Source organism: Cervus elaphus, chromosome X, assembly GCF_910594005.1.
Source record: "Cervus elaphus chromosome X, mCerEla1.1, whole genome shotgun sequence".
NCBI lineage: Eukaryota > Metazoa > Chordata > Mammalia > Artiodactyla > Cervidae > Cervus > Cervus elaphus.
In genome coordinates this window covers 97055144-98026369 of record NC_057848.1, presented here as the reverse complement: position 1 = coordinate 98026369, position 971226 = coordinate 97055144, and the positions used below count along the sequence as shown (strand labels likewise).

The window sequence follows — 971226 nt, the reverse complement described above, 5'->3', positions numbered from 1 at the left end:
TATACTTTCGTTTTGGCCCCAGAAGCATAATTTTTCACACCAATATCTTCACACTCTATTCCTTATCTTTTTTTGTCTTTGTCGCCCCAATAAAAATCCACAAAAAAATCTCTCCGTAGCTTCGCCGGAATGGAACCTCAAAGCATCTGTATTTGTTCTAGTTAGTCCAAACAACCACCTTGCATATATATTAATATTGGTTGCAAGAGGGAAAAAAGAGTAGTTGGTTGATAGGCGTTAACTGATTCTGAATCTGGTTTCATACGCGTATACAAGGAGTTCATACAAGATTTTCCCAATAAGGTACTGCAGAGGTGATCTAGGTAAAGTGGCCTTTGTATTCAAGTGATTGTATTTGATGAGGGTTAGATTACCTCTGCCAAGCAGCTAATACAGCTCTCTAGCATTTTCAAGGTCGGCCTCCTCCCACCTGCACCCTCACCCCCCTTATTTAAAATGCTTTGCTGTCTGATAATACCAAAGTAAAAAGAGAGGGAAGGTGCATGGGAGTGAGGGAGGGTACTTTTTTGATCCCAGAAATTCATCGTGTTGTTATTTTACCAAAGTTTCAAAATAATTTAAATAAAGTGCCACGTTGAACCATTCCTTACACCACCTGTCTGACCTCTGAGCTGTTTGTAGTTCCCCAGTCACACTGTTGTTCCTCCAGCATGGAATGATCTTCCCATTCTCCAGGTAATATTTATCCCCAAGACTCAGTCAGTCATTTCCACCACCTCCTCCTTGCATTTCTTCCCTATATGGGGTTAAATTTCCCTACATTTTGCTACCACTCTGTCATAACCTCCCATGTTGCACTGAAAATTATTTGTGTTTATGTTGGTTCCTATACTGGACACATAGCCCCCAAAATACGCACCCAGATGTACCATACCTTAAATTATAAGCCCCTAATGACAGGGGTTGTGCCTTACTTATCTTTTTACCCCCTGCAGCAAACACAAGCATGGTGTATAGCAGGAATTCAATAAGTGTTTGCTGAACAACTTAGCTCTGATTCCCCTAATATAGGGACAGGGACTGGGTCTTCACTTTGATAGCTGCCCATCACTAGCATGTATCTTATATTTTGAAGATGCTCAATACATGTTTGTTACCACATTAAGTTCCATGAAAAGTCTTTAAAATTGTATTTTACTGGGGTTTTTGGCTGCACTTTGTTGAGTTTTGTGACAATCATTAGCAACATTATACAGTGTTGTATTAATATCACTTATGGAATCTCTTGCTGTATTGAACAATACTCTTGTGATAGGGTTCTGTGACGAATATTTTGTGTAATAGAGATTCCTCTGAAAAGGGAAATTATTGTCTAGCAAATCCCTCTGCTATTTGCCCTGGTACAAATAGAAAGTTTTGAGTAGTATCAGAAGTGAAATAGACCTTAACTGTGAGATCTGTGAGACTCTTAATACCAGCAGTGGAAATGAAAATTAATAGATTTACCAGAGGAAATGCAGGAAGCTTTCCAAAATCTCTATTTTGGAGATGGGTGGGTGGTTAAAAACATGATAAATGAAAGTATTCTTGTCTTTGGAGATATTTGGGTATATGTATGTGTGTGTGTGTGTGTGTGTGTGTATAATATATATATATACATATATATGTATATATCCTTTTCAATATGACCATATCTAACTTTCTGTGGATTCAGACATTTTCTAACAAATATAATCATACTTTGAAGATACAACTCATTAATTAATTTAACTTTCCTTAAATATTCATTGAGTACCTACTATGTGCAAGTATTTAGATACTATGTGCAATATTTAGATGCTGGGATTACAGCAATGAACATGTCTTCATGAATTTCATATCTAATGATGTAAAAAAATAAATAATTACTCTGTAGTATTAATTTTCCACTATGTTTTCCCCCAGATTTGAAATACTATTTTCCCCTGAAGCTAGAGAGCACAACCCTCAGAAAGATAAAAATGCCACCCTATGACTTCCCTGGTGGTACAGTGGATAAGACTCCTCCTGCCAATGCAAGCGACACAAGTTTGATCCCTGGTCCGGGAAGATTCCACATGTCAGAGCAACTGAGCCCCTGCACCACAACTAATAAGCCTGTGTGCTGCAACTACTGAAGCCCGTGTGCCTAAAACCTGTGCTCCGCAAAAAAGAAGCCACTGCATTGAGAAGCCCGTGCACTGCAACGAAGAGTAGCCCCCACTCACCACAACTAGAGAAAGCCTGCGTGGAGCAATGAAGACCCAGCACAGCCATAAATAAATAAAAATAATTTTTTACAATGTGCCAGCCTATATTTAGCTGCCCTTTCTCTGAAGTTATCACACCCTCTCTGGGCATAGAAAAGATTATTATATTAGGAAAATGTAAAGTGTCTTCATGGAGAAAATACTCAAAGTACTTTTTCTTTTCCATGTATTTTTGCTAATCTTTTGCAAGGCAAAAGTGAATGTAGAGGTTGACAACATCAACAAAGTAGCATGAAGCAGAGCAGCTTAATTGTGTCTATTATATTATTCTGAGGATATCTATTTTTGAGAACTGAAATATTTTATGTGGATAAATCACAGTATGATGAGTTGATGGATACCTACAAACTGACTAACCTGTTAAATCACTGTGACATTATTTTTTTCTATTTAATGATTTCTTGAATTGAGAAACCACAGTTCTCTGAACATTTACCTTGTATTCAGAAGTTTATTCAACTGTGGGATATGATGTTTCTACAAACTGTAAAAATTTTTACAAACTGCAGTTTAATGGTCTCTCTCCCATACCTTTCCTTTGAGCTCCAAATCCATATATCCAACCTTATCTCTTCTGGCCGTATCCAGTACTGAATTCCTGAATATTTCAACCTTACTCCCAAACCTCTTCACCCAGTGTTCCCTAGCTTAGAAATGTTGCCAACTTCTCATCAGTTTCTCAAGTCAAAAACTTAATATATCATCATTTATCATCCTTTTAATATATTACTGTCTTTCACCCTTAAACCAATTCATTAGCAACTCTTGCCAGATTTATCTCAAGGATATATTGTAAATGCATCCACCTCTAAATCTGGACTGCCCCCATAATCTCTTCCCTAGGCTACTACAGTAGATCCCAGCTGGCCACCTCATTCATGCTTGCTCCTCTCCAGTTCACGCTCCACACTGCCAGTAGAGTAAACTTTTAAAAATTCAAATCTGATCATGTTCTTCTCTACCTAAAACTTCCATGATTTCCTATTGCTTTAAAAATCCACTCCAAGATTTTAAACGTGTTCTAAAAGGCACTCCTGAAAAAATAATAAATAAATAAAATAAAATAATAAAAAATAAAATAAATAAAATTTAAAAAAAAAAAGGCCCCGCTGAACTCAACAATCATCTCGTATCTCTCACCTTTTTCTGAGTTCCAGCTATATTGGCTCTCCTTACTTTCCATTGATATCCCATGCTTCTTCTTACTTCAGGGTCTTCCCTCTTTCTTCTAGCTTAATCTTCATTTTGCAGTTCATTCAAAGCGACACAATCTGGCAAGTGCCTCAGACTAGCTTAGGATCTCACCCTGTACTCCTCTGTTGAACTTTTCATGATGGGAAATAATGAGTTCCTTATGCAATTATGTGTTTCATATCTGCCATCCTCCTAGAAGACAAGTTCCACAAAGTCAAGGACTGTGCCTATATTGTTCACTGTTACATTCCCACCACATCTTTCAGTGCCTGGCAAATAATAGGCATCAAAAATATTCCACTTATGGGTGTATATCTGAAGCAAATAAAAACACTATCTCGAAGAGATATCCATCTTGATTGCAGCATTATTTACAGTAGACAATATATGGAAACAAATGTTCATCAATGAATGAATGAATAAAGAAAATGTGGTATCTACCTGTATGTTAGATATAAAATAAGCCTTAAAAAAGAAGAATCTCGTGGCTGAACTTGGAGAACATTATGCTAGTGAAATAAGCCAAACACATAAAGACAAATATCACATGATCTCACTTTATAAGTAGAATCTTAAAAAAAATTAAGTCAAACTAATAGTAGCAGAGAATAGAATAGTGCTTACCAGAGGCTGGGAGTAGGAAAAAAGGGAAATATGATCAAAGGGTGAAAAATTTCAGTTATAATATGAGTAATTTCTGGAAACCTAATGTAGAGTGTGGTAGCTACAGTCAATAATAATGTATTGTATACATGAATTCTGTTGTGATTGTACATCTCAAGTGTTCTCACCATAGAAAAATGGTAACTATGAGAAGTGATGAATATGTTAATTAGTTTGATTATGGTAATCATTTCATACTGTCTACATATATCAAAACATCACATTGTATACCTTAAATATATGGAATTTTTATTTGTCAAAAATAAATAAATAAATTTTAATCTACTTAGTGACCAGATAAATAATATGATATAGGAATTCTTCAGGAAACAATACAAGAGTGCTATTTTAAATGGGAATAAAATGAGTTTATTACCCAATAAAATTGTTTCATCATCAGGTTTTGTGTTTATAATTAAGCAGATGATACACACATGGTTAATAAAAATTCAATCAGTACAGAATGTCATACTAATAAATTTTCATACCATCTTTGCCCCCTGTTGTCTTCCCCAGAAATACTGTATTCAGTTTCTTGTGAATCCTGCTAAAGATTTTGTGTGTTAGAGTGTGTGTGTGTGTGTGTAGCAGTAATATATTTATTTTTTGACACAAACAGTAGCATGCTGTAAACATTATTCCTTACTTTACATGTTTGTTTTTTTCATTTAATATATATTTGGGAGATCCTGTATTCTTAGTACATATATAGATGCCTCATTTTTAATGGCTTCCTATTATTCCATTATATGGATACACCAAGGTTTATTTAATATTTCTTTATTGATGGATATTAAGTTTTTCTAGTCTTTTTCTACTATAAATGATACTGCAATGAACAGCCTTTTCTTAGATATGCAGTATAGGATAATAGTTATGAGTGCATTTTTGAGTCCCTATTCTATCCAGCTGAACAATCTTAGGTAAATTATTTATTCTGTCTAAATCTCAGTTTCCTCACCTGTAAAAATGGTGACAATAATATTACTAACCCTCCAAGGTAGTTATGAGGGGTAAATAAATAAAGTGCTTAAGACTATATTTGACTGGTAGTAAGCACTCAGTAAATGTTGTTGTGAGTAACAGTATCTACAGTAGTAGTAATAGTCATTGTGAGCATGTGGGAGATACAAATTTTCACCAATCTAATTGGCAAAAATGAAAATACCAATATATAAAATATGTTCCTTCCAAGATAGCTTGGGAATTAAACATGTAAAGATATTAAAGAATGGCTTATATAAATAAATTCAACAATCATAAAAGTTAGTAGCAGGAAGGAAGGAAACTTTGTTCACTAAACTATCCAAAGCATCTAGAAGAATGCCTATAATTGGATAGGAGCTTAATAAATATTTTTTCAATGCTGAAGGGGTAGAGAGCTATAATACTGATCTATGAAATCCCTTTCAGTACCATGGCTAACCTCTTTCCCAAAGTGAGTTCTTGGGAGTAAAGTAATTCATCAGGATATTAAGAGGGATTTCATGATCAAATACATTTAGGGAGCAATTAAATGGTTTCCTTACTGGAGGACTCTTCGAATCTTTTATAGTAAAGATGCATGTGACCTATGAAGATTTCATAATAAGTTTTAAGCCACAGAACACACCTTAGGAAACACTAGGCTGGAATTGGTCTGATTCAGAATGTGAATCAAACAAATTTTTAACATATATAAAAACATCTGTGTGTTTTCATAGATGATAGTATTGCCCAGTCATCAGTAGGACATGCAAAATAATTTCTAGGTATGGTAATGGGCCAGATGAACCAGAACTATTACATACTTTTCCCAGATTTCAGTGTTACTAGTGCAGTTTATGATCCAGCAGTCACATAATTTTACACACACACACTGTGTCCACTATCAGAGAATCTCATTCTTACCATATTGTAGAAAACCAAACTAACCAGCCACTGATCTCCTACTATATAAAGTAAGTATGTCTTATAACCATCAATACTCTGAGTTCTCAAAGAGAGCTTTTTGCCTTAGAAAATAGCTGTGTCTGTATGAGTGTATAGCTCTAAACATCCCTCAAAAAAAAAAAAAAAAAAAAAGGAGTAACAGTTCAGAAGTAGATTATTAGTATCTTGCTACAAGTTCCAGACTTACAAAGGAGAATTTTTAAAAATGAAGAACTAGTGTTAGGGCTTGCTTTGAATTAAAAGTTTTCAGTCTAAGCCTGTTGTTGTGTGGTAATAGAAGTTCACAAACACAAGTACTCAGGACAAAAAAAAAAATTAGCTAAAAGTGGAGAAAGTCCAGTTTACTGGAGAACAACCGGACATTACACAAAGTAGTACTTTTGAGCATACAAACCCTCTGAGTCTTACAGTATACCCAGACAAAGTCAACTTAGACTTTTCCATTTCAAAATAGTACAAATATTATTACATCCATTTTTCTCTTGTATAATTTGGGTACTTTGAGTTCGTGTTCATTTCTATCTTTAAAAAATAATCCATGTAATCACAGGAATCATTTCTGCTATATCAGAAATATGTTTTAAGTGCTAGTATTATTAACAAAGTGATTATTCATAGTAACTATTTGTCAGTTTCTTTGATACAGAAATTATCAGAATGCATTTGCATTTTTTCATAGTCCTTACAAAACAAAACAAAATAATAAACTATAAATAGTTTTGTGGGAATTTCATGAACCTTTACAGAAAGTCTTACTGTTCCTCTTTTAGCTGTTTAATTGTAATGTCATAGTAACAGAAAGCAGCATACCCAATTCCGCATGGATGAACAAGCACATTCAACAAAAGAGATTTAATAGAGTAAATCAAATACTGGATTAAACATTTCTTCATAACAGACCACAAAATAGGCATTCATTTCACCAATGAATCCTTGGCATTAGAAGCAAATAGAAGTGCTATCAACATAATTAAACTGAATATTAAGTGGCCTGATTGCTAAGTTTCCCCATATCTTATCAAACTAACATCCAGTTAATTAGAATTGTCTAAACATATTCAAGCATACACACTGAAAAGATTAAGTATCAACACTGATCATTTACATTTAATCATTCAATAAAATAATTTGTGTTCTTCTGTTTTATTATCCCCAAAGTTTGAATGTAGCAAATTCCGTATATGGTTGCACAAAGTAAAAAGTTCAGGCAAGCACATGGAACTCTGCAACATAAGATGACTTCCCACTTAATTCTATTCAATTTTTCATTTTGATAAGAAAAAATTCATATTTAAAGCGATAATGAATCTTAAAGGGTGAGCTATCCCCTCCAGATTTGTTGACAAAAACCTCACATCAGAATTTACAACATAAATGTTCATAGCAAAAATTTAAAATATTCTTTATGTTGTACTAGTAGTCTTTCCTATCATTTGTGTTTTATTAGTACAGTCTGATTTTACTATAATACATTTATGTTTTATCTAAACACAAAAGCATTTTAAATTGGTCTTTACAGGATATTGTTGAATAACCTAAGATTCAGAGCTTTTTATTGTCTCTGATCTTCAAGGATAATGTTTTTTTAAGTCTATGTATGACTCAGAACATTAAAAATAGAATCATTTCATGTTTGGACTGATTTGGTGACAAGTTTGAATATGATGAGGTCGTTTGAGCCATATTGTATATTATCTATCAGAATAGATTAGCAGTTTAGAGAGAAATATATGAAATGCCTTCCAAAAAGCAAGAATTATCTCTGTATTTCTATAGTATCTATGTCTACCATTGGCACTGTACCTTCTCCTGGAAAATACCCCTCCTACATCCCTGCCAAAAGACAACAATCATGTCTTAAATACCAGTTGACTTCAAGCCTCTAGCCACAGTTGACTGGAGGAAAAAGAATAAAGCTGACCCAAGGGAATCCATGGCTTGCCAAGATTTATGCCTAGACTTGAGGTCTGTTTTAAAAAGATAACCTGGGCCAACCAGATTCCTTATTCAGGAAATTCTAAACAAATGAAACAGATAAAGTTATAGTATATGAAAAGCTAAAAGAAGTATTGAGATTTGTCTTGATGTGAAATGGGCTGGATTAGTCATTGTGTAAAGCATCCATCTTGTTTATGGCCATAATCAAGATAAATACCAAAGGAAGTTGATTGGTAAAGAGAAAGGAAGGTAGAGCAGACCTGCAAAGAGAAGTACAGTTGCCATGAGGGCAAGTGCAAGTTCCTGCCCTTGTGAAGAAAGACTTGTGGTGTCTGTCCCAGGTTGACTTTTTTTTTTTTTAATCCTTCAGTTCCAGCAGACTCCAGTGTACCCTTACAATGACACCTTGTTTTCCTCAGGTAGCCTGTGTGAGTATTGCTACCAAAACAGTTTCAATAAAAAGATTTCTAAACACCTGTGGACCCTGCAAAATAAAAGACAATTACAGATGGCTCTCTGCAAACTATTTCTCCACCCAAAAATTACAGCTGAAAGAAAATTTTATTATGAGCGTTCAAATATTACATGCATGCTTAGTCGCTTCATTCATGTTTGACTCTGTAAATCTATGGACTATAGCCCACCAGTTTCCTCCTGTCCATGGGATTCTCCAGACAAGAATACTGGAGTGGGTTGCCATGCTCTACTCCAAGGGCTCTTCCTGACCCAGGGATCAAACCTGCATCTCCTGAACTGCAGGAGGATTCTTTACCCAGGGAGCAAATGGGAAGTCAATTCAAATATTATTACAATTCAAATTTAAGTAGTGATCAAGAAGTCATAGGATGAAAACAGATCTTAAGAGATAACCTGTTTATCTTTGCCTTCAGCCCAGTTTGTAGTCAAGTTATTCCAGGTGGTTTGAAGAAGCTATTATATTTTGAATATCTCTGGAGAACTGTATCTCAATCTTTTTTGCCCATTTCTTCACTGTTAGGAAACTACTACTGCACTGCTGGTTGCTATAATTTTTAATATTAAGTTTGGAGATCTAAGTGATATATTAATAACTTATTAACATATCATCATGAAGTGATTAAATATAAAACAACCGATGCCAGTTCAGCCTAGCATTCAAAATGCTCCAAACAATGGTCCCAATATAGACATGATATCAAAGACTCTGTGAGAAATGTTACAGAACTATCAAAACATATGAAATCATCTGTCTTAATGGTGAATCCTCAGTTGCAGTCCTAATTTCCTTACACCAGTATACAAACTACAGGTTTTCATCCAATGCAGAGAAATGGAGGAAAACAATAGAATGGGAAAGACTAGAGATTGCTTCAAGAAAATCAGAGATACCAAGGGAACATTTCATGCAAAGACGGGCACAATAAAGGACAGAAATGGTATGGACCTAACAGAAGCAGAAGACAATAAGAAGTGGCAAGAATACACAGAAAAACTGTACAAAAAGCATCTTGATGACCTGGATAACAACAGTGGTTCACTCACCTAGAGCCAGACATTCTAGAGTGTGAAGTGAAATGGCCTTAGGAAGCAATACTACAAACAAAACTAGTGGAGGTGATGGAATTCCAGCTGAGGTATTTCAAATCTTAAAAGATGATGCTGTCAAAATGTTGCACTCAATATGTCAGCAAATTTGGAAAACTTAGCAGTGGCCACAGGACTGGAAAAGGTCAGTTTTCATTTCAATCTCAAAGAAAGGCAATGCCAAAGAATGTTCAACTGACCACACAGTTGCACTCATTTCACATGCTAGCAAGGTAATGCTCAAAATCTTTCAAGCTAGGCTTCAACAGTACATGAACTGAAAACTTCAAGATGTACAAACTGGATTTAGAAAAGGCAGAGGAACCAGAGATCAAATTGCCAACGTCCTTTGGATCATAGAGAAAGCAAGAGAATTCCAGAAAAACATCTACTTCTGCTTAATTGACTATGCTAAAACCTTTGACTGTGTGAATCACAGCAAACTGTGGGAAATTCTGAAAGAGATGGGAATACCAGACCACCTTAACTGCCTCATGAGAAACCTGTTTGTAGGTCAAGAAGCAACAGTTAGAACCGGACATGGAACAATGGACTGGTTCCAAATTGGAAAAGGAGTTAAGTCAAGGCAATATATTACCACCCTCCTTATATAACTTATATGCAGAATACATCATGAGAAATGCTGGGCTAGATGAAGCACAAGCTGGAATCAAGATTGCAGGGAGAAATATCAATTACCTCAGATATGCAGATGACACCACTCTTATGGCAGAAAGTGACAAGGAACTAAAAAGCCTCTTGATGAAAGTGAAAAAGGGGGGTGAAAAAGTTGGCTTAAAATTCAACATTCAAAAAACTAAGACCATGGCATCTGGTCCCATGACTTCATGGCAAATAGGTGGGGAAACAATGGAAACAGTGACAGACTTTATTTTCTTGGGCTCCAAAATCACTGCAGATGGTGATTGCAGCCATGAAATTAAAAGACACTTGCTCATTGGAAGGAAAGTTATGACCAACCTAGACAGCATATTAAAAAGCAGAGACATCACTTTCCTGATGAAGGTCCATCTAGTCAAAGCTATGGTTTTTCCAGTAGTCATGTATGGATGTGAAAGTAGGACCATAAAGGCTAAGCGCCGAAGAACTGATGCTTTTGAACTGTGGTGCTGGATAAGACTCTTGAGAGTCTCTTGGACAGCAAGGTGATCAAACCAGTCAATCCTAAAGGAAATCACCCTGAATATTCATTGGAAGGACTAACACTTGAAGCTGAAGCTTCCATCTGATGTGAAGAGCTGACTTACTGGAAAAGACTCTGATGATGGGAAAGATTGAAGGCAGGAGGAAAAGGGGGTGACAGAGGATGAGATGGTTCGATGGCATCATAGACTCAATGGACATGGGTTTGAGCAAACTCTGGGAGATAGTGAAGGACAGTGAAGCCTGGCATGCTGCAGTCCACAGGATCACAAAGAGTCAGACACAACTGAGTGACTGAACAACAACAAATCAAGATAGAAAGATTGAAACTGCTGTGGCCAGTCTCCAAAATGACCCCAATGGGTCCCATATCCTGGCAGTCATGGACTTGTGCAGTTCTTTCCCACATGAAATTGGCTGTGTGTGTGTGTGTGTGTATGCTCAGTCATGGCTGACCTGTGTACAAATAGAATTTTGTGGACTTCAGAGGACAGGCCATTTAAGACATTGCAGTTTCCACCTTACTCTGTCTAGGATCATTCTCTGTGAAAATCCAGCTGTCAATTCATGAAACACTCAAACAACTCTAAGGAGAGCTCAATATGCCAGTAACTCTGTCCACAGGCAGCAAGGAACCAACACCTCCTCCCAGAAGCTATGTGAGAGAGTGGACCTCCTTGGAAGTGGATCTTCCATTCCCAGTTAAGCTTCAGATGCCCTGCAGCCTCAGTTGCCATCTTGACTGCAACCTCATGAAAGACCTCAAAACAGAACTAGTCAGGGAAGCTGCTCCTGAATTCTTTATCCACAGAAACTGTAAAGTAATAAATATTCATTGTTTTAAGATACTAATTTTTAAAGTGATTTCTTATTCAGCAAAAGTTAGCTAGTAAAAGAAATAAAGCCCTCCGCTCAACGGATATAAGTTTGAGTAAACTCTGGGAGTTGGTGATGGATAGGGAGGCCTGGCGAGCTGCAGTTCATGGGGTTGCAAAGATTCAGACATAACTGAGCAACTGAACTGAACTGAATCCACCTGAAGATGACATTTAAATCATGCTGTCTCATGGAGAGAACTGCCACTGCTACATCTAAGAAATCTATGCCCCGACTTCATCCCAAATATTTTAGTCAAGTCAAGCCCTAATCTAACCTTCCCGATTTATCTATCACTACTTCACCACTATCTATACTATATGGTCCAGCAAAACTGGTCAACTTCACTACCCCATGATTATTTTCATGACTCCATATCTTCATTCAAATAGTTTTCTCTCACTGTAAAGAATTTTCTTTTCCTATCTTTGCTGTAAAAGTCACATTTCCTTCATAATCCCTCTCAGGTGCCATCCATTTTATGCAAGCTTTATTGATCTCCCAAACTGGGTGATACAGCTTTTTATTTTTAAGCCCTGTATTATTCAGGACTATTTTAGTTGCAAGTGACAGAATCCTAACTCAGACTAGTTCAAGCAAAAGGTGAATTTATTTGTTCGCGTGAGTGGAATACCCAAGGGATAGAGATGATTTAACCATGACTGGATCCTGAGGCTCAGACAATGTCATAAGCTGTTTCTCTCTCTCTCTCTTCTCTACCTCCATATATAAAGGAAGACTTTGACTGTTTCTATCTACCAGGGTCCCAGCAGGAACTGAGGACACACTCAACCTGTACAATTTGTTGCCAGAGTTTGGGGAAACCTGCAAAGAATTCTGCAGCAATTACAACTGAGAAAAGCTGTTATCCTCTCTGGAGCAGAAGAGATAAGGGATGGGAAGAGTTAACTTGAGCCCAGAGAGGGGAGCTGTATAAAGGTCACCTGGCATGTGCTGTGACTTCAGTAGAGGGATGTAGCCAATTGCATAGCAACCTTGCAAGGGAAAAAAACACAGGAACAAATACCTTGGATGGCCTCATTTTCCTCCCTTGTATTAATTTCTTGAAGCTCCTCATTGGCTAAACCCAACAAGAAAACAGAGGACAAAGAAGTCCATTAATATATTTGATAAAGTTCAGCCTTCTGGGGTTTAGAGTAGGATAGAAAAAGGTAGATAATAAATCTGAAGAGAGGAAGGGAAAATATTTCAGACACCCGACTTTATCATGCCCCCATATATAGGCCTATGGCACAGGACAGGCTAATCAGGTTGATCAGCTAGTGTCACATGGTCACCCTGGGGGAAGAGAACTGAGGTGGGGCAAGGTGACACAATAATGAACAGAATCATCAGAACCATAGATTGGTATGAGGTAGTACCCCCAAATTGGATGAAAAATATGTCTAGTGCAAACCCAATTCTGCTTTAGACTATTTTTGAGGGCACTTACTAATTTCAGTCTTAAGTTATAGTTAGTTCTGACTTTTCCTACCCCACCAATCAGATTAAAAGTACATAGAGAACAAAACTTTTGTGTTTTTCTAATCATCTTTGAGTCCACTGCAGCATTCATCACAATACATGGAACAATTCTTAAATAAAATTAATGAGTAATATTAATGAATATTCAGTTGGAATATCTTTTGTTTATATGTTTTGAAAACAGTTAAAGGAAATATAAACAAAGCTTTTATCTTCATTCTATTTTGAGACATTTCATATGTTCCAAGTTGGCTCAGAGATGTCTTTTTTAAATGCCTGGAAATGAATGCTTTGTATGTTTTTCCTCTTCCAAAAAAATTATACCAAAGCTTGCATCACTGGCAAAGATGTCCTTATCTAAGAGTGACATGAGGTTAGGATTTACAATCCGTCAGATTTTCTCAGCTGGAAATCCTGCCCTCAAGGCACATTTCCTGCACAAACATGGATGCTTTGCTCCATATATTTATGCCTGTCTGTTTCTAGGCATTTAGACCTACTAAAAAGTTGGTTTGACCTTTGCCATAGATGTTAAATAGTGATGAAGCTGAGAGAGATTAAAAGTACAATATGTCATGTGTTATTTCTCCTAATAGAACTCTGAAATGTTTATATTACATAAACTTATGTGCAAAAAAGTATTTGTTAGTGAAATGAAATAGTTATATCTTTATTATCCAAGAGGTACACATTTATTTTAATAAAATGACAGAGCAGTGTGAATTTCATAGAAGTGGCAGGACTTGACTTGCCAAAATGCAATGTTGTCAAAATTTTTCATATAATCTAATAAATATTAGTTTAATATTGCCACAAATGGCATTAATCTTTGAAACTAAAATTGTAAATTTGTCTTCATTTTTTCCTTTACAAACTGCCTGGCTCCATTAGGACCTAGTCTTAGAATAAGAAATGTTGTCAAGGCAGCTGAAGTATGAATAAGGTGGGAAATGTTGTGACCACAATCATACATATTACAGTTGTGAAAATATGAGCAAACATGAATATAAAATTATCTTAACTTTGGATTTGCTATAATTTCTTTGCAAAAAGAAATACTTTAGTTTATAAATGCTATCAAGATTATCTTTTCTTATTATTTATCCTCAATTTCACGCATTCACTTACTCCTTATATTTTCTGTTGTGAGTCTTTTTATCTAAAGAAACCATCAAACAGCTTCTACAGAAAGATATTTTTTGTTTACTTTTTAACTTTTTATTTTGTATTGGAGTATAGCCAATTAACAAGGTTGTAATAGTTTCAGGTGAACAGCAAAGGAACTCAGCCATAGATATACATGTTTCATTGGAAGGACTGATGCTGAAACTGAAGCTCTAATACTTTGGCCACCTGATATGAAGAGCCAATTCATTGAAAAAGACCCTGATGCTGGGAAGGATTGAGGGCAAGAGGAGAAAGGGATGACAGAGGATAAGAAGGTTGGATGGTATAACCAACTCAATGGACATCAGTTTGAGCAAACTTTGGGAGATAGTGAAGGACAGGGGAGACTGGTGTCATGCAGTTTATGGGGCTGCAAAGAGTCAGACACAACTTAGCAACTGAACAACAAGAACAACAAAATAATATAAGACTGTTGAATAAAGATCTATTCATTCTGCCAAGAAGGATGGGAGAAGACACACAGGAGATGGTAACATTAAGGTAGGACCTTAAGGAAAGAATAGAATTTAAATAGATGGAAATGAGTGAAAAAGACATTATAAAGAAGAGAGAACATGATCTGAGATATGGAGACAGCAAAATCCAAGAGGTTTGAGGAAGAGAACAGACCTATTTGGTTGTAGTATGGAACATGGGAAAGAACTGGTTAAAAATGAGGTTTTAACAGTAGGTTATACTGAGGTTATGATAGACTTTGAATGACAGGGTAAGAACTGTGGACTTTACAGCTAACTGGAAGCACTGTGAGCTTTTGGTACAGGGAAAGGCATAATTATATCTTTAGAAGAAAATTCTGCTTGTGGTATGAAGGATATAGTGGAAAATAGGAGGTATATTACTAAGGAAACTATTGCAACAATTGACAAAAGGAAAATGTGTAATGAAACCAGGGCAGTGACAGTGAGAATGGAATAAGAATGAATTTAGGAGACTTATCAGTAGCAATGACATACCAGTCAATATGTTGTGGAGTGGATATGAGGAGAAGCAGTAAGCCAAACTACACCCTAGATGATTGGATAATGGCAATGAAACCAAAGAGTATTTTATCAAGGCTATGACTTTGCCCAGTTCTAGGAGGAACCATTGACATTGTGGTCTATATAAATGACATCCTCTGGAGTAGTGCAGCACACAGCCTGCACAGATATAAGCAGGAGCCCTGGTTTCTGTTTCCCTCTTTTATTAAGAAAGTGTCATTTACTGGTATTGGCCAATGAAAAATTTAACGACATTGATTTCTGAGATGACAAGTTACCCATATAGTAAAGAGAAAGAAAAATGGTAAGAAAATAAAATTTAGGGAAAACAAGTGAACAAGTAAAGCTGAATAATAAACCATTGAAGTGACTAGGATTGTTTGTTTAAATGCCACCACTTCAGGCTTCCCCAGTGGCTCAGTGGTAAAGAATTCACCTACAATAAAGGAAAGGCAGGAGACGCTAGTTCTATCCCTGGATTGGGAAGATCCCCTGAAGGAGGGCATGGCAACCTATTCCAGTTTTCTTTCCTGGAGAATCCCATAAACAGAGGAGCCTGATGGGCTGCAGTCCATGGGGTCACAAAGAGTTGGGCACTACTGAAGCGACTGAGCACATGTATTAGTTTACTATGTTGTTTCCTTTGCTTTGTTACAAAAAGCAGTTGTCTAGGACTAATAATAAGCTTGCAAACTAGTATTCTCAGGGTTTAGGATAAAGTGGGGTTTGTATTAACAGCTTTATTGAGAAATAGTTACTATACCATAGAATTCAATCACTTAAAGTATACAACACAGTGGGTTTTTAGTTTACTTACAGAGTTGTGCATCAACACAATTTTAGAACATTTTCATCACTCCGTCAAAAGTCCATACTCTTTAACTATTACCCCCTTTTCCCTTTTGACACCCTCCTTCACTTCTCAGCTCCTGGCAGCCACTAATCTATTATTTCTATAAATGTTCCTGTTCTGGACATTTCACATGACACATGATTAGAATCATACAACAAGTAGTCTTTCGTGTCTGGCCTCTTTCATAATGCATGTTTTCAAGGTTTACTCTCACTATGACAAGAGTAAACCTTGAAAACATGCATTCTTTTTAATGGCTGAATAACATTCCATTGTACAAATACACTACAGTTTGTTCACTCATCAGTTGATGGACATTTGGATTGTTTCTACCGTTTGGCTATCATGGGTAATGCTAGAACTAAAGAGCTTCTTGATGCAAGTGAAAGAGGAGAGTGAAAAAGTTGGTTTAAAGCTCAACATTCAGAAAACTAAGATCATGGCATCTGGTCCCATCACTTCAAGGCAAATAGACTGGGAAACAGTGGAAATAGTGACGGACTTTATTTTTGTGGGCGCCAAAATCACTGCAGATGGTGACTGAAGCCATAAAATTAAAAAAAGTTTACTCCTTGGAAGGAAAATTATGACCAATCTAGCTCAGTTAAGTTCAGTTCAGTTCAGTCGCTCAGTCGTGCCCAACTCTTTGCGACCCCATGAATCGCAGCATGCCAGGCCTCCCTGTCCATCACCAACTCCCAGAGTTTACCCAAACTCATGTCCATCGAGTCGGTGATGCCATCCAGCCATCTCACCCTCTGTCGTCCCCTTCTCCTCCTGCCCCCAATCCCTCCCAGCATCAGGGTCTTTTCCAGTGAGTCAACTCTTTGCATGAGGTGGCCAACGTACTGGATTTCAGCTTCAGCATCAGTCCTTCCAATGAACACCCAGTACTGCGCTCTTTTAGGATGGACTGGTTGGATCACCCTGCAATCCAAGGGACTCTCGAGAGTCTTCTCCAACACCACAGTTCAAAAGCATCAATTCTTTGGTGCTCAGCTTTCTTCATAGTCCAACTCTCACATCCATACATGACCACTGGAAAAACCATAGCCTTGACTAGACGGACCTTTGTAGGCAAGTAATGTCTCTGCTTTTTAATGTGCTATCTAGGTTGGTCATAACTTCCCTTCCAAGGAGTGTCTTTTAATTTCATGGCTCCAATCACCATCTGCAGTGATTTTGGAGCGCAAAAAAATAAAGTCAGCCACTGTTTCCCCATCTATTTCCCATGAAGTGATGGGACCAGATGCCATGATCTTAGTTTTCTGAATGTTGAGCTTTAAGCCAACTTTTCACTCTCCTCTTTCACTTTCATCAAGAGGCTTTATAGTTCCTCTTCACTTTCTGCCATAAGGGTGGTATCATCTGCATATCTTAGGTTATTGATATTTCTCCCAGCAATCTTGATTCCAGCTTGTGCTTCTTCCAGCCCAGAGTTCCTCATGATGTACTCTGCATGTAAGTTAAATAAACAGGGTGACAATATACAGCCTTGACACACTCCTTTTCCTATTTGGAACCAGTCTGTTGTTCCACATCCAGTTCTAACTGTTGCTTCCTGACCTGCACATAGGTTTCTCAAGACGCAGGTCAGGTAGTCTGGTATGCCCATCTCTTTCAGAATTTTCCACAGTTTATTGTGATCCACACAGTCAAAGGCTTTGGCATGGCTGCGATGGGGCAGGAGTGGCAGAAAGGAGCTAACCCACTTCGGAGGTCAGGGGCTGCGGTGGAGAGGATCAACCCCACGTAAAGGAGCGGCGGCTGCGCAGGCGCAAGAGGGCCAAGAGGAGCTACTCCACATTCAAGCTCAGGAGGGGCGACCTCATCCAAGGTAAGGAGCAGCGGCTGTGCTTTACTGGAGCAGACATGAAGAGATACCCCAGGTCCAAGGTAAGAGAAACCCAAGTAAGACGGTAAGTGTTGCGAGAGGGCATCAGAGGGCAGACACACTAAAGCCATAATCACAGAAAACTAGCCAGTCTGATCACAGGACCACAGTTGTGTCTAACTCAGTAAAACTAAGCCATGCTGTGTGGGGCCACCCAAGACAGACGGGTCATGGTGAAGAGGTCTGACAGAATGTGGTCCACTGGAGAAGGGAATGGCAAACCACTTCAGTATTCTTGCCTTGAGAATCCCAGGAACAGTATGAAAAGGCAAAATGATAGGATACTGAAAGAGGAACTCCCCAGGTCAGTAGGTTCCCAATTTGCTACTGGAGATCAGTGGAGAAATAATTCCAGAAAGAATGAAGGGATGGAGCCAAAGCAAAAACAATACTCAGCTGTAGATGTGACTGGTAATAGAAGCAAGCTCTGATGCTGTAAAGAGCAACATTGCATAGGAACCTGGAATGAAAGTCCATGAATCAAGGCAAATTGGAAGTGGTCAAACAGGAGATGGCAAGAGTGAACGTCGACATTCTAGGAACAAGCAAACTAAAATGGACTGGAGCTTTTGCACAACAAAGCAAACTATAAGCAAGGTGAAAAGACAGCCCTCAGATTGGGAGAAAATAATAGCAAATGAAGAAACAGACAAAGGATTAATCTCAAAAATATACAAGCAACTCCTGAAGCTCAATGGCTGCTATCCAAAAGTCTACAAGCAATAAATGCTGGAGAGGGTGTGGAGAAAAGGGAACCCTCTTACACTGTTGGTGGGAATGCAAACTAGTACAGCCACTATGGAGAACAGTGTGGAGATTCCTTAAAAACCTGGAAATAAAACTGCCATATGACCCAGCAATACCACTTCTGGGTATACACACCGAGGAAACTAGATCTGAAAGAGACACATGCACGCCAATGTTCATCACAGCACTGTTTATAATAGCCAGGACATGGAAGCAACCTAGATGCCCATCAGCAGACGAATGGGTAAGGAAGCTGTGGTACATATACACCATGGAATATTACTCAGCCATTAAAAAGAATTCATTTGGATCAGTTCTAATGAGATGGATGAAACTGGAGCCCATTATACAGAGTGAAGTACGCCAGAAAGATAAAGAATATTACAGCATACTAACACATATATATGGAATTTAGAAAGATGGTAATGATAACCCTATATGCAAAACAGAAAAAGAGACACAGATGTACGGAACAGACTTTTGGACTCTGTGGGAGAAGGTGAGGGTGGGATGTTTCGAAAGAACAGCACGTATACTATCTATGGTGAAACAGTTCACCAGCCCAGGTGGGATGCATGAGACAAGTGCTCCGGCCTGGTGCACTGGGAAGACCCAAAGGAATCGGGTGGAGAGGGAAGTGGGAGGGGGGATCGGTATGGGGAATACATGTAACTCCATGGCTCATTCATGTCAATGTATGAAAAAACCCACTACAATATTGTAAAGTATTTAGTCTCCAACTAATAAAAATAAATGAAAAATAAATAAATAAAATGGACTGGAATGGGTGAATTTAACTCAGATGATCATTATATCTACTACCGTGGGCAGGAATCCCTTAGAGGAAATGGAGTAGCCATCATGGTCAACAAGAGTCCAAAGCTCAGTACTTGAATGCAATCTCAAAAAGGACAGAAAGATCTCTCTTCGTTTCCAAGGCAAACCATTCAATATCATGATAATCCAAGCCTATGCCCCAACCAGTAACACTGACGAAGCTGAAGTTGAACGGTTCTATGAAGACCTACAAGACCTTCTAGAACTAACACCCAAAAAAGACGTCCTTTTTATTATAGGGGACTGGAATGCAAAAGTAGGAATTCAAGAAACACCTGGAGTAACAGGCAAATTTGGCCTTGGAGTACAGAATGAAGCAGGACAAAGGCTAATAGAGTTTTGCCAAGAGAACGCACTGGTCATAGCAAGCACCCTCTTCCAACAACACAAAAGAAGACTCTACACATGGACATCACCAGATGGTTGACACTGAAATCAGATTATATTCTTTGCAGCCAAAGATGGAGAAGCTCTATACAGTCAGGAAAAATAAGACCAGCAGCTGACTGTGGCTCAGATCATGAACTCCTTATTGCCAAATTCAGACTAAAATTGAAGAAAGTGGGGAAAACCACTAGGCCATTCAGGTATGACCTAAATCAAATCCCTTAAGGTTATACAGTGGAAGTGAGAAATAGATTTAAGGGACTAGATCTGACCAACCTAGACAGCATATTAAACAGCAGACATATTACTTTGTCAACAAAGGTCCATCTAGTCAAGGCTATGGTTTTTCCAGTAGTCATCTATGGATGTGAGAGTTGGACTATAAAGAAAGCTGAGCGCCAAAGAATTGATGCTTCTGAACTATGGTGTTGGAGAAGACTCTTGAGAGTCCCTTGGTTTGCAAGGTGATTCAAGCAGTCCATCCTAAAGGAGATCAGTCCTGGGTGTTCATTGGAAGGCCTAATGTTGAAGCTGAAACTCCAATACTTTGGCCACCTGATGCGAAGAGCTGACTCATTTGAAAAGACCCTGATGCTGGGAAAGATTGAGGGCAGGAGAAGGAGACAACAGAGGATGAGATAGTTGGATGGCATCACCGACACAATGGGCATGGGCTTGGGTAGACTCTGGCAGTTGGTGATGGACAGGGAGGCCTGGCGTGCTGCAGTTCATGGGGTCACAACGAGTCAGTCACGACTAAGTGACTGAACTGAATAAGCCATAAATACTTGTGTACAAGTTTTATTTTATTTTATTTTATTTATTTTTGGCTGTGCTGGGTCTTCACTGTGGTGTGTGGGCTTCACATTGCAGTGGCTTCTCTTGTGGAACACCAGCTCTAGGTGCACAGCCTTTAGTAGCTGTGGTGTGAGGGCTCAGTAGTTGCAGTTCCTGGACTCTAGAGCACAGGCTCAATAGTTGTGGTGTAGGGGCTTAGTTGGTTTGTGGCATATGGGATCTTCCTGGATCAGGCATTGAATGCGTGTCTCCTGCATTGGCAGGTGGATTCTTTACCACTGAGTCAACGTGTACAAATTTTTGAATGGACATTTTTTTTTTGTTTCTTTTAGGTGTATACCTAGTAGTGGGATTATTGAATCACGTGATAATTCCGTGTTTAATGCCTGAGGACCTGTCAAGACTGTTTTTCAAAGCGACTGCACCATTTTCCTTTCCTACCTGCATTGTACCAGAGTTCTGATTCTCCATATCTTTGCTAACACTTCTCATTATCTGACTTTTTAATGGTAGCCATGCTAGTAAAAATAAAATAGCATCTCATTATGGTTTTTATTTGCATTTCCCTAATTGTTTGGGAGCTAACTGCAGACCTTCAAACTAATATCCTCACATTTAGGATAATGAAAAGGTTATTTTAAAATCTTGACATCAGTTTACTTAAGAAGATCTATACTTATGGCTGATTCATGTTGAGGTTTGACAGAAACAACAAAATCACAATTATCCTTCAATTAAATAATAAATAAGATTTTAAAAAAGAAGATATATTTACATCATTTATTTGAGTGTGTAAATTAGAAAGAACTGAAAAATGTTAAAAGATATATTGAGTAGACCTACTAGGTATAACATATCAGCAGTGTCTAAAAGGTGAATAAGAAGTAGACAGATCCTTCTTTGAGAAAATAGACAAGAAATGGCTTATAATACCAGACATTAGATAATAAGTGCCATTATAAAGGAGTAAACAGAATGTCATGTACATGCAAAGGAAGGAGTTCTTCCTTCTGCTATGGGGGCTGGTAGAAATCCTTAATGAGTTTGAATCATTAAAGTCAAGATATGTTTGAAGAACTAGGAAGAGGTCTGTCATACTGTAGCTAAATAAACCTGTCAGAACTTATTTCTTCACATAAAGATTTTTTAAGTAATAAAATATGTATTCTGGATGTTTCTATAATTGTTAGGTGAAATAGCCAGTTTCTTCCCTTGATGCAATCAATGTATAAATTCTTACATTGTCCATTAAACATTTATGCTGATTAGGACAGTGTGTGGGGTCAATCTGACCAGAGATTGAAACCATGCCCCCTGCAGTGGAGGCACAGTTCTTAACCACTGGACTGCCAGGGAAGTCCCATACTGCATTTAGTTTTAAAGCTCAATATATATTGTTCAAAATTACACATTATTCTTCCATTTAAAACACTACCAATAGCCCATATATTGTAAAGGAACTCGTTTCAAACTATATTTATCAATGTCCTAATCAGCATAAATGTTTAATGGACAATATAATAATTCATATATTGATTGCATCAAGGGAGGAAACTAGCTATAATAGAAATAAATAAATAATGGTTTCAACCTCTGATCAGGAAACTAAGATTCCGCATGCCACATGGCATGGCCAAAATATATATATTAAAAAAGCTTAGTGCAATGAGGTAATAATAATACTTGCCATCATTTCTTATGGGGCTGCTGTGCCAGTCACTCTGTTAAGTATTTTAAATACATTATCTCTAATCCTTTGGGCAACTTTACAAGTTAGATATCTTCATCTTCATTTTACAGATTAAATAGCTGAGGTTTGGAGAGATACAAAGACATTTGAGACATAATTTCTATATTGAACTCTCTCATAGATAACTAACTTTTCAAACTTATTTACTGGGCTACACACCCCATTCGTACAATGTGTCTATAATCTGGCATTCCACAAACCTTGACACAAAACTTGACTCCTTCACTGACTTTCACAAGAATCCCAATCATGTTGAGCATATCGTTGTTTGTCTTTGCTCTTTTGTTTTCAGTTTTACTGAAAATCTGTGGGTACACAGGAACACACTGCATGTTGCATAGAATTTAATGATGAAAATCCTTCTAAGTTTCTCTAGTTGCATCATCAATGTGTGTGTGTGTGTGTGTGTGTGTGTGTGCGCGCGCTGAGCAGGGAGGGAGCAGTGATTCTTCCATTCTCTCCTTCCTTTTTACTTGCCATCTTCCTCCTTACTGTTCAGTCTTTTTGACTTGGATATACTTTGATCTAAGATCTTTCCCCTGGACCTTTCAATCTTGCTCCTTCATTCAGCAGCACTGTTCAAGCTTACCTCAGTTCTTCCAAACTCATGCAGCAGATATAAATTTTCTGTCTCAAAAGTCAGCTATGAAGCAAGAGAACTTCCATTTTACTGTAATTCACAAATCCCATTTTCACAAATGGCAGAAAACTTGAACTTGTGATTTCAATGTAACTTAGTAACCTCTAGTTGTAAATGTGGTCAGTGCAGCATTTGAAATTATCACTTCCTCCTTCTCCTTTTATCTTCAAAACTGGTTCCATCAGCACTGTCTATCTCTTCTTGGGGCTCTGGAGCACATAGTTGCTTTACAGGCACCACATTGAGGTAGGCATGATGTATGCAGGCTGCCCTGAGATCTATCTACCTAAACACCTCCCACCACTGTTGCTCATCTACTGTCATGGTACATCCTTAGGAGACTTTTAGCTTTTAGTACACTAAACCTCGTGAAGCTAGACAGTGGTGTGTGGTGGTCTGCTTTCCACAGTCCAAAAAACAAAAGCATAAAAAAGTCTTGCTTAGTGGCTGATAATAATACAAACTCCATGTTCTCAGCTTTGGTTTTATACATAAATTTTTAAATTCCAGGAACATTTTTCTTTATCAACTATACTTGGATCTTACAAATCAAAATAATTTGGCTTTTAAGTTATCATGTTTGCTATAAGTTTCAAAATCCAATTAGCAACCCAATTGACATTTTTGTTTTAAGACAGGCTCATCCTGCAAGCAAAGGCAGGGCATATTGAAAGCTATCTCTGTTGTCCAATTAGTGGGAAAGGATAATGGATACAAGGAATAGAGGCAATGAAGATAAAATATCTCAAAATATTAGCTCACAATAGTTCACATACACACCCACAGGAGCTCAACAAACAAAGGTCCCTAAATTTACCACTATTCCCACTCCCTGAAAAGCAGTGGAAAATTAGAAAAATATAACAATCATTTCTGTTACACAATAACATAGTATTAATATACAGACACAATTTTAATATTTACTTACTAGAGAAGAGGAAGAAAAAATGACATGCTTAAAAATATTACACTTCCATACATGTTCCATTGAAACTGTTTTTGTTAACTTTTGTGAACAAGGACCTAAGAAGCATTACTATAAATTGTGTTGCCTATGCTGTTATTCTAGGACAGTAAGCTCCATGAGGTCAGATATGTTGTCTGTTTTGTTTACTAATTTTATCCTTGGTGATTAGCATAAGGTCTGGAATATAATAGTAGGAGCTCAATAAATATTTGTCACACAAATGAATGCTGGCATTTGTTTGGCATGCACAGTGTTGACAATAAGAGAATAATTGCCAGTATTAAAAAATTGGATTATTTCTTGTAAAAATACAGGTTTTGAGGCTACCTTGAAAATTCAAAGGATATGGCAATACTGGATCTATATTCCCACAGGACAACTGAATTGAGTAGCATATTTGGTTTTCCAGTTCACCACAATCTCCACTGTTTCTTTGTCTCAGATAGCCCACTTCCTTCATTCAGATTACCTGCCTTATCTGTGTAGATACTTGAGTTTGTGATCCTTATAGTTATTACTTCAATCTACACACATACACATGCATATGCACACACAAACTAAATAACTATGTTGAGATATCTACTATTTGAATGAAACAAGTAGCCCATGAGGAAATTTACATTTAATCCATTTTCTGATTTGTTATTTTTGAAAATTTGAAGTATAAAACATTTCAAAAAAGTAAGTATAAGCTTCTCATCTAAGGTTTTTTAAATCAAATTTATTTATTTTTAATTGAAGGATAATGCTTTACATTATTGCATTGGTTTCTGCCAAACATCAACATGAATCAGCCATATCTCATATAAGGTTTTAAAAATCCACAGAAACATTCTCCTTTATTTACCAATAGATCTTCTTAATTATTTGATTCCTTCCCAAATAGTGTAGCTTCTGAGGAATTCTTCAAGAAAAAGAACAGGATATCCACTTGTTCCCCTACAATTTTCCTTGAAGAGTTGTTTTTCACCTTCTCCCAGTTTCTTTTGGCTCCTAAATCTGTCACCTTATTTGTTCAGCTTGTTCTGTAGAGGCATTTTACATTGTTCTACATACTTTATTGAGTGCCCTTGGAGTTTTCTTGACTCTTCCTTCAGAACATTATGGTGCATGGGGTAGATATAAGCTCACAACTTAACTACTCCTCACGGACTTCATGATGATACATTTCTATCAGACAGAAAATCAAACTCAGATTGTCTCAAGTTAAAAGTATTTATTGACTTGTATAACTAAATTTCAAGGAGTATGGTCCAAACCATGTCAATAGAACTCCACTGGACTCCATTTTTCAGCTTTACCTTCTGCTGTATGTCACTCCTTTTTCAGACTGTGGTGGCCCTCCAGTGACTTTAGGCTTTCCTTTTCTAGTGGCAAGATCCTCTTAGATAAACACATTTCCAACAGGGAAGATAATTTGCTTTTCTTTTAATTGATTCAGTGAAAGTCTCATTAGCTCCAACTGGGCCATGTGTCCATCTCTGACCCAATCATTGTGGAAATAAGATGTTCTCAGAGGCAAGGATGAAGAGACATAGGTGGTTTCCCTTAAAGCTTGGGATGGACTCTGTTCCACCCTAAGCACATAAACTGAATAGAAGAGAGAGAGTTCTGAGGAAATTATAATACATTTTGTCACAAACCGAATAGTGAATATAGTGAACTGAATAGTGAATACCCTCAGGGGCAAAAGTAATAGACATCTCCCACAAAAAACAATGAATAGGAAAATACATTGGGCTACATTTAAAAATTTTACTGACATTTTAAATGTACATGTAATTAACTTTCTTTTAGACCCTGTTAATATCTTTCACATCACAGAATTCAAGTGTGTGTGCATGTTAAGTCACTTCAGTCATGTCCAACTCTTTGCTACCCTATGGACTGTAACCCTCCAGGCGCCTCTGTCCATGGGATTCTCCAGGCAAGAATACTGGGGTGGATTGCCCTGCTCTCCTCTAGGGGAGCTTCCCAATCCAGTGATCGAACTCATGTCTCTTACTGTCTCCTGCATTGGCAGGTGGGTTCTTTACCACTAGCGCCACCTGGAAAGCCCCAGAAATCAAGGTCTCTACTAATTTACATTATTGTTTGTAGTTCCTGGCTATTTAAAATATAAGGTTTACTTTTTCTTAGTGATTTATATTCATACATCCTGCTAGTATATATTCTATATTTCTGTGGTAGACCTGGACAGGATAGAGGAAGAAGCCTCTGGGAAGTGCCTTTTCTGAGAAGTCCTAGGACTTAATGCTTAAGTAATACTTTGGCCACCTCATGCGAAGAGTTGACTCATTGGAAAAGACCCTGATGCTGGGAGCGATTGGGGGCAGGAGGAGAAGGGGACGACAGAGGATGAGATGGCAGGATGGCATCACCGACTCAATGGACATGAGTTTGTGTAAACTCTGGGAGTTGGTGATGGACAGGGAGGCCTGGCATGCTGCGATTCATGGGGTCTCAAAGAGTTGGACACGACTGAGCGGCTGAACTGAATATGTATCTTGCTGATCCTGTTTGTGATATCAATTGTCTTGCTATTCACACTATTCGCACTGTTCACTGAACCCAGGGTAGGCAAGGCACAAGCTAAGAGGCTGGAAGAAGACTCGAGGTGCCATAGGAGCTGCAGACATGTTTATTCTCTCCTGGTTGGCATGGCAGCCATAACACAGCCTCTCTCCTGGCTGATGCAGCAGCTGTAGGAGCAGCCATAACATAACCATAATATAGCCATGACGGAGCCATAACAGAATCTCATATAACATAGCCATGATGCAGCTCCAATGTAGCCCCAATGCAGCAGCAACCAGGGCTTTCATGGTGAAGCTCATACAGGCATACTGCACACAACCCCCAGGACTTTTCCAGGTGGAGCTTATATGACCAAAGTAGCCTGTGTCCAAGCAAGTACCTCATGACGTGTGATCTCAGCTGTTATATAAACTTCATGTTATGTATGCACAGTGCTATAACTGACCTCAGCTGTTACATAATCATTATTTACAAAACGTGGGGCAAGAGTGAGAGGCTGTGGGGCAAGAGAGCCTGACCATGCCATCTTGGCTAATTTGCTCTTTCTCTACAATATGACAACTAAGAAAGTAATTATTGGGGAATGTGCATGCATACTAAGTCGCTTCAGTCGTGTCTGACTCTTTGTGACCTTATGGACCATAGTCTGCCAGGCTCCTCTGCCCATGGAATTTTCCAGACAAGAATACTGGAGTGGGTTGCCATGCCCTCTTCCAGGGGGTCTTCCCAACCCAGGGATCGAACCTGCGTAGCTTCATTATATTTTAATCTCTCTACAGCTGCCTTAGAGCACAATTTTTAAACCTCTATTTTGTTTTAGAGACCCTTAAAACTAAAATCATGCCTAAAATCACCATTTCATATGGTTTTTGAGAAAAGGTACTATATGGAAAGAGCAAATTAACCAAGATGGCAGTGGTCAGGTTCTCTCACCCCACACCCTCTCGCTCTCACCCCACATTTTGTCAATACATGATTATGTAACAGCTGAGATCACTGACAGCACTGCATATGCGGATCACAATGTACCCATTTGGCCATGAGCCACTTTTGTTCTGTAAGCATATGTAAGCTCCACCTGAAAAGCCCTTGAATCTGTGTCATGACTGCATTATGGCTGTGTCTGCTGGGTCAGCCATGAGAGAACACAGTATGTCTGCTGTGTGGCTGCTGTACCAGCCCTGAGAGAATAAACATGTCTGCAGTTCCCACAGCTCCTCAAGTTTTCTTCTCTGCTCATGCCTTGCCTACCTGGGGTTCAGTGAACAGTGTGAATAGAAAGATAGGTACACAAACAAAAAAAATAATACTGTCATGTTTGTCACTTTTTCTAGATATTTGAGTAAAGAGCTAAAATCTGTGGTGTCTAGGTTAAAAGCTACTAGAAAAAGAGCTACAACTGGTATAGGAAGACTGACATTACAGTCCTGGTTATGTGTAACTGGTTCCATTTCAGTTGGCATCTTTGTCTAATTCTCAAAGTTTCTATTTGTGGTTTAGGTCAAGACATTAGTAGTCCCTTCAGAAAAGTGGATAAAGATTCACTGAAAGGGGTAGAAACTAAGGTAAACTGATTGAAATTACACGTGGATGTAGGAGAGAAAGGTTGCAGATGGCTGAAAATGCAGGTGCTTGTGGCGCCTGCCTCAGGCCTACTGAATATTGGATTAAGGCAAGGGTTCTCCAGCTTGAGTATCAGAATCACCTGGAAGATTTAAAACACAGATTCTGCCACTCATTACATAAGTTCTTGATTAGATAGATAGGTCTGGGGTGGGAACTGAGAATTTGCCTTGCAATTTTGTAGCAAGCTCTCATGTAATAATAATGCTGCTGCTCTTGGGACTTAGAGAACTACTGGATTGTGGCAACAACACTAATTACAGACTTTCATCATCTGGTGGAAATAGAGCTCCTTGTAAAATTCCAGACCTTTTCATACTGTCCATGGGATGGTGGTGCTGGAGAAGACTCTTGAGAGTCCCTTGGATAGCAAGGAGATCAAACCAGTCAATGCTAAAGGAAATCAACCCTGAATATTCATTGGAATGACTAATGCAAAAGCTCCAATACTTTGGCCACCTGATGCAAAGAGCCGACTCATTGGAAAAGACTCTGATGCTGGGAAAGATTGAGGACAGGAGGAGAAGAGGGCATCGGATGAAGAGATGGTTAGATAACATAACCAACTCAACAGACATGAATCTGAGCAATCTGAAATAGTGAAGGACAGGGAAGCCTAGCGTGCTGCAGTCCATGGGGTCACAAAGAGTCAGATGTGACCTAGCAATTGAACAACAGCAAAATGCCAGGCTTGTCAAGCATTGTTTTAGGAGATATTGAAACCTTTAAACTGTAGATTTAATATCTAAATTTTGATAGGGTAGAGTAAGTGGGGACTGACATCTCCCTGGGAGTGGTATGCTGGAGCTGTCCATATCTCTTCCCAGCTCCAAGTTCAGGAATAGCTGTGTGGCTCAAAATTAGCCTTGTTTGGAAATATACACCACATATATTTAAGAGTTCAAGTCTGCCTACAAGTGATATTGACTGCTGGTATGTGATAAGGTTAGATACTCTATAGACTCCAAAACCCCACAGACACTGCTTTTAAGAATTTATATTCCAAATACAATTATAACAATACCATTAAAATTGTGTGGTATTATTCATTCAACAAGCACTTATTGAACATTTGCCATGTGTCAAAAACTGACAAATGCTGAGGATACAGCGATGAGCCAGAAAAACAAAGTCCTAAATTTCTTGGAGCTTACACAATTCTATGAGAAAAGAAATAATTGTAATGTGAGTGATTTAGCTTAAGTCATTCGTTGTTCAATAACTGCTGAAAGCACATTAGCAACAAAGAGCATAAACTGTTTAAAAAACTCAAAATAATGAAGAAAGTTCCTAATCATTATCTTTACAAGCTCTGAAGTCCAGTGGAATATTGTAATTAAGAAACTTATTTGTAACTTTTGACATTTACTACATATCCAATATACTTACTGAAAGTGTAGATGTAATTACTGTCTCTCTGTCTCTCTCCAATACCAAATGTGTTCAAATTTAGAAACACTGTGGGTACTTACTGCTTCCCTCATTTCTGGACACAGAGTTCATTACCTTCACTATCTGTGTATCATTTTTTAAAATCATCTGTGAGAAAAGAGTTGAAGGAAAGAGGCTTAAAGGTGCTTACAATATTTACATTTTTGCTGAAAGGGTCAATATGTGTTAATTTCAAGAAGAAAGTTTTTTTAAACATGGCTTACTTTTATCAGTTCTCTTGGTTTCTATTATACAAAGTGACATTTTAAAAAGAAGTAATTATTTAATGTGTGTCAGGCATAGTAGGTGAATTTCTGGAGTAGGTAATGGAGAATAGGATAGCAGGAATTTAAGAAAGAGCTGACATGAACATCAGTGTTGCCTTTGGGTATATTCAAGGCAACCCTCAATCTCCACTCTCTTGCCTGCTAGAACTTGGCAGGTTCCAACGGGGGTATCAGAATGGGCAAGAACCTGCACTTTTTGGTTGGTAGATGAATGAGGACCTGAATAAAGTAATACCGTTTTACTCCCATCTCACGGTCTCACTTATATTTTTCAATTGCATAATTAACATTACTTTCTCTATAGTCTTGCCATTATATTCTGAGGCTACTCAAAATAAGGTCCTTTGACCAGTACCTGTCCCCAAACTGCCACTGGCCTAGGATAAGTACAGAAATTGAGGGTAAACATTAAGAAATATTTATAGGAATTAACAGTAATTTTATGTATGTTGAATATAATAATTAGGTTTGTATTGTATGTCTTTCATTTTTCTGGTAATCGTATTTTACAAGGTATCAGTCTGTAATTGATTTGCAAATTTCTTAAAAAGTTACTTCACAACAGATAGTTTGATAAACACTGGTCTAACCAAGTTTTAAGTCAATGTACAGTTATTACCTTTAAAAATATTGGTAAGGTGATACTTTGGAGACAGATTTCAAGGGTGAGCAACCACTTTACCCTGCTCCTTCTCTAGCCATACGTCTCCTTTGAGGCATTAGTGAGGTGATAAGAGTCCAGAGAGGATGAGGATGGTAATTGCTTACAAATACTTGTTCTCATGCCATTCATCACACACCCCTCATACTGATTGATGCCCATGGCCCACTGAATACTCACAGCTAGAATAGCTCAGCTCTGCTGGTTGTGTAGCAAGAGAGTTTACGAAAACTAAGTCCAATATTTCAGGCAGACTGAATAAAGTTTAGTTGCTTAAAAAAGGACCTTGTTGAATTGGGGGAAAACTGCCTTAGAGTGGGAAAAAAGCATAATCTGAAGAACTCTGCACTTAGATTTATTAACACAAAGATCTTTAAGGCTTTTTTCTTATTTTAAAGAAATAAATTAAAATAGTAACTGACTATATAGAACTTGAATCAGATGTGTACTCAAAGAAAAAGCCTTGGCCTCTACATCAAAAGACTGTCAAATTAATGTATGTTTATATTATTTACATTTCCACAAAATGTTTTAGTAGATATGTCATGTCTTTCACTAATTTTTTAATAGTAACCTCAAAAGTATGGTTCCTAATTACCATTTAAGCGGCATCTACACTACTCAGTCGTGTCCGACTCTTTGCAACCCCATGGACTATACAGTCCATGGAATTCTCTAGGCCAGAACACTGAAGTGGGTAGCCGTTCTCTTCTCCAGGAGATCATCTCAACCCAGGGAATTCTCCAGGCCAGAATACTGGAGTGGTTAGCCGTTCTCTTCTGCAGGGGATCTTCCCAATGCAGGGATCGAATCCAGGTCTCCCACACTGCAGGGGTATTTGTTACCATCTGAGCCACCAGGGAAGCCCTTTATATTATTTACATTTCCATAAAATGTTTTAGATATGTCACATTTTTCATTAATTTTTTAATAGTAACCTCAAAAGTATGGTTCCTAATTACATCGTTTAAAAGAGCATCTACACTGCTCAGAAGTTACACAAATTGGAACTTTATTGACTGTCTGAAATGCTAAAGCAAAAGATATATGCTCACAAAGTCACATTATCTAACCCATCAAAGATCAAGGAGTAAGGAATCTATAACAAGGCTATCTTTTTAACAGACCAACAATGTCTCAACTAACAACTAAATTGACCTGATTATCCACCATTTCCTAAGAACTACTGAAGGGTTCTTTTTTTCTTTTTTTCACTCTAGTGCACCAAAATAATGAAAACTTGTTTTACCAGTTTGGTTCTTGTTGCTTTAACATCTATGTTCAAATTCCAGCATTTAAATTCAGAATGATCTTAATGCTCTATTAAGGCCAGTTTTGTAATTTGTTTTGTAATTTCAAAAATAAAAAGAGGGCATCTGCAATATGGACAAAGGTATAACAAGTGTTCACAGAATGAAGAGATTATTTTGTATTGGAATGTCAGGTATTACATCATAGAGTACTTGGAGAGACCTTGAAAGATGGGCAATATTGATAAATAGTTCAGGAAAAACTGTAGGAGAAGAGGGATAAAGACAGGAAGGCATGAGCATATTTCTGAAGGGTATAGTGGGGCTGGGTCAAGTTTGGACAAAGGTTCAGGATCATACTCTTAGATCAGCTAAAATAAAGTCTATGGCCTCAGAGCAGCTATTCTAGTTGAGGGCTCTCAGTTGTGCTCTGGGCAAAGGCGCTTTCAAGCTTTTGGGGGGTCACAACCCAGAGTAAGATTCTATTGAAACTACCATGTAGAAGATTTAAGGAGCATCATCAGGAAGAGAAGTGAAGTGAAGCGAAGTGAAGTCGCTCAGTCGTGTCTGACTTTTTGCGACCCTTTGGACTGTAGCCTACCAGGCTCCTCTGTCCATGGGATTCTCCAGGCAAGAATACTGGAGTGGGTTGCCATTTCCTTGTCCAATCAGGAAGAGAAGGGGCCAGTAAACAGGAGAAAGAACAGCATATTGACAGGAGTCTGGAGGAATCTTTTAATTCTGATATGAAAGAAAACCAAACTTTTTTTTTTTTTCTTTTCTTTTCTTTCCTGGCTGTGCTGGGAATTTGTTGCCTCATGTGGACTTTCTTTAGTTGTGTGCAGGCTCCTCTAGTTTCGCAGCATAGGCTTAGTTGCCCCATGGCTTGTGTGATCTCAGTTCCCCGACCAAGGATTAAACCCGTGTCCCCTGCATTGGAATGTGGATTCTTAGCCACTGGACCACCAGGAAACTCCCTCAATCTGGGTTCTTTATCTAAAGTTTAAGAGTTTCTACAATTCCTTTAGAGTTTTCAAACCAAGCATACTACCTTTTTTTCTGAATATTAAAAAAGAGCATTTCATGCCCATCATATTATAGGCATATAAACATATTTGTGGTTTTGCAGAGAGAAATTGAGGCTGAGGAAAAAGACTTCTAGATAGCATCACAGTACACACATGATGTACTAGAGACTAAGTGCTCTGATATTATCTATTCAATTCAATTTCATTAAAAAATGCTGGTTTGGTGTCCTCTAAACTGAATTCAGTACCCAGTAAGGGATATGCTTCAGCTTGAAAAGTGCTGTCTGGGAACTGGTTCTCAGTGGGAGGTGGTTTTGCCCCCCAGAGAACACTTGGCGATGTTTACAAACCCTTTTTGTTCTCGAAATTGCAGGGGTTGGTGAAGATAGGAGAGTAGCTACTAGCATTTAGTGGGTAGAGGTCATGGGTGTTAAACCTCCTAAAATTCACAAGACAGTCTCTGCCTCTTCTCCACCAACCAAGAATTATCCAGCTCCAATTATCAATAAGCACAGCTTGAGAAACTCTGCTATAGAGAACTCATTACTAGTATGTGAAAATTTGCTCAAGAGATTTTCATTTTCCCTGAGCAACTGAGACTCGGGTGGTTCCTGTATTGCTTTTGTGATGAGAATTCACTCTTTTCTTTTCTATTGCTAGACCCCCTTAGCTCTCTTTCAGGGCACAATTATACAGAGACAAGAGGATTCACTTCTTTGGTATACTTTGAAATATATGCTAAGATAGTTAAGATGTCACTACCCAAATTCTAAATTTCATGAACTTACTGTAGAATGGTTAGCTAGGTGCAGTTCATAATCTTTCATTCCATACTGGTGTTCTCTCTAGATGGTTTGGCACATGCCAGCGTGCCTTTCCTGAGGTCATATCGTCAAATATACTGGTGGTTTAGTGGTTTAGTTGCTAAATTGTGTCCAACTCTTTCTGACCCCATGGACTCTAGCCCACCTGGCTCCTCTGTCTGTAGGATTTCCCAGTCAGGAATACTGGAGTGGTTGCCATTTCATTCTCCAGGATATCTTCCTGACCCAGTGATTGGACCTGGACTATACACGCAGACACCATAGAAACATCAAACTTACCTTGGAGGATCAATAGAGGAGATGTGTTATAAAGAAAGGGCATGGTTTCTTACATGAATTTTGAAAGCCAGTGAGGACTTATCTCCTGTCAATAGCCACATGAATGAAGTTTAAAGTGGATCTTCTGAGGCCTGTCAGCAGTCACAGGAGTGAATCTAGACAAACATCCACCTCTTAGTGAAGCTTTGAGATGGCTGCAGCCACAACCAAACCTTGATTTCAACCTTGTGAGAGCCCCACAGAAAGTACTGTTAACCCACAGAAACTGGGAAATAGATGTTTGCTCCTTTAAGTCAATATGTTTTGAGTTTAATATTTGCAAGGTGTATCTTTATACATCCTTTGGCTTTCAACCCATGCTTTATAATTGAAAGTATATCTCTTTTCCCTAAAGAAGTATGGATGGAAGTTTGTGACATTGTACAGATGGCAGTGATCAAGACCATCCCCAAGACAAAGAAACGCAAAAAGGCAAAATGGTTGTCTGAGGAGGCCTTAGAAATAGCTGAGAAAAGAAGAGAAGTGAAAAGCAAAGCAGAAAAGGAAAGATATTCCCATTTGAATGCAGAGTTCCAAAGAATAGCAAGCAGAGATAAGAAAGCCTTCCTCAGCGATCAGTGCAAAGAAATAAAGGAAAACTATAGAATCAGAAACACTAGAGCCCTCTTCAAGAAAATTAGAAACACCAAGGGAACATTTCATGAAAAGATGGGCACAATAAAGGACAGAAATGCTATGGACCTAACAGAAGCAGAATATATTAAGAAGAGGTGGAAAGAATACACAGAAGAACTACACAAAAAAGATCTTCATTACCCAGATAACCATGACAGTGTGATCACTCACCTAGATGCAGACATCCTGGAATGTGAAGTCAAGTGGGCCTTAGGAAGCATCGCTATGAACAAAGCTAGTTGAGGTGATGGAATTCCAGTTGAGCTATGTCAAATCCTAAAAGATGATGCTGTGAAAGTGCTACACTCAATATGCCAGCAAATTTGGAAAACTCAGCAGTGGCCACAGGACTGGAAAAGGTCAGTTTTCATTCCAATCTCAAAGAAAGGCAATGCCAAAGAAGGTTCAAACTACCAAACAGTTGCACTCATCTCACACGCTAGCAAAGTAATGCTCAAAATTCTCCAAGCCAGGCTTCAATAGTATGTGAACCGTGAACTTCCAGATGTTCAAGCTGGATTTAGAAAAGGCAGAGGAACCAGAGATCAAATTGCCAACATCCACTGGATCATCAAAAAAGCAAGAGGTTTCCAGAAAAACATCTACTTCTGCTTTACTGACTATGCCAAAGCCTTTGACTGTATGGATCACAACAAACTGTGGAAAATTCTTCTAGAGATTGGAACACCAGACCACCTTATCTGCCTCCAGAGAAATCTGTAGGCAGGTCAAGAAACAACAGTTGGAACCTGACATGAAACAATGGACTGGCTCCAAATTGGGAAAGGAGTATGTCAAGGCTGTATATTGTCATGCTGCTTATTTAACTTATATGCAGAGTACATCATGCGAAATGCTGGGCTGGATGAAGCACAAGCTGGAATTAAGATTGCCAGGAGAAATGTCAATAACCTCAGATATGCAGATGATACCACCCTTATGGCAGAAAGTGAAGAAGACTGAAGAGCCTCTTGATGAAAGTGAAAGAGGAGAGTGAAAAAGCTGACTTAAAACTCAACATTCAAAACGCTAAGATCATGGCATCGGTCCCATCACTTCATGGCAAATAGATGGGGAAACAATGGGAACAGTGACAGACTTTATTTTCTTGTGCTCCAAAATCACTGCAGATGGTGACTGCAACCATTAAATTAAAAGATGCTTGCTTTCTGGAGGGAAAGTTATGACCATCCTAGATAGCATATTAAAAATCAGAGACATTACTTTGCCAACAAAGCTCCATCTAGTCAAGGCTATGGTTTTTCCAGTGGTCATGTATGGATGTGAGAGTTGGACCATAAAGAAGGATTAGTGCCAAAGAATTAATGCTTTTGAACTGTGGTGTTGGAGAAGACTCTTGCAAGTCCCTTGGACTGCAAGGAGATCCAACCAGTCCATCCTAAAGGAAATCAGTCCTGAATATTCCTTGGATGGACTGATGCTGAAGCTGAAGCTCCAATACTTTGGCCACCTAATGGGAAGAACTGACTCATTGGAAAAGACCCTGACACTGGGAAAGATTGAAGTCAGGAGGAGAAGGGGATGACAGAGGATGAGATTGTTGGCATCACCTACATGATGGACATGAGTTTGAGCAAGCTCCGGGAGTTGGTGATGGACAGGAAGGTTTGGCATACTGTAGTCCATGGGGTCACAAGGAATCAGACACGACTGAGCAATTGAACTGAACTGATATCTCTTTTAGACAACATATAGTTGGGTCTTGTTCTCTTTTTACCTATTTTAGTAATTTCTACCTTTTACTAGACATATTTAGTTCAGTAATTTTTAGTGTAATTATTGACATGTATGTGATTCTACCAATTGCTTTTGCTTTCAACTTATATCCTCCATCTTTTATTGTTTTCCCTCCTTTCTTGCCTTTTACCAAATTGATTTTTTTAGAATTCTATTTTTTGATGAATATTTAGCTATAATTATTTGCATTTTATTTCTTTGTGATTTTATTAATCCTTAAATTCTATAGTTTTTTTATAGTTAATAATGTCCATTCTGCTATAGTTGTTATATGTACTATATATACATTCTAATGACCACAAAACAATGCTATTTTTCTTTAAATAGTTATGTGATTTGTAAAGCAATTAAGAACAAAGGGCAAAAACGAAGTCACATTTGCATTCACCCAGATATTTGCCATTCCAGTGCTCTTTATTTTCTTCTAATGGTCTCAGTTTACATTTGGTATTATTTTCTTTAGCATGTTTCATCATGCATATACAATAGTGATGGAATTAGCTTTCTTTTTCTGAAAATGTCTATACTTCCACTTCATTTTTGAGGAATATTTTTGTTGAATATAAAGTAACGGGTTAACAATTTTCTTTGTTTCACCATTAAATTATTTTCTGCATTCTTTTCTAGCCTCCTTCCTTTCTGATGAAGTCAGGTGTTAATTGACCTATTGTTGCCTACTACCACTGCTAATATTGTCTTACTCTTGCTGCTTTCAAGATTGGCTATCTTTGTTTTTCAGTACCTCGGACATGGGGTAGCTCCTTTCGGGCCACTCCTGCGCCATGGCAGCCTGGCGCTGTCAGTCGCCGCCACTGACTTTGGGCGAGGGGTAGCTCCTCTCCGCTGCGCTTCTGCGCTGTCTGTCGCAGCCGCCACTTGGACTGCAAGGAGATCCAACCAGTCCATCCTAAATGAGATCAGTCCTGGGTGTTCATTAGAAGGACTGATGCTGAAGCTGAAACTCCAATACTTTGGCCACCTGATGCGAAGAGTTGACTCCTTGGAAAAGACCCTGATGCTGGGAGGTATTGGGGGCAGGAGGAGAAGGGGATGACAGACGATGAGATGGCTGGATGGCATCACCAACCTGATGGACATGAGTTTGAGTAAACTCCGGGAGTTGGTGATTGACAGGGAGGCCTGGCGTGCTGCGATTCATGGGGTCACAAAGAGTCAGACAGGACTGAGCGACTGAACTGTCTTTCAGTAGTTTGCCTTGTCTGTGATGTTCCTTGGCATGAGAATCTTTTTGTTTATTTTCCATGATGTTCATTGAATCTTCAAATTTCTGACTTTCATCAACTTTGGGAAAATTTGAGCAATTATCTCTTCAAAATTTTTTCTACCCCATTCTGTTTCTCCTCATCTGCTGGTATTGCATTTTCAAACATGTCAAATCACTTGATATCAGCTTGATATCAGTTCCCTGACTCTTGCCTGTTATTTTTCAATCTTTTTGCTCTATGTTGTTCAGTTGCTCAGTTGTGTCTGACGCTTTTTGACCCCATGGACTGCAGCATGCCAGGCTTCCCTGTCCTTCACCATCTCCTGGAGCTTGCTCATCTTTGTGTCCATTGAGTTGGTGATGCCATTAATCCATTTTGTCCTCTGTTGTCCCCTTCTCCTCCTGCCTTCAATCATTCCCAGCATCAGGGTCTTTTCTAATGAGTCGGCTCTTTGCTTCAGGTGGCCAAAGTATTGGAGCTTCAGCTTCAGCATCAGCATCAGTCCTTCCATTTAATATTCAGGGTAGATTGCCTTTAAGACTGACTGGTTTGATCTCCTTGCAGTCCAAAGGACACTCAATATCTTCTCCAACACCACAGTTCAAAAGGATCAATTCTTAAGCTCTCATCCTTCTTTATGGTCCAACTGTCACATCCATACATGACTACAGGAAAAACCACAGGTTTGACAATACGGACTTTTGTTGGTGAAATAATGTTTCTGATTTGTAATATGCTGTCTAGCTTTGTCATAGCTTTTCTTCCAAGGAATAAGTCTTTTAATTTCATGGCTGCAGTCACCATCTGCAGTGATTTTAGAGCCCAAGAAAATCCAATGTCCTTCACATTAGATAATTTTAAGCAATCTTCAAATTCACTTACTCATTCCTCTGTTGTTTCCATTTGGCTGTTCAGACTACTCTTTTAATTTCAGAAAGTGTATTTTTCTCAGTTCTAAGATTTTCATTTACTTCTCATTTATTGTTTCTCTTTCCCTGATGAAATTTTTATTTATTCAATCATATTTTGTTTACTTCTTTGAGGATTATTATTATAGCCACTTTAAAATTGTTGTATATTAATCCAACAACTGATTCATCTTGAAGTCAGATCCAATTGATCTTTTTTTCTCTTTCTAATATGTTCCATTTTCTTGGTTCTTCATATGCCTCATAAGTTTCTATTATATCTTGGATACTTTGAATTTAAGTAGTGGATATTTTTGATTCTCTTATTTCCCCATGATGAGTATTGTATTCTTTAAGAAGGCGACTTTTTTTCTTTTTGTAGGTGAGCCTGGGTTGAACTTCTAACTCAGTTCAGACTGGATTTAGATGTGTCAGTGTTCAGGAATTACCCATGAGATGTCAGCTTACAATCTCTTGTCTAGCATTACATGGTCTTTAGCTGAGATGGTTTTAATCTGCTCTTAGTTCAGTTCAGTTGCTCAGTCGTGTCTGACTCTTTGCGACCCCATGAATCGCAGCACACCAGGCCTACCTGTACATCACCAACTCCCAGAGTTTACCCAAACTCATGTACATCGAGTCAGTGATGCCATCCAGCCATCTCATTCTCTGTTGTCCCCTTCTCCTCCTGCCCCCAATCCCTGCCAGAATCAGGGTCTTTTCCAATGAGTCAACTCTTCACATGAAGTGGCCAAAGTATTGGAGTTTCAGTTTCAGCATCATTCCTTCCAATGAACACTCACGACTGATCTCCTTTAGGATGGACTGGTTGGATCTCCTTGCAGTCTAAGGGACTCTCAAGAGTCTTCTCCAACACCACAGTTTAAAAGCAGCAATTCTTTGGTGCTCAGCTTTGTTCACAGTCCAACTCTCACATCCATACATGACCACTGGAAAAACCATAGCCTTGACTAGACGGACCTTTGTAGGCAAAGTAATGTCTCTGCTTTTTAATATGCTGTCTAGGTTGGTCCTAACTTTCCTTCCAAGGAGTAAGCATCTTTTAATTTCATGGCTGCATTCACCATCTGCAGTGATTTTGGAGCCCCCAAAAGTAAAATCTGACACTGCTTCCACTGTTTCCCCACTTATTTGCCATGAAGTGATGGGACCAGATGCCATGATCTTAGTTTTCTGAATGTTGAGCTTTAAGCCAACTTTTTCACTCTCCTCTTTCACTTTCATCAAGAGGCTTTTCAGTTCCTCTTCATGTTCTGCCATAAGGGTGGTATCATCTGCATATCTGAGGTTACTGATATTTCTCCCAGCAATCTTGATTCCAGCTTGTGATTCTTCCAGCCCAGCGTTTCTCATGATGTACTCTGAATATAAGTTAAATAAGCAGGGTGACAATATACAGCCTTGACACACTCCTTTTCCTATTTGGAACCAGTTTGTTGGTCCATGTCCAGTTCTAACTGTTGCTTCCTGACCTGCATATAGGTTTCTCAAGAGGTGCGTCAGGTAGTCTGGTATTCCCATCTCTTGCAGAATTTTCCACAGTTCATTGTGATCCACACAGTCAAAGGTCTTGGCATAGCTAATAAAGCAGAAATAGATGTTTTTCTGCAACTCTCTTGCTTTTTCGATGATCCAGTGGATGTTGGCAGTTTGATCTCTGGTTCCTCTCCCTATTTTAAAAGCAGATTGAACATCTGGAAGTTCACGGTTCACGTATTGCTGAAGTCTGGCTTGGAGAATTTTGAGCATTACTTTACTAGCGTGTGAGATGAGTGCAATTGTGTGGTAGTTTGAGCATTCTTTGGGATTGCCTTTCTTTGGCATTGGAATGAAAACTGACCTTTTCCAGTCCTGTGGCCACTGCTGAGTTTTCCAAATTTGCTGGCATATTGAGTGGAGCACTTTCACTGTATCATCTTTCAGGATTTGACATAGCTCAACTGGAATTCCATCACATCTTCTAGCTTTGTTCGTGGTGATGCTTTCTAAGGTGCACCTGACTTCACATTCCAGGTTGTCTGGCTCTAGGTGAGTGATCACACCATTGTGATTATCTGAGTCATGAAAATCTTTTTTGTACAGTTCTTCTGTGTATTCTTGCCACCTCTTCTTAATATCTTCTGCTTCTCTTAGGTCCATACCATTTCTGTCCTTTATTGAGCCCATCTTTGCATGAAATGTTCCCTTGGTATCTCTAATTTTCTTGAAGAAATCTCTAGTCCTTCCCATTCTGTTGTTTTCCTCTATTTCTTTGCGTGGATCACTGAGGAAGGCTTTCTTATCTGTCCTTGCTCTTCTTTGGAACTCTGCATTCAAATGGGAATATCGTTCCTTTTCTCCTTTGCTTTTCACTTCTCTTCTTTTCACAGCTATTTGTAAGGCCTCCTCAGACAACCATTTTGCCTTTTTGCATTTCTTTTCCATGGGGATGGTCTTGATCCCTGTCTCCTGTACAATGTCATGAACCTCTTTCCATAGCTCATCAGGCACTCTCTATCAGATCTAGTCCCTTAAATCTAGTCCCTTGACTCAACCGAGAACACCAGGTTGCGACGGCACAGGAGCGGCCAAGAGGAGCTACCCCATGCCCATGTTCAGGGGCAGTGGCTGAGAGGAGCTACCCCATGTCCAAGGAGTGGCAGCTGCGTGGGCACAGGAGGGCCAGAGGAGCTACTCCACATTCAACATCAGGGGCAGCGGCTGAGAGGAGCTACCCCATGTCCAAGGAGTGGTGGCTGCCTGGGTGCAGGAGGGCCGATCGGAGCTACTCCACATTCAAGGTCAGGAGGGGCAGCCGTGAGGAGATACCCCTCCTCCAAGGTAAGGAGCAGCGGCTGCGCTTTGCTGTAGCAGCCGTGAAGAGATACCCCACGTCCAAGGTAAGAGAAACCCAAGTAAGACGGTAGGTGTTGTGAGAGGGCTTCAAAGGGCAGGCACACTGAAACAATAATCACAGAAAACTAACCAATCTGATCACATGGACCACAGTCTTGTCTAACTCAGTGAAACTAAGCCATGCTGTGTGGGGCCACCCAAGATGGACAGGTCGTGGTGAAGAGGTCTGACAGAATGTGGTCCACTGGAGAAGGGAATGGCAAACCACTTCAGTATTCTTGCCTTGAGAACCCCATGAACAGTATGAAAAGGCAAAATGATAGGATACTGAAAGAGGAACTCCCCAGGTCGGGAGGTGCCCAGTATGCTATTAGAGATCAGTGGAGAAATAACTCCAGAAAGAATGAAGGGATGGAGACAAAGCAATAACAATACCCAGTTGTAGATGGGACTGGTGATAGAAGCAAGGTCCGATGCTGTAAAGAGCAATATTGCATGGGAACCTGGAATGTTAGGTCCATGAATCAAGGCAAATTGGAAGTGGTCAAACAGGAGATGGCAAGAATCAGTGAACTAAAATGGATTGGAATGCATGAATTTAACTCAGATGACCATTAAATCTACTACTGTGGGCAGGAATCCCTTAGAAGAAATGGAGTAGCCATCATGGTCAACAAAAGAGTCTGAAATGCAGTACTTGGATGCAATCTCAAAAATGACAGAATGATCTCTGTTCATTTCCAAGGCAAACCATTCAATATCACGGTAATCCAAGCCTATGCCCCAACCAATAATGCTGAAGAAGCTGAAGTTGAATGGTTCTATGAAGACCTAAAAGACCTTTCAGAACTAACACCCAAAAAAAGAAATCCTTTTCATTATAGGGGACTGGAATGCAAAAGTAGGAAGTCAAGAAACACCTGGAGTAACAGGCAAATTTGGCCTTGGAGTACAGAATGAAGCAGGGCAAAGGCTAATAGAGTTTTGCCAAGAGAATGCACTGGTCATAGCAAACACCCTCTTCCAACAACACAAGAGAAGACTCTACACGTGGACATCACCAGATGGTCAACACCGAAATCAGATTGATTATATTCTTTGTAGCCAAAGATGGAGAAGCTCTATACAGTCAGCCAAAACAAGACTGGGGGCTGACTGTGGCTCAGATCATGAACACCTTATTGCCACATTCAGACTGACATTGAAGAAAGTAGGGAAAAGCACTAGACCATTCAGGTATGACCTAAATCAAATTCCTTAATCTGTTCTACACATGCCTAAATCAGAGCTGAGTCAGAAATGTGGATGGACAGAGTCTGGGGGAATCTACTCTCTGGGTCTTACCCTTGCAGGATTCCTCCATTCTCATCAGCATCCAGAGTTTTCTGAATTCAATGATTTTATTTCACAGGCCAGAGACAGATTGTGTGCTTTGTTTTTGTTATTGCTGTTTTTCTACATGAATCCCGGCCAGATATGGACTGCAGTTAGCGTCAGGCTAAAAACTGAAGAGATGGGGATATATTTGTCTTCCTTCCCTCAAACGAACTTGCCTTGTCAACCTAGTAGACATTTCTGTTCACTCTCCAATACGTTGAGGTATTTTCTTTTTTTCTTTTCTTTTTTTTTTTTTTTGCACAGGTTTTATAGTTATTTTATGCAGTGGAGTAGGGGTGGAGAGTTGTCACATAGGGTCTTAGTCTATCATAACTAGAAGTGGAACTCTATGTAGCTTTAACTTTTTAATGAAAATTTCAAACAAAAAAAAATATAGAAAGTAGTACAATGGATCTCCTTATATCTATCACCAGACTTGATCACTATCAAGATTTACTTCACTTGTTTCTTCTATCTCTTTTCTACTTTTTCTCGTTTTTCTTAAGTATTTAAGTCAAATACTTGATGGCATTATTTTACCTCTAGTAATTCTATATATATATCTTTAAAAATTATAGATACTGTCTTATATAACTACAATGCCATTATCATGGCTAAAAAATTAACAGTATTTTTAGTATTATTTAATATATAGTCCATAAACAAATGTTCCTGCTTGTTTAAAAATTCATATTCAATTTAGAATTCAAATAAGATCCACAATTGCATTTGATTGATATGCCTGTTTAGTCTCCACCTTCATGTTCACTGCCATTGAAAGTGAAAATGTTAGTTGCTCAGTCATGTCTGATGCTTTGCAACACCACGGTTATTCATATGGAATAGTCCACACTCCAGATTTGTCTGTGTCCTTCTTTGTGGTGTCATTTTACTTGCTCCTCTGTCCTTTATGTTTCTGTAAACGAGAGTTAATTCTAGAGATTTAATTAGTTTCAAGATCAATTTCTTGGCAAGAGTACTTCACAGATGGTGCTGTGCACCTGACATCACAGTGACTAGGTAGCCTAACAATTTTTATATTTTGCTATAAACCAGAAGTCACAAATTAATGACTTAACACATGGACAAATCTTGCACATTGACATATTTTGAATCCAATTTTTAATTGCTATTTCTTGTTTTGCTTGTATTGTTGTTTTTCCTAAAGTAATTGAAAGGAAAATAGACCAAAACAGCTTAGCTATATGTCATCAAAAGTAGGAAAATGGAAGACCATGACTGATTTCTATTTCAAGACAGTTATTCTTATATCAGAGTGCTTCATTCATTTGTATTCCCTGCCAGGTGCCTGTAAATACATGAGTCTGTGACTGCTGCTGTATGTTTTCTCCAACCCATCACAGAAGGTACACCAAAACTCTGATCACAAGTGTTGAACACACTCTCAGGAGTCAACTCACATTTATCAAAATCACATACAATTGTTTTGGGTATACTAAAAGCTCTGTGTCACTGTATAGCTAGCTAAATTCCAATTTGAAGCTTACATTGTCTGTGCTTTTTAAGAAATGGGAAAATTAGGGAAGTTAAAAGAAAATATAACCCTCCTACAACCCTGAAAAATAAAATTATACAGAACCAAAAAATAAAGCCCTTCATAATCCCCCAAATTTTGAAACTGATTAAACTCTTTTTTGAACTTTACCATACAGTTCATCACAAAATTAACAGAGTTTAATGTGGTTCTTTACATCAGCTAAATGTCTGTCATATGCAATGTCTTAACTTAAACTCTTTAAAAAAGATACCATAAACAAAAGGCCATAAAAACATCATATGAAATGAATTCTTACAAACTCAGATTTTTTGAAGACACTTATTTTAAACTCACAGAGATATAAACAAATATGAAACTTTAGTATCCACAACATGCAAGCTACAAAGTTGAAAAGCACAAGTTACAAGTTAAGCAGAATATTTCCAGTTCTTTCAGGAACAATCTATTTATGTAGTGTATAAATTGAGACAAAGGAAGTCAGAAAGAGGTGGGAATTACCAGTGTGTTATTAGTATTCTCCTTGAGGTTTTTTGAAAGCCTTTAAAAACTGGGTGTGTAAGTTAAAGCTGCTTTTAGCACTTCCTCGACAACTCACCTTAGATTTTGCTAAACTTGGCAGCCTGATAGGGGTCATATTTTCACATGAATGCACTCTTCCTGAACAGAATGTATGAATGACAGAAACAGAACAGAACATAATGACAGAAACAAGTTTTTATTTCATGCCAGGCATTTGTGTGTCTGCTTTCCATAACAAACAACAAGACAAAACTCACCATTCTGGATTCTCTCCCAATATTTCCAATTTAGCTATGAAAACAAGATTTTTATTTCATGGTTTGGAAGCATGCCTTTTAAAAGTTAACTCTTTAAGAGAACACAAAATTTTCTGTCAATAATGTTATCTTTTATGGTTTGAATTTTGTTCTCATTTCTTTAGATATCCCAAAGTCTATCCTCACATCACCTGAGTTAGTAATGGAGATGTTCTCATAACTTAGCCTTTTTTTTCTCTCCAGGCAAGGATACTGGAGTGGATTGCCATTTCCTCCTCCAATATAATTTAGCATTTTATTGTAATTCTTATTTGCATGAGGTTTCCGTCTCAGATACTAAGTCTGGGCTCCATAATCAGATTGGGACCAGCATTTGTTTTGTTTCTAGGTTCTTGGACAGAATCTACAAGAGTTCCAAACTGCCAGGGTTTTTGTCTAAAATAGACTGTTTTTCAAGATTTCAGCTGTTTTCATACTCTATCCTTTCATGATAAATAGAATCTGTCTCAAAAAAGGACAAATTATTATGGTAGATTAGGAACTTAAGTAAGAAGAAAAACTTGCCAAGTTATAACAAAAATATATGTTCAAATATACCATAAGCCTAACTCCAGCAGTTCCAAAGCCAGCCATGCTGCCAGTATTCTGCCTTCCATAGAAGTCAAAGCATCCAGTGAAAACATTGACACTGAAAGAATGATTATTCAGTTCTTCATTCTGAAGCAGGTTATTAGAAAGAGACTGGTAAGAAGACCTATTTTTAAATGATTACATTCTTTGTTGAAAGAGAAAGAAATGTGATTTTTTTTAATTGTAAAAGAAAATGAATTAAAATAAATATTTTGGCTGAATATAATTGTGTCATCATAATCATCATTATCTTTGTGAGCCTAGGTTAATTTTTCACCTTAATTTTTACTATCATGCTTTTATTTTAAAAATTTGCTTTCTTTAGCTTCTGAACTGTTCAGAGTTGCTATTATCATCTTTTTCAGTTCATAGGCCTACGTTATTCATTATTCAAATACAATATGAAACTAGAAGACTTATTTTGTGATGAAATCAATTTTGCCATTTTTCTAGGAGGAAAAATTAACTTTCTTATAGACAGAAAACTGATATACAGATATATTAATTGATTCCATAGTTCATAGGAGCACTAATTATACATGAAAAGAGATATTAGAAGACATTAATATATGTATTATATTATGTGACTTCAAATCTCATTACTAAACTTATGAAAGATCATTTAAAGCATTGGTGAACTAGATACAAGTCAGATGCTGAAATCAAGAGAAGGATAAATGAGTTCTTACATAGTGGTTGGTAAAACCACTGTAAAAATTTTTTTATATCATTGCAATATGAGTTGAAATTTATTTTTAGTCTCTTTTTCTTAACGTTCAATATAGTCATTATAAAAAGAAGATTACACTTCATTAACTGGGCTTTGTTGGAGAAGGCAATGGCATCCCACTCCTGTACTCTTGCCTGGAAAATCCCATGGACGGAGGAGCCTGGTGGGGTGCAGTCCATGGGGTCACGAAGAGTTGGACATGACTGAGTGACTTCACTTTCACTTTTCACTTTCTTGCATTGGAGAAGGAAATGGCGACCCACTCCAGTGTTCTTGCCTGGAGAGTCCCAGGGACGGAGGATCCTGGTGGACTGCTGTCTCTGGGGTTGCACAGAGTTGGACACGACTGAAGTGACTTAGCAGTAGCAGCAGCAACTGGGCTTTGTTAGCATTTGGAAATATGCGTGCCGGTGTGTTTAGCTTTTAATTTTTAGTTTGAATACAAAACTGAACTTTGCTGCACATCTGTAAAATCCCTGAATTTTCTGGGCCATTCCAGCTGGGGGATGAAAGTTATATCATCAGAACAATAAAACAATTTTTCTGACACTTTTCATTTGACTATTGCAAGAGTTTAGGAAGAAGAAGGAGTAGTGTATCTTAAACAGCAATGTCCTTCCTCTCAGTTTTTGTCTTAGCTAACTCCTGACCACCATTTTGAATTAGATGACCTGCCTCTGTACATCCACAAAAACTTATGCCTAACTTTATCCTGCTTTTCAATGTTGATTATGAAATTGTAATCACTGATTTATGTACATGAAGCCCTATTTCTTTTCTGTCATCTCATTCCTCTTCTTTTTATTCTCTTTTTCTAACTCCCAAATGACCACACATACACAAGTCTATCAGCTCCTCACTGGTAGGGACTATGCTTTGTTGAGCTTTGCACTTCTAGAACTTAGAATAATGTCTGGCACATACAATGACTAAGCAATATTTATTGAGTGAATGTGTATGAGTGAATGAATGCTTACGAGCTAGTCATATCAGCTATCACCATTTTCTTTGTTTTCTCCAGCTTGATAGCATAATGTATCCTATTGCTGCTAATGTCTGGTGTATTAGTGATGCTGATGATAAAATGCTACAGACTGGGTGGCTTAAATAACAGAAATATTATTTTTCATAGTTCTGCAGACTAGAAGTCTGAGATCAAGGTGTCATCAGGGTTGGCTCCTTCTGAGGGCCATGGACAAAGGATTTGTTCTAGGTTTCCTTCCTTGGCTTGTAAATGGCCATCTTCCTGTGTCCTCACATATCTTTCCTCTGTATACATCTGTGTCTAAATATACTCTTCTTATAAGATATAATGATAATGGTCATTTTGGATTATGTTCCAACCTAATGACATCATTTAACTTAATTAGTCCTTTAAAGATCCCTTCTGAAAATAAAATCACATTCTGAGTTGAATTTTGGGACACACACAATTCAGCTCTTAAAAGCAAGGGTTGCTGATACTAGTAATAACCATGTTGTTAAGCAAGCATTTTCTGAGCACATATTTTGTGTCAGAAATTGTGCTAAGTAATTTATATGCACATCTGTGACACATAAGGTTACCCTAGTGCCTACAGCAGGCACCCATATCAACTGAAGCTCACCAATATTTTGTCCATTCTGTGGTTTAGAAGTAAACCCCACTACAGTAAGTAACCATAACATCTATTGGTGTGATATACTCCTAAGGAGGGTACAGAGAAGCACTGCTCAGTTCTCCTAAGGACTTAAAGAAGTAACCCTTTTCCTTTTTATTCTTTTATTGCACTCTCCATATATATCACCTGAGTCATGGATCCCCAGGGGGCAATGCAGAATGAGAACCCTAGAGATATACTCAGAATTGTACCTCCCCACCCTTTCTTCTATACTGTCTTTATGTGCTTTGAGTCCCTCTTCTTTTACTTTGAATTTTGCCCCAGGAATTACATGTAATAGATCTGTGGCCACTCCACTTCTCTTACACCTCCAGGTATGCCTGATTTCTAGAAAATACATAGCGTAAATTCTCAATTGGATATCCCAACTAAATCTAGCTGAAAATTTAATCTTCACAATGATTTTCTAAAATGTTTTACCTATGCAATTGTTTTTCCACTTTAAATATATTGTGAAAGGTAGTGTAGGCGTAACTTTCTTAAATCTGTAAGCATTAGTATTTTGTTATGAGGATTGAGGAAGTTTGGGCAGAACTGGAAATTGAGGAAACTTGAGTGTTTTGGGGAAGAAAGAGACTGTAGTGTAAAGAGAACTAACCTTTTGATTTCGTGTAACCCATCATTTTTGAGCTAGATTATACAAATGCCTGACTTCCCTGGTGGCTCAGATGGTAAAGAAACTGCCTAAAATGCAGGAGACCTGGGTTCCATTCCTGGATTGGGAAGATCCCCTGGAGAAGGCAATGGCAACCCACTCCAGTATTCTTGCCTAGAGAATCCCATTGACAGAAGAGCCTGGCAGGCTTCTGTCCATGGAGTTACAAAGAGTTGGACATGACTGAGCCACTAACACAACACTACACTATACAGATGCCTATACAATCGGCGCTTAAGAGCATAATTAACTTCTGCATTTTTCCTTCTCATTAGAAAAAGTTTATATAGATGTAGTGGGAAAAAACAAGTTGAGAGAACATCTCACAAGATGGCAGAATAGAAGGACACTTACCCTTCTTATGAAAGTGCTAGAAAACGTTGAAGGTGCATGCATGTGGGCTAAGTTGCTCCAGTCGTGTCTGACTCTTTGTGACCCTATGGACTGTAGCCTGCCAGGCTTCTCTGTCCATAGGATTCTCCAGGCAAGAATACTAGAGTGGGGAGCTGTCCTAAGATGGCAGAGGACTAGGATGGGGAGACCACTTTCTTCCCCACAAATTCACTGAAAGATCATTTGAACACTGAGCAAATACCACAAAACAACTTCTGAACACTGGCAGAGGACACCAGGTACCCAAAAAGGCAGCCCATTGTCTTCAAAATAAGGTAGGACAAAATATAAAAGATAAAATGAGAGACAAACGAGTTATGGACGGAGACCCTCCCAGGGAGGGAGTCGTAAAAGAGAAGAAGTTTCCAAACACCAGGGGACCCTCTCACCAGCGGGTCTCTGGGGAGTTTTGGAATCTCAGAGTGCAACGTAACTGGGAGGAAAAATAAATAAATAAAAACTACAGATTACGCGCCTAACTGCAACTCCCAGCAGAGAAATAGCCCAGATGCTCACGTCCTCCACCAGCAAGCGGGAGCTGAACAGGGAGGTGTGGGATGCATTGCGTAGGGTAAGAACCAGGCCTGAATGCCCTGAGGGCAATCTGAGGGAGCTAATGTGAGAGAGCAACCCAAACCATGGGATAGCCAGAGAGAGAAAAAAAAAGAGAGAGAGAGAGAGAGAGAAAGAGAGAGAACTTTCCTGTGAAAAGCTCTAACCTAAGGCACCACCAGGCTGATCACAGAACAAAGGACTGAGCGAATACCAGAGGAGAGCTAGCCAGCTATGGACTGGCCCATTCCCCATTGGAGGCAGGTAGGCGACAACCAGAACCAGAAGGCAAAGGGCAAACTTGGCCCCAGAGATGGCATCCTCTACCAAACTGTGAGCAGGCTCCCAGTTGCTAACCAAGGCTTCCTGGGATTCTGGACAGTTGACATCCACCAGGAGGGCTGCAGCCAGAGATCAGCTCCCCAGAGGAGACACACAGCACACCTGAGATGAGATAGCACTCCTGCTGCACACGCAGGAAACAGAGCAGCTGGGATGGAGGAGGTCATAAGATGCACTGCCCCACCTGGGGAGTGTGTGCTCACCAAACACCTGGCTGCCTGAGCTGCTCGGACCTGAGAAGGGCACAAAACACAGGCCCAACCGAGTCTGTGCCTTTGTGGAGTACTGAGAACCTGAATCTGAGTGGCTTAGACCTGGGAAGTGCACGCAACCCAGGGCTTGCTTTAGACAGTGCCCCTGCAGAGCAACCTAGAGCCTGAGCAGTGTTAACCAGGAAAGCACACACGCTGTGAATGGGGGCAAACCCAGTGTGGCCTAGACACTGTGAGCACTCCCCACACATGCCAGTGATATTTGTTTGCAGTGTTCCTCCCTCCCTGCAGTACAACTGAACAAGTGAGTCTAAATAAATGACCACCTTCACCCCCTTGTGTCAGGGCAGAGGTTAGATACTGAAGAGACTTGCAAACAGAGGAAGCCAAAATAAACAAAGAAGAGGGAACCGCTTTGGAAATGACAGGTACAACAGATTAAAACCCTGTAGTTAGCACTGGCTACGTTGGAAGGGACCTTTAGACCTTGAGAAGAAGCATAAGCTGGAAAAAGGAAATATCTGAAAATGAACTGACCCCACACTGCCCTCAACAGTTCCAGAGAAATTCTGAGGTATATTTTACTATTATCATTTTTAAACTTTATTAAATTTTAAGTTCTTTATTACTCCTTTAATTTTAAATTTAATTTTTTATTTTCATTTTTAAAACCTACTATTACCATGAAGAAAGACCCTATTTTTAAAGCAAATTTCATATATATATATATAATAACTTTTGTGATTTTGTTTTGTTTTTTTTAATATTGTATTTTTGAGAGTCTAACCTCTACTCTAGATTCTTAATCTTTGCTTTTTGGTATTTGTTGTCAATTCTGTGCCTTTAAGAATCCAATCTTTAGTACCCATTTTTTAGTTAGGAGTGTGATTACTGACTTGATTGCTCGCTCTCCTTTTCACTCTCCTTTTTCTTCCCCAGGTCACCTCTATCTCCTCCCTCCCCCTTCCCTTCTCTACTTAGCTCTGTGAATCTCTTCAGGTGTTCTGGGCTGTGGAGAACACTTAGGGCACTTATCACAGGCTAGATTAGTCTCTCTCCTTTTTACTCCCCCTCTTCTCCTCCTGGTCACCTCTATCTCCCTCCTCCCTCTTCTTTTCTGCATGTAAATCTGTGAAGCTCTCTGGGCATCCCTGACTGTGGTGAATCTTTTCACCATTAACCTAGATGTTTTATCATCTGTGCTGTATGGATGGAGACGTCTTGAGGCTATGGTAAGAATAAGACTGAAAACCAGAGACAGGAGGCTTAAATCTAAAACTTGAAAACACCAGAAAACTCCTGACTCCAGGGAACATTAATTAACAAGAGCTCATCCAAAAGCCTCTATACCTACACTGAAACCAAGCTCCACCCAAGAGCCAACAAGTATCAGAGCAAGATATACCACGAAAATTCTCCAACAATGCAGGAACATAACCCTGAGCACAAAAATACAGGTGGCCAAAAGTCACACCAAACCCATAGACACCTCAAAACTCACTAATGGACACTTCATTGCACTCCAGAGAGAAGAGATACAGCTCCACCCACCAGAACACCGACACAAGCTTCCCTAATCAGGAAACCTTGACAAGCCACTCGTCCAACCCCACCCACAGGGGGGAACCTCCACAATAAAGAGGAACTACAAACTTCCAGCATACTGAAAGGCCACCATAAACACAACAACCTAAACAAGATGAAAAGGCAAAGAAATATTCAGCAGGTAAAGGAGCATGATAAAAGCCCACCAAACCAAACAAAAGAGGAGGAGATAGGGAGTCTATCTGAAAAAGAATTCAGAATAATTATAGTGAAAATGTTCCAAAATTTCAAAATCAAAATGCAGTTACAGATAAATAGTCTGGAGACAAGGCCTGAGAAGATGCAAGAAAAGTTTAACAAGGACCTAGAAGAAATAATAAAGAGTCAATCAATAATAAATAATGCAATAACTGAGATCAAAAGCACGATAGAGGGAACCAGAAGTAGAATAACTGAGGCAGAAGAGAGGATAAGTGAGCTGGAAGATGGAATGGTGGAAATAAATGAAGTAGAGAGGAAAAAAGAATAAAGAATTAAAAGAAATGAGGACAAACTCAGAGACCTCTGGGACATTGTTAAATGCCCCAACATTCGAGTCATTGTAGTCCCAGAAGAAGACAAAAAAAAAAGGCCATGAAAAAATATTTAAGGATATAATAGTTGAAAACTTTCCAAAATGGGGTAGGAAATGGCCACGCAAGTCCAAGAAACCCAGAGAGTCCCAAGCAGGATAAACCCAAGCTGAAACAACCCAAGACACATATTAATCAAATTAACAAAGATCAAACACAAAGAAAAAATATTAAAAACAGCAAGGGAAAAGCAACAAATAACACACAAAGGGATTCCCATAAGGATAACAGCTGATCTTTCAATAGAAACCCTTCAGGCCAGAAGGGAATGGCAGGACACACTTAAAGTAATGAAAGAAAATAACCTGCAACCCAGATTACTGTACCCAGCAAGGATCTCACTCAAATATGAAGGAGAAATCAAAAGCATTACAGACAAGCAAGCTGAGAAAATTCAGCACCACCAAACCAGTTCTTCAACAAGCGCTAAAGGATCTTCTCTATACAGGAAACAGGGTGTATAAACTCAAACCCAAAACAACAAAGTAAATGGCAATGGGATCATACTTATCAATAATTACCTTAAATGTAAATGGGTTGAATGCTCCAACCAAAAGACAAAGACTGGCTGAATGGATAAAAAAACAAGACCCCCAAATATGCTGTCTACAAGAGACCCCCCCTCAAAACAAGGGACACATTCAGACTGAAAGTGAAGGGCTGGAAAAAGGTATTTCACTCAAATGGAGACCAAAAGAAAGCAGGAGTAGCAATACTCATATCAGATAAAATAGACTTTGAAATAAAGGCTGTGAAAAGAGACAAAGAAGAACACTACATAATGACCAAAGGATCAGTCCAAGAAGAAGTTATAACAATTATAAATATATATGCACCCAACATAGGAGCACTGCAATATGTAAAGCAAATGTTAACAAGTATGAAAGGGGAGATTAACAGTAACATGATAATAGTGGGAGACGTTAATACCCCACTTACACCTATGGATAGATCAACTAAACAGAAAATGAACAAGGAAACACAAACTTTAAATGATATAATGGAAAAGTTAGACCTAATTGTTATCTATAGGACATTTCACCCTAAAACAATGAACTTCAACTTTTTCTCAAGTGCATACGGAACCTTCTCCAGGATAGATCACATCCTGGGCCATAAATCTAACCTTGATAAATTCAAAAAAGTTGAAATCATCTCAAACATCTTTTCTGATCTCAATGCGGTGAAATTAGATGTCAACTACAGGGAAAAAAAGCTATTAAAAATATAAACACATGGAGGCTAAACAACACACTTTTGAATAACCAACAAATCACAGAAGAAATAAAAAAATCAAAATATGCATAGAACCAAATGAAAATTAAGACACAACAGACCCAAACCTATGAAGTTCAGTGAAAGCAGTGCTAAGGGGAAGGTTCAGAGCAACACAAGCCTACCTCAAGAAACAGGAGAGAAATCAAATAAATAACCTAACTCTACACCTAAAGCAACTAGAAAAAGAAGAAATGAAGGACACCAGGGTTAGTAGAAGGAAAGAAATCATAAAAACTAGGGCAGAAATAAATGCAAAAGAAACAAAGGACACCATTTCCAAAATCAACAAAGCTAAAAGCTGATTCTTTGAGAGGATAAAAAAATAGACAAACCATTAGCCAGACTCATCAAGAAACAATGGGAGAAGAATCAAATCAACAAAATTAGAAATGAAAATGGAGAAATCACAACAGACATACAGAAATACAAAAGATTACAAGAGACTACTATCAGCAACTGTATGCCAATAAAATGGACAACCTGGAAGAAATGGACAAATACTTAGAAGAGTATAACTTTCCAAAACTGAAATAGGAAGAAACAAATTCTTAACACACCCATCACAAGCACAGAAATTAAAACTGTAATCAGAAATCATCCAACAAACAAAAGCCCGGGACCAGATGGCTTCACAGAAGAATTCTACCAAAAATTTAGAGAAGAAATAACACCTATCCTACTCAAACTCTCCCAGAAAATTGCAGAGTAAGGTAAACTTCCAAACTCATTCTATAAGGCCACCATCAACCTAACACCAAAACCAGATGAAGATGCCACATAAAAAGAAAACTACAGGCCAATATCACTGATGAACATAGATGGAAAATCCTTAACAGGATTATAACAAACAGAATCCATCAACATATTAAAAAGATCATACATCATGACCAAGTGGGCTTTATCCCAGGGTTGCAAGGATTCTTCAATATCCACAAATCAATCAACATAATACACCACATTAACAAACTGAAAGATAAAAACCATATGATTCTCAATAGATGCAGAGAAAGCCTTTGACAAAATTTAACATGCATTCATGATAAAAACCCTCCAGAAAGCAAGAATAGAAGAAACATGTCTCAACATAATAAAAGCTCTATATGACAAACCCACAGCAAACATTATCCTCAATGGTGAAAAATTGAAGGCATTTCCCCTAAAGTCAAGAATGAGACAAGGGTGTCCACTCTCACCACTACTATTCAACATAGTTTTGGAAGTTTTGGCCACAGTGATCAGAGCAGAAAAAGAAATAAAAGGAATCCAGATTGGAAAAGAAGAAGTAAAACTCTTACTGTTTGCAGATGGCATGATCCTCTACATAGAAAACCCTAAAGACTCCACCAGAAAATTACTAGAGCTAGTCAATGAATATAGTAAAGTTTCAGAATATAAAATCAACACACAGAAATCCCTTGCATTCCTATACACTAACAATGAGAAAACAGAAAGAGAAATTAAGGAAACAATTCCATTCACCATTGCAACAAAAAGAATAAAATACTTAGGAATGTATCTACCTAAATAAACAAAAGACCTATATATAGAAAACTATAAAACACTGATGAAAGAAATCAAAGATGACACAAAAAGATGGAGATATATACCATATTCATGTATTGGAAGAATCAATATAGTCAAAATTAGTATATTACTCAAAGCAATCTATAGATTCAATGCAATCCCTATCAAGGTACCAACGGTATTTTTCAGAGAACTAGAACAAATAATTTCACAGTTTTTATGGAAATACAGAAAACCTCGAATATCCAAAGCAATCTTGAGAAAGAATGGAACTGGAGGAATCAACCTGCCTGACTTCAGTCTCTACTACAAAGCCACAGTCATCAAGACAGTATGGTACTGGCACAAAGACAGAAATATAGATCAATGGAACAAACTAGAAAGCCCAGAGATAAATCCACACACCTATGAACACCTTGTCTTTGACAAAGGAGGCAAGAATATACAATGGAGAAAAGACAACCTCTTTAACAAGTGGTGCTGGGAAAACTGGTCAACCACTTGTAAAAGAATGAAACTAAAACACGTTCTAACATCATACACAGAAATAAACTCAAAATGGATTAAACATCTAAACATAAGACCAGAAACTGTAAAACTCCCAGTGGAAAACATAGGCAAAACACTCTCTGACATAAATCACAGCAGGATCCCCTATGACCCACCTCCCTGAGTCTTGGAAATCAAAGCAAAAATAAACAAATGGTACCTAATTGAACTTAAAAGGTTGTGCACAACAAAGGAAACTATAAGCAAGAAAGAAAAAAAAGCCTTCAGAATGGGAGAAAATAATAGCAAACGAAGCAACAAAGAATTAATCTCAAAAATGAACGAACAACTCCTGCACCTCATTTCCAGAAAAACAAACGACCCAATCAAAAAATGGGCCAAAGAACTAAACAGACATTTCTCCAAAGAAGACATACAGATGGCTAACAAACACATGAAAAGATGCTCAAAATCTACTCATTATCAGAGAAATGCAAATCAAAACCACAATGAGGTACCATTACATGCCAGTTGGGATGGCTGCTATCCAAAAGTCTACAAGCAATAAATGCTGGAGAGGGTGTGGAGAAAAGGGAACCCTCTTACACTGTTGGTGGGAATGCAAACTAGTACAGCCAGTAAGGAGAACAGTGTGGAGATTCCTTGAAATACTGGAAATAGAACTGCCATATGACCCAGCAATCCCACTGCTGGGCATACACACCAAGGAAATCAGAATTGAAAGAGACACCTGTACCCCAATGTTCATCGCAGCACTGTTTACAATAGCCAGGTCATGGAAGCAACCTAGATGCCCATAGGCAGACGAATGGATAAGAAAGCTGTGGTACATATACACATTGGAATATTACTCAGCTATTTAAAAAAAATTTCATTTGAATCCGTTCTAATGAGGTGGATGAAAGTGGAGCCTATTATACAGAGTGAAGTAAGTCAGAAAAACACCAGTACAGTATATAAACACATATATACGGAACTTAGAAAGATAGTAATGATGACCCTATATGCAAGGCAGCAAAAGAGACACAGATGTAAAGAACAGACTTTTGGACCATGTGGGAGAAGGCGAGGGTGGGATGATTTGAAAGAATAACATTGAAACACGTATATTACCATATGTGAAATAGATCACCAGTCCAGGTTCGAAGCATGAGGCAGAGTGCTCTGGGCCAGTGCACTGGGATGACCCTGAGGGATGGGATGGGGAGGGAGGTAGGAGGGAGTGTCAGGATGGGGAACACATGTACACCCATGGCTGATTCATGTGAATGTGTAGCAAAAACCACCACAATATTGTAAAGTAATTAGCCTCCAATTAAAATTAAAAAATCATATTTGTAAAAAATAAAGCAAACAAAAACAAACAAAATACTAGAGTGGATTGCCATGCACTCCTCCAGGGGATCTTCCCAACCTAAGGTTTTAACCCATGTTTCCTCTGTTTAACCATCAATAAAAACAATTCTGGAAACTTCCAAAAAGTATACTCTACATCCAAATGCAAAAAAGCCAAATAAGACAGTAGGAAGGGCACAATCTCAATAAAATCAAATCCCATTCCTGCCAGGTGTGTGACCCACAACCTGGAAAGCAATTATACCACAGAAGTTCTCCCATTGGAGTGAAAATTTTTGAGCTCTTCATCAGGCTTCTCAGCCTGGGAGTCTGGCAATGGGAGGAAGAGTTTCCAGAGAATCTGGTCTTGAAAGTTAGCAGGATTTGATCACAGGAGTTACATAGGATTGTGCGACACAGAGATTCCATTTGTTGAGGGCACACACAAGGGCCCATGCACACCAGGACCCAGTGGAAAAAGCAATGACCCCAAAGAGATTGAGCCAGACCCACCAAGTGGTATTAGAGGGACTCCTAAAGAGGTGGAGGGCAGCTGGGGCTCAGTGCAGGGACAAAGTCACTCACAGGAACAATTCTGGGGAGTACTCATTGACTTGAGCCCTCCCAGAGGTTGCCATTAGCCCTACCTCACTAACTATTGTCTCCAGTGCTGAAAAGCCTCAAGCCAGACAACCAACAGGGTGTGGACATACAGCCCCACCCATCAGCAGACCAGTAGCTTTAAGTCTTACTGAACACAGACCTGCCAACCAGAGGAACAAGACCCAGCTTCACCCAGCATCAGTCCCTCCCATCATGAAGCCTGCACAAATCTCTTAGATAACCTCATCTACCAAAGGGCAGAGAGCAGAAGCAACAAGGACTACAATCCAGCAGCCTGCAGAATGGAAACAACAATCACAGAAAGTTAGATAAAATGAAATGGTAGAATATGTTCCAAATGAAGGGACAAGATAAACCTCAGAAAAATAGCTAAGTGAAATGGAGATAGGCAACATTCCAGAGAAAGAATCCAGGATAATGATAGTGAAGATGATCCTGGATCTCAGAGAAAGAACAGCAGCAAGGAATAAGAAGACATGTGAAATATTTAACAAATATCTAAAAGAACTAAAGAACAAACTAACAGAGATGAACAATACAATAACTGAAATGAAAAACAGACTACAAGGAATCAATAGAAGAATACTAAGGCAGAAGAATGGATAAATGACCTGGAAGATGGAATGGTGAATGTCACTGCTTTGGAAAAGCATAAGGAAAAACAGGATGAAAAGAAATGAAAGCAGCCTAACAGATCTCTGGGAGACACACCAACATTCACTATATAGGGGTCTCACAGAGAAAGGACATGAGAAAATATATGAAGAGATAATAACTGAAAACTTCACTAACATGGTAAAAGAAATAGCTACCCAAATCCAGGAAGCACAGTGAATCACAGGCAGGATAAACCCAGGGAGGATCATGACAAGACACATGGTAATCAAACTGAAAAAAACTAATGACAGAGAAAAAAAATGGAAAAACCAACAAGAGAATAACAACAAATAACATATAAGGGAACTCCCATAAAACTATCAGCTGATTTTCTTAGCAAAAACTGTGCAGGCAAGAAGGAAGTGGCAAAATATATTTAGAGTGGTAAAGGGAAAGAAACTACAACCTAGAATACTGTACTCAGCAAAGCTATCATTCAAATTTGAAGGAGAAATTAAAGTTTCACAGACAAATAAAAGATAAGAGAGTTCCTCACCACCAGAGCAGCTTTGCAACAAATGTTAAAGGGACTTCTCTATGTAGAAAAGGCCACAACTAGAAACAACAAAGTTATCAATGGGAAAGCTCACCAGTAACAGTAAGCACACACTAAAGTTACGAAATCATCCTCACACAAATATGATATAAAAACCTTTAATTGCGAGACGAGGAGAACATTATGCAGGATATGGGAAATGCATTTGAAATTAAAAGACCAGCAACTTAAAACAATCTTGTTTATATATAGGCTGTCATATTTAAAACTCATGGTAATGGCAAACCAAAAATCTACAATAAATACACACACACACAAATAAGAGGAATAGAAACACAACACTAAAATTAGTCATCAAATTGAAAGAGAAGAGAACAAAAGAGGAAGGGGAAAAAATACCTACAAAAACAAATCTAAAACAGTTAACAGAATGGCAACAAAAGCATGCTTATCAATGATTACCTTAAATGTAAACAGCAAGTGCTCCAACAAATCAACATAGGCTAGCTGAATGGACCCCAAAACAAGGACCATATATATGCTATCTATGAGACCCACGTCAAATCTAAAAACACATATGGACAGAAAGTGAGGGAATGGAAAAAGGTATTCCATGCTAATGGAAATTAAAGGAAATCTGGAGTAGAAAATCTCATATCAGACAACATAGACTTTAAAATAAAGACTGTTGCAAGAGACGAAGAAAGATACTACACAATGATCAAAGGATCAATCCAAGAAGATATAACAAATATAAATAAATATATGTGTACCCAACATAGGAGCACCTCAATATAAAAGACAAATACTAACAGCCATAAAGGGAGAAATCAACAGTAACACAATAATAATGGGGGGCTTTAACAACTCACTTTCATCAGTGGACACAGATCATCTAGACAGAAATTCGATAAGGAACCATAGGCCTTAAGTGATACATTAAGCCAGATGATGTTAACTGATATTTATAGGACATGCCATGCAAAAAGAGGCAGAATACACACTCTTCTCATGTGCTCATGGAACATTATCCAGGATTGACCACACGCTAGGCCACAAAGTGAGACTCAGTAAATATAAGAACTTTGAAATCATATCAAGCATGTTTTCTGACCATAACTCCATGAGATTAGAAATCAATCACAGGAAAAAAATAAAAAATTCTAAAAAACACAAACACGATAAAGAAGATGTGGTACATATATACAAGGGGATATTACTCAGCTATAGAAAGGAACAAAAATTGTGCCATTTGCAGATATGTGGGTGGACATAGATACTCTCATACAGATTCAAGCTTGTCAGAAAGAGAAAAACATATAATATTATATCAGTTATATGAGTCATCTAGAAAAATGGTATAGATGAACTTATTTGTGAAGCAGAAATAGAGACACAGATGCAAAGAAGAAACATATGGATATCAAGGCGGAAGGTGGGTGGGATGAATTGGGAAATTGGGATTGACATATATACACTACTATATGTAAAATAACAAGTGAAAACTGACTGTATAGCATAAGGAACTCTACTCAATATTCTGTGTTGACCAACATGGGAAAGAAATCTTTAAAAGAGGGGATATATGTATACATATAGCTGATTCACTTTGCTGTACAGCAGAAACTAACATAGCATTGTAAATCAACTATACACCAATAAAAAATTAATACCAAAACAAAACCAAAAAACCTCACAAACACATGGAAGCTAAACAACATGCTACTAAAAATCAATGAATCACTAAAGAAATCAAAGAGGAAATAACAAAATACATAAGAGACAAATGAAAATGAAAGCAAAATGATCCAAAATGTATGGGATGCAGCAAAAGCAGTTCCAAGAGGGAAGTTTATAGCAACACAGTCATACCTCAGGAAACAAGAAAAATCTCAAATAAGCAAGCTAACCTTAGCAACTAGAAAAAGAAGAAAAACAACAGCAGCAAAACACTCAAAGTTAGCAGAAGGTAAGAAATCATAAAGATCAGAGCAGAAATAAATAGAAATGAAGAAAACACTAGAAAAGATCAGTGAAGCTAAAGGCTGGCTCTTTGAAAATAAAAACACAACTGAAAACCTTCAGCTAGACAAATGAAGAAAGAAAAATCAGAGATGAAAAAGAAGTTAACATGGACACCACAGAAAATAAAGGGATCTTAAGAGACCACTACAAGCAAGTATATAACAATAAAACAGACAAGATGGAAGAAATGCACAAATTCTTAGAAAGGTACAATCTCCCAGGAAGGAATCAGGAAGAAATAGAAAATATGAACAGACCAATCACAAGTACTGAAACTGTGATTAAAAACTCTCAACAAACAAAAGTTCAGGACCAGATGGCTTCACAGGAAAATTCTTCCAAATATTTAGAGAAAAGCTAATGCCTAAGATGTCCTTTTCATTATAGGGGACTGGAATGCAAAATTAGGAAGTCAAGAAACACCTAGAGTAACAGGCAAATTTGCCCTTGGAGTACAGATTGAAGCAGGGCAAAGGCTAATAGAGTCTTGCAAAGAGAATGCACTGGTTATAGAGGATACCCTCTCCAAAAACACAAGAGAAGACTCTACGTGTGGACATCACCAGATGGCCAACAGAGAAATCAGATTGATTATATTCTTTGCAGCCAAAGATGAAGAAGCTCTATACATTCAGCAAAAACAAGAGCAGGAACTGACTGTGGCTCAGATCATGATCTCCTTATTGCCAAATTCATACTTAAATTGAAGAAAGTAGGGAAAACCACTAGACAATTCAGGTATGACTTAAATCAAATCCCTTATGATTATACAGTGGAAGTGGGAAATAGATTTAAGGTACTAGATCTGATAGACAGTGCCTGATGAAGTGTGGAAAGAGGTTCGTGACATTGTACAGGAGACAGGGATCAAGACCATCCCCATAAAAAGGAAATGCAAAAAAGGAAAATGGCTGTCTGAGAAGGCCTTACAAAAAGCTGTGAAAAGAAGGCAAGTGAAAAGAAAAGGAGAAAAGGAAAGATATACCCATTTGAATGCAGTGTTCCAGAGAATAGCAAGGAGAGATAAGAAAGCCTTCCTCAGTGATCAATGCAAAGAAATAGAGGAAAACAATGGGATGGGAAAGACTAGATATCTCTTCAAGAAAATTAGAGATACCAAGGGAACATTTCATGCAAAGATGGGCTCAATAAAGGACAGAAATGGTATGGACCTAAGAGAAGCAGAAGATATTAAGAAGAGGTGGTAAGAATACACAGAAAAACTGTATGAAAAAGATCTTCATGACCCAGATAATCATGATGATGTGATCACTCATCTAGAGCCAAATATCCTGGAATGTGAAGTCAAGTGGGACTTAGGAAGCATCACTAAGAACAAAGCTAGTGGATGTGATGGGATTCCAGTTGAGCTATTTCACATCCTAAAAGATGATGCTATGAAAGTGCTGCACTCAATATGCCAGCAAATTTGGAAAACTCAGCAGTGGCCACAGGACTGGAAAAGGTCAGTTTTCATTCCAATCCCAAAGAATGCTCAAATTACCACACAATTGTACTCATCCCACAGGCTAGAAAAGTAATGCTCAAAATTCTCCAAGCCAGACTTCAGCAATATGTGAACTGTGAACTTCCAGATGTTCAAGCTGGTTTTAGAAAAGGCAGAGGAATCAGAGATCAAGTTGCCAACATCTGCTAGATGATGGAAAAAAGCAAAAGAGTTCCAGAAAAACATCTATTTCTGCTTTATTGGCTATGCCAAAGCCTTTGGCTGCGTGGATCACAACAAACTGAGGAAAATTTTGAAAGAGATGGGAATACCAGACCACCTGAACTGCCTCTTGAGAAACCTGTATGCAGGTCAGGAAGCAACAGTTAGAACTGGACATGGAACAACAGACTTGTTCCAAAAAGGAAAAGGAGTACATAAAGGCTGTATATTGAACACTCTGCTTACTTAAATTATATGCAGAGTACATCATGAGAAACACTGGGCTGGAAGAAGCACAAGCTGCAATCAAGATTGTCAGGAGAAATATCAATAACCTAAGATATGCAGATGACACCACCCTTATGGCAGAAAGTGAAGAAGAACTAAAGAGCCTCTTGATGAAAGTGAAAGAGGAGAGTGAAAAAGTTGGATTAAAGCTCAACACTCAGAAAACTAAGATCCTGGCATCCAGTCCTGTCACTTCATGGCAAATAGATGGGGAAACAGTGGCTAACTTTATTATTTTGGGCTCCAAAATCACTGCAGATGGTGAATGCAGCCATGAAATTAAAAGACGCTTACTCCTTGGAAGGAAAGTTATGAATAACCTAGACCGCATATTAAAAAGCAGAGACAATACTTTGCCAACTAGGGTCTGTCTAGTCAAGGCTATGGTTTTTCCAGTAGTCATGTATGAATGTAAGAGTTGGACTGTGAAGAAAGCTGAGCGCTGAAGAATTGCTGCTTTTGAACGGTGGTGTTGGAGAAGACTCTTGAGAGTCCCTTGGACTGCAAAGGAGATCCAACCAGTCCATCCTAAAGGAGATCAGTCCTGGGTGTTCCTTGTAAGGACTGATGTTGAAACTGAAACTCCAATACTTTGGCCACCTGATGCGAAGAGCTGACTCAACAAGACAAGGGTGTTCACTCTCACCACTACTATTCAACATAGTTTTGGAAGTGTTGGCCACAGCAATCAGAGCAGAAAAAGAAATAAAAGAAATCCAGATAGGAAAAGAAGAAGAAAAACTCTCACTGTTTGCAGACGACATGATCCTTTACATAGAAAACCCTAAAGACTCTATCAGATACGTGCACCCCAATGCTCATCGCAGCACTGTTTATAATTGCCAGGACATGGAAGCAACCTAGATGCCCATCAGCAGACGAATGGACAAGGAAGCTGTGGTACATATACACCATGGAATATTACTCAGCCGTTAAAAAGAATTCATTTGAACCAGTTCTAATGAGATGGATGAAACTGGAGCCCATTATACAGAGTGAAGTAAGTCAGAAAGAAAAACACCAACACAGTATATCAATGCATATATATGGGATTTAGAAAGATGGTAATAGTGACCCTATATGTGAGACAGCAAAAGAGACACAGATGTAAAGAACAGACTTTTGAACTCTGTGGGAGAGGATGAGGGTGGGATGATTTGAGAGAATAGCATTGAAACATGTATATATATATGAAATAGATCACCAGTCCAGGTTTGATGCATGAGACAGGGTGCTCAGGGCTGGTGCAGTGGGATGACCCTGAGGGATGGGATGGGGAGGGAGGTGGGAGGAGGGTTCAGGATGGGGAACACATGTACACCCATGGCTGATTCATATGAATGTATGGCAAAAAACATCCACAACATTGCAAAGTAATTAGCCTCCAATTAAAATAAATTAAAAAAATATTGGAAGATAAGGTAATTGTGCTGGTTTCTGCTATACATCAACATGAATCAGCCAGAGGTATACATATATCCTCTCCCTCTTGAACTTCCTTCCCACCTCCCACCACATCCCACCCCTCTAGCTTGTCACTGAGCACTGAGTTGAGCTCCCTGTATCACATAGCAAATTCCCATTAGCTATCTATTTTACACATGATAATGTATATGTTTCCATGCTACTCTCTCAATTCACCACCATGTTCCAGGATCCCATACACATGTGTTAGTGCATAATATTTGTCCTTCTCCTTCTGATTTACTTCACTCTACACAATAGGTTCCAGGTACACCTCATTAGGACTGACCCAAATGCTTTCTTTCTTAAAGCTGAGTAACTTTCCATTGTATATATGTACCAAAATTTCCATATCCATTCATCTGTCAACGAATATGTGGGATGCTTCCATGTCCTATCTATTGTAAGAAGTGCTGCAACAAACACTGGGGTATATGTGTCTCTTTCAATTATGATAGTCTCAGGGTACATGTCTCATAGTGTAATTCTTGGGTCATATGGTAGCTCTATTCCCAGTTTCTTAACAAAAACAAGGACTTAAATTTAAAAGCTTATGCACAGCAAAGGAAATAATAAACAAGATTAAAAGACAACCCTCAGAGTAGGAGAAAATAATTGCAGATGAAATAACTGACAAAGAATTAATCTCCAAAATATATAAACAGCTCATGCAGCTAAATACCAGAAAAACAAACAACTCATTCAAAAAATGGCAGAAGACCTAAGCAGACATTTCTCCAAAGAAGACACACAGATAGCCAACAAACACATGAAAAGATGCTCAAAATCTACTCATTATCAGAGAAATGCAAATCAAAACCACAATGAGGTACCATTACACGCCAGTCAGGATGGCTGCTATCCAAAAGTCTACAAGCAATAAATGCTGGAGAGGGTGTGGAGAAAAGGGAACCCTCTTACACTGTTGGTGGGAATGCAAACTAGTACAGCCACTATAGAGAACAGTGTGGAGATTTCTTTAAAAACTGGAAATAGAACTGCCATATGACCCAGCAATCCCACTCCTGGGCATACACACTGAGGAAACCAGATCTGAAAGAGACACGTGCACCCCAATGTTCATCGCAGAACTGTTTATAATAGCCAGGACATGGAAGCAACCTAGATGCCCATCAGCAGACGAATGGATAAGGAAGCTGTGGTACATATACACCATGGAATATTACTCAGCCGTTAAAAAGAATTCATTTGAATCAGTTCTAATGAGATGGATGAAACTGGAGCCCATTATACAGAGTGAAGTAAGCCAGAAAGATAAAGAATATTACAGCATACTAACACATATATATGGAATTTAGAAAGATGATAATGATAACCCTACAAGCAAAACAGAAAAAGAGACACAGATGTGCAGAACAGACTTTTGGACTCTGTGGGAGAAGGCGAGGGTGGGATGTTTCGAGAGAACAGCATCAAAACATGTATATTATCTATAGTGAAACAGATCACCAGCCCAGGTTGGATGCATGAGACAAGTGCTCGGGCCTGGTGATTGGGAAGACCCAGAGGGATTGGGTAGAGAGGGAGGTGGGAGGGAGGATCGGGATGGGGAATACATGTAAATCCATGGCTGATTCATGTCGGTGTATGACAAAGCCCACTACAATATTGTAGAGTGGTTGGCCTCCAGTTAATAAAAATAAATGAAAAAAAAAAAAAAAAGAAATAGATGATCTCATACTTTTAAAGTAAAGTAGTATTATCATGTATATTCTTAATGTATGTGTATAGGGATGTGTCTATGTGCATGTGTGTTTATCAGTGTGAAGTACGTAAGGAAGGAACATAATTGTAACAATGAACAGTTTGCTGTTTGTGTTTCATTAAGTCAAGATTAAAATTAATAGAGATAGATTTCAAAACTGCAGTACATATTACAGTGAAAGAGGATCAGCTTTGAAGTCCAAAATGCTGGGTCTTTGTCTATTCTGTATTCCTTTCTTTAGTCAAGATTCTCTCTTTGTAAAATGGAATTAGAAATCTGGTGCTGTAGGATTATTGTAGGGTTAAAATAATTCACATTAGGCACTATTATGATGCCTTTTACAATGTCAGTAGCCAATAAACTTTGTTCTTCTGGAAAGAAAAAAAAAAGACTATCAGAAAATTACTAGAGCTAATCAATGAATACAGTAATATTGCAGGACATAAAATTAACATACAGAAATCCCTTGCATTCTTATATGCTAACAATGAGAAAACAGAAAGAGAAGTTAAGGAAACAATACCATTCACCATTGCAACAAAAAGAATAAAATACTTAGGAGTATATCTATCTAAAGAAACAAAAGACCTATACATAGAAAACTATAAACCACTGGTGAAAGAAATCAAAGAGGACACAAAAAGATGGAGAAATATACCGTGTTCATGGATTGGAAGACTCAATATTGTGAAAATGGCCATACTACCCAAAGCAATCTATAGATTCAATGCAATCCCTATGAAGCGTCCAACGGTATTCTTCACAGAACTAGAACAAATAATTTCACAATTTGTATGGAAATACAAAAAACCTCGAATAGCCAAGGCAATCTTGAGAAAGAAGAATGGAACTGGAGGAATCAACCTGCCTGACTTCAGGCTCTACTACAAAGCCACAGTCATCAAGACAGTATGGTACTGGCACAAAGACAGAAATATAGATCAATGGAACAGAATTGAAAGCCCAGAGATAAATCCACGTACCTATGGACACCTAATCTTCGACAAAGGAGGCGAGAATATACAATGGAAAAAAGACAACCTCTTTAACAAGTGGTGCTGGGAAAACTGTCAACCACTTGTAAAAGAATGAAACTAGAACACTTTCTAACACCATACACAAAAATAAACTCAAAATGGATTAAAGATCTAAATGTGAGACCAGAAACTATAAAACTCCTAGAGGAGAACATAGGCAAAACACTCTCTGACATAAATCACAGCAGGATCCTCTATGACCCACCTCCAAGAATATTGGAAATAAAAGCAAATATACATAAATGGCACCTAATGAAACTTAAAAGCTTTTGCACAACAAAGGAAACTATAATCAAGGTGAAAAGACAGCCCTCAGACTGGGAGAAAATAATAGCAAATGAAGCAACAGACAAATGATTAATCTCAAAAATATACAAGCAGCTCCTGCAGCTCAATCCCAGAAAAATAAATGACCCAATCAAAAAATGGGCCAAAGAACTAAACAGACATTTCTCCAAAGAAGACATACAGATGGCTAACAGACACATGAAAAGATGCTCAACATCACTCATTATCAGAGAAATGCAAATCAAAACCACAATGAGGTAACATTAAATGTCAGTTAGGATGGCTGCTATCCAAAAGTCTACAAGCAATAAATGCTGGAGAGGTTGTGGAGAAAAGGGAACTCTCTTACACTGTTTGTGGGAATGCAAACTAGTACAGCCACTAAGGAGAACAGTGTGGAGATTCCTTAAAAAACTGGAAATAGAACTGCCATATGACCTAGCAATCCCACTCCTGGGCATACACACCAAAGAAACTAGATCTGAAAGAGACAGATGCACCCCAATGTTCATTGCAGCACTGTTTCTAATTGCCGGGACATGGAAGCAAGCTAGATGCCCATCAGCAGACGAATGGATAAGGAAGCTCTGGGACATATACACCATGGACTATTACTCAGCCATTAAAAAGAATTCATTTGAATCAGTTCTAATGAGATGGATGAAACCGGAGCCCATTATACAGAGTGAAGTAAGCCAGAAAGTTAAACACCAATACACTATACTAATGCATATATATGGAATTTAAAAAGATAGTGTCATTAACCCAATATGCAAAACAGAAAAAGAGACACAGATGTACAGAATAGACTTTGGGACTCTGTGGGAGAAGGCGAGGGTCGGATGTTCTGAGAGAACAGCATTGAAACAAGTATACTATCAAGGGTGAAACAGACCACCAGCCCAGGTTGGATGCATGAGATGGGTGCTCAGGGCTGGTGCACTGGGAAGACACAGAGGGATGGGATGGGGAGGGAGGCAGGAGGGGGGATCAGGATGGGGAACACATGTAAATCCATGGCTGATTCATGTCAATGTATGACAAAAACCACTACAATATTGTAAAGTAATTAGCCTCCAGCTAATAAAAATAAATGAAAAAAAATAGGGTCTTATTTTGGCAAGGTAACAGTAGGTCATAAAAATGAAAATTAAAGGAGGAAAAGAGGACTTAAAATAATTTTTTTAATTAAAAAATGATAATAGTAAAAATATATCTAGGACTTTCTCTGGAGCTGTTGCGGACATTGCGGGGTCAGTTCAGTTTCAGATAGTTTCTTGATCCGGCTTATACTTCTCAAGATCTACAGGCCCCTTCCAAAGTAGTCAGTGCTTACTACAGGGTTTTAATCTGTTGTACTTGCCACTTCCAAAGCGGTTCCCTCTGTTGATTTTAGCTTCTTCTGTTTGCTGGTCTCTTCAGTGTCTAACTTCCACCCTGACACAAGGGGGCAGTGGTGGTCACTTTTCTAGGCTCATTTGTTCAGTCGTGTTGTGGGGAGTGAGGAACACTGCAAACAAATATCACTGGCGTGTGTGGGGAGTGCTCACAGTGTTTCAGCCCCACTGGGTTTGCCCCTGCTCACGGCATGTGTTCTTTCATGGTCTACACTTCTCAGGCTCTATGTTTCTCTGCTGGGAGCTGTCTGAAGCAGGCTCTGGCTTGCCTGCACTTCCCAGGTCTAAGCCACTCAGGTTCAGGTTCTCGGGTACTCCACAAAGGCGCAGACTCAGTTGGGCCTGCGTTTTGTGCCCTTCCCAGTTCCTAGCAGCTCAGGTGACCAGGTGCTTGGCGAGTGCAGTCACCCCCAGATGGGGGGTGTGTCTTATTGCCTCCCCTGTCCTAGCCCCTTGGTTTTCTGGGTGTACAGTGGGTGCACCTTCTCAGGTGTGCCATGTGTCTCTTCTGGGGAGCTGATTTCTGGTGATGTCAACTGTCCCAAATCCCAAGAAGTTTTGGTTAGCAACAAAGCCTGCTTGCAGTTTGGTAGAGGAGGACTTGCTGGGGCTGCAATTGCCCCTTTTCGGCCCTAGCTGTCCACTCCGCCCACCCCCTCCTGCCTGGTTGTCTCCAGCGGGGGATGGGCTGGTCCGCAGCCTGCTAGCTCTCCTCTGGTATTTTTTCAGTCCTTTGTTCTGTGAGTGGGCCTGGCAGTGTCTTAGCTTAGGGCTTTCCATGGGGTAGTTCTCTCTCTCTCTATCTTTTTATTTTCTCTCTCTTTCTCTGACTTTCCCACAGTTTGGGTTGCTATCTCACGTTGGTTCCCTCAGATTGCCCTCAGAGCATTCAGGCCCGGTCCTCACCCAAGCAATGCATCTTGGGGCCTCCCTGTTCAGTCCCCGCTTTCTGGTGGCGGCTGTGAGTGCTGCAAGTTGCCATTAGGAAGGTAATCTGTGGGTTTTAATTAATTATTTATTTATTTTTCCTCCTGGTATGTTACCCTCTGAGATTCCAAGTCTCCTCACAGACCTGCCGGTGAGAATGTTTCCTAGTGTTTGGAAACTTCTCTTTTAAGACTCCCTTTTGGGACAGATCTCCATCCCTACCTCTTTTGTATCTCTTTTTATCTTTGATATTTTGTCCTACCTCCTTTCAAAGACATTGGGCTGCCTTTCTGGATGCCTGATGTCCTCTGCCAGCATTCAGAAATTGTTTTGTGGAATTTGCTCAGCATTCAAATGTTCTTTCAATGAATTTTTGGGGGAGAAAGTGGCCTCCCCATCCTGTTCCTCTGCCATCTTAGGACCGCCTTGACTTTTAAAACTATATTCACTTTCTACTTTGAAATATCAGACTCACCTGAGGAGTCAATTAAAATGCAGATTACTGGAGATTTGTCTTCATTTAGTACACAGGGAGGAATCTGCATTTTATTTATTTATTTTTCCATTTATTTTTATTAGTTGGAGGCTAATTACTTTACAATATTGTAGTGGTTTTTGCCATACACTGACATGAATCAGCCATGGATTTACATGTGTTCCCCATCCCGATCCCCCCTCCTGCCTCCCTCTCCGTCCCATCCCTCTGGGTCTTCCCAGTGCACCAGCCCTGAGCACCCATCTCATGCGTCCAACCTGGGCTGGTGGTCTGTTTCACCCTTGATAGTATACTTGTTTCAATGCTGTTCTCTCTGAACATTCCACCCTCGCCTTCTTCCACAGAGTCTAAAAGTCTGGAGAGGGTGTGGAGAAAAGGGAACCCTCTTACACTGTTGGTGGGAATGCAAACTAGTACAGCGACTATGGAGAACAGTGTGGAGATTCCTTAAAAAACTGGAAATAGAACTGCCATATGACCCAGCAATCCCACTCCTGGGCATACACACCGAGGAAACCAGATCTGAAAGAGACACGTGTACCCCAATGTTCATTGCAGCACCATTTATAATAGCCAGCAATCTGCATTTTAAATAAACATCCTAATTCTGAGAAACATATCAGTGTAGCCCTTTTTTGTTTGTTACAAATATAAATTTTTAAAAATGCACTTTTGGAGGTTTTACATTTTTCGTCTAGTTTTATAGTTGTTATCCCTTACTTGGCTTCAGTCTTCCTAATAGTGTATAAATGTGCCATTTAAAAATATTGAGTGTGTTTATTTTTCTATCCTCCTTATTATGTCTCCTCTTGTAATCTGAGCTCATCTGAAAGTTCTCTATAAGGTCACATCATCTTTAGATTCACTCTCCTTTTCTTGTACTTGGGAATTATTTTTAGTTACATAGTGAGATTTTCATTTTTTAAGGCTTCTCACTGTCTTGGTACAGTTTCTCTATTAGGATCTAAGTCAATGAGTTAAGGTCAAAATTTTCTCTGAACTTAATTGCTTCAGGTTATTTAGACAATCAGAGTTGCCTGAGTTTGTTGTCTTTGTCTTAAATTTAAGAAATGGCTCTCTTTCTAATTCTTGCCTTATGAGGCCACAGGATACAATAATATAAGGTTTTACTGCTTTTCCAGATGCTACAACAAAATTTCCTGCTCCAATGTTTACGTATGGGAGGTTTCCCTCTGATGGATTACTGTAGCCTAACCCCTGACCTACATGCTGATTTTAAAATAAAAAATGCTCAGTGAATTCAAAACATGCATTTTAAATTGGAAGCAATATATCTAGCTCAGAATTGAATAAACTAACATGCATATTTGGAGAAATACATTTTTTATTTAATGAATGTCCTTTAAATTCCTACTATAACATTCTCACTGATGATTTCTGGACCCCTGAAAATAAACGTTTTTATATCTATCTAACTAAAGCAAAATGCTGCTTCTATTGATTCCTATTGCTATATTAATATCTTAGGAAATTTTACCCCCCCTTTTTTAAAATTTGATATTCCCATAATACAGGTGAAGCAATGACCACTTAAGCCATCAAGCTGAGAAAATGTACTTCTTATGTTTGAGATAGTGCTTATTCAATTTAATCATTTTAAAGCCACATTAATTTTCACATTAATCATAAAAGATTTTGGACTTTTCTAATGTTGAAACCATTGCATAATTCCTATCACATTCTTTATTTGCATATATTAAAGCATAGTTATATAATATCCAGGATATACCACAGGCACTCATTAACTATTTCTCAACTTAGATTCTGCTTTTGGGATAAAATCATGAATATGAAAACAGAGAAAGATGAACAGGAATGAAGGCTATTTTATATTGCTTTGAGTATTTTACATGATGCAAATAGATTGTCTTTTAAGTAAGGAAAACAAATTTTTGTAATTCTCAAATAACCTAATTGAAATGGCATTGTAATTCAAAATCATTTAAAATATAATCAAACCACAAACCAAATATTCAAATTAATTAGTAGATGTCTATTTCTAAAGCATCAACTGATTTTAATCCTTGCATTCCTAATATTAGAACTCAATTACATCACTATCATTTTTCTTGAATTCAATACTAAATTAAGAAAGAGCTAAGCCTCAGATATCTACTGTTACTTTTGCTTTCCTTTTTAGCCCAGATGGAGAAATGGTTATATCACACACATTTAATGTGACCTCTATAACTTTTTACAAGATATAAATTAATGAGACTTTGTCCAGTGACTCTGGGAAATGAAAAGTGGCTGCTAACCTAGAGACCCAGAACCTACCCATTCATATTTAAGGGTTTTCCTTACTGTTAGAGACAAAAGAACTGGCCTAAGCACCCCAGCACTTCTTCAACTGGATGAAGTGATAAAATTGCCCATTTGGAGTGGTCAGTATGCATGGTAAATATTTTTATCTTGTTTTTATGAAAAAGTGAGCTAACTAAAAATATTATATATAATCCTTCATGTTTTTAAAAATCAGGTAGGGTGATGTTAAAATAAGCACTATTTAACACTAAATACTAATTCTTTATAAAATGTGGATATTACCTGGAATTTACCATTTGTAGTCAATAGAGCTGCATTTGATTGTTGAGAGGTCTGAACAGAAATCCTGCAGTATCTCTGTGTTTCCTAGTTTAAACAAGAGGTCACTTTCCAGATTGAGGTTAACATGTGTGTGACTCTGAAAAATGATAGTAGGGCACCGTTTAAAAAAACTTTCTTACTCCTACACAGCTAGATTTTACAGATATATTTAGTATAATTTATTTAATAACTTATTTCTGAAAGAATCCTAAAATATTTTGACCAAATGTTAACACATTTTTTCCTTCAAGGCAATATTTATGTAGACATGAATGAGAGGAAATCATCTGAGACAACACCTCAGGAACCTACACACACAGAAACTTCTCAAGATAAGAGCTACAGATGTAAGCAAGTTCTATAAAAATAGCAAATTATTATTATTGAAAACAACTGGTAAGTCAATAAAAAGAAATATTATTTCAGCATAGAATTTCAAAAAGTTTAAAATGCAAAAAAATACATATAAGTATAGTTTACATTTTCATCACAAATTAAAATGTTAACACACTAGAAACATGGAGGAAGTTCCATTTATTTGAAAACAAAGATAATTACCTTCATATAAAGTCAAATGATACAGTGGCAGCTATATTGTAGAATGAAGAGTTTTTATATTTAATATATACTTACATATTTCATTTAATATTTATATATAAAATACATAGTTATATTTTATATTTATATTTCAGTCTTTATACTTGTTTTCTTATTTATTTCCATTTTCTTTTACTTTTTAAAATCTTAGGCAATTTAGTTTTGAAAAATAAAAGGATTAAATACCCCTTATTGTCACTAGATGGCGGTAACTCCAGGATGGGTCTCTTGCAGTAAAGCAGTGAAATGGAAAGTTTTATTTGCTTGCACCAAAGATAAAGGTATGTTAGGTAGTTACCCATGATTAAGATTCTAGTGGTAGTGGTAGAATGAGTGTCTGTGGGAGAAGGGAAGATGGAGGTGGGGTGTGTGTGTGTGTGTGAGTGTTTTTGTGTTAAAGACATTGCCCATGGCTTATAAGATAATTGCAACTCTGTTTTAGGTTACTTTCTTGCATATATATGATATGAAAACCAAATAAGGAATTAGAAAAAGATAAAAACTCCATATGATAAAATATAGAACATTTTCATACATTACCCTTTTACATAGACATTTAGTATTTATATTCCAAACAGAATGATTTGCAAGTCACTGTTAATGATAATATCAGGACATCATTTTTTTTATTTTAATTTTTATTTTATATTGGGGCACAGTTGATTAAGAACACTATGTTGGTTCAGATGCACAGCAAAATGATTCAGTCACACACACACACATATCTCTTGTTTTTCTGATTCTTTTCCTATTAGGCCACTACAGACTACTGAGCAGAGTTCCCCTGCTACACAGTAGGTCCTTGTTGGTCATCTATTCCAAATACAGCAGTGTGTACATATCAATCTTTTTTGTCCATTTATTTTTATTAGTTGGAGGCTAATTACTTTACAATATTGTAGTGGCTTATGCCATACATTGTGTACATGTTAATCTTAAACTCCCAATCTATCTCCACCTCTCCTGCACCCTCCTCACTGGCAAAAAAAATCTCCTTCTCAAAGTCTGTGAGTCTGTTTCTGTTTTGCAAGTAAGCTCAACTGTATATTTTCTTAGATTCCACATACAAGTGGCATCATATGACATTTCTCTTTCTTTGCCTGACTTACTTAGCATGACAATCTCCAGGGCCATCCATGCCACTGTAAATGGCATTATAGGACATCATTTTTATAAAAGAGCAGGTCGTATCTTCCACTTGACATTTTCTGTCTTTTCAGACATTTTGGACTCAAAATGCATCCATTTGGCTTTATATTTTAGGTAAAGAGTTTAGGTAAGTTATTTGAATATACATTTTTTACTCAGTTTTAAATGAATTTTTGAGACTCTTTGTGATAAGTGCTAACAATGGGAATTTATACTTTGTATGAAGAGCCATCCCAGGACAATAGAGACAAGTGTGATTTGCCATAGAATGGCCTCATGGTGAGAAATTTTAGTGAGTAGCATGATGAACAACAGTTCATCCTTAGAACAAAACTTTTCAAAGTCAGTACCCAAATAGGATACAAACATTAGTTTACATTAAAGGGCATTTGGTTCTTTCATCAACCGTCAGTTACCAGTGAAAAATTTCCTTTGGGGGCACTCAAATTTCCTACTCCGGCCATAAAATTACATTGTGACTTGACATCCTGACAGTTGGAAACAGTTGCATAGAATGTGGAATGTGACATGTTCAAAGAAGAGAAGAGGTCAGATTCCTTACTGGAGAAAATCAAAGGCTGATTAGCTCTAACAAAACAAGGTGAAACCTGTTGAAGCTTCTGACAGAAGAAAAGAATTTTGGACAGAGCAGAATTTTGTATTCTTTTAAGCAACTGTTTTTGCACAACTGTTGCTGTGTTTACACCTGTCAGACTTGGAGGAAAAGGTTGAAAATTAATGTTGCTCTTATTTTTTATCCTTGTGAAGTTGTAGTTTTCTAGATAATTCGAAGGGCTCACCCCTATATTTCATCACTCTCTCACACTCCTATCCTCCAGCCATATTTACTATTATCTTCATCCCTTTGCTTAACATGCCTTGCCAGAGTCTTTACCCACTTTCTTCAACCAGTTAACTTCAAGTGGTTTTTCATAGTGGCTCACTGAGAAGTCTTCCCTGATTCCCCCTATGTAAGGGTTGCCAGATTTAGCAAATAATGATATTGGAAACACAACTAATTTTGAATTTAAAATCAGCAATCAGTGATGAACAATTTTTTGTATAAGTATCTCCCAAATATTGCTTCCTGTATTTTTCCTTGCTAAATCTGGCAATCCTACTTTAGTTAAGAGACTTTTGTCATTTACAAAATGTGATGTTTCATTGACTTTATCAAATAATGCCAGATGAGAATTCCTTTATCGTTATTTGCCTTGATACTAATAAGGTACAAGAGTGTGGCTTTTGTGAAAAGACTAATTACAAAGTGTTACAAAGTGGGCTTCAATACAAAATTCTCCATTGTTCATTTTTGGCCTGATTAAACTATGTTTTAAACTGATTAAGCTAAGAGAGTTGGACCATAAAGAGAGCTGAGGGCTAAAAAATTGATGCTTTTGAACTCTGGTATTGGAGCAGACTCTTGAGAGTTCCTTGGACTGCAAGGAGATCAAACCTGTCAATCCTAAAGGAAATCAGTCCTGAATATTCATTGGAAGGACTGATGCTGAAGCTGAAGCTCCAATACTTTGGCCGCCTGATGTGAAGAACTGACTCATTGGAAAAGACTCTAATGCTGGGAAATTTTGAAGGAAGGAGGAGAAGAGGACAACAGAGGATGAGATAGTTGGATAGCATCACCGACTCAATGAACATGAGTTTGAACAAGCTCCAGGAGTTGGTGATGGACACAGAAGCCTAGCGTGCTGCAGTCCATGGGGTCGCGAGGAGTTGGACACGACTGAGCGACTGAACTGAACTGAAACTATGCTTGTATCTGTACTCTGCAATATCTTAGAATGGCAGAGGAATAGCCTATCACTGCTAATTGATAAGCTTTCATTGTGATAGAACAATGTAACAAGAGTTCCTCGATTTATTTCAACAGAGTTTATGCCTGGGTATTGTTGCTCATAATTGATTAAAATGTAGTTATTGTAAGAAGTATAAATGCCTTTATTAGACCTTTATTAAGATACCACCATAAAATCTCTCGTAACTCCTTTTACTTAACAAGGGGTATTCTTTCTTTAAAACATTAGAAACAGATGTTGCTGCATTACTTCATTGCTGATGTATATAATAGAAATGACACACTAATTTAATGAAGTATAAATGTACTGATTATTTATTATGGCTGACAATAAAATTATGAAAACATTCAATTTCAATCAGTGATAATCATTATTTATTGATTTTACATTATGAACACATTGAAACAATGCACTTAGTTACACAGAAGAAGGGTTCATTTTCCTGTCCAAATACAGACATTTGAATTCATCAGTTTTTATTTAAAAACAAACAAACAAAAATATTTGAGTAATAAAGGTTGATCCAAACTGAAATAAGAATGTATTTGTGATATTAATATCAAACCAACTCTGTCTCCTTTAAAAGGAGGCCTAAGAAATATGAGGTTTTAAGCAAGATTACATTAATTTTGATATGCTGCTCAACAATATATCTCTGAGATCACCAGTGATTCATCACTTTCTAGAACTGTGCAGTTTTCAGCACTTAAACACACCCTGCACATTGCCTGAAAGAATATCTTGTATACAGTATAGGAATGCAACAAATATTTGCTGTCTAAATGTTGATCTTGAAAAAAATGTTAGAAATGTTTATGATGGAAATGTGTTCTATAGGTTTTTGAAGAAAAGAGTATCACCTTTGCCTGTGGCAGTCAGGGAAGACTTTAAAAAAGACCAAATATTGATACTTTGCAAGATAGATCTTCATAAGTTGAGATAATTTTAGGCAGAGTAATAGCATACACAAAGGCTTGAAGACATAGAAGAGAAATGTAGGCTTAGAGGATATTGACTGCAACAGTTTGAGTTGTAGGAGAGTAGTAAGAACAAAGTGTGATGATTCACAGGGTCCAGGTTAGGGAGTAGGATAAGGTAAGCAGGGTGTCTAGAAGAGGGGAGTTCATAGTGGAAACAAATTCCATTACTTAGCATTTCTACCCTTATAATTGTTCTTCTCTCTTCCCATAGGCCCCAAGTAGTCCCTTGGCTTGGTGTCTTGGCTCAATCTAATATTGTATGTATAAATGAATTTTAAAAGCAAATTATTCTATTTGGTGTAGGTCATTGGAGACAGCAGGGGGCTTATTTTTTTCTTACAATGTAAGATAGTATTTCTCCTACCTTTAAGGTTTCTATTAAACTGAGTTTGATTTCAATAATACTAGTAAAGCCAAAACTATGGTGAAACTGTTCCCAGTACCATCACCTGAATTCTGCACCACAAGCCATAGCTTTCTTTTTTAGTTCTGAGAAGAAACTATTTTCATAATCATTTTCAGAAAAAGAAAATGGATGATTCTAAGTGTAAACAAAGGAGAAATCAGCATTCTAGTTGGCAAAAGGGTATTGGAGAATTACAGCCTCTCGTTCCTATATTTGTCTCCACTTATTTTTGGGGATATAATCCACTTAATTGTAAAGGTGTACTGTTTGGGTTTCCATTACTTGAATAAGCTTCTTTCTGGAAGCCTATTTCCTGTTAGTTTTTCCATATCTCTTATAACCTACATAAATTACTGTTCACAGAAACTTAGAACATGTATGCATTTATAAAAATTTCTAGAGAAGAACATTGTGTATGTATGTTCAGGGTCTCCTTGGCTTTCCTGTCCACTGTCAATATTATCAGTTCTGCTTTAGCACAGAACAAGTTAAGACACTGAACAATATTCCATGTTCTACATCTAACTTGAAAATTAACTGAGAATTGAGTTATTTTATGGACCAGGCATATATGTAGTTCTTTTGTTTATACAAAAATATTTATGCACTTGATGAAGATTATTGCAATAATGGAAATAGACTGAGAAGAAGCAGAATTATAGGTAAAATTCTCTGACAAATATGTTTCCTGTCTTCTTTCCCTGCATCATGGGCATCTCAAGGTTAGACTTGGGTTACTGTGATGTTGAACGGCTTGCTGTGGAAACGAATTGAGATCATGCTGTTGTTTTTGAGATTGCAGTGAAGCACTGCATGTTGGACTTTTTTTTTTACTATGAGGGCTACTCCATTTCTTCTAAGGGATTGTTGCCCACAGTAGTAGATATAATGGTCATCTGAATTAAATTCTCCCATTCCAGTTCATTTCAGTTTGCTGATTCCTAAAATGTTGATGTTCAGTCTCGCCATCTCCCGTTTGACCACTTCTAATTTACCTTGGTTCATGAACCTAAAATTCCAGGTTCCTATACAATATCGTTCTTTACAGCATCGGACTTTACTTTCACCACCAGATACACCCACAACTGGGCATCATTTCCACTTTGGCTTAGCCTCTTCATTCTTTTTGGAGCTATTTCCCTGATCTTCTCTAGGGGCATATTGGACACCTATTGACCCGGGGGGTTCATCTTTCAGTGTCATACCTTTTTGCCTTTTCATACTGTTCATGGGGTTTTCAAGGCAATGCTGAAGTGGTTTACCATTCCCTTCTCCAGTGGGATATTGGCATATTGAGTGCAGCACTTTAACAGCATCATCTTGGAGGATTTGAAATAGCTCAGCAGGAGCTCCATCACCTTCACTAGCTTTGTTCATATTACTGCCTGACTTCACACTCCAGGATGTCTGGCTCAGCCAAAAATGGTTCAGTCTTTTTTGTCTGAATTGTTCTAGAAAACCTAAGGAAGGCCTTAGCTATGTTTTCAATAACACCACACTTAGAGTTTTTGCTTTCTTTACTCATCTTTTGCAGGGGAAAAATAACAACAACAAAAGGTAATAATTGTCTAGTATTCTGATGCCTCTGGGAGTATAAACACACTCATGTTTACATTTTCTTCATGTCAGAGAAAGGTACTTATTTCTCTCCTACTCAAGATGAAGAGGGGTATAGTCTTTCTTTTTATCTCTCAAGTCAGAGCTTGTTATTTTGCATACAATAGTAAATTTACATTAACTCTGTATTTTTAACATTTTTTCAGCAATGATTAGCAATACTTATCTCAATGGTATACTTCCTTAGTTTAAGCACTGTACCCTTACATAAAACAAAATATGTAGAATAAAATATTTAATAGGGTTTCAGAGATTTAAGTGTTTTATTACACAAATATGTAAATTAAATATATTTTATTATATTTATTTTGTTTTATATTCATTGAAAATGTATAACAAAGTCTTTAGGGTTCATAGAAGCAAACATAACACAATATAAATTTATCACATTTAAAAAAGATTTTGTGATGATATTAATGCTTAGATAAATAAAAATTGAAGTAATTATTAAGAAATCTGAGAACCTAGCCATCACTAAAGTGATCTAGAAACTATTAATACTAATAAGCAAATTGTAATTTTTTAATAAGAATATATCTTTAATGCACATCAACCTCTTAGAGTCTACTTCAGAATTGGTAAAATTTATATAACTTAATAGCTTATGGATAATTATCACCTATCATTCATTTAATAAATGAATGGGCACCTACAATGAGCCAGGCATTGTGGTTGGCCCTCCTATGCAATATTCCATTTCAAGAGCCAACCACAATGCCTAGAGGGGAGGTATGGGAGAGAGGAAGGCAGCTTAAGAGGGAGGGCATATGTATAATTATGGCTGATTTGTGTTGTAGTATGGCAGAAACCGACACAATATTCCAAACCAATTATACTCCAATTAAAAAAGAAATGGCATATTGGTTAGAGACACGTGATCCCTAACCTGACTGAGCCTTATTCTATGAGAGAACCTAATACAAAAGACTGTAACACAAGGCAGCATGTTTTAGCTACATTAAGAGAGGCACAGTGTGCTATGAGAGTTCAGAAGAGAGCCCATTTCTGGCTGAGAGAAAAAATGGAGCTTTTTATGAAGGTCACTTGAAGTAAAGTCTTAAAGGATGATTAGTATTTGGATAGGTGGAGGTGAGGTGGTATGCAGCAACATATTCTACATGGAAAGAATGACATAAGCATTAGTACCAGGATGGGAGGGTATAAGGGGATTGAGAATAGTGGAAAGTGATACCCATTTACCAGTGCACAGGCAACATGTCAAGAGTATGAGAGGAAAGTATGAAAGGTAACTCAAGCAACCTAGATGCCCATCAGCAGATGAATGGATAAGAAAGCTATGGTACATATACACAATGGAATATTACTCAGCCATTAAAAAGAATTCATTTGAATCAGTTCTAATGAGATGGATGAAACTGGAGCCCATTACACAGAGTGAAGTAAGCCAGAAAGATAAACACCAATACAGTATACTAATGCATATATATGGAATTTAAAAAGATGGTAATGATAACCCTATATGCAGGACAGAAAAAGAGACACAGATGTACAGAACAGACTTTTGGACTCTGTGGGAGAAGGCGAGGGTGGGATGAGCTGAGAGAATAAAGTTAAATGTCACTCTTAAAAGTTTGGAATTTATCTCATGGCCAGAGAGCTAATAATAAAGATATTTAAATAGTAGATGAAATTGTAGAAAAAAGAACCTGATATACTCGCTAGATTGGAGAAGGAAGTACCTGAAAGTACATAGGTAAGAGGTAATTGTAATGGTAGAAGCAACAAATAATGGACAAAACTAAGTTGGCGACATTGAGAATGGAAAGGAATGGAAAAAAGTATTGCTGAAAGGAAAGTCATCAAACATAGTGACTAATTGATTGGGTGAGGACATAATGGATACAGAGAAATCAAAAGTTTCTTCCAAGTTTCTATATCAGGTGACTAGCTATATGGAGAGAGCATTAAGAAGTACTAGAAGTGAAAAACAAAGAACAGATTTGAAGGGAACAGGTAATTAATCAATTTGAGGCATGCTGAGTTTGAGCTGACCATGGGATATCAAAGTGGAAATGCCCAATTTGCCAGCAGTTTTAACAAAGCTGGAAGTAAGACTTGGGGTAATTTGTAAAGTGGTGGTTGTTGAAGCTGTATAAAGTTAATGAAATTGCCACAAATAAGAGTATAGACACTAGGAATTTTAGCATTTAGGGTCAAAAGCAAGGACATGAAAAGGAAAAGGAGAGTAAGGAAGAGGAGAAACAGATTATTGGAGAGCCATGAAAGCCAAGGGCTAGGTGTTCGAGAATGATGTCAGTAGTGTAAAAAGCTGTAGAATCTCAAAGGATGAGGATTTTGAAAATGACTTTGAATTTGGCATTTAGGAGATCAATGATTACCTCTGTGAAAGTATTTACTTTCAGCCAAGTAGTGAGCAGAAATCAAATTAAGCATGAAAAAGGTTAAGGTATGAAAGTATGGTAAGGAAGAAGAGAAACAATTACAGATTTTCAATAAGTGTGTGAAAGGTTGGTAACTTCAGGGCAAGTGGATCTCAAAATTTTGCAGGCTTTGGAATCATCAGGGTTTCTTACAATGCAGATTTCTGGGCCTCACTCCCAGAGTTTCACATTTGATGGGTCTGGGGTCAGGACAGACAATTAATGCTGATTCCAGTGGTCCAGAGACCACACTTTGAGAGCCACTGGTTGAAGTTGAGGAAAGTTTTACCTGTCTTAAAGATTCCCAGCCTTGAACATTTTTAATAATAAAAGGGGAAAGATCAAGTAGAGAGGGAGAGATTGGAGATGCCAAAGAGAGTGATGGGGATACATTTGGTAGACTAGTGACTTCGAGGAGAAAGGGGTCATGAAAATCAGTGAAGGCAGTAGAGAAGACTTATTTTCTGAGGAATGAGGGAGGGAGTAGAAGATAAGAGAGAATATAGACAAAGCTTTTTAGAGGAAGAGAGAGGTTGAGGGAGTTCCTTTTGAATAACTTTGTGGTAAAATCATAGAGAAGTAGGAGGCAATAGTTGAAAAGAAGGAGGAGGGAGGGTGATTTGCAGAGTAGAAAAGGGTTGGAGTTGCTGCTGCAGGAAATTCAACAGGGAGGCAACAAAATCAATAAAAGGATACTAAGTAGCAGTGGGAGTCCAGCTGAAGTTAGAATGGCTTGAATTTGAACAGTAAAAAGCAAAAGACTTAAAAAGGAACAATACATAGAGAGACAGAGATGGAATTTAAAATCTACACAATTTCTTTCCTAGAAGAGTGCAGTTTGGGGTATGATATGTTGAAAGTTGCCAAGTGCTTATACTTTCTGAGGTGCTTTGAGAGTTTCTTTTTATATTTCAGTGAGTAAATGTTCATTTTTTTCCTTTAAGCATCTGATTTTAAGTGTTACTCCTTAAGTTTTGACCAGTTTTCTTCTTGCTCCAATGGTCCCCCTTCTCCATCTTTGCCTCCCTTGGAACTCATATTCAATTTAATTTTGAACTGAGTGAAAAAAAGAATTTATATTATAGAAGGTCATTTTATAGCTAGTTTCCTAGGAAACCATATATTCCTTTGAGTGGGGTATATCTATAGGCTCTAGCTCGTTAAACTCTTGATTATATGAATGCTTTCATTTCACATTTATTGCCTTGCCCAATCAACTTCCTTTTATTGTTTGCTTGAAAATGAACCTTACAGGGCTTCTGAGAGGTCCTGATTAGAGGCCATATTAGAGCCCACAAACCCTCAGCGGGCTGAAGGTTTCAAATAATACCATTCATTACCTTGGGTTTTGCTTGAGTGCCCATTCTAAAAGCAACCCCCTTCAAATGGTTCTGGACATTTCCTAATCCTGCATTAGACTGCCAATGTATTTATTTATTTTTAATCAAAATAGTACCTGCTTTCACTGACAATGTGGAACAAAGTGGAATGTTTTGCCTAAAGTCACAAATGAGCTCCACCTCCAAACTGAGCATGAATTAGGAGTAAATGTCAATTGCTAATTAAATCTCAGAAGATTACAGCATTTCAGTGTATGAGAAGCTACATTTAGGCCCAAATCATTACACTGAATAGTGGCATCTAGAACTTCTTGTTCTGATAAGATATGATATCTGTTCATATTAATTTTGTTCTTATTTGCTACAGTGTCTGGAATTCACACACTTTGAGTATTTCCATAGTTTTGTTAGTGCCTTTCTCCATAGAGAATCATCTCCCAAGGGTATTCTGTTTACTGCAACCTTTATGATTTTATACTGCTTCATGCAATTCCAACTTACTGGGTATTGACACACAAGGCTTCCTCTGGCCTTGTAGAAACCCAGCCCTAAAAATAAAAGAAACCCAGCCTTATTTAGAAATCTGTTTGGTTTATGGAAGGCATTAAAGTCAGAAAGGGATGAAAACAAACTCTTCATGTGGAATTTGATTGTCTCAATCTCAAAACCTAGATAATAATAAAAGAAGAAATAGAGTAATCAAAATATTAAGAAAACCCATAGACAACACATGACCTATTAGATCTAACTAAATCTTTAAATTACAAGTATCTTTTATGAAAATTACCAAGTTTATTTTCTATAAGGCTGCAGATGGGAGGGGATTCAAATAATGAAGTAAAGTATCTTTTGTGTATTTCAAGCGTCCAAGGGACATTAACCCTTCAATGATCAAATGACCAATTTTAGTCTCCAGTATTTCTACTAGAATTTGAACATCAATCTCTGGTGATAATTAAAATACAACTACATATCTGATATATCACATTGAGTATATGACACATTGAGTATATGACATATCTAGTTTGAGCCTTTTCAAAAGTTGTTCACATATGTTTGTTTTTCAGTATTACAAACAGTGATTGCAACCTGACTTCTAATTTTCTTTTTTATATATCAGAATTTAAATTTGAAACATCAAAACATCTCTGCAACATCCTATTCCTGAAAACTCCAAACCACTGTGCAAATAAAAATGATTTGATAATTTAAGTATAGCAATACACAAGAGAGCAGCTTGGTCTTGGGATTTTTAATGCAGTTAGAAAAATTTCTTAAAAAAAAAAAAAAACCCAAACCCAAAAACACTTCCCTTTTAAAGTCAAACTTACTGATCTTGAAACTCACAGTCACAATCAGTTATCAAAGTTGAATTATTTCAGCACACAGCTTAATAAACATTTCTAAATCAAAAAACTTGTTGAACACAATTGGGATTTATCTTAAAAAAACTTGTAAACACCAACATTTCTGTTAGTGCTTTTCTATTCTTTTTTGAAAACCTCCACCTTTTGTGGAAGTGTTTTCTGCCTGTACTTGTCTTTCTCAATTGTCTCTTTTTGCTCCTCCTTTTCTTTACACAACAGTAGCAAACTAGCAAGACCATTTCAATGTCTTTTACAAGTATTTTGTGGCTGCACCCATTCCAGACTATTATGTTAGAGACACTTTTCACAGTATTCCAAAAGGAATCATCATAACATCTTACCATTTTGACTCCATACAATTAAAAACTGAAACTTATATAAAGTGACTCAAGGGACAATTCTTATTACTTGGTTGATGAAAAGACAAAAGGAGAAAATGTATAGAAGAGAGAGGCTGATAAATCCAATTTAGGGCATTTATGTATTATTAAGGGCATCCCCGATGGCTCAGTGGTAAAGAATCCACCTGCTCAATGCAGTAGACACCAGTTGGATCCCTGGGTTGGGAAGACCCCCTGGGTCGGGAAGATTTCCCCCCTACCCCGGAGAAGGAAATGGCAACCCACTCCAGTATTCTTGCCTGGGAAATCCCATGGACAGAGGAGCTTGTCAGGCTACAGTCCCTGGGGTTGCAAAAGAGTCCTACTTACCAACTTAGCGGGGGAAAGCCCGCTTATTCCTACTCTTTGACACTGTAAATACAAGGAGATCGGAATAAAATTCAGTAAGTTCTTAAAATTCTTTACATTCTGTAAGAGCATTGGAGAAGTCGTCTTAGCTGTATCATTGATACCGTTTTGTAAGGAAAGGAAAGCATGGATTTCACTTTCCAAATAACAGCCTCTAGAGGAGAGGACTACAGGAAAGGAAATGGCTTGATATCAAAGAATTGAAAGGTCGACAAGGAGTCTTCAAACAACTTCGCTACAGGGATCTAACCACCATGTGACTGTGGAAAAGACCCCTGCCTTTGCCCTGGAACGTACCTTGCCTAGACATTTTGCTTATTATGAGCTTTACAGTGCGTTTAGGGACACTTGACAAGTGGGGAAGGAGAAATTTTCTGCTACAGTTCAGGACTTGGAGCTCTAATCACTGAACCATCCAAGCCCACGGATGAAGGAAGAAAATGCATTAAAAAGCACAAACCCTTGTTCTTCTCTCATATTCTGTAGTGACTGTCTTGAGTCATAAAGGAGCTTTTCTTATCAATTTTAGCCGAGAATGGGACACGACAATCTTGAAACTAAGGGATGGCTACGCAGAAAGTCGAGTCTGTTCAGGACACCGTGGCGGAAGTTCTGTAGAAAGAGGTGTCGTTCGCCACCCAAATACCAAGTCTCTGCCGTTTTCCAAAATGTTCACAAGCTTTCTGCACCTCCTGATTGTTAATGCGTAGGAGCGGATTAAAAACCCGCAACTGTGATTTGAGTGCGGTATTGGACGCTAGTTCCTCTGTGTACTGGATGTGGGAGAACTTACACCAAGCGCCCCAGGTGGGCAGGAGAAGGCTGTTTACTTCGGAACTCACTGGATTCTTCCCCTTGGAAGTTGGGCAAAGCCGTTTCTTAGCTCCCGCAGAGTTTAGGAACAATGTGCAAATGAATTGGAGCTGTCATCTCCGTTTCCTTGATTGAACCCGGGTGCGGGGTGGCAGCAGATTGGGGCAAGGAACAGTCTGGAATTCCCCTTTGTGTTCCCACCTCGACACTGTTGGGGCGCCGAGGGGAATAGTTCGGTGTCGGAGGCCACTTTGGGAGCTCTGCGTAACAATTGGATGTTCTCTAGTCAGACTGCTAGGCTTGAAGCTGAAGAACTACACTGCCCCCTTCTCCGGGTCCATCCTCATTTACTCGCTGGCCCCTAACTGCCTCAGGTAGTCAGGAGGCTGGCCAGGGAGTCTCCACCTACTCACGGGCGGCAGCCATTCGGCGCGCTCGGGAGCCTAGGGGTTGGGACCCATTGGCTGGGGGGCGCTGCCAGTCTCGGGAGGGGGTGTGGTGGGGGTGGGGTTTCGGGCCGCCGCAGGTCCAGGCAGCTCACTGTTTGCTGGGTGGTGAGTGGGCTAGAGCTTAGCGTTAGCTCCACTACCGTAGACTTGCAAACAGTTCGGAGCGAGCGCGAGCGAGCCAGAGAGAGTGAGAGAGTGAGGGAGCGGGTAGGAGGGGACCTAGAGGAGACAGGGCAAGAAAGCAAAGGCCTGAAGACCAACGATTTGAGACTGAATGACCATGGCTGTCTCCGCACCTCCGGTAATCTCTGCAACTTCCAGCGGCGCAGGCGTCCCGGGGGGCTTGTTTCGGGCGGAACCCCTGTACTCGACTCCTGGAGAGCCTTCTCGTCTCACCCCCAGTATGATCAACAGTTTCATGGCCAGTAACCACGGCTGCAGCGCCGGGGGTGGAGGGGTCGGTAGTACCAGCGCAGGCAGTAGCAATACCAACACCGAGTGCCGGATGGTCGACATGCATGGGGTAAAGGTGGCTTCCTTCCTGATGGACGGCCAGGAACTGATTTGCCTGCCGCAAGTCTTTGATCTCTTCCTCAAACACCTGGTGGGAGGGTTGCATACGGTGTACACCAAGCTGAAGAGACTGGACATATCCCCGGTGGTGTGTACTGTTGAGCAGGTCCGGATCCTCCGCGGGCTGGGGGCCATCCAGCCCGGGGTCAACCGCTGCAAACTCATCACCAGGAAAGACTTCGAAACTTTGTTCACCGATTGCACCAATGCCAGGTGAGATTCTCGTTTCTTAGCTCTCTCTTCCCCCTTCGCCCTCTTCTGCATGTCTCATCCTCTTCCAACTTTGTAGAGTGAGTTTTAACTAGCTTGCTCTACTCTTCAGGCTCTAAGTCGGTGGGAAAAAGGGGACTGGAAAGACTCATTAATTGCCTGTCCCTTCTAGTCCGAGCTCAGGGGCAGAGCTTGGGTCTAAGAAAGTCTCGCACAAACTTCAGTTTGCGGTCCTGTACTGAAAGTTTCCAGCCTTTCGCCCTTATCTTGCTTGGTTTTCTGGCTGCTTGTGATTATTTGTTAATTTCTCTATTTGGTTTTCTTTCCTGCTCATTTGTGGCCATACGGGTCGGATAGATTTTTCTCCTGAACACGGACACCAAGGGCTTTCCGGAGGAGAGGGCTGGCTGAGCTGTAAACTGTGATCCTAAGCTAGCAATCCAGAGCACAGCATTTGGGGGATGCAGAGGGTCGGAAGTCTAGAATCCATCCCAGAGGATGATTCGTTCCCCATCCTGTGTGTTTGTTGTGAGAATGCGTTGGTGTGTGATGGTGGTAGTGGTGGTGGTGCTGGTGTGTGTGTCTGTCTGTGAGAGGGAGCCAGAACAAGCTTATGAAGATGAGTGCTCATGCCTGCTGCGCAAAGCTTCCCCGTACACGATACAGGAAAGTCGATGGAGCCTTTTTTTTTTTTTAAAGAACGATGGCAAGTGCCACTTTCCTGGGATCAACCCTTTGGGTCATCTACAGAGGGCAATGTGGGGCATGAACAGTGGGGCCGGGGCCGGGTGGGGATTGCAATAAAAGTTGGCAGGTTTTCAGAGAGGATGCTTTCAGCTCTTCCCTCAGGCAAACAGTTGGAAGGATCCCATTCCCCCAAAGAGAGGATTCCCTAAATAATGATGGTCAGCTTCTCTGGTTGTAAATGCACCTCCTTCGTAACACAGCCTAGAAGTACATTGTAGAACAAATATTTATTTGCATATGTCCATAAGCAAATTTTATTCAATGTTTGAGTTTTAAGAAAGTAAACTATATTCAAGATTATTTAACTTTTTAAAGACTTTTAAATTAGTTTTCCTAGTATTTATTCCATCTCTAGTATAGTAATATCTGTTAGGAAAGTACACATTTGGTAGATGTGATTAGCATACAAACCAAATCACCATCACCAAGCTAAAGGGGGCAAAGGTTTTTGTTGTGAAACAGCACTACTGTTTATCATTTTGCAGAAAACATCTGCGGAGGTAGATTTTCTCACAGTGCAACTTTAAATCATAAGATCCCTGGGTTTATGAACCAAAACTAACCCAGTTGACACATCTGCTGTAAAATCCAAACTACTATGTATAGTCAAAGTATACTGACAACTTGTAGACAAACTGTTGCTGACTGCTACAATAAGATAATGCTACAGAACTTACAAGGGGACCTTTTGTTTTTCTTTTTTTCTCTTTGAGCAGTGTTCTCCTGTGTTCTAGCAATTAAGCAGAAGCCTATTTATATAAGAACTCTTACCTGAATTATATCTGGGGCTTAAAAACCTGGCTTATTAGATCACATTTTTTTAAGGAAGATAGATGGCCTTAAAACACAAAGGATACCTGTTCCCTCAATAAAAAAAAAGCAATTATAGGTTTTAAGAGTAGAAAGGATATTTTATTTTGGCCACAAAGCACTCTACTAATACCCAAACTCAGAGGATTACCAGGGACTTCAGATGAGGGTCATCTAGTTTATTTGTTGTCATTTGAAAAGACTTGAACAATTGACCTGAAAACCTATCTTCTGTCCTCCTCCTTTCTCCCTTTCCTGGTTTCTCTTGCAAATGTCCACTCTTAAAGAGAAATGAACAATTATTACACATAGGAAATTCTACTTTCTTTAATAAATAATTTACATACCCTTGAGCAAAATCTATAATTTTCATTAAAAAATAAATAGATTAACACTTTAATGTGATTTTGATGCTTCCCTCTGTAAATAGAAACTTTAATTTTTATTAGAGCTACTTACTAAAGGGAAAAATAATAAATTTCTCTATATCCAGAGTCAAGTGTTCTTATGCTATTTTTGAACCCTGTTATATGATGTGTTTTAGGTTATTATTTCTATTCAGTTATGTTTTATTTATTCCTTATCAAGCCTTTACAATGCCAACTTTTTTGAGGGCTTAGATTGCTTTTGTGTATGTGCACATGTAAAAGTGATAGATAAATATTAAAAATATAAGAGGAAACATATCTGAAATATGCATGTGCTTCCTCCTGCAGTTTTTCTTTATGAGTATTTTATTTATTACACACATTTTCTATAATTATGTTACAATTGTTGCAATATGTAGTTGAAAAAATTTATGAAATATATTCTATGAATTCAATCTATAAATAAAGATGAGGAAAACTACTAGAAACCCCTATGTTGCAATTTCTAGACAGTAAAGAAATCCTCACAATTTCTGGAAAAAATATAATTAACATTACCACATTTTGTCCTCATAATCATATAGTTTAAAAATTACAAAATATAATAATACTTATAATGGATACCTTATGACTTGAGGTAACATTATTTACAGATGTGTGTACCTTAAATCATTCCTCCCATCTGTGAAATTAGTATTTAAGTAAACATTACTTCCATGACTTTTCTATTCAGTGAAAAGAAAGGTGAAGGATGTAAATAGAAATGAGGCCCAAGAGAGACAAAATAAAATACATGAGATGGAGACAGTAAGAGAAAAGAGATATAGGATATGAGCAGAATGATGCCATAAGATGGAGTGAAAGATGGATCAGAGGAGCTTACAGAGATGCCCAAAGAAGATGAGCAATATGCCAGTGAAGACTTGGCTAAAGAGAATTGTCATTTAGGACTCATGATTTCCTAGCACTTTAAGCTAAAAGGGGGGATAAGTGCAAGGAAGAAGTCTATGTTCAATGAGTGGAAACACCTACATACTACTGTTCTTATTTGAGAAAAGTGATTCACCTTCATCTCCTAATGGATCAATTTCCATACTGTATTGTTGAATGGAAGGCCTGTCTGTAATGGTGTTGTTGGCAATTTTCTTTTCCTACATAATAAACATTTCTGCTTTTCTTTGTCAGATAACTAGGGAAGGATACAAGGCCTGATATAGGATATTTTAATTTGGAATGCTTCCTACACTATTCCAGAACACACAAAATAGACCACTTTAAAACTGGTCGTTTTCAGAGACCTTGAGGTGTTGCCACTGAAAATGAATGAGTAAAATACTTACATAATTGTTTCTTTGACAGTACTGAAAGTCACAAAAGTAGCTCAATCAGTGCCTTATATTAACTACTTTTATTAAATAATTATTAAAATATTCAAAGTTCTCTTCCAAGAAAAGAAGTTGGAAAGTAATACCTGCCTCAGCTACTAGAGAATAGAAAGACTGAAACTCTTGACTATTCATTGTTCTATTAAATGTCAGGCTTTACATTGCTGCAGTTGAAAATGGCTATCCAAGTCTTTTTCCTTGATGCCTCTTAGCTTCATAAATTAATTGTAAAGAAGATTATTTTGAGGGTTATTAAGAAAATGATGATTAAAAAGACTCAAACCAAATAGGAAAACTTGTTATCTTGTTTTAGATCTTTGTTTTTTGCAGATAAAGCACTGTATTTATTTTCCATTTCTTGTCCAAGAGAACTTAGAGTGTTAATATTATAGAGTCCAGGCAGATTCAGAAAGCAAATGTCTAAAATATCTCACTTTTATGCAATGGATTTTCCTTACTGAATTCTTCAAAGTTTAATGTAGCAGTAAACTATTAAATTAAAAATTGTTATTCAGTAAATGTGAAAAGTCAACCAAAACATTTTAGTGTTATCTCTCTTTATCTACCTATCTATATAAAAGTAACATTGTCAAATTTCATAATCAGGATTTAATTTCATTTGAGGGCCAACTGATTAAATGTTATCCAGTCATTTACATATAGTTAAATGGATGCCTAGACCACAATGTATGACTAAGAAAATATTTTAATGCATTTGGAGACATGATTCAACATATATTCAAATTAATATAATTCAGTTTTTTAATTAAAAATTTAAATGTTCCAGTCATGGTTTATTGTTATTCTGACTGTGTGAACAGAACATAAATGGGCTTCCATTTTAGAATAACTTTATGTGACTTATAATGACTTTTACAACAATTTAAAACTACTACTTTCAAATACTACAGATATTATTTAAAACATTCAATGAGTTTAGCTTTGTATTCACACTTGATGAATATAGTTCATAATCCACAAAGCATAACAACTTTGAAAATATATGTTTTCATTCATTGTAAAGTTAAGCAAAATCAAATTTTTTAAGAACTTGTATCACTTTCCTGGGCTAATATTTTGTATGACTTACATTTTCAGAAATGATAAAAAGGTTTTAGCAATTATCTAGGCAATAAATGCAGACATTTTAATTCATGGGATAATGAGGGGGTAGTCATGTCTGTTAAAAGCAGTCACATAGTCAACAATGCACTGTCTTTTATTAGAGAATGATGTCAATATTATAATTAACGCCATCTACTCATGTGCCAGTCCACAGAACTTCCACGTGTACATTCATTTTAACTTCTGCATAAATAACTACTTTTGTGTTTATCTAATACTTTTGCTGGATTTCATATTTGCCCCAAAACTCATTATTAGGTAATGGATATTACATTAAAGAAATGATACATGATATGATAGAGAATATCTTTGGATATTTATGTATGATTTTAACCTCAGTGTATAGTACATGAACGCTAATAAGTCATTAGTAAGTGATGGTCTTCAGACATTAATGTTTAGATGGTTTCATACAGGAATCCTCTAATACTTGTATAAAATAGCAAGTCTGAATTGTTTGATGCTTTATTAAGTAAACTTATTTTGTCTAAATGAAATCTCTAGATTTTTTAAAAGTGCCTCCAGCAGGCAAATGTAATTGTGAGAAACCCTAATCGTAATACATTATATTTCAGTTGGTAACCTATGTCTACAGTGGTGCTTTATCTGATGCATTTCAAGAAACAAATGATTTAGATTTATCCACTCTATACATTTCAGATATACATTAAAACTGCCCTAATTGACAAAAACTGAAAATATCATGTTTTCAGAGGAAGAACACCAAACCTTTCTCCCCAAAGAAAAACAATTAGGTATTAATGATATTCTTGTTGCATATTCAAAAGGTCTTTGGTAGCATTTTTTTCTTCCTTTTCTTCCCTTTCACCATCTCAACCTGCAAAACTCTTCACTGTCACTTCAGATCACACAATTCTAAAAAGAAAAAACAACATTTAAACACATTTGCTTTGGAAGGGAAATTGAGCATTTGCACCCAATAAGCCTGATTGTGGAACTGCATGCAAATTGTGTTTTGATTTATCTCCTTTACACTTTTTTCCATTTGAATTGATCTTGCATTAATTTCACCAAGCAGCTCTGTGAGGCTGCAGATGTTGCCTTGTGTTTAATAAATCAATGAGACAGATCTGAATGAATCACTTCAGATGGATTCTCTGCTCGGTTTGATGTCTAGATGTTATTCTTAGCTTGTTATCATGACAGATGCATTAATGTTCCCATACACTGCCAGCAATGTCAAAGAGATCGAAGCTTTTAAAGTGGCGGCATCCCTTTTTCCATTTTCTACTTTAGACCAACTAAATTTATTTTATTTTGTTTAGGAATCAGAAAAAAATATCAAACCAATCATAAGTTTCTTCATGGGAAAGATTCTTAATTTTCATGCTATATTAACTCTTCCAAAATGGTGGAAATCAATATCTTAAAACCTAAATATAGGGTAGCTGCTTAGTAAATAGTGCCTCCACATTAATATTTAATCATGGTAGGAAAAATGAGAATAAGTAATATATGATTGGGACACATTGAAAGTGTCACTATAAATAGAATAATGCTGTATCCAAATTGATTACAGAAGGGTGTTAGTTTTTAAATCCTTACTAATAAGCTTCTTGTTGGCTTAATGCAGCTGCAACATACTCTTACCAAGGGATTTAGAACTCCTTCAGGATTTAATATTTCTTTTTAGTAGTAAGGAGACAGCTTGTCCATTGTGTATTCATTATTTCCTCACTTCACAGTGCTGAAAATCTTAGAAAAGTTTATTTTATTTTAGTATATCACAGCTGTTTATATTTTGGGTAATTGTAAATTAAAAATCATTCAATAACAATAAATGCTACTTTTATAATTTATTTTCTTAAAATATAGAAACACATATGCACACTAAAAGGTACTTTGTATAACTCTAGTGAACTTTGTTACCTACCTGCATTTAGTATCATCACTATCATGTTTTATTTCATTTCATCCATGGCATCATTGTGTTGGTTTTTGTAGAGAAACAATTGTGTTAATTGTTGTGAAATATTTTGAGTTTAATGTTGTCAGTGTTATAACTTTTAAAGTTAATCTCTGATGTTTGAAAATACAGATTTTAGAAAGGATATTCAATTTTTTTTCTTCTTCAACTTTCTGAAGAATGTATATTTTTAAAAATCAACTCTCAGGTAGTTCTCTTTGCAGGCCTTTACAGTATTCTTTCATCACATTTTTACTGTTAGCTTTATTAGAATAGGAAAACAGAAAACTGTTAACTGATACAGTTGAGGTCTCAAATTCTTCAGGACACTTTTATCTGCAGTGTTAGACTAATCTTGGAAGCTTAGGATACATGTTATGATTTGCAGTATGATTTAAAAAGAAGTTTATAAGTAAGTTGAATAAGTTATGGACAAGAGTTAGCTTTTTTTTTTCCATATTTTGCTTAAACTGTGGGAATGTCTTCATTGTGAGGTCTTGCCACATCCTTCTTTAAAGATAAATTTATATATTAGAATTGGTAAAATTATTATAACAAGAATGTGAATGTAAGATGTGATATACATTGATTTATGCAAAATTAAATATAACATAACTAAACAGCAAATGGATACATTTATCACTACCTATAATGATATCCCTAAAATAAAACTAAATTTGTTACATAAAACAAAACCTTGGATTTGCAATAATAATTTCTGAGGAGTTATCTTTAACTTCAGTAATATTTATAGTAAAATTTTAGTAAGCCTGATATCATATACATTTAGGCAACTAATTCACACTTTTTTAATGAATACAGTCATGTACACATACACATTTATTCTTCTCATTAGAATTCTTTGCACAAATTACTGTGCTTAAAAAAAACTAAGTAGTTACATAAAATGTACAATAATAAAAGGACACTAATCCTAAAAATTTAATTCCATTATAAAACCATTTGTAATCATGCCATAAAATTTTCACAAGTATACAAATAAAGCTATACAAATCTATTATATGAAATTAAAATGTTTAAATGAAATATATCTGTAAAGAAAGTATGACTTCTTGATATTTTCTTTTAGTGAAAACCCATAGGAGATGTTCTAATACTACTATAAAATGATTCAACTATTTAGATGTATACTACTTGATATCAGCACTAAACCAGTTGACTTTTGATATCTTTTCAAACAGTGTTTATGAAAAATGAGTTGGTAAAAAGAGGGTTTTCCTCCATTCTATCTATAGTTTGTGAATAGAAAGAGGAATACTTAAGTATAGTGATTTATTTTTTTCTTGAATAATCTCAGGACCCATCCAATTGCAATACAAATTTGCATGAGGTGTTCCCCCCCCTCACCCCCATTTAAAGGAATAGCTTAACTTTTTCAGGTGTAATTAATTTTGAAGAGTAATATTTCCTTTCATCTAAGACCCCTGAGGTTGAAACTACTCATATGCGGGTACTATTCTAACTCATTACAATTATTTAGTTTATTAGATCAAATCATGGTGAAAACTTTGTAATTATACTGCTGGAAAAAATATGTAGTACAGGAAAGCTTAAAAAATAATGAACCATGGTATTTTTATTGCTAAATAACCTTTTTATTTTTAAACAAGTTGCTTAATAGTGTATAATGTAGTATGTATGTTAAGGTATAAAACATTCAATTGTAATTGTGTCCAATGATCTTATCAGATTGCTGGCAACTGCTAGCTGGTGACAGCATTTAGTCTACATTTTGTCTATCTGCTATTTATGTGATGTTAAAAAGAAAAAAGTAATATTGATCTGTCTCCAGATTAAAGTTTGAAATGGGCAACAGCCTGAATACAAAGGGCTTTTTTTTTTTATGATTTCTTAGCTTGCCATTGATCTCCTAGTTTTATTGCATTCATTATTTATTTAAAGAATTTGCAAGCTAAACATAACGTTAAGCTAGTTTGCACACAGGGACCGCACTTAGGAAATTGAATGGAAATTGCATTAGAGATGAACATCTGTGCTATTTTTCCACTCATGTGTTTATGGGTTTGTATAAAAGGTGTATTGGATTAACAGTTATAACCATTATAGCTTACAGCAATATGATTCAGAGCTTTTAGTTATTTTGGAAGAAGTCTGTCTCTTACTTGCTTATTTAAGAAGTATAGTAATATCATCATAAACAATATTTGGATAAATTTATTTCATAGCACATTTGTTAATGCATTATCTACATTATACATCAATTGTGAGGCTCCTTGTTTTATTGCAATAAAAACATTTTAAAAAATTCAGACTTAATTATCATATAAGACTATACTATCTCTTATTGGCTTTTGACAGTAGGATACATAGGTGCTATTTACACAGTACCTATTTTAAGAATGTTGAGTTTAATGCCATATTAATGCACATCAAATTCACAGAAATGGTATAAAAATTGCAATGTGACCATCCATAAAATGTGATTATATATGTATGTTAGGCCTTGATCCTTCTGAAAGGATAATAAACATTCAGACACTGAGGGCTTGCTCTATATAACACTATAGACAATATGGTGGGATGCTTTATGATACAGTTTCCCCCTTGAATTCAATCCAAAGAATTTTAATTACAAAATCTCAAGAGGAATTCACCTGAAATAGTTCTCTGGAGGACATAAGTTAGACCCTAGTGTGAGTATCTTTATTGAAATATTGTCTTTAATCTGTAGACATTTGGAAAACTTATTCTGTCCACTTAATTACTAGAATTTAAATAAATAAAAACATCTTCACAATAATTTTGATCTCTCATGATTAGATTTGTTGTAATGGAGTGTGTGTGTGTATACAGTATATTCTGTGGTGCCAGGCAGTGTTCTAGGTGAAGAGAGGGAACACCACAGTCTCTTCTCTCATGAAGCTTTTATTCTGGAATCATGCTGTCTTTAGCTTAGGGTATATAAAGCCTATATCCCACCTTTTATATTTGTTAAATTGTGAAATCTTTGAGATTAAAAATTTTTGCCTTACCCATTGTTGAATAATCCTTATATATCTTGTATCTGCCTGTGTGCTATATCAGTAACACTAGATTTTTTTTCAGTCTTTAGAATTATACCAGAAAGGTAGAACTAAAAATAGTTATTAATATATAAATATTTTAGTTTTATGTTTTACTTATGATATAACTATATAAAATCCTCATCAAGAGGAACTGGGAATAAAATACATATTTTCATAAGAATGGCTGCAGTTAATTCATTTTAGTATCTTTTCTCTGACATATAGTATTTTTGCAAGGGGTATGAGTCCTTAAAAATTCATAAAATTAGTTATTCTATGAGACACACGTTTTTATAGTAGAATGTGTAACTGTGGATTAGAAAAACATGGGATTTTTTCCCCCATGTAAAAAAGCTTGCCTTTGTTTATGTTAATTTTAAATAGATGCTCAAGTTTAAGAGTTTGATATGCTTTTACATGTAGTCCTATACAATATGTGCCAAAAATGAAAACAAAGATGAGAAAAAAATATTGATTTTAGTTTATTCAGAGTACATGGACCCTTACATGTATTACATTTAAACACAAATAACTCTGGAAAATTATAAACATATATAATTAAATGTTAATATTAAGCTTTCTGCCTTGAAAATAGCCTATGATCTGCTAAATTTCTAAATGTATTTTGTAAAAAAGTTTGTGAGTACCCTCGGGGTTTTCACTTGAGGAAGACAAAAGGGGAGTTCATTCATACAAAGAAATTTACTGCATAGTACATTTTATGCACAGTACACAAATTTTTGCTCTCATTTTATAACTCAATTAGAATATTCAATTTGAACACACACATATATATACATACAATATATATAGTGTATATATGTGTGTGTTTGTGTATGTATATGTAATATGTATATATTATATATTTCCAATTCAACCCATTTGTCACTTCACTTCAACAAATATTAAATAAGTTCCTACTATTAGTCTGTACCAGGCTACTTATCAAGGGGAGAGGAGTGATCTTAAGAATTATCCAAATTCTTCATCTCATCTCCAGATTAACTAGGTAGAATTTTATTGTTATATGGTTGACTCTCAGCTAACCTACATTAATGCAAGGAACAGTAAATGATGTATACAATTCAAAATTGTGGAAAATTAACATAACATTAATTAGGCTTTGTAGTACATTATGAAATGTACCTGTATATGAATGTACCTGTATGAAATGGTACCTGTATAAATTTATCTTGCTTATTCTATTATTAAATTGTGTTCACATTTTATAAATATTCACTGGTGGGAAGGAGAGATAGACCAGAAACATACTAAGGTTGGATTCAATCTGAAATTAAATGCTTCATATAGAAAACATCTGAAATGAGCAAAGACATTGAGCTTATATGTCATAGCTAACAGTTGTGTACTGGATCATGTTAGTGCTTAATTAAATTAGTATATTTTGTTTGAATTTATTCTTATATTGCCTATGTAAACATTTATCCATTTAATGGGTGCAGTACTCATTATAGCTGTTAGCAGATCAAAACCTGGAAAACTGCATGAGTTCAGTTGTTGGCTTAAACCTTGTTTCCTGTGCTTAGGACCCCTAAACAACCATCTTCCATTTAATAGGGGCTTCCCTTGTGGCTCAGCTGGTAAAGAATCCACCTGCAATGTGGGAGACCTGGGTTCAATCCCTGGGATAGGAAAATCCCCTGGAGAAGGGAAAGGCTACCCACTCCAGTATTCTGGCCTGGAGAATTTCATGGACTGTATGATCCATGGGGTCGCAAAGAGTTGGACACGACTGAGCGACTTTCACTATAAGTTAAATAAACATGGGTTGACATCAGAGGAATCATGGCTTTTGAGTTAAAACACACTGATGAGTATAGTGCTAAATCAAATTTTTGTGAATTGTTTCTACTCTATGATTGGAATAATTAATCGACATTCCACTTGCAGTTTGAAAAATGGAATGCTGTAGTCTTGAGGCTGATCATGTCCTGCAAGAATGGCCATTTTGATCATGGGTACATGTTGAGCATTGTGGTCTCTGAAGAGGGTAATAACTGTTCCAGAGCTTAATTGATACAAGTACTGTAGGATAGCCACTTTCTTGCATTTGTTTTGGATTGGTCCTTGTCATATTAGAAGACTGACAGATTTTTGTTATTTTAGGGCCATATTCTTTTTCATGAGGTTGTATGTTTACATAACCTCCATTCTGCCAGAGTCTAAAGCTTTTCCTCTTCTTTTTAGTTTAACCCCAGTGAATTGAATAACTGCTCTTCTGTGTATTGTTTCATTTTTTTTCCCCCAAGCGGGCTCTCAGTTTTTAAATGTAAATACAACTCAAGAAATTCAGACTTTTAGATCTTTTTCTATATTAGTGGAAAAAATGTAAAAGTGTCCATCAAAGAAGGGGCCATGGAGCTCAATAGTTTAAAGTTTTCTGTCCAGTTAGGAAGACTCTTGATTTTAAACATAGGAGAACTATATACTTTGGGTCATGCTAGCATTGATATAGTACCATTTAGGCATGAACAAAGGAATGAAGCTAAATAAGGGTGAAGAAAACTTGATGAGAAAATATTTTTCATGGAAATATTGAATGGATCAGGAACTATTAATATTTAGATGATCAATGAGAAGTAGGTAGTATAATGTGGACTGATGAAGGCCTTTCCACAGATCTGTTGAATGAATTATTTCCTTTAATTGCATTCATTTTATTATAGTGGTTTAAGCAGATTCATGAATAGGAACAGAAAGTATAAAAATATTAGCTGTGAGTAAAAATAAAAATGCTATAGACAAAATGTGGAAATGTTATTCTATTTGAGGTGAGCTGGTAGTATTTGAAACCATGAAAGAATATTTGCATATGTGTTGTCACTAAAATAATATTCCTTTATTGCACTAGTAAATGTTACATTAGTTTCTAAAATATTTTATGCAGTGTTCAACTATATTTCCTCTGTAAGTTACCTTACTATTACTGGTCTGTTAGCCTGATTCTAGCTTGCCATAGCACATTTTTGAAACACATGTTGAGTATGAATTTATTAAAAAGGGTTACATTTTGCCTTTGGGTATGTGTGTGAAGTTTTTATGGTATTCAAGATTAAGTTTGTATTTTAGGGAGTAATTTGAACCACTGCATCCAGATTGTTTAATGAACATTAAAATTTGAATTAAAAAACATCAAAGTGGCATTTTTGTAGTTAATAAGTACAGTAAAGTTTACATATTTCCTTCATGCCTTCTCCCTGAAAATATATCTGGAAGTTTAAAATTACTAGCTAGGTGTAATAGTAAAAACTTTACATGTATGTACTGGTTTATAGTTTATATAGTGATTTCATATACATTAGCTCATTTAATCTAATCCTTGGTTTATTTTTATAATTTTGTTGTGAAATTTCTAAATTTTTAATAAACAGATGACTGATCACTGTACAACATGATACTTCTGGGCATCACTTAAATTTCATTTAGACTCTTTTCCCCTCAATGCTAAATCAGCATCATCCATAGTTGTAATGAAACTTACAGTGCTTCTAGGGAATAATAGTAACTTAAATTTGTGCTGAAGTTCACAGGCTGCAAAGCTTAATCATACACTATCTGCATTTATCCTCACAGCAATTCTACAAAGCATGTCATCTGATTGTGAATTTAGGAGAGAAAATTGAAATGTAGGTAAGGAAAATGAATTGCTTAAGGCCATAGAATCTAGTACAGGCAGAGACAGTCCTTGAACCTAAGCTTCTGTTTTATCTCCTCCCTATGTTGTCTCTGAAGTATTAAGTCTTGAGAGACAGACTTGAAAAAAAAAGTTTTGTTTGGGTGTGGATTGTTGCAGATAGTCAGGAAATTATGGAAAAACTAGTGGTGGGAAATAGAGAAAAACTAGTAGGAAAGAGAAGCATACATAGGAGCTTCCCTAGAATGTCTTCAGGGCATGTGCTTGATGGAACATACTGACTTTTATTGATGTTTTCAGAAATATAGTAACTGAATTCCCTCTGTGGAGACTCAGTTCCATATACATGTACAGAAAGATTTGGGGAATCAACAAAAACTTAACATTTTGAATGGAAAATGAAAGGAATAGTAATTCAAGAAAGTGTGTAGAAATAGCAATAGTTCATCAAAGCATAAAATTGAAAGAATTTATGAAGGTGGGATCTATTAATAGTTACTAAAATACGATATGAATTGTCTCTTGTGTCCAGAATACTATGCTAGCATCAGTGGCTAAGTTCAGAGAGATTTAAATCTTACCATAGAGACAAGGCATAAACACATAAAAAAGATTACTAGTTGTTCATTCATTCATCAAATAGCTGTTGAGTGTCTATTCTGTGTCAAACATTCTTCTAGGTGCTTGGGATATATTTGTTAAAAATAAAGATTCTGTCCCTGAGAAGAGGATTATATTCTAGGGTATGGTGGTATGGATGCGTGTAGGTGGCTCAGTCGCTAAGTTGTGTCTGACTCTTTGCGACTGCATGGACTGTAGCCTTCCAGGCTCCTCTATCCATGGGATTCTCCAGGCAAGAATACTGGAGTGGGTTGCCATTCCCTTCTCCAGGGGATCTTCTCAACCCAGGGATTGAACCCATATCTCCTGCACTGGCAGGTGGATTTTTTATACTGAGCCACCTGGTAGTATGGATGAGGAAGACAATAAACAGTATGCATAATAAAGAAGTAAATTATACTGTATGTTAGAAGGTGGTAAGTGCTATGGAAAACATAGAGCAAATAGAGCAAAATAAGGATATGGCAGGCAGGATTGGAGTTGGTTGCTGTTTTAAATAGAATGGGTGCTATAGGCCTCATTGAGAACATGAACTTTGTTCACAGAGGGGTGTTAGCCTAGCCAAATCTGAGGAAAGTGTCTCAGGCTGAGAAAACAGTTTGACCAAAAGCCCTAAAACATGGCTTTGGCTACTAGCATGGCTAGTAGGTTTGAGGAATAGTAAGGAGGCTAGTTTGGCTGGAATGAAGTGATTGAGGGGAATAGTAAGAACAAGATCTAAATGGTAATGTTGGGAGGGGGTTATATAGGACCTTTTAGGACATTTTGAGGACTCTAAATGAAATGCGGAGTCACTGCAGAGTTTTGAGCATGGCTATCACATGACTTGACCTAGGTTTCTAAATGATGACTAGCTACTAGATTGAGAACAGGCTTCAAGTTGGGGCAAGGTGGAAGCAGTTATGATGCTACTGCAGTGAACAAGGAGAGAGATGGTGGTGGCTTAGACCATTGTGATAGAGTATAGATAGAATTGGTCAGATTCTGGTTACGTTTTGAAAATAAAACCAACAGAATTTCCTGACTGAGCTAAGAACTAGACACTGAGTGTGAGCAAAAGAAGAGTCACAGAAAACTCCCAAGATTGTGGTCTGAGCAACTGGAAGGATGAGTTTTCCATCATTTGTGAAGGGGAAGGCTGTATGTGGAGCAGGTTTGGGGAGAAAGTTCAGGTGTTCAGATTTATATGTGTTAGTTTTTAGATACATTTTAGCCTTTTCAGCCTTTTAGAGTAGTCATTGGGTATATATATATATACATATATACACATATATGTATATATATACATATGTATATGTATATACATATACATACCTATGTATATATATATGTATATATATATCTATGTGTGTGTGTATATGTATATATGTAAAGTCTGGTGTTTGAAAGAAATATCTAAACAGGAAATACAAATTTTGGACAGGAGTGACTCTACATAGAAAAAAGAAGAGTTTCAAGTACTAAGTAAGTTCTGGGTCTTACCAAGATAAAGAGATTAGGGAAAAGAGAAATTAACAAAAGCCTAAGAAGGAACATGCAGTGAAGTAGGAGGAAAACCAAGGGAGAATCATGTTCTTGAAAGCTAAGTGCAAAAAATGTATCAAAAAGGAGGCGGTGATCAACCATATCAAATGCTGTTGATAAGCCAAAAGCCATGACTGAACATTGGCCATTGGATATAGCAATGGAAGTCATTGGTGAGCTTTATGAGAACAGTTTTAGTAGAATAATAAGAATGAAAAGTCTAAGTGATGTGTTTAGGAGAGATCAGGAGGAGGTGAGTTGGAAGCAGTGTATAGATAATTGTTTCCAGGTGGGAAGGAGTAGCTTGAGAGTAGGGAAGAATGAAATAAGAGTGGAGTAGGAAATGGCAACGCACTCCACTATTGTTGCCTGGAAAAGTCTATGGACAGAGCAGCCTGACAGGCTACAGCTCATGGGATTGCAAAGAGTCGACACAACTGAGCAGCAGAGCACAAACAAGGGCCCACCTTAATCCAGATTGATCTCATCTCAAAATCCACAATCACATGTACAAAGATTGTTTTTCCAAATCAGGTCCTCTTTGTAGGTTCTGGGGGTTACAACTTGGGCATACCTTTGGGGCCACTATTAAGCCTGCTGCAGTCTGGTAAGAAAAAAAAAAAGAAAAAGAATGAAATAAGAGGTTATAGCATGTGCTATTATGAATAATACATTAGAAATTAAGAAAAATGATGTTGTAGGAGAGTAGTATTGCTGAAGTGATATTCTTTTTTTAAAAAGGGAATATTTATTAATTTTATTTTTGGCTGCACTGGGTCTTTGTTGCTTTGCTTGGGCTTTTTCTAGTTGCCTCGAGCGGGGGCTACTCTGTAGTTGTGGTGCGGGCTTCTCATTGAGGTAGCTTCTCCTATTGCAGAGCATGGGCTCTAGGGCATGCTGGCTTTAGTAATTGCAGGGAGTGGGCTCCAGAGCATGAAGGATTCAGTAGTCGTGATGCACGGGTTTGGTTGCCCTGCAGCATGTGGGATTTTCCCAGACCAGGGATCTCAACCTGTGTCCCCTGCCTTGGCAGGCGGATTCTTAACCACTGGATCACCAGAGAAGTCCCCGAAGTGATATTCTTGAATAGGAGAGAGCAGATAGGATCTAGTGCACAAGCAGAGGCATTGGGTTTAGGTAGGAGCAAGGTTAGTGTATTTCCATTAACAGATGGTGGAGAGGTTGGTTGCTCTGGTTTAAGGACTCCATGAAAGTCCTTTTCTGATTCAATTTTCCCAGTGAAGTGGGAAACAAGTCATTTGTTAAGAATGAGGATTGGAAAGGAAGTTTTGGAGATTTGAGGAGAAAGACAAAATGTGAAATAGCCATCTATATGAGTAGGAGAGTAAACTACTTAAAAGTTTAGTATGATTGCCAGGCCATATTAAATGCCCACTGAGGTTTCTGATCATAAATTCAAAATGGCCAGTATGGTTGTGTATTTTATTTCCACCATATAGAGCTTCATCAGTTCTGCTGCAAAGGAAAATAATTGAATTTAATAAGAACTGTGGTTTTGCTAAGCTGTATGAGTGTGCAGGAGAGTTGAGGCTTTATGCAAAAAGTGATTATAATGAATGGCAACAAGTTTTAAACTGGTAAGGAAAAAAATAGGATTTCAATAAAGTGAGATACAGTGAAAGGCTGGTAATATCAATGAATTGGAGGTTTCAAAAAGAGGTCAAATAATTTTTGGAGTTGAAGTACTAGAAGGAATGAACAGAAGTAGTGGTGGTCAGAGGGTAGGATGCCTGAGATTAAGAATATAGAGGAGTTGAAATTACTGGTAACTACAGAATTTAGGGTATAGCCATGAGCATGAGTGACAGAGTAAAGAGAACAAGATCTTTGAAGGAGAGGAGTGTTGGTCATGTCATCTGTCAGTCATGTCATCAAAACTGAAAGGCTAGAGTGTTGGTCATGTCATCTATGTATACATTGTTCATTGAAATTGCTAAGGATTAAGACAGGAGTCTTGATGTATTTCAAATTTTGTAGTACATATAGTAATGCTACTAGAGTATGCTTTGTTAAAAAATATTTAATTTAATTTCTAAAAAAATTAAAGTTACTGGAATTAAGAACTCAGGGAGCTCAATTTGACAAATGCATTCTTTAAAAATAACCACATTCACTGTATTATGAAGGTATGAATACTTAATAATTCCTGTTTTGCCATGGGTGTGCTGTGTTTCAGTTAAGCTGTCTTGAAGAATATGGTGAAAAATAACATTTTCTAAATAATTGAAATAATGTTTGGTTTATTTCATCTGTAATTAACATTATTTTATAATAGGTGATATACTTCATTTTATTATGAACTGATTTTATACCAGAAGCATTCTTGGTCCTAGGCTGTGTGGTTGTTAATCTTATTAGTATGTCATATACTCAGAAAGAATGCATTAAGTTCCTACTTTCATTTTAACACACTAGTATTTTCTAATGTAGTGAAGTACTACAGAGCTGCTAGCCATGGTCCAGAACTAGGAAATTGTCATGGTTCTTTACTTATAGAGTGTTTATAATGCTTTCAAAGTGGCAGAAACCCAATCAATGTATGTTTAACACCTGCTGTTCTCTGATTCATGCATTATTAACCTCACATGGAATCTAAATACTTAAACAGCTTCTGCTGTAGTCACTACTTCTCCTCACTACTCTTTGACTACTCTTGGGATTTCTGTGACCTTGGAGGTTTAATGATGAAGAAATAGTTAAGCTTTAAACATGAGGTTCTCATGTGAAATCATAGCAGAGCAAAGCTAAGAAGTTGGTGATCTCAATCTTAATTCCTTACTAATTACCTAGGAAACGAAGTTTCTCTGATGGGGCATGCCCAGACATTCACCTGGTATGTTAATAGAGTGGTTGGGAAGAAGAGTTTGGTCAGCATTTGCAAACTAATAGATTCTGTCACTGATTCTGAGTTTTAATTTCTGCAGCTGGAGAAGAGCAAGGGCAGCCATATGTAGTAACATCTGCTATTAAGACTCTTGTTTAGGGAAAAAATGCAATTCCATTGTTAAAAATTGATTTTAGCCCTTTGGGTTGATTAAAAAAACTTGTTTCCCTTCTTTATATAGCACTGAAAAGAGACATGGGCATACACCAGACTTTGGGTTATCTCAATCAGGATAGTCTGTGCAAAGTATTGAGGAAAGACTATTTTAGGCATGAGGACTCTAATATGTATTCCACAAAAGGAACAAGTGATTACTCATCCCGCCCCATATTTCAAATTTGATGAGATTAGAACTTCAAATGAATATTTTGTTCAAGCATGAATCATTGGCAGATTTGTTAAAACTGAATGGAAGTGAACTGAAGTATGTAAACTGCTTAAGAAAACTGATATCAGAAAATGTTAAGGTTGAGATTCCTTTCCAGGAAGAATCACAGTAGAAAGTACTCAAGGTCTTATTGAAAAACAACTATCTTTAAAGCCTTATCTCCTCTATGAGGACTTCTTTTATCACCTGCAGTGATCTCTTGCTTCTCCAAACTTTGATCTGCAGATAGCTTTTCTTCTTATTTCCTCTCTTCCTCTTTTCTCTTCCCCTTCCCCCTCTCCACCTCCGCCTCCTGCTTCTCCTCATTTTATAAATTGTTTTAAGCTGCATTTGTTTTCTCCTTTCCCAAATAGCTTCCAAATTCCTCAACTTCAAGAATAGTCTGATGTGTTGTTTTATCATTCATAGTGCCTAATGTTGTACATGGATGTAAGTATTCAAAATGTATTCAGTTTGTTGCTTTGACAGTGTAACTATGATTTATTATAATTTAATGTATTTACTTAGGGGAACTGTTCATATTTTAAGCAAATTTATTGTTATACCAAAGAGGTGTATTTTTCTGATTCTGATTGATAGCTCCTCTTGTACAATGAAAGCCTAGGGAGTTATTATTCTGTCTTAGATAGCCACATTTGTTCTAACGCTTTCTAGATGTATGATCATTTAAGCCTTAGTTTTTCCATCTAAAAATGGGGATACTATTATTTACATAACTTATGGGGTTAAGAAGGTTAATTAAGATCATGTACACAAAATGCTTAGCATATAATAAGAGCTCAGTAAATGTTAGCTCTTATTAGTGAAAGTGGTATCACAGTAATATGTGTGAACATACTCATATACATACATTCAGAACACAAGAAAAAGAGCAAATCCCAGAATAAAATGAACCAGGTTTCAGAAGCTTTTGCTACTAGTAGCAATTAACTGGTTGACTGTGAGTGACACTGTATGCACTTCATTTTCTAGGAAATTCTTGTCTGTTGACTTTCTAGGCTGATATGGCAGCTGGTAGGCCATTTATTACTAGTTCTATTTTGGTGGAAAATTCAGCCTTGTGTGTCATTTAGAGTTTGTGACACATGTACCCTCCCAAGGCTTAATGAGTTGTCTACAGATGGGCTGTTATTTATTACAGTCATGTAGAATAAAATTGATTGTCTTCTAAAATTAATTTTTCATTTGCCTCTAGCCTTGCTTTAATAGAGGACACACAGTTGCCTGTTTGCAGAAATACTGTTTAATCACATTAATGTCTAAGCCCCCCCAGGCTGAAGAAGATAATTGTACAAACGAATGGCAAAATCTGTATCTTTAACTTCTATTTATGATTAAATTATGCAAATGACTTATCTCCTGCCCTTCCAAGCACTAATCATCTAATTAGGAATGATGTGTTAAAGGGATGTTTTTGAATCAGGAGGATGAATGCTGGAAGCAGAAAATGGGAGCTGACAGTGAAACCACTGAAGGTACAATAATGTGTAGTGGATGAATCTACATATATGGCACAAAAAGAGATGGAAAGGCTTATACATATTATCCATAGATCTGACATGTGTCCTCCTTTGGCAGGAAATATAGTTCCTTATCTATGATGACATCTTTTTTTGAGATTAACTCTAAACTCTTAGTAAGGCACGTGTTAAATTTCCTGTGTTCTTGAATACTCAAGAGACCTGGAAGTTTTATTATCTCACCCAATGAAGTAATTGACTTGCTCTTTTAATCCATGGAATTTAATCTGCAGCAAAGGAATGGGACTGTACATTGACTATGAACATACACTAGGTTTTTCAGATTGTACTTTATCAAAAGTAGTTCCCTTTTCCATGAAAAATAAAACCAAGTTAGGACATGCAAACCTAGGAAAAATGTAGTCCTCCTATTAGGGAACTTAGGTATAAATTCCAAGTAGCATTCCAGATATACATTTGCAAGATCTTACCTTTTAAGTTTTGTGCTTCTGCTTCTAGACATTGATTGTGAAGAGATTTTAGCACAATCATTCTATTATTTGTGGCCATAATTATTCTATACAATATAGAGATTGTCTCTTTATCAATAATACTTATTGTGTTAACAGTTAATAACTATAATAATAAAAAATAGTATTATTGATGTTTAGCAACCATGTCAAATTTTATATGTTAACATAGTTTTTATAATAATGTAAAACAAAACATAATAAATCAGGCTATACCAATAAAATTACTGTGGGTGTTTTAGAGCTTCCTAAAAGTCTTTCTTATAGGTACATTTGTGGGAGTCAGAAATCATAACATTTATGTCCTTTTAATATAGTCTTTTATTGATTTGATCTCTGTGATGGTTATTACAGTGAACTCCAGGGTATTTTCTTTATATAATGTAAACCATTTCCCAACATATGTGAGAACAAAATCTCAAGAAGTATATCCTAAATAGAATAAATTTTTTTTGTACCAAATTTGTACCAAATAAATTTTCTCAAGTTCTTGAAACCAGTGCTGTCATTCTATTTGTCACTGAGCTTATTCTCCTGCATGTGCTGGTTCAGTTCACTGAGAAGACCCCATTGATCACCAGCAGCTGCTATTTATTGGAGTGTTGCAGGTCCTTACAATATTGATGCCAAGTGGATATAAGCATTTATTTAACATCTTTGCTTGTTAAGAGTAGGCATCAAACTATAGTTTATATGCTTTTATTGAGGAAAACTGTTTAAGCTATTTATTTGGACAATTGAAGTCAATGAGTCTAACTTATTGGACTTTCCAAGGTTGACACTTTTGAACTTTGTGATGGAGATTTGACATACATTCCTATAGAGGACAGCCATTTACAGATTTCTACAATGAAGAGACCACTGCCTCCAGGATTCCACTCAATTCAGAAGGGCTAAGGTTGGTTTGTGGCAATGAAGAGTGAGTTCTTTTTAACACTGCATTTCCATCCCATGAAGCTTTATCTCTCTTTTCTCTTCAAAAACTAACATGATTATTACATTTCTTAACTCCCTCACCCCTGGAAAGTCAGGCATTACCATATCATATGTTAGAAAACAGTGAACTGAATATGTCCCTATTAATACATTCTTTTTTGAGACTGAATTAATTCTTAACCACTATTATGATTTTAAAATGAGTCTAAATAAGTTTAACAGACATTCCCTTGGTTTTAAAGGAGCCAAAGAAGGATGATTTGAATATCAGGAATAGCAGTAAGCGATTTTATAATCCCTTGCTTCTAGTAAGTTTTCTACATGTCATTTGTACATGATGATAGAATTGTGATATTCAAACTCATTTTTGTTATTATAATAAAAAATATATTTATGACTTACATTTGGTTCTTTACATGGAAGATTAACAGATCTACCTTAGTTGATTAAGAAACTCAGTCACAATATCAATCGCTACCCATATCTCCTGGGCTCTTAAAACACCTTCACAGAATCCTAGAATTATGAGAAACAGATTTCAAAACAGTTTGGAGCAATTAAGTGCTTTTTAAGTATTATCAAGAAAGTTGGAAAACAGTTTGAATCTAAAACTCCACTAATTTTTGTTCATTCAAGGGCTGGAATAAGGGATGCATAAAACAAGCTAACTATCCACCAAATGGGAGACTAGGTACTCTCTACAGGAAGCTTATCTTCTGTGAGAATTGAAAAAAAAAATACTCAGAGAAGTTTATCATATGCTGTTATAGCCAGAATAATGGGATCACTTTCTTAAAACTCCAAACTCTAAGTAGTTGGGCTTGTAATATACCTCAGGAGGACTCAAGAAATGGAAGATTAATGTGCTACAATCTTATTTTTCCTCTTCTTCAATGATTGGGAATGGTGAGTGATCTTTGGAAAACCTGAGATGGCCATACATGTGCAGAGACTGGGTTTCGGTCAAACCTTAGTAAAACATCTGGTGGTGAAGAGTATATGCCTCTGGTGAACCCTACCTGTAAGAGGCAACTTTCTACATTCCCTCAGAATATTGGGAAGCACCATCAATAGTTTTACTCTCTCATTCATGTGACTATTTCTTTTCTCCAGTTGTTTATACTGTATAGTGGTAGGGAATCTTAATGAGATGGGACAGGACTTCACTTCAGGCTATAATTTCTAGATAATTAGTTTAAGAGGCTGAGGCAGAGGAAGAACATGTCTTTTAGTTTGCTAAAGGGCCTGATTCCTTATCCAGTGCATACTGAACCTTCTGGCATGCCTGATTCTCTAGAATCTTGCCCTTGATTGATACCACTTTTGTGGTAGTGATTAATTTCTGTATTTTTTGTAGTTGCTTTTGAAGTTTACCCATTTTCACAGTTTTGATAAACCATTCAGAGTGATATTTATTCAGTGTAGAGCATCATATAGCTTTCTTTCATACCTACTCTATTGATATATATGTATATATATATATATATATACATATATACACATATATATTGATATGTATATATATACAGAGAGAAATTACTAAATAAATTTTGAGTAACTTTCTAATGCCCCATAACATTAGTTTCAAAACTGATTTATTAAATGACATTCATTACCACATATCTGTACCCAAACAGACATGGCTGCTGCACTATAATTAAATGAAAATTTGTAGATTGACGTTCCTAGAAAAAAATAAGCCTGTAATCTTTTTATAGGGTTTGAAGTTATAATAATAATTTCCATTTACTGAGCATCATCTATGAGGCAGACACAGTGCTTGGGACTTTCCATTCATTACCCAATTTAATCCTCACAAGCACCATACAAGTTTGCCATTGTTAGTCTCTTTTTACAGTTGAGAAAGCTGAAGCTAAGGAAAATTAGGTAAAAGAGCTAGTCAATGCAGAGCCAGGAATTGTCTGACACCAAACCTATGTTCTTTTTGACTGTTCTATTCTGTACTAACTAAAATAATACATTAATTAAACATTGGCAAATTGAGCCACCAACTGGATCAGACTTGAGGAAAAGATATTTGAAATAATGACACAAAATTGAAATGATTTATATTTGATTGCTTAGAATATAGAACACATCTTAATCATTGATATACTAGCACATTTTTGAAGGGTATTGGCAAATGCTAGTTTTCTTCAGATAGGTTCTCATCAGGCTCTGATTATAAATGGAATAGAGATTGTCATCTTTATAATGAATATCTATTTATTTTGATGTCATTTATTCATTGAAATTATCAGTGAGCATTCCAAATACTGAAAAATATATTTCAAGGGGGAATAGAGTCACTGAACACCTATCATTGTTCTGTTTCTCTTGTCTACTGCATTTAAATAATAAAATGGTGTTTTGAAGACAAGTAGCAACAATCCTTAAAAAATAATTCAGGCTGTTGAGTGTTAAGTAGGATGTTTATAGGGAGCTATAAAGTGGAAAAAGTCTTACATTTCTACTGTGCAGGATTTAATTATGCTATTTGCTGAAACTTCAAGGAGAAGATGAGATAACATTTCATTCAACACTACAAAGAAAGCATATTGGGGAAAAGAATAGTGAGAATCCATACAAATTGGGTTCCAGATACCAGGTTGGGTTATAGGATATATAAGTCAATTAACACTTTCCTAATGATACTGGTGATCTAAACTGTAGGGCATATATGGACTTCCTTCTTCATACATATATTTTCTTGACACTTTGTCAAGTTAGTACTATCTCATTTTGTGAATAGAGAAACAAAGTCTTAAAGGGACTGGGTCCTATCAAAGCCAGACTGACAATAGTGATGGTAGAAAAGAAGTTGCAATGTACTTAGAGTTCTCTAGTCATTGGGCAATATTTTCTATAATACTTTCTTTGCCATATAGCTCAATTTACTTAAGGATTTTGGAATAGCTTATTAACAGTAGTTAGTGAAGTATTACAGTTATATAGGATGACAATAAAATTTAATGAGGGATATTTCATTATACCAGAGTGAGATATCTGACTAGATACTGTGAAAACCTAGTCAGAGGTACCAGCTACCTCGAGATTATAATTGATGCCATCAGAGGAAAATGTCTCCTAAATTTTTGGCATGGCATAAACTACTATGGGCTTCCCTGGTGGCTCAGCTGGTAAAGAATCTGCCTGCAATGTGGGAGACCTGGGTTAGGAAGATCCCCTGGAGAAGGGGAAGGCTACCCACCCCGGTATTCAGGCCTGGAGAATTACATGGACAATTGCACTCATCTCACATGCTAGTAAAGTAATGCTCAAAATTCTCCAAGCCAGGCTTCAGCAATACGTGAACCAAGAACCTCCAGATGTTCAAGCTGGTTTTAGAAAAGGCAGAGGAACCAGAGATGAAATTGCCAACATCTGCTGGATCATCGAAAAAGCAAGAGAGTTCCAGAAAAAACATCTATTTCTGCTTTATTGATTATGCCAAAGCCTTTGACTGTGTGGATCACAGTAAACTGTGGAAAATTCTGAAAGAGATGGGACCACCAGACCACCTGACCCACGTCTTGAGAAACCTATATGCAGGTCAGGAAGCAATAGTTAGAACTGGACGTGGAACAACAGACTGGTTCCAAATAGGAAAAGGAGTATGTCAAGGCTGTATATTGTCACCCTGCTTATTTAACTTATATGCAAAGTACATCATAAGAAACGCTGGGCTGGAAGAAGCACAAGCTGGAATCAAGATTGCTGGGAGAATTATCAATAACTTCAGATATGCAGATGACACCACCCTTATGGCAGAAAGTGAAGAGGAACTAAAAAGCCTCTTGATGAAAGTGAAAGAGGAGAGAGAAAAAGTTGGCTTAAAGCTCAACATTCAGAAAACTAAGATCATGGCATCTGGTCCCATCACTTCATGGGAAATAGACAGGGAAACAGCAGAAGCAGTGTCAGACTTTATTTTTTGGGGCTCCAGAATCACTGCAGATGGTGACTGCAGTCATGAAATTAAAAGACTCCTTGGAAGGACAGTTATGACCAACCTAGATAGCATATTATAAAACAGAGACATTACTTTGCCAACCAAGGTCCGTCTAGTCAAGGCTCTGGTTTTTGTAGTGGTCATATATGGATGTGAGAGTTGGACTATAAAGAAAGCTGAGTGCTGAAAAATTGATGCTTTTGAACTGTGATGTTGGAGAAGACTCTTGAAAGTCCCTTGGACTGCAAGGAGATCTAACCAGTCCATCCTAAAGGAGATCAGTCCTGGGTGTTCATTGGAAGGGCTGATGCTGAAGCTGAAACTCCAATACTTTGGCCACCTCATGCGAAGCATTGACTCATTGGAAAAGACCCTCCTGGGGGCAGGAGGAGAAGGGGACGGCAGAGGATGAGATGGCTGGATGGCATCACTGACATGATGGACATGAGTTTGAGTAAGCTCTGGGAGTTGGTGATTGACAGGGAGGCCTGGCGTGCTGCGATTCATGGGGTCACAAAGAGTTGGGCACGACTGAGCAACTGAACTGAACTGATGTAGTCCATGAGGTCATGAAGAGTTGGACACGACTGAACAACTTTCACTTCAAACCACTATAAGAGTGTATAGACATTAAATGATACAATGGGCCAATTAGACCTACTTGATATCTATAGGACATTTCACCCTAAAACAATGAATTTTACTGTTTTCTCAAGTACACACGGAACCTTCTCCATGATAGATCACATCCTGGGCCATAACTCTAGCCTTGGTAAATTTAAAAAAAAATGAAATCATCTCAAGCATCTTTTCTGATCACAATGTGGTAAGATTAGATCTCAACTACTGGAAAAAAAATTAAAAATACAAACATATGGAAGCTAAACAACACACTTCTGAATAACCAACAAATCACAGAATAAATCAAAAATGAAATCAAAATATGCATAGAAACGGATGAAAATGAAAACACAACAACCCTAAACCTATGGGATTCAGTAAAAGCAATGCTAAGGGGAAGGTTCATAGCAATACGAGCCTACCTCAAGAAACAGGAGAGAAATCAAATAAATAACCTAACTCTACACCTAAAGCAACTAGAAAAAGAAGAAATGAAGAACCCCAGGGTTAGTAGAAGGAAAGAAATGATAAAAATTAGGGCAGAAATAAATGCAAAACAAAAAAGGAGACCATAGCCAAAATCCACAAAGCTAAAAGCTGGTTCTTTGAGAAGGTAAATAAAATAGACAAACCATTAGCCAGACTCATCAAGAAACAAAAGGAGAAGAATCAAATCAACAAAATTAGAAATGAATATGGAGAAATCACAACAGATAACACATAAATACAAAGGATCATAAGAGACTACTATTAGCAACTATATGCCAATAAAATGGACAGCTTGGAAGAAATGGACAAATTCTTAGAAAAGTATAACTTTCCAAAACTGAACTAGGAAGAAATAGAAAATCTTAACAGACCCATCACAAGTACAGAAATCAAAACTGTAATCAGAAATCTTCCAACAAACAAAAGCCAGGACCAGAAGGCTTCACAGCTGAATTCTATTAAAAATTTAGAGAAGAGCTAACACCTATCCTACTCAAACTCTTCCAGAAAATTGCAGAGGAAGGTAAGCTTCCAAACTCATACTATGAGGCCATCATCACCCTAATATCAAAACCAGACAAAGATGCGACAAAAAAAGAAAACTACAGGCCAATATCAATGATGAACATAGATGCAAAAATTGTTAACAAAATTCTAGCAAACAGAATCTGACAACATATTGAAAAGATCATACATCATGAACAAGTGGGCTTTATCCCAGGGGTGCAAGGATTCTTCAATATCCAGAAATCAATCAACATAATACACAATATTAACAAATTGAAAGATAAAAACCATATGACTATCTCAATAGATGCAGAGAAAGCCTTTGACAGAATTCAATATCCATTTATGATGAAAATCCTCCAGAAAGCAGGCAAAGAAGAAACATACCTCAACATATTAAAAGCCGTATATGATAAACCCACAGCGAACATTATCCCCAATGGCGAAACATTGAAAACATTTCCCCTAAAGTCAAGAATGAGACAAGGGTGTACACTCTCACCACTATTATTTGATATAGTTTGGAAAGTTTTAGCCACAACAATCAGAGCAGAAAAATAAATAAAAGGAATCCAGATTAGAAAAGAAGTAAAACTCTCACTGTTTGCACATGACATGATCCTCTACATAGAAAACCCTAAAGACCCCACCAGAAAATTACTAGAACTAATCAATGAATATAGTAAAGTTGCAGGATATAAACAGACAGAAATCCCTTGCATTCCTATACACTATCAGTGAGAAAACAGGAAGAGAAATTAAGGAAACAATTCCATTCACCATTGCAGTGAAAAGAATAAATACTTAGGAATAAATCTACCTAAAGAAACAAAAGGCCTATATATAGAAAACTATAAAACACTCATGAAAGACATCAAAGATAACACAAATAGATGGAGAAATATGCCATGTTCATGGATCACAATAATCAATATTGTCAAAATGAGTATACTACCCAAATCTATAGATTCAATGCAATCCCTATCAAGTTACCAATGGTGTTTTTCAGAGAACTAGAACAAATAATTCCACAATTTGTATGGAAATACAAAAAATCTTGAATAACCAAAGCAATCTTGAGAAAGAGGAATGGAATTGGAGGAATCAACCTGCCTGACTTCAGGCTCTACTGCAAAGCCAGTCTTCAAGACAATATGTTACTGGCACAAAGACAGAAACATAGATCAATGGAACAAAATTGAAAGCCCAGAGATAAATCCATACACCTGTGGATACCTTATCTTTGACAAAGGAGGCAAGAATATACAATGGAGAAAAGACAATCTCTTTAACAAGTGGCGCTGGGAAAACTGGTCAACCACTTGTAAAAGAATGAAACTAGAACACTTTCTAACACCATACACAAAAGTAAACTCAAAATAGATTAAAGATCTAAATGTAAGACCAGAAAGTATAAAACTCCTAGAGGAAAACAAGCAAAACACGCTCTGACATAAATCACAGCAGGATCCTGTATGACCCACCTCCCAGAGTAATGGAAATAAAGGCAAAAATAAACAAGTGGGACCTAATGAAACTTAAAAGCTTTTGCACAATGAAGGAAACTATAAACAAGGTGAAAAGACAGCCTTCAGAATGGGATAAAATAATAGCAAATGAAGCAACAAAGAATTAAGCTCAAAAATATACAAGCAACTCCTGCAGTTCAAATCCAGAAAAATAAACGACCCAAACAACAAATGCGCCAAAGAACTAAACAGACATTTCCCCAAAGAAGACATACAAATGGCTAACAAACACAGGAAAAGATGTTCAACATCACTCATTATCAGAGAAATGCAAATCAAAACCACAATGTCGTACCATCTCACACCAATCGGAATGGCTGCTATCAAAAAGTCTATAAATGATAAATGCTGGAGAGGGTGTGGAGAAAAAGCAACCCTATTACACTGTTGGTGGGAATGCAAAGTAGTACAGCCACTACGGAGAACAGTGTGGAGAATCCTTAAAAATCTGGAAATAGAACTGTCATATGACCCAGCAATCCACTGCTGGGCATACACACCGAGGAAACCACAATTGAAAGAGATACGTGTACCCCAATGTTCATCGCAACATTGTTTACAATAGCCAGAACATGGAAGCAACCTAGATGTCTATCAGCAGACGAATGGATAAGAAAGCAGTGGTACATATACACAGTGGAATATTACTCAGCTATTAAAAAGAATGCATTTGAATCAGTTCTAATGAGTTGGATGAATCTGGAGCCTATTATACAGAGCGAAGTAAGTCAGAAAGAAAAACACCAATACAGTATATTAATGCATATATATAGATTTTATTTTATTTATTTTTTTATTATTATTTTTTTTCCAGTGGGTTTGTCATACATTGATATGAATCAGCCATGGATTTACATGTATTCCCAATCCCTATCCCCCCTCCCACCTCCCTCTCCACCCGATTCCTCTGGGTCTTCCCAGTGCACCAGGCCAGAGCACTTGTCTCATGCATCCCACCTGGGCTGGTGATCTGTTTCACCATAGATAGTATACATGCTGTTCTTTTGAAATATCCCACCCTCACCTTCTCCCACAGAGTTCAAAAGTCTGTTCTGTATTTCTGTGTCTCTTTTTCTGTTTTGCATATAGGGTTATCGTTATCACCTTTCTAAATTCCATATATATGTGTTAGTATGCTGTAATGTTCTTTATCTTTCTGGCTTACTTCACTCTGTATAATGGGCTCCAGCTTCATCCATCTCATTAGGACTGGTTCAAATGAATTCTTTTTAACAGCTGAGTAAAATTCCATGGTGTATATGTACCACAGCTTCCTTATCCATTCATCTGCTGATGGGCATCTAGGTTGCTTCCATGTCCTGGCTATTATAAACAGTGCTGCGATGAACATTGGGGTGCAAGTGTCTCTTTCAGATCTGGTTTCCTCAGTGTGTATGCCCAGAAGTGGGATTGCTGGGTCATATGGCAGTTCTATTTCCAGTTTTTTAAGAAATCTCCACACTGTTTTCCATAGCGGCTGTACTAGTTTGCATTCCCACCAACAGTGTAAGAGGGTTCCCTTTTCTCCACACCCTCTCCAGCATTTATTGCTTGTAGACTTTTGGATAGCAGCCATCCTGACTGGCGAGTAATGGTACCTCATTGTGGTTTTGATTTGCATTTCTCTAATAATGAGTGATGTTGAGCATCTTTTCATGTGTTTGTTAGCCATCTGTATGTCTTCTTTGGAGAAATGTCTGTTTAGTTCTTTGGCCCATTTTTTGATTGGGTCATTTATTTTTCTGGCATTGAGCTGCAGGAGTTGCTTGTATATTTTTGAGGTTAATCCTTCGTCTGTTTCTTCATTTGCTATTATTTTCTCCCAATCTGAGGGCTGTCTTTTCACCTTACTTATAGTTTCCTTTGTAGTGCAAAAGCTTTTAAGTTTCATTAGGTCCCATTTGTTTATTTTTGCTTTTATTTCCAATATTCTGGGAGGTGGGTCATAGAGGATCCTGCTGTGATTTATGTCGGAGAGTGTTTTGCCTATGTTCTCCTCTAGGAGTTTTATAGTTTCTGGTCTTACATTTAGATCTTTAATCCATTTTGAGTTTATTTTTGTGTATGGTGTTAGAAAGTGTTCTAGTTTCATTCTTTTACAAGTGGTTGACCAGTTTTCCCAGCACCACTTGTTAAAGAGGTTGTCTTTTTTCCATTGTATATCCTTGCCTCCTTTGTCAAAGATAAGGTGTCCATAGGTTCGTGGATTTATCTCTGGGCTTTCTATTCTGTTCCATTGGTCTATATTTCTGTCTTTGTGCCAGTACCATACTGTCTTGATGACTGTGGCTTTGTAGTAGAGTCTGAAGTCAGGCAGGTTGATTCCTCCAGTTCCATTCTTCTTTCTCAAGATTACTTTGGTTATTCGAGGTTTTTTGTATTTCCATACAAATTGTGAAATTATTTGTTCTAGTTCTGTGAAGAATACCGTTGGTAGCTTGATAGGGATAGCATTGAATCTATAGATTACTTTGGGTATTATAGTCACTTTGACAATATTGATTCTTCCAATCCATGAACACGGTATGTTTCTCCATCTGTTTGTGTCCTCTTTGATTTCTTTCATCAGTGTTTTATAGTTTTCTATGTATAGGTCTTTTGTTTCTTTAGGTAGATATACTCCTAAGTATTTTATTCTTTTTGTTGCAATGGTGAATGGTATTGTTTCTTCAATTTCTCTTTCTGTTTTTTCATTGTTAGTATATAGGAATGCAAGGGATTTCTGTGTGTTGATTTTATATCCTGCAGCTTTACTATATTCATTGATTAGCTCTAGTAATTTTCTGGTAGAGTCTTTAGGGTTTTCTATATAGAGGATCATGTCATCTGCAAACAGTGAGAGTTTCACTTCTTCTTTCCCTATCTGGATTCCTTTTACTTCTTTTTCTGCTCTGATTGCTGTGGCCAGAACTTCCAACACTATGTTGAATAGTAGTGGTGAGAGTGGGCACCCTTGTCTTGTTCCTGATTTCAGGGGAAATGCCTTCAATTTTTCACCATTGAGGGTGATGCTTGCTGTGGGTTTGTCATATATAGCTTTTATTATGTTGAGGTATGTTCCTTCTATTCCTGCTTTTTGGAGAGTTTTAATCATAAATGAGTGTTGAATTTTGTCAAAGGCTTTCTCTGCATCCATTGAGAAAATCATATGGTTTTTATCTTTCAATTTGTTAATGTGGTGTATTACATTGATTGATTTGCGGATATTAAAGAATCCTTGCATTCCTGGGATAAAGCCCACTTGGTCATGGTGTATGATTTTTTTAATATGTTGTTGGATTCTGTTTGCTAGAATTTTGTTAAGGATTTTTGCATCTATGTTCATCAGTGATATTGGCCTGTAGTTTTCTTTTTTTGTGGCATCTTTGTCTGGTTTTGGAATTAGGGTGATGGTGGCCTCATAGAATGAGTTTGGAAGCTTACCTTCATCTGCAATTTTCTGGAAGAGTTTGAGTAAGATAGGTGTTAGCTCTTCTCTAAATTTTTGGTAGAATTCAGCTGTGAAGCCATCTGGTCCTGGGCTTTTGTTTGCTGGGAGATTTTTGATTACAGTTTCGATTTCCTTGCTTGTGATGGGTCTGTTAAGATCTTCTATTTCTTCCTGGTTCAGTTTTGGAAGGTTATACTTTTCTAAGAATTTGTCCATTTCATCCAAGTTGTCCATTTTATTGGCATAGAGCTGCTGGTAGTAGTCTCTTATGATCCTTTGTATTTCAGTGTTGTCTGTTGTGATCTCTCCATTTTCATTTCTAATTTTGTTAATTTGGTTCTTCTCTCTTTGTTTCTTAATGAGTCTTGCTAATGGTTTGTCAATTTTGTTTATTTTTTCAAAAAACCAGCTTTTAGCTTTGTTGATTTTTGCTATGGTCTCTTTAGTTTCTTTTGCATTTATTTCTGCCCTGATTTTTAAGATTTCTTTCCTTCTGCTAACTCTGGGGTTCTTCATTTCTTCCTTCTCTAATTGCTTTAGGTGTAGAGTTAGGTTATTTATTTGGTTTTTTTCTTGTTTCTTGATGTAAGCCTGTAATGCTATGAACCTTCCACTTAGCACTGCTTTTACAGTGTCCCATAGGTTTTGGGTTGTTGTGTTTTCATTTTCATTCATTTCTATACATATTTTGATTTCTTTTTTGATTTCTTCTATGATTTGTTGGTTATTCAGAAGCGTGTTATTTAGCCTCCATATGTTTGAAGTTTTAACAATTTTTTTCCTGTAATTGAGATCTAATCTTACTGCACTGTGGTCAGAAAAGATGACTGGAATGATTTCAGTGTTTTTGAATTTTCCAAGACCAGATTTATGGCCCAGGATGTGATCTATTCTGGAGAATGTTCCGTGTGCACTTGAGAAAAAGGTGAAGTTGATTGTTTTGGGGTGAAATGTCCTATAGATATCAATTAGGTCTAGCTGGTCCATTGTGTCATTTAAGGTTTGTGTTTCCTTGTTAATTTTCTGTTTAGTTGTTCTATCCATAGTTGTGAGTGGGGTATTAAAGTCTCCCACTATTATTGTGTTACTATTAATTTCCTCTTTCATACTCGTTAGTGTTTGCCGCACATATTGCGGTGCTCCTATGTTGGGTGCATATATATTTATAATTGTTATATCTTCTTCTTTGATTGATCCTTTGATCATTATGTAGTGTCCTTCTTTGTCTATTTTCACATCCTTTATTTGAAAGTCTATTTTATCTGATATGAGTATTGCGACTCCTGCTTTCTTTTGGTCTCCGTTTGCATGAAATATTTTTTTCCAGCCCTTCACTTTTAGTCTGTATGTGTCTCTTGTTTTGAGGTGGGTCTCTTGTAGACAGCATATATAGGGGTCTTGTTTTTGTATCCATTCACCCAATCTTTGTCTTTTGGTTGGGGCATTCAACCCATTTACATTTAGGGTAATTATTGATAGGTGTGGTCCCGTTGCCATTTACTTTGTTGTTTTGGGATCACGTTTATGCAACCTTTCTGCATTTCCTGTCTAGAGAAGATCCTTTAGCATTTGTTGAAGAGCTGGTTTGGTGGTGCTGAATTCTCTCAGCTTTTGCTTATCTGTAAAGCTTTTGAATTCTCCTTCATATCTGAATGAGATCCTTGCTGGATACAGTAATCTAGGTTGTAGGTTATTCTCTTTCATTACTTTCAGTACGTCCTGCCATTCCCTTCTGGCCTGGAGGGTTTCTATTGATAGATCAGCTGTTATCCTTATGGGAATCCCTTTGTGTGTTATTTGTTGTTTTTCCCTTGCAGCTTTTAATATTTGTTCTTTGTGTTTGATCTTTGTTAATTTGATTAATATGTGTCTTGGAGTGTTTCCCCTTGGGTTTATCCTGTTTGGGACTCTCTGGGTTTCTTGGACTTGGGTGGCTATTTCCTTCCCCATTTTAGGGAAGTTTTCAGCTATTATCTCCTCGAGTATTTTCTCATGGCCTTTCTTTTTGTCTTCTTCTTCTGGAACTCCTATGATTCGGATGTTGGGGCGTTTCACAGTGTCCCAGAGGTCCCTGAGGTTGTCCTCATTTCTTTTGATCCTTTTTCCTTTTTTCCTCTCTGCTTCATTTATTTCCACCATTTTATCTTCTACCTCACTTATCCTATCTTCTGCCTCCGTTATTCTACTCTTGGTTCCCTCCAAAGTGTTTTTGATCTCATTCATTGCATTATTCATTTTTAATTGACTCTTTTTTATTTCTTCTAGGTCTTTATTAAACAGTTCTTGTATCTTTTCAATCTTTGTCTCCAGGCTATTTATCTGTAACTCCATTTTGTTTTCAAGATTTTGGATCATTTTTATTATCATTATTCTAAATTCTTTTTCAGGTAGATTCCCTATCTCCTCCTCTTTTGTTTGACTTGGTGGGCATTTTTCATGTTCCTTTACCTGTTGGGTATTTCTTTGCCTTTTCATCTTGTTTAGATTGCTGTATCTGGAGTGGGCTTTCTGTATTCTGGAGGTCTGTGGTTCACTTTTGTTGTGGAGGATTAACCCAGTGGGTGGGGTTAGACGATTGGCTTGTCAAGATTTCCTGGTTAGGGAAGCGTGCGTCAGTGTTCTGGTGCATGGAACTTGATTTCTTCTCTTTGGGGAGCAATGGAGTGCCCAGTAATGAGTTTTGAGATGGGTCTATGTGTTAGGTGTCACCTTGGGCAGCCTGTATGTTGATGTTCAGGGCTATGTTCCTGCGTTGCTGGAGCATTTGCGTGGTATGTCTTGCTCTAAAACTTATTGGCTCTTGGGTGGTGGTTGGTTTCAGTGTAGGTATGAAGGCTTTTGGACAGTCACTTATTACTTAAAGTTCCATGTAGTCAGGAGTTTTCTGGTGTTCTCAGGTTTTGGGCTTAAGTCTCCTGCCTCTGGATTTCAGTTTTATTCTTCCTGTAGTCTCAGGACTTCTCCAACTATACAGCCCTGATAAGAAAACTTCTAGACTCTCCCCCATTAGGGACACCCAGAGAGGTTCACAGAGTTACATGAAGAAGAGGAGAGGGAGGAGGGAGATAGAGATGAGCAGGAGGAGAAAAAGGGGGACTCAAGAGGAGAGAGACAGATCTACGCAGCTGTCTGTTCCTAGAGTGTTCTCCGTAGCCCAGTCACCTACAAAGATTCACAGAATTGGATTGGGAGGAGAAGGGGAAAGGAGGAAATAGAGGTGTTCTGAGGTAGAAAACAGAGAGTCAAGATTGGGAGAGAATAATCTTCGGTTTAAAAATAGGGCTTCTCTTTTTTTTTTTTTGTAAGGTTATAGTGTATTGAAAATGAAAATTAAGGAGTAGTAGAGGAGTACTAGAGGACTTTAAAAGAAATAAGAGAAAAAGAAAAATAGAAAATAGAAGAGAAAAAGGAAAGAAAAAAAAGAAGAAAAAAGAAAAAAAAGAAAAAGAAAGAAAAAGAAAAAAAAAAAGAAAGAAAAAAAAATTTTTTTTTTCCCCCTAATTAAAAAATCGTAAAAGTCTGTGGAAATGAAAGTTAAGGAGTAATGGGGGAGTAATAGGGGATTTTAAAGGAAAATAAAAGAGAAAAAATAAAAAATAAAAAAAAGAAAAAAAAGAAAAAAAAAAAAGAGAAAAAAGTAAAATTATATCTAGGAGTTTCTCTGGAGCTGTTGCGGTCAGTGTGGGTTCGGCTCAGTTTCAGATAGCTCCTCGTTCCAGCTTACGCTTCTCGATATCTACAGACCCCTTCCGGTGTAGTCAATGTTTCCTAGGGGGATTTTAATCTGTTGCACCAGTCCCTTCTGAAGCGGCTCCCTTTGTTTATTTGGCTTTGTTTGCCGGTCTCTTCAGAACCTCATTTCCGCCCTGACACAGGCGGGCGGAGGTGGACTCACTCAGGTAGCTAGTTCCGTCGCGCTGCCGGGAGGGGCTGGCGCTGCCGGGAGTGGCTGGCGCTGCCGGGAGTGGCTGGCGCTATGGGGACGGGCTTGCGCCGCGGGGTCGGGCTGGCACTGCTGGGAGGGGCTGACGCTGCTTTCTCCGTCTGCGCTGCTCAGGCTCCCCGCTGCTCAATATGGAGCCCGCCCCGTGCTGCGCGAGGTTCCAGCCCTCGGGTGTTCCACAAAAGCGCGGAACAAAAAGCTGCGCCTGCTCTCTGTGCCTTCCCCGTCAGAGCGGTCCAGGCAGCGAGGGGCTTGGTGGGCGCACTCTCCCCAGGTGTGGCGCACCCACTCCCTTCCACGGACCCAGTCTCAGTTTCCGCTGGCACCAGTCGGGTGCCTGCGCCTTCTGCCCTCCGCGTCCCCAGCCCCAGTCCCCGCCCGTGCTGGTCGGATGCCTGCGCCCTGTGTCTCTCCGCGACCTTCCCCTCCCCCCTGCCTCCTGCCTCCGGCGGGGCTGGGCCGGCCGCAGCCTGCGAGCTCCTCTCTGGACCCTCTCGGTCTCTTTGTTCTGCGAGCGGCCGGCAGTGTGTTCGGGCGGTTAATTTACACTCTCTCTTTTGGTCTCCCACAGTTCAAGTTGGCAACTCACAGAAGCTCCCTCCGATTGTCCTCAGGGCACTCAGGCCCGGACCCTACCCCAAGCAATGCCGCCTAAGAGTTCCCGGGACGGATCTCCGTCCTTAGCTCTTTTGTCTCACTTTTTATCTTTTATATTTTGTCCTACCTCCTTTCGAAGACAATGGGCTGCTTTTCTGGGTGCCTGATGACCTCAGCTAGCGATCATAAGTTGTTTCGCGAAGTTTGCTCTGTGTTCAGTTATTCTTTTGATGAATTTGTAGGAGAGAAAGTGGTCTCCCCGTCCTACTCCTCCACCATCTTGGCTCCTCCTCCTATATATAGATTTTAGAATGATGGTAACGATAACCCTATATGCAAGACAGCAAAAGAGACACATATGTAAAGAACAGATTTTTGAACTCTGTGGGAGAAGGCGAGGTTGGTATAATTTGAGAGAATAGCATTGAAACATATATATTATTATATGTGAAATTGATCACCAGTCCAGGTTCAGTGCATGAGGCAGGGTGCTCAGGGCTGGTGCACTGGGATGACCCTGAGGGATGGGATGGGGAAGGAGGTGGGAGGGAGGGTCAGGATGGGCAACACATGTAAACCCGTGGCTGATTCATGTGAATATATGGCAGAAGCCCCCACAATACTGTAAAGTAATTAACCTTCAATTAAAAGGAAAAAGAAAGAAAAATAAAAGAGTATATGTAAAAAGCTTTAGCAATGGACCCTGTTTCAAATCTTATTGTAGAAGGGAGAAACTACAATATATTTTATTTGGTATATACTTCCTCTTCAGCAGTACCTAATAAGGTAACTTGCAGTTTGACTTAGATGATTTTGGGGAAAACACTTAATAAAACTTTTGCAATTCGATACCAGGAAGGTACCAATATGTATATACATCTGAGATTCCACTATAAGAAAGAAGGAAATTCTAGGACATAGTGTATCAGAAATGTAGTAATAGGGTTAGAGTAGAGAGGAAATATATGCCAAGAAGATGAGATAGAATAAATAATAATGGGTTTCTAGGTTTGATTTATTGTCATATACATCTAAAATGGTTTGCATATAATTACTGACCTGTCTTTGGGCAGCTATTAATAAAGAAATGCTACCTCAGTAGAGAAGGAGGTTGTTTTATCAGTTAGATAGTCTGTTTAACTTCAAAGAAAGGGAGCTTTAAAAATTTTATGTGGTCTGGAGCATTTTAGGTATTTTTATCTGTACAATTGATAACATAAAAGGGATACTCAATAGTAATTACAGATAAGCTAATGTCTGCTGAGAATGTAATTAGCATGCATTGTTAAATCCATTTTCTTTTCTCTAGTCTCTGTTTTCTTTTTTCTGTTCCATTATATAAATGCTATAAATCAAGAACTATGGGAAGATAGGATAGTGATTGAAATTCAGGGCAAATCAGTAGTTGAGAAGAGTTATGTTGCCCTCTTACGCCAACATTCTGTCTAATTACAGGTAAGGAGATATTCTTTGATGGTGCCCATGATAAGAGTATTTATCTGTGGCTACCCCATTGATCTTATCAGATAAGATATTTGACATCAGTTTCTATCTTTTCAATATAAACCACAAAGACTTCCACATCCTAATCTCCAGAACCTGTGAATGTTACCTTACATGGAAAAAGGATTTTGCTGATGTAATTATGGTTAAAGATCCTAAAATAAGGAAAGTTTCCTGGATTATCAGAGTGGACCTGATATAATCAAAAGGGACCTTATAAAACTGACGTGGAGGATCAGTCAGTAGTAGGAGATGTGATGATGGAAGCAAGAGGTGGGAGTGATGTGAGGAAGGTGAATGTAGGTGGCCTCTAGAGACCAGAAAAAAAGCAGGAAAATGGATTCTCCTCTGAAGGAACCAAGCCATACCGATACCTTGAATTTAGACTTCTGTCCTCTAGAACTATAAGAAAATGCATGTATGCTGTTTCAAATCACTAAGTTTGTGATAACTTATTACAGCAGCAGTAAGAAACTAATACATACCTTAAACACAGTTGCCTCTCCCACAGCATCTATTACATGACTGAGTACATGGTAGATAGTAAAACAATTTATTTGCTTGGCTATATTTCCAGAAAAGCTAGCTAAAGATTAACTAGAAGTGACTTTGAGGATCTTTATATAATTAGTAGAGAGTTTTTGAAAAGATTCAAAAACTCTTCAAAATTTTTGCGAAATGCTAGAATTTGCCCTAGATAGATTAAGGATTAAGGTAGCTATATTCTATGCAAAATACTACAGGTCTCCATATTCACACAAATATTTAGAAAGTATAGGAAGTTAATTGTCATTAGATATTTTGACTTAGTTATCATTTAACTGTGGCAGAACTGTCTGAATGCTGTAGACAATCCACATTGCTATTTTTATTGCTGGAATTAAAACCCAATTATATTAAATAGGAAGAATGATAACTTGGGGGTGGTTGGGGGGCTTGATTGCATTCACTTTCATAAACCATGTCAATGAGCAAGTGCAATTTATTTAATTGCTTATTAAGACTCCATAATATTGATAGGTTCAAATAATGGACAAGAGCACATCACAGATAGGCATGCTTAAAATAATATTAGCCTGTATGGCTCTATAACAGCTTCAGAATGGATTATATAAACTACTATAATTTTCAGTTTAGTCTGAATGCTCTCAGATAGGGCATAATAGTCATTAAGTAACTAAACCCAAAGAATAAAAGTCAACCCAAAAGTAACCCAAAGGTAAGACTTTTCTTTGGCCGTGAGACCAAAATTCTAAAAATGTTACTATGTAGATTATAGCTGAATTAGAAATACAAAATATTAAAATGAAAGTTTTTGATTTTCATATTTTAATGTCCCTCTGGCAGTGAAACATCATAAAAATAAAATTTATAATTTTTCTATTGCCAATCCTTCAATACTATATATTATATACAATACTTAATAGTCTATATGAGGACCCTTATCATACTATTCATGGGGTTCTCAAGCCAAGAATATTGGAGTAGTTTGCCATTCTCTTCTCCAGTGGACCACATTTTGTCAGAACTTTTCACTCTAACCCGTCTGTCTTGAATGGCCCTGCACAGCATGGCTCATAGCTTCACTGAGTTATGCAAGCCCCTTCACCATGACAAGGCTGTGACCAAACCAGTCAATACTAAAGGAAATTCAATGCAAAGCCAACTTAATGGGAAAGACCCTGATGCTGGTAACGTTCAGTTCAGTCTCTCAGTCGTGTCTGACTCTTGGCAACCCCATTGACTGCAGCATGCCAGGCTTCCCTGTCCATCACCAACTCCCGAAGCTTGCTCAAACTCATGTCCATTGAGTCTCTGATGCCATTCAACCATCTCATCCTCTGTTGTCCCCTTCTCCTCCTTCCTTTGATCTTTCCCAGCATCAGGGTCTTTTCCATTGAGTCAGTTCTTCACATCAGGTGGACAAACTATTGGAGTTTGAGCTTCAAGACTCAACTTGGATTTCTCTTTATTCTTACTGTAGTTTCCAACACCTGTGGATTCCCTGACTTGTGCTTTGTAGGTGAGGCGGTGCTGGCCCATATTCATACTATGACACTCTTATTGCTAGGTGCTTGGTTCACCTTACTTCTATCAGTGTCCCAGACATGTCTAGTATCTGTTGAGTGTTCTTGGATGCAATTGCAGATTTATACACAGTCAACTTTCATAGAACAATGACCAAAATATTACATCATATTCTCATTATTATGAATAATGTTGAATTAAATAATTGTATTTGAAAAAGAATCCAAAAGACCCTAGGCAAAGAAAAGAGCACTTTGTATACCTGATTGCTGCTTTCTAGGTTGTTATCACCTTGGAATCAGTAAGAAGCCTTGTGTGTCTTGATTTTTCCACAAAACAGTGCCTTACAAACAGGAGGTGCTCAATAAGTATTGAGTTTAATTGAAACATTATAATGAATATTTTACTAATAATTAAATGATGCAAATAGCTGCTTTGACTTTTACCATTCAATCTGTTTTTAATCAGCTTGACTTTACCAGTAAAAAATACTGCAGAAATCATGATATAGTGAAAATTAAATATTTTGTATAAGTAAGTGTGTGTGTATGTGTGTGTTATGTATCTTTGCACAGGACCTGTCACATAATAAATGCTAAATTAATGGTAATTAATAAGAGTAATATCTGAAAAAAATCCAGTCTTCCTTTATGGGATATGAGATTGAGGTTTTGTAGATTGTTGCTAAAGGTTGTTGTCTTGGTTAACTCTATGTAAACTTTTTTTTTTTTTTGGCCATTTGGACAGTTTTATTGTAAACGCGAATCTCCATAGACAAGTCTCATTTTTTGTTAGTTGCAGATCCAAAACTTTGTGGGGAAAAAAGTCTTTTAGGGATTTAAAAATTTTAGCTCCAAGTATTATTACACGTCCCACTTCAAATAACTCCATCTAATCTACTAAAATGAATTTAACAAGTAGGGTTCATTAATATATTTAGAACTAATTCAGAGATGATAGATTCCAAAAATGTGAATGATCTGTTCCTATTTCCTACCTTCAATGAATTCCATTGGATAAACAACATGTGCACACATGAAACAACAAATGCATATAATGATCAAATACATTATATAGGTTCTGTAGAATTTTAGAAGAGGATCGTGATATTTTCAGTTCTTTTAAAAACATGTCTGCTTTTCATTTATTTTGGGCTAGTGTAGAGAATCACAGTCTCCTTATCCTTACACATGTAAACTATACACTGTTAGCAAGAATTTGGCTTATCTTTTTTATGCAGTATAGTGCCCTCTGGTGAAATGTGCATTCCAGTGTAAGGATTCTATGTCACTGATTTTTTTTTTTTTTTTTGTAAAACCAGTTATTCTATGCAACATTATTGGAAAATAAATTCTATTTGCTCATCAGTTTCCAGAAAATAATGACATATTGAATAAGAGAAAGATAATATTTTGATTTATAATAAAAATTTCAAATGATTGTGACTTAAGCCCACATAAATTTCTTCTAATCAGGACAATAAAAATTTGCCTGCCTTCTTTTTTCCATTACCTTCCTGTGTGAGAAGTAAATTAAACTCCCTGCACTTATTGATAGTGCTGCCAGTCAGTACTTTTGCATTTCTTAAAGAGGTTGTACTGATACTGATGCTTCAATAAAATACAGCAATGTCAAGGAAGGTATTATTCTACAGGGGAAAGCATTTGATCTGCAGGCTCAAATATCACAGGTCAAAATTGGGTTGCAATATTTTCCCCTGTATTTAAGCCATGAATTTTATTAACCTTTTCTTTACAACATGTTTGCTTAAAGAGGTAGAATCTACTTGTTTTATGGACTTAACTAAAAGCTATCTGGTGTTTAAAGTGGTTTGTAACAACATAGCAAGTCAGGGAAAATAGACAGATATATTTTAAGGATTTAAATATAGACTTTTTATGACCTCAGCCCAATTCTTGACTTTTTTCAAAGAGTAAACCAAACTTCACCAAAACAAACAAGGTGAATATTTTAAAAGAACGGTAAACACCCTTGCCAATTATTTTGTCTAGGTACTAAGAACTCCTTTAGACAGTTTATTTACTAACAGATGTATGCAGTATATAAAAGGCATATATACCTAAGAGGTGTATAAGAGGTATAAGGGCTTCCATGGTGGCTCAGTAAAGAATCTACCTGCAATGCAGGAGACCCGGGTTCGATCTCTAGTTTGGGAAGATCTCCTGGAGAAGGAAATGGCAACCCACTCCAGTATTCTTGCCTGGAGAATTCCATGGACAGAAGAGCCTGGCAGACTCTGGGGTCATAAAGAGTTGGACACGACTGAGCTACAAGCACCATATATGCAGTTAGTCACAGAACAACTGACTGCAGGGTCTATCTACCATTTGTGAATAACTCTATTGTTTTCTTTAGAGACCTGTATATGACATTAGTATTTCAAAGATCTTCATATCATTTTTTTTCATTTTTCTTTTCTTTTTTTTCCCTCATATCATTTTTTTCATTTATTTTTATTAGTTGGAGGCTAATTACTTTACAATATTGTAGTGGTTTTTGCCATACATTGACATGAATCAGCCATGGATTTACATGTATTCCCCATCCCGATCCCCCCTCCTGCCTCCCTCCCCATCCCATCCCTCTGGGTCATCCCAGTGCACCAGCCCTGAGCATTTGTCTCATGCATCCAACCTGGGCTGGTGGCCTGTTTCACCCTTGATAGTATAATTGTTTCAATGCTATTCTCTGAGAACATCCCACCCTCGCCTTCTCCCACAGAGTCCCACTAGATCTTCATATCTAGATTGAAGGTAATATACTGAAAATTCTGCTAGTTTTTCATAAGTCAGTTTTGCTGTTTATATCATTGTGATGTGATCTTCCTGCCCTGCTAGTAACCTTTATGTATATCACTTGAAAATGACAAATTGATGGAATTGTTTAGGATTCTGTGTGACATAGAAAGAAACCAGACTGCCCCAGTTCAGTTAATTTGACTGAGGGAGACTAATTAGCATTGAGTTTTTTTTAAATAAAAATATCAAAGCCATGGAGAACTTGGTTAAAGTGAAATTCATCTTATGTTGAGTAATTTAGTGCATCTTGGGAAAAACCCTGCATGTTCTTCATGAAGAAATTTATAAGCTCATTATAATGTGGTCTCCCTCCAAGATATAACTAACTAGAAATATTTGAGAAATATCATTTTATACACTTAGTTAAAATTATTTATTTCAGTTGGTTGTTCATCCTAAAATACTCTGTTATTGTGATTTCTTAAACTGCTCTTCAAGGGAGCAAGTATTAAATATTTTACATGAAAAAATGTTATAGAATGAAAATGAAAAATTATGGGTTAATAAATAATATATAACTTATTCATAGTAATTGGTTTTACTGGATTAAAGTATATTTTATTTGAATATATTTATTTTTCATACCATGAATGTGGTATCAATACCATGATCCCTATTAAATTCAGAAAATCTGTTATACTATATTCAACTAAATATTTGGGTTTCTCAAATGAACTCTTTGGGTAATCCAGTATACTTCTATAGAGCTGTGCAGTAGAGGCATGTGAAAAATATGAAAGTGGGAAAGTTATTGATCCTGACTTGAGAGATTCAGATAGCTTCTTAAAGATGGCTTTAGAACTGGTTTCTGAGGCATGAGTAGGATTTTTATTTTTCAGGCAGAGTTACAAAGAAAGAAAATTGAAAGAGAAGAGTTTGGAGAAAGAAGAGATGTGTGGAAATACTTTGTATATTCTTGAGAGACTGAGTAACTAGTTTTATTGAGGTGCATTGTAGATGCATGGGAACTGACTCGAAATCCTACAAAAGTTGGCTAAGTTTAAGGTTAAGTTTTTAAAAGCATGGAAAAATATTCTAAGAAAAAAGAATGGAGTGAAGGAAAGGAGATGAGAGGCTAGGAAATTATCTAGGAGACTACTATAGTGCTTGGGAAAGAGATTTTGAGGACTTGGAAGTGGGAATGGAGAATGGATTTGTTTGAGAGCCATCTCTGAAGTAACATTTAACAGTACTTGTGAACTGAATGAAAACATGGAGCGAGCCTTTTTGGGTCTTGTGATCAGAACCATGCAAGTGCCTTATTCATAGTAAGGGGCCATTAATTTGTTGTCTAACTGGATTGACTGAAGCTCTTCTCTAGAAGATATTAGTATTATCGTCATAAAGATGAGACTTGATAATATACATGTTTTGATGCTGTTCTCTCTAAACATCCCACCCTCGCCTTCTCCTGCAGAGTCCAAAAGTCTGTTCTGTACATCTGTGTCTCTTTTTCTGTTTTGCATATAGAGTTATTGTTACCATCTTTCTAAATTCCATATATATGCGTTAGTATATTGGTCTTTATCCAATATAAACCAGAAATGGTTTACTTCACTCTGTATAATGGGATCCAGTTTCATCCATCTCATTAGAACTGATTGAAATGAATTCTTTTTAATGGCTGAGTAATATTCCATGGTGTATATGTACCACAGCTTCCTTATCCATTCGTCTGCTGATGGACATCTAGGTTGCTTCCATGTCCTGGCTATTATAAACAGTGCTGTGATGAACATTGGGGTGCACGTGTCTCTTTCAGATCTGGTTTCCTCGGTGTGTATGCCCAGAAGTGGGATTGCTGGGTGAAACAGATCACCAGCCCAGGTTGGATGCATGAGACAACTGCTCAGGGCTGGTGCACTGGGAAGACCCAGAGGGATCAGGTTGAGAGGGAGGTGGGAGGGGGGATCGGGATGGGGAATACATGTAAATCCATGGCTGATTCATGTCAATGTATGGCAAAAACCACTACATTATTGCAAAGTAATTAGCCTCCAACTAATAAAAGTAAATGGAAAAAAATAAAGTAAAATAATAATAATAAAAAAACTACTAAAAAAGAAAAAGATGAGACTTTATTTTCTTGTTTCTGCAGGTGTCATACCAATAACTTTAAAGAGTATTAGATTTGCTATTACATGATTAGTAAGGTCTCCACGGGCCAAAAAAAAAAGTCTGTTTTTCAAATAAAAGCATGAAGAATTTACTGATTGACTTCCTCATTATTGAGGATAGGAAAGAATAGGTAGAGATATTCAGAAACTCGTTAATTGTTATTGTGTGAACAGAACTGGGTTGATGTTTATCTTTGCAGTATACCTGATAAAAGAACTTGCTGGACAGATTTATAGTATTCTTAATTAAAATATTACATTTGCCAAAATTTAATTTCTCTAAAAAGTGTCCGACTCTTTGTGACCCCCATGAACTGTAGCCCACTTGACACCTCTGCCCAAGGGATTTCCAAGGCAAGAATACTGGAGTGAAATCTAGAAAGATGGGTGCTGATGAACCTATTTGCAGGGCAGCAGTGGAGACACAGACATAGATGTCGACTAAAAAAAGATGTACAACTTGAGAGTTGTGAGTTAAGTTTTATTTGGAGTAGAATGAGGACTGCAGCCCAGGAAGCAGCACCTCAGATAGCTCTGAGACCCTGCTCCAAAGCGGCCGTGGGGGAAAGTCAATATATAAGGTTTGGTGAAGGGCGGGGGTTTCAATACCATTAAGCATTGATTTTACAAACAGTTTGTTGCTAGTCATGAGGACCTGATATCACCATGAAGGGATTTAGTGCTTTTCTAGACATGAGGAGATACAAGGATTGGGATCATAAGATCTGTTCCTAAAACATCTATCTAAAGATCTGTCCCACCAGATTGCCTGGAGCACAGAGCGCCTTACTGAACTCCCTCAGGAGGTATTGAAGGTCAACAGCTTTGACAGTGCAGGGTTTAGTCTCTGCAGAGGCAGATGGCACATGTCCTTGTTGTTCGGCCGTAGGCAACCATCTTGGCAAGTGACAATTTGTAGTTGATATAGAGAACAGACTTGTGGACACAGGGGAGAAGGAGAAGGTGGGATGAATTGAGAGAGTTAAACATTGAAACATACATACTACCACACGTAAAATAGATAGCCAGTGGAAATTTGCTATATGACTCAGGTAGCTCAAAATCAAACTGATGCTCTGTGACAACCTAGAGGGGTGGGATATGGTGGGAGGTGGGAGGGAGGTTCAAGAAGGAGGGGACATATGTATACCTATGGCTGATTCATGTTGATATATGGCAGAAACCAATACAATATTGTAAAGCAGTTATCCTTCAATTAAAAGTAAACTAAAAAAAAAAAAAAAAAAGAATAGTGGAGTGGGTTGTCATTTCCTCCTCTAGGGGATCTTTCCAACCCAAGAATAGAACTTGCATCTCCTGTGTCTCCTGCATTGGCAGGCAAATTCCTTACCACCAAGCCACCTGGGAAGCCATAGGTGATTCTCATAAAATGCCCTCTGAAGTTGAGAGAAAATATATTATTACATTCATATTGTAGCTGAGAATACTGATACTTGAAAAGGTAAAATAACTTCTCTAAGGATGACAGCTGGTAAATCTTAGTGTTAGGAATCTCCCTCATTTCTGATTTCAGTTCCTCAGTGAGACCCAGGAATATGTATTTTTATCAAGCTCCTCAGGCAATATTTTTTAGCAGATGGTACTTGAAAATCGTTTGTAAATCAGATTAAATTGGGGAAATGACACTGTAGTAGAGGAAGGATTTTATCTAAAAGAGAAGTACAGTCATCCCTCAGTATCCTTGAGGGTGTAGTATGCTCCCACCATAGATACTCAAATTCTGAGGTAGTTCAAGTCTAACCTACACACATCCTCCACATACTTTAAATAATCTCTAGATTACTTGTAATACTTGATACAATATGAATTCTATGTAAATAGTTGTAAATACAGTGCAAATGTCATGTGGATAGTTGTCAAAATGTGGCAAATTCAAGTTTTGCTTTTGGAATTTTCTGGAATTTTTTTTTCAAATATTTCTTATTCTTGGTTAGTTGAATCCATCCATGGATGTGAACCTGGAGATAGGTAGGGCTACTCCACGTTCTAGGTCAGGAGGGGCAGCTGTGAGAAGATACCCCTCCTCCAAGGTAAGGAGCAGCGGCTGCACTTTGCTGGAGCAGCCCTGAAGAGACACCCCACGTCCGAGGTAAGAGAAACCCAACTAAGACAGTAGGTGTTGCGAGAGGGCATCAGAGGGCAGACACACTAAAACCATAATCACAGAAAACTAGCCAATCTGATCACAGGACCACAGTCTTGTCTAACTCAATGAAACTAAGCCATGCCGTGTGGGGCCACCCAAGACGGTTGGGTCATGGTGGAGAGGTCTGACAGAATGTGGTCCACTGGAGAAGGGAATGGCAAACCACTTCAGTATTCTTGCCTTGAGAACCCCATGAACAGTATGAGAAGGAAAAATGATAGGATACTGAAAGAAGAACTCCCCAGGTCGGTAGGTGCCCAATATGCTACTGGAGATCAGTGGAGAAATAACTCCAGAAAGAATGAAGGGATGGAGCCAAAGCAAAAACAATACCCAGTTGTGGATGGAACTGGTGATAGAAGCAAGGTCCGATGCTGTAAAGAGCAATATTGCATAAGAACCTGGAATGTTAGGTCCATGAATCAAGGTTGAACTGTGGTGTTGGAGAAGACTCTTGAGAGTCCTTTGGACTGCAAGGAGATCCACCAGTCCATCCTAAAGGAGATCAGTCCTGGGTGTTCATTGGAAGGACTGATGCTGAAACTCCAGTACTTTGGTCACCTCATGCCAAGAGTTGACTCATTGGAAAAGACCCTGATGCTGGGAGGGATTGGGGGCAGCAGGAGAAGGGGATGACAAAGGATGAGATGGCTGGATGGCATCACCGACTCAATGGGCATGAGTGTGAGTAAACTCCGGGAGTTGGTGATGGACAGGGAGGCCTGGCGTGTTGCGATTCATGGGGTCTCAAAGAGTCAGACACGACTGAGGGACTGAACTGAACTGAACTGAACTGACTATACTTGAAAGGAAGTCCTATGTAGCTGACCTTGATAAGAAACAAGGCTGTTGTGTAGGTATACATGACATGTATTATAGCATAATTTTTATTTAACTCCTTGTTAATAAAGAAAGCAGTCCATATATGATTTATACTTTTAGTTATAAAAACAGAACTGTATATTCTAGCCCTTGGATACTTAAAAAATAATTTAAGATGCTTTAAAAGGTACTAGAATGATACCCCCGGGGAATAAATATGTTTTCCTTTTTTAGAGTATTTTATTAAATTAACAACTTAATTCAATAAATGGGTTTTTTGAGCAAAAGAAACAAATGCAAGACAGAATAAATGCCAGCTTGTATATATAATGTTCCATATGAATAAGGCATTGTGGAAATTTCCAAGATAGCTAGTATCTGCTTCTTCATCTTCAAAAGTCTGTAGTGGATTTGTAAGCTCTTAACCTGCTGCCTACTCCAAATCAATAGCTGTTATGCTTTACAAAGTGTTTTGCATTTATTCTTTCAGTGAATCTTCATAATACTCAATGAAGAATAGAGTTTTCCCTCATTTTATGGGGAGGGAAAAAAACTGGCCTGGATTCTACTGCTAATAAATGATAAAAGGACTAGTGTAATCTGTCCTATGTGTGTTGAAAGCCAAACTGACCAGTCCCTTGCTAGAAATCTGTCCCTGGTAAAACCATACCCACTTTATCATTTTGTTTAGTCAGCATAACATATGAATTTGCATTCCTTATGCATGCAACTTTTTTATTAAGTTATTTTCACTGGGATATGTTCCAAAAAGAAGAAAATAGGTTTACTTGTTTTTCAAATCCTCTCCTAGTTAGTGTTCTGTTGGCACATGCTAAAGAATGAACTTCATTGGGAATCCTTGGCACCAAGTGATGGTTTGTCTGAATCTGTTTAGTACTTTCCCTCTTGCATTGCTTGTCTCAATGAATACTATTGGTAAGATACATACTGCATTTGTAAAATGTGTTGACTGATTTGTACATGTCTTCTGAAAATGAAAATACAAAAAATGCCTTCAACTTACCAGGAGGGCATCATGATATAATAGAAAGACACAAGAAGCTAGACAAGAGTCAGGAGGCCTGAGTTCAAGTCATGGTTCCAGAACTTATAAACATATTTCCATGGCAGAATTATTTAGCAAGGGTAAATACTCATTTATAAAATTGGAATAATTATAACCATCCTTTATGCCTCATTGAATATAAAGTGTCTTGTTTTCCTCACAGTTTACTGTTAGAGAGTCTGTCCTTGGACCTACCCCTACAGCAGTTTTCTAACCTAGAGCACTGCCCAAACATTAAATGGACCAGTGGCCTGAAAGGTTAGTGCTCTTTTATAACTTGGGATGTTTGTTCCCATATTTTAGGAGGGAAACTTAGGTGCAATATTGGGTAATCCCCTTATAATCTTTATTGTAATTCATTTGAAAAGTGGTAATGTCATTCACCCCACCACAGAGCCTCCAGAAATTACACAGGATTGGGGAAACAGATTCCTGGAGGGTACAAACAGAACCTTGTTCCCACCAGGACCCAGGAGAAAGGAGCAGTGACCCCACAAGAGACTGACCTAGATTTGCCTGTGAGTGTCCAGGAGTCTCTGGTGGAGGCATAGGTTGACAGAGGACTGCTGGAGGGTTGGGGGCAGTGTGTGCATGGGACCTTCTGAAGGAGGTCCCCATTATTTTCATTACCTCCACCATAGTTTGGCCTCAGGTCAAATAACGGGGAGGGAACACATCCCTACCCATCAAGAGAAAATTGGATTAAATATTTATTGAACATGGCCTGCCCATCAGAACAGGACCTAGCTTCCCCCACAGTCAGTCTCTCCCATCATGAAGCTTCCATAAGCCTCTTATCCTTATCCATCAGAGGGCAGACAGAATGAAAACCACAATCACAGAAAACTAACCAAACTGATCACGTGGACTACAGCCTTGTCTAACTCAATGAAACTATGAGCCATGCCATGTAGGGCCACCCAAGATTAACATGTCATGGTGGAGAGATCTGACAAAACCTGGTCCACTGGAGGAGGGAATGGCAAACCACTTCAGTATTCTTGCCTTAAGAACCCCATGAACAGCATGAAAAGGCAAAAAGATATGACACTGAAATATAAACTCCCCAGGTCGGTAGGTGCCCAACATGCTACAGGAGATCAGTGGAAAAACTCCAGAAAGAATGAAGAGATTGAGCAAAAGCAAAAGCAACATCCAGTTGTGGATGTGACTGGTGACAGAAGCAAGGTCCGATGCTGTAAAGAGCAATATTGCATAGGAACCTGGAATATTAGGTCCACGAATCAAGGTAAACTCAGAGTGGTCAAACAGTAGATGGCAAGAATGAACATTGACATTTTAGGAATCAGTGAACTAAAATGGACTAGAATGGGTGAATTTAACTCAGATGACCATTATATTGACTACTGTGGCCAAGAATCCCTTCGAAGAAATGGAGTAGCCCTCATAGTCAACAAAAAAGTCTGAAATGCAGTACGTGGATGCAATCTCAAAAATGACAGAATAATCTCTGTTTGTTTCCAAGGCAAACCATTCGATATCACAGTAATCCAAGTCTATGCCCCGACCAGTAATGCTGAAGAAGCTGAAGTTGATTGGTTCTGTGAAGACCTACAAGACCTTCTAGAACTAACACCCAAAAAAAGATGTCCTTTTCATTATAGGGGACTGGAATGCAAAAGTAGGAAGTCAAGAGATACTTGGAGTAACAGGCAAATTTGCCCTTGGAGTACAAAATGAAGCCGAGCAAAGGCTAAAAGACTTTTGCTGAGAGAAGGGACTGATCATAGCAAACACCCTCTTCCAACAAAAGAGAAAACTCTACACATGGACATCACCAGATAGTCAGCACCAAAATCAGACTGATTATATTCTTTGCAGCCAAGGATGGAGAAGCTCTATACAGTCAGCAAAAACAAGACCAGGAGCTGACTGTGGCTCAGATCATGAACTCCTTATTGGCAAATTCAGACTGAAATTGAAGAAAGTAGGGAAAACCACTGGACCTTTCAGGTATGACCCAAATCAAATCCCTTACAGTGGAAGTGATGAATAGATTCAAGGGATTAGATCAGATAGAGTGCCTAAAGAACTGTGGACAGAGGTTCATGACATTGACAAGAGACAGTGATGAAGACCATCCCAAAGAAAAAGAAATGCAAAAAGGCAAAATGACTGTCTGAGGAGGCCTTACAAATAGCTGTGAAAAGAAGAAACGCGAAAGGCAAAGGAGGAAAGGAAAGATATTCCCATTTGAATGCAGAGTTCCAAAGAATAACAAGGAGAGACAAGAAAACCTTCCTCAGTGATCACTGCAAAGAAATAGATGAAAATAATAGCATGGGAAAGATTAGAGATCTCTTCAAGAAAGTTAGAGATATTAAGGAATGTTTCATGAAAAGATGGGCACAATACAGGACAGAAATAGTATGGACCTAACAGAAGCAGATCTTAAGAAGAGGTGGCAAGAATACACAGAAGAACTATACAAAAAAAATCTTCATGACCCAGATAACCACGATGGTGTGATCACTCACCTAGATTCAGACATCCTGGAATGTGAAGTTAGTGGGCCTTAGGAAGCATCACTACGAACAGAGCTAGTGGAGGTGATGGAATTCCAGTTGAGCTATTTCAAATCCTAAAAGGTGATGCTGTGAAATGCTGCATTGAACATGCCAGCAAATCTGGAAAACTCAGCAGTGGCCACAGGACTGGAAAAGGTCAGTTTTCATTCCAATGCCAAAGAAAGGCAATGCTCAATGTTCAAACTACTGCACAATTGCACTCATCTCACAGGCTAGCAAAGTAATGCTCAAAATTCTCCAAGCCAGGCTTCAATGGTATGCGAACTGTGAGCTTCCACGTGTTCAAGCTTGATTTAGAAAAGGCAAAGGAACCAGAGGTCAAATTTCCAACATCTGCTGGATAATAGAAAAAGCAAGAGAGTTCCAGAAAAACATCTACTTCTGCTTTACTGACTATGCCAAAGCCTTTGACTGTGTGGATCACAACAAACTGTGGAAAATTCTTAAAGAGATGAGAATACCAGACACCCTTACCTGCCTCGTGAGAAATCTGTATGCAGGTCAAGAAGCAACAGTTAGAACTGTACATGGACACCAGACTGGTTCCAAATCAGGAAACGAGTACATCAAGGCTGTATATTGTCATTCTGCTTATTTAACATATATACAGAGTACATCATGTGAAATGCTGGGCTGGACGAAGCATAAGCTGGAATCAAATTTGCCAGGAGAAATATCAGTAACCTCAGATATGCAGATGACACCACCCTTATGGCAGAAGGTGAAGAAGAACTAAAAAGCCTCTTGATAAAAGTGAAAGAGGAGAGTGAAAAAGTTGGCTTAAAGCTCAACATTCAGAAAACTAAGATCATGGCATCTGGTCCCATCACTTCATGGCAAATAAATGGGGAAACAATGGAAACAGTGACAGACTTTGTTTTTTTGGGGGGCTCCACATTCACTGAAGATGGTGATTGCAGTTATGAAATTAAAAGACACTTGCTCCTTGGAAGAAAGGATATGACACACCTAGACAGCAAAGTAAAAAGCAGAGACATTTCTTTGCCAGAAAGGCCCATATGGTCAAAGCTATGGTTTTTCCAGTAGTCATGTATGGATGTGCGTTGGACCATGAAGAAAGCTGAGTGCCAAAGAATTAATGCTTTTGAACTATGTTGTTGAAGACTTTTGAGAGTCCCTTGGACTGCAAGGAGATCCAACCAGTGAATCCTGAAGGAAATAAGTCCTGAATATTCAATGATGGACTGATGCTGAAGCTGAATCTCCAGTACTTTGGCCACCTGATGTGAAGAACTGACTCATTTGAAAATACCCTGATTCTGGGAAAGACTGTGGGCAGGAGGAGAAGGGAATGAGAGAGGATGAGATGCTTGGATGCTATCACCAACTCAATGGACATGGGTTTGGTTAAGCTCCAGAAATTGGTGATGGACAGGGAAATGTGGCGTGTCGTGGTTGGTGGGGTTGCAAAACGTCAGACATGACTGAGCGACTGAACTGAATGTCACTTGATAAGGTTGTAAACCAGTGATTCTCAAACTTTAAAGAGCATCACAGTCTGCAGTAGATCTTGTTAAACATACATTTGTCACCAAATATTCAGTGGTTTAGAGTGGGAAAGTCACTGTTACAAACTGTGTTTTACTCGTGAAGTGATTAAGGAATAAGGAAGTAAAATGATTTAGTCAAACGTGAAGGTTGTGTGTCTGTTGCTCAGTCGTGTCCAACTCTTTGCAACCCCATGGACTGTAGCCTACCAGGCTCCTCTGTCCATGGTACTTTATAGGCAAGAATATTGGTATAGGTTACCATTTCCTTGTCCAGGGGATTGTCCCAACCCAGTGTCAAATCTGTGTCTTTTGTGTTTCCTGTATTGGCAGGTGGACTCTTTACCACTGTGCCACCTGAGGGCTTCTGGGCCTATTATTTTATGTTCTGGGCCATACTTCTGCCTCTATTGTCAGGAGGTGGAAAAGTAAATTGGGTGATATTCTCATATGTCCTAGAATACAAGATCCACTGTAGATTCTACAGTCCAATCAGTCTTTGTGTAATTTTGCATCATGTTGCTTTGCACTAGTGCCAGGATCTTTTTAGTGTATGTAGCTCATGTGCAAGCTATCAAGTTTTTATTAACAAATCTGATATGGCTGCAGATATGAATAGGCACATGCTAAAATATGCTGCTGTTAGAAATAAATTTTCAGGGTGTTTTTATCAATTATGATTCTGATTGAAGACCATAATGAATCTTGAAACACTAGGTCAACAGCAAACTTTTGTATTTTAAAATAAAACTGTATTTGTGTTGATCTGTAAAAGTTTGAAAAAGAATATGATTTAGTTTTGCTCCAATAAAGGGCCTTAGGTACAGAGCAGTGATTCTTCCACCATAAACCACTGACTCTTTTGGTGACAAATGTATGTTTAACATGGTCCACTGCAGACTGTGATGCTCTCCAGTGTTTGAGAATTACTGGTTTATAATGTGTATGGGAGCTGAAGCTTTGAATTAAAACATTTTAATGAATCATACCCATAATGATCTTGTTAACACACCCTAAAAGGGAAGAAAAATAGCTGGTCATGTCATATGTAGTTTTGAGGTAAAAATTTGGACATAAACATTTCCTATACTGTGATACTTATATCAACTATATTTTGTTTTACTCTTTAAAAGTAAATTCACCTATTTTTCATTTTTAAAAGATTTTTGATATGGACCATTTTTTAAAAAAAAATCTTTATTAAATTTGTTACGATATTGTTTCTGTTTTATGTTTTGATTTTTTTGGCCACAAGGTATGTGAGATCTTAGCTCCCCAACCAGGGATCAAACGTGCACCCTCTGCATTGAAAGGTGAAATCTCAACCACTGAACCACCATGGAAGTACCTATTTTACTTTTGAATAATTTTCATTTTCATTGCTTGGAAGAAATGCCTATAACTTAGTATATTTGATTTGGGTTGATGAAAAAAAATACGAACAGAAAAATGTAACTCATCCTAGCAAGTTGAGTGTTGCAGCTTGCCTTCCACAGTACTTTTGCAGTGAGGTAATGATATAATTTAAAATATATATATTGGAATACAGTTGGGTAATGATATTTTGTTATTCAAAATTCATATAATTAACAATTAGAAAAACTACAGTTCCTAATGCTGCTGCTGCTGCTGTTTAGTTTCTAAGTTGTGTCTGACTAGTTGTGACCTCATGGACTGAACCCACCAGGCCCCTGTGTCCATGGGATTCTCTAGGCAAGAATACTGGAGTGGGTTGCCACTTCCTTCTCCAGGGGATCTTCCTGATCCAGGGATCAAACCGGTGTCTCCTGCATTGGCAGGCAGGTTCTCTCCCACTGAGCTACCTGGGAAGCCCATAGTTCCTAATACAGTGTCTGAGTATAACAGTGTTTCCTGATCACAAACAATAATAACTTTTTTAAAATTTAGAGCTACCTTAGTATGGTTTTGGGACTGGAGTTACTTTTCTTTGTCCATCTGTAGATTGGTATTTACAAAACTGTTGGGCACACAATGTATTTGTTGAGGACTTTGAACTCCTAGCAGGAAAAGCATTATATTAAAAAATTAGCTTTTTGTTATCATCACATAGCCATTATAGCTGGTACAGTTGGTTTGTTAAGCAATGAAGATCAGGGTTCATGGATTACATTGTCAATTTTGTCATAAACTTCCTATTTGACTGTGAATATCCAACTTCACACCTTTTGTTCCTGAATTTACCTTCTGTAAAATGTGGATAATAATATTTAACTACATCATACAGAATGTTATGAAGCTTAACTTTCCTTTTTTTAGATTCTCAAATATAAAGGCCTATAACAGTTATTATCACGTTTTATTCTCACTGGCATCTTTGTGGACAGTGTTAGCATTAGTTCAGTTCAGTCGCTCAGTTGTGTCCAACTCTTTGTGACCCCATGAACCGCAGCATGCCGGGCCTCCCTATCCATCACCAACTGCCAGAGTCTACCCAAACCCATGCCCATTGAGTCAGTGATGCCATCCAACCATCTCATCCTCTGTTGTCCCCTTCTCCTCCTGCCCTCAATCTTTCCCAGAATCAGGGTCTTTTCAAATGAGTCAGCTCTTCGCATCAGGTGGCCGAAGTATTGGAGTTTCAGCTTCAGCATCAGTCCTTCCAATGAACACCCAGGACTGATCTCCTTTAGGATGGACTGGTTGGATCTCCTTGCAGTCCAAGGGACTCTCAAGAGTCTTCTCCAATACCACAGTTCAAAAGCATCAATTCTTTGGTGCTCAGCTTTCTTTATAGTCCAACTCTCACATTCATACATGACTACTGGAAAAACCATAGCCTTGACTAGATGGACCTTTGTTGACAAAGTAATGTCTCTGCTTTTTAATATGCTGTCTAGGTTGGTCATGACTTTTCTTTCAAGGAGCAAACGTCTTTTAATTTCATGGCTGCGGTCACCATCTGCAGTGATTTTGGGGACCCCCAAGATAAAGTCATCCACTGTTTCCCCATCTATTTGCCATGAAGTGATGGGACCGGATGCCACGATCTTAGTTTCCTGAATGTTGAGCTTTAAGCCAACTTTTTCTCTCTCCTCTTTCACTTTCATCAAGAGGCTCTTTGGTTCTTCTTCACTTTCTGCCATAAGGGTGGTGTCATCTGCATATCTGAGGTTATTGATATTTCTCCCAGCATGTATAAATAAATTAGAGAGATAAAATCTTCTCTCTAATATGTAGTTAGAGAATTTTTCAGATATCTTCCTTCTGTATTCCCTCCCCCTACTCATGGACTTGAAAGAGGAATCTTGTATTCTTGACTTAAGTTGAAATATTATTCATTTCACTCATTGTACAAATATTTATTGAATATCTACTATGTGCCAAGAATTGGGCTTAGTGCTGGAAGTTCAAAAGTGGTACTTCCCTATCTCTGCTTTTGGAAGACTTAGAGGTATAGGTCACAAGTTTCCTCAACTGAGTCCTGCTGTTCTTCAGGTACATGCAAGAAAGCAGAATGTTGACAGGGCCCAACAAAGCATGCCCAGTTGAAGTTATTAATGATCATGTTTATTATTTCACAGGAGTGAAGCTTGAGGTGCTGGCTCTTAGTTTCCATTGTTCATGTATTATCTAGCTGTGTGACTTTGGGCACATTAGCTTTGCATCTGTTTTCTTATCTGTTATCTTTAAGACTTCATTTAGTTCTGAGTTTCTATGAGTTTCTATCATCATGCTATAGGTAAGATAGCAGTTCATAAAGGTAAGGGAGTTTCTTTTGATTAGCCTTATTAGACAATCAAGATTGAGGAAGAGTATCTGAGATGGAAGGTCCTCTATCAACCCTTGAATAAATAACACTTTTCATCATGTGTGTAAAGAGAAATGATGAGCTTAGTGATCATATCTAGCCTACCATAGACACAAACTCTCAAGCTGAATTTATTGTCTTGGATTATATTTCTTTAATTTAGAGGATCAACCAAAATTGGGCTTTTTGAGGTTGTTGCTGTGTGCATTGTTAAGTGAGGGCAGAAATAAAACATTTTATTTTTCAAACAGATGACTTTGTGTGATTTACTCTATCTTTGTTGTAAGCAGATTTATCTTGCTTAGAATATCCTTATTGTTTGTACTCCTTGGAGTCCTAAGAAAACCCATGCATAATTTCCATTTCAGTGCAGATAACACCTGCTTCCTAAAAGTTTCAACTTAGAATCTGTATTTTTCTTTCCCTACTTGATGTGGTTAGCAGGAAGGTTATGGGGGAGGGGTAGCCTCCTACCACTTGTGTATCATGGCTCAGCAACTCAACTCCTTGCTTTAGGTGATTATTTCAAAATCCAATATATTCAAACTTTGGCCTCTGGGAGCAATCGAATCAGTACACCAGAAGAATAGAGTGATAAATATAGAATTGTCATTAAAGATAAATAAACACTATATTCTGTAATTTTAAATCAATGTTCAGAAGGTGATATCAGCATTTACAACCTACTATGTGCTTTTGCTTTTTGCTGGTGAAGAAAAGAAACGAACAGAAAATAAACTTACAGTGTTTCTTTCAAATATTATTGTGGCATAAGAAATAACTTTAACATATGCCAAGAGTGAGCTCCAGTAACATTGTGATATTAATTTAATGCAAATCTCTTTGAGCCCTGTGCTGCCACGAAAGGTAGTGCAAGTCAGTGAAGAATGATTTGTGCAGAGCTACCCCAGATTTGTCTGGCTGACTAGAATAACACAATGGGTACAATTTATAGTTTTATTTTTCCTTTACAGTATTGATTCATTTGTGAAGATTAAAAAGGGGGCTCTCTAAAAATGTCCACTTTGTTCAAAAGCATGACTACTATCTATATTTTCCTTGAATTGCTATTATACAATATTTACACAATATATATTTTAATAAAAATGCTAGTATTTTATACAAGTATTCATGCTTGTATTAAATGCATGAATTTTTGCTTTTAGGATGTGTATAATTTTTCTGTGTGATTATATCCTTTTAAGAATAAATAATTTAAAAGTCACTTTTAATCTTGTGATAGTTTAATTTAAAAAAATCCCAAAAAGTAAAGGAATGAATTAGTTGTAGCTTTATTGTTGTTAGACTGTGGACTTTGACTCTGCAAACTTCTGTTCAAGATTCCTTTGATAGAAAATTAAATTAAAAGAAAAATTTTAAAAGAAGCACAAGAAACACTGACATCAACTTAAAAGTGTTTTTTTTTTTTTTTTTTTTGCTGACATTTAGTTAACAAAGCTCTAAATGGTTACTAGTCTTCCATCTGCAATCAAGTATAATAAACCTTCACTGCAGAAGTCAAATTCTAGGGGGAAAAAAGTTGGAAGCTCACACTTATACCATAAAACCTTGTTTATTGCAACCATCAGTCTTCTAAGATATTCCCCACAATGGGATTTGGTAAAGCCATTACAAGGTGCCGTATGAGTTCCATTTGCCTACAGTAAATAGAATGTCAGAAGTGTCAGGGGGAAATAAATATCGGGCTGGTTAAAAGGGAGCAGAGATGGCTCAAAGCATCATTGAGGGGATTGATTTATCTGGCGTGCTGTAATGACTGCAGATGTGGATCTGTTATTCTAGATGAGCAATGAATTTGATGAGCTGATAACACAGGGCCAGAGAGGCCTGGTTTTAATTACTGATGAAGAATTTATTTGTGAAGCACTGTGATTTACTGAGGGTTTGTTCTGTTATTGACGGGTGACCTTGGGGCTTTTCTTTTCTCGTGAATTCCAAAAAAAAAAAAAAAAAAAAAAGGAGATTTTAAAAGAAATAATCAAACAAAAGGTATTTTATCTGTACTGAGAACACAGTGAAGTCATTTGAGATACATTGTTGGGGTGGAAACTACATTTTTATACACATGAAAAGTTTGCAGTTCTGATTATTTGCTGCTTATAAATTATTGCTGATTTTTCCTCAGATATATTTTTGTGTTTTTCCTTTTAAGTAAGCCTTAATTCTGTGAATAGATGTTGGCATTTACTAGTGTGCCTCAATAAATTATTGAGGCTGATTTGGATGGAACCATGGGATGCCTATCATAGCTACTTCATTAAATGATAGCTAATTAGTATAATTTGAATTGGAAGTCAGAGGGTAGTTTTTGGCTCTGACATAGTTCTCTTGATGACCAGCAGTTTTTTTTTTTTGTTTGTTTGTTTTTATGAATGATTCAGAATATTAAAATTAAAGAAAGAAGATCAAAACTTCAATGACCATTTGTATTCATTGTATTAACTCCTTTCCTTAAAGTTAGAGAATTTGCCTCAAATTAATTGATAAATTTTGGAATTTTTTGTGCTATTTGTATGCCTTTTATCCTGGTAATGTGGAGATGAGTATGAAAATTCTATATATTGAAAAAAAGTAGCACCTTTAGGTTTTCATCTAAAGTATATATTTAAAACTATTATCTTCAAAGCATCACATACCTGTTTTACTTTATAGTTCAATCAGCAGTTGACAAAGCGATTCTGTAGTATTGTGTGGAAAGCACGCTAATTTCAGTTGTTGGAGCTGATTGCAAGAAACATTGTCCCTGTCCAATTTATAAATAGAGTTAATTGTTTGTAAGCTACTTAAAAAAGTTACTAAAGCAGGAAAACATCTGTATCTCAAAGGTTCTTAGAAGAGACCTGACTTGCATTGAATGGTATTTATGTATAGTTTGGGAGAAAGTCAAGGCTCAAGTCAGCTGAGAGACTGTCACCTAATTTTCTGTTGCAGACTTCATATCTTACTGTATTTCTTTCTTATTTCACTTTTATTTCTGAAGCTTAACAGGCAGTGGCACTGCAATTTCTTTGTCAAGGTTGTAATGTTTTCTCAAAAAATTATTATAAGATCTAGAATATTGAAAATCTACATGTGTAAATAAGCTAAGGTTTGTATGTCTCCATTTTTTGCATGTGTAGATCAACAACTTATTATTTTATTTATAGTGAATTTCATTAACTAATATCCTGAATATTTTAAGTGGGAGAATTTTATGGGTGAAGAGAAATGAGAATATTTTAGAATGAATTTATCACTTAAATAGCACCCCAAGTTGTGTTATCATAATGTATACCTAATGTACATATAAGCTTCTCTGATGGCTCAGTCTGTAAAGAATCTGCCTGCAGTGCAGGAGTGCTGTGTGCTTAGTCACTCAGTCGTGTCCAACTCTTTGCAACACTGTGGGCTGTAGCCTGCCAGGCTCCTCTGTCCATGGGGATTCTCCAGGCAAGAATACTGGAGTGGGTTGCCATGCTCTCCTCCAGGGGATCTTCCCAACCTAGGGATCGAACCCAGGACTCCTACATTGCAGGCAAATTCTTTATCATCTGAGCCACCAGGAAGTCCAAGAATGCTGGAGTGGATAGCCTATACCTTCTCCAGTGGATCTTCCTGACCGAGGAATAGAACCAGGGTCTCCTGCATTGCAGGTAGCTTTTTTACCAGCTGAGTTAGCAGTTCAGGAGACTTGGACTCAATCCCCGGGTCAGGAAGATCCACTGGAGAAGAAAACGGCAACCTACTCCAGTATTCTTGCCTGGGAAATCCCATGGACAGAGGAGGATGATGGACTTGTGACCATGGGGTCACAAGAGTAAGACATGGCTTAGCGACTAAACCATCACCACCAATGTATATACTCATGAAACTATGACTTTTTTGATTTATCAAACCAGCTTGGCTTGAATATTTTTAATATTTCTTTTTATGTATTTATTTATTTTGCTGTTCCAGGTTTTAGTTATGGCATGTGGAATGTCTGATCTGTGGAATCTTTGTTGTTGTTGTTGTTCAGTCACTAAGCTGTATCTGACTCTTTGTGACCCCATGGACTGCAGCATGTGAGGCTCCTTTGTCCTTCACTGTCTCCCAGAGTTTGCTCAAATTCATGTCATTTGAGTTAATATTGCTCTTTAACCATATCATCCTCTGCCTCCTTCTTCTCCTGTTGCTTTCAATCTTTCCCAGCCTCAGGGGTCTTTTCCAATGAGTCAGTTCTTCTTCGCATCAGGTGGCCAAAGTATTGGAGCTCCAGCTTCAGCAGCAGTCCTTCCAATGAATATTCAGAGTTGATTTTCTTGATGATGGACTGGTTTGATCTCTTTGCTTTGCAAAGAACTGGTCATGTCCAGCATCACAATTCGAAAGCATCAATTCTTCAGTTCTCAGCCTTCTTTATGGTCCAACTCTCACATTCATACATGAAAAACCATAACTTTGACTATAGAACCTTTGTCAGCAAAGTGGTATCTCTGTTTTTAAGTACACTGTCTAGGTTTGTCATAGCTCTCCTTCCAAGGAGCAAGGGTCTTTTAAAAATTTCATGGCTGCAGTCACCATCCACAGTGATATTGGAGCCCAAGAAAATAAAATCTGTCACTGCTTCTACTTTTTTCCTTTCTATTTGCCATGAAGTGATGGGACTAGGTGCCATGATCTTAGTTTTTTGAATGGTGAGTTTTAAACCAGTTTTTTCACTCTCCTCTTTCACCATGATCAAGAGGCTCTTTAGTTCCTCTTCATTTTCTACCATTAGAGTGGCATCATCTTCATATGTGAGGTTGTTTATATTTCTCCCGGCAATCTTGATTCCAGCTTGTGATTCATCCAGCCTGGCATTTCCCATGATGTACTCTGCGTATAAGGTAAATAAATAGAGTGACAGTATACAGCCTTCTTGTACTCCTTTCCCAATTTTGAACCAGTCCATTATTCCATGTGCAGTTCTGTTTCTTCTTGACCTGCATGCAGGTTTCTCAGAAGGCAGGTAAGGTGGTCTGCTATTCCTGTTTCTTTAAGAATTTTCCATAGTTCGTTGTGATCCACACAGTCAAAGTCTTTAGCGTAGAAGTAGATGTTTTTCTGGAATTCCCTTGCTTTTTCTATGATCCAATGGATGTTGAAAATTTGATCTCTGGTTCCTCTGATTTTTCTAAACCCAGCTGTACATCTGGAAGTTCTCAGTTCATATACTGCTGAAGCCTAACTTGAAGGATTTTGAGCATTACCTCGTTAGAATGTGAAATGAGTGCAATTATCTGGTAGTTTGAACCTTCTTTGGCATTTCCCTTTTTTGGGATTGGAATGAGAACTGACTTTTTCCAACCCTGTGGCCACTGCTGAGTTTTCCAAATTTGCTAACACAGTGTAACACTTTAACAGCATCATCTTTTAGGATTTTATTTATTTATTTATTTTGGCTGCATGTCCCTTTATTGTGCTTTGCAGGCATTGCTTTTTTTTCCTTTATTTTTTTATTAGTTGGAGTCTAATTACTTTACAATATTGTAGTGTTTTTTTTTTTTTTTTTTTTGCCATACATTGACATGAATCAGCCATAGATTTACATGTGTTCCCCATCCTGAACCCCCTCCCACCTCCCTCCCCATCCCATCCCTCTGAGTCATCCCAGTGCACCAGCCCTGAGCACTTGTCTCATGCATCCTTTTAAATAGCTCAGCTGGAATTCCAATAGTTCACTAGCTCTGTTCCTAGTAATGCTTCCTAAGGCCAACTTGACTTCACACTCCTGGATTTCTGGTCTTGGTGAGTAACAACACCATAGTGGTTATCTAGGTCATTAAGATCATTTTGTATAGTTATTCTATTGTTGCCACCTCTTCTTAATCTCTTCTGTTTCTGTTAGGTCCATACCATTTCTGCCCTGTATCATGCCCATCCTTGGATGAAGTTTTCCCTTGTTATCTCTAATTTTCCTGAAGAGATCTCCAGTCTTTCCCATTCTGTTGTTTTCCTCTACTTCTTTGCATTGTTCATTGAAGAATGCCTTATTATCCCTCCTTGCTATTCTCTGGAACTCTGCTTTCAGTTGAGAATATCTTTCCCTTTCTCCCTTGCTTTTCTCTTTTCTTCTTTCTTCAGATATTTGTAAAGCCTCCTCAGAAAACCACTTTGCCTTCTTGCATTTATTTTTCTTTGGGATGGTTTTGTTCACTGCCTCCTGTACAGTGTTATGAGTGTCTGTCTGTGGTTCTTTGGGCATTCTGTCTATCAGATCTAATACCCTGAATCTATTCCTCTCCACTGTATAATCATAAGGGATTTGATTTAGATCATATCTGTGTGGCCTCATAGTTTTCCCTACTTTCTTCAATTTAAGTCTGAATCTTGCAATAAGGAACTCATGATCTGAGCCACAGTCAGCTCCAGGTCTATTTTTTGCTAACTGTATTGAGTTTCTCCATCTTCAGCTGCAAAGAATATAGTTAATCTGATTTTGGTATTGACCATTTGGTGATGTTGATGTGTAGAGTCCTCTCTTGTGTTGTTGAAAGAGGGTGTTTGCTATGACCAGTATGTTCTCTTGAGAAAACTCTGTTAGCCTTTGCCCTTCTTTATTTTGTATTCTGATCCAAACTTGCCTGTCACTCCAGGTGTCTCTTTGACTTCCTACTTTTACATTCCAGTCCCCTATGATGAAAAGGATGTTTCTTGGTGTTACTTCTAGAAGGTCTTGTAGGTCTTCATAGAACCATTCAACTTCAACTTTTTTTGGCATTAGTGGTTGGGGCATAGACTTGGATCACTGTGATGTTGAATGGTTTGCCTTGGAAATGAACCTAGATCTTTGGGTCATTTTTGAGATTGCACCCAGCGTTTTGGACTCCTTTGTTGACTATGAGGTCTACTCCATTTAGCCCTCTATTCCTTAGAGGGCTAGTCCCATTCTAAGGGACTCTTGCCTGCAGAAGTAGATATAATGGTCATCTGAATTAAATTTGCCCATTCCTGTCCATTTTAGTTCACTGATTCCTAAGATGTCGATGTTCACTCTTGCCATCTCCTGCTTGACCATATCCAATTTACCTTGATTCATGGACCTAACAGTCCAGATTCCTATGCAACATTGTTCTTTATAGCATCAAACTTTACTTTCACCACCAGACACATCTACAACTGAGTGTCATTTCTGCTTTGGCCCAGCCGCTTCATTCTTTCTGGAGCTATTCGTAATTGCCCTCCACTCTTCCCCAGTAGTTTATTGAATACCTTCTCTTCCGTGGGGCTCATCTTCTGGTGTCATATCTTTTTGCCCTTTCATACTGTCCATGGGGTTCTCATGGCAAAAATACTGGAGTGCATTGCCATTCCCTCCTCCGGTGGACCATGTTTTGTCAAAACTCTTCACAATGACCTGTCTTGGGTGGCCTGCACAATGTGGCTCATAACCTCATTGAGTTACATAAGCCTCTTCTCCATAAGGCTGTGGTCCCTGAAGGGATGGGATCTTTAGTTGTGGCATGTGCGATCTAGTTCCCTGGCCAGTGATTGAACCCTTGCCCCCTGCATTGAGAGCATGGAATCTTAGCCATTGAACCATCAGGGAAGTTCTGACTTGAATATTTTTAATTGGAGTAGATTATACTGCAACATCATACACAGATGTGAGAGTGGACCATAAAGAAGGCTGAGAGCCAAAGAATTGATGCTTTTGAACTGTGGTGCTGGAGAAGACTCTTGAGAATTCCTTGGAAAGCAAGGAGATCAAACCTGTCAATTGTAAAGGAAATCAACCCTGAATATTCATTGGAAGGACTGATGCTGAAACTGAAGCTCCCGTACTTTGGCCATATAATGTGAAGAGCTGACTCAGTAGAAAGGACCCTGATGCTGGGAAAGATTGAGGGCAGGAGGAGAAGAGGGCAATGGAGGATGAGATGGTCGGATGGCATCATTGACTCAATGGACATGAGTTTGAGAAAACACCAGGAGATAGTGAAGGACAGGGAAACCTAGCATTCTGCAGTCCATGAGGTTGCAAAGAGTTGGAAATGACTGAGTGACAGAACAACAAATATTACAAAGCTACAGTAATCAAAATGGCATGGTACTGGTACAAAAACAGATTAACATAGATTAATGGAACTGTGCAGAGAATCCAGAAATAAACCCATGCCCCCTATGGTCAATTAACCCATGACAAATGAGGCGAGAATATACAATGGAGAAAAGATAGTCCTTTTAATAAGTGGTGCTTGGAAAACAGCTACATGTAAGAGAATGAGATTATAACATTTCCATGTACCATATACAAATAGAAACTCAAAATGGATTAAAGATCTAAATGTAAGACCTAAAACCATAAAACCATAAACCTAAAACCATAAAACTCCTAGAAGAGAACATGCAGAACACTCTTTGATATACATTGTAGCAATTTTTTAAAAAACCTGTATCCTCAGGCAAAAGAAATAAAAGCAAACATAAATGAATGGATGTGATTAAATTTACACAAGCTCTATCTTCAGTGCAGTCTCCTGACAGCATTCTATTAGTGTCAATGGCCGAACTCCAACAAAAAAATAGAAATTAATCACTTAAATTCCATTTACTATGGTTAGACTGAGAAACCAGAATTAAATACTTTTGGAAGGTTGATCCAGTAAAGGAATGATCATAGTTAAGAAGCTACTGGTAGACGAAGGAATAAAGGTGGAGTAGACACTTGCCTATGAATTGTGTCTATGTTGTGATATATAATGAACAAATCAGAATTTATGTATCTAAGCTAGTTATTTGGATATAGATATTTCCCACTCATAGTGCTTTTGCTTATAACATTTTTGAATCACCATTTTTGCAATTATATTCTAATCATGTATTTTATTTTTCTTAGTGATGTCAATTCTTTTAGTATGGCTTATCTTTCACTATAAATCCAAAAATGTACATATTAGTGAGACAGTATAAAACTCAAGTAATCTCTTTCTGTCGCATTTTACTTGTTCTTTTGCAGCCTTTGTAAAGATTGGAATTCTTTCTTCCTTGCCTTCTGTGACAATTTAATTTTCTGGTTTTCTTTGGCCTCTTTCATCACGCTTCATCACTTGCTGGTCCCACTTTTAGCCCCACACCTAATGAATAACAAAATTCTGTCCTATGTCCTCTGTTCTTCTAATTCTGAATTCACTTCCTTGAAGAGTTTGTGAGTTTAACTATTAATTCTTCAGAAATGATCTGCAAACTCCAGAAACAACAGCTTCTGTTTTCTGTCTTAAAATTCTATCTGCCTTCTATCCTGTCCTACTTCACATATCCCAAACGGAACTTTAGAATTTTCATCTCTAAATCAGCCTTCATAATTTCCTCTATTAATATTGACTTATATGTAATAATGTATACATTTTTCATAGTTGTGTATAGCATCTCTTGATTTCATTTAAAATTTTATGATTCCTACTCACACTTTCCTGACTTTTGACCCCATCCACCCCTTTTCTCTCCTTTCCTACTTTCTATTTCCAGCAAACCCTAACACACAAAAACTCTAATGTTGAAATAGCTTCTTGGCTTTTTCAGCCTCTTTTTCTGGTTTATCCTTCATATTACTTCCAGAATGATGATTTTTAAAATTTTATGGCATGCTGTTATTGTCTTTAAGAATATTTAGTGAATTTTTAGTGACATTCTAGTTACCTTTAGCATTAAATTTGAACTCCCAAACTAATTATTCAGTCTTTTCCATATTGATTAACTCCTACCTGTAAGTAGTCAAGTGTGGATGTGAGATTTGGACCATAAGGAAGGCTGTGCACCAAAGAATTGATGCTTTTGAACTGTGGTGTTGGAGAAGACTTTTGAGAGTCCCTTGGACTGAAAGGAGATCAAACCAGTCAATTCTAAAGGAAAATAGTCCTGAATATTCATTGGAGGGACTGATGCTGAGGCTGAAGCTCCAATACTTTGGCCATGTGATGCAAAGAGCTGACTCATTGGAAAAGACCCTGATGCTGGGAAAGATTGAAGGCAGGAGGAGAAGGGGACTACAGAGGTGGTTGGATGGCAACTACAGGATGGTTGGATGGGATCACTGACTCAATGGACATGATTTTGAGCAAGCTCTGAGAGATGATGAAGGACAGGAAAGCCTGGCATGCTCCAGTTCATGGGGTTGCAAAGAGTTGGACATGACTGAGTAACTGAACATCCTATAAAAACTTATCTGGTCTTTGGGTTTTCATTCTACAGCTTCAATGATCACTCATGGGCTTGTGGCTCAGAGATTAATATCTTATGTTTGATGTTGTAGAAGAATGATGAAACCAGTGAATCAAATCACTTGGCTTTACCTCTAGCCAAGTAAGTATGTATAAGTCAAAGATGCCTACAGGGCACGCAGAAGATATTTAGTAAAAATGTTCATTGAATTAAAATACTGTCTTAAGGTATTTTCTCTATATATGATTATTTAAGAATAGTTATCTTTATTTCCATGAGTGAACATATATATCATAACTGTAATGAAATCCAAAGAGCTTTCTGTGTTAGTTTTAGATCCTCCTTTGTTTCTATTCAGTTTATTATAATTTTTTTCTTTATGCAAGCTACACACAGTATACTACTGTTCCTCATCCTTAAAAAATAAAGGTTTTTGTTTGTATTTATTGTTTTTACCAAGTAGAAGAAAGTTAACTCTCAAAATATTCCTTATTTTCCTTAACCTCTCAGCAGAGTTGGGCATTTAATGGTTTCTAGGCATTCTTTCTTATTTTGGCTTCTTTGGAATAATATTCTTAATTTCTTCCCTATCAGCTTGATCTCTTTTTATAGAATCTTTTAAAAACTTGATGTGTACATGGCGTATGCCTGCAAGTAGACCTTTATTTATCCTGATTTTCTTTTGGAGGCACCATTCTTCCAACGGCATAGTTAAGCTTTATTAATTTAGAAATTTTTATGGGATTTTACATCATGTCTATTTAAGATTCAAGATAATGAAAATTAGCAGCTTTCATAGTTTTCAGAGTCATTGGGTTCACAGTGAAGGAACTCATGGTTGAACTGAATTTTCTTACATCTCTTTATCTGTTTAGAGAGAATTGCACAGTAATTTAGCATTTGTATCATGTAAAAGATACAGCGAGAGAAACCTGAACTTCTTGTATAGAAAACAAAATTTATTTTATTCGAGTATTTGTTGTTCAGTTACTAAGTTGTGTCCAACTCTTTGTGACTCCATCGACTGCAGCACACCAAGCTTCTCTGTCCTTCAGTATCTCCCAGAGCTTGCTCAAACTCATGTCCATTAAGTTGGTGATGCCATCTAACCATCCCATCCTCTGTTGCCTGCTTCTCCTCCTGCCTTCAGTCTTTTCCAGCATCAGGTTCTTTTCCAATAAGTTGGCTCTTTGCATCAGGTAGCTGAAATATTGGAGCTTCAGCTTCAGCATCAATCCTTCCAATGAATATTCAGGGTTGATTTCCTTTAGGATTGACTGTTTTGATCTCCTTCAAGTCCAAGGGACTCTCAAGAGTCTTCTTTAACACCACAGTTCAAAAGCAGCCAATTCTTCAGCACTCAGCTTTCTTTATGGTCCAACTGTCCCATCCATACATGTATATTTACTATGTGGACCATTGTCGGCAAAGTGATGTCTTTGCTTTTTAATACTCTGTCTAAGTTTGTCATAGCTTTCCTTCCAAAGAGTAAGCATCTTTTAATTTCATGGCTGCAGTAAATTAACATTCTGAAAAAGAAGCTTGACACTAAATTATGAGGAAAATTTTTATGATGTCAGGATATTGCATAAGGTGTAGGGAATAAGATAGTTTCCTTTCTCTTTTTCCTCTCTCTGTCTAATTCTTGGTTATAGTCCACAGTATTCCCCATAATTAACTATTTCCTTCTTAATGGAGAGATTTTTTTCCCCCACTTTTTTTTGTTTCTCTACACATTTTGGGAAATAAGTTACCCTTTGGAAGGCAAATAGTTGACAAATTGGATCATATCTATAGAATCTTATAAATCTGGATCTAAGTAAAACATGAGTTCAATCTCAGAAATTCTACCATTTAAGAATTCTTCATAATATATACCCAGAACAGACTGAAGTTTGTTAGGTATTCTCCTTGGGAAGACTTTGCAAAACAAAACAATAATGGTAAGACTGAATATGTAGTATTTTAAAAACTATGCAAAACAATTTTCAAGTATTTTAGTCATATCTAGTTTCATACAAACAGTGGATGCACTATGTTGCAGAATATAAATAGACTTCTATAAAATTGAGGTTCTTTTTGAATAGGTAGTGGATGCATGCGTTAAGAAAAATTACAAAAGGCTATGGTGTTAAAAAGAAATCTTCCTTCAATCAATCCCTGTTTGCCTGTCACCCAGTTCCCTTTGATTGGGGTTACATTTATTGGAGGTTGTGGCACTTCAGTTCTGAACACCTGACCCTTGCTAATTAGCTGAGTAGCACTAGAAGAGGTTGGTGAGGATGCAGCCTCAAGGCTAGCTAGGTTCTTGTGTTCTTGGTAGCAGGTGAGGGAAATTCTGCTGGTTGAAGTTAACTGGATAAGATTAAGTATAGATCATTACCCAAATATCTATAAAAAAAGAATTCAGGTTAACATCTGTTAGACTCGAAGGTTTTTGAGTAGTTTGGTAGTTTTTATTTGTGGTAAGGGAGATTGGATTAAATGCTGAATTCAACAGATATTGCTCCAGTGATTTTTCAAGAGGGATTTGGAAAAATTAATATAGTTGAAAAGAGAGGGAGATAGCAAAAATGAATAGCAAGAGTCATAAACATTGAAAAATAACAGGACTATAATAATTATGCAGGAACTTCTTTATTTAAAATGATATTGAAATACAACATTTTGCTTTAGAATAGTGTAATAATAAAAGAAACATAAAAGGGATATAAGGACTGGGAAAGGTAAGAATGGAACAAACATAGTAACTTAAATGCCATGTTAATCAGGTATGTTGTTGGTTCTATTTTTAGAATGTGTAGCATGTTATTATTCTTTGTTTTCATACATTGTGTCATCAGCCAATTGGACAGCCATATAGAATATAGAATAATAAGAAGGTGACTATATCACTTATAAATCTTGCACAAAGAAAATTGTAACTTGACTTTAGACTTAAACATTAAAAAAAGCTTGATAAAAACAGTGTCAGATAATTGTAAAATAAACATTGAAAAAAACACCAAACATCCTATTTACAAAAATAAAAAGTTGATTTGAAAACCACTCTGTCCCATTCTGCTCTTCTACTCTTAACCTAATAAGAAAACAGTTATACATCAGAACTTCTATAAGTGAAATTTAAAATGCCTTTTTAGATAATTAATGTGTAAACTGTAAATTCATTGTTAATAATTAAAGTACAAAAATGTCACTTATCACATCTAAATATTTACAATGGCAATCTGAGACAGTGATAAGTATTGAGAGAATAAAAGAACTATTAATTTGAATAGTATACTAGTATTTTAGGGAGCATAATAACATTCATGCAAAATGCATAAAATGTTAGTCAAGTCAATAATCAAATCTGGCATTTCAATATGGGCCTGTTCTTGAGAATGACAGATAATATAAAAACCACCAAAATAGAAAAATATTGAGAGTCTTACTACATGTAAAACTGATTTTTAAAAAGAAATACTAGTAGTTTAGAAAAGGAAATATAAACTTTAATATTAATTACATTATAGACTAAATCAGGTGGATGAAGAAGGAAAGATCATGTAGAACACAAAAGAAACAAAATAGAGATTGTAAACAGAGTGAATACAGGTAACAAATACAGTATCTTAGAAACTCCCAGGTTACACATGCAAAGGTGAACAGATTCAATGCTTTTCCAACTGTGGTTCTTGGAATTCCAATATCATGCAGAGTCACCTCAGAGGCTGTGGAGTGAGATGGGGTCTGATGGTTATAAAAGCACATTAATTAGAGTAGTTCTATTACATGTTGGGCTTCCAGCTAGGACTGCTTAGATAAAGGATATAATGGTGTTTCTCCTCAGTCTCCTTGTATTTCTGTCTCTGTCTTTTTTTGTATAAGGTGACTGCCCAGATAATATGAGGAGAAGGCATGAATATCATGCTGTATATTACAGCTAGGATAGTGTATAAATAAAAATAACCCAGGAAGAATATATGAATTTATTACACCTCAAAAACATTTTAGTCTTCAAAATTATATTTTATTTTGTATTAAAAGTTTATTAATAAATATTTATCTTGCTATACTAATGATTTGTATTTTCTTTAGTGATTATTATATACGTTTTCCTCAAAATACCTGTTAAGTTACTGTTAATTTTTCCTCAATTGTTGAAATCTATTTTCCATTTATTGATTTTTCTAAAATTGGTTACAGCAGAAAACTTTCCTAGTGAGAGTGAAATTTTGCTCTGGAGTGTAGTTGATTAACGATGTTGTATTAGTTACAGTCAAGTGATTCAGTTATGCATGTGCATGTACATAAGTCCTCTACATATGAACCTTCAAGTTGTGAACTTTCAAAGATGTGCATGTGTGTTCCATCAGTCTCAGGTGTGAGTGAAATTGCAGCTTGCCCTCCGTCTCCTATTGCTGATAATCTTTCAGTTCTACCATCTCCCACCTTCTCTCCCTCCTTCAGTCAGTAGCTCTCCTTCCTGTTCATTTGATGCCAGCCACTGTATGCCAGCTGTTGTATTATACAGTACTGTAAGATAAAAAAGGTTTTCTTTATTTTTTGTGTTTGTTTCTTATGTATCATTTGTGTGAAAAGTATAAATCTATTATGGTACAGTACTATATAGACAATTCTGTTAGTGGGGTACCTAGGCTAATTTTGTTGGACTTACAAACAAATTGGACTTAGAAATGCACTCTTGAAACAGAATTCATTCATATGTAGGGGAATTCCTATATGTATTCTTTTTCAAATTCTCTCCCCATGCATGGTTAATACTTTCTGATTACCCTTTGTGTTAAAGTGTGATGGTTGATAGTAAAACTGAAGTATATAATTACATGAACTCTAAAAAAGAATAAAGCAAAATTCTTTAGAGGACAGTTTACTTGTGAAACTTTAAAGTTCATGAGGACTTATACCATCTCTCCTCTTTAACTTTTTGTGACTTTCCATTAGGATCTGCAGGTTGTATGAATTCTGAGATTTGAGTAAATCTCAAAAATTAAAAATAACATATTATTTGTATTCCATGTAAGTTAAAATTTTAATTTTATTAAAAAAATCTGTTTAAAGTGAAATAGTTTCCCAATCACACAAAACCTGAATTCTTATCTCTGGGTTGTAATTACTAGAAATGTGATAATAGGATATTTAAAGAAGTACACACTGGATTGACCTGTTCTGATTTCTTCTTTGATATCCTGAAAGAACTTGGGAAAATAGTTTGAGTGTCTGACAAATGCACATTGATAGAAATAAGATGTATGATCCATCTTTATATTTTAGTAAATTTCAGTAAAAACTGGCACTGTGATGAACTACTTAATGTCAGTTTTCTAACATAACATTTGTACAAACTCAGAATGTAAGTTGAAGCATCAAAATTGTAATATTTGGGTTTATGCATTATTTTTGATAGGGGATACTTCATATGAAATAGATTTCTCCTGTAACAATTGCTGAGAAGAGAGTTTATGATCCCTAGGGAACTTTCCATGGAATCAATTTTTATATTATATTGTTTAGTGCAGAAAGGTTTGTAACCAAACTACTTTTAAGTAAAAATATTTGGTGAGTTGAAACATGAATAGTGAAAATGGTTATCTATTTTAACATAACATTGAATCTTATATAATGGAATTTATGGACCAAGTTAGGACATAGAATGACATTACATTAAAATAAAAAGTTAAATGAAAACATAGGAATGTAGTGAGTTCTAGTTCTTTTTCCTTGAGGGAAACTTAATTTATGATCCCTGCCATCCAATAGTTGGTGCATTTATAGTCACATTTTAAACAAGTATTTATTAACATAAATAGCAAACTAGAGAAATACTTAAATCTATAAAGTCAGATGTATGTTTACCCAAGCTGCCATAACAAAAATACAACAGACTGGATGAACTAAAGAACAGAAATTTATTTTTCCACAGTTTTGGAGACTGGACATTCAAAATCAAGGTGTCAGCAAGTCTGGTTTCTCTCGAGGCCTCTCTGATTGGCTTGCAGTGTTTGCTTTCTCCCTCTGTCCTCTGATAGCTTTTCCTCTGTGTATGCACAGTGCTAAAGAGAGAAATCTCTGATGTCTCTTCTTCTTTTTATAGAGACACCTGTCATACTGGATTGAAAGTCCACTCTTATGACCCTGTTTAACCTTAATTGCCTCTGCATAAGCCATATATCCAAATAAAGTAACATTGGGGTTTAGGGTTTCAACAAAAATTGGGGGGGCGTAATTCAGTCCATAACATCAGGTAAACTTTCTAAGATAACAATTTAATTGGATTAACATATAAGAACAGGAATCTCTTAATTCTCTCAATTATTGGCAGGATAAGTTGGGCCTCTAGAAATTCTTCCTTCAAATTATGACAGACTGGAGTGTTAGGTCAGTTTTAGTTGATGAACTATGTTGCATAAAAGAATCTGCATATGGTCTATTTAGAATACCGTTCTGGAAGTACTGGATGGACAATATCTATTATAGCTTAACAGGAGCACATGAACAAATGACCGAAGAGCCAACAGTGCAAGAAAGGTATCAAGTTATCAGTTGGTAAAGAGTGGATTTCTTTGGGAGTTGGGTAACAACCATATGGCAACTAGAGAAAGAGAGCTCTGGGGCATGGGGTCATTTATTGGATGATTGCCTAAAGGCAATCAGGGATAACAGAGAGATACTGGAACTGGTAGGTACTAGGTAGGAGAAACTTACAGTAAAATGGTAGTTGAAGAGTCCCAAAAGGCAGACTTAATTTCATGATTTTACCCAAGGGTGCTAAAAGGAAGCATAAGGAAGAGAATACAGCACCTGGGAGTGGGACACAAAGCAGGATACTTAACAAACAGAGTTGGATCAAGGAGAATGGCTACCAACCAGGAGAACATGGGAAGGGAGAGAAAAGACTGAGGGCATGACATGAAAGAAGGAAAATTGCAATGCTCCTATGTGAAGGGAGTCCAATTGCTTATTAGCCCACAGTTAAAAATGATCAAGAAAGAAGAAAATACCTTAAATTGTACCCCTTGTAAAAAAGGATATTTGTGGGGGAAGGGAAAAATGTTGAATGTCTAGGAAAGAGAGTACAAACTTTGTGTTATGATGCAATGTGAACCTGCCTCAAAAATTATGCTACCAGATAGCTATAACTCCTGCTTACAAAGTGTGGAGTATTCCAAAAAAAAAGCATAATATTGAATAGTTATATCATAACTTATGGATGAATTAATAGGTTATTGCTTTGTAAACAATAAGAACTTAATAAATAATATGTAAGAGATACTTAATCACTGGCCTTTTCTCTATAGCCAATTATCCTGTCCAAGGTAAGGAATTGAAGTATAATCACATTGTTGAACTTCAAATTTTTAATGTATAAGGTAATGTCCTTAATAGAGAACTTTGCTTCCTTTTACATCAAACCTCAAAAAAAAAAAAAAATGTTCTCTTTCTTACCTCTAGATTTTGGTTTCTGTTGGTGCCATTTAGCCTTATACCCTTTCTGTTAAATCTCCTACATTAGCATGATGACATTAGCCATGAAGAATTCCCCTTCCTGAGTGCAAGTATATTCTGAATTTTGATGATAATAATTAACCTTAAATAGTTATGTGTATCATGTAAGTAAACGTATATTATTGTTATGTGTATAGTAAAGTACATCTCTTTTTCTCTCTATCTTTTATTTGGCCCTAAATAAAACAAAGCCCTTTTTCTTATACCAGAAAATAGAATTGGGAGATGTCTTTATAATGAGGAGCTCACTATCAGCTCATAGATCATCCTGACAACTTCTGTTTTCAAGGGAAAATTCAAACAGAAAGGGACATCACAGTTTGTGTCCCTGCCCAAGGAAAAGATAGACTTGAGCTTTAAGGAGAAATAACCTTTTTCTGTTCATCTGACTGTTGGGGTTGTAGCTATTTATCTTCTGTTGTGTGCACATTACAATGCATTGAATGCTAGACTGATGTTCCCATTTCTAGATGCTGACCATCTCTTGAGAAGTAGGGCCTTGGTGTATTGCGGTGTAGCTTGTACATTTTGGTAACATGGAAAGGTGTTTCATCATTTATCAGAAAGGGTTCTCTTTGAAATTCTAGTTTCATAGATTTCCCCATCAGTCTCTTCTCTATGTTTGGAATGTAGTTTCTGTTTTTTCTTGGGCTATTGATCTGCTCTTTGCCCTTTCCCACAAGAAGGGGAATTGTCATTTAGAAATAATGTGAGTTTCTAAATTTATTTTTTTTTTTCACTTAGGAACTGAAAATGGGCTGAAGTATGTACATTTATCTAGAGATGAGTTCAACTTTAAGAAGTTTTTAAAGGACATGCGTATTTTTTGGTGAAGTTTTACTCATCTCTTTTAAAGAATAAAAGCCTTGAGAAGTATCATGGGAATGTATTTGATTCTTGTGTCTGTATTTGCTAGTGTGCTCACTATCTCTTGCCTGATAAACATACTCCATACGTATCTGGCAGTTAACACTGATGCATGTGTATTCTGTAACTTATTAATCACAAATCACCATCTTCCACACTAAATTGTACAAATATTAGGAGATGACCTAAGTTATCCAGATCTTTCAGCATACAGTTATTAAACACCCTTATTTTTCTATTTGAAATCGATGTTAATTACTTAAAAAGTCAGGTAACATGACAAGGCTTTTTCTGAAATCAGTATTTTTTCTTAATATCTTATTGGGAGGTGAAATATGCAAATATAATGAATAAAACATTTATAGGAGGAAAGGATTTTCTCAAATGCTGAGAACAACTGGGTTTTCTTTTCAATTAATTCGGGATTCTGTTAATAATACTCCTAAAATAATGATTTAATATGCAGCCATTTTATACAGTTTAAGAATAGGAAAATATGTAGACTTCAAGAAAACCTAAAAGAGTTCCCCTGGTTTTGGCGTCACAAATAATACGCTTTACTCAACAAAGGGGCTTTGTTGTTTCTAATATAACCCCCAGCTCCATGTGCCTCCCACTTGGAGAGTTTAGTTCCTGCATGTGGCAGGAGCCTTCACTGAGGTTCTAAATGACTGGTTAGAGCTGACAGTACTGACAGGGAATGGAAATGTTCTTTGTTAACAAAGTCAGAGATGCTCTTCACTTCCTAGTGAGCTTTGGCCTTAATATTTCTCCAATAAAATTGTGAATTTTGCATGAACTCTCTTGAAAAAATCTATGAACATTCTAAAATGACAGCTAATTTATATTTCCAAATATGCTAATCACCTGCATCCAGAAGTGTAGTGAACTTAGATATGTCATTCTAGATATAACTTTCAACAACTACTTTTATTGTTCCAGTTCAATATTGCAAAATATTCATCCTCCACTATTACCATGTTAGGAGGCTAGTGTTCTTTTAAAAAATTCTTTTCTAAAAAAATTATTTATTTTAATTAGGGGCTAATTACTTTACAATATTGTAGTGGTTTTTGCCATGCATTGACATGAATCATCCATGGGTGTACATGTGTTCCCCATCTTTAACTAGCTGATTTTCATGACTCTGATAACTAGTAGCTGAGATGTTTTTATTTCAGATTCAAACGGGGTTATCTAGTTTTAGAATTTACCAAAGAGATTTTCCTCCTATTATTATTATTATTATTTTTTGCATAAATTTGTTCTTGATTTATAAAATGTGACACAAATTTTTTCTCAGTGGATATTATTTTGAAATTTTCAAATCTAGATCTGAAATTTGTCTACCCTTTGCTTCACAGGGTTTCTCCTTTGAAGAAACAAGTCTTGGCTACAAAGTAGCTTATTTGCCCCAAAACTTATTAAAAAGAGGGGGATGGAGAGTTGGGACCCATCTTGATAACAACAATCATCCTTTGTAAGGTTTCATTCCAGGCTAATGGCTGGTGAAATTGTTCTGAGTAGTTAAAATTGAATGAAATTAATTAAAGAACATGAAGGAAAGCAAGCAGAGTAGTTTATTGCTCTTCTTTGAAGGCACAATAACTATATTCTGTTTCTTTTTGTTACTCATATCTGTGTGGCAGATATTTAAAGCCAGTGTTTTGAATATCATGATGGCTAAATGAGGGCTATAAATCCAGAGCTATGGTGCAAAATTCTGCTAGCAGGTACTATAACAGGATACCAAAGCCTCCAGCCCCCAAATTATTTTAACTGATGAGTATTCATAGTTAGAAAGGAGCAAGCACAATTCTTCCCCCTCTTTGACTAAATTCTACGTCCTCTAGGGTGGGAGATAGTAGTAAGGATAAACCTAGGGGAATAAAGGGTTGTGCCTCTGGGAGAACTTAAGGTAAGCTAGAGGAGGACTTTAGAGGAAATGTATTATAGGAAAATAGTGAGGCGATTTCAGTGTAGGTGTTTGTGATTCAAGATATAGATAAACATATCTGCATTTGACTCATATGGGAATGTATTTTTCAGGGAGATGAACTTAGAAGACATAAACTTTGGATGAGGAAAATTTTTAAAAGTGGTACAAATTGTATCATTTGAACCCCATGGGCAATGACATGCACATACAGAATGAGTGGTGACCTAGTCAAGAAAGCTTAGTATAATTTAATGTGTTCTGAGAAATTTCAGGCTTGTCCACCACAATGGGACTTATTTCTCTGATTCTAGCTATTATTATTTTGCATCATGAACTCTGCCTACAAATTAATCTGAAGTACTCCACATTTCCTGAGCACATGTAGCATGCTACCAAATTTTAACCTTGGCTAACCCCCTTTTAAAAATAGATTTTTTTTTTAGAACAGTTTTTTTATTTATGAAAAAAAGTGAGAAGATAATACAGAGAGTTATATCCCATACCTCTTATAGGGCTTCCAGGTGGCTCAGTGGTAGAGAATCTGCCTGCCAGTGCAGGAGATGTGGGTTCAATTTGTGGGTTGGGAAGAGCACCTAGAGAAGGAAATGGCAAACCACTCCAGTATTTTTGCCTGGAGAATTCCATGGACAGAGGAGCCTGGTGGGCTACAGTCCATGGGATCACAAAGAGTTGGACACAACTGGGCTACTTTCATGTCACATACATTATATACCCTGTAGCTCATCTCCCCTGTTGGACATTAGTAAGGTACATTTATTAAAATAATGAACCAATATTTATACCTTATTTTATTTATTTATTTTATTATTTTAATTGGAGGCTAATTACTTTACAATACTATGGTGGTTTTTGCCATACATTCACATGAATCAGCCATGGGTGTACATGTGTTCCCCATCTTGACCCTCCCTCCCACCTCCCTCCCCATCCCATTCCCCAGGGTCATCCTAGTGCACCAGCCCTGAGCACCCTGTCTCATGCATCAAACCAGGACCAGTGATCTGCTTCACATATGATAATATACAAGTTCCAATGCTACCCTCTCAAATCATCCCACCCTTGCCTTCTCCCACAGAGTCCAAGAGACTGTTGTTTACATCTATGTCTCTTTTGCTGTCTCACATATAGGGTCATTGTTAGCATCTTTCTAAATTCCATGTATATGCATTAGTATACTGTATTGGCACTTTTCTTTCTGACTTACTTCACTCTGTATAATAGGCTCCAGTTTCATCGACCTCATTAGAACTGATTCAAATACCTTCTTTTTAATGGCTGAGTAATATTCTATTGTGTATATCTACCACAGCTTTCTTATCCATTCATCTGCCGATGGGCATCTAGGTTGCTTCCATGTCCTGGCTATTGTAAACAGTGCTGCGATGAACACTGGGGTACACATGTCTCTTTCAATTGTGGTTTCCTCAGTGTGTATGCCCAGCAGTGGGATTGCTGAGTCGTATGGCAGTTCTATTTCCAGTTTTTTAAGGAGTCTCCACACTGTTCTCCATAGCGGCTGTACTAGTTTGCATTCCCACCAAAAGTGTAAGAAGCTTCCTTTTTCTCCGCAACCTCTCCAGCATTTGTTTGTAGACTTTCTGATAGTAGCCATTCTGACTGGTGTGAGATGGTACGATATTGTGGTTTTTGATTTGCATTTCTCTGATAATGAGTGATGTTGAGCATCTTTTCATATGTTTGTTAACCATCTATATGTCTTCTTTGGAGAAATGTCAGTTTAGTTCTTTGGCCCATTTGTTGATTGGGTCATTTATTTTTCTGGAATTGAGCTACAGGACTTGCTTGTATGTTTTTGAGCTGAATTCTTTGTCCATTGCTTCATTTGCTATTATTTTCTCCCACTCTGAAGCCTGTCTTTTCACTTTTCTTATAGTTTCCTTTGTTGTGCAGAAGCTTTTAAGTTTAACTAGGTCCCATGTGTTTGTTTTTGCTTTTATTTCCATTACTCTGGGAGGTGGGTCATACAGGATCCTGCTGTGGTTTATGTCAGAGAGTGTTTTGCCTGTTTTCCTCTAGGAGTTTTATAGTTTCTGGTCTTACATTTAGATCTTTAATCCATTTTGAGTTTACTTTTGTGTATGGTGTTAGAAGGTGTTTTAGTTTCATTCTTTTACAAGTGGTTGACCAATTTTCCCAGCACCACTTGTTAAAGAGATTGTCTTTTCTCCATTGTATATTCTTGCCTCCTTTGTCAAATATAAGGTATTCACAGGTGTATGGATTTATCTCTGGTCTTTCTATTTCATTCCATTGATCGATATTTCTGTCTTTGTGCCAGTATCATACTGTCTTGATGACTGTAGCTTTGTAGTATAGTCTGAAGTCAGGCAGGTTGATTCCTCCAGTTCCATTGTTCTTTCTCAAGATTGCTTTGGCTATTCGAGGTTTTTTGTATTTCCATACAAAATGTGAAATTATTTGTTCTAGTTCTCTGAAAAATACTGTTGGTACCTTGGTAGGGAGTGCATTGAATCTATAGATTGCTTTGGGCAGTATACTCATTTTGACAATATTGATTCTTCTGATCCGTGAACATGGCATATTTCTCCATCTATTTGTGTCATCTTTGATTTCTTTCATTGTAGAACATTCTTAATGAGATTTGTCTAATGTTTTTTCTCATGATAAGCTTGGTTTATGGGTTATTGGGAGGAAGACCAAAGCGATAAAGTGCCATTTTCATCACATCATATCAAGAATAGATACTATCAACATGGTTATAATTGTTAACTTTGACCTTTTGGGATACAATTTTAACTCTTTGGTTTAGCTTCCTGTCTTGTCTCCTTTTCCACCATTTCCTGCTACCAACCTTCACTGAAGTTGTCTTGAACTTCACATACTTTATGCTGTTTCATCTTTTTAGGCATGAAGTTCTTCTGTTTAGTTTTCCATCTTCACTTAGGTCATGTATTCATGTAGTTTGTTTCTTCTCTGGGGGTGCCTCTGCCCAGTCAGATTTAGGTGAACCTTTTCTTTGCTGAAATAACAATGTCCATATTCCTATAAAGCACTTACTAAGCTGTTCAGTAGCTGTTTTTACTTGTTTGACTTTCCCATTGAACCTAATGTCCAGGAGAAGACTATATACAGATGGCTAATAAACACATGAAAAGATGCTCACCACCTCTCATTATTAGAGAAATGCAAATCAAAACTACAATGAGATATCACCTGACACCAGTCAGAATGGCCATCATTTAAAAAAAAAATCTACAAACAAATAAATGATGGAGAAGGTGTGGAGAAAAGGGAACCCTCTTGCATTGTTGGTCAGAATGTAAATTAGTATAGTCACTATAGACTTCTCTGGTGGCTCAGATGGTAAAGTGTCTGCCTACAATGCAGGAGATGCAGGTTCAATCTCTGGGTCAGGAAGATCTCCTGGAGAAGGAAATGGCAACCCACTCCAGTATTCTTGCCTGGAGAATCCCATGGATGGAGGAGCCTGGTAGTCTGTAGTCCATGGGGTCACAAAGAGTCAAACACGGCTGAGCAACTTCACTTTCACTTTCTTTGGAGAACTGTATGGAGATTCCTTAAAAAACTAGGAATAAAAATAACATATGATCCAACAGTCCTACTCCTGGGCATATACTCTGAGAAAACCATAATTGAAAAAGACACATGTACCCCAATATTCACTGCAGCACTATTTACAATTGCCAGAACAAGGAAGCAACCTAGATGTCCATTGACAGACGCGTGGATAAAGAAGCTGTAGTACAAATATACCATGGAATATTACTCAGCCAAAAAAAGGGACACAGTTGAGACAGTTCTAATGAGGTGGGTGAACCTAGAGACTATTATACAGAGTGAAGTAAGTCAGCAAAACAAATATTGTATATTAACACATATATATGGAATCTAAATAGATGGTACTGATGAACCTATTTGCAGGGCAGCAATGGAGACACAGACATAGAAAACAGACTTCTGGATACAATGGGGGAAAGCAAGGGAGAGATGGATTGAAAGAGTAACACTGCAACATATGCATTACCATATGTAAAACAGATAGCTAGTGAGAAGTTGCTGTATGACACAGGGAGCTCAAACCTGGTGTTCTGTGACAATCTAGATGGGTGGGATGCGGTGGGAGGTGGGAGGGAGGTTCAAAAAAGAGGGTACATGCATATACCTATGGCTGGTTCATGTTAATGCATGGCAGAAACTAACACAATATTGTAAAGCAATTATCCTCCAGTTAAAAATAAATTAAAAAAAAAAAAAAAAAGGAACCATGTCTTGAATTTGTATCCTCAACAAGCAAACAATGTCTCATACTTTGTGGGCACATAGTAAATGCTTATTAAAAGAATAAATGAATGAAGGAGTGAGTAAAAGAACTGTGAAATTGAAAGTTAATGTAAACTCATCTATTATGTTTTATATAATTATTTCCCCTATAATTCACTGTTAGAAGGAAGCCTATTTAAAATGGAAAGAAGACATGTATCTGATATGTGTTGAAAATCTAGAACAGATGACTATGATGGAGTATCATTTTGCAGTACATATTTAGTCCTCTCTTTCTACATTGTGTGGTCATTAACATGCAGAATTATGATCATGTGCTCTTGTGAGATCTTTGATCATTTTAGATTGATGTTGTTCAAGTACACCTAAAGCAACTAGAGAAGGAAGAAATGAAGAACCCCAGGGTTAGTAGAAGGAAAGAAATCTTAAAAATTAGGGCAGAAATAAATGCAAAAGAAACAAAAGAGACCATAGCAAAAATCAACGGAGCTAAAAGCTGGTTTTTTGAAAAGATAAACAAAATTGACAAACCATTAGCAAGACTCATTAAGAAACATAGGGAAAAGAACAAAATCAACAAAATTAGAAATGAAAATGGGGAGATCACAACAGAAAACTCTGAAATAAAAAGGATCATAAAAGACAACTACCAGCAGCCCTATGCCAATAAAATGGACAACTTGGAAGAAATGGACAAATTCTTAGAAAAGTATAACTTTCCAAAACTGAACCAGGAAGAAATAGAAGATCATAACAGACTCATCACAAGCACGGAAATCAAAACTGTAATCAGTAATCTTCCAGCAAACAAAAGCCCAGGACCAGATGGCTTCACAGCTGAATTCTACCAAAAATTTAGAGAAGAGCTAACACCTATCTTACTCAAACTGTTCCAGAAAATTTCAGAAGAAGGTAAACTTCCAAAATCATTCTATGAGACCACCATCACCCTAATTCCAAAACCAGACAAAGATGCCACAAAAGAAGAAAACTACAGGCCAATATCACTGATGAACATAGATGCAAAAATCCTTAACAAAATTCTAGCAAACAGAATCCAACAAAATATTAAAAAGATCATGCATCATGACCAAGTGGGCTTTATCCCAGGAATGCAAGGATTCTTTAATATCTGCAAATCAATCAATGTAATACACCACATTAACAAATTGAAAGATAAAAACCATATGATTATCTCAATAGATGCAGAAAAATCCTTAAACAAAATTTAATATCCATTTATGATAAAAACTCTCCAGGAAGAAGGCATAGAAGGAACATACCTCAACATAAGAAAAGCTATATATGACAAACCCACAGCAAACATTATCCTCAATAGTGAAAAATTGAAAGCATTTCCCCTAAAATCAGGAAGAAGACAAAGGTGCCCACTCTCACCACTACTATTCAACATAGTTTTGGAAGTTTCGGCCACAGCAATCAGAGCAGAAAAAGAAGTAAAAGGAATCCAGATAGGAAAAGAAGAAGTGAAACTCTCGCTGTTTGCAGATGACATGATCCTCTACATAGAAAACCCTAAAGACTCTACCAGAAAATTACTAGAGCTAGTCAACGAATATAGGAAAGTTGCAGGATATAAAATTAACACACAGAAATCCCTTGCATTCCTATACACTAACAATGAGAAAATAGAAAGAGAAATTAAGGAAAAAATACCATTCACCATTGCAACAAAAAAAATAAAATACTTAGGAGTATATCTACCTAAAGAGACAAAAGACCTATACATAGAAAACTATAAAACACTGATGAAAGAAATCAAAGAGGACACAAATAGATGGAGAAATATACCGTGTTCATGGATCAGAAGAATCAGTATTGTGAAAATGAGTATACTACCCAAAGCAATCTAAGATTCAATGCAATCCCTATCAAGCTACCAACGGTATTCTTCACAGAACTAGAACAAATAATTTCACAATTTGTATGGAAATACAAAAAACCTCAAATAGCCAAAGCAATCTTGAGAAAGAAGAATGGAACTGGAGGAATCTACCTGCCTGACTTCAGGCTCTACTACAAAGCCACAGTCATCAAGACAGTATGGTGCTGGCACAAAGACAGAAATATACATCAATGGAACAGAATTGAAAGCCCAGAGATAAATCCACGTACCTACAGTCACCTTATCTTTGACAAAGGAGGCAAGAATATACAATGGAAAAAAGACAACCTCTTTAACAAGTGGTGCTGGGAAAACTGGTCAACCACTTGTAAAATAATGAAACTAGAACACTTTCTAACACCATACACAAAAATAAACTCAAAATGGATTAAAGATCTAAATGTGAGACCAGAAACTATAAAACTCCTAGAGGAGAACATAGGCAAAACACTCTCTGACATAAATCACAGCAGGATCCTCTATGACCCACCTTCCAGAATATTGGAAATAAAAGCAAAACTAAACAAATGGGACCTAATGAAACTTAAAAGCTTTTGCACAACAAAGGAAACTATAATCAAGGTGAAAAGAAAGCCTTCAAAATGGGAGAAAATAATAGCAAATGAAGCAACAGACAAAGGATTAACCTCAAAAATATACAAGCAACTCCTGCAGCTCAATGCCAGAAAAATAAATGACCCAATCAAAAAATGGGCCAAAGAACTAAACAGACATTTCTCCAAAGAAGACATACAGATGGCTAACAAACACATGAAAAGATGCTCAACATCACTCATTATTAGAGAAATGCAAATCAAAACCACAATGAGGTACCATTACACGCCAGTCAGGATGGCTGCTATCCAAAAGTCTACAAGCAATAAATGCTGGAGAGGGTGTGGAGAAAAGGGAACCCTCTTACACTGTTGGTGGGAATGCAAACTAGTACAGCCACTATGGAGAACAGTGTGGAGATTCCTTAAAAACTGGAAATAGAACTGCCATATGACCCAGCAATACCACTCCTGGGCATACACACCGAGGAAACCAGGTCTGAAAGAGACACATGCACCCCAATGTTCATCGCAGCACTGTTTATAATAGCCAGGACATGGAAGCAACCTAGATGCCCATCAGCAGATGAATGGATAAGGAAGCTGTGGTACATATACACTGTGGAATATTACTCAGCTGTTAAAAAGAATTCATTTGAATCAGTTCTAATGAGATGGATGAAACTGGAGCCCATTATACAGAGTGAAATAAGCCAGAAAGATAAAGACCAATACAGTATACTAATGCATATATATGGACTTTAAAAAGATGGTAACGATAACCCTATATGCAAAACAGAAAAAGAGACACAGATATACAGAACAGTCTCTTGGACTCTGTGGGAGAAGGCGAGGGTGGAATGTTCTGAGAGAATAGCATTGAAACACGTATACTATCAAGGGTGAAACAGATCACCAGCCCAGGTTGGATGCATGAGACAAGTGCTCAGGGCTGGTGCACTGGGAAGACCCAGAGGGATGGGATGGAGAGGGAGGCGAGAGGGGGGATCGGGAAGGGGAACACATGTAAATCCATGGCTGATTCATGTCAATATATGGCAAAAACCACTACAACAAAAAAGAAAAAATAAATAAACACAAAATAACAAAAAACCAAAGCAGTTTTCACCTTAATCGCAAGGTAATCAAAATTTCCTAAATCAGATTAATCCATTTGTGGATCTTTTTGGTTAGTTGAAGTTCTGTTAGTTTTACTTGACAAATTTTGTAGGGTCATATTCACAGAGCTATAATAAGTATTTGTTCAATTCTAATGATTTGTCTGCAATCACTCTTACCTCATTGGCCTCATTTTTGTGTGATGATCTTTAGATGCCTTTTGGGAGGTTCCCCATCTCAACATCATCAAGCTTTTCCTAATGATATGGGAAGCATTCATAGTATGTTTCCAGCAATCCAGATTGGGTTAAAAATAAAAGAGGAGGGGACATTAGCCTTGATTTAATATTTTGCTGTACTGATAAATTAAAATACCCCTTTATTTCCTCATTTGAAAGCCTTCAAGTATTTTTATGGCTATCTGGTAGCACTAGACACACGTGATACATTCCTACAAGGAAGTAATCAAGTTCTTCATAGCAAAAGACCCCAAATGCCAAAGCAACAGCTTTTATGATTATTAAACCTATTCTTAAACTTTGAAAATAATGTATATGTTGGTAAAAAATATAGCATTCTAGCAAAAGTCATTGCCCATTTATTAATTTTCTACAAGAGTAATACTTAATATTTACTTAATGAAAATTCAACATTTGGATAGTGTGTAATAAAATTTTCCATTGCTTCTTTCTGATGTATCTATACTTATATAAATATAAAAGAGCAGTTCAGATACAATAACAGTTTGCATGACATAATGAATGTGTGTCCCTCCTATAATGCAAGAACGTGAAATAATTCAAAATATAGGTTTTTAAATTTTCCAATATTGGGTGTATGCTTTTGTCTTGAGTTCAGTTAATTCCTGGGATCACTGAATTTTATATTAAAATTCAAGAAACAGGGTTTTCATTAAAAATATTTTAACATTGTTATTTAAACAAAGCAAGCAGATGTACATCATGATATTTATACATCTTTTACAAATCATATTTATAAATCATTCAGCTTTAGTGTGTGTATATTTATGACAGTTAATGGATAGCTGCTCAAAAGTGAGTAGTACTAAAAATCAAAAGAAAACAAAGAGAGATCTTTAGGTTTGCATTTTTGGTGTCAGTGAGTCACTTCTCTGCTAATAGAGAAAATAGTAAGGCCATAATACCAAATCTTATCCATCATAGTTTATATCATAGTTAATGTAGTATTATTACAGGTAAGAGTGATGAGATGAAGCACTCATGGTTACTGGGGTGAACTTTGAGGTAACTAAATCAGATTGTTAATTTTCTTTTTTTCCATTTTAATGAAATATACCTATAGAGGAGTGCACAAATCACAAGTATACAGCTTGATTAATTTTCACAAGTTAAATGCACCTGTGCTTGTAAAGCCAGCACCCTGAATTAGAGCATCAGCAGCATCCCAGAACCTCCCCCTCTTTTGGTCCTTTTCAGATGCTATCACCCTGATAAAGGTTAAGCTGTATTCTTATATTTATCATCATATATTTGTTTATTATTTTTATAGGTAATACTCCATTTATAGTTATTATGTAGTGTCCTTCAAGAGAATAGCATTGAAACATGTATATTATCTATGGTGAAACAGATCACCAGCCCAGGTTGGGTGCATAAGACAAGTGCTCAGGCCTGGTGCACTGGGAAGACCCAGAGGGATTGGGTAGAAAGGGAGGTGGGAGGGGGTATCAGGATGGGGAACACATGTAAATCCATGGCTGATTCATGTCAATGTATGACAAAAACCACTACAATATTGTAAAGTAATTAGCCTCCAACTAATAAAAATAAATGAAAAAGATATAGTTATTATGGATATTGGCTGTATTCCCTATATTGTATAATATATCCTTATAGCTTACTTTATATATGATACTTTGTATCTCTTAATCCCCTATGCTTGCATTGCCTTTCCCTGTTCTCACTGGTAACCACTAGTTTGTTCTCTGTATTTTTGAATCTGCTTCTTTCTTCCTGTTATTCACTAGTGTGTGGTAATTTTTAGATTCCACATATAAGTGATATCATGCAGTATTTGTCTTTTACTCTATGGCTTATTTTGCTAAGCATAATGCTCACCAAGTTGATCCATGTGGCTGCAAATGGCAAAACTTGATTCTTTTTATGGCTGAGTAATATTCCATTGTGTGTATATACATATACACACACACACACACATATATGTATATATACATTTATATACTACATTCTTTATCCACTCATCTGTTGATGGACACTTAGGTTGTTTCCATATCTTGGCTATTGTAAATAATGCTGGTATGAACATTGGGGTGCTTGCATCTTTTAAATTAGTGGGGGCTTTTCTTTGATATATACCCAGGAGTGTGCTTGATGGGTCATATTGTTCTATTTTTAGTTTTTTGAGAAAGCTCCATACTATTTTCCACAGTTGCTGCACCAATTTACATTCCTGTCAACAATGGACAAAGGTTCCATTTTCTCCACATCCTCTGCAGCATTTATTATTTGTGGGCTTTTTTATGATGACCATTCTGACTGGTGTGAGGTGATACCTCATTTTGGTTTTGATTTCAATTTCTCTCATCATCAGTGATGTTGAGCATCTTTTCACATGCCTGTTTGCCATCTGCATTTCTGCTTGCCTATTATTATATGTATGTATATGCTCAGTCATATCCAACTCTTTGAGACCCCACAGACTGTAGCCTGCTCTGCTCCTCTGTCCATGGAATTATCCCCACAAGAACACTGGAGTGGGTTGCCATTTCCTCCTCCAGAGGGGAACTTTTTGGCCTAGGGATTTAGCCTGCATCTCCTGTGGCTCCTGCATTGGTAGGCAAATTCTTTACCACTGAGCCACCTGGGAAGCCCCTTGCCTATTATTGAGCTTCCTCTAAATAGAATCACAATATATGTAGCCTCTGGTATATGGCTTCTTTTATTCATTGTTGTCTGTAAGATATATTCAAGTTTTTATGTGCAGTGGTAGCTCGTTCTATTTTATCGCTGCATAATTCTCCCTTGTCCCTGATGCTGGGAAAGATTGAGGGCAGGAGAAGAGGGCATCAGAGGATGAGATGGCTGGATGACATCACCAATGCAGTGAACATGAATTTGGGCAAACTTCTGGAGATGATGAGGGACAGGAAGACCTGGCTTGCTGCAGTCCCTGGGGTCACAAAGAGTCAGACACAACTTGGCAACTGAACTACAACAACAATAGCAACAACAACAACAACAAACAACAAATTCTCCACTGTATGAATATATCATAATATTTCACAATTTATTTTTTATTCTAACATTGATGGACTCTTGGGTTGTTTCAATTTTGGGGGCTATTATGAATAGTGTTTCTATGAACATTTGTGTGTTTATCCTAATATCTTTTGGTGGACATATGCCCTCATTCTTTATGTGAGGAATATATATATATATATATATGCTGTATCATAAGATACTTTTATTCCTAGTTTTATAGATGCTGCCTAATTGTTTTATATTCCCATCATCAAGAAGAATGTTAGAGTTCTGGTTTCTCTACTTTATGATTTTCTTTTAATTTTTCTTTTATTTACTTTTATTGGAGTATAGCTACTTTACAATGTTGTGTTAGTTCCTACTGTGCAACATATTTATACACATTTCCCCTTCCTCTGGAGCCTCTCTCCCACTCTCCAGTTAATTATTAATGCTTGGTATAATCAATCTTTTTTGTTTTTAGTATTCTCATGTGTATATAATGAAGACATTTAAAATGATCATAAGGGAAAATGTGTCTGCATGAATATTTTAAATTATTTTTTATTGGAATATAGTTGCTATACAATATTGTGTTAGTTTCTGCTATACAGCAAAGTGAATCAGTTATGCATATATGTATAGCCTCTATTTTTTAGATTTCCTTCTCATTTAGGTTGCCACAGAGAAGTGTATAGAATTCCTGTATTATACAAAAGGTTCTCATTGTTCTTAGTTGCTCAGTCGTGTCTGACTCTTTGCAACCCTATGTACTGTAGCCTGACAGGCTCCTCTGTCCATGGGATTTTTCTGGTAAGAATACTAGAATGGATTACCATTTCCTCCTCCAGGGAATCTTCCTGACTCAGGGATTGAAACTGAATCTCCTGTGTCTCCTGCATTGCAGGCAGATTCTTTACCACTGAGCCACCAGGGAAGCCCAGGTTCATATTAGTAATCTCTTTTATACATAGGAAAGGATAGTGTTAGTTGCTAAGTGATGTGAACTTCCCAACCCAGGGATCAAACCCGGGTCTCCCACATTGTAGATGGATTCTTTACCATCTGAGCCACCTGTGAAGCCCTATTGCTTACATAGTAGTGCACATATGTCAGTCCAATCTCCAGTCCATTTGACTCCACTTCCCCCCTTGGTATCCATATTTGTTCTCTGCATTTGTGCTTGTATTTCTGCTTTGCAAATATGTTCATTTGTAGTATTTTTCTAGATTCCACCTATAAGCAACATTATATGATTTTTAAAAATCTTTTTGACTTATGTCACTCTTTATGACAGTCTCCAGGTCTAGTCATATCTCTGCAAATGGCACAATTTTGTTCCTTTCTATTGCTGCATAATATTCCCTTGTATATATGTACCACACCTTCTGTATCCATTCCTTGTTGATGGACATTTAGGTTGCTTCCCTGTCCTGGCTATTGTAAATAGTGATGCAATGAACCTTGGGCTGCATGCATCTTTTTGAGTTATGTTTTTCTCTTGGTATATGCCCAGGAGTAGGATTGCTGGGTCATATGATAGTTCTATTTTTAGGTTTTTGAGGAACCTGCATACTTTTCTCCATAGGGGCTGTACCAATTTACACTTCCACCAACAATATAGGAATACACCCTCTCCAGCATTTTTTGTTTGTAGATTTTTCTGATGATAGCTATACTGACAAGTGTGAAGTGATACCTCATTGTAGTTTTGATTTGCATTTCTCTAATGATTAGTGATTAGTGGACTTCCCTGATAGCTCAGTTGATAAAGAATCCTCCTGCAATGCAGGAGACCCTGGTTTGATTCCTGGGTCAGGAAGATCTGCTGGAGAAGGTTTAGGCTACCCACTTCAGTATTCTTGGGCATCCCTTGTGGCTCAGCTGGTAAATAATCTGCCTGCAATGTGGAAGACCTGGGTTCGACCCCTGAGTTGGGAAGATCCCCTGGAGAAGGGAAAGGCTACCCACTCCAGTATTTTGGCCTGGAGAATTCCGTGAACTGTGTAGTCCATGGGATCGCAAAGAGTCAGACACGACTGAGTGACCTTCACTTTCACTTTCTTTCTTTCTAATGGTTAGTGATATTGAACATCTTTTCATATGTTTTTTGGCTGTCTCTATGTTTTCTTTGGAGAAATGTCTGTTTAGATGTTCCCATAATTTTTTTACTTTTATTTTTTTATATTGAGCTGCATGAGCTGTTTGTATATTTTGGACATTAATCCCATGTCAGTTGCTGCATTTGTGAATATTTTCTCCCATTCTAAGGGTTGTCTTTTTGTTTATGGTTTTCTTTACTGTGTAAAAGCTTTTATGTTTAATTAGGTCTCATTTTTTTTATTCATGTCTTAATTTTCACTACTCTAGGAAGTGAATTTAAAAAGATCTTGTTGCAATTCATGGCAAAAAGTGTTCTTCATATGTTTTCCTTTAAGAGTTTTGTAGTGTCTGACCTTACATTTAGGTCTGTGATTCATTTAGACTTTATTTTTGTGTATGGTGTTAGGGAGTGTTCTAAATTCATTCTTTTATACATAGTTGTTCAGTTTTTCCAGTACCACTTATTAAAGAGACTGTCTTTTCTCCATTGTATATTCTTGCCTCCTTTTCATAGATTAGGTGACTATAGATACATGGGTTTATCACAGGGCTTTCTGTCCTGATCCATTGATCTATATTTCTGTTTTTGTGCCAGTACCACACTATTTTGATTACTGTAACTTTGTAGTACAGGGTCAAGCTCCCTGTAGTACAAGCTCCCTGAGTCAGGGAGCTTGACTCCTCCAGCTCTGTTTTTCTTTCTCTGGCTTACTTTGGCAATTTGGGGTCTTTTGTGTTTTATACAAATTGCAACTCTTTGTTCTAATTATATGAAAAATACCATTGGTAATTTGATAGATATTGTAGTGAATCTGTAGTTTGCTTTGAGTAGTATAGCCATTTCACAATATTGATTCTTCCATTCAAAGAATGGCTATACTACCCATTTTATGCATTTTTAAAAAAATTTATATTTATTTTTTAACACCAAAAGCATTTTGTATTGGGGTGTATCCGATTAACAAGATTTTGATAATTTCAGTTGAAGAGTGAAGGGACTCAGCCATACATATACATGTATCCATTCTCCTCCAAACCTCCCTCTCATCCAGGCTGGCATATAATACTGAGCAGAGTTCCATGTGCTATAAAATAGGCTTTTGTTGGTTATCCATTTTAAATATAGCAGTGTGTATATGACCTTCCCAAGTCTGTAACTATCCCTTCCCCTGTGGCAACCATGAGTTTTTTTTTTTTTCCATGAGTCTCTCTTTTGTAAATAAGTTCATTTGTATCATTTATTTTGTATTCCACATATAGGGGGTCAGGTCAGTTCAGTTCAGTTCAGTCACACAGTCATGTCTGACTCTTTGCAACCCCATGAATTGCAGCATTCCAGGCCTCCCTGTCCATCACCAACTCCTGGAGTTTACTCAAACTCATGCCCATTGAGTCGGTGATGCCATCCAGTCATCTCATCCTTTGTCATCCCCTTCTCTTCCTGCCCCCAATCCCTCCCAGCATCAGGGTCTTTTCCAATGAGTCAACTCTTCACATGAGGTGGCCAAAGTACTGGAGTTTCAGCTTCAGCATCAGTCCTTCCAATGAACACCCAGGACTGATCTCCTTTAGGATGAACTGGTTGGATCTTCTTGCAGTCCAAGGGACTCTCAAGAGTCTTCTCCAACACCACAGTTCAAAAGCATCAATTTTTCGGTGCTCAGCTTTCTTTACAGTCCAACTCGCACATCCATATATGACCACTTGAAAAACCATAGCCTTGACCAGACAGACCTTTGTTGGAAAAGTAGTGTCTCTGCTTTTTAATATGCTGTCTAGGTTGGCCATAACTTTCCTTTCAAGGAGTAAGCATCTTTTAATTTCATGGCTGCAGTCACCATCCGCAGTGATTTTGGAGCCCCCCAAAATAAAGTCTGACACTGTTTCCACTGTCTCCCCATCTATTTCCCATGAGGTGATGGGGCCAGATGCCATGATCTTAGTTTTCTGAATGTTAAGCTTTAACCCAACTTTTTCACTCTCCTCTTTCACTTTCATCAAGAGGCTTTTCAGTTCCTCTTCACTCTCTGCCATAAGGGTGGTGTCATCTGCATATCTCAGGTTATTGATATTTCTCCCAGCAATCTTGATTCCAGCTTGTTCTTCTTCCAGCCCAGCCTTTCTCATGAGGTACTCTGCATATAAGTTAAATAAGCAGGGTGACAATACACAGCCTTGACGTACTCCTTTTCCCATTTGGAACCAGTCTGTTGTTCCATGTCCAGTTCTAACTATTGCTTCCTGACCTGCATACAGGTTTCTCAAGAGGCAGGTCAGGTGGTCTGGTATTCCCATCTCTTTCAGAATTTTCCACAGTTTATTGTCATCCACACAGTCGAAGGCTTTGGCATAGTCAAAGCAGAAATAGATGTTTTTTCTGGAACTCTCTTGCTTTTTCAATGATCCAGTAGATGTTGGTAATTTGATCTCTGGTTCCTCTGCCTTTTCTAAAACCAGCTTGAACATCTGGAAGTTCTCGGTTCACGTATTGCTGAAGCCTGGCTTGAAGAATTTTGAGCATTAGTTTACTAGTGTGTGAGAAGAGTGCAATTGTGTGGTAGTTTGAGCAGTCTTTGGGATTGCCTTTCTTAGGGACTGGAATGAAAACTGACCTTTTCCAGTCCTGTGGCCACTGCTGAGCTTTCCAAATTTGCTGGCATATTGAGTGCAGCACTTTAACAGCATCATCTTTCAGGGTTTGAAATAGCTCAACTGGAATTCCATCACATCCACTAGCTTTGTTCGTAGTGATGCTTTCTAAGGCCCACTTGACTTCACATTCCAGGATGTCTGGCTCTAGGTGAGTGATCACACCATTGTGATTATCTGGCTCGTGAAGATCTTTTTTGTACAGTTCTTCTGTGTATTCTTGCCACCTGTTCTTAATATCTTCTGCTTCTGTTAGGTCCATACCATATCATATGATATTTCTCTTTGTCTCTCTGACTTACTTCACTCAGTGTGACAATCTCTTCATCCATGCATGTTGCAGCAAATGGCATTATTTCATTCTTCTTGATGGCTGAGTAATATTCCATTGTGTGTATGTACCACATCTTCTTTATCCATTCCTCTGTTAATAGACGTTTAGGTTGTTTCCATGTCTTGTCTATTGTAAACAGTGCTTCAATGAGTATTGGGGTGCATGTATCTTTTGGGCCATGTTTTTCTCTGGATATATGCCCAGAAATAGGATTGCAGGGTCATATTGTAGCTCTGTGTTAGTTTTTTTAAGGAACCTCCATAATGTTCTCCATAGTGGCTGTGCCAATTTACATTCCCACCAACAGTGCAGGAGGGCTCCCTTCTCTCCACATCCTCTCCAGTATTTGTTTGTGTTTTTTTTTTTTTTTTTTGATGATAGCCATTCTAACCAGTGTGAGATGTTATCTTATTGTATTTTTTTAATAAATTAATTTATTTTAATTGGAGGCTAATTACTTTACAATATTGTAGTGGTTTTTGCCATACATTGACATGAATCAGCCATGGGTGTATAGGTGTTCACCACCCTGAACTCCCTTTCCATTCCCTCCATTATTCTGGGAGGTAAATTGAAAAAGATATTGTTGTGATTTATGTCGGAGAGTGTTCTGCATGTATTTTCCTCTAAGAGTTTTATAGTGTCTAGTCTAACATTTAGGTCTTTAATCCATTTTGAGCTTATTTTTGTGTATGGAGTTAAGGAATGATCTAATTTCATTTTGTTACATGTGACTGTACCCATTTTTTAGAAGAATTTGAGAAGGATAAATGTTAACTCTTCTCTAAATATTTGATACAATTTGCCTGTGAAGCCATCTGGTCCTGAACTTTTGCTTGTTGGATGATTTTTAATCAGTTTCAGTTTTATTACTTGTAATTGGTTTGTTCATATTTTTATTTCTTCCTAGCCCAGTTTTGGAAGCTCTACCTTTCAAAGAACTTTTTCATTACTTCCAGGTTGTCATTGTTATTGGCATATCATTTCTTACGGTCCTTTGTATTTCTTTGGTATCAGTTGTAAGTTCTCTTTTTTCATTTCTAATTTTATTGATTTGAATCCTCTCTCATTTTTCTTGAAGAATATAGTTAAAGATTTATTTATTTTATCTTCTCAGAGAACCAGACCAGTTTCATTGGCCTTTGCTATTGTTTTCTTCATTTCTATTTCATTTATTTCTGCTCTGATCTTTATGATTCTTTTTCCTTCTACTAGGTTTGTGTTTTGTTTTTTCTTCTTTCTCTAGTGGTTAGGTTGTTTATCTGAGATTTTTCTTGTTTCTTGAGGTGAGATTGTATTGCTTCGGGATTTTTAAATACAGAAAATTTTATTCAGTGAGGATCTATATGTGATAGCCTGATAATGACTGCACAATCCCCAAGGTGGGAAGAACCAGTGACCTACTCAGGGTCATCATTTCTCCATGAAAAAGCTCAATGTTATTCACTTTATTTCAATCTTTTCATCTCACCAACTACAACTAAAGCAAGAAACAAAGTGACTCTATTTAAACTGTCATTTGAAACCAGCCTTGTAAGCTGGTGCAGTCCTGGAAGTGAAATATTCAATAATCTTGAAGGATTAATTTGATTAATCTCAATTCTGAATTTTAAACATACACTCACCAGTCCAGAGTTTTGATGTATTTTGTTGATCAACAAGTAGGATATACATTTTGAAAGTCTATGAAGTGTCATAATTAGATATTCTCAAACTTCGTTCCTTTAAGCTACATGTACTTCTCAATTGGATATAAAAAGAGAATACATTAATCACTGTGGCTACTGTATCAGGGTATTATTATTTTATTTCTTCTTATTCATCCTTCCCCAAATAGTTTTTAAAACTAGATGACAGTGAAGAGATGGTTACTCTGTCAGCCTTCATTGCCTGATCATTACCTCTTTATGAGAGATTATTTTTCATCTGCTGATTATCTTGATGTGATAGGTTGCCCACTACTTGAAGTGGATTTTTACAGAGGCAGAGAATATTTTCTTTGATGTTTTTACCACTCAGGGTTTCTTCCAAGAAATATGTGTTCTCCACTGTCTCTGGTTCTATTTTTCAGTCTATCAGAATAAATCTAGAATTATAACATATAAAAAGGAGATGTTTGAAAAATACCTGATCATTGTTTATGAAGGCTAGTGTATAATATTCCATCAGGTCATAAATTAACCATGAAGTGGCATTGTTTTCCGAGTCATGGAATCCATTACATTTTTCTGTCTGGAACCACCAGGTTATTTATATTTTCACCCCATCTCCATAATATTAGACAATTGGCAGTATTTTTGTAGCATTAGGTTTAATATTTGCTAAAATTTTTGTGTCAATAGTGTAGAATAATTCATTTTTACTTTATCATATGTCAATATCTGACTATCTGGGAAATTCATTGAGTGTTACAGAGTATTATATTTTAAGACTTGATTATCTTGTTTAAATAAAAGGGGGACTATTCCTAAAAGAGTTTAATCTGTTATTAGCTCCTAAGAGAGGTCACATTGCAAAGCCACTCAAGAACATTGGTTACATCAGTGTGAGTTTATTCTATGTCTACACTGAATGTAAAAAGAGAATAGAAGTCTTTCTATTGTATAATCATCCTATGAATCAATTAATTATCCTAATACTGCTAATACTGAATAAATATCTTAGAAAGATATGGTTATAACTAATTCATGGATTTAGGAAGAAAAGATTTTATTAACTTGAGGCTGATGTTGTAGCAGAAGGAAGACTGAAATAGCTGGCAGAACATTTGTAGTCTTATTCCTATCTGTGTAACATTATGCAAGTTACTTAGCTTCTCTCAATCTTAGCTTCTGTATCTGTAAAAAAGGAGAAATATTTATTCTTATCATCTTATATGTCCATCATAAACATTAAAAAGATTTACAAATTTTAAGTACTTTGTAAATGTAGTACAGTTACTAGGATTTTATGTATTTAGGTTCTAGAGATTGCTACTAAAATTTTTACAGGAAGAGAATAAAATGTTATTTCTGTTGAGTACACATTATATATGATAACTGGCAAAACCATGGAACATAAAACAGAAAAATACATTCATATCTTGTGTTATATACTTTACACAATTTTAATTATTTATTTAAGTTTTGCATTGTCAGTAAGAGTTAGTCTCATAAAGGATTTTAAGGCAAGACTATAAGAACAAAATTAATATTATAGAAAATAATATAGGACACAATGTGATAAAACCAGTAAAGCAAAAATATTGTTTTAACTGTCTTACTTTGAGGAAATACTGAAAAAAAACTCACTATGAATTCTCCACCACCAATTCTTCCCATCCATGGCAAAGGAGTTAAAATAAATGTGAAAATTCACGATGATCAAAGAAAAGCTAATTAAAATGTCATCAGTGGGATCATGTATATATAATGGCTAGTTATGTTTGACAACTGATTGTCTATTATTTTAGTACTAGTTCAGGAGGAATATCAAATACTTGCCTATCATTTGGATATTTCTAGCTCAGAGTATTGTTTTGTTCTAGGGAAATGGGTTCATGTTGTTATATGGATACATACAATTACTGGAGTTATAAAAACAATTATTAAAGATATTACATATTTTATGACTGTACTCTTTCATCATTTTACATCCTTTCTCATTTTTTTCATTTTAGGTTAATATAAATTCTGAACATGTTATCTGAATTCTAAACATTCTTATTATAAACTCCTTGTATAGTAACTACAAAATTCTTAGAAATAAAGAAATTAGATATGCCATTCTGAAAAACATTTATTTGGTTTTTAAATTAATGTCACTGAAAAATCTCTGCAATATAATAATTCAATGAATCCACGGTAATTTAACACCAAATAAAGAGCTTATAGTATTGATCTCTCTGGGTTATTACATTTGCTTTTAAAGGTAAATGAAGCATTAACACCTGAGGCTACAGCATTGATCATAACAGTTTCATTGTAAAAGCCTCATTGCTGTTGGTTTACTTCTAAGATAAAATAAAAGGCAGCCTACCTTTAAGTCTAGTGATTAACTTACTAGAGCAGCAATGTGAGTTTTCCAGTTAGTTTCAACAAGGCGCATTTCCCTGTAAGATTTCTGACTCCTAACTTGTACAATTACCTTTCCAGTTATGTGATGCATCTTAATTTGCTGTGAATATTAAAAATATATCATTAAAAGAATTTATATAAAGCACAGTTGTCTATTGAAAATAGATATATACTTTAAATTAATCTTGGAGATGATCTGTCTTCAGTCTCATAGAAGTATCAAAGATGTAAAAGCAGAAAATTTTATCTGTTTCACTAAATTAAAAAATATTTTAATCTGTTTGAGATTTCTCATTCACTGACCATCTTGTCACCTCTTAAATGACTACTTCCTAAATTCCCTTTTATTAAACTGTTTTTGCTCAAATGATTAATATGTTGCTTTTTTTGCATGTTGATGTGCAACTCCAAGAATTTCTTTAAAAAAAAACACAAAAACCTCAAACAAACCTAGCAAGATTAAAATTTAACATCTAAATAGCCCTGAAAAATAGAGTTCTAAACCAATTTTGACATCAGAGATAAATAATAGTTTTTATGGCACCAATTTAAGAGTTCTAAGGGAAGTTAGTATAAACGTGACTCAGAGGAATGTGCTACTCATCAACAAAAAAGTTTTAACATTTACCCTTTATTTGCATTCGTTTTTAGTTTAAGAACCAGATGGACTTTGAAAACCAGGAAGCTCCAAGGTGGATGGAAAGATAAAGAAAGGCTAAATTCATAAATACTGTACAAGTTATCCAGAAATGTGGTTGGATCCTTCATGTTTACTGTGTTAGGGAGGTTATTCTAGTAAGGAGGTGACAGATAATTGCAGATTATGTTATCTGTGCTTTTGATACTCTTGTTAGTATACTTCTCATATTTACAGAGAAATATATTAAATCCTAACAAATATTTTGTATAATTGATTAGATTTTCAAGTGATCCCTATGAATGTTTTAAGTCAAGGGATACTAAGTTGAAAAGAATCAATTGTAAGAGCAATCCCTGGATATAAGGGGGGACATTAAAACTTTTTCAGATGATCAGCTTTAATCAAAATATATTTTACTTTGAATATAGTATCTACATTCCAAAACATGGGGAAATTAGAGTTTCTGACAGTTGGCTAATACTTCCTAACATATTTAAATGAATTTGAACATGTATTCTAAATGATCCTGGTACAGGTATGTGTAACAGCATCACTTTAATATTCTTCTGTCTACTTCAGAGTAAGGCAGATATAATCCTCAGAATTGTTGCTGACTGCCTAAACATAAATGACCATTTATTCATGTTTTCTTTCTCTTATTCATTACCTTTCTAGAAACTTGAGATTCTCATGTGATGCTCTCTCCCTTTCTTTGGGGTTCGCTCTTCAGTATTTTTTGAAAAGCAATTAAAAGCCTTATTTCAGTAACTAATTTATACCATATGCCAAATTGAAAAATGATGGCCAAGAATAAAACTCAGCTTTAGCAAAGAGGCTTTTAACAAAGAATCGTTGCATCTATTCCAGTGACTTCCCAATGGTAATTAAATAATTTCTTGATTTGCTATTTCTGCAGTTCTTGGCAAATGAAGCTTCTCTACTTAGTTTTTCTTGTATTCCCAAGAACTAAAGCACTCATTAAGGAAAGCAAGTACAACTTAAGGTACACTGCCAAGTTTGTGCCTTGTGGTTTGGCATTCAAATATATATGCGAGAGAGGAGATTTGTAAAACAAAAATTGTGGAAATGTATTTTCAGTTTGTTTAAAGAACTCACCGAAGAATTTTTTTTTTATTTTTCCCTGAGAGAAAGATGAAAAATGCACACAGGGACAGGTGGTGCCATTAGCCCTACTGTTGGGACTGAGAGATCAGTACTGAAGTGGCATCAGGGCAGGGAGGCATCAGCTTCAGTAATGGAGAGACGTCTGGGGGAAAGATTGCTCTATCACAGTGATGGGTTCCTAGCATGTTATAAATCGAAGATTGTTCTTTCCTGCCACTGAAATGAGCAGCTCTTTCTCCTTTCCAGGATGAAATGTCAGACAGAGACAGAAAACAGATGAAAACAAAAAAAGTAGGAGAACATTTTATGTCTTTAACATAAATCTCCAGGAGGGGCAGAAAGATGGTGCAGTGCCAACCTCCAACTTAAACACGAGGTGAAGAAAATGCTCCCTTTCAGTAATTCCTTCTCATCCTAGCAAGCAGAATAGGTAGATGATGATAAAAATTCTCTACTTGGCTTGATGTAATTTAGTTCTTAATTAAAAAAAATCAGAAACAAAAATTTTAAAGAATTCACAGTTTTGGTTTAGCATGAAAGATATGTTGGGTTGAAATGACATTCAGTTATAAGAAGGTACTGTATGTAGTAAAATGTATAGAGCCCAGGTCTTAATTTCTGGCTAACTGCGATTCTATATCAGTAACCCTGCGATTTTAAGTAAGCTACTTATTGATTGCCCTTTTTGAGTGTAGTTCTCCTCATCAGTAAATTGTGATGATAAATTACTGGGAAAATTCCTGGGATGACATATAAAGAGAACCAAGCACAGTGCTTTGTGCATTATAACTAATTGAAAAATGTTAGTCTCTTTCCCTTTCCACTAGGCTAATAACTTATATAGCCAGCATTTTCCTAGAAATGTTAAATGACAAAAACAACCTTTTTTCTTGTTATTTTAAAAAATTAATATTATGTCATCAATATATCATCTAGTATATATATATGTGTATATATATATATATATAAAATATATGTATATATATCACCATTACCAAAACTGATAGCATTTTTAATAAACAAAATGAAACACCTAATTTACAGAAGAAAAATTTCTAACAATGTATCTAGAGTAAATTTGTAATATGAGGAGGATGGTAACTTTATTCATCATCATTTTAGCCACATATTGATTTTAAATGACCTGCCTAAAACCGCAGAGGGAATTATTAGCAGAGTTAGAAATGAGCAGCGAATTGTTTTTCTTTCCATCCAGCACAATCTTGTTTGCTTTGTATGATTTGCAACTGGGCAAGCTAAATTTGCATAGGGATTTTCCTTAAAAAAAAAAAAAAAGACTCAGGTATCTCTTTTAGGGGAACAAGAAAAGCATCAGGAAATCCTAATTGATCTACATACAAATTAATCATCATACTTGTCAGCCAAATTATGCCAAATTGTAAGTCCTGGAAGAGTAACATGTTGTTCCTTGACCTACTCTATTTTTAGGAAAGTAACAGGTCATAATTTCTTCTCCAAGATGAGAATTATTGTAAAATTATGGAAAAAGATTCTTGTAAAATAACATGTTAAGACAGCAGTTCTCAAAGTATGGTTTAAGATTTGCCTGGGAACCTCTAAGATACTTCCGGGAGGTCCACAAGGTCCCCTGCTTTTCCAATTACACATGTTTATAAAGCTGAATTTTCTCCCTGTGTTTCATCCAGAACATCATCGTGCATTACATTGAATATAGAAGTCGATAGACAATCCATCTGTCTTCTAGATTTACAAAAATATAAAAGAAAGTCATTCTCACAAAATGTTAAAAAATGTATTTTTTTGGTTTGTAAAATGATTTCTTCATTTTTAAAATATATATTGGTTTTATTATTGTTATTTTAAACAAATTAATAATTTGGAAAGTGATTCTAAGACCAAAAAACTCTCAGAACTGCTAAAATAAGATACAAGGATTTTTATTTGTTTAGAGATTAAATCATCTCATAATTTACATATATATATATGTATAGCCTGATTATAAAAGTAAAATATGTTAGAGAACATTTGAGAGAACACAAATGCAACTATAAGCCTATATTTCTACCATCCAGAGGTACTGCATGATCTTCCTTCTTTATTTCTATGCATACATCTACCTATTTATTTAAGCAAAATTGTAATTAAAGGTATATATATTTCTCCATTCTTTTTTTGGTTTAACTTCATATAATTAACACATTTGCAGTATTTTTAATAATCTTCAGAAACATGCTATTTACTAATGGTATAATGCTTCCTTATATGTCATCTTTAACATTCTGTTAATAGAGATGATGTTATTATCATCTTCATCATCATCATCACTCTTGTCATTATATTCAACACTTATTGAGTCTTAGTTATGGTCTAGGCACTGTGCTAAACTCTTAACATGCCTTATTGCATTTAATTCATTTTTGAGATGTTTAGCTATTTCATCTAGGAAATAATCTTACTTTGTGTCCCTTGAAATCTTTCTATCATGAGATCTACTTAACAGATCATATGTAAAAGGGAGTGAGGTATACTGGACCATCTCTTTCGTTTAGTAAATAAGAAGCAAAGGGGAAATTGTCTAATTATTGCACTCTAACTCATTCTAATGAATGCTATCTATATAAAAATATTGTGATTATGTTTTTTCTTTCTGCTTTTATTTGATGTGATTAGCTAAGGCCCTCTCTCCCCCCCCCACCCCCTCTTCAGGATTCCTGGGATGGAGGAATTTGCTCTATTTAGTTTGGTTGGAAATGCCACAGATATGGGTCCAGATCTGGTAGGGACCAGGAAGCTTTAAACGCAGAGAAATCCCACCTCAAAAATATGAAGTGTATTGATAATTCCAGTCAACTGTGTCAAGAATGCCTTGCAGTGGTTATAAGGACAATCAGGCAGGGGAATATGGATGGCTCAGGACAAGCTCTCTGTGAGGGTTGTGGAGTATGCTTTTTTCCATTTATTTTTATTAGTTGGAGGCTAATTACTTTGCAATATTGTAGTGGTTTTTGCCATACATTGACATGAATCAGCCATGGATTTACATGTATTCCCCATCCCGATCCCCCTTCCCACCTCCCTCTCCACCTGATCCCTCTGGGTCTTCCCAGTGCACCAGCCCTGAGCACTTGTCTCATGTATCCAACCTGGGCTGGTGATCTGTTTCACCCTTGATAATATACATGTTTTGATGCTGTTCTCTCTCTCGAAACATCCCACTCTCGCCTTCTCCCACAGAGTCCAAAAGTCTGTTCTGTACATCTGGTCTCTTTTTCTGTTTTGCATATAGGGTTATCATTACCATCTTTTAAAAATCCATATATATGCGTTAGTATACTGTATTGGTCTTTATCTTTCTGGCTTATTTCACTCTGTATAATGGGCTCCAGTTTCATCCATCTGATTAGAACTGATTCAAATGAATTCTTTTTAATGGCTGAGTAATATTCCATTGCGTATATGTATCACAGCTTCCTTATAACATTCATTTGCTGATGGACATCTAGGTTGCTTCCATGTCCTGGCTGATTATAAACAGTGTTGCAATGAACATTGGGGTACACGTGTCTCTTTGAGATCTGGTTTCCTAGGTGTGTATGCCCAGGAGTGGGATTGCTGGGTCATATGGCAGTTCTATTTCCAGTTTTTAAAGAAATCTCCACACTGTTCTCCATAGTGGCTGTACTAGTTTGCATTCCCAACAACAGTGTAAGAGGGTTCCCTTTTCTCCACACCCTCTCCAGCATTTATTGCTTGTAGACTTTTGGATAGCAGCCATCCTGACTGGCGTGTAATGGTACCTCATTGTGGTTTTGATTTGCATTTCTCTGATAATGAGTGATGTTGAGCATCTTTTCATGTGTTTGTTAGCCATCTGTATGTCTTCTTTGGAGAAATGTCTGTTTAGTTCTTTGGCCCATTTTTTGATTGGGTCATTTATTTTTCTGGCATTGAGCTGCAGGAGTTGCTTGTATATTTTTGAGGTTAATCCTTTGTCTGTTGCTTCATTTGCTATTATTTTCTCCCAATCTGAGGGCTGTCTTTTCACCTTACTTATAGTTTCCTTTGTAGTGCAAAAGCTTTTAAGTTTCATTAGGTCCCATTTGTTTAGTTTTGCTTTTATTTCCAATATTCTGGGAGGTGGGTCATAGAGGATCCTGCTGTGATTTATGTCAGAGAGTGTTTTGCCTATGTTCTCCTCTAGGAGTTTTATAGTTTCCGGTCTTATATTTAGATCTTTAATCCATTTTGAGTTTATTTTTGTGTATGGTGTTAGAAAGTGTTCTAGTTTCATTCTTTTACAAGTGGCTGACCAGTTTTCCCAGCACCACTTGTTAAAGAGGTTGTCTTTTTTCCACTGTATATTCTTGCCTCCTTTGTCAAAGATAAGGTGTCCATAGTTTCGTGGATTTATCTCTGGGCTTTCTATTCTGTTCCATTGATCTATATTTCTGTCTTTGTGCCAGTACCATACTGTCTTGATGACTGTGGCTTTGTAGTAGAGCCTGAAGTCAGGCAGGTTGATTCCTCCAGTTCCATTCTTCTTTCTCAAGATTGCTTTGGCTATTTGAGGTTTTTTGTATTTCCATACAAATTGTGAAATTATTTGTTCTAGTTCTGTGAAAAATACCGTTGGTAGCTTGATAGGGATTGCATTGAATCTATAGATTGCTTTGGGTATTATAGTCAATTTGACAATATTGCTTCTTCCAATCCATGAACACGGCATATTTCTCAATCTATTTGTGTCCTCTTTGATTTCTTTCATCAGTGTTTTATAGTTTTCTATGTATAGGTCTTTTGTTTCTTTAGGTAGATATACTCCTAAGTATTTTATTCTTTTTGTTGCAATGGTGAATGGTATTTTTTCCTTAATTTCTCTTTCTATTTTCTCATTGTTAGTGTATAGGAATGCAAGGGATTTCTGTGTGTTAATTTTATATCCTGAAACTTTACTATTATCATTGATCAGCTCTAGTAATTTTCTGGTAGAGTCTTTAGGGTTTTCTATGTAGAGGATCATGTCATCTGCAAACAGCGAGAGTTTCACTTCTTCTTTTCCTATCTGGATTCCTTTTACTTCTTTTTCTGCTCTGATTGCTGTGGCCGAAACTTCCAAAACTATGTTGAATAGTAGTGGTGAGAGTGGGCACCCTTGTCTTCTTCCTGATTTCAGGGGAAATGCTTTCAATTTTTCACCATTGAGAGAAATGCTTGCTGTGGGTTTGTCATATACAGCATTTTTTAAAAAAATTATTTTATTTTTAAATTTTTATTAGTTGGAGGCTAATTACTTCACAACATTTCAGTGGGTTTTGTCATACATTGATATGATAGCTTTTATTATGTTGAGGTATGTTCCTTCTATGCCTACTTTCTGGAGAGTTTTAGTCATAAATGGATGTTGAATTTTGTCAAAGGCTTTTTCTGCATCTGTTGAGATAATCATATGGTTTTTATCTTTCAATTTGTTAATGTGGTGTATCACATTGATTGATTTGCAGATATTAAAGAATCCTTGTATTCCTGGGATGACGCCCAGTTGTGGATTATTTACGACATTTACTACATATTGAACAAAGAAGTTTTTTCCAAGATAAGGTTCCAAGATAGAAATTATGAGTATTGGTTGCCTCATTTTTTGTACAGTTCTTTTTGAAATATTTTATCAAAAAGTTATTCATACTTGTAAGCTTGACTTTGTACCTTAGAGTTTTTTGAGAGTATCTAGGCACATTCTAAATTGCTCAGACATGAGGAAACTTAAAGCACATGTAAAACTCTGAGAAACAGTTTTCTTTAGCTGAATTTGAAATTTGTTATATTTTGCCCTTTGTCAATGTAACCAGTGAATTTGATTTAACTAGATAAGAAAATTAGACATGAATAAGATTTTGCCTCTCATTTGCAATACCATTTGAAATAAGTGATTATTTTTCATTGTGATCAAGATTATATATTATATTTTAAATACCATATCCTATAGTTTATGCATGTATTTTTTTTAAATGTAGCTTCTGAAGAAAAATCAGATTAGAAGTATAACAGTGAGGAGTAAGAAAGAGTTTGTAAAATCAATGATAAAAATGCATGAGGGAACATAAATACTTAGTCTAACACATTTTCCTGGGTATGTATTTATATGCCATGCTTAACTTCAGAGTTGTATTCTTCGAACAACTTTATAGAACAAGATACTTTTTTCAGAAAATACCATGTTGGTCATGACACGACTCATTAAACATTTAAATAGTGTTATTCAGTATATCATTAAAATACATATACACATTGTTTATTTTAGGTGATCTATCCCTATATCAGAAATAAAGTGTTATTAATGTGCTGCGTTGACGAAGTTTTGACTAAACTTTGAATGGGTTTATTATCATCTAATTTTTGGGGAATCTTCTTTTTTTTAAGGAGACTGAAGGGAATTTTTGTTTCTATCGATGATTATGACATGCACATTTACATGTGAAATACTTAATGGAAACATGAATAAATGGGAACAGATTTGTCTGTCAAAAATTAAATAGCAGTATTCTTTGACTAATATAAAAATCGAATCTAAAATAGTTTTAACCATTTCATACAGGTGACATCTGTGCTTAAATATATTTTTTCTCTCCCTGTTCTGGCATGACTGTTAATTACTTACTCAATATAGTTCAACATTTAGTTAATAAATATGTCAAGCTTTTACAATGGTGTTCTTTTTGAAGAACTGTGAATTTGCAATTAGTTTTAGATTTACAACATGGTGACAGACAGTGCTGTATAAATAGAGGTTAAACACACAATTTACATATTAATTTCATGATTCATTTATTCAGTGATTTATGTGGGTATAGATTGTATTTAATCTCTGTGCTGTAGTTGTTTCAGGCATGACAAACAGAATCACTGTATTAGTAGAGAAGTAATGATGTCTGTATTGAACTACAGAAGTTGAAAGGAAAATGAGAAACATTTGGAAACACGATTCATTATCTTTAATACTCTTTGGGAGGCAAGGGAAAAGCAATAATGGATTTTTCAAAGTCTGATGATACTAAGCATGGGGGAGGAGGGAATTTAACCAGCTAGCTCAGTGCCCTGCACATAGTAAGTACTGTAACATTTGTTAAGTTGCAATGACTTAAAGTTGAAGATCATGATTTATTTTTGTCTGGATAAAATTTAAGTTAAGCTTTGAGAAGTTTTAAGCAATTTCTTTTAATTGGCTTCAGTTAATTAACCTTGTTTCCTCACAACAGGTACCCACACATTTTTAAGATTCTATTTTAAAATTTTTTACTTCTTTCTTTTTTTATTTTTTAAAGTATGATCTCATATTTATAGGAGACTTGGAAAATACAGAACAAAGTTACATATAGTTACAATTATTTTTAAGTAGAGAAATTTAAGATTTTTTAGTTTGAATTTCAATATCAAACTCTCAAAAATTAATAGAATGAATAGACAGAAAAATAGAGATATAGTAGACCTGAAAAGCACTATGAACCAATTCAACATAATTAAGATCTATACAATTTTCACATAATAGCAGGATACAAATTCTATTTAAGTTCCCGTAGACTATAAACCAGGAAACACTGGAACATATTCAGGGACATAAAACAAGGTGCAATAATTTCATGGTCTAAAAGTATTGAAATCATACAGAGTCTGCTTTCTTATCACTGTGAAATTAGGTTAGAAATACATATCAAAAAATATTTGAAAATAACACATGTATTTTCAAGTTCAGTGTGACATTTACCAAGAGAGGTCTTTGACTTAGCCATTGAAAGCCTCAATAAAGTTAAAAAATTAAAAAAAAAAACAAAAAACCACAAAGAATGATTGCAGAGAAGAAAGCATTTAAATGAGAAATTAATATCAAAATGATAAATTAATATTAAAATACCTTAAAACACCATGTAATTGGAAATTAAATGTCCACTTTTAAATGATGGATGTGTCTAAGAAGTCATAACAAGGAAAATTAAAAAATATCTGTAACAGAATAAAAATGGAAAGAGAATTTATCAGAATTTGTTGCATGTAGCTGAAACTGCTCAGTGCAACTAAACACAGTGTGGAGTCTTGAATAAGTTATGGAAACCAATAATGAACACTAGCATAAAATTTTGTGAACTTTAAATAAAATCTATACTTCAACTAATAATATTGTATTGCATGTTAATTTCCTGGTTTTTTTTTCAACCTAGAATTTCTTTATATTCTCAGAATCTGATTAGATGTTTCAAGCCTCATTCAAATTTTTTTTAAGAAAATCACTAAAATAATAAGCTTTCTAGACTTTTTGCAGTAATACTAGAATAAATGAAACTATATCAAAGTTTTGAATGAGTATAAATTAGAAATCCAGCATTCTATTCATACTTAGTCAAAGTGTCATACATTTTTAGCTAAACAAAAATCCCTAAGTTTTCTAATATATATTATACTCTCTCTCTCTCTCTCTCTCTCTCTCTATATATATATATATATATATATATATATATATATATATATATATATACATATATATATACATACACACACACATATATATATATTTACACACACAAAACCTTTTCTGCTACATTTGATAAAGGCTTGAGAAAGAACAAGAAAAAAAGAGATGGAGAAATTGGGAAGACTAAATGAAATGGTCATAACTTTCCTTCCAAGGAATAAGCATCTTTTAATTTCATGGTTGCAGTCACCATCTGCAGCGATTTTGGAGCCCAGAAAAATAAAGTCAGCCACTGTTTCCACTGTTTCCACATCTATTTTCCATGAAGTGATGGGACCAGTTGCCATGATCTTAGTTTTCTGAATGTTGAGCTTTAAGCCAACTTTTTCACTCTCCTCTTTCACTTTCATAGAGAGGCTCTTTAGTTCTTTACTTTCTGCCATAAGGGTGGTGCCATCTGCATATCTGAGGTTATTGATATTTCTCCTGGCAATCTTGATTCCAGCTTGTGCTTCCTCCAGCCCAGCGTTTCTCGTGATGTACTCTGCATATAAGTTAAATAAGTAGGGTGACAATATACATCCTTGATGTACTCCTTTTCCTATTTGGAACCAGTCTGTTGTTCCATGTCCATTTCTAACTGTTGCTTCCTGACCTGTATACAGATTTCTCAGGAGGCAGGTCAGGTGGTCTGGTATTCCCATCTCTTTCAGAATTTACCACAGTTTATTGTGATCCACACAGCCAAAGGCTTTGGCATAGTCAATAAAGCAGAATTAGATGTTCTAATAAAAAGCAAGACATTACTTTGTCAACAAAGGTCCATCTAGTCAAGGCTATGGTTTTTCCAGTGGTCATGTATGGATGTGAGAGTTGGACTATAAAGAAAGGTGAGCACAGTAGAATTGACATTTTTGAACTGTGGTGTTGGAGAAGACTCTTGACAGTCCCTTGGACTGCAAGGAGATCCAAACAACCATCCTAAAGGAGATCAGTCCTGGGTGTTCATTGGAAGGACTGATGTTGAAGCTGAAACTCCAATACTTTGGCCGCCTGATGCGAAGAGCTGACTCATTGGAAAAGTCCCTGATGCTGGGAAAGATTGAGGGCAGGAGGAGAAGGGAACGACAGAGGATGAGATGGTTGGATGGCATCACCGACTCGATGGACATGGGTTTGGGTGGACTCCGGTAGTTGGTGATGGACAGGGAGGCCTGGTGTGCTGTGGTTCATAAGGTCACAGAGTCTGACACAACTGAGCAACTGAACTGAAATGAAATGTGACCACTGACAATGAAATAGAAAAAGTGAAATAAGCTAGATAAAAGATCATCATATAGTCCAGTTTTTTAAAAAATTTAATCAATTTGTTTCATTTTTATTTTACTTGTTTGTATTGGAGTATAGTTTTCTTTTAACTTATTTATTTATTTTAATTGGAGGCTAATGACTTTATAATATTGTAATGTTTTTTTGCCATACATTGACATGGATCAGCCATGGGGGTACATATGTCCCTTATCCTGAACCCCCCTCCCACCTCCCTCCCCATCCCATCCCTCAGGGTTTGAGTGCCTGTTTCATGCATTGAACTTGCACTTGTGATCTATTTCACATATGGTAATATACACGTTTCAATTACAATGTTGTGTTAGTTTCTGCTGTGCAACAAAGTGAATCAGCCATATTTATACCTATTCCCTCCTTACCCCTGCTGAGCCTCTCTCCCACTCTCCAGTTAATTATTAACACTTGGTATAATCAATCTTTTTTGTTTTAGTATTCTTGTGTGTAAATAATGAAGACATTTGAAATTATCAGAAAGGAAAATATGTGTCTGCATAGATATTTTTAATTAATTTTTATTGGAATATGGTTGCTATACAATGATGTGTTAGTTTCTGCTATACAGCAAAGTGAACTAGTTATACATAAATGCATAGCTTCTATTTTTTAGATTTCCTTCCCATTTAGGTTGCCACAGGGAAGTGAATAGAATTCCTGTACTATACAATAGGTTCTCATTTTGCTCAGTTGCTCAGTCATGTCTGACTCTTTGCAACCCTATGTACTGTAGCCTGACAGGCTCCTCTGTCCATGGGATTTTTCTGGTAAGAATACTAGAATGGATTACCATTTCCTCCTCCAGGGAATCTTCCTGACTCAGGGATCGAAACTGCATCTCCTGTGTCTCCTGCATTGCAGGCAGATTCTCTACCACTGAGCCACCAGGGAAGCCCAGGTTCATATTAGTAATCTCTTTTTTTTTTTTTTTTTTAACTCCTACGTTGGCACATTTTTTTTTTAAATTTTTTTATTAGTTGGAGGCTAATTACTTCACAACCTCTTTTATACATAGGAAAGGATAGTGTTAGTTGCTAAGTGATGTCTGACTCTTTGCAACCCCATGGACTGTAGCCTGCCAGGCTATCAATTTATATTTCAATTCTTCCTGGGATAGTTTGGTAGATTATATTTTTCTAGCTTTTGTCCAAGTTTTCAAAATTACTCTCAGTATTATCTTATGTTTTATTTTTTAAATGTATTTATTTTAATTTGAGTACAATTTAAAAGCAGAGATATTACTTTGCTGACAAATGTCTGTCTCGTCAAAGTTATGGTTTTTCCAGTAGTCATGTATGGATGTGAGAGTTGGACTATAAAGAAAGCTGAGCACCGAAGATTTGATGCTTTTGAACTGTGGTGTTGGAGAAGACTCTTGAGAGTCCCTTAGACTGCAAGGAGATCCAACCAGTCCATCCTAAAGGAAATAAATCCTGAATTTTCATTGGAAGGACTTATACTGAAGTTGAAACTCTAATACTTTGACCATCTGATGCGAAGAGCTGACTCATTAGAAAAGACCCTGATGCTGGGCAAGTTTGAAGGTAGGAGGAGACGGGGACAAATAGGATGAGATGGTTGGATAGCATCACCGACTTGATGGATATGAGTTTGAACAAGCTCTGGGAGTTGGTGATGGACAGGGAGGCCTCATGTGCTGCAGTCCATGGGGTTGCAAAGTCAGACACGACTGAGCGCCTGAACTGAACTGAACTTTCATCACTTTAAATATATCATGCCATTCCCTTCTGGTTTGTAGAATTTCTGTTGAGAAATCAGCTGATAACTTTATGGAAGTTATCTTGTCTGTTATTTGTCATTTTCCCCTTGTTGCTTTTAATATTTTGTCTTTGACTTTAATTTTAGTATATTTGATTACTGTGTGTCTTGGTATATTCCTCTTTGGTTTTATCCTGCCTGGGAGTCTGCGTTTCCAGGATTTGATATACTATTTCCTTTCCCATGTTAGGGAAGTTTTCAGCTAACATGTTTTCAAATATTTTCTTGAGTCCTTTCTCTCTCTCTTCCAAATGTTGGTGTGTTTAATGTTGTTTCTGAGGTCTCTTAGGCTGAATTAATTTTTTTCATTGTTTTTTCTATATTTTGTTTTGTGGCAGTGATTTCCAGCATTCTGCCTTCCAGGTCACCTATCCATTCTTCTGCTTCAGTTATTCTGCTGTTGATTCCTTCTGGTGTATTGTTCATCTCTGCTTGTTTGTTCTTTAGTTCTTCTAGGTCCTTGGTAAACATTTCTTGCATCTTCTCCATTCTTTTTCCAAGAAACTGGATCATCTTCCCTATAATTATTCTGATTTCTTTTTCTTGGAGTTTGCCCATCTCCAATTCATTTAGTTGTTTTTCTGGGGCTTTTATCTTGTCCCTTCATCTGGGACATAGCCATCTGCCTTTCATTTTGATTAACTTTCTGTGATGTGATTTTCCTTCTGGTGGCTGACTGCAAGATTATATAGTTCTTGCTTCTTCTGTCTGTCCTCTGGTGGATGAGTCTAAGAGGCTTGTGTCAACTTCCTGACAGGAGGGACTGGCTGTAGAAAAGCTGGGTCTTGCTCCAGTGGGCAGGGTTGTGCTCCATAAAACCTTAATCCTATTGTCTGCTTATAATGGTACTGCACTCCCTCCCCTTAGTTTTTTTTTTTTCCCCTGAGACGAACCAGTCCTGGAGTCTCTGGGTTCTATTGTTGGGTTAATGGAAACCTCCAAGAGGAGTTACGCCAAGGGGCACCTTCCATTACTGCTGCTGCCAGTGCCCCCATTCCCGTGGTGAACCACTGTTGACCCACACCTTCACAGGAGACCCTCTAACGCTAGAAGGTAGGTCTGGTTCAGCCTCCTGTGGGGTCACTGCTCCTTTTCCCTGGATCCCGGTGTGCACAAGACTTTGTGCCCTCCTAGAATGGAGTCCCTTTCCCCCCAACTTCTGTGAAGATCCTGTAATCAAATCCTGCTGGCCTTTAAAGTCAGATTCCCTGGAGATTCCTAGTCCCTTCTCCAGATCCCCTTGCTGGGAAGCCTGATATGGGGCTCAGAACGTTCACAACAATGGGAGAATTTCTTTGTACTATTGTTCTCTACTTTGTGGGCTGCCCACCTGGTGAGTATGGATTTGATTTTATCGGGGTTGTAACCCTCCTGATTACTCCTTGGAAGGAAAGTTATGACCAACCTAGATAGCATATTAAAAAGCAGAGACATTATGTTGTCAACAAAGGTCCATCTGGTCAAGACTATGGTTTTTCCAGTGGTCATGTATGGATGTGAGAGTTGGACTGTAAAGAAAACTGAGCACCAAAAAATTGATGCTTTTGAACTGTGTTGTTGGAGAAGACTCTGAGTCCCTTGGACTGCAAGGAGATCCAACCAGTCCATCCTAAAGGAGATCAGTCCTGGGTGTTCATTGGAAGGACTGATGCTGAAGCTGAAACTCCAGTACTTTGGCCACCTCATGTGAAGAGTTGACTCATTGGAAAAGACCCTGATGCTGGGAGGGATTGGGGGCAGGAGGAGAAGGGGATGACAGAGTATGAGCTGGTTGGATGGCATCACAAACTCGATGGACATGGGTTTGAGTAAACTCCAGGAGTTGGTGATGGACAGGGAGGCCTGGTGTGCTGCCATTCATGGGGTCACAAAGAGTTGGACACGACTGAGTGACTGAACTGAACTGACCCCTCCTGCTGTCTTGTTACAGTTCTACTTTGTCTTTGGATGTGGGATATCTTTTCTTGGTGAGTTCCCACACCCTTCTGTCGATGGTTGTTCAACAGCTAATTGCAGCTTCAGTGCTCTCGCAGGTGGAGGTGAGCGCATGTCCTTCTCCTCTGCCATCTTCAGCCAGTCTCCTTGAATTCTCTTTCTATCCATTCTTGTGCCTTTGTTTGATATTCTTGACCATATTGATGCAATGTTGCAGAGTTGGACATGACTAAGCATCAGCCATAGCAAGATAAGAGATTTTCTTTCTGCTTATTTGTAAATGAAATATTATATATTTGAAGGATTGAAATAGGTTGCATCATGTAATTAAAAAAAATACCTTTCAAATTTTTAGTGAACATGGGTCAGCTTTAAATTGATGTACTTAAGGTTTTCAACATATTTCAACTGGAGGAATCACCTTCCTGAGTTCAGACTATACTACAAAGCTACAGTCATCAAGACAGTATGTTACTGTGAGAAAGACAGAAATATACATCAGGGGATAAAAATAGAAAGTCCAGAGATAAATCCATGCACCTATGGACACCTTATCTTTGACAAAAGAAGCAAAAATATACAGTGGAGAAAAGAGTTTCTTCAATAAGTGGTGCTGGAAAAACTGGTCAACCACATTTAAAAGAATGAAACTAGAACAATTTCTAACACTATACACAAAAATAAACTCAAAATAGATTAAAGATGTAAATGTAAGACCAGAAACTATAAAACTCTTAAAGGAAAACATCGGCAAAACACTCTGACATAAATCACAGCAAGATCTTCTATGACCCACCTCCCAGAGTAATGGAAATAAAAATAAAATTAAATAAGTGGGGCCTAATTAAACTTAAAAACTTTTGCACAATGAAGGAAATTATAAGCATGGTAGAAAGGCAGCCTTCAGAATGGGAGAAAATAATAGCAAAGGAAACAACTGACAAAGAATTAATCTCCAAAATATACAAGTAGTTCATGCAGCTCCATACCAGAAAAACGAACAACCCAATCAAAAAGTGGGCAAAATAACTAAACAGACATTTCTCCAAAGAAGACATACAGATGGCTAACAAACACATGGAATGATGAGCAACATTACTCGTTATTAGAGAAATGCAAATCAAAACCTCAATGAAGTATCATCTCATGACAGTAAGAATGGTCACCATCAAAAAGTCTACAAACAGTAGATGCTGGAGAGGGTGTGGAGAAAAGGGAACCCTCTTACACTGTTGGTGGGAATGCAAAGTGATACAGTCACTATGGAGAACAGTATGGAGATTCCTTAAAAAACTGGAACTAGAACTGCCAAACGACCCAGCAATCCCACTTCCGGGCATTCACACTGAGGAATTGAAAGATACATGTGTACCCCAATGTTCGTTGCAGCACTTTTTACAATAATTAGGACTTGGAAGCAACCTAGATGTCCATTGGCAGATGAATGGATAAGGAAGTTGTGGTTCATATACACAATGGAATATTACTCAGCTATTAAAAAGAATGCATTTGAATCAGTTCTAATGAGTTGGATGAAACTGGAGCCTATTATACAGAATGAAGTAATTCGGAGAGAAAAACACCAATACAGTATATTAATGGATATATATGGAATTTAGAAAGACGGTAACAATGATCTTATATGCAAGGCAGAAAAAGAGACCCAGATGTAAAGAAGAGACTTTTGGACTCTGTGGGAGAAGGCGAGGGTGGGATGATTTGAGAGAATAGCATTGAAACATGTATATTTCCATATGTGAAATAGATGGCCAGTGGAAGTTTGATGCATGAAGCAGGGCAATCAAAGCCGGTGTTCTGGGACAACCCAGAGGGCTTGGGTGGGGAGGGAGGTGGGAGGGAGTTTCAGGATGGGAGGACACATGTGCACCCATGACTGATTCATGTTGATGTATGGCAAAAACCACCTCAGTATTGTAATTATCCTCTAACTTAAAAAGCATAATTAATTTTAAGAAAAGATCTATTTAAAATAGGTTAATTCTGTATACATATCTCTTTTTGAAAAATCAAACCTTATGATAAAGCAGTTTAAATCAGATAAAATTTGATAGTTGTGGTAACATTCCTGGAGCAGCTTATGGTCTTCAAATTGACCTCATTTTGTTCCTTTTAAATTGCACTACTGTGGAGAGTCCTTAGTGCTGAGAGATTGCCCTTGTTTGTTCTCAAGAAGATCATGCCCTACAAAGCTGATATTTTCAAGACCCTTTTCTATGTGAAGGTATAGATGTAAAACATATAAATACTCAGCAAGGACTGTGGAATGCTTTTATAAGGTCACTGAGCTGAGTTTACCCAACAGGTAAACTACTTTAGATATCTTTGTATTAAGCATGTACTTTTCCAAGCTACTAGTGTTAATGTTTAGTGCAAGAATTGGAATTTTTGAAGTGAAATTCTAGTGGCATGAAATAATAACAGAAACCAGGTACCATTTATATAATTTAATAAAGTAAATCTATTCAGTACAGTAATTCCTCTATATATGAATCTTCAAGTTGTAAACTTTCAAAGATGTGAACATGTGTTCACATGTTCAGTCACATACATTAGTTTACTTGTCTGGCATATATTGTCATGTGTGTGCAACCTCTGTAAGTGGTTGTGCCTTTGTTTCCTTTATTGTATAGTACTGAATAGAGTAGAGTAGTACAGTATCTCTATTTCAAGTCTAGGATGTCTGGAAGCAAGGGTAAAAGCAGTGGTGATGTAGCTGGTACTGCTGAAGAACCAAAGTTCACGACACAGGAACTGGCCAGGGGATTTTCTTTATTTAAGTAGGCATTGTTCCTTTTTGGGGCACAGGACCTGAATGTAGAACAGCACAGGAAGCTTACAGCAGCCATTCAGAATGCAATCCAGTGCCACAATGCCATCTATGATGAGAAAAAAAGAGCTATTATCTAGACATCACTGGGTCTTTTTTTCAAGAGGGTAGATAGCATTAAATGCAGCAAGGCACTTGAACCTGTTCTGTCAATGTCAGGTGTGAGTTAAATTGCAGCTTGCCCTCCATCTCCTATTGCTGATGATCTTTCAGCTCTACTATCCCCCACCTTCTCTCCCTCCTCCAGTCAGTAACTCTTCTTCCCTGTTCACTGTTCACTCAATGCCAGCCCCTGTATGCCAGCAATTGTACTGCCCTACTACACTTTTCAAGGTACTGTACTGTAAGCTTAAAAATATTTTCATTTTGTTTGTTTTTGTGTAATATTTGTACAAAAAGTATTATAAATCTATTATAACACAGTACTATATAGACGATTGTGTTAGTTGGGTACACTGGCTAACTTTGTTGGACTTATGAACAAATTGTATTTACAAACGTGCTCTCAGAATGGAGTTCATTCTTATGTAGGGGACTTATTGTATGCTTTTATTTATTTTCTTTTTATGCAAGAGCTTCCCTGATAGCTCAGCTGGTAAAGAATCCGCCTGCAATGAGACCTGGGTTCTATCTCTGGGTTGGGAAGATCCCCTGGAGAAGGGAAAGGCTACCCACTCCAGTATTCTGGCCTGGAGAATTCCATGGACTGTATAGTCTATGGGGTCGCAAAAAGTCGGACACGACTGAGCAACTTTCACTTTCACTTTTCCTTTTTACATACTCCAAAGATCTCATTTAACCCTCCAAATACTCCTTCAATAAGGTATTATTGCTTCCATTTTGCAGATGAAAATTCTGAACCTCTGAGAAATTAAGTGGCTTGCCTCCTGGCCAATTTATGAGGATTGGAATCCAAATGGGGGCTCCAAAGACTTACTTTTTCTTTCACATCATGTTTTTTCCTGTTAAGGGAAGGAGTTTATGTATTTGCAAAGTTACCTGAAATATCCCAATAAGTAAAAATGGAGTACCTAATACAGGTGCTCAATTCTTCACTCCTGACAACATTGATTCCACTCTTATTCTAGTACTTAATGTTGCTCAGTCTAATAGTGTCTCTAATGATTCTAGTAATTGTAGCTAATTTACTTAGGAGACAAATTGATTATTTCTGTTGACCATGTTGCCTTTTGTTGGATCAATTCCAATTATTTCTCATATTTGGAGTTCCCATATACATCAGAAAAATTCTAAGGGCCAGAGAATTAAATGACCAGAAACTAAATGGTCACACTTTTCCACTCAGTTGTGTCTCAGTTCTTTTCTTGAATGCAGTGGTTTCTTGCAATTTTACTCAAAAGGGGTGAAAATCTCTTTCTAATAGAGATAATATATGAATCTGTGACATGTTCAGTCCCTGGGATGATCTAATGATTTAAAACAGGGGGATGTAGTGGAAAATAAAGATATAGCATTAAGAAAAACAACTGGGGTAAAACAAACAGAAAATTTCACAAGCCAGTTCTTTGGTGCTTCTTCCCCTAAAGGTTCTTATCTCCTTTCTTCACTCCATGTTCTATTGACATGCTGCTTTCCAAAGAGTGAGGCAGGGATTAAGGCTCAATTTCATTTGAAAATGTCTTCTGACTACTTAAAATTCATGGCAGAAAGTGCTGGATTTAAATTTGTCAAAAGTGATTGACTTAGAGTGGAGGATAGAGAGGAATTCCTGGGAGGAAAATTCTTACTAGAGTATATTGCATCCTGGGGCCCATACTTGAAATGATAACTATTCCTGTTTGCTGAGTACTTAATAGGAACTTTTCAACTTGAGCAAATGGAAGAGAAAAAAAATAAGCCTCTTCCCATTAAGAAAACTTAGTTTATTATAGCATTCTGCACTGTGAACTGTCTTCTCAGCCAATGAATAATGCCACCTAGAGCATGCATGTGGAGGAAAATTGAAGTAGGGTGACTGAAATGAACATTTTTAACAGTAGATTGTTTAGAAAAAGGCAATTTAATGAATGAACAGGTAGGTATTCTTGATTAGATTTCAAATATGATCTCAAAAATAAACACTTGAAAGCTAAGGGCAGGAAAGGGTGTCAAAGCTTAAATATTTTTCTGCCATATAACCCCACAAAACTGAATCGATTGCATTTCCATTTATTTAAATAATTTGCATATTATCAGCAGTGTAATTTCATCTTGGTTTATAGATGAGTTTCTTTTTCTCTTAATAGAATTGGAGTTAGGTCTCTCTTTTAAATCCCTTGAAATTGTCATGTGGTAAGTAGCTGACTATAGGGAGCAGGTGTCAAAAAATACTTAAATGACATTCTCAACAAAATAAATATTGAACCATCCTGTCACTTTGGTGATGGAATAATCTGCTTAAAAAAGTCCCATTCATTGTAAAACACCTCTGACATTTGTTCTTCAGGAATTATTTGCAGTTTATCTTCTGAGCTGGAGCCTTTCAGCAACACAGCAGTTGAACTACAGTGTAAAAAAATGGTAACTGAGTATTTTATCAAATGCTTCTAACAAAACGGACTTTGCAAGTCGTAAATGAAGATTAAAACCATTGCTTGCAGGGATGAACAGATTGGAATGATTTATTATCTGAAACATCAATATGTCATTGTTCAGAAATAAAATAAAAAGAAAAGAACAACCCCAGCTCCCCCTTACATTAAAACTCCCCTCCACAACTCCACTCTCAGAGATATGCACCAAAAGCACCCTTAGTTGCAGTCAAAACAGTGAAGGTAAGTACATTTATTTGTGCTAGTGAAACTGCTAAAGAAAAAGACAGGAGAAAAAACATCATAATAATAGGCCAGCTGCTGCGGGACATTATATAAGGAAAAGAGACAGTAATAAAAAGAACTGTGTCAAAGGAAAGCAACTATGAATGTGTACTTCTGTGCTCCTAATATAGAAAGAGGATTAAATATAATAAATGGGGCAATTTAGAAATGTGAATTTACTGTTTATGCTTAACACCTAAGTAGCCAATGCTTTTTAAAATGGGCTTTATCTCACTTATCTAAAATAGCTTTAAAGAATGATGTTAGAAGAATATTCATTGCAGAAGTGTTCTGTCTTAATTATTTACCTTTGGGGATGACTACATTAAATGCAGCGAGTCTGAGTATTTGGATTATAGCCACCAATTAGATTAACAACAAGAAAATCATTCATAAGGACTTGATATATTTTTCTCACATTTTATTAAATAAATATTAAGATTTTTATTTATTTATTTTTTTTTTTACGACAAATGGTCAGAATTAAGTTGGGTAAAAGAGAAATCTTTTTTTGTGATCAGTTCAGTTCAGTTCAGTTGCTCAGTCGAGTCCAACGTTTTGCGACCCCATGGACTGTAGTAGGCCAGGCTTCCCTGTCCATCACCAACTCCCAAAGCTTGCTCAAACTCAGGTCCATAGAGTTGGTGATGCCATCCAAACACCTTATCCTCTGTTGTCCCCTTCTCCTCCTGCCTTCAATCTTCCCCAGCATCAGGACCTTTTCCAATGAGTCAGTTCTTTGCATCCGGTGGCCAAAGTATTGGAGTTTCAGCTTCAGCATTAGTCCGTCCAGTGAATATTCAGGACTGATTTCCTTTAGGATGGACTGGTTGGATCTCCTTGCTGTCCAAGGGACTCTCAAGAATCTTCTCCAACACCACAGTTCAAAAGCATCAAATCTTTGGCGCGCAGCTTTCTTTATAGTCCAACTTTCACATCTATACATGACTACTGAAAAAGCCGTAGCTTTGACTAGATGGAACTTTGTTGGCAAAGTAATGTCTCTGCTTTTTAATATGCTATCTATGTTGGTCATAGCTTTTCTTCCAAGGAGCAAGCGTCTTTTAATTTCATGGCTGCAGTCACCATCTGCAGTGATTTTGGACCCCAAGATAATAAAGTCTGTACTGTTTCCATTGTTTCCCCATCTACTTAACAGGAAGTGATGGGACTGGATGCCATGATTTTTGTTTTTTTGAATGTTGAGTTTTAAGCCAGCTTTTCACTCTTCTCTTTCACTTTCATCAAGAGGCTCTTCAGTTCCTCTTCACTTTCTGCCATAAGGGTGGTGTCATCTGCATATCTGAGCTTATTGATATTTCTCCCAGCAATCTTGATTCCAGCTTGTGCTTCATCCAGCCTGGCATTTCACATGATGTACTCTGCATAAATTAAATAAGCAGGGTGACAATATACAGCCTTGATGTACTCTTCTCCCGATTTGGAACCAGTCTGTTGTTGCATGTCTGGTTCTAACTGTTGCTTCTTGACCTTCATACAGATTTTTCAGGAAGCAGGTAAGGTGGTCTAGTATTCCCATCTCTTTCAGAATTTTCCATAGTTTGCTGTGATCCACACACAGTCAAAGGATTTGGCATAATCAAGAAAGCAGAAGTAGACACTTTTCTGGAACTCTCTTGCTTTTTCTATTATCCAACAGATGTTGTCAATTTTATCTCTGGTTTCTATGCCTTTTCTGAATCCAATTTGAGCCTCTGGAAGTTCAGGGTTCACGTACTGTTGAAGCCTGGCTTGGAGAATTTTGAGAATTACTTTACTAGCATGCGAGATGAGTGCAGTTGTGCAGTAGTTTGAGCATTCTTTGTCATTGCCTTTCTTTAAGACTGGAGTGAAAACTGACATTTTCCAGTCCTGTGGCCACTGCTGAGTTTTCCAAATTTGCTGGCATATTGAGTGCAGCACTTTCACAGCATCATCTTTTAGGATTTGAAATAGCTCAACTGGAATTCCACCACCTCTACTGGCTTTGTTCATAGCGATACTTCCTAAGGCCAATTTGGTTTCACATTCCAGGATGTCTGGCTCTAGGTGAGTGATCACACCATCATAGTTATCTGGGTCATGAAGATCTTTTTTGTATAGTTCTTCTGTGTATTCTTTCCACCTCTTCTTAATATCTTCTGCTTCTGTTATATCTATACAATTTCTGTCCTTTATTGTGCCCATTTTGCATGAAATGTTCCCTTGGCATCTCTGATTTTCTTGAAGAGATCTCTAGTCTTTCTCATTCTATTGTTTTCCTCTATTTCTCTGCATTGATCACCAAGGAAGGCTTTCTTATCTCTCCTTGCTTGTGATAGTTCAAGCTACTAAAAATGGTGTCCTGACTTTTGGAATGTCATTGAATGAGAATGTTTAGCTTCATTCCAGGCTGCCAGCAGGATACCAGTGTCTTTGTAGTTCATTCTCTTGAGTGACTGTAAGAGCTTGCTACCCATGACTATTCATTAAGTACAAATCAAATGGCTTACATCAGGTAGAAACCCAGGCTGGGACCTTTAAAGGCATTTGAAGAACAATTAGGTAGAGCTTTTTTTGGTTAGGATAAAGACAGCTTTATTCTCTTCCCTGTATAAATGTTCAGTCATGTCCAACTTTTTTGTAACCCTATGGAAGGTAGCCCACAAGGCTCCTCTCTCTATGGGATTCTCCAGGCAGGAATTCTGGAGTGGGTTGCCATTTCCTACTCCAGGGAATCTTCCCAACCCAGGGATCCAACCCCTGGGATTGAATTAGGGGTTGAATGAGAGGAATGGAATCCCTCATTGCCCCAAAACTTATATCTCTTTCAGATTTTAGGATATAAAATTCAAGAGGTAGTCGATTGTTAACATGTATAGAATAACTTTATAAAGAAGTCATAAATTGTTGAATAATATTTTAAAAACCTAAAGAATCTTCTTTTCTCTTGCAATCAGTCAGATGGAAAGAAAATTTTCAGAATGTAGTTTTTGTATGTGTGTGTTATTCGCTCTGTCGTGTCTAACTCTTTGTGACCCTATGAACTGTAGCCCGCCAGGCTCCTCTGTCCATGGGATTCTCCAGGGAAGAATAGTGGAGTGGGTTGCCATATCTTTCTCCAGGGGATCTTCCCAACCCAGGGATTGAACTGAGATCTTCTGTATTCACTGTATTAATTTGTGACATTGATGAAAAATTTGATCTTTCCAAATTTTGGATATGATTTTGTTACAGACACAACATTAAGAAATTAGTTATATATCTGTTGAGGACAAAATCATTTGAATATATTAATGTTAGCTGGTTAAAATTATTAAGTGTTGGGAATTTCTTAGAGGCTCAGCAGTTAGGAATTTTTTTCCTTTATTTTTATTAGTTGGAGGCTAATTACTTTACAATATTGTAGTGGTTTTTGCCATACATTGACATGAATCAGCCATGGATTTACATGTGTTCCCCATCCTGATCCCCCCTCCCACATCCCTCCCCATCCCTTCCCTCTGGGTCTTCCCAGTGCACCAGCCCTGAGCACTTGTCTCATGCATCCAACCTAGGCTGGCGATCTGTCTCACACTTGATAATATACATGTTTCAATGCTATTCTCTCAGAACATCCCACCCTCGCCTTCTCCCACAGAGTCCAAAAGTCTGTTCTGTACATCTGTGTCTCTTTTTCTGTCTTGCATGTAGGATTTTTGCTTTTAGTGCTGTGGCCTGGGTTCAATCCCTGGTCAGGGAACTAAGATCTTTCAAGCCACTCAGAACTGCCAGAAGAAAAGAGAAAAATTAGTAATTCTTATTACCAAACTTCATTCCAAAAGTATTGGTAATAATGTCAGATATGTTTATCAAATTTGAAATGATAATGTTTTGTATGGACACTGAATATAAGCTCATTTATTACATATTTTTTTCAATGCAAAAAAGACAAAAACAAAACCTATCATAGAATACTGAATCAAAAAGCTAAAATTTTTTCTTATGCATTCAGTAAGTTGAATTGCTCTTTTCTGGCAGTTATGATACTATTTCATGAATAGATATTTATGCACATTTGTTGTGGGACTGTGCTTAAGGAGCTTCTTTCCTCAAGTGGGTTAAATCAGCTCACCTGCCATTTTATTTGCTAAGTTTTTGCAAATTTAATTTTTGTTAGATAGGACAGAAATATTCAACATTTTATTGGAGAAACTGCAAGATTAAATCCTCTATATTAAAGGCTCAGTATCACCAGTAGTTCTTTCCAATCCAGTTTAAATTAAATAGTTCAATGTGACTAGATTAAACTAATCTCTCTAAGCCTCTGTTGATTTATTTGTTGACTTGATAGATTATGTCCTTTAACTCTTAAAGATCTATGGCTTGCCTGAAAATGGGGCCAGATCCTTAATGTCCCATTTCAATAGTTCATGGCATTGTGCTATACAGACTTGTCCCTCACTGTAAAGGTTTCTTTTGAACTGGAGAAAAAGAATTCCCAAGTTCTCAACTCTCTCTGGGAAATATCCTTTATCATGACTTTTGCTAAAGTGCAAAACTGGGATAAGATAATAAGAGGGGTATAACTAATATCTCTAGTCAGAAAGGCACATGAGGAGATGAGAAGGGGTAGATAATCTCCATGGTCATTAGATCCAAAGCTATCTGAACCTAAAGTTTTACCTGATAAGCTCAGCATTGAAATATGCAGAGATAAGTGCATATTACAGAGAGTGAGTGTTAACAGTTCCTTGTACTTCCATGTTTCAATAGATGCAGTTCCTTTTGTAAATGAACACACATAGGCAACACTACTGTGGGAAGAATGAGTGATGAAACAGATTCTCTCAATATTCCTAGAGTGTAGCATCTCCTCTTAAGGGAACATTTATATTTACCTCCAATTCAGTTCAGTTCAGTCGCTCAGTCTTGTCAAAGTCTTTGGGACCCCATGGACTGCAGCACGCCAGGCCTCTCTCTCCATCACCAACTCCCGGAGTTGACTCAGGCTCATATCCATTGAGTCGGTGATGCCATCCAACCATCTCATCCTCTGTTGTCCTCTTCTCTTCCTGCATTCAGTCTTTCCCAGCATCAGGGTTTTTCCCAATGCATCAGTTCTTCAAATCAGGTGGCCAAAGTATTGTATATACATATACATACACATTATTATTGTCTATTAGGTTTGAAATTTTTAAGCTAATGGGACAATTGCTTCTAAATGTAAAGCTTTCAGATAAGTGAATAAGTATTGATTCTCTACTCACTTCTCTAAGTAGAAAACAACTTAGGATGAAATTCATCTTTCAATTATATTTTTTCTTAAAATTAATGAACCCTCACATCTATTTTCTAATTTATATTCAGAAAATTCTTCAATTGGGTAAAATTGGCTTGGGGGTGGGGATGCATGCAGGTTGTAGGAATTCATGTTTTCAAATGGGTGTATTTTGGTTAAACAATGTCAAATGACTTGTAGAGCTTGAAGGCTAATGTTGGAACTTATTGCTCCTGATTCTTTATCTAAATCTTTGTTCCTTAGATTTTGTTACAAAATATCACTTTGAATAGTAAAGCCCTTGTTTCTACAATGGTGTTGAATACAGAAAAGTAACAAAACATAGATTTCTTTTCGAGACTATCTGATAATGGAGCAAGTTGGAGGGAAAATTAGACAATGATTATTAGGTTAATTTCTGCATATATGCACTGTGAAAAATTGTTAAAGTGGAACACCAGACCACCTTACCTGTCTCCTGAGATAGCTGTATGCAGGTTAAGAAGTAACAGTTAGAACCGGACATGGAACAAATGACTGGTTCAGAATTGGAAAAGGAGTACCTCAACTCTGTATATTGTCATCCTGTTCATTTAACTTATATGAAGAATATATCATGTGAAATGCTGGGCTGGATGAATTACAAGGTGGTATCAAGAGTTCCGGGAGAAATATCAACAACCTCAGATGTGTAGATGATAACACTCTAATGGCAGAAAGTGGAGAGGAACTAAAGAGCCTCTTGATGAGGGTGAAAGAGGAGAGTGAAAAGGTTGGCTTAAACCTCAGAATTCAAAAAAACTAAGATCATGGCATCTGGTCCCATCACTTCATTGCAAATAGATAGGGAAAAAAATTGAATCAGTGATACATGTTAGTTTCTTGGGCTCCAAATTCACTGCAGATGGTGACTGTAGCCATGAAATTAAAAGACCCTTGATCCTTGGAAGGAAAGCTATGACAGACCTAGACAGCATATTGAAAAACAAAGACATCACTTTGCCAACAAAGGTCTGTCTAATCAAAGCTCTGGTTTTTCCAGTAGTCATGTATGGATGAGAGAGTTGGACCATAAAGAAGGTTGAGTGTCAAAGAATTGATGGCTTTGAATTGTGGTTCTGAAAAGACTCTTAAGAATCACTTGGACAGCAAGGAGATCAAACCAGTCAGTCCTAAAGGAAATCATCCATGAATATTCATTGGAAGGACTGATGCTGAAGCTGAAACTCCAGTACTTTGACCATATGATGCAAAGAGACAACTCATTGGAAAAGACCTTGACGCTGGGAAAGATAGAAGGCAGGAGGAGAAAGGGATGACAGAGGATGAGATGGACATTAGTTTGAGCAAACTCTGGGAGATTGTGAAGGATAGTGAAGCCTGGCTTGCTATAGTCAATGGGATCGCAGAGTCTGCTGTGACTTAGTGAGTGAACAACAGCAACACTTGTGAATACCTCACTCTATATGAAAGAGTTATGAATCACATGTAATTTTCCAGCACCTGTAAAAGTCATTTGGATTACAAGACATGGTTAGTTACAAGTTGGATTAGTTTCAGGTCAAATTTTTCTGTAAGCTTATAAGGTTATTTCCTCAGTAGTCAATTTATTCTGATGCTTCAAAACATGAGAATGTAAAAATATTTTCACTGTTTACACTTGCACATATTTTAGCAAGTTTTCTTCTAACTCTTCATTGATTATCACTCTTGCCAAATTCATCATTGCGTTTGGATAATAAGAAGATAAGGTGTAGACTCAACAGTATTTGAAGTATAGTTTTCCATTTGATTTGACTGTGCAGATTTCATCTGTTTCCTTTTAACATGTGAGTGAATATATATATCCTTTTTGGGTGCTTATAGGTTCCCCAAAGAGGGAGATAGCTCTGCTTTTTTTTAATTTTTATTTTATTTTTTTTTCATTTATTTTTATTAGTTGGAGGCTAATTACTTCACAACAGCATTAAGATATATCAAATAAATATTTAGACAGATGTCTGGGCTTCCTCAGTGTCTTGGTCAGTACAGAATCTGCCTGCAGTGCAGGAGACCTGCGTTCAACCCCTGGTTCAGGAAGATTACCTGGAGAAGGAAATGGCAACCCACTCTAGTATTCTTGCCTGGGAAATCCCATGGACAGAGGAGCCTGGCAGGCTATAGTCCATGGAGTTGCAATAGTTGTACACGACTTAGTGACTAAACCACCACCATCACCAGTGCTTGTCACATAATAGAACTTCAATATATGTTTGTTCAATGGACTTGTTATTGATGGAAGTTGCATAGAAAGTGATTTCTGAGAGATGAGTAGGAACTGGTAGGCAGAAGAAAGTAAGGAATACAGTATGGGTGTACAATTGAATTTGGCAATGTCATAAGCAGTAAGAAAAGTACATTCTAAAATGTAGGGGGTTTTGAGTATAATAGAGGTATTTTTACACTTTTCATTATATTCCCAAGAACCAATGAATTTTAATGTAAACTTAAGATATGCTGCCTCAAATTTTATCATGCCTTTGTTAAAATAGCTTTATAAAAAGGCTTGGTGTGTTTTCAATTATCCTTCTTAAAATAATACCTATGATGTTAAATACATTATTTTAATTGAAGAGAGCATTTTGGGGAAAACGGGGAAAAAGGTAAAAAATGATAAAATTGAACTTGGATTAATGGAGAATTTAAGAATAAATGATAAGGAAGTTAAATTTATTGTAGAAGTCACTCTCTGAAAGTCGTTAGAGTATAGAGATAAAGCAATAACCAAAGAGAGAGAGAGGAAGAAACCATCTTATGTGAACATTACTAAGATAATTTGGATTGAGAGAGATTGGATACCTAATTAAATAATTGTAGTGATCTGCATTTCTGATACAGAGTAAAAATGTCATAAACCAGTACCATTGAATAGCAACTAGATTTAAATTTCTGTTGAGTTGAATTGTATGGATCAATTCAGAAGTCAACTCAAGTGAGGTAGTGTACATAAGAGAAAAGCCCCTGCAAAGATTTACTTGATTATTTCAAAGAAGATTAGTTGAAAACCTTTTTTTTTGAATGAACAAAACCTTTCCCTAACATTGTAAATGCCACCAGACTCTCAGTAGGATAATGTAGCTTTTATCAATATATCAGCAAATCTGTTGCTCTCTTGGTTTTGTGTCTGTTGCAATCTTTTTTTTTTTTTTTCTTCTGGGGTGGGAGAAGGACTAAATAATTTTAATGCTAAAAGGACCACAAAGGAGTTTCTCCCCAACTCCAAGTGGTTATTTCTGTCTGTAACAAAGATGACATCCAAAGAGGGGATGTGCAAATGACCTCATGCCACTCAAAAGGCAAACCAATTATTTGATAATAGAGAGGTTTTAAAAAACTATATAGTCAGGTCTCTCTTAACATTCATAGACCTTTTTATACTGCTCCATTTATCTGTATATGTATTTTAGGAAAACAAAATGGTAGGAAAATAAGTTATATGGTTTTACCAATAATATATAGCTATGTCTGTCTTTGAAAAGATCTTATTACTACACTTTTGCTTTTAAGTAGCCCTATATATTACTTTTCTATTTGTTTATAAAAGAGTGAGTATTTCTGTTTTTTTCTAAAATCTCCTACTTTATTTGAATAGCATGCCCAGCGAACTCTCCTAGGATTTCTGTTACTGGTTGTTAGTTACAACTCAGTTCTAATTTACTTAGTCAATTTTAATTTACTGTTTTGACCTCTATTTAATATACTTAAATTTTTATATACTAAGTGATGCTTAAGTCAGTCTCCTGAAAGAATACACCTATTCCAATTTGGTACCTACTGGCAATACAGACTATGGTTAATAAGGGGGAAAAGTCTCCTTCAAGACAAATATTCCGTTAGATAATACAGAAAATTGCTAACAAAAGTTTCAGCATATCACCATTTAGATTTTCTTTCTTTCTTTCTTTTTTTTAGATTTTCTTCTGATTAAAAACAAAAGCTTGATTTTATATAAAGTTAAACAATGAGAGAGATGATTTTTTTAGAGAACTATATTGTTATGATACTGTGGGAAATAGAATTAGTTCTCCTGAAAATAAGCCAAGCTCTTGATATCAGTAACCTTTGGGAAAATCAGAAATATTTAGCATTTCCAAATTCTGTGATTCTGGTTTAATAGGGTTATACCCAGATTCATATTTAAGAGAAACTTGATAAGTCATAAAAATAATATGCTTACTGCTTTCATAGTTGATTTTAATGTTTAAAATACTTCATTTTGATCTTTTAATGGAATGTGCATTTTAGATCTAGGTATCCTATTTTGGTATGTTTATATTTTTTCTTTAGGGAAATTTATTTGTGTGAATCCTGCACTAGAAGTTTCAAAGTCAGCATTACTTGCACAGTTGTAATAGTCCCAACAGAACAATAAGTATATATTGACTGAGGCTGGAGCTCCAGTTCTTTCAGTTGCTGAAGGTCAACAGTCCCATAGAGGTACTCTCCAACCTTCAAATGTCTATAGGTTAAATTACTGACGAATCACTGCACTTTTCTAAATGGAGGAAACCTACACTGTACTGGGAAGCAGCCCGATGTTATTGTGTCTTTTGACTGATGTAATTTTGAACAAGATGAGAAGCAATTTCAATTCAGGCCCTGTTCCAAAACTTTATGGAAATGATTGTAAAACTGACCAGTCAGGCTGAATGTACTAGCCGAAAAAAGATGTAGTGGCACCATTTCTTTTACAAACCTGAGTTGTAACATGTCTTAAGATGGATTTATAGTGAGCTGACACTTTAAATTCTCAATCACGTTAACATTTTAATTTATGTAAATATTGGAGGCATGTAGTATTTAATAAAACTGGAGGTGTTGGGCAGAAGAATCAGTAAAAACAAAGGGCATCACAAAAGAGGATAAATATAGAAATCATCTTCAATGAATACACAATTAATTTGAGACTTGAGCTTATTATGTAGCACAGAGTATTGAAGGTAACACATCAAGGATGTAATAAAAATAAATGAGACACTTGACTTTGCACATTTCTATGGGCATACTTTAGAGAATGTGATCCCTGCTGATCAGGCTTGAAGGAACTAAACAGGCAGAATAAAGAAGAATGCATTGCAGTGTTTTCTTTTTTTTCCTCCTGGTTTACATATAATAAAGTAATACACCACAAAGTATTTATACCACAAACTTTATAGGGTAAGTTAGAACTTCTTTGTAGTTTAGTAAACTTTCTGTTGCAGAAAGTTGATAACATGTCACTGTTTTGATATTGTCCTTTCAAAAATGATTTCATGTTTAATTATCTATTTTTAATTATAGTTTGATACTAGTTTGGAATCATTTAATTAAAATATTGAATAGAATGAAAATTTAAGATAACTTTTGAAAGCAAAACTTATTTGCAAAAATCATGTGGAATACCTTAATACATCATTCTGATATAATTAGTGACAAATGTAGCATGCCAATTATATGTAGAATTTAATCTTTTTTATTTTTAATTTTTTTTTATTGTGGTAAAAGTTGCATAATATAAAATATACTATTTTAACCATATTTAACTGTACAGTTCAGTGGTACCAAGTAGGTTCACATTGTTGTGCAACTCTTACCATTATCCGTTCCCTGATTTTTCACTTTCCTAAACTGATGCCAAAGAATTCTCAAACTACTGCACAATTGCACTCATCTCACACACTAGTAATGTAATGCTCAAAATTCTTGAAGCCAGACTTCAACAGTATGTGAACTGTGAACTTCCAGATGTTCCAGCTGGTTTTAGAAAAGGCAGAGGAACCAGAGATGAAATTGCCAACATCTGCTGGATCATCGAAAAAACAAGCGAGTTCCAGGAAAATGTCTATTTCTGCTTTATTGACTGTGCCAAAGTCTTTGACTGTGTGGATCACAATAAACTGTGGAAAATTCTGAAAGAGATGGGAATACCAGACCACCTGACCTGCCTCTTGAGAAATCTGTATGCAGGTCAGGAAGCAACAGTTAGAACTGGACATGGAACAACAAACTGGTTCCAAATCAGGAAAGGAGTGCATCAAGGCTGTATATTGTCACCCTGCTTATTTAACTTATATGCAGAGTACATCATGAGAAATGCTGGGCTGGAAGAAGCACAAGCTGGAATCAAGATTGCCAGGAGAAATATCAATAATCTCAGATACACAGATGACACCACCCTTATGGCAGAAAGTGAATAAGAACTAAAACCTCTTGATGAAGTGAAAGTGGAGAGTGAAAAAGTTGGCTTAAAGCTCAACATTCAGAAAACTAAGATCATGGCAACTGGTCCCATCGCTTCATGACAAATAGATGGTAAAAAAAATGGAAATGGTGACAGGCTTTATTTTCTTGGGCCCTAAAATCACTGCAGATGGTGATTGCAGCCATGAAATTAAAAGATGCTTGCTCCTTGGAAGAAAATCTAAGACCAACCTAGACAGTATATTAAAAAGCAGAGACATTGCTTTGCCAACAAAGGTCCATCTAGTCAAGGCTATGGTTTTACCAGTAGTCATGTATGGATGTGAGGGTTGGACTATAAAGAAAGCTGAGCACTGAAGAATCGATGCTTTTGAACTGTGTTGTTGGAGAAGACTCTTGAGAGTCTCTTGGACTGCAAGGAGATCCAACCAGTCCATCCTAAAGGAAATCAGTCCTGAATATTCATTGGAAGGCCTGATGTTGAAGCTGAAACTCCAATACTTTGGCCACCTGATGCGAAGAACTGACTCATTTGAAAAGACCCTGATGCTGGGAATGATTGATGGCTGGAGGGGAAGGGATGACAGAGGATGAGATGGTTGGATGGCATTACCAACTCAATGGACATGAGTTTGAGTAGACTCTGGGATTTGGTGATGGACAGGGAGGCCTGGCATGCTGTAGTCCATGGGGTCGCAAAGAGTCAGACACGACTGAGTGACTGAACTAAACTGAAGCTGAGACATTGTCCCCATTAAACTTTAAGTCCCCATTCTCCCTTCCCCACCCCACCCCCATCATGGCCCCTGTCATCTACTGATGTACTTTCTCTTTATGAATTTGACTATTTTATGTACCTTGAATAAGTGGAATCAAAATTTGTCTAGGTATTTGTCTGTACCCACTGTATATTGGAATGCACTTTTAAAGTTAACTTATATGTGCTAAAAACAGATCTTACCTTCTTTTTTCCTCCCTGTACCATACAGAAGGTTCTCACTAGTTACTTATTTTATGCATAGTAGTGAATATACATCAATCCCAATCTCCCAATCTATCCAACCTTCCCCCCTTCATGTCCATAAGTTTGTTCTCTGTGACTGTGTCTCTGTTTCTGCTTTGGAAATAGATTCATCTGTACTATTTTTTTTTTTATAGAGTTCATGTATAAGTGGTAGTATATGATATTTGTCTTTCTCTTTCTGACTTACTTCTCTCTGTATGACAATCTCTAGGTCCATCTACATCTCTGAAAATGGCACAATTTCTTCATTTTTAGGATAAGTATTATTGCATTGTATGTGTGTACCGCATCTTCTTTATCCTTTCTTGTGTCATGGATATTTTGGTTGCTTCCATGTCCTGGTTATTGTGAATAACTTGGTTATTGAAATTACCATCAAGGTGTATGTATCTTTGGAAATACAATTTTCTATGGGTATATGCCCAATCCTGGAATTGCTGGATCATATGGCAATTCTTTTTAGTTTTTTGAGGGACCTCCATACTATTTTCCATGGTGGCTGTACCAATTTACACTCCCACCAACAGTGTAGGAAGGTTCACTGTATCTTTCATATTACTAGAGCATATTCAAATTTACCTATAAAATATAAGAATCAGTGGCAGTGTCTTCCATGTATTTATATCAGAAGATTAATCTCCTTTTGTTTTTTTAACAGAATCTCCTTATTAGTCACTCAGTCTTGTCCAACTCTTTGTGACCCCATGGACTGTAGTCTTCCAGGCTTCTCTGTCCATGGAATTCTGTTGTGCTTTCTTTCAATTTGTCTGTAAGCTGAATAAAAATGAAATCCCTTTGATTTTAAATGCAGATTTTGAGCTTTACAAATATATATCATGTTGATTATAAAGGGATCTGGTGAAATTGATTATGTATATACTGGTGTAATTACATTTTGTAGTGTTTAGTAATTTTATTGTATAAGATTATTCTTGAGAATTCAAGTTGTGATGGATATGTAGAGACTGCACACAGAAGATAAAATAATAGATGTTACTGGCAGTCTCTTGTTGGAAAACAGTGAACCTGGAAACAGGGATGCAGCACATATGTGCACACATTCCATAATACAACTATTCACAAATATACTTTTTCTGGCTTCAGAGTGATATACATAAATATATACAATTATGTACACAAACATATTATAATCTGAGTACTTAAGGCAATGAAAACTCTCCAATTCTACTGGTACAAGGTGTCAATCTGATAACCTTATAATAGAGTGACAAGTAGCTCAATTTTCAGGTATTATTGGGTTAAAATGTAAAAAATTAGCTTTGACCTTCCTAGATACATCCCTCCAAAAACCAAGGGACAAATGCGACCAAGTTCACTGTCCAAGGTCACATCTGGCTGTCAATATGATTTGATATAACCTGTATCACTGCCCAGTGATAGCAAGTGCCTTTCTGCTTTTTTGCATGAAAAATAAGTCAGTTGTATTGGTCTGTGAGCAGCTTCCTAAACAGTAAGGCATACAGCAACCACATCATAGGAGGTTAGTTGTAGTAGAAATAGGTGGTCCTGTTGCCATGTGATTTCATTTTATGTAGACCATTTCAGAAGCCTTCTGAGTGAAATCTCTTTCTGACAAGAGTAATCAGGAAAGAATTTATTGGAAGTCAGTCAGATTGTATGAGACTCTTAATTACTTTACGGCAAGGAAATCGGGAGCTAAGTGTGTGAAATTGGTGGTAGCTGAATTGTGAGTAGTAATACTCAGTGGTCCCACCATATTATGTTGGCTTAGAAAATGTTTCATGCTCTACTCATACTGCTGTCAGAAGAATAATAGCTGGATACAAGAGTTAGTGAAGCTATTTCCTTAGTAGATAATTCTACCTATTTATATATGGTCAATGAGATATTGGCTTTGGGCTTCTCTGGTGACTCAGTGATAAAGAATCCTCTTGCCAATGCAGGAAACACAAGAGATATGGGTTAAATTCCTGTGTCGTGAAGATCCCCTAGCAACCCACTCCAGTATTCTTGCTTGGAAAATCCCATGGACAGAGGAGCTTGGTGGGCTACAGTCCATGGGGTCACAAAAATCAGACATGACTTAGCGACTAAAGAACAACAACAATGAAATATTAAGAGGGAGGCCATATAATTTATCTTCCAAACTGCAAGATTTCTGAGGGTGAAACAGGAACCTCTACTAATAATTACATCAATTCAATGGGCATAAATCGGGAAGGACTGTTTTTGACAAATTGGGATATAAAAGTACCTTAAGAATAAGATGTAAAACTACAAAACAGTCCACAGGTGACTCAGGACTGACTGATAGTGAAACCCACTGTCATCTGCCTGGTTCTGAAGTCACCAGACATTTGAATTAATGAACCAATTTCCACTTGCTATATATTCAGTTTATAACATGAGGATATAGTATAGTTCCTGAGCAAGTTATGCCTATGGATTTTTCCTTCTGAGACCTAAAGAAGTTTGAATGTGGTATGGTGTTGCAGTATCATTGGATGGAAATGATTCATAAAAATGGCTGCCATCAAATGTGACATAATTCCATAATTTCTGCTAATGTTTTTTACCTTTTTGATCTACTTCCAATTTCTATTTTCTTCTTCTTAGACTTTTTGTTTGAGATTGATTTACAGTCTTACAAAATGCAGTATGTTTTATTTACTTCCTTTTTGAACCCTATTTTTATTGCACATCTGACTAATACGGTTATTGTAGTTAAAAGAGAAGCTTGAGAGAAACACTCTTGGTTCTCTTGTTTGCTCTGATGCTGTTTCACTGTGACCTCTAAGGCAAATCACCAAGAGGTTTTGTTAACATCTTTATGAAGTTTTATAATAAAATAGACTGTGAGTGCAGCTTCCTGAGATTTTTTCAGCTGAAAGACAGTATAGCCATGTGGAGTAGTATTATCTCAATAGAACCACAAGCTAAGTCCTTTACAGGTGAAACAGTCAACCACGAGTCATTAATTCTCTGTTCAAAATGCTGTTGGAAAAATTTTCCCCAACTTTGAGAAGACCCAGTTAGATTAGTTGTTCCAGTGCCTCTGAATTATTTTCATAGAAAAAGGTTTCAAAGTTCAGGGGCAACTTGTAACATGATGGCAAAAATTATTTTATCTGGGAGCTGCTTGGCTAGTTCATATTTGTTTCTCATTCTGCACCTTCAATGTATAACTCATATACTTAATTTTCATAACATTTTGAGGAAAAACAATTCAGTTTAAAATTTTTGTGACTGTGTAACTGTGCTGTTGAAAGATAAGGCCACTCTACCCTCTTGATTGGCTAACAAGAAATGTAATCATCAATGTTTTCTCTTAGTTCAGTCCCACTTTGCATTATTTCTTAATTTGTATCTTTAGATTCTGAGATATGTCAAGTTTGGAAAGTTCCTCTTTACTCTGTCAACATCTTTGTTTCTTTTTAAATAATTTCCTACTTTGTACCCACATATTTTGGTAGCCCCAAACATTGGTTTTGTAAGCTATACAACCATTTTTCATGAATATGCAGTATAATTCTTTTTGAAGGAGACTAGGTAATGCCAGTTGCATTTTATAATTGTTACCTTAATCAACCTTTCCACAGTAAATAAGAAGCAGTTTTATTATTATTCCTATGTTACATGCAATTAAGGTCACCTCTCTTTACCTCACTCCCCTGCCTAAATGAAGATTTTCATTCTATTTCAGCTTTTTTGTATCCAGTGACATGTGAAAATAATGGTTGTGTTTAACTATGCAGTGACTGTGAAAGTGCTTAGCACAAATTAGATGCTTCTTTTCTGAATGTGATTTGGTCATAAAATTTATTTTTGTAAGTCACAAAGATTTGTATGCTGAGATATGATTACCTAAGGAATATTCAGGACGACTAGGGGTTGTGATGGTTGCTTTAGGCTAGGTTTTGCCTGTAGTAAGGGAAAAAAATGAATACCTCCCCCAAATCTGTTTTATATTCTGATAAGTCAGGTTATTCAATAACTTGAAAAAGGTAATATTGCTCATTCAAATGAAGAAGCAAATGTTTCCAAGTAATGTGTAAACACATAGAGCTCAGCTTAAAATCAAAGCCATTTGTAGCATTTCTTCCCTTTTTGCTTCTTCCATTTGTTGCCATTTTGAGAAGGGTATGTGTATTTGCATGCAAGTAATCTTTCCATAAAATTTACAGGTTGCTGATAGTAACAACATAAAACATATTTTAGAGATTCTCATTCTATACTTTTTTAGTATATAGTCATTCCAAATAAAACACTTAGTGAAGAAACTTGAAGGAACTACACTTCTTTGCGAAGAAAAAATTCATCATGGGGGTTGAAAAAAAGGTGCTCTAATTCAGTGCTGATAATATAGTGTTTTAATGGGATTTCACTTTATGGGTAGAATTTCTCAGGTTATGTTACTTCTAACATATTATAACCATGAGAGATCTTAATTTTTTAAAAAGTTTCCTTTATAAATATGCCAGTTTTTAAAATAAAACTTTTCAAAGCTGGTATAATTAAAAAAAAAAACAAAATAAAATCCAAGAGACTCATCTTAATTTAACTTCTCAGTGGCTTTATTTTTGAACACCTGACTATGCAATTTATAGTAATCTTAAGGTGTAGTACATGACAATTCTATTTTTCCTGGCTTCTTGCTCATTCAGTTTCCTACAATTTAAAAATTATTAAAATGAAACAAATATTTACCCTAACAAAAATTGTCTTTCAATCTGAAATAATACAAACATTAATGTCAGTTTTGTGAGCAATATAATATGAAGTGGATTTCTTTAATGGTGCATATATTAAGGAATGCTAACAAGGAAAAGGAGAAGGAATGCAGTATCTGTGTTATATGTGATCTTTCTTGCCCTTAGAATACTGAACTAACACATTGAACTCAAGAATGGTAAGAGGAGTAATGATCATAAAATATATACAAGTATGCATTGTCTGTGGGTTTCAATTATTTCAGTCATGGAAAAAATTGAACATGGGAGAGAAATGTAATGAGATTATTCTATATTTTCTGTAGTATTAACAAATAATATTATAGAAATTCCTTGAAGTTTTTACTGTAATACAATGGATTAGGCAACAGATCAACATAGCAGTATATTTATTTTTTGTTTTTACCAGAGCCAAACATAGATTAATAAATATATTATTGAAAGCATTTAATTTTTAAAACCTTATTTTACTGCTTCAGTGATAAAATGTTTTATTGAAATATATAGAAAATTATTCTTGAAATATAAAGTAACTGCCCTGTGGTCAATGATAGTCTTAACTACTTGTCAATCAAAAGCAGAAGTTTGTTGAGACATTTAATTACGAGATAATGTAGTCATCAAAATGTCGTTGTGGTAACTGACAGCTCATTTTGGACTGAAAGCATGCAAATACCTCCCCTGAGGTCAGAGATGTTCAGAGGTTAACTTAGTAATGACAAGTCCTTTATTATCACTTTATGACATTGAAAAAATTGCAATTATACTAATAAATTAATAACAGTAATAAAATGACAGTCATAATTGCATAATATACAAGTTGTCAACTGCATTTTTGTTACATGGTTGGAATTTTTATCTATATCTGCACCATGTTAATTGTTCCCAATATGGCATAGACAAAGAAAGATTTCTGAAAATTTTCGAAAGCCATCTATACTGATGGGAGGCCAGCATATCTGTATTTTTGATCCCACTTATTTTCTTTCCTCTTCTCTCCTCTGCTATTCTATAAAGCCTTAAAATAAGGAGAATTACTAATTACCGCCTGACCCAGTGTTAATATGTAGTTAACATCCTTATTACTTCACCAAGCTTCTGTCTTCTTAAGGCTCTTTGACTTAAATATCTTCTACTTCAAGAAGTCAGGTAAATGAAGGAAAAAGGACTTTGTTTTACCTTTTTCTCTTTTCTTTTATTCTATAACTGTCATTCTCTGGAAGAACACATTGTATTTACCATATTTTGCACAAATATTTTATAAAATAGATCCACTTTTTATGTCAAAATGAATGATAATTCAGTGATTACTTCTAAATAGCCAAAGATACAATTTTAGTATTTAATCTAAATAGCTATAGACAAAATCTTTCATTTCTTAACTTTGTATAACTCTAGAAAATAGATCTCTTTAGTATCTGAATTCTTTCTGCTGTGAAATCTTCCAGTTAATCTAAGAAAGGATAACTATCTCTATGAGTAGATTAATAATAGATTTATGTGTGAAATGATCTAGTCATGAGTTATACTTGGTGGTTGACATTTATTCATTGAGAAAGACCATGAAAAAAGTCTTAGATGGCTACTGTTTCCATTGACTTGAAGTACAAAGAATTAATTGTATGCTTTTGCAAACTTTCTTCTGGAATTGGAAAGGGCCTTTTATAGTAGTGAATTGTTCTTTTATAAATATTTTCTTGCAACTTTTCTTTATATCTTCTCTTGAGTGTTCTTTAATACTCCTGGGTGTGCCAAGGAGAAAAGTTTTCCTCTTTGGTACCCTAAATCAGAAAGTTTACCCAAGTCACTGCTCAGGCCAGGAGATTAATAAACTGCTAAAGATAAAATTTCTTATAAGAGAAATTTGAGAGTAGTGCATAATAGTTATATATAAACAAAGAAGCTTATATTGATTTTCTTTCCTTAGTGGAGAGAAGGAATGTACTAGAGTCAAAATACTAATGATAATAATAATAACCATGATGCTTCCTTCCTTATACCTTAATTATATACAACAGGGTGGCTGTAAGTATTTGCCCTGGAGAAACATTGTCTAGATTTAAATGAAGGCTTTACCATTACTACCTGTGAAATTTAAGAAGTAATTTAATGTTTCAAATCTTAATTTTCTCATTTGTAAAATGGGGGTAATAGGAGACATGGCCCTTAGTGTTACTGTTAGAAAAATTTTTCCCCACTTGTCAGACTGTTCCCTTAAATTTCTCCAGGAATCACCATTTACACAAAATATGATATGAATGGCACACCTTGGAGTTGCACAATCTTTGGCCATTATTTACATGTTTAAATTTTCTTTATTAAAGGACTTTTACTTTGTTAGTAATAAAGACTTAAATTTCAGGTTGGGTGTGTTCAGAACATTTCTAATGGCACTGCCTTTTGTGAGTAATGAAGAAGCCAAGTGAAGGAGATAATGATCAATTTATCCATCTACCCACCCATCCATCCATTCTTCCATTTAACTGATATTTTTCAAGAGTTGGCTGTGTACCAGATACAATCATAGCCACTCAATTCTAGGTAAGTGGATGAAGATGAAATATGTGTTTGAACTTGAGTAAGTAAACACCTTAAGGGATAAAATTACATAATTACTTTTTTAAAATAAGGGTTCTCTGCTGTTAGATACAAACTGGGTCAGAGACCTGGAAATCTTTTGCTTTCCCTTCTCTCAGGATATCTGTCCAATATTCCTGTAGTTGTCATTATGAAATATTGGTCATTTTTTAAACAGATGGTGAAACGTGAAAGGAAGGAAATGTTAAATATAAATACCCCTTTTCTAATCACTTGCCGATTCTTGTTGTTTCTCCACCTCTGGCTTAACTTTTCACCAAAAAACACATCACTGTCAAACCAGTCTTACACCCTAGGCTTTGAGAGAAAAATAGGTGTTAGATTGAGATTGCTATTAGTTTTCCAATTATTGGTGATTCCTGTAAATCAATATTCTTTACTAAATGCCAATATCGAATAGTAGTGAAGTCAATAATATATTATTTTTCCTCTATTCCCATTAAAAAAACGAAGCTATCATGAATGTAAAAGATTTAAAAAAATCAATAATGCAAGCATTAATGCATTTTAGTGGTTTCAGTTATCTTAGAACTTTCACTAAGAGACAGAAGGGACATTAAAGATCATTTAGTTTGATCTCTGATTTTATAGATGAGGAAACTAAACCTAAAAAGAAAATGAAATGGCTTGCATTTTGTAGTTAAGATATTTAGTAATAGTCATTGGAATCTAGTTATTGAGACTCAGCCCAGTGTACTTTCTGGCACACTCTCCTCAATTTTCCTTTATTATTTCATTTATCTTCATGGCTATAAGGGCTAACTAGAACAAATCTTTATTGTCAAACCACATTAAATTTTTATTTCTGTATTATTTACTTTGTTTTCTGCATTTATGTATTTCCCAATCTTCCTTATAATTTACTGCTGCTGCTGCTGCTAAGTCGCTGCAGTCGTGTCCGACTCGGTGCGACCCCATAGACGGCGGCCCACCAGGCTCTGCCGTCCCTGGGATTCTCCTGGCAAGACCACTGGAGTGGGTTGCCATTTCCTTCTCCAATGCATGAAAGTGAAAAGTGAAAGTGAAGTTGCTCAGTCGTGTTCAACTCTTCGCGACCCCATGGACTGCAGCCTACCGGGCTTCTCTGTCCATGTGATTTTCCAGGCAAGAGTACTGGAGTGGGGTGCTATTGCCTTCACCGAGCAAACTCCTAACCATCCTTAAAACTCCACTCAGATATCACTTTCTCTGTCTCTAAGACCTTTGTTTTGGAATAAATGGGAGAAGATTGCTATCAATACGTTTGTCTGATGGGTATTCAGAAGAAAATAAAATACAGAAATACATAAACAGGATCTATTATTGGCATCCTTTCATCAGTTCACTCCATTTAAACGAGCATACATAGGTGTAGTGATTCAGTTTCTTCCTTTGATTTGCAGGTGAATAAAGAATGAATTTAAAAACACAGAGGTAATATCCAAGCATTACCTTATTAAGGCTACATGTTTGAAAAAGCCATGAAAAAGTTTAGCAAAAATATTATTCTGTTCTAATGTATTTAAATATATGATGAATGTCACAACATAGAATTTTACTCTAAAGATAAGAGCATTACTTTTTTTGGCCTGACCCTATAATTGTAGTGGCTTCCATAAGAGGAACATTTACCTATATGTTTCCTTATAGAGAGCTCAGATTATTTCTATTTTGTAATACATTGGGTGCCCAGGCATTTCAAAGCTCTAAAAGTCAGGAAATACTTTTTGTGCCTATTTCATAAAACTAAAACACAGGACCAGGTGCAAAATGATTTGTAATCCTGTTTGTACATAATAAAAATAATAAATGCTATGCATTAATAAAAATACTGATTAAATACAATACAGACAAGTTAATATAACTACAAATATACAGAGAAAACCAGCTCAGAGCACCACTGTTCAGCTTAGCTTCCATAATTCATTAGATTCTGGTTATGCTTCTAAAAATGATTATGCTGCATGAGATGCAAAAGAACTATGATGAGAAGATTTATAGAAAGACAAAGATAACTGTAAAAATGAAGCTTCCCATTCAAACTTAACATCTTAAGTTGAATGAGATTAATTTGATGTGTAAGAATATTTAATGAATTACCTTGAAAAAGTCAACTTGCTCTTTTCTATTTTATGTTTTTTTTCCATTTTAAAAATTAACAGGGGCCAGAGTCCAAAGCTGATCAGAATAAAGCTGTGTCTATAATGACAAAAATATTAAAGATGGGAATGCTTTTTTAACAAAGTCCAAATTCTCAGGTTCACAGAAGCTAATTATGTCCTCACTATTAAGGGAACGTTTCCTTTATTCCATTTTGAAGAAAACTGTTTTGTTAGATTTCACAAAAAGAAAACCTTACTTCCACCTCAAAAATCTAAAATATACTACAAGTTTCCTCATATCAAATTTAGTAAATGTGAATTTTAGAGCAATGAGGTATAGGGATGAACAAATAATTCTGAAAAAAATTAAATGCATTGATAATAGTATAAAGGTGGCACAAAAATTGATATACCTTTTTAACTGTATAAGACTGGTACATACTAGAGACAAAAGACAAACGTTTTCATAAAAAAGATTTTCTTTAAAAAAACATTGTAAGTAGTGAAAAAAATCACTGGAATATTTGGGCTTAGTCATAGCTTTAAAGAAGGGTTCAAACTGAGGCTATACCCATTTTCACATCTGAATTAAGCTCTGGGGTCACCGTTCATAACAATGTTTGATGTCTTTTGATTATCACTCAATAAATACACTTCCAATACTAAAGGTTAAAAACCTACACATCTTGAGTCAATAACACAAAGTGTAGATATCTATCATATTAAGAAATCTAAGAAACAGCATCACTCACAAGCCTAGTGGCAAAGCATGTCAATTTTAGCAGCATTCCAAGATGACCAGAGTATGAGTAGGAGGTTTGTTCCCAGATTCTGTCAGTACATGAGAAAGACTTCAAATAAGAAAAAGACAGATGGTGGGACACTGACTTGTAAATAATACCTTCACATTAGAATCCTTGAGCTTGAGTCTCTCTAGAAAAATATCTGCATTCATAGCAATGGGTGGTCTTAAGAGTACTTTGCCTAAAGTGCCTTCTTGAATATATGTTTAAAAAGTTCCTGTGTATTCGTAAAAATGAGATATTAACAGGTTTGAGTATCAATTCCTAATACTTGGAAACAAAAGGTGAGGGGGAAATAAGACCTTAAACAGAAAGCTTAAGTTATAAATATTAAGGAACTTTTCCCCTTAGCATAAACTGTTTGGTGGAGCAGGGGCTGGGATCAGGGGTGGCAGCAGGAGGGGAAGCATGCAGTACTAGTATCCCAAGGCATTTGATTTGATACTGATTCATGGAATGAAAACTGTCTGTGTATTTGAGTTTAAAATGTTGATATCTCAACTGCAACAGTAGCATTTATGTTTCTTTGAAAGATGATGGTGAGCCTTTAATTATTAAAGCAGACATATTTAACAGATGGTCAAAGAAAAGTACTTTTAGAAAGTTGCCCAGAGGGTTACATAAAGGAACAAGCTAAAACAGCTGGCAGCTGGTGCATGAAATCAATAATAAGAAAATGAGTTCTACTGTATCTTTGTTTTCATTGTCTAGTTGAAGACAGAGAAGACAAGAGAAAGAGCAAGAGGGAATCAACTTGTGAACTTCGCAAATAGGCTGAATGGATTATGAGTATCTAATCAGAAAGAGAGAAACCTCTTGGAGTGAGGCTTTAAAACTAAGGAAATGGTGTGTGTGTGTGTGTGTGTGTGTGTGTGCTCTTGTGTGTATGTGTGTGCAAGTGTACCAAGGTGCTGAGTGCACAGGAATACAGAGATGAAACTCTCCTGACTACTTCGGCTACACTGTTGTGAGTGATTGCTGATTTTATGGCCTCAAAAGATCCAAATTGCACTTCTGTTCAGTTCAGTCACTCAGTCGTGTCCAACTCTTTGCAACCCCACGGACTGCAGCAAACCAGGCCTCCCTGTCCTTCACTATCTCCCAGAGTTTGCTCAAACTCATGTCCATCATGTCAATCCAACCATCTCATCTTCTGTCACCTCCTTGTCCCCCTGCCCTCAATCTTTCCCAGCATCAGAGTCTTTTTCAATGAGTCAGCTCTTTGCATCAGATTGCCAAGTATTGGAGCTTCAGCAGAGGTCCTTCCAGTGAGGATTCAGGGTTGAGTTCCTTGAGGATTGGCTGATTTGGTCTCCTTGCTGTCCAAGGGACTCTCAAGAGTCTTCCCCAGCACCACAATAGGAAAGCATCAACTCTTCAGTGCTCAGCCTTTTTTATAGTCAAACTCTCACATCTGTACATGACTACTGGAAACAGTATTACCTTTGACTATATGGATTTGGGGGCAAAGTGATGTCTTTGCTTTCTAATATGCTGTCTAAATTTGCCATAGCTTTCCTTCCAAGAAGCAAGGGTCTTTTCATTTCACAGCTGCAGTCACCATCCACAGTGATTCTGCATCCCAAGAAAATAAAATCTGTCACTGCTTCTACTTTTTCCCCTTCTATTTGCCATGAAGTGATGGGACCAGATCCCATAACTTAGATTTTTTTTTTTGATTTTTCATAACACTTTATTTACATCAAGATATCCAAGATATTATATAAACATATAATCAGTTAAAAAAATGTTGAGGTGCTTTACATGCTTTTTTTCATGTGAAACTGAAATCCGGAGTGTACTTTTCACTTAATACATCTCAGTTGAGACTCACCACATTTCCAGTGCTCAATAGCTACATGTGGCAAGTGGCTACCATGCTGTACAGCACAGCTCTGAATCATGTCCTTAGTATAGCTGGAGGCCTATACCGGGCTAATTGCCACCACTGGCCTTTTGGTTACTCTCTTCTCCTTGAAACCAGGTCCTTATCCAAATATGCTAACAGTCCTTGCTGAGAAACCCAGAAAATTCAGGTTTCACCATCTCCTCTGAGCCGTTTTAACATTAATTTTTTCATGTAGCAGTTACTTGCAATATTTATTGATTTGTATTATAATCAGGGGTACTGTTAAAATATTCAATAATGATAAGGTGTGGGAATACGTGCTGATGAATTAGAACCTATGGCAGCTGTGTTCTCATCTATGTGTACCTGCTGAATTATAGCCCTGATCGTCCTGGGTTATGTATTATTGGCTGAGTTCCTTGAAGGCAGTCTATAAGACTGAGTTCCCTGAAGGCAGGCTTTTGTCCTACTCAACTTTGCCTCCCTAAGAGGACTCCTTACCTGGCTCATAGTACATCAGTTCAGTTCAGTCACTTAGTTGTGTCCAACTCTTTGTGAACCCATGGACAGCAGCATGCCAGGCTTCCCTGTCCATCACCAACTCCCAGACTTGCTCAGACTCATGTCCATCGAGCCGGTGATTCCATTCAATCATCTCATCCTCTGCCGTCCCCTTCTCTTCCTGCCTTCAATCTTCCCCAGTATCAGGATCTTTTCCAATGATTTAGATTTTTGAATGTTGAGTTTTAAGCCAGCTTTTTCATTTTCCTGTTTCAACCTATCAAAAGGCTCTTTAGTTCCTCTTCACTTTCTGCCATTAGAGTAGTATCATGTGCATATCTGAGGTGGCTGATATTTCTCCAAGAAACCTTGATTTCAGCCTGGCATTTTGCATGATGTACTCTGCATATAAGTTAAATAAATAGGGTGAAAATATAGAGCCTTGTCATACTCATTTATGAATTTTGAATGAATAAGTTGTTCCATGTAAGGGTCTAACTGTAGCTTCTTGACCTGCATACAAGTTTCTCAGGAGAGAGGTATGGTCTGGTATTCCTATCCCTTTAGGAATTTTCCACAGTTTGTTGTGATGCACATAGTCAAAGGATTCAGCATAGTCAATGAAGAAGAAGTAGATGTTTTTCGATCCAAGGAATGTTGACAATTTGATCTCTGGTTCCTCTGCCTCTTTGAAACCCAGCTTGTACATCTGGAAGTTTTCAATTCACATACTGCTAAAGCTTATCTTGAAGGATTTTGAGCATAACCTTGCTGGCATGTGAAATGAGTGCAATTGTCTACTAGTTTGAACATCCTTTGGCATTGCCTTTCTTTTGAATTGGAATGAAAACTGATCTTTTCCAGTCCTGTGTCCACTGTTGAGATTTCCAAATTTTCTGAGATATTGAGTGCAGCATTTTTACATAACAGCATCATCTTTTAGGATTGATAAAGATAAATAGCTTAGCTGGAATGCCATCACCTCCACTAACTTTGTTGGTAGTAATGCTTCCTAAAGCCCACTTGACTTCACACTCCAGGATGTCTGCTCTAGGTGAGTGACCACACCATCATGGTTACCCTGGTTATTAAGACATTTTTGTATAGTTCTTCTGTATATTCTTTCCACCTCTTCTTAATATCTTCTGCTTCTGTTAGGTCCTTACAATTTCTGTGCTTTATTGCGCCCATCCCTGCATGAAATATTCCCTTGATCTCTCCAGTTTTCTTGAAGAAATCTTTAGGCTTTCCCATTCTATTTTTTCACTCTTCTTCTTTGCATTGTTCTTTTTTTTTTTTTTTTTTAACAACAACAGCCATATTATAGAGGATAATCTGCTTTACTCAAAGTTCACTGATTTAAGTATTAATCACATATAAAAAATATCTTCACAGCAACATCTGGACTGGTGTTTGACCAACAGTTGTGCAGCATAGGCTAGTCAAGTTAATACATAAAACTATCCATTACAGATCAAAAGTATTTTTTTTCTTTTCTTTTTTTTAATTTATTTTTTTATTAGTTGGAGGCTAATTACTCCACAACATTTCAGTGGGTTTTGTCATACATTGATATGAATCAGCCATAGATTTACACGTATTCCCCATCCCGATCCCCCCTCCCACCTCCCTCTCCACCCGATTCCTCTGGGTCTTCCCAGTGCACCAGGCCTTTGAAGCCCTTCTTATCTCTCCATGCTATTCTCTGGAACTCTGCATTCAGTTAGGAATATCTTTCCCTTTCTCACTTGCTTTTCACTTCTCTTCTTTCCTCATCTATTTGTAAAGGCTCCTCAGACAACCACTTTGCCTTCTTGCATTTCTATTTCTTTGGAATGGTTTTGATCACTACTTCCTCTGTGATGACATGAACCTCTGTCCATAGTTCTTCAGGCACTCTGTCTACCAGATCTAATCCCTTGAATCTACTCATCACCTCCACTGTATGAACATAAGGAATTTGATTTATGTCATACCTTTCATCATTTCATATGTGAAATAGTAGGCTCATGATGCTATTAAAATGTATTTTATTAGCTATAGAAAAGAAATTGTGACACAACTTCAACACTTCCCACTTCCTGAGTACATAAGGATAAAGAAACTATAGCTGACCTATCAATTTCATCAGGAGAAGGACATTGATCACATTGATTTAATTAACCCTTATTGGTTAATTAAAATTAAATTTTGCTCTGAATTACCTCTCACAGAAAGAAGGGAGAAACTTTATAGAAATATAGGAAATAGTTGGAAAATTTTAATGATTTAAAATGAAAGAAAAATAATATCATTGTAATACTGCTCATAATTCTCTGGAATTCCTGGTCATATCTACACTACAGTCTCCAAAGGATGTCATCAGTAACATATAATCCAGGAAACAAATAAAACTGCAAGTATTTTAAATGCAATACTCATTGAAGGTGGTTGAGTTTAATTAGGATTTATGGGTCCAGAAATGAAAGCTGAACAGACATGTAGTTGCTCAGATGTGTGTGCTCTCTTGGACCAATGAGACAAGGGGAAAAAGATCTGTAAGAAAGCCCTGAATGTCAGGCAGGGATCTTTGGACTTGTCACCACAGGTATTTGAACACAGAAACAATATGGAAGAAATGAAGTGTATGCAAAACTACCTTTCAATAGGATTAGAAAGGGAAAATGACTGTGGATAGAAGGAAGTATGACTAGAAGATGGTAAAAGAAGTTCCAGATGTACAGTGAAAACAGCCTAAGTCAGCATAAAAAAATAAGAAAATAAAACTAAAAGCTAAGTTTTTTTCTGAACACAATGCAGAGAAAAAAATAGGTAGGTGTTGATATACTGACTGAAACCAAAACCAAAAAACTAAAGGCGTGGTTTCAGGCCTAGAGAACTAAAAAATTAATGATGTAGAGGAAATGGGCAAGGACCAAAGAGGACCTCAATTTCCTACATGATATATATTGCTATATAGATTCACACTTATGGTTACTTTTTGATTGGGCCTATATAATTAGATCCTTGAAATTTGTTGCTTCTTTCTAGAATTCTAGGATTTTAGAATCTTGAAAATACTAATCTAAGCTCCCCCTGTCTGTCCAATATATAATAGATTATAGAATGTTTTAAATTATATCTCCCAAGAGCATCACTATAGTGAACACTATTTCACAGATACTTTCATGTGCTAATCTTTATTATGTACTCCCAATCTCCAGCTAAATCCTTGAAGACCTTACCCTTATTCTTGAATTCTCTAAGACCAAACTCTAATGCTTAAAATGCCAAGGGTGTTATTATCACTTTAGTTATTATTTTTCACCTTTTCTACTTGGGCTACATTCGCTGTTTTGCTCTAGACAACAGATGACTACAGCAGAATCCGGTCTTTTAAAAAAATGGATACTTCTTCCATTGGATAGGACTAGAAGGCTCTATTATTATAATTTACTAGGCTCCACGTCACCCTACAGTTTTGGGTACAGATGATGCAAACTGGAATTGAGGCTATAAACATACTCAGATCAGCAGCTGACAGGATTAAGTCTCCAATTTCCTGGTCAAGAACTATTGTTATAAAATTAGTATCTGAAGTACCAAAAAAGATGTCAAATAGCCCCCCTTCAAATATCTCTCTGACAGAAGCAGACTCCCTTTCTATTCAGTAATGTATATTTGATTGATATCTATCTTCTTGGATAAAGAATAAGCCAGTAACCATATTACACAGTAGTCTAAGGCATTCTAGGAAAATCAGTCAGGCCAAAAATATTTGCCAGGTAAAAGGTAAAAAACAATGTTTTTACTGACTTTTATTAACTTTGCAGGTTATAAGGTGATGAAAATATTTCCAATCCTTTTTAAAAGGGTTTCAAGAATGTTGGCAACTATTTATAAAGAAAATTTACAAAGGTTATTAATGTACTTTATATCAACAAGTTTTTGATATGTTTTTCTGAAAAAAATCTTAACATTGTGCTATCAAAGTATCTCAATTCCTTTTTTCTAGAGTTTCATTTAACCTCATGAAGGAAAGAAACACAGTACACATAGTGAATCTACATCACATTAACATTTTTATAGACTCTTTCAGAAAAAAGTTTTTAAAACTATTGCTGACCTTCAGACTCCTTCCCTTTCCCTGATTTCTTGGCAAATTTGCACCAAACCTAAGAGACACTGTGGTGCAGAAATAAAGAGCATGGAATTGGAAGCCAGGATTAGGAATTTCATTCAAAAAATTCCTCCACTTTTTAGCTGTCTGACATTGAGCATGTAATTCAGCCTTCTGTGCCTCAGTATGGAGTGGGATGTCATTCCCTTCTCCAAGGGATATTCCCAACCCAGGGATCAAACCTGTATCTCCTGCTTTGGCTGGCAGATTTTTTACCATTGAGCCACCAAGAAAGCCCTTATTTGCTGTATGGGAATAGAAAGTCTATAAATTTTCCATACTTACTAAATGAAACTACAAGATGTAGAAATCTGGCTGGTGAGTTCCCTTGCTCTGATTTCTTATAAAACAATAAGGTGTAAGTTCTTGTCCCACCAGGCATTGCAATTGCTGTTTGAGAGAGTACCAGCTTAAAAGATATTTTCTGTTTCATATTTTGCCTGCTAATGAAAGTCATATTTATATTCATTTTAATGTTAAAATAACTATCAAAGACTAATATTTCAATCAATATTAACCTTATAGAATTGTACCTCTCATTATTTTTTCCCAAATATCTACCTCTCTTTTGAGAAAAAGCTGGTACATAAAGGAGTGTCAAGCTTCTTTGATTTAAGTCAACAAGGGCACCTTTTGCCTATGTGTAGATTTACCCACTAGTTACTAATTCTCATTGTTCACTTTCAAGCTCTCTTAACCATCCCCTTGCTTCCAGTTCAGACTAAATAACCACGCTTGCTACTGTTAAGAGTGTGAGAAGGGCGGCAAAGGTCGCTCCTCCCCACAGACTCACTGGAGAATTCACACAAAGATGGGGAGTAAGCCTCTATTGCATTTTCCCTTGAACAAAATGCAGGCTTTCAGTGACACAGCCTTTTGAAATTATCCAGCAAGTTCATCTTTATTTTAAAGTGTGCAGGATTTTTAAATCCTTTTAGGTTTTCTTTCATTTGAGATTCAGGAAATGAGATCAAATGATCATTGCTAAATATAAAAAACTCAGAAATGGGAAATCAACAGAATAAGAGAAAAAATTCTGAAAATATAAGAAGTCTACATCTGGAGGCATTAAATCATATAGTAATCTCTGGATATTGAATATTCTAAATCACAAAGTACTTTCATATGTTGTTTTCTTTTATTTGCAAAAGAGTTAATATAATATCAATTTATAAATTGCTATTCATAGCAACAAATCAATGAGAAACTAATAAGCACAAATTATTGAACATTTGTTTAAATTGGCAGCATTAAGCAAAATATAACACATGCACAAACATATACATGCTTTTTTCTCAATGTATTTTTCCTGTAGTATAACCTTATAAATTTGATGAGATAAAAGAAATAGATTATAGTATGTTACATTGATGAAATTCTTTAGCCTGCCATTATGGAATTTTAGTCTTCTAATCTTAATCAAACACAAAAGATAAATAGTCAGAATTTAAATCTAGCTTTTAAAAATTGTTCATTTCAGCTTAATTATACTATCATAGCTAATCCTCTGATAATAACAGTAGAGCATATCTCAGGTCCCTGTATTTTAGACATGTTAGTGTTATGTGTCTGTAACAATATTTCCTTAAATAACTCAAAATGATCTTCATATATTGTCTCAATCAAAAATAGTAGCTGAAGACAGATACTGTTATAATCATTAATTTACAGATTGACTAACTCTCATTAAGAAGTTAATTAAGTTCAGTAGTAAAGTGGAACTGCAGTCAAATTTTTCCTCATTTTACTCTTTACAGATTAAAGTACTTATTGAAATATACTGCTTGCTACTAGATCTGATCATATATAAATATAACTAACAGCTGACAGTCTGAGGCCATACCAACAATATGATCCTTAGAGACAATTTAGTGTTCTGGAAAATAGTATTTATTATCTGTACTGATCTTGAAGAATCAAGGTGTTTTCAAAATAAAATCATTTAATTTAATACAAAAACAATGGTAACAAATGAGTAGCACAGAGCCCTAAGATACATAGTCTAATATGTCACAAATAAATTTACCCACCACTTGCATAGTTTTCTAAATATTACACTCAGTGACTATAGAGTCATACATTTAAAACACTTTACCATCATTTTACAATGAAACCTTAGTTACCATACTCTTCAAACGAATGTGAGTTTTCAGTTAAGTTTAATTTTCAGGTTAATTGAGTGTTATTCAGAAAATTCCCAGTTGGTGAAAATCTTTTCAAATAGTCTTACAAGCTCAGAATGGGAATGTATTTAAATCCCTTTTTCCCCCCTAATGGGTCAGGACCTCCCCGGGTCTCACTTGGCACATATACCATCATTAACATAAGAACCTGCAAGTTTGAGAAGGGTAAAATTGTGGAATCCTGGAATTGTGTCATGTCTCTAACTCTGTTCCTCCAAACCACGCCCATTACACTTACTGCAGGTTGAAAGATTTGACGTCTATATTAAGTACATTTTAATATTAATCTCTGATTTTTTAATTGTGAGAGAAAGTGGACATTTGATAGCAAAATAAATCACATAGAATCAAGTGCTGATAGTTTCCATAATAATTCCCTGATATGTATATTTTCCTGCCAATTTACCTCTATGTAAAGTAGAGGGCAGATAAAATTCCCTATATGATAGCAATGTTAACCTGGAGGACAGGCAGCAGTCAGTGATGGTTAGACTCCAGACAGACTTGCTTCTGTTTTTCTTCAGAGATTTACACTGTAATTTAGATTATTTAATATTCTAAAACTAGAAGTAATACCAAGGTTCTAGAAAAAAGCTCTTGTCTGGAATATTATGCAAGTGGCCTTACTGTTATTTTAAACTCCTGTTGTCCTCAAATGGTATAATTGACTGTATTCGGTTAGTTTTTGTTGATGGAACCTATATTTACTGACACCAACAGCCTTGCTTCTTGTAACTGCCCCAACAATAGTAACTTGATAAACCTTTCATCCAATGATGTATGAATCAAAAACTTCACTTCGACATGTACAAACTCCAGGATAAATGGACAAGCATTGGAAGTAGCTTTCCATGCTCAAATACAAAGCTGGTTTACAGTACAATCAGTTTGAATCGCAATTCTATAGTAAAAAATATATTCCCTCATTCTCAGAGTATTGTGAAATTGTGGTTTTGTAAGCAAAAATTTATGTATATAGTATAATAAGTTCAAATGATCTCTGTACATTTGAAATCAAGTTCTCCATAGATATTCAAATCATGAAGTAAGGAATAAATCCAGGTAGTCATGTTCTAAGCAATCTAAATGATTCATTAATTAAATTAACACTTTTACCTCAAGGGATGAATGTATAAGTGTTAAAGATGTTTTATACCTTTGTATTTCTTAAGATCCCATATGTTTATTGTCAAAAGTACTGTAACAAGTCTGCTTACTTCACAAAAAACATGTAAACATATCTTCCATCAACTTCCATTCAAGGAAGACCCAAATTAAATAACTTGATTATCTATAATTCAATTAGCTAGAATAACTAATACCACCTATCTAATTATATGCTATCATTAGGAGAAAATATTTTTAATTAGTAAGAAGTGATATTTTTAAATTGTTTTATAAAGCATCACTGACAAGCGTATCACCAGATATAGTGAAAACCAAACTTTTATCTACCCACATAGCTCCACAGTCAAAATGCTGAGTAGAATGATGATTCTGAGGTTCTAAGAATTTAATCACCCAAATAAAGTTATGTATATGTTCACTGTAGTATGTTACATAAGACAGGCAATAAAATGGACCAATATTATTAAAAAGATTTTCAAAAAGGATTAGCAACACAAATACTTGATTAACTTCAATTAGCTGGAACCTCCTTATCTGATTTGTCTTGTTAATCAAGATTTTTGATGTAAACAAGTCTACATTCCACAAAATAATTCTTATTTGGAACAAATAAGGTTTTGATGATCTATAATCAGTTGTACACCCTGCTAGGCAAATTCTTGTGAGGGAAACAGCTATCTAGTTGTATCGAATTTGTTTCCTTTCTTAAAACAAGAACGAATAACAAGTCTCTTACTGAAGCAAATATTCTGCTTAATACAACGGCACATGCCAGCTCAAGAAATTTCTATTTTCCAATTTTGTTGCTCTCACCAGTCACCAAAGACCACAATTCTAGTTGTTCTCTCATCAAATATGTATATTTCTCTATTTTCTAAGAAAAATAACTTCCAATGAGTTTTCAAACAGTAGCCCAAAAAGAAAGCATTCCCAGAGAATTTCTGTACACTGGAATCCCATACCAACTACATGGTATTAATATCATCTAAACACTCAGATTAATGCCAACAGTGGTTTGCAATAAATGAGTCCTAATGAATTCTAATGGAGCTCCAAATATCACTGGCTGTTGAAAGACTATCATCAAGTGAAAGTCCCCTAACATCATCTAAAATAATGTTATACTTCTCTATTGTGTTTGAAGATATTTTCCCCTTCCATTGTTTTTCTGTGAACAGAATGCTCGCAGATTTACACAGCCCCCTGCTCAACCACAACCAAACCCGAAGCTCACTAATACTCACATACAGCAAGGTCAGAATTTTTTTAAGTAAGAAAAAAACTTCTTTGATTAATGCTGAGAGCTGCACCATGTTTAGACAGGGTCATGACCCAGGCATCCATTTAATCAAATTTCTCTGCTGCCTGTCCCAGTGGAGCCATTGCAACAAGAAACTCTCTCAATGAAAAAGGAGTGGGGGGTGGGGGGGGGGGGGGGGGGGGGGGGGGGACGGGAGGGGAAAAACATACTTCACATCTCACATTGTTTACATGCTGTTAAGTAATTATTTCACTTGTCCACCCACACTGGCCATAAACACACAAATCACTTCCCTGGAGACTCTGAAAAGCCATTCAGCTGTATATAGCTCTCCCCCCCACCCCCTTCATAGTGAAGTTAGCTGCTTAACTTAAAGACTTCTTTGTGGATACTAAAGTATACTTTGTCCATATTAATGATCTCACTAATTATAAGGGTATTTATCATATAGATGCTCTTGGTTTCTCTTTATGAAAACCACTGTTCCTCAACTACTTTAGAGTAATAATTTCTGAATAATTTGTCCACTGCCAGCACATCACTTCAGTACTTCAAGGTGAATACACATACACACATACACAAGAAACCTGTTTTTCCAAGGAATTGTGTCATTGGTTGAGTGATCAAATGAGTTATTATTTTTCAGAAGTTTTCAACAACACTCTGATCTTTAACACAGCTCTTCTCCAGGACAAAGAGCAGAAAAGAGACAGACAGATAATAAAGAATTACAGTTCGCCTTTACTTAGTAGCTCTATAAGTCAGAATAATACAGATGTATAAAATCACCCAACCCTTCCAGTTTGCTGTCTTAAAAAGCAATAGGGGAAGTGGGGGCAAAAAAAGATGTTTGTATCTAATTGAAGTTCAAGAATTAAAGGTAAACAACCTGAAAGCTAAGTATAAACAGAATATTCCCAAACCCAAATGGAAACAGTCTACAAAATACACTACTTTTAGAGACTGAAGAGAAAACTGAAAGGCAGGAGTCTCAGATCTCAAAATCAGAGGCTGTTTTTCTTTCTGAATTTCTTTTTCTGCAACTTCTGCTGAAATAATCATTTCACACCCCTTTGTTCATATTGGAAGGTAAAGAGAAAAAAATGCAAAGATTTTTCTGATTATAAGACAAAGCTGCAAGGAAGTTAATAACTTTCTTATAATTTTTACTAGGAAATACAATTTCAAGTGAGCACTTTTCCTTATTTTGTTGCCAATATTACTTTCTGGTAAATGGTCAACAATGAAAATAAAGGTATTAAAATCTCTCCCAAATGATACACCTAATACCTTATTAGATTATTGATAATAATCTTATAAGTACAATACATGCTTCTCTCCCAAGAAAATTAATACCCAGGATATAATTGGACTAAGATTTCTGCCCTTTTAGTCCTTGTACAGTGTCCATTACTAAAAGGAAAACAGTACACTTCTTGATCCATAGAGAGATTAAAACCACAAAATTACCACAGTGGGTGTGAATGAAATTGTTTTTGTGGCTATAGTAAATATAGAGAAGGAAATGGCAACCCACCCCAGTATTCCTGCTTGCAGAACCCCATGGACAGTATGAGAAGGCAAAACAATATGACACCAGAAGATGAGCCCCCCAGTTCGAAGGTGTCCAATATGCTACTGGGGAAAAGTGGAGGGCAATTATGAGTGGCTCCAGAAAGAATGAAGCAGCTGGGCCAAAGTGGAAACAACCACTCAGTTCAGGATGTGTCTAGTGGTGAAAGCAAAGTCTGAAGCTGGGAAGAATAATATTGCATAGGAAACTAGAATGTTAGTTCCATGAATCAAGGTAAATTGGACGTGGTCAAGCAGGAGGTGACAAGAGTGAACACTGACATCTTAGGAAGCAGTGAACTAAAATGCATGGGAATGGGTGAATTTAATTCAGATGACCATTATATCTACTACTATGGGCAAGAATTCCTTAGAAAAAATGGAGTAGCCCTCATAGTCAACAAGAGAGTCTGAAATGCAGTACTTAGGTGCAATCTCAGAAACAACAGAATGATCTCGGTTTGTTCCAAGGCAAACCATTCAATATCACAGTAATCCAAGTCTATGCACCAACCACTGATGCCAAAGAAACTGAAGTTGATTGATTCTATGAAGACCTATAAGACCTTCTAGAACTAACCCAAAAAAGATGTCCTTTTCATCATAGGGGATTGGAATGCAAAAGTAGGAAGTCAAAGAGATACTTGGAGAAACAGGCAAGTTTGGTCTTGGTGGATAAAATGAATCAGGGCAAAGGCTAACAGAGTTTTATCAAGATAACACACTGGTCATACCAAACATCTTTTTCCAAAAACATGAGACATGGATATTATCAGATGGTCAGTACTGAAATCAGATTGATTATGTTTTTTGGAGCCAAAGGTGGAGAAGCTCTGTACAGTCAGTAAAAACAAGGCTGGAGTTGACTATAGCTCAAATCATAAGCCCCTTACTGCAAAATTCAGGCTTAAATTCAAGAAAGTAGGGAAAACCACTAGGCCATTCAGGTATGGCCTAAAACGAACCCCTTATGATAATACAGTGGATGTGACAAATAGATTCAAGGGATTAAATCTGGGAGACAGAGTGTCTAAAGAACTATGGACAGAGGTTTGTAACATAGTACAGGAGACAAAAATAAATAGTGGAAAACTATAGAATGGGAAAGACTAGAGATATCTTCCAAAAGTTGGAGATACAAAGGGAACATTTTATCCAAGGATGGGCACAATGAAGGACCAAAATGTTAAGGATCTAAGAGAAGCTCCCCTGGTAGCTCAGCTGGCAAAGAATCCACCTGCAATGCAGGACTCACCTGTTCGATTCCTGGGTCAGGAAGATCCCCTACAGAAGGGAATGCCTATCCACTCTAGTATTCTGGCCTGGAGAATTTCATGGACAGAGGAGCCAGGCAGGCTACAGTCCATGGGGTAGCAAAGAGTCAGACACAACTGAGTGACTTTCACTTTCACTTTCTAAGAGAAGCAGAAGAGAATAAGAAGAAGTGGCAAGAATACACAGAAGAACTATACAAGAAAAGGTCTTAATGACCAGGATAACCAGGATCATGTGGTCACTCACCTAGAGCCAGACATCCTGCAGTGTGAAGTCAAGTGAGCCTTAGGAAGCTTTACTATCAACTAAGTTGGTGGAGGTGATGGAATTCCAGCTAAGCTATTTAAAATCTTAAAAGATCATGCTGTGAAATTGCTGCACTCAATATGCCAGCAAATTTGGAAAACTTAGCAGTGGACACAGGACTGGAAAAGATCAGTTTTCATTCCAATCCTAAAGAATGTTCCAATGCCAAAGAATGTTCAAACTAGTATACAATTGCACTCATTTCACATGCTAGCAAGGTTATGTTCAAAATCCTTCAAGCTAGGTTTTAGCAGTATGCGAATTGAAAACTTCCAGATGTACAAGCTGGGTTTCAAAGAGGCAGAGGGACCAGAGAGCAAATTGCCAACATTCCTTGGATCACGGAGAAAGCAAGGGATCTCCAGAAAAATATCTACTTCTTCTTCATTGTTAAAGCCTTTAACTGTGTGCATCACAACAAACTGTGGAAAATTCTTAGAGATGAGAATACACCTTACCTGTCTCCTGAGAAACCTGTATGAGGATCAAGAAGCAACAGTTACAGTCAGCCATGGAACAATTGACTGGTTCAAAATTCAGAAAGGAATGTGACAAGGCTGTATATTGTCACCCTGCTGATTTAACTTATATACAGAGTATATCATGCAAAATATTGGGCTGGATGAGTCACAAGCTGGAATCAAGACTGCTGGGAGAAATATCGACCACCTCAGATATGCAGATGATACCACTCTTATGGCAGAAAGTGAAGAGGAACTAATGAGCCTCTTGATAAGGATGAAAGGAGAGAGTGAGAAAGCTGTATTGAAACTCAATATTCAAAGAACTAAGATCATGGCATTTAGTCCAGTCACTTCAAATAGAAGGGGGAAAAGTGGAAGCAGTAACAGATTTTATTTTCTTGGGCTCCAAAATCACTGTAGATGGTGACTGCAGCCATGAAATTAAAATACCCTTGCTCCTTAGAAGGAAAGCTATGGCAAACCTAGAGAGCATATTAGAAAGCAAAGACACCACTTTGCCACAGAAAGTTCATATAGCCAAAGGTATGGTATTTCCAGTTGTCATGTATGGATGTTAGGGCTGGTCCATAAAGAAGGTTGAGTGCCAAAGAATTGATGCCTTCAAACTGTGGTGCTGGAGAAGACTCTTGAGAGTCCCTTGGACTGCCAGGAAATTAAACCAGTCAATTGTCAAGGAAATCAAACCTGAATATTCTTTGGAAGAACTGTTGTTGAAGCTGAAGCTCCAATATTTTGGCCACCTGAAGCAAAGAGTTGACTCATTGGAAATGACCCTGATACTTGGAAAGAATGAAGGCAAAAGGAGAAGGGGGCAGCAGAGTATAAGGTGATTAGATAGTGTCACTCACTCAATGAACATGAATCTGGGAAAACTGGAAGACAGTGGAGGACAGAGGAACCCAGAGTACTGTGGTCTATTGGGTTACAAAGTGTTGGACACAACTTAATGACTGAACAACAATAGTAAACATTTCCAATGAGGAAAGAAAAAGAGGAAAACCAGTTAAGAAATAAAGTCACCAAGGAGGGGAAAAAATGCAGTGTAGAGTGGGAAAGAGCAAGGTCAGGGGTAGGAGGGAGGATTCAGAGAGAGGGGATATATGGCTGATTCACATTGTATGGCAGAAAAAACACACCGTTGTAAAGTGTTTATCCTCCCAAGTATTTTTTTTTTTAAGAAATAGGGAAAAGTAGTAAATTATAGGAGAAGGCAATGGCAGGAGTTTGCTGGGCAGATAAAGGGTGTGTGTGTGCATGTCTGTGTGTATTGGGAGGTGGGAATTATAGGCAGTGAAGACACTAGACTTATGGGTTGCTCTCTTCTTCACAACATATTTTATCTTTTCTCATTCTTCCTGTCTTCTCCCCACCTACCTCACCCCTCTGTTTTTCCCCTACAGAGTTTTGTTTCAGATTATGATTTGAATAAACTCTGGTGTAGTGTGTTATTTAATATTTGCTTAACACCAATATTTCTGTATAGAAATGATTCTACTGACAAATTGGGCAACCTATAAGAAATGTAAATTACTAGAAATGTACAATCTTATAAGAATGTTTATGAAGAAATAGAAAATCTGAATAGACTGATTACTAACAAGGAGATTAAAACAGTAGTCAAAAAGCTCCCAGCCAACAAAAGCCAAAGACCAGATAGCCTCACTGGTGAATTCTCCAAAATATTGAAAGAAGATTCAATACCAATCCTTCTCACATTCTTACAAAAAAATATTGAAGTGGAGAGAAACCTTCCAAACACATTTTATGAAGCATTACCCAAGATCAGAAGCAGACAAGGAGACCGCAAAAATGAAAGTTACAGTCCAGTATCCTTGATGAACATGATGCAAAAATCTCCAGCAAAATACTAGCAAACCTAATCCAAAAATGCATTAGAATGATCATACACCATGATGAAGTGGGATTTATTCTAAGGATGCAAGGATGGTTTAAAATCTACAAATCAATTAGTGTGATTAACAAAATGAAGGATACAAATATAGGATCATTTCAATAGTTACGTAAAATGCTTTTGACAAAATTCAACATCCATTTGTGGTAAGAACTCTCCACAGAGTGGTCATAGAGTCAATATGCCTCAACATAATAAAGGCCTTATCTGACATGTCCACAGTTAGTATCCTATTCAATGGTGAAAAACTAAAAGCTTTTCCTCTAAGGTCAGGAACAAGACAAAGATGCCTATTCTTGCCACTTTTATTCAACATAGTATTGGAAGTCTTAACCATAGCAGTTAGGCAAGAAAAAAGAAATTAAAAGGCATTTAAAATAGAAAAGTACAACTGTCACTTTTTACAGATGAAAGTGAAAGTGAAGTGAAAGTTAAAGTTGCTCAATCATGTCTAACTCTTTGCAACCCCATGGACTATACAGTCCTTGGAATTCTCCAGGCCAGAATGCTGGCCTCTTCTCTTCTCTTCTCCAGGGGATCTTCCCAAGCCAGGGATTGAACCCAGGTTTCCCGCATTGCAGGCCAATTCCTTACCAGCTGAGCCACAAAAGAAGCCCAAGAATACTGGAGTGGGTAGCCTATCTCTTCTCCAATGGATCTTCCTGACCCAGGGAATCGAACTGGGGTCTCCTATATTGCAGGTGGATTCTTCACTAACTGAGCTATGAGGGAAGCCCTTCTTACAGATGAGATGATAATATATAGAAAACCCTAAAGATTACACCAAAAGACTGGTAGAACTAATGAAGGAATTCAGTAAAGTTTCAGAATAGAAAATCCATACACAGAAACCTGTGGCATTTCTATACATTCTTAACAAACTCTCAGTGAAATTAAGGAAATGACTCCATTTGCAATTCCATTAAAAAAGAATAAAATACCTAGGAAAAAGTTTAACCAAGGAGATGAAAGACCTGTACACTGAAAACTAATGACATTAATGGAAGAAATTGAAGAAGAGACCAAAACTGAAAAACTCTGTACTCATAGATTGGAAGAATGAATATTGTTAAAATATCCATTCTACCCAATCTATAGATATAATACAATCCTTATCAAAATGTCAATGGTATATTTCACAGAACTAGAACAAATAATCATCATATTTTTATGGAACCACAGAAGACCTTGAATAGTCAAAATATTCTTGAGAAAGAACAAAACTGGATATATCATATCACCTGGTTTCAAAGTACACTACAAAGCTACAGTAATGAAAAACAGTGTAGCACTGGCACAAAAACGACAGTTTAATGAAACCCAATGGGGAGCTCAGAAATAAACCCACACATATATGAACAATTAATCTGTGGCACAGAAATGACAGTTTAGTGGAACCCAATGGGGAGCCCAGAAATAAACCCACACATATATTGACAATTAATCTATGATACAGGAGCAAAGAACATATAATGGAGGAAGGACAGTCTCTTAGATGGTGTTGGGAAAACTGTGTATGTTGTAAAAGGACAGCCGTCCTTTTATAACATACACAAAAATTAATTCAAAGTGGATTAAAGACTTGAATGTAAGTCCTGAAGCCATAAAGTTCTTGGAGGAAAATCTAGGTGATAACCACATTGACTTCAATCTTAGAGATATTTTTGTGAATTTGACTTCAAAGGCAAGGGAAACAAAAGCAAAATTAAGCAAGTGGAACTATATCAGAGTAAAAACCAACTTCTATATAGCCAAGAAAAGCATCATCAAAATGAAAATGCAGTCTACTGAATAGGATAAGATATTTGCAAATCATATATCCAAGGGATTAATATCCAAAATAAATAAAGAGCTCATACAACTCAGCAGCAAAGAAATCAATTAAGAATGAGCAAATAATATCCCAGTAGACACTTTTTCAAAGAAGATATACAGATGGCAAACAAGTATATGAAAACATATTCAACATCACTAATTACTAGTAAAATGCAAGTCAGAATCACAAGATGTCACCTCACACTTGTTAGAGTTGTGATTATTGAAAAGACAAATGATGGAGAAGTTGTGGAGAAAAGGACACATCTGTACACTGTTGGTGGGACTAAAAATTGGTGCAGTCATTATGGAAAACAGTATGGAGATACCTCAAAAAATTAAGACCAGAGCTACCAAATGACCCAGTTATTCCACTTCTGGGTATTTATCCAAAGAACATGAAAACACTAATTTGAAAGATACATAAACCTAATGTTCATGGCAGCATTGTTTACAATAGCCAAGACATGGAAACAACTGAAGTGTTCATTGATGGATGAAATATTAAGGAATATGGAATATATATCTATATATAAATATTATTTATATATATATATATATATATATAAATATATATATATATATATGATGGAATACTACTCAACCATATAAGAGATGAAATTATGCCATTTGTGACAACATGGATGGACCTTGAGGGTATTATTCTAAGTGAAATAAGCCAAATGAAGAAAGACAAATAGCATATGATTTCACTCATTTGTGGAATATTAAAACAAACTACAACAAATGAAAATGAGCACATAGATATGGAGAACAGATTGGAGTTTGAGGGTGGGTGAATGGAGTCAACTGTATGGTAATGGATGGTAACTAAACTTGTTGTAGTGATCCCTCTGTGGTGTATATAGATGTTGAACTACAATGTTGTATACCTGAAATTGATATAATAATAATAATGATAATAATAATAATAATTAAACAAAGAACTAATTGAATCTTTCAGCCAAGTTGTAAGAGATAGAAACAATTCTCATTAGAAGATCTGCATTACTAGCTAGGGCTCTCTGAATTTGTGTGTTTCTTCCAGTCACTTTATCCAGTGATTAAATAAACTTGTTTACAGTACTAGTCAGAGTAGATTTAGTTGAGAAAAAAATGTGTTTTCCAAATTATCACACACACACACACACACACACACACACACTCCAGATCTGGGTAGTATTTAATAGAATTGTGATAGAGCCCCTCCAACCCTGCTCTGATAATTCTCTTCTTTTTAACCTCTAATATTTGGCTTCCTGCAAACAGTATGGAACAGACTCATCATGAGAATTTCAGCCAGAAGGACTGCCCAGCAGCATGGTAACAAAACTGGGTAGGGAAAAAGCTCCTCTTAGGACCCCATTCTTCCTCTCAACTCATCTTTGATTATTCTTGATTGAAAAAAGAAAAAAAAAATTATAGTCTCTGTTTTGCTAGTGACTGGTGAAAGGATGCTGTGAACATGGTGTTAAGACTGAAATGTTATGCACTTTCTATAGAAAGTCAATTTTAACAGTTATATAAGTGTTACTCTATAACAATTCTAGTAGCAATCTGATGAATGGAGGTTGAATGGAACCTTCAGCTCCTTGGGTAAGAAACTAGGCCTGCAGAATATCATTAAAATTTCCATTTTTAAAATGTTCAGATCAGATCTTTGAAAATGATGAGTTAGTGTCATAGAGCCAGGTTGCATAGCCAGTAGGAAGTGAGATGTTAATGGATGTTATGTATCAGTAAAGAATATGCCACAAGAGAAAGGAATCAATATGACCATCATGGTTTACCTTATGTGTTCTTAGCTAAAAAGGATATCTTTAGGTTCTTACAGATAATTTTATTACAATTAAGATGAATTTATGTTGGTTCTGATGAAGAATATAAATGCTATTATCAACTTGAAAAATTCAAAGTCAAATGAAGAATTAAGATGAAATATATTGCAATACAAGTTTCATATGGAAATGTCATCCATGAGCTGAGCTCAATTTTAATATTATACATTAAAAATGTCCACCTTCAAAATCTGTGACATCTTGAACACAGGATTTTCTGATATCCTTAGGGCAAGGAAAGGAATCATAAACTTGTGTGGTCATGTAGAAGACTAAAGGAAGGTAAGATAAGAAAGTGTTAAATTCTGATTTCAATTGACTAGAATGATTCCCCCTGCACATTTGATTTATCTTTTCATTTTAGATTTGTGGTTCCTTTAAGATTGTTTTCCTCTATTTAAATATTCATTGTTTGCATAGCATCCATATAATGGTATCCATTTTGTTACATATCTATATGTCTTCTCTTCCTAGAGACATTATAAGCATTTGTAGGATAATAATATAGTATCAGATGTTTCTATATCAAGATCATTACCACTCTGCAGAATGATCTCTTTCCCAAGGATGTTTCCTTCTGAACTTCATATTTCTGTTCTGTTGGCATCTTTATATAAAGCACTGGAGAAGAGATAGATGGAGCATAAGAGTGAAACACTTATCCAAGCACATGGATTAGAATGGACGTTTCTAACAATACATTTTTCTGTTTTTTCCCCAAGAAAACAAGATCAACAAATTTTTCATTTTTGAGCACCTTATAAAGATTTAAGGAAAAAACATACCTTTACATTTTATAGTATCAACAAAATGCATATTTTCACCCTATTGTTTAATAGCGCAGTAGTGTTATTTACGGGATTGTTATTCTTCCAAAGGCTTGCAGCTAATGTACATTCCTTTTTGATTTGTGTGCATTTCCCTCCCATCCTTTCCTAAGAAGAGATTGAGTCTCTTTTCATCTTTTTGGTAATGAAAAACTTTAAAAAGCCAATGATAAATGATTTCCAAAGCAAAAAGTTTGAACTAAAAAAGTAAGATATATGACCAATAAATAACTTTTTCAAAAAACACTTTTACCCCAATGACATTAGAAGAAGCAAAACTTACATGCTAAATAATATTTAGTGGTAACTTAATATTTGTTTTATTTTTCTTAAACCTTTTATTTTGTATTGGGGTATCACCAATTAACAATGTTGTGATAGTTTCAGATGAACAGTGAAGGGGACTCAGCCATACATATACATGTATCCATTCTCCCCCAGACTTCCCTCTCTTTCAGGCTGCCATGTAATATTGAGCAGAGTTATATGTGCTATACAGTAGGTCCTTGTTGGTTATGCATTTTAAATATGTGTGCAATGTGTACCTATCCATCTCAAACCCCCTAACTATTCCTTCCCCCACTAGCAACCAGAAATTCCTTAAGTCTGTGAGTCTCTTTCGGTTTTGTAACTTCTTTTAACAATGATCCAGAATTTTTTTTGGATCTGCATTTTTTTGCAGATGAGTGTATTTTGAGGTATAGTATACATTGTTATTCTTCGGGACCTTTGAAAAATCCATTATTAACAACAATGTTATTAGTTCAGAACACATATAAAATCTGAAATAACCTTCTGGAAATGAAAGAACAGCTTGTCTTTTTTTCTGCCCCATCTGGCAATTTGCTAAAATTTGAAAAACCCTTTAAAGTGTACCTGCTTGTGAAGCATCTTTCAGTAACAATATAAAATTTATAATATTATACATAATTTTATTATTTTGTGTGTAGACCTTCTGCCTATTTTTTGTCATTATTGTTTTAATTGGAGTGTTTAAGATCACCAGAGGCAAATTGCGACTATTACTTGATATTATAGTTTTAAAATATGTGGTTGGTATCTAAGGATGGTGGTTATTGAAATAATGATAACTTTTGGCTTATATATGATTTTTTCTATTCAATAATTTTTATTGCATTATTTGATCCCAATATTTCAAAATGAGAATTCCAGTGATTTTCTTGATATCTTATCACAGGATAAAGAGAGATGTAATGATGTTTCAGTGTGTATAATCATAGCAAGATTATTATTCATTTTGCTAACATTTTTTCCCTCTGCAATATAAAATTGTTTCATAATTAAGTATAGTGTTTAAACAAGGGCTTTATTTGCAAGGTGTCAAGATACAGTGAACTTAATTGGTGTACAATGACTTTATAATTTTTTATTCAGTAGATACAAGCATATTTGTATTATTACAAAAGATATAAACTTAATAAACTATTCATTTTTATAAAATATTCTAAGCCCAGTGTACAGCTTGTATCATATGACAGAATGTTGAATATTTTGACATGAAAATGAGGTTGAATAGAAGAATACATACTAATTTATATCCATTTTCTCCATGGAAGTACAGATTCAAAGGATTTCTTTTGCAGCATTTAAAAAGTAATAGAGACCACCACTCATTTAAAAATTCAGAAATAAGAAAGTTTACTTACCAGATGTTACCTTGATGGTACCAAATATGAAATAGTAAATGAACATCTGATCCATATTAGTAAATCTCTTTAATACCTCCAAATGATTATACCTATAGTCAAACATATTGAATTTTGTCAGAAAAATCCTTGGATTATTTTTGCTTTTCATTGGACAAATATTCATTGTGTATTTAATGAGTGTTGGTCTTTAGAACAATGCTAGAAACTTAAATATTCAATTGAGAAAGTGTTGAGAGTTTACATAGTCATTATGGCCCAGGGCAAAGATAAATGTAAAATTTAGACTAGTCCATGATTTCAGTTATACTGTGAGGTATATATCCAGAGAGAGAGAGAGTATTTTTAGAGCATTAATTTTAATAATGGAAGTCATTGAATTATAATGTATATAGGTGTGTATATATGTCTGTATATATGTATATGTATATGTATATAAGCAGAATTGACATAAAATGCAGATGGCTAAAAAATAAACTTTAAAAAAGTCTATGGGTAAAGTCTATAAAGGTGATGAATTTTCACCAACATCTTTTAAATAAATTAAAACAAATATGAGATAATATACTAAATAAAATGAAGTTTAAAAAGGAGGTTTGTTTTGAAAAAAATTCATAAGCAATATACCATTAAAACATATAATTTGGGGGAATTCATTTGCAAAGGAAAGAAAAGTCTTACTTTCTTGACATTCCCCCACTTCATTATAATAATTGTTTTAGGTGAAAGGAAAACACACTTTTATGTTTTCTAAGACACTTAATCAATCTCTCCTTTTTCTAGAACCTTTGTAAACAGAACTGCTTATAACTACAATATGTTACATATTTACTGAACTTTGAAAAGACCATGACTCTAAAATAGTGTAGATTTGCCAGTTGCTAAATGATGCTTTTAAAAGAAAGTCAAAGCTTTGAATGTTTTTGAATTTTCTCCATTTCTAAATGCTCTGTAATTTGTGTATGAAGAATTTAAGACCTGTCTTCTTGTATTGTGACATTGTTATTGATTTTTAAAATTTTGGTTTGCTGTAGGTTGTAATGGGTAAATAGTGAATGTGGGGTGGAAAGGACATGCTATTTGTGAGCAAGGGAAAAAAATATATTGTTTCTTAATAGGAATACACCTTCAGAAATAACTGGGTGAAAAAAAGATATAACTGGGTGGTCTTTCATTGCCACTTGATGTGAGTCTTAGGAGGAAGCATTCACAGATACAAAAATATTCTTCAAGATGTGATCACTGTAAGGCCAAGAGCATTACAAGTAAGCAGAGTAAAAGGCTGAAGATCACATGTAGGATTGCTACAGTGGGTAGAAGGAAAAAAGGGAAGGCCTAGTTCGCTTGGAGAGATGAGGAGGCAGTCTGAAATCTATTCATTTTCAGTGTGAAGAGAGCTACATGTTCTACAGTGTGGAAGAGAAAGAATGCAATAATCAGTCAGTTCAGTTAAGTTCAGTTGCTCAGTCATGTCCGACTCTTTGCGACCCCATGAATCACAGAACGCCAGGCCTCCCTGTCCATCACCAACTCCCGGAGTCTACCGAAACTCATGTCCATTGAGTTGGTGATGCCATTCAGCCATCTCATCCTCTGTCGTCCCCTCCACCTGCCGCCCCCAATCCTTCCCAGCATTAGGGTCTTTTCCAATGAGTCAGCTCCTCACATGAGGTGACCAAAGTATTGAAGTTTCAGTTTCAACATCAGTCCTTCCAAAGAACACCCAGGGTTGATCTCCTTTAGGATGGACCGGTTGGATCTCCTTGCAGTCCAAGGGACTCTCACGAGTCTTGTCCAACACCACAGTTCAAAAGCATCAATTTTTCAGTGCTCAGCTTTCCTCACAGTCCAACTCTCACATCCATACATGACCACTGGAAAAACCATAGCCTTGACCAGATGGACATTTGTTGGCAAAGTAATGTCTCTGCTTTTTAATATGCTATCTAGGTTGGTCATAACTTTGCTTCCAAGGAGTAAGCGTCTTTTAATTTCATGGCTGCAATCACCATCTGCAGTGATTTTACAGCCCCCCCCCCCAAAAAAAAAGTATGACACTGTTTCCACTGTTTCCCCATCTATTTGCCATGAAGTGATGGGATCAGATGCCATGATCTTAGTTTTCTGAATGTTGAGCTTTAAGCCAAGTTTTTCACTCTCCTCTTTCACTTTCATCAAGAGGCTTTTTAGTTCCTCTTCACTTTCTGCCATAAAGGTGGTGTCATCTGCATATCTGAGGTTATCTCCCAGCAATCTTGATTCGAGCTTGTGCTTCCTCCAGCCCAGAGTTTCTCGTGATGTACTCTGCATATAAGTTAAATAAGCAGGATGACAATATATAGCCTTGACATGCTCCTTTTCCTATTTGGAACCAGTCTGTTGGTCCATGTCCAGTTCTAACTGTGGCTTCCTGACCTGCATATAGGTTTCTCAAGAGGCAGGTCAGATGGTCTGGTGTTCCCATCTCTTTAAGAATTTTCCAGTTTATTGTGATCCACACAGTCAAAGGCTTTGGCATAGTCAATAGAGCAGAAATAGATGTTTTTCTGGAACTCGCTTGCTTTTTCGATGATCCAGCGGATCTTGGCAATTTGATCTCTGGTTCCTCTGCCTTTTCTAAAACCAGCTTGAACATCTGGAAGTTCACGGTTCACGTATTGCTGAAGCCTGGCTTGGAGAATTTTGAGCATTACTTTACTAGCGTTGAGATGAGTGCAATTGTGCAGTAGTTTGAGCATTCTTTGGCATTACCTTTCTTTGGGATTGGAATGAAAACTGACCTTTTCCAGTCCTGTAGCCACTGTTGAGTTTTCCGAATTTTCTGGCATATTGAGTGCAACACCTTCACAGCATCATCTTTCAGGATTTGAAATAGCTCAACTGGAATTCCGTCACATCCACTAGCTTTGTTCGTAGTGATGCTTTCTAAGGCCCATTTGACTTCACATTCCAGGATGTCTGACGCGAGGTGAGTGATCACACCATAGTGACTATCTGGGTCATGAAGATCTTTTTTGTACACTTCTTCCGTGTATTCTTGCCACCTCTTCTTAATATCTTCTGCTTCTGTTAGGTCTGTACCATTTCTGTCCTTTATCGAGCCCATCTTTGCATGAAATGTTCCCTTGGTATCTCTCATTTTCTTGAAGAGATCTCTAGTCTTTCCCATTCTGTTGTTTTCCTCTATTTCTTTGCATTGATCGCTAAGGAGGGCTTTTTTTTTTTAATCTCTCCTTGCTATTCTTTGGAACTCTGCATTCAAATGGGAATATCGTTCCTTTTCTCCTTTGCTTTTCACTTCTCTTCTTTTCACAGCTGTTTGTAAGGACTCCTCAGACAGCCATTTTGCTTTTCTGCATTTCTTTTCCATGGGGATGGTCTTAATCCCTATCTCCTGTACAGTGTCACAAACCTCTGTCCATAGTTCAGCAGGCACTCTGTATCAGATCTAGGCCCTTAAATCTATTTCTCATTTCCACTGTGTAATCTTAAGGGATTTCATTTAGGTCGTACCTGAATGGTCTTGTGGTTTTCCCTACTTTTTTCAATTTTAGTCTGAATTTGCCAATAAGGAGTTAATGATCTGAGCCACAGTCAGCTCCTGGTCTTGTTTTTGCTGACTGTACAGAGCTTCTCCATCTTTGGCTGCAAAGAATATAATCAATCTGATTTCAGTGTTGACCATCTGGTGATGTTCATGTGTAGACTCTTCTCTTGTGTTGTTGGAAGAGGGTGTTTGCTATGACCAGTGTGTTCTCTTGGCAAAACTCTATTAGCCTTTGTCCTGCTTTATTTTGTACTCCAAGGCCAAATTTGTCTGTTACTCCAGGTGTTTCCCGACTACCTACTTTGGTATTCCAGTCCCCTATAATGAAAAGGACATCTTTTTTGGGTGTTAGTTCTAAAAGGTCTTATAGGTCTTCATAGAACCATTCAACTTCAGCTTCTTCAGCCTTACTGGCTGGGGCATAGGCTTGGATTACCATGATATTTTTATGGTTTGTCTTGGAAACAAACAGAGATCATTCCATCATTTTTGAGATTGCATCCAAGTACTGCATTTCAGATTCTTTTGTTGACCATGTTGGCTACTTCATTTCCTCTAAGGGATTCCTGCCCACAGTGGTAGATATAATAGTCATCTGAGTTAAATTCACCCATTCCAATCCATCTTAGTTTGCTGATTCCTAGAATGTTGACGTTCACTCTTACCATCTCCTGTTTGACCACTTCCAATTTGCCTTGATTCATGGACCTAACATTCCAGGTTTCTATGCAATATTGCTCTTTATAGCATTGGACATTGCTTCTATCACCAGTCCCATCCACAACTGGGTATTGTTTTTGCTTTGGCTCCATCCCTTCATTCTTTCTGGAGTTATTTCTCCACTGATCTCCAGTAGCATATTGGGCACCTACCGACCTGGGGAGTTCATCTTTCAGTGTCCTATCTTTTTGCCTTTTTATACTGTTCATGGGGTTCTGAAGGAAAGAATACTGAAGTGGTTTGCCATTCCCTTCTCCAGTGCACAACATTCTGTCAGACCTCTCTACCTTGACCTGTCCATCTTGGGTGGCCCCACATGGCATGGCTTAGTTTCCTTGAGTTAGACAAAGCTGTGTCTGTGTGATCAAATTGGCTAGCTTTCTTTGATTATGGTTTCAGTGTGTCTTCCCTCTGATGCCCTGTGGCAACACCCACCTTCTTACTTGGGTTTCTCTTACCTTGGACGTGGGGACCGTGCAGAAGCACTCCAGCTGTGACAGATCGGGAGAGGTCCTAAATAATGGGCTTCCCTGGTGGCTCAGAGGTTAAAGCGTCTGTCTGGAATGTGGGAGACCCTGGTTCGATCCCTGAGTTGGGAAGACCCCTGGAGAAGGAAATGGCAACCCACTCCAGTACTCTTGCCTGGAGAATCCCATGGAGGGAGGAGCCTGGTAGGCTACAGTCCATGGGGTCGCAAAGAGTCAGACATGACTGAGTGACTTCACTTTATTTCACTTTCTTTCTAAAGAGACACTAGGAGAAGTATGATGTTATGGGTGGAAAGGATCTACAACATATGTACTGAATCATTTCTATTAGCTATGGTTCATATTTGTATAAATAAGTGAAGAGTGAAGTTCCTTTCTTTCACTCTTTCATTGTTATTTTTTTCATTCTTTTAAAATTTTGTTTGAATTGAGAGAGAGATAATTTGATAGGAAGAGTTTTCTCCAAAACCCTGTGACAGTATTGCTGATAAACATTTAGAGAAAAAAATGCATGCCTGGTGAAATTTTAGGCTTAAGGGGGCATACCTTCTAACAGATGGAATATGTACCTAGCTATGAATGAATAAGGAAGATGCTATGCATTATTTGAGAAGACAGTTATGAAAGTAACCTCTAATAAATTTATAAAGTGAAGAGGGTAAATATATAAAAGGAATAATACAGACAACTTCTGAAAAGGAGAGAAAAATGCCATTTAATCACTTAAACAGAGAATAGCCAAAAGAAAATATTAGGTAGTGAAATAGCTAACAGCCTTCATTTGTATTAAATTAGTGCTAATCATAACCCTAATGAGCTGCCTAGGTATTCATATATTGGAAATTTTGTTTGAAGCCTTATTGGTGGGTCTGTTTGATTTTGCTAAAATGGTAAAAATGTTATCTGAAATACAAAACAGTGTCAGAATATTGGCTTTTCACCAAGGAGAAATAATTATTTTATTGAGATCAAATGATAAAGACAAAAACTTGTATTAAAGAAACCTGAGTGAGATGATATGGAACACTTTTGAGGCAAGAGAAAACTAACTTTGGAAAGTATGGAAAGACCACAACAATAATACTTAGGGAAGGAAATGTCAGTTGGAGGAAAATTTCTATAATTCATAATTCATGGCATTGCAACAAGACAAAAAGTAATAAAATCAGATAGTGTAAAAAAAATTGAACTGTGTTCATAAAGACTTTAGTAGTATAGATTAAAATCTGGGGAATAATAAGCATAATAAAAAATGAAGAATAGTTTTAAATTTACATTAAAAAGAAATATTGCATCAAATATTTTATATAAGACCTGGAAAAATGAACTTGATCTTGACAGTTACATTTGAAATAAATATTATGACCTCAAATACTTTTTATCAAACATGTGTCTACTAAAAGACCCTAATGCTGGGAGGGATTGGGGGCAGGAGGAGAAGGGGACAGCAGAGGATGAGATGGCTGGATGGCATCACCAACTCGATGGGCATGAGTTTGAGTAAACTCCGGGAGCTGGTGATGGACAGGGAGGCCTGGCATGCTGCAATTCATGGGGTTGCAAAGAGTCGGACACGACTGAGTGACTGAACTGAACTGAAGACTTTAATCATATTTTATAATGTTACAGCTGGTTTTGTTATCAAAATGATGTTAAGTAGCTAGGTTTTGTTGCTTTCACGGTATCACAGTCTAGTGAGAGAGATGCACATATGACTGAATGTTATAGCAAAGGCAATCACAAAGTGCTATGTGAGTAGAAAGGAAGGAGCCATTGTTAGTTTATATGTTTAAAAAATGCAAAAAAAAAAAAATTGAAGCAACCAAGGTTAATGTTAAGACCAGCATATTGTTTGACTCCATTTTACTATTAGAAAGGGATAGAAGAACTTACTCACAGCAGAGATAAGGACCAGAAAGTTTCACAGCCCTTTTAAGTGTTCATTTTCACCACTTTGTTTTAGAGGTTTTTTTTAGATGGTCTTTTGTTAGACACTATAAGGAAATATGCATTAGTTATGGTTCTTACTTTTAGTTGTTTGTGTTTTATGTAATAAAGCCAGCAGATACACATGGGGTTAGATAGTGTTGAACATATCAATAAGTAGATGAAAATGTACATACTGTTAGGTCTTTTCATTTTTATCTGAGGGGGAGGAAGTGGGATGGTAGACAGCAGTTGGTGGGAGTGGTGTGTTTTTCTCTGTGTAACTGTTAGGCAAACTATGTCATTCATTTTTTCTATTTATGGAAATTTTCCGATCAAGAGGTTCCAGATAAAACTAACTGTCTAAAGAAGAAATGAAAAATACTATGATGTTATTGATGAATGACAGTTTTTTTTTTTTTTTTACCTACATTCAGGGTTATTCCTGGTTGCTCAGACAGTAAAAAATCTGCCTACAATACAGGAGACCCAGGTTCAGTCTGTGGATCAGGAAAGACCCCTTGAAGAAGGGAATGGCTACCCATTCCAGTGTTCTTGCCTGGCAAATTCAATGGGCCGAGGAGCCTGACAGGCTACAGTCCATGGGGTCGCAAAAAGTTGGACACAACTAAGCAACTAACAATTTCACTTTTAACTTTCACTTTTTCAGGGTTAAAAGAAAGATCTAAAATTCTGTGGGATAGATGATGAAATTATAGCATTCCTATAACCTTACTTAGAGTGTTATGGTTAGTTCTAGTTACCATATTTTTAAAAAAGATGTAGCATTGGAAAAATGGAATTAGATTGACTTTAGGACTACCAGATATTAGCTGTGAAGACAGAACCCAGAACAGAATATAATTATGAATTTCTATAATCTTGAAAGAGAACACTTGAAGAAGACTTAATTGAAAATAAACTAACTTCAACATACATATAATGTCAACTCTGTTTTGTTTTTGGCTGCACTTAGTTTCAGCATGTGGGATCTAGTTCCCTGACCAGGGATAGAACCTGGGCCCCCTGCATTGGGAGCATGGAATTTTAGCCACTAGACCACCAAGAGGGTCCCAATTCTGTTTTTATTACAATACAGATAGTTGCAGAAGAGATGTATAAATTCAGTAGAAGTGAAATTTGCTGAAGCAAACTATTTGTACTCCTCAGGATTTAAAGTCAATTTTTCTGTAGCAACAAACAGAACAACACTCTACTGATTTATTTTCTGAGGTAAAATGTCTGAAGAATTTTCCTTCAGTACTTTTCTGGAACATAGAAAAGATATGTCCCTTAGGTGAATACCACTGACAGGCATCACAATAACTTATTATGAATTAAGAAAGAAATATGTCTCTGGAGTGGCAACTATGTTGCAATAGCTACTAACTTCTCAGATAAATTTTAATTTAATCTATCTGTATTTTAGGCAGGTAGTTGGCAACTCAAAAGACAGAGAACCACAAAGTTATTTGAGCTTGATGGACCAGAGAGGTCGATTTATCCAACCCCAGTTTTACAAATAAGGATATTGGGATCTAGAAAGGGCAAGTCATTTGTTCATGGTCACACATACAGTTGTATCAGTCAGCTTAGTTGCTCGTTTGTGTCTGACTCTTTGCGACACCATGTGTTGCAGCATGCCAGGTTTCCATGTCCATCACCAACTCCTGGAGCTCACTCAAACTCATGTCCTTCGACTTGGTGATTCCATCCAACCATCTCACTTCTGTCGTCTCCTTCTCCTGCCTTCAATCTTTCCTAGCATCAGGGTCTTTTCCAATGAGTCAGTTCTTCGCATTAGGTGACAAAGTACTGGAGTTTCAGACTCGGCATCAGTCCTTCCAATTCAGGATAGATTTCCTTCAGGATGGACAGGTTTAATCTCCCTGCAGTCAAAGGGACTGTCAAGAGTCTTCTCCAACACCACAGTTCAAAAGCATCAGTTCCTCAGTGCTCAGCTCTTTATGATCCAACTCTCACATCCATACATAACTACTGGAAATACCTAGCTTTGACTAGATGGACTTTGTTGGCAAGGGAATGTCTCTGCTTTTTAATACACTGTCTAGTTTTGTCATAGCTTTTCTATCAAAGAGCAAGCGTCTTTTGATGTCATGGCTGCAGTCACCATCTGCAGTGATTTTGGAGCCAAGAAAATAAAGTCTGTCACTGTTTCTGTTGTTTCCCCATTTGCCTTAAAGTGATGGGACCAGATGCCATGATCTTCATTTTTTGAACATTGAGGTTTAAGCCAACATTTTTACTCTCCTCTTACACTTTCATCAAGAGGCTGTTTAGTTCTTCTTCAATTTCTGCCATAATGGTGGTGTCACCTGTATATCTGAGGTTATTGATACTTCTTTCGGCAATCTTGGTTCCAGCTTGTGCTTCATCCAGCCTGGCATGATGTATTTTGCATATAAGTTAAGTAAGCAGGGTGAAAATATACAGCCTTGACATACTTCTTTCCCAATTTGGAACCAGTCGATTGTTCCATATTTGGTTCTAAGTGTTGCTTCTTGACCTGCAAATAGGTTTCTCAGGAGGCAGGTAAGGTGGTCTGGTATTCCCATCTCTGTCAGAATTTTCCATAGTTTATTGTGATCCACACAGTCAAAGGCTTTGGTGTAGTCAATCAAGCAGAAGTAGATGTTTTTCTGGAACTCTGTTGCTTTTTGTATGATCCAAAGAATTTGGCAATCTGATCTCTGGTTCCTCTTCCTTTTCTAAATCCAGCTTGAACATCTGGAAATTCTCAGTTCATGTACTGTTGAAGCCTGGCTTGGAGAATTTTGAGCATTACTTTGCTAGCATGTGACACGAGTATAATTGTGCAGTACTTTGAACATTCTTTGGCATTTCCCTTCTTTGGAATTGGAATGAAAACTGACCTTTTCCAGTCCTGTGGCCACTGCTGAGTTTTCCAAATTTGCTGGCATATTGAGTGGAGCACTTTAACAGCATCATCAGTTAAACATACAGCATCATACACTTGCATAGTTGATACTAGTACCAAGTCTCCTTATGTCTTGTTCAATGTTCTTTCTGTTAATACTATTGCTTACAGAATAGGTTGTTGTTTAAAAATTCATTTAGATCTGGTTTCTTCAGTGTGTATGCCCAGAAGTGGGATTGCTGGGTCATATGGAAGTTCTATTTCCAGTTTTTAAAGAAAGCTCCACACTGTTCTCCATAGCGGCTGTACTAGTTTGCATTCCCACCAACAGTGTAAGAGGCTTCCCTTTCCTCCACACCCTCTCCAGCATTTATTGCTTGTAGACTTTTGGATAGCAGCCATCCTGACTGGCGTGTAATGGTACCTCATTGTGGTTTTGATTTGCATTTCTCTGATAATGAGTGATGTTGAGCATCTTTTCATGTGTTTGTTAGCCATCTGTATGTCTTCTTTGGAGAAATGTCTGTTTAGTTCTTTGGCCCATTTTTTGATTGGGTCATTTATTTTTCTGGCATTGAGCTGCAGGAGTTGCTTGTATATTTTTGAGATTAATCCTTTGTCTGTTGCTTCCTTTGCTATTATTTTCTCCCATTCTGAAGGCTGTCTTTTCACCTTGATTATAGTTTCCTTTGTTGTGCAAAAGCTTTTAAGTTTAATTAGGTCCCATTTGTTTATTTTTGCTTTTATTTCCAATATTCTGGGAGGTGGGTCATAGAGGATCCTGCTGTGATTTATGTCAGAGAGTGTTTTACCTATGTTCTCCTCTAGGAGTTTTATAGTCTCTGGTCTTATATTTAATCTTTAATCCATTTTGAGTTTATTTTTGTGTATGGTGTTAGAAAGTGTTCTAGTTTCATTCTTTTACAAGTGGTTGACCAGTTTTCTCAGCACCACTTGTTAAAGAGGTTGTCTTTTTTCCATTGTATATCCTTGCCTCCTTTGTCAAAGATAAGGTGTCCATAGGTTCATGGATTTATCTCTGGGCTTTCAATTCTGTTCCATTGATCTATATTTCTGTCTTTGTGCCAGTACCATACTGTCTTGATGACTGTGGCTTTGTAGTAGAGCCTGAAGTCAGGCAGGTTGATTTCTCCAGTTCCATTGTTCTTTCTCAAGATTGCTTTGACTATTTGAGTTTTTTTTTTTTTTTTTTTGTATTTCCATACAAATTGTGAAATTATTTGTTCTAGTTCTGTGAAAAATACCGTTGGTAGCTTGATAGGGATTGCATTGAATCTATAGATTGCTTTGGGTAGTATAGCCATTTTGACAATATTGATTCTTACAATCCATGAACACAGTATATTTCTCTATCTGTTTGTGTCCTCTTTGATTTCTTTCATCAGTGTTTTATAGTTTTCTATGTATAGGTCTTTTGTTTCTTTAGGTAGATATACTCCTAAGTATTTTATTCTTTTTGTTGCAATGGTGAATGGTATTGTTTCCTTAATTTCTCTTTCTGTTTTCTCATTGTTAGCATATAGGAATGCAAGGGATTTCTGTGTGCTAATTTTATATCCTGCAACTTTACTATATTCGTTGATTAGCTCTAGTAATTTTCTGGTAGAGTCTTTAGGGTTTTCTATGTAGAGGATCATGTCATCTGGAAACAGCGAGAGTTTCAATTCTTCTTTTCCTATCTGGATTCCTTTTACTACTTTTTCATCTAAATTCGTATAGCTATTAGTTTGTTATAGCTGTTAAATACATATAGCTATCACTCTAGATATAAGTGATGCCTTCATCTAAATTCATATAGCTATTAGTTTGTTATAGCTGTTAAATTCTTATAGCTATCACTCTAGATATAAGTGATGCCTTCATCTAAATTCGTATAGCTATTAGTTTGTTATAGCTTTTAAATTCTTATAGTTATCACTCTAGATATAAATGATGCCTTCATCTAAATTCATATAGCTATTAGTTTGTTATAGCTATTAAATTCTTAAGCTATTAGCATTCAACTTTAATTAATCAGATATTTTTGAGTTCCTATTCTATTCCAGGAAATCATGTGGAGTTTACTACTTGCAGACTTTCCATGCAATAATTTGTGACTACGATATATCTCTCATTTCAGATTACAATATACTTGATAACAGGGAATGTGTTTGAAGATTTTTGTACTCTCCATAGCCCCGTAGCAAAGAGCCTTTTGTACATAGTTGATGATCTGTAAGTATTTGTAGATGTATGTTAAGCTAAGAAGGTGCTATCAAGGAGATAAAAGTGGCCTCTGTGGGATCAGTACACAAACTGTTAGATATCAATTATAACTACATTTGAAGAGCTTCCCTTAACTCTTAAAGAAGTTGGTTCTTTACATATTATGAAAGTGATAAAATGATCAAGGAAGAAATATCAAGGAGAAGGGGGTATTTCATTCATACTCAGATAAATATTATCAACAATAGGAAGTGGAAGAGCACTGAATCGGATTAAAAACCCTTCAGTCTCAGTTTCTACATATATACAGATGGGACAGTGTTTTGAACCCACTTTTGCATATAGAGTAGTTGTACTGCATTAGTTAATGATGAGAATTGTAAAACTATGTAACCGTAGGGTATTTTGTTACTGTAAATCTAAATAAGATATTATTATTTAATGAGATTCTGAGTTCAAAAAGGAGCTATATCAAAATATAATAATTTGTAATGTTAAGTACCTGCCTCTCATGTCTTAATTGGTGATCATATGCTTTTAGTTTAATCTTATTTTATTTTATGATGGTAGAGTGGTCCTTGTCAGAGATTAAATCAAGGGAGGAATGCAAGGGACTTAATAGACTTTCAGATACAAAATTTTCTTTATTCCCACTCCTGCCCCTTACCATTACATTGAGAGCATATCCAGATCAAGATTCTTTTGCTCTGACCATGCTTGACTGTCTTCATCTGCAGCAAGACTAAACCAGATAAGATTATCAGGATGATCAACTGGCAAATGAATTCATTTTGTTAGAAACAGCTTAGCTGAGTTCTGCCTATAGAACTGTCAGTGTTTCACATTTAATTTAAGCTTCACTAAACAAATAAGCCAAATGTTAAAAAAAAGTAAAGGTATAATTAAAATAAATTTCAAACTATTCTTTCTCTCCTGAGTAACTTCATAATGATTCTATATTTTTACCTATCAAAAGTTCAGAATATTTGATGCCATTAATTAAATTTAAGCTCATGATATTTCTGATCAACTTTAGCTACTCACTGAAAGTTTACTAATTCTAAAACACCCTGACTGTCCTTATAGAAATTAAGCCCCATCCTAAATGATGTAAATCAGTGTAGAATAGAAGAAATATGTTCTTAAGATATATTTTATTAAAATAAGCTTGAAGACTCTACAATGATGGATTTAAATGAGTAAATTGTCACATTACATAACTAATTTCCTGTTCATTTGACAACTTTTTACTGAATGCTTACTTTGTGAACAAGAAACCTAAACTCATTCTTCAATGGAAATGCTATTTCAAAAGAAAAAATAGATCTAAACTACATAAATAGATAAAATATTTACACATTGCTATAAATGCTATGAAGGAAACACCATTTTATTCAGTAATTTAGAATTGGAGACTGCCACTAACTTCTTTATGTAGGCAGCATACTATTTAGAATTAGGCTAATTTACGATTGCCTCAGTGTGTTATCAAATCATCAAAAACAAGTTAACTAAAAGCTGATAAAGCAGCGATTGCACTCAGTGTCTCAGGGGCTTTAATGTACATCTACCATAAATGTTTGCTTTGGCTTATTGAGCATTTGCTTAGTGTTTTCTGTGAGTCACACTGAATATACTATAGAAAGACATAATCATCAACCAGCAGACATGAAATATAACTAGTGTAAACAGGGTTTAAAAAGTCTCTTATGAAAGGCTGGCTAGAACTCCCAAATGGACCAAGAACAGGATTCAAAGGGTCACTCATGTTTTCTCTAGACAAACTTACAATCATGGATAACAAGATTGTAAGGAAAAACATTTCCAACAGAACTATTGTGGACAAATATTCCACAACAATAAATGGTTTAAAATTTATGAAGGTTTTGAGGAATTTTGATGTTTAAAGCTTGATAAAATAGGAATAATTTTAGATATGTTATCTAATAATTAGAATTCATTTTTTTTACTATTTACAGTATATATGTATTGATACCCCCTTCTTACAAAAATTTAAAATGCTGTAAGCTCATTTATCAACTACCAGTCCATCCCATATTTAATTTTCCTTTTCTCCCCTTTAGACTGACTTTAAATCCAACTGACTTTTTAAAGTCAAGCTCATGCACAAAAGTATTTCAGAAGAAACATATTTAATATGACCAAAATTTTTGTTATCCTTAAATAGTTCTAGGAAAAGTAAATTTCTGAATTTTATGGAGGAAAGGAGGAAGTTGTTTTATTGTTTGGGTTCTTGAATGAGAAGACCATGCCTTTGGCAACTTAAGTGATCAAGAGGCTGTTTGGATGTCCTCTGGAAACTTAAGTAGGCCTAGAATATCCAGGCCTCTATTTTTATATTTTTAAAATGAAAAGTAAGTTCAGCTCCTTTTTCTTTTGACATACAGTCTTGTCAAAGAATTTCCAGGATCCCTAAAGAAATTAAACAGGTTTCTAAAAGCTGCTGTGGAGTAAGAGTTGGCATATAAAATGAAGAAAGTTATTAGACTGAAGAAAGTTTCCTAAAGGTTCCAACAGTGGAAATGTAACAGTTACCCTTTACCATGATGTAATCACATCTCCAAAGAGAAACTAAAAAAAAAAAAAAAAAATTACCAACACAGATTTACTTGTCATTTATCCCCTACAGATAAAGTTAGAGGTAGAGGCAGGGTAGGACATATTTATTACATTTGTTTCCCAAATCAGCATTTTGTTTATTGCATTGGGCCAGGAAAACACATTACATGACTCAGTGATCTTGTCTGCATGAGGAACAGCTAAAGCCGAATTTAGTAGTCTCTAAAGTATGGCAATATGTGCAAGTTAATCGCTGACTCTCATTTAAAAGCATAGGAAACATTTTTTCTAGTTTTATTGAGGTAGCTGACAAAATTTGTATGTTTTTAAATAATCATTTTATTTATCTATTTGTTTGGCTGGTCTTTGTTGCTGTGCATGGGCTTTCTCTACTTGCGATGATGAGTGGGGGCTACTTACTAGTTGCAGTGTGCTGGCTTCTCATTGCGGTGGCTTCTCTTGTTGCAGAGCTGGGCTGTAGGGCACAGGATCTTCAGTAGTTGATGCACGTGGTCTCTGTAGTCACAGTTCCCATTCTCTAGACCACAGGCTCAATATTTGTGGCACACAGGCTTAGTTGCTTTTTGGCATGTAGAATCTTCCTAGACCAGGGATCAAACTCATGTCTCCTGTGGATTCTTCACTACTGAGCCACCATGGAAGCCCAATTTGTGCGTTTTTAAGGTGTACAATCATTTTACATTTATTAAACTATAGAAAATGTTTTATTGACCTTTTGGAATTTTGACTATATGGCAACTACTTTGATTGAATGGTACTGTTTCTGAACAAATTCAGAAATGTAGAAGTCATGTTTTATTTTGAATGTCAAAAATAAAGTATATGTATTTAACTCATGGTCCCTAAGGTCCTGGAGTTATAACTAGTTTTAGGCAGTATTGTAAAATACATTCTTAAACAACTGACAAGACAAATGAGAAATTTTCAAAAGTCAAGGTAAACTCCTAATTTTCTAATAAATTTTAAAATCCTTAATAAAAGGACAGTTAGCTCATGGATATTTATATATTTATTGGATAATTCTAATAAGAATGTTTCAGAATTTGGTAAATTCAAAATCTATTTTGAATAATCTATGAAACTTAAGCTATAGAAAATTTAAATTATTTTTTCTTAACTTAGCATAATTATGTACATATGGTGGCAGTCAAAAAAGTTCTGTTGAGTTCAGAAAGTTTTATAGTTAAAGAAGGAGGATCTCTGGTGAAAGGGAAAAAAGTCCTCCAATATAAAGCCCACTAGATTAAGGAAGTATGCATTATCATTGACTTGGTATGTATGAGTATATTCTACTTTAAGAAAATGTAATTTCAAAACAGGTTGGGTAAGTGAGCTATAAAACAAAAACAAATAGTTCTGACAATTAAGTGACAGACACAGGAGTAGGTGAAAAATGCTCTCTTTCCTTCACTGCCACCTCCTTTCCTCAGCAACCTCAGATATATATTTGCATCTGTGGTTTATTTAAAAAATCTTTCTATAGATCTTTAAGCAGGAAAGCAGTTGCCTTTCAAAAACAATGAAAGACATGAAAGGAATCTTAATAAAAAGGCTATTAGGAGAGATTTTGAAGGGGTGATGAACTGACCATATATATTTGTAGTGGATATTAGAGGGAGATTCCTGTTTCTGTACTACTAAGAAATGCAATAAGGCTCAAAATAGCCAAATTACATTACTGACAGTTTTTTTTTCCCCCAGCTTATCATTTTAAATTTCATTGTTCTTAAAGGGTATAGGAGCACTGGGAACTATTATACTGTTAGAAAGAATGGTTATTTTGTTAACTAAGATGATTACATGGGTTTTTATCAATCTCTTTTGTATGTTTAACTTATTTTGTGCAGATGTGTGTATGACTGTATATGTGTATGTGTCTGAGTGTGTGTGTGTGTGTGTGTGTGTGTGTGTGTGTGTGCATAACCCTTTTGGGGAAGATGTAAGATAGTTCAGTATTGCTTCAGAAATAAGTATATAGTGAGCTGTGTGATTAATGGCTCTATGTTTAGGAAATTAAGGCATAGCATTGATACTGGCTTACTTTTATCATCCTGTTGGCCTGATAAAAATGAGAGAAAAAAATTAGAAAGGATTCTTTTCCCTAAAAAGTATTGGCATACCCAATGGGATGGGAAAGAAGACTCTTGAGAGAAAGGGAAAAGACACAATATTCCTGAGTCATTTTTTGAAATTGGTATGACCCGAGGCCATTTTCTTCAACATAAATCTATAATGATATTTCCTTGCCTTCATACATAGAAAAGCCCTAAACCACATGACATTTAGCATTATTCTTTACTCAGTGGGGATTAGACCAGAAATGTAATAACATTATTCATATATTTAAAACACTATCTGATAGCAATTCAGGCTTTCCTACTTTCTTTGTGTCTTCCCTGCTGGTGTTTTATTGTGTGTAACCTATTTAAAATTTCTGCAGAATTTAAGAAGATTTTTTTTGTAAAATATAATAAAGCCTTGATTAATTGGAAACTAACTAACCAGAACTCTCAATTAACCAGTTTTATTTATTTATTTTTTGCTACACTCTCCTTTTAGAAGGAAGAGGCAAATGACAAGAAAACAAGCTGTTAACAGGTATTTATGTGTTTATTTTTTAAAAATCAACTTCCTGGGAATGCCCTGGATCCTGTACAGATTCAGCCCAACTTCGATAACTTTGTTCCCTGTACTATACTTACTAAGGTAGGAAAGTAGAACTGTTTAAAATTTTTGGCAGCAAATATTGAATATTGCTTAATCCTTAATTAATAATAAAATCCAAACACCTGATTAGAACCCATCTATCTATTTGAGGGTTTTAGTTAATTGGGGTCTTCACAGTTTCACTATTGCCAGTTAATGATCATTCATATATACTGTATTAACTGAGAGTGGATCCCAGGATCACACAGGTGGGAGATGACTTCCACCATAGAAAGCATCTCCTTTCCTGGGAACTAAAGCAGAAGCTAGAGAAAGCCTACAAAGTTGATGGGGGTTGAGTAAGTTCACTGACATAAAAATAATGTCACCTATGTAAAATAATGGGAAAGTAATTCACCTGCCCTGTGGCTCTGAAATGCTTAGGAAGGTACATTCACTTTTGCAGGGCAGCACAGGCTATTAAGTGTGCTATAGCAAGAATGCAAAAAAACCAAAACAAACAAACAAACCAAAAAACAACCCAGGCATTCTAATCTCCTGGAATCTTTCTAAGCATTAAGCACAGATATATATGCTGTAGGCATGATACTAGTTCTAAAATATTTGAAATTGTTTTTACTCTAAAAATACATTTTTAAAGTATTTGAAACTCTTAAGATTTATACTTCATATATATGACAATTTCAGCTAAGTTGCAACCAGAGACACCATATTGCTCCAGGCTTCATACCTTTTAGGTTGTAATGGAAAAAAAGAATGGGTGGTTAACAGAGATGTAAGGGACAAGGAGGGCAACCCATGATTCTAAAGTACATTTTGATATTGCCTGCCAGTAACACCCCCTCTTCAGTTTAAGTCACCCTTTGGTGAATTTTGCCCCCTTCCTTCAGGGCTGCTCATGATGCATGTTTTATCTGTATTTTTTTCTACAAGGAAAATGTCATAGGGTTGTTGGAAAGATGGGGGCCATATCATGTGATTTGTCCTGGGTTTTCAACATGGAAAATGAAAATCATCAGAGTGGTGTTTCAAATATCTGGGGTATTTTCTGTACTGAATGTTACTTTTAAATATCATGCACACTAAAGAATATCCAAGTGACCTGAAGCAGTGGATGTGCCTCCTTAAGTGCTAAACTTATTTTTAAACTCTAACTTCAGTGTTAGGGAGACTAGAGCTCATTAGATTTAATTAATGAATGATTTTAACTGAAAAAGTTTAAATGGATTGAGCTTTGAGGTTAAGTTTGGGATATTGAAAATAAGTGTTTTTGATTTTATATAAATGCAATTGAATTCAGGCATTGAAATTGACTTTTTAAAAGTAAAATGACATGCAAATTAATGTCAACTTTTTTCTCTAAATTAAACAAAACATTTTATAACTGTATAGATTTACTTCTAGATTAATCAGAATACACATTACATATGCAGATATATGAATCAGAACACACATTATATATGCAGTTTTTCATTTGCTGTAATCTGAGAAAAACTGTGAAATGTTTTTGAAAGCGTATGTACTGATGCAGAAACTACAGAGAAACAGGAGACTTGCAAATTCTAATACCTACCAAAGCAAGGATGGTAGCATAAATGAAAGGCCAAAAGCAATAGGGAGTGGTGGGGGCTGTGGTGACCAGGAGAGCATATATTCTTTCCAAGGTAGGTTTAGTTGCTCGGTCGTGTCTGATTCTTGCAATCCCATGGACTGTAGCCCACTAGGCTCCTCTGTCCATGGGATTCTCCAGGCAAGAATACTGGAGTGGGTTGCCATTTCCTTCTCCAAAGGTGGCAGCTATTACTCAACTCAGCTGATTGCTACCAGAATGGGAATTCAGGCTCAGTGTTGTTAGTATCTGACTGTTTAAGAGAAGCTGGGAATCCAGAATTTTATATGAAATTCTCCAATTGTTAAATGTTGGTAACAAAGTCAATAAAGACCAAAATAACAAACAAACAAACAAAAAAACAATACTATGCAGGGAAAGCAAAACCCATCTGTGGTCTGAATTTAGCCTATGGACTTAGTTTGCAACCTTTAGTTTAAATTGTAGGTCCTCTGTGATTTAAAAAAAAAAAAATCACAGTATGTTATAAATGCACCCAAAGGTCTTGATGATGGAAAATTCATATAAAGTATATAAATAATAAGTGGAGTGCTTGTAAATAATTCTCCTGATATTAAAAATTGTGGTTATACACTTTGTGACATTTTTCTTACAATATAGAAATAGACAAGATAGTTTTACCTCAATGTGGTTTGAAAACTAAGATAAAATCATGAATTTTTGTTTTCATGTTTATCAACGCAATGCAGCATGAAAGATCATTTCTTCTATGTCCAAAAGAGAATATTTAGGTATAGGTTCTGTCATATAATTAAGGGTACTATATAAAGCCCTATTTATGGTGCTTTAATAGGAAGAAAGCCATGTGTTATTTTAAATTGGCTTGCCTTTAAACAAATTCCCAATTTTATCTAGTGAAATTCCTTTGTTTTTACAAATGGTTAAAATAAGAAATAAAAGAAATGTAAGTAGTTAACACAACAAAACTTTATTTGAACTTTTGATAGGCATTGGCAAAGATAAAACAAAAGCTGGTCACTTGAGAATTTACTAAGAAGTAGCTTGGACTGATCTGGACTTTGCTTGTTTTTCCTGTCTTGCCCTGGACCTTAGCACATAATCCCACTGTTATACATTGCTTTTGACATCTGTATACCCCTTCATCACTGGCAATCCAAAAGAATATTTGTCTAAAAAGGAAACAATTAAGTTCCAATCTCTCTAGGAAAAAAGAAATCAAGAGAAAAGAAAAATACCCACTGCTAAACTTGCTTTAACAACCCCTATCATCTATACAATAAATCCTTAGTCAGGATGGTAAATTAACATTGTCATTTTTGATGAGAAACTTAGAAGAATTTTAAAAAAGAGAAAAGTGAAAAAGAAAGAAAAGAATGCCAAATGTCAAATCTTAACTAAAAAATCCCCACCTTTCACCTGTTGACATATTATTCTACTTGCAGATTTAATACAGACACATATGAAAGATGAGAAACTGTTGGCCAACTGGTCAACACATATGACACCGTGTAAAATAGCTGATGTTTATTTACTTAAATAAAATTTGGGTGGACAGTGCTGCCCTTTCTAGATCAGCAGATAGTTTTGATCACAAGTAAGCTGTTGTGTGATACAGATGAACTATGTTTAAATATAGTAATGAATTAAAACCGCTCCCTAAAATCCTTAACAAGTGGAGATTCTTAGTTAATTGGTTAGTCTTCAAAGGTAGAGAATCTAAGAAATAAGTGACTTTTTGATGCATTTGACCAATGTAGACATAGAAATAAGTTTATTCAGGATACATTTTGATGAACTAGTTTTTTTTTTTTTTTTTTTTTTGCCAGAACATTATAGTATCTAACAGTTTTCAAACATGATACCCCTGGTGATTTTTCATGTATTAGTTCATTTAATCATCATGACAGCCCAATAAAACAAGGGCTATTATTGTGATCCTTGTTTTGCAGATCATGACACTGAGGTACAATGAAGGTTAGTGATTTATCTGAGGCCCCACAGCCTATAAATACTGAGCTAGCATTTGAATCAAGGCTGTTTGATTTCAAAGTTCATATATGTTGGATCAATATATTTTATAACCTGACAACTAGAATCAGACTAATTACCCAAACACCTAATTTCATTATATGTGTGTATATGTATATATGTATATTTTTTTTAGTTGCTCAGTCATGTCTGACTCTTTGTGACCCCATGGACTGCAACACTCCAGGCTTCCCTGTACTTCACTATTTTCTGGAGTTTGCTCAAAAAAAGCATCCTTCTTTATGGTTCATCTCTCACATCCATATATGACTGCTGAAAAAACTCTATGGACCTTTGTCAGCAAAGTAATATCTCTGCTTTTTACTATGCTGTCTAGGTTTATCATAGCTTTTCTTCCAAGGAGCAAGTGTCTTTTAATTGTATGGCTGCAGTCACCATCTGCAGTGATTTTGGAGCCCAAGAAAATAAAGTCTCTCACTGTTTCCATTGTTTCCCCATCTATTTCCCATGGGGCCACCCACTTACATACTTACCGTACATTCAGAGGAGGTCATGAAGCTGAAATATATTGTGTACTATAGCATTAAAAATATTATAATAATGTTTGAAATTATTGTTTTGTTCCACTGTCCTAAAATCAGGAACTACAGTTTTACCATACCAGTCTCAGGATAGCCAATATAGTTTTCAGTTTAGTTCAGTCACTCAATTGTGTCCAGCTTTTTGCAACCCCATGGACTGCAGCATGCCAGGCTTCCCTGTCCATTATCAACTCCCAGAACTTGCTCAAAATCATGTCCATCGAGTCGGTGATGCCATCCAACCATCTCGTCCTCTGTCATCCCCATCTCCTCCTACCTTCAATCTTTCCCAGCATCAGGGTCTTTTCCAGTGAATCAGCTCTTCGGATGAGGTGGCTGAAGTATTGGAGCTTCAGCTTCAGCATCAGTCCTTCCAATGAAAATTCAGGACTGATTTCCTTTAGGATTGATTGGTTTGATCTCCTTGCAGTCCAATGGACTCTGAAGAGTCTTCTCCAACACCACAGTTCAAAAGCATCAGTTCTTTGGCAGTCTGCTTTCTTTATGGTCCAACTCTCACATCCATACATGACTACTTTTATTTATTATTATTTTTTTTTTATTAGTTGGAGGCTAATTACTTCACAACATTTCAGTGGGTTTTGTCATACATTGATATGAATCAGCCATAGATTTACACGTATTCCCCATCCCGATCCCCCCTCCACCTCCCCCTCCACCCGATTCCTCTGGGTCTTCCCAGTGCACCAGGCCTGAGCACTTGTCTCATGCATCCCACCTGGGCTGGTGATCTGTTTCACCATAGATAGTATACATGCTGTTCTTTTGAAATATCCCACCGTCACATTCTCCCACAGAGTTCAAAAGTCTGTTCTGTATTTCTGTGTCTCTTTTTCTGTTTTGCATATAGTGTTATCGTTACCATCTTTCTAAATTCCATATATATGTGTTAGTATGCTGTAATGTTCTTTATCTTTCTGGCTTACTTCACTCTGTATAAGGGGCTCCAGTTTCATCCATCTCATTAGGACTGATTCAAATGAATTCTTTTTAACGGCTGAGTAATATTCCATGGTGTATATGAATCTTTGTAGGTGACTGGGCTACGGAGAACACTCTGGGAACATGACTACTTTTAGAGGGACCAAAAATATATTTGCTGAACTTAAAATAAATGTTTGTAAAAAAAAATCAGACAACACCTATAAAAGGAGATTCAATTAGGTTGACAGAATTTTCAAAATAAACCTTGGTTAGCTTTTTTTTTTTTCTTTAAACAGTACTGTAATGAACATCATGTTTTCTTGTGCCCATGTTGGAGAATTTCTCTGGTGTATAAGTCGTAAGTGAGATTTTTGACCTGTGGACTTTAATTTAATTTGTTACTGCCAAATTGCTCTTTAAAGCTGGTCTGGTTTACCCTCCCACTAACATTATATAAGAGTTCCTATTTCCCAACATTCTTGCAAATGTTGTAGGTATTTTTTTTTAAACAAATATTTCTTTGAAGAAAAAATGATTGTTTTTTTATTGATTCTCTTCCATGCTTATACATTACAGATGAAACATTGATTCTGATCACTTAGTGCACATAACAATGTTTACTGACACTATTTTTGTCACTGTTTTTCATTTAAAATATATGAGGTTCTGATAAGCATACAAATAGTATGTAAAATTTTGAAAACAATTTTCCAGGTTACAAAGCACTTTCTCATAAAGCCTCATTTGATGAGATTGTGTGGTGTAGCAGGAAGAGCTCTGGAAAATTTCAAGTCAAAAGTTCATGGCCTTAACAACCCTGAAAATCACTCTGTGGCTTGGGACCTCAGTTGCTACATCTGTAAAATTAGGATGTTTGACTAAGCAATCTCTTAGAAACAAACTATAACCTTTGATCTATGATACATGTCACCCCCTTTCCTTGAACCCCAATTTGCTTATTGTGCATAAAGCATAAAGACAAAATTGAATTTTATCAATTTGTAAAACTGTTGTAACACTTTCTCACTTATTTAAGATCATGAGTTTATCCTCTTTATCTTGTGTGTCTCTTAATTCAAGGACAATTGGGGATGTGGGTGGGATAGAAGAGGGAAGTGGGTGTTCAGCATTAGAAGGACTAGACTGTCATAACACACCATCTTGAATTAATCTTCAATGTTGCATACTCTGAAGCATCATATTACAAATGCTGAAAATGCAATCAAAGTTCCACCACTGTTTATTGTGGCTTTTTGTTTCTTTTCAAACTCACTTTATGCAGATTTCAGATTCAAAGAAGAGACTATTCAGTATTTGCAGCTCACTTAAGATTTGTTTCTAGCAGTGCTTTTATGGTGCTGCACACAGCTACTTAAAGTGTTGAGAGGACTCAGGTTGATTATTTTGTATTTCTATTTGGATAGAGGGGGAGTAAGTAATTGGATTTTGCATTTGGAGAGTCTTTTCATTAGGAAGATCTGGATCTTTAACCTGAGGTTTAACAAAGAGTTTTCAGGATTTCTTAGATTCTATGTGTACCAGAAAGAACACTCAGAAGCATAACTATCTAATATTATGAGATTAAAATATAAAATGGAGAGACTTGAAACTGATCTTATTTAAACTCCTGGAATTGCAAATATACCATAAAACACACAGACTCACACGCTCAAATACAAGTATATATACTATCTCAAGCACAGAATACCCAGAATACCTATTATTTCCAATGACTTTTAAAAAGGAAACTTTTTATCTATGAGAATATTGAACATAGTTATGTTTTTAGTGAAGCTTCTACTTATGAAAGTTTGCAGTTCTGGCAAACAGAATCTAAATCCGTCAATCTCTGGTGATGAAGACATTTTTAGACCTCTCTTTTTATGAATAGTCCTGAGAAAAATGTTTGACTGTTGCATCCCTAGGAAGTGAACTGACCTCCTACAGAGTTTCAACATCAGATATTTCAAGAAAATTGTGGTTCACACACTTTGTTCAAATGACCTCCAGATTAATACAGATCACATGTGTATCCTTCATTGTCCAAATGTGACAATCAGCCTAGAAAATCCTGCATAAGTTGCCTTTGAGTGTTTTTACCCATTTTGGTGTATTTGTGAACTGACCCTTGGGCCCATATTTAAGAACTTCCATGGCTAATTTTTGCTAATTGGCATCCTGCTCTACAGTTTAAGCATACTCTGAAAACCACTGTTTTGCTTACTGTGTTACTTCCACTAGTTCAGTGAAGAAGAACTTGTGCCAAGTTAATCTAGATTATTTTTTCCCTGATCATACCTATCCTAAGTGGAGATGTATTTGAGAGAGATGTAATCAAATAATGTAACTTTTTCAATAAGCACTAAGTAAATCACTCAAAACAGAGATATCCCCACACCTTTTAGCTAGTTTCTGTAGGTCAGAGAATTTTCAAGACAGCACATCTTGGGTGTAAAAAAAAAAAAAAAGTAACAGAGAAGACTGTTAGGAAATTACCACTCTGCTTTTTTTGAGAAAATAAAAATCATGTATTTTTATTTATAAAAACAAGAAAGGAGGAAATATAAGCATTGCTCTTTTGTCTTTTCACCCACATTTCTAAAAAGGATTGTTTGCATTTGTGATGTCAATTGATCTTTACAAAACCATTTGAAGTGAAGTGTTAGTTGCTCAGTCATGTCTGAGTCTGCAATCCCATAGACTATAGCCCCTCAGGCTCCTCTGTCCAAGGAATTCTCCAGGCCATACTGGAGTGGGTAGCCATTCCCTTCTCCAGGGGCTCTTGCTGACCCAGGGATGGAACTTGGGTCTCCTGCATTGCAGGTGAATTCTTTACTATCTGAGCCACCAGGGAAGCTTCACAAAACCATTTACAGTTGTTCTATTGCTACTCCTTACTCTGTGCAGACGCTTTTATTAGCCTGAAGGAAGCCTTGGCAAACATTTATCTTTTATCCACAAAACACCAAAATCATAGACACTTTTGTCTTAACCTATGTCTCCAAGAATACCTAGATGCTTTGCCATGGATGGCATTTAGATAATAATACTATAATATTAGTATAAAAAGATTCCTTTTTGCTATTATTGAAAATCCAGTTTGAACCTTGAGCAAGGAATTTGCATGATGTTTCCTTGGGATTACCTACATTCTTGTCCACTGTGACCTTGTCATTTTGCTCACAGTTGGAAATTTAATGCAGAGTGACTAAGATAATGTTGTTTACACAGACTTTAAGTAGAGTGATGTTATAGTCAAGCCAGTGTCACATCACCCAAAGTGAAGGAAGACTTAATTGCCATAATCCCATAAAAAAAAAAAAATTCTTGGCTATGTGTAGCATAATAATGTAATGTTCTGCATGTTACATTTAATAACGTGATGGTACAATACATTAGGTTTCAGGCTATGTGTCTCTTTAATATAAAGGAAAGGACAGTGGATTTATAGAAGGAAAACAGACTTGTAAGTAAGATACTTGTCTCTGTTCAGGTGAAGTCTGTCCTTTTTTTTTTTTTTTTTTTTAATAGTTAGAAGAGTTGCCTAGTGATGTGAAAATGAAAGGATTGCTAAAATATCCATAAATCTAGACAGCAGTGAGAAAGGTGACAGACCATGAATTTCTCTGGAGGGTGCTGGGTAGATTTAGCTAAATGACTGAGACAGGATAAAGAGGAAAGGGTGATAACCACTTATTATTGTGAAATGGGGAACATATCATTAATTTACAAAGAAAGTGGTACTTTTCTAAAATTCTATAGCCCTATTCTTAAAAGTTTGTCAGTGTAACTAATTAGTTGCTAAAATGGAGTTGATTCTAAGACCCAGTATGAATGCATTTGAAAAGGCGGTGCATTGTCTCTAAATTGGTAGGGTTTGTAATACATCTTGATGAATGCTATGAAATAATGTTCAGAAATGGGACTATTATGCCAAAATGGTCGTTCTTTGGTTTGTAGTTCTTGAAGGAATTATGTTCCATGGCAACGTGCTCAACAGTCCTGCAGATATGTGTGAAGTGCCTTAAAGACATGCCCTGCTTTCTATTTTTCATAACACCCGAGTTTTCAGTACAAAAAATACCCTTGCTCAAAGGGTTCACCTCCTCCCAGTATATTAGGACTTCAAAGATCTGTTGTTACTTTGGATTATTATTGGGAATTTTTGTTTTTTAACTAATTATAATGTTCAAAACTAATTATAATGTTCAAAAATTCAGCCATAAAATGTAAAACAGTGTCTTAATAAATCCACTAGAAAACTAAGATGTTAAAATTATATGTAGCTCAATCAATAGATTCATGTAAAGTGATAGCTCATAATTCATGATACAAAGTGATAGATCATCTAATATGTAGTGTTATAGATTTTAAAAAATATGTAAATTATGTGAAAACATATAAAATATTCAAGCCTACTAATAATAGCAGCCATGCTTTGATTTGTTACAATTAGAGGAATTTAAAACATTTCAAACTGATTCATCATTACCAAAGGTTCTCCTTATAGACAGTATATATATATATATATAATGTATATATATATATATATATAATTCATTGATTTTTATTTGATGGAGGTCAGATGATTTGGACATTTTCATTTAAAATGGCTATTTCGGCCAGGACATGGAAGCAACCTAGATGTCCATCAGCAGATGAATGGATAAGAAAACTGTGGTACATTTGCACATGGAATATTACTCAGCCATTAAAAAGAATACATTTGAATCAGTTCTAATGATGTGGATGAAAGTGGAGCCTATTATAAAGAGTGAAGTAAGTCAGAAAGAAAAACACCAATATAGTATACTAATGCATATATATGGAATTTAGAAAGATGGTAGCTATAACCCTATATGCGAGACAGCAAAAGAGACACAGATGTATAGAACAGTCTTTTGGACTCTGTGGGAGAGGGCGAGGGTGGGATGATTTGGGAGAATGACATTGAAACATGTATATTATCATATGTGAAATGGATCACCAGTCCAGGTTCAATGCATGAGAAGGGGTGCTTGGGGCTGGGGCACTGGGATGACCCAGAGGGATGGATGGGGAGGGAGGTGGGAGGGGAGTTCAAGATGGGGAACACATGTACACCCGTGATGGATCCATGTCAGTGTATGGCAAAACCACTACAATATTGTAAAGTAATTACCTCCAATTAAAATAAATAAATTTATATTAAAAAATAAAATGGCTATTTCTAGCTAAGTAGTATGTTTCTGCAATATAGTCAACAGAGCTGTATGCTTATGCTGCTTTAAATTGAAATTAACCTAAATAACAAAAATAGTTATTTTATATTCTTTATTCTGTAAGCATTTTACAAAAATCCATTAAATTACATTGGTATAATTTATATTGCATCAATATATTGATATATATACATATATATCAATATATTGATATATTATATTGATGTTGATGTATCTAATATTAAGTATAAAAAAGTTAGTGGTTTTTACCAGATCTGAAAGAGACACATGCACCCCAATGTTCATCGCAGCACTGTTTATAATAGCCAGGACATGGAAGCAACCTAGATGCCCATCAGCAGATGAATGGATAAGGAAGCTGTGGTACATATACACCATGGAATTTTACTCAGCCATTAAAAAGAATTCATTTGAACCAGTCCTAATGAGATGGATGAAACTGGAACCCCTTATACAGAGTGAAGTAAGCCAGAAAGATAAAGAACATTACAGCATACTAACGCATATATATGGAATTTAGAAAGATGGTAACGATAACCCTATATGCAAAACAGAAAAAGAGACACAGAAATACAGAACAGACTTTTGAACTCTGTGGGAGAAGGTGAGGGTGGGATGTTTCAAAAGAACAGCATGTATACTATCTATGGTGAAACAGATCACCAGCCCAGGTGGGATGCATGAGACAAGTGCTCCGGCCTGGTGCACTGGGAAGACCCAGAGGAATCGGGTGGAGAGGGAGATGGGAGGGGGGATCGGGATGGGGAATAAGTGTAAATCTATGGCTGATTCATATCAATGAAAAATAAAAAAAAAAAAAAAGAAAAAAAAAAAGTTAGTGGTTTTTATTGTTTGTTTACTTGTGGCAATAAAGCTCCCACTATATTCAGAACATTACATGAAGGGAATTGGTGACATCTGTTTGAAGCAGCCCATTAAAAAATTGTATATACATATTTTACTTTTCAGTTGCATTATAAACAAATAGTTCTTTCCTTAATTCGTGTTTGTCCAACTCTCCCTCTTCAAAAATCACTCCTTGTGGTTTTGGGGACTAAGTTAGAGATTCATGTGGAGATAAAGCAGTTTTTAATAAAGTTGAGCTTGGCACCAAAATGGTTAGAGATGATGGTTTTTCATTTTAATTAAGTTTTTCTTTTAAAATAGTTTTTAATTTACAGAAAAATTGTAAAGGTAGAACAAGAGACTTGCCAATAATAGGGTACAAGACCCTGTATCCAGTTTCCTCATTGCTAATATCTTAATGAATCAATTGTCACAATTAGTGAACCAGTATTGATATACTATTGTTCAATTTATGGTTTATTTAGACTTCTTCAATGTCCCCTAATGTCCTTTTCCTATTCTAGGATGTAAAGTGAAAGTTGCTCAGTCATGTCCAACTCTTTGCCACCCCATGGACTATATAGTCCATGGAATTCTCCAGGCCAGAATACTGGAGTGGGTAGCCTTTCCCTTCTCCAGGAGATCTTCCCAACCCAGGGATCGAACCCAGGTCTCCCGCATTGCAGGTGGATTCTATACCAGCTGAGCCACAAGGGAAGCCCAAGATGTAAGATACCACCTTATGTTTAGTCATCATGTCTCCTTAGACTCTTCTTGCCTTTTGCTAGTTTTTCAGACTTTCCTTGTTTTTGATGACCTTAACCATTTTGAGAAGTACAGGTCAGGTATTGTGGAATGCCCCTCAATGGGAGTTTGTCTGATGTTTTTCTCATTGTTAAATTATGTCTTTGGAAAGAAGACCTCAGCAGTAATGTGCCATTTTCAACACTTCAAAGATACATACTATCATTATGACTTATCATTGTTGAGGTTGACTTGATCACCTGGCTCCTGTAGTGTTTACTAAGGTTCTCCCCTATATAAAGTTATTTTTTTCCTTTTCCCTGTCTATGCTGTACTCTTTTGAAGTTTTTTGGAAGGAAGTCACTATGTGCAGCCCACAGTTAAGGAGCAGGGAGTTATTTATGCTTCACGTTCATAAGGGCAACACATTTGCAGAAATTATTTGGAATTCTTTTGCAAGGGAGATTTGCCTCTTATTATTTATTCACTCATCTTTTTCACTATGGTCTCATAGGTACTTAATTTATATTTCGGCTTGTGATCCAATACAACATTATTCATTTTATTCCTTAAATTTTTCCAGCTTTCAATATTGGGTGCTGTTTCACCTGGCTGCCATGTACTTTCTACATGTCCCTGTCACTGTATATTTTTCTGAGCACTTCTTTACATTCTAGCACTATAAGATGCCCCAAGCTCATTTTGTATATTTGCTGCTCTAGTCCCAGAATCAGCCATGAGGGGAAAGTTTGATTAGGGGAAGATTTGATCTTCTCAATCCTGAGTAAGTGTTAGACGTGGCTAAAAAAGAAGGTCAGGGGAACTCTCCAGTTCCATTTTCTTGTTGATACCCTAAATTTTCCATCATCTTGGCAATGTACATAGACCTCATTATCTTACCACATGTATCTCTTCATTTCTTTCATAATATCTAGTAATTTCATACTACATCCATGATATCTAGAATATATCATAGTCTTCTATAGTCACACCCATCCATGGTCATGCATAGATTTTAAAAGGTACCGTGCACCTCTCCAGCATACATGTCCTTTCTGTAAAACACCCTCCTCCCTCCTGCCGCCTGTATCCAATATACTAAATTTATCATTAGTTCCTGAGTCACTGTGGATCCCTTTTTTCCTCAGAGAGAGTTTTGGGTCAAATAAGTTCAGGAAATATGATGTTAAATAAAAATAAGCAAGTTCATATGTCACAGGTCTTCTCAGGGCTTGTAATTCATTAATTTGCTCTATGAATCTATAAGATGTAATATACACAATTTCTCAGTATTTTGACTAAAAAAACTTTGGTTTAGAAAACTGGTATCCCATGAAATACACTTTTGAAAATACTGTTATAGTGGTAGGAGTGCTTAGTTTGTAGTCAGAAATCTTGTGTTTAATCCGTCACTGTAAATAACTAGCTCTCTGATCACAAACTAACCACTTAACATCTCTTAAGTCTTTGTTTTCTTGTTGATCAGATGGACCTGTGGATGTTTCTCACAAGATTGCCGTGTCTCACAAAATTTAATCATCTCTGTGAAGGTGGGGACCATGCCTTTGTTTTGCTGACCTCTGTTATCTCCAGTATCCAGCAAATTTTCCTACATTTAGTCTTCAAATCCAATAAATATTTATTGAGCAATTGAATGTTACTATCATTTACATTATTTTCTATTTATCTCATAGCACTGTATAGCACTTATGACATTTTGTAAGTTGTCTCGGAAATGAGGAGTCTATGCAAAAAAAAAAGACAGGATGTAGGCACAGTTGAAGTGGCTATACCTGTGAAGAAAAAAACAAACAAACAAACTTTATTTCAGTATTTGTTTTACTGAGCATGTACTTCCAGCCAATGACTGGCTGCATTCAGATTAGTTTTCATTGTTTCAAGGTGACCAAATTTCCTCTTGAAATAAGGGCACTGGAGCTTTCACTTAAACACTGTGGTGATATAAAATTCCTGCTTCTGAGTCATTGAGCTGGTGGTAGAAGAGGAGCATCTGTGAGTACGGGCTGTCTGAAGGCCTTCTGAGCCCTAAAGTGTTGAGGCTACAGCTGCTGGGTTAAGAAGCAGTTGGAAGCACTTTGTCACTCCTTCTTGTGCAACCAAAGGAGACCCACTAAAGGATTTTTACTTTCTTTGGATGTATAATCCGTGTTGATTAACAGGAGTTATGGGGTGAAACTGTCATGGGAGTGGCAGGGCAGGCCCTGTTAAGCTATATATTTTGGTAAGAATAGTATTGTTCAGATAGTAACAGGGACAGGGCCCTCAAGTCATCTGTTCTGCCTAATCCCCCACAAAACAGCACATTCTGTAGGTATTTTCAGAGGCGAACATTTTAAGTTGCAGCTTCTCCTTTTTAGGGAATCAACTGGATCATGTGTATTATATTTGATTTTGAAAAAATTATCAGCCTCTCTAGAAATGCTAGGTGATTATTTGAAGTCTAGGAAGAACCCATTTAGCTTTGGAAATTGTGAAAGTATTTTAATCAAGTTCTAGATTTGTTGATTAGTTAGGAAAACAATAGACAAGATCAGTGCAGGGTTCTTTCCTTTCTTAATATTTAAATCAAAATAATGCACACTAGCAAAGTTTTTTTTTTTTTTTTTGTCATGTGATTTATGAATGCTGAAAAAATAACTTTAGTTAAAAAAAATCTATATAGGATAATGGTATCCTGTTATTTTCACAAGTGTTAGTCAGACATGAAAATTCTCCAAAGATAGTTTAATAATTTGTAGCACTGCTCTTATTTACTCTCTTAAATAGAAATACTTGCCCATATCTCCTTCCCCATCAAAAGATGAAGTCTGTACTTTAAAGCCTGTATAAAATGTGTGTGAGTGGAGAACGGAGGACATAATATTAGATTATACAGTACTATGACTATATTGCCTGATGGATTTTTAATTTTTTCCCCTGAATCTACTACTTTCTTTCAAAAGATGGATTTCCCAGAGTTTCAGCTGGTACCTTCACTAAATTAATCATTGCAGATTTTAACCAATTTTACTAGTCATTTAGCTGAATAGATTGTGGGACAAGACATTCTTTCACATGTTCTTTTGAAAATTTTGCAACTTTTTTTACATAAAATGCGATAGTCTTCTTTAATATAAGCATTTATAGGAAAGAATTAAAGCAAACATTTCAACCTTAATCCAGAAATTACCTTTCAGAATCTTTCCTTGCACTTTAAAAATTCATTGAGTTTTTTTGAATTTATGGTGGCACAGCTAGATTCCAACAACTGTAAAAATAGTTAAATAAAGTTGGAAATTTTGTAAACAAGTAAAGTTATTATTCATTCTGTACCACACTACAGATGTGGGAGGACATGTTAAATGATAAATTAGGCATGAACTGTTTTAATCTGTAAACTGAACATGTTAGCAAATGGCTTGCGTTTGTAATTAGTATTTACGGTTGTTGGAGAGTGTTTCTTTTAAAACAGTGACAGGAAATTGATAAGTTTTGGTTGTCATAGCAACCAAAAGAGTTCCATTGCTTCTATATTAGCCTATTATGCTATATACCCATGTTTAGATACATTTATGAACTATGAACTACTCAATAATGCAAAAGAGGTTGGGATGCGGACATGCCAAACTGACAAAAGTCCAAATGAATGCTTCAACGGTTGTCATGACATTTCTTTTACAAAGCAAATGATGTCCGGAAAAAATTCTGAAAACTAGATGAAAATGCAAATCCTTTTATGACAGTATGTGGCTGTCACGTTTATAATAACAGACAATAATTGATGATTTATGAGATGAAGCCATGGCAACAAAGTCTTTCATCACTGGCACCCCTAGGTTACTTTTATATCAGGGCTTGCGGGTACCTGTGAAAAGTTTCCAACATGACATACAAGAAAGTCTACTCCTCTCTTAATCCATTAGATCTCATTTAATGCAGGGTAGAATTGTGGTAGAGATTTTTAAATCATCTGACAAAGTGAAAGCTGGCAGTATCTTTGGTTAAAAAGAAAAACTATTAAACTAGTAAGCACGTTCAGTAGCTGAAAATGGACGAATTTGTTTCTGTCACTTAACCATTCAAAGAAAATCTGTAATGCTGCTCTTTTTGAGAGAAATCTGTTAGGTTGTTTAAAGTTATGGTAACTGATAATATCCTTATATAGGGAGGTGGGAGAAGGAGAAAGAGTGGTGTGCATTGAACTTGCTTTGAACTCAGAAACCCTACATGCAAGACAGAAAAAGAGACACAGATGTATAGAACAGACTTTTGGACTCTATGAGAGAAGGCGAGGGTGGGATGATCTGAGAGAACAGCAACGAAACATGTATATTATCAAGTGTGAAACAGATCACCAGTCCAGGTTGGATGCATGAGACAAGTGCTCGGGGCTGGGGCACTGGGATGACCCAGAGGGATGGGATGGGGAGGGAGGTGGGGGGGGGTTCAGGATGGGGGACACATGAAAGGTGATTTTTTAATTTGGTTTTAATGTTGAAGTTTTTCTAAAGTGGAATAAATATACAATTGTATATTCAAGGATGACTTGAATGTGTTTGGTCGACTGAGGAAAAATATGTTACCATTACTTGGGATCATCTATAAGATTTTCTATTGTAGGTGATTTAAGATATTGGAAATGTAGTGAACCTTTTCCTTTGTTTTATTGTCAATTTATCAAAAGTGAAGTTATTCAATATTTGGACCTGTAGAAAGTTTCCTTGATTTTTCTGCCACCTATTTGATTGAAACAAAGGACTAGATAAGATAATCATTTTGAGATCCTTTCAGTGGGATCAGTCAGTGAGTCAGTTCAGTCGCTCAGTCGTGTCCGACTCTTTGCGACCCCATGGACTGCAGCATGCCAGGCCTCCCTGTCCATCACCAACTCCCAGAGTTTATTCAAAGTCATGTCCATTGAGTTGGTCCATCCAACCATCTCATTGTCTGTCGTACCCTTCTCCTCCCACTTTCAATCTTTCCCAGCATCAGGGTCTTTTCCAATGAGTCAGTTCTTTGTATCAGGTGGCCAAAGTATTGGGGTTTCAGCTTCAGCATCAGTCCTTCCAATGAATATTAAGGACTGATTTCCGTTAGGACGGATTGGTTGGATCTCCTTGCAGTCCAATGGACTCTCAAGAGTCTTCTCCAACACCACAGTTCAAAAGCATCACTTTTTGGTGCTCAGCTTACTTTATAATCCAGTTTCCCCTCAGTCGGTCTCTCCCATCAGGAAGCTTCCATAAGCCTCTTATCCTTTTCAATGAGAGGGCAAACAGACTGAAAACTACAATCACAGAAAAAGAAACAATCTAATCACATGGACCACAGCCTTGTCTAACTCAATAAAACTATGAGCCATGCCATGTAGGGCCACCCAAGACGGACGGGTCACGGTGGAGATTTCTGACAAAACATGGTCCACTGGAAAAGGGAATAGCAAGCCACTTCAGTATTCTTGCCTTGAGAACCCCATGAACAGTATGAAAAGGCAAAAAGATAGGACACTGAAAAAAGAACTCCCCAGGTCGGTAGGTGCCCAATATGCTACTGGAGATCAGTGGAGAAATAACTCCAGAAAGAATGAAGAGACAAAGCCAAAGCAAAAACAACATCCAGTCGTAGATGTGACTGGTGATGGAAGTAAAGTCCAATGCTGTAAAAAGCAATATTGCATAGGAACCTGGAATGTTAGATCCATGAATCAAGGCAAATTGGAAGTGGTCAAACAGGAGATAGCAAGAGTGAACATTGACATTTTAGGAATCAGCAAACTAAAATGGACTGGAATGGGTGAATTTAACTCAGATGACCATTATATCTACTACTGTGGGCAAGAATCCCTTAGAAGAAATGGAGTAGCTCTCATAGTCAACAAAGGAGTCAGAGGGATCAGTCTATGATTTATAAGGAGTTGTAGAAACATCAAGAATTGGAGATATGCAATGCAAAATATACTGAAACTATCTAACTTTAAATGACAGGTATATAATAAGCATGCATATCAAAATTAATGAAGCTTTTATACATCAGGCTTTAAAAGTATGAATGTAAGGAATTCTCCAAATACTTCTTCTCTAATTTAAACCTTTCTAAGGATAAAAATACATAGTACTCATTTCATTCAGAGGATCAGATAAGCCAAGTATATTGAGTAAGATCTTTGGTATCTATTCATTAATATGTTTTATTTATACCTTTCCCACAAGGCTTTGGAAGGGATATAAAATCCTTAATTAACTGACTGTCCTCAGAGATAGTAATTTTGCTCCCTGTTAATTAGTTAAAGTTGAGTTTACCATTCATTGTAATATTGATTTGCCTCAGTTTATATAAGAAAATAAGTTAATTTTGATTGTCAGTTTTTTTCCAGATGGTGGAGAAATCACAAGAGAACATGTTTTTCATTAAAATGACACCTATTTTTGGATCAAGATTTTACTCAGTGATTTGGAATATATCAACACATAAGATATAGAACACATTGTCTCTATTTTCTAGGATTTTATAACTTAATTGACCAAGATACTAACTATAAGCATGAATCAACCAGAAAATAAATCCAAAATACTAAATTGAGAAAGTGTAATGTTGTATTATATATAGATCAGAGGTATAAGAAATAAAACTGTTTGTGATAAGGGAACAAGTCTGAAATGGTTTCATAGAGGATAATAAGTTAGGAAGTAAGACTATTTCAACTTAGACCTTAAATGAATTTGGGAGATTTGAATTGTTGGGAAAGTGCTACTCTAGGTTTTAAGAACCCACATGAACAAAGTCACAGAGATACACATAATCATGGCATATGATAGGAACATTGTAAAACTCTACCAGACTTACACTGAAGGGATAGCACTGGGGAACAGTGAGAATAGCACTTTGATATTGAATAGTCATCTTATTTGTTTCTCTACCTCTATTTTTTACTGATCTCAAGAATTACTCTGTCCTCCACACTGCTGCACACTACTCCCCCTGACACTAGAATAAAGTCCAAGTACCTTAACATGACTTTCAAGGCTTTTATATCAGTGGTTCTCATCTGGAGGTGATTTTTCTCAGATTTGGTGATGTTGGTGATATTTTCCAGTTGTCACACAGAGGGGTGATGCTTGTGGCATCTAGTGGGGAGAAGCCAGGAATGCTGATAAAATTCTGTTATGCCCAAAAGTGAAAGTGAAAGTCACTCAGTCATGTCTGACTCTTTGCGACCCCATGGACTATATAGTCCATGGAATTCTCCGGGCCAACACACTGGAGTGAGTAGCTTATCCCTTCTCCAGAGGGTCTTCCCAACCCAGGAATGGAACGGGGATCTCCTGCATTGCAGGTGGATTCTTTACCAACTGAGCTATCAGGGAAGCCCCTGTGGGGGATGAAGAGGAAAAAGTAAATCTGAGAGAGACTGCAAAGGGAGAATTTTCCTAGATTCTTAAATGATTTGAAGTGGATTGTAACAGGAGGGTCAAAGACGATTTCTACAAACCAGGTAGGCTGAGGGACTAGAAACAGAAATGGGGGAGTTAGGAAGGAAGCTTAATCCTGAGGAGTCAGATAATGAGAATATACTTTCATTGACTTACTGATATCTATATATAGCAGGAAAAGTATTTCAGTCTGAGTGAACTTACTAGCTCTGTGATCATCTAACCTCAGTTTATTTATCTGTAAAATGGGGAAAGTATGATTACCTGCCTAATTGGGTGATTGTAAGGATTACATGGGCTCAGTGGTAAAGAATCCCCTGCCAATGCAGGAGACACAGGTTTGATCCCTGGGTCGGGAAGATCCCCTGGAGAAAGGAAAGGCTACCCTCTCCAGTATTCTTGCCTGGAGAATTCCATGGACAGAGGATCCTGGTGAGCTATAGTTCATATGGTCACAAAGAGTCAGACACAACTTAGTGATGAAACAACAACAAGTATTCAGTTCAGTTCAGTTCAGTCGCTTAGTCATGTCCGACTCTTTGTGACCCCATGAACCACAGCACATCAGGCCTCCCTGCCCATCACCAACTCCTGGAGTCTACCCAAACCCATGTTTATTGAGTCGGTGATGCCATCCAACCATCTCATCCTCTGTCACCCCCTTCTCCTCCTGCCCTCAATCTTTTCCAGCATTGGGGTCTTTTCAAATGAGTCAGCTCTTCACATCAGTTGGCCAAAGTATTGGAGTTTCAGCTTCAAAATCAGTCCTTCCAGTGAACACCCAGGACTGATCGGCTTTCGGATGGGCTGGTTGGATCTCCTTGCAGCCCAAGGGACTCTCAAGAGTCTTCTCTAACACCACAGTTCAAAAGCATCAATTCTTCTGTGCTCAGTTTTCTTTATAGTCCAACTCTCACATCCATACATGACCACTGGAGAAACCATAGCCTTGACTAAGATGGACCTTTGTTGGCAAAGTAATGTCTCTGCTTTTTAATATGCTGTCTAGGTTGGTCATAATTTTCCTTCCAAGGAGTACGTGTCTTTTAATTTCATGGCTGCAATCACCATCCACAGTGATTTTGGAGCTCAGAAAAATAAAGCAAGCCACTGTTTCCCCATCTATTTGCCATGAAGTGAAGGGACCGGATGCCATGATCTCAGTTTTCTGAGTGTTGAGCTTTAAGCCAACTTTTTCACTATCCTCTTTCACTTTCGTCAAGAGGCTCTTTAGTTTTTCTTCACTTTCTGCCATAAGGGTGGTGTCATCTGCATATCTGAGGTTATTGATATTTCTCCAGGCAATCTTGATTCCAGCTTGTGCTTCCTCCAACCCAGCATTTCTCTTGATGTACTCTGCATATAAGTATTACATCAGTTAATACAGATAGATTCTACATTCAACTGTTCTGTTATTTATGATATAATAAAGCAGTTTGACATACACAAGCACTCATTAAAAAAAAAAAACACACTCATCACATTGCTAGATATATAGTTAACACTTAAATGTTAGCTATTGTTATTATTATTTTGCTGTGTGTGTCCTTTCCTTCTTTGGTCCTTGCCTTTTGAAACTTAATCTCCTATGATACATAAATACTGCGTTTTTCCATGAAACATTTTATAGTGATTCAAGGGAAACCTTCCTCCTTTAAACTATAGCATTTTAGTTTAGCAACATTTTTTAAAAATTTCTCTCATAATGCCCAGTCCTACATTTGCACATGTATTTATATTGTAAGTTTCTTGAGGGTAGGACTATGGCTTGCTCATCTTTTCTTAATATAAATTATAGAAAGTGCTAAATAAGTGGTAGGTTATGATAATTATTTGTCATTGTTATTGTTATATTTGGGGAAACACTAAGGTGTGATAGTTGATTCTTAGAAACAATTTGTTCTGTCATTTATATTCAGTATCAATGCTCTTAATATTTTCAAGGAGCATTAATTATGTTTTACAAAATCGTACAGAACATAGTTTTAGATTAAGTGCTAGGCAATTTGAATAATTTCAATTTATTTAATTGATGCTAGTCAGATTTCATTATTATTGGAAGCATACATGAATAAAGTATATTTTTTAATTAGATAATTTTACAGTATTATGTAATAGTTAAAAGTCTTTTACTTATAAGCTATGAAAGAATATTTTTTATTTTAATGCCAAATCTTTGAAGAAATGATTAAAAATATTTGTATTAAAAGATGGACTTTTAAAAAAATGAAGTAGCCAAAATCTATGAATTTCCAAGAATTCACATCCCTTGTGGCTTCCCTTGAGATTTAAGATATAAAACATCATGTAGGTGTGTTCGGACTAAGTTCAGAAAATATAGCCCAAGAATATTTGAAAAGTTTTGTAGTTGCATTAAATAACTTAAGAACTTCAGTATAAGATGTTCATTGATGTCTTTTGCACAGAGTTTACTTTGATTCAGTGATTCAACATATTTTTTTGTGCACAAAGAAGTGTTTTATATTTGTAATTTATTATATGTGGGCATGATTCCTAGTTGGGCTTCCCTGATAGTTCAGTGGTAAAGAATCTGTCTGCAATGCAGGAGACCTTGGTTTCAATCCTGGGTTGGGAAGATCCTTTGGAGAAGGGATAGGCTACCCATTCTAGCATTCTTGTGCTTCCCTTGTGGCTCAGCTGGTAAATAATCTGCCTGCAATGCAGAAGACCTGGTTTCGACCCCCGTGTTGGGAAGATCCCCTGGAGAAGGGAAAGGCTACCCACTCCAGTATTCTGGCCTGGAGAATTCCATGGACTATATAGTCCACGGAGTTGCAAAGAGTTGGACATGATTGAGCAACTTTCACTTTCATGATTCCTAGTTGGACCAGCCTTCAGCAACCATTGAATTTAATTGGGACTTCAAGTGCACATCTTAGGGACATACTTTGCCTTTGGTTTACATGTATAAGCAGGGAAATATAATAAATGAGTCTTAACTGAAAGGTTACAATGAGCATACTCTGATTTCTAATAACCAGCTCTAATATATAACATCAAAGGACTAGGTGAAGTGCCATTTAGAAGATGTAGTTTTAGTATGTTACAGCATTTCCTTCCAATCAGTGTCACTCTAATCTTATAAAAACAGAAATTTTCCAAGTGTTCAGTAGCCTTAGTTAAGAGGTACATAATTAATCAAGTTATTTTTGATATTTGGGATAGTTTCTTTGATGTGATTTACAAAAACAGAAATTTTCCAAGTGTTCAGTAGCCTTAGTTAAGAGGTACATAATTAATCAAGTTATTTTTGATATTTGGGATAGTTTCTTTGATGTGATTTACTCTTAGGCAGATGCCATATCTCAGAAGAAGTTGATAGTTTCTTCAAAGAAGAGAAAGGGTGGACTTACCTGGATGTTACATAAATAGGGATCATTGCATGAAAAAATATCAATATTTATTGCACCATTCATGAACTTGCATCAACAAGCAGTGACATTTAGTTGATTCAAAGGTAACTAAAAGAGGTAAGGTAATGAGGCAGTATTCCATAAATATATATCTATCTAAATTTTTGGTTGACTTCCTCAGAATAGGTAAGAGACAAGGGCTACAAATAAATGTAATTTCATAAATGTATAAACACATTATAGACGAGAAATCATCCTATTATTGAACTGTTTATTTAAGCAACTTGAGTGATATTTAAACATAGTTAAATTCAACTTCTTGAATTATAAAGGGAAAAGTGCCTTCGATTGTAATTACTTTTTCTTTTCATTGAAAAACTCAGCTTCTTTTTATTTATTTTTAAATTTTTATTAGTTGGAGGCTAATTACTTTACAATATTGTAGTGCTTTTTGTCATACATTGACATGAATCAGCCATGGATTTACATGTATTCCCCATCCCGATCCCCCCTCCCACCTCCCTCTCTACCCGATCCCTCAAAAGAACAATTGAACGATTGTAATTACTTTTAAGTAACTTCCTCCATGTACCCTTCTTGAAGGGAAGGGAACAACAACAACAACAACTATATACACACACATATATATATATATATATATATATATTCCTCCTTCTCTAAAGTCATCGTATAGTCTTTGTTGTGTATCATTCATATTTATTACTTTTTTCACTTTATTAAAAAACATTTATTGAGAACCCATATGTGCCAGGTACTGTTCTAGGTAGCTGGCATACAGTTATGAACAAAGTAGAAAAAAAGAAACTTATGTTTTAGGCATACAAGAAACTTATGTTTTAGTGGGTGGAGACAGGTAACAAGTAAGATAAACTAGTAAAATATTTATTATATTATTTTGCAGTAATAAATGCTAAAGAGATAAAAGATGAAAAGGGGGATTTGAAATTTGAGAAAGAGGAAAATTGGAATTTTGGATAAGGTGACCAGGGAAATCCTTTCTCAGTTGATTTTTGAGGAAAGACCTGAGGATGTGATGGAACCAGCCAAGTGAGTATCTGGGGGAAGAATCCTCCAGTACAGGAATAGTAAGCACAGAAGTCCTCAGGCAGGAGCTTTGACTGAGTTCTCCAAGGAACAAGAAGTTCAGTGTGGCTGGAGTGGAGTGAAAGATGGGGCCAGTGGTAAGAGATTAGATGAAAGAGGAGACAAGGGAGTAGAACATGTAGAGTCTTGCTTTTACTTTTTAAAATAATAATTTTATTTATTTTTGACTGTGTTGGGTCCTTGCAGCACGGAGTTTTTCTAGTTGTGGTGATTGGGGGCTACAGTGCACAGGCTTCTCACTGCAGTGGTTTCTTTTGTTGTGGAGAATGGGCTCTAGGGCACATGAGCTTTAGTAGTTGTAGGCTGGGCAAAGGCTCAATACTTGTGGCAAACAGGCTTGTTGCTCTGAGGCATGTGGGATCTTCTTGGACCAGGAATCGAACCTGTGTCTCCTACATTGGAAGGCAGATTCTTTACCACTGCGTCACCAGGGAAGCCCCTGCTTTTACTTTTAAGGAAATGAGAAGCCATTGGAGGGTTTTGAAAAGAGGAGTGACATGCTATTACTTAAGTTTTAATAGAATTATTCTGTGGAAATATCTTGTGTACTAGAAAATTTAACCAAGGATTATAACAAATATATATAAAGTCAGAGAATGATCCAGGTATCTACAATATTCAAGAGATTAAAAAGAATGACCTATAAATCAGTAGATGAGTCTAAAGAGAGGACTATTTGATGAATCTTTTGATAACATGTGACTCAAAGCTGAATGTTTATGGAAAAAGTGGAAATGATCTGGAAGCAATAATGAGGAACAAGGAAGACACCTACTTCACCTTGGGCCCAGTAGTATGAGGTGCATGAAGAGTAAGCAGCCAACACTTGAGTCAGTTCATATATTTTAACCACGTTATAAAACCTTTAACTGGTGGTTCTATGTAGGTCTTGTCCAACTCTTTGTGACTCCATGGGCTGCAGCACACCAGGCTACTCTGTTTGTGGGATTCTCCAGGCAAGAAAACTGGAGTGGGTAGCTATTCCTTCCCTGTTGGCTCAGATGGTAAAACATCTACCTGCCATGCAGGAGACCTGGGTTTGATTCTTGGCTCAGGAAGATCCCTGGGGAAGGGAATAGTAACCCACTGCAGTATTCCCGCCTGAAAAATCTCATGGACAGAGGAATTCATGGAGTCACAAAGAGTTGGACACACTGAGCAACTAACACACACACGCACACATAGGTCTTATACACTCAAATACACTTCAAGTCCTACAAATAAGATTGAACGAAAGTGTGGAAATGCACAGGTTTCCAGATTCTGTAGTTAAGTGTATAATATGTACACTTACCTCACTGTATTTGTAAACTCCTGGGGACAAGGGCAAGGTCACTGTTCAGGAAGTTTTTTGTAAAGGAAACAAAACTTCACACATAGTTGTCTTTTAAAATAATGAGTCAGGAAATTCCCTGGCAGTCCAGTGGTTAGGACTCCAGGCTTCCTCTCCTAGGTACCCTGGTTTGATCCCTGGTCAGAGGACTAAGTTCCTGCAAGCCACATGGTACAGCCAAAAAAAAAAAAAAAAAAAAAGCAAAAATACAACAAAATGATCAATCATAATATCATTGGTGTATTCTTCATAGAACAAGGTTGCTTTAAAAAAGAATTAGTAGTATAGATCACAATAGATTGCAAAAAAGAGAGAAAGTAAGGTGTATTCTTCATAGAACAAGGTTGCTTTAAAAAAGTATTAGTAGTATAGATCACAATAGATTGCAAAAAAGAGAGAAAGTAAGGTTCTTTTATGACAGAGTGAAGTCACATAAGCATACAGAGAACCTTGAGAAAGCAAAAAAAAAAAAAAAAAAAAAAGAAAGAAAAGTACTTTTGCCATGAGTTTTTCAAGCAATTAAAAATAAATGTAAAAATATTTTCTGTTACTCATGGCAATATGAGCCTGAAACAAGTTTGAGTAATAAGACATGTCATATGTAAGGTTTATTGCATCTTCTTAAATAGGAAAACACAATAAACCTTACATATGACCTATCCAAAGAACACTGAGTTTTTATAGCAAGGGAAAATAACAGAAAGCAAAGATGCTCATAAGACTCATTACGAAAAGTAACACTAAGATGTGGTATTGACAGTACTGTAAATTTAATTAAGAAGTCTGTTAAAGGTGTTGATAATGAAACCGGCATGATTTTAGTTTGTGTTATGTTGGCCTCATTAAAACATAGACATAGTTTATGTTATTTAAGAAATGTTAATATATGTCTATAATATATGAGAGAATGACTAATTCCTATAATAAACTTTGAGTTGACTAATAGGAAAAATATATTCCAGATTTTCACTTAAGTTCTTATGTCAGAAACAGATATACATCCCTATTTTCAAAGTATCTGGAGAGAACAGTGTGCATATCTGGTTAATGGTCTAAGTTTTTAGGTACAAGTTTTTTTTTTTTTTTAAACTAATTAGAGTTACTTACTCTGGATTTTTTAAAAATGAAAGCTTCCTATATGAACAACTTTAAACACCTAAAAGGGAAATGTAGAGGAGGGGAAATGCATGTGGATCAACTCATGAAACACAAACTTTAGAATTAGTGTCAGACTGGATTAATTGTTTTTCTTCTTTTATTGGCATAGGGTAAAGCTCTTTGAACACAGAAAGTTGAAATAACATGATTTAGTCTGAAAAGTTTTAGTAAATATGATAATGTGATAATCAGCTAAAACAATGCATTCATCTATTCATTTATCAATATTTTTCAGAACTGATAATACTGTGCTAGGTTCAGGAAACAAAGCTTGGAAGTTTGGAAATCTAATTAGGAAGACAATATAGCAAAATTGAATGAGCATGACCGACCTGAATTTATATCCCCAGCTCTGCCGTTTTTCTGTGACCTTTTTGCCAGTTACATAATCTTGTCGAGCCTCAATTTTCTTATTTATAGAAAAGGATAATAATATTCTCTATGAAACTGCTTTGTTGTGGGAATATATGATGCATGTAAAGTATCTGTCTTTCAGTACTCCACCTACAAAAGTTGGCTTTCTCTTTATATTTCAATTCATTGTCTGTGATTACAAACTTGACGTGATTAGTACAGACAAAAGTTTTGAGGAGAGAGAGATCACAGTGGCCTACAGTACTTTGTGACTCCATAGATGAGGGAATGGCACTGAACTTTGTTTGAATGTTGAATTGTGTTCAGTTGCTAATGGTTGGGGAAGAGCTTCTAAGTGAAGGTACACCGTACTCAAAGATGAAGAGAAAGGAAGAGAGACAAGTTAAAAAAAAAATTAAATGAAGTATACTTGATTTACAATGTTGTATTAATTTCTGGTGTACAGCAATGTGATTCAGTTATATATACATATCTGTAAATATATATACTTTTTCATATTTTCCATTATGGCTTATTACAGGACATTAAATACAGTTCCTTATGCTATACATAGGATCTTGTTGTTTATTTTATATACAGTAGCTTGTATCTGCTAGCCCCAAACCTGCAATTTATGCCTCCCCAACCCCCTCTCCCATTGTTTGGTAACCATAAATTTGTTTTCTATGTGAGTATGCTTTTGTTTTGTAAATAAACTTATTTGTTTCATATTTTAGATTCAACATATAAGTGATCACATCATATTTGTCTTTCTTTTTCTGACTTACTTCACTTAGTATGATAATCTCGTAGTTCATCCATGTTGCCGCAAATGACATTATTTCATTCTTTTTATGGTTAATAATCCATTGTATATATCTACCACATCTTCTTTATCTGTTCATCTGTTGATAGACATTCAGGTTGTTTCTATGTCCTGGTTATTGTAAACAGTGCTGCTGGGAACATTGGCTGTACATATATCTTTGCAAATCAGAGTTTTTCCAGCTATACGCACAGGAGTGGGATTACTGGATCATATGGCAACTCTATTTTAGTTAAGAAACTTCCGTAATATTTTACATAGTGGTGGCACCAATTTACATTCCCACCAGTACAAGAGGGTTCTTTTTCTCCACACCTTCTCCAGCATTTATTTGTAGACATTTTGATAATGGCCATTCTGACCTGTGTGAGGTGATACCTCATTGTAGTATTGGTTTGTATTTCTCTAATAATTAGTGATGTGTTTCATGTTTCATGTGTTTTTTGGTCATCTGTATGTCTTCTTTGGAGTAATTTCTACTTAGGTCTACTGCCTGTTTTTTGATTGGGTTATTTGTTTTGTTGTTGATTTGTAGAGATGTTTATGTATTTTGGAAATTAAGCCCTTGTTGGTTGCATCATTTGCAAATATTTTCTCCCAGTCTGTAGGTTGTCTTTTCATTTTGTTTTGCTTATGGTTTCCTCTGCTGTAAAAACTTACAAGTTTGATTAGGTTCCATTTGTTTGTTTGTTTTTTTGCTTTAACTTCTATTGCCTTGGGAGACTGACCTACAAAAAACATTGCTACAATTTTTGGAAGGCAAGTTTTGATAAGTAAGTTGAGACAATTTTTTTCTAGATCCTTGAAGCCCAAAGGTTTAAGAGCATGAGTATTACATATGAAAAGGATAGGTATAATATCCAATATCAAGGACGGATGAAGATTTTACAGCAGAGTTAAACAGTTTTTCAGAAAAATTTTTTGAGCAATTGAAAATCGTACATCTTTGACTTGTTTTTTCTATTTTACTAAGCTTTTTATTACTCCCAACCCATTTGTTTCTCAGGCTATTTATGTGAAGAAGGCAATAGTAATAGTTTTTCTTATTTTTTTTCAGGTAAGGAAATAAACACTATGGGTTTCATAATTAATAACTGGCAGAATTGGGATTTAAACACATACCATTTGAATGCAGTGTAATACACCTTTCACTGTACTGCACAACTGGAGTTCTATTTAATGTCACATGCGCTGGGTTCAGAACAAAATAATACTATTGGGACTAAATACAATTAAATAGTGATGGATTCTCTCTCTCTCTCTCTCTTTTTTCCCCAGTTTTATTTATTTATTTATTTGCTTTAAAATATTGTATTGGTTTTGACATACCTTGACATGAATCTGCCATGGGTGTACATGTGTTCCCCATCCTGAACCCCCCCCCCCCCATCCCATCCCTCTGGGTCATCCCAGTGCACCAGCCCTGAGCACCCTCTATCATGCATCGAACCTGGACTGGTGATTCGTTTCACATATGATAATTTACACGTTTCAATGCCATTCTCCCATATCATCTCACCCTCGCCTTCTCCCACAGAGTCCAAGAGACTGTTCTTTACATCTGTGTCTCTTTTGCTGTCTCACATACAGGGTTATCATTACCATCTTTCTAAATTCCATATACATGTGTTAGTATACTGTATTGGTGTTTTTCTTTCTGGCTCACTTCACTCTGTATAATAGGCTCCAGTTTCATCCACCTCATTAGAACTGATTCAAATGTATTCTTTTTAATGGCTGAGTAATATTCCATTGTGTATATATACTGCAGCTTTCTTATCCATTCGTCTGCTAATGGACATATAGGTTGCTTCCATGTCCTGGCTATTATAAACAGTGATGTGATGAACATTGGGGTACATGTGTCTCTTTCAATTCTGGTTTCCTCTGTGTGTATGCCCAGCAGTGGGATTCTTGGGTCATATGGCAGTTCTATTTCCAGTTTTTTAAGGTATCTCCACACTGTTCTCCATAGTGGCTGTTTTCCCACCAACAGTGTAAGAGGGCTCCCTTTTCTCCACACCTTCTCCAGCATTTATTGCTTGTAGACTTTTGGATAGCAGCCATTCTGACTGGCGTGAGATGGTACCTCATTGTGGTTTTGATTTGCATTTCTCCGATAATGAGTGATGTTGAGCATCTTTTCATATGTTTATTAGCCATCTGTATGTCTTCTTCAGAGAAACCTCTGTTTAGTTCTTTGGCCCACTTTGTGATTGGGTCATTTATTTTTCTGGAATTGAGCTGCAGGAGTTGCTTGTATATTTTTGAGATTAATTCTTTGTCCGTTGCTTCCTTTGCTATTATTTTCTCCCATTCTGAAGGCTGTCTTTTCACCTTGCTTATAGTTTCCTTTGTTGTGCCGAAGCTTTTAATTTTAATTAGGTCCCGTTTGTTTATTTTTGCTTTTATTTCCAATATTATGGGAGGTGGGTCATAGAGAATCCTGCTGTGGTTTATGTTAGAGAGTGTTTTGCCTATGTTTTCCTCTAGGAGTTTTATAGTGATGAATTCTCAGTTGCATCATTTAGATACTATAAAGTCTAGCCTATAACAACATTTGAATACACTATGACCGGATTTGGCAATCTGTGATATATATTTAATATGGCAGAAATTGTGTTGAATAGAAAAGATACAAAGATGAATATAACTTGTTCTCTACTGTCAAGTACCTCAATATATTGTGAACGTTGGGTTCAAATAGTTGGAAGATAAAGAGAAGTTGTGGGAAACTTTTTTTTATATAAGCATGTTAAATTGTATGCTAGTGGTTTATGATTCAAGTGCTATGAGAAAGCATGAGAGGATTCCTTTCTCTACTTTTAAATTAGGACAAGAGACTCAAACACACATTAAGTAGATAACATGACTGCTTCTCTAAAAGTACTGTTCTTTTTTAAATGCGACATTATTTTTTTGTTTTCTAATATTTTTTATTTATTTGGCTGTGCCAAGTCTTAGTCGCAGCACGTGGGATCTTCATTGCATCATGTGGGATCTTTCATTGCAACATATGGACTCTCTAGTTGTGGCATGTGGGCTCATTAGTTGCAGCATGCAGGCTCTCCAGTTGTGGCACTCAGGCTCTGAAGATTGGGCTCAGTAACTGCAACACACAGACTTCCTTACTCTGCAGCATGTAGGATCTTACTTCTCCAACCAGGAATCCTCTTCATTGTAACGTGGTTTTTCAACCACTGGACCACCAGTGAAGTCCGTAAAAGTACTGTTCCTATATAAAAGTTGTCTTTTACACCAAAAATAGCATATTATATAGTTTTGCTAGAATTGCTTCTATTAGAAAATTTAATGCTAACTCCACAGGTAAATCGGCTGCATTTTGTGTGAGGACATTGGGATTTGAGAAGAAGTAGTTGAATTGAAGTAGAAAGAAAATATCTGGGAGGATTTGTGCTTGCTAGCTATTTATGTTAGGATCTGGACCCAAGACAACACTTGAATTGCTTTTAGTCACATGTGCCATAGATGTTTTGTTTCCCTAACTTCACTGTAAACCTCTGGAAGAGAGGTGTCAAGAAAGTTGTTTTGATAACCTAGATCCGATAATGTGTACTTTAATAGATCTTTAATAAATAAAAGTAAATGCATCATCAAATAAATACAAATTGACTAAAAACTGGTTGAACTAGGGCAGAAGGTGACATTGAATTAAATAGATGTATCCTGAGGCTTTAGCCCAGGTCCTTCAAAAACCTACCTTCTTTTTTCCATCCAGAATAATCCGAAGGATAAGATTAGTTTTTGAGGTTAGTAAAATGAGAAGAATATTTGGCTAATTATCTATTGAATAGCAAGAACTAACCATCACTCTTCTTTTCTGATGGCTTGTCAAGTTACTCATAGAAGGCCAAATGTGTGCTCTGCTGTGCTTAGTCGCTCAGTAGTGTCCAACTCTTTGCGACACCATGGACTGTAGCCGGCCAGGTTCCTATGTCTGTGGGGATTCTCCAGGCAAGTATACTGGAGTGGGTTGCCATGCCTTCCTCCAGGGGATGTTCCTAACCCAGGTCTCCAGCATTGCAGGCAGATTCTTTACGGTCTGAGCCACCAGGGAAGCCAAGTCCAAATACTTTTCAGTTATTTTTACAGACTATCACGTATCCTGTCATCCTTATTAAGTTACATAGATATGGTGCGTGAGGCAAGTGTTTAAAAAAAAAAAAAAAACTACTCATAATTAAGTGACCATAACTGAAGCATTTGCAGCAATAACTGGGTAGAGTAGCACTTCATTTTGATATGCAAAGAGTAATTTATACATATGGAAAAAGAGTAAAACATATTTTTCATATAGTTGACCTAAAGTTTCTTTCAAATTGATGAATACCTCTGTCCAAACAAAATACTAAACAAAAGCAACTGAAAACTTGCTTTGAAGTAAACAGGTGAACATAAGACAAAGCAGTTCCCCAAAGGCATTCTTAGTACATGGTCATTATTTAACCCCTGACTGAAAATAAACAATGCTGACAGAGTGTACTGGGGAGCTATGATATATGAACAGTGTCAATGCTGTAGGGTGATAACCTATAGCTTGACAACCTTATCTATAAACTTTGACAGATACATCACTTTGTTATTACCACTTTATTAACTTGCTTCTTTGATAGCAAAAGATAATCTTTCCACTGTCTAAAACAGCAATACTTTACTGAGTGAAATATTTAGGAAGCTGTCAGTGATGCTCAGTTTTTACTAAGGAACAATCTTTTAAACTTGGGTTCATGTTAAGGAGCTGTTTCACAATATGGGGTGAAGTTGTTTACATATTAACAGCAAACAAGAAATTGTTTTGTCATATTAAATTATTTGTGCCAAAAAATCATGACAGCTTCCTTTTCAAAAATAATACTTTGCTAGAAAATATTGCTCTGATTGCCTAAATTAAATATTGTCGACTAATAAATTAATATTTTGGTCTTGTGAATTTTAATTGGAAAATAACAGCTGTTCCTAGTTGGAACTGACTACTTGCTTTCATAATAGTAATATCTTAATTTTAGACAACAAGATATGAATTTTTAATTTTAGTCCAGGGTGTTATCTTGTTTCTGAGTTTGGCTTGGTGCAGTTTTAGCTTAAAGTTCTTCCTCATTTACTCTCTTTTCCCCTCCATTCTTGGTACTGACTTTCAACTTTCTGCATCATATGAGAATAATTTTAAGATTTCCCTCAAGTTTATAAAAGGAAAAAAGTATTGATTTTCTTCAAATTTATAAAATATAAAATGTTACTAGTGATTTGTACTCAACACAAGATTTCATATGCAGAAAATGTATGGCTCCTACTGTGCCTTGGCTCAAATCCAGAATTTCTAGCAAGAGAGAAATTAGAATATTTTCTCTAACCAGGGGGAAATAGTCAGAGGATATCTGAGAGAGTTATCCATCTAATACTCTGAGAAACTCTACCAAAGTATTTTCTATGTATAAGAAGATATTACTATCTCTATAAACTACCAGGTTTCTGAGGGGAAGAAAGAAAATGGGCTCATTAGTTTTATTCCTATTTTAAAGATTCTCAATCTCTTTCTCTTTATAATCCTGATTTGCAGTCAAACAATGTTTGCTGGTCCTTATTGAGAAGCTGATGGGCCAAAATGAGAGTCATAACTGGGAAACATAAAAGTCAAGCAAAATGTGGGAGACTGAAAGACATAGATTTAGGAATTTAACAAGATTATATATACAGAAACCTCTTTTTTTTTTTTTTTTGGCCCCTGAAATGAGATTCTACAGAGATATGAGATAAATGTGACTTTGTACTTATTTGATGAAGTAAATGATCAGTTTAAGTTCTGAAGAAATTGACTTGGACAGGGTGGGAGGAGTACAGCTCAGAATATTGACTTGTAATAAGTGAATTCCAGTCACTTATCCTCTGGTTTTAGTATCTTCATTGCCTTAATTTGAATATATATATGGTTCAGATCATGAACTCCTTATTGCCAAATTCAGACTTAAATTGAAGAAAGTAGGGAAAACCACTAGACCATTCAGGTATGACTTAAATCAAATCACTTACGATTATACAGTGGAAGTGAGAAATAGATTTAAGGGACTAGATCTGATAGACAGAGTGCCTGATGAACTATGGACAGAGGTTCATGACATTGTACAGGAGACAGGGATCAAGACCATCCACAAGGAAAAGGAAATGCAAAAAGGCAAAATGGCTGTCTGAGGAGGCCTTACAAATAGCTGTGAAAAGAAGAGAAGTGAAAAGCAAAGGAGAAAAGGAAAGATATTCCCATTTGAATGCAGAGTTCGAAAGAATAGCAAGGAGAGATAAGAAAGCCTTCCTCAGCGATCAATGCAAAGAAATAGAGGAAAACAACAAAATGGGAAAGACTAGATATCACTTCAAGAAAGTTAGAGATACCAAGGGAATATTTCATACAAAGATGGGTTCAATAAAGGACAGAAATGGTAGGGACTTAACAGAAGCAGAAGATATTGAGAAGACATAGCAAGAATACACAGAAGAACTATACAAAAAAGATCTTCACGACCCAGATAATCACGATGGTGTGATCACTCACCTAGAGCCAGACATCCTGGAATGTGAAGTCAAATGGACCTTAGAAAGCATCACTACAAACAAAGCTAGTGGAGGTGATGAAATTCCAGTTGAGCTATTTCAAATCCTGAAAGATGATGCTGTGAAAGTGCTGCTCTCAATATGCTAGCAAATTTGGAAAACTCAGCAGTGGCCACAGGACTGGAAAAGGTCAATTTTCATTCCCGTCCCAAAGAAAGGTAATGCCAAAGACGGCTCGAACGACCGCACAATTGCACTCATCTCACATGCTAGTAAAGTAATGCTCAAAATTCTCCAAGCCAGGCTTCAGCAATACAAGAACCGTGAACTTCCAGATGTTCAAGCTGGTTTTAGAAAAGGCAGAGGAACCAGAGATCAAATTGTCAACATCCTCTGGATCATCAAAAAAGCAAGAGAGTTCCAGAAGAACATCTATTTCTGCTTTATTGACTATGCCAAAGCCTTTGACTGTGTGGATCACAATAAACTGTGGAAAATTCTGAAGGAGATGGGAATACCAGACCACCTGACCTGCCTCTTGAGAGACCTGTATGCAGGTCAGGAAGCAATAGTTAGAACTGGACATGGACCAACAGACTGGTTCCAAATAGGAAAAGGAGTACTGTAAAAAAGGCTGTATATTGTCACCCTGCTTATTTAACTTATATGCAGAGTACATCATGAGAAACGCTGGGCTGGAAGAAGCACAAGCTGGAAGCAAGATTGCTTGGAGATAACCTCAGATATGCAGGTGACACCACCCTTATGGCAGAAAGTGAAGAGGAACTAAAAAGCCTCTTGATGAAAGTGAAAGAGGAGAGTGAAAAAGTTGGCTTAAAGCTCAACATTCAGAAAACTAAGATCATGGCATCTGGTCCCATCACTTCATGGCAAATAGATGGGGAAATAGTGGAAACAGTCTCAGACTTTATTTTTTGGGGCTCCAGAATCACTGCAGATGGTGACTGTAGCCATGAAATTAAAAGACACTTACTCCTTGGAAGGAAAGTTATGACCAACCTAGATAGCATATTAAAAAACAGAGACATCACTTTGCCAACAAAGGTCCATCTAGTCAAGGCTATAGTTTTTCCAGTGGTCATGTATGGATGTGAGAATTCGACTGTGAAGAAAGCTGAGCGCCGAAAAATTGATGATTTTGAGCTGTGGTGTTGGAGAAGACTTTTGATAGTGCCTTGGACTGCAAGGAGATCCAACCAGCCCATCCTTAAGGAGATCAGTCCTGGGTGTTCATTGGAAGGACTGATGCTGAAGCTGAAACTCCAATACTTTGGCCACCTCATGGAAGAGTTGACTCATTGGAAAAGACCCTGTTGCTGGGAGGGATTGGGGGCAGGAGGAGAAGGGGATGACAGAGGATGAGATGGCTGGATGGCATCACCGACTCAATGGACATGAATTTGAGTAAACTCCGGGAGCTGGTGATGGACAGGGAGGCCTGGCGTTCTGTGATTCATGGGGTTGCAAAGAGTCAGACATGACTGAGCAACTGAAGTGAACTAACTCATATATACATACATATACATATGTATATATATAGTGTTTCTTGTTGCATTTCACAAGTGATATTTTTAAATATAAAAGTGTGTGTGAAAAAAAGTGTGTTTGTTTATACTCATTAAGTATAAATGAGCTTTCTGTTACTTAACAGAGACTTGTGTCCCTTCAAATTGAATTTGTTTATAATAGCAGCAAAAAGATATAGAAAAAAAAAGATGCAGAAATATCTGTTCATTTGGAAGGTGGGACTGCATAACTCTGTTAAATATATTTAATTATTTAAAAGGCTACTTTCTCATGTTTAGCTTGTGCAATGTTAAGTGAGAATTTCAAGAAAGTGTAGCTGTTGAGAGTCTCAGAAAATTTTGTGGAAAAATAACACCACTAACTAGTTGCTTTTGTAAGTGAGCTGCTGATTCTTGGATTGAGGCAAAGCAGCCATAAATAAGATCACACTGGTGATACCCAGCTTCAAGGAGTTAGCATCGTCTAATAGAAAGGGTATATAGATTTTGACATCAGAGAAACGTTGATTCAAACCCATGTACTATTTCTTCTGGCTATTGTGAACTGGGTGCAAAATTCTCACATTCTGTAAGCTCAGCTGCAAAATGGAAATAACATTACCCAAAGGGTCACTGTGTGAAGATTGATACCTGACACATATCAGTGATCAATAAATGTCAGTCTCACCTGCAGTGAACATTCCTAGTTGTAGTTTTCCAATTGGCTTCAGTTCCTGATAGAGAACAAAAACAGGGAATAATGCAGAGCAGCTAGTCAGTCATGGGGGCTTGCTCCCGTGGTTTAGCAGTAAAGAACCTGCCTGCCAATGTATGAAACACAGGTCGTATCCTTGGGTCAGGAAGATCTCCTGGAGAAGGAAATGGCAACCCACTCCAGTATTCTTGCCTGGGAAATCCCATGGACAAAGGGGCCTGGTGGTCTACAGTCCATGGGGCCGCAAAGAGTCAGACACGACTTAGTGGCTAAACAGCAAGAAGAACTGATCAGTCATAGTTACCACAGTGACAGGAAGCCATGCAAATAAACACATGGTGCCAGGGCCTTGTGCCAGTTAAATAAGCAACTGCACTTTCTGTGTGTCTTTTATTACTTTTATTATGTTCTATAGGTCTCTGAATAAGATATTTTTCTTTTGACCAGAAATTAGCATCAGTGATTACTTTATTGTCTCATGATGCATAAATAATAAATTTTTTTGACAGACACAGACACTTTTCCTTACCAAATTATAAATTACTGTCCTTAGAGAGGGCTTCCTTTGGCTTCCCTCATAGCTCAGTTTGTAAAGAATATGCCTACAATGCAGGAGCCCTCGGTTCGATTCTTGGGTGGGGAAGAACTGCTGGAGAAGGGATAGGCTACCCACTCCAGTATTCTTGGGCTTCCCTTGTGGCTCAGCTGGTAAAGAATCCACCTGTAATGTGGGAGACCTGGGTTCGATCCTTGGCTTGGGAAGATCCTCTGGAGAAGGGAAAGGCTACCCACTCCAGTATTCTGGCCTGGAGAATTCCATGGACTATACAGTCCATGGGGTCGCAAAGAGTCAGACACGATTGAGTGACTTTCACTTTCCTTAAAATATTCCATGGAATTATGCCTTGTCTAATAAAATGCCAAGTACTGTACATGTATTTGTGCCCAAGCATTTTTCTTTTTGTAATAGAACACATTTACATGAACACACACCAGAACTTGTCACATTTTCTCAGCAGCTTATTTTTATTCTATAATTGCGTTACAGAAAATTTACCCTCTGTCTAACCTTTAATCATATTCACATGCACCTAAACTGTATTACTTAATGTCAGAAGTTAATAATAATAATATCTCTCATTTACATTAATGTAAAATTGAAAGAATATAAGAAATTATAAACATTTAAAGTTATTTGCTTCATTAAGACACAAATTAATAAAGATTTTGAATTGATGAATTCTGTCTCCTAGAGTCCAGTAATTTTGATTGTATTTTATTTGTTAACCATACAACACTTTGAATAGTTTTAAAGAAGTTTAGTATATTGTATGCTGCCTTTACATTTTTAATGACTTTTTACATAATGAATCACATACAAAGAGAATATATAATATAAAAATATACATAATTATGTAGGAGTTTTTAGGAACTGATGGTGGAACCTAATTTTCAGCCACTTATCCAACCATAGAGTGAATGTTTCTCCTCTAGACTTTTCCTATTCTATCCATTTATCACGCACCAAAGCACACAAAGCTTTAAAATATACACTTACAGCCTGATTTTCAGTATAAGTAAATTGTAGATTATAAATGTAAGTTTTATGGTATATCCTTACAAAGCTTGAAGAATTTCCTGATAGCTCAGCTGGTAAAGAATCTGCCTGCAATGTGGGAGACCTGAGTTCGATCCCTGGGTTGGGAAGATCCCCTGGAGAAGGAAAAAGCTTCCTACTCCAGTATTCTGGCCTTGAGAATTCCATGGACTGTATAGTCCATGGGGTCAGAAAGAATCAGACACGACTGAGCAACTTTCACTTCACTATAAAACTTGAAGATTAAAATATTTCATGAGTTTGAACACATGCTTTCATATATGTACCCAACAAGTATTTTTTAGAGCACTTGCAACAGTTTACAATTGTCTAGTGCTTTATAATTTGGTAAGTTTGGCATACATTATCTCATGGATCTTTATAGCAGCCCTAAGAGTTAGGTTGAGTCCTTTTATTGTGACAGATTAAGGATGCCAGGATTATTAATGACTGAAAGAAGATTTAAAACATAGTATTTGAGCAGTGCCCTAAAGAGTAATTGATTTGAATGGGTGTAGATTAGGATTAAGGATATTTCAGGTGGAGGGAATTGCACAAGCAAGAGTGAAGTGATGAGAAACATAGAAATGCAGAACAATTCTGTTTGGTTAAAAAGAGAAAAGGTTTTTGAGTGAAGACCTGGTAAAATAATTTTCTTTGCCTTATTAATCTCTTTAAAGATAAATCTAAATTCTCAACACAGAAATTTATCATTTTGAAAAGAAGCTTAGTTGGTGGAAATTTTTTCAGATTATTAATACTTATAACTAATTTCTAAATTAATTTTAAAACCCTTTTGTAGTGTAAATGTATAGGTATCACCTTTCTTTGTGATATCAACTTATAAAAATAATTCAGGTTTTGGAATGCAGCTTAGCTTTTAGTTAGAGGGGAAAAAAATCTTCACTTTGTTTATTCCAGAAGGTTGTTTATTGTTTAAATACTTTTAAAAATTCTAACTTGAAATAAAACCTGCTTAGTCATATAGGATAGTGTTTATAATACTTAAATTCTTATACCATTGACATTGCTGCTGCTGCTGCTGCTAAGTTGCGTCAGTCGTGTCCAACTCTGTGCGACCCCATAGATGGCAGCCCACCAGGCTCCGCCATCCCTGGGATTCTCCAGGCAAGAACACTGGAGTGGGCTGCCATTTCCTTCTCCAGCGCATGAAAGTGAAAAGTGAAAGTGAAGTCACTCAGTCTTGTTTGACTCTTCCCAACCCCATGGACTGCAGCCTACCAGGCTCCTCTGCCCATGGGATTTTCCAGGCAAGAGTACTGGAGTGGGTTGCCTTTGCCTTCTCTGACCGTTGACATTAGAGCTATGTAAATAGCTTCATAGTTTAATAGAAAATGAGGGAAGCCTCTTGGGGAGCGTTGAGGCAATGGGCCAGAATAAAGCTGAAAAATTTAAACTTGTGCCAATAATGTGTATGCAGGAGCTACAATGAAAATTGGAGGAAAAACTCACTGTATAAGTATAGTTCATTGTTAGTTATTTAAGGATATGACATCTTCACAATTAAGAGACTTTTTCTTAAGTTAGTGCAGTTAGTACAGAACAGAAAAGAACTGGCATATATAGTACACATGGCAAAATGAGTCAAGTAAATATTCTACTGGGAAGGAATTTGCATATCCAAGTTTCTGTTTGGTATTTATCTTTTCTTTGAATCAACTCTGGTAGGATAGTTTCAAAAGACTAATTTGTCTTTGGTTTGTTTTATATTATGATTTCATTATTTACCTTCTTTGGCTACAGTTTTCCTTCCTCTTCTGGAGGAAGTTGACAGAATAGCATTGCTGTATTTGGAATCTTTTGTGATATTTATGGGGGAAGGTTACCTCATAATTGATTGTTTCTCATACATTAAAATCACCCTTTTGAGTCTTGCTTTTGATGTTTCTTAAAAAGTTATTTTGTTTTAGCTCAGTCTATGTTATCTCATCTGGGCTACCTCCTTTTTTTCAGTGATGTGCCTTTGCAGAAAACTGACTTAGGAGACAGTCTGTTATTGTTGGTCCATGTAGGGAACTACACCTTTGCTTTGGCCTAACCTAGTGTTCATCTGTATTCATGATGAGTCAAATGCTAAATTACAAGTCCTCAGTGAACCATTATTACACTTGAATCATTATTTATTATACTGCCCTACTGTCCTCAAAGAGTTCATGCATGCAGCCTTCAGAAATAACTTCATACACTTAAGATTGGTGTATAATGGAAAATAATCATAATGATCAGATTCAGATTCATCATTTTTATCATACTAAGCAGTAAGCATGTATTTGTCATCAGTTCATGCAAGGTAGAAACTGTGCAGATTATCTAACCATCTTCCTGAAGGATTTTAAAATCGAAGGCAAATCTGATGTACATCAACACTGAAAGTATATGGCAGGATGAAAACATTGAAGAAAAATTCAAATAGTTAAAATGTATGCATTATGTACAGGGGAAGGCTAAATGTATTTTAGATATGAAGATTGTAGATACATTCACTTCTAAGTAGAAAAGATACAGTTAATTTTGAGAGTTCATATGTTGATTGTAACTGGATACAGGAAAGTGATCTCTCCTTCTTTATTCATTCTAGAATATTTCAAAAAGGGGAAGGATTTTTAAGGGTTATTAGTAGGAATGGCAATGAAAAGATTTTGGAATCTTTGTAATCCTAAGAGGAGCTTTTCTTATGCTTAGGTGGAGCCCTTAAAGGAGAGGAAAGAAATTTGCCATCCTCAACCTAAGTTGCACTTAGGGATATAGGATTAAAAGATAAGCTTTACTTGGTGTAAAGAGTTCTGGTGAAGAGCTATGAAGCACAAATTAAAGTGAGGTCATAAACTAGGATTAGGTAAGTTTTAAGATATGGTATGATTCAGATAATAGGCTAGGATGATAGCTTTCTTGACATTAGCAAATAACTATACTTTGTGGTGTTAAAGGGGAAAGAACAATTTGGAAATTATACTATTTGGGATAAGCAGGTGTAGGATCAAAACATAAATTAGTGCAAAGGAATGCTTTTAATACTGAAACTGCATGCTTAGGAGACTGATATATTGGAAAAAATTATGTAATAATGTTGGGATTTTAAAATAGCAAATATTTTAGCCATGGAATTGAATGATGAACATGGAGCTTTTTTTTTTCTTCTTGCCTATTTGGACTTGATGTTTGCATAAAATTAGCTAGACAAAAATATACTTATTAGAGTATTAAAGTTTATGGTATTGCTGAAGTTTCCATCTCTTGATGGAGATGACATTACTTATGTGCATGTATATGTGGGGTGTGTGCATGAGCACACGTACATGTACACCTTTGCAGGTTTCTTCCCCTACCCTGTGTGTACCCTCTTTCTCCTTTGGGAGCTACAGTTGTTTCCTTAAAGTCTGACTTGCTTTCTCTCCCTACTTAAGAACAGATCTTACCAGTTCTGAGGGTTGCTTTGGCTATGTCATCTAGGGGGTTTCTCTATAAACTTTTTTTTTTTTTAATCATCACAAGGAGTTCTTTTTCAAGCTATAATTACTTAAAGAAAAGCTTTTTGTAGAAGATTCATTAGATAATTTTGTGATGTAATGTATTTTTAACTCTAAGCAGCTTCGCCAAATTTATAGTTATTAAATTCCACCACCCCCCAGTACTTAAATGCAGAATTAAAATAAATTGTGCCTTTATTTCCCTCTCTGCTTCCAGCTTTCTCTTTCAAACAGAGAAAGGCTAATTTCTTGTCATTTTGATTAAAATATTTCAATTCATTATCCTTACCAGAATGCTGGCTTGTAGAACCAGCATTCTCAGTCTATGCCTCATTGTTCAGTCTAACCCCAAAGAGACAAGATATAGGATTTCCTCAAGGTATTTATGCATTTTGAATATTTTTGTTTGCTTTTATTTATAAAATAGGTAAAAGCAAATGAAAAATAAGCATAAATATGTAAATAAGCAATTAACTAAAACATTTAATGAGAATAAGTCCAATTTAGACCCTCTAGAAGAGCTGATTTTGCTTTTCAAAATAGATTTCATTTAGAGAGTTCCTATCAGCCAAAATACAGAAGCAGCATTAAATATTTAGAGCATATCCCTTTTTGTCAGTTTTCTTTTGTTATTTCTTTTTTAAATTAATTTGTTTTTTTAATTGAAGGATAATTACTTTACAGAATTTTGTTGTTTTCTGTCAAACCTCAATATGAATCAACCATAGGTATACATATGTCCCTCCCATCTCCTTCCCCATCCCACCCCTCTAGGTTGATGCACAGACCCTGTTTATATTACCATATGTAAAATAGATAGCCAATGGGAACTTGCTATTTCTTTTGCCTGATGATTCCACTTATATCATTCAAAACAATTCAATCCAGATGATAGGAGCTCTTTGTTACATTTAATAAGTTACAAGAAGAATTTGCTTTTGCCTTAATGACTCTGCCATTTGTCTTCAAAGACAGGCTGTGCTGTGGATTGAAGTCTGGGGTTGGTTGCATATTGAACATGGATCATACCTCTTAATTGGTTCACAAAGTATTGTCTTATGTTTGACGGTAAGATGTAGGTTTCATTTTTTTTTTCAGAAATTACACTGAAAATTGGGCAAAATTCTCTATAAATTCAGGATTTGACACTCTGATCAATAAAAAATTGTTGAGGATTAGTTCTACCACTCCAAGGAAAGATTTTTGCGATTTTTTTTTATTATCAGTGATTTATTCCTATGAAGTAAATTTGGTTTCAATATGTGATGAATTGTCTAAGGAAAGAAGTCCATTTTGGGACTACAAATGTTAGGAATGGCAGTTGTTCTGCAGTATCTTGGAAGTATTTCCACAGATTTAGATTATGGGTGGCTTGATACTTAGAAATGCTCTAAACTTTAGTTTTTTTGTTTTGTTTTATTTTTTTTTTATGAAGCTGATTCTAGATCCCTAAGAAAAATTTGTGTATAAAACAAAGTGTTCTTCTAGCCACAGTTGTCAAGAAATAACAGTAGATCTTTCAAATATAAATGAAAAATCATAAATAGATAATCCGTAAGAAGCAAATATCATTAAATATTTACTAACTTGATTCAGGAAATGGAAATAGGTCAAGGATAGAGAAATTTGAGTTAAATGACCTAGTTAATAATACAAGGGACGTGGTGGTGGTTTAGTTGCTTAGTTGTATCTGACTCTTTGAGACCCTATAGACTGTAGCCCACCAGGCTCCTCTGTCCGTGGAATTCTCCAGGCAAGAATACTGGAGTGGGTTGCCATTGCCTTTTCCAGGGGTCTTCCCAACCCAGGAATCGAACCCAGGTCTCCTGAATAAAAGGAACATTTTTATGTATATATTGCACAATTGCACTCATCTCACACGCTAGTAAAGTAATGCTCAAAATTCTCCAAGCCAGGCTTCAGCAATACAAGAACCGTGAACTTCCAGATGTTCAAGCTGGTTTTAGGAAAGGCAGAGGAACCAGAGATCAAATTGTCAACATCCTCTGGATCATCAAAAAAGCAAGAGAGTTCCAGAAGAACATCTATTTCTGCTTTATTGACTATGCCAAAGCCTTTGACTGTATGGATCACAATAAACTGTGGAAAATGCTGAAAGAGATGGGAATACCAGACCATCTGACCTGCCTCTTGAGAAACCTATATGCAGGTCAGGAAGCCACAGTTAGAACTGGACATGGACCAACAGACTGGTTCCAAATAGGAAAAGGAGTACTGTAAAAAAGGCTGTATATTGTCACCCTGCTTATTTAACTTATTTGCAGAGTACATCATGAGAAATGATGGGCTGGAGGAAGCACAAGCTGGAAGCAAGATTGCTTGGAGATAACCTCAGATATGCAGGTGACACCACCCTTATGGCAGAAAGTGAAGAGGAACTAAAAAGCCTCTTGATGAAAGTGAAAGAGGAGAGTGAAAAAGTTGGCTTAAAGCTCAACATTCAGAAAACTAAGATCATGGCATCTGGTCCCATCACTTCATGGCAAATAGATGGGGAAATAGTGGAAACAGTCTCAGACTTTATTTTTTGGGGCTCCAGAATCACTGCAGATGGTGACTGCAGCCATGAAATTAAAAGACGCTTACTCCTTGGAAGGAAAGTTATGACCAACCTAGATAGCATATTAAAAAACAGAGACATCACTTTGCCAACAAAGGTCCATCTAGTCAAGGCTATAGTTTTTCCAGTGGTCATGTATGGATGTGAGAATTCGACTGTGAAGAAAGCTGAGCGCCGAAAAATTGATGATTTTGAGCTGTGGTGTTGGAGAAGACTCTTGAGAGTGCCTTGGACTGCAAGGAGATCCAACCAGCCCATCCTTAAGGAGATCAGTCCTGGGTGTTCATTGGAAGGACTGATGCTGAAGCTGAAACTCCAATACTTTGGCCACCTCATGGAAGAATTGACTCATTGGAAAAGACCCTGTTGCTGGGAGGGATTGGGGGCAGGAGGAGAAGGGATGACAGAGGATGAGATGGCTGAATCGCATTACCGACTCAATGGACATGAGTTTGAGTAAACTCCGGGAGTTGGTGATGGACAGGGAGGCCTGGTGTGCTGCGATTCATGGGGTTGCAAAGAGTCGGACATGACTGAGTGACTGAACTGAACTGAACTGATTTGGACTTAAGTTTCCTTTTCCTACTTCCAGAAAAATTAACGGTTCAAGGTTTATTTTAGAAAGAAAAAGATTGATGTAATATAAGTATTTCTTTAACTTCAGAAACTGACCTTGAGATCTTTTTAGGTTGAGTAATAGAGAGATTTGAAGGGTTCATCAATTTGCAGTTCTTCTAAACAGAAGTTTGTACATTATTTAAAAATTAGAATACTATTTGTTTATTTCAAAACTGCAGTGGAATTTATACTAACTACAGTGAGATTTTTAAATTTGGAATATGCTAAAATTTGTCAGGAGAGATGAAATAGAACTATTAGCTACTATATTATACAATTTACAAATTACTAAGATAGTAGCATAAATATAATGTAGACATATTGTATAAAATCCCAAATAAAGGTAGAAAATTTAAAGTTAAAAAATAGCCACTGAAACTAGGTCCTACAAATACTCTTCAAGAAATGTCAGTACAAAATATCAAACAAAATAATGAAGATTATTATTACTAATAATCTTCAGATTACTAAATACATTATTAAATTTGTAATTTATAGGTATGTATTTTCATAGTGTTACTGAATTTAGTTGTTAAATTGCTGTTTGGTTTGTTATTTTTATAAAAACCACCACTGCTAATGCGTATTTGATTTTTGGTCTGCTTGAGATGAATGACTAATTATTATTGATGATATTAGGAGTTTATGAGCTGTTTTATTTATTTATTTTTTATGAGCTATTTTAATTTTGCAAATAAAATTTCTGCAGCTAACTGAAAATATCTCTTTAGTAGTACTGGGAAACAGTCAAATGAGTGGCCTAGATTGAAATGCTGAGTTGGCACTATCCTCTTTAGTCATTTTAAAAACATTTTTGACATCTTATTTAGTTGGTATAGAATTTTCATTACAGATAAAAAATATGGTATATTCTTAATTTCCTATTCACCTTTTTTAAAGTAAAATATATCAAAATCTTTAATACTCTGAACTTGTCTCATAATTCATTATGAATACTATGGAAGCAGGCACCTAAACTTATTTAATGTATTTTATAATTTTAAGATAATATTGAGTGGTAATTATCCCCTTTTATACAAATGAAAGATAAGTTGGAGATTTAAGAGCCAAATGTGTAGCAACTGAATCCATTAATTTAGGATCATGTCTAGCTTGCTTTTGATTGTACTCTTAGCACCTTCTATGGTGCGTTGTATATACAGGTCGTAGAATATATAAATAAAGACCAGATTAGGTTCTCTAAATTTGTCCTTTATGGAAGTCTAAATTTTGTGGACTTGGGAAAATGCAAAGGAGACATTTATATTCTTTTCTGATGAACACAAAAATTGAGATGCTAACAAAGCTGTATGAATAGAGTATGTAATCTTTCTTTGTGAATTCACTTTCCATGGCCCTATTACTTTTTTTTTTCTAGTGAATATTCCCCATATTTTCTCTAAATTGTGTCCACTAAGATTCAAATAGGCAAACTTTTATTTTGACTCGTGGAAAGAAAAATACTTGGGGTTTTGAAATAAATACTGATTTCAAATGTAACCTATAGGTTTGGGAGGATTACATTTTACTTTGTAATACTGTACTAATGTAAATCAAAAGCTATCCATCTGTTCCAACCATCTGCATGCTTAGAGTCGCTTTATGTAATGTTGAAGTTTTGTAAAATATGGCCTGGTTTTGCTACCTAGAAGCCTTAGCTGGTGGTCCTATTCACTATCATTGCCTGTGTGCATGTGCCTTCTGTATGATCAACTCTGTTATGAGTGACTAAACTCTATTGTTTGATATCTTGTTGTTTTTGTTCTCTAGAGATCTAGATAGTCTAGAGATCTCTAGACTAGAGATCTCTTCAAGAAAATTAGAGATACCAAGGGAAATTTTCATTCAAAGATGGGCACAATAAAGGATAGAAATGGTATGGATCTAACAGAAGGAGAAGATATTAAGAAGAGGTGGCAAGAATACACAGAAGAACGATACAAAAAAAGATCTTCACAACCCAGATAATCATGATGGTGTGATCACTCACCTAGAGCCAGACATCCTGGAATATGAAGTCAAGTGGGCCTTAGGAAGCATCACTATGAACAAAGCTAGTGGAGGCAATGGAATTCCAGTTAAGCTATTTCAAATCCTTAAAGATGATGCTGTGAAAGTGCTGCACTCAATATGCCAGCAAATTTGGAAAACTTAGCAGTGGCCACAGGACTGGAAAAGGTCAGTTTTCATTCCAATCCCAAAGAAAGGCACTGCCAAAGGACGCTCAAACTATTGCAAAATTGCACTCATCTCACACGCTACTAAAGTAATGCTTAAAAGTCTCCAAGCCAGGTTTTAACAGAACATGAAATGTAAAATTCCAGATGTTCAAGCTGGATTTAGAAAAGGCAGAAAAACCAGAGATCAAATTGCCAACATCTGTTGGATCATCAAAAAAGCAAGAAAGTTCCAGAAAAACATCTACTTCTACTTTATTGAATATGCCAAAGCCTTTGACTGTGTGAGTCACAACAAACACACATTGGAAAATTCTTCAAGAGATGGGAATACCAGACCACCTCACCTGCCTCATGGGAAATCTGTATGCAGGTCAAATAAACAACAGTTAGAACTGTACATGGAACAACAGACTGGTTCCGAACTGGGAAAGGAGTATGTCAAGGCTGTATATTGTCACCCTGCTTATTTAACTTATATCCAGAGTACGTCATGAGAAATGCTGGACTGGAGGAAGCACAAACTGGAATCAAGATTGTGGGGAGAAATACCAAATAAGCTCAGATATGCAGATGACACCACCCTTATGGCAGAAAGCAAAAAAGAACTAAAGAGCCTCTTGATGAAAGTGAAAGAGGAGAATGAAAAAACTGGCTTAAAACTCAACATTCAGAAAACTAAGATCATGGCATCTGGTCCCATTACTTCATGGCAATAGATGGGGAAATAGTGGAAACAATGACAGACTGTTTTTTGGGGCTCCAAAATCCCTGAGGGTAGTGACTGCAGCCATGAAATGAAAAGATGCTTGCTCCTTGGAAGAAAAGTTATGACTAACCTAGACAGCATATTAAAAAGCAGAGACATCACTTTGCTAACACAGGTCCATCTCATCAAAGCTACGGTTTTTCCAGTAGTCATGTATAGATGTGACAGTTGAACTATAAAGAAAGCTGAGCTCCAAAGAATTGATGCTTTCGAACTGTGGTGTTGGAGAAGACTCCTGAGAGTCCCTCGGACTGCAAGGAAATCCAACCAGTCCATCCTAAACGAAATCAACCTTGAATATTCATTGGAAGGACTGATGCTGAAGCTGAAGCTCCAATACTTGATGCGAAGAACTGACTCGTTGGAAAAGACCCTGATGCTGGGAAAGATTGAAGGTGAAAGGAGAAGGGGATGATAGAGGATGAGATGGTTGGATGGCATCACTGACTCAATGGACATGAGTTTGAGTAAACTATGGGAGTTGGTGATGGACAGTGAAGCCTGGCGTGATGCGGTCCATGGCGTCGCAAAGAGTCGGACATGACTGAGTGACTGAACTTAACTGAGCTGCTTTTGTTCAGTTGTTAAGTCATATCTGACTGTGACTGCATGGACTGCTGCATGACAGGCTGTCCTTCACTTCTGTCATCACTGTCTCCTGGAGTTTGCTCAAACTCTTGTCCATTTAGTTGGTGATACCACACAACCATCTCATCCTCTGTTGCCCCTTCTCCCGCCTTCAATCTTTCCCAGCAACAGTGTATTTTCCAATAAGTTAACTCTTCACATCAGGTAGCCAGAGTATTGGAGCTTAAACATCAGTACTTCCACTGAGTATTCAGGGTTGATTTCCTTTAGGATTGACTGGTTTGATCTTGCTGTTCAAGAAACTCTCAAGAGTCTTCTCCAACACCACAGTTGAAAAGCATTAATTTTTTGGTGCTCAGCCTTCATTATGATCCAACTCTCACATCCATACATGACTACTAGAAAAACCATAATTTCAACTATACAGACTGGTGGAAAAGTAATGTCTCTGCTTTTAATATGCCTTGAGATTGTATGAATTTTCATATTCATTGCATATATTTCCTCTGCCCTTTGGGGCTTGAGAGTGAAAAATTTGGACATAACAATCATACATAGTGATTTTTTTATGGATTTATAGTCCTCCAAGGAGAGAACAGAAGCTACAGAAAGCAAAATTATATTTCTTTCATGATGGTTTTTATAAGTTAAAAGTATGTAGCCACCCTTTTGTAAATTTTGCATTCCTTGGGAGAACCATTTCAGCCAAATTGGTTTTACTGAATTACTTAAGGATGAAGAAATGGGTTATGTAATGCCCAGCATAATTTTTCAAAGCAAATTAAAGAAAATAGGTGAAAAAGAAAAATGAAACAAATGGTGTCTCACTTAGAAGGAATGTTGAAATGGATGTAATTACCATGAAAGATTTAATATTATATAGTCAGCAATTAGAGAGAAGAATATTATGAGCTTTTGAAGACTTGTATCCAACTGAGAACATGAAAGATCAGATAGTGAGTGTGTATGTGATGATTGGTACAAGTAGTGTAGTGAAAGAAATGATCCAGTTATTTAAATGCTTGAGTCTGAATATCATACACAGAGTGACTCAGCTCCCCTGTTGTAATAGCATTATGTCATCACAGAATCATAACAATAATAATAAAAACAACATAATAACAGTGTAATGAGAATAATTCCAGTGGTCATTTTTACAGTCTCTTAAAATTTAAGGTTATGAATCATTAGATTATTTGCTTAAGACTAGCTGTATAATTTATACCATAAGTAAACAATGGTTGTTTTGAACTTCCCACAAGTCATCTATTAGATTTTACATTCTTCTTTAAACAACTCATAAAAGTTTAACTTGTAAAAGTACGATTGATCATTCTGTTCATGATAAATCTTCTAAAATGGTATTTGGACAAAAGTGCTTGGATTAACAAAGAACTTTCTATGTTTAGTTTGAGTTTCTTTGGTCTTAGTGAGAAAAATTATTTTTTTCTTTCTGGATTCTCAGTTCTATAATAAAAAGGAAGTTTTAAGTTCAGGGAAAACTCACTTAAAAAAAATCGATCTGCTAGTTTTATTTGGATTCACAAGCATGCCCAAGATACATTGTTGGCTGCCTGTTCGTCAGAGAAGTCCACAAAATCCCAAGTCAGCTGAAATGTTAAATCTTGAAAAAGTTTGAGTGACAGGAAACACACTGGGTATTTGTTTTTCATTTGGTTTGTTTGTAGGTACAAAAAAGAATTTAGTGAGTATTTATATCTTCCCAAGACATTTTGTATTGCCACAGTTTTAAACAGGTTAGAGTATAATATTAAATAAATACCACCAAATGAGCTCAGGGTTCTGTTTCCCCTGATACTGAGTAACAGTAATCCTCTCTGACAAAAGAGGATTTCGGTCATTAGTCAAAGCTGTTAGATAGATCCCTCTGTAGCCTGTAATGCACATTGAGAAAGATAGGAAGAATCAGAAATACCAAACTGAGAAGAAATACAGTTTATATGAAGCTTGGAAGAGTCGTCGAGTGTTACAAATGTCCCAGGCACATATATATTTTTCAAGCTTTATTGAAATATAGTTCATATGTAACACTGTGTATATTTAAGGTATACAATGTGATGAAATGATACTTATATGAATTTGGAAATGTTCTTCACAATAAGGTTAGTTAATACATCCTTCACCTCACATTATATTGTTATACATTATATTGTTGTTGTTGTTATGGTGAAAACATTAAAGCTTATACTCTCATAGCATTTTTCAAATATACAATACAATATTGCTAACTATAATCACCATGCTATACATTGTAGCCCTGGAACTTATTTATCTTGTAACTAATTGTTTGTACTCCTTTGACCAACATTTCCCCATTTCTCCAATACCTCTGCTAGTGACAACTGCTATTCTACTCTTTGTTTCTACGGGTTCAATGTTTTTAGATTCCACATATGAGTGAGATCAGTAGTTTACTTTTTCTGGTTTATTTCACTTTGAACAATCTAAGCAAATACTTGTTTAGCAGACTTTATAGTTTCGGTGTATAGCTTGCATAACATATGTAAGTTATGTACATACATGTGTACATACACTGTTTTGTATCATACTTAGATAACTAAAAAATACTGTATTTGAAAAAAAATAAAAATACTGTATTTGAGCTTTATGTATTTAACCACGTGGACCTAATCTGGCAAGATTTTTCTAGATACCACCACAGGAAATAACAACCTATAATCTCATGGATGCAGGCTGATGTAATTTCTTCATACATATGTATGTTATGTACATACATAAAACTATGTACATTATAGTGTACTTTGGAGATTCAAAATGATATATCTTATTTATAGACTGGAATTTAGTATAAGATAGGTATGTTTTTCTCCACCCTGTGGGTTTATTACTGTGAATATCTTTAAAGAACCAAATCTATGAAATTACTTCCATCTGGAGTATTAGCTTTAGATTTGTGGAATTTTGCTCTTACATGGCCAGATGAGAGTTGTACCCTAATTAAAAGTTGTATTTGTAGATTTTGAAACACATTATGAAAGCAAAATTATTAAGACAATAAGATACAATTCTATTATTTGAGAATTAGAGACAATCAGTAAAATCATACTTAGAAGAAGCATAGTGTGGTGGTTGAACACATGGACTCTGGAGTCAGATTGTGGAGACTCTTACCCTAAACTCAGCATTTGCTAGCAATGTGGTCCTGGCCAAATGGCTTAAACTGTCTCTTTCAGTCTCTGAATTTGTAAAAGAAGGATGGTGACGATAATAATAAGGCTGTTTTAAGAATTAAATGAGTCATTATTTGTGAAGTCCTTAGGACAGTTTCTGGTACATAGGAAGAGTACATGTGTCTGTTAAATACATACATAGAATTGGGGGAAGAAATTACTTCAGCCTTAATCCATGAGATTATAGGTTGTTCTTTCCTGTGATGGTATCCAGAAAAACCTTGCCTGGTTAGGTCCAAATGGTTAAATACATAAAGCTCAAATACAGTATTTTTTTCTTTTTTAAATTATGAAAGTATGAAACATATTTACAGGAGACTTGGAAAATACAGAAGAAAGTTACCTATAGTTCCACTATATATTGCAATTATTTTTAAGGTAAATTAAGATTTTTAGTTGGAATTTCAATATCAAATTCTCAAAAATTAATAGAAAGAATAGATAGAAAAGTAGAAGAATATAGTAGACCTGAAAATCACTGTGAACCAATTCAATTTAATTAAGATTTACACAGTTTCACACAGCAGTAGAATGTAAATTCTATTCATGTTCCCATAGACTATAAACAAGGAGACACTAGAACATATCCAGTGATGTAAAACAATGTGCAAAAATTTCATAGTCTAAAGGTATCATATAGAATCTGTTCCCTTACCACTGTGGAATTAAGTTGGAAATCAATATCAGAAGATATTTGAAAACAACCCCCTTATTTTCAAGTTCAATAGGACATTTGCTGAGAGAGATCTTTGATTAACCAATAAAAGACTCAATGAAACTAAAAGATCAAAAACAAACAAACAAACAAACAAAAAAAACACAGAGGGTGATTGCAGAGAAGAAAGCATTTAAATGAGAAATTAGTATCAAAATGGGAAACTAATATCAAAGATACTTTTAAAACCCCATATATTTGGAAATTAAATTTCTACTTTTAAATGATGGGTGTATCTAAGACATAACAAGGAAAATTAGTAAATATCTGTAACAGAATAAAAATGAAAAGAGAATTTATCAGAATTTGCTAAATGCAGCTGAAGCTGCTCAATGCAATGAAATGCAATTTGAAATCTTGAATATGGTTTGAAAACAAATAATAGACACTAGCATGAAATCTTGTGAAATTTAAGCAAAATCTGTACTTTAGTTAATAATACTATATCACTAGGTGAATCATAGACTGGAATAAAGATTGCCAGGAGAAATATAAAAAACCTCAGATATGCAGATGATACCACTCTAATGGCAGAAAGTGAAGAGGAACTAAAAAGCCTCTTGATAAGGGTGAAAGAGGAGAGTGGAAAAGCAAGCTTAAAACTCAACATTCAAAAAACTAAGATCTGCTGAGGGAGGTGGGAGGGGGGATCGGGATGGGGAGTACATGTAAATCCATGGCTGATTCATGTCAATGTATGGCAAAAACCACTACAATATTGTAAAGTAATTAGCCTCCAACTAATAAAAAATAAATGGAAAAAAACAAACAAACAAACAAACCAGGATCATGTCATTCAGTCCCATCAGTTCATGGCAAATGGAAAGGGAAAAAGTGGAAGCGGTGACAGATTTTATTTTCTTGGGCTCCAAAATCACTGTGGATGGTGACTGCAGCCATGAAATTAGAAATCTCTTGCTCCTTGGAAGGAAAGCTATGACAAACCTAGACAGTGTATTAAAAAGAAGGCAAGGGTGGATGATTCGAAAGAATAACATTGAAACATGTATATTGCCACATGTGAAATAGATTTCCAGTCCAGGTTCAATGCATGAGACAGGGTACTGAGGGCCGGTGCACTGAGACAACCCTGAGGGATGGGGGACACATATACACCCATGGATGATTCATGTCAATATATGGCAAAAACCGCTACAATATTGTAAAGTAATTAGTCTCCAATTAAAATATAAAAACAAACAAGCAAACAAACAGAGACATCACTTTGTTTATAATGGTCTGTATAGTCAAAGCTATGGTTTTTCCAGTAGTCAGGTACAGATGTGAGAGTTGGACCATAAGAAATCTGAGACCAAAGAACTGATGCTTTCGAATTGTGGTGCTGGAGAAGATTCTTGAGAGTCCCTTGGACTACAAGGGGATCAAACCAGTCAATTCTAAAGGAAATCAACACTGGATATTCATTGGAAAGATAGTTGCTGAAGTCGAAGCTCCAATACTTTGACCACCTGATGCCAAGAGACCATTGGAAAATATCCTAATGCTGGAAAAGAGTGAACACAAAAGAAGGAGGCAGTAGATGATGAGATAGTTAGACAGCAGCACTGACTCAATGGGCATGAATCTGAGTAATTCCAGACAACAGTGAAGGACAGGGGAGCCTGACATGCTGCAGTCCATGGGTCTCAAAGAGTTGGACACAACTTAGAGACTGAACAGCAACAGCTATATCACATGCTAATTTCCTGTTTTTTAAAAACATAATATTTCTTCATATTCTCAGATTTGGATTAGAAGTTTCAAGTGTCATTCAAGTTTTTTTTAACATTCAAATTTTTTTTTTATCACTAAACTAATAAGCTTTCTAGATGTTTAACGGTAATACTAGATGCCAGAATTAATGGAACTATATCAAAATTTTGAGTAAATGTAAATTAGAAATCTAGCATTCTATTCATGCTTAACCAAAACAGTTTAACCTAAATGTCATAAATTTTTAGCAAAGCAAAAATTCATAACTTTTCTAATATACATATAATTTTACATGACATATATTTGTGTATATATAGATATATATACATACACATACAAGAAAGCTATTCTACTATACTTGATAAAGACTTGAGAAAGAACAACAGCAAGAAGAGATGGAGAAATTGTGAAACATAGGCTACATGAAATAGGAGCATGGAATATGAAGTAGAAAAAGTGAAACAAATTAGATAAAAGTAAAAGACCATCATATGGTCCAGTTTTTTTTAATTATTTTTTTTATTGAAGGATAGATAATTGCTTTACAGAATTTTGATGTTTACTGTCAAATTTCAACATGAATCAGCCACAGGTAAACATATATCTCCTCCTTTTTTAAGTTCCCACCCATCTCCCTCCCCATCACAAACCTCTGGGTTGATACAGAGACACTCTTTTGAATTTCCTGAGCCATGCAGCAAATTCCTGTTGGAAATCTATTTTTATATGGTAATATAAGTTTCCATGTTACTCTTTCCATACATCTCACCCTCTCCTCCCCTCTTCCCATGTCCATAAGTCTATTCTCTATGTATGTTTCTCCATTGCTGCCCTGTAAATATATTCTCCAGTACCATTTTTCTAGATTCTATATATATGTGTTAAAATACAATATTTATTTTGTTCTTTCTGACTCACTTCACTCTGTAAAATAGGTTCAGGTTCATCCACCTCATCAGAACTGACTCAAATGTGTTCGTTTTTATGGCTGAGTAATATTCCATATGCAGTGATTTTGGAGCCCCCAAAAATAAAGTATGACACTGTTTCCACTGTTTCCCCACCTATTTCCCATGAAGTGATGAGACCAGATGCCATGATCTTAGTTTTCTGAATGTTGAGCTTTAAGCCAACTTTTTCACTCTTCCTCTTTCACTTTCATCAAGAGGCTTTTTAGTTCCTCTTCACTTCCTGCCATAAAGGTGGTGTCATTTGCATGTCCGAGGTTTTGTTATTTCTCCCGGCAATCTTGATTCCAGCTTGTGCTTCTTCCAGCCCAGCGTTTCTCATGATGTACTCTGCATATAAGTTAAATAAGCAGGGTGACAATATACAGCCTTGACATACACTTTTTCTTATTTGGAACCAGTCTGTTGGTCCATATCCAGTTCTAACTGTGGCTTCCTGACCTGCATATAGGTTTCTCAAGAGGCAGGTCAGGTGGTCTGGTATTCCCATCTCTTTCAGCATTTTCCACAGTTTATTGTGATCCACACAGTCAAAAGCTTTGGCATAGTCAATAAAGCAGAAATAGATGTTTTTCTGGAACTCTCTTGCTTTTTTGATCATCCAGCAGATGTTGGCAATTTCATCTCTGGTTCCTCTGCCTTTTCTAAAACCAGCTTAAACATCTGGAAGTTCACAGTTCACCTATTGCTGAAGCCTGGCTTGGAGAGTTTTGAGCATTACTTTACTAGTGTGTGAGATGAGTGCCACTGTGCAGTAGTTCGAGCATTCTTTGGCTTTGCCTTTCTTTGGGATTGGAATGAAAACTGACCTTTTCCAGTCCTGTGGCCACTGCTGAGCTTTCCAAATTTTCTGGCATATTGAGTGCAGCACCTTCACAGCATCACCTTTCAGGATTTGAAATATCCCAACTGGAATTCCATCACCTCCACTAGCTTTGTTCATAGTGATGCTTTCTAAGGCCCACTTGACTTCACATTCCAGGATGTCTGGCTCTAGGTGAGTGATCACACCATTGTGATTATCTGGGTCGTGTAAATAATTTTTGTACAGTTCTTCTGTGTATTCTTGCCACCTCTTCTAAATATCTTCTGCGTCTGTTAGGTCCATACCATTTCTGTCCTTTATCAAACCGATCTTTGCATGAAATGTTCCATTGGTATCTCTAATTTTCTTGAAGAGATCTCTAGTCCTTTCCATTATATTGTTTTCCTCTATTTCTTTGCATTGATCGCTGAGGAAGGCTTTCTTATCTCTCCTTGCTATTCTTTGAAAGTCTGCATTCAAATGGGAATATCTTTCACATGTGAGAATGTGAGATGTGAGAGTTGCACTGTGAAGAAGTCTGAGCATCGAATAATTGATGCTTTTGAACTGTGGTGTTGGAGAAGACTCTTGAGAGTCCCTTGGACTGCAAGGACATCCAACCAGTCCATCCTAAAGGAGATCAGTCCTGGGTGTTCCCTGGAAGGACTGATGCTGAAGCTGAAACTCCAATACTTTGGCTACCTCATGTGAAGAGTTGGCTCATTGGAAAAGACCCTGATTCTGGGAGGGATTAGGGGCAGGAGGAGAAGGGGATGACAGAGGATGAGACGGATGGATCGCATCACTGACTCAATGGACATGAGTTTGAATAAACTCTGGGAGTTGGTGATGGTCAGGGAAGCCTGGCGTGCTGTGATTCATGGGGTCTCAAAGAGTTGGACACGACTGAGCGACTGAACTGAACTGAATGTTCCATTGTGTATGTGTACCACTACTTCTTGATCCATCTGTTGATGAACATGTAGGTTGCTTCCATGTTCTAGCTATTGTAAATAGTGCTGCAATGAACAATGGGATACATGGGTCTTTTTCAGTTTTGGTTTCCTCAGGGTATATGCCTTGGAGTGGGATTGCTGGGTCATATGGTGGTTTTATTCCTAGTTTTTAAAGAAATCTCCATACTGTCTTCCATAGTGGCTGTATCAATTTACATTCCCACCAACAAACAGTGCAAGAGTGTTCCCTTTTCTCCACACTCTATCCAGCATTATTGTTTGTAGACATTTTGATGATGGCCATTCTGACCTGTGTGAGGTGATATTTCATTGTAGTTTTAATTTGAATTTCTCTAATAATGAGCAGTGTTGAACATCTTTTTATGTGTTTGTGAGCCATCTGTATGTCTTCTTTGGAGAAATGTCTGTTAATGCTTTTCCCCACTTTCCGATTGGGTTATGTGTTTTTCTGGTATTGAATTGTATGTGCTACTTGAATATTTTGGAAATTAATCCTTTGTCAATTGTTTCATTTGCTATTATTTTCACCCATTCTGAGGGTTTTCTTTTCACCTACTACTAGTTTTCTGTGATGTGTAAAAGCTTTTGAGGTTAATCAGGTCCCACTTGTTTACTTTTGTTTTTATTTCCGTTATTGTAGGAGGTGTATCATAAAGGATCTTGCTTTCATTTATGTCATCAAGTGTTCTGCTTATGTTTTCCCCTAAGAGTTTTATAGTTTCTGGTCTTACATTTAGGTCTTTAATCCATTTTGAGTTTATCTTTGTGTATGGTGTTAGGAAGTGTTCTTAATTTCATTTCTTTTACACGTAGCTGTCTAGTTTTCTCAGGACCATTTATTGAAGGGGCTGTCTTTTCCCCATTGTATATTCTTGCCTCCTTTGTGAAAAATAAGGTACCCATAGGTGCATGGGTTTATTTCTGGGCTTTCTGTCTTGTTCCATTGGTCTATATTTCTTTTTTTTTTGTGCCCCTGCACCATACGGTCCTTTTGACTGTAGCTTTGTAGTATAATCTGGTGAGAAGTGTTGATCCCTCCAGGTTCATTCTTCTTTCTGAAGACTACTTTGGCTATTTGGGGTGTTTTGTGTTTCCATGTGAATTGTGAAATTTTTTCTAGTTCTGTGAAAAATGCCATTGACAATTTGATAGGGATCACACTGAATCTGTAGATTGCATTTGGTAGTATAGACATTTTTACAATATTGATTCTTCCTACCCAGGAACATGGATTATCTCTCCATTTGTTTATGTCATTTTTTATTTCTTTCATTAGTGTCTTATAATTTTCTCTGTACAGTTCTTTGTCTCCTTAGTTAAGTTTATTCTTAGATATTTAATTCTTTTTGCTGCAATTATGATTGGGATTGATTCCTTAATTTCTTTCTCTGATTTTTCATTGTTATTATATAGAAATGCAAGTAATGATTGTGTACTGATTTTGCACCTGAAATTTTGCTAAATTCACTGATTAGTTCTAGTAATTTCCTGATACTATCTTTATGGTTGCCTATGTACAGTGTCATATCATCTGCAAACAGTGAGAGCTTTACTTCTTTTATGATCTGGATTCCTTTTATTTCTTTTTCTTCTCTGATTGCTGTAGCTAGGACTTCCAGAACTAGGTTGAATAAAATGGTGAAAGTGGAAACCCTTGTCTTGTTCCTGATCTTAGGGGGAATGCTTTCAGTTTTTCACCATTGAGAATAATGTTTGCTATAGGTGTATCATATATGGCCTTAACTGTGTTGAGGTAGGCTCCTTCTGTGCTCATTTCTTGGAGTTTTAATCATAAATGGGTCCTGAATTTTGTCAAGGGGTTTTTCTGCATGTGTTGAGATGATCATATGGTTTTTATCTTTCAATGTGTTAATATGGTGTATCACATTGATTGACTTGCATATATTGAAGAATCCTTGCATTTCTGGAGTAAGCCCAGCTTGATCATGGTGTGTGAGCTTTTTGATGTGTTGCTGAATTGTTTGCTAAAATTTTGTTGAGGATTTTTGCATCTATGTTCATCAGTGATATTGGCCTGTAGTTTTCTTTTTTTGTTTTGTCTGTCTGGCTTTGGTATCAGGGTGATGGTGGCCTCGTAGAATGCGTTTGGAAGTATTCCATCCTCTGCCATTTTTTGAAAGAGTTTTAGAAGGATAGGCATTAGCTCTTCCCTAAATATCTGGTAGAGTTCTCCTGTGAAGCCATCTGGTTCTGGGCTTTTTTTGGTTTGTTTGTTTGTTTATTTTTGGAGATTTTGATCACAGCTTCAATTTCAGTGCTTGTAATTGGGTTCTTCATAATTTCTACTTCTTCCTGGATCAGTCTTGGAAGATTGAACTTTTATAAGAATCCGTCCAACTCTTCCAGGTTATCCATTGTATTGACATATGCTGCTAAGTCACTTCAGTCATGTCCGACTCTGTGCGACCTGATAGACGGCAGCCCACAAGGCTCCCCGGTCCCTGGGATTCTCCAGGCAAGAACACTGGAGTGGGTTGCCATTTCCTTCTCCAATGCATGAAAGTGAAAAGTGAAAGTGAAGTCGCTCAGTTGTGTCCGACTCTTAGCAACTCCATGGACTACAGCCTACCAGGCTCTTCAGTCCATGGGATTTTCCAGGCAATAGTACTGGAGTGGGGTTACATTACCTTCTCCAGTATTGCCATATAGTTATTCATAATAGTCTCATAATTTTTCATACGTCTGCATTTGTCTGTTGTAACCTTCTCCTTTTTCATTTCCAATTTTGGTGATTTGATTCTTTTCTCTTTTTTTTCTTGATGAGTCTGGCTAAAGGCCTGTCACTTTTGTTTATCTTCTCAAAAAACCAGCTTTTAGTTTTATTAATCTTTACTATTGTTTCTTTCATTTCTTTTTCATTTATTTCTGCTTGGATCTTTATGATTTCATTCCTTCTACAAATTTTGAGGTTTTTTTGTTCTTCTTTTTCCAGCTGTTTTAAATGTAAAGTTAGGTTGTCTATTCTATGTTTTTCTTGTTTCTTGAGGCAGGATTGTATTGCTGTAAACTTCCCCCTTAGAACTGCTTTTACTGTGTCCCATAAGGTTTGAGTTGTTGTGTTTTGATTGTCATGTTTTTCGAGAAATTTTTTGATTTCTTCAGTAATCTGTTGGGCATTTAGAAATGTGTTGTTTAATCTCCATGTGTTCGTGCTTCTTACAGTTTTTTTGTTGTAATTGATATCTAGTCTCATAGCATGGTGATCAGAGAAGATGCTTGGTATGATTTCAGTTTTCTTAAATTTACTGAGGTTTCATTTGTGACCCAAGATGTGGTCTATCCTGGGGAATCTTCCATTTGCATTTGAGAAGATTTATTCTGCATTTGGGTGGAATGTCCTGAAGATATCAGTGAGATCCATCTCATCTAATGTATCATTTAAGACTTGTGCTTCCTTTTTAATTTTCTGTTTTGATGATTAGTCCATTTGTGTGAGTGGGGTGTTAAAGTGTCCTACTATTGTTGAGTTACTGTCAATTTCTTCTTTTATGTCTATTACTGTTTCTCTTAGGTATTGAGGTGCTCCTATGTTGAGTGCATAAATATTTACAATTATTATGTCTTCCTCTTGTAGTATCCTTCCTTATGTTTTGTAATAATCTTTATTTTAAGCTCTATTTTGTCTGATATGAGGATTGCTACTCCAGCTTTCTTCTGCTTCCCATTTGCATGGAATATATTTTTCCATCCTTTCATTTTCATTCTATATGTGTCTTTAGGTCTGAAGTGGGTTTCTTGTAGACAGCATATATATGGGTCTTGTTTTTGTATCCATTCAGCAAGTCTGGTCTTTTGGTTGGAGCATTTAATCCTTTACATTTAAAGTAATTCTTGATATGTGTGTTCCTATTGTCAATTTCTTAATTGTTTTGGGTTAATTTTGTAGATCCTTTTTCTTCTTTTTTACTTCTTGACTATATAAGTCCCTTTAACATTTGTTGTAAAGCTGGTTTCATGGTACTGAATTCTCTTAACTTTTGCTTGTCTGAAAAGCTTTTGATTTCTCCATCAATTTTGAATGAGATCCTTGCCAGGTACAGTAATCTTGGTTGTAGATTTTTCCCTTTCAGTACTTTAAGTTTTCAACTATAATCTCTTCAAAAATTTTCTCGTACTCTTTTTTTTTTTTCTTTTGCTCTTCTTCTTCTGGGACCCCTATAATTTGAATGTTTGATATTGTCACAGAGTTCTCTGAGACTCGCCTCAGTTCTTTTCATTCTTTTTACTTTATTCTGCTCTTCAGAAGTTATTTCCACCATTTTATCTTCCAGTTCACTGATGCATTCTTCTGCCTCACATATTCTGCTATTAATTCCTTATAGAGTATTTTTAATTTCAGGAACTGTGTTGTTTGTCTGTATTTGTGCTCCTTAATTCATCCAGGTTAATTTTGTTTTCAAGGTTTTCAAGGTGTCTGATCATGTTTACTACCATTATTCTGAATTCTTTTTCAGGGAGTTTATCTATTTCCTCTTCATTTATTTGGACTTCTATTTTTCTAGTTTGTTTCTTCATTTGTGTAGTATTTCTTTGCCTTTTCATTTTTTTTTAACTTATTGTGGTTTATGTCTCTTCTTCCCAGGCTTCAAGGTTGAATTCTTTTTTTTTTTTTTTTAAATAATTTATTTATTTCCATTCGAGCTAATTATTTTAGAGTACTGTAGTGGTTTTTGCCTTACATTGACATGAATCAACTATGGGTGCACATGTGTCCCCCATGCTGAAACCCTCTCCCACCTTCTTCCCCATCCCATCCCTCGGGGTCATTTCAGTGCACTGGCCCTGAGCGCCCAGCCTCATGCATCACACCTGGACTGGCAATCAATTTCACCTATGGTAATATACATGTTTCAGTGCTATTTTCACAAATCATCCCACCCTCACCTTCTCCCACAGAGTCCAAAAGTCTGTTCTTTGTGTCTCTTTTGCTACTCGAGTGTAGGGTCGTCATTACCGTTTTCTAAATTCCATATAAATGTATTAATATACAATATTGGTGTTTTTCTTTCCAACTTACTTCACTCTGTATAATAGGCTCCAGTTTCATCCACCTCATTTGAACGGATTCAAAAACATTATTTTTAATAGTTGAGTAATATTCCCTTGTGTATATGTACCACAGCTGTCTTATCCATTTGTCTGATGATGAATGTCTTAGTTGCTTCCATGTCCTAGCTATTGTAGACAGTGCTGTGATGAACACTGGGGTACACGTGTCTTTCAATTGTGGTTTCCTCAGTGTGTATGCCCAGCAGTGTGATTGCTGGGTCTTATGGCAATTCTATTTCCAGATATTTAAGGAATTTTCACACTGATCTCCATAGTGGCTGTATAGTTTGCATTCCCACCAACAGTGTAAGAGGGTTCCCTTTTCTCCACACCCTCTCCAGCATTTATTGTTTGTAGGCTTTTGATAGCAGCCATTCTGACTGGTGTGAGATGGTACATCATTGTGGTTTTGATTTATATTTCTCTGATAATGAGTGATGTTGAGCATCTTTTCATGTGTCTGTTAGCCATGTGTATGTCTTCTTTAGAGAAATGTCAGTTCAGTTCTTTGGCCAATTTTTTGATTGGGTCATTTATTTTTCTGGTATTGAGCTGCATGAGCTACTTGTATATTTTCAAGATTAATTCTTTGTCAGTTGCTTTGTTTGCATTTATTCTGTCCCATTCTGAAGGCTGTCTTTTCACCTTGCTTATAGTTTCCTTAGTTGTGCAAAAGGTTTTAAGTTTAGTTAGGTCCCACTTGTTTATTTTTGCTTTTATTTCCATTTCTCTGAGAGGTGGGTCATAGAGGATCCTGCTGTGATTTACATCAGAGAGTGTTTTGCCTATGTTTTCCTCTAGGAGTTTTATAGTTTCTGGTCTTATGTTTAGATCTTTAATCCACTTCAGTTCATTTTTGTGTATTGTGTTAGAAAGTGTTCTAGTTTCATTCTTTTACAAGTGGTTGACCAGTTTTCCAGTGCCACTTTTTATTTGTAATTTTTAAAATTAATTTATTTTAATTAGGAGCTAATTACTTTACAATATTGCAGTGGTTTTTCCCATACATTGACATGAATCAGCCATTGGTGTACCTGTATCCCCCTTCCTGAATCCCCCTCCCACCTACCTCCCCACCCCATCTGTCAGGGTCATCCCATTGCACCGGCTCAGTCGTGTCTGACTCTTTGTGACTCCATGAATCACAGCACGACAGGCCTCCCTATCTATCACCAACTCCCTGAGTTTACTCAAACTCACGTCCATTGAGTCGGTGATGCCATCCAGCCATCTTATCCTCTGTTATCCCCTTCTCCTCCTGCCCCCAATCCCTCCCAGCATCAGGGTCTTTTCTAATGAGTCAACTCTTCGCATGAGGTGGCCATAGTATTGGAGTTTCAGCTTCAGCATCAGTCCTTCCAATGAACACTGAGGACTGATCTCCGTTAAGATGGACTGGTTGGATCTCCTTATTTGTTTTGGTTCTGTGAAAAATACCGTTGGTTCCTTGATAGGGATTGAATTGAATCTATAGATTATTTTGGATAGTATTCTCATTTTCACTATATTGATTCTTCTGATCTGTGAACTTGTTATATTTCTCCATCTCTTTTTTTTTTTTTTTTAGTCATCTTTGATTCTTTAATCAGTGTTTTATAGTTTTCTATACATAGGTTTTTTTGTTACTTTAGGTAGATTTATTCCTAGGTAGTTTATTCTTTTTGTTGCAATGGTAAAAGGAATTGTTTCCTTAATTTCTCTCTCTGTTTTCTCATTATTAGTGTTTAGGAATGCAAGGGATTTCTGTGTGTTAATCTTATATCCTACAACTTTACTATATTCATTGCTTAGCTCTAGTAATTTTCTGGTGGAATCTTTAAGATTTCCTATATAGGGGATCATGTCATATGCAGACAGTGAGAGTTTTAGTTCTTCTTTTCCAATCTGGATTCATTTTATTTCTTTTTCTGCTCTGATTGTTATGGCTAAAACTTCCAAAACTATGTTGAGTAGTAGTGGTGAGCATGGGCACCCTTATCTTGTTCTTTGACTTTAGGGGAAATGCTTTCAAGTTTTCACCATTGAGAATAATGTTTGCTGTGGGTTTATCATATATGGTTTTTATTATGTTGAAGTATGTTCCTTCTATGCCTGCTTTCTGGGTGGTCTTTACCATAAATGGATGTTGAATTCTGTCAAAGGCTTTCTCTGCATCTATTGAGGTAATCATATGGTTTTTATATGCCAATCTGTTAATGTGGTGTATTTCATTGACTTGCGAATATTGAAGAATCCTTGCACCCCTGGGATAAAGCCCACTTGGTCATGATGTATGAACTTTTTAATATGTTGTTGGATTCTGTTTGCTAGAATCTTGTTAAGGATTTTTGCATCTATGTTCATCAGTGATATTGGCCTGTAGTTTTCTTTATTTGTGGCATCTGTGTCTGGTTTGGCATTAGGGTGATGGTGGCCTCATAGAATGTGTTTGGAAGTTTATCTTCCTCTGTAATTTTCTGGAAGAGTTTGAGGAGGAGAGGTGTTAGCTCTTCGCTAAATTTTTGGTAGAATTCAGCTGTGAAGCTGTCTGGTCCTGGGGTTTTGTTTGCTGGAAGATTTTTTTTTTTTACAGTTTTGATTTCTGTGCTTTTGATGGGTCTATTAATATTTTCTATTTCTTCCTTGTTCAGTTTTGAAAGGTTATACTTTTCTAAGAATTTGTCCATTTCTTCCATGTTGTCCATTTTATTGGCATATAGTTGCTGATAGTAGTCTCTTAAGATCGTTTGCATCTCTGTTTTGTCTGTTGTGATTACTTAATTTTACTTTCTAATTTTGTTGATTTGATGCTTCTCCCTTTTTTTCTTGATGAGTTTGGCTAATTGTTTGTCTCCTTTATTTATCTTCTCAAAGAATAAGCTTTTAGCTTTGTTGGTTGTTCTATAGTCTCCTTTGTTCTTTTTCACTTATTTCTGCCCAAATTTTTATGATTTCTTTTTCCGCTAACCATGGGGTTATTCATGTTTTCTTTTTCTAGTTGCCTTAGGTATAGAATTACATTATTTATTTCATTTTTATTTTGTTTCTTGAGGTAAGCTTGTACTGCTATGAACCTTCCCCTTAGCACTGCTTTTGCTGAATCCCATAGGTTTTGGGTTTTTGTGTTTTCATTTTCATTTGTTTCTATGCATTTTGATTTCTTCTGTGATTTGCTGGTTATTCATAAGCATGTTATTTAGCCTCCATATGTTTGTATTTTTTATTAAAAAACTATTGTTTTTTGTCCTGTGGTTAGCATTAATCTTACTGCATTGTGAACAGAAAAGATGATTGAAATGATTTCAATTTTTTTGAATTTATCAAGGCTAGATTTTTGACCCAGGATGTGATCTATGCTGGAGGATGTTCCTTGTGCACTTGAGAAAGAGCTGAAATTCATTATTTGAGGGTGAAATGTCCTATAGATATCAATTATGTCTAACTGGTCCCTTGTATCTTTAAAAGTTTGTGTTTCCTTGCTAATTTTCTGTTCAGTTGATCTATCCATAGGTGTGAGTGGGGTATTAATGTCTCCCACTATTATTGTGTTACTGGTAATTTCCCCTTTCATTCTCATTAGCATTTGCCCTACATATTGCAGTGCTCCTATGTTGGATGCATATATATTTATAATTGTTATATCTTCTTCTTGGATTGGTTCTTTGATCATTATGTAGTGTCCTTTTTGTCTCTTTTCATGGCCTTTATTTCAAAGTCTATTTTATCCGATATGAATATTGCTACTCTGGCTTTGTCTTGGTCTCCATTTGTGTGAAATATCTTTTTCATCCCTTCATGTTCAGTCTGTATGTGTTCCTTGTTTTGAGGTGGGTCTCTTGTAGGCAGCATATATAGATTTTGTTTTTGTTTCCATTCATCCAGTCTTTGTCTTTCGGTTGGGGGATTCAAGCCATTTACATTTAAGGTAATTATTAATAAGTATGATCTAATTGCCATTTACTTTGTTGTTCTGGGTTTAAGTTTATAAACCTTTTCTGTATTTGCTCCCTAGAGGATCCTTTAGCATTTGTTGGAGAGCTGGCTTTGTGGTGCTGAATTTTTTCAGCTTTTGTTTGTCTGTAAAGCTTTGGTTTCTCCTTCATGTTTGAAAGAGATCCTTGCTGGGTGTAGTAATCTGGGTTGTAGGTTTTTCTCTTTCATCCCTTTAAGTATGTCCTGCCATTCCCTTCTGGCCTGAAGAGTTTCTATCGAAAGATCAGCTGTTATCCTTATGGGAATCCCCTTGTGTGTTATTTGTTGCTTTTCCCTTGCTGCTTTTTGCCTTTTGTGTTTATATTCATTAACTTGATTAATATGTGTCTTGGGGTTTTTCACCTTGGGTTTATCTTGTTTGGGACTCTTTCTTCGACTTGGGTGGCTATTTCCTTCCCCATTTTAGGGAAGTTTTCAACTATTATCTTCTCAAGTATTTTTTCATCACCTTTCTTTTTTGTGTTCTTCTTCTAGAACTCCTATGATTCGAATGTTGGGGCATTTGACATTGTCCTAGAGGTCTCCTGAGTTTGTCTTCATTTCTTTTCATTCTTTTTTCTTTTTTCCTCTCTGCTTCCTTTATTTCCACCATTCTATCTTCCACCTCACTTATCCTCTCTTCTGCCTCAGTTATTCTACTGTTGGTTCCCTCCAGAGTGCTTTTGATCTCAGTTATTGCATTATTCATTATTGATTGACTCTTTTTTATTTGTTCTAGGTCCTTGTTAAAAATATCTTGCATCTTCTCAGTCCTTGTCTATAGTCTATTTATCTGTATCTCCATTTTGTTTTCAAGATTTTTGGTCATCTTTACTATCATTATTTTTAATTATTTTTCAGGTAAACTCCCTATCTCCTCCTCTCTTGTTTGGTTTGGTGGGCATTTATCATGTTCCTTTACCTGGTGAATACTTCTGTGCCTTTTCATTTAGTTTAGATTGCTGTGTTTGGGGTGGCCTTTTGATAGCTTATGGTGAATGAGGTTGGATTCATGACCTCCAAAGAAGAAGATTTAGCTTCAGGACAAGGGTTAGCTCACTCACGAGCTTTTGTGTAGCAGAATTTTATTAAAGTAAGAAAAGGGATAGAGAAAGCTTCTGACATAGACATCAGCAGGTGGATGGTGAGTGCCCCCCTCACTAGTGTTAGCAAGGTAGTTATATACTTTAATTAGTTATTACAATAAATCAAAAGAATGTCTCAAGTTTGAAAATATCTTACTAGACCCACTCCCATAATTTACATTTTAAGATAACAGGATTAACCAGAAGTTTTTCAGGAAGGAGAAACTGTCCTCAAGCAGGGTATATTGTTCTTATATAATCCCTAGTACAGAGTTTAAACTGAGTTGTTTGTTGTGTAATCATCAGTTCCAGGCTTAAAGAAAAAAAAAAAAAAAGTGTTTCATGTGACTAAGACTAAGGAATGTAGAGAAAAAAGATGTTTGTCCTTTCCTCCTCCTTGAGAATTCCAGATGATTATCTTTGCTTCAAGATCCCCAGACCACTTTCTTCTCCTTGGGGACCCCAGACTTCTTATCATTTTACCTAGGAATTGACTCTCTCATTCCCCCCTTTTCTTTTAGGAGAATTATGTTGCCAATGGAAAGGGGCATCGTTTTCATTCCATAACTACTTCCTGCTGTTGAGGGACATGGTCCCTAAATTGTTGAGGCAACATGTTCTAGCCCTCATAGTGAGGGTCTCTGATCCAGGGGCCCCAAGTAATAGTTGGAGGAGGTTGTGGCGCTCGTAGGAGCTTGAACAACCATTTGTAATTTTAAAGCTTTCATATGGTTAGAAACAAACCCCGTTTTACAGTTTTAAATGTTAGGCAAATGAGTCATTAAACACAATTAAAACCTAATCAAAATGAAAAGTTACATTATGTCCATAGTTACATCATTCCTTCTTAGGATTGTTAGATGTCATCAGATCAAGAAGAGACATCACATATGATTGTTGTTGGTGAAAGTATTCTCAGAGTTGAAGAAATTCCTTTCCTTGAAGTGGAGAAACCCACCATGGGAAGTCTTCAGTTGATGAGGAGGGGAGTGTTCTGCAGACCCAGCAATTATGTCAGTTGTTGAATGTGGCGTAGGAATGAGTCCAGGACAGGAAGGCGCTGTCTTGAGGGTCAAATGACAGACTTAGGACTTTTGGAGTCAGCAGAAGCAAGCCTACCTAGATTCTTAGGCCTATCTTGGTTCCTGGCTCAAACAGCGGCTTGCTTGTTTGACTCAAAGGCTGGGTCAGAAGTTAACCTCCTGGTAATGTCTGCTGAAACACTAAAAGCTGAGTCACATAGTTAATTTTGAGGCTTCAGTATCTGTGACAGTATCTGTGCACAAAAGCAATTTTTCTCTGTACTTTCAAGATCAACGTTGATCTTGTGGAGAACCTCCCATAGTCTATCTAGGAATTTACCAGGAGTTTCCTTCTCTCCCTGTTCTATGTCAGCCAACTTAGCATAGTTTAAAGTCTTAGCATGTGCTTGCTTAAGTCCTACAAGAATACATTTGGCAAAGTGCGTCTGTTATGGGAACCGTCTGGCTCCTAGTAGGAAGGAGGGCTAGTTCATGTTCCCTCTTTCCCCTTGTCTCATGTTCAAGCCATTCATCTCCAAAAGTAGGAGCTTCCCCAAAAATTCAGGTTTTTGAGTCAGGAGTCAGCGTCTGTCCCAAGACATATATTACATCTTTCCAAGTAAGGTCATAAAGTAAAGTTAGCCCCGTAAAGGCTTCTATATACTTTTCTGGATTCTCTAGACAGTCTCAACTGCAATTGGTACTGTTTGAATTTCTACCAAGACTGAGGCAATCCCTCCTGGAAGGGTGCCCTAATGCTCAGCCTGTTCAGCTTGGAGTCCCAGATACAGGAGCAAAGTAGAGGGCAGGAGGGAACTGAAGGTTCCACATCCAAACCTCCCCCCTTAGAACATATATCTGATATGTCTTGCAGAGAGATAAAGAGCAACACATATAGTACTTTTACCCAATTCTCTTGTTTTCTACAGAACTGGTCTAGTTTTAAATTCTGGGAATTGAGCTTGTCCCAGTTTTTAAAATACATTTTAAAGAAGTGGTTCTGCAACTGCTATCTCCCATCTGTAAGAGAGAAAAAAGCGGCATCCATAGCCATGGCTTTTTTGTTTGTTTGTTTGTTGTTGTTGTTGTTGTTCACCAGAAATGTCTTTCCCTGCTCTAGGTAGGGGTGTAGACAGACTCTCCACCAAAGCTTTCCTTCCCTGGTTGGACTTAGTCTGTCCCTTACCGACACAGGTGCCTTACTCGTACCTCCCAGTTCTACCACTGAGGTGGGGAGGAGATGCACCAGGGGTAGACCTGATGGTATCTCAGATTGATTTAGTGCCATACCACCAAGACCTTTGTTTGATTTGCCAGAGTAGTTTCCCAGAATGTTTCCCAAGCTAGGACTACTAGCTTACATGTGCCCGTGCACATTCCTGAGTACAGTCCTATCTGCAGTAGAAGCAGTGAGTCATAGAGGGATGAACAACAACCAAGATGCCCCTTCTCTGAGTATCACCACACCAGTAGAGCAAAAGAGGCAGTGGAGGGTTGGCCAGTGAGGAAAAAGTGATTTTTTTTGTCCTTGAGCTACTAGGACCAATCCTTCCAGTTCATTTCCACAGATTACACAGAAAGAAATATCTAAGTAGTTGAGACAAAAGCCATCAGAGAGCCTCCTCTGGTCCACTAAGAGCTAATGCTACCAAAAGAAGAAGCCCACTGCATTTCCAAACTGAGCAGATACTGCTATTCCCGGTCTGTGTCATCAAAAACCTCATGGTCACTAGCAGTGCTTCTATCCACATAGATAGGAGACACAGTAGCGACAAAAACTCACTTTTAGGACTCTGGCTCTTGAGGCAGGTAGTCAAGAGAGTGATCTTTAGCCTGAGAGACGTTCCTGGAGCTAGAGTTCCACCTCGTTCCCAAATGTGTTCCTGTACACATTTCGGCTCCTAGCAAGGCTGCTGCGAAGTCGCTGCAGTCGTGTCTGACTCTGTGCGACCCCATAGACGGCAGCCCACCAGGCTCCCCCGTCCCTGGGATTTTCTAGGCAAGAACATTGGAGTGGGTTGCCATTTCCTTCTCCAATGCATGAAAGTGAAAAGTGAAAGTGAAGTTGCTCAGTCGTGTCCGACTGTTAGCAACCCCATGGACTGCAGCCAACTAGGCTCCTCCATCCATGGGATTTTCCAGGCAAGAGTACTGGAGTGGGGTGCCATTGCCTTCTCCACCCAGCAAGGCTAGGCACTTCCATACTTGGGATCTAAGTAAAAGTACATAGTGTTGACTAAAAAAAGATGTACAACTTGAGAGTTGTGAGTTAAGTTTTATTTGGGGCAAAATGAGGACTGCAGCCTGGGAGGCAGCATCTCAGATAGCTTTGAGAGACTGCTCCAAAGCAGCAGTAGGGGAAAGACAATAATAAGGTTTTGGTGAAGTGGGAGTTCAATACCATGAAGCACTGGTTTTACAAAGGGCTTTTTGTTAGTCATGAGGATCTGATATCACCATGAAGGGATTTAGTGCTTCTCTAGATAGGAAATGTAAGGATTGAGATCATAAAATCTGTTCCTAAAAACATCCACTTATCTAAAGACCTGTCCCACCAGATTCCCTGGAGCACAGAGTGCCTCACTCCACCCTGAACTCCCTCAGGGGTTGTTGAAGGTCAACAGCTTTAGCAGCATGATGTTCAATCTCCATAGAGGCAGGTGGCAAACACTTTTGTTGTTCAGTCATTGGCAATGATCTTGATAAGTGCCAATTTGTAGTTGACAATAGTAACAGCATGGATCACAATTCCCTTGAAAGTCTATGATCTGACAGATTAGGTTAGTAGTTCTAATTCCCCACACAGTTATGAAATGGCCAAAGAGACCCGGAAAAGGTGACCGAGAAAGGAAAGTTTGGTCCACACGCTTTGCCCATCTCTGGCCGCTCGCCTAGCAGAGATCTTGGGTGTCCCTTGGCCTTGGTAGGTTGGTATAAACCCCCAACAAGGCTCCCCTTTTTGGGGCTGCCTTCAGTCATTATGAGGCACCACAAAACTGCAGACCAGGGCTCATCACTTGCTTCATGCAGGGCGTGTCATTTATTCACATAAGCACACCAAAATAAAGCAGAAAATGTGCATACTGAGAAAGCAGAGAGGCTAGAGCTCTGAGTCTTCTTACCTTGTCCTGAAGATTCCGGACAAGCCCCCAAGATGATAGCTTACGGTGAACGATGTCAGATTCATGCTCTCTGAAGAAGATTTAGCTTTAGGACCAGGGACCAGGCTTGGTCACTCAAGAGATTTTGTGTAGCAGAGTTTTCTCAAAGTAAGAAAAGGGATAGAGAAAGCTTCTGACATAGACATCAGAAGGGGGACAGACAGTGCCCCCCTCGCTAGTGTTAGTGAGGGAGTTATATACTTTAGTTAGGGAAGCTTGTGTCTGTGTTCTGGTGGGTGGAGCTGGATCTCTTCTCTCTGGAGAGCAATGAAGTGCCCAGTAGTGAGTTTTGGGATGTCTATGGGTGTGGCATGACTTTGGGCAGCCTGTATTTTAATGCTCAGGGCTATGTTCCTGTGTTGCTGGAGAATTAGCTTGGTATGTCTTGCTTTGGAACTTGTTGGCTCTTGGGTGGAGCTTGGTTTCAGTGTAGGTATGGAGGCTTTTGGATGAGCTCTTGTGGATTAATCTTTCCTGGAATCAGGAGTTTTCTGGTGTTCTCAAGTTTTGGATTTAAGCCTCCTGCCTCTGACTCTCAGTCTTATTCTTACAGTAACCTCAAGACTTCTCCATCCATACAGCACAGATTATAAAACATCTAGGTTAATGGTGAAAAAAATTCTCCACAGTGAGTGACACCCAGGAGGTTCACAGAGTTACATGGAGAAGAGAAGAGGGAGGAGGGAGATAGAGGTAGCCAGGAGGAGAAGAGGGGGAGTCAAAAGGAGAGAGACCAATCTAGCCTGTAATCAGTTCCCTAAGTGTTCTCCCAGGACACCCAGAGAGATTCGCAGAGTTAAATAGAGAAGAAAATGGGGAGACAGTGGTGACCTGGGGGAGTAAAGGGAGAGTCAAAAGGGGAAAGAGCACTCATGCCAGTAATCACACCCCTAAATGGAAATGGATACTGAAGATTAGATTCTTAAAGGTACAAAATTGATAACAAGTACCAAAAAGCAAAGATTAAAAATCTAGAGTAGAGGTTAGGCTCTGAAAAATACAATATTAAAAATACAAAACAAAATCAATCACAAAAATTATAAATATATATGAAATTTGCTTTAAAAATAGGGACTTTTTTGCAAGGTAATAGTAGGTTATAAAAATGAAAATTAAAGGAGTAATAAAGAACATAAGAATAAAAATAATTAAAATATGATAATAGTAAAATATATCTAGGAATTTCTCTGGAGCTGTTGTGGGTAGTGTGGGGTCAGTTCAGTTTCAGATAGTTCCTTGTTCCCACTTGTACGTCTTCTCAAGGTCTATAGGCCCCTTCCAATGCTTCAGTTCAGTTCATTTCAGTTCAGTCGATCAGTCATGTCTGACTCTTTGCAACCCCATGAATCACAGCACACCAGGCCTCCCTGTCCAACACCAACTCCCGGAGTTTACATAAATTCATGTCCATCGAGTCGGTGATGCCATCCAGCCATCTCATCTTCTGTCGTCCCCTTCTCCTCCTGCCCCCAATTCCTCCCAGCATCAGGGTCTTTTCCAATGAGTCAACTCTTCGCATGAGGTGGTCAAAATACTGGAGTTTCAGCTTCAGCATCAGTATTTTCAATGAACACCCAGAAATGATCTCCTGTAGGATGGGCTGGTTGGATCTCCTTGCAGTCCAGGGGACCCTCAAGAGTCTTCTCCAACACTGCAGTTCAAAAGCATCAATTCTTCGGCGCTCAGCTTTCTTCACAACTCTCACATCCATACATGACCACTGGAAAAACCATAGCCTTGACTAGACGGACCTTTGTTGGCAAAGTAATGTCTCTGCTTTTTAATATGCTATCTAGGTTGGTCATAACTTTCCTTCCAAGGAGGAAGTGTCTTTTAATTTCATGGCTGCAATCACCATCTGCAGTGTTTTTGGAGCCCAAAAAGATAAAGTCTGAGACTGTTTCCACTGTTTCCCCATCTATTTGCCATGAAGTGAAGGGACCGAATGCCATAATCTTAGTTTTCTTAATGTTGAGCTTTGATTTAAGTCAACTTTTTCACTCTCCTCTTTCACTTTCATCAAGAGGCTTTTTAGTTCCTCTTCACTTTCTGCCATAAGGGTGGTGTCATCTGCATATCTGAGGTTATAGACCATTCAGGTATGACCTAAATTCCAATGCTTGGTCAGTGTTAACTACAGGGTTTTAATCTGTTGTACCTGTCACTTCCAGAGCAGTTCCCTCTTCTTTGTTTATTTTGGCTTCCTCTGTTTGCAAGTCTCTTCAGTGTCTAATTTCCACCCTGGCACAAGGGAGTAAAGGTAGTCACATATTTAGGCTCATGTGTTCAGTTGTGTTGTCGGGAGGGAGGAACACTGCAAACAAATATCACTGGCGTGTGTGGGGAGTGCTCACAGTGTATGGATCACACTGGATTTGCCTCAGCTCACAGTGCATGTGCTTTCCTGGTCTACACTGCTCAGGCTCCAGGTTGCTCTGCAGGGGTACTGTCCAAACCAGGCCCTGTGTTTCATGCAGTTACCAGGTCTAAGCTGCTCAGGTTCAGGTTCTCAGGTACTCTGCAAGGGCACAGACTCGGTTGGGCATGCATTTTGTGCCCTTACCAGGTCCGAGGAGCTAAGGCCACCAAGTGCTTGGTGAGCACACTGTCCCAGGTGGGCTGTGCATCTTAATCACTTCCCCAGTCCTGGATCCTTGGTTTCCCAGGTGCACCTGGAGAGCAGTGCCATGTGTCTCCTCTGGGGAGCTGATCTCAGGCTGTGACCCTCCTGGCAGATGTCAACCCTCCAGGATCCCAGGAAGACTTGGTTAGCAACTGGGCACCTGCTCACAGTTTGGTGGAGGATGCAGGTCTCTGGGGCCGATATTGCCCCTTGCCTTCTGGCTCTTGCTGTTGCATGCCTGCCTCTCTGCCTCCAGTGGCATGGGAGGGGCCTGTATGCAGCTAGCTAGTTCTCTTTTAGTATTAACTCAATCCTTTTTTTGTGTGAGCAGGCCAGGCTGTGCCTTAGGTTAGAGCCTTTTGTGGGAAATTTCTTTTTTTTTTTTCCCCCACCCTCTCTGGCTGACTTCCCTGGTGACTCAGATGGTAAAGCGTCTGCCTACAATGAAGGAGACCTGGGTTCGATCCCGGGTTTTGGAAGATCCTCTGAAGAAGGAAATGGCAACCCACTCCAGTACTCTTGCCTGGAAAATCCCATGGACGGAGGAGCATGGTAGGCTACAGTCCATGGGGTCACAAAGAGTCAGACACACTGAGCGACTTCACTTTCACTTTCTTCCATCCCACAGTTTGGGTTGCTATCTCAAGTTAGCTCCCTCAGATTGTCCTCAGGGCATTGATACCTGGTCCTTACCATAAGCATGCAACCTGTGCCTCCCTGTCCAGCCTCTGCTTGCAGGTGGTAGATGAGAGTGTCTGGGCTACTTCTCCGCTGGGAGTTGGGGTTAGGCATGTTTTCTGTGTTTTTTTTTTTTTTCCTTTTCTTCCTTTTCTCCTGGTTATGCTGCCCTCTGAGATTCCAAAATTCCCCACAGACCTGCCAGTGAGAGGGTTTTTTGCTGTTTGGAAACTGTTCCTCCTTCATGACTCCCTCCCCAGGACGGGTCTCCATCCCTGACTCTTTTGCCTCTCTTTTTGTCTTTTTGGGGCTTCTCTAGTAGCTCAGTTGGTAAAGACTCTGCCTGCAATGCAGGAGACCCGGGTTCAATCCCCAGGTCAGGAAGATTCCCTGGAGAAAGGAATGGCAACCCACTCCAGTACTCTTACCTGGAGAATTCCATGGACAGAGGACTTGCCAGGCTACAGTCCATGGGATCGCAAAGAGTCAGACACGACTGTGTGACTAACCTTCCTTTCCTTGTCTTTTAAATTTTGTCCTACCTCCTTTCAAAAATAATGGGCTGCCTTTCTGGGTGCCTGCTGCCCTACGCCAGTGTTCAGGAGTTGTTCTGTGGAAGTTGCCCAGCATTCAAATGATCTTTTGATTAATTTGTTGGGGAGAAAGTGGTTTCCCTGTCCTACTCCTCCACCATCTTGGGACCACCCAGGACTTCTGATAGTGACAGTGTGGTCATGAAATAATACAGCATTTTAGTTTTCAATGAATATTCAGTATTTATAAATAAGATATGCTTATAATGGATTTTAGAAGTTGGTTTCATGTTCAAGTCTGTACCAAAGAATTTGTAAGAGTCAGATATAGTATAATTGGACAAATTTTAGAATTTTCTGTAGATAAAGGGTTAAGCATTGTGAGGCAAAATTTGCTGTACAGAAGAATTACTTATCATATAAGGGCTTAAACTATTTTAAAATATAAGAAATGAAGGATGGTTTAATTATAAACAATTGCTTTCAAATCATGTAAGCATTCCAAATATAAACATTTTTTTCACATCAGACATGAAAATAACATGCTATTTTGTTCTTTATTTGTTTCATGACACATGTTTTGCCCTGTAAAGCTTGTTCCATAAGTAGTTAACATTGTAGATCAGGAGAGATATTTATAGACTCTGTATAAACTCTTAAAGACAATTAAAAGACATCTGGATGCTTCTTAAAAATTTAATGAAAAATTAATTGTACTTTTTGCAAGAGTTCTAGTTGTTTCTTTAAAATGTTTTCTGAGAGAATTCTTTTATTTATTTATTTTTTCTTTTAGTTATTTAAAATCAACATTTGAGCACTCAGTGTGTACCTGACACCATGCTGTAGGCTTTATATGTTTGCTCATTCAGATTCATGAGGATTCAAACATATTTTACTAACCTCTTAATTTGTGTGACCAGCTAATATAGGCTGCAAATATATTACACTGTACTTCAACTTAGCAACCTTAACTTGTAAGTATTAAAGATAATTAAAATGCCATGTTTCATTTTTTGTAGTCTCTACTTTCATAGATAATGCTTAGTTTTACTTAGAATAAGAATCTCTTAAATTTCAGTCTACCAAAGCTAATGATTGAAATTGTAATCGTTTTGTAATGAAAACACCTCAGACAAGATAGTAAGGATACAGATATGGTGCTATTAAGTAGAGTGCTTATTTATCTTTTTCTATTTCAAATGTTAAGTCCTCTTACTCAAAATTATTCTGATAAAATAAAAATGCTATGAACAAGATAGTGAATGTCTTTTCATATATAGGAGTATAATAATAAGCTGCTTTTGTATTATATTAATATTGCCCTTATCACTTAGTTTTTAACTACTATAAAATTGTCCATGTTCAGTCTCTCAGTTGTGCCAGACTCTTTTGTGATCTCATGAACTTTAGCCCGCCAGGTTCCACTGTCCATGGAATTTTCCAGGCAAGTATACTGGAGTGGGTTGCCATTTCCTACTGCAGGGGATCTTTCTGACCTAGGGATCGAACCTGCTTCTCCTTCATTGGCAGGCAGATTTTTTACCACTGTGCCACCTGAGGAGCATAAAATTGCTCAGTGATTCTCAAAATGTATTTCTACTAATGAAATGCTAAGTCAAGACTTAATTTAAAAATCAATTTTGCTCCTCCTTCAACCTTACCAATTCAGAAACTTCTCCCTTGATTTCATAATAAGTGAAGAGCTGGTTCCTTAAGAATAAAAGAACCAAAACCTGAAAACAGCCTACTCTCACATGAGTAAAACATGTTAGGGATCATTGTGGTTTCATAAAGAAAGACGCTTAAGAGAAAGATATTTTGACACTAAAATGTGTAAGAAAAAATTAGTAACTCTTATTAGAGGAGAAATGTAGCCTTGAAATAGAAAAATATTTTTTACATATTATATCTATATACACTATTATCTTATTATTATAAGATTCAGTTCAGTTCAGTAGATCAGTTGTGTCTGACTCTTTGCTACCCCATGGACTGCAGCATGCCAGGCTTCTCTGTCCATCACCAACTCCCGGAGTTTACTCAAACTCATGTTCATTGAGTTGGTGATGCCATCCAACCATCTCATCCTCTGTCGTCCCCTTCGCCTGCCCGCAATTTTTCCCAGCATCAGGGTCTTTTCAAATGAGTCAGTTCTTCGCATCAGGTGGCCAAATGTTAGAGTTTCAGCCTCAGCATCAGTCCTGCCAATGAATATTCAGGACTGATTTCCTTTAGGATGGACTGGTTGAATCTCCTTGCTGTCCAAGGGTCTCTCAAGAGTCTTCTCCAACACCACAGTTCAAAAGCATCAATTCTTCAGCACTTAGCTTTCTTTATAGTCCAACTCTCACATCCATACATGACTACTGGAAAAACCATAGCTTTGACCAGACGGACCTTTGTTGGCAAAGTATTGTCTCTGTTTTTTAATATGATTAGTAAATTTCAAACTGCTGTGTGTAAATGAGGGGCTTCTGTGCTCGCTAAGTTGGTGAAGAATCCGCCTCCAGTGCAGGAGACCTTGGTTTGATTTCTTGGTCGGGAAGATCCCCTGGAGAAGGGAAAGGCTACTCACTCCAGTATTCTGACCTGGAGAATTCCATGGGCTGTATAGTCCATTGGGTTGCAAAGAGTCAGACACGACTGAATGACTTTCACTTTCATTTGTGAATGAATTATGAATGCTGTGTTTCAAATGTACACTGTCTCTGGGCTTTTGTTTTATAAAGTATGCTTAGTGTACTTGAACCAATTACAGAATTGAGTTCTGTTATAGTAGAGCTTATTGTTAAACACATATTTGATCACACAACAGGTCTACACTCATCTTTAGAAACACAATCAATAAATGCCTTAATATTTAATAAATCATATGCATTTAATGTATATAAAATATTGTACTAAGCATTTATATTTTTTAGTTCTAGCATATATAGTTTGCCACCTTAAATGTAAGCATCTGAAATTTTTAGGCTATAAATTATTCTTTATCAGATTATATCCTTGTTTTGCAGGCAATAAAATTCAGTTATCTGAAAGATTTAAAAGTTTTCCTGAGAATTGGTAGAAAAGGAAATATCTCAGCAAGTATATCATTAGGCAAGGAAACTTACATGAGAGTCTAGAATGGTGCCACAATTTGGAATTATATTCCAAATAGTATTGATACTTTTCAACAAATTCACATGTAAAGTGAAAGAAAAAATGATATCCATGATGTTCAGTTCAGTTCAGTCATTCAGTCGTGCCCAACTCTCTGTGACCCCATGGACTGCAGCATGCCAGGCTTCTCTGTCCATCACCAACTCCCGGAGTTTACTCAAACTCATGTCCATTGAGTTGGTGATGCCATCCAACCATCTCATCCTCTGTCATCCCCTTCGCCTGCCCACAATTTTTCCCAGCATCAGGGTCTTTTCAAATGAGTCAACCCTTCGCATGAGGTGGCCAAAGTACTGGAGTTTCAGCTTCAGCATCAGTCCTTCCAGTGAACACCCAGGACTGATCTCCTTTAGGATGGACTGGTTGGATCTCCTTACAGTCCAAGGAACTCTCAAGAGTCTTCTCCAACACCACAGTTCAAAAGCATCAATTCTTCAGCGCTCAGCTTTCTTCATAGTCCAACTCTCACATCCATACATGACCACTGCAAAAACCATAGCCTTGACTAGAGGGACCTTTGTTGATAAAGTAATGTCTGTGCTTTCCATTATGCTATCTGTTGGTAGCAGATTGGTCATAACTTTCCTTCCAAGGAGGAAGTGTCTTTTAATTTAATGGCTGCAATCACCATCTGCAGTGATTTTGGAGCTCCCCAAAATAAAGTCTGACACTGTTTCCACTGTTTCCCCATCTATTTCCCATGAAGTGATGGGACCAGATGCCATGATCTTAGTTTTCTGAATGCTGAGCTTTAAGCCAACTTTTTCACTCTCCTCTTTCACTTTCATCAAGAGGCTTTTCAGTTCCTCTTCACTTTCTGCCATAAGGGTGGTGTTAACAACATCTTTATTGCCTACCCTGCTGCCACAATGAGATATATAATTGTGAACATTATTGTAACGTGGCTTCATTATTGCTTGCGTGCTAGAGGCTGAGTGACTTCACAAGTCAAAGTCAAAATAACCTGGTTTTAATTTCATGAAAAAACAAGCAATGAAACTAGCCACGTGCCTAAGGCAGCTGCTAGCTTAAAATTCAATTAAATGGTTGCATATTGTAATTATTCATGCTAAAATAAATCTATGAATTCCATTGTAACCCTTTTTCACTTGAATGCCTCAATAGTGTGTGAGGAATAATTTGTGTCATTTTTGTCATCATACAGCATCCAATTCAGAATACAAGTATCCAGGTGTTTGAGGGAAGCACTTGTTTGCATGAATGGATTAAGGATTCATATTTATTTAATTATTCTTTAGTGGATACATTTTGAATGCTGTTAACTTACATGTAATGTTTCTTAAATTGGGATCAATGCACAACCATTAAATCTAAGGAGCATTGAATTGGGATGGTTCTTTCCCCCCTCCCACCCCCTATGTTTGGAAGAGGAATGTTATACAAATAAAAGTATGGGGGAAAGGGCTTTTTATTTTTTTTTTCTGTATTTATTGCTAGAAAACCTTAGTGGTATGTTAGAAGTGATATTACCCTTCAGAAAAGGGGTAATGCATCTTTAAAAGCTAAACTACATCTTCTTTACTTTTATCAAATTCTCTATAAATCTTTCATGACAGTTTATTTAACAAAGTGTCATTGAAACTGTATAGATGATTGATGTGACCCATGTAAGATCAACATGAAATGTTTGTAAATGTCAGCAAAATGTAACCATCTAAAAGCATATAAGGATGGAGTTTCTGTGAAAGTGAAAAACAAACAGAAAAATGTTTATCTTATTTTTTACTTTCTGGTATGCAATTACAGATTCATAGAAGAAATATTGTATTTGATTTTCCTTGGAGTTCATGTCATCAGAGGTCTAATTTACTTTTGACATTTACCCTTTCAAAGTTTTGGTCTCTTATTTATTGGATAAGTTTTCTCTTTCACATATGGAAAAATAATATACACTCAGAACTTCTTGGCAAAAAGGTAATTATTTTGGAAAGTATTTGCAAGATCTTGACCAAAAACTATTATGTACAAATTATGGAAGGCTATCCATATAGAAATGTCATTGAAGGGTTCCCATCTCTATATATAGAGAAGAAAGCATTGTTTATTTCCCATTTAATTGAAAACATTTGTGATGTTAAAAAAAATGTAATAAGATAGAGATAAGAGGGAAGGAAAATGACAGATTAAACTATAAATATGTAAGGTACTTCAGTAGCTCACTCTGACTTGAATAGTTTCTTTACATTTCTCTTAGATACATTTTTGTATAAAACAAACATTATCCTTGGTGGTGGTTTAGTCACTAAGTCATGTCTGACTCTTGCGACCCCATGGACTATAGCCTGCCACGCTCTTTTGTCCATGGGATTCTCCAGGCAAGAATACTTAGAAAACAGTAAATTCCTTCCTTGGGAATGATGTTTTGGCTGTTATATTTTTGCATTATATTGACATGAAAGCAGAATGAATAGAGTGAAATTAATTAAGATGATGAGTGGGAAATGAATAGTAGAGAATACAAAACTAAAATTTGAAAATCAGTTGGCATCCATCATTAGATTTTACCATTCAAATGAGAGCATTTTTGCAGGAAAGGGATTGTACATGTATTGTTCACCTAATTAATACATTCTTCGCTCCTTTTTGCAAATTCACAAGTCCCCAGTAACATGAAAAATTGCCAAATGCCTATTCATTGTTATAAGTTGTTTGCCATCATAATAGTTTTGAATTATTTTGTATATATGTTTTATATGATTTTTTATATTTTTATATTTATACATTTGTAACTTTTGTATATATGTATTTATACTCTTATAATTTATAATCATGCATATATATGGGACTTCCCCCTTGGCTCAGTGGTAAAGAATCTGCCTGCAATTCAGAAGATGCAGATTTGATCCCTGGGTTGGGAAGATTTCCCTGGAAGAAGGCATGGCAATCCACTCCCGTATTCTTTCCTGGAGAATTCCATGGACAGAGGAGCCTTGTTAGCTATAGTCCATAGGTTCGCAAAGAGTTGAACATGACTGAATAAACTGAGAACACATACATATATATACATTTATAGTTGCATAATATATTTTTAGTGGAATATGGATGTCTTGCTCATTCTGTAGAGCTGGTAGGAAATGCTATTCTTGGTGATGTTACAGCAAAACCATAACAGAAAAACAACTACTTGAAATTCTCAGTTGAGCAAATTTCTCTGGGGAGTTGTACTTAACTTTGAGAAGAATATGGTAAGATAAGGCAGTTCAAGAAGTATCTTGGGATCAATTGTTGTTGTTCAGTCACTAAGCTGTGTCCAACTCTTTGCAAACCATGGACTGCAGCCTGTCAGGCTTCTCTGTCCTTCACTGTCTCCCGGAGTTTGCTCAAGCTCATGTTCATTGAATTGGTAATGCTATCCAACCATCTCATCCTCTGTCTCTCCTTTCTCCTCCTGCCCTCAGTCTTTCCCAGCATCAGGGTTTTTTCCAATGAATCAGCTCTTCGCATCAGGTGGCCAAAGTATTGGAGCTTCAGCTTCAGCATCAGTCCTTCCAATGAATATTCAAGGTTGATTTCCTTTAGGATTGACTGATTTGACCTCCTTGAAGTCCAAGGGACTCTCAAGAGTGTTCTCCACCACCACAATTCAAAAGCATAAATTCTTTGGCACTCAGCCTTCTTTATGGTCGAACTCGCACATCCGTACATGACTACTGGAAAAACCATAGTTTTGAGTAGGTGGACCTTTGTTGACAAAATGATGCTTCTGCTTTTTAATATGCTGTCTATCATTGCTTTTCTTCCAGTGGCTGCAGTCACTGTCTGCAGTGATTTTGGAGCCCAAGAAAATAAAGTCTATCACTCTTCCCACTTTTCCCCTATCTATTTGCCATGAAGTGATGAGAGCAGATGCCATTATGTTAGTTTTTTGAATGTTGAGTTTTAGGCTAGCTTTTCATTTCAACTTTGTTTTCTCTCTGCATTGTTATTATGGTACAGTGTTGGTTACATTCACAGTGATGACACTAAGTTATAGCAAGATCTCTGGTCATCTGAAAAATGTTCCACTTTATTTATAAACTTGTATTTACAAAATTAGAAATTTTTCAAACATATTTATAAAGACATTAAACTACAGGTCTTTAAACATTCGTTCAATAGTCATTTTGAGCAGATTTACCAAAGTTCTATAATGTGCTAAGTATAATATTCTATTCCCTGAACAATTCTGCCAATTATTATACTTTGAAAAACATGTTAGCTATTGTTAAATGTATTATATGTGTATAATTCTATTTTCATGTATATGATAATATTCAAAGAACTATACTGGGCATTATAGGAGTATATGAAAACACATATTTTTCCTGCCTGTCCCTTGATTAATCAAGTAGGAGAAATAATTCATATATTTCTGTATTAATTAAATAAAAGGTAAGAAGTATAACTGATTAAGATAGATATAGAAAAAGATAGAAAATAGCAGGTAAATAAGTTTTATAAGGATGAACAGCTTTTAGCTGCTAAGAATAGAAAGGCTTACAGTGAATAAAAATGACTGAAAATCAGTGTCACTAAGACAAGAAATGCATATTATTATATTAAGAAAAGAATAGAGCTGAACTCAGTATTATACTTTTTCTTGACTCCTACATTTCTACAAATCACAATTGAAAGCTAAACAATTTTTATAAATTTACATTGCTGCTTTTCTCTGTAAGAAAATATATGGATAGTTTTTTCCAGGGATATCCCATGACAATATCTGATTTTTTACTCTAGTGGAAAAATAATACTTGAAATATAGTACAACTTTAAATTCAGAGAAAGAGAGACAAATTGCAAAATATTTGATAATGTCTTAAAATTTAACTAAAGTCAAAGTGCACAAATAGGAATTTTTAGTATATTTGGAACTCTTCCATCCTTTCAGAATAGAGGTGTGGATAGGGATTTGCATGGATGCCCAAGTCCAAAAAAGAGGTGAGCTATATTTTCCTCCTTTGCAAGCTCTGTGTCTCAATACTGTCACGGATACCTGCATGTTCCTAGCAGCTCCATTTTGAAAGGAGCCTATGGTGTCCATCAGAGATCATGCTTAAATGCTTAGAGTACCCAAGATTATGGCTTTGAATTTGTGATATTCTTGACTAGCAGAATACACATCCACATACCATAGATTAGGACAGATATCTGTAGGTTCATTCAAGTAAGAGGCACCAGATCCAATGAAACTGACCATAACCTTGAGTATATAGAAAAGATGTGTACATGATGTTGTAGGGTATCACTTTGATGTCTTAAGTTTTCTGCACCCTAACTTGATTCCTACTAGCTTTAAAAATATGCCTTAAAGTATTTGTTACTTCAGAAAGAATTATTTACTGATAATCTCAATACATAGAAGAATTGCTTTAATATATTAATTTTCAATGCTTTTCTTTCAGAATGAATGATCTTAAGCACTTTGAGTTGGGGCTCAAAGAGCTCAAAGAGTTGGGGCTCTCTGTATAGTATTACAAACATTGAATACTGTATTTGTTTTGCCTATATGTTATTGATTTCCTACACTATGACCTTTGAAGGTAACCATAAAGACCTTGAGAGAGTCATTTTATTTTGCAAATTTGGGGCAAGGAGGCTGGAGTAGTTAAAGACTGTACTATATGTTTCCTCATGGGTGCACAATCTAAATGCATATCTAACCTTGTAGATGAAAGTAGCAGGCTAAATGGATAAGTTGTTGAATGGTAGAAGTGGGGTTGGTATTTTACAATGATAGAATGTGGTTGGTGAGGCTTCTTCAAGCTCATACAGCTGTTGTCATATGTTACTTTTTACATGTTGAAGTAACTGGTTTCAAACACCTAACCTTTTAATGTAGAAACTGTTCTAAGGGTGCAATCATGGCGGCAGCAGAAATGATGCCAAACTCTCCATTCTTTTTTCCTAAGCAACTTACTGCTTCTTGTTACCAATAACAAGAAGTGATTAGAAAGTTCCAATTCTGCTTAAGAATGAAAGATGTAAAAGAATTGCCAAAGCAAGCCTTGGTTACTGCATTCTTATTTGGACAATATTTCAATCTAGAAATATATAGTAACTATCAATGGTCATGAGTCAAGTTCATTTGTGCTTGGATAATAGAATATAAGCAAAATACTATGAAATAGATAATGGCACATGTTTACATTTTGGAGTTAGAGTATTGCTGGCTAAAATAATGTTCTGAATATTTGGATACCATTTACAGAGTTATCCTCTTCATTTGGTTACATTTGTAATTTTGTAAGCTATTGCCCATTTTATTTATCTTGCTATTTCCTTGTTATTATTTATTAGTATGCCATCTACCATTTGTCCTTATTCCATTTTCTCATTGTGCATGTCTTCACTTGCTGATTTAGTTCTAATTCCTTCCTGTAAGGTGTCAGAGACTCTCTTAATTTTGATCCTAGCTTAAAGCTAGTGGGCATATCCCTAATTATTTTTTGAGCTTTTTGCTGAAGATGTAAACTCATCTCATTTCTAGTTAGAGCATCTGTAAATTACCACTCTTTATGTTGATTCCAAGCTTGTTACTTCTGGAAATTAATACACACACCAAACAAGGTTAGGAAGTGTATCTTGTCAGCATGTTAAAGACTTGTATTCAAAGTCCAACAAAACCCCAAAGACAGTTATAATGTTATATTGTCTAATATGTTGAAAATTAAAGACTTAGCTCTTTAGTTTAGCCTGTGTGGCTTAGAAGGGGTAAGGACAAAGCAATAAAGCCCAGCAGTTATTTTACATCCTCCATTTTAACCCGTAGTCTGCAATAAGCCTCACAAAAATAACATTATTGGTAGAAGAGATGTGACAATACATTTTTAGGAATTTTTCTGTAGAAAACTAAAATTGATTAAATCATTAAGTCATTCAATAAACATTTATTAAGTGCTTGCAACATGCCATTCATTCTACTAGGCTCTGGTGATGTGAGAGTTAATACACATGTACTTTATGCATGCACCTATGTGTGTGTGTAAAGTTTCCAAATTCTACTAGATCTAGAGTGCTAATCAGTGTTAAATATTAATAATTCAGTAAACATTTGCTATATCACATTGAATGAGTTGAAATTGTTATTGCCTTATCCTCCAACTTTGAGAGTTTAGCAGTGTCTGTTTTCTACCTAAACTCTGTCTCATTCTGTTCTGACAGATGCTCTCAGTAAGTTAGAGATTTCATTGATATTCTGCTGTGGCACTGTTAATCTTATTTTGATTGAAACAGCATTCTGGACAGCAAAATTGATGGGTGCTCATGGTGAGACTGTTGCAAAAAAGTAGTAAGAAGGTTTCACATTTAGGTATGCTTGGGGCAAGAATTATGACCTTCCTTAAATTTATAGTATAGAAAATGCTCTGCTTATTGAGCTTCTTTTAGCACAGTATGGATATCAATCTATGTATTTAAGCATTTTTAATAACTGTCATTTCCAATGATTTTCTTGTCTAAACAACATACATATAATAGAGTTTCACAGTGGACAGGACATTTATCTCTTTTGTTAGGTGATGCCTTTTCCAGCACAGAAGTTGTATAGCCTGTTGTATGTCATATAATAACATTATTAGACTCTTGAAGACAACTATCATGTAACATATTTGTTGCATAAGTTAATTTAAGACACTTTTGTTAGACATAAAATATAAAGAGGGAGTAAAATGAAAATTAATGCAGTGTGGAAGGATATTATGCTTACACATTATATATCAAAAGACAAAAGGTATTTTTCAACAGCGCTGTATTTTAGTCATGGGTCTAGCTCTTTGCTATTATCTAAAATAAGGATTTGAATTAAACTAAATGATGATCAAAAAATGCAGTAAGCCTTACTAACTCTCCAAATTATTATCATCATACTTTTTACTCAATCAAAAGCTGAGCTAAAGTTTTATTTTTTTTTAATCCAATGATGCAGCTAGAACTGGAATTGAATTTATAGATTCTCTGTAATTATTGGACTAGAACAAAACCAGTGTATCAGAATAGCCTCTAAATGGAGCATATATCATTCATTTCACACATTTATAGCATGAAATATTTTTATAGTATACCTATCATTGTGAAAGTCGCTTAGTCATATCCCACTCTTTGCAACCTCATGGGCTATATGGTTCATGGAATTCTCCAGGCCAGAATACTGGAGTGGGTAGCTTTTCCCTTCTCCAGGGGATCTTCTCAATCCAGGGATTGATTCCAGGTCTCCTGCATTGCAGGCAGATTCTTTACCAACTGAGTTACCAGTGAAGCCCCTTAAACCTATTATTAAGATACTTTTAAAAATAAGCTTAGAACACTAACAACTTTGTGAATTTTGTCACTTTGATATTTTTTATAGTGATTAAGAGGCTTTTTTCCTCTTTATTCTGGCTTACAATAACTTTTAATTCCCTACTTAGTTTAACTTAATATTTAGTGAGTAACTTAGGATGGATTGTTCTTTAATATATCTGGTAAATGTCAGCCTTGTTATTTGGCTTTATGGCAGTTTTATTTATTAACAGAAATTGAATTCCCTTTGGTTTGAGTTCTGCTGTGATTTTTCACCTAGGAAACATTTTCCTCCCTTTATGAAAATAGGAACTTCCCACAGTAAGCATAAGAAATGAAGAACTATTTTCTAATCATTCGATAAGACATTATTCAACATTAGGGCTGTATGCATCTGAATAAACAAAATTGTGGGGTTATAGTGTGTAAATTTTTTTTCCTGAAAGAGAGAAATATTTCTTGAAGTGAGACAGATGGCAGTTATGATACATTGCTCTTCATTTTGGGAAAGATATTGTAATAAGACAACTTTTAGTTGTAAATAGCAGTTATGATTTAAGTAAAGACCTTTTTTTGCCCTGTAAGGCAAAAATATTATGATGGTAAATGATCACTAACTGTCCAGATATAATCACCTTATGTTGTACATATCCCTACTACACTGCAATACACACTGCAATATTTAAAATAACACATTTCAAACATTATTTAGTTGAATTGTTACAATGAATAATTAATTATTCTAAAATCTGTCCATATAGATTTTTTTTTCTGACAGTTAGCTTCTTCTTTTTTTTTTTTTTTTTAAGCTTCTTGATCATAATTAAAACCCATGTAGATTTTACAGGGTTTAGAGGTGGAGGATTTGAAGAAGACCTGAAAAACTAACACTGAATGCTAGAGCATTGGACACATCGAATATCAATTGTTTTGCTAACATTGTTAACTGAACCTGATAACTCATGAGAGAGAGTTTTTTCATACAGAATCAAACTCAGATGCTTTTCCTCAAGGTTAAATTACAGCTAGAGAGAGTGACATTACATATACACATACATACACACATACATTTAATCTTCTATTCTACAGTACTCTTTACTCCCATTACAGACAGTAAATGTACTGTCTCTTATAGGAATGTATTGCATTAAAATTATATGACAAAAGTAATATACACTTATTACTATCACCTGTTTGGGAAAATCAGGATTTTGAAAATTGAAGAGGATGATAGGAATAAAAGGCAAATATTGTTTTCTAATAGAATAAATCCACCATTATTGCTATCATTATATTCCAGCTAATGTTCAGCAACAAGTTAATACCCAATGACAATTGACTTTAAGACTGTCTAATGGTCAATGTTTGATATATGTAAAAGCACAGTTTACACTAAACCAGCTGAAAGTACTATTGAAAATAGTATATAACTAGAAGATACAATGTTTATCTCCTGTGTTCCTATTGTTCTTTTCTTTCTTTGAACATGGGCCAGATTCTCAAGCTAGTTTTGATTATGTTTTTCTAGCAACATATGCTAGAATTTGGAACAGTACAGGGAAGGATTAGCATGGCCTCTTGACAGAGCATGTACATTTGTGAAACAGTCTTCACATTTATCCTACTCATCTTTAAGGACCAGATCAAATGCTACCTTATGATGAATATTTATTTTTGTGCTCAAAATGCATTGTTTATGTTAGCATTTTAGTCATTAGTGTACATGTGTGTTTTTCTCACTGTTTTTTTTTTTTGTTTCTGATTATGTATGATTCATCTTTATACTCCCCATAACATCTAGCACTGTGCCTTGTGCATAGTGGGCACTCAAAACATCTTTATAGAGTTAAATTTTTGTGAGTCATTTGCTGAACATTAGCTGCAGTATGCACTTGTGCAAATACACAGACTTATAAGTTAAATGAGAGATGGTAATTTAAATTTACCAGTTGCTCTAATTTTGGGAGATTTCTGAATGTCTAAATGATAAAGGAATTGGTGACAAATTTTAGAGAAGGGAAGGCATTGTGTATGAAAGAAGAAATGTCTCTGGTACGGGCCTCACTTTTTAAAGCAAGCATGTGTTTGGAATTCTAAAACAATTATCCTGACTATTAAGAAATAGATTCAAGTAAAATATTGTGGCAGTTGTTCAGCTTACCCCATTATGTTTGTGTTATTCTTTTTGTTATATGTGGTGAGTTATAAGTGTATCATTTTCCCTTTGAGTCTACTGGAGTGACCTCTTTTCTCAGTATGTATGAAAAATTAAAGGTATCTTGTAACAGCTTATAGCTCATGGGGGAAAATATGTCTTTGCATCTGTTTGCTTGTAGACATTGTGCTATGAAAGAGTTTCCATTTTCCATCCAAATCGTATTTAGGAAAAAATGCATTCTGGAAATACTGTGGGCATTTTGTTTTTGCCACATCTGAAACTTTCCAAGTGTTCGGAATGGTCAATTCCCCACTTTGATATTTTCACCTTCATCTCTCTCTCTCTCTCTCTGTATGTATATCTATGTATAATGTATGTATGTACACACATAGGTATATATCTGTTACTTTTTTACCTTATTCAAATATGTCATGTCAAGCAAATGGTTGCCTTCTATCAACTTGAAGAGAATATTTTTAGCTTAACTGGTTTGGCTGGTGATGTTGAAGCTCAGCGATGATTCTGTATCTTTCCTGTAATCTTATAACTTTCCATAAGTGGAATAAAAATTGTTGAATTGCCATCACGATACAATTTCACCAAGATTAAGTGAAACTTTCATCTCTGTTAAATTTAGCTGAGTAGAATCCATCAAACAGTAGTAGTAGTTTTCTAAGTGTGCTCAGAGCTCTATGGATGTGCAAACAAAGGACCATATGGAGGTAACTTTCTCCAAGTTATGAGTAGGTATGGTTTTGTGAGTTGCATGTGCCTGTTGGCACTGTTGGCAGTTCAGCACCCTGGGAAAGGCATTGCTTTCAAACATGAGTAATTGATGAATTGTATGTAATATGCAAATGTGAATGCATAAATCTCCTGAATGACAGCTTAATTTATGTGAGCTTTTAAGAATGTGGGATTAGATTTTAATTAAATATCTTCAAAGGCACCCTGACTTATTCAGTTTTTTGGCTGATGTCTTTAGAAAGAAGTGGGAGAAGGTTTAAATCAAAATTTTACACATATTATCCACATTTTTCAAATATGTGGTCATTGTTTCATAGAAAAATCAAGGTATTTAAAGAAAAAAGGCATTTGCCTTTAATTATAAGAACACTGCTATTTTATTACAATGGTTGCAGTTTGTCACATGTGATAGATATGAAAAATATTTGGTTTGAAAGTTAATGGCTTAAAACGTAAATGTAATTTTAAACGTATTTCAAATACTACCATATATTTTAGTATGCAAAATTGAACAATGGTAATTACAGATGACATTTCTTAGTATAAACTGTTGGAATATTAATACTGTATATGACATCCTGTATGTTACTATCTTAAAAATACTTAAAATAGTCAATGGAGACAGAGCTGACTATCTGTCTTTACTCTTAGATATGTAGTGTGTATAGATGTAGCTTTGTGTATGTATAGTTTTAACCTCTGTTTGATCATAGTATTTCTACCATCATGTAATATAAAGATTAGTATAAAAGAGGCAATTTAAAAATCTTTGAAATTTTCCACTTAATCTTTCTATGTGATCACATTTTGAATTAAAAGGATGTAAATTTAATAGAGCCACTTAAGGTTTACTGTAAATGTTGTTCTTTCTTTTAAAATATGTTTCAACCTATTTATAGCTTATAGTAAATTACATTGCCCATAAGTAATTTATAAATCTCGAATAGTTATGGGCTATACCTAGTTCTTACCTGTTTTTCCTATATATTTGCTTTCTCTTAATTTACATTGAAAAGTTTAATTGTTGATTTAGAGAAATGGTACCTATATGTCTTTGCTTGAATATGCTTTTCCTCTAATGTATCATTGTAGTAGTTAATTGTACAAACTCTGGAATCATATGTCATAGGTTCCAAATCCCAGCTCTGACACTACCTGTTGTGTGACTTTGGGCAGATCGTTTAATTGTGCCTAAGTTTCAGGATTTCTGCCAGAATGAGGTGACAATATAAATCACTTAGAAATGTCCCTGGTACTTGGTAAGCTCTATGCAACTTATGTTGTTATTTGTTTCCCCTGTTTCTGTCATACTCTCATTTTTTGCCATTCAGGCCTATCTCCTCTCTGGTCCCAATTCAGCTTCATTCTTATCTCTATGATTTAGTCTGGAATGGGTCTACCGTGTATCCTCTTCTTGTCCAGGTCCCATCCAAACTTGACACCTGACTAAGGGCTCCTTTCCTCCATAAAATCTTCATTGACTCTTTCCTCTGAACTATCTCCACTTTCTCTTAGTTTTCCTCTATCACAGTCTTTGTTGTTTAATCATTTACTTATCTCCCTTGTTTGCACCAGGCTTACAGGTGTGAAACCTAGGGTCTACTTATTTGGTTTCTGCAATGTAACTTAAAAATTACTCCTACGTGAAATACTAGCCCCTTTTATCTGTTTGGCCTTTATCCAAGTTTGATAACTTGTGGAGCTGCAACATGTTTCAAGCCTCAAGTGAGATGAGATGACCATACACAACTCCCCACTTTCAGGCCCCTGCTTGTTCTGTTCCATCATGGTTGAGTTTGTTTCTTCTACTTTGAGGAAGTGCTCCTCTGTCTTCCACTATGTTGAGAAATGGGTTTCCCTGTTGGCTCAGCAGTAAAGAATCTGCCTGCAACTGACTGTGAACCATCAGTTGAGATAACTCACTACCTTCCAACAAACAGGGACTCTGTATCAACCTAGAGGGGTGGGGTGGGGAGGGAGATAAGAGGGAGGGGGCATATGTATACCTATGGATGATTCATGTTGATGTTTGACAGAAAACAACAGAATTCTGTAAAGCAATTAACCTTCAATTAGAAAATGAATAGTAATAAAAAGGAAGCTGCCTGCAATGCAGGAACTAAAGGAGACATGGGTTTGATCCCTGAGTCATGAAGATCCCCTGGTGGAGGGCACAGCAACCCTCTCCAGTATTCTTGCCTGGAGAATCCTGTGGATAGAGGACCTTGGTGGGCTACAGTCCATAGGGTTGCAACTAGTCGGACACAACTGAAGTGATTTAGCACGCACACACAGCACATAGTAGGTGTTCATTGTCAGTCCTTTTCCTTCCTTTTAATCACCCCAGAACAGTAACAACACTCATAATAATGGCTGTACAATGGAATTAAAACTCTTCCTTAACTGAAATCTGGGGAAGGACGGAGAGTTTTTCCATGAGCACTGTGTGACTGAATTTTCAAATTTCTTCTCCTGGAACCAGAATGTATAGGTGCCTAATTTTAACACGTACCATTATTTTTTAAAGAAAATAAAAAGAACCAAAATCAGGATGCATCTATTTGAGGCTTTTTTCAGTTAGACTATGGAAGCTGGCTAAGCATAAATACTTAGGTATTTCCAGATCTCAAAGAAGATAAACTCTTCTCCACTGTGGCTCATTGGAATTGGACTCACTTCCAAGTGTTAATTTCTCTGACTGTAATCATTTCAACTCTTTGAAATAGCCTATTATATACTCTTTTCTGTTTGATTTTGTGACTTGAGTGTATTTTTTTCTATAACCTACATTTATTTGCGTGTAAGATACTATGTCAGAAACCGTGGTGGGCCCAATGATGAAAGTGGTAAGCCTCACACAAAACTGGCCATGTAGACCTAATGTGGTAAGGAGGTCTTAAAGAGCACTTTGCACTAGCTAGGGTCTTACTAAATCTATTCAGTTTGATATTTCAGTTCCTTAAGAATAGATCTCTTTCCCAGAGCATGCATTTAAGACTGTTTGCCTGTATTTATTTTTCAAGCTCAACTTTCTTATACATGACTATTCTTTATTGAAAATATTCAATGAAAGTTTTGTTTAAAACTTTCTCTTCCTCATTATAACATACATTTAGTTAAAAAATAGCAGTTAGAAATAATAAAATGTCTAATTATAAATGACCTCTTAACTAAAACCATTCTTATCAACTACATAAAATAGGAAATAAATTATGATCTTTGTTACAGCAGGAAAGTGCACAAAGTTTTTTCTCCACGGAGTAAAAGTTGTGAAATATTTTCCTATTGCAACCACTATTCAGATAGTACAAATGACATAAGAGTTTAAAGTCAAGCAGACTTGATTTTGAATTTACTTACTAGCTGGGTGACATTAGGCTGACTATCTAATCTCTATGTTCTTTAGATTCCTAATCTGTAAATTGAAGATAATAGCATCTGCTAGCAGAGTTTTGGCAGTTATTATATATATATACACATCCATATATTTTCTATATCTCTATCCATCTATCTATCACTTATCATACTTTATATATCACACTTTATATCTCTATGTTTCCATTTATTTTTGCTTTTATACAATCAGATTCAACTCAGATGATTTTAGACATGCATCATTTTTAATAGTCCAGATTGGAAAAATGAAGCAAAGGAGAAATGCTTATAATTATTGTTATGGAAAGACCCATGGGCTGGAAATCAGTAAACATAGTTTGCTATCCTGGTCTCTAACTAGCTAAGTGATTACAGATAGGTATGCGATTTCACCTCTTTGAACTTTAGTTTCCCTATGTGTATGAGGAATAATTTGCACTGTCCCCTAAGATTCTTACAGCTTTAATCTTTTAGTATTCTTATATTCTTTGAGTCTTGAGTTCTTATAGCACAGCGAGTCAGTATGCTGGAGATTCAGGATGCGTGGGCTCTAATCTGTTTCCCAACATAATAGCTGTATGACTTGGGAAAGGCACTTATATCCCTTGAGCCACAGTTTCCTGATCTTTAAAATGAGCAGGATAGTAACATATACACTTTGTAATGTTGTTAAGAGTATTAAATGATTCGACATACATAACAAACTTCAAAGAATTCCAGATATATAATAAGTACCTGGTAAAAATTACATGTTATTATTATGCAAAATTGAAGAGGACATATACTAATGAAATATGTTCCTGTTTATCTCACATCCTGATGATACAAGCATATATCCATAAGGCAGTGGGTCTGTGAGTATAGCCAGTAATCCAGCATGATACTTCATCTATATATTTTGATGTTGGGATCTTAATTTGAATCTGCACAGAACTAAATGACCTATATTTAGGCCTAATGTTACATTTCCTTATATTGTTAGATATCCTTCCATGAATTCATATCTTACATTTTGAAATTACTTGAGGACAACATTCAAGTCTTATACTTCTTATTGTCCCTCATTCAGATTACCTGACATTAGACCTTGCCCTAGTAGCTGCTTAGGAATAGTTGATTGATGATACAGATTTTAATCCTTTCTGGAGTACTGCATTAAAAAAATCCAAAGTTCTCATTTTTATGTTTAATATGACTCTAGATACATATATATGGAAGAATGCACCCTAAATCATGATGAGCAAATAACAATATTGGGCAATATGGATGATAAAGATTATAGATGACCTCGCTTCATAAATTACATTTTAGCCTAGACTACTTTCACTATCACATTTCTGATTAATTTCTTCCCCAAATAACTTATCCTTGCATATTATATTCCTATATGCTAAATGCTCATTGTTGCGCTATATGGTTGGAAAGATATTGTCTCATTGTTAGAAGACGAAAATTCTCTGCTGATGGAATTAGAAAGTCTCTCTAAATCTATTCTTTATTATTATTTAGAATGTTTACTTAGTATGGTATGCATGAGTCCTTAAAACAAATAGTCTAGAAAATTACTTGAAATTAGCCTCTTTGGACAACAAGAATATTTACTCTGTCGTTAATGTTTACTTACGGAAAAGCTATATAATCAAAGTCAGGAAGTCACAGTTTACTTTAGAAAGAATCTTAAGCTCTTTTTGCTTGCTGCCATTTGGACATTGTTGCAGAGCACATCCATGTGTTTTCTTATTCATTTTGCTACTTATTTCCTCTCCATTTGTTTTAATTTTCAGAACATTCATTGTAAAATGGAGACTAGTTATTATGTATTCTTTTTTCCTTAGTAGAAAAAAGAATAAGTGCAGACATCTCCTTAAAATATTATAGGTCTCATTCTAAAAACAAACTTAGCCCAGGCTAACTTTATAGAATGTAATAGCGAATGAAGAAAGGTAAACTTCCATTACTAATCCCTGTGCTGGGGGCAGCTGCGGATCCTAGAGCAATGTGCTATCACTGGTCTCATGATATGAAGCAATACATAATATGAAAGCCACTTTTGGTGGCTCTCAGAAATATAAATAGAATGTCAGTCTGACTATGTTTGAATAATAATGCCAAGAAATGTAATGCTGGTTACTAGCAATTGACTTAGGTCAAGTTTGTTTATTTCTACTAGAATCAGACCAAACCTAGATACTTCAGTCCCTATTAGTTATCCAAGTTTGAGTGGCTATGTGCTGGTTAGGTTCTATAATGATTTCCTGTGGCTTAAAACTCACCTCTTTTAAAAGAGATTCAGTAGGTCTGTAGTAAGAGCTAGGCAGCTGTAATTTTTAAAAGCCTCACGTGTAATTCTGATGCATTTCTTGAATTGAGAATCACCAGGTTACTCATTTCTATGATAAAAATTGTCTCCCTTTTCCATTTTCTTCAGGATAAACTACTTTCCCAGTGAGACTATAAATTAAGTGAGTAATGGTTTGCTGTAAGCCTCAAAGTCTTAACATTGGTATATTTTTTAAAGTAGTGGATTGTAGTACATCTCTTCTAGAACTAGTGGGTCCTTTCAATTAATGCCTGTATAGATTCATGAATATAATTGTAGGTGACTTGATTTGGAGGATTGGAGCTGAAGATCACTAACCAAAATTATAGCATATGTAAAATACATTGAAATCAGCCTAGATATCAGAAATAACCTCCAGGTAGAAGCAAATTGAGTTTCTTAATATATATTATGCACTCAATATACAGAAATCCTTAGAATATAGAATAATTCCACAAGAAAATACAACTATAGCCTAAAATGTAAAAAAGTTTAGGCAGCCAGTCTGTCTTCTGGCTATTTGATGTACACAGTGCATTTTATTCCAGATGTTTTACTTACATGAACATAACCATTGTATAGAATAAACTTCTTTTAACAGGGTGACTGAATTTCTCCTTACTCGTGTAGGTATTTTTTTGCACTACAGTTGCCACTTCAGAATGTTAAATCTTTTTTGAAATACAAGGATCCCTAATTTCTTTATAGAACAACCTCTATGCACAGTGATGTCACTAAGAGTGGTCATAATCAATATTCAAATAATTTATACAATAACACAAAATATTTCATTTAACACAATGTTTGCTTCTATATGAAAAAAGAAACAAATCTTTATTTTGGCAGCAAGCATTTCCAAAGGAAGCAAATGTTTTAGTCACTGTGGCCAAAATAAATATTTTCTTTAAGTCTGTTAAGGCAGCCAAATGTTTTCAGAGCATTTTCAAAATGTTTCCACCCTTTATTTTCACAAAGAGAGCCTCTCTCCTTCCCACCAATCACCCTATGGAAATATTTTGAGAACATATTTTGACCATGAAAACAGCAAAAACATTTTGAAAATGTTGTCTTTATAAGTGTCAGAAGGATGCTCTCAAAGTTTAAGGAAGATTAAAGAAAGGTGATTGAATGGTGAAGTTGAAAGAATACTAGAAGTGATGAAACTAGATATTAGCTTTGACTCGGTAGCTTACTTTTTAGGTGATCTTTAACTGATCAGCTCACCTCTTCAGCTTTCAGTTTGTTAATCATCAAGATGAGGGAGTTTTACTAAATGCCATATAATCTACATTTTGCATTTCAGTAAAATATCTATCGAATACCTGAGTCTTCAAAGATCTATGTATTGTCTATATTTTAAATAAAACATGGCCCATATCATAATTTTTTCCTAATAGTGAATTTTCTTGCCCTTATGTTTTATTTAAATAAATAAAAATAAATAAAACAAGGATAGTATTCTGAAACCTGAATTAAGTATTTCCAGTTATGTGTATGTGATATTTACCATAGCAGGTATGGATGGATTCAAATGTTTTCTGCTATAACACAACTGTCTCTAAAACCAGTTTGAATGATTTTCCTCTTTGTCTCAGACCTGCATCTGTCTTGAGTTAAGTCTAATGAAAAGGAAAAAGGTGAATATAAACACTAAATGAACCATGAATAGTAGTTTTTCTTCATGTTATCATTTGTGGTTTAAAACTTTAGATTCCTTATGGAGTTCTAATGAGGTTTACTCAGACAATATGGATAAGAAGTTTGAGAAAAGCAAAATAAGATACTCATTATGTACTACCCTACAGTGAAAGCAAAATATACCAATTAAATAAACTATATCAATTTAACAGTTCTAAGATTCTTAGTTACAACACTACTACCAGTAATAGCTGTCAAATTATTAAGCACAATTATTAAAGACAATGTACCAGGTTGTGTGTGTGTGTGTGTGTGTGTGTGTGTGTATCTTTTATAAAACTCTGAAAGGTAGGTGTTAATACTGACATTTTGCAAATTAAGAATCAGAGACCCAAAGGTTATATGCCTTGCTTAGTATCAAATTACTTGCCTAGGTATAGCTGGAAATAGGCTCAAAACCTGGTCTATATAATATTAAAGGAATTTAAAACATCTTTGGTTCTTTGTTACACAACTGCCTCAAGTAACGGCCTTTATAATAATAATGCGATAGATAGGTGAAGGGTATGAGCTGGACAGTTTCATTAGTTCCTAGAGACCTTTTCACTTGGATTTTAGAATGAGACTAAGACAGAAGCAATCTTGATTGTCCTGACAAATGATCTGTCCAAAGCAAGGCCCCAAAGTCAAACTCTGGCCATAATTCTTGGAGGTCTATTTCATGCCTTTTGACTTAGAAGGCCACAAGATGCTTTCAGCCCATTAGTGTGACCTAAATGGAGAGCATGCTAGCCCTGTTGCAGTATGACCATGGGTGTTATCTCTGCCCCATGGAATGGCAGTGAAATCCACATGGCTGCAGGTGAGCAAATAGTATAGCAAACTTACATGAAGATATAGCTGTGACATTTTGCATAAATGGAACAAGACTTCAGCAACTGAAGAAGGGTATTAGGAGGCACTTTAAAAAAATTATTTGTAAGGACTGCTCTTGATTTGAAACTGCTTCTAAATTAGAAAATTTATTTTCTGGCTCAACTTTTAAAACTCACAAAGAGTGAGTGATTGCTAATACCCTAACATTTTTTTAGCATCAGTAATGCATATAAGTAAATAGAAAGAAAAACAGGAAAGTAAAACATTAATTACATTTTAAATTGGAGAGTTACATGAAGATATCTGACTAGGATATAAGAAATGTCACAATGAAGATGAGTGGAATGAATGAATGAAGTGCTCAATATGAATAAATGAATAAAATTCAGAGCTGTGGTTGGGCACCTAACTCCCAACTTTGACATCTTCCAATCAATATACTTAATCTTGTATTTTTTCTGGAATAAGCCACTATACATATTTTCTTCCTCTGAATCACCAAGGACACTTTTATTGCTCTTCATCTTGTCTTTCTCAGACTTTTAAAAATTATCAGTTAAATGAGGTTAAAAAACAAGAGCATCATTTGATGCACCAATATTTACATATTGGTAATATGTAAATATAATATAATATATTATATGATATATAATATACATTCATATATATGAATATATATTCATATATATACATTCATATATATTCATATATATATATTCTAGACCAGTGTTGTCCAGTAGAAATATGATGTGAGCCACAAATGTTATGCTTAGTGTAACTTTAAGTTTTCTAGTTTCCACATTTAAAAAGTAAAAATAAATAAATTTAATTTTAATACATTCTATTGGTCCCAATATATCCAAATTGATATCATTGTGACATGTAATAATATAAAATTATTAATGATACATTTTGCATTATTTTTTGTACAAAGATTTTAAAATCCAGTTTGTATATTTATTTCACAGCATGTCAATTTGTACTCACCACATTTCAATTGCTCAATAGCCAAATGGGGCTACATAAAATATGGGGTATTTTGATGTGTAAATTTCTGCATTTAAGCTGTAACTATTATAATAAAAGTATAGTTTAGATGAAAGAAGTGAATTACTTATAAAAGCTAGAACTATGATAAACTATTTGTTTGATACCAAATCCATTATTATTAAACAGTTAAGTGAGTAATCATGGTTTTAGCATATGTCTGAAAAATGACTGTGCAAATATAGTTTGCATTTACATGTAGATGATTTACCAAAACATTGATAGCTATGTTCCTGGAATTGACATAATGTTAGCATATTATTAGCATTAAATGTTTTGGAAATGCTTTTAATTGCTGCATATCACATTATCTGTACATTCCACAATATACATACTGTGAAACATTCCTCAGAACTGTCCCTGCTTAGGACACTGGCAGTTATTATACTCAGCAGTCAACCTGGACCTTTTTTATTTTGGATTTTAATGTAAGTAAGAATCATACCTGCTTTATAGTTATGATTTGCTGGTTTTATAGTTATGATTATAGAAATCATACCAGACATAAACCAATTCATTCATATGCCGATATTTTCTCTTTAGCACTTGAATGTTTACTCTTTTGCCTGCCTGTTGAATAGAATTTCTCTCAAAAGTATATAATCTCACAGTCTGCAATATTAAATCAATTCATTATTGTCCTTGTCACTCTCAATCTAGTCAGTTTTAATTTATATATTACTTATAAGTAATTGTTTCTGGTTAAAGGTTGATAACTCACTTGCTTTGTATTTCCTTGTTGATATATCAGTTCAGTTTAGTTGCTCAGTCGTGTCTGCCTCTTTGCAACCCCATGGACTGCAGCACGCCACGCTCCCCTGTCCATCACCAAATCCCAGAGCTTGCTCAAACTCATGTCCATTGAGTCAGTGATGCCATCCAATCATCTCATCCTCTGTCGTCCCCTTCTCCTTGTGCCCTCTATCTTTCCTAGCATCAGGATCTCTTCCAATGAGTTAGTTCTTCACATCAGGTGGCCAAAGTATTGGGGTTTCAGCCTCAGCATTGGTCCTTCCAATGAATATTCAGGACTGATTTCCTTTAGGATGGACTGGTTTGATCTCCTTGCAGTGTAAAGGACTCTCAAGGGTCTTCTCCAACATCACAGTTCAAAAGCATCAAGTCTTCAGTGCTCAGCTTTGTTTATAGTCCAACTCTCTCATCCATACATGACTGCTGGAAAAACCATAACTTTGACTAGATGGACCTTTGTCTGCAAAGTGATGTCTCTGCTTTTAAAAATGCTGTCCAGGTTGGTCATAACTTTTCTTCCAAGGAGCAAGCATCTTCTCATTTCATGCCTGCAGTCACCATCTTCAGTGACTTTGGAGCCCAAGAAAAGAAAGTCTGTCACTGTTTCGATTGTTTCCCTAGCTATTTGCCATGAAGTGATGAAACTGGATGTCATGATCTTAGTTTTTTGAATGTTGAGCTTTAAGCCAGCGTTTGCACTCTCCTCTTTCACTTTCATCAAGAGGCTCTTCAGTTCCTCTTCACTCTCTGCCATAAAGGTGGTATCATCTGTGTATCTGAGGTTATTGATATTTCTCCTGGCAATCTTGATTCCAGGAACATTAGCATTAAATGTTTTGGAAATGCTAGCATTTCCACTTCATCCAGCCCGGCATTTCACATGATGTAGTCTGTTGACATATACTTAGCTTTAAATAAATGATCAGTACTCTGAATGTTTGCATATCAAAAATTTAATCTAATAACATTAACTAGAGTGTATACATGGGCAGCTTATTTATTAACGAGTGTATACATAGGCAGCTTATTTCTTTTGAAATATCCTACTCAGATTATAAAAAACAAGTTTGAATTTGAAAAAGTTAATGTTTACTGTAAGTAAGGACATTATTGTGCAGAATGAAGTTGGTTTAGTGTGCTACCCATCTACCTTTGTGGATAGTTCATATACAAAAAAGATGAATTATTGAAAATGTAGGAAGATCAAACAAAAATGCCCCTGAGACTCCAAAGGGTGGGAGTTGCTATCGAAGTCTCCATAAGCCACCCTGGCCACTATTTTTCCCATAAAAAAGACAGGAAAGAATTATCTATATGGAGGCAAGTGAAGGCTCCTTGGTATTATCACAAAGACCCTTATATAGTGTTAAATAGAAGGAACAAAAGAATCATTTAGGCTGGTATATTCAGCTTACAAATATAGAGGAATGATGTACAAGTGGCTCTCCCAAGATTGTGGAGATTATAATGGTGGTTCCAAGTTTGTTGTAACACTCTCATGTGTCTAAATATGCTTATTTTCACTACTGCTAAACGTTTAAGAAAACAGCTTTCCATATCTTTTCATATATGATGTGTTACTCACAGTTAAGTTTTACTAAAATCAGAAAATTTACATTGTGTTTCTTCATGATATTTCATTGCAGATAGAATAGTTTTATCTTCAGTTATATTAAATATGAAAATTACACGGTCAAATAAACAATTACTTGATTTAGAAAACATGACCACCATGCTTTCCTTTCAGACAGTTATGTGCTAGTAAATGTTTACTAACTGGCTAGGGTTTAGGGTGGGAGTAGAGCCCTGATTTGCCGTGTTTGCTGACTTCTGTGGTATTAACACTCCCAGAACAGCCTATTTCAAGCTACCAACATGATATCCTCAATGTAAAGTTAGGAGTTGATGCAACTGGCACTTGAAATCTGGTAAAAGTTGGTTTTAGCATATCAATGCTTTGAGAGCACAAATGACAGACTGGGGATCTGAGTCAAGGTCTTTTTTTCCTCACTTGGGTTCTGTGTTTCAGTTTATTGTACACACATACTCACAGATACATACATTTGACTTGTGAATTTCATGATTTTGTCTATGTTCTATTTAAACACAGTATCCATCACTTTGGTAATGTATTACTAATTCTTGTATATATTAAAATATTACTTTGAGTAATAGATGCTGGCTCATAGGAGGATGTAAACCTTAACATTAATCATGACATTTCCTGGTTAAAAAAACAAAAGGGAATTTCCCAACACTACAAGTAGGAATATTTGAGCAAAATCCCCATGTCTTTGACTCACATTCCTCTAAGAACACCCTTTATTCATATACCACACTACTGTTCATTCCTTCAAGGAATGAAGTTGTAAAAAAGAAAACAATGCCATTTAAAGTAGAAATCTTGAAAACTAAACTATGAACTTCCAGTGTAGTGCCTTAGAGGGTGGATGGTAAATGCAATTCATTGCAATTTATCTGGAACACAACTTGCTTAGACTTTGTGTAGTACTCTTAGTCAGAGGTGATTAACCACCAATTTTAGAACACTGATAATTGCACAATGTTAATGCTTAATTAGTTGAAGGGAAGCACCTGTATTGTAGAGGAAGTGACTCCAAGATTAGACTCTATGCATTCAGATTATAACAAAAGACCATTTAAGTAAGCATGTTATTTATCTTTAGGGAAATATAGTTGCTAAGTTGTTGGACAGTCCCAACTCATGGGAAGTACAAGCAGTAAGTAACCTTTTGCATGTATATTTCACTGCTGGTTTTTAACCAGTAGATTCCAATGAAGAATGTTTGTGAGTTTTCCTGTCCTTCCAGCACAAAGGCAGGTTGGGTGTGCTTGGGACAATTAGATAGATCTATCACACCTTCAGTTTAATATGTCATGCCTTGCATTTGACATGTTACCTCTCACGAAAAAAATTCTTTTCACCTCCTAATTCTTTACTTCATCAGCTTTCCTGTATTCAAATGGAAGAGATTATTCTAAATACTTTCTTAACATCTTTCCTTTGCTGCTGCTTTCACATTTATAATTATCCTTTTAAGAAAGGATTAAAAGATTTAATCATGAATGGGTGTTGAATTTTGTCAAAGGCTTTCTCTGCATCTATTGAGATAATCATATGGTTTTTATCTTTCAATTTGTTAATGTGGTGTATTACATTGATTGATTTGCAGATATTAAAGAATCCTTGCATTCCTGGGATAAAGCCCACTTGGTCGTGGTGTATGATTTTTTTTAATATGTTGTTGGATTCTGTTTGCTAGAATTTTGTTAAGGATTTTTGCATCTATGTTCATCAGTGATATTGGCCTGTAGTTTTCTTTTTTGTGGCATCCTTGTCTGGTTTTGGAATTAGGGTGATGGTGGCCTCATAGAATGAGTTTGGAAGTTTACCTTCCTCTGCAATTTTCTGGAAGAGTTTGAGTAAGATAGGTGTTAGCTCTTCTCTAAATTTTTGGTAGAATTCAGCTGTGAAGCCATCTGGTCCTGGGGTTTTGTTTGCTGGAAGATTTTTGATGACAGTTTCGATTTCCTTGCTTGTGATGGGTCTGTTAAGATCTTCTATTTCTTCCTGGTTCAGTTTTGGAAGGTTATACTTTTCTAAGAATTTGTCCATTTCATCCAAGTTGTCCATTTTATTGGCATAGAGCTGCTGGTAGTAGTCTCTTATGATCCTTTGTATTTCAGTGTTGTCTGTTGTGATCTCTCCATTTTCATTTCTAATTTTGTTAATTTGGTTCTTCTCTCTTTGCTTCTTAATGAGTCTTGCTAATGGTTTGTCAATTTTGTTTATTTTTTCAAAAAACCAGCTTTTAGCTTTGTTGATTTTTGCTATGGTCTCTTTAGTTTCTTTTGCATTTATTTCTGCCCTGATTTTTAAGATTTCTTTCCTTCTGCTAACTCTGGGGTTCTTCATTTCTTCCTTCTCTAATTGCTTTAGGTGTAGAGTTAGGTTATTTATTTGGCTTTTTTCTTGTTTCTTGATGTAAGCCTGTAATGCTAAGAACCTTCCCCTTAGCACTGCTTTTACAGTGTCCCATAGGTTTTGGGTTGTTGTGTTTTCATTTTCATTCATTTCTATGCATATTTTGATTTCTTTTTTGATTTCTTCTATGATTTGTTGGTTATTCAGAAGCGTGTTATTTAGCCTCCATATGTTTGAATTTTTAACAATTTTTTTCCTGTAATTGAGATCTAATCTTACTGCACTGTGGTCAGAAAAGATGACTGGAATGATTTCAATTTAAAATGATTATGCTTGGCAACAGACCTAAGGTGAAGCACTGTTGTAGTTAATGTGTAAATGATAATGTGTGTGGTTGTGGAGATGGGTTTTTGAAATGCTCCTCTAAATGCAAGAATTTAAAGGAAATTGTACAGAGAGTTTGTACTCTTTAGCGGCTAATAGTCATTGAAAAACATCTCATGATATGTTGTATCTAAAGGGTAAATGACTACTTTAATGCAACCAGTAACTTTCTTGAAGACAGGGAGATAAAGGATACAATAGCTTCTCAGCAGGGGTTTGTGACTAGGCACTCAGTCATGTCTAACTCTTTGCAATCCCATGGACTGTAGCCTGCCAGGCTCCTCTGTCAATGGGGATTCTCCAGATAAGAAAACTGGAGTGGATTGCCATGCCCTCTTTCAGGGGATCTTCCCAACCCAGGGATTGAACACAGGTCTCCTGAATTGCAGGCGGATTCATTACCAACTGAACCACCAGAGAAGCCCCAAAATACTGGAGTGGGTAGCCCGTCCTTTCTCCAGGGGATCTCCCCAACTCAGGAATCAAACATGGGTCTCCTGCATTACAGGTGGATTCTTTACCCGCTGAGCTACCAAGGAAGCCCTCAGAAAGGGTTTAGGAGAATGCAAAATCCTTTCCTTCCTCACTGTTACTTTGAAGTTTATTTGGAATGATTAATTTTCCTGTGGCTTAATGTAAATTGAGAATTAAATAGAAACTGTGTTGCCTCACTGACTTTGCTTCCCCATTTTTCAAACTAAACCCATGGATGGATTTTCTAACCAAGTGCATTTGAAGTAGAATCAATCCTTTCATTTAAATATTACATGAAAACTGAAGGAAAATATTTTCGGTTTTTGTATTCTGCCAATTTTCAGAAAAGTTTTCTTTCAAAAGTTTAGATTGCAAAAATATTCAGTGTAATTATCTCCTGTTCCACTAATTGATAACCCTGCCACCTGCTAATTTTGGTATTTTAAACCAGTTCTGGGAGAGTCCAGGAGAAAAATCAATGTATTTGGCTCTTGCTTGTACCTCCAAAGCTCCAAAAGAATCTCACAAAAGTGCTTATATAGCACAATACAAAGCATCTTGATAAAACAAGAAAAATAATTCTACCTCCATCCCTTCCTTCCTTCCTAGAAGATGTTTGCTTTGTACCAAGGATTTTGTTAGGCACAATCAAGCACTACATGTTCAGTAAGGGATAGTCCCTATCGACAAGAAATTTAGAGTTAGACAAGTAGCTATAGTCTATTATTTACACCTAATTTTTTTCAACAGACAGGTTGGGACAAGATGCTAACATTACCATGGTACTGAGATGAATTTAATTTACATTCATGCAATGCCTGGAAGGATTAAAGTGTTGTACACATGCAGGAAATGCCCTGCTATTCTGAAAATGGAAAGAGGGTTAGAGTGAGGTCATCACCAGCTCTTTCATGAGGTGGATACTAACATTGTTCTCAGTATGCCCCATTGATGGGGTTAAATTGCCAGAATTGTTTAAGAATTTTAAATCTTTTGTGGTTCTGACCTTAATAAATGTTATTTTTTTCTCAAAAAGTAGAAACAACAGGTTTTTACTGCTTAGAGCAGGTTTTGAATTATATTTTGCAATTATATATTAGAAACAGGTTAGTTGAATTTGTCTTGGAAAAATTATCATTGATGAAATACTTTTAATTTTAAAATATAAAAGTTTATTTCTATCTATATTCTTCTGCCTTAAGGGGGAATGTTATTTAACTGCATGTGTGTTATTGTCTAGCCTGCTGTGCCAGAAAATAGCATTCTCTGAGTTGGGAAGATCCCTTGGAGAAGAGAAAGGCTACCCACTCCAGTATTCTGACCTGGAGAATTCCATGTACTGTACAGTCCATGGGGTTGCAAAGAGTCAGACAGGACTGAGCGACTTTTAGTTTCACTTTCAAAGCAAAAAAAAAAAATAACCTCTAGAAAGAGAAAGTCCAAAGACAATGAATATATACACTGTGAGATTCTGTCACAAAAAGTATTTTCTAGTACAATAATTATGATAATATTAATATAAGAGTAATGTGTAGGGCTTCCCTCTTAGCTCAGTCAGTAAAGAATCTTCCCACAATACAGGAGACCCAGGTTCTATTCCTGGGTCAGGAAGATCCCTTGGAGAAGGAAATGGCTACCCGCTCCAGTATTCTTGCCTGGAGAATCCCATGGACAGAGGATCCTGGTGGTCTACAGCCCAGGGGGTTGTAGGGGGTTTGTCTGCAAGTGTCAGACACAACTTAGCAACTAAACCATCACCACCACCAAGAATAATGGTCTGGATAATGATATGAAACAAAAAACAGAAGCAAAACCACACCAAATAAATGCATACTCTCATTTCTCATTTATAATCACAGTTCTCTCACATAAACTGAAAAGGTTTCTAATGTATTTTTATACCCTTTCCTTCCCTATATTGGGAAAAATTTTGTCATTTTAAGTGGTATATGGTGTACCACACAACTACTTTAACAAAGTGAGAATCTATTTAAATCAGAAAATTCTGCTCAAATGTGCTCAAACATTAGCTATTTCTCTTCTTGCACATTCTTTTATTGTGGAGGAACTTAGGGGAGTTTCCAATTCTTCATAATTCCTTGAATCAAATAATTTTGGTGCCCATTCAGCAGATGATGAAACTGAAGTATGGGGAAGTTGCTTCTCAGGGTCACAATCTGAATCAATGGCAAAGATAAGCCAGTTTCTGTGTTCAGTTTCTTGCTGGCCTATTGAATTGTGTTGCTTCATGGGAATCTTGACTTAGGAAGAAAAATGTCTTTTTAGAAAAATGTGTTAATCTGTATCCAGGCTGCACTCTGTCAAGATTTACTTGTGGTGGTTCAATCTACCCAAATTTGAAAGTGAAAATGTTAGACTGTCAGTTGTGTCTGACTTTGCAACCTCATGGACTGTAGCCTGCCAGGCTCCTGTGTCCATGGGGTTCTCCAGGCAAGAATACTGGAGTGGGTTGCCATGCCCTCCTTCTCCAGGGGATCTTCCTGACCCAGGGATTGAACCCAGGTCTCCTGCATCACAGGCAGATTCTTAACTGAGTCACCAGAAAAGCTCAAATTTACCTGACTTCAAAATGAAAATGAGGAGGGCAGGGAACCTTATAAATTAATCTTGATTGCCATGGCCACCTTGAAGATCTTCATGCCTATTTACTAAAATTTAGTAACTTATCCATGATTATGTCACAATCAGTGACAAAGAGCATTAAAATTTAGTTCTCTATTTCCTAGTCAACTGCTATGAGCTATTCTCTCATTGATGAAAATTTTAATTTCAAAGCAGGAAAGCGGTGGAGGGGCAAAGTTTTGAGTTGAAGGAATGCCTAAAAAGTTTTCCTGTCAAAGTAAGGAATGGGGTAGGAAAATGAGAAAGACATCTGCATATACATGTATTACAGTTACCTTAAGAAAAAATAGAGTTGTGAAATTAAAATGTAAAGGTTGAGCTCTTGAATTTTGCCTTACAAGTAAGGATATCTTGGGATGTAAATTAAATATGTTGTAGGAGATTGTTGAGAGAGATGGTAATTCTTTCAGTACTAGCATTCAGATGAGAAAACTACTTTTCTAATATGTAATGCAGGATGTATCTCTCTGGCTAGACATTTTTGGTCTTCAAAATGGTTTCAGTGGAGATTTGAACTGTAAGCAGAAGATTGCTGGAGAAGGGATAGGCTACTCACTCCAGTATTCTTGGGCTTCCCTTGTGACTCAGCTGGTAAAGAATCCACCTGCAATGCAGGGGACTTGGGTTTGATCCCTGGGTTGGGAAGATCCCCCGGAGAAGAGAAAGACTACCCACTCCAGTATTCTGGCCTGGAGAATTCCATGGACTATATTGTCTATGGGGTCGCAGAGTCGGGCACAACTGAGCAACTTTCACTCACATAGTAATATTATGGTTGCATTTATATAGCACTTTAAAAAATTGTGGTAATATAACAAAGTATGTCATAAAGTATATAATCTTAACCATTTTATTTATCTATTTAAGATTTTTTGGTAAAATATGTGTAATATATAATTTATCCTCTATACCATTTTAAATGTACAGTTCAATAATGTTAAGGCTTTCCTGGTGGCTCAGTGGTAAAGAATCCACCTGCCAATGCAGGAGACTTGGGTTCAATCCCTGGGTTGAGAAGATCCCCTGGGGAAGGAAATGGCAACCCACCCCAGTATTCTTGCCTTGGAAATACCATGGACAGAGGGGCCTGGTGGGTTACAGTTTGTGGGGTCACAAAAGAGTCTCACATGACTTAGCGACTAACCAACCAACAAGCTATCAGGAATTTTAACTATAATCACATAGTTGTGAAACAAATCTCGACTTCTTAAAATTGTTTTTTTTTTTATTTTTTTACACTTTTTATTTGGGTACAGTTCATTTACAATGTTGTGTTATTTTCAGGTTTGCAGCAAAGTTAATCTGTTATACATATATCCACTTTTTTTTTTTTAGATTATTTCCCCATATGAACAGAGAAACCTGGTGGGCTATAGTCCATGGGGTCGCAAAGAGTCAGGCATGACTGAGCAACTAACACTTTCACTTTTTCCCATATAGGCCATTACAGAGGTAGGCTTAGGGTTAGGTTTACAGAATACTGAGACAAGATCCCTGTGCTATATAGTAAGTTCTTATTAGTTATCTATAATAGTGTGTATGTGTCAATCCCAAACTTTTTGATCTAACAAAACTAAAATTCTATGCCCATTGGACAACTCTCATTTCCCCTGCTTCCCAGACCCTGGAAAACATATTTCTACTTTCTGCTTCCATGAGTATTTAATTCTTCTAGATGTTGTTGTTTAGCCGCTAAAGTCATGTCCCTCTCTTTTGTGACCCCATGGACTATGGCCTGCCAGGCTTGTCTGTCCATGAAATTTCCCAGGCAAGAATACTGGGGTGGGTTGTCATTTCCTTCTCTGGGGGATGGGGGGGAATCCTGACCCAGGGATCAAACCCAAGTCTCCTGCAATGCAGGTGGATTCTTTACCCCTGAGTACCAGGGAAGCCCCAGTTATTCTAAATACCTTGTATATAACTGGAATCATAGCATTTGTATTTTTGTGTCTTCCTTATTTCACTTAGCATAATGTCCTCAAGTTTCATCCATGTTATTGCACGTGTGATCATTTCATTCTTTTAAGTCATATAGAACTTTTAGCCTTTCAAACTGGTATTCATATATATCAATGAATTTTCTGCACACAACAATAAGATGAAGACAATGCTATTGTTTTTTGTACACATTTTGCCCATTTTTGGAGTAATTTTACATATAAGCAATCCAGCAGCTTTACTTAATATATGACCTAAAATAGATGTATGAGAAGATAGAGAACTACATATACTTAGAAGTTAATGAAAAACAAAAAAGAAGATTTGACCAGAAATGTAACATGGTTCTAGTGATCAGACTCATGGATTATTTAGTTTACATCTTCAACAGTCAAATGAAATAAGACATTTAGAATAGTCATGTAATTTACCGGAGGCCACACAGCTCAATAATGTCAAAATGAGTGTATTAGTTTTCTGTTGTGCAACAGTTGCCTCAAATTTAGCAACTTAAAACAACATCCATGTGTTAACTCACAGTTCTGTTTGTCAGGAGTCTGGAGAAGCTTGACTGTATTCATAGTCTTACAAGGCTGAAATTGAGGTGCTGTTCAGGGTGGGCTCTTATCTGGAAGTTCTGGGGTAGAATCTGCTCATGAGCTTGTTGACCTTGTTGACAGGATCTGGTTCATTTCAATTGTAAAACTTGTATACCTGTTTCCTAGCTGGGCGTCAGTCCAGGGCTGCCCTTGCCTTCTAGAAGCTACCCACATTGTTTGACACAGCCCTCTCCATTTTCAAACCAGTAATGGTGTGTTCTGTGATTTTCTTTGTTTTTAAAGGGTTCACGCAATTAGATTGGGTCCACATAGATAATCTTGAAAGTGAAAGTGAAGTTGCTCAGTCATGTCCGACTCTTTGGGACCCCATGAACTGTAACCTGCTAGGATCCTCCATCCATGGGATTTTCCAGGCAAGAGTACTGGAGTGGGGTGCCATTGCCTTCTCCAGGGGATCCTCCTGACCCAGGCATCAAACCCAGGCCTCCTGCATTGTAGGCAGACGTTTTACCATCTGAGCCACAATCTTCTTTCCCATTAATTCAGAGTCATCTGATTAGTTATTTTAATCACATCTGGAAAATCCCCTTTGCCATGTAACATAACGTAATATCTCATTACTTTCATAGTTTTAGCAATTAGGACTGGAAATCTTGGGATGAAGGAGAATTTTGGAATTCTGCCTACCAAACTCAGGTTTAAGTCTTAGTGCTTTCCACTGCACCACACTGAATATCTAAGATTGTTTAAAGTAGTTTTATTTTAATATGGGTTGCTAATATTTATACATGTTGAGCAAAATTTTAAGATTTTAAATCAGCAAGAAAGTTGGCTTCTGTATTTATCATTTGAATGTATGCTTCTGGGTGCTTTTCCTAATCACAGATTCATGTTAATAGTGATCAGCTTCCTAAAAATTTTATTCCTAATCTCTTCAGAATTGTGATGTTAACAACATATTTGTGAATTTTCTGATTGACAAACATGAAACGTTAATTCTTGAAATCATCATGGGATTATGCACATACTAATAGTTACCAATGTGATTTCTTTTGCTAGATATGAAAAATATTATTTTGGCTAGTTGTAACACACATACTTAATGCTGGCACTAAAGTTCCCATTGTGATCATCATTTAAGATAGCCTGTATGATGACACAAAGTAAAAGACGGTAGTCTTTCAGAAACACAGCAGTATTTGCAGCAGATTATAATGAAACCTTCCCAAGACAGTGGAGCTTAATAAAATTTGTCCCCAGGAATCCTAATACTTTGAAGGTATTTCCCAATGGAAGGGTTCTATGATCAAGTACTATGCCTAGCAGATAGTGAATCTACTCATCCAGCTAGCTGGAGTAAAACATTCATTTCAGAAAAAGAAAGAATGGAATTAATAAACCCCAGTGTTCTTAACCTTCAAAAAAATAAGTACTTCAATAAAAAGGAAGAAAGTTATACTGGGGCAGATTGCCAGACTACAGCATTTAGAATTTATTTTGTATGCAGTCAGGAAGTATTGAAGAGCAAAAGATGAATGGTGAAAGGGATGTTTCGCCAAAATTCAGAGTACAGTTGATGTAGAATAGATTGGAGCAATGAGAACCTGTTGAACATAACCTGGGCATGCAGTGATAAGGGCCTGAAGTAGGGTGTTGAAAACAGGAGTGGATAGAGATGGAAATTTGCAACACATATTACAATGGAATAAAAATATAGGAGACTGAAAATGAAGGGAGAGGTGGAGGGAGAATCAAAATTGCCCTCAACTTTATAGTTTTGGCAACCAAAAGCCTGCTTATGTTACTGATAAAACAAGGGAGTGGGATTTGAGGAGGCAAATTCTGAATTTGTGTTGCCAGTGGAATGTATTCAAATGTGAATATTAACTTACCATTCTCTTCATCAAACTTTTGAACAGTGACACATTCTTTGAATTCAAGAAAGCCTATATTAAATTGTGTTAGGAAGTGTACTAATTTCATTTTTTTTTTATACAAAACTCTCCAGTTTTCCCAGCACCACTTATTGGAGACTGTCTTTTCTCCATTTTATATTCTTGCTTCCTTTGTGAAAGACAAAGTGTCCATAGGTGTGTGGGGTTATCTCTGGGCTTTCTCTCTTATTCCATTGGTCTATATTTCTGTTTTGGTGCTGGAGAAGACTTCTGAAAGTCCCTTTGACAGCAAGGAAGTCAAACCAGTCAATCTTAAGGGAGATCAACCTTGAATTCACTGGAAGGACTGATGCTGAAGCCGAAGCTCCAATATTTTGGTCATCTGATGCAAACAGATGACTCATTGGAAAAGCCCCTGATATTGAAAAAGATTGAGGGCAGGAGAAGAGGGTGTCAGAGTTTGAGGTTTCTGGATGGCATCACTGATGCAATGAAAATGAAATTGGACAAACTGTGGGAGGTGGTGAGGGACAAGGAGACCTGCGTGCTGCAGTCCATGGGGTTGCAAAGAGTCAGACATGACTGGGCGACCGAACACCACCACGACCATACTGTCTCATGACTGTAGCTTTGTAGTATAGCCTGAAGTCAGGAAGAATGATTCCTTCAGCTCCATTCTTCTTTCTCAAGATTGCTTTGGCTATTCAGGGTATTTTGTGTTTCCATATGAACTGTGTTTTTTTTTTTTTTGTTGTTGTTGTTCTAGTTCTGTGAGAAATGCCATTGGTAATTTGATAAGAGTTGCACTGAATCTGTAGATTGGTTTGGGTAATATAGTCATTTTCACAATGTTGATTTTTCCAATTCAAGAACATGGTATATCTCTCCATCTGTTTATGTCATCTTTGATTTCTTACATCACTGTCTTATAGTTTTATATATACAGCTCTTTTGTTTCCTTAGGTAGATTTATTCCTGGGTATTTTATTCTTTTTGTTGCAAAGGTGAATGGGATTGGTTCCTTAATTTCTCTTTCTGATTTTTCATTTTTAGTGTATAGGAATGCAAGTGATTTCTGTGTATTGATTTTGTATCCTGCAACTTTACTATATTCACTGATTAGCTCTATTATTTTTTGTTAGTATCTTTATGGCTTTCTATGTATAGTATCATATCATCTGCAAACTGCTCCATGTAAAAGAATGAAATTAGAACACTTCCTAACACCGTACACAAAGATAAACTCAAAATGGATTAAAAACCTAAATGTAAGGCCAGAGACTATAACAGTCTTAGAGGAAAACATAGGCATATCATTCTTTGACATAAATCACAGCAAGATCTTCTATGACCCACCTCCTAGAGTAATGGAAATAAAAACAAAAATAAATAAATGGGACCTAACTAAACTTAAAAGTGTTTGAAGAGCAAAGGAAACCAAAAGTAAGATGAAAAGACAACACTCAGAATAGGAGAAAATTAACTGCAAGTGAAGCAACTGACAAAGGATTAATCTCCAAAATATATAAACAGCTCATGGAGCTCAATATTAGAAAAACAAATAACCCAGTCAAAACATGGACAGAAGACCTAAACAGATATTTCTCCAAAGAAGACATACAGATGGCTAATAAACATATGAAGAAATATTCAGCATTGTTCATTATTAGAGAAATGCAAATCAAAACTAGAATGAGGTATCACCTCACACTGATCAGAATGGCCATCATCAGAAAATCTACAAACAATAAATGCTGGAGAGGATGTGGAGAAAAAGAAACCCTCTTGCACTGTGATGGTAATGTAAATTGATACAGCCACTGTGGAGAATAGTATGGAGATTTCTTTAAAAAGTAGGACTAAACTTTGCATATGACCCAGCGATCTCACTACTGGGCATATACTCCGAGGAAACCATAATTGAAAAAGACACATGTATACATGTACCCCAGTGTTCATTGCAGCACTGTTTACAATAGCTTCTTTATATGGAAGCAACCTAGATGTCCATTGACAGATGAGTGGATAAAGGAGTTGTGGTACATATATACAATAGAATATTTCTCAGCCATCAAAAAGAATGAATTCAAGTCAGTTCTAGTGAGGTGGATGAACCTAGAGCCTTTTCTAGAGTGAAATGTCAGAAAATGAAAAAAACAAATATTGTATATTAACGAATACATATGGAATCTAGAAAAATGGTACTGATGAACTATTTGTAGGGCAGCAATAGAGACGCAGACACAGAGAACAGACTTGTGGACACAGCGGCAGAAGGAGAGGGTGGGATGAACAGAGAGATAGCATAGAAACATACATTACCATTTGTAAAATAGATAGCCAGTGGGAATTTGCTGTATGACGCAGGAAGCTCAATGGGTGCTCTGTGACAATCTAGAGAGGTGGGATGGTGTGGGGCATAGGAGGGAGGTTCTAGAGAGATGGAGACACACGTATATCTATGGCTGTTTCATGTTGATACATGGCAGAAATCAACACATCATTGTAAATAAATTGTTCTCCAATTAAAAATAAATTAAAAAACAAAATTCTGTCTGGCTGTGAAAAGATACAGTTTAGAAGGGGGGATATTTAATTAGGTTTACTCTAAAATTTACTAAGATTCAATGATACTATCAGTGTTACCAATGTTCTTTTAATCAGAAAGGAAAGAGCCTGCTAAGAATTCATCATATACCAAATTTCTGTTCTACAGTCTTTGTTATTTACACTAAGACATTTATTAGAATTCAGTCAGTTTATGACAAAAAGTAAATGTGTTTAAAGGTGTTAACAACCAGGCCTAGAGCACATTTAATTTAAATAGGGAGCAGAGTCAAGCAAATTAAGTATAAAAATAGCTTCACTTTTATACTGTCAAGTGAGTAGTCAACCCCAAAATTGTCTATCACATCAGATTTCTATTTTTATTGAAGGAAAAGTAGAAATTCAGCATTAGCAAAGGAATTAAACATCACTATTTAAAATTATTGGTTCGGGAAGATTCCCTGGACAGAAAATGGCAACACACTTCAGTATTCTTGCCTGGAAAATTCCATGGAGAGAGGAGCCTGGTGGACTGTAGTCCTTGGGGTCACAAAGAGTCAGACATGACTGAGCATACACACAATCATAAGATTAAGGCTAAATATGAATTATTCTACATGATCCTTGATATAATATGTGACCCTAACAAGGGTTATTTTCCCTCGTCCCATGAACACCCTTATGTTAAAGAAAATTTCCTTAACTTTCCTAACTCTAATGGAATGATGGTATTGATGCTTTTAATATATTCAAATTTAAGTTTTGGATATGCTTATAAGAACTGAAAAAGGGAGTAAATGGTAATGGAACGTACATGATCTTGACTCTGGTGTTTTTTTTTTTGTTGTTGTTGTTGTTCCTTGTGTTGAAATTTTCTGGAGACTTGATGAGCCACACTTTATTTATTTTATTTATTTATTTTTTCATTTATTTTTATTAGTTGGAGGCTAATTGCTTTACAATATTGTAGTGGTTTTTGCCATACATTGACATGAATCAGCCATGGAGTTACATGTGTTCCCCATCCTGAAGCCCCCTCCCACCTCCCTCCCCATCCCATCCCTCTGGGTCATCCCAGTGCACCAGCCCTGAGCACTTGTCTCATGCATCCAACCTGGACTGGCGATCTGTTTCACACTTGATAATATACATGTTTCGATGCTGTTCTCTCAGATCATCCCACCCTCGCCTTCTCCCATAGAGTCCAAAAGTCTGTTCTATACATCTGTGTCTCTTTTTCTGTCTTGGATATAGGTTTATCGTTACCATCTTTAAATTCCCATAAACCAAGAGCTGATTGGAGCCCAGTTTAACATAAGCAACATTTTATGAGAGTTACCATAGTGACCAGGTTCCAGTTATCAACTTGAACAATTTCATATATGATTAATATTAACCACCCATTTTCATGTATAGCTTTTTCCCTGGTGCTGGATTGGTTGCTACTGCCTTTGATCTGGTTGAGAATACAATCCAGTGCAATAGTTAGACAAGTGATCAGTTTGCCAACACTGAAAGAAGATGGATTTAGGTTGCTGTGAGGTCAGAGTTTGTTTCTCCTCATAAACACTGAAAGGTCAGGTAGAGTTTAACTACTGTTGGCATCCTTGAAATGTTGTAATAAATGTCAGACCTTAGAGATTACTATGATGCAATTAAAAGTCTTATTGTTCTGAAAGAAAGATTCTTATTTAATTTAATAAGCATATTGAAAAAAGTAGCACTTTACAGTCAGGTAAACAACACCTTCAAAGCTAATGTCATACTCGGCTATCTTGGCTTCTAATGTAGTTGAAAAAAAAAAGACACATTTAGGACTATACAGCGGGGTTTTAAGTATCAGCGATGACTCTGAAAAGTGAATCCCAGGTCATGGCTGACAACTCTCACTTTGGGAATCCAATTGCAACAATCTTTACAAGTCGCTGCTAATACCACACTTAACTGCCACTATAACTTCATCAATTTTCTCAGTTTGCCCCAAAATGTTATGAGTGTTTCTTTAAAGAGTAGTAAGCCAAACTTTCATTTAAGAGGATAATATGATCTTGTGATTCCTTGCTAAATATTGTGCTAACCGTATGGTTTATATTAAATATATCGAAGGCTCATGAAATCACTAATAATTCATTAACAGTATTTTTTCTTTGAAATAAAATTACCTTTCTCAATTCTTAGTCCTTGATACATATACAAATAGCTGATCATACAAAATGAAAATAGCTCCAAGTGAAATTTCATAATCTTAATGAGCAAAGTATCAGTTACGTTACTACAACTTGGAATGGATATCTTACAGACTGTGTCGTATCTTGTTGACACCAGAAGACCTACTGAATTTCTTTCTTAGGGACCTGTCAACTCTACAGAGTTTGTAAACTCTGGTGGTAATCCACTTTAACTGCAGAAAAATGAAATACTATTGATACATATTTCAATTTGGTTTATTCTTTAATCTCAGGAAGCTTTGTTACTATTTCATTTCTCCTGAAGAAGTTTACAGAATGAATGGTAAAATACATAACAGGATAAATTGTGTTACAGAATGACCTGGACCCAGAGAAAATCATGATTCTTTGGTATAATTTCCCTCCAAACCACCTATAAATGTTGACTTTATAAAAATGATGCTTTCAAAGATTTAGCTGAGCTGTTTAATAGGAATTTTGTTATTTGGGGGATTGTTGGCCAAGGTCCATAAACTTTTGTTAATAGTGTTCTTGGGTGATATATCCACTGAGTCATTTGGGTGGAAACTTTAAAAAGGGCCTGTTTTATTTTACAGAGTACAAATAACCTTGTAATTAAACTGAAAACAAAGCCAACAGGCAATTATCATTCAGTTAAAGAGTAATTACATGGTTATTTGTGCCCTGTAAAATAAATCATTACATAAATTAGTAATGCAATTAATATTTTAGCAGAAACAGGGTGCTGCAATGATGCACCTTTCAACCTATGCTGATTAAATTGTCATCCAAATAACAATTTTCTAGTTAAATCACCACATGTTTATTTTTTCTTGATTAATATGTAAACATCTGTCTGATGCTAATAAAGCTCTTAAAGATAAGTATGGCAAGATCATCTATCAAGAATAAACTTTTCCAACTTTCTACAGTGTCTTCCATAGTCTTTACTCATGTTGTCAGGCTTGTGTTCTTTGAAAAGTAGTGCAGGAACTTTAGTGCTAGGGATATCTTACTACTGTGGATTATTTGGTCTAAAAGTAGGAATAAATCTATCTTTTGGAATGCTATTGATTATAAAGCATCTTCACAATCTTGATTCTAATTAATTTGCTCTAGGGGCACAAGTCTTCTTTCCACTAGTATAATCAAAGGAAACTGAATATGATTTTGCTTATTGATAAGTTTAAATAAGTTTGGAAGTATTCATCACATAATCATACTAAAGAATTAATCATAAATTTTAAGTAGCAGGTCAAATACACATCTCTATCACTACACCTTAAGCTCTTCAAAAGCAGAAGAAACTATATTCTAGTTTCTCACAATATATAACTGAACAAATAGACCAAACCCATTGCCATTGTCAAGCTTACATTTTAACCTCTGTAACCCTGATTCCTAGTTTCAATGCCAGACACAAACTGAATGGGCACTTAGTGCATGTTTGTTTATTGGATGTTTGAATAAGCTATGCTGTCATCGCAACATCAAATCATGAGATTGACCATGAAATTTGGAAAATAACTGTTTAAATCTCATAGCTTCCAAAATATACTGTCAACAACTGGCTCACGGACATAGAGGGAGCATCAGAAAAAGAGCATAAAGAGAGCATAAAGCTCAGCGATTGTAAGCATAAAGACAGCACTGAAACTTTTATGCTGGGTGAGTACAAACAGTTATCAGGTGGGCTTTAATCAAGTTAGTAGGCTTGAATTCTGATAAATAGAAAGACATAGAGAAGCACTTAGAAAGTATAGACTTCTCTGTAGTTTATTGCGTAATTAGGCAAACAATTTTGAAAATTTCCTTCCAACACAGTAAAAGGTGGTGTGAGACTCCATAGCCAGATCTGGTGTTGTCTCCCCTGTGACTATTAAAATAAAACTCAAACATTATAAAGGATTTCCCTGAAAGACAGTAAATATTATAACAGAAGACGACGACTGACTATATAGGAGTAGAGTGTCCTTAAAATGATGAACCTATTTGCAAAAGCAGATATACAGACACAGATGTAGAGAATAAATGCATGGATACCAAGGGAGGAAAGGTGGGGAGGGGATGAACTGGGAGATTGGGATTGACATATATACTCTACTATGTATAAAACAGGTGACTAATGAGAACCTTCTTAATAGCACAGGAAACTTTACTCAGTACTCTGTGGTGATCTAAATGGGAAGGAAATCCAAAAAAGAGGGAATATGTAGAGATGTGTATATGTAGAGATGATTCACTTTGCTGTTCGGTAGAAACTAACAAAAATATATTCCAATAGAAAAAAAAAGAAAATACAGATTTGAAGATTACTCAACAAAATAACATGCCTTCTTCTAATGACTGGATATAACCTGACTAATATTGTTTAGTGATCTTGGAATCCTTTAGGACATTTAAAGTAAATAGGATATCTTTCTTCTCAGTATTAGGAAGAGTTAGGAAGCCATAAACAGGGCAAGGGCAAACAGAATAACAACACTGCATTAAATACAATAAATTATGGCCCAAACTTGAGTAGAAAGAAGGAGAAGAGATTCAGTTTATAAAATTGAAACATTAAATGAGAATAATGAATATTTCATACTAGATTGATATGCAATATTGATGTATAATAAAAAGAAATAGCATCAGCATGGCAAATGAAAAATGAACTGGGTAATAGTACCTCTGTGTAAGGTCAAGGTTGTTAAAAGTTGTCTTCATTTAAAAGCAGAGTTTGTCTCACATTGATGGAGCACTTTATTACTGCAAAGTTGATAGAGTGAGATTTAACTTAAATTTCTTTGTGAACAAAAGTAATTTTTGGAAATGTTCTCTGTTCGAACCTTATAAATTTTTGTGGCTTGGGTTATTTAATGTAGTATTTTACAGTATTTTATGAAAATCCCTATTATTTAGCTTTGTAAACTACATTTCTACTAAGAAACAACAGCAATATTTTATACAGTATTAAAAATGTTGAAAATATTTGAAATATATTGTATGACTTGAGAATGACTTGGTCCTAATGTTCAATGACTTATAAGTCTCCTTATTGTAGTGACAGCTTCCAAATAATGTATTCCATACACTGACTGTGTTAGAGTACAAGATGGAAGCCTGATACTGACTTTCTATTTCCTTATTTTATGGATTAGCATTTATAATTGCAATTCCTGAACCACTCACACCAGGGTAAAGAATGCAAATAGAATAAGTTAGGTTAGTGTTTTAAGTTTAGCGTCACCTTACTTAAAAATACCAAGCAATCTGTGAGAAAATACACTCTAGATTACAAATGTGACAGGTTTCCATAGTAAAGTCACTCCAAGTGAGTACACTGCTAGTTATACAGCTTTGTTTAAATACTAGGTAGGAAAAAACCTACTGAGGGTAGGGGATCTTTGTTCCTTGTGGGCTCCTAGAAGCTGTGGAAATGTTAATAAACATCAGGTCTTATTCTACATTTCAGCTTTCTACCCCTCACCTCTGGCATGCTGAGCAGAGAGTTAATCACTTCACATTCTGTACCATCTTAATTCCATGAGTCCCTATCTCAGTTGCATGTATAAATACTAGGGATCAAGTATAGCTTTAAGAGCAGAAGGTGACTTTGGGTTTCTCACACCAGGTAAGCTGCATTGCAAAGTGCTGGCTTATAAATAGAATCTAAGCTAGAAATTGATCTCTTATGGTTTTAAAGCTTGCCATAACTATATTGTAAAGAATCTGCCTGTCAGTGCAGGAGACACAAGAAATGTGGGTTTGATCCCTGGGTCGAGAAGGTTCCCCGGCGTCGGAAATGGCAACCTACTCCAGTATTCTTGCCTGGGAAATCCCATGGACAGAGGAGCCTGGTGGGCTACAGTCCATGAGGTTGCAGAGAATCTTGACAGTCTTGAAACAACTGAGCACACATACATATGTTGGGAAGCTTAGTAGAAAGAAAAGTATTGGTCTTTTAGTAATAAATGAAAATAGTCTTTAATATAAAATTCTATCATTCTTGACAATTAAATAAGGTTTAGGTGGATGTAGCAAGTGGTGGCATTTCCAAAGAGTGTATTTTAACCTGATCTTTGTCTTTTTCTCCAACAGTTCAAGGCCCGGCAGGCCTCCTAAGCGTTCTTTGGGAGTGTTGCAAGACAGTGCTCGCCTTCTGCCCCATTCAGTCCCAGGACTCTTGTCACCAGGACTTATCACTCCGACAGGTAATAAAATCCATCCAATGATCAGCCTTGTCTCTTCATACTGCCCAACATTTGAAATAAACTAATATTGATCTAACTGCCTTGTCCTTCAGAGCTTTTCAAGCTCTATTAGAGGTTACATTATTGAATTTTTGAATATTCATGAAAACAGTTTTGTTACTCCAATGACTCAAATCAAATGGACATGACTTAAAAATTAACTGTCACTTCCTTGTAGGAAATCTCTTTCACGGCCTTATTGTGTGTATGTATGTGTGTTTTTGTATATTGAGGGCAGAGATTGGGGGAGGGTGTCACTGGCCAAACTAGTATTTTCTCAAAGCCTCTGATGGGATGTACTGTACTTGCTTATTGATATGTCTCAATGATATTTTTTTTGTTTTTAAAAGTTCTGGGCATATGTGTATCTTTTCTATGTTAATATTCTAGGATAAAATGTAGAAGTAATATGTATCATCCCTGGTAACACATTATGATTAGACAAGAAGAAAGTGCAAATAGTCATTGTCTTAAATAATGATTCACTGTTTTTCATCAAACACTGTGATAAACACTACTCCCCTAAAAATACAAATCTCATAAATTAGCACCGAACATTTTTTGTTTTCTAAAAAAAGAAAAGCACACAAAACACTTAAACTTGCTTGCTATTTCTCTAACTGAAGCTTTGAAAATCATTAAAGCTAATATATGGTAGAAAATGTATTTAATGATAGTATTATCTTTATATCTTCAATGATACAAAAAATTAAAAAACAAACACCTACTGTGTTTTGGGTATTAGGTCCTAGGTAATGCAAAATTAAATGAATAGCAGTCCTTGTCACATAAGTTCATGTAAACTAATAATTTCATTGAAGTATGATAGAGACTACAAGTATATATAAAGTGCTATTATATCACAGAATGGTAGTGACTAAACAATTTGTTAAGTTGGGTAATGCTCACAGAGATTTGAGCTATGACTTATAGGCTGAATGTTTCACAGATGGATAATAGGAGGGAAAACATCCTCTGAATGTAGAATGTAGATGTACAATGACGCGAAAAAGCCTAGTATCCTAGGGGCAATAGCAATTAAGTGGCAGAGACCATAGGAGAGATTTAAAATGGGAGACTTACAGACAATACAGTTAAAGTGGGAAAAAAAAAAAGTTTGTGAAGCTATCATGTTCAGCAGTTTAGGATTTTCCCTGGGCCAGTGGTTTTCCAAAGTGTCTTTCAAGCACTTTCCTTACTGGCTTACACGGAATTGCAGAAGTACTTCTAAGTTTCCCAATTCTGTCTCAGAATTTTACATGTTCTATTTCATATAGGATCTTGTTCAAATTAAAAAACAACAACAACAACAACAACAACTCTTATATGTAGAAGGACCACTGATAAGTAAATGAGTAAATGCTGTAAAAACAATTGCTGTTGAGGGAAAGTAGCAATGAAGGGAGAAATACCGAGGACCTGAACTAAGGAAAATTCAATAGAGTAAAAAAGAGATTCAGAGCTGCTTCATAATTAGAATTATTCACACTTGATACTTGATGAAAATAGAGAGTGAGAAGATGAAGTCTAGGATGATTCATGTTATAAGTTGGATGATAATGTCATTAGCTAGGATAGAGAATTTAGGAAGAAACTTAGGCTTTGGGGATTAGATAATAATTTTTTAGACTTTAAATATTTGTAAACAAATTCTGATACAAGAAGAAAGCAGCCCTTCACATATAAATGAATATAGAGGGGATAACATATTATCCCCTGAAATATATTATCATGGATGCTTAATAAATCTATTTCTTGATTTAAAACACATTCAGTTCAGTTTAGTTCAGTCGATCATTTGTGTCTGACTCTTTCCGACCCCATGGACTGCAGCATGTCAGGCTTCCCTGTCCATCACCAACTCTGAGAGCTTCCCTGTCCTTCACCAACTCCGACTCATGTCCATTGAGTCGGTGATGCCACCCAACCATCTCATCCTCTGTTGTCCCCTTCTCCTTCAGCCTTCAATCTTGCCCAGCATCAGGGTCTTTTCCAATGAGTCAATTCTTCCATGAGGTGGCCAAAGTATTGGAGTTTCAGCTTCAGCATCATTCCTTCCAATGAATATTCAGGACTGATTTCCTTTAGGATTGATTGGTTTGATCTCCTTGCAGTCCAAGGAACTCTCAAGAGTCTTCTCCAACACCACAGTTTAAAATAATCAATTCTTCAGTGCTCAGCTTTCTTTACAGTCCAACTTTCACATCCATACATGGCTATTGGAAAAACCATAACTTTGACTAATGGACCGTTGTTGGTAAAGTAATGTCTCTGATTTTTTTTTCATTTATTTTTATTAGTTGGAGACTAATTACTTTACAATATTGTAGTGGTTTTTGTCATACATTGACATGAATCAGCCATGGATTTACATGTATTCCCTATCCCAATCCCCCCTCCCACCTCCCTCTCTACCCAATCCCTCTGGGTCTTCCCAGTGCACCAGGCCCGAGCACTTGTCTCATGCATCCAACCTGGGCTGGTGATTTGTTTCACCATAGATAATATACATGTTTTGATGCTGTTCTCCCGAAACATCCCACCCTCGCCTTCTGATTTTTAAAGCACATTGACAGAGCCTAAAATCAGTTCAGTTCAGTCGTGTCTGACTCTTTGCAACCCCATGAATTGCAGCACACCAGGCCTCCCTGTCTATCACCAACTCCCGGAGTCTACCCAAACCCGTGTCCATTGAGTTGGTGAAGCCATCCAGCCATCTCATCCTCTGTTGTCCCCTTCTCCTCCTGCCCCCAATCCTTCCCAGCATTAGGGTCTTTTCCAATGAGTCAACTCTTCCATGAGGTGGCCAAAGTATTGGAGTTTCAGCTTCAGCATCAGTCCTTCCAATGAACACCCAGGACTGATCTCCTTAAGGATGGATTGGTTGGATCTTCTTGCAGTCCAAGGGACTCTCAAGAGCCTTCTCCAACACCACAGTTCAAAAGCATCAATTCTTTGGCACTCAGCTTTCTTTGTAGTCCAACTTTCACATCCATCCATGACTACTGGAAAAACCATAGCCTTGACTAGTACCATATAAGTAATCAGATCTATGTCCTAATCAAAGATGTGTCCTGTGTAGATGAAAGAAAACAAAGGATTTTATAATTGCCTTGAAAGTAATGTACTCAAGTAAACTTTGGTACCTTATTTGTTGAGAAAAACCTGTAATATATATTAAGTTTCTATTATGTACCATACATGGGTGCTTTATATGTACTTCATTTAATCTTCATAGTAGGTTTATGAGTACTGTCTTCATTTTTCAAGTAAATAATGCATGGCTCAGTGTATTTACATTAATTGCTTAAGATTTCAAAGCAATTGAGTGACAAAACTGGGTTTCAAACTCAGGTCTTTTAAAGTCCAGGGCCAATACTTTTCTCTCCTCATCATGATGTCTTATAGTGCATGTTAAAATCCAGTTTGAGGTATTAATCTGCTCCTAATTTACTTGGCATGTATGCTTCAACTCCTCCAAGATAATGGAGGCTCCTTCCTTGGGTTAAAACCTTGGCCTTCCTTCCTACAACTTGAATTTACCACAGTGAGAAACCCGGGGGGGGAGGTGGGGAAAGACTCCTCAATTCAAAACCCTTTGCTTGTACCTAGAAAGAGATGATAGAGATAGATAAAGGATTAAGTAGGAAAAGACATGAATACTTCTGTCTAAATGGCAGACAGTAGAAAATCGTTAAATAGGGGGTGGAAGAGGAGTCTGCACAACTTTGTAGTAATTTATTTTCTCAGAATACATTGGTTTATTTTACATGCTTAAGGATATCCTATTCAACTATAGACATATAAGAAAAAAAAAAAAAGCTCTATGAACCAAGTAGAGATAATTCTGGGATTATACATTATTTTGCATTAGACACACCATTTCACCCCTCCATTAGCAAAGATAATTGTGATAAAATCAATTCTCAATTTAGCTATCAGCAAATATCATATTTGATATTATACTTACTATTCATTGCAAGCTTAATTTTCATTAATTTGTTTAAATATACTTTTGAAGAATTCAGTTGATATTAATATGGTGTGTTATGGGTTGAGAATTATCTTTTTTCTCAAATGATTATTAAAATGATTTCCAATAAAGTTTCAGGTCCTTAAGTCTCAATGTTTTTTGTAAAGAAAGAGATAATATTTTACAGCTGTGTATAATTTTACATATAACTGACTAATTATTGGTGAGTGTGCTGCTACCTTCTGTTTCAATGCTATATGTCTGGAGAGCCTATTTTGAACCCTGCTGAATTTGCCTAAGTAAATGAAACTTGTTTTCCTTTTGTTTATATTGTTTATTTGCATTTTTAAGTTGAAAATGGGGTCTAAGGGTAACAAAATGCAGTGATCACAATGTTTCTTTTTAAATATAGTGATGCTTTTTGTATATTATTTTGCTTTTAAATTGTTCCCTCACAACAGTTGCAAGCAAAAACATGCAAGTGAATAGGTTCACAAATGGTTAAGTCATCATGCTTAGATTTAAGAAGAGTTCTCTATTCATATAGCTTGACATGTAAATTCTTAAGAATGCAGAATAATATTGAATAATGTCAGGTATGCCATGTTGCTTTTATCTGCTTAGCATATGGGTAATTTTTTAAATTTCTATTTTATATGACTTTATTCCTTTTTGATTTATTTTCTTTTAATTTCAAATGTGTTTATTTTCCTCTTGGTCATATTTCCCCTATATAATAGAAACCAGTTCATTCAATCCCACTAATTAAAATTTTAAGATAATTCAGAGTCCCTATGCTAAAGTCTCTGATATTAATAAATGTATCTTATTTAGCCAATTAAAAGTATAAATAAAAATGTATGTGTATATATTGGTATTGAGTTACTAAAATACTTGGCTTTCTGGGTGGCTCTAGTGATAAAGGATCTGATCCACCTGCCAATGCAGGAGACGTAAGAAATGCAGGCTCTATCCTTGGGTCAGGAAGATTCCCTGGAGTAGGAAAATAGCAATCTGCTCCAGTATTCTTGCCTGGAAAATTCCATGGACAGAGGAGCCTGGTGGGCTACAGCCCATGGGGTTGCAAGGAGTTGGACACAACTGAGCACATTCTGCATTCCATATTCCATACTAAAATACTTGGGAAATTTAAATGTACTTAGGTATCTAAAAATTGCTTCAAATAATTTATTTCTATACAAAATAATCAACATACTAATTACTGATGATAATACTTTTTTCACTGAGATAAGATCCTTAGGAGGTATTCTTGACAATGTTTTCTGGTATTTCATTTAGAGAATATCTATATAACTATAGACCCAGAGATATAGTATCTATTAATATCTATCTATTGATTAATATCTATCTTTAGATAAAAATATATGTGAATTTATGGTTTTCATTTAACATATAATGTTTCTTGAACATCCATTACGCACCAAACAATCGAAAAAACATCACAACACATTAAAATTTATTTTGTGGGTGAGGGTTTTCTCAAATTCCATCCAACCTTTTACTGAGTAATTACAAAATGATGAAATTTACTTGTATTTTGCCTTCATATATTGCACTGCTGATAGTCTCATCTCATGTCTCTGTCTCTATTTCTATTGTACAATCTGTATCTTAATTCCCTGATAGGTCATTAGCATATAATAATTCTATTACCTAGTATTTAAAAAGAATGTTTTGTGTTATAGAGGGGAAAAGGAAGGACTTTTATCCCCATCTTTCTCGGCAAAACCGCAAAAGTGCTAATATCCCTGAATCATACTCAAAGGATGGATTTGTCATATGTGCCTTTGAACTTCCCAAAAGATGACTACTCCCCTTTCCTTGGCTTATGAACTGGTTCAGACAGACAGATGCGGAATTTGGCCTGAGAGAGATTTAAACTGACACCTTACAAGGAAGTAATAAAGAGCTTCAAATGAAATTTCTATAGTGTTCATTTCTTAAAAGGTAGAAGATTCTTCAACTGTTTTCTTTTTTCTTTGAGTTCTATTGTGATAAAATATTTTTAGGAATTTCAGCTGCCATCCATGTTCCTGGGAAACTGAGCCTATGAATATCCAATCCAGTAATAGTAGCTTCAACAATCAACTCAGGATTGGCTGAGCTATAAGTAGAATCCTGCCAAATCTTCATAGTGATATGTCAATTTTATGACATGATATAATGCCAGCCTGCTAGCATGATCGGAATCAGCTTCCCTTTACAAGTTATGTTTTGTGTGATTACTCAATTTGATTGCTAAGAAGTGGTTATAAGTAGGACAGAGTGGTCCTAAGCCTTTCTTCTGTGAGTGTAACACAGGAGAAATCTATCTAGAAAGAAACAAACCAACCTTTTCAATGGTTGACTTAAAACATTTTTTTCCTATGACTATCTTTGACTTTTTCAATGATTAATATTGTAAAGCATTCTCCATGTCACACAAATGGTAACCGCTTTTATGTCAAAAAATGGTAGTAACTATTATCTTTATTTCTCGTGTGCCCAGGAAGAATCATTGGCCTGATAGGAACCAGAGTTAAATGACTAATATTTTCTAATAGTTAGCTTAGACTACATACAATTATGGTTTCTCTACTAACCAAAAGGTTAATTTTATCAGTTTAATAACAGGAACTTCATCCATTATTTTAGTTAAATGTGGCTTTCCAAATATTTTTATTTTAGTATCTTTCATTTTATCTTTTATTATCTTTAATATCTTTAATATCTTTTTATCCTCTGTATAAATATCATAACCTAAAAAGTGTCCCCACCCACTTTTTTAGACTCCTACCAATTTTTGGACTGCCTTGAAGACTCACAGAGCAAAACCTACTGCTTATTTCCAATGTAGGTGGAGGGGAAAACTTGGAATTTAAGCAAACCTTGCAGGATTTTAGTGATGATGATGATGATGATGATGATGATAAAAATGTATAGTGCTTTATAAACCACTCCCACATCTTTAAGGTGTGTCAGTGTGTATTGTTGTTGTTGGTTAGTTGCTAAGTTGTGTCCGGCTCTTTTTGCAACCCCAGGGACTGTAGCCTTCTGGGTTCCTCTCTTCATGGGCTGTCTCATGCAAGAATACTGGCGTGGGTTGACATTTCCTTCTCCAGGGGATCTTCCCAACCCAGGGATTGAACCCATGTCTCCTGCATTAGCAGGTGGATTCTTTACCACTGAGCCATTGAGGAAGCCTGTCTATGTGTATGCATGTAGCTAAACCTTAAGTTTTAAAAAGAATACTTTTCAAGGTCCATTCGTGTTGTCCCAATCCAGGTTTTTATTCTTTTCTATGGCTGAGTAGTATTCCATTTTATATGTATAACGCTTCTTCATTAATCATTCATCTATTGAAAGGAACTTAGGGTGCTTCCATATCTTTGCTATTGTAAATAATGCTGCAATGAGCATAGGTGTGTAAATGTATATTCAAATTAGTGCTTTTGTTTTGTTTGTATAAATATCCAGGAGTGGAATTACTGGATCATATGGTAGTTCTATTTTTAACTTTTTGAGGAAACTTCATAATTTTTCCATAATGGCCATATCAATTAATTCCCACCAACAGTGCACGGGGATTTGCTTTCTCCACATCCTTGCCAATGCTTGTTATTTGTTGCCTTTTTCGAAATAGCCATCCTGAGAGCTGTGAGTTGATACTTCATTGTGATTTTTTAAATTAAATTTATTAATTTTATTTGGAGGATAATTACTTTACAATATTATAAAAATATGGACCGTTTCATGAACTTGCGTGTCATCCTTTGGCAAGGGCCATGCTAATCTTCTCTGTATCATTCCAATTTTAGTATATGTGTTGCCGAATTGAGCACTTCATTGTGGTTTTGATTTGATTAGTGATGATTAGTGATGTTGAGCATCTTTTCACATGCCTATCGGCAATCTGTATGTCTTCTTTTGGAAAAATGTCTACACAGATTTAATTGAGTTGTTTGTTCTTTTGATGTGGAATTGTATGCAGTTTATTTTTGTGTGGCTATTAACTCCTTATCAGATATATCCTTTGAAAATATGTTCTCCCACTAAGTAGGTGGCCTTTATGATTTGTTGATAGTTCCCTTCACTGTCCAAAAGATTTTTCGTTTGATGTAGTCCCATGTGTTTATTTTTGCTTTTATTTCCTTTGCCCAAAGAGATATATCCAAAAAAGTATTATTAAACCCAGGGTCAAGGAGCTTATTGCCTGTTTTCTTCAATGAGTTTTATGGTTTCAGGTCCTACATTTAAGATGTCAATCCATTATGAGTTTACTTTTGTGCATGGTTTGAGATAGTAATCCAGTTTATTTTGCAAGTAACTGTTCAGTTTCACAACAGTATTTATTGAAGAGGTTGTCTTTTCCCCATTGTATATTCATACTGTCTCTGTTAGATTAATTGATCATAAGTGTGTGAGCTTATTTCTGGGCTCACTATTCTGTACATTGATCTATGTGTCTGTATTTGTGCCAGTACCCTACAGTTTGTATTACCCTACAGTTTGATAGTATAGTTTGAAATCAGGAGCGTGAATATCTCTAGTTTTTCACTTTTTCCTCACTGTTATTTTAGCTCTTTGGGGTCATTTGTGGTTCTACACAAATTTTAGAATTTGTGTTCTAAATCAAGTTGTAGAATTATTTTTTCTACTCCTATGAAAATGCCATTGGTATTTTGATAGAGACTGCATTGAATCTGTAGATTGTCTTGGGTAGTATGGTCATTTTAGCAATGTTAATTCTTCCAGTCCATGAACATGGTATATCTTTCCTTGTGTGTGTGTGTGTGTGTGTGTGTGTGTGATCTTCAGTTTTGTTCATCAGTGCCTTATAGTTTTCAGTAAGCAGGTCTTTTCCTTCTTAGTTAGATTTATTCCATAGAATTTTTTTCTTTTTGAAGTGATTGTAAAAGGGATTGTTTTCTTAATTTCTCTTTCTGATAGTTCATTTTTAGTGTCTAAAAATGCAGCAAATTTATATATATATTAATTTTATATCCTGCAAATTTATTGAATATTTGATGAATTCCAGTACTTTGCTCCCTGGAGTAGTACTTTGCTGGTGTCTTTAGAATTTTCTGTGTATAGTATCATGCCTTTAGGGTCTTTAGGATTTTCTATGTATGTATAGTATCATGCCATATGCATAGTAACAATGACAATTTTATTTCTTCCTTCCCAATGTGAATTCCTTCTTCTTCTTCTTCTTCTTCTTCTTTTTTTTTCTGGTTGCTGTGGCTAGGACCTCCAATACTATGTTGAATAAAAGTGGTGAGAGTGGGCATCCTTGTCTTGTTCCTGATTTTAGAGGAAATATTTTCAGTTTTTCACAGTTGAGTATGATGTTGACACAGTTGACAAGCTGTGAGCTTGTCATATAAGGCTTTTATTATGTCAAATTATGTTTCCTCTATACTCACTTTGTATAATTCTTATCATAAATGGATATTGATTTCAAAAATTATTTTATTGAAATTTAGTGGTTTTACAATGTTTGTGTGTTTTTACTGTTTATAAAAGCGATTTGGTTATACATACATATGTATCACACCTTCCTTTGCATATTATTTTCCATTATGATTAATCACAGGATATTGAATATGGTTCCTTTTGCTATACAATAGGACCTGGTTATTTGGATGTTGAATCATATCAAAAGCTTTTTCTGCATCAATTGAGATGATTATATGATTTTTATTTTTCAGTTTGTTAATATGGTGTATGTTATTGGGTGATTTGCAGATATTGACCCATCCTTGTATCCCTGGGATGAATCCCACTTGAGCAGAGTATGTGATCCTCTTGCTGTGTTGTTGAATTTGGTTTGCTAGTATTTTGTTGAGGGCATTTGCATCTATGTTCATAAGTGGTATTAGCCTGTAATTTCCTTTTTTGTGTGATATCTTTGTCAGATTTTGGTATCACTGTAATGCTGGTCTCATAGAATGAGATTTTAAGCATTCCTGCCTCAACAATGTTTTGGAATAGTTTGAGAAGGATAAGTGGTAAACCTTCCTTATGTTATGTTTTTTGTTTATTTTTGTTTTTATTTTCATTACTCTAGGAGGTGGATAAAAAAAGATCTTGCTGTGATTTTGTTAGAATGTTCTGCGTGTTTTTTCCTCTAAGAGTTTTATATGTCTCATCTTACATTTAAATTTTTAATCCATTTTGAGTTTACTTTTGTTTATGGTTTTAGAAAATGTTCTAACTTCATTCTTTTACATGTAGTTGTCCTTTTTTGCCAGCACCACTTATTAAAGAGACTATCTTCTTCATTGTATATTCTTGCTTCCTTTGCCGTATATTAGGTGACCATAGGTGCATGTGTTTATCTCTGGATTTTCTATCCTGTTCCACTGATCTATATTTCTGTTTTTGTGCCAGTAACATGTTATCTTGATTACTGTAACTTTGTGGTATAGTCTGAAGTCAGGGGGCCTGAATCCTCCAGCTCCTTTTTTCTATCTCAAGATTGCTTTGGCTATTCACGGTCCTTTGTATTTCCATAAAAACTGTACAATTATTTTGTTCTAATTCTGTGAAAAATGCTATTGATAATTTGATAGAGATTGCGTTGAATCTGTACATTGCTTTGGGTGGCATAGTCATTTTGACAATATCTATCCTTCCAATCCAAAAACATGGTATACCTCTCCAGAGATTTTAGTGTCATCTTTAATTTCTTTCATTAGCCTCTCACAGTTTTCCAACTACAGATCTTATGCCTCATTATGTAGATTTATTCTTATTTCTTTTATTCTTTTTTGATGTAACAGTAAGTGGGATTGTTTCCTTGATTTCTCTTTCTGATCTTTCATTCTTAGTGTACAGGAATGCAAGCTGCTGCTGCTGCTAAATCACTTCAGTCTTGCCCAACCCTGTGTGACCCCATAGCTGGCAGCCCACCAGGCTCCCCTGTCCCTGGGATTCTCCAGGCAAGAACACTGGAGTGGGTTGGCATTTCCTTCTCCAATGCATAAAAGTTGAAAAGTGAAAGTGAAGTCACTCAGTTGTGTCTGACACTTAACGGCCCCACAGACTGCAGCCTACCAGGCTCCTCTGTCCATGGGATTTTCCAGGCAAGAGTACTGGAGTGGGTTGCCATTGCCTTCTCTGATAGGAATGCAAGAGATTTTTGCATATTAATTTTGTATCCTGCAACTTTACCAAATTCATTGATAAGCTCTAGTAGTTTTCTGGGAGCATGTTTAGGATATTCTCTGTATAATATCATGTCATCTGAAAACAGTAACCGTTTTAATCCCTTTCTAATTTGAATTCATTTTAATCCTTTTCCTTCTATCATTGCCATGGCTAGGACTTCCAAAACCATGTTGAATAATACTGGTGAGAGTGGACATCATCCTCTTGTTCCTAATTTTAGAGAAAATGCTTTCAAGAAGTTCACTGTTTGGGAATGACATTTGCTGTGGGTTTTTTTTTTTTTTTTTAATATGGCCTTTATTATGTTGAGGTATGTTCCCTCTATGCCCACTTTATGGAGTGGTTTTTTTTTTAATTGTAAATGGGTGTTGAATTTTGGCAAAAGCTTCTTCTGCATCTGTTGAGCTGATCATATGGTTTTTATTATTTGATTTGTTAATATGGTGTATTGCATTGATTGATTTAAGTATGTTGAATCCTTGCATCCCAGGGTTAAATCCCATTTGATCATGGTGTATAATCCTTTTAATGTGTTCTTGGATTTGGTTAGCTAATATTTTGTTAATAATTTTTGTATCTATGTTCATCAGTAATATTGGCCTAAAATTTTCTCTTCTTTTGTTGACATCTTTGTCTCGTTTTGGTATACTACTACTAATAAATAGCTTCAATCATGTGCGACTCTGTGAGACCCTATGGACTGTAACCTGCCAGCCTCCTCTGTCCAAGGGATTCTCCAGGCAAAAATACTGGAGTGGATTTCCATTTCCTCCTCCAGGAGACCCTCCTGACCCAGGGATCAAACCCAACTCTCCTGCATTGCAGGCAGATTCTTTACCATCTGAACCACCTGGGAAACCTTCCACATGGAAGGTTTTGGTATAATTCTTCCTTAAATGTTTGTTAGAATTCACTTGTGAAGACATCTGGTCCTGGAATTTTGTTTGTTTTTTGTTACTATCAGATTCTATTAGAAAGATGGTAATGATAACCCTATATGCAAAACAGAAAAAGAGACACAGATGTACAGAACAGACTTTTGGACTCTGTGGGAGAAGGCTAGGGTAGGATGTTTCTTTTATTACTTTTAATTGATTTATTTGTATTTTCTATTTCTTCCTGGCTTACTCTTGGGGGATTGTACATTTCTGGGAAATTTCTATGAACTTATTTCTTATAGGTTTTCCAATTTATTTGTATATAATTTTATAGTAATCTAACATTATCCTTTGTATTTCTGTGGTGTCAGTTGTATCTTCTCTTTCATTGATAATTTTATTGATATCAGCTCTCTTTTTTTCTTGATGAGTATGTCTAAAAGTTTATCAGTTCTGTTTATATTTTCAGACTTAGTTCTAACTTTCATTGATCATTTATATGTATTTAGCCTCTATTTCTGCTCTGATCTTTATTATTTCTTTCCTTTGTTTAACTTTGAGTTTTGTTTGCTCTTCTTTTCTTGTTACTTTAGGTGTAAGTTTGGGATGTTTGATATGTTTCATGTTTCTTGAATTAGGCCGGTTTGTTATATAGTTCCTTTATGAACTGCTTTTACCTGCCTCTGCTTTTGTCCATGCTTTTTGTATTGTCGTGTTATCATTTCTATTTGTCTCCAGGTATTTAAAAATTTTTTTTCTTTGATTCCTTCAGTAATGGTTGTTTAGTAGCATACTGTGTAACCTCCTCATATTTGTGGTTTTTTTTTGTAGTCTTTTTTCCTTGAAGATGATTTCTAGTCTTATAGTATTGTGGCCAGAAAAGATACTTTATGCATTTTCAGAGTTGTTGAATTTAATGAGACATTTTGTGGACTAACACATGATCTGACCTGGAGAATATTCCATGTGTATGTGAAAAAAATGTGTACTTTTGGGTGGAATAGTCTATATACATTTGTTAAGTCCATCTGGTCTAATGTGTCTTTTAAGACAAGTGTTCCTAACTTTAAGACCAGTGTTTCCTTATTGATTTACTTTCTGGATGTGTCTATTGATGAAGTAAGGGTATTAAAGGCTCCTACTTTTACTGTACTTTCAGTTTCTCACATTATGTCTGTTAATATTTGCTTTAAGTGATTGCATGTTCCTTTGCTGGGTACAGATATACTTAAAAAATTTTGTATCATCAATGCCTTGATCATTATGTAATGCCCATATAGTTTCTCATTACAATCTTTGTTTTAAAGCCTATTTTGATTCATATAAGTAATGCTACCTTGGCTTTCTTTTAATTCCCATTTGCTGTAATAACTTTTTCTATTCCCTTACTTTTAGTGTGTGTGTTTTTAGATCTGAAGTAAATCTCTTATACACAGCATATATATGAATCTTCTTTTGTATCCATGTAGCCACTTTGTGAGGAAATCAACAAATTAATCTGAAATGCAGTAGTAAGGTGCAATCTCAAAAACTATAGAATAATCTTGGATCATTTACAAGAAAAAGCATTCAATGTCACAGTCATCTGGGTCTATGCCCCAACAACTGATGCAGAAGAAACTGAAGTTGTTTGGGTCTATGAAGACCTATAAGATCTTCTAGAACTAACAACCAAAAAGATGTCCTTTTCAACATAGGGGATTGGAATGCAAAAGTAGGAAGTCAAGAGATACCTGAAATAACAGGCAAGTTTGGCCTTGGAGAACAAAATTAAGCAGGGCAAGATCTAATAGAGTTTTGTGAAGAGAAAGCACTGGTCATAGTAAACACCCTCTTCCAACAAGAGATGACTCTACACATGGAAATCACCAGATGGTCAATATTGAAATCAAATAAATTATGTTCCTTGCAGACAAAGATGGAGAAGCTATATACAGTCAGCAAAAACAAGACTTGGAGCTGACTGGTTCAGATCATGAGATCCTTATTGCAAAATTCAGGCCTAAATTGAAGAAAATATGGAAAAGCAGTAGGCCATTCAGGTATGACCTAAATCAAATCTGTTATGATTATAAGTAGAGGTGATGAATAGAATCAAGGGATAAGATCTGGATAGACAGAGTGCCTGAAGAACTATGGACAGCAGTTTGTAACATTTTGCAGGAGGCAGTGACCAAAACCATCACAAGGTAAAAGATATGCAAGAAAGCAAGTGGTCATCTGAGGAGACTTTACTAATAGGTGAGGAATGAAGCAAAGCAAAAGGCAAGGGAGAAAGGGAAAGATATACCCAAATGAATGCATAGTTACAGAGATTAACAAGGTAAATAAGAAGGCCTTCTTAAATGAACAATGCAAAGAAATAGAGGGAAACAAGAAAAGGAAAAACTAGAGGTCTCTTCAAGAAAATTTGAGACATCAAGGGAACATTTCATGCAAGCATGGGCATGAAAAAGGACAGAAACAGTAAAGACCTAACAGAAAAGATTAAGACGAGGTGGCAAGAATACGCAAAAGAACTATACAGAAAGGTCTTAATGATCTGGATAACCATGATGGTGTGGTCACTCAACTGGAGCCGGACATCCTGGCCTGTGAACTCAAGTGGGCCTTAAGAAGCATTACTACAAAACTAGTGGTGGTGATGGAATTCAGCTGAGCTATTTAAAATCTTAAAAGATGATACTGTTAAAGCACTCTACTCAATATGTCAGCAAGTTGGAAAACTCAGCAGTGGCTACAGGACTGGAAAAGTTCAGATTACATTCCAATCCCCCAAAAAGACAATGCCAAAGAATGTTCAAACTACTGTACAATTGTGCTCATTTCATAATGCTAGCAAGGTTATGCTCAAAATCGTTCAGGCTAGGCTTCAGCATTACATGAACTAAGAACTTTCAGATGTCCAAGTTGGGTCAGAGGAAGAGACAGAGGAACCAGAGATCAAATTGCCAACATTTGTTGGCTCATGGAGAAAGCAGGGGAGTTCCAGAAAAATACACTGATTTCTGTTTCATTGACTATGCTAAAGCCTTTGACTTTGGGGATCACAACAAACTGGAAAATTCTTAAAGAGATGGGAATACCAGACCAACTTACCTGTCTCCTGGGTAACCTATATGTGGGTCAAAAAGCAACAGAACCAGACATAGAACAACTGACTGGTTCAAAACTGAGAAAGGAATACAATAGGCTGTATATTTTCTCCCTTCTTATGTAGCTTATATGCAGAGTACCTCATCTGAAATGCCAGTCTGAATGAATCACAAGCTGGGATCAAGATTTCCAGTAGAAATATAAACCACCTCAGATATGCAGATAACACCACTCTAGTGGAAGAAAGTAAAGAGTAACTAAAGAGCCTCTTGAAGAGCATGAAAGAAGAGAGTGAAAAAACTGGCTTGAAACTCAATATTTAAAAAAACTAAGATCTTGGCATGCAGTCTCATCAGTTCATCACAAACAGAAGGGGAAAAAGTGGAAGCAGTGACTGATTTTCCTTTCTTGGGCTCCCAAATCACTGGATCCATGAAATAAAAAGATGCTTGCTCCTTGGTAGGAAAGCTATGATAAATCTAGAAAACATATTAAAAAGAAGAGACATTACCTTACCAACAAAGATCTGTATAGTCGAAGCTTTGTTTTTTTTTTTTTTTTTTTTAGTAGTCATGTATGAATGTGAGAGTTGGATCATAAAGTAATGTAAGCACCAAAAAAATAATGTTTTCAAATTGTGGTGCTGGAGAAATTCTTGACAGTCCCTTGGACTGCAAGGAGATCAAACCAGTCAATCTTAAAGGAGTCAACCCTGAATATTCATTGAAAGAACTAAAGCTGAGGCGAGGCTTCAATTCTTTGGCCACCCTATAGGAAAAGTCAATTCATTGAAAATGTTCCTGATGCTGGGAAAGATTGAAGACAAAAGAGGAGGGGGCAGCAGAGGATGAGATGGTTAGATAGTATCACTGATGCAATAAACATGAATTTGAGCAAATTCCAGGAGATAGTAAAAAAAGAGGAGCCTGCATGCTGCAGTCTGCGCCATGTGTGGTAAATTGCTTCAGTTGTGTCTGACCCTTTGCATCCCTATGGACTGTAGCCCACCAGGCTCCTCTATCCATGGAATTCTGTAGGCAAGAATACTGGAGTGGGGTGTCATGTCTTCCTCCAGAGGATTTTCCCAACCCAGGGATTGAACCTGCGTCTCCTGCGACTTCTGCATTTCAGGCAGATTATTTACTGCTGAGCCACCCAGAAAACCCATGCTGCAGTCCATGGGGCTGCAAAGAGTTGGGACACAACTTAGTGACTAAACAGTAACAACAACTGAATATTTGCCTATACTTGTGATATTTTTCCTTTCTTAATTGTCATATTTCTATCTATGTCTTTTTGTTTTTAACTTAGAGGTCTGTTTATTTCTTGCAAAGATGCTGTAAACCTTTTATTCTATCAAATCTGAATAAAATCTTTGTTGTATAGATGCTCAAAATCCTTCAAGCTAGGCTAAACAGTATGTGACCCGAAAATTCCACATGTATAAGCTGGATTTAGAAAAGGCAGAGGAACCAGAGATCACATTGCCATCAGCTGGAAAGGAATTCTACAAAAATATATACTTCTGCTCCACTGACTATGTTAAAAGCCTTTGCCTGGGTGGATCACAACAAAATATGGAAAATTCTTAAAGATTGGAATATCAGACCATCTTACCTGCCTCCTGAGAAATCTGTATACAGGTCAAGAAGCAACAGTTAGAACTGGACATGGAACAACAGACTGGTTCCAAATAGGAAAAGGAGTACGTCAAGTCTGTATATTGTCACCCTGCTTATTTAACTTATATACAGAGTACATCATGTGAAATGCCAGACTGGATGAAGCACAAGCTGGAATCAAGATTGCTGGGAGAAATATCAATAACCTCAGATACGCAGATGACACCACCCTTATAGCAGAACGTGAAGAGGAACTAAAGAGCCTCTTGATGAAGGTGGAAGAGGAGAGTGAAAAAAACTGCCTTAAAACTCAACATTCAAAAAACTAAGATCATGGCATCCAGTCCCATCCCTTCATGGGAAATAGATGGAAAAACAATGGAAACCATGACAGACTTTATTTTCTTGGGCTCTAAAATCACTGCAGATGGTGACTGCAGTCATGAAATTAAAAGACACATGCTCCTTGGAAGAAAAACGATGACCATCCTAGACAGTGTATTTAAAAGCAGAGGCATTACTTTGCCAACAAAGGTCCATATAGTCAAAGCTATGGTCTTTCCAGTAGTCATATACAGATGTGAGAGTTGGACCTTAAAGAAGGTTGAGTACTGAAGAATTGATGCTTTCAAACTGTGATACTGGAGAAGACTCTTGAGAGTCCCTTGGGCTGCCAGGAGATCAAATCAGTCCATCCTAAAAGAGAACAGTCCTGGATATTCATTGGAAGGACTGATGCTGAGTCTGAAACTCCAATACTTTGGCCACCTCATTCGAAGAGCCATCTCACTGGAAAAGACGCTGATGCTGGGGAAGATTGAAGGCAAGAGGAGAAGGGCACGATAGAGGGTGAGATGGTTGGATGCCATTACCAATTCAATGGACATGAGTATGAGCTTACTCTGAGACATTGTGAAGGACAGGGAAGACTGGTGTGCTGCTCTCCATTGGGTTGCAGAGTCAGTTATGACTTAGTGACTGAACAACAATTCATATTGGTAGATTTTCCTTTTCATATGTGCAAATATCATGCCACTCCCTCTGGTCTTTAGATTTCCTATTATGGTCATTTCCTTGTATATGACTTCCTGGTTTTCCCTTGATTCCATTTAGTATTCTATTTATTTTTGTACTATTTTAATTACAAAATGTCTTGGTATTGTGTGATTTCACTAGTATTGGAGTCTGAATAAAGACACAAAAAATAAAAACAAATTTACAGTTATAGAGAACAGATTAATTGTTACTAGAGGGGAAATGGCATGGGGGGTGCAAAATGGGTGAAGGTGGTCAACTGTAAGTTGATGGTTGGCTTGTGTTGGTAATCACTTCTTAGTATATACAGATCTTGAATTATAGTTTTGTGTACATTAAATTTATATAATAATTAAAAGAATGACTTTCAAATATTTCTTCATTTGATACCTCAACAATTCTTGTAAGCTTAACATTAAGATTACTTATTAACAGATGAAGAAAATGGATGTTCAAGAATTTAAATGACTTGCCCGAAATCTTAGAGATAGTATTGAGTGGAGTCAGAATTTTAAAGTCCAGGTCTTTTGACCATTAATACCATAATTTTACAATCACACTGAGTTATAGTATTTTTCAAGCAAAAACTTGGCATTGGAAATTGAGGTTATAAATCTTTAGGATCATAACAGAATTGCTTAAATTAAATATGATAGGCTGTCTTGTGTTTTGGAAGTAGGAAATTCTTGGAAGAATCCATGTAATTCACTTTTGGTTATTGTATAATTTCAATAAATTAAAGTCTTGATCTTTTCCTTTCCTTTTTTTGAGCACTCTTATAGAAGTTTACAGTGAGGACAGATATTACAATTAGATGTGGCTGTATTTTCTCTTTTCAAAAAGTACAAAGATAATCTTTTGAATGACTGTGCTCAGTCGCTTAGTCAAGTCTGACTCTTTGCAACCACATGAACTGTAGCTTACAAGGCTCCTCTGTCCATAGAACTTTCCAGGCAAGAATACTGGAGTGGATTTCTGTTTTATACTCCAAGGGATCTTCCTAACCCAGGGATTTAACTTGCATCTCTTGCACCACCTGCATTACAGGCAGATTCTTTACTAGTGCACCACCTGGGAAGCACCTTTTGAATGATTGCAACTTACTTTTCATGTAGAAAATGATAACAGCTCTAAATTGTTTCTTGTGATAATTCTTGAGTTAATTACTTTGATATATCTGGCTAATGATTAATATGATTATGTTAATGAGAAATAGACATCATGCCAAACTCTAATAGTATGGCTTATAATGCTTCTCCAAATGTACAGTTCTAGCTTCCCACTGTGTTGAAAGGATTGCTATTGTGATAATTGACATATTGCACATTGCCCCTGCTTTCCATTTGGTCAATACTCAAATCATCCCCAAATGATAAATCTCATAAAAATCACATCATCACAAGTCAAACCTAGTGGACTACAGAAAGATACAATTAGTCTCTTCAGGGCCCATCCCCCAACCTAGTCTTCCCCATCATAGGCAACTTACATGAAATGAAATACACAACTATTCACCTACTACATAGGTCACTCTTTCATTGTCTGCTCTTTATGCTGGCTTGTTTCTTCCCAAGGAAGAAAGGTTACATTTAAGTAGCAGAATAAAACTTCCCATTGTACAATATGCCTGACCCAAGAACTGCCTTTCAGACTCTTTTGTTGACTATGAGGGCTACCCCATTTTTTCTAAGGGATTCTTGCCCACATTAGTATACATTGTGGTCATCTGAGTTAAATTCACCCATTCCAGTCCATTTTAGTTCACTGATTCCTGAAATGTCGATATTTACTCTTGCCATCTCCTTTGACCACTTCCAATCTACCTTTATTCATGGACCTAACATACCAGGTTCCTATGGAATATTGTTCCTTACAGCATTGAACTTTACTTCCATCACCAGTCACATCCACAACTGGGCATTGTTTTTGCTTTGGCTCCATCTCTTCTTTCTTTCTGGAGTTATTTCTCCACTCTTCTCCAGTAGCATACTGGGCACCTACTGACCTGGGGAGTTCATCTTTCAGTGTCCTATATTTTTGCCTTTTCATACTGTTCATGGTGTTCTCAAGGCAAGAATACTGAAGTGGTTTGCCATTCCCTTCTCCAGTGGACCACATTTTGTCAGAACTATCCATCATGTCCAGTCTGTCTTGGGTGGCTCTACACGGCATTGCTCATAGTTTCATTGAGTTAGACAAGGATGTGGTTCATGTCACCAGTTTGGTTAGTTTTCTGTGATTGCAGTTTTCATTCTGTCTGTCCTCTAATGGATAAGAATAACAGGCTTATGGACGATTCCTGATGGGAGAGACTGAGTGTGGTGAAAACTGGGTCTTGTTTTGATGGGCAGGGCCATGCTCAGTAAATCTTTAATCCAATTTTCTGTTGTTTGACCTGAGACCAATCTATGGTGAAGGTAAAGAATATAATGGGGACCTCCTTCAAAAGGTCCTGTGCCTGCACTGCCACACTCAGTGCCCCCGACCCTGCAGCAGGTTTAAATTGCCAACATCCATTGGATCATCAAAAAAGCAAAAGAGTTCCAGAAAACAAACAAACAAACAAGCAAACAAACAAACATCTGTTTCTGCTTTATTGACTACACAAATCCTCTGACGTGTAGATCACAGCCAACTGTGGAAAATTTTTCAAGAGATGGGAATATAAGGCCACCTCACCTGCCTCCTGAGAAACTGGTATGCAGGTCAAGTAGCAACAGTTAGAACTTTACATGGAACAACAGACTGGTTCCAAATCGGGAAAGGAGTATGTCATGGCTGTATATTGTCACCCTGCTTATTTAACTTATATGCAGAGTACATCATGTGAAATGCCTGGCTGGATGAAGCACAAGCTGACATCAAGATTGCAGGGAGAAATATCAGTAACCTCAGATGCGCAGATGACACCACCCTTATGGCAGAAAGGAAGAAGAGCTAAAGAGCCTCTTGATGAAAATGTAAGAGGAGAGTGAAAAAGTTGGCTAAAAACTCATTATTCAGAAAACGAAGATCATGACATCTGGTCCCATCATCACTTCATGGCAAACATATGGGGAAACAATGAAAACAGTGAGAGAATTTTATTTTCCTGGGCTCCAAAATCACTTCAGATGGTGACTATAGCCATGAAATTAAAGGGCACTTGCTTTTTGGGAGAAAAGCTATGAACAAACTAGACAGCATATTAAAAAGCAGAAACATGACTTTGCCAACAAAGGTCCATATAGTCAAAGCTATAGTTTTCCAGTAGTCATGTATGGATGTGAGAGTTGGAGTATAAAGAAAGCTGAGTACTGAATAATTGATGATTTTGAATTGTGGTGTTGGAGGAGTCTCTTTAGAGTCCCTTGGTCTGCAAGGAGATCAAACTAGTCAATCCTAAAGGAAATCAGTCCTGAATATTCATTGGAAGGACTGATGTTGATGCTGAAACTCCAATTCTTTGGCCATCTGATGTGAAGAGCTGACTCATTGGAAAATACCTTGATGATGGGAAAGATTGAAGGCAGGAAGATAAGGGGACAACAGAGGATGAGATGGTTGGATGGCATCAGAAACTCAGCAGACATGAGTTTGAGCAAGTTTCATTGGTTGGTGCTGGACAGGGAAGCCGGACATGCTGCAGTCCATGGGGTTGGAAAGAGTCGGACACGACTGAGTGAATGAACTGAACTGAATAGCTGAAAACTTCCCTCACATGTGTAAGGAAATAGTCAGCCAAGTCCAGAAAACACAGAGTCCCAGGAAGGATAAACCCAAGGAGGAACACACCAAGACACGTTGTAATCAAACTGGCAAAAGTTAAAGACAAAGATAAACTATTAAAAGCAACAAGAGAGTGTTCTAGTTTCATTCTTTTACAAGTGGTTGACCAGTTTTCCCCCCACCACTTGTTGAAGAGGTTGTCTTTTTTCCATTGTACATCCTTGCCTCCTTTGTCAAAGATAAGATGTCCATAGGTTCGTGGATATATCTCTGGGCTTTCTATTCTGTTCCATTGATCTATACTTCTGTCTTTGTGCCAGTACCATACTGTCTTGATTACTGTGGCTTTGTAGTATAGTCTGAAGTCAGGCAGGTTGATTCCTCCAGTTCCATTCTTCTTTCTCAAGATTACTTTGGCTACTTGAGGTTTTTTGTATTTCCATACAAATTGTGAAATTATTTGTTCTAGTTCTGTGAAAAATACCATTGGTAGCTTGATAGGGATTGAACTGAATCTATAGATTGCTTTGGGTAGTATAGTCATTTTGACAGTATTGATTCTTCCAATATATATTATCTAGGGTGAAACAGATCACCAGCCCAGGTTGGATGCATGAGACAAGTGATCGTGCCTGGTGCACTGGGAAGACCCAGAGGGATTGGGTAGAGAGGGAGGTGGGAGGGGGGATCGGGATGGGGAATACATGCAAATTCATGGCTGATTCATGTCAATGTATGACAAAAACCACTACAATATTGTAAAGTAATTGGCTTCCAACTAATAAAAATAAACGGAAAACAAAACAAAACAAAAAAGCAACAAGAGAAAAACGACCATTGACATCCAAGGGAACTCCCATCAGGCTCTTAGCTGTTTTCTCAACAGAAACTCTAAAAGTCAGAATGGAATTGTTCAATATACTTAAAATGATGAATTGAGAGGATCTACAGTGAGCATACTCTACCCAGCAAGACTCTCATTCAGATTTGACAGAGAAATCAGAAGCTTTCCAGATAAGCAACAGTTAAGATAATTCAGCACCACCAGTCCAGCTTTACAACAATTGCTAAAGGATCTTTTCTAGGCAGGAAACACAAGAGAAGGAAAAGACCTACAAAAAATAAACCCAGTTAAGAAAATAAAGCAGAAAATAAAAGTTAAGAAAAAGGTAATAGGATCATGCATATTGATAATTATATTAAATGTAAATGGATTAAGGAGATAGTCTGGCTGGGCAGATAATAACATGTTCATATATGCACTTCCATTTACCACATCAGTCTGGCTGACCTCCCAAATTGTATGTAAATATTTTATATTGTTAAGTAAGTCCTGTTCCTGTTATGGCTTGGAATTGTAATTATTATTTATTTTTTGTCTGGTTATTGATTGTGAAAATTGATAAACATCTCTTATTATTGTGATTATGTAACTGTTACTCACTTCATACGATTGCATCATGACTGGTAAACAGAAAAATGATAGAACACTATATCACCAAAACTAGGATTTAATAGAAAAACCTGTAATCGCTTTTTAAAATCCAGATGCATATCAGAATTATCTTGAAATTTTTTGAAAAATACAAATGCCCAGGTATTGGGTTGTTTTTTCTCTAGAGCTCCAGATTGTTTCTAATGAGCAATCATGTTTAAAAACAACTGGACTAGTGATGATCTTTTATCTAGTTTGTTTCACTTTTTATATTTCATATCCAGTACTCCCATTTCATTTAGTTTATGTTTTTCAATTTCTCCATCTTGTTTTGTTTTTATGTTCTTTCTCAAGCCTTTGTCAAGCATAGTTCAAATTCTTTGTTTACATATATATAAATAATATGTATAATACATGCATTTTAGTAAACATGAATTTTTGTCTAATTAAAAAATTCATGACATTTTAGTTCCATTTGTTTGACTTAGTGTTAATAGAATACTATATTTCTAGTTAAAAAAATAGATGTGTAGCAAGCAATAAAAGATTTACTATATAGCACAGGAAGCCATTATCGATATCTTATAATAACCTATAATGGAAAAATAATTTTAGACTTATATATGTGTGAATATATATATAACTGAATCACCTCGCTGTGCATCTTAAACATTGTAAGTCAACTATATTTCCATTATATATATATATATATATATATATATATATATATATATATATGTATACACACACACAAACAATTATAAAAATAGCCTTGATACCTTATTTCCACCTTTAAAATATCTAGAGACCATCAGATGTCTTGCCCTTATTATCAGTCAAATGTTGGAAATAGGAATTGGTTACAGTGGTGTTGGAGGTGGTGAAAAATTTTAGTGTGACTTCTTTGTTCCCCCTTTTGCAGTGTACAGTCTCTAAGATCATATTTTGAGCTCATTTTGTTTATATTCAATATAGGCAAAATTCTGAGAGTTCTCAAAATGCAAAAAAAAAAAAAAAATTGGTTTTGTATACATGCCTGAATCAATGTAGATGGTGCCCAAATATAGAGCTTGAACCAGTGAAGCTGCTGAATCGTGTCCGACTCTTTCTGATTCCATGGACTGTAGCCTACTAGTCTCCTCCATCCATGGAATTTTCCAGGCAAGAGTACTGGAGTGGGTTGCCATTTCCTTCGCCAGGGGATCTTCCCAACACTGGGATCAAACCCAGGTCTCCCGCATTGCAGGCAGATGCTATACCATCTGAGCTACCAGGGAACCCCAAATATGGAGCTTACATTTGTTCTAATATATCCTTTTAGTCTCTGAATGGTTTCACTTAATCCTTTAATGTATACCTGAAATGGCTAGGTGAGAAGTTTTTTTTTTTTCAGTCTTTTTGTAAAATAAATCTGAGGTGGCAAATCATATGATATTCTTCCTTTATGAACACTAGAAATGAAAGTTAGAATCCTGACTTTAAGTGACAACATGGAAAGGGCCAGTCATTTGGTGGATAGTGGGTCATCATATGCAACTGAAGATTGCTGTCTACATACCTCTATTTAAAAAAGATTGAGAAAATTCCTTGCTAAAAATACATTCTTTTTAAAAAGCTTTTTTTGTTGCTGTTGACAGAACTTTCATAGGATAAAATATACATATCTAAATGTACAATTTGCTGCTTTGTAATATGTGCATACCCATGAAATCATCATCACAATCAAGATTATGCACATATTCAATATCCTAAACTTTCCTATTGCCCTATTCCTACTTCTCTCTCTGTTTCCAAGGCAGCCACCAATCTTCCTTCTGTGACTGTAGCTTGTATTTTATAAAATATTACATAAAGGGAACATGCCTTATTTTTTTAAGTATGCATATACATTGTTTACTTTTTTACATACATATCCATACATTACATACATATTTTTTACATACATATCCATATAAATCTCTTTTAGTAAAATGTTGTGTTGGAGAAAGTGCACCATTAACAAAAATATTTCACATACTAAAGCACAAAGTGAATCTCAACAAATATCAAAGAATTTTTGTACATGGAGAGAGACTATTCTGAGTAAAATGTGATTAAATTAGCAGCAATTAATCAAAATATCCTCCAGATTCTTTTTTTTTGAAAGAGTTGCATATTTGTTTATTTATTTTTCTTTTTGTTTTAATTGGAGGTTAATTACTTTACAATATTGTAGTGGTTTTTGTCATACATTGACATGAATCAGCCATGGGTGTACATGTGTTCCCCATTCTGAACCCCCCTCCCACCTGCCTCTCCATCCCATCCCTCAGGGTCATCCTAGTACACCAGCCCTGAGCACCCTGTCTCATGCATCGAACCTGGACTTGTGAAACCTGGTTTCACATATGATAATATACATGTTTAAATGCTATTCTCTCAAATCATCCCATCTTCTCCTTCTCCCACAGAGTCCAAAAGACTGTTCTATACATCTGTGTCTCTTTTGCTGTCTCTCATATAGGGTCATTGTTATCATCTTTCTAAACTCCATATATATGCATCAGTATACTGTTTTGGTATTTTTCTTTCTGACTTACTTCACTCTGTATAATAGGCTCCAGTTTCATCCACCTCATTAGAACTGATTCAAATGTATTCTTTTTAATGGCTGGGTAATATTCCATTGTGTATCTGTACCACATCTTTCTTATCCATTCATCTGCCAATGGACATCTAGGTTGCTTCCATGTTCTGGCTATTATAAACAGTGCTGCAATGAACATTGGGTTACACGTGTCTCTTTCAATTCTGGTTTCCTCAGTGTGTATGCCCAGCAGTGGGATTGCTGCATCATATGGCAGAAGAACATGCCTTATTTTTGCCTAATGTCTTTTACTTATCATAATTATATTCACATTCCAGGTTATTATATGTATAAATAGGCTTTTTCATTTTCATTGCTGAGTAATAGTTCATGGTATGGATACACCACAATTTATTCTTACATTTCCCTTTTGTAGATATTTGAATTTCTAAGTTTTTGTCTATTGTGATATTGCTTTAATCCTTTGCTTATACATTTTTTTGTGAATTTTCATTTCTCTTAAATAAATGTCATACTGGAATTACTTGGTTGTATGGTACGTGTATGCTTAAGTTTATTGGTAGCTTTAAAACAGTTTTTCAGAGTTGTACTGTTTACATTTCCATTAGTAATATGTAAAGATTACAGGCATTCATGCTTGATGTGGTTGGTTTTAGAAATACATTCTTTGACAGTCTGTCCCAAAATCCTGAGTTCAAGCCTTTGCATCAAGTACTATCATGTTTAAAGGTTGATCCTTGAATTAAAGTGTTATGCTTTGTTCAATCATGAGATCTTAGTAAAAATGGGTATCTATTTCTGCCTAAGTGTAGGATTATAGTCAATGAGGAATGACGATTAAAGACCAGAGTGAAGGGCCTATTCTTTGGGGATGATAAGTGGTTTGTTTCTGTGCAACATCGTGGATTTTGACATTGTGAAGAGGAACAAAAGAAGAGGTAGGGGAGAGAAGCAATACTAGAGAGATTGGAAGAATAACCTAAACGAATTCTTCCTACATCTTTGTTTGCCTAGAGTTAGCCTACATGGAAATAGATAAGTATTTTCAAGGTGAACGATGAAATCATGCATTTTATGATTTTGTTGTTTCACATAGTTTGGTCTTTGATCAAGATCACACTTGAAAGCAGAAACAGTTATTTCTAGGGGAAAAAGACTACTTCCCACAAGTCTAAAGAAGAAAAAAAAAACTTTTTTTTTTTTTTTCAAATTCATCTATGTAAAGAGCTTTATGTGTAGACTACATAATTAGGACTTAGATGCTTTGGTCACAAATGATAAAAACCCTAAGTCTAGATTTTCAGAAAAAGGTCCCAAGATATTACACTCATTGTGAAAGTGTTAAATGAATTAAAAGCTTAGTTAAACTAATTAGATAAATAGATTAATAAATGGCAAAGAACATTGCCCTTAAACTATGAGAAATATGTCATATTACATTACACTATCAAAGGAAATCAAAGTTTGAAGTCAGACATTTTATGGTGTGTATTTTAGTGAAAAATATATAGTTTATGGAAGTGGACTTTTACATGTTCTAAGCATGAATTCTATGCCTACTACTTAAAAAACAAAACAAAACAAAAAACTGTGTCCCAGGCCAACATTATTTGATTTTATTTTTTATCAAGTATTTTGTGAAAGATAACTAAAATGACTGAGGGTATGAATACACTTGCATATGAAGCAATTTAAGTTGAATTGTACCCTTTATGCAAAATAGATAAAATTTAGCAGAGAATAATTGTCTAAGAATATTAGCCTGTTAGAGACATATACTGAATTACTGAAGATTGTTTACTAATTTTCATAATACAAAATAAGTATCTCGGAGTTGGAGGGGGCTACAGGAATAATACTTGAAAATTTTATAGGCTGAAAAGGAGAGAGAGATTGATTTTCTGGTTTATAAGTTTGTCTCAATTATAGTCCAGTGAACGGTCTGTTAGAACTTGTCCATATAAAAAAGTCATGGAGAATGATTAAGAAATTTTAGGACTGTTTATGATAAGCCCATTCCCATTCCCTACAAAGGTGACATTTAGTGGCGTAAATGATCACAATTTACCACAAATCATCCTTGCGTGTCCTGTTAGAGATATAACAAAAGAAAGGTGTCCTTATGAAGCTACCAATGGTATTTTTCAGAGAACTACAACAAATAATTTCACAAGTTGTATGGGAATACAAAAAACCTCGAATAGCCAAAGCAATCTTGAGAAAGAAGAATGGAACTGGAGGAATCAACCTGCCTGACTTCAGGCTCAGTCATAGCCTGAAGCTTTGACTCAGACAAAGCTACAGTCATCAAGACAGTATGATACTGGCACAAAGACAGAAATATAGATCAATGGAACAAAATAGAAAGCCCAGAGATAAATACATGCACCTATGGACACCTTATCTTTGACAAAGGAGGCAAGATTATACAATGGAGAAAAGAGAATCTCTTTAACAAGTGGTGCTGGGAAAACTGATCAACCACATGTAAAAGAATGAAACTAGAACACTTTCTAACACCATACACAAAAATAAACTCAAAATGGATTAAAGATCTAAATGTAAGACCAGAAACTATAAAACTCCTAGAGGAAACATAAGCAAAACACTCTCCAACATAAAACACAGTAGGATCCTCTATGACCCACCTCCCAGAATATTGGAAATAAAAGCAAAAATAGACAAATGGGACCTAATTAAACCTAAAAGCTTTAGCACAACAAAGGAAACTATAAGCAAGGTGAAAAGACAGCCTCCAGAATGGGAGAAGATAATAGCAAACGAAGCAATGGACAAAGAATTAATCTCAAAAATATACAAGCAACTCCTGAAGCTCAATTCCAGAAAAATAAATGACCCAATCAAAAACTGGGGCAAAGAACTAAACAGACATTTCTCCAAAGAAGACATACATATGACTAACAAACACATGAAAAAATGCTCAACATCCCTCATTATTAGAGAAATGCAAATCAAAACTACAATGAGATATCACCTCACACCAGTCAGAATGGCCCTCATCAAAAAGTCTACAAACAATAAATGCTGGAAAGGGTGTGGAGAAAGGGGAAACTTCTTGCACTGTTGGTGGGAATGTAAATTGATATAGTCACTATTGAAGATGGTATGGAGATTCCATAAAAAACTAGGAATAAAACCACCATATGACCCAGCAATCCCTCTCCTAGGCATATACACTGAGGAAACCAAAATTGAACAAAACACATATATCCCATTGTTCATTGCAATATTATTTACAATAGCTGGAACACAGAAGCAACCTAGATGTCCATCGACACATGAATGGATAAAGAAGTAGTGGTATATATACACAAAGGAATATTACTCAGCCATAAAAAGAAATACATTTGAGTCAGTTCTGATGAGGTGGATGAGTCTAGAATCTATTATACAGAAAGAAGTGAGTCAGAAAGAGAAAGGAAAATACCGTATTCTAACACATATATGTGGAATTTAGAAAAATGGTGCTAAAGATTTTATTTACAGGGAAGACACGGAGAAAGAGACATAGAGAATAGATTTATGGACATGGGAAGAGGGGAGGAGAGGGTGAGATGTATGGAAAGAGTACCATGGAAACTTACATTACCATATATAAAATAGATTGCCAACAGGAATTTGCTGTATGGCTCAGGAAACTCAAACAGGGGCTCTGTATCAACATAGAGGGGTGGGGTGGGGAGGGAGTTTCAAAAGGGAGGGGATATATGTATCCCTATGGCTGATTCATGTTGAAGTTTGACAGAAAACAGGAAAATTATGCAAAGCAGTTATTGTTCAATAAAAAATAAATTAAATTTTTAAAAATATTGTATATTAATGCATATATATGGAATCTAGAAAGGTGGTATGGATGAGCCTATTTGCAGGGCAGCAACAGAGATGCAGACATAGAGAACAGAGTTGTGGATACAGTGAAAGAAGAAGAGGGTTGGATGATTTGAGAGCATAGCATTGAAACATACACATTACCGTATGTAAAACAGATAGCCAGTGGCAATTTGCTGTATTACACAGGAAGCTCAAACCCAGTGTTCTGTGACAACCTAGAGGTGTGGGGTTTGGAGGGAGGTTGAGGAGGGAGGGGACATATATATACCTATGGCTCATTCATGTTGATGCATGGAAGAAACCAGCACAGTATTATAAAGCAATAAAAAATATAAAAATAGCATTTTTGAAAAGAGTTATGTAAAATAAAATTCTTTTTTTCCTTTTGTATGTTTTTGAGGAATTCCAAATAAAAGTATGTTTGCCTAAATGTTAGTTTTGTTCATTTGAACAGCAATGAACACTCCTTTAAGGTTACATATTCAAATTTATTTTATATTTTATATTGATTTTATATTAGTCACTTCCAACTAATAGTAACTGATATATTGTGGTTTTCCAAAAATTAAGCATAAGCATTAAATGAAGATAGAATGTATAGCTTTCATAATGGTGTCCATGTTTAAAATCCCAAAAGGACAGTACTTTAACATTAGTCCTACTTGTAGTCAACAGATCAACCCTCTGTAGTGAAAAATTGTTGCTGAGCTGTGAAGGATGCCAGGATTCTTGGCCCGCAGAGGAGAGGAATTCAATCTGGGTCTAGTGAGAAAGCTTTATTGCTCAGAGCTTTTGTGTAATAAAGTTTTATTAAAGTATAAAATAGAGAAAATTTCTGACATAGACATCAGGAGGGATCAGAAAGAGTGCCCCCCTGTTATTCTTTAGCAGGAAGTTATATACCTACTAGAAGGCTGCTAATTAGAAAAAGGAAATGTCTCAAAACTCAGAGAGTGGCACCAGGCCCTTCACCCACAACATGCATTTTGAGATAGCTTTGGCACAAGATGAGTGTCCCCAGGGAATAAAACGATTGACATGACTCTTGAAGAGAGGCAGCTTTCCAAGCAAATACATAGTCTTATTAACATAGATTATGAGAACAATTGTATGAGTAAAACTTATTGGTTTGCTGAGCCATTATTGGTTCGGAGTCTTAGACAAAACCAACTTGAAGAAAGACAGAGTCTAGGGTAAATACATAGTTCATTAACATAGCTTTTCCATAAGAAAAATGCATTGGTTAGTTCAAGGTTTGAGAAAAGTTATGTTCAGGTGGAACCAGGTGTTTTCATGCCAACACAGACTTTTAAAAGAAACCTCCTTTTAATTTTGTATGGAGAGGGAAAAGAAATCTGACACCTGTAGTTTGTTTCCTCCTGCTGCTTAAGAGAGAGGAAAAAATGTCTGACACTTGCAGCCTATTTCCTCCATTTGGAGACCCCTAGCCTTCCTGCCAGAGAAGGAAATGGCAACCCACTCCAGTATTCTTGCCTGGATAATCCCAGGGACAGAGGAGCCTGGTGGGCTGCCGTCTATGGGGTCACGCAGAGTTGGACATGGCTGAAGCAACTTAGCAGCAGCAGCAGCAGCAGCCTTCTTGCCTATTACCCTTTCAGTAGCACTTCAGATCTTCCAGAAATACACATCTCTTATTATCCTTTGCTTGAAATTCTTCTATGCCTTGTTATTGACAGTAAAGTTCAAGTTTCTTAACATGGAAAAAGAGTCTTTCTGATCCTGCCTCAGCATGCCTTTTTATCATCATCTCCTACAACTTCTTCCTCTTCCTCAAATACTGTGTACTGTATAACCTTGTTAAACTTCTCTCTATTCTTCAGCTATCCCATGCTCTTCCCCACATCCTTGGCTTTGTGTATGCTCTGTCCTCTCGTCTGCTCTGCTTACAAAGGTGAGCAAAGGCTATTATGGTCAAAACAAAATCACTTTTGACATAGGAATGTCTTAATTAGCACAGCAAGATAGTAATTGCATACAACATTTTATTCTCTTTAAAATAAAAATAAAATACTTGTATAGTGTGACAAATTTTGTCAATTTGCTTTGAGTATCAAGTTCTTTTAACAAAAGTATTTAATATCACTCATTCATGACATCAAAATATTTTATCTACTATAAATATAGAGAAAACAAAAATTGGTTTGATCATTGAGGGGCTGATACTCTGGTGAGAATACAAAATAAAATATTACTTGATTGTACCACAAAAATAATAAGACAAAAAATGTCATTTCATATAATTCCAGTCTTGGTTCTTTCTAGGTATGATTTATCCTAATATTTAATTTATTCAAGGCCAGTTTAAGATTCTGAAAATGAGGATATTGGAATAAATGCTTGCTCAGAACTCTCTTTAAAAAAAGTATTTAATGAATACATATTGAGCTTCAGTTACATTATTCACTCTAATAACCTCTTTGATGTCACTAATTATATGCCATTTTAAGGTTTTGGTTCCAGAACGTCAGGATTAAGGATTAAACATAAGCCAAATGATATCCATTTTGTGTTACATGTGTGCAAAAGCAGTAACTTCTATGATACAATCTCCGTTGATCTGATTACTTGAAAAAAGGTACTGCCAACATTTGTGAACTGCTAGGAATTACTTAGTGAACATGTTCTGCTAACCTGAAAAATGAACTGACAACTTGAGACTAGTAAAATTACTCTGGAACATTGATTTATCTGCTAGCAGATTCCCTGTAGCTTGATTACTTAAAAAATTTTAATCTATTAATTTGAAGCCCCAGCCATTTTGTCTGAAGTATTGCATGATGGAGTTGGGGAGCACCTGAAAAGAAAGTAGAAATCAAAGATGGAAAGTACTTAAAGATGAAACTTCAACACAGTGTGGCTATCATTGCATGGAGTTATAGAAAGAGAAAAAAGAAGCTAATTGGCCAGTGGTATTTGTCTAGCTAGTAAATATTGCGGGTTGTATGCTGTATTTCCATTTACAGGATAGGAAACTGAAGAACTGAATTTTATCACCTGTGCTGGGTATAGTAGATGGCAAACAGATAAAGGATTAAGTTATTTGAAAGGTATAACATGTTTCCTCTTTCATTAGTTTTTCCATATTAATCAAACAAAAATAAAAACCCATGTGCACTGAAGACTGTATGCCCAACATTTTGTATTTGAGTTCTACTGGCCAAACTGTATTCAACTTGGGCTAAATCATGCATTTGATTACAGTTATCCTTCTTTCTAGACTCAAGAGTATTCCTCTTTCTATGGTTGATCCATCTAAGAATGAACTAAAATTCTATTTTATGTAGCCCCATGATTTTAATAAAATGCTTTCTCTTTTATAATTGCATATTTTTTATGGATCTTTAGTATTTGACAGTATCTTTCTTCTTGAAAATCTTATATGTTTTATGATTATATACAATTCCTAATTTTTCTTTTAATAAATCTCATTTTGTGTTTATTTCCTTCTTATACCTTTTTAATATCATTTCAGGCAACTTACTATTTGTTATTTTAAACTGAGTTTATCTTTTTTTCAAAATAATCCCTAATTTTCACTTTGTCCTGTCAAATTTACACTGATCCTCAACTAAATATAAAGGAAATCCAGTGATCTGACTATATTGAACAGGCTTATAATTTTCCTGTCACATACAAATTTCCTTAGTAAAAGCATAGATGGAAAAGACAGCCAATATGTAGAAATTTTTCAATTAATTGTGACATGCCAAACCACACATAATTAAAAATCATTCATAGCTCTTTTTACAAAGCATTTTATTTAAAGAAAAGTGTTTTTTTTTTGAGGTGGAAGTAGTGACTTTAGTTATGTAATGTATCATTTCATTCAACTCATTTATTTAGCATTTGTTCAGTGGGGATTCACGTGACACCTACCTTCAAATAACTCACCCTGCAAGTTGGGAGAGTGTCTCAATAAACTTGAAATTTTTTATTTATTTATTTATTTTTTCAGTGGGTTTTGTCATACATTGACATGAATCAGCAATAGATTTACACGTATTCCCCATCCCGATCTCCCCTCCCACCTCCCTCTCCACCCGATTCCTCTGGGTCTTCCCAGTGCACCAGGCCCGAGCAGCAATCCCACTTCTGGGCATACACACTGAGGAAACCAGATCTGAAAGAGACACGTGCACCCCAATGTTCATTGCAGCACTGTTTATAATAGCCAGGACATGGAAGCAACCCAGATGCCCATCAGCAGATGAATGGATAAGGAAGCTGTGGTACATATACACCATGGAATATTACTCAGCCGTTAAAAAGAATTCATTTGAACCAGTTCTAATGAGATGGATGAAACTGGAGCCCATTATACAGAGTGAAGTAAGCCAGAAAGATAAAGAACATTACAGCATACTAACACATATATATGGAATTTAGAAAGATGGTAACGACAAACTTGAAGTTATTAGATAATTTTATTTAGGTCTCTTTGCATATTAAAGAGAGGACACTATAAAAGAGAGATTGAGAATGTTTCAGACCAAAGAAACAATTTTGTGATAGTTTTGAATGTATAGGGAGACAAAGGAATTTACCATAAGAAGGGCAGTTGGCATATTTCTCTAAGTAGAATGAGTGAAAAATGGAGAGTCATGGCATACCTTCCAAAGAAAGACATTGGTGTTCTCCATAAGTATGGGTTCTTTAGAGGACAGCTCCAGAAAAAACACCTTGAATGTATCACTTTCCTACTTTTATTTTACAGTAACTTGAAATGGTTTATTTTATTGTTTTTAAAAATTATTTAATTGGAGGCTAATTACTTTACAATATTGTAGTGGTTTTTGCCATATATTGACATAAATCAGCCATAGGTGTACATGCGTTCCCTATCCTGAACCCCCTCCTACCTGCCTCCCCATCCCATCCCTCAGGGTCATCCTAGTGCACCAGCCCTGAGCACCTTGTCTTATGGATCGAACCTAGACTGGTGATCTATTTCACATATGATAATATACATGTTTCAATGCTATTTTCTCAAATCGTCCCACCCTCGCCTCCTCCCACAGAGCCCAAAAGTCTGGTCTTTACATCTGTGTCTCTTTTGCTGTCTCACATATAGGGTCATCGTTATCATCTTTCTAAATTCCATATGTATGTGCTAATATACTGTATTGGTGTTTGTCCTTCTGACTTACTTCACTCTATATAACAGGCTCCAGTTTCATCCCCCTCATTAGAACTGATTCAAATGCATTCATTTTAATAGCTGAGTAATATTCCATTGTGTATATGTACCACAGCTTTCTTATCCATTCATCTGCTGATGGGCATCTAGGTTGCTTCCATGTCCTGGCTATTATAAACAGTGCTGCGATGAACATTGGGGTGCACATGTCTCTTTCAGATCTGGTTTCCTCAGTGTGTATGCCCATAAGTGGTATTGCTGGGTCATATGGCAGTTCTATTTCCAGTTTTTTAAGGAATCTCCACACTGTTCTCCATAGTGGCTGTACTAGTTTGCATTCCCACCAACAGTGTAAGAGGGTTTCTTTTTCTCCACACCCTCTCCAGCATTTATTGTTTGTAAGCTTTTTAATAGCTGCCATTCTGACCAGGGTGAGATGGTACCTCATTGTGGTTTTGATTTGAATTTCTCTGATAATGAGGGATGTCGAGCATCTTTTCATGTGTTTGTTAGTCATCTGTTTGCCTTCTTTGGAGAAATATCTGCTTAGTTCTTTGGCCCAGTTTTTGATTGAGTTGTTTATTTTTCTGGAATTGAGCTGCAGAAGCTATTTATATATTTTAGAAATTAATTCTTTGTCAGTTGCTTTATTTTCTATTATTTTCTCTCATTTTGAAAGCTGTCTTTTCACCTTGCTTATAGTTTCCTTCGATGTGCAAAAGCTTTTAAGTTTAATTAGGTCCCATTTGTTTATTTTTTCTTTTATAGCCATTACTCAGGGAGGTGGGTCATAGAGGATCCTGCTGCGATTTATGTCAGAGAGTGTTTTGGCTATGTTTTCTTCTAGTAGCTTTATAGTTTCTGGTCTTATATATGGATCTTTAATTCATTTTGAGTTTATTTGTGTGTATGGTGTAAGAAAGTGTTCTAGTTTCATGCATTTACAAGTGGTTGACCAGTTTTCCCAGCACAACTTGTTTTTTCTTTTCTTTTTTCTTTTTCTTTCTTTTTTTTTTTTTTTTTTTTTTTTTACATTTGGGATATCATTTCTTATTTGTTTTAATTGGAGGCTAATTACTTTACAATATTGTGGTGATTTTACCATACATTAACATGAATCAGCCATGGCTGTACATGTGTTCCCCATCCTGACCCTCCCTCCCACCTCCCTCCCCATTCCATCTGTCAGGGTCATCCCAGTGCACCAGCCCTGAGCCCTGTGCCTCATGCATCGAACCTGGACTGATGATCTTTTTCACATATGTTAATATACATGTTTCAATGTTATTCTCTCAAATCATCCCACCCCCACCTTCTCCCACAGAGTCCAACAGTCTGTTCTTTACATCTATGTCTATTTGCTGTCTCGCATATAGGGTCATCGTTACTATCTTTCTAAATTCCATATAAATTCATTAATATACTGTATTTGTGTTTTTCTTTCTGAGTTACTTCACTCTGTATAATAGGCTCCAGTTTCACCCACATCATTAGAACTGACTCAAATGTATTCTTTTTAATAACTGAGTAATATTCCATTCTATACATATACCACAGCTTTCTTATCCATTCGTCTGCTGATGGACATCTAGGTTGCTTCCATGTCCTGGGTATTGTAAACAGCTAGCACTACTTGTTAAAGAGATTGTCTTTTCTCATTGTATATTTTAGTCTCCTTTGTCAAAGATAAGGTGTCCATAGGTGTGTGGATTCATCTCTGGGCTTTCTGTTTTGTCCTGTTGATTTATTTTTCTGTCTTTGTGCCTGTACCATACTGTCTTGATGACTGTAGCTTTGTAGTATAGTCTGAAGTTAGGCAGGTTGATTCCTCCAGTTCCATTCTTCTTTCTCAGGACTGCTTTGGCTATTTGAGGTTTTTCGTATTTCTACACAAATTGTGAAATTATTTGTTCTAGTAGTCTGAAGTATACTGTTGGTAGCTTGATAGGGATTGCATTGAATGTCTAGATTGCTTTGGGTAATACAGTCATTTTGACAATATTGATTCTTCCGATCCATGAACATGGTATATTTCTCCATCTATTTGTGTCATATTTGAATTTTTTCATCAGTATTTTATAGTTTTCTGTATATAGGTCTTTTGTTCTTTAGATAGATTTATTCCTAAATATTTTATTCTTTTTGTCACAATGTTGAATGGAATTGTTTCCTTGATTCCTCTTTCTGTTCTCTCATTGTTAGTGTGTAGGAATGCAAGGGATTTCTCTGTTTTAATTTTATATCCTGCAACTTTACTATATTTGTTGATTAGCTCTAGTAATTTTCAGGTTTAATCTTTAGGGTTTTCTATGTTGAGGATCATGTCATCTGCAAACAGTGAGAATTTTAAGTCTTCTTTTCCAATTTGGATTCCTTTTATTTCTTTTTCTTCTCTTATTGCTGTGGCTAACACTTCCAAAACTTTGTTGACTAGTAGAGGTGAGCATGCACACCCTTGTCTTGTTCCTGACTTTAGGGGAAACGCTTTCAATTTTTCACCATTGAGGATAATGTTTACTGTGGGTTTATCATATTTGTCTTTTATTATGTTGAGGTATGTTCCTTATATACCTGCTGTCTGGAGGCAGAAAGCCCATTCATTTTTATCATAAATGGATGTTGAAATTTGACAAAGGTTTTCTCTGCATCTATTGAGATAATTATATGGTTTTTATCTTTCAGTTTGTTAATGTGGATTATCACATTGATTGATTTGCAATGTTGAAGAATCCTTGCATCCCTTGGATAAAGCCCACTTGGTCATGATGTATGATATATTTTTTTTAATTCATTTTTTTTTAATGTATGATTTTCTAAATACATTGTTGGATTCTGTTTGCTAGAATTTTGTTAAGGATTTTTGCATCTATGTTCATCAGTGATGTTGGCCTCTAGTTTTCTTTTTTGTGTGTTATCTTTGTCAGGTTTTGGTATTAGGGTGATGGTGGCCTTATAGAATGAATTGGGAAGTTTACCTTCCACTGCAGTGTTCTGGAAGAATTTGAGTAGGATAGGTGTTAGCTCTTCTCTAAATTTTTGGTAGAATTCACTTGTGAATCCATCTGGTCCTGGGCTTTTGTTTGTTGGATGATTGCTGATTACAGTTTTGATTTCCATGCTTGTGATAGGTCTGTTAAGATTTCCTATTTATTCCTGGTTCAGTTTTGGAAAGTTATACTTTTCTTAGAATTTGTCCATTTCTTCCAAATTGTCCATTTTATTGGCATATAGTTGCTGATAGCAGTCTCTTATGATTCTTTGTATTTTTGTGTTGTCTGTTGTGATTTCTCCATTTTCATTTTAGTTTTGTTGCTTTGATTTCTTTTTCTAAAAAACATTTAAAATTTTGGGTTTTTTTTCTTGATGAATCTGACTAATAGTTTGTTTATTTTATTTATCTACTCAAAGAACTAGCTTTTAGCTTTATTGATTTTTGCTATGGTCTCCTTTGTTTCTTTTTTATTTATTTCTCCCCTAAATTTTATGATTTCTTTCCTTCTACTAACCTTGGGGTTCTTCAATTCTTCTTCTTCTAGTTGCTTTAGGTGTAGAGTTATTTTATTTATTTGCTATTTCTCTTGTTTCATGAGGTAAACTTGTATTGCTATGAACCTTCCCCTTAGCACTGCTTTTACTGAATCCCATAGGTTTTGGGTTGTTTTGTTTTCATTTTCTTTCATTTCTATGCATATTTTGATTTCTTCTGTGATTTGTTGCTTATTCATAGGTGTGTTGCTTAGCCTCTATAAGTTTGTATTTTTAACAGTTTTTTTTTTTTCCTATTGTTGACATTTAATCTTACCACATTGTTATCAGGAAAGATGATTGGAATGATTTCAATTTTGTTGAATTTACCAAGTCTAGATTTATGGCCCAGTATGTGATCTATCCTGGAGAAGGTTTCATGTTCACTTGAGTAAAAGGTGAAATTCATTGTCTTGGGTTGACTGTCCTATAGATATCAATTAGGTCTAACTGGTCCATTGTATTATTTAAAGTTTGTGTCTCCTTGTTAATTTTCTGTTTAGTTGATCTATCCATACGTGTGAGTGGGATATTAAAGTCTCCCACTATTATCGTGTTACTGTTATTTTCCCCTTTCATACTCATCAGCATTTGCCTTACATATTGCGGTGCTCGTATGTTGGGTGCACATATATTTATAATTGTTATGTATCTTTGGATTGATTCTTTGATCATTATGTAGTGTCCTTCTTTGTCTCTTTTTATGGCCTTTATTTCAAAGTCTATTTATCTGATGTGAGTGTTGCTACTCCCACTATTTTTTGTCTCCATTTGCCTGAAATATCTTATTCCAGCCCTTGACTTTCAGTCTGTATGTGTCCCTTGTTTTGAGGTGGGTCTTTGTACACAGCATATATAGGGGTCTTGTTTTTGTATCCATTCAGCCAGTCTTTGTTTTTTGGTTGGGACATTCATCCCATTTACATTTAAGGTAGTTATTCATAAGTATGATCCTGTTGCCATTTACTTTGTTGTTTTGGGTCGAGTTTATACACCTTTTTGTGTTTCCTGTCTAGAGAAGATCCTTTAGCATTTGTTGAAGAGAGTGGTTTGGTACTGCTGAATTCTCTCAGCTTTTGCCTGTCTGTAAAGCTTTTGATTTCTCCTTCATATTTGAATGACATCAATGCTGGATACAGTAATCTGGATTGTAGGTTTTTCTCTTTCATCCCTTTAAGTATGCCCTGCCATTCCCTTCTGGCCTGAAGAGTTTCTATTGAAAGATCAGCTGTTATCCTTAAGGGAATCCCCTTGTGTGTTATTTGTTGTTTTTCCCTTGCTGCTTTTAATATTTGCTTTTTGTGTTTGATCTTTGTTAATTTGATTAACATGTGTCTTGGGGTGTTTTGCCTTGGGTTTATCCTGTTTGGAACTCTCTGGGTTTCTTCAACTTGGGTGGCTATATCCTTCCCCATTTTAGGGAAGTTTTCAACTCTTGTCTACCCAAGTGTTTTCTCCTGGCCTTCCTTTTTGTCTTCTTCTTCTGGGACTCCTAATATTCAAATGTTTGGGTGTTTAACATTGTCCCAGAGGTGTTTGAGGTTGTCCTCATTTCTTTTCATTCTTTTTTCTTTTGTCCTCTCTGCTTCATTTATTTCCACCATTCTATCTTCTACCTCACTTATCCTCTCGTCTGCCTCAGATTTTCTACTGTTGGTTCCCTCTAGTGTGCATTTGATCTCCATTATTGCATTATTCATTATTGATTGGATCTTATTTATTTCTTCTAGGTCCTTGTTAGACATTTATTGCATCTTCTCAATCCTTGTCTCCACACTATTTGTCTGTAACTCAATTTTGTTTTCAAGATTTTGGATCATTTTTACCTTCATTCTGAATCTTTTCCCAGTAGACTCCCTACCTCCTCTTCTCTTGTTTGGTTGTTGGGCATTTATCATGTTCCTTTACCTGCTGAGTATTTATCTTCCTTTTCATCTTGTTTAGATTGTTGTGTTTGGGGTGGCCTTTCTGTATGTTCATAGTTTGTGGTTCCTCTTTATTGTGGAGGTTGCTCCCTCTGGGAGTTGTGGGGTGGGATTGGACGAGTGGCTTGTCAAGGTTTCCTGGTTAGGGAAGCTTGTGTCGGTGTTCTGGTGGGTGGAGCTGGTCTCTTCTGTCTGGAGTGCAATTAAGTGTTCAGTAGTGAGTTTTGAATTGTCTATGGGTTTGGTATGAATTTTGGCCGCCTGCATTTTAATGCTCAGGGTTATGTTCTTGTGTTGCCAGAGAATTAGTTTGGTATGTCTTGCTCTGAAACTTGTTGTCTCTTGGGTGGAGCTTGGTTTCAGTGTAGGTAAGGAGGCTTTTAGCTGAGCTCTTGTTAATTAATGTTCCCTTGAGTCAGGAGTTTTCTGGACTTCTCAATTTTTGGATTTAAGCCCCCTGCCTCTGGCTTTCAGTCTTATTCTTACAGTAATCTTAAGACTTCTATATCCATACAGCAGAGATGATAAAACATCTAGTTTAATGGTGAAAAAAGATTCTCCACAGTAAGGGACACCCAGAGAGCTTCACAGAGTTACATGGAGAAGAGAATAAGGAGGAGGGAGATAGAGGTGACCAGGAGGAGAAGAGGGGGAATCAAAAGGGAAGAGAGCAGTCTAACCAGTAATCAGTTCCCTATGTGCTCTCCACAGTCTTGAACACTCAGAGAAGTTCACAGAGTTACATAGAGAAGAGAAGAGAGAGGAAGAAGATAGAGGTGACGAGGAGGAGAAGAGGAGGAGTCAAAAGGAGAGAATCAGATCTCGCCAGTAATCAGTTCCCTGTGTTCTCCACAGCTCAGAATACCCAAAAAGATTCATAGAGTTGGGTAGAGAAGGGAATGGGGAGGGAGGAGATAGAGGTGACCTGGGGGAGAAAAAAGAGAGTCAGAAGGGGGAGAGAGCAATCAAACCAGTAATAACAGTCCTAAATAAAAGTGGGTACTAAAGATGGGATTCTTAAAGGTACAAAATTGATAACAAAAACTAAAACGCAAAAACTAAAAATCTAGATAGAGGTTAGACTCTCAAAAATACAAGATTTTTAAAAAAACCACAAAAGTTATTTTGCTTTGTAAATAGTGTCTTTTTTTTTCAAGGTAATAGTATGTTATGAAAATGAAAATTAAAGGAGTAGTAAAGAACTTAAAAATGAAAAAAAATTAAAAAATGACAATAATAAGATGTATCTAGGAATTTCTCTGGAGCTTTTGAAGTCAGTGTGGGGTCAGTTCAGTTTCAGATAGTTCCTTGTTCCAGCTTATATTTATTCTCAAGGTCTATAGGCCCCTTCCAATATAGTCAATGGTAACTACAGGGTTTTAATCTGTTGCAGCTGTCACTTCCAGACCAGTTCCCTCTTATTTGTTTATTTTGGCTTCCTCTGTTTGCAAGTCTCTTCAGTGTCTAATTTCTGCCCTGACACAAGGGGGTGCTGGAGGTCATTTATTTAGGCTCACTTGTTCAGTTGTGCTGTGGGGAGGGAGGAACACTGCCAACAAATATCACTGGTGTGTGTGGGGAGTGCTCACAGTGTCTGGGCCACACTGGGTTTGCCCCCACTCATGGCTTGTGTGCTTTCCCATTCTACACTACTCAGGCTCCAGGTTGCTCTGCAGGGGAACTGTCTAAACTGGGTCCTGGGTTGCGTGCTCTGCCCAGGTCTATGCCGCTCAGGTTCATTTTCTTGGGTACTCCACAAAGACACTGACTCAGTTGGGTCTGCATTTTGTGCCCTTCCCAGGTCCAAGGAGCTCAAGTGACCACGTGCTTGACAAGCACACTCTCCCAGGTATGTGGTGAGTCTTATCACCTCCCCAGTCCCAATCCCTAGGTTTCCTGGGTGCGCTGCCAGAGTGCCATCTCAGATGTGCTATGTGTCTCCTCTGGGGACCTGATCTCTGACTGTGACCCTCCTGGTGGTTGTCAACCATCCAGGATCCCAGGAAGACTAGTAACTGGGAGCCTGCTCACAGTTTGGTGGAGGATGCCATCTCTAGGGCCGAGATGGCCTGTCACCTTCTGGCTCTGGCTGTCTCCTGCCTACCTGTCTGCCTCCAGCAGGGGGAGGGGCCTTCCGCAGCCAGCTAGCTCTCCTTTGATATTCGCTCAGTCCTTTGTTCTGTGAGCAGGCCAGGCTGTGCCTCAGAGCTTTTTGCAGGAGGGTTCTCTCTCTCTCTTTGTCTCTCTCTGGCTATCCCACAGTTTGGATTGCTATCTCACTTTAGCTCCCTCAGATTGTCCTTAGGGCATTCAGGCCCAGTCCACACCCTAAGCTTGCAGCCAGCATCTCCCTGTTCCACCCCTGCTCACTGCTGGTGGACATGAGCATCCTATCTACCTCTCCACTGGGAGTTGCAACTAGGCCTGTAATCTGTGGGTTCCTATTCTTTTTTTTTCCTCCCTGTTATGTTGCCTTCCAAGATTCCAAAACTCCTCACAGATCCTCTTGTGAGAGGGTTTCCTGGTGTTTGGAAACTTCTCCTCCTTCATGAATCTCTCCAGGGGACAGGTCTCCGTACCTAACTCTTTTGTTTCTCTTTTTGTCTTTTATATTTTGTCCTCCTTTCGAACAGAATGGGCTGCCTTTCTGGGTGCCTAGTGTCCTCTGCCAGCATTCACAAGTTGTTTTGAGGTATTTGCTCAGTGTTCAAATGATCTTTTGATCAATTTGTGGGGGATAAAGTGATCTCCCCATCCTATTCCTCCACCATCTTAGCCCCCCCCCATTTTATTGTTGTTGATGATTAGTCTCTTAAGCATACATAGTACCATAGAAATTTAAAATAATTTTGGTGACTATTAACATATTAAATCCTTTGAGGTAGGCAGAGTAGAGTATTTCTCTTAAAATTTTTGCTGATAATGCAACTGAGTCATAGACTAATGAAATTGTATGCCTGAATATGGAGGGCTTCCCAGGTGGTGCTATTGTTAAAGAACCCACCTGCCAATGCAAGAAAGAGATGGGGATTTGATCCCTGGGTTGGGAAGATACCCTGGAGGAGGGCATGGCAACCCATTCCAGTATTCTTGCATGGAGAATCCCATAGACAGAGGAGCCAGTTGGGCTGTAGTCCATAGGGTTGCGACGAGTTGGGCATGGCTGAAGTGACTTAGCATGCATACAAGAGTATGGAATTAGCAGTAGAATCAGAATAGAAATATAACTTTTTCTGAGTTCATATTTAGTGCTTTCACAATGGCAGAAAGATGAAAACTGCTATATTGAATACTGAGTGAATGCATTTAGATGTGAGGCACACAAAGATGTTATATAACTATTTCTGTGACTCTGAGCCTATTTCACTTTCTTTTCTGGACATGACTTTCCTCACCTGTAAAAAGAAGGTAATAATACTGTTGGCCTAATAAGTGTGCTGTAAGAGTTAAATGACATTATGCATATAAACAACTTAACATGGTGTCTAATATAATAAACATTCAATAATAGTCAGCCATTGCTATTATTATTATTGTTTTGGGAATCTGACTTAAAATTATGTGGCCATGACATAAAGACAGTTGATCCATCTGCAAAGAGGGCTCTCCATTTACAACTTGACTTGGGAAGTTTAAGAAACAGCAAAATTATTTACTAAAAAATGATTGATTGTAAAATTATGGTCATAAAGCAGTCCCATTTTTCTCAACCTAAAAAATTATAAAATAGTGTATTTAGCTGTGATATACTCAATATATCTTTTTAAAAAGTCTCTGTTTGAATATAACATGATTTTATTTTTTTTGTCATAACATTTTAGAGAATGCATTTGATTCCTCATTTTCCCACTGTTGGCTATATGCTGCCTGCCAATTTCCAGATAGTCCTAAATACATCACAATTGACCTTTTTCCACATTTGAGGCAAATCAAGGGTAGGCAGCATATGTAAATATTCAGCAGTCTATACTGGGCCTACTACAAACTAAGAAACAGTATATAGAATGTGAAAGATCCTGAAGGCAGCATCTATAATCATAATGGAAAGAAAAAGTGAATCAACTAAACTGTGTTGAAAACATTACCAGCTTCATATCCATTTCTGTAACCATATCTGTATGCATAAGAAGTAGCCCAATCAGCAGAGTCATTGTCAAGTATGAAGAATGACAACATGTGTCTTGATCTATTCTCCTGGCACATTCAGTAGAGTGACATCTTTTGGGGAATATCCAAATTGTGGCTGCTTATCTGGAAATTAAATTGCTGGACTGGTATTCATTTATTCATTCATTTACTCGCTTTATATAGCATAGAACTGATTCACTTAGTTTCAAAATTACAAACTCCAAATTAGATAAATATTTATGTTATGCTGTAATTTTTAGTGTTATTATTGCTATCATTTGTTGCTGTTCTGACAGGCTATGAAAGAGATGTTGGGTCTTTACTACATAAAAGTATAATAAATTAATGGAAACTACTGTGCTAGAGAAGTAATAGTCCATATGTTTATGAATGCTGATGGGATGCCTGGTTGCCATCCAAGAATGTTAGGACTAAACAAAGTTTTCACCAAGTAATGAATTTTATCTTTCACTCTTTAGTCCTAATGAGCCAAGGGACTGAAATATTCAGGACCAAATGCTTACCTGTGAAAAGCAATGTATTGCAAAAATATGGGTGCTAATATAATGATTACAATGTTTGGTTAACCCTATAAATCAGAAACATATTGATATGCAAAGCAGACTTCCTTTTTCACTCTCAAATTACTTTCTGAGGACATATCAGGTCATTCCTACTGTACTGAATTTACAAAATGCAAGAAAATGCAATTGTTGCTTGATTATATTAGAATATGTTCTCCACACCATACAATTTTGGCCTCTGTGATAAAAATTCTTTACATCTATAATGAATAATGTAATAATTGCTTTCTTCTCACCCCAGTTTATGGGCTGTTTGTGATCCAAGTCTCTTTTATTCCCTCTATCTCCCCTCCCTGCCAGCGTCTGACATTATATATTGCCTTTAATAGTTGCTGAATATGTTTGTTAAATGGAAATATGTATATAAAGACAAATGATTAAATAGGCAAAATTAAAAAAAAGACAAAGAGGTGAAACTTGGTCACTTATTAGAACCCAGGCTTCCTTGAGTTAACATTTATACCCTTAGTTTATAAAACAAAAGAAAGGAAATGGCTGATTTTAGTCCAAGAATTATTACTAAAAAACCAAATAGATCAATAATACTAAATTTATTTGAGATTATATTTATAAAATAATAGATAACACTTATTGAATAATTTGAATGTCCAATACTGTACTATACACACACACCATATCATTTAATTTGTGAGATGGGAACTGTTATTATTCTAATGTTATAGATCAAGATATTATACCACTAGTATGGGGGATGGTAATGTGATTTTCACAAAAAAAAAATCTGCCATGTGCATTGTCTATAAGATTTCAGGCAAGAACTCCTGACTCTGGTGTTTATAATCTTAATGCTTGCATTTTGGGGATAAAAAGGAACTTTTGAGTATTAGGAGATGTTTAAGCATTGTAAAGAATTTGGTACATTTTAAAAGAAATACCCCATCTCCCTGATAGCTCAGTTGGTAAAGAATCTGCCTGCAGTGCAGGAGACCTGGGTTTGATTTCTGGATTGGGAAGATCCTTTGGAGAAGGGATAGGCTACCCACTCCAGTATTCTTGGGCTTCCCTTGTGGCTCAGCTGGTAAAGAATCTGGCTGCAATGTGGGAGACCTGGGTTGGGAAGATCCCCTGGAGAAGGGAAAGGCTACCCACTCCAGTATTCTAGCCTGGAGAATTCCATGGGTTGTATAATCCATGGGGGCGCAAAGAGTTGGACACGACTGAATGACTTTCAGTTCAGTTCAGTCACTCAGTTGTATCTGACTATGCAACCCCATGGACTGCAGCATGCCACGCCTCCCTGTCCACCACCAACTCCCGCAGTTTACTCAAACTCATGTCCATTGCATTGGTGATGCCATCCAACCATCACATCCTCTGTTGTTCTCTTCTCCTCCCACCTTTCAATTTTTCCCAGCATCAGGGTCTTTTCAAATGAGTCAGTTCTTTGCATCAGGTGGCCAATGTATTGGAGTTTCAGCTTCAGCATCAGTCCTTCCAGTGAATATTCAGGACTGATTTCCTTTAGGATGGACTGGTAGGATCTCCTTGCTGTCCAAGAGGCTCTCCAACACCACAGTTCAAAAGCATTAATTCTTTGGTGCTCAGCTTTTATTTACAGTCCAACTCTCACATCCATACATGACTACTAGAAAAAACGTAGCTTTGACTAGATGGTTCATTGTTGGCCAAGTAATGTCTCTGCTTTTTTATAAGCTGTCTAGGTAGGTAATAGCTTTTCTTCCAAGGAGCAAGTGTCTTTTAATTTCATGGCTGCAGTCACCATCTGCAGTGATTTTCAGTCAGTTCAGTTCAGTTCAGTTGCTCAGTCGTGTCCGAATCTTTGTGACCCAATGAATTGCAGCACGCCAGGCGTCCCTGTCCATCACCAACTCCCGGAGTTTACTTAAATTCATGTCCACCGAGTCGGTGATGCCATCCAGCCATCTCATCCTCTGTCGTCCCCTTCTCCTTTTGCCCCCAATCCCTCCCACCATCAGAGTCTTTTCCAGTAAGTCAACTCTTCACATGAGGTGGCCAAAGTATTGGAGTTTCAGCTTCAGCATCAGTCCTTCCAATGAACGCCCAGGACTGATCTCCTTTAGGATGGACTGGTTGGATCTCCTTGCAGTCCAAGGGACTTTCAAGAGTCTTCTCCAACACCACAGTTCAAAAGCATCAATTCTTCGGCGCTCAGCTTTCTTCACAGTCCAGCTCTCACATCCATACATGACCACTGGAAAAACCATAGCCTTGACTAGACGAAACTTTGTTGACAAAGTAATGTCTCTGCTTTTTAATATGCTGTCTAGGTTGGTCATAACTTTCCTGCCAAGGAGTAAGCGTCTTTTAATTTCATGGCTGCAATCACCATCTGCAGTGATTTTGGAGCCCACAATGAAGTCTGACACTGCTTCCACTGTTTCCCCATCTATTTCCCGTGAAGTGATGGGACCAGATGCCATGATATTAGTTTTCTGAATATTGAGCTTTAAGCCAACTTTTTCACTCTCCTCTTACACTTTCATCAAGAGGCTTTTTAGTTCCTCTTCACTTTCTGCCATAAGGGTGGTGTCATCTGCATATCTGAGGTTATTGATATTTCCCCCAGCAATCTTGATTCCAGCTTGTGCTTCTCCCAACCCAGCGTTTCTCATGATGTACTCTGCATATAAGTTAAATAAGCAGGGTGACAATATACAGCCTTGACGTACTCCTTTTCCTATTTGGAACCAGTCTGATGTTCCATGTCCAGTTCTAACTGTTGCTTCCTGACCTGCATATAAGTTTCTCAAGAGGTGGGTCAGGTGGTCTGGTATTCCCATCTCTTGAAGCCCTCCAAAATAAAGTCTGTCACTGTTTCCCAATCTATTTGCCATGAAGTGATGGGACTGGATGCCATGATCTTTGTTTTCTGAATGTTGAGCTTTAAGCCAAAATTTTCACTCTCCTCTTTCACTTTCATCAAGAGGCTCTTTAGTTCTTCTTCGCTTTCTGCCATAGTGTGGTGTCATCTTCATATCTGAGGTTATTAATATTTCTCTGGGCAATCTTGATTCCAGCTTGTGCTTCATCCAGTCCAGCATTTCTCATGATGTAATATAATTTTTCATATACACACATACCCCATCTCCAGCCAGTATTTGCCCCATTATTTCATTATGAACAAGTTGTTTGTTTCATTGCAGAGGTAGTGCTATAAAGATATAGGATAATCTCTCATACTATCTTCCACCTTACTTTTCTGCCTTTTGTCTGTTTCTGTTTGTTTCTCTGATAGACAGGTAAAAGTAGCAAAACAAAACAAAGTTCCCTGGAGCAAGAATAAAATATCAGATTTAACTTTGCATTTCAATCACTCTTCCACTCAATAACACAGAATATCTAGGATTTAATATAATCCCTCCAGGCTGATAAAAGTAACTAAGGGGAAAACTTTTAAAGTTATTTAGAGATCAGTCCTGGGTGTTCATTGGAAGGACTTATGCTGAAGCTGAAACTCCCATACTTTGGCCACCTCATGCGAAGAGTTGACTCACTGGAAAAGACCCTTATGCTGGGAGAGATTGGGGGCAGGAGGAGAAGGTGACGACAGAGGGTGAGAAGGCTGGATGGCATCACTGACTCAATGGACATGAGTTTGAGTAAACTCTGGGAATTGGTGATGGACAGGGAGGCCTGTCATGCTGTGATTCATGGGGTCGCACAGAGTCGGACACGACTGAGCGACTGAACTGAACTCAACTGAATTGAGAGCTCATGGTTTTTTTTGTATACATCAAAAATTTCTTCCAATTGTTAAGTCTATTTTGACAAATTCAATACATAATATTACTGCTATTTTCATACCTGTAACTTAAATTAGAAATGAGATATATTTTCAGAAAAATTTAGTAAGAGCAGATCACATTCTATAATATTTTTTGTATCTGAGAAATATGGGTAGATTAAAAAGTGAATCCTGAAGGGAAAGAATAACCTCAAGAAATGAAAGATACAATTGTTCATAAGTCTTAGCATAATGAAAGGATTTTTCTATATTCTCTTATTAAATTAGAAAAGGTTACCTTTTCGTTTTACTAATATAAATGGTTTGCAAAGTTATGTATTTTATTCCTAAGGAAAAAAGTGGATGAATCGTATCACAGAATAAGAAATAAAATATGGGCTTAAATAGTAGCAATTTAGATAGAATATAATAGTATACATTATTTTTTAATTATATTGTAGCAGGTTTTTCCCTTGAATGAGTCAATTAATGTGGGAGTCATTCATGTGCCGATTGATTGGCTATGCCTTTCAAATGAAGTATTTGCAAAATTCTAGTATCAGATGGATTCAACCTAAGGTGGTCAGTATTCAGTGGTTGGCTTGGTGAGCTGATTGTCTTGCATCTGAAGCATCTGTAACACCTCCATTTCAAACTGTGGATAATGGAGGGAGGCTAGAAGCCTCTGGGCCATTGTTAGCCAGAATCTACTTATCTGCTTTTTGCTGATATAAATCAACTGAACTATGTCCTCTTTTATTTCCTTAATATTAGCACTGTGGAACTTGACCGTCTCCTCCCTTGCCTTAATATTGTCAACCTTAACCTCACTCCTGAGGCCCCTTTATCTAGATATTGGATTTATAGAGTGTAGAAAAATTTGGGCCACATGCCTGGGGATTAGAGGCATCTGTTTTTAGTGGAAGAGTGAAAGTAATGAAAATTCTCCAGTGCCTTAATCTAGTGTTTTGCCTTATGACCTTTTGACTTGCCAGAGAGAATATCTATTATGTAAAATAAAGAAGTTAACTTGTAAAATCAAATATAAATGCATTCAGTGAAATGTTAATGAACACTTGCTAAGTGAGTAGCAATTAAAGTAAACCCTTGGAGTTTCCTAAGATAGCATTTATAAATTCATTGGCCAGTCGGAATGTCTGTTATGCATTGGTAATGAATGGAAATACATTTTGTAAAGGTCACATTTATGAATCAAAGTTTGTATTTATAACTCATTATTGTTGTTTTCTTAATTGTTTCTATGATCAAATCTTGTCATCTGATATATATATTTTTTGCTTTGTGTTGAGATGGTATTTCCTCAGTCAGCTTTTAGAAGAAATGAAGCCTAAAATGTTGCAGCAAACACGCACCACCGCCACCACTGCCACCACACATACCCCACAGCTGCCTACAGTAAAACACATTATTGACATGATTCAGTTTTGAGGGAAAGATGGTGTCACAGTGTTTTCCTTTGTGTCTTTTTTGGTTGATTTTAAAAATGTATTTTAAAATCTAGTAGTAAAGGAAGCAAACCTACCATTTGCAGTGATTGGAATGGGTGGTAACTTAAGGATGTAAGGTGGCTACCTCTTCTTCACATTACATATTACATGGAAAGGAAAACACAACAATGCATTAGGAAGAGTTAATTCCCACTATCATTAACTCTCAGTGGTTCTGCACGTATATGCCAAAAGCTGTTCTTGTTACTCCCTGCAAACACTCAATGCTCATTGGAGTACTATTGACTTGGCCCTAGCAATCACTGAGCAGGTGACTTGATTACACTGAAATTAGACAGAAAATGTCCTCTTCTGTCCACTCAAGTGAATCAGTCAAATTATCAAGTGGCAAAACTAATTTTATGCCTTGGGCCACCAGAGTTACCACTTAAGAGTGGCCACGTCAAGCCTTCTCTTAGTGTGAAATTATTTTTAATTTTATTCTCTTTCATTTATTATGCTTATTTCACCTAATCTATTTAGTGAGTGTGAATCCGCCAGTGTGCTTGTGTAGGTTTAGATATGCAACTTCTTCATCTACTGGTGCTGAAATACTTTAGAATTGCAATCCATTTAGGAAACATCCAAAATTTATTATGATCCATACAGTTATTAAGTAAAACAATGCTTAAGATTTAAAATGAGACACAATGGGGAAGAAAAGATTAAATAAGATGAGCTTTAATGAAATTTTACTCGTACTAAATTTTTAATAGGTGTAGAAACACTTAGACTTTAGAAAAAGGAACATAATTTTAGTTAAATGCAGATTCTTAAGTGAGAGATAATATACTCTTGATTAAATAAACAGTGCCTCCTGCCCATGTCTGAAATAAATCTCCCTTTAGTTCCTTACCTACTTGAATTGTTGGATCAAATTTAACTCTTAACAGAATCATTGTTTATTTGTCCATATATGTAAAAATTAAAGTGGACAATAGAATCCTTATATGCACATCAACTTCTGTTTATTATTGGAATGGGACACAGAAAATGTACCATTTAAAAATATTTAACAAATATTTTGTGTAGCATGTAGTTTTCTATCCACTTCTGCTTATTGCTTGTTTGTAATAGGAAATCATAAAGCAGAGACATCACTTTGCCAACAAATGTCTCTATAGTCAAAGCTGTGGTTTTTCCAGTAGTAATGTACAGATGTGAAAGTTGGACCATAAAGAAGGCTGAGTGCTGAAGAACTGATGCTTCTGAATTGTGGTGCTGGAGAAGACTTTTGAGAGTCCTTTGAACAGCAAGGAAATCAAACCAGTCAATCCTAAAGGAAATCAACCCTGAATATTCATTGGAAGCACTGATGCTGAAGCTGAAGCTCCAATACTTTAGCCACCTGATGAAAAGAGGAATCTCATTGGAAAATATCCTGATGCTGGGAAAGATTGGGGGCAAGAGGAGAAGGGGGAAGCATAGTTTGAGTTGGTTAGATAGCTTCATGGACTGAATGGACTTGAGTTTGAGCAAGTTCTGGGAGATAGTAAAGGACAGGGAAGCCTGGCATGCTGCAGTTTAAGGTTGCAAGGAGTTGTACATGACTTAGTGATTGGGGGCAGGAGGAGAAGGGGATGACAGAGGATGAGATGGCTGGATGGCATCACCTACTCAATGGACATGAGTTTGGGTAAACTCTGGGAGTTGGTGATGGACAGGAAGGCCTGGTGTGCTGCGATTCATGGGGTCACAAAGAGTTGGACACGACTGAGCGACTGAACTGAACTGAACTAGTGATTGAACAACAACAACAATAGGAAAATGTACTATTTTGTAGCAATTACAGCCAAGCAACCCCACTGCTGGGCATACACACCGAGGAAACCAGAAATGAAAGAGACACATGTACCCCAATGTTCACTGCAGCACTGTTTACAGTAGCTAGGACAAGGAAGCAACTTAGATGTCCATTGGCATATGAATGGATAAGGAAGTTGTGGTACATATACACAATTGAATATGGCTCAGCTATAAAAAAGAACACATTCCAGTCAGTTGTAATGAGCTGGATGAAACTGGAGTCTATTATACAGAGTGAAGTAAGTCAGAAAGAGAAACATGAATAGAGTATATTAAGGCATATATATATAGAATTTAGAAAGACAATAATGACAGCCCTACATGCAAGACTGCAAAAGAGACATAGATGTAAAGAACAGACTTTTGGACCATGTGGGAGAAGGCGAGGGTGGGACAATTTGAGAGAATAGCATTGAAACATGTATATAACCATATGTGAAATAAATGACCAGCGTATGTTTGATACATGAAGCTGGATACTCAAAGCTGATGCTCTGGGACAACCCAGAGTGATGGGATGGGGAGGGAGGTGGGAGGGAGGTTCAGGATGGGGGGAACCCATGTGCACCCATCGCTGATTCATGTTGATGTATGGCATAAACCACCACAATATTGTAATGGAATTAACCTCCAACTAAAATAAATAAATATTTTTTTTAAAAAACAAACACCTGAACTTGAGACCAGCATTTTAAAGAATAGCTAATATTTGCATATATTTCTATGATTGGGAGCATTTTCTTAGTGACTTGGTAAGACTATTTGAAGATTTGTTCTCCTACTACAGAATGTCCTTTAAAATTTTGTTGGGAAATAGCAGTTGAACTGAAAATTTTCTGCCTACATATGCTCATTTAATAAGATTTGCTTGCACCTGCAAAAGTGGATGAACTATAGGATGTTAGATGTCATATCAGATGTCACACATGCATTTCTTTTGGTTGACAGCTAAGAACCAAAATCACACGTTCTACATATTTTGTTTGACATGTGAAGAGGCATTTGTTTATTTTGAGATATACAGGTACGAGTCCTTTACTCTTGGAACAATATATCCAAATTATGCCTGAAATTTTTGTAATAATAATAATGTTAATTGCCCCTTTGAGATAGCACAATTCAAAGCCATAATATATGCTTTGCTCCTGGTAGAAGTGTTTTCAAATTCTGTAAGGCATTTATTAAAACATAGTCTTTGGCATGTTTAATAGCATTTTCCACAGTTTTTAAATATAGTATTATATAACTCTAGTAACATGTAAGAGGGATATTTAAAATCTTTTTTTTAATTTATTTTTATTAAAATCTTATTTAAAATGCATGAATACTGCATAAATTATGCCCTGATTTAACAATCATTTAAAATTTTCATTGAATTCTGTTATGTATATGGTGAATGAATTAAAAAATATATATTTAAAAAAGATCAGGTATCAGGAAAAAAAGCTTTTCTTTCTCCATATTCTTTCAGGTGTTAGTTAAAAACACTATTTTTGTACATGATAATTTTGAAATTATGAAGACTTTTTTAACCTAGATAATCTACCTAAAAGTTTAGTCAGATCTAAGTCTACATTGACATTACTGGTATATTCCTAAGAATGTTGTAGTAAATGTAGTTGTAGTAAAATGCACTTACATATTAAGATGTTTAATTTGAATGTTCACTTTTCAACTTAATTTCCATGAGTAAATTTTGGAGTCAAGGAATACATTAATTAGTTATTAATCAATCAACAGTTACCTTTAATGAGTGACTAGACTTAAACTGAGAATGTAAATAATCTTCAATCATCACTTTCTTTGAAAACTTTTATTTATTAACAAAAGAAAGTGTTAGTCACCCAGTCCTGTCTGACTCTTTATGACCCCATGGACTGTAGCCCACCGCACTCCTGTGTCCATGGAATTCTCCAGGCAAGAATACTGGAGTGGGTTGCCATTTACTTCTCCAAGGGAACTTCCTGGCCCAGGGATTGAACCCAGATATCCTGCATTATAGGCAGATTCTTTACTGCCTAAGCCACTAGGGAAACCTTTTATTATCAAAAGATAAGTTTTATTTTCCTGGCTTATAAATATCAGATTTATAAAAATAATAACACTAATCTTTGTACTGAAAATTGGAATCTTTGGAGTCTAAAGGAGGTCACCTTTGAATGCAAAATTGTATACCTTTGTAAGATTAGAACTGAAGCGCTGCAGATTTCTTAATGATACTGAGAAAATTATATTGAAATATTTGGATATTTGATCTTCTCTCATAGCTCAGTCAATAAAGAATCTGCCTGTAAGGCAGGAGACCCAGGTTCAATTCTTGGGTCAGGAAGATCTCCTGAAGAAGGAAATGGCAACCCACTCCAGTATTCTTGCTTGGAGAATCCCATGGACAGAGGAGTCTGGCAGGCTAGAGTCCATAGGATCACAAGAGTCAGACATAATTTAGAGACTAAGCCACTAAGATTTGGATCTTTAAAACTTACGTATATCAAGACTCTTGAAAAGTATACAAGGCAATACAGAGATGATTATTTTGAATGATACAATTTTAAATTCTTGGAGTTTTACAATACCTTGTAAAGAAAATTGAATTTAATCTATGGAAAACTTTTATTTCAAAAGAGTGCATTTGATTTTTCTCCTCCATGACAAGGTGGGAGAAATGTTTGTGTAACCTAAATTCATAATAAAATCTTCTGGGAGTAAACTATTAGATAGATGAAATAAAGTGTTTTGTATCATAAATGGTGATTTTTTCACTGTGTAACTTAGCAGTGAAAACCCTCATTAAGTGTAAAAGCTTAGAATATAAAAAGAAATCCTTTATTTTTCTTCTTCAAATTGGGGCCAAATTGTTATGTCCTTGATCCATTCTCAGGTTGTGAGAGCCCAGTGATGTTGGCCTTCTTGAAAGGAAAAAATATCTTGGACTCAGAGATTTTTATGGATTAAAAAGCAAGTTGTAGGTAATGCTATCTGCTTTCCCTTTATCAGTGTTACAAGAAGAAAATGCCCCACAAAGAGGTCAGTGGTGCATACCCTTGTCAAGTGTTTGTGTACTGCTACTAAAAGAAAACTATTGTGAAAACTATCCTGTACTATGTGGGAAAAGGTGTAGTTATTGTGTATCTGCTAAAATGAATTCCCAGTGGTTTGTTTTACACGGAAAATGTGATTCTTAAAACAAGCTTTTAGAAAGAGAAGGAGTAAAGTGGGAGGTGGAAGTATGGTTTTAGCATCCTCTCTGTTGCTGCTGCTGCTGCTGGTGCTAAGTCGCTTCAGTCATGTCCAACTCTGTGTGAACCGATAGATGACAGCCCACCAGGGTCCTCTGTTCTTGGGATTCTCCAGGCAAGAATACTGGAGTGGACTGCCATTTCCTTCTCCAATGCATGCATGCATGCTAAGTCGCTTCAGTCGTGTCCGACTGTGCGACCCTATGGACAGCAGCCCACCAGGCTCTTCTGTCCACAGGATTCTCTAGGCAAGAATACTGGAGTGGGTTGCCATTTACTTTTCAAAGCATCCTCTCAGTGGCAACAAATAAAAGATTTGTTCTTCATTAAGCTATTTCTTGATGTTTCCCAATAGATTTTGAGCTGAACACTTGTTAATCCCAAAGCTCTGACAAGCGAGGCCTGAAGAATTAGGCTAACCACTGCTACAAATAGCTAGTGTACATGAAACGGTAATCATTGCTTTCCAGTCTATTATTAGATTAACTTCATAGGGATTGCTTTTTTCTCCTGTGAGTTGATGCATAAATGATATGCTTTACCCTCCAATAAATCTAACAGCAGAGTGGCTATGACATGATGTTCATAGCCCTTGTTCCCATGACAGATTATTTTTGATTGCTACAGGAGTTTGAAGCAGCTTGAAACCATTAGAGTTCAAAGGCATCACTGAAATGTTACAGCATAGCTGCCTCATACAGAATATCGCTGATTCTGAATTGTGTTCACAGCTTTTTGCCACATGATCTCCAACATCAGTCAGTAACTAATGTAGGAAACTGATTACAAATCATCAATTGAGTTGAAAAAAAATTTTACTCCGAGGTATAATAGAAGATTGATGCCTCTGTCCCTTGAGGATTTCTAGCATTGTTGTTAAATGTCACCAAGGAGATTTTTCTGTCAGTACTTTGTATCTAACTACATTAAAACTTCCTTTCCTTATGAGTTACATTGGGAAGGCATGATATTGGATGTGAAGCCTCTTATATAGGTAATTCTAAGTATATTCTTTCTGTAGCAGAACAATTTTATTTTTTTCAGCGAATCAGTAACTTGTTTCATGTTGTTATTTTTCCTTTTTACCTCAATATATGAAGTTTCTCTTCCTGATGACACAAATCCAATCTGTATCATTTCTAATCTTGTGAAAATATCTTAAGTGCTTAGTAGAAAATGTGATCTGAGCATGCTTTTTCCAGGTTGTGGGACCTTGAAGCTTTCAGCTTTTGCAGGCCTGATTCCAAGTGCTTCTTGATTCCCTTTCAATTTAATTTTAGGAGGAGATCTATGGGTTAAAATAAAGATGATTCATTTTCCTGGGATATTCTTGGTCTATGATTGTTCTGATTCCCTGTCTTCTTTTGTGTTTTATTACTCTCAAAAGTGCACTTATTAAAAAAAAAAAGTGCATTTATTTGAAAGATAAATTATATAGTTATTAAACCATTTAATGTTTATATAAGTAAATTTATCTTAGTGTCTTTTGAAGTTTAACATGTATAGAAGTGAATTCTAATATTATTTATTGTTCCTCTCACTTCCATAGCCAATACCTATCAATTAACACTTTTCTGACTAGAAGAAAAAAAGAGGCACATTATGCATAGCAGTTACCTCATTTTAGATTCTCATATAGAGACAATTGGAATGCTAAAATGGGTCTTAAAAATTTTTGTACCCATCATTGATCCTCACCCTTTCCAATGGCTAAACTAGCTGTAAAGTAGCACTTTAACTACTCCAAATTTTCTCTAGATCATCATACTGTGAAGTGCTAAGACATAATTAATGATATGTTTCTATTCATTGTATTAGGCATTTGGCATTATTGCAAAACACCCCAGGCAGCACAACTAATGAGGGAGCTAAAGATGGGTCTATTCTTAGGAAAATTAAAATGCAAAGAAAGTATGAATGCTTTAATCAGAAATTTCGAACATTTAAAAACTTAAAGGTAATAATACAATCCATGCTATGCAAATACATGGTATGCTTGACTATAGCTACATATGCAGTAAAAAGGGCTATAATTTGGTTGAAAACGTCTTCATTAAATTTATAGCAGGATTTGTTACACAGAATGTAAAGTTATTGTGAATCTAATCTAATCTGATGGTTGTTAATTCTCCCCCCCTCCAACTTTAAAAAAAAATAATGGACTTTCCTGTATTCTATCTTCAGTGTATAGTAGCAGCTTGACAGCATTGAAAGTCCCATAGGAAAACAAAAATGTTCCTAACATAATGTTTATTGTTACTTATGTAGTATATTGCAATAACTAAATATACATCAGATAATATACTGTGTAGTATATAATCAAGATCCAAGCAACAGACACATTTAGGGGACAGAGTTTATTTCAAAGAAAGAAAAAAAAATGTACATAACAATGATAGATAAGTAGGTGAGTTTAGATGTTTAGTAGATAGATAGAAAAGTTAAGTAAGTAGTTAGGTAAATTTAGAAGTCAAATGTACTGGATATAACTTATTTCATCCAGTTGGTTGTAAGTCTAAATTCAATGAACAGTTGATTCTCATTTCCAGATTGCTTAGATCTTCTTGGTAGCAAATAGCCTTTCTTGACCATCAGTTAAAAAACACCCTTTAACTATATATATCAAGTTATAAGGGCTTCCTTGGTGGCTCAGATGGTAAAGAATCTGCCTGCAGTGCAGGAGACCTAGGTCAATCCGTGAGTTGGGAGGATTCCCTGGAGAATGGAATGGCTACCCACTCCAGTAGAATTGCCTGGAGCATTCCATGGACAGAGGAGCCCGGCAGGCTACAGTCCATGTACAGAGGATCCTGGCAAGCTATAGTCCACGGGGTCACAAAGAGTCTGATATGACTGAGTGATTTTCACTCACTCACCAAGTGTAAGTAATTCATGGATAACAACAGGAAAGAAAAAAAAAAAAACATGTCTGAGTACTGAGGTCAGAGCACCACATTTAGTAACTATTCAGGACGAATTTTTGGTTTGCCAATGTGCTTTAAAACAGGTTTCGTGTGTGTGTGTGTGTGTGTGTGTGTGTGTGTGTGTGTGTGTATGTGTGTGCATGTGTATGGTAATATTTGATTTCCCTAATGCAGCTAATTTAGAAACATTTGATGATTGATATATTTATTATATAAAGGCTTTACAGACCTCAGTGAGAAGGTAATGCAATTGTTTTTATGCTTTAGTTGGATTTGTTATTGTTTTCATAAGTATTAAATAGAAAGGTGTAATCATATCATCCAGAGGAAGTCAGTATAAAATAAATAATAATATATTATACAAAGTATAAAACATTTTCTTATTGGAAATGTATGTTTTGCTTTATTGTCAGTTCATTTTATTATTAATATTTTTGTCCATGTACATATACAAGATCAAACACTGTATTACACAGAGTTCTACCTCTGAACAGATTTTTTAACAGGGGCATTATTAGCCTATATTAGTATGTCTTTGTATAGAAATGAGGGCATATATTATTTTACTCATAAATTATAAATTGGGATGGAACTGGACAAGAGAAAATAGTTGTCCTAGCTTCTATTGTTACTTAGAGGGTATCATGATATTTCTTTTCTTCTGACTCTGTTATGGCAGCATGATGCTATAGAATGAGACTGGATTGGGTCCTAGCTAACAACAAATTAAGTGTCATTTCTGGTAAGTCATATTTATCTTCTCCAAGGAATATTTTTCTCATCTGTAAGATGTACACTGTCACGCTTGCCTTGTTTAAGTTATTATGTGGTACAAATGAATGAATGGTGTTTGAAAATACATGGAATGATACAAAATACTTTATTCAGTACTATTCTTACTATACTTTGATTTTTTTTACTCTTTGTCAATATTTTAATATGAATGTATGCTATAGTGCATAATTAGGATGTAGATTCCTTGTAATGTGAAGGAGAATATATTGATTTTGTGGCTGTCATACACTAACTCATGAGTTGAATGATTTTTTCCTTGACCTATGAAATATATTTCGCTACCACCAAAAATGTATCACTCATCCACTGTTTATAACCCAGATGGCTAATAGCATATGGAATAAACCTTCTACACACCTGCCATGTGACAGGTTCCTCATGCCATAGCATAATACCTAAGTAATACCAAAGCATACTTCTAATGATTTCAAACCTATCCAAAATCACATGCATGCTGAAAACATTTTATTATTTGTAATTTTGTGGATTTTCTATGTTAAGTATAAAAGAGATGAGTTTTGTAGAAAGATATTCCTTTCCATATATGAGATATATAGTTTGAAGCTCACGCATGCTCTCAAGAGTTAATGTTTTCATTATTTACAAGAGCAAATCATTCTGGAAACCATAAATGCTATAACTGCTATCAGTTGGGCAGTCAGCCACCATTTGGAAAAAGTCTTCTTCATGTTTCTATCATCCTATAATTTACTCCAGTATAAATTAAAGCATAATTTGTATCTTTGAGAAGAAAATAGCTAATTGAAACCATGTAATAAAAATGCAATTTAGCAGAACTATTAGTTTTGGTTTTTTACTATTTGAAACCTATTATTTTTAAAATTACTTCAGTATTAAAAAGGCTATAAAACTGTGCTGGGTGTCAGTATATCATGTCTTCAAACACATTTTTAATTCTCATTTTCCTTTGATTAAATAATAAAAACTTTATGAATTAGAAACTATAATTAATTGAATAAATTCCAATTGAATGTTTTTATTTTTATGTTTTCATATGCATTTAAAAAAGTGCATTGTAGACTTTTCAGAACTAGTGACAGTGGCTAACTTGTTCATCCCACCAAAATTTAATGCAGTGCAAGGGAAAATAGTGCCGATGTTGTGTGAAGCACCATTTATTTTCAGTTTTTAAACCCAATGTGTTTACTAAGCTAATATGCACTTTAATTCCATCATCTACAGTATCTAAATTATATTTGATCAGCATAATTTCCCAACCAATACAGAAACTATGATTTGTGCAGTAGTTATTTCAACCCACAGGCTCTCAAAATACCTTAAGTGATAATGAGTAAAAGTAAGGCATCCAATTTAAAGGAATCACTTTTCTATGCTAATGATGCTTGTATTCATTTTGATAATAGAACTTTTATAGAATCCTAGAAAGCTAGAGTTGGCAATCACTCATGTATTACACAGTGCCAAACTCCAGTACTGGAGAACGGGAGTGATGGAAGTTTACAATAGGGAAAACTCTTCTCTTTTACACACAGGTAAGTCACTCAATAGAAGCAGGGAGATGATACTAATTCATGGCCTAAAAGAAAATTGTTGGGCACCCTATAGTCAGAATAGGCAATTCTTTTTAATTTAAAAAGTATGTTAGCATAATCATTCTCTTAGTCAGTTTGGGCTATATAAAGTATCCATAGATTGGGTGACTTAAACAACAAGTATTTAAATCTCATAGTCCTGGGAGGTCTAAGATCAAGGTGCTAACAGATTCAGTTCTTAGTGAGGGCTGCCTTTCTGCTTTATAGACAACTGCTTTTTCATTGTATCCTCACATGGCCAAAGGAGGCAGAGAGAGAAATAAAAAGAGAGCAAAAGGAGTCCTTTTTTTCTTGTTATAATGATATTAATCCCATCATGGGACTCCCCCACCCCATGACCTAATTAACTCCTGAAGGCCTCACATTCAACATTAGGGCTTCAACATATGAATTTGGGGGGACACAAACATTCAGTCCATAGCGATCAAGTAACAACAATAGAAAGAGCTTCACAAATGCTTACTATATGTCAGGAACTGTGCTGGGTGATTTCTATCCATTATCTCACTTAACTTTCACAAAAACTTATGAGATAGTCATCATTATCCTTGTTTTATAGATGAAGAAACCAATTCAGAGAAGTCACAGTGTTAGTCAATCAATGTTAAATCTATCTGAGTTTTCCAAGATCCTTCTCTTAACTACTGAGCCACGTTACCTTTCTTAAGCTCTAAATTTCAGGTGTAGTATCTGCCAGTCACTGTGGGATACTGGAACAGCAAAAAGAGCAGGTACCTTTTTCATGCTGTGCCTATAGCCCATTTTGAACTGGGATAAATTGCTTAATTAACCTCATTGTGTCTCATTTCTTCATCTATCAAATGGGGATGATAATCTCTGTCTGTAGGTCATTGGGAGAACAAAATTTGGTAAGAACAGCTGGCACTAGTGGTAAAGAACCCGTCTGCTGATGCAGGAGACATGAGATGTGGGTTCAATCCCTGGTTTGGGAAGATCCCCTGGAGAAGGGCATGGCAATTCACTCCAGTATTCTTGCCTGGAGAATCCCATGGACAGAGGACACTGGCAGGCTATAATCCATAGGGTCTCAAAGAAACTGAAGTGAGCATGCACAGACATGAGTGGGCCCTGAAAAACACATTTATATCCACAAGTCAGTGGCCTTGTAAATGATTTTATAAACTAAGGCAAAACATCCCAATAATACATGCTTCTCTTATTTTCCTCATTTTTCAATATTTAAGAGTGAGATGGTATTTTATTATTTTTCTGTTCATGGGGATGGGTACTATTATATTGCTGCCTGTCTGGAAGGTTGAGTTTTCAAGGAAAAAGTTGCACTTTTTTGCCTGTAAGATTTGTTTTGGTTCTTTTTTTCCTCTCAATTTATCTGTGACAGTGAGATTGTCTGTTTCACTGTGAGGAGACAAGACAACCTCATTTTGTTGGAAACAACTTAGGGTGCTTTCCCAGTTACATGATTCTTATGAATGGTTCATAGCTTTAAAATAAGGGTTAGGGAGGTTTGAGCAACGAAGAGTTCTTCTTTTTCTCATTATAACGAGAAATGTATACCTAATCATATCAAGGTTTTCTGAAAACTTTTAACATAAATGACCTACATTTCATATTTGAGCCACCTGCTTAATGTTACTTAAAAGTATGTATACATATAATACATATATATTAATAGCAAATTAATGGAAAACATGGAAACTTCTTATTAGTTTGGTATGGAGATATATATAAATCTCTTATTTCCTAATTAAACTTTTTCAGAGCAGTAACACTGTTTTATGACATATAACTTTCAAACAAACAAAAATCAAAACAAATGAATTTATAATTTTAATCAAAAGATTATATTTTAAATCTTATAATTTTAATCCAAAGAAAACCATTAAGATGGTTTTCTGAAATTCATCCTAAATTTGAAAGGTAACCCAGGAAGTTTGTGTTTGAACGAAGTTAATTGATATGCAGCTATAAAAGGGCACACAGTTTCCCAGGCACTCCTTTTATAAGTTATTAGCCTTAACAACTACAGGATTTCTTGGTAATGTCTGTATTGTATCATTAATGCTTTTTTATCATCTTAATTTCCTCATTCAAAATCCAACATGTATTGGGAAGTAAGTACATGAAAATAATTCAATAACAAAAATATGATTGTATTCCCCTTTCTTTAAATATTCAAAGATATAAATGATAAATAGCCAATATTAACTTGACAGGCACATGCAGAGGATTTGGACATTATGACTATATTTTGTTGCACAAGGTTTTAGACTGATCTGGGTTTCTTAAAAGAGTAAAGGAAATCTATGTTTGTTCCTTACTAGCCTTATATAGGGAAATTTATCTTATTTTCTGAAAAAGAATTGTATAATATATGATATGGATATTCAGAAGATACTGGAAATTAAATTTCTGTAGAGTAGTAGGTGGTTTTAATGGAGTCAAAGCTGCCGACCTAATTTTAAGGGAATTTTATTATTTCACGTATGCTTACTGCACCAGTATAGAAACATCAATTATTTTTGGATTAGAAATGAACATTAAAGAAAGAATATTAATTTTATAGTATAGATAATTTAAATGTGTATTGCCATCTTGGAAGTCCCACTGCTTATTTTTTTTATTTTTTTACTTTACAATATTTTATTGGTTTTGCCATACATTGACATGAATCTGCCATGGGTGTACATGTGTTCCCCATCCTGAACCCCCCTCCCACCTGCCTCCCATCCCATCCCTCTGGGTTATCCCAGTGTACCAGACCCGAGCACCCTGTCTCATGCATAGAAACTGGACTGGTGATTCATTTCACATATGATAATTTACATGTTTCAATGCCATTCTCCCATATCATCCCACCCTTTCCCTCAACCACAGAGTCCAAAAGACTGTTCTATACATCTGTGTCTCTTTTGCTGTCTCACATACAAGGTTGTTGTTACTATCTTTCTAAATTCCATATGCATGTATTAGTATACTGTATTGGTGTTTTTCTTTCTGGCTTACTTCACTCTGTATAATAGGCTCCAGTTTCATCCACCTCATTAGAACTGATTCAAATGTATTCTTTTTAATGCCTGAGTAATATTCCATTGTGTATGTGTACCATTGCTTTCTTTTCCATTCATCCGCTGATGGACATCTAGGTTGCTTCCATGTCCTGGCTATTATAAACAGTGCTACAATGAACATTGGGGTAACACGTCTCTTTCAATTCTAGTTTCCTCGGTGTGTTTGCCCAGCAGTGGGATTGCTGAGTCATATAGCAGTTCTGTTTCCAGTATTTTAAGGAATCTCCACACTGTTCTCCACAGTGACTGTACTACTTTGCATTCCCACCAACAGTGTAAGAGGGTTGCCTTTTCTCCACACCTTCTCTAGCATTTATTGCTTGTAGACTTTTGGATAGCAGCCATTCTGACTGTCATGAACTGGTACCTCATTGTGGTTTTGATTTGCAATTCTCTGATAATGCATGATGTTGAGCATCTTTTCTTGTGTTTGTTAGCCATCTGTATGACTTCTTCAGAGAAACCTCTGTTTAGTTCTTTGGCCCACTTTTTGATTGGGTCATTTATTTTTCTGGAATTGAGCTGCAGGAATTGCTTGTATATTTTTGAGATTAATCCTTTGTTTCTTTGTTTGCTATTATTTTCTCTCTTTCTGACGGCTGTCTTTTCATCTTGCTTATAGTTTCCTTTGTTGTGCAAAAGCTTTTAAGTTTAATTAGGTCCCATTTGCTTATTTTTGCTTTTATTTCCAATGTTCTGGGAGGTGGGTTATAGAGGATCCTGCTGTGGTTTATGTTGGAGAGTGTTTTGCCTATGTTTTCCTATAGGAGTTTTATAGTTTTTGGTCTTATGTTTAGATCTTTAATCCATTTTGTTTATTTTTGTGTATGGTGTTAGAAAGTGTTCTAGTTTCATTCTTTTACAAGTGGTTGACCAGTTTTCCCAGCACCACTTGTTAAAGAGATTTTCTTTTCTCCATTCTATATTCTTGCCTCCTTTGTCGAAGATAAGGTATCCATATGTGCATGAATTTATCTCTGGGCTTTCTATTTTGTTCCATTGATCTATATTTCTGTCTTTGTGCTAGTTCCATACTGTCTTGAGGACATGTGGCTTTGTAGTAGAGCCTGAAGTCAGGCACGTTGATTTCTCCAGTTCCATTCTTCTTTCTCAAGATTGCTTTGACTATTCGAGGTTTTTTTGTATTTGCATACAAATTGTGAAATTATTTGCTCTAGTTCTCTGAAAACTACCATTGGTAGCTTGATAGGGATTGCCTTGAATTGCCTTGAATCTATAGATTGCTTTGGGTAGTATACTCATTTGACTATATTGATTCTTCCGATCCATGAACATGGTATATTTCTCCATCTATTTGTTTCCTCTTTGATTTCTTTCACCAGTGTTTTGTAGTTTTCTATATATAGGTCTTTTGTTTCTTTAGATAGATATATTCCTAAGTATTTTATTCTTTTCGTTGCAATAGTGAATGGGCTTTTTCCCTTAATTTCTCTTCCTGTTTTCTCATTGTGTATAGGAATGCAAGGGATTCCTATGTGTTGATTTTATATCCTGCAACTTTACTATATTCATTGATTAACTCTAGTAATTTTCTGGTGGAGTCATTAGGGTTTTCTATGTAGAGGATCATGTCATCTGCAAACAGTGAGAGTTTTGCTTCTTCTTTTTGAATCTGGATTCCTTTTATTTTTTATTTTTTTTCTGCTCTGATTGCTGTGGCCAAAACTTCCAACACTGTGTTGAATAGTAGTGGTGAGAGTGGGCACCCTTGTCTTGTTCCTGACTTTAGGGGAAATGCTTTCAATTTTTCACCATTGAGAATGATGTTTGCTGTTGGTTTGTCATATATAGCTTTATTATGTTGAGGTATGTTCCTTCTATTCCTGCTTTCTGGAGCATTTCTCTCATAAATGGATGTTGAATTTTGTCAAAGGCTTTCTCTGCATCTATTGAGGTAGTTATATGGCTTTTATTTTTCAGTTTGCTAATGTGGTGTATTACATTGATTGGTTTGTGGATACTGATGGATCCTTGCCTCCCTGGGATAAAGCCCACTTGGTCATGATGTACGATCTTTTTAATATGTTGTTGGATTCTGCTTGCTTGAATTTTGTTCTGGATTTTTGCATGTATGTTCATCAGTGATATTGGCCTGTTGTTTTCTTTTTGGGTGGCATCTTTTTCAGGTTTTGATATTAGGGTGATGATGGCCTCATAGAATGAGTTTGGAAGTTTACCTTCCTCTGCACGTTTCTGGAAGAGTTTGAGTAGGATAGGTGTTAGCTCTTCTCTAAATTTTTGGTAGAATTCAGCTGTGAAGCCATCTTGTCCTGGGCTTTTGTTTGCTGGAAGATTTCTGATTACACTTTCAATTTCCGTGCTTGTGATTGATCTGTTAAGATTTTCTATTTCTTCCTGGTTCAGTTTTGGAAAGTTATACTTTTCTAAGAATTTGTCCATTTCTTCCAAGTTGTCCATTTTATTGGCATATTGTTACTGATAATAGTCTCTTATGATCCTTTGTATTTCTGTGTTGTCTTTTGTGATCTCTCCATTTTCATTTCTAATTTTGTTGATTTGATTTTTGTCCCTTTGTTTCTTGATGAGTCTGGCTAATGGTTTATCAATTTTATTTATCCTCTCAAAGAATCAGCTTTTGGCTTTGTTGATTTTTGCTATGGTCTCTTTTGTTTCTTTTGCATTTATTTCTTCCCTAATTTTTAAGATTTCCTTCCTTCTACTAAACCTGGGATTCTTCATTTCTTCCTTTTCTAGTTGCTTTAGGTGTAGATTTAGGTTATTTATTTGACTTTTCTCTTGTTTTTTGAGGTAAGCCTGTATTGCTATGAACCTGCCCCTTAGCACTGCTTTTACAGTGTCCCATAGGTTTTGGGTTGTTGCCTTTTATTTTCATTCGTTTCTATGCATATTTTGATTTCTGCTTTGATTTCTTCTTTGATTTGTTGGTTATTCAGCAGCGTGCTGTTCAGCCTCCATATGTTGGAATTTTTAATAGTTTTTCTCCTGTAACTGACATCTAATCTTACTGCATTGTGGTCAGAAAAGATGCCTGGAATGACTTCAATTTTTTTGAATTTACCAAGGCTAGATTTATGGTCCAGGATGTGATCTATCCTGGATAAGGTTCCATGTACACTTCAGAAAAAGGTGAAATTCATTGTTTTGGGGTGAAATGTCCTATAGATATCAATTAGGTCTAACTGGTCTATTGTATCATTTAAAGTTTGTGTTTCCTTGTTAATTTTCTGTTTAGTTGATCTATCCATGGGTGTGAATGGGGTATTTTCTCCCACTATTATTGTGTTATTGTTAATTTCCCCTTTCATACTTGTTACCATTTGTCTTACATATTGTGGTGCTCCTATGTTGGGTGCTTATATATTTTTAATTGTTATATCTTCTTCTTGGGTTGATCCTTTCATCATCGTGTCATGTCCATCTCTTTTCACAGCTTTTGTTTTAAAGTCTATTTTATCTGATATGAATATTGCTACTCCTGCTTTCTTTTGGTCTCTATTTATCTGGAATATCTTTTTCTAGCCCTTCACTTCAGGCTGTATCTGTCCCTTGTTTTGAGGTGGGTCTCTTGTAGACAGCATATATGGGGGTCTTGTTTTTGTATCCATTCAGTCAGTCTTTGTCTTTTGGTTGGGGCATTCAACCCACTTACATTTAAGGTAATTATTGATAAGTACGATCCCATTGCCATTTACATTATTGTTTTGGGTTTGAGTTTATATAACCTTTCTGTGTTTCCTGTCTAGAGAAGATGCTTTAGCATTTGTTGGAGAGCTGGTTTGGTGGTGCTGAATTCTCTCAGCTTTTGCTTGTCTGTAAAGCTTTTGATTTCTCCTTCATATTTGAATGAGATCCTTGCTGCGTACAGTAATCTGGGCTGTAGGTTATTTTCTTTCATCACTCTAAGTATGTCCTGCCATTCCCTTCTGGCCTGAAGAGTTTCTATTGAAAGATCAGCTGTTATCCTTATGGTAATCCTCTTGTGTGTTATTTGTTGTTTTTCCCTTGCTGTTTTTAATATTTGTTCTTTCTATTTGATCTTTGTTAATTTGATTAATATGTGTCTTGGGGTGTTTCACCTTGGATTTATCCTGTTTGGGACTCTCTGGGTTTCTTGGACTTGGGTGATTATTTCCTTCCCTGTTTTAGGGAAATTTTCAACTATTATCTCCTCAAGTATTTTTCTCATGGATTTTCTTTTTGTCTTCCTCTTCTGGGACTGCTATGATTCGAATGTTGAGGCATTTAACATTGTCTCAGAGATCTCTGAGATTGTCCTCATTTCTTTTAATTCTTTTTTTCTTTTTTCCTCTCTGTTTCATTTATATCTACCATTCTATCTTCTACCTCACTTATCCTATCTTCTGCCTCCATTATTCTACTGTTGGTTCACTCCAAAGTGTTTTTTATCTCATTTATTGCATTAGTCATTATATATTGACTCTTTTTTATTTCTTCTAGGTCCTTGTTAAACCTTTCTTGCATCTTCTCAATGCTTGTCTCCAGGCTATTTATCTGTGACCCCAATTTGTGTTCAAGACTGTGGATCATTTTCACTATCATTATTCGGAATTCCTTATCAGGTAGATTTCCTCTCTCTTCCTCTTTGGTTTGGTTTGGTGGGCATACATCCTGTTCCTTTACCTGCTGGTATTTCTCTGCCTTTTCACCTTGTTTATATTGCTGTGTTTGGGGTGGGCTTTTTGTATTCTGGCAGTTTATGGTTCCTCATTATTGTGCAGGTTTCTTGCTGTGGGTGTGGTTGGACAAGTGGCTTGTCAAGGTTTCCTGGTTATGGAAGCTTGTATAAGTGTTCTAGTGGGTGGAGCTGAATTTTTTCTCTCTGGAGTGCAATGAAGTGTCCTGTAATGAGTTTTGAGATGTCAATGGGTTTGGTGTGACTTTGGGCAGCCTGTATATTGAACCTCAGGGCTATGTTCCTGTGTTGCTGGAGAATTTGCATGGTATGTCTTGCTCTGGAACTTGTTGGCCCTTCGGTGGTACTTGGTTTCAGTGTAGGTATGGAGGTGTTTGATGAGTTCCTATCGATTAATGTTCCTTGGATTCAGGCGTTCTCTGGTGTTCTCAGGATTTGGACTTAAGCCTCCTGCCTCTGGTGTTCAGTCTTATTCTTACGGTAGCCTCAAGACTTCTCCATCTATGTAGCACTGATGATAAAACATCTAGGTTTATGATGAAACATTTTTCCACAGTGAGGGAAACCTGGAGAGGTACACGGAGTTACATGGAAAAGAGAAGGGGGAGGATGGGGATATAACTGACCAGGAGGAGAAGAGGCGGAATCAAAAGGGGAGAGAGCAAGCTAGCCAGTAATCACTTCCTTATGTGCTATCCACAGTCTGGACCCCTCAGAGATGTTCACAGAGTTTCACAGAGAAGAGAAGATGAAGGAAGGTGACAGAGGTGGCCAGGAGGATAAAAGGGGGAATCAAAAGGAGAGAGACAATTCCAGCCGGTAATCAGTTCCCTAGTGTTCTCCACAGCCTGGGACACACAAAGAGATTCACAGAGTTGGGTAGAGAAGAAAAGAGGGAGGGGGAAGATAGAGGCAACCTGGTGGAGAAAAAAGAGAGTCAAAAGGGAGAGAGAGCAATCAAGCCAGTGATCTCACTCCCAAGTAAAAATGGATACTGAAGATTGGGTTCTTAAAGGAACACAGTTGTTAGCAAATACCAAAAAAGCAAAGATTAAAAATTTAGAGTAGAGGTTAGATTCTCAAAAATACAATATTAATAAAAAAAAGTCAGAAAAATTATAAAATATATCTATATGAAGTTTGCTTTGAAAATAGGGTCTTTTTTTTTTGCAAGGTAATAGGTTATAAAAATGAAAATTAAAGGAGTAATAGAGGGCTTAAAAGTAAAAAAAAATAAAAAATGATGATAGTAAAATATATCTAGGAATTTCTCTGGAGCTGTTGCGGACAGTGTGGGGTCAGTTCATTTTCATATAGTTCCTTGATCCGGCTTATACTTCTCAAGGTCTATAGGCCCCTTCCTTTGTAGTCAGTGCTAACTACAGGCTTTTAATCTATTGCACCTGTCACTTCCAAAGTGGTTCCCTCTGTTTATTTTAGCTTCTTTTGTTTGCTTGTCTCTTCAGTGTCTAATTTCTGCCCTGACACAAGGGGGCCGGTGGTGGTCACTTTTTTTAGGCTCACAGGTTCAGTCGTGCTGTGGGGAGGGAGGAACACTGCAAACAAATATCACTGACATGTGTGGGGAGAGCTCACAGTGTTTCAACTGCACTGGGCTTTCCCCCGCTCACAGCGTGTGTGCTTTCCCAGTCTACACTGCTCAGGCTCTGGGTTGCTCTGCCAGTAACTGTCTGATGCGGGCCCTGGGTTGCATGCACTCCCCAGGTCTAAGCCACTCAGGTTCAGGTTCTCAGGTACTCCACAAAGGTGCAGATTTGGTTGGGCCTGCGTTTTTTGCCCATCCCTCGTCCAAGCAGCTCAGGTGACCAGGTGCTTGGCGAGAGCAGTTGCTCCCAGTTGAAGGCTGCGCTTTGTCACCTCCCCCGTACCAGCCGCTCGGTTTTCTGGGAGTACAATGGGTGTGCCTTCTTAGGTGTGCCATGTGTCTCTTTTGGGAGCTGATCTCTGGCTGCGACCCTCCCGGCGGATGTTGACCGTCCAGTATTTCAAGAAGTCTTGGTTATCAACAAAGTCTGCTTACAGTTTGGTATAGGATTTCTCTCTGGGGCTGCGATTGCCCCTTTCCAGCTCTGGCTGCCCTCGCCTGCCTGTCTCTGGCAGTGGATGGGCCGGTCCATAGCCAGCTAACTCTGCTCAGTCCTTTGTTCCGTGAGTGGGCCTGGCAGTGTCTTAGGTTAGGGCTTCTTGTGGGATAGCTATCCCACAGTCTGGGTCGCTGTCTCAAGCTAGTTCCCTCAGACTGCCCTTGGGGCATTTAGACCCGACCGGGTCCTTACCCTAAGCAATGCAGCCCGCGCCTCCCTGTCCAGCCCCCACATGCTAGTGGGGGATGTGAGTGTCTGGGCTACTGATCCACTGGGAGTTGCTGTTAAACACATAATCTGTGGGTTTTAATTATTTATTTATTTTTCCTCCCAGTTACTTTGCCCTCTGACATTCCAAGGCTTGCCACAGACCCGCCGGAAAGAGTGATTCCTGGGGTTTGTAAACTTCTCTCTTTTTTTAAGACTCCCTTTCTGGGACGGATCTCCATCCCTACCTCTTTTGTCTCTCTTTTCATCTTTTATATTTTGTCCTACCTTTTTTTCAAAGACAATAGGCAGTCTTTCTGGGTGCCTGAAGTCCTCTGTCAGCATTCAGAAGTTGTTTCGTCGAATTTGCTTGGCGTTCAAATGTTCTTTCAATGACTTTGTGGGGAAGAAAGTGGTCTCCCCATCCTATTCCTCTGCCATCTTAGGACCATCCCCCTCCCGTCACTGCTTATTATAATGAATTTGGCTACAAACTAATTTTGTATGAATCAGGAAACTGTATCATTGAAAACAAGTATAATATTAATTTGAAGGTGTAATATTAAAAGTGTCAGAGGGAAGTATTTTAGACTTCTTTGGGATATAAAATTCTATTTGTTATTTACAATGAAAGCCAATTTTAATTTGGGAAAGGAATGGAACCTAGATGTTGGACCGAGATATTATTTGTAGTCATGCAAATAGCCCCATGTTTTGTTTTACTTTAGTCACTAGCTTTATATCCTGGGGAAGATATTTTTATTCTCTTTAGACCTCAGTTTTCAATGTGCACTGTTATCTCTCAAGTTCCTCCTAAGTTCTTTATCCATTAGTTCACTTCTGTAAAACACCATACTAACATATTGCATGATTATTGTTGGTATTATAAGACAAATAGTAATGCCAGCATTATAACCAATAATAAAGCACAAAAAGTTTTATTGATCTTCTAAAAAAAAAAATCCTGATTTCCACATTTGTTTTACCTTAAAGGAAACTGTACCTTTTAGTTTTTAATTTTTTTTTTAGTTAACCCTTCATCTGTACTATATCTTATATACCTGTCACAGTGGGCAGTGATATTCAGGAGCAGCCAATAAATCTTAAGGTAATTGAAGGAAGGACACTTAGATACTTTCCCATTTTCCTTCCTGAACTATGGTACAAAATCCAAGTCAGTGCCACATTGACATAGTTTTTCTATTTGCTATCAATTATAAATGCTGGGACGGGGAAGGCAATGGCAACCCACTCCAGTACTCTTGCCTGGAGAATCCCATGGATGGAGGAGCCTGGTAGGCTACAGTCCATGGGGTTGCTAAGAGTCAGACGTGACTGAGCGACTTCACTTTCACTTTTCACTTTCATGCATTGGAAAAGGAAATGGCAACCCACTCCAGTTTTCTTGCATGGAGAATCCCAGGGACAGAGGAGCCTGTTCGGCTGCCGTCTATGGGGTCTCACAGAGTCGGACACGACTGGAGTGACTTAGCAGCAGCAGCAACAGCATAAATGCTGGGATTACCTGAGTGTTTTCTCAGAAAGCCATAATGTAATCTCGAACCTAATACTCCAACAACCATGCACTAATTAAAACCGCAATTATATTTTTGCTCAAACAAAACGACTTAATAAACATTATCACAAACTGTTTACCCTTCCCCAAAACAATTTATAGTCACTAATGCAATTTCCCATTAAAACTGCTGCCAGTTAAATTAAAAACTCTTGAAATAGTAAGTGGGAAATTAATTCAACAGTTTAATCTGGGCCTAATAACAGTTGCAAGCTCAGAAAAAGATTGCTACAGCAGGGAGTTAATTAACAGTTTATTCCCCATTTGATAAAAGTAATCCACTCTAATTCCAGTGTAATTTACCTCAATGTAATATAAAACCACAAGCTGCTTCTGGTGCTGGTAATTATTAGCTTTGTCCTGTGGCCACATTGACAATAAAAGTCAGCAGTATCTTAATAATAAGACGCTGTCTGCTAAATGCCCACAATTAAAGACGTAATGTGAAATGTTCCAACAGCAGCAACCATGTATACTGCCACACAACCAGGGGTTGCACTTTAGATTTAAACTTCATATAATTGTTCCTCTAGTTCTAGGAAACAGGTGTGCCATGTGAAAAGTAATCATTTTATTGACTTTATATAGGGAAGAACAGGGAAAATAGGCGATAAATCCATCCCATTCTTTCCATCCCTAATGCCACTGACTTAGTACAACTATCATCTCTTTTTACTTATCTGCCCAACCCCAACAGCAACCCACCCTCAGTGTACACATAAATGTTATCTTGTAACCATCTTGGATATAAACTTTCATTGCTACCTATTGTCCAGAAGATAAAGTTGAAATTTCCTAACATGACATAAAAATTCTCTCACATTCTGGCCCTTAATCTACTGTTTAAAACTTAATTATAAACTTGGAAGATAAATGAAGATGATAAATTCTGCTGCCTGTAGTTCCTTTTCCTGATTTATCAACTCTTTCTTTGCTTATCTACCGTCACCTCTGTGAGGTTTTCTTTGACACTCCTCAAATTTCATCCTTTTTTTTTTTTTTTTTTCTATTCTACTTCAACACTTCAGACTCTTCTATCATTTCACTTACTTCACTGCCTTTTATTTCTGTTAGCATGTTTGCCTCCAACCACTGAACTAACAGTATACAAAGTGTGGTTCTGGGACCAGCAATATCTGCATCATCTGGGAGCTTGTTAATAATATAATTTCTCAGTCTTCATCCCATAGTTACTGCATCAGAAACTCCAGGGTTGGGGTTTTGCAATCTGTTTTAATAAACCATGCAGGTGATTCTGATGGATTTTGAGAAGCATTTAGATTGTGAGCACCTTGTGGGCATAGCAAAAACTTACTCATTTGAAAAATCTTCATTGCATGGCCAATAATTACACATAATAAGTACTAAGAATATTTTTTCAATGAATGTGTTATGGGAAGATGTAATAAATGGTATGCAAAAATGGCAAATCTTAGAGAAGCTATGAAAAATCAAGTGACTTCCAAATTGCCCCTTTATCCAAATAAAGTGAAAAATATATGTCTCCCTATATGTGTAGATTCTGTATTTTAAATAGTGAAATCAAGGTCATAAATGATCAATATGTCAATTCTTTCTGTTCAACAAAAATAAATCCCACAAAAATATGTTTGCATGATTACTGATATTCTCAGAAGTTTTATATTGTTTATCTTTGGGAGTAATGTCTTGGGTAAAAACAAAAACAAAAACATTGACCATGTAATGCAGCCAAGATAGTCTAATTATTTTAAATGTTAAAATTAACATTCTTTTGTTAAACTTACAACTTTCTGCTAACACTTGAGCATTGCATAATATAACATATGTTGTATGTTCCTGGTATTTTGACTGTGGGTATTAAGATTCTATAAAATTGATTTGTTATCAAGTGAATACAGTAATACAGATAAGTAATATATAGATAAATGGGACCAGAAAAAATATAGATATTATCAAACTACACTGAAATCATTGAAAAGTTCATTTTATCTCTTAAATTACATTAATCTCAACTATAAAATAAAGAATGTATGTTAACAATGGTTAAGTGTTCTTTATTCCCTTCTATTAGCTTTAAAATTTGTTTATATTAATAACATGAATCTACTTGAGCAGCCTCCTTCTAGACTTTTAACACATTTCTTAGGAATATAATGTATTTTTTGGAGGGGCTCTTTTAGATATATAAGTCAAACAAACTCAAATGATATTATAATATAAACTTTCTGTCATTCCATTTAGAGAATGTATGTGCTTTTCAGAAGCAAAAAATAAGCCTTGGAAGATTAAACAGTATTAGCAATTGTGTAAGAACATCATAAATCATATTCATCATGTACATGCAGATAAAAGCAGTTATTTGTGGGATATGAATTTGTGTGTATGCCCATACAATGTGGTTATATTTATTATGGCTTTTAAAAATAGACAACTTTTTGTATATACATGAATATCTTTATCATCATACTGTCATAATAAAACCTTTATGTGTTTCAAAATACTTTGGTATTAAATTTATTTTATCCTCACAGTATCTTATAAGGTAGTTCAAACAGGTATGATTCTTATTTTATAGATGAAGAGACCAAGATCCAGATAACTGAAATGACAAAACTAGCCATAGAACCTAAGTTGCCTGAATGCTAGCCAAGTGCTTCTTCCACTTTATTATACTTCTCCCATACTTGTACAGATTCAGTTTCATTCACCTAAAATGTATAGACTGACCACTGTCTATCAGACATTATACTTGGTATATTTGTATGACACATTCCAGTGTCTTGTAGGGTATTAAGTAAAAAAACAAACAAGTCTAAGTTGGAGTTATAATAAAAATAGATGTAGTTTAAGCCAAGTAATATTGATGAAAGTGTAATTAATGTAATTCACTTTGGAGAGAGAAGTGGGAGATTGGAAAGATAGATTAAGGTTGGTTATGATAAGTGTCCTGTTCCAAAGTGATGTTTGAACTTTATAGGATGCCAATGAATCTCTTATGAATAGAGGATGGTGGAATAAAAATTTTATGAAGATTTATCTGGCAGTTATAGGTAATTTTATTGAAACAGAGCGGTAGGTGGGAAGAGTGTCTAGACTTTGGGCTCTAATTAGAGGTTGCCATGATCCCAATTTGAGATGAGGCCTGAGCTAGAACTTCAGTAGTGACAAAAGAAAAGAGTGATATGTGCATTCTTTATCTGTACATGTGTGTAGTATACTACCTTTTTCCCTTGTTTGTAAGATCCTGATGATTCCTATGTACAGCTTTAAAAATTTATACATGTTTCCCATAGAGCTTGTCAAATAAAGTGCTTTGCTTATTGTAGATGTCTGACAAATATCGTTGACTAGCTAGCTGCATGAAATGTTCATTGTGTTTAAAGTAGATGGGGTAATAATGGTATTTATTTTTATAACTTTACGGTTGGACTTTGTAGTTGAGATTTTTAAAAATTCCGTTTGTTACTGAAACTTTAGTTTTAGTTTACATATGAATCAAGGGACATTAAGGTTAGAGTGGAAGTTTACACTGAATGTTTGAATTACCTCTTTTTAGAAAAAGTTATACCAAAACTTCCTAGATATCCCATCATAGCTACTTAATAAATATGAGACCCTGGTTCGATCCCTGGGTCAGGAAGATCCCCTGGAGAAGGAAATGACAACCCACTCTGGTATTTTTGCCTGGAGAATCCTATGGACAGAGGAGCCTGGCAGGCTACAGTCCATGGGGTGGCAAAGAGTTGGGCACAACTGAGCGGCTAACACACACACTAATAAATGTGATGATTTTGTCATTAACAAATATTGATATGTGGGAAGGAAAATAAGTAGGTAAATAAAATATAAAAAAATCTAAAGTTATTGAGAAATGAATTTGGGAAGAAGTTATGTCAGTCATGATCACTCTCAGTTTCACCTTTGGATTTTTTTCCTGGTAGGATATTACTTTTCCCTTATCTTCACTATAGAATCTCATATATATCTGAACAGATTTAAAACTCAAAAGGTTTAAAATACATGCATTTATTTTTAAGTCCAATGTGACAGAGAGGATTTAGCTGAATCTTTGGATGTATTACTACCAAATGATACTGTAAGTTGTTTCTTCAGAGCTTTGATTAGGCAAATATTTTTATTCCTGGTTGATATTCATTACATCAAACACATCATCTCCACAGTAGATTAGGTTTGGTTTATGATGACAATATGCTAAGGCAGATATTTCTCATTTTTGATGAGCTCCACAGTTATCCTAGGGAACTCCTTGGCAGCTCACTTTAATGTTATACAAATCTAATAGGCTCTGAAATTAAGGAATCATCCGTGTTTTGTGATAAAAGTATAATTTGTCATTATGCTTGCTCTTTAAGCTCTCAGTCAATTGCACTATCCAAAACAAACTAACAAAAATAAAGTGAAAATTAACCATTCCTAAAAAATTAACAAGAAGTGACTGAACACCATTTTAGACCTCTCTCACCTAAGTTCCAAACTGTATGTTCATTCCCTTTGTGGTTACCTATGTGTCTAAAATGCCACTTAAATCCAACATATACAAAACCAAATCCATTTTCTTTGCCTTCAATATTTTATCATATACCCTGAGTTTTCTTTCTCAAAGAAGGTGATACAATTCTGGCCAAGCCAGAAATCTGTAAGTCATCACTAACTTCTCACTCAAGTGAACAATCAACTTATCCTATAGATTTTATCTTTTAGCCCTCTTATATCTATTTCTTCCCCTCTGTTCTCACTGGCAATATCCTAAAAATTCTCTTCACTTTTCCATAGGCAACAACTTAAAACCCCTTTAATGGATTTCAATTGGCCTCCATAGAAGTCCCCCCACCTTTACTGAGATATAATTTACAGACAATAAATATTGCCAATTTATATGTACCACATAATGAGTTTCACAATTGTATGTAGTAATAAGCACCAAAATCAAGATTCAGAATACTTCTTACCCTCTTTGCAGTCCAGTCCCCTCCTCTGATCTCAGCCTACTGATTGATTTCCATTGCAAGCATACACTTTGTAGTCTTTTGCTTCTAGCTTCATTTACTCAGCATAGTCTTTTTGAGATTTATGTATGACACTTCCTGCATTAGTAATTCATTAAATTTTCTTTTATGGACACACCAAAATTTGTTTATCCATTCATTAATTGATGATAATTGGCTTGCTACCAGTTTTGCTATTATGATTAATGGTACTCTGATCTTATAGGGTTATACTTACAATTTTTTAGACATATGCTTTCATTTCTCTTGGAGTGTAAAACTAGGAGTAGAATTGCTTGGTCTTATGGTAAGTATATGTAACTTTAGAAGAAAACTGCCAAATCTCTCAAGTGGCTCAACTAATTTGCATTCCTACCAGCAGCTCGAGCGATCCAGTTGCTCTTCTGGATTGTTATTATTTCTCTTTAAATGTTTAATCAGATTCACCAGTGAAGCTATTTTAGGCAGGCATTTTGATTTTGGAAATGTTTTAATTCAGATGTAATTTACTTAATCTAAAGCTATTTTTGTTTTCTTTTTCTTCTTAGGTCAGTTTTATTCATTGTAAGGTCCTTCTTAATCTGATTTCTGCATGACTCTTCATTCTCATCCTCCACACCATTTTTTCATTGTTATATATATCAAGTTGTAATTCTGAACATGCCATACTGCTTCAAACTTCCTTTACATAAATTTATTGATCTGTTGTTTGGAATGTTGTGCCCTTAGCATTATATAGCTAATTATAAATTCTTCATTGTTCATCTCAGTATGCTCCCTTTTTCAGGGAAAACTTTAGTGATTTCACTTGATGTTTCCTTTGTCCACACACTTCTTCATTTCCTACTGCTATCTGTCTTGTGTTCTTCATTTATCCTCCCCTGAGGACCATGTGTTTACTGAAAGTATAGCCCTTTGTATGTCTGTTAATTGTCTTTTCCTTCTTCTGTTATCAAACTTTGGCTACTGTGGCTAGGGGTCTTGAGTTTTATCTCTGTATTTTTTTTTTAAGTCAAGCACATAGCAAATGTTCAGTTAGAGTGAAAGAATGAAAGAAGCAAATGAGAAAGGAAGGGAGGAAAGGAAGGAGGGGTGTGGGAGGAAGAAAGGAAGGGATAAATGAAGGAAGGGAGGGAGATCACTAAGGCAGGGGGAGAAAAAGAGAAGATGGTTAAAGATGATTTCTGTATCTGGGGTCTGGGCTGCATAGCATGGGAGACAAAAGCAGCTTTCAGGTATCTGTACCAAAATAGCTCTTATTTAGTAGCTACATGAACAGTATCTGTCAGTTGCCATCATTTTTGCAGTTAATTAAAAAATTATGGACTGATATTGCTTTATGTGATGACATTTAATGGGTGAGACCTGCCTGAGCCATTACTATTACTACCCAATCTTTATAATTACAAATTGAGAGATATAACCTACAGATATCCCTTATATTAACAAATGCATGTGTCCAGGCAGATAGATACACATATTGTCATTTTTGAGATTTTCATTGTGTACAACTGTCTCTTTTCATGCCCATCTAGATGGGCAGGCATTGAGAACTATACAATACATTCTGCACATTTTAAACTTAAGGTAAATGTTTTAAATATTAAGATAAAAGAAGATAGTGTTACATATAGAAGTTTTGAATTACAGTTGACCTTTGAGCAACACTGGCTTGAACTGTGGGGGTCCACTCATATGTGAATTTTTTTCCAATAAATACTACACTACTACATAATCTGTGGTTGGTTGAATCCCTGATGTGGAACCACAGATAGGGAGAGACAAGTATAAAGTTATATATGGATTTTCCAACTGCTGGGGAGTGCCCCTAACCCCTACTTTGTTCAAGCATCAACTGTATTTATTAAATATGTATATCAAATCAGATTGGGGGCTCTATTATCCTGAAATAAGACTCCAATAGAGAAAGTAAGAAGATTTTAGGTTCAATCCCTGGCACCTGAACTCTGTTATGAGGAGACCATCAAGTAATGATGAGATGTGCACATCAAAGCCTCACAGAGCAGAGCATATAATACAGATTCATGTTAGCATGATCTTGTGCATGCTGTTGGTTGCCTGTAAAAGTGGAAAGAAATCATAGATTTTCTATGCCATAGTTATTTCATGAAAGTAAATTGTTTGTTGGGGATACAGGCCAGGAAAGTTATTTAATTTCCTTTTTACTGTGGAGGACACTGAATGTGTAAAAGTTTGAAAGGTAAGGTTATGATCAGATATTTACATATACTACTTTTCCCTGGTTATTTTATTTCTACTTCAGGACCTGAGAAGTTTTCCCTTTTCTCTTAATAAAACTATAAAGCATAATTTTAGTTTTGTTTTCATTTCAAAATGATTGTCACTATTTCCTAGGAAATCCTTTACATTGAAATACCAAGAGATGTAAGGTAGTGATTGAGACAGATAATCAAGGAGGTAGGGGAAGCTGACTAGAGCTTTCTGATAAACTCAGTTATTTATTCTGTCTCTCTTTAAAATATCTTTGTTAGTAGCTAATGGAAGAACAATAAAATTTGAAGTTAAAAAAATCTCATGGTAAAACAAAAATAGTACATAAACATTTGTTACTAACAGTTACTTTGTTTTTAATGTGTTATCATTATTGCTATGTCAATATGAAAAATAGGTGAGAAAAATATTTTTTTAATAGATGGAAGGGATTTCTTTTTTACTTGAATGTGGAACATTTGTTTGCTGATGTGTCATGTTGGGTACTTGTTGGTAAGGAACTGTGTTTCCATTATAAACATCATTTTAGTGAGTTAAAAGAATAAACTAAAAAGACTGATGCCAACTTTAAACTCTTTCTATAATAGCTTTGGCACTTGAAAGTAATTTATTCTTTACAACTTTTAATGACCAAAAAATTGATCTGGCTTGTTTTTGAGTTACAGCGAATTAGAACAAATTGTTAATTATATTCAACTGCAATTTGAGGGAGGGTGCTTAAAAGCCAAACAATGAATATGATTTCAATGAAAGTTGTCAAGTGATTAGTCCAGAGTTTTAGTTGAATTGCATGTGCCATTTAACAGAAGGGGCCTAAGCAGGAGATTTAACCTTGAAGAGTACTCAAGGTTACTTAATTTGAAAATGAATTTTCTGTAGTGCTCTTAATTTTTTCTTAAATTCCTTAGAACTTCACTATAACATAATTTTTAGTGAGAGCAGAATTCACTAAATCCTGAGTCTCTCTTATGCCTAGAAGTGGGTAGGTAGTTATTGAAGTAATAAAAGAAAAATACATTAGAACACAATAGAAATACAAGGCTGCTCACTTAAGCAAGTTCATAAATAAGTAATTACTGATTGAAGTGCAATGTTAAACAGAAGCTTCAGTGTATATTGACATTAAGGTATGGCTGTTCAGTTCAATGAGGCTTCACACTATACAGATAAGGATAGATTATAAGACTTTTGGGGCAGTTAGTTCCATGGTCATAAATTGTGGCTCCCCTCAACTAGCCATTTTGAAAATATGTGGTACTGGTCACAGAAGAATGAGCTATATAAACTAAAGATGGGACAGTTAAAAATCTTTCTCCATTAATGTTGAAAACCACTTACTGTTTGCACATATACATATATAGATGCACAGTGAAGCTGCAGTGTTACTTTCTGAAGCCAAATGTTCAAAATAAATACCATGGCAATAATTATTCATATATTCATCCACTAGTTCATTTGTTCAACATATATTGTGTACCTTTAAGAACCAAGCACTGTGCTAAATACAGAGCATTAATAAAGAGGGTTTTATTTGCCCTTAAAGAGCTTAAAATTTTTAGGGGTCTAAGATAAGTCACAAATAGTCAATACTGAATATAAATACTATAAGTGAGAAGCAAAGAAAAGAGTGATATTTGTGAGGGGGTCAGGACATGTATTATAAAGATGATATTAAGAAGTTAGATATAAGAGAATGGTATCTGATTTTGCCTAATATGCCTTAACATATTTTGCCTTAACTTTACACAGGTATCTTTTTTTAACATACATTTTTATTGGCATATATTAAAATAAATGATTTGTCCCTGAATTAATTCATAGCATAGAACACAGGATAAAACATGTAGAATAGATTTGGGTTAGGAAATGTTTATAGCAATTGATAATTTCTAATTTAGCCACTCTGTTCCCTCATCTGAATGATAAGGCTTATCTAAAAACATTTTTAAAAAGTCTTTCATAAGTAAGTTTGAGGCTCATATCAAATGATATCATCATTTACTTTCACTATTATACTAGTTATAATGAATAACTAGTTATAACAATTAGTCATAACCAATAACTAGTATCCATTATTAATAATTAGCATTTGTTATTACATGAGTTACATTCAAGAAATATTTACTTTTTATATGTCAGGTATTGACATATTGACATAGAGTGCAACATCTAATTTAGATGAAATAATGTGCATGTGTGTTCAGTCATGTCTGACTCTTTGTGATCCCATGGATTATTGCCTGCCAGGCTGCTCTGCCCCTCGAAATTTCCAGGCAAGAATACTGTAATGGGTTGCCATTTCCTCCTCCAGGAGATCTTCCTGACCCAGGGATTGAACCCATATCTCTTGCATTTCCTTCATTGGCAAGCAGATTCTTTACCACTGCACTACCCGAGAAGCCCAAAATAATGCTGGATTGGCACAAAAGTTTGTTCAGTTCTTTCTGTAATATGGCTCCAATAGTGTTTAGTTGTCTTAAACTTCATTTGAAACAATTTTGTTAGGGTGTATTATGAAAACTGTCATATTTGCATTCATTTAAGAAAACATCAAAATTTGTGATTTTTTGTGTAGCCATTTTAATATTGAAAATGTATTCATTGGAAAGACTGATGCTGAAGCTGAAACTCCAATACTTTCGCCACCTGATATGAACTGACTCATTGGAAAAGACCTCGCTGCTGGGAAAGATTGAAGGCAGGAGGAGAAGGGGATGACAGAGGATGTGATGGTTGGGTGACATCACCAACTCAAAGGACATGAGTTTGAGTAAGCTCCAGGAGTTGGTGATGGACAGGGAAGTCTGGTGTGCTGCAGTCCATGGGGTTGCAAAGAGTCAGCCACAGTTGAACAACTGAACTGAACTGAACTGAATCTGAGACATTGGTTGAGAACAACCAACTTTGTACCATTTGGGAGATAGCCAACATACACAAAATACCCAAATCAAGCTTGAAAAACCAGCTTGGTTATGTTCACCACTTTGATGTTTGGGTTCCACTTAAGTGAAAAAAAACCTTCTTGACTGTATTTCCACATGAGATTCTCTACCTAAACTTAAGGAAACACTCCATTTTAAAACAAATTGTGACAGGCAATGAAACCTGGATACTGAACAATAAGATAGAACAGAAGAGATCATGGGGCAAGCAACATGTACAACCACCAGACACACCAAAGGCTGATCTACATCCAAAGAAGATTATGTTGTGTATATGGTGGAGTTGGAAGAGAGTCCTTTATTATGAGCGCCTTCTGGAAAACCAAATGATTAATTCAGACAAGTACTGCTGACAGTTAGACCAACTGAAAGCAGCACTTGACAAAAAACCTCCAGAATTAGTCAACAGAAAGTGTATAATCTTCCATCAGGAGAACACAAGACCTCATGTTTCTTTGATGATCTGGCAAAAACTCTTGTAAGCTGTAGCTTGACTGGAAAGTTCTGATTCAACCACCATATTCATCCACCATATTCATCAGACATTGTACTTTTTAATTTGCATTTATTTCAGTTTTTATAAAATTCTCTTAATAGAAAACATTTCAATTCCCTGGAAGACTGTTAAGCGCGCCTGGAACAGTTCTTTGCTCAAAAATATACATTGACTTGTGTGTTATATATTTTAGATTCTATATGTAAGTGATGAGAGACTATTTATCTTTCTCTGTGTGAATTATTTCACTAAGCAGAGTACCTTCCAGGTTCATCCATGTTGTTGCAAGTGGCAAAATTTTGTTCCTTTTCTATGGCTGAGCCATATACCATTGTATATATATGCCATATGTCTATACATTTATCTGCTGTTGGATACTGAGGTTGCTTCCATACCTTGGCTATTATAAATAATGCTGATGTGAACATTGGATGTTCAGTTCAGTTCAAGTCAGTCGCTCAGTCATGTCCGACTCTGCGACTCCATGAACTGCAGCACTCCAGGCCTCCCTGTCCATCACCAACTGCCGGAGCCTGCACAAACTCATGTCCATTGAGTCGGTGATGCCATCCAACCATCTCATCCTGTCGTCCCCTTCTCCTCCTCCTCAATCTTTCCCAGCATCAGGGTCTATTCAAATGAGTCAGCTCTTCGCATCAGGTAGCCAAAGTATTGGAGTTTCAGCTTCAACATCAATCCTTCCAATGAACACCCAGGACTGATCTCCTTTAGGATGGACTGGTTGGATTTCCTTGAAGTCCAAGGGACTCTCAAGAGTCTTCTCCAACAACACAGTTCAAAAGTATCAATTCTTCCGCACTCAGCTTTCTTTATAGTCCAACTCTCACATCCATACATGACTACTGGAAAAACCATAGCCTTGACTAGGCAGACCTTTGTTGACAAAGTGATGCCTCTGCTTTTTAATGTGCTGTCTAGGTTGGTCATAAGTTTCCTTCCAAAGAGTAAGTGTCTTTTAATTTCATGGCTGAAGTCACCATCTGCAGTGATTTTGGAGCCTCCAAAATAAAATCAGCCACAGTTTCCACTGTTTCCCCATCTATTTGCCATGAAGTGATGGGACCGGATACCATGATCTTAGTTTTCTGAATGTTGACCTTTAAGCCAACTTTTTCACTCTCCTCTTTAACTTTAATCAACAGGCCCTTTAGTTCTTCTTCACTTTCTGCCATAAGGATGGTGTCATCTGCATATCTGAGGTTATTGATATTTCTCCCGGTAGTCTTGATTTCAGCTTGTGCATCCTCCAGCCCAGCGTTTCTCATGATGTACTCTGCATACAAGTTAAATAAGCAGGGTGACAATATAGTTGATTAACAATGATATTGTGCTAATTTTTTAGGTGTACAGAAAATTTGTTCATATATGTATATATATCATATATATATCCTTTTTCAAATTTGTTCATATCTATATCTATATCTCCTTTTTCAAATTATTTGCCAATTAGGTTACTGAATAATATTGGGGAGCATTTCCTGTGCCATACTGTAGATCCTTGTTGATTGTCTATTTTAAATACAGCAGTGTGTACATGTCAATCTCAAACTCCAAGTCTATCCCTCCTTCCCACCCTTCCCTCCAGTAACCATAAGTTTTTTTTTCTACATCTGTGACTGTATTTTTGTTTTGTAAAAAAAGTTCATTTGTACCATTTCTTTAGAGTTCAAGTAGAAGTGATATCATATGATATTCATCTTTGTCTAACTTTATTCAGTGTGACAATCTAGGTCCATCCATGTTACTGCAGATGACGTTATTTCATTCTTTTTAATGGCTGAGTTATATTCCATTGTGTGTGTGTGTATACCATATCTTCTTTATTCACTCATCTGTTGATGAAAATATGGGTTGCTTCCATGTCTTGGCTATTGGTAACAGCACTGCAATAAACATTGGAGTGTATGTGCATGTATTCTTTCAAGTTAGTGTTTTCATTTTCTTCTGATATACACCCAGGAGTGGAATTGTTGAATCATATGGTAGTTCTATTTTTTACTTTTTAAGCAACCTCAATAATGTTTTCTGTAGTGCTGTACCAATTTACATTCCCACCAACAGTGTAATGGAATTTCCTATTCTCCACATCCTCTCCAATATTTGTTACTTGTAGTCTTTTTGATAATAAACATTCTGACATGTGTGGAGTGATATTTGTGGTTTTGATTTGTATTTCTCTGATGGTTAGTAATGTTGAGCATCTCTTCATGTACCTGTTGACCATCTATAGCTCTTCCCTGGGAAAACATATTTTCAGGTCTTCTAGCCATGTATTAATTGGATTGTTTGGTTTTTTGGTATTGAGTTACATGAGATGTTTATGTATTTTGGAAGTAAACCCATTATCCGTCATAGCATTTGCAAATATTTTTCCCATTCTTAGTTTGTCTTTTTGTTTTGTCAGTGGTTTCCTATGCGGTTGAAAAAGCTCTTAAGTTTAACTAGTTATCATTTGCTTAGTTTTTCTTTTCTTTCCTTTGCCTTAGGAAATAGATAAAAAAAAATATTGGTATTATTTATATCAAAGGGTGTTCTGCCTATGTTTTCATCTAGGAGTTTTATGGTTTCCAGTATTTAGCCCATTTTAAGGGTTTTTTTTTTGTGTGTGTGCATAGTGTAAGAAAATATTCCAATTTCATTCTTTTAAATGTAGCTGTCTAGTTTCTCCAGCATCACTTGTTGAAGAGACTGTCTTTCCCCATTGTATATTCTTGACTGCTTTGTTATAGACTAATTGACCATGCGTAGTTTTATTTTTAGCTCTTTTATTTTCCCATTGATCTAAGTGCCAGCTTTTGTGCTAGTACCATGCTGTTTTGATTACTGGAGCTTTGTAATAAAGTCTGAACTCAGGGAGAATGATACCCCTAGATCTGTTCTTCTGAAGATTGCTTTCTCTATTTGAAGTCTTTTTTATTTCCACGCAAATTTTAGAATTTTTTTTTCTGGTTCTGTGATAAATGTCATTGGTACTTTGAAAGGAAATGTACTGAATCTATAGATTACCTTTGGTAGTATGATTATTTTATTTATTTTTAATTAATTAGTTTATTTTAATTAAAGAATAATGACTTTACAATACTGTGATGGCTTTTAGCATACATCAACATGGATTGGCCACAGGTATACATGTATCCCCCACATCCTCAACCCCCCTCCCGCCTCCCTCCCCACCCAATCCCTCTGGGTTGTCCCAGAACACCTGCTTTGGGTGCCCTGCTTCATGCATCAAATTTGCCCTGGTCATCTATTTTACATAAGCAAATGCACATGTTTAAATGCTATTCTCTCAAATCATCCCACCCTCACCTTCTCCCACTGAGTCCAAATGTCTGTTCTTTACCTCTGTGTCTCCTTTCCTGCCCTGCATGTAGGATCATCAGTACTGTCTTTCTAAATTCCATATATATGCATTAATATACAGCATTTGTCTTTCTGTTTCTGACTTCCATCACTCTGTATAATAGGCTCCAGGTTCATGCACCTCATTAGAACTGACTCAAATGCATTCCTTTTTTATGGATGCGTAAGATTCCATTGTGTATATGTATTACAACTTCCTTAACCATTCATCTGCTGATGGACATCTAGGTTGCTCCCATGTCCTAGCTATTGTAAACAGTGCTGCAATGAACATTGGGGTGCATGTGTCTCTTTCAGTTCTGGTTTCCTTGGGGTACATGCCCAGCAGTGGGATTGCTGGGTCATATGGCAATTCTATTCCAAGCTTTTTGAGGAATCTCCACATTGTTCTCCATAGTGGCTGTACCAGCTTGTGTTCCCAACAACAGTGTGAGAGGGTTCCCTTTTCTCCACACCTTGTCTAGTATTTATTGTTTGTAGACTTTTTGATGATGGACATACTGATGGGCATGAGATAATACCTCATTGTGGTTTTGATTTGCATTTCTCTGATATGAGTGATGTTGAGCAACTTTTCATGTGTTTATTAGCTATCTATATGTCTTCTTTGGAGAAATGTCTGTTTAGGTCTTTTGCCCACCTTTTGATTGGATTGTTCATTTTTCTGTTATTGAGCTGCATGAGCTGCTTGTATATATTTGAAATTAGTTCTTTGTCAGTTGTTTCATTTGCTGTTATCTTCTCCCATTCTGAGGGCTGTCTCTTCACCTTCCTTATAGTTTCCTTCATTGTGCAAAAGCTTTTAAATTTAATTAGGTCCCATTTGTTTATTTTGTTTTTATTTCCATTACTCTGGGAGGAGGGTCATAGAGGATCTTGCTGTGATTTATGTCAGAGTGTTCTGCCTATGTTTCCCTCCAAGAGTTTTATGCTCTCTGGTCTCACATTTAGGTCTTTAATCCATTTTGAGTTTATTTTTTATATGGTATTAGAAAGTATTCTAGTTTCCTTCTTTTACATGTAGTTAACCAGTTTTCACAGCACCACTTATTGAAGAGACTGCCTTTTCTTCATTCTATATTTTTGCCTCCTTTGTCAAAGATAAGGTGTCCACAACTGCATAGATTTATCTCTGGACTTTGTATTTTCTTCCACTGATATATATTTTTGTCTTTGTGCCAGTATCAGTACTGTCTGATGACTGGAGCTTTGTAATATATTCTCAAGTCAGGAGGGTTGATTCCCCCAGTTCTGTTCTTCTTTCTAAAAATTACTTTGGCCATTTTGGTCTTTTGTGATTCCATACAAATTGTGAAATCATTTGTTTTACTTCTGTGAAAAATGCCATTAGTAGTTTGATAGTGATTGCATTGAATCTGTAGGTTGCTTTCAGTAGTATACTCATTTTCACTATATTGATTCTTCCCAATCCAAGAACATGGCATATTTCCCCATCTATTTGTGTCATCTTTGATTTCTTTCATCAGTGTTTTGTAGTTTTCTGTATACAGGTCTTTCTTCTGCCTCAGTTACTCTACTGTTGGTTCCCTCCAGAGTGTTTTTACTCTCGATTATTGCATTGTTATTTATTGATTGACTATTCTTTATTTCTTCTAGGTCCTTGTTAAACATTTCTTGCATCTTATCAACATATGTCTCTAACCTTTTTATCTGTTGATACATTTTGTTTTCAAGATTTTGGATCATCTTTACTATCATCATTTTGAATTCTTTTTCAGGTAGATTCCCTATTCCCTCCTCTTTTGTTTGGTTTGATGTGTTTCTTTTTTCTGTCACTTTCTTTTTTTTATTTTTTATTTTTCATTTATTTTTATTAGTTGGAGGCTAATTACTTAGAAGAGGTACGAGGGAGATAGAGGTGACCAAGAGAAGAAAAGGGAGAGTCAAAAGGGAGGAGAGCAATCAAGTCAGTAATCAAATCCCTAAGTGAAAATGAATACTAAAAATTAGTGTCTTAAAGGTACAAAATTAATAACATATCAAAAAGCAAAGATTAAAAACCTAGAATACAGATTGGACTTTCAAAAGTACAATATTTAAAAAATCAAACACAACAATTAAAAAATATTTTGGGGTCTGTTCTTTGTCAGATAATCCCTTGTTCTGGCTTACATTTGTTCTCAGAGTCTACAGTTGCCCCTCAAATGTGCAGTCTCAGCTTAACTGCAGGATTTTAATCTGTTGCACCTGTCACTTCTAGGGCGATTCTCCTTTCTTTTCTTTGCTTAGACTGGCACCTTATGCTTGCAGATCTCTTCAGTGTCCAATCTCTGCTCTGACACGAGGGGGCAAAAGTGGACACTTATTCATTTCACTTGCTTGGTTGTGCTGTTGAGAGGGAAGGTCATTGCAAACAAACACCAGAGAGCTGTGATGATTTTACTTCTTCCTTTCCAATTTGGATTCCTTTTCTTTATTTCTTTTGTTTGATTACTCTGACTAGGGCTTTCAATACTATATTGAGTAAAATTGTTGAGAGTGGGCATCCTTGTCTTGTTCCTAATCTTAGAGGAAATGCTTTTTAACTTTTTATTGTTAAGATGACATTAGCTGTGACCCTATCATATATGGCCTTTATTATGTCAAGGTGTTTTGTTTCTGTACCTTCATTGTGGAGTTTTTATCATAAATGGACGTTGGATTGTCAGAAAGCTTGTTTTGCATCTTTTGACGTGATCAGATCATTTTTATCCTTTTGTTAATGTGGTGTATAACTTTGATTGATTTGTAGAGATTATATACATTCTTGCGTTCCTTCAATAAATTCCACTTGTTCATGATGTATAATCCTTTTCATGGATTGTTGAATTTGGTAGGCTACTATTTTTGGTGGATTTTTGCATATATATTCACCAGTGATATTGGCCTATAATTTTCTTTTTTGTGTGTTAAGTTTGGTTTTGGTGTCAGGATGATTCTGCCCTTGTAGAATGTTTGAAAGCCTTATTTTCTTTACAGTTTTTTGAATAGATTGAGACGAATAGATGTTAACTCTTTTCAAACTGATATAATTCACCTATGAGGGTATCCGGTCCTGGGCCTTTTTTGTTAAAATATTTCTATTAGTTTCATTACTGGTAATTGTTCTGTTCATGTTCTTTATTTCTTCTTGGTTCAGTGTTAGGAAGTTGTACGTTTCTAGGAATTTGTCCATTTCTTTGAGATTGTCCATTTTATTGGTATATAGTTGTTCATAGTGATTGCATTTCTGTGATGTTGGTTGTAAATTCTTTTTCATTATTGATTTGAGCTCCTTTTTTCTTAATGAGTCTGGCTAAAGGTTTATTGATTCTGTTTATCTTTTCAAAGAACCAACTCTTAATTCCATTGATCTTTTCTGTTATTATTATTATTATTTTGGTCTTAACTTCATTTATTTCTACTCTGTTCTTTATGTGATTTATTTCCCTCTACAAACTTTAGGCTTTGTTTTTTACTTCCATTTCTTGTCTTTTAGGTGTAAAGTTAGGTTGTTTGAAATTTTTCTTCTTTCTTGAGGAGGCCTGTATCACTATACACTTCCCTCTTAAAACTGCTTTTGCTGCATCTCATTGATTTTGGATTGTTGTGTTTTCATTTTCATTTGTCTCCAGGTAGTTTTTTAATTTCTTTGTTCTCTTTTTGATTTATTAAGTGATTCATTCGTTGTTTTGAAACATGTAGTTTAGCTTTCATCTGTTTATGTGTGTGTGTGTGTTTTCTCTTTTAGTTGATTTCTAGTCTCATAGATATTTTGGTCAGAAAATATGCTTGATATGATTTAAATTTTCTTTGTTTAATATTTTGTGTTGGAATATAGCCAATTACCAATATTGTGTTACTTTCAGATGAACAGTGAAGGGATTCAGCCATACAGATATATGTGACCATTCTCCCCCAAACTCCCTTCCCATTCAGGCTGCCACATAATATTGAACAGAATTCCATGTGCTATACAGTATGTTTTTTTTTTGATTATCCATTTTAAATACAGCAATGTGTACCTGTCCATTCCAAACTCCCTAACTCTCCCTTTCCCCTGTCCTTCCCTCTAGCAACCATAAGTTTGTTAAGTCTGTGAGTCTTTCTGTTTTGTAACTGAGTTCATTGGTATAATTTCTTTTTAGATTCCACATATAAGAGATGTCATATGATATTTCTCCTTATCTGTATGACAATCTCTATGTCCATCCATGTTGCTGCAAATGGCATTATTTCATTCTTAATGGCTAATATTCCCTTGTATCTATGTGTTCCACATTTTCTTTATTCCTCTGTCAATAGACATTTAGGTTGCTTCCATGCCTTAGCTATTGTAAACAGTGCTACAGTGAACACTGGGGTGCATGTATCCCTTTGGATCATGTTTTTCTTTGGATATATGCCCAGGAGTGGGATTGCAGGGTCATATGGTAGCTCCATTTTTAGTTTTTTAATGAACTTCCTTACTGTTCTCCAATGATGTCAATTTTATTGAATTTACAAGACTTATTTTGTGACTTATGTGGGCTGTATGGGTCTTTCAGTTGTGTCTGACAGAAAACTGTGAGTAGCCTGTTAGGCATGGCCGGCCCCTAGTCCATTTGTTTGCCAGGTCCTGCCTTGTGTAAAGACTGCTAGCTGCTGGTTGGTGTGACTGGGTTATGAAGCAGCTAGCTGTGGAACCCTGAGGGATACCAGGGCTAGTGCTGACCCATTCGTGGATGGAGCCTGGTTCTGGAATGGATGTTTATGAGACTGTGTTTCTGGAGCCAGTGTTGACTTGCTGGTGGGTGGGGCCTGTTCCTGACATGGATGACTGGGGGATCCAAGGTGTCCTACAGGTGGTTCCAAAGTTGCAGTTGGGTGAAGCTGGATCCCAGAGTGGCTGGCTGAGAAGATCAAGGTATCCTGAAACTAGTGTCAGCCTGCTGATAGGTGAAGCTGGTGTCCAAGTTGTGCTGGGGTTGGTGCCAGATCACTGCTAGGGGTTACTGGGCCTGGGGTCATTGATAATATGGCACTGGGATTCCTAAAGCTTGTATTTGCTCGTAGGTGATTGGAGCTGAATTCTAGGGGCCACTGGCTGAGGGGCTCAAAGTATCCCAGAGAAGGGCTTGACTGCTGGTGGTTAGGAATGAGGTCAGGGTGGGGATTCCATGGATGGTGCCAGTCTGCTGATAGGTGTGCTGGGATCTGCCATGGGAGTTTGCAGGGCTGTGGTGGTCCTGGAGCTGGTGTTTACCCACAGGTGGGCATTCATTGGCTTATTCTTTATTTCAACAGAAAATAATTTAGTCTGTATCCATTAATTATGGTATTAACTGTAAAATTGCTGTGAATGTTTTATACCAAGTTGAGGAAGTGCTCCTCTATTTGTGCCTTATTGAAAGTTTCTATCAGGAATTTGTGTTAAATTTTGTCAAATCCTTTTTCTGTGTATATTTATACTATTACATGATTTTTCTTCATTTGCTCTTGATGGAACAGACTACATTTGCCAGTTTTCATATGCTGAGGCAAACTTTCATATCTGAAAGATATCTCATTTGATCATGGTGTATAACTTGTATAAATTGTTGGATTCAATTTGCTAATATTTTGATAAGGACATTTGCACCTATGTTTATGAGAGATATTCATCTATAGTTTTTATCTCTTTTAATGTCATTGGTTTTGGTGTTAGTGTAATGCTGGCCTCAAAGAATGAGTTAGGAAGTATTCCCCCTGCATCTGTTTTAAGAGATTGTAAAGAACTGGCGTAATTTCTTCCTTAAATGTTTGGTTTATTTACCAGTGTAACAATTGTGTCTTGTGCTTTTTGATTTTGAGTTAATTGTGTTTTAACTGTTGATTAAAATTTAAGCAGATATGGGCTTATTCATGTTATTTATTTCTTTTTTTATTTATTGAAGTATAGTTGATATACAAAATTATGTTAGTTTCAGTTATAAAACATGCTATTTTAACATTTAACTATTTACAAAAGTATAACCATGATAAGTCTAATAATCATTTTCATCATGCAAAATTATTCCAATTTTACTGATCATATTCCTTATGTCATATATAATGTTTCCATGACTTAGATATTTTATAACTTGAATATGTACTTCTCAATCTCCTTCTCCTATTTCATCCATTTACCCACCTCCCTTCCCTCTGGCAATCACCAGTTTGTTCTCTGTATCTATGAGATTGTTCCATTTTGTTATATTTGTTCATTTTTTTGTTTGTTTTTTAGATTCCACATATAATTGAAATCATACAAGTTTTGTCTTTTTTTTCTGACTTATCTTACTTAACACACTACTCTGTGTGTCACAAATTGCAAAATTTCATTGCATTTTACGGTTGAATAATAGTTCATTGGGTCATCCCTGATAGCTCAGTTGTTAAAGAATCTGCCTGCAATGCTGGAGACACCGTTCAATTACTGGGTCAGGAAGATCCGCTGGAGAAATGATAGGCCACACAATCAAGTAATCTTGGGCTTCCCTTGTGGCTCAGCTGGTAAATAACTTGCCTGCAATGAGGGAGAACTGGGTTTGAGGCCTGGTTTGGGAAGATCCCTTGGAGGAGAGAAAGGCTACCCACTCAAGTATTCTGGCCTGGAGAATTCCATGTGCTGTATAGTCCATGGGGTTTCAAAGAGTCAGACACGACTGAGCAACTTTCAATAGTTCATTGAATAATGTTTCATATATTCTTTATCAATATATAACTATTGATTAGGTTGCTAATTATAGGATATCTTATATATCTTGGCTTAGGTTGCTTCCATATCTTGGTTCTTGTAAATAATGCTGTAATGAACATAAGGGTACATATATATTTTTTTTAATTAGTGTTTCTGTTTTCTCTGGACAAATACCTGAAAGTGGAATTGCTGTAATGTAGGATACCTGGTGTTTCCCAGGTGGCCCAGTGGTATGGAATCTGCCTGTCAATGCAGGAGAAGCCAGAGACACGTGTCTGATTCCTGGCTTTGGAAGATCCCCTGGAGGAGGATATAGCAACTCACTCCAGTATTCTTGCCTCAGAAATTCCATGGATAGAGGAGCCTGGTAGGCTACAGTCCATGGTGTTGCAAAGAGTTAGACATGATTGAACATACACCAACAGTAGCAGCAGGATAGTTCTGTTTTTAATTTTCTGAAGAATGTCCATATGTTTTCCATAGTGGCTACACCAATTTTTCTATACATCCTTGCTAACTCATTATTTATTGTATTTTTAACAGTAACCATTACGGTAGGTGTGAACTCATAACTCATTGTTTTGATTTGCGTTTCAGTGATGAATAGTGATATTGAGCATCATTTCACATGTCTGTTGGTGATGTGTATATTTTCTAGAGAGAAATGTCTATTTGGGTTCTTTGCTCACTTTAGAATCCTGTTTATATATATATATGTATATATATATATAAATTTATTTTCAATTGAAGGATAATTTATATATAATTTATATATATATTATAATATATATTTTTATATATAATATAAAATATTAATATATAATTATATATTTATATATTATAAATATATTAATATATAATTATTATATATATTTATAATATATTATAAAATATTGATATATAATTATATATATATATAATATATATATTATATATATATATAATTTATTTTCAATTGAAGGATAATTGCTTTAGAGAATTTTGCTGTTTTCTGTCAAACCTCAACATGAATCAGCCATAAGTATACATATATCCCCTCCCGCCCATCTCCCTCCCCATCCCACCCCTCTAGGTTGACACAGAGCCCCTGTTTGAGTTTTCTGAACCATACAGAAAATTCCTGTTGCCTGTCTATTTTGCATATGGTAATTACTTTCCATTTTACTCTTTCCATACATCTTACCCTCTCCTCCCCACTCCCCATGTCCATAAGTCTATTCTCTATGTCTGTTTCTCCAATTCTGCCCTGTAAATAAATTCTTCAGTACCATTCTTCTAGATTCTGTATATTTGTGTTAGAATGTGATATTTATCTTTCTCTTTCTGACTCACTTCACTCTGTATAATAGGTTCTAGGTTCATCCACTTCATTAGAACTGACCCACATGTGTTCCTTTTTTATGGCTGAATAATATTCTGTTGTGTATATGTACAACAACTTCTTTATCCATTCATCTGTTGATGGACTTCTAGGTTGTTTCCGTGATCTAGCTATTGTAAATAGCGCTGTAAAGAACAATGGGATACATGTGTCTTTTTCAATTTTGGTTTCCTCAAGATATATGCCTAGGAGTGGGACTGCTGGATCATATGGTGCTCTTATTCCTATATTTTTTAAGGAATCTCCATACTGTCTTCCATAGTGGCTGTATCAAATTACATTCCTGCCAACAGTGCATGAATGTTCCCTTTTCTCCACACCCTCTCCAGCATTTATTGCTTATAGACTTTTTGATGATGCCCATTCTGACCAGTGTGAAGTGATATCTCATTGTAGGTTTGATTTGTATTTCCCTAATAATGAGTGAATAAGAGTCTGAAATGCAGTACTTGGATGCAATCTCAAAAATGACAGAATGATCTCTGTTCATTTCCAAGGCAAACCATTCAATATCACAGTAATCCAAGCCTATGCCCCAACCAATAATGCTGAAGAAGCTGAAGTTGAATAGTTCTATGAAGACCTGCAAGACCTTTTAGAACTAACACCCCAAAAAAGATATCCTTTTCATTATAGGAGACTGGAATGCAAATGTAGGAAGACAAGAAACACCTGGAGTAACAGGCAAATTTGGCCTTGGAGTACGGAATGAAGCAGGGCAAAGGCTAATAGAGTTTTGCCAAAAGAACACACTGGTCATAGCAAACACCCTCTTCCAGCAACACAAGAGAAGACTCTACACATGGACATCACCAGATGGTCAACTCCGAAATCAGATTGATTATATTCTTTGCAGCCAAAGATAGAGAAGCTTTATACAGTCAGCAGAAAACAAGACAGGGAGCTGACTGTGGCTCAGATCATGAACTCCTTATTGCCAAATTCAGACTTAAACTGAAGAAAGTAGGAATAACCACTAGACCATTCAGGTATGACGTAAATCAAATCCCTTATGACTATACCGTGGAAGTGAGAAATAGATTTAAGGGACTAGATCTGATAGACAGAGAGGCTGATGAACTATGGACGGAGGTTTCTGACATTGTACAGGAGAAGGGGATCAAGAACATCCCCATGGAAAAGAAATGCAAAAAGGCAACATGGTTGTCTGAGAAGGCCTTACAAATAGCTGTGAAATGAAGAGAAGCGAAAAGCAAAGGAGAAAAGTAAAGACATTCCCATTGGATGTAGAGTTCCAAAGAATAGCCAGGAGAGATAAGAAAGCCTTCCTCAGTGATCAATGCAAAGAAATAGAGGAAGACAACAGAATGGGAAAGACTAGAGATCTCTTCAAGAAAATTAGAGATACCACGGGAACATTTCACACAAAAATGGGTTTGATAAAGGACAGAAATGATATGGACCTAGCAGAAGCAGAAGATATTAAGAAGAGGTGGCAAGAATACACAGAACAACTGTCAAAAAAGAACTTCACAATCCAGATAATCACAATAGTGTGATCACTTACCTAGAGCCAGACATCCTGGAATATGAAATCAAGTGGGCCTTAGAAAGCATCACTACAAACAAAGCTAGTGGAGGTGATGGAATTCTAGTTGAGATATTTCAAATCATGAAAGATGACGCTGTGAAAGTGCTGCACTCAATATGCCAGCAAATCTGGAAAATTCAGCAGTGGCCACAGGACTGGAAAAGGTCAGTTTTCATTCCAATCCCAAAGAAAGGTAATCCCAAAGTAGGTTCAAACTACTGAACAGTTGAGCTCATCTCACATGCTAGTAAAGTAATGCTCAAAATTCTCCAAGCCAGGCTTCAGCAATACGTGAACTGAGAACTTCCAGATGTTCAAGCTAGTTTTAGAAAAGGCAGAGGAACCAGAGATCAAATTGCCAATATCCACTGGATCATCAAAAAAGCAAGAGTTCCAGAAAAACATCTATTTCTGCTTTATTGACTATGCCAAAGTCTTTGACTGTGTGGATCACAATAAACTGTGGAAAATTCTGAAGGACATGGGAATGCCATACCACCTGACTTGCCTCTTGAGAAACCTGTATGCAGGTCAGGAAGCAACAGTTAGAACTGGGCATGGAACATCAGACTGGTTCCAAATAGGAAAAGGAGTACGTCAAGGCTGTATATTGTCACCCTGCTTATTTAACTTATATGCAGAGTACATCATCAGAAACACTGGGTTGAGAGAAGCACAAGCTGGAATCAAGATTGCTGGGAGAAATATCAATAACCTCAGATATGCAGATGACACCATCCTTATGGCACAAAGTGAAGAGGAACTAAAAGGCTCTTGATGAAAGTGAAAGAGGAGAGTGGGAAAGTTGGGTTAAAGCTTAACATTCAGAAAACTAAGATCATGGCATCTTGTCCCATCAGTTCATGGGAAATAGATCAGGAGACTGTGGAAACAGTGTCAGACTTTATTTCTTTGGGCTCCAAAATCCCTGCAGATGGTGACTGCAGCAATGAAATTAAAAGTTGCTTACTCCTTGGAAGGAAAGTTATGACCAACCTAGACAGCATATTAAAAAGCAGAGACATTACTTTGCCAACAAAGGTCCATCTGGTCAAGGCTATTGTTTTTCCAGTGGTTATGTATGGATGTGAGAGTTGGACTCTGAAGAAAGCTGAGTGCCAAAAAATTGATGCTTTTGAACTGTGGTGTTGGAGAAGACTCTTGAGTGTCCCTTGGACTGCAAGGAGATCAAACCTGTCCATCCTAAAGGAGATCAGTCCTGGGTGTTCATTGGAAGGACTGATGCTGAAGCTGAAACTCCCATACTTTGGCCACCTCATGCGAAGAGTTGACTCACTGGAAAAGACCCTGATGGTGGGAGGAATTGGGGGCAAGAGGAGAAGGGGACAACAGAGGATGAGATGGCTGGATGGCATCACCAACTCGATGGGCATGAGTTTGAGTGAACTCTGGGTTTTGATGATGGACAGGGAGGCCTGGCATGCTGAGATTCATGGGGTCGCAAAGAGTCGGAAAGGACTGAGCGACTGAAATGAACTGAACTGAACTGAACTGAATAATGAGTGATGTTGAGCACATTTTCCTATGTTTGTTAGCCATCTGTATTTCTTCTTTTGAGAAATGCCTGTTTAGGTCTTTTCCCCACTTTTTTATTGGGTTGTTTGTTTTTCTGATAATGAGTTGCATGAGCTGCTTTTATATTTTGGAAATTAATCCTTTGTCAGTTGTTTCATTTGGTATTAAATTCTTCCATTCTGAAGGTTGTCTTTTCACATTGCTTATAGTTTCCTTTGCTGTGCAAATGCTTTTAAGTTTAACCAGGTCCCACTTGTCTTCTTTTGTTTTTATTTCCATTACTCTAGGAGGTGGGTCATAGAGGATCTTGCTTTTATTTATGTCATCAGGTGTTCTGCCTATGTTTTCTTCTAAGAGTTTTATAGTTTCTGGTCTTACATTTAGGTCTGTAATCCATTTTGAGTTTATCTTTGTGTATGGTTTTAGGAAGTGCTTTACTTTCCTTCTTTTACATGTAGCTGTCCAGTTTTCCCAGCACCATTTATTGAAGAGGCTCTCTTTGCCCCATTGCATATTCTTGCCTCTTTTGTCAAAACTTAGGTACCCATAGGTGCATGGGTTTATTTCTGGGCTTTCTGCCATGTTCCACTGGTCTGTATTTCTGTTTTTGTGCCAGTACCATACTTTCTTGGTGACTATAGCTTTGTAGTATAATATGATGCTAGGAAAGTTGGTTCCTCCAGTTCCATTCTTCTTTCTCAAGACTGCTTTGGCTATTCAGGGTCTTTTGTGTTTCCATATGAATTGTGAAAATTTTTGTTCCAGTCCTTGGAAAAATTTCATTGGTATTTTGATAGGGGTCACATTGAATCTGTAGATTGCATTTGGTAGTTTATTCATTTTCACAATATTGATTCCTCCTATCCAGGAACATGGAATATCTCTCCATCTGTTTATGTCTTCTTTGATTTCTTTCATTAGTGCCTTATAATTTCCTGGGTACAGTTCTCTTATCTCCTTAGGTATGTTTATTCCTAGTTACTTAATTCTTTTTGTTGCAATGGTGAATGCAATTGATTCCTTAATTTCTCTTTCTGATTTTCCATTGTTAGTATATAGAAATGCAAGTGATTTCTATGTATTGATATTGTATCCTACAACTTTGTTAAATTCACTGATTAGCTCTAGTAATTTTCTGATACTATCTTTAGGGTTTTCTATGTACAGTATCATGTCATCTGCAAACAGTGAGAGCTTTACTACTTTTCAAATCTGGATTAATTTTATTTGTTTTTCTTCTCTGATTACTGTAGTTAGGATGTCTAGAACTATGTTGAATAATAGTGGCAAAAGTGGAAACCCTGTGTTGTTCATGATCTTAGGGAGAATGCTGTCAGTTTTTCATCACTGGGAATAATGTTTGCTGTAACCTTATCATATATGGCCTTTACTATGTTGAAGTAGGTTCCTTCTATGCCCGTTTTTTGAAGAGTTTTAATCATATATGGTTGCTGAATTTTGTCAAAGCCTTTTTCTGCATCTACTGAGACTATCATATGGTTTTTATCTTTCAATTTGTTAATATGGTGTATCACATTGATTGGTTTGTGTATATTGAAGAATCTTTGCATCCCTGGAATAAACCTAACATGATCATGATGTATGAGCTTTTTGATGTGTTGCTGAATTCTGTTTTCTAAAATTTTGCTGAGGATTTTTGCATCTATGTTCATCAGTTATGTTGGCCTATAGTTTTCTTTTGTTGTGTTCTCTTTGTCTGGTTTTGGTATAGGGTGATGGCGACCTCGAAGAGTGAGTTTGGAAGTGTTCCTTCCTCTGCCATTTTTGAAAGAGTTTTAGAAGGATAGGCATTAGCTCTTCTCTAAACGTTTGATAGAATTCTCCTGTGAAGCCATCTGGTTCTGGGCTTTTGTTTTTTGGGAGATTTTTGATCACAGCTTCGATTTCAGTGCTTGTACCTAGATTGTTTATAATTTCTATTTCTTCTTGGTTCAGTCTTGGAAGATTGAACTTTTCTAGGAATCTGTCCATTTCTTCCAGGTTATCCATTTTATTGCCATATAGTTGTTCATGATAGTCTCCTATAATCTTTTGTATTTCTGCATTGTCTGTTGTAACCTCTCATTTTTCATTAACAATTTTGTTGTTTTGATTCTTCTCTCTTTTTTCCTTGATGAATCTGGCTATAGGTTTGTCAATTTTGTTTATCTTCTCAAGGAACCAGCTTTTAGTTTTATTAATCTTTGCTTTTGTTTCTTTCATTTCTTTTTCAATTATTTCTCCTCAGATCTTTATGATTTCGTTCCTTCTACTAATTTTGTGTTTTTTTTTGTTCTTCTTTTTCCAGTTGTTCTAGGTGTAAAGTTAGATTGTCTTTTCGATGTTTTTCTTGTTTCTTGAGGTAAGATTGTATTGCTATAAATTTCCCTCTTAAAACTCCTTTTGCTGCATCCCATAGGTTTTGAGTTGTCATGTTTTCATTGTCATTTGTTTCTAGACAATTTGGTTTCCCTTTTGATTTCTTCAATAACCTGTTGGTTATTTAGAAACATGTTGTTTAATCTCCATATGTTTGTGTTTCTTACATTTTCTCTTGTAATTGATATCTAGTCTCATGGCATTGTGATCAGAGAAGATGCTTGATACAATTTCAATTTTCTTAAATTTACTGAGGTTTGTTTTGTGACACATGATATGGTCTATCCAGGAGAATGTTCCATCTGCACTTGATAAAAAGGTGTATTCTTCTACATTTGGATGGGATGTCCTGAAGTTATCAATTAGATCCCTCTCATCTAATGTATCATTTAAGACTTGTGTTTCCTTATTAATTTTTTGTTTGAATGATCTGTCCGTTGGTATGAATGGGGTTTTAAAGTCTCCTACTATTATTGTATGACTGTCAATTTCTCCTTTTATGTCTATTTTTTTTCTTATGTATTGAGGTGCTCTTATGTTGGGTGCATAGATATTTACAATTGTTATGTCTTCCTCTTGGGCTCATCCCTTGATCATCATGTAGTGTCCTTCCTTATCTCTTGTAATTTTCTTTATTTTAGGTCTATTTGTCTGATATGAGGGTTGCTACTCCAGCTTTCTTTTGTTTCCCATTTGCATTGAATGTATTCTTCCTTCCTCTCACGTTCAGTCTATATGTGTCTTGAGGTCTGAAGTGGGTTTCTTGTAGACAGTATATATATGGGTTTTGTTTTTGTATCCATTCAGCCAGTGTGTGTCTTTTGGTTGGAACATTTAATCCATTTACATTTAAAGTAATTATTGATATATATGTTTATTGATTATGCTTATTATGATATATATCAATATACGATTTTATACATATATTATATATATATATATATAATATATGTATATTGCCTTTTTCTTAATTGTTTGGGGTTGATTTTGTAGCTGTTTTTTCTTCTCTTGTATTTCTTGACTATATAAATCTGTTTAACATTTCTTGTAAATCTGGTTTTGTGGTACTGAATTCTTTTTTAACTTTTGCTTGTCTGAGAAGCTTTTTATTTCTCTGTCAATTCTCCATCAATTCATCAAGGATGAATGAGATCCTTGCCAAGTACTGTAATCTTGGTTGTAGATTTTTCCCTTTCAGTACTTTAAATATACCCTGCCATTCACTTCTGGCCTGCAGAGTTTGTGCTGAAGGATCAGCTGTTAAGCATATGGGCATGTCCTTGCATGTTGCTTGTTACTATTACCTTGCTGCTTTTAATATTCTTTCTTTGCGTTTAGTCTTTGTAAGTTTGATTAGTATGTATGTGTCCTGGCATGTTTCTCCTTATGTTCATCCTGTATGGGACTCTTTGTGCCTCTTGGACTTGACTGACTGTTTTCTTTTCCATGTTGGGGAAATTTTCAACTATGATCTCTTCAAAAATTTTCTCATACCGTTTCTTTTTCTCTTCTTCTTCTGGGACCCATATAATTTGAATGTTGGTGTGTTTGATATTGTCCCAGGGGTCGCTGAGACTATCCTCAGTTCTTTTCATTCTTTTTACTTTGTTCTGCTCTTCAGAAGTTATTTCCACCATTTATCTTCCAGTATACTGATTCATTCTTCTGCTTCAGATATTCTACTATTGATTCCTTTTACAGTATTTTTAATTTCAGTAATTGTGTTGTTTGTCACTGTATGTTTATTTTTTAAATCGTCTATACCTTTGTTAATTGATTCTTGCATTTTCTCCATTGTGTTTTCAAGGTTTTTGAGCATTTTTACTTTCATTATTCTAAATTCTTTTTCAGGTAGTTTGCCTATTTTTTCCTCATTTATTTGGATTTCTGTGTTTCTAGTTTGTTACTTCATTTGTTTGGTATTTCTCTGCCTTTTCATTATTATTATTATTATTTTTACTTATAATGTAAGTATAAGGTCTTACTTATACTTAGGAAAGGTCTCCTTTTCCCAGGCCTCAAGGTTAAACTCTTTCTTCCTTTTGGTTTCTGCCCTCTGAAGATACTCCAGTGGTTTGTGTAAGCTAAATATATGGTGAGATTTTGTGCTGAGTATATTTTGTTTGTTTGTTTTTCCTCTGATAGGCAAGGCTGACTGAGGTTGTTATCATGTTGGCTAATGACTGGGTTCATATTTTTGTTTTGTTTGTTATCTAGATGAGGCATCCTATACAGGGTGATACTGGTGGTTGGTTGATGATTTGTCTTGTACTACAATGGTTTCCTTTGTGTGAGTTCTCAGTATTTGATACTCACTTGAATGAGTTTTCTGATAGTCCAGGGTCTTGGAGTCAGTGCTCCCACTCCAATGGCTCAGGGCTTGATCTTGAGTTTTGCATCATTCTATATATTTGCTCCTAGAGCCAGACATCCTGGAATGTGAAGTCAAGTGGGCCTTAGAAAGCATCACTATGAACAAAGCTAGTGGAGGTGATGGAATTCCAGTTGATATATTTCAAATCTTGAAATATGATGCTGTGAAAGTGCTGCACTCAATATGCCAGCAAATCTGGAAAACTCAGCAGTGGCTACAGGACTGGAAAAGGTCAGTTTTCATTCCAATCCCAAAGAAAGGCAATCCCAAAGAATGCTCAAACTACCGCACAATTGCCCTCATCTCACACGCTAGTAAAGTAATGCTCAAAATTCTCCAAGCCAGGCTTCAGCAATACGTGAACCGAGAACTTCCAGATGTTCAAGCTAGTTTTAGAAAAGGCAGAGGAACCAGAGATCAAATTGCCAATATCCACTGGACCATTGAAAAAGCAAGAGAGTTCCAAAAAAATGTACATTTCTGCTTTATTGACTATGCCAAAGCCTTTCACTGTGTGGATCACAATAAACTGTGGAAAATTCTGAAGGAGATGGGAATACCATACCATCTGACCTGCCTCTTGAGAAACCTGTATGCAGGTCAGGAAGCAACAGTTAGAACTGGACATGGACCAACAGACTGGTTCCAAATAGGAAAAGGAGTACATCAAGGCTGTATATTGTCACCCTGCTTATTTAACTTATATGCAGAGTACATCATGAGAAACGCTGGGTTGAGAGAAGCACAAGCTGGAATCAAGATTGTTGGGAGAAATATCAATAACCTCAGATATGCAGATGACACCACCCTTATGGCACAAAGTGAAGAGGAACTAAAAGGCTCTTGATGAAAGTGAAAGAGGAGAGTGGGAAAGTTGGCTTAAAGCTTAACATTCAAAAAACTAAGATCATGGCATCTGGTCCCATCAACTCATGGGAAATAGATGGGGAGACTGTGGAAACAGTGTCAGACTTTATTTTCCTGGGCTCCAAAATCCCTGCAGATGGTGACTGCAGCTATGAAATTAAAAGATGCTTACTCCTTGGAAGGAAAGTTATGACCAACCTAGACAGCATATTAAAAAGCAGAGACATTACTTTGCCAATAAAGGTCCATCTGGTCAAGGCTATTGTTTTTCCAGTGGTTATGTATGGATGTGAGAGTTGGACTCTGAAGAAAGCTGAGCGCCGAAAAATTGATGCTTTTGAACTATGGTGTTGGAGAAGACTCTTGAGAGTCCCTTGGACTGCAAGGAGATCAAACCTGTCCATCCTAAAAGAGATCAGTCCTGGGTGTTCATTGGAAGGACTGATGCTGAAGCTGAAACTCCCATACTTTGGCCACCTCATGCAAAGAGCTGACTTACGGAAAAGACCCTGATTCTGGGAGTGATTGGGGGCAGGAGGAGAAGGGGGCGACAGAGGATGAGATGGCTAGATGGCATCACTGACTCAATGGGCATGAGTTTGAGTAAACTTAGGGAGTTGGTGATGGACAGGGAGGCCTGGCATGCTGAGATTCATGGGTTTGCAAAGAGTCGGACACGACTGAGTTACTGAACTGAACTGAACTGATATATCCACTCAAGTACTCTTGCCTGGAAAATTCCATGGATGGAGGAGCCTGGTGGGCTACAGTCCATGGGGTCACAAAGAGTAAGACATGACTGAGTGACTTCACTTTCACTTTCATATATTCTTTTCCACTGGTCAGGTTCTCCTGTCCACTCTCAGCTGGTGTTCTTCATGCACTTTTGTGTCTGAAGGTGTATTCCTGTTGTATCCATGGAAAGAGATGTACTCCATGTCCATCTATTCCTCTGCCATCTTGTTCTCCTCTGTTTTTATATATATATATATATTTAGTTGTGTGTGTTTTCTGTATATTTTGGATATTAACTTCTTATCAAATAATATTAGCAAATATCTTCTCCTATTCAGTAGATTGTCTTTTCACCTTTTTTCTGCAGAATCTTTTTAGTTTGATGTAGCTCCATTTGTTTATTTTTGCTTTGTTTGCTTTCAATAATTTGTGCCTTCTAGGAAGTTTTCCATTTCACCTATATTATAAAATTTGTGAACATAGTAATTTTCAATGTTTCTTGATTAGTTTTTAATGTTTATAGGAACAGTAGTGATGACCTCTATTTCATTTATGATATTAGTAATATGTTTTCCCTCATTTTTTCTTAGTTACCAATGTTAGAAGTTTTACAAAAGACCTTTTCCAATAATTGAGTTTTGGTTTTATTGATTTTGTATTCAATCATTATTTTCAGATCTAATGTTATTATTATTTTGATTCTGCTTTCTTTAGATTTAATTTGACTTTTCTCTTTTAATTTCCTAAGATAAAAAGTTGCATAATTTGTTTTATGTCTCTTTTAATAATATATTCATGCAATTTCATAGATTTCCCTCTAAGTCCTGCAGTAATCACATTATACAGATTTTGATAAATTGTATTTTCATTTTCACTTTTTTAAAAATAGTTTAAATTTATCATGAAATTCTTTTTAATCCACATATGATGTATGCTGTTTAATTTCTACAAGTTGCTATTTTCCAAGTTTCTCTCTATCATTTATCTCTATTTTAGTCAGAATCTGAGCACGTACTTTGTATTATTTTTAGTTTTTTAAATTTGTAGCAGTATGTTTTATGGGCCAGAATGTAGTCAATCTTGAAGAATGTTCAAAGTATTTTGAGAAGAATGTGTATTCTGATGTTGTTGAATGAATAAATTTAAATTTGAATTATATCTTTATTTAATTGATATCAATTGGTTGATTGATGGTATGATTCAGTTCAATGCTGTCCTTATTTTCTGCCTGGTGGATATGTCAATTAGTGATAGATGAGTGTTGAAGTTTCTAACTGTAAGAATGGATTAGTTTTTGTTTTTGTTATTTTTTTTTACTTGAAGTTGTATCAATTTTTCCCTCAAGTATGTTTATGCTTTGTTGTTAGTCACATTCACCTTAAGAATTGTTACATTTCCTTGGAGAATGTACTCCTTTACTGTCATGCAGTGCCTTTTTTATCCCTAATAATTTTCAATGCACTGCAGTTTTTTTCTGTTTGAAATTAATGAAACAACTTCTGGCTGCTATCCTTGTGTTATATAGCAATTTCTCATCAGCTGTTTATTTTATACATGATAGTGTATATATGTCTATGCTACTTTCTCCATTCGTCCCACACTTTCCTTTCACTACTGTGTTCATAATTTCATTCTCTACATCTGCACATTCATTCCTTCCTTTCAAATAGGTTCATCAATACCATTTTTCTAGATTCCATATATATATATATATATATATGTTAATATAAAATTTTGCTTTTTTGTTTCTGACTTACTTCACTCTGTACAACAGGCTCTAGGTTCCCATCATAACATTGTAAACCATTTTCCTACAGTTCAAAAATAAATTTAAAAAATAAACAACTTCAGCTTTCTTTTGAATGGTATTAGGGTGATAAGTCTTTTTCCATACTTTTATTTTAAATATGCATTTATGTTTAAAGTTGATTTCTTGTAAATGACTTCTAATTCAGTTCAGTCCAGTCACTCAGTCGTGTCCAACTATTTGCAACCCCATTGACTGCGGCACACCAGGATTCCCTGTCCATCAGCGACTCCCAGAGCTTCAAACTTGTGTCCATTAAATCAGTGATGCCATCCAACCATCTCATTCTCTGTCGTCCAGTTCTCCTCCTGCTTCCAATCTTTCCCACCATCTGAGTCATTTCTAATGAGTCAGTTCTTTGCATCAGATGGCCAAAATATTAGAACTTCAGATTCAGCATCAGTCCTTCCAGTGAATATTCAGGAATGATTTCCTTTAGGATTGACTGGTGTGATCTCCTTGCAGTCCAAGAGACTCTCAAGAGTCTTCTCCAACGCCACAGTTCAAAAGCATCAATTCTTTGGCTCACAGATTTTTTTATGGTCCAACACTCATATCCATACACGAATACTCGAAAAACCAGAGCTTTGACTAAATTGACCTTTGTTGGTAAACTAATGTCTCTGCTTTTTAATATGCTCTCTTGGATTGTCATAGAATTTCTTCCAACGAGCAAGCATCTTTAAATTCATGGCTGCAGTCACTATCTGCCGTGATTTTAGAGCCCAAGAAAATAGTCTGTCACGGTTTTTATTGTTTCCCCATCTATTTGACATGAACTGATATGACTGGATGCCATGGGAATCTTCGTTTTTTGAATATTGAGTTTTAAGCCAGCGTTTTCACTCTCTCAATTTCATCAAGAGGCTATTTAGTTTCTCTTCGATTTCTGCCATAAGGGTGGTGTCATTTGCATATCTTGGTATTCATATTTCTCCCAGGTATCTTGACTCCAGCTTGTACTTCATCCAGCCTAGCATTTCACACGATGTACTCTGTATGTAAATTAAATAAGTAGGGTGATGATATACAGCCTTGACGTACTCTGTTACCAATTTGAAACCAGTATATTGCTCCATGTCCGGTTTTGTTGCTTCTTGACCTACATACAGATTTTTCAGGAAGCAGGTAAGGTGTTCTGGTATTTCCATCTCTTGAAGAATTTTCCAAAGTTTGTTGTGATACACAGATTCAAAGGCTTTGGCATAGTCAATAAAGCAGAAGTAGATGTTTTTGTGGAACTCTCTTGCTTTTTCTATGATCCATTAGCAATTTGATGTCTGGTTCATCTGTCTTTTCTAAATCCAGCTTGGACATCTGGAAGTTCTTAGTTTATGTACTGTTGAAGCCTGGCTTGGAGAATTTTGAGCGTTACTTTGTTAGTGTGTGAACTGAGTGCAATTTTGTGGTAATTTGAATACTTTTGGCATTGCCTTTCTCTGGGATTGGAAAGAAAACTGATCTTTTCCAGTCCTGTGGCCACTGATGAGTTTTCCAAATTTGCTGGCATATTGAATGCAGCACTTTCACAGCATCATCTTTTAGGATTTGAAATAGCTCAACTGGAATTCCATCACCTTCACTAGCTTTGTCATAGTGGTGTTTCCCAAGGCCCACTTGACTTCTCAGTGCAGGATGTCTGGCTCTAGGTGAGTGATCACACCATCATGGTTATCTGGGTTATTAATATATCTTGTGTATAGTTCTTCTGTGTATTCTTGCCACCTCTTCTTAATATCTTCTGATTCTGTTATGACCATACCATTTCTGCCCCTTATTGTACTCTTCTTTGTATGAAATATTCCCTTTGTATCACTAATTTTCTTGAAGAGATCTCATAGTCTTCCCATTATATTGGTTTCCTCTGTTTCTTTGCATTGGTCACTTAGGAAGGCTTTCTTGTCTCTCCTTGCTCATCTTCAGAACTCTGCATTCAAATGGGTATATCTTTCATTTTCTCCTTTGCCTTTAGTATCTGTCCTTTTCTAAGCTATTTGTAAGGCTTCCTCAGACAACCATTTTCCCTTTTTGCATTTGTAGGTGAGTGGTGAAGAATTGATGCTTTTGAACTGTAGTGTTCGATAAGTCTCGAGAGTCCCTTGCCTTTAACTTCTCTTCTTTTCACTGCTATTTGTAAGGTGTCCTCAGACAGCAATTTTGCCTTTTTGCCTTTCTTTTTGGTGGGGATGTTCTTGATCACAGCTTCCTGTAAAATGTCACAAATTTCCATCCATAGTTTTACAGCATTCTCTCATCGTAAGGGATTTGATGTCACTTACTAACATCCTTTAAGGACCATTTAGGTCTTTCCTGAATGGTCCAGTGGTTTTCCCTACTTTCTCAATTTACACCTGAATTTTACAATAAGGAGCTCGTGATCTGAGCCACAGTCAGTTCCTGGTCTTGTTTTTGCTAACTATATAGAGTTTCTCCATGTTTGGCTGCAAAGAATATGATCAATCTGACTTCAGTATTGACCACCTGGTGATGTCCATATGTAGAATCATCTCTTGTGTTGTTGGAAGATGGTGTTTGGTATGACCAGTGAGTTCTCTCCTCAAAACACTGTTAGCCTTTGCCCTGCTTCATTTTGTACTCCAAGGCCAAACTTGCCTGTTACTCCAGGTATCTCTTGACTTCCTACTTTTGCATTCCAGTCCCCTGTGATGAAGAAGTCTTCATTTTTTGGGTATTAGTTCTAGAAGGTCTTGTAGGTCATCATAGAATCATTCAATGTCAGTTTGTTTGGCACTAGTGGTTGGGGCATATACTTGGTTTTCCGTTGTTGAATGGTTTGCTTTGGAAACAGAGATTATTCTGTCATTTTTGAGACTGCACCCAAGAACTGCATTTCAGACTCTTTTCTTGACTATTAGGGTTACTCCATTTCTTCTAAGGTATTCTTGCTCACAGTAGTAGATATAATGGTCATCTGAATCAAATTCACCCATTCCGGTCCATTTTAGTTCACTGATTCCTAAAATGTCAATGTTCACTTTTCCATCTCCTGTTTGACCACTTGCCATTTACCTTGATTTATGGACCTAACATTTTAGGTTCCTATGCACTATTGTTTTTTACAGCATCGGTCGTTACTTACATCACCAGTTACATCCACAACTGCCCATTGTTTTTGCTTTGGCTCCATTTTTTCCTTCTTTCTGGAGTTATTTCTCCACTTTTCTCCAGTAGCATGCTGTGCACCTACTGACCTGGAGAGTTCATCTTTCAGTGTCATATCTTTTTGCCTTTTCATACTGTTCATGAGGTTGTCAAGGCAAGAATACTGAAGTGGTTTTCCATCCCCTTCTCCCGTGGACCATGTTTTGTCTGAACTCTCCATCATGACCTGTCCATCTTGGATGGCCCTTCATGGCATGCCTCGTGATTTCATTGAATTAGACAAGTCTGTGATCCATGTGATCAGTTTGCTTAGTTTTTTCGTGATTGTGATTTTCATTCTGTCTGCCCTCTGATGCATAAAGCTTAGAGGTTTGTGGAAGCTTCTTGATGGAAGAGACTGACTGTGTCATTTAATCAGATGATTTTAATAAACTCTGATACTCTCTGCCTTTTAATTGATGTATTTGGTCCATCAACACTTAAAGTGATTATTGATATAGTTCTATTAATATATATTGGATTTGTAGCTTTTTTCTATTTGTTGTCCTATTTGTTGTTGTTGTTTCTACTTTTGCTCCCCACTCTTGCCTCTCATTTGAACTGAACCCTGTACTGGAATACATTTTGTTTTCTCTTTTAGTATTCCAGCAATATTCTTATTTTACTATCTTTGTGGTTGCCCTAGAGTTTACAATCTACATTTATGACTGATATAAGTCCATTTTGAAGTAATATGACATCCCAAATTTTAGTTAGTTCAATTACCTTATAATAGAGCACTCTCAGTTCCTCTCTTCTCTCATTTATAATATTGATGTCATTCACTTTTGCTTATCCTTACGTTAGTAGATGTCAAGTGTATCATTGCTATACTATTTTGAACATACTCTTAATTGCTGAATCAATGAAAAATGAAGAAATAATTTAATTTTACCTTCATTTATTCATCATCTAATGCTCTTCCTTTCTTGTTTTGATGAGTCTATCTTTATTTTTTCCAGTGAGATATAATCAACAAAAACATTGTGTAAGTTTCATCTGTACAATATGGGCTTCTTTGGTTTTAATTATTTTTGTGACTTAACAATATGTTTTAAGTCTTAAGGAAGAAATAGGTCAAATTCTCAGAAATAATGCTTAAGATTTAATGAATAACAAAAGTATAAAAACCAAGAGAGTTATATATGATGAGAATGTATAAAATTGTCCGAATCACAGTTGAAAATAGCAATAGTTCATATTTTTTTTTGAGTTGTGCATATACACAAATGTATTTTTTTCATTTTTTTTTTATTTCCCAGTAGGTTGTTACATAATATTGAGCAGAATTCCCTATGCTAGGGAAGAGGAACAGTAGGTCCTCAGTTATCTATTTTATATATAGTAATGTGTATGTGTTAATTCTGATTTCCTAATTTATCTGTTCTCCTGCCCAAGTTTCCACCTTGGTAGCATTTTTTTTTTTTAATCTGTGAGTCTGTTTCTATTGTGTAAATAAGTTCATTTATATATTTTTTAATTAGATTCGACTTATGAGTAAGCTTGTCTTTAGAATTCTCACTTTCTCAGTTCTCTTCACCAAGTGCCTCATTTTGTTCCTCAGAGTTGAAACAGGGTGCACATGCACAAGCAAACTTCAGTTAAAACTATTTACATCAATATGCCTCGTATAAACAACAGTTGATGATAGTGGTTTAGTGTGTGCATTCTGGATCCCATTTTGATTCAATTCCTTCCTGACTGTGTAAGTTTGGGAAAATTACTAAATCTTTTTGAGCCTGTATTTTCTCTTGAATATATGACTGATTATAGTACTAATTTGAACTGTGGTACTGGAGGAGGCTCTTGAGAGTCCCTTGGATAACAAGAAGATCAAACCAGTCCATCCTAAAGGAAATCAACCCTGAGTACTCATTTTAAGGACTGATGCTGAAGCTCCAATAATTTGGCCACCTGATGCAAAGAGCCGACTCACTGGAAAAGACCCTGATGCTGGGAAAGACAGGGCAGGAGGAGAAGAGGGTGACAGAAGATGAGATGGTTGGATGACATCACCAACTAAATGGACATAAGTTTGAGCAAATGCTGGGAGATAGTGAAGGACAGGGAAGCCTAGCATGCTGCATGAAGTCCATGGGGTTGTAAAGAGTCTGACATGACTTAGCGACTGAAAAACAACAAAGTACTAATCTATAGAGTTGTCCCGAGTACTAGATGAATAGTTTTTAGCACATATCAAGTGCTCAATATGCTTCGAACATTTTTCTTGCACATAGTTAAGTGTTCAATGAATGTGATTTTCACAGAAGTTAGATATATATATTGTCTTTTTATGTATATGTTATGGCCTATAACTGTTAACTGTAATTTTAGTTTCTAATGTCATTATAAAGTACATGTATGTACTTCTTTGATACTGTCAGCAGTAACTCACAAATCCATTCATGATAAAAGTGAAAGACTAATTCCATATATCGATATGCATTAAGAACCCAGGCTTAGTAAATGTTTCTTGTGAAATTCATAAGTATGTATTGTTATTGTTACTTTGATTATTTGTTACTATAATTATTCATTCCTCTTCTCCTCCATTTCTTTCTTCTCTCTTTGCATTTTCCTTGTTAAAAATCTGTGTTCTTTTATCTTATCTTTTTTTCACCTAAAATAGATTTTTTTGGTGTATTCACTATAATGCCTCTACTTAACAATATATATATATTTTCCTTTTGTATTGTTATCCTAGCCTCTGCCTTGTACTTCAATTTATTCAATTTTTCCCTGTTTATGTGGATTCAGATTTTAGACCTATATCATTCTCCTTTTTTTTTTTTTTTCTGAAGCCTTTCTTTTACCATTTTTTTGAATGGCTATTCTACTAGGTAAAACAATCACTCAATTTTTGTTTGTTTAACAAATATTTATTTCTCCTTTATTTTTTAAGGATAATGCCATGGAGTAAAGGGTTATTGAATTACTGATTGTCTTTTTTTTTTTTTTTCATCACTTTAAAAACACTTCATTGTCTTCTTGCTTGATGGTTTTGGAAGAAAAAAAATGATTTAAATATTGTCTTTGCTCCTCTACAATTATGGTTTTATCCTCCTAATTCTTTCATTTATGATTTTCTCTCTCTCTCTTTTTAAATTTTCTCTAGTTTGAATATGATATGCCTAGTTGTAGTTATATATACAGTTGACCCTTGAACAACATGCGGTTTATTGGTACAACATCCAAAGCAGTTAAAAATCTGCATAAATCTTTATAGTCAGCTTTCTGTATCCCTGGGTCTGCATCTGTGGATTGAACCAACAATAGATCATGCAGTACTACAGTGTTTATTGAAAAAAAAAATCTATATGTAAGTGTCCCTGTGTAGTTTAAACCCATGTTCTTCAAGGGTCAACTGTATATGTATTGTGCTACTTGTTTTCTGAGCTCCATGGATCTATAATTTGGTGTCTGAAATAATAATGTAATTATTACTTCAAATATCTCCTCTCTCTGTCTTTCTTCTCTTTCTGATATTTCCATCATACATCACAACTTTTCTACTTTTTCACAGTTCTTTGATATTTTGTTCCATCTTCATTTTATTCTCTTTGATTTTAAATTTGCAAAGTTTATATGGACCTGACATTTCTTCATGCTCATTGATTCTTTCTTTGTTCATTTCCAGTATATAGATCATATCCAAGGCATTCATCATTTTGTTATAATGTTTAAAAAAATGCAAGCATTTCATTTTGCATGTTTCTTAAGACTTCCCATCTCTTTGCCTATATCACACACCTTTTCTGGCATGTTGTCTATATGTCTATTAGTATCCTTAGCATACAAATCACAATTATTTGTAATACTTAGTCTGCTAATTCATAACTCTCTGCCATATATGAGTCTGGTTTTGATACTTGCTCTATCTCTTTATCTCCTTAAACTATGCATTTTTTTTTTAACGTGCCTTTTAGTGTTCCTTGTGCAAGCTGGACAAGAAGTACTGAATGACAGAACTTAGATAAATAGGCTTTTTAGCATGAGATTATTTTTGTCTGGCTAATTGTTAGACTATGTTTAATGTTTGCTGTTGCTGTAGGTGTCAGAAGCTAAAATTGTCTCTATTTTCCTTGTTTTTGTCTCCCCTGTGGACCTTGGGTTTCCTTAGAGACTACTTCTTAAATATTTCCTAGATATGGAATTTTTTCAGGGGTATCTGGAGTTAGATATTTCCCTTCTCTAGGTCAGTTAGTTTCTGGTAAAATTCCAGTCAGTTGAGCTCTAGTAATACAGTATCTCCAACGGCATTTTTTATTAGATGAGTATGATGCACTGAGTGTATTTCAAAATAGCTACTTTCCTCCTCTTCCTGCCAAAAACATTTGTGTTTTTCTCTGATTTTCACTTTGAGGATCTGATAGATCTCCTGGAGCAAAACCACTGATATTGTGAGGATAGCCTGAAACTGACTCCTTGAAATTTTTAACTCTCAAGCTTATCTACCCTGAGCTTTTGGCAGTTTATCAATTACAGTTTAAGTTTTCTACCTTGGTATTGGCTTTACAGGTATTTAAAATTCTTTTCCTAGACTTCTGTTCTAGTAGATGTGAGTCTGCATATTCATCTGTCTTTATAATTTTGAGGGCAGTGGTTCACCCTGTGACCTCAGTTATCTGATAGATCTGAGAAGAAACCTTGATTTTCATTTATTAAGTTCCCCCCCCTCCCTTACTTTTAGGATGGATGTGATAATTTACATAATATCTTTCACTGTGATTTTAACCTGCATTTCCCTAATTGGTACTGATACTAAACATGATTTCATGTGTTTACTGGCCATCTGTATATGATTCATTAGAGAAAGGTTGATTCAAATCCTTTGCCTATTTTTTAATTGGGCTGCTGGCACCAGAATTGACTGGCAAGATGGCAGTGCCCTCTTGAAAGCCAATTAGGATGCTGCCACTGAGTGTATGCACTGTTGCAAAATTTCTAGGGCCAATAACATTTTTCCCAACCCAGGGATCCAGCAAAGGGACTGAGAAACCCTAGGGAATTTGACTCTGAAGGCCAGTGGGATTTAACCACAGAATTTCCACAGGACTGGGGAAGCAGACTTTTGGAGGGCAAAACCAGAACCTTTTACATACCAGAAACCAGGAGAAAGGAGCAGCGCTCCCCACCACGAGAGAATGAGCCAGACTTGTCTGTGAGTGTCCAGGAGTCTTTGGCAGAGGCACATGTTGGCAGCGGCCTGCCACAGAGTCCGGGGCACTGAATACAATAGTCCTGCAAGCCGTGGCATGTTAGTATAAGGTTTTTGAAGGAAGTCACCATTCCTACCGTTACCCTTACCATAGTTTGGCCTGAACTACAGGGAGGGAAGACAGCCCCACCCATCAGCAGAAAATTGGACTAGACATTTACTGAGTATGGCCCCGCCCACCAGAGCAAGACCCAGTTTCCCCACAGCCAGTCACTCTCATCAGGAAGCTTCTACAAACCTCTTATCCTCATCCATTAGAGGGAAGACAGAATGAAAACCACAATCACAGAACCAAACTGATCACATGGATCACAGCCTTGTCAAACTCAATGAAATCCTGAGCCATGCAGTGTAGGGCCACCCAAGATATATGGGTCATGGTGGAGAGTTCTGAAAAAATGTGGTCCATTGGAAAAGGGAGTGGCAAACCACTTCAGGATTCTTGTCCTGAGAACCTCATGAACAGTATGAAAAGGCAAAAAGATATGGCACTGAAGGATGAACTTGCTAGGTCAGTAGATGCCCAATATGCTACTGGAGAAAAGCAGAGAAATAGCTCCAGAAGGAATGAAGAGGCTGAGCCGAAGTGGAAACAAAGTACAGTTGTGGATGGTCTGGTGGTGAAAATAAAGTCTGATGCTGTAAAGAACAATATTGCATAGGAACCTGAAATGTTAGGGTTCATGAATCAAGGTAAATTGGAAATGTTCAAACAGGAGATTGCCAAAGTGAACATTGACATTTTAGGAATCAGTGGAGTAAAATAGACCAGAATGGGTGAATTTAATTTAGATGACCATTATATCTACTATTATGGGCAAGAATCCCTTAGAAGAAATGGAGTAGCCCTCATAGTCAACAAAAGAATCTGAAATGTAGTACTTGGGTACAGTCTCAAAAATGACAGAATTACCTCTGTTCTTTTCCAAAGCAAACAATTCACATCATAGGATTTCAAGTCTATACGCCAACCACTAATGCTGAAGAAATTGAAGCTGAACAGTCCTATGAAGACCTAAAAAATCTTCTGAAACTAATGCCAAAAAAAGGTGTCCTTTTCATCATAGGGGACTGGAATGCAAAAGGAAGAAGTCAAGAGACTGGAGTAACTTGCTTGGAGTAACAGGCAAGTTTGGCCTGGGAGTACAAAATGAGGCAGGGCAAAGGCTAACAGAGTTTTGCCAAGAGAACCATAGCAAACATCTCTTTCAAAAATACAAGAGAAGACACCACACATGGACATCACAAGACGGTCAATATCAAAATCAGACTGATTATATTCTTTGCAGCCAAAGATGAAGAAAATCTATATAAACAAGACCAGGAGCTGACTGTGGCTCAAATCATGAACTCCTTATTGCAAAATTCAAACTTAAATGGAAGAAAGTAGTGAAAACCACTAGACCATTCAGGAAGACCTAAATCAAATCCCATACAATTATACAGTGGAAGTGACAAATAGAGTCAAGGAATTAGATCTGATAGACAGAATGCCTGAAAAACTATGGACAGAGGTTCGTAACATTGTACAGGAGGTGGTGATCAAAATCATCTGCAAGAAAAAGAAATGCAAAAAAAGAAAAAGGTCTCTGGGGGACCTTGCAAACAGGTAAGAAAAGAAGAGACACAAAAGGAAAATGAGGAAAGGAAAGATATACCCATTTGAATGCAGAGTTCTGAAGAAGAGCAAGGAGAGATAAGAAAGCCTTCCTAAGTGACTAATGCAAAGAAATAGAGGAAAAAAAATAGAATGGGAAGACTATGAGATCTCTTCAAGAAAATTAGTGATACAAAGAGAATATTTTATGCAAAGATGAGCACAATAAAGTACAGAAATGGTATGGTTGTAACAGAAGCAGAATATATTAAGAAGAGGTGGCAAGAATACACAGAAGAACTATACAAAAGAGATATTAATAACCCAGATAACCATGATGGTGTGATCACTCAACTAGAGCCAGACATCCTGGAGTGTGAAATCAAGTAGGCTTTAGGAAGCATCACTACGAACAAAGCTAGTGGAGGTGATGGAATTCCAGTTGAACTATCTCAAATCCTAAAGATGGTGCTGTGAAAGTCCTCAAATCAATATGCCAGCAAATTTGAAAAACTCAGTAGTGGCCATAGGACTTGAAAAGATCAGTTTTCATTCCAATTCCAAAGAAAGGCAATGCCAAAGAATATTCAAGCTAGTGCTCAATTGCTCTCATTTCACATGCTAGCAAAGTAATTGTGAAAATTCTCCAAGCAAGGCTTCAACAGTACATGGACTGAGAACATCCAGATGTTCAAGCTGGATTTAGGAAAGGCAGAGGAACCAGAGATCAAATTTCCAACATCTGTTGGATCATAGAAAAAGCAAGAAAATATCAGAAAAACGTTTACTTTTGCTTTATTGACTAAGCCAAAGCCTTTGACTGTGTGGATCACAATAAACTGTGGGAAAAACAGTTGGATCCAGTCATGGGGCAATGGACTGGTTCCAAAATGAGAAAGTAGTATGTCAAGGCTGATAATTGTCACCCTGCTTATTTAACTAATATGCAGAGTACATTGTGAAAAATGATGGGCTGGATGAAGCACAAGCTGGAATCAAAATTGCAGGGAGAAATACCAATAACCTCAGATATACAGATGACACCACACTTATGGCAGAAAGTGAAGAGGACCTAAGAAACCTCTTGATGAAGCTGAAAAAGGAGAACGAAAAAGCTGCCTTAAAATTCAACATTCATAAAATGAAGATCATGGCATTTTGTCCCATCAATTCATGGAAAATAGATGGGGAAACAATGGAAACAGTTGCAGACTTTATTTTCTTGAGCTCCAAAATCACGGCAGGTAGTGACTGCAGCTGTGAAATTAAAAGACACTTGCTCCTTGGAATAAAATCTATGACAAACCTAGACAGCATATTAAAAAGCAGAGACATTACTTTGCCAACAAAGGCCCATATAGTCAAAGCTATGGTTTTTCCAGTGATCATGTATGGATGTGAGATTTGGACAATTAAGAAGGCTGAGCTCCAAAGAATTGATTCTTTTGAGCTGTGGTGTTGGAGAAGACTGTTGAGAGTCCTTTGGACTGCCAGGAGATCAAATTAGTCAATCCTAAAGGAAATCAGTCCTGAATATATATCAGAAGGGCTGATGCTGAAGCTGAAGCTCCAGAATGTTAACCTCATGATTCAAAGGTCTGACTGATTAGAAAAGACCCTGATGCTGAGAAAGATTTAAGGCAGGACGAGAAGGGGATGACCGAGGGCAATATTGTTGCATGGACTCACTGGCTCAATGGAGATGAGTTTGAGCAAGCTCTGACAGATGGTGAAGGACAGGGAAGCTTGGCATGCTACAGTCTATGTGGTTGCAAGTAATCAGATACAACTGAGTGACTGAACAACCAGTTTTCTCTTAAACATTGAATTGTATTTTAGTTTCCTGAATATGCATTTTTCACTTCTTTTGTTACATGTATTCCTAAATATTGCATTCCTTTTATATTAACATAAATGGATAGTCATTTTAACTTCATTGTGTTATTTTTAGGTGTTTATATAAACACAATTGTTTTATATGTTGATTTTGTGTTCTGCATTCTTATAGACCTACTTTATTAATTCAATAGTTTTCAAAATTGAATTCCTTGAGATTTTCTATATATAATATCTTCTTGTACATAAGCAAAGATAGTTGCATGTCTTTCTTTCCAGTATCATAGCTTTTTAGTTTATTTACTTGACTTATGGCTTGAATCTCCAGTACATTTTTGAACTGAGGTGGCAATAGGAGACATCCTTTTCTTTTCATGATCTCTGGAGCAAAGCATTAGCTATAATGTTCTGTGAAATTTTTGTATGTGCCCTTTATCATGTTATGTGTGCATGCTAAGTCAATTTAGTCATGTCTGACTCTTTGTGACCCTTTGGACCCTAGTCTGCTAAGTTCCTCTGTCCATGGGAAGAATACTGGAGTATTCTCCAGGCAAGAATATTGGAGTAGTTTGCCATTCTCTCCTCCAGGGGATATTCTGCACCCAGAGATTGGACCAGTGTCTCATGTTTCCTGCATTGGCAGGCAGGTTCTTTACCACTTATGCCACCTTTATTCCCAGTTGTGAAATATATATATATATATTTATTTATTTATTTATTTATTTATTGAGAAAGAGTGTTATATTTTGTAAGTTTTATTTTGTTTGTATCTATCTATATGACAATGTAGTTTTGGTGGTTTACTCAATTGATATAGCATACTGATTTTCTGTGTTAAGCCATTTTTGTATTACTGAGATAAATCTCAATTTACCATAGTGTATACTTCTTTTTTGTGTTGCTGACTTTGATTTGTGATGATTTTGCTGAGGATTTTTGCATTTGGGTTCATAAGATAAATTGTTTTATAGTTTTCTTTTATTGTGCTATCTTTGATTTTGATATTAAATTTACTTAAATCAAGATAAAACTTTCTTCAAAGGATGAGCTGTGAATTGTTTTCTCCTCTTCTATTTCTGTAATTTTTTGTGAAAAATTGTATTAAGTCTTAAAAAAAAAGATAATATTCTCCATGGAAGCTACCAGATTTAGGACTTTTCTTTGTGAGAAAGAAAAATCATTTCTTGTTATAGATCTTGTCGCATGTTTTGTTTCTTTGTGAGTCAGTTTTGATAGTTTGTTTCTATTTCTACACTTTGTCCATTCCAGGTAGGCTTGTAGTCTTTTAGACCTTTGCTATAAGGTCTTTAGTAATGTCTCTTTTTTATTTCTGATTGAAGTCAATCGAATTTTCTCTATTTTTGTCTATCTAACAGATTGTCAATTTTTCTGATCTCTCAAAGAAACTTTTGTTTTCTTTGATTTTATTAGTTGTTTTCTATTCTCTATTTCACTTATTTCCACTATAAACTTTACCATTTTCTGTCTTCTCCTTGCTTTGGATTTTGTTTGCTCTTCTTTTATCTGGTTTCATAAGGTGGAAGGTTAGGTAGTTGTTTTGAGATCTTTTTTTGGTGGCAAAACATACATAACATAGTTTAGAAGAAGGAATTATCCATGTTCCTCTTTATTCTCAACCTCAAAGATTGAATTTTTCTATTTACATTTTTTTTTTTTTGGTTTGCAGTTATTGTTTTTTTTTTAGATAAATATGTGTTTTATTTTACATTTTATTTTATTTATTTTTTTTAATTTTTATTAGTTGGAGGCTAATTACTTCACATCATTTCAGTGGGTTTTGTCATACATTGATATGAATCAGCCATAGAGTTACACGTATTCCCCATCCCGATCCCCCCTCCCACCTCCCTCTCTCTGTAATTTATATATCTGTGTAGTTCAGTCTTTCATTCATATCCGACTCTTTGTGACCCAATGGTCAACAGCATGCCAGGCTTCCCTGCCCATCACCAACTCCCAGAGCTTACTCAAACTCATGTCCATCAAGTCAGTGATGCCATCCAACCATCTCATCCTCTGTTCTCCCCTTATCCTCCTGTCTTCAGTCTTTCCCAGCATCAGGGTCTTTTCCAATGAGTCAGTTCTTTGCATGAGGTGGCCAACATTCTGGAGCTTCAGCTTCAGCATCAGTCCTTTCAATGAGTATTCAGGACTGACTTCCTTTAGGATTGACTGGTTTGATCTCACGGCAGACTCTCAAGACTCTCAAGAGTCTTCTCCAACACCACAGTTCAAAAGCATCAGTTCTTTGCTGCTCAGCTAGAAATGCAAAAAGGAAAAATGGTTGTCTGAGAAGGCCTTACAAATAGCTGAGAAAAGAAGAGATGCTAAAAGCAAAGGAGAAAAAGAAAGATATACACATCTGAATAGAGTTCCAAAGATGAGCAAGGAGAGATAAGAAAGCCTTCCTAAGTGATCGATGCAAAGAAATAGAGAAAAACAATAGAATGGGAAGACTATGAGATCTCTTCAAGAAAATTAGAGTTACCAAGGGAATATTTCATGCAAAGATGAGCACAATAAAGGACAGAAATGGTATGGTCGTAACAGAAGCAGAAGATATTAAGAAGAGGTGGCAAGAATACACAAAAGAACTATACAAAATGATCTTCATGACCCAGATAACCATGATGGTGTGATCACTCACCTAGAGCCAGGCATCCTGGAGTGTGAAATCAAGTGGGCCTTAGGAAGCATCACTAGAAGCAAAGCTAGTTGAGGTGATGGAATTCCCCCTGAGCTATTTCAAATCCTAAAAGATCATGCTGTTAAAGTGCTGTACTAAACATGCCAGCAAATTTAGAAAACTCAGCAGTGGCCACAGGACTGGAAAAGGTCAGTTTTCATTTCAATCCCAAAGAAAGGCAATGTCAAAGAATGTTGAAACACCACACAATTGCACTCATCTCACACGTTAGCAATGTAATGCTCAAAACTCTCCAAGCCATGCTTCAACAGTATGTGAACCATTATTTATATATACCTACTTCTAAATACAATTTAAGATAAGGAAGCTGTGGTACATATACACCATGGAATATCATTCAGCCATTAAAAAGAATTCATTTGAATCAGTTCTAATGAAATGGATGAAACTGGAGCCCATTATACAAAGTGAAGTAAGCCAAAAAGATAAAGACCATTACAGTATACTAACACATATATATGGAATTTAGAAAGATGGTAATGATAACCCTATATGCAAAACAGACAAAGAGACACAGATGTACAGAACAGACTTTTGGACTCTGTGGGAGAAGGCGAGGGTGGGATGTTTCGAGAGAACAGCATCGAAACATGTATGTTATCTAGGGTGAAACAGATCACCAGCCCAGGTTGGATGCATGAGACAAGTGCTCGGGCCTGGTGCACTGGGAAGACCCAGAGGGATCAGGTTGAGAGGGAGGTGGGAGGGGGGATCGGGATGGGGAATACATGTAAATCCTTGGCTAATTCATGTCAATGTATGACAAAATCCACTACAATATTGTAAAGTAATTAGCCTCCAACTAATAAAAATAAATGAAAAAAAAAAAGATATTACAATAGAGGACACATTTTCTATAATACTATGAACATAGTAATACAAAATTTGTGTATGAAATTGATTAAAAAAAAAGCCTAATAAAATCTGAGGTTAATACCATTGCAGTGTTTATGCTGAAGCATGGAATCTAGTCATTCTTTTCAAATTTAGTGAATTTATCCGTGTAAGTACTGGGTCTACACTATGTTAATAAAATGAACATTTTAGTTAAAGCTTGTGGGGCATCCAAATAAATGAAAATATTTTTTAAAAGTCAAAGTTTACCATTTTAGCCATTGTAAAGTGTACAATTCAGGAATGTTTAATAGAGTCACAGCATTGTACAATCACTGTGTTGCCACACAATTTTTTCATCATCCCAAAGTAGTATCTTCTACCCACTAAGCAGTCACTTTTCATGCTCCCTCTTCCAGCCGCTGGCCACCACTATTATACTTTCTTCTCTGTGGAATTGTCTGTTCATGATATTTTATGTGAAAAGAATATGTGGCCATTTGCATCTGGCTTCTTTCATTAGCATGTTTTCAAGGTTCATCTATGGTGTAGCATGTATCAGTTTTCATTATTTTCTATGTCTGAGTAATATTCTATTTTATAGACACACACTATTTTGTTTATCCATTTATCAATTGATGAACATTTGGGTTATTCCTATCTTCTGACTACTGTGAATAGTGCTGCTATGAACATTAGTGTATAAACTTTTGCTTTATAATCTGTTTTCATTTATGATATCTAGGAGTGTAATTGCCTGCTCATATAATAATTTTATGTTTAACTTTTTCAGGAATCATAAAATTGTTTTCTACAATGATTACACCATATTACAATCCAACCAGCAATGCATATGGGTTAGAATTTCTCCATATCCTCACCAACACTTACTTATTTTTTTTCCCATGTGGTCATCCTCATGGATGTGAAGTGGTATCTCTTTTGGTTTTGAGTTGCATCTCACAAATGACTAATGACATTGAACATCTTTTCATGTCCTTGTTGACTCTGTGTGTGTGTGTGTGTGTGTGTGTGTATCCTCTTTGGAGAAATGTCTATTCATCTCATTTGCCCATTCTTTAATGGTTTGTCTGATTTTTTGGCTGTAAAAATTCTTTACATATTCTGGGTACAATAATTGTATCCAATATATGATTTTCTCCTATTTATAGGTTGTCTTTTCACTATTTTGATAGTGTTTAATGCAGAAAAATTAGAATTTAGTAAATTCCAATTTATCTAGCTTTCCCTTTTGTTCTTTGTTCTTTTGGTGTTAAAACTATGAAATCATTGCCAAATCCAAGATTGTCAAAATTTGCCTTTATAATTTCTTCTGAAAGTTTTAGAGTTAGTTTCTGTTGTCCTAGAATAACTTGTTTAACATACTATCCTTTCCCCATTGAATGGTCTCTTCACCCTTGTGATCATAGATGTATGGGTTATTTCAGGATACTCAATTCTATTCCATTGTTCTAGATATTTATCCTTAAGGAAGTTCCATCCTGTCATGATTACTATAGTGTTGTAGTAAGCTTTGAAATTGGGAAGTTTGAGTTCTTCAACTTTGTTATCGTTTTTCAAGATTTTGTTTTTTCCATTTGGAGCCTTTTGCAATTCCATATGAATTTTAATATTATATATATATGTATTTATTTATTTCCATAGAAAGAAAGAACTGTGAGCACATTGATAGGGTTTGCATTCAATCTGTAGATTGCTTTGGGGAGTATTGCCATCTTAACATTATTAAGTCTTTTAATTCATGAACATGGGGTGTGTGTCCATTTTAATATTTAACATAGCCATTTATATGTACAAATTTACTTTAAGCATGTTTTTAGCTACATTCTCAGTTTTTATTTGTTGTTTCCTCATTTCATTTATCTGAAACTACTGTCTAATTTCCCTTATAATCTTCTCTTTCAAACATTGGTAATTTAGGAGCATGTGTTTTAGTTTCCTCACATTTTGAATTCCCCAAATTTCTTCCTTTTATTGATTTCTAATTTAATGCCATAGTGTGGATAGAGAATATACTTTTCAAGTTTTCAATTTTTTAAAATATATTAATGTTTGTTTTATTCCCTAGAGTATGGTCTCTCCTGGAGAATGTTCTGTGTACTTGAGGAGAATGTTTCTGCTGGGTTTGGGTGGAGTATTCTGTAGATGTCATTTAGGTCTATTTCCTTCAGAGTGTTGTTCAAATCTTATATTTCCTTGTTGACATTCTGCCTAGTTGTTCTGTTATTGTTAAGTGGATTGCAGAAGTCTCCAACTATGATTTGAATTATCTATTTTTACATTTACTATTTCAGGTTTTGCATTATGCATTTTAGAGCTCTGTTGTAGATGCACATATATCTATGATCACTATATCTTTGTGATGTATTGACCATTATTATTATAAAATGTCACTCTTTATCACTAGTACCATTTTTTAAATGTCTATTTTGTCCTTCCTCAGAGGGTACAGCCTTTAGTATAAGTACAGCCACCATGGGATGACAATGTTTTAGTATGGTTCTCTTTGGCTGTTATTTTCTCTGATATTTCTGTCAAGCTGATTGCTTCTGTTGATATCACACTCAGCCCTTAGCTCTGAGTCATAACCAGCTGATTTTTCTCTTATTTTTGACAATTCACTGGGGGTATAAATACTATATATAGTCTAACCCAATTATATTTTGATCATTTGGCAGGAGTTGTTTTTATAGGCTATTCTTTGTGGTTTGTTCTGACCCCAGGAGTGGTATAGTGGTGATTTAGTCACTGAGCTGTGTTTGACTCTTGATGAACTGTAGCCTGTAGGCTCCTCTTTCCATAGGATTCTCCAGGCAAGAATACTGGAGTAGGTTTCCATTTCCTTCTCCAAGGGATCTTCCCAACTCAGGAACTGAACCCAGGTCTCCTGCCTTAACAGGAAGAGTCTTTACCAACTGAGCTACGAGGGAAGCCCCCAGGAGGAGGGATCATCTTGATTGTCTCCATGGTTTTCTCTGCTCAGCCAGCTGGCCTGTGGTTTATCTGGTTGCTCTCTTGGAGTTATTAGTCTCCTCTTTATGACTTACATCTAAAATATACATTACATTCAACAGAACCATTAAGTTTAAACTTTCCAAACTCTTATAAATAAAGTCAGTTCCTTTGGAAAGATCATCTTAGTTTTCTGTTATGATGGCCGACCTCTGTCTCTCTAGTAAAAAACTACACCACTGATCTGAATTTGGGGACCGGGAGGTGGCTCACTTCTCTCTGAATGACACTCCTGCTTTACATGGTAGTAACTTTTCTCTTCTTGACTTGCCTTTTCCAAGATGAAAACTTCATCCTTTGAATGAACTGGGGAGAAGGTGATCTGGGCTGCACTGTTTTTTTTCCTGCTGCACTCTGTTTTAGAGCTTCTGCCTTTTGAATTGTGGCTAGGTGAAGGAAGAGGGCTCTGGAACACTCAGAATGAGCTTTTGCAACATGGAACTGGGGAAGGTATGAAATGACCTGTCCCCCCCTCAGAGAGATTCCACCCCTTTAACTGGGATCTGGAGAAAGTGATGCTCATTTTTTGGTCACTTCTCCTCATAATGGAGCTCCTGTTTATTGAATTGAAACAGATGGGAGAGGGAGAGGGTTTCCTGTCTCAAATGTCATTGACTTTTCCTGTTCCTATTGGGATTTAGTATATTCAAGTGGGGATAAATGTTTCTTCCTTTGCTGTATTTAATTAGGACTGTTTCTAGAGACTTAAAATTTTTGGTTTTAAATCATTCTTATCAATTATGTTTTCCCTCTGGGAACAATTCTGCAGAGGTCCTAGCATCACTATTCTTGATGTCATCTCATAATGATTATTATTTCTTCCATATAAGCTCAGTCTTTCCTGGTTCTTTGTATATCTAATAATTTTGAATTCTATTCTGTATACTATGAATATTATATTAGATTTTAGGACTTATTTACAGTCTATGCAGAATGTTGCCTGTGTAGAATGTTGATATTTTATTTTATCAAGGAAATCACCTTTTTTATTTTCAGTCCACAACTTCTCATTTACATTGTGTATGTTGTGTTTTTGATGTAATTTTTGTTAAAAGTCTTTGCAGTAGTTTTCAAATCTATCCTTTGTGTACATAATCTAGGACATTCTGTTACTTGGCAGTGGTTTCATTTAGTTTATTTCTCAAAGTCTTTGGTTTGCAGACTAAGATTATATCCCCATGTATGCACAGTTCAGAATTGATACCAGAATTTCATAAATTATTTTATAGGCTCGCTGCCTTGAGTCCCTCCCTCTTCCTGATTTCTCCTGTGGTTCCCAGTTCTTTGGGTCTCCTTTTGTAAGACCTTTGGACAGATATTTGAGACTTAATTACTCCATTATATTTGTACACTTCCATTCCTGTGCCTGTGTTCATTTTCAAGTGGTGGAGAATCAGAAAGAAAAAAAAAATATCAGTGGGTCTGGCCCTTCTTGATATCAGATCTCCTTTTATAAGAAGGTAAAAATCCTGTACTCTTGTTTCTGCACTACAAATTGAGACATAGAACATGAAGTACTGGAGAAAGGAAAACAAAGAAATAAAAACAAGCAAAAATTTGAGGGTTTCCAGTGTCTGAATACTAGGAGTTCCTTTTCTTATTTCTTGAGCTTCCCTAGGGCTCAGATGGTAAAGCATCTGCCTGTAATGCAGGAGGGGGTTGGGAAGATCTCCTGGAGAAGGCAACGACAACCCACTCCAGTATTCTTGCCTGGAGAATCCCACGGACGGAGGAGCCTGGTAGGCTACAGTCCATGGGTTGCAAAAAGTCGGACACGACTGAGTGACTTCACTTTCTTACTCCTTAAGCCAGAAGCAGAGGACTTCTATTTCTCTCTCTGTCTGCACCAGTGCCCATTTATATATTTCATGCTATGTTGAATTTAATCTAGAAGATACTGGAGGGATAATTGTATAAACCTACTACCAGATTGGTAATCTTTGAATTCTGAGATTCTGACTCTATCTTTCTGCTGATATAATTTTCAGAATTCTCAATGAGCTATATTGTGCATTCTGTCTACATATCATTGTGTTGTGTGAGAGGAAAAGGGTGGTATATATTTACCTCCTTTACACAGAAGCACAGTCAACCTTGTTAAAGCATGTATTTTGGGCTTTCCCTGAATGTCAGGGTATACCATTTCTGTACCACCAATCACACATGTAAATTATGGCCTATGGTTTTAGTAGTCCTTGCTATACTTGTAACAAACGCCCTGAGTTTTTATGAACTTTGGTTATGATTACCTATCAATCTACTGATTTCCCCTTGTAGTCCTAAGGGAAAGAGGAAATACATATTACTGACATGACATAACATGCTCAGTCACTCAGCATGCCCGACTCTTTGCAATTCCATGGACTGTGGCCCACTAGGCTCCTTTGTCCATGGGATTTTTAAGTCAAGGATACTGGAATGGGCTGCAGTTTCCTTCTTCAGGGGGTCTTCCTAACCCAGGGATTGAACCTGCATTTCCTGCATTGGCAGGTGGATTCTTTATCACTGAGCCACTGGGGAGCCCTGTTTATAATACTATGAAGTACAATTCAACTCACATCTTTTCCTCCACAATTTCAAATCTTGAAATTTATTTCATTTGCTTCTAGTAATGTGTGCAAACTCTTGTTTATAAATCAAATGTTTATTTTAGTGAATACTATTATTTAACTTGATGCCATTATTACTGCATTAAAGTAAAGCAAAAATGTGTTAATACTGCATATATTCTGTTACATGTCTTTAATGTAATAAAGACCGGAAATATGACTTTAATATTGTTTACATTTTAATGTCATAGAAAAAAACTGTGGGAACTTCCCTTTGGTCCAATGGTTAAGAGTTCACCTTACAATGCAGGTGGTATAGGTTTGATCCCTGGTTGAGGAGCTAAGATTCCACATGCCTTGCAACCAAAAACCAAAACAGAAACAATATTGTAACAAATTCAATAAAATAGTCCACATCAAAAAAATAAACATCTTTAGAAAAAGGAACTAGATTTCCTTAAAGAAAAACAAAAACAAAGGGAAAGTCATATCCAGAATAAGAAATAAATTTAAAAAAAATTAAGAAAAAGTACTCTGAAGATGAAATAGTTCTTATTTACTTTTCACTGCAATGGATAGTATATCAAAGGACAGCAGACATCTTTTCCTTCTGTTCTGACTGGCCAAAAGAAATTTCAGGAATAGAAGACAATATGTAGTCATCTGTGAATAAATGTAGTTGGAAATTATAATTGAGGCCAATAGAAACCGAGGCATACAAACTTCCTTTCTCAGTTAAAATAAAAATCCTGACCAAAAAATAAGAGCAGACAGTAAATTGTCCAGTTTCCATGACTCCTGGTTAAAAATCTTCATTATAGATTTATTATTTTTACTTCATTATACAATACAGGTTCCTTTCATTATTGAGGATCATAATATTAAGTTTTTTCAAATGGAAAAGAGCTATTTCTTTGGGATAGTGTGTGTACTGCTGTTGCTTTTATTGTTGTTGTTTTCAGTCTCAAGGACAGAATTATATTTTTGTCTTTTGAAAAAGTATTTAATATGGAGGCAGCATTGGCAAAAGGGAAGTAAATATTAGTATCTAGATACTTGGTGCTTATTTCAAAATGAAGGGTGGAATAAAATGAACCTTGGTTCTTTTGTGTCTATAAAACTATTGAAATCTACTCTCTTATTGTTGTGAAAACCCTTAGTTTCTACTTGTCTTGCTTTAGTGTTTTTCCATCCTCTTCCTCATATTCATTTATTCCTTAACCACTTATTACATGTATTTTTTTTTTTTTGTTCTATAACAGTTTTGGTAATGATACCTAAGGGATCTTATTGAGAATATATATATACACATTAAAATCTAATGCAAAGAGGAAACAGTGTGAAGAGTTGGTTGAGCACCAAGGCTTATTAAAATGGGCTGCCACGGCCCTCTGCAACCTGTAGTATATTTGGGGAATTTTAGCCCTGATGAATTCAGTCAGTTCTTTGTGATTCAATGCTCTTCAGTTGAGTTTCTTCCATACAGTGGAACAGCTCTGTGTGCACAAGTTGTTGATAGAGAAGTTATCAGAGAATTAAATTTGGTGTTAATGAAGTAATTGAACACAGTGACATTTTTCTAAGAATGCCCAACTACAGCATTTCAAGCACATTGAATCCATAGGCCCCTGAATTTGTCCTTAGTTGCACAACTTCCAAAAAGATTTCTGATGGCATAGATGAAGAAGTGAATTATAGCTTTACCAGCTACCAGTACTGAGGCTCTGCCCTTCCTCCGTATGGCAGCTCTAATGTGGAGGTGGATGTTTTAGACAACAATGGCATCTCAGGTGGTAGGAAAAATGAAGCATAAAAAGGAAGGAAAATGTACACCTGGATATTAGAGTTACTCAAATGATGATGGAGAGGGTAGTACTTCCACAGAAGCCCTGGTCAATGGCTATGCCAATCCAGCAGTCCCAAACAGTGTATGTGTAGAGGATGTGGAGTTCATGGATGATGTGCCCCTGTTGGGGACACCTAAGACTTATGGCAGCCCTGAGAACGCAATGGATTTCATCAGTGACACTGTGCCTGGTGGTTCTTTCCCCAGAGCCTTTGACAATGGGGCCAGGACTGCAGGGCAGCCTGAGAGCTGCCATGGGGTTGACTTTGAACAACCTTGCCTCACTACAGAGGCTGGCAGGGATACCCTGTCGAAGATAGCTGTGTCTCAGCCTCATGTTAGGACTGATATTACTAAGAACCCTGGAGTTTCCAACAGACAAATACTTGAATCTTTGAGTGAGGGCACAGCTGCCAACAGGGTGGAGTTGCATACTGTGAAATGCTTAGACATGGAAAGCCAAGAGCACCTCCGCTCCTGTGGGAGGCCCAGGCTCTGTGGCAGGCACCGCCCCTACTAGTCAGCTCATGAAGTCGTGTGAGAGTCAGTCTTTTTCATGATTCTAAGCCCTCTTCTTCTTCCTCCTTCTTCCCCTCCCCTCCCCCTGCTCCCGCCCCCTCCTATTGCTCCTCTTCCCCTCTGGTTTCTGTAGAAACTAAGTGTTCCTTTCCTGCCACGTCTTGCCTGGTCTCTGAAAAGCAGGCCAAAGTAAAGGAAGGGCTGGTTCCAGTTTTGGAGGATCCGGTAGCCATAAAAATTGTAGAGTAATTGGAAAACATAACCCTGGTTCATAAACTAGTGCCATGGCAAGTTCGTGGGCTGATTAATAAAGGAAACTGGTGCTACATTAACACTACACTGCAGTCATTGGTTGCTTGCCTTCCAATGTATCACCCGCCTTGTTTAACCTGAAGTTCATTCCCCTTTATTCAAAAGTGCAAAGGCCTTATAAGTTCACACTTATGATAGATAACTTTGTTTAGCTAATGTGAGTTTACTCTTATGGCAGTACCTCTAAAACCTATACAAGCTTTGTGGGATAAAATAATGAGGGATATGTGCCCCCTGGGAGAAATATCAACAACCTCAGATATGCAGATGATACCACTCTAATGGCAGAAAGTGAAGAGAAACTAAAGAGATTCTTGATGAAGGTGAAAGTGGAGAGTAAAAAACCTGGCTTAAAACTCAACATTAAAAAAAGCCCCTAAGATTATGGCATACAGTCCCATTAGTTCATGGCAAATAGAAGGGGGAAAAGTGGATGCAGTGACAGATTTTATTTTCTTGGGCTCCAAAATCACTGCAGACAGTGACTGCAGCCATGAAATTAAGAGACAGTTGCTGCATGGAAACCTGTGCAAAAGCTATGGCAAACCTAGACAGCATATTAAAAAGCAGAAACATCACTTTGCCAACAGAGGTCTGTATAGTGAAACTATGGTTTTTCCAGTAGTCATGTATGGATGTGAGAGTTGGACCATAAAGAAGGCTGAGTGCAGAAAAAAATGATTCTTTTGAATTGTGGGGTTGGAGAAGACTGTTGACAGTTCCTTGGACTGCAAGGAGATCAAACCAGTCAATCTTAAAGAAAGTTCTTCCAAGGACTGACAATGGAGCTGAAGCTCCAATACTTTGGGCGGCTGATGAGAAGAGCTGATTCCTTGGAAAACACCCTGATGCTGGGACAAATAAGGAGAAGAGGATGGCAGAGAATGAGATGGTTAGAGAGCATCACTAACCCAATGGACATGAATTTGAGGAAACTCCAGGAGATAGTGGAGGATGGGAAACCTGGCATGCTGCAGTCCATGGGGCTGGACATGACTTAGCAACTGAACAATAACAACAAAATCCCTTCTGGAGCTGCTGTTGAACCCATGTGTATTTATAGACTTCAAACAGTTATCAAGTCAAACTTGTCTGAAAAGGGTCTACAAAAAATACTGCGAAGTCAGTTCAGTTCAGTTGCTCAGTCATGTCTGACTCTTTGCGACCCCATGAGCTGCAGCACACCAGGCCTCCCTATCCAACATCAACTCCTAGAGCCCACCCAAACTCACGTCCATTGAGTCAGTGATGCCATCCAACCATCTCATCCTCTGTCAGCCCCTTCTCCTCCTGCCCTCAATCCCTCCCAGCATCAGGGTCTTTTCAAATGAGTCAGCTCTTCTCATCAGGTAGCCAAAGTATTGGAGTTTCAGCTTCAACATCAGACCTTCCAATGAACACCCAGGGCTGATCTCCTTTAGAATTGACTGACTGGGACATGGAAGCATCCTAGATGTCCAGCAGATGAATGGATAAGGAAGCTATGGTACATATACACAATGGAATATTACTCAGTCATTAAAAAGAATTCATTTGAATCAGTTCAATTGAATAAATCAATGAGATGGATGAAACTGGAGCCCATTATACAGAGTAAAGTAAGCCAGAAAGATAAAGACCAATAAAATATACTAATGCATATATATGGAATTTAAAAAGATGGTAACAATAACCCTACATGCAAAACAGAAAAAGAGACACAGATGTACAGAACAGATTTTTGGACTCTGTGGGAGAAGGCAAGGGTGGGATATTCTGAGAGAACAGCACTGAAACAAGTATACTATCAAGGGTGAAACAGATCACCAGCCCAGGGTGGATGCATGAGACAAGTGCTCAGGGCTGGTGCACTGGGAAGACCCAGAGGGATGGGATGGGGAGGGAGGTGGGAGGGGGGATCAGGATGGGGAAAACATGTAATTCCATGGCTGATTCATGTGAATTTATGGCAAAAACCAGTACAATATTGTAAAGTAATTAGCCTCCAACTAATAAAAATAAATGAAAAAAAAAAAAAAGAATGGACTGGCTGGATCTCCTTGCAGTCCAGGGGACTGCAAGGGACTTCTCCAACACCACAGGTCAAAAGCATCAATTCTTCGGCGCTCAGCTTTCTTTATAGTCCAACTCTCACATCCATACGTGACTACTGGAAAAACCATAGCCTTGACTAGACAGACCTTTGTCAGCAAAGTAATGTCTCTGCTTTTTAATATGCTGTCTAGGTTGGTCATAAGTTTCCTTTCAAAGAGTAAGCGTCTTTTAATTTCATGGCTGCAGTCACCATCTGCAGTGATTTTGGAGCCCCCAAAAATAAAGTCTTTCACTGTTTCCACTATTTGCCATTAAGTGATACATAGGCTTTATCCTAAATGGACTTCACAAGATATGCTGAACTCAAAGAAAATTCTGTCACCAAATAATGAAAAAAACTTACTATTTCTAATGGGCCCAAAGTCCACGCAGTGAATGAAGACAAGCAGGATGAACCAGGTGAAGGAAATACGCATGAATGGGAGCAAGTGGGCCCCTGAAGTAAGACTTAGGTCATTTGCCAGGTGGATTTTGTTTACACTCCAATCACTGGGATTTTTGGTGTACACATCAGATCTGTGGTTTCCCAGCAAAATTCAAGAGTCCACCACCCTGCAGCCTTTCTTCATGTTGTAGCTAGTGTATTCAGTTCCACATGATACACACGGTCCAGGAAATTCTGGTGGCAAGATTGTATGTCTAGGATTACGCATCATCAAAACCAAACAAGAGGTTGAGATCAGTCAAAGAGTTACTCTGAAAAAACTCCCTCCTGTTCTCATGTTGCATCTGAAACAGTTTGTTTACCAAAAGACTGGTGAATGAATGTCAAAAGCTTATCAAAAATTTTGAATATCCTGTGGGCTTGAAAATTAATAAAGAACTGCTTTATTCAGGGGTTAAAAATAAAAAATTTAAATGCCACAGAATGTAGAAGCTATTTGCAGTTGTCTACCACCATGAGTGCAGCACCACAGGTGACCACTATACCACGGATATCCCAGATAGGTCTGAATGTCTGGCTGTGCATCAAGGGCCATTAGGTCGAGGTGATTAACCAGTACAAGGTGGTGAAAACCACTGCTGAGTACACTGCCCTCGTTCTGTATTACCACTCGGTGGACCTGCTGTAGCCATCACTATGTGCACTCGATGCTGCTTGTAGAGAACCAAGTTTCACCAAGTACTCTCCTCTCTTCAGTGGCTCTTTAGAAAGAAATATTTTGTTGCAAAAATGGACTAAAATGAAAGAAGATGCCTTGGAGTTTGTGCACAACAGTTTATTTTGACTTCTAATTTCCAAATGAAAATCATTTGGTTAAAAACGACTGTGGCTCTACTTAAGAAAATACACACAATAAAACATATTTCTGAAATAAAGATGATTCCTGAAATAATACTGATTCCCAGTGTAATTGCATAGTAGAATAAATCCCGCACCACCAACACACACCAGTAAATTTATGAAAATGAATTTTATTTTTCTTAAAAAGTGATTTTTCTACTTCATCACATTTCTTCCCCTACCCTTTAGTTTTTGATAAATGATTAAAATGAGCCACCTATCAGAAGAGAAATAGTTCTTACTTCAGAAGATAAATAAATATAAAAAATAATTTACTGGTTCTTAACAGGAAAAAGGGCATTTAATAATTGTACGAAGAGAAGCTTCTTGAAAGTGAAGTGAAAATGAAAGTCACTCAGTCGTGTCCGACTTTTGCGACCCCATGGACTATGCAGTCCTTGGAGTTCTCCAGGCCAGAATACTGGAGTGGGTAGCTATTCCCTTCTCCAGGGGATCTTCCTGACACAGGGATTGAACCCAGGTTTCCCTCATTGCAGGCGGATACTTTATCAGCTGAGCCACTAGGGAAGTCCAAAAATACTGGAATGGAAACTGATTATATACATATTGCAGATCAAATATTTGAAATTAAGATGTTACTCACATAGATGGTTGATTGTAAATTCATTGCCATGAAAGGACTTCAAATTCCATTCATGTTTATGTGTACACATAGTGAAAAATGGGCAAAATAATGAAGATTGAAATTTTCCTGCCTCTACTGTTTAATTTTGCTATCTGCTTCTCTATAATGCTGCATCTTTAATTGTACACAGTCAGTGCTACCTAGGAGTATAAAGTTGTCATCCATCAATAAAAAAAAAAAAAACAAGTTGATTTTTAAAAAATATTTATCCTCATTTTAAAATAAGTTTTTTTTTTTTTTAATTTTAAAATTGTCACCTTATCAGAAGATGAATGGATAAGGAAGTTGTTGTAATTGTACACAATGGAATATTCAGTTCAGTTCAGTTTAGTTGCTCAGCCGTGTCTGATTCCTTGCGACCCCATGAATCGCAGCACGCCAGGCCTCCCTGTCCATCACTGACTCCCATCGAGTCAGTAATGCCATCCACCCATTGCATCCTCTGTCGTCCCCTTCTCCTCCTGCTCCCAATCTCTCCCAGCATCAGGGCCATTTCCAATGAGTCAGCTCTTCGCATGAGGGGGCAAAAGTATTGGAATTTCAGCTTCAACATCAGTCCTTCCAATGAACACCCAGGACTGATCTTTAGGATTGACTGGATGGATCTCATTGCAGTCCAAGGGATTGTCAAGAGTCTTCTCCAACACCACAGTTCAAAAGCATCAATTCTTCGGTGCTCACCTTTCTTCACAGTCCAACTCTCACATCCAAACATGACAACTGGAAAAACCATAGCCTTGACTAGATGGACCTTTGTTGGCAAAGTAATGTCTCTGCTTTTTAATATGCTATCTAGGTTGGTCATAACTTTCCTTCCAAAGAGTAAGCCCCTTTTAATTTCATGGCTGCAATCACCATCTGCAGTGATTTTGGAGTCCCAAAAAATAAAGTCTGACACTGTTTCCCCATCTATTTCCTCATGAAGTGATGGGACCAGATGCCATGATCTTAGTTTTCTGAATTTTGAGCTTTAAGCCAACTTTTTCACTCTCCTCTTTCACTTTCATCAAGAGCCTTTTAGTTCCTCTTCACTTTGTGCCATAAGGGTGGTGTCATCTGCATATCTGAGGTTATTGATATTTCTCCCGGCAATCTTGATTCCAGCTTGTGCTTCTTCCAGCCCAGCGTTTCTCATGATGTACTCTGCATATAATTTAAATAAGCAGGTTGACAATATACAGCCTTGGCATACTCCTTTTCCTATTTGGGACCAGTCTGTTTTTCCATGTCCAGTTCTAACTGTTGCTTCCTGACCTGCATACAGGTTTCTCAAGAGGCAGGTCAGGTGGTCTGGTATTCCCATCTCTTTCAGAATTTTCAACAGATTATTGTGATCCACACAGTCAAAGGCTTTGGCATAGTCAATAAAGCAGAAATAGATGTTTTTCTGGAACTCTCTTGCTTTTTAAATGATCCAGCGGATGTTGCCAATATGATCTCTGTTTCCTCTGCCTTTTCTAAAACCAGCTTGAACATCTGGAATTTCACAGTTCAGGTATTGCTGAAGCCTGGCATGGAGAATTTTGAGCATTACTTTACTAATGTGTGAGATGAGTGCAATTGTGCGGTAGTTTCAGCATTTTTGTGATTGCCTTTCTTTGGGATTGGAATGAAAACTGACTTTTTCCAGTCCTGTGGCCACTGCTGAGTTTTCCAGATTTGCTGGCATATTGAGTGCAGCACTTTCACAGCATCATATTTCAAGATTTGAAATATATCAACTGGAATTCCATCACCTCCACTAGCTTTGTTCATAGTGATGCTTTCTAAGGCCTACTTGCCTTCACATTCCAGGATGTCTGGCTCTAGGTGAGTGATCACACCATTGTGATTATCTGGGTCATTTTTTTTTTTTTTTTGTACAGTTCTTCTGTGTATTCTTGCTACCTTTTCTTAATATCTTCTGCTTCTGTTATATCATTTCTGTCCTTTATCGAGCCCATCTTTGCATGAAATGTTCCCTTGATATCTCTAATTTTCTTGAAGAGATCTCTAGTCTTTCCCATTGTGTTGTTTTCCTCTTTTTCTTTGCACTGATCGCTGAGGAAGGCTTTCTTATCTCTCCTTGCCCTTCTTCGGAACTCTGCATTCAAATGGGAATATCGTTCCTTTTCTCCTTTTCTTTTCACTTCTCTTCTTTTCACAGCTATTTGTAAGGCCTCTTCAGAAAGGCATTTTGCTTTTTTGCATCTCTTTTCCATGGGGATGGTCTTGATCCCTGTCTCCAGTACAATGTCACAAACCTCCGCCCATAGTTCATTAGGCACTCTGTCTATCAGATCTAGTCCCTTAAATCTATTTCTCACATCCACTCTATAATGATAAGGGATCTGATTTAGGTCATACCTGAATGGTCTAGTGGTTTTCCCTACTTTTTTCAATTTTAGTCTGAATTTGGCAATAAGGAGTTAATGATCTGAGCCACATTCAGCTCCTGGTCTTGTTTTTGCTGACTGTATAGAACTTCACCATCTTTGGATGCAAAGAATATAATCAATCTGATTTCTGTGTTGACCATCTGGTGATGTCCATGTGTAGAGTCTTCTCTTGATCTGTTCGAAGAGGATGTTTGCTATGACCAGTGAGTTCTTTTGGCAAAACTCTATTAGCCTTTGCCCTGCTTCATTCCGTACTCCAAAGTCAAATGTGCCTGTTATTCCAGCTGTTTCTTGACTTCCTACTTTTGCATCCCAGTCCCCTATAATGAAATGGACATCTTTTTTGTGTGTTAGTTCTAAAACGTCTTGTAGGTCTCCATAGAACCATTCAACTTCAGCTTCTTCAGCCTTACTGGTTGGGGCATAGGCTTGGATTACCGTAATACTGAATGGTTTGCCTTGGAAATGAACAGAGATCATTCTGTCATTTTTGAGATTGCATCCAAGTACTGAATTTCAGACTTTTTTGTTGACCATGATGGCTACTCCATTTCCTCTAAGGGATTCCTGCCCAGAGTAGTAAATATAATGTTCATCTGAGTTAAGTTAACCCATTCCAGTCCAGTTTAGTTCGCTGATTCCTAGAATGTCGACATTCACTCTTGCCATCTCCTGTTTGACCACTTCCAATTTGCCTTGATTCATGGACCTAACATTCCAGATTCCTATGCAGTATTGCTCTTACAGCATCAGACCTTGCTTCTATCATGAGTCATATCCACAAATGGGTAGTGTTATTGTTTTGGCTCCATCCCTTCATTCTTTCTGGATTTATTTCTCCACTGATCTCCAGTAGCATATTGGGCACCTACTAACCTGGGGAGTTCCTCTTTTAGTATCGTATCATTTTGCCTTTTCATACTATTCATGGGGTTCTCAAGGCAGGAATACTGAAGTAGTTTGCCATTCCCTTCTCCAGTGGACCACATTCTATCAGACCTCTCCAACATGACCCGTCCGTCTTGGGTGGCCCCACATGGCATGGCTTAGTTTCATTGAGTTAGACAAGACTGTGGTCCTTGTGATAACATTGGCTAGTTTTCTGTGATTATGGTTTCAGTGTGTCTGCCCTCTGATGCCCTCTCCCAACACCTACCGTCTTACTTAGGTTTCTTTTACCTTGGATGTGGGGTATCTCTTCATGGCTACTCCAGCAAAGCACAGCCACTGCTCCTTACCTTGGACGTGTGGTATCTCCTCACGGCCGCCCCTCCCAACCTTGAATGTGAAATCGCTCCTTTAGGCCCTCCTGTGCCCACGCATACTCGGCTATAGAAAAGAACACTTTTGAGTCAGTTCTAATGAGGTGGATGAAACTGGAACCTATTATACAGAGTGAAGTAAGTCAAAAAGAAAAACACCAATGCAGTATATTAATGCATATACATGGAATTTGAAAGATGGTAACAACAACCCTCTATGCAAGATAACAAAAGAGACACAGATGTAAAGAACAGACTTTTGGACTATGTGGGAGAAGGCGAGGGTGGGACGATATGAGAGAATTGCATTGAAACATGTATATTACCATATGTAAAATAGATGACCAGTGCAAATCTGATGCATGAAACAGGGCACCCAAAACTGCTGCTCTGGGACAATCCAGAGGAATATGAAGGGGAGGGAAGAAGAAGGGGATTTCAGGATGGAGGGGACACATGTATACTCATGGCTGATTCACGTCGATGTATGTCAAAAACCACCACAATATTGTAAAGTAATTAGCCTCCAACTAAAATAAGTTTTTTTTAAAAAAAAGGTTGTCATCTTTCTAGTTTGGAATTGTAGCTCTCTGCATCTGGAAGAAGAAGAAAGTAAGTTACTGCCTTGAATCACATTTGTAAAATGGTAATTACAGATTGATATAAAAATATACCTTAATGAGAAAATGAAAAGTTGGTATTTTCAATGCAGTTTTAAAAGCCATATCAATGGATATAAATGTATCCAAAGATACTTTTTGAAATTTGAGGAACGTATTAGCTATTACAGAAAAGTTCTTGGCTTTCTTTTGAGAGAAATATTGGTTTAAGAAATATGGCAATAACTAGTATGTAATGAAGTATATTAAGTCATATGAGCTGTTTATATATTCTGGATATTAAATCTTACTGGATGTCATCATTTACAAATATTTCCTCCTATCCCATAGGTTGTCTTTTCATTTTGTTGACAATTCCCTTTGCTGTGTAAAAGCTTTTAATTTTAACTAGTTCTCTTTTTTTTTTTTTTAAATTTTTGCTTTCATTTCTTATGCTTTAGGAGAGAGATTCAGATAAGTATATTTCTATGATTTATATTAAATAGTGTTCTGTATGTGTTCTCTTCTAGAAGCTTTATGATTTCAGATCTTATATTTAGGTTTTTAATATATTTTGAGTTTATTTTTGTATTTGATGTGAGTAAGTGTCCTAATTTCATTATTTTATATGTAGCTGTCCAGTTTTCCCAGCACTACTTGTTGAAGAGGCTGTCCTTTCTCCATTGTATATCCTTGCCTCCATTGTCATATATAAATTGAGCATAAGTGCATCGTTATCTTGGGGCTCCCTATTCTGTTCCATTGATCTATGTGTCTAGTTTTGTGCCAGTATCATACTATTTTGATTACAGTAGCTGTGTAGTATAGTCTGAAGTTAGGGAGGATGATACCTCCAGCTTTGTTCTTTTTTTTGCAAGATTACTTTGATAATTCAGAGTCTTTTGTGGTTCCATATGAAATTTAGGACTATTCATTCTAGTTTTGTGGTTTGACAGGAACTGTATTAAGTCTATAGATTGCTTTGGGTTGTTGGGTTATTTTAAAAATATTAATTATTCTAATTCTTCCTGTGCTATTGCATAGGATATCTTTCCTTTTCTTTGCATAATTCTTTCCTCATTATTTCATAGTTTTCAGAGTATAGACCTTTCACCTTTTTGGTTAGGTTTGCTGGTAGATATTTTATTGCTTTTGATGTGATTTCAAATTTGATATTTTAAAATTCTCTCTTCCTGGTAGTTCATTGTTAGTGTATACAAAAGCAACAAATTTCTATATATTATTCTTATATCCCTCAACTTTTCTGAATTTATTTATTTGTTCTGCTGGTTTTGCAGTGGAGACTTCAGCGTGTTCTGTGTATAGTATTGAGTTAGCCAAAAGCTTTCTTTGTTTTTTTTTTTCCCCATAAGATGGCTCTAGTACCACTTAGGTGTCTTTAACTTCATTTGAAACAATTTTCTTAGATTGTTTAGTGACAGATGTCAGATCAGTGTGCATTTAAAAAAGACATAGAAATTGGTAAACTTTTGTATGGTCATTTTAATATTGAAGATGGAAGTAAAAAAGCAATATTTTTGTTATATTATGCTTTATTATTTAAAAGAAGGTGAAAATGCAACTGAAATAGAAAAAAAAAATGTTCAGTTGAGTGCATGGAAAAGCTGCTGTGACTGAACAAGTCAAAAGTGGTTTGTGAAATTTTGTGCTGGAGGTTTCTCTCTGGATGATGCTCCATGTTCAGGCAGACCAGTTGAAGATGATAACAATAAAATCAAGACTTTGAGACCAATCAATGTTATGTTACACAGGAGATAGCTGACATACTCAAAACCTCCAAATCAAATTTTTTTATTATTATTATTTTTTTTTTCCAGTGGGTTTTGTCATACATTGATATGAATCAGCCATGGATTTACATGTATTCCCAATCCCGATCCCCCCTCCCACCTCCCTCTCCACCCGATTCCTCTGGGTCTTCCCAGTGCACCAGGCCGGAGCACTTGTCTCATGCATCCCACCTGGGCAAATTTTAAAAAGCATTTACAACAAGTTGGTTATGTTCATCAATTTGATGTTTGGGTTCCATATAAACAAGATGAAACAAATCTTCTTAACCATGTTTTCATATGTGACTCTCTTCTGAAACATAATGAAAATGTTCCAGTTTTAAAACAAATTGTTATAAGCAATGAAAACTGGATACTGTACAATAATGCAGAATGGAAGAGACCATGGGACAAGTGAAATGAACCATTGCCAACCACACCAAAAGGCCAATTTTCATACAATGAAGGTGATGTTGTATATATGATGGAATTGGAGGGGAGTTATCTATTATGAACTCTTTGTAAAAAAGCAAATGATTAATTCCAACAAGTACTGCTGCCAATTAGACCAACTAAAAGCAGTACTCAAGAAAAAGCATCAGGAGCTACTCAACAGAAAATGCATAATCTATCAGGATAACACAAGATACCCTGTTTGTTTGATGATCAGGGGAAAACTTTTACAGCTTGGCTGGGAATTTCTGATTCACCAGAACTTGTATTCACCAGATATTGCACCTTCAGATTTCCATTCATTTTTTTTTCTTTACAAAGTTCTCTTATTGGAAAAAATTTCAATTCCCTGGAAAATTGTAAAGGCACTTGGAACAGTTCTTTGCTCAAAAAGATCAAAATAATTGGGAAGATGGAATTATTAAGTTGGCTGAAATGTGGAAGAAGATAGTAGAACAAAATGGTGGCTACAATGCTCAATAAAGCTCTTGGTGAAAATGAAAAATAAGTTTTTTCAATCTTTAGAAAGAAGAATGGAACTGGAGGAATCAACCTGCCTGGCTTCAGGCTATACTACAAAGCCACAGTCATCAAGATAGTATGGTACTGGCACAAAGACAGAAATATTGATCAATGGAACAAAATAGAAAGCCCAGAGATAAATCCACACACCTATGGACACCTCATCTTTGACAAAGGAGGGAAGAATATACAATGGAAAAAAAGAGAATCTCTTTAACAAGTGGTGCTGGGAAAACTGGTCAACCACTTGTAAAAGAATGAAACTAGAACACTTTCTAACACCATACACAAAAATAAACTCAAAATGGATTAAAGATCTAAATGTAAGACCAGAAACTATTAAGCTCCTAGAGGAAAATGTAGGCAAAACACTCTCCGACATAAACCACAGTAGGATCCTCTATGACCCACCTCCGAGAATATTGGAAATAAAAGCAAAAATAAACACATGGGTCCACTATTAAGCTCCTAGAGGAAAATGTAGGCAAAACACTCTCCGACATAAACCACAGTAGGATCCTCTATGACCCACCTCCGAGAATATTGGAAATAAAAGCAAAAATAAACACATGGGTCATAATTAAACTTAAAAGCTCTTGCACACTGAAGGAAACTATAGCAAGGTGAAAAGACAACCTTCAGAATAGGAGAAAATAATAGCAAATGAAGCAACTGACAAATAATTAAGCTCAGAAACATTACAAGCAGCTCTTGCAGCTCAATTCCAGAAAAATAAACGACCCAGTCAACAAATGGGCCAAAGAACTAAACAGACATTTCTCCAAAGAAGACATACAGATGGCTAACAAACACATGAAAAGATGCTCAACATGGGGTCACAAAGAGTCAGGCATGACTGAGCGACTAATACTTACTTATCCATTATCAGAGAACTGCAAATCAAAGCCACAGTGAGGTGCCATCTCATGCCAGTCGAAATGGCTGCTATCAAAAAGTCTACAAACAATAAATGTTGGAGACGGTGTGGAGAAAAGGGAACCCTCTTACACTCTTGGTAGGAATGCAAACTAGTACAGCTACTATGGAGAATAGTGTAGAGATTCCTTAAAAAACTGGAAATAGAACTGCCATATGACTCAACAATCCCACTGCTGGGCATACACACCAAGGAAACCAGAATTAAAAGAGATGTGTGTGCCTCAATGTTCATTGCAGCACTGGTTACAATAGCCAGGACATGGAAGCAACCTAGATGTCCATTGGCAGATGAATGGATAAGGAATTTGTGGTACATATACACAATGGAATATTACTCAGCCATTAAAAATAATGCATTTGAATCAGCTTTAATGAGGTGGATGAAACTAGCCTATTATACAGAGTGAAGTAAGTCAGAAGGACAAACACCAGTACAGTATACTAATGCATATATATGGAATTTAGAATGATGGTAATGATGACCCTATATGTGAGACAGCAAAAGAGACACAGATGTAAAGAACAGTCTTTAGGACTTTGTGGGAGAAGGCGAGGGTGGGGGATTTGAGAGGGTAGAGTTGAAATGTGTATATTATCATATGTGAAATAGATCGCCAGTCCAGGTTTGATGCATGAGACAGGGTGCTCAGGGCTGATGTACTGGGATGACCCTGGGGGATGGGATGGAGAGGGAGGTGGAAGGAGGTTCTGGATGGGGAACACATGTGTGCCCATGGCTGATTCATGTCAATGTATGGCAAAAACCACTACAATATTGTAAAGAAATTAGCCTCCAATTAAAATAAATAAATTTTAGAAAAGAAAAAGAAAAGAAAAATATAAAGCTTTTATTTTTATTTAAAAGCTGAAGGAATTTTTTGGCCAACCCAATTTAATATCATCTTCAAAGTGTAACAATTTTACTTCTTCACATACAGTTTAGATGGCTTTTATATCCTTTTCTTGTCTAATTTCTGTGGCTAAGGTTTCCAATACTATGTTAAATAGAAGTGATGAGAATACCACTTATCACCTTATTTTGCTCCTGAATTCAAATGAACTGATTTCACCTTTTCACCATTGATAATTATATTAGCTGTGATTTTTCATAAATTACTCTTATTGTGTTGAGATATGTTATCTCTATATTTACTTTGATGAAATTTTTTATAATGAATTAGTGTTGAATTTTGTCAAATGCTTTTTCTGTGTCTGTTGAGATGATCATGTGATGTTCATCTTTTCTTTTATTAATATGGTGTATCACATTTGTTTGTGAATGTTGAACCATCCTCGTGATCTATGAAAAAATTAAACATTGATCCTGTTTAATAATCATTGTATATAATGTTGGATTCAGTTTGCTAATATTTTGTTTAGAATTTTCGCATTTATATTCATCAAAGATATTGGCTTGTAGTTTTTTTTTTTAATTGTAGTGTTTTTCTCTGTTTTTGAATCAAAGTAATGGTGGCTTCATATAATGAATTTAGGAATATTCCATTCTCTTAAATTTTTTTGAAATACTTTGAGAAAGTCAGGTATTATCTCTCCTTCATATATTTGGTAGAATTCCCCTGTGAAGCTGTGTTTGGTACAAGTATTTTTATTACATATTCAATTTCACTACTAATAATAAACATTCTCAAATTGTTTTTTCTTCATTCAGTCTAGGGCATTTTGTATATTTCTAGAATTTTCTCATTTTATGTTGTCTGATTTGGGGCATATAACTGTTTATAGATTTCACTTGTGATTTTTATATCTCTGTGATGTTGGTAATTATTTCTCCCCTTTCATTTATTATTTTATTTAGGTTCTTTCTCTAATTTCTTCTTGGTGACCCTGGGTAAAGGATTAACTATTTTGTTTTTCTTTAAAAAAAAAAAACACACTCTTTTTAGTCTCTATTTTATATAATTCCTCTCTGATCTTAATTATTGTCTTCCTTCTGCTGATGTTGAAATTTGCTATAGTTTTATAATTCTTTCAGATGGTAGATGAATTTTATTATCTGAGATTTTTCTTGTTTCTTTTTCAAAGCCTGTATAGCTATAAATTTCCCTCTTAGAAGTGCTTTTGCTGCATCCCAGAAATTTTGGAATGTTCTGTTTAACTTTTAATTTGTCTCCTGTTATTTTCGGATTTCCTCTTTGGTGTCTTCATTGACACATTGGTTTTTTATAGCATATTTTTCAGTGGCATTTGTCCTTTTCTCATTTTTCTTTCTGCAAGTGTTTTCAAGTTTCATAGTGTTGTGCTCATGAAAAATAAATGCTTGGTATAATTTCTATCCTATTAAATTGGTTGAGGCTTTTTGTGGCCTTGCATATGATCTCTTTGGAGAGTGGTCCATATACACTGGAAAAGAATTAATACTCTGCTGTTTTTGGATAGAATGTCCTGTTCAGTTCAGTTCAATTGCTCAGTTGTGTCCGATTCTTTCAACCCCATGGACTGCAGCATGCCAGGCTTCTCTGTCCATTGCCAAATCTCAGAGCTTGCTCAAACTCACGTCCATCAAGTCGGTGATGCCATCCAATCATCTCATCCTCTGTCATCCCCTTCTCCTCCTGCCTTCAATCTTTCCGCACATCAAGGTCCTTCCAATGGGTCAATTCTTCGCATCAGGTAGCCAAAGTATTGGAATTTCAGCTTCAGCTTCACTCCTTCCAATGAATATTCAGGACTGATGTCCTTTAGGATTGACTAATTTGATCTTGTAGTCCAAGGGACGCTCAAGAGTCTTCTCCAACACCACACTTCAAAAGCATCAATTCTTCGGTGCCCAGCTTTCTTTATTGTCCAACTCTCTCATCCACACCTGACTACTGGGAAAACCATAGCTTTGACTGGACGGACCTTTGTCTGCTTTTTAATATGCTATGTATCTTGGTTATAGGTTTTCCTCCAAGGATAAGTGTCTTTTAATTTCATGGCTGCAATCATCATCTGCAGTGATTTTGGAGCCCCCCAAAATAAAGTCTCTCAGTTTTTCCATTGTTTCCCTATTTGTTTGCCATGAAGTGATGGGACAAAATGCCATGATCTTAGATTTTTGAATGTTGAGTTTTAAGCCAGCTTTTTCACTGTCCTCTTTCACTTTCATCAAGAGGCTCTTTAGTTCTTCTTCCTTTCTGCCATAAGGATGGTGTCGTCTGTATATCTTAGGCTATTTATATTTTCCCCAGCAATCTTGATTTCAGCTTGTGTTTCATGCAGCCTGGTATTTCATATTATGTACTCTGCATATAAATTAAATAAACAGGGTGACAATATACAGCCTTGACATACTCCTTTCCCAATTGTGAACCAGTCCATTGTTCCATGTCCAGTTTTAACTGTTACTTCTTGACCTGCATACAAATTTCTCAAGAGGCAGGTAAAGTGTTCTGATATTCCCATCTCTTGAAGGATTTTCCACAGTTTATTGTGATCCACACAGTCAAAAGATTTGGCATAGTCAATAAAGCAAAGTAGATGTTTTTCTGAAACTCTCTTGCTTTTTCAGTGATCCAACAGATGTTGGCAATTTGATCTCTGGTTCCTCTGCATTTTCTAAATCCAGCTTGAACAATTTGGAAGTTCTCGGTTCACATAATGTTGAAGCCTCACTTGGAGAATTTTGATCATTACTTTGCTAGCGTGTGAGATGCGTACAGTTGTGTGGTAGTTTGAACATTCTTTGGCATTGCATCGCTTTGGGGTTGGAATGAAAACTGACCTTTTCCAGTCCTGTGACCATTGCCCAGTTTTCCAAGTTTGCTGGCATATTGAGTGCAGCACTTTAACAGCATAATCTTTTAGGATTTGAAATAGCTCAACTGGAATTCTATCACCTCCACTACCTTTGTTCTTAGTTCTGTAGATATCTGTATGTCCACCTTGTCCATAGTGTCATTTAAGGTCACTCTGGCCTTATTGAGTTTTTTGTCTGGATGACCTGACCATTGAGGTAAGTGAGATGCCCTGTAATTTTTGTTTCTTTCTTTTTTTTTTTTTTATTTTTCAACTTATCTTCTAATGTCTGTTAGTATTTATTTGTATATTTAAGAGATCCTGTATTAGGTACATTTGTGTTAAGGAGTGTGAAATTCATTTATTGTACTAATCTCTTTATCGTTATATAATGCCCTTCTTTGTCTTTTCTTATAGCATTTAGATTTAAGTCTGTTTTATTTAGTATAATATTGCTACCCCCACCCCCTTGTTCTTTTTGTTTGCATGAAATATTTTCCATCCTATTACTTTTCAGTTTGTGCATGTCTTTAGTTCTGAAATGATTCTGTTGTAGGCAGCATATAGGTGGGTCTTGTGTTTTTAATCCAATCATCCACTGTATGCCCTTTGATTGGTGCATTTAGTTCATTGTCATTTGAAAGTAATTGTTGACAAGTATGTCTTTATTGCCATTTTGTTGCTTTTATTTGTGTTATTCTTTAAATTCTTCTTTAATTTGTCTTTTTGTTTCTTTTCTTGTGGCTTCATGATTTTCTTTAGTAGTGTGTGTATGTGTGTGTGTGTGTGTTTGTATCTATTGTGTGTTTTTGATTTTTCATTGCCACCTGATGTGAAGAACTGACTCTTTGGAAAAGACCCTGATGCTGGGAAAGATTGAAGGCAGGAGGAGAAGGGGACGACAGAGGATGAGATGGTTGGAAGGCATCACTGACTCAATGGACATGAGTTTGAGTAAGCTCCTGGAGTTGGTGATGGACAGGGAAGCCTGGCATTCTGTAGTCCATGGGGTCACAAAGAGTAGGACAGAACTGAGTGAATGAACTGAACTGGGTTCCATATATATTGACTCATAACTATATTGACTTGTTCTTAATTGATAGACATTTAAGTTCATACACATTCTAAAGGATATACATTTTTTATTCCCCTAACTAAAATTTTGTCTTTATGATGTCATATATTGCATCTTCATGCTTAGCCTTTCACAGTTTATTGTAGTTATAGTTGATTTTACAATTTTTTGCCTTTTAATCTCCATACTATTTTATCTAAGTGGTTGATCCTCAGTCCTTTCTATATACTTTCCTTTCCTAGTGGAATTTTTCCTTCCTTATAGATTATTTCTTTAGTTGGAGGAGACCCTTCAGAATTTCTTTAAAAGTTGGTTTCATATTGATAAACTCTTGGTTTTTGCTTATCTGAGTTCTTTATCTCTTCTTTGATTCTAATTGATAATCTTGATGTCTACAATATCCTGGGTTCTAGGTTTTTCCCTTTCAATGCTTTGAGTATATTGTGGCACTCTCTTTTGGCCTGCAAATTTTCTGCAGAGAAATGAACTGATGGCCTTATAGGGGTTACATTTTATGTGACTTGTTGTTTTTCTCTTTATGTTTTTAGAATTCTCTTTTTATCTTTCATTTTTTATTAACTACTTTGATTATGATATGCTTTTGTATGAGTCTGTTTGGGTTAATCCTGTTTGGAAGCCTCTGTGCTGCTTATACCTGGATTTATGTTTCTTTATTAATGTTCAGCATGTTTTCAGCCATAATTTCCTCAAAATAATTCTTGACACCTTTTTATCTTTCTTCTCCTTCTGGGACCCTGTTAATGCAAATGTTGGTGTGCTTAATGTTTTCACATATATATCTTAAATAATTTTCATTTTTAAAAATTTGTTTTTCTTTTTTGCTATTCTGGTTTGGTAATTTCCATTATTCTTTCTTCTAGATCAATTATACATCCTTCCTTATCACTTAGTATGCTATTCATTCCTTCTAGTATGTTTTGTTTTTAATTTTAGCTATGAAATTCTTCATTTATAATTGGGTATATTTTATATCTTATAGTTTCTGGTTAAAGTGTTCACTATGTACATCAACAGTTTTCCCTAATTCATTTAACATTTTTACTATCAGTGCTTTGAATTTTTTATCTGATAGATTGTTTGTTTCTGTTTTATTTTTTAAGGTTTTCCTCTTGCTTTTTCTTTTCTTTTTTTAAATTAGTTGGAGGCTAATTACTCTACAATATTGTAGTGGTTTTTGACATACATTGACATGAATCAGCCATGCATTTACATGTGTTCCCCATCCCGATCCCCCCTCCCACCTCCCTCTCCATCCCATCCCTCTGGGTCTTCCCGGTGTACCAGCCCTGACAAAACAGAAAAAGAGACACAGATGTACAGAACAGACTTTTAGTCTCTGTGGGAGAAGGTGAGGGTGGGATATTCTGAGACAAGTATACTATCAAGGGTGAAACAGATCCTCTTGCTTTTTCAATTGAGCATAGTTCCTGTGCCTTTTCATTTTGGTTTACTTTCTCTGCCTCTATGATTTTACTTGAAACAGTTACCTACTGTTGTCTTGAAGGAGTTACCTCATGTGGGAGCATCTCTATACTGACTGTGTGTGCCCAATATCTTTGGTGGAAGAGCTGGTTTGATGTAGACTCAAATCATATTTTTCTTCAGTGTTTGATGGAAGCTTTCATTTTTCTAGGGGATGGGACTGGAGATGGACTGGCTAGAGCTGGTGCTAGTTTTCTAGGCCAAGACTTCCCCTCTGGTCAGTGGCCATCACCACCCTATCAGGGATGAAGTCTGCTGCCACATTGCTGGTGGAGAAGTCCTGACTATCAGGCCCGATCTTATTCTGTTCCTTTAAGTGTATGTTTTTCCCTCTCATGGCTCTGAGACCCTTACCATGAGGAAATGCAGTGCTGAGGCAAGTGGGCCTTGTGTAGGCTTTCAGCTCATGTTGGCCATTGACTGAAGTTTAGTACATTGCCTATGCAGGTGCCCACAGTATTTTCCCTTGTTCCACTGAGACACAAACTAGGGTGAAAATCTCCTTTGTCCTTTGCAACCAATTACTACCTCCAGCCTCTGCTGTACCTTAAGTGTTTTAGAATTGCTGTACAGGCCAGCAGGGCCCCACATTGCCTCTTGGCTTGTATTCAGGGGGTGAGCTATGATGGAGCAGCTGCCATCAGGGATCTGGGCTACGTCTGAGGTACTGCTTGAGTAAGCACCAACGATGGCCACTGACACCCCACTCAGGTTCCACTTTGTGACTGGGCCTCCTCTGTGTGCATGGTCAAAGATTTTCCCTGGTCATGGCTGCCCCAGATACAGTGCTATTCTCTGTCCTGGAGTTGGGCCAGAGTGTTCACTCTGCTCATGTTGGGGTGTATGTCGAGGTGTTTGCAGGACATTTGGCAACCAGTAGAGCAGATCTCTCTCCACCTTTCCCTGAGGGAAAGCCTGAATGCTTGTGCTCCTCAGGAGTGGAGTCCAGGCTTCCCTCAATCCTTCTATTAGTTCCAGTGGCCTTCCAACCAGCCAAGAAGGCTTTTCCCTTTTATGTAGGACAGAACTTGGACATCTAATCTGTGACTTGAACTACTAACTCCCCAGGGCAGATATCTGCGATGTAATTTCCCTTTTCTTCTGAGTCCCGTCCCATGGGCACTGTTCCCAACCTGATCACCTTTATTTCCATTCTGCCCAATTAAGTGTGTATCTTTCTTAAAGTGTTGGTTTCACAGGAGTCTTTCTACCAGTTTCCAATTGGTTTTCAATTAAGATAGTTCAAAATGTCGATGTATTTTTGATGTATTTGTGGGGGAGGTGAACTCTATATTCTCTTACTTCACCATCTTAATGACACAGTCTATAATTTTTTAAGAATTTTGTTTTTTTTTAATTTTACCTAAGAAAACTGCATAATTCAAGGTCACAAGTCTTTCTCCTACTGTATTCTTCTAAAATACTTTATAAAATACTAAAATACTTTCTCTCTTTCGTTTTTAAAATACTTTATAATTTTCGCTTTTACCATATAGGCTTGTTATATTAGCGTGCTAGGGCTGTTATAACAAAGTACCACAAACAGGTTTGGTTTAAATAACAGAAATTATCTTTTCATCATTCTGGAGACTGGTAGTCTAAAATCCAAGTGTCAGCACATAGTTTTGTGTTTTTTTTTTTTTTTTTTTTTTCTTTTTGAAGGCTCTAAGGGAACAATCTGTTCTATACCTACTTTCTTGGCTTGTTTATGGTATTCTCTATATGTCCTTTTACATTATCCTACCTCTATGCATGTCCCTGTATCCAAATTTCCCCCTTTTATAAGGATATCAGGCATATTCAATTAGACTTCATCCTAACTGACCTCATTTCCTTTTTTTTTCCCCACACCACATGGCTTGTGGAATCTTCCCAACCAGAGACTGAACCCACACTCTTGCCAGTGAAAGTGCAGAATCCTAACCACTGAACTGCAAGGGAAATCCCATAAATGACCTCATGTAACGTTGATTACCCCTATAAAGACCCCACCTCAAAGCAGGACTATATTTTAAAGTACTTGAGGTTAGGGTTTCAACATATAAGTTTTGGTGGGGAGACACAGTCCAACAAATAACATTCTGCCTTCTAACCCTCCCACTGAATTATCATTTCTCACATGAAAAGCACATTCACCCCCATATAAAGATTCCCAAAGTTTTCTTCCACTTCAACATAAACTCTAACTCACCTATCTCATCTAATCCTCATCTAAATTGGCTGTGAATGAGACTCTGGGAATGATATATCCTGAGGAAAAATGCCTCCCCAACTGTGACTCTGCAGAAACAGACAAGAAGTTATTTGCTTCCAAAATACAGTGGTGAGACAGACATAGGATAGACATTCACATTCCAAAAGGGAGATATCAAAGGGAAGAAAGGGCTCCAAAGGTACTAAAGAAGTCAGAAACCAAATAGGGACAACTTAATTAGATTTTAAGCCTTGAGAATAATGTTTTTGGCTCTGTGCTCTGTCCTTTGGGTCCACCAAGTGGCCACCCCATCCCTTGTCTCTGGACAGTAGTTCCACTACCTCAGCCTGAAACTCCTTGACTTGGAGTGGCAGCCCCACCAAGCCTTGCATCTATGGCTATGTACTCAAAGTCATTATTCCTTTATTTTGTCCCATCTCTATTTACTTTAATTCAGGCTGGCAATGTTTTCTTTCTTTTTTTTTAATTAATTAATTTATTTATTTTTCTTTACACCATTGTAATGGTTTTGCCATACATTGACTTAAATCTACCATGGGTGTACATGTGTTCCCCATCCTGAACCCCCTCCTACCTCCCTCCCCATCCCATCCCTCTGGGTTATCCCAGTGCACCAGCCCCAAGCATTCTGTATCATGCATCAAACTTGGACTGGCAATTCATTTCACTTATGATAATTTACATGTTTCAATGCCATTCTCCTATATCATCCTGCTCTTGCCCTCTCCCACAGAGTCCAAAAGACTGTTCAATACATCTGTGTCTCTCTTGCTGTCTCTCATGCAGGGTTATCGTTACCATCTTTCTAAATTCCATATATATGCATTAGTATATTGTATTGGTGTTTTCCTTTCTGACTTACTTCACTCTGTATAATAGACTCCAGTTTCATCCACCTCATTAGAACTGATTCAAATGTATTCTTTTTAATGGCTGAGTAATATTCCACTGTGTATATATGTACCACAGCTTTCTTATCCATTCATCTGCTGGTGGGCAAGTTCTACTTTCCAGCCCACAGAACACAATTGATATAATTTCTCTGCTACTTTATAATAAGACTGGACTTTTTTTCCCATTTACAATAACAGCTTCCTCATTTTCATCTGAGATCTCACCGGAAGCACCCTTAGCATCTAACAACATTGTGTTATGACAATGTATGTATTCTCTACGATGATAGAAGCTTTCTCTATAGTTATCCTTTCTTTCTGAGCTCTCACCAGAGTTGCCTTTAGCATCTATATTTCTACTAACAGTTCCATCAAAGAAATCAAAGCTTTTTATAGCATGAACTTAAAAACTCTCCTAACCATTACCAAATTCTACGTTTTTTCTTGTTGTTGTTGTTAAAACAGAGTCCCATGCCCTGATACCAAAATCTGTTTTAATTTGCTATGTCTTCCACAACAAAATTCTAATACTAGGGGACTTCAGTTCAGTTCAGTTCAGTTCAGTTGTTCAGTTGTGTATGACTCTTTGCGACCCCATGAATCACAGCACTCCAGGCCTCCCTGTCCATCACCAACTCCCGGAGTTTGCTCAAACTCATGTCCGTTGAGTCGGTGATGCCATCCAGCCATCTCATCCTCTGTCATCCTCTTCTCCTCCTGCCCCAAATCCTCCCAGCATCAGGGTCTTTTCCGGTAAGTCAGCTCTTTGCATGAGGTGGCCAAGGTATTGGAGTTTCAGCTTTAGCATCAGTTCTTCCAATGAGCATCCAGGACTTATCTCCTTTAGGATGGACTGGTTGGATCTCCTTGCAGTCCAAGGGACTCTCAAGAGTCTTCTCCGACACCACAGTTCAAAAGTATCAATTCTTCGGCGCTCAGCTTTCTTCGCAGTCCAACTCTCACATCCATATATGACCACTGGAAAAACCATAGCCTTGACCAGACGGACCTTTGTTGGCAAAATAATGTCTCTGCTTTTAAATATGTTCTCTATGTTGGCCATAACTTTCCTTCCAAGGAGTAAGCATTTTTTTAATTTCATGGCTGCAGTCACCATCTGCAGTGATTTTGGAGCCCCAACAAATGAAGTCTGACACTGTTTCCACTGTTTCCCCATCTATTTGCCATGAAGTGATGGGACCAGATGCCATGATCTTAGTTTTCTGAATGTTGAGCTTTAAGCCAACTTTTTCACTCTCCTCTTTCACTTTCATCAAGAGGCTCTTTAGTTCCTCTTCACTCTCTGCCAAAAGGGCGGTGTCATCTGCATATCTGAGGTTATTGATATTTCTCCTGGCAGTCTTGATTCCATCTTGTGCATCTTCCAGCCCAGCGTTTCTCATGATGTACTCTGCATATAAGTTAAATAAGCAGGGTGACAATATACATCCTTGACATACTCCTTTTCCTATTTGGAACCAGTCTGTTGTTCCATGTCAAGTTTTAACTGTTGCTTCCTGACCTGCATATAGGTTTCTTAGACAACATAAATTTATTGTTTCTGAGTTCTGGATGCTGGAAGTAAAAGGCCAGTTATAGGCAAAGATTATTCTTTTTGAGAGCTATAAGGGAAAGATCTGTTCTATGCCTTTCTTCTTGGTTTGTGGATGGCCATCTTCTCTGTCACTTGACACCTTCCTTATATGCATATTTCTGTGTCCAAATTTCTCTTTTTATATAATTACATTAATTATATTGGATTATTAACCATAGAGGGGCTTCCCAGATGGCTCAGTGGTAAAGAATCCGTTTGCCAATGGAGGAAATGTGGGTTTGATCCCTGGTTTGCGAAGATCCCCTGGAGAAGGAAATGGGAATCCACTCCAAAAGCAAGTATTCTTGCTTTTGAAATCCCACAGGCAGAGGAGCCTGATGGGGTACAGTCTGTGGGGTTGCAAAGAGTTGGACATGACTGAGCAGCTGAAAACACAGGCAGATTACCTTAAAATGTGACTAGATTTGGAGATGGGGCTAATAAAGAATTTATTAACTTGAAATGAGATTATTAGGATAGAACCTCATCCAATCTGATTGCTGTCCTTATAAAAACAAGACACTTGAATACAGTGGCACCAGGGATACATGCACATAGCTGAATGACCATTTGAAGATGCAGTAAGAAGGAAGTCTTCTACAAGCCAAGAAAAGAGGCTTCAGAAGAAATCAAATCTGCTGGCAGCTTAATCTTGGACTTCTAGTCTCCAGAACTGTGAAAAAATGTATTTCTGTTATTTAACCTACCAGATCTGTGATATTTTGTTATGGCAACCCTCCAGACATAGTGCACTACTCAGCTACTCAAAATCTTACATTAGTATCACACATTTATTGCAATTAATGAAACATACTATGGATAAAAGTTCATAACACTATTATGTACTATAACTATAGGAGGCAGTGACTGAAACCATCCCAAAGATTAAGAAATGCAAGAGGTAAAACGATTGTCTGAGAAACCTTTACAAATAACTGAACAAAGAGAAGTGAAAAGCAAGGGAAAAAGGGAAAGATACACCCAACTGAATGCAAAATTCCAGAGAATGGCAATGAGAGATTGGGAGGTCTTCTTAAGGGGGCAACACAAAGAAATAGAGGAAAACAATAGAATGAGAAAGACTAGAGATCTATTCATGAAAATTGGAGTTATCAAGGGAATATTCATGCAAGGATGGGCACAATAAAATACACAATGTTAAGGATCTAACAGAAACAGGAGAGGTTAAGAAGACATGGCAAGAATACATAAAAGACCTATAGAAAAAAGGTCTTAATGACCCAGGTAACCATGATGGTATAGTTACTGACCTTCAGCCAGACAGCATGGAGTATGAAGTCAAGTGGTCTTTGGAAGCATTGCTACAAACATAGCTAGAAAAGGAGACGGGATTCCAGCTGATATATTTCAAATCCTAAAAGGTGATGCTGTTAAAGTGCTGCCTCAGTATGCCAGCAAGTTTTAAAAAGTCAGCAGTGGCCATAGGACTGGAAAAGGTCAGTTTTCATTCCAATCCCAAAGAAGGGCAATATCAAAGAATGTTCAAACTACTGGGCAATTGTGATCATTTCACATTCTAGTAAGACTATGCCCAAAATTCTCCAAGCTAGGCTTCAGTAGTTTGTGAACTGAGAACTTCCAAATATACAAGCTGGGTTTTGAAGAGGCAGAGGAACAAGAGATTGCACTACCAACATTCATTGGATCATAGAGAAAGTAAAGGAGTTCTGGAAAAACATCTACTCCTGCTTCATTGACTATGCAAAAGCCTTTAATTGTGTAGATCACAACAAGCTGTGGAAAATTTTTAGAGATGGGAGTACCAGACCACCTTACCTGTCTTCTGAGAAACCTGTATGTGGGTCAAGAAGCAACAGTTAGAATAGGACGTAGAACAACTGACTGTTTCCAAATTGGGAAAGGAGTATGTCAAGGCTGTTTATTGTCACCCTGCTCATTTAACTTATATGCAGAGTACAGTCTGTGAATAGCCATGCTAGATGAATCACAAGCTGGAATCTAGATTGCTGGGAGAAATATCAACCACCTCAGAGGTGTAGATGATACCACTCTAAGGGCATAAAGTGAAGAGGAACTAAAAAGCCTCTTGATGACTGTGAAATAGGAGGATTAAAAAGCTGGCTTGAGACTGAACATTCAAAAAATGAAAATCATGACATCTCATCCCATCATAGAAAATAGAAAGGGAGAAATGGAAGCAGTGACAGATTTTGTTTTCTTGGAGTCACAAATCACTGCATATAGTGGCTGAAACCATGAAATTAAAAGGTACCTCCTCCTTAGAAGTAAAGCTATGACAAAATTAGAAAATGTATTAAAGAACAAAGATATCATTTTGATGATAGTGTCTCTATAATCAGAGGTATGATTTTTCCAGTAGTCATCTTCAGATGTGAGATTTGGACCACAAAGAAGGCTAACTGCTGAAGAATTGATGCTGGAGAAGGAGAATTGTGGTGCTGGAGAAGATTCTTGAGAGTTCCTTGGACTGCACAGTGATCAAACCAGTCAATCCTAAAGGAAATCAACCCTGAATATTCATTGGAAGGACTGATGCTAAAGCTGAAGCTCTCATACTTTGGCCACCTGATGCGAGGAGCTGACTCATTGGAAAAGACCCTGATGCTGGGAAAGATTGAAGGCAAAAGAAGGGGGGTGGGGCGGCAGAGGATTAAAGGGTTAGATAATATCACCAACTCAATGGACATGAGTTTGAGCAAAATCTGGGAGATATTGTAAGACAGAAGAACTGTGTGTGCCGCAGTCTACGGGGTTAGAAAGAGTCAGACATGACTTACAGACTGAACAAAAACTGCTTTAGTTACTCAGTGGATATATGATCTTGTGCAAATACTCAGTATTCTCACTTACAAAATAAATAAAATGAAACTTTGCAATTTGTGTAGTTGCTGTGAGGATTAGATGGATTTTGTAAATAAAACAACTGCATTCATTGGTAGTCAGTAAAGATATATAATGATAAATATACATTTATAATTATTGTTATTATTAGTCTTTGAAATATAAAGTCTAGTTTCCACCACCAGACCATAGTGATATGGAGATATGTAAATGTGATTTCAAATTTCAGCTCTAACAGTCACTTTGGTCGAGTTACTTTACCTGTCAGAATTCCAGTTTCTTCATGAAAACAAAACAAAACGAAACAAAACAGAGACCGCAATATCCTTTCAGTATTGTGAGTAGTAAGATGAAGAGGGGATTGTTTGTCTTATAAAAGTTTGCATTTGCTAATTTTGTCTGAGAAATACATAAAGAACCACATCAAAGAAGGAAAGAAATTTAAAAAAAAAAAAACACGTCAAATTTCTCCTAGAAACTTAATCTACACTCTGATAGCAGTAACTCCAGATGAGAAAACTTTCCTTTTCTTGTCTGCCTTAGGGTCTTTTTCAGAAAGGAATAATGGGAGAGGGTGACATCAGGCAATGATTCAGTGCTTTAGAAGCCTTCAAGATGATCTAACATTGTATGGATTTATTCATTGTATTCCTCTCCCAAAGAAGGCTTTGCAAGGCAAAAATATATATATTTTTCCCCCCAATTGCCAACACTTGTTATTTCCTGGCATTCGTTTTTTATTTTTGTCATAGTGGGCATTCTCATGGGTGTGAGATGCTATCTCACTGTGGTTGTTTTTTCTTTAATTAATTAATTTATTTTAATTGGAAGCTAATTACTTTAAAATATTGTAATGATTTTTGCCATACATTGACATGAATCAGCCATGGGTGTACATGTGTCCCCCATCCTGAACCCCCTTCCCACCTCTTTCCCCATCCCATCCCTCAGAGTTTTCCCAGTGCACCGGCTTTGAGTGCCCTGTTTCATGCATCGAATTTGGACTGGTGATCTATTACACATATGGTAATATACATGTTTCAATGCTACTCTCTCAAATCATCCCGCCCTCACCTTCTCCCACAGAGTCCAAAAGTCTGTTTTTTATATCTGTGTCTCTTTTGCTGTTTCACATGTAGGGTCATTGTTACCATCTTTCTAAATTCCATATATATGTGTTAGTATACTGTATTGGTGTTTTTCTTTCTGACTTACTTCACTCTGTATAAATAGGCATAATTAAGAAACCTTGCTCTTCCTTGCCAAATGTTGAGGAAGAAATTTTAGCAGTGACATAAAAGTAACCCTGTAAATGTTCTTTTTCTGATTTTAGATTTGAGCATCCTAAACTGTTTCTTGAGATCAACCTCCTAGGTACAGTTTACCTTAAATGAAGATATGAATTAACCCACTTTTGTTAATGAACAGTTCTTACTGAGCTGTATTCCCTAAAAAAATTTGGAGGCAGCTTGATATATAGAATTTTCCTTTAGCCATAATATGTTTCCACAACCCTTTCTAAGCCCTTTGCTATATCACAAATGGCAGTGGCCTGCTATCCACTGTCAAATTCAAAAGAATTAAAATGCCATTCAACTACAAAATATGATATGAAAGTACACAGAATCAAGATAATAACATTAAACTGTGAGCTTCAGTTTCCTCACCTATAGAACAGAGATAACATCTCCTCTGCCAATTTATTTTGAGGTGTCAATGAAATAAGAAATATGACAAATACCTTTGTAAACATTAGAGTATTTCAGCCAAGATAGGTGGTTTTCTCAAGAATTTTCTGAATAGTTCCAATATCATATTTTTCTTGATTTTCCTATTTTTGGATATCATTTTAAAAATCATTTTTCAAAAGTCTAAATAGAGTATTACAAATAAATTCTGTTTCTCATTAACAAGATTTCTTGTTACAGGTGGTGGTCAAGATTCCCCAAACACTATTAACTTCTAGCTAAATTAGTAAATTTTAATATAATTATTGTCCAATATTGATGAATATGCACATATTCACCTAAGTGTGGACTTCCCTTATAGCTCAGATGATAAAGAATCTACCTGTAATGGAGGAGATCTGGGTTTGATCCTTGGGTCAGAAAGATCCCCTGGAGAAGCAAATGGCAATCCACTCCAGTATTATGAGAATCCCATGGACAGAGGGGCCAGTCGGGCTGCAGTCCATGGGGTCACAAAGAGTCAGTCATGACTCAGTAACTAACACATACACATATATCTAAATCATATGGTCATTTGTTCATGCATCCTGGAAAAACAGTAATCATTTTTTTTTCAACACATCAAGTTTCTCACCTGAAAAAGTCAATTTCTTTAAGAAAACTATATTACTATAATGTAGTTTGTCTTTGAGTAAAATGCTGAACTATGTAATATAGTAGCTCATTTTTAATGTTTGTATGGGTCTACAGTAATATTTGCCAGAAAAGTCAATATTAGTTTATAACAAAAAGTATATTCTGTACTACTCCTTTATGAGTATATCAGAATTATATAGAAATAGGCTGAATAACATTTTATGAATTAGATCTTAAATATAAATGTAGAACTGCCCCATCTGCTGGAACAGACCATATAACTGATTTATGCCATGGGTCCTGAATTATTGATAAATATGCTTATATATTATATTTTATAAGAGGCCTGACAGGATCATGCCATCCGGTAAGAAGGTTTCACAGATAGTATCTTATCCTCAGTAAGGTAGACCAAACTAAAAATATGATAATCTATTTCATCCTCCCAAATCCAAGAGAGCATACTCCACTAGGAAGTCATTACTCAAGATTATACCAATTAAGACAATGTTTTACTCTTAAGTGAAGGCATTACTTATAGGTTTTATTGACAGCAACAAGATAATAATTTAAAGAATTTTATACATTATGTATATACTGAAATAGAACGGTGACAAAAGCTACAGAGCAGTAGTCAGCACAGAATAGATAAGAAATTCATAGATGGAGAGTAAAGTGAAAGCTGAGATGAACACCTGCAATGACAAGAGGTGGGGAGTGAGAAAAACTCTTCCATCTAAGGAATAGAGTCTTTTTTTTAAGCCACAAATCAATTATAGATTTTTAAAACTAAAAATTACTGAAATGACAAAGTTTCTAACAACTGATAAATGAGCACAAAATATCTGCATTAAGAATTAAAGACCTTGCAGATTGTAAAGATTTATATAACAAAATATATTCTGTTACTCATGTTGACATATAGTCAACTCCTGATACATAAACTTGGATGTTTAGCTAGGAAGACAACATTGAAAACAAATTAAAATAAGTTATAAAGATAAATTTCCTGATGGTAAATATTGTGAAACTTAAAACAACAACAACAACAAAACAAACCTTGAAGTCCTAAAAAGTTGAGTATAAAATAATATCTATCTTTTCATCCATGGCTGATTCATGTCAATGTATGGCAAAAACCGCTACAATATTGTAAAGTAATTAGCCCTCAACTAATAAAAAAAATGGAAAAAAATAAAAAAAAATAAAAAGGATTATAAAAATAATAATATATATCTTTTAAAACTAGCTGAGGTAACATAAGCTTTGACATGGCTGGTACAGAGTCCAGTGATATATCAGGCTGTCAATAAACAGTTGCTTTGCTGCCCTCTATAAGAGAAAATAGATTTCTTAAGAATAAGCTGAACTAGTTAAATAGCATGTTAATTCTTCTAGATGCCTATGGATTATTTAATTGCAAATTATTTCCAGAATGTATGAAAGAACTTCTGAGAATATGCAGTAGGAGAAATTGACTGACATTTTCCTGTGAGAAAGAAATCTATCACGTGATCATTAAACTAAGAATTAGGACTTTGTAAACCACTGACATTTCCCCAGCAATAAGAGATGGAATACTATAGAAGAAAGGCATTTGTCTGATAGTCAGTACTCATGAACATTAGTTGTAGGTTTGTTACTGTTTCTCTCTGTAAATTTGGGTAAGTCACAATTCCATGTATGTACCTTGGTGTCGTGATCTGAAATTGAGTGTTGAATTAAATGACTTCCAAGTTTGTTTTCCAGCTCCAATGCATTACAGGTAATGCTATCTTATTATTACCAAAGAAACCAAGCTTTGCTATAACAAATAACTGACAAGAATATTCCCTCAATTTCTAATTTTTCCGCACACAAAAAATGCCAGTGCTTCTAATGCACCCTAATTCAAAGGGAAAAACCAGAAATAAGAATGAACCACAAAGGTTTATAGCTGTATTTCTGGGGCTGATATGGATGGACTTGGCCATTAAAACCATTCAAAGAACCTTGGTGGGAAATGGGAACTATTGTGCATTTTTGTCAAAAATTAAGAATTAGTATGTGTTTTGTGTTGGTTTAGTTTCCTTCCATAGAAAAATATCATGAGGTAATCTAATGTTCTTGTCTCAGCCACAAATTTCAGAAGAGAAGTAATCTCTGAAATGCATATTTATTCCGTTCAATCTAACTTCTTGAGAATAAAGTAGGTATATAGGGTAAGAAGCTAACAATGTTATTAGATAGTGTCACTGTTACAATTCATTAAGCATAAATACCCATAATTACATTTCCTATTTGTTATTTTGAAATATAGTTCAAAACTACCTACCTTTCCTTGATAGTCTATTTTTATCTTCCTCAATTCATTCAAGTATTCAAGCTGACATTTCCCAGAAAAAATGAGACATTAAAAATAAAAATACTGGCAAAATCCAGTTTTCCACACAAATGTGTAGTTTTAAAAGGCATTAACAATTTGGTTTCCACAATCAGTGAACCCCAGAAGACCACCAAATAACTGATGAATGGAATCAGTTTGAGAAGACAATGAACACTTTGTTTCTGAAAATGTTCTTTCTGAAAGTTTCTGAAGGAAAGAGTTCCTACGAACATTTTCAGCCCTTTACTGAGAAGTCAGGAAATCATAGTGGTCATCTATAGAGCAGCAAAATCATTGAGAACATGTGTAACAGATCAAAATTCAAGTATCCATGAAAATTCTATATACAGGATTTAAATTTAAGTCAATTTTAAATACAATATGAACAAAATAATGTCCCCATAAATGTTATTTTTGTTAGTCCTCATATTATTACCTAATTGTCAAGGTAACAAAATACTTATAATCAATGGATTTATCATCAGAAATTATGTATTATCAAAAATACCATTCAACATAAAGTACAAACTTCTTTGATTTTCAATGTTTTTCATCATTTATTCCCACCAGAGCTCTACAATTCTTAACCCACTGCAGAAAGTTCTCTAACGTACCAGGCTCATTCTTGTATCTAAATTTCTATTTTTTTGTTTGTTGAACTAAACAAATCTTATCCATAATTTGGTATCTGCTTCAATCCCATCTGTGACATTATTCCCAGAAACTTCATTCTACATCTTTTTATGAACACATGAAGAACATATTTATTAAAATAGCTTCACTTTTTGTCCTTAATCTAAGATTCAAGGAGAAAGACCTTTTATTATAAATAATGCCTTTTCACTATCTCATTATTTGTCTTTGATCAAATCTCTGAATTTCTTTATGCCTCAGTTACTTCATCTGTTAGAAGAGGATTTTAGACCAGGTTCCAGGGTTAGCAATATATGTCTTATTGTATTAAATAATGTATGTCACTGCTTCAACTTTTCCATATATATAGAATACCTATTATATATAATAATACTATATATATATAATCAACACTCCTTTAATTATTTTCTGACATTCAATATTGTATGAAATGCAGAATAACTGCTTGATGGAAGTAGAAATGACTCTAATGAAAGTACTTTTGTTTTATATTGTTCACTTTAAAACAAACAAACAAACAAACATTTGAACAGACTTAGCACCTTAAAGTAACATAAAATGATTATCTTGGTTTTTGTAAGTCAGACATCTGACCCAAGACTTACTGGACTAGAATTACGATGTCCAAAGGGTTAGATTTCTTACTCAAGTCTCTGGGAAGAAATCCACTTTCAGGATCATTCAGGCTATTATTTGAATCAAGATTTTGCAGCTATAAGACTGAGTTTCCCATAGTTTTACCTGATTACCAGTCGGTGGTTGCCCTTAGCTCCCAACCACCTCTTTTCAGTCCCTACACATGGCCTCCTATATTTCAAATCCAGCAACAGAATTTCAAATCCTTCTCATCTCTGGAATATCTCTAACTTCTCCTCCTGGGTTACTTCTTTCCCCTTCTTTCTTTACATCCCTCTGACACTTCTGCCTTCATCATATTCTTTTAAGGACTTATGTGATTACATTACATTCAACAAGATAATCCAGGATAATCACCTTAAGGTCAGCTGATTAGTAACTTCAATTATATCTGCGGATACTGTCACAGCAAAGCCTATATTGTTTAAAGAACCGGAAGAAAGGAATATTGGAGGAAAACCTTAGGTGCAAAAATTCAAGAAATTAGCATATTAATTTTAGCAATACAAAGAAAGGATAGTATATCATGGCCAACCAGAGTGTATCCAGGAAATGTAAGGTCAGATCAATTTTCCAAAGTCAGTAAATATAATTCACCACATTAGCAGATTAAAAACACAAAACATATGATCATCTCAAAAGACACAGAGAAAACATTTGTCAAAATTCAGCAGCTACTTGATTCAAAAGAAGAAGAAGAAAAAAAAAGACAGTAAATCGGAAATTTAAAAGTGTACTAGCACGGGGATTCCCAGGTGGCTCAGTGGTAAAGAATTCGCCTGCCAATGCAGGAGACTCAGAAGATGTGGGTTCAATCCCTGGGTCAGGAAGATCCCCTGGAGAAGGGAACAACAACCTACTCCAGTATACTTGCCTGGAAAATTCCATGGACAGAGGAGCTGGTAGGTACAATCCATGGGATGCAACAGAGTTGGACAAGACTGAGTGCGTGCACACACACACACACACACATACACACAGCTCCTAAAACCCAATCTTTGTTTCTAAATATCATTTTCTAATAAGGGAAACCAGGGCTATTGGAGAAATAGTTGCATCTTGGACTGGAGCAGGAAATATGCACAGTGATCCAGGAGCATCTTGTAGCTCCAGAAAGTAAGAAAGTTCTTAGAAAAACAAATGGCAAACTAAAAAACAAAATCTTGAGGACATAGGAGCAAATAAAAGTTTACAGTGACCAAAGCTAGAAAAAAATGAGTAACAAAAGAAATACAGCAGTGATGTATTATAACCCCAAATACAATAATTAGTCATGACTTCATATTGATAGGTGATTACATGAACAACTAAAGGAAAGAGAATAGACAAATCCCCAATGAAGACAAAGTCCAAATACTTTTTGAAGATACTCTTCACTCAAAGTTCAGTTCAGTTCATTTCAGTCACTCAGTCATGTCTGACTCTTTGCGACCCCATTAATTGCAGCACACCAGGCCTCCCTGTCCATCACCAACTCCCGGAGTTTACTCAAACTCATGTAGTGGAATTTAATTCCTTCCTCCTTAAGTATGACTATGTATAGTTATTCCTTTACAGAGGATCCAGTATAGAAAGGGGTAACAAGACAGTAACTTTACAGTGGAGAAATACAACAAGAGCTATCCCTCATTCAGGTGATCAAGGTTAGCATCAACTGTGATGTGATGTGATAAGCATGACATCTTACCTCTGTTGTTTATCTCCTGAAAACCCACAACCTCAGTCTAATCATAAGACAAGCATCAAACAAATGCCAAGTGAGAGGTATTCTACAAAATAAACAACCACTATGCCTCAAAACTGTCAAGGTTATAAAAAACAAAGAAAATCTGAAAAACTGTCACAGCAAAAGGGACCTAAAGAGATAAGGTGGCTAATGTAATGTGGTATTCCTGGAGGGTCATGGAACAGAAAAAGAACACTAAGTAAAACATCAAGATATTTGAATAAAGTGTGTACATTAGTTAATAATAATGTATCAGTTGTTGTTGTTCAGTCACTAAATCCTGTGTCTGACTCTTTATGACCCCACTGACTGCAGCATGCCAGGCTCCTCTGTCCTTCACTGTCTCCCAGCTTTTGCTCAAATTCCACTGTCCATTGAGTTGGTGATGCTATCTAAACATCTTTTCCTGTCACTCCCCTTATCCTTTTGCCTTCAATCTATCCCAGCATCAGGGTCTTTTCCAGTGAGTCAGCTCTTTGCACCAGGGGGCCAAAGTATTGGAGCTTCAGCTTCAGCATCAGTCCTTCCAATGAATATTCAGGGTAAATTTCCTTTAGGATCGACTGATTTGATCTCCTTGCAATCCAAGTTACTCTCAGGAGTCTTCTCAAACATCACAACTCGAAATCATCAATTTTTTGGCACTCAGCTGACAAAACATGATCCACTGGAGAAGGGAATGAGGGAATGGCAAACCATTTCAGCATTCTTGCTGTGAGAAACCCATGAACAGTATGAAAAGGCAAAAATATATGACACTGAAAGATGAAACTCCATGTCAGTAAAGTGTCCCATATGCTACTGGAGAAGGAGGGAGAAATAGTTCCAGAAAGAATGAAGCAGCTGAACCAAAGCAGAAATGATGCCCTGTTGTGGATGTGTCTGATGGTGAAAGTAAAGTCCGATGCTTACAGCAATATTGCATAGGAACCTGGAATGTTAGGTCCACGACTTAAGGTAAACTGGAAGTGATCAAACAGGAGATGGCAAAAGTGAACATTGACAGTTTAGGACTCAAGTGTACTAAAATGGATGGAAATGGGTGAGTTTAATTCAGATGACCCTTATACTGTGGGCAAGACTGCCTTAGAAGAAATGGAGTATGGAGTAGCTCTTATAGTCAGAAAAAGAGTCCAAAATGCAGTATTCAGGTGCAATCTCAAAAACAACAGAATGATCTCGGTTCATTTCCAAGGCAAACTATTCAACATTACAGTAATCCAGGTCTGTGCCCCAACCGGTAATTCCAAAGAAGCTGAAGTTGAACAGTTTTATGGAAACCTACAAGACCTTCTAGAACTAACAACGAAAAGATTTCCTTTCCATCATAGGAGATTGGAATGAAAGAGTAAGAAGTGAAGGGATACCTAGAGAGACAGTGAAATTTGGCCTTAGAGTACAGAATGAAGCGGGGAAAAGGCTAACGGAGTTTTGTCAAGAGAATACACTGGTCACAGCAAACACTCTCTTTTGACAAGACAAGAGATGACTGACTACACACATGGACATCACCAGATGGTCAATACTGAAATCAGACTGATTATATTCTTTGCAAGTGAGGATGGAGAAGCTCTATACAGTCAGCAAAAGCAAGACCTGGAGCTGACTTTGGCTGAGATCATGAGCTCCTTAGTGCAAAATTCAGGATTAACCTGAAGACAATAGGGAAAATGAGTAAGCCATTCAGGTAGGACCTAAATCAAATCCCTTATGACTATACAGTGGAAGTGACAAAGAGATGCAAGGGATTATCTGAAAGACAGAGTGCCATAAGAACTATGAATGGAAGTTCTTAACATTTCACAGGTGGTGATGATCAAAACCATCTCCAAGAGAAAGAAATGCAACAAGGCAAAATGGTTGTCTGATGAGGACTTACAAATAGTTGAGAAAAGAAGAGAAATGAAAGGAATAGGAGAAAAGGACAGATATACCCATCTGAATGCAGAGTTCCAGAGAATAGCAAGGAGAGATGAGAAAGCATTCTTAAGTGAACAATGCAAAGAAATAGAGGAAAACAATATAATGGGGAAAGACTAGAGGTCTCTTTGAGAAAATTAGAGATATCAAAGGAATATTTCATGCACAGATAGGCACAATAAAAGGCAGAAATGGTATGGACGTAACAGAAGCAGAAAATATTAAGAAGAGGGGACAAGAATCCACAGAACTGCACAGAAAAGGTCTTAATGACCCAGATAACCTCAATGGTATGATCACTCACCTAGAAGCAGACATCCTGGAGTGTGAAATCATGTGGGCCTTAGGAAGCATTACTATGAACAAAGCTAGTGGAGGTGAAGGAATTTCAGCTAAGCTATTTCAAATCCTAAAAGATGATGCTGTTAAAGTATTGCACTCAATATGCCAGGATATTAAAAACAAAACAAAACAAAACCAAAAAAAAAAAAAAACAAAACCTCAGCAGTGGCCACAGGACTGAAAAGGTCAGTTTTCATTCCAATCCCAAAGAAGGGCAATGCCAAAGAATATTCCAGCCATGGGACAGTTGTGCTCATTTCACATGCCAGTAAGGTTATGTTCAAGATCCTTCAAGCTAAGCGTCGACAGTACCTGAACTGAGAGCTTCCAGATGCACAAGCTAGATTTAGAAAAGGCAGAGGAACCAGAGATCAAATTGCAGGTATCCACTGGATCATAGAAAAAGCAAGAGAATTCCAGAAAACCATCTATGTCTCCTTCGTTGACTAGACGAAAGCCTTTTTATGGATCACAACAAATGGTGGAAAATTCTTAGAGGGATGGGAATACCACCTTACCTGCCTCCTGAGAAACCTATATGCAGGACAAGAAGCAACAGTTAAGAATCAGACACGGAACAAGAGACTGATTCAAAATTTGGAAAGGAGTATGTCAAGGCTGTATATTCTCACTCTGCTTATTTAAATTATATGCAGAGTACATCATGTGAAATGCCAGGCTGGATGAAGCTCAAACTGGAATCAAGTTTGCCGGGAGATATATTAACAATCTCAGATATTCAGATGATACCATTCTAATGGCAGAAAATGAAGAGGAAGTAAAGAATCTCTTAATGGGGGGTGAAAGAGGAGAGTGAAGAAGCTGGCTTAAAACTCAACATTCAAAAAGCTGAGACTAAAAAGTAGAGACATCACTTTGCTGACTAATATCTGTATAGTCAAAACTATGGTTTTTTCAGTAGTCATGTACAGATTTGAAAGTTGGATCATAAAGAAAGCTGAGGGCCAAAGAATTAATGCTCTTAAACTGTGGTGCTGGAGAAGACTCTTGAGAGTCCCATGGACAGCAGGGAGGTGAAACCAGTCAATTCTAAAGGAAATCAACCCTGAATATTCATTGGAATGACTGATGCTGAAGCTGAAGCTCCAATACTTTGGCCACCTGATGTGAAGTGCCGACTCATTGGAAAAGATCCTGATCCTGGGAAAGATTGAGGGCAGGAGAAGTGGGTAACAGAGGATTAGATGACATCACTGAATTAATGGATGCAAATTTAGGCTAACTCTGGGAGCTAATAAAGGACAGGGAAGCCTGGAATGCTGTAGTCCATGGAGTTGCAAAGAGTCAGACACTTCTGAGTGACCAAACAACAACATGGATTGGGTGGTTTAATCTCCTCACTGTCCAAGCAACTCTCAAGAGTCTTCTCCAGCACCACAATTCAAAAGCATCAATTCTTGGTTGATCAGCTTTCTTTTTAGTTCAACTCTCACATCTGTACATGAGTACTAGAAAAAAAACACAGCTTTGGTTGTACAGGCATTGTCAGTCAGGTGATGTCTCTGGTTTTTAATATGCTGTCTACATTTGTCATAGTTTTCCTTTCAAGGAGCAAGTGCCTTTTAATTACATGGCTGCAGTCACCATCTGCAGTGATTTTGGACCCCAAGAAAACTAAATCTATCACTGCTTCCATTTTTTCCCCTTCTATTTGATAGGACCAGATTCCGTGATCTTCATTTTTTTAAATGTTGAGTTTCAAGACAGCTTTTTCACTCTCCTCTTTAAATCTCATTAAGATGCTCTTTAGTTCCTCTTCATTTTCTGCCATTAGAGTGGTATCTGAGGTGGTTGATATTTCTCCCAGCAGTCTTTGTTCCAGCTTGTGATTTATGCAGCCTGGGATTTCACAGATTGTACTCTGCATATAAGTTAAATAAGCAGGGTGACAATATGCAGCCTTGATGCACTCCTTTCCCAGTTTGGAACCAGTCAGTTGTTTCATGTCTGATTCTAACTTCTTACCACATATTCAGGTTTCTTGGGAGATGGGTAAGGTCTGGTGTTCCCATCTCTTTGATCCACACAGTCAAACGCTTTTGCATAGTCATTGAAGCTGAAGTAGATGTCTTCCTGGAACTCCTTTACTTTCTGCATGATCCAATGAATGTTAGCAGTTTGATCTGATTCCTCTGCCTTTTCTAAATCCAGCTTGTGCATCTGAAAGTTCTTGGCTCAGGTACTGCTGAAGCCTGGCTGGAAGGTTTTTGAGCATATCCTTACTAGCATGTGAAATGAGCACAATTGTCTGGTAGTTTGAATATTCATTGACTTCACCTTTCTTTCGGATTGGAATGAAAACTGACATTTTCCATTCCTGTGGTCGCTGCTGAGTTTTCCAAATTTGCTGGCATATTGAGTGCAGCACTTTCACAGCTTGATCTTTTAGGACTTGAAATGGCTCAGCTGATTTTCCATCACCTCGTCTAGCTTTGTTCATTGTAATGTTTCCTAAAACCACTTGACCTCACACTGCAGGATGTCTGGCTCTAAGTGAGTGACCACACCATCGTGGTTATCTTGGTCTTTAAGACTTTTTAAATACAGTTCTTCTGTGGATTCTTGCCCATGTTCTTAATCTCTTCTGCTTCTCTTAGGTCCTTGCTGTTTCTGTCATTTATTGTATTGATCTTTGCATGGAATTTTCCCTTGATATCTCTAATTTTCTTGAAAATATCTCTAGTATTTTCCCTTCTATGTTTTCCTCTATTTCTTTGCATTGTTCATTTAAGAAGGCCTTCTTAGCTCTCCTTGCTATTCTCTGGAACTCTGCATTCAGTTGAGTATATCTTTCCCTTTCTCCCTTGCCTTTCACTTCACTTCATTCCTCACCTATTTGTAAGGCCTCCTCAGACAACTATTTTGTCCTATTGCATTTCTTCTTCTCGGGGATGGTTTTGGTCACTGCTTCCTCTTTGATGTCACGAACCTCCATCCATAGTTCTTCAGGCATCCTGTCTACCAGATCTAATCCCTTGCATCTCTTTGTCATTTCAACTGCATAATCATAAGGGATTTGATTTAGGTCATACCTGAATGGCTTACTTGTTTTCCCTACTGTCTTCAATTTAATCCTGAATTTTGCACTAAGGAGCTCATGATCTGAGCCACAGTCACTTCCAGGTCTTGTTTTTGCTGACTCTGTAGAGCTTTTCCATCTTCACTTGCAAAGAATGTAATCAGTCTGATTTCAGTATTGACCATCTGGTGATGTCCATGTGTATAGTCATCTCTTGTCTTGTTGGAAGAGAGTGTTTGCTGTGACCAGTGCATTCTCTTGACAAAACTCCGTTAGCCTTTTCCCCGCTTCATTCTGTACGCTAAGGCCAAATTTCACTGTTTCTCCAGGTATCTCTTCACTTCCTACTCTTTCATTCCAATCCCCTATGATGAAAAGGACATCTTTTTGGTGTTTGTTCTAGAAGGTTTTGTAGATTTTCATAAAACCATTCAACTTAGACTGTATTTGAATATAACTCTCTATGCCACCAAAGCCTATAATCTCTCTTCTATGCATCACTGAACTTATAGAGGGACAGCAGTCATTTAACTTCCCAAAGTTTTAGAGTAAGTATTACTACGGACATTAGTAATAGTTTATTTCCTATAAATATTGGTAACATTTGTGCCAATTCACATATGATCCATGTTAAGTACATGTAAAGTAGTCAAATGTTACTAGGGAATGTTCTTTTCTTTTCTTTTCATTTATTTTTATTAGTTGGAGGCTAATTACTTCATAACATTGCAGTGGGTTTTGTCATACATTGACATGAATCAGCCATGGAGTTACATGTGTTCCCCATCCTGATCCCCCCTCCCACCTCCCTCTCTGGCCTGGTGCACTGGGAAGACGTTCTTTGCTTAACATAACAAATCTTTCAAATATAAGTTTAGTAAAAAAAACAAAACAAAACAAAAAACAAAAAAAACAAAATCGGGATGGGGAATATATGTAAATCCATGGCTGATTCATGTCAATGTATGGCAAAAACCACTACAATATTGTTAAGTAATTAGCCTCCAACTAATAAAAATAAATGAAAAAAAAAAAAAGAAATGTGAAACTGCTATACAGAAAAATTATAAAATCTCATAAATGAACATAAATAAACTTTAGATAATTTAAGAAAGACATTGAAACAACAACAACAACAACATTATTTCTCAGCACAGAATAAGGATTTTTTTTTTTACTAAAAAGTCCAGCTTTGAACAATGCATCCTGAAGTACCTTATGTATTGAAACATTACCTCATAATGAAAACTTTTACATTGAATTCTGCTTCCATCATCTTTAATTATGTGAACAGTCAAAGGTTTTAACTTCTTTGCATTTCACTTTCCCTGTCTGCAAAATGAGACAACTGCAATTGTTAGGGAGAATGAATTTAGACAGTGTATCTTTAAAAAATATCATACTGCCAGACACATTTTATGAGCTCAACAAATATTATTTTGGTATTTGGTGGTTCAGTGAAAAATGTACTACTATATTTTGTTAATCATAAATAAAAAAGAAAAATGCAATAAAGTGTCACTATTTTACAAAGACTTTTCTGTGTTTGCTTTTGATTGTTTTTCCTCTATAATATTTAATATCTTAAGAGATAAAATGGATACATATATCTTATATAGTGCATAATATATATACCTGTTGAAATGTGGTAAGCTTAAATTGGATTACTTTGTAGAAATTTTCTAATATATATATATATATATATCTATATCTATATATATATATATATATATATATATATCTATATCTATATATATATATATATATATATATATATATATATGCGCTCATTTATATAAGCTACATGGAAGTTTGGGCTTCCCTGTTGGCTCAGTGTTAAATAATCACCTGGAGTGCAAGAGACACAGGAGGCGCGGGTTCGATCCCTGAGTTGGAAAGATCCCCTGGAGGAGGGCATGGCAACCCACTCCAGTAGTTTTGCCTGGAAGATTCTATGGATAGAGGAGCCCAGCAGGCTACAGTCCATAGGGTTACAAAGAATTGTACACAACAGAAGCAACTGAGCACAAGCACATGGAATTTCGCAGTAGAATTGGCTTACCTGTCGTGTTCTACCTACATCTATTTGCTTGTTTTTTTTGAAGTTCCCTTTAGCTTTTTTTTTTTTCTTTTTAATGTTTATTTATTTTTGCTGCATTGGGTCATAGTGCAGTGTGCGTGATCTTTAGTTGCAGCATGTGGTATCTAATTCCTTGACCCAGGATCAAACCCAGTCCCCCTGAATTGGGAGTGTGGAGCCTTAGCCACTGGACCACCAGGGAAGTCCCTATTTGTTCATTTTTTAATGTACATAGAATTGTCTTTCATGTTTACATAAGTTCAGTTCTAGCTTTTGAAATCTTGTTCTTTCTGCATTTATTTCTCCCATATAATTCAGCTATGTATATCAGTTTTTAATTTTCTATGGGCTTCCCAAGTGGTGCTAGTAGTAAAGAATCCACCTGCCCATGCAGGAGACTCGAGAGACACAGGTTTGATTCCTGGGTCGGGAAGATCCTCTGGAGGAGGGAATGGCAACCCACTCCAATATTCTTGCCTGGAAAATTCCATGGACAGAAGAGGCTGGCAGACCACAGTCCATGGAGCAGTCATGAGTCTTTAACATGACTGAGCGACTGAGCACATGAAAATACACTTGATAGTCTAAAATGAATTTCTTTCAGCTGGAAAATTACTGTTAATGCTGGGAAAGAAACCTGATCCTCAAGTATAACCAGGATCTCTAAAATATTTTTGAAAAAAAAAAAGAAAAAATGTAATAGTCAAATATCTGTTTGAATAAGTCTTTTAGGAACCCTATCACATAAAAGCATAAAATAATTTTATGTAAAAATTTCCTTTGCAAAAGCAGCATCTGTTATATTTGAATATCTATGATTTAGACTTGAACAATTGAACTATGTCCTATTTTATTTTCTATACATTAATCAAATATTACTGGAAAGCAGAAAATTATCCCCAGGCAAATATTCTGTGTGAGTTTATTTCTACTGAAATCAGCAGTGATAAGGGAGGATATGGGGGAAATTGTTTTAATTTAATGTCCTAAATACCAGTGAAATGCATTTACCTATTGACCTCAAGGTTATCTACCTATTAGGAAGAAACTGTTTTGAAAATTATCCTATGCTCTCTGTGGAATTAGCAATAAACACTTTGGATTTCTTTAAGTCACAGATCCTGACTGGCATTGCTATTAAAGAAACCATGGTTCTTGGGATTTCAGATGCTGTATAATACCTACCTATCATCTTTTCCCCACAGGAACTGTGTAAGTGAATTGCTGGATGAAGAAAAAGACGTGTGTGTGTGTGTGCGCATGTGCACATGCACGTGCACATCTCCTCTATTAGTGATCTGGCCTAATTATTAGTTTCAAATTATTTTTTGTCACCCAAGCACTAACTCATATATAGATATATAATAATGCTTTCGAGCAAGATGAATATGAATCAGTTGTGCTTGGGCTGATAATACACTGTTTTGCCTTAGTCATTGTACCATGACATGTTGCATTTATAATCAATTTGATAGTTTGATCACATTTAAAACTGAAAATACTTAGAGTTCTGCTAATGTAGGCATGCATTAAATACTTATAATCAATTCATTACAAACAGAAAAAAATTGCAATGTTACTGAAAGGTAGATGTGAGGAGAAATGGTGTCCAATTTGTTAAGGCTCTAGCAGCTGAAATATCAAATATTTCAATTATATGTCAATCTAAAGATAAAAGACTTTTACTACTCACAATTGTTATTGTAATTTAAATATTAAGAATCATTTTAAGCACAAATCAACTTATTTCAGTTTTTGATATATGTATTTACTGAGTCTTCAAATGACTAGTTTTTTTATTGAAAAAAATTGCAACAAAAGCAGTTTTTTTTTTTTTTTTTTTTACTCACTGACTGCTTTATGTAGATTGCAAATTTTAACTCTGATAAGGGAAACATAACCATGATTATTTGAAAAATAATTTTTCAGGCTTATTCAGGCAAATATCCATAGAATTAAAGTGGTTGAATTTAGCTTTATTCAAATCTTCATTGATTGATATATTTCATTTCCCTTTACCCCACCTCCACCATTTGGTACTAAAGACAAAATCATTCCAGTCAACTGTTAACTGTTCCTTTATGGTCATAACTTTTAAAATGGAAAATCTAGTTACCTTTAAATTTGTACATAGACAAAGGATATGAAATTGAATGGCCTCTTCTCATCAATCAAGTAACTGCTGAGATTGTCACTTGTACTTGGCTCCCTGTCACTTTCTGGATTAGAGTTGGCTAATTGTTTTGAAATATGGAGAATAATTCTTTCTTCTCCATGGGCAACATGGATAGCTGCCTTTCCTAGTTTGTTCACCATCATTCTTATAAAAAAGGCATCAGAGAAGATAACCAGTAAATGTTAATGGTATGCTTTCTATCTTTTACATCCTTCCCTCTACTAGAGTTTATTCACCTTGAAGAGTGGGAAAAAAACCCTCAATGATTCTTTGACCTATTAGTCTGTTTTTCCTTTGAAAATAGAATGCCAAATATTGTAAAATCTGAGTTTCAAAAGTATTTCAATTTGAGCCTTGTATTCTTAGGATGTTTAAATTTCAATTTGTTCCAGAGAAGAGTCAGAAAGCTCTTTTGTTATTTTCTCCACTGTGCCTTCTGATTTGTGATTGAGATGGACTGTGAAAATGCTAAGGTAGAGGACTGAGGAGTGGGGACAGTCAGGAGAGGATAAAATGGCACTGAATAATCTTTTGACAAGCAAAGTAAATAAAAGAAAGGCGGGAAAAGAGAATTTCTTAATCTACTATATGTTTTTCAAAGACAAGTAGATTTGCAGGGACGTCCAATTCTGGGTAGCTGTCAATTTTCGGTACAGAGAGTCCTTAATCTTTTTGATTGACATCCACCTTTTTTGAGGTTAGTGTGACATAGGAACTGTGGGTCTCTCTTTTAATAAAGTTCAGAAGTTTAAAATCTGTTAAAAAGAGGCTACTGTATATGATATTTCATTTGACTTTTGTTTCCCCTTCTAAAATCATTTGCTAATCTATTAATTTGGAAACTCAAGCTTCTCTTTACAGTAACTTATCTTTGTGGTGATCCTTTTCTTAAAAAAAAAAAGTATCAACTGAGTAAAGTCTTCTGATAGATTATGGGAAGCTGTCACCTAGAAATCTCTTTTCTTTTTTTTTTTTTAAAGCATTATAACATGTAGATATTCATAGATAGCTTGCACCTGCTAAAGAGAAGTGGCATATTGAGAAAATTACTAGGATAATTAAATAAAACACCATATCCTAAACCTTAAGGGTGATAATATGTAAGCCTTTGACAAAAGTAAATTTGTAGGGGCATGGATTATTTTGACAAGTGCTTGATAAACAGTATAACTCTTCCACACATCTCAAATAATGCCCCATATTTTATATACGTATATATGGTGTAGTTTTAATTCACTTAATTCATGGAACTAAGAAAATTAAATTTTTGTTTTAACATTTTAATAGTTAAAAAGCAGAATGGAAGGTAGCTATCTTCACCACTGTACCATCAATGCTAAAGAGCAGAATGGAAATAATAGAACTTTGGTGTTAGATAAAGCTTGATTCAAAGTTATGCCTTATCACTTATTCACTATATGATCTGACAAAACTAATCAGTTTATTTCACTCTCACTTTTCTCATTTTTATTATTAGCATAATAGTCCTTGCATTTTAACAGAGTTGTTTTGAAGATTAAATAAGATAATGTATATAATGTTCCTAAACGGTGCTTGACATATAGTAGTGGGTGTTCAATAATAGCTTTTGTTTTTTTCTTTCACATTGGCATTGTCCAATGATGAACTACAAAGTAACAATAAACCCTTCCAGTTCTGGAAAATGTACAATCAAGTGTACTTAAAAATAAGAATATCTTTTGCTATTTACAAATTTGTGGTGTCTTCAATGATGCTTTTCTTTGAAGAGTATTTCATAGGAAAATTTTGGATTTTGAGCTCTCTTTTACATTTTTGAAGATATATGATGTTTATCATATGTTAGAGGCACTTGTAGATGAAGAAAACATATTTGCAACTATTATTGTATTACCAGCTAAAAAAAGCAGGAATCTGTTTTACTAAACTTTGCTAAACGTCAAAGTAATACCGAGCTATTAAAGCATCAAGAAAAATGCTAATTCATTTCAGTCATGATATCACCTAAAACTGAAATATTATATAAAAGCTAAACAATGCCAAATGAATTTGACTGAGATAAAAAACCAAATCTATTTCTTTTCTTTTATCTTCAGTGTTCCATTTCCTGAGAGTATGACCTTAGTCAAACATCTATTAAAGTTAGCTTTTGATCTCAACCCCCTTTTAGGGTAAAAAAATGTCAATCTTTAAATTTTTCTTCTAGAGAGAATCACTCTATTGTGTTTAATGTTCGAGTAGTGTGTGAGTAAATAGGATTCTCTGATATATGTGATAGAAGACTGGTTAAATGGGACAATCATTTTTGTGTCAGAGACAAGAATCAAAAGGAAGCATTCTTCAAAAGCTATTAACAGGAAAAAAATCCCCCCAGGTCAGGGAAAGCATGTTAACTGGTCAGTTTGCTGCCTTTTTCAGGTCCTTTGATGAAAATGCCTTGTAATTTGATAACAGATAGCTGCTCATTTGTAATATAATTTCCTCCTCACTAGTTATAGCTACTCTATGGCTAATCAAGGAAAAATTTTTTCTCCATAGATATTTTTTTTAGTAAAAACTTCGTTTTAAAATTATTTTAAAACCACTAGGAAGGATTATATAATTTTCATTATTTATTTAATATTTTAAGTAAACTATAGGGAAATTTCCATGATACATAAAAGAAAAAAGAGAAATGAGAATACATAGTGATTAACCGAGTTAAATAGAAAAAAATGGTGTTTGAGGTCAATATATATATGTGTGTATGTGAGTACTGTTTACCCATATATATGACTACATTCTGAGTATCAAAGATCTTTATAATGCTTTTAATAAACCTCTTTCTATAGAATGGTAAATTCATTAGACACGTCTTTATCAAGTACTGCATACTGCAAGACAGCATTCTGTATCCTGCTATGATTACAAAACTAAAACATCACAACCTCCATTTTAGGTGGGAAAATGAGGGATACTTCTAGACATACTCATAATAGGGCAGAAAGTAATAAGTATGTTCATATGAATGTGTCTATGTAAAGTACTGTGGGAACCTACAAAGAAGAGATTTCCAGGAGTAGGAATTAAAGCTTTTTGGAGTTGATGGCATTAAATTGTGCTTTAAAGATTGTTTAGGCTGCAGTTGTCAAGACAGGGATAAAAGCATTCCAGAGAAAAGATATAATCTACAAAGATGTGAAGATGAGCTACTACTGAGTTTGTATGGGCAACAGAGTGTTCAGTCTGGTTATAATATGTGGTATATAATGGAAAAAATTGGAGATTTACCTGTAGAGATGGGTGGGAACACACTGTGAGGAGTTGTAACTACCAGTTCTGGATTTTATTCTACAGGCAGTAGTGAACCTCTAAACATTTTTGGTGTGAGTGAGGAATGTGAAAACAATGCTATTAAAATATTACTGAGAAATAAGTATTAGATGTACTGTGGGGGAAGAATTAGAGGCTGGGGTATCACTTAGGAAGTTCTTTAGGTAGTCACGCTGAGAAGGAGTGTAGAACTATAAAAAAAGTGAGTTCTGAAATTCTTAGTTCATTTTATGGACTCAAGAACCCCATTTAGATTCCTAATGTATGAGTTTGTAGTAATGCTGCTTAAACTCTGATGTGTTTGAAAGTTTGGGTAAAAGAAATTCTAACTAAAATATCTGATTATTTTATAGGGAACATTTTAGAATTTTTATGCCCTCAATTCAATTGCAACCAGCCAGAGGAAACTTTTTTTTTTTTTAATGTGTCAGTCTTTCTAAGATGCATGGCACTTGCCAAAAAAAAAAGTTACAGTACATGTAACTAAAGTTTTGTTTCTTATTTTTTTTTAAAGTAGAGAGTACAGGATCCTCTACATAGAAAACCCTAAAGACTCTACCAGAAAATTATTAGAGCTAAACAATGAATACAGTAAAGTTGCAGGATATAAAATTAACACACAGAAATCCCTTGTATTCCTATACACTAACAATGAGACAACAGAAAGAGAAATTAAGGAAACAATACCATTCACCATTGCAACAAAAGAATAAAATACTTAGGAATATGTCTACCTAAAGAAACAAAAGACTTATATATAGAAACCTATTGAAACACTGGTGAAAGAAATCAAAGAGGACATAAATAGATGGAGAAATATACCATTTTTCATGGATCAGAATAATCAATATAGTCAAAATGAGTATACTACCCAAAGCAATCTACAGATTCAATGCAATCCCTATCAAGCTACCAATGGTATTTTTCAGAGAACTAGAACAAATAATTTCACAATTTTTATGGAAATACAAAAAAAAAAAGCACCTTGAATAGCCAAAGCAATCTTGAGAACAAAGAATGGGACTGGAGGAATCAACCTGCCTGACTTCAGGCTCTACTACAAAGCCACATGTCATCAAGACAGTATGGTAATGGCATAAAGACAGAAATATAGATCAATGGAACAAAATAGAAAGCCCAGAGATAAATCCATGCACCTACAGACACCTTATTTTTGACAAAGGAGGCAAGAATATACAATGGAGAAAAGACAATCTCTTTAAGAAGTGGTGCTGGGAAAACTGGTCAACCACTTGTAAAAGAATGAAACTAGAACACTTTCTAACACCATACAAAAAAATAAACTCAAAATGGATTAAAGATCTAAATGTAAGAACAGAAACTATTAAACTCCTAGAGGAAAACATAGGCAAAACACTCTCTGACATAAACCACAGTAGGATCCTCAATGACCCACCTCCCAGAATATTGGAAATAAAAGCAAAAATAAACAAATGGGACCTAATTAAAATTAAATGCTTCTGCACAACAAAGGAAGCTATAAGTAAGGTGAAAAGTGACCCTTCAGAATGGGAGAAAATAATAGCAAACGAAGCAACAGACAAAGAATTAATCTCAAAAATATACAAGCAACTCCTGCAGCTCAATCCCAGAAAAATAAAAGACCCAATCAAAAAAGTGGGCCAAAGAACTAAACAGACATTTCTCCAAAGAAGGCATACAGATGGCTAACAAACACATGAAAAGATGCTCAACATCACTCATTATCAGAGAAGTGCAAACCAAAACCACAATGAGGTACCATTACACGCCAGTCAGGATGGCTGCTATCCAAAAGTCTATAAGCAATAAATGCTGGAGAGGGTGTGGAGAAAAGGGAACCATCTTAACACTGTTGGTGGGAATGCAAATTAGTAAAGCTACTATGGAGAACAGTGTGGATATGCCTTAAAAAACTGAAAATAGAACTGCCACATGACCCAGCAATCCCACTACTGGGCATACACACTGAGGAAACCAGAATTGAAAGAGACACGTGTATCCTAATGTTCATTGCAGCACTGTTTATAATGTCCAGGACATGGAAGAAACTTATATGCCCATCAGCAGATGAATGGATAAGAAATTTGTCGTACATATACACAATGGAATATTACTCAACCATTAAAAAGAATACATTTGAATCACTTCTAATGAGGTGGATGAAACTGGAGCCTATTATACAGAGTAAAGTAAGCCAGAAAGAAAAACACCAATAAAGTATACTAACACATATATATGGAATTTAGAAAGGGGGTAACAATAACCCTGTATGCAAGATAGCAAAAGAAACACAGATGTATTGAACAGTCTTTTGGACTCTGAGGGAGATGGCGAGGGCAGGATGATATGGGAGAATGGCACTGAAACATCCAAATTATCATATGTGAAATGAATTGCCAGTCCAGTTTCAAAATGTGTGAGACAGGGTGCTCGAGGCTGGTGCACTGGGATGACCCAGAGGGATGGGATGGGGAGGGAGGTGGGAGGGGGGTTCAGGATGGGGAACACATGTACATCCAGCATGGATTCAAGCCAATGTATGGCAAACCCAATACAATATTGTAAATTAAAATGAATAAATAAATTTTACAAAATGAAAGAAAAAAAATAAAGTTATTGTTACACTTATCACTCATAATAAACTATTTGTATCTTATTTAAAAAAATAGAGAGTAATAACTTGTTAAAAGATGTTTAATTTGGAAGAGTTGAATGGCTTCGTTACTGGCATCTCTAAACAACGATGGTACAGAATGGTGGTACAGATCATATTGAAATGATACTAGAGAAAGCCATGATTTATGCCACTCTGTTTCTACAAATTACCACAGTATGGAAACACAGTCTTCCAACCACATCAAAGATATAGGAGGATAACAAAGAAAAAGGAACAAGTAAATTGAAATGAAAGGGAATAAGTAGAACATAGCTTAGCGAACTGGAATCTGGGATGATGTTTCTGTTCTTATTTATTGGTTCTAGACATAGTATCTTATTCACAGGAATAAAAGCTGTGGAAATTCACAGTTCCACAAAAGAGGGAGCTCCCTGTCTCATCATCAAGATGATATAGTTTTCCTAACATTTTGCTAGACCATTCTGTCCTCATCTATCTCCCAGCTGTGTGTTTGTTTATCTCTAGCTATAGCAGTTTTGAGGTCAGACATATTATTACCAAAAATATTTCAAATTCTGACTGGAAAAATGTTTAGGAAAGAGATAAATTTCCTCATGACTTCTATTAAGTTGATTCATTTGAGTTTGTGTGCCCCTTTAACAACCTCAAGTTATTGGTTGAAGTATAAAAAAAAATGGTTTGTATCTCTTTCTGAATTTGTTGTTAATAAGACTGTGACAGAATTCAGGAAACCAGAATGAATTTGCCACCTTATAAATAATTCATCAGCCCCCAATTCCATGACAAATCATTTTTATTACATGTACATGCTTGTGTGTGTGTGTGTGTGTGTGTGTGTGTGTGTGTCCACTATTAATATTCTGGCCTAATTATTTGATTTCCATTTATTTTTCTGTCACCCAAGCACTAAATTGTATGCAGTCAAATAATAATGTTCTTGAGAAAGATGGATAGGAGTCAGAATTATCCTTTGTAACTCTTTATTCTATTGGGCTATAATGAATACTGGATGCCTGTAGTTCAAACATGTTTTATAATGACTCAACTGAGGAAAATATTATCCACAGAAATTTTAGGGGAAAATCATGTTCAGTGGATACATTTTTAGTGTTGAGCGGCAATATCTCACAATTTTCTAAATCCTGCCCTTCCTGGCAATGATATTGTTCCCAGAAGGTAGCTCTATTTAAAGTAAAATATCATATGATGTGGAAGAGTCCTTATCCATGTCAAAACTCTGACAGCCAGGTTTTCCTGGTCTTAGAAATTTAGTGGAGTTTTAATATGGAAATAACAATACTAAATTTCTTATTATTCTTGGTTGTTAAATATGTAATGGACTGATATGTTTCAAAAGTGACAAAAGTCTGAATTATCACACTGCATTTTATGAGGCAAAGTAACGTAAACTTTGAAAATAGTCTTGCCAGATACCTTGTGTCCTTTGAAGATTCCAGAATAAGAGCCAGGTTCTCATGGTACTTATTTTCTCTTCCTTGTAAATCATATGACAAATGTTCATGTTGTTGTTGTTGGTTGTTTCAGGTAGCTTCAAGTAATTACACATTCTGATAGCCAATAGGGACATAATTATCTATCTATCTGAAAACATGTAGGAACATATACATATAACTGAATATTATTATTATCATAGTGGACATAATTTAGACTTTTTCCCTTTGTCTATATACCTTCAGAGTTTTAGAATTAATCTCCTTAAAGTTTTGTTTTTGAAAGAATTAGCATTCACATTTATTTAAATATTATACAAATGGAAGCCTTTGAGAGGTGACCATACATTTATTCATACATTTACATCAATACACCTATGGTTAACTTCATGTGCTTCTTAAATTGCAAATAAGACTAATTCTGTTGCAAAATTTTTGACATAATTATGTTTAATATTGCATATTGCTTATCCTTCTAAAACAGATGCTTGATATATACTGCTTCAGTAAGCATAAGCATAAGCTGATGATAAAGAATGACATCATCAGACAGCAAAAGTAAAACAAAACAGAACTATTGGCAGTTTGCGTTTGAGTGAACCATCTCTTTCCCCATTTCTCATGTTTGTTGTCATGTCTTGATGGTAGGGTCAGGCAGAATGTGATTGTGCAAACAATGCAAAATAGACCTTCTACTAGAGAATTATGCAAAATGACTATTGTTCAGCAACTAAAGTAGACCTTTTCCTGCCTCCTGGCCCTGTCCCTTCTAATATACATTTGATTATTCTTCAGTCCTTTACTGGGCACTACCAAGTACCCACTACTATGCCAAGCACCAAGGAATGTAAGAAATTTAAGAACAATATAAAAATAATAATAATTTCTTCAAGTAAAGAGATTGCAGCCTATATAGAAGCAACATGATTAACATATAATTATATGTACATACTGTATATAACATATAATATATATGTTATATATATATTATATATATATATTTATATATATATATATAAACACATGTTACCATATGTAAAATAGATAGCCAATGAAAATTTGCTGTATGACTCAGGGAACTCAAACCAGGGCTTGGTAACAACCTAGAGGGGTACAATGGGGAGGGATGTGGAAGGGATGTTCAAGTGGAAGGGGACATAGGCAAACCTTTGGCTGATTCATGTTGATGTTTGGTAGAAATCAACACAATACTGTAAAGCAATTATCCTTCAATTAAAAATAAATAAATTAAAAAAAGAATACATAACAACTCAATAAATGGCTATCTTGGAACTAATTTTTCCATGCAGATTCACTGAAAGTTAACAAATTGAATCTCATATTTTTAAAGACAATATTTTTAGAGCAGTTTTAGGTTTGCAATAAAGTTGAGAGAAAAGTATAGAGATTTCCTGTATACTCTATACTATCACAATTTCTCCCCTACATCCTCACAAAAACACTTAGCTTTCCCCATTATCAACATCACTCAGCAGAATGGTGCATTTGTTAATAAGGATAAACCTACATTGTCACATCATTGTAATCCAAAGTCTACACTTTACCTTAGAGTTCATTCTTGGTGCTGTGCATTCTCTTGTTTTGGACAAATGAATGATATACATGCATCATTATGATATTATACAGTATTTTCATTGCCCTAAAAATGCCATGATCTGCCTATTTGTCCCCATCCCTGACAAACACTTATCTTTGCATTATTTCAGTGATTTGTCCTTTTTCAGAATGTCATATAGTTGGAATCACATAGTATGTAGCCTTCTCAGGCTGGATCTTTCACTTAGTAATATGTATTTAAGTTTCCTCCATGTCTTTTCGTGACTTGCTAACTCGTTTGTTTGTATCACTAAATAATATTCCATTGCCTGGATGTACCACATTTTATTTTTTCCATTTACCTATTGAAGGACATCATGGCTGCTTCCATGAACCTAACTTTTAAGACAAGAATATTGATTCTGAGAGAGGGTAATATAGGCTTATAACTAGCTATAGAAAAGTCCAATTTTAACATGCATCACTTCAGATTCCTCATGCAGTATTATTAAAATCATGATTTGGGACATAATTTGGCACATAAGAGAAACACTCTCCTTGCAATTTTCTCAGGTCTTTCTTGATGTTATATGTTACATCTTGACTATTATAAATATGCAGATTATCAGAAAGTGTATGTGTGTGTGTGGTTGTTTTTTTTTTTTTTTTTTTTTTTTATAACCAACCAATGTTTCTAGATGCTTTGGTAGATTTTAGGGGTTTAATTTAAGTAGTACATAAATATTTAGGCTGCAAATATTATAATGTTGAACACAGATAACAGAATCATTGTAGTAGCCCTCTGGGCAACAGACCATGGCAGTGTTTGAGGACTACTATATAGAAGAATGGAGAATTTATTGCACACCTGATTATCTAGCACTTATGGCATGTACAATGGAAAACCATCTACTTACAAGCCATGAGTGACTGTGACCTTTTGGAAACGAATTACCTTTATAGAAGGTGATTTGGAATCAAGTTTAATATTCTCTTTGTTGTTGTTGAGTTTTTAAGTAGTGTCAGACTGCAACCCCATGGACTGTATGTTCCAGGCTCCTCTGCCATCACTGTCTCCTGGAGTCTACTCAAATTCATGTCCATTGAGTTGGTGATGCTATCTAACCATCTCATCTTCTGCTGTCCCCTTCTCCTTTTATCTTCAATCTTTCCCAACATCAGGGTCTTTTCCAATGAGTTGGCTCCTTGCATTAGGATGGCCAAAGTATTGGAGCTTCAGCTTCAGCATCAGTCCTTCCAGTGAACATTCAGAGTTGATTTTCTTTAGGATTGACTGGTTTGATCTCTGTGAAGTCCAAGGGACACTCAGGAGTCTTCTCCAGAAGCACAATTTGAAATCATCAATTATTCCATATTCAGCCTTCTTTATGGTACAACTTTCACATCTGTACCTCCTGTAGAATGTTAGGAGCTTCTGTCCATAGCTCTTCAGGCACTCTGTCTACCAGACCTAATCCCTTGAATCTATTTGTCACCTCCACTATGTAATCATAAGGGATTTGGTTTAGGTAATGCGTGGATGGCCTAGTGGTTCTCCCTACTTTATTCAATTTAGGCCTGGATTTTACAATAAGGAACTCATGGTCTTTGTGCAGTCAACTCCAGGTCTTGTTTTAACTGACTATATAGAGCTTTTCCATCTTTGGCTGCAAAGAATATAATCAGTCTGATTTCAGCGCTGACCTTCTGGTGATGTCCATGTGTAGAGTGGTCTCTTCTGTAGTTGGATGAGGGTGTTTGCTGTGATCAGTGTTTTCTTGATAAAACTCTGTTACCTTTTGGCTTGCTTCATTTTGTACTCCAAGGCCAAACTTGCCTGTTTTCCAGATATCTCTTGACTTCCTACTTTTATAATCCAATTCTCTATGATGTAAAGGACATCCTTTTTTGGTGTTAGTTCTAGAAGGTCTTGTAGGTCTTCAGAGAACCATTCAGTGTCAGCTTCTTTGACAGTAGTTGTTGGGGCATAGACTTGGATTACTGTGATGTTGAATGGTTTGCCTTGGAAAGGAACTGAAATTATTCTATCATTTTTTAGATTGCAACCAAGTACTGCATTTCAGACTCTTTGTTGACTATGAGGGCTATTTCATTTCTTCTAAGAGATTCTTGCCCACCACAGTAGATATGGTCATCTGAATTAAATTCACCCAATTCCCATCCATTTTAATTCACTGGTTCCTAAGATGTAAATGGTCATTTTCTCTGCTGACTCAGTGCTAAAGAATCTACCTGTTAATGTGGGAGACACTGCTTCAATCCCTGGGTCAGGAAGATCCCCTAGACTAGGAAAAGACACCAACTTCAGTATTCTTGCCGAGGAAATCCCAGGACAGAGAAGGTTGGTTAGCAACAGTAAATGAGTCTGTACTGCAAAAGAGTCAGACATGACTTAGTGTCTAAACAACAATATTCTTGTAGTAGCATTTTGATACCTTTTAATGAACACAAAATACATTTGAGTTTTCATTATCTGCTACACAGGAGTTAGCAATTCAGCTCAATGTTAGACAAAAATACATTTTAATTTGAGGCTAAACTCCCATTTCTTCTAAAATGAATAGGGAGTTTTCCTCTTGAATTTGCCTTCTAGACATAATATATTTTACTTTATCTAACTCTTAAGCATGTTGCTGGGTTTTCACACAGGCAAAACTAGCTTTCCAAAATGCAGCAGGAAGAAAAGTCTTATAGTTGCAGCGAGCAGTACAAACCATGTAGAGAAAATGAAATTCCATAACAACCACTGATCACTTTTTCATATTAATATCCTCAGTGATAAGTCTCTCTCTCCTAAACAATTCTGAGTTCCTGAAATACACATTTCAAAAATATGTTTAGTAAATTGAATTTCCTTTCAATATGGAAGCTATCTTAAAGGAAACTTGATTTTTGTTATAAATTTGAACTTGGCTAGGTTGGTTTCTCTTTCCTATTAATTCTGTTAATGCTCTCTCCTTTCTATTAATTGGTGATACTTGCTGCATTGCAATGCCAAATCATTTAAATGCATGTTTCACTTTGATTGATTACTATTATTATTGATTTGCAAATCAAAATTAAATTGAGTTAATGGATCACTGTTTTCTTTAGCTTTCTTTTAGGAATATGACTCTTGTGTGTGGCTGCATGTTTCTGTAAATTAAAGTTCAAATGGCTGTATGTTATATTGTATATATTCTTGCTGGCACCATTGTTAGAGTAAAGGACATTTCAAAATAGAAGTTAATTTTGCCTAACATGCATGACTGTGGCTCAGATCATGAACTCCATATTGCAAAATTCAGACTCAAATTTGAATAAAGTAGGGAAAACCACTGGGCCATTCAGGTCTGACTTAAATCAAATCCCCAATGAATATACAGTGGAAGTGACAAATAGATTCAAGGTATTAGTTCTGATAGAGAGAGTGCATGAATAACTATGGGTGGAAGTTTGTCACATTGTACAAGAGGCGGTGATCAAAACCATCCCCAAGAAAAAGAAATGCAAAGAGGCAAAATGGTTGTCTGAGGAGGCCTTACAAATAACTGAGAAAAGGAAAGAGGTGAAAGACAAAGGAGAAGAGGAAAGATACAACCATCTGAATGTAGAGTTCCAAAGAATAACAAGGAGAGATAAGAAAGTCTTCCTCAGTGATCAATCAAAGAAATAGAGGAAAACAATAGAATGGGAAAGACTGATGATTGCTTCAAGAAAATTAGAGTTACCAAGGGAGCAGTTCATTCAAAGATGGGCACAATAAAGGACAGAAATGGTATGGTCCTAACAGAAGCAGAAGATAAGAAGAGAGGGCAAGAATCCACAGAACTATGCAAAAAAGGTCTTAATGACCCAGATAACCTTGATGGTGTGATCACTCACCTAGAGCCAGACATCCTGAAGTGTGAAGTCAAGTGGATCTTAGGAAGCATCACTATGAACAAAGCTAGTGGAAGTGATGGAATTCGAGTAGAGATATTTCAAATCCTAAAAGATGATGTGGTGAAAGTGCTGCACTCAATATGCCAGCAAATTTAGAAAACTCAGCAGTGGCCACAGGACTGGAAAGGTCAGTTTTCATTCCAATCACAAAGAAAGGCGATGCCTAAGAATATTCATACTACTGTACAATTGCACTTATTCCATATGCCAGCAAAGTAATGCTGAAAATTCTCCAAGTGAGGGTTCAACAGTACGTGAACTGAGAACCTCCATATGTACTAGTTGAATTTAGAAAAGGCAGAGGAACCAGAAATCAAATTGCCAACATCCGTTGGATCATAGAAAAAGCAAGAGAATTCCAGAAAAACATCTACTTCCTCTTCATTGACTACTTAAAGCCTTTGACTGTGTGGATCACAGGAAACTGTGGGAAATTCCTCAAGAAATGGGAATGCCAGACCACCTTACCTGCCTCCTGAGAAATTTGTATGCAGGTCAAGAAGCAACAGTCAGAACCGGACATGGAACAATGGACTTGCTCAAAATTGGGACAGAAATATGTCAAGGCTCTGTATTGTCACCCTGCTTATTTAACTTGCATAGAGTACATCATGAGAAATGCTGGAATGGATGAATCACAAGCTGGATTCAAGATTGCCAGGAGAAATATAAGAAACCTCAGATATGCAGATAACACCACCCTTATGGCAGAAAGCAAAGGGGAACTAAAGAGCCTCTTGATGAAGGTGAAAGAGGAGGTTGAAACAGCTGGCTTAAAACTCAACATTCATAAAACTAAAATCATGGCATCTGGTCCCATCATTTCATGACAAATAGATGGAGCAATCAGTGACAGACTTTTCTTGGCCTCCAAAATCACTGCAGATGGCGACTGCAGCCATGAAATTAAAACACACTTGCTCCTTTGAAGAAAAGCTATGGCAAACCTAGACAGTATATTAAAAAGCAGAGACATTGCTTTTCTGACAGAAGTTCACCTTGTCAAAGCTATGTTTTTTCCAGTAGTCATGTATGGATGTCAGAATTGGACGATATAGAAGGCTGAGCCCTGAAGAATTGATGCTTTCAAACAGTGGTGTTGGAGAGGACTCTTGAGAGTCTCTTGGAGTGCAAGGAGATCAAAGCAGTCCATCCTAAAGAAAATCAGTCCTGAATATTCGCTGAAAGGACTGATGTTGAAGCTGAAGCTCCAATACTTTGTCCACTTGATGCAAAGAGCTGACTCATTAGAAAAGACTGTGATGCTAGGAAAGATTGAAGTCAGGAGGAGATGGGGGATGACAGAGGATGAGATGCTTTTATAGCATCACCGACTCAATGGACATGAGTTTGAGCAAGCCCTGGAGTTGGTGAAGGACAGGGAAGCCTGTCGTGCTGCAGTCCATAGGATCATAAAGTGCTGGACGTAACTGAGCAGCTGAATAACAAATGGCAACACGCATACCATGAAACTTAAATTCTTTCTTTGAGCAACTATGGGAGAAAATAGCCACAAATTTTGCAGTATGCCATGTTAATAATATTTGACTCATTGGAAAAGACCCTGATGCTGGGAGGGATTGGGGGCAGGAGGAGAAGGGGAGGACAGAGGATGAGATGGCTGGATGGCATCACCAACTCGATGGGCATGAGTTTGAGTAAACTCTGGGAGTTGGTGATGGACAGGGGGCCCCTCGGACACGACTGAGCGACTGAACTGAACTGAACTGAATAATATTTTTCTTATTTTACATCCATGATAATATGTTTTTAATTTGTAAGAGATCACTAACTTGACCAATTATGTTTTCTCTTCCTCTGATAAAATATACATGGTATAAAGTCTACAATTTTATGACTACTATTCTGTGGCATTTAGTACACTGTTGTGCAAATATCACCAAAAATATTGACCACTCCACAAATTCACATTTTATCTTTGTGCAGGGACCATGGTAGTTTTCTCTGTTTTGTTCTAATTTTAGTATATGAGCTACTGAAGCTGATACCCAAATATATTTTTTAAAGTATCAAGAATATCTTTGAAATGAAATAGAAAAAGTAAAATAAGTTGACTAGTCCAACAGTTTCCAAGGTCATTATGATATATGAAGTGCTAGCTTTTTTTTTTTTTTATAGATTATACTCCATTTGTATTTATTTATTTTATTTATTTTTTTATTAGTTGGAGGCTAATTACTTCACAACATTTCAGTGGGTTTTGTCATAGTTAGCTTTTAATTATTTCTGAAGCTTTTTGAAGTTGTCTGATATCTGAGATTCTATATTTCATAGGCTAGTAGGTTGGTTTCTTATTTGGTGGGATGGTCTATATTGAGAAAATCCTGCACTTGAGGATGGAAGGGCTGTGGAAGGAGCTGCTTCAATTTGTCTTAGGTCCCTGCCTTCCTGGGAATAGCTAATTCTTCGCCCTAATTTCAGAAATTTGAGGTGTTTTGTTACCATTAATCTATGTCTAATGCAACACTCCCCTTAGACTTACAATGATATTTGCTGGATGCACCAATTCTGGTTTGAAAATCAGACCAATTGGATGTCAGGGCTGCAAGACTCTAGAAATTATCTTGACATGTCTACTGTATAATACTGTATAAAAATGCTCAAGTAAAGTACCTAGGGACAGGTATAACCTATAAGAACTTGTGTGTACCATTTGAAGAATTTTTATAGCTCAAATTTTCATGAGAAAGAAATGGTCTATTGAGAGGTACCAACAATATAATAATTGTCAGTGACTATGCTTAAAAACCTGGAACATTTCTAACTTAAAATGGTATCACCAAGGGCAAGTATAAGCCAATGAGATAGTAGTTAATTGTATGTAAACTGTGAAAACTGAGATAGTAGTTAACATTGTGTAAACTGAAAATTCCTAAATTTAAATGTATAACTATGTAAAAATTCCTGATATATATTTATATAAATATATATTTCAAAAAACAGAGAAATAAATAGTGTCAAAGTAGTTGAAGTTAAGCATGCATCCAAGTTAAAAAAAAAAAAAAAAAAAGGTTTACAACAGTATTTCTCAAACTTCATTCTATGGATTAGTGGTGCCTTTTGAGTCTTTAATAGATATTCTGTAAAAACAAGTTCTATTATTGCAAAAGTTTAGAAAATAGTGTACTCTCTACCTCTTTTGGAAAGTCACAATAAATATTACCATATTATAAACTTTGAAAATATCTGCATTAAAGAAACCTGGAATCAATGTACCTGAGTTTAAATACAAACTTCAAGGCTTAGCCTTGAAGGTTAATTTCGAAAGGTTTTTCATTTGACATTCGACAGGTTTCTCAGTTTCTGGGAATCAGTTTCATCATCTGAAAAATGGAAATACTGATGCTACTTCCCTCTGAAGTGTTTTGTAAATATTAAATAAGTAAATATGTAAAGAACTTACAACTATGTGGCATATGATAAGTGCTATATAATGTTTGTTTTTTCCAACCTAGTGTTAACTCAATTCGTCATGAAACTCCCTCACCTTCCGAACTATCCTCACTTTTTTCAGCAATTCTCTTAACATTTCGTGGAACAAGCAGGCAAACGGAAAATAATTTAAAAGATATTGGTATAAGTTTAATATGATGTTTCTTTGTTGCCTTTAATCTTTTAACATTAGATGTAATTGGAGCATTTGAAGAGATTATTAGAATCTCAAAGGCATTTAACATGCCTTTTTATTCATTTTTGTAATAGTCTATAGGAAAATAAAAGTTTGCTTGGCAACCTCAAATTTTGTCAGGCACTTCAGGCTCGAGGTCAGCAGTTTGCTCAAAGCAGAAGTCAGCCTCCTCCTGGGTTCCTGGTTTGGTTGCACTCTCTACTGTGCAATGGTGCTTGCCCTCCCAACCCTTAGTAATCATCATTTTCCTATCTCTGGCTCCATTCTGAATGGCCACTTCACTGCCTTATTTTGCATTCTCCAATATGTTGTTTTTTTATAATAAGCTGAACTTTAGCAAAGATTGAGTGTATCTTCTCTTCATATCTATCTGTGACTTAACAAAGTGTACAAACTAGAGTAGGACTATAAAGAAAGCTAAGTGCCGAAGAATTGTTGCTTTTGAACTGTGGTGTTGGAGAATCTTGAGAGTCCCTTGGACTGCAAGGAGATCCAACCAGTCCATCCTAAAGGAAATCAGTCCTGAATGTTCATCGGAAGGACTGATGTTGAAGCTGAAACTCCAATACTTTGGCCACCTGATGCGAAGAGCTGACTCATTTGAAAAGACCCTGATGCTGGGAAAGATTGAGGCCAGGAGGAGAAGGGGATGACAGAGGGTGATATGGTTGAATGGCATCACCAACTCAATGGACATGAGTTTGAGTAAACTCTGGGAGTTGGTGATGGAGAGGGAGGCCTGGCATGCTGCAGTTCATGGAGTCACATAGAGTCAGACACGACTGAGTGACTGAACTGAACTGAACAAAATATTCATGACCATATAGCAGGTTTCTAGTGCTCACATCATTTGATGGCTTTGCTGATGTCTAGCCCAGATACAGCTGCAATTGTTTTACCAACTCTGCATATACCTATGTTTGACAGCCTTTCCCTCATAGCCATGGTGCTGAGCTGAGTAGTTTTTAATTTCGTATCTATCCCTGAGTGGTGATTCCCAAGAATCACTGTAATATTTGCTCTTCATTTAAGTGGTCTGTAACTACTTGCATGTGGCTTCTCTGCTCTTTCATTCTATTCTTACATTTGTATGGCTTTCCTGTTAGTTGAGTTCTAAATCTTTTGGAGTCCATATATTTTTTCAAATAACAGAGTTCAGAGCACAAGCATTTCCTGAAAATGAGCCTGAATACTACCTCTGAAAAGGCTTACATCTACCCAGTTTATTTATAGGGAATTTCAAAATTGTTTCCATTAGATTCAATGTGGTATATCACATTATCATTTCATATTGTCAGATGCTTAATTATTCATATTTTAGTACACCATATTCAACCCAACATAGCTTTGAATGTAAACAATAAACAAGCCAACATGCAGTACTTGACTGTAGAGAGATATAATGAGGGAGATATAAAACTGTTTTTCATTTTTGGAGAGATATTATTAATGCAGCACCATTAATTTAATTAAATGCTATTTTAATAACAAAACCATATTGCAATAAACTGGCCCACCATTTCATTTAAATAATTGCAAACCTCAATATTTGATTACTCATAGTTCTCCTTTAGTTAATTTACTTATTCACAGTTTTGACAGAAAAGCTTTCAAACATATGAAAAGATGGACACAGTTCATCCAAATAGGAAACTATAAAATTGCCTTGATTTTTGTTCAGTGCTATAAATCCAAATTCACTTTTTTCCCTTGTAAATTTTACTACAAAACATTAATTTTTTTTCCCATTGCACTTCTAGTTTGAGGGCTATAAATCAACTAAGTTGTAAGTCTAACACTTGCTTACTAGTGAGAAAAGAATGCAATAACAATTTTGCTTTAGAGCATACATGGATAATACAAAACCAGAAGTATGAGAAAGTTATACAGTACAAAGTAAATCTAATCAGAATTATCACTTCATAAGGAATGTAAGGATCGTTTAGTTCAACTCCTTCATTTTGCATATTGAGTAATCTGAAGCCCTGAGAAGTTATATGACATAATTTCTCCCTTGTTCCAGTCAGTGACTTATAATGCATATCTATAAGACCCGTTTTAGAGAGTTTTAATGAAATTAAAATCAAGATTAAGAAGGTGGGATTTAGTGGACAAAGCACCTTGGGTACACATCAGGATACTTGAGTTCTTATCCTAGCCCTACTCTCTATATTGTATTGTCTCTCACTTTTCCTCTTTAGGATCCAATTTTTCATTTGTAAGATGGAGAGGTTGGTTTAGATATTCATTAATGTTCTTGTTACTCTTAAGAACTTTTCTCACCACTCTAAATCTGAAGTTGGAGTTTGAATATCTGTATACTACAATGATAATAATCACACACAAGGGGCACATGTGCATGCACATGAAATTATGATATTTGGGGCATTTTCATATTGTTATGTTGAATTGTAGATTAGGGAGTGAGTGTAAATGATTATAAGGGCTGTTTTTATGACTTGGTCAATAATTATACTGACTAGCCGTGAGTGTTATGAAGGTAGGTGAACAAGTATGAAAGGTGCTATGGTTACAAGAGTAAATGCACAAGTATTAGAAAATGCAGAAGGTAAATATTTCCCCAGTATCAATGAGTCTCTGCCTTTCCAAATCATTTTCAGTCAGTTAAATATATGTAATTTAGACATAACATAAAAGTTACCACTTTCAAATTCAGTTACTGAAAACAACTTTTATGCTTCTAGATGTTTATGTAGATATTTACCTATAATTATAACACTTTCATTTTTAAAGGCATCTTTCATTCTTATTCCAGTTCCAGTTCAGCCGCTCAATTGTGTCTGACTCTTTGTGACCCCATGGACTGCAGCACACTAGGCTTTCTGGTCCATCACCAACTCCCAGAGCTTGCTCTAGCTCATGTCCACCCAGTCTGTGATGCCATCCAACTGTCTCATCCTCTATCGTCCTCCATCTCCTCCTGCCTTCAATTTTTCGTAGCATCAGTCTTTTCTAATGAGTTGGCTCTTTGAATCACATGGCCGAAGTACTTCAATTTCAGCTTCAGCATCAGTCCTTCCAATGAATATTCAGGACTGATTTCCTTTAGGATTGACTAATTTGATGTCTTTGCAGTCCAAGGGACACTCCAGAGTCTTCTCCAACACCACAGTTCAAAAGCATCAATTCTTCGGCACTCAGCTTTCTTTATAGTTCAACTCTCACATCCATACATGACTACTGGAAAAACCTTAGCCTTGACTAGTTGGACCTTTGTCAGCAAAGTAATGTCTCTGCTTTTTAATATGCTATCTATGTTGGTCATAGTTTTTCTTCCAAAGGGCAACCGTTTTTTAATTTCATTGCTGCAGTCACCATCTGCAGTTATTTTGGTGCCCCCCAAAATGAAGTCTCTCAATGTTTCCATTGTTTCCCATCTGTTTTCCACTAAGTGATGGGACCAGATGCCATGATCTTTGTTTTTTGAATGTTGACTTTTAAGCCAGCTTTTTCACTCTCCTCTTTCACTTTCATTGAGAGGCTCTTTAGCTCTTCTTCACTTTCTGCCATAAAGATGGTGTCATCTGTGTGTCTGAGGTTATTGATATTTCTCCCAGAAATCTTCATTCCAGCTTGTGCTTCATCCAGCCCAGGATTTCGCATGATGTATTCTGCATATAAGATAAATAAGCAAGCTAACAATATACAGTCTTGAAGTACTCCTTTACTAATTTGGAACTAGTCTGTTGTTCAATGTCTTGTTCTAACTGTAGCTTCTTGAACTGCATACAAATTTCTCAGGAGGCAGGTAAGGTAGTCTGGCATTCCCATCTCTTGTAGCATTTCCCACAGTTTGTGGTGATCTACACAAGCAAAGGCTTTGAAGTAATCAATAAAGCAGAAGTAGACGTTTTTCTGGTATTTTTTGCCTTTTTGATGATCCAGCAGATGTTGGCAATTTGACCTCTGGTTCATCTGCCTTTTCTACATCCAGCTTGAACATCTGGAAGTTCATGGTTTACCTACTGTTGAAGCCTGGCTTGGACAATTTGGATTACTACTTTGCTAGCATGTGAGATGAGTGCAATTGATCAGTAGTTTGAACATTCTCTGGCATTGGAATGAAAACTGACCTTTTCCAGTCCTGAGGCCACTGCCGAGTTTTCCAAATTTGTTGGCATATTCAATTCTGCACTTTAACAGCATCATCCTTTAGGATTTGAAATAGCTAAACTGAAATTCCATCACCTCCACTAACTTTGTTCATAGTACTAAGGCCCACTTGACTTCTCATTCCAGGATGTCTGGCTCTAGGTGAGTGAGCATGCCATCATGAAGATCTTTTCTGTATAGTTTTTATGTGTATTCTTGCCACCTCTTCTTAATATCTTCTGCTTCTGTTTGGTTCATCCCATTTCTGTCCTTTTTTTTTTTTTTTTTTCCATTTCTGTCCTTTATTGTGCTCATCTTTGCATGAAATGTTCCTTTGGTATCTCTAATTTTCTTGAAGAGATCTCTAGTGTTTCCCATTCTGTTGTTTTCCTCTATTTCTTTGCATAGATCACTGAGGAGGGATTTCTTATCTCTCCTTGCTATTCTTTGGAACTCTGCATTCAGATGGGTATATCTTTCCTTTTCTCCTTTGTCTTTCACTTCTCTTCTTTTCTCAGCTATTTGTAATGCCTCCTCCGACAATCATTTTGCCTTTTTTGCATTTCTTTTTCTTTGGGATTATCTTGATCACTGTCTCCTATCATGAACCTCCATCCATAGTTCTTCAGGCACTCTGTCTATCAGATCTAATCTCTTGAATCTATTCATCACTTCCACTGTATAATAATAAGGGATATGATTTAGGTCATAACTGAATGGTCTAGGGGTTTTCCCTACTCTCTTCAGCTTAAGGCTGAATTTTGCAATAAGAAATTCATGATCTGAGCCACAGTCAGCTCCCAGTCTTGTTTGTGCTGACTGTATAGAGATTCTCCATCTTTGGCTGCAAAGAATATAATCAGTCTGATTTTGGTATTGACTATCTGGTGATGTCCATCTGTGGAGTCTTCTCTTGTGTTGTTGGAAGAAGTTATTTGCTATGACCAGTGCATTATCTTGGCAAGACTCTGTTAGCCTTTGCCTTGTTTCATCTTGTACTCCAAGGCCAAACTTGCCTGTTACTCTGGGAATCTCTTGACTTCCTACTTTTGCAATCCAGTCCCCTATGATGAAAAGGACATCTTTTTTTGATGTTAGTTCTGTAAGGTCTTCTAGGTAGGTCTTCATAAAACTTCATTCTTATTAAGCTTACCATTTCCTACTTGTCTGATATGAGCTGAAACTCTGGTTCCCAAGTAAAATTTAACTCAGCATTTCCTAAATCAGCATGCTCTTTTTATGTTCTATTTCAGGGCTTTTTTTTTTTTTTTTTTTTTTTTTTGAGAACTTGGTGTGTGGAGCTAATTGACTGTTTTAAATCCATCTGAACCATATCCTGAGGTTAAAAATTTAATTGATCAGTTGAATGAGAGGAGAAATTTCTAATGAAATACCAAATAAACCATATCATCTTTTCCACTGCTCTTCATGTGTTTGTAGTTTTCCCTGAAGACAGATATTCAAATGATGTATTGAAGATTCAACAAGTAGGATTTAAGATTTTGTTTAAGTTTAAAGTGACTGTAATATGAACCATGAGGCAATACAAAACATGTGTTAGAGGTTAGATCTCTAAACCTCAAATAAATTGTAAGGAGGTATAAAAATACAAGTATGAGACTGTGTGTGATGAGGGGATCATATCCCTTTATATATTTTCATTAATTTATATTTGAGCAACTTTAGTACTTAAATACATCTAGATCACATCAGGAAACTTGAGTTTTGCTCCATATTTCCCCCTAAATAACTTATCTATGACACATCAATGTGAGACAGTTTCCTCATCTTCAAAATGAAGAAATTGAACCAGATGGCTCTTAAATGTCTTTGTAGTACTATTATACCATGATTCTTTACCACCTTAATATTACTTTCTGAATTTACTGATTTTTTTCTGCAGTGACATACAGGTAGCACTTTCTTGAACAAATGAATTGATATTGGAACTTACCATATTTTTATGAAATAAAAAATATTAGGGGAACCTTGTTCATTAATTCTTAGTGTCATTGTATGAGATACACATTTACCTTATCTGTCTATAAGATATTATGTCAACTTTTATTTTTCATATCATAAAAATCCACATATTGTACACAAAAATCCACTATTTAAACTACTAATAATGAAACAAATAATAATTCAGTAAGTATTATAGTTAATATCCAGTTCTGAATTGGTAGTCAGGAGATGTGATATAAATTTTGGAAAATTTTCCTGATGCATTTTTAGTTTTGAGGCACTCAGCCCTGGCAGTTCTAAGCAGGATCCCTTTGTTTAAATCATTGTCATCATATTTTCTGTTCATAGTAACCCTTGGATGTTGGATAGGCCAATTTGAGCAATTGGAATTCAGCAATGCTAAATATGGCAAGAAAATCTCTAGGACTATCTAGAAAATGCACAAATGTGTACCATCATTTCGGAGATTAAAGCACTTTTCTTTCAGATCTTTTGCTTGCCATGATTCATAGACAAGCTAATGTGGAGAAAGTTTGCTTTTTTGTGTGTTTTCCATCTATTGCAAAAAGTGCAGAGTGGCAAAATAAAAGCTCATTGATTCCACCAAACATAGGCAGATGTCCAGGCTGTAGTTACTTCCCCTTATACCTTTGATAAGAATTCACCTGTCCCTTAAACTCTGAGAATCTGTATTTCTAATAATAGTAGCTATATTTTCTTTTTTGCAACAGTCAATACATGCATTCTTTGATTTGCATTTGCAGGGGCAAATGGGTTTGACTGAATTCTAAAATACTGTTTTAAATTAACAAGAACTTGTTTTCTTTTTGGCTTATGGCACCAGTGTACCAGTAGATAGTTAGGGATTTTGATAATATCTATAAATAATTTAGGCACTTCCCTGGTGGTTCAGTTTTTAAGAATGTGGCTTGTAACAGAGGGGACGTGGATTGTGGATTTGTTCCCTGGTCTGGGAGCTAAGATACCATCTGCTGCAGCGTAACTGAACTTGCACACCCCAACTACTGGGCATGCACCCTAGAGCCTGTGAGCCATAGCTACTGAAACCCACAGGCTTTAGAGCCTGTGCTTCTCAACAAGAAGTAGCCCCTGTTTGCTTCACCTAGAGAAAGTCTTGTGTGTAGCAAGAAAGACCCAGTGCCACCAAAACTAAATAAATTAATTAATATAAAATAAAAATAATGTAGTTGAATTCACTAGATATTTTGGAGAGCATTGGTGAAGTATAGATTGATCTATTTTTAGTACCTATTTCCTCATATATTTCTATAGTTTAGCCTGATACAGACTTTGTAGGAGGAAAAATTTCAAACCTAAACATTCATATTATATCTGGATTTTTTATTCCTACCTCTTTTTACTATTACATGGAGTTAAAAAATTGCTATATATATATATATATATATATATATATTATAGTAGGTAGTTGTTGATTATTTTAAATATAGCAGTATGTACATGTCAATCTCAAACTTCCAATCTATCTCCTTGCTCCCACATTCCTCCCTGGTAATCATAAATTCATTCTCTAAGCCTGTGAATTTGTTTCTGTTTTGTAGAGTAGTTCATTTGTATCTTTCTTCTTTTAGATTCCACATGTAAGTGATATCATATAATAGTCTTTGTCTCCCTGACTTGCTTAGTATGATGGTCTCCAGATCCATTCATATTGCTACAGATGGAATTATTTCATTCTATTTTTTATGTCTGGGTAATATTCTGTTACATTTATGTATCACATTTTCTTTATCCATTCATCTGTAGAAGGGCACATAGCTTACTTCCATGTATTGGCTACTGTAAACAGTGCTTCAGTGAATATTAAAGTGCATGCATAATTTCAAATCAAGTTTTTTTCTGAATACATGCCTGAGAGTGGGATTGCTCTATCATATGATAGTTCTATTTTTAGTTTTTTAAGAAACCTCCAAACTGTTCTCCATAGTGACTATACCAACTTACATTCCCACAAACAGTATAGGAGAATTCCCTTTTCTCCACATCCTCTCCAGCATTTATTGTTTGTAGATTTTTTAATGATGCCCATTCTGACAGGTATGAAGTGATATCTCATTGTGGTTTTGATTTTGATTCCTCTAATTAGCAATGTGGAACATCTTTTCATGTGCCTCTTGGCCACCTGTATGTCTTCTTTGGAGAAATGTCTATATTTAGTTCTTCTGCCAATTTTTTTTATCATGGTTTTTGTTTTATTGGTATTGAGACAGCTCTGTTTGTAAAATTTTTAGATAAATCCATTTTCACTTGCATCATTTGCAAATCTCTTCTCTCTTTCTGTGGGTGGTCTTTCATCTTGTTTCTTTCATCTTGTTTATAGTTTCTCTTGCTGTGCAAAAGCTTTTTAATTTAATTAGGCCCCATTTGTTTATTTTTCTTCTTATTTCCATTACTCCAGGAGATGAGTCATAAAGGATATTGCTGTGATTTCTATCACAATGTCTTCTTTCTATGTTTTCTTCTAAGAGTTTTATAGTACCCAATTTTAAATTTAGGTCTTTAATCCATTTTAAGCTTATTTTTTGTGAGTGATGTTAAAGAATGTTCTATTTTCATTTTTTTAACATGTAGCTGTCCAGTTTTCCCAGTACCATTTATTAAAGAGACTGTCTTTTCTCCACTATGTAGTCTTACCTCCATTGTTGTACATTAATTGATCATAGATTTGTGGGTTCATTTCTGGGCTTTCTTTCTTGTTCCATTAATCTATATTTCTGTTTTAGTGCCAATACCATACCATTTTGATGACTGTGGCTTTGTAGTATAGTCTGAAGTCAGGGAGCCTGATTCCTCCAGCTCTCTTTTTCTTTCTCAGGTTTGTGCTATTTGGGGTCGTTTGTATCTCCATAGATATTTTAAGATTTTTTGCTCTAGTCCTGTGAAAAATACCACTGGTGATTTGATGAGGATTGTATTGAATCTGTAGATTGTCTTAGGTAGTGTAATCATTTTAACAATATTGATTCTTCCAATCCAAGAATGGGGTATATTTTTTCCATCTGTTTGTGTTGGTTTCAATTTCTTTCATCAGCATCATAGTTTTCAGAGAACAGTTCTTTTGTCTCCTTAAGTAGGTTTATTCCTAAACACTTTATTATTTTTGATGCAATGGTATATAGGGTTGTTTCTTTAATTTCTCTTTGTGACTTTTCATTGTTAGTGTATAGAAACACAACATATTTCTCTGTATTAATTTTGCCTCTTAACCAAATTCATTGTTGAACACTAGTATTTTTCTGGTAGCATCTATAGGAATTTCTTTGTCATTTGCAAACAGTGACAGTTTTACCTCTTCTCCAATTTGGAGTCCTTTTCTTTTGCTTCTCTGATTGCCTTAGCTAGAATGTTGAAAATTATACTGAATTATAATGGAGAGTGTAAATATCCTTGTCTTCTCTCTGATTGTAGAGGAAATACTTTCAACTTTTTACCATGTTATCTGTAGTTTTGCCTTATATGGCCTTTACTATGTTACATTTCTTCTAAGCCAACTTTCTGGAGAGCTTTTTTTTTTCTTTTTTAATCATAAATGGGTGCTGAATTTTGTCATACCTTTTTATGCATCTATTGTGATGATCATGTTGTTTTTATTCTTCAGTGCAGTGTTTTACACTGATTTGTGGATATTAAAAACCACTTGCATTCATGGGATGATTCCCACTTGATCATGGTGGATAATCCATTTAATATATTATTGAATTCAGATTGATAGAATTTTGTTGAGGTTTTTCATGTCTACCTTCATCAGTGATATTGGCTTGTACTTTTCTTTTTGTGCGTGCTATCTTTGTTTAGTTTGGGTATCAGGGTGATGGTCACCTAATATACTGAGTTTGGGAGTGTTCTTTCCTCTGTAACTTTTTGGAATCATTTCAGAAATATAGATGCTAACTCTTTTCTAAATGTTTTATAGAAATTGTTTGTGAAGCCATCTGGTCCTTTGTTTGTTGAGAGTGTTTAAATCATAGTTTCAATTTCAGTACATGTGATCACTCTGTTCATATTTTATGTTTCTACCTGTTTCAGTCTTCGGTGATTGTACCTTTCTAAGAATTTGTCCATTTCTTCCAGTTTGACCATTTAATTGGTAAATAGCCACTTGTAGTAGTATCTTATGATCATTTGTATTACTGTGATATCCATTGTAACATTTCCTTTCTCATTTCTAATTATATTGATTTAAGCCCTCACCTTTATTTTTTGCTTGATGAGTCTTACTAAAGGTTTGTTGTTGTTCAGCTGCTCAGTCATGTTTAACTCATTACAACCCATGGACTGCTGCACCCCAGGCTTCCTTGCCCTTCACTATCTCCTGAAGTTTGCTCAGATTCATGTTCATTTAGTTGATGATGTCATCCGACCATCTTATCCTTTGTCACCCCCCTTCTCCTCCTACCCTCAGTCTTTCACAGTATCAGGTCTTTTCCAATGATTTGGCTCTTCACATCAGGTGGCCAAAATATTGGCTTCAGCATCAGTCCTCACAATGAATATTAAGGATATATTTCCTTTAGGATTGACTGGTTTGATCTCCTTGTAGTCCAAGTGACTCTCAAGAGTCTTCCCCAGCACCACAGTTCAAAAGCATCAATTCTTTGGCTCTCAGCCTTCTTTATGGTCCAACTCTCAAATCTGTATATGACTGCTGGAAAGATCACAGCTTTGAGTATATGGACCTTTGTCAGCGAAGTGATGTCTCTGTTTTTTAGTATGCTGTCTATGTTTGTCATAGTTTTCCTTTCAAGGAGCAAGCGTCTTTAAATTTCATGGCTGCAGTTATCACCTTCAGTGATTTTGCAGCCCAAGAAAATAAAGCCTATCACTGTTTCCACTGTTTCCCCATCTATTTGTCATGAAGTGATGGGACCCGATGCCATGATCTTAGTTTTTTGAATGTTGAATTTTAAGCCAGCTTTTTCACTCTCCTCTTTCAACTTCATCAAGAGGCTTTTTAGTTCCTCTTCATTTTCTGCAATTAAGTTGGTGTAATCTGCATATCTGAGGTTATTGATATTTCTCCCAGAAATCTTGATTTCAGCTTGGATTCATCTAACCCAGCATTTTGTATGATTTACTCTGCATATAAGTTAAGTAAGCAGGGTGACAATATATAGCCTTGATGTACTCCTTTCCCAACTTTGAACCAGTTTGTTGTTCCATGTCCAGTTCTAACTGTTCCTTCTTGACCTGCAGACATGTTTCTCAGGAGGCAAGTAAGATGGTCTGGTATTCCCATCTCTTTAAGAATTCTCCACAGTTTGTTTTGATTCACACAATGGGTTTATCACAGTCAATGAAGCAGAAGTAGATTTTTTGTGGAATTTCCTTCCTTTTTCTTTTAACAGTATGAAAAGCAAAAGTATATGCTAAAAGTTTGTCAGTTTTATCTTCTCAAAGAACCCACTTTTAGTTTCATTGATCTTTTCTATCATGTTCTTTCTTTATTTATTTATAATTATTTCTATTTATTTCTAATTCATTTATTTCTGCTCTGATTTTTTAATTTCTTTCCTCATGCTATCTTTTGGTTCTGTTAGTTTTTTCTTTCTCTAGTTGTTTTAGGGGTAAGTTTAGGTTGTTTATTTGAGATTTTGTTGTTTCCTGAGGTAAGAGTGTATTTCTATAAACTTCCATATTAGAACTATTTTTGCATAGCTTTTGGAATGTTGTGTTTTTGTTTCATTGTCTCCAGTTATTTTTTTTTAATTTCCTCTTTGATTTCTTTAGTGATCAATTGGTTCTTGTGTACAATATCGTTTAGCCTCCACATGTTTGTGATTTTTAGAGTTTTTATTTTCTTGTAGTTAATTGCTAATTTGATAGTGTTTTGGTGAGAAAAGATGCTTGATATAATTTCAGTTTTCTTAAATTTACCGAGACTCATTTTGTGGCCCATTATATGGTCAATCTTGGAGAATGTTGGTTGAGCGCATGAGAAGAATATGTATTCTGCTGCTTTTGGTTGGAAAGCTCTATAAAAATCAGTTAAGTTTATCTGATCTAATGCGTCTTTCAAGGCCTGTTTTTCCTTATTGGTTTTCTGTCTGGATGTTCTGTCCATTGGCGTAAATGGGCTAAATCCCCTGGTATTATTGTGTTACTATTTCTCCCTTTATGGCTATTGATACTTGCCTTATATATTGAGATTTTCCTATGTTGTGTGCATATATATTTGTAATATATTACTTTTGGCTTGATCTCTTGATCATTATATAGTGTCCCTTTTGTCTGTTGTAAAGGTTTTTATTTTAAAGTATTTCTTCTGATTTTAGTATTACAATTTTAACTTTCTTTTGCTTTCTGTTTGCATGGATTATCTTTTCATACCCCCTCACTTTCTGTTTGTATGTGTCCCTAGGTCTGAAGTAGGTCTCTTGTAGCAGCATATATACAAGTCTTGTTTTTGTATCCAGGCAGCCAATCTGTGTCTTTTGATTCGAGCATTTCATCTGTTTATGTTTAGGGTAATTACCTATATGAATATTCTTATTGCCATCTTGTCAATTGTTTTGGATTTGTTTTTATAAGTATATTTTCTTCCCTTCCTCTTTTTTTCTTTTCTCTTGTGATAATTAATTTTAGTGCTGTGTTTTGATTCCTTTGGGTGTGTGTGTGTGTGTGTATCTATCTATTGTTGATTTTCAGCTTGCCATTAACATTAGGTTTAATATGGCAGTCTATGTATGAAACTCCAATATTTTGGCAACCTCATGTGAAGAGTTGACTAATTGGAAAAGACCCTGATACTGGGGGCAGGATGAGAAGGGGACGACAGAGGATGAGATGGCTGGATGGCATCACCAACTCAATGGACATGAGTTTGAGTAATCTCCAGAGTTGGTGATGGACAGGGAGTCCTGGGGTGCTGCAATTCATGGGATTGCAAAGAGTCGGACACGACAGAATGACTGAACTGAACTGAACTGATATATGAATAAGGTTGTTTTAAGTTGCTGGTCTTTTAATTTCAAATGCATTTCCCATACCCTGCATTTGTGTTCTTCTCTAACTATTGCTGGTTTTAATACCATATCTGTGTGTGGATTATTTTCTAACTTTACTATGTGTTTGCCTTTACTAATGAGCTTTTCCATTCATAAGTTTCTTATTTCTAGTTGTGACCTTTTCTTTTTCCAATTATAGATGTCACTTCAGCATTTGTTGCAAAGCTTATCTGGTGGCACTGAATTCTTGTTTCTAGTTGTGTCCTTTTCCAATTAGAGAAGTCCCTTTAGCATTTGTTGTAAAGCTGGTCTGGTGGTGCTGAATTCACTTAACTTTGCTTGTCTGTGAAGCTTTTGATTTTTCCATTGAACTTGAATGAGTGTCTTGCTCGGTAGAGTACTCTAGGCTTCAGTTTCTTCCCTTTCATCACTTTAAATATATCTTACCACTCCTTTCTCGCTTGCAGAGTTCCTGCTGAGAAATCAATTCATAACTTTATGAGAGTTCCCTTGTATATTATTTGTTGCTTTTTCCTGGTAGCTTTTTCATATTTTTCTTTGTCTTAAATTTTTGTCAGTTTGGTTACTGCATGTCTCGGTATGTTCCTCCTTGGATTTATTCTGCCTGAGACTCTGTGCTTCCTGGATTTGGATGACTGTTTCCTTTCCCATGATAGGGAAGTCTTTAGCTACTATCTCTTCAAATATTTTCTCAGATCCTGTCTCTCTCTCTTCTACTTCTGGAACACCTATAATGTGAGCATTGATTCATATAATGTTTTTCCAGATGTTTCTTAGGCTGTTTTCATTTCTTTTTCTCTATTCTATTCTGTGGCAGTGATTTCTGCTCTTCTGTATTCCATATCCGTTCTTCTGCCAAAGTTATTCTGCTGTTGATTCCTTCTAGTGTATTTTTCATTTCAGTTACTGTATTTTTCATGTTTGTTTGTGCTTTAGTTCTTCTAGATCTTTCTTAAACATTTATTGTGTCTTCTTGATCTTCACCTTTATTCTTTTTCTGAGATCCTGGATCATCTTCACTGTCATTATTCTGAATTCTTTTCTGAAGGTTGCCTACTTCACTTAGTTGTTCTGGTAGTTGTCACTTTATCTGGGAGATACTTCTTTGCCATATTGCTTTGTCTAACTTTCTGTGATTGTTGTTTCTGTTCTGTATTCTGTAGGATTGTAGTTCTTCTTGCTTCTGCTATGTGTCCTCTGGTTGATGAGGCTATCTAAGAGGCTTGTGTAGGCTTCCTGAAGGTAGAGATTGGTGGTGAATGGAGGCAGTTCTTGTCCTTCTGGTGGGCAGGGCTATATTCAGTAAGACTTTTAGCCACTTTTCTATTGATGGGTGGAAGTATGTTCCCCACCCTTTTGCATGTTTGGCCAGAGATTTCCCAGCACTTGTGCCTATAGGCTGTTGGTGGGGCCAGTTGCAACCTCTGGGGTATCTCACACCAGTGAGTGCCCCCCTATAATTGTTGCTGCAAGTGTCTTTGCCCCCACAGTGGTTCCGAGCCCTACCACACCATGAAAGGCCCTCCAATACCAGCCAGTATGTCTGGCCCAGTCTCTTATGGGGTCACTGCTTTGTTTCCCTGGGTCCTGGTGCACACGGGTCCTTGTGTGTACCCTCCAAGAGTAGAGCCTGTTTCCCCCAGTCCTGTGTAATTCTTTCAGGCAAACACTGTTAGCCTTCAAAGCCAGATTCTCTGGGGTCTCCTCTGCCTGTTGCCAGATCCTCATGCTGGGAAGCCTGAAGTGGGTCTCAGAACCTTTACTCCAGTGGGAGAACTTTTGTGGTGTAATTGTTTTCCACTTTGTGAATCTTCCACATGGCAGGTATGGGATTTAATTTTATTGTGATTGTGTCCCTCTTCTCATTTCGTTGTGGATTTTTCTTTGGATGTAGGGTATCATTTTGGTACATTTTAGTATCTTTTTGTGAATGGTTGTTTAGCAGTTAACTGTGATTCTGATGCTCTCATAAGAAGAGGAATCTTCCATTCCTCCATCTGCACACATTCTTTCTAAATTGGCAAATCTGGTGTGTGAATGTAATATGCACATGTGTCTGTATTTATGGGTTCACATGGGTATAGAAATGTGTGTGGTATTTATGTGTGGAGGTTTGTGTATGAATATAGGTGAATTTATACAAGCATTGTAAAATTTGCTTTATAATAATAAAAAAATGTAATTATATTGCAAGGGCTGGCACACTTTCTGCAGTGATCTACTATGTTTTCTTTCTTTCTTTTTTTCTCTCAGCATATGAGAAGGAGGCCAGTAAAAGTATGATGACTATTTTAGTGTTTCCTCCCCTCTATTCTTTTTTTCTAAGCTAACTTTAGAGGCAAAATAGCCCATTCTTCAGCAGAAGGGTCAACAAGGATATTCCCTAGAAAGTCATCCCCTGTAGCATTTCAGAGTACTTCTTCTGACAGTGTTGTCTTAGATGGGTTCTTAGTGTATGGTGAGTTCTGTCTTAAAAAACTATCCAGAGCTCTTAATAGACACCAGAAGACATTAGCAAGAGTTTTGGTATTTTCCCAAATTTTTCATGTTATGCTCATTGTTTTCTCTATTTTGAATTGAGAATCAGACCCATATTTAATTTTTTTCAGATTTTCAACTTGTACATTATAAGATGAAGTTATTGCAAGAGTAGAAAATTAACTTTTGAAAGGATATTGTTCATAAATTAGACTCGGGTTTCCGTTTGGCTTGTGCTTTATAGCATAGGCCTGTTAAATGTATCTTTCAATTACATTAAGAAATAATCCCTGTTTTAAAAGGAATGGTTCTGGTTTTAGGTATAACAGCTGCAGCAATGGCTGAGGCAATGAAGCTGCAGAAGATGAAACTTATAGCTATGAACACTCTTCAGGGAAAAGGAAGCCAAAATGGAACTGAATCAGAGCCTGATGATCTTAATTCTAATACAGGTGAGTGTCTTTAGGAATCCAAGGCAGGTGACTCTCATTGACTTATTCTGGAATTGGAGAGAGGAGGACTGAGGGAAAGAAGAGAATAATATGTATACTTTGATTATAAGCAGTTACTACAAAAGGAGGGGGCTTCCCTGGTGGCTCAGTGGTAAAGAACCCACATGCCAATGCAGGAGATGTAAAAGACGTGGGTTCGATCCCTGGGTCAGGAAGATCTCCTGGAGGAGGGCACAGCAACCCACTCCAGTATTTTTGCCCCCAGAATCCCATGGACAGAGCAGGCTGGCAGACTGCTGTTCACAGTGTCACACAGAGTCAGACACAGCTGAAGCAATTTAGCACACATGCACACACAAAAGGAGGTTTAATCCTACCTCTAACTTGTACATTGAAATTAGAAAACTATTATAGATCAAAACCTCATTTCGGGAAATATTTAGTATCTCCATTGTTTGTTGTGGTGGGGTTAAATTCTAATATTTATAGTGCTACCTATTACACCTTTTGCTTACTAAAAGATGTCCCCTTCAGTTTCATCTCAGCCTTCTTCATTTTTTTCTAAATTTAACACTGAAATGCAGCACTGAGAATCTACCTTTGTTTTGAGGTGCTGGGAGATGAGGCATTATCAACAGGGGCTAAAGAAATGTGGTAGAACAAGAAGAAAGCAAATAAAAAAGATGGGGAAAAAAGGAGATGAGAAAAATGCCTGTGAAGTGGAATGTCCTCTCCCTTCTCAGTAACTGTTTTTTGTTTATTTTTCCATTACCCTATAAAAATTGTACCTTGACTTTGATCATAAGATCACCCTCGAGATCTCTTTAGGAAGTAGGTGGGATTATAATTATCTGTGTAACACACATGAATGGACACATAAATAGACAAATAAATAAAGTATACTTTTAATAGGGAATAATAAGGGGCATCCAATAATGGTCTTAGGAGCTCCAAGCTTCCAATATGCTTTTGCAGTTAAATTCAATATAATTTGATAGGCAAATAGGTAGCAGCATTTTCTCTCTTCTATTAGGCTCCTAAAATTTAAAGCATTTTGGGGCTTTCTTTTGAAGAGAAAAGGGAAGAAGAATTAAAGAAATAAATTACTGAATCAAATCAACATAATAAACTCATCTAAAGTTGAAGTGTTCATGGAGAATTATAGAATGAGAATTGGCCTTCAACCAGTGCTCATAATGGGGAATAAATGGAAACATGCTCAGTTTTACATTGTGTAAGTTTGAAATGTACAAAGTGTTGATTTGATGCACTTATATATTACAATATAATTATCAACAATAATGTTAACACCTCTATTATGTCATAATTATCATTTCTGTTTTGGTAGTGAGAACTTTTAGGATTAACTCTCTTAACAACTTTTAAATGTATAATACAATACTGTTAATTCTAATCACAGTGCTGTGCATTAGATCTCTTGAAATTATCCATCTTCTATCTCTCATGTTAACTAATTTATTTCTTACCAAATTCCTGGGAAAATGGAATTTTCAAAATTTCCATTTTGCAGATTGTGAAACAGAGGCACAGAGTGTTTCAGCTTTGCTGGTAATCACAAAGCTAGTAAGTGGCAGAGCTCAGTTTCAACCATATATAGTTAAGTCCAAAGTATGTACCCTTTTCACATTTTCCTCCACTTCAATGTTGTTTTGTAAGAGGAATTTTATTTTATTTAACCCTTGGAATACATTTTTAAAATTAATTTATTTATTTTACTTAGAAGCTAATTACAGTGTTGTAGTGGTTTTTGCAATATATTGACAAGAATATGCACATGTGTCCCCCATCTTGAATCCCTCTCCCACCTCCCTCCCCATCCCATCCCTCAGGGACATCCCAATACACTGGCCTTAAGGCCCTGTCTCGTACATTGAACCTGGACTGGTGATCTATTTCACATATTGTAATATACATGTTTCCATGCTATTCTTTCAAATCATCCCCCCTTCTCTTCTCCCACAGAGTCCAAAAGTCTGTTCTTTACATCTCTATCTCTTTTGCTATCTCACAAGTAGGGTCATTGTTACCATCATTTTAATTCCATATATATGTGTTAATATACTGTATTGGTGTTTCTCTTTCTGACTTACTTTACTCTGTATAATAGGTTCCAGTTTCATCCCCCTCATTAGAATGGATTCTAATGCATTATTTTTAATACTGAGTAATATTCCATTGTGTATATGTACCACTGCTTTCTTATCCATTTGTTTGCCAATGGACATCTAGGTTGCTCCCATGTTCTAACTATTGTAAACAGTGCTGTGATGAACATTGGGATACATGTGTCTCTTTCAATTCTGGTTTCCTCAGTGTGTATGCACAGCAGTGGGATTGCTGGGTCATATGGCAGTTATATTTCCAGTTTTTTTAAGGAATCTCCACACTGTTCTCCATAGTGGCTGTACTAGTTTGCATTCCCACCAACAGTGTTAGGAGGGTTCCCTTTTCTCCACACCCTCTCCAGCACTTACTGTTTGTAGACTTTTTGATAGCAGCCATTCTGACTGGGGAGAGATGGTACCTCATTGTGGATTTGATTTGCATTTCTCTGATTATGAGTGATGTTGAGCATCTATTCATGTATTTGTTAGCCATCTGTGTGTTTTCTCTGGAGAAATGTCTGTTTAGTTCTTTGGCCAATTTTTTATTGCATCGTTTATTTTTCTGGAATTGAGCTGAATGAGTTGCTTATATATTTCTAAGATTAATTCTTCGTCAGTTCCTTCATTTGCTAGTATTTTCTCCCATTCTGAAGGCTGTCTTTTCACTTTCCTTATAGCTTCCTTCATTGTGCAAAATCTTTTAAGTTTAACTAGGTCACACTTGTTTATTTTTTATTTTATTTCCATTACTCTGGGAGGTGGGTCATAGAGGATCCTGCTGTGATTTATGTCAGAGTGTTTTGCCTAAGTTTTCCTCTAAGAGTTTTATAGTTTCTTGTCTTACATTTAGATCTTTAATCCATTTTGAATTTATTTTTGCATATGGTGTTAGAAAGTGTTCTGGTTTCATTCTTTAACAAGTGGTTGACCAGTTTTCCCAGCATGGATACAAAAACAAGATCCCTATATATGCTGTCTACAAGAGACCCACCTCAAAACAAGGGACACATACCGACTGAAAGTGAAGGGCTTGAAAAACATATTTCATGTAAATAGAGACCAAAAGAAAGCAGGAGTAGCAATACACATATCAGATAAAATAGACTTTGAAATAAAGGCTATGTAAAGAGAGACAAAGGATCAATCCAAGAAGAAGATACAAGAATTATAAATATATATATATGCACCCAACATAGGACAGTGCAATATGTAATGCAAATGCTAACAAGTATGAAAGGGGAAATTAACAGTGACAGAATAATAGTGGGAGATTTTAACACCCACTCACAACTATATCAATCAAGCAGAAAATTAAAGGAAAGACAAATTTTAAAAGATAAAATGGACCCGTTAGACCTAATTATATATATGTAGGACACTTCACCCCAAAACAATGAATTTCACCTACTTCTCAAGTGCACAAGGAACCTACTCCAGGATAGATTACATCCAGGGCCATAAATCTAGCCTTGGTAAATTCAAAAGAATTGAAATGATTGCAGCCATCTTTTCTGATTGCAAAATAGTAAGATTAGATGTCAACTGCAAGAAAAAAATCTTTAACAATACAAACATATGAAGGCTAAATAAAGTGCTTCTAAATAACCAACAAATCACAGAAGAAATAAAAAAGGAAATCAAAATATGCATAGAAACAAATGAAAATGAAAACACAACAGCCCAAAACTTGTGGGATTCAGTAAAAGCAGTGCTAAGGGGAAGGTTCATAGCAGTACATGATTACCTCATGAAACAAGAGAAAAATCAAATAAATAACCTAACTTTACACCTAAAGCAATGAGAAAAAGAAGAAATGAAGAACCCAGGGTTAGTAGAAAGAAAGAAATGATAAAAATTGGGGCAGAAATAATTGAAAATGAAACAAAGGAGACTATAATAAAAATCAGCAAAACTGAAAGCTGGTTCTTTGAAAAGATAAATAAAACAGACTCGTCAAGAAAAATGGGAGAAGAATAAAATCAACAAAATTAGAAATGAAATTGTAAAAATCACAACAGACAACACAGAAACACAAAGGATCATAAGAGACTGCTATCAGGAACTGTATGCCAATAAAATAGACAATTTGGAAGAAATGGACGAATTCTTAGAAAAGTATAACCTTCCAAAACTGAACCAGGAAGAAATAGAAAATCTTCACAGACCCATCACAAGCCCGAATATCAAAACTGTAATCAAAATTCTTCCAAGAAACAAAAGCCCAGGAACAGATGGCTCCACAGGAGAATTCTACCAAAATTTTAGAGAAGAGCTAACATCTATCCTACTCAAACTCTTCCAGAAAATTGCAGAGTAAAGGAAACTGCCAAACTCATTCTATGAAGCCACCATCACCCTAATACCAAAACAAGACAAAGATGCCACACAAAAAAAGAAAACTACAGGCCAATATCACTGACGAATATAGATGCAAAAATCCTCAACAAAGTTCTAGCAAACAGAATAAAACAACATATTAAAAAGATCATACATCATGACCAAGTGAGCTTTATCTCAGGAATGCAAGGATTTATTAATATCTGAAAATCAATGTAATACACCATATTAACAAATTGAAAGATAAAAACCATATGATTATTTCAATAGATGCAGAGAAAGCCTTTGACAAAATTCAACATCCATTCATGATTAAAAAACAAAAAACTCTCCAGAATGCAGGCTTAGAAGAAACATGCCTCAACATAATAAAAGCCATATATGATAAACCCACAGCAAACTTTATCCTCAGTGGTGAATAATTGAAAGTATTTCCACTGAAACAGGAACAAGACAAGGGTTCCCACTCTCACCCTTATTATTCAACATAGTTTTGGAAGTTTTAGCCACAGCAAACAGAGAAGAAAAAGAAATAAAAAGAATCCAGATTGGAAAAGAAGTAAAATTCTCCCTGTTTGCAGATGACATGAACATTTACATAGAAAACCCTAAAGATACCACCAGAAAATTCCTAGAGCTAATCAATTAATATAGTAAAGTTTAAGGATATAAAATTAACACAGAGAAATCCCTTGTATTCTTATGCACTAACAATGAGAAAACAGAAAGAGAAAGGAAACAATTCCATTCACCATTGCAATGAAAAGAATAAAATACTTAGGAATAAATCTACCTAAAGAAACAAAAGAACTATATATAGAAACCTATTAAAACACTGGTGAAAGAAATCAAAGAGGACACAAATAGATGGAGAAATATACCATGTTCATGGATTGGAAGAATCAATATAGTGAAAATGAGTATACTACCCAAAGCAATCTATAGATTCAATGCAGTCCCTATGAAGCTACCAACAGTATTTTTCAGAGAACTAGAATAAATAATTTCACAATTTGTATGGAAATACAAAATTCTCAAATAACCAAAGCAATCTTGAGGAAGAAGAAGAATGGTACTGGAGGAATCAACCTGCCTGACTTCAGACTATATTACAGAGCTACTGTCATCAAGACAGTATGGTACTGGCACAAAGACTGAAATACGAATCAATGGAATAAAATAGAAATCCCAGAGATAATTAACAAAAAACTAAAAAGTATAAAAACTAACCAATCAAAACTGAAGAATACAATAACTGAAATGAAAAGTACACTAGAAGGAATTAATAGTAGATTAGGTAATACAGAAGACATAAGTGATCTGAAAGAATAATCAAACCATGCAATCAGAAGGAAAAAGAAAAGAAAGTTTTAAAATATAAGGATAGTTTAAAGAACGTTTGGGACAAAATCAAGAGTACAAATGTTTACATTAAAGGGGTTCCAGAAGGAAAACAGGGAAATAAAGTGGTCAGAAATATATTTGATTAAATTATGGTTGAACATTTCCCACATCTGAAGAAAGAAATATCCAGCTACAGAAAGCACAGAATTTCCAAACAAGATGACCCAAAAGAAACCCACACCAAGGCATATAATTAAAATGGTAGAATTTAAAGAGAAAAGGCAGCAAGAGAAAGAGAGTCACATACAAGGGACTTCCTATAAGGCTATCAACTTATTTCTCAGCAGAAAATTGCAGAGCACATGGGAGTGGTATGATATAATTAAAGTGCTGAAAGGGAAAAGCTTTCAACCTAGCACACTCTACCCAAGAAGGTTATTATTCAGAATGGAAGAAAGCATAAAATAATTTCTCCAACAACCAAAGATATAAAGAACTAATCAACACTAAACCAACATTACAAAAAGTGTTAAAGGGTCTTTCTTCATTAAGATAAAAAGTATCAACCTAGAGGGATGGGATGGGGAGGGAGAAGGGAGGGAGGGAGGTTCAAAAGGGAGAAGATGTATTTATATCTATGGCTGATTCATGTTGAGGTTTGACAGAAAACAACAAAATTCTGTAAGGCAATTATCCTTCAATAAAAAAATCAATTAATTCAAAAAAGTTAAGGTTACATGAAATAAGGAATTATATGAAAGGAAAAGTCCCACAGGTTAAGACAAATATATAGTGAAGACTGTGAATCAACAACTTAAATAAGCTAGTGCAAATGCTGAGACGAAACTGTAAAATTGATTATGACTACAATAAACAATTAAGGGGTAGATATTAATATATAAAAAATAATACAAGATCACAAAAAGTAGAAAGGGGAGTACAAATTTTAGATCTTTTAGAGTGTGTTTGAACATAAATATTGGATTAAACAAGCAAAATATGGTGAGAGGGCAATGTATATGAACTCCATTGCTGAAAAGACATACAGATAGCTAACAAACACATGAAAAGATGCTTAATATCACTCATTATCAGAGAAATGCAAATCAAAACCACAATGAGGTACCATTACACGCCAGTCAGAATGGCTGCTATCCAAAAGTATATAAGCAATAAATGCTGGAGAGGGTGTTTAGAAAAGGGAACCCTCTTACACTGTTGGTGTGAATGCAAACTAGTACAGCCACTATAGAGAAAAGTGTGTAGTTTCCTTAAAAAACTGGGAAAAAAAAACCTGCCATATGACCTAGCAATCCCACTGCCGGGCATACACACCTAGGAAACCAGAACTGAAAGAGACATGTGTACCCCAATGTTCATCACAGCACTGTTTGTAATAGCCAGGACATGGAAGCAACCTCTATGTCCATCAGCAGACGAATGGATAAGAAAGCTTTGGTACATATACACAATGGAATATTACTCAGCCATTAAAAAGAATATATTTGAATAAGTTCTAATGAGATGGATAAAACTGGAGCCCAATATACAGAGTGAAGTAAGTCAGAAAGATAAACACCAATATGGTATACTAACACATATATATGGAATTTGGAAAGATGGTAACGATAACCCTACATGCAAGACAGAAAAAGACACAGATCTATAGAACAGACTTTTGGACTCTATGGGAGAAGGCAAGGGTGGGATGATCTGAGATAACAGCATCGAAACATGTATATTATCAAATATGAAACAGATTGCCAGTCCAGGTTGGATGCATGATAGAGGATGCTTGGGGCTGGTGCACTGGGATGACCCAGAGTGATGGAATGGGGAGGAAGGTGGGAGGGAGTTTCAGGATGGGAAACACTTGTAAATCCATCGCTGATTCATGTCAATGTAAGGCAAAAATCACTACAATATTGTAAAGTAATTAGCCTCCAACGAATAAAAATAAATGAAAAAAAAAAATAAAGTCACTTAGTAAGAAAAAAAGAAAAACCTTCAATATATACACAAAAACTAGAGAGAAAGAAATACAAGCATCACACCAACAAAAATCATCATTGTTTGAAAGGAAAAGACTAAATGGAGAAGAAAATAATAGAGAAATACAACAGTAATGACAAGAAAACAAGCCAAAGAAAAAAAAAATTACCAGTAACTACATGCCTATCAATGTATGACAAAATCCACTACAATATTGTAAAGTAATTAGCCTCCAACTAATAAAAATAAACGAAAAAAAAAATAGTCCCTTTATAAGTCAATGGACTAATTGCTCTAAGCAAAAGACATTGGGGTGGTTGATTGAATAAAGCACAAAAGATCAATCTATATGCTGCTAAAAAGAGACTCACTTCAGAGGTAAAGACATGCACAGAATGAATGTGAGGTGTGGGAAGAGATATACCATGCAAATGGAAATGAAAAGAAAGCTAGGGTAGCAAGATGCATGTCAAAATGACTTTAAAACAGTCTAAAACAAAAGACTAAGAATTGCGTTAGTAATGATACATGTATCAGTAAAGAAGAGGATATAACATTTATAAACATATGTGCACCTAATGTAGGAGCACCTAAATATACAATGGAAATATTAACAGAAATAAAGGGAGAAATTAGCATAGTACAATAATAGTTGGGTACTTTAACATCCCACTAAAATCCATGGACAAATAATCCAGACAAATAAAATCAGTAAATGTAGAGTGGTTTTAAATCAAACATTTGACCAGTTGGGCTTAATAGATTTCTTGGGGACAAACCAGCTGTGCATGCATTCTTTTAAAGAGCACATGAAACATTATCCAGAATAAATCATGATAGATCACAAAACAACTTTCAACAAATGCTTAAGAGGATATAAATCATATCAAGCATCTTTTCTGAGAAAAATGATATGAAACATAGATCAATTAGAGGCAGAAAATGGGAGAAAGACAAATAGGTGGAGTATAAAAAAATGCTACTAAAAATCACATGTGCGAATGAAGAAGTCAAAGAGGAAATAAGAATATAATTGAGATAAATGAAAATGAAAGCATAACTTTTAAAAATCTATAGAGTGTAGTAAAAACAGTTCTAAGAGGAAAGTTTATCAGTTCAGTTCAGTTCAGTCCAGTCGCTCAGTCGTGTCCGACTCTTTGCGACCCCATGAATCGCAGCACGCCAGGCCTCCCTGTCCATCACAAACTCCCGGAGTTTACTCAAACTCATGTGCATCAAGTCAGTGATGCCATCCAGCTATCTCATCCTTGGCCGTCCCCTTCTCCTCCTGCCCCCAATCCCGAGTCGTTGATACCATCCAACCATCTTATCCTCTGTCGCTCCCTTCTCCTCCTGCCCCCAATCCCTCCCAGCATCAGGGTCTTTTCCAATGAGTCAACTCTTCATGTGAGGTGGCCAAAGTATTGGAGTTTCAGCTTCAGCATCAGTCCTTCCAAAGAACACCCAGGACTGATCTCCTTTAGGATGGACTGGTTGGATCTCCTTGCAGTCCAGGGGACTCTCAAGAGTGTTCTCCAACAACACAGTTCAAAAGCATCAATTCATCAGCGCTCAGCTTTCTTCAAAGTCCAACTCTCACATCCATACATGACCACTGGAAAACCATAGCATTAACAAGATGGACCTTTGTTGGCAAAGTGATGTCTCTGTTTTTTAATATGCTATCTAGGTTGGTCATAACTTTCCTTCCAAGGAATAAGTGTCTTTTAATATCATGGCTGCCGTCACCATCTGCAGTGATTTTGGAGCCCAAAAAAATAAAGTCAGCCACTGTTTCCACTGTCTCCCCATCTATTTCCCATGAGGTGATGGGACCAGATGCCATGATCTTAGTTTTCTGAATGTTAAGCTTTAACCCAACTTTTTCACTCTCCTCTTTCACTTTCATCAAGAGGCTTTTCAGTTCCTCTTCATTTTCTGCCATAAGGGTGGTGTCATCTGCATATCTGAGGTTATTGATATTTCTCTGGGCAAACTTGATTCCAGCTAGTGCTTCTTCTAGCCCAGCATTTCTCATGATGTACTCTTCATATAAGTTAAATAAGCAGGGTGACAATATACAGCCTTGACATACTCCTTTTCCTCTTTGGAACCAGTCTGTTCTTCCATGCCCAGTTCTAACTGTTGCTTCCTGACCTGCATACAGGTTTCTCAAGAGGCAGGTCAGGTGGTCTGGTACTCCCATCCGTTTCAGTATTTTCCACAGTTTATTGTAATCCACAGAGTCAAAGACTTTGGCATAGTCAATAAAGCAGAAATAGCTGTTTTTCTGGAACTCTCTTGCTTTTTCAATGATCCAGTGGATATCGGCAATTTGATCTCTGGTTCCTCTGCCTTTTCTAAAACCAGCCTGAAGATCTGGAAGTTCACGTTTCACATATTGCTGAAGCCTGGCTTGGAGAATTTTGAGCATTACTTTACTAGTGTGTGAGATGAGGGCAATTGTGCAGTAGTTTGAGCATTCTTTGGGATTGCCTTTCTTAGGGATTAGAATGAAAACTGACCTTTTCCAGTCCTGTGGCCACTGCTGAGTTTTCCAAATTTGCTGACAAATGAGTGCAGCACTTTAACAGCATCATGTTTCAGGATTTGAAATAGCTCAACTGGAATTCCATCACATCCACTAGCTTTGTTCATAGTGATGCTTTCTAAGCCCCACTTGACTTCATATTCCAGGATGTTTCACTCTAGGTCTACTTAAAGAAATAGAAATCTTAAAAAAAAAAAAAAAGAAACCAAAAAATAAGCTAACCTACCATGTATAGGAATTAGAAAAATAAAAACAAGGAGAACAAAAGGAAGGAAATAGTACAGATTACAGATGAGATAAATAAAATAGAGACCAAAATAGGAAGAGAAAACAGTTTTTTGAAATGTTAAAATTCACAATCCTTTAACTCATTAAGGAAAAAAAAAAGAGAGAACACTAATAAACAAATTAAGAAATGATGGAGGAGAAATAGCACAGATATATAGACAATAGAAGACAACAAACTGGGCAACCTAGAAGAAAGAATAAATACCTAGAAACATACAAACTTCCAAGACTGAACAGGAAGAAACTGGAAACCTAAAATCTAAACAGACAGTTATGAAAGGTTGTTGGTGAACCAAGAAAGATCCCTGGATTTTTGCCCTCCAGAGAAGAAGAATTCAAACCAGGGCCAGAGACGAGGCTTGATCGCTCAGAGCTTTTATGTAATAGAGGTTTACTAAAGTATCAAAGGGATAGAGAATGCTTCTGACATAGACATCATAAGGGTGCAGAAAGAATATCCCCTTGCTAGTGTTAGCAATGGGGTTATATATCTTTTAACTAGTTATTGCAATGTATCAGTTCACCCTAAAGGAGATCAGTCCTGGGTGTCCATTGGAAGGACTGATGCTGAGGCTGAAACTCCAATACTTTGGCCACCTCATGCAAAGGGTTGACTTTTCGGAAAAGACCCTGATGCTGGGAGGGATTAGGGGCAGGAGGAGAAGGGGTTAACAGAGGATGAGATGACTGGATGGCATCACCGACTCGATGGGCATGAGTTTGAGTAGACTCCGGGAGTTGGCAATGGACAGGGAGGCCTGGAGTGCTGTGATTCATGGGATCACAAAGAGTCAGACAAGACTGAGAGCCTGAACTGAACTGAACTGAACGATGAATCAAAAGAATGTCTCAAGTTTGTGAAAATTTTACCAGAAGTACTCCAGCAATTTACATTTTAGTATAACAAGATTAGAATTTAACACTAAAGATCTTCCACACACATTCCCATAATATACATTCGCGGTATCAGGATTAGTAAGAAGCTTTTCAGGAAGGAGAAACTGTCTTCCAGCCAGGTACATTGATGTTGTATAATCCCTAGTACAGAGTTTAAACTGAGTTGTGTAATTGCATATGAGTCCAAAATGCAGTACTTGGAGGCAATCTCAAAAATGACAGACTGATCTCTGTTTGTTTCCAAGGCAAACCATTCAATATCATGGTAATCCAAGTCTATGCCCTGACCAGTAACGCTGAAGAAGCTAAAGTTGAACAGTTCTATGAAAACCTACAAGACCTTCTAGAACTAACACCCCCAAAAGGTGTCCTTTTCATTATAGGGAATGGAATGCAAAAGTAAGAAGTCAAGAAACACCTGGAGAACAGGCAAATTTGGCCTTGGAGTACAGAATGAAGCATGGCAAGGGCTAATAGAGTTTTGCCAAGAGAATGCACTGGTCATAGCAAACACCCTCTTCCAACAACACGAGAGAAGACTCTACACATAGACATCACCAGATGGTTGACACCGAAATCAGATTGATTATATTCTTAGGAGCCAAATATGGAGAATCTCTATAGAGTCAGCAAAAACAAGGCCAGAGGCTGACTGTGGCTCAGATCATGAACTCCTTATTGTCAAATTCAGACTGAAATTGAATAAACTGGAGAAAACCACTAGACCATTCTGGTATGACCTAAATCAAATCCCGTATGACTATACAGTGAAAGCGGGAAATAGATTTAAGGGACTAGATCTAATAGACAGAGTTCCTGATGAACTATGGAGGGAGGTTTGTGACACTGTACAGGAGACAGGAATTAAGACCATCCCCAAGAAAAAAGAAATGCAAAAAAGCAAAATGGCTGTCTGAGGAGGTCTTATAAATAGCTGTGAAAAGAAGAGAAGTGAAAAACAAAGGAGAAAAGGAAAGATATTACCATTTGAATGCAGAGTTCCAAAGAATAGCAAGGAGAGATAAGAAAGCCTTCCTCAGCAATCAATGCAAAGAAATAGAGGAAAACAACAGAATGGGAAAGACTAGAGATCTCTTCAAGAAAATTAGAGATACCAAGGGAACATTTCATGCAAAGATGGGCTCGATAAAGGACAGAAATGGTAGGGACCTAACAGAAACAGAATATATTAAGAAGAGGTGGCAAGAATACACAGAAAAACTGTACAAAAAAGATCTTCATGACCCAGATAATCACGATGGTGTGATCACTCACCTAGAGCCAGACATCCTGGAATGTGAAGTCAAGTGAGCCTTAGGAAGCATCACTAAGAACAAAGCTAGTGGAGGTGATGGAATTCCAGTTGAGATATTTCAAATCCTGAAAGATGATGCTGTGAAAGTGCTGCACTCAATATGCCAGCAAATTTGGAAAACTCAGCAGTGGCCACAGAACTGGAAAAGGTCAGTTTTCATTCCAATCCCAAAGAAAGGCCTTACCAAAGAATGATGAAACTACCCCACAATTGCACTCATCTCACGCTAGTAAAGTAATGCTTAAAATTCTCCAAGCCAGGCTTTAGCAATACATGAATGGGGAACTTTCAGATGTTCAATCTGGCTTTAGAAAAGGCAGGAGAACCAGAGATCAAATTGCCAACATCCTCTGGATCATCGAAAAAGCAAGAGAGTTTCAGAAAAGCCTCTATTTCTGCTTTATTGACTAAGCCAAAACCTTTGACTGTGTGGATCACAATAAACTGTGGAAATTCTGCAAGAGATGGGGATATCAGACCACCTGACCTGCCTCTTGAGAAACCTGTATGCAGTTCAGGAAGCAACACTTAGAACAGGACATGGGACAACAGACTGGTTCCAAATAGGAAAAGCGGTACATCAAAGCTGTATACTGTCACACTGTTTATTTAACTTATATGTAGAGTAAATCATGAGAAATGCTAGGCTTGATGAAGCACAAGCTGGAATCATGTTTGCCGGGAGAAATATCAGTAACCTCAGATATGCAGATGGCACCACCCTTATGGCAGTAAGTGAAGAAGAACTAAAGAACCTCTTGATGAAAGTGGAAGTGAAGAGTGAAAAAGTTGGCTTAAAGCTCGAATTCAGAAAACTGAGATCATGGCATCCAGTCCCATCACTTCATGGGAAATAGATGAGGAAACAGTGGCTGACTTTATTTTTCTGGGCTCCAAAATTACTGCAGATGGTGATTGTAGCCATGAAATTTAGGACGCTTACTCCTTGGAAGGAAAGTTATGACCAACCTAGACAGCATATTAAAAAGCAGAGACATTACTTTGTCGACAAAGGTCCATCTAGTCAAGGCTATTGTTCTTCCAGTAGTCTTGTATGGATGTGAAAGTTGGACTATAAAGAAAGCTGAGCACTAAAGAATTGATGCTTTTGAACTGTGTTGTTGGAGAAGACTCTTGAGAGTCCCTTGGACTGCAAGGAGATCAAACCAGTCAGTCTTAAAGGAAATCAGTCTTGAATATTCACTGGAAATCCAGGTGCTGAAACTGAAGCTCCAATACTTGGCCACCTGATATGAAGAACTGACTCACTGGAAAAGACCTTGTTGCTGGGAAAGATTGAAGGCAGGAGAAGAGGGGGACAACAGAGGATGAGATGGTTGGATGGCAACACTGACTTGATTGATGACTTTGAGCAAGCTCTGGAAATTGGTGATGGAAAGGGAAGCCTGACATGCTGCAGTCCATGTGGTCCAAAAGAGTCAGACACGACTGGGTAAGGGAACTGAACTGAACTGATAAATGATCATTCTCTGAGAAGAAATGTGATAAAAGCAGTGAGAGTCACAAACTGCTGTGAGAATATAGAGAAAGGAGAAAATCTTCTGAATACCCCAATAAGGAAGGAATTCAAGCTTAGGATGTGGCATTTGAATTGGTCTTTGAAGGATGTCAAAGTGAACATGAGAAAAATGAATAGCCTTAAATAATGTATTTTCGAGATTGTAAGAGTGATTCCCCAGGTCGTTCATTTTCAAAGAGTAGTTCCTAAAGCCCTCAGCTTGTCTCTAGGAGTCGGATAAGTGTTGACTATTTGCTTGAGTAAATATTACATTTGATAACTAGAAAGTTTTGATTAATTGCATTCTTAGGTTATCTATAAAACATCTGTTGTTTATGTTCTTATTGGCAATTATTTCTAAAGTTAAATTTTAGAGATCTAAGTGACTTGAAATAAGTAATACAATCCCTTCTTATTACAGATGGTACTTGGAGGATGAGAAGTTGACTTATCTGTGGTCACACAGATAGGTAATAAAAAAGCTGGCATTGATTCTGCTATAACATTATACTTCTGATATTTCAACTGATATTCCAGTATAGTCTAAGGTATATAGGGAAATTTCATTCCTTTATATCATATCAATCAATCAATAGGCCAGGAGATGGAGATACAGCTGAAAGGGAAATTGTCCCTAATTCTGACTGACTGAAGTTCTATTTAAAAGGTCAGATTTGACCTGACCTCAGGATCTACTCTGGGCATTATATTTTGACTATATTTCTGATAGATTTTCTTTCTTGATTTTATCTTATTTCTCCTAAATTAATGTGGTATGGATAGAAAAGAAATGTTTATAGTTCTGAAACTGGGTTCAATTAATTAAGCCTTAAAAAACTTTTGCTTCTTGGAAGAAAACTTATGACCAACTTAGACAGCATATTAAAAAGCAGAAACATTACTTTGCCAACCAAGTTCCATCTAGTCAAAGCTATGGTTTTTCTAGTAGTCATGTATGGATGTGAGAGTTGGATTATAAAAAAGCCGAGTGCCAAAGAATTGATGTTTTTGAACTGTGGTGTTTGAGAAGACACTTGAGAGCCCCTTGGACAGCAAAGACATCCAGCCAGTCCATCCTAGAGGAAATCAGTCCTAAATATTCTTTGGAAGGACTGATACTGAAGCTGAAACTCCAATACTTTGGCCACCTGATGCAAATGGCTGAGTCATTTGAAAAGTCCCCAATGCTGGGAAAGATTGAAGGCGGGAGGAGAAGGGGATGACAGAGGACAAGATGGTTGGATGGCATCACTGACTCAATGGACATGGGTTTGAGTAAGCTCTGGGAGTTGGTGATGGACAGGGATGCCTGGTGCACTGCAGTTTATGGGGTCGCTGGACAAGACTGAGTGACTGAACTGAATTAAAGTACTCTAAACCCACAGATGTTACAAATGATGAAAGATGATATATAATTTTCTATCATTTAAAAAATATAGCTCAATAACTAAGATTTCAGCTTTCAAATCAATCTGAGTGAATATTTTAAACCCTGCCCCCTGCCCCAGGCAGCATTTTTTTATAAGGCAAAATTATAAATAGAAATGAATAATCTCTCAATTCTATTTATCTGTGGCCATGTGAGCATTTTACCTTAGAAGAAGATGTTTACTTCCTATAAGCCATTTCCACAATGATCTATATAACCAGAAAACTCAAAAAAGGAGGATAATTTTTTTTTCATTTCAGAAAGACCATACTCTATTTTAAACATCATATTGTGGCAAGATTCCCATTCAGCTTTATCATTGTTACTAGTTCCTAAATCCCTAGAAGGTAAGGTATGAAAACTAAAAATATAGTAGTCAATTAAAATTATGTATTGGTGTTAATATGTTTATAATTTTGTCATTTAAAAATAATTGCATTTTATTTTCTTTGCACATTTCTCATAACTTCTTATTCCAATCCCCATTACATGCTTGACTCTTGCCATTTAACTTAACAAATTATTTGCATTAAATTTTATCAAAATAAGGAATGAAGCACAGCCTTTTCCACACTTAACAGTAAAATGTACAGAATGGAACATCTTCATCCAGAGTATAGGATCAACTATTGTCTATTTTGTTTTGCTTTTAAAAAACTAACAATGGTAGTCACAGAACATGTGATCCCTAACCCAGGGTAATTTACAAATCTATTGATATATCCTGAAATAAACAAACCAGGAAGCCTGTATTTAGTTGAGATATTTGAATGTGAGTAATAGGACTTTTCCTTCTGTGAATTCTTATATCTCCTTTTTTAAAATATTGATATTATTGGATGATTCTGAAAGAGTAGAGGCAAGAAAAGTTGAAAACATAGTTCACAACTTTAAAAGGAAAAGCAGGCATACAATTTAGAGGATTCTTTGGCAGGAAAATCATTTTCTCTTTTGAACATCTATACTTTCTTTGATTTGAGGTTTTGTTTAATAGCTTCTATAATGGCTGCACCATGACTCTACATCAAGATTTCCATGAATAAAAACCTGTTCGTGTTTCATTTGGCTCCAAATGAGAAATTCTGTCTTTTATTGTTTTAGAAAATTAGTCTGTGTATTATTGCTCCTGGAACTTTATAATTAATCGGTAAAGGTTATGCCTGTGGAGAGTATATGGGAAATAGATGCCTGAGTGATTATAATTGTAGCTGGCAAATCAGAAATATAGTTATACGTCAGTAAATTTTTGTTGTACTGTAATAAAGATTTCAACACGTGCCCATTTACTTGTAGAAATAAACGGAGTATTTTTTTTTTTAACTGCATTGTTTTTTTCAGGAAGAACTGTGCACAGTGACTTTCACTGCCGAATCCAAAATGATAGTCATGGAAATCTTTAACTTTTGAGTCCCTGCTTTTTCTGACTTTGTGTTGCTTTAGCTCCTGAGAAGATGTTTAGTATTTTGACTTTTAGAAAATCTCATTTATAGTGAAAATAATCAAAGTAGTGGTTAACTTGCAAAGTAGAATTAGAAAATCCCATGGTTACCTTCTTTATGTCATCTAAACATCCCACTGGATATGGAACAAGATGTTTCTAGAGAATCAAGTGAGGCATGCTTTTGTTCATTAGATCCTAACAGTAAGAACTGTATATTTGTATCCCATGGACTCTCACCCACCAGGATCCTCTGTCCATGGGATTCTCCAGGCAAGAATAATGGAGTGGGTTGCCATTCCCTTTTTCAGGGAAGTTTCCCAACCCAGAGATTGAACCCAGGTCTCCTGCATTGCAGGCAGATTCTTTACCATCTGAACCACCACGGCTCCTTCAAAATGATGTAAACAAGGAGAAATTGTACTTTCAAAGACACTTCTAAAAACTTATTCCAGGAATAAGCAACTCTCACTATTGGAGAATTATGGTCTCTAGTCTCAATAACTCATGCAGTGGATTAAGAATTTGTCAGTGTTATTAAGTTCAGTTCAGTTCAGTCACTCAGTCGTGTCCGACTCTCTGTGACCCAATTAACCACAGCGTGCCAGGCCTCCCTGTCCATCACCAACTCCTGGAGGCCACCCAAACTCATGTCCATCGAGTCAATGATGCCATCCAACCATCTCATCCTCTGTTGTCCCCTTCTCCTCCTGCCCTGAATCTTTCCCAGCATCAGGTGGCCAAACTACTGGACTTTCAGTTTCAACATCAGTCCTTCCAATGAACACCCAGGACTGATCTCCTTTAGGATGGACTGGTTGGATCTCCTTGCAGTCCAAGGGACTCTTGAGAGTCTTCTCCAACACCGTAGTTCAAAAGCATCAACTCTTCGGCATTCAGCTTTCTTTATAGTCCAACTTTCACATCCACACATGACCACTGGAAAAACCATAGCCTTGACTAGACAGACCTTTGTTGGCAAATTAATGTCTCTGCTTTTTTTTTTTTTTTTTTTTTTTTGTCTCTGCTTTTTAATATGCTATCTAGGTTGGTCATAACTTTCCTTCCAAGGAGTAAGGCTCTTTTAATTTCATGGCTGCAATCACCATCTGCAGTGATTTTGGAGCCCAGAGAAATAAAGTCTGACACTGTTTCCACTGTTTCCCCATATATCTGCCATGAAGTGATGGGACTGGATGCCATGATCTTAGTTTTCTGAATGTTGAGCTTTAAGCCAACTTTTTCACTCTTCTCTTTCACTTTCATCAAGAGGCTCTTTAGTTCGTCTTCACTTTCTGCCATAAGGGTGGTGTCATCTGCATATCTGAGGTTATTGATATTTCTCCCAGCATTCTTGATTCCAGCTTGTGCTTCTTCCAGCCCAGGGTTTCTCATGATGTATTCTGCATGTAAGTTAAATAAGCACAGTGACAATATACAGCCTTGATGTACTCCTTTTCCTATTTGGAACCAGTCTGTTGTTCCATGTCCAGTTCTAGCTGTTGCTTCCTGACCTGCATACAGATTCCTCAAAGAGGCAGGTCAGGTGGTCTGGTATGCCCATCTCAGTGTTATTAAGAGAGTTTGTATAATAATACCTCCAAGCCAAGCTAACCATTTCATCTTCTTTATAGTGAATAATTTGAAATGATGTGATCTTTCCTTATAGATCTTATTTGCCATACTATTATCATTCTGAATTTTTCCTAATCCCCCAATGTCCTCCTGCCCTCACATACAATATCAATAGAATGATGGGCAGAAATCTACTTCTGAGGAAGGAAGGATCTAACCAGTATTAGGTTAGTTGTCTTAATTCCCACATGTTATATACTCCTTAAATATTTCTAATACTAAATGCTCAGCTCTGGTGCAGTTTTTTTTTTTTTCTTCATTCATTTTTATTAGTTGGAGGCTAATTACTTTACAATATTGTAGTGGTTTTTGTCATACATTGACATGAATCAGCCATGGATTTACATGTATTTCCCATCCCGATCCCCCCTCCCACCTACCTCTCCACCCGATTCATCTGGGTCTTCCCAGTGCACCAGGCCTGAGCACTTGTCTCATGCATCCAGCCTGGGCTGGTGATCTGTTTCACCCTAGATAATATACATGTTTCAATGCTGTTCTCTCAAAACATCCCACCCTTGCCTGCTCCCACAGAGTCCAAAAGTCTGTTCTGTACATCTGTGTCTCTTTTTCTGTTTTGTATATAGGGTTATCATTACCCTCTATCTAAATTCCATATATATGCGTTAGTATACTGTATTGGTCTTTATCTTTCTGGCTTACTTCACTCTGTATAATGGGCTCCAGTTTCATCCATCTCATTAGAACTGATTCAAATTAATTTTTTTAATGGCTGAGTAATATTCCATGGTGTATATGTACCACAGCTTCCTTATCCATTCATCTGCTGATGGGCATCCAGACAAGCAAAATCTGAGAGAATTCAGCACCACCAAACCAGCTCTTCAACAAATGCTAAAGGATCTTCTCTAGACAGGAAACACAGAAATGATGTATAAACGCAAACCCAAAACAACAAAGTAAATGGCAACGGGACCATACCTATTAATAATTACCTTAAATGTAAATGGTTTGAATGCCCAAACCAAAAGACAAAGACTGAATGAATGGATACAAAAACAAGACCCCTATATATGCTGTCTACACGAGACCCACCTCAAAACAAGGGACACATACAGACTAAAAGTGAAGGGCTAGAAAAAAATATTTCACACAAACGGAGACCAAAAGAAAGCAGGAGTCACAGTACTCATATCAGATAAAATAGACTTCAAAATAAAGTCTGTGAGAAGAGACAAAGAAAGACACTACATAATGATCAAAGGATCAATCCAAGAAGAAGATATAACAATTATAAATATATATGCACCCAACATAGGAGCACCACAATATGTAAGGCAAACGCTAATGAGTATGAAAGAGGAAATTGATAGTAACACAATAATAGTGGGAGACTTTAATACCCCACTCACAACTATGGATATATCAACTAAACAGAAAATTAACAAGGAAACACAAACTTTAAATGACACAATGGGCCAGCTAGACCTAATTGATATCTATAGGACATTTCACCCCAAAACAATCAATTTCACCTTTTTCTCTGGTGCAGTTTTATCCTGTGATTTTGAATGAGTCCCTTCCTCTCTGTGCCTTAGATACAATAAAGGAGTTTGAAAGATTATTATTGCTTTTGAATTCTAATTTCACTTCTATGGTTCTCAAACATTGTTTGTCCCTATAATCTGTTTGCATTATTTTTACTTAATGGGTGCTCTCCTGAATCCAGTGCTCTGACTTTCTCTATCATTAATTTCTTATTGAATCTTCCTTTAGTGATGACACTTCAAATTCTAAACTGATCTTCAGAAGTTTTGGGCTAGTGTCACATGAACAAAATTATGCCTATGTCCATGTTCAGTGCACTGATGCAAATATTTGCCTGCCCTTGGGAATCTGGGAGATATTTTGTATCATAACCCCAGACTAACATTTATCCATGGGCAACCACTCTTAGAGTGCCCATTTCCTGCCTCCTAGAATGCTTTGTAGGTGTATCACCTGTTTGGATTTTCACAGATTATTGATGAGCCAATTCTTTAGACTGGTCTCATTAACCTTGATAAAGTCAAAATAAATCACATCTATCATGTCCCCTCGATATCTCAGGCTGTCATTCTGTCACAGAAGGAGATTAGATTCATCTGACAATACTTGATCTTTAGGAACCATGCTGGGTGTTACCCAGCAGACTTTTGTCTTGAAGGTATTTGCAAGTTTATTTGCAGTATCATCTATAAAATGCATGTTTTCCTTACAGATTAAGTGCAAACAGGTGAAAAATAACAGGAAAGGAAGATGTAAGTGATAGTTCTTAAACTGGACAAAAAATAGTATTTTAACTCCTTTTCCTAAACCCTTTGGAGAAATTATTGTAAATAATTGGTTCTATATGTTACTTGAGAGATTGTGTTCATATATAGAGTTTACAATAGTTGACTGTGCGTACATTTTATCATTTTGAAGAAGGTCATCTGTGAATTAATTGGAACTTGACAAAAAATTCAATGGCAATTTTGCTTATTGCAGAGCCAGATTTCAAAAGCTGATGTACAGCATATATCTATCTCTTAAAATTATATATGTAATTTAAAAATTAAAATAATAATTACTATGCACTGTCATGATTGTTTCTGTTTCTTTTATAAAAGGCAGGTTAATATACATAAAGTTTTATATATAACTGGGCATATTAAATTTTATCTCACATTTAATGAAGATTCATATTTAGTGAGGCTTCCCCAGTGGCTCAGTGGTAAAGAATCCTGCAATACAGGAGATACAGGAGACCTGGGTTTGATTTTTGCTTTGGAAAGATGCACTGAGGGAGGAAATGGCAATCGATACAAGTGTTCTTTCAGGGACAATCCCAGGGACAGAGGAGCCTGACAGGCTACAGTCCATGGGGTAACAAAGAGTCAGAAGTGACTGAGCACACACACACACACACACATTTACTGAACATATTAGTTTAAGGGACTTGGAAGTAATCCCTAGCTTTTCTAAACTCCATCCTTTATAGTTCTGTCATACTTGAATATCATCATTACTGAAGTATGAATGAGACCAGTGTATGCAGTAAAACTAAATGCATACAATGAATCTAAATTCAAAACATACTTGTGCCTTTATTAGCAAGTTTAAGCATTTTCTATTATATAAAATGAATTTTTATCTTGCAAAAGCAGCTTTTACTATACAAAAACAATTTTGAAAGAAATTATTCAGAAAGCTTCTATCATTTGTGACTCAAATTAATGCTAATCTATCAACCACAAGTACTCTTTTCTGGATTTTGGGGCTAGAAAACAGAATCATGCAACTTTTAAATTGAGATGTAATTGACATTGTTGTTGTTCAGTCACTCAGTCAGTCCAACTCTTTGTGACCGCATGGATAGAGCATGCCAGGCTTCCCTTTTCTTCACCATTTCCCGGAGCTTGCTCAAACTCATGTACAGTGAGTCAGTGATACCTTCCAACCATCTCATACTGTCATTCCCTTCTCCTCCTGCCCTCAATCTTTCCCAGCATCAGGGTCTTTTCTAATGAAGTAGTTCTTCCCATCAGGTGGCCAAAGTATTCAAGCTTAAGCTTCAGCATCAGCATCAGTCCTTCCAATGAAAGTTTGGTTTCCTTTAGGATTGACTGGTTTGATCTTCTTGCAGTTCAAGGGACTCTCAAGAGTCTTCTCCAACAGCACATTTCAAAAACATCAATTCTTTGATGCTCAGCCTTCTTTATGATCAAATTCTCACATCCAGACATGACTACTGGACCTTTGTTGGCTTTTTTATATGCTGCCTAGGTTTGTCAGTGGAGAAGGCAATTGCACCCCACTTCACTACTCTTGCCTGGAAAATCCCAGGGACAGAGGAGCCTGGTAGGCTACAGTCCATAGGGTCGCTAAGAGTCAGACACGACTGAGCGACTTCACTTTCTTTTCACTTTCATGCATTGGAGAAGGAAATGACAACCTACTCCAGTGTTCTTGCCTGGAGAATCCCAGGGATGGGGGAGCCTGGTGGGCTGCCGTCTATGGGGTCGCACAGAGTTGGACATGACTGAAGTGACTTAGCAGCAACAGATTTGTCAGAGCTTTCCTTCCAAGGAGCAAATGTTTTTTAGTTTCATGGCTGCAGTCACCATCTGCAGTGACTTTGGGGCCCAAGAAAATAAAGTCTGTCACTGTTTCCATTGTTTCTTCATCTATTTGCCATGAAGACATGGGGCTGAATGCCATGATCTTTGTTTAATGAATGTTGAGTTTTAAGCCAACCTTTTCACTCTCCTCTTTCACCTTCATCAAGAGGCTCTTTATTTCCTCTTTGTTTTCTTCCATAATGGTGGTGTCATCACCACCATTGGTAGTCTGCATTTGTGAGGTTATTAATTTTTCTCCTGGCAATCTTGATTCAAGCTTGTGCTTGATCCAGCCTGGCATGTCACATTATGTACTCTGCATATAAGTTAAATAAGCAGGGTGATAATAAACAACCTTGACGTACTCCTTTCCCAATGTGGAACCAGTCTGTTGTCCCATGTCTGCTTCTAACTGATGCTTCTTGACCTGCATACACTGCCACTGTTTCTCAGGTGGCAGGTAAGGTGGTCTGGTATTCCCATCTCTTTAAGAATTTTCCAAAGTTTGTTGTGATCCACACAACAGAGGTTTTAGCATAGTCAATGAAGCAGAAATAGGTGTTTTTCCAGAATTCTCTTGCCTTTCCTATGATCCAACAAAGGTTGGCAAGTTGATCTCTGATTCCTCTCCCTTTTTCTAAATCCATCTTGAACATTTAGAATTTCTTGGTTCACATACTATTGAACCCTAGCTTGGAGAATGTTGAGCATTAATTTGCTAGTGTATGAAATGAGTGCAATTGTGCAATAGTTTGAACATTCTTTGTCATTGCCTTTCTTTGGGATTGTCCTTTATTGTGCCCATGAAATGGGCATGAAATGTTCCTTTGGTATCTTTTATTTTATAGCGTTGTATTAGTTTTAGGTGCAAAACATAATGATTTAAGATCTGTATATATTGCAGAATGATCACCATCATATATCTAGTTAATAGTCTGTCACTGTCAGAGTTAAAAAGATTTTTAACTATTTTTGTTTCCTAACAATGAGGACTTTTAACACTCTTTAGCAACTTTCAAGTACGCAGGACAGTATTCACTATAGTCACTATGCAATACATGATAACCATATGACTTTAGTTATTTTATAATTGGAGGATTTTACCTTTGATCCCCTTCACCCATTTTTCCCATTCCTCCACCTAGCCTCAGCAACTACTGATCTTTCTATATTTATGAGCTTTTTATTGTTCAATATATGAGATCATAACATATCTTTTTTCCTCTATCTGACTTATTTCACTTAGCATAATGCCATCAACATCCATCTGTGTTGTCACAAAGTGATTTGTTATAAGTTTTATTAGAGTATATTTCATATACCACAAAATTCACCCTTTTAAAGTACACAGTTCAGCTGCTTTTGAGAGTTTAGATTAGTGAAATCATCAAAATCATCAAATTCCAGAAATTTTTTTCACCCCTAAAAGAAACCCATACCTATTAAGAGTCATCTCACTTTTCTTCATTCTCCAGTCCCTCCAGTCCTCCACTAATCTATTAATGCATTATATTGTCTCTATGGATTTCCCCATTTTAGATATTTCATATAAATGGAATCATGGAACATATGATCTTTTATGTTTGACTTCTTTAACTTGATATTGAAAGGTTGTTGATGAACCACAAAAAATGCCAGGATTCTTGGCCTCTGGGGGAGAATAATTCAATCCGGGGCTAGTGATGAGGCTTGATCACTCAGAGCTTTTGTGTAATAAAGTTTTATTAAAGTATAAAAGAGATAGAGAAAGCTTCTGACATAGACTTCAGAAGGGGGCAGAAAGAATGCCCCCCTGTTAGTCTTTAGCTGGATGTTATATAGCTACTAGCAGTCTGCTAATTAAAGAAAGGAAATGTCTCAAAACTCAGAGAATGGCACCAGGCTCCTCACCCACAACATGCATTTTGAGATAACATTGGAACCAGATGAATCATCCTGGGCCATAAGACGATTGATGTGAATCTTGAAGAAAGGCAGATTTCCATACAAATATATAGTTTCATTCACATACATTAGGAGAACAATGTATGAGTATAACATACTGGTTTGTCAAGTCTGTTCTGAGCCTTTAGGTGGAACCCACTTGAAGACAGAGTCTAGGGTAAATACGCAGTACATTAACATAGCTTAAAACAAACATTTCCATAAGTTAGCTCAAGGTTTGAGAAAAGTTAAGTTCAGGTGGAACCAGGTGTCATTATGGCAACACAAAATTTTAAGAGTAACCTCTTTTTATATTTGTATAGAGAGGGAGAAAAAATATAACACTAGCTTGTTTCCTCCTGCCACTTAAGAGAGATAAAAAATGTCTGACACTTGCAGCCTATTTCCTCCATTTGGAGACCCCTGGTCTTCCTGCCTGTTACCCTCTCTTCCTGTTTTAAGGGCTCATCCATACTTTAGCATTTTTCAGTAATTCATTGCTTTTAATGCCTGAATAATATTCCATCTTATGACTATTCTACATATTCTATTCTATGTTTTGTTTCCCAGTTCAGATGTTGATGGATATTTAGGTTGTTTCCACTGAATCTTAAGCCCCAAAACAATTAAATAGGAGCCCTTTCAAGGTGATTGTCACACCAAAAATCACACACAATTTTTTTTGTCTGTAAATGATCACATATATCATCTTAAAGATAAAAGGATAAGGTGTACACATCAGTTCAGTTCTGTTCAGTTCAGTTGCTCAGTCGAGTCCAACTCTGGGACCTTTGTCAGCAACGCAATGTCTCTGCTTTTCAATATACTGTCTAGGTTGGTCATAACTTTCCTTCCAAGGAGTAAGCATCTTTTAATTTCATGGTTGCAGTCACCATCTGCAGTGATTTTGGAGCCCCAAAGAATAAAGTCAGCCACTGTTTCCACTGTTTCCCCATCTATTTCCCATGAAGTGATGGGACCAGATGCCATGATCTTAGTTTTCTGAATGTTGAGCTTTAAGCCAACTGTTTCACTCTCCTCTTTCACTTTCATCAAGAGGCTCTTTAGTTCTTCTTCACTTTCTGCCATAAGGGTGGTGTCATCTGCGTATCTGAGGTTATTGATATTTCTCTGGGCAAACTTGATTCCAGCTTGTGCTTCTTCCAGCCCAGCGTTTCTCATGATGTACTCTGCATATAAGTTAAATAAGCAGGATGGCAATATACAGCCTTGACATACTCCTTTTCCAATTGAAACCAGTCTTTTGTTCCATGTCCTGTTCTAAATGTTGCTTCCTGACCTGCATACAGGTTTCTCAAGAGGCAGGTCAGGTGGTCTGGTATTCCCATCTCTTTCAGAATTTTCCACAGTTTATTGTGATCCATACAGTCAAAGGTTTTGGCATAGTCAATAAAACAGAAATAGATATTTTTCTGGAACTCTCTTGCTTTTTTGATAATCCAGTGGATGTTTGCAATTTGATCTCTGGTTCCTCTACCTTTTCTAAAACCAACTTGAACATCTGGAAGTTCATTGTTCACGTATTGCTGAAGCCTGGCTTGGAGAATTTTGAGCATTACTTTACTAGCTTGTGAGAGAGTGCAATTTTGCGGTATGTACACATAAGTAATTATTAAAATACTTTCAGTATATTTCTGCTTAAATTTTGTGAACAATTAATTAAACAGTAGCATAGAAAGCCAAGAAAAAACAAATCACAAGTCTTAGTATACACAGTGAAAATGAGTAGGTCTTCAGGAATAAAAGAAGAATATATTTGGAGAAACTTCAGAAATCTCAGTTAAGACCAATGGCTCTTAGGGTAGAAGCTCAAGGTAGAAACTTAATATAAATACTCACTGTAGGAAATATTTATTTCACTTACATGTGAGAGTTTTGTTTTCTGACTTACTGAGAGAAATTGATTGGGCCTGGATTCTCATAGAACATGTTTCTTTTTAGCAAAATTAGATTGTATTATTCAAGTAATATAAGACAGTTCATCAGAGCTGGCTTGATCTGTAAGTAAGATGATTTCATGGACTCTGAGAAATGACATCAATGTTTGTGTAATTGTCAACACTCACAGTACCTGTGTAATGCAAAAGTATGAAGTTCATTTCAAAGCTCTCTAGGGTATTATAATTTTCACACTTATCAATTGTTTAAATCTTAGTGAATGGAAGTTTGAGAATTGATGCAGATGAGAAGAGGGAGTTCCCTTGGCAAAACCTAACAGATAAAGATTGTGTGTAACCAGGAGAAGAGAGAATTGAAGGTTGGGGTCACAAATACTTAGTGACCTCTTTTAAATGACCTTCACATTTTACCTCTTTCTTTTTTTTTTTTTTTTTCATTTTGAAAAATTTATTTTTTAAAAATTTTTTTTAATTTTTTTTTAATTTTTATTTATTTATTTATTTATTTTTGTCATACATTGATATGAATCAGCCATAGATTTACACGTATTCCCCATCCCGATCCCCCCTCCCACCTCCCTCTCCACCCGATTCCTCTGGGTCTTCCCAGTGCACCAGGCCCGAGCACTTGTCTCATGCATCCCACCTGGGCTGGTGATCTGTTTCACCATAAATAGTATACATGCTGTTCTTTTGAAATATCCCACCCTCACATTCTCCCACAGAGTTCAAAAGTCTGTTCTGTATTTCTGTGTCTCTTTTTCCGTTTTGCATATAGGGTTATCGTTACCATCTTTCTAAATTCCATATATCTGTGTTAGTATGCTGTAATGTTCTTTATCTTTCTGGCTTACTTCACTCTGTATAATGGGCTCCAGTTTCATCCATCTCATTAGGACTGATTCAAATGAATTCTTTTTAACGGCTGAGTAATATTCCATGGTGTATATGTACCACAGCTTCCTTATCCACTCATCTGCTGATGGGCATCTAGGTTGCTTCCATGTCCTGGCTATTATAAACAGTGCTGCGATGAACATTGGGGTGCACATGTCTGTTTCAGATCTGGTTTCCTCACTGTGTATGCCCAGAAGTGGTATTGCTGGGTCATATGGCAGTTCTATTTCCAGTTTTTTAAGAAATCTCCACACTGTTTTCCATAGCGGCTGTACTACTTTGCATTCCCACCAACAGTGTAAGAGGGTTCCCTTTTCTCCACACCCTCTCCAGCATTTATTGCCTGTAGACTTTTGGATAGCAGCCATCCTGACTGGCGAGTAATGGTACCTCATTGTGGTTTTGAAGACATACAGATGGCTAACAAACACATGAAAAGATGCTCAGCATCACCCACTATTAGAGAAATGCAAATCAAAACCACAATGAGGGAAAAAAATTCTTTATAAAAGACATATAATTCTATTAAATTATATAGGTATCTCACTTTTCATATGCTTGAACTTCACATAAAATGTACTTTAGACATTAACAGACTCACTACCAATTTATTTCACTGTATGGTGATGCCAACAGTTCATTCATCCTTAGAAAGAAAGAAAGTGAAGTCGCTTAATGGTGTCTGACTCTTTGCGACCCCATGGACTGTAGCCTACCAGGCTCCTCCGTCCATGGGATTTTCCAGGCAAGAGTACTGGAGTGAGTTGCCATTTCCTTCTCCAACCTCTTTCTTTTCTAAACCAACATTTCCCAAGAAAAGTTACATCTAAATTAAAAAAAAAAAATTCTAAATTTGAAAATGTCTAGCTTTTCTTTCTTGCCAAAAAAAAAAGAAAGAAAGAAAGTCTCTTCACAAGAATTATTCTCCACATGCAACTGAATCTATGTCTATTATACCTGGTGTATTCAGAGACCATGTTTTATTTTTTTCTATATGAATCAAATTGTAAAGCCTCTCTAGCTGGGTCATGAATGTTTCCAAAAAAAAAAAAAAAGAATAGAAAAACTTCTCTAGGTGATCATTATAAGTTCCTAATATTTATTTAAATGACCTGCAGAAATTTGCAAAGCAACCTCTAGAAACCTCCAGGAGTTATTTGCGATTAAATCATCCCTAGCCAAGAGGCCGGAGAAGGCAATGGCAACCCACTCCAGTACTCTTGCCTGGAAAATCCCATGGATGGAGGAGCCTGGTAGGCTGCAGTCCATGGGGTGGCTGAGTCAGACACGACTGAGCGACTTCACTTTTTTCACTTTCATGCATTGGAGAAGGAAATGGCAACCCACTCCAGTGTTCTTGCCTGGAGAATCCCAGGGACGGGGGATCCTGGTGGGCTGCCGTCTATGGGGTTGCACAGAGTCGGACACGACTGAGGCGACTTAGCAGCAGCAGCAGCAGCCAAGGGGCAAATTTTTTTTTTTTTCCTCCATATGCTCAAGGTTTGCATTTTATGGGACAGCAGCTTCTGTGAAAAATATATACCTCATTATAAAAATAGAGCGCAAATTCTCTTTCATTCAGACTTTCTGGCTTTTGGACTGCTCTATCTTTCTGGGTCATAATCAGTGAAGCATTGATGCATTGCGCTAGTGACTGAACCTGCTTCCATAAAGAACTGAGTAATGAACAGTGCATTTGTTTTCCTTGTGTAGGCTCTGAAATTAACATCCATGATTTAATAAATGTGTTTCTATTTTCCCAGGAGAGATATTAAACAGTACTAAATATTTCAGTGGTGTTTCCTAATGAAGATCAAATGTTTTGAATGTGAAGCTTTTCTGGAGAGGGTAAGAGGAGTGACATTTCAGGACTCCAGAGAATGGGGAGAAGTGTCCTGTTATAAAGTTTTATTGTTGTTGTACCTTTTTTCCCAATTTACCTGCTGTGGAGTTTTCTCATAAATGCAGGCATCCTTCACAATGCTTTTTTTTTTTAAGTCCACAAATACATCATTCAGAGGAATATTTAAGGAACCATCAGGAGGGGAAACACTCATTGGTTTAATGGAATGCTGTCAAGTCAAATCAGCATCATGAATGACACTGGGGCAGAATTGATACTTTTGCACTGACACGTTAAAAGAAAAGCCCATGCATTATTTAGAAAACCCAGAAATCTGTCAGCTGTATGATTGCCGAGTTAGCAAAAGCAGGAAGATGCTGCTCAAGTTGAAAAGAAACGCGTAGGCACAGATCCATATTGTAACCTTTCATGTCTACACCCACCATGAATAGTCAGCTATTATGTGGTCAGCATTTTTGAGGTTTTTTTTTTTTTTTTTCTCTCTCTTTTAAATTTTCAAGTGCTTCAAAAGGCAAAAGAGGTAGGTCTTTTATTCTGAAAAAGTGTATGTCTAGGCTGTTATTTTACTGTTGAGTAAAGATGACAAGACCAAAGAAAGACTTTTTCATCTTTATGAGTGCTATGCATGTTTCCCAGGAGTGTTTTACAGTTGTTAAGGTAGGTATTATTTTTACATATTTATCTCATGGTTAAAGTATTTTTTAGCCATTTTCCTTTCAAAGAACAGGAGGAAAACCTTTGTTTTACTGCTTTAACCACACTAGAATGTCATTTATAAACTTGAAAAGTTTTATCCTCTATCAGTATTAAAAATGAAAATGTAGATAGCATACGTGAAAGAAAGTGAAAGTGTTAGTCATTCAGTCGTATCCAACTCTTTGTGATTCCATGGACTGTAGCCTGCCAAGCTCCTCTGACCACAGAATTCTCCAGGCAAGAATATTGGAGTGGAACAAAGCAACTGACAAAGAGTTAATCTCAAAAATATACAAGCAACTCCTGCAGCTCAATTTCAGAAAAATAAAAGACCCAATCAAAAATTGGGCCAAAGAACTAAACAGACATTTCTCAAAAAAAGACATACAGATGGCTAAAAAACACATGAAAAGATGCTCAACATCACTCATTATCAGAGAAATGCAAATCAAACCACAGTGGGGTACCATTTCATACCAGTCAAAATGGCTGCTATCCAAAAGTCTACAAACAATAAATGCTGGAGAGGGTGTGGAGAAAAGGGAACCCTCTTAACCTGTTGGTGGGAATGCAAACTAGTACAGCCACTATGGAGAATAGTGTGGAGATTCCTTAAAAAACTGGAAATAGAACTGCCATATGACCCAGCAATCCCACTGCTGGGCATACACACTGAGGAAACCAGAATTGAAAGAGACACGTGTATCCCAATGTTCATCACAGCACTGTTTATAATAGCCAGGATATGGAAGCAACTTCTATGTCCATCAGCAGATGAATGGATAAGAAAGCAGTGGTACATATACACAATGGAATATTACTCAGCCAATAAAAAAAATACATTTGAATCACTTCTAATGAGGAGGATGAGACTGGAGCCTATTATACAGAGTGAAATAAGCCAGAAAGAAAAACACCAATACAGTATACTAACTCATATATATGGAATTTAGAAAGATGATAATGATAACCTTGTTTGCGAGATAGCAAAAGAGACACAGATGTATAGAACAGTTTGTGGGAGGGGGCGAGGGTGGGATGATTTGGGAGAATGGCATTGAAACATATAAATTATCATATGTGAAATAAATTGCCAGTCCAGGTTCGATGCATGAGACAGGGTGCTCAGGTTTGGTGTACTGGGATAACCCAGAGGGATGGGATGGGGAGGGAGGTGGGAGGGGATTCAGGATGGGGAACACATGTACACCCATGGTGGATTCAAGTCAATTTATGGCAAAACCACTACCATATTGTAAAGTAATTAGCCTCCAACTAAAATAAATACATTTATATTTAAAAAAAAAAAAAAAAAAAAAAAGAATACTGGAGTGGGTTGCCATTCCCTTCTCCAGGGAATCTTCCCAACCCAGGGATCAAACCCAGGTCTGCTAGCATTGCAGGCAGACTCTACCATCTGAGCCACCAAGGAAATCCACATTAAAATAATTCTATTATTATTAAATACATATTTTTCATCTCTCTAGGTACTATATTGTAAAAATATAGTTATTGACCCCCCATGCCCTTGTATTATTCCTTTGAGACAAGTAAGAAGGCAATACTCTTCCTATTATTGTTTAAAAGAAAGACACAAACAAATCCAGTGCCTTCCTTAATGTTACAAAGCTTAATAATAGAAGAAAACGAATGGTAATAGAGACAAGATTTTATGTTTCAACCGACTGAGCCTAGTGGACTTTCTATGCTATTGTTACATCCAGACTTTTCTCTGTAAGTTGCTGTGCATTTATAAAAGTGTTCAGTTTGCCTCTGTGTCTTGTGGTTCAGTCACTAAGTCGTGTTCTACTCTTTGTTACCCCATGGACTACAGCACACCAGGCTTCCCTGTCCTTCACTATCTCCCGGAGTTTGCTCAAACTCATGTCCATGGAATCAGTGATGCCATCCAACCATCTCATCCTCTGTCGCCCCCTTCTCCTGCCCTCAATCTTTCCCAGCATCAGGGTCTTTTCTAATAAGTCGGCTCTTCGCACCAGGTAGCCAAAGTATTGGAGCTTCAGCCTCAACATCATTCCTTCCAGTGAATATCCAGGGTTGATTTCCTTTAGGATTGACTGGTTATTAGCTGATAATTTATAGACAACAAAGAAAAAAAAAAAACACATAACAAGCTAAGAGGTAGTAATGGCGTGAAATTGGAAAATAAGATTTTCAGTGTCATCTATATTTTGGAAGTCTATGCAGATAGATTGTAGAAGTAAAATCGATAATGAGGTGGTCTAATTTAAAACTGCACCTTACCTTGGTAGAAAATGATAAGCCTTTGATATTATTACCACTGGAAATAATGAATACAATTAATTTATAGAATGCACGTTATTTGATTTTCTGCGTCTCTAACCTTCCTATGGGGGCTTCCTTGGTAGCTTCATGGTAAAGAATCCACTTAACAATGCAAGAGACACGGGTTCAACCCCTGGGTTGGGAAGATCCTGTGGAGGAGAAAATGGCAACCCACTCCAGTATTCTTGCCTGGAAAATTCCATGGACAGAGGAGATTGGTGGGTTACAGTCCATGGTGTCACAAAGAATCAGACATGACTTATCAACTGAGCATGCATAGATACAGCCTTTCTGTGGAGAGAGATGTGCATACTATGACATATAGATGATTAAACTCTCTTTCCATAAGTTCTTGTGTGTTTTGTGTTACAAAGACTCCTTTAAGAGGAGCATCAATATGCATTTCTTATTTACAGAAAATTCATCATCATTACCATTACCTGTTCTTTCTACTGACAAAATCAAAATAAGTGAAATTCACAGAGAGTTAACAATATTTTCAGTTCTACCTATGGAATGGTCTGAGGTCTAAATTACCACTTTATCTAGCTTCTTTGTCTCTTGTTGATGTTTTCAGACTCTATCTCTTTTTCTTCTTCAGAAATCTCTTTTTACCCTTTTTCTGAGTTGTGTCTACCTTTGTAATTAACAACCACATACATTAATAAGAGCATTTCCTATCCTGTAGTAATATTTCTGGAGGTTTGTGTGAAAGAAAGAGAGAGAAAAGAGGAGAGAAAGATGTCCCTCCTAGGCCAAGTCTTCCTAATTGTTTCTGATTATTTTCCACTTTGAATGGTATCATGATCTGCTACAGTTACTTTTTGAAAATTTATTTGGTACATACTTCACTTTATCAAGTAGTTGTGTTGATTGAACTTAAACTGATTATATTTGATCAAACTGAAGCTCTGCCCTCAAGCAAGAAACAAGAACTCCCAGGATGGTTTTGAAATGAACAAAAATAAGAGGATGCATTTGAGGCTAAGTTGGAAAGTTGCAGAAAAGGGCAGCAGATTATTAAATGTTAGGAGATATGAGTTCTATAACTGATTCTGTCAAAAAGTAGCTGTGAGATCTTAAGCAATTTTCTTCTTGTATTTGACCCTGTGCTTTTTGACATGTAAAAATAGAAGGTGGAACTAGATGACATTTAAGGACAACTCCAGCTGTGGTGATTCTACCTTTGTGCACAGGCTAAGTGCTTGTTTCTGGCACTCCGATTTCAGAAGGGGGCAAGGAAAGTGTTCTGTGCATAGATAAGTGTTGCTGTTTAGTTCAGAGACTGCCTGTAAATAGATTTTAGAAAAGGGATAATGCAGATATGACTTTATTGTGAACCCTGTTTCTTTTCTAGAATTTGGGTGTAACTAGAATACATCTGAATTCATACATATTAGATAATGCTGAATTGCTATGTAATGCATCTCAATAGTACATGATAAAGTGATCCTCACCAAAATCCTCCTCTACTCACAATAAAAAGGTAGAAGGATTAATATAATATATGCTGGAAGAATAACTGGGTTTGGCATTGTTCTTGAAAGAGTTAAGACTCAAGTGAGAAGCCGTCTATCTCCTTTGCTTGTAGTACCAAGTCAACTGTATTTATCTCCCTCAGTTTAGAATAATTCCGATTTCCATGAACTGTATGGCTTAACATACTGTAGAGAGCAAAACTTTCAAGCTCTCTTTGAACTACCTGAACAGACTTTCTGTGAGAACAATTGTAACTAGATAAAGCGCACTAGATTGTGTATTTCAGTTATTCAGGAGTGCTTCAGGGTATAGTCTTCCCTGAATGCATTAATGTTAATGGAAACTTCATGCACTCATTGAAGGAAAATATATACCTTTTAGCTTGTATTTCAGCAATTTAGTCATAATCAAATGATCTACTTTACTTGATTTATCTAGTTTGTAACCTTCCTTACATTTAAGAACTGACTCTGTGTTTTAATAGCAGAAAAAATAACTTTGGCTCATTAAATGAAAATTACCGGTTTGCAAGTAATTTATTCTCATATGTAAGTTTTGTTGTACCAAATTTACTTTGAAGTATAAGGAACACATCTTTGTAGAGCACAAGGAGATACTCCAGGCACCTGCCAAGTAATAGGGAAGGAACCTCTTAGTTTCATGCTATATTTACTACAGGAACTAAATGTAATGAAACAAAAGCTAGTAATAAAAATGCAAGTAGCACTGTTAAACTGTTTATAATAAATATTTTCACATATCTATAACCTTGCTGATCTTCTATAAATTTATGTTCTCTGAGTACAAAGGTCTAAATCTTCAAAGCTTAAAAAACAGAGGTGTGGCATGAACTAATCTTCATTTTCCCCTCTATCTTCTTACAGCAGCACTAATGGAAATGTATTTTGTTTAATGACTCTGAAATCCTGTTTGTAATTAGATGTGGGAATTGGACTTACTTTGTAACAGATGATACTGGAATAATAATATGAGAGATACTACACTGAGACCACTATCCTCCTAAATCTATATCATTTTTCATTTTATTGACAGGAGATATGTGCAAGGAGGAAGTAACTGATTTTTAAAAGGAAAATAAGATCTAATAAAAACTTCCAATCTAAATATTTTAGTTTTATTTTCAACATAGTACAGCAAGGGAGGGAAAGGGCATGCAACTTGCTTTTGTTTTTAGGAAACAAGAGTTTTAGATTTCTTGTTTTGTTCCTGATAATGATCTTTGAATGTTATTGCAAAGACTAGGTAGAAAAATTTGATTAAGTGACAGAGATCATATCATTGCAGCATATATTTTGTGTCAGGATAATTATGCAAAATAATTAATATCATCTTTTAAAAACAAATTTTATATTTATACAAATAATTTAGAGTGGGCAAACTGAAAGCAACAGCTCTTTGTACGTCATATTATTCATTGTCAGTAAATGCTACTGTCACAAATCATACTGTAGTGTTTGTAGATATTAGATGTTTTTACATTTAATGTTAAATGGATTCCAATAACCACAAAAATACATACAAAGAAATTAGTTGTGTCATGTATAGGTTTCATTGTCACTTCAAACATGTGTGTTATTGACATTTATAATAGTAAGTACACTCAGACACTTTCTTGGAGATTTTGATTAGTATGTCTGTGTGTGCTAAGTCACTTAGTTGTGTCCAACTCTTTGCAATCCTATGGACTATAACCCATCAGACTCTTCTTTCCATGGGATTCTCCAGGCAATAATACTGAAGTGGGTTGCCATGCCCTTCTCCAGGGTATCTTCCTGACCCAGGGATCAAACCAGAGTCTCTGTGTCTCCTGTATCTGCAGGTGGATTCTTTACCACTAGTGCTACCTGGAAAGCCCTGACTAGTATGCACTCGATAGCATATGTTCATCAATTGAGGTGTTACTGCATTTCTTTGCTTTCTAATTCATATGTTGGACTCAGTAGATCTAAGACTTTGCAAAAGAGGAAAAGTATAGTGGATCATTTCCTCAGAAGCTCAAATTTGTTTAGCAATTTAGTTTACAAAACAGTTTTCATATTTAATTTTCTTTGGTTACCACAAAATTCCTATAAAGTAAGCAGAGTGGGTATTATTATTATCCGTTTTTTGTTAGTTGAAGAAACCAGAGCCACAAAAGGCTCAAAGATTTGGTTAAGTTCAAACAATTAGTATGTTGTCAAATACATTACTTTTAATGCCAAAACCAAGATTTTTTCCATGGCAAAATAACTCACTGTGAAGAAATTAAATTGAGAATGCATATGGTTCTGTCAATATACAGGTTAATAGATCTTAGTGACTCCATCATGTATAAGAACACAGTGTAATTAGAATTGGAATATCCCCATAAAGTGGGTTCATAGCTCTGCTCACATTTCAAAGTGATAGAGTGGATTTAGTTTGCTGTTGATTAACAGAATATTTTATTTGTTATGATAACTAGCATTTTTTGCATGAAACATAGGATCACCACTAGGTTGCTTACTCTTTCCTTGCAAAAGAAATTAAAGATCATATCAATGACAAAGCAACAATTATAAAATGCTTGTTTCATAAGGTTAAAAATAAAGCATGTGCACTTTACCACTCCTGTTGCAATTTATTGCAAGCACCAACATGTTTATATTGGAGGTTTTAATTTTATTTTCTTTTCCTACTTTTAAAATCAATTTCTTTGTTATTTGTACACATAATCCATAAGTTATAAGTGCTAATAAAATGACTTGTTTGGGCTCCAAAGTACAAATTAACTGTAGGGATTTGAGCTGCTTCATTATTGAATTTGAGAAAACTCTTTTTAATTATGCAGCAATACAGCAATTGTCTAAAATTTTCCTGTTTATATTCATTAGCCTAAAATAATATCTTAATATAAAGTTGGTATGATAAATATATAAAGGATAGATCAATTATATTGAACTTAATGTATGTTCCTAGCACATAGGTTTACTGAATAATACCAAATGTTTACTGAATGCTGATAATGTAATGTGCATCATATTTTATACATTACACTGGAGTTCTATGGATTACTACACTATATTGTCATTCTAGCTCTGTCTTCATTATTGACAAAGATTTTTTGTCAATAAAAACAAAAGACCGCACTTCCCTTTGAAGTCTGAAATAAATACATAAATAGAAATTTTATGACTAATGTTATTTTTCTTTCTAAACATCCTACAGAAAAAGTATACTTGAAGGTAAAATAGCTATAATGAACAATTTTTTAATTAGTTTCAACTTAGAAACTTCAAAGGAAAAGTTGAATTTGTTGCTGTGGTTTGCTACTGAAAACAAAGTCATGAGCTGCTTGTATATTTTGGAGATTAATTCTTTGTCAGTTTTTTCATTTACTATCATTGTTTCCCATTCTGAATGCTGCCTTTTCACCTTGCTTATAGTTTCCTTCATTGTGCAAAAGCTTGTAGGTTTAATTAGGTCACGTTGATGTATGGCAAAAACCACAAAAAATATTGTAATGTAATTAGCCTCCAATTAAAATGAATTAATTAGTTAAAAATAAATATCAACAACCACAATTAAGCAAAGTATGTCACAGAGTAAGTAGCAATGGATTATTGTGAATCATTTCCAATTTGAAAGATAAGCTTGTCTTGGTGATGGAAGCATTAGTACAGGGAAATTTAGGTATTAGACATGTAAGGTAACATAAAAGGACTTCCCTGGTGGCTTAGATGGTAAAGAATCTGCTTGTGATGCGGGAAACCCAGGTTTGATCCCTGGATTGGGAAGACCCCCTAGAGAATGGAATGGCGACCTACTCCAGTGTTCTTGCCTGGCGAATCCCATGGACAAAGGAGCTTGTACAATCCATGGAGCTGCAAACAATCAGACATGGCTGAGTGACTAACACTATGTAACATAAAAAGCTGATCATAGAGAATTTGGGGAAAAATCAAATCACTGAGAGCACATGATTTTAACATATTTTGACCTGCTGCTGATAGTTTTGATAGCATGTGTCAGGGTAAATGGAGGAAAAAATTGGTAGATGTTGGCCAGTAGATACAAAGCCAGACAAATTGGAACAGCTTAAACCAAATGAGTGGTGCCGAGCTATCGCAAAAGTAAAAATCAAGTGATGGTTGAAATGAAATCACTGGAAACCTGTGAAAAGTCATGATATTGAATATAAAGAGGCTCAAATAAAATAAAATCCAGGAATACTGAATTGGAATGGTCAGTAAAATAAGCAAGGAAAAAATAAGAACAAGTGTAGACCAGTTTTAATTCCAGTCCCTAAGAAAGGCAATCCCAAAGAATGCTCAAACTACCACACAATTGCACTCATCTCACACGCTAGTAAAGTAATGCTCAAAATTCTCCAAGCCAGGCTTCAGCAATACGTGAACCATGAACTTCCAGATGTTCAAGCTGGTTTTAGAAATGGGAGAGGAACCAGAGATCAAATTGCCAACATCCGCTAGATCATCGAAAAAGCAATAGAGTTCCAGAAAAAAACATCTATTTCTGCTTTATTGACTACACCAAAGTCTTTGACTGTGTGGATGACAATAAACTGTGGAAATTCTGAAAGAGATGGGAATACCAGACCACCTGACCTGCGTCTTGAGAAACCTGTATGCAGGTCAGGAAGCAACAGTTAGAACTTGACATGGAAGAACAGACTGGTTCCAGAGAGGAAAAGGAGTATGTCAAGGCTGTATATTGTCACCCTGCTTATTTAACTTATATGCAGAGTACATCATGAGAAACGCTGGGCTGGAAGAAGCACAAGCTGGAATCAAGATTGCTGGGAGAAATATCAATAACCTCAGATATGCAGATGACACCACCCTTATGGCAGAAAATGAAGAGGAACTGAGAAGCCTCTTGATGAAAGTGAAAGAGGAGAGTGGAAAAGTTGGCTTAAAGCTCAACATTCAGAAAACTAAGATCATGGCATCCGGTCCCATCACTTCATGGGAAATAGATGGGGGGACAGTGGAAACAGTGTCAGAATTTATTTTTTTGGGCTCCAAAATCACTGCAGATGGTGACTGCAGCCATGAAATTAAAAGACACTTATTCCTTGGAAGGAAAGTTATGACCAACCTAGATAGCATATTAAAAAGCAGAGACATTACTTTGCCAACAAAGGTCCATCTGGTTTTTCCAGTGGTCATATATGGATGTGAGAGCTGGACTGTGAGGGAAGTTGAGGACCGAAAAATTGAAGCTTTTGAACTATGGTGTTGGAGAAGACTCTTGAGAGTCCCTTGGGCTGCAAGGAGATCCAACCAGTCCATCCTAAAGGAAATCAGTCCTGAATATTCATTGGAAGGCCTGATGTTGAAGCTGAAACTCCAATACTTTGGCCACTTCATGTGAAGAATTGACTCATTGGAAAAGATCCTGATGCTGGGAGGGATTGGGGGCAGGAGGAGAAGGGGACGGCCAAGGATGAGATAGCTGGATGGCATCACTGACTTGATGCACATGAGTTTGAGTAAACTCCGAGAGTTGGTGATGGACAGGGAGGCCTGGCGTGCTGCGATTCATGGGGTTGCAAAGAGTCAGACACGACTGAGCGACTGAACTGACTGACTGAGGCATATTTTTATTTTCCACCCATTTAGGGAAGCATTCAGATAATCGCATGTCTGAGTTAATTCAGTTATGCAAAGTATACTGAATTAGGATATTCCTAAAGATAGGAAGGCAGTATAAGTCAGAAAGGAAATAGACTTCAAACTATAATACTAAAGAAAAATAAGGGCCAGATTGAGTACTCAATTATCTAAAACATTATTACATATACAGAGTTGGAGAGACAGATTATAGATGCATTGCCAAGAAATAGAATAAAAATAAATGCTTCTTTTTTATTAATTTGTACATCCATGAAACTGTTGACCTTAAAAAAATAGTCAGTTCTTTACTTGTAAAATGAATTTTTTCAGAAATAGCAGAGAATTGCAATTTGGGACAAGAAAACTATGGTGCATCATAGGCAAGTCTGGAGAACAGAGGAAAAGGGCTTGTTTTTATAGAGGAGTGAGTTGGGAGTTGCTATTTCTAAGAGGGTGGTGAAAGTAGAAAGTGAAAGTTTCTCAGTAGTGTCCAACTCTGCTTCTAATTGACTGACTGGGCAAGGAGAAATTCTTCTTTCCTCCTCCTGGGGTCTGAGTGGTGGTGCCTGAAAGTTCCCCATTACTGGCTTCCTGACTCAATTTTAAATGAGATTTCCTTTGTTTTCACACAAACCATTTATTCTTCTTTCCTTTAATTAATGTATTCTTTCAATAAATATTTATTGATTGCCTACTCTGTGATACTGATGTAAAGGAAAGTAAGAGTCTGTTTCCTAGAGATAACCAAAGAAATGTTGTGAAGATAAATGAACTAATGGCTTTGAATGTGCTTTGAAAAACTAAGAATACTTTACAAATGCTAAGTATTTTTATTGCAAACTCCCAGTATGTGGAATGACTATTTCATAAACTTGAATAGTGCATACAGACAGTTCATCTGAATGAATTAGACCTCATGACTATCTTTTTCTTATTTTTAAAGTACTTCTGGGAAATATATGTGGGAGGAAAATGGATAGCAAGCTTTTCTGTATAGCTACAATAATTTTTTTAGTTATACAGGTTATATAAAACTTTTAAATTTCAAGGCAGTTTTATATCCATTGTCTTATGAGTTCATGCTGTGAAAATCAAAGGAGACTATGGATGTGAAATATACTTTACAGATTCTAATTGTAAAATATATATGAGTGGTAATTATTTACCTGAGAATGCAGATAGTTTTTCTCCCAGAGGCGAGGTACCACCTTCATAGCCCCTATGAAATCTGCCTACTTGCCAACCTAAGCTTGATTCCTATCCTGACCCTGCATCCTAGTACAGATACATTTATATATTTATATTTTTTGACTGATGAGCAGAAAGAGATTTTAGCAGTAAATTGATGGTCCAGCCACTAAGTGACAGTGGGATCTCGATTTTCCTCTGTGTGAATCTCAGTTTCTCCTATCTAAAACATGATCATTTTAAAAGTTCCTTCCAGCTGAAATATACTGTTACTATGAGTACAAATTAGAATTTGTTGTTTCTCTTCTTTACGTTTAACATGAAGGTATGCTGTAGTTTTTGAACTGTGGTGTTAGAGAAGACTCTTGAGAGTCCCTTGGACTGCAAGGAACTCAAACCAGTCCATGCTAAAGGAAATCAATCCTGAATATTCATTGGAATGACTGATGCTGAAGCTGAAGCTCCAATACTGTGGCCACCTGATGCGAAGAGCCAACTCAGAAAAGACCCTGATGCTGGGAAAGATTGAAGGCAGGAGGAGATGACAGGACAGGATGGTTGGATGACATCACTGGCTCAATGGACATGGTTTGAGCAAGTATCTGGGAGATAGTGAAGGACAGGGAAGCCTGGCATGCTGCAGTCCATGGGGTCACGAAGAGTTGGGCTGACTGACTGAACAACAATATGATAGTTGGCCTCCCTGGTGACTCAGCGGTAGAGAATCCACTTGCAAATGTAGAAGACAAGGGTTTGATCCTTGATCTGGGATCCCCTGGAGAAGGAAATGACAACCTACTCCAGTATTCTTGCCTGTAAAATCTTCTGCCATGGACAGAGGCCCATTGGGTCTCAAAGAGTTGAAAGTAACATAGTGACTAAACAACAACAAATGCTGTAGTTACAAAACTAGCCAGTATATTTTAAATTACCCCTTATTGTGAATCAGTTTTCTTTTCCGAGGAGTTAGTTTTACTTGGTACAGATAGAACTGCTGGTGACAGAAATCAGTGGGGATGGGGTGAGATATTAAATATGATAATAGTAATTGCCTCACAATCCAAATTCTTAATGTGTATTAACTTGATTGAATTGTTTCCTTTGTTTTAGTGACACAACCAATTGAATATCATTTGGCACAGTGACAAAACACTCTGTATGTCATATATACTATATGAGTACCAAATGGGTGAAATAAAACAAAAAATAAAATAGATACATTTTCTAACACTACAGTTCTCAATGATCTTAATTGTATATATATTTAACTTCTATTTCAGTTAGGCTCATCTATATTCCATATTAGCTTGTTAAAATCCATGCATTGTACTAGCATTAATTTGGCAATTAACATTAAAAAGCATTAATTTAGTAATAAGAATTTGATTAGTTCTAGCTCATTAACATTGGCACCAAGAGTGTTATTCTTCTTGTTCACTTGCTAAATCATATCTGACTCTTTGCAACCTCAGGGACTGTAGCATGCTAGGTTCCTCTGTCTCCCACTATCTCCCAGAGTTAGCTCAAATTCATATCTATTGTGTCAGTGATGCTTTCTAACCAACTCATCTGTTGCTGTCCCCTTCTCCTACTGTCTTCAATCTTTCCCAGTACCAGGGTCTTTGTCAGTGAGTCAGCTCGTCGCACCAGGTGGGCAAAATATTGGAGCTTCGGTTTCAACATCAGTACTTCCAATGAATATTCAGGGTTGATTTCCTTTAGGATTGACAGAGTTTCATCTTCTTGCTGTCCAAAGGACTCTCAAGAGTCTTCTCCAGCACCACAATTCAAAAGCATCAATTCTTTGGTGCTCAGCCATCTTAATGGTTCACCTCTCTCATCTGTACCTGAATTTTGGCAAAAACCATACTGACTACACAGCCTTGTTGTCAAAACGATGTCTCTGCTTTTTGATACCCAGTCTAGGTTTGTCATAGCTTTTCTTCCAAGGAGCAAACATCTTTTAATTTCGTGGCTACAGTCACCATCTGCAGTGATTATAGAGCCCAAGAAAATAAAATCTGCCATGGTATCCACTTTGTCACCGTCTGTTAGCCATGAAGTGATGGGACCAGATGCCGTGATCTTCATTTTTTGAATGTTGAGTTTTAAGCCAGATTTCTCAGTCTCCTCTTTCAGCTTCATCAAGAGGCTCTTTAGTTTCTCCTCTCTTTCTGGCATTGGGGTGATATCATCTGCATATGTGAGGTTATTGATATTTCTCCTAGCATTTCTGTTTCCAGCTTGTAACATATCCAGGCTGGCATTTTGCATGATGTGCTCAGTGTATTAGTTAAATAAGCAGAGTGACAATATACAGCCTTGACTATTCCTTTCCCAGTTTGGAACCAGTCTGTTGTTCCATGTCCATTTCTAACTGCCACTTCCTGACATGCATACTGGTTTCTCAGGGGGCAAGTAAGGTGATCTGGTATTTCCATCTCTTTAAGAATTATTCTCAGTCTGCTGTAATCCACACAGCCAAAGGCTTTATAATAGTCAGTGAAGCAGAAGTGGATGTTTTTTCTGGAATTCCCTTTGTTTTTCTATGATCCAAGAAATGTTGGCAATTTGATCTCTGGTTCCTCTGCCTTTTCTAAACCCAGCTTGTACATTGGAAGATCTTGTTTCACGTACTGTTGAAGCCTAGCTTGAAGGATTTTGAGCATTAACTTGGTAGCATGTGAAATTAGCACAATTGTGCAGTAATTTGAACATTTTTTGGCATTGCCTTTCTCTGGACAGGAAGTTGGAAAGAAATGACCTTTTCCAGTCCTGTGACCATTGCTGAGCTTTTCAAATTTCCTGGAATATTAAGTGGGCTTCCCTGGTGGCTCAGACAGTAAAGCGTCTGCCTGCAATGCAGGGGACCTGGGTTCAATCCCTGTGTCTGGAAGATCCCCTGGAGAAGGAAATGACAACCCACTCCAGTACTCTTGTCTGGAAAATTCCATGGATGAAGGAGCCTGGTGGGCTACAGTCCATGCAATGGCAAAGAGTTGAACACGACTGAGCAACTTCACTGGTTCACTGGTGGCATGTTAAGTGCAGCACTTTAAGAGGATCATCCCTTGGATTTTAAATAGCTCAACTGAAATTCTATTACCTCCACTAACTTTGTTCATATTAATGCTTCCTAAGGCCAAGTTGACTTCAAACTGCAAGATGTCTGGTTTTAGATGAGTAACCACATCAGCATGGTTATCCTAGTCCTTAAGACCTTTTGTCTTATAGTTCTTCTGTGTCTATAGCTTATAGTATAGTTTATAGTTTAGTATAGTACAGTTTATAGTTCACAGTTCTTCTGTGTTATAGTTCTTCTGTGTTTTTGCCACCTCTTTTTAATCTCTGCTTCTGTTAGGTCATTGTCATTTCTGTTCTTTATTGTGCCCATATTTGCATGAAATATTCCCTTGGTATCTCTAATTTTCCTGGTGAGATCTCTAGTCTTTCTCATTCTATTATTTTCCTCTATTTCTTTGCATTGTTCACTTAAGAAGGCTTTCTTATCTTTCCATGCTAGTCTCTGCATTCAGTTGGGTATATCTTTTCCTTTCTCCTTTGCCTTTCACTTCTATTCTTTTCTCAGCTGTTTGTAAGGCTTTCTCAGACAACCATTTTACCTTCTTGCATTTCTTCTTTGGGATTACTTTGGTCCCTGCCTCTTTACAATGTTATGAACCTCTGTCCATAGATCTTCAGGCACTCTGTGTAGCAGATCTAATTCCTTGAATCTATTTGTCACCTCCACTGTATAACCATAAAGGATTTGACAACCTTGGAAGTCACAGTTCATTAGACTTTACTGGCCACAGGGCTCAGGAAATATGTGATTGGAAATTTAGAAGCTGTAAATGTCCAAATGTTCTACCAGCAAAGAAGGCTGCAGCCTCAATGTCAAACTTGTTCTATCTTGAATTGATTTTTATTGGTGTATACGGACAGTTGGTTTTGATCTTTACAGCTGAGTGGTCCAAAGAGCAGAATAGAATCAAGTTTAATATAAATCAGGACTCACTCATTAAGATGTAGTACATGTTAAGGATAAGTAACATCATTGTAAATACAAATCTTTTGGATTTTCAGTGTTTATCTTCTCTGGCTCAGGAATGACATTCCACAAATTAAAAATTTGTTACTCTTCTGAATTTTGGCTTGTCTTAATTGATAGAAATATAAGATTTCTACCTTATAAGAGAGGGGTTCAGAAAAAAAAGAGGGGGGTTCAGGATGGGGAAAACATGTATACCCATGGCGGATTCAAGTCAATGTATGTCAAAACCAATACAATATTGTAAAGTAAAATAAATAAATAATTTAAATTTAAAAAAAGAAAAGAAAATGACAAGTTTTTTTTTAATTATTTAATTTACTTTACAATATTGTATTGGTTTTGCCATACATTGACTTGAATACACCATGGGTGTGCATGTGTTCCCCATCCTGAACCCCCCTCCCACCTCCCTCCCCATCCCATCCCTCTGGGTCATCCCAGTGCACCAGCCCCGAGCATCCTGTATCATGCATCGGACTTAGACTGGCGATTCGTTTCACATATGATAATTTACATGTTTCGATGCCATCCTCTCCTATCATACCACCCTTGCCCTCTCCCATAGATCCCAAAAGACTGTTCTATATATCTGTGTCCCTTGCTGTCTTGCATTCAGAGTTATCGTTGCCATCTTTCTAAACTCCATATATATGCATTAGTATACTATATTGGTGTTTTCCTTTCTGGCTTACTTCACTCTGTATAATAGGCTCCAGTTTCATCCACCTCATTAGAAGTGATTCAAATGTATTATTTTTAATGGCTGAGTAATATTCCATTGTGTATATGTATCACAGCTTTCTTATCCATTTATCTGCTGATGGACATCTAGGTTGTTTCCATGTCCTGGCTATTATAAACAGTGCTGCGATGAACATTGGGATACACGTGTCTCTTTCAATTCTAGTTTCCTCAGTGTGTATGCCCAGCAGTGGTATTGCTGGGTCATATGGCAGTTCTATTTCAAGTTTTTTAAGGAATCTCCACACTGTTCTCCATAGTGGCTGTACTAGTTTGCATTCCCACCAACAGTGTAAGAGGGTTCCCTTTTCTCCACACCCTCTCCAACAATAGCAGCCATTCTGACCGGTGTGAAATGGCACCTTATTGTGATTTTGATTTGCACTTCTCTGATAATGAGTGATGTTGAGCATCTTTTCCTGTGTTTGTTAGCCATCTGTATGTCTTCTTTGGAGAAATGGCTGTTTAGTTCTTTGGCCCAATTTTTGATTGGGTCTTTTATTTTTCTGGAATTGAGCTGTAGGAGTTGCTTGTATATTTTTGAGATTAATTATTTGTCCATTGCTTTGTTTGCTATTATTTTCTCCCAATCTGAGGGCTGTCTTTTCACCTTGCTTATAGTTTCCTTTGTTGTGCAGAAGCTTTTAATTTTAATTAGGCTCCATTTGTATATTTTTGCTTTTATTTCCAATATTCTGGGAGGTGGGTCATAGAGGTTCCTGCTGTGGTTTATGTCAGAGAGTGTTTTGCCTATGTTTTCCTCTAGGAGTTTAATAGTTTCTCATCTTATGTCCAGATCTTGAATCCAGAAAATGACAAGTATTTTAAATTAGTTTTGCTCACTCTGTGATATCTGGACATATCTACTCCTCTCCCATCAATATTTATTTAAAAGCAGTCTTGCCCTAAGGTTGATGTAGCACATCTTAGCACTAAATAATTTGATTCTTAGAATTAAATGGGTTTTCCAGAGGCCAGTGTGTATTTTCCCTTTGTTATTTTAAACATATTTAAAATATAGAAAACAAATATATAACATAAATGTACATTATAAAGTATAATAATATAAATATCAGTAAACCCACCAAGCAATCCAAGAACTAAAATATTCAAAACTTGCCTTTATTTATTTTCCTCTATCTTTTCCCAGCCTTTTACCTTTCTCCTTATAGATTGACAGAGCTACAACGCATCTTAAAAGAAAACTGAACTTCACAGAAGGTAGAATGAGAATATCTAGCTTTTAAGTGAGTGCATGTCATCATTTGGAGGTTGGAAAAATATTAATATTCTGTGAATCCACTACCCATTCAGTGATAACTTCATCATAGTAATTGATATTGAATACTTAATAAAACTAGGTGTTAATATTTCTTAAATTAGATATCTTTGTATATTAAAATATGTAAACTATATAAGGACTTAATTACAGAAAACTGCTTATAAATTAAAGTTGTATATGTTATATATTAGTCTCTTATTTATATATTGACATAGTGTCACTCTCATTTGATAGTAGCAAACTTTAAAATGTGTAGTAAATTCTTATAGAAGAAATATGTCAATGAAAAATAATTTCTGTTGAAAATAAACTCTATGCTGGTTTTCTTTAAATTATATCACTGCACACATTAAAACAGTGTGGTGAACTCGTGAACTAATGTGATGAGTTCAAGTATGTGTGTATATTCTCAGATCAGCAAAGTAGAGTATTAATTTCCAAAACAGTTCCTAGAAATTGTAACACATTATTACATCCCAGTCATCTCCTTATATAATTGATAACCTAAGACTTATTTCGGATCCCTCTTCATTTTTTCACTCCATATATTGGCTTCTGGATTCATTTAAGGGGCATTGTAGGTAAAATGGCATTGATTTTGCTAAGTAGTTTTGATAAAGTTTTTTGAAATATTAAAAAGACACTGGTGTGGTTTTTTTCTTTTTTTCATTTATTTTTATTAGTTGGAGGCTAATTACTTTACAATATTTTAGTGGGTTTTGTCATACATTGACATGAATCACCCATGGAGTTACATGTAATCCCCATCCCGATCCCCTCTCCCACCTCCCTCTCCACCCAATTCATCTGGGTCTTCCCAGTGCACCAGGCCCGAGCACTTGTCTCATGCATCCAACCTGGGCTGGTGATCTGTTTCACCATAGATAATATACATGTTTCGATGCTGTTCTCTCGAAACATCCCACCCTTGCCTTCTCCCACAGACTCCAAAAGTCTGTTCTGTACATCTGTGTCTCTTTTTCTGTTTTGCATATAGGGTTATCGTTACCATCTTTCTAAATTCCATATATATGTGTTAGTATGCTGTAATATTCTTTATGTTTCTGGCTTACTTCACTCTGTATAATGGGCTCCAGTTTCATCCATCTCATTAGAACTGATTCAAATGAATTCTTTTTAATGGCTGAGTAATATTCCATGGTGTATATGTACCACAGCTTCCTTATCCATTCGTCTGCTGATGGGCATCTAGGTTGCTTCCATGTCCTGGCTATTATAAACAGTGCTGCGATGAACATTGGGGTGCACGTGTCTCTTTCAGATCTGGTTTCCTCAGTGTGTATGCCCAGAAGTGGGATTGCTGGGTCATATGGCAGTTCTATTTCCAGTTTTTTAAAGAAATCTCCACACTGTTCTCCATAGCGGCTGTACTAGTTTGCATTGCCACCAACAGTGTAAGAGGGTTCCCTTTTCTCCACACCCTCTCCAGCATTTATTGCTTGTAGACTTTTGGATAGCAGCCATCCTGACTGGAGTGTAATGGTACCTCATTGTGGTTTTGATTTGCATGTCTCTGATAATGAGTGATGTTGAGCATCTTTTCATGTGTTTGTTAGCCATCTGTATGTCTTCTTTGGAGAAATGTCTGTTTAGTTCTTTGGCCCATTTTTTGATTGGGTCATTTAATTTTCTGGAATTGAGCTGCAGGAGCTGCTTGTATATTTCTGAGATTAATCCTTTGTCTGTTGCTTTATTTTCTATTATTTTCTCCCAATCTGAGGGCTGTCTTTTCACCTTGCTTATAGTTTCCTTTGTTGTGCAAAGCTTTTAAGTTTCATTAGGTCCCATTTGTTTATTTTTGCTTTTATTTCCAATATTCTGGGAGGTGGGTCATAGAGGATCCTGCTGTGGTTCATGTCGGAGAGTGTTTTGCCTATGTTCTCCTCTAGGAGTTTTATAGTTTCTGGTCTTACATTTAGATCTTTAATCCATTTTGAGTTTATTTTTGTGTATGGTGTTAGAAAATGTTCTAGTTTCATTCTTTTACAAGTGGTTGACCAGTTTTCCCACCACCACTTTTTAAAGACGTTGTAAAAAGACACTGGTGTTTTTTAATCAGATTGTAACATTTGCCCTCCTCCTGAGGAAAGGAATTCTGAATACTTTTGTAAACTGAAGATTCATTTGTTGGTATATCTTGTCTTCAAATCATAGTTTTGCCTAAAGTTCAACATCACCATTTTGTATTAATAGGGAGGTAGTAAGTCTGAAATATAGACCAACAGTGGCCAATAGGCTTCCCTTGTGGCTCAGCTGGTAAAGAATCCACCTGCTATGTGGGAGACATATGTTCGATCCCTGGGTTCGAAAGATCTGCTGGCGAAGGGAACGGCTACCCACTCCAGTATTCTGGCCTGGAGAAATCCATGGACTATACAGTCCATGGAGTTGCAAAGTGTCAGACACGACTGAGTGACTTTCACTTTGATTGACCATTTTAACTTTCTTTGATGATGGAAATGTTTTTACATACTGTCCATACCAGAAACATGGGACTCTATAGCACTTAAAATGTGGTTAGTGTGATTGAGACATTGAATTTTTAATTTATTTGAATATCTTAAATAGCAACATGTGGCTTGTGGCTGCTGTATTGGGCATATCAAATGAAAGTGTTAGTTGCTCACTTGTGTTTGACTCTTTGCAGCCTTATGGACCATAGCCTGCCATTGCAATCTCTTCTGTTCATGGTATTCTCTAGGTATGAGTATTGGAGTGGGTTGCCATTCCCTTCCCCAGGGAATCTTCTCAACCCAGGGGTCGAACCCACGCCTCCTGCATGGTAGGCAGATTCTTTACCATCTGAACCATCAGGGAATATCAGATAAAAATTAATAAAATGCTAATTGGGAGCTATGCAAGAAATAAAGTTATAATCATAAAGAGACACCCTACTGGGCATGTTTGTCTGAGTTGACATGCATTTGTAATCATCATGATTTTTTAATAAATACATTTAGGTTAGTTTCTCATGTAAATAAAATAAAAATTGAAGATATGTTTATTTTAGTCTTTTAAAAATTATTTATTATTTTAATTGGAAGCTAATTTCTTTTAAATATTGTGGTGGTTTTTACCATACATTGACATGAATCAGACACCATGGGTATACATGTGTCCCCCATGCCGAACAACTACCCAACTCCCTCCCCATTCTATCCCTATGGGTTGTCCCAGTGCACCAGCTTAGAGTGCTCTGTTTCAGGCATTGAACTTGGACTGGTGATCTATTTCACATACAGTAATATACATTTGTCAATGTTATTCTCTCAAATCATCCCACCCTCGCCTTCTCCCACAGAGTCCAAAAGTCTGTTTTTTGTATCTGTGTCTCTTTTTCTGTCTTGCATATAAAGATTTCTCTGGTGGCTCAGATGGTAAAGCGTCTTTCTACAATGTGGGAGACCTGGGTTCGACCCCTGGGTTGGGAATAGCTTCTGGAGAAGGAAATGGCAAACCACTCCAGTATTCTTGCCTGGAAAATCCCATGGATGGAGGAGCCTGGTAGGTCCATGGGGTTGCAAAGAGTCAGACACGATTGAGCAACTTCACTTTCACTTTCATATACAGTCATTGTTACCATCTTTCAAAATTGCATATATGTGCATTAATATACTGTATCAGTGTTTTTCTATCTGAATTACTTCTCTCTGTATAATAGGCTCCAGTTTCATCCACCTCATTTGAACTGATTCAAATGCATTCTTTTTAATAGTTGAGTAATATTATTTTTTCCCAATTATTTTTATTAGTTGGAGGCTAAATAATTTACAATATTGTAGTGGTTTTTGCCATACATTGACATGAATCAGCCATTTTATATTGTGTGTATGTACCACAGCTTTCTTATCCACTCATCTGCTGATGGGCATCTAGGTTGCTTCCATGCCCTAACTATTGTAAAGAATGTTGTGATGAATATTGGGGTACACGTGTCTCTTTCAGTTCTGATTTCCTAAGTGTGTATGGCTAGTAGTGGGACTGCTGGGTCATATAGCAGTACTATTTCCAGCTTTTGTTTTAGGAATCTCCACACTGTTCTTCATAGTGGCTGTACAAGTTTGCATTCCCACCAACAGTGTAAGAGGTTTCCCTTTTCTCCACACCCTCTCCAGCATTTATTGTTTGTAGACTTTGATAGCAGCCATGCTGACCTGCCTGAGATGGTACCTCATTGTGGTTTAGATTTGAATTTCTCTGATAATGAGTGACGTTGAGCATCTTTTCATGTTTCTTAGCCATCTGTCTGTCTTCTTTGGATAAATGTCTGCTTAGATCTGTGGCTCATTTTTTGATTGGTTCATTTATTTTTCAGGTATTGAACTGCAGGAGCTGCTTCTATATTTTGGAGATTAACTCTTTATAATTTGCTTCATTTGCTATTATTTTCTCCCATTCTGAAGGCTGTCTCCTCACTTTGCTTATAGTTTCCTTCATTGTACAAAAGCTTTTAAGCTTAATTAGGTCCCATTTACAAATTTTTGCTTTTATTTCCATTACCCTGGGAGGTGGGTCATAGAGGATCTTGCTGTGATTTATGTCAATGAGTGCTCTGCCTGTTTTCCTCTAGGAGTTTTATAGTTTCTCATCTTACATTTAGATCTTTAATCCCTTTTGAGTTTACATTTGTGTATGGTGTTAGAGAGTGTTCTAGTTTCATTCTTTTACACATGGTTGACCAGTTTTCCAAGCACCACTTGTTAAAGAGATTGTCTTTTCTACATTGTATATTTTTGCCTCCTTGTCAAAGATAAGCTGTCCATAGGTGTGTGGATTTATCTCTGGGCTTTCTACTTTGTCCCATTGATCTATATTTCTGTCTTTGTGCCAGTACCATACTGTCTGGATGACTGTAGCTTTATAGTATAGTCTGAAGTCAGGCAGGTTGATCCTTCCAGTTCCATTATTCTTTCTCAAGATTGCTTTAGCTATTTGAGGTTTTTTTGTATTTCCATACAAATTGTGAAATTATTTGTTCTAGTTCTGTGGAAAATACCTTTGTTAGCTTGATAGGGATTGCATCGGATCTATAGATTGCTTTGGATATTAAACTCATTTTTACTATATTGATTCTTCTGATCCATGAACATGGTATATTTCTCCATCTATTTGTGTCCTCTTTGATTTCTTTCATCAGTGTTTTATAGTTTTATATATATAGGTCTTTGGATTCTTTAGGTAGATATATTCCTAATTATTTTATTACTTTCGTTGCAATGGTGAATGGAATTGTTTCCTTAATTTCTCTTTGTTTTCTCATTGTTAGTGTATAGCAATGTAAGGCGTTTTTGTGTGTTAATTTTATATCCTGCAACTTTACTATATTCATTAATTAGCTCTAGTAATTTTCTGGTGGAGTCTTCAAGGTTTTCTATGTAGAGGATCATGTCTTCTGCAAACAGTGAGAGTTTTACTTCTTCTTTTCCTATCTGGATTCCTTTTATTTCTTTTTCTGCTCTGATTGCTGTGGACAAAACTTCCAAAACTATATTGAATAGTAGTGCTGAGAGTGGGTTCCCTTGTCTTGGTCCTGACATTAGGGGAAATGCTTTCAATTTTTCACCATTGAGGATAATGTTTGCTGTGGGTTTATCATATATGGTTTTTATTACGTTGAGGTATGTTCCTTCTATGCCTGCATTCTGGAGAGTTTTTATCATAAATGGATGTTGAATTTTGTCAAAGGCTTTCTCTGCATCTATTGAGATAATCATATGGTTTTTATCTTTCAATTTGTTAATGTGGTGTATCACATTGATTGATTTGCAAATATTGAAGAATCCTTGCATCCCTGGGATAAAGCCCACTTGGTCATGATGTATGATCTTTTTAATATGTTGTTGGATTCTGTTTGCTAAAATTTTGTTGAGGATTTTTGCATCTGTGTTCATCAGTGATATTTTTTTGCCTGTAATTTTCTTTGTGTGTGTGTGTGTGTGTGTGTGTGGCATCTTTATCTGGTTTTAGTATTAGGGTAATGGTGGCCTAATAGAATGAGTTTGGCAGTTTACCTTCGCTGCAATTTTCAGAAGAGTTTGGGTAGGATATGTGTTAGCTCTTCTCTAAACTTTTGGTAGAATTCACTTGTGAATCCATCAGGTCCTGGGCTCTTATTTCCTGGAAGATTTTTTATTACCGTTTTGATTTCTGTGCTTGTGAATGGGTCTGTTAAGATTTTCTATTTCTTCCTGTCTCAGTTTTGGAAGGATATACTTTTCTAGGAATTTGTCCATTTCTTCCAAGTTGTCTATTTTATTGGCATATAGTTGCTGATAATAATCTGTTATGATCCTTTGTATTTCTGTGTTGTCTGTTGTGATTTATCCATTTTCATTCCCAATTTTGTTGATTTGATTCTTCTCCCTTTATTTCTGGATGACTGGCTAATGGTTTGTCTATTTTATTTATCTTCTCAAAGAACCAGCTTTAGTTTTGTTGATTTGCTACAGTCGCCTTATTTCTTTTTCATTTATCTCTACCCTAAATTTTATGATTTCTTTCCTTTTACTAACCCTGTGGTTCTTCATTTCTTCTTTTTCTAGTTGCTTTAGGTGTAAAGTGAGGTTCTTTATTTTATTTTTCCTCTTGTTTCTTGAGGTAAGCTTATATTGCTATCCACCTTCCTCTTAGCACTTCTTTTGTTGAATCCTATAGGGTTTGGGTTGTGTTTTCATTTTCATCTATTTCTATGCATATTTTGATTTCCTTTTTTATTTCTTCTGTGATTTGTTGGTTATTCAGTAGCGCTTTGTTTACCTCTATATGTTCATATTTTTAATAGTTTCTTTTTTTCCTGTAGTTGCCATCTAATCTTACTGCATTTTGATCGGAAAGAAAATAAGTTTGAAATGCTTTCAATTTTTTGAATTTATCAAGGATAGATTAATGCCCAGAATGTGATTGATCCTGGAGCAGGTTCTGTGTGCACTTGAGAGAAAGGTGAAATACATTGTTTATTGGTGAAATATCCTGTGATATCAGTTAGGTCTAACTGGTCCATTGTAGCATATAAGTTTGTGTTTCCTTGTTAATTTCTGTTTGGTTGATGTATCCATAGGTGTGAGTGGGTATTAAAGTCTCTCACTATTATTGTGGTACTGTTAATTTTCCCCTTCATACTTGTTAGCATTTGCCTTATGTATTGTGGTGGTCCTATGTTGGGTGTATATATATTTATAATTGTTATATCTTCTTGGATTGATCCTTTGTTCATTATGCAATGTCCTTCTTTGTGTCTTATCACCATCTTTATTTGATAGTCTATTTTATATGATATGAGTATTGCTACTCCTGCTTTCTTTTGGTCTCCTTTTGTATGAAATATCTTTTTCCAGCCCTGCACTTTCAGTCTGTATGCATCCCTTGGTTTGAAGTGGGTCTTTTGTAGACAGCATATAATAAAGGTCTTGTTTTTGTGTCCATTCAGCCAGTCTTTTTCTTTTCTTTGGGTGCATTCAACCCATTTATATTTAAGGTAATCATTGATAAGTATGATCCCATTGCCATTTACTTTGTTGTTTTGGGTTTGAGTTTATAAACCTTTTCTTTGTTTCCTGTCTAGAGAAGATCCTTTAGCATTTGTTGCAGAGTTGGTTTGGTGGTGTTGAGTTCTCTCAGCTTTTGCTTGTCTGGAAATTTTTTGATTTCTCCTTCATATTTGAATGAAATCCTTGCTGGGTATAGGAATCTGGGTTCTAGATTTTTCTCTTTCATCACTTTAAGTATGTCCTGCCATTCCTTTGTGGCCTGAAGAGTTTCTAGTGAAAGATCAGCTGTTATCCTTATGGGGATCCATTTTTGTGTTATTTGTTGCTTTTCCCTTGCTGCTTTTACTATTTGGTTTTTGTGGTCAATGTTCGTTAGTTTGATTAATATGTGTCTCAGGGTGTTTCACCTTCGTTTATCCTATTCGGATCTCTCTGGGTTTCTTAGACCTGGGTGGCTACTTCCTTTCCCATTTTAGAGAAGTCTTCAACTATTATCTCTCAAGTATTTTCTCATGCTCTTTCTTTTTGTCTTCTTTTTCTGGGACTCCTATGATTTGAATGTTGGGGCATTTAACATTTCCCCAGAGGTCTCTGAGGTTCTCCCCATTTAAATATTATTTTTTTTTCCTCTCTGCTTCATTTATTTCCACCATTCTATCTTCCACCTCACTGATCCTATTTTCTGCCTCAGTTATTCTACTGTTGGTTCCCTCCAGAGTGCTTTTGATCTCAGTTATTGCATTCTTTATTATTGATTGACACTTCTCTATTTCTTCTAGGTCCTTGTTAAGCACTTATTGCATCTTCTCAATCCTTGTTTCTAGTCTATTTATCTGTAACTCCATTTTGTTTTCAAGATATTGGATCATCTTTACTATCATTATTCTAAATTCTTTTTCAGAGAGACTCTCTATCTCCTCCTCTTTGGTTTGGTTTGGTGGTTATTTATCATGTTCCTTTACCTGGTGAGTATTTCTTTGCCTTTTCATTTTGTTTAGATTGCTTTGTCTTGGGTGCCCTTTCTGTTGGCTGGAAGGTCATGGTTCCTCTTTATTGTGGATGTTGCTCCCTGTGGTTTGGGTTGGACTAGTGGCTTGTCAAGGTTTCCTGGTTAGGGGATCTTGCTTCTGTGTTCTGGTGGGTGGAGATGAAGCTCTTCTCTCTGAAGTGCAATAGAGTGTCCAGTAGTGTGTTTTAGGGTGTCTATGTGTTTGGCATGGCTTTGGGAAGCCTGTCTTTTCATGGTCAGGGCTGTGTTCCTGCTTTCCTGGATAATTAGCGTGGTTTGTCTTGCTCTGGAACTTTTTGGCTCTTGGGTGGAGCTTGGTTTCAGTGTAGGTATGTAGGCTTTGGGTGAGCTTTTGTCTGTTAATGTTCCCTGGAATCAGGAGTTCTCTGATGTTCTCAGTGTTGAAGTTAAGCCTCCTGAATCTGGTTTTTAGTCTTATTACAGTAGCCTCAAGGTTTCTCCATCCATACAGCAGAGATGATAAAGCATCTAGGTTAATGATGAAACAATTCTTCATAACAAGGGGCACCCAGAGAGGTTCACAGAGTTACGAGTAGAAGAGAATAGGGATGAGGGAGATAGAGGTGACCAGGAGAAGAGGGGTAGTCAAAGGGGAGAGACCGATCTACCAGTAATCAGTTCCCTAAGTGTTTTCCACAGCCCAGAACACCCACAGAGATTCACAGAGTTCAGCAGAGAAGAGAAGGAGGAGGGAGGAGATAGAAGTGACCTGGGGGATAAAAGGGAGAGTCAAAATGGGAGATAGCAATCAAGCCAATAATCAAACCCCTAGGTGAAAACTGATACTGAAGATTAGATTATTAAAGGTACAAAATTGATAACAAAAAACAAAAAGCAAAGATTAAAAATCTAGAGTAGAGGTTAGATTCTGAAAAATATGATATTAAAAATACAAAGCAAAATTAGTCACAAAAATTGCATTTATATGTGTATGTGTGTGTGTGTGTATATATGTATGTATACATACATATATATATATGAAATTTGCTTTATAAATATGATCTTTTTTGCAAGGTAATAGGAGGTTATAAATGAAAATTAAAGGAGTAATAAATAATACATTAAAAATTAAAAAGTGATAATAGTAAAAATATATCTGGGAATTTCTCTACAGCTGTTGTGGGCAGTGTGGATTCAGTTCAGCTTCAAATAGTTCCTTGTTCCAGCTTATACTTGTTCTCAAGGTCTATAGGCCCCCTCCAGTTCTTAGTGAATGTTAACTGCAGGTTTTAATCTGTTGCACCTGTCGCTTCCAGAGTGGTTCCCTCCTCTTCGTTTATTTTGGCTTCCTCTGTTTGCAAGTCTCTTCAGTGTCTAATTTCCATCCTGATACAAGGGGATGAAGGTGGTCACTTATTTAGGCTCACATGTTCAGCTGTGTTGTGTGGAGGGAGCAACAATGCAAACAAATACTGCTAGCATGTGTGGGGAGTGCTTGCAGTGTACAGACCACACAGGGTTTGCCCAAGCTCATGGAGTGTGCTTTCTGGATCCACACTCCTCAGGCTCCAGGGTGTTCTTCAGGGGCACCGTCCAAAGCTGGCCCTGCATTTTGTGCACTTCCTAGGTCTAAGCCACTCAGGTTCAGGTTCTCTGGTATGCCACAAAGGCGCAGACTTGGCTGCTTGTGTGTTGTGTGCCCTTCCCAGGTTCGAGAAGCCCAGGCGACCAGGTGCTTGGCGAGCACACTGTCCCTGGTGGGCTGTGCATCTTAATCACCTCTCTGGTCCTGGCCACTTGGTTTCCCAGGTGTGTGGTGAGAGCACCGTTTCAGGTGTGTTGTGTGTCTCCTCTGGGGAGCTGATCTCAGGCTGTGACCCTCCTGGCAGATGTCAACCGTGCAGGGCCCCAGGAAGCCTTGGTTAGCAACTGGGAGCCTGCTCACAGTTTGGTGGAGGATGCAGGTCTCTTGGGTGGAGATTGCCCCTTACCTTCAGGCTCTGACTGTTGCATGCTCGCCTCTCTGCCTCCAGTGGTGGGGAGGGGCCTGTATGCAGCCGGCTAGCTCTCCTTTGGTATTCACTCTATCCTTTGTTCTGTGAGCTGGCCAGGCTGAGCGTTAGAGCCTTTCACAAGGAGGTTCTCTCTCTCTCTCTTTTTTTCTCTCTAGTGATACCATAGTTTGGGTCACTCTCTCTTGTTAGCTTCCTCAGATTGTCCTCATGGCATTTAGACTGGGTCCTTACCCTATAGCACCGATGATACAGTCTGTGACTCCCTGTCCAGACCCCACCCGCTGGAGTGGAAGTGAGAGTCTGGGCTACTTCTCTGCTGGCAGTTGTGATTAGGCTTATATTCTGTTTTTTTTTTTTTCCCCAGTTATTTTGCCCTCTGAGATTCCAAAACTCCCCACAGACCCACCTGTGAGAGAGTTTCCTACCATGTGTAAACTTTTCCTCCTTCACCACTCCCTCCCCAGGATGGGTCTTTGTCCCTAACTCTTTTGTTTCTCTTTTTGTCTTTAATATTTTTACTACCTCCTTTTGAAGAAAATGGGCTGCCTTTTTGGGTGCCTGGTGTTCTCTGCCAGCATTCAGAAGTTGTTTTGAGGAAGTTGCCCAGCATTCAAATGATCTTTTGATGAATTTGTGGGGGATAAAGTGGTCTCCCCATCCTATTCCCCCACTGTCTTAGAACCACCCTCTGAAGAAATGTTTATTTTCATACATTTTTTGTTTATATATATACATAATGGGGAAAGACACCCATCATCTCACACTTTATTATTTATTAGTGTAGATTTGTCATTCTTGTGTAACAAGTAACAACTGAGAGACACACAGTGATATGATTCCCAGTTAAAACAAGGGGTAATAAGAATAATTCCAAAAACAAAATAGAGGAAAAGCTGCCAAAAGAAATATGGACCTCAAAATATTTAGTTCATATGATAGCATCTTTAACTAAATATCCCACATAAATGTTTCTGTGGTTAGAAAAAAGGATCTTAGAATTAAATTTATTACTGCCTAAACATTTTAATGGATAACTTTTTACTAAGTTTTTTTTTTTCTTTTCATTTAGGAAACATAGTAATAATGACAATAATGATTTTTATATAAATATGTAAATTTTATCCTTGGAAATACTGGTTCTGCCCATCTCTAAAGATCCCTTAGGGCTTCTTTGTAAAGCTATCCCTGCCATTTCACTGAAAACTGTCAAAAAGAATTTATTTTTAGACTATTTCCTAAAATTAATGAGAAGCTTCTTTTCATTGACTAAAGAGTTCTCTTGGCTTCTAATCATCTAAAAGTGAAAACATTGTCTATCTGTCCTAAACTCTGGATTAAAATTAAGGTAATTAAGAGTTTGGGTCTTCAGTGTACTCAGGTTGTAAATATAGCCTGAGTTCAACTAAAAGCAAAATATAGTATGTGTTTGTAGGGCTGGGGCATGATTCCTGAAACAGAGCAGGTGCAGTAGTCTTGTGCTATAAGGACTTTAGGAGACTGTGTTAAAACAAATTTACCAAACAACCAACTCAGTTTTCAGAAGTGAAAAGTGAATTCTCAGGTTTTAGAAAGTACAAGAGCTTTGGGAAGTGTGTATTTGTCATTATGGTTAATTTGCACAACCTCATTGAAGAAAAGGCCAGGGGAGCAAGGCCGAGAACACAGCTGTACAGGGAGCTCAACTAATTGCTTCTCCATCCTCAACCTCATTTATCTTCATTTCTTCCCAATTATACCAAATTATCAATAGTCTCTGTTGCATCAGAGTCTTAATCCCCTTTATTCAGGCAGCATTAGATAGTGGCAGATGAATTCTTGGAGGGAGTTAGGGGTAAACAGCCATGAAATGCCACCTCTGGCAGATGGCATTGCTCACAAGAAATGTGACAAAATATTTGGAATTTTTAACTGGGCACTGGAATGAGGAGGCAAGCTGTTAATATTTTTAAATAGATAATCAAGGTGATACATGATAAAAATATAACCCATATTTTAAGGAGAAAATGCAAAAGTGCAGGTGTTCACATTTCAGATGATTAATACATTTTTAGATGTTATTTTCCTACTGATCACTGTAGCCATGAATCCTTTCAGGCTATAATATTTTATGAAAATAAGTGACCTATTTTCATTTGAAGAAAGGTACACACATTCTCTATTTAAAGACAACATATTGTTTATTTTTCTTTACAATCAGATAACAGAATGTGAAATATTTATTTTTTGTGTTTCCAAAAGGAAAATATACTTCAAAATTGGAAAACAAACTTAATATCAAAAAGAAAACATATTACTGAGAAAACAGTGTTTCAAAACATTAAAATTTTTTACTTCATAAAAATGAGACAGAATAAGAAACCAAGTTTCATATCATTTACAAAATATCAGTAGCAGAAACTTAAATAACTTCATTTTATCAGCACATTTGTTGACTTGTACCAATAGTTGCATAATGAGTACATTTTATAAATTTAACTTTCAGATACATAAGAACTATAGACATTTTTACATAGGTGTAATGGTGAAAGAAATAAGAGTAACTTTTAGAATATAAAATAATAAAATAGACCACTTAAGTGTGTTTTATTAAGTTGAAAACATATGTACAAGAGCTAGTGGATTTATCTTTGAACTTTTCTGACCTCCTTAAGGAGTAGGTGTCTCTTTTATCTTTGTAACCTGCATACTAGATGCTGAATTCAATTGAATGATTGCAAACTAGATGCCTTTGGTCAGTGAAAAAGAAGAGGGAATAAGGACAAATATATGGAGCTCCCTGCTCCCTTGGCATCAAAGTTTCCTGATCTCTATGTCCTTTTCTTAGATTATGCTTGTGCAACAATCTTACATCATCATCCATCTCTTAGAGTCTTATGCAAGTTACACCCCAGTTATGTTCCTTCTCATCTCAGTTTCTACATAATTTAAAAATTTCAGGCTTACTTTATAAATTGTGTCTGAACTATCTAGACTGCATGAAGTAAACAGATATGAATTGAGTTGTTAATAAAGCTTGGGGAATAATAAATTTTAGCCTTTAAAAAAATAAAACATGTTCTTGTGGATCCTTAATTTGAAACCCATTTTTGAAAGCTACTTTGTAATGTTCAGTGTTAGGTTGGGAGTGCTAAGGAAATTTGTGTGAATACACAAGGATGAATTGCCCTTCTACAGATCTAACAAGAGCTCATTTCACTCTTTATTTGGAGATCCTATTTGTGCCGTTTTCTGTTCTAAAATCTGGGGAAAATATATATTACTACTATTCTTAACTTAATGCAAAAATTTTAGACAAATTCAAAATTAAAAAATTAATTATTTTAATTAGAGAATAATTACTTTACAATATTGTGATGGTTTTTGTCATATATCAACATGAATCTGCCACAGGTATCAGTTCAGTTCAGTTCATTCACCACAGGTATAGATGCCTATAAATTGATGTTAATAAGTTTGAAGCTACTATTACTTTATAAAACTTCAAAGAGTTAGTTTTAAGATTTAACATATGGACTTTGCTTACAGTTCCAGGCATAGGTGATATATTGTTTCTTTTTTCAAATGTATTTATCATGTGAGATTATCAGCCTTGGAAATGGAAGTCTTTAGGCCCAAAGCACCAGACATTCTTTGGCTATAAGCCTTTGTTACTTTTGCTGCTTTCAGCTCAGTTCAGTCCCTCAGTCCTCTCTGACTCTTTGCGACCCTATGAACTTCAGCACGCCAGGCCTCCCTGGCCATCACCAACTCCTGGATTCCACACAAACCCATGTCCATTGTGTCAGTGATGCCATCCAACCATCTCATCCTCCGTCATCTACTTTTCCTCCTGTCCTCAATCTTCCCCAGCATCAGGGTCTTTTCAAATGAGTCAGCTCTTCGCATCACGTGGCCAAAGTATTGGAGTTTTAGCTTCAACATCAGTCCTTCCAATGAACACCCAGAACTGATCTCCTTTAGGATGGACTGGTTGGATCTCATTGCAATCCAAGGGACTCTCAAGAGTCTTCTCCAACACCATAGTTCAAAAGCATCAGTTCTTCTGTGCTCAGCTTTCTTTATAGTCCAACTCTCACATCCATACATGACCACTGGAAAAACCAAAGCCTTAACTAGATGGATCGTTGTTGACAAAGTAATGTCTTTGTATTTTAATATGCTGTCTAGGTTGGTCATAACTTTCCTTCCAAGGAGTAAGTGTCTTTTAATTTCATGGCTGAAATCACCATCTGTAGTGATTTTGGAGCCCAGAAGAATAAACTCAGCCACTGTTTCTACTGTTTCCCCATCTATTTGCCATGAAGTGATGGGACTGGATGCCATGATCTTAGTTTTCTGAGTGTTGATCGTTAAGCCAACTTTTTCACTCTCCTCTTTCACTTTCATCAAGAGGCCCTTTAGTTCGTCTTCACTTTCTGCCGTAAGGGTGATGTCATCTGCATATCTGAGGTTATTGATATTTCTCCCAGAAATCTTGATTCCAGCTTGTGCTTCATCCAGCCCAGCTTTTCTCATGATGTACTCTGTATACAAGTAAAAAAGCAGGGTGACCATTATACAGCCTTGACATACTCCTTTTCCTTTTTGGAACCAGACTGTTGTTCCATGTCCAGTTCTAACTGTTGCTTCCTGACCTGCATACAGATTTCTCAAGATGCAGGTCAGGTGGTCTGGTATTCCCATCTCTTTCAGAATTTCCACAGTTTATTGTCATCCACACAGTCAAAGACTTTGGCATGGTCAATAAAGCAGAAATAGATGTTTTTCTGGAAGTATCTTGCTTTTTCGATGATCTAGAGGATGTTGGACGTTTGATCTCTGGTTCCTCTGCCTTTTCTAAAACCAGCTTGAACATCTGGAAGTTCATGGTTCACCTATTGCTGAAGCCTGGCTTGGAGAATTTTGAGCATTACTTTACTAGCGTGTGAAATGAGTTCAATCGTGTGGTAGTTTGAACATTCTTTGGGATTGCGTTTCTTAGGGATTGGAATGAAAACTGACCTTTTCCAGTCCTGTGGCCACTGCTGAGTTTTCTAAATTTGCTGGCATATTGAGTGTAGCACTTTCACAGCATCATCTTTTAGGATTTGAAATAGCTCAACTGGAATTCCATCACCTCCACTAGCTTTGTTCATAGTGATGCTTCCTAAGGCCCACCTGACTTCACATTCCAGGATGTCTGGCTCTAGGTGAGTGTGAGTGATCACACATTCATGATTATCTGGGTCATGAAGATCTTTTTTGCACAGTTCTGTGTGTTATTGCCACCTCTCCTTAATATATTATGTTTCTGTTAGGTCTATACCATTTCTGTCCTTTATTGAGCCCGTCTGTGCATGAAATGTTCCCTTGGTATCTCTAATTTTCTTGAGGAGATCTCTAGTCTTTCCCATTCTATTATTTTATCTTTCTTTGCATTGATTGCTGAGGATGGCTTTCTTATCTCTCCTTGATATTCTTTGGAACTCTGCATTCATATGGGTATATCTTTCCTTTCCTCCTTTGCCTTTTGCCTCTATTATTTTCAAAGCTATTTGTAAGGCCTCCTAAGGCAGCCATTTTGCTTTTTTGCATTTCTTTTTTCTTGGGGATGGTCTTGCTCCCTATCTCCTGTACAATGTCATGAACCTCCGTCCATAGTTCATCAGGCATTCTGTCTATCACATCTAGTCCCTTAAGTCTATTTCTTGCTCCCAGTGTATAGTCATCAGGGATTTGATTTAGGTCATACCTGAATGGTCTAGTGTTTCCCCCCACTTTATTCAATTTCAGTTTGAATTTGGCAATAAGGTTTTCATGATCTGAGCCACAGTCAGCTCCAGGTCTTGTTTTTGCTGACTGTATAGAGCTTCTCCATCCTTTGACTGCAAAGGATATAATCAATCTGATTTCAATGTTGACCATCTGGTGGTGTCCATGTGTAGAATCTTCTCTTGTGTTGTTGGAAGAGGGTGTTTGCTATGACCAGTGCATTCTCTTGGCAGAACTCTATTAGCCTTTGCCCTGCTTCATTCTGTACTCCAAGGCCAAATTTTCCTGTTACTCCAGGTGTTTCTTGACTTCCTACTTTTGCATTCCAGTCCCCTATAATGAAAAGGACATCTTTTTTTGTTTGTTAGTTTTAGAAGATCTTGTAGGTCTTCAGAGAACCGTTCAACTTCAGCTTCTTCAGTGTTTCTTTTGGGGATATAGACTTTGATTATTGTGATATTGAATGTTTTGCCTTGGAAATGAACAGAGATCATTCTGCTGTTTTTGAGATTGCATCCAAGTACTGCATTTCACACTCTTTTGTTGACTATCATGGCTACTCCATTTCTTTAAGGGATTCCTGCCCACAGTAGTAGATATAATGGTCATCTGATTTAAATTCACCCATTCCAGTCCATCTTAGTTTGCTGATTCCTAGAATGTCAATGTTCACTCTTGCCATCTCCTGTTTGACCACTTCCAATTTGCCTTGATTCATGGACCTAACATTCCAGGTTCCTATGCAATATTGCCCTTTACAGCATCGAACCTTACTCCTATTACCAGTCCCATCCATAACTGGGTGTTGTTTTTGCTTTGGCTCCATCCCTTCCTTCTTTCTGGAGTTATTTCTCCACTGATCTCCAGTAGCATATTGAGCACCTACTGACCTTGGGAGTTCATCTTTCAGTGTCCTATCTTTTTGACTTTTCATAGTGTTCACGGGGTTTTCAAGACAAGTATACTGAAGTAGCTTGCCATTCCCTTCTCCAGTGGACCAGATTCTGTTAGACCTTTCCACAATGGCCTGCCCATCTTGGGTCGCCCCACATGGCATGGCTTAATTTCTTTGAGTTAGACAATTATGTGTTCCAAGCGATCAGATTGGCTATTTGTCTGTGATTGTGGTTTCAATATGTCTGTCCTCTCTCAGTGCCTACCATCTTACTTGGATTTCTCTTACCTTGGACATTGGGTATTTCTTCACAGCTGCTCAGGCAAAGTGCAGCCGCTGCTCCTTACCTTGGACATGGGGTAGCTCCTTTTGGCCACTGCCCCGACCTTGGAAGTGGGATAGCTCCTCTCGGCCACCGCCCCTGACCTTGGATTTGGGGTAGCTCCTCTCGGCTGCCGACCCTAACCTTGGACGTGAGGTAGCTCCTCTCAGCCGCGCTCTTATGTTGTCATATCTGCTGCGCTCCTGCACTGTTGCAGCTGCTGTGCCACCGTGCTGCTTTGCCAGCCCTAATAAGCTGAACCTCTGTGGTGTGCTGGTGCATACTGAACCTTTCATTCTTACAGGAATGAATCTTAGCTTAATAGTGGTTATGTATTGGGATTTAGTAGCCTGTGAACAATAAATAGAAAATCTCATACTGAATTACACTATGTAACTGAATAAGGGCTTGCATGTGAAATAATATATGGTCTACTAATAATTCACAAGTTAAATATATATTTTAGGCAAAATAAATGCATTAATTTAAATTCTACTGTCTTTTCTGAACATATCTTACATATATGAGAAGATCAAGGCAAATAAGTTGATGATGGTGAAATACTAAATTTTTAATGGAAAAATTCCAAACATACTAAATTGCATTATTTTTGTTTTGAGATCAATTTCACCCCTCCAAATTTTGCTGAATTTTGAAAATGAGCATTGAAACATAACTGAAAGCTTCTAAAACTTTTCTAATTATTGCACTGCTCCTGTGTAACTAAAATGTGTTAAAGTTAACTAAGGACCATCCATCCATTAATAGAAAATATATAATCATATTTTTGAAACATCTACCTATTCCATGTATGTATGTGTAGTAAACAATTATGCTAAACTATTGACATATGAAGTATTTTTATGTAATGTTCTATTTCTTTCTTTGAAAAATGTATTCAAAGGAATAACCTAGAATCAGAAAAAACTATCAGATACTTGTTTTTACTGTCAGGAAGATCCTCTGGAGAAGGAAATGGCAACTTCCAGTATTCTTGACTGAGAAATCCCATGAATCCCATGGACAGGGGAACCTGGTGGGCCATGGGTCCATGGGGTTGCAAAGAGTAGGACACGACTTAGCAACTGAGCACGCACACATGCGTCCAGTGAATGGCCATTTGGAGAGCAAATAGTACTGCTTTTCCTAATCGCTTGAAAATGTAGTGAATGTCTTGACTACACCCATTATTATTTTCCTTAAAAAATTTAGTGGCTTTAAAGCCAGTAAATGACTCATTTTCCCTTAATTTTAAAACAGGACATTTCTTTATCTAGGACTCAGTTCGCAGGGAGTTGAGGCGATATATTTCAAACTCATAAGTCCGTATGTATGTCTGACTCCATTCTGTCATGTTTCATATGATTTTATTAAATTTATTTCTTTATGATATGCTTTGATATATTGAAAGAATGCAGCTACTAAAATGATGTATTCTCTTGTTTATTTATAATGTCTGTCTTGTATACTTCTTGAAAAATAATTGCTACTGGTTAAATAGAGGTTGGGAATTGAGGTTAAAAAACAAAATTATCAAGACAGTCTCTCTACTTATGGTATTTTTATTGTAGTTTGAATTTGGTATATTTTCATTACTTTAAACCCATGGATTTTATCATTTTTCCTGAAAATTAAATAAGTGTTGACAATCACATTGGATGTAATAATGCAGCTTTTTCTACTTGAATTATCCTTTTCAGTTGTGGTATTAGCCCTTATATGTTCTGTCCTCTTTTCAATGATTGACTTCCAAGAAATGCCATTATTTTCCCACTCTTTTGTTTCCTCTTCAGGCATCAAGATGGCCATTTTATTCTTGATGCTTTGCAGTCTCCCTTGTTTTCATAAGACAGAGCATATACTACCCAGAGTCAGCCCATATGATTTGTATTTTTTTTTAAGATTTGCTTTTAAAAGAGAGACCTGAATACAAATGTAGCTTTTGTACTTACTTGCATTTGAGAGGTTTTCTGTAAAGGTTTTGTACTTCATGACTCATAGGTCTGCTTACTACAGATCTTGGTCTAGTCTAGCAAGCCTGTCTCTCTTTTTAAAATTTTATTGAAATATAGTTCATTTACAATGTTGTGTTAGTTTCAGGTGTACAGCATAATGATTTAGTTATAAGTACACATATGTTCATACTTTTTCAGTTTCTTTTCCGATATAGATTGTTATATAACATTGAGCAGAGTTTCCTGTGCTATATAGTAGTTTCTTGTTGGTTATCTATTTTATATATAGTAGTTCAGTTCAGTTCAGTTCAGTCACTCAGTCGTTTCAGACTCTTTGCGACCCCATGAATCACAGCATGCCAGGCCTCCCTGTCCATCACCAACTCCCGGAGTTTACTCAAACTCATGCCCATCGAGTCAGTGATGCCATCCAGCCATCTCATCCTCTGTCGTCACCTTCTCCTCCTGCCTCTAATCCTTCCCAGCATTAGGGTCTTTTCCAACAAGCCAACTCTCACATGAGATAGCTAAAGTATTAGAGTTGAAGCTTCAACATCAGTCCTTCCAATGAACACCCAGGACTGATCTCCTTTAGGATGGACTGGTTGGATCTTTTTGTAGTCCGAGGGACTCTCAAGAGTCTTCTCTAACACCACATTTCAAAAGCACCAATTCTTCAGTGCTCAGCTTTCTTCACCATCCAACTCTCACATTCATACATGACTACTGGAAAAGCCATAGCCTGGACTAGATGGACCTTTGTTGGCAAAGTAATGCCTCTGCTTTTTAATATGCTATCTAGGTTGGTAATAACTTTCCTTCCAAAGAGTAAGTGTCTTTTAATTTCATGGCTGCAGTCACCATCTGCAGTGATTTTGGAGCCCCCTAAAATAAAGTCTGCCACTGTTTCCACTGTTTCCCCATCTATTTCCCACGAAGTGATGGGACCAGATGCCATGATCTTAAAGTTTTCTGAATGTTGAGCTTTAAGCTAACTTTTTCACTCTCCTCCTTCACTTTCATCAAGAGTCTTTTTAGTTCCTCTTCACTTTCTGCCATAAGGGTGGTGTCATCTGCATATCTGAGGTTATTGATATTTCTCCCAGCAATCTTGATTCCAGCTTATGCTTCTCCCAGCCCAGCGTTTCTCATGATGTACTCTGCATAGAAGTTAAATAAGCAGGGTGACAATATACAGCCTTGACGTATTCCTTTTCCTATTTGGAACCAGTCTGTTGGTCCATGTCCAGTTCTAGCTGTTGCTTCCTGACCTGCACACAGATTTCTCAAGAGACAGGTCAGATGGTCTGGTATTCCCATCTCTTTCATAATTTTCCACAGTTTATTGTGATCCACACAGTCAAAGGCTTTGGCATAGTCCCAAGCTCCTAATTTATTCCACCCCCCACCCAAGTTTCCCCTTTGGTAACCATATGTTTGTTTTCAATGTCTGTGCACTTGTTTCTGTTGTGTAAATAAGTTCATTTGTATAATTTTAAATTAGATTCCACATGAGTAAGCCTGTCTTTAAAACCCCCACTTTCTCAGTTCTCTTCACCAAGTGCCTCATTTTGTTCCTCAGAGTGGAAACAGGGTGCACATGTGAAAATAGTTTCAGTTAAAAGTATTTACATCAATATGCTTTATATTAACAACAGTTGATGATGGTGGTTTAGTGTGTGCATTCTGGAGCTCATTTTGGTTCAATTCCTTCTTGGCTGTGTAAGCTTGGGAAAATTAAGAAATCTTTTTCAGCCCAAGTTTTCTCTATAAAATGTGACTGATTATAGTATTAACCTATAAGGCTGTCCTGAGTGCTAGATGAGTAGTTTCTGGCTCATATCAAGTACTCAATATGCTTTGAACATTTTTCTTGCACATAATAAGCATTTAATAAATGTGATTCCTGCAGATATTAGGTATGTATTGCATTTATTCTAAGTAGTGGCCCATAATTGTTAATTATAGTTTTAATTTCTAACGTAATAATAAAGTACATTTATGAACTTATTTGGTACCATCAGCAGTAACTCACAAATCCCCTCATAAAAAAGTGAAAGACTAATGCCATGCATCTGTAAGAATTAAGAACTCAGACCTAGTAAATGTTTCCTGTCAAATTCATAATTGTTATGTACTCTTATGTTACTTTGATTCTATTCTATTCTATTCATTTCTCTTCTCCTACTCCATTTTCTTCTCCTTTCTATTTTTCCTTTATAAAAAGCTGTGTTCTATCATCTCTTTTTTCCATATAAAATAGATTTTTGTGTATTCACTCTAACGTCTCCACTTAACAAAATATGTTTTTCCCTTTGTGTTTGTTATCCTAGATTCTGCCTTGTATTTCAATTTATTATATTTTGCCCAATTTTATAGCTTTCTGTGAAGTTTGATCTTTAATTGAAAGCCCTAAATGTGTTATCTCATTTCTCTAGTGTAGAGTTTGTCTTTATTTAAGTAAAATTATGGTTTTATTCCTGGTGAAATTCTCCTTTCCTGTAGATATTGTAGTTTTGCGTTGTTTGCTGATTCTTTCCTCTCTTATCTTTTATTATACTTTGCATTCTTTTAGAGTGACATGAGAAAACTTTAAAAGGTTATAATCCATTTTTTTCTACCAAGATTCTTTTCATATTAGTGCTTATTTCATCTTATTAAGTATGTAAGTATGTTGCTGTTTCTTATGATTTTTCTTTCAGGAAATTCTAAGATTAATATCCACTCTCTGCCAACCAAATTTAGTCTCTTGTGTACAGAGAGAGAAAAACAAACAAACAATTTGCTTCTGCTTTCCCAAGAGGATACCAAAATACAAGTGGTTGTTTAGATATTATTCAACCTCAGCATAATCAGTTGTTTTGTGAATAACTTTATGATCTTCTCACTATTTTCAGTATCTCTTTTTGTACCTGCTCCTGAGACAAAGATTGATTTTGATAATGGGATTTTTTAAAGAGAAAGTTTGGATTATATATTTAAATATTAAAAATGATTTTATTGTATAATAATCAATAGATTCCTTCACCTACATGGTGACAGGCATATTTTTAAAGTATGACTGACTGATGGACAGATTGGGAATTGCTAATTAATGGGCACATTTCAAAACCTTGGCAAGGTTTGGTGGTAATTACATCTGCTGAACAACTTAATATGTTGTTGGAAGTAGCCCAGTAAAATCATATCTGGAGTTCCTGGTTTTCAGTGCTTTATCATACCTGATTATACAGGTCATTTTAAGGACAATATGTTAAAATGCATATGGCTGTGCAAATAAATGTTCTACCTGCAAAAATAATGAAATTTTACCTTTATGGATTATTTATTCAGTCTTTGGGGTCACTGGTGCTCTTCATCATATTGGTAGCATCATTAAAAATATATTTACCCTATAGATAATTTAATGATATTAATACCTAAAAACATTTTATTTTCCTTTTATATTCTAAAATAATTTAAATGGTAATTGTTTACACTTAATTTAGTGCTTATTATGTCCAGATAGTGTGCTGTTTTACATGTATGAGTGTGTGTGTGTGTGTGTGTGTGTGTGTGTGCGCGCGCGCACGCGCGCTCAGTTGTGTCTGACACTTTGCAACCAAATGGACTGTAGTCTGCCAGGCTTCTCTGTCTATGGGATTCTGCAGGCAAGAATACTGGGGTGGGTTGCCATTTCCTTCTCCAGGGGATCTTCGAGAATCAGGAATCGAACCTATATGTCTTCTGTTATATCTCATTTCATCCTTACAACAACCGTTAAATAGGTAGATATAATGATCTCCATACTACATATAAAAACAACGTAAATATTAATTGGAGGAGCCAAGATTCAACCTTAAGTCTGCTTGATGCTCTTTTTAGTGTGCTATTCTAGTCTGGGGAGGATACAGTCCGTTCTCTATTTTGTGGCTGTCTCTATCTGCCACTATTTTTTCTTAAACATTCACTAGTTTTCAACTGCCAGTCAAGTAAGATCACTCTAATCTCACAAGCAAAGGCATAAAAATCCCAACAAGAAAAGTAATTGTGTGAATAGTAATTAAGTCTCCTCATTATCTCCAAAAGATCATAATGGCTTCACTTCAGTTTCCTGGGATAAATTAATTCTTTTATCTAGAAACCACTTTATAGTTCCCCCAAATAATTGTTGATAGTTGTAAGGATTATTCTGACAGAAAAGTAGTATTACTTGTAGAGATAATATTAGTGCATATATATTATACATACTGGGCCCCCTCAGGTGGCACTAGTGGTAAAGAATCTGCCTACAAATGCAGGAGATACAAGAGACATAAGATCCCCTAGAGTAGGAAATGGCAACCCACTCCGGTATTCTTTCTTGGAGATTCCCATGCACAGAGGAGCCTGGCGGCTATAGTCTATAGAGTCATAAAGAGTAAGACATGACTGAAGCGACTTAGCATGTATGCATTATACATATTAATCATATATACACATATGATAATTGTGTACAATATATCACTATTGAGGAGGGGTGAAAACCAGAAAAGATGAATTATCCTGCCTCATTCCATGTGGCCAGTCTTGTCTTATGCTTTTAGATCTAACTCATTATCGTCAAAAGAATGTCTCATTTGATTAAATTAATAGTGTAATAGAAACAATACTTAAATTATGTAAATGGAAGGTTTGTAGATCACAGCTCTATTGTATACAAAAATGAAAAATGAAAGTTGTAAAACTGAGCATCCTTAATGTATATTTTGAGAGGATTTCTGATAGACTGTGAAAAGAAATTTAAGTTTCTGCTTCCTTTTAATTGTTTTTCAATTTAAGGTAATTTTCTGAAATCTTTTGTTCATATACCCCATCAGATTAAATAGTAAGTATTCTCTTTTAATAGCATAAGTTGAATTATAAGCTATATATATATATATATATATGTATGTATATATACAAGGTATAAATTAGATAGACTAAGATTTAAAAAAGATTCTAACCAATGCATTTATCAGTGATATAAAAACTTTGAAATATATTATTGATAGCGATAAGAACAATACAACTAATATGTCTTATCTTATAACACTGACAATAAAGTTGACAAAGAGTTCCTACTATAAGAAGACGTATCAGTTCTGCTATTTTATTGTTTTACCCCTGTGCTTCCATTATGTTAAGTCTGTGGTTGTGTTATCCATTAAGTAATATGACTTGGTTAAAAATAAATAAGGTAGCCCATTTATCCACCCAATGGGGCATAGGTAGATCACATTACATTGAGGTAAGTGTAAGACTGGAGTTGCTAATTGCCAACCAGTTGCTCTGCTTCAAATTCCCATGTTTCCTTTGAGATACCTCTAGTACTTGACTGATGAAGGCATTGGTGATTATCCATATCTCAAAAATTAGTGAAACATAATGTTGTACTTTCTTTTTAGTTAGAAAATAAAATCTGCATATCTTGCTTTGTCTTCATCTTTTGTATTTCCTGGGATATGCATGCCTCACTTTAGGGACCTCCAATTTAAAATATATTTCACAAAAGAATATGTCACAATTTAGGAAATCTAGTACCCATATCTTTAAAATAAATTTTTAGCATTGATTCTCAGCAGCAGATATTCAGTATTTTCATATTTCTTAAAATATGACAGAAAAGGGATAAGATATATACTGGTATTATATGGTTATTTATTGCAAAGTGACAATAATATGGTTGTCATTTGGACATACCACATGCCTTTAGGGTGACAGAGAAAACTAAAATTCAGATAAGAAAGTACTGTCAGTGGCTTAAAATTATATTAGTTTTTGATGATCTTTCTACTTGTACTACTTACACTAGCAAGAGATGAATCCAAATTTCAAAAAAAAAACTGTTATTGTTGTTCTTCAGTCACTAAGTTATGTCAGACTATTTCTGACCCCATGGGCTGCAGCACACCAGGCTTCCCTGTCCTTCGCCATCTCCTGGAGTTTGCTCAAACCCATGTCCATTGAGTCGGTGATGGCCATCCAGCCATCTCATCCTCTGTCATCCTTTTCTCCTCCTGCCCTCAATCTTTCCCAGAATCAGGGTCTTTTCCAGTGAGTCAGCTTTTTGTATCAGGTGTCCAGAGTATTGGAGTTTCAACCTCAGCGTCAGTCCTTCCAATGAATCATTCAGGGTTGATTTCCTTTAGGATTGACTGGTTTGATCTCCTTGCAGTCCAAGGTCACATCAGAGACAAAAATGTTCTGTACTAGCCATAGAACACAGTTTATATGAAATTGCAGGATTTTTTAAATTTTGGATTCAGGAAGTGCAAAGTTACACTAATATAAATACAAGGACAATTAAAACACCTGTGGGATTCACAGGAGAGAAATTAAGAAAAGTTTATCATTTGGAATTACAAACTAATAGCAGACAAAATCTCATTTTCTTCCTGTCTTCAGCAAAATTCCTTTCAACCAGAGTCTTTTTCAAGTTATATAGACTAACAGCTTGCAAGAATTTCTCTGACCCTGTCATCACACTCAGCAGGTCTTTATAGGCAAGCACTGTGCTGTCAATACATATGATTTAATTCTGTATTTATCTGAACTAATCTTTGAAACTCAATAATGTGATGTTCATATTTTGGCCACTGTGCTTTGAAATAACACACAGTGAATATGTAAATCTTGTAGCATTTTAATTTAGAAACAAATGTACTGGGACTTTGAATTTCACATTTACTTAGTGAAACATGTCGGCCTAATTCTTAGAACGAGTCAGGTGCAATTTATTTGGGTAAGTGAATACTTAATTTTTAATTAAAAGTATACTTTTAAGCAACAGTTTCCCATTAAACCCAGATATAAACTTTGGGGCTTGACTTCACATCCTTTAGAATGATGATGTTGATTAAAATGTAAAGCTGTTTTAATTTCATAATTAGAGTGATGCTGATGCATTGATTCAACAGTTATGGAGCATACCTGTCCATATTAAATCTTCCATACTGTTGTTCATTATATGTAAACTTGGTTGTCATGGAATCAAGGTATTCCTTTCTTGCTTTCTGCATACTGCTGTGTTGGTTCCCCCTACTTTTTTAATTGTCCTTCCTGAAACTCCACCTTCTTTATTTTCATTTTTGATAGCTTATTTTGGCAGCAGTGACAAAGGTCACTTGGAGAAGAAGATCCAACAGGATCTTCAGGTAGGAAAGCCAGCTAAGTGACTCGAGATAAGTGAGAGTAACAAGGGTCCAAATGAAGGTGGTGGCAATGGAAAGGAAACAAATGCAAGGCCAAGTGCAGAGACTTGTCCACTTTAACAGGAAGCAAAGAAATAGAGAGATATCAGTGATACTTATTAGATAGAGATCTTTGAGGATAAAGATCTGTATTCTGTATTCTGAGTACTTGAAAATGGCACCTGATACATATTGGGAACTCAAAACGTTCCAGATAAAACAATTAAATTATGCTACTACCAGATATATAGAGTAAAGGGACAAAATCTTTTTCATTGAATAAGGGTCAATTTAGTATTGCATATGGTGAACTGAGAGGCTTGCCTGGTGACTTAGATGGTAAAGAATTTGCCTGCAATGGAAGTGACCCAGGTTCAATCCTTCCTGGGTTGGAAAGATCCCCTGGAGAAGAGAATGGCTACCCAATCCAGAATTCTTGACTGGAGAATTTCATGGACAGAGGAGCCTAACCTGGCAGGCTACAGTCCGTGGGGTTGCAAAGAATTGGACACGACTGAGCGACTAACACTTCCCCTTTTCACTCTCATGGTGAACTAAAGATGCTGTGGATACCTCTGTGTATTTGTTTTACACAAACTGCTGACTCCTTATACTCTAGAATGGTGCTATCTAATATAACTTTCTGCAGCAAAGGAAATAATCAATACCTGCACCTTCCAATGTGGTAGTCACTAGTTACATGTGGCTTTTGAACATTTTAAATGTGACTTAGTGCAACTGAGAAGCTGAATTTTTTATTTTATTTCATTTAAATTTATTAAAATTAAAATTTAAATAGCCTCATGTGAAGACTGGCTACTATATTGGAGACTACAGTCCTAGAGATCTGAACCACAATTTTTTACCTCTGAGGAAACTTGAAACTCATAGCCTATAGCCCCAGGATGTGGTTGTTCTTATAGACAATATTTCAAATCATATAGAAGACAAGCTGATTTAGAGACCTCTTCAACATTTTTAAATAGTTACTTGTTATATTCTATAAATATCATTTGAAAGTCCAGAAACGGTGCATATTTTGCATTGCCAATCTAGACCAATCTAGAAAATTGCTAAATGTTCACTTTTGTGAAGCATGTAAGAAAACCAGATAAAAGCATAATAACAAAATATGTATATTATAGCAGGTCTGCACACATACTCCTAGCTTTCCATTCATATATTGGTACTTTTTTAAATTGAGGAATAATTGATGTATAGCATCCCTTGGACTGCAAGGAGATCCAAACAGTCCATCCTAAAGGAGATCAGTCCTGGGTGTTCATTGGAAGGACTGATGCTGAAGCTGAAACTCCAATACTTTGGCCACCTCATGCGAAGAGTTGACTCTTTGGAAAAGACCCTGATCCTGGGAGGGATTGGGGGCAGGAGGAGAAGGTGACGACAGAGGATGAAATGGCTGGATGGCATCTCCGACTCGATGAACATGAGTTTGAGTAAACTCCGGGAGTTGATGATGGAGAGGGAGTCCTAGCTTGCTGCGATTCATGGGGTCACAAAGAGTCGGACACGGCTGAGCGACTGAAGTGAACTGAACTGAGCATTATATTAGTTTCAGGTATACACATTAATAATTTGATATTTGCATGCACTGCAGAATGTTCACCACAATAAGTCTAGATACCATCCATCACCATTCAAAGCTACAATTTTTTTTTTTTTTTGAGAACTTTTACTCTGTGAGCAACTTTCTAATATGCAATAAATTATTATTGACTAGAGTCACCATGCTGTACATTACATTCCCATGACTTATTTATTTTATAACTCGAAGTTTGTACCTCTTGAACCCCTTCACCCTGCTTCCTAAGCCCTCCTGTCTAACAGCCACTAACCTATTCTTTGTATATATAACTTTTATTTTGTTTTTCTGTTGTTCATTTGTTTTGTTTTGTAGTTTCCATATATAAGTTAAATTATATGGTATTTATCTCTTTCTGCATGACATAAGACCCTCTAGATCCATCTGTGTTGTTGCAAATGGTAATATTTCATTTTTTCTGGCTGATATTCCATTGTAAATGTATACCAATCTTCTTTATCCATTAATCTAAAAATGGACATTAAGGTTGTTTCCTATCTTGGCTATTGTAAGTAATGCTTCAATGAACAGAAGAGTGTATGTATCTTTTCAAATTGATGTTTTTGTTGTCTTCAGATAAATATCCATAAATGAAATTGCTAAATCATATGGTAGTTCTATTTCTAATTTTTTTTTTTAATTTTTTTATTAGTTGGAGGCTAATTACTTCACAACATTTCAGTGGGTTTTGTCATATATTGACATGAATCAGCCATAGATTTACACTTATTCCCCATCCCGATCCCCCCTCCCATCTCCCTCTCCACCCGATTCCTCTGGGTCTTCCCAGTGTACCAGGCCCGAGCACTTGTCTCATGCATCCCACCTGGGCTGGTGATCTGTTTCACCATAGATAGTATACATGCTGTTCTTTTGAAGCATCCCACCCTCACCTTCTCCCACAGAGTTCAAAAGTCTGTTCTGTATTTCTGTGTCTCTTTTTCTGTTTTGCATATAGGGTTATCGTTACCATCTTTCTAAATTCCATATATATGTGTTAGTATGCTGTAATGTTCTTTATCTTTCTGGCTTACTTCACTCTGTATAAGGGGCTCCAATTTCATCCATCTCATTAGGACTGGTTCAAATGAATTCTTTTTGACGGCTGAGTAAAATTCCATGGTGTATATGTACCACAGCTTCCTTATCCATTCATCTGCTGATGGGCATCTAGGTTGCTTCCATGTCCTGGCTATTATAAACAGTGCTGCGATGAACATTGGGGTGCATGTGTCTCTTTCAGATCTGGTTTCCTCAGTGTGTATGCCCAGAAGTGGTATTGCTGGGTCATATGGCAGTTCCATTTCCAGTTTTTTAAGGAATCTCCACACTGTTTTCCATAGTGGCTGTACTAGTTTGCATTCCCACCAACAGTGTAAGAGGGTTCCCTTTTCTCCACACCCTCTCCAGCATTTATTGCTTGTAGAATTTTGGATAGCAGCCATCCTGACTGGTGTGTAATGGTACCTCATTGTGGTTTTGATTTGCATTTCTCTAATAATGAGTGATGTTGAGCACCTTTTCATGTGTTTGTTAGCCATCTGTATGTCTTCTTTGGAGAAATGTCTGTTTAGTTCTCTGGCCCATTTTTTGATTGGGTCATTTATTTTTCTGGAATTGAGCTGCAGGAGCTGCTTGTATATTTTTGAGATTAATCCTTTGTCTGTTTCTTCATTTGCTATTATTTTCTCCCAATCTGACGGCTGTCTTTTCACCTTACTTATAGTTTCTTTTGTAGTGCAAAAGCTTTTAAGTTTCATTAGATCCCATTTGTTTAGTTTTGCTTTTATTTCCAATATTGTGGGAGGTGGGTCATAGAGGATCTTGCTGTGATTTATGTCGGAGAGTGTTTTGCCTATGTTCTCCTCTAGGAGTTTTATAGTTTCTGGTCTTACATTTAGATCTTTAATCCATTTTGAGTTTATTTTTGTGTATGGTGTTAGAAAGTGTTCTAGTTTCATTCTTTTGCAAGTGGTTGACCAGTTTTCCCAGCACCACTTGTTAAAGAGGTTGTCTTTTTTCCATTGTATATCCTTGCCTCCTTTGTCAAAGATAAGGTGTCCATAGGTTCGTGGATTTATCTCTGGGCTTTCTATTCTGTTCCATTGGTCTATATTTCTGTCTTTGTGCCAGTACCACACTGTCTTGATGACTGTGGCTTTGTAGTAGAGTCTGAAGTCAGGCAGGTTGATTCCTCCAGTTCCATTCTTCTTTCTCAAGATTACTTTGGCTATTCGAGGTTTTTTGTATTTCCATACAAATTGTGAAATTCTTTGGTCTAGTTCTGTGAAAAATACCGTTGGTAGCTTGATAGGGATTGCATTGAATCTATAGATTGCTTTGGGTAGAATAGCCATTTTGACAATATTGATTCTTCCAATCCATGAACACGGTATATTTCTCCATCTGTTTGTGTCCTCTTTGATTTCTTTCATCAGTGTTTTATAGTTTTCTATGTATAGGTCTTTTGTTTCTTTAGGTAGATATACTCCTAAGTATTTTATTCTTTTTGTTGCAATGGTGAATGGTATTGTTTCCTTAATTTCTCTTTCTGTTTTTTCATTGTTAGTATATAGGAATGCAAGGGATTTCTGTGTGTTAATTTTATATCCTGCAACTTTACTATATTCATTGATTAGTTCTAGTAATTTTCTGGTAGAGTTTTTAGGGTTTTCTATGTAGAGGATCATGTCATCTGCAAACAGTGAGAGTTTCACTTCTTCTTTTCCTATCTGGATTCCTTTTACTTCTTTTTCTGCTCTGATTGCTGTGGCCAGAACTTCCAACACTATGTTGAACAGTAGTGGTGAGAGTGGGCACCCTTGTCTTGTTCCTGATTTCAGGGGAAATGCTTTCAATTTTTCACCATTGAGGGTGATGCTTGCTGTGGGTTTGTCATATATAGCTTTTATTATGTTGAGGTATGTTCCTTCTATTCCTGCTTTTTGGAGAGTTTTAATCATAAATGAGTGTTGAATTTTGTCAAAGGCTTTCTCTGCATCTATTGAGATAATCATATGGTTTTTATCTTTCAATTTGTTAATGTGGTGCATTACATTGATTGATTTGCGGATATTGAAGAATCCTTGCATTCCTGGGATAAAGCCCACTTGGTCGTGGTGTATGATTTTTTTAATATGTTGTTGGATTCTGTTTGCTAGAATTTTGTTAAGGATTTTTGCATCTATGTTCATCAGTGATATTGGCCTGTAGTTTTCTTTTTTTGTGGCATCTTTGTCAGGTTTTGGAATTAGGGTGATGGTGGCCTCATAGAATGAGTTTGGAAGTTTACTATTTCTAATTTTTTGAGGAACCTCTACTGTTATCCATACTGGCTACGACAGTTTACATTCCTACCAATTTACCATTCCTACCAATGCATGACAGTTGGCTTTTCTTCACATCCTTACCAACACTTGTTATTTGATATCATTTTGAAAATAACATTTCTGACTGGTGTGATGAGATATCTCATTGTGGTTGTGATTTGCATTTCCCTGATGAATAGTGAAGTTGAACATCTTTTCATGTGTATATTGGCCATCTGTATATTTTCTCTGGAAAAATATCTATTTAGGTCCTCTGGCCATTTTTAATCCAGTTTTTTGTTTCTTTGAGGTTTAATTTTATGAGTTCTTTGTATATTTTAGATATTAAACACTTATCAGATATATGATTTCCATTTATCCATTCATTAAGTTGCCATTTCATTTATATATATATATATATATATATTTCTTTGCTGCACAGAAGCTTTTTAGTTTGATATAGTCCCATCTGTTTGTCTTTGCTTTTGTTGTCTTTACTTTTGAAGTCAAATCCAAAACATCATCACCAAGACAAATGTCAAAGTGTTACTGTCCATGCTTCCTCCTAGGAGTTTTATAGTTTCAGGTATCACAGTTCACTTTAGTCACTCAGTCCTGTTTGACTCTTTGTGACCTCATGGACTGCAGCACGCCAGGCTTCCCTGTCCATCACCGACTCCTGGAGCTTGCTCAAACTCATGTCCATCAAATTGATGATGCCATCCAACCATCTCATCCTCTGTCATCCCCTTCTCCTCTCAGATATCACATTCATGTCTTTAACCCATCTTGAGTTAATTTTTGTGTAAGCTGTGATAGTCTAATTTTATTCTGTTGAATCAGCTGTCCAGTTTTACCAGCACTATTTGTAGAAGAGACTGTTCTTTCCCAATTGTGTGTTCATGCCTCCTTTGTCATAAATTAATTGATCACATATGCATGGGACTATTTCTACACTCTTGATTCTGTTCCATTCATCTATGTATCTGCTCTTATGCCAATATCATTTTTTTTTATTATTGTAGCTTTGCAATATAGTTTGAAATCAGGGTGCATGATACCTCCAACTTTGTTCTTCCTTTTCAAGATTGCTTCAGATATTCAGGGTCTTTTGTGTTTCCATAGAAATTTTAGGATATTTTGGTTCTATTTCTGTTTTTAAAGAGTCATTGATTTTGACAGGGAATGTATTGCATTTGTAGATTGCTTTGAGTAATATGGATATTTTAACAGTGTGGATTCTTCCATCCATGAACACAGAATTTATTTGTGTCTTCTTCAATTTCTTTTATCAGTGTATTAGTTTTCAGTGTACAGATTATGGTTGAATTTGCTTCCAGCTATCTTATTCTTTTTTCATGCATTTGTAAATGAAATTGTTTTCTTAATTTCTATTTCTCATAGTTATTTGTTACTGTATAAAAACAAAAAAGTAAATTTTTATATATTGATTTTGTGTCCTGAAACTTTACTCATTCTTTTATTAATTCCTGCAGTTTTTCTGTAGAGTCTTTAGAATTTTCTATATATAAAAATCATGTCATCTGCAGACATTGGTAGTTTCACTTTGTCCTTTCTAACTTTGATGTCTTTTATGTCTTTTTCTTGACTAATTGCTCTGGCTGACTTCTACTACTATGTTGAGTTAAAGTGTCTTGGTTCTAATTTTAGAGGAAAAGCTCTGAGCTTTTCAACATTGGGTATGATGTTAGTTGTGGGCTTGACATATATGACCTTTATTTTGTTGAAGTACATTCCCTCTATATGCACTTTGTTAAGAGTTTTTAATCATAAAGGGTGTTGAATTTTGTCAAATGCTTTTTCTGCATCTATTGAGATGATCATATGATTTTTATTCTTCAATTTGTTAATGTGGCATATCACAAGGATTGATTTGTGAATACTGAAACACCTTTGCAACTCTGTGATAAAACCCATTTAATTGTATTGTATGGACCTTTTAATGTATTCTTGAATTTAATTTGTTAGTATCTTGTTGAGGATTTTTCATTTATGCTTCTCATTGATAATGGCTTGTAGTGTGTGTGTGTGTGTGTGTGTGTGTGGTGTCCTTGTCTGGCTTTTGTATCAGGGTAATGTTGACCTAGTAAAATGAGTATGGAAGCATTTCCTCTTCTTCAGTTTTTAAAAATAATATGAGAAGGATAGGTATTAAATTTCTGAACATTTGGTAGAATTCACTAGTGAAGCTGTGTGGTCCTGGACTTCTGTTTGTTGAAAGATTTTTGATTACTTATTCAACCTCTTTACTAGTAATTACTCTATTCAGATTTTCTATTTTGTCCTGATTCAGTCTTTGATGGCTATATGTTTCTAGGAGTTAATTTCTTTAGCTGGTTCAATTTTTTGTCATATAATTGTTCAAAGCAGAACTTTATGTTAATTCACATTTCTCTGGGGCCAATTAAAAATTATTTTTAGTTTCTGATTTTATTTAAGTTCTCACTCTATTAAATAGTGAGTCTAGCTAAATTTTTCAAATTTTCTTTTTGCTGTTCCACTGCCCTGTCTTCCAGATCAATGATTATTTCTTCTGCTTCATCTAGTCTTCTGTAGAACTACTCTTGTGCATTTATTTTTCCAGTTTATTTATTGTATTCTTTAGCTCTGTCACTTCTATTTTGTGCTTTCTTTTATTTTCTGTCTCTTTGTTGAAGTTTTCACTGTCTTCATACATTCTTCTCCTGACTTTGGTGAGCATCTTTATGATGATTACATTGAACTCTTTATTACATAATTTATGGCTGTTTCTTTAGGATTTTTTTGTGATGTCTTATCTTTTCCTTTTATTGTTGCATATTCCTGTTCCCTCATTTTGCTAGAATCTCTGTTTGCTTCTGTGTATTAGGTGAAACAGCTACATTTCCCAATCTTGAAGGAGTGAACTTGTATAGTATATGAACCTATGAACCTTGATGTTCAATTTTGCTCTAGCTCTTGGTTGTCTTCTCAAATCTTGTGATTGTCTAAGCAGCTTGTTTTATTCTTGATGGGTCTTGGTTATTGAATGTGTGCCAATACTTATCAGTGTTGCAGTGGGAGGAATCTCAGTCAGAACCTAGATTCAGGTTGAGTGGAAGTTAGATTCTCAGGCTGCAACTTTTCAACTATGCAAATATGTAAATTCCTGTGAGTCCCAGTTGTAAATCCTGCTTGCCTCCTCACTAGGTTATCTGGAGGTGTCTCCTGAGTGACAGTTTCAAAAATTGAGGTGAATTGTTTCAGGTGAATACTTGTGCACTCCTTTCTGGGAGCTAACAAGCTGTAGTGAGGCCAAGGAAAACATGAAAAGATGGCATTTCCTAGCCTGTTTCCTGAGAGCTCCTCTTAACCTCTAGAAACGTGCCAAACCTGAAGCCTGCCACTTAGGTTAGTAAATAGATCTTTTCACAGGAAAATTGGGGATGTGTCAGTCTTCTCTGAAGTGTCCTGTAGGTGGTAGCCCACCAAGAACTGTCTCTCCAATTGTTTAAGTCACGTCTATCTCAGCAACACAAATCCCCCTAGCCAAAAGAGCCAGGTGAGCATGGAGCATCCCCTGTGTGGACTCTGTGTGTCTGCTGGCTTTACCAAGGAATAGAGAGTTCAGGGCTTGGGCATGTCTGCTGGCTTTAGCTTTAGTGAGGCAGCAGAAAATCACAGAGTCAGGGTGTACCTGCTGGATTTAGCAAGGCATCCAGAGTGTACAGGGCTGGAGCTTAATAAGCAAGGGCTGGCACCTGTTTTAATAAGTAACTGGGAGAGCACAGGGCAGGGCATGCCCACAGGCTTTAGTGGGACATTGGAAGAGTGCTGTGACTCTGAATCCCAGTTGATGCTACCATGGAAGAGGAACAGTGCAAAAATAGTGCCTGCCAGTATCAGTACTAGTCAGGTAGACGCAGAGTGCAAAAATGGTAACCTCCAATGTCTCTGCTTCTCAAGAGAGTTGCAACAGACCCTTACTCTTTCATCACATGCTTTAAGATTAGCAACTGAATCTCCTTCACATATAGCTTAAGCTCTATTCAAACTGTTGTTTTTGTGCTGACTTCCGGGGTAAGTCAGACTGTGAGTGAGTGCTTTAAGAGTAGAATCTCAGTTCCCAACTTCCCTTTGGTTATTCTGCATGTAAACTTAATTGGATTTTAGAGGTAAACATGCTGAGGGCTCATCTCTTCAGTGTAAGTCTCAATGTTTGGAGCGCTGATGTTGAGTACAAACTCCTACTACTCAGGGAAATCTCCATATTTTTTAGATCACTTCCAATTTACTGGTTTAATTATGACTTTTACTTTTTTAAATTCTAAAAGCTACATGCTGTTTAGATTCATCAAGCAATGTACATTCATTTAAGACTCTAGCTAAACAAAATATCCTATGAATAAGAAAACAAGCTTGACTTAGGTCACATACTACATAGATTTTTCTTCCTATTTGACTGCTTGCTTTGTGCCTTACGTATATAAGATTACTTGAAACGTGACTAATTTAGACCCATATTTCAAATAATCTGAATTATATGTTTTGTTGTAGCTATAAAACTTTGAAACTAAGGGTGGCTTGTTATAAATGTTCACATTTTTTGATACCTAGTGTGCTGTTATCCATGGGGTTGCATGACTGAGCGACTGAATAGCCAGAGCATACTGTTACATTTAATAATTAATTTATATTTTCTAACAAGTAGCTTTTATATTTTTGCTTTCCAATTTATAATAGCAACTCCTACTATATTATCCCTTTAAACTTCAAGACACATTCAATGTTAGTCAGAAGACAGAGATCCTTTTTAAGTATAAATTCCTTATAGATATCTCACTTAAATCTAGTAGTCTTAAAAACTCAAACCCACAGTAGTAGTTTATGCATTTATAGAGGATTACTCACCCTAAGAGGGAAAATGATCACTGATTACTAAATTATTCTGATACTCTTCACTGTGATTTCTGTCAATGTTTTATTAGCTCCTTTCATCATTCTTAAGAGCAAAGCACATTAAGTGAAGACCAGTAGTCTGGTAAAATGAGAGTGTTAAGGTTAAGAATGATGTCTTGTAAAGGTCTTTAGGGCCTTACCGCTGGATTTCCTTTATACTCATTTGAAATAAGTTGAGGGTTATGGCTTGTAGGCCTATGTTAATTTGTTTGAAATATACACTATTTTCCATTACTTTTCATGAATCTGACCACAGATAGCATTTGGTTAAAACAGGGTTGAAAGAATACCAGTCAGGCAAAATTTTGGTGATTTAAAATACTTCCTTGGGCCCTACTCATGTTCATTCTCCTTGCCAAATTTATTATTTTTAAGTAAATGGATATAAAAATCTGTCCATCTCTGAAATGTTATGTATCTATCACAAAGTCTGCATGATTCAGAAGTCTCCTTCTTCTGGCCACTTCTCCCACAAAGAAAAAGCAGCAAAAATAAACAATCCTCTGGGAACCCTAACATTTTACAATGGGTCTTGAAAGAAAAAATAAATTGCAACTTAAGAGTTTTTAACTGTGGCAACAAAAGTTTGTCAAATGGTTTGTCAAATTAATATCCCCTCATTGTTTGTCACTTAATTACTCTTACATTGATTCTAATTAATAATAACTTTCTACTAAGTGGAACCTTATACAAATGTAGTTCTATCTATTTTTCTCATTGGAAAATTTGTGACCATATTAATTAGTTAAGTATAGTATTAATGTAGTGACAGTCCCTATCCTGCTTATTTCCTAGTTTTAGTTTTTCTAAACATTGAGCTGAAGTAGTGATAATTAGATGATATGGAAAAGCTTAAGTCATTTATTCAATTCTTAAGAATTTTCTGTGTTTTATACATTATCTTTCTCTACTGAGGACTGTGCTGTATTAGTTTTCTACCTGATATGAAGTTCCTTGAAGTAAAGGTGAACCCTTTGATGAGACTTCTCTGTTTGCCCTAACCTACTGCATGCTTTGTTTCTTAGACTTGCCTTGTTGAAATGTTATCCAGTTTTTACTCTCTAATAATCTACAATCTAATAATCATACAATTCAAGCATAAGCTAGGATTACTGCTTGAATTGTATGCATCCAAAATTCATATGTTGAAGGCACCCAGTACTTCAGAATGTGCCCATATATGGAAAGAACATCTTTAAAATGGTGATTATGTTAAAATGAAACTCTTAGAGTGTCCCCTTATCCAATCTGAATGGTATCCTTATAAATACATGTAAATCCATGGCTGATTCATATCAATGTATGACAAAACCCACTGGAAAAAAAATAATTAAAAAAAAAAAAAAGAAGATAAAATTTGAACACACAGAAGAAAGACCATGTAAGGACACAGGGAGAAGAGAAGCCTCAGGAGAAACCAAATCTACTGACACCTTGATTTTGGACTTCTAGCCTCTAGAACTCTAATAAAAATAATTTTGGTTGTTTAATTTATGCATTCTGTGGTGTATCTTAGTTCATTTGGTCTGCTATAACAGAAATGCCATGGAGTTGATGACTTACAAACAACAGGAATTTAGTTTTTACAATTCTGGAGGCTGGAAGACCAAGATCAATATAATGGCCCTTTTAGTATCTGATGAGGACCCAGTTCCTAGTTCACAGAGAACCATATTATTGCTGTGTCGTCACATGGTATAAGGAGACTCAGAATTTTCTTTGGGATTTCCTTTATAAAGACACTTATGCCATTCATGACCTCATCACCTCCTAAAGGACCCATTGTAAAATGCCATTGCATCAGGAATATGTACTTAATATATGAATTTTGGGGGTCACAAACATTCAGTCTATAGTATATATTTTGTTTTGGCAGCCTTAGCAAACATAATATATTATATACATACATGTATATGTATGTATATAATATGTATGTATATGTACGTACATGTACATATATATGTACATATATGTACACATATATGTACACACACATATATATATATTAGATAGAAAGAAAAAAGAAGATGAATATCCAAGCCTGTCACATAATAGTAACAAAAAAGGTTGACTCTAGATTAGATTGGTAAAAAGATTTTGTTAACTTTAAGTTCAGTGGATGTTATTACAGATTGGCACAAAGGCATAGGGAAATATAAAGTTTGAGGCTACCAAAGCCTGAATACTTAGTCATAAGTCAATTTGTATAGACTTTAAAATGGTAAGTGTTTTAGGTCAAAAGACAAAAAATGTGTCCAGAGCTTCTTATGCAAACATCAAGGATGTCCCATACTCTGCTCTCACTCACTTTATATTTAGTTACCTTAAGAATGCAGGATAATTTAATATATTTATACTTGGCAAAGATGGGCATACCTGGTAACCAGCCTCCCTGTATTATTTTTAACACAGTAGTTAAAAAGATGAGAGTTGTTGGGAAAAGTTCATCTAAAGCTCTCATCAAAGCAGACACTAAAACACCTGGAATCTTTTTTTTTTTTAACCTGGAATCTTTTTATGCAGTTTAAAAATCATTTATATTCAAGTTATGGAATATACAATATATAAAATATTAAACTAATACCTAACGTACATTTGTTATTGAAAATTGACTAAAGGATTTTCACTTTATAAAATAAATATTGACAGTCTCAGTCCTAGTATTGTTTTTTTTTTTTTTTTTTTTATTAGTTGGAGGCTAATTACTTCACAACATTTCAGTGGGTTTTGTCATACATTGATATGAATCAGCCATAGATTTACACTTATTCCCCATTGTTATATGCTGTTGCTGTTGTGATGGCACAATACCATGTTAATATCAAAGGTATGATATTAGTGTCTTCTAAATGTATCTATCTTTTTCAATGTATTGTTCATCATTTTACAAATTACAGTTCTGTAATGGTGAGGTAATTCATATTTTGGACATAGCGCTAAAATGATGAAGTGGTTCTGTTTTTTGCTCAGCAATTGATCTTTCAAAATTTTGCATTTTCTGGTATTAATCATGTTCATTGGCCCAATGTTATGATAAAGAATCTCAGTGTTGCAATGTGGTTATTTTCATCATTTATTAAGATACTATCCTCATTCTCCTCCACCATTTCTGTTCACTACAGCAGTACAATATCATATTGATTTTAATTGGAATTTCAAATTTGTGAATGCTAAATTATGTCAATGCACCAACCATGAAATATCTCACTGCTATATTAATGCATATGTATGGAATTTAGAAAGATGGTAACAATGACCCTATATGCGAGACAGCAAAAGAGACCCAGATGTAAAGAACAGAATTTTGAACTCTGTGGGAGAAGGCAAGGGTGGGATGACTTGAGAGAATAGCATTGAAACATGTATATTACCATATGTGAAATAGATGGCCAGTCCAGGTTTGATGCATGAGACAGGGTGCTCAGGGCTGGTGCACTGGGATGACCCTGAGGGATGGGGTGGGGAGAGAGGTGGGAGGGGGGTTCAGAATGGGTAACACATGTACACCCATGGTTGATTCATGTCAATGTATGGCAAAAATCACTACAATATGGTAAAGTAATTAGCCTCCAACTAAAATAAATAAATTAGTAATAATAAAAAATTAATACCTCATTGCTCTTAGGCAGTGACTATACAACAGCAAACATCTGGATGAAAGAGAAACCAATTGGAGTAATCATAAGTGTGATGCACGTTTTCATACTAAACCTTAACATGATCAAGGGAAGGGTTTCTGGTCCTTTAAGCCAGTCTATCAAATTCAACCAAATTTCCTATCTTTTAAGCTTCCATGCATATTAACTGAATGGCTTAAATCAGAAACTGAACAATTAGCTACTTAAATCAGAAACTGAACAATTAACTACTTATATCTTCCCCATTTGATTTGAAAAACTTTGTCTTTATAATCATGACCTGGTACCCCTCAGCCTTTATATATGCTGATGGAGAATCTGGTATTTCCTTCTCTGGAACTTACCTAGTTGGAGGTTAGCCAAGACTACCACTTTTGGATTAAAAATTGACTTTGGACTCAAGAGGGCTTCAAAGAGTCCTGCAAAAGCGATTGAATCCCAGATCTGGGGAAAGAGTAAATGGATAGGTAGAATAGTTGAAAAACAAAACAAAACAAAAAAAAAGAACAAAAACCTCTCAGAGATTTAGCAGTTTGCTTAAATAAATTTAGAATCTTCAGGGAGAACCCCAATTTGCCTTGAAAACATTTCCCTAAAAAATGTGAAACTCTAAAAGCTGATTTTTACAAATTTGATACTAGAAAGAAGAAGTATAAAATAAATAATATTTTATAAATAAAAAACATTCATTTCCTTTGACCCAGAAATCCCACTCTAGGACATTGTTTGAGTCTAAGAAAATATTCAAATTAATGCTCTTATTATAATATTGACAAATTCAAAAGAAAACCCAATTTTTAATAAATTCTATTACATTAACTCAGTAGACTACTATATAGCCATTATACTTTTAAAATATAATACCTGAAGCAAAATGGCAAAGATATTTGAGGGAACTCAAAGAAGTGAAAAAGTTACAATGTTTAATGTTAGGGATGTGAGCACCTTGATTTCTTTTTACTTTTCTTCTTAGACCAGTAGGTGCAAGATTTCCAGGCCTAACTTTCTCCACACAACAAGGTGTATTTTTTGGGCAGCAGATGGGACAGAGTCAGCCAAGTAGAGATCCTAATGTCACAATTCCCGTATGGGAATAGGAGCAGAAGCGCGGAACTCTCAAGCAATGAAACACATCAAGTGAATCAATAGGGCTGCCTATACAACCACCTTGTTTTCTAAAGCCAGATTGTCTGCTATTGCATTGATTGTAATTCAACCCCTGACCAGTCTGTTTAAAAGTATTCCTCTTAAAAGGACACCCTGGAAATAATTTCTGTTTCTTATATGCTTTTAAGCAATGATTCTGTCCCACAATATGCTAAGTGCCAGATGTAATAGCTATGCCACTATAATTTATTATGATAATATAGTAGTCTGCATTTATGCATACTTTATTTCACTCTATAGCGTGGATGATCAAAGTAAAGCACAATTTCAAGTTGAGAGATGTGGTTTTATGCTTTATCCAGTTTATTCTGCATAAAAGTCTGCTGTGTATGAAGAGATTAGCTTTTTGAGGACTGTATCTCAGAACAAAATAACTGATCATTTTGTTTCTTACCATATATTTTTTGCATGTCATCATGCTCTTATAAATGTGTTCTTTTTGAGTGAATAGCAACTGCTTTTCATTAAGATATAGTGCATGTATGTTAGAGGGTTGCAGGAGGAGGCAGTAGTGTTCAGTTAATGGCCTTCAACATATACACGCTTTCGAAAGTTATTCATTATATTTCCAGACTTGTTTAGACTACCTGTAAGGCAAATGAGCCTATATTATTAGTGAGAGTTGTCTAGTCTTCCCAGAGTCAACTTAAATCCAAGGCTATTGAAAGTTTTGAAACCATGATAAAAATGAGTCACTTTTATTTAGTAATAATTTTCTATGGTGTAATATTAATAATTACAACCTTACAAAGGGAGTTTATAAGTCCTTCTCTTAGAAAGTTGTCAACTTGCAATCTATTTATATGAATGTTTTTCAGGTGGAAGTGAATCCTCCTGGGATAAGGATAAGATGCAGTCTCCTCTTGTTGCTCCTGGACCCCAACATGGAATTGCTCATGCATCCCTGGCTGGCCAGCCAGGCATTGGAGGTGCTCCTACCCTCAACCCACTGCAGCAGAACCACCTGCTGACCAATAGTATGTATACTGTCCTCCCAGAATTTGGTAAGAAAAATACCACCCAAGACCCACTGGACAACTTGGGATATCAGGGATAATTTATTTCTCTTTAATAAGATTTAACAATTTGAAGTTAGGAGGTATATATAGAGAGATTCATTTGACAAGGTGAGGTTTTTAAAGGAGAAATAGATTGAGTGGTCATGTAGCAAAGTAGAGGTACATAGGAGGCTATGTAACAGAGTAATTAAGAATTCTGGCTATAGTCACATAAACTTGGGTTTGAATTCTACATCTTTTGAATCCCGTATCACTGTTTGGATTTGAAGAAGTCAGATAACTTTTCCAAGTCTCAGTTTCCACAACTGCAAAATAGGAATACAAATATACCCAATCATTAAGGCTATTGAGAGGGCTAAAAATAATAAAGGAAAAAATTGTTAGCAGTGACTTGCATATAGTAAGTACTTATTATTCAGTAGTCAAGCTACAGCTGAATTATACAAATTCATGTTTAGAGATGTTTTTAGAAACTTCAAAGACTCAGAAATCTTTAGAAAAGCAGGCCTTATATAAATTACTTGGACAAACTCTTACTTTTCCTACAGACAGGAAATATAACAGAAAAGTTTCATTATTCCTTTCTCTAAGACTTTCAGTCTCTCACTAGAATGAAGAAAACAGAGGAATTCTGAGAAACTTTAACATAACTAAATTGTAATTAAATTCATCAGTTATTAATGATATAAAATAAGTTATAGTGTCATCCTTTAAGGAGATTATAATCGAAAGAGTTAAATGTCTCATAAAAATGTCATATTAAGCAAAGGCAAATAAAATGAATGCCTGAAAAGTTGTAAATATTATGTTAAGAGAAGTCAAAGACAGCTGATTTAGAGGTAGCCATGTCATAAACAAAGGGGAACCTAGAAGACTTCTGATTTCTTGTTTGACATGTAAAGAGCTTATAAATTGTCATTCTTGTCCACACGACAAGACAAAATATGGAACAATCTGAAAATCAACAACTCTTTTAAATTCATCAAAGATTGAGTACATGGGGCACAGCTATCCCCCAAACTAAATAGATAGGCAGATACAGAGAATCACAGCTTATTGGGGAAAGAAGCCAGAGTTGGAGTATGGTAGAAGCATTTAAAGGGTAATTGAGTTATTTCTGAGGATTCAGTGTGGATCTAGCTTGAGAAATAAAATCTCCTAGGAGGCCATTCTTAAGGGGGCCTCTACATTTTCATGAATTTTACTTCCAGAAGCCCCATGAGGTTCTCAGATATAAATTTGAGGAAATTGTCCTCATGTTCTGGAAAAGGGAAAGAAAAGTAACCATTTCAAAATATGTCCAGAATATTCTATTCTCCTTAACAGAGGCCCATCCTCAAAGGAAACTATTTTCCCAGAGCTTAAGATATTTGGTTTTACCACAGCATGATCTAGAAGAAGGGATACACTAAACTCCAGTATCCTGTAGCTGTTAATGTGAGGGAATAGGGTTATAAAATTCCAGCCCCTGTAGTTCTCATGTGGAGAATTAGAAATAGGGGAGTTCAGGATGGGGAACACATGTACACCCATGGAGGATTCATGTCAATGTATGGCAAAACCACTACAATATTGTAAAGTAATTAGCCTCCAATTAAAATAAATGAACTTATATTTAAAAAAAAAGAAAATAAATAGTCAACTGTAGTCCCTTCTAGCCTTCCTGGCCGACCTAAGAGGAATGGGGAAGCTGAAAAGCACTTGTGAAAGTCACAGCCCAAGGACACGCAGTCTCAATAGGAGACTGAGACTTAATCATAAAATTGTAGACTGCTGCATCTCCCTACACATTTTAATAATACCACACTGGGGCTGTACATAATAGCAGGAGGTAACTATTGAAAGAACAGAAAGCCTCAGACCCTATTTAATATGGAATCTCAAGGAAAAAACAAAGACATCAGAGAAGATAGCAAAATACAGTTACTAATATGACAGCTACACTGAACATCCTAACTTATTGCCAGAAAACATAAAATTTCCCACTAAATGTTTGTTTAAGTCACTTCCTAATACACACAATATACCTTTTCTAGCTTCAAACAAGAAGTCTAAGACATAAAAAAGGGGAAAAAAAGCATAGTATGAAGAGATAAACAACAGAACCAGAATTAGATATAGTAAATATTTTGAATTATCAGGTTAGGAATTTTATATAATTATGATTAATATGGGCCTCCAGGGAGCACTAGTGGTAAAGCACCCACCTGCCAATGCAGGAGACATGAGACATGGATTCAATCCCTGAATCAGGAAGATGCCCTAGAAAAGGCTATGGCAACCCACTCCAGTATTCTTGCCTGGAGAATCCCATGGGCAGAGGACCCTGGCAGGCTACAGTCCATAGGTTTGCACAGAGTCGGACACGACTGAAGTGACTTAGCACAGTATACTAAGAGAATATAAAAAGTGGGAAACAAAATTATTCATGAAAATTTTAATCAGAGAAAGGGAAAATCCAACTATTAAAAGGAAATACTGAAAATCAAAAGCACTCCAACAAAATGAAGAATGCCTAAGATGGGCTTATAGGTAGACTGGCCAGGGTCAAAGCAAGGATTAGGAAACTTGGAGATATGTCAATAGAAATTTTTCTAACTGAAAAAGAAAAACAAAAATGAATGCAAAAACAATACAACAGTATAGCCAAGAACTTTGTGGCAATTACAAAAGGTGTAGTACATATGTAATGGAGATACAAGAAGGATAAGACTGGAATGGAACAGAAGAAATATTTGAAATAACAATGACTGAAAAGTTTTGTAAATTAATGGGAGATACCAAACTACAAATCCAGAAAACTCATGAAGCACTAAAAAGGATAAATATTTTAAAATCTACAGCTATGCACATTATATTCAAAATGGAAAATTAAAAAGAAAAAAAATCTTGAAGGAAGATGAAGGGAAAAAGCACTATTTATGCATATGGGAATGAACAGAAAAATTACTTATTTTATACCAGGCTGGATGAAGCACAAACTGGAATCAAGATTACCAGGAGAAATGTTAACAGCTTCAGATATGAAGATGATACCACTCTAATGGTAGAAAGCAAAGAGGGACTAAAGAGCTTCTTGATGTGTATAAAAAGGGAGTGGAAAAGCTGACTTAAAACTCAACATTCAGAAAACTAAGATCATGCATCTTGTCCCATCACTCCATGGCAAATTGATAGGGAAAAGGTGGAAACAGTGACAGATTTTTATTTTCTTGGGATGCAAAATCACTGCAGACCGTGACTGTAGCCGTGAAATTAAAAGACTCTTCTCTTTGGAATAAAAACTATGATAAACCTAGACAGCATATTAAAAAGCAGAGACATCACTTCACTGACAAAAGTCTGTCTAGTCAAAGCTATGGTTTTTCTGGTAGTCATGTACAGATGTGAGTTAGACCATAAGAAGGATGAGCACAGAAAATTGATGCTTTCAAACTGTGGTGCTAGAGAGGACACTGGAGAGTTCCTTGGACAGCAAGAAGATCAAGCCAGTCAATCCTAAAGGAAATCAACCATGAATATTCATCAGCAGGACTGATACTGAAGCTGAAGCTCCCAATACTTTGTCCACCTGATGAGAAGAACTGACTCATTGGAAAAGACCCTGGTGATGTGAAAGACTGAGGGCAAGAAGAGAAGAGGAAGACAGATTATGAGATGGTTGGATAGCATCACCAAATCAATGGATATGAGTTTGAGCAAATTCAGGGAGATAGTGAAGGACAGGGAATCCTGGCATAATGCAGTCCATGGGATCAGAAAGGAACAGACAGGACTTAGCAACTGAACAACAAACTTTTTTTTTTTTTTAATTGGAGTATAGTTGCTATACAGTGCTGTGTCAGTTTCTGCTATACAGTGAAGTGAAAAAGCCATATGCACAGATGCCCTTTATTTCAGATTTCTTTCCGATTTAGGTCATCACAGAACACCAAGTAGCATTTCCTGTTCTATAAAGTATGTTCTCATCAGTGATCTATTTTAATACCTCATCTTCCAACAACATAAGAGATGACTCTACATATGGACATCACCAGATGGTCAGTACCGAAATCAGATTGATTGTAATCTTTGCAGCCAAAGATGGAGAAGCTCTATACAGTCAGCAAAAATAAGACAAGGAGCTGACTGTGGCTCAGATCATGGACTCCTTATTGCAAAATTAAATTGAAGAAAGTAAGGAAAGCCACTAGACCATTCAGGTAGGACCTAAATCAAATCCCTAATGATTATTCAGTTGAACTGACAAATAGATTCAAGGGATTAGATGTGATAGAAAGAATGCCTGAAGAACTATGGATGGAGGTTCATAAAATTGTACAGGAGGTGGTGAACAAAACCATCCTCAAGAAAAAGAAATGCAAAAAGGCAAAACAGTTGTCTGAAGATGCCATACAAATAGCTGAGAAAGAAGAGAGGCAAAAGGCAAAGGAAAAGAGCAAAGGTACAGCCATCTGAATGCAGCATTCCAAAGAATAGCAAAGAAAGATAAGAAAGCCTTCCTCAGTGATCATTGCAAAGAAATAGAGGACAAACTAGAATGGGAAAGACTAGAGATCTCTTCAAGAAAATTAGAGATACCAAGGGAATATTTCATGCAAAGATGGGCACAATAAAGGACAGAAATGGTATGAGCATAAAAGATACAGAAGATATTAAGAAGAGATGGCAGGAATACACAGAAGAAATATACAAAAAGATCCTCATGATCCAGATAACCATGATGGTGTGATCACTCACCTATAGCCAGACATCCTGGAGTGTGAAATCAAGTGGGCTTTAGGAACATCACTAGAATCAAAGCTAGTGGAGGTGATGGAATCCCACCTGAGCTATTTCAAATCCTAAAAGATCATGCTGTTTAAAGTGCTGTACTCAACATGCCAGCAAATTTGGAAAATTCAGCAGTGGCCACAGGACTGGAAAATGTCAGTTTTCATTCCAGTACCAAAGAAAGGCAATTCTAAAAAATCTTCAAACTACCACACAATTGCACTCAGTTTACATGCTAGCAAAGTAATGCTCACAATTCTCCAAGCCAGGCGTCAACAGTTCATGAACTGAGAAGTCCTAGATGTTCAAGCTGGATTTAGAAAAGGCAGAGGAACCAAAGATCAAATTGCCAACATCCACTGGATACTAAAACAAGCAAGAGAATTCCAGAAAAATAATCTACTTCTGCTTCATTGACTATGCTAAAGCACTTGACTGTATGAATCACAAGCTGGAAAATTATTATTACAGAAATGGGAAAAGCATGCCACCTTTCCTGCCTCCTTAGAAACCTGTATGCAGGTCAAGAAGCAACAGTTAGAATTGGACATGGAACAATGAACTGGTTCCAAATTGGGAAAGGAGTACATCAAGGTTGTATATTGTCACCCTGTTTATTTAATTTATATGCAGAGTCGATCATGCAAAATGCCAGATTGGATGAAGCACAAGCTGGAATCAAGATTGCCAGCAGAAGTATCAATAACCTCAGATATGCAGATGACACAACCCTTATGGCAGAAGGCAAAGAGGAAGTAAAGAGAATTGTTGAAGGTGGAAGAGGAGAGTGAAAAATGGCTTAAAACTGAACATTCAGAAAGTAAGATCATGGCATCCAGTTCCATCACTTAATGGCAAATAGTTGCGGAAACAATGGAAAAAAGTGAAAGACTTTTTTTTTTTTCCCTTGGGCTCCAATATCACTGCAGATGGTGACTGCAGCCATGAAATTAAAAGATGCTTGCTCCTTGGAAGAAAAATTATACAAATGTAGGTAATGTATTAAAAAGCATTGATATTACATAGCTGAAAAATGTCTGTCTAGTCAAAGCTATTGTTTTTCCAGTGGTCATGTATGGATGTGAGAGTTGGACCATAAACAAGTCTGAGCACTGAAGAATTTATGTTTTTGAAATGTGGTGTTGGAGAAGACACTTGAGAGTGCCTTGGACTGCAAGGAGATCAAACCAGTCAATCCTAAAGGGAATCAGTGCTGAATATTCATTGGAAAGACTGATGCTGAAGCTCCAATACTTTGGCCACCTGATGCGAAGAGCAGACTCATTAGAAAAACTCTGATCCTGGGAAAGATTGAAGGCAGGAGAAGAAGGGGATGGCAGATGATGAGATGGTTGGATGGCATCACCGACTCAATGGACATGAGTTTGAGCAAGCTCTGGGAGATGGTGATGGGCAGGCAAGCCTGGCGTGCTGCAGTCCATGGGGTCACAAAGAATCAGACATGACAGTGCTTGAACAACAATATATATGGCAATTTCAATCTTCCAATTCATCCCACCACCCCCACTTCTCCCTTGGCATCCATACATTTGTTCATTGCATCTCTATTTCTGCTTTTAAAATAAGATCATCTATACCATTTCTCTAGATCCCACATATATGCCTGAATATAAAATAGTGTTTTTTCTCTTTCTGACTTACTTGACTCTGTCAGACAGTCTCTAGGTCCATTCATGCCTCTGCAAATGACACAGTTTCTTTACTTTCAATGCTGAGTAATATTACACTTCATATATGGACCATATCTTTTTATCCATTCATTTGCCGATGTAAATTTAGGTTGCTTCAATATCCTGGCTATTTGTAAATATTGCTGTAATGAACATTGGGGCACATGTATCTTTCTGAATTGTCATTTCCTATGGGCATATGCTCAGGAGTGGTGTTGGTGTGTAGTATGGTAGTTTTATTTTTAGGTTTTAAAGGAACCTCCATACTGTTATTCATAGTGGCTGTCTGAATTTGCATTCACACAAACTGTACAAGAGGGCTCCCTTTTCTCCACATCCTCTCCAGGACTTATTATTTGTAGATCTTTTGGTGATGGCCATTCTGATGGGTCTGTAGTGATAGCTCATTTTAGTCTTTTGAGGTTTTTTGTTGTTGTTGTTGTTGTTGTTTTTGGCCATGCTGTGTGGCATGTGGGATCTTAGCTCCCTGATTAGAGATTGAGCCCATGACCCTGTAGTTGAAGTGAAGAGTCTTAACCACTGGACCACCCTCATTGTGGTTTTGATTTGTATTTCTTTCTCTAATAATTAGTTATGTTGAGCATTTTTTCATGTGTTTGTTGGCCATCTGCATGTCTTCTTTAGAAAAATATCTTTCTAGGTCTTCTGCCTAGTTTTTGATTGGGTTGTTTGTTTTCTTGATATGGAGCTACATAAGCTGATTTTGTATATTAGAGATTAATCCCTTGTAAATTGCTTCTTTTGCAAATATTTTCTCCCATTTGATGGTTCCCTTTTCAGCTTGTTTATGGTTTCCTTTTCTGTGCAAAGGCTTTTAAGTTCAATAAGGTTCCATATGTTTATTTTTGTTTTTATTTTCATTATTCTAGGAGATGGATCAAAAAAGATGTTTCTGTGATTTATGTGAAAGTCTGTTCTGCTTATGTTTTCCTCTATGAGTTTCATAGAGTCTTGATTTATATTTAGATTTTTAATCCATTTTGAGTTTATTTCTTGTGGATAGTGTCAGTGAGTGTTCTAGTTTCATGTTTTTACATATAGCTGTTCAGTTTTCCACAATAAGCACCACTTATTGAGGAGATTGTCTTTTCTTCATTGTATATTCTTGACTTCTTTGTCATAGATTGGGTGACCATAAGTAGTGTGGGTTAATCTGTGGGCTTTCTATCCTGTTCCATTGATTTATATTTTTTATTCTTGTGTCACTGCCAGACTGTCTTGATGACTGTACTTTGTAGTGCAGCCTGAAGACAGGGAGCCTGATTCCTCTAACTCCATTTTTCTTTGTCAAGATTACTTTGGCTATTTGGGCTTTTTGTGTTTCCATACAAATTGTATAATTTTGGTTCTAATTTTGCAAAAAATGCCATTGGTAGTTTGAAAGGGATTGCATTGAATATGTAGATTGCTTTGGGTTGTACAGTCATTTTCACAGTAATGATTCTTCCAATCCAAGAACATGGTGTATTTCTCCATCTGCTTGCATCATCTGTTATTTCTTTCATCAGTATACTAAAGTTTTCTGAGTATAGGTCTTTTGCCTTCTTAGGTAGGTTTACTCCTAGGTATTTTATTCTTTTTGTTGCAGTAGTGAATGGAATTGTTTCCTTAATTTCTCTTTCTGATCATTCATTGTTAGTGCATAGAAATGTGAGATGTTTCTGTGTATTAATTTTGTATCCTGCAACCTTTGCAAATTCATTAATTAGCTCTAGATGATTTCTGGTGGCATCTTTAGGATTGTCTATGTACTGTTATCATTTCATCTGCAAAAAGTGACAGTTTTACTTCTTCTTTTCTAATTTGGATTCCTTTTATTTCTTTTTCTTCTGTTATTGGCATGGCTAGGACTTACAAAACTATGTTGAATAATCATGGTGAGAGTCGTCAAACTTGTCTTTTTCCTGATCTTAGAGGAAATGTTTTCAGTTTTTCACCATTGAGAATACTGTTTGCTCTGGGTTGGACATATATGGCTTTTATTATTGAGGTAGGTTCCCTCTCTGTCCATGCTCTGGAGAATTGTTATCATTAATGGGTGTTGAAATCTGTCAATAGCTTTTTATGCATCTATTTAAGTGATATGGTTTTTATTCTTCAATTTGTCACTAATGATAGGGTGTATTACATCAATTGCTTTGCACATATTGAAGAATTTTGTGCCTCTGGGATAAATCCCATTCAATCATAGTTTAGGATCCTTTTAATGTGTTGTTGGATTTGGTTTGCTAATATTTTGTTGAGGATTTTTGCATCTATGTTCATCAGTGACAATGGCTTGTGATTTTCTTTTATTGTGATATCCTTCTTTAGTCTTGATATTAGGTAATGGTGGCCTTATAGAAATAACTTTGGAGTGTTCCTTCCTCTGCCATTTTGGGGAAGAGTTTGAGAATGATGTGTGTAATTTCTTCTCAAAATATATGACAATATTCGCCTCTGAAGCCCTCTGGTCCTGGTCGTGGAATTTTGTTTGTTGAGTCTTTTATACTCACAGTTTCAAATTTATTACTTGTGATTGATCTGTTCATAGTTTCTATTTCTTCCTGGTTCAGTCTTGGAAGGTTGCCGTTTTCTAAGATTTGTCCATTTCTCCCATGTTTTCCATCTTACTGGCATATAGTCACTTGTAGTTGTCTCTTTTAAAAAAATGCTTTATTATTTTTTGGCTATACTATGTCTTTGTACACTGCTCAAGATTTCCCTAGTTGTAGCAAGTGGGAGCTACTCTCAAGTTGTGGTGCTCAGGCTTCTCATTGCAGGTGCTTCTCATGTTGTGGAACACAGGCTCTAGAACATGTGAGCTTCAGCAGTTGTCACACTTGGACTCAGCAGTTGAGGCTTGTGGTTCCTAGAGCTTGGCCTTGGTAGTTGTGGTGCACTGGCCTAGCTGCCCCAAGGCACATGGAATCTTCCCAGAGCAGGTATTGAACCTGTAGCCCCTGCATTGGCAGGCAGATTCTTAACCACTGGACTACCAGGGAAATCCTAGTTGCTTGTAGTAATCTCTTATGATCATTTGTATATCTGCGATGTCAGTCGTAATTTTTCATTTCTAATTTTGATTTGAGTCCTCTTCTCTTTTTTTCTCAAGGAGTTTGACTAAAGGTTTATGAATTGTGTTTTATCTTTTCAAAGAATTAGCTTTTGGTTTCCTTGATCTTTGCCTTTGTTTTCTTCATCTCTATTTCACTTATATCTGCTCTGATCTTTATGATTTCATTCCTTAAACCAAATTTTTTTGTTCTTCTTTCTCTAGTTGCTTTCAATTCGGTTCAGTCACTCAGTTGTGTTCGACTCTTTGCAACCCCATGGACTGCAACATGTCAGGCCTCCCTGTCCATCAGCAACACCCAGAGCATGCTCAAATTCATGTCCATCAAGTCAGTGATGCCATCCAGCATTCTCATCCTCTGTCATCTCCTTTTACTCCTGCCTTCAATCTTTCCCAGAATCAGGATCTTTTCCAATGAGTCAGTACTTCACATCAGGTAGCCAAAGTATTGGAGCTTCAGCTTCAGCATAAGTCCATTCAATGAATGTTCAGGATTGATTTTTTTTAGGATGGACTGGTTTGATCTCCTTGCACCCCAAGGGTCTCTCAAGAGCCTTCTTCAACACTACAGTTCAAAAGTATCAATTCTTCACTGTTCAGCTTTCTTTATGGTACAAATCCCACATCCATACGTGACTGCTGGAAAAACCATAGCTTTGACTACATGGACCTTTGTCAGCAAAGTAATGTCTCTGCTTCTTAATATGCTGTCTACTTTGGTCATAGCTTTTCTTCTAAGGAGCAAGTGTCTTTTAATTCATGGCTGCAGTCACCATATGCAATGATTTTGGAGCTCAAGAAAATAAAGTCTGTCACTGTTTCCATTGTTTCCCCAACTATTTGCCATGAAGTGATGGGACTGGATGCCATGATCTTAGTTTTTTGAATGCTGAGTTTTAAGCCAGCTTTTTCACCCTCCTCATTCACTTCCATCAAGAGGCTCTTCCGTTCCTCTTTGCTTTCTGCCATAAGGGTGGTATCATCTGTGTATATGAGGTTATTGTTATTTCTCCCAGCAATCTTGATTCCAGCTTGTGCTTCATCTACCCTGGCATTTTGCATGATGTTTGCATACAAGTTAAATAAGCAAGGTGACAATATACAACCTTGACGTGCTCCTTTCCCAATTTGGAACCAGTCTGTTGTTCCAAGTCTGGTTATAACTGTTACTTCTTGATCTGCATACAAATTTCTCTGGAGGCAGGTAAGGTCATCTTGTATTCCCACCTCTTTAAAGTTTTCCACAGTTTGTTGTGATCCACACAGTCAAAGGCTTCAGCATAGTCAATAAAGCAGAAATAGATTTTTTTTTCTGGAACTCTCTTGCCTTTTCTATGATCCAATGGATGTTGGCCATGTGAACTCTGGATCCTCTGCCTTTTCTAAATCCAGCTTGAACATCTGAAATTTCTCGGTTCACATACTGTTAAAGCCTTGCTTGGAAAATTTTGAGCATTACTTTGCTAGCACATGAAATGAGTGCAATTGTGTGGTAATTTGAACATTCTTTGCCATTACCTTTTTTTAGGGATTGGAATGAAAACTGACCTTTTCCAGTCCTGTAGCCACTGCTGAGTTTTCCAAATTTGCTGGTATATTGAATGCAGCACTTTAACAGCATCATCTTTTAGGATTTGAAATAGCTCAGCTGGAATTCCATCAACTCCACTGGCTTTGTTCACAGTGATGCTTCCTAAGACCCACTTGACTTTGGACACCAGGATGTCTGGCTCTAGTTGCTTTAGGTGTAATCTAAGGTTGTTTATTTGAGGGTTTTCTAGTTTCTTGAGGTAGGATTATATTGTTATAAACTTCCCTCTTAGAACTACTTTTGCTGTGTCCCATGGCTTTTTAATTATTGTGTTTTCATTGTCATTTGTTTCTAGGTAGTTTTTGTTTCCTCTTTAATTTCTTCAAGTGATCTCTTTAATTTCTTCAGTGATCTCTTGGTCATTTAGTAACATATTGTTTAGTCTCTCTGTGTTCATGTTTTTTGCAGTTTTTTTTTTTTTCCTGCTATTGATTTCTAATCTTATAGCTTTGTGGTCAGAAAAGATGCTTGATACAATTTCAATGTTTTTAAATTTACCAAGGCTTGATTTGTGACTAAGATGTAATCTATTCTAGAGAATGTTTCGTGTGAACTTGAGAAGAAAGTGTATTCTGCTGCTATGGGGTGGAATGTGCTATAAATATCAATTAATTCAACTGGTCTAATGTGTCATTGAAGACTTTTATTTCCTCATTAATTTTCTGTCTGTATGTTCTGTCCATTGGAAACTGCCATGTGAAAGTCTCCCGCTATTTTTGTGCTGTGGTTAGTTTCCCCTTTTATGACTATTCAGATCAGTTCAGTTCAGTCACTCAATCGTGTCCAACTCTTTGTGACCCCATGGACTGCAACACGCCAGGCTTCGTGGCTATTAGCATTTGCTTTATGTATTGAGGTGCTCTTATATTGTGAAACATAAATATTTACAGTTGCTGTATCTTCTTAGATTGATCTCTTGATCATTATTTAGTGTCATTTCTTGTCTCTTATAACTGTCTTTATTTTAAAATCTATTTTTTTTCTGATATGGGTATTGCTACCCCTCCTTTCTTTTAATTTCCATTTGCATGGAATATATTTTTTATCCCTTCATTTTCAGTCTGTATGTGTCCTTAGATCTGATGTGCATTTCTTATAGCAAACATATTTATGGATCTTGTTTTCATATCCATCCAGCCAGTCTGTGTCTTAGTTGGAGTATTCAGTTTATTTACATTTAAGGTAATTATCAGTATATATTTTCCTATTACCATTTTCATAATTTTGTGTTTGTTTTGTAGGTATTTTTCTTCTCTTCTGTTTCCTGCCTAGAGGAGTTCCTTTAGCAACTGTTTTACCGCTGGTTTGGTGGTATTCAATTCTCTTAGCTTTTGTTTGTCTGTAAAGCTTTTACTTTCTCTGTCAAATCTGATTGAGATCCTTGCTTGTTAGAGTAATCTTGGTTGTTGGTTTTTCCCTTTCATCACGTAAATACATCCTGTGATTCCCTTCTGGCCTGAAGAGTTTGCTGAAAAATCAACTGATAACCTTATGCAGATTACCTTGTATGTTTTTGTTGCATTTTCTTTGCTACTTTTAATATTTTTTCTTTGCATTTAATTTTTATTATTTTGATTAATATGTGTATTGGTGTGCTTCTCTTTGGGTTTATCCTGTATGGAACCTTCTGTGCTTCCTGGACTTGTGTAACTATTTCCTTTGTCATATTATGGAAGTTTTTGTCTATAATCTCTTCAAGTATTTTTTCAGGTGATTTCTCTTTGTCTTCTGGGACACCTATAATTCGAATGTTTCTGTGTTTATTGTTGTCAAAAAGATCTCTGCTGCCCTCCTCATTTATTTATTTATTTTTTTCTTTACTTGCTCCCCAAAAGTTATTTCCACCAATCTACCTTGCATCTCATTTATCTGTTCTTCTCCCTCAGTTATTCTGTGGTTGATTCCTTCTAGGGCGTTTTTCATTTTAGTTATTGTATTGTTCATCACTGATTGTTCTTTGGTTCCTGTAGATCCTTGTTAATCATTTCTTGTATCTTCTTGATCCATGCCTCCATTCTATTTCCAAGATCTTGGATCTTCTTTACTATCACTACTCTGAATTCCATTTTAGGTAGATACCCTATTTCCTCTTCACTTTTTGGTTTTGTGGGTTGTTATCTTGCTCTTTCTTCTGCAACATATTTCTCTGTCATTTCATTTTGTCTTACTTACTTTTTATGTAATCTCTTTTACAAAACCCTCAGGATCATAGTTCCACTTGTTCCTGATGTCTGTCCTCAGGTGAGTGAGGTTGATTTAGGGTTATGTAAATTTCCTGGTGGGAAGGTCTGGTGTCTGCACTCTGGTGGGTGAAGCTTACTGTTTTCCTTCTGATGGGCAAGGCCTCATCAGTTTGTGTGTTTGGGGGTGTCTGTGAGCTTAGTACAACTTTGGCAGCCCATCTGCTGATCACTGGGGCTGTGTTCCTGTCTTTCTGGCTGTTTTTGTGAAATGTCCAGTACTGGACCCTCTAGATAGGTCTCTGGACCCACTGTGGGCACCGTTCGGGTACGTCAGATTTTGACCTGTGCCAACTCCCACGTGTATTTCCCTGCAAAGTACACTGCTACTAAAGCTAGACTGGTCTCAGTTGTGGGAACACTCTGTCTATTAATACATTCCAAAGACACAAGATTTACCATGCCAATCATAGGGATTTAATCTGCAGCTTGTGAAGCTCCACAGAGATTTCCATTCCTCTTCTTTAGTTCCACTACCTATGGGACTCAGCTTTGTTGTGGGGCTCATCTCTCTGTGTGCCACCCTCATGTGTCTGTTCCCTGCTGAGTTTAGAGGAAGAGAAAGCAGTGACTGATTGGGGCACACTTTACTCATTTAGGCTGGGGGGTATGAGAAGAATTACTTTAGATTTACCTTCAGAAACCAGGCACTAAAGAATAAAGTGGTATGAAATACTCGATAATGAAAGAAACAAACCCACCAACCTAGAATTTTAGATTTGCTGAAATTTTCCTTTGAAAGTGAGAAAATAAAGAGTTTCTGAGACAAACAAAATTTAAAGGAATTTGTGCCCATACCATCAGTGCTGCCCTGCAAAAATGTTAAAAGAAAATCTTCATAGAGAAGAAAAATGATATAGGTCAGAAATTTGGATCTACATAAAGAAAAGGAGAGAGTTAGAGAAGCAATAAATTAATATATCTATGTCTCTATTGTTAATCTAGCAAATACACTGTTCCAAATAATAACAACAATGATAATATGGATTATTATACTTCATGTATAAGTGTTAAAAGATGAGAGTGGTGTTATAAAACACAGAAGTGAGCTATGGAGATAATCTGCTCTAAGTTAACTTTCTCTACCCATTAAGTTGTTGGTGTTCAGTTTTTAGATCATGTCTGACTCTTTTGTGAACCCCATGGACTACAGCACTCAAGGCTCTTCTGTCTTCCACTGTCTCCAGGAGTTTGCTCAAATTCATGTCCATTGAGTTGGTAATGCTATATACTCATCTCATTCTCTTCCACTCCTTCTCTTTTGCCTTCAATCTTGTCTTTTCCAATGAGTTGTCTCCTCACATCAGGTGGCCAAAGCATGAGAGCTTCAGCATCAGTCTTTCCAATGACTATTTAGGGTTGATTTCTCTTAGAATTGACTGGTTTGATCTCCTTGCAATCCAAGAGACTCTCAAGTGTCTTCTCTATTACCACAATTCAAAAGCATCAGTTATTCAGTGCTCAGCCTTCTTTATTGTCCAACTCTCACAGTTGTAAAGAACTACTTGAAAAACATAACTTTGGCTATGTGGACTTTTGTCAGCAAAATTATTTCTTGCTTTTTAATATGGTGTCAAGGTTGTCATAGTTTTTCTTTCAAGGAGCAATCATCTTTTAATTTAATAGCTGTAGTCATCATCCACAGTGATTTTGGAACCCAGGAAAATAATATATGCATTTCCAATTTTTCCCTATTTGCCATGAAATGATGAGACTAGATACCATGATCTTAGTTGAATGTCGAGTTTCAACAAACTTTTTCACTCTCCTTTTTCATCCTGATCGAGAAGATTTTTACTTCCTCTTTACTTTCTGCCATTAGAGTGGTATCTTCTGCATATTTGAGGTGGTTAGTATTTCTCCCAGTAATTTTGATTCCAGCTTGTAATTCAACCAGCCTGGCATTGCACATGATGTACTCTGCATATAAGTTAAATAAGAAGGGTGACAATAAATAGACTTTTCGTACTCCTTTCCCAATTTAAAGCCAGTCAGTTTTTCCATGTTCGGTTCTAACTATTGCCTCTTGACCCACATACAAGTTTCTCAAAAGCCAGGTAGGATGTCTGGCAATCTCATCTATTCAATAATGTTTCAGTTTTTTGTGATCCACACAATCAAAGGCTCTAGTGTAGTCAAAGAAGCAGAAGTATGTGTTTTCCTGGAACTCCCTTGCTTTCTCCATGAACCAATGATTTTTGGCAATGTTTTCTCTGATTCCTCTGCCTTTTAGAAACCCGGCTTGTCCATCTGAAAGTTCTCAGTTCACGTACTACTGAAGTCTAGCTTCAAGGATTTTTAGCATAACCTTGCTATCATGTGAGATGAGCAAAATTGTATGGTAGTTTGAATATTCTTTGGCATTGCCTTTATTTGGGATTGGAATGAAAACTGACCTTTCCTAGTCCTGGGGCCATTGCTGTTTTCCAAATTTGCTGGCATGTGAGTGCAGCATTTTATAAACGTCATCTTTTAGGATTTAAAATAGCTCAACTGGAATTCTGCCATCTCCACTAACTTTGTTCATAGTAATGCTTCCTAAGGTACACATGAGCTAATGTTTCAGGATGTCTGGCTCTAGGTGAGTGAGTATACCATCGTTGTTATCCAGATCATTAGGACATTTTTTGTACAGTTCTTCTGGGTACTTTTGACATCTCTTCTGCTTCTGTTAGATCTTTACTGTTTCTATCCTTTATCATGCCCATCCCTGAATGAAATGTTTCCTAGATGTCTTCAAGTTTGTTGAAGAGATTTCTAGTCTTTCTTGTTCTACTCTTTTTCTCTATTCTTTTGCATTGTTAATTTAAGAATGCCTTCTTATTTTTCCTTGCTATTATCTGAAGCTCTGCATCCACTTAGCTATATCTTTCCCTATCTCCCTTGACTTTCACTTCTCTTCTTTCCTCAGCTATTTGTAAAAGCTCCTTAGACAACCACTTTGCCTTCTTGCATTTGTTTTTCTTTGGGATGGTTTTAATGACTGCCTTTTGTATAATTTTATCTACTTTTGTTCGTAGTTCTTCAGGCACTTTATCTTCCAAATCTAATCCCTTGAATCTATTCATCAACCACACTGTATAATCATAAGGTATATAATTTACGTCATACATGAATGGCCTGGTGGTTTTCCTAATTTCTTCAATTTAAGCATCAAATTTGCAATAAGGAGCTGAAGATATGAGCCACAGTCAGCTCCATGTCTTGTTTTTTTTTTTTTTTTTTTTTTTTTTTTTGATTATATAGAGCTTCTCCATCTCTGGCTGCAAAAAATATAATCAATCTGATTTCAATACTGACCATCTGGTCAATGTGTTGAGTTGTCTCTTGGGTTGTTAGAAAAGGGTGCTTGCTATGACCAGTATGTTCTCTTGTCAAAACTCTGTTAGCCTTTGCCCTGCTTCATTTTGTATTCCAAGACCAAACTTGCTTGTTTGTTTTGGGGGGGGGGGTGTCTTTTGACTTCCTACTTTTGCTTTCCAATCCCCTATGATGAAAAAGATATCATTTTCTACCATTACTTCTAGAAGGTGTTGTAAATCCTCATAGAACCAGTCAACTTCAGCTTCTTTGGCATTAGTGGTTGGGGCATAGACTTTGGTTACTCTGATGTTGAATGGTTTGCCTTGGAAATGAACTATGATCATTCTGTAGTTTTTGAGTTCTGACAATTTGTGCTCCACTGGAGGAGGAAATACAAACTCACTGTAGCATTTTTGACATAAGACCCTTATTAACAGTAGAAAAAGGCAAAAAATGTGACACTAGAAGATGATCTCCACCTCCAGGTTGGATAGTGTCCACTATGCTACTGGGGAAAAGCAGAGGGTAATTACCAATAACTCTAGAAAGAATGAAGCAGCTTGGCCAAAGCAGAAATGATACTCAGCTCTGGTGTTGGATGTGTTCTGTGGATGTGTCTAGTCTTAAAAATAAAATCCAATACCATGAAAAACACTATTGCATAAGATCCTGAAATGTTATGTCCATGAACGAAGGTAAATTGGAGTGCCCTCATAGTCAACAAAAGAGTCCAAAAGACAGTTCTTGTGTAAAACCTCAAATCCATGAAGTGATTTAGTGTTATTTGAAAGCTGATTTAAATAAGTTGTAAAATATATATTACAAACTCCTGGGAAATCACTAAAATTTTGTAAAAATAAGTATAATTAACCTGATAAAAGAGGAGAAAATGAATCATATAAAATGGTCAGTTAACACTACAGAAGGCAAGAAAAGAATGGAAAACAAGATTAAAAAAGAACCAAGGATAATGAATAGAAAATATGATAGCTGCTTATCCAAGTATCATAATCATTCCAAATATGATTGGTCTTAATATACCAATTAAAGACATAGATGTGCATATTTGTGACCTAGGGTGTTGGTGATTTTGCTGGTATGTAAACAACCTACTTCCTATATAATTATGCATGTGTACTTGCTCAGTCATGTCCAACTATAATTATGCATGTGTGCTTGCTCAGTCATATCCAACTCTTTGCAACCCCATGGACTGTAGCCTGGTAATCTCTGTTCATGAAATTCTCCAGGCAAGAACATTGAAGTGGTAACCATTCCCTTCTCCAAGGGATCTTTCTGACTCAGGGATTGAACCTTGATCTCCTGCATTGTAAGTAGATTCTGAACCATCTGAGCCACTAGAGAAGCCCTCCTATATAATCATGATTCAATTAAAAAAAAAAAAAACAGCAATAGCAAATATGGAAACTATTGAAGTCAATAAGAAAACAAACAATTTGTTGTCTTTAAGAAACTTACTTTAAGTATAAAGACACATATTTATTAAAAATAAAGGATTGGAGGCAGTGTGGCTAAGTTGGAAGAGTAGGAAAACCAAGTTCCTACTCCTTTCAAGAGCACACTAAAATTACAACTATTCACAGAGTAAGTATCTATAGAATGACCTGAAGACTAGCAGAAAAGATTTTCCACAACTTAAGACATAAAGAAATAACCACAACAAGATAAATAGGATGAGTGGAGATGTCAAATCATCAGCACTCACACAACAGGGTAGGTAACCCAAATATGGGAGAGTAATCACAATAGCAGAGATTCTCTCCAAGGAGAAAGTTGTCCACAGCCCCACAATCAAGTTCCCTAGCCTAGGCAACTTGCATCCAACAGAGAAGTCCCTGGAACTTTGAAGGTCAGTGGGACTTGTGTATAGCGATTCAGTGGGCTGTAGGAAACAGAAACTCTGCTCTTAAGGAGCACACAGAAAATCTTATATCCTTTGCATCACAGAAGCAATAGTTTGAAACAAGCTTTGGTCAGACACTCTTGCTGATCTTGGAGAGCCTCTCAGAGAGGCAAGAAGCAACAAGGATTATGCCTGCACACATAGAATGCCAGTAGACATTTTTTGGAGCTCATTTTATCATGAGGACACCAGTACTGACAAATGCCATTTTGGACTTCTCTCTGTAGTCTATTAGCCCTGAGGGTTTATATCCCCTCTAGACCAACCTGAGTCCCACACTCCTCTGGTTAAGCAGCCAGCCACAGCTATACTCACCAGTGGGTCTGTGCCAGACATGAGACTCACCAGGTGACACAGCCAGCCAAGCTAGGACTTGACCCTACCCACCAGAGGGCTGGTATCAGCCCCAGGCTCACTGGGTCACACAGACAAATGCTCTAGGACCCAGTCCCACATACCAGTATGCTGGCACCAATCCTAGCCACACAGGCCTTATATCCAGTCACACCAGAACCTGATCTCAGGAATGAATGTGCAAACACCACCCCCAGGACACTTGAGGCCCAGGAGCCAGCCATGCTGAGACTCCCCACCCTCCCACCACCAGTGGGATGGCACAAACCTTGGGACTGCCTGAGCAGTACAACCAGCCCAGCCGACACACAGTCCAACCCACCAGTGAACCTGTAACCATTGCACAAAAAAATTCCTGGCAGCCAGCTGGGCTAGAAACTAACCCTTCCTAATAGTGTGCCCATAGTAATTGATCCCATCACAACAGAAGTGTTCATACAGCTCACACAGAGGGCACTCCTAGAGCATATAACTTGTGCTGCTGTGCCTCATAGGATGTCTCCTATATAAGGCTAAATTTACAAGATCAGGAAATGTAACCAAACTCCTTAATGCATAGAATTATACACAGAAAAGTAGGCAAAGTGAGGAGAGAGAAGAATGTGTTTCAAACAAAAAAACAAGACAAAACCACAGAAGAACTTAGCAAAGTGGAGATAAGCAATCTACCCAATAAAGAGTTCAAGTTAATATCATAAAGACCCTCAGTGAAATCAAGAGATAAATTGGTGAACACAATGAGGAATTTAACAGGTAGAAAATATAAAGAAGACCTAAATATAAATGAAGGATATAATAACATAAAAAATGAACTACAAGGAATCAGCAGCAGATAGGATGATACAAAAGAATGCACTTGCCAAATGGAAAACAGAGTAGTGTAAATCACCCAATCTGAACAGAAAGAGGATAACAATTTTAAAAAATGAAAACAATTTAGGGAAAACATCAAGAATCCTAAAATTAACTTGCTGGAGGGGGCAGAAGAAAAGAGGGGGCAGAGGGATTATATGGGAAATAATAGAACATACAAAGTAAGGTCTTTAACATCAGTCTTGGAAATATTCTTTTGGATATTTGTCCTCAGGCAAGGGAAACAAAAGTAAACAAATAATCAGTTGTGGCTACAAACTATAAAGTTTTTGCACAGTGAAGGAAACTATTAATAGAAAAAGTTGCTTACTGAGTGGGAGAAGATGTTTTCACATATATATCTGATAAGAAAGTTAATACCCAAAACATACAAAAGACTCATACAACTCAACATCCAAAAACCACCTGATTAAAAAATGAGTAGTAAACCTGAAGAGATTTTTCCAAAGAAGAACTCTAGATGGCAAGCAGACACATGAAAAGATGCTCATCATCCCTAATCACCAGGGAAATGCAAATCAAAACCAAAATGAGATATCACCTCATGCCTGTGAATGATTGTTATAAAAAATAACAAATATTGGCAAGAATCTGGAGAGAAGGAACCCTCCTGCACTGTTGATGGAATTTAAATTGGTGCAACCATTATGGAAAATGGTATGAAGTTCCTCAAAAAACTGAAGTCAGAACTACCATACCATCCAGCAGTTTTACTCTGGGTGTTTATCTGAAGAAAACAAAAATACTGACTTGAAAAGAAATATGCACCTAGATGTACATAGCAGCATTATTTTTAGTAGCCAAGATAATGAATGGAAGCCACCTAAGTGCCTACAGCAGATGAATGGATAAAGAAAATGTCTCTCTCTCTCTCTAACACACACACACACACACACACACACAACAATATAATATTTCTCAGCAATAATAAAGAATGAAATCTTGCCATTTGCAACAGTGTGGATGTACCTGGAAGGTATTATGCTTAGAGAAATAAGTCAGACAGAGAAAAACAAATGCTATATGTTGTATGTATATCAAAATGTGAAATTTTTAAAGATCAAATTAGCAAGTATTAGAAACAGGTACAGACTAGCAGATTCAGAGAACAAACTAGTGGTTATCACAAGGGACAGGCATTGTTGGAAGGACAAAATAGGTGAAAGGGATTAAGAAGTACAAACTATAAGTTAGAAAATAAATTTTTTAAGGATGTAACAAACAGGACATCAAATAGAATCAATATTTTTTAATTACATTGTATTAAACTATACAATATGTGAATATAGTTTGTGTAAACTATAAAATATAAAATCACTAAGTGTACACCTGAAGATAAGCTAATATTATAAGTCAGTTATAGTTCAATTTAAAAAAAAATCTGGTTAAAATTGTGTCAAAGACCTGGAACAGACCCTCATCAAATAAAATATACAGATGACATATAGCCATATAAATATATATTCAACATCATATGCCATTAGAGAATTTCAGATTAAACAAAAATAAGCTACCCCCACACACCTATTGGAATGGCTAACATCCAGAACTCCATCAACATTAATTGCTGGTATGGATGTGGAGCAACAAGAACTCTCATTCATTGCTGGTGGGAATGCAGTATGGCACAACAATTTGGAAAGCATTTGGTGCTTTCTCATGAAGCTACACAGAGTCTCCTTGTTTATCCAAATGAATTAAAATGTTATGTCTAAACAAATCTGTATACCAATGTTTATAGCAACTTTATTCATAATTGCTAAAAGTTGAAAGCAACCATGGTGTCCTTCAATAGTTGAATGAGTAAACAACTGTGGTATATCTATGCCATGGAACAATAATTAGCAACAAAAACAAATGAACTATGAAATCTAGAAAAGATTAATGCATATTGCCAAGTGGAACAGAGCCAGTCTGGAAAGAGTAAATACTGTATGATTCCACCTATATGGCATTCAGGAAAAGGCAAACCTATAGAGACATTAAAAGCCAAGTTTAAGAGGAGGAGTGAATAGATGGAGCAGAAGAGATTTTTAAGGCAGTGAAACTAAGTAGTCTGTATGATACTGTAATGGTAGATACATGATGTTGTGCATTTGTGAAAAGCCATAGAATTTGTAACACAAAGAATGAGCTCTGTTGTACACTATGGATAGTAGTTAATAATAGTGTATCAATATTGATTCATGTATTGCAGCAAGTGTACCTCACTAGTACATGATGTGTACTGCTGGTGGAGAGGAAGTATATGGAAGTTCTCTGTGATTTCTGCTCATTTTTTCTGTAAACCTAAAACTGTTCTAAAAATAAAGTCAGTTGATTAAAATAAATGAGAACTTTTGCCATATTCAAATAAATAGGGTTAGAGTGGTAAATTTCAGAGAGAAAAATCAACAAAAGTGAAGGCTTGCGTTTTCAGTTCTAATGAGGTGGATGAAACTGGAGCCTATTATACAGAGTGAAGTAAGTCAGAAAGAAAAATACCAATACAGTATATTAACACATATATATGGAATTTAGAAAGATGGTAATGATGACCCTATATGTGAGACAGCAAAAGAGACACAGATATAAAGAACAGTCTTTTGGACTCTGTGAGAGAAGACGAGGGTAGGATGATTTGAGAGAATAGCATTGAAACATGTATATTAACATATGTGAAATAGATGACCAGTCCAAGTTTGATGCATAAAATAAGACACTTAAAGCTGGTGCACTGGGACAACCCTGAGGGATGGGATGGGGAGGGAGGTGAGAGGGGGGGTTCACAATGGGGAGCACATGTACACCCATGGCTGATTTATGTCAATGTATGGCAAAAACCACTACAACATTGTAAAGTAATTAGCATCCAATTAAAATAAATAAATTAAAATAATAATGAGAAAAGAAAAAAAATGAAGGCTAAGATGAATTAAAATTGTGGAGAACTGCAGCTGGTCCAGAGGGGATAGAGTAGAGCATACATAGAAGAATATAGTGAGATATCAAAGCTAGAAAGTTAAATTCATATGAAACCAAAGAGCTTCTATTTTATTCTGGAGATAATGAGTAGCCACTTAAAGTCTTTAAAATTGAAGTGGAAATGAAAATAATGGTATAGGAAAACCAACCAGGAAGACAGTTTACCATCTAGGCATAGTGGGATTGGTGCCTGACTGTAGAATACAAGATATTACATATGACAATGATTTGGAAACTGAATGTATGTGTAATTTTAGAGGGAAGATTAGAGTATTATGATTTTTGTAGTTTTAATTACTGAAAGGAGGTGGTGCCATGCACTTACATAAAAGTTATGGGAGTCGCCACAATACCAAGATGCATTACAAAGAATGCTTATAGTGGTACACCTGATGTCCTTGTGATTGACAGGAAAAAAAAACAAACACATTTTAGTGATTTTTAAAAAGAGTTTGTCTTCATTACCATTCTATTAAAAGTCTCTGTACATTTCTGACATGTAACTCAATGAGCCAGATTGCTGGAATTGTATATATTATTGATGGCTCTTAATTTAATGTTTTCAGCTTTGGGAAAAGTTTGACTTGCATAACTCAGTATTTGCATATGCTTTGCATGTGCATCTCAAGTGGGGTCACTATTAAACTCACGTGTAATATAAATATTAACTTAAATTCCAGGATATTATAGTCAATTGATGGTTAGTTATTGTTGGTCATGGTCTGAAGTTGTGACTTTTAAGTCCTTCATGGTTATTTGAAATGTTTGAGTGAATTATATTTTAAAACTGTCAATGGCTGTTAAATTCTGTTTGTGGTTTGCATGTAGTTTGCATGTCAATTGGACTTTAAGTAGGCATTTGACTTGATATGGCCAAATGGTATCTGGATGATGCTGGAAACCTTTCAAGGATGAGGAAAGATTATTATACTGTTAACAGAAGTGTAAAGTCAACAAAAGTTTAATCATTTGAGTAAAAAATAGAGACACTGATGGCTACTTTTCATCTTTAGTTTGATCAATTTTCTATTAAAATACTGACTATACAAAGAAGAATTGGAAGTCCATAATTATCTTGGGTTTGTGGTAAATGTTAACCTTATATAAATGGGTTATTGATAGTTGCTATTATGTTGAACATAAGGTGAAGGTTATTGATGGTTGCTACTATGTTGAACATGAGGTGAAGATCTTAGGGAGAGATAAATAGTGATTAATTTATGTTATGGAATGTCCCATCATTATAGCAAAGCTGCATGATGGGTAAAGCATAAAATGCATATACATCTACATAATTTTGTAAAGTGAACTGAAAATAAACTAATTTAAAACGGGACACAGAAATCCATTTTGAATTCAGTGTTTGCACTGTATTGAGACTTTAAATTAGTAATCACAAGAAAAAGGTTTCAAAACTGTGAAGTCTGTTCTAATAGATTACTCCTAAAAGAGATTCAGAGGGTGAGCCATAAATGAAGTTATGGGGAAAAGTTTTAAAATATTTTATTAATACTCTTTGGGGATTTGGAGTCATAGGAAGTATAGAAATGTTTCCCTTCTTGGATTCCACACAAAATTTGTTTCTAGCTTTTTTTATCCTTGAATAATTCTGATAACAGTACATTTTGTGACTGTTGTATTCTTTGTTTAGGAATTTCTTTAATAGAGTGATCACTTTAATGTGAGACCTGTCATATCTAGGAGTTTGTTTCATTGTGCTACTTTTGAATACTTTGTTAATTACTTTAATTCAACGATCTTTATTGAGCTCAGGAGATTTATTTACAGCATTCTTCCTTCTAGCCCTGTTTGTGTCCTTTGTATTACTGTTACTGTTGTTTTGAGGAATGAGATTTAAGAGGCTTCTGAATATATTTCCTACAGATTAATTGTACACTTGCTGTTGTGATATTGGAAACAAGAAAGAATGATGGGATGCAAAGAGGAGAAAGGGATGTTATTGACATTTGATAATTGTGTGTAAAATGAACATAAACATTGCCCATAGTAGAATTTCAATAGCCTGTAATAATTTAGGAAAATTACAGGGGAGCACATTTTAGAACATCTGTTAAAGATTACTCGTTTCTGGGATCATGTCCAAAGAAGGCAAGATTACTGTCAAGACAATAGTTTAAAATACATTATAAAGTGCTATAGTTTACTTATTGTAGTCATGTTAACATCCGTAATGTTAGGTCAACTTTCCCTAGCCTCTACTCAAAGGTGTTTCCTCACAAATACCAACCTTATGAAGGATAAGCAGACAACTATTTTAATTTGTTACTTTTTTTTTTTCATAATGACATATCTGTGGCTACCACAAGTGTTATATGGATAATACTTGAAAGATATTCTTTAAGAAATTTAAAATATGTGAAAAATATTTCATTTTGCATAATAAAACAAATAGAATTATTGAGACTACTCAAAGATGTGGATATTTGTTATTAAACTGGAAAACAGGTTGATATTTTGATAGAGGAGTTATTCCTTGTGGACAAAGTCTTCAAATTAGAACTATAAGCATTCATTTTAGAGATTTATAGCTAAAAGGGTAGGACATATTCCAAGTCTTATTTTCTTCAATAATTCTGAATCCTAAAGAATATACATCTTATCATACCAGTACCACTATTATGTCTCCTAAAGAAAGAGTTAAGCTAGAAACTATCAACACATCATTACACTATAATGTTTAAAAAGAAAGTTGCTTCTTTTTATTAAACACAATGATGTTCAGCTTAAAGATTTTTGTTTATTTTTATGAGTAAAAATTTGAACCTTATAAATAAATATTTTGGAATTGAGAGCAAGAACAAGGAATATTGTTAAATAAAAGTCTGAATATAGGTGCATTTTTAAGTTATAAAACCATGTTAAATTCCATAGATGCTATTAATTGCTCAAGTAGATACTAGGATATGATAAAATCACTTAAAATTCAACAAGAGTGAAGACTTTTTTATTCACTATTTATCAATTTTGATATGATTTCCCTTTGTCCAAATAATGTAACTAATATGATAATTTAACATGCACTGTCTCTTTTAGGACTGGATCTGCCATTTATGATGATGCCGCATCCCCTACTTCCAGTCAGCTTACCTCCTGCATCAGTTGCTATGGCAATGAATCAGATGAACCATCTCAATACTATTGCCAACATGGCTGCTGCAGCCCAGATTCACAGTCCACTCTCCAGAGCTGGGGCCTCAGTTATAAAGGTAAGAATTGTAATTTAGAAGAGGATAAAGGTATTAATAACATGTACATTTTGATAAAATAATAATAATTCCATGAATTCTTAAGTATAAACACACAGCTCATTAACTCAGTTGCTTAGCATAAAGTATTGATGAGTTTGATTTCTGACTAGGCCTGCTAAGGTGTTTTTGTTATTGTCATTTGTTTTCATTCAATGACCACAGATACTACCTTTAGTTCTAGCACCCTGTCTTGTATTCATGAGAACAGGCTGTGGGAGGTGTGCCCAGATAAAGAGAGAGCAGAAGAATGTGCAAAATCCATTCCCATCATTGGGGTGAAACAAAGTAAACACTGCATCTTCCTGGCGTTTGTGAGGCAGTTGTGGAATACTATATATCATAAAATATTTATAGTTAAAAAGACCTGAATTTCAATTCTGATCCTGCTGCTTAATATCTGAATGACCTTGGATATAACAATTAACCCTCCTCGACTTTTTCCTCAACTGTAAAGTAAAAGTCATAATCTATCCCATCTATTTCATTGGCTGTCTGGAGGTAATATGAGTAAAATACAGTTTAAAATTGTAAAACATTAAATAAATCCTTTTGATAATTTATAATATTCAGTTCAGTTCTGTTGCTCAGTCATGTCCAACTCTTTGCGACCCCATGGACTGCAGCACGCCAGGCTTCCCTGTCCATCACCAACTCCCAGAGCTTACTTAAAGTATTGTCCATAGAGTCTGTGATGCTATCCAACCATCTCATCCTGTTATCCCCTTCTCCACCTGCCTTCAATCTTCCCCAGCATCAGGGTCTTTTCCAGTGAGTCAGTTCTTTGCACCAGGTGGTCAAAGTATTGGAGTTTTATCATTATTATATTCTAGAATAAAATTTTTCAAATTTTTGGGACCATTGGGTAATGAAGCACAAATATTTTATAATCCTCCTTGTGTTTCCTATTAGTTTGTCACATGATCCTTTTGCCCTCCAAGTATAACATGAACTAAGTTTTGTAATACATTTTTCCTTTTGTGGAGAAGATAATATAAGGGTGTATAGAATCAAATAGTATAGTTAATCAGGGAAACCCTTGATTTGTTCCTTTGTTCCTCCATTTATTCAACAAACATTATACTCAATATGTAGACATCATATAGGGCAATATAGGAAATAATTAGGATGTAGTTCCTGACTTCCAGGACCCACAACCTAAATTCTAGATGAACAGCAAGTGCACATTTAACTTGCATAACAACACAGACTGTGATGCATAGCAATCCATCAAGCTTTACATGAATTTAGAGGAGGGAGAGAGCAAGGCTGGAGAAGAGAGGGAGCAGGAATCACAAATGGTATTACAGTTGATGGATTTGAGCTGGGCCTTGCAATATTGATGTTATTGTAATAGGTGAACATGGGAGAAAAAGAACTGAAGGCAGAAGAAATGTGAGATTCTAGACATATTTGTTCAATTTTAAATTAGCTTCTAGTTTGGCGAACTTCTAAAACAATGAAGAAAATTTAAAATATAACTTTTATAGGAAAGGGAAAGAACCGATAAATTTTTATTAAGCTCCATATATATGTTCATGGCCAAGTAGCAGTATGCTTTCTCTAAGGACTGTGGCCCTCAGTGAATTAGTCTGTTTTGACTAAAAGTGATGAGAGTATGGACATCTTTATCTTGTTCCTAATCTTAGAGGCAATACTTTCAGCTTTTTGCATTTGATTATGATGTTAGCTGTAGATTTGTCATATATGGCCTTTATTATGCTGAAATATGTTCCCTATATGCTCACTTTCTGGAGAATCAGAAGACACTGATATCTGGTTTTAAAACATTGTGGGTCCATCTGTATTTTTTGTTTTCTATTGATTGAATCCCTATTACGCATCATGTGATTTTTAAGGCTTGTGACCTAATAGGGAGAGACAAAAAATAAACAGAGTTTTTGATCTAAAATGTAAACAGATTAAAATGAACTAATGTGTACTATTTTGAAAACATGCTTTTGCTGATCTTATTTTATATTATATGAAGCCAGGATTCTTGAGTCATGTGAAAACTACATATAATGCTTTCCTATATTCTATGTGCTTAAAATTTTAGTAGTAAATGATTATCAGTGTGTTATGTTTGTCTTTATTTTTTCAGTTTATTTAAAAAGACCAATGTAAAATGCATACAACCATGATTGCATGTTTATATAATATGTATTTTTATAATGTGACAGTATACTTTTGTTTGTTTGAATGCTCATAGGCTCAAATGAATGCACCACTTACTGTACTTATTCATAATATCTTTTGACTAGTCTGATAATGTTGCATGTTAAAATGAAATAAAAAACCTTCAGATTCCTGTAATAGGCTTAAAAGTCCAGTGTTTTAGAGTTTGTATTTGGGCCAGCATCCAGTGGTGTGCCTATAGCTGAGAAAGAAAAAAAAAAGGAAAAGAAAGTGAAAACCTCTGATTTATAACATTTGCCAATTTCTGTGGTATAAGTAATTCCCACCATAGCTGATTTCATGTTAACAGCAGCTACTCACAGAATTACTGTGTATGTAATAATTAGCTCTAGTTTGAACAAGGCAATACTCTCTTTTAAAACCTTATGTGAAATATGAAATGTTCATCAAATCAGATTCTCTATACCAATATTCCCCCATATCCAGTAAGTCAAACAAAATCTTTTCAAAGTAGTTTACCTCTTATCTTATATTTATTCAGAAAAGCATAACATGTAACTCAAGGTTTGAGATCTCTATAAAAATCAGTAAACAGGGTTTTTTCTATTATTGAAATTATGCCACTTTAACATAAAATAAAGTAACATTGGAAAGAGCATAATTTTATTTATGCCTTCTTCTTCTACCAGTGTGTAAATATTTCCACCCCAATGTGAAAAAAAAAAAAATGGTGACTAGAGGTGTTGACTTCTGCAAATGCTCTTAAATAGTGAAAACTAACACAAGGGAGACTAGACCTGGCTTCATCTTTTTAATTTCCTTCTCACAGGTAGGAAAGAAAACCATAGCTTTTTAGAGCTTTGAGAAGTGATGTGACTTTTAGAATCTTAGACATCTAAAGAAAATATGCATTTACCTAGGTTTCAATAAATCTTCTATCTCTGTGGTGGTAAACAATCAACAAATAATCTTAGATGCATAGCACATACATACTACAGCAATGCTATTTAATACAGTAGCCATTAGCCACATGTGGCTAGTTCAATTTAAATTAATTAAATAAAATGAACATTTGAGTTCCTCAGTGGCTACTAGCTACATTTCAACTTTTCATTAAATAGTAGAGATAAGCAACATTTGCCTATTTACAGAAAATTTTACCAGACAGCACTGTTTCTAAGAAGTTAGATAGGATGGTTGCAAAGTTCAGAACACTCATAATCTTTGGGGTAAAGGGATAATACACTTGGAAAAATCAGCAAGTGTATTGCAATTAGCCTTGAATTTGGCCAGAAAGGATAGTTGTTGCTTAATATTGCCTTACTGTTGTTCAGTCACCCAGTCGTGTCCAACTCTTTGCTATCCCATGGACTGCAGCACACTCAGGCCTCCCTGTCCCTAGCCATCATGTCCATTACATTGGTGATGCCATCCAGCTGTCTCATCCTCTGATTCCTTCTTCTCCTTCTGCCCTCAGTCTTTCCCACCATCAGGGACTTTTCCAATGAGTCAGCTGTTTGCATCAGATGACCAAAATATTGGAATTTCAGCTTCAGCATCAGTCCTTCCAATGAGTATTCAGGGTTGATTTCCCTTAAGATTGACTGGTTTGATCTCCTTGCTGTCCAAGGGACTCTCAGGAGTCTTCTTCAGCACAACGGTTCGAAAGCATCAATTCTTCAGTACTCTACCTTCTTTACGGCCCTGTTCTCACAACCATATGTGACCATTGGGAAGACCATAGCCTTGACTTTATGGACATTTGTCAGTAAATTAATGTCTCTGCTTTTCAACACATTGTCTAGATTTGTCATAACATTCTTGCCAAGAAGCAAATGTCTTCTGATTTCATGGCTACAGTGCCCATCCGTAGTGATTGTAGAGCCCAAGAAGAGGAAATCTGTCACTACTTCCATCTTTTCACCCTCTATTTGCCACAAAGTAATGGGGCTAAAGGCCATGATCTTAATTTTTTTTTTAAATTTAGTGTTAATAATTTAGTTTTAAGCTGGACGTTTCACTCTCTCCCTTCACTTTCACTCCCTTCAGCATCATCGAGAGGCTTACTCCATTATTATTGTCATCATTTTCTATTAGAAAACAGAGAGCAAGAACAGAATTAACTGATTTAGCATAGGTCTAATAATATGAAATTAAAAGATGCTTGCTCCTTGGAAGGAAAGTTATGACCAACCTAGATAGCATATTAAAAAGCAGAGACATTAATTTGCCAACAAAGGTCCGTCTAGTCAAGGCTATGGTTTTTCCAGTAGTCATGTATGGATGTGAGAGTTGGACTATAAAGAAAGCTGAGCAAAGAAGAATTGATGCTTTTGAACTGTGGTGTTGGAGAAGATTCTTGAGAGTTGCTTGGACTGCAAGGAGATTCAACCAGTCCATCCTAAGGGGGATCAGTCCTGGGTGTTCACTGGAGGGACTGATGCTGAAGCTGAAACTCCAAGACTTTGGCCACCTGATGCGGAGAGCTGACTCATTTGAAAAGACCCTGATGCTGGGAAAGATTGAGGGCAGGAGGAGAAGGGGATGACAGAGGATGGGATGGTTGGATGGCATCACCGACACAATGGACGCCTGAGTTTCGATGGACTCCGGGAGTTGGTGATGGACATGGAGGCCTGGCGTGCTGTGGTTCATGGGGTCACAAAGAGTTGGACATGACTGAGTGACTGAACTGAACTGCACTGAACTGAAATGTGCAAATAATCATGTTACATTGCTTTATCAAAAAAGAAAGAAAGAAAGAAAGAAAGAAACAGATACCCCATCCCCAAAAGAGTTTATAGAATTATACACTGTTTCTCTCTAGAGATATCATACTTTGTCAATAAAGTAAGATGTATTAATAAGATTTCAGTGGAGTAATATGGCATAATGGGTAAGAGCATGAGCTCTGAAGTCAGATTGTATGCCTGTATTTGAATTCTGATTGCACCATTTCTTGTTATGTGAATTCAGATAAATGAATTAACCTATCCATACTTGCCTATCAGTTTGCCTTATTTTGCAGTGAAGTGGGGATGATAATTGTATCTACCTCATAACAAGGGGTGTTAAAATTGGACTTAGATGAGAGAAACTTGTCAACACACTTAGTGCCTTTATAGTTAGTAAATATTCAGTGTAAGCTAATTATATTTTATTATGTTTTATGCTCGAGAATTCATATAGAAATAGTAATACATTAAAACCAAGATCATGGCAGAGAGGTAAACTGAGAAGGAAATAGCTTTTCATATATACATTTGTCTGTGCAAATTCTTATCAGTAATAGGACCAAGGCGTCCCCACCATTAGATGCATATACAGGTATTGGACTCTCCCTCTGCAGAGAATCTGTTAACTTGTAATACTTTGATCTTGATGTCACAAAAGGAAGGTTAGGGATCTGGTGGGGACTGGAGAGAGATGCTCATTTTAATATCATAATTGATCTGATTTTTATTCTATTTTAAATTACCTTTGAATATTTCAGTTCAGTCAGTTCAGTCACTCAGTAGTGTCTGACTTTTTGTGAACCCATGGACTGCAGCACGCCAGGTTTCCCTGTCCATCCAGTTGGTGATGCCATCGAACCATCTCATCCTCTGTCGTCCCCTTCTCCTCTTGCCTCAATCTTTCCCAGCATCAGGGTCTTTTCCAATGAGTCAGTTCTTTGCATCAAGTAGTTTAAGTATTGGAGTTTCAGCTTCAGCATCAATCTTTCCAATGAATATTCAAACTGATTTCCTTTAGGATGGACTGGTTGGATCTCCTTGCAGTCCAAGGGACTCTCAAGAGTTTTCTCCAACACCACAGTTCAAAAGCGTCAATTCTTCAGCATTCAGCTTACTTTATAGTCCAACTCTCACATCCATACATGACTACTGGAAAAACAATAGCTTTGACTAGATGGACCTTTGTTGGCAAAGTAATGTCTCTACTTTTTAATATGCTGTCTAGGTTGGTCATAGCTTTTCTTCCAAGGAACAAGCGTCTTTTAATTTCATGGCTGCAATCACCATCTGCAGTGATTTTGGAGCCCCCCCAAAATAAAGTCTCTCACTATTTCCATTGTTTCCCTGTCTATTTGCCCCATCTATTTGAATGTTTCCATGTGGATTATTTAGTCTGTAGTCTGAACTACGCATATATACACACCATATGAAGACACCTGTAGGATTTTCTGTCATTTTCAATGGGTACATTACACACTCCATAAATGTTTGTTGCATAAATTAATGAAAACTAATGATTCATTGGATATTAAACATTGGGGAGTGTTTTAACATAATGATCGTTAATGATACAGACGTTAATTCCAAAACTGACAAAAAACATTGTAAGTTGTAAAAGATTTTTTTTTTTTTTTTAGTTTTGTTGCTATTTCTGTTTTTCAGTCAGAAATAGTTTGAGAATATTGTTGTGCCTGGGCATGGAGTCCTTAGGTCTGACTCAGATCTCTCTACTGTTGGCTCAGCTATTAGCATTTGCAACTAATAATTAATAGAGCTATAACATGAATTGGAAATTGTATTATGATCATTAGATTTTTAAGTCTTATCTTTCTGTTATGTTACTCAATGTGACAAAATCCTGGGAGCAGAATAGGTAAAATACCTGACTGATATGAACACATATTTTCTTACATTTAAATATCTCATAATACATTTTGTCTATATTTGTGGGAAAGTTGATCATAGTTTTCTCTAGTAACAAATTTAAGAAATTTAACTAGGAAGCTGTTATTTGGCGGTTTACCAATAGCATCTGATTAGCTGTGTTTTTTGTTTGCCTGAGCAGCTGGCAATTAATGAATTGATTGGAAATGGTCACAGGGCAATGGCATTAGCATGTGAACATCTGGCATTAAAATTAGTCAACACGGAGAGCACGTTTTGTGATAATTCAAATTCACTGAGAGAAATCCCTAGTTGAATCTTATTCTAAGTGCTCTGTGGAAAGAAAAACCTATTACTATATTTTAGAACATGAGATGAAGATGCACTGTATGAGAATCGAGGGCCGTTTGCTATGTATGTGTGTATGTGTTTGGGTGGGTGGCAGAGATCCAAGCCTACAACATAATTTGCAAGCCATAAATATTTCCACTGAACTATCCATTCTCCCACTTGAGGGCATTTACATGCTATAAACAGATATTATAGCTGATTCCCTTTAAGCTGTCAGCCTCTTCCAGAACAAGTTGATCACATTGAAGAGGTGAGAGGGCACTTTGTCCAGCTATCACATAGGTCACAGATAGAACATACTTATGATTTTGGACTCTCTCATATGAAAATTCATGAAAACTTGCCATATCCATCTGTGTTAACCTAAATGCAATTGTAAATTGATGATTGTGAAACATATATTAATTCTTAAACTGATTCATAAAAATTCATAAAGTGTCATGCATCCAATAATATTCAAAGATAAAACAGAACATGTAATTCTTTCTCAGGACTAGTGGTAAGCCAAGTTAATAAAAGCAATGAACAAACTTAAAGTCTTGTTCCTGATTTTATTATTTAAGTTTGTCAGGTTACAATCTGTTCTGCTTCTATAGAGCTCCGGTAACAGTACAGAAGCAACACATCAGTTAAATATAAAATATCAAAACAAATGTATGAATAAAATATCTAGTGTCAGTTAAACTTCCAAAAGCCACTCCTCAGCAGTGAAATGTCATTAAATCCTTTAGGAACTTATTAATAGATTAACATTTGGAAGATTAATTACAGTGAGAGTTGAATTGCAATTAAATTTAAAAAAAGACAAATTATATATTACATAACCCCACCAAATGCTTGAGAAGAATCAATATAAGAGAATATTGTAGATACAACTTAACATTGAGTAGGTGTTCCTAAAAGGCAACTACACACATGTATACATACATGCGAACACATGTATAATATGCATGCATTAGCACTTTACAAGTTCTGTGTTTTGCCATATCTAGGGATGTAAAGAAATACATTGAGATGAAATAAAAGATCTCCATTAAAAAAGGTAGAGTTGATATCTTAGTACCAATAAACTGAATTCTATACTAAATTGACTGTGTTAAACCATATAAGGCTAATTTTGCTTAGCTTTGACCCTGCTCTTTATTCAAGGTTCAAATGTACTCTTAAATGATTTAATATGAGGTACATTTCCTTGATCATATGTACCTGCCAAAAATGAAAACAGTATGATAGAAGAGGGAGTAATAACATGTACTAACTAGAGACATTTTCTATAATGTCTCTTTCTTCTTAGGCATAAGCCTTGAACTATGTAAGTATATGCTAGAATTTGAGTTATTATTGAAGATAATTTTACTAATTGCAAGGGAAAGTGGGGATTTAATTGGGTAAGTATGCATCAGTTTTGGAAATTTCCATCTTCTGCTACAGTGACTGAATCTGGAGAAGATTTCTGCAGTGATTTAGAAGAGCTACAGCTGTTTTTGAAGGGGCTTGAATGACATACATGATAAGTAACAGGACTGTAAAAGTCATAAATGCCAAATAAAATTAAGTCATGAATGAGTAAAATGATTTGGGTTTTAGATTTTCAATTTTCCTTTTTAAATGCCCTTACTGATTTGTTGCAAATACTGTTAACCCTGTATTTGGCAAGTGGTGAAGACATTATCTTTGTGTTCTCATTTGTAATAAAACAGATTAACTTGCTGTGAAAATTTAACTAGGCTGAGACACAACAGTAGCCACCTAATGACCCGAAGCACATTGTGGTTAAGTAGCTAAATAGATGCATACTGATTATAAGGCTGAAAAATGGATCTGTTTACTTGCAAAGTAGAAATTGCTTATATAACTATTCATTATTTTAGAAGAAATTAATGTTTCCAGTTCCATATAGATATTTTTTAAACCCACCTAATTGTTAATCAGTATAAGACATTGGACTCGTCTAATGTTTACATGGTGAAAAAATATGTGACCTCTGTGATGCCTTAGGAAACAATAACAATGAATTGAATCTTGATTGAATTTGGTAAGGCAGGCTACAAATCTTAAATATGAACTGTGGTTTTATGCAAAATGTTATTGTAACTCTAAATCATGTTTTCAAAGTTATTTGAAATAATACCCACCTGATGAGCTGTTGAAAATGGCAAAGAATGAATTTAATTATTTGAGTTAATAGTATTTGATCATATGTATTTTTAAAACATTTTGGAGGATTCGTCTTTATAGCATTGTAAAATGTCCTCATTATTTATAGTGTTTTCTATTTGTGTAGATATTTTTTCAGTTAAAAAAAAATTCAGAGTGACCATTCATTTTTTAAGCACAGTGGGAAAGGTCAAATCACTTGATTTATCTTTTTTCTAAACCATCAACTTCATAATTCACTCCCAAATTTTCCATTTTTATTATGGTAGGATATATTGCTATGTATGATTCTTGTTTACCACTACACAGTGATTTTGTTTGTTCAGTTTTATTTTTGCTTGATAACTGCTGTACTTTGTCCTTATCCATTCACTTACCGGTCCATTAAAGATAAAAGTAGTTCATTAAATTACATATTTTTCAGCAAATAGCCAATGTTAGAATTCAAAGACTGTTCCACACTTTATATACATATTTTAGCATAGAATCATTGAGACTACACAACAGTGACAAGTCAAAAAATAATTTTGACCTCATATATGAAATTGCTTTCATTGGTGTATGTGTACATATGCTATTTAGGGATTATACTTTTAATCACTGCATTTTAGGTTGAATTTCACAACTGATGAACTTTTCAAAAAAGTTAAAAATATATTATAAAAGCCATATATAACTTGTTATCCATGCCTATACTATCTTCTAAACAACAAATATAATTATTTGGAAAAAATGATTCTCTTCTGCTTTGTTTATATGTATCTTTTTATCTTTCCCTGTATATAGAGTATTGCAACTGTATATTTAACTGTATACTAAATATAAACACATGTATGTTTCTCTGTCATAAAATATTGTGTTTGAAGCATAACAAAAGTTATAAAGTCTTTCAGATGTAATATATTTACAATTAACGGTATTTAATAACTATATGATACTGCAGCTAATATACTCAAAGTCCACTATTCATTTCATTAAAGTTATTAGACATTTACTGAATACTAAATAATATTATATAGCATTTAAAAATGAACATACTACACTGATGACTATATTAGTTCTTTATTACTTCTGGAACAGGCTATCATACATTTAATGGCTTAAAATGATGCAATTTTTTTATCTTACATTTCTATAGGTCAGATGTCTGACATGGGTATCACTGAGATAAAATCACAGGACTGCATTTCTTTCTGTAAGCTTCCAGGAAAGTATCAGTTTCCTTGCCTTTTCCAGCTTGTCTCTCTGACCATTCTTCAATAATCACATCTTCCTCTTACTTTCCTTTCTACCTTCAAGTTAATCTATGTAATAGCTCTATCTCCAGGTTCTCAATCACATCTGAAAAGTCCATTTTGCCATATAAGATAACATATTCACAGGCTCAACCATTAGGATGTGGACTAAACATTTTTGGCTGAGCTGATGAGATTATTCTGTCTGCCATAATGATAGACTTTGGAAAATCTTAACATGTACTAATGAAATAATAGGCTTTAACCGTCTTATTATTAATTTTGCATTAAGTAAACAGTTTTTCTTTAAATAATTTATCAGTTTGGGGCTTCTCATGCAAAATTAATCTGAAAATGTATAAACACATATTTGATAAACTAATTTTGAATGTTATGGTAATTAGAATACTGATATTGTAATTGCATATAAATACACAGAACTTTAAGAAATTCATTATGAATGAGTTAAATAATAAAACAAATATTCTCTGTCCCAGAATGTCTATTATTCAGTCACATTTACTGCATATACGGATAAACAATAATTGTTTTTAATTGATCAAATTAACTAAATGTCAGATTTATCCATCAGTTTGTGATTCATAAACATAGTGAATAACTTCAGAGCTTTATAACAATATTAATTATCACAAAAGTCCTGAGAACCATAACAGTTATTGTAGAGCTATATAAAATAAATATTTTATTTGTATCAATAATTTTCCAGCCAAAGGACTGGAAAAGGTCAGTTTTCATTCCAACCTCAAAGAAAGGAAATGCCAAAGAATATTCAAACCACCGCACAATTGCACTATTCTCACATGCTAGCAAAGTAATGGTCAACATTCTCCAAGCTAGGCTTCAATAGTATGTGAACTGAGACCTTCCAGATGTTCAAGCTGGATTTAGAAAAGACAGAGGAACCAGAAAGCAAATTGCTAACACCCATTGGATCATAGAAAAAGCAAGAGAATTACAGGAAAAAGAAAAAAGCCATCTACTTCTGCTTCATTGATTATGCTAAAGTCTTTGACTGTGTTGATCACAACAAACTATGGAAAATTCTTAAAGGGATGGGAATAACAGACCACCTTACCTGCCTCCTGAGAAATCTGTATGCAGGTCAAGAAGCAACAATTAGAACTGGATATGGAACAATGGACTGGTTCCAAGTTGAGAAAGGAGTACATCAAGGCTGTATATTGTCACCTTGCTTTTTTAACGTATATGCAGAGTTCATCATGCAAAATGCTGGGCTGGATGAAGCATAAGTTGGAATTAAGAGCTCCTGGAGAAATATCAATAACCTCAGATATGGAGATGACAGCACCGTTATGGCTGAAAGCGAAGAGGAACTAAAGAGCCTCTTGATGAAAGTGAAAGAGGAGAGTGAAAAAGCTGGCTTAATTAACAAGTGGTGCTGGGAAAGCTGGTCAACCACTTGTAAAAGAATGAAACTAGAACACTTTCTAACACCATACACAAAAATAAACTCAAAATGGATTAAAGATCTAAATGTAAGACCAGAAACTATAAAACTCCTAGAGGAGAACATAGGCAAAACACTCTCTGACATAAATCACAGCAAGACCCTCTATGACCCACCTCCTAGAATATTGGAAATAAAAGCAAAACTAAACAAATGGGACCTAATGAAACTTAAAAGCTTTTGCACTACAAAGGAAACTATAAGTAAGGTGAAAAGACAGCCCTCAGATTGGGAGAAAATAATAGCAAATGAAGAAACAGACAAAGGATTAATCTTAAAAATATACAAGCAACTCCTGCAGCTCAATTCCAGAAAAATAAATGACCCAATCAAAAAATGGGCCAAAGAACTAAACAGACATTTCTCCAAAGAAGACATACAGATGGCTAACAAACACATGAAAAGATGCTCAACATCACTCATTATCAGAGAAATGCAAATCAAAACCACAATGAGGTACCATTACACGCCAGTCAGGATGGCTGCTATCCAAAAGTCTACAAGCAATAAATGCTGGAGAGGGTGTGGAGAAAAGGGAACCCTCTTACACTGTTGGTGGGAATGCAAACTAGTACAGCCGCTATGGAGAACAGTGTGGAGATTTCTTAAAAAACTGGAAATAGAACTGCCATATGACCCAGCAATACCACTTCTGGGCATACACACTGAGGAAACCAGATCTGAAAGAGACACGTGCACCCCAATGTTCATCGCAGCACTGTTTATAATAGCCAGGACATGGAAGCAACCTAGATGCCCATCAGCAGATGAATGGATAAAGAAGCTGTGGTACATATACACCATGGAATATTACTCAGCCGTTAAAAAGAATTAATTTGAACCAGTTCTAATGAGATGGATGAAACTGAAGCCCATTATACAGAGAGAAGTAAGCCAGAAAGATAAAGAACATTACAGCATACTAACACATATATATGGAATTTAGAAAGATGGTAACGACAACCCTATATGCAAAACAGGAAAAGAGACACAGAAGTACAGAACAGACTTTTGAACTCTGTGGGAGAAGGTGAGGGTGGGATGTTTCGAAAGAACAGCATGTATATTATCTATGGTGAAACAGGTCACCAGCCCAGGTGGGATGCATGAGACAAGTGCTCGAACTTGGTGCACTGGGAAGACCCAGAGGAATCGGGTGGAGAGGGAGGTGGGAGGGGGGATCGGGATGGGGAATACGTGTAAATCTATGGCTGATTCATGTCAATGTATGACAAAACCCACTGAAAAAATAAATAAATAAATTAAAAAAAAAAAAAAGAAAAAGAAAAAGCTGGCTTAAAACTCAACATTCAGAAAACTAAGATCATGGCATCTGGTCCCATCACTTCATGGCAAATAGTTGGGGAAACAATGGAAACAGTGACAGACTTAATTTTCTTGGGCTAGACTGCAGATGGTGACTGAGACCATGAAATTAAAAGATGCTTGCTCCTTGGAAGTTCATGTTTCATGTATTGTTGAAGCCTGGTTTGGATAATTTTGAGCATTACTTCACTAGCGTGTGAGATGAGTGCACTTGTGCAGTAGTTTGAGCATTTTTTGGCATTGCCTTTCTTAGGGATTGGAATGAAAACTGACCATTTCCAGTCCTGTGGCCACTGCTGAGTTTTCCAAATTTGCTGCCAGATGTTCAAGCTGGTTTTAGAAAAGGCAGAGGAACCAGAGATCAAATTGCCAGCATCCACTGGATCATCAAAATAGCAAGAGAGTTCCAGAAAAACATCTATTTCTGCTTTGTTGACTATACCAAAGCCTTTGACTTGTAGATCACAATAAACTGGGAAAAATTCTGAAAGAGATGGGATTACCAGACCACCTGACCTGCTTCTTTGAGGAATCTGTATGCAGGTCAGGAAGCAACAGCTAGAACTGGACATGGAACAACAGACTGGTTCCAAATAGGAAAAGGAGTACATCAAGGCTGTATATTGTCACTGTGCTTATTTAACTTACATGCAGAGTACATCATGAGAAACCCTGGGCTGGAAGAAGCACAAGCTGGAATCAAGATTGCTGGGAGAAATCTCAATAACCTCAGTTATGCAGATGACACCACCCTTATGGCAGAAAGAGAAGAAGAACTAAAGAGCCTCTTGATGAAAGTGAAAGAGGAGAGTGGAAAAGTTGGCTTAAAGCTCAACATTCAGGAAGCAAAGATTATGGCATCCGGTCCCATCACTTCATGGCAAATAAATGGAGAAACAGTAGAAACAGTGGCAGACTTTATTTTGGGGGGCTTCAATATCACTACAGCCATGAAATAAAAAAAGACGCTTACTCCTTGGAAGAAAAATTATGAAAAACCTAGACAACATATTAAAAAGCAGAGATATTACTTTGCCAACAAAGATCCGTCTAGTCAAGACTATGGTTTTTCCAGCAGTCATGTATGGATGTGAGAGTTGTACTATAAAGAAAGCTGAGTGCAGAAGAATTGATGCTTTTGAACTGTGGTGTTGGAGAAGACTCTTGAGAGTCCCTTGGACTGTAAGGAGAGAAAACCAGTCCATCCTAAAGGAAGTCAGTCCTGAATGTTCATTGGAAGGACAGATGTTGAAGATGAAACTGCAATACTTTGGCCATCTGATGCGAAGAGCTGACTCATTTGAAAAGACCCTTGTGCTGGGAAAGATTGAGGGTAGCAGGATAAGGGGATGACAAAGGATGAGATGCTTGGATAGCATCACTGACTCAATGGACATGAGTTTGAGTAAACTCCTGGAGTTGGTGATGGACACGGAGGCCTGGCATGCTGCAGTCCATGGGGACACAAAGAGTCGGACATGACTGAATGACTGAATTTAACTGGACAGCTTCTTGGAAGAAAAACTATGACAAAACTAGACAACATGTTAAAAAGCAGAGATGTTACTTTGCTGACAAAGGTCCATCTAGTCAAGCCTATGATTTTTCCAGTAGTCATGTATGGATATGAGAGTTGGACCATAAAGAATGCTGAGTACTGAAGAATTGATGCTTTTGATCTGTGGTGTTGGATAAGACTCTTGAGAGTCCCTGGAACTGCAAGGAGATCAAACCAGCCAATCCTAAAGGAAATCAGTCCTGAATATTCATTGGAAGGACTGATGTTGAAGCTGAAGCTCAAATATTTTGGCCACCTGATGCAAAGAACTGACTCATTAGAAAAGACTCTGATGCTGGGAAATATTGAAGGCAGGAGGAGAAGGGGACAACAGAGGATGAGATGGTTAGATGGTATCACCGACTCGATGGACGAGTATTAGTAAGCTCTGGGAGTTGGTAATGGATAGAGAAGCCTGGTGTACTGCAGTCCATGGACTTGAAAGGAGTCATACATGAGAGAGTGACTGAACTGAACTGATTTTTATCAAATTTGTAATTTAAAACTATAAAAAATTTAAACAATATTAACGAACATCCTTTTAGTATTAATTTTTATAGTTTTAAATTATGAATTTGATAAAAATCAGTTCAGTTCCAAAATCACTGCAGATGGTGACTGCAGCCATTAAATTAAAAGACACTTGCTCCTTGGAAGAAAACCTATGACCAACCTAGACAGCATAATAAAAAGTAGAGACATTCATTACTTTGCCAACAAAGGTCCGTCTAGTCAAAGTTATGGTTTTTCCAGTAGTCATGTATGGGGTTAAGAGTTGAACTATAAAGAAAGCTGAGCACTGGAGAATTGATGCTTTTGAACTGTGGTGCTGGAGAAGACTCTTGAGAGTCCTTTGGACTGCAAGGAGATGAAAACCAGTCCATCCTAATATTCAGTCCATCCTGAATATTCATTGGAAAGATTGAAGCTAAAGCTAAAACTTCAATACTTTGGCTACCTGATGTGAAGAACTGACTTATTGGAAAAGACCCTGATGCTGGGAAAGATTGAAGGTAGGAGGAGAAGGGGATGACAGAGGATGAGATGGTTGGATGGCATCACCGACTCTATGGACATGAGTTTATGTAAGCCCAGGGAGTTGGTGATGGACATGGAAGTCTGGTGGGCTGCAGTCTATGGGGTCACAAAGAGTCAGACATGACCAAGTGACTGAACTGAAAAAACTGATCTTAGTGTTAGTGTTAGTCTTAGTGTTAGTTTAAAAAACCCGTCATTGTGTCTCGTGACCATCAAACCATTTTGTTGCCAACATTAAAAATTAATTCCTAAGGTCTGATAGATTAGAAATATATTATTGCCATAATGTTTTCAGTGCAGAGAGACACAACATGTACCAGGTCCTCCCACTGTTTTTGTTTTATTCCAAGGTTCTAAGTGTTTACCTTTCGGAGATCTTCTTACTCAGATAGTAGGCTCACCCTCCAAGTTATGGTTTGAATGTTATATCAGTGTAGAAGCTTATAATAACAAACCTTCACTAATAATAGTCACTTCACTTCATAAATTCACTTGGTGGATTTCCTAGGAAAGGAAGTGCAAGCTAACCTTCCTTGAGCTCTTCCATGTATCTGGCATAGCACAGAGGCCTTTCACTTTCTTATTTTATTTAAACCTCACAATATCCCATTAATTTTCCAAGAATAAAAATTATGATTTTGTTTAAAGATACGTGTTTATGATCAGGTATTGTAAAATCAGCTATGTGCTCAGTTTAAAGATGAGAGGTCAGCATTTTGAATGTTATGGACTCCACCAACATGAAAAACTCTGTATGAGATGACATTTCCTTTTGTATTTCCTTTTATGTAAGGAACGGATTCCAGAGAGTCCTTCTCCTGCTCCCTCTCTGGAAGAGAGTCATCACCCTGGGAGCCAGACCTCCTCCCACCCCAGCAGCAGCGTGTCCAGCTCTCCCTCTCAGATGGATCACCATTCAGAGAGAATAGGTAAGTATTTCACCTGAAGCTAGGAACTGAAAAATAATCTTTCAGGAAATTCTTCATTAAGCAATAGTGAGGGGGGGAAATCTGGGGGAGCTGATGCCTCCTTGATTTAAATGTTTTTTTAAAATGGTGAATTTTTATTGGGAAAGTCATATGAACAAAAAAAAATGTTAAGAAGTTTGTTCTCTGGAAGTCTTAATTTAATGTATCATTGGATCTGATGGGAACAATTTGATGGGAGTTTTATAGAATATAGGTTAATTCAACGTGTTGGTATTTAGCAGCTAGTGTGATACAAATCACCTGCTATATTCACAGCACCGTTTGAATAATGGATGATAAAATATATTTTGTGCAGTTGATTATGTAAGAGTGATTAAAAATTGAATCAATATATGATTTTCAAGAATCTCAACAATTTAAATGTTAACAGAGGATGAGGTGGTTGGATGGCATTACTGACTCAATGGACATAAGTTTGAGCAAATTTCAGGAGATAGTGTGTCCATGGGGTCACAAAGAGTCAGACACGACTTAGTGACTGAACAACAGCAACAATAATTTAGATAAAAAATATTTGGCATGATGTTTTACACATTTTTTTATTGTTTCAGAAGTCTTCCACTTAGGACATTGTTCCATAAATAGTATAATATATTGTCAGTGATCTGGCATACTGGAGACTCTAATCTTGTCACAGTCTGGCACTTACTAGCTATGAGATTTTGGGTATGTCACTTAACCACCATACGTATCTTTACCTAACATGAATATGATTGGGCTTCTAGGTGGCACTAGTAGTAAAGAACCTGCCTGACGATTCAAGAGACATAGAGATGTGGGTTCGACCCCTGGGTCAGGAAGATTCCCTGGAGGAGGGCATAGCAACCCGCTCCAGTATTCTTGCCTGGAGAATCCCATGGACAGAGGAGCCTGACAGGCTACAGTCCATGGCATTGCAGAGTCACACACTACTGAAGTGACCTGGAACCCGCACACATGCATAGATATGATTATTGCTCTGCTTATTGCACTGGAGTTTTGTGAGGTCAATGCAATGATATGTGGTAAAACACTTCAGAAATTTAAAGCACTAAGGAAATGTGAGGGATAAGCATTATTTTTCTCTCTGTGGCTTTACCTTGATTGCTTATCAACTGCTGTCTGATCCTACTCAGGTATACAGATATTACCCAGTGCATTCAGCTATAACAAATTCTCATATATGATAATTATGAGTCAGGTGAGCTAAGTAAAATCTTTGTTAATCTTTTATACCTACACATGTCCAATTTTGTAAGTATCCATTTCCTCTAGGGAAAATAATTTCTGCTCTTCTTTTAATCTTACTATTGGGACATTTTTTCATGTAAACTCTAAATTTTTGCACTTTATAATAATGATCACCTCAAGTCTCTCCAAAGTAATGTTTTTATGTAGCAAGAATGGAATTTGAGGGATTAGGGAAGGTTTTAGGTTCTGGATTTGTTCTGGGAAAGGACAAAGATGATTTCACTCTTGTGGAAATTCATCCAAGTCTCATTTAGCTTGTCAATATTGCATATTCTTTGTAGCTATTTAGCTTCATAGTGAGCTCAGTGAATCACAAACCTGTCTCCCCATTATAATCGCCTATGGAGGGTTTACAAATATGGATGCCCATGCCACACACTCAGTCTCATGTACCTGGTCTGGTACAGAGCCTAGCAGCAGTGTTATGATTTGTTTTTTAATATATCCTCAGAAGATTCTAATGTGCAGCCAGAGTTAAGAACCACTGAATTAGAACTTTTAGCTAATATCCATACTGGAGTAAATTTAATTCCTAGACGAAGTGACAGATGTCTTCTAGTTTTACTCTGTTTTGTGGATACAGTCTAATTTACTTGTTACAATGTTGTGTGCACCTGATTCAAGGGAGTCTTAGGATATAGCCAGATGACCATTAAGCAATCAGGAAACACATATTCTTCTATTAGAATAATCTTTGTATAGATGAGGGAGGGGGAGGAGAGGAAAAGGGGAGAGATAATTATTTAGAGTACTGGTTATAAGCAGAGCACATAGGGAACTATTGGTACTCTGTGATACACATATTTTAAAGGATGGCTTATGTTTAGAAATAAAATATATCAAAGCAATATAGTATTGTAAAAAAAAATCTTGACAACATAAAGCATTTCTAATTCCACTGACAGTAATTATACTCTCTATGCACATTCTACAATTATTGAAGCATGATAATGAGATTGTCTATAACTGAATAAAAAGTTTTGATGATTTTTGTTTTAAAGTGACCATATTTATTGATTGTGCTATATAATATTTTAATAAAGTATAACTAAAGAAAATTAATTAAACTGAAATTGGCATGATTTTCCTCTTTCAATATAAATGTTTTGTGAAATACTTACAACAATGACCAGAAAATTATATCATATCTATTAATTTTGCTATATATTTGCAAAAACGCTCTAAGGTAAATTAGAGACATAATTATTTTAAACTCATAAGATTAAATGAAAAATCCATTTCAGAAGCATTTTTGGAATTATATTATTGATTATAGAGGTAAATAGCTAATTTGCACATGAATTTTAAAAGAAAAAATATTTTAAATGATTTAAAGACATATGTTAGAAATTATATATGTACTATGCATTAACTATACTTTAAAAATCATGTGATTGAGCAGCTTATTGATTTTTAAATTGCATGATCATCATACCAACAAAAATCTTTTCAGTGGTTCAGAAGTAGAAATGTATAAAATTCATGTTAGTTATTTATTAGAGTAAAATAGCTGCTTATGTAATGCTTTTCTGCTCTTCTTTTGGATGTTTTGTAAGAAAATTACTCAGTTAAATCTTTTACTTATAGTTATGATGCCCAACAATAGAGAAGACCTTATTGTTGAACAGGATACTGGACCAACTATCAAAAAATTCCAAAGGGAAAATAAAGGTAAAATAATTTTTGCTTATTTAATGTACATATAAAGATTGGACACTAACTCACTTAACATCCTATTGCTGTATATTGTATACACATTTCCCTCAGTCAGAATAGATCTATATTGACTTTGGATAAATTATTTTTGTAGTAAAAAATAATATTTACCTGAATTTTATTTGATATTACAAATAACATATTAACCCAAAGTTTCTTGGTGCCTGTGGTTGGAAGTTTTACCCTAAGCCCTTTATATTATGCCTGATTAGAGACATCTGATTCTAGTTTTATTATGTTTGTACTTTGCTGACTATATTTAAATTAATCACCATTTTATGGTTATGTTTGAAAAACTTGAGTTGCTATCATACAAGAGAGATGTTCTCCTCAACATGCAAAAGTGGTTTTAAAGTATATGCTGATTTGGACATTTCAAATGAAATTTTAGCAAGCTACTCCAGTCAGGTATTTACCTAGAATGATGATAGATATGACATCAGTCTGGCTTATAATCAACTGACAAATGTGTAATTTCTGGACAGCATCCAACTTTTTCTTAGGATATCTGTTTGAAGAAGGTAGGGAGAATAAGAATTTCAGTCACACTTCCTTGATATGAAAACTGAGTACAACTTTGTTTAAAAGACTTAAGGTAAGAGTAAAGGAAAATATATTGGCATATGTTATAGGCTATACATTATGATTGTCATCATGAATTTATTAACTCTAAGCTAAAGAACATAAGCTAACAGATAGCTTGTCAGATCACCAGATGGTCTGATTGTACTTCACTATTAGGATGCATTTTTCTGTCTTTAATAAAGATGCTCATAATATGTAGGAAATAAATAAAAAAAAAAAAAAAACCTCTCCATGAACAACTGAGGAGTTGATAGAGAATTTTCTTTTACTTTTTCTCTAAACTTAACTTGCTTTCTAATTACCTAGATGAGCATTTTAGTTAGAATTTGAAATAGTCTAGGATTTTAGTTTCATTGATCCATGTTTGGTTTCCTTGACATGTTTTGTCATTTCGTATCCAAAGACTATACTCTCTGGGGCCCAAGTTGTAAATGCTTGATTTCAGAAAAGTTTTCAGAGTGGGAGAAGTCAAGTAGAGCATATTAAACTACCCAAACACTTACAGAGGTAATGGAACTGTAGTTAAAGATGAAACTTCATTCATAACTCAGCAACAATTTGTTCCTGAAACCTCTTTCCCAGCAAGTCACGACAGTTTGAAGGACAGCTTGGTAGTAAAACAGATTTTCTAGGAAAATCTCAAGCTGTACAAGATACACATGGTTCCATCAGAACTGCAAACCCCATAAGTCACAGTGGCATTTAGGACTGGCTTGTGTGCTGCAATGCTCAAGGACACGCTGCTATATCTTATGAAGGATCAGCTGGAGTGCTAGTACAGATGTACAGTAACTGAATTTCATAAAAATACACAGTGGTATGCACTGGCATTTTTGAGTCTCTTGCTGTGGAATGGCACAGTTACGCTCATTTGAAATAGGTTGGTCACACATCCTGATGAGGATATTAATAGACAGGAGTGACATATTAAAATGCATTTCTTCAGTTATAAGGGAAAGCTTTCTCTTTTTCTGATTTATTCATTTCTTGATTTATTTGGTTTAGGGTCATTGTTTATTTTATTTTATTTTTTGTTTCTTAAATTTTTATTTCTCTATTTTTAAATTAATTTATTTATCTTAATTGAAGGCTAATTACTTTACAATATTGTAGTGGCTTTTGCCATAAAGTGACATGAATTAGCCATGAGTGTACATGTGTTACCCATCCTGAACCGCTCCCCCCCCCCCCCCGCACCTCCTTCCCCATTCCTTCCCTCAGGGTCATCCCAGTACACTGGTCCTGAGCACCCTGTCTCATGCATCGAATCTAGACTGGTGATCTATTTCACATCTGGTAATATACATATTTCAGTGCTATTCTCTCAAATCATTCCACCCTCGCCTTCTCCCACAGAGTCCAAAAGACTGTTCTTTACATCTGTGTCTTTTTTGCTGTCTTGCATATAGGGTCATGGTTACCATCTTTCTAAATTCCATATATATGCGTTAATATACTGTATTGGTGTTTTTCTCTCTGACTTACTCCACTCTGTATAAGAGGCTCCAGTTTCATCCACCTCATTAGAACTGCTTCAAATGAATTATTTTTAATAGCTGAGTAATATGCCATTGTGTATATGTATTACAACTTTCTTATACACTTGTTTGCTGATGGACATCTAGGTTGTTTCCATGACCTAACTATTGTAAACAGTGCTGTGATGAACATTGGGGTACACGTGTCTCTTTCAATTCTGGTTTCCTTGGTGAGTATGCCCAGCAGTGGGATTGCTGGATCATATGGCAGTTCTATTCTCAGTTTTTTAAGGAGTATCCAAACTTTTCTCAATAGTGGCTGTACTAGTTTGCATTCCCACCAATGGTATAAGAGGGTTCCCTTTTCTCTACACCCTCTCCAGCATTTATTGTTTGTAGACATTTTGATAGCAGCCCTTCTGACTGGCGTGGGATGGTACTTTGTTGTGGTTTTCATTTGCATTTCTCTGATAATGAGTGATATTGAGCATCTATTCATTTGTTTGTTAGCCATCTGTAGTCTTCTTTGGGGAAATATCTGTTGAGGTTTTGGACCATTTTTTCATTGGGTCATTTATTTTTCTGGAATTGAGTTGCATGAGCTGCTTGCATGTATTTGAGATTAATTCTTTGTCAGTTGCTTCATTTGATATTATTTTCTCCCATTCTCAAGGCTGTCTTTTCATCTTCCTTATAGTTTCCTTCATTGTGCCAAAGCTTTTAAGTTTAATTGGGCCCCATGTGCTCATTTTTGCTTTTATTTCCATTACTCTGTGAGGAGGGCCATAGAGGATCCTGCTGTGTTGCTAGTCTTACATTTAGATCTTTAATCAATTTTAAGTTTATTTTTGTGTATGGTGTTAGAAAGTATTCTAGTTTCATTCTTTTACAAGTGGCTGACCGGTTTTCCCAACACCACTTGTTAAAGAGATTGTCTTTTCTCCATTGTATATTCTTGCCTCCTTTGTCGAAGACAAGGTGTCCATAGGTGTGTGGATTTACCTCTGGGCTTTCTATTTTGTTCTATTGATCTATATTTCTGTCTTTGTGCCAGTACCATACTGTCCCGGTGACTGTAGATTTGTAGTATAGTATGAAGTCAGGCATACTGATCCCTTCAGTTTCATTCATTTTTCTCAAGATTGCTTTGGCTATTCAAGGATTTTAGTAGTTCCATACAAATTGTGAAATTATTTGTTCAAGTTCTCTGAAAAATACATTGGTATCTTGACAGGAATTGCATTGAATCTATAGATTGCTTTAGGTAGTATACTCATTTTCACTATATTGTTTCTTCCGATCCATTAACAAGGTATATTTCTCCATCTATTTGTGTCATCTTTGATTTCTTTCATCAGTGGTTTATAGTTTTCTATATATATGCCTTTTGTTTCTTTAGGTAGATTTATTCCTAAGTATTTTTTTTTTCTTTTCATTGCAATGGTGAATGGAATTGTTTCCTTAATTTTTCTTTCTGTCTTCTCATTGTTAGTATACAGGAATGCAAGGCATTTCTGTGTGTAATTTTATATCCTGCAACTTTACTACATTCATTGATTAGCTCTAGTGATTTTCTGGTAGAGTCTTTAGGATTTTCTATGTAGAGGATCATGTCATCTGCAAACAGTGAGAGTTTTGCTTCTTCTTTTCAAACCTGGTTTCCTTTTATTTCTTTTTCTTCTCTGATTGCTGTGGCTAAAACTTCCAAAACTATGTTGAATAGTAGTGATGAGAGTGGCACCCTTGTCTTGTTCCTGACTTTAGGGGAAATGCTTTCAGTTTTTCACCATTGAGGATAATGTTTGCTGTGGGTTTACCATATAAGCCTTTTACTATGTTGAGGTATGTTCCTTCTATGCATTCTTTCTGGAGGTTGTTTTTTTTTTTTTTAATCATAAATGATCGTATTTTGTCAAAGGCTTCTCTGCCTCCATTGAGATAATAATATGGTTTTTATCTCTCAATTTGTTAATGTGGTGCATCACATTGATTGATTTGCAAATATTGAAGAATCCTTGCATCTCTGGGATAAAGCCCCCTTGGTCATGATGTATGATGTTTTTAATATGTTGTTGGATTATGTTTGCTAGAATTTTGGTGATGATTTTTTCATCTATGTTCATCAGTGATATTGGCCTGCAGTTTTCTTTTTTTGTGGCTTTTTTGTCTGGTTTTGGTATTAGGGAGATGGTGCCCTCATAGAAGGTGTTTGGAAGTTTACCTTCCTCTCCAGTTTTCTGGAAGATTTTGAGTAGGATAGATATTAGCTCTTCTCTAAATTTTTGGTAGAGTTCCCCTATGAAGCATCTGATCCTGGGATTTTGTTTAGTGGAAGATTTCTGATTACAGTTTTGATTTCCGTGCTTGTGATGTGTCTGGGAATATTTTCTATTTCTTTCTGGTTCAGTTTTGAAAGGTTATACATTGCTAAGAATTTGTCCATTTCTTCCAAGTTATCTATTTTATTGACATATAGTTGCTGATAGTAGTTTCTTATGATCCTTTGTACTTCTGTCTTGTCTGTTGTGATTTCTCCATGTGCATTTCTAATTTTGTTGATTTGATTATTATCCCTTTTTCTCTTGATAAGTCTGGATAATGGTTTATCTATTTTATTTATCTTCTCAAAGTACAGCTTTTAGCTTTCTTGATTTTTACTATGGCCTCCTTTGTTTCCTTTGGATTTATTTCTGCCCTAATTTTTATGACTTATTTCCTTGTAATAACCCTGGGGTTCTTCAATTCTTCTTTTTCTAGTTGCTTCCTGTGTAGAGTTAGGTTCTTCATTTAATTTTTCTCTTGTTTCTTGAGGTAACCCTGTATTGTTATGAACCTTCCCCTTAGCACGGCTTTTACTGAATCCCATAAGTTTTGGGTTGCCGTGTTTTCATTTTCATTTGTTTCTCTGCATATTTTGATTTATTTTTGGATTTCTTCCATTATTTGCTGGTTTTTTAGAAGCATGTTGTTTAGCCTCCATACGTTTGTATTTTTAATTGTTTTTTTTTTTTCCCCGTGAAGTGGAAGTGAAAGTGAAGTCACTCAGTCGTGTCTGACTCTTTTCGACCCCATGGGACTGTAGCCGACCAGGCTCCTCAGTCCATGGGATTTTCCAGGCAAGAGTACTGGAGTGGGTTGCCATTTCCTTCTCCAGGGGATCTTCCCAACCCAGGGATTGAACTCGGGTCTCCCACATTGCAGGCAGACACTTTACCATCTGAACCACCAGGGAAGCCCCTGTCCTTTAGTTGGCATCTAATCTTACCACACTGTGATCAGGAAAGAGGCTTGAAAATATTTCAATTTTTTGAACTTACCAAGGCTAGATTTATGGCCCAGGATGTGATCTATCTTGGAGAAGGTTTTCTTTGCACTTGAGAAAAAAGGTGAAATTCATTGTTTTGGGGTGAAATGTCCTATAGATATCAATTATGTCTAACTAGTCCATTGTATCATTTAAAATTCGTATTTCCTTGCTAATTTTCTGTTTAGTTGATCTCTCCATAGTTGTGAGTAGGCTCTTAAAGTCTCCAACTATTATTGTGTTACTGCTAATTCCCCTTTTCATACTTGTTAGCATTGCCTTACATAGTGCAGTGCTCCTATATTGGGTGCATATATATTTATAATTATTATATCTTCTTCTTGGATCAATCATTTGGTCATTATGTAGTGTCCTTCTTTGTTTCTTTTCATGGCCTTTATTTCAAAGTCTATTTTATATGATATGAGTATTGCTACTCCTGCTTTCTTTTGGTCTATATTTGCATGAAATATCTTTTTCCAGCCCTTCACTTTCATTCTGTATATGTCCCTTGTTTTGAGGTGGTTCTCTTGTAGGCAGCATATATAGGGGTCTTGTTTTTGTATCCATTCAGCCAGTCTTTGTCTTTTGTTTGGGGCATTCAACCCATTTACATTTAAGGTAATTATTGATAAGTATGATCCCTTTGCCATTCACTTTGTTGTTTTCGGTTTGAGTTTATAAACCTTTTATGTGTTTGCTGTCCAGAAAAGATCCTTTAGCATTTGTTGAAGAGCTGGATTTGTGGTGCTGAATTCTCTCAGCTTTTGTTTGTCTGTAAAGCTTTTGATTTCTCCTTCATCTTTGAGTGAGATCTTTCTGGGTACAGTAATCTGGGTTGTAGGTGTTTCTCTTTCATCACTTTCAGTATGTCCTGCCATTCCCTTCTGGGCTCACAAATTTCTATTGAAAGTTCAGCTGTTATCCTTATGGGAATCCCCTTGTGTGTTATTTGTTGCCTTTCCCTTGCTGCTTTTTATATTTGCTCTTTGTGTTTGATCTTCTTTAATTTGATTAATATGTGTCTTGAGGTGTTTCACCTTGGGTTTATCCTGTTTGGGACTCTCTGGGTTTCTTGAACTTAGGTGGCTATTTCCTTCCCCATTTTAGGGAAGATTTCAACATTGTATCCTCAAGTATTTTCTCATGGAGTTTCTTTTTGTCTTTTTCTTCTGGGACTCCTATGATTCAAATGTTGGTGCATTTAACATTGTCCCAGAGGTCTCTGAGTTGTCCTCATTTCCTTTAATTCTTTTTTCCTTTCTGCTTCATTTATTTCCACCATTCTATCTTCCACCTCACTCATCCTCTCTTCTGCCTCAGTTATTCCACTGTTGGTTCCCTCCAGAGTGCTTTTGATCTCAATTATTGTATTGTTCATTATTGATCGACTCTTTTTTTATTTCTTCTGTGTGCTTGTTAAGCATTTCTTGAATATTCTCAGTCCTTGTGTCTAGCCTCTTTATCTGTACCTCCATTTTGTTTTTAAAATTTTGGATCATCTCTACTATCATTATTCTGCATTATTTTTAAGGTAGACTCCCTATGTCCTCCTCTTTTGTTAGGTTTGGTGGACATTTATCATGTTCTTTTACCTGCTGAATATTTCTCTGCCTTTTCATTTTGTTTAGATTGGTGTGTTTGGAGTGGCCTTTCTGTGTTCTGGAATTTTGTAGTTCTTCTTATTGTGGAGGTTCCTCCGTAAGGGTGGGGTTGGACTAGTGGCTTGTCAAGGTTTCCTGGTTAGGGAAGCTTGCATCAGTGTTCTGGTGGGTTGAGCTGGATCTCTTCTCTCTGGATTGCAATGAAGTGTCCAGTAGTGAGTTTTGAGGTGTCTGTGGGTTTGCTGTGACTTTTGGCTGCCTGTATTTTAATGATAAGGCTTATGTTTCTGTGTTGTTGGAGAATTAGCTTGGTATGTCTTGCTCTGAAACTTGTTAGCTCTTAGGTAGAGCTTGGTTTCGGTATAGTTATGGAGGCTTTTGGATGAGTACTTGTCGATTAATGTTCCCTGGAGTCAGGAGTTTTCTGGTTTTCTCAAGTTTTGGATTTAAATCTCCTGCATCTGGCCTTCAGTCTTATTCTTACAGTAGCCTCAAGACTTCTCCATCAATACCACACTGATGATAAAACATATAGGTTAATGCTTAAAAGATTCTTGACAGTGAGGGACACCCAGAGATGGTAACAGAGTTACATATAGAAGAGAAGAGGGAGGAATGAGGTAGAGATGGCAAGAAGGAGAAGAAAGGGAGTCAAAAGGAGAGGGACAAATCTAGCCAGTAGTCAGTTCCCTAAGTGTTCTCCACAAACTGGAACACCCAAAGAGATTCACAGAGTTAGGCAGAGAAGAGGAGTTGGAGTGAGAAGACAGAGGTGACCTGGGGGAGAAAAAGGAGAGTCAAAAGGGGAGAGAGCAGTCAAGCCAGTAATCACAGCCCTAAGTTAAAATGGGTACTGAAGATTAGATTCTTAAAGGTACAAAATTGATAACAAATACCAAAAAAAACAAAGATTAAAAATCTAGAGTAGAGTTTAGACTATCAAAAAATACAATATTAAAAAAGTCACAAAAATTTATATATACACACACACACACACACACACATATGAAATTAGGTTTAAAAATAGGGTATTTTTTTGCAAGGTAATAGTAAGTTATAAAAATGAAAGTTAAAGGAGTACTAAAGAAGTTAAAATTTTAAAAATATTTAGAAATTAAAAAGTGATAATAGTAAAATATTTCTAGGAATTTCTCTGGAGCTTTTGAGGGCAATGTGGAGTCAGTTCAGTTTCAGATGGTTCCGTATACCAGCTTATAGTTCTTCTCAAGGTCTATTGGCCCCTTCCAATGTTCAGTTCAGTTCAGTTCAGTCGCTCAGTCATGTCCGACTCTTTGCGACCCCATGAATCACAGCATGTCAGGCCTCCCTGTCCATCACAAACTCCCGGAGTTTACTCAAACTCATGCCCATCGAGTCAGTGATGCCATACAGCCATCTCATCCTCTGTCATCCCCTTCTCCTGCTGCCCCCAATCCCTCCCAGCATCAGGGTCTTTTCCAATGAGTCAACTCTTTGCATGAGGTGGCCAAAGTATTGGAGTTTCAGCTTCAGCATCAGTTCTTCCAATGAACACCCAGGACTTATCTCCTTCAGGATGGACTGGTTGGATCTCCTTGCAGTCCAAGGGACTCTCAAGAGTCTTCTCCAACACCACAGTTCAAAAGCATCAATTCTTTGGCGCTCAGCTTTGTTCACAGTCCAACTCTCACATCCATACATGACCACTGGAAAAACCATAGCCTTGACCAGACGGACCTTTGTTGGCAAAGTAATGTCTCTGCTTTTTAATATACTGTCTAGGTTGGTCCTAACTTTCCTTCCAAGGAGTAAGCATCTTTTAATTTCATGGCTGCAATCACCATCTGCAGTGCTTTTGGAGCCCCCCCAAAATAAAGTCTGACACTGTTTCCACAGCTTCCCCATCTATTTCCCATGAAGTAATGGGACCAGATGCCTTGATCTTAGTTTTCTGAATGTTGAGCTTTAAGCCAACTTTTTCACTCTCCTCTTTCACTTTCATCAAGAGGCTCTTTAGTTCCTCTTCACTCTCTGCCATAAGGGTGGTGTCATCTGCATATCTGAGGTTATTGATATTTCTCCCGGCAATCTTAATTCCAGCTTGTGCTTCTTCCAACCCAGTGTTTCACATGATGTACTCTGCATAGAAGTTAAATAAGCAGGGTGACAATATACAACATTGACATACTCCTTTTCCTCTTTGGAACCAGTCTGTTGTTCCATGTCCAGTTCTAACTGTTGCTTCCTGACCTGCATAGAGGTTTCTCAAGAGGCAGGTCAGGTGGTCTGGTATTCCCATCTCCTTCAGAATTTTCCACAGTTTATTGTGATCCACATGGTCGAAGGCTTTGGCGTAGTCAATAAAGCAGAAATAGATGTTTTTCTGGAACTCTCTTGCTTTTTCGATGATCCAGCAGATATTGACAATTTGATCTTGGTTCCTCTGCCTTCTCTAAAGCCAGCTTGAACATCTGGAAGTTCTCGGTTCGTATATTGCTGAAGCCTGGCTTGGAGAATTTTGAGTATTACTTTACTAGCATGTGAGATAAGTGCAATTGTGCGGTAGTTTGAGCATTCTTTGGGATTGCCTTTCTTAGGGATTGGAATGAAAACTGACCTTTTCCAGTCCTGTGGCCACTGCTGAGTTTTCCAGATTTCCTGGCATATTGAGTGCAGCACTTTCATAGCATCATCTTTCAGGATTTTAAATAGCTCAGCTGGAATTCCTTCCAATGTAGTCAGTGGTAACTACAAGGTTTTAATCTGTTGCACTTTTCAGTACCAAAGCGGTTCCCTCTTCTTTGTGTAATTCAGCTTCCTTGGTTTGCAAGTTTCTTCAGTGTCTAATTTCTGCTCTGACACAAGGGGGAGAAGTTGTTCACTTATTTAGGCTCACTTGTTCAATTGTGCTTTGGGGAGGGAGGGACACTGCAAACAAATATCACTGGCATGTGCGGGGAGTGCTCACAGTGCCTGGACCACACTGGGTTTGACCCTGATCATGGCATGTATGCTTTCCTGGTCTACACTGCTCAGATTCCCAGTTTCTCCCCAGGGGAACTGTCCAAAGCAGGCCCAGGGTTGCATGCACTTCCCAGGTCTAAGCCACTCAGGTTCGGGTTCTCAGGTACTCTACAAAGTCACTGATTCTCTTGGGCCTTCTTTTTGTGCCCTTCCCAGGACCAAGCAGCTCAGATGACCAGGTGCTTGGCAAGCACACTCTCCCAGGTGTATGGTGCGTCTTATCACCTCCCTGGTCCCAGCTGCTCGGTTTCCTGGTTGCACCATGAGAGCGCCATCTCAGGTGTGCCATGTGTCTCCCCTGGGGAGCTGATCTCAGGCTGTGACCCTCCTGGTGGATATCCACCATCCAGAATCCCAGGAAGACTTAGTTAGCAACTTGGAGCCTGCTCACAATTTGGTGGAGGATGCCATATCTGGGGCCAAGATTGTCCCTTGCCTTCCAGCTCTGGCTGTTGCCCCCCTTGCCTCTCTTCCTCTGGTGGGGAGATGGGCGGGTCCACAGCCAGCTAGCTCTCCTGTGGTATTTTCTCAGTCCTTTTTTCCATGAGTGGACCAGGCTGTGCCTTAGGTTAGAGCTCTTCACGGGAAAGTTCTCTCTCTCTCTTTTTTTCTCTCTCTGACTATTCCACAGTTTGGGTTGCTATCTCACATTAACTCCCTCAGATTGTCATCAGGGCATTCAGGCCCCATCCTTACCCTAAGCATTCAAACTGCACCTCTGTGTTCAGCCCCTGCTCTCTTCTGGTGGCTGTGAGCATCTGGGCTACTTCTCCACTGGGAATTGCGATTAGGCGCATATTCTGTTGTTGTTGTTGTTGTTTTTCCTCCCAGTTATGTTGCCCTGAGATTCCAAAACTCCCCACAGACCCACCAGTGAGAGGGTTTACTGGTGTTTGGAAATTTCTCCTCATTCATGACTCCCTCCCTGGGGCCTGGTCTACATCCCTAACTCTTTTGTCTCCCATTTTGTCTTTTATATTTTGTCCTACCTCCTTTCAAAGAGAATGGGTTGCCTTTCTGGTGTCCTCCGTCAGTGTTCAGAAGTTGTTTTGTGGAATTTTCTCAACATTCAAATGGTCTTTTTTAATGAATTTGTGGGGGACAAAGAGTTATCCCCATCCTATTCCTCTGTCATCTTAGGACTGCCCCTCAGGGTCATTAAAAAGCTTCCTTTTAAATGAGATTTTTTACATCAAGTTCTACCAGCTGCATTTGTGGTATTATGATAAAATATATTTTCCTGAAATAGATTTTAGTTCTTAAAAGGGAATGCAGTTTAAAGTAGAAGTCTCAACATTCATTAAGTTTGACAAGTAGGCAGTTTATACAACTGTGGCAAACATATGTTTTCACATCTGTTTTGAGTAATATCATCATGATTTTATTGAGTAATATCATTCATGGTTTTGGAAATTAGAAAATGCCAGCTTTGCTGTTATGTCTAAATTTTCCGAAAATGAAATATTAGAATATGCTTCATGTAGCCCACCTCTTGCTCTATCTTGTAAAATTAGGTGACAGACAGTGTGATATATATCTCAAGTGATAATCTGCATTTTGCCTTGAGTTTTCATATGCAGACATTTTATAGTCTATATTATCTAGGCTTTCCTGGCAGTGATGTCCCTTTATATTGTGTCCAATATGAATTATCAAAATTGATATTTTTGTTTTGACTCAAGTATTAATATTTTTACTAAACTTTGATTTTACTTTTCCACATATATTCAAACAAATTGACTAAATCAATTGCATGTTATGACATTGTGTTACATAATTTATTAGCAATCAGTTTTGGGATTCTCTGGAGTAGAGACTTTGGGACTATCCACTCTACTTTAACCATGTGGAAGCAAAGGCACAAAGAAAGGCCCTCTGACCTTGGCAGCCATTGGTCTCTTAAAATGCTAGCAGGAATATAGGGGCTTTTTGATAGTTTGTATTTGGCATTGACTGTATCTATTGAAAACTTTATATGTAAAAGAAGTGCCAATGATCAAACTTTGGAATGCTATCTAAATATTGGAACAATAAATTTATCATCAGCCCCAATACTTGAGTCAACTAAAACATTACATTTTAAGTCAGTCCACGGGCTACAGATGCAAAGATAATGGTTTGAACATCCTTAAGAATCTTAAGAACATAAAGTATATTTAATCTAAGTTAAAGATGAAAGTGAAATTGTTAGTCGCTCAGTCATTTCCAACTCTTTGCAACCCCATGTGTGGTAGCCCACAAGGCTCCTCTGTACATGGAATTCTCTAGGAAAGAATCCTGGAGTAGGTAGCCATTCCCTTCTCCAGGGAATCTTCCTGGCCCAGGGATCGAACCCAGGTCTCCTGCACTGCAGGCGGATTCTTTACCACTGAGCCACCAGGGAAGCCCAAAACAAGATACTATCATATCAAGCCCGAAATAAAGATACTATCATAGCATCAGTGCATGTCCTAAACCCTCTGCTAATCTGAAATTAGCCTATCTGTGTAAAAATAAATGAAAATAAAGGTGCTATCTTTTTTTTTTTTTTTTACAAATATGCTAATTTAAGTTTGGAGTTTCTCTGGTGGCTCAGACGGTAAAGAATCTGCCTGCAATGTGGGAAACCTGGGTTCAGTTCCTGGGTTGGGAAGATCCCCTGGAGAAGGAAATGACTATCCATTTAGAAGTGTTTGGACTATGTATATGTATATATATTCAGTTCCAAAGTGGTGTCCAATTCTTTGTGACCCTATGGATTGCAGGCCACCAGGCTCCTCTGTCCATATGGATTCTCCAGGAAACAATATTGGAGTAGGTTGATGTGCCCTCTTCCAATGAATCTTCCCATCCCATGGATCGAACTTGTGATATCCTTCATTGCAGGTGGATTCTTTACCCTGAGCCTCGGGGAAAGCTTGGGGGTATATACTGACACTATAATGTAAATATTTTCTCTTTCCTTAATTTTTCTTTTTTCTGTTTTCACATTGTTAGTGTATAGGAATACAAGGGATGTCTGTGTGTTAATTGTGTATCCTGCATCTTTACCATATTCATTGATTATCTCTAGCAATTTTCTGGTGGAGTATTTAGGGTTTTCTATGTAGAGGATCATGTCATCTGCAAACAGTGAGAGTTTTGCTTCTTCGTTTTCAATCTGGATTCCTTTTACTTTTCTTCTTTTATTGCTGTGGCTAAATATTCCAGAACTATGCTGAATAGTAGTGGTGAGAGTGGGCACCCTTGTCTTGTTCCCAATTTTAGGGAAAATGCTTTCAGTTTTTCACCATTGAGGATAATGTTTGCTGTGGGTTTATCATATATGACTTTCATTATGTTGAAATATGTTCCTTCTATGTCTGCTTTCTGGAGTTTTTTTTTTTTTTTTTTTTTTTTTTGCTTTTTTATTATCATAAATGGATGTTGAATTCTGTCAAAGCCTTTCTCTGCATCTATTGACATAATTATATCATTTTAGGTTTCAATTTGTTAATATGATGCATCACATTGATTGATTTGCGAATATTGAAGAATCCTTGCATCCCTGGGATAGAGCCCACTTGGTCATGATGTATGATGTTTTTAATATGTTGTTGGATGCTGTTTGCTACAAATTTGTTGAGAATTTTTGCATCTATGTTCATCAATTATACTGTCCTGTTTTCTTTTTCTTTCTTTCTTTCTTTCTTTTTTTTTTTTTTTGTGGCATGTTTGTCTGGTTTTGGTCTTAGGGTGATGGTGGCCTCATAGAATGAATTTGGAAGTTTACCTTCCTCTCCAATTTTCTGGAAGAATTTGAGTAGGATAGGTGTTAGCTCTTCTCTAAATTTTTTGGTAGAATTCCCTGTGAAGCCATCTGGTCCTGGGATTTTGTTTAGTGGAAGATTTCTGATTACAGTTTTTATTTCTGTGCTTGTGATAAGTCTGTGAAGATTTTCTATTTCCTCCTGGTTCAGGTTTGGAAGGTTATACTTTGCAAATAATTTGTTCATTTCTTCCAAGTTGTCCATTTTATTGACATATAGTTGCTGATAGTAGTCTCTTATGATTCTTTATATTTCTGTGTTGTCTGTTGTGATATCTCCATTTGCATTTCTAATTTTGTTGATTTGATTCTTCTCCATTTTTCTCTTGATGAGTCTGGACAATGGTTTTTCCATTTTATTTATCTTCTCAAAGAACCAGCTTTTAGCTTTGTTGATTTTTGCTATGGTCTCCTTTGTTTCTTTTGGCTTTATGTCTGTCCTAATTTTTATGATTTCTTTCCTTCTACTAACCTTTGGTTTCTTCATTTCTTCTTTTTCTAGATGCTTCAGGTGTAGAGTTAGATTTTTTATTTAATTTTTCTCTTGTTTCTCGAGGGCAGCTTGTATTGGTATGTACCTTCCCCCAGCACTGCTTTTACTGATTCCCAGATAATTTGTGTATTCGTGCTTTAATTTTCATTTGTTTCTATGCATTTTGATTTCTTTTGTGGTTTCTTGGTTATTCAGAAGTGTGTTGTTTATCCTCCATATGTTTGTATTTTTAATAGTCTTTTTCCCCTGTAGTTGACATCTAATCTTACCACACTATGATCAGAAAAGAGGCTTGAAATTATTTTATTTTATTTTTTTAAATTTACCAAGGCTAAATTTATGGCCCAGGATGTGATCTATCTTGGAGAAGGTTTTCTGTGCACTTGAGAAAAAGGTGAAATTCATTGTGGAGTGAAATGTCCTATAGATGTCAATTAGGTCTAACTGGTCCATTATATCATTTAAAGTTTTTGTTTCCTTGCTAATTTTCTGTTCAGTTAATCTATCCATTGTTGTGAGTGGGGTCTTTCTTAAAGTCTCTCACTATTATTGTGTTACTGTTAATTTCCCCTTTCATACTTGTTAGCATTTGCCTTACATAGTGCAGTGCTCTTATGTTGGGTGCATATATATTTATAATTGTTACATCTTCTTCTTGGATTGATCTTTGATCATTATGTAGTGTCCTTTTTTGTCTCTTTTCATGACCTTTATTTCAAAATCTATTTTGTCTGATATGAGTATTGCTACTCCTGCTTTCCTTTGGTCTCTATTTGCATGGACTAACTTTTTCCAGCCCTTCATTTTCACTCTGTGTTTTTCCCTTGTTTTGAGGTGGGTATCTTCTCGATAGCATATATAGGAGTCTCGTTTTAGTATTCCATTCAGCCAGTCTTTGTCTTTTGTTTGGGGCATTCAACCCATTTACATTTAAGGTAATTATTGATAAGTATGACCCCATTGCCATTTACTTTGTTGTTTTGAGTTCGAGTTTATAAACCTTTTCTGTGTTTGCTGTCTGGAGAAGATCCTTAAGCATTTGTTGAAGAGCTGGTTTGGTGGTGCTGAATTATCTCAGTGTTTGCTTTTCTGTAAAGCCTTTGCTTTCTCCTTCATCTTTGAATGAAATCCTCGCTGAGCATAGTAATCTGGATTGTAGGTTTTTCTATTTCTTCACTTTAAGTATGTCCTGCCATTCCGTTCTGGTCTGAAGAGTTTCTATTGAAAGATCAGCTGCTATCCTTATTTGAATCCCCTTGTGTGTTATTTGTTGCCTTTCCCTTGCTGCTTTTTATATTTGCTCTTTGTGTTTGATCTTCTTTAATTTGATTAATATGTGTCTTGGGGTTTTTCGCCTTGGGTTTATCCTGTTTGGAACTCTCTGGGTTTCTTCGACTTGTGTGGCTATTTCCTCCCCATTTTAGGGACGTTTTCAACTATTATCTCCTCAAGTATTTTCTCATGGCCTTTCTTTCTGTCTCTTTCTTCTGGGACTCCTATGATTCAAATGTTGGTGCATTTAACATTGTCCCAGAGGTCTCTGAGGTTGTCCTCATTTCTTTTAATTCTTTTTTCCCCCTCTGCTTAAATATTTCCACCATTCTATTTTCCACCTCACTTATCCCCTCTTCTGCCTCAGTTATTCTACTGTTGGTTCCCTCCAGAGTCCTTTTGATCTCAATTATTGAATTATTCATTATTGATTAACCTTTTTGATTTCTTCTAGGTCCTTCCTAATATTTGTTTCCTCTTCTCAATCCTTGTTTCCAAACTTTTAATCTGTAACTTCATTTTGTTTTCAAGATTTTGGATCATTTTTACTATCATTATTCTGAATTCTTTTCAGGTAGACTCCTTATGTCCTCCTTTTATGTTTGGTTTGGTGGGCATTTATCACATTCCTTTACCTGCTGAATATTTCTCTGCCTTTTTATTTTGTTTAGGTTGATGTGTTTGGGTTTGCCTTTCTGTATGCTGGAAGTTTCTGGTTCATTCAATTATGGAGGTTCCTCCATATGGGTGGGGTTGGACTAGTGGCTTGTCAAGGTTTCCTGGTTAGGGAAGCTTGCATCAGTGTTCTGGTGGGTTGAGCTGGATCTCTTCTCTCTGGATTGCAATGAAGTGTCCAGTAGTGAGTTTTGATGTGTCTGTGGGTTATGTTCCTGTGTTGTTGGAGAATTATTGTGGTTTTGCTCTGAAACTTGTTGGCTCTTAGGTGGAGCTTGGTTTCACTGTAGGTATGGAGGCTTTTGGATGAGCTCTTGTTGATTAATGTTCCCTGGAGTCAGGAGATTTTTGGTGTTCTCAAGTTTTGGATTTAAACCTCCTGCCTCTGGCTTTCAGTCTTATTTTTACAGTAGCCTGAAAACTTCTCCATCCATACAACACTGGTCATAAAACATATATATTAATAGTGAAAAGATTCTAGACAGTGAGGGACACTCAGAGAGGTTCACAGAGTTACATGGAGAAAAGAGGAGGGAGGAGAGAGAGAGAGGTGGCCAGGAGGAGAAAAGGGAGAATCAAAAAGGGGGCGAGCAATTTAGCCAGAAATCAATTCTCTATGTGCTCTCCACAGTCTGGAACACTCATATTCTCTCAGGGAATTACACAGTGAAGAGAAGAGGGAGGAAGGTGATAGAAGTGACCAGGAGACAAGTGGGAATCAAAAGGAGAGAGAGAGATCTAGCCAGTAGTCAGTTCCCTAAGTGTACTCCACAGCCTGGAACATTCAAAGAGATTCACATAGTTAGGTAGAGAAGAGACGGGGGAGGGAGAAGATAGAGATGAGCTGGAGGAGAAAAAGGAGTGTCAAAAGGGGAGAGCAATCAAGCCAGTAAGCACACTCCTAAGTAAAAATGGGTACTGAAGATTGGATTCTTAAAGGTACAAAATTGATAACAAATACCAAAAAGCAAAGATTAAAAATCTACAGTAGAGGTTAGACTCTCAAAAATGCTATTAAATAAACAAAACAATATCACAAGAATTATAAAAAATATGTATATGAAGTTCACTTTGAAGATTGCGTCTTTTGTGCAAAGTAATAGTATGTTATAAAAATGAAAATTAAAGGAGTAGTAAAGAACTTAAAATTAAAAAAAAAAAATATTTAAAAATGATAATAGCAAAATGTATCTAGGGATACTTCTGGAGCTGTTGAGGACTTTGTGGGGTCAGTTCAGTTTCATATAATTCCTTGTTCCAGCTTATCCTTCTTCTCATGGACTATAGGCTCCTTCCAATGTAGTCAGTGCTAACTACAGGGTTTTAATCTGTTGCACCTGTCACTTCCAAAGCAGTTTCCTCTTCTTTGTTTATTTTGGCTTTCTCTGTCCGCTAGTCTCTTCAATGTCTAATTTCCGCCCTGACACAAGGGAGTGAAGGTGGTTACTTATTTAGGCTCACTTGTTTAGTTGTGCTGTGGGGAGGGAGGAACACTGCAAACAAATACCACTGGCGTGTGTGGGGAGTGCTCGCAGTGTCTGGGCCACACTGGGTTTGACCCTGCTCTCAGCGTGTGTGTTTTCCCAGTCTACACTGCTCAGGCTCCAGGTTGCTCTGCAGGGGAACTGTCTAATGGGGGCCATGGGTTGTGTGCACTTTCCAAGTCTAAGGCGCTCAGCTTCAGGTTCTCTGGTACTCCACAAAGGCACAGACTCTTTTGAGTCTGTGTTTTGTGCCTTTCCCAGGTCCAAGCAGCTCAGGTGACCATGTGCTTGGTGAGTGCACTGTCCCAGGTGTGTGGTGCGTCTTATCACCTCTCTGGTCCCAGCTGCTTGGTTTCCTGGTTGCATCTCCAGAGCACCATCTCACATGTGCTGTGTGTCTCCTCTGGGGAGCTGATCTCTGACTGCAACCATCCTGGTGGATGTCAACCGTCCAGGATCCCAGGAAGACTCGGATAGCAACTGCGAGCCTGCTCACAATTTGGTGGAGGATGCTATCTCTGGGGTTGAGACTGCCCCTTGCCTTCTGGCTCTGGCTGCCCCCCACCTGCCTCTCTGCCTCCAGCGGGGGAAGGGGCCAGCTCGCAGCTAGTTTGCTGTCCTCTGGTATTCACTCAGTCCTTTGTTCTGTGAGCAGACCAGGCAGTGCCTTAGGTTAGAGCTTTTCATGGGAAAGTTCTCTCTCTCTCTTTTATTTTCTCTCTCTCTCTCTCTCTGGCTGTCCCACAGTTTGGATTGCTAGCTCATGTTAGCTCCCTTAGATTGTCCTCAGGGCATTCAGGCCCCGTCCTTACCATAAGCACGCAGCCTGCGCCTCCCTGTTCAGCCCCTGCTCCCTGCAGGTGGACGTGAGCGTCTGGGCTGCTTCTCCACTTGGAGTTGCTGTTAGGCCTGTATCTGTGGGTTTTTTCTTTTTTTCCTCCTGGCTATGTTGCCCTCTGATATTCTGAAACTCCCCACAGGCCCGCAGGTGAGGTGGTTTCCTGGGGTTTGGAAACTTCTCCTCTTCACGATTCCCTCCCTGAGATGGGTCTCCCTCCCTAACTTTTTTTTCTCTGTTTTTATCTTTTGTATTTTGTCCTACCTCCTTTAGAAGAGAATGGGCTGCCTTTCTGGGTTCCTGGTGACCTCCGCCAGCATTCAGAAATTGTTTTGTGGAATGTGCTCAGCGTTCAAATGATCTTTTGATGAATTTGTGGGGGCAAAAGTTATTTCCCTGTCCTATTCCTCTGCCATCTTAGCAGAAATCCAAAGTCTTTTTTTGGAAGTGTTTGGAAATGATCGTGACCCTGGCTAAAAATGGATAATATATCTGATGAATATTATATTTTTTGAATAAGAGAGACTACTATATTTGACCAACTAAAATACAAACATCATTACAAATAAACTTTACAATGACATTAAGACACATAAAAGAAAGTAAGTAATATAATTTTGTGCATTTTATCCTCAGTTCAGTTCAGTTGCTCAGTTGTGTCTGACTCTTTGCAACCCCATGGAATACAGCATGCCAGGCTTCCCTGTCCATCTCCAGCTCCTGGAGCTTGCTCAAGCTCAAGTCCATCAAGTCAGTGATGCCATCCAACCATTTCATCTTCTGTCTCCCCTTCTCCTCTTGCCTTCAATCTTCCCCAGCATCAGGATCTTTTCCAATGAATCAGTTCTTCACATCAGGTGGCCAAAATATTGGTGCTTCAAATTCAGCATCAGTCCTCTGATGAATATTCAGGATGAATTTCATTTAGGATTGACTGGTTTGATCTTGTGGTCCAAGGGACTCTCAAGAGTATTCTCCAACACCACAGTTCAAAAGCATCAATACTTCTGCACTCAGCTTTCTTTATAGTCCAACTCTCACATCCACACATCACTACTGGATTTTATCCTAGTGATTCAAAATAGAAATTAGAGAAAAAAGGGACATATCTTACTGGAACTTTTCTCTGAATTACTTTCATTTTTAAGCTTTTTATTTAGAAATAATTGTAGACAGAGGAGCTTGCCAGGCTACAGTCCATAAGGTCGCAAAAACTGAACACAATTGAGTATGCACGTGTTAATATAGACTCAAAATAAGTTGCAAGAAGAGTACATGCAGATCTTTTGTACTCTTCAACCACTTTCCCCTGATGGCTTAATCTTACATAATTATAACCTAATGTGGAAATCAGAAATTTTACATAGGTATGTCCACAGACTTTAATAAAAATGTCACCAATATTACATGAATTCATTGGTGTGTATGTCTGCATGTATCCTTCTTCTTTTTCTTCTTCTTTTTTTTTTTTTTTAATGGTACAAATGGCCTTTATTGTTTGCAATCGGAAGTGAAAGAGGGGATACTGCAGAGGCATCTCCTGGGTCAGCTCCACAGAATCATTTGCCACCCTCAAAAAGCTCTCCTGCTATAATTTTATTGACTCCCTCCCCATTCTATTATCCCTAACCCCTCAAACCACAGTTTTCCATGTTTATAATTCCATCATCCCAAGAATGTTCTAAAATTGGAATGATATAGTATATGCCATTTTGAGAATGACTTTTTTTCTTCAGTTAGCAAAATTTCCTTGATACTAATTCAGGGTATTGATTGTGTCAGTAGTTTCTATGTTTTGTTTTGTTTTATTACTGTGTAGTACCCCATGGTATGCATCTACCAGAATTTGTTAGCAGTTATCTATTTTACAAAATCTCACTGTTTCTAGTAGTCTGTTATTAATAAAGCTTCTAGGAAAACTTATGTATAGGTTTTTATGTATATAACTTCATTTCTCTGGGACAAATGCTTAAAAGCTGGGTCATGGGGTAAGTGTATGTATAGTTTTATAACAAAATACCAAACTATCTCCCAGACTGGCCAGATCATATTTATATTCCCACTAGCAATATATGATTGGTCCAAGATCTCCACATCTTCATCAGCATTGTGTGTTGTCCTTTTGTAAAAACAAATTAGCTCTGCTCAGAGGTGTGTGTAGCAATATCTCATTGCATTTTTTTTGCTCTTATATTGGTATTATTCATTTTTATTGGATTATAGTGTTGTACACTGTTGTGTTAATTTTTGCTATACAGAATAGTGAATCAGCCACATATATACAACTATCACCACTTCCTTGTGTTTCCTTCTGACTTAGATCACAACAGAGTATTAAGTAGAGTTCCCTGTACTATACAGTTTGTTCTCATTAGTTATCTGCTTATACATAGTAATGTATATTTGTCATCCCAGCCTCCCAATCCATCCCACACCCTTTCCTCCTTTGGTAGCCAAATATTTGTTCTCTATTTCTGTGTCTCTATTTCTGCTTTGAAAATAAGATCATCTATATCATTTTTCTAGATTATATGCATTAATATAAGACTTTTTTTTCTGACTTACTTCACTCTGGATGACCATCTCTAGGTTCATCCACATCTCAGCAAAGGATACAATTTTGTTCCTTTACTTTTGAGTAATATTTCATTGTATATATGTACCACATCTTCTTTATCCATTCCTCTGTTGATGGACATTTAGTTTGCTTCCATGTCCTGGCTATTGTAAATAGTGCTGCAATGAACATTGAGGTGAATGCATCTTTTTGAATTATTATTTTTGTGGAAATATGCCCAGGAATGGGACTGCTGGGTCATTTGGTAGTTCTATGTTTAGTTTTTTAAGGAACCACCTATTGTTCTCCATAGTTGTTGAATGAATTTTTCTTACCAAAAACAGTGTAAGAGGGTTTCTTTTTCTCCACACCCTCTCTGGCATTTATTGTTTGTAGATTGTTTGATGATGACCATTCTGACTGGTGTGAGGTGATACTTCACTGTAGCTTTGATTTGCATTTCTCTAATAGTTAGTGATGGTGAACATCTTTTCATGTGTTTGTTGGCAAACTCTGTGTCTTATTTGGGAAAATGTCAGTTTAGGTGTTCTCTCTATTTTATGTTTTTTTGATTGGGTTGTTTTCTTGATATTTACTTGCATGAGCTGTTTGTATATATTTGAGATTAATTCATTGTCTGTTGCTTCATTTGCAAATATTTTCTCATGTTCTGATGGCTGTCTTTTCATCTTGTTTATGGTTTCTTTTGCTGTGCAAAATCTTTTAAGTTTAATCAGGTTCCATTTGTTTATTTTTGTTTTTATTTTCATTACTCTAGCAGGTAGGGAAAAAAGATCTTGCTGCAATTTATGTCAAAGAGTCTTCTGCCTATGTTTTTTTTCTAAGAGTTTTATAGTGTCTAGCCTTTCATCTTGGTCTTTAATTCATTTTAAGTTTATTTTTGTATATAGTGTTAGGGTGTGTTCTAAATTTGTTCTTTTGCATGTAACTGTCCAGTTTTCCAGCAAAATTTATTTAAAAAAAAACTTTTCTCCATTGTATATTCTTGCCTCTTTGTCATAGGTTGGGTAACCACAGGTACATGGGTTTATCTCTGGGCTTTCTACCTTGTTCCATTGATCTATACTTCTGTTTTTGTTCCAGTGCCATACTTTATTGATTACTACAGCTTTGTAGTATAGTCTGAAGTTAAGGAGCATGATTCCTTTCTCTCGATTTTTCTTTCCCAAGATTGCTTTGGCTATTTGGGGTCATTTGTGTTTCCAAATAAATTTTAAGATTTTTTTATTCTTGTTCTGTGAAAAATTCCATTGGTAATTTAAAAGAGATTGCATTGAATTTGTACGTTGCTTTATGTAGTATAGTCATTTTGACAATATTGATTCTTGAAATCCAACAGCGTGGTATATCTCTCCATCTGTTTGTGTCGTCTTTGATTTCTTTCATCAGTATCTTATAGGTTTTCAAGTAGAAGTCTATAGTTAATTTTTTTTTAATGGTAAATGGGATTGTTTCCTTAATTTCTCTTTCTGATATTTCATTGTTAGTGTATAGGAATGCAAGTAACTTCTGTGCATTAATTTTATATCCTGTCACTCTTCCAAATTCATTGATTAGCTCTAGCCATTTTCTGGAGGCATCTTACAAATTTTCTATTTATAGTATTATGTCATCTTCAAAAGTGAGAGTTTTTCTTTTTCTTTTCCAGGTTGCATTACTTTTATTATTATTATTTTTTTCATCTCTCTTTACTCTTTACTCTCATTACACTTCCAAAACAATGATGAACATAGTGATGAGAGAGGATATCCTTGTTTTGTTCCTGATCTTAGAAGAAGTGTTTTAAGTTTTTCACCATTGAGAACGTTGTTTGCTGTGAGTTTGTCATATATGGCCTTTATTATTTCAGGTAGGTTCCCTGTATGCATACTTTCTGGAGAGCTTTTATCATAAACGTGTTGAATTTTGTTAAAAGCTTTATCTGCATCCATTGAGATGGTCATATGGTTTTTATTGCTCAATTTGTTAATATGTGATATCACAATGATTGATTTGCATATACTGAAGAAATCTTGCATGCTTGGGATAAATCCAACTTGATCTTGGTGTATGATCCTTTAAATGCGTTGCTGGATTCTGTTTGCTAATATCTTGGGTATTTTTGCATCTATGTTCATCAGTGATATTGGTCTGTATTTTTCTTATATTTGTGATATATTTGTCTGACTTTGATGTCACAATGACGTTGGCCTTGTAGAATGAGCTTGGGATTGTTCCTCCCCCTGCAACTTTTAGGAAGAGTTTGAGGATAGGCATTAACTATTCTTTAGATGATTGACAGAAGGCAACTGAAGCCATCTGTTCCTGGGCTTTTGTTTGTTGAAAGATTTTTAATGCCAGTCTCAATTTCATTAATTGACACTGATTTCTTCATACTTTCTATTTCTTATGGGTTCAGTCTTAAATGGTTGTATCTTTCTAAGAACTTGTTCATTTCTTCCAGGTTGTCCATTTTATTGGCATATACTTGCTTGTTGAAGTCTATTATGACCCTTTGTATTTCTATGGTGTCAGTTGTAACTTCTCCTTTTTCATTTCAAATTTTATAGATTTGAGTCCTCTCCCTTGTTTCCTTAATGAGTTTATGAATTGTGTTTATTTTCTCAAAGAACCAGCTTTTAGTTTCATTGATCTTTGCTATTGTTTTCTTCATCTCTTTTTTTTCTTCTTTTCTGCTCCAATCTTTATGATTTCTTTCCTTCTAGTAAGTTTGAGTTTTGTATGTTATTCTTTATCTAGTTGTTTTAGGTGTAATATTAGGTTGTTTATTTTGAGATGTTTAAAAATAAATATTATATTTCTATAAACTTCCCTCTTCAACTGCTTTTGCTTCATCCCATAGGTTTTGGGTCATGTATTTTCTGTTTTCATTTGGTTCTAGGCATTTTTTAATTACTCTTTGATTCCTTCAGTAATCTTTTGGTTATTTAGTGTCATATTGTGTAAAATCCATTTGTGTTTGTGTTTCTTACAGTTTTTTTTTTTCTCTGTAATCTTGTAGTATTGTGATCACAAAGAATGTTTAATATGATTTCAATTTTCTTAAATTTTCTGAGGATTGATTTGCAACTCAAGATGTGATCTACTTTGGAGAATGTTCCATGTACACTTGAGAAGAAAATACATTCTGCTACTTTGGGATAGACTGCCCTGTAAATATCAATTAAATCTATCTAATTTGTCAGTGAAGGCTTGTGTTTCTTCCCTAATTTTCTGTCTGGATGATCTGTCCATTAATATATGGACACTATACTATGGACACTATAATATGTGGGATATTATAGTCCCAACTAGTATTGTGTTACTCTTGATTCCCCTTTTCATGGTTGTTAGCATTTGCTTTGTTTTGAGGTGCTTCAATGTTGGGTGCATAAATAATTGTGATTGTTATATCTTCTTTTTGGATTGATTCCTTGATCATTATGTGGTGTCTTCCCTTATCTCTTCTAACAGCCTTTATTTTAAATTCATATTGCTACTCCAGCTTTATATTGATTTCCACTTGCATGGAATAACTTTTTCACTCCCCTCACTTTCAGTCTATGTGTGTCCTTAGTTCTGAAACAGGTCTCTTGTAGATAGCATGTATATGGGTCTTATTTTTGTATCTATTAAGCCAGTCTGTGTTTTTAGGTTAAAACATTTAGTCCATTTACATTTAAGGTAATTATTGATATGTATTATCCTATTGCCATTTTCTTCATTGTTTTGAATTTGTTTTTGTTGTTCTTATCTCTTTTGTTTTTCACCTAAATTTTTTTCTTTAGCATTTTTTGTAAAGCTGGTTTGGGGGCGCTGAGTTCTGTTAGCTTATACCTGTCTGTAAAACTTTTGAATTCTCTGTCAAACAGATTTGAGAGAGACCTTTGCTGGTTAGAGGAATCTTGGCTGTAGGTTTTCCCCTTTCATCACTTTAAACATATCCTGCCACTCCCTTCTGGCCTTCAGAGTTTCTGCTGAAAAAATCAAGGGGGATTCCTTTGTATGGTATTTGTTTATTTTGCTGCTTTTAATAGTTTTGTTTGTGTCTCTTTTTTTATTATTAATATGTGTCTGGGCATGTTTCTCCAGGTGTTTCTCCTGGATGGGACGATCTGTGCTTCCTGAATTTGGGTGACTATTTCCTTTTCCATATAATGGAAGTTTTCAACTCCAATCTTTTCAAATATTTTCTCAGACCTTTTCTTTTTCTCCTATTTTTCTGGGACTCCAATAATTTGAATGTTGGTACACTTAATGTTGTTGCAGAGGTCTCTGAACCTGTCCTCATTTCTTTTCATTCTTGTTTCTTTATTCTGCTCTTTGGCAGTTAATTCCACCATTCTATCATCCAGCTCACTTATCCATTCTTCTGTCTCATTGAAGTTTTAATTTTTATTTATCTAGTGACTAGTTACTTTGAACCTCTTGTTTGTAATATATCATTTTTGATGAAATGTCTGTCTGCATGTCTTTTCCTTATTTTATAACTCATTTGTTTGTTTTCATATTGTTGAATTTTAAGAGCTCTTTATATATTCTACATACAAGTCATTTGTCAAATATATTGTTTGCAAATATATCCCCACTCTGTATCTTATTTTTATGACCTGTTAAAAGAGTCACATGCAGAACAAATGTTTTTAATTTAGATAAAGTTCAATTTCTGATTTTTTTCTTTTATGGTAATTTTCCTGTTAAGTCTAAAATCACTTCACCTTGCCTAGGTCCTGAAGATTTTCTCCTGTGTTTTCTATTCTATGTTTTATTGTTTTACCTCTTACATTTATGATCATGATATCAAGTCAAGGTTCTTTCTGCTTTTCTACTCCAGTACTATTTGTTGAAAAGGCTATTCTTCTGTATTGAAATCTTTTTGTTGTTGTTGTTTAGTCACCCAGTCATGTCCAACTCTGACTCCATGGACTACAGTATGCCAGGCCTCCCTGTCTTTCACCATCTTGGAGTTTGCCCAAGATCATGCCCATTGCATTGGTGATGCCATCCAGCCATCTCATCCTCTGATGCCCTCTTCTCCTTCTGCCCTCAATATTTCCCTGCATCAGGGACTTTTCCAATGAGTCAACTGTTTAAATCAGGTGACCAAAATACTGGAGCTTCAGCATCAGTCCTTCCAACCAGTGTTCAGAGTTGACTTCCCTTAAGATTGACTGATTTGATCTCTTTGCTGTCCAAGGGACTCTCAGGAGTCTTCTCCAGAATGACAGTTCAAAGGCATCAATTCTTTCATACTCTGCCCTCTTTATGGACCAGCAGTAAAAACTATATATGACCACTGGGAAGACCATGGCCTTGACTATACAGACCTTTGTAGGCAGAGTAATGTCTATGCTTTCCAACACACTGTGTAGGTTTTTCATAGCTTTCCTGACAAGAAGTAATCGTTTTCTGATTTCATGGCTGCAGTCACCATCTTCAGTGATATTTGAGTCCAAGAAGAGAAAATCTGTCACTGTTTCCAAATTTCCCCCTTCTGTTTGCCTCGAAATAATGGGACCAGATGCCATTATCTTAGTTTTTTTTTTAGTATTTATTTTTAAGCCAGCTTTTTCACTCTACTCTTTCACCCTCATCAAGGGGTTCGTTAGTTCCTCTTTGATTTCTGCCATTAGAGTGGTATCATCTAGATATCTGAAGTCATTGCTGTTTACCTGCCTATCTTGATTCCAACTTGTAACTCATCCAGTTCAGCATTTCTCATGATGTGCTCAGCATATAATTTAAATAGACACAGTGACAACAAACAGCCTTGCCCTACTCCTTTCTCAATACCTGAACCAATCAGTTGTTCCATACAAGGTACTAACTGTTGCTTCTTGACCCGAATACACATTTCTCAGGAGACAGGTAAGATGGTCTGGTATTCCCATCTCTTTAGAGCTTTCCACAGTTCGTTATGATCCACACAGTCAAAAGCTTTAGCATAATCGATAAAACCGAGGTAGATGTTTTTTTCTGGACTTCTTTTACTTTCTCTATGATCCAGTTAACGTTTGTAAGTTGATCTCTGGTTCCTCTGCCTTTTATAAACCCAGCTTGGACATCTGGAAATTATTGGTTTGAGTAATGCTGAAGCCGAGCATGCAAGATTTTAAGCATGACCTTACTAGCATGGGAGATGAGTGTAATTGTCCAATGGTTTGAGCATTCTTTAGTACTGCCCTTATTGGGAATTGGGATAAGAATTGACCTTTTCCAATCCTGTGGCCATTGCTGGGCCTTCCAGATTTGCTGATATAGTGAAGGAAACACTTTGATAGCTTTGTCTTTTGGGGTTTTGAATAGCTCTACTGGAATTCCATCACATCCACTAGCTTTCAACATTAGTGCTTCCTAAGGCCCACTTGACTTCACACTCCAGAATGTCTGGCTCTGGGTGACTGACCACTCCATCATGGTTAGCCAGTTGATTAAGATATTTTTTTGAACAGTTCTTCTGTGTATTCTTTCCATGTTATCTTCATCTCTTCTGCTTCTACTAGGTCTCTATCATTTCTGTCCTTTATTGTACACATCTTTGGGTGAAATGTTCTCTTGATATGTCCAATTTCACTGAAGAGATCTATAGTTTTCCCCTGCTGTTGTTTTCCTTATTTTTATGCATTATTCATTGAAGAAAGCCTTCTTGTCTCTCCTTGCTATTCTTTGGAACTCTGCATTTATTTGGATGTACCTTTCCCTTTCTCCCTTGCTTTTTGCTACTCTTCTTTCTTCAGCTATTTGTAAAGCCTCCTCAGATAACCACTTTGCCTTCTTGCTTTTCTTTTCCTTTGGGATGGCTTTGTTCTCTGCCTCCTGTTACAGACCTCTGTCTATAGTTATTCAGCCACACTGTTTACTAGATCTAATCCCTTGAATCTATTCATCACCTCAACTGCATATTCATAGGGGATTTGATTGAAGTCTTACCTAACTGGTCTATTGATTTTCCCCACTTTCTTTAGTTTAAGCCTAAATTTTGCCATGCAAAGCTGATGATCTGAGCCATAGTCAGCTCCAGGTCTTGTTTCTGCTGGCTGTATACAGCTTCTCCATCTTCGGCTACAAAGAATGTAATCAATTTGATTTTGGTATTGACCATTTGGTGATGCCCATGTGTAAAGTCGTCACTTGTGTTGTTGGAAAAGGGTGTTTGCTATGACCAGTGCATTATCTTGGCAGAATTCAGTTAGCCTTTGCCCTGCTCCTTTTTCTATTCCAAGGCCAAACTTGCCTGTTACTTCAGGTATCTCTTGACTTCCTACTCTTGCTTTCCAATCCCCAATGAGGAAAAGAACATCTTTTTTTTTTTTTTTTTAATGTTAGTTCTGGGAGGTTTTCTAGATCTTCATAGAACTGGTCAACTTTGGCTTCTTAGGCATTGGTTGTTGGGGCATAGGCTTGAATTACTGTGATATTGAATGGCTTGCCTTGAAAACAAACCAAGATCATTCTGTCATTTTTGAGGTTGCATCCAAGTACTGCATTTCAGATCTCTTTTCTTTATTATAAGGGCTACTTGATTTATTCTATAGGATTCTTGCCCACAGTAACTGAAATAATGGTCATCTGAACTAAATTCACTTATTCTCATCCATTTTAGTTCACTGATTCCCAATATATTGATGTTTATTCTTACCGAGGGTTGTTTCTGCTTTGGCCCTGCTGCTTCAGTCTTTTGGGAGCTACTGGTAGTTGTCCTCTGCTCTTCCCCAGTAGCATATTGGACACCTTCCCACCAGGGGAACTCATCTTTCAGTGTCATATCTTTTTGTCTTTTATACAGTTCATGGGGTTCTCACAGCAAGTATACTGGGATGATTTGCCATTCCCTCCTCCAGTGGATCACGTTTTGTCAGAACGCTCCACTATGACCCATCCATCTTGGGTAGCCCTGGCATGACTAATAGCTTCATTGAGTTATGCAAGCCCTTTCACCACAACAAGGCAGTGATCTGTGAAGTATCTGTGAAGGATTGTTTTTGTTACTTTTTATCAAAAATCAGTAATCTGTATTTATTCAGGAATTTTTCCCTTTTCAGTTTTATTTATCTATGCATTTGTCCTACCAGTACTGCACTCTTGATTATTGAAGCTCCATAGTAAGTTTTAATAACTTATAGAAATACTCTACTTTAATCTTTTTTTTTTTTTTTAAGACTTGCATGGCTGTTCTAGAGACTGTGCCTTTTCCATATATCTTATAAAAGATAGCATGTATCTATACAAATCCTTGCTGGGATTTTGATAAGAATTACATTAAAACTACAGATTACTTTGGTAAAGGTGGCATCTTTACTGTTTTCAGTCTTCCAATACATGAGTACAGTATGCCTTTCCATTCTTTACGTCTTCTTTGATTTCTTTCTTCAGCAAATTTAGCTTTTGGCATACAAGTTCTGTACAAGATTTGTTAAATTTCTACCTATTTCATTATTTGTATAATTACAAATTATTCATATGACTATAAGTGGTTTTGTATTCTCAAATTCAGTTTTCACACTACAACTTTCTTAATATATATAAATACTGCTGATTTTTACATACTGGTCTTGCATACTGCCACCTTACTTAACCTCACTTATTATCTCTAAAATATTTTTGGCTGGTTTTAATCCTTGAGATTTTCTACATATGCAATCATGATATGTCATCTGCAAATGAAAGCAATTTACTTCTGCCTTTTTGATTTATGGAAATTTTATTTCTTTTTCTTGCCTTATTGTATTGGCCAGGGCTTTTATTACTACACTGAATAATAGTGATGAATGTGGACATCCTTCATTTCTTCCTGATTTTAGTAGGAAAACATTCAGTTTTTCAACATCATGTATGATATTATCTGTTGGTTTCTTTGTAGATACACTTTATCTAGTTGAGGTAATTTATCTCTGTTGTTAACTGGTTGAGTTTGTTTCATGCATGGGTATTGCATTTTGTCACATGTATTTTCTGCATATGTTTATAGGATAGTATGCTTTTTTAAAAAAATTTAGTCTATTAATGAAGTAAAATAGATTGATTATTTTTCCAATGTTAAACCAACCTCGCATACCTGGAATAAATCACACTTGGTGTATTGCTTTTCATCCTGCTCACAGTGCCATTTCTTTTGCTGTTCACACTATGCACACCATTCAATGAACCCAGGGCAGGAAAGGCGTGAGCTAAGAGGCTGGAAGAAGATAACACAAGGAAGAGCCATAGGAACTGCAGACACGTTTATTTTTCCCTGACTGGCACAGCAGCCATAGCAGTATTCTCTCCTAGCTGATGCAGCAGCCCTACCACAATTCTCTCCTCTCATAGCTGACCCCACCAACACAGCCATGACATAGCAGTAATTCTGCTGCATTCTAGGTGGAGCTCGTAAATCCCTATGGCATACAACCCATAACCAAGTGAGTACCTCATGACCCACATGCACAGTGCTATAAACGATAACAGCTGTTACATGGTCATTATTTATAAAACATGGGAAAAGAGCTAGAGGCCGTGGGGTGAGAGAGTGTGAACACACCATCTTGGCTAATTTGTAATTTCCCTATATTTGGTTATAGTATATAAGTATTTGTATATATTGTTAGATTTGGTTAGCTAATATTTTACTTGCAGTTTTGCATCTATATTCTTGAGGGATTGGCCTGTAGTCTATTCTGGGCAATGGTTTTGTATTTAGTGTCATAGTAACACTTGTCTCATAAAATGCATTGGAAAGAGTTTTTTTTCTATTTCTTGGAAAAGTTTTTGTAGAGTTGGTGTCAATTCTTTTTTAAATGCTTTGTAGAATTATTCAATGAAATGATTTGAGTGCAAAAATTTTATTTTATAGATATTTAAAAATTCAGGTGTCAATTTCTTTAACAGTTATGGCAATACTTAGGTTAGTTTTTCTATTATACAAATTATGGCTATCTGTGCTTTTTAAAGAATTTACACATTTAATCTAACTTGATGAATTTATGTGTATAGTATTTTTTGTAGTATTCATTTTTCTCTATTTGATATCTCTGAAATACAGATAATGGTAATTTGTGACTTCTCTTTTATACTTGTCATTCCAGCTAGAGGTTTCCAAAATTTATTAATCTTTTAAAAAATCTGTTTTTTAAAATCTGTTTCTTTGTTTTTTTTTTTTTAATTGTTCCTTTGCTTACAATTTCATTTATTTCTTCTCTTACCTTTATTAGTGCCTTTTCTGCTTGGTTTGTTTTTATTTTACTCTACCTTTTTCTAATTTCTTAAAGTGAGAGCTTAGATGATTTATTTTATACACTTTCTCTTTTCTAATATAAATATTTAATGATATAAAATTCATTTCCATACTAGTTTAGCTAAGTTCTACTGATTTTGATATCTTGTAATTTTATTTTCATTCAACTCAAAGTGTTTCATAAATATTTACTCATTTTTTCTCTTCCCGTTATATTTTTTATTTCTTTTTGATGTTCAATATTTCATTCTCTTATTCACTTTCTGTTTAGACAGTTTTATTTAGCCATTCATTTAACGTTAAGTTGGGCTCCCCATGTGGCTCAGCTGCTAAAGAGTCTGCCTGCAGTGGAGGAGACCTGGATTCGATCCCTGGGTTGGGAAGATTCCCTGGAGAAGGGAAGAACTACCCACTCTAATATTCTGGCCTGGAGAATGCTGTGGACTGTATAGTCCATGGGGTCAAAAGAGATGGACACAACTGAGCAACTTTCACTTCACTTCACTTAATGTTAAGTTGGCTAATAACAAATTTTCCTTGTTTTATTTCATCAGAAAATATTTTCATTTCCCCTTCATTCCTGAAGGATATTTTCACATATTTCTTATTTGATGATTATCAATATTTTTCAGCACTTGAAAAATATTATTTCATTTCTTTCTGGCTGCTATGATTTCTGATGAGAAATCCATTGCTGTTTGAATTGCTTTTCCTTTGATACATTATGGTTGACTACTTTCATGATTTTTTCTGTCTTTAGTTTAAGAAGTTTGACTATGATGTATCTTGGAAGATTTCTTTGAATATATTATCTTTGGGATTTGTTCAGCTTCTTGAATATGTACATGCATGTCTTTCAATGTTTGAGAAGATTTTGGACTTATTTCTTTGAGTAGTTTTTTAACCTTACCTTTTTTATCCTCTTCTTCTGAGACTCCAGTTACACAAATGTCGAATCTTTTGTCATAGTTCCAGAAACCTCTGTAGTTTCTTTATCTCTCTGTTCATTCAAAGTATGTTTTCTCCCTTTTGTTGAGATTCATTTCAGTCTCTCAGTCATGTCTGACTTTTTGTTACCCCATGAACTTCAGTATGCCAGGCTTCCCATTCATCACAAACTCCTGGAGCTTACTCAAACTCATGTCCATCGAGGCAGTGATGCCATCCAACCATCTCGTCCTCTGTCATCCCCTTCTCTTCCTGCTTTCAATCTTTCACAGCATCAGTGTCTTTTACAATGAGTCAGTTCTTCACATCAGGTAGCCAAAATAATGGAGTTTCAGCTTCAACATCAGTCTGTCCAATGCATATTCAGGACTGATTTCCTTTAGAATTAACAGGTTTGATCTCCTTGCAGAATCAAGGAGAGTCCCTTGGACTCTCAAGAGTCCCAGTATTATTGATATCTCTGTATTATTAATACCTCTATATTATTGATGAGAAAAGTTTTTTTATTTGGATGAAATTCAATTTATCTATTTTTCTTTGGCCACATATATTTTTCTTGTCTTATCTAAGAATTCTTTCCTAAAACCAAAGGAAACTTTTTGAAGATATACTCCTGTCATTTGATCCTTGAAGCCTGAACTATACTACTTAAAGGTATATGCCTGATTATTTGATCTAGGAGTGTTATCATTTTAGCTCTCACACTTGCACCTATGATCTCTGTTAACTTTTGTGTTTGGTATTAGTCAGGGAAACACTTTTATTCTTTTGCAGGTGGGTATCAAAATGTCCCAGCACAATGCATTGAAAGTACTATTGTTTCCTCTGTTGAGTTGGCACCCTAGTCAAAAAAACACATGACCATAAAAGTTAAAGGCTTTTTTCTGGACTTTCGATTCTGTTCCATGACCAATATGTCTATCATGCCAGTATTACAATGTCTTGCTTACTGTAAACTTAGGGTAAGTTTTGAAATTTGTGAATTGTCTTCCAATTTTTTCCCTTTATTTTTTCAAGATTATTTTGTAAATTATAGGTCCCTTATATTTCCATAAGAACTTCATGATAAATTTCTATTAAAAAGTCAACAGGAATTTCTATAGGGAGTATGATGAATCTGTAGATCAGCATGAGGTGTATTGTCATCATAAAAATATTAATATTTTTATTCAGTTCAGTTCCGTCACTCAGTTTGTCCGACTCTTTGTGACCCCATTGACTGCAGAATACCAGGCCTCCCTGTCCATCACCAACTCCCAGAGTTTACTCAAACTCATGTCCATTGAGTCAGTGATGCCATCCAACCATCTCATCCTCTGTCATCCCCTTCTCCTCCCACCTTCAACCTTTCCCATCATTAGGGTCTTTACAACTGAGTCAGTTCTTTACATCAAGTGGCCAAAGTACTGGAGTTTCAGATTCAGCATCAATCCTTCCAGTGAATAGTCAGAACTGATTTCCTTTAGGATGGACTGGTTGATTCTCCTTGCTGTAAAAGGGACTCTCAAGAGTCTGTTTCTATTTATTATAAATTCTCTTTAATTTCTTCAGTAATGTTTTATAGTTTTCAGAGCATAGTTTTGTACTTCTTTTGCTTAGTTCATTCATATTTACTTTTAATGTTTTAAATTCAGTTGTGCATGAGATTGCTTTAATTTCAATTTTGAATTGTTCACTGCTACTATATAGAAATACATTTTACTTTTCAATATTTAATTTATATTTCTCAACCTTGTTAAACTTGACTATTAGCTCTATGGTTTTTCTGTAGATGCTTGAAGACTTTCTATGTATAAAATCATGATATCTGAAAATAGATAGTTTTATTGATTTGTTTTCCAATCTGAATGCCTTTTCTTTTTCTTACCTAATTCCCTTGCATAGAACGTCCAATTTAATGTTGAGTAAAAGTGGTGAGAGTGGAAATTCTTGTCTTTCGTTCCAGAATTAGGGAGAAGGCATTCAGTCTTTCATCACTGAGTATAATTTTATCAGTGGGTGTTTTTATTTTTATTTTTTTTTCTCTTTTTAAAATTTATTTTTTTATTGAAGCATAATTGCTTTACAGAATTCTGTTGTTTTCTGTCAGACCTTAGCATGAATCATCTATAGGTATACATATATCCCCTCCTTTATGAACCTCCCTCCCATCTCCCTCACCATCCCACCCCTCTAGTTTGTAGCTACCTATTTTACATATGGTGATGTAAGTTTCATGTTACTCTTTCCATACATCTCATCCTCTCCTCCCCTCTCCCCATGTCCATAAGTCTGTTTTCTATGTCTGTTTCTCCACTGCAGCCCTGTAAATAAGTTCTTCAGTACCATTCTCTTAGATTCCATATATATGTGTTAGAATACAATATTATTATTTCTCTTTCTGACTCACTTCACTCTGTATAATAGGTTCTAGCTTCATCCGCCTCATCAGAACTGACTCAAATGTTTTCCACTATATGGCTGAGTAACAGACTCCAGGAGTTGGTGATGGACAGGGAGGCCTGGCGTGCTGCGATTCATGGGGTTGCAAACAGTCACACAGAACAGAGCGACTGAACTGAACTGAACTGAATAATCCACTGTGTATATGTACCACAACTTCTTGATCCATTCATCTTTTGAAGGGTATCTACGTTTCTTATATGTTCTAGTTATTGCAAATAGTGCTGCAATGAGCAATGAGGTACATGTGTCTTTTTCAATTTTGGTTTTTTCAGGGTATATGCCTAGGAGTGGGAATGCTAGGTCATATGGTGGTTTTATTTCTAGTTTTTAAAGGAACCTCCATACTATGTTCCATAGTGGCTGTATCAATTTACATTCCCATAAACAGTGCAAGAGTGTTCCCTTTTCTCCACACTCTTTCCAGCATTTATTGTTGGTAGTCTTTGATGATGGCCATTCTGACCAGTGTGAGAAGATATCTCATTGTAGTTTTGATTTGTGTTTCTCTAATAATGAGTGATGATTATCATCTTTTCATGTATTTGTTAGCCACCTGTATGTCTTCTATAGACAAATGCCTGTTTAGGTATTTTCCCAATTTTTGACTGGGTTGTTTGATTTTCTGTCATTGAGTTTTATGAGCTGCTTGTATATTTTGGAAATTAATCCTTTGTTGTTTCATTTGCTATTGTTTTCTCCCATTCTGAGGGTTGTCTTTTCACCTTGCTTATAGTTTCCTTTGCTGTGCAAAAGGATTTAAGTTTAATCATGTCCCACTTGTTTACTTTTGTTTTTATTTCCATTACTCTAGGAGGTGGTTCATAGAGGATCTTGCTTTGATTTATGTCATCGAGTATTATGCCTATGTTTTCCTCTAAGAGTTTTATAGTTTCTGGTCTTTTGTTTAGGTCTTTAATCCATTTTGAGTTTATCTTTGTGTATGGTGTTAGGTGCCATCACTTCATGGCAAATAGATGTGGAAACAGTGGCTGACTTTATTTTTATGGACTCCAAAATCACTGCAGATGGTGATTGCAGCCATGAAATTAAAAGACACTTGCTCCTTGGAAGGAAAGTTATGACCAACCCAGAAAGCATATTAAAAAGCAGAGACGTTACTTTGCCAACAAAGGTCTGTCTAGTCAGGGCTGTTTTTTTTCCAGTATTCATGTATGGATGAGAGAGTTGGACTATAAAGAAAGCTGAGTGCCTAAGAATTGATGCTTTTGAACTATGTTGTTGGAGAAGACTCTTGAGAGTCCCTTGGACTGCAACGAGATCTAACCAGTCCATCCTAAAAGAGATCAGTCCTGGGTGCTCATTGGAGGGATTGATGTTGAAGCTGAAACTCCAATATTTTGGCCACCTGATGCAGAGAGCTGACTCATTTGAAAAGACCCTGATGTTGGGAAAGATTAAGGGCAGGAGGAAAAGGGGATGGCAGAGGATGAGATAGTTGGATGACATCACCAACACAATGGACATGGGTTTGGGTGGACTCCGGGAGTTGGTGATGGACAGGGAGGCCTGGTGTGCTGCGGTTCATGGAGTCACAAAGAGCTGGACACGACTGAGTGACTGAACTGAACTGAACAGTGTTAGGACTTGTTCTCATTTTCTTCTTTTACATGTAGCTATCCAGTTTCTCCAGCACCATTTATTGAAGAGGCTGTCTTTTCCCCATCATATATTTTTGCCTCCTTTGTCAAAAATAAGTTACCCAAATGTGCTTAAGTTTTTTTCTGGGCTTTCTATCTTGTTCCATTGGTCTGTATTTCTGTTTTTGTGCCAGTACCATACTGTCTTGATGGTTGTAGCTTTGTAGCATAATCTAAAGTCAGGAAGGTTGATTCATCCAGCTCCAATCTTCTTTTTCAAGACTGCTTTGTGTATTCAATGTGTTTTGTGTTTCCATATGAATTGTGAAATTTTTTATTCTACTTCTGTGAAAAATGTCATTGATAATTTGATAGGGATCACATTGAACCTGTAGATTGCATTTGATAATGTAGTCATTTTCACAATATTGATTCTTCCTACCCAGGAACATGGAATATCTCTCTTCTGTTTATGTCATGTTTGATTTTTTCATTACTGTCTTATAATTTTCTGAATACAGTTCTTTTGTCTCCTTAGGCAAGTTTATTCCTAGATACTTAATTGTTTTTGTTGCAATAGTGAATGGGATTGACTTCTTAATTTCTCTTTCTGATTTTCATTGTTACTATATAGAAATGCAAGTGATTGCTATGTATTGATTTTCTATCCTGTAACTTCTAAATTCCCTGATCAGCTCTAGTAATTTTCTGATAATATTTTTAGGGTTTTCTATGAACAGTATCATGCCATCTACAAACAGTGAGAGTTTTACTTCTTCTTTTCCAATCTGGATTCTTTATATTTCTTTTTATTCTCTGATTGCTGTAGCTAGGATTTCCAGAACTACATTGAATAATAGTGGTGAAAGTGGACAACCTAGTCTTGTTCCTGATGTTAGGGGGAATGCTTTCAGTTTTTCAACAATGAGATTAATGTTTGCTGTAGGTTTATCATATATGGCCTTTACTATGTTGAAGTAGGTTTCTTCTATGCCCATTTTTTGAAGAGGTTTAATCATAAATGGATGCTGAATTTTGTCAAAGGCTTTTTCAGCATCTATTGAGATTATCATATGGTTTTTACCTTTAAATTTGTTAATATGGTGTATCACATTGATTGGCTTGTGTATATTGAAGAATCCTTGCATTCCTGGAATAAACCCAATTTGATCATGGTGTATGAGCTTTTTGATGTGTTGCTGAATTCTGTTTACTAAAATTTTGTTGAGGATTTTTTTCATCTATGTTCATCAGTGATATTGGCCTGTAGTTTTCTTTGTGTGTGTGTATTGTCTTTGGTTTTGGTATCGGGGTGATGGTGGCCTCATAGAATGAGTTTTGAAGTGTTCCTTCTGCCATTTTTTGGAAAGCGTTTTAGAAGGATAGGCATTAGCTCTTCTCTAAATGTTTGACAGAATTCTCCTGTGAAGCCATCTGGTTCTGGGCTTTTGTTTTTTTGGGAGATTTTTGATCACAGCTTCAATTTCATTTCTTGTAATTTGGTTGTTCATAAATTCGATTTCTTCCTGGTTCAGTCTTGGAAGATTGAACTTTTGTAAGATGTGCATTTCTTCCAGGTTATCTATTGTACTTTCATATAGTTGTTCATAATAATCTCTTATGATCCTTTGTATAATCCTTTGCATTATCTGTTGTAACTTCTCCTTTCTCTCCTTTATCATTTCCAGTTTTGTTGATTTGTTTCTTCTGTCTTTTTTCTTGATGCATCTAGCTAAAAGTTAGTCAATTTTTGTTTATCTTCTCAAAGAATAAAGTTTCAGTTTTAGTAACCTTTAATATTGCTTCTTTCATTTATTTTTCATTTATTTCTACTCAGATTTTATGATTTATTTCCTTCTACAGATTTAGAGGATTTTTTTTCTTCTTTTTCCAGTTGTTTTAGGTGTAAAGTTAGGTTATGTATTCAATGTTTTTCTTGTTTCTTGAGGTAGGATTGTATTGCTCTAAATTTCCCTCTTAAAATTGCTTTTGCTGCATCCCATAGGTTTTGAGTTGTCATGCTTTCATTGTAATTTGTTTCTAGAAGTTTTTTTTTTTTTATTTCACATTTGATTTCTTCAGTAACCTACTGGTTATTTAGAAACGTGTTGTTTAATCTCCATGTGTTTGTGTTTCTTACATTTTCTCTTGTAATTGATATCTAGTCTCATTGCATTGTGGTTGGGGAAGATGCTTGATATGATTTCAATTTTCCTAAATATACTGAGATTTGATTTGTGACCCAAGATGTTGTCTATCCAGGAGAATGTTCCATGTGCACTTGAGACGAAGGTGTGTATTCTTCCACATTTGGATGGAATGTCCTGAAGATATCAGTGAGACCCATTTCATCTAATAAATCATTTAAGACTTATTTCTTTATTAATTTTCTGTTTTGATGAGCTGTCTATAGGTGTAAGTGGAGTGTTAAATCTCCTACTATTATTGTGCAACTGTCAATTTCTTTTATGTCTGTTAGTGTTTGTCTTATGTATTGAGGTGCTCCTACATTGGATGCATAGATATTTACAATTGTTATGTCTTCCTCTAGGATTGCTCCCCTGATCATTATGTAGTGTCCTTACTTATTTCTTGTAATATTCTTTATTTTAAAGTCTATTTTGTCTGATATGAGGATTGCTACTCCAGCTTTCTTTTGCTTCCCATTTGCATGAAATATATTTTTTCCATCCTCTAATTTTCAGTCTATTTGCGTCTTTAGGTATGAAGTGGGTTTCTTGTAGACAACATATATATGGGTCTTCTTTTTGTATCCATTCAACGCCTGTGTGTCTTTTGTTTGGAACATTTAATCCATTTACATTTAAAGTAATGTATTTGCCATTTTCTTAATTGTTTGGGGTTGATTTTGTAGATTTTTTTTTCTCTTATATTTCTTGACTATATAAGTCTCTTTAATATTTGTTATAAAGCTGATTTGGTGGTAATGAATTCTCTTAACTTTTGCTTGTCTGAAAAGCTTTTGATTTATTCAATCAATTTTGAATGAAATCCTTGCTGAGTAGAGTCATCTTGGTTGTAGTTTTTTCTCTTTAAGTACTTTAAATATTTCCTGCCATTCCCTTCTGGCCTGCAGAGTTTCTGCTGAAAGATTAGCTGTTAAGCATATGGGGTTTCCCTTGAATGTTACTTGTTGCTTTTCCCTTGCTGCTTTTAATATTCTTTCTTTGTGTTTAGCCTTTGTTAGTTTGATTATTATGCGTCTTGGTGTGTTTCTCCTTGGGTTTATCCTGTATGGGACTCTTTGTGCCTCTGAGACTTGATTGACTATTTCCTTTTCATGTTGGGGAAATTTTCTACTATGATCTCTTCAAAAATTTTCTTATACCCTTTCTTTTTCTATTCTTCTTCTGGGACCCCATAATTAGAATGTTGGTGTGTTTGATATTGTCCTTGAGGTCTCTGCAGCTTCCCTTGTGGCTCAGCTAGGAAAGAAACTGCCTGTAATGCAGAAGAGCTGGGTTTGATCTCTTGGTTGGGAAGATCCCCTGGAGAAGGGAAAGGTTACCCACTCTAGTATTCTGGCCTGGAGAATTCCATGGACTGTATAGTTCATGGGGTCGCAAAGAGTCAGACATGACTGAGAAACTTTCACTTTCTGAGGTCTCTGAGACTATCATCAGTTCTTTTCATTCTTTTTTCTATATTTTGCTCTTCAGAAGTTATTTCTACCATTTTATCTTCCAGCTCACTGATTTGTTCTTCTGCTTCAGATCTTCAGCTATTGATTCCTTCTAGAGTATTTTTAATTTCAGTAATTGTGTTGTTTGTCACTGTATGTTTATTCTTTAAATCATCTATATCTTTGTTAATTGATCCTTGCATTTTCACTCTTCTGTTTTTAAGGTTTTTGATCATTTTTACTACCATTATTCTGAATTCTTTTTCAGGTAGTTTGCCTATTTCCTCTTCATTTATTTCAACTTCTGAGTTTCTGGTTTGTTCCTTCATTTGTGTAATATTTCTTTGCCTTTTCATTTTTTTTAAACTTATTGTATTTGAGTTCTCTTTTTCCAAGGCTTCAGGGTTGAATTATTTCTTCCTTTTGGTTTCTACCCTCCTAAGTTTGGTCCAGTGATTTGTGTAAGCTTCCTATAGGGTGAGATGTGTGCTGAGTTATTTTGTTGCTGTTGTTGTGTTGTTTGTTTTTGCTCTAAGGGGCAAGGCTGAGTGAAGTGTTAATCCTGTCTGCTGTTGATTAGGTTTGTGTTTTTGTTTGGTTGCTGTTTAGATGAGGTGTCTGGCACAGATTGCTACTGGTGGTTGGGTAATGCTAGGGCTTGTATTCAAGTGGTTTCCTTTGTGTGAGTTCTCACTATTTAATACTCCCTAGGGTTATTTCCCTTGGACTTCCCTTGTGGCTCAGATGGTAAAGAATCTGCCTGCAATGCGGGGGACCTGGGTTTGATCCCTGGGTTGGGAAGATCCCTGGAGAAGGGAAAGGCTACCCACTCCAGTATTCTGGTCTGGAGAATTCCATGGACTGTAAAGTCCATGGGGTCACAAAGAGTCGGACACTACTGAGCGACTTTCACTCACTCATCTCTAGGGTTATTTCTCTGGTAGTCTAGGTTCTTGGAGTCAGTGCTCTCACTCCAAAGGCTCAGGCCTTGATCTCTTGTCAGGAACAAAGATTCCACAAGTGGTTTATTATGAGATTAAGTGAAATTAAAAAAAAAAAATCCAAAAACGAGAAACTGAAGATGAACCCCTGACAAATGACCATTACAAAATCAGGCAAATAATAAGTAAAATAATGGAATACACACACACACATATACACCCATGAGCAAAGTCAAAACTGTCCAACAAAAATAATGTACAGTAGATTGACCCAGTGAACAAAGGAAATAAAAAATTATATTTACCAATTAAGAGCAAAACTAAAGAACAAACTGGAAAACAAAACTAAAGCAAGGTGCCAAGTGGGGAATAAAGCAATGAAAAGAAACCTAACAAATACATTAAGAGGAAAGGAAAGAAAGAAAAGAAAGAATGGATATGCAAAGTTAAATAGAGGTAGATGAAGAAGATAAGATTAGTTGCAATGGGAAAAGAACAGTAAGAAAGGCAAACAGAGGAATACATGTAGAAAAATATAATAGGTTTTAAAAAATTAAAATGCAAATTATAAAAAAGAGAAAAGGAAAAAAAAAGGAAGAAAAAAGGAAAACAAAGGAAAACTCCACAGAACTGCAAAAGCCCAATGTAGAGGCAGAGGTTTATAACACCATTAAGTGTAACTGAATATACACATATACATATACACCCATAAGCAAAATCAAAACCGTCCAACAAAAGTAAAGTACAATATATTGACATGGTGAACAAAGGGAACCAAAAATTATATCTACCAGAACAAAATTAAGTAAAGCACAAACTGGAAAGCAAAACTAAAGCAAGGTGCCAATTGAGGAATAAAGCAGTGAAAATAAAACTAACAAACACGTTAAGAGGAAAGGAAGGAAAGAAAAGAAAAAAAGAAGATATATGCAAATTTAAGCAGAGGTATGTAAAAAAGATTTATACACATTAAAGATTAATTGCAGGGGGAAAAGAAGAGTAGGAAAGCAAGCAAATGAATAAGCATAGAAAAAATAGTAAAAGGTTTAAAAAGTTAAAATTTAAAAAAGAGAAAAGGTTAAAAAAAAAGGGAAAACACAGAACTGCAAAAGCCCAAGGTAGATGCAGAGGTTTATAACAATTAAAAATGTGACTGAGGGAAAAGAAAAAGCTCATAAGCTTATAGATTTCATAGTGCCAATAAAATTGACAATGACAACAGAGGCTTAAAAAACAAAAGGAAAAAAAAAGAAAAGGAAAAAATCCAAAAGAATTTTACAGAACAAGACAAAATGTAAGAATAATAAATGTTTTTCTTGAGTCACTGCTGTCAGAGTCCTTTCCCTCGCTGAGAGTCACAGTCCACCTCAACTCTCTAGGATGCCCTCCAACACAACATCTCTGGACCTGCTCTGGGGGCAGCTCAGATTCTAATCTGGTCCTACTCCTGTGTGTTCTTGCCTTGTCTTGTGTGGACACTCCAGTGTCCACAGTTATCAGAACTAGTGCATTTTCTTTTGTGGGAGCTCTCAGTGACCTTTTATATATTCCATAGTCACAGAGTCTGCCTAATTGATCCTGTGGATTTAATCTGCAGGTTGTACAGCTGGTGGGAAGGTTTTGGGTCTTCTTCCTTAGCCACACTGCCCCTGGCTTTCAATTGTGGTTTTTTTTTTTTTTTTTTTTTTAATTTTTTTATTAGTTGGAGGCTAATTACTTCACAACATTTCAGTGGGTTTTGTCATACATTGATATGAATCAGCCATAGATTTACACTTATTCCCCATCCCGATCCCCCCTCCCACCTCCCTCTCCACCCGATTCCTCTGGGTCTTCCCAGTGTACCAGGCCCGAGCACTTGTCTCATGCATCCCACCTGGGCTGGTGATCTGTTTCACCATAGATAGTATACATGCTGTTCTTTTGAAATATCCCACCCTCACCTTCTCCCACAGAGTTCAAAAGTCTGTTCTGTATTTCTGTGTCTCTTTTTCTGTTTTGCATATAGGGTTATCGTTACCATCTTTCTAAATTCCATATATATGTGTTAGTATGCGTAATGTTCTTTATCTTTCTGACTTACTTCACTCTGTATAAGGGGCTCCAGTTTCATCCATCTCATTAGGACTGGTTCAAATGAATTCTTTTTGATGGCTGAGTAATATTCCATGGTGTATATCTACCACAGCTTCCTTATCCATTCATCTGCTGATGGGCATCTAGGTTGCTTCCATGTCCTGGCTATTATAAACAGTGCTGCGATGAAACTATAAGTAAGGTGAAAAGACAGCCGTCAGATTGGGAGAAAATAATAGCAAATGAAGAAACAGACAAAGGATTAATCTCAAAAATATACAAGCAACTCCTGAAGCTCAATTCCAGAAAAATAAATGACCCAATCAAAAAATGGGCCAGAGAACTAAACAGACATTTCTCCAAAGAAGACATACAGATGGCTAACAAACACATGAAAAGGTGCTCAACATCACTCATTATTAGAGAAATGCAAATCAAAACCACAATGAGGTACCATTACACACCAGTCAGGATGGCTGCAACAGCTCAATTGTGGTTTTATTTCCCCCTCTCCATGTGGGTTGTCCACTGGGATTTGCTCCTGAGGCTGCACTGGTGAACTCGGGTTTGCCCCTGTGAGAGCCAGGTGTGGAGGTGGTGTAGCTGCTTGGGTTGCAGGGTTTCTGGCAGCACCAGGTACTCAGGGGAGTTGGCAGCTAAGGCAGCAGAAAATATAGTGCTCTAGAAGGGTATGGCAAACAGTATTGCCCATACACTCCAGTATTCTTGCCTGGAGAGCCCCTCTCCCTGACAGAGAAGCCTGGCAGTCCACAGTCCACAGGGTCACAAAGAGTCAGACACAATTGAAGCGACCCTGTGCACATAGACACAAGACTTTTTTTGCCTGTGCCAGCTCTGCCCCAATGAGAGTTGAGCATGAAAGTGGCGCAGCTGCTTGGCTTGTGGGGACCCTGGTGGCACCAAGTGTGCAGGGACATGGACTGCCTCGGCTACAGGAATTATGGCCCTATCAGAGTTTTTTTTTGAACCTCTTGTAGCTGGTAATAAGAAGGCCTCTTTGGCCAGCCTTCCTCCGTAGCTCCGCCTGTTCAGGCACTTAGAGGGCTTCCTTGCCTGGGGTCCCTCTCTGTTGTTCAGTGCATCAGGCACATAGAGGGCCCCCCTGGCTGGGGTCCTACTCTGTAGATAGGCACGTTAGGCACTTAAAGGGAAACCCTTGGTGCAGTCCTACTCTAGTCCAGTGCATCAGGCATTTGATGGGCCAGCCTCTCTACTGTTCAGCTGCCAATGCTGGCATGTGGGGAAGAGAGGCTATGGTGATGGCTCCACCGCCTATGTGTGACTCAGCAGTATCACCTTGCTTTCATGGCTGCCAGGCCTTCTTCCTCAGGCATTTCACACCACAGTCTCCTCCCTCGCATCCCCTCGATCCATCTCTCCACAGTCAACAGCAACCCTTGCCCTTGGATTGCTTCACAATCCCTAAACTCCAGCTCCCAGCTGCCGTGCCTTCCAGGGTCCATGTGTCCCTGTCCAGGGTATGTATGGCTGCGGCAAGAACTGTGATTCTCATTCCATTTAGGGTGCCACAGATCACCTGTTTCACTTTCAGCCTTAAATGTTTCTCCTCTGACTCAGACAATTGCCCTGATGTGGGGATCAGACCTCTGCTTCAGTTCCCCTACCAGCTGAGGGCAGGTCCAGTTTTACTAACACTCCTGTTTTTTCCCCTAGTTCCTTCATCCTACAGAGTTTTGCGTGGTTCTATATATTCTTTTCCACTGATCAGGTACTCCTATCCACTTTCAGCTGGTGTTCTGTATGCACTTCTGTCTGTCAGAGGGTTTTTCATAGATACTTGTTATCAGGTTAAGAAAGTTTCTTTGTAGGTCTTATTCATTGTACATGCACATTTATCATGAATATGTGTTAGATATTGTCATATTATTTTTCTGCTTCAATTGAGATGATCATGTGTTTTTGTCCTTTATTCTATTAACAAAATGCTTTACATTGATTGTTTTAATTTTTAAAGAAAATCTTATCTAAAATAATAATAATTACAATTGTTTTATTGTGATAAGAACATTTAATGTGAAATCTATATTCTTAACAAAATTTTAAGTGCACAAAATACTATCTTTAATTGTAGGCACACTGTTTATAGCATATCTTTGAAATTTATTCATCTTGCATCACTGAAATTTTGTGTCTGTTGAACAACAGCTTCCCACTCTTCTGCCTCTAGCCTCTGAAATACCGCAATTCTCCTCCCTGTTTCTATTGGCTTGACTATTTTAGATACCTCATATTATGAAATCATAAAATATTTTTCTTTCTGTGACTGACTTATTTCACTTAGCATGATGTCCTCCAGTTTCATCCAGGTTGTTGCATATGGCAGAATTTTCTTATTTATGACTAAATAGTTCATTATGTATACATACCACATTTTATTTATTGATGAGGATTTGTGTTGTTCCAACATCTTGGTTGTTATAAATCATGCTGCATTGAATTTGGGACTTCAGATATCTCTTCAAGTTCCTGATTTCAATTCTTTTGGGTATATATCAAGAATCCATCACTTGGTAATTATTTAAAAAAAAAAAATTAAGACCTTACATACTATTTTCCATAGTGGCTGCCAAATTTTATATTCTCACTCAACAATGTACAAGTGTTTCAATTTCTCCATATTCTCACAAACACTTCTCATCTTTTAAAAATAACTATCTTACAATGTTGTATTGGATTCTGCCATACAACAATGTGAATAAGCTGTAGGTATACATATAGCCCCTCCCTCGAGCCTCCCTCCAACCTCCCCATCTCACCCCTCTAGGTTGTCACAGGGTACCATGTTAATGTGCCTGTGTAATACAACAACATTCCACTTGATATACATTTTACATATGGTAATATGTATGTTTCAGTGTTACTGTTTCATTGTAAAGCAATTATCCTCCAATTAAAAATGAATTTAAAATATAAAGAAACCAATTAAAAAATGGACAAAGGACTTGCACTGACATTTCTCTAAAGATATATGATATGGCCAAAAAGCATGATAAAGGCACTCAACATTACTAACCATTAAGGAAATTCTAATCAAAACTACAATGAGATACCATGTCATACCCATTAGGATGACAATTATTAAAAAATAAACAGAAAACAAAATCATTGGCATAGATGTCAAAAAATTGGAATACTTGTACACTGTTGGTAGGAATATAAAATTGCATAGCTTCTGTGGAAAACACTATGGAGGTGTCTCAAAAAATTTAAAGTAGAGTTGACATATCACCTTGAATTCCAGATATATACTCAAAAAAATTGAAGCAGTGTCTTAAAGAAATAGTTATTTACCCATATTCATAGCAAAATTTTAGACTTGCTTAAGTATGGAAACAACCTGACTCCACTTAAAGATGAATGGACAAGCAAAATATGATTTATGCATATCTTGGAAGCTGTATATAGTAAGCAAAAAACAAGACCTGAAGCTGACTGTGGCTCAGACCATGAGCTTCTTATTGAAAAATTCAGACTTAAATTGAAGAAAGAAGGGAAAACCATTAGACCATTCAGGTAGGACCTAAATCAAATGACTTAGGATTATACAGTGGGAGTGACAGATAGATTCAAGGGATTAGATCTGACAGATAGAGTGCCTGAAGAACTATGGACAGAGGTTCATAGCATTCTACAGGAGGTAGTGATCAAAACCATCCCAAAGAAGAAGAAATGCAAGAAGGTAAAATGGTTGTCTAAGGAGACCTTAAAAATAGCTGAGAAAAGAGAAGTTAAAGGCAAAGGAGAAAAGGAAAGATATACCCACCTGAATACAGAGTTCCAAAGAATATCAAGGAAAGCTAAGAAAGCTTTCTTAAGTGAACAATGCAAAGAAATAAAGGAATACAATAGAACTGCAAAGACTAGATATCTCTTCAAGAAAATTAGAGATACCAAGGGAACATTCCATGCAAAATTGGGTACAATAAAGGACAGAAACAGCAAGGGCCAAAAGGAAACAGAAGAGATTAAGAAGATATGGGAAGAATCCATAGAAGAACTATTAAAACAAAATCTTCATGACCCAGATAATCACGATGATGTGATCACTCACCTAGAGCCAGACATCCTGGAGTGTAAAATTCAAGTGGGCCTTAGGAAGCATTAAAGGGCTTCTCTGATAGCTCAGTTGGTAAAGAATCCGCCTGTAATGCAGGAGACCTGGGTTTGATCCCTGGGTTGGGAAGACCTCCTGGAGAACGGAAAGGCTACCCACTCCTGTATTCTGGCCTAGAGAATTCCATAGGGTTGCAAACAGTCAGACACGACTGAGTGACTTTCACTAGGAAGCATTACTATTAACAAAGCTAGCGGAGGGGATGGAATTCCAGCTGAACTATTTCAAATCCTAAAAGGTGATGCTGTGAAAGTGCTGCAATCAATATGCCAGCAAATTTGGAAAACTCAGCAGTGGCCAAAGGATTGGAAAAGATCAGTTTTCATTCCAATCCCAAAGAAAGGTAATGCCAAAGAATGTTCAAATTACTGTACAATTGCACTCATGTCACATGCTAACAAGGTAATGCTCAAAATTCTTGAAGCTAGACTTCAGCAGTACGTGAACGGAGAACTTTCAGATGGACAAGCTGGGTTTACAAAAACAGAGGAATCAGAGATCACATCTCCAACATCCTTTGGATCAAAGAAGAAGCAATAGAATTCCAAAAAAAACTTCTACGTCTGCTTCATTGTGCTAAAAACTTTGACTGTGTGGATCACAACAAATTGTGAAAAATTCTTAAAGAGATGGGAGTACCAGACCACCTTACCTGCCTTCTGAAACCTGTATGCAGGTCAAGAAGCAACAGTTAGAACTGGGTATGGAACAACGTACTGGTTAAAAATTGAGAAATGTGTATGTCAAGGCTGTATATTATCACCCTGCTTATTTAAGTTATATGCAAAATACATAACGCAAATGCTAGACTGGATGAATCACAAGCTAGAATCAAGATTGCCTGGATAAATATCAACAACCTCCATTAAAAATATGATACCACCCTAATGGCAGAATGATAAAAGCAACTGAAGAGCCTCTTGATGAAGGTGTAAGAGGAGAGTGAAAAAGTCTGGCTTAAAACTCAGCATTTGAAAAACTAAGATCATGGCATCCGGTCCCATCACTTCATGACAAATAGATGGGGAAAAATGGAAACAGTGACAGACTTTATTTTTGGGGGCTCCAAAATCACTGCAGGTTGTGACTGTAGCCACAGAATTAAAAGACAATTGCTCCTTGGAAGAAAAGCTATGACCAACCTAGACAGCATATTAAAGAGCAGAGACATCACTTTGCTGATAAAGGTCCATATAGTCAAAGCTATGGTTTTTCAAGTAGTCATGTATGGATGTGAGAGTTGGACCATTAAGAAGGCTGAGCATTGAAGAATCCATTCTTTCGAATTGTGGTGCTGGACAAGACTTTTTTGAGTCCCTTGGTCAGCAGGAAGATCAAACCAGTCAATTCTAAAGGAAATCAACCCTGAATATTCACTGGAAGGGCTGATGCTGAATCTACAATACTTTGGCTATGTGATGCCAAGAGCCGAGTCATTGGAAAAGACCCTGATGCTGGGAAAGTGTGAGGGCAGCAGGAGAAAAGAGGTGACAGAGAATGAGATGGTTGCATGGCATCACCGACTCAATGGGCATAAGTTTGAGCAAACTCTGGGAGGTAGTGAAGGACAGAGAAGCCTGGCATGTCTATGAGGTCACAAGAGTCAGATAGGACTTAGTGACTGAATAACAACAAACAAAAGGGAAGGAAATTCTGACATACTACAACATGTTTGAAGCTTGAGGACATTATGCCAAGTGAACTAATCCAGTCAAAATGGGCGAATATTGTACAGTTCCACTTCTGCAAAGTAATTAGAATATTTAAAGTCATAGAGACAGAAATCTAATTGTGGTTACCAGGGGCTAGGGAAAGGATAAATGTGGTGTGCTCTGTGCTTAGTCACTCGGTCATATCTGACTCTTTGTGACTCTTTGGAATGTAGCCTGTCAGGCTACTCTGTCCATGGGATTTTTCAGGCAAAATACTGGAGTGGGTTGACATTTCTTCCTCCAGGGAATCTTTCTGACCCAAGGATTGAACCCACCTCTCCTGTATTTACTGCATTGCAGGTGGATTCTTTACCCTCTTTGCCATCAGGGAGTTATTATTTACTGGATAGAGTTTCAGTTTTCAAGGTGAAAATAATTATGGAGATGTGAGTGTATTTAATATACTGAATTGTACACTTAAAATTGTTAAGATGGTAAATTCGATGCTATGTTATTTCCTATATTAAAAAAAAAAAAACTACTTTAACAGATGTAAGGTTATATATCACTTTGGTTTTGAATTTCCCTGGTAATTATATTAACATGTTACCACATAATATAGTTGGTAAATATTTTCTCCAATTCTATAGGTTGCCCTTTCACTACATTTATTTTTCCTTTGCTATATACATGCATTTTCTTATGATGCATAACTACTTACCATTTTTGCTTTTGTGCTTGCACTTTTGGTGGCATATCAAAGAAATTATACCCTAGACCAATGCCATGAATATTTCCCCCTATGCTTTAATTTAGGAGTTTTACAATCTCAGGTCTTTAATCCATTTTGAGTCAGTTTTTGTATATGTTTTAAGGCAACTTTATTATTTTTCCTGTGAATATCCAATTTTCCCAGCACCTTTTTGTTGAACAGACTGTTTCTCATTGTGTATTCTTCTCACCTTTGTCAAAGATCAGTTTACCATATATACATGGGTTTATTTCTGTGTTCCTTTGGTCCACATGTTTATTTTTAAGCTCATTGTGCTTAAAATTGCTATTGATTATTACAACTTTGGGATGGGATTAGTGTTAGAGTTGGAGTTAGGGTTAATTTTAAATCAGGACGTATGATGCCTCCATCTTTGTTCTTCTTTCTTTTGCTATATGGGGTCATTTGAACTTCTGTTTTATACTTGTTTTTTTTTTCTTATTTATATAAAAATACTATTAATATTTTAATTGGAATTGCATTAAATTTCTAGATCACTTTAAGTAGTATGGACATCTTAACAATATTAACTCTTTTGACTCATGAACATGAGATTATTTTTCTATTTATGTTTTTAATTTCTTTCTTCAATATTTTTTTAGTTTTCAGTGTTCAAGTCTTTCGCCTCCTTGGTTAAATTAATGCTAAGTATTTTATTCTTCTTGATGCAGCTGTACTTAGGATTGATTTCTTAATTCTTTTTTGTTATTGTTTTTTTATTAGTGTATAGAACTAATAAACAGCTGATTTTTGTATGCTGATTCTGAATTCTGCAACTTTAGTAAATTTGTTTACTAGTTCTAATAAGCTTTCTGTGGAGTATTGAGCGTTTTCTACATGACATATCATGTCATCACAAAAAGAGATATTTTTACTGTTTTTTATGTTGAACTAAACTTTTGTTCATAAAGTCTTCTTGGTCATTGTGTATACTTATTTTTCTATTTTTGAGTTTCACTTCCTTATATATTTTTTGAAAACTTTTTGCACTTATATTCATAATTTATATTTTTAATAGTTTATTTTTTTCTTTCTAGTAATGTCTTTGTCTACTTTTAGCATCAGGGAATTACTGCTTCATAGGATAAACTGGGAAGCTGGCTTTATAGAATTATTTGGGAAGTGTTCTGTTACTTCATTTTAACCTAACATATATTATTAGTGGAAAAACATATTGTACACTTGGAGATACTCCTTTGACAAAAGAGAATTAATTTTTTTAAAGTGATGAAAGGATAGGAAAAAAACAGGTGCACAAGACCTGAAACAGCAATAGGCAAAAGTGATATAAGGATTAAATCTCCAGAAAGTTTTCTAACAGTTAACCTGAAAGCATCCAGATGAAATGAACAAAGCACAATGAGCTGAGAAACCAAGCTACACATTAAATCCAAAGATTGTAAAAGGCAATGTTATTTTATAACACCTGTGTATTTTTTGACCTACTACTAGTTTGGATCAGTCATGGCTAGACTTTTTTTCATACCATTTTAAGGTAAATCATTCAAGGCAAGATTTTACATGCATCATCAGTGAAGTTTTTCTAGTAAATATATCCATCTATATATTTATAAATTAATATCTATACAAGTTAAAGATCAGCCATTCATTTTCCCCATTTTGTAAAATCATGACAAAATAAAGTCTTTAATAACACTAATTTAGCATTCCAGATTAAAATGACATTGAGTTTTTTAATAACTTAAACTAGTTTTATCTCAATTTCTATTGCCCATATCTGAAAATCATGTTAGAACAGAGTCTGATTCTGCTTATAAGGATGTGTTGCTATAATAGTACTTCTGGGAGTAATTTGACAAATCTCAAATCAGACAGATCAAGCTAGTAGTTTATATCTTTTAGAAACTCCTTTTTTTGTTGTTCTTTATTTCTTCTTGTCAAAATTTGTCAAGATAAGCTACAACACTTTTGACACTGATCTGTTGTAATCATTGTGAATGTGTTTCCCTTTTTATAAATTATTCAAACCTGATGTAGAAATTTGTTATAGTCCTAAAATAGTCCTATTTAGACCATCAGTTTCAAAGCCAGAAATAACACATAAAACAAACTGGATGTAATGAAAATGTACTTATGTTATTTTTAACCAAGAGATTTTCTTAAATAATGAATGAGTCATGGTGTGTGTATGTGTGTGAGTGCGTGTGCACTAACCTTTTTAAGGGAGCTAAATTGTAAAAGAAGTATTTGAGATTACATTGAATTTAAATGTGAGCGCTCAAATAATAGAAACTTGCTTGATATTACAAGTTCTACATTAGTAGTCTCATAGATGGCAACCCACTCCAGTACTCTTGCCTGGAAAATCCCATGGACAGAGGAGCCTGCTAGGCTGCAGTCCATGGGGTCGCGAAGAGTCGGACACGACAGAGCAACTTCACTTTCACTTTTCACTTTCATGCATTGGAGAAGGAAATGACAACCCACTCCAGTGTTCTTGCCTGGAGAATCCCAGGGACGGCAGAGCCTGATGGGCTGCTGTCTATGGGGTCACACAGAGTCGGACATGACTGAAGTGACCTAGCAGCAGCAGCAGTCATATTCATGAAGCTCTGGTCTAAGAAACTTTCTAGTATGCTATTAGAATAGTATTATTAGTCTACATAATCTACATTCATGTTTAACCTAAATGAAAATATAGTTATTTTAATAGAAATATAAAGGAGAGTTTGGTTTACTTGATTCTTATCTATTGTAAGACAACACTTTAAAAATACATGTAATTGGAGCGTTCCCAAGATGGTAGAGGAATAGAACGGGGAGAACACTTTCTCCCCCACAAATTCATCAAAAGATCATTTGAATGTTGAGCGACTTCTCCCGCACAAATTCATCAAAAGATTATTTGAAAGTTAAGCGACTTCCATAAAACAGTTTCTGAATTGTGGTGGAGGACACCAGTTACCCAGAAAAGCAGCCCATTCTCTTTGAAAGGAGGGATGTGACTACTGGATTGAATGATCTTTCCCCTTTTGATTCTCCCGTTTCACTTCTATATTTTTCCTCCCCCTTCTCTTCTCTACTTAACTCTGGGAATCTCTCTGGGTGTTCCAAGCGGTGGAGAGCACTTAGCGAACTGATTACTGGCTAGATTGTTCCCTCCCTTTTGGACTCCAACTCTTCTCCTTCTGGTCAAATCTATCTCCCTCCTCCCTCTTCTCTACTCTGTGTAACTCTGTGAGTCTCTCTGGGCTTCCCTCACTGTGGAGAACTGCTTCAACATTAACCTAGATGTTTTATCATCTGTGCTGTATGGATAGAGTAGTCTTAAGGCTACTGTGAGAGAAGGACTGAAAGCAAGAGGCAGGAGGCTTATTTCCAACACTTAAAACATCAGAGAACTCCTGATTTCATGAAACGTTAATAGACAACAGGTCACCCCAAAGCCTTCATACCTACACTGAAACCGAGCTCCACCAAAGAGCCAAAAAGTTCCAGTAGAAGACATACTAGACTAATTCTCTAGCAAAGCAGAAACATGACACTGAGCATTAAAAGAAAAGGTGCCCAAAGTCATGCCAAACCCATAGACACCCCAAACTCACTATTGCACACTTCATTGCACTCCAGAGAGAAGAGATTGAGCTCCACTCACCAAAACAAAGATGTAAGCTCCCACAACCAGGACCTTGACAAACCACTAGGCTAACCACACACACAAAGATCAAGCTCCACAATAAAGAGGAACCACTACCTTTCAGCTTACAGAAAGGGCACCAAAAAAACAGCAATCTAAACAAAATGAAAAGGCAGAGAAATATTCATCAGGTAAAGGAACATGATAAATACCCACCAAACCAAACAAAACAGAGGAGATAGGGAGTCTACCTGAAAAACAATTCAGAATAATGATAGTAAAGATGATCCAAAACCTTGAAAACAAAATGGAGTTACAGATAAATGGACTAGAAACAAGAACTGAGAAGATACAGGAAATGTTTAACAAGGACCTAGAAGAAATAGAGAAGAGTCAATCAGTAATGAAGAATGCAATAACAGAGATCCAAACCACTCTGGAGGAAACCAACAGTAGAATAACTGAGGCAGAAGAGAGGATAAGTGAAGTGGAAGATAGAATGGTGGAAATAAATGAAGCAGAGAGAAAAAAAAATGTAAAAAGAATTAAAAGAAATGAGGACAACTTCAGAGACCACTGGAACAATGTTAAACGCCCCAACATTGGAATCATAGGACTCCCAGGAGAAGAAGACAGAAAGAAAGGCCATGAGAAAATACTTGAGGAGATAATAGTTGAAACCTTCCCTAAAATGGGGAAGGAAAGAGCCATCCAACTCGAAGAAACCCAGAGAGTCCAAAACAGGATAAACTCAAGGTGAAACACCCCAAGACACATATTAATCAAATTAACAAAGATCAAACACAAAGAGCAAATATTAAACGCAGCAAGGGAAAAGAAACACATAACACACAAGGGGATCCCCATAAGGATAATAGCTGATCTTTCACTAGAAACTCTTCAGGCCATAAAATGAGTGGCAGGACATACCTAAAGTGATGAAAGAGAAAAACCTACAATCCAGATTATTATACCCTGAAAGGATTTCATTCAAATATGAAGGAGAAATCAAAAGCTTTATGATCAAAAGCTGAGATAATTCAGCACCCCCAAACCAGCCCTTCAACAAATGCTAAAGGATCTTCTCTATATAGGAAGCACAGAAAAGGTTTATAAACTTGAACCCAAAGCAAAACCCCAAACAAAGTAAATGGCAAAGGGATCATACTTATCAATAATTACCTTAAATTTAAATAGGTTGAATGTCCCAACTAAAAGACAAAGACTGGCGGAATGGATACAAAAACAAGACCCCTGCATATGCTGTCTACAAGAGACCCACTTCAAACCAAGGGACACATACAGACTGAAAGTAAAGGGCTGGAAAAAATATATTTCATGCAAATGGAGACCAAAAGAAAGCAGGAGTAGCAATACTTATATCAGATAAATAGACTTTGAAATAAACACCGTGAAAAGAAACAAAGAAGGACACTACATAATGATCAAAGTATCAATCCAAGAAGAAGATATAACAATTATAAATATGTATGCACCCAACATAGAAGCATCTCAGTATGTGAGGCAAATTATAGCAAGTATGAAAGGGGAAATTACCAGTAACACAATAATACTGGGAGTAACAAAATAATACCCACTCACACCTATGGATAGATCAACTAAACAGAAAATTAGCAAGGAAACACAAGCTTAAAATGATAAAATGGACCTGTTTGACCTATAGGACATTTCACCCCAAACAATGAAATTCACCATTTTCTCAAGTGCGCACAGAACATTCTCCAGGGTAGATGTCATGCTGGGACATAAATCTAGCCTTGGTAAATTAAAAAAAAAAAATTATAATCATATCTAGCATCTTTTCTGATCTCAATGTTGTAAGATTAGATGTCAACTACAGGGTAAAAAAAGTATTAAAAATACAAACATATGGAAGCTAGACAACATGCTTCTGAATAATCAACAAATCATGGAAGAAATAAAAAAGGAAATCAAAATATGCATAGAAACATGAAACACAACAACCTAAAACCAATGTGATTCAATAAAAGCAGTGCTAAGAAGAAGGTTCTTAGTGATACAAATTTACGTCAAGAAACAAGGGAAGAATCAAATAAATAACCTAACTTTACACCTAAAACAATTAGACAAAGAAGAAATGAAGAAACCCAGAGTTAGCAGAAGGAATGAAATCATAAAAATCAGAGCAGAAATAAATGAAAAAGAAACAAAGGAGACCATAGCAAAAATCAACAAAACTAAAAGCTTGTTCTTTGAGAAGATAAATAAAATAGACAAACCGTTAGCCAGGCTAATCAAGAGAAAAAAGGAGAAGAATCAAATCAACAAAATTAGAAATGAAAATGGAAAATCACAACAGACAACACAGAAATGCAAAGGATCATAAGAGACTGCTATCAGCAACTATATGCCAATAAAGTGGAGAACTTGGAAGAAATGGACAAATTCTTAGATAAGTATAACCATCCAAAACTGAACCAGGAAGAAATAGAAAATCTTAACAGACCCATCATAAGAACAGAAGTCAAAACTGTAATTTAAAAAAATCCAGCAAACAAAAGCTCAGGACCAGATTGCTTCACAGGGGAATTCTACCAAAAATTTAAAGAAGAGATAACACCTATCCTACTCAAATTCTTCCAGAAAATTGCAGAAGAGTGTAAACTCCCAAATTCATTCAATGAGTTCACCATCACCCTAATACAAAAGCTAGACAAAATGCCACAAAAAAGAAAACTACATGCTCATATCACATGAATATAGATGCAAAAATCCTTAGCAATATTCTACCTATAGAAAACATTATCTCAATGGCAAAAAAAAATTGAAAGCATTTCCCCTAAAGTCAGGAACAGGACAAGGATGCCCACTCTCACCACTACTGTTTGTCATAGTTTTGGAAGTTTTAGCTACAGCAATCAGAAAAGAAAAAGAAATAAAAGGAATCCAGATTGGAAAAGAAGCAATAAAACTCTCACATTTTGCAGATGACGTGATCCTCTACATAAAAAAACCCAAAGACACCACCAGAAAATTTCTAGAATATGGTAAAGTCACAGGATATAAAAGTAATACACTGAAATCACTTTCTTTCTGATACACTAACAATGAGAAAACAGAAAGAAATTAATGAAACAATTTCTTTCACCATTGCAATGAAAAGAATAAAATACTTAAGAATAAATCTACCTAAAGAAACAAAAGATCTATATATAGAAAAATATAAAACAGTGATGAAAGAAATCAAAGATGATACAAATAGATGGAGAAATATAACATGTTCATGGATTGAAAGAATCAATATAGTGAAAAGGAGTATGTTACCCAAAGCTATCTATAGATTTGATGCATTCCATAATAAATTACAAACAGTATTTTTCACAGAACTAGAACAAATAGTTTCACAATTTGTATGGAAACACAGAAAACCTCGAATAGCCAAAGCAATCTTGAGAAAGAAGAATAGAACTGGAGGAAGCAACCTGTCTGACTTCAGGCTATACAACAAAGCTACAATCATCAAGAGAGTATGGTACTGGCATGAAGACCGAAATATAGATCAATGGAACATAATAGAAAGCCCAAACATAAACCCACACACCTATGGACACCTTATCTTTGACAAAAGAAGCAAACATATACAGTGGAAGAAAGACAATCTCTTTAACAAGTGATGTTGTGGAAACTGGTCAACCACCTGCAAAAGAATGAAAGTAGAACACTTTCTAACACCATACACAAAAATAAACTCAAAATGGGTTAAAGATTTAAATATAAGACCAGAAGCTATAAAACTCCTAGAGGAAAACATAGGCAGAGCACTCTGACATAAATCACAGCAAGATCCTTTATGACCCACCTTCCAGAGTAATGGAAATAAAAGCAAAAATAAACAAATGGGACCTAATTAAGCTTAAAAGTTGTTGCACAACGAAGGAAACTATAAGCAAGGTGAAAAGACAGCCTTCAGAATGGGAGAAAGTAATAGCAATGAAACAACTGAAAAATAATTAATCTCCAAAATATACAAGAGGTCATGCAGCTCAGTACCAGGAAAAATAAGTTATCCAATAAAAAAAAAAAAAAATGAGCCAAAGAACTAAGCAGACATTTCTCCAAAGAAGACATATAGATGGTAACAAATATATGAAAAGATGTTCAACATCACTTGTTATCAGAGAAACACAAATCAAACACACAATGAGGCACCATCTCACGCTAGTCAGAATGACTGCTATCAAAATGTCTACAAACAATAAATGCTGGAGAGGGTGTGGAGAAAAGGGAGCCCTTTTACACTGTTGGTGGGAATGCAAACTAGTACAGCCGCTATGGACAACAGTGTAGAGATTCCTTAAAAACCTGGAAATAGAAGTGCCACACAACCCAGCAATCCCACTGCTGGGCATACACACTGGGGAAATAAAAATTGAAAAAGACACATGTACCCTGATGTTCATTGCAGCACTGTTTACAATAGCTAGGACATAGAAGCAAACTAGATGTCCATTGGCAGACGAATGGATGAGGAATTGTGGTACATATACACAATGGAATATTGCTCAGCTCTTAAAAAAAACACGTTTGAGTCAGTTCTAATGAAGTGGATGAAACTGGAGCGTATTATACGAGTGAAGTAAGTCAGAAAGAGAAACACCAATACAGTATATTAACACATATATATGGAATTTAGAAAGATGTTAATGATGACCCTAAATGCGAGACAGCAAAAAAGGCACAGATATTAATAACAGACTTTTGGACTCTGTGGTAGAAGGCGAGGATGGGATGATTTGAGAGAATGGAATTGAAACATGTATGTTACCATATGTGAAATAGCTGACCAATCCAAGTTTGATGTGTGAATCAGGGCACTCAAATCCGGTGCACTGGGACAACTCAGAGGGATGGGTTGGGGAGGGAGGTGGGAGGGGAGTTTAGCACGGAAAGGACACATGTACATCAGTAGCTGATTCATCTCAATGTATGGCAAAATCTACCACAATATTGTAAAATAATTAGTCTCCAATTAAAATAAATTAATTAATTTTAAAATGTATGGAGAGGATGTGAACTTCTCCATGTTGTAAAAAAACAAAACAAAACAAAACAAAACACAGAAAACTCCATAGATTTAGACATCTAAGGAACTCAGATGTATAGTCATTTTATACTTCATATGAATTCCCTAAAGAAACAAAAAATGAGATTAATTGATATTGTTTAAGTACAATATATTTTAAAATAAAAAATAGAGTTGGGAGAAATAAATATAATATTTAAAATTAAAAGCTTGATGAATAGGTTAAACAACAGAGTAGACAAACCTAAAGAGAGAAATAGTGTACTTGGAGATATATTTGAAGAAATCATGTAGTATGCAGTAAAGATAGACAAGGAGATGGAAAATATGAAAGTTTAAGAGAAATGAGGGTAAGGCACCTCATTCCAACACTTATTTAGGTGAATTCTCTGAAGAAGGGAATAGAGAACACAGAAGAAAGGTAATACTCAAAGAGAAAATGGCTAAGAAATTTTCAAGAACTTATCTCTGGAACCATAATTAATATAATTAAGTATCTGTGTTGTATTACAGTTGGAAACAGAATGTTCAATTGCCTTTTAGAGTTCAACAGTTATGGGAAGGGACGAGTGAATAGTGGCATTAGGGTAACAGACTTCAAGAGTGCTTTTTCCAAAACATGGAGAATTTTTTGATTGACGGTTAGAAGCCATTGTGAAAATTTCATGTCACATCACCTAGGTAATGAAACTGTGTCCAATAAAGATTTGTATAACCTAAATTCCTGGGTAGAAAAGAAATCCCATGCTTTGATAATAGACTAATTGGATTAGGCTATATTAAGTGAGGTTATAATATCTTTACATCTGTGCATTAATTTTCCTCTATATTTAAAACTTTTATCTTGTTGAATTCAGTAACTTTGACATGGCTAACGGTATATTTCTGTGAATACAGAATACATTTAAGATATCTATTCTCTTGGATTTATGCACTGAAATCTTTACAAAATAGACAATACAGAGATAAATGAAAAATGAAAAAAAATATATGAAAAGCTAATGTTTACTGTTCTGAAAAAGATGTAGACATTGAGAGAGCCACTGAAAAGAGAAGCTAAAATGCCAATTAGTGTTTCAACTACTTTAATTTCTAACATACTCCTTTTGACTAAATTTGTACCCAGCATGCCACTTTGAAAGCACTATCTAATTTGTTTGCTTATCTTGCTGTTTTAGTCCATACATGACTTTAGCACCAATTTCCTGTTTGACAGAGTGCATTTCTTCTCATGGAAAGCAATTACTAGTTTAATAAAAGTTAATAAAACATTAACAGCATTAAACATGGATTCTATTAAGCTACTTTATTTGAAGATATAGGATGTTATAAGAAAAGAATGTTTATATAGATGTATTTTGATAGATACTTATAAATTTGTTAAGCCTGATATCATTATATGTATATATACAAACATATAGATTCATATAGCTAATATCCTGCTTTCCAAGCAAAAGAAAGGGAGTATGTATTTAAAGATAAATGCAAGATAAATGGCTTATATCTCTAAATTAGAATCTACAAGCAGTTAATTTCAAATAAACAGTGTTTTTTTTTTAAATAAATCTCCATAAATTTTGTACTACTCAGTAAGTGTGGAAATGTGATAAAGGTGAGAATATTTCCCACATTTTCATATTTTTTCTTTGAGAGTCTTCTATTGGTAAGGTGCTTTGCTAATTTCTGGAATCAGTAAGCCAACTTTTAGATAATGGGGAAATTGAATATTTTTTATTCTCTATAATGTGTAAAAAGAGTAGAGCTCTACCTCCATGCTGCTAATTCAGATTGAGGAATTCACAGTTGTTTTTTTTTTGTTTTGTTTGCTTGTTTGTTTTCTTAACATGTCAACCTCCCACACTAAAAAAAAAAAAATATTATCACAAACAAAGTAGTAGAATGAGAAACATATTTGGAATTAAAAACTGTAAGTCCTTTGTCCTTTTCCAACACACTAGCTAATGTATCTTGTAGATAATTGACCTTTAATAATACAAATGAATTAAGTATTAATCAATGACAAATTAGATAAATTAATCTCTCTGAGTCTTAGTTTCCTTATCTGTAAGATGGAAATAATATCTAACCTCTCAGTGTTGTTCTTAAGCCTGTTGTATTAATGAATATGAAACTACATTTTACATTGTCAATTTAGAATTACTTATATGTAGGGTAATTTTGTTGTTTGTTTTACTAACCCTAACACATATATATGGAATTTAGAAAGATGGTAACGATAACCCTATATGCAAAACAGAAAAAGAGACACAGAAATACAGAACAGACTTTTGAACTCTGTGGGAGAAGGTGAGGGTGGGATGTTTCAAAAGAACAGCATGTATACTATCTATGGTGAAACAGATCACCAGCCCAGGTGGGATGCATGAGACAAGTGCTCGGGCCTGGTACACTGGGAAGACCCAGAGGAATCGGGTGGAGAGGGAGGTGGGAGGGGGGATCGGGATGGGGAATAAGTGTAAATCTATGGCTGATTCATATCAATGTATGACAAAACCCACTGAAATGTTGTGAAGTAATTAGCCTCCAACTAATAAAAAAATTAAAAAAAAATGAAAGTGTTAAAAATAGAATTCTCTATAAATACTTTTAGGATTCTTTCATAATTATTAGTAAAATAATTAAAAGCAAATTTTTGAGCCCAAAAAACCAATGGAAACAGATTCATGCCTGTTAAGATCTCCTTTCCATCTCTCATATGCCTTCAGTTCAGTTAAGTCACTCAGTCATGTCCAACTCTTTGTGACCCCATGAACTGCAACATGCCAGGCCTCCCTATCCATCATCAACTTCTGGAATTTACTCAAACTCATCTCCATTGTGTCAGTGATGCCATCCAATTATCTCATCCTCTGTCATCCCCTTTTCCTCCCGCCTTCAATCTTTCACAGCATCAGGGTCTTTTCCAATGAGTCAGCTCTTTTCATCAGGTGGCCAAAGAATTGGAGTTTCAGCTTCAGCATCAGTCCTTCCAATGAACACTCAGGACTGATTTCCTTTAGGATGGACTGGTTGGATCTCCTTGCAGTCCAAGGGACTCTCAAAAGTCTTCTCCAACAGCACAGTTCAAAAGCATCAATTCTTCATCAGTCAGCTTTCTTTGTAGTCCAACTCACATCCATACATGACTACTGGAAAAACCATAGCCTTGACTAGATGCACCTTTGTTGACAAAGTAATGTCTCTGCTTTTTAATATGCTGTCTAGGTTAGTCAGAACTGTTCTTCCAAGGAGCAAGTGTCTTTTAATTTCATGGCTTCTGTTACCATCTGTGGTGATTTTGGAGCCCCCCAAATAAAGCCTACCACTGTTTCCACTGTTTCCCCATTTATTTGCCATGGAGTGAAGGGACCAGATGCCATGATGTGCCTTACATCAGTACAATTAAATATCCCTGATGCCTTGTCAGTGTAGTTTTTTCTGTTTCAAAATATTTAACTAAGATTATCTTTCCAGATATGTAATCTGAATTTGAATTTCAGAAAGTCAGAAAATCTTAAAATTTAGGTCTATGAATTAGATTCTTACTTGATTCAAAATATCTGTTGCTTCATAAATTTTAATTGACCTAACCCAGATAATTACATGTTTTATTTTCCTTAGTGAAGCACATAACAAATAAGAATGGCTGAAATTTTTATAGTCACATATAACAGGTGATCCTTATGAGGCCCCATTTTTATTTATTTTATTCATATTTTCAAGAAAAATTAAAATCTATGGAAACTTCTGTATAAAATAACTTATTATGAAAAGTGTTAGTTTTCTATTGCTACTTTTCAAGATTACCTCCAACTTAGTGTTTTAAAACAATATAAGTTTATTGTCTTATTTCTCAGTAGGTCATGGAAGTCTGATATGGTAGACCAAAAATCGAAGTGTTGGCAGTAGGTTTTCCTTTCTGGAGGATCTAGTGAAGAATCTATATCCTGGCCTTTTGGATTGCTGGCATAATTCAGTTCCTTGTGATTGTAGGACTAAGGTCCATGTGTTCTCACTGGCTTGTCCTTGAGTACTATTCCCAGTGTCTAGAGGCCATCTACATTCCTTAGTTCACATCCCCCTTCATCTATTTTCAAAGTCGGTAATGGTGGGCTTAGATCTTCTTATATTGTATCTTTCTGACCCACTCTTCTCCCTTCTTTTTTAATGATTCGTGCAGTTACCCTAGGTCTATCCTAATAACCAAGAATATCTCCTGATCTCATGTTCTTAAGCTTTATCACATCTACAAATTCCCTTTTGCCTTGTAAGGTAATGTTTTCACAAGTTTTAGGAATTAAGATCTGGCTATCTGTGGAGTAGCGTCATTATTCTGCCTCTCACAGAGAGAGAAAAAAAGATTCTTATTTTGAAGACATGATAATAATGGACAACCATGCCATAACATTAGATTAGACATCTAAAAAACAAAGACAAATGATACCACAGTGTGAGGGTATCTATAAAATATAGGAATAGAAAATTTAAAAAAAATGAAGTAGCTGTTGTTTTTTCAATCTTTTGAGTCCATTTTTGTTATATGCAAAATTAAGTAGTAAAAAGTGATGGTAACAGATAATTAGTTTCCCGTTTTTTTTTTTTTAAATCCACTATGAAGAAATCATTAGAAACAGTGTATAATGATTTCTGAAAAGTATGTTAACAGTGCTTGAGCTTTGAAATAAGAAATTGACAAATGTGTAAATCTGATGCAAAACTGCACTTGAAAAGGAGAGAGATTACCATTCTTTTTATCGTTGTGTCAAGATTTGTGCATTTCTAATGTTAATATTTGGTCTGATTTCAAAACTGATGAATAATGCTTGCTATGGAAACAAATTAGCTAAAATAATTTTATTTTATTTTTTCCATTTATTTTTATTAGTTGGAAGCTAATTACTTTACAACATTATAGTGGTTTTTGCCATACATTGACATGAATCAGCCATGGATTTAAAATAATTTTAAAAGGCTATCTTTTGTGTTTCTTATAATGGCCATATTTAATTTATTGAAAATGTATTATGTGCCTATAAAAAACCTTTGCTTGCATCATAAAACATATTGTAAATCATGCTAAAGTATTGATGTTCACAAAAACTCCTTATTTTGTTTGAAATTTTATTCCTTGTTATTGTTTCTGAATGTAATTTGGACTATCATGACATCTGTTATAGTTATTTCAAAAACTTATGAACACTATATTTTAGATGGTGGCATTAAGGCAGAATATACTATGATGAGCACAATCACTGATTTATCTTTGATACTTACTGTTTCACCTTACATGGAACAGTTTTAATAAATTCCAGCATTTACTTATCAGAGTGCCATCAATCCGGAAAGATCCCAGCCACACATAAAACCACATTTAACTGTTGAATTTTAGTAAGTGGCTCTTGCTTTTTACAATTCTGTGATCTAAGCACATGTTCCTTTATCTGCAGTTTTATTTTCCATGTCTCAGTTAACCAAAGTCAACCACAGTTTGAAAATATTAAATGAATAATCCCAGAAATAAACAATTGATAAGTTTTAAACTGCATGCCATTTTGAGTGTCATAATGAAAACTTGTGCCATCCTACTCCATCACATTCAGTATTCACAACCATCAACATTTTCTGCTCCTGCTATCCAGCCATCCACATAGTCATGGCTGGATGATCCAAGATCAGTCGAAGCAGATGATTATAAGAAGGTCAATAGTAGCCTAATACTATGTCACAATGCTTATGTCATTCACCTCATTTCATCTCATCATCTAGGCATTTTGTCATCTCACATAATTACAAGAATTTTAAGTACAGTACAATAAGATATTTTGAGAGACAGAGACCATATTCACATAACTTTTATTATGCAGTATTATAATAATTGTTCTGTTTTAATATTAGTTGTTATTAATCCATTCCTGTACCTAATATGCAAGTTACACTTTATCATAGGTATGTATGTATAGGAAAAAATAGTATATATGGGGTTTGGTTCTAGCTCTGGTTTCAGGCATCCACTGGGAGTGTTGAAATGTATTGCCCACAGATAATGGGGCTGCTGTATCTAGCATTTATGTATCTAGCATTTATGACCAACTTATTGCCATATATTGTTATAAGTGCTTTGAAAGGATTGTCTCATTAAATATTCACATTAAATTTCTCATTTACACTTGAGAAAATTGAGGCACAGAGAAGTAAAATTCTTGCCAAAGTCACATGCAAGAACAACTAGGTTTCATATCTGAGTCATTGAACACATTCTTATTCACTATGTCTTAGTCATTCCTTGTATATCAAGACACTGTACCAAATCATTAAGTTTAGGTGTTAATTCAATTAAGGAGCATGACTTTGCAATTTAATAAGTACTAAGACAAGGGGAATATGTGAACCAACTTATTGTAGGAAAAATAAATCTTGGAATCAGAAACCCTGGGTTCTAGTCTCACATTCTTCTCCAACACCACATCAATTCTCAGCAATGCATCATTCAAAAGCATCAGTTCTTTAGCACTCAGCCTTTATGATTCAACACACATCTGTATATGACTACTGGAAAAAAACATAGCTTTGACTATATAGAGCTTTGTCAGCAAAATGATGTCTCTGCTTTTTAATACACCATCTAGATTTGTCATAGATTTCCTTCCAAGGAGCAAGCGTCTTTTAATTTCACGGCTGCAGTCACTATTCACAGTGATTTTGGAGTCCAAGAAAATAAAATCTGTCACTGCTTCTGCTTTTTCTCTTCCCTAACATTCTTTCCTCAGAACTCTTCTTTCTCTAAATAATTTCTCTTTTAAATACCCTATCCGTGTCTGTGGCTTTAACTTTCAGATCAAAGGAAGTTAACTCATAAGTTATCATTTCTCTGCTAAAATTCTCAATGTTTCACAGTTGTTTCCTACAATAGATATTTTCCTGACTCTGGCATTAAAATTTTTAAGCACAGTAGTGTCCTGAAAAGGATTTGTTACCTGGCTCTCAATAAATAAATAAACAACAGTGTTGACTTGGAGACTTTGCCAAATTTTGTGATATAAATTCTTCTATTATTGTCAGTTTCAAGCTAACAACAGGAAGTCACTGAAAGAAGGCATGGAAAGAGATGCTAATAGTCTCCTCTGGCAAACTAGTGTGAACCAGTTCCAATACATCACTGTCTTTACCATGTCCTCAAACTTTATGTCCAGCTTTATCTTCTCTTTCTGCACTGAATTAGATTAAACCACTGTTTGCTGAGTGTGCACCACACATTTCTACCTGTATCTTCATAAATTGCTATGTTGTTCATGTTATTCACTAAATTTGGAAAAACCTCACACTCCACCTTTACCTAACTGAATCCTAATCAGCTTTTCAAGGTCTGGTTCCTTGAAGATTTTTCTGATATCCACACTAACTTACTCTATGTAGTATTCTTTTATGAGTTGCTTTTATGAATTCTAAACCTATTTCTTTTTCATAATCAAGGTTCTTTGTATCTTTTTTATACTTTTATGATATTTTTAATATTTTGATTGTCTCTTCTTTTTACATTGCCTTTCTTTTTAAATTAATTTATTTTAATTGGAGGATAATTACTTTACAATATTGTGATGATTTTTGACATACATCATCTTGAGTCCAGGGATTTGTTCTTCCTCCCAGAAGTACTCAGCCCATTTTTGCTTATATCCTCAATACCTACAGTTGAAACAAATTGAGAGCTGATGGACAAACCAATCACTCACTTGCAGCTGATTAATATGGTTTGATGTATTTTAGTGATGCATTTAAACTCTCTTCCTCCCCATTTTGTAAAGTGCAAGGAACAAGTTTCCCTGAAACAAATCAAACACCATACCAAAAAATCCAGCTGTTTAACTTTGTGTAGACTTGACTTGACTTATATCTAATTAATCATTGTAGTAAACAATTGTCTTTAATAATTAAACATTAGAGATTTAACAGACCACCGAATTTCACTTTTGTAAAAAAAGTAATACCACCAAATACCTGTGCTTTAACTACTTTTGGGCTGCAAAAGATTTGAATGGGGGTAAATTCATTGGCTAGAACATCTGAAGCAATATTTATTTTCTATAATGATGATAATTTGCATTTTACTTATAATTGAAGAGGAACTAAAGAGCCTCTTGATGAAAGTGAAAGAGGAAGGCGATCACTGCAGATGGTGATTGTGACCATGAAACTAAAAGACACCTGCTCTTTGGAAGAAAAACTATGACCAAACTAGATACCATATTAAAAAGCAGAGACATTGTTTTGCCGACAAAGGTCCATCTAGTTAAGCTATGATTTTTCCAGTAGTCATGTATGAATGTGAGAGTTGGACCATAAAGAAGGCTGAGCACTGAAGAATTGATGTTTTGAGCTTTGGTATTGGAGAAGACTCTTGAGAGTCCCTTGGACTGCAAGGAGATCAAACCTGTCAATCCTAAAGGAAATCAGTCCTGAATATTCATTGGAAGGACTGATGCTGAAACTGAAACTCAATACTTTGGCCACCTGGTGCGAAGAGCTGACTCATTTGAAAAGACCCTGATGCTGGGAAAGATTGAAGGCAGGAGGAGAAGGAGATGACAAAGGACAAGATGGTTGGATGGCATCACTGACCTGATGGACATGAGTTTGAGCAAGCTGCAGAAGTTGGTGATGCACAGGGAAGCCTGGTGTGCTGCAGTCCATGGGGTCACAAAGAGTTGGACACGAGCGAGTGACTGAACTGAACTGAGCTTACACCTTTATTTAAACATGTATTTCTACCCTTCCTCCATAGTTTAAGCAAAATATCACAGAGAAAGATATGTCCCTTAAGTATTAAATGGTATTTTTTCTAGAAAGCATCAAATTGGTGGCCACCTGCCAGAAGTGTGGGTGAGTAGTTACTCTGAGAATCTATGGGCATACTTAGAGTATAGGCTCTTACACATTTCTCCTCCAGTTACTATTAACTAAATTATAACTGATGTCAACTCTTAATTTGCCTTTTTCTGTTATTTGCCACTTTGTGAATTCTCTATTGCAAATTTATATCTCAGGCTAACTCAAGTGGCCTAGGCTATATTTATCTATATTTAATGAATTAAATAATCAACAAATTCAAAGTGTTTAATATATGGGCTCGACTCAAAGAACTTGGTGAGAAAATTGGGGAACAGAAAGAGTATGCAATTTGGCCACTTTGGCACAACTAGTAAGCATTACACCAAAATCTGAACACAGGTGTGCATTTTCTTTGCCCTATAACACATTGACTGACCACCTTCACAAAATATCTTCTGGACACAGCCTGCTGTTTTTTCATGTTAAGAGTTAGGAAAAACCAGTGGGATCCAGCTGTAGATCAAGTGTTTTCAGGATGAAGTGTTAATATTTTATTTTACAAGTCTTAGAATAGTGTGATGAAAACACTGCTTTGAAAAGTAAATCTATTGTCCATTTGCAGTATGGATTAGAATAGGGGGACATTAAGTCCTCTTTTGCTCAGAAAATGGAGATTTGGGAACATGTTGTAGTTTAAGCAAAGCAATTAGGAAGGAAGGTTAACTTAAAACCACATAACATGTTTCATAATCAAATGAATTAGCCCCTGTATTAGATTTTTCCATGCTTTGCCATCTACTGTTTGCATAGATAATTAAGAATTGGCTCTATTTTTGCTATAATATGTCATAACAAATATTTTTCCTGTATGGTAGTATATGGAATAGTATTTCTAACAAACAAATTATTCACAGCTTTAAGCCAAACTTAAACATGAATTCTCTTATCACATTTGATATTTCTGAAATGATTAATGGATTTTGTTGCAAGCCAATAAATTATCAATATAAAAAATAAAGAGAAAGATTGAGTGTTTGGCAATGCTTCATGATTAGTAATGTCTGGGGAGATCGGTTCAAGATGGTAGAATAGGAAGACATGCACTCACCTCCTCCTGTGAGTACACTGGGATTACAACTAACCATTGAATAACCATCAACAGGAGGACAATGGATCCCACCAAAAAAAAAAAAATCCTACATCCAAAGACAAAAGAGAAGTCACAATGAGGTGGTAGGAGAGGCACAATAATGACAAAATAATATCCCATAACCACTGGGTGGGTAACTCACAAACTGGAGAACAATAATACCATTCTCCCACTATTGTAAAGGTTCTCAACCCCGTGTCAGGCTTCTCAGTCTGTGGATCTAGCAAAGGGACTAGGAATACCCAGGGGATCTAACTTTGAAGGTCAGTGGGATTTGATTGCAGGACTTCCACACGACCAGGGGAAAGAGACTCCATTCTTGGAGGGCACACACGAAATCTTGTGCACACCAAGACCCAGGGGAAAGAAGCAGTGACCCTATAGGAGATTGAATCAGACCAACCTCCTAACGTTGGAAGGTCCCCTGCAGAGGTGTGGGTCAGCAGTGGTTAACTACAGGGACAAAGACACTGGCAGCAGCAGTCTTAGGAAACACCTGTTGGCATGAGCCCTCCTGGAGGTTATCACCATTAGCCCTACCATAGAGACTGTAGACTCCAGGGCTGGATCACTTCAGGTCTAATAGGGAGGGAATGCAGCCCCACCAATCAGCAGACAAGTGGATGAAAATTTCATCGAGCCCTGCCCACCAGTGTGTTTGTGATAAGTTGCTTCAGTTGTGTCTGACTCTTTGTAATGCCATGAACTGTAGCCCACCAGGGTCTTCTGTCCATGGGATTCTCCAGACAAGAATGCTGGAGTGGATTGTCATGCCCTCCTCCAGGGGATTTTCCTGACCCAGGGATCAAACCCATGTCTCATATCTCCTGCATTGGCAGGTGGGTTCTTTACCACTGGCCCAACCAGAGCAACAGCTAGTTCTACCCACCACCAGTCCCTACCATCAAGAAGCTTATCTAAGCCTCTTAGATAACTTCAGCCACCAGAGGGCTGACAGCAGAAGCAAGAACCACAATCCTGCAGCCTCCAGGACAAAAACCACAATCACAGAAAGTTAATCAAAATGAAAAGGCAGAGGACTATCTCCCAAATGAAGGAATAAGATAAAACCCCAGAAAAACAACTAACTGAAGTGGACTTAGGCAACCAATCAGAAAAAAAAAACTTTTCAGAGTAATGATAGTGAAGATGATAGAAAAAGTTGAACCAGAAAAAGAATAGAGGTAAAGATTGAGACTATGAAAGAAGGTTTTAACAAAGACTTAGAACAACTCAAGAATCATTATTAATATCTACTTTTGAAAATAATTATACTTATATTTCCCTTTTAACCCTGCAAGATTTTCAAATTGTTCTAGGTAAAGCACTGAGGTTGTGCTAGTGGTAAAGAATCTGCCTACCAATACAAGAGACATAAGAGACATGGGTTTGATCCCTGGGTCGAGAAGACCCCCTGGAGGAGGGCATGACAACCCACTCCAGTATTTTTGCCTGGAGAATCCCCATGAACTGAACAGAGGAGCCTTGCGAACTACAGTCCATGGAGTCCAAAGAGTCAGACACAACTGAAGCGACTTAGCAAAACACTGAAAACTGTCAGTTGTGCTTAAATTAGCATTCATGTCTTTCTAACTGTCTCTATGTGGAAGATAACTTCAACAGAATCTAGAGACTTTTCTTGCAATTATTTGAAAATAATTGATCTTGGAGAGGATTCAGTAGCCTTATGATAAAGTTAATTTAAATGATAAATCTATATCTTTAAAAAGTTTGTTTTGCATATATTCCAACTAATTTTTAGAAAAATGCCAAGATATGTATATCACTATCTCATTTGCTATAGCTTGGAGTGTTATAACATGACTTTATGATTTTTTAAAAATCATAAAACATATACATTTAAGTATATAGTCATATAGAAATCAAGGATATAGACCTTCTTATATTCTTGGCAGTATCACAGTAGGTTAAGATAAAGTCATTTCACCTTAAGGGTCACGTTTAGTATTTTAATGACAGGATATCATTATGAATTCTGACACCACAAATAATACCAGAAGCTCTGTTAGATTCTTCTGGTATACCATAGTAGAATTACAATGACCCTTTACTCTACCCTCATTTTATATGGGGAATATTCAGTGAAGTCACCATTAATTTTGGAGTACACATACACACACAAACACATACCGATCAGTGACTATATACGAGCCACTTTTTATTCAAGCATCAGTATGCCCAATATTCATGTGGATGCCTAAAATTTCACAGAAAAATTATTGTGGAGTCCAAAGAAACATAAGTTCATCATGTCAAAGACTTTTCAAATGCCAGTCCCTTGGCTTCAGAAACATCTTTTGAAGAATCATGAAGAATTCTTGGCTACTTTAGATTTGAGGTAATTGTAAGCAATTCACTTGAATTGCATCAGTTTTGCCCACATCAATTATCTCATTTTCCCCAGACAGTTGCAAACATAAAACAAAATTCTGCTTTTTCTTCCTGACCAACTCTCAACACCAAATGATACCCGGGGATAAAGGATACATTTATAAATCCATCAATTCCTTTACTCAAAAATGGCTAGAGAGTTATCTTACCCAGCAGTTTCTATCACTAGCTGGTAATAAGGTGACAAAGTCAAACTCTCAAATGTGGCTGAATATCTTATTTTTCAAAGGAAAGTAACGTGTTTTGGTTATAATAACCATAACCAAATACTGCAATATTATTTTAGTTCTGAAATATTCTAGGGCCCTAATAATAGAAACAACTAAAATATGAAGCATTTCTTTAGTTATTTTCGGGCTTCCGTGGTAGCTCAGCTGGTAAAGAATCCGCCTGCAATGCAGGAGACTCTACTTCAATTACTGGATCAGGAAGATCCCCTGAAGAAGGGATAGGCTACTCACTCCAGTATTCTTGGGCTTCCCTGGTGGCTCAGATGGTAAAGAATCCACCTGCAATTTGGAGACCTGGGTTCAATCCCTGGATTGGGAAGATCCCTTGAGGAGGGCATGACAACCCACTTCAGTATTCTTGCCTGGAGAATTCCCATGGACAGAGGAGCCTGGCAGCTTACAGTCCATGGGGTCGCAAAGATTCAGACATGAATAAGTGACTAGGTACACACATGTTATTTTCAGTTGACACATTGGTGCCTAATACAACATCATACTTCCAGTGGTATGCAGAAAATGCTAGTTAAGTAGAGAATTTTGTAAAGTGATCACTGAAGATGGCTAATGTTCTCAAACATTAATCCCTTAACATATGACATCAGTACATGTTTACAGTGTATACATTAACTAGCTTATTCTTGTAGTAGATTTTGGGGTTTACAGTGACATTTACCAGGTAACACTTTTGGAAAACCAAACAAAAATATTATGGTCTTTTCATTTGAGCATCATTTGAGCTTGCTTAAAACTTAGGTTTATAGTGACATAGTATCCAGGAGTTGGGCTCAGAGTTACTGACAAGTCAACTTGATGATGAGGCTGCTAATGTTGCATTTGCACTGCTTTGGTATGCTGAATTTATTTGCTTATTAAATTGATTTTTGATGCCTTTCATTTTTATTGATCTAAAGTGAGAATGAAAATTATTATATTTCACATTTAACTGCATTATCTCTTACTATTAAACAAAATATACAAAATATTTAAAGATAAACACTGAAAAGGCTTTCTAAATTACAATTCCTTAAAATGTAAATTCAAGGTACTATTTCACAAATATCTGAAGTCGATCTACAAATTATGGTTTCCATGAGCAAGAGAAATACTAAAGTTTGTATCATTTTGTTTGCTTTGAAAGAATAGCTTGAATTTAATATTGATGTTAGAGTATGAAAGTGCTTAAGTGGGAAGATAATATTAACTCAGCAGTATCATTTATTTGATCTTTGTTTAAAGTCTTATAAAACCAGATTGCTATTTGATTGACAACCTTGTCAAAAGTGAATGAAGACTGACACCGTAATATTGAAAATGCAACGTTTACAAAACTTGAAACCCAAGTTTTCTCATGACACTGCTTCTTTTGTGGAAGACTGAATTTTACATTGTTTTTAAAGAAGTGTGTATGTTGCTAGGTACAGCTAAACCTGATTAGGTTTCATATCTTGGCTTCTTGAATCCCATTCACCTAGTTAAACACATAATTTAGGCATGTCCCTATTAGCAAACATGACTGAGAATCTTTGCTGTAAGGAAAACTCAAAACCAAAGCCTCATCATCCTAACATCTATTATTTTTCAGAGTATAACTTTTGGGGTTTGTGAACTGGTTATATGTTAATAAAGTGTTATTGCAAGCCGAGCATTATGCTGCATAGTTAAAAGACAACTGGTAAGATTTCAGAATCTGATGTCAGTCAGGGCTTTGTTGTGTGATTTGAGAAAGCATCTTTAACCTTTCAAAGCCTGTTTCCTCAACTAGAAAATGGGAAAACAATAGTACCAATATTATGATGTTGTTATGAGGATTAATTGAGATAATAATTATAAAGTGCTTATATAATACTCAGCACTTGTATAGCTCTTACTGTTGCTATAGTGCTTTTTGTTGTTCCTAATTTCAAACTTATAGTAATATTCATGCTTTTCAAGTAGAGTGCAAAGTACCCACTAGTCTTCATTATATATATCTGACAAAATTATGAAAAAATTGAGTTTATGAAATCATTATAACAATAAGGCTTGGGTGTTTTTTTCCTTCATCTGAGAACAGTGGTGATAGAACATCATATTTGAATAGGTTGAGACACATAAATGTAGAAGACACTTTCAAGGTTGTTATTTCAATTTTAATTGTCAAAAATACACCCTATATTTCTACCCCCATTGTATAGAATTAATGTTCTGAAATAGCTCTCCTAACGACACATTATGAAATGAAATCCTGGGTTGAGTTGCCTTAATGGAGCCACATTATCATCAGTAAAAGACATCTGTAGAATCCCTAAGGACATATCTTTCCCTACTTATAAGAGACACTCATGTTTGTATTATTGTTTTTTAAGGAAATTATAAGCTCACCCACAAGAACTACGCAAGTCTATATTCAACTTTGCAGGAGCTTAAAATCTAACTTAGAAAGCTAAAATTCCCTCTACAAATTCAACTTCAAAGTACTTCTACCTATAATAATTATTCTTTCTAATCCAAAGGACAATATATATGGTAACCAGCTCATCGTAGTTTTAGCTTTTCAAACTGCTATAACCCATTTTATGCTCTGAAAAGGATTCCAGTTTTTATTCTAACTTAGTAGAACCTGACAAGAGTTTCTCACAGTGTTTAAGAAGGAATCATAAATCTTGGCTAGAAATTTGAATGCCTGGTATACAAAAATACCTAGGTAATTTGCTTAGTTTTCATTACTTGCATTTTCTGTGTGAAATTTTCAGAGTGAAATTTGGCTATTGGTTTCAGTGCAACAAAATTACATTGTTCCTGAAGGAAAGAATTCTGATAGAATGAAGTGCTGAAATTATCGTGTCTATATATAATACGTATGCTTTAGGCGTGGTTTACCATGAATCTGATTTTAGCCCAGTATATTTTATTAGCAAATAATTGTTCATTTTCCTTCAAAGTACTTTTCAATACCATTATTTGATTATTTTTAACCTTTCATGATTTAAATTTACACCTTCAACTATCCACTTTTAAATATCAACATAGAAATAATGAGAACAATTTCATGTCCATGATATTTTTCAGCATTTATGTTCCTTGCCTCTTTAATACTTGAACACGTTGTCGTAGTCACCCATTGGTGGCATTGGAAAGAGTCAATGAAATTCTTACATCTCACTGTCTACTCCTTTACCACCACATACCAGAGACTTTCAGGATCAGCTTTTATAATTTTCTTTTATTTTTCTGATTGTGCTCATTTTATCTCTTTGTAATTTATTCCTATTTCTCATCATTGTGGAAAACTAGAAATTTTCCAAATTAGGCATTTAGAAACTAATTAAGTTTTTCTTTGAAAACAAATATTCACTCAAATTTACAAAGCTGTTACTTTTTTCCCTGGGAAATGTATTTGCAAATAAAAAAATAAAATCCGATGTAAATAGCAGTTTAAATAACTCCATGGTGTTTTGAACTTAGGACATTTCCTTAAAAAGAGATGTCACTGCCACTCTTTTAAAACATGAGCTTTCATTTACTGTTTCCTTTCATCTGTTGAAATAATCACTTCTATTTTCTGCCTTTAATGTTTTGTTCTGGTCATTAACATTTCAGTAAAATTAAGTTTGAATGGTGTTTTTAAATGTTCAGATAGACTGCAGTGCATAGTTGGCTGTTAAAATCTACATACTTAAGACTGAACTAATGGTTAACACTCAAAGCTTTTTGAAGTAGTTCACTGCCCAATTTAATGATGCTGCCAGAGCAATGGTCATATTACTTTCTATTGTAGTTTGAGGGGGTTGTTATTCCAGTAATAAAGACAATCAATGGCATTTCTGACAGAGTGGCTTAAGTCTTTTACAGAGTGCTTTTCCATTAACAAGCTGCAAACTATAATTTTAGTGGAAAAGATAAGTGGGAGGTATTAGCTGAGTTCTATTTCATGGAAGTTCATTGAGAACAGAAGCTATTCATCACACTGTTTATAAGTGTGCATCTGCATGTTTTCTGTCATTTGTTGTTCAGTCATTCAGTTGTGTCTGACTCTGCGATGCCAGGCATCCCTGTCCTTCACCATCTCCTGGAGGTTGTTCAAACTCATGTCCACTGAGTCAGTGATACTATCCAACCATCTTGTTCTCTGCCTGCCATTATTCTCCTGCCTTCAGTCTTTCCCAGCATCAGGGTCTTTTCTAATGAATTGGCTCTACACATCAGGTGTCCAAAGTACTGGAGCTTCAGCTTCAGCATCAGTCCTTACAATGAATATTCAGTGTTGATTTCCTTTAGGATTGACACGTTTGATCTCCTTGCAGTTCAAGGGACTCTCAAGAGTATTATTCAACACCACAGTTCAAAAGCATCAATTCTTTGGTACTCACCTTTTTTATGGTCCAGTTCTCACACCCATATATGACTACTGGAAAAACCAAAGCTTAGACTATACAGACCTTTGTTGGCAAAGTAATGCCTCTGCTTTTTAATATACTGTTTAGTTTTGTCATAGCTTTTCTTGCAAGGAGAAAGCATCTTTTAATTTCATGGTTGCAGCCACCATCCACAGTGATTTCAGAGCCCAAGAAAATAAAGTTTGTCATTGTTTCCATTGTTTCCCTATGTATTTGCCATGAAGTGATGTGGCCTGGATGCCATGATGCTTACATGCATACAAAGGACAATGCATTTATGTTTATATGTGATTGAGTATATAAAGATGGGTTCAATAAAGGACAGAAATGGTATGGACCTAACAGAAGCGGAATATATTAAGAAGAGATGGCAGAATACACAGAAGAGCTGTACAAAAAAGATTTCCATGACCCAGATAATCATGAAGGTGTGATCACTCACATTCACCTAGAGCCAGACATCCTGGAATGTGAAGTCAGGTGGGGCTTAGGAAACATCACTATGAGCAAAGATAGTGGAGGTGATGAAATTCCAGTTGAGCTATTTCAAATCCTGAAAGATGATGCTGTGAAAGTGCTGCACTCAATATGCCAGGAAATTTATAAAACTCAGCAGTGGCCACAGGACTGGAAAAGATCAGTTTTCATTCCAGTCCCAAAGAAAGGCAAAGACAAAGAATGCTCAAACTATTGCACAACTGCACTCATTTCACAGACTAGTAAAGTAATGCTCAAAATTCTCCAAGCCAGGCTTCAGCAATATGTGAACCATGAACTTCCAGATGTTCAAGCTGGTTTTAGAAAAGGCAGAAGAACCATAGATAAAATTGCCAACATCTGCTGGATCATCAAAAAAGCAAGAGAGTTCCAGAAAAACATTTATTGCTGCTTTATTGACTATGCCAAAGCCTTTGACTGTGTGGATCACAATAAACTGTGGACAATTCTCAAAGAGATGGGAATACCAGACCACCTAACCTGTCCCTTGAGAAACCTGTATGCAGGTCAGGAAGCAACAGTTAGAACTGGACATGGAACAACATCCTGGTTCCAAATAGGAAAAGGAGTATGTCAAGACTGTATATTGTCACGCTGCTTATTTAACATATACGCAGAGTACATCAGGAGAAATGTTGGGCTGGAGTAAGAACAAGCTGGAATCAATATTGCCAGGAGAAATATCAATAACCTCAGATATGCAGATGACACCACCCTTATGGCAGAAAGTGAAGAAGAACTAAAGAGCCTGTTGATGAAAGTAAAAGAGGAGAGTGAAAAAGTTGGCTTAAAGCTCAACATTCAGAAAACTAAGACCATGTCATCCGGTCTGATAACTTCATGGCAAATAGATGGGGAAACAGTGACTGACTTTATTTTTCTGGGCTCCAAAGTCACTGCAGATGGTGATTGCAACGATGAAATTAAAAGACGTTTGCTCCTTGGATGGAAAGTTATGACCAACCCAGACAGCATATTAAAAAGCAGAGACATTACTTTGCCAACAAAGCTCCATCTAGTCAAGGCTATGGTTTTTCCAGTAGTCATGTATGGATGTGAGAGTTGGACTATAAAGAAATCTGAGTGCAGAAGAATTGATGCTTTTGAACTGTCGTGTTGGAGAAGACTCTTGCGAGTTCCTTGGAGTGCAAGGAGATCCAGCCAGTCCATCCTAAAGGAGGTTCATTGGGTGTTCATTGGAAGGACCGATGTTGAAGCTGAAATTCCAATACTTTGGCCACCTGATGCGGAGAGCTGACTCATTTGAAAAGACCCTGATTCTGGAAAGGATAGAAGTAGGGACGAGGAGGGGAGGACAGAGGATGCAATGGTTGAATGGCATCCCTGACTCAATGGACATGGGTTTGGGTCGACTCCAGGATTTGGAGATGGACAGGGAGGCTTGGCATGTTGCGGTTCATGGGGTTGCAAAAGTCAGGCACGACTGAGTGACTGAACTGAACTGAGCTGATTGAATATAAACCATGAGACAGGTTTCTTTTTGTATATGAAATTTAGAGAAGTCCATCTCATTACATTATTACCTTATACAAAATAAAGTGAAACACAAATATTTCTTGTGAATCTACGATGTCTGCAAAGCAGTGTTCTAAGTGCTATATTAATATAAAGATTCTTAGTAAAACGTTCTCCCTATAAAGACCTTAAAAGTGTACTTAGGAACAATAAGGACATCTAAAAAGGGAATGCCACAAAGCAGGAAATGACCACTTTGTTAGTGACTAGTATAGGCAACTCAATGCTGTGAGTTCAGGTGGTCACAAAAGGCTTTATGGAGGAGATGGGACTTTGTTTAACTACAGAATAAAGAGTATGTTTTGATTAAGTAGATTGAAATATGAAGTGTTCCATATGATATGAATAAATGTATAGAGGATGATAATATGCTCAGTTTATATTGTTGTTAAGCAGAGTAGAACAGTAGAAATCTAAAAGCACATAAAACAGCTAAAGTACAGTGCTGCTTGCTACCAAGGAAATGTTGAATTCACATTTAGACTTTGTTCTTACACATTATCCCACCCAAACTATTTTTGAAATAATATTCAGTTCAGTTCAGTCGCTCAGTCATGTCCGACTCTGCGACCCCATGAATCGCAGCATGCCAGGCCTCCCTGTTCATCACCAACTCCCGGAATTTACTCAAACTCATGCCCATCGAGTTGGTGAGGTCATCCAGCCATCTCATCATCTGTCGTCCCCTTCTCCTCCTGCCCCCAATCCCTCCCAGGATCAGGGTCTTTTCCAATGAGCCATCTCTTCGCATGAGGTGGCCAAAGTATTGGAGTTTCAGCTTCAGCATCAGTCCTTTCAATGAACACTCAGGACTTATCTCCTTCAGGATGAACGGGTTGGATCTCCTTGCAATCCAAGGGACTCTCAAGCATCTTCTCCAACAACACAGTTCAAAAGCATCAATTTTTCAGTGCTCAGCTTTCTTCACAGTCCAACTCTCATATCCATACATGACCACTGGAAAAACCATAGCCTTGACTAGTCGGACCTTTGTTGGCAAAGTAATGTCTCTGCTTTTTATTATGCTATCTAGGTTGGTCATAACTTCCCTTCCAAGGAGTAAGTGTCTTTTAATTTCATGGCTGCAGTCACCATCTGCAGTAGCAATCAAAACCTAGTAATATCTAACTTAAGACCAAGCATGGCTCTAAGGACTGTACAAGTATTAACTCATTTAAACTTCAGAATGACCTTATACAGTAGGTACTATTTTGATCCCCATTCCACAGATGATAAAAATAAGGCCTAAAGGGAAGACATTTTCTTAAGGTCACTAAATAAGTGGTGGAAACTTAATTTCAATCTAGACCTTCTGACTCCAGAACCTGCATATGTAATGGCTAGAACATGTTTCTTTCCAGACTGTCTGGCCTAAACATTAGGCAGGATGTAAAGGAGATCATGCACTACTTTCATGAAAACTCCAAAATGGCACATACTTTAAAATAACTGAGAATGGTGAATAAATTGGAAAGCTCAGGTTTACCTTAAACAAGGTAATTTTCTTAAATTTATCCATTTATGAAGGATAGTATTTTGATGAGAATACTTATGTACACCTTCATACTTGTCCCTGAGGATTAATAGGGTCCGAGAAGAGAGGGTTCTCACTGGTGGATGGGAGGAAGCATTACTAAATTATGAAACTTTACCAAAAGATAGTCTTCTTGACATTAAGGGACCCTCCAATTTCTGTTTTCTATTTCAGAGTTTGTCTTATTTCCTTAAATATCAGTGTTTTGGTAAAATACAAGAAGTACTTATTTTCCTAAAAAGTACATACACATTCATAATATTTATGTTTATGTCTTTTAGATAGTTGTTAAAAATCCCCAATGATACTTTTTGTCTCTCTCTGAATAAAAATGACATATTTGAATGGTTTACTTAGACAAAAATTCTGCTTTCATTTCTGAAATAAATATCTTGTCAAACTCACTTTCTGCTACTAACCTTTTCCACATTCCTTTGAAAGATCAATCTCTATTTTTCAACTCTAATGACAATACAGCCTATGTTTACTATGAATATAAATAGACAATATCTGTAAGGATGCCTCAGGTAACATATCAAAATTTCATCCCACATTAAAGCTTTTTAACAGAGAAGTAAAAATCATACAGACATGTCAATTTGAGTCACCTTTAAGTTATATATATCATTGAATAGTCATTCACTAAGCATGCAATACAGAAACAATAAAGTATAATTTAAAAAGTGGAAGTAATAGTATTTACTGCCAACAAACTTATTGCTTAGTTAAGTAAACAAGTCAAATGCATGCAATGCCCAGTAATAATGAAAAACTTAATTACTAGTTTAGAACTTTAGAAAAGAAAATTACAATCTAATATTTGAATTATTCAATGAATAATATTGTGTAAAATGAATAGCATTCATTATGCCCAAATTGAATAGAGTCATAATAGTGTTTTAATTTTTCTTTTATTAAATTAACAAACATTTACTGAATGTCTACTATGTGCGAGTCAGCATTCTGGGTGCTACATATACAGTATTAAATAAAGGAGCCAGAAATATATACTCCTAAGGAGGGTATGTTTGATTGGAGGAAACAGGCCATAAGGTAAACTATTTATATAATGTATATACATATCCATGTTCATATATCTATCATCTACCTATTTGAATGTTACATAGTGATATCTTGGGCTTCCCTGATAGTTCAGTTGGTAAAGAGTCTGCCTGCCATGCAGGAGATCCCAGTTCAATTCCTGGGTTGGGAAGATCTGTTGGAGAAGGGATAGGGTACCCACTCCAGTACTCTTGGGCTTCCCTTATGGCTCAGCTGGTAAAGAACCCACCTGCAATGTGGGAGATCTGGGTTCAATCCCTAGGTTGGGAAAATCCCCTGGAGAAGGGAAAGGCTATCCACTCCACTATTCTGGCCTGGAGAATTCCTTGGACTGGATAGTCCATGTGGTCACAAAGAGTCAGACACAACTGAGAGACTTTCACGTGCTATAGAAAGTGGGATGGACTGTGTTGGCAGAAGTGAAATGCATTCCATTTAAATACGGTGGCTATGAAAGATCTCACAGAAGGTAACATTTGAATAAACAGCTGAAGTAGATGAGGGAGCTAGCCATAATGATACTGATGTCAGAGGGAAGATCATTCTAGCCAAGGAGAATAACAAGTGAAAGAGTCCTGATGATGGAGTATGGCTGAAGCAGAGTAAGTGGGAGCGTAGTAGGTGATACAAGCAGAAAGGTAAAGGGAGCCAGATAATCCAAGACCTTTTAGGCTCTTTTTAAAGATTTTAGCCTATATCCGAAATTGGAAGGCTTTAGAGTGTTCTGAATAGAGGAAAGATATAACTTTACCTGCGTTTCTTAAGGATTACTTTGAATACTGGTTAAGAAGGGCTGAAGCAGCAAGAGTAGTTAGAATGAAACTGCAGTGATATGATGTGAGACTATAGTATCTTGGCAGAGAGGTAACTGTGGAGGTGGGCAGAAGTGGTCCGATTCTGGATATGTTTTGAAGTAGAGACCAAAGTGTTTGTTGAAAGAGTTGTTATGTTGTGTTAAAGAAAGAAGAGTATCAATGTTAATGCCAGACTTTTTTTTTATTCTGAGCACTTGGAAGGATGACATTGTTATTTCCCGAATTGGAATGTCTCTAGAAAGAACACTTAAATGGAGACAATAAGGAGCTTGGTTTTGGTCTTGCAAATTTTAAGTTACTAATGAGACACCCATGAAAATGTTGAGTAACAGTGGGATATACAGTCTAAAGTTGAAGTGAAAGATAGACTGGAGGTGTAGAATTGGGAATAATAAGCCCATAGATGGTGTTTAATGCCATGATATTGAATGAGATCAAGAAAAGGAATGATTAAAGAGAAATGAGAAGAGGCCTAAGGACTGAGCCCCAAGCCATCTAACATAGGTCTTGGAGATAAAGAGGAACTCATGAAAGAAACTCAAAACACATAGTAAATGAAGTAAGAAGAAAACTAACAGAGAAGAGTTCCCCAGAATTCAAATAAAAGATGTACTTTAAGAAAGATGTACACCCATGGCTAATTCATCTCAATGTATGGTAAAACCACTACAATATTAAAGTAATTAGCCTCCAATTAAAATAACTTAATTAATTAAAAGAAGAGAAAGATGGCACCATCAACTGTGCCAAAAGCTGATACGAAAGATTGGGGCTAACAATTGATCTTTGCATATTACCATGTAAATAATTGGCCACATTTATAAGAGTAGGGAATAGATGGGGAAAAAGTGGAAACAGTGTCAGACTTTATTTTTTGGGGCTCCAAAATCCTTGCAGATGGTGATTGCAGCCGTGAAATTAAAAGACACTTATTCCTTGGAAGGAAAGTTATGAGCAACCTAGATAGCATATAAGCAGAGACATTACTTTGCCAACAAAGGTCCATCTAGTCAAGGCTATGGTTTTTCCAGTGGTCATGTATGGATGTGAGAGTTGGACTGTGAAAAAAGCTGAGCACCGAAGAATTGATGATTTTGAACTGTGTTGTTGGAGAAGATGCTTGAGAGTCCCTTGGACTGCAAGGAGATCCAACCAGTTCATCCTAAAGGAGATAAGCCCTGGGTGTTCATTGGAAGGACTGATGCTGAAGCTGAAACTCCAATACTTTGGCCACCTCATGCAAAGAGTTGACTCATTGGAAAAGACCCTGATGCTGTGAGGGATTGGAGGCAGGAGGAGAAAGGGACGACAGAGGATGAGGTGCCTGGATGGCATCACCAACTCGATGGACATGAGTTTGAGTGAACTCCGGGAGTTGATGATGGACAGGGAAGCCTGGCATGCTGCGATTCATGGGGTCACAAAGAGTCGGACATGACTGAGTGACTGAACTGAACTGAACTGATAAGAGTGGTCTATGGACTGGTGGACACAAAAATTTAAGTAAGTTAATAAGAAAAATAGAAATGGCAAATAACTCTTTCAATGATTTTTGCTATTAATACAAAAATAAGAAAATAAATGGTGTGATAGTTGGGGGTATGATCAAGAAATGTTTCTTTTTAAGATGAGAAAGTCTTAGAATTTTTTCATAATTTAAAGGCAAATAGAAAAGAGGTAAAATTGCAAAGAGCTAGAGTTTGAAAACTTGAGAATTTCAAAGGCATTTCTCTCTATATGTCACATATATGCCCTATAGGCTTCTCCAAATTACATTTTAGAGAATCTTCTCATAGGTTTGCAGAAAAAGATAAACTGAGGTAACTGGTCCCAAAGATAGTTGTGTACAAGATGCAGTTATTTATATCTCAGCAATTGACAGTTACATCATGAGAAGCAAAATTTTTTAGGAATATACAGGAGGAACCAGGGAAAGAAGAAATTGGAACCCCCTCTTTCCTTCCTTAATCTTGGTTCTTTTTCCTCTCTCTTCAAACTGGAGAATAGAGAGCAGTACCAGAAGTTCCAGGAAAGTTAAGCAGGAGAGTGGAGATGAGATGCACATGCACGAATGGACCTCAAGAGCAAGCTGCTGCCCATTAGATTGTGAATGCTTGCTATGATTTTATCACAGCTGATATATTTGTATCCTGCAGGGACCAAACCACAAGCAGCTAGTGCTGGTGTCATGGTTGTCATCATGGTAAAGAAGTAGCCAAACCAATTACTTTAAGTGATGGATGAGGACATAGATGGAACCAGCATACTCAAATTAGTCTGATGATAATTCTTACTGATGTTTTGATAAAACAAAAATGTGTGTGTATATATATCTCAAATGTTCACTGTACTCCTGGTTAATTGCTTACTGCTGCTGCTAAGTCACTCCAGTCGTGTCTGACTCTCTGCGACCCCATAGACGGCAGCCCACCAGGCTCCCCCATCCCTGGGATTCTCCAGGCAAGAACACCGGAGTGGGTTGCCATTTCCTTCTCCAATGCATGAAAGTGAAAAGTGAAAGTGAAGTCGCTCAATCGTGTCCGACTCTTAGCAACCCCATGGACTGCAGCCTACCAGGCTCCTCTGTCCATGGGATTTTCCAGGCAAGAGTACTGGAGTGGATTGCCATTGCCTTACAAACCCTTATAAATACTTGTAAGTAATATTTTCCTGTTAGTACTTCCTGTGCCAATTACAATGTGGCATTGTGATTATTGGATTGGGAAACTATTTTCATTTAATGAACAGGAGTTGTGAAAAAAAACTTAAGACTAATAGAGTAAACAATATTTTCCTCAGGAAATATTAATAATTTTCTTTCATCATCATTGTCTTTAATGAGGTACTCAAAATAAGTACCATCAAAATCTAGTGCCGACAAAGAAACTCTCTAGAAGATTAAATGGAAAACAATTTTGTGTTTTGACACTTTTAAGTGAAAATTAAAAGATTCATTTTACTCTGTTTTTTACAAAAACAGATACACTGGCTAGAATGTGACACATAAAAAATACTATTTTTGCTCTCAAGCACATAGCTGTGATGGAACATATTATTTGAAACCACAGTCAATGAAATTCAGTGTGTTTTTGCATGCTGTATGCCTTGTCACAATTGTTGAACTACAGTGATACACAAAATTTGTAATTATGCTGCTTTCCAATTTTCATTTTTTCTATAATTTCTTTATTTTAATCGATAATGCCCACACATCAAGCAAATGAGGATTTCCCTTTTCTCTTACTGTTACTTAATGAAGATACTTTTCTTCCCAGTGCCTGAATTACAGAGGTGAGGAGAATAATAGCTCAGGCAAAATCAGACAGTAAAAGAAAACTTAGTTGTATTTATATTACACAGACAGAAACATTTAAACCCCTGGAGATTCACTTTTAAGTATTTCTTTTGTTTTTTTTCCCCATCTTAATAAAATATCTGTTTGATAAAAGTTGAATCAGGTTCTAAGAATATGTAGGAGGTATTCATTTTCAACATAGGCTGTTTCTACTCCAAAAGTTCATGTAATTATATTTTTCCCTCACTGATTTGTCCTTACATATGGGGCTAACTTGCTAACTTGTGAGGATTTCAATGTCTTTTTGGAAGAAATTCCACATATCTACATTTGAGGATTTATATTGTTCCCCTAAGTCAAATTTTTATTCTCAACCTACATAACTCTCTAGATCATTTTTATCATTAATGTAAAAATATGTGTAACCATGATTAATGATTCATGAAAGAAAAGCAAAGTTGTTATTGTTATTACAAATGGTTGAATTTTAGAGGCTTCTCTGTGGTTTCAGTAATGGAGAAGGACAGTGGCTCCCACGAGGTAGTTTTATCTTCCTCATGAAAGGAGAAAATCAACCTTGTCTCTGATGGATACTTTTGCATGCTTTCCAGTTTCAGGTATTTAATAGTAGGTTAGATTTTAAAGGGGTAGTAAATTATTTGGATTGTGTTTTGTTTGCATGGCTAACAGAGGTGTCTTTCCCCTAACTGTTAGGTTGTAACAACCTCTTGAAAATCGTTAAGACCCAAAAGGTTACATCAGGTATCAGTAATGTTAATTGCAAAACCAAAAGATGAAGCCTATTTCAAATGCTCCATACAATTTGGAAAATATATCTCTGCCTTTCAACTATCTTCAATGGAAATGTTAAACTATTGTGTTTATTCTAAACATGTAAAAAACAGTCTGACATGTATTAAGCCCTAAATAACAGAACACAACACTATCTCTCCGAGTTCTTCTAAATTCATTTGAATAAGGTTTAAGATACTGCTATATGTGAAACACTGAAGGGAGATAAGAGACAAAAAACAGTCAAGTACTATATATTTATCTATAAATATTTGATTTGTACATAGAGATATTGAGGCATAGAATTAACTTTCATTTCTGCATATGAAATACAATGCCAAATGATTTATAAAGATACTTTTTCTAAAGATACGAAAAACAGATGTCACCTATTTCTCAAAAGATGTACAATTTGACAAAAGTGGAAGGTTGGAATCAACCAAAGGAAAACAACAATAATTCAATTTCCCAGGTGAAATTCAACTTAGAGTAACAAATCGGTGCTACAGAAATTCTATATTTTCTATATTTCTTGACTCAATCACACATGCATATGCACACACACAGAGTTTGCCCTTTAAAATTGAATTGAAAATCAATTCAATCAGAAAACATGTCAACTCTTTAAGATAATATATATATATATATATATATATATATATATATATATTTACTGTATTCTGTACATATATATACATTTAATCTTAGGTACCTTCCCAGCCCAGGGGTCGAACCTGTGTCTCCTGCCTGCAGGCAGATTCTTTACCACTGCACCATCTAGGAAGTCTGTAATTAATTATGTAATTTTCTTTTTAATCCTTAATGACAACATACTGCTGTTGCTGCTGCTAAGTCGCTTCAGTCATGTCCAACTCTGTGCGACCCCATAGATGGCAGTCCACCAGCCTCCCGCATCCATGTGATTCTCCAGGCAAGAACACTGGAGTGGGTTGCCATTTCCTTCTCCAATACATGAAAGTAAAAAGTGAAAGTGAAGTCACTCAGTGGTGTCCAACTCTTAGCGACCCCATGGACTGCAGCCTACCAGACTCCTCCATCCATGGGATTTTCCAGGCAAGAGTACTGGAGTGGGTTGCCTTCTCCTTCTCCAGGGGATATTCCCCACCCAGGAATCGAACCCAAGCCTCCAGCGTTTCCTGCATTAACAGGTGAGTTCTTTACCATTGAGCCACCTGGGAAACCTAAACAACAAAATCCCAATAAATCACCTTAGCCACTGAAATTTGTCATTTTGTGCAACCCACTCCAGTATTCTTGCCTAGAAAATTCCATGGACAGAGGAGTCTGGAGGGCTACAGTCCATGGCATGACAAAGAGTCAGACATGACTGAGTAACTGAGTATGCACGCATGCTTTTTATCCCAATTTACTAAATGTTGTGTACCAACTAGTTTCAACAAAAAAGATTAAAATAGTTGCATGTACAGAAACAGCTCAAGTTTTATACCACTATGGTTAGTCTCTTAGCAAATGTAGTGTTCAAGATTAAGTATAATTGAGGAATAAACTCCATTAAAGATTAAAAATATATATATAATCCCTGTCAGAGAACGAGAATCTAGTTCCCACCAAACAGAATGTTGGTTAAAGAAATGTTCTCAAGTAAAGCTATGGAAATCATACATTTATCTGCAGCCTCTAAAAACTTATTCATTTTGGATTTCGAGATTTGTTCAGTAGTGAATTAGTACCTCAAAATCCTATTCTCATTAATGATTTTCTCACCACCATACATATCTACAATTTCTAACAATCCCATCCCACTCTAACCACAAAATAAAATGAAAGTGAAGTCACTCAGTTGTGTCCGGCTCTTGCCACCCCATGGACTGCAGCCTACCAGGCTTCTCTGTCCATGGGATTTTCCAGGCAGGAATACTGGAGTGGGTTGCCATTTCCTTCTCCAGGAGTTCTTCCCGACCCAGGGATTGAACCTGGGTCTGCCGCATTGTAGGCAGGCGCTTTACCATCTGAGCCACCAGGGAAGTCCTTGCCTTAAATTGGGATCATGGGAAGTTCCTAAGGATTCAGAGTTTAGAAATCTATTTGCCTGTATTGCTTCTGTGTTCCAAGTCTTGATGTGTCATAACCATTTTAAAATGTTCTTATTGATTTCTGTCCTATGTAATTTATAAATCAAACTACAAGTATACATTGAATGTCAACTGTGTGTATGGCAAAAATAGCACCTACAGAGGAAAAAGTGGAAACTAAGTAGGCAATGAGTTTCCCTGGCGGCCCAGTGGTAAATAATCTGCCTGAAATGCAGGAGATGTGCAGGAGACATGAGTTCAACTCCTGAGTTAGGAAGATCCTCTGGGAAAGGAAATGGCAACCCACTCCAGTATTCTTGCCTGGAAAATTCCATGGACAGAGGAGACTGGCAGGCTATAATCTATGGAGTTCCAAAAGAATCAGACATGAGTTGGCAGCTAAACAACAACAGCAAGTAGGCAATACCCCCCATACTCAACTAATTTAATGTATGACTAGGGATTTAAGGTAATAACATGAATATTTAGTTACAGATAAAAGCTGTAAATAGCATTATGGGAGACATATTTTAGTACATAGCACAAGTTTCTGTATGTGTGCTTCAGAAAATTAACTCAGGAAAAGTTTTAATGGAGAACATTAATTTAAGATCTTGAAGATAGATGACACTTAGAAATGTGGAATGGATGGGGTAATATTTTAGATATATGTATTGGAGAAAAATTAAGAAATTAGAAAGTTTTGTGAGTAGTAGTTAACAGGGAGACAGGTTGATTACAGCTGAGAATTGCAACTGTATTTGTACAATTGTAAAATACAATTGTAATTGTATTTGTATTTGAAAAATACAGATTGTAATTGTATTTCATTACATAAAGGAATATTTGTGGATGAAGCATGAAAGATAATGTAAGTGAGATCCTTGAGAGCCTATTAGTTTGTTCACAGGATATTAAACTGATATGGGGAAATTTAATCTGTTGGCAGTGTCCAAAATGAAATAGGGTAAAGAAAAGCTAAAGCTCTGAGCTCCAGTTAACAAAACTGTTTTAACCATCCAAGTGTGAAGTGGTTGGAAAAGGAGATAGCTTAAAGACAGTACTAAGTGGGTCTGTTTAGACAGATGAGCTATGAGAGAGGTAAAAGAGAGAAAAGAGTTAAAGCAATTAGGAGGATTCAAGCCTTCGTAAGAGATAGTGAAAATGAAAAAAAAAAAAAAAGGTGACAATATAAGAATCATGATATGAAGTCATAGTTGGTTGAGGATTACAGTTGGATGATCAGTTCAGTTCACTTCAGTTGCTCAATCGTGTCCGACTCTTTGCGACCCCGTGGGCAGCAACACACCAGGCCTCCCTGTCCATCACCAACTCCCGGAGATTACTCAAACTCATGTCCATCGAGTCAGTGATGCCATCCAGCCATCTCATCCTCTGTCGTCCACTTCTCTTCCTGTGCTCAAACTTTCCTGGCATCAGGGTCTTTTCCAGTGAGTCAATTCTTCATATCAGATGGCCAAAGTATTGGAGTTTCAGCTTCAACATCAGTTCTTCCAATGAATATTCAGAACTGATTTCCTTTAGGATTGAGTAATTGGATCTCCTTGCAGTCCAAGGGACTCTCAAGAGTCTTCTCCAATATCATAGTTCAAAGGCATCATTTTTTTGCTGCTCAGGTTTCTTTATAGTCCAAATCTCACATCCATACATAACCACTGGAAAAACCATAGCCTTGACTAGATGGACCTTTGTTGGCAAAGTAACATTTCTGGTTTATAATATGCTGTCTAGGTTGGTCATAACTTTTCTCCCAAGGAGTAAGCATCTTTTATTTTCATTACTGCAGTCACCATCTGCAGTGATTTTGGAGCCCCTGAAAATAAAGTCTGCCACTGTTTCCACTGTTTCTCCATCTATTTCCCATGAAGTGATGGGATCAGATGCCATGATCTTAGTTTTCTGAATGTTGAGCTTTAAGCCAACATTTTCACTCTTCTCTTTCATTTTCATCAAGATTTTCATCTTTAGTTCTTCTTCACTTTCTGCCATAAGGGTGGTGTCATCTGCATATTTGAAGTTATTGATATTTCTCCTAGAAATCTTGATTCCAGCTTGTGCTTCATCCAGCCCAGGGTTTCTCATGATATACTCTGCATATAAGTTAAATAACCAGGGTCACAATATACAGCCTTGAGGTACTCCTTTTTCTATTAGGAACCAGGATGTTCCGTGTCCAATTCTAACCTTCATATGGATTTCTCAAGAGGCAGGTCAGGTGGTCTGCTATGCCCATCTCTTTCAGAATTTTCCACAGTTTATTGTGATCCACACAGTCAAGCCTTTGGCATAGTGAATAAAGCAGTAATAGATGTTTTTTCTGCAACTCCCTTGCTTTTTCAATGATTCCGCAGATGTTGGCAATTTGATCTATGGTTCCTCTGCCTTTTCCAAATCCAGCTTGAACATCTGGATGTTCACGGTTCACATATTGTTGAAGCCTGACTTAGAGCACTTTGAGCATTAATTTACTAGCATGTGAGATGAGTGCAATTGTGTGGTAGTTTGAGGATTCTTTGGCATTTCTTTTCTTAGGGATTAGAGTGAAAACTGATCTTTTCCAGTCCTGTGGCCACTGCTGAGTTTTCCAAATTTGCTGGCATATTGAGTGCAGCACTTTCACAGCATTATCTTTCAGGATTTGAAATAGCTCAACTGGAATTCCATCACCCCCAATAGCTTGGTTCGTAGTGATGCTTCCTAAGGTCCAGTTGACTTCAGATTCCAGGATGTCTGGCTCTAGGTGAGTGATCACACCATCATGCTTATCTGGGCCATGAAGATCTTTTTTGTTTAATTCTTCTGTGTATTCTTGCCACCTCTTCTTAATATCTTCTGCTTCTGTTAGGTCCATACCATTTCTGTCCTTTATTGAGCCCATCTTTGCATGAAGTGTTCCATTGTTATCTCTAATTTTCTTGAAGAGATCTCTAGTCTTTCCCATGCTATTCTTTTCCTCGTTTTCTGAGAAAAAGCTTTCTTTCTTTCTTTCTTTTTTTTCTAAAGCTGAGGAAAGCTTTCTTATCTCTCCTTGCTATCCTTTGGAACTCTGCATTCAAATGGGTATATATTTCCTTTTCTCCTTTGCCTTTTGCTTCTCTTCTTTTCTCAGCAATTTGTAGAGCCTCCTCAGACAGCTATTTTGCTTTTTGCATTTCTTTTTCTTGGAGATGGTCTTGCTCCCTGTCTCCTGTAGAGTGTCACGAACCTCCATCCATTTTTCATCAGGCATTCTGTCTATCAGATCTAGTCTCTTCAATCTATTTCTCACTTCCACTGTATAATCGTGAGGGATTTGATTTAGATCATACTTGAATGGTCTATTGGTTTGCCCTACTTTCTTCAATTTAAATCTGAATTTGGCAATAAGAAGTTCATGATCTGTGTTACAGTCAGCTCCCAGTCTTGTTTTTGCTGACTGTGTAGAGCTTCTCCATCTTTGGCTGCAAAGTATATAATCAGTCTGATTTCAGTGTTGACCATCTGGTGATGTTTATGTGTAGAGTCTTCTCTTGTGTTGTTGAAAGAGGGTGTTCACTATGACGAGTACATTCTCTTGGCAAAACGCTATTAACCTTTGTCCTGCTTCATTCTGTACTCCAAGGACAAATCTGATTGTTACTCCAGGTGTTTCTTGACTTCCTACTTTTGCATTCCAGTCCCCTATAATGAAAAGGACATCTTTTGTGGGTGTTAGTTCTAGAAGGTCTTGTAGGTCTTCATAGAACCGTTCAACTTCAGCTTCTTCAGTGTTACTGGTCAGGGCATAGACTTGGATTACTGTGATATTGTATGGTTTGTCTTGGAAATGAACAGAGATCATTGTGTTCTTTTTGAGATTGTATCCAAGTACTGCATTTCAGACTATTTTGTTGACTATGATAGCTACTCCATTTCTTCTAAGGGATTCCTGCCCACAGTAGTAGATATAATGGTCATCTGAGTTAAATTCACCCATTCAAGTCCATTTTTTTTTTAATTTTTATTTTTTTTATTAGTTGGAGGCTAATTACTTCACAACATTTCAGTGGGTTTTGTCATACATTGACATGAATCAGCCATAGATTTACACGTCAAGTCCATTTTAATTCGCTGATTCCTAAAATGATGACATTCACTCTTGCCATCTCCTGTTTGACCACTTCCAATTTACCTTGATTCATGGACCTAACATTCCAGATTCCTATGCAATATTTCTCTTTACAGCATTGGGCCATGCTGTATGATAATCAACCTTAATAAAGCAATAGACTTCCTTTCTCAATGTTTTCACGTAATAATTGAATATTCTAGTGAAAGTGTCCAGTAGGAAATTGAAAGTACAAATCATTGCTAAAATAGATAGATACTTAATTCTTTCTATCTCAAAGAAAAATAAAAACAAACTATACCTTTACTATCTTCAGTGGTCTGGAAAACTTTAGGAGACTGGAAAGATTGATTAATACGTATGACATGTTTAAGAGATTTCAGTATTTTGGCAGACACATAATTGATTTAAAAAAGATAGCTGAACAAGTAGTTGGTGAAGGTTTTACATTTCATAATAGTAAACATATTGTTTTGGATAAACAATTGGGAACCACTAGTAAATTTTGAAGAAAGAAGCTAATTGATAAAATAAAAGTGATTGTTGAAATGCATAAAAGAGAATAAACTCTTTGGGGAAAAAACAAGCATGTGGAAAGAACCCTTTTACCATATCCTTTCTGTGATTCAGTATTTTTATAGATTATATTCCATTTAAAATTATTATAAAACAATGGCTGTATTTCCTAGTGTGCTGTACAATATATATGTATTACCTGCTTTTTATTTTTGATGATATTTATTAAAGTTATGTAGCTCTCCATTTATTTAGCTTTTATTTTATATTTTTCTAGAGTTTTATGCAATTATTAAAAAATTTAATTGGTGGAAAGTTGCTTTACAATTTTCTGTTTTTTTTCTGCTGTAGAATAATATGAATTACTCATAATTTTGCATTGATATATCCCTTCCCTCAAAAGCCTCCCTGCCTTCCCCCCATCCTACCTCTCTAGGTCATCACAGAGCACTAGTCTGTGCTCCCTGTGTTATTTAGCAACTTCCCACTATGTTACACATGATAGCGTATATATGTCAATGCTACTTTCTCAGTTTATCCCACCCTCACCTTCATCCACTATGTCCAGAAATCCATTCTCTACTAAGTTCATCAGTACCACTTTTCTAGATTCCATATATATATGTGTTAATATATGATACTTGTTTATCCCTTTTTGACTTACGTCACTTTGTATAAGAGGTTCTCTGTTCATCTACCTCACTACCACTGACTCAAATTCATTCTTTTTTATGGCTGAGTAACATTCTATTGTATAAATGTACCAGAACTTTATCCATTCATCTGTTGATGGACATCTAGTGTGCTTCCATGTCCTGACTACTGTAAATATTTCTTCAATGAGTATTGGGGCACATGCGTCGTTTTAAATTGTGGTTTTCTCAGGGTATATGTCCAGTAGTGGGATTGCTGGTCATATGGTAGATTTAATACTAGTTTTTTTTTTTTTTTTTTTTTTTTAAGAATCTCCATTCCATTTTCCATAATGACTGCATCAGTTTACATTCCCACCAATAGTGTAGTGGGGTTTCATTTTCTCCACTTCCTCTTCAGCATTTATTATTTGTAGATATTTGATAATGGCCATTCTGACTGGTGTCAGGTGATATCTCAGTGTAGTTTTCATATGAATTTCTTTAATAATGAGTGATCTTGAGCATCTTTTCAAATGTTTATTGGCTAATGTATTTCTCCTTTAGATAAATGTCTGTATAGGTTTTCTGGCCTTTTTTTTTTTTTTAGATTGGATTCTTTGTTTTTATGATTTTGAGCTATATGAGCTGCTTATATATTTTGGAAATTAATCCTTTGTCACTTGCTTAATTTGTAATTTTTTTCTCCCATTTTGAGGGTTGTCTTTTAATCATGTTTATAGTTTGATGCATAAAAGCTTTTGAGTTTAATTAGGTCCAAATATTTGTTTTCATTTCCATTACTTTAGGAGGTGGATCAAAGAGGATATTGCTGTGATTTATGTCAAAGAGTGTTGTCCCTATGCTTTCCTATAAGAATTTTATAGTGTCTGGCTTTACATTTAGGTTTTTATTCCATTTTGAATTTATTATTGTGTATGGTGTTATAAGGTATTCTAATTTCATTGTTTTATTAAAGCAACTGAAGCTTGATTTGTGACCCAAGATGTTATTTATCTGGGAGAATGTTCTGTGTGAACCTGAGAAAAGTGTAATTCTGCTGTTTTTAAATGAAAATTCTTGAAGATATCAATTAGGTCCCTCTGGTCTAATGTATGATTTAAGGCTTGTTCTTAATTTCTTGTCTGGATGATCTGTCCATTGGTGTAGTATGATTATTGTGTTACCCTATGATTATTGTGTTACTGTGGATTTCCCCTTTTATTATTGTTAGTATTTGCCTTATGTACTGAGGTGCTCTATGTTGGGTGCATAAATAATTATAATTGTTTTATCTTCTTCTCGGATTGGTCCCTTGATCATTATGTACTGTCTTTCCTTGTCTCGTTGTAATAGTTTTTTTTTTTTTTTTTAAAGTCCATTTGTCTGATATGAGTATTGCTATTCCTGTTTTTTTTTTTAATTTCCATTTGTATAAAATATCCTTTTTCATTTCCTCAATTTCAGGCTTTATGTGTACATAGGTATGGAGTGATTTTCTTTTAGACAGCATATATACAAATCTTGTTTTTGTATTCATTCAGCCAATCTCTGTCTTTTGGTTGGAGCACTTAGTCTATTTACATTAAGGTAATTATTGATATGTGTGTATGTTCCAATTGTCATTTTCTGAATTGCTTTGGATTTGTTTGTGTAGGTCTTTCTTTTTTTTTTTCCCTTCTTCTTTTGTTCCCTTCTCATGTGGTTTAATGACCATCTTTAGTGCTGTATTTGGATTACTTTTTCCTATTTTGGGGTGTATATATTTTAGTTTTTTGGTTTGCATTTCACATGATGTTTTGATAAAGCAGTCTGTATATGTAAAGTTTGTTCTAAGTTGTCACTCTCTTAGTGTTGCGTGCAATTCCCATTTCCTGCCTTTGTACTCTTCTCATGGTTTCTGGTTTTGATATCATGTTAATGTATGAATGATTTCCAGCTTTTATTGTATGTTTGCCTTTAACAGTGAGCTTTCCCACTTGTGATATTCTTATTTCTAGTTGTTGCCCTCTTTTTTTTTCTTCTTCCCTTGGCTATAGTAGCTCCTTTAGCATTTATTCTAAAGCAAGTTTCATGATGATGAATTCTCTTAGTTTTCTCTTGTCTTTAAAGTTTTTAACTTATTCATTGAATCTGAATGAGAGCCTTTGTTTGTATTCTTGATTGTAGGTTTTTCCCTTTCATCACATTAAATATATCTCTCTGCTCCTTTCTGACCTGCAGAATTTCTGCTGAAAAATCAGCTTATGGAATCACCTTATGGAAATTCCTTTGTATGTTATTTATTGGTTTCCCTTTGTTGCTTTTAATATTTTATATTTGTCTTTACTTTTTGTCAGTTTGATTGCTATGTGTCCTTGGGTTTATTCTGCCTGGGTCTCTTTATTCTTCCTGGACTTGGCTGATTATTTCCTTTGCCGAGTTAGGAAGTTTTCAGCTATTATCTCTTCAAGTATTTTCTCAGGTCTTCTGTCTCTCTTTTCTCCTTCTGGGATCCATATAATGCAAATATTGATCTGTTTTATGTTGTCCCAGAGGTCTCTTAGGCTGTCTTAATTTCTTTTCAGTCTTTTTCTTATATTCTGTATTGTTGCAGTGATTTCCACCGTTTTGTCTACCAGGTCACTTATTCTTTATTTTGCCTTGGTTATTCTGCTGTTAATTCCTCCTAATGAATTTTTCATATCAGTTATGGTATTATTCATCTCTGTTTGTTTTTCAGTTCTTCTAGGTCTTTGCTAAGCATTTCTTATATCTTCTCAATCTGTACCTCCATTCCTTTTCTTATATTTTGGATTATTTTTACTGACATTACTCTGAATTATCTTTAAGGTAGATTGCCTATGTCCACTTCACTTACTTGTTCTTCTCCTCTGCCATGTTGTCTCTGATGTCAGCTTACCAATTTCATACATATTAGTTTATATCTCTTAATCCCATATCCCTAATGTGCCCCTCCCTCCTTCCCTCTCTCTACTGGTAACCTCTACTTTTTTCTTGTGTATCTATGAGTCTCTGTTTCACTATATGCATTCGTTTGTAATTTTTTTTTATTATACATACAAGTGTTATCATCATATTTAAATTTTTCTGTCTGACATATTTCCATTAGTATAATATCCTTAGATCATCCATATTATTTCAAATGGCAAAATTCCATTATTTTTTTAGAGCTGAGTAATATTCCCTTGGACTGAAAGGAGATCAAACCAGTCCTTCCTAAAGGAAGTCAGTCCTGAATATTCATTGGAAGGACTGATGCTGGAGGTGAAACTCCAATTCTTTGGCTACCTGATGCAAAGAACTGACTCATTGGAAAAGACCCTAATGCTGGGAAAGATTGAAGGTGGGAAGAGAAGGAGGTGACAGAGAATGAGATGGTTGGATGGCATCACTGACTTGATGGACATGAGATTGAGCAAGCTCTGGGAATTGGTGATGGACAGGGAAGCCTGGTGTGCTGCAGTCCATGGGGTGACAAAGAGTCAGACATGACTGAGCAACTGAACTGAACTGAGTATTCCATCGTATGTGTATGTGACTTTTTGCGACCCCATGGACTATACAGTCCATGGAATTCTTTAGGCCAAAATACTGGATTGGGCAACCTTTCCCTTTTCCAGGGGATCTTCCCAACCCAAGGATCAAACCCAGGTCTCCTGCATTGGAGGCTGATTCTTTACCAGTTGAGCCACAAGGGAAGCCCATATATGTGCACGCACACACACACACACACACACACACACACACACACATTTTCTTTCTGCATTCATTTGTTGATGGACATGAATACTTACTTTGCTTTCATACCTTGACTTTTTAGAAAAGTCTGCTATGAATATTGGAGTGCATGTATCTTTTCAGAGTAGTGCTTTAATTTTCTTCAGATGTATGCTTAGAAATGGAATTGTTGGATCCTCTGTCTTCAGCCTCACCTTTTTCCATAATGATAATTGCCATAACATCCTGAAGAAATATATGACTGGTGTCAAATCCAACCTTCCCACAGTAGTCACTAGGCACACGTAGTCTGCATGGGGATGGTTGCACACAAGTACACTCAATCAAGACCACAATAGATAGCTGTTTCACCCAAATTTATAGAGGCATTGAAAGTTAAGCAAAGTGAAATGGCAGAGGTAGTACTCTCAATTTCAAGAGCAATAGAAAACCTTTGAAAAAATAATGAAGAATAAGCAATTTATCAGATAAAGTATTGAAAATATTCATAATAAAAACATTAACTGAATTAGAGAAAATTATCTATACTTTGATCATTTTAACAAGAACAGGGAACTATTTAAAAATCTAATGATGAATGAATAATTCAATAGCTAAAATAGGAAGCACACCAGAAGGAATGAATAGTAGACTAAGTGATACAGAAGAATACATATGTGATCTGGATGGTAGAATGATGGAACACCCAATAAAAACAGAAAAAAGAAAAACAACATAAAAATTGAAAACAGTTTAAGATATATATAAGATAACATTAAGCATAATAACATTTAAACTATAGGGTTCCCAGAATGAGAAAAGGGGTAGAAAATGTATTTTATGAAATTATGGCTGGCAAATTCCCAAGCCTAAAGAAAGGAAACTGTATCCAGCTATAAAAGCTAAAAGGGTCCCAAACAAGATTAACTCAAACATACTCACAAGAAGACATATCATAATTAAATAGCAAAAGCTAAATACAGATCATTCTAAAAGCAGCAAGAAAAAAAAAAGAGTCACTTACAAAAGAATTACTCATAAAGCTATCAACTGATTTCTTCCAGAAACTTTTGCAGGCCAGAAGGGAGTGGCATGACATATTCAGAGTGCTGAATGGAAATGCCTGCAACTTAGGATACTCTGTCCAGAAAGGTTATCGTTTAGAATAGAAGGAAGACAAACAAGTGTTCTGTAGCATAGGGAACTATATTCAATATCTTGTAATAACTTGTAATGGAAAATAATTTTTAAACAAATATAGATATATACATATTCACATGTAGAACCGAATCACTTTTCTGTATACCTGAAACTAACACAATATTGTAAATTAACTATATTTCAATTTTAAAAGAAAGAATAGAAGGAGAGATAAATTATTTCTCAGACAAGCAAAAGCTAAGAGTTCAGCAATACTAAACCTACCTTAAAAGAATTGTTGAAGGGTCTTCTCTAAATGGAAAGGAAGTAAGAATCTATAGTAAAAGGACTAGCTTACTAGAAAAGACAAATATAAAGAAAGAATTGAAGATCACCTCCTTAAATAGGCCAGTATGTACATTACTAGACAAAAATTTGTAAAAGCAACTAACCTACAATAAACACTGAAAGGATAAACATGGAGATGAAAATATGTTACCAAAAACACAAAATATGGGGGGGGGGTAATGAATATTGATCCTTTAGAATGTGTTTGAACTTAAATGCATTGATTTGTTTTGTTTTAGGAGACAAATTCAAAAAATTATTGCTACAATTACGTCAAAGTGTGTTCTGTCTGTATTTTCTTCTAGGAACGTTAGTGTTTCAGGTTAACATTCAGGTCTATAATCGATTTTGAGTTTATTTTTTATATGGTGTGAAGAAATTTTCTGAGATCTCATTATTTTACATGTGGATATCCAGTTTTCCCAGCACCACTTAATAAAGAGGTTGTCTCTTCTTCATTGTAAATTTTTATCTCCTTTTTGGTAGATTAACTGACAATAAATGTGTGGATTTATTTCTTGGCTCTCAGTTCTCTTCCATGGATCTTGTCTGTTTTTCTGCTAGTACCATGCTGTATTGATTACAGTGACCTTGTAGTATTGTCTGAATTCAAGGGTGTGACCTTCAGCTTTGCTCTTTTTGTCCTTAAGATTGCTTTGGATATCCAGTGTCTTTTTTGTTGCCACATAAGTTTGAATGTCACTTATTCAGTTCTATGAAAAATGTCATTGGGAACTTGATAGGGTATTTGGATTCATTTCCAAGGCAAACTATTCAAGATTAGTGTAATCCAAGCCTATGACCCAAACAGTAATGCTGAAAAAGCTGAAGTTGAATGGTTCTATGAAGACCTACATGATCTTCTAGAACTAACACCTGAAAAAGATGTCCTTTTCATCATAGGATACTGAAATGCAAAAGTAGGAAGTCAAGAGATACCTGGAGTAACAGACAAATTTGGCCTTGGGATACAAAATGAAGCAGGGAAAAAGCAAAGTTTTGTCAAGAGAATGTACAGGTTTAGCAAACACCCTCTTCCAACAACACAAGAGATGACTCTATATATGAGCATCACCAGATGGTTAATAACAAAATCAGATTGATTATATTCTTTTCAGCCAAAGATGGAGAAGCTCTATGCAGTCAGCAAAAACAAGACCAGGAGCTGACTATGGCTCTCATCATGAACTCCTTGTTGCAAAATTCAGACTTAAATTGAGAAATCAGGAAAAACTATTTAGCCATTCAGGTATGACCTAAATAAACACCCTTACATTATACAGTGGAAGTGACAAATATCTTCAAGAAAATTAGAGATCCCAAGGGGAAATTACATACAAAGATAGGCACAATAAAGGACAGAAATGGTATGGACTTACAAGAAGCAGAAAGATTAAGAAGAGGTGGCAAGAATACACAGAAGAACTAAACAAAAAAGATCTTAATGACCCAGATAACCATGATTGTGTGATCATTCACCTAGAGCCAGACATCATGCAGGGTGAACTCAAGTGGGCCTTAGGAAGCATTACTATGAACAAAGCTAGTGGAAGTGATGGGATTCCAGCTGAGCTATTTCAAACCCTAAAAGATTATGCTATTAAAGTGCTGAATTCAGTATGGCAGAAAATTTGGAAAACTCAGCAGTGGCTACAGTACTGGAAAAGGTAACTTTTCATTCCAAAACCAAAGAAGGACAACACTAAAGAATGTTAAACTACTGCACAATTGCACTCATTTCACATGCTAGCAAATGTATGCTCAAATTCTTACAAGCTAGGCTTCAAGAGTATGAGAACCAAGAACATCCAGATGTACCAGCTGGATTTAGAAAAGGCAGAGGAACCAGTGATCAAATTGCCAACATTCACTGGATCAGAGAAAAAGAAAGAGAATTCCAGAAAAGCATCTACGTCTGCTTCACTGACTACAGCAAAGCCTTTAACTGTGTGGATCACAAAAAATTGTGGAAAATATTTAAAGAGATGGGAATACCATAGCAGTTTACCTGCCTCCTGAGAAGCCAGTGTGCGGGTCAAGAAGCAACAGTTAGAACTGAACATGGAGCAACAGACTGGTTCAAAATTGGGAAAGGAGTGCATCAAGGCTGTATATTGTCACTTTGCTTATTTAACTTATATGCAGAGTACATCATGTGAAAGGCCGGGCTGGATGAAGCACAAGCTGGAATCAAGATTACCAGGAGAAGTATCAGTAGCCTCATATATGTAGATGACACAATTCTTATGGCAGAAGGGGAAGAGGAACTGAAGAGCCTCTTGATGAAAGTAAAAGAGGAGAGTGAAACAGCTGGCTTAAAACTGAACATTCAAAAAATGAAGATAATGGCATCCATTCCCATAACTTCATGGCAAATAGATGGAGAAACAATGGAAACTGTGACAGACTTTATTTTCTTGGGCTCCAAAATCACTGCAGAGGATCACTGCTGCCATGAAATTATTAGACACTTGCTCCTTGGAAGAAAAGCTGTGACACATCTTGACAGCATATTAAAAAGCAGAGACATTACTTTGCCAACAAAAGTCTGCCTAGTCAAAGCTATGGATTTTCCAGTAGTCATGTATGAATGTGAGATTTGGACCATAAAGAAAGCTGAGTGCTGAATAATTGATTTTTTTGAACTGTGGTTTTGGAGAAAAGTCTTGAGAGTCCCTTGGACTGCAAAGAACTCAAACCAATCAATCCTAAGGAAATTAACCCTGAATATTCATTGGAAGGACTGATGATGAATCTGAATCTACAAGGCTTTTTCCACTTAAAGAGAAGAGCTGACTCACTGGAAAAGACCCTGATGATGAGAAATAAAGACAGCAGGAGGAGAAGGGGACGACAGAGGATGATATGGTTGGATGGCATCACAAGCTCAATGGACATGAGTTTGAGCAAGTTTTGGAAGATAGTGAAGGACAGGGAAGCCTGGCATACTGCAATCCATGGGATTGTAAAGAGTTGAACAAAACTGAGCAACTGAACAACAGCAGTTTTTGATAGGGAATTGTATTAAATCTGTAGATTTCTTTGAGTATTATGCACATTTTAACAATACTATTCCTTCTAAATCAAAATCATGGAATACTGTTGCATTTCTTTGTATCATTTTCAAATTCCTTCATCATTTACATTATAGTTTTCAAAGTATATGTTTTTAACCACCTCAATTAAGTTTATTCAAAGATATTTTATACTTTCTGGTGCATTTTTAAAAAATAATTAATTTATTTCAGTTGGAGGTTAATTACTTTACAATATTTTAGTAGTTTTTGCCATACATTGACATGAATCAGCCATAGAGGTATATGTGTCCCACATTCTGAACCCCCCTCCCACCTCCCTGTCCATCCCATTCCTCAGGGTCATCCCAGTACACTGGCCCTGAGTGCCCTGTCTCATGCATTGAACCTGGACTGGCGATCTATCTCACATATGGTAATATATGTGTTTCAATGCTATTCTCTCAAATCATCCCACCCTCGCTTTCTCCCAGAGTCCAAAAGACTGTTCTTTACATCTGTGTCTCTTTTGCTATCTTGCATATAGGGTCACTGTTAACATCTTTCTAAATTTCATATATATGCATGAATACACTGTATTGGGGTTTTTCTTTTTGATTTACTTCACTCTGTATAATGGGCTCCAGTTTCATCCACCTCATTAGAACTGATTCAAAAGCGTTCTTTTTAATAGCTGAGTAATATGCCATTGTGTATATGTACGACAGCTTTCTTATCCATTCATCTGATGATGGACATCTAGGTTGCTTCAATGTCCTAGTTATTGTAAACAGTGCTGTGATGAACATTGGGGTACACGTGTCTCTTTCAATACTGGTTTCCTTGGTGTGTATGCCCAGCAGTGGGATTGCTGGGTCATATGGCAGTTCTATTTCCAGTTTTTTTTTTTTTTTTAAAGAATCTGCACACTATTCCCCATAGGGGCTGTACTAGCTTGCATTCCCACTAACCATGTAAGAGCGTTTCCTTTTCTCCACACCCTCTCCAGCATTTGCTGTTTTGATGGCAGCCATTCTGACTGGTGTGAGATGGTACCTCATTGTGGTTTTGATTTGCATTTCTCTGAAAATGAGTGATGCTAAGCATCTTTTCATGTGTTTGTTAGCAATCTGTATGTCTTCTTTGGAGAAATGTCTGTTTAATTCTGTGGCCCATTTTTTTTTTTTTGTTCTTATTGGGTCGTTAATTTTTCAAGAATTGAGTTGTAGGAGCTGCTTGCATATTTTTAAGGTTAATGTTTTGTCAGTTGCTTCATTTGCTATTATTTTCTCCCATTCTGAAGGCTGTCTTTTCACCTTGCTTATAGTTTCCTTCGTTGTGCAAAAACTTTTAAGTTTAATTAGGTCCATTTTTTTTAATTTGTGTCATAGAGGATCCTGCTATGATTTGTGTCAGAGAGTGTTTTGCCTATATTTTCCTAGAGGAGTTTTATAGTTTCTGGTAATATATTTAGATCTTTAGTCCATTTTGAGTTTATTTTGCGTATGGTGTTAGAAAGTGTTCTAGTTTATTATTTTGCAAGTGGTTGACCAGTTTTCCCAGCACCACTTGTTAAAGAGATTGTCTTTTCTCCATTGTAAGTTCTTCCCTCCTTTGTAAAGGATAAGATGTCCTTAGCTTTGTGAATTTACCTCTGGGCTTTCTGTGTTGTTCCATTGATCTGTATTTCTGCCTTTCTGCCAGTACCATACTGTCTTAATGACTATAGCTTTGTAGCATACTCTGAAATCAGGCAAGTTGTTTCCTCCAGTTTCATTCTTCTTTCACAAGATTGCTTTGGCTATTTTAGTTTTTTTTTTTTTTTTTTGTATTTCCATACACATTATAAAATGATTTGTTCTAGTTCTCTGAAAAATACCATTGGTATCTTGATAGGAATTGCATTGAATCTATAGATCACTTTGGATAGTATGCTCATTTTCACTACATTGGTTCTTCTGATCCATGAACATGGTATATTTCTCCATCTATTTGTGTTGTATTTGATTTCTTTCTTCAGTGTTTTATAGTTTTCTATATATAGGTCTATTTGTAAGGTAGATTTATTCCTAAGTATTTTAATTTTCATTGTGATGGTGAATGGAATTGTTTCCTTAATTTGTCGTTCTATTTTCCCATTGTTCAGTTCAATTCAGTCTCTCAGTCGTGTCTGACTCTTTGCAACCCCATGAATTGTAGCACACCAGGCCTCCCTGTCCATCACCAACTCCCGGAGTTTATTCAAACTCATGTCCATCCAGTCAGTGATGCCATCCAGCCATCTCATCCTCTGTCGTCCCCTTCTCCTCCTGCCCCCAATCCCTCCCAGCATCAGGGTCTTTTCCAAAGAGTTAACTCTTTGCATGAGGTGGCCAAAGTATTGGAGTTTCAGCTTCAACGTCAGTCCTTCTAATGAACACCCAGAACTGATCTCCTTCAGGATGGACTGGTTGGATCTCCTTGCAGTCCAAGGGACTCTCAAGAGTCTTCTCCAACACCACAGTTCAAAAGCATCAATTTTTCAGTGCTCAGCTTTCTTTACAGTCCAACTCTCATATCCATACATGACAACTGGAAAAACCATAGCCTTGAATAGACGGACCTTTGTTGACAAAGTAATGTCTCTACCTTTTAATATGCAGTCTAGGTTGGTCATAACTTTCCTTCCAAGGAGTAAGCGTCTTTTAATTTCATGGCTGCAATCACCATTTGCAGTGATTTTGGAGCCCCCCAAAATAAAGTCTGACCCTGTTTCCCCTCTTTCCCCATCTATTTCCCATGAAGTGATGGGACCAAATGCCATGATCTTAGTTTTCTGAATGTTGAGTTTTAAGCCAACTTTTTCACTCTCCTCTTTCACTTTCATCAACAGGCTCTTTAGTTCCTCTTCACTTTCTGCCATAAGGGTAGTGTCATCTGCATATCTGAGGTTATTGATATTTCTTCTGGCAATCTTGATTCCAGCTTGTGCTTCTTCCAACCTAGCATTTCTCATGGTGTACTCTGCATACAAGTTAAATAAGCAGGGTGACAATATATGGCCTTGACATACTCCTTTTCCTATTTGAAACCAGTCTGTTGTTCCATGTCCAGTTCTAACTGTAGCTTCCTGACCTGCATAGAGGTTTCTCAAGAGGCAGGTCAGATGGTCTGGTATTCCGATCTTTTTCCCATTGTTAGTGTATAGGAATTTCCCATTGTTAGTGTATAGGAATGCAAGGGATTTCTACATGTTAATTTTATATCCTGAAACTTTATTATATTCATTGTTTAGTTCTAGTAATTTTCTGGTGGACTCTTTAGGGTTTTCTATGTAGAGGATCATGTCATGTGCAAACAGTGAGAGTTTTACTTCTTCTTTTCCAATTTGGATTCCATTTATTTATTTTTCTTCTCTGATTGCTGTGGCTAATACTTCCAAGACTATGTTGAATAGTAGTGGTGAGAATGGGCACCCTTGTCTTGTTCCTGACTTTAGGGAAAAGGCTTTCAGTTTTTCACCATTGAGGATACTGTTTGCTGTGGGTTTATCATATATAGTTTTTATTATGTTGAAGTATGGTTCCTTCTAAGCCTGCATTCTGGAGGATTTTTATCATAAATGGATGCTTAATTTTGTCAAAGGCTTTCTCTGCATCTATTGAGATAATCATATGGATTTTATCTTTCAATTTTTTGATGTGGTGTATCACATTGATTGGTTTGCAAATATTGAAGAGTCCTTGCATCCCTGGGATAAAGCCTACTTGGTCATGATGTATGATCTTTTTAATATGTTGTTGAATTCTGTTTGCTAGAATTTTGTTAAGGATTTTTGCATCTATGTTCATCACTGATATTGGCCTGTAGTTTTCTTTTTTCTTTCTTTCTTTCTTTTTTTGGGCATCTTTCTCTGGTTTTGGTATTAGAGTGATGGTGGCCTTATAAAATGAGTTTGGAAGTTTGCTGTCCTCTGCAATTTTCTGCAAGAGGTTGAGTAGGATAGGTTTTAGGTCTTCTCTAGATTTTGTTAGAATTCCCCTGTGAAGGCTTCTGGTTCTGGGCTTTTGTTTATTGGAAGATTTTTTATTACATTTTTACTTTCTGTGCTTGTGATGGGTCTATTAAGACTTTCTGTTTCTTCCTGGTTCAATTTTGGAAAGTTCTACTTTTCTAAGAATTCGTCCATTTCTTCCAAGTTGTCCATTTTATTGGCATACAGCTGCTGACATTAGTTTCTTATGATCCTTTGTATTTTGTGTTTCCTATTGTGATGTCGTCATTTGCATTTCTAATTTTGTTGATTGGATTCTTCTCTTTTTTTTTCCTTGATGAGTCTGGCTAATGATTTGTCTATTTTATTTATCTTGTCAAAGAACCAGCTTTAAGTTTTATTGATTTTTGCTAGTGTCCTTTTTTTTTTTTTTCCACTAATTTCTGTACTAATTTTTGTGATTTCTTTCCTTCTTTTAACCCTGGGGTTCTTCATTTCTTCTTTCTCTAGTTTTTTTAGGTGTAAAGTTGGATTATTTATTTAATTTTTCTCTTGTTTCTTGAATTAAGATTGTATTGCTATGAACCTTCTCCTTAGCATTGCTTTTACCTTATCCCATAGGTTTTGGGTTGATTTTCATTCATTTCAGTGCATATTTTGATTGCTATTTTGATTTCTTCTGTGATTTGTTAGTCATTGAGAAACGTGTTGTTTAGTTTCCATATGTTTGTATTTTCATTGTTTTTTTTTTTCTTCACTGTAGTTGACATCTAACCTTACCACATTGTGATCAGAAAAGAGGCTTGAAATGATTTCAGCTTTTTCAAATTTATCAAAGCTAGATTTATGGCCAGGACATGATCTATCCTGGAGAATGTTCCCTGTGCTTTTGAGAGAAAGATGAAATTCATTTCTTTGGGGTGAAATATCCTATAGATATCAATTAGGTCTAATGGGTCCATTGCATCATTTAAAGTTTGTGTTTCCTTGTTATTTTTCTGTTTAGTTGATCTATCCATAGGTACCAGTAGGGTATTAAAGTCTCCACTATTACTGTGTTACAGTTAATTTCCCCTTTCATACTTGGTAGCATTTGCCTTACATATTGCAGTGCTCCTACGTTTTGTGCATATATATTTTTAATTGTTATATCTTCTTGGATTGATCCTTTGATCATTATGTACTGTCCTTCTTTGTCTCTTTTCACAGCCTTTGTTTTAAAGTCTATTTTATCTGATATGAATATTGCTACTCCTGATTTCTTTTGGTCTCCATTTGCATGAAATATCTGTTTCCAGCCCTTCACTTTCAGACTGTATCTGTCCCTTGTTTTGAGGTGGGTCTTTTGTAGACAGCATATATAGGGGTCTTGTTTTTGTATCCATTCATCCATTCAGCCATTTTTTTTGAGGGGGAGGGGTTGGGGATTTCAACCTATTTACATTTAAGGCAATTATTGATATGTATGATCCTTTTGCTATTTACCTTGTTGTTTTGGGTTCAAGTTTATACATCTTTTCTGTGTTTCTTGTCTAGAGAAGATCCTTTAGCATTTGTTGAAGAGCTGGTTTGCTGGTGCTGAATTCTCTCAGCTCTGACTTGTCTGTAAAGCTTTTGATTTATCCTTCATATTTGAATGAAATCCTTGCTGGGTATAGTAATCTGGGTTGTAGGTTTTTCTCTTTCATCACTTTAAGTGTGTCCTGCCATTCTCTTCCAGCCTGAAAAGTTTCTTTTGAAAGATCAGCTGTTATCCTTATGGGGATACCCTTGTGTGTTATTTGTTGCTTTTCCCTTGCTGCTTTTACTATTTTCTCTTTGTTTTTGATCTTTGTTATTTTGATTAATATGTTTCTTTGAATGTTTTGCATTAGATTTATCCTGTTTGTGACTCTCTGGGTTTCTTAGATTTGAGTGGCTATTTCCTTCCCCATTTTAGGGAATTTTTAAACTATTATCTCCTCAAGTATTTTCTCATGGCCTTTCTTTTTTTCTTCTTCTTGTGGGACTCCTATGATTCGAATGTTGGGACATTTAACTTTGTCCCAGAAGTCTCTGAGGTTGTCCTCATTTCTTTTAACTCTTTTTTTTTTCTTTTTTCCTCTCTGCTTCATTTATTTCCACCATTCTATTTTCCACCTAACTTATCCTCTCTTTTTCCTCAGTTATTCTACTGTTGGTTCCCTCCAGTGTGCTTTTGATCTCTGTTATTGCAATCTTCATTACTGATTGACTCTTCTCTATTTCTTCTAGGTCCTTCTTAAACATTTATTGCATCTTCTCAATCCTTTTCTCTAGTCTCTTTATCTGTAACTCCATTTTGTTTTCAAGATTTTGGATCATCTTTACTATCATTATTCTGAATTCTTTTTCAGGTAGACTCCCTATCTCATCCTATTTTGTTTGGTTTGGTGGGCATTTATCATGTTCCTTTACCTGCTGAATATTTCTCTGCCTTTTCATTTTGTTTAGATGTCTGTGTTTGGGGTGGCCTTTCTGCATGCTGAAAGTTTGTGTTTCCTCTTTATTGTGGAGTTTTCTCCCTGTGGGTGGGTTTGGACGAGTGTCTTGTCAAGTTTTCCTAGTTAGGGAAGCTTCCGTCGGTGTTCTGGTATATAGGGCTGGATCTCTTCTCTCTGGAGTGCAAGGAAGTATCCAGTAGTGAGTTTTGAGGTGTATATTCGTTTGGTGTGACTTTGGGCAGCCTGTATTTGAATGTTTAGGGCTATGTTCCTGTGTTGCTGGAGACTTTGCGTGGTATGTCTTGCTCCAGAACTTGTTGGCTCTTGTGTGGAGCTTGGTTTCAGTGTAGGTATGGAGGCTTTTGGATGAGCTCTTCTTGATTAATGTTTTCTGGATTCAGGAGTTCTGTGGTGTTCTCAAGTTTTGGATTTAAGCCTCCTGCTTCTGCCTTTCAGTTTTATTCGTACAGTAGTCTCAAGACTTCTCCATCCATACAACATTGGTGATAAAACATTTAGGTTAATGGTGAAAATATCCTACACAGTGAGGAACAACCAGAGAGGTTCACAGAGTTACATAGAGAAGAGAAGAAGGAGAAGGGAGATAGAGGTGACCAGGAGGAGAAGAGGGGAAATCAAAAGGGGAGTGAGCAATCTTGCCAGTATTCAATTCCCTATGTGCTCTCCACAGTCTGGAACACCCAGAGAGGTTCACGAAGTTACATAGAGAAAAGAAGAGGAAGAAGGGAGATAGACATGGCCATGAGGAGAAGAGGAGCAGTTGAAAGTGGAGAGACAAATTTATCCAGTAGTCAGTTCCCTAAGTGTTCTCCATAGCCCAGAACATCCAGGGAGATTCACAGAGTTCAGTAGAGAAAAAAAGGGGGTGGGAGGGGATAGAGGTGACCTGGGAGAGAAAAGGGAGAGTCAAAATGGGAGAGAGCAATCAAGCCAGTAATCACACCCCTAAGTAAAAATGGGTACTGAAGACTAGATTCTTAAAGGTACAAAACTGACAACAAATGCCAAAAGGCAAAGATTAAAAATCTAGGGTAGAGGATAAACTCTCAAAAATATAATATTAAAAATACATAACAAATTCAATCACAAAAGTTATAAAAATATATATGTGAAATTTACTTTAAAATAGGGCATTTTTCTGCAAGTAATGGTAGGTTATTAAAATTAAAGAAGTAATAAAGAACTTAAAAATTTAAAAAAAATGATAATAATAAAAATATATCTAGGAATTTCTCTGGAGCTGTTGAGGGTAGCATGGGGCCAGTTCAGTTTCAGATAGTTCCTTGTTCCAGCTTACACTTCTTTGCAAGTTCTATAAACCCCTTCCAATGCTTAGTCAATACTAACTACAGGGTTTTAATCTGTTGCACCTCCCTCTTCTTTGCTTATTTTGGCTTCCTCTATTTGCAAGACTCTTTCGTGTCTAATTTCCTCCCTGACACAAGAGGGTGAATCTGGTCACTTATTTAGGCTCATTTGTTCAATTGTACTATTTGGAGGGAGGAACATTGCAAACAAGTATCACTGGCATGTGTGGGTAGTACTCACAGTATATAGACCACACTGGGTTTGCCCCAGCTCATAGCACGTGTGCTTTCCCGGTCTTTTTAGGCTCCAGGTTGCCCTGAAGGGGAACTCTCCAAAGCGGGCCCTGGGCTGCATGCATTTCCCCCATCTAAGCTGCTCAGGTTCAGGTTCTTGGGTACTCCACAAAGGCACAGACTTGGCTGGGTCTGCATTTTGTGCCCTTCCCATGTCCGAGGAGCTCAGGCAACCAGGTGCTTGGTGAGCACACTGTCCCAGGTGTACGGTGTGTCTCAACCACCTCCCTGTTCCCAGTGACTCAGTTTCCTGTCTGGTGTATTTTTAAATGGTATTATATTCTTGCTTTCTCTTTCTGATACCATTTTATTAGTGCAGAGGAAAGAAATAGATATTGATCTTGCACTGTGAAATTTACTAAATTCATTTATCAGTTCTAACACTTTCTTTGTGGATACTTTAGAGTTTTCTTAACATAGTAGCATATCATCTGCAAATAGTGACTCTTGTACTTTCCTCTGCTGCTGCTGCTGCTGCTAAGTCGCTTCAGTCGTGTCCGACTCTGTGCGACCCCATAGACGGGAGCCCACCAGGCTCCACAGTCCCTGGGATTCTCCAGGCAAGAACACTGGAGTGGGTTGCCATTTCCTTCTCCAATGCATGAAAGTGAAAAGTGAAAGTAAAGTCACTCAGTCGTGTCCGACTCTTCGCGACCCCATGGACTGCAGCCTACCAGGCTCCTCCATCCATGGGATTTTCCAGGCAAGAGTACTGGAGTGGGTTGCCATTGCCTTCTCTGGTACTTTCTTCTAATTTTTACTAATTCTCCGTTTTCATATTTCTCCTTACCAGTTTAGATGCCTTTTATTTCTTTCTCTTGTCTGACAGCTGGGTCTAGGACCTTCAAGACTGTTGAAAAAAGTGGAGAAAGTGACATCTTTGACCTATGCATGATTTTAGAGGAAATAATTTCAGGTTTTCAAAGCTGAATATGATAATTGTGGATTTGTCATAAATGGACCTTGTTACGTTAACCTATATTCCATCTCTGCTAGTCTTGAGAAGAATTTTTATTGTGAATGGATGCTGAGTTTTGTCAAATGGTTTTCTGCATCTTTTGAGATAATCATGTGATTTGTGTAGTCCATTTTGTTAATATGGTCATATTATATTGATAGATTTTCAAGTGTTGAATCATTCTTGCATCTCTGGAATAAATCCCACTTGATCATGGTATATGATCCTTCTTATGTATTGTTGGGTTCCGTTTGCTAATATTTTGTTGAGCATTTTTACATCTATTTTCATTAAATATATTGGACTATAATTTTCAATTTTTGTAGTATCATTGTCTGATTTGTATATGATATAGTGGCCTCATAGGTTGAATATGAGTATATTCTATCCAATGGGGAATGGAGTGGAAGACAACTTCAGCATTCTTGCCATGAGAACACCATGAACAGTATAAAAAGGAAAAATGATATGACACTGAACAATGAACCCACCCAGATCAGTAGGTGCCAAATATGCTACTGCAAAAGAGCAGAGAAATAGATACAGAAGGAATGAAAAGGCTGAGCCAAAGCAGAAATGGCATCCAGTACTGGATGTGTCTGGTGGTGAAAGTAAAGTCTGATGCTGTAAAAACAATGTTGTATATGAACCTGAAATGTTAGGTCTGTGAATCAAGGTAAATTGGGCAGACAGGAGATGGCAAGAATGAACTTCACTGTTTTAGAAATCAGTGGACTAAAATGGATGGGAAAGGGCAAATTTAATTCAGATGACCATTATATCTACTACTGTGGCCAAGAATACTTAGAAGAAATGGAGTAGCCTTCATAATCAACAAAAGAGTCTGAAATGCAGTAATGGGGTACAATCTCAAAAACAACAGAATGATCTTGGTTCATTTCCAAGGTAAACCAATCAATATCACAGTGGTGGTTAGTCGCTAAGTCGTGTCTGCCTCTTGTGACCCCATGAACTATAGCCTGTCAGACTCCTCTGCCCAAGAGATTCTCCAGGCAAGAATATGGGGGTGGGTTGCCATTTCCTTCTCTAGGGGATCCTCCCAACCCAAGAATCAAACCAGGGTTACCTGCATTGCAGGCAGAATCTTAACCGACTGAACTATGAGGGAAGCCCCCAATATCATGGTAATCCAAGTCTCTGACTAAACACCAATACCGAAGAAGATGAAGCTGAACAGTTCTCTGAAGACCTGAATGACCTTCTAAGACTAACAACAACAAAAAAATATGTTCTTTTCATCATAAGGGACTGGAATGCAAAAGTAGGAATTCAAGAGGTACCTGGAGTAACAGGCAAGTTTGGCCTTGGAATACAAAATGAAGCAGGGCAAAGGTGGAAGGAGTTTAGCCAAGAGAATGCCCTGGTCATAGGAAATATTCTCTTCCAACAACACAAGAGATAACTTTACACATGGACATCACCAGATGGTCATTTCAAAATCAGATTGGTTATACTTTTCACAGCAGAAGACTGAGAAGCTCTATACAGTCACCAAAAACAAGACCAGGAGCTGACTGTGGCTCAGCTCACAAGCTCCTTCTTTAGGTATGGGAAATTTTTAGCTGTAATTTTATCAAATATATTATCAATGCCTTTCTCTCTATCTTGCCCTTCCGAGGAACCAGAATGTTGGTACACTCATTGTTATTCAAAGATTTTTTATACTGTACTCACTTTGCTTTTTTTTTTTTTCTTTCTGCTGTTCCCTTTGGATGATTCCCATTATTCTATCTTCTAGATCACTTATGTGTTCTTGTATATCAGCTAGTCTGCTCTTAATTTCTTCTAGTGTGTTTTTCATTTTAGTTATTGTATTTTTCATTCTGACTGGTTATTTTTATTTCCTAGTTTCTTATTAAAATTCCTACTGAATTTTAAATTATTTCCCCTAGTTCAGTTAGCATACTTATAATTAATGCCTTGGATTATTTACCTGGTAAGTTATTTGTTTCTATTTCATTATTTTATTTTTCAGGGTTTTTGTTAATATTGTTTTTTCAGTTGAAACCAATTCATCCATCATTTCACCTTGCTTAACTTTCTATGTCTCTATGAAGTTAGGTAAAATATTTGCTTGATGAGGTCTTGAAGGTTGTCCTTATGTGGGAACATCCTGATACTCTCTGCTTGTGCCCAGTAGCTTTGGTGGGAGAGTTGGATATGATATGAACATGAGTCATGTTTTTGTTTTTCCCAGGGTGTTCTGGCAGCTCTTGCCTTGGTAGAAGGTGAAGCTGGGGCTTCCCCTCTCTTTAGTGGCTGTCATTGCACTAGTAGGTTTAGGGGAAAGTTTCAAGCTGCTGGATCAGAAGTCCTGAGGTTTAGGTCTGAACTTACTCTGTTCCCTTCAAGTATATGCTCTCTCTCTTCCCAGTTCTAGTCCCCTTGAGCCTGAGGGAACCACTGCTGGAGCAATAGATGCTGATGTGGTGTCTCATGTTGCATGGCCTGTAACAGTCAAGCTGCAGACAAGACAGGGTTATTTTTGAATCACTGCCTTGGTAAGCACCTACAATGGCTGCCCTGCCAACAGGCCCCTTTGTCCTTCACAACCAATCTATACCATTGACCTCTGGTGCCTCTACTCTTGTGTAGAACTGTGCTTCAGAGTAGTCAGGGTCTGTGTGGGCTGTCAGTATGTGTTAGGGCTTGGGCTGTGTAAGTTCCACCACAGAGGTTGGGCTGCTTCTGATGTATTCCCTTTGTAAGTGTCAATAATGGCTGATCTCATCACAGGTATTAAAAAGCAGAGACATTACTTTGCCAACAAAGGTCCGTCTAGTCAAGGCTACAGTTTTTCCAGTGGTCATGTATGGATGTGAGAGTTGGACTATAAAGAAAGCTGAGCGCCTAAGAATTGATGCTTTTGAACTGTGGCGTTGGAGAAGTCTCTTGAGAGTCCCTTGGACTGCAAGGAGATCCAACGAGTCCATCCTAAAGGATATCAGTCCTGGGTGTTCATTGGAGGGATTGATGTTGAAGCTGAAACTCCAATACTTTGGCCACCTGATGAGAAGATCTGACTCATTTGAAAAGACCCTGACATTGGGAAAGATTGAGGGCAGGAGGAGAAGGGGACGACAGAGGATGAGATGGTTGGATGGCATCACCGACTCGATTGACATGGGTTTGGGTGGACTCCGGGAGTTGGTGCTGGACAGGGAGGCCTGGCGTGCTGTGGTTCATGGGGTCGCAAAGAGTCGGACAGAACTGAGCGACTAAACTGAACTGAACATCCTTCTTATACACGACTTTGGGTCTTAATCACTTCTTTGTCCACAGCTGAGCTCTTTTCTTGGTCACATAGCTCTTGCTCCAGTGTGGATCTGCAAAATGAAGAAGCAGAACTAGCCCTCTCTCTTGCCTCAAGCTGGGGCATGTGCCAGTGTAGTTACAGGAAACCAGTCAGCCACCTGTGCAGTTTTAATCTGACCTCTGCCATCCCTTCAGCAGCAAGTTTATGTGTGTGTGTTCCTCACTAGCAGGGTTCAAACTTCCCACAGCCCTCCTATTACTCCCACCAGGACTAGTCCTCCAAATAACCAAGGGGACTCATCTTTCCTATGTCAGATCCCAGAACTCAGTTGCCCAATATGTGGCTTGAACTGCTCACTCCCCGGGGAGAATATCCACATGCTTCATCTCGCTCTCCTTCTGAATCCCCTCCCTGGGGCACAGGTTCCAATCTGCTCCTCATTTATCTGCCCTTCCTATCTTATTATGTGTGTATCTTTCTTGCAGCCTTGCTTGTACAGGAGTCCTTCTCTCAGTTTCCAGTTTTCAGTGAGAATTCTTCCACATTGAGATGTATTTGTGTTGTGTTTGTGGAGGGAGGTGAGTTTCACATCCTCTTACTGGACCATTTTGATCTCCTCACTGTATGGTAGTGGAGAATATTTGCATACATATGCAAACACACATATACTTGCATTTCCTGTTCACAAATATGGAAATGAAATTTATGAGACCTGAACAGGGACAACATATAACAGTGAAGAACTTAATTTTTAAATAACTTATAAAAAATTGAAAAAGCTTGTAAACAAAAACATATGCTGCAAAATTCAACTTTCCAAATCCTGGATTTAGGATTTGACTCTCTTTGCTTCTAAGTTAAACTCTAACTCTACTACCATGAGGGATGCATAGGTCATTTCTCCCTACTTTAACTCATGTCAACCTTATGAAAGCATACATAGCACACTGGATATGTAAAATGTCAATCTTTGCTAAATTATAGTCATTAAACAATACCTTCGGTGGAAAGAATAAACATGATGCAGAGGGAAAATGCAATTTTTGGCTTTGTTTTGGTAAACATTGTAATGTTACAAATTGGCAGCCAAATTATTCACTATCATTTTAGCACACAGTTTGCATTGCACTTAAAATCTTTTTAAATTAATGAACAAAGTCTGAGAAAAATGAAGGAAATTAAAAAGGATTTGAAAAGAAAAAAGAAAAACAAACAAACAAACAAAAAAAAAAGGATTTGAACTGTGATCTATATCTATTCTAGCTCTTAAAATTATTTAAATAAGTGCTATGGGAAGCCATTGCCTTTATAAGCCTTTTAAGATATTTACAGCAAAATATTTTTCCCTGCGATTGAATTTTTCAAAGTACTAAACTATTATGGAGAAACATGTTTTTACCAACTTTATGACTCCCTAGACACTACATTCTCTATAAGCACTGGATCTTCTTGGACGTAAACGTTATTGCAAAAAGGCCATGTCATTTGAACAAGGCATATAGCTTTGAAAGTGTATATGCAACATACCCATAGGAATGCCAGTATCACTAGTGTAATACCGTTTTAAGGCCTGCCTTTTATTATGGTAGACCTGAGTAATTTGCTCCAATTTTATATCTCTATTTTATTAGGGTATTTTACATCTGTGTAATACTCCTACTACTGCCTGTCTATACTTTCTGGCTTCAGTGGATGGCATGGGATATACTATATAAGAAGACTAAACAGGGAAAGACAGAAGATGTATCTTTATAAGATGTTTTATTTCTTTAGAAAAGTAAATGATAAATATCATCTGGGACCTGAAAATTTGGCCTCTATTACTTTAAATGTTTGGAAGGGTTGACAAAGTTTAAAAAGCTATGAAGTATTTTTAATGGAATATTGCTAACCATAGCGCTACCTTTCTTAATAAGTGGGAAAAATAATACATATTATAAGTGTCCAGATAGCTTAGAGGATGTTGCAAGCAATAATATTATTGATACATTAATGTCAATGCTAGAATAGCATATTGTGTTGCCTTTACTCTCTGAAAGTTTTTTTTTTTTAATTAAATCAGATTTTCTCAGAGACAAGTTAAATTAAATGTTTACTTGGGTTATTAGAACATTCTCCCAAGAAACTGTGATGTAGATTGTGCTTGAAAATACAGGCTAACTATGGCATATTTCATTATATGTTAACATAGGTGTTTTAACTGAAGATAGGATGGATTGCACTGTCAGCAACTAAGAGTAGGAAGTAATTTCCAACATTGTATAAAAATACTTTTTTTTAACACTGGAAAAATGCCAAATGGGAGCTAAATGATGGCTGGGAGGTGACAGTCAACATAGAAGGAGTGAGAAAAGTGATTTTTCATACTGATCAATTCAGATTGGGAAAATGACAATCTCTGAGGGAACTAGATAAACACATCTGACCGGAGGATGAGCTCATGCTCCTTAAAGTAAACCAAAGGAATATGAAGACAGGTACAGGTAAAATGCAGAAATGGTTGATATATGGTACTAAAATGAATACAATTTCATTGGAATCGAACGTTAGAATGTTGCTACTTAAAGTACTTTATCCAAATAAATGAATCATAAAAAACATAGAATTGGAATCTAGTACAAAAGTTTGGGTGATATATTCAAGTCCGATTGCTGTTGTTGTTCAGTTGCTAGGTCTTGTCTGACTCTTTGTAACCTCATGGTTTGCAGTGTGCTAGGCTCCACTGCCCTCCACTATCTCCGGGAATTTGCTCAAATTCATGTCTATTGAGTCGGTGATGCTATCTAGCCATCTCATCCTCTACCACTCCCTTCTCCTTTTGCTTTCAGTCTTTCCCAGCATTAGGGTCATTTCCAGTGAGTTGACTCTTGGTGCCACGTGGCCAAAATATGGGAGCTTCAGCTTCAGCATCAACCCTTGCAATGAATATTCAGGACTGGTTTCCTTTATGATTGACTGGTTTCATCTCCTTGCAGTCCAAGGGACTCTCAAGAGTCTTCTCAGCACCATGATTTGAAAGCAAAAATTCCTCAGTGCTCAACCTTCTTTACAGTCTAACACACACATCCAAACTACTAGTGGAAAAACCATAGCTTGGTCTATACAGACCTTTGTTGGCAAAGAGATGTCTCTGCTTTTTAATACACTGGGTAGGTTTGTCATAACTTTCCTTCCAAGGAGCAAATGTCTTTTAATTTCATGGCTGCTGTCACCATCTGCCATGATTTTGAACCCAAGAAAAGAAAATCTGTCAGATTTTCCACTTTCCCCTTCTATTTGCCTTGAGGTGATGGGATCAGATGCCATGATCTTAATTTTTTGAATTTTGAATTTCAAGCCAGCTTTTTCACTCTCCTCTTTCACCCACATCATGAGGCTCTTTACTTCCTCTTCACTTTCTGCCATTAGAGTAGTATCATCTGCATATCTGAAATGGTTGCTATTTCTCCCAGCTATCTTGATTACAGCTTGTTATTATTCTAGTCTGGCATTTTGCATGATGTACTCTGCATATAACTTAAATAAATAGGGTGACAATAAACACTTTGTCATATTCTTTTCCCAATTTGGAACAAGTCAGTTAGTTGTTCCATGTCTAATTGCTGATAATTGAATTGCATACAGGTTTCTCAGGAGACAGGTAAGGTTGTTTGGTACTCCCATTTCTTTAATAATTTTGCACAGTTTGTTGTGACCCACATAGTCAAAGGCTTTACCGTAGCCAATGAGGTAGAAGTATATGATTTTTCTGGAATTCCCTTGGTTTCTCTATGATATAGCTAAAGTTGACAATTTGATCTCTGGTTTCTCTGTCTCTTCAAAATTGAGCATGACTTTGCTAATGTGTGAAATGAGCCCAATTATATGGTAGTCTGACAATTCTTTGGCATTGCCCTTCTTTAGGATTGGAATGAAAAGTTACCTTTTCTAGTCTTGTGTCATTGCTGTCATTTCAAATTTGCTGACATATTGAATGCAGCACTTTAACAGCATCATCTTTTAAGATTTTAAATTCAGCTGGAATTCCATCACCTCCACTAGCTTTGTTCATAGTAATGCTTCCTAAGGTCCACTTGACTTTACACTCCAGGATGTCCAGCTCTAGGTGAGTGACCACACCATCATGGTTATCCAGGTAATTGAGACCTTTTTTTGTATAGTTCTTCAGTGTATTCTTGCCACCTCTTCTTAATCTCTTCTGTTTCTGTTAGATCCTTACTATTTCTGTCATTTGTCATGCCCATCTTTATATGAGATATTCCCTCGATATCTCCAATTTTCTTGAAGAGATCTCTAGTCTTACCCATTCTATTGTTTTTCTCTACTTCTTTGCATTGTCCATTTAAGAAAGCCTTCTTATCTTTCTTAGCCATGCTCTGGAACTCTTCATTCATTTGGGTATATTTTTCCCTTTCTCCCTTGCCTTTTACTTCTCTTCTTTATTCAGCTATTTGTAAAGCCTCCTCAGACAACCACTTTGCCTTCTTGCATTTCTTCTTCTTTGGGATGGTTTTGACCACTGCCTCCTGTGCAATGCTATGAACCACCATCCATTGTTTTTCAAGCACTCTATCTACCAGATCTAATCCCTTGTCACCTCTACTGTGTAATCATAGGGGATTTTATTTAGGTCATACCTGAATTGTCTTGTGTTTTCCCCTACTTTCTTCAATTTAAGTCTGAATTTTGCTATACAGAGCTGATGATCTAAGCTACAGTCAGCTCCAAGTCTTTTTTTTTTGCTGACTATATAGAGCTTCTCCATCTTTGACTGCAAGGAATATAATCAATTTGATTTCAATATTGATCATCTGGTGATGTCAATTTTTAGAGCTGTCTTTTTGGTTATTGGAAAAGTGTTTACTATAACCAGTGTGTCCTCTGACAATAGTCTGTTAGCTTTTGCCCTGCTTCATTTTACATTTACAAGATATTAATAATTAAATATATAATATATTGGTTCTTAATTTTGTTTTTATTTCCATTTGTTCTCACTACATGTTTCCTCTGGATGAATTCATAATATTTGTACATTCATAGATACAGAAAATTTTAGAGAATTACACTTAATATAAACTACTGTTTTTTGTTGGGCTTTGTGCAAAGTAAACCTTAAAAACATATTTTTTTCTCAGAGGAAATATCATTGATTATGAGTATGTATAAATTTGGGATCAGATAAGTAAAGAAAATGGAGAAAATCGGAGGAACCTAAACTGTCACTGGATGTTGAGAGCTAAGAAATTACCTGGGTAGTTCTGATCAGTTTGTGTAGTATTAAAGTAATTTAGATCATGCATGTCATGTGCTTTATGTCATGTGCTTTTAATAGTGTGTGTGTATATATATATATATATATATATATATCCTGCAAGGAGATTCAACCAGTCCATCCTAAAGGAAATCAGTCCTGAATATTCAGTGGAAGGATTGATACTGAAGCTGAAATTCCAATACTTTGCCCCCCTGATGCTAAGAACTGACTCATTTGAAAAGACCCTGATGCTGGGAAAGATTGCAGGCGAGAGGAGAAGAGGATGACAGAGGATGAGATGGTTGGATGGCATCACCAACTCAATGGACATGAGTTTGAGTAAACTCTGGGAGTTGGTGTTGGACAGTGAGGCCTGGAGTGCTGCAATCCATGAGGTCGCAAAGAGTCAGACATGACTGAGCAACTGAACTGACTCACTGACTGATACAGACACACACACGTGCTCAGTTGTCTCCTACTCTTTGTGACCCCATGGACTGTAGCCAGGAAGATTCTCTGGAGAAGGAAATGGCTATCCACTCCCATATTCTTGCCTGGAGAATTTCATGGACAGAAGAGCTTGGCGGGCTGCAGCCCATGGGGTCACAAAGAGCTGGACATGACTGAGCGACTAACACTTTCACTTTTTCACCTCATATGCTATGTACAGTGCTATGTGCTTCCACGTTTGTTTTCCCACTTAAACCTCCCACAAACACTTCTCAGGTAATTCTTCCTATTCTACAATAAAGGCCATTGAAGTTAAGAGATATGACATTCCAAGACACAGATTCAGGCAACTTTGTTGTGTTTTAAGTAAAACAGCAGAAGCATACATTTCAGGAAAGAAAGGAATTAAAATAAGAAAGTGGTATATCTGGTGATTAACCTTTGAATAACTATTGAAGTTACCCTGAATGATACATTTGTGAAAATTTTGTAATTGAGATTTCTAATATAATTATTAAACGAAATCACTGCAATCCTTTTCAATTTGTAAATATGTGAACTCATTTTAATTGGCACCACAATACCATGTACAACTGAGTACTCAATAAATGCTTCTGATAAAAATCACAATGTTAGATGTGAATGTTGAAATAGAAGTGAGTAAAATTGAAATAAGCCATACAACCTAACTAGAAACATAGTTGAGGAAGAGGTAATGTGAAACATGAAAGAAAATGGCATATTTACTTGTTCTGTTGATGATGTTTAGCCCTCCTTGCTTCCTTGGATATATCTTATGAATTATTTTTTTATTATTATTGTTATCATTTATTTACATAATTTTCCTAAAAGAATTTGTTCGGCAGATGGTATAAGCTCTCATGGCAATAGGCACTATCTAAAAATAGGATTATGCATTTGGTGAAGATTGTTGAACTGAGCATTATTAATGGATACTTGCTTCTTTGACAAAACTTCAGAGATTTCCAAAGGAGAAGCAACAGTCTTGATGGTCTTAATGACAACATTACACAGAAAATTTTTTTAAAAATGTAAAAATTGCTGTGTTTTGCTCCAGTAATTAAATTTTATTTTAAAGAAAATTCAGTTTTGTAAAATAATTAAATGATTGGACCATAAAAAAATCTGAGCACTGAAGAATTGATGCTTTTGAACTGTGGTGTCAGAGAAGACTCTTGAGAGTCCCTTGGGCAGCAAGGAGATCAAACCAGTCAATCCTAAAGGAAATCAGTCCTGGATATACATTGGAAGGACTGATGCTGAAGATGAAACTCCAATACTTCGGCCACCTGATGCGAAGAACTGACTCATTGGAAAAGACCCTGATGCTGGGAAAGATTGAAAGCAGAAAGAGAAGGGGATGACAGAGGATGAAATCATTGGATGGCATCACTGACTCAATGGACATGAGTTTGAGCAAGCTCCGGGTGTTGGTGATGGACAGGGAGGCCTGGCATGCTGCAGTCCATGGGGTCAAAAAGAGTCAGACACGACTGAGTGACTGAACTGAACTGAAGTGAACTGAACTGATTGGCATGATTTTGAACTGGCTAGATTTACAATAGTGTTGTGATTATGATTTCAAGACTCATCTATTAAAAAAAACCTCTTAATTGTTTTCTATTATAAAAATATGATGCCTCAGTTTATTTTTTTATTTACTAGCTAAAACAGAAAGATCAATATATATTCTCTTCAATGTTTGTGCATACATTTTTCTAAGTCTGAGAGAGACACAGAGAGAGGAATGGAGAGAAGAGAAAGATACTTAATGAATAAAAGAATGTTTTCAATTTTATATCATTGGTACTGTGGTAACATCAAAAGTATAAAGCCATAAGTGGGTATAATTGCAGAGTTATTAGTGATTGTGTCAATATAAATGTCAAACCTATATAATTATCTACATATTCCTCATTACAGAATTTATAGAAGGTGACAAATTATAATCCATCACATAGACTGTTCTTGCCAAAATGTCATTGTAATTCAAATGACAGTGTCATTCTAACTTTAAATCATCTTTAATTTTTCATTTTAATCCTATGAAAATATCCAATTTCTACCTTTCACAAATACAATGAAATAATACCCAAGGATTAATCCATATAACTGCTGTTTTCCATACTGAACTGTTGCTTATGTTAAATTCATTCTTGGAAAAGTATTTTGCTTTTACCCATATAGACTCACTTTTTTTGAACTGTTGTTTCCTGATCCTTTGTTACAAATAGGCTTCATAATACACTTTTTTTTTAGTGCCGTGTAAATTGGTCTTCATAATCTCTAAGTCTGTAGAGCAGTCTAGTTGATGTGTCTCTAATTTTATACAATTTCTTGAGGCTGTGGTAAATGTTTAATGTTTAAAATTTGGTATCATTTTGAAATTTCTTAAAGTGGTAAAGGCCAGTATTTTTAAAAGCTATTGTAATAAGAAGCAATATTAATCATCTTTAAATGTAGCAAAATTGACTTTTATATAGTTCAGTGGTTTCTCAAACTGTGATCCCCACAGCAGGAACATCAGCTGGGCACTTAATAATTCCAGTTGCTAGGCCCTACCCTAAACTTACTGAATCAGAAAATTTTGGAGTTGGAAATGATTTTTTAAAGAACTTTAGGACATTCTAATGCATGATAAAGTTTACAAACCACTGCTGTTAAGGTACTGGATTAATAAGTTGTTCCCCTGTACCTTCCACTGATCTACTTAGACATGTTAACTAAGGTGGGGGGGGGGGAAGCAGTGATTTTAAAGTTAGCAGGACTGCCAGATCAGAGCAGTAAATTCTTATTCCTGATTTGTGCCAGATTAAGAAGAGAATTTTCCTCCCTGGTTGATGGAAATGATTGCACATTTCCTGGCAGGGAAGCAAAATGAAAAATCTGCTTTATAGCATCTGCAGTCAGCTAGATGACTGAACCTCCAGTAAGTGTTTAAAAGCAGGGTTATATTAGAACCCTGAGGCTATTTTGCAGATAAGCCAGGGCAATGAAACATTATCACCTGGAAGGATCAACTGATTGATGGAAATATGTGCTCTCTCCCCCATTTTTCCTAAACACATCTCTTTAAAGCATCAGCTTCCTTCCCACTTTACCTCTATGACCACACCTGCCTCCTGTTTGCCAGTTTCTAATGCAGACTCATATATTAACTTCCCACTCATTTTATGTTCTCCCCTTTGCAGCCTTTTTCACAGAGGTAACTGGGCTTGTTTTCTGAAGCAGAGATTTGTACATGCCTCTGGTGCTGTTTGATTGTATATTGGAAATTCTTGTCTATCTTGCAGTTTTTAGATCAAATTCTATTCTCTGTATGAAATTTCTTTCTATTCCAAGTCCTCAGCTTTTTTCTGTTTCTGTGTTCTAGAAAATACAGATGTACTTCAAAAAATCAGTCAGATTTGCTTTAATACAATAATACATCTCAAAGATGAGAGAAAAATGTGTATATATTATTACTCTTTTTAGTCCTCAAAGGACTAGGATATGCAGACTGGTTCAATAAATATAGAGTAGGCATATTTTGATAACTATATCAACTGTTTTTGGAAATTGCAAAATTTCAGTTTATCATAACATCTATGAAAGTGAAGTTGCTCAGTTGTGTTTGACTTTTTGCGACCCCATGGACTGTAGCCTACCAGGATCCTCTGTCCATGGGATTTTCCAGGCAAAATTACTGGAGTGGGTTGCCATTTCCTTCTCCAGGGGATCTTCCTGACCCAGGGATCGAACCCGGGTTCCCTCTTTGTAAGCAGACACTTTACCATCTGAGCCAACAGGGAAGTCCATAACATCTGTAGACTATAATAATTATTTATTCTATTGGAGAGACTGAGAGTTGACAAGAAACTCTACTTAAGTCCTCTATTTATTCCTTCCTTTCACCACATATTTGTACAAAAAAAAGCTTTTAAAATTATGTATTCATGTACTATATTACCTTTTTAAATAGAAAGGGAAAAAAAGGAATAAATCTGATGATCAGAAGTCTTACCTCATGGTTTAAGATTATTGGTATGTATTCAAACTCATTACAACTGTTGTAGATGCCTGTTAGTTAATAAATACCAGATAGACAGCAATAGGAAAATTAAAAACAGGAAAAGGTCCCCACTCTTATGGAGAGTATACTGTAATAAAATGAAATGTAACCACTGCCACCATATGCATGCTCAGTCATGTCCAACTCTTTGCGACACCACAGATTGTAGCCCAGCAGGCTCCTCTGTCCATAGAATTTTCCCGGCAAGGATACTGGAATGCATTGCCATTTCCTCCTCCAGGGGATCTTCCTGATCCAGGGATCGAACCCATGTCTCCTGCATTGGCAGGCAGATTCATTACAACTGAGCTAGCTGGGAATCCTTGAAACATGTAACAAAAATAGCAAATAAATAAGTTATTGTATATTAAGTGGTGATCAATTTTATAGGAAAATCATGTAAAGGGGATGGAAATGGGGTTTAGGCTGCAATGTTAAATCAGATGTTTGGCATAAGTTTCACTAATAAGGTGATATTTGAGCAAAGAACTGAAATCAGGAACCTGAAATTAAATGTCTAAGAACTCTAAAACATACCATGTAAACTATGTGTTAGTTCTAAATCACTGACTTGAACTTATTGTCTTATTAAGCATATTAAACTCTCTAGAAGTTTAGTACAGAAAGGGAAATCTAGTTAACTGTTCATTCATTGAGATTTTCCTATATAATTTTGAAACAGTTCTGGTTCTCAACCAGTATTGACAATTGGGCCAGATAATTATTTGATGGGGATGGAGGAGGGGGCTGGGCATCCCTGGCCTCTACCATTAGATGCCAGTAGCACACACCCCTATCTCCTCAGTTTTGACAGTTAAGAATGTCTCCAGGTACTGCCAGCTGTCCTCTGGGCAGGAAAACTGCTCCCAGCTGAGAACCACTGGTCTTGGATTAGGAAGTTTTCTCAGACCTTTGATAACTGAGAAAATAACATTGGCCTAATTTAGGGTGAAGCCAGGCTCATCCAACTATCACCAAAAGAGGATTTTTTCAACATGTCATTTCATGAGGTGTTAGTGGATGCTTAGTTGGTCAAATACATTACTGTAGTCTCCTCTTCCATTCCTGGTAATTTTCAATAAACAATTTATTTAACAAACACATGTATTGCCTTTACTTTGAATAACTTTACAAATATTACTTTATTAATATTTATAACAACCCTATAATATAATTATTATTATTATCTTAACTTTACAGGTGAATAAATTGAGGCACAGAAAGATTAAGGAAATTTTCCAGGGACTAGCAAATCACAGAGCAGTACTGCAAACATAGAAAGTCCAGTTCTGGCATATATTATTCTTTGTCACTATGGTCTCAACTATCTGTTTTAACTTGTAACTGCGTTAATATTATAATTAGCATTTTAAAGGTTCTGATATGTTCTGTTTTAATAGATTTAGCAAATAAAAATGAAAACAATGTGCTCAGTAAAATTTAATTTCAGCTAAGCAAATCATTGTTTAGCATAAGGATGTCCCATAGAATGTTTTAGCATACTTATTAGTATAGTAAACAAATAATTTGTTGTTTATTTGAAATTCAAATTTCACTGGGCACCCTGTAATTTATCTGGCAGCTCTTGCTTTAAAGAAAACTGTTTAATACTGTTCAAACCAATTTTTTCAACACTAGTTTGAGCAAGGAAACTTTTTCTTATTGGGACACTTAATAACCTAGAGAAGTTCCATGGGACTTTATTCTAAGGACACTGGGAACACTTTTCAACTAGAGTCAATAAGTTAATTTGAGTACTTACTCCAGACCACAGTGATCTCTCATTCTTTGAACTCACAGGGGCACTTAATCTATGTCACATGATTTCACACATAATTGTACACTTCTATAACTTGTTTACTTTTTTCCAAAATAATGTGTCAGCTTCTTAATGACAGGGACTGAGTATCATACTTCCTCCAAACCCTTCACTGAATATAATATTTATTATCAGCATACTATTTTATCTGAAAGATGATTTATTTCTAATTAATCATTTATAAAGGGAGTCTGTTTTTACACATTGCTAATCTAAGCATCTAGAGCAATACAGGGTCATAATTGGTTTAAAAGTATTCTGCCTCACTTTCTCAGGCTGGTGACCCTTCATTCCTTTGCTACTTACTTTCTGTTTTCATTTATCAGCATTATTATTTTTTTTATTCCCTAAAGAAATATAACAATTTGGGAATCAAATTTTTCTTTTCAAATTTAATGATGGCAACACTTGAGTCATTGTTCAACTCAGACCATGACCTCATATTCATGCAGGTCAGATCATTTCACAATAGTTGGTCATTTTGTTGTTGTTATTATTCCTCATTTTGGAAGAGGGAAGCAGGTGTCTTGCTTATGCCAAATGTAATACTAATGACACCAACAAAAGAGAGTCCCCTGGGCTAGCTCTATTTAGGGGAAAGCTCTCAAATCAAATAGTGAAATTTACTTTATTTGTTAAAGAATGGAAACTGATAACCTGGTAGGTGGCTGCATTTTTCCACTGCTAAGTGATTCAGCTGTGTTCAATTTCTATTCCTATATCATGATCCTCAAAACCTAGAGGAAAGAAGAAACACTTAACCCCATGAAAAGTGAAAAAACACTAGAGTCAAGTAGAAAGTGTCCAGCATCCTTGACTTTAATTTTTAGAATGAATTTTCCATCCTGGGCATTTAACATATGTTTATATTTTTTTCTAGAAATAAACTTCTTGTCAACTTTTATATCTATTCATCTGGGCCCTAAAAGTAAGATATTAAAATTAACAGCTTGTTCTCTAAGTGAATTTCCAAGTGCTATTGCAAAGTATGGCAGGTTTAACAAACACGTTCAATAAAAGTAGTCTCCAATTTGCTTCAATAAATTTAAGCGTTGCTCATATCCTCAGCTAGATAGCAGTAGTTCTATCTTTATCTTTTAATTTATGCCATTGCATCGTATATGTTGCTAAATATCTTAATACATGTATCTTGAACACTAGCCTTTTAAATAAAATTGCTCAATCAAAACTCTTTCTCTCTGGATTACAAAGAGATTCTCTTATTTCACTAACAGTAAATATTTCTTGTACTTGCCCATATTTAATTTCATTGCCAATTAGGATTTTCCAATCCTGCCTAATAAATTCCTACATAAAAGTACATCTATTCAAATTCTGAGGAAAATGTAAGTGCTACTCAGATCATTCATTTTTGTAGCCTGTGATTTAAATCAGAAAAAAAAAATGATGAATGCTTTGACAGTTTTCATGTATACACACCAAAATATAATACACCTCAACTAGTTTTTGACTATTATGGACCTTAACATGCACTATGACCTTGGTCAGGAAAAGCATGTTTGGTTTGCACAGAAACTTAATCATAAGAAGTCATAAGTAGAATCCTTCTTCTTTATTGCCCTTTTCTAGGACTAGGAAATATATTGCTTGTGGGACAGGTAGGATATGAACAATGGGCCAAATAGAGTCCAGGGTTATGTCATCCATGTGAAAACTGCTGCTGAAAATCGATGTGATCTCTGCTCTACTGTCATCTCAGTTCCCACCCTCTGTGTCCTATTTGTCTTTTAGTAGAAGCTTAGATCTGTGTGCTGTCTCTATGTGTCTCTCTTGGGCCAGATTATCAAAATGAATCATTGCCTGCATATCTCTTATATTTCTATTTATTTTCCTGGTGTTGACTAGGTCTGATGAAATATGATTCTTTTTGCATTTGATCCTCACTGCAGCAAGCAGCACCTAATTCAGCTGTGTCTATCTCTTTAAAGAAGAGTAATACCATTTTGAAACTTCAATCTACTGTACAGCAACATTACAAACCATAGACCATGCAACCTGTCTTCATAGTCAATAGTAATTTTCCTTTCAGCCAATTTAATGGAATTTCATTAATCTCCAAATAGAAGATTTCTAGTGATTTTAATGTAGTTTTAATGTTGTTTTATGCATACTTAATGTACTCCTTTCCTTTTCAGATTTTTGTTAATAGAATACTCCTCAGATTCTGACCACTGAGGTTACATGTGTGTGTAGAGTAAGACATGACAAATAACCGATATTTTTAAGAACTCTGCTCTGATACAAAATATTTATTCAGGAGAAACCTTATGTTATCTATGAATCATCAGGAAGTCAACATTCTAACTTTGTAGTCATTCATTTTGTAAAAAAAAAATCTTCTACCAGGCTACATAAATTCATCTTGAAGATTTATAAACATCAATATAAATATGTTGAAACTCCCTAATTACTATTAATATTGATAAATCATTGTGAAGTCATTCTGTCTATCCACTTTATGCACTCATATGCAAAAGATAAAATGCTAGCTAAATAAAGACTTCAATAAATAAAGCATAATACTGCTTCATTAGTTGTTGAGAAATAAGCTTTTGAGACATTACAGCTGCTGCATAAGACATATTTTATAAATTAGATTTTTAATAAGATACTTCCAATGTTCAAACCTTGTAGTTGAAATAGTTCACAGAATTTGTGTTCATTCTCTCTGGAATACTTTGCCTCTTCCAAAGCTGCTCCTGACAAAGAAGGAAGAAAGGAGGGAAGGAAGGAGGGAGAGAAGGAAGGAAGAAAGACAAGTTCTGTAAGAGGTTAGGGTTAATTTATAAGCAAGTTCTATAAAACACATACATCAAGCATTTAGGTTCAAAATATTATTTGTCAGTTTTACTAAAAAGCGATGCCTGGGAATACGTTCCTTTTAAAAAATATTTATTTTAATTGGAGGATAATTATTTTAAAATATTGTGGTGGTTTTTGCCATACATTGACATGAATCAGCCACATATGTCCCCCCATTCTGAGCCCCTCTCTCACTTCCCTCCCCACCCCATCCCTCTGGGTTGTCCCACTGCAATGACTTTGAGTGCCCTGTTTCATGTATCGAACTTGGACTGGGCATCTATTTCACATATGGTAATATACATGTTTCAATGCTGTTCTCTCAAATCATCCCACCCTCGCCTTCTCCACAGAGTCCAAAAGACTGTTCTTTACATCTGTGTCTCTTTTGCTGTCTCATATATAGGGTCATCATTACCCTACCCATCATTACCCTTTCTAAATTCCATATATATGTGCTAATATACTGTATTGGTGTTTCTCTTTCTGACTTACTTCACTCTGTATAATAGGCTCTAGTTTCATCCACCTCATTAGAACTGACTCAAATGAATTCTTTTTTAGAGCTGAGTCACATTCCATTGTGTATATATACAACTTCCTTATCCATTCGCCTGCCAATGGACATCTAGGTTGCTTCCATGTCCTAGCTATTGTAAACAGTGCTGCGGTGAACATTAGGGTACACGTGTCTCTTTCAATTCTGGTTTCCTCAGTGTGTATGTCCAGCAGTGGGATTGCTGGCAGTTCTGTTTCCAGATTTTTAAGGAATCTTCACACTGTTCTCCATAGTGGCGGTACCAGTTTACATTCCCACCAACATGTAAGAGGGTTCCCTTTTCTCCACACCCTCTCCAGCATTTATTTTCTGTAGCCTTTTTTTTTTTTTTTTTTCCTGTAGCCTTTTTGATGGCAGTTATTCTGACTGGCGTGAGATGGTACCTCGTGGTTTTGATTTGCACTTCTCTGTATGCATTTCTGTATGTCTTCTTCAGAGAAATGTCTGTTTAGTTCTTTGGCCCACTTTTTGATTGGGTCGTTTATTTTTCTGGGGTATTGAGCTGCTTGTATATTTTGGAGATTAATTCTTTGTCAGTTGTTTCATTTGCTATTATTTTCTCTCATTCTGAAGGTTGCCTTTTCACCTTGCTTATAGTTTCCTTCATTGTGCAAAATCTTTTATGTTTAATTAGGTCCCATTTGTTTATTTTTGTTTTTATTTCCATTACTCTGGGAGGTGGGTCATAGAGGATCTTGCTGCGATTTATGTCAGAGAGTGTTCTGCCTATGTTTTCCTCTAAGAGTTTTTTTCTGGTCTTACATTTAGAGATCTAATCCATTTTGAGTTTATTTCTGTGTATGGTGTTAGAAAATATTCTAGTTTCATTCTTTTACAGGTGGTTGACCAGTTTTCCCAGCACCACTTGTTAAAAGAATTTATATTTCCTCCATTGTATATTTTTGTCTCCTTTATCAACGATAAGGTGTTCATAGGTGCATGGATTTATCTCTGGGCTTTCTATTTTGTTCCATTGATCTATATTTCTGTCTCTGTGCCAGTGCTATAGATATTTTCCTTATAGTTTCCTGTACAAAAAGAAAATCCATTGTTTATTTTATGCATATTATTGAATTCTTTAAAACCAGTATTCAAATGCCCTGTAACATTTTGGATTCAAATAATGTGAAACTTTATTCTCTCAAATAATTGTTTGCATTTTTATCTCTATAGGCTTTAGAAAATTAGAAATTGTAACGGTGATCTACATAAGAGTACTTTATTCAGAGATAATGCTATCCCATTAAGTAATCCCACAGAGGTTCCCACAATTGTATGCCACAGGTTTCCACACCGGAAATCCCACAGCAAACCATGATGACTGTGAATTCAATGGGGTTCAAGACTCTGCACACTAAGTATATAGGCTGCTTGGGCAATTGAAAAATGAGGACTATGACAAACCCATATTCCTATCCTTACAAGGACCAGAACCAATAACTAGAGTTTTGTTTTCAAACCATGTGAAAATTCTAGATTTCTAGTCTAGATTCAAGTCTAGTTTTTTTGGTTTTTTGAATAAGTCTCAAAATATATAGGGTCATTGAAAATTTTTATGACTAGAGAGATGCATATTTTCAAAGTTTCTGTGTGCTCAGTTACTGAAATAAAGAAACTGTGGTGAATAGAATAATTTTGTTTGAGGTGCTGTGATTCAATGCACTGTACACTGCTATTGTAGCCATTTAAGAATATCAGACTTTGATTACTTTCCATGATTACCTCTGTAGCAGTGTGTTTTTATATATGTCAAAAAAGTTCCAATTTCTAATTGTAGAGAAAATTTTGCTAACTGGTTCATATATCTCACACAAAAGATTTTCAACCAGAATTCAAGTAGATAGTCAATTAGTTAGCTTCTCAAAGTAACAGGAGATTCCTTTTGTAATTAGATGTATCTGTGCCAAACAAATCTGAAATATTTTATTAGACAAAAAATCTATTTCTGTCTCTTCATATGAAGCTTTAAAGGAATCTCATTAAAGTCATGAGTGTGTAGGAGAAATTAATATACAAATAAAAGAACAGAAAATATACACTTTGTGGCTTTACAACATAGGTTATTATTCTTTTCATAAGAAATAGTCTTCAAAATAAGAGGTAAACTGGAAAACAGTCCAGATTCTAAACTAGTGAATGATTAAACACAAAGTAATATATCCACGAAATAGAAAACTTTTCAGCAATAGAAAGGAAAAAAAAATCCACTGATACATGCCACAACATAGGTTAACCTCAAAAAAATATGCTAAGCAAAAGACAGACAAAAAGACCACTTACTGTATGATTCTATTTATGTAAATACCTAGTAAAGGCAATCCTGTAGAAACAAAAATTAGATTAGCAGTTGTCAGAGGCTTGAAGTGGGAAAGGAGATTAATACAAATGGGCATAAGGATTATTTTGGAGGTGAATGAAGTGCTCTGAAATAGAGTTTTGGTAATGGTTGTGCAATGTAAAAATTAGTGATGCATACATTGAAAAAGGTGAATTTTATTATATGTAAATTATACTCCAATAAATGTGTTAAAACATGGAGATGGATGAATATAGACATAGATATATAGATACATTTAAAGAGAAAAATATAAAGTGATTTATGTTTTACTAAGAAATGATTGGATCATTTAACTTATAGATAGTAATGAATATATCTTAAATTTGTTTTAAAAAACTTTATGCCAGTTAGTAGTAAATGTTGCTTCATTTTCACAGATTCTTTCCTGGAACATTTATTTTTGAGAAATTAGATTTAGGTGGAAAATAGGTATGGCTTCCAACTATGAGTTTTCCATCAGTTAGCTGTAGAAACAAACTCTTTATAGATGCTATTAGAAGTGGAGGAAACATAGTGAAAAAATTGAGCTATTAGTTTATGAACCTTCTGATATTAATTTTGTTTTTTACAGAAGAGGTACCTGTTCAAATTCCAATGATGAAGTCACCCTTGGACAAGATCCAACTGACTCCTGGGCAGGCATTGCCTCCTGGATTCCCTGGACCATTCATTTTTGCTGATAGTCTGTCCTCTGTGGAGACTCTGTTGACCAACATTCAGGTCAACAATATTTCTATAAACAAAATAAATGTAATACAAGACATTAGCACTTACATCAATTATTTCACATTTGGGAAATTAAAACAGATAAGATGAACTGTATGTCATTTGCTGTACTTTGACAGGGTTTACTGAAAGTGGCTTTGGATAATGCTCGCATTCAAGAGAAGCAGATTCAACAAGAAAAAAAGGAACTGCGAATGGAGCTCTATAGAGAGAGAGAAATTAGAGAAAACCTTGAAAGACAACTGGCAGTTGAGCTTCAAAGCAGAAGTAAGTTTAACAAGTTCAGTATAACTGAGAAAGTTAACATTGTGTTGGAAATATTTTCAGTAGTAATCAAAATATTCTCAGATATAACTTGGGACTGCGAAAAGGGTGCAATCATAATAAAATCAAATCCCATACCCATAATACCAAAGAAGTTCTCTCAATGATGTGAAGATTCTGAACCCCATGTCAGGATTACCATCCTGGGGATCTATAAAGGGACTGAGAATCCACAGGGAATCCAGCCTTGCAGGCCAGAGGGATTTGATTATAGGACTTCCACAGGACTGGAAGAAAAAGAGACTCTAGTCTTGGAGGGCACAAACAAAATCTTACACACACCAAGACCCATAGGAAAGGAGCAGTGAGTCCCCAGGTTGTTGTTCAGTCACTGTTATGTCCAACTCTTTACAACCCCGTGAAATGTAGCACACCAGACTTCCCTGTCCCTCACCATCTCCTGGAGTTTGCCCAAGTTCATGTCCATTGAATCAGTGATGCCATCCAACCGTCTCATCCTTTGCTGCCCTCTTCTCCTCCTGCCTTCAAGCTTTCCCAGTATCAGGGTCTTTTCCAATGAGCTGGCTCTTTCCCTCAGGTGGCCAAATTATTGAAGATTCAGCATTAGTCCTTCCGAAGAGTATTCAGGGTTGATTTCCTTTAAGATCGACTGGTTTGATCTCGTTGCTTTACAATGGACTCTCAAAAGTCTTCTCCAGCACCACAGTTTGAAAACATCAATTCTTTGGCATTCTGCCTTTTTTGTTGTCCAGTTCTCACATTCATACATGACTACTGGAAAGACCATAGACATGACTATATGGATCTTTGTTGGCAAAGTGACACACTGTCTAGGTTTTTCATAGCTTTCCTGCCAAGAAGCAATTGTGTTCTAATTCCATGTCTGCAGTCACCATCCCCAGTGATTTTAGAGCCCAAGAATAGGAAATTGTCACTGCTTTCACCTTTTCACCTTCTATTTGCCATGAAGTGATGGGACCGGATGCCATGATCTTAATTTTTTTAATATTGAGTTTTAAGCCAGATTTTTTCACTCTTCTCCTTCACTCTCATCAGGAAGCTCTTTAGTTCCTCTTTACTTTCTGCCATTAGAGTGGTATCTTCAGCATATTTGAGGTTGTTGATGTTTCTCCCAGCAATCTTGATTCCAATTTGTAGCTCATCTAGCCTGGCATTTTGCATGATGTGCTCTGCACATAAGTTAAGCAAACAGGGTGACAATAAACAGCCTTGTCATACTCCTTTCTCAATTCTGAACCAGTCATTTGTTCTATGCAGTGTTCTAACTGTTGCTTCTTGGCCTGCATACAGGTTTCTCAGGAGACAGGTAAGATGGTCTGGTGTTCCCATCTCTTTAAGAGTTTTCCAGTTTGTTATGATCCACATAGTCAGAACCCACAGGAGACTGAACAAAATCTACCTGCTAGTGTTGAAGGGTCTCCTGTGGAGGTGTGGGTTTGCAGGGGCTCACCACAGGGGTGGGGACACTGGCATCATCAGGCCAGGAAAGCCCCCCTTGTCGTAAAATCCTTATGAAGTTCACCATTAACCCTAGATATAGAATTTATAGACCCCAAGGCTGGCTCGTCTCAGGCCAAACAATTAACAGTGAGGGAATGCAACTCCACCCATCAGCAAATAATTGGTTTAAAGCTTTACTGAGCAAGGCCTTGCCCACCAGAGCAAGACTTAGTTTTTCCCATCATCAATCACTCCCAGCAGGAAGCTTACACAAGCCTCTTAGCCTCATCCATCAGGAGGAAGACAGAAGAAGAAAAAAGAAGTACTGTTTCACAGTGGCTAAAACAAAAACCATATAATAGAAAGTAATCACAATGAAAAAGCAGAAAATTATGCCTCAGATGTAGTGACAAGAAAAAAAAAAAAAAACTCCAGAAAAACAACTTAAATGAAGTGAAGATAGACAACATTTCAGAAAAAAAGAATTTAGAGTAATGATAGTGAAGATGAGCCAGGATCTCAGGCAAACAATGCAGAAGACACGAGAAATGTTCACCACAAACCTAGAAGAACTAAAAAGAAACAGAAATGAATAATACACCAGATGGAATTAATAGAATAACTGAAGCAGAAGAACAGATACATAACCTGGAAGAGAGAATGGTGGAAATCATTGCTGCAGAACAGAATACAGGAAAAAGAATGGAAAATGAAGATAGCCTAAGAGACCTCTGGGACAGTATTAAATGCACCAACACTCACTTTATAGGGGTCCCAAAGGGAGAAGAGAGAGAGAAAGGACCTGAGAAAATATTTGAAGATATAATAGCTGAAAAATTCTCTCACATGGGAAAGAAAATAATCAACCAAAAAATCCAAGGAACACATCAAGACACATAGTAATCAACCAGAAAAAAATTAAAGACAAGGTTAAAATATTAAAAGCAACAAGTGAAAAATGACAAATAACAAACAAGGGAACTCCCTTTAGGCTCTCAACTGATTTATCAACATAAATTCTACAAGCCAGAAGAGAATGGCAGAATATACTTAAAATGATGAAAGGGAAGAAACTGCAACCAAGAATACTCTACCCAGCAAAACTCTCATTCAGATTTGAGGAATCAATCAAAAGCTTTCCAGATAAGCAAAAGTTATGGTAATTCAGCACCACCAAACCAGCTTTACAACAAATGCTAAAGGAATTTCTCTAGGCAGAAAACACCAGAGGAGGAAAAGACCTACAGTAAAGTAAATCCAAAACAATTAAGAAAATGGTAATAGGTTCATATAATTACCTAGGATAAGTACCCTAAATGTAACTGGATTAAATGCACCAACCAAAAGACATAGACTGGTTGGGCAAATGAAAACATGTATATGTATGCACTCCCAGTTGTTGACCCCCAAGATTGTATGTAACTATTTATATTGTTGTTAATCATGTCCCCATTATGACTTGCAATTTAATTATCTTTTATTTTTTGTCTTGCTATTGATTGTGAAAACTGATAAACATCTTTCACTATCGTAAAAAAAAAAAAAAAAAAAATCCTTACGTATGAAATGCTTACTTTTTGCCAAGAACAGCACTAGATTCTGAAGGTAGAAGATAAATAACACTCAGTTCCTGTCCTTGAAAGGTTTACATTTTAAGGGACTAGCACAGCCAATCAGTTAATTTTAAGACAAAGTGACAAGAACAATGATGTATTTATATATGTTTATATATAGAGAGGATAGTTAATTCAACTTGGTGCTCTGGGGATTTGATGGTTGAGGAAGGCTTTCTGATGCTGCCACTTGAATCTGAGTCTTGAAGAATCAGTAAGCCAAGAAAGAAAGGGCATGAGAGTACCTGAGTGATTTGTTAATTCTGCAACAATGAGCATGACTATACAGTCCATGGACTTCTCCAGGCCAGAATACTGGACTGGGTAGCCGTTCCCTTCTCCATGAGGTCTTCTCAGCCCAGGGATCGAATCCAAGTCTCCCACATTGCAGATGGATTCTTTACCAACTGAGCCACCAGGGAAGCCCAAGCATGGAGACAAGAAGCCTAAAACATGGGGAACTGTATACAGTTTTTTATTACTGTGGCTTTGACTTTTATAAAGTAAATGTTGAGAGATGATGCAGAAAATAGAGGCTAAATTATAAAGGAGAGTTTTAATCATGGAAAATATTACCTTGGATTTTGACCTGTAGGTTATGAGAATTATTATAAGATAAACAGGGGAATGATCTGGTCTGATTTTAATTAGATAGAACACTCCAGTGTTGGGAATAGATTAGAAGGGGACTTACAGTGAGGTTAGAAACAAGGAAGCTATATAAAAGGAGATTTCCCTCATCTAGACAGTGGTGAAGAGGACTGAAATCGGGTAGCATATGGACACAAAAGGGAGAGAATGAAGAAATACTCTTCAGAAATAGAACTAACTTTCTAACAATGGGTAGACATTTGATAATCTGCAGACATGGATAATGAGACTAGCTTGTATCAAAATCGAAGAAAATTCAAAATTTTATTTCAACCAATAATTTCCACCTCTTCCTTATATTCTCCATAAAATACTATACAACAGTGAGTGGTTGTTGTGTTTTTAGCTTTTTTCTTTTCTTTGTTTAATCTTCTATAGAATGATCACAAAGCAAACGTTAAGTAACAGTTAAAGAGTATGAAGGAGAGGCAAAAAAGGGAGAGAAAATTTACAACCCACATAATACTTCCCTAAACAAAGAAGGGTTATACCATTTGAGTAAAATCCACTAACTTTATATTATTCCAAAATAACATTATATTCAGAAATCTGTATCAATAATTAAATTTTACTAGATATTTTCCTTAGGGCCTAGAAATTATAAGCTTAGTTCAAAATGGAAATTCAACCATTGCATTTCAGAAGAATTAAACATTATTTTATCTTGCTGAAGTCATTCAATACTAGAAAACAAAGGCTAAATTGTCTTTCTAACTTTTGGAGAAATTAATACATTTTTTATATTTGGTATGCAATATGTATTATTATGATTGCTGTTCATACAATAAGTCGTGTCTGATTCTTTGTGACTCCATGGACTGCAGCATACTGGGCTTCCTTGTCCTCCACTATCTTCCAGAGTTTGCTCAAATTCATGTACATTGAGTTGGTGATGCTATGTAATCATTTCATCCCATGCCTCACTCTTCTCCTTGTGCCTTCAGTCTTTACCACCATCAGGGTCATTTCCAATGTGTTGGCTTTTCACACCAGGTGGCCAAATTATGGGAGCTTCATCTTCAGCATCAGTCCTTCTAATGAATATACAGGGTTGTTTTCCTTTAGGATTGACTGGTTTGCTCTCCTTTTAGTCCAAGAGACTCTCAAGAGTCTTCTCCAGCAGAACAATTTGAAAGCATCAATTCGTCTGTGCTTAGCCTTTTTTATGGTCCAACACACACATCCATATATGACTACTGGAAAAACCATGGCTTTGACTATATGGAACTTTGTTGGCAAATATACTGTCTAGGTTTGTCACAGCTTCCATTCAAAGAGAAAGTGTCTCTTAATTTCATGACTTCAGTCACCCTCTGCACTGATTTTACAACCCCATAAAAGAAAACTTGTCACTGCTTCCAATTTTCCCCTTCTATTTGCCATGAAGTGGTGAGATCAGATGCTATGATCATAGTTTTTTGAATGTTGAGTTTCAAGCCAACTTTTCACTCTCCTCTTTCATCCTCATCAAGAGGCTCCTTAGTTCCTCTTCACTTTCTGACATTAGGGTGGTATTATCTGCATATCTGAGGCAGTTGAAATTTCTCCTGGCAATCTTTATTCCAGTTTGTGGTTCATCCAGCCTGGTATTCCACATGATGTACTCTGCTTATAAGTTAAATAAGCAAGGTGAGAACATAGTGCTTTGTTGTACTCCTTTTCCAATTTTGAACCAGTCAGTTTTTCCATGTCTGGTTCTAACTGTTGATTCTTGATCCACATACAGGTTTCTGAGGAGACAGATAAAGAGATATGGTATGCCCATCACTTTAAGAATTTTCCACAGTTTGTTGTGATCCACACAGTTAAAGGCTTTAGGATAGTCAATGAAGCAGAAGCAGATGTTTTTCTGGAATTCTCTTGCTTTTTCTATGGTTCCTCTACCTTTTCTAAACTCAGATTGTACATCTGGGAGTTCTTGGTTCATATACTACTAAAGCCTAGCTTGAAGAGTTTTGAGCCTAACCCTACTAGCATGTGAAATGAGTACAGTTATCTGGTTGAATGAACATTCTTTGGCATTGCCCTTCTTTGGGATTGGAATGAAAATATCTTTTCAAGTCCTATGACCACATTTGTGTTTTCCAAATTTTCCAACATATTGAGTACAACACTTTACCAGCATCATGTTTTAGGATTTGAAATAGTTCAGCTGGAATTCCATCACCTCCACTAACTTTGTTCATAGTAATGCTTCCTAAGGCCCACTTGACTTCACATTCCAGAGTATCTGGCTCTAGGTGAATGACCACACCATCATGGTTATCCAGGTCATTAAGATATTTTGTGTAGTTCTGTGTATTCCTGTCACTTAATCTCCTTTGCTTCTGTTAGATCCTTACTTTTTTGTCATTTATCATGCCTAACCTTGCATGATAGCTCCAGTTTTCTTGAAGGGATCTCTAGTCTTTCCTTTTTTATTGTTTTACTTTATGTCTTTGCATTGCTCATTGAAAAGGTCCTCTTATCTCTCCTTGGTATTCTCTGGAACTCTGCATTCAGTTGCATATATTTTTCTGTTTCTCCCTTGCCTTTTGCTTCCTATCTTTCCTCAGCTATTTGTACAGCCTCCTCAGACAACCACTTTGCCTTTTTGCATTTCTTCTTTGAGAGAGTTTTGATCACTGCTTCCTATACAATGTTCTGAAACTCCATCCATAGTTCTTCAGGCACTTTTGCTACCAGATCTCATCCCTTGAATTTATTCATTACCTCCACTGTACAGTCATAAGGGATTTGATTGGTCATATTTGAATTGTCTTATGGTTTTCCCTACTTTCTTCAATTTAAACCTGAATTTTGTAATAAGGAGCTTATGATCTGAGCCACAGTCAATTTCCAGTCTTGTTTTTGCTGACTTTTCCATCTTCAGCTGCAAAAAAAATACTCAATCTGATTTCTGTATTGATCATCTGGTGACGTCCATTTTTAGAGTCATCTCTTGGGTTGTTGGAAAATGGTGTTTGCTATGACCAGTGTGTTTTCTTGATAAAACTCTTATTGGCCTTTGCCTTGATTCGTTTTGTACTCCAAGGCCAAACTTGCCTATTACTCCAGGTATCTGTTGACTTCTTACTTTTGCATTCCAATCTGCTATAACAAAAAGAACATCTCTTTTTTTTTGTTGTTGTTGTTATTATTTTTAGGTCTTGTAGGTCTTCATAGAACCAGTCAACTTCAATTTCTTCAGCATTGGTGATTGGGGAATAGACTTGATTACTGTGATGTTGAATGGTTTGGTTTGGAAATTAACAAAGATTCTGTCATTTTTGAGACTGCACCCAAGTAATGCATTTTAACCTGTTTTGTTGACTATGAGAGTTACTAAATTTCTTCTAAGGATTCTTGCCCGCAGCAGTAGATGTAATGGTCATCTGAATTGAATTCACCTGTTCCCACCCAGTTTAGTTCACTGATTCCTAAGATGTTGATGTTCACTCTTGTCATCTCCTACCTGAACACATCCAACTTGCCTTGATTTATGGACATAACATTCCAGGTCCCTATACAATACTGTTCTTTATATCATCAGACTTTACTTTCACCACCAGATACATCCAGAACTGAGTGTCGCTTCCACTTTGACCCAGCTGCATCATTCTTTCTGGAGCTATTCTCTAACCCCTTCATGGATTACAGCCTTGTCATGGCAAGGGGGATTGTATAGCTCAATGAAGCTATGAGCCATACAGTACAGGGCCACCCAAGTACCCCATGAACAGTATGAAAAGGCAAAATAATATGGCATTGGAAGATGCTTCCCCTCTCCCCCAGGTTGGAAGGTGTCTAATCTGCTACTGTTTAAGAGCAGACGGCAATTATGAATTATTATGATTAAGAGTCATAAAAGCACATTTCTTTTGTAGGGAAATTATTTATACAAAAGTAACAAATAATTTCGGGCTTCCCTGGTGGCTCAGTGATAAAGAATCCACCTGCAATGCAGGAGACATGAGTCAGGAAGATACCCTGGAGAAGGAAATAACAACCCACTCCAGTATTCTTGCCTGGAAAATCCCATGGACAGAGGAGCCTGTCAGGTTGCAGTCCATGGGGTCTCAAAAGAATCAGACATGACAGTGATTAAGCAACAACAAAAAACAAATAATTATATGTTTAACATAGTAACACTCACAAATTGATTTATGAAAAACTACATACATTAAAATTGACATCTAACTTTTAGGGATCTAACCATACTGATTTCTGTTTACTTCTTATAGACTCTTCAGGTCAGTCTTTGTAATGGATACCACATCTATTTTCTTTAAAAAATCCCTAGACATAGTAGATTTAATATTGGATGCATTATCAGATTTACCATGAAGCATTTGTATTTAATAAATTTAATAATTATGATATAATAGTAATACCACTACTATTAGTCTATTATCATTACTATTACTGTCATTACTGTCTCTTCTACTACTATCATCACTACTACTACTACTACTGTTAGCTAATGCTTATCATCTGACTGCTAAGTGCTAAGCACTGTTTTTAACACTTTACACCTTATGATGAATACAATACAAATTATTCCTATTATCCTCATTGATTTAGAGAAACTATCTTCTTCATCTCTATGAATCTCAACATCATCATCTATTACTGGATGATCACTTAACTTCCTTTCTACCTGACCAAATACCTCGTATCCAGTGATCCTACTTTTGCTGACAAAGTATGAACTCTATTTGAAGTCATATTATTGAAAAGAAAAAAGGAGAACATTGATATTAGAGTTAAAAGATAATGTCTCCTCGTTTATAGATAATATAGTAGCAACATATATGCACATATAAAGAACATATGTAAAATTGTATATATGCACATTTGTATATACATATATAGTATGAACCCCTGAGTATCTTTCTCCCATGAGAGTGATGTTTCATACTTGAATATTCTATCTAACTACCTTTGGTTAGATAGTTATTAGGTAGTTAGGTAGGTGATTCCTAGCAAGAATGTGTTACTTGATTTAGAAAAAGCAGAGGAACCAGAGATCAAATTGCCAACATTTGCTGGATCATCAAAAAAGCAAGAGAGTTCCAGAAAAACATCTATTTCTGCTTTATTGACTATGCCAAAGGTTTTGACTGTGTGGATCACAATAAACTGTGGAAAATTCTGAAAGAGATGGAAATACCAGACCACCTGACCTGCCTCTTGAGAAACCTGTATGCAGGTCAGGAAGCAACAGTTAGAACAGGACATGGACCAACAAACTGGTTTCGAATGGGAAAAGGAGTACGTCAAGGTTATATATTGTCACCCTGCTTATTTAACTTATATGCAGAGTACATCATGAGAAATGCTGGGCTGGAGAAAGCACAAGCTGGAATCAAGATTGCCAGGAGAAATATCAATAACCTCAGATATGCAGATGACACCACCCTTATGGCAGAAAGTGAAGAAGAACTAAAGAGTCTCTTGATGAAAGTGAAAGAGCAGAGTGAAAAAAAATGGCTTAAAGCTCAACATTCAGGAAACTAAGATCATGGCATCCAGTCCCATCACTTCATGGCAAAAAGATGGGGAAACAGTGGGAACAGTGGCTGACTTTATTTTTTGTGGCTCCAGAATCACTGTGGATGGTGACTGCAGCAATGAAATTAAAAGACACTTGCTTCTTGGAAGGAAAGTTTTGACCAACCTAGACAATATATTAAAAAACAGAGACATTACTTTGTCCACAAAAGTCCATCTAGTCAAGGCTATGGTTTTTCCAGTAGTCACGTATGGATGTGAGAGTTGGACTATAAAGAAAACTGAGCGCTGAAGAATTGATGCTTTTGAACTGTGGTGTTGGAGAAGATGCTTGAGAGTCCCTTGGACTGCAAGGAGATCCAACCAGTCCATCCTAAAGGAGATCAGTCCTGAGTGTTCATTGGTAGGACTGATGCTGAAGCTGAAACTCCAGTACTCCACCTCATGCGAAGAGCTGACTCATTTGAAAAGACCCTGATGCTGGGAAAGTTTGAGGGCAGGAGGAGAAAGGGGCGACAGAGGATGAGATGGTTGGATGGCATCACCGACTCAATGGGCATGGGTTTGGGTAGACTCCGGGAGTTGGTGATAAACAGGGAGGCCTGGCGTGCTGCAGTTCATGGGGGTGCAAAGAATCAGACTGGACTGGGCGACTGAACTGAACTGAGTAATATTATTTACACATTAAATACTTAGAATCAAATAAAGATAGAGCTACAAGAAAGGTTGAAGTTCATCTGTCTTGGTCCTTGTCCAACTATCTGACCTCAGGCTTTGAAGCAACTACCTATATGATCTTTGGTCCTAAGGCTATGAGAACAACTGATTCTGGGATCTTGAGTGAATTTTGAGAGTTTGTTTGGAGTTTCTAGCAGGGGAGCACGGCTACTCGTATACCCTTGATCGAGGACCGGTTCTCTATCGGGGATGGTCGTCCTCTTCAACCGAGCGCACATCTTCGGGAGGGACGCACATGGAGCAGTGACGGAGGAAGGGGACACCCGCCTAACCAGCCAGATCAGCTGAATCAACCCTGGCGATCAGTGGGGTGACAGATGTTGCAACCAGATAGCCCTCACATCCTTGAGTGAATTTTGTAACATCTCAAGGACTAAGTTTCTTCATCTATATAGTGGAGATACCAATGTCTTCCTTATTGTGTTTTTGTAAGATTTAAATGAGACATAGTTCCAGAAAAATGTTCAATATATGAAAGGTCCTAAATAAATATAGTTATTATGTTTATATAATTCTAAATGTAATATATGGCATCATAAATTTCAAGGGAATTAACATATGGAATATTTTTCAATAAATAATTTTACTAGAAGCAAAATTTTGTCTTATCATGGACATTAAATTATACATTAATTTGAATAAATCTATGTTTTTGAGTTAAATGATTTACCGAATGCTTTATTTTAATGATAATTAAGTATAATTATAATAGTAAGGTCTTTTTATGTTCAACCTTATTTAGCAGCTTTTTTTCGAAAATGGAACAGAAACCATACATTCTCAGTGTCTTTATTTCAAGATTTTCATCTTGTTATTACTTTAGTCCTCTGAAATAAGCACACATTTAATGAGTGACTGTTTTCAAGTTGCTGAAGGTGATTTATATGAACAGACATTGAAATGTGAGATAAAGCAATTGAAATTCAAATTAGCATCATATTCAGTTTACTGCAATTGAAACATTTTAAATGTATATGAATATTTTAACTTTTTAAATATCATATACTTTATAATTTTGCTTAATGTTCCTTGAATAATTTTCTATTGTCATGATATTAATACCTTAATTTTTAAAAACTGATTTTGGAAAAATGTGAAGGTTGGTTTGCTTAGAACCCTGTTAGAGCCCTGCTGTGTACCAATATAATTACTAAAGTTCACTAATTCTATTTGAGAAATTATCACAGATTTAAAGGTTTCAGAGTATAATAACAATTATACATTAGGGCAGTTAAAGTTTCTAGTTAGGATATAAAGCATTGAGAGTTGAGTTATAATTGTTTTCAACTCTTCATTTCCTTTACTGTTTATGAAAAATGCTATTGTGCTTTTATAGATTGCTTAATAAAATGATTGCTGAATATTATTCTCTTTAAAATATGTAGATAGGTTCAAATATAAATATACAGAGAGATGCAGAGTCTGATGATATGTGCATATACTTAAAGAGATAAATATTGTCCCTTAAAAGTAGTAACGTCTCAGAGAAATAGACCCTAGACATTGTAAGTTTTAAAAAACATACCATGTTTTGAAACTCAATGAATATTTTCATGATTTTTTTTGTATTTTGAAGTATATAAAGGAATAACCTGATGAATAATAAGAATACTTTTCTTAACAAATTTATAAAATATTTAATGTTATCACTAAATTCATGTAGTCAAGGTAGAACACAGTTTTCCAGTAATACCACCAACATTGTATAAATGCATGTGTATTATAGAGCTTACTTACTGGAGATGTGAAAGCAATAACAAATCAGTTATATGATTGAATACTCTTTGGTTGGGTCTGATGATAATTGGAATCAAAAGAAGCTAATCATACATTTATATATCTACCTGAATCTGTATCTATTTTTTATAATTCATCAAAACTGGCAACTTGATTTCAATGACCAAGCCTTTGAAAACTACTTCCCTTTCCATATTTTAGCTACCATGCAAAAGCGCCTAAAGAAGGAGAAAAAAACAAAGAAAAAGCTACAAGAAGCCTTGGAATTTGAATCAAAGCGCAGGGAGCAAGTGGAGCAAGCACTTAAGCAAGCCACTACTAGTGACAGTGGACTAAGGATGTTGAAAGGTAATGTGTGAATTGAAACTTCACAATCAGGGTACACAAAGGGGAGGGGGTGAGGGAGGGAGACGGAGTGGGAGAGACTTTATCCAGGAACAATTAATACATCAGGGCTTCCCAAGTAGCTCAAATGGCAAAGAGAACTGGGTTTGATCACTGGCTTGGGAAGATTCCCTGAAGGAGTGCATGGCAATCCACTCCAGTATTCTTGCCTGGAGAATCTCCATGGAAAGGGGACCCTGGAGGGCTACAGTCCACGGGGTCACAAAGAGTCGGACATGAATGAGTGACTAAGCACACAATTAATACATTAATTTGAAGCCAGGTGTTTTAGGTCATTAATTAAATCTGTCAAAATAATCCCTATTCTGGGAGATATAAATATAATAGCTTAGGAATAACAGGAAATCCTCCTGGTTTTTGCAGAAGTAATATTGATAACTTCCCTACACTTAAAATGTATTTTATCTCCATTCATGTTAAAATATGCTGATGCTTTGTTTTAATGTTTCATTTATTTTAATAAGCTTTAGAAGGCTGGCTCCTTTAATGTAGATTGTATCAGTGATGAGGGCTTCAAGAGTGCCTGGTTGAAAAAGAATGTTCTAAATAAATTACTGGAGCTCCTGTGAGAAGAGGTGCTTCTCATGAAATCTCTTAATTCCAAATTTTTCTGATTCTATTTTAAATTATGAAGCTCTACAACATAATTTTATCTCATAGACTATTCAAGTTCTTCTTTCATAGCATACTAACAGCTGGTATATTTAACTGATATGTGTATATAATAAGGATAAGCCTAAGAATTTTATACATACATGTACACATATTCCATACATGATATGACACAAGCATGAACTGAAAGAGTGTTTCTTCAAGTGCCATATACTAAGAATGAATAGAGAATTCCATACAAATGTTCAATCATATTTTTACCTCCTAAAAATTCAATTCCCTTTCTGCTGTGACTATCTTAAATCATTGTCCTCACAGTCAATAGAAATACAGAACTAGATTATTAGCTCATGACAGCCATGCCTCACTGACACACAGAAGAGAGAGGATAAATAATAATACATCAATATCTCATACTGTGGAACATCTTAGACAATGGGAGCCAACAATGGAGCAAATGTTCAGTACACTTATTATTTGAGGCTCTGAAGATGTAATTCTGAGGACTCTTGAATTTTATATATATATATATATATTTTAAATCCACCCATATGTGAATTCCACTGTAGCTCCAGTGTCCTCTGTTACAAAGGAAAAGTGTCTGTTTTTACAGCATGTGGGTAACTTGTATTCAAATCATTTCTTTCTCACATTAATCCTCGATGACATTGGATGATACATAGGCATCTGTTATCATATTACCCAAGGGTGTCTGAGCAATTTATATACAGAAATGGCCATATTAAGCTATGCTTCATGAATATGAATAACTTTTAGATAATCATATTTAAAAGTGAAAATAAGAAACCCATCTCCTTGTTTCCTCTCCTCAAGTTTTTTTGTTTATTTGTTTTAAACAATTCATGTATCTCTTGGCCCCAAGAGCCAGTACTAAATAAAGACCAGAAATCATAGTCTGTGTTTTCGTGTTCATGTACATTTACCATAGAGATAATCATCTATCACATTTCACAAATAGAAAATATACATAAGAATGGGGTAATTATATTAACTTTTTCCTTATTCCACAGTCAGGGCATGTTACCTGATAGTCTGAGGGGGTTTTTATGGATAGATTATTTTCCTGAGATTTATCTCTAGAGAGTAAAATGAATAAATAGGTATTTACTATATACCTGGAAATACATGCCCAATTGTAGAATTTAGCTAAGGTTTATAATCCTCCTTCTTACTGTTGTAGGAAAGGGGGCCCAAGAGTGAGCTCTTGCCTAACACTTGACAATGGATTATCCAAAGAGGCACAAGTTATTTTATTTGGAAGGGGCCCCCAGGAGAACTGCTTTGCCATGTGGCTCACAGTTTTGGATTTTATGATAGCTAGATTAGTTTTCAAGTTGTCTCTGGCCAATCACTCTTGACTCAGGGTCCTTTTTGGTGGCACGCACATCACTCAGCAAAGATAGATTCCAGCGAGAAGGATTTTAGGAGGTTGGTAGGACATATGGACTGGTGTTTCCTCTCTCCTTTTGACCTTTCCCGAATTCTTCCAGTTGGTAGTAGCTTGTTAGTTCTGCATTCTTTACCAGGACCACCTTTTGTAAGATAACTCATGCACGTGGTTACTATGGTGCCTGGCCAGGCAGGGAGGTTTCAGTCAGTGGTTCTCTAAACACTACCATTAAAAATATATTCATCCATCTCATTAGGACTGGTTCAAATGAATTCTTTTTGACGGCTGAGTAAAATTCCATGGTGTATATGTACCACAGCTTCCTTATCCATTCATCTGCTGATGGGCATATTGACATACAAAAAACAAAACAAAACAAAACAAAAAATCAAAATGCCACTCAAAGTCTCATGTTTACTATAGGGCCAAGACCCTGGCCAGCTGAGAGTTTATACTTAAAAGGAATCAGGAAAAATAGAATATACTTTAATCTTGAGTGTCACTTCTTTCAGATACTGTGCTTCCAGATATTGAAATAGGGAACACTGGAACTCCTCATGATAGTTCTGCTATGCAAGGTACAGTAAACAGCGTTCTTCTTTCTACAACTACTCAATATGTGATCCCAGAGGGTTGGATGGGGATGAGCTCCTTTGTTGATACTTTTCATAAATAAATAATACTTAAATAAATAATACATAATAATAATGATTAAATAATAATACATAAGTGATACTCTCATAATAAATAATAATACTTTTCACATAAATAAATAAAACTTTTCTTATTTCATGATAGGGTAAAAGTCTGTAATGTTTATTGAGACTATGTATTTAGGGACTAAGAATTTTACATATACAATGTGAGCAAATTTCTTGTATGTTTACGTGTTAAAAGAATGTACATTTATAAGTTAGGCATAGTCTAAAAATACAAAATGTGAATATAATTTACCTTTTTAGAAATGTACAATAATACACTTTTTAAATCTCGCTACTTTACTGTTTGTAAAAGACACTGGTACAATAATCATAACATATCAATATTTTCAAAGTATTCTAGGCAACATTTTTATTAATATTTAAGTTCTGATGCCAACTTTAGATATTTTAGAAACTGACTAAATGTGAAAATAAGAGCAGGACTTGTATTTCATAATTTGTAGGATTCCCATAACTGCTTAGATCCTTTAAAATATTTAAAAGTATTTAAGGTTGCCACCACAGGTCCAAGGTAGGATTGAGCAAGTCTGAAGCATTTGATCCCTTGTGAATCTGTAAAACACAAATATAGACTGAGTCTTTAAGGAGTGTTGAGCTTGATTGGGCCCTCCTTTAAGTGAGATATAAGGTCATCTTTGGAACTGTAGAAGGTAAACCATCAGCAGGTTGTATCTTTATTACCCTTTAATTATCCTTTAATCTTATACTCACCATTCGTAGCTATTCATATATATATATATATATATATATATATATATATATATCTGTGTGTGTGTTTCCTCTGTCCATGGGATTTCCCAGGCAAGAATACTGCAGTGGGTTGCCATTTCCTTTTCCAGGGGATCTTCCCAACCCAGGGATCCAACCCAGGTCTCCCACAATGCAGGCGGATTCTTCACACAATGTAGGTGGATTCTGAGCCACTAGGGAAGCCCATGTATCTTTATGTATATCTATCTATATTATATATAAATTCCTTTAGTCCCCAGTAATAGCATCTTTCCTAACTCTGAAATAAACATAAATTTTGAACTGTCCTAAAGTTAGTTCATTTCAGTGCAACAAACAGATAATTTATTCCTAGAAGGCCAATTAGATGATATAAGGAAAAGTTACATTCACTATTTGGCTCAGTCCTTTATTTTAATGAAGTCTGCAAAGAATGGCTTTTGATATTAACTTGTGGTTAGGAGAGGGCACATTTAATATTTGTATTCAGTGAGCATAATTTTAATAAGCTTTCTTAGTTTTTGCTAGCTAAATATGAGAAAATTAGGTCTACTTTTAAAAGGATTGAGATAGAACATATTTTAAAGCAAGGGAATTAACTTTTATATATACTTTTCAAATTATAAGTCAAATATTCTAGCATTTGTGGTTAATATTTTCCATATATATGGTAAAATATTATGGTTAATAATTTTATTAAATATCTGCTTTTTAGGTTATGTTAAATAGTACTCTTGATAAATATGGTAAAAATGAAAAAGTTCACATTCCCATCTTCCTTAGCACAGTATATAAATATGATAAATGATAAAGTTCATCAATTTATGAAAAGCTAGAGTAAATGCCTTGTATTAATATGATAGTAGGTCACAATTTAATATCTAAAAGAAATTACTTTATGAGCAAAAGTTGATTTATTCTATTAACTAGGTGAATAGATTCCTGAAAATATTATCAGAATTAATCTTAAAAATAGTTCATTGAATCAATCAATTCAAATAATTATCAAAACATCCCAATAATATTCCTTTTTTGTTTAAGATGTTCAGAATTGAGAAAGTACTTTTATGTGTACCTATGAACTTAAAACAATGTATAATGGTCGGTGGACATAAAATGCAATTTTAACCATTGTTTTTCCTTTCTGCCTGATAATTTTGCTCTTTTGTGTTACCTTGGTTTTTTTGTGTGACATATTTTGATACTATTTTCATCTTTTTCACTTCCCTCCTTCTGGTTGGCGGTAGCTTGTTCTGTATTCTTTAACAGGAAATTTTTTAACTTGGACGATTATTTCCTAGCAATGTCTGTGAGGGTCAATTCATGCATGCTAATACAATGCTATTTTCACAACCCATCTCCATCACAGCAAACAATTCCAGCATCAGTGAAGTCTTTTTTCTTTCTATTGTCAATATCTCTGTTGGGTAGAAATCTGTCATTCACTTAGTGCTCTTTCTTTGAAAGTCAATTAGTTGCATTGTGACATGTCCTTAAGAGAGCTTAAAGAGGATTTGGAAGAATGTTGTTTGGATATCAACGGAAGTAGTAAAATCCTATATGGTTTTATGATAATTTCCACAAACTGCTCACATACTTCTATACTTATATGCTTTCTAAATCTCTTCAGCTTAGTTATTATTTTTATGCTTTGAGTATTGTTTGACAGACATGTTATTATGCATAGACCACCTTCTGATAAAAGGATTTCTGTATTCCTTATATTTTAGTGGGCTATATAGCAACTCCTCCTGTATACTATAAGGTGATCAAAAAATGAATACACACCCATTCTGATAGCAGTGTCCACTATTTCTGGAAGGGAAGGATGTATACTAATATCCTCCCACCCAGATTCTCATAACAAAGCTGGAGGCCTGCAAGACACACATCAACCATCTTATCAACTAATCTCCTTTTCACATAAAAGAAGCATATCGGTTGTCATTAAATGTACCTTCAGATCCATGGTTTTTGCAAATGACACTCAAATATCATTTGTGTAGTGCATTTTTGCTGATTAAAGCAAATTAAATTAGCACAACTACAAGTGAGATGATAAAAACTAAAGCCAAAATGCAGTACCCTTAGCTAACAAAGTGATATCTTCTCTTTACTGCATTCTGCCATTTAGTTATTATCCTATTGGAAATCTAATTATAATCCTTTTACTCCCTAGTCAAACTTCACAGTTTTCACAAGCTTAGCACTGACAAGTGATTTCATTACATTTGATTTCTCTTGCCAAGATTGACTTAACTTCACTTGAAGACCTAAAACCCCTCTGTTTCTCAGATTCCCTGTTTGCACATTATAACAACAGCTCCTTTAATTAATTAGCATGAACAGCAGTAACATGAACTGCTGAACAGAAAATAAAATCACTTTATGATTGAAGGGAGACTTCTCCTTTTGCATGTTTATACCTTATTTAACTTTTGTATGACTGTATTTCATCATTCAGAACTACTGGTACAGTGCATGCTTCTTAAATGTTAAAAACTGATATTATCATCTTAATAACAGATAAAATAAATCTAGAACATGAAGCTCCTAAATTTTGGAAAACAAATAGCCTTCATGAACTGGCTTTCTAGTAGCAAAATAAAATATTATTTTTGAATATTTATTGCAATAACATCATAAAATACAAAGGCACAGTGACACATTGCTCTCTTTTCTGCCAGTGCATTTGTTTGGGGAAGAAAACAAAATAAAACAAAACAATCTAGGAATTGTTTTTGCAAGAGGAATGTCAATTTCTTTGACTAATTTTCATATTTACTTTTTTGCCTACATGTTTGACAATGACAAAACATGATTGAACACTGGAATATGTTTTTAATCTGATATTTTTCAATAAATAGGATGGAATCTTAAATGATTTTTCCTTCTTTTTGATACTAACACACCAGAAGTGGATATTAAATCCAACCTACATGTCAAAAGTAAACCAAACTTTGGTATAAAAGATAAACCTATTAAACCTCCCTTTTCCCTCTGTGAACAATTTTTGTTCAGAAAACAAATGTGAGAGCTTATTCAAAGAATTTAAGCTTACCATTTTAATATATAATATCTATGATCTCATCTATGCAGTGTTTGGTGAAGATGTCACCGAAGAATTAAAAGAAAGGTGAATAAAGTGTTGTTTGACTGTAAAAGTAGAAGACACAATCTTGATGTCTCTATGTTAAAAAGAACACATATTTTATGATGTAATTTAAAATATGTATATATGTTTATAATACATAATTTTAAATAGAATTATACTATGAAATATATATATGAATGTGTCTATTCTTACTTATTTTCTCAAAATCAGTTTGAACTTTGCTCTCTCCTTCCTTAACCTTTAATACCTCATTATCTTCTCTCTTTGCTGCTCACTTGGTAACCTAGAACAACACTTTTCCAAAGATCTTAAGATGACATATCAATATTTATTGAAAACAATTACCCTTGAGCTAAATTGTCATTGAAGGATTTTATAAAGTATCAAGGAAAGTTATGGTAGGAGCAAGTAAAGTGGACTGGAAAAGAGAAATTACATGATTTCTTGCCACATATGTGATATGACAAGAAAAAGTAGAAGGAGAGCAGATAGAATTCCTCTACAGTCATTTCTACTAAGTCCCACCAGGGTGTGGTTTACATCTTTCTCTTTATGGACTATTTCCTTCCCTACCCTCATAACCATTAATTTCCCTCCCCTTTGATGTCTTGTACTGTGTTGGAAAATATACACAGGCACTTTAATATTCCCATTGTTAAGTGGAAGAGTTCTCTTATAAAGCAGAAATACATAGCTTGCTAGAAATTAGAAGGATTGTGAGAAATGGGTCCTCTTTCCTCTTAAATATTTCCTTTAAGAATGGGAGACTTTTACCACCCAGATAAACTTTACTGCAACTGCCATTATAAGTGGAAAAAGGCTGTAGCACACACTCCCACAGGAAAAAAAAATCCTAGCATAGCATCTTTATTTAAAGCAGTATTTTTTCCTTGTAAGATTCATTAAACAGGCTCTTTCTTTTTACTTTCTTTCCCACAAAGTATTTGTCTCTAATTTTCTTCATCCTCCAAAGGATCATTATTTTAACTGATTGTACTTCCCAACCCATATCATACTTCTTTCCTGTGAAATACTTGTCAGATTATAGCATATAGTATGCTTCTATTTCTTTCTTAGGATGATGTGACAAACATTACTTTGTACCTTAGGGCTGGTTTTCGTGGATTAGTTTACACCACTTACCACTGCATTGTTAAAAGAATATTTGCAGTGACTAAAAGTTGTCATGCTAATTATGATGACAGAAAATCTCATCTACAGATCTAAGAATTCCAGCTATATATCACTCACATAATAGATGAAAGTGTAGTTGTAGGGATAGAAAGATAGTGAGACTTACAAGGCAAAATAGATTGATCTGTCACTAAGCATTTTAGAATCTACAGGGCTAATTCATTAATTAACAGATCTTTCTGACTATAATCTAAGGAGGGTTAACTCAATGCACATAACTATTTAACCACTCACTTTATGTTCCATTCTCTTTACACATGCAATACAATTTTTTTTAGCTTAAGAGTCACCCTATCCCAGTTAGCAAGCCAGATACACCTGAGGAACATGCAAAAGGAAAACCTATCTTAAATTAAAATGTTAAGTTTTATTTTTTACTTTCATATTTGTATTTTACTCAAGAAAACAGCCAGCATTCTCATAGAAGGCTGTAATCACATGTCAATATTGTCACATCACTTAAAAATAAAATTATTATATTGCTGACATGCAAATATATGGTGGCTCTACACCAAGATGCTTATTACTCTTGGAATGAGGATTGATGCTGTAAAATTGGACCAAAAAGAAAAGAAAGGCACTACCTAGTATTTGTATAACCTGGTGAACTTTGTGCTATTTTTTTTCTTTTTTGGGGAATTTAATTTTGAAAGGTAACTTATGGAGTGACTTAATTGACACTTCAAAGGATAGATTCAGGCATGGCTATATCCAGAAACCCAAATCATAAATCCATTCAAGATTTCTCCCTTCCCAGTCTCCCTTCCCTTTGAAGACTTAGATTTTTTTTTTGATTGGCTAAGTTTTCCTGTTCTATTGCACAAAATGTTGCAAGTTCAGGCTTACTGCTAGCTCACTCATTAGTAACATATTCCATCAGAAAAAGGATCGTGTCTTTGTGCCATTATTAATACACAGATCTGCTAACACGATTATTTCTGTGTAATATTTAATTAACCACAATAGACTAAAGCCAACTATAATTTAATAATCACTTCCATCTTAAAAGTTTGCATAGATTGGGGTAATACTTAAAAATTACACAAATACAATCTCTCTTTTCTATCTGAAACTGTGAAGAGAAGCTTAAGTACTAATACAAAAAATTTTCTATTTGTGGCTAAATTCACATCACCATATTGGAACTAGACCTTAACAGATTTTTATTTAATTTTATGCTAGGATTCCTTTCTGTGGGATAGTAGCATAAAAGTTTATTTGTTGCTCACAGGAATATTTTTCTCATTTTTGATGGCCATATAACATTCCATTTGGAAATTTAATTTAATTTAAAGAAAAATATTGTTTAGAATTTTATACAGACCTCCTTCATGCTCCTTAATCCATTAACCTGAAAGTTTATTATTTACATATTTAATACTTGAACACTAGTAATAACCTGCATATTAAAGTTGGATACTACTTCAGTATTACAAACGGTTATTTGGACAAGTTCACCAATTCCTCTATTAGTTCGGGTGGAGAGGGAGGTGGGAGGGGGTATAAGGATGGGGAATACATGTAAATCCATGGCTGATTCATGTCAACGTATGACAAAAACCACTACAATATTGTAAAGTAATTAGCCTCCAACTAATAAAAATAAATGAAAAAAAAAATAAAGAAAGCATCTTTTTTATATGTTTTTCTTTTCTATTTCCCTATTCTTCCAAATTTAAGTGCTCTTACTTTCTTCAAAACAATACAAATGAGTGTCCTGTTGATCCCACCATTGATGAATAACTAAAATGAGTGAGTCAAAACTTGCAACTCAAATCTTACAATCCCCTGATAATTGCATTTCAATGGGAAATGTTGGAAGTGGTCATTTTTAATGTTCAAATAAACATTTAATGTTTTTACATCATTCTCATTGTCAATTTCTCCATATTTTGATTTCATATTATGATTACTTTGAGTTTTATAGTGTTTTTCTAACAATTCAGCATTAAAAGGAAATAGTTAAAAGTTATGAAAAGAAGAACATAGTTGTACTTATAAATATTGCATTAAAATTTCTCCAATGTACATCCTACACAAAACTGAAGTAAATTTGACTTTTTCAAAGCATTTTGTAACTTACGTACTTATAAAAGGTGGGTTATATGACCCTAGAATTTTTACTGCAATAGCATAGAAACATAAGCAGCTTACCTCTTTTACCATGGCATAATCTACAGTAAGAGATAGTAAAAGAATATGGCATTCCACATATGACATAAATGCTTAGAATGGCTTAGTATGCCTTCTAGCATAGTCAGCATCCCATGAATAGTAGTTTTTATATTCTCCTTTCCCTTTCTTTCTCTTCCTCGCTGGAAAGTAACATTCAAAACTTTTAGAACTCTTAGTGTAGCTCAAAATTTTCAGGTCTGCGTATTGAATACATTAAGTTTTATTGACATTTTAAACTCATCTCTAGGAGGCACAATGAAGTAGTGGGAAGAAGACTGGTCTAGTAGTCAGGGTTTCTCAGTTACTAACTGCTTAATTCAGTTATTAACCTTGAGAAGTCATTCAGCTACTCTGCTTTAATTTTAGTAAAATTATGTTTGCCTGATCTTCCTCATCAATAAGTTAAATCCATACTCTTTAACAAATATAAGTACAAGATATTATTACTATGCCTTATAAAATATATATGAAGCTAGGATTTCTGTTTGTGAATGTAGATTTTAGTAGGGGTGAACTATTTAGCATATAATTGATATATAGAACATCTGGTCTTTAGTATATAGTTGTGGTAAACATATTTTTATATTTTATCCCCATATGAGAATAACAGGGTATCCATATCCCTTTTGAGGATGTTTCTTACAAGAACTAGAGATTAAATAAAGGAGAAAATGGTATATTAAAGAATTAATTCTCAAAAATAAGTGAGTTAAATACAAATGAGAGAGATTGATACTCATTATCATACCATTTACAATAAAACGATGACTTGTACTGGTATTTTTTTTTTCCTATGGGATTGGTGTCCTTTTTATTTTTTCCCATTTATTTTATTAGTTGGAGGCTACAATATTGTAGTGGTTTTTGTCATACATCGACATGAATCAACCATGGATTTACATGTATTCCCCATCCCAGTCCCCCCTCCCACCTCCCTCTCTACCCGATCCCTCTGGGTCTTCCCAGTGCACCAGGCCTGAGCACTTGTCTCATGCATCCAAACTGGGCTGGTGATCTGTTTCACCCTAGATAATAGACATGTTTCGATGCTGTTTTCTCAAAACATGCCACCCTCGCCTTCTCCCACAGACTCCAAAATCTATTCTGTACATCTGTGTCTCTTTTTCTGTTTTGCATATAGGGTTCTCATTACCATCTTTCTAAATTCCATATATATGTGTTAGTATGCTGTAATGTTCTTTATCTTTCTGGCTTACTTCACTCTGTATAATGGGCTCCAGGTTCATCCATCTCATTAGAACTGATTCAAATGAATTCTTTTTAATGGCTGAGTAATATTCCATGGTGTATATGTTCCACAGCTTCCTTATCCATTCATCTGCTGATGGGCATCTAGGTTGCTTCCATGTCCTGGCTATTATAAACAGTGCTGCGATGAACATAGGGGTGCATGTGTCTCTTTCAGATCTGGTTTCCTCAGTGCGTATGCCCAGAAGTGGGATTGCTGGGTCATATGGCAGTTCTATTTCCAGTTTTTTAAGAAATCTCCACACTGTTCTCCATAGTGGCTGTACTAGTTTGCATTCCCACCAACAGTGTAAGAGGGTTCCCTTTTCTCCACACCCTCTCCAGCATTTATTTCTTGTAGACTTTTGGATAGCAGCCATCCTGACTGGCATGTAATGGTACCTCATTGTGGTTTTGATTTGCATTTCTCTAATAATGAGTGATGTTGAGCATCTTTTCATGCATTTGTTAGTCATCTGTATATCTTCTTTGGAGAAATGTCTGTTTAGTTCTTTGGCCCGTTTTTTGATTGGGTCATTTAATTTTCTGGAATTGAGCTTCAGGAGTTGCTTGTATATTTTTGAGATTAATCCTTTGTCTGTTGCTTCGTTTGCTATTATTTTCTCCCAATCTGAGGGCTGTCTTTTCACATTGCTTATAGTTTCCTTTGTAGTGCAAAAGCTTTTAAGTTTCATTAGGTCCCGTTTGTTTATTTTCGCTTTTATTTCCCATATTCTGGGAGGTGGGTCATAGAGGATCCTGCTGTGATTTATGTCAGAGAGTGTTTTGCCTATATTCTCCTCTAGGAGTTTTATAGTTTCTGGACTTACATTTAGATCTTTAATCCATTTTGAGTTTATTTTTGTGTATGGTGTTAGAAAGTGTTCTAGTTTCATTCTTTTACAAGTGGTTGACCAGTTTTCCCAGCACCACTTGTTAAAGAGGTTGTCTTTTTTCCATTGTATATTCTTGCCTCCTTTGTCGAAGATAAGGTGTCCATAGGTTCGTGGATTTATCTCTGGGCTTTGTATTCTGTTCCATTGATCTATATTTCTGTCTTTGTGCCAGTACCATACTGTCTTGATGACTGTGGCTTTGTAGCATAGTCTGAAGTCAGGCAGGTTGATTCCTCCAGTTCCATTCTTCTTTCTCAAGATCAAGCTACCAATGGTATTTTTCACAGAACTGGAACAAATAATTTCACAATTTGTATGGAAATACAAAAAACCTCGAATAGCCAAAGTAATCTTGAGAAAGAAGAATGGTATTTGTTTTGACTAATGTGTAAGTCAGAAATTTTTAGGACTAGTAAGACAAAGTCATTATAATTTTCATTAAATCTCTTTTTTATTTATTTATTTTTTTTGCAGAACCACCACATTATAAAAATAAACACTAGTCCAATCTGATAATGATTCTAAAACAATGCTTTTGCTTTTCTCTAGAGAAAGAGCAATCAAGTGTTACTCTTATTTTTTTTTTTTCCTTAAATCTGCCACTATCTTGTAATGGTCTACTTTTCAAACTCTCAGATTAGAAGCACTGTTTTTATATTACTGTACTAATATCTAACTGGACCTCAAAGTAGTCTCATTACTATTGCTTATTTATCACATTCTGAACATATTTCAGAATTGACAAATAACTGCATAAAATTAATTTGGATTGAACCTAAGACTAAAGTGGACCATTGACCAGCCTGAGTTATCTCTCTCTTATTCAAGTTAGGATAACATGATCTTTTAGATGTGATTTTATTTTAGTACCAAATAAAGTAATGCCCATTTACAAATTAGAAGCATATCACTTATTAAATAAATTTCAAGAAAATAGAAATGTATTACTTAGCAGGGTAAATCATTTATAAAATATTGGCATTTGTTCATGAATAAGTTAGCTACCCACAAAAAGAAAGATTTAGTAGCTCAAAATATGCCTGTGATGAAGCCTAGTAGTTCTTAAGGCAGTCCCTTTGTTTATATTATATAAGTGAATAAGATTTGAGGCAACACTTGGAAGAAAATATGAGTCCTGGGTAGAAAAAATAATTTTCTACACTTAAATTTAGCCTTCAAAAATATTATAGACATGTTTCTTAGTAGTTGTTCTTTTGTTTTGTTTTTAAAGTGAGAGTTTGCTTTTAAATAACCATCCTGTTAGGGAAGGAAATCTCATCCTGAAAGGAAATTGCAATCATTAACAAAGATTTTGATTCAGAGAAAATGGTGTGAATCTTTACTCATGTTTTAGATTGTGAAAGGGAAATAAATATGTTTTTTAAATGTCTTGCTTATTAAGCTAGTGATGCATTTCACTGCAGGTTGTAAAACAGTAGAACATGCACAAGGGGCTCATAATGCATATTTTGGAGTTAGGGAATATCATTTGGGCCATTTTAATATTGTCAATATCACACCCAGAGTATTTGATTGAGCTTTAAATTATGCAAATCTACAATTTTGCTAACCTTTGTATAATTTTGCTTTTAATAGAATGAGGCTCACATAAATGAACATATGATATAAGGATATTTGTAATAAAGTAATACATTTATTGCACACAGCTTTATTCAAATCTTGAAAATGTATAACTCAGCAAAATAGTAGAAAGTCAGTTTGTGTTTTTTAGTGAAATTCATTTTGGATTTTTTTTTTTTTGGAGTAGATTTTGGATTTCATTTGTTTGAATGAAATTTTGACCAGGTTTTATTGTTTTTTCTGTGCAGCCTGAACACTGATGCCGGAACTCCAACTGACCATAGGCACGAATAGGGTGCTGTAGCAGTTACCTGCTTATCTAGTGTTGTAATTCTTTGAAATTCATACTCAAATTCTTAAAATATGGAACCATTGATTACTATTTGTTCATTACTGATGATTAGAACCTTGCACATACAAGAAAAACGTGTTAGAGAATGGGCTTCACAATGTCTAGGGAATAATCATAATGATGATTGAACATGATACATTACACTCTTATAACCCTTTTCTTCCATGCAGTTCATAGTGCTTCATAAACATTATCACATTAAACCCGGATCATCCTAGTGGGGTAAGTAGGTGCAAGAATTTTTAAGACACAGAAAATGCTATTTCTAAATGGTGTGACAGAAATGAAAATGCAGACGAACCCAGTTTAAGCTGTAATTGCTATGAAATAGCTTTATATTTGGATGACCTGAGATTTAATAGGAATTTATGTGAGGAGGTAATTCATATGTGCAAATAATCAATATTTATTATCATTGCATTGAAGATCACCTTTCTAAAAGAAACACACTGCCTGTAGAGTTCTCTAAGGAAACAGAGAGAGCTCTAGTTTGTAGGTTTTTATCACACCTAGTTCTTTCTTTGATTTGTTGATGGTAGAGCAAGGTATTTAATACCTTTCTTCTAGTTTGTTCCTTACATGTATAGAAGGCAACAATAAAAACACATACCTAAGCAGCAAAAAAATACCCCTTTATTATTTTCTGCTATCCTTCCATCTTCAATACTGTTTTCTCTTCATTAAGCTATCAACAAGTAAACAGACCAAGAAATATATATATAAATATAAATATATATATATATATATATATATATGGAGAAAGGCAGATATTATGGGTCAGTCAAATCATGGATATTTTCCACTGCTCACCCTCTGTCTAGACATGGCCAGATGCCTAAGCTGCTCCACTGATTAGAAACAAATGAGCCATTTTGCTTGAAATGCCCAAGAAATGGTCTCAAGTAAATTTAACTGTTTACTTAATGGATACCCACCAAAGGCTGGTGGCAAATACCTATCATTATGTTCATGCCTCCTAGGAATCTAATAGGACTTCCCTTGGGAAACCACCTGCCAATGCAGGAGATGTGAATTCAATCCCTGGTCAGGAAGATCCCCTGGAGAAGGGAATGGCAACCCACTCCAGTATTCTTACCTAGGAAATCCCATGGACAGAGGGGCCTGGTGCTCCTGGGAGGAGCTACAGTCCATGGTGTTTCAAAAGAGTTGGAAACAACTTAGCAACTAAACAAGAACAACAAAAGAATCTAATACAGCAGTACTCCAATGTGCTAAATAGTATCAAAAAACTCAATTCGCCTCTTAAAGTGCTCTCTTTCCACCAAGCAAAAACTAATCCATTATGTTATTTTTACATCTGCCCTAGAATTAAATTATGATATGACAGAGATACCACACATTCTATGCAAAATTCCAACTGAGTTTTTATGCATTCCCCAGTAACCAGTTCCCTGTGGCAGTACATGCAATTTCTATTGGAATTGCCACTTTCCCTACATGTTATAAAACATCACATTAATTCATATCAGTGTAACATTCCAGTCATTCCATGCTCTGAAGGATTTTTTAAGGCTTCTGGTGCTCTCTATATACTGTAGAAGATCTACTTGTATGGAATAGGTATGTTGCTTTAACCCAATTCAGTGAAATAGTGCCGGGGAGGCTCAGGATGGGGACACATGTACACCCGTGGCTGATTCATGTCAATGTATGGCAAAAACCACCAGAATATTGTAGAGTAGTTAGCCTCCAATTAAAATAAATAAAAATAAATCATGAAGAACTGAGACAAATACATTTTTTTAGAAATTTATTAATATCAATTATTTGAAATGAATAACAAAGAGGCGTTACTTAAAAATAACATCCTGGAATGTCTCATTATTTGATAGTCAAACAGCTTATATTGAACTATAGGGGAAACTGAACAGTATTTTCAAATTAACTGCTACTTAAAATAAACTAATTATATATTTTTACAAATAAACATGTTTAATTAACTTCAGTTGAACTATAAGAAATCCCCATGTATTTTCTTCTGGCCTTTTGCCACATATCCAATTTCTTTATGATGCCTGATTTTAGCTTTTTGTTTCATAAGCATCAGATATGTACCACAGAAGGCAAATCTCACACTTACTTGAGTTTGGAACAACCAGGTATTCCCCTTTAAAGAAAACTGATGAGCAGAGGCTCATCTCCTGTATGGAGGACACACCAGACTCCTGTACCGTGGGATATGCCCATGTCAAACAGCACTGTACTAAGCAATAGACTGTATGGGCCTTTACTTTTATTTTTAAAATGGTCAATTATGTATGTGTTTGAACTCCCCCTTTTAATCATCTTATAAATCTTAAAGCAATAAACTCTGCCAGCTCTCCTGCAATGTCAGTTTGTCACCCTTTGTAAGTTCCCAAACTCCCTAACATTCCTCTGGAGAGGCTATGTTCATTGCTCTTCCTGATCTTTAATCTTGTTTACATCCAAAATGCATATTAGATCATCTCTGTTTGGAGCTAAAGTACAAACCTTTTTAAAAACATGAAGCATTCAATTACTAATTAGCTGTTTCCTGTTCCTAATGAAGTGAGCAGGCCAGGTTTGGATTAAAATTCAGCTACTGTTCTCCTCTGTTTATGGTTCCAGATGTTTTTGTTTTATCTCGGAGTTTACTTTGACAGCTACTACTAAGTGATAAATCACTCATATTATAGCTGAAATGTATTTTGAGATTGAAATGTGGCAAACTTTGAGACTGCTCCAAGGATCAGTGTCAGTTAGCAGGTCAGTATTGCCTCTTTCCCTATGATCACAGTATTGGCATATGCAAAAGAGAAACAGAATCTATGTCAACATTGTATAGCAAGCTGCACAGGAGTCTATTTTGCTACTAACCTCTCAATTAGGAGAAAAAAAAAGTTTTACTACTGTGTATCATCAATTTACTGTATTCTAAGTAAAAAAGAAAAAAATCATATTAATACTATCTTTTGCTGGCTTAGTTTTTCTTTGGATTTTTGAACTTCTGTGGAAACAATTCCTGATAAGCCTTATAAATTGGCACATTTAATGAAGAGTGTGGGCAAATATGTTTGTCTTTTTTAATAAAGACAAAAATTAAACATTAAGTGAGGGAGATTTTTTAGAAACTGCATTTTGCTAGAGGACAAATGGTGATTGCTTTTTACCATTGTTACTGTGTTTATGTACTTTTTTTCTAAACAGGATGTTATTTGGTTTACTATTTACTTTCAAATTTGTAATGTTCACAATTTGTATTGCATGATTTAAGTTTTAGTTATATTGTATAAATTTTATTTCTGGTAAAATGAGTGTCTGCTGTTTAATGTTGAGGTGCTTTCCTTTGACATTTAGGCTGTGTATACAGAGGATGAGATGACTGGAAAACTGAGTAACTATCTGGTGAATTTTGTCAAAATAAATATTCTCAGACACCACAAAGGAGTCTAAATGATTCTCTAGAATGACAGATTACTAGATATTTTCTCAAAATTCAATCTTTGTTTTCTTATTCCCCGGAAAAGTTCACATGAATTCCATGGGCTCTAAGGCAAAATGCTTGGTTGCCTTCTAATGAAGTCTGATCCTTCAGGTGGTCTGACTAACATAGAACCACATCCTTTATTCTTCTATTACCTTACCTTTGAAAATATTTTAAAGAATTTATAAATTAGAGGGATATATTATCATCCTCCTGCCAATTTTAAGCTTTGACTAGATTGAATTAATATTTTACATGAGACATATCAGTCCAACAATGATAATGTATTCTGCTTTATATGTCAAGATGATGCAAACATAGAATTTAAGTGTTTTTTAAGCCTGAGTGATGGATTTGTACTGATCACCCAACACTTTCTTTTCTTCTTCTTTTGTCACCAAAAGCCAATTTTTATGAGATAGCTGAATAGATATTGGGGCTATAAGCCATGGTTATGGAAAAGAGGAAGGTTAGACGAAGAGGTGGAATTGTTGTTGAAAATTGTTTCCAATTATAACTTTTACCATGAAATATTTTTCTAACTCTAGGATGGAATGGATTCTCTTGATCATCAATATTTAAATAGATACCAGTTTGACTAAACACTATGGTTTCAATGATATTCACAATTTGTCTCTTTTCGTGCAGTATACATGGTCTTGTTTAACCTGGGGAGAGGAAACAAAATGTTTCTTTAAAGCTGTCACCACCTTTAGATCATAACCAGATATTCTCTTTTCCTTGTTTCGGTAAAGTACAAGGATCTCAAAATGGCATTCTGTACAAAAGGAAAAGTAATGTTGATAACCATAGACATAATAGTTTTTGAAGATTCTTTTCAGTCTTTGATGTCTTCAGTGCTGTGGAAAAACCAGAAGCTGTAGCATGCAACTCAAAGGATCTTTGAAAACTGACACATTAGCATATAGAAATGTTCAGAAATTTTAATTTTACCAATATTAAATCAAGTCTGCTACATCAGATCATTTAAGTTCCTGAAGATAGAAATTTAGTATTTTAAAGCACATATTATGTTTATTCCTCAGAAAAACTAACTTGTTTTCTTTTTTTAAAGGAGGTAACTATTACTGTTTAGCAATGGCACAACAGTTTTATTTGGCTGGAAAGGTCCTCACTGGCTTTACATAAATGAAGATGCTTGTGATTCCAGTTTATCTCTGAAACTATTCAACATAGAGTTATTTTAATTGTTTTTATCAGCAAACCTTTGTTTACTGAAGGAGTTATTCAATCTATATTACATTTTTTATAAAAAAGAATGTGTGTGCATTTAAAAAACAATGATGTAAGCTTTGTTTTTGCATTAGATTGACCAGTTTAATAGGAGCTAAATATTAATGTCTAAAGTAACTTGACCATATTTGATGCTTTTCTATGCTCACTTCAGCTTGGCTTTTTGTCTTTTAAGGGAAAAAATGCGGTAGTGTGTTAGAGACTAGAAACATGTATGGTTTCTCTGTTCTACCATATATTAAGTTAAATTTGTTAAAAATGTACTTGCTAAACTTCAGTAAAATAAAAGCATTATGACTTTGTCAATTGAACTGAGTGTTTATTTTCAAGTTGCCAACTGCAATTATTGAAGGAGAGTCATAGTACAAATCAACTTATTCCATTTAACTTATTTAAACTGGCCAATATTCTTGTCTCTAATTGTTCTTATTAAATCACACCAGATTTCCTTTTCCTGGCTGTGTGTGCTTAGTAAACCTTCTTCAAGGAGGAAGGGTTGTACTAGGAAGCAGGAAATATGTGGTGAATTGAGCTGGAAAATATTTTCTGAATATCTATTATTTCAAAAGAGCTTCTCTCACTTTCAGTGAAGAACAGAAATATGAAGGACACATATCTACTCAGGCCCAAAGAAAATCCAAGTATCCTTGTATCTCCAAATAATAAGCATTGTAGGCTAATGAAAAAACAAAGCAAAATTTAAAAAAAAAAAAGAACCTAATCATAAGCTAAATCCATAGCCCTGTCCCTACAGTTTAGTCTGTCTCTACCTTCTCCTCAGCTCATGTCCACTAAAATCCTGGAACTCACCCAAATTCTGGTTCACCAAGGAACCCTCAGTTTTTCCTGTACAGTGCCACTTCCACTCCTCATCCTTTCTTATAAAAGGTGTGTTGTATCTCACAGTGCTTCTAGCTTGTCAGCCAAAGATTGTAGGTCTTCTGTCTGTGAACCAGATTGCTTTCTTCCACAAATATGTCCTCTCACTATCACCTCATCACCATCTTTTTTTATAAAATTTTAATAAGAGTCCTAAAAAGGCTAAAGCTCTTCCTCTAGTCTAGAGGAAAAGATTTCTAAGAATTTTTGTTGATTAAACAGGTTTGCTCTGGTAGTATGTCCTGTCTTCACCATAGCACAATAAACAGGGTACCAAATAGTTAATCATATGATATTCAGGGTCACATTACTTAAAGCTTAATGTCATGATCAGAGGACATCTATGGCACTGACTGCCCATCTCTCAGGGATCCAAGTGTTCAATATTTTCCATAGTTAAGCTTACTTAGAAGTTACCCACCTTTGCTTAACATTGATGGGGGTGATTTGATTCAGGGTTGCATAGATAACCAGACTTAACTAGCAGAGCAACTACAGGAATCTACTGGTTATATGAAGCCCACCTAATTGGTCCATCTGGAAAGAATGAAACCCACCCTCCATCACCATGTTTCCTGGGATAAAACTGCTTGCAATTTCAAGGTAAACCCTTAACTACCCTTCCACAGTCTCCTCCTCACTACTTATTTTCTCCTCTACAACATAAGAACCTTAAGGAAAGAAGCCAGGTAGAGGATAGGAATTCCTTCATTGCAGGGCAGTGATTTCACTGTATGTCATTTTTTTTCTCAGGTATATACCTTCTTCTAGGGTTGGGAGGATCAGTGTTACATCACTTTCCTTGCACTCTCTTTGGAAAACATACAGGTTATATTCAGACTATGTCTAAAGGACCTAGATTAGTCTTATACATATTTAAGGGACTCTAACCTCAAGTTCCTGAGAAGGCAATGGCAACCCACTCCAGTACTCTTGCCTGGAAAATCCCATGGATGGAGGAGCCTGGTAGGCTGCAGTCCACAGGGTTGCGAAGAGTCGGACATGACTGAGCGACTTCACTTTCACTTTTCACTTTCATGCATTGGAGAAGGAAATGGCAACCCACTCCAGTGTTCTTGTCTGGGGAATCCCAGGGGCGATGGAGCCTGGTGGGCTGCCATCTGTGGGGTCGCACAGAGTCGGACACGACTGAAGCAACTTAGCAGCAGCAGCAGCAACCTCAAGTTCACTGCTTGTGCAGTAATGATGGGAAAACACAACTGCTATCACCTCCACACATACTCACAGTACCTTCATGTATAATTGCAATCTTGGTATAAGTGTCCTCCCATGCCCTTCAAAGCAACTAACCTTTTAGGGGGTCCAACTGCTGTCACTCTGCCCAACTAGCTAATACATATATAAATGAACCCCACGGGATCTGGTCATGAAGGTCCCCTCCACCAATACCAACATTGTGCCTTCTTACTTAGGGAAAAGTGTCTGTGTGTATAGCATTGAAACAATAACTTAGGATGTTAGATTAGGGAATGAGTGCGAGTATCTTTGAAAGTTATCAACTGCCTGACTTCTCAAAGATAAACACACAATTGCTATTTGAACAATTATAATGCCACGGAACTATTATTTGTTAGACAGCTCTCAATATTAGAAAGGTCAAAGGTGATACTGAACCAAAATTTTGCCACTTGAACTTGGATTTGGTGAAGGAAAAACACTCCCAATTACACACATAGCTAGTGGGTTCTTATTTAAAACAATAGCAATCCATCAGTTATTACAGGTAATAGAAAATGATTCAACATAGTTTCATTCCTCTTTGCATTCATGTATACGCATGTGCACACACACACAGTATATACACACAAAACATGTCTTCTTTTATCAATGAATTATTGAAATCAACTTTGGAAATAAAAAAAATTCTCTTCCTTGAAGTCGATGAGCAACTAAATTATGAAATATAAAAGCAAGGTCATGTATAAAGGTAGTTGACTATCACTGGGAAGAGTGGTAGTCATTTCAAATATAAAATGCCTAAATAGTGATGATAATTCTGAATCTTGGCTCTTTAAAAGTTTAAACAAAAGTTCCCTTTCTTGGCCCCACACTAGTCATATAAGATTTCCCATTTTTATACATTATCTAGGTGTATTGCAATACTTCTCTAGCATTTATAGTTTTAAACAAAATGATAGCAGAACTGAGAAAACAGACCTGGGACCCTACTTTAAACTTTGATACATTAGAAGTACAGGAGGCAGAAATTCCAGGAAGGCAAATCTACTGATTTAGCAATGATAAGGCTGCCTGGGATAGGAGGCATATTTATTAAAATTTTTGGAAATGACCTATCAACAACTTCCATCACTTATTTTAATCAGAGACCTCTGCTGACCAGTATACACTACAATAAACACAAATCCAATTGACTTGAACCAATGAACTTTTCAGACTATGTCTGAATTCATTGTATTTTGATGAGGGAGGGTATTTCTTCACTTTTGGATGATTTTTATTTTTTTTAGTAAAACAAGTTAAACTCAGAACACTTTGGATACAATTTATGTTTAAAAAGATGTTGGAGCTTGACTCTTGGATTGCCATGCCATCTGAGATTAGCAGGCTGTGAAGATTTTGAAATTCCAAAGCGACATGAACACGCCAAAGAAAAAATCTGTCTTAATTAGTCAAAGTGGAGAATGGAAATTTTAAAAGTATTTAGGTAGAATTCAATGTTTAACATTGAAAATGATTTTTATGTAAAAAAATTATGAGTTGAAACAACAGGGTTTATATTATAAATAATTATAAATCACTATAAAAGCTATAGCTAAATGTCCATATGCATGGTTCAAAGGCTAAAGGAGAAAGAACATGTTGTATGCAAGAATAATGGACAGTCTTTATAAAACTTGAATAGAGTACTAAAGAACAAGTAGAACTGAAGGGGGAGGTTGAAGATAAGAGATTAGCACCAGCGGAACCAAAGAGTAAGAAATTGGAGTGGTAGATACTGTTCATGAAACATTGCTGCTGCTGCTAAGTCACTTCAGTCGTGTCTGACTCTGTGTGACCCCATAGATGGCAGCCCACCAGGCTCCCTGTCCCTGGGATTTTCCAGGCAAGAATAGTGGAGTGGGTTGCCATTTCCTTCTCCGATGCATGAAAGTGGAAAGTGAAAAGTGAAAGTGAAGTCGCTCAGTCAGGTCCCACTTGTAGCGACCCCGTGGACTGCAGCCTATCAGGCTTCTCCGTCCATGGGATTTTCAGGCAAGAGTACTGGAGTGGGGTGCCATTGCCTTCTCCATCATGAAACACTGAGGAATCCATTAAAAGGAAACACAGAATTCGTGGGAGATAAGGTTTGATAGTTAATATAGTCTGGTGGCTCAGACTATAAAGAATCTACCTGCAATGCAGGAGACCTGGGTTCCATCAGTTAATATGGGACTAAATCACAGACCACAGTGAATGGGTAGGCAATAAGCATATAATAGGAACCCATTTGAAAGATTAATCTGAAAGTACTCTAGAATGATTTAAATGGAAATGATACAGGAAGAGAGAGTAACAAGCCTTAAAATAACTTTCATATTTCCTCTACATATTTCTAATTTTAAACAGTGTTTATTGTAATTAAGGATTTCACACTTACTGTCAGTTTTCACCAGGGTTTAAAATACTAGTCAACTATGAAAATGTGAGGCATGTTGTGGGTCAATCAAAGTCAAGAAAATATTCTTGGCAAGATCTAATATTTGGATTTAAGCTTCTGCAAAAATCCATAAAATCATAAACCATAAACTGAGTTTTATTTGAAATAAACATTTCAACTGAAGACTCAATTTAATTCTTTCATTTTTACTAATACTAGTAACTATTTAATTCTACATAGCATAATAATGTGTGAAAATGGCTCCATCTTTCTGTCATCTCCTTTCCTACTATCCAAAGTTTCACAGGTTTTGCTACTTTTAGATGTATACTGTTTTACCACCTGAGAAGACAAGATCTGACTTTCTCTGACTTGTCCATCCCCTACCACCTGTACCTCTATGTTCAGGCTAACCCTAAAGTCAGGGCCTCTACAACATTTCCAGTCCAGTGAAACCCTTGCTTCCATCACTATCAATAATTTCATATCCTGCTACTAAATATGCTGATGCTGATGCTGCTACTAAGTCGCTTCAGTTGTGTCCAACTCTGTGTGACCCCATAGATGGCAGCCCACCAGGCTCCACCGTCCCTGGGTTTCTCCAGGCAAGAATACTGGAGTGGGTTGCCATTTCCTTCTCCAATGCATGAAAGTGAAAAGAAAGTGAAGTCGCTCAGTCGTGTCTGACTCTTAGCGACCCCATGGACTGCAGCCTACAGGGCTCCTCCATCCATGGGATTTTCCAGGCAAGAGTACTGGAGTGGGTTGCCATTGCCTTCTCCGACTAAATATGCACTGATGGCTATATCCTTTAGGTCTAATATAGAACTCAAAACGAAGCTAATTTTTCCCCATGGACAAAACTGTTAGTAACTGGGAGTTTTAAAGGACGTGTGGTTCTATTTACAGTTCAGATATCCTATTGGTTTAATTATATTTTTGTTGGTTTACAAAGATAGACATTATAGATGACAAGACTGATAGGGAAAACACATTTTTCATTTGGAAAAACCTACTCACCAATGAAACTTTTGAACACATTCCAGGTGGAAACCAAGGGTTGCCTAATAGTAATACCACTTTGACAGGCAACAAGGTGGAGTCATAAATAAATTCTCCCAACAACTAAAATTATTTTTTAGTTACTAAGCTGTACATTGCATCTCCAGAACTTATTTATCTTATATCTGGAAGTTTTTATATTTTCACCACATACCCATATTTCATCTACCTTCCAGCCTCCCATCATATCAACTGCTAATAATATTCTCTGTAACTATCAGTTTGAGTTTTCTAGATTCCACATATAAGTGAGATAGTACAGTATTTGTCTTTCTCTGATTTTATCACTTAACATAAGGTCACTTGCCATCAAGTTCTATCCAAATTGTCTCAAATGGCAGAGTTTCCTTCTTTTTTTGTGGCTGAACTATATCACATTTTATTTTTCCATTCATTCTTTGATGAAGACGTAAGTTGTTTTTATGTCTCGTCTACTGTAAATAATAATGGAATGAACATAGAGGTGCAGGTATCTTTTGAAGACAGTGCTTTTGTTTCCCTCAGATAAATACTCAGAAGTGGAATTGCTGAATCATATGGTAGCTATAATTTTTATTTTTTGAGGACACTCCATACTGGTTTCCGTAATGACTGGAAACATTCTCACTAACAATGGACAAGCATTCGTTTTTTAAAATCATATCCTCTCCAATACATTTCTTATCTTTTTGATAATAGCTATCCTAATATGTATGAGGTGATATCTTATTGTGGTTTTAATTTGCATTTCCCTGATGTTTAGTGACGTTGAGCATCATTTTATGAGCCACTAGGATATCTTTGGAAAACTGTCTATTCAGTTCCTCTGACCATTTTTTAATAAAAATAATTTTTGCTGAGTTATATGAGTTCTTCATGTATTTTGGATATCAATCCCTTATCAGACATGTGATTTGCAAATATTTTCTTCCATTCCACAGGTTTTGGTGGTGGTTTAATCATTAAGTCTTTTCCAGCTCTTGCAACGCCATGGACTGTAGCCCACCAGGATCCTCTGTCCATGGGATTTCCCAAGCAAGAATACTGGAGGGGTTGCCATTTTCTTCCCCAGGGTCATTCCCAACCCAGGGATCAAACCTGCTACTTCTGCATTGCAGGCAGTCTTCTGCACTGCAGGCAGATTCTTTACCACTGAAGCACCAGGGAAGCCCTATTGCACAGGTTGCTTTTTATTTAGTTATTTATTTTTTGATCATTTCATTTGCTATACAGAAGCTTTTTACCTTGATGTAGTCCCATTTATTTTTGCTGTTGGTGTCAAATCCAAAAAATCATTGGCAAGACCAATGCCAAGGAGCTTACACTAAATGTCTTCTTCCAAGAATTCTGTGGTTTAAAGTCTTACAGTCAAATTTTTAATCCATTTTCAGTTGCCTTTTTTGTATTGTGTAAGACAGTGGTCGAGTTTCATTCTTTGTATTGGCTGTCCAGTTTTCCCAACACCATATATTGAAGAACCTATCCTTTCCGCATTGTATACTCTTATCTCTTTTGTTATAAATTGGTTGATCCTATAAATGTATATTTATTCCTGTGCTCTATATTCTATTCCATTGATATGTATGTCTCTTTTTAGGTCAATACTGTACTGTTTTGATTACTAAAGTTATTTTAAACACTAAAATATTGGGGGGAGGACTATTTGAGGTTAAAAGCAGTCACATATATACACTTCCTACTTCCACATCTTCTAAGGCTTAATCTTCTTTTTTTATGATTCAGAATCATAATTATTTTTTCTTATGGGCTAACTTGGGCTTCCCTGGTGGCTCAGATGGTAAAAAATCCATCTGCAGTGTGGGAGACCTGGGTTCAATCCCTGGTTTGGGAAAATCCCCTGGAGATGGGAATGGCTATATACTCCAATGTTCTGGCCTTGAGAATTCCATGGACAGAGGGGCCTTGCAGGCTACACAGTCCATGGGATCACAAAGAGTTGGACACAACTGAGTGAATTTTTCTTTTTTTTTTTATGGGCTAACTTGCTGGGGAATCTGCATTTCAGTTTTCTTTACTTTTCCTTCTATATCCAGTAGACAACTATAATTTTTACTGTCTCTGTGACTGCTTTTAATAATGTCCATTCTCTCCTACCTACTTTTTGATGGTTGAAATATGTTGCATTCAGAATCTTCTAATGTGGGTCTCTAACTGTTCAATATGTCCATTTACACAAAGACTAAGATTCCTCCAAAATAGACCATTTATTCACTCATTTCTTCCATTCATTTATTCATTCTTTCATACAAAAAATACTTACAGAGCTCTTTGGTGTATGTTGTGATGTGGTAATGGATAAGACAACAATGGCCATTGTCTTCAGAAGCCTCACAATACTTTTACACATAATTACACATTTTGTGTGGTCTGAGGGTGAAGAATAAAGATTTCTGGGGGAACACTTCTAAGACCTGGAGTTTAAGAAGGACTTCCTGGAAAAAATGACATCTCACTTGCAACCTGAAGGATGAGCACCATTAGCTAGGTGTTAGAGCAAAGATAAAATTTATTTCCAGAAAAAACTCTACCTCTGTTCCTTAAAATCATTCTCTTTTCAGTATCTTCCTATTCTAGGATAAAATAGGACTAAAATATTCTCATCTCTATTTTTCCTTTGGTTTTCTCTTCTCTATGATCCACTATTTCTCAACTGTTAGAGATGACCCCAAATACAAGTTACTCACTCCAAAGTCCATAGGGCTTGAAGGGTTCTAAAGTCCCTGAAAGCTTCCAATTCTTCAAGGCTCAAACATCTTCCCAGATTAAGTCACCCTTCCTTATTTCTTATGATATTTGCAACTGTTGGAAGAGAAAATATGTGTTTTATCCTCTATCCTCAATGATAAGGATGACCAGTTTTACCTTAAATGACTATTACCATAGCAGACATTTGTATAGGCATTTGGTAAGTTGTCTTTACCATTTCCTTTAATGTTAACTATCCAACATGTTTATAAAGGAACATTACTTCTTTTATTTCTCTATAGTCCTTCATTATACATACTTGATGCTTTTCAGAACATTTTTCTAAAAAGTATGGCATGAGTGACATGAGCCTCAGGGTTGGATACTCAAGCTGATTAAACATTATTAATACTAAGAGTAAAACTTTAGATCACAGTCTAAAGGACTTAAACCACTCTATGGTTTAAGTCCAGAGAGTTTGTGAACAATATTTTATTGTTTCAAGCTGATTTTCTTATTTCTGGAATTAGAAACTACTTCTGAAGAATGTGAATGACCAGAAATCAGAGACAGATAATTCATGATCATAGATGAAGACTTAACAGATAGTCTTTACGGAACACAGCTATTTCTGGATTCATATTTCCAAGTGTCTGTTGGACATATCCATTTGAACATTACATATCAGCTCTGTCTCAGAAATATCTTTCAAAATCATTTTCTTTCAAATTGCCACTGTATTACTTCAAATCTCTATTTTCCCCTACCCAGAGAATTTCAGGGCATATCTGGTCTTTCAGCTTCTAGTCTTTCTTATTCATTCCATCATAAATCCACCTACTAGAGAGATTTTACCTGGACCTTATTTAAGTCATGTTGTTATTAATACTAATTTTTCAATACATTTTCCTTAATTGAGGATGGCATTCAAGGCAGTCTTACTTCTTCCACCCTAATTCCTACTGCATTCCCTCACATACCAAATATGCACACACAATCTATGCAAGATACAAGATTTAATGCCTCCATTTCCCTATATCTCTCATATTCTTTCTGCCTAAAATGATTAGTACCTAGGGCCAGCTACATAATTTGTGAGGCCAAGTGAAAAATAAAGATGTATGACCTTGTTCAAAAAACAGGGAAGAAGTGCCATTAAATGTACATATAAAGGTTTTTCCTTTCTTCCATGGCCTCTCTCTTATCCTGACATGATGTTTTTATTTGCCATTTAACGTCATTCATGGCTAATTCATGTCAATGTAAGGAAAAAACCACCACAATAGTGTAAAGTAATTAGCCCCCAATTAAAATAAATAAATAAATTTTAAAAAAAGAAAAAAAATATTATTAGCATGGATTGTAACATTCAATTTTATTGTGTGTGCTGACAGTTTTCAATATAAAAGTCAGCTTTGCCAGTTAATTCTTCTCCATCGGGTCAATTCCTACCTGGTCTTTAAAACTTAGCACAATTATATTCCTCTCTGTAAATTCTTCACAACGTCCATTTTTTTACTGACTTTATAGCTCTTTCCCTTTTCCCTGTTAATATACATATGCTTTGGAACCAGACAACTAAGTTTGAGATCTGACTCTGTCTCTGTGTCATTAGACACAATATTTACTCATTCTGAGTTTTAATTTCCTTGTTTGGAATATAGATTTCAGTACTCACAAGATTGGTATAAAGCTTAAAATTATTTAAATAATTTGAACAGTGTCTAGCACTCAATAAATGGTAGCTTTATTGTCATGATTAGCAGGTGACACTATACTATTTGTATTCCTCTCCTCACTATACTAGAGATCATTTATATTCTACATTCCCCTCTATATTCCCCATAGCTCTCAGCACACTCAAAGGAAGTATGCTGAATAAATGAGCTAATTCTTTTCTTGAGTTCTTAGCACAACACCTGGCACACAGTACACATTCTCTTAATGTGTGTTGTATTACTTTGAAGGAATCATTGTTTTAACCATCATTATGTACATTTCAGTTGAAGCTGATATCCACTGCTACAAATACACAGCAAACTGCAATTGTATCTCCTGTTAAAAACAGATTTTTCTAGAATTTATAAAAATAATTATTCTTTTACATACTAGATTTAGCTAAAGTCACAGTTCTCAGTTGCAGCCAAAATTAGGGAACAATTTTGCTGGATATTGCTGGTGGGACTGAAAGCAAGTTGTCCTTCCCATTCCAAGGAAATGAAGTTATATTAAAAGGAATCTATTGGAACTTCCCCATTGATTCATTGGTTTAGACTCCATGCTTCTAATGCACAGGGTGGGTTCAATCCCTGGTCAGGGAATTAGTACCACACATGCCATGCAGAGTGGCCATAAAAAGGAAAATATTGGGGAGGGGATATTTTCTATCAAATGTGTCCAGTCATTCTTGTCTTACGGAATACTGGAGTTTTAAAAAGATTTCTGACTTAGGCCAAGATTTTTTTTTTTAATAACATAGTGCAAGATGACCAATAAAAGTCTTTATTTTTCTTTTCTTGTTGAGACTAGCTCTTAGAATTCCACAGTAAATTAAATAGAGAGAAAAAACCATCCTTCAGAACTCCAAGCTATGATCCTGCTATGCTTTAGTGGTAAAAGAAAATGTTGATGGAATGACATCTGATGTTCTGTCACAGTGCAGCCAACTTTTTAACACACCTAGAATGTCAGTTCAGACTCATCGATATCGTTAATATTCCATGACCTGTTAGCATGAAGCCTTTGGGCATAAGTTTATCAGTGTAGAGTGTACAGGGAACAGTGAGGACACAGTTCCCTCAGTGTTGACTAAGGAGTAGTACTGTTTCTCTTACAACTCAACTCTATGTGAATTTACAACAGTATAATATAAGGAATAAAAGTAAAGTTTAATGGTAGACATTTAATAAAGAACTTCAGGAGCCACCTGCCTGATTTTTCTTTAACTTCTCACAATTTTAATTTTAGTGGGCTTCCCTGGTAGCTCAGACAGTAGAGAATCTGCCTGCAAGGCAGGAGAACAGAGTTCCATCCCTATGTCAGAAAGATCTCCTGGAGAAGGGAATGGCTACCCACTCCCATATTCTTGCCTGGAGAATTCCATGGACAGAGGAGCTTAGCAGGCTGGAGTCTCTGAGACTTTCCTTCAAACCTTGCTTTATGTTTCTCTAAACTGCACAGATATTAGCTTGGTGAGTAAAATGTTGATTTCTAATTTACCATTCCAAGACTTTTAAGCATCAAGCTACTGGCAAATGACATTAATATTTTGTTTTGCTGAATTTTTTCATACATTCAATATGAGCAAATTAGGATTATCAGCAGGTAACCACTGATTCCTAAGTGTGACATTAAAATTAATTAAGAAGAACCCAAACATTGCCTTTGTGTAACTGTCATGTGAATCAAGCTGCCAGAAAATATCTCCAAGTGATAAATAATATTTACATTTCAAGGATACCAAAGAGCTCCATAATAGTAATGTTTCTCAGTGGAAATTTCTTTCATGTTGAATGTATCCTATATCTGAGGGAGCCCTCAGTGATGAATACAGAAAGGAGCAAAATGTGTATCTGTGACTGCAGTCCAGAGAAATCATTTGTAGAAGCCCTAAGGCACTGCAGCAACTTTCATGCCATAAAAGCATTACTCCAACAGCCATCTGCACAGAATTACCTATTATACAATTTAATGTTTAAAATATTCATTTATAACATGGCCTGTCTCACAATACCTAATGACAAGTGGTAATAATGGATTGCTACTGAATGCATTTTGATTTATTGAATGTTTTTTAAATAGGAGTTTCTTCACAGGATAACAATCTCCAGTGAAAAACTGATGACAGAGCATGTTACTTTTTTCCAGTATTAAATGATTCCACTTTGAAAATTAAAATGGCTCCAGTTAGGAGCCCCTTATACAGAGTGAAGTAAGCCAGAAAGATAAAGAACATTACAGCATACTAACACATACATATGGAATTTAGAAAGATGGTAACGATAACCCTATATGCAAAACAGAAAAAGAGACACAGAAATACAGAACAGACTTTTGAACTCTGTGGGAGAAGGTGAGGGTGGGATGTTTCAAAAGAACAGCATGTATACTATCTATGGTGAAACAGATCACCAGCCCAGGTGGGATGCATGAGACAAGTGCTCGGGCCTGGTACACTGGGAAGACCCAGAGGAATCGGGTGGAGAGGGAGGTGGGAGGGGGGATCGGGATGGGGAATAAGTGTAAATCTATGGCTGATTCATATCAATGTATGACAAAACTCACTGAAATGTTGTGAAGTAATTAGCCTCCAACTAATAAAAAAATTAAAAAAAAAAATGGCTCCAGTTATGTACAGATTAAAAGCCATAAGCATCTATTTGATATTAGTTTCCTTTAACTAAATGGCTAAAAGTCATCAGCAGCAGCATCACCAGGACAGGCTTATTGGATTTACAAGTTATCTAAAATAGTTACTAAAGGAAATTTTAGTTGATAATCAATATAGAAGATGTATGGCAGCTAACAAAAGTACAGTTGCTGATTATTAATATATGGTCTGTTTTGACTGTATGGAATATAACAATATATATAAAAGTGTTACTATGGTTTTAAATTTTTGTTCAGTGGCTAAGTTGTGTACAACTCTTCGTGACCCCATGAACAGAGGAGCCTGACGGGCTACTATAGTACTATACTATGATTTTAAATTGGCAGTCCTCAAATGTATGTAAGTGGATTAATGCCAGACTGAATGTGTGAATCAAGAAATGTTTTGAAAAACAGCCACTGCTAAATATTTTAGGATATAGTCATGAAAGTGAAAAATTATAGCTAAGGCATCAATTATTTGGTGAAGACACATGTCATTAACATGTATGTACACATATTCTTATACAGACAATATAGATACTCATAAAAGAGAGGAAAAGAGTTGGTTTGCCTACAGATATGCAAATGGGACATGTATATCTGTACCTATGCAGAATATTATGTTTGTAGTTGTAGAATGGTAGTGGTTATTGTTACAATATAAGTAACAAATTATATTAAATTTCATATATACCGAGTATGGTTGATTTGAACAACAGAAGTTTGAATTATGAGGGTTGATTTATAACATAAAACATAGCACTACTGATCCAAGTTCGGTTGAATTCATTGATACAGAATTTTGGATAGGGAGGAATAACTGTAAAATTTTACATGATTTTCAGCTGTGTGGTGGATCAGTGCCCCTGAGTCTCAACGTTTTTTGAGGGTCAAGTGTAAAAGAGATATAAATCATTTATTGCCCATCAGCAAAATTCAGAAGATTAGTTATTATGCTATATATTATTAAAGCCCATCTGAAAAAAAACATAGCAATTATCAACACCATCATTATTATTATTATATGAGGTATCTGACCAATCTGAAAACAAAAATATTCTGAATTATTCTTCTTTCTTTACTTCCTTCCTTCTTATCTTTTTTTCTCTAAATATTTGTTGAATGCTTATATACTAGTGGGCCTTAGAAAGTAGTGATGACTTAGGAAGCATCACTATGAACAAAGTTAGTGGAGGTTATGGAAGTCCAGCTGAGTTATTCAAAACCTAAGAGATGATGCTGTGAAAGTGCTGCACTCAATATGCCAGCAAATTTGGAAAACTTAGCAGTGACCATAGTTCTGGAAAATATCAGTTTTCATTCTAATCCCAAATAAGAGCAATACCAAAGAATGTTCAAACTACCACACAACTGAACTTATTTCACATGCTAACAAAGTAATGCTCAAGATTATCCAAGCTAAGCTTCAGCAGTACATGACTCCAGAACTTCCAGATGTACAAGTTGGATTTAAAAAAGGCAGAGGAACCAGAAATCAAATTGCCAACATCCATCGGATTATAGAAAAAGCTAGAGAATACCAGAAAAAACATCTACTTCTACTTCATTGACTATGCTAAAGCCTTTGACAGTGTAGATCACAACAAATGAAAATTCTTTTATTTTTTCATTTATTTTTATTAGTTGTAGGCTAATTACTTTAAAATATTGTAGTGGTTTTTGTCATACATTGACATGAATCAGCCATGGATTTACATGTATTCCCCATCCTGATCCCCCCTCCCACCTCCCTCTCTACCCGATCCCTCTGGGTCTTCCCAGTGCACCAGGCCTGAGCACTTGTCTCATGCATCCAAACTGGGCTGGTGATCTGTTTCACCCTAGATAATAGACATATTTCGATGCTGTTCTCTCAAAACATCCCACCCTCGCCTTCTCCCACAGAGTCCAAAATTCTGTTCTGTACATCTGTGTCTCTTTTTCTGTTTTGCATATAGGGTTATCATTACCATCTTTCTAAATTCCATATATATGTGTTAGTATACTGTATTGGTCCTTATCTTTCTGGCTTATTTTACTATGTATAATGGGCTCCAGTTTCATCCATCTCATTAGAACTGGTTCAAATGAATTCTTTTTAATGGCTGAGTAATATTCCATGGTGTATATGTACCACAGCTTCCTTATCCATTCATCTGCTGATGGGCATCTAGGTTGCTTCCATGTCCTGGCTATTATAAACAGTGCTGCGATGAACATTGGGGTGCACGTGTCTCTTTCAGATCTGGTTTCCTCAGTGCGTATGCCCAGAAGTGGGATTGCTGGGTCATATGGCAGTTCTATTTCCAATTTTGTAAGAAATCTCCACACTGTTCTCCATAGTGGCTGTACTAGTTTGCATTCCCACCAACAGTGTAAGAGGGTTCCCTTTTCTCCACACCCTCTCCAGCATTTATTTCTTGTAGACTTTTGGATAGCAGCCATCCTGACTGGCATGTAATGGTACCTCATTGTGGTTTTGATTTGCATTTCTCTAATAATGAGTGATGTTGAGCATCTTTTCATGCATTTGTTAGTCATCTGTATATCTTCTTTGGAGAAATGTCTGTTTAGTTCTTTGGCCCATTTTTTGATTGGGTCATTTAATTTTCTGGAATTGAGCTTCAGGAGTTGCTTGTATATTTTTGAGATTAATCCTTTTTCTGTTGCTTCGTTTGCTATTATTTCCTCTCATTATGAAGGCTCTCTTTCCATGTTGCTTATAGTTTCCTTTGATGTGCAAAAGCTTTTAAGTTTCATTAGGTCCCATTTGTTTATTTTTGCTTTTATTTCCAATACTCTGGGAGGTGGGTCATAGAGGATTCAGCTGTGATTTATGTCAGACAGCGTTTTGCCTATGTTCTCCTCTAGGAGTTTTATAGTTTCTGGTCTTACATTTAGGTCTTTAATCCATTTTGAGTTTATTTTTGTGTATGGTGTTAGAAAGTGTTCTAGTTTCATTCTTTTACAAGTGGTTGACTAGTTTTCCCAGCACCACTTGTTAAAGAGGTTGTCTTTTTTCCATTGTATATCCTTGCCTCCTTTGTCGAAGATAAGGTGTCTATAGGTTCGTGGATTTATCCCTGGGCTTTTTGTTCTGTTCAATTGATCTATATTTCTGTCTGTGTGCCAGTACCATACTGCCTTGATGACTGTGGCTTTGTAGCATAGTCTGAAGTCAGGCAGGTGGATTCCTCCAGTTCCATTCATCTTTCTCAAGATTGCTTTGGCTATTCGAGGTTTTTTGTATTTCCATACAAATTGTGAAATTATTTGTTCTAGTTCTGTGAAACATACCGTTGGTAGCTTGAGAGGGATTGCATTGAATCTATAGATTGCTCTGGGTAGTATAGCCATTTTGACAATATTGATTCTTCCAATCCATGAACACGGTATATTTCTCCATCTGTTTGTGTCCTCTTTGATTTCTTTCATGAGTGTTTTATAGTTTCCTATGTATAGGTCTTTTGTTTCTTTAGGTAGATATACTCCTAAGTATTTTATTCTTTTTGTTGCAATGGTGAATGTTATTGTTTCCTTAATTTCTCTTTCTGTTTTCTCATTGTTAGTGTATAGGAATGCAAAGGATTTCTGTGTGTTAATTTTATATCCTGCAACTTTACTATATTCATTGATTAGCTCTAGTAATTTTCTGGTAGAGTCTTTAGGGTTTTCTATGTAGAGGATGATGTAATCTGCAAACAGCAAGAGTTTCACTTCTTCTTTTCCTATCTGGATTCCTTTTATTTCTTTCTCTGCTCTGATTGCTGTAGGCAAAACTTCCAGAACTATGTTGAATAGTAGTGGTGAGAGTGGGCACCCTTGTCTTGTTCCTGATTTTAGGGGAAATGTTTTCAATTTTTCACCATTGAGGGTAATGCTTGCTGTGGGTTTGTCATATATAGCTTTTATTATGTTGAGGTATGTTCCTTCTAAGCCTGCTTTCTGGAGAGTTTTAATCATAAATGGATGTTTAATTTTGTCAAAGGCTTTTTCTGCATCTATTGAGATAATCATATGGTTTTTATCTCTCAATTTGTTAATGTGGTGTATTACATTGATTGATTTGCAGATATTAAAGAATCCTTGCATTCCTGGGATAAAGCCCACTTGATCATGGTGCATGATTTTTTTAATATGTTGTTGGATTCTGTTTGCTAGAATTTTGTTAAGGATTTTTGCATCTATGTTCATCAGTGATATTGGCACGGGAATATGAGATCACCTTACCTGCCTCCTACAAAACCTGTATGCAAATCAAGAAGCAGTAGTTAGACATGGAACAATGGGCTGGCTCAAAATTGGGAAAGGAGTACGTCAAGGCTATATATTGTCTCCCTGCTTATTTAACTTATATGCAGAGTACATCATATGAAATACCAGGCTGGATGAAGCACAGGCTGGAATCAAGATTGCAGGGATGGGTGGAGAGGGAGTTGGGAGGGGGGATCAGGATGGGGAATACATGTAACTCCATGGCTGATTCATGTCAATGTATGACAAAACCCACTGCAATGTTGTGAAGTGGTTGGCCTCCAACTAATAAAAATAAATGAAAAAAAAAAAAAAAAAAAAGATTGTGCGGAAAAATGTCAACAACCTCAGATATGCAGATGACACCACTTTTAAGGTAGAAAGTGAGGAGGAATTAAAAAAACCTCAACATGAATCAGCCATAGGTATATATGTCTGCTCCCTCTTGAAAAAAATATGGAACACTTGATGAATTTGCATTTCCTCATTGCACAGAGGCCATGCTAATTTTCTCTGTATCATTCCAGTTTTAGTATATGTGCTGCCGAAGTGAGCAAAAAGCCTCTTGATGAAGGTGAAAGAGGAGAGTGAAAAAGCTGGCTTTAAACTTGACATTCAAAAGCTAAGATCATGGCATCTGTTTCCATCACTTCATGTCAAACAGATGGGGAACAGTGGAAACAGTGACAGACATTACTTTCTTGGGCTCAAAAATCACTGTGTACAGAGACTGCAGCCATGAAATTAAAAGATGCTTGCTCCTTGGAAGAAAAGCTATGACCAACCTAGGCAGCATATTAAAAAGCAGAGACATTACTTTGCCTGCAAAGGTCCATACAGTTAAAACTATGGTTTTTTAATAGTCATATATGGATGTGAGAGCTAGACAATAAAAAAAGCTGAGTGCTGAAGAATTGATACCTCAAACTCTAGCGCTGGAGAAGACTCTTGAGGGTCACTTGAACTGCAAGGAGATCAAATCAGTCAATCCTAAAGGAAATCAGTCCTGAATATTTACTGGAAGGACTGATGCTGAAGCTGAAGCTCTATTACTTTGGCCACCTGATGCAAAGAGCTTACTCATTGGAAAAGACCCTGAGGCTGGGAAAGATTTGAAGGCACATGGAGAAGGGGATGACAGAGGGTGAGATGGTTGGATTGTATCATCGCCTCAATGAACATGAGTTTGACCAAACTCCAGGAAATGGTGAAGAACAGGGAAGTCTGTTCTGCTGCAGTCCATGGGGGTCACAAAGAGTCAGACACAACTGAGTGACTAAACAACAACAATTTATACACAAGGCACTATACTTGGGAATGGAGTATAGTGGTAAACTGACATTTTCATTGCACTTATGAAAATGTTTTATTGCACTTATGTGTGTTCTATTTGCAATTTGAGCATATCAATTTAAAAAATTCCATTTCATAACCACATGGACTGCAGCATGCCATGCTTCCCTGTCCCTGACCATCTCCATGACATCCAACCCTCTTAACCTCTGTCACCCTTTTCTGTTTCTGCCTTAAAGTTTTCCCAATATCAAGGTCTTTTCCAATGAGCCAGCTGTTCGCATCAGGGGGCCAAAGTATTGGAGCTTCAGCTTCAGCATCCATCCTTCCAAAGTGTATTCAGGGTTGATTTCCTTTAAGATTGACTGGTTTCATCTCCTTGCTTTACAAGGTACTCTCAGGAGTCTTCTCCAGCTTTTCTGTTCCAAAGCATCTATTCTTCAGTGCTCTGCCTTCTTTATGGTCCAACTCTCACATCCGTACATAACTACAAGACCAAACCCTTGACTATATAGACTTTTGTCAGCAAAGTGATGTCTTCTCTTTTTAACACAATATCTCGGTTTGTCAGGGCTTTGCTACCAAGAAGCATGTCTGAGATTGTCAATAGTTCTCCTGGAAATCTTTATTCCAACTTGTTGCTCATCCAGCCTGGCCATTCACATGATGTGTTTTGTGTGTAAGTTGAATAAACAGGGTGATGATAAGCAGCCTTGTTGTACTCCTTTCTCAGCCTTGAACCAGTCAATGTTATAACTGTTGCTTCTTGGCCCACATACAGTTTTCTCAGGAGACAGGTAATATGGTCTTATATTCTCATCTTATTAACACATTCTTTTTTTTTTTTTTTTTCAATTTTTTTTTTCTTTTTTTCTTTTTTTAATTTTTTTTATTAGTTGGAGGCTAATTACTTCACAACATTTCAGTGAGTCTTGTCATACATTGATATGAATCAGCCATAGATTTACACTTATTCCCCATCCCGATCCCCCCTCCCACCTCCCTCTCCACCCGATTCCTCTGGGTCTTCCCAGTGTACCAGGCCCGAGCACTTGTCTCATGCATCCCACCTGGGCTGGTGATCTGTTTCACCATAGATAGTATACATGCTGTTCTTTTGAAACATCCCACCCTCACCTTCTCCCACAGAGTTCAAAAGTCTGTTCTGTATTTCTGTGTCTCTTTTTCTGTTTTGCATATAGGGTTATCGTTACCATCTTTCTAAATTCCATATGTATGTGTTAGTATGCTGTAATGTTCTTTATCTTTCTGGCTTACTTCACTCTGTATAAACAAAATAAGCTTGTTATGATCAACACAAAGGCTTTAGCATAGTCAATGAAATAGAGGTATATGTTTTTCTGGCATTCCCTTGTTTTCTGTTTGATTCAGCAAATTTTGGCAATTTGTCTCTCATTCCTCTTCCTTTTCTAAACTCCCCCTTGAACACCTGGAAGTTCTTGGTTCATTTAATGCTGAAGCATAGCTTGGAGGATTTTGAGCATAAACTTGTAACACTGAAATGAGTATAATTGTGTGAATTGAATATTCTTTGCCTTTGCTGTTCTTTGGGTTTTGAATGGAAAGTGATCTTTTCCAGGCCTGTGGCCACTGCTGAGTTTTCCAAATTTGTTGGCATATTAAGTGCAGCACTTTAACAGCATCGTCTTTTAGTTGCAGAATAAGTCCACATAATCAAATAGGTAGATTCTTTCTCTGGAATATATAAAAGGACATGAATGTTCCCACAAAAGGAAACACTCAACTCTAGCAGCTGTGGACATTGGAGGAAAACACATGAGGGAGTAGAGTCATATTAAATATGAGTTGTCCAAACAACAGCTACAGAGATCAGCCCTCCCTAGCATTGGAGAGCCTCCTGGGGAGGTGAAGTTGGACTGTGTCATGCAGCAGAGGAAAAGACATTAACAGCTGAGACTCTAGGAAAAACTTTTATTATTATTTAAAAGTTTTAATTTGTTGTTTTGTTGGTTCTATTTTTTTTTCTTTTTTCTCTGTTGTTGTGACTATTGTTTTTATTGTTATTATTTCTATTTAGGTTTTTAAATTTTTAAAATTATTTTTATTTGTTTTTTTGAGATTCCTTTTTGTTGTTTTTCTTTAATATATGTAGATCTTTTGTATACTTCTGTTTTAACTTTGCTTTTCTAATTTTTCACCATCTCTGTCCGTTTGTTTTGTTTTCTTTGCTTCATTCACTGGGTGGCATTCTGCCTTGGTTTTTCTTTCTGTTTTCTGTTTTAACTAATTTCATTTTTAATTGATTGTTTTCATTTTTGGTTTTATTTTTTTCATTAGGTCACTTTCTAATACTCTGTTGTCTTGGTCTATTTTGGTTTTGTGTTTTGTATATGTATACACTCAATGTGTATGTTCCTTTGGTTTTGTTTCTGTTTGCCTGATTTTGCTTTTACCATCTGTCTGGATTTCATGTTTCACCTTTGTGTGTGTGTGTGTGTGTGTGTGTGTGTGTGTTTTAATCCCCTTTATTGCCATGACAAATGGTTTGTGGAGTCTTGCTTTCCTGACCAGAAGTTGGGCCTGAGTCTCTGGGGTGGGAGCACTGAGTTCAGGATGCTAGACAGCCAAAGAACTTATGACCAAAGAGTATTAATTGGTGAGAGCTCCCATGAAGGCTTCCACCCAAATCCAAGACCTGGTACCACCTGACTGCCTGCAGCACCCAGTGTTGGATGACTCAACCAAAACAAGGCAGGAATACAAACCCAACCCTCATCAGACAGACTGCCCAGAGACACCCCAAAATGCATCACACACCCTGCCCATCAGAGGGAAAAAACTCATCTCCATCAACCAGAACATAGGCACAAGTGCCTCCCAACATAAAGCCAACATAAGCCACTGGGCCAAACTTCCCCACAGAGGACAGGGACCAGAAGTAAGATGAACCATGATCTTATAGCCTGGGGAAAGGAGAAATGTAACAGTAAGTTAGAAAAAAGAAAAAGACAGAGAAATATCTAGCAGATGAGAGAATGAGGTAAAAACACACAAGACCAAATAAACTAAGAAGAAATAAGCAAACTCCCTCAAAAAATTCAGAATAATGAGATTAAAGATAATCTAAAATCTTGAAAATAGAATGGAGATAATGCAAGCAGTCTCTAACATATTTAACAAGGACCTAGAAGAAATAAAGAATAAACAAACAGTGATGAACAACACAATTAGTGAAATTAAAAATATTCTAGATGAGTCAGTAGCAGAATAACTGAGACAAAAGGATAAATAAGTGACCTGGAAGATATAAAGGTGGAAATAACTGCCAAAGAGCAGAATAAAGAAAAAATAATTAAAGGAATTCAGGGACATTTTGAATATCTCTAGAACAATACTAAATACATCAAAATTCAAATTATATGAGTCCCATAAATAAAAAGGTCTGAGAAAATATTTGAAGAGGTTATAGTTGAAAATTTTCTTAACATGGAAAAGGAAATAACCACCCAAGTCCAGGCAATGCAGACAGTCTTGCACAGAATAAACACTAGACTAAACAGGCCAAGAAAAATATTAAACAAATTAAATACAAAGAATATTAAAAGCAGCAAAGGAAAAGCAACAAATAACATAGAAGAGAATCCCCATAAGGGTAACAGCAGATCTTTCTGCAGAAACACTGTAGTCCAGAAGGGAGTGATCAGATATATTTGAAGTAATGAAAGGGGAAAACCTACAACAAAGATTATTCTACCAAGTAAATAGCTCATTCAAAATTGGAGAAATCAAAACATTTTACAGACAAGCAAAAGTTAAGAGAATTCAGCACCACCAAACCAGCTTTACAACAAATGCAAAAGGGACTGTCCTAGGCAGGAAGCGCAAGAGAAGGAAGATTAAAAGGAACATGTATATCAATAATGACTTTAAATGTAAAGGAATTAAATGCTTCCAGCAAAAGGTACAGACTGGCTGAGTAGATGCAAACCAGTATATATACAAAACCAGTATATATGCTGTCTGCAAGAGACCCACCTCAGATGTAGGGACACATGTAGACTGAAAGTGAGGGGATGGAAAGAGATATTCCATACAAAGGAAAATCAAAAGAAAGCTGCAGCAGCAATTTTCATAGAAGACAAAATAAACTATAAAGAATATTACAAAAGATGAGGAAGGACATTAAATAGCAATCACAGGATCAATCCAAGAAGAACACATACCAATTGAAAATATTTATGCACCCAACATAGGAGCACCACATAACATAAAGAAAATGCTAAGCAGAAATAGAGAACAACACAATAATAGTGGGGGAATTTAACACCTCACTTACACCAAAGGACAGATCATGCAGACAGAAAAATTGCAAGGACATTCAAGACTTAAATGATACATTAAATCAGATGTACCTAATTGATATCTACTAGACATTCTTTTCCGGAGAAGGCAATGGCACCCCACTCCAGTACTCTTGCCTGGAAAATCCCATGGATGGAGGAGGCTGGTAGGCTGCAGTCCATCGGGTCACGAAGAGTCAGACATGACTGACTAACTTCACTTTCACTTTTCACTTTTATGCATTGGAGAAGGAAATGGCAACCCACTCCAGTGTTCTTGCCTGGAGAATCCCAGGGATGGGGTCACACAGAGTCGGACACGACTGAAGTGACTTAGCATCAGCAGCAGCAGCAGCAGACATTCCTTTCAAAAGCAGCAGAATACCCTTTTTTTTTCTCAAGTGCACATGAAACATTCTCTAGGATAGAGCACATCTGGATCACAAGTCAAATATCAGTACATTTAAGAAAATTGAAACATATCAAGTACTTTGTCTGGCCCCAAAATGCTGACTCAGACAGTCAGTTCAGTTGCTCAGTCATGTCCAACTCTTTGAGACCACACAGACTGCAGCATGCCAGGCTTCCTTATCCAACATCAGCTCCTGAAGCTTGATCAAACTCATGTCCATTGAGTCGGTGATGCCACCCAACCAACTCATCTTCGATCATCTCCTTCTCCTCCTGCCTTCAATCTTTCCTAGCATCAGGGTCTTTTCCAGTGAGTCAGTTCTTCACATCAGATGGCCAAAGTATCGGAGTTTCAGCATCAGTTCTTCCACTGAATATTCAGGACTGATTTCCTTTAGGATTGACTGGTTTGATTTCCTTGCACTCCAAGCGAATCTCAACAGTCTTCTCCAACACCACAGTTCAAAAGAATCAATACTTTGGTGCTCAGCTTTCTTTATAGGCTAACTCTCACATCCATACATGACTACTGGAAAAAACTATAGATTTGACTAGAAGGACCTTTGCTGGCAAAGTAACATCTCTGCTTTTTAATGTGCTCTCTAGGTTGGTCAGAGCTTTTCTTCCAAGGACCAAGCTTTTTCTAATATCATGGCTGCTGTCACCATCTACAGTTATGTTGGAGTCCCCCCCCCCAAAAAAAAAGTCTGCCATTGTTTCCCCATCTGTTTGACATGAAATGATGGAACCAGATGCCATGATCTTAGTTTTCTGAATGTTGAGTTTTAAGTCAACATTTTCACTTTCTTCTTTCACTTTCATCAAGAAGCTCTTTAGTTCTTTGCTTCCTGCCATAAGGGTGGTGTCATCTGTGTATCTGAGGTTATTGATATTTCTCCTGGCAATCTTGATTCCAGCATGTGTTTCATCTAACCTGACATTTCTCATGATGCACTCTACATATAAGTTAAATATGCAGGGTGACAATATACAGTCTTGACGTACTCCTTTCCCGATTTGGAACCAGTCTGCTGTTCCATGTCCAGTTCTAACTGTTGCTTCTTGACCTGCATACAGATTTCTCCGAGGCAAGCAAGGTGGTCTGGTATTCCCATCTCTTGAATTTTCCGCAGTTTATTGTGAACCACACAGTCAAAGGCTTTGGCATAGTCAATAAAACAGAAATAGATGTTTTCCTGGAACTCTCTTTCTTTTTCAATGATCCAACAGACGTTGGCAATTTGATCTCTGGTTCTTCTGCCTTTTCTAAATCCAGCTTGTACTTCTGTAAGTTCACCATTTACGTACTGCTGAAGGCTGGCTTGGAGAATTTTGAGCATTACTTTGCTAGCATGTGAGATGAGGGCAAATGTGTGGTAGTTAGAAAATTCATTGTCATTACCTTTCTTTGAGATTGGAATGAAAGCTGACTTTTTCTAGTCCTGTAGTCACTGCTGAGTTTTCCAAATTTGATGGCATAAAGAGTGCAGCACTTTCACTGCATCATCTTTTTGGATTTGAAATAGCTCAACTGGAATTCCATCACCTCCACTTACTTTGTTCACAGTGATGGTTCCTAAGGCCCACTTGACTTTCCATTCCGGGATATCTTGCTCTAGGTAAGTGATCACACCATCGTGGTTATCTGGGTCATGAAGATCTTTTTTGTATAGTTCTTCTGTGTATTCTTGCCACCTCTTCTTAATATATTCTGCCTCTGTTAGGTCCATACAATTTCTGTCCTTTATTGTGCCCATATTTGCATGAAATATTCCCTTGGTATCTTTAATTTTCTTGAAGAGACATCTATGCTTTCCCATTCTCTTGTTTTCCTCTATTTCTTTGCATTGATCACTTAGGAAGGCTTTTTTTTTTTTAATCTCTCCTTGCTATTCTTTGGGACTCTGCATTCAAATGGATATATATTTCCTTTTCTCCTTCGCCTTTAGTGTCTCTTCTTTTCTCAGCTATTTGTAAGGTCTCCTCAGACAACATTTTGCCTTTTTGCTTTTCTTCTTCTTGGGGATGATCTTGATCACTGCCTCCTGTACATCATCATGAACCTCCATCTATATTGCTTCAGGCACTCTAATCCCTTGAATCTATTTGTCACTTCCATTGTATAATCATAAGGGATTGATTTAAGTCATACCTGAATGGTCTAGTGGTTTTCCCTATTTTCTTCAATTTAAGTCTGAATTTGGCAATAAGGAGTTCATGATCTGAGCCACAGTTATCTCCTGGTCTTGTTTTGCTGACTCTATAGAGCTTCTCCATCTTTGGCTGCAAAGAATATAATCACTCTGATATCTGTATTGACCATCTGGTGATGTTCATGTGTAGAGTCTTTTCTTGTGTTGTTGGAAGAGGGTGTTTGCTATGACCAATGCATTCTCTTGGCAAAACTCTATGATCATTTGCCCTGCTTCATTTTGTACTCCAAGGCCAAATTTGCCTGTCACTTCAGGTGTCTCTTGACGTCCTACTTTTGCATTCCAGTTCCCTATAGTGAAAAAGTCATCTTTTTACATGTTAGTTCTAGAAAGTCTTGTAGGTCTTCATAGACCCATTCAACTTCAGATTCTTAAGAAGTACTGCCTGGGGCATAGACTTACATTACTGTGATATTGCATGCTTTGCCTTGGAAATGAACGAGATCATTCTGTCATTTTTGAGACTGCAACCAAGTTCTGCATTTCAGACTCTTTTGTTGACTATGAGGGATACTCCATTTCTCCTAAGGGATTCTTGCTGACAGTCGTAGATATAATGGTCATCTGAGTCAAATTCATCCATTCCAGTCCATTTTAGTTCACTGATTCTGAGAATGTTGATGTTCACTGTTGTCATCTGCTGTTTGAACATTTCCAATTTACCTTGATTCATGGACCTAACATTGAAGATTCTTATGCAATATTGTTCCTTACAGCATCAGACTTGCCTTCCATCACCAGTCACATCCACAGCTGGGAATCATTTTTGCTTTGGCTCTGACTCTTCACTGTTTCTGGAGTTATTTCCCTACTCTTCTTCAGTAGCATATTGTGCACCTACTGACCTAGGGAGTTCATCTTTCAGTGTCATATCTTTTTGCCTTTTCATACTGTTCATGGGACTCTCAAGGAAAGAAGGAGAATGAAATGGCAACCCACTCCATTATTCTTGCCTAAAGAATCCCATGGACAGAGGAGCCTGGTGGGCTTCTGTCCATAGGGTCACACAGAGTCAGACATGACTGAAGAGACTTAGCATGCAGGCATGCATTGGAGAAGGAAATGGCACCCCACTCCAGTATTCTTGCCTGGAGAATCCCAGGGACAGAGGAGCCTGGTGGGCTTCTGTCCATGGGGTCACACAGAGTCAGACATGACTGAAGCAACTTAGCTGATAGTTGGACACAACTGAAGAGACTTAGCTACATCATCAGCAGCAGCAACAGCAAGGCAAGAATACAAAAGTGATTTGCCATTGCCTTCTCCATTGGACCACATTTTGTCAGAACTCTCCACCATGACCCGTCCATCTTGGGTGGCCCTACATGGCATGGCTCATAGTTTCATTGAGTTAGACAAGGCTGTGGTTCATGTGATCAGTTTGAATAGTTTTCTCTGATTGTGGTTTTCATTTTGTCGGCCCTCTGAGATATAAGGTAAGAGATTCATGGAAGCTCCCTGATGGGAGAGACTGACTGTGGAGGAAACTGGGTCTTGTTCTGATGGGCAGGACCATGCTCAGTAAATGTGCAATCCAATTTTCTGTTGATGGGCGGGTCTGTATTCCCTCCCTGTTGTTTGACCCGAGACCAAACTATGGTGGAAGTAATGAAGATAATGGTGACCTCCTTCAAAAGGTCCCATGCACGCACTGCCACACTCAATGCCCCCAACCCTGCAGCAGGCCACCATCATCCCACATCTCCAATGGAAACTCCTGGACACTCACAGACATATCTAGGTCAGTCTCTTGTGGGGTCACTGCTCCTTTTTCCTGAGTCCTGGTTACACAAAGTTTTGTTTGTGTCCTCCAAGAGTCTGTTTCCCCAGTCCTGTGTAAGTTCTGGAGGCTCTGTGGTGGTGTTAATGGTGACCTTCTACAAGAGGGTTTATGCCACACCCAGGTCTGCTGCACCTGGAGCCCCTGCCCCTGCAGCAGGGTACTGCTGACCTGTACCTCCACAGGAGATACTCAAATACTCAAAGGAAGGTCTGGCTCAGTCTCTGTGGGGTCTCCTGGTGTGCACAAGGTTTTGTTTGAGCCTTCCAAGCATCTCTGGCAGGTATGGGATTTGATTCTAAATGCTATTTTGCCCCTCCTAAAGTCTTGCTGGGGCTTCTCCTTTACCCTTGAACGTGGGGCATCTTTTTTGGTGGGATCCAAATTTCTCCTGTCATGGTTGTTTAGCAGCGAATTGTAATTTTGGAGTTCTCACAGGACAAGATGAGTGCAAGTCCTTCTACTCTGCCATTCTGTTAATGTTATGAGATTAGGTATAAATTACAGGAAAAAGAAACTGTAAAAAAAGAACAACACTTGGAGGCTAAACAATACACTTCTAAATAAGCAAGTGATCACTGGAAAAAAATCAAGGAAGAATTTTTTTTTAATATCTAAAAGCAAATGACAATGAAAACATGAAGAACCAAAACCTATGTAATGTACCAAAATCAGCTGTAAGAGGGACATTTTTAGAAATACAATCCTATCGCTAAAATTCTTCCTCAAGAAAGAAGAAAAACCCCAAGTAATCAACCTAATATTCATCTAAAGCAAATAACAAAAGAATAGTAATGAGAAAAACACCAGTGACTAGAATGAATGAAATCATACAGATCAGAACAGAAATAAATGGAAAAAAATGAAGGAAACTATAGCAAAGATCAATAAAACTAAATTCTGGCTTTTTGAGAAGTTAAACAAAACTGACAATCCATTAGCCAGATTCATCCAGAAAAAAGGAAGACAAATCAAATAAATAAAATTAGAAATGAAAACAGCAGAGGATATAACAAATAATGCAGAAATACAAAGGATCAAAGGAGACTACTACAAGTAATTACATGCTAATAAAATGGACAGCTTGAAAGAAATGGACAAATTCTTAGAACAGTGCAAACTTCCAAGACTGAATCAGTAAAAATATAAATTATGAACAGATCAATCACAAGCACTGAAATTGAAACTGTGATCAAATATCTTCCAACAAACAAAAGCCAGATGGATTCACAGGCTTCTAACAAATGTTTATAGAAGAGCTAATGCCTATCTTTCCCAAACTCTTCCAAAAGATTACAGAAGGAGGAACACTCCAAAACTCATTCTATGAGGCCACCACCACCCTGATATCAAAACATGACAAAGACATCACACAAAAAAGAAAATTACAGGCCAATAATCACTAATGAACATAGATGAAAAAATCCTCAACAAAATTCTAGCAAGCAGAATTAAACAGCATATTTAAAAGATGAATGGGGAATACATGTAAATCCATGGCTGATTCATGTCAATGTATGACAAAAACCACTACAATAGTGTAAAGTAATTAGCCTCCAACTAATAAAAATAAATGAAAAAAAAATTTTTAAAAAGAGAGGATTACAATGCAACAGTCAAAAAAAAAAAAAATCACTTAGAGTCGGTCCTAAGATGGTGGAGGAATAGGACAGGGAGACCACTTTCTCCTCCACAAATTCATTGAAAGAACATTTGAATGCTGAGCAAATTCCACAGAACAACTTCTGAATGCTGGTAGAGGACATCAGGCACCCAGAAAGGCAGCCCATTGTCTTCAAAAGGAGGTAGGACAAAATATAAAAGATAAAAAGAGAAATAAAAGGGGTAGGGACAGAGATCTGTTCCAGGAAGGGAGTCTTAAAAAAAAAAGAGAGAGAGAGAGAGGGAAGTTTCCAAACACCAGGAAACCTTCTCTACGGCTGGTCTGTGTATAGCCTTGTATTCTCAGAGGGCAAAATAACCAGGAGGAAACATAAATAGAAAATTAAAACCCACAGATTATGTGCCTAACAGCAACTCCCAGCGGAGCAGCAGTCCAGATGCTCGCATCCCCCACTAGCAAGCGGGGGAGGGTCAAGGAGGATCAGGCTGCATTACTTCGGGTAAGGACTGGGCCTGAATGCCCTGAGGGCAATCTGAGGGAACTAGCTTGAGAGAGCAACCCAGACTGTGGGATAGCTATCCAAAAAAAGCCCTAACCTAAGACATGCTAGGCATGCTCACAGAACAAAGGACTGAGTAGAGCTAGCTGGCTGTGGACCAGCCCATCCCCCGCCAGAGACAGGCAGGCGAGGGCAGCCAGAGCTAGAAAGGGGCAATCGTGGCCCCTGAGAGGCATCCAATACCAAACTGCAAGCAGACTTCATTGCTAACCAAGATTTCTTGGGATTCTGGATAGTTGACATCGGTCGGGAGGGTAGCAGCCAGAGATCAGCTCCCCAGAAGAAATACACAGCACACCTAATAAGGCGCACTCACTGTACACACAGAAAACATAGGGGGTGGGACAGGGGAGGGGATAAGTCACAGCCTTCAACTGGGGGCAACTCCGTGAGCCAAGCACCTAATCACCTGAGCTGCTTGGACCTGGGGCAGGCATAAAACGCAGGCCCAACCAAGTCTGAACCTTTGTGGAGTACCTGAGAACCTGAACCTGAGTGGCTTAGACCTGGGAAGTGCATGCAAAGCAGGGCCTGCATATGACAGTTCCCAACAGAGCAACCTAGAGTCTGAGCAGTCTAGACTGGGAAAGCACACACACTGTGAGCGGGGGCAAACCCAGTGTGGCTGAATCACTGTGAGCACACGCCAGTGATATTTGTTTGCAGTGTTCCTCCTCCCCAAAGCATGACTGAACAAGTGAGCCTAAAAAAAAGTGACCAGTCTCACGCCCCTTGCGTCAGGGTGGAAACTAGACACTGAAGAAACCAGCAAACAGAAGAAGCTAAAATAAACAGAGGGAACCACTTTGGAAGTGACAGGTGCCATAGATTAAAACCTTGTAGTTAGCACCGACTACATAGGAAGGGGCCAATAGACCTTGAGAAGTACAAACCGGACCAAGGAACTATCTGAAAATGAACTGACCCCACACTGTCCTCAACAGCTCCAGAGAAAGTCTTAGAAATATTTTTACTATTATCATTTTTTAAATTAAAAAACAATAATTAAAAAAATAATTTAATTTTAATTAAAAACAATTTAAGTCCCCATTACTCCTTTAATTTCCATTTTTATAACCTACTATTACCTTGCCAAAAAAGACACTATTTTAAAGCAAATATAATTTTTGTGACTTTTTTTTGGTGGTGTTGTCATTTGCTTGATTTTCTTGTTGTTTTTAATATTGTATTTTTGAGAATCTAAACTCTACTCCAGATTTTTAATCTTTGCTTTTTGGTATTTGTTATAAACTTTGTACCTTTAAGAACCCAATCTTCAGTATCCATTTTTACTTGGGAGCGAGATCACTGGCCTGATTGCTACCTCCCCCTTTTGACTCTCCTTTTTCTCCATCTAGTCACCTCTATCTCCCCTCTCCCCCTTTTCTTCTCTACCCAACTCTGTGAATCTCTTTGTCTGTTCCAGGCTGCAGAGAACACTTAGGGAACAGATTACAGGCTGGATCTGTCTTTCTCCTTTTGATTCCTCCTTTTATCCTCTTGACCACCTCTGTCCCCTTCCTTCTTCTTCTCTTCTCTGTGTAACACCATAAACATCTCTGAGGGATCCAGACTGTGGAGAGCACATAGGGAAGTGATTTCTGGCTAGCTTGCTCTCTCCCCTTCTGATTCCCCCTCTTCTCCTCCTGATCACCTCTATCTCCTTCCTCCCTCTTCTCTTCTCCCTGTAACTCTGTGTACCTCCCCGGGTGTCCCTCACTGTGGAGAAACTTTTCATCATTAACCTAAATGTTTTATCATTGGTGCTGTATAGATGAAGAAGTCTTGAGGTTACTGTAAGAATAAGACTGAAAACCAGAGGCAGGCGGCTTAAGTCCAAACACTGAGAATACCAGAGAACTCCTGAATCCAGGGAACATTAATTGATAGGAACTCATCAAATGCCTCCATACCTACACTGAAAGCAAGCACCACCCAAGGGCCAACAAGTTCCTGAGCAAGACATACCATGCAAATTCTCCAGCAACACAGAAACATAACCCTCAGCCTCAATATACAGGCTGACCAAAGTCACACCAAACCCACTGACATCTCAAAACTCATTACTGGACACTTCATTGCACTCCAGAGAGAAGAAATCCAGCTACACCCACCAGAACACTGACACAAGCTTCCCTAACCAGGAAACCTCAATAAGCCACCCATCCAACTCCACCCACAGCAAGGAATATCCACAATAAAAAAGAACCACCAACTGTCACAATACAGGAAGACCACCCCAAACACAGCAATATAAACAAGATGAAAAGCCAGAGAAATACCCAGCAGGTAAAAGAACACTATAAGTGCCCACCAAACCAAACAAAAGAGGAAGAGATAGGAAACCTACTTGATAAAGAATCCAAATAATGATATTGAAAATTATATCAAAAGACAAAGACTGACTTAATGGATACAAAAACAAGACCCCTATATATGTTGTCTACAAGAGACCCACTTCAAAACAAGGGACACATACAGACTGAAAGTGAAGGGCTGGAAAAAGATATTCCATGCAAATAGAGACCAAAAGAAAGCAGGAATAGCAACACTCATATCACATAAAATAGACTTTAAAACAAAGACTGTGAAAAGAGACAAAGATGGACACGACACAATGATCAAAGGATCAATCCAAGAAGAAGATATAACAATCATAAATATATATGCACCCACCATAGGAGCACCACAATATGTAAGAAAAATGCTAACAGGTATGAAAGGGGAAATTAACAATAACACAGTAATAGCAGGAGACTTTAATACTCCACTCACACGTATGGATAGATCAACTAAACAGAAAATTAACAAGGAAACACAAACTTTAAATGATACAATAGACCAGTTAGATCTAATTGATATCTATAGGGCATTTCACCCCGAAAAAATGAATTTCACCTTTTCCCCAAGTGCACACGGAACCTTCTTCAGGATAGATCACATCCTGGGCCATAAATCTAGCCTTGGTAAATTCAATAAAACTGAGATCATTCCAAGTATCTTTTCTGACCACAATGCAGTAAAATTAGATGTGAATTACATGAGAAAAACTATTAAAAATTCCAAAATATGGAAGTTGAACAACACACTACTGAATAACCAATGAATCAAAGAAGAAATGAAAATATGTCTAGAAACAAATGAAAATGAAAACACAACAACCCCAAACTTATGGGACACTGTAAAAGCAGTGCTAAGGGAAAGATTCATAACAATACAGGCTTACATCAAGAAACAAGAAAGAAGTCAAATAAATAATGTTACTTTACACCTAAAGCAACTTGAAAAGGAAGAAATTATGAACCCCAGGGCTAGGAGAAGGAAAGAAATCTTAAAAAATTAGGTCAGAAATAAATGCAAAAGAAACAAAAGAAACCATAGAAAAAATCAACAAAACCAAAAGCTTGTTCTTTGAGAAGATAAATAAAATTGACAGACCATTAGCCAGACTCATCAAGAAACAAAGGAAGAAAAACCAAATCAACAAAATTAGAAATGAAAAAGAAGAGATCACAACAAACAACACTGAAATACAAAGGATCATAAGAGACTATTATCAGCAACTATATGCAAATAAAATAGACAGCTTTGAAGAAATGGACAAATTCTTAGAAAAATACATCTTTCCGAAATTGAACCAGAAAGAAATAGAAAATCTTAACAGACTCACCACAAGCATGGAAATTGAAACTGTAATCAGAAATCTTCCAAGAAACAAAAGCCCAAGAGCAGATGGCTTCACAGCTGAATTCTACCGAAAATTTAGAGAAGAGCTAACACCTATCCTACTCAAACTCTTCCAGAAAATTGCAGAGGAAGGTAAACTTCCAAACTCATTCTATGAGGCCACCATCACCTTAATATCAAAACCTGACAAAGATGCCACACAAAAAAGAAAACTACAGGCAAATATCACTGAAGAACATAGATGCAAAAATCCTTAACAAAATTCTAGCAAACAGAATCCAGCAACATATTAAAAAGATCATACATCATGACAAGGTGGGCTTTATCCCAGGGATTCAAGGAATCTTCAATATCCACAAATCAATCAATGTAATAAACCACAATAACAAATTGAAAAATAAAAACCATATGACTTTCTTAATAGATGCAGATAAAGCCTTTGACAAAATTCAACATTCATTTATGATAAAAACCCTCCAGAAAGCAGGCATAGAAGGAACATACCTCAAATAATAAAAGCTATATTTGACAAACCCACAGCAAACATTATCCTCAATGGTGAAAAATTGAAAGCATTTCCCCTAAAGTCAGGAACAAGACAAGAGTGCCCACTCTCACCACTACTATTCAACATAGTTTTGCCCACATCAATCAGAGCAGAGAGAGAAATAAAAAGAATCCAGAGAGGAAAAGTAGAAGTAAAACTCTCACTGTTTGCAGATGACATGATCCTTTACATAGAAAACCCTAAAGACTCCACCAGAAAATTACTAGAGCTAATCAATGAATATAGTAAAGTTGCAAGCTATAAAATTAACACACAGAAATCCCTTGCATTCCTATACACTAACAATGAGCAAACAGAAAAAGAAATTAAGGAAACAATTCCATTCACCATTGCAACAAAAAGAATAAAATACTTAGGAATATATCTACCTAAAGAAACAAAAGACCTATATATAGAAACCTATTAAAACACTGGTGAAAGAAATCAAAGAGGACACAAATAGATGGATAAATGTACCATGTTTATGGATCAGAAGATTCAATATAGTGAAAATGAGTATACTACCCAGAGCAATCTATAGATTCAATGCAATCCCTATAAAGCTAACAATGGCATTTTTTCAGAGAACTAGAAAAAATAATTTCACAATTTGTATGGAAACACAGAAAACTTCGAATAGCCAAAGCAATCTTGAGAAAGAAGAGTGGACCTGGAGGAATCAACCTGCCTGACTCTAGTCTCTACTACAAAGCCACAGTCATCAAGACAGTATGATACTGGCACAAATATAGATCAATGGAACAAAACGGAAAGCCCAGAGGTAAATCCATGCAGCTATGGACACCTTATCTTTGACAAAGGAAGCAAGGATATACAATGGAAAAAAGACAATCTCTTTAACAAGTGGTGCTGGGAAAACTGGTCAGCCACTTGTAAAAGAATGAAACTAGAACACTTTCTAACACCATACACAAAAATAAACTCAAAATGGATTAAAGATCTAAATGTAAGTCCAGAAACTATAAAACTCCTAGAGGAGAACATAGGCAAAACACTCTCTGACATAAATCACAGCAGGATCCTCTATGACCCACCTCCCAGAATATGGGAAATAAAAGCGAAAATAAACAAATGGGACTGAAACTTAAAAGCTTTTGCACTACAAAAGAAACTATAAGTAAGGTGAAAAGACAGCCCTCAGATTGGGAGAAAATAATAGCTAATGAAGCAACAGAAAAAGGATTAATCTCAAAAATATACAAGCAACTCCTGAAGCTCAATTTCAGAAAAATAAATGACCCAATCAAAAAATGGGCCAAAGAACTAAACAGACATTTCTCCAAAGAAGACATTCAGATGGTTAACAAACACATGAAAAGATGCTCAACATCACTCATTATTAGATAAATGCAAATCAAAACCACAATGAGGTACCATTACATGCCAGTCAGGATGGCTGCTATCCAAAAGTCTACAAGAAATAAATGCTGGAGAGGGTGTGGAGAAAAGGGAACCCTCTTACACTGTTGGTGGGAATGCAAACTAGTACAGCCGCTATGGAAAACAGTGTGGAGATTTCTTAAAAAATTGGAAATAGAACTGCCATATGACCCAGCAATCCCACTTCTGGGCATACACACTGAGGAAACCAGATCTGAAAGAGACACGTGCACCCCAATGTTCATCGCAGCACTGTTTATAATAGCCAGGACATGGAAGCAACCTAGATGCCCATCAGCAGATGAATGGATAAGGAAGCTCTGGTACATATACACCATGGAATATTACTCAGCCGTTAAAAAGAATTCATTTGAATCAGTTCTAATGAGATGGATGAAACTGGAGCCCATTATACAGAGTGAAGTAAGCCAGAAAGATAAAGAACATTACAGCATACTAACACATATATATGGAATTTAGAAAGATAGTAACGATAACCCTATATGCAAAACAGAAAGAGACACAGAAGTACAGAACAGACTTTTGAACTCTGTGGGAGAAGGTGAGGGTGGGATGTTTCGAAAGAACAGTATGTATATTATCTATGGTGAAACAGATCACCAGCCCAGGTGGGATGCATGAGACAAGTGCTCAGGCCTGGTGCACTGGGAAGACCCAGAGGGATCGGGTGGAGAGCGAGGTGGGAGGGGGCATCGGGATGGGGAATGCGTGTAACGCTATGGCTGATTCATATCAATGTATGACAAAACCCACTGAAATGTTGTGAAGTAATTAGCCTCCAACTAATAAAAAAAAAAAAAAAGCAAAAATAAACAAATGGGACCTAATTAAAATGAAAAGCTTCTGCACAACAAAGGAAACTATAAGCAAGGTGAAAAGACAGCCTTCAGAATGGGAGAAAAGAATAGTAAACAAAGCAACAGACAAAGGATTAATCTCAAAAATATACAAGCAACTCCTGCAACTCAATTCCAGAAAAATAAACAACCCAATCAAAAAATGGGTCACAGAACTAAACAGACATTTCTCCAAAGAAGACTTACAGATGGTTAACAAACACATGAAAAGATGCTCAACATCACTCATTTTCAGAGAAATGCAAATCGAAACCACAATGAGGTACCACTTCACGCCAGTCAGAATGGTTGCTATCCAAAAGTCTACAAGCAATCAATACTGGAGAGGGTGTGGAGAAAAGGGAACTCTCTTACACTGTTGGTGGGAATGCAAACTATTACAGTCACTATGGAGAACAGTGTGGAGATTCCTTAGAAAACTGAAAATAGAACTGCCATATGACCCAGCAATCCCACTCCTGGGCGTACACACTGAGGAAACCAGATCTGAAAGAGACACATGTACCCCGATGTTCATCACAGCACTTTATAATAGCCAGGACATGGAAGCAACCTAGATGTTCATCTGCAGATGAATTGATAAGAAAGCTGTGGTACATATACACAATGGAATATTGCTCAACCATTAATAAGAATACATTTGAATCAGTTCTAATGAGGTGGATTAAACTGGGGCCTATTATACAGAGTGATTTAAGCCAGAAAGAAAAACACCAACACAGTATACTAACACATATATATGGAATTTAGAAAGATGGTATCGATAACCCTGTATGCGAGATAGCAAAAGAGACACAGATGTATTGAACAGTCTTTTGGACTCTGTCGGAGAGGGCGAGGGCAGGATGATATGGGAGAATGGCATTGAAACATGTAAATTATCATATGTGAAACGAATCCCCAGTCCAGGTTCGATATATGAGGCAGGGTTCTCAGTGCTGGTGCACTGGGATGACCCAGAGGGATGGGATGGGGAGGGAGTTGGGAGGGAGGTTCAGCATGGAGAACACATGCACACCAATGGAGGATTCAAGTCAATTTATGGCAAAACCAATACAACATTGTAAAGTAAAATAAATAAATAAAAGATCATGTACCATGATCAAGGTACATTTATCCCAGGGATGCAAGGATTTTTCAAGATATGCATATCATTCAATGTGATACTCCATATTAACAAACTGATGAAGAAAAACCATACTATCAATATAGGCAGAAAAATGTTTCACAAATTCAGTATCCATATATAATTAAAACCTCTCTTGAAAGTGGGCAGAGATGGAATCTATCTCAAAATAAGAAAGGTCAAATATGAGAAACTCACATCAAACATTATTCTTGAAAGTGAAGAAAACAAAACATCCCCTCTAAGATGAAAAACAAGACAAGGATGTCCACTCTCATCACTATCATTCAACATTGTTTTGGGAATCCTGGCCAGAGCAATCATAGAATAAAATGAAATCCAAACTGGAAAGGAAGAATCAAAATGTCACTATTTGCAGATGTATGGTACTATACGTAGAAAATCCTAAAAATGCTACCAGAAAACTAGAGGTCATCATTGTATTTTGGTAAATTGTAGGATACAAAACGAATATGCAGAAATCTCTTGCATTTCTATACACCATAATAAAAGATCAGAAAGAGAAATTTTAAAGCTTACCATCGAAACAAAAAGAAAAAAAATTCTTTGGAATAAACCTACCTAAGGAGGCAAAAAGACTTGCCCTCAGGAAGCTCTAAGATAGTAATAAAAGAAATAAAAGATGACTTAAATAGATGGAGAGAGTATACCAAGTTCTTGAATGGGAAGTATCAATATTATGAAAGTAACTATACTACTTAAAGCAATCTTCAGATTCAATGCAATCCCTATCAAACTACTGATGATATTTTTCAAAAAACTAGAAGAAAAATATTACAACTTGTACAGAAACACAAAAGACCCCAAATACTCAAAGCCATCATGAGAAAGAAAAACACAGCCAGAGAAAACAAGCTCCCTGTCTTCAGACTATAAGACAAAGCTACAGTAATCAGATCAACTTGGTACTGGCACAAAAACAGAAATATAGATCAATGCAAGTGGACATAGATTCTAGAGATAACCCTATGGTCACCTAATCAATAATAAATAAGCAATAATATACAATGGAGAACTGACAACTTCTTCAATAAGTAGTGTTGGGAAAACTGACCAGCTACAGGCGAAACAGTGAAATTAGAACACTCTATAACATCACAAACAAAAATAAACTCAAAATGGATTAAAGACCTAAGTGTAAGTCAAGATACTATGAAACTCTTAAAGGAAAACAGAGGTAGAACAGTCTTTGACATAAATTGCAGTAAAGTCTTTTTTAATCCACTTCCTAGGGTAATGAAAATAAAAGAAAAAATAAACAAATGGGATCTAATTAAAGTTAAAAAGTTTTGCACAACAAAGGAAAACATAAACAAAACAAATAGAGAACCTTAAGAATGGGAGAATGTATTTGCAAACAGAACAACTGACAAGGGATTAATCTTCAAAATATACAAACAGCTTAAGCAGCTTATTATCATAAGAACAAACAATCCAATTTGATAATGGGCAGAAGATCTAAGTATATGTTTCTCCAAAGAGGATATACAGATGGCCTCACACATGGAAAGATTCTCAACATTGCTAATTATTAGAGAAATGCAAATCAAAACTACAATGATGTATCACTTCACACCAGAGTAGACATCATCAAAGAATCTACAAATAATAAATGCTGGAGAGGGTGTGAAGAAAAGGGTGCCCTCCTTCATTGTTGGTGGGAATGTAAATTGGTATAGCCACTTTGGAGCATAGTATGGAGCTTACTTAGAAAGCTAGGTATGAAACTACCATTGTTGTTCAGTCGCTTAGTTGTGTCTGACTCTGTGACCCCATGGACTACAGCACGCAAGGCCTCCCTGTCCCTCACACGGAGTTTGTCCCTCACCCCTCCTGGATTTTGCCCAAGTTCATGTTAATTGCATTGGTGATGCCCTCCAGACACCTCATCCTCTGCCAATGTCTTCTCTTTCTGCCCTCAATCTTTCCCAACATCATGGACTTTTCAAATGAATCATCTGTTCACATTAGATGACCAAAATACTGGAGCTTCAGCTTCAGCATCAGTACTTTCAGTGAATATTCAAGGTTGATATCCCTTAAGATAGATTGGTTCGATCTCTTTTCTGTCCAAAGAACTTTCAGGAATCTTTTCCAACACCACAGTTCGAAGGCATCAATTCTTTGGCATTCTGCCTGCTTTATGGTCTGGTTCTCACAACTGTATGTGACCAGTAGAAAGACCATAGCCTTAATTAACTATATGGACCTTTGTTGGAAGAGTAACGTCTCTGCTTTTCAACACACTCTATAGGTTTGTCATTGGTTTCCTGCCAAGAAGTAACCATCTTCTGATTTCGTGGCTGCAATCACAGTCTGCAGTGATTTTGGAGCCTAAGAAGAGGAAATCTGCCATTACTTCCACATTTCCCCCTTCTATATGCCATGCAGTAATGGGACTGGATGCCATGATCCCAGTTTTTTTTAAACATTTAGTCTTAAGTGAACTCTTTCACTCTCCTCTTTCACCCTCATTGAGAAGCTCTCTAGTTTCCCTTCACTTTCTGCCACTAGAGTAGTATCATCTGCATATCTGAGGTTGTTGATGTTTCCCCCACCTATCTTGATTCCCAGCATTTCTCATGATGTGCTCAGGATATAGGTTAAACAAACAAGGTGACAGAAAACAGTGCTGTTGTACTCCTTTCTCAATCTTAAACCAATCAGTTGTTCCATACAGTGTTCTAACAGTTGCTTCTTGACCTGCATACAGCCTTCTTAAGATACAGGTAAGATAGTCTGGCATTCCCATCTCCTAACAGTTTTCCACAGTTTGTCATGATCCACACAGTCAAAGACTTTAGTTTATTTGATTAAACATAGATAAGTGTTTTTCTGAAATTCCTTGCTTTCTCTATAATCCAGTGAAAGTTGGCAATTTGACCTCTAGTTCCTCTTCCTTTTCTAAATCTAGCTTGGACATCTGGAAATTCTTGGTTCACATAATGCTGAAGCCTAGCAAGCAGTGGATCATATTTGTCAGAACTCTCTGCTATTACCCATCTGTCTTGGGTGGCCCTGCATGGCATGGCTCATAGCTTCATTAAGTTATTTAAGTTCATTAAGGCAGTGATCCATGAAGGGGAAAACTAGCATATGACCCAGCATTCCCACTCCTAGGCATATACCTGGAGAAACCATAATTGGAAAAGCCACACACACCCCAATGTTCCTTGCAGCACTGTTTGCTATAGCCAGGACATGTAAGCAACCTAAATGCCCATCAACAAGGGAATGGATAGAGAAGATGTGATAATACACTTAGTGGAATATTACTCAGATATAAAAAAGAACAAAATAATGCCACTTTCAGCAATATGAATGGACCTAGAGATTGTCATAATGAGTGAAATGAGATACAGAAAGACAGATATCATGCGATATCACTTATATGTGAAATCTAAAAAAAAGGATACAAATGACGTTTCTTACAAAACAGTAGAGTCACAGACGTAGGAAACCAAATTATGTTTACCAGGGGATGGTGGGAGGTATAAATTGGGAGACTCAAATTGATAATTACACACTACTATATATAAAATAGATAAGTAGTAAGAACCCACTGTATAGCACAGGGAACTCTACTCAATACTCAATACTGTCATATATGGGACAAGAATCTAACAAAAGAGTGGATATGTGTATATGTATAACTGATTCACTTTGTTGTACACCTGAAAATACATGGAACTGTGGCGTCACTATACCCCATTAATTTTTCTGTAAATCTAGCACTAAATGGCCTTACTGATGAATTTAGCCAAACATTTTTAAAAATAGCATCAGTACTTATCAGACTCTTGGAAGAAATAGAGGAGTGTAGAACATTTCTTAACACATTGTATGAGGCCAGTATTAACATGATAACAGGTCCGTATGAAGACACCATGAAAAGAATATACAAATCAATATCCCTTATGAACATAGATGGAATAATTCTCAACTAAATAATAGAAACCTGAATCCAGCAGAATACTAAAAGGATTATGCATCCTGACAAATGATATTAATCTCAAACATGCAGGAGTGGCTCCACATAAGAAAATAAATCAATGTAATAAAACATAATAGATCAAAGGGTAAAAAACACAATTATCTCAACTCATGCAGAAGAGGCATTTTTTTTTTCTACACAGAACGCTATACCTTTTCATGATGCAAACACTCAGAACTCTAGGAATAAAAGTGTACTTCTTCAACACACTGTAGGGTACTAATGAAAAACCAAAGGCTAACATCGTACATTGTGATGAAAAATGAAAGCTCTTCTTATAATGTCAGGATCAAGACGAGAATGCTCACTTTTACCATGGTGCTGTTTTACATTGTGCTTTAAATTATATCCAGATAAATTAGAAAAGAAAAAGTAATAACAGGCATCCAATTTGGAAAGACAGAAGCAAAACTATTCCTATTTTCACTTGACACTTTTCTATACATGGAAGGATCCAAAAAATTTCATGACAAAATTACTAAATTTAATAAATAAGTTCAGTAAATTTGTGGTATGCAATACCAACACAGAAAAATCAATTGTATTGTAAACAATGAATAATCAAAATGAAATTGAAGAAAGCAATCCCAATACAATAGCACTTAAAAGATCCAAACACCTAGGGATACAATTAACCAAGGAGGTGAAAACATGTATGCTGAAAATGAGACAATATTTTTTAACAAAACTAGAGGCCTAAATATATGGAAAGAAAGTCCATCGCTATGGTTAGGAATATTAAATTATCTTGAGATATTAGCAATATTCTGATAATCTACAAATTCACACATTCTATGTATATTCCAACAGCCTATTGTTTTAATATGGAAAAGTTAGTCTTCAAATTCACGTGGAACGCAAGAGTCTCCAAATAGCCAAAACAGTGTTAAAAAAGAGGAAATTTGGAAGATTTTCTATTCCCAATTTCAAAACTTACCACAAAGTTACATTAAATGTTACATTAAAGTTACATTACATGGCAGTGTAGGACTGGAAAAATGATATATAGGCCAATGAAATATAAATGATAATCCAGAAGTAAACCCACACATTTATGGCCACTTAACTTTTAACAAGGGTGCCATATCCATTCAGAGGGTAAAGAATAATGTCTTAAACAAATGATGTTGAGATAGAAAGCTAATTTCTACATGAAAAAGGATAAATTTGAATTCCTACTGCACATCATATAAAAAAATTAACTCAAAATTTATTGAAAACCTAAAAATAAGAGGTAAAACCATAAAATTCTTATAAGAAAGCTAAGGAGGCAAAAAATCACATAAACTTTGATTTGGCAATGTATTCTTAGATATGACACAGTAATAGTGTGCTAGGGCTGCCATAACAGAATACCACATCCAAGGCAGCTAAAACAACATAAATTTATTTCCTCCTATTCTATTTGCCAGAATTTTGAGATCAAGTTGTCACTAGTGTTGGCTTCTTCTGAAGTCTCTCTCCTTGAATTGTAGGTGGCCATTTTCTTCCTGTGTTTTTACATAGCAAAATGTTTTCACATTCCCTGTGTGTGCCTCTGTATCATAATATCCTCTTTTTAAAGGACTACAATATTGTAAAGTAATTAGTCTCCAACTAATAAAAATGAATGAAAAAAAAAAAAAAAGGGCATCAGTCATATGGGATTGGGGCCAAACCTAATGAATTCATTTTAACTTAATTACCTCTATAAAAACCCTGTCTCCAAATACAGTCACATTCCAAAGTAGTGGGAGTTGTGATTCCAGCATGTGAATGGTTGGGGGACACAACTTCACCAGTAACAAAAGCACAAACAAAATTTTAAAAAATAGATAAGTTGGACTTCATAAAAAATAAAACTATTGTGAATCAAATATATCAAGAAAATGAAATGCAACATATAAAATGGGGAAATATTTGCAAATCATATATTAGATACTGGTTTAAAACCCAGAAAATATAAGGAACTTCTACAACTCTACAAGATAAATATCCCAAGTACTAATCAGAGGAAGTACCTAAACAGACATTTCTCCAAGGAAAATATAGAAATGGTTAATTATGTGAAAAGATGTTCAACACCAATAATTACACAATGACATATAAGTATCACATCACATCTACTAGGATGACTATAATTTACAACAAAAAGGAAAAAATGAGTTTTGTTGGTAGAGATATAGAGAAATTGTTACCCTTGTACACTGCAGATGAGAATGTCAAAAGACACAAATACTGTGGATAACAGTTTACAATTTCCTTAGAAAGTTAAAAACAGAATTGCGGTATGAACTAGGGTGTGTGTGCACGCTCAGTTGTGCGTGCAAAGTAGTGTCTGACTCTTTGCAACCTCGTGGAATGTAGCCTGCCAGGCTCCTTTGCCCATGGGATTTCCCAGGCAAGAATACAGGAATGGGTTGTAATTTCCTCCTCTCGGGAATCTTCTTGAACCAGGGATTGAACCTGTGTCTCTTGCATCTCCTGCATTGGCAGGCAGAATCTTTACCACAACCAGGAATTCCATTCAATTCTGTATATTAATTTTCTCTTTCAAATTGTTAATTGGTGTACATAAATGTAATAGATTTATATATATTGATTTCTGTATCATGCAATTTTACTGAACTCATTGTGTGTTTTCTGGTGACTTCTTTTATGATTTGCTGTGTATAAGATTATGTCCTCTGAAAACAGTGATATTTTTCTTTCTTCCTTTTTAATTTGGATTCCTTTTATTTCTTTTTCTTCTGTGATTGCTGTGGCTAGGACTTCCAAAAATATGTTGAAAAAATGAGGCAACAGTGAGCTTCACTGTCTTGTTCCCTATCTTAAGAGGAAATGCTTTCAGATTTTTAGCATTGAGTATCATGTCAGTTGTGGGTTTGTCATATGTGGCTTTCTCATATGTGACTTTTTTTTTTCTTTTAATCTTTGTGCTTTTATTTTAGAAATAAAAAATAAGTGAACTAAGATATTTTGAAATAGTTTGAGAATAGTTTGAGAAGGATAGGTATTAAATCTTCCTAAAAGGTTTGGTGAAATTCACCTGTGAAGCCATCTGGTCCTGGATTTTTATTTGTTGAGTGTTTTAAATTACTGGTTCAATTTCATCACTGGTAATGATGTATTCATATTTTCTATTTCTTCCTGGCTCAGTCTTGGGAGATTATAAATTTCAAAGACATTTAGATCAATGGGGAAAAATAGAGAGCCCATAAATAAACCCACATACTTATGGTAAATTAACCTATGGCAAACGAGGTAAGAAAATACAATGGAGAAACGACAATCTCTTCACTAAGTGGTGCTGGGGAAACTAGACAGCTGCACATAAAGGGATTCAATTAAAACATTCTCTAACATCATATAGAAAAATAAACTCAAAAAGGATTTAACACCTAAGTGTAAGACTGGAGACCATAAAACTTCTAGAGGAAAACATAGGTAGAACACTCTTTGACATAACACACAACAGTATATTCTTGGTTCTGTCTCCTAAAGGAAAAGAACTAAGGAAAAATAAGCAAATAGAACTTAATTAAACTTAAAAGTTTATGCATATCAAAGGAAATCATTGATAAAATGTTGAAAACCTACTGAATGGGGGAAAATATTTGGAAATGACATGACTGACAAGGGGTTAATATCAGGCATTTTAAAACAGTTCATGCAACTCAACAACAAAACCAAACAATCAGATCAAAAATAGAGAGAAGAACTAAATAGGCAGTTTTTCCAGAGAAATGTAAATGGCCAACAGGCACATGAAAAGATGCTCAACATCCCTAATCATTAGGGAAAAGCAAATCAAACCACAATAAGATACCACTTCACACCTGTAAGAGTGGTGATAGTCAAAATGCATGCAAATAACAAATGTTGTTGAAGATGTAGAGAGAAAGGAATCCTAGTACACTGTTGATGGGAACTCAAATTGGTACAGCCTCTGGGTAAAACAGTATGGAGGTTTATAAAACAACTAAACAATACAACTATCTTATGACCAAGCAATTCCACTCTTGTGTATATATACATTTTTTTTTAATTACTAATTTAAAAAGATATGTGCACCCCAATGCTTATTACAGCATTATTTGCAATAGCCAAGATATGGAAGCAATTTGGGCTTCCCTGGTGCCTCAGATGGTAAAGAATCTGCCTGTAATCCAGGAGACCCAGGTTCAATCTCTGGGTCAGGAAGATCCCTTGGAGATAGGAATGGTAACCCACTCCAGTATTATTGCCTGGAGAATTCCATGGACAGAGGAACCTGGCTGGCTACAGCCCACAAAGTCACAAAGACTTGGAAATGACTGAATGGCTAACACTCGACTTAAGATGTGGGAGTGTCCATCAAAAGAAAAATGGGTAAAGATATGGTACATACATAAAATGGAATACTACTCAGTTACAAAAGGAATGAAAATTTTGCCATTTACAACAACACAGATGAATTGAAGGAGGTTATGCTAAAAGAAAAAAGTCAAACAGAGAAAGATAAATACTATATAATATCACTTATATGTGGAATCTAAAAAAATAAAACACATGAGAGAATATAACAAAACAGAAGCTGGCTCACAACTATACAGAACAAACTAGTGCTTACCAGAGAGGAAAGGAGAGGAGCAAAGAAGGGGCAGGGAATTAAGAGGTACAAAATGCTAGATGTAAGATAAGCTGCAAGGATACATTGTACAACATGGGAAACACAATCAGCATTTTATAATAGCTATAAATGGAGTATAACCTTTTAAAATTCTGAATCACTGGATTGTACATCTATGACTATCATAATTTAAAAAAAAGTAAGAAAAATGTGTTCTGCCTATGTTTACCTCTAAGAGTTCTATAGTTTCTAATCTTACATTTGGGTCTTTAATCCATTTTGAATTTACCTTTGTCTATGGTGTTAGGTTTAAAGCTCAACATTCAGAAAACTAAGATCATGACATCTGGTCCCATCACTTCATGGGAAATAGATGGGGAAACAGTGGAAACAGTGGCTGACTTTATTTTTTGGGGCTCTAAAATCAATGCAGATGGTGATTGCAGCCATGAAATTAAAAGACGCTTACTCCTTGGAAGGAAAGTTATGACCAACCTAGATAGCATATTAAAAAGCAGAGACATTACTTTACCAACAATGGTCCGTCTAGTCAAGGCTATGGTGTTTCCGGTGGTCATGTATGGATGTGAAAGTTGGACTGTGAAGAAAGCTGAGCACCGAACAATTGATGCTTTTGAACTGTGGTGTTGGAGAAGACTCTTGACAGTCCATCCTAAAGGAGATCAGTCCTGGGTGTTCATTGGAAGGACTGATGCTGAAGCTGAAACTCCAATACTTTGGCCACCTGATGTGAAGAGTTGACTCATTGGAAAAGACCCTGATGCTGGGAGGGATTGGGGGCAGGAGGAGAAGGAGCAACAGAGGATGATATGGCTGGATGGCATCACCGACTTGATGGAAATGAGTTTGAGTAAACTCCGGGAGTTGGTGATAGACAGGGAGGCCTGGCATGCGGCGATTCATGGGGTCGCAATGAGTTGGACATGACCGAGCGACTGAATTGAACTGAAATGATGGTGTTAGGTCAGGCAGCAACAGTTAGAACTGGACGTGGAACAACAGAGTAGTTCCAAATAAGAAAAGGAGTATTTCAAGGCTATATATTGTCACCCTGCTTATTTAACTTATATGCAGAGTACATCATGAGAAATGCTGGGCTGGAGGAAGCACAAGCTGGAATCAAGATTGCCAGGAGAAATATCAATAACCGATATGCAGATGACACCACCCTTATGGCAGAAAGTGAAAAAGAACTAAAGAGCCTGTTGATGAAAGTGAAAGAGGAGAGTGAAGTTGGCTTAAAGCTCAACATTCAGAAAACTAAAGTCATGGCATCTGGTCCCATCACTTCATGGCAAATAGATGGGGAAACAGTGGAAACAGTGGCTGAATTTATTTTGGGGGGCTCCAAAATCACTGCAGATGGTGATTGCAGCCATGAAATTAAAAGACACTTGCTCCTTGGAGGAAAACTATGACCAATCCAGACAGCATATTAAAAAGCAGAGACATTACTTTGTCCACAATGATCTGTCTAGTCAAGGCTATGGTATTCCCAGCGGTCATGTATGGATGTGAGAGTTGGACTATAAAGAAAGCTGAGTGCCAAAGAATTGATGGTTTTGAACTGTGGTGTTGGAGAAGACTCTTGAGAGTCCCTTGGACTGCAAGGAGATCCAACCAGTCCATTCTAAAAGAGATCAGTCCTGGGTGTTCATTGGAAGGACTGATGTTAAAACTGAAACTCCAATAGTTTGGCGACCTGATGCGAAGAGCTGACTCATTGGAAAAGACCCTTATGCTGGGAGGGATTGGGGGCAGGAGGAGAAGGAACAACAGAGGATGATATGGCTGGATGGCATCACCAACTCGATGGGCATGGGTTTGGGTGGACAGCGGGAGTTCGTGATTGACAGTGAGGCCTGGCCTGCTGTAGTTCATGGGGTCGCAAAGAGTCAGACACGATAGAGCGACTGAACCGAACTGATGGTGTTAGGAAGTGTTCTAGTTTCATTCTTTTACATGTGGCTAACCAGTTTTCCCGTACCACTCATTGAAGAGATGTTCTTTTCCCTTTGTATATTCTTGCCTCCTTTGTCAAAGATAAGGTGACCATAGGTGTGTGGTTTTATCTCTGGGCTTTCTCTCATGTTCTGTTGGTCTATATTTTTGTTTTGTGCCAGTACCATACTATGTTGATGACTGTAGCTTTGTAGTATAGTCTGAAGTTAGGGAGGTTCATTCCTCCTGTTCCATTCATCTTTCTCAAGATTGATTTGGATGTTTGGGGTCTTCTGTGTTCCCATATGAATTGTAAACGTTTTTGCTCTAGTTCTGTGAAAAATGCCATTGACAATTTGATAAGGATTTCATTGAATCTGTAGATTGCTTTTGATAATATAACCAATTTCACAATATTGACTCTTCCAATCCAAGAACATGGTATATCTTTTACCTGCTCATATTTTCTGATTTATTTCATCAATGTCTTACAGTTTTCTGTATACAGCTCTTTTGTCTCCTGAGGTCGACTTATTCCTAGATATTCTATTCTTTTGGTTGCAGTGGTAAATGAGATGGATTCCTTAATTTCCCTTTCTTATATTTCATTGTTAGTGCATAGGAATGCAAGTGATTTCTATGTATTGACTCGGTATCCTATGACTTTACTAAATTCAGTGATTAACTCTAATAATTTGCCAATAGTATTTTTAGGGATATATATATATATATATATATATATATATATATATATATATATATATATATATATATGATCATGGCATCCAGTCCCATCACTTCATGGGAAATAGATGGGGAAACAGTGGAAACAGTGGCTGACTTTATTTTTTGGGGCTCCAGAATCACTGCAGATGGTGATTGCAACCTTGAAATTAAAAGATGCTTACTCCTTGGAAGGAAAGTTATGACCAACATAGATGGCATATTAAAAAGCAGAGACATTGCTTTGCCAACAAAGGTTCATCTAGTCAAGGCTATGGTTTTTCAAGTAGTCATGTATGCATGAGAGAGTTTGATTATAAAGAAAGCTGAGTGCAGAAAAACTGATGCTTTTGAACTGTGGTGTTGGAGAAGACCCTTGAGAGTCCCTTGGACTGCAAGGAGATCCACCCCGTCCATCCTGAAGGAGATCAGTCCTGCGTGTTCATTGGAAGGACTGACGTTAAAGCTGAAACTCCAATACTTTGGCCACCTGATGCGAAGAGCTGACTCATTTGAAAATACCCTGATTCTGGGAAAGATTGAGGGCAAGAAGAGAAGGGGATGACAGAGGATGAGATGGCTGGATGGCATCGCCGACTCGATGGATGTGGGTTTGCGTGGACTCCAGGAGTTGGTGATGGACAGGGAGGACTCTCGTGCTGCGGTTCATGGGGTCGCAAAGAGTCGGACACGACTGAGCAACTGAACTGAACTGAACTGAACTGAGATTTCATCCATTTTATTTCATCCTTGTTATCAATTTTGTGGATGTAGAATTATTTCTAATATCTCTGTATTATCCTTTTAATATTGTCCGGCCCTGTAGTGATTTTCTTTGCTTCATTTCTAATATTAATATTTTTTTTCTGTTAACCTTGTCTCAAGGCTATTTTATTCTATTGATCTTTTCATAGATGCAACTTTTAGTTTTATTTACTGATTTCCTGTTTCAAATGTCATTGATCTCTGCTCAAAATTTATTATTTCTTTTTTTCTTCCTATTTTGGATTTGCTCTACTTTTTAATTTCCTAAGATACAAGCTTAGATTATTGATTTTGGACTTTCTCCTTTCCTGATATATACATCAATACCGTAGGTTTTCAATAGATACTGTGTTTGCTGCATTTCAAAAATTTTAATAGCTTGTATTTTTATTTTCATTTAGTTTCAAATATTTTACAATTTCTTTTGAGAGTTCTTCTTTTGACATCTGTCTAATTTAGAAGTGTGTTCTTAAATCTTCAAGTATTATGGATTTTTCTATCTATCTTCCTATACTGATTTCTAGTTTAATTCCCCTGTGGTCTGAGAGTAGATATTGTATCATTTCTATTCTTTAAATTGTTAAGTTTTGTTATATGGCCCAGAATGTGTACTATTAATATCTCAGTTAATGTTCCATGTGAGCCTGAGAAGAATGTGTAATCCCCAAATAGAATTCCATTTTGTATATATACAGACACATGTGGAATATTGTTCAGTCTTAAAAAGAAAGAAATTCTGTCACCTGCAACAACATAGATGGACTTTTAGAACATTATGCTAAGTAAAATACATCAGAAAGAGAAAGCAACTATCATGTGATCCCACTTATACTGTATGTGAAATCTAAAAAATGATAAAAGTGAACTTATAGGTTCAAAAAACCAACCCGTGATTATAAGACGTGCAAGACGGGGTGAGGGTGGAGGTTGAAATAGGTGGAGATATTCAAAAGATACAAACTCTTAGTTCCAAAATAAATAAATCTTGGGTATGTAGCATACAACAGGATGGTGACTATGGTTAATAACACTGTATTGTATTTTGCAAGTTGTTAAGACAGTAGATCTGAAGATTTTTCATCAAAAGAAAAACTTCATAACTATGTGTGAAGATGGATGCTGACTAGACTTATTGTGATAATCATTTTGCAATGTATACATATATCATATACATATATGTATACATATATACATTATGCTGTATACCTAAAACCAACATAATGTTATATATCAATTATATTTTTATAAAAATATATTGCTTCCCCTAAATTCTTTGTATTATCTACTTTTGGAATTTGTATAATTTCTTTTGTTCTTTCTACTTGCCTCTTCCACTTTATCTGATTTTATTTTTAATTGACCCAGTGGGATTCTTTTTTATTAATCTCACGTTTTAAATGCATAGACATTATTTCCCCCTTTTTGTTTTTGTGTAGACTAGTTTTGTTTACTCATTTTTGGAATTTCATTTATTACTTATATATTTGCTATAGTTGTCTCATGTTCTGCATTTAATAATTGTAATAAACAAATCCTGAGGATATAAATGTGTGGATTTTTTGCCTGTATGTTTTCAGTGATTTTTGGTGATAAATATGTATTCAATTATTGCTGATCTGTTAGAATTCCACATTGGGTGAATGCTTTCTTCCCCACTGGGCTACTGGGAGGTTGTGGGTGGTACAAACCTGAGGCCACTTTGAAAGTGAAAGTGAAGTCGCTCAGTCATCTCCGATTCTTTGCTATCCCATGGACTGTAACCTACCAGGCTCCTCTGTCCATGGGATTCTCCAGGCAAGAATACTGGAGTTGGTTGCCATCTCCTTCTCCAGGAGACTTTAGCTCCCTTCAAAATCCCCAGTTTTATGGATGTTTTTTGATCAGTTCTCAGCACTGCCAAGTAGTTTCTTTTATTTTATATTTATTGAGATATGATTTGCATATAATGTAGTCTGTGTTTAAAACATACATTTTGTTGATCTGATACATTTATATATTGCAATATAATCACTACAGCATTAGATAACATATCTGTCATGTAATGTAATTATCATTTTTTGAGTTAAAGACATTTACAATCTAGACCTATAGCAACTTTGATATATATAATACAGTATTATTGACTATAATCACAAAACTGTGCATTAGACCTCACAGACATTCATCATCTAGTTGAAAGTTTGTATCCTTTGACCAACAACTCCTTAATTAACAAAATCCCAACCCCTGATAATCACTATTCTACTCTTTTTATGAGTTCAAAATTTTAAAACTTCACATTTAAATGATGTCAGACTTTATGAGTTCTGTCCTGGACTGATTTTTTTCTCACTTAGCATAACGCCTGCAAAGTCCATCCATCTTGTAAATGGACGAATTTCCTTCATTCTCATGGCTGTAAGATCAAACTTTAAACCTTTGATGAAAAAAATGAAGAAGACATAAACAAATGGAAACATACCTCGTGTATATGAAATGAAAAAATTAATATTTTTAAAAGGTTCATCTTACCCAAAGCCATTTTTAATTAAATGAAATACCTACTTAAGTTCCTATGTCGTATTTCACAGAATAGGAAAAAAAAACTCCTAAAATCTTTTTGGAACCACAAAAGGCCCAGAACAGTTAAAACAAACCTGGGAAAGAACAAAGATGGACATCTTGCACTTCTTAATTTCAAACTATACTTTGAATCTATAGTAAGCTAAGAGTATGGTAGTGTAGTGTTAGTTGCTCAGTCATGTCTGACTCATTGCGACTCCATGGACTGTAGCCAGCCAGGCTCCCCTGTTCATGAAATTCTCAGGCAAGGATACTGGAGTGGTTTGCCATTCTCTTCTCCAATACTATGAATTTATAGTAATCAAACAGTATGGTACTAGCATAAAAACACATAGACAAATGAAACAGAATAGAGAGCCCAGAAACAAACTTCAGCAAATATGGACAATGAATGCTCAGCAAGGAAGTCAAGAACATTCACTGGGGAAAGGATATTATGTTTACTAAATGGTGTTGAGAGTACTAGACATATGCAGACAAATTAAATAGAATTCCTATATTGCACTACTCAAAACAATTAATTTCAAATTGTTGGTGTTCAGTCACTCAGTCGTGTCTGACTCTTTGTGATGCCATGGACTGCAGCCCACCAGGCTTCCCTGTCCTTCACCATCTCCCAGAGCTTGTTCAGTCTCATGTCCATTGAGTTGGTGATGCAATCCAACCATCCCATCTGCAGTCGTCCCCTTCTCCTCCTACCTTCAATCTTTCCCAGCATCAGGGTCTTTTCCAACTAGTGAGCTCTTCACATCAGGTGGCCAAAGTATTGGAGCTTCACCTTTAGCATCAGTCCTTCCAATGAATATTGAGTACTCATTTCATTTAGGACTGACTGGTTTGATGACCTTGCAGTCCAAGGGACCCTCAAGAGCCTTCTCCAACACCACAAACCAAAAGCATCAATTCTTCAGTGTTCAGCATTCTTTATGCTCCAACTCTCACATCCATATATGACTACTGGAAAAAATCATAGCTTTGACTATACGGAACTTTGTTGGCAAAGTAGTCTCTGCTTTTTAATAAGCAGTCTAGGTTGGTCATAGTTTTTCTTCCAAAGAACAAGTGTCTTTTAATTTCATGGCTTCAGTCACCATCTGCAGTGATTGTGGAGCCTTAGAAAATAAAGTCTGTCACTGTTTCTACTGTTTCCCCATCTATTTGCCATGAAGTGATAGGACCAGATGCTATGATTTTAGTTTTTTAATTCTTAGTTTTAACCCACCCTTTTCACTCTCCTCTTTCAACTTCATCAAGAGGCTGTTTAGTTCCTCTTCACTTTCTGCCGTAAGGGTAATGTCATCTGCATATCTGAGATTATTGACATTTCTCCCAGCAATCTTGATTCTAGCTTTTAGTTCATCCAGCCCATCATTTTGCATGATGTACTCTGCATATAAGTTAAATAAGCACGGTGACAGTATAGAACCTTGAGGTACTCCTTTTGCAATTTGAAACTAGTCCGTTTTTCAATGTCTGGTTCTAACTGTTTCCTTTTTTAAAAGTTAATTTATTTATTTTAATTGAAGGCTAATTTCTTTATAATATTTGGTGGTTTTGCCATATATCAACATGAATCAGCCTCAAGTGTACAGGTGTCCCCTCATCCTGAACACCCTCTCACCTCCCTCCATGCACGATTCTTGAGAGGCAGGTAAGGTGGTCTGCTATTCCCATCACTTTAAGAATTTTTCACAGTTTGTTTTGATCCACACAGTCAAAGACTTTATCATAGTCAATGAAGCTGGAGTAGATGTTTTTTATGGAATTATCTTGCTTTTTCTATGATCCAACAGATGTTGGTAATTTCATCTCTGGTTTCTCTGTTTTTTATAAATCCAGCCTGAACATCTGATGGTCAATGTACTGTTGAAGTCTAGCTTGGAGAATTTTGAGCATTATCTTGCTGATGTGTGAAATGAGTGCAACTGTGCATTAGTCTCAACATTCCTTGGCATTGCCTTTCTCTGGGATTAGAATGGAAACTGAGCTTTCAAGTCCTGTGGCCCCTGCTGAGTTTTCCAAATTTGCTGGCTTATTGAGTTCAGCACTTTAACAGTGTCATCTTTTAGGATTTGAAATAGCTCAGCTGGAATTCCATCATCTCCAGTAGTTTTGCTCATAGGAATGCTTCCTAAGGCTCACTTGAATTCACATTCCAGGATGTCTGCTTCTAGGTGACATCATCATGGTTATCTGGGTCATAAAGACCTTTTTGTGTACAGTTCTTCCGTGTTTTCTTGCCACCTCGTCTTAATCTCCACTGCTTCTGTTAGGTCCTTGCCATTTCTGTCCTTTATTATGCCCATCTTTGCATGAAATGTTCCCTTAGTATCTCGGTTTCTTGGGGGTGACCTCTAGTCTTTCCCATTCTATTTTTCCCCTCTATTTCTTTGCATTGTTCACTTAATAATGCTTTCTTAACTCTCCTTGCTGTTCTTTGAAACTCTGTATTCAGATGGGTATATCTTTCCTTTTCTCCTTTGCCTTTCACTTCTCTATTTTTTCTCATCTATTTGTAAGGCCTCCTCAGACCACCATTTTGTCATTTTGCATTTTTTCTTCATGCAAATAGTTTTGGTCACAGCCTCTCATACAGTGTTGCAAATCTCTGTCCACAGTTCTTCAGGAATTCTGTCTATCAAATCTAATCCCTTGAATATATTTGCTACTCCCATTGTATAGTCATAAGGAATTTGATTTATGTCATACCTGAATTGCCTAGTGGTGTTCCCTACTTTCTTCAACCTAAGTCTTCATTTTGCAATAAGAAGCTTATGATCTGAGCCATAGTCAGCTCCTGGTCTTGTTTTTGCTGATCGTGCAGAGCTTCTCCATCTTTTGCTGCAAAGAATATAATCAATCTGATTTTGGTATTGATGATCTGGTGACGTCCACGTGTAGAGTCATGTCTTTTGTTGTTGGAAGAGGGTGTTTGCTATGACCAGTGCATTCTCTTGGCAAAACTCTGTTAGCCTTTGCCCTGCTCATTTTGTACTCCAAGGTCAAACTTGCCTGTTAATCCAAGTATCTCTTGACTTCCTACCTTTGTATTCCATTCCCTTATTCTGAAAGGGCATCTTTTTTTGGTGTTAGTTTTAGAAGGTCTTGTAGGTCTTCACAGAACCATTGAACTTCAGCTTCTTTAGCATTAGTGGTTGGAGCATAGATTTGAATTACTGTGATGTTGAATGGTTTTCCTTAAAAACAAGAGAGATCATTCTGATGTTATTGAGATTGCACCCATTTTGCACTCTTTTGTTGACTATAAGGGCTACTCCATTTCTTCTAAGGGATTCTTGCCCACAGTAGTAGATATAATGGTCATCTGAATTAAATTCACCTGTACCCATCTATTTTAGTTCCCTAATTCCTAAAATGTAGACTTTCATTCTTGCCACCTCATGTTTGAAATGAGGTGAGTGAAAATCAAAGTCCCTTAATTGTGTCCAGCTCTTTGCAACCCCATGGACCATACAGTCCATGGAATTCTCCAGGCCAGAATACTGGAGTGAATAGCCTTTCCTGTTTCCAGAGTATCTTCACAACCCAGGTCTCCCACATTGCAGGTGGATTCTTTACCAGAAGAGCCACAAGGGAAGCCCAAGAATACTGGAGTGGGTAGCATATCCCTTCTCCAGTGGATTTTCCCAACCCAGGAATTGAATTGGGGTCTCCTGCTTTGCAGGTGGATTTTTTTTTTTTTAATCAACTGAGCTATCAGGGAAGTCCTCTTCAAATCTCATGCTTAACCACTTCCAATTTACCTTGATTCATAGACCTAACATTCCAGGTTCCTATACAATATTGTTCTTCACTGAATTGAACTTTACTTTCACTATCATATACTTCCACAACTGGACCTCATTTCAGCTTTGGCTCAGCCTCTTCATTCTTTCTGGCACTGTTCTCCATTCTTCTCCAGTAGCATTTTTGATACCTCTGGACCTGGGGCAGTTCTCCTTCAGTGTCAACTCTTTTTGCTTTTTCGTACTGTTCATGGTGTTCTCAAGGCAAGAATGTTGAAGTAACTTGACATTTTTTTTTCTCCAGTGGATCATGTTTGTCATAACTCTCCACCATGACCTGTCCATTTTGGATGGCCCTCACAGGATGGCTCATAGTATCACTGAGTTACACAATGCTATAATTCACGTAATCTTTTTGGTTAGTTTTCTGTGAATGTGGCTTCCATTCTGTTTGACCTCTGATGGATGAGGATAAGAGACTTATGAAACTTTCTTATTGGATGGACTGGTTGTGGGGAAAACTGGATTTTCTTCTGTTGGGCAGAGCCATACTCAATAAATTTTTAATCAAATTTTCTGCTGGTGGGTGGGGCTGTGATCCCTCCTTGTAGTTTGGCCTGAGACGGCCCAGTCCTGGAGTCTTGTATTCTCTACAGAAGAACTATAGTCTCTGTGTTAGACCTGCTGGCAACCTCCTCCAAAAGGACTTATGTTAATACTCTGCACCTCCCAGGAATGTGCCTGCCAGTGCCACTGACTCCACAGCAAGCCAGCATCAACCCATTCTTCTGCCTAAGACTCCCATACATTCATATGCAAGTCTGGGTCAGTCTCTTTTGAGGTCACTGCTTTTTTCTCCTGGGTCCTGGTTCACACAGGTCATTGTTTATGCCTTCCAATAGTCTTTGCTTCCCTAGTCCTATGGAAATTCTAAAATCAAATCCCTCTGGTCTTCAAATTCTTGTTCCCTGGGGATTCCTAGTCCCGTTGCTAGAACCCCAGGTTGGGAAGTGTGTTGTAGGGCCTAGAATCTTCGCAAATGTGCAGGAACTTCTTTGGTATAATTATTCTCCAGTATGTGGATCAGCTGCCCAAAGGGTCTATGATGGGACTAATGACAACCTCCTCCAAGAGGATTTTTGCCACAGCCACGCCTCTCCATAGCAGGCCACTGTTGATTCATGTCTCCACAGGAGACCCTCAAATATTCACTGGCAGGTCAGACTCAGTCTCTTGTGGGGGTTACTTCTCCTTTCCCTGGGTCCTGGTACACACAAGAGTTTGTTTGTGTCCTCCAAGTGTCTCTGGTGGGTATGAGGTTTGGTTTTAAATGAGATTATGCCTCTCCTACAGTCTTGTAGCTTCTTCTTTGTCCTTGGATGTGGGATATCTTCTTTTAGTGAGTTGCAGTATCCTCTTGTGGATAATTGTTCAGCAGCTAGTTGTCATTTTGGAGTTCTCACAGAAGAAGATGAACACACATCCTTCTACTTCACTATCTTTGAAGACAATAAGTATATGTACTTATTGCCATTTTATTATTTGTGATTCTCCTCTGCTGATTTCTTTCTTTTTTTGCTTGTTTCTTCCTATATAGTTTGGTGTTTTTCTTTAGTAGTATACTTGTTTTCCATTCATTTTTAGTTTCGTGGTACCTATTCTAGGTTTTTTGATTTATGGTTGCTATGGGGCTCAAGATCTTAATGACCTAGATAACCATGATTGTGTGACCACTCACCTAGAGCCAGAAATCCTGGAGTGTGAAGTCAAGTGGACCTTACGAAAAGAAAGATCACTATGAACAAAGCTAGTGGATATGATGGAATTCCAACTGAGCTATTTCAAATCCTACAAGATGATGTTGTGAAAGCGCTGCACTCAATATGCCAGCAAACTTGGAAAACTCAGCAAGGGCCAGTGTTCATTCTAATCCCAAAGAAAGTCAATGCCAAAGAATATTCAAACTACCACCCAATTGCACTCATTTCACACACTAGCAAATACTGCTCAAAATTCTCCAAGCTAGGCTTCAACAGTACATAAAATAAGAACTTTCAGATGTTCAAGCTGGATTTAGGAAAGGCAGAGGAACCAGAGATCAAATTTCCAACATCCGTTGGATCATAAAAAAAAAAAAAAAAAAAAAAAAAAAAAAAAAAAAAAAAAGCGAGAATTCCAGAAAAAATATCTACTTCTGTTTCATTGATTATGCTAAAGCCTTTAACTTTGTGGATCTCAACAAACTGTGAAAAATTCTTAAAGAGTTGGGAATATCAGACCACCTTACCTGCCTGCTGAGAAACCTGTATGCAGGTCAAGAAATATCAGTAACCAATAACTTCACACATGCAAATGACACCACCTTTATGACATAAAGTGCAGAAGAAATAAAGAGCCTCTTGATGAAAGTGAAAGAGGAGAGTGAAAAAGTTGGCTTAAAATTCAACATTCAAAATGCAAAGATCGTGGCATCTGGTCCCATTGCTTCATGGTAAATAGGTGGAGAAACAATGGAAACAGTGACAGGCTTTATTTTCATGGTCTCCAAAATCACTGCAGACATGAAATTAAAAGGCTCTTGTTCCTTAGAAGAAGAGTTATGGCAAACCTAGACAACACATTAAAAAGCATAGACATCACTTTGTCAACAAAGGTCTGTATGGTCAAACCTATGTTTTTCTAGTAGTCATTTATGGATGTGACAGTTGTAGCATAAAGAAGGCTGAGCACTGAAGAATTGATGCTTTTGAACTGTGGTTGGAGAAGACACTTGAGAGTCCCTTGGACTGTAAGGAGATCAAACCAGTCAATTCCAAAGGAAATCAACTCTGAATAATCATTGGAAGGACTGATGCTGAAGGTGAAACTCCAGTTCTTTGGCCACCTGATGTGAACAGCTGACTCATTAAAAAAAAAACCCTGATGCTGGAAAAGATTGAAGGCAGGAGGAGAAAAGGATGACAGACGATGGGATGGTTGGATGGAATCACTGACTCAATGGAAATGAGTTTGAACAAGCTCTGTGAGATAATGAAGGTCAGGGAAGCCTGGCGTGCTGCAGTCCATGGGGTCTCAAAGAGTTGGATGTGACTGAGCGAGTGAACAGCAAATGGGGAACATATATTTGACTTAAAACTGTATCTACTTGTTCTAAGGTATTAGTTATTTAAGTTCAGTTACACATGAAAATATTTATATTTTTTACTGCTCTGCCCCTTTTGTGTTTTTCCTTATTATTAATAATATTCTGTCTGGGTGATGTCGTTTGGTGTGAGTGGAATATTGAAGTCCCCCATTATTATTGTGTTAGTGTCGATTTCCCCTTATATGGTCTCTTAGTATTTGCTTTATGTATTGACATGCTCCTATGTTGTGTGGAGATGTATTTACAATTGTTATATCTTCTTGAATTGATCCCTGATAATTATCTTGTGTCCTTCCTTGTCTCTTGTAAGTCTTTATTTTAACATGCATGTTATCTGGTATGAGTATTGTACCCCTGCTTTCTTTTGATTTCCATTTGCATGAAATATCTTTTTCCAGCACCTTTCTTTCTGTCAGTAAGTGTCTCTGGGTCTGAAATGGGTCTCTTATAGACAGCAGTTATAGGAGTCTTGCTTTTGTATCTATTCAGTAAGTGTGATCTTTTGGCTGGAACATTTAATCCATTTCTATTTGAGGTAATTATTGATATATGTGATCCTATTACCATTTACTTCATTGTTTTGGGTTTGTTTTTGTAGGATTTTTTTTTTTCTTGTGTTTCCTGCCTAGAGAAGTTCCTTTAACATTTGTTGTAAAGCTGGTTTTGTGATGCTGAGTTCTCTTAACTTTTGTTGGTCTCTAAAGTTTTGAAATTAAAAGATGCTTGCTCCTTGGAAGGAAAGTTATGACCAACCTAGATAGCATATTAAAAAGCAGAGACATTACTTTGCCAACAAAGGTCCGTCTAGTCAAGGCTATGGTTTTTCCAGTAGTCATGTATGGATGTGAGAGTTGGACTGTAAAGAAAGCTGAGCACAGAATAATTGATGCTTTTGAACTGTGGTGTTGGAGAAGACTCTTGAGAGTCCCTTGGAATGCAAGGAGATCCAACCAGTCCATCCTAAAGGAGATTAGTCCTGGGTGTTCATTGGAAGGACTGACGTTGAAGCTGAAACTCCAATACTTTGGCCACCTGATGTGAAGAGCTGACTCATTGGAAAAGACCCTCATGATGGGAAAGATTGAGGGCAGGAGGAGAAGCGGATGACAGAGGATGAGATGTTTGGATGGCATCACTGACACAATGGACATGGGTTTGGGTGGACTCTGGGAGTTGGTGATGGACAGGGAGGCCTGGTGTCATGCGGTTCATGGGATCGCAAAGAGTTGGGCACGACTGAGTGACTGAACTGAACTGAACTGAAAGCTTTCAAATTCCCTGTTGAATGTGAATGAGATCCTTGCTCTGTAGGGTAATCTTGGTGGCAGACTTTTTCCTTCCATTACTTTAAGTATATCCTGCCATTCTCTTCTGGCCTGCAGAATTTCTGCTGAAAGATCAGCTGTTAACCTTATGAGAATTCCCTTTTATGTTACTTATTGCTTTTCCCTTGCTGCTTTTAATATTTTTTTTCTTTGGGTTTAATTTTTGTTGTTTATTACTATGTGTATTTGTGTATATCTCCTTGGGTTTATCCTTTATGGGACTCTCTGAACTTCCTGGACTTAGGTGGATATTTCCTTTCCCATGTTAGGGAAGTTTTTGACTATAATCTCCTCAGATTTTATCATACAGTTTCTTTTTCTCTTCTTCTTCTGGTACTCCTATAATTCAAATGTTGGTGCACTTAATGTTATCCCAGAGGTCTCTGAGACTGTCTTAATTACTTTTCATTCTTTTTCCCCTTTATTATTCTCTGCTTTAGTTATTTCCATCTGCAGCTCACTTGTCCACTCTTCTGAATAATTTATCCTGCTACCAGTTCCCTCTAGTGTATTTTTTTAAAATTTCAGTTATTGTTTTGTTAATTGTTGATTGCCTGTTCTTTAGTTCTTCTAGGTCCTTGCAAAATATTTATTGTATCTTTTTGTTCTGTGCCTCGAAACTACTTGTGTGTGTCTCCATTCTATTTCTGAGGTTTTGGATTAACTTTACTGTTATTAATCAGTATCCTTTTTCAGTTAGACTGTCCATTTCCTCTTCCTTTGTTTGACCTTGTAGGCTTTTACCTTGCTACTTCATCTGCTTCATTTTTCTTTCTCTCTTCTTATTATATTTCACTTATTATGTTTTTTATCTCCTTTTCTGCAAGGTCATAGTTCCTTTTACTTGTGGTGTCTGCCCCCAGTGGGTGGGTTTGGACCAATGCCTTGTGAAGATTTCCTGGTAGAGGGGACCGCTGCCTGTGTTCTGGTGGGTGAAACTGGATATTTTTCCTTTGTTGGGCAGTGTTGTATCTAGAGGTGTGTTTTGGGGTGTCTGGACCTGAAGTTGGCCATGTGTATTCTTGGGGGAGTTGGTCACGGTTCATGGGAGTCTCAGCAGTGCCAGGCTGCACAGGCTTCACGGAGGATATAGGAAGTGATCTGTGCTTTCTCACAGCTTGATGGCAGCATTGGCCATCACACCCACCTATGGAGCTGGAGATGGCAGCCACTGCTCATTCCACCTCTGGATCTCATGAGGGCAGTGCCCTTCCATCTGTGAGTACATGAAATTGGAATCTTCCTGGCTAGCATATCCCTTCCCTCTCATATCCCACAAAAATAATATTTTGCTTCTCTGGCAAGCCTAGACTGTTTCCTTGACTCCTTCAGCTGTGTCCAACTAAACCCCTCAGACTCTCTTCATGGTAGCCCATCCAGTCCTCTCCTTGGGACCTGACCTGTGAAGCTCTGTAACTTTTCAGTTCATGTACTGTTGAAGCCTAGGTTGAAGGATTTTGAGCATTATCTTACTAGCATGAGAAATGAGCACAATTGTGTGGTAGTTTGAATATTATTTGGCATTACCCTTCTTCAGGATTGGCATGAAAAGTGACCTTTTCTAGTCCTGCGTCATTGCTGAGTTTTCCAAGTTTGCTGGCACATTGAGTGCAGCACTTTCACAGCAGCACCTTTTAGAACTTGAAATAGCTCAGCTGGAATTCCATCACCTCCACTAACTTGGTTCGTAGCGATGCTTCCTAAGGCCCACTTGACTTTGCACTCCAGGATATCTGGCTCTAGGTGAGTGATCACACCATTGTGGTTATCTGGATCATTAAGATCTTTTTTCTATAATTCTTTTGTGTATTCTTGCCACCTCTTCTTAATACCTTATGCTTCTGTTTGGTCCATACCTTTTCTGTCCTTTATTGTGCCCATCTTTGCATGAAATGTTCCCTTGGTATCTCTAATTTTCTTGAAGAGCTTTCTAGTCTTTCCTATTCTATTGCTTTCCTCTGTTTTTTGTATTGTTCGCTTAAGAAAGCTTATCTCTCCTTGCTATTCTCCTCTGTATTCATATTCTGACAGTTGAAGAACCTTAGTTGCCTCTGGCTCTAGCTACTTTGACAATTATGAAGTGGAGCTAGAGAATTGTTAGATTTCAAATATTTAAATAAAACATAACCTAACTTTGCCATATGCACAAAACTATTATAGATGTGTGAATATAACTACTTATTAAAATTCCAAGAAGAAATCTGTTTTTTTAAAGGCCTTGATATCTGCTAATCAGTCACAACATTTTCATTAAAAGTAATTCTCTGAACCTTGAAAACACTCCTGTGAACAATTACATTTAATGATCAAGATTGAATGTATCTATCTTCAAAGCAAAGAAAAATTATTTGCTTTTTACCTAATTTACTGAGATATCTATAAATATATATAAATTATATATAATTATATATAAATTTTATATAAAAATATATATAATTATCATTTACATATTAGCTAAAACCATGCAATAAAACTGAATTTATTCAGGAAAGGGAATGTATTTTTCACAATTAAGTTTTTCTAAATCTCTAATACAATGTTTTTATTTTAAGGCATCAATATTAAGCATGTGACTTAGAATTAGAAGTTCTAGTATCCATTGCTAATTATAGCTAACTTAAGTGAAAGTGTTAATCGCTCAGTTGTATCCTACTGTTTGTGACCCCATGGGCTATAGCCTGCCAGATTCCTCTGTCCACTGGATTCTTCAGGCAAGAATACTGGAGTGGGTTGCCATTCCTTTCTCTAGAGGATCTTCCCAAGTCAGAGATAGAACCCATGTGTCCTGCATTCCAGGCAGATTCTTTACCATTCTGAGCCGCCAAGGAAGTCCTACAGCTAACTTAACGTGAGGTTAAAATGTGATATAGGTGAAGAGTGTTTTCAGTGTTCCATGTGTTGGCAAAGATATCAGTTGCCTAAACAGAATGACAGGAGCAATGCCAGAAAAACCTACTTCTCATTTCCAAGACATCTGAAGTTACTTTGTTAGAAATTGCACTTTATGGTTGCTGTTTTAAATTATTTGTATTTTAATTGGAAAACAAATATATGTATACATGGTGAAAATAAAGACAAGAAAATATCTCATGAAAACTAAACACCATTTATTATTCAGAAAATTTAATTCTTAGATCCAAGTTAAGCCATGGAAGAAGGCTATTTACATAAAAATGGAGAAATAATCTAGAGCATCAAAGCACTGACATGAGGATGAGAGAGTAGGAATGAGGAAGGGTAGAAAAACAAATAAAAGGTAAAGAAGTGTGCTAAATAAAACCCAACTGTAGTAATCTACTCTACTCACACTTATAATCTTGAGATTGTGTTCCTTACTTTGAAATGTTCTCTTTAAAAACCAGACTTTCCCACCAAAACGTGTCCATTTTGTCTGTATATCCATCATGCTAATGTCAGGTGCTAGGTCAGGTGATATAATAAAATGTTGATTCCTAAAAATCCATATTACTTATACATATATACATGATGAAACATTGAACATTTCTTTCTGTGATTTCAGTAGCTTTTGTTAAACCTACTGTGTTTTCAGCTCATCCAAATCTTAACTAAATATCTTCAACTAGCATTTATCTCATGTATTGCAATTATATATTTATATATTTTCACATCCATGTATTCCCTCCCTATGTTGTAAACTTTTTTTTTTTTTTTTTAATTTTTTTATTAGTTGGAGGCTAATTGCTTCACAACATTTCAGTGGGTTTTGTCATACATTGATATGAATCAGCCATAGATTTACACTTATTCCCCATCCCGATCCCCCCTCCCATCTCCCTCTCCACCCGATTCCTCTGGGTCTTCCCAGTGCACCAGGCCGGAGCACTTGTCTCATGCATCCCACCTGGGCTGGTGATCTGTTTCACCATAGATAGTATACATGCTGTTCTTTTGAAACATCCCACCCTCACCTTCTCCCACAGAGTTCAAAAGTCTGTTCTGTATTTCTGTGTCTCTTTTTCTGTTTTGCATATAGGGTTATTGTTACCATCTTTCTAAATTCCATATATATGTGTTAGTATGCTGTAATGTTCTTTATCTTTCTGGCTTACTTCACTCTGTATAAGGGGCTCCAGTTTCATCCATCTCATTAGGACTGGTTCAAATGAATTCTTTTTAATGGCTGAGTAAAATTCCATGGTGTATATGTACCACAGCTTCCTTATCCATTCATCTGCTGATGGGCATCTAGGTTGCTTCCATGTCCTGGCTATTATAAACAGTGCTGCGATGAACATTGGGGTGCATGTGTCTCTTTCAGATCTGGTTTCCTCAGTGTGTATGCCCAGAAGTGGGATTGCTGGGTCATATGGCAGTTCTATTTCCAGTTTTTTAAGAAATCTCCACACTGTTTTCCATAGTGGCTGTACTAGTTTGCATTCCCACCAACAGTGTAAGAGGGTTCCCTTTTCTCCACAGCCTCTCCAGCATTTATTGCTTGTAGACTTTTGGATAGCAGCCATCCTGACTGGTGTGTAATGGTACCTCATTGTGGTTTTGATTTGCATTTCTCTAATAATGAGTGATGTTGAGCACCTTTTCATGTGTTTGTTAGCCATCTGTATGTCTTCTTTGGAGAAATGTCTGTTTAGTTCTTTGGCCCATTTTTTGATTGGGTCATTTATTTTTCTGGAATTGAGCTGCAGGAGTTGCTTGTATATTTTTGAGATTAATCCTTTGTCTGTTTCTTCATTTGCTATTATTTTCTCCCAATCTGACGGCTGTCTTTTCACCTTACTTATAGTTTCTTTTGTAGTGCAAAAGCTTTTAAGTTTCATTAGATCCCATTTGTTTAGTTTTGCTTTTATTTCCAATATTCTGGGAGGTGGGTCATAGAGGATCTTGCTGTGATTTATGTCGGAGAGTGTTTTGCCTATGTTCTCCTCTAGGAGTTTTATAGTTTCTGGTCTTACATTTAGATCTTTAATCCATTTTGAGTTTATTTTTGTGTATGGTGTTAGAAAGTGTTCTAGTTTCATTCTTTTGCAAGTGGTTGACCAGTTTTCCCAGCACCACTTGTTAAAGAGGTTGTCTTTTTTCCATTGTATATCCTTGCCTCCTTTGTCAAAGATAAGGTGTCCATAGGTTCGTGGATTTATCTCTGGGCTTTCTATTCTGTTCCATTGGTCTATATTTCTGTCTTTGTGCCAGTACCACACTGTCTTGATGACTGTGGCTTTGTAGTAGAGTCTGAAGTCAGGCAGGTTGATTCCTCCAGTTCCATTCTTCTTTTTCAAGATTACTTTGGCTATTCGAGGTTTTTTGTATTTCCATACAAATTGTGAAATTCTTTGGTCTAGTTCTGTGAAAAATACCGTTGGTAGCTTGATAGGGATTGCATTGAATCTATAGATTGCTTTGGGTAGAATAGCCATTTTGACAATATTGATTCTTCCAATCCATGAACACGGTATGTTTCTCCATCTGTTTGTGTCCTCTTTGATTTCTTTCATCAGTGTTTTATAGTTTTCTATGTATAGGTCTTTTGTTTCTTTAGGTAGATATACTCCTAAGTATTTTATTCTTTTTGTTGCAATGGTGAATGGTATTGTTTCCTTAATTTCTCTTTCTGTTTTTTCATTGTTAGTATATAGGAATGCAAGGGATTTCTGTGTGTTAATTTTATATCCTGCAACTTTACTATATTCATTGATTAGTTCTAGTAATTTTCTGGTAGAGTCTTTAGGGTTTTCTATATAGAGGATCATGTCATCTGCAAACAGTGAGAGTTTCACTTCTTCTTTTCCTATCTGGATTCCTTTTACTTCTTTTTCTGCTCTGATTGCTGTGGCCAAAACTTCCAACACTATGTTGAATAGTAGTGGTGAGAGTGGGCACCCTTGTCTTGTTCCTGATTTCAGGGGAAATGCTTTCAATTTTTCACCATTGAGGGTGATGCTTGCTGTGGGTTTGTCATATATAGCTTTTATTATGTTGAGGTATGTTCCTTCTATTCCTGCTTTTTGGAGAGTTTTAATCATAAATGAGTGTTGAATTTTGTCAAAGGCTTTCTCTGCATCTATTGAGATAATCATATGGTTTTTATCTTTCAATTTGTTAATGTGGTGTATTACATTGATTGATTTGCGGATATTGAAGAATCCTTGCATTCCTGGGATAAAGCCCACTTGGTCGTGGTGTATGATTTTTTTAATATGTTGTTGGATTCTGTTTGCTAGAATTTTGTTAAGGATTTTTGCATCTATGTTCATCAGTGATATTGGCCTGTAGTTTTCTTTTTTTGTGGCATCTTTGTCAGGTTTTGGAATTAGGGTGATGGTGGCCTCATAGAATGAGTTTGGAAGTTTACCTTCTTCTGCAATTTTCTGGAAGAGTTTGAGTAAGGTAGGTGTTAGCTCTTCTCTAAATTTTTGGTAGAATTCAGCTGTGAAGCCATCTGGTCCTGGGCTTTTGTTTGCTGGAAGATTTTTGATTACAGTTTCGATTTCCTTGCCTGTGATGGGTCTGTTAAGATCTTCTATTTCTTCCTGGTTCAGTTTTGGAAAGTTATACTTTTCTAAGAATTTGTCCATTTCATCCAAGTTGTCCATTTTATTGGCATAGAGCTGCTGGTAGTAGTCTCTTATGATCCTTTGTATTTCAGTGTTGTCTGTTGTGATCTCTCCATTTTCATTTCTAATTTTGTTAATTTGGTTCTTCTCTCTTTGTTTCTTAATGAGTCTTGCTAATGGTTTGTCAATTTTGTTTATTTTTTCAAAAAACCAGCTTTTAGCTTTGTTGATTTTTGCTATGGTCTCTTTAGTTTCTATTGCATTTATTTCTGCCTTAATTTTTAAGATTTCTTTCCTTCTGCTAACCCTGGGGTTCTTCATTTCTTCCTTCTCTAATTGCTTTAGGTGTAGAGTTAGGTTATTTATTTGGCTTTTTTCTTGTTTCTTGATGTAAGCCTGTAATGCTATGAACCTTCCCCTTAGCACTGCTTTTACAGTGTCCCATAGGTTTTGGGTTGTTGTGTTTTCATTTTCATTCATTTCTATACATATTTTGATTTCTTTTTTGATTTCTTCTATGATTTGTTGGTTATTCAGAAGCGTGTTATTTAGCCTCCAGGTGTTTGAATTTTTAACAATTTTTTTCCTGTAGTTGAGATCTAATCTTACTGCACTGTGGTCAGAAAAGATGACTGGAATGATTTCAATTTTTTTGAATTTTCCAAGACTAGATTTATGGCCCAGGATGTGATCTATTCTGGAGAAGGTTCCATGTGCACTTGAGAAAAAGGTGAAGTTGCTTGTTTTGGGGTGAAATGTCCTGTAGATATCAATTAGGTCTAGCTGGTCCATTGTGTCATTTAAAGTTTGTGTTTCCTTGTTAATTTTCTGTTTAGTTGATCTATCCATAGTTGTGAGTGGGGTATTAAAGTCTCCCACTATTATTGTGTTACTATTAATTTCCTCTTTCATACTCGTTAGTGTTTGCCGTACATATTGCGGTGCTCCTATGTTGGGTGCATATATATTTATAATTGTTATATCTTCTTCTTGGATTGATCCTTTGATCATTATGTAGTGTCCTTCTTTGTCTCTTTTCACAGCTTTTATTTGAAAGTCTATTTTATCTGATATGAGTATTGCGACTCCTGCTTTCTTTTGGTCTCCATTTGCATGAAATATTTTTTTCCAGCCCTTCACTTTTAGTCTGTATGTGTCTTTTGTTTTGAGGTGGGTCTCCTGTAGACAGCATATATGGGGGTCTTGTTTTTGTATCCATTCAGCCAATCTTTGTCTTTTGGTTGGGGCATTCAACCCATTTACATTTAAGGTAATTATTGATAGGTGTGGTCCCATTGCCATTTACTTTGTTGTTTTGGGTTCACGTTTATACAACCTTTCTGCATTTCCTGTCTAGAGAAGATCCTTTAGCATTTGTTGAAGAGCTGGTTTGGTGGTGCTGAATTCTCTCAGCTTTTGCTTATCTGTAAAGCTTTTGAGTTCTCCTTCATATCTGAATGAGATCCTTGCTGGATACAGTAATCTAGGTTGTAGGTTATTCTCTTTCATTACTTTCAGGACGTCCTGCCATTCCCTTCTGGCCTGGAGGGTTTCTATTGATAGGTCAGCTGTTATCCTTATGGGAATCCCTTTGTGTGTTATTTGTTGTTTTTCCCTTGCTGCTTTTAATATTTGTTCTTTGTGTTTGATCTTTGTTAGTTTGATTAATATGTGTCTTGGGGTGTTTCGCCTTGGGTTTATCCTGTTTGGGACTCTCTGGGTTTCTTGGACTTGAGTGGCTATTTCCTTCCCCATTTTAGGGAAGTTTTCAGCTATTATCTCCTCGAGTATTTTTTCATGGCCTTTCTTTTTGTCTTCTTCTTCTGGGACTCCTATGATTCGAATGTTGGGGCGTTTCACAGTGTCCCAGAGGTCCCTGAGGTTGTCCTCATTTCTTTTGATCCTTTTTTCTTTTTTCCTCTCTGCTTCATTTATTTCCACCATTTTATCTTCTACCTCACTTATCCTATCTTCTGCCTCCGTTATTCTACTCTTGGTTCCCTCCAAAGTGTTTTTGATCTCATTCATTGCATTGTTCATTTTTAATTGACTCTTTTTTATTTCTTCTAGGTCTTTATTAAACAATTCTTGTATCTTTTCAATCTTCGTCTCCAGGCTATTTATCTGTAACTCCATTTTGTTTTCAAGATTTTGGATCATTTTTATTATCATTATTCTAAATTCTTTTTCAGGTAGATTCCCTATCTCCTCCTCTTTTGTTTGACTTGGTGGGCATTTTTCATGTTCCTTTACCTGTTGGGTATTTCTTTGCCTTTTCATCTTGTTTAGATTGCTGTGTCTGGAGTGGACTTTCTGTATTCTGGAGGTCTGTGGTTCCTTTTTATTGTGGAGGATTTACCCAGTGGGTGGGGTTAGACGCTTGGCTTGTCAAGGTTTCCCGGTTAGGGAAGCTTGCGTCAGTGTACTGGTGCGTGGAACTTGATTTCTTCTTTTTGGAGAGCAATGGAGTGCCCAGTAATGAGTTTTGAGATGGATCTATGTGTTAGGTGTCACCTTGGGCAGCCTGTATGTTGACATTCGGGGCTATGTTCCTGTGTTGCTGGAGAATTTGCGTGGTATGTCTTGCTCTAAAACTTACTGGCTCTTGGGTGGTGGTTGGTTTCAGTGTAGGTATGGAGGCTTTTGGACGGTCACTTATTGCTTAAAGTTCCATGTAGTCAGGAGTTTTCTGGTGTTCTCAGGTTTTGGGCTTAAGTTTCCTGCCTCTGGATTTCAGTTTTATTCTTCCTGTAGTCTCAGGACTTCTCCAACTATACAGCACTGATAATAAAACTTCTAGGTTAATGGCGAAAAGATTCTCCCCTGTTAGGGACACCCAGAGAGGTTCACAGAGTTACATGAACAGGAGAAAAGGGAGGAGGGAGATAGAGATGAGCAGGAGGAGAAAAAGGGGGACTCAAGAGGAGAGAGACAGATCTACGCAGCTGTCTGTTCCCAGAGTGTTCTCCGTATCTCAGACACCTACAAGGATTCACAGAATTGGATTGGGAAGAGAAGGGGAAAGGAGGAAATAGAGGTGTTCTGAGGTAGAAAACAGAGAGTCAAGATTGGGAGAGAATAATCTTCGGTTTAAAGATAGGGCTTCTTTTTTTTTTTTTTTTTTTTGGTAAGGTTATAGTGTAGTGAAAATGAAAATGAAGAGTAGTAGAGGAGTACTAGAGGACTTTAAAAGAAATAAGAGAAAAAGAAAAATAGAAAATAAAAGAGAAAACGGAAAGGAAAAAAAAGAAGAAAAAAGAAAAAAAAGAAAAAGAAAAAAAAACAAAACAAAAAAAGAAAGAAAGAAAAAAAATTTTTTTTTCCCCTAATTAAAAAAATCGTAAAAATCTATGTAAATGAAAGTTAAGGAGTAATGGGGGAGTAATAGGGAATTTTAAAGGAAAATAAAAGAGAAAAAATAAAAAAGAAAAAATATAAAAAGAAAAAAAAATTTTTTTTTTTTTTTCCTTACTTAGAAAAAAAAAAGTAAAAATATCTCTAGGAGTTTCTCTGGAGCTGCTGCAGTCAGTGTGGGTTCAGCTCAGTTTCAGATAGCTCCTCGTTCCAGCTTACACTTCTCGATATCTACAGGGCCCTTCCGGTGAAGTCGGTGTTTTCTACAGGGATTTTAATCTGTTGCACCAGTCCCTTCTGAAGCGGTTCCCTTTGTTTATTTGGCTTCTGTTTGCCGGTCTCTTCAGAGCCTCATTTCCGCCCTGACACAGGCGGGCAGAGGTGGACTCTTATTCAGTTAGCTAGTTCCGTTGCGCTGCGGGGCGGGGCTGACGCTGCGGGGAGGGGCTGGCGCTGCGGGGCGGGGCTGACGCTGCGGGGAGGGGCTGGCCCTGCGGGGGCGGGCTGGCGCTGCCGGGAGGGGCTGACGCTGCTTTCTCCGTCTGCGCTGCTCAGGCTCCCGGCTGTTCTATATGGAGCGCGCCCCGCGCTGCGCTAGGTTCCAGCCCTCGGGTGTTCCACAAAAGCGCGGAAGGAAAAGCTGCGCCTGCTCTCTGTGCCTTCCCCGTCAGAGCGGTCCAGGCAGCGAGGGGCTTGATGGGCGCACTATCCCCAGGTGTGGCACACTCACTCCCTTCCGCGGACCCAGTCTCAGTTTCCGCTGGCGCCAGTCGGGTGCGCGCGCCTTCCGCCCTCCGCGTCCCCAGCCCCAGTCCCCGCCTGCGCCGGTCGGGTGCCTGCGCCCTGTGTCTCGCCGCGACCTTCCCCTCCCCCCTGTCTCCTGCCTCCGGCGGGGCTGGGCGGGTCCGCAGCCTGCGACCTCTTCTTGGGACTTTCTCCGTCCCTTTGTTCCGCGAATGGCCGGCAGCGTGTTCCGGCCGGTCGATCCTCTCTCCCCTGGTCTCCCACAGTTCAAGCCGGCACCTCACAGAAGCTCCCTCCGACCGTCCCCAGGGCCCTCAGGCCCGGACCCTAGCCCAAGCAAGGCCGCCCAAGACTCCCTTCCCGGGACGGGTCTCCGTCCTTAGCTCTTTTGTCTCACTTTTTATCTTTTATATTTTGTCCTACCTCCTTTCGAAGACAATGGTCTGCTTTTCTGGGCGCCTGATGACCTCAGCTAGCGATCAGAAGTTGTTTTGTGAGGTTTGCTCTGCATTCAGTTATTCTTTTGATGAATTTGTAGGAGAGAAAGTGGTCTCCCCGTCCTACTCCTCCGCCATCTTGGCTCCTCCCTGTTGTAAACTTTTTGAAGGCAGGCATTTTTATTTTTGTTTCCTTTGGCAATCCTAGCAATTATAGCAATTACATCAGTGTAGATCCCTAGTATGTTGATTATTTTATTCAAAACTCTTTGAATATCTACCATGTGCTAAGCACTTCGCTTTATACCATGATAATAAATCTCTCTCCTCAAGGAATTCACAGTTTAGTAGGCAGAATTGGAGGGTGGGAGCTAAATCAATAGCTAAATATAAAGGAATATTTTCTGCTGGAAATACAGATCACAGGCACTTAACCTACCATAGTATCTGGGAGGTGACATATACATCAAATCCTGCACTTATAACCACAACTAGGCGTTAATGAGTTAAAGAGGGCTGTATATTAGAGATTTCTGGCAGAGAGGCTAACTTTAGCAAAGACATGCAGTAAGAGTAGTTTATTTTCTTCTTTAAGGCAGTGAAGAAGACCATTAAATATGAAAAAATTCAAATACATAAAAATGTAAAGAGAATAGTAATGGAAAAGCATATATACCTATAATGCAACCTTGAAAATTATCTACACATAAAAAGCTGAAAGCCTTCCCTCTAGATTCAAGAACAAGGCAAAGATCCCCACTCTTGCCAATTGTATTTAGCATAGTATTGGAAGTCATAGACATAGAAATCAGACAGGAAAAATAAATAAAAGGTATCCAAATTAAAACGGAAGAGGTAAAACTGTCACTATTTGCAGACGACATGACACTTTGTACAGAGAATCCTATAGACTCAACTCAATGATTAGAACAAAAAAGTGAATTCAGCAAGATAGGAGGATGCAAGATTAATATGCAGTGTTTCTATACACTAATACTAAAATATCAGATAAGAAAATTTTTAGAAAATCCCATTTGAAATTACATTTAAAAAATACCTAGAAATAAGTTTAACCAAGGATGTAAAATATCTATATTCTGAAAACTAGAAAGCATTCATGAAGGAAAGTGAAGATGCTAAGAATAAATCAAAAGATATTCTATGGTCTTGAATTAGAAGAACTAACATTGCTAAAACGTCCGTACTAAGAACTTCCCTGGTGGTCCAGTGGCTAAAGTCTCCATGCTCCCAATACAAGGGGCCTGGATTTGATCTCTGGTCAGGGAACTAGATCCTTCTTGCCACCACCAAAGATCCTGCCTGCTGCAACTAAGACTGAAGATCCTGCATGCCACAACTAAGACCTGGCACAGTTAAGTAAGCAATGAACTTCAAAAAAATGTCCATACTACCCTAAACAATCTAGAGATTTAACACAGTTTCTATTTAAAAAAAAAAAAAAACTCATCACATTTTTCACAGAACAAAAAAAGAAAAATAAAAGTGTTCTAAAATTCGTATGAAACCACAAAAGAGACAAGGAAGGACACTATATAATCATCAGGGGATTAATCCAAGAGTAAGATAGAACTATTATATACACACCCAACATATGAACACATCAATACACAAGGCCAGTTATAATACCAGTTAAAGGGGAAATCAGCAGTAACACAATAATAGAGGGGGACTTTAAGACCCCAGTCACACCAAAGAAAAGATCATCCAGACAGAAAATAAATAATGAAACACAAACTCTAAAGAATACATTGGACCAGTTGGACCTGACTGATATCTACAGGGCATTCTATACAAAAACAACATTAATTTTTTTTTGCAAGTGCAAGTAGCGCATTCTGCAGGAGAGATCGCATCTTGGGTCACAACTCAAGTTTTGGTAAATTAAAAAAAAAATTAAAAAAATCATTTCAAGCCTTTTTTTGACAGGATGCTATAAGATTAGGTATGAACTACAGGAAAAAAAAACTACAAAAACATAAATACACAGAGGATAAACAACACATTTCTAAATAACCAATAGGTCACTAAAGAAAGCAAAGAAGAAATAAGAGATACCTAAAAGCAAATGAAAATACGGCAATTCCAAACCTATGGGATGAATAAAAGCAGTGCTAAGAGGAAAGTTTATAGCAATAGAATCCTACTTCAAGAAATAAAAGCATCAAATAAACAGCCTAATAGATGGGAATTGAGAAGATACAACAGATATTTAACAAGGACCTAGAAGAAATAAAGAATAGACATTCAGCAATGAACAACACAATAACTTTAAAAAATACACTAGAAGAGAGTGACAGCAGCAACTGGAAAAAGAACAACTTCTGCTTCCACCCCTCCCCCCATCAAAGTTAGTAGAAGGAAACGATCATAAAGATAAGAGCAGGAATAAATTTAAAAGAAATGGAGATGCTAGCAAAGATAAATAAAACTGAAAACTTTGAGGTGATAAACAAAATGACAAACCATTATCCAGTCTCCTGAGGACAAAAAGGTAGAAGACCCAAATCAATAAAATTGGAAATGAAAAAGAAGTTGCAAGAGACCACATAGAAATTAAAAGGAATATAAGAAACTACTATCAGCAACTATATGCCTCTAAAATGGACAACCTGGATGAAATGGAAAAATTCTTAAAAAATTATAGCCTTCCAAAACTGACACAGGAAGAAATAGAAAATATGAACAGACCATCACAAGCACAGAAGTCAAAACTGTAATAAAATATCTCTAATGAGCAAAAGTCCTGGACCTGATGGTTTCATACGTGACTCTACCAAAAGTTTCAGTCAGTCAGTTCAGTGCAGTCACTCAGTCATGTCCGACACTCTGCTACCTCATGAATCGCAGCACGCCAGGCCTACTTGTCCATCACCAACTCCCGGAGATTACTCAAACTCATGCCCATCGAGTCAGTGATGCCATCCAGCCATATCATCCTCTGTCGTCCCCTTCTCCTCCTGCCCCCAATCCCTGCAGCATCACGGTCTTTTCCAGTGAGTCAACTCTTGGCATGAGGTGGCCAAAGTATTGGAGTTTCAGCTTCAACATCAGTCCCTCCAATGAACACCTAGGACTGATCTCCTTTAGGATGGACTGGTTGGATCTCCTTGCAGTCCAAGGGACACTCAAGAGTCTTCTCCAACACCACAGTTCAAAAGAATCAATTTTTTGGTGCTCAGCTTTCTTCACCGTCCAACTCTCACATCCATACATGATCACTGGAAAAACCATAGCCTTGACTAGACGGACCTTTGTTGGCAAAGTAATGTCTCTGCTTTTTAATATTCTATCTAGGTTGGTCATAACTTTCCTTCCAAGGAGTAAGCATTTTTAAATTTCATGGCTGCAATCACCATCTGCAGCTATTTTGGAGCCCAGAAAAATAAAGCCAGCCACTGTTTCCACTTTTTCCCCATCTATTTCCCATGAGGTAATGGGACCAGATGCCATGATCTTAGTTTTCTGAATGTTGAGCTTTAAGCCAACTTTTTCACTCTGTTCTTTCACTTTCATCAAGAGGCTTTTTAGTTCCTCTTCACATTCTGCCATAAGGGTGGTGTCATCTGCATATCTGAGGTTATTGATATTTCTTCTGGCAATCTTGATTCCAGCTTGTGCTTCTTCCAGCCCATCATTTCTTATGATGTACTCTGCATATAAGTTAAATTAAGCAAGGTGACAATATACAGCCTTGACGTACTCCTTTTCCTATTTGGAATCAGTCTGTTGTTCCATGTCCAGTTCTAACTGTTGCTTCCTGACCTGCATACAGGTTTCTCAAGAGGCAGGTCAAGTGGTTTGGTATTCCCATCTCTTTCAGAATTTTCCACAGTTTATTGTGATCCACACACTCAAAGCCTTTGGCATAGTCAATAAAGCAGAAATAGTTTAGGCAACAGCTAATGCCTATACTGCTCAAATATTTCCAGAAAATTGCAGAGGAAGGAACAAATCTGCACATATTATATGAGGCCAACATCACCCTGATAACAAAATCAGACTAAGATGCCACAGAAAAGACAATTGCAAGCTATTATCACTGATGACCATAGATGAAAAAATACTCAAGAAAGTTCTAGGAAACATAATCTAACAACACATTAAAAGAATCATATGTCATGATCCAGTGGGCTTTTTCTGAATATGCAAGGATTCTTCAACATACACAAATTGATCAAAGTGATATACTATATTAACAAATTGAAAGATAAAACCTAAGATCATCTCAATAGATTCAGAGAAGTCTGTTGATAAAATTCAACACTCGTTTATGATAAAAAAAAAGTCAAGAATGTAGGCGTAGAAGGATCACACCTCAACATAATAAAGGTCACACATAACAAACCCACAGCAAGCATTATTCTCCATGGTGAAAAACTGAAAACCTTTCCTCTACAATAAGAAATAAGACAAGGGCGCCCACTCTTGCCACTATTACTCAACATAGTTTTGGAAGTACTAGCAACAGAAAACAGATAATACAATGAAATAAATGAATTCAGATAGAAAGAAGATGTAAAACTGTCACTGTTTGCAGATAATATGATACTATACATAGAAAACCCTAAAGATGCCACCAGGAAATTACTATGGCTACTCAATGAATATAGTAAAGTCAAAGGATATAAAAGTAATATAAAAAAGCTCATTATATTACCATACATTGACAATGAAAAAGCAGAAAAAGAAATTAAGGAATTAATCCCATTCACAGTTGCAACAAAAATAATGAAATACTTAGGAATAAACTAACCTAAGTTGACAAAAGAGCTGTGTGCAGAAAAGTATATGCCGGTTATGAAAGAAATAAAAGATGACATAAGCAGATGGAGAGACATACCATATTCTTGGACTGGAAGAATCAATATGTTGGAAATGACCATATTACCCAAAGCAATCTATAGATTCAATGCAGTCCCTATCAAATTATCAATAACATTTTTCACAATATAAGAAAAAATTGCATAATTTATATGAAAACATAAAAGAACATGAATAGCCAAAGCAATATAGAGAAATAAAATGGAGCTGAAGGAATCAACCATCCTGACTTCAGACTATACTACAAAGCTGCAGTCATCAAGACAGTATGGCATTTCACAAAAACAGAAATATAGACCAATGGAACAGGATAGAAAGCCCAGAGATGAACTTATTGACCTATGGCACTTTATCTATTATAAAGGAAAGAAGAATATATAATAGAGAAAAAACAACCTCTTCAATAAGTGGTCCTGGAAAAACTGGACAGCTACATGTAAAAGAGTGGAAACTAGAATACCTTCTAACACCATACACAAAAAAATAAACTCAAAATGCATCAAAAACTTTAATTTTAGGCCAGAAACTATAAAGCTCCTAGAGGCAAACATAGATAGCACACTCCTTAACATAAATCACAATAAGGTCCTCTATGATCCACCTCCTGGAATAATGGAAATGAAAACAATAATAAACAAGTAAGACCTAATTAAACTTAAAATCTTTTGCTCAGCAAGGGAAACTATAAAAAGGTGAAAGGACAACCCTCAAAATGGTATTAAATGATAGCAAATGAAACAACTGACAAAGGATTAATCTCCAAAATATATAATCAGCTCATGCAGCTCAGTATCAGAAAATCCAACAACCCAATCAAAAAGTGGGCAGAAGACCTAAATACATTTTTCCAAATAATTCATATGGATGGTTTGGAATGGATGGTCAAATTCATACGGATGGTTAATCAACATATGAAAAGACATTCAATATTGTTCATTATTAGAGAAAGGCAAATTAAAACTACAATGAGGTATCATTTCACACCAGTCATAATGGCCATTATCAAAAACTTACTAACAGTAAATGCTGGAGAGGGTGTGGAGAAAAGGGAACATTCTTTCATTTTTGGTGGGAATGTGAGTTGATACAGCCAATATGGAGAACAGTATGGAGATTCCTTAAAATATCAGGAACAAAATGATTCATCAATCTCCAACAATCTCACTACTGGGCATATACCTCAGGAAACCAAAATTGAAAAACAAAACAAAACACTTGAACAGCAGTGTTCATTGCAGAATTATTTACAATAGCTAGGACATAGAGAAGGAAATGGCAACCCACTCCAGTATTCTTGCCTGGAAAATCCCATGGACAGAGGAGCCTGGTGGGCTACAGTCCATGGGGTCGCAAAGAGTCGGACACGACTGAGCGACTTCACCTTCACCTTCAGGACATGGAAGCAACCTAGATGTCCATCAACAGATGAATGGATAAAGAAGTTTTGGTACATATATACAATGGAATATCATTCAGGCATAAAAAGGAACACCTTTGAGTTAGTTCTAATGAGGTGGATGAGCCTAGAGCCTATTATACAAAGTGAAATAAGTCAGAAAGAGAAAAACCAATATTGTATATTAACAAATATATACAGAATCTAGAAAAATGGTACTTATGAACATATTTGCAGGGCATCAATAAAGACACAGACATAGAGCAGACTGGTGGACACAGTGGGGGAAGAATAGGGTGGGGTGATTTGAGAGAGTTCCACTGAAAGATATACATTACCATATGTAGAATAGAGAGCAAGTGGGAATTTGCTGTATGATGCAGAAAGCTCCAACTGGTGATCTGTGACAACCTATAGGCATGGGATGGGATTTTCAAGAGGAAGGACCATACATATACCTACAGCTGATTTATGTTGATATATGGCAGAAACTAACACAATATTTTAAAACAATTATTCTCCAATTGAAAATATATTTATTAAAAAAAAAAAGAATGTAAGTGCTTTAACATATTAAGGAATGTGGTCCAAGGAGCAAGAATGAGTTAAAGATCAATTAGGGAAGGAAAAATTATTTAGTACATAAGTCTCTGTTAAAATAATATTACCATGAAAAAATGTAATTGCAGCTATTACTCTTAGTAAAAGAAAGAAAAAAAATATGTTGGGAAGTTTAAAAGGAAATAAGTATGTGTATAGGGCAGACAGAGAAACTACTGAGTCCAAGTGAAAGATACAAAATGGGGAATTTGGGGGGATAATGACAAAGATCATCTATTTCACTTTTATATTTCTAGAGCAGTTCCACTTAATGTGATATTTTTGTTTCTCCAGTGAAGGAAAACTGCTGTTGTTTCAAAGATTTACTCTTTTTAAACTGTATTGTAAATTATACCCAAAAAAAATGTAAAGAGACAACTCACTATCTGGATATTCATGATGGTTGTTAAATACTGATGTTTATGTAGGAAAATAGTTCACAAGAATTTCATAGGAAATTATTTGCATCTGTGTTAATAGCCACTCTCTTCAAACTAAGAGGAAGTCCAACTAATCAGATTTCCTAAAAGAATTCTCGAGCTGCTGGGCACAATAAAGTGAGAATAACTATTTTGTTGGGAAACAACAGAGTAGTTTACTTTAAATGGGTAGAAACTTAGGAATCAGATATCATTTATTTGTTGCTGTTCTTCAGTTGCTAAGTCCTGTATGGCTCTTTTCAACCCATGGACTGCAGCATGCCAGGCTCCTGTCCTCCAATATCTCCAAGTTTGCTCAAATTCATGTCCATTGAGTTGGGTATACTATCTAACCATCTCATTTTCTGATGCTGACTTCTCCTTTTTCTTCAAACTTTCCTAGTATCAAGGTCTTTCCAATAAGCTCTTCATATCTGGTGGCTAAAGTATTTGAACTTTAGTTTCAGTATCAGTCCTTTCAATGAACATTCAGGGTTGATTTCTTTTAGGATTGACTGGTTTGATCTCCTTGCAGCCCAAGGTACTCTCAAGAGTATTCTCCAGCATCACAATTTGAAAGCATCAGTCCTTCAGTGCTCAGCCTTCTTTATAGTCCAGTTCTCACATCCATATATGACTAAAGGGAAAACCATTGCTTTGACTATGTGCAGCTCTATCGGCAAAGTGATGTCTCTGCTTTTTAATGTGCTGTCTAGGTTTGTCATAACTTTCCTTTCAAGGAGTAAGCATTTTTTAAAAGATTTCCTGGCTGAAATCACAGTCCACAATGATTGTGGAGACCCAAGGAAATAAAATCTGTCCCTGTTTCCCTTGTTTCTCCTTTTATTTGCCATGAAGTGTTGGGACTGGATGCCATCATCTGAGGGTTTTTTTTTTTTTTTTTAACATTGTTTTAAGCCAACTTTCCCCCTCTCCTCTTCCATCTTCATTAACGGATAAACAGGCCCCTAAGTCTTATCTTCACTTTCTGCCGTTAGAGTGGTATCACCTGTATATCTGAGGTTGTTAATATTTCTCTTGGCAATCTGGATTCCACCATATTATTCATCCAACCTTTTATTTTTCATGATGTACTCTGCGTACAAATTTAAAAAGCAGGGTGACATGTTGTATTCCTTTACCAGTGTTGACACAGTCAGTTGTTCCAAGTTTGGTTCTGACTGTTGCTTCCTCACACACATGGGTATCTAAGGAGACAAGAAAGATGTTTTGGTTTCTCCACCTCTTTAAAAATTTTTCAGTTTGTTGTGACCCACGCAGTCAACAACTGTAACATATTCAATGAAGCAGAATTAGAATTTTTTGGAATTCTGTTACTTTCTCTATAATCCAACCAATGTTGGCAATTTGATCTCTGGTTCCTCTGCCCTTTCTAAACCCAGTTTGTACATCCAGATGTTCTCTATTCATGTACTGCTGAAGCCTAGCTCGAAGGAATTTGAGCATAAGTTTACTAGCATGTGAAATGAGCACAATTGAACAATAGTTTGAACATTCTTTTGCACTTCCATTCTTTGGGATTGGAATGAAAACTGACCTTTTCTAGTCCTATGGCCACTGCTGAGCTTTCTAAATTTGCTGACATATGATTTCAGTCATAGGAATGGTCATTAAGAACAAAATTCAAAAAGAATACAATTTTCCTTAAATATATTAAAACTGTGATGAGAGTTTTATTTAATAGGTTCCTTAACTTTATATCAGTGATAATTTAGTCTTCTTGCTTTTCTTTATTTTATTCTCTATGATATTTCTAACATTGTTGAATGTAAAACAAGAGAAGAATAATCCTTTTGCCTAGATTGACTATTGCATATCAGTGTTTGGGAGATGATGACCTACAGAAAAATGAAATATAAAAATGTGGCATATGAATATTAGCATTAGAGAATTAAGGTATAGTAAAATAAAATGATTTCATAAATATCAAAGCGTTTTTTTTTTTACTATATTTGAAAGGTAATTGTTTTATACATATCCTTCATTATCACATAGTAGTTTCTTTCATTTATACTTATATTAATTACATTCAAACTTTTATTTGGTCTTCACTACTAACATTGAATTTTCTCATGAATTAAAGAATAATGAAAAATAGTCCTTCAGAGAGACAAGATGCTGGAGGAATAGGTGGAAGTGAAGTACATCTTTCTTCACAGGTGCATCACAAATGTATGTTCAGATGCAGAAGATCTCACAGAGCACCAGTTGAGAGCTGGAAGGAGACTCCAACCTACAGAAAAGAATATATAGATCCATGAAAAACTCAATAGGACTAAAGAAAGGAGGAGAAGAGTGAGCAGGACCAAATATGCACCCAAAGGGTAGAGAAGCTGAATCAGGGGTGAGATCCCTATATCAGTGCAGCCAGTTTGGACAGAGGGGAGGAATTTGAGGCAGTTGGAGAGTGAAGCAGCTGATCTGTGACTGTCTGAATGGAGTGAGAATCGCACAGACAGTTCATTCCATGTCCCTACATACCCCAGACAGGACACAGTCCACCAGAATATGTGGCAGGTAGAAGCTGGAGCATAGGGATTGGAGAGCAGTTCCACGGCAGGGATTGCTGATGATGGCAGGTAGATGGCCCACAGTGTGGGAGGGAGACTGTGGTGGGCAATGCCTTTGGAGGAAAGCTGGGCAGCCATGGAGCCAGGGTATGACTGCTGAGTTGCATGCAAGTGTTGGAGTCATCACTATAGACTTTCTCCCCAAATGCTGGTGTGGGAAGCTGGCCAATACAGAAATATCCCAGTGAGGGTTGCCCTTTGAGTGTCTGCTGTGCTGAGCAATAGAAAAGGAGCAGTCAGTGTCCTTCTTTTGAACTCCAGCTTCAGAGGCTAGAAAAGAATTCTAATATTGCCATATCTTCTGTGCCCGTGGATGTTGACTTCACTGCATGCCTGTCACCACTGGGGTCTCTGTGAATCAAGAAGCCTTGCCACCTCCATGCTCAGTCCTCACTGGGCAGAGTAGTCAGAGGCTAGAAAAAAAAAATCTAAATGTGCAATATGTCTTAAATCCATGGTGGCCGGCGTTCTTGCACACCTAGAGCCCCCAGGGTTCCCACAGTCCAAGCAGCTGAGCCACTCCCATGTGAGACCTTCATTAGGGCAGACTTAAGACATCCAAGGCAGCCTCAGGAGCAAACTCCTGTGGATGACCCACATGCAAAGGTGGCGATAAAACCACACTTGAGCTCCAAGGGCAGAGTAGTTAAAGAAGAGAATAAAAAATTTTTCCACCAGCTGTATAAGCTGCAGATCAAATCCACATGATCAATTAAATAGACTCTATGTCCATGGAATATATAAAAAGACAATAAGTCTTCCCATGAGGGGAAAAAAGTCTTAACTTTGGCATCTGTGGACATTGGACATAAGGACACACAAAAGTAGGAATAGATTAGAGTTTAAACTGTCCCCACAGCAGGTCCAGAGACCAGCCCCTCCCCCTGAGTTTTAGAGCACCTCCTAGGGAGGTGAAAGTGGGCTTTCATTTATAGCAGGTGAATGTACACTGACAGTTGAGACCTGAGAAAATAATTTATTATTATTATTATTATTATTATTATTATATTTTGATTCATTCTGTAGTTGGTTCTGTCTGGATTGTTTTCTCTTTGTTTCCTCTATGTTGCTGTGGTTGTTTGTTATTATTAATATTATTATTATCATCTCTACTTAGGCTTTTGAGAATTTTTTTAAATCATACTTTTTATTTCATTTAAATATTCCTATATTTATGTTGGCTTTCTTCAGTACTGTGTTCTCTTTTTTTTTTCCTTTTTTGTTGTTGTTCTTTTCTTCTTGTAATTTTTATTTAGTATATATAA

The 971226-nt window shown here is 36.4% G+C and overlaps 1 protein-coding gene and 3 non-coding genes across 4 annotated transcripts; 1 reads left to right on the top strand and 3 right to left on the bottom strand.

The window, feature by feature from the left end:
* Positions 1–86629: 86629 nt before the first annotated feature.
* On the top strand, positions 86630–885578 carry DACH2 (dachshund family transcription factor 2). The gene is made up of 13 exons (XM_043897104.1): positions 86630–87290; positions 268246–268284; positions 388023–388135; positions 592533–592664; positions 681685–681870; positions 707729–707901; positions 724646–724781; positions 727659–727742; positions 858211–858359; positions 858485–858632; positions 870545–870691; positions 873284–873349; positions 884680–885578. Exons 1-13 carry the CDS (start codon positions 86779–86781, stop codon positions 884682–884684), a joined length of 1890 nt encoding a protein of 629 aa, XP_043753039.1. The 5' UTR covers positions 86630–86778; the 3' UTR covers positions 884685–885578.
* Positions 395883–395989, bottom strand: LOC122691010. The gene has a single exon (XR_006340259.1). It is a non-coding gene; the product is annotated as a U6 spliceosomal RNA (small nuclear RNA).
* LOC122691058 lies at positions 574906–575008 on the bottom strand. Its single transcript, XR_006340303.1, has one exon. It is a non-coding gene; the product is annotated as a U6 spliceosomal RNA (small nuclear RNA).
* A 21245-nt stretch (positions 885579–906823) lies between the features above and the next one.
* On the bottom strand, positions 906824–906930 carry LOC122691036. The gene has a single exon (XR_006340286.1). It is a non-coding gene; the product is annotated as a U6 spliceosomal RNA (small nuclear RNA).
* Positions 906931–971226: the final 64296 nt, after the last annotated feature.

Excerpts from the sequence above, each read along its gene's own strand:
- DACH2 (XM_043897104.1), top strand. The coding sequence starts at position 86,779 with ATGACCATGGCTGTCTCCGCACCTCCGGTAATCTCTGCAACTTCCAGC. Across the intron at positions 592,665-681,684 it reads TGATCTTAATTCTAATACAG|GTGGAAGTGAATCCTCCTGG; the intron begins GTGAGTGTCTTT and ends AATGTTTTTCAG. Across the intron at positions 707,902-724,645 it reads CTGGGGCCTCAGTTATAAAG|GAACGGATTCCAGAGAGTCC; the intron begins GTAAGAATTGTA and ends CTTTTATGTAAG.